Genomic DNA, 1,018,535 nt, shown 5'->3' with positions numbered 1-1,018,535 from the left:
TCATGGTATAACTTATAATATCCATTATTAGAATGCAGGGAGCTATTTTCATTTCAGACCTGCAGACTTAACGGACGAAGGTCTGCAAATGTAGTCATTTTGCTTTTCTACAGCTTTTTTTTTTTTTTCAATTCTAAAACTGATTTTCCTCTATCGTTCATTGACGGACGCAGTCTGATGCATATCAGTAGGGTTATGCGGCCCCCTACAGGAGTAGGACGCTAGGCAGAAAAAAGTTCCGGCTACACCTATGGGCAGTCCCCTCTCTTTCTGCCTAGGATGTCAGTTTTAATCTGCCTAGTCAGGAGTAAGGACCTAGTTCATTGCTGGAATCTCTGGTCCTGGCAAAGTTTTTTTTTTCTAGATAATTTTTTTTAGTTGGCTTTTTCTCCGGATTTTTTCCTATGAGGTCTACAAGCAACTATGCTGGATCTGGGCGACGGGCTGGATATATGGATCCAGTGGTCACCCCAGACTGCCAATGAGCGCGTGCAGACCTTAGTTCTGCGCTGGGTTGGCCACGACATAGTCCCACTGGACGGGGACTGGCCCCTCGAGTAAAACGTCTCGCCAGGTCGCACGCGACCAGGTCTAGGCCCGAGTCGCTGCTTTCCTATTTGGCCGACAGCCCCCCCCACTTCGGCAGAGAGGGGTTCTGTCAGGAGATGGCACCCCCCTCTTCTGGTATGGTGAGTAAATGCCCCCCCCCCCCCATTCCCCTGGTGGATTTTTAGATGGACGCGGGCCCCTCCCTGGGATGGTTGGACCCTCATATTCCCGGGTTCCCCTCTGTCCTGTCACGCACCCCCCACCTACCTGCCCCCCTCACTGCTGGGGGCTATTGGGCCTACTACCCGGGTGCTGGGAACACGCTTCAGGCCAGATGTGGGGGCGGGAGGTGCGATGATGAACGATCGTGCGGGGGGGGTCTCTACCTGTTCCTCCAGGGTCCACCTGCCAATTGATTCCCTTTTGGAGTCTGGGGGGTCTGCCGTTGCTCTGCTTGCCACGCGGGGCCGCTATTTTCTTGTAGCTTCATGTGCTGAGGAGCCATTTTGATACACCCAGCATGGCCATTTTGCGGTGGCCTTCTCTAATAGTAATCAGAATGGGAGTTCCTGGAGGTGTTTTTTGTGGGTGGAGCCCCTCCCTATACCCTGGGCTGTTTCTCAGGTCCTCCCCTTTTGGATCCAGATTGCTGCTGACACGTGCTGTGCAGACTTTCTGGTCCTCCTGGTGCATCTTTGGTACAGTGAGTCTGGGGGTCTCTCTCTCTGCTGGGGTTCTCCAGTGCATTTTGCCTGACTTCCTGGGGGAGGGGAGGGGGTGCTGTGGCGTGTTGGGATGCTTTTTTGTGTCACTTCAGCTTTTGCTGACGGGTTCCCCTGGTGTAACATGGACCCTACAGATCATGTGTCCCCATCTGACCCCCTCAAGGAAGCCGCAGGGCCTTCCAAACCCCAGCTGTAGATGCCATTTCGGCAGTCCAGGAATCGTTTGTGTCCCCAGGTGGAGGTGGCCCTTAACCTCCCTGGCGGTCTGATTATGTCCAGATTTCTGTCCTAAAAGCGGGAAATTGTGTTGCATAGAAATCTGGTTTACATTTTTAAACTCGCCTTCCCCTGCGATCCCCCGCCGTCCTCCCGATGTGTGCTCGGCCGATGCCAGCACTTGTCTTCTGGTTCCCTTCCCTGCAAGCGTTGCGATGCAGGGGGGTGAAACCGGCGGCAAATTCAAAAATGTAAATACACTAAATCACATGATACAAAGCTGTGATCCTAACGGATTACACTGTATCATGCCATTTCACCACAGGATTTCACCTAGTGACTTTTCCAGTGCCCTGCCTGTACTTTTCCAGTTTTTTGTGCCTGGAAAATAGAGAACAACCATGGCGTCCAAAAAGCATTCTTTTTGAGCAAAAGCATTTTTAGACAAACTGGAAAACGACAGTGAAACTAAGTTACTTGAAGAACTGAGCGATTCATGGGAAAATTCGTCATCCGGTACGGAAAGTGACGGCAGTCACGATTCTGATGTCTTTCTGGCACATGGCTCCATTGGAAATTCTGAAAAATCATTTGATATACTTCCCAAATTCCACAAGCTATGTGCCAGAAAGAGACATCAGAATCGTCGCTGTCGTCACTTTCCGTACCTGATGAATTTTTCCACGAATCGCTATCGCTCAGTTTCGCTATTGCGGTTTTCCAGTTCGTCTAAAAGTGCTTTTGCTCAAAAAAAAAAAAAAAAAAATGCTTTTTTGACGCCATGGTCGTTCAAAATTTTCCAGGCAGGGCACTGGAAAAGTCACCAGGTGCAATCCTGTTCTGAAATGGCATGATACAGTGTAATCCGTTAGGATCACAGCTTTGTATCATGTCATTTAGTGTTTTTACTCTTGAATTTGCCGCCGGGTCCACCTCCCTGCGCCGCAACACTCGCAGGGAGGGAACCGGAAGGCAAGTGCCGGCAATCGGCCGTGCACAGAGCGGGGAGAGACTGCGAGGACGGCGGGGGAGCGCAGGGAAGGTGAGTAACGTACTAGGGTAATCACGAGTGTGGCTCGGGGTTACCGCTTTTGGTACTGAAAATGAACCCCGAGCCACACTTGGAAATACCGCCAGGTAGGTTAAAGGGCAAGGTGCTAAAAAACGACCTACCCCTGCCTCAGCTGATGTATCAGAGTCTGACTCACCACAGATGCAGATCTCCCTGCCGGGTCCGCTACCTCGCTCCCTGTCTCCTCTGACAGTGAGAATGACATTTCTACCTCCACTGCCACACAAGATAATGAAGTGGACACTCCAGTCTCAAGACTGAATAAAGCTACCATAATCCCAGTGGAGGATTCTCCGTCCTTTAAGAATCAGAGGACAGAAAGGTGAAGTCTGTGGCCCGCAATATATACTCCCTGGTGGGGTCGGCTCTAAGACCGGTGTTTACGGTTGCCCTTGTCTTGCAAACTTTGACTAAATGGGCTAAGTTGCTATGCCGTGACCTGGCGGGGAAAGGACTTTCCCCTGCCTTTGCGGAGCTTTTGAACCAGCTGATGTTGGGGCTGCAATTTGTTTGCGATGCCGTACTGGATACTGCTCCCATATTGGGCCGACTGTCGGTTTCGGCAGTGGTTCTCCGTATACTTTGGCTGAAGTACTGGTCTGTGGATCAGACATCAAAGAAGGCCTTGACGGATCTACTTTTTCAAGGTGATCGCCTGTTTGGGGCTACTCTCGATGACATAAAAAGTCTCTCAGGGGGTAAGAGTACCTTCCTTCTGCAGGCTAACAAGAGTAAGGCCCCTCGTCGCAGACGGGGTCCCTTTTTTTCTCAGCACACAAGTTTTTTCGTCGCTCAGGGTCAGTCAATAAGGCGAAGCCCTTCAAGACTCCCTCGGGCGGTTCCAAACGACCCTGGTCTGGCAAACAAAAATCTAGTTTCTCCAGACTGAAGGTGCGCCCTCACCCGTATCTGGGGTGAGGGGGGGGGGGGGGCATCTTTGCTGGTTTCTGGACCTGTGGCTGTCCTGGATACAAGACAAATGGTTTCAGGAGGTCATACGGTCCATTTACAAGACTGAGTTTCAATCCGTACCGCCGGTTAGGTTTTTCCCTTCCAATGTGCGACTGTCCCCGGATCGGGTACAGGCTCTCTTTGGGGCAGTTCAGGATCTGGTACAACAGGGTGTAATAGTTCCGGTTCCGTGCACGGTACGTTTTTTCAGGGTTTTTATTCAAACCGGTTTACGGTCCCCAGGAAGCAAGACAACGTGCGTCCGATCCTGGACCTGAAGGCACTGAATTGCTTCGTGCAAATTCAAAAATTCAAGATGGAATCAGTTCGCACAGTGGTATCTTCCCTACATCGGGGGTATTTCCTGGCATCCATGGACATTGGATACCTACCTTCACATCCCAATATGTGCAGGACACCAATGGTTTCTCCGTTTTGTGGCTTTACCCTTTGGTCTCGCCTCTGCTCCTCAGGTCTTCACAAAAGTGTTGGCTCTGGTCCTGGCGCTGTTGCGGAAGTGGGGGATATCTGTGCTGGGAGTCTCCTACGGTGCTGTAAATAAATTTGGAGATCACCATGAGAACTCTGGAGGAGTTTGGGTGAATTCTGAACCTTCAGACGTCAGCCTTGGTCCCTTCCATGAGACTGGACTATCTGGGCCTGACTTTGGACTCGTCCTCAGCCAGGGTGTTTCTTCCTCCGGTAAAACTTCCAAAAACTCCAGACTGCGGTTCAGCTTTTGATGTCCAGCAAATGGCCGTCCCTTCGGACCTGTATGAGAGTTCTGGGACTGATGGTGTCGTCCTTCGTGGTGGTCTCCTTCACTCAATTCCACACGAGGATCCTACAGAAGGAAATCCTCATATGGAACAAGAATCCAAGTTCCCTGGACAACCTGAGCCAGGTGATCAGGGAGTCCCTGGTATGGTGGCTTCGGTGACCGATGCTCAAGCTAGGAAAATCCTTCCTCCCTGTGTATTGGACGATTGTCACCATGGATGCCAGTCTGTCCGGGTGGGGAGGGGTTCTCGGCAGGTTGTCTGCTCATCGAGTATGGTCCCTAGAAGATTCCCGGTTACCGTTCAATGCTCTGGAGCGGAGAGCGATCAGGCTTTGCCTAGTCCACTGGACCGAGCACCTGCAGGGTTGTCCGGTGCGCATTCAATCTGACATTGCTACGGCCGTGGCTTATGTCAATCACCAAGGGAGCACCAAAAGTGTCCTTGCGGCTTTGGAAGTGGCAGGCATCCTTTGAAGGGGCTGAACGCTTTGTTCCATTGTTCCAGCTCTCTCCACTGTTCACATTCCAGGAGTGGACAATTGACAGGCGGATTACCTCAGTCGACAGGCCTTGGATGCAGGGGAATGGTCTCTTCATCCAGAGGTGTTACGGCAGGTGTGCCTTCGTTGATATGGATGGCACTCCAGATATGGATCTATTGCCGTCTCGGATCAACAAAAAAGTGCAGAGGTTGTGGCCCGCTCCCGGGACCCTCTGGCGGACGCGATGGTGGGCCTGTGGGGTAAGTATCAGCTGATGTATGCCTTTCCTCCTTTCAAGTTACTGCCAAGAATTCCTTGCAGAATCGAGGGGGAAGGGATTCCGTCATTCTTGTGGCTCCAGATTGGCCCTGCTGAGCTTGGTATGCTGACCTGGTCAGGCTGGTCGCAGACGCTCCTTGGAGGCTTCCTCTTAGGGAGGATTTACTGTCTCAGGGGCCAATCTTCCATTCTGCTTTATGTTCACTGGCTTTGACGGCTTGGCTATTGAAAGCCAGGTGCTGAAGGACAGGGGATTGTCTGTTTCAGTGCTTCCCACTTCGCTTAAAGCGAGGAAAGTGACTTCTAGTAAGATTTATCATCGTACGTGGAAGTTGTATATTGTGTGGTGTGAGTCTCTTGGGGCTCCCCCTGGTGCTTACTCGGTGGCTCGGATTTTGGCCTTCCTTCAAAGGGGAGTTGATCAAAAGTTGACCTTGAGTGCTGTCAAGGGTCAGGTTTCAGCCTTGGCAATTTTCTTCCAAAGGCCATTAGCCACCCATTCCCTGGTGCATAACTTCATCCAGGGGGTGCAACATTTGGCACCTCCAGTGTGACCTCTGTTACCACCTTGGGACCTTAATTTAATGCTGTCGGTTCTTCAGAAACCTCGTTTTGAAAGTTTTCGGGAGATTCCCCTGCTTACCTTATCCCAGAAGGTGGCCTTCTTGGTGGCTAATGCTTCTACACACAGGGTGTCGGAACTGGTGGCATTGTCCTGTCGTTCTCCCTATCTGGTGGTTCACAGGGATAAAGTGGTACTTCGTCCGGATCCGTCCTTCCTTCCCAAGGTGGTTTCCAGTTTTCACTTAAATAAGGACATTGTGTTACTCTGTGTCCTAAGCCAAAACATCCTAAGGTATTTGCACACAGGGCTGCCTGCGTCTGCTGCGACTATTTTTAGATGGATCAGACAGACAGTGGTGCGGGCTTATTCCATTAAGGGTCAGGTTTCTCCTTTCCCTGTTAAGGCGCATTCTACTTGGGCGCTTAGTGCTTCCTGGGCCAATGTTGCCTTGTTGGCTATGTTTAGCCTTGGGGACTCAATTTTCTGCTGTTCCCACCCCTCATTTTATGGCACTGCTTTTTGACGTGCCTACTGATATGCATCAGAGACTGTGTCCGTCAATAAATGATAGAGAACTAGATTTTTGACTTACCGTAAAATCCTTTTCTCTTAAGTTCATTGACAGACGCAGTACATGGGTTGAAAAAAGACATCTGGCTCAACCAATAAACAGAAAAAAGCAGTAAAGAACACCCAACCATACAACCCCATATACACAATCCTATACCCGCAGTTGATCCAGAGGAAGGCGAAAAAACCCCAGCAAAGCATGATCCAATTTGCTACAGCAGGGGAAAAAAAATTCCTTCCTGATCCCCGAGAGGCAATCGGATATTCCCTGGATCAACTTTACCTATAAATATTAGTAACCATTTATATTCTGTACACCTGAGAAACAATCCAGGTCTTTTTTTTTTTTTTAAAGCAATCTAGTGAGCTAGCCAGAACCACCTCTGAAGGGTGTCTATTCCACATTTTCACAGCTCTTATGGTGAAGAAACTTTTCCGTATTTGGAGACTAAATCTGTTTTCCTCCTAGATGTAAAGGGTGCCCCCTTGTCCTCTGTGTTGACCTTAAAGTGAACAACTCAACACCAAGTTCACTATATGAACCCCTTATGTATTTATACATGTTGATCATATCCCCGCTTAATCTCCTCTTCTCAAGAGAGAATATATTCAATTATTCTATCTTTTCTAATAGCTGAGCTCCTCCATGCTTCTTATCAGTTTGGTTACCCTTCTCTGCACTTTCTCCAGTTCCCCGATATTCTTTTTAAGAACTGGCATCTGCCCCTCTATTTTGAGTTGGGTTAGTATTATTTCTCTGACACTGATTTTGAAACAAAACTGACATCCTATGCAGGAAGAAAGAGGGTATACTCCCTCGGACTTTTTTCTGCCTAGTGTCTTACTCCTGTAGGGAGCAGCATAACCCTACTGATATGCATCAGAGACTGCGTCTGTCAATGAACTTAAGAGAAAAGGGTTTTACGGTAAGTCAAAAATCCAGTTATTTGAGGATCATTTAATTTACAAAAACCAAAGACCATGTTATGTACCTTCTTTATAGAAATGTTTTTCTTTGTCATTCCAGTGCTGTATACAAGCTTAGTACTTTTTATTATGAATGCTATAATCTGACTTGCAAATGGCATGCTTATTCTATGACTGTAGAGCTCCTGTTTAGCATCAGTGTCACTAAGGTAGCCACACTGGAACTAATATAGACAGCAGCAACTTCCAGAAGCCATTTAGCTTAGTGATTTAATTCTGTTTTAAAGTGTACCAGCAAACGTTTTCTTGTTTGTTGGACCTGCTGAATATGGAAGGGAACATTTAATTCAGTGGCAGAGAGTGCGGGGGGGGGGGGGTCTTTGGAGCAATTGTAAGAGCAGGGAGAGAAGGTGGCTTCAGGTGCAGTGGTGAGAATAGTGGTTGGTGTGGGGGGAATGAGGATAGGGGTCAGCTATGGTGGTTAGAAACACAGGGGGACATTAAGGTGACGTGATGTGAAGGTTTTAGTCATAGTGGTGAGAAGGAATATGCAAGCACAGTGGAGGTGAAGTGGTTTATAGTGCCCGTACAATCAGCTGCCAGCTATAACTCCAGATGCAGTCCTCCCAGCCAGCAGCAGAGGTTGGTTTTGTCAGTCTGTGCTGAAGGGACCAAATGTCATGTCCCTTTGAAACACACTCACCTGCTCCAGGGACTACTGTAAATGTGCTTCCTGCTGGGGTAGGCTATTGTGGATGGTCTACATGTAAATGCTGATGCATAGTACTAACACAGCGTTCTAATCCTCCTGCTGCTGCAGTAATTGCACCAGGTATTGCCACCCTTTTGGCTTATTCCAAAGACTTTACACAACCCCCAGAATGGACCTGGCATTTAGTGATAGTGTTGCTGATCTCTTCTAATCTGCAGTGACCATTGAATATAATGGCTCCCATCGCAGTTTTGTGGCCCCTACACCTCACATGATCTCCTAAAGATAATGAAAGTAAGTCATTTGAAATGGGAGACTTTTTGAGCTGGAAGCTACTTGCTGTATATGCAGGATTTGCTGAATGTTTGGAGATTAACAGTACTATCAGTAAATGCTCGGTCCAGGCCTTGTTATCTACCCATATTCAGGAGATCCCTAAAGAGGGGGGGGGGGGGAGAAATGGATTGGGGAATGTTGAGAAAATGTTTAAAGTTGTTTTTTTATCCTGCAAGTTGAAATTTGAAATAAATCCTAACATAATTACATATGTTTCTCTTTCGTTCATTGATGGACACAGCTCTTCATCTTCATGACCATAGGGTTATGCTGCCCCCTACAGGAGTAGCACACTAGGCAGAGAAAAGCTTGAGCACGCCTGTGGGGCAGTCCCTGGGGGTATTCTTCCACTTCCTGTTATAGGTATTCAGTGTTTGTTTCTGCCTAGGTATTCAGTGTTTATTTCTGCCTAGTCAGGAAAAAGGACCTAGTTCCTTGCTGGAATCTGGGGTCCTAGCTATTTTTTTTTCTTTCTCCTTATTTTGTTTTATTCCTGTGAGAATCAATTGCCGTACTGGGCGACGAACTGGATAATCTAGATCCTTAGGGTCCCCCCAGTCCGGCCAGCAAGCGTGTGCAGACTGCAAATGCTGAGAGAGTTTGGTTGGATTTTGAACCTTTAGAAGTCTGCTCTGGTTGCGTCCACGAGCCTGAAATATGTGGGACTTGCTCTGGGCTCTGCCTCGGCCAGAGTGTTTCTCCCTCTGGCAAAACTTCAGAAATTGCAGGAGGCGATTTGGCTTCTGCTGTCGAGCAGACCGACATCTCTTCGGACTTTCATGCGAGTGCTGGGCCTGATGGTGTCTACCTTTTTGAGGTGGTTCCGTTTGCACAGTTCCACACAAGATCTCTGTAAAAGGAGATTCTGGTGAAGTGGAACAAGGATCCTTAGTCTCTGGACAATCTGATCTTGTTGAGCCAGAGAACAAGGGGGTCCCTGGTCTGGTACCTTCGATCTCCGGCACTTCTTCAGGGAAAATCCTTTCCTACCCTGTATTGGACGGTTGTCACCACGGATGCCTGCCTATCCGGCTAGGGAGGCGTCCTTGGCATGGATTGTGCTCAAGGGGTCTTGGCTATTGAGGAGTCCAGGCTACCGATCAATTTACTGGAGCTCTGAGCGATCAGGCTTCACCTGGATCATTGGACAGTTCGCCTCCAGGGATGTCCGGTATGGATTCAATCGGACAATGCAATGGCCGTGGCCTATGTCAATCACCAAGGGGCCATGAGAAGTGTTCTGGTGGCTCGGGAAATAGCTGGCATTATAAGGTGGGCACAAAAGTTCATTCCAGCCCTCTCTGCTGTACAAATTCCAGGGGTGGAAAATTGGCAGATGGACTATTTCAATCAACAGGCGTGACCAGGGAGAATGGCCACTTCATCCGGAGGTATTCAGTCAGTTGTGTCTCTGGTGGTTCACTCCCGAGGTGGACCTGTTGTCTTCTTTCCTCAACAGGAAAGTTCAGAGGTTTGTGACATGGTCTCGGGACCCTCTAGCCCTAGTGCCTCCCTGGAGTCATTATCATCTGATATACGCCTTTCCTGCTCTTAAGCTTCTGCCGCAACTTCTGCGCAGGATCGAGGCAGAAGGGATTCCAGTCATTGTAGTGGATCCAGACTGGCCTCGCCGGTCTCGGTACACCAATCTGGTACAGTTGGTCGCTGATGTTCCTTGGAGACTTCCTCTCAGGGAAGATCTGCTGTCCCAAGGACCGATCTTCCATCCTGCTTTAGAGTCACTGGCTTTAATGGCCTGGCTTTTGAAAGCCAGGTGCTGAAGAATAGGTTTGTCTGATTTGGTGATTCCTACGCTTTTAAAAGCTAGAAAATCTACTTCCAGGAAGATTTGCCATCGTACTTGGAAGACGTACATTGCATGCTGTAAGGCTGGCCATACACTATACAATTTTCTTATTCAATTTCCTTTAGATTTACCTTAAACTATGTAGTGCAAGGGCCTGCCTGACTGCATACAAATTGAAAGTGTTTAGGTTTGACCCTATATTACATGGTTTTGGTAAATCTAAAGGAAAGTTGAACAAGAAAATTGTATAGTGTATGGCCAGCCTTAGTCTCTTGGGGTTCACCCTCGCTCCTTTTCGGTGAGTCTGATCTTGGATTTCCTCCAGCGGTTGAGCAATGTTTGGCCTTGAGTACCATCAATGGCCAGGTCTCGGCCTTTGCAATTTTTCTTTCAACATCCTTTGGCCTCACTCCTTGGTGCATACTTTTCTCCAGGGAGTGAGACACTTGGCTCTCCCGGTGCGGTTTCAATTGCCCCTGTGGGACCTTATTTAGTGGTGTTAGTTCTTCAGAATCCTCCCTTTGAAAATATCCGGGAGATTCTCCTGCTTACATTGTCCCAGAAGGTGGCCTTTTTGGTGGCTATTACTTCAGCGCGCAGGGTGTCTGAGCTGGCGGCGCTGTAGTGCCCTTCACCTTATCTAGTTGTTCACAGGGATAAGGTGGTTCTTCGACCATGTCCATCGTTCCTTCCAAAGGTCGTCTCCAATTTTCATCTCAATGAAGACATTGTATTGCTTTCCCTGTGGCCTAGGCATCCTAAGGAAGTTGCTTTGCACTCCTTGGATGTGGTTCGGGCAATCCGGGTGTACCTGGCAGCTACAAAGTCATTTCGAAAGTCACTCACTGTTTGTCCTCACAGATGGACCTCGCAAGGGGCTGGCGGCTTCTGCTGCGACCATTTCCAGATGGATCAGGCAGACTGTGGTTCAGGCTTATTCTATTAAGGGTCAGATTACTCCTTTCCCCTGTCAGGGTGCATTCTACTGGGGCGCTTAGTTCCTCCTGGGCCTTCCGCCATCAGGCGTCAGTGGTGCAGGTTTGCAAAGCGGCCACTTGGTCGTCTGTACACACATTCACAAAGTTTTATAAAGTGGATTTGTTGGCATCTGCGGATGCTTCTTTTGGACGCAAAGTTTTTCAGGCTGCTGTTAAGAGGATTTGTCCTCTTTGAGGGTGTTTTTTTTTCAGGTGAGCTCTAGTTGTTCTCAGTTGAGCTCCATGTTACCTTGTTGGCTATGTTTAGCCTTTGGGAAGTTTTTCTGTTGGTCCCACCCCTCATGTTTGACACTGCTTTGGGACATCCCTACGGTCATGAAGATGAAGAGCGGTGTCCGTCAATGATGGAAAAAGAAAATGGGATTTTTGACTTCCCGTAATAACCATTTCTCTGTTTGACGGACACAGCACCCGCCCCTCTTTAGAGTTGTTTTTTTTTTTTTTTTCTTCTGACACTGCTTGTTACAAAACTGAATATTTATAGCAGGAAGTGGGAGTATACCCCCCAGGGACTGCCCAATAGGCGTGCTCAAGCTTTTCTCTGCCTAGTGTCCTACTCCTGTAGGGGGCGGCATATAACCCTACGGTCATGAAGATGAAGACCTGTGTCCGTCAATGAACATCAGAGAAATGGATTTTACGGTAAGTATATTGCATGATGAGGCAACACACCACTTTGCAAGGCATCACAATACAAATGCACCACATTTGTGATGGGTTTCAGTGCGAGTCTGTTGGCACTCATCATGCTTGTACATTAGATGGGCTTTCTAAAATGACAATACATGGCACAGAGTGCCTTGTGTTACTGTTACAGTAAAATGGACTTCAAAGCATAGGTCTGAAGGAGGCCTAAAGGATAACTGTACTTTTAATTAAACCTAATTGTACCGTACAGACAGATCTTCATTACCTAGGTTTGAACACTGTCCTAAAAAAGGGTTAAAGGTTTTGAGGCTAGAATTCTTGTATGTTAATGAAGACAGACTCTCTGACATTGTTGCAAAAAAAAAAAAAAAAACTTGCAGTCAGCCATGACACCTCTTAAACATCTAAAAGGTAAGAAACATTTTTTTTTTTTTTTTTTTTTTTTTTAAAAAGCATGCTGTTTGACTGGAAACACAACATAGAATTTTCGCAAATTTGAGTGAAAGTGGAAACGTAAAAAGCACATGTTTTTTTCTTTTCTGCTTTACTATTTAACAGTTGTGTGTACATTTTATTCTGCAGTGCTGCACTAAAAAAAGCCTTCCATCAAAAATAATATGGTGGTAAGTGTAAGTGGATGCTCCTTTTGAAAGTGCAAAAAAGGGCACAACCTAAAAAGTTGAAGAAACGTTTGGTATAAGGTCTATGCAATGAGCAAGTTACGTAAAGTAATATTTTAGGCACAAATCTTGTATTACAATTACAAAGTTTATCTATCATGCAATTCTTCGTAGTTTTATTGTTGGATGTTTTGAACCCTTTAGGCAGAAACACATTTCTGTGCACATTTTACCTCGGTCTGCTCTGTTAGCTATCATACAGATCATTTTTAACTGTGTCCGTGGTTAGAATGATTGAAGATAACCTCAGACCTTAGAAGATATCCTTAGCTAACAGGGTCTGTTGGGCTGGCTGGAATTTGCATAGACTGTTGCGGTTCTGGAACAAGCATACAGCTTGAAGCTAAAATAAAATATTTGATGCTTTTAGGTAATAGTGGTTACGTTTGTTGGATACTGGTAGGCAGCATAGATGTAGATATAATAATGATGCAGGTGTTCAAAAATGCCAATATTATCTGTGCACATGCATAGAATTTTGTGGTTAAAGGCTTAATCTGTTTGTAAAAGGCATTTTGACACCCCTTTATTGGTGGATGCCTGTTTGGTGAATCCTTTTGATACATTTATCAGGAAAGTTACTGGGTGTAAAGTACTTTTATGCCACAGCAAACCGCTTAAGTCTACTACTACTACTACTACTACTACTACTACTCTCTCTTTGAAAACCTTGGACACCAAAAATCCTCCAAGCCTACCCAGAAGCTGTCTTCCAGTAAAGGGGTACCCCCACTCTAAGGTTGTGGAATGTCTGTCGGCCTTTCCACCCCTCTGGATCAGAGAGGTCTCCGACCTCTGGGTCAAATCGTTTTTTTCCAGGGGCTGCAAACTAGAATTTCTATCCTAGCCCACGCCTTGATTTCTGCCTTCCTATTTGCTAGCTTCACCTCAAAGACAGTGTTATGAGCTGTCCTGAATCCGCTTCAGGTACTTGAATTTCTCAAACCTTTTTCACGGTCTCCAAATTGAACCGAGGCATTCACCTAATTTTAAAAAATCCCTAAATAGATATGCGTGTCCACAAATTTTGTATGTACACCAAGATCGGTTTTCTCTTACGTTCATTGATGGGCACAGCTCCAGAATCTTCTTGACCATTGAGTTATGCTGCCCCCCCCCCCCACAGGAGTAGGACACTAGGCAGGAAAAAAACTTTACCACGCCTATGAGGCAGTCCCGGGGGTGTAAGCCCACTTCCTGCTATAGGCATTGTTTTTTTTCTGCCTAGTCAGGAGCAAGGACCTAGTTCCTTACTGGGATCTCTGGTCCTAGCATTTTTTCCTTTTTTTAAATTAATTTTTTTTCCTCCTTTATTTTCTGTTTCTGTTAGAACTATAATCAACTGCTGGACTGGGTGTCGGTCTAGATATTCTAGATCCTTATGGTCTCCCAGTCCGGCCAGCGAGCGTGCGCAGGCCTCAGCTCCGCGCTAGGTCGGCTGCATCAAAGCCCAATTGGACAGGGGTTGGCCGGTGAGTTAAACTTCTCACAAGGACACACAAGACCTGGTCATGGCCTGAGTCGCCGATGGTGCGGTGGTGTGCCTGGAGTGGTGCCCACCTGGTTCAATGGTGTGGTAATTAGTACCCCCCTCCCCCGGTGGCCTTTTTGGGGTGGACGTGGGTCCCTCCCTGGGATGGTCGGACCCCTGAGTTCTCCTTCCCACATAGTGCCTTCCCCCAAAAAAACGGTTTCCCCTGTGGACCACCCCCCTTTCTCCCATACTTGCTCCCCCCTTTTTTTTCCCCCCAGGGGTGACCATACCTGAATACTCAGTTTGGGGGTGTCAGATGGGGGGGGGGGGGGCACCAGCTGCCGACCATACATTTTTTTTGGAGGGGTGGAATTGGTCCTAGGGGTGCGCCTCCTTACGGTTCATGCATTCCTGGGGGTCCCGGGAGCAGCATAGGCACACCATTTTGTTGTGGATGGCTGCTTATATATCAGCAGCCATGATTGTGTAGTCCGGCGGGCATTTTCTAGTAGTTTCCCATTTAAATAGAGCGGTGGTCTAGTGGTAACTCCTGGACTTCCCCTTTCTCTCAACGCCGCATGACATGCAGCATTGGTGCTCTGCTCTGTCCCTGACCAGTGGTGGTTAGTCCCTGTGGGTGCAAAACAGTTCGCCCTCTCCCTGCTAAAGCAGCGGTTGGGTGTGCTGGGACCTGTGCGGCTGTGGGGGGGTCACTTGGCAGTGTTTTTGTTTTGTTTTTTGCTGGTGTGGTTCACTGGGTTAACCCATGGAGTCCCCTGGAGCATGTTTCACCAACCAAACCTCTGAGTCTGCAGGGCCCTCTGGGTCCCAGTCTGCTTTGTCTGCAATGACGGCAGTCCTATAGTCACTAGTGTCCAAGGTAGATATGGTCCTGCATAACAGGACGGGTAAAAAGCGGCCCCCACCTTCACCTGCATCCTTTGTCTCAGATTCTGTGGTTGATTTGGCCGCTATGGATGCGAGTCACCCTACTGGGTCCACGCACCGGGTGCTCTGATAGCGAGGATGATTCCTCTTCCACTATAGCTGCACATGAAAAGACGCTAACGAATGCACGGATTGTGTCGGTACGGGAAACTTTAAAACTGGAGGACGCAGCTGCGGATCCTCAAAGGCGACAAAGGTCTTCCCTTTTTCCCGCCTATTTTGACAAAATTGTCACGAGCCAGTGGGGTTCCCCTAGAAGCATTGTTGGGGTGCTTAAGCATTTCGCTAGGAGGTATCCCTTTGAGTCCCTGTTAAAGTTGACAGTCCCTCCTGTGGTAGACTCAGGTGTCCAGGTTGAACAAAGCCTCCCTTCTCCCGTCGGAGGACCCTCCGGCTTTTAAAGACCCTTTTGACAGGGGAGCCGAGCCTTTGGTCTGACATATGTTCACTATGGTTGGTTTGATCCTTAGACCGGTGTTTACCATTACTTTGGTATCCTAGACCTTAACGGAGTGGGTAAAGCTTTTGCTCCAGAATCAGGAAGGGAAAACCGATCCCGCCTAACCTTGCGGAGCTGGCGGACCAGCTGGTCCAGGGGTTACAGGTCTGATCTCCCTTTTGTAGAGGATCGCCTGTTCGGATCTTCCATGGATGAGATCATCAATGGTCTTATGGGGGTGAGATCGTCAAGGGTCTTATGGGGGGTAAGAGTACTCTTTTTTCCCAAAGGCTACAAGGTGCAAACGTGGCCCTTTCTGCTCGGCTCATAAGCAGCCCTTTCGTTTCTCAGGATAAGGGGTCAAAATCCATTCAAACCCCCTCAGGAGGTTCCAAGTGGCCCTGGTCTGGTAAGCCAAGAGCGGTTCCCTCCAGACCTGCAGACAAATCCTCCTCTGCCTAAAGTGGTGCCCTTACCCGTATCTGGGGTAGGGGGACGTCTTTGCTTCTTTCCGGACCCTTGGACCTCCTTGATACAAGACAGGTGGGTCCATGAGCTGATTAGGCCTGGCTATAAGATCGAGTTTCGGTCTCCGATTCCGGCAAGGTTCTTTTCTTCAAACCTGCGTTTGTCCCCAAATCGCCTGAGAGGTCTTCTCGAGTTAGTGGGAGATTTGCTTCTCCCAGGGGGTCATTGTACCGGTTCCAGAATCGGAATGCTTTAAGGGTTTTTATTTAAACCTATTTACAGTTCCCAAGAGGGAAGGCAAGGTTCGTCAATTCCTGGATCTCAAGACCTTGAACCACATTGTGCGGGTAAAATAATTCCGGATGGAGTCAATTCGCACGAAAGTGGTGTCCCTTCATCAAGGGGATCCTCTGGCCTCTATCGATATCAATATGTCGGTCGTCAGCGGTTTCTCCAATTTGCCATGGGAAAGGAGCATTATCAATTCGTGGCATTACCCTTTGGTCTTGCTTCAGCTCCTTGGGTGTTCGCAAATGTGTTTGCCCCGGTGTTAGCATTTTTACGACAGTGGGGTATTGCGGTGCTGAGGTACCTGGATGATCATGTTCTGCAAGCAGAGTCTCCGGCTGCTCTACAGGACATTCTGGACATCACTGTGTGGACTCTGCAGGAGTTTAGTCAGGCTTCAAATTTCCAGAAGTCTGTTCTGGTTCTGTTCACCAAGTTGGGACTATCTGGGTCTGACTCTGGACTCGGCCTCAGCCAGGGTGTTTCTTCCCCTGCACAAACTCCAGAAGCTGCAGGATGCCATTCGACATCTGTTGTCCAGCAGTCAGTCGTCTCTAAGGACATGCAGGTACTGGGCCTGATGGTGTCTAGCTTCGAGGCGGTTCCGGTTTGCACCACAGACGCACTGGTGGCCCCCTAGGGCCAGTGTCCTCTGATTGTATGCCTTTCCCCCTCTAGAACTTCTGCCGAGACTTCTGCAGAGGATCGTGGCAGAAGGGATTCTGGTTATCCTAGTGGCCCCAGACTGGCCTTGCCGGTTTTGGTACGCAGATTTAGTAGAGCTGGTTGCCGATGTCCCTTGGAGACTCCCTCTCAGAAGACCTATTGGCTCAAGGGCCTTTCCTCCATCCTGCTTTACAGTGGCTGGCTTTAATGAATTGGCTGTTGAAAGCCAGGTGATGAAGGGTAGGTGGTTGTCAGACTCGGTGATTGTTCAGGGGGTTCGCCACTTGGCTCCCCCAGTGCGGTCTTGTTTTGCCCCCATGGGATCTCAACTTGGTTCTATTGATTTTTCAGAAACTGCCTTTCGAAAATATTTGCGAGATTCCTCTGCTTACATTGTTCCAGAAGTTCTCTTTCTTGGTGGCTATTACTTCTGCACGTAGGGTGTTGGAGCTGGTTGCTTTGTCTTGTCGTTCACCTTACTTGGTGGTTCACAGAGATAAAGTGGCCCTTCGCCCTTGTCAGTCGTTTCTTCCTAAGGTTGTCTTTGGTTTCCATCTGAATGAATACATTGTGTTGCCTTCCCTGTGGCCTAAGCATCCTAAGGAGATTGCCTTGCATTATCTGGATGTGGTTGGGGCGATCAGGGTGTACTTGGCGGCAACAGAGTCGTTTAGGAAATCCGACTCCCTATTTGTCCTTACAGATGGACCTCGCAAAGGGTTGGCCGTGTCTGCTGTGACCATTTCTAGATGGATCAGATATACGGTGGTGCAGGCCTATTCAATCAAGGGTCAGGTTCCTCCTTTCCCTGTTAAGGCGCATTCTATGCAGGCACTTTGACGCCTGATGGCGGAAGGCCCAAGAAGCAATGTGATGCAGGTTTGCAAGGCAGCTACTTGGTCGTCTGTGCACACTTTCACAACATTTTACAAAGTAGATGTGCTGTCATCAGCAGATGCTGCTTTTGGCCGCAAGGTTTTGCAGGCTACTGTTGAAAGAACTAGTCCTCTTTGAGGGTGTAGGTTTCAGGTGAGCTCCAGTTTCCTGGTTGAGCTCCATGTTACTTTTTTGGCTAGATTTAACCTTTGGGAAAAAAAGTCTGCTGTTTTTTTCCCACCCCTCATGTTTGACACTGCTTTGGGACGTCCCAATGGTCAACAACATTCTGGAGCTTTATCCGTCAATGAATAAAAGAGAAAATTGGATTTTTTGGTCTTACCGTAAAATTATTTTCTCTTATGTTCATTGACGGATACAGCACCCACCCCTCTATTGAGTTGTGTTATATTTCTTCTGACACCACTTGCAACAAAACTGAGTGCCTATAACAGTAAATGGGAGTGTATCCCCTGGGACTGCCCCATAGGCGTGGTAACGTTTTTTTCCGGCTTAGTGTCCTACTCCTGTAGGGGGCAGCATAACCCATTGGTCAAGAAGTTTCTAGAGCGGTGTCCGTTAATGAACATCAGAGAAAAGGATTCTACGGTAAGTTCTTACAAAAATCCATTTTTTTCCTAAGGGCCCATAAAAAGGCTTTTTTTCCTTTTGATGAAGACCCAGGGGCACTTTGGAATAAAATGGCAAGTGTAACAAAAAATCTATATACTGTAGCCATGCTGTCCCAGGGATACAAAATAGAATTTTTGGATCCTCCTCCAGAAAGATATTTTGTCATAAACTTTCCAAAGGGCACAACAAAAGCCCTGGTTTTGAAGAAAGTTTTGAAGGATCTGATGCGACGGGGTTGAGCCTGGTGTCACCAGAGAAACGTCATCAGGGATTCTCTTGCCAAATTTTTATCGCAAGGAAGCCATTCGAACATTTTCGTCTCATCCCCAACTTAAAACCGCTGAACAGGTCAGTCCTATACAGAAGATTTTGTATGGACTCAATCTTTACTGTCAGGAATTGATTGACCAAGGGATGCTTTATGGCATTGATCCACTTAAGCGATGCGTACCTACACATTCCAATAGCCTCTGTCACACCTGAGGTTGGCAGTGGATATGGGGAAGGAAATTTTGTATCTACAATTCAAAGCCCTCCCTTTCGGCCTTTCATCCGCCCCACAGATTTTTACAAAATTATGGGCAGAAGCCCTTGCCCCCCTCTGCCTTCAAGGAGTGACCGTAATTCCGTATCTAGACTACCTCCTCTTCTTTGCTCCTTCCAGGGACAAATTGCAAGAAGACTTGGGCAAGGCCCGCAGTCATTTGGAAACCTTGGGTTGGATTGTAAACTTTTAAAAATCAAACTTCAGTCTGGCTCAGCTAGCATAGTTTCTGGGTTACCAGACAAGTTCAGTAGAGCAAAGAATCTTCCTTCCAGGAGATGAGAAAAACAAAGTCCGAAATGTAGTAGCTATGCTATAGACAAATCGGGAGATATCGGTCAGGTTATGTCATCCCTAGGGACCTTAACCTCAATTATGCCAGCCATTCAATGGGCAAGGCCACTTGGTTTCTTCCTAAAGGTATGGGACCACAGTCCAGTAACCCTAGACACAAAGGTAAATATCCCTACCAGGGTCAAAAGGATCCTTTGACAAGGTCGACTGATTCCTCCACCACCAAAGGGCTTACTATGGTTTTTCCGATCGAAAAAAGAGTGACAACCGATGCCAGCATGTGGAGATGAGGGGCCCACTGGGATCAGAATCTGGAACAAGGAGTTTGGTCCCGACCTGAAGCAGTGAAATCCTTTAAATTGAAGAGTTAGAGGAAGTAAACCCTCCTCTGCAACTTTTACCTTTAGGTAAGCCTATGATAAGGCTGACCTATAGGTCCTCTAAATATCTCCTAAACATGTACCGTTTAGGAGATATTTACCTTAAATGCAGCCAGTGACATCACTGGCGCATGCGCTCTGAAGGAATGGCCACTGGTGCTGTTCCTTCAGAGCCCCGTGCCGTGACCGATGGCTCCCGCGCGCATGCGCGGGAATGACGTAATCGCGGGTCCGGCCAATCAGATGGCCGGATGCTGCGATCCCGGAAGACGGGCGACTGAACATGTCGCCCGTCATACAGGTAAGCGGGCGGCAAGGCGGGGTCTCGTTCTAAGCGAAGTATTTCATAATGAGCTAGTATGCGATGCAATGCGATGTTTCTCTTTCAGGTTGGAAAAAAAATGTAATGAGTTTACAACCTCTTTAAAGGCAGTCGCCTTACAGTTGGCTGCCTTCTCTCCAAACCTCCAGGGGTCCCATGTGCAGATTTTCGGACACCATTACTGTGGCCTACTTGAACAACCAGGGCGGCATGAGAAGCAAGGTCCTTCAGTTGCTGTCAACATGAATCCTGGAATGGGTGGAAAATTATTCTCCTTATGAGCAGTCCATCTCAAAGGCACATTAAACAATGTGGCAGACTTTGAGCAGGCGGCAAATTCAAGAAGCAGAGTGCAGCTTAAATCCTGACGTTTTTGCATAGATCACCAGGACTTGGGGGTGTCCACAGGTGGACCTGTTTGCATCAAGAGAACGCACAATTCTTTTCTTCTCTTCTCAACGAGGCAACGGTTCTCTGGGGGTAGATGCCTTAGCGCATCCTTTGGAGTTGTTCCCCTTTTTGATTCTGTTGGTATTGAGGCAGATGCAGAAAGAAAGAGAGAGAGTTTTGGTAATTGATTACTCCAATCTGGCCGAAGAGAGCCTTGTAATCCACCATTCTGTAAATGGCAGCCAAATCCTTCTGGCAGCTTCCTCTCAAATGGGATTTGCTACTTCAAGGCCCAGTGTGTTACCTGGATGTAGCCAGGCTAAGCCTCACTTCCTGGTATCTGAGGAGCAGCTATATAGGAGTAAGGGAATGTGAGAACTTCTAGTAACCACTTTGCTTTCTAGTAGGAAGAAAGTAACTAGAGCTATTTACGCTAAGGTTGAACCTTAGAAGATAGTGTGTCATTGTTAGAATTCTTACAGAATGGTTTAGACGAAGATCTTGCAGTTAGTACTCAAGGTGCAAGTGGCTGCCTTGGCAGTGTTTCTGGAGATACTAATTTCTCAATCTTTGGTCGCAAGATTTTTTAGGGCACTTACTCCATCCAGACCAGCTCCTGCCAAACATTTTCCTAAGTGGGATCTGTCAGTGTTTCTGAAAGCCTTCACAAAGGAGCCCTTTGAACCATTGGAGTCAATTCCTTCAAGGAATCTTACCCTCCAGACTGTATTTTTAGTTGCATTTAGATCTGCAAGAAGAAGTGAACTGCATTAACTATTAGTTAAGGAGCTTTTCCTGTCCTACCCGGATAGATTCTACTTAAAACAAACAAAGGTAGCGTCCGTTCAAAACCAGGCCTCAGGATATTATCCTGTCGACTTTTTGTTCTAACCCTTCAGGGGGTAAAGAGACTTTCACAATCCTAGATGTGAGAAGAATTATATTACATTACCTGGAGGTAACAAGGGACTTTAGGTCTTCAGACTCGTTGTTTTCTTCCCATTTCTGGCAACAAAAAGGGCCACCAAGCATCTAAGGCGTGAATTGCTAGGTGGCTTAAATCGGCTATTTTGGAGGCTTACTCCCAGATGGAATTGTCTCCCCCGCTGAGAATCCGAGTACTCTACTAGAGCTCTTGCCACTACATGGGCAAAAAAAAGCTGGTGCCACCCCAGATCAAACTTGTAAGGCGGCTACGTGGTCAAGTTATTTTAACGTTTGTCCATCATTCCAGACTGAACCTTCTGTCAGCAGATGATCAGGCATTTGGCAGAAAGGTCCTTCAGGCTCTTGTCCCCCCCCCCCCCCCCCTAGTTAGTAAGTCTTGTTTATCCTCTCAGGTGCTGTCCTGAAAGACGTTAAGGGAAAATTTGAGTTGGACTTACCGGTAATTTGTTTTCCAGGAGTCTTTCAGGACCACAACGACCCACCCTTGTGTGCGTGTGTGTTTTTTTTTTTTTCTCAACCATATATTTTTTTTTTTTCTCAACCATATTTTTTTTTTTTTCTCAACCATATGATTGTGTTCCAGCTTGAGGTACTCTACTAAAACTGATGAGCTGTGGGGGAGAAGCCTCCTTTTAAAGTTTTTTTGGTGGAAGTGGTGTTTCCTTTTGGCAAGTGAGCAGAGCCACAAGTTACCTGTAAGTCTAACTTGAATTTGTTTTTCAGCGTTTCTCCAGCTTATTTCCAGCTGTAGGGCAGGATGACCGCCTCTGCAGGGCCATATGTTCACCCCCAATCAATGTGATCAATGGTCTGCAGCAGGTTGGCTCTGCTTATTGCTGTTAGTAGGAAGCTGCTTTCTCATTCAAAGTATTTTATTAGGGTTATGTACATGCAATAGATACAACAGAAGTGTGAAAAGGATACAACAAAAATTTCAAGAAGATAGAGTCCAAATATAGAGTGGGCAAATGGTATACAAGATATAGAGAGAGTCAATGAGCGATAATGAAAAGTTAATAAGTATAATAATGTAGAAGTCAATGGGGTTGCAATAAAAGGAATAGCGTGTTCGTGTCCTCCCTATGGGTCACCCCTAATGGGTTCAAGCTGTGACTCAGAAGGAGAAAAGGTAATGGGAACCTTCCACAAATAAAGGATCTTCGAAAAAGTTGCATATCTTGACAAATAAAAGTATCTCGTAGAACATATGAAGAACAGCCTAATATAGCATAGCACAAAGTCATCCAATTGTTCAAAATAAACGAGGACTCAAATCTAGTAGAGAAAGTAAATTGTATTTAAAGATTACTAGAAACCAAATAATAAAAAAAAAAAAGAAATAGAGGGAACAAGAAGAAAACGGAAGGCAAGAATGCCAGAGGAAAAAGAGTGGAAGATAGAGAAAAGAAGTGGGAACAATTATCCGGAATAAGGCAAAGCAGAAGGAAACCATATAATAGGACGTGTAGGAATGTTACCAAGAAAGTAAAACGGCTTCATTGAAGTCTAGGGGAAGCATCTTGGAAATCCAAGGTTTCCAAAGAATGTCAAATGTATTCAAAGTGCCATTATCCAAGGCCGACATCTTGGCATGTATCATCGAAATGTTCGCTCGTTGTTTAGTTTTACAAAAATTTAAGGAAGAGGATTTCCTTGCTTTGGCAATAGTCTGTTTAGCAACTGTTGCAAAAGGAGTGCATGTAAGAATGTCTGTCTGGTTTTGCATTTAAAAGTGCAATTGTTGGGTCTGGCAGTAGTGGCATATCAAACAGCTTCGAGGCCAGTCGAAAGACTTCTCCCCAAAAAGAGGACAATCAGGCATCGCCACCAGGTGTGAAAGTGGGTACCAACCTCCGAACAGCCGCGTAAACAGTGCTGAGAGTTGTGGTGCAAATTTAGCTATTCTGGAGGGCACCAAATACCAACGCATGAATACTTTATAAGAAGGCTCTAACGCAATAATGTTGGTGGAAGAGGATTTTGTATTAGACCATATATCTGACCATTCTGTGTTTCCGACCCAGATCAGATTCCCATTTTATTACATAATCGGGGTCCTTCTTCAGGTTTAACAAGAAGTTGCAAGTATAGTTGCGAAATAAGGCCCTTAACGTGAGGTTCTTTATAGCAATCTCCTTCAAATGGCGAAAGCTGATTCACAGGGCCAGTTCCAAATGGAAGCGGGGAAAAGTTTTTTATTTGTAAAAATCAAAAAAGTTCAGAGGAAGGGAGAGAAGAGGAAGCACTTAAATCCGAAAAAGATATGAAATCGGATGCAGACCAAATTGCAAAGTCTAGTTAGTCCCGATGTGACCCAGTTGCGGACAGATGATCGGGATACCCAGGTTGGGTAGAAGGAAGGATTTCTAAGAAAGGAGAGCAAAGGGTTAGGTGTTGATTGGAGGCCGTATGGTGTTTTCATTCTGTCCCATATTGAAAGTGTGTGTTTGATAATAGGGTTGTGAATAGGTGAACGGGATTTGGGTTTTAGCCGTATAAGATCGGAGATCGAGAGAGGATACATTTCAGTAGATTCAATAGCAACCCACAATGGTATTTCCTGTGTTGCGTGGTATTTGGTGACCGGTGCAATCTGAGCAGCTATATAGTAGGTATTAAAGTTTTCCATTGTAAAATACGTAAAAAATGAGCTGGTATTGGTATCGCAAGGACTCTGAATAGATACAGAAATTAAGGAAGTATCAACATTTTAATAACTGGAATCCTTCCAAACAAGGAAATCTTTTTCAGTAAGGGGGGGGGGGGGGTGTTTGGCGGAGGACAAACTAGATATGTCAGCTGTAAGTTTGATTCTAAGATGAGGAAGGTGGTGTGAGGACCAGGAAAAGGGTAATGCGGACTGGGTCAAGTGGAGTTCTTCTGTGGATAAGGAAATATTCAATGCTTTCACATGTAGGCCTGAAATATTACTAAATTCGTGCAAAGTATGAATCGGGTTGGGTGCAGAGATATGAGGGGAAGAGAGAAATAGCAGTACATCATCCGCAAACAAACTTAGTTTCTCTTACGTCCTCCGACAGTCGCCGCCCACTGAGTAGCTAGGCAAAAGACTTGTTAAAACAAAAGCATTTACATAGACACACCCATGGGGGCTGTCCCACTGGTCCAATACCCCCCTGCAATAGCCATCCCAACTCAGTTTGTCTTCTGCCTAGTTCAGGAGTAGTCAGGCTTCCCTGTGCTGAGGCTACAGTCTCAGCCTTCTTCTATTTTATGATTTTATTTTCTGAAAATGTCATTTTTTCTTTGCATTGCTAGCTGTTTATTTTGTCAGCTTTTAGTTAGTCGGATCTTCGGATGAAGATGGAGTTTGCGGAGCTGGGAATCGGACTGGTCGTCCTGGTTATCCAGGACAGAGGATCAGATGGAATCCCAGCCCGCCATCGAGCGTTTCGCAGGTTATGTGTTCGCCCTGGCCTCACAAACGACCCATCCCTGTCCTCAGGGATGCAGCCTTGTGAGGTGGCTACCTCACTGGACACATGCATGGTTCGTCCGTGCACTCCTTCTTTTTTTTTTTTTCTGCGTTTTTGGCTGGCGGCATTCCCCTGCCATCTGAGGGTGGGCGGTTTTCCGTTTTGATATGAGGCACCCCACGCCATCGGGTACAGGTAAGTACACTGTGTGGGGCCTCTGTCTGGGGTCGGCAGTCCTCTGTGTCCCCTATGTCTGTGCGTTTTGGGCTCCCTGATCCCCGTCCCTGCGGGGGTTTTTTTCTCTCCCGGCTAGCGCTGTGTGGGGTTTGGGGGATCCCTCTCCTGTGTCACTAAGGTGCTTGGAGGTACAGACTCGTGTGGCGACCGCTGCGGGGTTAAAAACCACCGGCCCGCCATTTTAGGTGTGGGCAGCATGTCTGGCTTCACTGTGGGCGCTTACACAGCATTGTGTGTAGAGTATTTTGGCGCCTTGCGACGCCATCTTGTGTGTGGCAACGATCGTTCCGAGCACATGTCGGCGGCCATTTTGCTGAAGCCTCCCATTGCTTTGCATAGGCATCCATGTTTCCTTAGCCTGCAGCCTCAGTTCAGTATCTGTGGTGACATCACTTCCTTTCTTTACTCAGGAGCGACCGAAGGAGCTGGTAACACACTTGTGGGGCTCTGTCCTGCTGTCCTTTCTTTACCTCCATTGTGCAATCTTCCTGGCTTCAGTTTGTCCCTGCGGGGGGTCTGTGTTCCACAGTTATTGTAGCGGTGTGCTGCGGGGTCTGCGGAGCACTTAAAGGGCCAGTACCTTAAAAAAAAAAAAACTTTTTTTTTTTTTTTTTTACAATGGAATCCCAGGACAGCAAATTCCCTCCAGCCTTGGTGGGGGATTCAAGTTCTTCTGAATCCTCTACTCTGACTAATTTGGCTGCTGTTGTTGCGACTTTGGTGTCCAAAATGGATGTGCTGATGTCTGAACGTGTTGCTAGAAAAAGGCCTAGGATTTCTTTTTCTTCTGATTCTGAATGTGACATGGTTGCTGTAGGTAGCGTGCCCCTTTCAGGGTCTCACTCTTCTCAGGACCCGCAAGAGTCTGAGGGGGAGGCGGAGGTTACAGGGGTGGAGGATTCCTCTCCTGGGACACCAGAGGAACGTGCGGCTATGGGCGCGCTGATTTCTGCCATTAACCGCTTGCCGACCGCTGCACGACTATTTACTGCGGCGGTCAGCCCCTCACAGGCAAAGCGACGTAGCACTACGTCGCTAGCCTGTGAGGGTCTAGGGAGCGAGCGCGCGCCCCCCCACGTGGTCACTGACCCCCCACCCGTGTGACCGACGGACCCGATGTCCACCGGTCACTCGGCGATCGTTGGTGCAGAGGGAGAAAGGCAGGCGGCTGATGTAAACAAGCCGCCTGTCATTCTCCCCTGTGTAGGAATAGTGTCATACGGTTCTACTATGTAGGACCGTTGATCACTGTTCCTACACCTCAAGCCACAGCCAATCAGTTAGAATCACGCCCCTAGGGACACACAACCCCTCCCTCTCAAAAGTTAACCCCTTCACTGCCAGTGTAATTTTACAGTAACAGTGCATATGTATAGCACTGATTACTGTAGAAATGTCACTGGTAATCCCAAAAATGTCAGTCAAGGGTCCGATCTGTCCGTCGCAATGTCGCAGTACCGCAAAAAAAATCGCAGATCGCCACCATTACGCGTTTAAAAAAAACAATGACAATCTTTCCCTTTGTTAGTAAACGCGATAACTTTTGCGCAAACCAATCAAAATACGCTTTTTGCGATTTTTTTTTTTTTTTTTTTTATCAAACGTAGCATAAAACAAATTGGCCGAAAATGTTAATTTGATTTTTACATTTTTTTGGGGGGGGGGAATTTCATATAAAAAAATTTGAAAAATATTGTTGTTTTTGCAAAATTTACGCTCTTTTTTTGTTTATAGCGCATGATCAAAAAATCGCACAGGTGATCAAATACCACCAAAAGCAAGCTCCGTTTGTGGAGAAAAAAAGGACGTCAAATTCGTTTAGGTACAGCGTCGCACGACCGCGCAATTGTCCATTAAAGTCACGCAGTGCCGAATCGTAAAATAGGCCCTGGTCAGGAAGGGGGTAAAATCTTCCGGGGCTTAAGTGGTTAAAAAAAAACACTACATTTAGAGGATGAGCCCAATCCTCCGGGCATTGTGTCATCTTTTGGTACACACAGAACCCGCAAGACGGCGCAGGTTTTTCCCTGCCCCGCTGAGTTTCATCACACTGTGAATGAATAATGGCGCAATTTGAAACACACCTTCACGGTGCCTAAAAGGCTTCAACTTCTATATCCTTTTGCGTCTACTACGGTTGCACGCTGGTGTGTGGCTTCTCAAGTGGATCACACTGTAGCCAGATTGAACAAGGCTACTCTGGTTCCTACCGAAGATTCTCCGGTATTTAGGGATCCTACGGATAGGAGGCTGGAATCCCTTGCCGGCCACACCTATGTGGTGGCGGGTTCCATGCTCAAGCCTATTTTTGCCTCTGTCATGGCAGCTCAGGCTGTGGTGGACTGGACCAAAGTGCTCAGACGCACTCTCGTGGCTGATTCTGCCCCCCCCCACTACTGTGGAGATGGTGGACCAGATTTATCAAGGGGTCATGTATTTGTGCGATGCGGCCTTAAATGAGGCCCCTTTGGCTGCGCGCCTGTCCAGTGTCGCGGTGCTTAACCGTCGGCTGATATGGTTGAAGAGCTGGTCGGCTGACCAGAAATCTAGGAAGGCGGTGGCTGACATTCCCTATGCGGGGTCTCGCCTTTTTGGAGAATCCCTGGATGAATTGGTTAAGGGAGTCACTGGGGGCAAGAACACTCTGCTGCCCCAGAATCCTAAGGGCAAGTTTTTCCGCAGCAAGCGGGGTCCCGCCTCTAAACCTAATCAGGGGTCCTTTCGTGCCTTCAAGTTCACAGTACAAGGGTAAACCCTTCAAGGGCCAGGGTGGTCAGGGAAAGCCCTGTTCCGGCAAACAAAAATCCGGCCAGGCTGGTGCGGCGGCTCAGTCCGCCTCTGCCTGAAGGGGCGCCCTCACCCATTTCAGGTGTGGGGGGGACGTTTGCGCGGTTTCCTCCAACCTTGGCTGCTCCGAATTTGGGTTCAGGAAATCGTTCGATCAGGGTACAAGATCGAATTTCTTTCACGGCCGGCAGACAGATTCTTTCCCTCAAATCTTCATTTGACCCCAGGGCGGTTACGAGACCTGCATCAAGCGGTGCAGGATCTCCTTGCTCAGGGGGTAATCGTCCCGGTGCCTCATCGGGACAGGTTTCGGGGGTTTTACTCGAATCTGTTCACTGTGCCCAGAAAGGAGGGCAAAGTATGTTTGATTCTGGACTTGAAAGCTCTGAACCGCTTTGTGCGCGTTCGAAAGTTCCCGCATGGAATCGCTCCGCTCGATGGTGGCCTCTCTGAGCCCGGGAGAATTCCTGGCCTCTATCGACCTGAAGGATGCGTATCTACACATCCCCATATTCCAGGGTCATCAGAGGTACCTCCGATTCGCTATCGAGGAGGAACACTATCAGTTCGTGGCGTTACCTTTCGGTCTCGCTTCGGCTCCAAGAGTCTTTTACCAAAGTGTTGGTGCCTGTTCTGGGACTGTTGCGGGCACATGGCATTGCGGTCTTGGGTTATCTGGACGATCTCCTGTTAAGATCGAGTGCCAGTCAGCCTGCTGCGCCATCTGTCCACTACGGTCCAGACGCTCCAGGAGTTTGGTTGGACGATTAACGTTCAGAAGTCGACCTTGTCTCCTTTGGTTCGTCTCCCGTATTTGGGAATGGTTCTGGACTCTGCTCAAGCAAAGGTGTTCTTGCCGGAGGACAAGCTCCGGACCCTACAGTCCGAGGTCAGGTCCCTCAGGGACAACGAATCCTCGTCACTCAGGACCTGTATGCGGTCCCTGGGGTTGATGGTATCGGCCTTCGTGGCGATACCATTTGCACAGTTTCACACGCGGTCTCCCCAAGCGGAGATCCTGGCCAGATGGGACAGACTACCTCAGTCCTTGGACGTGAGAGTGTCTCTGAGCTGCCAAACCAGAATGGATCTCTTGTGGTGGCTTCAGTCCCCGGCTGTGTCGGAAGGGAAATCCATCCGGCCGTTATGGACGGTGATTACCATGGATGCCAGCCTGTCGGGCTGGGGTGGCGTCCTGGGCAACCTATCTGCCCGGGCACTTGGTCGGAGGAGGAATCCTCCCTTCCGATAAACATATTGGAATTGAGAGCGATCAGGCTGTGCCTGCTCCATTGGTCGGATCGTCTTCAGGTGTGCAGACGGACAATGCCACTGCGGTGGCGTACATCAACCACCAAGAGGGCACCAGAAGTGCCCGGGCGGCCCAGGAAGTGACCGATATTCTGTCTTGGGCCGAGACTCATGTCCCGGCGATATCGGCAGTTCACATTCCGGGTGTGGAGAATTGGCAGGCAGATTATCTGAGCCGCCAGACCCTGGACCAGGGGGAATGGTCCCTTCACCCAGAGGTATTTCAGATGCTGTGTGCGAAGTGGGGATCCCCAGATGTGGATCTGTTCGCTTCTCAGCTTAACCACAAGGTGGAAAGGTTCGTGGCAAGAACGCACGATCCTCTGGCAGATGTCTCGGATGCGATGGTAGTGCCTTGGCATCAGTATCGTCTGATCAATGCCTTTCCTCCGATTCAGTTGTTGTCCAGGTTCCTTCGCAGGTTGACCTCGGAACAAACACTGGTGATTCTGGTGGCGCCGGACTGGCCACGCCGGTCCTGGTACGCGGACATCGTTCACCTGGCCGTCGAGCCTCCTTGGCGGCTGCCAATGCGGGAAGATCTGCTGTCTCAGGGTCCGATCTTCCATCCTGCTTTACAGTCGCTGGCTTTAACGGCATGGCTGTTGAAAGCCTGGTCCTGAGAGACAGGGGTCTCTCCTCAGAGGTCATTCCTACTTTAATCAAGGCTAGAAAAGCCTCGTCTGGTAAGATTTATTACCGAACTTGGAAAGCTTATTTTGCCTGGTGTGAGTCCAGGGGTTTCTCTCCTCGTTCATACTCGGTGGCGAGAGTGTTGGCTTTTCTCCAATCTGGTGTGGCTACGATTAAGGGCCAGGTTTCTGCACTGGCTGTTCTTTTTCTGCGCCCTGTGGCGTCTCATTCTTTGGTTCACACCTTCATTCACGGTGTGCGTCACTTGGCCCCTCCTAGAAGGGAGCCTCTGCCTCCATGGGACTTGAACTTGGTTCTGTCCGTGTTACAACGTTCCCTGTTTGAAAACATCAGGGAAATTTCCTTACCTCTGCTATCTAAAAAGGTTCCCTTTCTGGTAGCGATCACTTCTGCTCGCAGAGTGTCGGAGTTGGCGGCGTTGTCTTGCCGCTCCCCTTACCTGGTGGTTCATAGGGATAAGGTGGTCTTGCGACCTAACCCGTCCTTTCTTCCAAAGGTGGTTTCGGATTTTCACCTCAATGAGGACATTGTCTTGCCTTCGCTCTGTGCGAATCCTAAGCATCCACAAGAGATTGCGTTGCATTCTTTGGATGTTGTCAGGGCGATCAGGGTTTACCTGTCGTCGACTGAATCCTTTCGAAAATCGGATTCTCTTTGTCCTTCCAGAGGTACCTCGGAAGGGTATGGCTTCGTCTGCGGCGACCGTTGCTAAATGGATCAGTCCTGGGCTTTCCGGCATCAGGCCTCGGTGGCCCAGGTGTGCAAGGCTGCGACTTGGTCTTCAGTGCACACTTTTTCTCAATTCTACAAAATTGATGTTCTGGCATCAGCTGATGCCTCCTTTGGCCGCAAAGTTCTCTGTGCGGCAGTACCATAGGGGACCCTGGTTTTGTTGCGGGTCCCTGGCTGTTGGGGTTGTTTGCCCCCTTGGTTATTTGCTTTCCTGGGTTGTTGCTCCTGTTTAGCCTTTTTTGTTACCCAGAAGGTTACCTTGCTGTTCATGTAAGGTTCCTTTCTCTGATGTGGGTACTGCGTTGCCTTTTCTAACGGTTGCGTTTCCCACCCCTCATGTCTACACTGCTTTGGGACATCCCCATTGGTGAAGACTGTATGAGTGGGCGGCGACTGTCGGAGGACGTAAGAGAAAACAGAATTTTTGTAAAATCTTACCGTAAAATTCCTTTCTCTCCTCCGACAGTTGCCGCCCCTCTTTTGGGGTTCTTATACACTTAACTGCTTGCTACCAAACTGAGTTGGGATGGCTATTGCAGGGGGGGTATTAGACCAGTGGGACAGCCCCCATGGGTGTGTCTATGTAAATGCTTTTGTTTTAACGAGTCTTTTGGCTAGCTACTCCTAAGGAGAGGAAGTCAATACCCCATTGGTGAAGACTGTATGAGTGGGCGGCGACTGTCGGAGGACTCGGAGAAAGGAATTTTACGGTAAGATTTTATAAAAATTCAGTTTTGTAGTGATTTCCCTCCAATTAGATCCCTTTGATAGAAGGGTTTAGTCTGATGTGTTGGGCGAGTGGTTCAGTTAATAGGGCAAAAAGTAGGGGCGACAAGGGCCAACCTTGTCGTGTACCCCTTGTCACAGGAAAAAGTTCAGATTTTTATCCAGCGTATTTTATGTATGCTCTAGGTTCATTGTATGAGGCGGCCACCCTATGTTAAAAAATGAGGGCCAAAACCCAATTTACGTAGGGCAAAATCGATGTAAGACCAGGAGACCGAGCCAAAAGCTTTTTTAATGTCTAAAGATGGGAAGCAAGTGGGGATGTGTGTCTTTCTAGCAATGTGGGAAAGTAGTAACGCTCGACGAATATTATCACCTGCTTGAAGGCCAGGAATAAAACCTACTTGGTCTCTGTAAATAAGTTTTCCGATAATACTGTTTAATCTTAAGGCTCGAATTTTTGCCAAAATTTTAATATCCAAATTTAAGAGGTATATAGGATGGTAGTTAGACCAGGTAGTGTCATCAGTATGAGGTTTAGGTATCATGCATATGGAGGCTGTGAGAGATTCCCCCTCTAAAGGATGCACCATATAGAAGGGAATTGAAAGCATTAGCCAAAAAAAGGAGTCAAAGTAGAGGAAAACGCTTGGTAATATAATGTAGAAAACCCATCTGGACCTGGTCTTTTATTAGGTTTCAACGATTTGATAGCTGCTAATATTTCATCTTGTGAAATGGGAGAATCTAAAAAATCTAGTTGTGGAGAAGGGATGGTAGGAAGATTTAGGTCAGAGAAAAAGGAATTTGCTCGGTCAAGGTCGATAGAGTAGGTCTGGAGTTATAAAGGGCAGCAAGATGAGATCTAAAGTTAGCTAGAATTTTAACAGGATTGCTAGAAAAGGAATTGTCCGCAATCTTAAGTTTGATATGTTTAGAGGGATTGTGAGCTTAATTTAGCATGCGTGCCAAAAAGGTATCGGGCTTATTAGATTTAAGATAAGTGGTGTCTAGCTCTACTAATTGTTTTGTCAGCCGTTTCAGTAAGAAATAAATCAAATGCAAGCCTAGCGTTCTCCAGATCATGTTTCCAGGCAGGTGTTGGGTCACATTGGAACGCAAGATAGCATATGTTAAAAGTAGATTCCAATTTATGGCTAAGGGTTTTACATTCTTTTTTCAAACGTGACATCTTAGTACTGGTTTATGTGCTTCCCATAGGGTTAAGGGTGGGGTTTCAGGTAAGGAGTTTTGAGTTAAATAGTCTGACAAAGCATTAGCTATTTCGGAGTGGTGAGTCGGATTCTTAAGTAATATGTCATTCAAATACCAAGTAGGGTTATGAGCTTTACGGATGGCGGAAGCAAGAGTGGTGCAAACCGCACTATGATCAGACCAAGGGATGGGTATAATGTTAGAAGAGAGGCGGTCTGGGAGCATACCAATGGAAAGGAAAATATGATCAATACGCGAAAAGGAGTTGTGGGGATGAGAAAAATGTGTGAAATTCTTTTTAGTTGGATTGGATTCTCTCCAAGAGTCAGCAAGGCTATATTGAGAAAGTAAACTGGACAAAGATAGTCTTCTCGAAGGGGATGAAGGAGCAGGTGGTGCCTTATCTAGAAAAGGTGAAATGACCTGGTTCGAGTCGCCAGCCAACAGAAGTGTACCTATTTTATGGGAGTCTATTATTTGTAAAAGGTGTGATAGGAAGGGTAAAGGGTTCTTATTGGGAGCATAATAAGAGACAATCATGGACTGAAAAAGGTGTATTGCGACGAAAAGCTATAAGAACCCCACGTTGTTTAGTATCTGCAGAGGCTGTGTAAACCTGTGGAAATTTAGAGTTGAAAAATTTGGGAGTAGAATGGATTGAGAAGTGGGATTTCAAGGAGGCAAAGGTACGGAAAGCTTTGGTACGTTTATGCGGATTATTTAATCCCTTCACATTCAGGGATAAAATAGTCAGCGGGGCCATTTTGTATTAGTAAACATTATGACATTAAAATGTACATTTACAAAAGGTAAAAGTTTTTTTCCCGAGGGAAAAGATAAGATAAGATAAGATAAGATAAGAGCAAAAGAGAAGGGAATTGATATATCACCTCAGGATCCCTAAGAGGGCTTAACAGGTGAACGGGGGTCTAAGGGCCTATACAAAAAATATTAGTAAAATTGGAGAAAGGATCGTGTGGCATTGGGTTTTTTTGACCTGGGGTATAACAAATAGCTTTAAAAAAATCCCAAAAATGTGGGCTTAAAGAAATCTGAGGTGGTATCAGCGAATGATGTAAAACAAAAAGAGTTGCATATTCACTATAAAAATAGTGGGAAGAAAAAAGGATCCTGCAAACAAAGGGTTACTGAAAAATGACACGCATTTATGCAAGAAGTTGAAACCAGCACTATCAAAAGGGCATAGCCACAAGATAGATTGAAATAACTCAGTCCATTGAGTTTGCTGGATCAGGTGTAGGAGAGATGAAGCGGCCGCGCTTGTTTGGAGTTTGTTTGCCTTTCTTCTCATTCTTTCTGGGATGATTCTGTGGGGAATTCGAAGATGATCTGCGATGAGAGTTACCACTGACAGGCAGTGATTCAATTAACTGTAGATCATGAAGCGTGGACTGTAGGTTTCCAGCTGTGCGGCATACATATTTAGTACCTTGGAAAGTGAAGCGAATGGAAAAGGGGAAACCCCACTGATAAGGAATGTGGTATTGCTGCAGTATTAGAAGATGCGGTTTCAGGGCTCTTCGCCTGTTAATGGTGATTGGGAAGATGTCTGCGAAGATTTGATAAGTATGACCTTGAAAGTTCAGAACATTTTTTCCCCTTGCTGCAGACATGAGTTGTTCCTTAGTGCGATAATAGTGGAACTTGGCAATAATGTCACGAGGCGGACCATCAGATTTTTTGGGTTTAAGTGCACAGTGGATTCTGTCCATTTCCAGGCAGTCTGCTGGAATAGTGGGCCAACATAGCCAACATAGTGGCTTGTAAGTCAGTGACAGATTCAGGGATGCCCCTAATGCGCAGATTAGAGGGTTAAGCCCTATTTTCAAAATCTTCCAGATGATATTGTAGTGAAAGATTTTGCTCAAGAGATTCAATTCTGCAGTATAAGTTTGGGTATCTTTTTTCTATATCATCCACTCTGGTTTCAAGGTCAGAAATCCTAAAGCCCAAATCTCTAAAATCCTTAGTGAGGCTATTTGTGATGTGGTCGGACGTTTGGGATAATAGTTTTTGAAACCTATTTTCCACCTGTTGTTGTAACAGTGCTGGAGATTCTGTCACAATATTTACATTTCCCTGTGAGGATAAATTGGGGTTAAACTGAGAGCGGGACCCAGAAATCTGAGGAGAAATGGAACACTGGGCAGGCCTCACAGGGTATACAGGCACACCTGCAGCAGCTGAGGTATTAGCTACAGCGGCTGCCATTTTAACAGGAGAGCGGGACAGTGTCTCTTTAAGGGATTTAGTTTAAATTTTGTGCCGGTTCCCAACTAAAACCATACCACCGTATTCCTGACTGTTTTAGTTACCTTTTAGGGCAAATTGAGTTGAATTTTGCGATCAGTAGTCCTCTGTATAATGTGTTATCTTCCTTTCAGGAGCGGAGCTTCAGCCAGACATTGCCGCCTCAGCCGCCTCCGCGCATGCACCCCAGGTTGATTTCTAATTAACAATGTTTGTCAGCTGATCCTGCATGAGTTTTGACTTGAGAGATGATTCTCTTGTATTTAATGTAGGAAGCTGCTTTAACCACTTAAGCCCCGGAAGATTTTACCCCCTTCCTGACCAGGGGGTATTTTGCAATTCGGCACTGCGTGACTTTAACGGACAATTGCGTGGTCGTGAGACACTGTACCTAAACGAATTTGACGTCCTTTTTTTCCCACAAACAGAGCTTTCTTTTGGTGGTATTTGATCACCTGTGCGATTTTTTGATAATGCGCTATAAACAAAAAAATATTTTTCACATTTTTTTTATATGAAATTCCCCCCAAAAAAATGTAAAAATCAAAATTTTTTAACATTTTCGGCCAATTTGTTTTATGTTACATATGTTTGGTAAAAAAATCGCAGAAAGCGTATTTTGATTGGTTTGTGAAAAAGTTATCGCGTTTACTAACAAAGGGAAAGATTTTTTTTTTTTTTGCCGGATTGCGGCGCACAGATCGGACCCTTGACTGACATTTTTGACACTTGGGGTTACCAGTGACATTACTGCAGTAATCAGTGCTATACATATGCACTGTTACTGTAAAAATGACACTGGCAGGGAAGGAGTTAATTGTATTGGAGAGGGAGGGGTTAAGAGTATCCTAGGGGCGTGTTTCTAACTGTGATTGGACATGGCTACTGGTGTAAGAACAGAGATCAATGGTCATACATAGTAGAACCGTCTGATCTCCATTTTTACACAGAGGAGAATGACAGGCGGCTTTGTTTACATTAGCCGCCTACCTTTCTCTCTTCCCGGCGAACGCGAGTGACCGGCGGACATCGTGTCCGCCGGTTACACACACGGACTTGTTAGGGAACGAGCTGTCGCGGGCGCGCCCGCTATTGGCTCACAAGCGAGTGACAGGCTAGTGACGTACCGGTACGTCACTTTGCCTGGCCGGGGCTGACCACCGCAGTATATGTACTTGCGGCGGTCGGCAAGTGGTTAAAACAGTTAAGCTTATGAGAGGTTTTGTGGAAACCCGCTCAGAGGCAGTTACTGAGATGTTCGAACTGTGTTAACACTTTGCTGCAGGGGTAAGAGGCTGACTCCGAGAATGTTTAGTGCTGGCTGGAGTGTTGTTACATTGCTGCAGCATGGTCGGCATAAGTGGCTAGCCCTGTGGGCAGGGGGTTTTCATCACCTGGTGCTCCATGTTAAGCAGATGCAAGTTTCCAATCTAAGAGCATTTCAGGCTCATCTACTGTATACACACAGGAGAGAAGAGCTGGAGGGATTAGAGCACAGCCAACACCTACTCCCAACTCTCTCCTCCTCTCTGTCACTAATCCTATTTTCAACCCAGGAAGCTGTGTGGGCTCCCATTTGTTCTTGGGAACAGATGACGGGCGGCACAGTGGTGTAGTGGTTAGCACTTACACCTAGCAGCAAGAGGGTCACTGGTTCGAATCCCAACCACGACACTACCTGCCTGGAGTTTGCATGTTCTCCCTGTGCCTGCGTAAGTTTCCTCTGGGTACTCCAGTTTCCTCCCACACTCCAAAGACATGCTGGTAGGTTAATTGGATCCTGTATAAAATTGTCCCTACTATGAATGTGAGTTAGGGACCTTAGATTGTACTCTCCTTGAGGGCAGGGACGGATGCGAATGTGTAATGTATATGTAAAGCGCTGCGTAAATTGACAGCGCTATTTAAGTACCTGAAATAATAATGACGTCGGTTGTTAGGATGTGGGCGAGTGGCCCACTTGGCACACAGTCCTCCTACCTTTTTCAAGCCATTTTAAAAACCACCAGACTGGCGCGGTTGAAAAAAAACCTTAGCCAGCATTGAAAAATGCTGATTGTTGGGACAGTTTTTATCAATTTTTACTGTGACACCCTGGGGGAGAAACACTGGCATAGAGTATCTGGGACAAATTTGACTTCCCCAGGAAAAGATTGCTTTTCTGAGATCTATCTTTCATACTCTCAAGTCAGCCAGGCATCTCTCGACTTGCTTCTGCATAAGGTATTTGGACACCATGGTAACCTCCTTTTGAGGCAATTTTTTTGAACAGTTCATGACAGACCTTTGCAGCTCACCATTCTCATGACTGTGGAAAAAATGAATCCCTTCTCTGGATCGCCCCAAAAAAAAAAAAATTTCCAAGATGCCAGCCTGTTCCAAGATGCCAGCCTGTTGGGCTGGGACAAGATCTACCCTCTCCTAACTGTTCAAGGCACCTGGCCCCCACAGCAGTCGATGCTCCACGTCAAAATTGTGAAAATAGTCATTAGACTGACTGCCCTACACTGGGCTCCCTACTACACAGTCAGCCAGTTAGGGTATAGTCGTATAAAGCCACAGATGTGTCTTGCATAAACCACCAAAGGAGAACAAAAATATCAGGCAGCTCTGAAGGAGGTAAGCCTAATTCTCTCTTGTCGGGAGGAAGAGCGAGAACTGTGTTCCAACACTTGCCCGCCCACATACCAGGAATGGAAAATTGGCAGGTGTACTCTGTGGAGTGGTCCCTTCACCCCATCTCCCTGATGCTCTGTCAGAAATGGGGTACACCAGGTGTGAACATGATGACTTCTGAATTCAGCAAGAAACTGGACAAGCTTGTGACCAGACTTTGGTCCATTGGCTTTCACAGTAAAAGTCCTGGTGATTCTTTTGACCACGTTCAGTCAAGTGTATACTTCCCTCCAGTGAAGCTTCACCCTTAATTGCTCCGCAAGATAGAGGGGGAATGATTCAGACGATCTTTATTGCCCTAAAATAGCCTAGGAGAGCTTGGTACCCAGACCTACTCAGACTCCTGGTGGATGAGCCTTGGCCTCTTAAAAACAAACAAGACTGTCACAAAGCTCTCTATTCCACCATTGCACTTGGAAGGCCTATTTTGGCAGGTGCGAAATCACCAAATACTTGGGAATATTCTATTCCTCGCATCCTGGCCTTCCTCCAGTCTGGTCTAGACCAACACCTGGCTGTTAGTACTCTTTTTTTTATAGGGACAGGTTTTTGCTATATCCATTCTGATCCCCCACTTAGACCTCTATCTCCCTAGGATCAAAATCTGGTACTTTTTGGTTCTTTAAGGACCTTTTATTGAACTGACCTGGGATATCCCCATTAGACTATCACCTGTTGTTTTTTTTTTTTTTTGTTTTTTTTTTCCATTCTTACAAAGATTAAAATGGTGCTGAGACCCAGACCCTACTTCCTTCCCAAGGTAGTCTTTTTTTCTTTTTTTTTTTTTTTTTTTTTCCTTCCACCTCAATGAAGATATTGTACTACCTTCCCTATATCATGCCAAGAAGGTTACACTATATTGTCTGGATGTGGTCAGAGCAGTTAGTGTCTGCCTAACTGCAAGATCTTCATTTGAAAGAAAAATTTCCAGAGCTTATGCCCTCAGGTAAAGGGCACATTCCACCAATTCTGTTGTTCCACTACCTGTTCTTTTGTTTTATACCTTCTCTTAGTTTTACCAGCTAGACCTCCAGGCATGATGCATGCTTAAACAGGCTTAAATCACAAGGTGCTTCAAGCTATAAGCTGAGTGTAGACCCTTGTTCTCTTGTGGGCCTGTTTCCCGCTATTTCCCATTGTTACCCATCTCTCGGATTATTGCTTAGGGATATCCCATGGTTTAGGACTACAGATCTTTTGTCGTATAGTGTACAATTAGGATGAGAATTTTTAATTACCTGTAAAATTATATATCTTGGCTAAATCCCTCTAATCTGTTCGGTTTTTCCTTATTGTGATCTACAAAACTGGAGTCTCACGGAGTGCGTGCGGTTATTAGGGCGCACTGGGTAGCTGGATTTGGGGTGAAAGGGGATTTAGCTGAATGGAAGAGGTGGAGCTATCAATCACCTGTCCATCTTGCATATTTAAATTTGGTTTTGTTCATAGAAGCTGTAGTATGGCTTCTGTGTTTGGAGCAGCTAGGTGAAAAGGGCAGGCATAGCCGGACTCTACTAATGAGAGCCTGTGACAGTTTATTAGTGAACTTGTATTAACCCTTTCTGCACTGGGAAATTGCAGAAGTTGGGGGCATGGCTGGAGAAGAATTTCAAATGACTGAAGAGGAATCCACACAAGTGTTACATCTTGCTGACAGTTATGTTGTTTATGCTAATTTTTCAGTTTTTCTTTTATAATTCTAGCTACACTTAGGCTTGAGCCCATGGCCTGGGACTACCAGTCCTGTACTGCACTCAGATATGGAATTTACAGGTAAATCAAAACACCTATTTTTTTTTTTTCAGTGATGGAAAAGGTATATGAACCTTTATGTACTACTGTAACCTGCTTAATTATTAACTTCAAATGTGTTCTGTAGTTGTCAGTCAAGCTTCTATAGTCATTAGAATCCGAGAATAAGAACTGGTTGACAAATTTGGCATTTCAGCTGATAACCATTTTTAATGCCAGCATGTGTCCTGATGCACATCTAAACTGATTGGATGACTTTTCTTAGGGATTGGAATACCTGACACCATTTACCTTATTTTTAAAATTACACTATCCTAGAGGTTCATATACTTAGCCATCGATGACCCTGACCATTTACAACACTTGATTGTTACACAATTTCACATTGTCAAATCTTTGTTGTGGGGTTTGTTTACATTTTTTTTAAATATGGCTTTCTTTTGGGGGGGGGGGGGTTACACCATGCAAACATTTGATCATACTTCATAAAACGTTTATGCAGAAATTCATAAATGTTTTAAATTCTTTTTTTAGGGTATGCAGTAAAACATAGCAGTATGACATGACAGTTCATGTTCAATGAGACCTATTAGCAGTAATACAGTGACCGTGAACATACAAAGAGATAAAATAGAACAATATATTAAAAGACTAGTAACAAGAAGTGCTTATAGACTTAGGGCTGTGGTCTCTGCCACAAACATATCCTGCCTGGTGGTGAGAGGCATAGCGGCGAACAGAGCTGACCTGAACATACCAAGAAGATGGCACAATCTAGCCGACAGAGCCCCTATGAGGTGGGGTTCAAACCTAAACCTCAAATACTGAAGGACACTACCCTGTCATCGGAGCATACCAGATAGCTTTTCTGGATTATAAAGGAAAAAAATAGACACCCTAGGGATCTAGGATAGGAGGGAGAGAAAAGAAAAAAAAAAAGGGGGGGGATGATGGGAACCTTGGTGAGGTCGACCGCACGAGAAGTCATGGGTTCCGATAGAAATCATTTTTATTTAGGAATAGGTCAAATCTGAAAATGGAGGGTTGTTTGACCCACAGCAAGTACATTCTGATTGACAGGGTTGATTCACTGTCTAGAACCAAAAGTTGGGGTGGGAGGACAGTACATTTGCCTGAACATTATTTGCAGGTCTTGCTCATCAGCAGGCCACAGGTGCTTATTCATATTGCTTCTTGCCTGTACAGGGACTGCTGGATGTCCTTCTGTATCTAGTGCCTGTCCAGCCTTTAGGCTCCATGCACACTGGGCTTAAAAAAATGTCAGTTCCTGGGGGCGTGGTGTCCGAGCTCCAAGATGGAAGCTTAACCAGGGAGCTCCGCCAGACCGCCAGGAAAACAGCAACGACAGGAGCTTTTCGACCTCCCTCACGGACACACAACAGCTGCGGGAGGCTCAGACAACACCCAGGCATGCCGCAGAGAAGGAAGGAACCGCCAGTACAGCCCCGCAAGCTGACAGGATTTTTATCCTCCGCACAGCAGCAACAAGGCGGCAGAACCCGCGCCGCGTGGAAGCACAAGCAGACCGCGGCCTCACCTCAGGACACTGCTGCACACTAGTCCACACTCCAGACAACGCACTGGATCGCCGGGAGGAGAAATGCGGACACAGGATATGGAGGTGAGTGGGCTACAGATTGCACAGAAGCCTACTTCAGCAGACATACCAGACCCCATAGCAGGATTCCCCACATCTGGGCAACCAGTATCTGACACCTTACTAAAAGACATGTTATTGTCTCTTAGATCATCCCTGCACAATGATGCACTCCACAGTAAACAAATGCCAGCAAGAAGTTCACATACTGGGAGAAAGAATTGATCACATAAAACAGGCCATTGGAAGATATTCCATGTCCTACAACACTTTGGTCGATACACACAGTGCGCACATCGATGAAATGTTATGGATAAAAGATAAAATAGCAGACTTGGAGATAAAGGAGAAACGACCTTAAAATTAGGGGCATACCCAAAACTGTTATTTCCACGCAACTTCACCAGTTTGTACAGGAAATGTTCTCAACTATGGTACCTACTCTGTCTGCTCTTGAGCTCACAGTGGACAGGATCCACGGCGTGGCCAAACCGCCATTCTTAGCAGATGAAGTGCTCAGGATTTACTGCTAAGGTTGCATTTCTATCGCGCAAAAGAAATATTATCAGACTCATTCCGTAAGCCTGACCAACGTCCGGCCCCCATATGCCTCCTTACAGATTCTACCTGATCTTTCCAGAAACACCCTTCAGCGGAGACGCAACTTGTCTACCATCACCAAAGCGCTGCGCAACCACCACATTACACACAAATGGAAGTATCTGGCGTCTCTATCCATCACTCACAATGGAACCACCATTTCTGTCTCATCGATGGAAGAAGGTCTGTCCGCACAGCGCCACTGGGGCATCATCCCCACCTCAGTCAGGCCCCACGCAACTAGAGATGGCCCCTTACATAAAGGTAGAATGGCAGGTTGTGTCTCACAAGAGACCGTCGCAGAAGAAAAAGTCTGATGGAGGCTCCTGAACAACCACCACTTAACCATCCTTTCCCGACTCAGGTCAAATACTTGTACTACCCCCCCCCAGCTCATAAGAACATTGCAAAATGTTCACGAATCTGATCATAGATTTACCAGTTTAACATAAATGCTTGTTTTTCAGTTTGTTGTATTTTGCTTCCCTTTCTAATTTTCAAGGACATCAGCAACCATTAGAGGACATCTCATGCTCTTTCCCTTCAAAGGATCTCAAGAATCGAATCAACTTGAATGTGCGCCTTCAAAAAACACCGAACCCTCCTCGACTCTCAACTGAGAGGTAACCACTGGAATCAACACTCTTCCATCCACATTATCTACAACCATTCCATCGCAGTAAGTGTTGACCTTCATCTGCACTCACTTCACCTCATTATCCACCATGACCAATAAATGCTTATCCATCAATGTCAAGGGCCTAAACCACCCTGCAAAGGGACACTCCATGTGGAAGGAGGCCTTAAAGAATCAGCTGACATCCTGTGCATACAGGAAACACATTTTGTGGCTTCCAGTATCCCTAAATGCTCAACTAACCAATATCCTCACGTCTTCCTCTCCTATGCATTGGAGAAAAAAAGCGACGGGTGTACTCTTGGCTATAAGGAACACAATACATTTTCAGCTTAAACACACTGTTCTAGACAGTGAAGGTAGATTGCTATAGTCACATGTGATCTAAACTCAAGACCGTACACCATGGTAGCACTCTATGCTTCCAACAAGCACCAAATAAGATTTATACGCAGGCTACTTATACGTGTATCACAGGTCAAATATGGATGTATACTACGCTGCGGGGATTTTAACTTCGTGATGGATCCCTGTCTAGACTCTTCTGTTGGTGTCACGAGAGGAAGACCATCGCTACGTAATCTAATGTGCGAAGAGGAAGATGTATGATCTGTGGAGGTGCCAACATGCCAATGAGGAGATTATACGTATTTCTCCCCCAGACATCATACATACTCCCGTATTGATGTGTTTTTGACCGATAAATGGCTGTTACAAGAAATACAATCCTCCAACATTTGATATAACGTGGTCAGATCATGCGGCTATCTCGATTTGTTATTGCTGAACAAAGGTGTCGCCTCTTTTAATCCCATCTGGCGCTGCAATATTGGACCACTACAAGAACTGGAAAGCACCAAAATTATCACCCAAAACCTTAGCGTATTTCGATTTTAATGCTCAGTCAGTCCAAAATCTGTGTACTCTATATAAAGCGTATATTAGGGGAATTCTAATACAAGGAGCCCGAATCAAGAGATGCTATAATCACCTAAATAAACTTACTGCAGAAATTCACAAATAAGTAACTAGCAACAAATCCTCAGTCTCTGGTGTTATCTGCCTTTCTACAAAAACTAAGAGAAGAACTAAGAATTTTGTTGATGCAGAGGTATGATAAACACCTCAGACGTCTTAAACTTAATCTATATGCTAATGCCAATCAAGCAGGGAAATTACTAGCAAACAGGGTTAAAGTAGCTCGTGCCAAAACAAAAATCCAGTAGCTGATGCACACTGTCACTAGCCATCTCATCCCCAAGACATTGCAGATCAATTCCTTAGTACAGAAAGACCAGATGGGTTTTGTAAGAGGGAGGCAACCTTCCGATGCAACCAGAAGATTTCTAAATGTCATACATTTTGCAGAAAAAACCCGAACACCTTCTCTGCTACTATCCATTGACGCAGAGAAGGTATTCGATTAAAGTTGATTGGCAATACATGTCGGATGTACTAACAAAGTTTGGTTTCCAGGGTTCCATAAGAACAAAAATTCCCGTCCTATACTCCTATACTCTTCCGCCCAAGTATACACTTCTGGCTTTCTTTCAAAACCCTTTACAATATCTAATGGAACTGGCCAAGGGTGTTCACTATCTCCCTTACATATTCAACCTCATGATGGAACCATTAGCCGAGTCTTTCTGTGCAAACCTTCTAATCACAGAATTCAAGTTCCACTGCAGACCACACGTTCTTGACCTTTTTGCGGATGAGGTCATCCTCCTCCTAACAACAAACCCAATACAGCCACTACCCCAAGCACATAAAATCTTAACATTCAGTCTATCTCTTACTACAAAGTAAACTTCTCGAAGTCCCTAATACTAGTCTTAGGAGTTCTATCCGAGACCAAACTACACTTTCAAGACTCATTGGCATTCACCTGGAGTTCACAAGGAGTGCCATACTTGGGCATCACACTGACAGCCTCCTCAGCTTCCCTAATCCAATCTAATTATATACCCCTTACTCAGAAAATCGAGAATCCGCTCCAGTATATGTCCAAAACTGAGGTCTCTTGGGTGGGTAGGCTTGCAGCCTTGAAAATGACAATATTAACCCAGATGCTATACTACTTTAGGGTACTCCCCATTTCTGTTCCCAAATCGTACCTACAATTCCTAATAGGTGTGCCTGTACAAACCTGATTAAAAACAAATCGGCAGGGGGGATGGGAAAAATCGACTTATAAGACAACAGCCAGACGGCACTGCTACACCAGCTACAATACTGGTTTCCGAAAGAGGAAGAGCCACTATGGGTGGACATTGAAACTGCCATGGCACATACAACAGACCTCACCTCGCTTGTGGAGGCTGTGGGATATGTCTTCCCTCCCACCTCCTATGGCAGCGTCCGTAAAAGTATGACGAACCTTACTCAAAAGTCCCAAACAAACCATACACCGGCCGTACCAGTCCAAGCACTGGAAACCATAATCCCCCTTCTGTACACTAAGCCACTTCGACTAAATAACTTATACAAAATACAATACTTTTTCTCTGATGCCAAGCTTAAAAATTAAGAAGGTATAATGGAAGAATTCCATCTTCCAAAAAGTTTTCAAGTCTCCACATCTTGTACTTTTTGTCCAAACACCCTATTCCCACTCTAAATATCTGCCTCCCCCCTCCCCCCCCCCCACACAGCATGGTATTTCCTATACACGTGAATACCCTCTAAGAAAGGCATATCCCTATTCTACAACATACTGCAAGACAAATCCTTAATGCAAAAAATACCTCCCAATATGAAAATGGGAAAAAGACTTAGGTAAATTTTACACATTCGCAGAATGGCAAGTTGCCATCCAGTCAACTTATAGATTTTTGAAATGCAACGATCATTGGGAAATGATGCTGAAATGGACACACAGATGGCATTACACACCCTATAAATTATCCAAATCTCCTCAAACAATTCCCCTGAATGTTGGCGTAAATGCGGACAAGAAGGTAGTCTTCTGGGAATGGCCAGGTCTCGCCAGCTTCTCAAACCAAATATTCCCCTTAATATTTTCAATCACAAGAATTCTACGCTCCCCAACCTCTGGTCTGGCGATCTTGAATTTGGGTATAGGTAGTGAGCCACATATTGTTAGCAGCACGCAGCAATATTCTGAAGAATTGGTACTCCCAAATCTCTCCAAATGCATCGAAGGTTCTGAATACCGTACACCATAACTATGTATTAGAATGTTAGCAATCAATTTGTTGAATTGTAACAAGTTCGATAAACATTGGTCACTTTGGACAGACAAATACTGCAACAAAATTGAATATGATGGATACGGGTCGAATTTAAACCTAACCTTTGCATGTTATCACTGATACTCACATTCCTCGATGTTGCGTACCACGTCTTCTTTACATAGTTATACCTTTTTCCACAAATACGAAACCACCGGAAGGCCGTGTTGTCTCCACCCCCCTGCCACAGTTTGCTCCCAAGTGGGGTGTCGGGGATGTGGAACACCACCCTCCACTCCATGCCTTGGAGTTAACAGTACTCTCCCTAAGAATATTGATTGACTTTGGCATTGGTCTTCTCCCATGAGTTTCTCATTCGGCGCTCCTTGTACTGGATGTAATTGTAAGACAGGTTTGTTCATATCATATGTTGTTTCCACCTTCTTCTTCTCTTTTTTTTTTTTTTTTTTTTTTTTTGTATAGAAAGAAAACCTCAAAGAATATTGAAACTAAAGAAATGTCAGTTCCTTTTGACCGAAAAAATGTTCATATAGAGCGTTTTTTTTTTTTTGTACAGGGTTTAGGAGAGTTTTTTGCATTTTATTTTTTTCTGCCAGAAACCTCCAATCAGAAATGCCTCATTTCCTGCCTCTAAATGTTGAGCTCAAAATTATGCCTGTAGTCGTCCTAATGTGCATGGACACATAGGATAACATTAAGCTATTTCTACAGGCAAAACCCAAAACTGTTGCAGCAGTGCTTTTAAGCCAGTGTGCATAGAGCATCAGTTCAGAGTTCCAAGTTTTTTTTTTTCCATTCTTTATTTTTTTTACAAATGTGTATAGAAAATATTTATTGCCAAATTCCTATTCATCTTAGTTTGTCTCACTCCCCACACAACACAAGCCATAGTTGGACTACCTGGTTTTTGTATAACCATTACATAGATTTCATTAGAGTAGTGTACAATAGTACATCATTTTGGCTGGTCCCCCATCCCCACTCTGTAAGGGTCCTGGGATAATGTACTTCCTACCCTGGTAGTTTGGAGGGGTCCCGGTGTAGCAGACCCCTAGGTGCATGCCCTACTGTTTGCAGTGTGGGTATAGTGCAGGGGGGGTCCCAGTGCAGAGTGCGCAGCAGAGTCTCCCCTAACGTATGTCCTACCTTCAGGGGAGGGTCCCCTTGCTGGTGGCGCAGGAATGATCCTGGCAGCATGCTTCAGCATCTGTAGCTTATGTCGGCCATTTTTCCCCTAGTCTGGCTAGTCTCCAGCTGGTTAATATGTTAGTGTAGCCCAATAATGTCACGGGGGCCATTTTCCCTTAGTCCGGGGAGACACTGGAGATGACAGAAGCTTCATGGGGATGCCAAAGCTCTTACTCCTCCTTACTCCTCCTTCCTCTTCCTCCTCTGTTTCCTTTTCCTGTTCCCTGAACATATGAACAGGATTGGCATTCATGGTGATGCTGTGTCTGAATTCTCGGCACTCCTCTGATTGGTAGAGTGAGTCTTTGGGGGTCCCTGTTATCTCTCTCTCTGCTGATAGGTACCCTGAGCCTTGAGGGGAATCCTTTAGTGGTGCCAGAAGATCCTTTTTGTTCCTTATGGAGCCTCAGAGTCACATTTCCCCCACTGACCCCCTCATGGAGGTGGCAAGTCCCTCTGAACCCCAGCTTCCCATGGTTGCACAGACCGTGGTCCTGCAGTCCTTAGTGTCCCGGGTGGAAGCGGTGTGTGGGCAAAGGCCCAGAAGGAAGCTCCCCCCTTGTCTTTCCCTTAGCTCTCCCCTTGTCTTTCCCTGCTCAGTCTGTCTGATCTGAATCTGAGCATTATGCCGCCGTGGACATGGCCCGTCCAGAGGGGCCTAATATCACACCCCCAGATCCATCTGATAGGATGATTCCTCCATGGTTGCAGCACCAAATGAAAAAGCGCTGGTAGACGCAGTTATCACTGCAGTGCGTGAGACTTTAAAAAATGGATGGTGGGGCTGATGTAGCCACCGACGTGACTGTGTCGTTTGGTACGCATAAGCCACCTCGCACTCCAAAGGTGTTTCCTTATGTGCTTATGTGCCTTATTTTGACAGGTTTTCCTGTAAGAAATGGAAACAACCAAAATTACCCTTTGTTTTCCCCAAACATTTTTCTGTACGTTACCCTTTTTTATGAGTTCCTTTTAAAAAAAGTGGACTAGTCCACCAGTGGTGGACCCTCCTGTTTCCAGGTTGAACAAAGCTACCATGATCCCAGTAGAGGAATCCCCATCCTTTTAAGGACCCGGCTAACAGGAAAGCAGGTGCTGTGGCATGCAGCATGTTTACTATGGCTGGTTCAACATTGCAGCCAGTCTTTACCTCAGCCCTGATGTCTCAGACCATAACTGAATGGGCCAGGCTTTTGCGCCAGGGCCTGGGGGGGGGGGGGCTGGTGAGCAGGTCCCCGCTGCTTATGTTGATTTAGCGGACCAATTGGTCCATGGGCTGCAGTTTATTTGTGATGCAGCTTTGGATAAAGCTCTGTGCTGTCCAAACTTTTCACAGTTTCAGCGGTGGTGATTAGGTGCATGCTGTGGCTTAATAATTGTTCTGCAGACCAAAGCCTCTAAGAAAGCTCTCATTAATCTGCCCTTTCAAGCAATCGCCTGTTTGGAGCTACCCTGAATGACATTAAAGGGTATCACGGGGGAGGGGATGAGTACCTTACTGCCATAGTCTAGGAAAGGGAAGGAGCCTTATGGGGGCCCCCCTCCTCAGCACATAGAAAATTATTTTGTGCTTCTGGGATGGAGAATAAGGGAAATAGATCTTTCAAATCTTCCCCGGAAGGTTCCAAGCATCCCTGGTCTGGTAAGCCTAGAGCTAGCTTCTCCGGACCTGCAGACAAGACCCCTTCAGCATGAAGGTCTGCCCTCACCTATTATTGGGGGGGGGAGGACATCTTTGCTGGTTTCCGGCCTCATGGACCTCCTTCATGAGCATTGAGGGGATCCACAAAATCATTCTTTTGAGGGTACCCAATAAAGGGGACAAAGCTTGTGCGGATTTAATTCCTGCAAAGGTTCAGGTGATGTCTGAACTGCCTAAGGGCCCCCTATTCTTGTCCTGGGAATTGATTTACCTAGGTCTGATTCAAATTCTGACCAGGGTGGTCCTTCCTCTGGACAAACTTCAGGAACCACAGGCTGTGATTCACTGGCTGCTGTCAGATAGTTCTCTCTCCCATTTTGCATACAGGTTCTGAGTCTGGTGGTATCCACCTTCAAGACAGTTCTGTTTCTACAGTCCTACATGCAGCTCCTTTTAGCAGGTTCTGCTCCATAGGAGGATACCGAGGTTTGCGGCGAGATCAAGGGTTCCTCTGGCAGATGCCTCAGGCTTCCAAGGACCACAGTAAGGCTGGTATCCTCCTTGGCTCGGGCTTCGTTTACAATTCCTACGAGGAATCAAGGGCGAGGATCTTCTAATCGGTCTGGTGGCCATAAACGTCCCTTGGGGGTTTCCTCTCAGAAAAGACCAGTTGTCCCAAGGGCTCATCTGCCATCCTGCTTTACTGTCGCTGGTTTTAATGGCTTTGCTATTGAAAGCCAGGTACTGAGGGATAAAGGTCTGTCTGGATCAGTGATCCCTACTATGGTGAAGGCGAGGAAGTGGTGTGAGTTGATTGTTGCGAGTTGATCTGTTGCTCAGATCTTAACCTTTCTTCAACAGGACATTTATCAGAAGTTGGCCTTGAGTACCATCAAGGGCCAGATGTCTGCCCTGGCAATCTTCTTTCAGCGACCCCTAGCCACGCACTCTTTAGTTTGTACCTTCATTCAGGGGGTTTGACGTGTGGCTCCACCTGTTGGTCTCTTTTGCCACCATGGGATTTCAATTTAATACTTTCAGTTCTCCAGAAACCTCCATTTCAGAATATTGGGGGAGATTCCCTTGCCTACGTTATCCCAGAAGGTGACATTCTTGGTGGCTATTACCTCGACCCACAGGGTATCGGAATTGGTGGCATTATCCTGTCACAGTCCCTATTTAGTGGTCCATAGGGACAACGTGCTTCTTCGTCCCTGTCAATTAATTCTGCCCAAAGTTGTCTCGGACTTCCATTTGAACGAAGACATTGTTGCCTTGTGTCCCAAGCGGACTCATCCTATGGAATTTGCTTTGCATACCTTGGATAGGGTTTGTGCGATTCGGGTGCATCTGGCAGCTATGGAGTCCTTTTCGGAGGTCAGACTCTTTTTGTGGTTACGGATGGACCAAGGAAAGGGCTGTCCGCTTCTTCAGCTACCATCTCCAGATGGATCAGGCAGATGGTGACTCAGGCCTATTCCATTAAAGGTCGGGTTCCACCTTCCCCTGTGACGGTGCATTCTACTCGAGCGCTGAGTACTTCTTGGGTCATCTGGCAATATCGCAAGGCGGCCACTTGGTTGTCGCTGTATACCTTCACAAAATTCTTTTAAGGTAGATACTTTGGCATCTGCAGATCCTTCTTTTGGCCGCAAGGTTTTGCAGGCTGCCGTTTAAGAGGGGCTGTTCCCTCTTGAGAGGTGTTTTTCTTTAAACTTTTATTTTTCAGATGAGGCTCCTGTGACCTGCTTAAGGGCTCTTATGTATAGCCTTGGGTTATTTTCCCCACCCCTCATTTTCCTTTTGGCACTGCTTTTGGACATCCCACTAGTTGTGATTTATGAAGCGCTGTCCGTCGACGGACACAGCACCCACCCCTCTATGGAGTTCTGATACTTCTAATACTGCTTGCTACTAAACTGATTGCCTAGAGCAGGGAGGGGGGTTATATACCAGCTGAGGACAGCCCATGGACGTAGTCGGGTGTTTTTTGTTCGGCCTAGTCCTACTCCTGGAGGAGGCAATATAACCCAGTAGTTATGATTTATGGAGCGCTGTGTCTGCCGATGAACTCAGAGAAATGGATTTTTACGGTAAGTACAAAAAATCCAATTTTTTCCCCCCTTATTTTGCCATTGTAACTGTCTTTCTTGGCCCAGACAGCTAGGTCTGGCAGATAATGCCCCGAGATCTTGGACCTATCCTAGCCGATCTTTCTGTCCTTGAGCAGCTCATGCCTCTGTTGCCTTGTTCTATTGTGTTGACAGGTTAGCTGATATCATATACCAGATATCCAGAGTGGGCCTCTTTCGATACACATGCAGAGGACCCTCAAATGTTAGTCTGCGAAGCATCAGTGCAAGAATTGCCTCTTGCGTACGCTCTTTGATGGGGAATGCCTTTTTGGCAAATCCCTGCGCGACTTTAATAAAGAGGTGACTTTCTCCTGAAAAAATCTCCTGAGCCAATGAAAAGTCTGCAGCCTAGAACTTGCTTCTTCCATAAGATCTGGAGCCCCAAGTACACCAAATCCACAACCAAGTTGTCTTTACAATGTGTCAGAGTAGAAGGGATGTTTATTGACCTTTTTGTGGCTATCTGGTCCAAGAAGATATTGGGAGGTTTGGGTCCAGAATGTTGTATCCAGGGGATAGAATTTTGGTCTCTGCCTCAACTTGGCTTATTGCTGTCAAACTTGCTAGGGTCCCCACAAATATTGTCTGACCTTTTACATTGCTAGGGTATAGCTACTCTCCCAAGGCATCATAGCCGATTTTCTAAAAAAAAAAAGAAGAGGTTTCAGAGATTCTGACGCCCCACTTGATGAAGTCGGAAGTGGCGAAACGCATTGGCGCATGACCAGACGACGTCCATTATCACCTAGCAACAAGGAAGGAACATCCGGAGGAACCAGGTCTTTGGTGTGGAGCCCGGAGCTCGCGTCCAACGGGTGTTCATCCTATCTACTCTATATGTGTGCGACTTTTTATTCAAACAAGTGAGGACAATGTTTATATGCTTTTGATTTAAATAAAAGTTCAAACGTTATTGCACTAGTCGGCTATTTTATTCCCCACATGTACCGGAATACACAAGCCTGTGTTTGGGATATTGGAACATGATGCCATTGTGATCTTTACAATCCATGCGCTTTTAGCTTATTCATGAGAGTGAATGAGCATCCCTTTCTGGTGAGTGCGGATTTCTATCATTCTCCCAGCACAGTGGTGGTGAAGTGTGGGGTGACCCTGCTTAATTATCACGCTCAAGCAAGACCTCTGGACTTTACGCACAATTTTGTCTTATACCTATGGTGATGGACTTTATATGGACTTTGCTGATTTGATTTTGAGTTCTCTTTTCATTAAGGTTTATGTCCTTCTTTGCCTATGTACACATTCATTGGTGGTGAAGGGGTTGCCACCACTATTGCGCTACTGGAATTTGTTTGCATTATTTGTGCTTTTATTATCAGATTTCTTTTTTCACGTTTTTATTATTTAAGTAGCAGCATTTTGGCATTTTCTATCTACACTCCTAAGCGCTTAGGGTACTCATTGTGATCTTGGGTTTTACTATTTTTACCATGAGTTTATTTTATTTTTTTCAGAGATTCTACTCAAACCTGTTCACTGTCTTCCAGGTCAGGGGGAGCATTCTCCCCATCCTGAAATTCTGAAAAGTTCTCAACACCTTTGTCCAAGTGCAAAAGTTTTGCATGGAATCAGCCAGATCAGTCATTGCTCCTCTCTACCACCCCTCCCCCCTATTCCTGGCCTGCCAGGCTGCACGCCTGGATAGGGGTCTGGTATGGAGTTTTTTGGGGGGCCCCTACGCTAAATTTTTTCTCTTAATTCTAGGGGTTCCCCTCAAAATTCGATTTTCAATCTGACTGAATTTGTGTTCAAAACTGGAGATGTGCGATTCCGATGCATTCCCATAGAATGCAGTGAGCCTGGAATTCACATCTAAATCGCAACGCAGTGCTCAAACACACTATAATTTTTTTTTTTTTTTTTTTGCACTGCAATAGCACGGCATGTATGTGAACTGGATCCAAAGAAAGCAGGTTTGATTCACATATATGTGAATGGAGCCTAAGAAGACACTGAAACCCTGAGCACCGATACCTGCAGGACTCTATACTTGGATTTATTATGTCCCGTATGTAAGCGCTGCCACCCTTCTTTTTCCTATTACTGTGCAAACCCTACAGAGATTTGAGTGGATCCTCAATCTCCAGTAATCTCATTCCTTGGATCATCTGGGCCTTATTCTGGAGCAGGCCATGTCAAAGATATTTTTCTCCCCTGACAAACTCCAGACTTTCCACTCCTAAGTTCAGACTCTGCAGTCCAGCAGCATATCAACTCTCTGCTTGTGTATGAGGGTTCTGGTCTTATTGACCTCAGGTGTACGAATTTCACTCCAGACCCCTGCAAATATGGCATTGTGGGACAAGAAGGCCTAGTCTCTGGACTGTCCTATACACCTGACCAGCAAAATCAGACTTGGCATGGCAGGTCACAAGCTAAGCACTGGAGTCAGGAAAATCCTTCCTCCTATTGGCCACAAGGGTTTCTAAGAAGGATGCCACCCTGTTGGGCTGCAAAGCAGTCCTATAATACTCTCCTGGTACAAGGGACTTGGTTGTCAGAGAAAGCTTGTCTCCCAATCCGTATTATAGAGCTCAGGGCAATTTTGGTTATTCCTTCAACTCAACTGCGAGGTCATCCGATCAGGGTGGCAGTGGCTTACCTCAACCATGAAGGGGGGGGGGGGGGGCCTGAAGTCCTTTGAACCAGAGAGGAAGATCTAATTTTGGTTTGAGCAAAGCTTCCAACCTGTCTGCCCTGCACCTCCCGGGCAAATAAATTTGGTAGGTGAACCTTTGGAGTTTCAAGACCTCTATCACAAATGGGGGACGCCGAACATGGGCTCTAGGGTCAACAACAAACTGAGCACATTTTGACTCTATGTCCACAGTGGATGCTCCAATGATTCCATGGGGTCAGTTCAACCTGGTCTATGACTTATTCTTCTAAAACTCCTCCACAGGATTGAGATGGCGGTATTTCCAGTGATTCTCATCACACTAAACTGGACCAGGCATATATGATACTTGACCCTTATCAGGCTCCTGGTAGATTCACATCGGACCCTCCCAAATTGTCCAGATCTTCCTTCCCGAAGGGTTGTTTTAACAGCCAGATCCTCAGTCACTGGCTTCAACAGCCTACCTGTTGAAGCCTAGGTCCTTAAGAAATAGACTTCTCTCCATGTCTACCATTGTGCCTTGAAAGCATACTTCTTAGTACAAGACAAGTAAATTTCATCTTAGATCTGTATGTGACGATTCCTGTCTTTTCTCCAATCCAGCAGCTTCTTTAGTGACCACTTGCCTCTCACTTCCTAATGAAGTCTTTCGTACAGGGTTCCGATCACACTAATGCCCCGTACACACGTACCGATCGTCGGCCGAACGATCGGCCGTCTTTTGTCCAGGGCTGTCGTGTCTGTTGAAAACTGCAAAAGACTGCACACGAATTTTGTCGGCCAACAACAGCCGACTGCAGAAGAGATGTCATGTGATGGTTAACTTTCCTTGTCTTTTTTCTTTTCTGAGCATGCCCAGTCTTGCTAATCTGCTGTCTGTCGGCCGAAATCTGTACTAACTGGCGAACAATCAGCCGTTCTGGTGTTGGCCAACAAAAATTTTAATGCTTGCACGACAGATTCTGTTCGGCCGAAAATGCGCTGTCGGAAGCATCATACTAACGAGCATACAATCGGCCGATCGGTCGTCGGCCGAATATTTACGGCCGACGATCGGTACGTGTGTACGGGGCATAACTGTTCTATACATCTTGTTGGGACTCAGTAGAATCTCAGTCTGGTTCTGTCAGTTCTTCAGAAGCCACCCTTTGAACCTATTAGGGATATCTCTCTGTATGCCTTTGTTATTGCGGTAACCTTTCTCCTTGCCATTACTTTGTTGTGGTAGGTCTGATTTGGTAGAATTAACCTGTAAAGGATCCTTTCTTATGCTTCATCTAGAAAACCTTGTTTTTGAGCCCAAGGCCTCTTCTTTTTTTTTTTTTTTTTTTCCCCCCCCAAGGGGATTCCCTCCTTTTACCTTAACGAGAATCTTGTTCTACAATTTCCCTTTTCTACAGTAGAGGTATGGCGAAACCCCATCTGAATAAGACAGATGTCAAAAGGGAATGGCTCACCCCTAACAAAGCGAGCAAAACATTCCTGGGCATGGTTGAGTGCTACATGATTTTTGTCCCTAACTTTGCCACCATAGCCACACCACTGACTGAAAAGGAACCACAAACCAGAGATAACAATGTGAATCTAACACTGAAAAAGCCTAATGCATTAGGCCAACATCCAGTGCTAGTTGCTCCAGATTTTTCCTGAAAAAATCTTGTACAAACAGATGCCTTAAATAGGAGTCTGGTGGGAATGTCCAAAAATTAAAAAGTTCTGGAAGGAAATCCTAGCCCAAATTAAAAACATCACTAAAATAGACATCCCGGAAGAACCTTGGTATTGCCTATTCCACGGTACAAAAAAACTCAGTAAGGCAATATAAAGCAACACTGATACCCCATTTGAATGCAGCAAAAGGACTAATCCCGTTATTTTGGCAGAAAGAAGAAGCACCAACTATAGGAGACTGGGTGCAAAGAGTAGAGACACTGGAATTTTAAAGGGAGTGTGAGGAGGAGGGGATAGAGGAATGTGGTGACACCTGGGAAAATTGGAAGGTGTTTAATAAAACAAGAGAGTTTACTAAATGGAGTGGAGAAAAAGAGAGAGACAACTAGTATGGAGAAGGGGAGGGTGGAGGGGAGAAATAGGGTGATAAATAGAGAAGGGAAGAGGTTACATAATTGGTAAAATTAATGTTTTTACTGTGTGAAATGTATTTGTATCTTCTTTTTACTTTTTTGAAAACGATAAACAAATTATAAAAAAAAAAAAAAAAAATAGGAGTCTGATCTCCATAAAGTCAATGGGAAGAACATCCTTTTGCTTTGCTCAGCAGTAAGCTGACAGCCACCAAGATAAGCTACTTCGCCATGTAATGGGATTTGGACACACTATGGTAGTTTCTGCTAGGCAGGCGATTCCATTTGGTGTCAGATAATGCCTGGATGACCTGCACAACACAAAAACAAGAGTGACCTGGTGATTCCGGTCTCTTTGGGAATATGTTTTTTGTGGTAGAGCATAGTCCCAGGAAAAAACATCAGCTGATGCCTCTCTTTTGTGCATTGCAAGATGTTGCATGGTGCCTCCACCACTTCCAGGGGGGGGGGGGGGGAGGGGTGAAATATGTACAGAATGGGAAATGTGTCTTCCATATTTTGGATATGTTTCTTCCTTTAAGGGACAGTAGATCATGAACTTGCTGGAAGGGTTTACATAAAGGAAGCTCCCGGGAGCAGTATGGACTAATATGTCTGTTGCAAAAAACCCCAAAAGCTATCAAAATGATATATCCCGCCGCAGCCTTTAGCTAATGAGACACTCTTTGCTATTCTGCTAAAGATGGGTGGACCTTGTGTTATGTTACATAGTTACATAGTTAGTGAGGTTGAAAAAAGACATCCGTCCATCCAGTTCAACCTATGGTGTGTGTGTGTTTGCTGTTAACCGTACATTGTATACCCCTCTATGTTGTGGTCCTTAAGGTGCCCATCTAACAGTTTTTTTAACCATCGATTCTCCCTGCTGATACGACTGCTTGTGGAAGAGACTTCCACATCCTTACTGCTCTTACATTGAAGAACCCCCTACGTATTTTAAGGTTAAATCGCCTTTCCTCTAGTTTTAGTGAGTGGCCATGTGTCTTATTGTATTCCCTTTCTCTGAATAGTTTGTTCCTTATGCTAGGGTCGCCAGTACATTGTACATTGATATCCTATCCCCCCTCATTCGTCTCTTCGCGAGAGAGAATAAATCCAGTGCTTGTAGTCTTTCCTCATAGCCGATGCCCTCCATTCCCCTAATTATTTTTGTTGCCCTTCTCTGGACTCTCTCCAGTTCCAGCACATCCAGTTCCAGCACATCCTTCCTGAGGACCGGTGCCCAGAACTGGACAGCATACTCCAGATGTGGCCGGACCATAGTCTTGTAGAGTGGGAGAATAATCTCTTTATTTCTGGAGTGAATCCCCTTTTTTATGCATCCCAGTATTCTGTTGGCTTTGCTTGCAGCGGCTTGGCATTCCATGCCACTGCCAAGCCTGTTGTCTACCAGTACCCCCAGGTCCTTTTCCATCCTAGACTCACCCAGAGGTTCCCCCCTAGTGAGTAGCTTGCTTTCTGGTTTCTGGCACCCAAGTGCATTACTTTACATTTTTCAACATTAAACCTCATCTGCCATGTAGTTGCCCACCCCATTATTTTGTTCAGGTCCGCTTGTAAGGTTTCCACATCCTGCATAGAATATATTGGCATGCTTAGTTTAGTATCATCCGCAAATAATGAGATTGTACTAGATATCCACTCCTCTAGATCATTTATGAATAAATTAAACAGGATTGGTCCCAGGACAGAACCCTGGGGGACCCCACTTTCCACACCCGCCCGAGTACTCCCCATTAATCACCACCCTCTGGACTCTCCCCTGGAGCCAGTTCTCTATCCAGGTACTCACCTTATACCTACCTTCCTTAGTTTGAACAGTAAGCGTTTGTGGGGAATGGTGTCAAAGGCCTTTGCAAAGTCCAGATACACCACATCCACAGGCTTACCTTTATCTAGGTGGCAGCTCACTTCATCGTAGAAGGTTAATAGATTGGTTTGGCAAGAACGAATTTTCATGAATCCATGCTGATTACTACTAATACCATTTTCATTACTAAAGTCTTGTATGTGATCCCTTAACCGGTTGCCGACTGCTCACAGTATATTTACTGCGGCAGTCAGCCCCGGCCAGGCAGAGTGACGTAGGTCTACGTCGCTCGCCTGTCACTCCTTTTAGAGCCAATAGCCGGCGAGCGCGCGCCCGCCGAGGCACATTCACAGAGGAGTGCGGGCATGTGACCGGCGGACCCGATGTCCGCCGGTCACACTACGATCGCCGGTACAGCGGGAGAAAGACAGAGCGGCTTATGTAAACAAGCCGCCTGTCATTCTCCCCTGTGTAAAAATGAAGATCAGACAGTTCTACTATGTAGAACCATTGATCTTTGTTTTTACACTAGGAGACCTGTCCCCCTACAGTTAGAATCACGCCCCTAGGACACACTTAACCCCTCCCTGTCCAATACAGTTAACCCCTTCCCTGCCAGTGTCATTTTTGCAGTAACCGTGCATATATATAGCACTGATTACTGCAGTAATGTCACTGGTACCCCCAAAAGTGTCAAAAATGTCAGTCAAGGGTCCGATCTGTCCGCCGCAATGTCGCAGTACCGCAAAAAAAATCGCAGATCGCCGCCATTACTCATTAAAAAAAAAAACACCAAAAATGACAAAAATCTTTCCCTTTGTTAGTAAACGCGATAACTTTTGCGCAAACCAATCAAAATACGCTTTTTGCGATTTTTTTTTTTTTTTTTTTTTTTTTTTTTTTTTTTTTTTTTTTACCAAACATATGTAGCGTAAAACAATTTGGCCGAAAATGTTAAAAAATTTTGATTTTTACATTTTTATTGTTATTTTTTCAAAAATTACGCTCTTTTTTTGTTTATAGCGCATGATCAAAAAATCGCACAGGTGATCAAATACCACCAAAAGAAAGCTCTGTTTGTGGGAAAAAAAAGGACATGAAATTCGTTTAGGTACAGTGTCGCATGACCGCGCAATTGTCCGTCAAAGTCACACAGTAAAAAATCGCAAAAAAACCCCTGGTCAGGAAGGGGGTAAAATCTTCCGGGGCTTAAGTGGTTAACATCCCCTCAAAAATCTTGCAGACTGATGTTAGGCTGACCGGCCTATAGTTACCCGGGATATATCTCTGGCCTTTTTTAAATATTGGTACCACGTTGGCTTTTTTCCAATCAGCTGGCACCATACCCGTCCGTAAACTATCCTTAAAGATCAAGAATAATGGTCTGGCAATCACCTGGCTGAGCTCTTTAAGATCCCTCGGGTGCAAGCCATCCAGTCCCGGTGACTTATTTATGTTGAGTTTCTCTAGTTTAGTTCTAAGTCTATCTTCTGTTAGCCATGGCGGTACTTACTGAGGTGTGTTATTTAGTTTGGCCTTACAAGCTGGGTTAGTGTAGCCCCCCGATTCTTTTGTGAAGACTGAAGAGAAGAAATTATTTAAACCACCTTTTCTCTGTCCTCTGTGGCCATATTTCCTTTGTCATCTTTTATGTGTTCTGGCCTCGCTTTCTTACTGTTTTTATATACTTAGATTTTTTTGGGGTTCTTTTTACTCTCTTCTGCTATATGTCTCTCGTGTTCTATTTTAGCCGCCTTGATTTTGTCTTTACATTTCTTATTACACTCTTTGATTTCCCTTTTGGAATGCACTGGCCAATCCCTTTGTTTTGTATGCTCTTGAAGCACTCCCATTTTTCCTCCGTGTTCTTTGTTCCCAGGGTTCTATTCCATTTGGTATTTTCTAGCAGCGAGCGCAGTTTTGGGAAATTGGCTCTTTTGAAATTCAGTGTTCTTATATTACCCTTGTGTTTCCTTGACCTATGGTCACTGTTTCCTAAGTTGCCCTGTATTTCTATATCCGTAAGCAGGTCTGTATTATTGGTAATCAGTAGGTCAAGTACCGCATTGTTTCTTGTCGGCGCATTCACCATCTGACCCATGAAATTGTCCTGCAAAACATTTAGGAACTGCCGAGCCTTGGCTGAATGCGCGGTTCCTTCTGCCCAGTCTATATCTGGATAATTAAAATCCCCCATTATAATGAAATTTCCCATCCTTGCTGCCAATCCTATCTGTAAAAGGAGGTCCACCTCCCCCTCCTCCCTCTGGTTGGGGGGCCTATAGCATACGCCCAATATTTCCTTCCCCACAGTGCCTTCCCTTTGAAGTTCTACCCATAGGGATTTTACCTCGTCCATAGCTCCATTATTAATATCATCCCTCATATTTACCTGTACACTGTTCTTAATATACAGACATACCCCTCCCCCTTTTTTACCTTCTCTATCCCTGCGATAAAGGGAATACCCCTGAATGGTCGCCATCCAGTCATGAGAGCTGTCAAACCAAGTCTCTGTTATCCCCACAAAATCTAAGTCCTCCTCAAACATCAGTAGCTCCAGCTCTCCCATCTTGTTGGCCAGGCTTCTGGCATTGGTATATAAACCTCTTAACTTTGACCGGTTGCATATATCCTCATTTGCTGTTTTTAGGCTGCTCTTGTGATTTTTTTTTTTCCCCATACCCACCCTGGGTTTAGGAGCTCCGAACACCCTGCCGCTAATGTCCCCATTTGTGCCCTCTGAATCTTGCGTTCCACTGGCTAATTCTACATCTGTACCCTCCCCTCCCCCATCACCTAGTTTAAAAGCCCCTCTAACTTTATGGCCATCTTCTCACCCAGTACGGCTGCACCCTCCCCATTTAGGTGCAATCCGTCCCTACCAAAGAGCCGGTGGCCGACTGAGAAGTCGGCCCAGTTCTCCAGGAACCCGAAACCCTCCTTACTACACCAGCTCCTCAGCCACTTGTTAACTTCCCTAATCTCCAGCTGCCTCTCTGGTGTGGCTCAAGGTATAGGTAGTATTTCTGAAAATACTACCTTGGAGGTCCTACTCCTCAACTTAGCGCTTAAGTCCCTGAAATCGTTTAGGACTCTCCATCTTCCTCTGCCTATCGTGTACCATGACAGCTGGATTTTCCCCAGCCCCACCCAGTAATCTGTCCACCCGATCCGCGATGTGCTGAACCTGAGCGCCCCGGTAAACAACAGACTGTTCGGCGCACACTGTGTTTGTAGCAGATTGCACGGTCTGTCCTAATGATTGAGTCCCCTACCACCAGCACCTGTCTTTCCTTTCCCTTTCTCCCGGCCTCACTGGAGGAGTTCTTCCCCTGGTAGCTAGGGGCGTCGCTCTGCTCCAGCAATGCTGGTCCCTGACTGGTTTCCCCAACATCACGCAACGGGGCGTATTTATTGGGGTGCTCCAGCCCAGGTTCTGCCTCCTTGCCTTGTTCCCTTCTACCCCTCCTAACTGTCACCCATCTACTTTGCTCTGATGCCTGCACCTCCAATACTCCGCCCACCTCTGTGCAGGCCCCTGTTGTTGTTGAGCTAAAAACAAGCCACTGTCAATTGTTACAGATACTGATGTTGGCCGAGAAGGCCTGGCTCACAGTCTCCGCTCTAATTCATCCCAAAAGTGCTCTATCAAGTTGAGGTCAGGACTCTGTGCAGGCCAGTAAAGTTCCTACACCCCAAACTCACTCATCCATGTCTTTATGGACCTTGCTTTGTGCACTGGTCCAAATCATTTGGTGGAGGGGGGATTATGGTGTGGGGTTGTTTTTCAGGGGTTGGGCTTGGCTCCTTCATTCCAGTGAAGGGAACTCTTTAAGGCGTCAGCATAGCAAGACATTTTGGACCATTTCATGCTTCTAAATTTGTGTTAACAGTTTGGGGTTGGCCCTTCCTGTTCCAAGATGATTGCACACCAGTGCACAAAGCAAGGTCCATAAAGACATGGATGAGCGAGTTTAGGGTGGAGGAACTTGAATGGCCTACACAGCTGAAAGATTACCTTTGGGACGAATTCAAGTGGAGACTGCGAGCCAGGCCTTCTCTTTCAACATCCAAATGCGCTTCTGGAAGAATGGTTAAACATTCCCATAGACTCACTCTTAAAGATTATGGACAACCTTCCCAGAGGAGTTAAAGCTGCAAAAGGGTGGGCCAACTCCATTTTGAACCCTATGGACTGGGATGCCATTAAAGTTCATGTGCATGTAAAGGCAGGTGTCCCAATACTTTTGGTAATATATTGTATATTAGGCCTCTTGCACATGATACTCCTGTTTGAGCATCTACTTTTTCAGACTTTTTTTATTGTGTATATTTGCGTGCATTTTCACGCATATGCATTTGTGCAACTTTGCGAGCATTCGTACATTGTCGCACGAAAACATATTCTTGCGTTCCTGTTCTGCACAATATGTAAATAGGCATTTGCGCACATGATGCGCAATCACTGACAAAAGCAGATTTTTAGCTTTTATTTAATGTTTACGCGCCTGTGTGCATAGGCACATTACAATTTATAGGCTGTATTTTATCTTCGTAAAAAAAAGCTGTACTGCAGTGCGCTTGAGGCCTTTAAAATATTTTCATTATTAACCTGGAAAAAGCTGCGCTGTGAAGTCCTCTAGCTTCTTGGTTACCATCTCCCATAGAGGTTTTAAGTATTTGGTCTCAGGCTGTCGCAGGTATTTGGTCCTTTTTTGCTTCTGTTTTGAAGTTAATGAGCCCAGGGGTTATCGGTTATCATCCTTTACCATGGTAATAGAGTTATATAACTACAGTATATTATTCCTTCCTAAAATAAATTTAAAAAACCTAAAGTTTAACGAAGTGTATGCTGACTCATAAAGTATCTCCACAGTAGAACAGAATGCAAATGTCATCAGAGAAAAAGATGTGACATGTTAATTTTTACTTTTGTTCTTCTTCTTGTCTCTGATTCAATGTTAAGAAGAACACTCCCGCAATCAGCTCTGAGCATTCCATGAAGGAGTGCTGTCTAAATGCAATCACTGCCACTGCGTCTTTGTCTTCTGAAGAATAGCCTACATGGAGGTTGGCTTAATGACATCTTTTCAAATCTTTTTCTTTTGAAGACTGACATTTACAGCTGTTGTGAATAAGTTGGATATGATGGGCACAATTAAGCAAAGCGAAAACTATCTAAGGTGCATAGTAAGCATGTCTTGCTAGGTCCCCTTAATCATGCTAAATGCAAAGAAAGAAAAAACATTACAAACAATTTAATGAAGGATAGCTACTTATGAATTTGGTTAAATTTAAAACTTTGAAATCTTTTTATATGATTTTGAAGTACGTTAAACGATGCAATGTCACACAAATACTTACAGATGTGGAACGATTTCCTTGTTATCCAAGGTGGATAGAATAGCAATTCAACTGGTGGTCATTATTTTATTTAGTTTTATAAGGTTGAAATAATATAGATGAAACCTGTGTCTGTTGGGAAGGCTAGCTGAGAATGTCAGGCAGTTTGTGAGTGTTTGCATAGCATTAGTGTAAAGAAGCTTAAATGGAAGGGGGAGGGCTATAGCAGTGGGGGTTAACGGGGGATGTCAGTAATGGAAAGGAAGAGTGAGGTAGAGAGGAGAGAAGAGAAAAAAAGTTGTGTGGGGGGGGGGGGGGATACTTGTGTCTTAATGTCCTGTACCTTGAGGGAGTTTGTAAAGGTTATCCAAGCGGCCCAGGTGTGAGTGTACATGTGCCTTGCTTGTCATGTTTCCACTATTAGGCATTCTAAAAGTTGAGTTTAGTTGTGTAATCTATTCTGCTAACTTGGGGGGATTTTACGGGCAGGAGTAAGGATATAGAAAAATAGTAATATATAATATAATAATATTTATTGAATTATGAAGGGGGGGAGAAAAGCACAAAATATATACAACATTGGAGTGTGAATGGGTAGAGGCCCATTGAGTGCTAGTGAAGAAAAGGTAGAGTGTGTTTACACGTGAAAATTATGTGACTTCATCGTTTTTGAAAACAGGACAATCCTGCACTGTTGATCCCTGTAGGATAGGGATTGGTTCAGAGCGGGTGTCCGATCGGTAATCCGACGCGATTAGGCCTTTATCAAGGTTGTATCACCGATTCTATAATTATTGAGATATAATGTGTGAGTAGCTCAGTAACACTATATATATATATATATACAGAGGAATTTTTTAATTAGCATTTTACATACACTTTTGTATCCGATTTCTTGTGAATGTGTCTTCCCGAGATTTTCTTCAGGTGCTGCAGGAACTATATGCTGTGTAGGATAGACGGATAATTTGAGTATAGGGGCTGGAAAAAACAACCAAATGGAAAATAGTGATTGTAGTAAGTGGTTTTATTTACTTGGGATCTGAGAATTCAATTCAAAGTCCAAAGGGGGGTCCAGGATATATCTAGCAGTGGGACCAATCTGAAAAGATATCAATTTGTTGTTGGTTTTTTTGTTTTTGTGCCAGTCCGCATGGGTGGTGATTTAACATAAGAATTGGTGACTTCCAACAAGGAAAAAGAAACGGCTGCAAAGGCCGTAGGTTCTGAGGAGGAGATAGGTTCAAGGAGAATCTTCTCCACCAAAGAAAACTTAGTTTTGTAGGGTTGTAGGGGTTAAAGACGTCCGTCCGCATTTTTCTGGAATGCCTGGAATGTCTGACACAATGATCCTCTCCCCTCTACGTCTCCCTCTCGGGCCTATCCCGGCACACTTTGTGCCCCTTGCTTCTATACAATTTACTGCTGCTAATTATCGCTTTTAGTGAGACTTAGGTGACCACTAATGTGTATCACCACCATTTTTTGCCTTTTTGTCTTCATGTACTTTTCTTTCTGTATTACAAAATAATCATTATGTCAAATCCCCTTTCTTGGTGCCTTTCCCGAAACTTCATAATTATAGAATCGGTGATACAACCTTGATAAAGGCCTAATCTTGGCCGAAACGCGTCGGATTACCGATCGGACACCCGCTCTGAACCAATCCCTATCCTACAGGGATCAACAGTGCAGGATTGTCCTGTTTTCAAAAACGATGAAGTCACATAATTTTCACGTGTAAACACACTCTACCTTTTCTTCACTAGCACTCAATGGGCCTCTACCCATTCACACTCCAATGTTGTATATATTTTGTGCTTTTCTCCCCCCCTTCATAATTCAATAAATATTATTATATTATATATTACTATTTTTCTATATCCTTACTCCTGCCCGTAAAATCCCCCCACCTGACTTGAGGCACCACAAACGACATATAAATTGTTGGGATGGTGGCAGAAAACTACTAACTAACTTCCAATACAAGATCCACAACCTCTATCTTTCAACGAATACCCCGGATGGACAACACATCCACGCCCTCACGGATCTTTGGAATACTATCTTAAAACAGCCCCAAATATTATTGTTTGATTGCTGACCAGCAGAGCATCATAACCCACTCCTTCCTGGACAGGACGACCCTCATTGTGGTTTCCACCACAATTTAAGAAGGGCCCCCCTGCACCCGGCCTAATTCATCCTTCCCTTACAAATCAAGGATGACTGAAGAAGAAGCAAGGAATGTGGGGGACCTGATTGGAGACGAGTGGGAGAGTCTCATGTCTGGCATCCAGACAAGTTTCAAAAACAAGGAGCAAACTGCTTCAGACATTCTAGCATTATTCAGATCTCTCCAAAAACATCTGGAGAGAAAGTCAGCCTTACATTGGCACATAAAAACTTTCGAACGCTACATAAGTGAGAAAATCAATCCCGTCGGCCTAAGGATCCAAATTTTTCCCACCATGGACAACATAACAGTTCAAATGAAAAAAGAATGGGAAGACCAACTCAACGAATGTTCTCGTAACCTGATGATTCTTCTACAAGAAGAATATTTAAGACAAATTAAAACACTGGACAACGATATTAAAAAACTATATGAACAACTGGCCCCCCTCAAGAAAGAACAACTCTATAGCGAACAAGAAAACAAACTCAAATCCCACTTGGAAGAGTTTGGTAAAGAAATATTAAGGAAAAAAGAAAGAAAGTATTGGCGGGATAAAAATGCCTTTGCACAAGGAAGGGCCTACAAATGGGCCAACCAACGACAAAATCGAAGAACACAATACGGTAAACCTCAAAACAGAACAGGACAACCATACTATTCATCCTCATATGCTTCTGGCTCTGAACAAAACAAAGAAAGGAGAAGAGAACAATATAAACAAACAGAACAGCCACACAGAACGGATAATGAGAATCAGAGAACTACAGACCCCCAAGATATCATCAACATACAAGATGAGCCAGCAACTCAGTCAACAGACACGAATCAACCCGTGAGATCTCATCTTATCTTCACCAGATCCCAAGTGGAACAACAACAACAAAAACAACAGGTTTTTTTAGGGAAACCAAACACAAAACCTCCAAAGAAACTGAACCAATCAGAGAAAAAACTGGAGGAAGCCAGGGAAAAACGATAATTAATTTGTCATCATATACACTCTCAGATGAACAAAAGGAGGTCTTATCCTTAGGACTCTCTTTTTGCCCAACCACCAGTACCGATACCTTTGAAACCATCAAGGATATTCATCTTTTTGCGAGGAACTTATTATTTAAAAGCTTCTACCAAAAACAACCACAACCTGCACAGAAAACAACCAAACTAACCGCGGCCGAATTTAGAGCCATTCGAGACCTCAATTTGCTTCTTCAAGAAAGCGATCTTGATGAATGGGACGACCTAACCGAATCAGACCTAATGCATGATAGTGATAATGAAGAAGAAACAGAAACATCTAATACACCATCCTTCAAAAAGAAATCAAGCAAGTTTCCACCCCTCAACACCAATCCCGCTATCGCATTATTTGTGAGACAAACCACCAAAGAGATTGAACAGTTGAAAAAGAAAAGACAGACCTCCAACCTCACTAACAAACAAAGGCAAGCCCTACAAGAATTAAAAGACAATGCCAACATCACTATAAAACCCTCAGATAAGGGTGGTAATGTAGTAATTATGGATAATGAAAATTATAAAACTATGTGCCTTAACATACTTGCCAACAAACAATGTTATAAACAAATTCTCCCTATAATGACGAAAACCTATGACGAAATTTTCTACTCCAAAGTAGATAAGGCATTCAACCAAGGTATCATTACCCAAACATTGTGGGAATTTATCAGGACCACACATCCTAAAACTCCGACACTATATGCATTACCAAAAATCCACAAAAACCCACAAAAACCCCCCGGACGACCCATTATCTCCGGCAACGGCAGCATCACAGAATCCATAAGTAAGGTAATAGACAGACATCTACGTCCACACGTTCAAGAATTACCTTCATATACCCAAGACACTCTCCATCTTCTGAGAATCCTGAATGACACTACTATACCTGAAGACTCATACCTGATTACCGTTGACGTCGAATCTTTATACAATAATATCCCACACACCAAAGGCCTAAATATAGTTCAAAATATTTTACGCAGCCACAGCGAACATGACCTAAAATTCAACAATTTCATTGTCGAAATGCTAGAATTCATCTTGAACCATAATGTCTTCACATTTGGAGGGAACTACTACCTCCAAATCTGTGGAGTAGCAATGGGGACCAGCTGCGCCCCCTCCTATGCAAACATCTTTTTAGGATCATGGGAACAGGACTTTTTATCAAAAGAAGAGAACAACATCTACTCGGAGAAAATCCTTCTTTGGCAAAGGTATATTGACGACATATTGATTGTATGGAACGGACCAGAAAACATGATACCCGATTTACTTCTTAAAATGAATACCAATGAACATAACATGTTCTTTACGATGACATACAACAAATACCAGATTTCCTTCTTGGACACTCTTATATATAAAGAACCAACTGGCAAAATATCCACGACCCTATTCAGAAAGGATACAGCAGGAAACTCCATTTTACACGCTTCCAGCTTCCACCCACAACCACTTATCAAATCGATACCTTACAGCCAGTACCTACGATTAAAAAGAAACTGTTCAGATCAAACCAAGTTTCAACTAGAAGCCAATGCTTTAACAACTAGACTGCTTCAGAGAGGTTACACCAAGACCTCACTCAGAAAGGCCTTTAACCGTGCCAATCTGACTAACAGAGAAACACTTCTCTTCAAAAACAAAGAACCTACGACTCAAGAACCCACCACTCGGATCATTATCCGATTTACTAACGAACACAAACTAATAAAAAACATTCTCACAAAACATTGGTCCATTCTTACCGAGGAACCAAACCTCTCTAAACTGATACCAAAACACCCCCCTATCACCTTTAGGAAGGCAGGATCGCTACAACAAAAACTGGTTCACAGTGAACACAAAGAAGGGTCCAGAAAAGACCTGTGTAAAACAAAGGGGACCTTCCCATGTGGGAGTTGCGCCCAATGTTATGTAATCCGCCAAACGATAGATACTACCCTACCGAATGGAGATGCTTTCAGACCGAATCATTTTTGCAACTGCAAGACCAGAGGTGTGGTCTACATGATGACCTGCGAGTGCGGGGCTTTCTACATCGGGAAAACCCGACAAGAATTTGGGAAACGTGTTAACCAACATTTACAAACTATGCATGTTGGTAATTTTTACGTTCCACTTGGCAGACACGTTAAAAACCACCACAACTACAAAATGCCAAAGGTCAATTTCATGGCCCTCGATAGAATCCATATTCCATTACGAGGAGGTGATTGGAATAAGATCCTCCTGCAGTTAGAAATGCGCTGGATTACTAGACTTAAAGCGACAGTCCCACCAGGACTCAATGAAGCCCAAAGCTTCCGCCCTTTCCTGGAGGGCTTTTCATCAGGGAAAACTGATTAATTTTTCAACATCACCCCAACTTTGATTTTTCTCCACACACATATGACTCCTATTAGATTAAGGAGATCGGGGTACCAATCAAACTGTTTTTTACCAAATTTATTTTTTTATTTTTTGACCCCCCTCCTTTTTTCTGGAATGCCTGGAATGTCTGACACAATGATCCTCTCCCCTCTATGTCTCCCTCTCAGGCCTATCCCGGCACACTTTGTGCCCCTTGCTTCTATACAATTTACTGCTGCTAATTATCGCTTTTAGTGAGACTTAGGTGACCACTAATGTGTATCGCCACCATTTTTTGCCTTTTTGTCTTCATGTACTTTTCTTTCTGTATTACAAAATAATCATTATGTCAAATCCCCTTTCTTGGTGCCTTTCCCGAAACTTCAGGAGCTCCCGGCACGGAAAGCCCCGAATCCTTGAGATCGGGGCTAATAGAACCAAGGGTCGATGCTTTGGTATCCTCCCAGATCCCCACAGGATCATTCGGTTTCTTCCTCCGTGTCGGCGGCCTAAGTGTCACGACCGGAGGGCGTCAAGGGATGCGCCGCGTCATACACGCAGGCGCGCCACTGACCGTGCACGGTTGCTGTCACAGGGCTTCACACAGCGCTTATGCGCATGCGTGACAGCCTATTTAAGGCCGGGGAACGCTCCAGGAACTCCAGTCTCTCTCCAACCGAGGGAGAGGAAGCATCTTGGAGACTTTTATGCTGCGGACGGACGTCTTTAACCCCTACAACCCTACAAAACTGTAAGTTTTCTTTGGTGGAGAAGATTCTCCTTGAACCTATCTCCTCCTCAGAACCTACGGCCTTTGCAGCCGTTTCTTTTTCCTTGTTGGAAGTCACCAATTCTTATGTTAAATCACCACCCATGCGGACTGGCACAAAAACAAAAAAAACCAACAACAAATTGATATCTTTTCAGATTGGTCCCACTGCTAGATATATCCTGGACCCCCCTTTGGACTTTGAATTGAATTCTCAGATCCCAAGTAAATAAAACCACTTACTACAATCACTATTTTCCATTTGGTTGTTTTTTCCAGCCCCTATACTCAAATTATCCGTCTATCCTACACAGCATATAGTTCCTGCAGCACCTGAAGAAAATCTCGGGAAGACACATTCACAAGAAATCGGATACAAAAGTGTATGTAAAATGCTAATTAAAAAATTCCTCTGTATATATATATATATATAGTGTTACTGAGCTACTCACACATTATATCTCAATAATTATAGAATCGGTGATACAACCTTGATAAAGGCCTAATCTTGGCCGAAACGCGTCGGATTACCGATCGGACACCCGCTCTGAACCAATCCCTATCCTACAGGGATCAACAGTGCAGGATTGTCCTGTTTTCAAAAACGATGAAGTCACATAATTTTCACGTGTAAACACACTCTACCTTTTCTTCACTAGCACTCAATGGGCCTCTACCCATTCACACTCCAATGTTGTATATATTTTGTGCTTTTCTCCCCCCCTTCATAATTCAATAAATATTATTATATTATATATTACTATTTTTCTATATCCTTACTCCTGCCCGTAAAATCCCCCCACCTGACTTGAGGCACCACAAACGACATATAAATTGTTGGGATGGTGGCAGAAAACTACTAACTAACTTCCAATACAAGATCCACAACCTCTACTATTCTGCTAACTTATTACTGCTTATGTGGCATGAAGAAAGTTGCGTAGATGTATGTCTTGATGAATTGAATCAATCCAGAGATCAGAGAGAAGTATTTTGGGGGAAGCTAGGAATGTTCATACCTATAGTTGACACACACACAGAGAGAAATGTGTCCCATGATTATTTATTTGGGGAATATGCCCACCAAATGTGGGTCATATTCTATTCATGAGACATCTCACCCAGCCATGTGGGAGTATTTAAAAACCGATGTGGAGGATGATGTGGAGTTCCCCAGACCATTTCTCCATATAGTTAAGGCAGGGTGGATGAACATATGATAAAAATAGGTAATATTTGAGACACAATGGGCGGGAGATTAATTCTGTAGGTTCTTCAGTTCAATTCAATTAGGGTCTGTTCCTCTAAATATTTGTTTTGTGAGAAATAAACTTTAAGAAAAATTGCATTTGTTAAGTTACTAACTTTTGGGATGTGGAAGAGGAGGATTGAGAGTTATCCACAAAGGCTGCACAAGATTTGGGCTAGTCTGCAGAGGGTGTAATTGTGTCAGATTTAAGAATTTGTATTTTCCCATGGCTGGGTTGTCAAAAAGGATTGGGCCGATGTTTGATACTGAAAATTTACCAAGTTAGCTAATCCATGTGTTGAATATATCTAGTAATTGTTGGCAGATGGAGCACTAGTCCTCAAAGTTTTGTCTTGGATGTTTATGGGGTTTAAAGATTTTTCAATATGGCTCCACAGTTTGAGTAATTAGATTCTCAGATATTTGCAAGATCGAGTGCATATTCTGAAACTGGAGTAGTCTCACTGAAGGTTTGATGTGCAAAGAAAATTATACTAACTAGGTCATTTTAAATGTGTGCCTATCATAAAGCTACTCAAGGCTCTAAAGCATTAAAATGAATTGAGGGCATGGATATATGGGGCTGAGTGACCTATAACAGGAAATTAGTGGAAAAACAGTCGAATTTCATGTGTAAATGGCTTTATTCCATATCCAAAAGAGATTTAGTGTAAGGACGATAGCCGAATGTTCCTTTGTGATTGACCTACCCCCTGCTTGATACCATTCCTGATTTAAAATCTGTGTAAGAGGGAGTCATTTATGTAACAGTGTTTCATATGCCTAAAAGATGACTGTTTGACATTTGAGAGGAACTCGGCTCCATCTAGTGGCCAAAACGACACATTGCAGCTGCTCTGGAATTTCCTGTGATGTGATTTTCCTGTCAGGAAGTTGAGCATGTCCATAGTGCTTTGGGAGTACCACAGTGCACTGCCTCACCGCACAGCCTTCTGGCATAGTTGCCAACATTTGAAAAAAAAGTTCCAGGGACACTTTGCAGCACAGCTATCAATTACTTACCACACCCACTTTCCTGAAGCCCTGCCCACTCCGCATAATTAATCCCCGCCTACTTATCAGATTATAGGTCCTGCTCAATAAAGAGAGAATTACAGAAAATTAAAAAGGGAATGTTAAAGGCCAAAGTAGCAGAGTTGGAATAATTCTCCCATCCAGCCGCACTACTTCTGCCTAAAGTTTAAAATTCTCCTCGAAATTCCTTGCAATTCTAAAATGTCAAATTGTGCTCAGGTGTGACCATACAAAAAATTTAATATGTAAATACAAATAAAGTGCAAGGTTTAAATAAGTACGATAAAACCTAATTATACTATCTGGTCTTTTGTCATCCTTGACCGTATACACCCCAGCAGCAGAGGAGGAGATTGGGACAAAACCCTTTTACAGAGGGAATCCAGATGGATCCACAACCTTAGAGCTACTATCCCCCCAGGACTCAACGAAAACATTAGTTTCAAGCCCTTCCTTGAAGGGTTCTCATCAGGGGGATGGGATCCATAAGTTATCTGTGGTTAAATGACAACACTACGCGATAATGCTCCTCTGTGCAATATCTGTTTCATCCTAAAATTACCAAAAGTCAATACTCATAACATATGTTGACAGGTTCTCTTTTTTCCTTCCCATTCATATATATAGAACAAATCAAATTTTCCACATCACTCAATATACAAGCACCACCTGGTGGTTACTCAATATACCCTCTTTGCAGTAGCTTTTTTGCTCTGATTTTTCATTTGAGGGCTATTTCAAAGTATTCAATATTAATCCAAATCCCTCTTGTACATTTGCCCCTTTTTTCATGTAAACATATGGCCATTCAATACATCTTTCCTGAGTGATTTTTTGCTCCTGTCCTTATTGAATGTTATCACAAATACCCATTAGTAATTGATATCCGTCTTTTCATTTTTGTATTTCTATGTAAACATAGAGTTTGCCTTGTTTATATGTCTACAGTCTTGGCTTTGTCCCCTTATTTGCAGCTTAGCGTCAGTGACATTACATGCTCCCCGCACAGATTCTCCCCCCGGCGCACATGGGGGCGTTCCTCTGCCCCGTCACCGGTCACCTGATCCCGCCATAGGCGGGAATTCAGACCCGGATATTGCGCGTCGGCGTGCCCGGAACGCACGCCGCGGCCAACCCTGTGTGGGCGGCGTCGGTGCGCTCCAGACACGGGGGACCTCTTTTGGTCCGCACTCGTCCTGGGAGGAGTTTGGACGGAGGCTCCGGCGCATGCGCCGGCGTACTTAATGGCGGACCGCGCTCGATTCAGAGCGCGCCGCCATTACTCCTATGCACAGACCTATACAGGTAAGTTATTTTCTCTCTGGATCTTCGAAAATTGCTCATAGGACCCGCTTTTACTACTATACCTTTACCAATACTTATTCTTGGCATTTGGGCACCTTTTGAAACTTTCACTGGGACTCTTCTCCTTCTATTCAGCCATCTCTATCCTTCCTAGGATATCTGCTCTCCGCCATTGAACTCTGGCTAACTTTCATTTTGATACCTGTACACCCTGTGATACTCCTATTAGCACAACTTTTTCTCCCATCCAGTAACTTTCATTTCATCCTATCGCATTTACTCCTTATCTATTCCATTCCATTGTACTTACTCCTTACCTATTTACCCTTTGATATCCCTCATGATTTCAGGCTTGACATATTCTATGTCAACAGGGATGTATGGCTGGACACGTCCCAGCATCATAAATCCATTGGGGGACATACCTATCCTACTACTATTTTACAGGTATTCTGTACCCACAATATTCTGTCCCATTTTCCCTTTTATTTTTCATATAAGACAGACTTCATTGAATTTTTCTTTTATTTCTTTTCATAACTCCCTAGATGACCTGTGCGTTTCGGACCTCATTTTGGAGATCCTCGTGGGATTTTCTGTCCGTGGAGCTCTTTTCTCACTGTCATTTGCCATACCACTGTGTATTTGGCTTACAAATATTGAAATCTCCCCTGGAAACCCATACAAATATTAACATATTGCTTTAGTCTATCCTGTATAGACCTAATTTGATTAGCATATACTATTTGCGGCCACAGTCAATTGAAGGCCTTTTTCTCATCCACTAAGGCCCATCTTTTTGGTCTCACGTCCTGGATTTCACAGAGGTCCTACATATCTGGTACGTAATCATAGAGGCATTTTTTTGCCCCTCCTCTTTGTTACATCTAAATACGACAAACACTATGTATAATGAATTTTGTGTATTATCGCTCTTAACATTGTTTAATACATGTTGAATCTAACCTTATACCCATTTTTTGTATTATACTCATTGTTACCTTTTATGCTCCTAGTCTGAGCTCTGGTGTTTTGTGGACCATTGAGAAAGGCATTTGGACCGAAACGCGTCTAGTCCGATCCAGACACCTCAGACCCTTCTGGTTCCAAGACGTATCTATGACCTTGTTTTTATTATATACTTGATATGTGATTATGTACAATTTATCTTTATTATATGTAGAATAAAATTTATATTTTTTCATACTCAAGTCCTGATTCTTGCCGTTGAAAGTCCCAATCCTCAGGGGTTATGTTTGTTCCATATTTATCAGGGATGTTGGCAAGATCCCAGGTTTAAAACACAGAATTCGAATTTATCTTCTCCATCTGGTATAATTAGGTTTTAATGGCGCCAGGTGGTGCTATTACCTAACTGCGGATGCGCCCGCCCGGCTGAGCAAGGCAAGTGTCGGGTTGGCGCATGCGCAGTTACAATGTCAGCCCGCAACCATTTTTTTTATGGACACCGGCTGCCCGTAACTGGGCATTTATGGGCAGCCCGATTGACGGGCACTTGCTCGGACAATGTAAATTACCTGGGACAGGCTCCTATTTGCTGGGACTGTCCCTGCAAAAATGGGACAGTTGGCAAGTATGCCTTCTGGGGGAAGCTTGATGAAGGGAGGAGCCAGGCTCAGCCCTTCTGCACTGGACTCTGGGCCAAGCAAGAAGCCAGCGCTGTGGATTGATGCTGTATGTTAGGCCAAAGCTTCTGGGCCTGAAGTGACTAAGTTGAAACGTTCCATCTTCAGCAAAAGACCCTTCCCGGAGGTCCTATTGATGCTTGCAGAGACCGGAGTCGTCCACCACAAACACCTAGCGCGGTTGGTGACAGAGATCAGAGACTAAGTCAGCAGTGGAGAGTCCAGAGGGAAAAATCCTGTTGGTGAGAGAGCACTTGCCCAAAACTGACTTTATTTACCAAAAGAAGTAGCTTTATCTAGAGATAACCGTAGTATAACAGAAGGCAATAAACCCCGGGTGGCTCAGTATACCACTTCAGGAGATTCATAGACAAACATCAGTACCTGTATAAGAGCCGTCCGAGGCCTGTCTCTTCCACAGAAGTTTTAACGCCAAATTACACAGACGCCCCGCGGTGACTATTAACTGTTAGCTGCCATTCTCTCTCTCTCTCTCTTGATCATCCATCTCTAGTTTAGAATACAAAAAGGCCTGTGCACCAGCATTGCATGCGAAGATCTTGAGAAGAAAGAAGAGAACTGTGTGAAGGGACTACCTACCTGCCTGGTACTGTGTCTAGCATTTATTATACAAGAGTGTGGGGGTATTTTTATCTTTCTAAGTTGGTACAAGTAACTTCTTAAAGAGCCGTATTTCATTGTATCTAACTTGTTCATTCTGATACATAGTAAATTAAGCCTTAATTTAACGCAATCCTGTGTGTTGTCCCATTGTGTCATCCAGAAGGACTGCAATTGGAGAAAGGTAACAAGTCATTATTATTTGCTGAAGTGTAATATTTTAAGTTGTGTTCTCTTGTAGTCATTTGGTGTTCCAGTCCTATTCTGGGTCAGTTGTGCCTAGGGAGGGTTCGAGCCAATTCTGTGGGTTGTTAGTCAGGGTGTAGACCCAATAACATAATCAGCAGCTCCTGCGGGGGTGGTGCCACATTTACTAATACCCAAACAGATTATGGGAAGTATAGCGCCATTATTTTGTTTGAGATTTAGTTTCCACAAGGTGTATAAGGAAAGATCAGTGGGTCTGGTCTAATGCCTTTTCTGCGTTAACTGAGAGGTGGCATATGGGACTTTGTGAGCCTTGAGCATGTTGGATTAATAAGAGTATTATCTCTGTCCTTGCAGCCTTGCACAAATACCTGGTTCTGTTGAATTAAATTTGGGAGGTAGGGGGTTCATGTCTTTTGCCAGTTGGTTAGGGATAGAGCTTGAGGTCTACACCTATGCGTGAGATTGGGCAACAGTTGGAGCATAAGGAATGGTCTTTGCCAAGTTTGGTTAAGAGGGAAATGTGAGCTTCAAAAAATTGGCCTGGAAACTGGTCATCATGAGAGATGGCGATGAATTTCCTGGTAAGATGTTCTTTAAGTTTAAAAAATTTGTCTTAACCCATCTAGGCCTAGGCTTTTACCTGCTGGGGCATGTTTGATAGTGGACAAAAGCTTTTGTCAGTGACAGGGGTTTTCAGTGCATCTCACTCTAAAGTAGGGAGAGGCATTTTAGAGATCTGCTTTTGATTAGTGAATGATGAGTCTGCCATCAGCCAGCTTGTATGGCAATAAGAGTTGTTGAATTTGATTCAGAATAGATGCAATGTCAGATATGGTGTCATTTTAAGCCTTTTTTTTAAATATTAAAACAAATAACATACAGTAGAACGACATTAGCATAAAGACACATGGCCAGGTCAAATGAAACTGGAGCAACTCTTGCTATAACCTATAAAACACAGCATCCATCCAGATATGGATCTCCTCAGAAGACGGTCTATAGAACCCTATTACCAACGTTCCATCGCTGCCTGAGTTGTGCATAGTGCTTGACATCTTTTTAAGGCTAAGTCCTCTTCATCAAAGCTGGCTGACCTGCACAATATGCACTTTAAAACCAGTGACAGAAGGTTTTAAGTCAGTCCCATAGCTGGTCACCTGAGAGCTCCATACCTGGATGGATGCTGAGTTTTATATGCTCTTTTTCAAGTACCTTTTGTAAGTATTTGAAGTAATTAAAGTTTTATTGAAGATTTTGCAAAAGGCCAATACGTGCATTATCTTTTAGTGCTTGAAGATTTCCTCAGTCTGAAGAGAGCTGCAAGGCCAAGAAGAATTGTGAATACCTATTGGAGTGAATGGGAATGAAATTTGGAAAATGTATCTACCACTAGGATTTATATCCTTAGGCACTTGAGTGCTGGCTGTGAGCAATTTTTCACATGCTCGGGCTAGAGAAATGTCTCCTGGAAATTTTGAAGCCATGAGAGCCAATGTTTTCTCTCATGTGTTTTTCATGTTTTTGTGGTTTTTTGTTTTTTTTTTTTTGTTTTTTTGGAAATGGGAATTTTTTGAAAAATTAAAAAAATATGGTTTGGAGTTTTTTCAAATTGAAAGTCTTTTTGTTACACCAGGAACACGAAATGCAGTGTGCATGTGTGTGTGTGTGTGTGTGTGTGTGTGTATATGTATATATATTTATATATATATATATATATATATATATATATATATATATATATATATAATATAATGCTTGAAATAAATGTGCAGCTGCTTCAATAAACTAAATTTTATTTTTCAAATGTTACTTTTTTTTTTAACAGTGCTGCGCAGTAAGTGCTATATTAATTAATATATCCAGTGATAGACATTCATTCTTAAAATATATAACAACACACATGATAAATCGTCATAAATAAAAAATAAAAAGTGATAGCGATATCAATAGAAATCAGGGCGGACGTACAGGGGTCGCAGGGGTCGCCATGGCGACCGGCCCCATGCTACAGGGGGCCTTAGAGGGCCCCCTGTATGTATTGAGAGGAGGAGCGGCAAGCGAAGCTGAGACCGAGAGCTCCCCGATCTTCCCGACGGAGCTGATCTCACATAACATTGGAAGCAATGTAAAGTGAAACCAGAGTGTGTGCTGTGCTCTCTGCCTCCCCCTACAGTGCAATACCCGGCAGGAAGGTACAGTCCTCTCTCGTTTTTTAAAAAGGCTTTCTGTATGTGCATTTATGTATGTATGTATGTATGTATGTGTGTGCATATGTGCATCTATATATGTATGTGTGTGTATGTATGTATGTATGTGTGTGTACTGTATGTGTGTGTACTGTATGTGTGTGTATGTATGTGTATGTATGTGTGTGTATGTATGTGTGTGTATGTATGTGTGTATGTATTTGTGTGTACTGTATGTGTGTGCATATGTGCATCTATATATGTATGTGTGTGTATGTGTGTGTGTGTGTTTATATGTGTGTAGATATATGTACGTGTGTGTACTTCAAGTTATTGCCCATTTGAGTTTATGGACTTTTAAGAACTTTTAAATGATTTTAAGCTGAAGTGCGCAGTAATTCTGTTATTATATTATAGTCGGTTTTCCCAATTTACTTTAAACACGTAAGGCCCCTTTCACACGGTCCGCATTCCGTTGCGGACCATGCACTGCTCAGCAGGGATCGATCCGCCGATCCCCGCTGAGCCGGCGGATGACAGCTCTGTGTGCGGAGAGGGAGGTGTCAGAGCCCAGCTGCTCTCTATGGGGAATCAGATGAGAGCGGATCGCCTGTCCGTTCTCATCCGATCCGATCCCCAGGACGGATGGAAAATAGGGTTTCCATCCGTCCGGATTTCACGGACAGGATCGGATGCGGATGGCAGCGGGTGTCAGCGGACATGTCACCGCTGACATCCGCTGCTCCATAGGGCTGAATGGGGCATCCAATCAGATCCGCCTAAAACAATGACAGGCCGATCTGATCGGAACGCCCGTGTGAAAGAGCCTTAAAGGTGGCTAGGAGGTACCACCATTCCTGCGCTACTATAATTTTTCTATTTTGTATTGTGTGATCTAATTCATATTACAACATTTATACATGATTTCATTACCTATAATTACTTCTATATAAGTAGCAACATTGTCCTATACTCCTGAGCGCAATTGTTTGCCTTTTATGGGTGAATTTGGAGGTGTTTTAGTCCACCAGCACTATTACTGTTCCCATTCCCCCCTCCCCACCACCGCCGCCACTGATCCCATACCCCCCTTTCCCCACCAGCACTATTACTGGTCCCATTCCCCCCTCCCTACCAGTCCTGCCACTGATCCCATACCCCCCCTTTCCCCACCAGCACTATTACTGGTCCCATTCCCCCCTCCCCACCACCGCCGCCACTGATCCCATGCCCCCCTTTCCCCACCAGCACTATTACTGGTCCCATTCCCCCCTCCCTACCAGTCCTGCCACTGATCCCATACCCCCCCTTTCCCCACCAGCACTATTACTGGTCCCATTCCCCCCTCCCCACCACCGCCGCCACTGATCCCATACCCCCCTTTCCCCACCAGCACTATTACTGGTCCCATTCCCCCCTCCCCACCAGTCCTGCCACTGATCCCATACCCCCCCTTTCCCCACCAGCACTATTACTGATCCCATTCCCCCCTCCCCACCAGTCCTGCCACTGATCCCATACACACCCCTTTCCCCACCAGCACTATTACTGGTCCCATTCCCCCCTCACCGCCAGTCCTGCCACTGATCCCATACCCCCCCTTACCCCACCAGCACTATTACTGGTCTCATTCCCCCCTCCCCACCAGTCCTGCCACTGATCCCATACACACCCTTTCCCCACCAGCACTATTACTGGTCCCATTCCCCCCTCACCGCCAGTCCTGCCACTGATCCCATACCCCCCCTTACCCCACCAGCACTATTACTGGTCTCATTCCCCAGGTCTGATTTTACCGATCCTAAGGAGGCAAATCAAAGAAATTGATTGTAGAGGTTCACATTCCCGTTAATGAAAGAATATTATATATAAAGTATATACAGTCGTTTTTTTTTTTTGTATGTACCCCATCGGTGTCCAGGGGGCCTTACAAGCCTGTGAGAGGTTGAGGGTCTTGAAGGAGTTTTAGGGCAGTGTTGGGGGGGGGGGGGCCCTTCATGATTTCTTGCACCTGGGCCCTGAAAGTTCTAGTTACGCCCCTGATAGAAATAAATAGTGAATGATTATAAAAATTGATGTGAAGGTGATATATGATCCCAATCACCAGTGTTGTGAAAATAGTTGAAACAATATCACAGCTTGTCAGGTGTCACCTCCACTCTTGTAACCCCCCCTAATGGATGGGTTCTCACCTCATTAAATGTGACCTCGCAATTAAGCTTGGTTTAAAAGAGCTGGTATACCCTCACAGGGTGATGGTGGATGGTTTCCTTTATTCCTCTTTTAATCCAAGCTCCCAGTGCTAGATATATAGCTCCAGCAGCTCTCTCACATATGGGGACAAACATAAAGGTAAGGTCCACCTCAATATTAAAGCTTCATAGTGAGGTTTAACTTTTGAGTGGTGCAAAGTGAGCAAAGGAAGCAGAAGAGGCAACATATACAGTGAGGGGGGAAAAACTAAAGTATCTCTCCTGCGCTCAAGTGGTATGCGGGAAGGTAAATGTTCTAGGTGGTTTTAAGGCACAAATGGAGCATTCTTGCTTCCCTCCTCAGGACCAAGGGTATCCAAAAAGCACTGCAAGAGAAGGGCGCATCGACCTTGTGCATTACCACTAAAAAGTTTATCAAAATCAAAGAAAGGGTAGTGTACAATATACTCACAAACATAGGATAAGTGCAAGCATGTAGGAAATGGGAACCACTCGCTTCCAGAACATTTCTCTACTGCTGGATAGCGTGATGGCGTCCTCAAAACCTGGTATGGCTTACGCGTTTTGAGGGAGGAACCTCTTCCTCAGAGCCAGAATTGCCACAGTGTATTGTAGATTAACTTTTTTTTTTTCTTTCAAGGTGTTTTGTAAATGGCAATGGACAACCCTTTGTCTTTTCCCTGTGTTCAGTGTTTGTGCTGTGATAATAGTATATCTATAATAGTATCTGTTATGGCACGTTGGGGTTACGTCCGGTTTGAAAGTGAGTTTCGTGGAAAGGATTAATCTCTGCTTTGGTCTTATGCATCAAGAAAGATTGAGCTCATGTGGATGCATTATGTGGGTCTTTTGGTACAGTAACAGTACAATTTGAGCTCCGACATGAATTTAAGTAATGACCATGGCAATTGAGATGGTTGAGGGGAGGAAGGGTAGAAAGTAGAAGCAGCACAGAATAGAGAAAAAAAGACAAATAAAAAGTGGGGAAAGAATAGGGAAAAAAGGGAGGGGTGGATAAGATGGAAGAAAAATTTATGGTTGTAAAGGAGGGGGTGGAAGTTAAATCAATGAGTAATAGAAAAAGAAAATGTAAAATAAACAAGCGAGCATGCAGAGTCGAATAATAATCCAACTTAAAAGTAGTAAATCTTAAGTTACCAGGTCATAGGTAAGGGTTCTGGGGCACTATTGGTGTATCTGGTTGCTTCGGTGGGGATCAGCTGGAGCTCAGGTTTTCTAGAGTGTTCTGTGAAAGGATCACAGGTTCCAAGGATGGGGGTCGAGGTAGGACAAAAATGATTGAAATATAGCATGGAGTAACTTTATAAACAAAACTAATGCAATTCCACATGTAACAAAACAGTGAAAATGACTATGCCTGGGGGACCAAGGAAAAGTTAAGTAGCAAACAGTGATTTAATAAGTCTCCGTGAAGCATTAAGACACTTGGGGGTTGATTTACTAAAACTGTAGAGTGCAAAATCTGATGCAGCTGTGCATGGTAGCCAACCCGCTTCTAACTTCAGCTTGTTCAATTAGGCATTGATAAAAAAAAAAAAACAACTTGGGATCTGATTGGTTTCTATGCAGAGCTGCATCAGATTTTGCACTCCATTTTTAGTAAATCAACCCCTTGCTGACTAGCAGAAGAAGGCAGAAATATGCTCCAGAAAATTTCATGGGTTTTAGGCAAAATAACATCCTACAAAAAGTTTAGAGAGCACTTATACAGCCTACAGTACAATAGCATACAATAAGCCACCCATGGAAGCAAGGTCCTGCGACCGGCTGTTGCTATGACCCAAGAGGCAGCATGGGCAGAGCAAAAGGAGAAAGCACTGTGCTACAGAATTTAGAACCATACACATCCACCATAGACATATTAGTAAAGGGGAAGGTGGGTGGATCACCACATAAGGCATGGCACCAAGCCACCAGCAGGACCTTGCTAATGGGGGCCGGTGCCAGTAATGAAACTAAGGCTGGCCACACACAGAGCGAATTTCTTTCCTGCAACCACACGGGTTGCAGGGAAGAAATTTGTTCGATTCCCCCATCAACACAGTGTTGCTGCAGGAATCCCTCCTGCCAAGCCATTGTCTTCTCCCTGTGGCACCCATCCCTGCCGGGAGAAGAGGGATTTTTGCTAGCAGCCACTAGCGATTTAATAGCCGGTAAAACCCGGCATGCTGTTTGTAACCAAGTTGATCAATCGATCAACCAGGATGTTTTATTGACCGCATCAAAAGGTAAAAATAAAAGTCTAAAATAATGAAAACAAATTCAGCTACCAACATATAAGAACTAATAGGCCGCAATATACAGCGGTTAAAATAAACATTGAACACTTCACCATTTTTCTAGGTAAATATATAAAAAGGTGCTGTTGACATTAAAATATCACGACATGTGGGTAACAACCCATGCAATCTATACATACAAAGAAACCAAAACAAATAAGTTAAGAAATTTAGGTTATATGTAATAAAATGGAATGACTCAAGGGAAAAGTATTAAAAACGCTAACTGAAATTTATTTAATACTTGGTACAAAATCCATTGTTGGTAAGGACCGCTTCAAGATGCCTCCCGTATGGAGAAACTAGTCGCATGCATTGCTCAGGTGTGATTTTTGGCCCATTCTTCCACACAGTCTTCAAATCTTGAAGGTTCCGTGGGCCTCTTCTACTAAATCTGATCTTCAGTTCTTTCCATAGATTTCTTACTGGATTCAAGGCAGGTGATTGGCTGGGCCATTCTAGAAGCTTTATTTTCTTTCTTTGAAATCAATTGAGCGTTTCCTTTTGTCTCCTTTGTGTTTGGGATCATTGTCATGCTGAAATGTTCACCCTTGTTTTATCTTCATCATCCCGTAGATGGCAGCAGATTTTTTTTTCTTTATCAAGAATGTCTTGGTACATTTTTCCATTCATTCTTCAATGAGATGGTTTGCCAGTACCGTATGCTGAAAAATAACCCCACACCATGATGTTCCCACCTTCAAACTTCCCTGTTGGTATGGTGTTTTTGGGGTGATGGACAGTGCCGTTTGACCTCCAAAGATGGTATGTATTACGTTATGCAAAGAGTTCAATTTTGGTCTCATCTGACCAGGCTATATTCTTCCAGTATTTCACAGGCTTGTCTTAATGTTGTGCAGTAAACTTTAAATTTGCTTCAACATGCTTTTACTTCAGCAATGGAGTCTTCTGCAGTGAGCGTGCATACGGGCCATGGCAGTTGAGTGCATTATTCATTGTTTTCTTTGAAAAGTTGCACCTGCTAATTCCAGGTCTTTCTGAAGCTTTCCACAAGTGGTCCTTGGCTCTCCTGATAATTCTTTCCACTCCTCTGTCAGAAATCTTGCAAGGAGTACCTGGTCATGGCTGGTTTATTGTGAAATGATCTTTCTACTTCTGGATTATGGCCCAAACAGTGCTCACTGGAACGTTCAGAAGTTTAGAAATCCTTCTGTAACCAATCCCATCAGTACCTTTTGCAACAAGGTTGAAAAGGTCTTGAGAGAGCTCTTTGCTTTTATCCATTATGAGATGTTTCTTGTGTGACACCTTGGTAATGAGGCACTTTTTTTATAGGCTTTCAGTTGAGACTGAACCAGTTGATATTAATTTGCACTGACAAGGGGCAGGGTTGCTTTCTAATTACTGATAGATTTTAGCTGGTGTCTTGGCTTTCCATGCCTTTTTGCACCTCTTTCTTCATGTGCTCAATACTTTTTCATTCTGTCATTCCATTTTATTAAACATAACTTAATTCCTGAACCTCATCTGTTTTGGTTTCTTTGTATGAATTGCATCGGTTGTTACCGACGTGGTGAAAATTTCATGTCAATAGCACCTTTTAGAAATGTATCTAGAAAAATGGTGATGTGTTCAATACATTTTACCTGCTGCATTTGTTACGTTTTACATACACTATATTGTGTTACTCAGCCTTTAGACCCCATTCTCCAAACCCAAGGTTAGGAAAGACCAGCTCCACAAGTCCACCTATGCTTTCTTTTAGAAACATTCACTTTAACACATTCACAGAATTAGGTCTGCACCTAGACACGGTTATATTGAGGCCTGCTAAAAAGAGCTAGCACTCGGAATGGATAGGAAGATAAGACACAGTAATCTTTAGAACCATCTGAATTAAGTGCCTAGTCAAACTCCTACTGGAATCGCTATGGCAACTTGCAATGCCTAGTGCTTCACTTACAATCACTTAAAGAAGCAATTTAATGGTAAGCGTATAACACAATGTCCAGGTCAGTTTCTACAGAAGAAACAAATGCAGTAAATGTTACATTTCAGGCTTTAAAACTGAGATACTTTTATTTCCCCTGCACCATTGCAAGTTTGACTATAATAAAAGCAGTTTTGAAGGACAGTATTATCATAGAATATAATTTTTGTTTCTATAAAACTTTTATAAACCATATATACACTAAGCAATCATTCATACAAGCAATTATATATTCATTTGCAAGTAATTGCTTTCATAATAGATTAACTGTGTTCACAGTACTGACATTTGATTTGTCAGCCCCTAATGTAATTTTGTTGCTCCTAGTTTGACAGCAGGGAACATTGTGCATCAGGTGGGTATTTATTTATTTGGTTTTACACAGACACTCTTTATAATTTACCACCTACAAAGTTGCTGTTAGGATGGATTACTGTAGTTATACACTGCTCAAAACAATTAAAGGTACACTTTGAAAACACATCAGATCTCAATGGTGAAAATATAATGCTGGATATCTATATTGATATGGATTGGGTAATGTATTAGGAATGAAAGGATGCCACATTGTTAGATGAAAATTATTAACCTAAAGAGGGCTGAATTCAAAAACACCCCAAAAATCAAAATGAAAAAACAGCAGGCTAGTCCATTTTTCTGAAATTTCATTGCAGCATCTCAAAATGGTATTCAGTGCTTTGTATGGCCCCCACGTGCTTGTATGCATACCTGACAACATCGGGGCATGCTCCTAATGAGATGACAGATGGTGACCTGGGGTATTTCCTACCAGATCTGGAACGGGCATCGCTAAGCTGCTGAACAGACTGGGGTGCAACCTGACGGCATCTGATGGACTGAAACCTAATGTCCCAGAGGTGGTTTATTGGATTTAGGGCAGGGTAGCATGGGGGCCATTCAACGTTATTAATTCCTTCATCCTCCACGAACTGCTTGCATACTCTCGCCACATAAGGCCGGTCATTGTTGTGTACCAGGAGGAACCCTGGACCCACTGCACTGGCATAGGGTCAGACAATGGGTCCAAGGATTTCACCCCGATACTGAATGGTAGTCAGAGTGCCATTGTCTAGCCTATAGAGGTCTGTGCGTCCCTCAATGGATATGCCTCCCCAGAGAAATCACTGACCCACCACCAAGAAACGGTCATGCTGAACCATGTTACAGGCAGCATAATATTCTCCATGGCTTCACCAGACCCTTTCACGTCTGTCACGTGCTCAGGGTGAACCTGCTCTCATCTGTGAAAAGCACAGGGCGCCAGTGGCAGACCTGTCAATTCTGGTGTTTAATGGCAAATGTCAAATCGAGCTCCACGGTGCCAGGCAGTGAGCACAAGGCACACTGGAGGATCTCAGGCCACCCTCATGAATTTGGTTTCCCATTGTTTGGTCAGACATTCACACTAGTGGCCTGTTTAATTTTGTAGGGCTTTGGAAGTGTTCATATTGTTCCTCCTTGCACAAAGGAGCAGATACCGGTCTTGCTCATGGGTTAAGGACCTTCTACGGTCTTGTCCAGCTCTCCTAGAGTAACTGCCTGTCTCAGGAAATCCCCCTCCATGCTCTTGAGGCTGTGCTGGGAGATGCAGCAAACCTGGCAATGGCACGTATTGATATGCCATCCTGGAGGAGTCGGACTGCCTGTGCAACCTCTATACTATAGAGTCCAGGTATCGCCTTACGCTACAAGTAGTGACGCTGACCCTAGCCAAGTAAAAAACAGTCAGAAAAGATTAGTAGGGAAAAAGTTTGTGGCTTCCACCTGTAAAAACCATAATTGTTTTGGAGGTGGTCTCATTGTTGCCCATTTAGTGCACCTGTTAACTTAATTAACACCAAAGCAACTGAAACTAATTAACAACCCTTACAGCCTTAATGGGCCCATTTTTTTTTTTCATGCTGAAAATTATTATTTTTTTTTTGCTTTAAGTGTAGATGTGAGATCTGTGGTCTTTTTGACCCCAGATCTCACATTAGAGGACCTGTCCTGCTTATTTCTATTACAAGGGATGTTTACATTCATTGCAATAGGAATAAAAGGGATATGTTTTTTAAAAGGGATAGTGTAAAAATCAAAAAAGGTCAAATAAAAAAATATAATTTAAAGCATTCTGTGTTTTCAAGCTTGTGCACAGAAGCGAACGCATGCGCACATATGTAAACGGTGTTCAAACCACGCGTGAGGTATCGCAGCGATCGTTAGAGCAATAATTCTAGCCCTAGACCTCCTCTGTAACTCAACTGGTAACCTGTAGAAATATTTAAAGCGTCGCACATGGAGATTTTAAAGTACCAAAGTTTGTTGCCATTCTAAGAGCATGGGCAATTTTGAAGCATGACATGTTGGGTATCTATTTACTCGATGTAACATTATCTTTCACATTATAGAAATACAATTGGGCTAACTTTACTTTTACTTATTTTTCAATTCAAATTAAAAAAAGTGTGTTTTTTCCAAACAAAATTGCGTTTGTAACACCGTTGCACAAATACGTGTGATATAAAGTATTGCAACGATTTCCATTTTATTCTCTAGGGGCTCTACTAAAAACAAATATATATATGTTTAGGGTTTCTAAGCAAATACTGATTTTAACTTGAAAACAAGAAGTGTCAGAAATAGGCCTGGTCCTTAAAGAGGTTGTAAATCCCCCCATCCCCCCCCCCTCCCCCCGTGATGTTTGTAAGGCTTACCTATAGGTACTGTAAATATCTCCTAAACCTGCACTGTTTAGGAGATATTTACTGTATACTGTGCTGATGATGTCACATTATGCCTTTACTTTTCAGGTAAGAAAAAACTACAGACTTCCTCTGTAAGCAGAGGCGGCTCTAGACTTTTTGAGGCCTTAGGCGAAATTAAAATATGAGGCCCCCCTTGCGCGATAAAACCCCAGGCGTCAGGTCGCTAATTCTAGTCGCCAATGCGCCAATGTCGAGCCCTGTGTTAATATTAATATATTAACAATATATATTATAATAATTAATATAATAAAAATAATATATCCACCATCCTAAAGTCTGTTTCTGATTTTTTAAGTAAGACATTCACATCAGTGGCCTGCTGGAGGACATTTTGTAGGGCTCTGGCAGTGCTCATCCTGTTTTCCTGCATAAAGGAGCAGATACCGGTCCTGATGATGGGTTAAGGACCTTCTACGGCTCTGTCCAGCTTTTCTAAAATAACCACCTTTTTTCTGGTATCTCCTCCATGCTCTTCTGGCAATGGCATGTATTGATGTTCCATCCTGGAGGAGTTGGACGGCCTGTGTAACCTCTATAGGGTCCAGGTATTGCCTCATGCTACCAGTAGTGACACTGACCTAGCCAAATGCAAAACTAGTGAAAAACAGTCAGAAAAGAGGAGTAGGGGGAAAAAATTCAGTGTCCTCCACCTGTAAAACCATTCCTGTTTTGGAGGTCAACTGTTGCACCTGTTTTGAATTTCATGAACACCAAAGCAGCTGAAACTGATAAACAACCCCCTCTGCCATTTTACTGACCATTGAGTATTGATTGCTATACTCTGATTAAAAAAAGTGTTCCTTTATTTTTTTTTGAACAGTGTATATATCATAGTTTGTAGACGTGATAACTTTCACACAAACCAATCAATCTACACTTATTGGGATTTTTTTTATCAAAAACATGTAGCAGAATACATTTTGGCCCAATTTAATGAAGACATTCTATTTTTTTTCATTGGATAGGTTTTACAGCAGAAAGTAACATATTTTTAACACCAAAAGAAAAGCTCTATTAGTGTGATAAATTGTATTTGAGTATAGCGCTGCAACTGCAAGAGCTGCAATAGCTGCAATAGCCAGTTAAAGTAATGCAGTGCCGAAATAGCAAAAAATGGCCTGGTCATTAAGGGGGTAACATGTTCTGGAGCTGAAGTGGTTAAAAGAGTCAGTGCCGGTTCACATATGTGCGGCTGCGGCGATCGCATGTAATGTCGGAGCGCACTGCTCCATTACATGCGATCGGCTGTGCGGTGCGAGTTCAGCCATACACTTTGTATGGCTAAATTCGCACTGCACCCGCAGCAAAGACGCACAGGACCCTTTTTTTCAGCCGCATCAGGATCGGATCGCACAGTGGCTCACACTTGTGCGATCCGATCCTGTGCGAACTGTAAAGATCGCACTGCAATATGCGATCAAACTGGGGGTGTCGTTAACATTTCATTGACACCCCCAGCGTATCGCATATGGCAGTGTGAACTGCCAGGGGTGCGTTTGCAATGCGGGAACAGGCTGCAAATTCGCAGCCTTCCCGCATCACATAAGTGTGAACCGGCACTTAGGGCCGGTTCAGATTTGTGCGGCTGCGGCGATCGCATGTAATTTGGAGCGCACTGCTCCTTCATTACATGCGATCGGATGTGCGGATGCGAATTCAGCCATACACTTTGTATGGCTGAAATTTGCACTGCACCCGCAACAAAGACGCACAGGACCCTTTTTTCCAGCCGCATCAGGATCGATTGCACAGTGGTTCACACTTGTGCGATCCGATCCTGTGCGAACTGTCAGATCACACTGCGATATGCGATCAAACTGGGGGTGTCGTTAACATTTCATTGACACCCCCAGCGTATCGCATATGGCAGTGTGAACTGCCAGGGGTGCGTTTGCGATGCGGGAACAGGCTGCGAATTCGCAGCTTTCCCGCATCGCACAAGTGTGAACCGGGACTTAGTGAATTGTTAATTGTTTATATTTGTAAAAAACAATAAAAAAAAAGGCTGCAGACATTAATCCAGTTTGGTGTGTCCAGTATTCTTTGTATATTTGGAGTATATGCCACCTACCGTCCCATGTTACATCACTTCTGCTTTGAACGCAAAACATGTCGTCACTTTGACACCTGCGATTCATGAAGTGTATCCATATTTTTGACCAAACTCCTGTGTGTGTGTAAATATATATATAAAAATAAAATATATCAGACGGGGTTTCTCTTTTCCCCCCTATCTTTTACCACTTGCTGACCAGCCATCCAAAACATATACTGCAGGTTGGCAGATTCCCGCAAAATGATGTGCCCATATGTCGCTTTGCAGGAGCGCACGCACCCATTTGTTAGAGCAGAGGGGAAAGTGATCTTTGAATAAAATAACTGGAAGGTACCTCACTATGGAGATCTCCTTTTTTATACCCATGGGGGAGCTATGTAAGAGGCACCGTGACCCAAGGACTCGCAGAACTTCTGCTGAAGATAAGACCGTGGCATAAACATGGCTCTCGAGTCCTTTGGTCACGGTGCCTCTTACATAGCTCCCCCCATGGGTATAAAAAAGGAGATCTCCATAGTGAGGTACCTTCCAGTTATTTTATTCAAAGATCAGCTTCCCTTCTGCTTTAGCAAATGGGTGCGTGCGCTCCTGCAAAGCGACATATGGGCACATCATTTTGCGGGAATCTGCCAACCTGCAGTATATGTTTTGGATGGCTGGTCAGCAAGTGATAAAAGATAGGGGGGAAAAATAAATATTGTACACTTCATGATATAAATTAAGAGCTACCCCTTAGGTGCCATAATCCTAGTAATATACAAAGAAAAGAGAAAATGAATGGTACAACAAAACGTTGTCCAAGCATCTGTTGGCGGACTTTATGGGCACATACTGAGTGAACACACTTATTGATTTAAAAAAATTACTTTAATAGTTAAGAAAGTTTTAAAAGAAAACAAAAAGCACTATGCAAATGTTGACATATATATAGTTTCTTATACATTCAAAGTTGATATGCAGGCATTCTTGGCAATAGGTGAGGATTGTGGTTGTTATACCAATCTGATATAGTCAACGCGTTTCGCATTTGCGCTTCATCAGGACCTCAGATGATAAAATGACCTCTTAATAAAACAGAAGCATATCATTCATTATTGGTTTATACATATATATATATATACAAAAATGCATACATTTACAATCGTATTGACATACATAGATGTTTATTACATATGCATATATGTCGCCATGTGGCTACGAGGGCAATAGAAGAACGGGTAAACCCACCTCCTCAAGATGCAGTGCACGATACCGTACGACCGGGGGCTGAGCTCAATGGCTGAGCACCTCAGACCACGACCACCTGAATTGGTAGATTATCAAGTAACATTTATATTGTTTTCCTTGTTGTTTTTTTAAAATAATTTTTTATATTTAGAGTATTTTTAGGAAAAATAAAATTTTGACATCTATTGTAGAATATTCTATCACACAATGATAATTACCTTGAACTATATTTGATGGATATGGGAACAGGTAGGACGGCTGGATGGAGAATGATATGTGGATCGCCTGAGCGTCTTACACCTGAATGTAAAACAATATGTTGGTGTTTCTATTGTAATAACAGTATGTTGGTATTTATATTGTACTAAGATTCCTCAATTGTATTATAGTATGTACCTTCCTTTCTCAGGGCATGTACGTAAGCATATTTATGCGCCGTTTTGTGGTATAGATATGTCACACCAAAGTAAGCAATAAAGTACGAGAGGGGAGTGGGGGGAGGTAGAGGGGAAGGGAGTGAGGAATGGAAAAGAGGAGGGGGGGGGGGGAAGGGACGGACACAAGAGGCGGGGTGGGGGTTAGATGAAGAGAAAGTAAGGTAAAAGAAAAGAGAGGAATAAGGGATAGAAATGGAAAAAGGGGTGGGAAGGAGAGGAGAGTGAAATGGGGAAGGGGGGGAAACAGAGACAGATGGTTGGTGTGCATATATATAATCACAGATATACGATATAATATGGGTATATATTTACTGGTATTTTATCTCTATATACCTCAAAGGGGCAGAGGAGAGGGTGTCAGCACGGGTCCAAGAAATTCAATTTTATCGGGTAACATAATCTCCCAAGAGGCCCCACCCACTCTATTTCAGGGGGAGGGGGGGGGAGGGGGGAAGAGGTTTTCTCTATCTATATATACTTACAAATGACTTGTATTCTTATACATCAGACAAAAAGATGTCACTGTTATAGATAGTCTCTGATATCTTGTTATTCTAGGGAATTGGATAGACTCTCATCCAACTGGTAGTAGTAAAACAGATCGATTTGTGCTAAGGACGGAAGGTAAACATATGTTCTGTTGGTATTAGCTATGCTAGTAAGTAGTACAAATCATATTCAGGAATGCAGTATATTCTGGCTCTATTTCTCACAAAGGGTCTGTGTACTCACATGCTATTACGTCCACATTCATATTCCAGCCGCCTCATCTTGCTCCCTGGTGGTCTGTGGTCTAAATAGGGTCAGCACACCGGCTGCTAATCAGCACAGGTGTTCAGCATCGGCCGCGGCGCATCGGATGTGCGCCATCGGTCGTCGCCGGATATGACGTTCAATGGAACGTGTCATGTCGGAGGTAAGAGGGAGCCAATGGAGGCGCAGGGTGCTCACCAACGACCCGGAAGGGGTGGGTCATCGCCGCCCTGTCGCCTCCAAGAGGCCCTCCCCACCTCCGACATGGTGCTGAACTGTACCCAGAGGAGGTACCCTACACCGCTGAGCAGATGAATGTTCCCGTGATCAAAGCCATCACGGCCAAATAGCGACACATCTTTTTATGCAATACAGTCTATAAACAGTTCTATTTAAACAATTACACCATTTTCATTTTTGTTTCTGTCAACAAAAAATATTCTTTCGTTTTTTTATGTCATAAATCATTTTGTAGAGGAGTTTTTATGACAGTTTATTTGTTGTACCACTATTTGTATTTTTTTATATATATTTATAATGGTTAGGATGGTGATCAGTAGGACCGCTCATCTTATGAGCGTATTGGCGGACATCTATTACATCCTGGTTAGGTTATTATGCCTATATTGTGTGCAGGGGGGTGGGTTAAGATAACCCAAATGAGAGGAGTATTCAATTTAAAGAAATATTAGAAAGATTACTGAAGTGTTAGATCTTGTATCCACTATTGCAATTTTACTACGTAACTGCGGATCATCATCTGAGGAAGACAGGAGGCAAGTATATATATGCCTTATGATGGTATGGTAGCATCTTTTTGGGTGCTGATTTTGTTGGATCATTTGGGAAGTTGAAGTTTGTCATTGTCACCCGATATCACAACAGCAATTGAGATTTTTTTATATATATATATACCAATTCAAAGGAATGGTTTGAAGCTAAGAGCCTCATTCAGGCCTGGACTTATGGTGGCCTTAAGGTTATAAATCCATCTAGCCTCTCGTTGAAGTATAATTTTATCAAATTCGCCCCCTCTTGGATTTTCTAAAATCCGTTCGAGGGCGGCGAATTTGATCACTCTGGTGTTGTTTTTGTGGTAAACGCCAAGATGTCTTCCAATAGGCGTAGATAGGAGGTTATTTTTACCGTACCCTATATGTTCCTTGATGCGGCGCCAAAACTGTCTCTTGGTTTTGCCTATATAGTAGGCGCCGCACTCACAGAACATAATGTATACTATGCCTATGGTTTGGCAATCCACATAATGTTTAATTGCATATAATTGGTTGTTAGGTAAATAGAGGGATTGATTTTCGTATATCCAATCGCAGAAATCACATCTGCCACATTGCCAGGTACCCGATATGTTTTCTTCTTCTATAGCCCTTTTATCCTCAAAGTGACTTTTAGTCACTTGGTCCCTAATTGATCTTGCCTTTTTGTATGTTATTTCTGGATACTCTTTTAGATATTTGCTCAGAATGTCATCATTCCTGAGCAGATACCAGTGTTGTTGCAGGATATTTCGGACTGTTTGATGCTGTTTGTGATATGAGGTGACAATACGTACATTTTCCTCCTTATTCCTAGTTTTTTTATTGAACAGAATTTCTTCCCTCGTTTTTTGGCACGCTCTATTGAAGGCCTTACGTAATGTTGTGGTTGTATAGCCTCTTTCCAACAGTCTATTACGTAGGTTATTGGCCTCCATTCGAAATTGCCCCTCACTTGAGCATATGCGTCGCAGTCGTAGGTATTGAGAGTATGGTATACTTCTCACCAGTTGTTTTGGGTGGAAGCTTTGTGCATGTAGCACAGTGTTACCTGCGGTTGGTTTGCGGTACAAGGTTGTCTCGATTTTCCCAGTATTTGCAATAGATATAGTTATATCTAAAAAGGGTATAGATGTATGATTTTTTTGATGAGTGAATTTAAGGTTATATTGATTGGTATTGAGGGCATTGAGGAATTTCCGCAGGTCCTCCTCCGGCCCCGTCCACAACATAAACACATCGTCTATGTAGCGGAGCCAGAGGAGGACGTGCGGAAAGTAACAGGAAAGGCCGTCGTCAGAAAAAAGAGTCCGCTCCCACCCCCCCAGGTACAGGTTGGCATAGGACGGGGCACAGGAGGTCCCCATCGCTACCCCCTGCACCTGGAGGTAGTGGGAGCGGTCAAAGACAAAGGCATTTCCTGTCAATATAGAATGAAGGCCATCCAGCACAAAGTTGGTCAGTCCCCCATGTTTGAGGGGGCGTTCCAACAAAAATTTTCTTATTGTTTGTAGGCCCTTTGTGTGGGGGATACTACTGTAAAGGGCTTCAATATCTATCGCCACTAGTGTGGTATTAGGTGGGACAGATAATCCCTCCAGTCTCTTCAATAAATCTGGTGTATCTTGGATATAAGATGGAAGTGATACAACGTGTTCTCTCAAAATTATGTCGATATATTGGCTGAGGGGTTCAGTATAAGACCCTATCCCTGATATTATGGGTCTGCCTGGGGGGGCTGTGAGGCTTTTATGTGTCTTAGGTGTGGCATAGAACGTTGGTATTTTTGGATTTTTAACCAAAATCGCATGATATGTGTCTTTGTTTATCACTCCTTTTTGGTAGGCTCTAAACAATAATTGTGTAAATTCTTTTTGAAGTGTATTGACTTGGTCTTGCGTTATTGGTTTGTACCATTCTCTGTTATTTAGAATATTAAGGCACATTGTCCTGTATTGCTCTATGTCCATCACTACCACATTCCCCCCCTTGTCAGCAGGTTTAACTACGATTTTATTGTTATTGCTTAGGGCAGTTAGGGCTTTTTTCTGTTGTGGACTCAAGTTGTCCATATTCTTGTTGGGTGTTGTTTGTATTGACTCAATTTGTTTAGTTACTTGGGTGATGAAGGCTGCTATGTTTGGATTTGTATGTAACAATGGGAATTTATCAGATTTCTTTTTCACTGTATGTACCGCAAATTCTTGTACCGTTGGTGCAGGTAAGGGTAATGTTAGGGAAGACTTAATAGTTTGAGATGTATCTGTAATTTGTGGACCCGAGTGGAGGGACTGCGGATTTTCCGGGACCAGGGAACTTTCGAAGGCCTCATTTTCCTCAAGGAGGTCCATGAGATCCTTCAGCGCCCTAAAGTCACGGACCCCGAAGTCTCTCCACTGTTCCTTTAGTAGATGGTCCTGTTTTTTCTTCTTTCTGTCTTCGTCAAAGATATATTTATATGTTAATCTCCTCCCGAATAGGTTTAGATCTTTTATGAGCTCAAAATGGTTTATCTCTTGTGTGGGGCAAAATGTGAGGCCTAGAGAAAGAACTTCTCTTTCAGCTGGTGTCAAAATATGAGATGATAGATTTATCACATCTAAATGAGTGGTGGTTGAGTTAGTTTGATTACAAATGTGTCTAATGTGCCTTTGTTTGGTGTATTGTCTCCTAGTGTTTTGGCCAGATCCTGCTGGCTGTTCATTAAATCTAAAAAACCATCCTCTTGGGTTGTGAGTTGGTCTCCTTGTGCTACAATGTGAGTGACAGGTATAGTGGATGAACTTTTCGGACGTACCGAACCGTCACCGTGACCCGAGTGCGCTGGGGTTGCAGTTATTTGTGATTTCAGTGTTTGGTTTGATATATTTTTGTGTCCGTGCTCAAGTGCGCGTTTCTTACCACCACCTTGTGTACCGTCGTCGGATTTTTGTCTCTTTTTTGTCTGTCGGTGCCTCCAGTGACTGGCCTGTGCGTACTGTGAAGAATAAGAAATATTAGATGCATTGGATGAGTCAGATTCCTGGCTATCATTTTCATAGTTGCTGTTGTTTATATTTTGTCTGGATAATCGAGGTCGCACTGGTCCACTATTGGGCCATTTGTATGCTGTGTTGTTGCTAAATGCTAGCTTATCGCGTGCAAATTTTTGTTCTTTTTTCGATACTATATCGCCATTATATTTGACTAGAAACTCCTGGAGTGCACCGTTTTTGGCGGTGAATTCTGGGCGTGAACGAATACTTTCGTTTTTAGTATATAGAGCTTTGATTTCATCATTTAATACTAGCATCTCATTTCGATATTGTTCTAGCAATATGGCTATCATCTGTTTGGAACATAGTTTGAGATTTTTTTCCCATATTTCCTTGAGCTCCAAGGAAACAAATCTCAAACTAGGGAAAATCTGCACTCTTAGGCCCATAGGGTTCAGATTTTCCTCGTTGTATTTTTCAAAATATTTGATGTGCCAGTGGAGGTTTGATTTCCGGACTAAATATTTTCTTAAATTTTTTAAAATTAAGATTTTTCTGGTCTACTAAGTGAGTAGACAGACAAAATAAATAAAACATTCTTTCATATATAACAGATATTTACAATACAATTTTAATAAAAAAATATAAAAAAATATATAGAGCAAGATGGCGGACTATCTGGGCACATCCTGGGAAGGTTTAATGCTAAAAATTCAAAAAGATGTCAAGGAAGATACAGTTGGATGCTTGGATATAGACAGCTTCTTTGTGAAATTAAGAAAATATTTAGTCCGGAAATCAAACCTCCACTGGCACATCAAATATTTTGAAAAATACAACGAGGAAAATCTGAACCCTATGGGCCTAAGAGTGCAGATTTTCCCTAGTTTGAGATTTGTTTCCTTGGAGCTCAAGGAAATATGGGAAAAAAATCTCAAACTATGTTCCAAACAGATGATAGCCATATTGCTAGAACAATATCGAAATGAGATGCTAGTATTAAATGATGAAATCAAAGCTCTATATACTAAAAACGAAAGTATTCGTTCACGCCCAGAATTCACCGCCAAAAACGGTGCACTCCAGGAGTTTCTAGTCAAATATAATGGCGATATAGTATCGAAAAAAGAACAAAAATTTGCACGCGATAAGCTAGCATTTAGCAACAACACCGCATACAAATGGCCCAATAGTGGACCAGTGCGACCTCGATTATCCAGACAAAATATAAACAACAGCAACTATGAAAATGATAGCCAGGAATCTGACTCATCCAATGCATCTAATATTTCTTATTCTTCACAGTACGCACAGGCCAGTCACTGGAGGCACCGACAGACAAAAAAGAGACAAAAATCCGACGACGGTACACAAGGTGGTGGTAAGAAACTCGCACTTGAGCACGGACACAAAAATATATCAAACCAAACACTGAAATCACAAATAACTGCAACCCCAGCGCACTCGGGTCACGGTGACGGTTCGGTACGTCCGAAAAGTTCATCCACTATACCTGTCACTCACATTGTAGCACAAGGAGACCAACTCACAACCCAAGAGGATGGTTTTTTAGATTTAATGAACAGCCAGCAGGATCTGGCCAAAACACTAGGAGACAATACACCAAACAAAGGCACATTAGACACATTTGTAATCAAACTAACTCAACCACCACTCATTTAGATGTGATAAATCTATCATCTCATATTTTGACACCAGCTGAAAGAGAAGTTCTTTCTCTAGGCCTCACATTTTGCCCCACACAAGAGATAAACCATTTTGAGCTCATAAAAGATCTAAACCTATTCGGGAGGAGATTAACATATAAATATATCTTTGACGAAGACAGAAAGAAGAAAAAACAGGACCATCTACTAAAGGAACAGTGGAGAGACTTCGGGGTCCGTGACTTTAGGGCGCTGAAGGATCTCATGGACCTCCTTGAGGAAAATGAGGCCTTCGAAAGTTCCCTGGTCCCGGAAAATCCGCAGTCCCTCCACTCGGGTCCACAAATTACAGATACATCTCAAACTATTAAGTCTTCCCTAACATTACCCTTACCTGCACCAACGGTACAAGAATTTGCGGTACATACAGTGAAAAAGAAATCTGATAAATTCCCATCGTTACATACAAATCCAAACATAGCAGCCTTCATCACCCAAGTAACTAAACAAATTGAGTCAATACAAACAACACCCAACAAGAATATGGACAACTTGAGTCCACAACAGAAAAAAGCCCTAACTGCCCTAAGCAATAACAATAAAATCGTAGTTAAACCTGCTGACAAGGGGGGGAATGTGGTAGTGATGGACATAGAGCAATACAGGACAATGTGCCTTAATATTCTAAATAACAGAGAATGGTACAAACCAATAACGCAAGACCAAGTCAATACACTTCAAAAAGAATTTACACAATTATTGTTTAGAGCCTACCAAAAAGGAGTGATAAACAAAGACACATATCATGCGATTTTGGTTAAAAATCCAAAAATACCAACGTTCTATGCCACACCTAAGACACATAAAAGCCTCACAGCCCCCCCAGGCAGACCCATAATATCAGGGATAGGGTCTTATACTGAACCCCTCAGCCAATATATCGACATAATTTTGAGAGAACACGTTGTATCACTTCCATCTTATATCCAAGATACACCAGATTTATTGAAGAGACTGGAGGGATTATCTGTCCCACCTAATACCACACTAGTGGCGATAGATATTGAAGCCCTTTACAGTAGTATCCCCCACACAAAGGGCCTACAAACAATAAGAAAATTTTTGTTGGAACGCCCCCTCAAACATGGGGGACTGACCAACTTTGTGCTGGATGGCCTTCATTCTATATTGACAGGAAATGCCTTTGTCTTTGACCGCTCCCACTACCTCCAGGTGCAGGGGGTAGCGATGGGGACCTCCTGTGCCCCGTCCTATGCCAACCTGTACCTGGGGGGGGTGGGAGCGGACTCTTTTTTCTGACGACGGCCTTTCCTGTTACTTTCCGCACGTCCTCCTCTGGCTCCGCTACATAGACGATGTGTTTATGTTGTGGACGGGGCCGGAGGAGGACCTGCGGAAATTCCTCAATGCCCTCAATACCAATCAATATAACCTTAAATTCACTCATCAAAAAAATCATACATCTATACCCTTTTTAGATATAACTATATCTATTGCAAATACTGGGAAAATCGAGACAACCTTGTACCGCAAACCAACCGCAGGTAACACTGTGCTACATGCACAAAGCTTCCACCCAAAACAACTGGTGAGAAGTATACCATACTCTCAATACCTACGACTGCGACGCATATGCTCAAGTGAGGGGCAATTTCGAATGGAGGCCAATAACCTACGTAATAGACTGTTGGAAAGAGGCTATACAACCACAACATTACGTAAGGCCTTCAATAGAGCGTGCCAAAAAACGAGGGAAGAAATTCTGTTCAATAAAAAAACTAGGAATAAGGAGGAAAATGTACGTATTGTCACCTCATATCACAAACAGCATCAAACAGTCCGAAATATCCTGCAACAACACTGGTATCTGCTCAGGAATGATGACATTCTGAGCAAATATCTAAAAGAGTATCCAGAAATAACATACAAAAAGGCAAGATCAATTAGGGACCAAGTGACTAAAAGTCACTTTGAGGATAAAAGGGCTATAGAAGAAGAAAACATATCGGGTACCTGGCAATGTGGCAGATGTGATTTCTGCGATTGGATATACGAAAATCAATCCCTCTATTTACCTAACAACCAATTATATGCAATTAAACATTATGTGGATTGCCAAACCATAGGCATAGTATACATTATGTTCTGTGAGTGCGGCGCCTACTATATAGGCAAAACCAAGAGACAGTTTTGGCGCCGCATCAAGGAACATATAGGGTACGGTAAAAATAACCTCCTATCTACGCCTATTGGAAGACATCTTGGCGTTTACCACAAAAACAACACCAGAGTGATCAAATTCGCCGCCCTCGAACGGATTTTAGAAAATCCAAGAGGGGGCGAATTTGATAAAATTATACTTCAACGAGAGGCTAGATGGATTTATAACCTTAAGGCCACCATAAGTCCAGGCCTGAATGAGGCTCTTAGCTTCAAACCATTCCTTTGAATTGGTATATATATATATAAAAAAATCTCAATTGCTGTTGTGATATCGGGTGACAATGACAAACTTCAACTTCCCAAATGATCCAACAAAATCAGCACCCAAAAAGATGCTACCATACCATCATAAGGCATATATATACTTGCCTCCTGTCTTCCTCAGATGATGATCCGCAGTTACGTAGTAAAATTGCAATAGTGGATACAAGATCTAACACTTCAGTAATCTTTCTAATATTTCTTTAAATTGAATACTCCTCTCATTTGGGTTATCTTAACCCACCCCCCTGCACACAATATAGGCATAATAACCTAACCAGGATGTAATAGATGTCCGCCAAAACGCTCATAAGATGAGCGGTCCTACTGATCACCATCCTAACCATTATAAATATATATAAAAAAATACAAATAGTGGTACAACAAATAAACTGTCATAAAAACTCCTCTACAAAATGATTTATGACATAAAAAAACGAAAGAATATTTTTTGTTGACAGAAACAAAAATGAAAATGGTGTAATTGTTTAAATAGAACTGTTTATAGACTGTATTGCATAAAAAGATGTGTCGCTATTTGGCCGTGATGGCTTTGATCACGGGAACATTCATCTGCTCAGCGGTGTAGGGTACCTCCTCTGGGTACAGTTCAGCACCATGTCGGAGGTGGGGAGGGCCTCTTGGAGGCGACAGGGCGGCGATGACCCACCCCTTCCGGGTCGTTGGTGAGCACCCTGCGCCTCCATTGGCTCCCTCTTACCTCCGACATGAGACACGTTCCATTGAACGTCATATCCGGCGACGACCGATGGCGCACATCCGATGCGCCGCGGCCGATGCTGAACACCTGTGCTGATTAGCAGCCGGTGTGCTGACCCTATTTAGACCACAGACCACCAGGGAGCAAGATGAGGCGGCTGGAATATGAATGTGGACGTAATAGCATGTGAGTACACAGACCCTTTGTGAGAAATAGAGCCAGAATATACTGCATTCCTGAATATGATTTGTACTACTTACTAGCATAGCTAATACCAACAGAACATATGTTTACCTTCCGTCCTTAGCACAAATCGATCTGTTTTACTACTACCAGTTGGATGAGAGTCTATCCAATTCCCTAGAATAACAAGATATCAGAGACTATCTATAACAGTGACATCTTTTTGTCTGATGTATAAGAATACAAGTCATTTGTAAGTATATATAGATAGAGAAAACCTCTTCCCCCCTCCCCCCCCCCTCCCCCTGAAATAGAGTGGGTGGGGCCTCTTGGGAGATTATGTTACCCGATAAAATTGAATTTCTTGGACCCGTGCTGACACCCTCTCCTCTGCCCCTTTGAGGTATATAGAGATAAAATACCAGTAAATATATACCCATATTATATCGTATATCTGTGATTATATATATGCACACCAACCATCTGTCTCTGTTTCCCCCCCTTCCCCATTTCACTCTCCTCTCCTTCCCACCCCTTTTTCCATTTCTATCCCTTATTCCTCTCTTTTCTTTTACCTTACTTTCTCTTCATCTAACCCCCACCCCGCCTCTTGTGTCCGTCCCTTCCCCCCCCCCCTCCTCTTTTCCATTCCTCACTCCCTTCCCCTCTACCTCCCCCCACTCCCCTCTCGTACTTTATTGCTTACTTTGGTGTGACATATCTATACCACAAAACGGCGCATAAATATGCTTACGTACATGCCCTGAGAAAGGGAGGTACATACTATAATACAATTGAGGAATCTTAGTACAATATAAATACCAACATACTGTTATTACAATAGAAACACCAACATATTGTTTTACATTCAGGTGTAAGACGCTCAGGCGATCCACATATCATTCTCCATCCAGCCGTCCTACCTGTTCCCATATCCATCAAATATAGTTCAAGGTAATTATCATTGTGTGATAGAATATTCTACAATAGATGTCAAAATTTTATTTTTCCTAAAAATACTCTAAATATAAAAAATTATTTTAAAAAAACAACAAGGAAAACAATATAAATGTTACTTGATAATCTACCAATTCAGGTGGTCGTGGTCTGAGGTGCTCAGCCATTGAGCTCAGCCCCCGGTCGTACGGTATCGTGCACTGCATCTTGAGGAGGTGGGTTTACCCGTTCTTCTATTGCCCTCGTAGCCACATGGCGACATATATGCATATGTAATAAACATCTATGTATGTCAATACGATTGTAAATGTATGCATTTTTGTATATATATGTATAAACCAATAATGAATGATATGCTTCTGTTTTATTAAGAGGTCATTTTATCATCTGAGGTCCTGATGAAGCGCAAATGCGAAACGCGTTGACTATATCAGATTGGTATAACAACCACAATCCTCACCTATTGCCAAGAATGCCTGCATATCAACTTTGAATGTATAAGAAACTATATATATGTCAACATTTGCATAGTGCTTTTTGTTTTCTTTTAAAACTTTCTTAACTATTAAAGTAATTTTTTTAAATCAATAAGTGTGTTCACTCAGTATGTGCCCATAAAGTCCGCCAACAGATGCTTGGACAACGTTTTGTTGTACCATTCATTTTCTCTTTTCTTTGTACACTTCATGAATCGCAGGTGTCAAAGTGACGACATGTTTTGCGTTCAAAGCAGGAGTGATGTAACAGGGGACGGTAGGTGGTATTACATATACTCCAAATATACAAAGAATACTGGACACACCAAACTGGATTAAAAATGTCTCTGCAGACTTTTTTATTGGTTTTTAATATAAACAATTAACAATTCACTAACTTTTAACCACTTCAGCTCCAGAACATGTTACCCCGTTTATGCAGAAGTGCAGGCAGTCTACACCATTCATCTGGCATCTTATTAAGGCTGTGACAGGTGAGGTGTTATTCCCTTGAATTGTCCAGTGAGTGGGGGATTGAGAGGGGAGCACTGAGTGGATGCACTGCCTGGATATAAAATAAATTGTGAGGAATCTGAGCACAGAGCACTTATATAAAGAAACCATACCATTTGGCTGTCATAAGAAGCATGAAGCAGCTGCAGAAGCACTGAGCATTTTTTCAATTGAATACAGGGTTTCCCATATTAATTAACAGACTTTTCAATGGTATTACTTAAATATTCAGGACTGAGTCAGTCGTCACACTGCTGGCGGCGGGCTGGCTGCCTCTTGGACAGGACAGACCTTGTTGTTTTGTGGTCAGTCACTCACTCTCCTCCAGCTCCAGTCCTGACTTACCTTTCTATCGTTTTCTTGGTCTGCCCTTCTCTTCTTCTCCTCATGGGACTGAAGCCGGGAGAATGCAGGGGAGGGGTTACGTGACATCACGTTGTGATGTCAGCGCTATCCAGGACCATGATTGGTCGAATGCAGGAGCAAGAGGCGGAGACTCAGTGCAGCATCAGCCAGCAGCCCAGAAGAAACTGATGTGAGGGCCGTGCCCGTGCGTGTGGGGCCTGGCTGGAGTAATGCTATTGCTACAATACAGTCTAGCTAGCGCGTAGCGCTGCTGCGCCGGCAATGTTGCGGAACGTGGAGTCGGTCTTGCGGATGCGGCCGCCGCCGCCGGCGACCTGCCGTGTAGTAATTCATGATCTCATCATAAAAAAATAAAAAATTATTGTGAAGGATGCGAGGCCCCTTTAAGTGCAAGGCCTTCGGCGGCTGCCTTACCCGCCTAATTAGAGAGCCGCCTCTGTGAGGTGTTATTCCCTTGAATTGTCCGGTGAGTGGGGGATTGAGAGGGGAGCACTGAGTGGATGCACTGCCTGGATATAAAATAAATTGTGAGGAATCTGAGCACAGAGCACTTATATAAAGAAACCATACCATTTGGCTGTCATAAGAAGCATGAAGCAGCTGCAGAAGCACTGAGCATTTTTTCAATTGAATACAGTGTTTCCCATATTAATTAATAGACTTTTCAATGGTATTACTTAAATATTCAGGACTGAGTCAGTCGTCACACTGCTGGCGGCGGGTTGGCTGCCTCTTGGACAGGACAGTCCTTGTTGTTTTGTGGTCAGTCACTCACTCTCCTCCAGCTCCAGTCCTGACTTACCTTTCTATCGTTTTCTTGGTCTGCTCTTCTCTTCTTCTCCATGGTACCGAAGCCGGGAGAATGCAGGGGAGGGGTTACGTGACATCACGTTGTGACGTCAGCGCTATCCAGGACCATGATTGGTCAAATGCAGGAGCAAGAGGCGGAGACTCAGTGCAGCATCAGCCAGCAGCCCAGAAGAAACTGATGTGAGTGCCGTGCCCGTGCGTGCGGGGCCTGGCTGGAGTAATGCTATTGCTACAATACAGTCTAGCTAGCGCGTAGCGCCGCTGCGCCGGCAACGTTGCGGAATGCGGAGACGGTCTTGCAGATGCCGCCGGCGACCTGCCGTGTATTAATTCATGATCTCATCATTAAAAAATTATTGGGAAGGATGCGAGGCCCCTTTAAGTGCGAGGCCTTCGGCGGCCGCCTTACCCGCCTAATTAGAGAGCCGCCTCTGTCTGTAAGTGGTTGATGAACTTAGTGGACAATGTAGCTCTGCAGATGTAAACTTCATAGAGTTCTACCTAAAAGCTAAAGTCTAAGTAGGGAATGGCTGCATCCATAATTGAGCTTACACACAACCTATAATAAATTGATGCAATATTCTTTTGCATGGGGCCCAATTGCAGGTCATTGGATGCCAGAGCAAACTTTGGATCCCCTAACCGTGACCCCCCTATATCCTATTGTGACCACTCCAGTATCCAGCTGCTTGCATTGGCTGGCAGCGACCTATATTGTCTGTCTGGTGATAATCCCTCATAATAGTAGTCAGTGGTGGCTGTTTTGGCTCCAATATTAGCCTTTTCCATGTAACACACCGTGAAGTGATAAGACTCGGGAACAATAACAGTTCTGTTTTTACAAAACCACCAATCATGCAATCATTTTTGTAATTAATCCAAAGTCTTATATTGAAGTCTCTTTAAAACAAAATCACAAGAGTGGCAGTTTCTGGCTTTGTCCAGCTTCATACTCAACAATACTACTGAACAAGTACAGCAAAGAGTGAAGAAGATGATCCAATTGTTTTTTTCAACAATATTAAGGGTTGGAATAATAGGTTTTCTTTTTATAAAGCATGCTACTCTGCAATTGGCCTAAAAACCACACAGTAAATACATGAGAAAAACTAGTTGTAACATGTATTGACTAATAACATAAGGAAATACAATGAGCCTACCACTGCTAAACAAGTTCAGCACTACAGAAGCCATCACCTTCCACTACCCTCTTTGTACCTCTCTCTCCAGTCTACAAAGCATGAAAGAGTGGTCTATTCTCGTAAATTGTGGTTTCCTATATAAAGCATGTGCTAATACACTTCACCCCTCCTGATGAGTTGCTGTTGACAAAAGAAAAACTGCTTGCTACATCAGATGAAATGTAAAACATGATAGGTAGATCTACAAATGTAAAAAAAAAAAAAATAATGTACAAATAGCAGCAAAATAGAGGCGCTGCAAATCTAGCCAACAGTGCTTTGAAAAAAAAAAAAAAACACTGAAGAAATGACACTTTTCTACAATGTAAAGTAGTGAGTGAACAGCTTGTATAACGGTACATTTGCTGTCCTCTCAAAATATCTCAATACCCAGCCATTAATGTTTAAACCGCTGGCAACAAAAGTTAGTATACCCCTAAGTGAAAATGTCCAAATTTGACCCAAAGTTACAATATTTTTTATGGCCACCATTATTTTCCAGCACTGCCTTAACCATTTTGGGCATGGAGTTCACCAGAGCTTCACAGGTTGCCACTGGAGTCCTCTTTCACTCCATGACACCATCAGGAATCTGGTGAATGTTAGAGACCTTGCACTCCTCCACCTTCTGTTTGAGGATGCCCCACAGATGCTCAATAGGGTTTTAGTCTGGAGATATGCTTGGCCAGTCCATCACATTTACCCTCAGCTTCTTTAGCAAGGCAGTGGTCATCCTGGAGGTGTGTTTGAGGTCATTATTATGTTGGAATACTGCCCTGTGGCCCAGACTCTGAAGGTACATGTTGGCATTCATGGTTCCCTCAATGAACTGGACTTCCCAGTGCAGCAGCACTCATGCAGCCCCAGACCAGAACACTCCCACCACCATGCTTGACTGTAGGCAAGAGACCCTTTTCTTTGTACTCCTCACCTGGTTGCCGCCACACACACTTGACACCTTCTGAACCAAATAAGTTTATCTTAGTCTCATCAGACCACAGGACACCGTTCCAGTAATCCATGTCCTTAGTGTGCTTTTCTTCAGAAAACTGTTTGCAGGCTTTCTTGTGATTCATCTTTAAAACAGACTTCCTTTTGGGACAAGCATCCATGCAGACCAATTTGATGCAGTGTGCGGCATATGGTCTGAGTAGTCTGACCCCACTCCTTCAACCGCTGTAGCAATACTGGCAGCACTCATACATCTATTTCCCAAAGACAACCTCTGGTTGTGATGCTGAGCACGTGCACTCATTTTCTTTGGTCGACCATGGCGAGACCTGTTCTGAGTGGAACCTGTCCTGTTAAACCGCTGTATGGTCTTGGCCACCATACTGCAGCTCAGTTTCAGGGTCTTGCCAATCTTCTTATAGCCTAGGCCATCTTTATGTAGAGCAACAATTCTTTTTTTTTTTTTTTTAGATCCTCAGAGAGTTCTTTGCCATGAGGTGCCATGTTGAACTTTCAGTGACCAGTAGAAGAGAATGAGAGCGAGAACACCAAATTTCACACCTGAGACCTTGTAACATTAACGAGTCACATGACACCAGGGAGAGAAAATGGCTGATTGGGCCCAATTTGGACATTTTCATTTAGGGGTGTACTCACTTTTGTTAACAGAAGTTTAGACATTAATGGCTGTGTATTGAGTTAATATGAGGGGACAGCAAATTTACACGGTTATATAAGCTGTACACTCTTTTCGTTTACATTGTAGCAAAGTGTCATTTCTTCACTGTTACATGAAAAGATATAATAAAATATTTACAAAAATGTAAGGGGTGTATATGTTTGACACATTCATTCCATTTGTGAGTATAATGTATACGATTTTATAATACATTGTTGCAAAGGTAATGCATTAGGCTGGTGCGCCCTCTGTTCCTTTCATTTAGAAATATAGATGTGTATGCATGTCCGTTACTTTAAATTGTGCACCCTGGAACACAAGACTCAGTGGACACATTGGACTATCATAGAGCTGTGACCAAATAAAATACCAAGACAGGTGATTAGAATATCAATATGCCATGATGATGTAGCACCCTCCTAGGTAGGTGCTAGGAAGAAGCATCTATTGCTCCTTCTGCTTATCAGGGGAGCCTGATCTGTTAGGTTGCCTGTTGCATGTCTCCAGGTGTGATTCACTGGGTCTAAGGGAGTGTCCCCACTGTATACAATGAGGGAGCTTGTTGGACAGTGGAGGAAACCCAGCCAGTGACACATTGGCTTTTGTGGGAGTCCCAGCGGGAGGACATTCTTGCAATGCATCCTGGGATTTCTCATAAAAGCCGGGGGGACATGTGACAGGGCGTCTTTGGCAGGAAGCAGAGTCCAAGGAGGAGGCAGACTGCTGTCTCTCCTCCTGCTGTGTGTGCGGAAAGTGGTCTTAAGCAGTCGGCCTAGTGAACCAGGTGTGGAGCTGAGCTGCAGAGGATCCAGTGTAGCTGACGGTGGAGCTGCTGGCAGAGTCTCTCAGGAAAAACAGTGTCCGTGAGTACTAAGGGACTTGCCAAAGGGTCGGCCCAGGAAGGGGGACCACTCGAATGAAGTCAGGGGATCAAGAAGCTAGCTCACACAGAGAGATACAGTAAAGGGGGTGCTGTGTAGAACCCTGAATAATAGGGATAAAGGGGGTGCCTAGTTGGGCCCTGAAGAGTGATTCACTGAGCAATACAAGTTCATTAAATTCTTCTTCACTGCTAGTGACAAGGTGAAGCAGCGGCCTTGCCGCACTCAGTTATATCTAGAGGTCCTAGCAAATTGTGCATAGTTCATTCAAGTTTGAGTATTCCACTCATCCCTTCTCCTATCCAAGTTCTCAAATAAAACTACAAAAAAAAAAAAAAAACCCCTAGACTGTTTTCTGACTGAGCCAAGCACTTAGAAAATGCTAAACTGTGATGATGTTGCTATGGGTAACCCAGGGGAATCCGTAACCAGCAGCTGCCAAGGGAGTAGTTAGTGCTACATTAAGAATACTCTGTTAAACAAAAATACTTATATGGGTGTAAACCAACACTTTAACGTCCATAACTTATGTAGTGCAAAATGACTCCTAATACACTGTGCGCTTGTGACAATCTTTTCTTCACTACAAGTAAATATGTGAAAATACACGTGCCCAGGTGATGTGTGGACTCACTACATATATACTGGAAACAAAGCAGCCTGCACGCCATATGGGATGATTCCTGTAGTTAGTTTGAGGTGTTCACCTTTAAAGATTCCATTGTCTCCAAGCTTGAAGGTTTCACTAATAAACTCCCATTAACTCAGAGTAAATAAGAGACCAGAGGTAGATCACAGTGTAGTATTTGTATTGATAAAAGTCTTGGTTAAAAAATTACATTTAGTGGGTGCCTCTATGGCACCAACACATTCAGCTCAACTATGGTATTCTCCAAGCTCTGCTTTTTTTAACTTGTCCGCAACATTTTGTGCAACGTGTAAAAACTCACAGAATCCGGTTGTATGCATAAAAATATCAACTTGAAAGGTAACTCCACTTTTGTGGTGAAAAAAATCAGCAAATAAAGAAAAAACAATATAGCGTATACAATTGTGACACAAATCATATTGTAATTGAATGTTATTAAAAATTTCCTTTCCTTTTCAATCTGCAGCTGTTGTAATTTTCTGATAATGCAATGAAATATGGCTACCTGGAGGTGTTCTGTACACAGAATGTGTACTGACCACACCCCAGAAACCTAATTTCCTGCTTGTGTGATTGGCCCACAAATTTTCCCAGAAATCTGCCTAAGATACAATTCAGATTTCTGGCATCCCCTGCAACAAAAATGTCATTTTTAGTGAGATACTCCCAATAAGAACATGTCTAAAGAGATGCAGGCCCAGCAGCTTCCCTCATTAGAGCCCTGCACCTGCCACATCTGATAGATAATTATGAAACCACTCCCATTAGACCCACTCAGCACAGAGAAACAAATAATGATTTCTTCAGAATACCAAAAGATAGGAATCTGCAACAAAGTTTGTTCAAACCCTTGTAATGTACAGAGATCACCCAGAGGGGAATGTTTTTTTTTCTCAACAAAAGCGGAGTTACGCTTGAAGTAACGTGGACACACATTGGGAAAAATATTAAGCCTTTTGGGTTCAAGTGGTTGTAAAGTTAGACGGTTGTTACCTTAAAGGATAAATTTACTTTTCATACTTTTACACCCATATTTAGGGTGTAACATGTTATGCATGCACCAGATCTTCTCCCCGTGTCTGTTGCCACAATTCATAAAAAGACGCAGCCGTGCAGGGCTCTGCCCCACCGGCCTCTTCACTCATTCACACAGTCTTCTGTGGACGGAAAACTACAAGGTCTAGCAGCCTTTGCGGCTGTCGGCTTATAGTTTTCAATGAACTACATGGCACTGTGAGCGCTGTGGCAATTCATTAAGTTGTCTTGTCAGAATATATTGGCTTTCTCATATGGGGTATGAGCAAGCTGTTACACTGACAGATCTGCAGGAGACCTGCATGGCAATGCTTTACAAGCTTCCAAAACAAAAAATAAATAAATGCACATTTTTGCTATGGGGACACACAGCAGGGGAAGGAGTCATAAGCGCAGGCGAGGGACCCCAGAAGTGACTCGGGTTACTCTGTGCAAAACCATTGCATGGAGCAGGTACAGTCAGGTCCATAAATATTGGGACATCGACATAATTCTAATCTTTTTGGCTCTATACACCACCACAATGGATTTGAAATATACATCCAAATCAGGTGAAAGGTGTAGGAATTACAACAGTTTGTATATGTGCCTCACACTTTTTAAGGGACCAAAAGTAATGGGACAATTGGCTGCTCAGCTGTTCCATGGCCAGGTGTGTGTTATTCCCTCATTATCCCATTTACAAGGAGCAGATAAAAGGTCCAGAGTTCATTTCAAGTGTGCTATTTGCATTTGGAATCTGTTGCTGTCAACTCTCAATATGAGTTCCAAAGAGCTGTCGCGATCAGTGAATCAAGCCATCATTAGGCTGAAAAAACAAAACAAACCCATCAGAGAGATAGCGAAAACATTAGGTGTGGCCAAATCAACTGTTTGGACCATCCTTAAAAAGAAAGAATGCACCGGTGAGCTCAGCAACACCAAAAGACCCGGAAAACCACGGAAAACAACTGTGGTGGATGACCGAAGAATTCTTTCCCTGGTGAAGATAACACCCTTCACAACAGTTGGCCAGATCAATAACACTCTCCAGGAGGTAGGTGTATGTGTGTCAAAGTCAACAATCAAGAGAAGACTTCACCAGAGTGAATACAGAGGGTTCACCACAAGATGTAAACCATTGGTGAGCTTCAAAAGCAGGAAGGCCAGATTAGAGTTTGCCAAACAACATCTAAAAAAGCCTTCACAGTTCTGGAACAACATCCTATGGACAGATGAGACCAAGATCAACTTGTACCAGAGTGATGGGAAGAGAAGAGTATGGAGAAGGAAAGGAACTGCTCATGATCCAAAGCATACCACCTCATCAGTGAAGCATGGTGGTGGTAGTGTCATGGCGTGGGTGTGTTTTGGTGCCAATGGAACTGGTTCTCATGTATTTATTGATGATGTGACTGCTGACAAAAGCAGCAGGATGAATTCTGAAGTGTTTCGGCAATATTATCTGCTCATATTAAGCCAAATGCTTCAGAACTCAATGGATGGCGCTTCGCAGTGCAGATGGACAATGACCCGAAGCATACGGCGAAAGCAACCTAAGAGTTTTTTAAGGGAAAGAAGTGGAATGTTATGCAATAGCCAAGTCAATCACCTGACCTGAATCCAATTGAGCATGCATTTCACTTGCTGAAGACAAAACTGAAGGGAAAATGTCCCAAGAACTGAAGACAGTTGCAATAGAGGCCTGGCAGAGCATCACCAGGGATGAAACCCAGCGTCTGGTGAGGTCTATGCGTTCCAGACTTCAGGCTGTAATTGACTGCAAAGGATTTGCAACCAAGTATTAAAAAGTGAAAGTTTGATTTATTATTGTTAATCTGTCCCATTTGGTCCCTTAAAAAGTGGGAGGCACATATACAAACTGTTGTATTTCCTACACCTTTCACCTGATTTGTGTAAATACCCTCAAATTAAAGCTGAAAGTCTGCAGTTAAAGCACATCTTGTTTGTTTCATTTCATATCCATTGTTGTGGTGGTGTACAGAGCCAAAAAGATTAGAATTGTGTCGATGTCCCAATATTTATGGACCTGACTGTAAGTATGACATTTGTTTAAGAAAAAAAAAATATGTTCACATTAAGCCAGTTCATGTGTTACTACACAGCTGTTACACTGGGACTCTTCCGTCATAAAGTTACTGTGGAATAAGCTGGGTAGGTGAATGGTATACATTCTCAAACATTTGAGCCTGGGGGAGCCTTTCGGATTCTGGTCTGTTAATGGTTATGCTGCAATGTAATTCACACTGAATCTGAATAAATGTTTCTCATGTAAAATGAGTTACAAGCATATTGTTAAACCAGTGTTATTTTTCACTATAACCGCTATGCTAAATGAAAATCATCTCCTTTTATCGCTGCTATCATATATCGGTCCATGTGCACAGCATGCAGAAACCTGAGCTAGGAGTTAATACCTTCCTCTCCTATAAGATGAATGTCTATGCAGTCTCAGGCAGAAAACAATGATCAATAGGACAGAACATTACAGCACAATAAATAATGATTCTCTCAGTGAAATCTAGGCCATTACTTATACAGTGGCCTGCTTTAAGCTTCTCTTGAGTGAGACTATGGGTTCAGTTATCAGTTTGATGTATTACTGGAATTATGACATATCTGCAGCCAAACTATAGTGGAACAAAATCCCACATTACTCTTTAAAGCGCTCGCTTAATTTTTCTTAACCACTTCAGGACCAGGCCTGTTTCTGACACTTATTGTATACAAGTTAAAATCAGTATTTTTTGCTAAAAAATTACTTAGAACCCCCAAACATATATTTTTTTTTTTTTAGCAGAGACTCTAGAGAATAAAATGGAGATCGTTACAAAACAGTAAAGTTAGCCCACTTTTTTTTTTTTTAAATAATGTGAAAGGTAATATTATGCCAAGTAAATAGATACCCAACATGTCATGCTTCAAAATTGCGCGCACACGTGGAATGGCAACAAACATTGGTATTTAAAAAATCTCCATAGGTGACATTTTAAAAATTTCTACAGGTTACCAGTTTAGAGTTACAGAGGCGGTCTAGGGCTAGAACAGGGATCCTCAAACTATGGCCCTCCAGCTGTTGCGGAACTAAACGTCCCATGAGGCATTGTAAAACTCTGACATTCACAGACATGACTAGGCATGATGGGAGTTGTAGTTCCTGAACAACTGGAGGGCCATAGTTTGAAGACCCCTGGGCTAGAATTATTGCTCTCACTCCAATGATCACAGCAATACCTCACATGTGTGGTTTGAACACCCTTTACGTATATGTGGGCGCGACTTGCATATGCATTTGTTTCTGTTCGCGAGGTCAGAGGGACGGTGCGCACTTTAAATTTATTTTCTTTTCCTATTCATTTAACCTTTTATTTTTACACTATCCTTTAAAAAAAAATGTTGATCACTTTTATTCCAATTACAAGGAATGTAAACATCCCTTATAATAGAAATAAGCATGACAGGTCCTCTTTAATGTGAGCTCTGGGGTCAAAAAGACCTCAGATTTGACATCTACACTAAAAAGCAAAAAAAAAAAAAAAAAATGGGCCCTTAAAGGCCGTTGGGAGGAAGCGACGTATGATGTCGCTCCAGTCCTCCAAGGCCTTAGAGTCAAGTGAGGGCCAGCTTGCCCTCACTCGACGTCCTGCCTAGGAGGGGAAAGGACCGGCCTAGGAGGGGAAATGGCCGGATAATTTTCTCAGCTACAGGCGGTAGCCGGGAAAACTACCAGGAGGGGGGGGTGTACCTCTCCCATCATCCATAAAAGTGATCCCACGGTGAATCCCCACTGGGACCGCTTTAATGTCAAAGCGGACTGCCCGCCCCCCGGGTAATGGCAGCTATGTGCTGCCATTACCCCATTATTTAACGTCAAATTAGCGATGTAAATACACCATGGGCAGTCCATAAGTGGTTAATCTATTATTTACTGTTTATTTAATAACTTTTTTCTCTATCGTTCATCGGCAGACCCAGCTCTATATCTTCATAGACCATTGGGTTATGCTCCTCCAATCAGGAATAGGCACTAGGCAGGAAAAAGCTTTACCACGCCTATGTGGGCTGCCCCTGCAGGCTTAACCCCATACACTCTGCTACAGCATCCAGTTTGTTTCTGCCTAGTTTAGGAATAGGACCTAGTTCCCTGCTGGGACTTCGGTCTTAGCTATTAATAGGGAAAATTGTTAGTGTGATTTTTTTTTTTTTTTTTTCTTTTTAATTTTCATTACAGTTCCTGGAGAACTACAAGCAACAGCCAGCTGTGGTTTTGGACTGGATATTTGAGATCCTTCTGGTCTCCCAGCCTGGCCAACGAGTATGAGCAGGTTTCATGCGAGTGGAGAAGTTTCGTTGGGACCCGTTTGACCTGGATCTCCCCGAGTCTCAGCATATCCCCTGGCTGGCAGCACCCCTACCCCGTATGGGAGGTGGTCTGTGTAGAGTGGCGCCCACCTGGTACCGTGGCATGGTGCCGTAATACTGTCCCCCCCCCAATCCTCCTGGTCGGTCTCGGGGTGGACGTGGGCCCCCTCCCTGGAATAGTCAGACCTTCGGGGCTCCCTCGGTTCCCCTGGCTTATGGGATGTTAGGCCTACCTCCTACACCTTTCCCATACCCATAGTAGGTCATACCTTCGTGGGAGGGGGGCAAAAAAGTGCGGTTGCGGTGTTTTTTTTCTCTTGGGGGGTGTCCTTGTCCTGGTGGGGTCTCTTCCTAGGGCCCCTCTGATGCCTCTTGTCTGGGTCCTCTTGGGGGGGGGGGGGTCCGGGAGACCGCATGGCGTGCCGGGGGGCCGCCATTTTGCTATAGTTTCATGCTTTTTCTTTTCCAAATGAATTGCATGGGCAGCCATTTTTTGTTAGTTCCCTATAAGAATACATGGGGCGGCCATTTTCTTGTAGTCTACAATGCTGGACAGGCGAACGGTATGTAACTTAAAAAATCTATCTCTGAAAGGCTGGCTTGTCATTTCCTGTGAAGGAACATTTTACTTTCACTTAAACAAGATCGTGCTGGCAGTCTCCTGAGCGGTCTGGTAACGTTTTCTGGGGTCCCCTGTAAGTTTTACTTGCCCAATCTATCAGCTTGTATTGCATTGGCATTGGGTGTACCGCTAATTTAGCGGTGGGATCGTGATTTAGCGACTTTTAAAGTGACAATGCATTTATTTAGTTTTTTATATCACTGTAATATGGAGTTCCAGGGTACTATTTCACTTACAGACCCCCTAGGAGTGGCTGTGGAGCCTTCTGGGTCGCAGCCCATGTCTGCGATTACAGCAGTCTTGGAAAGCCTTGTGTCTCAGGTAGATTTTGTATGTAAAAGCATTGCTAGCCACACACGCCCCCTGCCTTCACCCCCCTCGATAGTTTCCTCAAGCTCTGAGGCAGACTGGGCCACCACAGACGCAGCCCCACCCTGAGGGGTCGGTGTCATCGCATTCTGATGGTGAAGAGGACCTGTCCTCATCTGCCGCTGCTCAGGAACGTGCATTGGTGGAAGCACTTATAGTTTTAGTGCGGGAAACTTTAAAATTGGCTATCTACAGTGTCGGGTTCGCAGTTGTTCATGGTGCGAATCGCCGAAGGTGCACCCTTGCTTGTTTTCGGTTGCTAGGGTTCTGGCCTTTCTGCAAAAGGGGGTTGAACAGCGGTTGGCTTTGGCACTATCAAAGGCCAAGTGTCGGCCTTAGCAATCTATTTTCAAGGCCCGTTAGCTACACATGCCTTGATTCGTACCTTCATTCAGGGAGTGTGCCATATGGCTCCTCCGAGGCGATCCCCTCTACCTCCGTGGGATCTGAATCTGGTATTGTCTGTTCTTCAAAAGCCTCCTTTTGAGAACATTCGAGAGATACTGCTTTTATTGTCTCAGAAGGTTGCCTTTCTGGTGGCTATCACTTCTGCCCACAGAGTGTCTGAAATGGCGGCACTGTCCTGCCGTTCACCTTATCAGGTGGTCCACAGAGTTACAGTGGTACTCCGACCAAATCAATCTTTTTTTTCTCCCTAAAGTGGTTTCTGATTTTCATTTGAATGAAGACATAATGCTGCCTTCACTCTGTCCCCAGCCCAAGCATCCTAAGGAAATTGGCCTGCATTCTTTGGATGTGGTATGAGGGATCAGAGTTTACCTGGCCGTTACTGAGTCTTTCAGAAAGTCAGATGCTCTTTTTGTCCTTACAGAGGAACCTCGTAAGGGATTGGCTGCGCCTGCGGCGTCCATTTCCAGGTGGATCAGGCACACACATGGTTGTTCAGGCTTACTCACTGAAGGTTCAGGTTCCTGCTTTCCCAGTGATGGCGCATTCTACTAGAGCGCTGAGTGCATCTTGGGCTTTTCGCCATCAGGCGTCAGTGATGCAAGCTTGCAAAGCAGCGACTTGGTCGTCTTTGTAGAATTTTGTGAACGTATGCAAAGTTGATGTGTTTGCAACTTCAGATGCCTGGTTTGGCAGGCTGCTGTTTAAAGAGAATCTTTTCTGTTCTCTTTGAGGGTGTATGTTTGTGCTAGGTGAGCTCCAGTTCCTGGTTGAGCTCCATATAACCTGGTTGGCTACGTTTAGCCTTTGGGGAGTCACGTTCTTCTTTGCGTTGTCTTCCCACTCCTCAAAAATACTGCTTTGGGACATCCCAATGGTCTAAGAAGATATGGAGTTACATCTGTCGGAACGATAGAGAAAACTGGATTTTTGTACTTACCGTAAAATCCTTTTCTCTGAGGTTCGACAGACGCAGCACCCTCCCCTCTGCTTCTAAGTGAATGGGGTTTTTTTGTCTTCTAAGCACTGCTTGCAACGAAACTGGTTGCTGTAGCAGAGTGTGTGTTTATGCCTGCAGGACAGCCCCCATAGGCGTGGTAAAGCTTTTTCCTGCCTACTACCTATTCCTGATTGGAGGAGCATAACCCAATGATCTAAGAAGATATGGAGCTGCATCTGTCAATGAACTTCAGAGAAAAGGATTTTACGGTAAGTACAAAAATTCATTTTTTTTGTCAAAAGAAAGCTTTATTAATGTCAACCTTACATACAGGTCTCAAAAATAGAAACTACAGTTGCAGTTCACAAAGATATAAATAGTACAATAAAACAGTTCAGTGAAGTGGCATCCCAAGCCTATTTACTAACTTTAGGATGAATAGAATTTTGATTTAACATCATGGGCTGCTGTATAAAGTTATGACTGTATACACATAGTAATTATTTTCATCATTGCTGATTCGGGACAATGAGCCCAATGGGCCACAATTATGGCAACAAACCACCCTGGCCTGGCCTAAAATTCCTGGAGAAGACCCTTGATCAATGTGCTGTATGCATATATGTATTTTCAGTTTAGCTGCATCCCTTTTTCAGTGCTGACATAGTATGCAGTGTTTTAAGATAACATTTCTTTTGAATATTGCCAGAGATGAGAAAAATTAAGAGCACCACATCTCTTGATGAAGGACAATACAATAGGAGGGGCAAAGTGGGACTTTAAAGGTGCAAATGATGGAGAAAAATCTGGATTCTCAAAAAAATCACATTTTTTTTATACATAAAGGACTAGGACATAACAGACAATTTTAAAATGGTAAAAAACAAGAAAGCACTCGATTATGTCAACTCTACATGTTTCGCCATCTTCATAATAGCTTCTTCAGGAGTTTGATAGACATTTCTCGAGAATGAACATTTCTAAATTTACAAAAAAGAAGAAATAAGAATAACAAGACAAAAAATAACAAAAAAGCAAACAACGGACATATATCAATGGTCCTATATTGAATGCCCAGAAAGAATCTCTAATTTCAATAAGTATGGTATCAACAAAATGTACCTTGAAAAGACCTGGACCCTTATTTGCTGGGGATAGCAATGACGTGGATACAAGGACAAGGGTGGGTGGAAGGGAGGAGGCAGAGAGACCTGACCCCTTAACGTTGACCCATAGAGGAGATGCGAGCCAAGCCAAAAGTAGCACAAAGGAAAACTGCGGCTGCAATGTGGGGAAACTATTTACATAAATTTCATGAAAGGCATAGATAGACAAGTAACTTCAAACTTTGGACTAGTAGTAAATTTACCCTTTGCTTCAAAACTTGAGGGGAGGATATACTTGAAAAGCCTTTATTGATGATCATATAGGAATTGACGTGGAATTCACTACCAGATCACAGGAAGATGATCCCCTTATAAAGGTAAGAGGATCTTAAGGATACAGTGGGTACGGAAAGTATTCAGACCCCCTTAAATGTTTCACTCTTTGTTATATTGCAGCCATTTGCTAAAATCCTTTAGGTTCATTCTTCTTCCTCATGAATGTACACATAGCACCCCATACTGACAGAAAAACACAGAATTGTTGACATTGTTGCAGATTTATTAAAAAAGAAAAACTGAAATATCACATGGTCCTAAGTATTCAGACCCTTTGCTGTGACACTCATATATTTAACTCAGGTGCTTTCCATTTCTTCTGATCATCCTTGAGATGGTTCTACACCTTCATTTGAGTCCAGCTGTGTTTGATTATACTGATTGGACTTGATAAGGAAAGCCACACACCTGTCTATATAAGACCTTCCAGATCACAATGCATGTCAGAGCAAATGAGAATCATGAGGTCAAAGGAACTGCCTGAAGAGCTCAGAGACAGAATTGTGGCAAGGCACAAATCTGGCCAAGGTTACAAAAAGATTTCTGCTGCACTTAAGGTTCCTAAGAGCACAGTGGCCTCCATAATCCTCAAATGGAAGACGTTTGGGACGACCAGAACCCTTCCTAGAGCTGGCCGTCCGGCCAAACTGAGCTATCGGGGGAGAAGAGCCTTGGTGAGAGAGGTAAAGAAGAACCCAAAGATCACTGTGGCTGAGCTCCAGAGATGCAGTCAGGAGATGGGAGAAAGTTGTAGAAAGTCAACCATCACTGCAGCTCTCCACCAGTCGGGGCTTTATGGCAGAGTGGCCCGACGGAAGCCTCTCCTCAGTGTAAGACACATGAAAGCCTGCATGGAGTTTGCTAAAAAACACCTGAAGGACTCCAAGATGGTGAGAAATAAGATTCTCTGGTCTGATGAGACCAAAATAGAACTTTTTGGCCTTAATTCTAAGCGGTATGTGTGGAGAAAACCAGGCACTGCTCATCATCTGTCCAATACAGTCCCAACAGTGAAGCATGGTGGTGGCAGCATCATGCTGTGGGGGTGTTTTTCAGCTGCAGGGACAGGACGACTGGTTGCAATCGAGGGAAAGATGAATGCGGCCAAGTACAGGGATATCCTGGACAAAAACCTTCTCCAGTGTGCTCTGGACCTCAGACTGGGCCGAAGGTTTACCTTCCAACAAGACAATGACCCTAAGCACACAGCTAAAATAACGAAGGAGTGGCTTCACAACAACTCCGTGACTGTTCTTGAATGGCCCAGCCAGAGCCCTGACTTAAACCCAATTGAGCATCTCTGGAGAGACCTAAAAATGGCTGTCCACCAACGTTTACCATCCAACCTGACAGAACTGGAGAGGATCTGCAAGGAGGAATGGCAGAGGATCCCCAAATCCAGGTGTGAAAGACTTGTTGCATCTTTCCCAAAAAGACTCCTGGCTGTATTAGATCAAAAGGGGGCTTCTACTAAATACTGAGCAAAGGGTCTGAATACTTAGGACCATGTGATATTTCAGTTTTTCTTTTTTAATAAATCTGCAACAATGTCAACAATTCTGTGTTTTTCTGTCAGTATGGGGTGCTATGTGTACATTCACGGGGAAGAAGAATGAACTTAAATGATTTTAGCAAATGGCTGCAATATAACAAAGTGTGAAAAATTTAAGGGGGTCTGAATACTTTCCGTACCCACTGTATATAATCCATAGGTGAAATGGCTATGCTAACATATGCTGTAAAAAAATATATACTGAAAGAAATATGTGTGTATATAGGTACATAGTATTTACCCTGGTGGTCCGGTGTTGCAGAAAAGCCCAAGCTTAAAAGCAGCATACGGTTATCCTGTATTAGGTTGCCTAGTTCCAAGAGACCCCTTACCGCATTCGCTTCAATAGGGAGCTGCAGGAGGAAAAAGAGAAGGAGGCAAAGATTGTCCTTAAATAATGATGAAAAGTAGTCACAATGGAAGCTTGATATTAAAAGGAATCGCCATTACCGCATGTTATAGCATAGGATCGTCCTGTTCCCCAGTGGTCTAGTGGCATACTGACCATTTGCGCCGGCATTTAAGCATCTCCTCCACTCGCTCGGCGTCTGACGTCACCGAGGGAGTGAGAGCGAGGCGCTCCAAGCCGCCCAACCGGAACCCAGTATTGATGCGCGTCATCAAGACGCGACCGCGTCACATGATCGGACCGGAAACCGGAAGCGGGGGAGAACAACATCCAGTCCGGTCGCCATATTGATCACTGACTGCAAAGGAAGTGTCTCCAATGTAAGGGAGACAAAAAGGACAGATGGAAACATACTAATTAGAAGGAATAAAGCCGTCTAAGCAGTGAGAGAAGGTCCCAATAGGAACAAAAATAGATACGTTTATAATATGTGCCTTTGGACATTACAATTTTCCATAAACAAACGAATTTAACATTATAATGGATCTAATGGGGACTGGCCCACATATATGAGTCCATGCATAAATGTAGATTGTTCTAGTGGAAAGAAAATATGTTAGATTAAAAAACGCATTTTTTGATATCCCCTATTAATAATAGAAGAATATCTTTTTGGGTAATCTATTTAATTTAGGGCTCAGGTTTAAGGGCGGTCTTGGACCAAAAGGGGGCGGTGTCACTACTGCCCAGGTCGGACCTAGGCCTGGAGAAAAAAAGTAGGGCACCGCGGGTGCCCATATGGGCAACAAGTTGGGGCAAGAAAAATTATACTCGACCCACCAATCCCTCCCCAAGATAGGAAAACTCACCACCCAGACCAAGCATCCCAAGTCATGTCCATTTGCCGGCAAAGGTCAGGAGTTATAATTAACATTAACAATAATTTTAGAAAGGATCTTCTGTTCGATTATGGCAGATGGTACACATCTAAAAAATATAATAGAAACTCAGAGAATTATACAATTAACAAACACATATGTATTATGATACATTAAACAGAAGTTGAATATATGACAACTATCATATATCCAATTATTCAGCCTATAACCTGATTAGGGTAAGGCTAAAAATAATCAGTTTGACATTTTACTAGCCAAGGAAGGGTTTGAAACTAATGGACTCGTTTATAAAAGGATGTTGAGTGGCTGATAAATTGAATATCCATTTGGTTTCACGTTGTAATAAATTTTTGTCTACACTCCCTCCTCGTTCATTGAGTGGGATGTGTTCTAAGGCAAAGAAAGTCATAATTTTATCATTGAAGCCATGATAAAGACCTATGTGGTGACTGATGGGACTTTCAAATTTTTTGTTTTTAACAAGTTTGACATGATCTCTAATGCGGTTAAAGAAAGGCCTTTTGGGTTTCCAATATAAAAAGCCTTACAATTGCAGTACATTATATATACACAACACCCACAGTCTGGCAGTTGGCATAGAAATTGGGTCTGTATATTTTACCATTTGGAAGAATGATTTCACTAGTGTTTGACAGATATTTGCAGAAGTTGCATCTTCTGCAGGGATAGGTACCTGTCAGGGATTTTTTAGGTTTACCAGAGGAAGTGTAATGGCTATGGACCAATTGATCCCTCAATGACCGTGATCTTTTAAATGTTATTTGGGGACGATCCCCAATGTGTTTAGATACTTTTTCATCAGCTTCCAAGAGATACCAAAACTTTTTCAGGATGGAGCGCACCTGATCATGTTGACCTGAGTAACGTGTGATCAACCGTACTCCTCCAAAATTGTTTTTCTTTTTTGTACCAAAAATTAGGTCATTCCTATCAGATTTTTTAGCCCTATGATAGGATTTTTTTAAACAGGCCTTGCTATAGCCTCTACATAGAAGCCGTCTTTGCAGGTTTTTGGCCTCTCTCTCAAAGTCTTCCAATCTGGTACAGTTTCGCCGTAATCTAAGATATTGACTAAACGGTATACTGGATACTAACGGTTGGGGATGAGAGCTGTCTGCTTTCAGAATTCTATTACCCGCAGTAGTTTTGCGGAACAAGGTGGAGCCTAAGGTACCCTCGTCACCAACATATATTTTAATGTCCAAGAAATCAAGATATTCCTGACTGTACATGAAAGTAAATTTGAGATTAAAGTCGTTAGACTTAAGAGCCTCAAAGAACTTTAATAGCCTGGTTAATGATCCTGTCCAAATCATAAAAATGTCATCAATGAATCTTCTCCAAAGGAGTACCCTCGAAAGAAAAATTTCAAGGTCGTCCCTGGAGAAGAGATCCCGCTCCCACCCCCCCAGGTGCAGGTTGGCATAAGAGGGGGCACATTTGGTCCCCATAGCCACACCCTGCACCTGGAGGTAGTGGGAGCCATTGAATACAAAAACATTATTTGTTAAAATGAATCTAAGAAGTGAAATGATGAAAGCATTGTAGTCCACCGAAGATCCACCTCTCTGATAGGAAGCCTTCCACAACCCTAACCCCGCAGTGATGCGGGATGGATTTGTAAAGGGCCTCCACATCAATCCCTACTAGACAAGCACCCTTAGGGACCTGAATTCCATCAATGGCCTTAATGAGGTCACTGGTGTCCCTAATATATGAAGGTAGGGCTAGTACATGGGGACGTAGATAGTCATCAACCAATTGGCTGGCTCTCTCAGTCAAACATCCATTGCCGGACACGATGGGTCTGCCAGGGTTTTTTTTTAAGGTTTTTATGAACCTTAGGTAGGGCATACATAGTGGGGGTCTTAGGATCTTTTACATCCAGAAACTCCCATGTTTTTTTATTTATTAATGCTCTGGAGTAGGCTTCAAAAATAAGTTGGCGATATCTGATGACTAATCTCGTTAAATAGGTTTCTGAAATTTTGCGATACCAATCTCTATTGTTCAAAATATCTAGAACCATTGCTTCATATCCTGTAGTGTCCATCACAACAACGTTTCCCCCCTTGTCTGAAGGGTTTGAAACTAATGGACTTGTTTATACCAGGATGTTGAGTGGCTGATAAATTGAATATCCATTTGGTTTCACGTTGTAATAAATTTTTGTCTACACTCCCTCCTCGTTCATTGAGTGGGATGTGTTCTAAGGCAAAGAAAGTCATAATTTTATCATTGAAGCCATGATAAAGACCCATGTGGCGACTGATGGGACTTTCAAATTTTTTGTTTTTAACAAGTTTGACATGATCTCTAATGCGGTTAAAGAAAGGCCTTTTGGTTTTTCCAATATAAAAAGCCTTACAATTGCAGTACATTATATATACAACACCCACAGTCTGGCAGTTGGCATAGAAATTGGGTCTGTATATTTTACCATTTGGAAGAATGATTTCACTAGTGTTTGACAGATATTTGCAGAAGTTGCATCTTCTGCAGGGATAGGTACCTGTCAGGGATTTTTTAGGTTTACCAGGTTTACCTACGTCCCCATGTACTAGCCCTACCTTCATATATTAGGGATACCAGTGACCTCATTAAGGCCATTGATGGAATTCAGGTCCCTAAGGGTGCTTGGCTAGTAGGGATTGATGTGGAGGCCCTTTACAAATCCATCCCGCATCACTGCGGGGTTAGGGTTGTGGAAGGCTTCCTATCAGAGAGGTGGATCTTCGGTGGACTACAATGCTTTCATCATTTCACTTCTTAGATTCATTTTAACAAATAATGTTTTTGTATTCAATGGCTCCCACTACCTCCAGGTGCAGGGTGTGGCTATGGGGACCAAATGTGCCCCCTCTTATGCCAACCTGCACCTGGGGGGGTGGGAGCGGGATCTCTTCTCCAGGGACGACCTTGAAATTTTTCTTTCGAGGGTACTCCTTTGGAGAAGATTCATTGATGACATTTTTATGATTTGGACAGGATCATTAACCAGGCTATTAAAGTTCTTTGAGGCTCTTAAGTCTAACGACTTTAATCTCAAATTTACTTTCATGTACAGTCAGGAATATCTTGATTTCTTGGACATTAAAATATATGTTGGTGACGAGGGTACCTTAGGCTCCACCTTGTTCCGCAAAACTACTCCGGGTAATAGAATTCTGAAAGCAGACAGCTCTCATCCCCAACCGTTAGTATCCAGTATACCGTTTAGTCAATATCTTAGATTACGGCAAAACTGTACCAGATTGGAAGACTTTGAGAGAGAGGCCAAAAACCTGCAAAGACGGCTTCTATGTAGAGGCTATAGCAAGGCCTGTTTAAAAAAATCCTATCATAGGGCTAAAAAATCTGATAGGAATGACCTAATTTTTGGTACAAAAAAGAAAAACAATTTTGGAGGAGTACGGTTGATCACACGTTACTCAGGTCAACATGATCAGGTGCGCTCCATCCTGAAAAAGTTTTGGTATCTCTTGGAAGCTGATGAAAAAGTATCTAAACACATTGGGGATCGTCCCCAAATAACATTTAAAAGATCACGGTCATTGAGGGATCAATTGGTCCATAGCCATTACACTTCCTCTGGTAAACCTAAAAAATCCCTGACAGGTACCTATCCCTGCAGAAGATGCAACTTCTGCAAATATCTGTCAAACACTAGTGAAATCATTCTTCCAAATGGTAAAATATACAGACCCAATTTCTATGCCAACTGCCAGACTGTGGGTGTTGTGTATATATAATGTACTGCAATTGTAAGGCTTTTTATATTGGAAACCCAAAAGGCCTTTCTTTAACCGCATTAGAGATCATGTCAAACTTGTTAAAAACAAAAATTTGAAAGTCCCATCAGTCACCACATAGGTCTTTATCATGGCTTCAATGATAAAATGATGACTTTCTGTGCCTTAGAACACATCCCACTCAATGAACGAGGAGGGAGTGTAGACAAAAAATTTATTACAACGTGAAACCAAATGGATATTCAATTTATCAGCCACTCAACATCCTGGTATAAACGAGTCCATTCGTTTCAAACCCTTCCTTGGCTAGTAAAATGTCAAACTGATTATTTTTAGCCTTCCCCTAATCAGGTTATAGGCTGAATAATTGGATATATGATAGTTGTCATATATTCAACTTCTGTTTAATGTATCATAATACATATGTGTTTGTTAATTGTATAATTCTCTGAGTTTCTATTATATTTTTTAGATGTGTACCATCTGCCATAATCGAACAGAAGATCCTTTCTAAAATTATTGTTAATGTTAATTATAACTCCTGACCTTTGCCGGCAAATGGACATGACTTGGGATGCTTGGTCTGGGTGGTGAGTTTTCCTATCTTGGGGAGGGATTGGTGGGTCGAGTATAATTTTTCCTGCCCCAACTTGTTGCCCATATGGGCACCCGCGGTGCCCTACTTTTTTTCTCCAGGCCTAGGTCCGACCTGGGCAGTAGTGACACCGCCCCCTTTTGGTCCAAGACCGCCCTTAAACCTGAACCCTAAATAGATTACCCAAAAAGATATTCTTCTATTATTAATAGGGGATATAAAAAAATGTTTTTTAATCTAACATATTTTCTTTCCACTAGAACAATCTACATTTATGCATGGACTCATATATGTGGGCCAGTCCCCATTAGATCCATTATAATGTTAAATTTGTTTGTTTATGGAAAATTGTAATGTCCAAAGGCACATATTATAATCGTATCTATTTTTCTTCCTATTGGGACCTTCTCTCACTGCTTAGACGGCTTTATTCCTTCTAATCAGTATGTTTCCATCTGTCCTTTTTGTCTCCCTTACATTGGAGACACTTCCTTTGCTGTCAGTGATCAATATGGCGACCGGACTGGATGTTGTTCTCCTCCGGTTTCCGGTCCGATCATGTGACGCGGTCGCGTCTTGATGACGCGCATCAATACTGGGTTCCGGTTGGGCGGCTTGGAGCGCCTCGCTCTCACTCCCTCGGTGACGTCAGACGCCGAGCGAGTGGAGGAGATGCTTAAATGCCGGCGCAAATGGTCAGTATGCCACTAGACCACCGGGGAACAGGACGATCCTATGCTATAACATGCGGTAATGGCGATTCCTTTTAATATCAAGCTTCCATTGTGACTACTTTTCATCATTATTTAAGGACAATCTTTGCCTCCTTCTCTTTTTCCTCCTGCAGCTCCCTATTGGAGCGAATGCGGTAAGGGGTCTCTTGGAACTAGGCAACCTAATACAGGATAACCGTATGCTGATTTTAAGCTTGGGCTTTTCTGCAACACCGGACCACCAGGGTAAATACTATGTACCTATATACACACATATTTCTTTCAGTATATTTTTTTTTCAGCATATGTTAGCATAGCCATTTCACCTATGGATTATATATCCTTAAAAATCTCTTATCTTTATAAGGGGATCATCTTCCTGTGATCTGGTAGTGAATTCCACGTCAATTGCTATATGATCATCAATAAAGCCTTTTCAAGTATATCCTCCCCTCAAGTTTTGAAGCAAAGGGTAAATTTACTACTAGTCCAAAGTTTGAAGTTACTTGTCTATCTACGCCTTTCATGAAATTTATGTAAATAGTTTCCCCACATTGCAGCCGCAGTTTTCCTTTGTGCTACTTTTGGCTTGGCTCGCATCTCCTCTATGGGTCAACGTTAAGGGGTCAAGTCTCTCTGCCTCCTCCCTTCCACCCACCCTTGTCCTTGTATCCACGTCATTGCTATCCCCGGAAAATAAGGGTCCAGGTCTTTTGAAGGTACATTTTGTTGATACCATACTTATTGAAATTAGAGATTCTTTCTGGGCATTCAATATAGGACCATTGATATATGTCCGTTGTTTGCTTTTTTGTTATTTTTTGTCTTGTTATTCTTATTTCTTCTTTTTTGTAAATTTAGAAATGTTCATTCTCGAGAAATGTCTATCAAACTCCTGAAGAAGCTATTATGAAGATGGCGAAACATGTAGAGTTGACATAATCGAGTGCTTTCTTGTTTTTTACCATTTTAAAGTTGTCTGTTATGTCCTAGTCCTTTATGTATAAATAAAATGTGATTTTTATGAGAATCCAGATTTTTCTCCATCATTTGCACCTTTAAAGTCCCACTTTGCCCCTCCTATTGTTTTAAGATAACACTTGCATCAGTCCCCTGCACCCAAAGGAGCTTACCTATCTAATGTCTTTTTGATCATTATACATAGCACACTAGAGTCTTCCTAGAACAGAAGATATTTACATGTCTCATTCCATCCTATATTCTAAAAATAAGAGGATTATTCCTCATTTCAGCACAGTGGGTGGAGTCACCTTTATGGCCGGTGGCCAACTCCACATCCAGAACTGCTGATGCATAGAAATACGCCTTAAAATTACATTAAAAGGTAATTTCAAAGAAAAAAAATAACAAACATGTCATACTTACCTGCTCTGTGCTTCCTTTTTTTCTGGTCCCCCACTGGCGCTCCTGGCTGCTCTTCAGCCAGTGCCCCTAACAGCAAGCCACATGCTCTGGGGGCACTGGTGCATGCTCGCTCCCGAGCCGTGGCTTGGCTCCACCCATGCTTTTTCCTCATTGGCTCACTAGCTGTGATTGACAGTAGCAGCAGCCAATGGCTTCCACTACTGTCTCAACCAATGAGGAATGAGAGACACTGGATCGAGAGGGGGCTCAGGTGAGTATTGGGGGGCACTGCACACAGAAGGTTTTTTTTTTGCCTTCATGCATTCCAAAAAAAAAAAAACAACCTTGAGCCTTTAAAACCACTCCAATATTCTAGATCCATTTATTTCCAAATCTGCATACAGCTGTTTCAGACTTGTTGGTCATCATCAGCACAGAAACCATGAACAGGGCTTGGAGACCAATGGTCTCCAAAACTCTGCTAAAGGGGATCAAGGGGAAATTAAACCCAGAATAGACTCTTATGACCACTATGCTAATTAGGTCCAATTCCTAAGCCAGAATCTAAAAATGAGAGAGGAATATAAACAAACTTACAACTGGAATTAGTGGAGCCTAAAAACAATGTTTTATTTGGTCCTAGATTACCACGTAACCCCTGCCCTCACCTCTTTACCAGAAGTTGTTATTCTCCTTCTTCCCTTCCCTCTTCCAGGAATAGCATTAGGGTGTATGCAATAACATTACCACAGCAATACAAATATGATAGGTGTGTTTGCAGAAGAATGACAAACAATTTGTCAACATTGTCTTTTCCTTTTGATTACAGTTCCGATTTATGGTTCCATAGACATTGGATGACCATCTCCTGCTATTGCCTTTTTGTGCTGGAGTCTTATGGTCTAATGCAGTGGTCCTCAACCCTGGCCTACGGGGCCCACTAACAGGCCAGATTTGCAAGATAACTGAAATACATCCCAGGTGATATCATTTGCTGCTCAGTGATTGCAGTACTCTAGTCTGCATCTCCCCAAGGTAATACTTAAAATCTGGCCTGTTAGTGGGCCCTGAGGACCGGAGTTGAGGACCACTGGTCTAATGCACATGTGTTAAACACAAGGCCCGCAGGCCGAATCCGCCCCTCCAGGCCATTTCATGTTGCCCTCGCACCTTTCCTGCAGCTGCGGCATCCCCTTTATCTCTGCCCCAACCTTGTCTCAGCAGTTGGCAGCAGAGAAGAGGACAGAACTCCGCCAGATTATTCTTTTTTATGTGCAGCCACAGAGAGTGTCCTCTCTGCCCATGTCTCAGCAATTGGCAGCAGGTAGAACAGAACTCCTCCTAAAGATCCTGCACCTCTCTGTGCAGCCTCAAAACCCCCTCATCTTCGCCTCCCCCGGTCTTACTGCTCAGCAGACTCAGACAGATAACTCCTGCCCTCCTCCAGACCTGAACTTTTGCTTCCCAGTTCCTACCCCAGCTTCTTATAGGCAGCAGGTAAGTGGGTTGCACTATAATGTAAGGGAGGTTTGTGAACTCTTGACTTCTGATGATGGTGGTGGTAGTGGGGGGGGAGGAGGGTACTCTGGACACCTCGTCTTTCAGATACAACTAGGACTTCAAGGGCAACCATAATGCTGATGTGGCCCACAATGAAATTGAGTTTGACATCCCTGGTCTAATGCTCATGGGGCAGTACATAACAGCCCCAAACCAGTGTGCGAAAGGTTAGCTTGGAAAAGCTTGCCTCTGTGCCATTGCTTTCCTGTGTGTTTATACTGTCTGCATGTAGTTCCCCCTTCTTCCTGGAGATATTGCATATACAATTAACTTTTATTTTAAGTAATTGGCTTAAAGAAAACCTTTACTGAAATACAAGGGCTACCATTGCTAACTTCTCCACCTGAAAATGCTAGTTGCCTGCTGTTAAACTGGCCAAATGTCTGCAGCACTTTCTAAGTAACTGACCTGGAACATTTGTACAGATCAGTGGTTCTGATCACTCTGACCACACTACATGCATTTGTAGAAAAAGAAATAGGTCTCACTCCGTCATGGAATGAAGTTGCTTGAATTTATTGAGGTATCGTCATGCCAAGCATCCAAACAGACAGGAACTGTTAACGTTTCACATAGGTCTACGTGCTTGTTCACGGAGCAGGGAGACCCGTGTGAAATGTTAACAGTTCCTGTCTGTCTGGATGTTTGGCATGACGATACCTCAAAAAATTCAAGAAACTTCATTCCATGACGGAGTGCGACCTATTTCTACAATTACGTTCACGGTGGTGAGCCGAGGTGAGCACCCAGCTGGATTGCAGAGCACAGCTGATTGAGTCTGAGTGGTGTTGCTCTTTTATTGCATTCATTACAAGCATACTTGGTTTGGGACATTGTCTTAGAAAGTATTGAAACAAACTGATCAGCATAACAGGCAATTCTTTGTGTGTTATTAAATCTAGAGCATATTTATAAAGCAGTGAATGAGACTTCCACCAAGCATTCACTGGTGTCATTTAAAACACATGCACCCGGAAGATTCAACTGCAGAGAATGTCAGAATCATGGCTTTATAAATATGCCTCTTAGGGCTCTTTCGCACAGGCGGACCGTTCAGATCCGCCTGTCAGTTTTTTTGGCGAATCTGAATGGTCCCCCCCATGCATATCTATGGGGCATCTGATGTCAGCGGAGACATGTCCGCTGACATCCGTTCCGTCAAATCTGGATGGATGGAAACCCTATTTTCCATCTGTCCATCGGATCGGATGAGAACGGACCGATGGTCAGTTCCCATCCGATTCCCCCATAGAGTTGCATGGGGACCTGACAGCTGTGTCTCCGCACACAGGGCGGAGACACAGCTGTCATCCTCCTGCTCAGTGGGGGATCGGCGGATCAATCCCCGCTGAGATAAAACGGAGTCCGTCCGACGGACCGAGTGTGTGAAAGGGTCCTTAGGGTTTCTTCACACTGCAGACTTTTTCACCCGTTTTGGAGTTCTGATCCTTGCAAAATGAATGCACTGGGCCTAAAAGGGTGCACTGATACCCCTCACATTTACCTGTGGAATTTTTCTTGTTGTTGTTCTGGTTTAATTCAACGATTCCACAAGATGTTTTTCAATGGTCAGTTACTCTCCTTGTGTTTTCAGGATGGACTGAACAATACCTTCAACTTATTGTTATAGTTCTCATTCTAAGGATATATTAGTCAAACTGAGCTTCTATGTTTTGTCCTTGCAATGAGACTATGTAAACTATTATTTTCCTGTCTGATAATATGTAACACAAAATTTGAAAGAAAAAAAGTGTGCACAGAGCCTAATAATAAGGGATGAGGAGTGGTGTTCTGAAAGTTATCTCCTGCTTTTGGACTGCAGCTGTCAATTGTTTTTCAGGGGGCTTGCGGGTTGAATGGTCCAATCACAGATTGAGCTCTGGCTTAACATGCTGCATTGGATGTCCTTCACTTATGTGTAAACGAGGGCTTAAAAATTAGTTTGGACACATACATCCATTTCCTATGCCAACACCTCCCACATTACAAAACTTATACAGAGATATAAAGTACACCATCAACTAATCATATGTAAAACTATTACTCCTCAGGAAACAATATTATTCGATGAGACCTGGGATATTAAAGTGTAAATCCACTTTTGTTGAGAAGAAAAAACTGCTCTAATGAACAAAGCCACAGTGTCTGCGTCCCTTTTGGAACCTTTAAGGACACTTTCACACATGCAGATCATTCGTGTCATCAGTTCAGTCACTTTTTTTCAATAAGAAAATGTATGAAGTTGTTCATCAGTTTTTCATTCGGATTTACATCTGTTTACGTTTTTGGTCACTTTTTTGTCTGGTGATTAGTGCAAGCAGCTTTTGCTTATCGGTAGCGCAGTATTTCCAATCCTACGTGCTTAGTGAATTAAATTATCAGTCCAAAATGTGCAAAAAAGAAAAAGTCCATAATCAAAACAATGGAGTGTGATATCCGTAATGTGTATGGAGTGTCTGAACACTCACCAGATAGATGTGAAGAAGTGCAGTATTTATTAGTACACCTCATGTGATTAGCGGATCTCTAGGAAAACGTGTTTTCACACAAAACAGGTCGGGTGGGGCCTACATACTGGCGTCTTGACCGCCGCATCCTCATTTTAAGAACGGCAGTCTGTTTCATGTGAGTTCATGGCCATTTGTTGTTGCTACATGTAAATGTAATTTTGAACTGATAATTTAATTCCCTGTTTATTATAGTGTTTGTATCATTGTATTAATAACGCTGCTCACTTTTTTGTGCTAGTTTCTGCAGCCACTAAGTGCTCGCTTGGCACATGTTTTTGTAGGTTTTTTTTTTTTATTTTTATATCTTCCACTTAACCACTTGAGTTCCAGAGCCATTCTTTCATGCAAAAACTGTCCATTTGTCTGTTTGCACCCATTTTTCTCAGTTTTTTTTAACAGAAGAAAAATAGGGTTTTGATCTGTTTCAAACAACGGATGTTGACAGGAGCGGATGTAAACAGGTGTAAATGGATGATCATCCATTTACATATGTTTTTCCATTGAGATGCACTGATGTCCGTTTTTCATTCGTCAACGTATGGATGAAAAGCGAACAAGCAGTCCGCATGTGTGAAAGGGGCCTTAGGAGTATCTCACCAAAAATTTAATTGCTGTTGCAGAAGTTACCTAAAATCTGACTTTTATTTAAGTATTGACTTCTGTGAATATCAGTAAAACAAGCAGGAATCTACATTTATGGGGAACTTCTATATACCACCTGTGTACAGAAGGCCTCCAGGTTGCCATATTGCATTGATTTTTACAGAAATTACAGCGCTACAAATTGAAAAGGTAGGGCAATTTCTAATAACCTTGAATTACAATATGGCTTATGTAGCAATTGTGTTTGCCTTATTGTTTTTTTTATTTGCTATATTTTTCCCACAAAAGTGGAGTTATCCTTTAACATAGTAAGTAATCATAATGTGAAAAATGTTATAGCCAATATAAACTAATAAGAAAACAGTTTACTGAAATCAGAAAAGTAAGAGGAACTATGGTTGCTGTCGCCTATAGCACTTGGCACGTTTTACTTGCTTTATTGAATCAGCCTGAATACCACAACTTAAATCTCATAGTATAGGCACTGCAGTCCTTTTATGAAAAAGCATCAAAAGCACTCTTAAAAATGGTAAAAACCGACACTGTCACTGAGATGAAGAAAAGCTGAGTCAGAACTGGTTGTCTATTGAAGACACGACTGCAGGATGCCGCGTAGACATATTATACTGGTGATTATATTGGTGAGCTGCCAGCTTGTAGATAATTTATTTTTTTGTAGCCTATAAAATATTTGTGTTCATATTTATCAGATTTTTACTTCACAAAGTGCATAATAGACTGTTTTATTGCTCTAGGTGACTGCTCTAATAAATAATCTATTTTACATTTTGAATCTTCCCATACAACCAGAAATTAAGCACGTTTCAAAGGCATTAGTTGTCTAAAGCCGTATTATTCTTGCTGTTCAAAAAGCTCTAGGTAGTATTCAATGAATCACTGCATTTTTGGAGTAACACAATGACATTTTATGATGAAAGGTAAAGGTGTCTATACACAATCAGGTCCTCTGATAGAATAAACCACATAGGAGTAAGTTCCCTTTGGGGCCAATTTGTCAGTGTTTTCACCCAAGATTCTTTTTTCAGTTAAACTGCATTAGAAAAATGTTTGACTATTGAGAAAAAATTGTGTAAATCTTTGAGTAAAACATTGAAACATTGATTAATAGGCCCCTATGTACATCTAGAGAAAATGACTTCATACCCAGAGAAGTTACTATCCTCCGGTGATACACATAGATATAACAAATCCTCCTAAATAAGTTGTGCCTGTTTATCTGCAGTCTTCTCTACAGCCACTTAGTCAGAAATGAAACAGCTTGTCCTTGCTTTCAGGAAGCAACCCCCCTTTTCATACAGCACACTGGAACAGAGCTCAGGCTGTCAATCATAGGCTGTTTGCTGAAACTACCTCCCCTGTCATCTTTTTACCTCTTGCCGTCAGGAAAACCTGTCAGAAGTGGCTTACGCAGATAGCAGAGGAACAAGGCAGCAACGTTAGTCGTGATTACAAGTCATTTAAATGTAGTTGCAAACATTGGCCAATCTTGATGAGAGACAAAACCCTTAATAGTGTTATGCCCAAAAAAAAAAACACAATTTATATATTTTGGCAAGAAATAGTTTAGCTCCTAATATTCCTGATCCACCGAAGAAAAAAGTGATACCTTAGACCAGACAGGATTCTTTTATTGCAAAATATCTAAGGCTTGTAGGACTGTGAAAAATAAAGCCAAGGAGATAACCGCATTTGAGTCTACTAGTACAGGAAAAACATATGAGATAAATAAATGTATCACGTCAGTCCACTCACATGATATTCCTGATTACTTGTCCATGTGGATTACAGTATATTGGTCGGACCAGCAGGAAACTAGGGATTAGGATTTATGAACATGTAAATAATATAATCAAAGGTTTTCCAAAATAGTCTATCCAACCACTTTAGGATTCATCACAATAGGGACCCCAGCCTTATGTTTTTTTTTTTGTTTGTTGCATAGGATTGATAGGATTAAGCAACATTGGGGGGGGGGGGGGCAATATGACCCAGAAGGTTTTTAAAAACAAAACGGAATGCATTTTTGGGATGAATACAATGTATTCTATGGGTATGAATATAGATATTGATAACTTTCATCTCAGATTATTCATTAATTTGTCATTATAAAGTATTTTCTCAGTGTGAAATGGTCCAATTAGATTTACTTCTATGGGATGAATTGTGGCAACATGGTATTATATAACTTAACCACTAGAGAGCATCGATTTGGCCCTTTCGCGTGTATTTATATTACTAGACGATTTGGATTTATTACCACCTTTTACCAGTAGAGGTCCTTTAAAAAGTCTCAACCTCAATTTTATACAATGTTTTATTTATTTTATCTTTCTAATTCTTAATTAATTTGAGGCACATTAATTAGAACCATCTATGGTAAGTGTATGTTGCTAGTTTATACGCGATTATGTCCATTTGTCCAGTAGGATTGTATCATTGTAAAGTGGTTGTGTATATAAAGAAGTGAAGTGACGTGCACGATCATGTGACCCCTGATGTCAGACACATGCTGACAAAACGCGTAGGGTGGGACAAAGACGTAACATGCCACTTCCGCTGTTTGGAACGCATGTGGAGTGCAGAACGGCATCCCCTGCTTTTTAAATGCCTGAGAACATTATTTGTCGAAAGTGTAACTTTCAATTGATTTAAATAAATTATTTGGACGTACTACACTATGAGAAGCCTATCTCTTTTCATCCACACTGTACCCCGAGAATCTCTACCCATATTGACAGTCTCTCCCAGATGTTTATAGATTACTATTTATGCTGATTTTGACTACCTGTTCTGGGGATCAAATCCATCTGGTGAGTATTCTGTGCATGTGAATGTCAGTGGGGAAGGGCACACGTATTCACGGGTGATTTCATAAGATTGGATGGTCTTGGAGGAGATCGAACACATTTGGGATTGCATTGTTCACAACAAACATTGGACTTTTTGAACACTGTGTTTCCCTTTCTATATATACAGTATCTGACAAAAGTGAGTACACCCCTCACATTTTTGTAAATATTTTATTATAACTTTTCATGTGACAACACTCAAGAAATGACACTTTGCTACAATGTAAAGTAATGAGTGTACAGCTTTGTATAACAGTGTAAATTTGCTGTCCCCTCAAAATAACGCAACACACAGCCATTAATGTCTAAACCGCTGGCAACAAAAGTGAGTACACCCCTAACTGAAAATGTCCAGACTGGGCCCAATTATCCATTTTTTCTCCCCAGTGTCATGTGACTCATTTGTGTTACAAGGTCTCAGGTGTGAATGGGGAGCAGGTTTGTTAAATTTGATGTTATCGCTTTCACTCTCTCATACTGGTCACTGGAAGTTCAACATGGCACCTCATGGCAAAGAACTCTGAGAAACTGAAAAAAAGAACTGTTGCTCTACATAAAGATGACTTAGGCTATAAGAAGATTGCCAGGACCCTGAAACTGAGCTGCAGCACGGTGGCCAAGGACCATACAGCGGTTTAACAGGACAGGTTCCACTCAGAACAGGCCTCGCCTTGGTCGACCAAAGAAGCTGAATGCACCTGCTCAGCATCATATCCAGAGGTTGTCTATGGGAAATTGACGTATGAGTGCTGCCAGCATTGCTGCAGAGGTTGAAGAGGGGGGGTCAGCCTGTCAGTGCTCAGACCATACGCCGCACATTGCATCAAATTGGTCTGCATGTCTGTCGTCCCAAAAGGAAGCATCTTCTAAAGATATGATGCACAAGAAAGCCCGCAAACAGTTTGCTAAAGACAAGCAGACTAAGGACATGGATTACTGGAACCCTGTCCTGTGGTTTGATGAGACCAAGATAAATGTATTCAGTTCAGCTGGTGTCAACCAGGTGAGGAGTACAAAGACGAGTGTGTCCTACAGTCAAGCATGGTAGTGGGAGTGTCATTGTCTGGTGCTGCATGAGTGCTGCCGGCACTGGGGAGCTACAGTTTATTGACGGATCCATGAATGCCAACATGTACTGTGAAATACTGAAGCAGAGCATGATCCCCTACCTTTGGAGACTGGGCCGCAGGACAGTATTTCAACATAATGTCCCCAAACACTCCTCTAGGACGACCACTGCCTTGCTAAAGAAGCTGAAGGTAAAGGTGATAGGCTGGCTAAGCATGTCTCCAGACCTAAATCATATTGAGCATTTGTGGGGCATCCTCAAACAGAAGGTGGAGGAGCGCACGGTCTCTAACCTCCCCCAGCTCCGTGATGTCGTCATGGAGGAGTGGAAGAGGACTCCAGTGGCAACCTGTAAAGCTCTGGTGAACTCTATGCCATGAGGGTTAAGTCAGTGTTCGAAAATAATGATGGCTACACAAAATATTGACCCATTGGGCCCAATTTGGACATTTTCACCTAGGCGTGTACTCACTTTTGTTGCCAGCAGTTTAGACATTAATGGCGTTATTTTGAGGGGACAGCAAATTTATACTGTTATGCAAGCTGTACACTCCTTTACATTGTAGCAAAGTGTCATTTCCTCAGTGCTGTCACATGAAAAGATAATAAAATATTAAAAAAATGTGAGGGGCGTACTCACTTTTGTGAGATACTGTATATTTTTTTGTTAATGTTCTCTTGAAGCACAGTCAATTGGCTTTACTTGTTTATTTATACAGTCAATGTTTTGCAACAATCAGTTGGATAAATGTTAAAGGTACCACAGTTTCCCTGCCTAGGGGCTGGCGATGCCCGAAGTGGGGGAAGGTAGTGTGTATCGGACAACTGATAATGAACATCAAATTACTAGTCTAAGCCCAAACCATTAGCTAATATAAAGGTACAGTGCTTTGAAATAGTATTCATAATAATTTAAATTTTCCAAATTTCGTCATTTTACAATGAAAAACGTAAATGTATTTTATTGGAATTTTATGTTATAGATCAACACAAAGAGGCACATAATTGTGAAGTGGAAGGAAAATATTACTTGGTTTTCAAAATGTTTTGCAAATATCTGAAAAGTGTGGTGTGCATTCATATTCAGCCCCCTTTACTCTGATAACCCTATCTAAAATCTAGTGGAACCAATAAACTTCTGAAGTCACCTTTTTAGTAAATAAATTACACACAAGTGGACTCCAATCTCAGTATAAATACAGCCGTTCTGTGAAGCCCTCAGAGGTTTATTAGAGAACCTTTGTGAACAAACAGCAACATGAAGGCCAAAGAACACACCAGACAGGTCAGGGATAAAGTTGTGGAGAAGTTTAAAGCAGGGTTAGCTTCTAAAAAAAATACCCCAGGCTTTGAACATCTCACAGAGCACTGTTCAATCCATCATCCGTATATGGAAAGCGTATGGCACAACTGCAAATCTACCAAGACACGGCTGACAGGCCAGGCAAGGAGAGCAATAATCAGAAAAGCAGCCAAGAGGCCCTTGGTAACTCTGGACGAGCTGCAGAGATCCACAGCTCAGGTGGGAGAATCTATCCACAGGAAAACTATTATTCGTGCACTCCACAAATCTGTAAAAGTGACAAGAAGAAAGCCATTGTTAAAAGAAAGCCATAGGAAGTCCTGTTTGCGAGAAGCCATGTGGGGGACACAGCAAACATGTGGAAGAAGGTGCTTTGGTCAGATGAGACCAAAATTTAACTTTTTGGTCTAAAAGCAAAATGCTATGTGTGTTAGAGATATACCCAAAAAGACTTGCAGCTGTAATTGCAGAGAAATGTGGTTCTACAAAGTATTGGCCCAGGGGGGGCTGAATACAAATGCACAGCACACTTTTCACATTTTCATTTGTAAAAAATTTGAAAAACATTTATCATTTTGCGAGAGAGGAAGAGGAATGGCGGACGGATAATTAGAGCGGGGATCGCTGCACTGTAACATATTTTATTTGAATTGCTGGTCGCTCGCCTTCACACGCAGTCCCGCCTCCTGGTTCGGCTCCTTTGATAGACAGAACACTGGTCCAATGCCGGGACGTGTAACGTCTATCATAGGAGCTGAGCCAGAAGGCGTGACTGTGTGTGAAGGTGAGCGCCTGGCAATTCAAATGAAAGATGTTAGAGCACAGCGATTCCCACTCTGATTATCCGGCTGCCTTTCCTCTTCCTCTCTCTTCCCCTGCACTGGTGAGACTGCATTGACGGGGCACAGGCGAGACTGCATTGACAGGGCACAGGCGAGACTGCATTGACGGGGCACAGGCGAGACTGCATTGAGGGGGCACAAGCGATGTTGCATTGAGGGGGCACAAGCAAGGCTGCATTGATGGGCACAGGTGAGGCGACATTGATGGGCACTGGTGAGGCTGCATTGATGGGCACTGATAAAGTTTTTATTAATACTTGCTTGTGTAACTTCTGCATTCATGCAAAAACATTTAACAGTGTAATTTTATAAAATAATTTATTAGGGCGCGTTTAGGGGCGGGGCAAGGTAGGGGTTAGGTGGGGCAACTGGTGGCAAGTAACCCTTAAGGCCTGGCTAGTAGCTCAGGACTAGAAATTTTGAGCCCTGCTACTTTGTGTTGGTCTATCAAATAAAATACCAATAAAATACATTGGAGGGTCAGTATAGAATAAGCACAAAACCTGTTTGGTTGGGTTAGAAGGGTTTTTCAGGGGAATAAGAAGTGCAGATAGGAGGTTCGATATAATAGCCAATAAGACCCTCCTAACTGTGGTTAAGTCCATAAAGGAGGAGGGGGGTTGTTGACGCTTGTTAAGTTATTCAATATTAGAAAAGGAGAGAAAAGATAAGGGGAAAGAGATATGTTGAAGGTAGAGAGAAAAGATCGACTATAGATTATCGCGAGATCTCTCAGGTGAAGGGGTGGCTATTTTGAGCTTCCCTTTTTGTTGGAAGGGTGTAGCCTATTGAGCACTCATACAGTCAGATTTGGTGAATGCTCCCTCCTTTTGAAGGTTACATCTGTCGATAAACAAGGCATCTTGTATTGATCACTGGTGCGATAATAGTACCAATTGGCCCAAATGTCTGTGAATTTGGAGGGAGGAATCTTTTGCCAGGCTAATGAGTTCTTCCATTTCCTCAATTTTTTGAAGATGTGCGCACCATTCTAAAAGTGAAGGAGTACAAGTCGTGTTCCAATGAATTGGTATACACAATTTCGCTACATTCACCATGTGCATGATAAGCGATTTGTGATAGGTTCAATGGGAAATAGACGCGTGATGAAGAAGGAACTGCGCAGGTGAGTAGTCCAAGGTGTATGTTGTCACTTGAGAGATTATAAAGTGTATTCCTGACCAGAAGGTTTGTATTCGGGGACATGTCCACCACATATGCAACAACGTGTCGTCGGCTTGATGGCACTTCCAGCATTGTTTGGGTAGGTTTGAGGTAATTTTGTGTTGGAGAGTAGGAGTCCAGTACCATATTGATTTGAGATTATAACTGTTTTCTTGCGTTGCTACGTTAACAGAGCCTTTGTGCGTGTGAGTGAAAATGTAGTTAAAGTTTTTTGGCAAAAGGGTGGTATCGATATCCTGTTCCCAGGCTGCGCAAGCATTGCCCATATTGGAAGGTCTATTCAGAAAAAAGAGGTTGTCTATACAAGGAAAGACATGTTGTTGGTGTGTGTTCTTGGAACACAAACTTTCGTAAGGGGTCGAGGAAAGGTGTTTGTACTGTTCAAGAAACAAAGAAAGTGGTGCATCTGGAGGTAGGACCATTGTGGTAAAGAGGTGTCTGGCCTATGCAAGTTTGTCTGTCCTGTCTAGGATTGTGTCCCTAAACACATAATTTACATTAAATAAAATAAAATTCATCAAAAAAAGAACAGGTTCTTTTACAGAAATTCTAGTAAAAGAACCTGTTCTTTTTTTGATGAATTTTATTTTATTTATATATTTTCCTTTTGAAGTAGCAGCAATTGTTTCATTATACCATCATATTCAGGTTTTACCTGCAGTCCTTAAGCGCAGAGGATCACATTATTATTTATTTATTTATTAACTGAATTGTTTTGTGGTACTATTTACATAATTTACATTGTCCCTTCTATTTCTGTATGTGGATGATGGCACAGTAATTATTTTATTCAAAAATAAAATCTAAGTGCCCTTTTCCTAATCAATATACAGTTGCCACATGACCCAGATCTTTCCCAGCCTGTCTGCAGGGAAACATAAGTAGGAGGAGCTTTTAGTCCTCTGCTGCTGGTCACATGTTCAAAATAAAAAAACAGCCACTGGAATACAGAGTATAAATTAATCATTATCAATAAACCATTTGATTGTCATGCACATATATATTTGAAATCAAATCTTTCTTATTTTTAGGCAATAACATGGTGTGGGTGGGTTTCTGCCAGTCAGTCTGTGTATTGGAATAACAGGGAGGTGAAGCCTCCGTTAATTTACATGTTATATTCCTCCCCCGTTGTGATTAGCTGGTTAATGGGCATGGAGGGGGAGGATTTTTTTCACTGTGTAAACGCCCACATGGGTGACACTAGTCACATGGGCTGCTCAAATGTGATAGGGAGGAAAAGCTCAGCATAGAAACTCACTGAAAACTGAGCATTTGGAAAAGTTGCCACCACAGCTGCAAAATCCCTAGCTGAAATGGGGAAATTAACAGAAGGTGTAGATAGACAACAGCAGGCTCAACCAGTTTTTTTTGTAGAATACAGAAAAATAATCTCATAGCGAACGGGTGAGTAGGAACAGCATGTAATACAGCATTTATTGATAGTTTTTTTTTTATGATGTGGGTTTAGAGACAGTTTAGGGATTATGTATCCTTTTTTTTTTTTTTTTTTTACTTCTACTTCTGAAAAGTATGAGCTCTACCTTTTTATTTAACTTGTTTTTTTATTGAATTATATACAGGTTATACAGGCATAAAGAAAAAAAGGAAAGACAAGGAGGGTCTCCCCAGGCTGTATACATTTTGGCAATCCCTACACATCATAACTAAAACAAACGCACAAACATACGGTTTAATATACCTACAGGAATCAATATTTCTGGGATTGTTAAGCATTTTGTCTAGTTTGTTTAAGCGGGGGCTCTCCAATATAAGGAAAAGAAAGAGAAAAGGGAGAAGAAAAATATGGAAAAAAGAGAGCTGGGGAAAAAAAAAAAAAAAAAAAGGGGGATCCCTTGGTGGTAGTATGAGCTCTACCTACTTGAAATGTGCACAGTGTATGGAACCATTTATATATATGTAAAGCCATCTACATATAGGGCCCTCTTAAAGCAGAAGACAATTACAATACAATAACTTTCATTACAAATTCTCACAAAATGGTCATATTGCTCATTTTAGATTAGCAGGTGGAGGCATTCAAATAGTTTATTTTCATGCCCTCTTGACAATTCTACTTTATTTTTTGTCTGTTTCACATTTGAAGATTTAAATAGCTATCGCAGGACACTGTGAAATAGTGAATAAAATCTAGGTTCTCCAATCCTTCCCCACTTTAACCAAAACAAAAAAATCTTGGATGGGCATTATTGTGGAAAATACAGAGCCTTGAAAAAGTATTCATACTCCTTGACATTTTCCACATTTTGTCATGTTACAACTAAAAATGTAAATGTATTTTAATATGAATTGTATGTGATCGACCAACACAAAGTGGCACATAATTGTGAAGTAGAAAAAAAATGATAAATGATTTTCAAAATGTTTTACAAATAAATATCTGAAAAGCATGGCGTGCATTTGTATTCAGCCCCTTTTTTTCTGATACCCCCAATTAAAAATCAATGGAACCAATTGCCTTCAGAAGTCACCTAATTAGTAAATAGAGTCCACCTGTGTGTAATTTAATCTCAGTATAAATACAGCTGTTATGTGAAGCTCTCAGAGGTTTGTTAGAGAACCTTAGTGAACAAAGAGCATCATGAAGACCAAGGAACACACCAGATAGATCAGTAATAAAGTTGAGGAGAAGTTTAAAGCTGGGTTAGGTTATAAAAAAATATCCCACGCTTTGAACATCTCACAGAGCACTGTTCATACAGCCAGAGCTACAATGGAAAGGTTTCGATCAAAGCATCTTCAGGTGTTAGAATGGCCGAGTCAAAGTCCAGACCTAAATCCAGTTGAGAATCTGTGGCAAGACTTGAAAATTGCTGTTCACAGATGCTCTCTATTCAATCTGACAGAGCTTAGGCTATTTTGCAAAGACTGAGCAAGACTGAGCAAAAGAATTACTCTCTAGATGTGCAAAGCTAGTAGAGGCATACCAAAGAGACTTTCAGCTGTTAATGCAGTGAAAGGTGATTCTACAGAGTATTGAATACAAATGCACGCCACACTTTTCTCATATTTATTTGTAAAAAATGTTGAAAACCATTTATCATTTTCCTTCCACTTCACATTTATGTGCCACTTTGTGTTGGTCTGTCACATAAAATCCCAATAAAATAAATTTACGTTTTTGGTTGTAACCTGAGAAATTGTGGAAAATTTCAAGGGGTATGAATACTTTTTCAAGGCACTGTAATACAAGAGACTGTTGTGGTTTTTCCAGTACATTAATATTAAAATGTGTGATTGCACTGCCCCTAAAGAACGTAAAAATAAATAGGTAAGTATTTAATTATATAAAGTGCCAGTGCCAATTTAATCCATAAACAAACATATAATGTAAAAAAGCCAATGTAATAAATAATAAAGCTGCTTCTAGCTTGTGCAATCAAAAAAGTCTCCATTTCATCAGGCGCTTCATAGGGATGACACCACAGTGTAACAACAATTTTCCACTCGTGCTCCTTTCACCAGGTGAAGTGCAAGCTCACCTCCATTATAGACCACTAAGGGTCAACAAAGCATAAACACTGATTAATCTGATGGGCCAAACGCTAGTGTTCAGGTTCCTTTAAGAACAATGGAAATTCCCTCTCTGATATGGCTCCACACAGCTCTCACATAGGTCATAGGCAACAAACAGAAAGAAACAGCCTCCAATAATGCAGTACCTGGGTTATTAAGCACAACACACCACACAAAACCCACCCCGAGGTGATCGGAGGAAGCGGTGTGAGATGTTATTAAAAACTAACAAATAGAAATATGTTATTAAAGACTAGGGAATAGAAACAATTGCAAAAGTAAAACCCTGAGAGGGGAGGGGGGGAGTAAAGATAGGGAAAGCTTTAAGCAAAAGTTGTGTCTGTGTGATAAGTGAAGATTGCAGAACACATTACAACATTGAGAACAAAATGGAGTCTCTTGTGCTTAAATGAACAATACAATGAAAGTCCATGTCATTTCCCGCCTTTTGTTTATTTGACAACATTCTTCTCCACGCTACATTCAGCCAATTGCTGGTAACTCCTGCTACATTGGCGCAGAAAGACGGTGTCCTGTTCAGCTCTCTCCTAGCTTCCTCATAATAGGTTCATCAGGGCTGGTGGGCCCATCTGTTGGTACAGTGGGTAGTCACACAGAGGCATAGCCTGATGAGGAAGTAAATAACAAGTATGAGAAACAGAAACATCACAATGTAAGTACCTAAATTCTGTAATCATGTTGCTATGCCATATAAAAAGTCACCAAAACCTCCTTAATCCCTTAAAGGGGTTCCATCCATTTTTAGCAGTATATTTGGCCTTATTTTGTAATTCTCTTATTTTAGCAAGATGCCCTTTGATAATGTCCTCATTATCAGAAATGTATATACAGCAGTCTGTGTGAATAACCTTATACTTCCCGCCTTGAGCTGCAGTGAGATAATTAAACGTTACTCTATGCTCTAATACTACTTTTTTTAGCTGAGCTATTACTTCATTTAATAAACCCATATCAGTGGTGGTAAGGTTTTTAATCTCATCTACAATTCTAGTGTAATTATTTATTCTTTTCATTTTTTCAATTCCCCATCTTGTCCAGGAAGGGAACAATGACCTTGTCATGTCACCTTCAGTGAACCGCTCTCTTTTGAACACTAAAGGGAATTCTGGACTTTGACCTGGTCGCACTGTATCTTTGCGAACAGCCAAAACAGGTAATAACTTCCCGATATATCATGTACCTTGTAACATTAGTAGGAAGCCAGGCGTAAGCTTTATCTCCACATCTAAAATATAACCCTCTACGTATGGATGGTATTCCTGCTCCTAAAAAAAATATATGCAATAACATGGAAACTCAGGTAAATGATATTTCTACATATTGGGAACTGTAAGCAATTTGTACTATAAAGGGTTCTATTTAGTTCTGGATCTGGAATATAATACTGACCATACTCCATAAACTGTAATCTTTGCTGTAGTGCAATCTGAATTTCCCAACTGTGTACATTTAGTGTTAAGTGGGCATGTGATGTTTAGAAACCATCAAAGTTACTGATCTGTGCTCATTAGCTGTGGAAACTATGTATGAGCCATTTATTCTGGTCCTGTTTAGATCAGTGAAGTTGAGAGGCATTGCTATAATAGGTATTGTTCCTGTTTGGGGATGTAAGTGAGAACACACCCAGCAGTTACTAGCGTTGCTATGGGTTGCATACAATTTTAACATTTGGATGAAAGGGTTATTTTTCCATGTTTCATTTCTCACAAACTGGAAAAGAAACATATTTTTTTCAAAGGATATCACCACTTTAGGATTTTCTTGCAATGACTGGCATGAATCCAGGTGGGCTTTACTTCTAACTTGACAGCGGAACCTGTTGTCAAAAGCATCAAATGTGGTCCGTCAAATTTTGGTTCTATCGGATTTCTGATGTGTTGCTTGACCACCACCTGGTTGGATTCTATGAATACCTGAAACTGAATCTGGGTCAGGGATGGAGTTATAAACACCTTCATGTACTTTATTCAATGTTCTTTGCAAAATCTGAACATATTCTAATAGACTAAAGTGAGAAGCCTGCAACTTTTGTGGAAAATAAAGCCCCGTTTTGGGTGGCCCTCCAAATAAAATTTCATAGGGGGACAGCCCATGTATATAGGGCTATTGGCAAAGCTTCCACCCATCCTTTTCCCGTGTCTGCTTTAATTTTTGCACATCTGTTTTTCAAAATTCAATTGAGTCTCTCAACGTTACCACTACTTTGTGGATGATAAGGTGAATGGAAAGTTTGCTGTATGTAAAGGGCTTCCATTACCTCTTTCATTACTTCTCCAGTAAAATGGCTTCCTGTCACTCTCAAAAGAGGAACTCCATATCTACAAACTATTTCATTTAGAATTTTCTTTGCTGTTGTTTTTGCATTTGCTTTAGCTACTGGCCAGGCCTCAGGCCAACTGGAGAACATGTCAACACACACTAGAGCATACTCATAGGTGCCTATTCTGGGCATCTGAATGCAGTCTGTTTGAGTTCTTTGGAAAGGGAAATCTGGCTTAGGCGAATGTTTTTGGGGAACATGGACATTGCATTGTACCGAGCACCAGTGAGACATGAAGCACAAAACCTGGCTGCAAGTGCCCTAAATTCAGGTGCTATCCAATAGCAGTCAGTAAGTGGCACCATCGCAACCTCAGCAAGATGACTGATGCCATGTGCAAGTTGTGCTAAAACTGGGTACAAGCTCCTGGGTAGACACCACCTGTTCTCAGTGGTCCATGGGCCCTGCTCATTTTGGGTAGCATTACATTTGATCCACTTATCATTCTCTTTGTCAGGCGCCCGGTTTTGAAACTGAATTAAAGTTTCTATATCCCACTGCTCTTGATTAAGGGAATCTTTCCCAGCTACCTGGGCAACCCCTACAGTGGGTGTGACTCCAAATGCCATAAGGGCAGCATCCTTTGCCGTTTTTTCCACTAAAGCATTTCCTCTGGCTGTCATGTCATTTCCCCTTGCATGTCCTTTCACCTTCAAGATGGCAACTTCTTCTGGTTTCTGAAAGGCCTCAAATACCCACTCTATGAGTTGTGCATGTCTCACTGGCTTCCCTGCACTAGTCAGTAAGTTCCGTGCTCTCCAAAAGGGCCCAAAATCGTGAGCCACACCAAACCCTTATCTGCTGTCAGTGTAAACATTTCCCCATTGATTTTCTAGGAGTTGACATGCTTTGACTATAGCACACAACTCCGCTTCCTGTGCTGACATCTGGGGTGTCAATGCTTCTTTATATAAAATAGTGTCTGTAGTGGTTACAGCAAACCCTGTGTGTGGCTGACAATCATCAGTGTAAAATCTGAAACCATCTACGTATAAATGCGTGTCACAATCTGATAAAGGCTCATCTTTTGCTGGTGTGACAGAGGCCCTTTCTACCTCCATCAGAGCCATACAATCATGAGAAAAACTCTCATGTTCTACATCAGTACCATTTTTTGTATCTTCCTCATCAAATATAGGAAGAAGAGTAGCCGGATTTAAAGTAACACATTGTTTAATTGTTAAATTTGATGGAGCAAAAAGAGCAGACTGGTACTTGTCAAATCTACTGGCAGACACATGTCTGGTATTTACTTGATTCATGATTTCCTGTACTGCATGTGGCACATTCGTTAGAGCAGAATCTAGTACAAGCTCAGTTACTTTGTCTAGCAGCAAAATGTAGGCTGCTATGGCTCGCATACAACTGGGGGAGCCTTTGATGACAGGGTCTAATGAGGCTGATACATACATCACAGGCCTCTGTTTGTTGCCATGTAGCTGGGTGAGTACACCTGCAGCAAAACCATTGACTTCATGACAAAACAATGAGAAGGTCTTAGTATAGCCAGTCCAATGGCGGGAGCTTTAGACAAAATTTGTATGATTGTTTACGATTTTAGGTGCTGAAAGCGGTACAATTATTTTGCTAGTAATTCTTAAGGACGAGCAGACCAAACAAACTATTTACATGTGATTTTCTTTTAGTGTGCATTCTTCTTTATAACATCTCGGGTATGATAAAGTTTTAAACACAAAAATCATATATATATATATATATATATATATATATGTGTGTGTGTGTATATATATATATATATATATATATATATATATATATATATATAAAGTACAGTAAAACTGCAGGAAAGGGCACTGAGTGCGGCTCTGGGTTACCGCTAATGGCACTGAAATTCCACCCCGAGCCACATTCGGGAATACTGCCAGGGAGGTTAAGAACGATGGAATTCCCTGTCCGAGATGGCTCCACACAGCTCTCACATAGGTCATAGGCAACAAACAGAAAAAACAGCCTCCAATAGTGCAGTACCTGGGTTATTAAGCCCAACACACCACACAAAACCCACTTCATAAAATGACCTCACATTTATTAGGTAAAAAACTAGCATATAAAAAAATCCAGCTTCTCACGTGATCCAGTGAAATCTCCCGCCGCCAGGCTCAACCTCTACGCGTTATGCCACCAACACACGTGGCTTCATCTGGAGGGCTTCACCTGCTCCCTCCATTGGCCTTTCTTACATTATATGTTTGTTTATGGATTTAATTTGCACTTTATGAAATACCTAGTAATTTTTTTTGTCACTTTCTAGTTGTTATTTTTACGTTGATTTGGGATCAGCGTGATCACACATTTTAACAATGTGTTTTATTGCGTATGTGAGAACACATTTGGGGATTGCAGAAGCTGCACCCAATAATTTCCTAATTTTTATCAATAGGTGGCTGCGCGCTACTACCACAATTATTTACTTTATCCAGTACATTGTGTACGCTCACCTTAACCTATTTCTAGGGTTTTCATGCATATTAAAATGTATTTATTGATTTATTTATATTAACCACTTCTGGACCGGAAGGATTTGCCCCCTTAATGACCAGGCAATATTTTGCAATTCGGCACTGCGTTACTTTAACGGACAATTGCGCGGCCGTGCGACACTGTACCTAAATAAAATTGATGTATTTTTTTCCCACAAATAGAGCTTTCTTTTGGTGGTATTTGATCACCGGTGCAATTTTTAGTTTTTGTGCTATAAACAAAAAAAGAGCGACAATTCTGAAAAAAAAAACAATATTTTTCACATTTTGCTATATAACATTCCCAAAAAAAAAAAAAACGTAAAATCACAATTTTTTAACATTTATGGCCAGTTTGTTTTCTGCTACATATTTTTGGTAAAAAAATCGCAATAAGCGTCTTTTGATTGGTTTGCACAAAAGTTATTGTATCTACTAACTATGGGAAAGATTTGTCATTTTTATTGTTTTTTTTTTTCTTTTACTAGTAATGACGGCGATCTGTGATTTTTTGCGGGACTGCGACATTGTGGCGGACAGATCGGACCCCTAACTGATATTTTTGACACCTTTGGGGGTACCAGTGACATTAATACAGTAATCAGTGCTAAAAATATGCACTGTTACTGTAATAATGACACTGGCAGGGAAGGGGTTAACGGTGTGGGTGATCAAGGGGTTAAATGTGAGCCTAGGGGAGTGATTCTAACTTTGGGGGGGTCTGGCTTGTGAAATTACCATAGAGACATGTGTTCCTATATAGAAGGATCACAGGGGCTCTATGATCATTCCAGGGAGAAGAACAGTCGGCTGTATTTCCAAAGCTGACCAATCTTCGCTCTCTCTGTGGGGAACGATCGCGGGTGTCAGGCGCCAATCGGAGCCGCCTGCCGGCTGCATCGGCTTCCCCCTAGCCTCCTGTGCGCGACCGATGTATAGCTACATCAGTTTGCCCAGGAGCGGCTGCCCGCCGCAGCAGTCATAAACATTTAATTATGAGGCTAAGGGAAATACAGTATATTCAATCAGATCCTATGCAACTGAAATCTCTGTGAACAGATTCTTTCTTAAGGGTTGCCATAGACCACTGCATTCTGCTCTTGCTTTACTGAATAAATTAATTGCTCTATTTTATTTCCATTGGTTCAATTTAATAACTGAAACAAAGAATCATAACTTTTACTTAATTATTTTTAGCAAAATGTTATGTATTTTAACCACTTGCTGACCGCCGCAAGTACATATACTGCGGCGGTCAGCCCCTCCTGGGCAAAGCGACGTATCAATACGTCGCTCGCCTACGAGCCTCTAGGGGGCGAACGCGCGCCGCCCCCACTCGTTCCCTGACATCCCCGCGCGAGTGACCGGCGGCTCCAATGTCCGCTGGCCACTCGCGATCCCCCGCTGGAGAGGGAGAAAGGCAGACCGCTAAAGTAAACAAAGCGGCCTGTCATTCTCCCTGGTGTAACTGCAGAGACTATACGATCCTGCTATGTAGGATCGTATGTCTCTGTGGTTACATCACAAGCCACGCCCCTTAACAGTTAGAATCACGCCCCTAGGGACACACTTAACCCCTTGATCACTAATAAAGTTAACCCCTTCCCTGCCAGTGTCATTTTTACAGTAACAGTGCATATTTATAGCACTGATTACTGTAGTAATGTCACTGGTACCCCCAAAAGTGTCAAAAATGTCAGTCAGGGGTCCGATCTGTCCGCCGCAATGTCGCAGTCCCGCAAAAAAAATCGCAGATCGCCGCCATTGCTAGTTAAAAAAAAAATGACATAAATCTTTCCCGTAGTTAGTAAACGCAATAACTTTTGCGCAAACCAATCAAAATCTGCTTTACCAAAAATATGTAGCAGAAAACAAATTGGCCTAAAATGTTAAAAAATTTTGATTTTTTACACTTTTTTTTTGAGAATTTCATATAAAAAAATGTGAAAAATATTGTTCTTTTTCAAAATTGTCGCTCTTTTTTGTTAATAGCGCAAAAAGTAAAATTTGCACAGGTGATCAAATACCACCAAAAGAAAGCTCTGTTTGTGGGAAAAAAAGGACGTCAATTTAATTTGGGTACAGCGTCGCACGACCGTGCAATTGTCCGTTAAAGTCACGCAGTGCCGAATCGCAAACTAGGCCCTGGTCTTTGAGCAGCCAAATCCTCCGGGGCTTAAGTGGTTAATAAATAAATGACGTTTGTTAAATTGTTTTACAGACACCTAATTAAGGGAAGTGACATTATTGTGGTCCAGTGGTTGATTCACAGGTAAAGAGTAGGAGTGTAGGGTTTGAGTAGCTCAGTTTGACAGCGGGTCGCTGGCGGCACGTGCACACACCAGACCTGGAAGTGCAGAATCACGCACAGGTACTGTATGTGATTCTGTACAGGAGAGCTGCCTTGCTGCCGTATACTTAGAGTATACAGTCGGCAAGCGTTTAAGCGGTCTGGGACCATGGATTGAAAACAACCTGGGACCATGAACAGTTAATCCACCGCTACGCAGAATAATGAAATTTTCATATTATAAAAGGACTGTAATTATTTTTATGCAGCATAATCTAAAGTAGGTCCTTTTAAGATCCGCTATTTCCAATAAAAAATACAAATCCATCCTGTGAGACGGTATTGTAAAATGAACAGCAGACAAAAGCAATATAAATGTATCATTTATCATAGCCCTAATCATAGTTAATATGAATTGTCATTGAACTGATAAGTGTGTTTTTGGAAAATACTCTTGTAAAAGACATGGTACAACAAAGATAAATTAGTAGAAGGAGAAAGAAAACACATAGGGGGTGAGAGAAATGAGACAAAGGAGAAGAGAAAGAAAGAGAGAAGAAATCAAAGTTACAAAGTGGGAAGGGAGTGAAAGCCAGTTGCTGCTTTCTTTTGAAATCATCTTTTATTGTTTTTAATTCAGAGATAGTATAAATGTATGCTTCTTGGTCTAACAGCATGCAGAATGGAGGTACATCATATACAGTGGGTATAGAAAAGAATCACCCCCCTCTCTTTTAAAATCTTTTTTTTCTTTGCAGTCTGAAATGAAAACACAGTTTTTTGTTTTATCCAGCTGTATTTACTAGTGCAAAAAAAAAAGAGTTTCTGGAGAACTAACAGCAACAGCAGTTTCGGACTGGATAATATAGATCCTTAAGGTCTACCAGCCTGGCCAAGCGAGCGTGAGCAGGTTATACTGATGGGGATGGGGACGAGCCCGCGAGTGGAACGTCTTGCTGGGACGCGATGACCTGCAATGCTCTGAGTCGCAACATACCCCCAGGCTTGCAGCACCACCGCCACGGGTGGGAGGTGGTCTGTTTGGAGTGGCGCCCACCTGGTACCATGGTATGGTGGGTAATGCTGTCCCCCCACTCCTCTGGCGGTTCTCGGGGTGGACGTGGGCCCCCTCCTGGGAATGGTTGGACCCTCGGGAGATCCCTCGGTTCCCCTGGCCTCTTGGATATTCCAGGCCTCCCCCCGGTTATTCTCCTCCCTTACCTTGAGGGTTCCTACCTTGGGGGGTGGTAATATTACAGATGCTGCGGCGTTCCTGCGGGGGGGGTTGACTGTCCTGGTGGGGTCTTTTGTTAAGGACCTTGCGATGCCACTTGTCCGCATAGCGCGCTGCAGGGGCCGCTATTTTGCTGTGGATTTGTGCTCATTGTTTTCCATTGACAATGTACGGGCAGCCATTTTCTGTTCTCCAGAGGAATGCATGGGGTGGCCATTTTCTTGTGGTCCAGTGTGCTGGACAGGCAGTAGGCATAGCACAGTTTAATCTAGCAATGACCCAGGCATTTCTTCTGTTTCTATTTCCTGTATCAGAACGTTTTTACTTTCTGTTTCACAGAACGTTTCCAGCAAGCCTCCTGAGCGGTTGGATAATGTTTTTGGGGTCCCCTATAGGTTTTCCTGACTCACTCTATCAGATTGTACTGGATTGGGATTTGTGATACCGCTAGTGCGGCGATGGGATTGCAATTTGCAATCTTTTTAAAGTCGCGCTAACTTGAATGATGGAAAATTAAGTCCATAAAGTCCATATATATCAGGATCACAGTATTCAAACAGACTCCCTATGGGATCAGATGATCGCGACCAGGAAGTGCGGACGAGCGGAGACCGTCCGGCCGGCGGCCTACACACATATATGCTCCACATTTCCTCGCTACTGTAAGTTTTATTCCTTTTTCTTTTAATAAATCAAATGGTTTTACACTATGGAAGCCTTCTCTTTTATTTGGTGGTGATCTCCTTGGCCATATTGGAGTTATTCGTCCAGGATTCCACTGCAGGTCCCTTGAAGTTCACCATTCCTACAGGCGATTTTACCATCCCCTTAGGGTAAGAGGCAAATCTCACTGGTGAAGGCTGGCATCTTATCTTGCTTGATTCTTCTGTATAATCTGGCCCATTTTGATTACTATCTGGTAAGAGGCGAGTGTTGTTGGTATTGGCTATCTACACAGAGGACAGTCACTTAAGATTTCCCATTCACTTTGGCGCTTTCTTCTTTTCACTGTGGTAAGAGGCGACACCAGCTGTTACAGGATTGCAGCTCACCTATATGTTTTGCATGTATTTCCAGCCATTTTTGGTAAGGGGTACCTACAGGTGTCCCATTTAAGAGTTATCTACTCCTTTCTTTTCCTTCTGTATCAATATACTGGTGGAGTTCACACACTTTATCTAGTTGTTTTCACTCACTCTGGTGTGTAAGTTTTTTCCGTTTGTGTTGGGTTTTACGCTATTGCGTTTTTATATTTTTTATCCAATACCATTGAATCAACGCGAGAATATTGGTTCCAGTCTGCTATCAAGGGGACGAGATTTATCTTAGAGAACCTGCCTTTTGATCTACCAATTCTGGTAAGCGTATACCCATAGGGAGCCTGTTTGAATACTGTGATCCTGATATGTATGGACTTTATGGACTTCATTTTCCATCATTCAAGTTAGCGCGACTTATTACAGAGATTTGCTTAGGGTGTGGTCACACTTGAAGTTGCTGCTGTTCTCCTTTCCATTAGCACGGTTATTACCTTGTATTCCAAATCTTTTTAAAGTGTCCCAGAACAATGTTTCACCTACAGATCCCCTCAGTGTGGCTGCGGGACCCTCTGGGTCACAGTCTCTAAAAAACAGGCTTTCCAGAACTGCTGTAAAGTCAGACAAAGGTACAGTGCCATGCGAAAGTATTCGGCTCCCTTGAACTTTGCGACCTTTTGCCACATTTCAGGCTTCAAGCATAAAGATATAAAACTGTAATTTTTTTTTGTGAAGAATCAACAACAAGTGGGACACAATCATGAAGTGGAACGAAATTTATTAGATGATTCAAACTTTTTTAACAAATAAAAAACTGAAAAATTGGGCGTTCAAAATTATTCAGCCCCCTTTAGTCAATACTTTGTAGCGCCATCCAGTGGCGTAACTGGAACCTTCAGGGCCCCGATGCAAGAAACCATAAAGGGCCCCCCCGGACGGGGCCCTTCCCTCCCAGCCTGGTGGCGGAACGCCAGAGCCGGTCGCAAGTGCAATGTTTGTGTAATAGTTCTGCCATTGGTGTCAGTAGTTTTTTTCTAATTAAATTTTTCTACCATTTGCTTTATTCATTTTTTTTTTTTACAATATTATTTTTTAAAAATATATTTTACAATTTTTTTAGGAGAAATATCAGGAGTCTAAACAGACCCCTGATATTCCACCTTTGAGACACCGCTTTCCATCTCCTTCTCTGAAGCCTCACAGAAGCTGCACAGAATAAATGGATAGGAATAGCTCTGTACAGAGCTTCCCATTCATTCACATACTGAAGCATTGTAAATACAGTTTACTATGTTTCAGTTATGAATAGGCAGAGTCAGTGATTGGGATGGATCACTGACTCTCCATTCAGAAAAGGCTTCATTCTGACCGATCCCCTGCAGCAGCCAGTGGGAGAGGGGAAGGGGGAACCTTGCAAAGCTGTAGGGACGAGGGGGGGGGGGCAGCAGAAAGAAGCTGCATAGGAGGAGCTGTGGAGGTAGCTGCATATAAAGGAACCAATCTCTTCATTGCCCCCCGCTTCTCCTCCTCTCCCACCCCCAGGCATTCAGCGGCTGCAGGAGGAAAATGGAGAGACGGGTTCCTCTATGCCGGTGTTTCGCCATATTTTTCCAGTCAGGGCATCTTGAAAGTATTGACCACAGCGTGCCCCTTCTCAATGCAGACTGACCACAGCGTGCCCCCTTTCAATGCAGAGTGACCACAGCGTGCCCTCTTTCAATGCAGAGTGACCACAGCGTGCCCCCTTTCAATGCAGAGTGACCACAGCGTGCCCCCTTTCAATGCAGAGTGACCACAGCGTGCCCCCTTTCAATGCAGAGTGACCATATCGTGTCCCCTTTCAATGCAGAGTGACCATATTGTGTCCCCTTTCAATGCAGAGTGACCACATCGTGTCCCCTTTCAATGCAGAGTGACTGCAGAGTGACCACATCGTGTCCCTTTTCAATGCAGAGTGACCACAGCGTGCCCCCTTTCAATGCAGAGTGACCACAGCGTGCCCCCTTTCAATGCAGATTGACCACAGCGTGCCCCCTTTCAATGCAGACTAACCCCATTGTGCCCCCTTTCAATGCAGACTGACCCCATCGTGCCCCCTTTCAATGCAGACTGACCCCATCGTGCCCCCTTTCAATGCAGACTGACCACAGCGTGCCCCCTTTCAATGCAGACTGACCACAGCGTGCCCCCTTTCAATGCAGACTGACCACAGTGTGCCCCCTTTCAATGCAGAAAGCCAGTGCACTTACCTGCAGCAGCGGCTTCTCCTCGAGTCCTCCCGCCTCCTCCTCGACCAATGGCATGTGTTCGCCTTTCGGCCAATCAGGAAGCGGGTCTCGGACATATCTTTTCATGTGACAACACTGAAGAAATTACACTTTGCTACAATGTAAAGTAGTGAATGTACAGCTTTTGTAACAGTGTAAAGTTGCTGTCCCCTCAAAATAACTCAACGCACAGCCATTAATGTCTAAACCACGGGCAACAAAAGTGAGTACACCTCTAAATGAAATCATCCAAATTGGGCTCGAAGTATCAATATTTTGTGTGGCCACCATTATTTTCCTGCACTGCCTTAACCCTATTGGGCATGGAGTTCACCAGAGCTTCACAGATTGCCACTGGAGTCCTCTTCCACTCCTCCATGATGACATCACGGAGCTGGTGGATGTTAGAGACCTTGCACTCCTCCACCTTTCATTTGAGGATGCTCAATAGGATTTAGGTCCAGAGAAATGCTTGGCCAGTCCATCCCTTTTACCCTCAGCTTCTTTAGCAATGCATTGGTCGTCTTGGAGGTGTGTTTGGGGTCGTTATCACGTTGGAATACTGCCCTGCGGCCCAGTCTCCAAAGGGAGGGGATCATGCTCTGCCTAACTATGTCACAGTACATGTTGGCATTCATGGTTCCCTCAGTGAACTGTAGCTCCCCAGTACCTGCAGCACTCATGCAGCCCCAGACCATGACACTCCCACCACAGTGCTTGACTGCTGGTTGGCTAGTCCATCACATTCAACCTCATCTACCCTCAGCAAGGCAGTGGTCATCCTGGAGGTGTGTTTGAGGTCGTTATTATGTTGGAATACTGCCCTGTGGCCCAGACTCTGAAAGTAAATGTTGGCATTCATGGTTCCCTCAATGAACTGTAGCTTCCCAGTGCCAGCAGCACTCATGCAGCCCCAGACCATAACACTCCCACCACCATGCTTGACTGTAGGCAAGAGACACTTTTCTTTGTACTCCTCACCTGGTTGCCGCCACACACGCTTGACACCATCTGAACCAAATAAGTTTATCTTGGTCTCATCAGACCACAGGACACAGTTCCAGTTATCCATGTCCTTAGTCTGCTTGTCTTCAGCAAACTGTTTGTGGGCTTTCTTGTGCATCATCTTTAGAAGAGGCTTCCTTCTGGGACGACAGCCATGCAGACCAATTTAATGCAGTGTGCGGTGTATGATCTGAGCACTGACAGGCTGATCTCCCACCCCTTCAATCTCTGCAGCAATGCTGGCAGCACTCTTATGTCTATTTCCCAAAGACAACCTCTGTATATGACGCTGAGCACGTGCACTCAACTTCTTTGGTCGACCATGGGGAGGCCTGCTCTGAGTATAACCTGTCCTGTTAAACCGCTGTATGGTCTTGGCCACCGTGCTGAGCTCAGTTTCAGGGTCTTGGCAATCTTTTAATAGCCTAAGCCATCTTTACTGTATGTAGAGCAACAATTATTTTTTTCAGATCCTTAGAGAGTTCTTTGCCTTGGGGTGCCATGGTAAACTTCCAGTTACCAGTGTGAGAGAGTGAGAGCGATAACACCAAATTTAACACAGCTGCTCCCCATTCACACCTGGGGCCTTGTAACACTGAGTCACATGACACCGAGAAGGGAAAATGGATAATTGGGCCCAATTTGGACATTTTTACTTAGGGGTGTACTCACTTTTGTTGCCAGCGGTTTAGACAATAATGGCTGTGTGTTGAGTTATTTTGAGGGGACAGCAAATTTACACTGGTACACAAGCTGTACACTCACTACTTTGCATTGTAGCAAAGTATCATTTCCTCAGTGTTGTCACATGAAAAGATATAATAAAATATTTACAAAAATGTGGGGAGTGTGCAAGAAAAGGCTTGGGCTTGGTACAATGCTGAAGAGTCACAGGAAAAATTACAGGGATTTGATGAGCCTAAAGCTGGATACACACTATCCAACTGTTGTAGTCAGATTTTCTTCAGATTTACCTTTCTATGTAGTGCAAGGGCCTGCCAGATTGCAAACAAATTGAAAGTGTTTAGGTTTGACCTCATATTATATGGTTTTGGTAAGTCTAAAGGAAAAAGTCTTCAGAAAATCTTATAGTGTGTATGGCCCATAACTGAGAGAGAGAAACAGTTTAGTACTACAAACAAAGGCAGAGGTGATTATCACACAACTCCATGAATCTAAATCCCATCATTCTGCATCTTCAAAACACGCCACCAGATCTGCCAAGTCTCTACAATTAAGATCTTCCACTCTCACCCAACAATTTATTAAAGCCAATGCTGAAACTTCTAAAACTCAGACAGACTTTGCCCAAGAGAAGGCTGAGATGGAAGCAGAAGTCACAGAAACTGCACACAGGAAGCACAGATGAAAGCAGAGATGAAGAACTCTGCAGAAACTGCAAGCAAGAAAGCAGTGATGGAGGCAAAGGCTGCAGAAATGACACACAATAATGCAATTGCACCACCATACCTTCCAAAGTTGCTCAATCTCAGCACACCAGTCAATGTAACAAATGTTGTACTGCATGCAGCTGTGCATCCAAAGTCTGAAAACACAGAAATGTCAGAAGTTTGTTAAATGCATGCTCAGCAAAGAGTCCCCCAAGACAGGTTTTACTAAGTTTGACAAACCTGAAAACTACAGAGACTGGAAATCCACCTTCAAAGCCACCATCAGTGAACTAGATATCACATCTATGGAAGAATTTGATCTGCTTATCAGGTGGCTAGGTTCTCAATCTGCTGAATCTATAAAAAAATCAAAGCTGTTCACATTGACAACCCTGCCACAGGTCTTAACGCTGCTTGGGACAGACTTGAGTATAGCTTCATCAGCCTAGAAGCCATATAGGATGCTTTATTCAAAAGATTGCAAAGCTTCCCAAAAATATCTAGCAGAGACCATCTGAAGTTTCAAGAGCTCAGTGACCTTCTCTTGGAGCTTCAACTTGCCAAAGCTGATACTCACATACCTGGCCTCAGTTGCCTAGATACCACTCATGGGGTCAACTCATTAGCCGCCAAGTTACCTTATGGTGTACTGGAAAAATGGGCATCATTGGATCCAGATACAAGGAAGAAAATGTTTCCATTCCTCCCTTTTCCTTCTTCTGTAAGTTCATTAGGAAAATTGAAGATGCTAAGAATGATTCAAGTTTCTCCTTTGGGGAGTCCTACCACCACCTTCTCCAAGGCTGGCAAGCTCATGCATTTCACATAGAGACCGCAGAGGTCCAGGGTCTGTGAAAGACCGACTCTACCTGAACCTACTCTAGTCTCTGAAAAAGACTGATCAGAACAAAATATTTGAGAATCCAAATCGCCAATACCCCATGCATAAAAAAACACACCCACTTAGGAAATGTATCCACTTCAGAAAGAAAGCCTTGCACGAATGCAAGGAACTTTTCATGAAATTTGGGGTTTGCTTCAAATGCTGTCTTCCAAAGAATACCATGCTAAAGACTGTAAAGCCGGCCATACATGGATCGAAATACAGTCGCTTCAGCAGGGACCAGCGGAATTTCAAACAATGTGTGGGTTAGCTGGTTATACAATCGATTTGACTTGTGTACAACTAGCCTGTTGGGGTTTTCCTGAATGATTAGTGCCTCCAGCTTAGAGCCGCCAATACTGGTCATTGTATTCTGCCGGCAGAGAAGGCTCCCTGTTTGCGGAACACAATAGTGCATCCTGAAGAATTCCCCCTTCAGCACCAAATATGCTGGTGGGGGAATCGGCAGTTTTTTTCATTAAACTCGCTGCATGAACAAAAAAAATGTATACATTTATGGCCTGCCTAAGACTCCTATTAAGTGCATAAAATTTGACAGTGGTGATCACGTGCAAGCACTTCATCTATTTCAAGACAGTCCCACTTTTTCTACAGGTTATCTTCCCAAGGCAAAGCATGGTGGGGAGAGCACAGACCAAACAAGGCCTCATACTGTAGTTTTCGCTACATGTACAGATGATTGTGTAGAAGAACTCCGTGACAAATCCTTTGACAAAATATGCTTCTTTCATGTATACCTCAAAGGTCAACCTGAAAAAGCTGTGTGACTGTATACTATTCTAGATGATCAGAGTAACAGACCAAAGCTTTTTGACCTCTTAAACATAACTGGAAACTACTTACTATACACCCTGGGTATCTGTGCTGGTATTACAGAAGTTTCAGGAAGGAAATCCACTGCTCATCAAGATACAATTGCCCACATTCCTCAAGTGCAACCGGATTCCAACCAACAGAGAAGAGATCCCTACTCCCTGCAGCTGCCTCAAACCACTCTCATTTGAGTGGAATAGCTGACCACATACCAGCTCTTGACAGAAATGCCGATATTCTTCTGCTTTTTGACAGATACATCCCAAGGGTACACAAGGCTCTCCAACAAATTAACCACTTTAATACAGGGCACTTCCCTCCCTTCCCGCCCAGGCCAATTTTCCCCTTTTAGCGCTGTTGCATTTTGAATGACAATTGCGCGGTCATGCAACACTGTACCTTCACCAAATTTATGTCATTTTCCCCCCACAAATAGAGCTTTCTTTTGGTGGTATTTGATCACCTCTGCGATTTTTACTTTTTGCTAAACAAATAAAAAAAGACCGAAAAGTTTAAAAAAAAAAAAAAAAAAATTTTGTTTATGTTATACAATTTTGTAAATAAATAATTTTTTTCCTGCACTGATGAGCACTGATGAGACTGCACTGACAGGCACTGATGAGGAGGCACTGATGGGGTGGCACTGATGGGGTGGCACTGATGGGGTGGCACTGATAGGCGGCACTGATATGCGGCACTGATAGGCACTGATATGTGGCACTGATAGGTAGCACAGATATGCAGCATTGGTGGGCACTGATAGGCGGCACTGCTGGGCACTGATAGGCGGCATTGATGGACACTGATAGGTGGCACTGACGGGCATTGATAGGTGGCACTGACGGGCACTAATGGGCACTGATAGGCGGCACTGGTGGGCACTGATGGGCGGCACTGATCGGCACTGACAGGCGGCACTGATGGGCACTAATGGGCACTGATAGGCGGCACTGGTGGGCAATAATGGGCACTGGTGGGCGACACTAAAGGATGGCAGTGATGGGCACTTGTGGGCAGCACTGATAGGGAGGACACTGGTGGGCATCACTGATGGGGAGGGCAATGGGGGGCTCCCTGAGCCCTGATTGCCATCCCTGGTGGCCATAGTGGGCATCCCTGGGGTCATAGTGGGCATCCCTGGGGTCATAGTGGGCATCCCTGGTGGATCTAGTGGCATCCCCCCCCCCCCCCCCGAGGGTCTGCACTGGTAATCAATGATCTGATTACCAGTGCCGACCCCCCCCCCTGTCAGGGGAGCCGCCGATCGGCGCTCCTTTACTCGTGCCTGTCAGGCACGAACTAAGGAAAGCCGATCAACGGCTGTTCCTATTTACTATGTGACCAGCCGTGATTGGACACGGCTGATCACATGGTAAAGAGCCTCCGTCAGAGGCTCTTTACCGAGATCGGAGATGCAGGGTGTCAGACTGACACCTCGCATCACCGATCGCCGCTCTGCGCGCCCCCGGGGGGCGCCCAGAGCGGAGTTATCCTGCCGCCGTCATATGACGTCCGGTCAGGATAACTCAACCACATTCCCGCCGTCAATCTGTAATAGGGCGGGCGGGAAGTGGTTAACAGGCCACATAATGCACCACATACCTAACACCTGAACCTAGGCTGGGTCATCATAGGAAATGTCTGTCTGGGTATTGTCAGTAGGCAGTCAGTTTCTTCTATCGAGACCTGTGTCCTGTTTCAAAAAGTGGCCACATCACTACCATGTCAAAGAAAAACTATGCAATTATGGCATGCAACAGTTCTTCACAAAAGGCGATTACAAGGCCCTTCACTTCTGGGATGATAATGTCAGCACCACGGTGTTCAATATGAAAACTGTAGAAAATGAGCTGGCAGCAATCATAGAAGATGAGTTCTGAAAAACTAAGTAGGACATATCACGACAATTACAACAGCTGTGTAGCTCCACTACTATTTCATACCTTAAGAAACTACCAAGTAATGTTCAGCATGCAGAAGCACAATTTACTTATTTACAATGCACCCTGAACTAAAACCTAAAATGAAAAAACACTTTTTTGACTTTATGCAAAAGGTGTTTGCAAGATATCTTGCTGAGCCTACACAACCTCTTATGGAAGGAAAGGAATGTTGGTACTGCCCATGCTTTTGTATGTACCTTCCTCGCAAGCCAGATCATATCAGGGTGGTCTTTGACTGAAGTGCTCGATATGAACGTTGTTTCCCCCAATGATTTTCTTCTCACCAGGCCTCATCTGAACAACAACCTTACAGTTTTGCTTCGTTTCAGACAAAAACCAGATGCTTTTTTTGGTCAACATTCAGCAAATGTTTTACTGTTTCATCATTAGAGAAGACAACAAACTTCCTTAGGTTCCAAAGAGATCACAAGAACGATGAACCCATCATAATTCACACCGATTCTACATTTGAACTAGTTAATCCTGAGTCTGATAAGGAAATCCGAGCTAATACTGTTACACTCAACTCTTCTGTGATGTAAAAAAATAAGGCTGAGTTTTCACCGTTTTGAACGCTTTTCAAAGTAGTAGTCAGTTGTACGATCTATTGCATAACTTATCCATGTTGGTCATCAATTTGCAACCAATGCTGAGGACCATAAAGAGCGTTGTGGATGGCACATCTATAAAGGGCCTCCTACTATTGAGTAAAGTTTGCAAACAGAAAAGGCCGTCATTCAATGTGTTTAACTTGAAGTGTACTCACAGGAAGTTGATAACCTATCAAAAGGGACTCATGAACATAAAGCGCAGAATTGACCGAATAAAGTGTAGCTGTTGCTGACATCCTTTTGTGCTCTGCTCTCTATGTTCATTGTTCAAAGGCTGGATGTTCCCAGGGTGGTTTGCTTTGCAAAAAGGAAGAGGACTTTACACTTCCAAGTATCTTTCCATCTGAGTGACAGAGGCCATAAAACTATGAATTTTAGACCTACACAGACTTTGTGGGCTTTCACTTTGCTATTCATGCACCTGGCTCCCATTTTTCTTCCCTCCCCAATGAAAGTTCACCTTTAGCACTAAAGTTGCGTTTTAATATTTTTGCTAACAAAGGGGCTCTGCAAATTGAACCCAGTGAGTGATCATGACTGGCCTTGCGTTGGAGGTCGCATAGGGAAGTCCAATGTGTTCATTGAGGAACAAGATCCACTTCTTATTCCAGGTGGGCAACACATCACTGCACTGCACAGTTCGACATCACCAAGTTAAGCACCTTGCAAATGTCTACTGGAGTCATCAGGAGGAGTACCTTTGCAACTTTCAAGGTGCGGGGAGAGGAACGGGGGGGGGGGGGGTAGAGGCTATAGATGCTGGAACAGGTTACATGTTCCACCCTAAAAATGGGTGGAATATGTTTCTAGGTGAACCTATCCTTTAAAGTTCAAGGGAAATACTAGTAAATGCTGAAATAGCTGTCTAAGTCACTTTGACCCTTTCTTTGGTTCCTATCCAGTTTTCTAAAGCATGTTTGATTGTTTTGTTTGTCAGGAAAAAAATGTCTGTTTACTTCTTTTCCAGTTTGCCATTTGCTAATTGCTTTCCAGAAGTTTTAGATGTTTTTGTCCTATTTTAACAAGAAGAATTCATTGACTTTAAATGAGAATGTATTTATTTTTTCATTATTCAGTCTCTATGAGACAAAATACATATAGTATCTTGTCCCATCTTCCTAGGTACCATGTAACACTAGCTGCAATGTTGGACAGGACGCCCACCTCTCGTCCTTGGCTCATGGATGTTTGACACCAGAGCTAGCAAGAAAACGGCTGCTTAGATAGAGAGTACCCTTCTCTAGGTTCCCACCGGAGCAAGCACTGGCAAGAGGAATGCAGAGGGAGGAGAGACTGACATAGCCTACCTTTTTAAAAAAGCATGTCTTCCTGTAATACTGCATTATTCTTCAAAGAACACTTTGCTATGTTTCTAGTAGGCCAGTTGGCTGATCAGTCTTTTGTAAAAATTGCAGAAAAAAGCTGGAACACTGGTTCCCAAAAGTGGCATGTCAATTTTAATCTGGCACTTCTTTACAAATAGGCCCCACTAGCTTAATGTAAAGTAGTAAACAATGGCAGCTTCCCAAGACTTATTTTCAAAATGATGAGTGATAAACTGGCATTGTCCTAATTTGTATATTATCTTTTGCACTGCACATCATGCCAGGGTGTTTTCAAGAAATCTGGGCATGTATGAACAAGAAAAGCTTTCTTATTCTTAGCATGGTCACATGGGAAAAACGTGTGTCTCTTGCCTGAAGCAAGTGTTAGATTTGATATTGCAGCAAGCACTGAATAGGAAAGGTCACAACAGAAAAGAAAAATCTGTGGAAAACAATGTAAAACTGCCAAGAAAAATTTCATAAACACATGTTGTACATTTACAATGTTTTCAACAGAAGTTGCTTTAAAAATGGGGTCTAATCTTCATTTAAGGCTTGGTACCCGTAATTAAGGCAGTGTTATTTAACAGATAACATGCACATTACATTTTCACATCTTTATTGAACAAATGGTTTAAAGGAGTTAAGGCCCTTGATGGAAATAGTATGTGAACCGCTAGGATACTGACGCCTTGCAGAGAGACTAAGTGGATTCAGTTATTTCAATCAATGAGATGAGATCAGCAACCGACTTTCAAGGTAACCTGCCCTTTAAAAAAGGCACAGCTGGGTACTGACGGTCTATGCACTTCTCAGTAAAGACTGGTTCATGTTAACCATGCTTTGATCAAAAGGAATTTCAGAGAAACTTGGAAGAACTTTATAGATACATCAAGCTTTAACAATGCTACAAAATATTTTTTGAAAAGGTCTAATGTGATTCATATAGAGGAAATATTCGGATACATAAGTGGGGATCCTGCAAAGATCCTGGAAAGACATCATGCAATGCTGAAAGAAACAAAGCAGAACCAACAGCGGTCTTTTAAAATTGCTGAGGTCTCTGCATATGTGTGCACTATATGGGTTCCCCAATATTGACAGATTGGACAAAAGTTGAATTTTGTGGCTGAAACTTTTTTTTTTTTTAAGATATGTTTATTAAGACTTTTACACAATATTAGGTTGCAACCGCAACCATACTGTGCCTCCCAAGTTACATAATAAATGAACATACCGAGGAGAAATATACAACTTTACCATTTAAACTGTTCGGTCAGCAGATAAGCGACAGTAAACATTAACTCAGTTATATGTGCTAAAGGAAATGTCAGCAGTGTAGACTAGTCTCCTGGGCTAGAGGATACTAAAGTAAGAGGGCTGGACACCCATCTATGACACAATTTGGCAAAAAGATGGGATGGTTGTTGGAGCTCAAAAGTAAGCTTGTAGAGGTAAGCTATTATTGATCAAGCAAAGTGTTTATAGAGGGTTGAGAAGACCCCTTCCAGCTAAAGAGAATAGTAATTTCTTTGGCATAAAAATACAGTATGTGTAGCAATCTTTAATATGTGTAGGAACTGACAGCTCACCAAAAAAACCCAATAAACCGTTTTTAGGATGTAAAATGTTAGGTACACCCAAGACAGTGGATACGAATGAATCAACTTCTGAGCAGAGAGAAGAAACAATTGGGCAGGACCATAAGCCTGATCACAGCACTTTTTGATGTTTATATTTTTTTCACGGGCATTTATGCACATTCTAAAGCACAATTTTTTCACATACACGTGCTGAATATTTGTTGGTGATTTATTTTATTATAATACACTTTTTGTGGCAATATTACATTATATTGGTCTTTTCTTTTTTATATGTCTGAGGAAGGATATGACTTTGAGAGGAATAGTCACCGCTGAATGACAAAGTATTTCTTCTTCCTTTTTCCACAAACGCTAACTTTAAGTTCCAAGGTGAGAGCACCATCCAAGAGAATTGATGAACAGAGAAACATTTTTTAATTTAGTATTTTTTCATTACATATTTTTTTTATATTTATAGTTTACATTTGTGGACTTCTTAAGACTTTTTGAGAACTTATTTGCTGATTCACATTTTTCCACATGCTTCAAATGTATTGGTGAATGGACGAACAATTTGTCTTTTGCAGAGTTTTAATTTTTGATTTTACTGTCTATTGTTGGATCACTATCTGAATTGTGAGTACGGTTATATAATTGTGAAGATTGTTGAATTATTTGTGTAACATATTTTGGAGGTGGTCATCATCATCTGTTTGGTAATTTTCATTTTTATAGCGTTTTTCATTTAATTATTATCTATTAATAATTATGGGCCTGTAGTTTTCACACCTGAACAGCACACCTACCCTCTTTTATAATATATTTAGTATCCAAGCCTTTGAGAACTTGTTCTGGTGAGTGCTGCCGTTCACCCTGTGGGTGTAATATTTATCACCACAGCAGCGCACCTTATACTTACCTTTTAATATTCAGAGATTCATTTGGTGGTTTCTAAGTCATTTTTCCACTAGGGCCATTCGCAACGGGAGTGAGAGTGAGCCAAATTGCGCTCCTAGGGCATGCCAAAGCTGGAAGAAAAAAAAAAGAGGAGGGAGAAAGATCAAAGTCCTCTCAGCTGGACAAAGGACTTAAGCCCCTGCTCAGTATATAAGTGACAAAGATATTTAACGTCTCTAACAATCCAATATTGTGGATTAGGGATCGTGGAATGTTCATTCAGCATGGGGTTGTACCAAAGTGGATTGTTAGGTGAGGCGGTCCAGAGATCCAACGTAGTACATAGCATTGCCGCTCCTGGACAGGTAGGTATCTGACTCCGGTATATGGTCATGCACCATAACCAACTGAGATGCTAAGTAGTATAAATTAAAATTTGTAAAGACCAATCCAGCTAGGTGAGACGGTAGCTTTAGAATTTCTAGGGCTATTTTGGGAGCAAAACCTGTGCATAGGGAATCAATTTGTTTGAAAAGACGTTTGGGGATCCTGCAAGGAGCATTAGCCATCATGTATAAAAGTTTTGGAAGGAAAATCATTTTAATAGATTGACTCTGCCCATAAGATCTAATGGAAGGTTCATCCACTGGCCTATGCGCTGTTGAAGTTGGGTAATAACAGGGCACAAGTTGTTTGCTATATAGGAGTTCAAAAGCACCTGTACCACCACTCCCAAATAATGGAAGGAATAAATCACTTGAAGTTGAGAACTCAAATGTATCACCTGTTCCGCCCCTGGATCTAATGGAAAGAGACTGGACTTAAACCAGTTGATCCAGAAGCCTGAAATCTGCCAAAACCCTCCATCTCTTATAGTAGGTAACACAGAGATGTAGAAGGCTCAGCCAAATATATGAAGGTATCATCGGCGCATAATTAAATTTGCTCCTCTATGGTACCAATAGTAAGGCCCTAAATGGACGAGAAAGTGTGTATGCGGATAGCTTATGGTTCAATGGCCAATGCAAAGAGGAGTGGAGATACGGGACAGCCTTGTCATGTTCCTCTCAAGATGGATTATGTTGAAGAGACTGTATTATTAACTCGAACCCTAGAGACTAAATCAGTGTATAGGAGTCGCATCCAGTCGATCATATGAGGGCCAAGTCTGTAGAGATGCAATACTTTGAACAAGTAAGGCCATTCCACACTATTAAATGCCTTACAAGTGTCCAGTGACAAAAGAACACGGGTAGAGGAGCTGCCATGAGGATATTGCTGATTTTGGAAGAGCCTAATATCATTCTTGTGGAGTGACCAGGGATGAAACCTTCCCTCGTCATTCTGCACCAAAGAAGGAACTATTTTATTTAGACAATTAGCTATTAACTTCACCAGTATTTTTGTATTCACGTTAATAAATGAAATAGGTCAGTAAGAGTCGCAATCTAGTGGGTCCTTGCATGGCTTAAGAATAAGGAGGAAGGATGCCTGCGTCCAAGGCTGCAGTGAAAGACAAAACCACTCAGTGGTTTACCAATCAGGTCCCAGAGCCTCATGCGGTGACATTTGTGTAATAGCTAGCTTTTTTTCCTCCTTGGTAAGAGGGCATCCAAGACCGCGGTAAAGGTACGCAGAAGATACGGGGCTCAACAGATACTTGAATTTATTATACTATTTAGTGGGATACCCATCAGGTCCCAGAATCTTATACGGTGGCCTTTGTGTAAGAGCTAGCTCTTTCCTCCTTGGTAAGAGGGGCAACCAATGTATCTCTACGTTTCTTAGTTAGTGTGGGGAGAGATAGATCAGCAAAGTATTAAGATAATAGGGAATCATCATATTGTACAGTTGAAGAGTATAACTGAATGTAAAAGGAAATTAAAGCATCCAGGATTTCATGGGGGGCATCAGCAATAGTATCTGGAGATGTACGAATGCACGAAGAAGTCCCACCATGCGATTTTCGTGCGTTTTTGGTGGATGCAGTCTGATTTGACCTTATTTTTCCGTATACAGGGATGGAGACCTATAGCATTACCTGCTTGTCTCACACAAAGTCCCAAATAGGAAATTAGGGATTGAAAGGCATTGTGCTTTACAGGCCATGCCCCATATATAAAATCCCTATCTGTCTTTATACTGCATCCACCAAGGGGATGGAAGTGTAATGCTTCTCAGCTGGTCCTTTCCAGTTTGTGTCATCGTTATAACTTAGTTATTTGAGTTTTGAGACAACAGACCAGTCATGGATGAGGGTGGGTTGGGGGAGGTTGGGCTGTCTCCCTCTCACCTGTTCCCCCATCCATCCATTAGCAGCCATGTGCTTCCAGTGTGGAGACACTAAATTAGGAGTGTTAGGACTGCAGATTTAACAGGGTGCCGTGAAGTGGCTCTTCAGCTTTCACATGCGTTTGCAAATGTGTGTCAACTAAACCCCTGTTCTTTGTATCAAGAGACAGGTCTACTTGGTTGGTGACAGACTGGAGGGTGAGTACATCAGACTGGGGGCTGGCTGACTTTCATGTACCTCTTATAATCCTTCAACCTCATTTTATTCTTGTTATAGGGATGGAGATGCCGGGCACTACCTGCTGGGGTCTCACTTAAAGTCCCACCTAGCCTATTATGTTTATGTATTCCATTATTTAAAGCTTAAAAGAAATTGAGTGATGCACCAGTAGGTAGAAAAAATTCCTTTGAAGAAAGTACTAGTAACTCCTGTCTCCTAAATGTCTGTAGAGTCTAATAAAGCAACTTGCATTGTTTAAAATAATTAAATATTTAAAAAAAAAAATGAAATAAATAGTTGATTAGAAGTTCCAAAACGGTTATCAAGAATATAGCTGTAATGTAGCATGATCCCATAACCAGTTCATTCACTAAGCGGATTGGTCCACCCAGTAAATCGGACACCCATGTCAGACACTTGTTTATCACATATTGCTTCAACTTGAATCAAGTCGCTGTTCAAGTAAATCAATATACTTATCAACAGTAATGAGGGTTAACTGTGTTTATAGTATAGAAGTGATGGAGGATTTATACATTTAATGATTATGTTCAGATATTATGGAGATAGTTTTACTAAGATCTATTAGCAAACACAGCGCTGCCAAGGCTATGAGCCACTGCTTACTATTGAGTTCCTCTCTGCTATGAGTCAAAGGAAAACTGTAATGGTTTTTGGTCAATTTTATTTAATGTGCTTATGAGAAAAAAATAGGCAGGAGGAGGAAACCTACTCATTCCATTCGAAGCCTAGAGCTCCACTTGCTGGTTGGAAAATTAAATATGCTCTATTCATGCAAAGCATTTTATGTTGACTGGACGTAAAAAACTACCTTCTTCCTAAACATAATGATAAAAAAAATACATTTTAAATACAGTATATTAAAAATATTGACAATATACATTTCCTAATATTTGCTGGACACAAGTCCATCCAGTTCAACCATCAGAGAAAAAAAAGAAAACCAACACACTCAAATTGAAAACCTCCATATACACTATTCCATAACCACAGTTGACCCAAAGGAAGGTACAAAAAACCCCCAATAAAGCATTAATTAAATTTGCTCAAGCGGCGGGGAAAAATCTTTCCTGATCCCCCAAGAGGCAATTCAGTTATATTTTATGCATTTAGGAAAGAATCCAAGCCTTTCTTAAAACAGACTAATGAGCTTGCCAGAACCAGCTCTTGAGGGAGTCTATTCCAAATTTTCATAGCTCTTACTGTGAAGAATTTTTTCCGTATTTGAGATTAAATCTCTTTTCCTTCCAGTCATGAAGAGTGCCCCTTTTCCTCTGTGATGACCTTAAGGTTTTATCTGTACACACTGACAGTTCTTTTTTCATTTAACCCAAAAAAAAATGACCGCTCCGGTAGGAGCAGCTGTACTAACCATCTGGCAATAGTATAGTGATCTCCCCTGCTGAGCCGGTGTGTTCTGACAGGGGGACGGCCCCCCTGCTAGAACACTTCGATAGGCACTCTCAGCCATTGGCTGAGAGCGATGATCAGGAGTCAGTCCGCTCCTGGTTTTCCAGCAGACATACAAACGGACTGAATGTCGGCCATTTTTTATTGAAGCTCCTTTCACACTTGTGCAACCTAAAAGTCGCACGATTTTTATGTGATTGTGCCACGATTTTGACTGAACTTGAAGCAATGCCTATATCTTTGGACCTCAAAATGCATTAAAATCGGACCAAAGTAGTGGAGGGACTACTTTGAAGTCGTTGCGACTTGAAGTTGCACAGATATGAACAGTACTCATTGGAAATCATGGAGTATGACTTGTCATGCGACTTTGCAGCCCTAAGTCGCAAGACAAGTCGCACAAGTGGGAAAGGGGCCTTAACCGGCCAATGTCTCACTAAATTCGGTCCGTGTGTACTAGGCTTAATCTTCCCCTTATTATTCTTTTCTTCCTTTTTTTTTGCTAGCCTTCACAATAACACCTTGACTTGACTACAGCTGGCTCATCAATAGAGATCTGCTGCATGTGCCATGACCAAAGCAACTAATATTTCACCAATTTGGCTTCCAAAATATCGCTGATTAGGTTTTACTGCACTTCTTTTTTTTTTCTAACCAGCTTGTAAAATCAAGCAAAGAGTAAAACATCGGTACCGCTATTTACCAGCCTACAATCATATTGTTGTGGTAAATGGAAAAGGAGAATCTGATTTGCTTGTTGCTATTTATATATAAGCCTGGAAGTGTGAATGCATGTACTGTACTTTGTAGAATTCTCTTTGCTCCTTTTGTACTCATGTGATGATGATGACAATAAATATTAACTATGCATAGACTTGACAGCAATAACAACTGTGCTCTCTCTTCTTGTTCTTTAATTACTTGTCAAATCACTATCATGATTACTTAACCAGCCTCAATCTCAATTTCGATCTGATTATTCTTCATCTGTAGCAAAACCTATATAAGCACCCGTTATGAATTAGTAATGACCACTTTGTATTTCTACTCCAACTAGTTATTCTCTGATTATCCAGGCATAAGCTGATCAAAGACTGGGTGGTGAATGCACAAGTACCATATGACCACCCTCAGGGTACACTGGCCTTATATCATTCAATTAATAAAAAAAAAAAAAAATCAGTTGGCCCAACTTAAAATTACTTTCAATTTAGAAAGGAGAGGAGGAATGCAAGGAGCTTGGTAATGGTTTATTACGGGCAGCAATGGCAATGAGAGCAGGTTATAATCCTGTCTAATCAAAGGTTAATCTAGCTGGAACCTGGCAGGGACCACCCACAGCCATGAAATTGCATCTTAGACACTGTTCTTTTATTTCATATTTATGGCTATCCTTAAGCTGGCCATATAATAGTAGAATTTTGTTAGAAATTTTTCATTTTAACCAATTGACTCCGGAAGATTTATCCCCCTTCATTACCAGGCCATTTTTTTGGTATACGACCAAAAGAATTTTCCCACAAATCGATATCGCTCATTTCTTCAAGTAACTCCATTTCGCTGCCACTGTTTTCAAGTTTGTCTAAAAGCGCTTTTGTGCAAAAAGAACACTTTTTGGACGTCATGGTCGTTCTCTATTTTCTAGGCACAAAGAACTGGAAAAGCACAGGCAGGGCACTGGAAAAGCCACCAGGTGAAATCCTGTGGTGAAATGGCATGATACAGTGTAATCCGTTAGGATCACAACTTTGTATCATGTCATTTGGTTTATTTACATTTTTGAAATTGCCGCCGGTTCCACCCCCCTGTGTCACAACGCTCGCAGGGAAGGGAAGCAGAAGACATGTGCCGGCATCAGCCGATCACACAGCGAGAGGACGGCTGGAGGATGGCGGGGGAGTGTGTGTTAATAGTGTTCAGGTGTCAGCTCAGTAGGTATAATGAACTCCAATTCAGTACCAGGGTATGTAGAAGAAAAGAGAAGGAGCCTCCGATAGTGTAATATCGTTTTAAAAAGACACTTTATTGTTAAAAAAAGGACATGTACTCACATAAAAGTGTAACCTATCGTATGCCCGTCTTTTTAAACGATATTACACTATCGGAGGCTCCTTCCCTTTTCTTCTACATACCCTGGTACTGAATTGGAGTTCATTATACCTACTGAGCTGACACCTGAACACTATTAAAGGAGAGAGATCGAGGTCTGGGGACATCCTGATTGCCAGTGTATGGGAGCGATCCCTTATTATCGACCCGCTGTTTACCCCTGTAGGGGTAAGGGAATCTGGTAAGCGCAGGACCCCAGGCTCAGGGGAACACTTCTTCCTTCTGCCCATTCACCACACTCTGGGCATAGAGAAAAGAGCACCATAATCACTATATATGGACTACACAATTTAGGACTTCTCTGGATCTGTCAAAATCACCGAGATTGCACATGTGTTGTGATTTATTTGCTTCATAATCTATAAGGACACTTCAATTTTTTGTGCTGCCGTTTCTTTTGCACAGCTGTATAGCAGAAAGATCTTTTTGATCGTTTTCACTTTTTTGCACTTTTGCACGTATTTTTTAGGCAGCTATATTTATGCACTTTTTTTGCACTTATATTTATTAGAATTTTTATGGTTATATTTATTGATTGTGATGATATGGTTGCCTATTTATGATTGGATATTTTAACTAATTTATTATTATTTCACTCCTGATATTCACTATTGCACTCTTTTGTTGCACTTTATACCCACCGATTGCACACATTGTATGTATATGCTGATTTTTATAATTTTTAAGATTTTTTGATGTTTTGATTTACACATGGAACACTATTGATCCTACGCATAGATTGACCCAGTTTTACCATTTTGTCCATGTTTTTTTATATACCCTAAATCACAGTACATAGAATTTTTATACATAACTTAATTCAGGAGGCTAGCAACCATAAATTGCATTCCCAATACCCCACCAGGCAGCGCCAACTACTTCTCCTCTTTTTTCTTACTGTAGTAATGTCATTGGTACCCCAAAAGTGTAAAAAATGTCAGTTAGGTGTCCGATCTGTCCGCCGAAATGTCGCAGTCCCGCAAAAGAAATCGGAGATCGCCACCATTACTAGTAAAAAAAAAATAAAAATGACAAATCTTTCCCATAGTTAGTAAACGCAATAACTTTTGCGCAAACCAATCAAAATACGCTTATTGTGATTTTTTTTTTACCAAAAATATGTAGCAGAAAACAATTTGGCTTAAAATGTTAAAAATTTTTGATTTTTAATTTTTTTTTGGGAATGTTATACAGTATATCAGAATGTAAAAAATATTGTTTTTTTTTTTTTTCAAAATTGTCGCTCTTTTTTTCAAAAATTTAAAATCGCACAGGTGATCAAATACCACCAAAAGAAAGCTCTATTTGTGGGGAAAAAAAGGACATAAATTTAATTTGGGTACAGCATCGCACGACCGTGCAATTGTCCGTTAAAGTAACACAGTGCTGAATCGCAAAATATAGCCTGGTCAGGAAGGGGGTAAAATCTTCTGGACTTAAAGCGGTTAAAAATACGCTCATTGAGAATTTTTTTGTCAAAGACATGTAGCTAAATACATTTTGGACTAAATATATGACAAAAATTGAATATATTCCATATTTTTTAACTGTCAAAGTAGAAATGTCAATTTTTTTGCAGAATTTTCGCTCTTTTTTTATTAATATCGTTTTATTAATATCGCTAAAAATGAAAAGCGCAGAGGTGATCAAATACCACCAAAAGGGAGCTCTGTTTGTGGGAAAAAAAGGACAAAAATTTTGTTTGGGTATGGCGTTGCATGACTGTGCAATTGTCAGTTAGTCGTACAGTGCCAAGTTGCAAAAAGTGGCCTGGACGTAAAGCAGGAAAATCCTCCGGTGGTAAAGTGGTTAAAGTGTTACTAAACTCACAACAGTAAAATCAGTGTGTATATACAATAAAGCATGCTTGTTATACTCACTGTGGAATATAAGGGGTTAATCCTCTGCATTGCGTAAAAAGGCTGTTTGGTCCGGTCTTCTCTGATCATCCCCTTCTTCCATTATCCCAAATCCATCTCCTGATAAAACAGAGCCTTTGGAGGCACTCTGCACATGCTCAGTTTGGTGTGTATTGCTAGAGAGTTTTTTTTAGGGTGCATGTGATCAGCACAGGGCCAATCAGCACAGTCCAGACAGAGGGTCAGGGATCCTACAGCCTCATAGGTCAATCATGGGAGAATTAAATCTCCTCCTACAAGCTTTAACCAGACACTGATAGAAGTCACAAGACTGGCTCTAACTGCTGATGAGAAAAGGTATTTTTCATAGATATAGAGGAGTAATGACATAGCCACTCCGGTATGGAAATTATGTTATTTGCAGGATTGCCAAGGTGAAAATAAATCAAAAGATTCTTGAGAAAATTAATGCAGTCACCACAACAAGGACTAGTAAGCTACAGTATATTACATTTTTGGTATTGGATTTAGATACATTTTAAGAAAGCAAAGGTCACTGGCAATGGGACTGGTAAGTATTTATTTATTATTCTTTTATGGAGAACTTTTTAATTTATTTATTTATTTTTTTCTTTAATGGTGACAGAGTTGCTTTAGACCCCGTTCACACTGGGGCGACGCTACTTCCCGGGGCGACCTGTGAAGTCGCGGCACGCTGCTCGCACCGCGACCTCGGAGCGGCCGGCACGGACTTCATATCATTGAAGTCTATGCAGGTCGCTCCGGGTCGCCCCAAAGAAGCTCCGGACCCTTTTTCTAAGTCGGAGCGACTTGTGTCGCTCCTATTAGAACGGGTCCACAGCTTCTCTGTGGAAGGCGACCTACGGCGACCTGTCAGGCGACCAGGTCGTCTGACAGGTCGCCCCAGTGTGAACGGGCTCTTAAAGTCTAACTATAGGCAAAATCAGAACACAGCATGTTTTTCTCAGTCTTCCTTATAACATAAATCTCTTAACTTCTAGTAGATCCATAATTTTTCTGCTTCCTTCAACATCCAATGATTTCCAGCAAAAGTGGCAGATATAGGATTGTGAAAAACTATATTAGACTGATAGGGGTGCTTACAACGGCCAGCTTTTTTTTTTTTATCTGACTCATTTAAAAATCCCTTGACCACGGGGTGAAAAAGCTGCTGAGTGATTTCGGTGCAGAAGAAAAAAAGGTTGTCACCCTATCACATGATTGGAAAAATAATAGATTCACTGACCGGATTAGGTAGAAAAAAGCTATTATTAGGAGGACTTAGAAAAACACAAGCTTCCGTGTTAATGCTAGTTACAGGTTGCATTTTATAATCTAGCATTTTAAATTTTGCCCATAGTTACACTTAGCCCCGGTTCACACTACTGCGTGTGCGGGGTTCGCATGTCATGTCGGAGCGCACTGCTCCGACATGACATGCGATCAGCTGTGCGGTGCGAGTTTAGCCATACAGTTTGTATGGCTAAATTCGCATCGCACCCGCAGCAAACACGCACAGGAGGCATTTTTGCTGCCGCATCAGGATCGGATCGCACAGCGGTTCACACTTGTGCGATCCGATCCTGTGCGAACTGCACGATCGCACTGCGATATGCGATCAAACTGGGGGTGTCGTTAAGATTACATTGACACCCCCAGCGGATCGCATATGGCAGTGTGAACTGCCGGGGGTGCGTGTGCGATGCGGGAACAGGCTGCGAATTCGCAGCCTTCCCGCATCGCATCAGTGTGAACCGAGCCTGTATGGCTAAATTCGCATCGCACCCGCAGCAAACACGCACAGGAGGCATTTTTGCTGCCGCATCAGGATCGGATCGCACAGCGGTTCACACTTGTGCGATCCGATCCTGTGCGAACTGCACGATCGCACTGCGATATGCGATCAAACTGGGGGTGTCGTTAAGATTACATTGACACCCCCAGCGGATCGCATATGGCAGTGTGAACTGCCGGGGGTGCGTGTGCGATGCGGGAACAGGCTGCGAATTCGCAGCCTTCCCGCATCGCATCAGTGTGAACCGAGCCTGTATGGCTAAATTCGCATCGCACCCGCAGCAAACACGCACAGGAGGCATTTTTGCTGCCGCATCAGGATCGGATCGCACAGCGGTTCACACTTGTGCGATCCGATCCTGTGCGAACTGCACGATCGCACTGCGATATGCGATCAAACTGGGGGTGTCGTTAAGATTACATTGACACCCCCAGCGGATCGCATATGGCAGTGTGAACTGCCGGGGGTGCGTGTGCGATGCGGGAACAGGCTGCGAATTCGCAGCCTTCCCGCATCGCATCAGTGTGAACCGAGCCTTAAACTTAACTAGACTGCACTTTTCATTCCAATGCCCTTGCCAAGCCTGATCTAACCTGGTAAAACAAATCTCACGAATGGTCTCAGTCCTGGATACATTTTCTTAATTGACTAACACCAACAGAAACATTGGGAAATGTGGCGATGATGGCGTTAAAATCATTACCCTTCATTAATCTGAAAGCAGTGTCATGCCAAGATCTAACATTCAGTTGACATGTCATTTGCTAAAGCTCTAAGCTCCCAATGACATTGCCTTCAAGAAGGTGGAAGCTAATGCTATAAAATGTATATTATATTTAGCAATGCAATCTTCTCAGTACAAAAATCCAAATGATTAGCAATGCCCTGTATTTCATTTGTGATTTTCCACTGTATTTTTAGCACAAGGGCACTTATGCATACCATTCCTGTAAGGGGGATTTAGCGATTTCCTCCCTCTTTTGTGCAATTAATCAGAAATAGCAATCAAGATGATCCTGGAGAGATGCTGCACAGGGAGGGGGTCATGATAATCCTAGGGCAAGCTGTGCATGTGCATTCCCATACAAGGCTAACCTGGAAAAGGGAAAAGCACTGGACACCTGCCATCATCAGCACCATTCTCACCTTCTCCTGCGGATTACTGGTTCTCTTTTGAATCTTAATCCCGTTGGCCTCTGGTGAACCATAAATGAAAAAGTTAAAACCTCACTGTCCTCTCTGACATCGAATGTACTTGTTCTTTTAATATGTTTCCTATGGTGAATTACATGCATTGCTTATTCACTGTTTCCACTGTTGAATAAGTGTTCTAATGTATACTGTTGAAGGGCCAATCCACTGAAAAGTGATATTTTAGTTCTAGATGGAGCTCGGTGGACTGATTCTTCCACTGGCTTCTTCTATGACTTGAAAAACCACAAGCTTTCTCTGCCATAAATCCCAACTCTTTTCCTGACCACCCCAGTTTTTGATCATCCATCCCACCTTTGCATTTTTCATCACCTCCTGTTGCATTCTCCAATCCATCATATATAATTGAATACAACATGAAGCGTTGCAGCCTCTCATAATGGGAGCGGCAGGTGTGCATACACAGTAAAGTGGCTAAATAAATGATTACAATTATGGGCAGCCCCTCTGTAAAAACAAGATATACTGTGCAGTGTCTTTGTTTTTTTTTTTTAAATCATGCCGCTAAATACCTTCTTTCACATTGCCGGTGTGCAGTCACGTGACCAGCCCGCCGCTCTCCTTCCCCCATCTAAGGACTACAGCGTGAGGGGGCTGAAAATCCCCACTGACATCAGCGGGAGGTCACATGACCGCACACCAGCGAGGTGAAAGAAGGTATTTAGGTGCATGATTTTAAAATAGCAAAGACTCTGCACAGTAAAACTTATTACAGAGGGGCTGCCAGTAGTTGTAATAACTAACTTTACAGACACATGTAATAGCAACCAAGGGGAGGGGTAGTGAGGAGATGGCTCCATACACTAGGAACTGACAGGCAGGGAGGGAGGGGCAGAGATTCTAAATACAGCGGGAGGACGGCGGCACGTAAACTGACCATGGTATCATGGATCAGCAGCCATGATTACTATGGTCAGCACGCACATGGGGGCAACAGGAACAGGCAGGATCAATCCGGTATTTTACAGCATAGAAAGGGACAAATAACACTGCACAAGCACTATGCTCTTTAACATGCTATAGAGCAGGGGTAATCAATTAAAATTCAAGGAGGTCAGGTCACTAAAATTTTCTTTGGGCCGAGGTCCGAATCTGAACTCTGTGCTATGACTCAGAAAGATGGACAAAGCAAAACGTGTCCATCAGCGTTGCTCTTAACATAAAATATGCCCATTAGAGTGCCCCTTAACATATAATGTGTCCATCAGCGTGACCCTTAACATAAAATAAGGGGAATGCTGATGGGCACATTTTATGTTAGGGGGCACTCTGATGGGCAAATTTTATGTTAGGGGGCACTCTGATGGGCACATTTTATGTTAGGGGGCACTCTGATGGGCAAAACAAAACGTGTCCATCAGCGTTGCTCTTAACATAAAATATGCCCATTAGAGTGCCCCTTAACATATAATGTGTCCATCAGCGTGACCCTTAACATAAAATAAGGGGAACGCTGATGGGCACATTTTATGTTAGGGGGCACTCTGATGGGCAAATTTTATGTTAGGGGGCACTCTGATGGGCACATTTTATGTTAGGGGGCACTCTGATGGGCAAAACAAAACGTGTCCATCAGCGTTGCTCTTAACATAAAATGTGCCAATCAGAGTGACCCCTAACATAAAATGTGTAAAATGTGCCCATCAGAGTGTCCCCTAACATAAAATGTGCCCATCAGCGTGACCATTAGCATAAAATGTGCCCATCAGCGTGCCCTTTATCATAAAATATGCCCATCAGTGTGACCCTTAGCATAAAATTTGCCCATCAGCGTGACCCTTAACATAAAATGTGTCCATCAGCGTGACCCTTAACATAAAATAAGGGGCACGCTGATGGGCACATTTTATGTTAGGGGGCACTCTGATGGGCATATTTCATGTTAGGGGTCACTCTGATGGGCACATTTTATGTTAGGGGCACTCTGATGGGCAAAACAAAACATGTAAATTAGCGTTGCTCTTAACATAAAGTACGCCCATTAGAGTGCCCCTCAACATAAAATATGCCCATTAGAGTGCCCCTTAACATAAAATATGCCCAGCAGCGTGACCCTTAACTTAAAATTAAGGGGCACGCTGATGGGCACATTTTATGTTGGGGGCACTCTAATGGCCACATTTTTTTTTTATGGGGCACTCTAATAAGCACTACAAAATATGCCCATCACTTTAAAAACCTCTCATCAGCTTTAAGTGCAGCTATGAAATTGGGGACCACATTGCTTTTTCCCCTTGTGCTCCACATACCTGGAGCCAGTAGCCGAGCCAGGAGCCGCGAGCAGCAGGGGGCGGGGCGCGCACATGTCATGCCCCAACTTGCTGCCCGGCTGAATGGGAGCCGCAGTCAGGAGCAGGGGTTGGGGCACGCGTGTGACGTCACGCCCCTACTAGCGGCCCAACAGGACACCTGCTGGGAGTGAGCCGGGAGCCGCAGTATGGAGGGGGCATGGCGCACACACAGCAAGTCACTGGTTGCTGGGACACCCGCGGTCCCAGTAAACCAATGACTGATAACAGGAGGCGGCCTCGCGGTCTGGGTGGAAGCATCGTGCGGGCCGTCAATGGACCGCGGGCCGCCATTTAGTGATGGCTGCTGTAGAGAAACAGGATCTTTTTTTTTTTTTTTTGGTTACAACCACTTTAAGCACAGATATCTCGCCAACAGTCCCTGCAAGATAACTGCTAGAGGGTATAATTACCTGGCATGTACCAAAAATGTAAATGTTTATCCTTTAAAAATGACTCCAAAGTCTTTTTGATAAGAGTAAACAGCCTGGTTAGCCTAGCTTTTCTTCATCAGTGGCTGCAGCTGCCATTCAGTTTATTCTGACAGCATCCAAATTGGGATAACATCTACTTAACATTGTTATGTGTTTCCATTCGCATAGCATTAATAAAAAATAAATATTTAAAAATTGCTGCTTACCTTTTAACTTTTTAACTGCAAAAAATCTTCCCTAGATTTCCTCTTTTATATAATTGTAGCACTCTCCTAGGTAGGTGCTAGGAAAAGTATATATTGGCCCTGTCTGCTTATCAGGAGGGCCTGATCATTCAGTTAGGCTGTCATGTTTCCAGGTGTGGTCTGGGGAGTCTCCCCACTGTATCCAATGAGGGCTCTTATTGGACAGTGGAGGAAACCTGGCCAATAGTGCTCCAGGGCTTATAGCTGTCTCAGTGGGCGTAGTTTTCCGCAGTGCACTCTGGGATAGGATATAAGTTTGAGGGGAGCATGTGACAGGGAGTCTTTGGCGGGAAGCAGAGCCCCAGGAGGAGGCGGACGGCTGTCTCTCCTCCTGTCAGAGCAAGTGAGGTTGTCCTGGGCAGTCGGCCTAGAGGACCGGAGGTTGAGCTGGGCTGCAGAAGAAGATCCAGAGTGTCGCTGACCGAGTAAGGCTGCAGGGCAGAAGTTTCCTGGAAAAACAGTGTTGTGAGTACTCGAAACTGCCCGGGGGTCTGCCTTGGAGAGGGGGCCACTCCAGAAGGTCAGAGGGATCCGGGAGCCAGCTAACCAGTAGAGGAGGCTTAGGAAAGGGGGTGCCAGTGTCTAAGCCCTGAAGATAATTGAGAGAAAGGGGGCACCGGTGTGGGCCCTGAAGTGTTCAGCAGTGTAGCGGTATACAAGTAGCTACCTCAGCAAGAGTGCATAAGGGAGCTCAAAGAGGACTTCTTTAGTCAGAAAGCAGTCACAAGTCAGTTCATCGTTAACAGGCATCCGGCCAGCGTTAACCAGTATCAAGCCAGCGTTGATAGGCATTCAGCCAGCGTCAAGTCATTGCCAAATAGCGTTTTCAAGTGTCCCTACTAAATTGTGCATAGTTCAGTTCAAGGAGTATCCCATTCATCCCTTCTCCTATCCAAGTTACAAAATAAATACAAAAACCCAAAGATACTGGACTGGTCATTGTCTCAGTGCTCACACTTGGAGAAACATTCTTAAATGTGCTGTTGTTGCTAGTGGTAACCCAGGGGGACCCATATCCAGCAAACTGGCTGGGAATTGTGCTACATAATAAGGAGGGGGATGGGAAGATATGTTTTGCCCTAACCATTTTACTGTGCTGGCAGATCGCAGTATCAGTTGTAAAGTAGATGTGCTCACTATCTGTTCTAACAAGGGGGTTAAAGAACTTAAGGCTTGAGTGGTACATAGTATGCTAAAGTGAACCTTTTCCCCCCAAACACAAATCTTATGTGCATATAGCTGCCCTAAACATCTGTAAGTTCCATTTTAAGAAATATTTTTATTTTCTGGTATTGAATACGTGCTGGTGACATTGTCAGGGTCTCACAGCTACTCCATGGGAAGACTGTTACCAGTGCCTACCCAAGGACTTCTCATAGGTATACTGTGAAATTTTGTAGAAAATGAACGGGGTTTTTCACAGGATCTTGCAAAATCTCCAGAAAAAGCTTGTTCATTTTTTTTTTCTCTACAGATCTGGTGCTGTCATCAGTGGGCTGACACTGAAAGCTCTAAAGTGGGGTACACTCTATGAGAAAATCAGACAAACGGTAATCCGATTTTCCATGCATATCATGATGTAACCGACAATAGTATCAACTTGTGCGAAAATGCTCGACCGACAAAGACAAATGTTCTTTCCTGTGTATAATTTCTATATTTGCTGCCACCTTCTTCCAGGTCGTTCTTTGCTTCTGATCCTGTGCTTTTATCTCCATTCAGTTATTCTGTAGGATTACTGTACACACTGAGTGAAAATCAGACGTTGTGTTCACATACAAAAACATTTTTCTAGCTTGCGTCTTCATTTTTTTGTCCGAACAGACAGAATTGGCTGTCGAAAACACTATACTAACATCTTTTATCTTTATACTTTTGGATCCCTTAATACGGTTTGATAATCAGTGCTCCATTCCAGTTTACAACCAGTCAGCCTTTATGTATATGATTTGGTCTGTCATTTTACCGTTTACCTGATGTACTACTTACATCCATGCCATTATGTTTTTTTAATCTGTTGATAACATTGTTAATAAAATGGTTTTATATCATCATGTGAGACCCGCCCTATGTAATTCTACCTGTTTATGCAGCAATCGTCTCCACACACTTCACGTAAAGTCCCGAACTTCCCCCATACCCCTCTCTCATCCTTTTATGTTACAACTGGCTATTCCAATAAGAGTTAATATATATGGATTTGTACCTTTTTAGCCTTGTTATTTATTTATGTGCCAGTTGTCACAATATATTTTCTTACCTTCTCTTTATTCCCTTCCCCCCTCACTGCTTAGCAATAGGGATGGAGGCACCTTGTCCTGGGTGGGCAGTAGCCCAATAAAGTCCCAATTTGGTTTATTAATCGGTTAATTTTTTATTTCACTATACTAACAATCAGATGATCCACCGATTCTTCCTAGTACTGAATTGTTCTTCCAACTTTCTCATAGTGTGTACCCAGCTTTAGAGAGTCATGCCATTTTTACCACCCCGTAATTAACATTTACAGCCATTCTCCTTTACTCAAAAAAATGCTTTATATATCTAGTATTTTCCCCCCAAATTTGATATTTCATGTTCAGTGAGGGGAATTATTAAGAATGTCAAAAGGTCAATAGTTGCAAATTGCATTTCATTCTAAGATTGTCAAAAGCATACTCAATGGCCACATGACTAGCCAAGGTAGGTAGTGTAAATAGCATGGGTCTCCATCTAGTAAACAGTAGTGCACACCCTATTTTATTTGAAAAGCATGCTGGACTTCTCTAACTAGCCCCTAGTAGATGTCCAATATGTAGGAACTTCACCTAGCAATTAGGACCCAACTTCCCTCTTATGTTCTCTGAAGGAGCCTCCCCTATAATTACAGCCTACACTAATATTTATCCTCCAGATACATTTTATGGGATTCTTGAGGCTGTTTGAGTAATGCAGTGTATACTGTATACAATCTATTATCTTATCCCTAGAGGTTGAAAGTACAACTGCTTTATTTCTGACTCCTCCTAGGAGGGTCCTAGGCTTGTTTTGTTGCTCGCTGTTACCTTATTGTTATGTACCAGCATATACCATCATGCATGGAAAAAGTGTACAATTACTGTCTATACTCTGTGGGAAAATTTAGCTTCATGTCCTGTTTCATAGCCATGCCACCAACAGTGGCGGCTGGTGCATATGGGGCACAGGGGCGCCGCCCCCCCTATCCATGCATTCGGCCCCCTAATCGTAATGCGGGGTGCCAGACGCATGGACTTCAATGGGGCTTTTTTTTTTTTTTTTTAGCCATGTGATTAGAGCCAGAGGCTCTAATAGGCTAAAAAAAAGGGTGGGCTCGGGGTGCAGAGCCCTGGGCCCCGAGCCCACCCAGTTGTGTGACAATAGCGAATGAAAATTCGCTATTGTCAGATGGCTCCTCCTCCTGGCCAATCAGGAAGCGGGTTCTGAGACCCGTTTCCCGATTAGCCGAAAGGAGAAGCCATGCCATTGGGCATGGAGGAGACGCAGAAGACGGGGAAGAAGCCGTCGCCATTCGCCTGCTGCAGATGGGTGAGTGAGCCGGGGGGGGGGGGGTGTTCCTGTACTGTCATGTCATGCTATGCTGTGGGTCCTGTACTGAATTGCTGTGTGTACTGTGTGCGGCCTGGTGTGGTCCGGGGGGGGTGTATGGTGCGGTCCGTCTGCCGCCCCCCCCCCCCGACCCATGGAGCACCAGCCGCCACTGGCCACCAAGGTCACCAGAACTAGTGTTCTCATTGGATGAGGTACCTTAAATTACCGTTCTGGAGACAACCCAAAATTTCGGATTTTCTTTCACGTTCAGTGATTACAGTAAGCATGGCAAGTAGAGAAGAGGAATCTCCCCAATGAAGACACAGACAGCAATACCTACCTAACAGGTGTTCTAACCCGTCACATAGTTTCATAGGTAATCTGGTTGAAAAAAGACACAAGTCCATCTAGTTCTACAAATAAAAGGGAGTAAAAAAATTATACAATCCTATATACACAATCTTTTACCCACAGTTGATCCAGAGGAAGGCACAAAACCCCAGCAAAGCATGATCCAATTTGCTTCAGCGGGGAAAAATTCCTTCCTTATCCCCCAAAAATGCAATTGGATATTCCCTGGATCAACTTTACATATAAATGTTAGTATCCAGTTAGGGAGAGAGACAGGTCTATTTTAAAGCAATCAGGCGAACTGGCCAGAATCAGCTCTTGAGGGAGTCTATTCTACATTTTCACAGCTCTTACTGTAAAGAAGCCTTTCTATATTTGGAGATTAAATTGCTTTTCCTCTAGACATAAGGAGTGTCCCCTTGTCTTCTGTGATGACCTTAAAGTGAATACCTCCTCACCAAGTTCACCATATGGACCACTCATGAATTTATACACGATCATATCCCCCCTTAATCTCCTCTTCTCAAAAGAGACTAAATTCAGTTCCTCTAATCTTTCCCCATAGCGGAGCTCCTCCATGCCCCTTATCGGTTTGGTCGCTCTTCTCTGCACTTTATCCATTTCCCCAATATCACATTGTGAACTGATACCCAAAACTGAACTGCATATTCCAGATGAGGTCTTACTAATGGTTTTTACAGGGGCAAAATTATATCTTTCTCTCAGCTGTCCAATACAAGAAAGTACTTTGCTCGCTATGGAAACCACAGCTTAGCATTGTATGCTATTATTAAGCCTATGATCTACCAGAACCCAGATCCTTCTCCACCATCGATTCCCCCAGTTCTACTCCCCCTAGTATGTATGATGCATGCATATTCTTAGCCCCCCAAGTGCATAACTTTACATTTAACAACATGAAACTTCATTTTCCACATAGTTGCGCAATTAAACAATGCATTGAGGTCAGCTTGCGATCAAACTGGGGGTGTCGTTAAGATTACATTGACACCCCCAGCGTATCGCATATGGCAGTGTGAACTGCCGGGGGTGCGTTTGCGATGCGGGAACAGGCTGCAAATTCGCAGCCTTCCCGCATTGCATAAGTGTGAACCGGGGCTCAATGAGACTGAATTATCTGAGCCTGACTCTGGATTCCGCCTTGGCGAGGGTCTTTTTCCCCTTGAAAAGCTGTAGAAGTTGCAGGGGGCGATTCGGTCGCTGTTGGCAAACAATCTGTCCTCTCTGCAGATTTGCATGTGGGCATTGGGTCTGATGGTATCAACCTTCGAGGCGGTTTAATTTGCTCAGTTTCACATGAGACCTTTACAAAAGGAGATTCTTGTCAAATGGAAAAAGGATCCAAAGTCCTTGGACAATTTGATTCGGTTGATCCACAACACAAAGTCTGCTCTGTTGTGGTGGCTTCAGTCGCCAGCACTAAGCCAGGGCAAGTCCTTTCTGCCATTGTTTTGAACGGTGGTGACCATGGATGCCAGCCTGTTGGGCTGTGGCGGGTTGCTGGGATACCTCCTTGCCCAGGGAACCTGGACAGTAGAAGAGTCAAAGCTATGGATCAATGTTTTGGAGCTCAGAGCAATAAAGCTTTGTTGAGCCAATGGTCGACTCATCTAGGAGATGATGTCTGGTTCAGATTCAATCGGACAATGCCGCGGCTGTGGCTTACATAAATCATCAGGGGGGGAACCAAGAGTGTCTTGGCAGCCAGGGAATGGTCCCTACACCCAGAGGTGTTTTATCTCCTGTGTGTCCGGTGGGGGACACCCGAGGTCTCATCTCTGTTCTTCAGAAGCCTCCTTTTGAGAACATTAGGGAGATTTCTCTGCTTTCTTTGTCTCAGAAGGTTGTCTTTTTGGTGGCTATCACTTCTGCCCACAGAGTGTCTGAATGGGCGGCGTGGTCCACAAAGATAAGGTGGTACTCCGACATAATCAGTCTTTTCCTCCTAAGGTTTGTTTCTAAATTTCATTTGAATACTGCCTTCACTGTGTCCCAATCCCAAGCATCTCAAGGAAATTGCCTTGCATTTTTTGGGCGGCTACTGAGTCTTTCTGAAAATCAGATGCTCTTTTTGTCCTTACCGAGGGACCTCGTAAAGGATTGGCTGCGTCTGCTGCGACCATATCCAGATGGATCAGGCAGACGGTTGTTCAGGCTTATTCATTGAAGGGTCAGGTTCCTCCTTTCTTTGTGAAAGTGCATTCTACTAGGGCGCTCTTAGGCTTTTCGCAATCAGGCGCCAGTGATGCAAGTTTGCAAGGCGGCAAGTTGGTCGTCTGTGCATACGTTTACAAAATTCTACAAAGAAGATGTGTTGGCATCCTCGGATCCCTCTTTTGGCCACAAGGTTTTGCAGGCTGCTGTTTAAAAGGGAACCTTTTTTGTTTGTTCTTTTTGAGGGTGTATGTTTTTTTAGGTGAGCTCCTGTTGTTTCTGGTTGAGCTCAATGTTACGAGGTTGGCTAATTTTAGCCCTTGGGGAATTAACTTCTTCTTTGCATTTTTTCTCCCCTCATGCATATACTGCTTTGGGACGTCCCAATGGTCTAAAGATATGGAGCTGTTTCTGTCAATGGACGATAGAGAAAAATTGAATTTTGTTCCTCATGTAAAATCCTTTTCTCTGAAGTCCATTGACAGATGCAGCACACGCCCCTCTACTTATGAGTGAAATGGGGTTTTTGTTTTGTCTTCTAAACACTGCTTGCAACGAAACTGGAAGCTGTAGCAGTGTGTGTGGGGTTATGGATGCAGGGACAGCCCCATAGGCGTGGTAAAGCTTTTTCATGCCTAGTGTCCTATCCCTGATGGGAGAAGCATAACCCAATGGTCTAAGAAGATATGAAGCTGCGTCTGTCAATGGACTTCAGAGAAAAGGATTTTAAGGCAAGTACAAAAAGGAATTTTTTTCTGACTTTGTGTGCGACTTAGATCTCTTGAAGCCATATGCAGCAAGGCATCTAGCAAATTAAGAAGGCCAAAAGTGATTAGCAAAAGTACATCCACCATGAAATAAATGTGTAGCACTACCCCCTTGAGGACTGCTGCATTCTTCACCTTTTTGGGTCCCTCTGGGCTACCGTTAGCAACTGCATGCACAAACTTAACACTTTACTTTCCGTCTCAGTCAATGATCAGTCTAGCTGTTGTGGCTGTTTTTTGTTGTTTTATTTTAAATAGGGATGGGCGAAGGGATAGAGTGGGATACTCCATTATTGAACTATTCACAGTTGATAAGGACTCCTATCTGAAGATGCAGCCAAGCTGCAAATTCACCTTGCCACTAGATGAAGTTAAGGTAAAGTCTCTGTAATGAAGAATTGATTGAGCAACTATCTTCCGGGTACTCACCTAGCACCCCCTTTCATTCCACCAGCTGATACCTGTCCTCTGACTACTCTACTCTGGGGTGGCCCCCTCACAGATCAGGCCCTCAGACACGATCCCCTCTACTCAGGATACTGTTTTTCCAGGTTCTCCAGTGTCTCAACCCCTCCAGTCAGCTCTCTTGGACCTCTGCGTTCAGCTCCTTCCTTCTGGTTCATCAGGCCGACTGTCTGTGACCACGTGCCACCTGTGCACTATATGTTTACCTTATGATGCACTCTTAATGTCTTTACTGTTTTCATGATTCGCTTAGTTGGAGATGCTGCATTTTATAATACAGTATACTGATTATCCGTTGATGTGTTGAAAGCAGAAAAAAAACATCAATCATAAGTATCTAAGTGACTTTGACATGGGGGCACATCAAGGGGACCCCCCAGGCACGATATTTGAATGAATTTTTCATTTTTATTGTTTCACTTTAAGCATCAATAAAATCCCTGCTCCTGTAAAAAATGTTTAAAAAAATATTTTTGCATTGATACATGTCACCCAGGGCAGTACCCAGGTCCCCATATACTTTTTATGGCAATACCTTGCATACAAGCCATTAAAATTAGGACTTTTGATTTTTCATGTTCGTGTCCCACAGACTTTAATAGCGTTTGGATGTTCTTCAGAACTTTTTCACTGTTCGAGATGTTCTGGTGCGAACCGAACAGGGAGGTGTTTGGCCCATCACTAGAGGGGAATGGAGGTTCCGATCAGGTCCGCCTGACCCGATTTGGACATTTATGTGAAAGGAACCTTAGGAGCTGAGCACATTCCTGGCATATCAACAGGTATTTTTCTGTACTTGCAGGGTTTTATAGCAATAATAAAATATGTGAAAATATGCATGTATTGTAGAGATGTACTTCATAAACTTGTATAGTCATGACATACACTTTAACTATAATATTGGGATGCAATAATAAAATATGAATTGAAATGTCTTTAGAACTTATAAATATCAGTCATAATCTAAAAAAAAAAAAAAAGAAAAAGTACATACCTCAGTCCTTTTAAATGGTTGACATCAGGAGAAATCTATTCCATAAGGTGCCTTATATTCACAAATCCAATTTTGGAACAGCAGGCTGTGCAAAACAAGTACAATAATAATATATAATCCAACCTCATAAAACATAGTGCAAGAACAATTTAGCTACAATTAAATAAGTCTTTTTCTTTCGTTCATCGACGGATACAGCGCTCCATAAATCATAACTAATGGGTTATATTGCCTCCTCCAGGAGTATGACTAGGCAGAACAAAAAAACAACTGGCTAAGCCCATGGGCCGTCCTCAGCTTGGTATATAACCCCTCTCTCTGCTCTAGGTAATCAGTTTTAATCTGTCTAGTCAGGAGTAAGGGCCTAGGCTCCCGGCTGGGATTTCTGGTCCTAGCAATTTTTTCTTCTTCCTTACATCTTTTTTGTTTTCTCTCTCTCAGGATCTACAATCAACTGCCGGGCTTGGTGACCGCCTGGATAATCTAGATCCAGTGGTCCTCCCTAGCCCAGCCAGCGAGCGAGAGCAGACTGCAGCTATGCACTAGGTCAGCCGCAATATAGCCTCACGGACAGAGGCTGGCCCGCGAGTTAAACGTCTCGCAGGGTCACATACGACCGGGCTTGGGTCTGAGTCGCAGTGGTTCCTTGGCTCACAGCTCCCCTACTTCGGTGGCGAGGATTTGGTCTGGAGTGTTACCTGCACCATGGAAGGGTAAGTACAGTCCCCCCTCACCCCTTTTGGCGTTTTTTTGGGGTGGACGCAGGTAACCTCCATGGACGGTCAGACCTGCCTGCAGGTTCCCTCCTCCCATCATTAAAATCCCTCAGTGAGCTGGGATTCTCCCACTCCCTTTCCGCCCTGTCTGGACCTGGAGTGTGGTGGGGATCCCAGGGCAGAGGATGCAGCGGAGACCCCTGGGGCCTCCTCCGCTATTCCCACTCTGTAAGGGTCCTGGGATAGTGTGTCCTGCCCTGGTAGTCTGGAGGGGTCCCAGTGTAGGAGACCCCTAAGTGCATGCCCCACTGTTTGCAGTGTGGGTATAGTGCAGGGGGGGTCCCAGTGCAAAGACCGGTGCAGAGTGTGCAGCGGAGTCTCCCCTAATGTGTGTCCTACCTTCATGAAAGTGTCCCCTTGCAGAGGGTGCAGCATTGCAGAGGCCGCAGGGAAGATCCTAACAGCATGCTGTAACAGATGGTGGCCATTTTCTCTAGGTCTGGCTGGTCTCTGGTTGGTGACCATATTTGTCTAGCCTGATGATGTCACGGGGGGCCATTTTCCCTTAGTCCGGGAAACGCTGGAGGTGACCGAAGCCTCGTGGGGATGCCAAAGCTCCACCTCTTTAAGTTTCCTCTTCCTGTGCCCAGGACATATGAACAGGGATGGCGCCCATGATGATGCTGGGTTTAAATTCTCTGCGCTCCTCTGGTCAGTAGGGTGAGTCTTTGGTCCCTGTTATCTTTCTCTCTCTTCTGATAGGTACCCTGAGCCTTGAGGGGATCCTTTAGTGGTGCCAAAAGATTGTTTTTTTTGTACTGCAAGGTCTTCCTTTCCTTATTGGGCCTCAGGGTCAAATCTCCCCCACTGACCCCCTCATGGAGGTGGCAGGTCCCTCGGAACCCCAGCTTCCCATGGTTTCACTGACAGCGTTCCTGCAGTCCTTAGTGTCAAAGTGGCGTGTGGGAAAAAGCCCAGGAGAAAGCATCCCCCACCTTCCCCTGCTCAGTCTGTCTCATCTAATTTTGAGCCTGATGCCCCGTCCAGGGGGGCCTAATATCACACCCCCAGATCCATCCGATAGTGAGGATGATTCCTCCATGGTCGCAGCAGCGAATTAAAAAGCGCTCTTAGATGAACTTATCACTGCAGTGCGTGAGACTTTAAAAATGGAGGATGCAGCTGATATAGCCACGGACGTGGCTGTGTCGTTTGGTATGCATAAGTCACCTCGTACTTCAAAGGTGTTTCCTTATGTGCCTTATTTTGACAGGTTTGAAGAATGGGAACAACCAAGGTTACCCTTTGTGGTCCCCAAACGTTTTGCTGTACGATACCCTTTTGAGGAGTCGCTTTTAAAAAAGTGGACCTAGTTCACCAGTGGTGGACCCTCCTGTTTTCAGATTAAATAAAGCAACCATGATCCCAGTAGAGGAATCCCAATCCTTTAAGGACCCAGCTGACAGGAAAGCAGAGGCTGTGGCACACAGCATGTTTACTATGGCTAGTTCAGAATTGCGGCCAGTCTTTGCCCCAGCCCTGGTGTCTCAGACCCTAATTAAATGGGCCAGGTGTCTGAGCCAGGGCCTGGGAGTAAGCAGGTCCCTGCTGCTTATGTTGATGTAGTGGACCAGTTGGTCCATGGGCTGCAGTTCTTTTGTGATGCAGCTTTGGATCCAGCTCCCATGCTGTCCAAACTTTGTTTCAGCGGTGGTGATTAGGCGCGTGCTGTGGCTTAAGAATTGGTTCGCAGCCCAAGCCTCTAAGAAAGCTCTCATTGATCTGCCCTTTCAAGACGGTCACCTGTTTGGGCCAACGCTGGATGACATCATTAAGGGTATCACAAGGGGGGAGAGTACCTTCCTGCCACAGTGAAGGAAAGGGATTGAGCCTCGTCACAGATGGGGGCCCTCCTTCTCAACCCATAGAAAATTCTTTCATGTTTCTGGGACGGAGAATAAGGGAAATATATATTTTAAATCTTCCTGGGGAGGTTCCAAGAAACTTTGGTCTGGTAAGCCTAGAGCTAACTTCACTGGACCCGCAGACAGGACCCCTTCTGCATGAAGGTCTGCCCTCACTAATTATTGTGGTGGGGGGACATCTTCGCTGGTTTCCGGCCCCGTGGACTTCTTTTGTGAGGGTCAAGGAGATCTGCGAAAAGTTTTCTTTTGGGGGTACCCAGAAATGGGGGCAAAGTTTGTTCTTTTCAGGTTTTTTACGTCCTGAATCTTCTTGTGCAGATATATTTCCTGCAAAGGTTCAGGTAATGTCCAGACTACCCAAGGTCCCCCCTATCTCTAGGGAGAATTTAATTACCTAGATCTGACTAGGGTGGTCCTTCCTCTGGACAAATTTCAGGAACCACAAGCTATGATTCACTGGCTGCTGCCACACAGATAGATAGTTCTTTCTCCCAATTTGCATACAGGTTCCGAGTCTGGTGGTATCCACCTTCAAGACAGTTCTGTTTGCACAGTCCTACATGCAGCTCCTTTAGCAGGTTCGGCGCCACAGGAGGATAAGAGGTAGTCAGTAGAGATGTCCCCCCCTTATATAAGTGGTCAGAGGAGAAGTACTCCACACATTGGTGGTCTGTAGAGTATCCCCTTACATCTGAGGTCAGTGAACAGGTGCCCCTTACATTGGTGGTGGTCAGTGGGAAAGTGCCCCATTACATTAGTGGTCGAGTCTGAATTGCCTCCTTACATTGGCAATCAGTGGAGGAGTGCAATACTGCACATCAACCAGATGTTGCTAGATCCAAGTCAGTATAGAAAATGTTTCTTTTTTTTTTCTGAACATACATTTGTTTTTTTTTCTTGTTTTTTTGGGGGGCTGTTTTTGTAAGCAATAAATATGTTCAAATCAAAGTTGTTCACTAATGCTCTGAAGTCTGATTCTACTGTTGTAGCTGCATGGGATTCAGCAATATCATACAGTGCATCTGGAAAAGATTCACAGTGCTTCACTTTTTCCACATTTTCTTATATTGCAGCCTTATTCCAAAATGGAATAAACAATACCCCATAATGAGAACGTGAAAGAAGTTTGTTTGAAATCTTTGCAAATTTATTAAAAATGAATAAAATCACCTGGTAATAAAGTATTCACAGCTTTGCCATTACACTCAAAATTGAGCTCAGGTGCACACTGTTTCCACTGCTCATCCTTGAGATGTTTCTATAACTTGAATGGAGTCCACCTGTGGTAAAACTTGTTGATTTGGAAAGGCGCACACGTGTCTATATAAGATCACAGAGTTAACAGTGCATGTCTGAGCACAAACCAAGCCATGAAGTCCAAAGAATCGTCTGTAGCCCTCCGAGACAGGATTTTATCGAGGCACAGATCTGGGGAAGGGTACAGAAAAATTTCTACAGCATTGAAGGTCCCAATGAGCACAGTGGCCTCCACCACCCATAAATAGAAGTTTGGAACCACCAGGACTCTTCCTAGAGCGGGCCACCTAGCCAAACTGAGCGATCGGGGGAGAACGGCCTTAGTCAGGGAGGTGACCAAGAACCCAATGATCACTCTGACAGAGCTCCAGCGTTTCTCTCTGGAGAGGGGAGAACCTTCTAGAAGAACAACCATCTCTATAGCTCTCCATCAATCAGGCCTGTATGTTAGAGTGGTAGACAAAAGCCACTCAGTAAATGGCATGACAGCCCGCCTGAAGTTTGCCAAAAGGCACCTGAAGGACTCTGAGTATGAGAAACAAAATTCTCTGGTCTGATGAAAAAAAGATTGAATTCTTTGACCTGAATGGCAAGCATCATATTTGGAGGAAATCAGGCACCACTCCATCACCTGGCCAATGCCATCCTTACAGTGAAGCATGATGGTGGCACCATCATGCTGTGGGGATGTTTTTCAGTGACAGGAACTGGGAGACTAGTCCGGATCGAGGGATAGATGAATGCAGCAAGTTACAGAGACATCCTTAATGAAAACCTGCTCCAGCGCTCTGGACCTCAGACTGGGGTGAATGTTTATCTTCCAACAGGACAATAACACAGCCAAGATAACAGGAGTGGTTATGGGACAGCTCTGTGAATGTCCTTGAGTGTACCAGCCAGAGCCCAGACTTGAACCAGAATAAAAAACAACTCTGGAGAGATCTAAAAATGACTGTGCACCGAAGCTCCCCCTCCAACCTGATGGAGCTTGAGAGGTCCTGCCAAGAAGAATGGCAAAAACTGCCCAAAAATGAGTGTGCCTAGCTTGTAGCATCATACTTGAAAAGGTGCTTCAACAAAGTATTGAGTAACGTCTGTGAATACTTATGTACTGTACATGTGTGTTATTTTTTTTTTTTTTTTTTAATGTACAAAGATTTCAAACAAACTTATTTCACGTTGTCATAATGGGGTATTGTTTGTAGAAACAAGGAAATATTACATTTATTCCATATTAATTTTGGAATAAGGCTGTAACATAAATAGTGGAAAAAGTGAGTACTTTCCAGATGAACTGTATATCCAGGCAAGGGGAAAAAAACAACTGTGCATGATCATTTAAGCCATAGTAAAATAAAATAAAAGTATAGAAACAAAAAGTTGCTCGAGAGGCAACAAAGTCATGTTTTGATTATAGAAGTCAGGAAAACCGTTGTGTGATCATTGTGATTGTAGCGGTAGAAATAAAAGTGGCAGAAGACCTTTAGTTGATTATGATGAATACGTACTGTATATACTGCTATAATGTGGCAGATTGGGTAATTTCTCTGCTGCTTCCCTCAAAGAGAATTCCAAAAGCCCATCATTTAAGAGTTGACCCTTGTGGCTGGGTTGTAACATGGTTCACTTCTTATCAAAAATGCTCATTGTGGAAGTCTGCTGAAAACATTGCCTTTCATATTTCATTAGGAAACTCTGTTAGTGCATTGGGCCCCTGTTAGAGAGATTACTTTCAGGAGGTAAGATACCTTCTTGTTATCTGAAAAAGAAAATATTTGTATTACTTCTAACATTTAATGTTCAATTATTTAGGATTTGAAGATGCGACTAGGACTTAAGATGAGTGAAGCAATAAAACACATTTCGGTTTTCTATAAATTATTTTTGCTGCAGTCTGAAGAAATCAAGGCCAACAAAAGGTTCATTGAGTTGAAGCAGGGACAAAAGTAACAACCCTGTATTTTTTTTCATTGTGTGGATTAATGCTGCTGAATAAAATAAGAACAAAAAACTCCTATAGTGTGGGGGAAGAGATGAGGGATTGATGAGAAATGAAATAGGAAAGGACAAGACCAGAAAGGGCCCATTAGAACTGCATTGATCTATTTGATTAGTGGAAAAGCTATCAGTAGCTTTAAAGAGTTTGTATGTTATTTTAGGGTGAAATAATACAATTACAGTTTCTAACTTATGGAACCAAATCAATTTATCCAGAGAAAAGACAAAAAACATTGTAACACTTAAGTGTTTTCACAAAAGTTGAAAAAACTATTTCACGTTTTCTGAAGTTTTTTTAAATGATCCCAAAACCCTCCTGAGTGGTGTCTACCTACCGAAATACTTACTTTCATACCAGCTTCCGAGTTTCCTAACCCTGCCCAGCACCACACATCATTTACAGAAAGAAGCCCTGGCTACGTTCAGCTCCTGCTGTGCATGTACCCTGCTTGGCCCATTCAATCCTAAAAACAGTATCTATATATACACCATAGTGAGTGCTAAGAAGGAGAGAGCAGCTAGCACAAAAAGATGACAAGCTTCAAAAACACTAATAAGCACAAGCTGTGCAGCGCTCAACCAAATAACAAGTGAAGAAATATTGAATTATTTATAAAGATCAAATATGCATACAACTTACATATATGTAGTGATAAATAAAGATAAAAATACAATTTACATTAAATAATTGAATGTCCACAAAACAGTCTCTAGTCTCTGTAGTATTTTCTTGTAAAATCTAAAAATTATAAGCTGTGGTCGGTTCCCCTGATGACATGCTTGTGCGCAAAACAGGTAAGAAGGAGCTCTACATGCTGATTGCACGCCGCAGCATCTGTGTCTCAGCGCAGCGGCCATCTTACTATGTTTGGCTGCATTGTTTTTTCCACGTGGTTTTTATACTGCTTGTAATTTTAGATTTTACAATAAAATACTACACTATATTATTCCACTAGGCCTTTGTGTGGTGAGAATTTTTCCACAGGATAGGCCTATTCAGCTTTTTGTTTTATCCCTGTTCTTTTATGTACATTTTGGATGCCTTAGGGTTAATATCATGGTCCTAAGCAATTGCGCTCTTTTTCTTGTGTCAATTCAGCTACCTTGGATTACTATAGAAGAATGGGCTCTAGAGACCATAATAGGAAGTCAGTGAAACTGTTGCGTTTGACAGGCTGGCTTTACTTATATTTCTGGTGATGGAATTTGGCACACCATGAATGCATTATTAGTTGTATGAAGAAGCACTGGATGTCTTTACCTGATGATTGAGGGTCACTCTAGAGATAGTTGTTCTTGACTAGAGACTGTTTTGTGGACATTCGATTACTTAAATGAAATTGCATTTTTATCTTTATCACTACATATATGCAAGTTACATGCATTTTTGCACTTCATAAATAATTCATTATGTGTTCACTCATTATTTGGTTGAGCACTGCACAGCTTGTGTCTTTCAGTAGTCCTAAAAACAAACAAGAAACACCCATGGGCTCACTCTACCCACTAGACATCCCTAGTTATTAAAATTGCACTTTCTCTTTTGTTCATTGACGGACACAGCTTCTGATCTTCTTAACCTTTGGGTTATACTGCCCCATACAGGAGTAGGACACTGGGCAGAAAAAAAAGACTGATTACGCCTATGGGCAGTCCCAGGGGTTAAAACCCCACTCTCTGCTATAGGTACTCAGTCTTTTTTTCTTTTTTTCTGCCTAGTCAGGAGTAAGGACCTAATTCTTTGCTGGGATCATTGGTCCCAGCAATATTTTTCCCTTTAGATAGATTTTTTTCTATTTTATTTCTGTGCGATCTACAATCAACTGCCGGAATGGATAATCTAGATCCAGTGGTCACCCCAGTCTGGCTAGCGAGCGTGTGCGCACCTTAGCTACACGCCAGGTCGGCTGCTGTGACATAACCCCATTGGACAGGGGCTGGCCTGGGAGTTAAATGCCTCGTGAGGTCCCATACAACTGGGTTTTGGCCTGCGTCACAGCGTTCCTCCTGGCCAACAGCCCCCCCCCCCATTTCGATGGAGAGGAGGTTCTGTCTGGAGCGGTGCCCCCCTGGTTCCTGGTATGGTAATCCGCTCTCTACCCTCTACCCCTGGAGGGTTTTGGGGTGGACATGGGCCCCTTTCATGGGATGGTCGGACCTAGGGTTCCCCTCCTTCCCATTAGGCACCCAACTCTTGTGTCTGGTGGTCCCTGAGGGCCACCCCCCCTCCACCTATACTGGGGCTGTGTGGTGGTCTGGCCTACCTCCTGGGGCTGGGACAGGGGGATGTGTGCCTCTGGTGATCGGTGATTGGCTGCCATTTTGTTGTAGCCCGTGTGCTGTAACATGCGGTGGCCATGTTTGTGTAGTCTGGCAGCCATTTGCGTTAATTCTGTATTGGAAATAGCAGTGGCCATGACAGTGGAGCCTTTCTGGGTGGCGATTTCGGCTGTGGGAGCCCCTCCCCTGGTGCTGACTCCTGGGTCTCTTCCTTCCCTGGACCCTGCACGTGGAGTGCAGATTATCCTGGTGCTGCCAGTGCTTGTTCTGTGGGGTGGCGAGACTAATGGGCTTACAGGAAGGCGGAGGCTGTGGACCGCAATATGTACATTGTGGCTGGTTCGGCATTTAGGCTGGTGTTCACCATTGCCCTGCTGTTGCAAAATCTGACCGAGTGAGCTAAACTTCTGCCTTTGCTGAGCTAGGGGACCAGTTTGTCCAGAGGCTGCAGTTTATCTGTGATGCCTCCTTGGATGTGGCTCCCCTGCTTGCTAGACTATCTGTTTCCGCAGTGGTCCTTAGGTTTTTTTTTTGGCTCAAATGTTGGTCTGTGGACCAGACTTTTAAAAAGGCCTTAACCAATCTTCTCCCTTTTCAAGGAGTTTGCCTGTTTTGGAGCTACCCTGGACATCATTAAGGGTCTAACATGGGGGAAAAGTACTTTTCTTCCACAGGCTAGTAAGGGCAAGGATCTTCATGGCCTGTCCTTCTCGGGTCACAAGAAGTTTTTTTGTCCCTCAGGGTTGGCTGACAAGGGATCAAAGCCTTTAAGGGCCTCCTCAGGAGGATCCAAGTGACCTTTGTCTGGAAAGTCGAGAGTGGGATTCTCCAGACCTGTGGACAAGGCTCCTTCAGCATGAAGGTGCGCCCTCACCCATATCTGGGGTAGGGGGTCATCTTCGCTGGTTCCTGGACCCATGGACTTCTTTAGTGGGTCCACAAAGTAATACAGTCCGGCTACAAGGTTCTTTCCATCCAATGTGTGCCTGTCCCCGGGCCGCTTACAGGCTCTCTTTGGGGTGGTGCAAGACCTGGTACTTCAAGGGGTCATTCTTCCGGTTCTGACTTCGGAAAGTTTTCAGGGGTTTTACTCAAACCTGTTTACAGTTCCTAGGAAGGATGGTCTATTAATTTAGTACAAGTAGTGATATTTATATATTTAATTTTTCCTCTGTAATATAATTGAAGTTGCCTGCCAGTGAGTCAGGCCCACAGACTGTACTATGCCCACTGCAAATGGACTGTTTTCGGATGTTTGCGGTGCGTTAAACGGGGAGTTTAGTCTGTCACTGTGAAGCGGGCGTAACCCTTACACTACCTGATCAATACAACATCATACCTGATCGTATACACACACTGGATGTTTTAAAGCACGTTATTCCAAACAATTTAGGAATGTTAGGTGATTTATGGATTAAAACCCGACTCTGCGTCAACTACGTAATTTTCCATGGGAGTTTTGCCATGGATCCCCCTCCGGCATGCCACAGTCCAGGTGTTAGTCCCCTTGAAACAACTTTTCCATCCCTATTGTGGCCAGAAAGAGTCCCTGTGGGTTTTAATACTCGCCTGCCTATTGAAGTCTATGGCGGTTCGCCCGTTTGCAAACATTTGCGGAAGTTTGCGTTCGCTGTTTGCGAACATAAAATTTTATGTTCGCGACATCTCTAATGTCCAGCATATGGTCATGCCTCCGGACATGCATGCGGGTGCTGGGCCTACTAGTCTCTACCTTCAAGGTGGTGCACAATTCCATATGAGATCCCTGCAAAGGGAGATTCTGGCCAAATGTGACAAGTGTCAGCAGTCTTTGGAAAATCAGATCCGGCTGAGCCGGGGAACAAGAGGTTCCCTGATCTGGTGGCTTCATTCTCCTGCGCTTCGACAGGGCAAATCTTTTCTCCCCTTGTATTGGACAGTGGCCACCACGGATGCTAGCCTGTCCGGGTGGGGAGGCGTCCTAGGCCATAACTCTGCTCAGGGGGTCTGGACACTGGAAGAGTCCAGACTACCGATCAATGTCCTGGAAATCCGAGCCATCAGATTGTGTCTGGATCATTGGACAAATCGTCCAATATATATATATATATATATATATATATATATATATATATATATATATATATCTTTAGTTATCACTACAGAGATCACCAGCCAGAGGTAGGAGGTTTGGATTCAGAGGAAGGAGAGTCTGTACATATCTTTAGATACTAGAGGGAATCACCAGCAGGATTGTATGCAGTTTCTGTTTTGGGGTGCTGCCATTAGTTATTAGAGGAATCACCAGCGGGAAGAATGAGGTCCTAATTCACCTATATACAGTGCCTTGAAAAAGTATTCATACCCCTTTAAATTGTCCACATTTTGTCATATTACAACCAAAGACGTACAGTATATGTATTTTATTGGGATTTTATGTGATAGACCAACACAAGGTGGCACATAATTGTGAAATGGAAGGAAAATTATAAACTGTTTTCAACATTTTTTACAAATAAATATCTGAAAAGTGTGGCCTGCATTTGTTTTCAGCCCCACTGAGCCAAAATTATGTAGAATCACCTTTCGCTGCAATTACAGCTGCAAGTCTTTTTGATATGTCTCTACCAGCTTTGCACATGTAAAAATGTTGCCTTCCACTGCAATTACAATATTGCCTTTCACTGCAATTACAGCTGCAATTCTTTTTGATATGTCTCTACCACCTTTGCAAAGTGAAAATGTTGCCTATTCTTTTTTCCAAAGCTTCAAGCTCTATCAGATTGGATGGAGAGCATCTGGAAGGTAAACCTATACCCCAGTCTAACATGTTTTCATCTAAGATTTCCTTGTATTTGGCTCCAACTATCTTCCCATCAACTCTGACCGGCCTTCCTGTCCCTGCTGAAGAAAAGCATCCACACACCATGGTGCTGTCACCACCATGTTTCACGGTGGAGATGGTGTGTGCAGGTTGATGTGTAGTGTTAGTTTTCCGCAACACATAGTGTTTTGCTTTTAGGCTAAAAAGTTCAATTTTGGTCTTATTTGACCAGAGCCCCTTCTTCCACATGTTTACTGTGTCCCCCACATGGATTCTTGCAAATGACAAATGGAGTGCTAACGAATAGTTGTCCTGTGGACAGATTCTCCTACCTGAGCTGTGGATCTCTGCAGATCTTCCAGAGTTACCATGGGCCTCTTGGCTGCTTCTCTGATTAATGCTCTCCTTGCCCGGCCTGTCAGTTTCGGTGGACGGTCATGTCTTGGTAGGTTTGCAGTTGTGCTAAACACTTTCCATTTTCGGATGATGGATTGAACCGTGCTCCATGAGATGTTTAAAGCTTGAACAGATCATTTGATTGGCATTTGTGATTGGCATTTGTATTCAGCCCCCTTTACTTTTATACCCCCTATTTAAAATCTAGTGGAAACAATTGCCTTCAGAAGTCACCTAATTAGTAAGGTCCCTTTCACACGGCTCTAGGACTTCTAGGAATAGAGATCACTTCAGATATCAGCCACAGTAACCATTGCTCAGTTGTGAAACTTTCTATAGGGATCACAGACCTCTAGGAATAGAGATCACTTCAGATATCAGCCACAGTAACCATTGCTCAGTTGTGAAACTTTCTATAGGGATCACAGACCTCTAGGAATAGAGATCACTTCAGATATCAGCCACAGTAACCATTGCTCAGTGGTGGAACTTTCTATAGGGGTCACAGACCTCTAGGAATAGAGATCACTTCAGATATCAGCCAGAGTAACCATTGCTCAGTTGTGAAACTTTCTATAGGGATCACAGACCTCTAGGAATAGAGATCACTTCAGATATCAGCCACAGTAACCATTGCTCAGTTGTGGAACTTTCTATAGGGATCACAGACCTCTAGGAATAGAGATCACTTCAGATATCAGCCACAGTAACCATTGCTCAGTGGTGGAACTTTCTATAGGGGTCACAGACCTCTAGGAATAGAGATCACTTCCGCTATCAGCCAGAGTAACCATTGCTCAGTTGTGGAACTTTATATAGGGTTTACAGACCTCTAGGAATAGAGATCACTTCAGATATCAGCCAGAGTAACCATTGCTCAATTGTGGAACTTTCTATAGGAATCACGGACCTCTAGGAATAGAGATCACTTCAGATATCAGCCAGAGTAACCATTGCTCATTTGTGAAACTTTCTATAGGGATCACAGACCTCTAGGAATAGAGACCACTTCCGATATCAGCCACAGTAACCATTGCTCAGTTGTGGAACTTTCTATAGGGATCACAGACCTCTAGGAATAGAGACCACTTCAGATATCAGCCACAGTAACCATTGCTCAGTTGTGGAACTTTCTATAGGGATCACAGACCTCTAGGAATAGAGACCACTTCAGATATCAGCCACAGTAACCATTGCTCAGTTGTGGAACTTTCTATAGGGATCACAGACCTCTAGGAATATAGATCACTTCAGATATTAGCCAGAGTAACCATTGCTCAGTTGTGGAACTTTCTATAGGTATCACAGACCTCTAGGAATAGAGATCACTTCAGATATCAGCCAGAGTAACCATTGCTCAGTTGTGGAACATTCTATAGGCATCACAGATCATCCATCTATAGGATTATAGATTACATCAGATATCAGTTAGAGTATTGATAATCGGTCAATTGCATACATCTATAGCCACCCCAGCTCATCTATAGGGCTATCATTTATATCATATCAGGTCATTGAGTATCTATTGGTCAGTTGCGTATACCCTATATTGATCTGTATCAACATCATGTCTGAAAGGCAGACAAGGAGAGGCCGACGCTCACAGGCCACGAAAAGAGAGCAAGCAGCCTCTGTGTCCATTGTGAAAAGTGGTGGTCACAGTCGACCTAGTGCATCCTCTGCAGGCGGGGCACGCCCGTCCTTTATTTCCGGTGCTGCCTGTGCTATTCATCCACAACATGTGGAAGAGTTGGTAGAGCGGATCAATGAGCCGCCCTTATCCTTCCTCTGACACCCACGCTCCCAGTAGTTTGCCTTCCACTGCAGCTGCCAAAGTGGCCCGTTCCACAGGCTCCTTCTCCACAGCTACTCCTTCAGTTGCCCCACCATCATGCATGGAGGAGTCACCTGAACTATTCGATGATAGTGTCAGTGACATGCTCCTGGAGGATGCGCAGCAATTTGAAAGCTGTGATGTTGGTTCCCAGGTTGATGAAGGGAATAACGTGAGCCTAGAGAGAGGGGGTGACAATGGCGGACAAGAAACCAGCAGTCATGTTGCCACAGCTGAAGCATATTGCCAAGTTTGCTCCATTGACAAGGAGGGAGGGGATGATGAGGTCACTGACTGTACTTGGGTGCCTGACAGGATAGAGGAGGGGGAGGATGAGGAGGACGCACAACTCCAACGAGGCAGGATGTGCTCCAGGGGCCGCCATAGCAGTAGCCAACCTATTGCGTCACAGCACAGCAGTGTTAATTTTGTCGACTAAAATGTTTTCGTCGACTAAATTAACACAATTTTAGTTGACTAAATACGACTACAACTAAAACAATTCAGATGACTAAAATGCGACTAAAACTAAAATGGCATTTTAGTCATAAGACAATAACTAAAACTAAATTGAAAATTGACATCTTCAAAATTAACACTCCTCTGCTGGCCATTTCTAAATTGGCAACACAATTCCATGCAGAGCCTGTAATAATACCACATTAAAGTTTAAACATGTATTGCACCCCCGCATAAGTAAGGGGCATCTACTAAGCTGCTGAAAACTAAAAAATTAAGAAAAAGGCTTTTCTTATATTTTTCACTAATATTTAATGTTGGTAATATATTCAGGTAATATGTGCAATGACATTACAGCCAATGGAGTTTACAGTTTTTTTTTTTTTTATTTTAAAGTTGCACTTCGGTTTGTCAAAAAGCAAAACTTTTTTCTGTTTGTTTATGAAAGGTTTTATTTATAAAGATGTTATATATCACAATGGCTAAATCTGTGTTTGTAGTGCGTGTTCAAACCTTATAATAACATATTATTAGATTTTTACTCCAGGAGTATACAATTCATTTGGAAATGCTAGATAAAGTTTTAAATAATGCATTACAATTAACCTAAACCTATTCGATTTGTAGTTGACTAAAATGTACTGGAGATTTTAGTCGACTAAAATATGAATAAAACTAAAATAATTCAGATGACTAAAATATGACTAAAACTAAAATTGCATTTCAGTCAAAAGACTAAAATGCGACTAAAACTAAAATGACATTTTAGTCAAAAGACTATAACTAAAACTAAATTGAAATTTGCTGCCAAAATTAACACTGCAGCACAGCGCTCCACAGATGCAGGGTGCTGCAAAATCCCCACGGACTCCTAAAAGTTCATCTGTCTAAAGATGATCAAGCGTGGCAAGAACACCAGCCGTTTGGGCACCACATGCTTGACAAGGCATATGACGACCTGCCATGCAGTTCGTTGGCAACAGCACCTGAAGGAGGCACCAGATCAAAACAAGCATACATTACCTTGTTCCTCATCTTCGATCTCTAACCCTACTATACCTCATGCCTTCTCAAATACCAGCATTGAGAGAGATGATGGTATAGCAATGAGTGGCACAGAGACTTGCACCCAATCTGCTAGCAGTACACCACTGCTTGATTTGAGCAGCAGGCAAATTTCACTACCCCAGTATTTGAACCGTAGAAAGAAGCTGTCCCAGCCATCCACATGCTCAGCGTTTTAATGCTAGCTTGGCCAAATTGCTAACATTACAGTTGCTGCCTTTTCGGCTGGTAGACTCGGCTCCCTTTCGCGAATTTGTGGAATGCGCTGCACCACAGTGGCAGGTCCCAAAAAGGCATTTCTTTTCGCGTAAGGGCATTCCGGCTCTCTACCGTCATGTGGAAGGTAGTGTTTTGGCCTCGTTGGACAAAGTGGTCAGCAGGAAGGTGCACATTACTGCTGACTCTTGGTCTAGCAGGCATGGACAGGGACGTTACATTTCTTTCACGGCGCACTGGGTAACTCTGCTGGCAGCTGGGAAGGATGCAGGACAGGGTTCAGTGTTGCAGCTTTTTGCCACCATGCCTCCAAAAAGCTGGTGCTGGTTCTGCACATCTGGCTGCTCCACCACCACCTCCTCCTCCTCATCCTCTTCTGCTCAATTCTCCTCTGCAACAGCAGTGCTCCCTAAGTGTTCAAGGGGCTATGCAAGCAGTCAGGCTAAAATATGCCATGCTGTGCTTCAGTTGGTCTGTCTAGGGGATAGGAATCACACCGGTGACAAGATTCTGTCAGCTCTGCAGGGGCAGGCTCAGATGGTTGACGCCACGACAGCTTGAGACAGGAATGCGACAATGGCACCAGCCTTCTCTCCACCCTCCGACAGGGACACTTGACACATGTTCATTGCTTGGCACATGCTCTGAATCTGGTGGTGCAGTGTTTCTTGACCAGATACCCGGGCTTTTAAAGATCTCCTGAGGCAGGCCAGAAGAGTCTGTGGCCATTTCCACCGTTCGTTCAATGCCAGTGCTCGCTTATCTGTCATTCAAGGGGAATTCAACCTGCCCACCAACCGCCTCATTTGTGACATTCCCACCAGGTGGAACTCAACGTTAGCAATGCTGCAGCGACTGCACATGCAGCAGAGGGCCATCAATGAGTACCTGTGTGAGTATAGCACAAGGACAGGGTCAGGGGAGCTTGGCTTTTTTTTTCACCACACCAGTGGCTTTTGATTAATGATGCATGCATCGTCCTGTCACCATTTGAGGAGGCCACAAGGATGGTGAGCCGGGACGATGCATGCATCAGTGACACTATCCCTCTAGTCTACTCCTGGAGCGCATGCTACGTGGCATTATGGACAGGGCACTTAAAGCAGAATAGCGGCAGGAAGAGGAGGACTTCCTTTCTTCACGAGGCCCCCTTTATGCAGATATCATTCCTGCAGGGCCACAAAACACACAGGAGGAAGAGGAGGAGGAGGATGAGGATTTCGGCAGCATGGATGTAGAGGAAGAGGATAGCATATGGCAGTCTTCAAGGGATGGTTTTTATTCCCCAGAAACCCCAGGAGTTGTACTTGGTTGGGGAGAGGTTGCTCCTGCTGACAATGTCATATTCAGTGACCCAGAGGACTCAGCTCATGCCTCCTCCAACTTACGTTGCATGGGCTCCCTGATTCTGCAAAGCCTGCGAAAGGACCTGAGGATTTGTGCTATCAAGGAGAGGGATAATTACTGCTTGGCAACCCTTCTTGATCCACGTTGCAAGGGTAAAGTTGCAGAGCTCATCCTGCCTTCGCAGAGGGAGCAGAGGATGAAACATCTTGAGGAGGCCGTGAAAAAAAAATGTATGTACTGATTTTCCAGACACTGGGAGGTCAACATTCTCTGGATGTGTTTCTGAGGCATCGTTCAGCCAAAGGAGGAGCGGTGGAGAAGGCGGCCGCCTGACCGATGCCTTTTAAACAGTTCTTTTGTCCTAAGCAGCACCCAGGGCTGTTAGGTTTAAGCAACCAGCATCTCCATCACATAGTGCATGATTATCTAGGCGCAAGAGCAGACTTGGAGACCTTTCCAGCTGCAAATTTACTGGCTTACTGGGTCTTGAGGATGGACCACTGGCCAGAACTTGCTCAATATGCAATGGAAGGAAATTTGTGGTGTTAATACCAACAAAAACCCGCGCAAAGGAAGTGATAAATATATATATAAATATACCTGTGTATATGTGAGGTAGAGATAATAATTGTTAATAAAAAGTGCAGGAATAAATCCTTATCAGGAGCCGCAACAAAAACGTGAATACGTGAAATATGAAAAAAATAAATTTCTCTGTCGCTCATTGACAGACGCAGTCCTCTTTGATTAATATCAGTAGGGTTATACTGCCCCCTACAGGAGTAGGACACTAGGCAGGAAAAACGTTCTGGCCACACCTTAGGGGCAGTCCCAGAGGGTATATCCTCTCTCTCCCTGCTACAGGATGTCAGTTTTTTTTTTCTGCCTAGTCAGGAGTAAGGATCTAAGTTCCTTGCTGGGATCTCTGGTCCTGGCAAGCTTTTTTAGATAAATCTTTTTTAGTTCGCTTTTTTGTTCCTGTGAGATCTTCAAGCAATTATGCTGGATCTGGGCGACAGGCTGGATGTTGAGATCCAGTGGTCACCCCAGCCGGCCTACGAGCGCGTGCAGGCCCTAGCTTCGCGCTGGGTCGGCCGCGACATAGTCTCACTGACAGGGACTGGCCCCGCGAGTTAAACGTCTCGCCAGGTCGCCTACGACCAGTCGGAATCTGAGTCGCGGCGTCCGTATTGGCCGACAGCCCCCCCACCTCGGTGGAGAGGGGTTCTGTCAGGAGTGGGTGCCCGCCTGTTCCGGTATGGTGAGTAGAATGTTCCCCCTCTCCCCCTGTCGGGTTTTGGGAGTAGACGCGGGCCCCTCCGTGGAATAGTCGGACCCTCATGATCCCGAGTTCCCCTCTATCCTGTGACACACTCCACATATCTCCCCCTCGCTAGTATGAGTTGGTGAGTAAGGTATACCACTCCAGGAGGCTTGGTTTGGGAGCTGACAATCTGTATGAGTCTGTCGCTGCAAGGAAAGCCTGCATTGTAAAATGACTGAGGAATCCATGACTGATGTTGGTCAAGGATGGAGACAGGGCGCCGCTGGCGTTACTGTGTAAACAATCGTGCAGAGAGGTGATATTATCAGGCACCTACCTATCGCACGGGAGTCCTCTATTAGCGATGCAGCCGCACGGAGCCGCCATCCTTCCGCGGGCCGTCATTTTGGCGTAGCCTAATGTCTCCTGTATGGCGGCGGCCATCTTGGATACACCCAGCCTGCCTCGAGGAGCAGCGGTGGGAGTGCCGGAAGACGAGTAAAGGGGCGGAGCCGCCTCCTTTACCCGGGTAAATCGATCCATAAGACTTCCTGTTCTGTAATGACAGCGCTGAGAGCAGTTCGGTAGAAGCTTCTGTGCATCAGGTGGTGAGCCCTTGGGGTCTCTCTCTCTCTCTCTCTCTCTCTGTGGGGGTTCCGAAGCAGGTGGCACTGAGGGGCGCTGTTGCGCTGGGGGATTACATACAAAAAAAAAAAAAAGGGAAAGTTTTTTCTTTTGCAATCCTTGTTTGCTGACAGGTGTTCCTGGATTTATCATGGACCCTGCCACACATGTATCCCCACCTGATCCCCTCGAGGTGGCCGCAGGACCCTCCAGTTCTCCACTTACTATTGATGCATTGTCAGCGGTTTTGGAGTCTTTTGTATCCCGGGTGGAGGTGGCCTGTCAGGGACGGGGGGGGCGAGAAAGCGACCCCCGCCTACCCCTATTTCGTCTGACACTTCAGATACAGATTCTGAGCCTGTCACGGCGGCTGCAGGTCCCTCTTCTGGGGCTAGTGTCTCGTATCCCATCTACTCGGATAGCGAGGAAGACATTTCTGCCTCTGCTATAGCGCAAGATGAAGCGCTGGTAGAAGCACTGATTGTGTCTGTGCGGGAAACTTTAAGACTTGAGGTTATACCTACGGAAGCAGTTGATACTGAAATTGCTTTTGGTACCTGCAAGCCTACCAAGATGGCAAAGGTGTTTCCTTTGCCCAAATTTTTCAAGATATAATTAAGGAAGAATGGGTCCGTCCAAAACGAGCCCCTGGTATTTCCAAACGGATTGCTAGACGCTATCCGTTTGAAGAATCCCTCCTTAATAAATGGACGGTACCACCGTCGGTGGATTCACCGATTTCCAGACTAAATAAAGCTACTGTTATCCCGGTGGAGGACGCTCCGTCTTTTCGGGATCCGGTGGACCGTAAAGCGGAATCTATATCCCGCTCTATAATCTCCCTGATAGGGTCAGCCTTTAGGCCAGTGTTCACCATTGCTCTGGTTGCACAAACATTGACAGAGTGGACCAAGTTGTTATGCCGAGATCTGGAGGGGAGAAGTCTCCCCCCGGCAGTATCGGACTTGCTGGAGCAGATGGTACAAGCACTACAGTTTGTCTGTGACGCCGCCCTGGACACCGCTCGATCTCGGCGGTGGTCCTTCGGCGTATGCTGTGGTTAAAATGCTGGTCGGCGGATCAAGCTTCCAAAAAAGCTTTGGCTAATCTCCCCTTTCAAGGGGATCGCCTGTTTGGTGCCACCTTGGATGAGATCATCAAGGGTCTCACTGGTGGCAAGAGCACCTTTTTACCACAGGCTACTAAGGGGAAAGGACCTCGTCGCAGACAGGGACCTTCCTTTTCCGCTCATAAAAAGTTTTTTCGCTCCTCTGGGGCGGGCGATAAGGCAAAGTCCTTCAAAGCCCCCCCAGGGGGTTTCAAAGGGCACTGGTCGGGTAAACAAAGATCCGGCTCTGCCAGACCTGAAGATAAGACCACTACAGCCTGAAGGTGCGCCCCCACCCATATCTGGGGTGGGGGGACGTCTTCACCGGTTTCCGGACCCATGGCTCTCCAGGATTCCAAACAAATGGGTTCAAGAGGTCATACGGTCGGGATACAAGATCGAGTTTCGATCACTTCCACCGGTGCGGTTCTTCCCTTCCAATATCCGACTATCCCCGGATCGCTTAGAAGTTTTGCGGGGGGCAGTGACGGATTTGATGCAACAAGGAGTGGTGGTCCACGTTCCTTGGACAGAACGTTTTCAGGGGTTCTATTCGAACCTATTCACAATACCCAGAAAAGAGGGCAAGGTGCGTCCAATTCTGGACTTGAGAGCACTCAATCATTTTGTCCGGGTACAAAAATTCAAGATGGAGTCCATTCGCACAGTAGTGGCCTCCCTGCATCAGGGGGATTTTCTGGCGTCCATAGACATCAAGGATGCCTATCTTCACATTCCCATTTACGCAGGACATCAGCGTTTCCTTCGCTTTTCCGTGGGAGAGAACCATTATCAGTTTGCGGCGTTACCCTTTGGTCTCGCCTCTGCTCCCCGGGTCTTCACAAAGGTCTTGGCCCCAGTTTTGGCACTGTTGCGACAGCGGGGCATTTTGGTTCTAGGCTACCTAGACGACCTTCTACTCGGAGTCTCCGCAGGCTCTGTTGCTAAACTTGGAGATCACTATGATCTCTTTGGAAGAGTTCGGGTGGCTGGTGAACCGGCAGAAATCATCCCTGATCCCCACCAGGAGACTGAACTATCTGGGCCTAACTTTGGATACATCCTTGGCAAAAGTGTTTCTTCCGGCGGAGAAACTCCGGAAGATTCAGTCGACGACTCAGTTATTATTGACCGTCAACTGGCCTTTCCTGCGGACTTGCATGAGGGTTCTGGGACTGATGGTGGCCTCCTTCGAGGCAGTACCGTTTGCCCAGTCTCATACCCGGATTCTTCAAAAGGAGATTCTTCTCAAATGGAACCGGAATCCCGATTCCCTGGACAATCGGATCCGGCTGAGCGAACGGACCAGGGAATCTCTGGTTTGGTGGCTTTGGTCACCAATGCTCAGTCAGGGGAAGTCATTTCTTCCAATCTATTGGACGATTGTCACCACGGATGCCAGTCTATCCGGGTGGGGTGGGGTTCTCGGCAGACGATCTGCTCAGGGGCTCTGGTCCCTGGAAGAATCCAGGTTACCGATAAATGTATTGGAACTGAGAGCGATCAGACTTTGTCTGATTTACTGGACCGAACAGCTCCGGGGCAGCCCGGTGCGAATCCAGTCGGACAATGCCACGGCAGTGGCTTACGTCAATCACCAGGGGGGCACCAAGAGTGTCCTGGCGGCCATAGAAGTGGCCGGCATCCTTCGTTGGGCGGAACGATTTGTTCCAGGTCTCTCCGCGGTATTCATTCCGGGGGTGGAAAATTGGCAGGCAGATTTTCTCAGCCGTCAGATTCTGGATCAAGGGGAATGGTCTCTTCATCCAGAGGTATTTCACCAATTGTGCCTTCGTTGGGGCACCCCAGATGTGGACCTGTTGGCATCTCGGCTCAACAGAAAGGTGTGGAGGTTTGTAGCCCGCTCCCGCGATCCTCTAGCGGACGCAGCAGACGCGCTGGTCGCCCCGTGGGGGCAGTATCAGCTACTGTATGCCTTTCCTCCTCTCAAGTTGCTGCCGAAACTTCTTCGCAGGATAGAGGTGGAGGGAATTCCAGTTATCCTTGTGGCTCCGGACTGGCCTCGTCGGGCTTGGTACGCCGACTTGGTCAGGCTGGTCGCGGACGCTCCTTGGTGACTTCCTCTCAGGGAGGATCTGCTGACTCAGGGACCGATCTTCCATCCTGCTTTACGATCGCTGGCTTTAACGGCCTGGCTGTTGAGACCCAGGTGCTGAAGGACAAGGGGTTGTCAGCTTCAGTTATTCCTACTTTAATTAAAGCGAGGAAAGTGACTTCCAGAAAAGTCTAACATCGCACATGGAAGTCTTATATCGCGTGGTGTGAATCCCTTGGGTTTCCACCACGTTCTTACTCGGTGGCCCGAATATTGGCTTTTCTGCAACAGGGGGTTGAGCAGAAACTGGCCTTGAGCACTATCAAGGGTCAGGTTTCAGCGTTAGCAATCTTCTTTCAGAAGCCTCTGGCTACTCATTCCTTGGTGCGGAACTTCATCCAGGGGGTGCGGCTCCTGGCTCCGCCGGTGCGCGCGCCCTTGCCGCCCTGGGATCTTAATTTGGTGTTGTCGGTTCTTCAGAAACCTCCCTTTGAAAATATTAGGGAGATTCCCTTGCTTACTTTATCCCAGAAGGTGGCCTTTTTGGTGGCTATCACTTCTGCACACGGGGTGTCAGAACTGGCCGCATTGTCCTGTCGTTCCCCATATCTGGTGGTTCATAGGGATAAGGTGGTTCTTCGTCCGAATCCATCCTTCCTTCCTAAGGTGGTTTCAGATTTTCATCTAAATGAGGATATTGTGCTACCTTCCCTGTGTCCTAAGCCCAGTCATCCTCGGGAGTTTGCGTTACACTCCTTGGATGTGGTTCGGGCGATCAGGGTGTACTTGACTACTACGGAATCTTTCCGTAAGACGAATTCACTTTTTGTGATCACGGATGGCCCTAGAAAGGGGTTGCCTGCGTCTGCCACGACTATCTCTAGATGGATCAGACAGACGGTGGTACAGGCTTATTCTATTAAGGGTCGGGTTCCTCCGTTCCCTGTTAAGGCGCACTCCACTCAAGCGCTTAGTGCTTCCTGGGCCTTCCGCCATCAGGCGTCGGTGCTTCAGGTTTGCAAGGCGGCTACCTGGTCGTCGGTTCATACCTTTACAAAATTTTATAAAGTTGATGTGCTGGCATCGGCGGATGCCTCTTTTGGCCGCAAGGTTCTGCAGGCCGCTGTTTGAGGAGACCATTGGTCTACCTCAAGGGTTTTTTTCTGTTGGGTTTTCAGTCGAGTCTCATCCTTTTGTCCGATGAGCCTTTAAGACTTCTGGTTGGCTCCGGTTGGGCCTTCTGGATTGGATTTTGATTTCCGTTATCCCACCCCTCATTTGTGGCACTGCTTTGGGACGTCCCTACTGATATTAATCAGAGGACTGCGTCTGTCAATGAGCGACAGAGAAAATTGGATTTTTGACTTACCGTAAAATCCTTTTCTCTTAAGCTCATTGACAGACGCAGTACCCGCCCCTCTATTTTTGAGTTGGGTTGGGTTAAATTCTCTGACACTGCTTTGTTACATAACTGACATCCTGTAGCAGGGAGAGAGAGGATATACCCTCTGGGACTGCCCCTAAGGTGTGGCCAGAACGTTTTTCCTGCCTAGTGTCCTACTCCTGTAGGGGGCAGTATAACCCTACTGATATTAATCAAAGAGGACTGCGTCTGTCAATGAGCTTAAGAGAAAAGGATTTTACGGTAAGTCAAAATCCAATTATTGCTAAATGTAAGTTGCGCTCAACTAAATAACACTTGTACAAAATAGAGACCTTATAATAAATGCAAAATAAGGTGCATAGTATAGTGCATAAATGAATGATCAATAGATAAATTAAAATTAAAAAGTGGGTAGATTCTGTGCAATCATTAATCCATATCAGAGTGGATTAAACATATATATAACACAAAATAAATAGTCCGCAGTAAATAAATAGTCCGCAGTAATATCAATGAATGTCCAAAGATAGATATTAATTTTTAGATGATGGCAGTAATTTCAACACTTGATAGATTGTAAATACCGCCACCAAATAAACAGGAACACCCGGTGTGCACTCAAGGCTTACCGGATGAAATGGACCCCTTAGGTTACAGGGGGTCAGTAAAAGCAGATTCAGGACACCAAAGGTATAAACACCCGATACCAGGATAGGCAAAACTTCTGATATACTCCAAACAGATCCTCCTGTATAGTTCACTGAAGCTGGGGATGGACTCCTTGCTGTTCCAGGCGGCTGGGTGAGACTTGCGAGCAAACAGCTGGCGGGAAAGCAATTTAAAAAACAATCGTTGTCGGAGAGTCTGCACTGGAGCCAGTTGACAGTTCACTGATATTACTGCAGACTATTTATTTTCCTCGGACTATTTATTTTGTGTTATATATATATATATATATATATATATGTTTAATCCACTCTGTTATGGATTAATGATTGCACAGAATCTACCCACTTTTTAATTTTAATTTATCTATTGATCATTCATTTATGCACTATACTATGCATCTTATTTGCATTTATTATAAGGTCTCTATTTTGCACAAGTGTTATTTAGTTAAGGGCAACTTACATTTAGCAATATTTATTCTTTTGAATATGCAATGGAGTTACTGACCTGTCCTACTTCCAGCGTGCTTTCCGAAAGGACGTTCAGTGCTGCTGGAGGTTTTTTGATGGACAAAAGTTTGCTTCTGTCCACAGACGCTGTTGACCAGCTGACTTTCATCAAAATAAACCAGTCCTAGATCAACAAGAGCTATCAGACCCTGATGCTGATGTAACAGATTGAATTTGCTAGGGGTCTGCCATCCCTTGAAGACTGCATATGCTGCCTATCCTATTCCTCTACCTTTATTCTGCTAGCTTCCAACAACGTTTTTGGTTTAGGTCACTACCAACCCCCAAGGCCTAATTTTTCTGCACTATTACAAGTGCATACAATTTAAATGTTGTATGTAATTTTTAACAGCAGGCCCTGTCCCTGTGCCATGCTAACTGTGAGGGTTTACGGTGTTCAGGCACCACCAACACCAAAGGCCCAATTTTCTGGTACCTGTGTAGTACATGCAATTTCAAATTTGTATGGAATTCTTATCAGTAGGTACCGTTCCTGCTCCCAGCATGAGTAACTGCAAGGCCTTGCTTACGGTGTTCAGGCACCACCTACGGTAAAGGCCCAATTTTTGGCACTTGTATAGCACATGCAATTTCGAATTTGTATGTAATTCTTACCAGCAGGTCCCATTCCTACTCCGAGCAAGAGTAACTGCGAGGCCTTGGTTACGGTGTTCAAGTACACATATGGCAAAGGCCAAATTTTTGGCACTTGTATAGCACATGCAATTTCAAATTTGTATGGAATTCTTACCAGCAGCTCCCGTTCCTGCTCCCAGCAATAGTAACTGCGAGGCCTTGGTTACGGTGTTCAGGCACCACCTTCCACAAAGGCCCAATTTTTGGCACTTGTATAGCACATGCAATTTCAAATTTGCATGGAATTCTTACCAGCCGGTCCCGTTCCTGCACCCAGCAAGGGTAACTGTGAGGGATTAGTTACGGTGTTCAGGCGCCAGCAACACTAAAGGCCGAATTTTTGGTGTCTGTATGACAAGTACATGCGATTTCATATTTGTATAGATTTTTTTAGCAGCAGGGCCCGTTTTTGCACCCAGCAAGAGTAACTGCGAGGGGTTACGGTGTTCAGACACCATCAACAACCAAGGCTCAATTTTTCTGCACCCGTATGACAAGTACATTTGATTTGAAACTTGTATGTATATTTGTATATTACATTTTTTGCTTTAGAAATGTATAGAGATTCTCATAGAGATGCTATTTTACAGGCACATTCAGGGGACCCCCCAGGCATGATATTTGAAGGAATTTTTCATTTTTATAGTTTTACTTTAAGCCTCATTAAAATCAGTAAATCAGTGCTCCTTTAAAAACGATTGTTATTAAAAATGTTGTTTTCATTGCTACATGTTCCCCAGGTCAGGACCCGGACCCCATACACTTTATTGGGGCAAAAACTTGCATTTAAGCCTTCAAAATGAGGCCGTTTGATTTTCAAGGTTTGAGTCCCATAGACTTCAATGGGGTTTGTTTGTTTAAACAAACTTGTCCTCTGTTCGCGGTGTTCTGGTGCGAACCGAACTGGGGGGTGTTCAGCTTATCACTATTAGTGGTCAGTGGGAGAAGGGCCCTATTACATTGGTGGTCACTGGCAGACGGGACCCCCTACACTGGTGGCCAGTGCGAAAAAGGGCTTCTTTAAATTAATGATCAGTGGGAGAAGGGCCCCATTACACTGGCATTCAGTGAGAGAAGGGCCCCATTACACTGTCAGTCGGTGGGAGAAGGGCCCCATTACACTGGCAGTCGGTGGGAGAAGGGCCCCATTACACTGTCAGTCGGTGGGAGAAGGGCCCCATTACACTGGCAGTCGGTGGGAGAAGGGCCCCATTACACTGGCAGTCGGTGGGAGAAGGGCCCCATTACACCGGCAGTCGGTGAGAGAAGGGCCCCATTACACTGGCAGTCACTGGGAGAAGGGCCCCATTACACTGGCGGTTGGTGGGGAAAGCACCCCATTACACTGATGGTCGGTGGGAGAAACATCCCATTACACTGATGGTCGGTGGGAGAAACATCCCATTACACCGATGGTTGGTGGGGGAAGGGCACTAGTACACTCTTATGCCTCGTACACACGCATCGATAGTTGGCCGTGAATTTTCGGGCAACGTCTGATCGGCCGATTTTCGGCTTGTTAGTATGATGCTTTCGACAACCGACTCTGACTTTTCGACCGAACAAAATCTGGTGTGCAGGCTATAAAATTTTTGTTGGCCGTCAACAGAACGGCCGATTTTCCGTCAGTCAGTACAGATTTCGGCAGACAAAAATCTGATGAGCAAGACTGGGCATGCTCAGAGAAGAAAAAACACACGGAAAGTAAACCAGCACATGACATCACTTCTGAAGTTGGTTTTTGTTGGCCGAGAAAATTTGTGTGCAGTCTAGAGCACATTTCAACCAACACAACAACACTGGACAAAAGAGGGCCGATCGGTCGGCCGATAATCGTTGCGTGTGTACGAGGCATTAGTCAGTAAGAGAAGTTCCCCAATACACTGTTGGTTATAAGGAGAAGCGGACATTACACTAGCGGTCAGTAGGAGAAGCGTCCCATTACAATGATTGTTGGTGGGAGAAAGGGCCCTGTTATATTGGTTGTCAGTGGGGGGAAGGGCCCTAGTACAGTGTTGGTTATAAGGAGAAGAGTCCCATTACACTTGTGGTCTGTAAAAGAAGAGCCCCCATTACACTATTGGTTATAGGGAGAAGAGTTCTATTGCACTGTTGGTCAGTAGAAGAAGGGCCCAATACACTGCCGGTCAGCAGAAGAATAGCCCATTCCACTGTTGGTCAGTAGAAGAAGGGCCCATTACACTGTTGGTCAGTAGAAGAAGGGTCCATTACACTGTTGGTCAGTGTATGAAGGGTCCATTACACTGTTGTTCAGTAGAAGAAGGGCCCGTTACACTGTTGATTAGTAAGAGAAGAGCCCATTACACTGTTGGTCAGTAGAAGAAAGACCCATTACACTTTTGGTCAGTAGAAGGGCTCATTACACTGTTGATTAGTAAGAGAAGAGCCCATTGCACCGTTGGTCAGTAGAAAAAAGGCCTTACTGTTGGTCAGTGGAAGAAGGGACTATTAAACTGTTGGTTAGCACGAGAGGGGCCGTTACACTGTTGATCAGTAGGAGAAGGGCCCAGGAGAAGGGCCCATTACACTGTTGGTTTGTAAGAGAAGAGTCCTGTCACAGTGTTGGTCAGTAAAAGAAGGACCCATTACACTGTTGATTATTAAGAGAAGGGCCCCAAGATATGAGTGGTCACTGAGAAGAATGGCCCTTTATGGGTGGCTAAAAAGATCACTGGGGTCAGTGGTTACTTACTGTATCTGAAAGAGCTGCCTCTGAATGAACTGTGGTTGAGAGAGGCTGCTGTAAAGTATTCACCTTTGCCCCTTTGCTGGCAGTTATAAAAAACAAAACTTATGGAAGGTGGGAAAGAGGTGAAACAGCTTGGCCAGCACAGACAGTAATGAAACACACAGAATAGAGGAGAGGCTTATGCCATGCAAGAAGGGAGGGGGCTCTACTAGGGAATGGAAGTAGTCACATTTTTTTAGCAAGTTCAAAGGCACATTAAAAGTGAATAAAAAATAATTTATAGAAAAAAAAAACCCTGCAAGTAAGAACGTAAAGTACAACAGCATAGACATTAGTGATGAGTAATGATGTGTGTCTCATCACTTCTTGTACAAATCAAACCTTTAGTGCTTTCTTCATAGCTACAGGATCATGTCCTGAGTGGCTCCTGGCATTGTGAAGGTTAACAGCAGCCACTGCTATATCCCAGACTATAAGGCAGTCACTCGGCCATCATCCGTATTTTGTATATGTAAAGACTACGTAACGTTTAGTCGGACTATACAGGCCAGAAAGGAGTATACTCACAAGCAATCTATAAAAAACAAACATTTATTTCACATGTATTTAAAAAAAGAGAAGAAAGATAGATGCCAACGAGCATCTTCTCATATATTGCACATATTCCCACAGATATACAGTAAGTCGTGGCTATAAGGTAGGTACTATAAATTGGTTCCTCAGAGGCCAACGCGTTTCTCTACAACATTTAGCTTCATCAGCGCTTGGGAAATAGTACTTTCTACAACAAAAATGTAAATCATTAATTTCTAAATACATCTAATCATTTTTAACCACTTGCAGGGCCGCCATCAGGGGGGTACAGCCAGTACTCCTGTATGGGGCCCTGGTACAAAGGGGGGCCCAGACAGCAGGAAGATTGGTAGGATGACAGCATACCTCCCAACCTGGGCAGGACTGTCCCGCTGTCCCGCTGTACAGAGGCTTTGTCCGGCATAATTCTGGTGATAAATGTTACCTTCTAGTTCAGAAGAACGTGCAGCAGTGGGAACATTTAGAACAGCCAGGGATTGGCTAACAAACCAGCTGGGTGTGCACTATGCAGCCACTGTCAAATTCATGCTGTGATGTAGGTAATGGTAAATCTTGGTCAGCTTAGTAAGGCACTACTCCCTATCTAGCACTCTCCTGAACCCTGTGCATAATGCACTCCAGAACCCTGCATTCTGTATCTAGCATTCTCCTGAACGTATTCCTGATCCCTGCACTCTGTATGGGGATGGGGTTGTGAATTCGTGGAGGGATTTGGGGGGTTGTGTTGTGAGGGGTGATTGGGAGGGATTTCTGCTAGGAAGAGGGATTGGGGGAGGGGGTGTTAATATAATTTTGATATTTTTGGTGGAGGGGGGGGGGGGGCCCTGTCAGGTAGGCTGTATGGGGCCCCAGGATTTCTAGCGGCAGCCCTGACCACTTGATGACCGCCCACCGCAGATTTACTGCGGCAGACGGCTGCTCCTGGGCAAACCGACGTAGTACTACGTAGCTCGCCCAGGAGACTCTAGGGGGCGCGCTCCCGCCCCCGCTCGTCAGCTGAGTAGCCAGTGCGTGTGACAGGCGGCTCCAATGCCCACAGGCAACTCGCGATCTCCCCCCGCTGACAGAGAAGGACGGACGGCGGATGTAAACAGCCATCTGTCATTCTCCCTGAAGTGATCACAGAGGCTATGTGATCCTGCTATATAGGATCGCATGTCTCTGTGATGATCTCACAAGCCCAACCCCCCCACAGTTAGAATCACTCCCCTAGGCTTACATTTAACCCCTTGATCCCTAATAGCATTAATGATGCATATTTTTAGCACTGATTACTGTAGTAATGTCACTGGCACCCCTAAAAGTGTCAAAAATGTCAGTTAGGGGTCCGATCTGTCCGCCACAATGTCCCAGTCCCACAAAAAAATGGCAGATCGCCGCCATTACTATAAAAAAAAAATGACATAAATCTTTCCCGTAGTTAGTAGACGCAATTACTTTTGTGCAAGCCAATCAAAATACGCTTATTGCGATTTATTTTACCAAAAATTTGTAGCAAAAAACAAATTGGCCTAAAATGTTAAAAATTTTGATTTTTTAATTTTTTTTGGGAATGTTATATAGCAGGATATGAAAAATATATATATATATATTTTTTTTCAAAATTGTCGCTCTTTTTTTGTTTATAGCGCAAAAAATAAAAATCGCACAGGTGATCAAATACCACCAAAAGAAAGCTCTATTTGTGGGAAAAAAGAACATCAAGTTTATTGGGGTACAGCGTTGCACGACCGCGCAATTGTCCGTTAAAGTAACGCAGTGCCGAATCGCAAAATAGGGCCTGGTCATTAAGCAGCAAAATATTCCGGTCCTTAAGTGGTTAAACATAATTCATATAACCACAGCTTTGTATTGAGTATATATATGTGACACCCACCTCAGAGCCAACCAACATCAGTGCCCGCTACCCACAAAGGGTGCTGAGGTGTACAGGAAGAGGCTGACCAGAGAGATCCTATCATATAAAAAAAATTGTATATCATAATTCTATATTCACTGTTTCTCATCTTAAGAATAGCCTACACATGTAACTCTTACTTGTTTGATAGCTAACTGGAGTCAGCTCCACTTTCACACTGTATATTCAGAGAATCCAGAAGGTAGGTATCATATATCCCACATTAGTACTGTAGGAGTGTGGATTCCCTGTAAAACGTTATTCAATGTCAGTAATCAATTTAAGCCCATATAGTTTTATATACGACTTAATGACTGATATCTCCATACCTTAATATGCTCCCAAATATGTTTATCCCCTAGGGAGGAGAAAAAGATTGTCCCTCCACTTTAAACTTTCTTAATAGTAGTTGTCCCCTTAAAGTAAGAGCGTGTATCCTATCAATCCTTCGTCCAGGATCCGGGTGGGAAGGCTATATATATATATATATATATATATATATATATATATATATATATATATATATATAAAGATTAGAAACAATGCTCAACAATCCATGAAGAGTAGATGGGGAAAGTAGAGATAGGTAATGAGCAGATCAGATATATCTATGTGTCCCTGCTTTGCTGTGATCTCTCTGGTCAACTGGCGCAATAACGCCATGTCAGTCCTTTATATACACCCCCTCCACCCGGCAATGGTGTCGCGTCGACCCCAACTTCTGGCAGCGACTCGGTTTGGATGGCTGCCCCCATCATCCCAACGCCCCGGTGTGATTGCGTCATGTGCAACAGGCTGTTGGGTGGAGAGGAACGTTCCCATGCATAGCATCACCACGGAAACAACCATCACAGCCAGCTTCTGACCCTATGGCATAAATACCATGATCGTATGGGGGAGAGCTCATCCTTGGGGTCAACATAGGAGCGCTACCTAGCGCCTGTGTCCAGGCAACCAAAGCACATCCATACCTACGCAAGAGAGGGGTGTCACATTTCCATTATCATTATATCCAAAAAATCAAAAAAACAAAAACCACACCCACACAAAAAATGGCACCCTACATCTACAAATGTGTCTATGTACATATAAAGAGTACCAGCAGAGGGGAATATATATATATATATATATATATATATATATATATATATATATATATAAAACCTGAACTGTAGGGCCCCTAAAGATGTCACCATATGGCAAGGGCTTAAAACCTAATACATCATTCAAGCCCGGTGGTATTGTGGTTTTAGGGTTATAAATCCATGAGCAGCCACTGCTACTGAGGAAAGTTGTGTCACTTGCCCTCCTCCTCCCCATTCCTTTCTCTGACTGGAGGTGGAGCCATTGAATGAAAGGATTCCTGCATCCATTCACAGAACGTTATGCATTGTGGGTTTGTATTAATACGAATTCTGTGATTGGTGGAGAGGGCAAAAGGGGTGGGTGAGTGGTACAACTTTTCTCAGTAGCAGTGGCTGCGTTGCAGCACCAGAAGAGAGCCCCTCACTGGTCAGTATCCAGTGACTGAGGCCCTGCGGAGAAGACACATAGTGGGATTCCCGGCATTACATGTATATGTTTTCCCTCCATAGAATACACTAGACTTCACATTCTGTCGGTGACAGGGGCTCTTCAAAAAAAGTGTTAGCAACCAGTTGGGCTGAGCGTTCACCTGTCTCCCGTTGCTAGGCGTCCACTATTGGTGAAGGGGGAGCGGTGTGTGCAGTGTGTGCGCTCCTATTGGTGGAGAGGTAGACTGTGCCCGCCCTGTGTGTGTGTAGGGGGAGGTGCTGTGTAGCACACACTGATTTCCTCGCAGTGTTGAAGTGATGACAAAGTCCATGGCTGACTTTCTCCCGGCTCCTCTCCTCCGGCGCTCTGTCAGCTCCGTACTGACAGCCATGCTGCTGTGAAGTCTCCCCGCACAGCTCCGCACCGTCCAGGCGCCATGGCCAAGCTCCGGGTGTCTTATGAGTACTCGGAGGCCGAGGACAAGAGCATCCGCCTGGGCTTGTTCCTCATCATCTCTGGGGTCGTGTCCCTCTTCATCCTCGGCTTCTGCTGGCTCAACCCGGCTCTGCAGGACCTCCAGGGTACCACGGCTAACTGCACCGTCCTGTCCGTGCAACAGATCGGGGAGACCTTCGAGTGTACCTTCACATGTGGGGCCGACTGTAAGGGCACCTCTCTCTACCCCTGTCTGCAGATCTATGTCAATAACTCCGAGTCCTACTCCAGGGCTCTGCTCCACCAGGACGAACAGCAACTCATCACTAACCCTAAGGTAGGTACATCACCAACCTAGGTACACCACTCATCACTAACCCTAAGGTAGGTACATCACCAACCATCACTAACCCTAAGGTAGGTACATCACCAACCTAGGTACACCACTCATCACTAACCCTAAGGTAGGTACATCAACCTAGGTACACCACTCATCACTAACCCTAAGGTTGGTACATCAACCTAGGTACACCACTCATCACTAACCCTAAGGTAGGTACATCAACCTAGGTACACCACTCATCACTAACCCTAAGGTAGGTACATCAACCTAGGTACACCACTCATCACTAACCCTAAGGTAGGTACATCACCAACCTAGGTACACCACTCATCACTAACCCTAAGGTAGGTACATCACCAACCTAGGTACACCACTCATCACTAACCCTAAGGTAGGTACATCACCAACCTAGGTACACCACTCATCACTAACCCTAAGGTAGGTACATCACCAACCTAGGTACACCACTCATCACTAACCCTAAGGTAGGTACATCACCAACCTAGGTACACCACTCATCACTAACCCTAAGGTAGGTACATCACCAACCTAGGTACACCACTCATCACTAACCCTAAGGTAGGTACATCACCAACCTAGGTACACCACTCATCACTAACCCTAAGGTAGGTACATCACCAACCTAGGTACACCACTCATCACTAACCCTAAGGTAGGTACATCACCAACCTAGGTACACCACTCATCACTAACACCAAGGTAGGTACACCACCAACCTAGGTACACCACTCATCACTAACACCAAGGTAGGTACATTGCTCCTCACTCATCACTAACCTCAATCTAGGTACACCACTCATCACCAACACCAAGGTAGGTACACCACTCATCACCAACACCAAGGTAGGTACATCGCTCCTCACTCATCACTAACCTCAATCTAGGTACACCACTCATCACCAACACCAAGGTAGGTACATCGCTCCTCACTCATCATCAACCCTAACCTAGGTTCACCGCTCCTCTCCAACCCCAAGGTAGGTTCACCGCTCCTCTCCAACCCCAAGGTAGGTTCACCGCTCCTCTCCAACCCCAAGGTAGGTTCACCGCTCCTCTCCAACCCCAAGGTAGGTTCACCGCTCCTCCAACCCCAAGGTAGGTACATTGCTCCTCACTTATCACCAACCCCCGAGGCTGGTACACAGCTCCTCACCAACCCCCAAGGTAGGCTCACCACTTCTCACTCATCTCCAACCCCAAGGTAGGGACTCCGTTCATCACCATATTTTACGTATCATTACAACTCCTCATCCCCTACCCCAAGGTAGGGACACCACTCATCTCCTTATCACCAACCCCAACAGTAGGTACTCTCAATCACCACTCATCTCAACTCCTCATCACCAACTCAAAGGTAGGGACACCACTCATCTCCTCATAACCAATCTCAACATAGGGATTCCAATCACAACTTTTCACTTTCATTACCACTCATCACCAACCCCAAGGTAGGGACACCACTAATCTCCTCACCAACCCCAACGGTAGGTACTCCCCATCGTTCCACATCTCCACTCATCACCAACTACAAGGTAGGGACACCGTTCATCACTTATCACCACTCCTCATCACCAGCTCCAAGGTAGGAACACCACTCAACTCCTCATTGCAAAACCCAGAATATGGACTTCGCCCATCACAAACCCCAAGGGTAGGTACTCCCAAACGCCACTCGTCGCCAACCCCAAGGTAGGGACTCTGCTCCCCACTCGTCGCCAACCCCAAGGTAGGGACACCACTCATCTCATCACCAACCCCAAGGTACACTGCACTCATTCAGTCAGCTTTACCTATCTCCTCAACAACCCCAAGGGACACTACTTCTATACTCCATCACTCATTACAAACTCCAAGACACATCATTACTCATCTCCCCACCTCAAGGTAGAGACACCACTCATCACCAGTCCTCATCACCAACCCCAACATACACCACACTCCTCACCACTCATCAACAACCCCAACATACACCACACTCCTCACCACTCATCAACAACCCCAAGGTACACCACACTCATCACCACTCAGACAATCTGATCAAGCAGTCTCCTTTAAGATGCTCATGCACCTTACAATCCAATTGTACAATCTTCTTTGGATATGCCAACAACTATGTAGGCAAGGGCCTGACTGGATACAGATTGAATGGCTAGTTTAGGTAGGTCCTCATGTTGCATTGTTTTATGAAATCTAATGGTGGCCATACACACTTTGATAAATTATCACTTTCTTCTCCAATCAATTTCTTTTGATGGGAATAATCCAATTTATAGTCCACAACTCATTTGACTGCCATACTGTGTATAGGGAAGTGAATTAGCACTGATGATTAAGATATACTTTTGATCTTAAGTTATCAATCTCCTAATCCCATCAATCAAAAACTGATCATATTATTGAACAAAGTATCTTTAGTGCTACAGATCGATATAAGATTGATAATCTCCCACCTTTGCTTGAATCCAATTTAATGGAGTCCAAATCAAGTGGAAGGGAATTTGGGGCTACTTAATTGTTTGCCTATTCAATCATTGTGATCAAATAATAAAATCAAAGCATGTGTGACCACTAGTAGAAACACCAAAAGCTATGTAGTAGAAGGTCCTACCTGAATGGATAAAAATTGATTTGATAGTTTTGTTTAACCCAATGCTGGCCATAAACCATTCGATTTATAATCTGATGCCTGATTCACTTAAAATGATTGAACTGTCAAACAAGTAGCCATAACTTCCCTTCCTATTAAATTTAGACTCATTATTGATCAAACAGTGGAACAGCCAGGGCCGAAAAGTATCAGTCGTCTTGAGCTGCTTTGATCATGAATCCAATTGTATTTTGATTGATCAGATTATGAGTAGCGATGTGCCTGGGCGTGTTTGGATAGGGCCCGCCAGGAAGCTGGCACTACACACCTCCAATCATAGGCAGCATGTGTATGCCCAGCTGCCGCCCGGGAAATGCCTCACTGCCTATGATTGGCGGTGTGCAGTGACAGCTTCCTGGTGGGCATGATCCGAACACGCCAGAGCCCATCACTAATTATGAGGTTACATGATGAAAACAGAGATGTGATCAATCATTTCCAATCGCATCTCGTAATTTATTGATCAGAATTCACCTCCCCATGTGTGGCATAATGCGGAAGAGGAATAGGTTGTTGCCTATCAGGAGAGAACAGAAATGGGTCATTTATTGAAGTGTGTGTGGCCATCATGAGATCTACCAACAAATCTGTAGTACAAGGGCCTGCCTGATTGGATAGTTTAGGTAGGTCGGCGTATTCCATAGTCTAAAGTTGATTGTTGTGTACATGATGACACATTGCGGTTGATATACTAAAACTGGAGAGTGCAAAATCTGGTGCAGCTGTGCATAGAAACCAACATTGCGGTTGATATACTAAAACTGGAGAGCGCATAATCTGAAGCAGCTGTGCATAGAAACCAATCAGCTTCCAGATTGTATTGACAAAGCTTAATTGAACAAGCTGAAGTTAGAAGCTGATTGGCTACCATGCACAGCTGCACCAGATTTTCCACACTCCAATTTTAGTAAATCAAGCCCTGAGAGTTCTGCATGGCGTGCGGTCATCTCTGACAATGTCCCCAATCTATTGCTGTATGCTGTCACTTTATTCAGTTGCTGAGTTCATGGAAGTCCTCAGAAACTTGCAGCATTGGATTTGTATCTACTCAGTGACACTTTTCTATCAGATGGGGTGTAGTGCTTTTAGCAGATTGTGGGACGATGGGAGATCTCCTCCACTTAGACGGTTTCATGTAGCATTGCAGTGTTGGGAATGCATTGCTGGTGTGGGGTTAGGTAACCTCTGAATAATGGATTTGTGTCTTCCCTGGTGTAGTCTGTGATGCCTAATAGTCTTTATATAGCACTATGAAATAATGAGCAGAGGGGTACAGAGCAGGCCGTGTTCCCGTCTAATGTGCCACACACAATGGCTTGCCCTTTAGCGATGAGAAAATCATCATCATTACTCTAATGGGGAGATGGCAGATTATGCACAAGGGTTAATCAGTAGCATACGTGCAGAAATGGTCTTGTTCCTGCCAATCAGGGCCGATGAAGGAGTTAATAGAATTGTCGTTACCGTTCGGAGATAAGCTCTGTTGCCTAGGGGATGAGGTTTGCTAGTATCTGAGGCTCTCCGAAACGAGGAACTCTGAAATGAATTTACAGATCAGCACGCGGGGCCCAAATAGCGCTAGACGCATTATTCACACAGCATCAAACTTTATTCTTTCTGTCACCTGTGCTCATCACACAGCGCAGACTTTTCTTCACATTACTTCTGGATGGAAAGGTAAAAGCCCTGTAGTCTATCGGCTACCTACTATGTTCTCTGTGCACTACGAAACCCAATCACCCAATCTCATCTACGCTTTACCTGTTAACCTCTTATCAGCCATGTAATGTGTAGATGCATGCCAAGAAACGAGCAGCTATTACACATATGCATCTATGGAGGCATGGACTTGTGTGCTGGAAAGCTGCCTATACACTAGTAGATTTGTTTTCTTGAACAAACATCAAGTCCTCAAATGTACAGTGCATCCGGAAATTAACACTGCTTCATTTTGTTCTGTTACAGCCTTATTCCAAAATGGATTTAAGTAATTTTCCTCAAAATCCTACAAACAATATCCCATAATGACAACGTGAAGAAGTTTGTTTGAAATCTGTGCAAATGTATTAACCACTTCTGGACTGGGAGATTTTCCCCCCTTATGGACCAGGCCATTTTTTGGGGTTCGCCATTGCAGTATTTTAAGGGACAATTACGCAGTCGTGCGACACTGTACCCAAATAAAATTGATGTCCTTTTTTTTTTTTTTTTTTTCCCCCCCACAAATAAAAGCTCTCTTGATTAGAGCTTTTTCTTTATTTGATTTATTTGATCACCTGTGCGATTTTTTTTTTTTTTTTTTTTTTTTTTTTTTTTTTTTTTTTTTTTTTTTTTTTTTTTTTTTGCGGGACTGCGACATTGCAGCAGACAGATCGGACCCCTAACTGACATTTTTGACACTTTTGGGGGGACCAGTGACATTACTACAGTAATCAGTGCTGAAAATATACACTGTTACTGTAATAATGGCACTGGCAGGGAAGGGGTTAACCCAGGGGCAATCAAAGGGTTAAATGTGAGCTTTGAGGGGGATCGGTTTAATGGAATCAATGCAGACCTGTGTTCCTAAATGGGAGGAACACAGGAGCTCTGTGTTGATAGCTGAGAGAACAATGGTCTGCTGTGTTTACAACAGCAGACCGCTGTTCTCTCTTCACAGGGAGCGATTGCGGGTGCCCAACGGCAATCGTGGGCACAGTTGATCGGCTTCCCTGCTGGCGAGTGGGCGCGTACACCCCCAGGATCGCTCTCACAGACCGCCGTAAAGGTACGACGATTCGCGGGAACCTGCAGCGGCTGGTTGACAAGTGGTTAAAAACTAAAAACAAAAAAAATCTCGTGCAGAAATATTCACAGCCTTTGCCATGAGACTCAAAATTTTCAACTGATTATCCTTGAGATGTTTCTACAACTTGATTGGAGTCCACCTGTTGTGAATTGTTGATTTGGAAAGGCACACACCTGTCTATATAAGGTCCCACAGTTAACAGTTCATGTCGGAGCACAAACCAAGTCATGGAGTCCAAGGGATTGTCTGTAGACCTCCGACACAGGATTGTACTGAAGCACAGATCGGAGGAAGGGAACAGAAAAATTTCTGCAGCATTGAAGGTCCCAGTGAGCACAGTGGCCCCCATCCTCCATAAATGGAAGATAATTTGGAACCACTAGGACTCTTCCTAGAGTTGGGTCGCCCGGCCAAACTGAGCAATCGGGGAGAAGGGCCTTAGTCAGGGAGGTGATCAAGAAACCCGATGGTCGCTCTGACGGAGCTTCAGCATTTCTCTGTGGGGAGAGGAGAAACTTTCAGAAGAACAACCATCTCTGGAGGACACCACCAATCAGGCCTGTATGGTAGAGCAGCCAGACGGAAGCCACTCCTCAGTAAAAGGCACATGACAGCCCTCCTGGGGTTTGCCAAAAGGCACCTGAAGAACTCTCAGACCATGAGAAACAAAATTGTCTGGTCTGATGGAACAAAGATTAAAATCTTTGGCCTGAATGTCAAGTGTCATGTCTAGAGGAAACCAGGCACTGCTCATCACCTGGCCAATAAATACCTACAGTGAAGCATGGTGGTGGTGGTGGCAGCATCATGCTGTGGGGATGTTTTTCAGCTGCAGGAACTGGGAGACTAGTTAGGATTGAGGGAAAGATGAATTCAGCAATGTACAGAGACATCCTTCATGAAAACCTGCTCCAGAACGCTTTGGACCTCCTGTCTGGGGAGAAGGTTCATCTTCCTACAGAACGACCCTAAGCACACAGCCAAGATGACAAAGGAGTGGCTACGGGACAACTCAGTGAATGTCCTTGAGTGGACTAGACTTGAACCAGACTGAACATCTCTGGAGAGACTCTGAAATCCTTTGTGCACCGATGCTCCCCCATTCAACCTGATGGAGCTTGAGAGGTCCTGCAAAGAAGAATGGGAGAAAAATAGGTGTGCCATGCAGTAGCATCATACTCAAAAAGACTTGAGGCTGTAATTGGTGCCAAAGGTGCTTCAACAAAGTATTGAGAAAAGGCTGCAAATACTTCTGTACATGGGGTTTTTATTTTTTCACAAGTTTGCAAAGATGGCAAACACACTTGATTTCACATTGTCATTATGGGATATTGTTTGTAGAATTTTGAAGAAAATAATGAATTTATTCAATTTTTTTAATAAAGCTGTAAGATAATGTAGAAAAAAGTGAAGCGCTGTGAATACTTTCCAGATGCACTTTACAGAGAATATTCGTACGCAAATTCTCTGTACATTTGATGACTTGATGGATGTTTAAAAGTACTCAAAAATTTGTTACCTTTTCGATTTTGTAACTAATGTGTTTGCTGAACAGAAAAACCACATATGCTGTTAAAAATTAGTTGATCTGAGAAGAATGTTCCACCCTGAATGTCGATTTGGCCCACTAACCTTTTTAAAAAAAAAAAAAAAAAAAAAATCAGAAGATCACCCGTGCCGTTCCTTCAGAGCTGCGAATGGCTGCTTGCATGCGCGGGAGTGACATCATAGTGGCTCTGGCCAGTCACAGAGCTGGAGTCCGCAAACCCGGAAGCAAGACGGGTAAAGATGGAAGCGTCCTCCATCGATCGCATCGGTGGAATGCTTTGTTTTCGGGTAAGTCTCACATAACCTTATGGCTTTACCATGCAGGTAAGAAAAAAAAAAAACCTCCAGTGGTTTACAACTGCTTTTAAGGCTAAATTCACACTATATATAATGGACAGCTGCAGTAGGGGGCAGTGTGGTATGGCGTGTAATTTAGCGCCCTTTATTTTGTACAAACGTTATTTGAAGTGTACTTCATTCATAATGTTGTACAGTAGCGTGCTGCGCTGCTGTACGGTGCACTGAGATAAAATGCAGCATGCTGCAGCTCAGTCCTAGGCTGCATTGCAGGGGGAATCCCACACATTGGAAACTATTGTTTTCTGTGTCCTGGTAACAGGCGCACTGTGTGAATTTAGCCTCAGGGGTTATGTAGTTTCAAACGTTGTTTTCACTCTTCGTAACTATGCCGCATTCATTAAAGGCCGGTCCACACATGAATTGCGCAGGAACGTGCTGTATGTTCCTGTGCAGTTCAGGCTCAGTTCACGCTGATGCAATCTAGGAAACGCCCAGTAATCGCTGTTTCCCACATCGCATTGCATAGCAATCGCACTGTGTTCATGCTATCTGCTGCAGGTGCCATTTAAAAGTTAACGATACAAAATGCAGTGCAACTGCTAGAATCTGATTGCATTGGTTATTAACATCCATGCAAAACGATTCCTCCTGCACCTTTTTTATTTGTGCAGATGCAGTGCCATTTGAGCCATACAAAATGATGGACTCAAATCGCACAAGAATGCAGTGCGATTGCACCTCACATCAGTGTAAACCCAGCTTCAGACCGCATGCAAAACACATTCCATTTGCAATTTTCAGCAGATGTAAATGGGAACTTCACTCCAAATGCAGGGCGTTTGCCCGCACTTTTTAAAACGCACTGTAACCAGGACGCATGGTACAGAAGTATGCCCGTTCAAAATTATTGGGCTGAAATTGCACCGCACAGAACCACATGTGAATTGCACAGAAGTGCACAGCGGGTTCATGTGCGGGCATGGTGCAAGCCGGCCCTTAGGATCCCGGCACACTTGTGCATGCACTGACACAGGTGTTTTTGTGCGTTGAGCCGTACTGCATTTGGTAGTCTATTCACTACAATGTGTTAACCGCCTTCCTATCACCACCTTGTGGAAGACAGCAGGGAGGTTGAGGTCTATTTTTGAATTCCTGTTTGTAAACAGCACTTCTATCCATGCAAATATCTCTCGAATGATTCTGTATTAAGTGATCACTGTGATGAGTAATCATGGCAATCACAAATGTAAACTGTACTTCACCCCCTATGATGCCGCTGTAGCTAGTGCACCATTAACAAGCTTTTAATTCCCTCTGTACCAGCAGGTTTCCTCCTTTTCAAAAAGGGGTCATCTCAGCAGTGTTCCTGGCTAGTAGGCAGTGTTCCTTATGTCCTATAGACATTTTTCATTTGATATGTTTTATAACAAAGAAAACCTTCTTCTCTTTATTTTTTATTTTTATATAATTAAATGGAGGTGCCCCGAATGGAAATGTTTTGGTGCTGAAACTAAGATTCAGGATGCACTTGGTTGAAACTGAAAATTTATATATATATATATATATATATATATATATATATATATATATATATATATATATATATATATATATATATATATATATATATATATATATATATATATATATATATATATATATATATATATATATATATCTTTTTAATTAATATTGTGAATTTAAGTGAATATTTTTTATTGTTAGCCATTAGCACATTTTTAGCAAAAAGAAAAGCTCAAGAAAAATGCATCCCTTTGTATGTCTTCGCACTGGACCGTTGCGCTTCTGTATGTCTTCGCACTGGACCGTTGCGCTTCTGTATGTCTTCGCACTGGACCGTTGCGCTTCTGTATGTCTTCGCACTGGACCGTTGCGCTTCTGTATGTCTTCGCACTGGACCGTTGCGCTTCTGTATGTCTTCGCACTGGTCCATTGCGCTTCCATTGTGGTGTTAAAAAATCTTTCTTGCTGCGTTTTTGGTCTGTTTGCAATGATGCACCTTTTTCTCAGCAGAATGCTAAAAACATCATTTTTGGCTGAATTTTCGGTGCATCCTCTAGTAATAAAAAATCCACCCCAATCATTGGTAAATTCCACCCAAAGAAAACTCTATTGATCTAAAAAAAAAAACCTTACAAAATTAATTTGGGTACACTACTATTGCATAATGGAGTAACTGTCGTCCAAATGATCACAGCACTGAAATATTGGCCTGAACAGGACAGGGTATTACAGGCTGGTACTTAAGTGGTTAACCTCTTACACATAAATGCAGCCTTTTCGCAGGTGGGCTTTAATGCTGGGAGGCCTCATATGTGCAGCCCTATGTCAACCGTGCTCACCGCGCGCATCAAGAACACTAACCTGCGGGTACCGGAAAGCTCCGATGCATACTTCTGATCAGGAGCTGTGGCTGACAATCACAGCTGTCATATGATTGGAATGCCCACCTCTGCCTCCTGGCATTTAGGACCTTTCACAGAGCTGGGAGGTGGTGGTGGTAGGGGGGTAAAGGCAACCCTCACAAAAAAATGCAGTTACAACATTTTTGGCAATGCAGTGTGTGTGTGTGTGTGTGTGTAATGTATTTAATACAAGTGCCTTGACAGCTTCATGTGTGCTATAGGGTACCATTCTGAATGAATGGCAGCTCAACACGGATATCATTGAGAGTTCACTTAGTATTGTACATGAACTGCAGCATGTTTTACCAGATGGGCCAGTGTGGAGCCAGCCTCAAAGAATACCTGGTGATACTGCCATGAAACCCTTCCTGCTATATGGTGACAATGGTCTCCCAGTTGTGCTTATTTATTGTCGCCCTGTCACATGCATCCTGGTGGGGACTACAGGCAGTCATGCCTACTTGATCCACTGTTGTCATTATAAGGAAGCCAGTCCTGAGCAATGATGTGTATCCGACACTGGAACAGGTACAAGTAGACCGGTAGTGGCTGGAGGAGAGCAGCAGCACTCCCATCCCACTACCATGACCGTATAGTGATCTTTGGTGCACTGTGGACCTTTACTTTTTTTTTTTTTTTTTTGCTGTAGCACCATGTTTTTGAAGTGGGTACTGGAGCTGTATTGACCACTTAATGTTAGGTTGCCATGAAGGCTGCAGCTGGCATTTTAGACCCATACACGCATACAGGGGCCAGTTTAGATGGAGCCAGTTAACCTACCAGCGTGTCTTTGCAGTTTTGGAGGAAACCCATGCAGGCACAGGGAGAATACTCAAACTTCAGGCAGGTAGTATGCAGCCTGTGATGTAAACCAAGGACCCCAGTCAGCCGCATATGGATGCAAAAAGATGAGCATGGCAACTGTTTATAAAACACTTAATTAGCAAGCTAAATGCCATACAGTTACTTGAATGTGGGATGCAGTTTGCTTCAGATCACTGTCATGCTTTGAGATGGTGTGAGCCGGCTGTCAGCACCATAACGACAAGTGAAGGATGCACAACGCCCTGCCCGCACCATGGCAACGCATGGCTTTTATGTGGTAGGGAACCTCTGATGGGAAGGGGGCATCGGATGTGGTGGGGGACCTCTGATTGGGAAGGGGGCATCGGATGTGATGGGGAACTTCTGATTGGGAAGGGGGCATCGGATGTGATGGGGAACTTCTGATTGGGAAGGGGGCATCGGATGTGATGGGGAACTTCTGATTGGGAAGGGGGCATCGGATGTGATGGGGAACTTCTGATTGGGAAGGGGGCATCGGATGTGATGGGGGACCTCTGATTGGGAAGGGGGCATCGGATGTGATGGGGGACCTCTGATTGGGAAGGGGGCATCGGATGTGATGGGGGACCTCTGATTGGGAGGGGGGCATCGGATGTGATGGGGGACCTCTGATTGGGAGGGGGGCATCGGATGTGATGGGGGACCTCTGATTGGGAGGGGGGCATCGGATGTGATGGGGGACCTCTGATTGGGAGGGGGGCATCGGATGTGATGGGGGACCTCTGATTGGGAAGGGGGCATCGGATGTGATGGGGGACCTCTGATTGGGAGGGGGGCATCGGATGTGATGGGGGACCTCCATTCCATTTAATCATTCCCCTAACCAATGTTGCCAATCCATATTCATCTAGACCAGGGATCCTCAAACTATGGCCCTCCAGCTGTTGTGGAACTACACATCCCACGAGGCATTGTTAGACTCTGACATTCATAGACATGACTAGGCATGATGGGAATTGTAGTTCCTGAACAACTGGACGGCCATAGTTTGAAGACCCCCCCCCCCCCCCCTGATCTAGACATTCACGTGTTCCAAAATGACCCGGTCACAAACTTCAGAATTTTAGAAACCTGCAATTAGGGATCCACTGATCCGATATTAGGATCAGATATCGGCCTCGATACTGGCAACCTAGCTGGATCTGGGATCGGTAAATTTAACAGATCCACGGGCCGATCCGGTGCTGCTATGTTCAGTTGTATGTTGCATTTTAAATTCCTGTTTGCAGGATTTTGGACTTTATATTTTTTACAGGTTTACTGTTTGATTACTATTGTATGTTTAGCCAATAAACGTTTTTTTTCTTGTGGCTTAATTTTATTTTAATTTTGAGTTTGACTTTGATTACATATTTTAGATTTTGAATGCACAATTGTTCTAACAAAACAATAGTACCGGATCGGTATCGGGACTAGAAAAGTCGGATCGGTGCAACCCTACCTGCAATATTAAATGCTGCGGTTTGTATTGTGTTGTAATACAAAATCCAGGAATACAAGATTTCAGGCCGGTGAATGTTCTTAAACTTGATTGACTTCTAAAACATGTATTCAGTGGGCGGTAATGCTAGCGAAGATTGTTTTCCAAGTGTCAGTACATATAAAAGCAAATGCTGTAAAACTCTAAAAGAGAATCTGTTATTGTCTCGTTTTCTGAGAAGCCTCAGATGAAATTCTTTGATTTTCTCTAATTGCTCTAATCGTTCCAGAGCAGGGCTCTAGCTTGTATAACCTTTCTGTCCCAAGGGGACCTTTCGAAATATTTAGATTTCAGGGAACACCTGCTCAAATCATGGGGGGTCAGGGGAAGAATGCCCCTTTTATTGGTGGTTCTCAGGAAGAATGTCCACATTAGACCTTTTAAAGGGTCGTTGGTGAGATGGTATTGACTCAAGTGGCATTGGCCCCCAGCCTATGCAGGCACTGTTGGATCGAAGGCCAATCGGCCACAGTTCAGGAACCCCTAGCAAACTATGGAGGAAACCTAATTTACAATCACTGCACTAAGTTAAAATGAGTGTGGCATCGTTATCCTGGATCCTGATGAAAAATGACAGGTTTCGGCAGTGGCTACACCGGTTTTATATGTGAACTGCTACCTCCCAAAGGATTTCTAATAATGTGCAGCCACATTTGTGATCCAGGCAGAAAGAACAGCCTGGCTCCTGACCTTATTAGGGTATATTCACACCGGTGGGACTACTTTCAGTGGCTATACCAGTGCAGTCCTACCGCACCCCCACTGCAAGACAAAATGCTTTGTCTCTGGGACCAGTTCACACCACTGCGTTGTGGTGTACGCAAAAAAAAAATATTTACAGTTTTTTTCCCAGAGCAGTGCATTCGCCGCACACAGGTGCAGCTGTACATGTAAGCCAAAAAGCTTTCAAGTTTAGTTTGCATTTAAAGGATAAGTTAACTTTTTTACAAGAAAAATGAACTGCTCTCTTTTTGCAGGCAAACAAATATAAAATAATTTTTTTGATGGACCTGTAAAGCATTGCATCAATGATCAGCAATCTTGCAGACTGTCTCTGTATCTGTCCAGTACAGGTAGACAGTTACACAATGAATGGAAGCTCAATGAACTACCTAGAGCGATCAACAGCACCCTGGTAGTTAATTGAGAACAACAGTTTTCACACAGTGTTTTGTAGTTTTCCCATTCACAAAACACTGTGAATGAATGACACGTTGGCTCGGGCAAAGCCCCGCAAGTCTGCTTTTTTTTAGATTGCGAGCGGGGGGAGAAGATCTGCTCGCTGCCAAAACAGGGGATTGGGTGGGTGCGGGAGCTGGTAAATTTGTAACAGGCAGGTGGGGGGGGGGGGGAGGGTGCTTGAGCACCTGCCCCTTGATGCCCAAAGTGCCCCTTTGTCGAGGCAAAATTTCCGCAGCGGCGCCCATAAACAGTATGGTTGCGGGCTGACAGTGCAACTGCGCATGCGCTATTCTAGAAGCCTGCCAGGCTCGGGAAAGCTTGTACATGCTCGGCAGAGCGGGCACATGCGTAACCTGGCGCAACTTTTGAAAGTGAAGCATTTGCTCTCGGCACAGCGATGGCGCCCTTTTTGTCACATCAGCAGGTAAGACCAGACCCCGGACCATTCCACAGCCTCTGACTACCCGGGTCTGCACCATGTCCGCAGCCTCTGATCAGACCACCTCCCGCACCATGTCCGCAGCTGCTGATCACCCCAGCACCTGCCCTATTTAATAGTGCCCCTTTAATACCTTGAGCACCTGCCCCTCCAAAGGTCTCTGCATGGCCCTGCTTTGTAACATGTTAAGCACTTAAGACCGGAAGGATTTGCCCCCTTAATGACCAGGCCACTCTTTTTCAACTTGGCACGGTGTGAATTTAACTGACAATTGCGTGGTCATGCGACGCTGTACCCAAACAAAACTTACGTTCTTTTTTTTTTTTTTTCCCCCACAAACAGAGCTTTCTTTTGGTGGTATTTGATCACCTGTGCGATTTTTTTTTTTTTTTTTTTTTTTTTTTTTTTTTTTTTTTTTTTTTTTTTAACATTTTTAGGCCAATTTGTTTTCTGCTACATATTTTTGGTAAAAAAAAAATCGCATATAGCGTATTTTGCGCAAACCAATCAAGTTATTGCGTCTACTAACTACGGGAAAGATTTATGTCATTTTTAGTGTGTGTGTTTTTGCGGGATTGCGGCGGACAGATCGGACCCCTGACTGACATTTTTGACACTTTTTGGGGGTACCAGTGACATTACTACAGTAATCGGTGCTAAAAATATGCATTGTTACTGTAATAATGACACTGGCAGGAAAAGGGTTAATATTGTGGGTGATCCAGGGGTTAAATGTGAGCCTAGGGGATTGATTCTAACTGTGGGGGGGGGGGGGGTGGCTTTGGAATGACCATAGAGACTTGTAATCCTAATATAGAATGATCACTTGGGCTCTATGATCATTCCAGGGAGAACAACGGTCAGCTGTGTTTACAACAGCTGACCGTTCTTCTCTCTCAGCGGGGAACTATCGCGGGTGTCAGGTGGCAATCAGAGCCGCCTGCCCGCTGCATCGGCTTCCCCACTGACGAGCCGGGGTGGGAGCTTGCCCCCTAGCCTCCCGCTCGCGACCGCCGCACAGTTACGGCGATTCGCGCAGGAGCGGCTGCCTGCCGCAGTACATCTGCGGCGGGCGGTTGTAAAGAGGTTAATGAAGAAATTTGTTCAAAACAAATGAAGTGTGCATCAGCACTTCTGTCAGTAACACTGCAGCGGCTGGTGTGAATAGACCGTGAAAGCAGCAGGTCTAATGCTGTCCATATGCTATACGAAAAATCGTTCTAAGGGCTCTTTCACACGGTCCGCCTCCGCAGGCGGATCCGTGTTGCTCAGCGGGGATCGATCCGCGATACCCGCTGAGCCGGGCGGATGACAGCTCCGTCTTCGCTTGCAGAGCGGAGAGGGAGGTGTCTCAGCACCCGCTGCCCTCTATGGGGGATCGGAGGAGAGCGGACCGCTTGTCCGCTCTCATCAGATCCGCTCCGATTACTGAACGGATGGAAAAATAGGGTTTCCATCCGTCCAGATTTCAGCACAGGATCGGATGCGGATGGCAGCGGGTGTCAGCGGAGGTGTCTCCGCTGACACCCGCTGCCCCATAGAGCTGCATGGAGGATCCGATCAGATCCGCCTAAAAAACTGACAGGCGGATCTGATCGGACCGCCCGTGTGAAAGAGCCCTAACTCCTTTTCGAAAAATGAACACTCAGCCGTGCGAGCAGACGATTGTGCAGTCATGTAATGACCGATTTAAATCAGTCAATGGACATAAATCAGTTTTTTTGTTTGATTTTTCACATATACCTAGTGCATACAGTTTGGACGAGAAACGAATTAACCTTTCAATTTATCGTTCAGCAGAAAATTTCCAAACTTGTGCTTCGTGGTCTTTTTTTTTTTTTTTTTTTTTTCTTTTGGCTCTAAAACTTTACAACCAATTTGTGCCCATTAACTGACCGGAAAACAAACGAACTGTCCAAATGACCAAATTTCGGCTGATTTTTCGTATAGTGTATGACCATTATTAACCACTTGCCGACTACTCACGTTGAGGGTACTGCGGCAAAGTGGCTCGTTATCGTCCAGCGACGTAGACCTACGTCGCTAAACTCCTCCCCTTGTGGGCGCCGCCAGAGGCTCGCTCCTGCTGTATTCAGACACAGCGGGAGTCGGGCTAGGGGAGGAGAGGCGGTGATCACCGCCGCTCTTCCCCGATCGTCGGATCGAGTGTGGAGATCCGCCCGCTTGTGTAAACAAAGCGGGCGGATCTCCTAAGTCAGTGGTCCTCCACTCCGGTCCTCGGGGCCCCCTAACAGGCCAGATTTTAGGTATTACCTTGGGGAGATGCAGACTAGAGTACTGCAATCACTGAGCAGCAAATATCACCTGGGATGTATTTCAGTTATCTTGCAAATCTGGCCTGTTAGTGGGCCCTGTAGGCCAGGGTTGAGGACCACTGCCCTAAGTGACAGGCAGGGTCAGATTGCAGGATTCAGCATAGCTGAACCTGCGATCTGTGCCTGTGTCACACAGTCTCCCCCCCCCCCCCCCCACACACACATCAGTAAGCACCAGGCATACAATAACCCCTTGATCACCAATAAAAGTTAACCCCTTCCCTGCCAGTGTAATTTTTACAGTAACAGTGCATATTTTATAGCACTGATTACTGTAGTAATGTCACTGGTACCCCCAAAAGTGTCAAATGTCAGTTAGGGGTCCGCACTGTCGCAGTCCCGCAAAAAAAAAAAAAAAAAATGACATAAATTGTCCGTAGTTAGTAGCTGCGATAACTTTTGCGCAAACCAATCAAAATACGCTTATTGCGATTTTTTTTTTTTTTTTTTCCAAACATAGGTAGCAGAAAACAAATTGGCCTACAATGTTAAAACATTTTGATTTTTACATTTTTTTGGGGGGGGGGGGAATTTCATATAAAAAAAATGTGAAAAATATTGTTTTTTCAAAATTGTCGCTCTTGTTTTGTTTATAGCGCAAAAAGTAAAAATCGCACAGGTGATCAAATACCACCAAAAGAAAGCTCTGTTTGTGGGGGGAAAAAAAGGACATACATTTGGGTACAGCCTCGCACAACCACGCAATTGTCCGTTAAAGTAACGCAGTGCCGAATCGCAAAAAGTGGCCTGGACGTAAAGCAGGAAAATCCTCTGGTGGTAAAGTGGTTAAGCACACCCCCAGCCTCCTGATTGGACAGTGATTAGTGCTCATTCTGCTAACTGTTCTTTCTGCTTCTCTCCTATGTTTACTATCAGTACATATACACTGCAGCAAAGTCTCATTGGCTTTTACTTGTGCCCCTCTTTTTCTAAATGCTGTTTTATGGGGATTACGGGAGGCAGATATTTTAATACAAATTAAATTAATACGTTTAACATTACTTCGTTGGATCAGGTGACTTAATTGATGTTTTTATATCTTTCCAGAGTTCAACTTTTGAAATCTGTATTTTTTTCCATACAGCAGTCGGGTTTGGGCTAAAATATGATTGACATGCAGTACAGTACACATAACTGTAATTAAAGCCACTGTATATTTTTTGCCGGTTGCCAGGGGCATGTTTGGAATTAGATAGTCATGCATCAACAAGTTCTAATTAAATCGGAAAACATTATCAGAAAACTTTGAAGGAATATCGAATAATGCAGACTTGGCCCACTGGGACACACTTCATGCACTTTCTAATTAAAGGATAAAGAACAACGTTTAACGTTTTCTTTATGGCATTGGAATGTTTTAGATCTATTGCTCTATTCTGGTCGAACATTTGAAGGAAATTATAAATCCAACCTTTTGGAAAGCAGAGATTAACATTTCAGCATCCACTATTTCACTAAATTGCAGCTTCAGTATATCGTGCAGAGGCAATCGCTCCTGTGTTCAGAGTGTTCCTGCGTTTTATCACATATTTAATCAAGGTGGAATTTAAACAACTTGTAAGGAAGCCAAATAAACAAAAGAAAGCTGAAAGACTTCCAGTGTTTTAAAGGACTATTAAGCAAAAACTTGTTTAAGAGCCGGTTCACATTTCTGCGATCACAGAGATCGCATATAATTCGGAGAGCACTGCTCCTAAAATTACATGCGATCTCTGTGCGGTGCAAATTCAGCCATACAGTTTGTATGAATGAATTCGCACTGCAATCGCACTAAAACTCGCACAGGACCCTTTTTTTGGTCCGTAGCAAAATCGGATCGCATGGTGGTTCACACTAGTGCGATCCAATTCTGTGCGAACCTTTCAGATCGCACTGCGATATGCGATCTGATCTGGGGGTATCGTTAACTTTTAATTGACACCCCCAGCGTATCGCATATAGCAGTGTGAACTGCCAGGGGTGCGGATGCAATGAGGGCACACTATGTATAATCGCAGCGTTCCCACATCGCAGAAATGTGAACCGGGACTAAAAAAAGGTGGGCGGCACTTATGGCAATCATGGGCAGCTCTGATGGGGAGGGCACTGAAAGGGTCTCTGAGACCTGATTGGCATCCCTGGTGGTCATGGGTGGGCAATCCCTGGTGGCTCTAGTGGCACCCCCCCCCCCCCCCCCCAAGGGTCTGCACTGGTAGTCAATGCTCTGATTTACCAGCACTTTCTCTCTTTTTTTTTTTTTTTTTTTATTTGCTGGCTGACTGACTTTGACAGCAGCGAATGGCGCTGTGCTGCTGTCTCAACCAATGAGGGGAGATCTGGGCAGCTGAGAGAGTCCTACAACATCGTTGGATCTAGATGGGGCTCGGTTAAGTTTTATGGAGGCTGTTGCACACAGGTGTGTGTGTGGTGTGGTTTTTTTTTTTTTGTTTTTTTTTTTTTTTGTTTTTCCTTTTCTTATTGCATTGAATGCATAAAGATATATAATATAATTTTAAAAAAACCTTCTGACTTTCCAACCACTTTATGATAGTTTTTTTCTATCCAAGGTGATGTAGACTTCCAAAGTTGGTTAACTTTAAAATAAGTCCACCAAATAAGGAGAAACGTAGCATCTTGTTCGCATCCCCTTGCAGCACCTATAGGGGGAATATAATGAGCAGTCGATGGGAAGTCTTGTATCACCTAGACATGAATTTATAGCCTTATTCCTGTGTTCTACTGATGGATGAGATGTGTAATCTAATGCCCCATACACACGTGCAGATTGTCTGCAGACTTACCTTTTCTATGTAGTGCAAGGGCCTGCCGGATTGCATACAAATTGAAAGTGTTTAGGTTTGACCTCATATTATATGGTTTTGGTAAGTCTGCAGACAAAAGTCTGCAGATAATCTGCACGTGTGTATGGGGCATAAGATATTTTTTCGTGCCTGATCAGGAGTGAACTCAAGACCACTTGAAAATCAATTTTGAAGTTTATTGTTTTAACATGCTTGCCCTTTCTATGTTGTTATTTTATTGGGATTTGTAAATCGGACACTAGAGGGAGCAGACACTCAGTTTGTAATCACACCTCCTTCCTTCAAGTGGACCTACCATCTGATTATATATATTTTTTTAGAAGTGCAAACACTTACAGACATTACATGTCGTAGAGATCACACTACTGCCTCTGATAATGGTAATCTCTAGAAAGACGAAGCAGTCTTAAAAAAAAAACAAAACAAACTTTGGTTAGCACACTCTTCGTGGACTGAAATGCTGGCTCAGAGATGGCACGCGCTTACGGTGCTAACAATGGTCAGCTTTTATTTATACAAAAATCTTTATCCAAATGGAAAAAAAAAACTTGCTGCTACTAGGCTTGTGACGGTATCAGATTTTCATGCTGCGATTAATTAAGGTTTTGCCACGGTATACGGTATTATCACGGTATTCAATTATTACATTTAAATTATTAAATTTCTACCTCACTTGAATTTCATTGCTGAATTTAAGGGCTTTGGTTCACTTATGCACATAATTATATAGTCAGTCAGTACAGACTCTGTGAACCAGGCCTAAAATAGGTCATCAAGCAGTGTCTGGCCTAACTGGTGATAACTGGTCCTGGCGCTCGGCTTCGATCCGATGGCCTGGTCATTAAGGGGGCAAATCCTTGTGGTCAAGAAGTGGTTAAACCTGAAGGAGGTGTTGTTATTTATAAATGACTTTACTATTGCTTTAGGCCTGGTTCACATGTATGCGGGTTGGCGGTTCACATGTATGCGGGTTGGCGGTTCACATGTATGCGGGTTGGCGGCCCACATTTGCACAGGCATAGCAGCCCATTGATTTGAACGGGCTGCTATGCCCTCATTTTCCGCAAAAAAAGGTGCATGCAGCATTTTTTTTAAATTTCAGTGGCCTTGAAATCCATCTTGCTTTTGCACCATGCGACTTACCTGCAGTTTCTTGCTCTGGCAAGCTTTCTGCGTGTTTTTTTTTTTTTTTTTTTGTATATGTGGGCACGGCATTTAAAAACAGTTTGCGTGTGCAGCAACAGCAGGTAAGTCGCATGGTGCAAAAAGATGGATTTCACGGCCACTGCATTTTTTTAAATTCTGCATGTGCCTTTTTTCAGCCGAAAACGCAGGCATAGCAGCTCAAGCCCATTCAAATCAATGGGCTGCTATGCCTGTGCAAATGTGGGTCGCCAACCCGCATACATGTGAACCAGGCCTAAAGCAATAGTAAAGTCATTAATAGATAAAAACACCGGTCCTCCTGCAGGTTTAACCACTTCTGGACTGCAAAGATTTGCCCCTTTAAAGACCAGGCCATTGGATCAGAGCGCCAGGACCAGTCATCACCAGGTAGGCCAGACACTGCTTGATGGCTATATAATAATGTAATGTGGGCTGCTATGTATGTATGTATGTATGTGTGTGTGTGTGTGTGTGTGTGTGTATGTGTGTATATATATATATATATATATATATATATATATATATATATATGTATATGTATATGTATATGTATATGTATATATATATATATATATATATATATATATGTATATGTATATGTATATGTATATGTATATGTGTGTGTGTGTGTGTGTGTGTGTGTGTGTGTGTGTGTGTGTGTGTGTGTGTGTGTGTGTGTGTGTATGTATGTATGTGTGTGTGTGTGTGTGTGTGTGTGTGTGTGTGTATATATATATATATATATGTGTGTATATAATATATCTGTGTATATAATATATCTATCTATCTCTAATTCTTATAAGATCTATCTAATTCTATCTGCAGAAACTTGCTTGTATTAGGCAGTGTTTCTGTGTCTGAGCCCTGGAAAAAGCATGTGGGTGTGTGCTGAGTGGGAGCCGTCTGATTGGTTACAGGGAGGAGCTAAGTCTCTCACTCTAGGATCATATTACCAGAGCTGTTTCTATTGAGTGAGTGAATGAGTCATCCAGCTCACTGAAATGTATCAATTCAAAGGTCCGACTTGAGCAGATAAACTCGGTATTTTAAAAATGCCACAATAACAATACAGTGGGTATGCAATACCGCGATATATCAAATTACCGAAAACCGGCATATGTCTAGCTGCTACTATGTGTTCTCTGGAGTTTGGCTTTGTGTTGTTCAAATCATCTGAATATACTAGTCTACCCTGTCCCTAGATTGACAGTGCTTCTGTCTAAAGGTGTCCCCATTGCACCTTCCTCCAGAAGGGAAAATACCTTAAAGCAAATCTTCACTGGATCTGAGCACCACAAACAAACACTAAAGTGGTTGTAAAGGCTCCAGGTTTTTTTTTTTTTTACCTTCATACATTCATGCTTGAAGGTATAAAAACCTCCTCTGTGCAGCAGGCCCCACTGCATGCCACTAATACTGACCTGAGCCCCATCGCGATCCAGCGACGTGCACAGGAGCCTCGGCTCTCTAGGGACTCTTGTTCCTCATTGGCTGAGCCAGCAGCTCCTGTCAATCACAGCCAGTGAGAAGAGATGGGCGGGGCCGAGCCGCAGCTCCGTGTGTGTGTGTGTTAATGGACACGCAGATCAGTGGCTCGGGAGTGAGCCGCCTTGGGTGCCCCAATTGCACGCTGCTTGCTTTAGGGGCACTCAGCAGTAGGGAGGGACCAGGAGCACCAGCAGAGAACCCAAGAAGAGGAGGATCAGGGCTGCCTTGTGCAAAACCAACTGCATAGAGGGAGGTGTGTATGACATGTATGTTTAAAAAATAAAAAATTGCCTTTTTTAAAATCACTTTAATTCATTTGTAATGTTCAAAGCAAACTCCCCCATCCACCCATGTCTTCATGCTTTGTTTTGTTAGGAAATCACTTTGAAGAACACCCACCTAGCATTTCTTGCTATAGCCATCGTGCGTAAGGGAAGATGATTAATGTAGCATTTACTTCCTGGAATCCTTCTGCCCTTAGCTAAGACATGCATGCAGGAGAATGTGCTTAGCTGAGAAAATCCCCTCCTGGAGACTCCTGGGATGTAGGACATCATAGTTTTAAAGTAAATATGGTAAACTTTCCTATCTATTGACTAATTCTATCAGCATTTAGCTTAAAAAAAAAAAAAAAAAAAAAATCATTTGGGAGAGTGAAGTTCCACTTTAAGACAGGAAGTATGTTATTGACCAGATAACCAGGTGAAAAAAATGGAACAACTTTTTTTTCTTAAAGAGGAAGTAAACCCTCCTCAGGAAGTTGTACCTATAGGTAAGCCTATGATAAGGCTTACCTATAGGTACTGTAAATATCTCCTAAACATGCACCGTTTAGGAGATATTTACCTTTAATGCAGCCAGTGACGTCACTGGCGCATGCGCTCTGAAGGAATGGCAGATCGTGCCGTTCCTTCAGAGCCCCGTGCCGTGACCGTCGGCTCCCGTGCGCGGGAGTGACGTCACCGCGGCTCCGGCCAATCAGATGGCCGGATGCCGCGATCCGGGCGACTATACATGTCGCCCGTCATACAGGTAAGCGGACGGCACGGTGGGGGCTCGTTCTAAGGTAAGTATTTCATAATGAGCTAGTATGCGATGCATACTAGCTCATTATGGGTTTCTCTTTCAGGATGTAAAGAGCATTTTTTTTTTCTCGGTGTACAACCTCTTTAAAGTATAACTAAAGGCAAAATTTTTGGTTTGTATAGAGTGGAGAGGGATTGGATCACCTGTCAGTTTTTTTTATTTTTTGTGGTCTGTGCTCCCATTATGGAGATTCATTTTCTCCTATATTTTGTCCTGTTTTATGATTATAATTGAAAGTAAAAGAACCCAAATTTTGGGTTGTCCCCAGAAAAGTAATAGAGGGGAAATTTTCCAAAGTAGACACTGGTTCTGGTGACCTGGGGGTCCACAGGGAATACCCTCCCTTGCTCTAGCCAATATGGGGAGGGGGGAATTTTGCCTACAGTTGTACTTTAATATCACTTGAAGATCCTTGATAAATAGGAGGAGTAGTAGCTACACATGGATTATTATTATTATTATTATTATTATTATTATTATTATTATTATTATTAATAATAATAATTTTTTATATATATATATATATATATATATATATAATTTTTTTTTTTTTTTTTTTGTATTCTTCTCATTCTAACTGATAATGACATGAGGAATCCAGCTTTAATCTTTTCATGGAAAGATTTTCTGAAACGACATTGACAGGTTACCAGTTTAGATGGAACAATGGTTAATGCAGTTCATCTTTTATTTATAGCTTTGCTAGGGTCACGGTGTATTCTTATTATACAAATTTCAGTTCTCAGGATGTGTTTTCCAATATTTTCATAAAAGTTTGTTCCCAAAAATTGGCACTGCTTCAGTTAAATAGTATTTTTATTACTACCATATTTCACCAACAGTCAGCTTTTTGACATTAGTGACATAGCTATCAAGACTACCTAATACAGGTAAAGTATGCAATATGCGGTGGAAGGTCTTTTTGTGTAATAATGAAAAAGATCCTATTTCTTCCAACCATTTTTGGAGAGCAGCTGACAGGTCCATTTTCAAATAAATAATGCTTGAACTACGGATTTTCCACATCCTGGAAATACAAAATGACTTATTATACAGCACCAGAAATGTCAACCTTTGAATATTTGACACCATATAGTACATTATCCCATTATTTTTAGATGTGATTTGAATTTTAAAATGCTTTTCCTCTATACAGATTAAGAAAAACCATTGAAGTTGCATTACCTTTTTATAAAAAGCTGAATAACTTTGGAAACTTGTTCAGTATATCATATTATTAATTCACTTGAAGTCAATGTCACCATATTCTTGGAAAAATGTAGTATTAGCATGCATCCAATTAAGAAGGAAGAAAAGCTAAAGTCATATATTTTGCTAAAATCTAAATTAGCTGCACTGCAGTGAAGAAACGGTTCTTGATTTGTTTTCATGAACACCAGTAAACCGACTTATATTAACTCCGTAATATGTACAACGATGTTTACAGTAAACCTGATCTTGCTTTTAGAATCCTGGAAATGTGTCCAGCCAAAATAGGCTAAACCACTTGCAGTAGATCTGGAGATGCTTGGTATATATTGGCCCATTATGATGTAGGAAGGGGGACTAGGTGGTAAGAGTGTTTGCACTTACGATACCCAACAATCCAAAGTGGCAAAGTAAGAAGAGCAGTAGATAATCTTGCTATAAATGCTTTAACCAGTTATGAATACTAAAGAACAAAATTCATCTGATCTGACTGTATTGTATCCACAGCCAAAACCCATCATAGCCCCCCTTAAAATGGGAGGGCCGTCAGAGTCCCTGCTTAGATTCAGGTGGGGTGTCCATCAGAATCCACTTCCTTATATTCAGGGGTGGGGCCCATCAGAGTCCCCCCCCCCCCCTTTGATGAATCCAGGGTCTCCCTTAGATTTGGGGTGGGCTTTAGAGTCCCCCCTTTATATTCTGGGGGCGCCCGTTGGAGTCCCTCCTTAGTTTTTCGGGGGTGGCATCTGAGTACCCACTTAGATTCGGGGGGGGGGGAGCCCATCAAAGTCCCCACCCTCTTAGGTTCTGGGGGCCCTTAAGAGTCCCCACCCACTTAGATTCAGTGCAATGTAAGCTTAGCTAGTACCTAAATGTGACCTGATTTCAGCCTCTTGCAGTCTCTGTGCAGCAAAGCTTAGCCTGGTGGAGGGAGAAGCAACACCAAGGTCCAGTCAGGTGTGCTGCAGTGCAAATAAGCGGATAGGAGGGGAGAGGGAGACTGACAGATAAGCTTATCAGTGTGTTTATTTTGCTTTAACTGTCTAGTTACAGGGTGGGGGTGTGGAGGAGACCTGTAACACTCCTAACCTGCCAGACATGACTTTGCTGTGTGCCTTAGCTTTTTAAATCTCAGGACTGGATGGACAGAAATACGAATACTTTTGGCTGGTAAAACAACTCTATGTATGCAGATATTTAATTTGTGTATTTAGCGGTGTGCTTGGAATTCTGCTTTATTAGGAAACTTTTATAATGTGCCCCTAGGTCAAAGGCACCTTTAAGTTGCCTGCTCATTGGCTTGCTGATTTATTGTAAGAGTGCTGTGGTATCCCCAAAACTAGTGTTCTATCGAGCAATTAGGACACATGCTTTACACATGGCCAGAAGTACTGGTTACGGCACTTCACTCCCCCCCCCCTTTTAACCACTTGCCTTCTGTGCACTTAAACACCCTTCCCATCCAGACCAATTTTTAGCTTTCAGTGCTCGCACGCTTTGAATGACAATTGCGCGGTCATGCTACACTGTACCCATATAAAATTTTTATCATTTTTTTCACACAAATAGAGCTTTCTTTTGGTGGCATTTAATCATCTCTGGGTTTTTTATTTTTTATAAAAAAAAAGAAAAAAGACAGAAAATTTTGAAAAAAAAAAGTTTTTCTTATTTTTTGCGAGTAAATTTTGAAAATAAATACATTTTTCTCCTTCACTGATGTGCGCTGATGAGGCGGCACTGATAGGCTGCACTGATGGGCACTGATGAGGTGGTACTTATGGGCACTGTCTGAGGTGGCACTTATGGGCACTGATGAGGTGGCACTGATGAGGAGGTACTAATATGCCGCACTGCTGGGCACTGAGAGGTGGCACTGCTGGGCACTGAGAGGTGGCACTGCTGGGCGGCACTGATGGGCACTGGCGGGCGGCACTGATGGGCACTGGCGGGTGGCACTGATGAGCACTGATGGGCGGCACTGATGAGCAGCACCATCAGTGCCCACACTCAGTGCCCATAGTGCTGCCAGTCAGTGCTCATCAGTGCCTAGGTGAGCAGGCACTGATGGGCACTGACTGGAAGCACTATGGGCACTGATTGTGTGCACTGATGGGGGGCACTAATGGTGGGCACTGTGGGCATTGAAGGTGTGTTTGGTGTACCTCTGGTAATCAGGGCACTGGTGATCGGTGCCCTGATTACTTTTTTCTGTGTCCCCAGCGGCTGTGCAGCTCTCCCTCCTTCCTCACACGCAGGCTCTGTGTGAGGAAGGAGCGCCGGCGATGAGAGATGATCTCATATGTTTACATATGAGATCATCTCTCATTGGACGGCTTGATCACGTGGTGAATGGCCGCTGTGATTGGCCATTCACCACGATCTGTGATCGGCTGTGTCCAAGGGACACGGCCGACACAGATTCCCCCCGATGCGCGCTCGCGGGAGCGCGCGGGGGGCGTGTCACTGGGAGGCCGTTTTTTAAAATTCGAGTCCGCGCTGCAGCCGTATATAGGCTGTAGCGCGGACGGCAGGAGGTTAATGGCGTGTCAGGGCGGTGATGTTAAAGTGGAGCTCCACCCAAAAGGAGATGTTCCGTATTAAGCACTCCACACTTTTTGTAGCTGATGACTTAAAAAAAAAAAAAAGTCCGCTTTTAGATGAGCATAAGCAATGCTCCCAATCCTGACAAGATAGGTGACCACAATGAGTGCTCTGGCAGTTGCAGGGCTTCCTTATCACAAGGAGGTTTTCCAACCTGTTGAAGTCTTGTTGCGATGGAGCTTTGTCTTTTTATAGAGCATAGTCAAGAATCAAAATATCACAAATCCCCTGTTGTCACCACTAGAAAAATGAAACCGTGCGATCATGGTGCTCATGTAACTTCTTTGAACATGGCTGCCAATCTATTATATTTGGGGAGATATTTGGCTATCGGTCACCAGCCTAAGTTTAGCCATGGACACAAAATGTCTTTCGAAGTGTAAAAAGGCAATGAGACCTCTGCCTGACCTTAAATTTACTCCTTAAGCACTGTGTTGAGGGCACTGGCTGCAGGTCCCCCCCCCCCCCCCCCCATATAATGAACTTGGTGTTATGATGTAATGATACATGGATCGAATTTTGGCTGGTACATCTATTGATAGACTTTTCATGAACAGTCCTGCTGTGAATTTCCATTTAATCAGCTCTTGCAGCCAATTGGCTGCAATGCTGACCCATATATTCTGATGGTGCATGTATTCTGATGATGGGGTAGTCCTGCTTTCAGAATACAATGACAAAGCAGGGAGGATTTCCCCATTCCCTTCCAATTTGTGAATGGGGAAATTGGCTCTTTTTTTTTTTTTTTTTTTTTCGTTTGGCTGGCTGAACAAAAAATGGAGCTGTGTATAACCAGATTTAGTGGCGTATAGATAAAAACTTTGCTCCTTTTCTTAGATCAGAAAGAACTGTTTTTGCCTCTGTTCATGCTGATGCAATGCAAGAAATGCAGCGATTCCTGTGTTTCCTGCACCACATAGCAATTTCACTGTGTTTATGTGAAGGTAATGACACCCCAAAACACAGTGCCTTTGCCTGAACCCAATCGCATGGGTATGAACACCCATGCAATCTGGTTTTAGTGGGAACAATTGTGCAATTCTAGCCATTCAAATGAATCGTATGTCATTTGCACAGGAATGCGGTGTGATTCCATCACGTGATGTGACAGTGTGAACCAGGGCTAAATCAAAGCTTCGTCCCACAATCCCAACGTGGTCGGATTGTTGCAAATGAGGCTCATACCAGTTGTGTCATTTTGTTTTGTTTTAGTCTGTGCATGGCCTAATTTCATAATATACAGTGGGTACGGAAAGTATTCAGACCCCCTTACATTTTTCACTCTTTGTTATATTGCAGCCATTTGCTAAAATCATTTAGGTTCATTCTCCTTCCTTCTTATACACATATATTATACACACACACACACACACACACACACACACACACAGTAAACCCCCGCTACATCGCGGTTCAGTTTGTGCGGTCCCGGTATATTGCGTTTTTTTTTTGTAATGGTATTTTACTATATAAATCATTAAAAATGAAATATTTTTGTGTTTTCCATAGCTCTTGCTATATGTCTCAGTATCTTTTATGTGTTTAAATGAGTTTCTATTGTTTTAGAGACCATAAAATGCTTTTACACGTACCAGTGACAGTAAAAAACATGCCTACAAAGCATTTTAATAGGGTTTTTCTATTTAGCGGATTTTCACTTTTCGCGGCTGGGTCCGGAACGTAACCCCCCCAATGGAGGGGGGTTTACTATGTATGTATGTATGTATGTATGTATGTATGTATGTATGTATGTACACACACACAGTGGACCAGCAAGGCCTTGGACAGAACTCACTGGGAAGCACTACCACTGAGTGAATACCCCAACAACATGACAATGGACGAGTGCTTGCCACCAAATACCCATCCCTCTAACAGCTTTCACAATGCGGCAGTGCCGGCATATGCACTGCAGCTGGCAGACAAAAGAAACAGTGCAACCATCAGTGCACACCAACAAGGGGACAGCACCAGAACAACAAAGCACCATAATTAACAAGGCATGACTATACCTGGTACTTCCATGCACAATGTTTACTGACTCTTCTGATACAAGTGGGTCCACTTCGCTGATCACAAGTCCCTTTTTAAAAACCCTAGGATAAAGAAACTATGAAGCTACTGCACATTGTTTAAATGTAACATCTAGCTTTTGTCATAGTCTGTTTAAACAATCAGCTATTTATTTCTTCATTATGGATTTGCAGATTGGTGTGAATTCTCTCCATTTTAAATTTGGTGCATTTTATGAACTTCTTGCAAGAGTTGTAAATCTCAAAATTTACCCAGCTGGTTTCAATACAATCCTGTATTGATTGTTAAGCGTTTAATGAAGTACACCTAAGCCAATCGGTGTGGGTAGTTTATCTATTTAGAATTAAAAAATACAAGCTTTATTATGTCCGGATTTTCTTTGGCTTCCTTACAAAATCAATACTGTCTTATGGTAAGCCTTGCATGCTTAGTTTTGCAGTTGCTGCAATGTTCTGCACAGTTCAGTATAGAGCGTCAGATACAGTGGGTACGGAAAGTATTCAGACCCCCTTAAATTTTTCACTCTTTGTTATATTGCAGCCATTTGCTAAAATCATTTAGGTTCATTCTTCTTCCTCATGAATGTACACATAGCACCCCATACTGACAGAAAAACACAGAATTGTTGCAGATTTATTAAAAAAGAAAAACTGAAATATCACATGGTCCTAAGTATTCAGACCCTTTGCTCAGTGTTTAGTAGAAGCCCCCTTTTGAGCTAATACAGCCAGGAGTCTTTTTGGGAAAGATGCAACAAGTCTTTCACACCTGGATTTGGGGATCCTCTGCCATTCCTCCTTGCAGATCCTCTCCAGTTCTGTCAGGTTGGATGGTAAACGTTGGTGGACAGCCATTTTTAGGTCTCTCCAGAGATGCTCAATTGGGTTTAAGTCAGGGCTCTGGCTGGGCCATTCAAGAACAGTCACGGAGTTGTTGTGAAGCCACTCCTTCGTTATTTTAGCTGTGTGCTTAGGGTCATTGTCTTGTTGGAAGGTAAACCTTCGGCCCAGTCTGAGGTCCAGAGCACTCTGGAGAAGGTTTTTGTCCAGGATATCCCTGTACTTGGCCGCATTCATCTTTCCCTCGATTGCAACCAGTCGTCCTGTCCCTGCAGCTGAAAAACACCCCCACAGCATGATGCTGCCACCACCATGCTTCACTGGTGGGACTATATTGGACAGGTGATGAGCAGTGCCTGGTTTTCTCCACACATACCGCTTAGAATTAAGGCCAAAAAGTTCTATTTTGGTCTCATCAGACCAGAGAATCTTATTTCTCACCATCTTGGAGTCCTTCAGGTGTTTTTTAGCAAACTCCATGCGGGCTTTCATGTGTCTTACACTGAGGAGAGGCTTCCGTCGGGCCACTCTGCCATAAAGCCCCACGACTGGTGGAGGGCTGCAGTGATGGTTGACTTTCTACAACTTTCTCCCATCTCCTGACTGCATCTCTGGAGCTCAGCCACAGTGATCTTTGGGTTCTTCTTTACCTCTCTCACCAAGGCTCTTCTCCCCCGATAGCTCAGTTTGGCCGGACGGCCAGCTCTAGGAAGGGTTCTGGTCGTCCCAAACGTCTTCCATTTGAGGATTATGGAGGCCACTGTGCTCTTAGGAACCTTAAGTGCAGCAGAAATCTTTTTTTGTAACCTTGGCCAGATCTGTGTCTTGCCACAATTCTGTCTCTGAGCTCTTCAGGCAGTTCCTTTGACCTCATGATTCTCATTTGTTCTGACATGCATTGTGATCTGGAAGGTCTTATATAGACAGGTGTGTGGCTTTCCTAATCAAGTCCAATCAGTATAATCAAACACAGCTGGACTCAAATGAAGGTGTAAAACCATCTCAAGGATGATCAGAAGAAATGGAAAGCACCTGAGTTAAATATATGAGTGTCACAGCAAAGGGTCTGAATACTTAGGACCATGTGATATTTCAGTTTTTCTTTTTTAATCTGCAACAATGTCAACAATTCTGTGTTTTTCTGTCAGTATGGGGTGCTATGTGTACATTCATGAGGAAGAAGAATGAACCTAAATGATTTTAGCAAATGGCTGCAATATAACAAAGAGTGAAAAATTTAAGGGGGTCTGAATACTTTCCGTACCCACTGTATCTGACGCTCTATACTGAACTGTGCAGAACATTGCAGCAACTGCAAAACTAAGCATGCAAGGCTTACCATAAGACAGTATTGATTTTGTAAGGAAGCCAAAGAAAATCCGGACATAATAAAGCTTGTATTTTTTAATTCTAAATAGATAAACTACCCACACCGATTGGCTTAGGTGTACTTCATTAAACGCTTAACAATCAATACAGGATTGTATTGAAACCAGCTGGGTAAATTTTGAGATTTACAACTCTTGCAAGAAGTTCATAAAATGCACCAAATTTAAAATGGAGAGAATTCACACCAATCTGCAAATCCATAATGAAGAAATAAATAGCTGATTGTTTAAACAGACTATGACAAAAGCTAGATGTTACATTTAAACAATGTGCAGTAGCTTCATAGTTTCTTTATCCTAGGGTTTTTAAAAAGGGACTTGTGATCAGCGAAGTGGACCCACTTGTATCAGAAGAGTCAGTAAACATTGTGCATGGAAGTACCAGGTATAGTCATGCCTTGTTAATTATGGTGCTTTGTTGTTCTGGTGCTGTCCCCTTGTTGGTGTGCACTGATGGTTGCACTGTTTCTTTTGTCTGCCAGCTGCAGTGCATATGCCGGCACTGCCGCATTGTGAAAGCTGTTAGAGGGATGGGTATTTGGTGGCAAGCACTCGTCCATTGTCATGTTGTTGGGGTATTCACTCAGTGGTAGTGCTTCCCAGTGAGTTCTGTCCAAGGCCTTGCTGGTCCACTGTGTGTGTGTACATACGTACGTACATACATACATACATACATACATACATACATACATACATACATACATACATACATAGTAAACCCCCCTCCATTGGGGGGGTTACGTTCCGGACCCAGCCGCGAAAAGTGAAAATCCGCTAAATAGAAAAACCCTATTAAAATGCTTTGTAGGCATGTTTTTTACTGTCACTGGTACGTGTAAAAGCATTTTATGGTCTCTAAAACAATAGAAACTCATTTAAACACATAAAAGATACTGAGACATATAGCAAGAGCTATGGAAAACACAAAAATATTTCATTTTTAATGATTTATATAGTAAAATACCATTACAAAAAAAAAACGCAATATACCGGGACCGCACAAACTGAACCGCGATGTAGCGGGGGTTTACTGTGTGTGTGTGTATAGTGTAGTGTAGTGTAGTGTAGTGTAGTGTAGTGTAGTGTAGTGTAGTGTAGTGTAGTGTAGTATGGATGGATAGATAGATCTCATCTACTACAGCACCTCAGTGCTCCTATATACACTATATACACTCTGTACCTTGGCTTTCTTCCAGCTCCTTGCTGCTCTGTCACCATCTGCTCCTGCATTGTGCACACTCCTGAGGAAAAATTGGGGTCCTCCGGACCTCTGCATAGACCACCTCTCAGTCAATAGATCAACTTCTGTACAACCATGGTGCCCATACATGGATCAAAATTTGGGTGGTCTCTGTTAAATCAGCCGAATTCTATCCATGTATGGCCAGTTTAAGGGTATATAAGGAGAATCTCTGATTATAGTCTTAATGGAAAGCTAAAGATGTAATTGAATCCAACTGTATTTGTCAGCACCACCTCCCCTAAAAAAGATACAACACAACGGAAAAAGAATATGGGATTTTAAAGATGTGGACTCCTACCAGAATCATTCAACAACATAATCTCATTTGAAAAATGTATAAATGTCTTTTACAAAATCAATAAGAACATTGGGGTCTCAGTCCCATAAAAACATGTGTATTCAGCAAGCCACATTGCTATTGCAACCCCCATAAAAAAATATAGCACCTCTACAAACCTATATAAACCATAATAACCTATATCAGGTCGTGCAGAGTCTCCCACACAGGGAGAAAGGCGGGGGAAGTGCCTTTTCCTGAAGCATTTCGCACTATTGGCTTCCTCCCAGGGGTTTGAGAGGTGCAATGCGTGTGGTGACTGAAATTTTGACTAAAAAAGTGATACGTGTGTGTGTGTGTGTGTGTATGTATGTATGTATGTATGTATGTGTGTGTATATATAATTACATAATATAGGATAAAATATATCATGCATATCAAAAAAAAAAAAACTTTAAAAACTCAAAGTGGCAATATCAAACGATGTCCCATACTTAGGGGGTAAGACGATAACGGTCTCTTAATGGAAAGACCTATATTGTATAAAGAGAATCTCTCAGATTAAAATTCAATGTAAAACTATGAGGATAATCTGACTACAGACTAATGTAAGGCTATAAAAGGAGAATATCTCGGATTAAAGTCCTAAAGTGAAGATCTATAGGGAGAATAATGTACATAAGGAGGATCTCTTAGATTAGTCTAATGTAAAGGTAAAAAAAAAAAAATCTTTTGAGATTACACCAGACCAACATGTTAGTGCTGGCGTATGTGACAAAATATATCAGCGCACCCCCTTGAAAGCAATAGATGTAAATAAGCCGCTATGCACTCGGGTCAAAATACAAAACCAGTCTAGCAAATTCCACAGTAAAATAGTGCAGCGCTAAAAAAATAAATAATCAAATGAACACAAAACATATAAGTAAACATATGATAGTCCATGCAAGAAGGCCCGTGATAGAAAAATGTGTGCTGGATAAACTCGCCTCTTGATGGGTGTCCACAGTGCAATAACCTCCACCAATGAATTGGCCTCTCACCTTAGGAACCAAAAGCATATAAATCCACTCTATGCTCCAAGGTACAGGGACACACGGATGGATTTTCCAGCAAGATGTAAGGATATCCCCAAGAGGAGAATAAATTGCCCCACAATAGCTCCTTCCAATCAGGAAAAACTTCCTTTCCACAGTACCGTGTAAAACAAAAAGTAGCGGACCATAGTGTAATACTGATATGAGCTTTTATTAAAAAGGAATAAAAAGCCTCTTACCAGATTGTTGATAGTGAATGGCAAACAACTGCATTGTGTCTGTGCTTCAACACTGCTGCTACACTTCCGGCTGACAGCGGGTGACGTCAGCGGCTCCTCCCTTCCCTCCACACGCGTATCGTCCCTAAGGACGGGACTTTGTCAGCGGTATGGGAAGAGGAGGACGTCACCCTATTATGGAGAGAGACAGCACTGGCTGATTGTCTCACAGAGGTCTGCGTGCATAGCAGCATATTTACATCTATTGCTTTCAAGGGGGTGCGCTGATATATTTTGTCACATACGCCAGCACTAACATGTTGGTCTGGAGTAATCTCAAAAGATTCTAAGAACAGGAAGAAGCCTTTATGTTAAATGTTGTTTATTATACACCACCCCAGGGGCTGTAGCTGGCACTTATTGCACATCATTGGGGCCTGTGCAGACAGTTGTGTCAAGCCAGAGAATAAAAAATATTTTCCTGGCTTTTAGAAGCTTAGATAGTTTAAATATTTGATTCATCTGTTAATACTGTATTTTTTGTCTGTGTTCTGTTCCTTTTTCTCACTGTATTTATTTATTTATTTATTTATTTATTTTTTACTGATCTTTTTATAAAGGATCTTGCTGAGAGAAACCTAAAATGTGGCACAAGTTTATTTATATATATATATATATATATATATATATATATATATATATATATATATATATATATATATATATATATATATATATATATATATATATATATATATATAATATATTTTTTTTTTAGAAGCTATAGGGAGTACAAATATGGAAATGTTGATTTTGTAAGAGGCTGCAGTAGCTGTCCTCTCTAGCAGTCACATATAACCTTTTCACAGACTGACTGTCTTCTGAGGTATGTCCTTAGTTCCTGACCTTCCCTTTGTAGCCTGTCTGCAGTCTCTAAACGTCTCTTTTATCATGCCCCTGTAGTTTTTGACCATCTCCTGTAGCCTCTATGCATCTTTTGTATCATACTTCTAGTCCCTAACCATCTTTTGTTGCAATGTCTGCAGTCTCTAACCATCGTTTGTGTCATACCCATAGTCTCTGACCATGTCTTGTAGCAATGTTTGCAGTCTCAAATTATCTTTTGTATCATGCCCATGGTTTCTGATCACCTCCTGTAACGTGCGCAATCTCTAACCATCGTTTGTATCACTCCTATAGTTTCTGACCATCTCCTGGAGATGGTAAGCTTCTCCCTAATACCATTCTCTCAGTATAACATGTATGAGTTTGTTCAGGACCAAACTTCTGGGTGCCAGCTCAGACTACATAGCACTGACTGCCTGCCAGTAGTAGTTTAAAGTGGTTGTAAAGGGACAAGGTTTTTTTTTTAAAATGCATGAAGGTAAACCTGTGTGCATCAGCAGCCCCCCCCCCCCATACTTATCTGTGCCCCATCTCAAACAAGTGATGTCCATGAGAGCCTTGTCCCTCCTGGGACTCGCAGTCCTGATTGGCTTTTGGCAGTAGCGGGAGCCAACGACAGGGCTGAGTCATGACTCCGTGTGAATAGACACACAGTGCCGCGGGTCGGAAGCGCGCCGGCTTAGGTGCCCGCAGAGCAAGGAGGAAGGGGCCAGGAGCACCAGCGTGAGACCCTAAAAAAGGAGGATCTTGGCTGCACTGTGCAAAACCATTGCACAGGGTAGGTAAGTATAACAGGTTTGTTATTTTGAAGAAAAAAAAAATAATATATTAATATCCCTTTAAGCAGATATTGCTAATCTCCCCGCCACCAGGTGCTCTTCTAGACCTGACCTACTGTAACACTTGGCTTACTAGAAATTCCAGCTCTCTGCCAAGTGGGTAAACCTGTTTAGATTGCCAGACCATGTAATGTTTCATCTGCTGTGATCGTTTGGCACACTGAAGAAAAAAGGGTATCTTCTTACCAAAACAGGGTACAAAGCACTATTCCACATCATTAACACCATAGTAACTGCAATCAGTTTTATTATTTTACAATCTGTGTTCTGTACACTTGAAATGTTCAGCAAGGTTACTGCAGTGTTCTGGGATTGTGTAGCAGTATTATAGATATTCTAAAAATCGTAAAGTTTAACACTGCTCCTTCATATAATTAGAAAAGGTTAATATGTGTGTGCTGCTTTGCAGGAGGGAATTCGAGGTACATGCACAGGAATTTATGTAAATATGGCAATTAGTACGCAGGATCTTGCTGACAGCAAGTATGCATTTAACATTTGAGAAGCGTTTTACATGCATACAGCCTAAATTATTCTGTTGGTAGGAGGCAGATGGCTTCTCAAGGAAGCTGCCTAGTGCCTGTTTCTAGGATGCAGGTGGCTAAGGCTGCCAAGCATCCTTCTCTGCTAGGGCATAGGTAGATCTTTAGGGAAGCCTCATAACGTCCACTATTCCTGAGAAGCAGCTAACTATTGCTGCCTAGCATTCTCCATTGCTAGGATGCAGGCAGCTTCTCAAGGAAGCCTCCTGGTTGCTAGGATGCAGTGGGCTTCTCGAGGAAGTCTCCTAGCTTCTGTCTTTTGCTAGGAAACAGGCTGATAGAGTACAAACGTTTACATGTGGGCAGCGTAGATCACCCAAACACATATTTCTATATTTCTATATGGTTTTTCTACAGACCTGAGAATAGCAGCAAGTTTACTGATGCTTCCACAACTGAGTGCATGGGCCCATAGAAAACAAAATGCCTGCATTCAAAACTGTAAAAAATGTTAACTGATAAATGCTTTTAATTATTTTTTTTTTTTTTTTTTTTTTTTTTTTTTTGTGGCCGTGTGCATAAGCCCTTGAACTTTTTTTTGCCCTGCTGAAAATACAGTGTAGTTTCCCAGTAAGTGGTAATCAGTCTTATATGCCATACAAGATGGCTTTCAGACAAATATATAACCTGAATAACTTCTGAATACCTTTATAACAAGCATGTTTTGACATTCAAGTAAAACTCAACCATATCCGTATAGCTTGTCTGCGCAATATATTAAACTCCCAGGTTTTTGCTATCCTGCTGACGTAACGGGTCGCAGTATTTTGTGTTCGCTGAAATTCATTAAGGTCATTAATAATGCAATAAAAATTAACAATGTAAAGTCTTGGAGTGGAGCTTATCTTTGGGTATAGACACATGGCAGTAATAAAAAAACTGCAATAGACACTAACAGTTTACAACTTGTGAAAAAGGCAAAAGAAATGAACAAGATGATACCAGACATATTAAAGGTTTATAGTCCAGGTGCAAACGTATTATAATAGGCTTCAAAAGCAAATAATTAAGGAGCGGAGTTAGCCAGATATCCTCTCCATAAAGGTTGTGGAAATTTTTTAAAATCCAGCCATTACGGTTTTCATACATTTTAAAGGATAAGTCCGGGCAAAACCTAACTAATGCTAAACCTGCTCTGTGCCACATTCTAAACCTAATCTATCTAACCCTGTAAAGGAAAAATCGCTGTACTTACCTTTTCTGCACCCAGTTTGGTCCGGTCTCCAACGGTGGAAGTTCTATGCTGGAGAGGACCGACAACGGATTTGAAATGAAAAGTAAGTGATGTTACCTATAGACTTACTATGGGGCTTCCGTTGTCTGATGCTGCTCCTGCACCCGCCTCTATGCTGTACCCACAGCTGACAGCTCAGCACCGGACCGGATCGGCTGCAGAATAGGTAAGTACGGTGATGTTTTTTTTACAGTGCTAGAAAAGGTTTAGAATGTGGCAGAGAGCAGATTTAGAGTTAGTTAGGTTTTGCCTGGACTTCTCCTTTAAACCAGTGATGGCGAACCTTGACACCCCAGTTTTGTGTTTTTTTTTTTTTTTTTTTTTTTTTTTTTTAAATCCAAAGTTTATTTATTAATAACCAAAAAAGACAGGGAACATACAGCAAGTAGTGCTTGAATACATTGTACAGTATCGGTAACCACACATTCAAACAAATGAAAGAAAAACATCAACAGATATACAGTGCAATAAAACCCAATTAGCAAATCCCGATTTTTTTTTTTTTTTTTTTTTTTTTTTTTTTTTTTTTCCCACATCAGCTAATATTGGCATAAGACATCAGGGTCAAAGGACAAGGCCACTAGTGGCCTACAACAGCTTGTGTAATGAACTAACCAACTGTACATATCTTGTGGTGAGATAGAATATAATGTAGTAGAGTAGGAAGAGAAAAGTAGCATAAAAAAATAAAAAATAAAAGGAACGAAGGAAAGAAAGGAGAGAAACAGGTGAGGTCCTCAAGAATTGGGCCAATGACAGCTACCAAGGTTAAACTTGCATTATCCTGCTCATCGCCAATTGTGACGGAGCCAGTCCCGGGTGATCAAGCCAACCCTTCCAGACCGTATACAATTTCCGAGCAGCATTACGGTGGCGGTAGGCTATTTTGTTCTCTTAACGAGATGGAATTAAATTGAGTTATCCATTGTGCGACTGTAGGAACAGAGGGACCTTTTTTTTCTAGCTAAATACATTAGTCATTGTACCATAGTGTAGGTCCCTGTTTGGAATGGTTCAGGATCTAAGATACCCAATAGACACACTAGTGGGTCAACAGCCAATGGAATTTGAGAGACCTGTGATATGTATTGCATTACTTGTCCCCAATATCTCACCAATTTCGGACATCTCCATAGCATATGGATAAAGTCACTTCTATGTTGACTACATTTCGGGCAAAGGGGTGAGTCTCGCCTACCCCATTTAAACAAGTGTACCGGGGTACGATACTTTCTGTGAAGTAGAAAAAGTTGGGAAAGCTTGTGTGACGCGCACAGAGATCTACTGGGAAGCACTTCCAGTGCTTGATCCCACTGGTCCCCGTCTGTCACCAATATCCTCTACCCACGCTGCTCTGCACTTCAGGGATGCTGGGTCCTGCATGCGTGACCCCAGTTGTTTGGGAACTACATTTCCCATGATGGTCAACACTGCAGAGTGCATGACCATCATGGGAAGTGTTCCAAAACATTTGGGGTGCCAAGGTTCGCCATCACTGCTTTAAACATATTATTTTTTTATGAATTGGTAAGGTAGTACAGAGATTACCTAGAAAATGTACTACTTGACCAATCTGAGCTTTCCTTTTATCAATAAGAGCAGTAATACCAATACCAAGTATAAAAATCATTGCTAATGGGTGCTACATATTATCTTAAAGCTGAAAACTATGCTCGTTTCTTCTCCAGAGATGCAACATCCATGATCTTCCTCACTGGCATTGACATTTTCATGCCAGCTTCTTCCAGGTTTGGGATCTGCAGCCATCTAGCCAGGCTGGGATAATGTAACTCCAGCTCATGCAATTATACACAAAGCTTCACCTGCATAAACTGTACAGAATTTGTGAGGAGAAATATGAGAATCCTTTCTTTCAGCTAAAACCTAGTATGATCTATTTCTGCAATAAAAAAAAAAAAAAAAAAAAAAACCTTCCTGCCCGCAAATGTAATTTTATTCTTTTTCTATAACTTTTATTTTAACCCAAGAACAGCTTATCAGTATGTAAATGTGGTGACTTCATTAGTTGTTTCTCTTCAAGCTTTTTTCCTTGCTAGGTCGGCCGCGACATAGCACCACCGAATGGGGCCTGGCCTCGCGAGGGCACATATGACCAGGCCTCGGCCTGAGTCGCACCATTCCTCCTGGCCGACAGCCTCCCCTCCCCATTTCGATGGCGAGGGGTTCTGTCTGGAGTGGTGTCTGCCCGGTTCCTGGTATGGTGAGTAGCTGTCCTAGCCCCCCCCCCGCCCCGGAGAGTTATGGGGAGGACGTGGGCCCCTCCTTGGGACCGTCGGACCCCGGGTTCCCCTCCATCCCATCAGGCACCCTCCTTCATCTGCCCCCCCATCCTACCCCATATCTGCTGGGGCTGTGTGGGTGGTCTGGTCCACCTCCTGGGATGGGAGCAGGGTGCTATACTGGCGGGGGTGCGCTGGCGGCAACCGGGCGATCGGCTGGGCGGGGGGGGGGTTGTACCTGGTAGGGGCTCTTGCCTGGGCCTGTCCTTGAAGCCTGGGATCCCTCCTGGGTCTGCTCCAAAGGAAATTTATGATGCTTGGCACCTTACTCCTGCACTTAGAAGGAAGGTTCCCAGACTACTCCTGTCACGGGACTCTTACTTGGCATCCCCAATGGCTAGACCTTGCTGCCCTCTACGACCAGGGTGGTCGACATATCACTGCAAACAAACACAAAGAAAGGGCGCACCAGCCTAGCACATTATCCTCAGTGAGGCTGTTATTTATAACAAATTTATATGCTTACATCACCCGTTTGAGTAGACACCTCTTAGATTCAAATCACAAAGTCCATGATTATTGTACATGATTGAGTCCACAGTCTTAGTTTTGGATGTTGTTAAAAGCCTTACTGAGGATAATGCGCTAGGCTGGTGCGCCCTTTCTTTGTGTTTTTGTTTGCGATCTGTCCTGGGTCCCTGAGAGCCCCGTGGTGCCACGCAGTCATGTTTGTGTAGTCCAGCGTCTATTTTGCGGTGGCTTGCTATTGAAAATAGCAACGGCCATGACAGTGAAGCCCTCTGGGTGTCGTTTCACCGGTGGTAGCCCCTCCTCATCCCCTGGTGCTAACTCCTGGATCCTTTAATTTCCTGATCGCCACTCTTGCAGTGCAGATTCTCCTGGTGGCTGTGGTGCCTGGTTTCTGGGGGGGGGGGGGCGAAGTCTGATGGGGTCCTCTCCCTCTCTGCTGAGGATTGATTGGTGCCGGGTGGTGCTGCCAGAGCGGTGGGGGTTGTCTTAGTGTGTTTACTTTTTTCTTTTTTCTTTTATTTTGGGGGTTTGAAACACATTTTCCCACCTGATCCCCTCTTTGGGGCTGTGGGGCCCTCCGGGTCCCATCCATCCATCGATGCACTGACGGCAGTCCTGGAGTCCCTTGTGCCCCGGGTGGAGGTGGCTTTTGGGTGATGGGCTGACATAAGGCGCCCCCTGCCTCATCTTTCGCCTCAGATCCTAAATCTGATTCGGCCACTGGACGTGGGTCACCCTGCTGGGTCTGCGATCATGCGCCCTGAATCCTCAGATAGTGAGGATAGTGCTTCTGCAACTGCGCACAAAAAGGCGCCTGTGGAGGTTCCCTTTGGCACTCACAAGCCATCCAGAGTGGCAAAGGAGTTCCCTTCCCCCCCCTCCTATTTTGACAGAATTGTCACTGAGTGGGGACAACCAAAGCATCCCCTTGGGGTCCCTAAGCGAGTTGCTAGGCACTACCCCCTATGAGGAGTCTCTTCTTAAGAAGTGGACTTTTCCTCCGGTGGTGGACCCTCCGATTTCCAGATTAAACAAGGCAACCATGATTCCAGTTGAGTCCCCGACCCTTAAGGACCTGGCTTAGAGGAAGGCTAAGGCTGTGGCCCCCAATTTGTACACCCTGGCTGGTTCGGCACTGAGGCCAAATTTTTTTACCATTGCCTTGCTGTCGCAGACTCTGACTAAGTGGGCTAGGCTTTTATGCTGTGACCTGGAGGAGTAGTAGCTCCCCCCGCCTTTGCTGAGCTGGCAGACAAGCTGGTCCAGGGGCTGCAGTTTTATCTGTGATGCCTCTTTGGATGCGGCTCCCCTAGTGGCTCGGCTCTCTGTTTTGGCAGTGGCCCTTTGATGTGTCTTTTGGCTCAAATGCTGGTCTGCAGACCAGACTTCTAAGAAGGCTTGACTGATCTTTCCTCTCAAGGAGATCGCCTGTTTGGTGCTACCCTGGATGACATCATTAAAGGTCTCACAGGGAGGAAGAGTATGTTTCTTACGCAGGCTACTAAGGGCAAGGACCCTCATCATAGTTGTGGGCTTTCCTTCTTGGCTCAGAAGAAGTTGTTTCTTCCCTCAGGGCCGACTGGCAAGGGATCGGCGCCCTTCGGGGCCTCCTCTGGAGGATCAAAGTGAACTTGGTCTGGTAAGTAAAGTATGTGCTTTTCCAGACCTGCGGACAAGGCCCCTTCAGCAGCAAGGTGTGCCCTCACCTGTGTCTGGGGTTAGGGGGACATCTTTGCTGGTTCTCGGACCCATGGACTCCGGTTACAAGATCGAGTTGTGTTCTTACCCTCCGGTAAGGTTTTTCCTTCCGACGCGTGACTGTCCCAGGTCCGCTTACAGGCTCTTTTTGGGGTGGTGTAAGACCTTTTACTTCAAAAGGTGATGGTCCTGGTTCTGACTTCGGAACGTTTTCAGGGGTTTCTACTCAAACCTGTTTACAGTCCCCAGGAAGGAAGGAAAGGTGTGTTCAATTCTGAAACCTCAAGGCGCTGAGCTGCTATGTGCGGATGCAGAAGTTCAGAATGTATTCCGTGTGCACAATGGTGGCTTCCCTGCATCTGGGATTTTCTTGTCTCCATCGACATCAAGGACACTTGTCTTCACATTCCAATATGTTTCGGTCTCCAGCGCGTCCCCTGCTTTGCCGTGGTAGAGGAGCATTATCAGTTTGTGGCATTACCTTTTTGGTCTCGCCTCTGCTCCTCGGGTTTTCATAAAAGTGTTGGCCCCGGTGCCAGCATTGTTATGCCAATGGGGGATCACGTTACTGGGCTACTTGGATTTCGTCCTTCTGTGATCCGTTTGCACAGTTCCATACGAGGTCCCTGTAGGAAGATTCTGGCCAAATGGGACGAGAAGAGTTCCTGATATGGTGGCTTCATTCTTTGGCGTTTTGGCTTGGCAATCCTTCCTCCCCTTGTTTTAGACAGTGGTCACCACGGATGCCAGCCTGTCTGGTTGCGGAGACATCCTCTGCAAATATTCTGCTCAGGAGATCTGGACACTGGAAGAGTCCAGACTACCGAAGAATGTCTTGTAACTCCGAGCGATCAGACTGTGCCTGGAACATTGGCGGATTATCTTCTGGGATGTCCAGTGCATATGCACAATGCCTCGGCTGTGGCTTATGTCAGTCACCAGGGGGGCACAGGAAGTGTCCTAGTGGCTCTGGAGGTAGCTGGCATTCTAAGGTGGGCAGAAGGGATTCCGGCCATCTTAGTGGCTGAGACTGGCCTCGCTGGGCTTGGTGCAAGTCACGGGAATCGCACAGGCGTCCTGTGATTTGCAATGATGCAGGATCGTGGGCAGAATCGCTACGATTCTGCCCGCAATCAGACAATCAGACACAATATGTAAAGGGAGCCTAAGGGTTAAAGTGCCACTGTCCTTCTGTAGTAGATGAGAGTGCTGGAGTTTGTTGACTCAACCTGTTCTCTATTATATACCAGCAGGTTTTCTTAGCAAACAACTAGCATCTGTCTAGGTGGATAAGGCAGTGTTCACATACAACATTACAAATATTTCTGTATCCTCTTAGTAGTGTTGCCAGGACCGTTCTGAAGACTTGTCCCCTATTCACATTTGAAGGTATAGAAGATGGGAATACTGAGCATGTCAAGAGCCAGAAATTGCATTGGCTTTTTGTCATTTTGTAATCCACTATCAATATGTTGGCTGAATATACATTTTCAAAAAAGATGTTAGGTACCGTAATTGCTTAATTGTTAATATACAGAACAGTGTCAAGGTAGTCCAACGTATAATAGCAAGCAACAATAATGTAGTAATGCGCACAAGGATTACAATTTTTCTTTCAAGAGGAATGGCCCAGTTAATTTGTCCTTAAACCCACATCATTAAAAACTATTAGTACAGGCTGTATTGCATGTTGTTCGTACTCACTGTTACTATGAGATACGCTTTCCGTATTCGTCAAAAAAACCTGGTTGATCCTGCTTTTCCCTGTCCCTTCCTCCTGGACTGTGTCCCTGCTGCAGGCTGATATTGTGTAGACCAGTTATTGCCACATCTACTGAGCAAGCTCCAGTTTCAGTTTCCTTCTAAGCTCCCTATTACATTATTTTCTTAGTGACAGTAAAATTCCCATTTAGGGTTTTATTATCTGTAATAATGGTGAAAGTTAATAAAGTGGACACTGTGTGTTAACTTCCTATTTTTTATAATAGTGGAAGTATGATCTATTGTAGTAGTATTTGCATTATATAATTTTGGGTCTACAACTCTTTTATTATAACTGCACTATCTCTCTATCCTCTATCTCTCATTCGTTTGTTGTTTTTACATTGTATGACATACTGAGAGCGCAAACCATTTTTTTTTTTTTTTCATTTCAACAGGGTAAGCAAGCATCTACTTCTTTGACTAAGCTGACACAGGGCACAATTCACTAAAGATTATTGCATGCGTTGTGACGGTCACGTGACCACTTAACGAATGCCATAATGAAAATGTCAATTCACTATCGCTCAGATGCAGTTTTCAGTGCAAACACCAAAAACGTGGTAAAATACCACAAAAAAGGCATTAAAGTAAATCCATAAAACAAAATAAATACAGTGCTTTTCAAAAGTATTCACCCCCTTTTGGCATTTTTCGTGTTTTTTTTTTTTCCTCACAACCTGGAATTAACATGGGATTGTTTGAGGATTTGCATTATTTAATTTACAAAACATGCCCACAACTTTGAAGATATTTGCTTCACAAAAAAAAAAACAACAAATATGTACATTGGACTTTTTCTGTTATTTTTGTCCTAAATATTCACCCCCCTAAAGTCAATACTTTGTAGAGCCACCTTTTGCGGCAATCGCAGCTCCAAGTCACTTTGGATAAGTCTCTATGGGCTTGGCTTGCCACATCTTACCACTGGGATTTTTGCCCATTCCTCCTTGCAAAACTGCTCTAGCTCATCAAATTGGATGGTTTGCGCTTGTGAGCAGCAATCTTAAGTCTAACCACAGATTTTCTATTGGATTGAGGTCTAGGCTTTGACTAGGCCATTCAAACACATTTACATGTTTCCCCTTAAACCAGTGTTGCTTTAGCAGTGTGTTTGGGGTCATTGTCCTGCTGGAACCTCCATCCTAGCCTCAAATCACGCACAGAGTGGTACAGGTTTTGCTCAAGAATATCCCTGTATTTGGCACCATCCATCTTTTCCCTCCATCCATCTTTTCCCTCAACTCTGATCAGTTTCCCACTCCTGGCTGCTAAAATATAACCCCACAGCATGATGCTGCCACCACCATGTTTCACCATGGTGTTCTTTGGGGGATGTGTTGGGTTTGCGCCAGACATAGCGTTTTCTTTGATAGCCGAAAAGTTAAACTTTAGTCTCATCAGACCAGAGCACCTTCCTCCATAAATTTTGGGAGTCTCTCACATGCCTTTTCCCAAACTCAAAACATGCCATTTTGTGTTTTGCTGAAAGTAATGGCTTTCTTCTGGCCATTCTGCAATAAAGCCCAACTCTATGGAGCGTACGGCTTATTGTCCTCCTATATACAGATACTCCAGTCTCTGCTGTGGAACTCTGCAGCTCCTCCAGGGTTACCTTAGGTCTGTGCGCTGCCTCTAAATAATGCCCTCCTTGCCCAGTCCGTGAGTTTTTGGTGGGCGGCCATCTCTTGGCAGGTTTGCTGCTGTGCCATGTTCTTTCCATTTGGTTATGATGGATTTGATGGTGCTCCTGGGGAGCATCAAAGATTTGGATATTTTTTTTATAACCAAACTCTGACTTGTACTTCTCAACAATATTGTCTCTTACTTGTTTGGCGAGTTCCTTGGTCTTCATGGCAGTGTTTGGTTAGTGGTGCCTCTTACTTGGGTATTGCAGCCTCTGGGGCCTTTCAAAAAAGGTGTGTATGTGTAATGACAGATCATGTTACACTTAAGCCCCGTACACACGCATCGATTATCGGCCGACCGATCGTCCGTCTTTTGTCTGGAGTGGTGTTTTGTTGGTTTGAATGTGCCTAGACTGCACACGAATTTTCTCGCCAGACAAAATTCTAATTCAGAAGTGATGTCATGTGGTGTTTTGATTTCTTTGTGTTCTTTCTTCTCTGAGCATGCCCAGACTTGCTCATTAGATTTTTCCCTGTCAATCTGTACTGACTGCACGAAAATCGGCCGTGTTTTGACGGCGGACAAAATTTTATAGCCTGCACACCAGATTTTTTTTGGCCGAAAAGTCTGAGTCGGTTGTCGGAAGCATCATACTAACAAGCCGAAGATCGGCAGATCGGTCGTTGGACGAAAATTCCCTGCCGATTTTCGACGCGTGTGTACGAGGCTTTAGATTGCACACAGGTGGACATCATTTCACTAATTATGTGACTTCTGAAGGTAATTGGTTGCACCAGAGCTTTTTATGGGCTTCATAACCAAGGGGTGAATACATACGCACACGCCAATTTTCTGTTTTCCATTTCTAAAAAATAGGTGTGTGTGTGTGTGTGTGTGTGTGTGTGTGTGTGTATATATAATATAAAAAAATTTTCACTTCACCAACTTAGACTATTGTGTTCTGATCCATCACATAATATTCAGATTAACAAAACATTGAACTTAAGGATGTAATGTAACAAAATAGGTAAGTGGGGGTGGGGGAATACTTTTGCAAGGCACTGTAAATACATGCAGTAATTAAGTACTGTTCCAAGCTTGCGATAACTATGTGATGACCACCCCAGTGATTGGTTTATAATCTAGGTGGGAAAGTGTAAGCTGAAGCAGGTGTCGGCTAGTTTTTAGTCAGGAGTTGTCTCAGGAAGCTGGCAGATGGCATAGCAAAGATGATGGAGCCCTTTGAATCTAGTCTTCCGGAATTTTATAGCAATGCAGAGGAGGATCAGGAGATCTCAAGTGGTCCTTTTTAAAGAACCTTTTTAAGGAGCGCACACTGGTGGATCAATTCTCTAATGCTGACACCCTGCAGAAGTTCAGGTTATCCAAGCCACTTATCATGGAGCTCTATATCCAACTCCATAGGGTACCTTGAGTTCTCAACCACAGAAGTCATGCCATACCAGCCATGACTAAATTGCTAAAAGCACTCTTAAGTGTAGACAATTTTTTTGAGGTATATTAAAATAACTGTAGCAACTCACAAGAAGCCACGGTGCCTGAGGAAAGAGTGCGCATGTCCCATTGGGACTTGGCGCATGCTCAGAAATGCGTTGTATGCCCTCCAGCTTCCGGGTGACATTGCCGAATTCCTTCATCTCCACCTCCGCATCACAGCCCTGCTTGGGACCCAGCTGATCACTGGAGACAGCTGGCACCTCTCCTCCTGTGACGGACTTTTCAACTCGGTCTTGTCCTATATGTGGATGGACGGCACCACCTAGAGGAGTCATGCCTAATCACTGATACTACAGTCTTTCATGCCGTGGCTTTTTGTGAGTTGCCACAGTTGTTTTAATATACCTTTTTTAATAAAAATCTGTCTGCACTTAGAGCAGTTTTCTGTGCTTTTTGTATTTGTTCCAGAGAAGAGCTGCTTGGTGTAGTTGGATACTCTATTCAATAGACTTTTTTTTTTATTTTTTTTTTTTTATGGACATTCCATATTATTTAACTAATTTATTTTAGATTGTTTTTTTCATCCCATTCCTTTATTTCCCATCACCCTCCCCCCCCCCCCCTCCCTCCCTCTCTCTTTTAGCATTCAGTCATTATTTATATGTGGTTGGATTTTAACGCTCATATGTATGTGTTTTTTTTTCATGACTAAATTGCTGGCTGTCTTACACTTTTTTTTTTTTGAAAAGCATCCTATCAGATGCTTCCGATAACTTATCGCATAGTTTCATGGGGTATTTAAGGCATACTTCGGAAAGATAATGCATGCGAGATTTTAAGGAGAGTTTTTGTGAATTATTTATTTTTTTTTCTCCCCTAAACATGCGCTATTTTACCGAAATACTCGGATGTAAAATATCGCTTAGTAAATTGTGCCCACAGTCAAGTAAACTGCGGTGCTGCAGCCAGAATGTCTGCCGGCTGGCCAGAAACCCAAACAAAGCCAGGATCAGCTTTGATGGAGTCTCGGATGTGGTGACCCCAAAGAAATGTAATTAAAGCAAAAGTATTTAAAAATCTTGGCGTTTTGAATGCATTCAAGGGCAGAGGAGGGGTTTGGGGTCTTATAGACTTCAGATCCCTCCATAAAGAGTACCTGCCAGTTGTCTATTGTCACAGGGATGTTTACATTCTTTGTGACAGCAAAAAAAAGTGATAAAAACCGAAAGGGACAGTGTAAAAAAAAAAAAAAAAAAAAAAAACTAAATAAATAGGGGAAAAAAAAAATGAAAGTGCCCCATCCCTCTGTACTCACGTGCAGAAGTAAATGCATGCAAAAGTCGCAACTGCATATATAAACAGTATTCAAACCACACCTGAGGTATCTCCATGATCGTTAGAGCGAGAGCAATTATTCTAGCTCAAGACCTCCTCTGTAGCTCAAAACAGGTAATGCTTTAAACATTTTTAAGTAGTATAGTTTGTCGCTATTCCATTAGCGTGCACAATTTTAAAGCCTGACCAGTTGGGTATCTATTCACTTGGCGTAACCTCATCTTTCACATTATACCAAAAAATTGGGCTAACTTTACTGCTTTTTTTTTTTTTTTTTTTTTTTTATTCATTGAAGTGTATTTTTTTCCAAAGATATTGTGTTTCGAAAGACCACTGTGCAAATACAGTGTGGCAAAAAATACTGAAACAACTGCCATTTTATTATCTAGGGTCTCTGCTAAAAATTGTATGTGTGTGTGTGTGTGTGTATATATATGTATGTATGTGTGTGTGTATATATATATATATATATAATATAATATAATATAATATAATATAATATAATATAATATAATTTTTTTTTTTTTTTTTTTTGGGGGGTTCTAAGTAATTTTCTAGCAACAAAATACAGATTTTTAACTTGTAAGCAACAAATGTCAGAAAAAGGCTGGTTTTCAAGCGGTTAAAGGCTGGCAGATAGTTAATTTTTCCCACCGTGAGTAGGGGATTACTCTTTTAAAAAAAAAAAAAAAAAAAAAAAAAAAGCGATGGCCAGAATTTTTACTTCACTGTTAATTGGACAGTTTGCGCATAGTCTGACTGCATCCGTGCTTGTTGTTGTTTGTTGACCGTCTATGTATAACTGACTAATGAAGTTGTTGCCATCTTTGCTAGAAGAGAGGAAAGAGGTGTGTCCCTCCTGAGATCTATTTTTCGCATAAATGGTAAGGACCTTTATAGATCATTTCTATAGAAATGATGACATTGCTAGTTGTCAGTAGAAGGCCTAAAATATTGAGATGAGAAAATATACACATTTCATTTAAAGCAAATTGTGCTTCACCTGCCCCGTAACTGATCTGATCTGTGTCCAATTTACAGCAGGTTTTGACTAATTTGGCTTGTCCACTAGTGCCAGAGATGATATTATGAACATATCTGAATGTGGTAGCAAACTCCAATTCCCAAGGCTAGTTTTATACGCCTGAATAATACTAGTACTAATATGCCCATTAATATCCACAGAATGTAAACAAAAAATTTAGTTGCTGGCTGAAGGGAAGCACTAAAGACAAATGATGATGAAGAAGTCCTCTATGCCCATAAATTGACCCTGGGCACTTTTCCAAAACCACTACTTTATGCCAAGTATCTGCTACATATATTTAAAGGATGTTCTTTGGATTTAAAAACAATAAATGGTACTTGGATGAAACCGTATTGTAAACCTATGTCTGAATAAACTTGTTTACATAGCTCATACAATAGATATTTCTTTCCTTATGCACCTCTTAACATATTCATGAAGTTGCCATCTTTGCCGCCTTTACGACCGCCAAACACAAATGTGCGGCTGCAAAATGATGGGCCTTAAACCCCGTACTCAGCTCATATGCATCACTAGGTGACCAAGGTTTCTGTGCTTGGAGCACAGTGCGCGCTTCCAGCACAAAGACCAAGCGGTCACAGGCTCTGTCTGGGGGGGGGCTTTCCAAATTGTTTAAAGGGACGCTGAGGCAGGGGGTAGAAGGTTAAAAAGGAAGACAATATAAATATTTATATTTTGCATGCATTTATGAAATCCTCTTGTGGTGCCATAACTTTTTAAGTGCCGGTTCACACTGAGGCGGCACGACTTCGGGGGCGACCTGTGAAGTCGCATGCACCGTGACTTCGGCACGACTTGCACGGACTACATAAAATGAATGTCTATGCAAGTCGCTCCAGGTCGCCCCCGAAGTAGTACAGGACCCTTTTTCTAAGTCGGAGCGACTTGTGTCGCTCCTATTATAACCGTTCCTGTACTACACTATGGACCACAACGGTGCACGACTTGTCAGGCTGACCAAGTCGTACTAGTGTGAACCGGTGTTCCGTGAGAAAACCATACCCGTGAGAAAACCATACCCTCGTCACTTCCGGTGCAGCTACGGAGGGTATGGATTTCTCACGGTACTTCCATTTGCGGCGGTTCGATTAAAACAGCTCCTCTGCAACATAATTCATCTCCGCTCCTTCCCCTGTCACTTCCCTCATCTCCGGTAATAATTATAAAAGCGGATCACGGAGCCGCGCTCGCCGTCATTTACCTCTCATACACCCGCCGCCGCTTTTATATTTATTACCGGAGATGAGGGAAGTGACAGCGATAGGAGAGGAGATCTTTGATGTTGCAGCCGAACTATTTTAATATACCCGCTGCAAGCATTAAATTACACAGTCCCGTGATTATTTCATGCCCTCCGAGCATGCGCACTTGTCACATTCTTTGATTGTCAATTAGGTATCTGGGGTTTTGAGCATGCGCACTGCTGCGCTGCTCAGTTGTTTCCCACAGGAAGTGACGATGGTATGGTTTCTTCACGGGGTATGGTTTTTTCACGGAACACCGGCACTAAGGGCATGCCAAATGTGGCAAAACAGATGCACATTTTCCCACAAGGAAAAAAAATGTGGCAAAAGGCATAGTTAAAAAAAAAAAAAAAAACACTGCTCAAAAAACAAAAAAAAAAAAAACACCGCTCAAAAAGGTGCAAGTGCTACTTTGCCATGCATATGACAGCCCAGTTAAATGAATGAGCTGTCCTAAAGGGGTTGCATGACAATATGCAGCGCAATTTTACATACATTCAGAAAACGTCTATAGTGTGTATAGAGTGCAAATGAGCATGAAAACAGCATGCACTGATTGTACTTTTGAGACTTGCTTTGGTAAAACTTCAGCATGCCATGAGGACTTCTGATTTGTATAGAACTAGTCACATACAGGTTAGTGCAACCTGTCCTTTTGCCAGGGTGGAAACTTGAGCAGATTTTTGGCTGTTGTCTTTTCTGTGACCTTTAAAGCCAGGTAATCAGAAACTGGAGGACCTATTTACTTATTACAGAAGTTGCACTTGACCCCACCCATCTTCACCTCCATAACTGGTCAATCACTGTGATGGACAGCCCCAAGTACAATGCAAGCTAATTTGTATATTAGATTTCATAGTGCTATGGGGCTCCCAGGGGGATCTACGAAGTATATGAGCAAAGTGCAAGATACTTTAGATGGCAGATTTAACATTTAGAGATGTATTTTGTAATAATAACCCTAAAATACTAGTTCTAGCTTATCTTAACAATCTTAGCTAAAAACAAAATTGATAAATCATGTAAACTATCATGCCACCATTTTGTTTAAAGTGATTGTAAAGGAAAAATAAAAACAAAAAAAATCTGTCATACTTACCTGCTTTGTGTAACGGTTTTCCACAGAGCAGTCCCGATCCTCCTTCTTGGGTACCCCACTGGCAATCTGAGCACCCCCCCCCCCTTGCCGAGTGCCCCCCATAGCAAGCCACAAGCAATGCTCGCTCCCGAGCTGGCTCTGTGTCCATAAGACACAGCGCCGCTTAGCCCTGCCCCCCCCCCCACACCTGCCTCGCTGGCTGTGATTGACAGCAGCAGGAGCCAATGGCTCTTGCTGTTGCATCTCAGCCAATCAGGAGGGAGAATCAAAATATATAACAAACTATCAGCGCAAAAAAATATCAATAGTGAATGGTGCAATAAACAAACAAATGATATAAAGACCGGCTGCACACACTAAAAGTGTCTAAACCACACAATGTAAACTAAATAAACCAAAAAGTAGTGTTGCTCTAGTCATGTGCACACACAGTGTAATAAAACTCAAAATCCGTGTCCATACATGTTCCAATGTCCATACAATCAATCAAATAAACGTTGAATCCACGTGTCCAAAAGAATCTTGTGCAAAACTTAATTAGTGCTTTCGTGATTAGTGCAATCCCACCACCAGGTGAATTGGTCTCTCATCTCCTCTATAGACCCACCGCTGGGTCAATCACAGCGTTGTATATACACAGGGACCTTCAGATAGTAAAGGCTATGGATAGCCTATCACCTCCAGAGGGATTCTCACCGATAGACATAAAAGGGGAACAAATGAAGAGATCTAGTGCTCTCTGTATAGTTGCAGTAAACCGCTTTATTGAGTAAAAGGAATGGTACTCACAAAGGTGGCGCTTCCAAAGCGCATAGCAATCAGCATAAACGGTGTCTAGGAAGAGACAGCTTCTAGCACGCAGGCTCTGTCCCTTATACGCGTGACGTCGAAGCCCAACCACAGGCAGTACTGAGGAAGTCAGTGGGTCTATAGTGGAGGTGAGAGACTAATTCACCTGGTGGTGGGATTGCACTAATCACGAAAGCACTAATTAAGTTTTGCACAAGATTCTTTTGGACACATGGATTCACTGTTTATTTGATTGTATGGACATTGGAACATGTATGGACACTGATTTTGAGTTTTATTACACTGTGTGCACATGACTAGCGCAACACTACTTTTTGGTTTAATCAGGAGGGAGAGACCCAGGAGAGCCTCGGCTCTTGTGCACATCGCTGGATCAGGATTGGGCTTAGGTATTAGGGGGGCACTGAGAGGGCTGCTTCACACTGACATCACACAAATATGTGGCCCCACTGCAGTGGGCTTTTTGCCATGGGGGTCACATATTTGCATACCTCCCTTTGTGCTGGGAGCGCCGGGCCCTGTACTAACGATCGGGACCCAGAACTCGAGATTATGGGTCACCGAACTGCTGTAATAGCCTCTGATTGGCTATCACAGTGATCAGACACTGGAAGCCCTCCCCTGTGTTTTCTTTTTCTGTAAATGGAGAAGAGAGATACATTGTATGTTTAAAAAAAAAAAAACAAAACAAAAAACCTAGATCAAGGTTTGATCTAGGTCAGTGCCAGAGTTAGGGTTTGTGTCAAGGTCAGGGTCAGTTTTTTTTTTTTTTTTTTTTTTTTTTTTTTTTTTTTGGGGGGGGGGGGGGGGTGGAGGGGTTCAAGCTCAACTCGAAGGTCTGTGCCTCATCATGAAACTTTAATTCCCTGCCCCTCTGTATAATGCCATTCTAAGGGCATCATATAGCAAAGAGGAATTACTAGTGACAATTGCAGATTGAATTTGAAGTTATTGAATATTGCAGTCAAAACTGCTTATTTTTATTTATTTTTTTTTTTAAATATCCAAGTGTGTGTTTTTTAAAAAAAAAAAAAAAGGTAGACTTGGGCTTTAAGTTCCTGTATCAGATAAATGAGACAGAACTGCTTTGACTAAGGTGAGGATTGGCCGAAATACAGAAAGGTTGAGGTCTTGTCCCATTGTGTGTGTGATAAAGACGCTCTGGAGAGTGCTAACTGCTGTACTCATGCTATTTCTTACCCAAGGACAGTTGCAGCTAAGCACTGCCAGCCATTCTGCCTTTACGGTTCTGCTTGCATGTTCCCTTGAATAAAAAGGTTTGGTAATTGCCATTCTGGCGGAAGAATTTCTTAAACCTTACCTGTTGGGTACTTAAGGCATTTGTCAGCATTGCCCTAAGGCTGATTTTTTTTTTTTGTTACAATAAAATGTATATTTTATTAATTTTCCAAATTAATATTCACAACTATTGTTTCTTCAAACACAAGGGCTTTAGCCATGAATGTTTAAAGTCTTGCATAAGATTACTGACTAGTTACTATTTTGTGTATTTGTGTATATTTCTAGGACAGTCTTTTAAATGGAATACCTTCAACAATAGAAAGTCCTTTTCTTTAAATTAGAAGTTAAGGCTATACAATACCCCACCCTTTTAAATGCTACTTCACCATTATCCCACATATATTTTAGCATAAATCACAAAGTAAAGACCTTTTTTTTTTAAATTTTTTTTTCTAAGCAGTCACATGACCACATGCTGCAGTTTCTCTGTGTAAATCAGCAGCTGGTGGGCATGAACAAAAGATTGTGAATTAAACCTTGGCACACTGATATACACCCTTACATATCTCTAGCAAATGTTTGAATAAAAACAGAGATTTTTGGCTCACATATATTGCAATACATTTTCAAGCTGGCCAACTTTGTCAAAGTGATCCCAATCTGGCCAGCCTCTACTCTACTCTGCAAAATGCCAAATACTTGCATGCATATTTTAATGGATATATATTGCCAATATGGGTCATACAGACCTAGTTGGGGGAGAGCTTTAGACTCTGGTTTAATGGTTTGCACTATTCTATAGAAATTGAGAAGGTCGGTGGGCCTGAAATCTGTCCCCTGCCAATAATGCCTACAGTAGTGGACACTGGTGGGTGACTTTACTGCTGTATGTGATTCAACTCTCTTGGCCCTTCATGTTTTAACCAGAAGAGGCGGAGCATTGCGATGATGTAAACCACATGAAAAATAAAGTTATTTATGTTCTGACTTGTACTAAAATGTATCCAGAGCAATTGATTGCGATTGAGATGTTCAGTTTTAAACTGAAGTGTTGTATAGCCAAAACGTTTGACTGGAGGACCAAGTGATCGTATATGTATGTGTGTGTGTGTGTGTGTGTGTGTGTGTATATATACAGTGGGTACGGAAAGTATTCAGACCCGCTTAAATTTTTCACTCTTTGTTATATTGCAGCCATTTGCTAAAATCATTTAAGTTCATTCTTCTTCCTCATGAATGTACACACAGCTCCCCATACTGACAGAAAAACACAGAATTGTTGACATTGTTGCAGATTTATTAAAAAAGAAAAACTGAAATATCACATGGTCCTAAGTATTCAGACCCTTTGCTCAGTATTTAGTAGAAGCCCCCTTTTGATCTAATACAGCCAGGAGTCTTTTTGGGAAAGATGCAACAAGTCTTTTCACACCTGGATTTGGGGATCCTCTGCCATTCCTCCTTGCAGATCCTCTCCAGTTCTGTCAGGTTGGATGGTAAACGTTGGTGGACAGCCATTTTTAGGTCTCTCCAGAGATGCTCAATTGGGTTTAAGTCAGGGCTCTGGCTGGGCCATTCAAGAACAGTCACGGAGTTGTTGTGAAGCCACTCCTTCGTTATTTTAGCTGTGTGCTTAGGGTCATTGTCTTGTTGGAAGGTAAACCTTCGGCCCAGTCTGAGGTCCAGAGCACTCTGGAGAAGGTTTTTGTCCAGGATATCCCTGTACTTGGCCGCATTCATCTTTCCCTCGATTGCAACCAGTCGTCCTGTCCCTGCAGCTGAAAAACGCCCCCACAGCATGATGCTGCCACCACCATGCTTCACTGTTGGGACTGTATTGGACAGGTGATGAGCAGTGCCTGGTTTTCTCCACACATACCGCTTAGAATTAAGGCCAAAAAGTTCTATTTTGGTCTCATCAGACCAGAGAATCTTATTTCTCACCATCTTGGAGTCCTTCAGGTGTTTTTTTTAGCAAACTCCATGCGGGCTTTCATGTGTCTTACACTGAGGAGAGGCTTCGGTCGGGCCACTCTGCCATAAAGCCCCAACTGGTGGAGGGCTGCAGTGATGGTTGACTTTCTACAACTTTCTCCCATCTCTTTACTGCATCTCTGGAGCTCAGCCACAGTGATCTTTGGGTTCTTCTTTACCTCTCTCACCAAGGCTCTTCTCCCCCGATAGCTCAGTTTGGCCAGACGGCCAGCTCTAGGAAGGGTTCTGGTCGTCCCAAACGTCTTACATTTGAGGATTATGGAGGCCACTGTGCTCTTAGGAACCTTAAGTGCAGCAGAAATCTTTTTGTAACCTTGGCCAGATCTGTGCCTTGCCACAATTCTGTCTCTGAGCTCTTCAGGCAGTTCCTTTGACCTCATGATTCTCATTTGCTCTGACATGCATTGTGATCTGGAAGGTCTTGTATAGACAGGTGTGTGGCTTTCCTAATCAAGTCCAATCAGTATAATCAAACACAGCTGGACTCAAATGAAGGTGTAGAACCATCTCAAGGATGATCAGAAAAAATGGAAAGCACCTGAGTTAAATATATATGAGTGTCACAGCAAAGGGTCTGAATACTTAGGACCATGTGATATTTCAGTTTTTCTTTTTTAATAAATCTGCAACAATGTCGTCAATTCTGTGTTTTTCTGTCAGTATGGGGTGCTATGTGTACATTCATGAGGAAGAAGAATGAACTTAAATGATTTTAGCTAATGGCTGCAATATAACAAAGAGTGAAAAATTTAAGGGGGTCTGAATACTTTCCGTACCCACTGCATATGTATGTATGTGTGTCTACCTACCGAGTAGTTCAGTGGTGCATCGTTCCCTGTGATCTGTTAATTAGTGATGCTGGAACACTGTCTCAGGGCTTTCTGTTGCCTCTCACACATAAGTGATAAGGAAAATTTGAAAAAGAACAAACATGTTATACTTGCACTATGCAATGGCTTTGCACTGAGCAGCCCTGTTCCTCCTCTTCTCTGGTCCCCTGCCAGTGCCCTGGGCTCCAGCTGAGTGCTCCTATAGCAATTCAATTGCTATGCGGGCACTCGTGTGTGTGCTCCCTCCCAAGCTCCGCTCTGTGTCAATGTACAGCTCAGCCCCGTCCCTGCCTCCCTGGTTGTAATTGACAGTATTCTGAGCCATTGAGGAGGGAAAGAATCTAGAGAGCAGCTGCTCTTGTGCACATCACTGGATCAAGCTTGGGCTCAGATATTTATTGGGGGGGGGGGGAGGGGCTGAGAGCTGCACACAAAATTCGGTCATTACATCATGGCACGATCGTCTGCTCTCACGGCTGAGTATTTTTCGACAATGAGTTTGAATGATTTTTCATATAGTCTATGGCCAGCATAAGGTTAGGTTCACTTCTAAGCGATTCTACGTGTCATTCTTGCTCTGGCAGAGCAGCCCACTTTATTTGAACGGGTTACTGTACTGGTGTTTCCTCCAGGAAAAAGGTGCCTGCACCTTTTTTTTGTTTTACAATGCAGCTGCACAGAAACAATATGGGGTTATACGGAGAATAACACGGTCCCCTTGGATATGCCATCATTGATACGAGGCCTTCATTTGAGGCTGATGAGAACTCTATGCTGAAGGTAACCTCTCTGTATGTGTGTTGTATGGTGTACATACTTGGTGTGGGCATAGTAGCATGAGCGAGTTATACAGTACAAAAGTATGGTCATTAGGCAGTTTTTAACTAACCTCAGTATGTTTCTTTATATTGCTTCTATTACTTGTATAAATTCTGTATAATTTTATTAGTGTTGTCTAGTGGATCCTTTGGCACCAATAATGTCAGTTTTCTTAAATACTCTCAAGTAAGAAACGTCAGTAGGAGGCTTATTTATATTATATTATATTATATTTATATATACACACACAGCCAAGTACATAAGAACTACTGTGCTTGCACCCAGATTTACATGGTTGTATCATCCCTGGGCCATCATTTCACTTTGGGAAATAGATGCTGTTCCTGAACAAAAATGACACTGGCCTTCTGTGGATAAAAAGAAGGGTTAGCCATTGTCCGAAATGAATATCTGCAATTGTTGCACATGTATTACTTAAAGCAGTAGTATCCCCGTACCGGGAAAAAAAAAAACCCTGCAAGACAATGGCATAATGTGCTAGTATGCACTGCATACTAGCACATGATATACTTACCTTAGAAAGAAGCCCCGACACGGTCGCCCAGACACCGCTAAGGGAGCTGGACCTTCAGAGTGCATGTGCCGCTGGTGTCAGCGGCTGCATGCAGGGTGAATATCTCCTAAACTGTGCAGGTTTAGGAGATATTAATTTTACCTACAGGTAAGCTTTATAGGCTTACCTGTAGGTAAAATTTAAAAAGCGGAGTACACTACCGCTTTAACCTGAATTAAAATGTATCTGATACTATATCCACTTTAAATGAAGCAAACAAGCAAAACGTTTAAATCAGTAAAGTATAATTTAAAATATGCTTGATTTAGGTCAAGTTGACATTGTTGTCTCAATGTATTAGTAAGAATAAAAAGTTGAAACGGTGAAGGTGGAGGGCGGTAATGCAAAATCTTCTTAATGATGATAATTTTGCAGTATAAATATTAAAAAAAAATGTATGTGTAGATAACTTTTTAATAGTACACATGCGTATCCATGTTTACCTAATAGCTATTAGTTCGGAAAGCTTTTGCGTATTTCTGAGTCACCAAAGCTGTGTTATTCCAAGAAGATATTCCTTTTATCCTTTTCAGAGACAGAACATTGGCTCCACTCATTCTAATGAATATTCATTTTAATCTAACAGCTTTGATTAACCTTCCATATACTGCATGGCTCCAAGGCCACATTATGACAGATGGGCAGATTTTACTAATAATTTGTGTATAAAGAAAAAGAAAGGAAAGTGGGTTTGCTCCGTCCACATTAGATGCATATTTTAGCTTACGTTAGAAAATGAAACGTCAAATAAATGCTCTTCTGTTTATCCTAAATAAAATTCAAAATTTGCTTTAACCTAGAATTTCTTCTCCATAGTATATCATAGCTCAAAAAAATGCCAGTATTGGTTATAATCTCTCTTTTTCTCGGTCCTGGGTTCCTCTCTGCATGCCCACACAGACCCATTGGTTGCCCAGATGTACCTTTTTTTTTTTTTTGTTTTTAACATACACTATATTGTCAAACGTATTGGGGCGCCTGCCATTTCACGCACATGAACTTTATTGGCGTCTTAGTCTGTAGAGTTCAATATTGAGTTGGCCCACCCTTTGCAGCTATAACAGCTTCAACTCTTCTGGGAAGGCCGTCAGCAAGATTTAGGAGGGTGTCTGTGGGAATGTTTGACCATTCTTCCAGAAGCGCATTTGTGAGGTCAGGCACTGATGTTGGACGAGGGAGTCTCTGCTCTAATTCACCCCAAAGGTGTTCTATTGGGTTAAGGTCAGGACTGTGCAGGCCAGTCAAGTTCCTCCATTCCAAACTCGCTCATCCATGTCTTTATGGACCTTGCTTTGTGCATTGGTGCTCAGTCATGATGGAACAGAAAGGGGCCATCCCCAAACTGTTCCCACAAAGTAGGGAGCATGATATTGTGCAAAATGTCTTGGTCTGCTGACGCCTTTAGATTTTCCTTCACTGGAATTAAGGAGCCAAACCCAACCACTGAAAAACAACTCCACATCACAATCCCCCTTCCACCAAATGATTTGGACCAGTGCACAAAGCAAGGTCCAGAAAGACGTGGAGGAATGTGACTGACCTGCACAGAGTCCTGACCTCAAACAGACAGAACACCTTTGGGATGAATTGGAGCGGAGACTGCGAGCCAGGCCTTCTCATCAAACATCAGTGCCTAACCTCACAAATGCTCTTCTGGAAGAACGGCCAAACACTCCCATAGGTACTCCTAAACCTTATGGACAGCCTTCCCAGAAGAGTTGAAGCTGGTGTAGCTGCAAAGGGTGAGCCAACCCAATATTTAAACCTACGGACTAAGATGCCATTAAAGTTCATGTGTGTGTCCCAATACTTTTGACAATATAGTGTATGTTCAGACTGACCTCACAAAAATTATCAGGCTTTATATTTACCAACCACATGAACCCTAAAGACGTTTAGTACCTTGGGAGTCAGACAGGACAAAAAGTAAGGGGAAATTCAAAGTAGAACTAAACTTTAAAAAAAAAAAAATTGTAAGAAGGCAAGCTTTTTATTGCAGAAGAATCCTGACTATTAGCAATCTGCAAGTCACTTTACACTTGAGCAGAGTTTTGTATGGTCACTTTCTAGTCTTTTTTTTTTTTTTTTTTTTTGCTTCTGTACAGGCACTTTCCTGACAGACTTACATGGCAGCATACATTTGGATTGCCCCGCCCTCGCTCCTACCTCCCTTGGGACCCCACTCTCCTTGGGACCATTTTGTATGCAGTTTCCTACCTTTTGGAAGACGTGGTGACTGGTGTCTCACGCAGGACAGCCGTGCGGATATTGGGAGCATCTTGTGGTGTCCAGAAGTTCCAGGATGGCCCCAGTAGTCATCAAAATGCCCAGCTAACAGCAGGGTTCAGAAGAGGGACACCTGTAATATCGAAATCTCTGTCAATGGTGAGCAATTGCGCTAGGTCGGATCATGCCCTGCTAAAAGCGGGACCACTAAAGTGTGCCCAGCATAATGGTGTGCTCTGCTGTTCCTGGGATCTGTGGATGCATCGTTTGCTCTGTGGACGAGGTCCAGGATACAGGAGTATGTTTGGCTTGAGATCACCAGAAGGGACCAGATGCCTTGCGGGCAGCTAGGGAGTAACTTCACTTGTGTATGTAAAGAAAAATAAATAACCAACATGTATGGAGAGGTCTATGCTCTAATGTGCGTTTTTATAGCATTTTTATTAAAGTTTGGTGCAGTTGCTTTCTGTCCTGAACAGATATCTGTTTGTTTTAGCAAGGTTTTTCTTTGGGTTGAATGCTGTGGTAGTATTCCTTTTAGCAGTGGTTAACCCTCTCACCTAGCAAACAAACAAGTGTTACTTTTGTCTCTGAACATCTTCACTTCAGCAGCTGCAGTTTGTATTGGGAAGGTTATTTTAATAAATTACTGCTTGGCATAATTAGCAATTGTACATGTTATAACATTTATTTTCTTAACAATGTGGAGTTCTCCCTTTAAACTTGTTTACATTTTGTTTTACTTCTGCAGCCTTATACCTCTATGCCTTGTCTGCCCTATGCAGGGTATAGTTTGAGGAGGGCAGTGTCTTCCTTACTGATACTGTTCCTGGATTGTCAGTCCTTCTGCGGGTCTCTTAAAGCTAGTGTATGAAAAGCTGACTAATGGACACTTGCGGTTAAGCGTCTCCAGATCTACATGTATTATGCACACCATAAACTGGGCCTTTGCTGCTCATGCCTTGACTGGAAAAACACTGTATGAATTTCCTGCCATGTTCAAGCATCCAGGGAGCAAGATGACCGCGACCATCAGGTTGCCACGGGTAGTCAAGACGCTCTCTAAAGGAGTCTGCTACAACTCTCCCTGTGGAAAGATTCTCTACTCTGACAAGGTCAAGCTTTACCCTGCAGGGCCAGTCAATTGGCCAATTTAACTCTCTTCAAACAATTACTAAAAGGAATATGCAGCTGAGAAAGATCTTTGAGCAGGTGTGTTTTTTTTTTTTTTTTTGTACCTCTTTTCTTAGGATGCCTAAAATGGCAGAGGTACCTGCAATGCAAGGGTTTTAACACCTCCGAGTGCATTGCCTTTTTTTACTATGATGTTTAAGCTAGAAGATCATTCTTGAAGAGGGATGCAAAGTGAACAGCAGAATGTCTTTGTGGTCAGCACCTTGCAGTGCACTTATGGGGGGGGGGGAGCTTTTGCAGCATAATGAGTCACCTGTTTGGTTGATGTTGCCTTTATGAGCTTAGCTGTATACATTGAGTTGTCATTGGAGGATGCTGTGTCCTTTAGGGGTATACTCGCTCAATCAGGATGATTGGTTGTGTCCTTGGGGGGTGTAGCGTCTTCTTGTGATGCAGTGGATGTTTGGTGAAGAATATTCTATCCTAAATAATACTGACAAGTGAGACAATCTGGTCTGCATTGCAAGAGTTTATTCCCCCCCCCCCCCCCCTTCAGGGGCTAGCTTTATCTTGACGTTAAATAGCTGGAGATGATTCCATTCCATTTTTGTCAGCATTGCAAGAGTCTAAACAACCCCCCTAAAGGGCTAGCTTCATTTGATAGCAAAAAGCTGGGAATAATTCTACAAGTGAGACAATCTTGTCTGCATTGTGAGTCTAAACAGCCCCCTTCAAGGGCTAGCTTCATTTGACAGCTAAGAGCTGTGTTTAGTCTGGTCTCCTTCCCTCAGAGTACATGTCTGCTTAATCAAAGAGGACTGCAGTTCTAAAGTCAGTGTCTAACTGACTTTGCCTGGCCTGGCGTCCAGAAAGAATTGAGGAGAGAGTCCTCAACCAAGTATTTTAATCAAAGAGCTCCACTTCTGGGGCAGTGGTTGCTTACTGGTCTTTTTCATATTTGTGCCACCCATGCGTATCTTATGGGTACCTGGTTGCTCCTCTTCTTATAGGAAGATGCAGCTTTGGTCTCCGACGGTTAGACCTTCAGGTAAAGCACTTCCAGCCATGTTGGTTAATCAGCCACTTTCAAGCCTCTGACTGTGCCAGGAGCGATCCTTTGCTCCAGCAACAATAAGCAAGTTCTGCTAGCCAGCGTGGTTCTTACTGTCTCTAGGGACGGCAATTCCAATTCTGGCAGATGTGATATTTTAAGAGGAGTACTATTGTTGCTCAGAGGGATGCCCATTTCTTCTGACATACCACTGTTTCTACATGGATAAGGGCGCCATGCAGCATATGTCTACTGGTTGGGTTCTCGATCCACTCCTCCTCTAGACAGGAATTCCTGTCAAGTATGGGAAGGGAGTTCTCAGAACCCTACAAGAGATTGGCTGGCTAGCGTTTCAGAAAGGGTCTTTAACTCTTATGCATATCCATGTGTATCTGAGAGCTTAATCCATCATGGTTCAGGATACATAGTTGTTGCCACTAGAGCATACTGGTGGTAGGATGCTGGTTATTCCTGACTTTGCTCTCTTCACCTGTCAGCCTCTCAATACCTGATGATCAGGACCATGGTCTCTCCCATCCCTATATTGAGGTGTGCTCAATGGAAAAGGCCTCCTGTCCTAAAATTCCTGCAATGTTGATAATGCACCCAGTGATTCATGTCTTGCAAACAGGCATATGAACCCGTGGGTGCTGGCACTTTAATAAATCTTCTATGCTGCTGAGGTATTGCCAGTGAAACTCCCCTGTCAGGAAGTTGTTTTGCCAGTAGAACTCTGTTTTTGGAAGTTAGTTTTGAACATGCTTGTTTTGTGACTGGATTTTTCATGCTCCCTTTGACTTCTGTTACCTGACAGCAGGCTTTTTAGTCTCCATTGAGGCTGAACAACTTCACAATGCTGTTCTACATCAGAAGGCAGGTCAGAACCTGCAGGGTCAGTCCACTGGGATGAGGTAGAGATGACTGTGATCGGGGTGGAGTAGAATCTTCCTTATCTTGTTTTTAAATCTACATATAATTTCTGGGAAGGATCAATATTCTATGGCCCATTAGGGCAATAAGTGGTTCCTACATGCAGGTCCCTCCAAGTGAATTTTAGCTCTGGTCAAGATTTCAGAGTTAGATCTGGTACCATCTCCTTACTGTTACAAGCTGGAAAGCTTTTCTCTAGGGGCCTGGGCCAAGCCCTGGGTGCAAATGCTGTTTCAGATCAGGAAAGGTCTCACAACCTATAATGCTTTCTAGTTTGATCCATGTACAGTTTTTTTTGTTTTTTCTGGGGGGGGGGGGGGTCTGTAGCCTTGACCATGGCCATATTTACAGTAATTCCCTATTGGCCAAACAGGCCTGGGTTCCTGCCTTTGATACTGGGGTATCAGATTGAAGTCCTTTTCTCTCGGATGAGATCTCTTGTCGTAGAGCGCAATATTCCACCTTTTGTTCGTCTCTTCCACTTTCTCATCCTGGCAGGAAGAGGCTGTTTAGGCTTGGCTTTTGTTGTTTCTCTAAGCTAAACTCTCTATAAATCCTACAAAAAGGCTTTGAATAGAGCTTGTTCAGTTTAGATTGCTTTTTGTTTTTTGCTTCAGTCCTCTGGTCAGGTGCATTCTGGATTTTAACTGGTCCTTAGGCTCTCTTAGGGCAGATTTTTGCAGTCTGTCATGTCAGTCTGTCTCCTGGGTGGACTATCCCTTACTCATCCAATACTTTGATGGGGGCTGCATCTGAGACTTGGAGAACCAAGACTCTCTAGGCAGGGTTTACTTCTCGCTCTGGATTTCCTTGCTGACTCCAGATGAGCACTTATTGCAGCCCAGCCTGGGTAAAGACTGAGCTATAAAGACATGCACTCTAAGGGCCATCTCTTCAGCCAGGAATGTTTGCCAAGATCACAGCTTTGGGTTAGGAAGGATCCTTTGGTGACTTACAGCTCCAGATGGGATCCCATGTAGTCCAGTTGGAGTAAGGATTGAGCCATGATGTCAATCACTCTAGGTGTACATCCTCAGCAGGAAGCTTGGCCAGAATCGGGGCTCTTAAGGCCCCTTGACAGCTGCTCCAGATGGAATCTTTCAGTTCAGTTTTGAGTAAAGTCCCAGTCATGAAGGCAGCCTTTCTATGGGTTATTTTCCTCATTCAGGAGATTTGCCGGGATCCGGGCCTTGTGAAGAGAGGGATCCTTGTGGCTTTCTGCCCAGTATGGGTAGAAGAGAGGGATCCTTGTGGCTTTCTGCCCAGTATGGGTAGTGTTTTATATCCACACTGGGCAGCAATCTGAGGTGGCTTTGTCATTCTATGAGAACATAGGATTTGTTCCTCCCATAAACAGGACTACCAAGAATAACTAACTGGTTCCATCCCATGGATACTGGAATTTTTCGAGCATGCTCTCAAGCTACTGTTTACTCAGTTTTAGGAGCAATTTGTCACTCACTCTTGCAGAATCGCTGCTGGATGGCTCATTCCAGCTAGTCCTTAATCTTATAAAGCCTAGGGCTTGGTTCCTATGGAAGCAGTCACCACACACTCATCCAGAAATGTGTAGGCTTCATGGACTCCCAGTGAAAGGGCACCAGGAATAGTTGGAGAATGACCTCTTCCGTTAAAGCTGTTCTGGCTTTTTCAAGGGTGTAGCTAACTTCCTTTATGCTGTCAATATCTATCCATAGGGTTTGTTGGCTATGATTTAAACCCTTCTTTAGTCAACATCCCACCCTTGTTTTTTTGGCTAGTTAATTCCCAAATGTATGCTGTCATGGAAGTCTGTCAGGAAAACTGAAAATTTACTATCAAATACTTACCATAATTTTCCTTTCCTGATGTATGCTGCCATGGAGTCCATCAGGAAAGGAAAATTAAGATAAGTACTTGACAGTAAATTTTCTGTTTTTACAGAAGTTTTAAGCTAGAGCACTTTTTTTCCCTTTTAGCCAACAGAAAGCTGGTTACTAGCCAAGGAAATGCATGTTTTTTAGGTGCTCCCATTGAAGTGTATTGGTGCCAAAACATGTGACTTCTGCTCCAAAAGAAGCAAATTAACTTTTTCGAAAGACAAGCTTCAAGCAACACTATGCTCAGGTGTGAATGGGCACCATTGAATATAATGGAAAACCTAGTGTCAAGTGCTGAAGCATTTTTACGGAAACTTTAACCACTTGCCGACTGCCTGCCGTGTATATACTGCAGCAGTGTGGCTCTATTGCGCGAAATGACATACCTGTACGTCGTTTCTTCAATAGTCACTAGATGGCGCAATTGGCTAGCGGGGATGTCATTCACCCGGTCCGGCGGGAATGTTCGCCGGCCACCCGCAATCGTTCCCAGGAGAACGGCGATCTGCCTATTTAAACCCTGTCAGAATGGTGATCTGCCTGAAGGAAGACAGACATCCTTGTTCCTGCCTAGTAAGAACACAAGATTTCTGTCTTCCTCCAGTCGGAGCAACCCTCACACACAGTTAGCAAGCACCCTTTGGGGACACTTAACCCTTTGATCACCTTGACGTTAAACCCTTCCCTGAATGTGTCGTGTGTTTTTTTTTTTTTTTTTTTTTTTTTTTTTTTTAGCACTGATCACTGGTCCTCCAAAAAGTGTCAATGTCAGATGTCTAATTTGTCCCCTGCAATGTTGCTGTCCCGCTAAAAATCGCTGATCCCCGCCATTACTAGTAAATAAGTAAATAAAAATGCTATAAAAATATTGCATAGTTTGTAGATGCTATAACTTTTGCGCAAACCAATCAATGTACACTTGTTGGGATTTTTTTTTTTTTTTTTTTTACAAAAAATATGTAGCAGAATACATATTGGCCTAAACTTTTTATTTTTTTTTTTATTTATTCGCTGTGTTTTATTGCAGAAAGAAAAATCCTTGATCATTTTTTGATGTGCTTTTGGGGTTTAAAAAGCAGAAGAAAATTCATGAAAAATGTATCCCTTCAAATTCAATGGGACTCCTTCACACTGCAGGTGTGCTGAGCTTTGAAAGGGCTCTTTAAGCTGTACAAAGCACATCAAAAACTGATCAGTCCACCTCTAACACGTTGCCATGCATTGTAGTGGTCTTCAATGCAGGTGCATTGAGGTATCATTCAGAATAATATGCATTGAGGCGTTTTGCTGTAACGCACATTGCAACACAATAGCGTAATTCCAGCCTTGAAGTCGGAAACAGCTCAAAGTTTTATTTAAATGTACACAATACTTTTTGTAACAATCATTTTTTAATTGACACAGGCCACCAAGCTGAACCATATATTCTACACCTATATAAACTCTTCTGTGGGTTTGTCTTCCTTTTTTATAATTTTTTGAGAAAATAAAAATATTCATGAAATTATCATTTTATATTAAGATGTTTTTGTGTATGTTCATTTTTTTTCTTTCTTATATTTTATTTAGTTCGTATTCATGTATGAACCAAACCCGGGCAATTGCAATGAGGGCTTGTTTTGTTGGTTATTACTGTAGATTATCTTGTTCCTTCGAGATAACATAGAGATAGCCTTGCTGTGCGGCGGAGGATCAGTATTAAATGTTGCAGGTCTCTAGATGCTATCTTTAATACTACACTGATTGTGTTGCAGATAACACTGTATATTATTACAGAGTGAAAAAAACAGAACAGCTGAGGCCACATTGGTGCTTTTAGCTCCTGGGGAAAACGCAAATTATCCAGAGACAATCCACATCACTGTGTCTGCTTTTTTTTTTTTTGGGTGAATAGTTTGGGAAAAAAAAAGTTATACCATTTTCCATCTTTAGCTGAAAATTAACAGACAAACACAGCCCACACAAAATACTAAATATAAAAGCTACTCTGTATTGAGTTAATAAATAACCACTATTTTGTAAATTTTAGATTGTGTGTCTTTTTGTGAAATGGTGAAAATCGAACATATGCAAAAATGGAAATATCCAAAATTCTCTAAAAATCTAAAGGTTTTCATTGTTCTTTTACAGCTTTCAGAGTTTAAGACCCTCCAAACCATATATTTTCTGTAAGCACATGACCTGTAGAATAAAAAAGAAGGTGCTGCTGATTTTAATGCCCTGCGATATTTGTGCAAATGTTTATCAAAACTATATATTCGCTAAAAATTCTCTAAAATCATTTTTAGTAGATATAAACAGAGCAAATCTTACAAAATTCCTACTAAATAAAAAAAAGCTTAACCTGTATTGAGCTAATAAATAACAAATATTTGTAATTTTTAAATTTGACCTTTTTTGCAAAATGGTGAAAACTGAACATACACAACTATAAATAACCAAATTTCTCTAAAAATCTGGAGGTTTCATTTTTTGCTTTGAGTTTTAAAAGACCCCCCTCCCCCCAAACTATACATTTTCTGAAAGCAAAGGGACAGTAGAATAAATGGAAGGTACTACTGATTTTTAAGGCCCTACGATATTTGCGCAAAGGTTTACCAAAACAATATTTTCGCAAAAAATTCTCTAAAATCATTATTAGTAGGTACAAACAACGCATATTTTTTTTAAAAAAATCCTGCCAAGTTCCTTCTAAATATAAAATCTAAACCTGTCTTGAATTAATAAAAAATAACAAATATTTGTAAATTTTAAATTGCAACTTTTTGAGCTATAGTGAAAATTGAGGTACGCAAAAAATTTCTCTAAAAATCTGGAGGTTTTCCTTTTTCCCTTACAGCTTTCAGAGTTTGTAAAAGACCCCCCAAACCATATATTTTCTGAAAGCACATGGCCAGTGGAATGAAAAGAAGGTTCTACTGATTTTTAAGGCACTGTGATATTTGTGCAAATGTTTATCAAACCAATATTTTCGCTAAAATACATGAAAATCATTATTTGGATGGATTCATACATGGCAAAATGTACTATTAAATATAAAGGCTAAAACTATATTGAGTTAATAAATAACAAATATTTGTACATTTTAAATTGCACCTTTTTGTGAAATGGTGAAAACTGAAAGTACACAAAATTGATCCACTAATCGGAGTTATAATTTTGTGCAGCTTTTTGTCTAAACGTAACCGGAAGTGAGAGAAGAGAGATGAAACTCCCCCCTTTTAGACAGACACTTGCAACCAGAACAAGGAGATTGCACTTAGACTCCAGATAAAGATTTGTCTATATAGCCCAACCACAACTATTTACTTATTAAGAAATGGAGTGGGAAGAATAGAACTTCCATAAAGAATTCATTACCGGCTGACTCCTCTGGCCAAACTTTCTTTTATCCATGTGATACCAGGAGTAAGGGAATCGGGAAGGCACAGACAGCAATAAATACCCAAGAAGAGTTTTTTTTTTTTTAAAAGTTCTCTACTTTAAAAAAAAAAAAAATTATTGCGGTTTGCGTGTCCCTGTGGGGTGATTTCCAATTTTTTCTCTGACCCCATTACTAGTACAGAAAAAGAAGAAATCTCTCCAACACCATAGTTGACTACATTGCAAAACAAAATTCCAGCTGTGCGTCCAGCCGTAGGTGTAGGTGAACAATGTAGAGGGGGTGGAGCATTTAGTTAAAGTGGACTTAATTCTATAGAAGGCATGCTGTTAACCTATTGTGCAATTTTTTTTTAATTTTAAAATGCTATATATATATATATATATATATATATATATATATATATATATATATATATATATATATATATATATATATATATATATATATATATATATATATAGTAAGATTTACCATAAGAAGGAAAAAACATAGCCAAGATTGTTCATTAGTAAAATTATTTATGTATTTGTTTAGCTACAACTTTTGGTCTGTATGGTGTAATTTAACCCTTTCATGTCTAAGAGTTAAATAAATGTTAATGCCCAAGCACCGCTTTGACATTTGTTGGTAAAACTCTACATATTACAACAACATTGTGTATCCAGGTGGATTATACCTTGTGTTTTTTTATTTTTTATTTTTTCAGGACAAATTGGGCTTTTATTTGGTGGTAAATGGTAATGGATATCTCCTAGTTTTTGTTTTTTGTTTTTATCAAAGGGTAACTGGTCTAAAACCTGAAGTGTCGGGTCACACTTGTGCGATGTGGGAAGGCTGCGAATTCGCAGCCTGTTCCCGCATCGCAAACGCACATCTGGCAGTTCACACTGCCATATGCAATACGCAGGGGGTGTCAATGAAATGTTAACGACACCCCCAGTTTGATCGCATATCGCAGTGCGATCTGACAGTTCGCACAGGATCGGATCGCAAAAGTGTGAACCACTGTGCGATCCGATCCTGATGCGGCTGGAAAAAAGGGTCATGTGCGTGTTTGGTGCGAATTCAGCCATACAAAGTGTATGGCTGAATTCGCATCCGCACCTCCGATCGCATGTAATGAAGGAGCAGTGCGCTCCGAATTACATGCGATCGGCGCACTCGCTATAGTGTGAACCGGCACTATATTTCTTGTTCCTTCTATAAACTACCACCAAAGAACCCAAAATAAAATCTCCTGCTCCCGAGGATCCCAGCGATACCACATATGTGTGTGTTATTTGTTGTTTGTACCCGTAGTACAGCCTAGAATGCAATTTTGCTTTTTTTTTTTTTTTTTTTTTTTTATCCTACCTAAAACACATTGCTACTAATTGAAAAAATAAAAAATCCTGCCCAGAATATACTGACCTTGACCCAAACACTAATCCTGGCACCGACCTAGATCAAACCTTGATAAAGGTATTTTTTCTGTGGTGGGGTTTTTTTTTAAACAGTTTTTCCCTCGCTCTCTGCAAGGAGAGAGATGCAATGTATCTTTCCTCTCCATTCATAGAGAAACAGAGCCAGACTTCAGTGACTGATCATTGTGATAGCCAATCGGAGGCTATCACAGAGATCAGGTGACCTGGAACTGGGAGTTTCAAGTCCTAATTGTTTAGTATGGGTCCTGGAGCTCTCGCTGAAACCCTGGTCTCTGTGCTGTGCGGCGTGTTCCCAGCAAAAAGACAGATACACATATGCAGCCCCATGGGAAAAGCCCAGTCCAGTGGGGCCACATATATGCGTACTGTTGGTGTCGAGGGGTTAAAGTGTGGCAAAAACCACAAATTATACTGCAAACAAATGGGTCTTTGTCCATTGACCATTCTCCTGAGTACTATGACGCCCGTTGTGGCTGCTGATAGGTTGAATGTTTTTGTAGGTGGCAAAAATCTTTAAAATTCTAGTTAAGACACACAGCTTAATATAGCGTACAACATGGCGTAAACGATGCAGGAGACCAGACTATAATGTCAACATAGCGTGTATGTAATGTAGGGCTCAGGAGCATACTCTACAACATAGCATATGCAATGCAGGATTGTAACGTACAACATGATGAATGCAGTGCAGGGGTTAAGTATATATCGTACAAGTTAGCATATAAAGTCCAGGGGACACAAGTATAATGTCAACGTAGCATATATACAGTGCAGGAGACAGGCTTATATTGTGCAACGTGTGGATTACAGTGCATGGGTCAGTAGAATAACCTACAACGTGGTCATTAATATTGTGCCGTTTGCTGTTCTCCACTTCTTAGCTTTCATTGCTCGTCCCTGCCCTGCTCCAGGGCACAGCATTGTCCCTAAAGGAGAGTCTGCCTCAGACGCACGCACACATTTTTCCCTCTCTAAAACTTTAAAAGAGTTGGGTGCAGTATCAAGGAGAAAATTGCCTCTCTTCAGTTTTTCTGCTGTTCTCTTTTCTGCTTCATTTGTCTTTGCAAAATAAAATAAAAATGTCAGATAAAGAACACGTTCACTGAAGTAGGAAGAAAAGTAATTGTTTTCAAATCTATTTTAACAGTGCTCATACATCCCTCCGTGTGAGAGAGAGAACCAGAAGAATTCGGAGAGTGTCCTGCGCTTTGAGAAATATTGGAATAAGGAGGTTGGCTTTGAGCCATTTACCTGCTACTTTAACCTGCATAGAAGGTACAGTATGGCTTTATGTACATCTCTACAGACATAATAACTCTAAGGCGGAGTTCACACTGGCATTAAAAGCAAATGATACAATGGAGTGCTGTTCACATTATAAAAACATGAAGCGTTAGCGTTGCTTTGCTTCAAAATTGAAGCCTCATGTCGAGTCAGGAGGTGTTTGAAGCCTTTCAATGCCTCCCATTCAAGTCAATAGTATTGCACCACAACCACACTGGCATACGGTCGTGGCACATTTGCAGTGCGGTTGCGGCTGGTTCATACAATGAGAATTTTAGCTGGTTGTTAGAGAGCAGAACGGGAAGCCTTAACAACCGATGAGTCAAAAAACGGCAGTTGAAAAATCCAAAAATAAATTGGCGTGAGGGTCTCTCTGCTTCCCCCCCAGTTTCTACCAGGCCCTTTCTGACATAGATCTTGAAGAGGAAAACCACAAGTAAAAAATAAAAACCGGCGTGGGGTCACCCCCCAAGACCATACCAGATTCTTCGGTCTGATGTAGATTTTGAGGGCAAAACTCTACACCAAAACAAAAAAAAACAGGGTGGATCCCTCCCCCCCCCCAAAAAAAAATATCCATACCAGACCCTTATCGGGCTTATCGTTGTCTGGAAGCCCCCAGATCCCGCGCCCCTCCCATGTTATCTTCTCCTCCTTCTGATCAAAGGGCCTGGTATGGACTGGGAGGGGGGGGGGGGGGGGAATCCATGCCTATTTATTTATATTTTTTTCAGCTGTCACCGGAGAAGCCTGCTGACAGCTGATGACTCATTGGTTATTAAGGACACGGCAACCGGCTTCCTGACACTCACCTTAGCAACCAGCTATTGTACACGTTTGTGGTGCGGTTTTAACAAGCCAAAAGCCATTGTCCACTGCGCCGCAAATGTACATAGGGCGTTTGGGGGGAGCGTTTTTTAATGCTTATTAAAAGCTTATCAACTACATCTATTAACGTGCATGAACGCTATAGGAGCGCTTGATAAACGTCAGTATTTTGAGCTAGTGTGAACGAGCCCTAAAACCTACACCACAGTAGGTGCACAAGAGGTTGCTACAGTGCTGTTGTATTACTATGCAATTTCTATGGTTCTCTGATTTATTAACCTTGGTACATTAGTTCCATGATATATAAGTCCATTTGTTCTAAGATGCAACAATTCTTTATGTGAAACAAGTTCAGCTCTTCATCAATACGGAAAGTTCACACAATCTTATTTAAGTAATAGAAAGCAACTTGGAAAGCTGTTACTACGTGCAAATGGGACTAGAGTGCAACCACAATGTAGAATCGTCAAGTGTTTTATTGAAAATGTGCACAGATGCAGATAAAATGTTGTCAAAACAAAAGGATACACCACAACAGAGTGACCCATTAATATATACTCCACTTTTGTTACTGGTATTTTTCCTAATACCTAGACTCCTGATGTGTGTCATAGATCATACTGCCATTACTTTGCTGAAAATGTTTCCATTTTTCACTTCAGTCCCATGATGCATTATTTTAATAACTGTGAAGTGTCCACACACTTTGATGTCAGTCAAGAAGAGACAAGCAAAGGCAGAGTGTTTTTATTATATTTTCAGTCTTTATCATGTTTAGTACTAAAAATGCAAATTAAGCTCTTCATGCCACCTGAACGCATACATGTGGCCTCTCGGCGCATGGGCCTTCAGGTCAAGTGGCCACATATTAGCGACCTTGTGTAAACCACTTACTGTTCTGAGAGCGCGCATTTCCTGCATGCTCCCAGCGCGGTAGCTGGCAGTTACTGGAAAGCTACCGATCAGGAGCTTTCCGATCATTTGACAGCCAATCACAGCAGTCACATGACCCCAATACCTGCTTCCACCTCCCGGCTTTTAGAACCCTTAAAGGGACGGTTTTTTTCTTTGGGTGAATAGGTAGGGCTACTCTGTACCCCATACTCATTCACGTAGAGCAGTGGTTCTCAACTCCGGTCCTCAGGACCCACTAACAGGCCAGGTTTGCAAGATAACTAAATTACATCACAGGTGATCTCATTTGCTGCTCAGTGATTGCAGTATTCTAGTCTGTATCTCCCCAAGGTAATACTTAGAATCTGGCCTGTTAGTGGGCCCCGAGGACTGGAGTTGAGAACCACTGATGTAGGGGAATCAACATGGGGACAAGCTGCCCCAAAGCACAACCTCCAATGTTGAGGGCATGTGTCCTGGAATGGTTCCGCCCCCCCCCCCCATTTCCTGGCCTGCCATGCTGCATGCTCTGCTTGGATAAGGGTCTGGTATGGATTTTGGGGTGCCCCCCTATGCCGTTTTTTTTTTTTTTTTTTTTTTATTTTGGCATGGGGTTTCCCATCAAAATCCATAGACTAGGGGTCTGATATAGATTTGGGGGGAGCTCACTCCATTTTTTTAAATCCATACCAGACCCAGGTCGCACTCATCTCAGAGTTGCATTCTGTTCATTAAAGTTGCATGGAAGTCGGATCAATATCGAGCCAAAGTCACAGGGCCATGTCTGGTTGTAAGTTTCGTGACGTTCGCGTTGGAGTAGTATGAACCTGGCCTTAGGCCTTGTTCATATGGGTGAACTTAAAAGTATGCCCCTGCGAGGGCTGTGTTTTGCCTGCACGTTATACGCAGGTGTTCTCATTCATGTCAGTTGAGATGTAGCATATGAGTGGACAAAGCTGCTTTTCTCAATTTTTAAATCTGTGCTAATTGATTCGGGTGTGTCCAGGTGCTTCCCCCCAAACTCGCACTTTGTGTTCTGTGACATGTATCAGCAGGTACTCGCACCCACATGGATGTTAGGTTGGGAGCAGCGGCTGTGTCCGTGCAGCCACTATGTGCCCCATGACACAAATGAAACTGCATTCATGTGAATGTACGGGACACCTATGCATCCAATACAGGCAAACCTAGACCTTGCATGGGCTTACTATTAAGTACACGCTTGTGAGCAAGACCTTAGAAATCTTGTTTATGAGCTTTAAAGTAATTGTAAAGTCGTGTTTTTTTTTTTTGTTTTTTTTTTTTTAAATAACCTGTCATACTTACCTGCTCTGTGTAGTTGGTTTTTCACAGAGCAGTCTGGATCCTCCTCTTCTCAGGTCCCTCTTCAGTGCTCCCGGCCCCTCCCTCCTGTTGGGAGCCCCCACAGCAAGCAGATTGCTGTGGGGGCACCCAAGCCAAGTCAAAGCTCCCTGTGTCCATTCAGACAGGGAGCTGCGACCCAGCCCCGTCCCCTCTCTTTCCTGATTGGCCGACTGACTTTGACTGCAGTGGGAGCCAATCGCGCTGCTGTCTCAGCCAATGAGGAAGGGGAGTCCAGGGCAGCCAAGATGCTCCTGGAACATCGCTGGATAGAGATGGGCTCAGGTAAGTATGAGGGGGGCTGCTGCATACAGGTTTTTTTTTTTTTTTTAATCCTAATGCATATAATGCATTAAGATAAAAAAACACCTTTTTGCTTTTACAATCCCTTTTTAGGTAAATTTTCCTCCCTTAAATGTACTTTAATCCGCACCCAGGGCAATCACTAAATAGCTCCCAGCTTGCTGACTGGATGACAGTTAGCAACAGCACATGAAGTCATCTCTGTGCTCACTATGCCTTCTTCTCCTGTTAGCAAATATCTAGTAAACTGACAGCACTGTGCAATGCATATTGGCTCACAGGGGATTACAGAAAAACCAATACTATGGAAGAGACGGATTCTTTTACTACTTGGGTTTAAAAAGATTTTTAATGAAACTGGACAAAAAAAGGATAAAAGAATATCTGCCTAGAGTTCAGTTTTAATGCTGTTTTTTTCAGGGAAATTGACTTAAAGTATACATTTGTTCATATATTTAATATTATAAAGAATGTAAAAGAGATTGAAAGCAATATCTAATAAACAAGGTGTTAAAGGCGTGTGTTTTTTTTTTTTTTTTCTTTACCTCTGGGAACATCATGATTTTCTCTAGACTAGAGTATGAAAATAAAATGCAACTAAATCTGTCTCTCTCTTAAATACATACCTGTGCACAGTACATAAAATCTTAAGGCAGAACAAGAAAAAAAAAATGACATGTACTACAAGGATGAAATAACCCCCTTCAGACATCAGGAGCTGTTTTTATTCACGGCTGTTGCCACCCACTCTTTGGAGTTCATGAAAGGGTGTTCAGTGAATGATTTTGACGGATTGTCTCAGGAGAGAGGCAGACTGCTGTAAAGTTTTCCAGGTTCAGCACATACTGTGATTTTGTTGCCGTTCTACTTCTTTGACCCAAGTTGGTTTAGTGAAGCACAATAGATAAAAGACATTGACTGCTTCCACATGCAGTCCTAAGTGATTGATTATCAAGTAAAACTGCAACGATCAAGTCCCTTGTCTAGCTGTCCGTACTGCAGAACCATAAATTTCCAGAACCTCTCTACCTCTGATGTGGAAAATACATCTTTGTTCTATTGGCGCAACGATACTTGTTGCTTTTGCCTGCTTTGTAAGAAGCAAATGCAATGCGGTGATCTGGAAAATATGGTCACTCACGTATTTTAATTTTCCTTTCTGTGTGGTTGTACAGGTTAAAGTGGATGTAAACCAAAATCTTTCTGAGTATGTTTGTTTGGCATTTTGCCTCCCTGTTTACAGGTTTCTAACCAAATCGTTTTTTGTGTGTCTATTGCAAAGTGTCTTTCCTGCAGATCCTACCAGTAACAGTACCTGTGACAAACGGACAAGTGCTAAGCCACTGTCTTGAAATTAGCTGCAGTGTTGTCAATCTGCGGTATGTGCTCCTTTAGTTGGCCGTTCGGTCATTGGGTCATACAAACCGCTCAACGGGCAACTGAAAAAGCTTGTGGGTCTGACTGACAACAATGCTGCTAATTTTCGAGGCAGTGGCTTGGTGTTGTCAGCTGCAATAGGAAGTGCTCTTTGAAAAAACGTTGAAAAGTTGCTGTACATTTGCATATATTTGTAGGCCTTGTGACCTTAGTGATTTAGCAGCGCAGGAAAGCCCATACAAGCAGTAACCAGCAAGAACAGTTGGTAGAAGTACTCCTTATATCTTGCAGAGGATTTACAACCTACTGGAAGAGCAAGCAAAAGCGAATGCTTGTTTTACTGACTGTGCCCTGCTTTTTGACATCTTAATGTGTAGTCACACTGGCATTTTTAACCATACCCAGGCATGGTTCACACCTTGGTCTAGTTCCTTTGTGTAGTATACCTGGGAACAATTGGGTGTACTGTGCCCAGGACCGCTTGAATAAGGGTGACCTGGGGCACAGTTTACTTGTGGTTCAGCTTTAATGTGAGCGCAAACCCCGCCTGTGCACATAACTCTCCATAGATCACGGAGCCCGGAAACACAGATAACTGTTCTGATTAGCAGATGTAATAACATAAGTGTGCACAGTATTAGTACAGACTAGCGGAGGAGTGGAAGGGATGGTTCAGTTCAACCGCACCCAGTGTAACCACACCCCAAGATGAAGTTGCAGCAGGCCTAGTGTCACACAATACACTAAATAGGGATGAGTGAAGTATTTGCTGCAAGCCCTTATGTTCATCAAATTTTGGACTGGTGTATGAAGAGGAACAGGCTCACAAAATACAATGCGGCTTAAATGTCCTGCTGCTGTTGGAACCCTCTAAACTATAAATGATTACAGATGTGACCTTTCCGTTTCCTCTTTTCTAAATCTTATTGAAGAAGAAAACGAGAGATAAAATTAAATTTTTCTTTTCATTTAATTACCACGGGGACAGGCACCACTGAATGTGATTTTATGTGAAGTATATTCATACAGATCATCTTGCATATAATGGCGAGTTGTCTCTTATTAAGACAGATGTTTGGCGGTCAGTATACTTGGAATTTAAAGTTGATGTAACTGGGTGACAGGAGCAGCTATACAGTGCCTTGCGAAAGTATTCGGCCCCCTTGAACTTTTCGACCTTTTGCCACATTTCAGGCTTCAAACATAAAGATATAAAACTGTAATTTATTGTGAAGAATCAACAAGTGGGACACAATCATGAAGTGGAACGAAATGTATTGGATATTTCAAAATTTGTTAACCAATAAAAAACTGAAAAATTGGGCTTGCAACATTATTCAGCCCCTTTTACTTTCAGTGCAGCAAACTCTCTCCAGAAGTTCAGTGAGGATCTCTGAATGATCCAATGTTGACCTAAATGACTAATGATGATAAATAGAATCCACCTGTGTGTAATCAAGTCTCCGTATAAATAAACCAGCACTGTGATAGTCTGAGGCCCGTTTAAAGCGCAAAGAGCATCATGAAGAACAAGGAACACACCAGGCAGGTCCGAGATGCTGTTGTGGAGAAGTTTAAAGCCGGGTTTGGATACAAAAAGATTAGCAATAGCACAATCTTGGAGGTCTCCGGTCCTGCCATTCGAGCAGCTCCGACATAAACTTACCTGGATTATGCTCAATGAACGTATGTCGGCTTTGCTGAATGATAAAATGAAACAGTTTGATAAAGTGTGATAAATTATGCTCAATGAACGTATGTCGGCTTTGCTGAATGATAAAATGAAACAGTTTGATAAAGTGTGGGAGCCGTGGCTCCGCTATCTTACAGATAGTGATTAGCAGGAGCTGCGCCGTGGAGGTATCGGATGTGGGGCGCGGGGCGGGGTTCTCCTCTTCTCTCCTCCTCTTCTTTCTTCTTCCCTTTCTTCTTTCCTGCTATTCTTTACTTCTATCTCTTTGACTTTTTTGATGTGTCACGAAAGCCCACTTGAGCATTCCCAATTACGATACCTTAGTGTGCTTCCATTAGCTGCCCTGGAGCCGGGACATGGCAATGGGCTGAATAGGTGGCTGATAATGTGGGGGTATTGTTTTCCACAATTCTAGCCCCTATTGCTCGTGATAATTTGTTGCTTGTATCCACTAATACTTGCTTTTGATTGATGTTATCTCGCTTCATGTTGGACAGTTTAAAGGCTTTTCACTTTTCCCAGGCGACAGCACATAGGGGCAGTTTAAGCCGTTTGTTCATTTTTCTTTTTTTTCTCTGCTTTTTATTTTGTGATTGCGATGGGATAATTGGGACTGATATGCCTATGTTAACGATGACAACCTTTGTACTTTTGATGTTCTTTTCCATAAAATATTCAATAAAAATCATTGAAAACAAAAAGATTTCCCAAGCTTTAAACATCCCAAGGAGCACTGTGCAAGCGATTAATATTGAAATGGAAGGAGTATCAGACCACAGACCACTGCAAATCTACGAAGACCTGGCGGCCCCTCTAAACTTTCAGCTCATACAAGGAGAAGACTGATCAGAGATGCAGCCAAGAGGCCCTTGATCACTCTGGATGAACTGAAGAGATCTACAGCTGAGGTGGGAGACTCTGTCCATAGGACACAGGACAATCAGTCGTATACTGCACAAATCTGGCCTTTATGGAAGAGTGGCAAGAAGAAAGCCATTTCTTAAAGATATCCATAAAAAGTGTTGTTTAAAGTTTGCCACAAGCCACATGGGAGACGCACCAAACATGTGGAAGAAGGTGCTCTGGTCAGATGAAACCAAAATCGAACTTTTTGGCAACAATGCAAAACGTTATGTTTGGCGTAAAAGCAACACAGCTCATCACCCTGAACACACCATCCCCACTGTCAAACATGGTGGTGGCAGCATCATGGTTTGGGCCTGCTTTTCTTCAGCAGGGACAGGGAAGATGGTTAAAATTGACGGGAAGATGGATGGAGCCAAATACAGGACCATTCTGGAAGAAAACCTGATGGAGTCTGCAAAAGATCCAAAACTTAAAGCAAAATCTACAATGGAATGGTTCACAAATAAACATATCCAGGTTTTAGAATGGCCAAGTCAAAGTCCAGACCTGAATCCAATCGAGAATCTGTGGAAAGAACTGAAAACTGCTGTTCACAAATGCTCTCCATCCAACCTCACTGAGCTCGAGCTGTTTTGCAAGGAGGAATGGGCAAAAATTTCAGTCTCTCGATGTGCAAAACTGACATACCCCAAGCGACTTACAGCTGTAATCGCAGCAAAAGGTGGCGCTACAAAGTATTAACTTAAGGGGGCTGAATAATTTTGCACGCCCAATTTTTCAGTTTTTTTATTTGTTAAAGATTGAAATATCCAATAAATTTCGTTCCACTTCATGATTGTGTCCCACTTGTTGTTTCTTCACAAACAATTACAGTTTTATATCTTTATGTTTGAAGCCTGAAATGTGGAAAAAGGTTGAAAAGTTCAAGGGGGCCAAATACTTTCGCAAGGCACTGTAGGAGAATTCTTCAAATATATTATAAATAAATGACTATGTAAGGGGTTGTAAACCCTTCCATACAGTAGGAAAAATAATTATTGATCTCCTGCCGATTTTGGAAGTTTGCCCATTTACAAAGAAATGAAGGGTCTATCATTTTTATCATAGGTGTATTATTATTAAATGATAAAACCTCAACCACAAATCTACAAAAAACACATGATTTCAAATGTTGTTGTAAATTTGAGTTGTCAAGCGACAGCCAAGAAACCTTCAGGATTTAGAGAAGATGTGTAAAGTAGAGTGGACAAAAATCCCTCCTGAGATATGTACAAACCTGGTAACCAACTACAAGAAACGTCTTACCTCTGTGTTTGCCAACAAGGGTTTCTCCACCAAGTACTAAGTCATGTTTTGCTTGGGGATCAAATGCCTATTTTACTCACTGAACTGCAACTCAATATATAACACTTTGTATTGTGTTTTTTCTAGATTTTTGGTTGACATTCTGTGTCTATAATTTGAAATACACCTATGATAACAAAAATAGACCCTTCATTTCTTGTAAGTGGGCAAGCTTACAAAATCTCCAGGGATCAAATAATTATTTTCCCCACTGTATACCCAGTGAAGTGACTGGCCTCAGATGATACACAGAGAGGAAACAAATCCTACGTAAGTTAGACCTGTTTATTGGCAGACTTATCTTCTCTACATCTGTTTAACCACTTCAGCCCCGAAAGGTTTTACCCCTCTTAATGACCAGGCCATTTTTTCTATTTGGCCTTGCGTTGTTTACCTAACAATTGCGTGGTCGTGCGACGCTGTTCCCAAATACAATTGATGTCCTATTTTTCCCACAAATAGAGCTTTCTTTTGTTGGCGTTTGATCACCTCTGCAGTTTTTAGATTTTGCGCTATAAACAAAAAAAAAAAGCAACAATTTTGAAAAATAAAAACTATTTTTTACTTTCTGCTATAAAAGCTTCGCGATAAATTTTAAAAAATCATTTTTTTATCAGTTTAGACCAATCTGTATTCCGCTACATAATTTTTGGTAAAAAAAAAAAAAAAATCCCAAAAGCGTATATTAATTGGTTTGCGCAAAAGTTATAGTGTTTAAAAACTATGGGAAATTTTTTTGGACCTTTTTTTTTTTTTTTTTTTTTTTTTTTTTTTTTTTAATTAGTAATGGCGGCAATCAATACTTTTTAGTGGGACTGCGACATTGCGGTGGACAAATCTGACACTAAGTGACACTTTTTGGGGACCAGGGATGCCAATACAGCGATCAGTGCTAAATAATATGCACTGTTACTGTATAAATGACACTGACAGGGAAGGGGTTAATACTGGGGGTGATCAAGGGGTTAAGTGTGCTCCTAAATTGTGCTTTTTAACTGTGGGGGGGGGCTCTGTGACAGGCACACCGGTGTTTCAGCTTAGCTGAAACACACAATCTCATTGTGCCTGTCAGGAGAGCCGCCTGCCTTGTTTACATAGGCAGGCGATTCTCCTGTCAGTTTCACTGAAGATTGCGGGAGGCTGGCGGCGATCGTGCCCGCTCCTCCCACGGTCTGGCTCCCGCTGTGTCCAATCACAGATGTGAAGCGAGGCTCCGACGGTTCATAATCATGTAGATCTAATTTTATACTGCTTCACTAAGCTTCCAGAAAGCAGTGGGTGGAAAGCTGAAGTTACACTCTGCACAGATCAGTGAGGAGAGCTCTGAGAGCTGATTGAAGGGGAGAGATGCACCCCCTTCACACAGAACATAGTACCAGAGCTGAGGCTGTCAATCAGCAGGAGGTCCCCCTCCCCCCATCCTCTTTCTTCCCTTGGTGTTGGGAAACCATGTCAGAAGTTAATCATACACACTATGGAGGGATATGCTTTGTTCATATTTTATATTGGAGGTTCACAACCATTTTAAATATGCTAGGGCTGAAATTAGACTGTGATCCACAGCCCCTGTTCATTCTCATCAGGGTCTTTAGCGTCTTTTTGACCTAGTTGTAGATCCTCCTTGAACAATGATGAAACATTGACTGTTGGATGCTTTATACTCGCATATAAGTATCAGTGACCTAACATTTTTGAAATAAATATGTAAGTAAATGCTTGATCATAAACTGGATTGAATTACGCTTTTGTCAATATGTTTCATATTACAAGACCTATTATTTCCCATCATGACTAGTGTACTGTGTAATGCAATATCATGTTATTAGTAAACCTTTAAATATATCTGTATTTCTTTATTATAATTGTATATTGTAATTAAAATGAACATTCATGAAATGATATATAGAGCTTGCAATTGGAATGACCAGTTGTTCTCTCCTAAGTCAATGTTTATGTTCTGCCAGTGTAGTAGCTGTCCCGCCATCAATGGGTTTAGGCTTTATGGCCTCACATTTATAGTTCAATTTAAGTTAATATGTTGTGCACTAAGCAGTACAAAAATCTTGTCTAAAGATCAGCAGCTGAATATTTGGCAAATAAAATGGCTAGAAAGTTGAAATGTTGCTGTTCTTTTCTTCTTTGTCAGTACAGAATTACAGCCATTTATTGAACCTGCTTTCTGCTTGCTCACATCTCCAAGTATTGATTATAAGAAACATGAGTTCCTCACTGTGAAGCATATTGGAATAGGGAAGAAAATTTACTTGTTTTCTGGTTTGTATTATTAACAAATAGCCACGATAAAAAGTAATTTTAGTAATCGAGGTCTGCAAGTAATATATGCTTACTTCTTTAGGCATTTTCTCTTAATTTTAAAATCTCCTGCACACACATGCCTGAGCCTGTTCAGCATAATTGCCGGGGCAATTCCTTTGCTCAGAAACACCCTCTAAAACTATATTTTATGGTATCTAGGATTCCATGAACACCACAAAAAACAGCCAACATATTCTACCTCTAACTTTTGAGCAACAGCCTGTGATTCCAATCCCAGAATCTGAAAAAGTAATGGCATTTTACTCCCCCCCCCCCCCCCCCCCATCTTTAATCTCTTGAGCAGGCCCTCCATTCATATGTCTTTTTACCGATCATGAACAGGTTCATGCTCCTTGTGAAATTCATGATGGAGCCATTAAATACAGTTCTTCTTTTTGTTAAGGCTGGGAAGTGGATGGCCTAACTCTACTTGCAAGATGCCTATCTTTACTTTCCAATTCTGGCTCAGACAGTTATTCCTCTTTCAGAGTCAACTATTGGCACCTCCAGTTACCGTTTCCTCCTTTTCCACTAGTTATGACAACTTTCACTTAGTTCTGGTGGCTGATAACCATCAAGTGCCACTTGATTCCAACACAGAAGGGTGTTGAACCCAGGTACTGAGATACACCATCTTCTGAGTCCCTTAACATCAGCTCTTCAAGTGTCTAAAGCTCCTGGGAACCTTCTCATCATGAATCCCCATGGTTTGGTGAGGGCAATGGCATCTCCATGTCTTCAAGAGTTTTTCTGTGTCAGTGGAAAACAGGCTCCCTGTCCCAAGAGATCTACATCTCTTCAGAGATGGAGACAGTCTGTTGTGGTGGACCAGTCCTGAAAACCATTTTTGTTGTTGTACTCTGGGTCACGTTTCTTAGACCGTTCTTGCGTCCAATGCAAGTCATCTAGGTTGGGGCACCAATGGCAAGGACATGGTGAAGGCGAAGTGGCCCGTTCCTTTAGAGGGCAAAAATAGACAACTGGGCCTCATTATCCTTCATCGAGCAACAACCTTTCTTATTAAGGGGAATCCTGTTCTTTAATTGTCAAAAGACAATCTAACTTACCTATTTTTCATCAAGAAATGTTCTCGGCAACAATGAATGGGTTCTGACCCCTTAGGTGATTGCTTCTTTCTGCCAGAAGTGTGGCTATCCTCTGCTAGATCTGTATGCTTCACAAGTAAACACCAAGCTGTCAGTATTCTTCACCAGGTATGCATTTTAGGAAACAGCAGGAAGAGATCCAACCCTGGACTTTTCAGCTGCGGTATGCATACCCTCTGGGTCGCCTAATACGGCGTTTACTCACTAGATGAGCTGCAAAAATTGGAAAGCATAGGTTATTTTTCCAAGGTACTGGACACTCTACTCCAGACTCAAAAAAACTTGACTAATGCAATTTGCTGTGAAGTCTGGGAGGACTATACAGTAAGTGACAAGCAAGCCTATTTCTTTGCATCTTTCAAGCAATGTGCAACGTTATTCAGTTTCAGTAAGGACATGAGCCTAGGCCTGAATACATTAAAAGTCCAAGTTTTGGCTCTTAAAGTGATTGTAATGTCTTTTCTATTTTTTTTATATCAAACATGTACTTCCCTCCTCTGTGCAGGTGGTTTTGCACAGGGCAGCCTGGATCCTCCTCATTTCGGGTCCCTCTTCGCTGCTTCTAGCCCTTCCTTCCTGTCAAGTTCCTGCTATGGGGGCACCGGAGCTGAGCTGCAGATCCATGTGTCCATTCAGACACAGAGCTGCAGTTAGGCGAGAGTCCCATACAGCTGAGGGGCTCATGGATATTGTTGGCTAGAGATTGGGCTCAGGTAACTATTAGGGGAGCTGGGGCAGCTGCTATACACAGAAGGCTTTTTATCTTAATGCATAGAATGCATGCAAAAGATAAGAAACCTTCTGACTTTAAAACGCCTTTAAAATTGAATACTTGCATTTCTGTAATTTTTCCTTATGCATGGTAACCTAAGCTTCGTCCTGTTAAAGAATTTTGACCTGGACAGATAGATGGATTCCCTAGGAATATTTGGGAACACACAGACATACACGAGGGTAGAGTCAGAGCATATTCGTTTATTTCAGGAAATGTCCTGAGCATATATACAGTTAGAACAACAGAAAAATGTATTTTCACAATTAATTTTGTCTTCAGTATGACTCACGATCACATGATACTTTTGGCATACTACCCAAATTAGAGTATTCCCATAACAGACTTATATTCTCATATGAAACTATTTCTGCAGAGCCAGACATATCTGAACAAGCAATATTTGACTATGAATCAAGGATAGCTACATAAGAAAAAGATAACATACAGCATGAAAACACCATTAACCCGTCAATCCCTTCTTTTATCATGAATATGATAAATCCCATTAAATCGCTTGGGCAACAGGCTTGTCCAAGCCCGATTATCAGCCTTTTTAATCCTTCCTTCCGTTAATCCCTTCCCTAAGCGTGCATACCAAATAACTATACAAGAAACCAAAACAATAACGTAGCAAGTGGGCAGGAAAGTCCTTACCACCTCACTTCTGTGGGTGACCACCGCGTAAACACATCATACTATGAATGGTGGTTATCCTGTGACAACTGAGTGGTGGCTGCTGCAAGTTTGCCCCCCATAATGGCTGTTTTTACAATTGCCTGATGTACTGTCAAATTATGTTATTAGGGTCCTGTAAAGATTACCTTTGTTTTAAGAACATCTATAATTGGACCTATGGGCAGTGAAAAATCACCTACTGGGAGTGCATGGGCTTATTTATTTTGTCATAGTCATTTAAAACACACAAGGCTGAATGGGCCTAAGTCAGTTATGATCCAAAAATCTGTGGAGACAGTAGCCAGGAATCTTCTGTATTCTCTTCCGGCTTGTCTGTTACTTAATTTCAGTCTTTATCACCTGTTTTGCCCCGCTTTGTTACTCTTTACTCTGATCCCATGGATCCACTGGGGACTCTGTTCAGTCAGGACTGCTGTTCTGGTCACTGCGATCACCGCCTGTGGTCCAAAGGGGAATCCAGATCCCTTGACCTTGTTTAGTGGTCTCACAAAGACTACATCTCCAGGTTGGAAAGGGTGTCTTGGTTCCTGTGAAGGAAGTGGAATACCGACAAGACACATCACCCTAGATGCCATTCAAAGTCTGAATCAACCTAGTACAATAATGTGCTCTAAATTACTAGGCATGATTACAAGAGGACATTTTGCCCAAGGTGTTGGAAATGGTTTTCCCATTAAATTTCAAATGGTGGCAATTTAGTTATTTTTGGCAGGTGTCATCCTTATTTCTGCTAATACTTCTGGAATAGTGTCTTCCCAATTTTTTAAAAGTCCCTCCTGTTACACTTTTTCCTTTTTTATTGTCCTGTTCATTCTTTCCACTATACCCGAACTCTGAGGATGATATGGCATGTGAAAATTTCACTGAATTTGCAAGAATTTTACAAGCTCCCTGCAGATCTTGGAGACAAATGCTGGCCCATTATCAGCAATCACTAGGGGACAACCCCACCCAGGGATTATTTCTTTAACCATGACTTTTACCATTCTGTTCAGGAAACCGATTCAAAATAACTGTGATCACATTGTTATTAATTCGATGAAATACCCCTGCACATATTGCTATATGTGTAGTCATATCATGGGTGACCTTGCCAGTGATCACTAATGTGTCATCCTAGTGCATTCCTTTCATGAGAGAGAGAGAAAAGGGAGGGGGGCAAGGGAGTGGGTCACGACTGCACAGAACGAACATGACCCACACAAGATGTAGAACTAAGAGTTCCAGCATTCACACACATACACAATTATCTCTCTAAAATCGCTTACATTTTTCCCATTTGTACACAACACATGCATATCGTGTTCTCACTTTCTTTTAACTTATTTCCCTGCTTAAGTTAGTTTTACCTCCCTAAAATCTTCTTTCCTTCCAACTCTTATGTCCCACTTTGTGTACATGACATAAACACAGAGGCACTATGTTGAGGAATACCTGATAAAGATAAAGTATTTTGTTCTCCTCTTTGGCAGTGAGTCCTCCAGGAGTCACCGCCAAACCTTTAGCATACCAAGAATCAAAGCATATGTTTGGAGATCTCTGATCATACTGTCATAAGGGAGCAAAGGGGGTTGCAAGGGTGGTAGGGCAAGAAAACAAGGTTGTGTAAGCCTCCTTTGCTCCTCTATCAGCCAAGGCATTGCCTCTGGAGAAAAAAATCTCTCTCGTGTTATGTGCCCTACAATTAACCAAAGTAACCTCTGAAGGCAAGAGAATAGCATCCATAAGATGTTTGACTAGCTCTGAATGATAGACTTGCCATCAGCCGAGCCAAATCCCCCCTGCATCCCTATACAGCCAAAATCATTTTGTACAACACCATGTGCATATTTGGAATCGGTATAAATATTGCCTGTCTTGAATCTGTGTGATGCAATCATGAGGCTCCATATCCTCCATCAGTTTCTTCTTTTAAACCCAATAAAGCATTAAGAATGGGGCAGGTCCTGATGTGGGAGAAGCATACTGAACAGTCAGTACACAGGGGAAGTATCTCATAACCATTCTCTGAGCTGTCATATGTTGTGTGTTCCAATGTGAGAACCGCTGACCTCTCAACACCCATTGCGCAGGCTGCCAGAGCCCATAGACACACCGGAATTCATTCTACTGGAACTATTTTGGAAAAATAGGCTACAGGTCTCAGCTTACTTCCTTGCATCTGCGCAAGGACAACAGCATTGTTTTACAGTTGTCCCTCTTGTACAAATGAAAAGGTTTACAATAATCAGGGAGTCCCAGCCCTGGGGCAGTTACCATTGCAGTTTTCAGCCTTGTGTAAGCATATATTTTTTCATCATCCCAAGTCACTAGTCTGGGGCTTCTGCCAAAGTGCTTTGTTTGTTTGAGTATATTCTCAAAATGGGAACAGTCAGGTATCCATTGGCGGCAGTAACCAGTCATGCCTAAAAAGGACAGCATGTCTTTTTTGTTTGTAGGCAGTCCATTTCCACGACAGCTGTAACCTTTGTGCAGAGCTTATTTTGTGTTCCTCTGGGGTGTAAACCCCAAATACTCAACCTATGGAAGACAGAGCTGGACCCTGGACTGGAAGACTTTGTGACCCTCTTTACACAGATAATTCAGCGAACTTACAGTACCAACCTGACTAGCCTCTAGGGAGGGACTACACAACAGTAAGTCATTGACCTACTAAAGGAGGACGGAACCCTGACCAGCTGTCCAAGACTGCAATGTAGCATGGGGCGCTATGGAGTAGACTGCAGGTGAGTCTATATAGCCTTAGGAAAGATGGGCCCAGGTTAGTTGGCAACGTCAAAACCTAATGCTTAGGTTGTTGTCTCTTCGTCAACAAGGACAGATAAAAATGCTTTACTTAAATCGATTACTGAAAAACATGTAGAGTCATGGGGTATAGAGGTAATCAGCAATGGTAAATCAGGTACCATGGGGTCTGTAGGGATCACTAGATTTTTAACCCCTCCTAGATCCTGTACAAAACGATAAATGCCATCTGCTTTAGGCACTGGGTTAATGGGTATGGGGATGATAGACATCTAAGAGTGTAGTACTATATGTACCTCTGGCTGTTGAATCTGATTTTGCCATTGCAGGTTGTGTCTGACTGGTGCTTGAGTTTGCTGAAGTGCCGGGACATACTGGGGCTGATGCTGAGGTACTACCTGACCTTGTTGATTACCCAAAGGAGCATTACCCTTCTGTTGGAGGTGGGGGCACTGATGCTTCCAGTGACCATCTCGTCCACATCAAAAGCAGTGAGTGCGTCTCCCTGTATTGAAATTCCCTCTTTCTCTACCCCTGCCTTTACCACCTCTCAAGGCCTCCTTTCACCTGTCGTATCTCCTTTTTCTTGCCTGCCTAGGATCACAGTGCTGTAATCCTTGATCACTAAAAAACACCTTTTCAGGTTTTTTAAATTCAAAACAACCTGCTGCATCCTCTTCATTACCTTCAGATCTCTTTTCCTAGGCCTTTGTCTTCATGCCACTGCCTTTGGAAGGGAAGTGCGTCCCTTCCAGTCTAACCATTTCAGTTTCTAATTCGGTCCACATTGTAGCTGTGCCAGCTTCTGTGGCCAAATGCGGTTGCCTGAGTACCCGCTGGTTGAAGTGTACTAATAGACGGTACCTTTGTCCAGTCAAAAACTGAGACTGACTCGTATATCCCAGTATGCCATCCACAAGAAGTCTTGTATCTTCCTGTGACAGCTGTCTCCCTTTTTGTAGCTCTTTTTAAAGACTTTACAGGCTGTTGGATTTTTCTGAGGTTTAGGGGCCTCACCTAAGTTGGGGTGCGAGGATGCACATGGAACAGGTTGGTATGTTGGGGCGTATCCAACAAAAGGATTGTTCTCTCCGCTGATGGACAGAGCACCGCTAGCTTTCTTTTCAGCAGCGATCCTCCTATCCATTGCACACCAATCCTGCTCCTCTTTACGGTCATTTACCTTTGTTTCCTGTTTTAGGTACAGCCTTTTTCTGTTTGGTTTTTCCTTTTTTAACATCACTAGGATCCACTGGGTGCCAATGTGGAGCTACCTTTAACCAATTCTATCCTCCTCCCTTCATATATTCCATATCCCACGTGGGATCAGGGCTAATGCATCATAGGCACTTGTGTCTCCTAGACAAAGTCCTCTAATCCTACTCGTATGAAATTCATCATTAGCTACATCTCTAGGAAAAGGATTGCTACTTCCCACAGCATCCATCCAGACCGCTAAATTTGAAACTCAAGGGTTAAGATAGTAATAATTAGTTGATGGCACACTGCCTTCATATTCTTTACAATTGTCTCCGTAAATCAGTGGTGCATATTTGCTACTTTGGGAGCCCATTTTCAACCAAGTCTTAAACACACTATAAGGATGCGAGGAAGCCACTGTACCAAATACCCTCTCCTTTTGCTATCCCTATATGACTGTGTGTCTCACAAAGACCTGCTTCTCACTGGGATCGGCTGTACAAATCCCCTTTTTACAGAGACATCCGACAATTCGGTCAACCACAAGAGTGCAGTGTCAGCGCACACAATTACATATAATTCTTATACATGCGTAAATATCTCATAACTTTAAGCATGCAGCATATAATACAGCTTATGTGTATAACGTGGCAGCCATCGAAACCTGCTGTGTTCCAACATAGCTTCTACGCAGCTTATACAAAACTTGTATGCAGAGCACAACCGGATCTATACCAACAGGTCTTTTATATCTGTCCCATTAAAACAATTTTTTTTGGCCCGTGGTTCTTTTAATGCAAAACAATAATCAGAGCTAAGGTGTTAGAATGCACCAAAAATGAGGTACAATTTACTCATCTTAGGTTCAAAAGTCCCTAACAGGCTTGGTGTCAGTGCGTGGGATGCAAGATCATCTGACAGCTAGATGGGCTCCCTACAAATATTCAGGAACACACAGAGACCTACACGAGGGTAGAGTCAGAGCATGTTCGTTTCAGGAAATGTCCCAAGCATATATACAGTTAGAACAACCGAAAAGGTAATTCAGCAATAAGGGGCTTAGCTTCAGTATGACTCACGATCACATGATAATTTTTGGAATACCACCCAAATTAGAGTATTTCCATAACAGATTATATTCTCATATGAAACTATTTCTGCAGTCAGACCTATCTGAACAAACAAGATGTTATGACTATGAATCAAGGATGGCTATGTGAGAAATAGAGAAGAATATACAGCATGAAAACACCATTAACCCTTTACCTCCCTGTCTTTGTTCTAGTTATAGAGTAGTGAATGACTATTCAGACTTTTATAGAGCTATAATTGGACACTTGCTGCATGTTTGTTCCCAGGCACAATATTAAACCCAGACACAGCCAGACAGCCAACGTGTTAAGGAAGAGGCCAGGAAATGGCACACCCATACTTCTCTTATAGTATACTTTGAACTGATATATTAAACCTTTTGATTATTTTAAAATAAAAATAATATACCGGTTATACTTACCTGCTCTGTGCAGGGTTTGATTTGACAGCTTTTTTTTTGCTGCGATCAGTCTGTCCAGTGAGGAGGGACAGAGCCAGGAGAGCTGCTGCTCTTGTGCACATTTCTGGATCGAGATCGGCTCAGGTAAGTATAAAGGCGGCTGGGTGGATTCTGCAGCACAGGAGGTTTTGTACCTTCATACGTAGACTGCATTAACCACTTAAGCTCTGAAAGTTTTTACTACCTTCATGACTTGGCCATTTTTTATTATGCGGCACTGCACTACTTTAACTGAAAAAATGCACGGGTATGCACTATGCAGTGCTGTACTCAAACAAAATATATTTATCATCTACCGTTATTTTTTATTCACGCAAATAGAGCTTTCTTTTGGTGATGATTGATCACCTTTTTGGGTTTTTATTATTTTAGTGAAAAAAGACCAATTTAAAAAAAAAATATTTTATACTTTCTGCTAAAAATGTTTAGAAGAAAAGCTCTTATAAATTTTGGCCAAAATGTAGTCTACTACATGTCTTTGGTGGAGGGGGGGATCCCATACGTGTATATTGATTGGTTTCTGTGAAAGTTATAGCTCCTAAAAAGGGGTGCATATACACTGGAATTTTTATTTATTTTATGCTTGTAATAGCGCCAATCAGCAACTTATAACGGGACTTCGATAGTGCGCCGGGTAATTTGATACTAACTGACGCTGGGGGGAACCAACTGCCACTGACATGATCAGTGACATTATTACAGTGATCAGTAGGAAGGGGTTACCATCTAGGGCAGAGATATCCAAACTACGGCCCTCCAGCTGTCGTGAAACTGCCTCATGGGATGTGTATTGTAAAACTCTGACATTCACAGACATGACTAGGCATGATGGGAATTGTAGTTCCTTAACAACTAAAGGGCCATAGTTTAAAGAACCCTAATCTAGGGCAATCAAGGGGTTAAATGTGTGCCCAACAAGTGTTTGTGTGTACTGCGTGCTGCTTTTACCTGGGGATCTAGTTGTTTTCGTTCTCTACTTAGCAGGAAATGCACAAATGAGAACCCCTGTCACTGAACACAGCTCTGTGTTTACATTCACAGAGCTGTGTTCGGGGAAGCTCAGAGCCAATCATTGGGTGCTGCCAGTCAATCGTTGGCCGGGACCCGGTAATCCGCATGTGCTGTGACAAATCGCAGCACAGCCGTGCGGGCGCACACCCCCTACCCAGGAATGCAGAATCCCATATATTTGTGGTTCTGTGCAGCCGCCTCGCACTGTAGCAGTAAAACTATAGTGTGTGGATGGCAAGTGGTTAAGGCTAAAAAAAACTTCAGCCTTTACAACCACTTTAAGGCTCCTTTCACACACTCCGTCCGTTGGACGAAGTCCGTTTTTTCTCAGCGGGGGATCGAGCCGCCGATCCCCTGCTGAGCAGCAGGAGGACAGCTGTGTCTCCGTGCTGTGTGCGGAGACACGGCTGTCAGTTCCCCATGCATCTCTATGGGGGAAATCGGATGGGAACGGACCGTCGGTCCGTTCCCATCTGATGCCATCCGATCCGCTGGAAAATAGGGTTTCCATCTGTCCAGATTTGACCGGTCGGGTCGGATGTCAGCGGACATGTCTCCGCTGACATCCGATGCCCCATAGGAATGCATGGGGGGACCGTTCAGATCCGCCAAAAAAACGAACAGGTGGATCTGAACGGTCTGCCTGTGTGAAAGGGGCCTAAGTGTAAATCAGTGCTCTAACCAAACTAAGATAAAGATAAGGAGCCCATTAAAGCCCATAGCTAAAAAAAAAAGCTTTTGCTGCAATATCCACTTTAAACCCAGGGGTTTTCCATGCAGTACTTTTTTCTGCCCCTGGATGTCTTAAGGCTAGCCACATTCAACCTACTTCCTCTGAACCCAGGTCATCCTGGACTTGCCCATCCTGCGACTGGACTCTCACGGAGAAGCAGCACAGTGATGACCTCAAATTTTTGTACATTCCTTTTATCTTTCTATTAACATGCTTCTTGCCAGTGCATTCACTGATTGGCTTCTTGTGCTGCTTTTTCCTCTCACACTTCAGCCTTGCTGTACAGGGACTGCCAAAGGTTGATCCAAGGTCAAATTCGGATATTTACACTGTTTGCATTTCAAAAATTTATTTAGGAAAAGAGAGAACCCCAAATGTCCCCAGTTGGGTTAAACAAAAGAATTGATCATCTCGGTAGTTAAGAACTAAACAAAAAAACGTTTTCTCTTACGTCCTCCGACAGTCGCCGCCCACTCACAAGTCTTCACCAATGGGTATTGACCTTTGCTCCGCAGGAGTAGCTAGGCAACAAGAATTGTTAAAAACAAAAGCTTTTAGCATAGACACACCCCTAGGGGCTGTCCCCTCAGTCAATACCTCCCTGCACCAGCATTCCCAACTCAGTTTGATCTTGCCTAGCTTAGGAGTAGCAGGCTTTCCTGTGCTGGGGCTTCAGTCTCAGCCTTCTACCCTTTTTTGATTTTATTTCAAGTGTTTTTCTTTCCTTTAACTAGCTGTTATTTTCTTTCAGCTTTAGTTTAGGGTTCTTCGGATGAAGATGTTCATGCGGAGTTGGGTCTCGGACTAGCCGCCCTGGATCTCAGGGCTGAGTGCCAGATGGATCCCCAGCCTGCCATCGAGCGTTCAGCTTAGGTTTGCCCTGGCACATTGAACGACCCATCCCTGTTCGCTGCAGGGATGCTGCCTGTGAGGTGGCTACCTCACTGGATGCCATGCTGCGGTCTATGGCTGCGATCCACAGGCGTCCTGGCTGCGGCACTCCCTGTCTGCCTTGATAGCGGTTTGAAGCTGGAGACTGCTCCCCACGCCATCCGGTACGGTAAGCACCTTCTGTGGGGGGACCTTCTGTGTGGGTGTCAGTCTGTGGCTGTGTAGAACCCCCATGTTTGTGAAAATGCGGGCTCCCTGTCAGATCCCTGTATGGATGCATTGCCTGTGGGCTGCGAGGGGGGGCCATCCTGCTCTGCTGTGAGTTCTACTCTGGGTGCAGATATAGGTACAGACGTGTTGTGCGGCGGCCGCTGCTGCGATCCGCCATTTTTTGCATATATGCTGTGGCCGGCCCTGTCCCTGTACAGCGCCGTGTTTTGGCGCCATTCACCGCCATTTTGGCGGGCCGCGATAGTTCGGGCACATGTCGGCGCCATTTTCCTGTAGCCTCATCCCTCAGCCGAGCGGCCATGTTTGCGGAGCCTACATAGGCTATTTCAGTCAGCCAGCTATTGCATCACTTCCTCTTTCTCTGGGACAGCGACCAGGGGGCTGCTGCACCCCCCGAGGGGGCTGATCTGGCCGCGGTAGTGGCGTCCTTAGTTTCTCAGGTGCAGATGCTGATGGCTGATAGATCCGCAAAAAGGGCAAGGTTGTCCATTTCCTCTGATTCAGAGGGCGATGTGGCTGGCGTGCCCTTCTCGGGGTCTCGCTCATCTCTGGACCTTATGGGGTCTGAGGGGGAGGAGGAGGTGGAGGGGGTTGATGTTTCTCCCCCTGGCTCGCCTGAAGAGCTTGCACTCATGGATGAGCTGATTACCTCTATCAAGGAGACACTGCACCTAGAGGATGAGCCCACTCCTCCTGCTAGGGTGTCCTCTTTTGGAACGCAAAGAACCCGCAAATCAGCGCAGGTTTTTCCCTGCCCTGCGGAATTTTATCATACTGTTAATGAACAGTGGCGCAATTTAAAGAAGCCCTTTACTGTGCCAAGTAAGTTTAAACTGCTTTATCCGTTTGCGCCCTCCACCGACGAGCGTTGGTGTGTGGCGCCTCAGGTGGATCACGCGGTGGCTATTTTGAACAAGGCTACTGCGGTTCCTTCTGAGGATACCCCGGTTTTCCGGGACTCTACGGACAGGAGGCTGGAGTCTCTTGCCCGTCATGCCTATATGGTTGCTGGATCTATGCTGAAGCCATTTTTGCTTCCATTATGGCGGCCCAGGCTGTTGCAGATTGGACGAAGGTGCTCAGGCGCACCCTGGTGGCTGATTCGGCTCCGCCTGCCACGTTGGCTATGGTGGATCAGATCCATCAAGGTGTCATGTACTTGTGTGATGCGGACTTGAATTTAGCTCCCTTGGCTGCGCGCCTGTCCAGCGTGGCGATACTGAACCGTCGTCTGATATGGCTGAAAAGTTGGTCGGTCGACCAATCTTCTCGCAAGACGCTGGCGGATTTTCCCTACGCGGGATCTCGCCTTTTTGGCAAGGCTTTGGATGCTCTGATTAAAGGAGTTACGGGGGGCAAGAGTACTCTCTTACCCCAGTCTCACAAGCATAAGTCCTTCCGTGGTAAACGGAATTCCTCGTTTAGGCCCTCTCAGGGGTCCTTTCGTGCCTTTCGGTCGCAATCCAAGGGCAAGCCCTTCAAAGGCCAAGGCTCCCAGAAGAAGCCGTGGGCAGGTAAGCAGAAGTCCGGCCAGTCCGGTTCGACTTCCCATGCCAATTCCGCCTGAAGGGGCGCCCTCACCCCTTTCTGGGGTGGGGGGATGTCTGCGCGGTTTCCTACAACCTTGGCTGACCCACATTCGGGACAGATGGGTTCAGGAAATCGTTCGATCTGGTTACAAGATCGAATTTCTCTCTCGGCCGGCGGGCAGATTTTTTCCCTCAAATCTTCAGCTGTCTCCGGAACGCTTGCAGGATCTGCACCTGGCGGTGCGGGGCCAAGGGGTGGTTGTTCCGGTGCCTCATCGGGACAGATTTCGGGGTTTTACTCCAATCTGTTCTGTGCCCAGAAAGGAGGGCAAGGTGCGTCCGATTCTGGACTTGAAAGCTCTGAACCGCTTTGTGCGGGTTTGCAAGTTCCGCATGGAATCCCTGCGCTCAGTAGTGGCTGCCCTGAGTCTGGGGGAATTCATGGCCTCCATCGATCTGAAGGATGCGTACCTACACATCCCCATTTTCGAGGGTCACCAGAGGTACCTTTGATTCGCCATTGCGGAGGATCACTACCAATTTGTGGTGTTACCTTTCGGTCTCGCTTCGGCTCTGCGGATTTTTACCAAGGTGCTGGTGCCGGTTCTGGCCCTGTTACGAGCACAGGGCATTGCTGTCTTGGGGTATCTGGACGATATCCTGATAAGGTCAAATGCCAGTCAGAGCCTGGTGACCGACCTGTCCACCACGATGGGGACACTGCAGGAGTTCGGTTGGACCATAAACATTCCGAAGTCGACTCTGTGTCCTTCGGTTCGCCTTCCCTACCTGGGAATGATTCTGGACTCTGTCCAAGCGAAGGTCTTCTTACCGGAAGACAAGCTTCGCACACTTCGGGACGAGGTCAGGTCCCTCAGGGACAACCGGCACTTGTCTCCCTGGACATGCATGAGATGTCTAGGTTTAATGGTCTCGGCTTTCGAGGCGATCCCCTTTGCCCAGTTTCACACACGGGGTCTCCAAGCGGAGATTCTTGCCGAGTGGGACGGGTGGCCGCAATCCCTGGATCTGCGGATCTCGTTGAGCCACAGCACCAGAAGAGATCTTCTGTGGTGGCTCCAGTCCCCGGCAGTGTCGGGGGGCAAGTCTTTTCGTCCATTATTGTGGACGGTGATCACCACGGATGCCAGCCTGTCGGGCTGGGGTGGTGTTCTGGGCGTTTTGTCCGCCCAGGGAACTTGGTCGGAGGAGGAGTCCTCCCTTCCAATCAACATTCTGGAATTGAGGGCGATAAAGCTTTGCCTTCTGCGATGGACGGACCGGCTTCGGGGCCGTCCAGTTCGGGTTCAGACGGACAATGCCACCGCGGTGGCCTATATCAACCATCAAGGGGGCACCAGGAGTGCCCGGGCGGCTCGGGAAGTGGCCGACATTCTGTCTTGGGCCGAGACGCACGTCCCGGCGATAACGGCAGTTCACATACCGGGGTCGGAGAACTGGCAGGCGGACTATCTGAGTCGCCAGACCCTGGACCAGGGGGAATGGTCCCTTCACCCGGATGTCTTCCAGATGTGCGCGAAGTGGGGTTCCCCAGATGTGGACCTGTTCGCGTCTCGTCTAAACAACAAGGTGGAAAGGTTTGTGGCAAGAACGCGCGATCCTTGGGCGGACGCCTCGGACGCGTTAGTGGCGCCCTGGCCTCAGTATCGTCTGATGTATGCCTTTCCCCCAATTCAGCTACTGTCCAGGCTGCTTCGCAGATTAGCCTCGGAACAGAATGCGGGGTTTCTGGTGGCACCGGACTGGCCTCGCCGGTCTTGGTATGCAGACCTCGTAAATCTGGCAATCGACGCTCCGTGGCGCCTGCCGCTTCGGGAAGACCTTCTGTCTCAAGGGCCGATATTCCATCCTGCTTTACAGTCGCTGGCTTTAACGGCCTGTCTGTTGAAAGCCAGGTCCTGAAGGATAGGGGGTCTCTCCCCTGAGGTCATTCCCACTTTGATCAAGGCTAGAAAAGCTTCTTCAGGAAAAATTTACTACCGTACTTGGAAAGCATACTTTGCCTGGTGTGAGTCCAGGGGGTATTCCCCTCGCACATACTCAGTGTCGAGAGTGTTGGCTTTCCTCCAAACTGGAGTGGACCAGCGTTTGGCGCTGGCCACGATTAAGGGTCAGATTTCTGCGCTGGCCGTTCTCTTTCAACGCCCTGTGGCATCTAATTCATTGATTAGCACCTTTGTTCAGGGGGTGCGACATTTGGCCCCTCCTAGGAGGGAACCTTTGCCTCCATGGGACTTGAACTTAGTTCTGTCCGTGTTACAACAGGCTCCCTTTGAAAAGATCAGGGAGATCTCGTTGTCTCTGTTGTCCAAAAAGGTTGCCTTTTTGGTGGCGATCACTTTGGCTCGCAGGGTGTCGGAGCTGACGGCTTTGTCCTGCAGCTCTCCCTACTTGGTACTTCACAAGGATAAGGTGGTCTTGCGACCTAACTCATCCTTTCTTCCGAAAAGGATCTTGGAGTTTCACCTTAATGAAGACATTGTCTTGCCTTCGCTCTGCGCGAAGCCTAAGCATCCGAAGGAGGTTGCCTTGCATTCCTTGGATGTTGTCCGGGCTATCAGGGTTTACCTGTCGTCCACTTAATCTTTTCGCAAGTCTGATTCCCTCTTTGTCCTTCCTGAGGGACCTCGGAAGGGCATGGCGGCGTCGGCTGCGACCATCGCCAAATGGATCAGACAGACCATTGAGCAACAAAAAAGAGGGGGATTGGTTCCTGAAAAGGCCTCATATTCATACCAAAAAAAGGGCGGAAAAATTTCCCCAGATGGAGTAGTGTCTGTCTGGGCACCTACTGATCCCCAGCAAGCATATACAAAATAAGTTCTGTGAAATGTGATGAAAACAAGGTTGCTTCCCTCACTATTCACAGATCAGCAATGATCAGATATAGGTCCCAGAAGAAATACACTGTAAGCACTAAGTATTGCTAAAATAGTGAAAAAAGTTTATTAAAGCACTTATGCCCTGTGGTTGAACCATGAACATGGATAGACAAAACGCATAGTAAAACAATTAAAACCGTGTACATACAGTGGATGGCATCAACACAGACCTTGATGAACAAGATAATTAATCAATGGGGTACAAAGATAACTGTTATTGGGTCAGATCTAATGGGCCCGTCCCTTAGATAGAGATGTGTATTGCCTGGAAAGTTCCTGGATATAAATCACAGATATTTCATGTGAAGGAATGGTTGTGAACCATATAAACACTGTAGAAATAACCTGCAGGCAAAAAGATGAATGAAGGTCCACTTGAATCACTTTCAAACCTGAAGTGGAGAGTTGAAATAATACTTTGATTCCTGTAGTGGACAATATAATCAAAAAGGGTTGGTGATGGCTCCAATAGGTAAGACTGTTCCTGAGTATCTGAACCGGCCAAGAGGATGGGTGCACTTTCCTCCTGTGTATCTAGTGAGCACTGATATAGGAGTTGCCGACTATCCGCTCACTGATTGCAAATCCTATCCCACTGATAGCAGGGGAAGAAGGCGGGTGGGTCCTCCGTGTCAACTAGAGGAAGAGTTATTGCACCTCGCTGTAATGAAGTAAAAAAGTTCCTACCTCCGTGTGTGGACCGGCTGTGCCCCGGCGGTTCGTGCAGTCTGCTGACGGCGTGTACCCGTTCGGTGCTTGCTCCAGCCTCGTTTCCCCTGCTATCAGTGGGATAGGATTTGCAATCAGTGAGCGGATAGTCGGCAACTCCTATATCAGTGCTCACTAGATACACAGGAGGAAAGTGCACCCATCCTCTTGGCCGGTTCAGATACTCAGGGACAGTCTTACCTATTGGAGCCATCACCAACCCTTTTTGATTATATTGTCCACTACAGGAATCAAAGTATTATTTCAACTCTCCACTTCAGGTTTGAAAGTGATTCAAGTGGACCTTCATTCATCTTTTTGCCTGCAGGTTATTTCTACAGTGTTTATATGGTTCACAACCATTCCTTCACATGAAATATCTGTGATTTATATCCAGGAACTTTCCAGGCAATACACATCTCTATCTAAGGGACGGGCCCATTAGATCTGACCCAATAACAGTTATCTTTGTACCCCATTGATTAATTATCTTGTTCATCAAGGTCTGTGTTGATGCCATCCACTGTATGTACACGGTTTTAATTGTTTTACTATGTGTTTTGTCTATCCATGTTCATGGTTCAACCACAGGGCATAAGTGCTTTAATAAACTTTTTTCACTATTTTAGCAATACTTAGTGCTTACAGTGTATTTCTTCTGGGACCTATATCTGATCATTGCTGATCTGTGAATAGTGAGGGAAGCAACCTTGTTTTCATCACATTTCACAGAACTTATTTTGTATAGACCATTGAGCAAGCCTATGCCTTGAAGGGGAAGGTTCCTCCCTTCCCTGTGAAGGCGTACTCTACCAGATCTTTGAGTACGTCTTGGGCTTACCGTCATCCGGCTTCTGTGGCCCAGGTGTGTGAGGCGGCCACTTGGTCGTCCGTTCACACCTTCTCGAAATTTTATAAGGTGGATGTTCAGGCTTCGGCCGATGCCTCCTTTGGCCGTAAAGTTCTCAGTGCGGCAGTTTCTTAGGGACCCTGGTTTTTTTGGGCCCTTGGTTATTGGGGTGTTTTACCCCTGGGTTACTTGTTTTTCTGGGTTGTTGCTCCTGTTGACCACGTTTTCCTGTTGCCCAGTTGGTTCTCTTACTATGGTAAGGTTCCTTTTTCTGATGTGGGTACTGCGTTGCCTTTTCTACGGTTGCGTCTCCCACCCCTCATGTCTACACTGCTTTGGTACATCCCATTGGTGAAGACTTGTAAATGGGCGGCGACTGTCGGAGGACGTAAGAGAAAACGGAATTTTTGTAAAATCTTACTGTAAAATTCCTTTCTCTGAGTCCTCCGACAGTCGCCGCCCCCCGCCCCTCTTTTGGGGTTTTTGTGTACTCTTACTGCTATGCTACCAAACTGAGTTGGGAATGCTGGTGCAGGGAGGTATTGACTGAGGGGACAGCCCCTAGGGGTGTGTCTATGCTAAAAGCTTTTGTTATTAACAATTCTTGTTGCCTAGCTACTCCTGCGGAGCAAAGGTCAATACCCATTGGTGAAGACTTGTGAGTGGGCGGCGACTGTTGGAGGACTCAGAGAAAGGAATTTTACGGTAAGATTTTACAAAAATTCAGTTTTGTTTTTTTTTTTTTTTTTTTTTTTTTTTAGTAGTACAGGAGCTAAAAATTCATGTAGACAAACACATAAGTAAAATTTACATCTATCTCATATTGACAGAATGTTGTTTGAATTGCATGAAAATACATAAATCCCTGAAAGTGTGACGCCCTTAAGGTAAAGAGAGCTAAGGGTGTACTTTACACTTAATCCTCTACATGTTTTGTGGAAAGTTCCAGTTCTTAAGGAGGAGCAGACCAAAATGCTGTCTAAAAAATTGGTATCTGACAGAGGCTAAGGCAGGAGCGTCCAACATACCTCCCCCCACAGCGGGCAGGGAGAGGGTGGTGGCATATACTTAGCAGGCGCACGGACATGCGCACCACCTGGTAAACTTAAGAGATGGTACAATATAAGTGCCAGGGGATACGTAAAGTAGTGTGTCACCATCAACTACTTCAGGAGGATAAATAGTCACCAGCCGTTAACCTATTAGAAGGTCATAATAAAATACCAAGGAGATGGGTATTGCCCTCCTGAGATGAGGTGAACATTTAAATAATAGCCTATTTTCAGATCTGATACTTTAGGACAGGGGAGTCAAACTATATTTCATTGTGGGCCGCATCAGCATTATGGTTGTCCTCAAAGGGCCGGTTATATCTGTAAGATTAGATGTCCAGAGCACTCCACACCCTCTTACACCCTTACATGAGATGTCAGGAGCCCCCCCCACCATCATAAGTCAAGAGTCACCAACTCTTCCTTACATCACAATGCACCCCCCTACCTTGTTCTACTGCCAGGAAGAAGGTGGATCTGGGAAGAAAAAAATGCAAGGTCTGGGGTAGGACCAGAGGAGGGCTGGAGTCAGCTTACAGAGTCTGCTGAATGCCGAGACCAGGGGAGGCAGAGACAAGGTGGTGTTGCGGCTGCACAGAGAGGTGCAGGATCTGTAGGAAGAGTTCTGCCCTCCTCTCTGCTGCAGACTGCTGAGAAGGGGGGGGGGCAAAGACGAGCCTTTCTGCAGCAGCACAGAGAAGTGCAGGATTTGGAAAAGGAGTTCTGTCCTCTCTTCTGCCAGCTACTGAGACAGTGGGGGGCAGAGACTGTGGGAGAGGTGTGAGGGCCACATAAAATGGCCTGGAGGGCCGCATTCGGCCCGCGGGCCTTGTGTTTGACACCTGTGCTTTAGGATGATCATACCATTCGCCTCCTCTTCCTTCTTTTTTATTTTTTTTTTTTACACTGATTAGAGGCATACCATCTATAATTTACAAAAAAATATTTCATGATGTAGTATTGATTTACTGAGCTACATTAGGTTTTATCTTTTGTATCTGCTTTAAAATTCTCTTTACTATCTTTGCTTTGGCCACAGATTGCCTTTTGAAGGCCCTCTTTCAAGCTATGCTGTTGCTGTGCTTTATCGCACACACATTAACACGCCTTTTTTATTTTTTCGTGTTGAGTCAGCCCAAGCTTTTAGAATGGGCTGCCAACACAGGGCAATAGAAGAAAACATGGACCTCCAAACAGGGGCGCAGGCGGCAATAAAAACCTGACAGGTGCTCTATCCCCTTACTACTTTATCCAAATCTGAAAAATCTGAAAAAAAAAAAAGTTTTGGCTTTTAGTTATACTTTAAGCATTTACATAGAGATTTACTATAGAAATGTTAACATTCAAAATATTTGACTTGAGTGGTAGTAGAATCTAAGAGAGGAAGTAATGAGTAAGTTTAAAACTACATATGTTTATAATTGGATGTCTGTCCCTCTGTAATTATGACCTTCTTGTAAGTTCAGCATCATTACCATGCATCAATAAGTCATGATGTTAAATAATCTATCTATCAGTGTCTAGGCATGGCATAGATTGCAAGTTATAAACACATATACACGTCTAAATGACGACTGAAACATTTACACTCATGAATTTTAATTTAAAGGCAAAGATTATTCATAAAGATTTACCCATGAGTTTTTGTAGAATTATATGATATTCCAACACCGCCCAAATATGTGTTTCTGTGCAATAACTTTATCTCCAGTAGCTTTGCAAGATATGCTCACCTCACAGCATGAAAATCAGTAAATTATCTGTTGCCACAGTTACACTATTCACTTTTGTGGACAATTTAATATACTCTATATCTAATTAGTAAATAAGAGAAAACTGCTTCCTGCATCTGCTGCCTGCTAGATTTTATTTTATTTTTTTCTGTAGACTGCATTTAACATCTGCTACTGTCATCTTCAAGGTCTACACAGCTTCGCTTCTGAATCTTGCATACATGATCATGCATGGTACATGATCAAATAAAGGGGTTGTAACAGTGACCACCTAAAAAGTTCAACTTGAGTTCTTTCTAATTGGGTGATGTGGGCTAAGGCTCTTGCATGTCATTCCTCTTTGCACTGCCTTAGTAAATTACCCCCTACATTGAAATCTGGTCTAGTAGTAGGTTTGCGCAGTTCTGCTTAAATGTGCATGTACGTAACTTTTTTTTTTTTTTTTTTTTTTTAAGATGGCATCCCTCCCAATTTATGTTCTCCTATGTGTCATATGAGCCCTTCACCACCCTTTCCTCATGTCATGCTCTCTCTGTTCTGTTATTATGTTCTCTTTATTATGTTCTTTGTATTATGGTACCCCACCACATATAACCTCCTTTCAAGTCACCCTTATGTCTTTAAGTTTTTTTTTTTTATTTTTTGCTGGAGCCTGGCGAGCTGGTTCTGCATTCATTTTTGTATACTTCAGCATCAAGAACTCCCTCCAATAATTTATCTCTCATTGCACCTCAACAGTAATAAGTATGACTAAGATTTGCAAACAAGGGAGAGCGATCTGCCACAGACGTATAATTGTCTAGCTAACTCCATCCCTAGTAACATGTGGTTAAAGGAAAAGGGGGAATATGGGACTTTGATTGAGTATAGCTAGACATATGTTTCTAATAAATGGTGTAATAAGCATGTCCTAGTGCGGCTCCCAAAATAGGGACCCGTGAAGGACTGACAATGCATGAGTTGGAATAATGTGGCATATATAAATCTATAAATCGTAAATAATCGAATTAAGTCATAATAGATGCAAATTATGTTAAATACAAAGAAAATATATCATGTCCAAAATCATCATAATAAAACATATTTATTGTGGAAATATTCTTTTTTTTTTTTTTTCTCTCTTTACAGGTACACAACTTTAAAATATAAAACTTTATATGACCCAAACCATGGGGACCCCTAAAGGGTTAGCACACAATCAAACATTTGACTATTCTAATCTGGCACGATATATTAAGATAATAATACAGAATATACATACAGATCATATACATGGAAAGACATACATGAATGTATATAGATTGGCAATAAAACCATACATATTCATATTAAAGATAAAAACCAGCTTGATATAAGAATGTAAATCTCTTGGAAAACATACTCTTGGAGTTAGACAAAAATTTTTTCATGAAGTAACCTGAGTGATTGTAAGTTTTTTATACCAGGTGTAAATGGGATTATGTGAGTAATTTGTCGGCTCGACGCGTTTCGTGGACCACCATCCACTCATCAGGAGCATAAGAGAATTTATTTCTGAAAATGAGAATATGGGTTAGGTTTTGGTATAGATGTAGGATATGGGATAGAGAATGTGAGGGCATAGACACTACCTTTGACTAGTGTCATCGATCCATAAGCAATCTAGTCCGGTGCAGGCGGACAGGGGCCGCTCCAGGGGAACGCCTGGCCCGGGGCTGAAGCATGGATTGCACCCCGCACACATGGGGGCTTTCCCTTTTTTCAGATTTATTTTGCAGCTCGATACTGCGATTGTTTAAATTCATAATTTTTTTTCTCAATAGTCAAAATTAAGTACCCCATAATGACAAAGTAAAGACATATATTTTTATAAATAGTAAAAAAGAGATTTGGGGTGCACCCGCGCTATGGATAGCAACACAAGCACTGAATCAACAGTTTTAAATGCAGAGTGTGGGGATCAGATGGTTATGCTGCCTCCAACTTACCACAAGGGTAAAGAAATGTGGGGGTTTATGGGAGGTGTTGGTATGGGGCGCTACCACCTTGCACAGCGAATTACTTCGTTGTATATGATCCAAAAGAAAGTGCACAGTGCTTATTGGTGAAATATTAAATGTGCAATATAGTGCAGATTTAAAATTAGATTAAATTAAAATTATAAAATTATAAACGGTAGTAATCGTGTATCAATTGGATTGTACCGTGTATGTGTCACTCATCGGATGTAAACAATCATATAGTGACCAGTGCAAAAAAAGTGCTATGTGCAATATAGGTGATCAATAGATACTTTATTGTGGCCTCCTTTGAAAGAGGAAACTGACATCCGTGGTGAATATTACAGAACACTATGCAGTGTAAAGTGAGAGAGTAAAAACGCCTGTGGCGCGTGTTAGGGGTGAGAAGTGCTAATACCGTGGGTAAAGCACTTACCAAAAAGTCCTCTCCCTTCTCACTCTAATATACTGTGTCTCCCTTCTCCTGATGCCTGTGAGAGCTGGTTGTTCCGTGCATACAGTTGCGCTTGCATCTAGGGAGTCAGTATACAAAAGACCAAGAGAGCTTCCATTGCGTAGTATAGTACATTATTGAGGGAAAAAATAGCATCGACTCACTGTTAGGAAGTTCACCGTCAGCTTGTTTGGTGTGTCTCCAGTGTTCGGCCGCGCGGTACTTCCGCGTTCCACCGGCCGGAGCCACCTAACCGGAAGTGACGTTGACGCTGCTTTGCCGCTCTACGCGTTTCGTCACTGCGACGTCATCTGGGGCGAAGCAGCGTCAACGTCACTTCCGGTTAGGTGGCTCCGGCCGGTGGAACGCGGAAGTACCGCGCGGCCGAACACTGGAGACACACCAAACAAGCTGACGGTGAACTTCCTAACAGTGAGTCGATGCTATTTTTTCCCTCAATAATGTACTATACTACGCAATGGAAGCTCTCTTGGTCTTTTGTATACTGACTCCCTAGATGCAAGCGCAACTGTATGCACGGAACAACCAGCTCTCACAGGCATCAGGAGAAGGGAGACACAGTATATTAGAGTGAGAAGGGAGAGGACTTTTTGGTAAGTGCTTTACCCACGGTATTAGCACTTCTCACCCCTAACACGCGCCACAGGCGTTTTTACTCTCTCACTTTACACTGCATAGTGTTCTGTAAGAGTAAAAACGCCTGTGGCGCGTGTTAGGGGTGAGAAGTGCTAATACCGTGGGTAAAGCACTTACCAAAAAGTCCTCTCCCTTCTCACTCTAATATACTGTGTCTCCCTTCTCCTGATGCCTGTGAGAGCTGGTTGTTCCGTGCATACAGTTGCGCTTGCATCTAGGGAGTCAGTATACAAAAGACCAAGAGAGCTTCCATTGCGTAGTATAGTACATTATTGAGGGAAAAAATAGCATCGACTCACTGTTAGGAAGTTCACCGTCAGCTTGTTTGGTGTGTCTCCAGTGTTCGGCCGCGCGGTACTTCCGCGTTCCACCGGCCGGAGCCACCTAACCGGAAGTGACGTTGACGCTGCTTCGCCCCAGATGACGTCGCAGTGACGAAACGCGTAGAGCGGCAAAGCAGCGTCAACGTCACTTCCGGTTAGGTGGCTCCGGCCGGTGGAACGCGGAAGTACCGCGCGGCCGAACACTGGAGACACACCAAACAAGCTGACGGTGAACTTCCTAACAGTGAGTCGATGCTATTTTTTCCCTCAATAATGTACTATACTACGCAATGGAAGCTCTCTTGGTCTTTTGTATACTGACTCCCTAGATGCAAGCGCAACTGTATGCACGGAACAACCAGCTCTCACAGGCATCAGGAGAAGGGAGACACAGTATATTAGAGTGAGAAGGGAGAGGACTTTTTGGTAAGTGCTTTACCCACGGTATTAGCACTTCTCACCCCTAACACGCGCCACAGGCGTTTTTACTCTCTCACTTTACACTGCATAGTGTTCTGTAATATTCACCACGGATGTCAGTTTCCTCTTTCAAAGGAGGCCACAATAAAGTATCTATTGATCACCTATATTGCACATAGCACTTTTTTTGCACTGGTCACTATATGATTGTTTACATCCGATGAGTGACACATACACGGTACAATCCAATTGATACACGATTACTACCGTTTATAATTTTATAATTTTAATTTAATCTAATTTTAAATCTGCACTATATTGCACATTTAATATTTCACCAATAAGCACTGTGCACTTTCTTTTGGATCATATACAACGAAGTAATTCGCTGTGCAAGGTGGTAGCGCCCCATACCAACACCTCCCATAAACCCCCATATTTTTATAAATGTCTGCAAATTTATTAAAAAGGGAAAAACTGAAATATCACATTGGCATAAGTATTCAGAGTCTTTGCAACAACACTTGCAGCTTAGCTCAGGTGCCTCCCATTTCTTTCAATCATTTCTGAGATGTTTCTACACCCTGACTGGAGTCCACCTGTGTTAAATTAACTTGATTGGCCATGATTTGGAAAAGGCCTCACAGCTGACAATGCATATTGTATCAAAGCAAAAGCCATGAGGGCAAAGGAACTGCCTGCAGAACTCAGAGACCGGATTAGTGCAAGGCACAGATCTGGGGAAGGCTACAAAAAATGTCTGCTGTACTAAAGGGTCCCAAGAGTACAGTGGCCTCAATAAATCTCAATTGGAAGAAGTTTGGCACAACCAGAGCTCTTCTAAGAGCTGGTCGCCCGGACAAACTGAGCAATCGGGGGGTGGGGGGGTGTAAGCGAGGTGACTAAGAACCCAATGGCCACGATCAGAGATCATATGTGGAGATGGGACACCATTCCTGAAGGACAACCATCACTGCAGCCCTCCCCCCATCTGGGCTTCATGGCAGAGTAGCTAGACGGAAGCCTTTCAAATCACATGAAAGCCCGATTGCAGTTTGCAAAAAAAAAAGCATTTGAAGGACTCTAAGAGCCCATTCAGACAGGGGCGACACAACTTGCTAGGGCGACCTGTGAAGTCGCTGTGCACCGCGACCTCGGCGCGACATGCGCGGACTTCATATAATTGAAGTCAATGCAAGTCGCCTCCAGGTCGCCCCAAAGTAGTACAGGACCCTTTTTCTAAGTTGGAGCGACTTGTGTCGCTCTTATTAGAACGGGTCCTGTGCTAATCAATGGCAGGCGACCGACCGCGACTTGTCAGGCGACCAAGTCGTCTGACAAGTCGCGCTAGTGTGAATGGACCCTAAGACTGTGAGGAACAAGATTCTTTGATCTGATGAAACCAAGATTGCACTGTTTGGTCTCAGTTCTAAATGTTATGTCTGGAGGAAACCTGGCAATGCTCATCACCTACCCAGTACCATCCTAACAGTGCAGCATGGTGGTGGTAGCATCATGCTGTGGGGGTGTTTTTAGCAGCAGTGACTAGGAGACTAGTCAGGGGTTTATGGGAAGCTGAAGGTAGCAAAGTACAGAGCTATCTTCATTTAAAAACCTGTTCCACAGCACCCAGGACCTAAGACTGGGCCAAAAGGTTTACCTTCTAACATGACAACGATCCTAAGCACATAGCCAAGACAACACAGGAGTGGAGTGGAGACAACTCTGTGAATGTCCTAAAGTGGCCCAGCCAGAGGCCAGTTTTGAACCCGAATGAACATCTCTGGAGGGACCTGAACATGGCTGTATACTGACAGTCCCCACCTGACTGAGCTTGAGAGGATTTTCAAAGAACAATGGCAGAAAATCCCCCAATCCAGGTGTGCAAAGCTTGCCGTGTCATATCGAAAAAGACTCAAGGCTGCATTTGCTGCCAAAGGTGCTTCAACAGAGTACTGAGCAAAGGGTCTGAATAATTGAACATGTGATATTTCAGTTTTTTTTCTCTCTAATAAATTCAGAGACATTTCTAAAATTCTCTTTTCACTTTGTCATTTATGGGGTGGTAAGTGTTGAGTAATGAAACAAAAATGGATTTAAACTGTAGTATCAGGCTGCAGCATAACACTGTTGAAAAAAGTGAGGGGGTTATAAATACTTTATGAATGCACTGTATATGTCCGAAATATGTCCAAACACATATATAGTGTATGGATGTTTGTGGCATAAAGAGGAGTTGGGATTGTCCAGTGTTGCACATATATATTCAGTTAACTTATATAAGGTATCCCTTATAGAATTTTCCAACCTTGCACATATTTTCAATTGACTTAAAAAAAAAAGTTTCACATAAGTTTTAACTTTCATAAATTGGTAACTGTAATAAAGTTGCCTTTAACTATAGTATCTGTAATGTATGGGGTCATTGAACGCAGTCTGCAGACCACAACTTTGAATACCCTGGCTGCACTCTAAAGGCTTATTTTATTACGCACTTTTTCATACTAACTGATAATTTCCTTGTGAATGAAAATGCAGAAGAAAATCTATTTACAGCAATACTGGTTAATGGATTTTTCTTGACTGGAAAGCACAAGGCGATTATACGGTGGTATTTAATTATAACGTTTGGCAGCAGATAAATAGAACTGCTAACATATCACATTATTGGCATTTTCTGTTATGCTTATGCAACTGCTTTTTTTAGAGAAGAAAATTTTTATATTTCGCAATTGACGTGCAGGACACTAAAGTGGTTTTGCGTTTGAGGATAACTGCCTCATACCCCTAATATCAGTAATCAATTTAGGACGTGATGTATAAAATCAATACACTATCTATTTTTAAAGGTTAACCTGTACTAAGATGATCAAAAAAACATTTCTGTATCTAATGGTTTTCTAGTGAACATATGGCCATCCTTTTAAAGTGGTTACTCTTCGCTTTTATCTGTATTGTTTTATTACCTGTTGTTTCTGGGATCTATATACCTTTTTATCTTTTTTGCAGAGTGCAAACAGAAGTTTCCAAATGTTAGGTGTACTGGACTTCACTAAGACAACTGTTGCTTGAATTTTTCCAGCACTGCAAGTTTTTTTTAACTTGCTTACAAGTTAAAATCAGTATTTTTTGCTAGAAAATTACTTGGAACGCCCAAACATTTATTTATTTGTGTGTGTGTGTGTGTATGTATATGTATATGTATATGTATATGTATATATATATATATATATATATATATATATATATATATATATATATATATATATATATATATATATAATGTGTGTGTGTGTGTATATATATATATAATTAGCAGAGACCCCAGAGAATAAAATGGTGACCGTTGTAATATTTTGTCACATGGTTTTTGTGCAGCAGTCTTTCAAATGCAATTTTTTTGGGAAGAAATACACTTTCATGAATTTAACCACTTCAATAAAGGGCCCTTTCACCCCCTTCCTGCCCAGGCCAATTTTCAGCTTCCAGCGCTGTCACACATTGAATGACAATTTCTACACTGTACCTATATGAAATGTTTATCCTTTTTTTCACACAAATAGAGCTTTCTTTTGGTGGTATTTAATCACCACTGGGCTTTTTTCTTTCTTTCTAAAAAAAAAAAAAAAAAAAGAAAAGACAGAATTTTGAAAAAAAGCTTTTCTTATTTTCTGTGAGTAAATTTTAAAATAAGTAATTTTTTCTCCTTCACTGATGTGCGCTGATGAAGTGGCACTCATGGGCACTGATAGGCTGCACTGATGAGGTGGCACCGATGGGCAGGCACTAATGGGCACTGACTGGCAGCACTGATGGGCACTGGTTTTTAACTTTTCTGTAATCGGGGCACTGATGATCAGTGCCCTGATAACCTGTCCTAGACTCCCCTTTGAGGAAGAGCCGCTGATCGGCTCTCCTCACCACACACTCTGACACTCCTCATTTACATGTGACCGGCTGTGATAGAGCTATGTCATTGGCTCTTTACCAAGGTCGGGGTCGCGCTGTGTCCTAGCAACACAGCTAGGAATATAAACAATGATGTTACGGCGAGAAAGTGGATACCTAACATGTCATGCTTTAAAACTGCGCACAAAATTATTTTTTTTATCACTTTTTTATTGCTGTCACAAGGAATGTAAACATCCCTTGTGACAGTAATATGCAGTGACAGGTACACTGTATGAAGGGATCTGGGGTCTAAATTACCCCAAATCCCTCCTCTGCACTTAAAAGCACTCAAAACGCCAAGTTTGGCTGTTTTGACTGTTTTTTTGTTTTTTTTTTGTTTTTAAATCTGGCGCCTTTTAAGGTTCCAGTACCTAGAAGTGATGTCATGACATCGCTTCTGGATTTTTACATCAGAGACCCAAACCAACGCCAAATCCGGGTTTGTTCGGGTCTTCGGCCAGCCGGCGGAACATTGTTGCTATCCTCTGGTGTCCCAACACTCACCGCATCCAGTGACCACAGCAGCCGTGACATTGAATCTGGTACGCCGTTCGGAAGCTTCAACTATCCATCCTCTGCCTGAGTCTGAGGATTGTCCTGGGATTGATTGGCGAGCCCACATCCTTGCTGCACATACTCATGCCATCTTTGGCTGCCATATACATCCCTGACTTTTTGTGCCTTTTTGCATCCTTGCCTGCAAAATACTTCCCTGTCTTTTCCACACTGTGCCAGTAGTCCATCATAGTGGTACACATTGGGCTCTTCACCATATCCTTTATACAGCATCTGTTTTTTTCCATCTGGGAGAACGAGTGGTTTTACATGGGAAGATGGCCTTCTCCCTCCCCTCCAGCACCTGCTTGATTAATGGTATGTTTTTTCAGCTTTTCTAGTCCCGTCCATGTGGGATTATTGCAACATGTGATTGATACTTACACAGTCTAGTCTGTTTACACAAGAGCCTTTCTATCCTTTTTAAGTTTGTTGTTGGACCAATAAACATTTTATGTTTGCATTAACTGTGGTTTTTGTCTGTCACCTATGTGGAACTACAATTACCAGCCACAAGCTTTCACAACACTGGTGTGTGGCTGTACAGACTTGTAGAATCCCTCAGCGCTTTCATTGAGCTCCCCAGCTGCGAGGGGATTTCAGTTTTATTTCACCATTTTATGAACGGAGTATCATTGCACAGCGCCTGAATTGTCTATTTTGTAATTTAGATGGTACTGTATAGGAGCACAGGGGATTGGGATGGTATAGGAGCACAGGGGATAGTGATGATGGGATGATAATCCTAGGGCACTCCTTACCCCAATCTGTCCAATTTATCTCCTACTCTATTAGCTTTTAGATGATCCCTGAAAACCCTCCTCAGGGAAGCCTATTCTACCCACACCTAACTGTACTTCCATTTTTTACATCAGCTCATCCCCCACAGTTATTGCCTTTTTTGTTTCACTTACCCTCCCTTCTAGATTGTAAGCTCTAACGAGCAGGGCCCTCTAATACCTCCTGTATTAAACTGTTTTGTAACTGTATTGTCTTCCCTCATATTGTAAAGCGCTGCGCGAACTGTTGGCGTGATATAAATCCTATATAATAATAACAATTGGGGAGGGGCTTGTACAATGGAAAGCATGGATCAATGTCCCTGCCTAACAAACAACAAGATCCATGTCTGCCGGACCTGCTGATTGGCTCCCGCTGTGCCCAATCACAGCGGAACCGGTTTGCCAGTGGCGCGTGTGCGCCCCCAGACCCAGAAGTGCAGGATCATGTACAGGTACATGATTCTGCACAGAAGAGCCGTGTGCGTACAGTATATGGTCAGCAAGCAGATAAAGGATACTCTTGGGAAATATCCAGGGTCCAAACAGGGATATTTCACTTTAGACGACAGGGAGTTGTCAGTTTCCCTCTCCCCTGCAGAGCTGCTATGTACTGAACATACAGTGCATTGCGAAAGTATTCGGCCCCCTTGAACTTTCAGGCTTCAAACATAGATATAAAACTGTAATTTTTTTTTTGAAGAATCAACAACAAGTGGGACACAATCATGAAGTGGAACAAAATTTATTGAATATTTCAAACTTTTTTAACAAATAAAAAAACTGTAGCGCCACCTTTTTGCTGCGATAACAGCTGTAAGTCGCTTGGGGTATGTCTCTATCAGTTTTGCACATCGAGCGACTGACATTTTTGCCCATTCCTGCTTGCAAAACAGCTTGAGCTCAGTGAGGTTGGCTGGAGAGCATTTGTGAACAGCAGTTTTCAGTTCTTTCCACAGATTCTCGATTGGATTCAGGTCTGGACTTTGACTTGGCCATTCTAACACCTGGATATGTTTATTTGTGAACCATTCCATTGTAGATTTTGCTTAATGTTTTGGATCATTGTCTTGTTGGAAGACAAATCTCCGTCCCAGTCTCAGGTCTTTTGCAGACTCCATCAGGTTTTCTTCCTGTATTTGGCTCCATCCATCTTCCCATCAATTTTAACCATCTTCCCTGTCCCTGCTGAAGAAAAGCAGGCCCAAACCATGATGCTGCCACCACCATGTTTGACAGTGGGGATGGTGTGTTCAGGGTGATGAGCTGTGTTGCTTTTACGCCAAACATAACATTTTGCATTGTTGCCAAAAAGTTTGATTTTGGTTTCATCTGACCAGAGCACCTTCTTCCACATGTTTGGAGTGTTTGTTTGGTGTGTCTCCCAGGTGGCATGTGGCAAACTTTAAACTACACTTTTTATGGATATCTTTAAGAAATGGCTTTCTTCTTGCCACTCTTCCATAAAGGCCAGATTTGTGCAGTATACGACTGATTGTTGTCCTATGGACAGAGTCTCCCACTTCAGCTGTAGATCTCTGCAGTTCATCCAGAGTGATCATGGGCCTCTTGGCTGCATCTCTGATCAGTCTTCTCCTTGTATGAGCTGAAAGTTTAGAGGGACGGCCAGGTCTTCGTGTCAGTGGTCTGATACTCCTTCCATTTTCAATATTATCGTTTGCACAGTGCTCCTTGGGATGTTTAAAGCTTGGGAAATCTTTTTGTATCCAAATCCGGCTTTAAACTTCTCCAACAGTATCTCGGACCTGCCTGGTATGTTCCTTGTTCTTCATGATGCTCTCTTCGCTTTAAACGGACCTCTGAGACTATCACAGTACAGATGCATTTATACGGAGACTTGATTACACACAGGTGGATTCTATTTATCATCATTAGTTATTTAGGTCAACATTGGATCATTCAGAGATCCTCACTGAACTTCTGGAGAGAGTTTGCTGCACTGAAAGTAAAGGGTCTGAATAATTTTGCACGCCCAATTTTTCAGTTTTTTATTTATTAACAAAGTTTGAAATATCCAATAAATTTCGTTCCACTTCATGATTGTGTACTAACTTGTTGGTTCTTCAAAAAAAGATTTGTTTTATATCTTTGTTTGAAGCCTGAAATGTGGCAAAAGGTCAAAGTTCAAGGGGGCTGAATACTTCCGCAATGCACTGTAGGTATGCTGTCTACACATAGCACTGTGTTCATTTCAGAGAACAAACACAGGGAACAGGTAATATGCCCTTTACCATGTCACCTCTTCTGGAATAATTTAAACAATGTTCCGTGATTGACTGGCCATCATCCCGATATGAAACGCCAAAACACAATCCTAAAGAATAGTGGAACTTTAAAGGGCCGATATGGGAGGGATGGTCCCAAATAGATCAAAAACATTATCATATTAAAAACCTATTTATTGAATCACAAAAATAAAAGAAAATATACATGTAGACATATATCAAATGTGTAAGAACATGCTTCCTGACGTCAGGGGCAACGCAAATCATGTCCCCGGGCAGGCGTTGGGACCATGTAAGGCAGGGGTGGTCACCATCAAAAATATATATAGGATAAAAAGTGCATCACCATACAAGAACCTGAGAACACAGATATCTAGATAATGGATTGCTATATAGGGTAGCAAGATCTCCTAAAGTCAAAGGATAGAGCCTCCACAAGAGGAGAAAGTCGTTTCACCTGAATATAAGGCTTGTACATGTGACTTAAAAGGTAATACAAAAAGCAAGCATTGTGGGGGACCCCCTTGATATAAAATTCCATGGTAAGATATTGCTAGATCTATCGGAGCCATCAGAACAGGGAAATCTACCTACCGATCTAAATTATACCACACCTTAGTTTGCATATTCAGCCGGACAAAGCAGGTGGTAGGTACTGATGTTATTGGGTCCCAGGACATCTGGATGTCAATGGCTCCCCTAAAGATCATTAAGCTGCCATGAGAATCCTCAAATAACATATATATGAAAATCCAATCCCCCCCCCCACACACAAAAAAAACTTCTGATCAGTACCTTTATGTTTCTGTGCTTCCTGGATGCCTGTCTCACTGCCACCGGTCATATTACTCTTCTGTATTAACAGTGGCATGTGTAGCATTCATACCTGTGTTTTTCCACGGGATAGCTGGACATGAAAAGTGTTCAGTGACACCCCCCCCCCCCCCCCCCCTGTTCTCCACTGGAGGGGATGTTGGACTCTTGCAGAGGAGAGAGCAAGATAACATCCAGGGAAAAATCGTCCAAAGCTGCTGGGAGTTGAGCACACTTCACTACTTGTGTCACGCTGCCTCTGTTTCTGGGTTTTAGCTGGGGACATGCTACCATAGAAACGGAGGCACGTGAAAAGCGTGTTCACTCTAGATAGTAGCTGGGGCGTATGCCTCTTCAGCAAGCACGGCCACATGTCCAAGAGAGGGAGGGGACTGAAAGAGGGGCTGGATTGTGGAGCTGTATCCACCCCCTGTAATCTTTTAAACCGAGAGAGAACAGTTAGAGGCTGCTTCTTGACTATTCAAAAGCCTGTACTGCCGAAACTAAAGGACTAAGGAAAGAAATGTAATGTAAGTATAAGGATAACATGTACTACCTATTTTTGCTTTCCCATACTACTCCTTTAAGAATGTCAGATGGCAGGTCCTGTGCTGCACTCTACGATTTCTCCTATAGGCCCCTACATAGCTACAGAAACCACTACGTGCAGCACACAAGTAGAACTTGACACTCTTGGAAGTTGTTCTGAAGATTCTTTGCAGAGGACCCTTGTCATCCTTTTGTTTCTAGTGAGAGTTGAGAGAGAAAATTGTATACGTTTCATAACCATCATCAGCCAAGAATTATTAGATATTGTAAATGACTGAACACAAGCTGTGCTATGAAAATGCAGCTTTTATTTGGCTGTGATAAGGAGATTGTACAATGCTGGCCAGTATGCACATTATCCACTTGGTTGTAAGGACAAAGCTTTTTCCCCAGTAGAGGAAGTTGAGATCTCAGGTCACCAGACAGTGCTAGAAATCTGCTATCGTTTAAAAATGCATAGGCTTGTCAGCAGTAGCACACAGGCAGACGTCTAAGAAAAGGAACAGATTCTCACCTCTATACAAAGTTCTATGCAAGAATGGTAATTGGTATGAAATACGGCACACAAGGCATATGCTCCAGCTGGATGAAATGATGATGACAGCCTTCCTGAGCACCTGCCCAATTTTTTTTTTTTTTTATAAAATCTGAATCTATATTTATTTATATATATATATATATATATATATATATATATATATAAGATTTTTAACCGTGCAAAAAAGATATTTCATAAAAATAAAATGTATGTATATAATGTCTTTAGTCTTTTAAATGTATTGCAGGTATACATAAGAAATACTTCTGCATACTAAACCATTTTAAATGCTGTTTTATGTCTTCATTGTCTTTCTAAATCTTCCTAAAAGGTTAAAGTGTTACTATAACCACAACAGTAAAATCAGTCTGTCTATGCAGAATAGCATAATTGTTTTACTCACTGTGGAAGCTAAGGGGTTAATCCTCTGCATTGTGTAAAAAGGCTATTTGATGATGTGATGAATGCACAGATCCTCCCCCTGGACAAGTCTGGATAAGTGAGTGGAGTCAGGCAGCACATGCTCAGATTGGTCGCTATTCCTAGAAAGAACATTTCCTGTTTTGATCGGAGCTAGTCAGGTCACATGGTAGTGACCTCACATATTTTTGGGCGTGTATACAAATCCTAAATTACAGTCCAGTCCCTCCCTCCTCCTCCATGCCCAGTAACTAAAAAAGAACACAGTGGGTTGGATGTCACATCTTGATTGATGGATGACCTCCCATAAAAGCATGAGGACACAGGCTATAGTGGGGTTTAAGAGGCAGTGATTTCCATAAATGAAATAACACCACTGTACATCCTACTGCAGTGTTCTATATTACACATGCAACAATCAGCTAAGATGTCCATCCCACCTGGCTCCCCACTCAGTCACATGGCTGCTATATACTGCTGATGAAAAAAAGGTATTTATCTGTTTATATTTACTAACTTATTGCATTTCCATATTCTGTGTACAGATATAGTGAATGTAGGGCCCTGAGTTTAGTAACCCCTTAAGATCTCTGTATGATTTTATTGTGTGTGTGTGTCCCATTAGGCAGATTTCTTCTCACTTCCTGTTCAGGGGACTGCTGCCAAGACAATAGGAAATAAGAGAAAATCACTTCAACTAGCACAGACAGTGCTAAAAACCAAAACTGAAATCTCTCCTCAATGGGAACACAAACAGCAATAGAAAACCAATAAAGTGGGCACCTAGAAGTGCGAGAGCTTATTCAAAATCAATTGGTTTGGTAATGCTGACATGAGCTTTATTTGTTATCAAGTTTTAATTTTAGCAACCGTTTCAGTGTAAAAGGTCTTCATTTAAAATAATGAACGAAGTAAGAGATAAAACCTAAATTGTTGCTTTGGATGTTTTATGTTAATATGAATAAAATGTAGTTTCAAAATTTATTAGTTCTGGATCTAGCCTCTAAAGCAGGGTAATTTTTAAAGAGTTCTATTTTATTTAGCATTTTTCAGGGCATGGGTGCTCAACATGTAGTTCCGCAATAGCTTGAGGATCACAAGTCCCATCATGCCTCTGCCTTTGTAAGTCATGCTTGTAACTGTCACTGGCTTGCAATGAATCATGGGACTTGTAGTTCTGTAATAGCTGGAGACCACAGGTTGAGCACCCATAGTGTAGGCGCATATCCTAAAGTATTGAGAGGTGGAGAGGGTCTCTTCCTTTTGGATTAGCTGTAAACTCCTTGTCTTTGTTCTAGATCGGCACATGCTTGTATCAGGTCCGTGAATCACAAGTAGTAAAGCTAGGACAATTTTAGTCCCAGAACATACACCTTCAAAGTTGGGTCAGCAATTGTAGCTCCTGTGTGCCTAACCTGGCAGGTTCCTTTTTTAAAGGATGTCTCCCAGTTTTGGAGGCTCATACTTTTCACTTGCCTTGATTTTTATTTTATTTTAGGTAGATAGTAAAAAAAGGGACCCTATGCATCACAAACCTATTCATAATGTACATAGTGTGTGGGAACATTCTATTACTGTGCCATATACAGTAAGGCTTGTGTTGGATTAAGAGAAAAGATAAAGGTCACACAAAAAATGAATCCCATCCAAATGTTTTATCTGTACAGTCAATGGTATTTTATCTTCTAGAATTTTAATAAATATTAAAAGTACACAATCCTCATAAATTAAATGAAAGGCATTTTACCTTTCCTGACTGAGCCAAATCCTTAAAACAATGCTTACAGTTGCAGAGTTTTAGTAACAGAGGCAGTGCTTCAATCCAGAAAGCAGTAGGCAGGACTAAATGTGGCCAGGGGCTGATTGAAAAGCTTCAGATTTGTGTTCAGCGGTGAAAATACTGACAGACACCCCACATTGTGAGTTACAGCATGGGAGAACAGAACCTTGAGGAACAATGTGGTTGTCTGCAAGATTTGTGGGTTTTGGGTTGGTGGCTATGTTTTGTTAACAAATCATTACAAGTATTCAAATTCAAATGCCCAAATTAATAATGGCTTCCTTTTTTAAGGCTCATTTAGATGGGTGCTGCTTGGGGGTGACCAGACAGGTTTGCACATACAGGTATGCTGTGGCTGTGATCCTTTTGCCTCACTGGGCAATTAGCAAGAGCCCATCCAGAGTGTGTGCACACATAGCTACAACCTCACAAAATATTATGTTCTCATATATAAATTTTGGCATAGCTTTCCTGGTTCACATTCCATGATCCTGTGGGTCCTTTTGTTTGTTTTTGTTTATTTATTCTTCCACTTGGGTTTTTAGTTAGTGGCCACAGATGTTTTGAGGGTTAATGTTCATCAAAGGCGGAGCAGGCCTTTTGGAGCACTGGACGGTCCCACCCACTCCCTCTGGGGGGGAGGAACTGGTTCATTTGAAGCCACTATATATATTTTGATCTGCTACTGTTATGCTCAGCTCTGAGGAAGGGAGCTTGACTCTCGAAATGCGTTAGCGGTCCTTTCTTCAAGGACATGTTCCAGTTCATGTGTGATGGATTCTTTTAACACGATTTTAAATATCTTCATGTCTGTGTATGCATTTGGCATTTTATTAAAATTTTTTAAACCGTGACCACGGGTAATGCACTGTTTTGCGCCTCCTTTTGCTTTTCTTTTATGTACCTCACGTCACGTCATATCTGATAAAACGTACGTCGGTCGTGGCGTGCTGACGTCACCAATACGAGATTGAGGACGGGTGGAAGAGTCGACCAGCCGGCGGCTCATTCAAACAAACGCTCTCTATTTCTGATGTTTTTATGCCTGCTGGGGATATCGTTTGGAGGCATTCCTCCATGTTGGGACCTGCTGAATTCTATGATCCTGAGTTTACTGGCATTGGACATTGGCTTATTACTGAATTTATCTGGTAAGCAGTTTTTGTATGTCGGTGGTGGTCACGCTCCTGACTGAAGTTTCCGCACACCTTGGGATTTCCTTCCTTTGGCTTTAATTCCCTCAAACAAATTATCTGATACTGGCACTTAATTGTGTACATCTGGTAAGCAGCTTGTGCATGTGGGTGTTGGTCGCTTCTCTGACTGGGGTTTGGCACATTTATTTGCAACTTCCTTTGGCTATACTCATTTGTATGTCTGGTAAGCAGCTTTTAATATTGGTGGAGGTCAATATCTTTCACTTCAGCACTTTATTCCTTATTAAGTGGATTGCACTTAAGGTGTAAATTTCACCATTGGGTGTACATTTGTGATATATACACCCATAACAACTATACAGTGTTACACTATGGGATCTTGTATCATTTTTTACATGCACGTGGTCCATGTTTGTTGAGCTTTTCCTGTCGTCTGAGGTTGGAATTTATCCAGAGGTCTATCCTATTGAGGATACTGGGAGCGTACACCTTTGAATCAGGCACTTGATATACCTCAATCTGGTAAGCAGTCTGCGTATCTAGTGGCTGTTCCTTGCAATAGGAGTGATCTAACACTTTGGAACCTCACGCGGACTACTGGATTGATCCCCAGGAGTTTTCCAGCAGTTTTTGTGGTCAAGATCATTTTTGACCTTTTTATTTGTCACTGTTGATTTTTTGGGTCCTTATAGGGACTATTGAACTTTAATTAACTCTGCACACAACTTGCTTTACACACTTCCTGGTTGGGTGTATGTCACATTCAAGTTGTTGTTGTTGTTATTATTTTTATTTACTGTATATTTCAAGTATTTAACTTGGTATTTTCACCATATATAATATTTTGTGTGTTATAGCACAAATTCACTGCTTAGCGCGGCTTACCTTGATATAATTTTTGTTTAAGTGTTTGTCACACTATATAAGCTGCTGCTCATGTGTACATTAGCATAGCGCGGTTATCTTCAAAATTTTGCTTTTATGTACTTATGTTGGAGTTCCCTGCCTGAGGAGAGCAGCACGCCAGTCTTCCCCTTTGGAGTGAGCGCTTGGCTGAATTGTTTGTATGCTTTACTGCAAATACAGACTGATTTTACTGTTGGTTTAGTAACACTTTAATTCCAATGCCAAACCAAACTTACGCAGGGAGATGGAAGAGCCATACTGGTCAGCCAGTAGGGCTTTTACTGTATTATATATTGCTGTTAGTCTAACACTGTACCCATGTTTACAGGAGGGAGAACATGTCTTTACTAGTGTGTTGCTGCTCCTTCGTTGTTCCATAGGCAGGAAGGAGTAACTAAAATGTAATTGCTGTACTTGTCTTTTGACCAATAAGCCAGTTAATATATAAATATTCATGCATTTAGTTGCTTTACAAACTTTAATTATGATTTGGAGATGAGCGCTATAAGAAGCCAACAGACAATTTCACACGGACTAGAACAGAAATATCACTTTTGTGTGTGATGTCTCTTTGAAATGTTAGAAGTAAAAAAAAAAAAAAATGCACTTGAAAACATCTGTTTTATACAAAAAAAAAGGTTCATGCCATCACAACATGCTTACTTTGAAAGAAAATGTACTATAAAAAATGCTGTTAAACGGCTAGTGCAGTTTTCTTGTACTTGCAGTGAATGTGCTGTGAGAACGTTTATAGTATCCCCCTTTAAAGCAGTGTTCATGCTTTTGTTACTACCAAGGAGAGTAAATGTATGGTAATGTCACGTTTAAATACCTGCTATCTGTCACTTGACTAATGTGAAAATGAGCTTTTCGGGCTATCTAACTTCTGCAGTACAATATGACATTTATAGGTAATGATTTTTGTTCTATAAATACCAAAATGGATAGTAAATGTTCACCAAACATGTTCTCAAGTGCTCTTTTGTGTCAATTTTTTTTGTAGACAAAAGTCAGCCAAGGGCAAGATTTAAAGAAGTGTGGGCTACATAGAAAACAAACCTTCATGCTCCCCTTTATGACTGCACCATTGGTCCCATAACACCAAGAATTGAGCGATCACATGAGCACTGATTGCTAAGTTCTTGGTCCGCTTTGAGCAGAGAGCAGTGACTGTCAGGCACTGTGCTCTGCCCCTCCAGTGCTCACCAAAGCACCAGGCTGGAGAGGGAGCATCTGGCAGAGGCTCTGTGTCATTCTTAGAGGCTGGGGAATCCATGTGCAGTTCCAGTGCCAAGAAACGCATCAGCAAATCGGGCAAGGTGTTTTAATCAGTCAGATCATGTTGTTCCCAAGAACTCCCCATTGGGGTTCTTGTGCCTTGCTCCAAATAAATTCGATTTTGCCCCATCTGTTGTCTAATGTTTAAAGGGACCCAGTTACATCATAGAGAAGAACCTGTCTGGGAGAGCCCGTCTCCCTGTGTAATCTACGTTAGGGGTTTGTCCTCAGCCCCGGACTGCACCTCCAAACTGCAATGTCTCGCCGGCCTCTGTAGTGTCCTGGCCCTCAGCACATCTCTAGCAAACTGGAGAACATTTGGTGAGTTCGAATTTTAGACCGAGAAAACTGTAGACCTATATTACAAGCAATTACATTATAGCACCAAACTTACCATGTTCATTTCTTCTCCAGAGTCTATGTTGTATCTTTATAAATGTGGTAAGTTGCAACTAGGCTTCTCAAAAATAAAAAAAAAAAATGGCTGAAAAATTAATGATAATTAATGGGAAAATTTGGGGTTTGAAAAATGTTCCTGGAGAAAAAAATCATATCTTACAAGATTGTGTGATCACAGCTATTCACAACTTTGTAAATAGTCAATAATGTCAAAAGGAAGCATCAGAAAATAATTGTTAGTATTTTTACAGCGTGGTAAGTATGGATGTATTTTTTTACATTTTTATTTTGGTTAGTGGGGTGGGGGCTATGTTACAGGAGCCTGTAGTTTCTAATTATGCCCATGGTTATATTGTTGGTAGCAATATATGTTCCCTGCTGTCCAAGCACTGCACATTGGGTCCCAAGCAAATAAAGCAGCAAGTGCACACGTTTGTAAAGCAGAATAAGAAACTAGACCTCTCCTCAGATTAAATACCTGCTGGGATTTAGAAAATCCTCCCATCATCTATTGTCTTAGTCATGAGACCTAGAATATGATCAAAAGAGCAAAGCGCATAAAATGAATAGTGGGGCGTTTCTTTTCTTTTTCAGCGGTTCACCTAGTCTGAGGAGATTGGTTTGGTATTGTTTAAATACATGTGTACCCAAAGCTTCACTGACCTGGGACTTGGACTGCAATGCTTACATGCTATGGGTCATGCCAAAAGATGGTGGGCCCAAACCATTAAAAATTACTTTGGCACTCTGCAAATTCCTCCCAAATTACTTTTATTTCAAATAAGAGAAAAGATCTTCCAACAATCATGCTGATGCGTTTCAGCCTCCAACAGCTTTAGTTATAGCTATAACTAATGCCCCATACACACGTGCAGATTATCTGCAGACTTTTGTCTGCAGACTTACCTTTTCTATGTAGTGCAAGGGCCTGCCGGATTGCATACAAATTGAAAGTGTTTAGGTTTGACCTCATATTACATGGTTTTGGTAAGTCTGCAGACAAAAGTCTGCAGATAATCTGCATGTGTGTATGGGGCATTAGGCTGTTATTTGCCTATATGTGAAATAAGAGACGATGGACGGAGATTGCTGTGCTGGTTCACAATCTGCTTGAATTCCAGCTTAGGGCTTCAGCTGTGCACTGCAGGTCTCACATTCTCCATTGCCATTGCGTAGGGTTAATGCATTCCTGGCTATGTAAAGAGTCCTTCTTCTTCCTTCTTCCTTCTTTCTTCTTTCTTCTTCTTTTTTTTTTGTTATGTCAGCTTATTTTATGCTTGAAGAAGTCCTTGTAGCTAATGATGAGCCATCAGATCCCACATTAGTTTCCTTTGTCTACCTTTTTACTAAAAAAAAAAAAAAATGAATGTTACATAAGCTGCAAACCTAACATCTCATCAAACCATTTATCTATTCAGTTTAATGAAATCTAAGGGTCTAACATGTATCTACAGGCTTATATTACTTAGATTATTAATATATGTATATTGTAATGCATAAACAGCTTTATCTGGGTAATTTATTGTGCATAACAATTGTACTAGCAGGAATTAAGGAGCAGGGCAGTTTTCTACAGCTGAGGGTCTACAACATCTGTACCCCATTTAAATGGAACGTGTAGTGGTTTTATACTAATACTTTTTTTTTATTTTTTTATAGCCATTAGGCTATAGGTATTTGTTTTTTTTCTTATGCTAATATTACATTTTTAAATTATGTAGCCTTTTATCCAGCCAACAGGAGGAGCTCTTGTTTGCTCCTGCACATGTTGAAATGAAGCTGGTCATTTACAGAGATCAACAGCTCAAGGTGAAATTCAACTACAACTGAATTTAATTGCAGTGTCTTGTCTCTGCCTGAAAGGTTTTTATTGCTGTTGTCCTTAGCAAAATTGTATTGCTCTGGGACTCTTTTGTCTGTTTTTTATATATATATATATATATATATATATATATATATATATATATATATATATATATATATATATATATATATATATATATATATATATATATATATATATATATATATATATATATATATATATATATATATATATATATATATATATATATAACAAATACCCACACAGTGCACCCGGAAAGTATTCACAGCGTTTCACTTTTTCCACAGACCATTTGCAGAGATGGTTGTCCTTCTGGAAAGTTTTCTATCCACAGAGAAATGCTGGTGCTCTGTCAGAGTGACCATCAGGTTCTTGGGCACCTCTCTAAGGCCCTTCTCCCCTGATTGCTCAGTTTGGCCGGGTGGCTCGCTCTAGGAAGAGTCCTGGTGGTTCTGTTCTTTTTCAATTTATGGATGATGGAAGCCACTGTGCTCATTGGGACCTTCAATGCGGCAGACATTTTCCTGTACCCTCCCCTAGATATTTGCCTCGATACAATCCTGTCTCTGAGGTCTACAGATAATTCCTTGAACTTTATGGCGTGGTTTGTGCTCTAACAGGCATGGTTAAATGTGGAAATATATATATATGACAGGTGTGTGTGCCTTTCCAAATCATGTCCAATCAACTGGATATATCACAGGTGGACTCCAAGTTGTAGAAACATCTCAAGAATGATCAGTGGAAACAGGATGCACCTGAGCTCAATTTTGAGTGCCATGGTAAAGACTGTGAATACTTATGTACATGAGATTTTTTTCCTTTTTTATTTTTAAAAAATTGGCAAATATTTCAAACAAACTTCTTTCACATTGTCATTATGGGGTATTGTTTGTCGAATTCTGAGGAAAATTAATTTAATCCATTTTGGAATAAGGCTGTAACATAACAAATTGTGGAAAAAGTCAAGCGCTGTGAATACTTTCCGGAAGCACTGTATATGTGTGTGTAAAAAAAAATAAATAAATAAATAAATATATATACATATTTGATCTAGAAAAAAGTTTTATAAAAGAGTTAAAAGGTTTTGAATGTACCACCCAACCAAGAAAAACTTTTTGGCTTTTGATAAAATCAATATTTGCCTTAGAAGTGAGCTACTTATGCTCTCTCTGACCTACGCCTGACTCTCAGGCATAAAAACTCTTCCTTTCCCCTCGGGCATGCTTGCAGTTGACTCATTATTGTGCAGATGCTGTGGCCACGTGCTGCCTAGGATGTGCTTCCTGCTCCCGTATACCGGCCATTAATAGATGTCGGTGGGTGCGGGACTTGACCTGGAGTTGTATCGGCCTATCAGCATTTCCCATGTTCTTTGTCTCATCTATGCTTATATGGAATATGTTAGCTGGCCTATGTCAGAGATCTCGCTCTACTGACTGTGTCATGTTCTCTGGACCATGGGTGGGTTGTTCGCTTGATAACCATGTTGGCTCTTATGAGTTTTGTATTATCTCTGTTCAACCTGTCATGCTAGTCTGATTTATGCACTTGTTCTCGACTGTACTGAATGCCTTATACCTCTACTATAAATAAAGAATTTGAAAAAGAAGTGAGCTACTTACAAAGTTTGCTCATTGTGGAGGTATATTTAGATCTGAAATAATGTATGTGTGATTACTCTCTTTCAGGCCTGAAGATGTGCTGCTGAAAAGATCTCACGATGCAAATGTCCTACTGCATTGCTTCTTGTGGCCACTAGTAACTTTCCTCGTGGGTGTACTGATCGTGGTTCTCACCATATGTGCAAGGAGTCTGGCTGTTAAAGCAGAAGCTATACAGAAAAGAAAATTTTCATAGATTGAACAAAAACTAAAAATGGAAGCTTCAGTCCAAACCAAAACCCCATTTACCTATAGTCCTCTTGTTGCCTCTTCATCTCTATTTTTCTGAACTTAATATTTTGAGGATTCGAGTTAAAGGCAGGATATTTATTCAGACTTTTTCTAGACTGCTGTTTCCTGTGGGATGAATGCCCAGAATGGCTCACAACAGACGCAGATATACAAGAAGTAATGTAATGACTCATATTTGGCCAAGTGTAAAGTGAAGCAGACTGAAACTTTCATTTCACCTTTGCGATAAAATATTTTTTATTTGGTATGTAAAGTCTCAGTCAAAAGATTTCGGTTTATTTTGTACCATGTAATTCTCAAATATTAAAGTGTGCTTTTTTATGTTCTAGCTCTGTTGGTTTTTTATCTTTGATTTTCTCTACTTTGATATTTATTGGTTTTATAGGTCTGAAGTCACCTAGAAATATGTAATCTCATTCAACAAATTTTAAATTCTTGTCTTTTTAATGATCAATATTCATAAAATATAGTTTTATTTGTACCTTCTAAGGAACGGCTGCAATGTTCTGATCGTGGGTCAGGGGCATGTAGCTGGTATAGTAATACCAAACAACTTTGTGCCTCACATCTGATCTGCTGTATCTATGAACTAGGTACTTCTAGTACAATCCTCCTTGAAAAGCACATGACAACCTGTGGTTATGTGTTGAAACTATAGAAGTTTATGACAAATCTCTTTGAGGTTATAATAAGCTGCACTTTAGAAAGGTGGATTGCGGGCAAAAATTTATATGAAAAGAACACATCCTCTTTGCATCAGCCTTCCCACCATCAAACTGGTAAATTGGCCTTCTTAGCTAAAAAAAAAAAAAAAAAAAAAAAATCTTTCACAATTGCCAAGCAGACAGTAATGGCACTCATTCTATAGTGTATCTATTACTATACACTTGCTGACTAGGCCTTTTATGACACTTGTTTTACAAGTAAAAATTCTTAGAACCTATTGTTAATTTCCTTAATACCAAAGCAGCAGAAACTGATTAACAACCCCCTCTGCTACTTAACTGACCAGATCAATATCCCAGTAGTTTATGCTACACTCTGATTAAAAAGTGTTCCTTAAATTTTGTGTGTGTGTGTGTGTGTGTGTAATAAATAAATAAATATATATATATATATATATATATATATATATATATATATATATATATATATATATGTGTGTGTGTATATATAATTTTATTGTTAGCAGAGACCCTAGAGAATTTAAAATGGCTTTCGTTGACGTCGCTCCAGTCCTTCTAGGGCTAAGAGATGCGCGGAGGCCATCTTTCCTTCGCTCAACCCTGTTCCCAGCTGCTGCCAGCCCTGGATCTTTTTCAGGCTTTCTGATCCACCAGATAGAGCTGAAAAGTGGCAAGTGGGAGGGGACGATCCCTCCCCACGCTTCTAAAAGTGACTCAGCAGAGATTACACCGCTTGGGCCACTTTTATGAGAGAGACTGGCCCCTGAGTGAAAAAGTATGTATTTTCCCATTTAGGTGCTATGCAAGTGCCTATGCTAATTAGTTTACTCTTTTTTAGCATATTTAAAATTATGCCAGTAGCCTTTGCACCTGCTACACAAGTAAATATATATTTTGTTATATGTAGAATTATTATTCGGGAGATGTGCATTTAGCAACCAGTGTGAAAACAGAAAATCGTAGGATAAACATACAGTACAATTGGGAAACTGAATTTTAACAGAGGCTAAGTCAGTCAACGTAAGTTTTTTCTTCGCTGTTCACAGGACAAAGCTCATTGTACAATTTATAGAGGAAGACTGCTATAGCTGCTATAGCAGGTTCGGTTAAGTAAACATAATCCATAATCCATAATTCATAAACTTTTTACATAATATATGGCATAAAAGAAGAACAAAATCAGAATCTACTAGCAACAGATGGCCAGACTTGTTCCTTGAGACTCCTACGTACATGATATATATTCTACTGTTATTGTGCTTTAATGAGATTTCTGTCCAACTCAACTAGGCTCTTAAGATATTTGCTTGATCTTCCCTTAACATTTTTAGATTTACCTTCATGTGCATCGCCAACTCCTTGCCTTGAGGGACATCCTAATAGTCACATTTATTTTTTTTACTTAGAAATACTGTGGAGCTCTGGTATTATTTTTTTAATCCTTTTATATAGAGCTATGTGCGTGAATCAGAGCTGTTGTTTGAACTCTGAAATACCACTCTGCTCAGTTTCCAATTCATAGCTTTAAGAAGAATGGACATGAACACAGGGGCTATTTAATGTCCAAACTTCACCAGATCAGGTCGAGCACTCACTATGAGGTATGTACGTGGCTGTACATATTGATCGATATTGTGGTATTGTATTGAGTGGACAGCCCGTATAGTCATGGCCAGATCTGCAAATGCATGTCCCCATATTATATTTTAAACAGGGTTTCTGTTAATCTGTTCCCACTAAGGTATAACTTAAAACAATATTTAAAAATTGCTGTTTAACATTTCTAGAAACTTTATTCTGGAACCTCCGGAAAGAAATAACCCTAGGTAAATCACTTTGTTTATTTGGGGCTGGATAGCTGTGCTTGCCATAGTTGACCCTGCCTGTACTGTGCGGGCAGACAGTCTGTCCTAACAAAGGTTTAAAGATGTAGAGCAGGGGTCTCCAAACTTGCTAAACAAAGGACCAATTTACGGACCTTTTAGAGTTCAGCGGGACCAGACTCTGGCCTGTGGGAGTAGAAAATATCAGTGAAAAAAATAATGTCCCATCTTTGGTGTCAGTGGAGGTATAGTGCCTCCTCATTGGAGTCAGTGGAGAAATAGTGCCTCATCATTGGTGTCAGTAGGAGGAATAGTGTCCCAAGGCCCCTCATGAAGGCAAGCAGAGGGCCACAGTTTGGAGACCACTGGTGTAGTGGCTGGGCCTCTTGTTTTGTAAGGTAATGAGGAGAGACCTGGGACAAGCACACTCTAAAGCTGACAGTAGATGTATCAAAATATGGCAAATTAAACAGGGACAAGACAAATTCCAATCCATCCAGGGCCGTTCCTGCTAGAGAGAAGTCGATTTAACAATTGGCTTCTCTTGAATGTGAATAATTTAAATTTATCATTTGACCGTTTCTGCAGCGCTGGTCGCTGTATTTTGACAGCAGAGGAGTCTACTCTCAACAAGAAGGATTTCTTGTTTCCACCTTGAATGTGTGGATGGGTGAATTGATTTATTTATTTATTTTTTTTCTTGATTAGTGGCTGGCTGTGTTTAAAAAAAAAAAAAAAACATCGTCAGGTTAACATTGTTAAAAAAAACCTTGCAGGTGGCCATGACCTCTTCTCCTGAGAAACATTTAAAAGGTAAGAAATATAATTTTTTTTTTTCAGCGGTCAGGTCTGACTAGGGCATAAAACAATTATATAGTAGGGTTTTCTCAAAATTTGACTGCAAAAGTCAAAACGTGCTTCAAGGAATGTTTGATTATGATGTCACCTCTTCGTGCCGGAGGCTCCTGGCACTTTAGGAGGATTATGACATTGGGAGGCAGGGTGTGGCTTAAGATCACGTGACTGCCGTGATTGGCGTCATGGCAGTCACGTGGTTCGAAAACTCCTGATCGCTTTCAGTTAGGGAACATTAAGGCTCAGCACAGGTGTATACACAGCAATTCACGCAAATATACAGCCCCATGGCACCAAGGATCAGGCACTGAGAGTCCACATATATGCGCCAGGGAGTTAAATGCACTTGCAAGCAAAATGCTAAATGTCCATTGATTTGGACCACTACTGCTTTGGAGACAACCAGCACCCATTCTACCACACTTAATAAGCCAGTGCAAAAATGTAGTTACTCCTAGCGAATATTCACTATTCAATCTACCATCCCTCATATGCGCTTTAACATGGTAATGTAATTTCAAAACTTGTTTTTTTTTTTTAGTCTTTTGAAATATGCAGCTTTCATTAAAATAGTACTTTGTGTTCCTAACATAAAAGTCCTTGTTCAGGCACATCAGACTACCGTCTCCCAATTGTGCTTATTGTCATTCTATTACATTTGTCCCTGGTGGAAAATACAAACGGCTGTGCCAACACACGTTGTGCCGGTATGGTCCAATGTTGTCACTATCGAGAAATATGTTGGAGCAAGTGCATATAGACAGGAAGTGGCTGAAAGAGTCTGGAAGAGATCAGTAACACTAAAATAAAAAAAAATAAATAAAAAAAGTTAAAACTGCATTTTATGAACTGTGCCAATAGATTGATATTCAGTACTTACCAAAAAGAACTGTCTTGCTCTACCTTCACCTGCTCTGAGCATGTTCTTTGTCAGCAAATGTGAATATAGCAGAATTTGATTAGCTGCCAGTGCTGCTGTACAAAGTGGAACAGAGGTCGATATCCAGACCGATTCAGGAAATTATACTAGCTGTATGTAAACTTACATTTACCTATTTATAAAGGAGTAAACAACTGCATTACAATGGGGTTCATTTACTAAGGCAAGTACAGTTGCTCCAGCGCTTCGTAAATGAGGGAAAGCTCTGACTTCCATCTAATCATGTGCAAGCGAACATGCTGGGTTTTTTTTTTCCATTGTATATGATTGGGTATTCTTTGCAAAGTAAAGCTTTACCTAATTTATTAAGCTGGTGAAACTGCACTTGCAAGTGCACAGGCTATTTGCCTTTGGTAAATCCAAGCATTTTATATCTGCCTGTAGGTCACCATTAATAAGACCAAGGATTTATTTATTTATTTTTTTTTCTTCAGAACCCTCTACTTCCAGGAAAGCTGTCTCTTGAAAAGTCTGCTAGTCATCCCTATACAAACATTTTCATGGGATCCACTCTTTTTTGACATTTTCAGTCTCAAAACATTATAGGGGAACTGTCCTTTTATTATTTTCTCAATTTTTTTCTGTTGCTTTTTTTTTTCTTTTTTAAAACTGACTTTTACATTCAACATTGTTACAGTAATTATAAGAAATGTGTTTACTGTATTGCTATTTAAACAAGGCCTTTTCATACTGCTGTTTTATATAGAAAAGGGCCATATTTTGTATAATCATTTTTAATGTAATCTTGCATCATTAAATTCTATATAAAATCGGTGTAAGATCTCTTTTCATATTGTCCTTGTATAACTAACAAAAACTGCCTATCGCCGTACCATCCAAGTACAAGGCAACAAAAGCCCTTGCGTACAAAATAAAGCTATTTGAAAATGTATAATGTTCAAAATGAAGTGGAACATTCTGGTGGTAACCAGTTGAGAGGAACATTACTAAAATAATATTGTATGAGAGCATCTCTAATTATGAATCGTTATATATATTATTATTTTTTTTAATTTCGGCTCTTACCAGTTTACAGCAGGCAATTATGATTGTTTGTTATAGATTAATTGCTACGCTTTGTACATTGCTCTTTGCCTTATTGTATAAAAGCCATTATTGTTCTGGATATCTTTCAGCTTCACTGAATTGCTAATCATTTTTCTTTAAGTTAGCTGGTATTAATGGAAATTGTGAGCTTTTGCCTTGTGGTTGCAATAACTTTCTTCAGCTAGCTTAATGTTTAGCACTTGGAAATAAATACTAGTATATCAGCGAAAAGTAAAGGCAGCTCGTTATCTATGTAATTCTTTGAGTGAACTATTAGATTTAATTTGAACTTACCCTGGAAGATCAGCAGAGTTATACCGTGTGTTCCGGATGTACTGACCACAAAAGCTTCCTCTGTGGTCTTCTGCAGTGCTGGAAATCTCACCATCCAACTACATAAATGTGTTAAATGTTTAATTACAGCTTTGTATAGATGTACTTTTTTTACTTGTATGTCATTAAAAGTTATATTTTATTTATGTGTTTTTGTGTACCATTCTCTTTTAATGCTCAGAATCGACTACAGAAAGGCTTCTTCATTATCCTCTTTTGATTCCCCCTGGCAGTCTTTAGTCTGCTAGAATATAGAAAGAGAAAAGATCATGAGTTTTTTTTTTTTTATTGAAGATAAGAATCAAAGCATCATATTCGTGTATTACTCAGCAATTGATGGATATTTATTTTTTATAAGTGCTGTACGTGTGTGTGTGTGTGTGTGTGTGTGTATATAATTTTATTTTTTTTTTTTTTTCAAATTCTTCTTTATTAAAACGTAATAGAAAAAAATACAAGTACAGGTAGTATACAAGTTTACAGACATAGTCGTGTTGCAGCATACAGAGTCAAATCGCATCAATGGAGTGAGAAAGGCGAATGCAAAGCATCAATAAAACAGCGTCACATAAAGCAGGGTAGATATACAGCAGGTCTACTCGTAGCATATGAGAACGTGTAGAAAGCAACTAAGAACATCAAACATTCAGTGTAGCCCTAACGGGCCTGTGAACAGTGGATAACATCGTGCCTCAGAGTAATGTCGGCAACCGGAACCGTGGGTTGGAGATCTACCCAGAGTAAACATTTCTCACCAAGAGAACCAAACAAAAATACAGAGGAGTAGGGGGGGAGCTTACAACACGTTGGGAAAGAATACTGGGAAACAAAGGGGGCAAGGAAGGAAGGAGCGGGACAGAAAGGGGGGAATATTGGCAGAGGGGATCAGGGCGGAAGCAGGGGGGGGACAGTGGTCACTAGTACGTGAAGCCTGTCCAGCGCCCGCCGCTGAGCCCCCAGGGCAACACATGCAATAGCACAGGTAGGAGAGAAAGGGGAAAAAGAATGGGCTAAGAACTACGGCCAGTGGACCCCGTGCGAGGCGTTGGCCACTGAGGCCAGTTGTGTGATCAGTGGGTTTCCAGGAGCGCTTTACCATCGTCTGACAGGACAAACATATTCCAACACCCCCAAGTAGCTGAGTAGAGTTCCCTCCTGCCCTGCGAGGTCAGCACCAGGTCTTCAAAGTCACCAATCTGCTTGATTTTGGACAGCCAAAGCCGTAAAGACGGCGGGGCGGTGGATTTCCAGCAGGCCCCAATGCAGGCCTTTGCTGCGTTGAAGAGGTGGCGGAGGATGGACTTTTTATAGTGATCAGGCTTGATGGAGGAACAGTGGAGGAGGAAAAGCGCTGGGTCATCGCCGAGTGCGAAGTCGGTCATTCGCTGGGATATCTCTCTGACCTGTCTCCAAAAGTCACTCAGCACCGGACAGCTCCAGAAGATATGAAGCATCGTCCCTCGGTCCGCGCGACACCGCCAACAGCTGTCCGACGCCTCCGGGAAGAAACCTGCCAACCTCGTCGGAGTATAGTACCAGTGCATCAGGATCTTATAGTTAACCTCCTGGAGGCGTGTACAGATAGAAGACTTCAGAGAGAAGCGAACAATGTTCCGACGTTGAGTCAGCGTAAAAGTCCTCTGCAGCTCCTGTTCCCATTTCACGATGCCGGGAAGGACGAAATCATCCCGAGGTTCCGAAAGCAGGGCATAGATCAGGGACAAGGCATGCGGAAGGGGAGTGTCGCATGTAAAGAGAGCCTCCAGAGCCGTCAAAGGCTTCGCGAAGGTAGATCGCGGCCCCAGGTCCCGAAGGAAATGCAGCAGCTGGAGAGCTTGCCACCTGGTGAGCTCATAACGGCCCCCCGGAGTCGTCAGCTGGGTGAGGGAGGGCCAGGTGTCACCAGAACCAAAGTTAGACACCCGGAAATACCCCAGCTCCAACAGGGTCCTGAAACGGCCGCTGTCACATCCTGATGGAAAGGCCCGATTACCCAGAACCGGGAACATGGGTGAAGTTATCCTCCGGGAGTCGCCCACCGCCAGGGCTGCGGCACATACCCTGAGAGTCGGGCCGATCACAGGATGACGTCGGACGTCATGTGGCACCGACGCAATATGCCACGGGGCGCCCGGGAGGTGTATCGAGCACTGGGACGCCTCAAGAGTTGTCCAGAGTTTCAGGTGGGAATGCCTGCACCAGTCCACCAGGCGGTTCAGGTGGGCCGCCTGGTAGTACCTTTTGACATCAGGAGCCGCCACACCCCCATGCGACTTCGGCATCGTGAGTATCGACCCCCGGAGCCTGGGACGGCGACCAGCCCAAATGAACTTGGTAAAGACCGCGTTCACTTGTTTGAAGAAGGCGGCAGGGACCAACACTGGGAGGGTCTGAAATAAAAACAAAAACTTCGGCAGGATTGACATTTTAAGGATACTACAGCGTCCGAACCAAGAGTGGAGGCCAGCGGACCACTTACTCAGGAGGGCACGCACCGCAGCCAGGAGAGGCGGAAAGTTCAGCCGGAAAACGTCAGCTGGGTCGGGCGGCAGCAGGGTCCCCAGATACCTCAAGGCTGACGAGGTCCACTTGAAAGAGAAGCTGTGGCTTAGAGAGTCCAGCATTCGAGATGGCAAAGAAATCCCCATCGCTTCCGATTTGTGGTAATTGATCTTGAAGTGTGACACCACCCCGTAGAGTTCAAATTCGCGGAGCAGGTTCGGCAGGGATATCAGGGGGTTGGTCAAGGAAAAGAGGAGATCATCCGCGTAGGCCGATATTTTATGGGAGATCGCACCCACGGCCAGTCCAGAGATGTCAGCATTAAGACGAACCCTGGAAAGAAAGGGTTCCAGGGAGAGGGCGAATAACAAGGGCGAGAGGGGACACCCCTGCCTAGTGCCGTTTAAAGATGGCAAATGGTGTCGAGAAAACCCCATTTGCCTTCACCATCGCTCGTGGGCAAGTATAGACGCTCATGATCCAAGCCAACATACGATGGCCTAAACCAAAGCGTTTCAGCACACCAGTCATAAAAGGCCAGCTCACCCTGTCAAAGGCCTTCTCGGCGTCCGTGCTCAGTAGCACTGTCGGAACGCCGGTGACCCTGGCATGATGGATTAAGTTCAAGGCCTTGATGGTATTGTCTCTGGCCTCTCTGGTGGAAATGAACCCGACCTGGTCCAAATGGACCAGGCCCGGGAGGAGAGGCTGCAGCCGAGAAGCCACCATTTTGGTAAATAGCTTGAGGTCGGTATTCAATAAGGAGATCGGCCTGTAGCTCCCACAGGCTGCAGGGTCTTTCCCCTCCTTAGGGATCACAGATATGTGAGCCAGCAGGGAGTCAGCGTGGAAGGAGGAGGACTTCCCTATCTCATTGAACAACCTAAGCATAGGAGAAACTAGATGTGTCTGCAGTAATTGGTAGTAGAGGACCGTCAAGCCATCCGGCCCCGGGGCTTTGCCCTTTTTCGCCGTCTTAAGGGCCATGGCAAGTTCATCCGCTGTGAACTCCTCCTCCAGGGCTTCACGGTCCGGCGAGGAGAATCTAGGCAGGACAACGGAGTCCAAGTAGGAAGTGACCTCCGCTTCGTGGGATCGTCCCTGAGACAAGTGATACAGAGACGAATAAAAATTTCCAAATCTCTGCGCAATCTCTCTGGGCATATGCAGCTTACTGCCATCTGCAGCGGTCACAAAGGGAATATAGGAGGCCGCCCGTTGGTCTCCTAAGAGCCCTGGCCAGCATACGACCACATTTATCGCCCGATTCGTAGTGGAACCGCTTACAGCGCTGTAAGGCCGCTTTAGCGCGGTATTGCAACAATTCCGCTACCTGGGAGCGGAGGCTTGCCAGTTCAGAACCCTCTGCAGCCCCCCGGTGCCTCTTGTGCCGATCCTCCAGGCGAGAAATATCCGCCAGGAGGTTGTTTAACTGCCTCTCCCTGTCTCTCTTAATGCGGGCGCCGTGGGCCATCAACACGCCCCTAATGACGGCTTTATGGGCCTCCCATACCACTCCGGGGTCACTGTCAGGAGTGGCATTGAGCTGGAAGTAGCTCTGGAGCTGTTGGGAGACATCTGCCAACACCACAGGGTCCTGCAGAAGGCTCTCGTTTAATCTCCAGTGCCAGTCCGATTCCCTGCCCGGGCCACCCAGTCGCATTTCCATAATCACAGGAGCGTGGTCAGACCAGGTGATGGAACCGATTTCAATACTTTCCACCGAGGAGAGCAGGCGGTGCGGGACCAGGAAAAAGTCAATCCGGGAGTATACGTTGTGGGGGTAGAGTAAAACGAGTAATCGCGTTCCCCAGCATGTAGGATGCGCCAGGCATCCACCAGTTGGAGTTCCCTAAGCAACTTGACCACCTGCGTCCGGGCACCCCGGGGCACGGAGGAAACTCCGGAAGACGTGTCCACCGAAGGATCCAGGGGGATGTTCCAGTCGCCACCCACGATCAGTTTCCCTTCCGAGAAATCCATCAGGGACAGCAAGGTCTTCCGCAGGAACGAGTCCTGGTGCGAATTGGGAGCATATACATTTGCAAGCGTCACCGTCCGGCCACCAACACGGCCCTTAAGAAAAAGAAAACGCCCGTGTGGGTCTGTCCTCTTATCAAGCAGTGACCAGGGAATATTGCTCGAGAGCAGGATGGACACCCCTCTGGATTTAGAGACATCATTGGTAGCGTGGTACGCAGTAGGAAAGAAACGGTTCTGGAGGAAGGGGAGGCCTCCAGACCTAAAATGGGTCTCCTGAATGAATGCGATGTCAGAACGAGAGCGTCGGAGGTCTCCCATGAGCATCCGCCTTTTTTCGGGCACATTCAGGCCCCTGGCGTTCCATGTGGATATTCGCACGGGGTCCATATTGGCCGGGGAGAGAGTGTAGCAGAGGCAGAGAAGGGGGAACAGGAGGGGGGACAAGAGGAGAAGAGGAAACGGGAGCAGGGGTGTGGAGGAGGGGAGAGGGGAGGAAAGAGGAAGAGGAAAAGAGAGGGAAGAAACAAAAAAAAAAAAAAAAAAAAAAAGGACGGGAGTGCAAACAGGAAAGGGGAGACAAAGGGGGAGAAAGAACAAAGACACCCAAATAAGGGGAGAAACCCTCTAAGGTGTAGGCCTAAGTGGGGGGTAGAACTAAACACAGCAGGTGAGTTGAGCTCCGAGACCAGAGCTCCCTCTACAAGAAAAAAAAAAAGGTCAGATAAATAACATACCATAGCATATTATAACAAAACATGAATCGCATGAAAGCAGCGAAAAATGAACCCAGCTTAACACAGTAGGGTCTCGGGCATCCACCGAGCAGGCCCGAGGAAATCACTCGGGGCATGCTCTATGGAGGACCCGAGAGCCACCATTCCAGGTGACTCCACCGTAACGAAGAAGTGTCATACCACATCCCGACACAAGAAATATGACATGCCTCGCCCAGCCACATAGGAGGGGCAGCCGAGAGTGCGCATAGACAGGGAAAGCAACAGGCACTGTAGTGCCACCCCAGCGACCACCCATGCAGGGCGCCGAACCCTCAGCCCAGGGCCACCCTCCCCCAGTTAAACCGGGGCACCACCCCCCCGTAGCGCAAGACCTCATCCCCCAGATGTGGCTGCAGGCGCCCAGCAGAACGCCAATCACAGGGGCACAGTTCCCGGCATGGAGCAGCAGGGGAGGGAGAGGGGGACAAACGACCCCGTCCTCCCCCAGGCAACGGGCGGAAGTCTCGCCCTCCAGCCATGCTTCCCCTGAGCACACCCCCCCCCCACCCCCCCCCCCGACATCCCCAAACTCATCCAACATTATGTCATCCCCAGCCGTCCGTATTTAAGCATGAGAAAACAAAGACATGAATACCAGTGCAATATACTTTCTGCGGGGACAGCCAGTGAGGAGACCCGATAGCAGGTAGAAGACGTCTGACCATCTCGAGCCAAAGCGGAGGAGAGTCAGGTGTTCCAAAGCAGAGTTCGGGGTAGACAGTTCTCAAAGTCCCAGCAACGTCAAACATCCAGGAAGCAGCATACCGCAGCTGGCGGGCAGTCCGGGAGAGAGTGTAAAGAGTGTGTGTCCCATGTCAGGAATCACCTATGCGCGTCACGGACACCGCGAGCCAAGGGGCATCCTAGAGGGGGGGGGGTGAGGCCGGGGCAGAGGGAACTCCGGAGCCAAAGGGGACAGCGGGGGGGGGGAGGTGCACAATGTTCGTAGGGCACCAAAAAAGAAGGTGCATCAAGGAGGGGGGGCAGGTGGGTGGCCATGGACCGGGGAAGCAAGAGCAAACTAATGTCCCAGTGTCCGTGTGGCTCAGGCAAGGCAAACAACTAGGGTGGCGTGGCAATAGTCAGTAGATGTGAGCTGAGACGGGCAGGTAGCTCAGTCCTCTCTTACCGCCTGTGGTGTTGCAGGAACCAGCCTCCTCCGGCTTCTAGGGGTACGGGGCGATAGACCTCTGCCACGGTTAGTGGAGCCCGGGGGTCGGCGAGGCGGATTCGGCAAGTGCTGGAGCCAGTTCGGTACAGTGACAGGTTCCACATCCAGGAAGGCGAATAGCGCCGGAAGATCCTCCGGGTGAGACACAGTGAAGGACGCCGATCCCCTACAGACCGTGAGGGAGATGGGAAAACCCCAGCGATAGGTGCAGCCCGTGTGGCGGATCCTATCCAGGAGAGGACGCAGCAGGGCTCTGCGCTGCAGGGTGGCTCGCGATAAATCCGGAAGGATTCTGAGTTTGGCGCCATCAAAGTCTATGTCCCCAGTCTCCCAGGCTTGTCTGAGGATGGATTCCTTATGGGAGTAATGGTGGAGTCTGCAGATGACGTCACGGGGTCTAGCAACGTCTTGAGAGCGCGGACCTAGGGCACGGTGAACCCTGTCGAACTCCATTTCGGCTTGTGGGATGTCTGGTACCAGAGTATGGCAAATGGATAGCAGGGTAGGCCGGAGCGAGTCCAGTTCAGTGGCTTCAGGGAGACCCCGCAACCGAAGGTTGTTGCGCCTACTACGGTCCTCCATCTCCTCCATTTTCAACTGCAGGGCCGTTACATGTTGGGATTGCTGCGAGTGGCTCTGTTCCAGTTGTGATACCCGGGCTTCAAGGGCAGAGAACGAGGACTCACCCTCTGTAACTCGGTCAGACAGCTGCTGAAGGTCCGCCCGGACAGCCTGGTAGTCCCGTTTGTGGGCCTCTTCCACTCGCTGTACCATCACCTCCATGTCCTGCTTGGTTGGCAGGGCCCGGATTAGGGCTCACAGGTCCGCCTCCATCCCAGGCTCCGGCGTCGCCCTCGAGTGTCCCAGCGGGGAGCCGAGCGGGAGAGGGGTGCCCGACAGCGCCCACGGTTCCGACTGAACCGAGGCAGTGGGCGATGGCGGTGCTTACGCCATGACAGTAGAGGGGGAGAGAGCCGCACCCGGGCCGGCCGCGTGAGCGCGGGCTGAGGCCGATCTCGTCCCAGGGAAGAATCGGTGCAGATCCGACCCCGGGGATGATCGCAGGGGCTTCCGGGATCGTCGGCGGCGGCTAGAGTTCATGCCAAACGTGGATGAAGGTAAGTATTTGTGCTGTAAAAGAGGGAGATGGCCGGAGCTCACTCAGAGCACGTCTTCACTCCGCCATGTCCAGGACACGCCCCATCATAATTTTATTTTTTATTTCTTTTTTCTTATCACACAGGTAGCTTTTGTGATTATCCAAAAGGCTTTTACCATTCAAAGGTGCCGATAATGGCATACCATCTGAACACAACACTGAAACGTAATGAATTTGGAAGCCTAAAAATCCAATTACCATATAGTAAGACTTCCTTTATGTGTAAATTATAATAGTGACATTCACAACTAGAAATGTAAAAGTATTTACATCCTATTCTTCATATATATCATTTCAAATTGAATTGAAGGGATTGAGACTTCCTGATTTCACTGGAATGTTTCTCATGAAAGACCAGTCTATATAATAGAGCCCAGATCTGAGTGATCAGCCCCAGCAAGCAGCTTACTAAACATTTAGGGGAATTCAAAACATTCCTAACAGCACTTTTCTGGTGCTGGTAACTCCCTGTGCCTAATTAAATTTTAGACAAGCATTTGAGCCAGTGCCGGCAAAGTAGATAGTTCTTACTACCACTTTAAGAAACTGTCGCTATGGTAGCAACAAGTTCTTAAAGGTTTAGCTTACATTTACAGTTAGTTCACCTTTTTTTTTTTTTTAACACTGGGCACCCTCCCCCCCCCCCCCCCCCCAAAGTTCCTGCTGTACTTACCTCCAGGGTTGCTGAGCTGTCAGCTGACCCAGTTGTCCGGAGGTTTGAAATCCCCGCTCTTCTCCTTGCAGCGCTTTTGGGACAGACCAGATTGATTCTAATTGGTTACCATCACAGTGAATCAATCTGGTCCATCCCAAATGCTCTGCATTGAGAAGATGGGGAAGATTTGGGGGAATTAAAATCATCGAACTGCTGAACTGGCTCAGCAACCCCAGAGGCAAGTACAGTGGGGAGAGTGTTCTGAGTTAGTTCACCTTTTACATTTTTTTTTCTGTAAAGGTGAACCCTTTTAGGAATTACTACTAGTTCCAGTGGCGGCTGGTGAAGTTTTAAGATGGTGGGGCGCAAGACCCCGCCCTTCCATTTGACCCCTCCCATTTCTCAGAAGCACCACCCCTTATAGACTCCACCCATTTTGGCCCCTGTATTTTGCTTGTGTGAACAAATTCTCCCAATATATCATATATTAAGGGGTCCATCAGTACTAGTATATCCCATAATAGGGAGCAGGGGCCCTATTATGGGATATACTGACTGAGTGGCACAAACCCCACAGTACAGACCCCCCCCCAGCACAAACCCCACAGTACCAGCCCCCTAGCACAAACCCCACAGTACAACCCCTTAGCACAAACTCCACAGTACAGGCCCCTTAGCACAAACCCCACAGTACAGGCCCCCTAGCACTAATCCCACAGTACAGGCCCCCTAGCACAAACCCCACAGTACAGGCCCCCTACAGCCCTTAAGACACTATTAATATCTCCTGTAAGACATCAGCCAGTGCCAGTCTTGCATCACCTAGTGTCTTTTATTGCCCACTGTTAAAACAGCCCATAAGACAGGCTCCATCACCAATCAGCCAATGCCAATCTCGTATCGCCCAATGTTAATATCACCAATAAACCTTCACCTATTACCAACAATGCATCACCCAAAAGACACCAGCCACACCAAATCGTGTATCTTCCTTTATATTCCTCTTAGTACAACATTAATATCTTCCAAAAGACATCAGTCAGTGCCAGTCTTGCATCACTGAGTATTTATATTGCCCATAAGCCGTTGTGCTAATCTCCTAACACCCAGCATTTTTATTGCTCATAAGGCAGCTTCCATCGCCCATAAAACATATGCCAGTGCCAGTCTTATATTGCCCAGTGTTACTATAGCCTGTGAAACATCACCCAGCGCCAATCTTGGGTCATCCTGCATTAATATCGCTCATAATGGTGGCCATACATGTACCAATCTGAATAAACCATTCCTCACAGGATCAGACAATGTGATTAAATCTTGGATTGCCAAAAAGACCCATACTGTGTCACTGATTTATAGCAAAACCAATTGAGTTCATAAAAATCATTCTGAATGGTCTGGACGGAAAAAATATAATTATAGCAAAGTATAAATCTATAGGATCGTTAAATGTATGGTACAATCGAACAATTTTTTCCGCCGTCCAATTATGTTTAACAGTAATACGATTTACAGTACAATCATAGATAAAATTGCTCTGTGTATGGCCACCATAAAACATCAGACAGCCCCAAACTTGTATTGCCCAGTGCTAATATTGCCAATAGGACATCAGCCATCGTCAGTCTTGCGTCGCTCAACGCTCATAGTGACAGCCTGGCTCCCTCTTGCCATTTTCTTTCCTTTCAGAAGCACAGGGTAGGACAGTGTGAGCCATCAGCTCTGTGAAGTCATGAATGGGACACAAAGAGTGAGTGTATCCACGGCCAGAGATGACCCACATAGAATAGCCTGCGGCTCTCCCACCTGCTGCTGTCTGCCCGCCGCCAAACCCATCCACAGAAATAGCCCATTCATATCATGAGCAGAGAGTTGGAGTCCAGGACAGGAGGGGGGAAGGGAATGGAGACTGGACATTAGATTAGGAGGAGAATGGAGACTCTGAGAGATGGAAATGTGTTTCTTGTGAATGTTAAGTCATGTGCAGCTGGATTGGGATCTTTAAGGAATTGTCTGCTTTGTGCATATTAACTCCTGTGGAGGATTCCTGCTTTGCATACCTGTTCATTAGCAGGAAGAGGTTGGGAGGAGGCGGGTAAGTCTGGGCCGACTTGGTCACTCCAGGCCGACACACTCCGGACCAGGCCGACACACTGCGGTCACTCCACTCCAGGTCAGGTCACCAGCGCCACGCAGCTTCTTGCCGATGCCCGAATGACAGTCATGCGAACTGAAAGAATGGCGCACTGACGGTACGTACGGTCGGACCAGCTGCTCTACTCAGGCTCTCACTCAGACTGCGCCGGCGGGCGGGAAGGACGTGACGCCGGGGCGGTGCACCGCCCCCGCGCGTCACGTGACCCCAGGACCGTCCCAGGATGTCCTCCTGTGATTGGTCCAGGCTGAAGTGGGGAGTGTCGGGGCACGTTGCTCTGCGCCCTGATGACCCCCAGAAGGCCGCCAATCAGCACCTCTGTCTGCCTCACGTGGCAAACCCCCCCCCCATACCCAGCACTAGGTCCGGTGCCCCTAGTGGGCTAAAAATTGACATTTTTTTTTCTTTTTTTTTCTTTTTTTAGGGGGGGGGCGGCGCCCCATATCGGCCAGCCACCACTGACTAGTTCTCAGACCAGGAAACTGGTGACTGGCCAGTGTCTGTGCTGAGAATTAGTCATTTATGTGACCACTTCCCACACAGTGCTGTACATTTGACCATTTCCTAGGTTTTGCACTGCAATGCTGACAGGTAATCTCAGCTAATGCATTGTTTCCTCAGTAGTGATCCTCCACCAATTAGTGGTGCACTGGCCCTTTAAATTTTAGAGCACCGGCGCGCGCGCGCGCCCTAGGGAGCGGGACCGCGCGCGCTGGGAGGAAGACAGAGCGAGGGCCGAGCGGGAGGTGAGTGTGCGGCGCGGACGGGAACGTCCCGCCGCACGGGAAGACAGTAAAGAAGATGCGGGGGAGCGGTGCTCACGGTCGGGGAAGGTGACCGGAGCGCCGCTATCCGCAGCACGCCTCGAGTGCTCCGGGGATGCTGCAGGACCCGGAGCGCTCGGCGTGACAGTACCCCCCCTTTGGTCTCCCCCTCTTTTTGGAACCCAGGAATCTGTGGATGAGCTCTTTATCGAAGATATTGGACTCAGGCTCCCATGACCTCTCCTCGGGACCACAATTCTCCCAGTCAACAAGAAATTTTTTTTTACCTCTGACGACTTTGGAGGCGAGGATCTCTTTCACTGAGAAGACATCAGAGGACCCAGAAACAGGAGCAGGAACGGTGACCTTGGGGGAAAACCGGTTGAGAATGAGGGGTTTGAGAAGGGATACATGAAAGGAGTTAGGAATACGGAGAGAGGGAGGAAGATGGAGTTTGTAAGAGACAGCATTAATCTGGCTTTTGATTTTAAAAGGCCCGAGATAACGCGGACCCAGTTTGTAGCTGGGGATCCGAAACCGGATGTATTTGGCAGAGAGCCACACTCTGTCCCCAGGGGCAAAGACAGGAGGAATTCTTCTTTTCCTATCTGCATGTCTCTTCATGCGAGAAGAAGCCAAGGTGAGCGACTTTTGAGTCTCTTTCCATATGGAGGAGAAGTCCAGGGTCAAGTCATCAACGGCAGGAACTCCAAAAGAAGTGGGAATGGGGAGGGGGGGCAGCGGGTGACGGCCGTACACCACAAAAAACGGAGATTTGGTGGATGACTCAGAGTCTCTAAAGTTGTAAGAAAATTCGGCCCAGGGCAGCAAGTCGACCCAATCATCCTGCCGGGAGGAGACGAAATGTTGCAGATAGTCACCAAGGATCTGGTTAACCCTCTCCACTTGTCCATTGGACTGAGGGTGGTAGGCAGAAGAAAAGTTCAATTTGATCTTTAATTGGGTGCAGAGAGCTCTCCAAAACTTTGAGATAAACTGAACGCCTCTATCGGAGACGATATGTGTTGGGAGACCATGGAGAAGAAAAATGTGCAAAAAGAATTGCTTCGCCAGCTGTGGAAGCGGGACAAAATGTGCCATTTTTGAAAACCTGTCAACCACCACCCATATGACTGTATTGCCATGGGATACGGGAAGATCCGTGACGAAGTCCATTGCTATGTGGGACCAAGGCTGTTCAGGAACTGGCAGAGGGAGGAAAAGACCTGCAGGCTTCTGGCGGGGAGTTTTATCACGTGCGCAGACAGTGCAGGCCTGAACGAACTCCGTTACGTCTTTCTCAAAGGAGGGCCACCAATAGTGTCGGCAATTAGCTGAGTAGTTTTTTTAATTTCAGCGTGACCCGCCAAGTGAGAGGAGTGACCCCATTTGAGAGTCCGTAGGCGAAGACGTGGAGGAACAAATGTTTTCCCTGGAGGGACTGATACCAGCGAAGCAGGGGCAGTTGAAATCAGACACTCAGGAGGAATGATGTGTTGCGGAACGGTTTCGTCTTCAGAGGCATCGGTGGAGCCCTAATGTTCTTATCAGCAGGACAAAAATGGATCTGGAAAGTGAATCGGGCAAAGAACAATGACCACCTGGCCTGGCGCGGATTAAGGCATTGGGCAGACTGAAGGTACGAGAGGTTTTTGTGGTCAGTGTAGATGGTGATAGGATGAAGGGATCCTTCCAGGAGATGTCTCCATTCCTCTAGTGCCAACTTAATGGCTAGTAGTTCACGGTCTCCAATGGCATAGTTCTTTTCTGGAGGGGAAAAAGTTTTAGAGAAGAAGCCGCAGGTGACATTTCTTCCTTTAGCGGACTTTTGAAGAAGAACCGCTCCGGCTCCCACAGAGGAGGCATCTACTTCCAGGAAGAATGGTTTCAGCGGATCGGGCCTAGACAAGACTGGAGCGGAGGCGAAGGCGGTCTTAAGGCAAGTAAAGGCTTCTTCCGCTTGGGGAGGCCAAGATCTCGGATTCGCTCCCTTCTTGGTTAGTGCCACAATAGGCGCCACCATAGTGGAGAAGTGGGGGATGAATTGGCGGTAGTAATTGGCGAATCCGAGGAAGCGCTGGATAGAGCGAAGTCCCGAGGGACGTGGCCAATTCAAGACTGCGGAGAGCTTGTCTGGGTCCATTTGAAGACCTTGTCCAGAAACTAGGTATCCCAGAAACGGAAGGCAGCTACGTTCAAAGAGGCATTTTTCAATTTTGGCGTAAAGATGGTTAACACGGAGACGCTGGAGCACTTGACAAACATGGAGACAGTGTGTTCTTTCAGAGTGGAGGAGAAGATTAGTATGTCGTCAAGATAGACCACTACGCAGGTATACAACAAGTCCCGGAAGATCTCATTGACAAAGTCTTGGAAGACTGCAGGAGCATTGCACAGGCCAAAGGGCATGACAAGATACTCGAAGTGGCCATCTCTGGTATTGAAAGCGGTTTTCCACTCATCTCCTTCACGGATTCTGATGAGGTTGTAAGCGCCCCTAAGGTCAAGCTTAGTGAAGACCTTTGCTCCGCGCAAACGGTCAAAGAGCTCAGAGATGAGAGGCAGCGGGTAGCGATTCTTTACCATGATTTTGTTGAGACCGCGATAATCAATACAAGGGGCGTAGTGACCCATCTTTTTTGGCAACAAAAAAGAATCCTGCTCCGGCAGGAGAGGAAGACTTCCTGATGAAACCTTTCTTGAGATTTTCCTGAATGTACTCCGACATGGCCTTGGTTTCAGGAGCGGAGAGAGGATAAATCCTGCCACGAGGTGGTGTGGTACCAGGAAGTAAGTCAATGGGGCAGTCGAAGGGTCTATGTGGTGGTAAGACCTCTGCCTGTTTCTTGCAAAAGACGTCAGCAAAGTCTTGATAGGCTTTAGGAAGGCCGAGCAAAGGAGAGGAGATTTGTCTGGTGGGTACCGACTTGAGGCAATGAGTGTGGCAGGTAGGGCTCCATGATTTAATGTCCCCAGAGGTCCAGTCGAGGGTAGGAGCGTGGCGCTGGAGCCAAGGCAAGCCAAGAAGGATGTCAGAAGTGCAGTTAGGCAGAACAAAAAATTCAATCGTCTCTTGGTGGAGAACCCCTATGGTCATGAGCACGGGTTCTGTGCGGTAACGCACGGTGCAGTTCAGATTCTCTCCGTTAACGGTGGAAATAAAGAAGGGCTTGACGAGACGAATAACAGGGATGTTAAACCGGTTGATGAAAGAGGCTTTAATGAAGTTTCCTGCAGAACCAGAGTCCAAGAAGGCCTCTGCAGAGAAGAAAACTTTAGTGGCTAGAGAAATTCGTACTGGAACGATCAGGCGTGGAGAGGGAGAATTTACACCCAGTGACGTCTCTCCCACGTTCACTAGGTGCGAGCGTTTTCCCGGATGCTGAGGATGAAGAGGACAGTCCTTTAAGAAGTGTTCAGAGCTCGCACAATATAAACATAAGTTCTCGTTCCTCCGGCGAGACCTCTCTTTTTGGGTCAGGCGAGACCGATCCACTTGCATGGCCTCCTCGGTGGAAGGCACGGTAGCAGACTGCAAAGGGTGCTGGAAGAGAGGAGCCAGGCGTGGGTATCGCCTGACGCGACCAAGATCTTTTTCCTGGCGGAGCTCTTGACGCCTTTCAATGTAGCGCATATCTATGCGAGTAGCCAAGTGGATAAGTTCAGTCAGGGAGGCAGGTATTTCTCGTGCGGCCAGACAATCCTTGATATGGCTGGATAAACCCTTTTTAAAGGTCGCGCAGAGAGCCTCGTTGTTCCAGGCCAATTCAGAAGGCCAGAGTGCGAAATTGTATAGCATATTCGCCCACTGTAGAGTCTCCTTGGACGAGGTTCAGCAAGGCTGTTTCCGCAGATGGGCAGGTTCCTCGAAGACACTGCGGATTTTGGAAACAAAGGACTGGACAGAGTTAGTGGCAGGATCGTTGAGGTCCCAAAGCGGGGTGGCCCAGGCCAAGGCCTTCCCGGATAATAAACTGACCATGAACGCCACCTTAGACCGTTCTGTGGGAAACTGGTCTGACAACATCTCTAGGTGCAGGGAACATTGGGACAAGAATCCCCGGCACATCTTAGAGTCCCCATCAAACTTGTCCGGGAGAGATAAGCGGACTCTAGCGGTAGCAGCGGCAGCTCGGGAGGAGGAGATGCAGAAGCTGGCTGTGACGGCAGAAGCTGTTGAATCATGGCGGTCAACTGCGTCAGTTGTTGTCCTTGTTGGGCAATCTGCTGGGGCTGCTGGGCAACCACGGTAGTGAGGTCAGCGAGACTAGGCAGCGGCACATCAGCGGGATCCATGGCCGGATCTACTGTCAGGGTCCGGACTAGCGGCAGGTGACTGCACTGGAGGGGGATCCTCTGTGTCAGTGAGGAATTGGCGTGGACCGTACCAGGGGACCGGTTCTAGGTTACTACCGGTTTTCACCAGAGCCCGCCGCAAGGCGGGATGGACTTGCTGCGGCGGTAGCAACCAGGTCGTATCCTCCGGTAACGGCTCAAGCTCAAAGACAGCTGATTCAGGCACGGTACAGAAGGACAAGGCAAAGGCAAGGTCAGACGGAGCAAAAGGTCAAGGCAGGCGACAAGGTTCGTAGTCAGGGGCAACAGCAGGAGGTCAGATACACAGGCAGGGAAAGATGCACCAAAAGCTTTCTCAAGGCACAAAAGGCAACAAGATCCGGCAAGGACAGGAAGGGGAAGTGGGTTTTTATATGTTTTGGCTGATTTGGGCCAGGCACCAATTACTGGTGCACTGGCCCTTTAAATTTCAGAGCACTGGCGCACGCGCGCCCTAGGGAGCGGGACCGCGCGCGCCGGGAGGAAGACAGAACGAGGGCCGAGCGGGAGGTGAGTGTGCGGCGCGGACGCGAACGTCCCGCCTCACGGGAAGACAGTAAAGAAGATGCGGGGGAGCGGTGCTCACGGTCGGGGAAGGTGACCGGAGCGCCGCTACCCGCAGCACGCCTCGAGTGCTCCGGGGACGCTGCAGGACCCGGAGCGCTCGGCGTGACAAGTGCATACACCCTGGTATAGATATACATATATTATTAGTGTCCACAACACTTAAATTGTAGCTTTCTCTCCAGTGCACTGGGTTGTTTTTTTTCAGTTCCCAACACAGTCAGCAGTAGCCTCCCCAAGCCCACACTATGTTCTTTGACTACTCTTTCCCTGTTTATACTACATGTTCTGGCAGCGTTCCACCCACCAGCTGCTCTATGTTCCCTGGCAGTTCTCTTGTCTCCTGTGTGCTTCGCAGCCTTCCTCCCATTGCCTACGTAAGTGTTTCTCCACCTTTCTCAGTCAAGGCACCCTTTTAAGATTATGCACAATCTCAAGGCACCCCATTCTAAAATGTAAGAAAAAAAAAAAGAAACAAACAAAACTAAAATCAGTCATAAGTTGATCGAAATTCAACCCAGTTGACCAGGGCCGGACTGACCATAGGGCAGACCGGGCATATGCCCGGTGGGCCGAGGCCTCCGCTCCGGGCGCATGAAGTGCAGTCACAGACAGACAGTGTAACTATGTCTGGACTGTGTACCGATAATGGCGGTTGCCGCTGCTGGCCTCTCCGCGGTCGATTCCGCGGAGACTGAAGGCCGCCCGCTGCTGTCCCCGACTCCCCGCCACTCACTCCTAAGCACTGGGCTCAGCTGGCAGCCATGCTGATGCTGAGCTGAGCCCAGCGCCGCTCACTGCGGCCGGCTCCGCAGCGGCATCCGCGGCGCTCAGGAGGGGTGGACTGGCGTCAGTTGATTGAAGGCTGAAGGGGGTGAAGCTAGAGGCCGGGGACCCCCTGCTTGTTGTCGGCAAGAAGCGGGAAGGAAGTCACCGGCACCGCACCGCACCGCAGACAGCCAGACACTGACAGAGGGAGAGACAAGAACACCGGCTGCTGCAACAAGGTAAGGAAAGGAAACAGCACACCGTGTGTCACTGCTGGGATTTGTGGTTCTGGGCTGGCCTCCACCGGCAGAGCAGTGTTCTGGTCAGACTGCTCTGGAACTGCTGTCACTGCTAGAAAACATGTGCCATCATGCCATGCCAGTTTGCTTGCTGCATGTGATGTGACAGCCAGGTGCACATTTTCAAGTTGAAAATGTGCACCTGGCTGTCACATCACATGTAACAAGCAAACTGGCATGCCGCATGGCACATGTTTTCTAGCAGCAGTGAGTCACTGCTGCTAGAAAACATGTGCCGTGCGGCATGCCAGTTTGCTTGTTACATGTGATGTGACAGCCTGCCTCATCCTATCTCTCCCACCGCCATCACTCTGCCTCATCCCATCCCTCTGACCGCCATCCCTCTGCCTCATCCCATCCCTCCCACCGCCATTGCTCTGCCTGATCCCATCTCTCCCACCGCCATCCCTCTGCCTGATCCCATCTCTCCCACCGCCATCGCTGCCTGATCCCATCTCTCCCACCTCCATCCCTCTGCCTGATCCCATCGCCATCCCTCTGCCTGATCCCATCTCTCCCACCTCCATCCCTCTGCCTGATCCCATCTCTCCCACCTCCATCCCTCTGCCTGATCCCATCTCTCCCACCTCCATCCCTCTGCCTGATCCCATCTCTCCCACCGCCATACCTCTGCCTGATCCCATCTCCCACCTCCATCCCTCTGCCTGATCCCATCTCTCCCACCTCCATCCCTCTGCCTGATCCCATCTCTCCCACCTCCATCCCTCTGCCTGATCCCATCTCTCCCACCGCCATACCTCTGCCTGATCTCTCCCCCCCTCCCATGAGGCAGTGGTGATGGGGGGGATAGGGATGATATCAGTAGCGGTGGTGGTGGGGATAGGGATGACATCGGTGGCAGTGGACATTGTCATTCCTATCCCCACCACCACTGACACTGATGTTATTCCTATCCTTACCACCACTGCCACTGATGTCACCCCTATCCTCATCATTCCCACTGATATCATCCCTATCCTCAACACCGCCACTAATGTTATCCCTATCCCCACCACTGATGTTATCGCTATCCCCACCACCACCGACACTGATGTCATCCCAATCCCCACTACCACTGATGTCATTCCTATTACCACTGCCACTGATGTAACCCCTATCCCCACCACCACTGCCACTGATGTCACCCCTATCCCCACCACCACTGCCACTGATGTCACCCCTATCCCCACCACCACTGCCACTGATGTCACCCCTATCCCCACCACCACTGATGTCACCCCTATCCCCACCACCACTGCCACTGATGTAACCCCTATCCCCACCACCACTGTCACTGATGTAACCCCTATCCCCACTGCCACTGATGTCACCCCTATCCCCACCACCACTGCCACTGATGTCACCCCTATCCCCACCACCACTGATGTCACCCCTATCCCCACCACCACTGTCACTGATGTAACCCCTATCCCCACCACCACTGCCACTGATGTCACCCCTATCCCCACCACCACTGATGTCACCCCTATCCCCACCACCACTGCCACTGATGTCATCCCAATCCCCACTACCACTGATGTCACCCCTATCCCCACCACCACTGCCACTGATGCCATCCCAATTCCCACTGCCACTGATGTCACCCCTATCCCCACCACCACTGCTACTCATGTCATCCCTATCCCACCACTACTGATGTCATCCCTATCCCACCACTACTGATGTCATCCCTATCCCCACCACCACTGCTACTGATGTCATCCCTATCCCACCACTACTGATGTCATCCCTATCCCACCACCACCACTACTGATGTCATCCCTATCCCACCACCACTGCTACTGATGTCATCCCTATCCCACCACTACTGATGTCATCCCTATCCGATCACCACCACTACTGATGTCATCCCTATCCCACCACCACCACTACTGATGTCATCCCTATCCCACCACCACTGCTACTGATGTCATCCCTATCCCCACTACCACCACTGCTACGGATGTCACCCCTATCCCACTAATACCATAAGAAACTACATACACATTTTGGGGGCGCCTGTGAACAAAAACCTTGATTTTACTACAGGTGTAATATATGACCCTGCACACTGGAATGAGAGCAATAATTATAGGATCATTATTCATGGTTAACTTTGAACTGATGACATTTATGATTGCGGAGTGTATGTTAGGTTAACGACACCCCGCAATCAGTTTTCAAAACGCAGTGCGATTCGCAGAATCGGATCGCATGGATGTGCAGGCTAAATATAACTAAAAAAACATAGCGAAACCGGTAGTTGTTCATCATTGGTCATTTTTAAAAAAAAAAAAAAAAAAAAATGGGCTGCTCAGCCTAAAATGCCCGGGCCTATTTTTTGTCCCAGTCCGGGCCTGCAGTTGACTACTGATAATCTTCTGTACAACCGCTCTGTTGGATTTTTGCTGCTCAATTCAATGTGGAAGGGGGAATTTACCTGCTATGCCTTTGTATTCTGGCAGTGCTGATAAGTGTGTTCCGACGTCAGGGAAGTCTCCCCACTGACTGAATACAAAGACACAGCTAGAACATTCCTTGGTTGTACCCTGATCTTTCTTTATATTGCCATCTGCTGCATTTAGTGCGATACATTCTGATTTCCTGTGATTTTTACAGTACTTAAACTAAGCCATGTGGCTGCTGCCTTGCCTACACCTTGTTTCAGTGTCTCTGGCACTCCATGCTCCCTATTCTCCACAATGCTATGCTTCAACATAGTCCTGTGTCTTAAAATGTTCGCCCCTCTCAACTAAGCTTCACCCCTTTGACTAAGCCCCACCCTTTGAAGAAAGTGTGGCATAATGAATGCAAACAGCTGCACCACAATTTTACTTGTTCAGGCGAAAAGATATGAAATTATTTTGCTGCAATATTAATATCACAAGTAAACTAAAGCTCTATCCTACAAGGACATTTCCCTACTACAAATACCATGGTAAAATGACTGTTTCAACATTTTCCTTGTTTTCCTGTTTTATTTCACTCTATATCGCCAAGCACAGTTGTTTTTTCAGGGGCGTAACTACAGGGGTTGCAGGGGTTGCAATCGCAACCGGGCCCCATGCTCCAGGGGGCCTGTGCAGCTCCCCTGTACACCTGGATAGGAGGGGCGGCAGGGGCAGCATGTAGAGAAATCACTGTCCTCCTTTTTCCTTCTGTAGCTGAAGGTCCCAAGATGGAAGGAAAGGGGCCCACTGCAGAATTTGTGAAAGGGTCCCGCTGCGGGACTGTAATAAAGGGCCCTTCAACGTGAGTAAAGGACCCCAGGATCAGTGGGAAGAGCCCCAGGCTTGAAGGGAAGGGCCCCCCGGCCAGGGGTCCGAGGGGGCCTTCATGGTTTCTTGCACCGGGGCCCTGAAGGTTCTAGTTACGCCTCTGTGTTTTTTGATATATAATATAAAGCTGTTATCCTAGAAAGAGGTCATTATCACCTAGAAGGAACATAGTCCAGGTGGTTGTAGGAGCGTAGCTGAAAGAGGGGGTTACTGTGAAGTGTAGAGACAAATAGTATTTTCACACTCGGTGCCCAGTGCCAGCGGCCATCATCCCTAATCAATGTGTATACAAAGGAAGTTCCCCTTATGGAGTAGGACTATAAATGCCGCTAGACACTGTATATGACATAAAAGTTATATCTTTATTGAGTTACAAATTGAAACAAATCATACAAGACAAAAAATATTGAAAAAACTCAAAAACACATACAGGGCATTAAAATATGCATGCATATTGACAGACCATATCCCGAACCAGGATGAGGACGCTCAGGTGTACAGGGCGATCATGGAACCGGAACCGACCCTACGCGTTTCTGGCATAGATACAGCCCTTCTTCAGGGGTCACCCAGAGTTCCAGATACAGCGCCTAGTATATCTAGGAAAGCAAGACGTTTTAGTATATTGTAGAATAGATATCTGTGCATCTGTACATCCATAAACAGGCAATTATATGGCATAAGCTTTATGTTAATCAACCTACCCCTTGCGTCCAACCAATGGATTGGATCGGTCTGTCAGATTAAAAACGGTATTGCTACCGTGTGGAGGGATGCCCAAGTTTCCCAAGGCCCGTTCAGGGCAAAGAGATCCGTGAGAGTATGAAAGAGATGGCAGTAGCTGCCCGGGGGACCAGCAGGGCACCACGATGACCGGTCAGTGTGTGGCTCAACATGGACCGCTCACATGTAAGGAAATATATTCGTGTATCGTACCTAATGCAAAAATATGAAAATACAAGACGAAAGGGGCTGTAATGACCAGGGGTAAAAGAATTACCTATAGATTGGTCACAGAACCCTTGTAAAACCAGAGAATGGGGACATTTACCTTTAGTATATGAAGTAAATGAGACCGCAGAGGGTCAAATGAAGTAGATGTAGTAATGGTCTTGTATTGACATACTCAGAGTAGATGTTATGTCTGAAAGAGTTGAGGGGGTACAGAGACTGTTAAAGGCCCCATTAGGTCGAAAAATACAATGTCGGGAAAGTACAGTGACACAGGATCCCAAGATGGTGCAAAAAAGCTAAGAAGTCCGTGCGCACAACAGAATGGTGTCAAAAGGTGACAAGTGAGAGTAAAAGTAGAAATAAATTAATTAGTTTTTGCAGGTCCAGTGTGATATACAAAGAATAATGAAAGACATAGACGCACAGCTGCCCATATTTGTCCTTAGTATATATTGTATTGTCATACTAACATAATTCAGATGTGAATACAATGTCCTAGGATATCCACAGTGATGTCTGCCCTGAAAGCATGACATACCCACTGTGGGTAAATCAAGGGTAAGTTTGAGGCAGTGTGTGTATATATCCACATGAAAATGAGGAATGCTATATACCAGTATAGTAATGTCAGACTCATCCATTTATATATGTGACAACGTAAGAAAGAAAGTGTGCTTCCCAGGCAAAGAAGAAAGAGTTGAATGGTGATAGGAGGATCCATAGTTATCAATAGTGTGGACCCCATAATATGGAATGCTATAAGACGCTAGTGGCCAGCGTGTGCAAATACAGTATAGCAAGCGTGATGGTATAGATCCGTGAAGCTAAAAAGATAATGTGCAGCCGAAAGGTAGTGCGAGGGGACCCTGTGTACTTACCTGTCCCTGGGTGTCTATGGGCTTGGCATCCTCTGCGGATAGCCATTAGCCCAGACTGCTTAAAAGGCATCGCATAGACGCCGACACATGCGCAGTAGGATGTGTGGCGTCATGCGATGCAGCCAGAGAGCCAATCCGGTCATCCGCCCGGGGAGCGCGGGCCCCGCCGATCCCGGAAGGAGAGGCCAGAACCGCGCTCCACGGGCACCGACGCGGGAAACCAGCTGCTCCGGAAGAGAGCTGGTGTAGATGGGGAGCCGACTTAGAGAGCGCCCCCTACCCGCGCCGGGGGAGCCTGCAGTAAACACGAACAGCCACTACAGAAAAACCAGCAGACGACTGGTCATGGAAGAAAAAAGAAGGGAAAGTGACAGAGGAAAGTAAAAGGGGAGAAGGAAGAAAGAGGGAAAGAAAAAATAAAAGGGGAGAAAACAGAGAAAAAGAAATGGGAACAAGGACGGGAAGCCCTAGGTACCAGGGCTAGAAATGTGACAAAAAATTATAAAAGATTGTAAAGAAGAAAATAAATCGAAATCTTTTTTAAAATCCCCCCCTTCCCCCCTTTTTGGCTTGGATAATGTACCCAATATTACCCTTCTTGCTCAAATTGAGCACCAAGACTGTTTTTCATAGTAATTTTTGTTTCGCGGTTTTTTCTCCCCTTTTTCCCCTTGGACCAGTTGTCTCTGTGGGATTTAATTACCCAACTGGAGAGCAACTATCAGAGGATAATAGATTTCGATTTATTTTCTTCTTTACAATCTTTTATAATTTTTTGTCACATTTCTAGCCCTGGTACCTAGGGCTTCCCTTCCTTGTTCCCTTTTCTTTTTCTCTGTTTTCTCCCCTTTTGTTTTTTCTTTCCCTCTTTCTTCCTTCTCCCCTTTTACTTTCCTCTGTCACTTTCCCTTCTTTTTTCTTCCATGACCAGCCGTCTGCTGGTTTTTCTGTAGTGGCTGTTCGTGTTTACTGCAGGCTCCCCCGGCGCGGGTAGGGGGCGCTCTCTAAGTCGGCTCCCCATCTACACCAGCTCTCTCCCGGAGCAGCTGGTTTCCCGCGTCGGTGCCCGTGGAGCGCGGTCCTGGCCTCTCCTTCCGGGATGGGCGGGGGCCCGCGCTCCCCGGGCGGATGACCAGATTGGCTCTCTGGCCGCATCGCATGACGCCACACATCCTACTGCGCATGTGTCGGCGTCTATGCGATGCCTTTTAAGCAGTCTGCGCTAATGGCTATCCGCAGAGGATGCCAAGCCCATAGACACCCAGGGACAGGTAAGTACACAGGGTCCCCTCGCACTACCTTTCGGCTGCACATTATCTTTTTATCTTCACGGATCTATACCATCACGCTTGCTATACTGTATTTGCACACGCTGGCCACTAGCATCTTATAGCATTCCATATTATGGGGTCCACACTATTGATAACTATGGATCCTCCTATCACCATTCAACTCTTTCTTCTTTGCCTGGGAAGCACACTTTCTTTCTTACGTTGTCACATATATGAATGGATGAGTCTGACATTACTATACTGGTATATAGCATTCCTCATTTTCATGTGGATATATACACACACTGCCTCAAACTTACCCTTGATTTACCCACAGTGGGTATGTCATGCTTTCAGGGCAGACATCACTGTGGATTTCCTAGGACATTGTATTCACATCTGAATTATGTTAGTATGACAATACAATATATACTAAGGACAAATATGGGCAGCTGTGCGTCTATGTCTTTCATTATTCTTTGTGTATCACACTGGACCTGCAAAAACGAATTAATTTATTTCTACTTTTACTCTCACTTGTCACCTTTTGACACCATTCTGTTGTGCGCACGGACTTCTTAGCTTTTTTGCACCATCTTGGGATCCTGGTGTCACTGTACTTTCCTGACATTGTATTTTTCGACCTAATGGGGCCTTTAACAGTCTCTGTACCCCCTCAACTCTTTCAGACATAACATCTACTCCGAGTACGTCAATACAAGACCGTTACCACATCTACTTCATTTGACCCTCTGTGGTCTCATTTACTTCATATACTAAAGGTAAATGTCCCCATTCTCTGGTTTTACAAGGGTTCTGTGACCAATCTATAGGTAATTCTTTTACCCCTGGTCATTACAGCCCCTTTCGTCTTGTATTTTCATATTTTTGCATTAGGTACGATACACTAATATATTTCCTTACATGTGAGCGGTCCATGTTGAGCCACACACTGACCGGTCATCGTGGTGCCCTGCTAGTCCCCCCGGGCAGCTACTGCCATCTCTTTCATACTCTCACGGATCTCTTTGCCCTGAACGGGCCTTGGGAAACTTGGGCATCCCTCCACACGGTAGCAATACCGTTTTTAATCTGACAGACCGATCCAATCCATTGGTTGGACGCAAGGGGAAGGTTGATTAACATAAAGCTTATGCCATATAATTGCCTGTTTATGGATGTACAGATGCACAGATATCTATTTTACAATATACTAAAACGTCTTGCTTTCCTAGATATACTAGGCGCTGTATCTGGAACTCTGGGTGACCCCTGAAGAAGGGCTGTATCTATGCCCGAAACGCGTAGGGTCGGTTCCGGTTCCATGATCGCCCTGTACACCTGAGCGTCCTCATCCTGGTTCGGTATATGGTCTGTCAATATGCATGCGTATTTTAATGCCCTGTATGTGTTTTTGAGTTTTTTCAATATTTTTTGTCTTGTATGATTTGTTTCAATTTGTAACTCAATAAAGATATAACTTTTATGTCATATACAGTGTCTAGCGGCATTTATAGTCCCACTCCATAAGGGGAACTTCCTTTGTATTCACTGTGAAGTGTAGAAGGCCAGCCAATAGTGGGGCATACTAGAGGCTGCGTGGGGACATTGGAGGTACACAGGGAAGCACTGAAAACACAGATGGCACTGGGGAACTCTAGACACAGGAGGCACAATGGCACTAAGGTATGCTGGACACAAAAAACTCAATGGAGACCGGTATCAAGAGCCATAGTGACCTATTGCCTTAACACCAAGCAGCACGACACCAGCCTTTTAACTGAGTGCCAATCAGGAGAGAACACCCAACGCTGGATTTCTGAGGGGTTAGTATAAAACCTGTTCCAGGGGCACAGGTGAATCCCATGCAAAAAGAAATGCAGAGTGGAGTAGTACTCTGAACAATTAGCAAATATACTGTATGTGCTTGGTAAAAAGCCAGGTAAAAAATAATCCCCAGAATTCATAAAGACATCGTGGATACTATAGAAATGGGTCTCTTGCTTGTGTCACAAATGTCTGAATTTGTGGCAGATTCATGTACCTGTTGGTAATGTGTATAAATTTGTCGCAGGCTTCTCTTCTGCAAAGTAGTTCTACAGGCGTAGAAGCTATTTGGAAAAGTTGGGAGATTAATGGAAATGTATCAAATAACAGTTCCAAATACACACAACACAATCAACAATTTACTACGACATGGAACGGGTCTTAATATTTTCCACTTTTCTTATCACCAATGCAGTGGTATTTCTTTATGAATTTGTTGTAACAATAGTGCCATACAGTAGAAGTATTGCAAATAAGCACTACTTGTTGCACACATTTGTATGAACAATGAAAATGTTACAGGGTTTTCATGAATGGTGCAAAGCTTACGACAACATACATAACGCCAGTAATTTGTCTCAAATGCCTTACTGAATTGCCCAAATTTTTATTTTTTATTATTCAAAAAGGTATATAAATCAGACTGTATTTTTAATTAAAGTGGTTGTAACAGGCAGGGAGGAGGAGGTGGGGGAGGAAGACACAAGAGAATAGAGAGCAGGGCTGCGGAAGACGGAGGCAAGTAAACTGACCACGGTGTCAGGACTCAGCAGCCATGATACACCATGGTCAGTTTACAGGGGGGAGGGCAGAACCAGGCAGGATCAGCCAGGTTTTTTAGGTGATACGGGGGGTGGGGCGTCAAATTACACAGCGCAAGCACTGTGTTGTATAACATGCTTTAAGGGAACAGGATACATTTTTTTTTTTTTTTAGTGTAACAAACGCTTTACCTTTACATTGACTACAACTTCAAAGTCATTGACTAGCAATCCTTCAGTAGTAATTTAAAATCTGCAGTCCACTTCCCGTTAATGGTTTGCTACTGGTTGCGTTAAGTTTACTGGTAAAGGCTTTCTTTGGACACCTTTTCAGTCCACTTTTTTTTTATCAGAAAGTAATGTTGTCCCTTCTGGACTCCGTATATGAATAGGTCACCTTTACTGATGAAGCAGCACATGACCCTATGTGTTAACATGACATAGAGGTGCATCTGGTAAAATTATAATATCAAAAAGTTAATTTATTTCAGTAATTCAAAAAGTGAAACTCATATTTTACAGAGCTACGTTACACACAGAGTGATATATTTCAAGCATTTCTTTCTTTTAAATTTGATGATTATGGCTTACAGCCAGTGACAACCCAAAAATCAGTCTCAAAAAATTTTAATATAGTATGCTCTCAATACGTGGTCGGGGCTCCTTTTGCATGAAATACTGCATCAATGCAGCGTGGCATGGAGGCAATCAGCCTGTGGCACTTCTGAGGTGTTATGGAAGCCCAGGTTTCTTTGATAGCGGCCTTCAGCTCGTCTGCATTGTTGGGTCTGATTTCTCTCATCTTCCTGTTGACAATACCCCACGTGTTCTCTATGGGGTTTAGGTCAGGCGAGTTTGCTGGCCAATCAAGCACAGTAATACCATAATCATTAAACCACATTTGGTTTAATGTTCATGGTATTGATCATTGATGCAGTAATTTATGCAAAGGGGGCCTCGACCAAGTATTGAGTGCAATATATAGTGTAAATGGAAATACTTTTCAAGAAGCCAACATTTCTGTACTAAAAGTCGTTTTTTTATTGGTCTTATGTAATCTTCTAATTTTCTGAGATGCTAAATTTTGGGTTTTCACTAGCTGTAAGCCATAATCATCAAAATTAAAAGAAAGAAATGCTTGAAATATACACTATATTACCAAAAGTATTGGAACGTTTACCTTTAAACGCACATACACTTTAATGGCATCCCAGTCTTAGTCTATAGGGTTTAATATTGAGTTGGTCCACCCTTTGCATCTATAAAAGCTTTAACTCTTCTGGGAAGGCTGTCCACAATGTTTAGGAGTGTGTCTATGGGAATGTTTGACCATTTTTCCAGGAGCGCATTTGTGAGGTCAGGCACTGATGTTGGACGGGCAGGACAAAAACTATTGGCTCACAGTCTCTTCTCTAATTCATCCCAAAGGTGTTCTATCAGGTTGAGGTCAGGACTCTGTGCAGGCCAGTCAAGTTCCTCAACCCCAAACTCGCTAATCTATGTCTTTATGGACCTTGCTATGTGCACTGGTGCACAGTCATGTTGGAACAGGAAGGGGTCATCCCCAATTTGGAGCATAAAATTGTCCAAAATGTTTTGGTATGCTGATGCCTTAAGAGTTCCCTTCACTGGAACTCTTAAGGCAAGCTCAACCCCTGAAAAACATCCCCACACCATAATCCCCCCTCCACCAAATGATTTGGACTAATGCACAAAGCAAGGTCCATAAAGACATGGATGAGCGAGTTTGGGGTGGAGGAACAAGTCCTGACCTCAACCCGACAGAACACCTTTGGGATGTAATAGATTAGAGACTGTGAGCCAGGCCTTCTTGTCCACATCAGTGCCTGACCTCACCATTCTGGAAGAATGGTCAAACATTCCCATAGATACACTCCTAAACTTTGTGGACAGTCTTCCCAAAAGAGTTGAAGCTGTTCTAGCTGCAAAGGGTGGGCTAACTCAATATTGGATGCTACGGACCAAGACTCCAAGACTGGGATGCCAATAAAGATCATGTGCGTGTAAAGACTGGTGTCCCAATACTTTTGGTAATATAGTGTATAGAGGTGGAACGCACATTGTGATGTCCCGGGAGCCGAGTGGAACGCAAGACGGTTATTACCGCTCTAATCTCCGGGGGCTCCGTCTGTGACGGTTCTATTGTGTTTTTATTGTGCTTATTGGTTTTTAACGGGGAAGGAAATAAACTTTTTTTTAACAGTATTGCATCATCTGGAGCTTTCCTTTTTGTATTATAACCGGCCGGATGTGTGGATAAGGAGGAGTGGAGGCTGCCACTACTGAGAGCGTAGGCACTATACCCTAAGTGGGATCCATCCTGGCCCAGGTGGCCAAACAAGCGCTGTCCGGTCTTAATGCCATAAGGCATATAAGATCCATTCTCTCTGGTGAGTGAGCCAATTTTACTGCCCTTTACGGTGAGGAACGATCATTACCACAAGGCTGATTTGGAGGCCTGGCATAGAGCACCTGCACTTTACTTATTTCTTCATATTGCACCAGGGAAAAATCTTTGAACTGTCTACACAAAAGTCACCTTTAATTATGAACTTTATTGAGCACTAATGAGACACGAGCACCTGACATGTCTCATGCACTTTAAACTGAACAGGATTATTTAAATACACTAAACTATTTGCCTATATTGTATTTATTTTGTATACAAAATTGATTGTAATATTGATGCACTGTTGGCACTTTATTGTTTATACATTTATTTTCCAATTTATTATTGAAAGCTCAAAACGGCATTATTATCAAGCAAGCGCTATAGGTAGCTCCTTCACTAGTGGCTATACATACTCAATATAGTGTATCACTGAGTTTTTAACGCATCTATATAAAATATATTAGTTTCACTTTTTGAATTGAATTACTGAAATAAATTTACTTTTTGATGATATACTTATTTTATGAGATGCAACTGTAGATGCCCTTGTTTTGACTTTACAAAGTCGTTTCTTGGATGGGTGCGGGATCCAAATGATCCCAGTCATTTACTGCAAATCTGGGTTCAAGTGAACCAGTAAAGATCAGTAGTACCCAGACTGCAGTAAGCTGTATTTTTAAAACCTAAAACAAAAATGCTTAATTAAAACTTTGGTGAACAAACAAAAAAAGAATACTTGCATTATGCTGCTATTTCCTTCCTGATTATAGCTTTGAAAGAAATAATCCCTAAAACATAAAAAATGGCTTATGACCGTGGTTCTCAACCATTTTATAGGCATGCATTAACTAAAAAACACTTTCTTAGACATAAATATCTCATGTCATGTTGTGATATTTGATGAGACATGTGACTTCCGAATTGAACATGGTGGTGGAGCCCAAAGTGTCTTCTTTGAACACTCTGTATGAAGGTTTGATATCATATTATCTTCCTGGGCTAGAGCATAGCCGTTGCGTGTTGACAACAGTTGGCGTGAAATACAATACTGTTAACAAGATAGGGGATGAGATGTGCGATTCCTTCGAAATTTCCTTTGATCCCAAATAGTCTTTTAATAAGTTGTACGCCATAGTGGTAATGAGATTGCGCTACAAAAGAAAAATACATTTGAGTTACAGAGCTCAAAATCTGAACAGTATATGTTGACAAAAACTACAATTGACAACTTTTGATATAAAAAGGCTAGTTGGTTGCTATTCCTTTTGTTACCAATAGGCACATATGGCATAAAATCTATAAATTTGCCATCTTCTATCTGCAGCATTTTAAACCAAGTGTTGTATCCATATTTCACACTCTGTCACCATCCTAAACCATTTTATTAAATCGATGCGTAAGTTTGGCATAGCAAGCGTAAGATTAAAAAAAAATAGACTCTATATGTTATATGATATGCTAATTATCTTTTTTCTTCTTTTGAGTAGGCCATTTATCTTTGCTGCCAGAGGAAGCTGATAATCGTGAAACGCGTCAACCTCTTGTATCATACAGCAAAGACAATTTGTAACAGTATACTTTCTCAGAGTTTTAAATATTTTTTTATGGAAATTTGTAATAAACGTTATAAATGTTATAGTCCTGTGTGGCTGTCTCTCTCTCTGTTCAAAGTTCAAAGTAGGAGGGTTTTTTTTTCTTTTGTACAATTTACAACTATAAATAAAAAAAATAAAAAACACATAAAAAGATCACTTTACTTTACTTTTCTTCTATAGTAAGTTTTAGTTTTAGCAGCTAAATAGAGGAAAAGCTTATGCAAACATGTACCATATTGGTCACAGTGGGATACAGAAAAAAAAAAACAGCATAAAGCAATTTAGATTAGCACTTTGCATTGAGATTAGAAGTTTATTTCTGAACATCTGCTTCATTCTGCAGTGAATAGAATGTGTGGCTTGTATGGATGAACTGTGAAATTTCTCCTTCAGTTGTATGCAATGCATTTCTCTGACATTTCACCTAAGCAAAAAATCTCAACTTTGCTTATACCTCTTGAGAGAAGACCTTTTGCTCTGATCATTTTCATCAAAATGCATAGGAGTCAATTGAAGGTGAGTTTTGTTGAAATTTCACCAAAAACTAAATAAAGTTCTCAGAAATATTGCCACTCATCCCTGGCCTATAATTAAAAATATGGCTGTGTCTAATAATGGCCTGGAAACAAAGATTCTAGATCATTATATTAATGTTGACAGCCAGTTACCAGAATAAAATATGCTGATGTTCCAAGGTAGGCTAATGGTCCCTTAGACCCAGATTTAGTGGAACATCTTAATGATTTTCTGTGGTTGTAGTTGGGAATAGACTCAGTTTTTTTTCCAGCTGTCCATACTAGCAGTTCTTTTTCCTTACTACTCTCAGGTATCTATTTCTGCTTTGTGAGCACCGCGGACTATAAAGGCATCTATAACACTATAGGGACCAAAGTTCTACCAATGTGATGCATATCTCTGTAGTCATTGACAGAGAGTGGATGAAGCAGAGAAAACATTGAAAGGATCAAGGAATGTGACTAATACTACATCATTTTGGTGGGACATATTCATTTAGTATTATTTGTGTTTTCTGGGGAAATTTTGAATACCTCAGATAAGTGACATTTCACCTGGAATATGGCGGTCTGATTATGTCAGAATTTTTGCGCTAAAAGCGGTACATTGTTTTGCATGGAAATATGTTGTTTTATATTTTAGGCCTGTAATTTTTAGGAATAACTCACTTAAATCTGTCCAAGCAAGAGTCTAGTAGACATCCCGGTTATGATAAAGTTTGAAACACGAAATCATAAATTATAATGTAATAATAGTAAATGTCATCAAATTCTTCACTGTTTTGGAAGTGGAGATTTTTCATTATGAGGGAGAATCTGTACTCTGACATGACCGTGCCAAAGGGACCCACCACTCCCTGAAGAATTATTAGGCCGATACATTTCCAAATGTCATCTTTGGTCACTGGTTCCCACTTTCTGCATCTTGCAAACCTCCAATGCATAGAACATTGTTTCTCTTTGTACCGGTTTGTCTCAGTAACTATTTTTTCAATAACCTCATCGGTCAGAAATAATTGTAGGTATGCCAAGGGGTTGTCATGGTCAATGTCAACTTTCATATCAGGTGCTCCAGTAAATTGGAAGTTTGGGGGCGCTGCCTGTTCCATACCGCAGTCAATAGGGCACCAAGTCCGCCTATCTATGAGTTCAGTTGCAGAATCGTCGCTATTGTCACTTTTAGTACCTGATGACGAATTTTCCCACGAATCGCTATCGCTGTTGTTCAGATATTTCCGATTCACCGTTGCTGTTTTCCAGTTCATCCAGAAGCATTTTTGAGCTAAAAGAACGCTTTTTGGACGCCATGGAGGTTATACATTTTCCAGGCACAAAGTACAGCAAAAAGTACAGGCAGGGCACTGGAAAAGCCACTAGGTGAAATGGCATGATACAAAGTTGTAGTTCTACCAGATCTGTATCGTCATTTTTTTTTTTACTTTCCCGTTGGTTCCACCCCTCTCTGACGCGGCACTTGCAGGGAAGGGAACCAGAAGAAGGTGCCGGCATCGGCCAAGCACACAGCGAGAGGATGGCTGGAGGAAGGCTGGGGAGGATGGCGGGGGAGCGCAGGGAAGGTGAGTTTGATTTTTGGGTAATCCCGAGTGTGGCTCTGGGTTACCGCTTTTGGCACTGAATAATAACCCCGAGCCACCCTAGGGAATATGGCTAGGGAGGTTAAAGCCTTCCTAAATGGATCATTGATCTTTAATTATATTTCATACCAAGTATTACCTTTTGCCAGAAACATGAATTATTAGGTTTTTCCTTTATTTCCCTTAAAAAAAAAAAACACTTAAAGGGGTCAATAGAAAACATAATTTTGCTCTTGCGCATTGTCTTAACAGCTAGTACCCTGTTACGTTTAGATGCTAGTTGCTAAGCAACCAAGGGAAACATTCAATGTCGCTTTGTTGTCTCTGAAAATGTAGAGGAAATTGTCACCTCCGGGCTTTATCTTCTTGATGGAGTGAAAATGATATTTCAGCTTCACGGTCACAACCCCAGTTCTGTGTCATGCAAAGCTGGCTTTGAGGTATAACACTGTGAATCCTCTACTTTATCAACACAAATTCATTCTGTTTTCACAGAAATGTTAATATGCATATAGCTGGAGTTTTTCTAAATCCTGATTAACAAAATCCTTTCTAGCCTTTCAGCTGAATCTTCAGTGAAATGAATTAGGTTAACTTCTTCACTGCCAGATGTTACTCAAGCACATTGGAAATCAGGCCTGCTGGACATCTAGCAGAATAAATGGGTATTGCAAAGACTATATCCTTCAGCTGGTGCACTTAAATTGAAGTGTATCTGGAAAGAACTCATTCTTTCTCATTTTCCTTGGCTCAAGGATGACAATAAATGCATACAGTCAAAAATAAAAAAGGTTCATACAAAAAGCATGCAATTTAGCACATTTGTACAAGGTGTACTATCTCACGGGGTTCAGTGAGCCCTGCAGGAAGTGACATGGATATCTGCTTGCCTAAGGGTGCATTCACACCTGCGAATGCACCCTGCCTGCAATTAGATGTAAGAACTCCAGTGGGGGTTCCCATGGTTAGTTGCCAGTAGGCAGCCCCTGAAATTAATGGGAGTCTGCCAGCTGTTGCACTCATAGTTACATTGGTTACAAAAAAACACTAATTTAGCTCATCCAATAAAATGCACAGACAAATAGAAAACCTATATACACAATTCTATGCTCACAGTTTATCCAGGGGGAAGCATTAAAAAAAAAAAAAAAAACAATATAGCATGATCTAATTCACCCCAGTGGATTCCCTGTGAGGAAATTGGACATTCATTGGATCAACTACCCCAGTCGTTATTATCTGCAATTATTACTATCCAGTTGTTTTTTGTGCATTTAGGAATGCATTCAGCTTTCTTTTAAAGAACAGTCTACTGAGCTGACCAGGACTAGTTGTTGAGGAAGTCTATTAGACATTTTCATAGCTCTTACTGTGAAAAAGCTTTTCCATACGTGGAGGCTAAATCTCTTTTCCTCCAGACATAAAGAGTGCCCCCTTGTCCTTTGTAATGACCTAAAGGTGAATTACTCTACACCTAGTTCACTATATGGAAAACGTATGTATCTCTACATATAGATAATTTCCCCCTTAATCTCCTCTTCTCAAGAGAGAATAAATTCAGTTCAGCTAATCTTTCTCTAGTTCGCCGATATCCTTTTTGTGAACTGGTGCCCAAAACTGAATTGCATATTCCAGATGAGATCTTGCTAAGGATTTGTACAGGGACAAACTTATGTCTGCATCTCTGCAGTCTATACCTCTTTTGATACAAGAAAATATATACTTCTATACCTCTTTTTATACGAGAAAGTACTATTTTGTCTAAATGTTTTTGGACCATGTCAATTTCAAGCCATTGTAGATCATTTGGGGCTATGTCAAGATTATCCCCATAGCTATTTAGAGGCATATACTTTACTTATCCCCATTAAAGATTTGAGCCTCCATATTTTCTTTTGTGTACACAGAGCTAAAGAAGGCTTTTCTCTTTAGTTCATCGACCGACACAGCGCTCCATAAATCATAACTATAGGGTTATATCACCTTCTGCAGGAGTAGTACTAGGCAGAACAAAAAAACTTGGCTACGCTCATGGGCTGTCCTCAGCTGGTATTAATTTTTTTCTGTCTAGTAAGGAGTAAAGACCTAGGCTCCCTGCTGGGATCTTTTGGTCCTAGCAAGGTTTGCTTTTTTCTCCTTCCATGCATCTTTTTGCTTTTTGTCCTGGGAGATCTACAATCAACTGCCGGGCTGGGCGACGGGTTGGATAATCTAGATTCAGTGGTCTCCCCAGCCCAGCCAATGAGCCTGTGCAGACCGCAGCTATGCACTAGTTCGGCTGCAACATATCCTCACAGACAAAGGCTTGCCCGCGAGTTAAATGTCTTGCAGGGTCGCATACGACCGGGTGCTGGTCCGAGTCACATCGCTCCCTATGCCGACAGCTCCCCCATTTCGGTGGTGAGGAGTTATATCTGGAGCATCACCAGCACCATGTTCCCCATGGGCGGTTTGGGGTGGACACGGTGTACCCTCCAGGGATGGTCGTGAGTGACTGCCTGCAGGTTCCCTCCTCCCATCCTAAAATCCCCCAGTTGTGCTGGGTCCCTCCCCCCACTCTGTCAATGTCCCCAGACCTGGAGTCCGGTTGGGGTTCCCAATGGAGAGTGCGCGGCAAATACCCCTTGCTGTCTCCTCTCCTTCCCCTCTCTGTAGAGCTGCAGAGGTGATGTATGTCCTGCCCTAGCAGTATGGGGTGCAGAATCTTAAGTCTGGTGGGGGTCCCAGTGCAGAGGGCACAGCGGAGAGCCCTGGGTGTATGTCCTGCCATGTGCAGTGTGGTGTGCAGTACCTTGGGGGTCCCAGTGAAGAGGGCACAGCGGAGTCACTTGGGTGTATGTCCTGCTGTGTGCAGTGTGGAGTGCAGTATCTTGGGGGTCCCAGTGCCGAGGGCGCAGGGAGGATCCTGACAGTCTGTACTGAGTGTTCAGCGCGGCTGGCAGGTATGTTTGGCAAATCCTTAACACATCTTTCCATGGTTCTGTTGGTCTCCGGCCAGCGGCGATGTTTGTGTAATTCATGACATCATGGTGGCCATTTTCCCTTAGTCGGGTGTGCTGCTGGAGATGGCCGGAGCTGAGTGGTGATGCCTGGGCTCCTCCTTATTCTCTTCCTCTTATTCCTGGGATATATGAACAGAATGGCAGCACTTATGGCAGTTGCTGGGTACGTGTGGTACCCTCCGGGTGGTGTGGTGAGTCCTTGGGGGGTCCCTATCTCTCTGTTAAAAGGTGCCCTGAGTGTAGGGGGATCCATAGTAGTGGCAACACCTTTTTTGTACTGCGTGGTCTCCCTGAACTTTTGCAGCCTCAGGGTCACATCTTCCCCACTGACCCCTTCATGGAGCTGCCGGGTCCCTCGGAACCCCAGCTCCCCATTGTTGAGCTGACAATGGTCCTACAGTCCTTGGTATCCTGGGTGGAAGTTTGACAATTGCAGTTTTGCTTATGGAGTTCCCTCTGCACAGTTTTTGTGGACACGGGCTTTGGAAGACTGAGATTGGGCTCTGCAGTCACTTTTGCAACAGTTATTTTCCTTTTCCGGGTCACAATCCTGCGCAATGTCCTTTTATCTCTTTTGGTTAGTTGACCATGTCAACCGCACTTATACTTATCAGACGACGTTTTACCAAAAACTGTATATGCCATCATAACCTTTGATATTGTACCTCGCGACACTGTAAATAAAGTGGGAACTTCAGTCACAGAGGCACAAGCTAAGCGGGCACCAACAATTTGCCCTCTTTGAAACTCTGTAAGGTCTGACATGATTCCGTATTACTAGCAACGCACACAGTGAATGACAAAAGCGAGGCATCCTATCTGTTACCTAGGTGTCTCACACAGCGGAAGCAAATGAACGTTACATCACTTCCAATTTCAACACAAAACATGTCATCACTTTTACATCTGCAAATTGTGTAGCATTTCCATATTTTTGTCTTACCCCTGTATATCTACACAAGTCTTTTCCACTTGAGGATCATTTTTCATCATTTTTCATTTTTCAGTGCTACAATTACTTTCAGTGATACATTAAGTGACATTTACTTGATTATGCAAAGCTGTATTCAAATAAATGTTCTATCTTTTCTTTTTGTTTTTGCAGTATTTAATAACCACTTTTACCATATAAAAACAATTTGATAAGAAAAAAAAGTTTTCCTACTTTCTGTTACAAAACATAAGAGATAGAAATGCCAAGATAGTACGAACATCCCCAAAATTACCCCTTTGGCAAAGAGGGCACCCCAAAGTGATTCAGTTTTTTGCCACACTGTTTTGAAAAAAAAAATGTTAGTATAGACAGGGTTAAAACATGGAGCTTGGTAATAGTGTATTATAATAATAAATTCACAGGTCATAAACAGAGGGATCTGGGTTATTATAATGGTCACATACAATGAGAGGGTGGAGATGAAGGGGCTAATGTACGGATCTGCAAGATAAGGTAGATTAAGGGTTAAATTGCAGGTTAGAACTGGGACAGAATGGGGCTGACATATACTGTAGTGGGGTGGTGACAGTAGAGGGGTGTGTGACAGTTAATCTGGTACTTGGTTGCTTTGTTTTATATTTCACATTGTGCTGGCTGTCATCAGGAACTTCCTTTTGATTCCATAAAGCGATCATTGTATGAGATGAAACTGCTGTTAGTTGCAGCCAGTGTAAATATTGCATGATTACTGTGATTTGTCACAACGATCATGTGGTACAGAGCGCATCTCATTGGCTCTGTATGTTCAATCAGTTATCTGCAGGGGGTGCACACAAGCACCTAAAAGGTGAGGCTATATTAAAACAGCCTCCTGCCCGTTTAGCTGCACCGTTCAGCTGTTTATATACAGCAGCTGGATTGCAAGTGGTTAAAATGGGACTCTGAGTGACTTTGCAAATCTGCTAGAATATATTCCTGACATGTCATGATTTACAACAACAATATTTCTTCTATCAATAAAATGCAGTCTATGCTGCTCCACTCCAGTCACTTTGCCTAGGTTGTGATAATTTCATCAGTCTGGCTTAAAAATAGAGGAAGCGTTTTCTCAGTCCCCAGTCAGTCCACCTCCAGGGATCAGACTGCAACATTGTAACTTTGTAGCAAGTGATAAGATGTGAGGCAAAAGCAAAGGGCTGATAGGTGTATCACATATGTGATCACAGCCAAGAACTATACAGGTAACAGAATATACAGTGCATTGCAAAAGTATTCTGCCCCCTTGAACTTTTCGACCTTTTGCCATATTTCAGGCTTCAAACATAAAGATAGAAAACTGTATTTTTTTGTGAAGAATCAACAAGTGGGACACAATCTTGAAGTGGAACGAAATTTATTGGATATTTCAAACTTTTTTAACAAATAAAAAACTGAAAAATTGGGAGTGCAAAATTATTCAGTCCCCTTAAGTTAATACTTTGTAGCACCACCTTTTGCTGCGATTACAGCCGTAAGTCGCTTGGGGTATGTCTCTATCAGTTTTGCACATCGAGAGACTGAAATTTTTTGCCCATTCCTCCTTGCAAAACAGCTCGAGCTCAGTGAGGTTGGATGGAGAGCGTTTGTGAACAGCAGTTTTCAGTTCTTTCTACAGATTCTCGATTGGATTCAGGTCTGGACTTTGACTTGGCCATTCTAACACCTGGGTATGTTTATTTGTGAACCATTCCATTGTAGATTTTGCTTTATGTTTTGGATCTTTGTCAAGACAAATCTCCGTCCCAGTCTCAGGTCTTTTGCAGACTCCATAAGGTTTTCTTCCAGAATGGACCTGTATTTGGCTCCATCCATCTTCCCATCAATTTTAACCATCTTCCCTGTCCCTGCTGAAGAAAAGCAGGCCCAAACCATGATGCTGCCACCACCATGTTTGACAGTGGGGATGGTGTGTTCAGGGTGATGAGCTGTGTTGCTTTTACGCCAAACATAACGTTTTGCATTGTTGCCAAAAAGTTCAATTTTGGTTTCATCTGACCAGAGCACCTTCTTCCACATGTTTGGTGTGTCTCCCAGGTGGCTTGTGGCAAACTGTAAACGACACTTTTTATGGATATCTTTAAGAAATGGCTTTCTTTTTGCCACTCTTCCATAAAGGCCAGATTTGTGCAGTATACGACTGATTGTTGTCCCATGGACAGAGTCTCCCACCTCAGCTGTAGATCTCTGCAGTTCATCCAGAGTGATCATGGGCCTCTTGGCTGCTTCTCTGATCAGTCTTCTCCTTGTATGAGCTGAAAGTTTAGAGGGACGGCCAGGTCTTCATAGATTTGCAGTGGTCTGATATTCCTTCCATTTCAATATTATCACTTGCACAGTGCTCCTTGGGATGTTTAAAGCTTGGGAGATCTTTTTGTATCCAAATCCGGCTTTAAACTTCTCCACAACAGTATCTCGGACCTGCCTGGTGTGTTCCTTGTTCTTCATGATGCTCTCTGCGCTTTAAACAGACCTCTGAGACTATCACAGTGCAGGTGCATTTATACGGAGACTTGATTACACACAGGTGGATTCTATTTATCATCATTAGTCATTTAGGTCAACATTGGATCTTTCAGAGATCCTCACTGAACTTCTGGAGAGAGTTTGCTGCACTGAAAGTAAAGGGGCTGAATAATTTTGCACGCCCAATTTTTCAGTTTTTTATTTGTTAACAAAGTTTGAAATATCCAATAAATTGCGTTCCACTTCATGATTGTGTCCCACTTGTTGTTGATTCTTCACAAAAAATTACAGTTTTATAATGTATATATACATGTATATGTAGCAATAATGGGTCTGCCATTGCTACCGGAAACACTTCTAACACATTTAAGTTGAAAACCCAAGTGTGAGAACTGAGACAATGACCATTCCAGCATCTTTGGTTTGTGTTGTTTATTTTATAATGGGGATAGGAGAAGGGAATGAGTGGGATACTCCTCTGGCTCAACTAGGTTCAACTGGGACACTTTGTAGAAAAATGCCTATTAACGCTGCCCCGACGCCAGCTGAATTCCGACCAACGCTTCCTGTTGCTTTTAAATACTTGTTCTGCTGAAAGTCCTGAGTTTCGATTTTAACTCCTTGGTTAACTCAGAAGATCCAGGACTGTAATGATCTTCGACTCTTGACACTATGTCTAGCTCAAAAGTCCTGTGTATGACTCCCTCCAGCCCTTCACTGACTGAGGTAGCTCCTTGTAACTGCTTGTACTGCTGCAACTCTTAACACTGCACACTTAACTCTTCAGGGCCCAAAAGCTGGCGCCCCCTCTACACTTCCAGGGTTCTCTCTCTTGGCAACCCCCTAACACTTCAGGGTCCTTTCACTAGGCAACCCCCTAAATACTTCAGGTTCCTTTCACTAGGCAACCCCCTTGACACTTCAGGGTCCTTTCACTAGGCAACCCCCCTTGACACTTCAGGGTCCTTTCACTAGGCAACCCCCTTGACACTTGCAGGCTCCAGGATCCCTGGGACCTTCACCGGAGTGGTCCCCTCTACACTAGGCAGACCCCAGGGGCAGTTCACAGTACTCACGACCTTGGAAGGCTTTCCTGGAACTGAACCCCTCTTTCTACACTGGTCCTCGGCACACCGGATCCTCCCTGCAGCTCAGCTCTCTCTTCTGGATACTTAGGCTGCCACCCAAGACACCTGATCCTTCTGACAGGAGGAGAGGCAGCCGTACTCTCCCTCCTGGGACTCTGCTTCCTGCCAAAGACGCCGCGTCATACGTTCCTCTCAAACTTATAGCCACTCCCAGAATCCTCTGTGGCAGAATCTGCCTTCTGGGGTAGATACAAGCCCGAATGGGCCACTGATTGGATTTCCTCCACTTCCCAATGAGAATCCTCTCACAGAGCCAGTGGGGAGACTCCCCTCTCAGTAACCACGCCTGGGAGACATGACAGTCCAGCTGAAATCATGGCCCTGCTGTTAGGCAGCCAAGGCGCATTATACTTTTACCTAGCACCTACCTGTAGGGTGCTACATATATATATATATATATATATATATATATATATATATATATGTGAGTGTGTGTGTGAGTGTGTGTGTGAGTGTGTATGTGTCTGTGTGCCTCTGTGTGTCTAAGTAAATCCAGGAAGTGAACAGTCAGCAGCTTCAGCTGCCCACAGTTAAAATGGCTGCAGCCAAACTTAGTGGAGGGAGATTTCTGCAGCATATTTGGTTATCACAGAATCACAGCAGTATATATAAAAAAAATGCAAAGTGGTTGGAGGGAAGCTTCAGAATGACAAAGATGTTTTTATTACAAATTATGTGAGCAAGATTACCCATGGTTTTATCCATGTGCATCACTTTTTGACTTCATGCTCCTTGCCCACCTGGGCCAACTTGGAGGAATACCATAAAGGCCCCAACACAGAATATTTCATGAAATCTGGTGCAGAATAACAAAATGTTCCTTTGATGTAACTTCCTTACAACCACTTACAAGGTTTTCTTTTGTTGGTATTGGGTTATGGTGCGTGCTGTCATATCTGAAGCTGAGCACGTTTTGGTCTAGTACATTCTGCCTCCTCAAAACTCTTATTTCATGTGATCATTTCCAAGGATGCGAAGTGGCCCTTTTTAACCACACAATTACAGGCCTTTTTTTATATCAAGTGAAAAGAAAGGGTTATACTGCGCTAACTAATAAACGACAGCAGCAACTTAAATTGTGACAAACAAAGGTATAAATGTAAAGGGCTAAGTTGCGCTAATATGTGCTATATCGACAAGCGATCATCAAACAAAGCACAATGATTGATAAATTGTCCACAATGATATCAAAATATGTATCTCAAATGAAGTTGAATCAACCAGCCTCCAATCGATATGCTCAGATAATCCTCTCATTAACGGGTGGCAATCATATGTGGGAGAAAAAATAAGAACTCCATAGCATAATATTGTTATACACTCATAGGTCACCCTGAGAAGTGCACACCGTCACCAGAAGGCAGATAGTTTGAGTCCCAAATGCTTACCAGATGGTAAATGTTAAGTGGTATAATGTGGAAAAGAAGTGACACACAAAGACCTCTCCCGACACCACTGCCTCTTACCAGATCTTAGTAGGTTAAAGCCAAACAATCCGTCAAGCGGTCCTTGGAGCCGATAACTCTGAAAGGATCACTCCAGAAAACGGAATAAAGTTCGCCCAAAAACTCAAGTGGAGTTGAATCAACCAGCCTCAGATGTACCTCAGATGTACCTTGAAAACGTCACATCTGACGAAACGTGCGTCGGTCGCGGCGTGCTGACGTCACCTGCTTGTGCGGACGCTATTGGATAGGACGGGCGGAAAAGCCGACCGGCCGGCGGTTTGCCTAGTCCTTGCTGTGATTTCATCTGTTTTCTGTAAGTTGCTGTCTATTGTTTCTGAATAAAGTGTGGTAGTAATGCACTATGTAGTGCCTTTGTCTTACATATTACACTACTTTGGGGGATAATATTCGAGTCAGTTCAGGAGTGATCTTCCCGGTGACATCTGCTTAAAGGATCGTTTGTGGGACTGTTTGGCTGTTAATCCATTGGAGTCTGGTAAACGGCAGCGGTGTTGGGAGAGGTCCTCTGTGTGCCACTTCTCTTCCCTTTTTTTCTGTCTCACCCTAAGCATACTTTATCTGGTAAGCATTTAGTACTCAAGGGTGTCGGTGCTCTACTTTGGTTATTTGGCTCTGGTGATGGTGTGCACCTCTCAGGGTGACCTATAAGCGTACAACAGTATTATGCTATGGAGTCTACATTTTTTTCCCATATATGATTGCCATTGACTGATGAGAGGCGAATCTGAGCACATCCATCTGAGGCTGGTTGACTCAACTCCACTTGAGTTTTTGGGCAAACTTTATTCCGTTTTCTGGAGTGATCCTTTCAGAGTTATCGGCTCCGAGGACCGCTTGACGGATTGTTTGGCTTTAACCTACTAAGATCTGGTAAGAGGCAGTGGTGTCGGGAGAGGTCTTTGTGTGTCACTTCTTTTCCACATTATACCACTTAACATTTACCATCTGGTAAGCGTTTGGGACTCAAGGGTGTCGGTACTTCAAACTATCTGCCTTCTGGTGACGGTGTGCACTTCTCAGAGTGACCTATGAGTGTATAACAATATTATGCTATGGAGTTCTTATTTTTTCTCCCACATATGATTGCCACCCGTTAATGAGAGGATTATCTGAACATATCGATTGGAGGCTGGTTGATTCAACTTCATTTGAGTTTTTGGGCGAACTCTATTCCGTTTTCCGGTAAGGAGACTATATGAATGCTGTTTTGTTCATCTGACCCTGGGATTCTGGAATTTGGACCGTGTCTGTCATCTGGATACATATTTTGATATCATTGTGGACAATTTATCAATCATTGTGCTTTGTTTGATGATCGCTTGTCAATATAGCACATATTAGCGCAACTTAGCCCTTTACATTTACTTTTTTTATATCAACCGTAATTGGCTACATACCTGTTTCTGGCTGCAAAGGAAACAATAACCAAAGCCTGTAAAAAGCCCTCATCTTGCCCTCTTAGACATAATCACCTATCACTCAGCCTTCCACCTAGTGAGGCTAATTGACTGGAGTAGACGTACCAAACCTAAACAATGGACATCTGTTGAGTAAGCTTCCCACGTTGTCCCCCGGTGCCCTCAACACATTCACCTCGCCCCAGAAACAGCATCCTACAGTCAGCCACTTGATTCCGGCTCTTCCGTACTAAGAAAATACTCCCTTATCTTAAGTGAATCCCTTCTATACCTGATCCAGGGCAAGCCATAATTCATCCTCGGCTATACCTTCCGTCTGTTTAGTTTAATCAGTGCCCCACACTTCATATGTTCAAGCCACTGGTCCTCCATATCAAACCTTACAAAACATGGGTGATGTAAACCTGTATGTAGAAGCTGTTACTATTGACTTTCTAAAAATGCTAAAAAAGCAAAAATGTCAGCTGCTTTTAAATAGCTGACTGTCATTCTGACTTTCTTGCCGCAGTACTTTAAATCACTGACAATCTCACTCTCTATACTTGTTATGGGTCATTGACGTAGTAAGTATTAAAGCTATTAGCCAGCGTAAAAGCAGCCAACTACCGCCAGGAGAAGAAAATGACCCAGCAGGAGGGATTCCCACGGGTCGTGGTTTCAGAAAAAAAATTTGCTTTGTGTATGGTGCGAGAATAAAAATCAAACAAAATTCTCAGAGCTCTGGACCGTATATATTTGATATACACAGCTGAGCAGGTGACCCTAAAAATCAACATGAACTTAGGCACTTTTTTTGACTTTGTCAGCCCGTGTCATATCTAGGACATGAAACTCCAAGGTCCATTGGGGGGTTTGAGTCTAGGCCAAGCCTGCCCTCCTCTCCACTCTAGGAATGACAAACGATTAGTAGCCCCTAGGTCCCAGTCTGTGCAGGGGAAAAGCCCTCTGCCCAGTAATATCTATCCCCTACTGCACCTCAGGAACACCCTACTGCAGTATCAATTAGCAGGGGAAGGAGACAAATGGCCCGCCAGATCACGCTTGAATTCAGCAGTACAAGAATATTCAAGCCAGTACAACCATATCTTATTAAATTTCTCTTCCAACCCTTTAAAAGAGCTAGTCAGATTCTCAATCTCACTAAACAGCTGGGTCAAGGAAGGCACCGTTGCAGAATTCCACAGCAATGGAATGCAAGAATGAGCCCCATTAACTAAATGTCTCACCACCAATTTTTTTGTACACCTTTACATTGGGATATGGTGTAGAAGATAAAAGTCAGGTGAGTAGGAAAAATGGGTATCTGTAAATTTCTACACAACATTGTGGACTTGCATCCAGAGGGGCTGAAGGGCTGGGCACAACCAAAATATATGTAACACATTCCCTTATCTGAGCCACAGCGCCAACATTTGTATGAAACAGTAGGGTACATTTAGTGGTGTATTTTGGTTTTGTGCTGCCCTAGGCAAGACTAAAATTGGGTGCCCCACCCCCATGTAAATCTGCCCCACTCCTTTTTTAACGGATGTGACTCCCTCCAGAATTGAAGGACTACAAGTCCCAGCATCAACCTCTGAGATCTCACGAGAGGGGGGGGAGGTTGGGGGTGGGAGAGAGAGAAGGGGGTGGGAGAGGGAGGTCGGTGAGGGAGAGAGAGAGGGGGGATGAGAGAGAGAGAGATAGGGGGTGAGGGGGAGAGAATTGGGGGATGAAAGAGGGAGGGGGTGAGAGAAAGAGAGAGGGGGGATCAGAGAGTGAGAGGATCAGAGAGGGGATGAGAGAGAGAGAGGGGGAGATTAGAGAGAGAGGGGGGATGAGAGAGAGAGCGAGAGAGGGGGTGAGAGAGAGAGAGGGGGGATAAGAGAGAGAGCGGGGGTGAAAGAGATAGAGAGGGATGAAAGAGAGGGGGAGATTATAGAGAGAGGAGGGATGAGAGAGAGAGAGGGGGGGATGAGAGAGAGAGGGGGATGAAATATGGGGATGAGAGAGAGGGTGAGAGAGAGGGGGATGAGAGAGAGAGAGGGGGATGAGAGAGAGAGAGGGGGGATGAGAGAGGGGGATGAGAGAGAGAGGGGGTGTGAGAGAGAAGAGGGGTAAGAGAGAGAGAGAGGGGGGCTGAGTGAGAGGGGGTGAGAGAGGCGGCTCTAGCTACCAGTGGACAATAGAGTCTCAGGTGGAGGGGGGGGGAGGCTTTTTTGCTGCCCCCCTACAAAGTGCTGCCCTAGGCCTGGGCCTTGTTGGCCTAGGCCAAAATACAGCACTGGGTACATTTGGTGTGAGGTAGCTGGGGAACAGTACCATCTTGTCACAATTTTATATCTAATTTCCTGCTATTTATTGCTGATAGGGGATTTGAAGGACAAGGTCACAATATTGGAGCATGCCCTTTCAGATAGCTCTATGTTAAAATCTTTCTCCCACGTCTCAAGGAAACCAAGAGGTGGATAAGAGGTTTCCAGAAGCAAGAGCTTTGTAGGTAAAGGAAGGGGCATGTTGGAGCTGATCTCTCAAACTCCCACTTAAATGTTGCCAAAGGGTGGTCATAAAAGGGGGCGTTAGGTAGTAATTTAACAAAATTAGACAACTGAAGCAGACTGAAGCAATTCACATCAGTCAATCATTGGTCTGGAGACATTTGAGGAGCATCTAGCCAATCAATTGATGATGATAATGATATGCAGAAAACATGTCTTGTGACTATAGTGTTGGGTGATCACGCAGTGACGCTGAGGGTAAGGAAGGGCGATGCAGATGAGAAATTCTGTTCCATATTAACCCAGTGCTTGCTCCAATCTAGTGCCCTTGTCAAGTGTGTGTCTAGGTGCTAGACACAAGCATCTGGCAACGCCATTTCTCACTCTACCTTTATGCTGTTTTTTTTTTTATCAGTTTCCTTGCACATGATTGGGTATTCTTTGCAAAGAGAGACTTCACCACATTCACAAAGTTCTGGGGAAAATTTCCTTGTAAAGTGAAAAGGTATTTGCCTTTGTTTAATCAACCATATAGCGTTAAAAGCAAAAAATTTCTATCTCAAATTTCGACTCCTATCCAAGATCAAAACTTAATATACGTTTTAGAGCCTATGATTAAGACTGTGTTGTTGGTTGAAATATATCTTACCCCTTGATATATAAAATAAGGATTTTTGATTTATACTAAGCAGTCTGAGCCTGGTAGTGCTGATCACTTGGAATCTTTTGTGCATAATGTGAAGAAACTACAATCTTGCACCCAGTGCAATATTTTGTTACATAAATGTATGACATAGATAAACTGTCATCTTTTTTTTATTTTGTTGCATTAGACTTATTAGTGAACGGTGATGCCTGATTTATTGCTTTTGGACTAATGTAATTTGCATACTATTTGCCTAAATAAGCTGAATGTAGTAAAAATGAATGTATTAATGCTAATCCCACCATAATCCAATCTGTGCCATTATAGATTGCCTTCACATTCTCATGAAAACTTAAAAAATGTATAACAGACAAATGATGCAAAACAAAATTATGGAGAAACTTACAATTCTACCGCCTTCCCAATAAAACATAGGTCTAATTTTACAGCATATCAAGCCAATTCACTCAAAACAGCCCAAATCCAGCCAAGCATTTTTTTTTCAAATTTTGGAGAGTGGCGAATAGTTAAAATATATATTAGCATTTGGTTTCTGTCTGTAACTCTACTGTTGAGATTTCATCTAACTTTTTATCACTATGTGAGGAGAAATAAGGGATATTGGTGTCACTTGGGCAGTAAGGTGCAGACAGAAAAAAAAATGAAAATTATGTTTTAGTCTGTGTCCCTGTGGGAGAAATTCCCCATATATTTTACATGCTACACGTGCTTAGCATTATGTAAAGTACAGTGCATCCTGTTATTGTTTTAAAGACATGCATGCTTTAAAGAAGACGTAAGACCCACCCTGAATGACACTTAGGCATCGATTTACTAAGGCTGGAAAGTGCAAAATCTGGTGTAACTGTACTTGGTAGCCAATCAGCTTCTAACTTTAGCTTGTTCAATTTAAGCGATTATAAAAGAAAAACAAAACAAAACATGTCTATACTTACATACTCTATGCAATGGAATTGCACAGAGTGGGCCCAAACCTCCCCTTCTCAGGTCTTCCGCCGGCTTTTCTGGCCCCTCTTCCCTGTAATAGGAGGTAGCTTACCAGAGAGTAGGGATGATCGAACGGTTCGGGTCGACCATCGGTTCGGCCCGAACATTGTGTGTTCGAGGTTCGGCCGAATTTAGAACTTTTTGCCCAAAAAGTTCGGAATTCGGCAACCAGAACCGACCAAAATGCAATGCTTCAGGAAATGGGCTTTAAAAGCCCATGATTGGACCAGAACCATTAGCAAAAGCCAATTGAGGGGGCAGGAGAATGCTAGGAATGTGATTGGAGTGACTAGGGGGTCCCTAGACCAATCATTAGTGAATACGCCCCCCGCCATATTCCTAGCATTGTTATACTGGACATGGAAGAGAGTGGAAGCAGTTCTGTTAATTTTACTTTAAAAGTGTCATTTAGCTATTTATTAGTGTGAGGAAAGGGATATCTAGTGTAGTTAGAGTGCTCCTTTACACTTAAGTTAGCTTCAAAAATGTAGTTTCTGTAGGGAAAGTGTTAAGTGTAAAGGGACCGTAGTGTAGTGTAGTGTAGGGTTAACTGGCAGTGACTGCTATGGAAGGGTGACAAAACCCTTCCATAGCAGGGTGACCGCTAAAGAGAAATGATCATTTCTCTGAGTTGCTTCGGAACTGGAATATGGCTTCTCACCAGCCAAGCATTTTTTATGCTGCAGGGGCTGCCACTGCCAGTGCTTTTTTGAGGACATGTTTGATGTCAGACATGACATCTGAACATGTGTATAGGGGGTATATATACACATATATGTCTGTATATATACCCCTAGGCATATATAGGTGTGATAGTAGCAGAAATAAATGCTTGCGCTAATGAAATAATTTACAGTAATATATTTCTGCTACTATCACACCTATATATGGCTAGGTGTCTATATACATATAATTATGTGTGTATATATACCACTATACACAAGTTCAGATGTTTTGCCTGCCTCAAAAGAACCCAAAAAAATGCCAAAAAAACGCTAGCGTCAAAAAAAAAAAAATGCCCAGGTGTGTTTTTGCTGGCATTTTTTGGGGGGTTTTGGAGGCAGGCAAAACATCTGAACTTGTGTATAGTGGTGTATATACACACATCCATATATTTATATACACACCTAGACATTTATAGGTGTGATAGTAGCAGAAATATATGCTTGCGCTAATGAAATCATTTACAGTAATATATTTCTGCTACTATCACACCTATATATGGCTAGGTGTCTATATACATATAATTATGTGTGTATATATACCACTATACACAAGTTCAGATGTTTTGCCTGCCTCAAAAGAACCCCAAAAAATGCCAAAAAAAACGCTAGCGTCGAAAAAAAAATGCCCAGGTGTGTTTTTGCTGGCATTTTTTGGGAGTTTTTGGAGGCAGGCAAAACATCAGAACTTGTGCACAGTACCACTATACACAAGTTCAGATGAGATGTTTTTCCTGACTGCAAAGAACCCAAAAAAAATGCCTGCTTTGAAACCGGCAAGGTGTGAAAACCGAGGAGAGAAGCTAACCCCCTGAGCTGAAAGTTTTCTAATACAAACAATCCTTTTTTTTTCTGGTTCTGGACATGCTTCAGAGCTGAAACTTCACAGGTACACCTTTTTGACCCCCCCCCCCCAGACACAAAATCACACAAAAAAAGTTCTTAAAAATTGTCATTTTTGATAAAAAAATCTCTTTTTTTTTTTTTCAATAATTGGCTTTTTTATCAAAAATGACAATTTTTAAGAACTTTTTTTGTGTGATTAATAGTTAATGGGGCATGACCCAGAACCCTAGGCACTTTTTAGGGGCATTTATTGGGTTTTAGGGCTTAAAAATTGTGTTTTTTGATTACCGAAGTTCGGGTCCCATTGATTTCAATGGGGTTCTGAAATCCGGGCCGAACTTTCGGGAAGTTCGAATGTTCTGGCCGAACCAAACTTTTCAAAAGTTCGATCATCCCTACCAGAGAGGGGGGCGCATGTGGTATAGGGCTCAACTTTTGCTTTTTGAGAAATGAATGCAGGCGTGTAAAAATCTCCTAAATATGGAACATGTCCAGCTCGGGGTTAGATGTGAAAATCAGGATGTCATCCGCAAATAAAGCTGTGCGTAGCTCCTGTTGACCCACCTTGACCCCTTAGAGATTTGAGTGGAAAAGAAGATAGCGTGACAGATGTTTGAGTGCTAAGTTAAACAGAAGAGATGGTGTAGAAAAGGGCCAGAGAAGCCAAATCTCTGAAGCACCAACCACAACCAGTGGAAGCTCACATTATCAAAGGCCTTTTTAACATTGAGGGTGATAATTGCAGAATCACTGGAAGGGTTGGTTCTTGCAAATTCCAGGACTGTCAGCACTTTTCATATATTGGATATGGCAGAGCAGCCTAGGGTGAAACCAGCTTGTGATGGGAGCAGAGAGGGCATAATCAACACTAGCCTGTTAGCCATGATCTTTTTTTCTAAATATACTACGGGGATGTTGGTGCATTACTTAATTCTTATTATATTGGCTCCATTATTTTGATTTTTTCTTTCATGATCTTGGAGAGTATATTTGAGTCAAGGTACAACAGGGATATCAGGCGATAGGAGCCTGGCTACGTAGGGTCCTTTCCCTTTTTGGGAATTAACTTTATATGAGCTTGGTAGCCTGAAGGAAGTTATTGGCCTCCTTCAAGGATTTTTTGATAAACAGATACTAGGGTTGGGGCAATTGTGTCTGATGAGAGCTTAGAGAATTCTGATGTATACCCGTCAGGGCCCAGGGCTTTACCAGCAGCCAAAGAAGCAATCGTAGTGATGATGTCGTTTAGCGAGATCTAAGCTTTGAGCTGGGCCAAGAGTGCCGCATCAGTCTGTGGAAGGAGAACCTGATCAAGGAAAGCCTCTGCTGCAGCCATGTTGATGGGGTCTGGATCATAGAGTTTGGCATAGAATTGTTCTAAAATTAGGTAAATGTCCTTAGGGGATGAAGTAAGCCAACCATGACCGTCCCAGGGAGGCGATGTGAGTAGGGCTATGATGACCCCTGCACAGTCAGGCCAGGACCTTCCCTAAATTTATTGTCAAATTTGTGGTACTGGAGGTCTAGGAATAAATGATGGATCCAATCCTTTCCATCCACCTACAAATTGAGTTGACTTTTAGCTTCTTGCCAAGCTTTTCTGTGTTCTGGAGAATTTTGTTGTGCTAGACGTGCTTGGGGAATGCGTAGGGTATTACTTGCCTTGCAATATTGTTTGGTGACATTCTTTTTGTAACCAGTAGCAAAGGAAATTATTCTACCATGCAGCACAACCTTCCTAACCTTCCCGGAAAAGATTGGGATCATCACTATGCCTTGAGTTGGTAGCTACATAGTCCACCTATGCTCCTCTTATGACCTTTTGGAGATCTTGATTGTACACCAAGTAGGACCGGAATCGGCACGTCTTGGCGAGATAAAATCCACTAAACCCACTGAGACTGAGGCATGGTCAGAAATTGCGATCTCATGGATATGGGAACTAGTAATGTGTTTTAACAGGATGGAGTTGGAAAAAAATATAGTCTATCCTGGACATAGTAGGGTGTGAGGGGGGAAACGAGTACTCTTTACCCTCTGGATGTGCGAGTCTCCAGAGATCCACTAGCTCTAGTCCGTCTGTGAAGTGCTTCCCTCTTAAATAGTGTTTTTGCCATTTTATCACTTTTTTTTTTTTGCCTCTTGTGCCTATCTCCTTCAGTCTATTTTAGCCATTTCCTGTCTACTATGGCTGTGTGTCATTGTTCAGGATTGCCTTTCTGATAGGGAAAGCCATGGACCATGCCTGCACAATGTTTGTCAGCACAACCTTTCCATCAGAGGGCACATGATGACAATATTTTGAGACTGACTATGTAGGAGGCTGTTTTTCATTCTACACCCTATGTTCCAGAAAAAGGACCTTTAGGGTGGTAATAGATTTGAAATAATTATAAAAAAACTATTGAATTGGCATTAAAAGATAAAAGGAGATTTTAGCTATTGGGTTCATATCTACTGTAACACTAATATTTAGGTATGGCAGTTTTTACGTAGTTACATTGGTGCCGCTTTGAGAAAGTGTAAAGTGTTGCCTGAATGGTGTTCATGCTGAGTGAGCCTCTGTGTTCACAATGCAGCAGAGCGACCACCATTGGACTTCACTGTAATAGCCATTTCCAACTTCCACAGGGATCCCATAGCTATGGCACAAACTAGACCAATTTAAATACGTCTCACTAGCCTGCTCTAGAAAGGAAGAAAAAAACTTTCATCATAGATTCCATATTCATCCGTTCTGTTCTTCCCAACTTTTGTTAGTGTAGCTAAATGAAATAAACAAACAATGCACACTCTTTATGCACATTTATATTTTGCTCTCCCCTGTGTCAAGTTAGGATAGTCTATGCTAGATTATGGCTTCTGGAAATAACAGCGTCTGCAGTGTGGTCATTGGCCCCTACTGTAACAGTGCATTGTGGTGGCATTAAAGTGGTTGTAAAGGCTGAACTGTTTTTTTTACCTTCATGCATTTATGTGCTTCTCTTCCCACAGCCCCCCTAATACTTACCTGATCCAGCGCTTTGCACAGGAGCCTCAGCTCTCCCGGGTATCCCTCTCGTAATTGGCTGAGTCAGAGCAGCGGGAGCCATTGTCAATCACAGCCAGTGTGAAGGGAGTAGGGAGTGATGCTGAGCCACGCTCTGTGTGTCTTATAGACACACAGAGGTGGCTCAGGAGTGAGCTTGCACAAATGCCCCTAGACCAAGCACTTTGGGGGCACTCAGCAGGGGGGAGGAGCCAGGAGCGCTAACGAAGGACCCGAAAAGAGGTTGACAAGGGCTGCTCTGTGCTAAACCAACTGCACAGAGCAGGTACATATGACATGTTTTTTATTTTTAAAGCAAAAAATTTGAAGCTTTAGTGTCACTTTGAGAATGGCTATGGTTTGTGCGTTAATGTGTGTTGTGGTAAAAACGTGCATTTTACTGTGTGTTCCTGCAACATATAAATGTATATGAGCACTCAAGCGTTGTCAAGATTGGATTGAAGGATTAGAGCTCCCACCTGTCTGTATATGTTAACCACTTAAGGACAAGGCCTATATCTGACACTACTTGTTTACAAGTTAAATTTTTTTTTTTCTAGAAAAATACTCCCCAAAAAAAGAACCCCCAAACATTATATATTTTTTTAGCAGAGACCCCAGAGAATAAAATCGGGATTGTTGCAATACTTTTTTTCACATAGTATTTGCGCAGCGGTCTTACAAACGCAATTGTTTTTGAAGAAATACACTTTTTTTAATTAAAAATGAAGAAAACAGTAATTGTTTTCTACAGTGTGATAGATAATATTATGCCGAGTAAATTGATACCCAACATGTCATGCTTTAAAATTGCGCACGCTCGTGGAATGGCTAAAAACTTTGGTACCTAAAAATTTCCATAGGTGACGCTTTAAAAATGTCTACAGGTTACCAGTTTAGAGTTACAGAGGAGGTCTAGGGCTAGAATTATTGCTCTCGCTCTAACCATCATGGTGATACCTCACATGTTTTTATATGTGGGTGCGACTTGCAAATGCGTTCTCTTCTGCACGCGAGCTCGGAGGGACAGGGCTCTTTAAAAATAATTTTTTTCTTATTTATTTTTCTTTTTTCTTTTTACACTGTCCCTTTAAAAAATTTTTTTTGATTACTTTTATTCCTAAAACAGAGAATGAAAACATCCCTTGTAATAGAAATAGGCAGGACAGGTCCTCATTAATGTGAGATCTGGGGTCAAAAATACCTCAGATCTCACATTTACACTTAAACGCAATAATAAAAAAAAAAAAATTAACAAAAAAAATAAAAAAATGTGGCCCTTTTAAGGCTGTTGGGTGGAAGTGATGTTTGACGTCGCTCTGGTCCTCCAAAGGCCATAGAGTCCGTTGGGGGCCATCTTGCCCCCACTCGACTTCCTGCCCATCAAGAGAGGGGAGTGAAACTTTTTCCCCCCTACCGACTGCTCTGGTAAGCAGGGAAAACAACTGGGAAGCGGCGGGAGGGGGGTGGGCACCTCTCCCGCCGCCCATAAAAGTGATCCCGTGGCGAATCTGCTTCTGGGACCACTTTTATGTTAAAGGGGACCACCCGCAATGTAAAAAAATACTGGTGTTATGGTAGGTATCTGCTGTCATAACCCCAGGTATTTAACTTCAAATTAGAAACGTAAATACACAGTAGGGGGTCCAGAAGTGGTTAAAATCAGCATGAGGGTCCTGCAACTAGCATTTTGAGGAGGATAGGTCAGCAATAAAAGCCTCTATATTTTCTTAGCACACATTTTTTTTTTTAACAAAAAATTGGGTACCTGCAGTACTGCATATAATGTCCTATATTATCCATGCTTACAAAACCTCACCAAACTGTCTTAATCAAATGTTCCAGCGCCAATGCAAACAACATACTGTACAGGCTTATTTTTTTTAAAATGTATTTTCATTATTTTGCCTTTCTTTTTTTTTTTCACCTTATTTTCTCTGCATGACGTTTGCAAATGCCATATTTGCTAGGATGTCTCTGAGCAGTGACATTTATAAAGGTCATGTCAAAGATGGCAATTGTAGGCTGCCGTATATGCCTCCATCACTTATACTATGATAGCCACAATGTTTCATCCCGGAAAAAGGTGCTTGGTGCTAAACACTTTTATTGTGGAGTATAAAAATACTGAGAAATAATTTATAAACGCTTTAGGAATTTTCAGATTGATTTTTTTTTTGGTTATTAAATGGTTTATAGTACGTGTGCATGGGTGTGGCAATATTGATAGAAGAAATATACCTGTGAAGGTTCCTTTTTTACCCAGGTCATGGTGCACTACCAGAGGCGTAACTAGAACCTTCAGGGCCCCGGTGCAAGAAACCATGAAGGGCCCCCCGGACCCCTGGCCGGGGCCCTTCCCTTCAAGCCTGGGGCTCTTCCCACTGATCTTTGGACCCTTTACTCTTGTTGCGGGGCCCTTTATTACGGTCCCGCAGCGGGACCCGTTCACAAGTCCTGCAAAGACAGCAGAACACAAGTGAACTGGATAGGAGGAGGGGTGGGGGCAGCATACAGAAGAACCAATCTCCTTAATTTTCCTCCTGCAGCTACAGGAGGAAAAAGAAGGACAATGATTTCTCTACATGCTGCCCTCACTGCCCCTCCTATCCAGGTGTACAGGGGAGCTACGCAGGCCCCCTGGAGCATGAGGCCCGGTTGCAATTGCACCCCCTGCAACCCCTGTAGTTACGCCCCTGTGCACTACTGATAGTTATGCACATTTAAAATGAAAAAAATCAATAAATCGGCGCTCAATCAATCCCAATAAAACGAATAAATAACAAGCATAAATAAATGCAAGGTAATCTCAATGATATCAAATTAATATATATAGTGATGTGGTAAAGTGCACGTGTGCAAGAAGCGCATAAAAAACTATACCACAATAAATAGCGGCAGAAATACTAAAATACAGTCACTGTGAGGAGGGAAGTGACAGTGAACTAAAGTGCAAGATGATAGTAACTGATCAAAAATGGAAGACAGAATGGTCTGATCAAATAAGTGATGGTAGTAACACAGTAAAGGAGCAAATATAACTGTGTGATAGGTGAACTGTGACTAGGAATAAATAAAAATATATAATGATGATTATAATGAAGGATAACCCCAAAACAAACAAAGAACAGTGGTAAAAAAACATATAAAGAAATAAGCTTAATATGGGAGTGAATAATCATAAACAATTCATAAGTTCATGGAGAATCAAAAAGTTCCAATAGAAAGTGCTGATGTGCAAAAATTGCCGGATGTACGGGAAACTGTGGACATTCACTAAGTGCGGGAAACTGCTTTAAATACGGTGGTAAGCATGTATCCTTAAATGAGTGAAATGCCCGCTCAACTCCAAGAAACTCTTAATGAGGGTTTGTACCAATAGGTAGCAGGGTCTCCAGTAAGGGAATGACTGGTCCAGTGGTGGTCCCTTTTAAGGCAGGCTCTTAGGGTCCTTTAGGTGGCCAACATCAGACATCAAGGGAGAACATATCCTGGGTAGGGCTTGGAGCTCAAACTCCAGATAAAAAGGGGGACTTCATAGTGTAGTACGTTTAAATGGCATTTTATTAGTAAAAACATATAGTGATCAACTCACATTTTTTCCAGCATAAAACAGCATAGAAGGATATAGGTAGCGTGGCAAGCGGTATCGAAATATGATGCAGAGACTTCCGGTCTCGGCCGCGGACCGGAAGTGACGTCAGACGGCTTCCCCCGACGCGTCACGTCACAGCGCAGCGTGACTTTATCAAGGGATCCCTTTATCAAGGGATCCCTTTTCTTTGAGTTCCTGTTGCCTTTCTATCATCTCAAACCAGTCTGCCCATTTCCCTCTGACTTCTTACATCTACAAGACATTTTCATCCACACAACTGCCGCTCACTGGATATTTTCTCTTTTTCTGAACATTCTCTATAATCTCTAGAGATGGTTGTGCATGAAAATCCCAGTAGATCAGCAGTTTTGAAAATACTCAGACCAGCCTGTCTGGAATCAACAACCACGCCATGTTCAAAGGCACACAAATCCCCTTTCTTCCCTATTCTGGTATTCGGTTTGAACTTTAGCAAGTCATCTTCACCACGTTTAGATGCCTAAATGTATTGAGTTGCTGACATGTGATTGGCTGATTAGCGATTTGTGTTACCAAGCAATTGAACGGGTGTACCTAATAAAGTGGCCGATGAGTGTATATCACTGCTGGCCTTACATTGATTAATTAAGAACAGTCACATAACATTTTTTATTGTTATCTCAAAAGTGCACATTTTCATTTAAGCCTGTTCTTCAGAATAAATGGATGTCAAGTAAAACTCTGAGTACCTTTACCAAAATGATCATTTTGTTTTCAGAGCTGATTCATCTACATCTACCCTTTCTGTCTGCTGCTTTTGTTGCCTCTTTCTCTATGACTATACAGACAGTCTGTGTTGGACTACTGCCATCTATTAACATGCTAAAATGCATTTTGCAGAAGTTATACTATCTTTAACTGCCATGTTTGAACATGATTAACTTTGCTGTCCTTTCAGAAAGATCTTTTCTTTATAAGGTTTCCCAAATATGTAAACTTGAAGATGAGAAGCATAGGGATCTATTTAGAGTAGATGTGAACCCTAACTGAATGGCATTTCATTTGCCAAATCACTATGTATTAATTTATAAATAATAAACATTAAAAAAAAAAGAAAATCAATAATGGTGGAAAAAAGCCTGAGGTCTTTGGTTTTCACAAAGGTGTCCGTCGATGATATTATCATTCAGTCGGAAAAAAACCTTACTAGAAATACTTTCTTGGTAAAAATATATTTATTTAGACAATAGTGGGCTTTTCCTATGTTACTGTGTTCATCCAGCCATCCTGATGTCCCTCAAGAAGACTTAGGACTGGGCTCATTCGAGGATTGAGGGTGGTCATTCCACCACCTGCGTTGAGACAGAAATATTCTCCACAAGTGATTATCCAAGGGTGCGTACTCCATTTGTGTGCGTTCACTTGCAACCTCCCAGACGTACAGTAAGTTACATAACCCTATCCTTCCTGCGTTTGTCTAAAATTTTTAATTCACACAATACCACAATATTACACCACATGGGCTCTCCCACCTTTTCTCTATTTCTGTGGATTTTCCTGTATATTTTTTTGCACTCCAAGAACCAAAAAAATTATATATATTTTAAATGAAGTGTAGCACCCTTGACCTAAACATGGCTTCTAGTGAATTTAGCTGTGCTAGGTGGTAGCTAGCCTGGCTAGTTTGTAGTCTTTGTGATCATTTGGAATCAGTAGGGGTTTCTCTGACCGCTGGGGATGCTGGCAGAGAGTACATATTTGGAGGAAGTCAGGATGATCTGGGTCTTTCCACCCAGACTGTGGTCTGGGGTGGGTGTATGAGGAATAGTTGCTGCTGGGTAGGCCTGAAGCCTGAGGCCTATCCATGTGTTCGGGGGCTCTGCTGGAGAAAGCCTGGTCGCTGCCTGGGGGCATGGGAGAGGATCTGCCAGAGAACAAGGACCTCTTGTTGCCTGGGGGCATGCAGAGAATGATGGAGTTCTGAGATGAAGTACCAGAGGAGACTCTTCATGAGCTGGGGACTGTGAAGAGGCTGGGAAAATGTCCAGGGAACTAATCAAAGGAAACACTGTACAGTACTGTGAGTTTCATTGCTATAGGAGGCAACTGTGGCTACGTAGATACAGAGCATTGGGTGCAGGCCTAAGGCCCTTGTTTTGTATTGCTGTCTACCTGATCTTTTTGCATATTGTTCTAGGGTGTCCTGTGGCCTAACCCTCTCTCCCACATTTTTCTTCTGTTGTGAGCAATAAACTCTTTGCATTCTAAAAGTGACTGGCGCTCATCTTTTCTGTAAATGTCCACATTTAGCATGCCTAAGAACCAGCACCCCGAGGTGAAATGTCAACCCTCCATGATGCCGAGGGTCGGGGGGAGCTACAAAAACATTTGTTTTAAACCTTTTTTTTCATCATCTGTTGTTCATCCTCCACCTCTACGAGAGAAAAGGCAGAGCAAAGGGGTAGAGCATACAGTAGGAAAACCAGAGCGACAGATGCTGATAAGTACTATTTCTAGGCCCATTTGTGACTTTTAAAAGTAGTTGGGTTATTCTGTGTAAAATTGTGTAAGGTTTTCCTTTAATCCAAAACAGAATCTGAGGAGATTTCAAATAGGCTATACTGACTTGTCACCAGGCTCTGATCCTCTGGTAGGCCCCCTGGACTGCTGAACCTGGGGCAGCTGCTTCCCATTTTGCCCTTATTGTAAATGAAACCTTGCATTGGTTGTGCAAATACATTTTAATAAGGGATGATCATACTGTACACGAATAAATTTGTTAACCTAGTTACCCGATTATGGTAAAATCTAGGCGTGGTTAAGTGGTTCTTAAGGCAAACGTTTTTTTTTATCTTAATGCATTTTATGCATTAAGATAAAAAACATTCTGTATTCAGCAGCCCCCCTCAGCTCCCCTAATACACAACTGAGCCTATCTCCAGCAATGTTGCACAAGAGGTTTGGCTGTCTGGGACTCTACCTCCTCATTGACTGAGACAGCAGCAAGCGCCATTAGCCCCCACTGCTGTCAATAAAAGTCAATGAGCCAATGAGAAGAAATAGGGGGCAGAACCAGGTCGTGGCTCTGTGTCTGAATAGGCACACAGAGCAGCAGCTCGGCTCGGGTGCCCCCATAGCAAGCTGCTTGCTGCAGTGGCACTCAACAGGTGGGAGGGGCAAGAAGTGGCGGCGAGGGACCTGAGACGACGAGGATCAGGGCTGCTCTGTGTTTAAATGGGCACACAGAGCAGCAGCTTGGCTTAAGTGCCCTCATAGCAAGCTGATACACAGCTGTATAACATGTTAATTATTTTTAAACAAAAAAAAAAAAAAAACGAATTTAGTATCACTTTAAATAAAACGCTATTATCAAACACAGTTCACAAAGTAAAGTTTGAAAACTGCAAAGTTAACCACATGCTGACCAGCCGCCGTAAACTCCCTGTACTTCGCTTTGTGTAATAGACAGTTGGGGCATGCACGCATGCTGATTGGCCAGAGGGGGAGCCAATCAGTGGGTCCGGCAGATGCGATGTCTGCCGGCCACCCGCGATTGCTCCCCATGGAGACAGAATGGCGGTCTGCCTATGTAAACAAGGGAGACCGCCGTTCTGTCACAGATGAACACAAGGATCCTGTGTTCCTACTATTTAGGAACACAGGTCTCTGTGTTCATTTAGTGAGTCCATCCCCCACACAGTTATAAAGTATCCCCTAGGGACACACTTGACCCTTTGATCGCCCCTGGTGTTAACGCCTTCCCTGCCAGTGTCATTAGTACAGTAACCGTGCATATTTTTAGCACTGATTACTGTAGTAATGTCACTGGTCCCCTCAAAAGTGTCAGTTAGGTGTCTGATCTGTCTGCCGCAATGTCGAAGTACCGCTAAAAATCGCTGATCTCCACCATTACTAGTAAAAAAATTATAAAATATCTAAAAATCACATAAATCTTTCCCCAAGTTTTTAGATGTGATAACTTTTGCGCAAACCAATCAATATACACTTATTGGGATTTTTTTTAACAAAAATATTTGGCAGAATACATATTGGCCTAAATTGATGAAAACATTTTATTTTTTTAATTTTTTTTATTGGATATGTTTTATAACAGAATGTAATTTTTTTTTCAGAATTATAGTTTTTTTTTTATTTATAGCAAAAAACTGCAGAGGTGATCAAATACCACCAAAAGAAATCTCAATTTGTGGGGAAAAAAAGGACATCAATTTTATTTGGGTACAGCGTCGAGTAACGCAGTGCCATTTTGCAAAAAATAAGGGGGTAAAACCTTACGGTCCTTAAGTGGCTAAATTCATACCCCACTGAAGTCTAATGGGGAAGGAGCAGGGGTGAATCTAAAAATTCAGTTCTGTCAATTTTTAAGCTTAATATGCAAAATATTGTCAAAATAGGGCATGGGAAACCAAGTGCTGCCTTCGGTAACATGTCCCAATGCAAAAAAAAAAAAAAAAATTTAGTACAGTGGTCAGAGGGTTCACCTTTTGATGCAACTTCAAGGGCGACAAAAACACCAATCTTTCTCACGCTCACGTTCTTACCCCTCTCGATATCCCTTATACCCACTTCCAATTCCTTAATATTTCCATGGATACATAGCTGTTGATCCTCAAACAGCAATATATCTTTTGCTTACTGCTTTGGGCTTTGGTACTTACCTCTCCTTATTTTTGCAATGTACCTTGACTCAGTTGGGAAAATGCCTAACACTGATATTTTGTTAAAGTTTACCGTGAGTTTTTCCCTCTATGCCTTACTGTTCATTTTAGGAAATTAGGTCTTTTGTACAGAACTAAAAGCTAGGTTTAAAGCATCAGAAGTAACCCATTATTAAGCTCTGTTCCTACTCAAGTCTGGAAAATATGTATTACATTACTCATGTACTGTTGTTCAATTTTTGCGTTTGATACTTTTCTGTAAAACCCAATAAAGTTCTTGAAAACAAAAACACCAATCTTAAAATTTAATGCTTGAGAGAGTCCTTAAAGCTCTGTTTTTCATGTGTAATTGATGTTTTTACAATTACATTATTGTTTCATTTAAACATAGGAAACAGCAACCCCAAATTATTCATTACATCTTGAAAAAGTATTTTTGCAGATGGTTTTGGCTGTGACACCAGATGTTTTATCCAATGGTAATATGCCTGAATTGAACAGTGGATGTAGAAGCAACATGAGGGGGATTCTGATGTGATCAGTTGGAGATCTGTGAGCTGATCCTCTGCTAATCAGAGCAGAGCAGGTGGATAACACATCCATGTCCGCTCAGTACCCACAGAGCTGCCATAAGCAGAGCCCGGTCTGCTCTAAGAGCGGCTGGGACTAAATAGACTCTGCTGTCTGTTTCCCTCTGGCTACCTACAATCTGCTCCATCTAAATGGATGAGCATGGAATCCTCTCCTGGTTTTTTTAATTAGTGGGCCTGATTGGACCCAGAGGCAGGTGAATGTAAACGGACATAAGTCTGTGTACTCCCTCCTATCCATAGGGGTGAATGGACCTTCCGATCAGGTCCATCTGAAAAACTGACAGGCGTACCTGATCGTAACGTCTGTCTGAAAGGGGCCTAAAAGCTATAAGAAAGTTTACTGTTACAAAAGAATTAAACTAAAGCTCACATACCTCATACAAATTGGACAGTGGCACAACAGTTTATTAGTATAGAGCAGGGGTCTCCAAACTTTTGAAACAAAGGGACAGTTTACTGCCCCTAAGACTTTAGGGGGCTGGACTGTGACCAGTGGGAGAAGAAAATAGTGTCAGTGGAAGGAATAGTGCCCAACATTTGGTGTCAATGGGAAGAATAGTGACTGATTGTTGGTATCAGTGGGAGGAATTGCCCCTGGTCATTGGTGTCAGTAGGAGGATTTGCCCCTCATCATTAATGTCAGTGGGAGGAATAGTCTTTCATCATTGTTGTCAGTAGGAGGAATAGTGCGCCATCATTGGTGTCAGTGGGAGAAATAGTCCTTTATCATTGGTGTCCAGTGGGAGGAATAGTGTTCTGAGGCCCAAATAAAGGCAAGCAAAGGGCTTCATCTGGCCCATGGGCCACAGTTTGGAAACCTCTGGTATAGAGTGTAGTTAGTTAGCACAACCCCACATTCCTTGAACTAGCTCCCATCCATTATATTCCACAATTATTCCCAAAATATTCAAAATATATACTTCAGGTGTTTGTTAGAAATTGTAAAGTGTAAGGACAGTATGTGAGCACTTGAATAGGCAGAAAAGGGCATTATGGTGTGGGCCTTTTTTTAATGTATCTTCCACCAACAACACCATTGTAGTCTGCAACCAATATAGACAGATAAGAAGAGCCAGCAACTTGCACATCGGTAAGTCCACAATTCAGGAGGAAGGGCAGGCAGCATCAAATGTAATGGGGAAATTCTAAATAATTGTATACACACTGATTTTTTTCATTCAATCAGCCGGTTGAATATAAAAAAAAAAAAACCCACAGATCCCCACATCCCTGATGCAGGGATTGTTTCCACTGTGTCTTTTGTATTTTGACAAGTGGGAATTCCAGAATATATAGATCAGTGCTTGCAGCCATTGACTGCGATCGCTGATCGAATGCCTGTTTCCCAGGATGACCGTTCAATAGAAGTCGAAAGTCGCCCTGTTCCTGCTGAACTGGACACTTTTTATTTTGTGTACACCCTGATTAAAAATGCAGGAAGGGCTAGCAGCAGTCAAGTTAAGCATTGAATTCTACAGCCTTAGGCTACCCACTGTTCCCCAAATCTTCCTTTTTGGTTGTACATGTAAGAGAGGTGATGTGGAGAGGCTCTAGGTAGCTGGTTGTTTTACTTTACTAATGGTGAGGGAGATAGTGAAGTGGTTGATAAATCGTTTCTCTTTTAAATTCTCCCAGGCACAGGCCTGCATGTGCTGCTAATGCACCCTTTGCTTCCTCCTTTGTCATTTTTTTGGACTCCTAATGTGCCCATTTTTCTCCTCAGTATCCTCCTCAAGGCTGCATATAAGCTCTTTCTTTTAACTCCTAATGAAACATTTTTCTACTCCTCTTCAAGGGAAGAGGAGCCATTTTTTTTTATTGGAATTCGAATGCTCTCTTTTTTGTGGCCTGCGCTGGGGGTCTGCCTAGAGTCAGTGGGGACCACTCCAGAGAAGGTTCTAGGATCCAATTGTCAGCTAGCTGTAAAGGGGCTACCTAGTCAGAGGACCCTGAAGTGATAGAGGGGGTACCTAGGTTAAGGACCCTGAAGTGGTAAAGGGGGCGCCTGTGGTTGGACCCTGAAGAGTTAATCCACAGTGTGATTGCATCAGTTGAGAGTTGCAGCCATACAGGAATACACAGCAAGCTACCTCAAGCCAGGGCAAGGCTGGAGAGGGTAGTCAGTAACTTTGCAGTACAAGCAGTGTCTGATGTTCAAGGTTCTACAGTCCTGGATCTGCTAGACGTAAGTCGGGGTTCCAGCACAGCTTTCAGAGATACAGTGTGTTCAAAGCGTTAGTAAGCGTTGGCTAGCGTCGGCTGGCATCAAGACAGCGCTGACGGGCATTTTTGCAACAAAAGTCCCAGAATTGTACATAGTCGAGCCACAGGAGTATCCCACACATTCCCTTCTCCCATCCCCTAAAACTACAATAAAACAACCAAATAAAGATGCCGGAGTTGTCAATGTGTCAGTTCTCACACCCAGGGCCGCAGCTCACATGGACTGGAGAGGTAACCGGTAACAATGGCAGACCCACCTCAGGCCACAGGCCAGCTGCCATTATTATGACCACAAGGTCTAAGACCATTGCAACTATTTTACAGAGTAGGTTGACCCTAGCCTTCAACAGCACATGGAATGCCATGAGGAAGCTGGGGGCGAAAAAAGAATATGAGGAAGAGGAGTGTTGGGGGTGCTGACATTTAGGAGGAGTTTTGGGGTCTTGGAAATGAGGTGGAGCAAATTTTTTGGAGGGGAGGCTTCAAGGTAGACATTTCACCCCTCACAGATTTATAGTATCTGGGGAAAATATGGGGGATATATTGCCACCTTCCAAGAGTGGGACTGAAATCCACACTTTGAGAATGCAGTGCAAAGAAACTCTTTGCCACATTCCCTGATGTTGGCTGAATCCCCCACAGCTCTTTCACAATGATATTGAAACAGGCAAAGGGACCCTTTGTTTGCAGCAAATCACCACACACTTGTACAGTACAGCTGTGAGCACCAAAGCACTACATATTTACCCTCCACCCTACTGGTTCTCAACTCCAGTCCTCAAGTACCCCCAACAGTTCATGTTTTACGGATTTCCCTCAGATGAAACGGTTGTGGTAATTACTAAGGCAGTGCTACTGATCAAATCACCTGTGCAAAATAATTCAAAGCCCGAAAACATGACCTGTTGGGGATACTTGAGAACTGCAGTTGAGAAACATTTCTCTACCCATTGCCAGAACTGCCATCATTAGGAAATTCCCTTTATTAAAGTGGAACTACACTGCAAAACAAAACAAAAACACTATTTAAGTCATTTTTATTAATCAAAGCAAACTCACCCATCCATCCACGTATCCATGGTTTATTTTGCTGCCCATGGCCATCTTGAGTAAGGGCAGACGATTCATGTAGCATTTACTTCCTGGAATCTATCTGCCCTTAGCGCATGCATGCAGGCAGTGGGGTGTGCTTAGCTGAGAAAACCCCTCCTCCCCTCCCTAAGGCAGCTGGGATGTATGATGTAATTTGCCTAGGCCTGGAAATTGGGAAGTAACTGAAGAAATGTAGAAAAACGTTTAGCATAAGTAAATATGATATACTTTCCTATCTATTTACTAATTCTAGCAGCATGAGTGTTAAAAATAGTCAATGTTGATTGAGAGAGTGAAGGTCCGCTTTAAATAAGGTCTGGCAAGTCAAAAATGAGAGGCAGAGGTTCTGCATGCATGCAAGGTAGTAGTTTTATTTATTTATTTTTTACACATTATTTGTATTTAAAGTAGAACTATAGGCAAGACTTTTTTATTTTTTATTTTGGATAGAGCAATGGAGGTTATAACCCTTGTCAAATTCTTTTTCGCCATCTGTGTCCCATTGCAGAGGTTTCCCTTCACTTCCTGTCCCAAACCACTTCCTGCCAAACAGGAAGTGAGTGGAAATCCCTGCAAATTAAGAGAATTTCTTGGGGACCCCCAAGTCAACAGAACTAGTGTCCCCATTGGAAGATTTCCTCTTTATTACTTTTCTGGGGACAACCCAAAATTTGGGAATTTCTTATACGTTCGCGTTCAGTGATAATGGTAAACAGGACAAATAGAGAGGAGGAATCTCCTTAATGGGGGCACAGACAGAAATAAAAACGGACATGTGTTCTGATCCCTATCCACTCTATCCAAAACTTAAAAAAAAAAAAAAAAAAAAAAAATTTTTGCCTTTAGTTATACTTTAAAGATTCAATTTTTTTTTTTTAATTTATCTCTTTTATTTTAAGGCCTTCTCTTCTCTACATGTCAAACTCTCAGCCCTCTGTTAAAGCAAATGCAGACAAGGATGGCAGTGCAGCCTGCATACTACCTTTTAGAGAAAGTAAGCCCACCCTATAGAAAAATAAAAAAATAATTTCCTTGCAAGATAAAGCCACCAGCTCAGACACTGCAATGGCTACAAGAAGTTCTCTTGGCGTTATCTGCACATGTTCCTCTGTTGTAAAACAGCTTTTTGATTTGGCCTTAAAGCGGAGTTCAGGCTTATTTTGCAACTTTAGTGATTCCTGGAGTGCTTGCTATGCTGATAAACAATTGGGCATTTTCAATTTTTTTGGGGGGTCCCTTACCTATTTTAAGGGCATTTTTGATTGTGCTTCCTCCTTCTCCCCCCTCTGTGGCCACACCCACCGACATCACTTCCGCCTTTGCATTACATCCTGGGAGCTGGAATCAGGAAGAACTCCCAGAACACCCCCTGGAATCAGGAAGAAGAACACAGCAGATTACACTGCGGCTTCAGATGCCCACATCCAAGAGGGCCGCACCCAGACAGCGTTTTAAAAAGTAAGATTTTGACTAAAATCCAATACTGTACACCTTGTAAGTATGAGAATAGCAGTTCTGTAAAGGGCGATGGATTCCTTTTATAGGGTATTTTTAGTTAAAAAATGTATTTGAGGCCGGAACTCCGCTTTAACTGCATCCCTGGACACTTCAGACAATGTGGAGGGTATTGATAGCATAATGGAAAAGATGTACACTGACATTTCTAAAGAGCTGGAAATCTCACTCAAATTATAATAATAAACACATACATCAGATTTGTAGCAATTCAATGAAGAGATTTATCTTTATTGATGCTGTCAAATCAAATTATTTATGCAATGGTTAACGCTGAAATAATTTTGTACAGTGGATCAATAAAAATCAAAATGTGGATGATTTATTGGCAGCCAATTAAGAAAACAATTAAAGGACTAAAAGGTCAACTGTGGTGGAAACTGCTAGTACGCAACAACTTGTCAGAGTCAGATGAATACAATGAAACAGTGTGTAGCTCATTGCCTTGCAGCAAAAAAAAAAAAGACACAACTGGAAGATAGTACAATAAGCTACAAGACATCCCTCATTTTAGGTGAGAGTAGAAAGAGATATGTCTCTAATAGGTTAAAAAGGCAGGCCCTGAAGTGCAAAGAGAACTCTATTGCCACAGGAAAAATGGAAAATGGACCCTGTGTGGTATCTGCAAGTTGGAGAAGGTTTCAGAAATGGCCGCAGTACAAAGCCAAAATACACAAACCAGATCTTCACCAGAGTTCCCTGCAAGGGTTGATTGACGTTACTGTGGCCCTCAGACACAACCTTGCAGATGGCAACGAAACAGGACTAGAACCAGAGCATGACACAAAGGTGATGGCATCAGCAGAAATAGGGACAGACAAAAGGCCAGGGTGGGTAACATCAAAAAGTAGTCAGATAAAAACTGAAGTCAGTTAAAGGAGAAGCAGGAACACAATAGTAGGTATTTTTCTTCTTCAAAACAAATGAAACTATAAATCGAATGTGAATTGATGTGGATGCCTAAACAAAACTTCTTGCATTGAGGCAAAACAGATCAAAGCTCACAAATACTTTCTGATTGCCAAAGCAGTCATGACTCCTTTGCCTGATAAGGATGAAGAGTATTGCAATGCACCTAGCACTTATAAATATTACAATACGTGCTGTATGCATTGCAATGTACACATATATAATTGGCTTTACATTAAACGTTGATATGTTTTTATTATTTTATACACAATAAAAGGATTATATCTTTATACACTGCTCAAAAAAATTAAAGGAACACTTTCTAATCAGAGTGTAGCATCAAGTCAATTAAACTTCTGGGATATTGATCTGGTCAGTTAAGTAGCAGAGGGGGTTGTTAATCAGTTTCAACTGCTTTGGTGTTATTTGAATTAACAACAGGTGCACTAGATGGGCAACAATGAGACAACCTCCAAAACAGGAATGATTTTACCGGCGAAGGCCACTAAAATATTGTTACCTATTCATCTTTTCTTATTGTTTTTTAATAGTTTTGCATTTGGCTAGGGTCAGTGTCACTACTGGTAGCATGAGGCAATACCTGGACCCTACAGAGGTTGCACAGGCAGTTCAACTCCTCAAGAATGGCACATCAATATGCATCATTGCTGGAAGGTTTGCTGTGTCTCCCCGCAGTCTCAAGAGCATGGAGAATGAAGGAATTGATACCAATAAATGGCCCCCTTGCTCGCCTGACCTAAATCCAATAGAAAATCTCTGGGATATTATGTTTCGGTCCATCCGCTGCTGCCAGGTTCCACCTCAGTCTGTTCAGGAGCTCAGGGACACTCTGGTCCAGATCTGGGAGGAAATACCCCAGGACACCATCTGTCATTTCATTTGGAGCATGCCCCGACATTGTCAGGCATGTATACAAGCACGTGGGAGCCATACAAATTACTGAGTACCATTCTGAGTTGCTGCTGAAATTTCAGCAAAATGGACTAGCCTGCTGCATAATTTTTTCACTTTGATTTTCGGGGTGTCTTTGAATTCAACCCTCTGTATGTTAATCATTTTCATTTCCATCAAACAATGCGGCATCCTTTTGTTCCTAACACGTTACCCAAACCATATCAGTATAGATATCCAGCATGATATTTTTTCCCCATTGAGATCTGATGTGTTTTCAAAGTGTTCCTTTAGTTTTTTTGAGCAGTGTATTTTTTGGTAAGTCCTCAGTGTTGCAAAAAAAGTCCCTCCTTATGTTTCGCATTTTGGGTCTATTATACAGGATGGGGGCTTCTGAGGTATCCCAGTAAGACTAGCATGTTTCCCCTCACTTAAATTTATCAACCACCAGTTATGAGTTCTCAGCCATTCAGGGCAAAGTGACAGGTTCTATTAACCACTTAAGCCCCGGAAGATTTTACCCCCTTCTTGACCAGGGGGTATTTTGCGATTTGGCACTGCGTGACTTTAATGGACAATTGCGCGGTCGTGCGACGCTGTACCCAAATGAAATAGATGTCCTTTTTTTCCCACAAACAGAACTTTCTTTTGGTGGTATTTGATCACCTGTGCGATTTTTTGATCATAAACAAAAAAAGAGCGACAATTTTGCAAATTAACAAAATTTTTCACATTTTTTTTATATGAAATTCCCCAAAAAAATTTAAAAATCAGAATTTTTAACATTTTAGGCCAATTTGTTTTCTGCTACATATGTTTGGTAAAAAAAATTGCAATAAACGTATTTTTATTGGTTTGCGCAAAAGTTATTGCGTTTACTAACTAAGGGAAAGATTTTTGTCATTTTTATTGTTTTTTTTTAACGAGTAATGGCGGTGATCTGCAATTTTTTTTGCGGGACTGCGACATTGGGGTGGACAGATCGGACCCTTGACTGACATTTTTGACACTTTTGGGGTTACCAGTGACATTACTACAGTAATCAGTGCTATACATATGCACTGTTACTGTAAAAATGACACTGGCAGGGAAGGGGTTAAATTTTTTTGGAGAAAGAGGGGTTAAGTGTTTCCCTAGGGGCGTGATTCTTACTGTGCAGGGATGTGGCTTTTCATGTAACAGCAGAGATCTACAATCCTACATAGCAGGACCGTATGATCTCTGCTGTTACACAAGGGAGAATGACAGGCGGCTTTGTTTACATTAGCCGCCTGCCTTTCTCCCTCTGTAAGGGCTCTTTCACACGGTCCGCCTCCGTAGGCGGATCCGTGCTGCTCAGCGGGGATCGATCCGCCGATCCCTGCTGAGCCGGCGGATGACAGCTCCGTCTCCACTTGCAGTGCGGAGAGGGAGGTGTCACAGCTCCCGCTGCTCTCTATGGGGGATCGGATGAGAGCGGACCGCCTGTCCGCTCTCATCCGATCCGATCCGATCCCTGAACAGATGGAAAAATAGGGTTTTTATCCGTCCAGATTTCACGGACAGGATCGGATACAGATGGCAGCGGGTGTCAGCGGAGGTGTCTCCGCTGACATCCGCTGCCCCATAAAGCTGCATGGAGGATCCGATCAGATCCACCTAAAAAACTGACAGGCAGATCTGATCGGATCGCCCGTGTGAAAGAGCCCTAACGGACGATCGCGAGTGACCGGCGGACTTCGGGTCCGCTGGTCACACGCGCGGGGATCACAGTGAGCGAGCGGGGGTGGGAGCATGCCCCCGGCGGCGCGCGCTAACCCCCTATTGGCTCGCAGGCGAGTGACGTACCCATACGTCACTTTGCCTGCACGGGGCTGACCCCAGCAGTATATGTACTTGCGGTGGTCAGCAAGCAGTTAAAAGATAACCCCTTACCACCACCCACTGATAATTTTCTTCTCTGTGTTCCCCTGCTGCGTGGTTTGTCTGTCAGAGCAATGGTTTTAAACTCTGTATTAGTCAGTGTTGGAGTTTACGCAGGGTTAAATATCTGCTCTTCTCTTTCAAGTGACAGTGTTTTGGCTTGGGGATTGGCCAATCAGAGTGGAGCATTGCATCCTGGGAGGAAGGGGAGACATGTCACATGCTCTTGCATTTTTAGAAGTGCCTTGTATTTTCCACAACTCTAACTGATGGGTGGTGAAGGTGAGTACTGAGCATTGGAGCTTTCTAGAGAACCTGTTACTTTGCCCTACAGATTCTCTTTATTGAAACAGATGAAAAATGTAATAATAGAATAATTAAACCAGCTTGGGTCATGTCAGTTGACCTATTTAGAGGAATTGATCTTGAAATATCAATATGAAAAGTCCATTGGGGAGTAATGGTAGACTCACAGGTTGGGTAGCTCTTCCACTTGTATGGAGCAAAAACCATCTTGTCCTTGATTCAAATGATTACAAAAGGTACATTTCTCTTTCGTACATTGATTGACACAGCTCCTGATCTTCTTAGCTATTGGGTTATACTGCCCCCTACAGTAGTAGCACACTAGGCATACAAAAATAGTTTGCCTATGCCTGTGGGCAATCCCAGGAGGTATACTCCCTCTCTCTGCTATAGGTACTCAGTTTTTCTGCCTAGTCAGGAGTAGGGATCCAGTTCCTTGCTGGGATTCCTGGTCTTGGCATTTTCTTCTTTTTAGATATCATTTTTTCTCCTGTTTTTTTCCTGTGAGATCTACAATCAACTGCTGGACTGGGCGACGGGCTGGATAATTTAGATCCAGTGGTTACCCCAGTCTGGACAGCGAGCACACGCAGACCTCAGCTCCACACATAGCCAGACTTTTTTTCTGCCTAGTGTCCTACTTCTGTAGGGGGCAGTATAACCCAATGGTTAGGAAGATCAGGACCTGTGTCTGTCATTGAACATCAGAGAAATGGATTTTACGGTAAGTCAAAAATCCTATTTTTTCAGTGTTTCCCTAACTTTTATTAATAGTGTGCAAGCAGAACATTGACATTTAGCTCAGTGTTCAGAATAGGTGAACTTTAGCCTTCATTAATTTGCAGTTGTACTAAAGCGATCTATACATCTGTGGCACACAATGAGTTGTTTAAAAAAATATGCAATTTTTTATGCTGACCACAGCTTGCAAACATTTCCTTATTGCCTGGTATCAAAGACAAGCACTAGAAATTCCACAAAATGCTTTCCTTTGCCGTTATAAGCAAATAGCATCTTTCATAGGCCACTCCTACTTCGGATCATTCGACGTCCCTGCATATGTCAATTGACCCTAGAGCAACTGTTATGTGATCACAGCGTCAGATTTCTTGAAGTCAAATTTAGGATGTCGCTGTATCATAACTGCCTATATCCTAGCAACCGAATGAAAAATGAGACACAACCAGCACGCTTACACAAGCATTTAAGAAAATTGCAGGAAACAATGGAAAAAGCATTAAAGGATATCATTTGTTAAATTAGTTACAGGAATAGGTGCTCAATCGCAGCAACAGTGTGTTTGAAAATGAAATTAGTGCAAGAGATTAAGAAGCCAAAGGGCCTTCTATTCTTATGTAAGAAGTAAATGTGAGGGTGGATGAACAATGGGTCCATTATGCAGAATAATAGTGGAGAGGAGGGAGGCTGAAGGCAATATTCTGTACAACTACTTTGCATCTGTTGTGGATGAAATGACATAAGGCAAGTGGGAAGAACACGATGTCAAAATAACATTGGTGTATGTGTCTACCTTTGCTGATCTTCCCTTTATTAGAATGCAGCACACTTTAATAATAAATGTCTATCAAAATATATCTGTGGAAGATAATTTATTCCTTTACTTTGTTATTTTCATCCTGACCATTGATTATTTCCTTAAAGTAGAAATCCAGCCAAAAAAAATATTTTTTTTTGTTTTGAATGGAGCCTAAAAACTCTGTAAGGTTTTTTTTTTTGGCTGTCTGTGTTTGAGGCTGGGATTTTTTTTGTTTCATTTCCTGAGTTAGTAGGTGGAAATGTAAAATTTTACAGTCACCGAATCATAATCAAACAGAGGTAGAGGGGACCTTTGATGGCAACATCCATTCTAGTGACAACTGTCAAAGGTGGAATTCTCTATAATTTTTGGTTTATGTTTCTGGGACAGGAAGTGAGGACAATTCTCCACTGTTGGGACTGAGACATCAATATAAGCCTGATAGAGGTTCAAACTCTACTTTGCAAAAGAACAAAAAAATAGCCAGAATCCCTAAAGTAACAGATGGTGTCACAAATGAGTACCCATAAACTGATTTTATGCTTCCATTTTCTGTACTACATAATTTTGATCCAGAACATAGAGCATGTCGTAGCTAATCATGGGGCTGTACTTTTTAGGTTAGGACATGCAACAGTTAATTAGTAGTGACCATTAAAAAAAAAAAAAAAAAAAAACACATATAATATAAATAATTCAGTTAAAAATAAATATCCCACCCGCATTTGAAATTAAAAACTGTATATAAACATAATACACTGGTGTATTTAGAGGGTAATGGTCTTATTAAAAGGCCAAATACAGCGCTTGCTGGTTAAACCCTACTTGAATACCAGTAATAATAACTAAAACAGGTGATATGTGATAAACATAAAAACTGTCAGTAAAATTATATATTCTATCAATATAAATTATTAAATAGGTGATAATATTATAGTGATTAAAGGTGACTTGTGAAAAGCCTTAAATAAATAGCAATAGCAAAATCATTCAATGATCTAATAGATAAATGCGTGCCACAATATGCATCAGTGACTTAATAAATAATATATAAAAAAATATGTTCAATGGATTATGATCAAGGATAAAGTCCAAAAGGTGACTATAGTGCTCAAAAATGTGTCAACAAAGTCCTCAGTGATTGTAAATTTTCCAACGAATTCAAAAGTGCAAGTGCTCAGACGTGATTGTCCATGACATCAATTCCTTTCACCATGTGTATGGATAGAGTGAATCACTTACCGGATCTTGTGGGTCCTATATGCCTTATGGCATTAGAACCACTCGTGCTTAGTTGCCCCCTGGGCTGGGATGGCTTCCCCTTTAAGATCCTATGGGCTGGTGTCGGCTCCTCAGGCTCCGGGGTATGCGGCCAGTTAAATATGGGGGAAGGAGAAAGAAGCTCCAGATAGTGTAGTATTTCAAATAATAAAGTTTATTACCCACAATTTGGGTTAGATTGCAGTAAAATATAAAAGCGGATCACTGGTGGTCAGCAGTGCGGGCTGCGCGTCCTCCCTGCAGAGTGGTGAGCGGCACTTCTGGCTTGCGTTCCACCTTACGTGACGTAACGACGCTATGCGTTCCAAACTAACGCGTTTCGTCACTTTCTGTGACGTCCTCAGAGACTGGTGTATTTAGATGTATTTTTGGATTTCACATAGAGAATATGTATTCTTAACTGAATTATTTATTGTACAGTACTGTTGTTTGTTTGTTTTTGTTTATTGAATAGCTATAAGATATTTTTACAGCTGCTCATGGGTGGGATTTAGTTGTATTTTCTATTGCAGAATTTTTTTTGGTTTCATAGGTGGTAGCCATGCAAGAATGACAATCATCATATGCGTACATAACTGAGAGGCATAGGGCTTTGTTAAAATAAAAATCCATAATGATATTAACAATGTAGTTATGGAATTTGGGGGAACCTCATGCCATTTTCTTTTTCATCATACCAGGCCTAAAAGGAAGAATTTTGATGAACTCATGCTGTTTTTTTCCCCTTTTTACACTTACATGGGGATGCCCTACTGACAGCTGAAAGTGCTGGACTGGGAGGAGTCACTGGTTGTTAGGATGCTGGCAGGTGCCAACTCCCTAACAACCAGGAGAAAGCTGTCACATTTGGCAGTGGTAATTTGACCACTGCTAAATGTTTAATTTCCCACCACACCTGGAGGTTAGGTTGGCCAAACACCCATTCATTTGGCAGTTTGCGCAACATTTTTCATAGACTAAACACAGTGCTGAGGTCTCCTTCATATTATTTCCCCTGCTGGTTAAATGATCTTAGCCTATACTGTTAGGATTTTTTCTCTGTTGGTGAATGCTAACTCTAATGGTTTAATGTTTTTATAGCAATTTTTTCTTTTAGGATTGAATTTTAGGGAATGTTACATTTACCAGTGAAGTCTACAAGGAAAGTGTTATAAATATTACAGGTATTATTTGTTACACGTGCATGAATGTTGAGACATTCGCAAAGCAATTTTTTAATAAATAGACCCCCTAGTGTGTAGCAAGGATAACAGTACAGAGGAAGCTACACTGCGCTGTATGTTATACTATATCGGGGACACAAAATTATTTGTCCTCATTTTGCCATTTTTCGAATATTAGGGTTTAGGTAGGAATAACTTTATGTAAGGCTCCTAATGATGTCGTTTTTTTGCCTTTTGCATGAAAGTATTGGAGGGCTTAGGCATGAACAGAATATGTTTTGGTCTTAAGTAATAAGAACTACTTGTTCTCACAGCTGAGTTGCAGGATTATGAATACCTATTAACCTAGATAGAATAACAGGCTTTGGGCAAACAAGCATTTCATATAAAGGATGCACAGGCTGCATTAAGGAAGAGATTTGTCAGTTTAATAGAAGGAACACAGCCAAAAGCATCTTGATTTTTCTGGTTTCTCAGGCATAGTAGAAGTGTTTTTTTTTTTTAATGTAATTTGATTGTTAGGATCTTTATCTCCAATATATGATCATTTTAAAATACTAAAAGCATATCACATTATTTGTAGCCAGCAAGAGTTTGTACTAAAGGTGAAAAAAATAATAATATGCAGCTTACTATTCCCTAAAGTGGTTTGCATTAGTTTTCTTTTTTTTCAAAGGTAAGAACATTTTTGGCATGTACAGAAAATTCCTGCTTATCTTTCCCGAAATGCATTCCTTTTCACTTTCTGGAAGTTGAAAGACAACAGAAACAAAGTTATTTTTCCTTTCTTCTTTCCATAAATTCACTGTGTATTGAAGATGAACAAAGACAGACATGTTTGAAGGTCCATCCTATGTGAAACTATGGTTCCTTCCATAGATACAGTAGCGTGGGGAAGTGAGTGTAGACATGGGATTGTACATGCCCACCATTGCCCCACACAAAACAACAAATAAAAATAACAAAATGTGGAAATGTTTTGGCCATGGCCCTTTATTAGTGTTGAAATCAAGCTTTAACTTGATTAAAACAAAGGATCCAAAACGACAAACCCAAACAACATGGGATCCTTAACCCAGCGTCATAAAAGGTAAAATCTAATTCTTGTAATTTAGATATTCAGACAGTGGTTGAAAATTGATTCAAAAGCTGCTGCCACTTTAAAAACAAATGAATAAACCAGATCTATTTAAATTACATAACATCAAAGGTATAGACAGTAGCGCGCCTAAATAAATGATACAAATGATGATTAAGAAACGTTATAAATACACCCGTGACAGCGTGTTAAAAATGTAATGAATAAAAATTCCAAAGAACAAAAGTTTTCAGAGTCTTGCTACACTTCCACCACACCAAGTGATTGATTGTGACCGCTCCCCTTCATACTAGCTTTTTTATTAATGTTTAAAAAATGTATTTTATTACTTGCAGTGTTACAAGGTCAAAATAAAGAAGAAAAAGTCTGAAAAAAAGAAAACAAATGCAGTCATCACATCTAAGGGCTAAAATTTTACATTTTTGTCTTTGAGTTTAGGTATGCTTTAAGTGTAAGGCCCCTTTCACACTTGCGGACCGTTCAGATCCGTTGGTCAGTTTTTCAGACAGATCTGAACGGATGCCCCATGCACATCTACGGGGCATCGAATGTCAGCGGAGACATGTCTGCTGGCATCCGATTCAATCCTGTCCGTCAAATCCGGACGGATGGAAATCCTATTTTCCATCTGTCTGGCGGATCGGATGAGAATGGACAGGCAGTCCATTGTCATCCGATTACCCCATAGGGGACAGCGGGATCTGACACCTCAGTATCCACACACAGAGCGGAGACGGAGCTGGCATCCATCTGCTCAGCGGGGAATCGGGGGATCGATCCTCCGCTGAGCAGCACGGCTCCGTCGATGGAATGGAGCCGTGTGAAAGGGGCCTAAGATTTATTGTTGCCATTCCACATATTAGCTTGTCTTCATGTTGTTAAACAGATGAAAACATTAGATTTAGGTTCAATTATGATAAATATGTAAACATAATACCTATTGGACTACATTTGTGCTGTTTTTTTTTTTTTGCACCTGGAGTAAATAGCAGATGCTTCCATTCGCGCCAGGGCAAAATGCTGGTGCAAATGTAGCCTAAGGGCTCTTTCACACACTGAGTCCGTTGGACGGACTCCATTTTTCTCAGCAGGGGATTGATCCGCCGATCCCCCGCTGAGCAGGAGGATGACAGCTGTGTCTCCGTGCTGTGTACGGAGACACAGCTGTCAGTTCCCCATGCATCTCTATGGGGGAAATCAGATGGGAACGGACCATCGGTCCGTTCTCATCTGATCCCATCCGATCCGATCCGCTGGATGGATAAAAAATAGGGTTTCCATCCATCCAGATTTGACATGTCTCCGCTGACATCCGATGCCCCATAGGGATGCATGGGGGGACCGTTCAGATCCGCCAAAAAAACGGACAGGCAGATCTGAACCATCCGCCTGTGTGAAAGGGGCCTTAATCATTATCTTATAAAATTTGTATGGCAAGAGAGTACAAAACTGAGTTTGATGGCAGTGTTTTCAGAATGCAGCTGTCTCTAGAAGGCTGTTTTGTTTATGTTCATCTTGAAAATTTAGTAAACCGTTCCAGTGAATCAGTTGCATTATGTAGACAGCAGGCAGAATTGTCTTTAAAGTCCCCCAATACAGTGCTACAATGGACAATGGATAGTACAAGGCCTGTAGGCATAAGGAAACAAGATGGGCAACAAAGATGTACAAGATTGCTGCCCTGCCCTGGCGGTATCAAATTTGTCCAAAAGGTGGAGTTGTATTTCAAATTGATTGTAAAGTTTCGTTTTTTTTTTTTTTTAGGGCAAAATAACAGACAGTTTATACTTACCTGCTCTGTGCAAGGGATTTGCACAGAGCAGCCATGATCCTCCTCTTCTGGGGTGCCCTGGCGTCGCTCCTGGCTCCTCCTCTTCATCGGGTGCCCCCATGGAGTGCCTTACATGGGAGCACCTGTGTGGGCATGCTCACAAGTCCTGCTGTTGAGCCTATTGACACAGACAGGACTCAGCCCGCCTCCGGCTCCCATGTCACTAGATTTGATTGACAGCAGTGGGAGCTAATGGCTCCTGCTGGTATCAGTCTATCCAATGAGGACCCTAGACAGCGTCTGGAGCCAATGGGCTCGTGCTCGTCGCTGGAACGATCGGGTTCAGGTAAGAATAAGGGGGGTCTGGGGGACAGTTGCAGCACCAAAGGTTTTTCATCTTAATGCATAGAATGCATTAAGGTGAAAAACCCTGAGACTTTACAACTCCTTTAAAGTGGTTGCAAACCCTATTCATGAAATTTGAACTAAGCACATATCTGTAGTGTTTACTTGTCTCTCTCCAAAGCTCTAAGTGTCATTTCTCACTGGTGCTTTATTCCTCTGTTATCAACATGAGCCACTTCTGAAATGTCCTCAGACACATGATATAACATGAGCTAAAAATATGTGTCGGGGAGGGTGCTTAGAGGGAGATAAGCAGGGAGCTTGTCTATTCACAGTACAGCTCTGCATGTTCCTTCGTTTCTCTGCCTATGTGGAGGGGGATGTGTCCTTTTCCTCCAATCAGCTCTCACACAGTGTAAGTGCAGTTTCTCCACCCTTCCCTATGTACTGCAAGCAAATCAAGAAAGATCTTTAACACGATCTGCGGTTTTGGAAGGGTGTAGAAATGGGAATACTGCAGATATATAAGTAAAACTCATGTAGGAGGATTTTGTTTCATATCTGTGTTTTATCTGAGGTTATTCATTTTACTGGGTATATATGCGGGTTTACAACCACTTTATGTTGTTTTAGGACAATGTATTCTAGATTATGCAGTAGAAACAAGGGAAAAAGGATAGTGTAAGCAGTAGAATCTCTAACCAGTACCAGTATGGGTACATCACCAGGATGGCGATAATTCCATTCCTACACAAACATTATTTTTTCGCTTTTTCAAATACTGTAAGTTGAATATTGGATCCTGTACTGCGTCTCTGTAATAAATACTAGACTTTTCTCTTGTATGTGCAGGGGGAATTGCTATTTGTTTGATGGGACACATGACTGGCTTTGGGTGCTTAGCAGGGTTGAACATTACGGTCAGAATTGATTGTTAAATATTTTTTTGTCACAAAGTGCATTCCCCACTAAAGATTGCAGTCTGCTTACCATTGACACTACTGACACAAAAGGCAGTCTTCTTTGTCTGTCATCTTTTTTTTTGCTCTTTCATATCAAGCAGGAAAACAGCGCTGTCTAATTGAGCAATTACCTCTGGTCTAGGTCAACAAAGCTGTTTCATCTTTTCCAGCACTAAACACTGATGTCATAGACAGACAGACCTTCTCTATATAGTATAATTCAACTTGTAAATCTCCTTCAGTGGCAGGGTTTTTTTTTTTTTTTTAAAGAGAATTCAGGTTTAAAGTAGAATGCCATTATCAAAATCTTAAAGACAATTTTATTAACCGGTTGCCGACCGCCGCAAGTACATATACTGCGGCGGTCAGCCCCGGCCAGGCAAAGTGATGTACCGGTACGTCACTAGCCTGTCACTTGCTTGTGAGCCAATAGCGGGCAATCGCGCCCGCGGAGGCGTGCGCCCGCCCTGGCTCGTTCCCTGGGAAGTCCGTGTGTGTGTGACCGGCGGACCCGATGTCCGCCGGTTACTCGCGATCGTCCGCCGTGATGGGAGAAATGCAGGCGGCTGATGTAAACAAGCCGCCTGTGATTCTCCCCTGTGTAGGAATGGTGATCATACGGTTCTACTATGTAGGACCGTTGATCACTGTTCCTACACCAGGAGCCATGTCCAATCACAGTAAGAAGCACACCCCTAGGGACATACTTAACCCCTCCTTCCCCAATAAAGTTAACCCCTTCCCTGCCAGTGTCATTTTGCAGTAACAGTGCATATGTATAGCACTGATTACTGTAGTAATGTCACTGGTAACCCCAAAAGTGTCAAAAATGTCAGTCAAGGGTCCGATCTGTCCGTCGCAATGTCGCAGTACCGCAAAAAAAATTGCAGATCGCCACCATTACGCGTTAAAAAAACACACCAAAAATGACAGAAATCTTTCCCTTAGTTAGTAAACGCAATAACTTTTGCGCAAACTAATCAAAATAAGCTTTTTGCGATTTTTTTTACCAAACATATGTAGCAGAAACTAAATTGGGCAAAAATGTTAAAATTTTTTTGAGAATTTCATATAAAAAAATGTGAAAAATATTGTTATTTTTGCAAAATTGACGCTCTTTTTTTGTTTATAGCGCAAAAAGTAAAAATTGCACAGGTGATCAAATACCACCAAAAGAAAGCTCTGTTTGTGGGAAAAAAGGACGTCAAATTCGTTTAGGTACAGCGTCGCACGACCGCGCAATTCTCCGGGGCTTAAGTGGTTAAGATACACGGTATAACACAGTTTATTCTTACCAGCATAATGCTATGGAACATTGGAAGTCAGAATTTGAATATCACTTGGTCTAATACATGTCTGTTTGCACAAACTTTCATTATCCAATGGTTCTTGCTGATACTATGATGCCTAACTCATCAGAGATTGAAATTTAAATACCAAGCCACACACACATGGATTACTAAGGGGGGTCAGAGCATACAATTTCAAACCATAGAAATACAGATAGGAGTGCTAGACCAAAACCAGATTAAAGAGCACAGGATCATTTTAATTGTTGGTAAAAAAAAGTCATACAAAAACAGCCAACACATTTTGGACAACATCACTTCCACTTCATCGGGGCTACATGAACAAACATAAAAAAAGAGTCATAATGATGAAAACTTATGTCTATATATTCGTCATTATAAAAAGGGGGGGGGGGGTTCTTGCTGCGCTCTAAAAAATTATTAAACTTAATGTAATAAAACAAACATTATACCTGTGAGGGAAATATAGTAAATAATATGATAAAAGTTCATTCATATGATATCATGAAGTTCATAGATAAATACCCTAATGCTGTCCTATAATTTAGACAGCACCTGGCTCTGGTGAGTGTGTATTTCATTCATTGGTGGTGGATACATCAACGTTTATGAACTCTTTTCTGATCATCTGCACTGGGATTTATCCACGAACTTCATCACATCATATGAATGAACTTTTATGATATTATTTACTATATTCCCCTCACAGAGATAATTTTTGCTTTATTACATTAAGTTTAAAAAATTTTTAGAGCGCAGCAAGAACCCCCCCCCCCCCTTTTTGTTTATTTCAGTGTATGTATATTTATGCTTTTTTTGCTAGCCGCTGATACATTGGATCATTAGCGCTGAATCACTACTTTTGATATTCGTCATTATGACTATGTTTTATGTTTAAACTTGTAGTTCTGATGAAGGGGGAGTGGTGTCCCCATTGAAACGTGATGGCTGTTTCTATGCCTTTTTTTGTCAACAATTAAAATGATCTTGGACTCTTTTATCCAATTTTAGTCTAGTGCTGCTTTCTGTGTTTTTATTGTTTGAGCTATTGCTGCGTGCCCATCGAGGAAAGCCTTGCTGTGTAGGAGTCACCTCCCCAGAGATACTGAGTTTGCATGAAGTTTTTCTTCATTTGACTACACATGCAAGTGTAAAAGTTCCCAGCACCTCTTTGAGTATGTTGTTCTGGAGTCCATAGCATACATTCTACCAGTATCAAGGCTATATAGATAGTATCATCTGCTGCTACAAATCATCACTGTAAAATATTGTTGACCTATCTGAGATTATCAGCAAGGTATGAAGCTGTCTACAAAAAGTTGATTTATATTGTAATACTTTTAGGCCAAAAGAGTTTGGGATTTTTGCAGAAATTCAACATGGAGCTGGACCTGTGCCTGTGGAATGAAACCATAGGCATTTAAACTAGACATAATAGTAACTTGGCAAGTCTGCATTAATAAATACAAAGTATCTGTTATTAAAATGTAGTTCTTGAGCTCAAGCCAAGTAATTGTACCTAGGCTGAAAGGTACAATCTGGGAGAACATCAATCTAAGTCCTCGCTTTCCTAGTAAAATATGGACTGTATAATGTATTTGTTTGGCAGATCGCAAGGTGAGAGGCAGAAACAGGGCTGATCTGTGTGAGATTGGTATATATTGTACACACTCAGCCACAGAAAGCTTACTGCTCAAGCACAGAGATTGTGTCATCGCAGGGTTAACAAATTTCCCCCAGGCAGGGAATACCTCTGACAGGTGAGGCTACATGGCAACTGAATAGGCCCCAACCATTCCAATGGGGATGACGCAACCAGAAGCTTCAAGATGCCTCCTGTATGGAGAAACTAGTCGCATGCATTGCTCAGGTGTGATTTTTGCCCATTCTTCCACACAGTCTTCAAATCTTGAAGGTTCCGTGGGCCTCTTCTATAAATTCTGATCTTCATTTCTTTCCATAGATTTTCTATTGAATTCAAGTCAAATGAAGGCCACTCTAGCAGCTTTATTTGCTTTCTTTGATACTAAAGGAGAGTTTCCTTGGCTTTGTGTTTTGGATCATTGTCATGCTGAAATGTCCACCCTCGTTTCATCTTCATCTTCCTGATAGATGGCAGCAGATTTTTTATCAAGAATGTCTTGGTACATTTTTCTAATTATCCTTCCTTCAATGACATGCAGTTTACCAGGTCCTGTTTGTCAGGAAGTTTGCTAGGAAGTTTAACAGTCCCACGCCATGATGTTCCCACCTCCAAACTTCACTGTTGATATGGTGTTTTTGGGGTGATGTGCAGTGCCATTTAACCTCAAAACATGGTTTCACATCTGACCAGACTATATTCTCCCAGTATTTCACAGACTTGTACAAATGTTGCGCGGCAAACTTTAAATGAGCTTTAACATGCTTTTTCTTAAGCAATGGAGCCTTGTGTGGTGAGCTTGCTTACCGGGCATGGAGGTTGAGTGCATTACTTGTTGTTTTCTTTGAAACAATTGTACCTGCTAGTTTCAGGTCTTCCTGAAGCTCTCCACAAGTGGTGTTTGGCTCTTGGACAACACTTCTGATAATTCTTTTTACTCCTCTTTCAGTCAAACTGATGCACTTTAATGGATACATAGGTGGATAACAATGTGGTCTTTTGCATTTGCCGGGAGTTCAGCTTTGACTGATGGTTCGTATATTGGTTTGGACAGCTTGTGTATTATTGGATCTAAGTGCTTATAAAAATGGCTGTATATTAGGTATGTATATTTATGAATGTATTAATTGCTTTATTATATAAGGAGTCTCACCATTTAAAGTAATGTATTTGTTGGCAGTCTGTTTAGGAGGCCATGATTTGACTTGTGGCGCTGCCATGTGTGCATGTTGCAGATGCTTTTTAAATTCTACCTTACCCTATGTGTCCTTGGTAACTTAAGCCTCTTTCCATTTGTTTGGTACAATAAATGATGAAGACTCTTCTTTTGGGCTGGGACTCTATAATTATGCATTGTATTACATTGTGTACCAGGCAGGCTTCTAAAAATAAAATCTGTAAATTATCATAACTAAGTAGATAGTGCCAAAGATCATGGAGTGAACTTGAGAATGTGTTGTAGTTATGCCAGCTTTCAGAATTTACATTATAACGATCAGAGTCATGTCTGTGAATGAGAATGGCCTCAATTAACTAGTTAGCCCGGTGACAGACACATAATTTCAAGATGCATTTAAATTCCTGATCTCTGACTTTTTTTTGGAATGTTTTCGTTATCCATGAAGCTGCTGTTTAAAAGTGTTCATCTTAAAGTAAGCCTGTACTTTGCAGGCACAGAGCAAAGCAAGAAGTTTGCTTTAACTTCCTTACCCCAGCAGCACATTCTCATCTACCCTTCACCTCGCCCCTCCCTCCACTGCTGATCTGCTGAGCCACTGGGAGCAAAGAAAGGAAGCTTTGTATAAATACCAAGTCTGTCTAAAGAGAGCTTACAAAGGGCTGGGGTCTTTGGACAAGGTCGGTGCGCCCTTCTCTTGTTGTTTTCTTGCAAAGAAAGGAAGCTCTGTATAAATACCAAGTCTGTCTAATGAGAGCTTACAAAGGGCTGGGGTCTCTGTCCCTGTCCCCATTGTGCATTACCCCAGCAGCACATTCTCATCTACCCTTCACCTCCCCCCTCCCTCCACTGCTGATCTGTTGGGCCACTGGGAGCAAAAAAAGGAAGCTCTGTATAAATACCAAGTCTGTCTAAAGAGAGCTTACAAAGGGCTGGGGTCTCTGTCCCTGCCCCTATTGTGAGAGTTGTCAATCACAATGCCCCAGGGCTGTCACATGAGAAGAAAAAGGAGTGAGTCACATGCTCCTTGGGGTACCCAGGGACTTTGGCTTATGCCCCTTCAATTAAGCTCCTCCCTTTAGAGACCCCTGGCCTGGCCTGAGCAGTATTCTCCAGCTTCAATTCCACGTACCCACCACAGGCCTTACAGCAGTGTGTTACACAGAAGTTCACATTCGTTACCAAGAGACATTCCCAATAGTGGTTAGGAGGAGGAAGAGTTCAGAAGTAGAAAGCCTTTTCAGTGCTTAACTTGAATAATCAGTGAATTCCATATTTACATGCTTCAGTCAACTTGGTGCCAGGTGACGCCAAATCATAAACTATAGTTGGTGATATTAATTATTTTTTGTACTAGAATTGGGCTTTGAAAGATGTACCCATAAAAAGGCAGGAAGAGGGCAAAGGACCGGTTACCAGTATTGCTCTTGATCTTCCTACCACTGACTTTTACCCATTTCTGACTTACCAAAGCTTGCTTTGCCCTGTGTCTCTGTGTGGAGGCAGCCATCTTGGTAGAACCAGGGTTTGCTTCCTCATATCAGAACCTCCAACAAGAAGAACAATGAGAAGCAAAGTAGTGATATCTCCAAATCTCTTGATCTCTCTCGCAATAAGAGGCAGCAGTGCTTTATATCTCACACAGCAGATATACAGCTATGAGACTGTAGACGCAGGAGGGCCTAGGCACCCTCACATACCAGGAAGTGCACTGCTTTTTCAGAAGGAATTCCAGACACAAGATATATTTTTTCAGGGCATTGCTTAGGCACATTTAACATTTGCAAATGTCTCCTATAACATGAAAAATCCTAATTTTTTTAGTTCAGTTCCACTTTAATTTTTAAAGATATAACAAGGCAGTAAATTCCTTTTTTTTTTTTTATACTTTATTTGTGTCAGTTTTATAGAAGCACTTAAGTTGATGGTCCAATAGAGGACACTCCAGGAGGTTCAGTGCCAGTATGACACTGGATACTTGCCCAGTATGGTCACTTTCAACTGAAACGATCCCCATGCCATATCCAATTATTTTATTTTTTTCTAATTATTGTATCACAACATTTTCACTTGGCTGAGAAAGAGAGAGCATATACGACTGGCTATAAACAAGTTACATAATTTGTTTAATTATAAATAATAAAATGAGTCAGAATGTGAAAAAAACAATAAATACGAATTTATACTAATTTAGTAATGGAAAAACATTAAGAATACAGAGTACCTAAACCACTGTTAAGGAGCCTCATCAAAAGTAAATTTTAAGTAAACAACTGTAATCACTGTTCGAACCTACTGTAGTTTTGCATTGCTGATACAATGACATACCATTAAATTATTAGATAATAGCAGCTGCAGAGTTTTTATAATGAGATATTATACATCTAAAGCTCAGTACAGAAAAACATTTTGATTGGTAATGGAGCTTACAAAAGGGCTTTAACCTGGCCAAAAGAGTGTGTCCACTAGCATGATACCATGACACTGAAAATGCTTCTTTCTTAAAGCTGAACTCCAACCTTCCCTACAGTCTTGCACAGTTTTTCAAGCTCCGTTCCTGCACTAAAAATGCTTACTCTGATTTCAGTGCACAATGTAAGCTTCTCACAGTCTGCATTAGAAGCTACAGCTAGTCAGGTACAGCCTACCTATTTTCCCGGGTGGAGGATATCCAGAATCATCCAGCCCTTTCCTTCCTAGACTTACCTGGCTCACCCACAAGTAGGTATTACCTAGGGTGATATGCATGCAATTACAGCATGTCTAGGAATGCCACTCCTCTAGACCGATACCTGCCTATCAAAGAATTTAAATATTTGCATAAATTCTCCTACCAGCCATGATCTGACATCATTGCACAAAGACGCAAATAGACTCAATGATGACATCACTGGGTCTAAAACAAGGTATATGATGAAAACAGACCCTCACTATTAGTAGCTAGAGCAGTCACTAAGTATTTTTTTACTCCAATAATTCCCCTCTATTCAGGCCTCTATTCAGGCATGGGACCTTCTACTTAAGTTCATGCAGAGGAAATAGACCCTTACTAATATAGAGATCCCTCTCTGCACATACAAATATCTTATATCGTCACTTAGGGTTAAGGGCTGGACCCAACAGGGTCTCCACTCTATTAAAGATTTTATGCAGGCACAAATTCAGAGTAATAAATATACCTAATTACAGAGCAATCATTTTTATATCTTTAGACACTCGCATTTGGGAACATTGTTGCAAGATACCCCCCAAGAACAAGGGAAATTCTTGGTTTTGCTCTTACCTTCAGTATGAGTCGGGATCATTGAAAACAGCTCATTTGTTCATTTACCAACCAACCTTGTTCAATTTATTCATAAACAGCATTGAGGATGGGATCAGTAGTTCTATATCAGTTTTTGCAGATGACACAAAATTGGGCAGGGCAATAACTGCACAGCATGAAGCAGATATCCTACAGAATGACCTGAACAAAATAACAGAGTGGGCAACGACATGGCAAATGAGGTTGAATGTGGAGAAGTGTAAGGTTTTGCACTTGGGGACTAAAAACATAAAAGCACAATACACTTTAGGGGGGGGGGGACCCTTGGGGGAATCAAAAATGGAGAAAGATCTGGGAGTCTTGGTAGAGGATAGACTAAGCAATAGCATACTTAACACCCTACAAACTATCTAAGATCTATCCAGACCATCCACCCTTATGCAGTGTGGAGCTATTGGTAACATTTACCATGTTTTGTGGGACTGCAGGAGTATCCGCAGCTTTAGGCACTCAGTATTTACCTTTATACCTTCTTTTACGGGATTCCTGCTCTCCCCTTTTCCCCATTTCGCTTTACTAGGCTTAACCATCAACACCATCCTAGCACAGTTCGGAACAGTGGCTAGTCATATACTAACTGCAGCACGTATGACTTGCCAATGGAAATCCATCAAAGCTCCCAGTCTTTTAGGCCTGGTTCACACCTATGCAAGTTGCAGTTGATGCATATTGCAAGTGCATTTTGCGTTTTTCAATACTCATCTTTTATCCATTGAAATCTTTAGAACTAAAAACACAACCTGCTGGTCCCTGGCACTTTCATGAAATACACAGATGTGAACGCGACCCATAGGAAACCATGTTAAATTGACTGTAGTATGTTTCTGCAAAGCTCAAAATGCACTAAACAATTGCATAGATGTGAACCAGGCCTTAGAAGTGGTTAATAGAGTAAATACCCAGTAATAAATATATTAGCATCCAGTCTCTGGAGGCTTTTCAGGCCAAAAATGTTCAATCTGGTCACGTGTCAACTTCTGTGTCTCCGGGTTGTAGTATTCCATAATATATTCTGCGAATGAATTTTCTTAAAGCATAACTCCACTTTTGTTGAGAAAAAACATTCCCCCCGAGTGAATTATGAACATTATAAGGATTTTAACAAACTTTGTTGCAGATTGCTACCTTTTGTTATTCTTCAGAGAAGTGTGCTTCTCTGTGCTCATGTGGGAAAGTGAATCAAATGGGAGTGGTTTCATAATTATCAATCAGCTGTGCACCTGCAAAGCTCTAATGAGGAAAGCTGTTGGGCCTGCATACCTTTAGAAGTGTTCCTATTGGGAGTATCTCACCAAAAATTACTTTTTTCTTTTTACCAGGGGATGCCAGAAATCTGATTTGTAGCTTGGTGCAAACCTCTGGGAAAATTGGCGAGCCAATCACACAAGCAGGAAATGATGTTTCTGGGGTGTGGTCAGTATACATTCTGTGTACAGAACACCTCCAGGTAGCCATATTGCATTTTCAGAAAACTACAGTGGCTGCAGATTGAAAAGGAAAGGTAATTTTTAATAACATTTAATTACAATATGACTTGTGTCGCAATTGTATACGCTATATTATTTTTTCTTTATTTGTTCCCCCCCCCCCCCCCCCCCACGAAAATGGAGTTACCCTTTAGGGTAGTGGTAGTTTAACTTGTGGTAGAAATATTTCAGTTTTTTTAAGTAGACCGGAAGGTGCACCAGTGGGATCATTCCCCTTTGGAGTTTTGCTTTACTGTGGGCGATTTGGAGGTGCTGATGTTTACCCTGAGGTCCTTTCCAACTGAGATGACAACCAACTTTTTATGCTGATATTGGCCCGGTGGACATATGCCTAATTGGGTCCAATACATCTTGTAAGCCCCCCTCAAACATTGGTGGAGGGTTCACACACCTCTGAGTGGAAATGTTCACATACGAGAGATTGAAGAGCTTTCCTACGCAACACTTTGGACTATTTTCTTCCTTCTGCTTGCTGCAAGGAACAATAACAGTTTTGACTATAATTGCACTTTATTGCACGTTTTATGCACTTTAATTTTATTTGTGACATATGTGTACTAATATTGCACTAATCTTTGCATTTTAAGATACACTATTATTTTAGCGCTGCATATATATACACATAACGTTTGGTACAGATTGTCTTCTGTTGTGCCAGCTAATTTTTATTACTTGTTTGACTTTAGCACAGTGTTTTTTTTTTTTTTGCATTTTGTTTTTTTATGTTCTTTTGTTGTTCCTTGTTTGTATGACGTGCAAGCTTTCCTGTTTTTCTGATGTTCTTTGCTCACACCTGTACAGTACACAAATTGGTAGTTCACTATTGGAAGTGTTCTTCTTTTTCTTTTTGAACCCCATACGATTGTCCTTTCTCGTTTTGTAAACTAGATTTATAGTCACCTTTTAAGTAACATGTGCACTGAAACATACAATGTAATTTGTGAATTTGTGAACTGTATTTCAGTTGTTACAATGTAAATGTTTGATATTCCGATCGCTACTTATTTGATAATTGTATGGGGATTAAACCCAACAAAAACTATTTAACTACCTCACACCCGGGCCATTGTAGATATACGGCCGGGTGGGAGTCTCGTCCTTCTGAATGGACGTTCCGGAACGTCCTTCAGAAGGAGAGAGATCGCGCCGCCGCGGGCACGCGCAGCGGCGCAATCTCGATGTGCCTGTGTCCCTCGGACACAGAGCAACATCATTCGGCAGGAGGGCCCTGTGATTGGCCCTCCTGATCACATGACAGCTGTGTCCAATCACAGCTGTCATGTAATGTAAATAGAGCCGTTGTAACCGGTTCGATCTCTTCTCCTCCTGACAGATCCTGTCAGTGAGGAGAAGAGGAGAGGATATATTCTGCAGCCGGGGTGATCAGTGAGTATTTCTAATTACTCACTGATCACAGGGGGGGTCTGTGCTGGTAATCAGATGATTGATTACCAGTGCAGCCTTGGGGGGGGAGGGGTGCCACTAAGCCACCAGGGATGCCCACCCATGACCACCAGGGATGCCCACCATGGCCACCAGGGATGGCAAGCAGGGCTCAGAGAGCCCCCCAGTGCCCTCCCTATCAGTGTTGCCCACCAATGCCATCTATCAGTGCTGCCCACCAGTGCCGTTATTGCCATCTATCAGTGCCGCCCACCAGTGCCCATTACTGCCCACCAGTGCCGCCTATCAGTGCCCATCAGTGCCCCCCATCAGTGCCGATCAGTGCCCCCCATCAGTGCCGATCAGTGCTGATCATTGCCGCCCAACAGTGCCACCTATCAGTGCCCATCAGTGCCGCCAATCAGTGCCCATCAGTGCTGCCTATCAGTGCCCATCAGTGCTGCCTATCAGTGCCCATCAGCGCTGCCTATCAGTGCCCACCAATGCTGCATATCAGTGCTATCTATCAGTGCCACATATCAGTGCCCATCAGTGCTGCATATTAGTGCCACCCCATCAGTGCCACCCCATCAGTGTCTCCTCATCAGTGCCTGTCAGTGCGGCATCATCAGTGCTCATCAGTGCAGGAAAAAACGTATCTATTCACAAAATTTTATAACCTAAACAAAAAAACTTTTTTTTTTTTTTCAAACTTTTCAGTCTTTTTTTATTTGTGCACCAAAAAAGAAAAAACCTGGCGGTGATCAAATACCACCAAAAGAAAGCTCTATTTGTGGGGAAAAAATGACACAAATTTGGTGTAGGTACAGTGTTGCATGACCGCGCAATTGTCATTCAAATTGCAACAGCGCTAAAAGCTGAAAATTGGTCTGGGAAGGAAGGGGGTTTAAGTGCCCAGTATTGAGGTAGTTAAACAAAAATAGAAAGGTTTAAAAAAATAAAAAAAATGTCATTAGTGGGTTGACAAGGAAAGGGGGTGATGAGGAACCAGGAAAGGGGCAAAAAATAGGCAGATTAAACGTCAGCTTTATTAGTCATAAATCATTTTAAAGTAAATGCAGATGCTTATTTATTCACACATGGATGTGGTCTGTTTATAACATGTCATTATGTATATTTTGCCATTTTTATGTGAAATATGAGCTCTGACATCTCCTATTTGTAAAGCTGCTTTGGGCGATTACTCTGCTGCTCATTTTTAACATATTTCAACAAGAGTGGAAATAATCCATTGAAAGTTCTTTTGTGAGAAGATTTCAAAAACCTCAGGAGAACTAGAGATAAAAGTTTTTCTCGGTGAGACCATTTTGCTATTGTTTTTGCTGCATTTTACACCTGCAGTTGGACTTCAGCTTCCCTGTAAAAGCAATCCTAAATTTGAAAAACAGTTGGAAGTCTTTATAACTAGGGAACTATTTTGTGAATGTAGAAAGATGTTAAAAAAAAAAAATTTTAAGTGTATTTTTGCATAGATTGAGGAGAAATTAGAACCGCTGTCCAGTTTTAACTGCTATCTGCAGCTCTGCTAGAGATATGTTTCCTTTTACTTACTATCCTACTTGCAACAGTTTATTTAGACAGAAAGTGAAAAAAGAACCTAAAATGGGAACACTGATAGAAATAAAACAATGAACCTCTATGCTATGGTGCCTCCCGGCCCTTTAGGGGTTTCAGATGCTGGGAGGTGGGGTTTATAACCATGTGAACGCCATGATTGGCAATCACGGTGGTCACATGATTGTAAAGCTCCCAATTGCAAGAAGCAAGAAGAAGCTTATTTGTCTCAATTACCCTTTTAAGGACCGCTCCCCGCAGATATACTGTGGCAGGACGGCCCTCCTGCGCAAAATCACATACCAATACGTGATTTCACACAGCAGGTCTTCTGGGGTGCGAGCCACCCGCGACCCGCTCCCACTGTGATTGGACACAGTCGGAGCCAACCAGCGGGTCCGGCGGAAGCAATGTCCGCCGGGACCTGCCAATCGTTCTCAGGAAGGCAGAATGGCGGAATGGCCTATGAGAGGGGAAGACAGAGATCTTGTGTTACTGCTAAGCAAAAACACAGGTCTCTGTCTTCCTCCAGTCAAAGCATCTAGCCACACAGTTAGAAAACACACCTAACCCTTGGATCACCCCTGTTGTTAACCCCTTCCCTGCCAGTGCCATTAGTACAGTGGCAGTGCTTTTTTTTTTTTTTTTTTTTTTTAGCACTGATCACTGTAATAATGTCCCTGGTCCCCAAAAAGTGTCAAAAGTGTCAGTTAGGTGTCTGATTTGTCTAGGGCAATGTCACATTCCTGCTAAAATTCGCTAATCGCTGCCATTACTAGTAAAAAAATAAATAAATACAAATTCCATAAATATATCCCATACTTTGTAGACACTGTAACTTATAAATAAAAGCCTATAGGGATTTTCTTTTACCAAAAACATGCAGCAGAATACTTAACCACTTTACCACTGGAGGATTTTGCTGTCTTACGTCCAGGCCACTTTTTGCGATTCGGCACTGTGCGACTTTAACTGACAATTGCGCGGTCATGCAACGCTGTACCCAAACAAAATGTATGTCCTTTTTTTCCCACAAACAGAGCTTTCTTTTGGTGGTATTTGATCACCTGTGCGATTTTCATTTTTTGCGATATTAATAAAAAAAGCGACAATTTTGAAAAAATAACAATATTTTTCTACTTTGACAGTTAAAAAATATCCAATATATTCAATTTTTGTCATATATTTAGGCCAAAATGTATTTAGCTACATGTCTTTGACAAAAAAATTCTCAATGAGCGTATTTTTAACCACTTTAAGACCGGAAGATTTTACCCCATTCCTGACCAGGCCATATTTTGCGATTCGCCACTGCATTACTTTAACGGACGATTGCGCAGTCATACGACGCTGTACCCAAACTAAATTTATGTCCTTTTTCCCCCATAAATAGAACTTTCTTTTGGGGGTATTTGATCACCTGTGCGATTTTTACTTTTTGCACTATAAACAAAAAAATGCGACAATTTTGAAAAAATAACAATATTTTTCACATTTTTTTTATATGAAGTTCCCCCCCAAAAAAATTTAAAAATCAAAATTTTTTAACATTTTAGGCCAATTTGTTTTCTGCTACATATTTTTGGTTAAAAAAAATAAGCGTATTTTGATTGGTTTGCGCAAAGGTTATCGCAGCTACTAACTACGGGAAATTTATGTCATTTTTATTGTTTTTTTTTTAACTAGTAATAGCGGCGATCTGCATTTTTTTTTGCGGGACTGCGACATTGCGGCGGACAGATCGGACCCTTGACTGACATTTTTGACCCTTTTGGGGGTACCAGTGACATTACTACAGTAATCAGTGCTATAAATATGCACTGTTACTGTAAAAATGACACTGCCAGGGAAGGGGTTAACTTTTATTGGTGATCAAGGGGTTAATGTATGCCTGGTGCTTACTAATGTGTGTGGGGGGAGGGGACTATGTGACACAGGGACAGATCGCATGTTCAGCTATGCTGAATCCTGCAATCTGACCCTGCCTGTCACTTAGGAGATCCGCCCGCTTTGTTTACACAAGCGGGCGGATCTCCACACTCGATCCCCGACGATCGGGGAAGAGCGGCGGTAATCACCGCCGCTCCTCCCCTGGCCCAACTCCCGCTGTAGCTGAATACAGCGGGAGCGAGCCTCCCGCGGCGTGCGAGCCCCCACAAGTGGAGGAGTCCAGCGACGTAGGTCTACGTCGCTGGACGATACCAAACCTCTTTGCCGCAGTAGTACCCATGTGAGTGGTCGGCAAGTGGATATTGACCTAAACTGATGAATAAATTGGATGTTTTGCATTTTTTTATTTTATTGGGTATGTTTATAGCATAAACTAATAAATATTGTTTTTTTTTTTTTTTTTTTTTTTATTTGTCGTTTTTTTTTTTTGTTTATAGTGCAGTGGTGATCAAATACCCCCAAAAGAAAGCTCTATTTGTGGGAAAAAAGGACATCAATTTTATTTTGGTACAGCATCACACGACTGGGCAATTGTCAGTTAAAATAATGCAGTGTCGTATTGCAGAAAATGGACTGGTCACGAAGGGGAGTAAACTTTCCAGGGGCTGAGGTGGTTAGGAACACAAAGTGTCATTTCTGTCTGCTGTTTTGTTCCTCTGCTATCAGCATGAATCACTTCTGACAAGTTTTCCTGACACCAAGAGAAAAATGGTGACAGGGGAGGGCTCTCCAGCTGATTGACAGCTTCAGCTCTGCTGTTTGAAGGGGGGTGTGTCTCTTCCTTCCAATCTGCTGTCAGAGCTCTCCTCATTGAGCGCTGCAGAATGTTGTTTCGGCTTTCCACCCCCTTTTTTCTGACAGCTTGGACAAGCTTTAAAAATTCTGGACTTTGAGCTGATGTAGAGAAGACTGCAGATAAACCTACTTATGTAAGATGATTTGTTTCATCTCTGTGTATCACCTGAGTCCAGTCACTTTACTGGGTATATGTGAGGGTTGGAAAATAATTTTAAGGGACTTGAAACTTCCCCTGCTATACTAAAAAGGATTTATCCTCACTTCAGGTCTGATGAAACTGTTGTCACTGGTACAAAAAGTTGTGGGCAATCTCTCAGAGTTCAAAATAGTAGTAAAACCTGACTGAGATTTTATCTTTCCCTTCTTTATCATAAAATCTTTCCCCTCTTTATCATAAACTAAAAAAAAACTTTGGCTAGACATTCACTTAAAATAGTGCCACAATCAGTCTTAGAGATTTCCCCCTATAATCCACTGCACATCAGCTTTCAGACTGGGAAGGGCCACAATCGTCAGCTAAAGAGGCTTTACTGCACTCTAACGTGCTGTAATCGTAAGAAATTAGGAATGCTGATTGGGGTGTGCTGCCCTTGTTATGTTCCCCTCCCCATGTTTGGTGCTAGTTAGTACAATCCCTATCTGGACAATCCCTACCTTTCAATCAGCTACTCAGTTGAGTTTCACTTTCCAAGAAGAGCAAAGCTTATTAAAGGCATTGTCTTCTTAAAGTAGAACTGGAGAGAGTAAGGAACGGATATAACCCCTGTAAGATTTATTTTTGCCATCTGTGTCCCATTAGGTAGATTTCCCCTCACTTCCTGTCCTAAAGCCAAACAGGAAGTGAGAGGAAAACCCTGCAAATTAAGGGAATTTCTTAGGGACCCCCAAGTTATCAGAACTAGTGTCCTCATTGGAAGATTTTCCCTATATTACTTTTCTGGGGACAACACAACATTTGGGATTTTCTTTTACTTTCACTTACAAGGATAATGGTAAACAGGACAAATAGAGAGGGTGAATCTCCCTAACGGGGACAAAGACAGCAATAAAAACTGACATGTGTTATAATCCATCTCCACTCCGTCCAAAACAAAAAAAATAATTGCCTATAGTTATACTTTAAACTTCCCAAAGCTGAAAACATTCTTTGCACTGCACTTATCTGAACTAAAATTGAATTAAATTTAACTTCTGTGTCTTGTATGGTTAGTAAGGAGATACAGTATCTCACAAAAGTGAGTACCCCCCTCACCTTTTTGTAAATATTTTATTATATCTTTTCATGTGACAACACTGAAGAAATGACACTTTGCTACAATGTAAAGTAGTGAGTGAACAGCTTGTATAACTTTGTAAATTTGCTGTCCCCTCAAAATAACTCAACACACAGCCATTAATGTCTAAACCACTGGCAACAAAAGTGAGTACACCCCTAAGTTAAATTGTCCAAATTGGACCCAATTAGCCATTTTCACTCCCTGGTGTCATGTGACTCGTTAGTGTTACAAGGTCTTAGTTGTGAATGGGGAGCAGGTGTGTTGAATTTGGTGTTATAGCTCTCGCTTTCTCATATTTGTCAGTGGAAGTTCAACATGGCACCTCATGGCAAAGAACTGTCTGAGGATCTGTAAAAAAGAATTGTTGCTCTACATAAAGATGGCCTAGGCCAGCGATGGCGAACCTTGGCACCCCAGATGTTTTGGAACTACAATTCCAATGATGCTCGTGCATTCTGCAGTGTAGTTGAGCATCATGGGAAATGTAGTTCCAAAACATCTGGGGTGCCAAGGTTTGCCATCACTGGCCTAGGCTATAAGAAGATTGCCAAGACCCTGAAACTGAGCTGCAGCACGGTGGCCAAGACCATACAGCGGTTTCACAGGACAGATTCCACTCAGAACAGGCCTCGCCATGGTCGACCAAAGAAGTTGAATGCAGATGCTCAGCATCATCTCCAGGGGTTGTCTTTGGGAAATAGATGTATGAGTGCTGCCAACAATGCTTCAGAGGTTGAAGGGGTGGGAGGTCAGCCTGTCAGTGCTCAGGTATGCCACACACTGCATCAAATTGGTCTGCATGGCTGTCCTCCCAGAAGCCTCTTCTAAAGGTGATGCACAAGAAAGCCCACAAAAAGTTTGCTGAAGACAAGCAGACTAAGGACATGGATTTCTGGAACCATGTCCTGTGGTCTGATGAGACCAAGATAAACATATTTGGTTCAGAGCGGTGTGCGGCGGCAACCAGGTGTGCGTGTTGCCCCCATCACCGTGCATGCGCAAGATGGTGCTTATCCGATGAGGCAAAAATATCCTTTAGTTTAAAGGGAGTCTCAGCGCCACTGCTTTCTAATTTAGAAAGAGTTATAATTTGGTAATGGTCCAGGAAATAAGGGATTACAAGTCTTCAGTGAATTTTTGATAGAATGGGATTGTGATTCATGGACATATAGCCTTTTCATTCTGTCTCTGCTTGAGCATACTCTTACCAGCAATATATTTGTCTTTGACGGCTCCTACTACCTCCAGGTGCAGGGGGGTAGCTATGGGCACCTACTGTGCACCCACATATACCAACCTGTACCTGGGGGGTGGGGGGTGGAAGCAATCTGTGTTTACAGAGGAAAGATTTACAAAATTTTTAGATTTGATACTACTCTGGTATCGCTACATAGATGACGTGATAATGTTCTGGACTGGCAGTTTCCCTTTTAGAAGAATTTATTCAGACTCTTCAACACAATGTATTCAATTTGAAGTTTGCGATGGAATATTATCCGTACATACATAATACATAAAAGATTATCCCGAGATCACATATAGGAGAACTAAGTCAATGAAAGATAAACTTTTAAGGATACGCAGAATCAAAATCAGCAATACGACATCCGGGGGACCTGGAAATGCGGGTCCTGCAGTTTCTGCCAAAGGGTATTTGAAAATCAAACCTTTTATCTTCTGAATGGCAATTTACATGCGTTATCACATCATGTGAAGTGTCAAACCATTAATATTGTATATATTATGTTCTGCGAATGTGGAGCCTTCTATATAGGCAAAACAATATGTCATTTTTGGCACAAAGTCAAAGATCACTTATATAATATTACAAGCAATCAATTGGATACACCTATTTTCAGATATGTTGCATTATATCATTAAATAAACACCAATGTCATAAAATTTGCAGCCCTAGATTGCATGATACCAGACCCTGGGGGGGGGGGGGGATTTTGATAAGAAAATTCTACAACGTGAAACTAGGTGGATATATCTTTTACAAGCTACCAAGTCACCTGGTCTGAACGAAGCAATCAGCTTTAAACCATTCCTGTAACTATTGAACCACTAATCGGAATTAAAATCAATGGGAGACTAAGAAATGTACTCTGTTCTTCTGAAAAAGTATCTCTCTTATAAATTAAAGCACTTGAAGGGCAAACAAAAAGCTCATTCAGAGATACTGTACCAATGGAATCAGGAGCAATAATGGCCTTCATACATTGCAATGTCTTTAACAGATTCCCTGTCATAGTCAATAAAGATAAATCAGTTAATATATATATATATATATATATATATATATATATATATATATATATATATATATATATATATATATATATATACCACTCTGTAATATACGTAGGATGCATATGAAAACAGGTTGAATATGTCTATACAAATATAGTTGGCTTCTATTGTCTTTTTTGCTTTTGTTTTTCACAGTCATCATGCATGTATGAGGCATTATGGATTGTCTTTATTTCGGATGGGCAGACACATGTTCCCCATATCGTTTTTTCATATTGGGAGAACCATTGGCATTACTTGAATCCATCTATCCTGACAATCTATTTTATAGATATCAGGCCCCCTTTTGATTGCCCATACACCTTGACCTTAACAGGGTGGATCCTGTATACCAGAAATGCCTCACTGAGATAAGCGGCATCTTGCGCATGCGCAGTGATGGGGCACATGCAGCGCCATGACGCTATCAGATGGCGATGGAGCCAGGTGGCGTCTATGGTGGTCATAGGGGATTAAGGCATCGTGCAGGAGGCATTCTGCCCATGGAGGCAGAGGATGCACGTGCTGGCTAGGTGGATATCCAGGGGTAAGGAGGCGCCTGTTTACTTACTAAATGGGATTTTAATACTATAAGAGAAGTTTTGAAACTTATGGCCTACAATTATATCCACCCCATAGGAATACACACGTGCTGCTGTGGACTGTAGTACTCCAAATAGGTCTTTAAAGGGCCATTTTCTTCATGTCTAGACTGATATGCAGGGCAATATTTTCAGTGGAGCAAAGAATGAAGGTGTGTATAATGTTTACTCATATCTACTGTACAGAACAATAGGGATATTCAGACTATATGAATCCATATTAAAACAAAATAACTCCCTTCTTTATAGGTATATACACTCTTACCAACTAAAATGAAACTGATCCTATGCCATTGTAACCATATTTCATCAATAACTATTGGATTTTCACCTCCTATAAAACCAGGTAAAGCAGCTCTATAAGAATAATGTATATGTGCTAATATAGGTTGGAAAAGTAAATTGTGAATTATTGATATATACATATATCTATTGTTAAGGGAAATGTGATCATGTACCACCCAATCTTGCGCCTGCACAGTAATGCACACTGCACGATGCAGTTGATTGCAGGTTGTCATGTTACATTCAAGTTCCGCAAGATTTCATTAGGCTTCCCAAAGACTCCTTGGATATTGGCATCTTCTATCCCAGGAGTCTGTGGGAAGCCTAATGAAATCTCACAGAACTTGAATACGACATAACAATCTGCAATCAAATGCATCATGCAGTGCAATGGAAGTCGTCTAATGAGGTATTGTGTAGACGGCTAGGACAGTACGTGCCTCCCGAAGTTAAAAAAATTATGATTTAGAAACAAAAAAAACAATGATTCGAAAAAAAAAAGGAAAAAGTATCAGTTTAGCACTGTACACCAGGGGGACAATAGGAACACATAAACTTTAAAAAAGAGTGGAACTCCTTTTTAAAGGGGTTGTAAAGTCAGAAGGTTTTTTTATCTTAATGCATTCTATGCATTAAGATAAAAGCCCTTTTGTGTGCAGCAGCCCCCCTCCGTCCTCCTAATACTTACCTGTAAGTACCCCTTCTATCCAGCGATGTCCACGAGTGCTTCAGTTGTCCGGGACTCTCACTCCTGTTTGGCTGTGCCATTGGCTCCCGCTGCTGTCAATCAAACTCAGTTGGCCAATCAGGAAAGAGATGGGGAAGAGCCGAACGGCAGCTCCATGTCTGAATGGATACACAGAGCTGCAGCTCGGCTCCGGTGCCCCATAGCAAGCTGCTTTATGTGGTGGCACCCAATAGGAGGGAGGGGCCAGGAGCATCAGCCAGGGACCCGAGAAGAGTAGGATCTGGGCTGCCCTGTGCAAAACCAACTGCACAGAGTAGGTAAGTATAACATGTTCGTTATTTTAATAGAAAAGAAAAAACAAGACTTTACAATCACTTTAAGCTGGCCTAGTGCACCAAAGTAATTCCTCCCTAGCCAGTTCCTACTCTGCGCTGGTAAATGTTTAATACTTTTTTGCCTATTGCATACTTCACTGGATATACTGCAAGTGTGAATTGGACAGACACAGTTGGAGGAGGGCTACAGACTCACATCTGGTCACTGACCAAATAACCACAAATAAGGCATGCCATACATGATTCAATTTTTTTCTTTTAATTCAACCAGTGGGTTTAACCACTTTAGCCCCGGAGGATTTGGCTGCTCAAAAACCAGGCCCTATTTTGCGATTCGGCACTGCGTGACTTTAACGGACAATTGCGTGGTCGTGCAATGCTGTACCCAAATTAAATTGACGTCCTTACGTAGGCAAAGCTAACACCCCATATTTATAGCCAAAAATACACTATGATGTCATGTCAAGGAGGAAGTTAAGTGCACACTATATTTCTATATATTCAATATATTTTTCTGTAATTGTAAAAAAAAAAAAAAACATAGGGGATGTGCAAGTATACCGGAGACGTAATTCTGGAGTTGTAAATTTTTTTTTTTTAATTTTGGCTTGACATACTCTTTAAGTTACAGTTTTGTATTGTTCACCTCAATTTCCATTGCAGTGTTTTATTGTTTAGTTATAACTATCACTATTATGTGTCCAAAGTCAACATATTAAACTAGGCACACACTTAAGCACTTTTGGAGCATTTTTCTAATGCACATTTGTACACACATTTTTCAGGGGTTTTCAGGCCTCAGCATTTTTGTTTTAATCAATGTAAAGCTAGTTACTAGAAGAAGGAGAGAGAAGAATTAATTCAAAACAAGCATATTTTTAGGCATTTTCAGATGCTGCCAGAAAAGTCTATAGCACAATGTTGCTCCATAGAAAGCTCATGTACTTTATCAAGTGTAAATAAAGTGTAAATCACTACTAGCACCAATTCAAAAAGGTTACACTACAGGGCTTGGCTGAGGGGCTAGTTAAAGTAGAAGTCCACCTTAAAGTGATTGTAAATAGTCTGTTATAAAGTGCCAAAAAGAGAGGAGAGGGCCTAGGGTTGCTCTGGTGGGAAGCTGTATTGACCGGTATTAAAGGAGTCTGAGGAACTTATCAGGAGGATGTGAGATTGATTTCTCATTGCACAAAACCTTTGTGCTGCAGGTGAGCGCGCATTGCACACAGAGATGATAAGCAGGTGGATCATTTTTGGCACTTTCAAGTACAACCACTTTATAAAGAAGCACTGCATGAAATGCAATAAGTCACATTTGATGTATAAGACCCGGTTCACACTGATGCGAGTGCCGGGTTCGCATGTAATGTCGGAGCGCACTGCTCCGACATTACATGCGATCAGCTGTGCGGTGCGAGTTTAGCCATACAGTTTGTATGGCTAAATTCGCATCGCACCCGGTGCAAACACGCACAGGAGGCATTTTTGCAGCCGCATCAGGATCGGATCGCACAGCGGTTCACACTTGTGCGATCCCATCCTGTGCGAACTGCACGATCGCACTGCGATATGCGATCAAACTGGGGGTGTCGTTAAGATTACATTGACACCCCCAGCGGATCGCATATGGCAGTGTGAACTGCCGGGGGTGCGTGTGCGATGCGGGAAAAGGCTGCGAATTCGCAGCCTTCCCGCATCGCAATAGTGTGACCCGGCTCTGAGGATTGTATTAGGAAGCATTATATGAATTGAAGATTCACTGACCTTTTTTACATATCTTTGTTTGTTCACAGGAAATTTCAGTTCACTTTGATATCACATTATTCACAATACTGTTTTGGTTCATATACCTTGTTTATTTCATTTTGGTTCACCTTGTCATCATACTTATGAAGTGCTGATATTTTGCATTAAGGTGATAAATGGGCATATGATTATTTTTTATTATTGAGCCTAATTAAGGTTTGAAGGTATTTATTAGTTAATGATTAGCGCACCACCCTCATTTTATATTATATTATTATATCCTATCAAGTTTTATGAGTATTTGCAACTGGTGGTAGCAGCAATTCTTTATTTATACACGTTTGTCACATTAGATACCATTGCAGCGTACCTTTCAAATTCTTATTCATTGCTTCACACAGAAGGCTTTTTATAGTAATGTATAGAATGCATTAAGATAAAAAAAACCTTGTGCCTTTACAACTCCTTTAACACTAAAATCCCTGCATCTACAGGCATCCACGATCTAACACTAACCTATCTAGCCCTGTAAAGAAGAAATCAGTGTACATATCTTTTTTGAAGCCGATCTGACCCGATCCTACGCTGAGCTGCCAGCCTCCGCTTCACTGTGTAGGCGGGTGCAGAGGACACATCCTACAACGGAAGCCCCATAGTAGGTCTATTGGTGACGTCATTTCCCATTAATTTCACAGCCATTGTTGGCCGTGCCCTCTGCAGAGCTTCCACCGCTGGAAAACAGATTGGATCAGCTTCTAAAAAAGGTATGTATACTGATTTCTTCTTTACAGGGCTAGATAGGTTAGTGTTAGATCGTGGATGTCTAAAGATGCAGGGATTTTAGTTTAAGGGTGGACTTACACTTTAGGTATAAAGCTGGCCATACATAAGAACAGATTCCTCCATTCACACAAACAAGGAGTTATTCCCACTGCTGGGCGATTGTATTCTAACATTGGGATCTAGGGCTGTCAAAATACACTGATTAGCTGCCGCCACTGATGGACAAAAGTTCTCCAACTTGTCCATTCGACAGACATCAACCTAATGATGATCAAAGTTTTGATTCATCTATGGGTAGTGCAAGGGTGAGCATTTTTGTTAAAAATAAAAAAATAAATTAAAGTCTATGAAAAGTTTGTGCCCCTGAAATTCCAAGTGATTTGTAACTCGGCTGCAGAGCGAATGTTTTTTGCAGCATTTCAGTAGCTACTATTATCCAATCCAGCTGGTATAGATCATGGTACACCAGTGATTTGAAGCTGCTTAGATAGGATTGTAGCAGGGGCGGGCTGACCATTCGGGGATTAGGGTACTGCCCGAGGGCCCAGGGTCAGTAGGGGGCCCCATGAGAGGCTACACACTACAGAAAGAAGCCAGGAACTTCCATGCAGGCTATGCTGTGGTAGATATTTAAATGCCCACTCTTTGTGGCTGAGCTGCAATTTGTAGGTTGGGCTTTGTGTGGCTTGAGTGTGGACACAGGGGGCCCCATGATCTCTGATTGCCCGGGGGCCCATGAGTTGTCAGTCCACCCCTGCATTGTAGTGAGCTACAACAGCACAACTGTAGTTGTCTATAGATCACCAGAGAAAACAAGCAGAGCGATTTGTAGCTGCTACAAAGTTGCTAGTCTGACATGGTCCTAAGGGTCACCATACAGGTTACACTCTTTGTACAATCAATTTTTGATTTTTAAAACCTGTGTAATATGAGGACCTACTTACACTATCCAATCAATCTGTATCTAATCAGTCAGGCCCTTGCATTTTTGGAGGTGAATTTGAAGAGGATTGTACAATCAGATTGTAAAATATGTGGCGAGCTTCAGGGTCAGGATACATAGGGGGATGTTAAAAGCTGCTAGCTGATAATATGTGTTTTCAGGCCTCTGAATCTTTGCATACTTAGGAAATATTTCAGACCCCAGTTTTCCACCTTGAAGATCATTGCTTCGTCACTTTACACAGTGATTTATAGGTGTACGGAATTTGTCAGTTATTTGATTTACAGCTCATTACTCTACACATTACACTTTTACAGGTGGCAATATTTTCTTTTTCTTTCCCATATTTTTAAGACATCTTGCCAAGGTTATTGCAAGCTTAATATAGTTTTCCTTTGGCAGACTTTGATCATTCGTCTCATCTGTAATATACAACCTATATAATTATCCAGCTGCATTCATTTCTGACACCTAAGGTTAACCTAGCTACTAAAATGTTTATTTTTAAATTAATGTATATAATGTATTTTTTTTAATTGGCTGTTGAGGTACTTTTTCCTCCCACTGACTCTATTGATGGGGAACTATTTTATCCCTGTGACACAAATGATGGGGCACTATTTCTCCCTCTGACACCATTGATACGGCACTATTCTTCCCTGTGACGCAAACAATGGGGCGCTATTCCTCCCTCTGACACCATTGACAGGGCACTATTCTTCGCAGGTACGCAAATGATGGGGTGCTATTCTTCCCTGTGTCACAAATAATGGGGCACTATTCCTCTCTCTGACACTATTGATGGGGCACTATTCTTCCATGTGACACAAATGATTGGGGACTATTCCTCCCTCTAAAACCATTGACGGGGCACTATTTTTCCCTGTGACACAAATGACGGGGCACTATTCCTCCCACTGACATCACTGATGGGGCACTTTTCTTCCCTTTGACACAAATGATGGGGCGCTATTCCTCCCTCTAAAATCATTGACGGGCACTATTTTTACCTGTGACACAAATGACAGGGCACTAATTCTCCCTTTGACACGATTGATGAGGCACTATTTTTCCCCGTGACACAAATGATGGGGCACTATTCCTCCCACTGACATCACTGATGGGGCACTTTTCTTCCCTTTGACTCAAATTATGGGGCGCTATTCCTCCCTCTGACACCATCGATGGGGCACTATTCTTCAATTTGACACAAATGATGGGGCATTATTCCTCCCTCTGACACCATCGATGGGGCACTATTCTTCCCCATGATGCAAATGATGGGGCACCATTCCTCTCTCTGACACCATTGATGGGGCACTATTGTTCCCTGTGACACAAATGATGGGGCACTATTCCTCCCTCTGACACCATTCATGGGGCACTATTCTTCCCCATAATACAAATGATGGGGCACTATTGCGCTCTCTGACACAATTGATGGGGCACTATTGTTCCCTGTGACACAAATGATGGGGCACTATTCCTCCCTCTGACACCATTGATGGGGCACTATACTGCTCCATGACGCTAATGGGGCTCTCTGACACAAATGACAAGCCCACTTTCACCCACTGACACCAGTGATAGGGCACCATTCCTCCTACTGACACCAACAATGGTATACTATTCCTTCTATTGAAATGTACAATAGGGCATTACTCTTCTCTCAATGCCCAACAACTTTGGGAAAGTATTTACTCTGATGACCTATCTTTGTATAGGGAATTTTCTATTCCCACACTGGCCACAGCTTAACCTTCCAAAAATCCTAAAGACAATAAACTGACCTTTTTTTTTTAGAAAATCTGAGGATCACTGGTCTAACCCCATAATTCAAAAAGACTGTGTTCTCACTCAGTTCTGGTCACTTGGGGATTCTCTAGGAAGCTACCCAGTTCACCTGTGCCTGTAAAAGACTTTCATGGTGGTATTTTTGTGTTGGGGAAAGTACTTTGGAACCATGTACAGTAGTAGACACTTATCATTGTCTTACTTGGGGTACATTTGCTTGAGTACTTGAGTTGTAAAAAATAATTAACACAGCATAAATGTAAACAATTCTTTTAGGTTGCATGTTAAGCTTAAGGATATTCCATTGTACATACATGGATAAATAAGCATTTATGTTACAGTAAACAGAGTCAGATGAGGTGAATTTCAGTTCTGTTCAAGACCTCCAGAGTGCAAGCTTAGAAAAGATGACAGATGAAGCTCAGTGGTATTTAACACAATGTTATGATTGCACCACAAAGTCCAATCTCTTCAGCTGAGTTGACATTGGATTTTACAATGACGATGACCTGCCATCGTTTCTGGAAATATCACTCAGCATCAGACTGCTGTGCACTTGATGAGAACCATGAACCAGAATAACCGCGATATTCATATAAACTTGTCTGAACACAGCCAGGTTAATCATCGTGTCAAGTAATTATTCCGGCAACCTTTACTTATTGTTGTTGTAATAACTAAGTGACAGTTTTTTCAGCATACATTTTAGAATTTTCAGAAAAGTTCAAAACTTTAAAGGTGAAGTCAGACTACATAAAAAGAAAATCTTCTATAGGGAAGCAAATTTGGGGTATATTTAGTGAACAGAAAGTGATTATTTGGCTGCTGATTTCCTGCTGCTTCATAATTGAATACCTATTAGTTTGTTTTCCATATTAAAAAGCACATTTGGCCCCCACACCACTGCCATGATTGAATCCCATTATACACCTTGCATCTGGATTTTTATTGTTTAATGAGACGTCCAAGTCTCAGTAATTTCTATAGCACAGTGAAGGCCAAATCTGATTTAGCCAATGGATTGCTTTATAAAAGGCATAAATTGTTTCATAAATGTATATTATGTAACTGGGTACTGAATTTTATAGGTAAAGTTGTTCCAGGAAAAATCAGATTGCCTCTTGGGGGATCAGGAAGGAATTTTTTCCCCAGCTGTAGCAAATTGGAACATGCTTTTATGGGTTTTTTTTTGCTTTCCTCTGGATCAACTGTGGGTATAGGACTGTGTATATGTGTCAAGGTCGTACCTTACCCTCCTGTTGGCAGCCATCTTGGACATGTGCAGACTGCTGCCTCTTATAAACTCTGATTGCATCATCACTTGTCTGCTGCTTGGGTGTTGCACAGTGATGATGCTGCACACCTGACTATATTAATCACCTGATGGGTTGCAGTCCTTGCGCTTGCGTTTGTGCTCCAAGGTGCATCACTGCTAGCAGTTTTCTGTTCTCCATGTTCCTCCATGTCTGACCAGGCTTGGCTGACGACTCTCCTGGCTCTCGACCCTGCATCAGCAGACGACCCGACATCGTCAGGCTACTCGCTTCTGGACTCGACCCCGGCTTGAATGACCACCCGCTTCTGGATTTGACCCCGGCTGTTCCTGGTCTCACTTTTTTCTCTTGCTGTGCATTTATTGTTGTTTGCTCCAATAAACTGCCTTATTTTACTCCCACGCTACCCATCCTGCTTACCAGGCTCGATCAACAAGATCACATTTTGGGTCAGTTCGGTCAGACATTGCTTGCACGCACAGCACACCTTGCTCCTGGTGCTGGACTGGTGGTTCCACCTGTAGCCGCTCCAGCTTTTACAGTTGCAGCTGAAGACACTGTAACCAGAGGGATGACTGGTTCAGCCCCCCATCCGCAGCGCTTTGGGTGTGAACCGAGTGAGTGTCGCATTGGGCATTTATTATGAGATGGTTCCTTAGGCATTTCCTTTTGATAGGTCCAAGGTAGGCTTCCTAATTTAAATATGATTTCAGACAAGGCCTTGGCCTGGGGGAATCCCTTTTGGGAGAACGATAATCCTGTGATACTTGATTACCCGAGTTTCGTTGCCTCCTTTCGTAGGGTATTCCATGTGCCTTCTCACTCTGCCTCTTCTGCAAAGCTGCTCCTGTCCCTTCAACATACAAACCATTGCCGAGTTTGCCATTGAATTTCGTACCCTGGCAGCAGAGGTGGGCTGGAATAATGAGGCTCTAGTGGCTGTCTTCTCTCATGGTCACTCCGATTTTTGTTTTGTTTTTTATTGGTTGAGCCAGATGGACTTGTGTCTTTTTTAAACCTGACTAACTATGTAACCACGTTTAATACCAGTACCTGTCATAACAAATCTCTGATTCTGTGCTTGTGTAGTGCACCTGCTGTCTTCCAGGAATTCATCAATAATGTATTTTGTGATATGTTACAGCAATGCATAGTAGTCTATTTGGGCTACATCTTGATTTACTCGGACTCCACTGAATCTCACTACCTGGGTGTCAGACGGGTGCTGCAACGGTTACGTGAGAATGGGCTTTTCTGTAAGCTTGAGAAATGTAAATTCCATCGTTCTCAGGTTGCCTTCTTGTGCTACATCATTTCTTCTGAAGAGTTCTCCATTTACCCTCAGAAGGTTTCGGCTGTTCTACAATGGCCTCGCCCCAGTGGTCTCCGTTCCATTCATCGTTTCCTTGGGTTTGCTAACTATTATTGGGAATTTATCAGGAACTTTTCCTCTTTGGCCAAACCTATCTCTGATCTGGCCAAGAGGGGTAGCGATTCCCACAATTGGATTCCTGCTGCCATCCAAGCTTTCAAAGTCCTCAATTCTGCTTTCACTTTGGATCTTATTCTATCTCATCCCAATCCTGGTTTCCCCTTTGTCCTAGAGGTGTATGCATCTGAGATGGGAGTTGGGTCCCTCCTGTCTCAGTTTTCGGACACCTGATGGACCCTTACTTCCTTGTGGGTTCTACTCCAAGAAGCTGTCTCAAGCTTAATGCAATTATGAGATTGGAGACAGAGAGCTCTTGGCCATTATCCTGGCTCTCAAAGAGTGAAGACGCTTTTTCGAAGGTTCTGTGGTTCAAGTTCTTATTGTCACCGATCATAAGCATCTGGCATATCTCTCAGAGGCCAGATGGGCCTTATTCACCCCGTCAGGCCAGATGGGCCTTATTCTTGTCTCGTTTCAACTATGTGGCCTCCTATTTGCCCGGGTCCAAGAATGTTAAGGCTGATGCCTTGTCTCGCCAGTATTCTGAGTTTTCCAGAGAGGACTCCGTGCCGACACCAGTCATACCTTCAGATCATATCCTGGCTGCCATCCGCACCAACTTAACCTCTCCTCTTAGGAAGAAGATCTTGACTGCTCAACCTGATGCTTCCACAGGGAGACCTGCTGGCAAATGTTTTGTACCTGAGGGGTTGGGCATCAGACTGCTGTGCACGTACTACAATTGCAAGACTGCCGGTCATCCTGGTAAGAACCATATGTCCTGGCCCATTTCCCGTCACTTCTGGTGGCCATCTCTGCACACTAATATTGCTGTGCATGTGGCTGCTTGTTCTCCTTGGCACCTTACCTTGGGCCTTTTGCATCCCATTCCCAATGGGTAGCGTCCCTGGTCTCACCTGCCCATGGTTTTTATTGTGGAACTTTTCACGTCTCAAGGTTACATGGTTATTCTCATAGCGGTTTACTGGTTCTCCAAGATGTGCCACTGTGTTCCGTTTTAGAGGCCAGGGAGTTCTTGTCCAGGGAGTCAGTGTCGCATTGGGCATTTATTATGAGATGGTTCCTCAGGCGTTTCCTTCTGATAGGTTCAAGGTAGGCTTCCTAATCTCGTTGATTTCGGACAAGGCCTTGGCCTGGGGGAATCCCTTTTGGGAGAACGGTTATCCTCATAGTGGTCTGGTTCTCCAAGATGTGCCACAATGTTCCGTTTAAGAGGCCAGGGAGTTCTCCGGTTTACACGGGTTGCCTAAGGAGATTGTCTCCAACCGTGGAAGCCAGTTTGTCTCTAGGTTCTGGTGCACCTTTAACTCCCAGTTGGGTATTTGACTCTCCTTCTCCGCAGTCCAATAGTGCCATTGAGCGTTCCAACCAAGCTCTGGAGCAATTTCTCTGCTGCTAAATCTCTGACCATCAGGACAATTGGGTTGATCTGCTTCCCTGGGAGAAGTTTTACAGGAACTCTGCCATCAACTCGTCTTCCAGAATGTCTCCATTCATGTCTAATTATGGGTCCCAACCCACTGTTGCCCGAGTTGTTCTTGCCACAGGACATTCCGGCTGGGGAGGATCATCTTCATGCCCTCCGTTCCTCTTGGGTGCAAATTTAAGAGTCTTTACGGGTCTCTGCACAGCGTCAGAAGATCCAGGCAGACTGGAGATGTTTATCTGCTCCTTTGTAGCAAGTCGGGGAGAGGGTGTGGTTGTCGACCCGTAATCTCAACCTCAGGGTGCCCACTCCAAAACTGGCACCCCATTTTGTTGGGCCTTTTTGCATCCTCTGTAAGGTTAATCCGGTGGTCTATGCCCTTGGTCTTCCCTGTGGCATGTGTATCTCCAATGCTTTTCACATGTCCCTTTTAAAGCCACTGGTTTGCAATCGCTATACTTCCTCACTTCATCGTTCTCTTCCCATTCCCGTGGGCAATCATGAGGAGTATGAGATTAGGAGCATCTTGGATTCTCGTTTGTTCTGAGGTCAGGTTCAATACCTGGTGTACTGGAAGGGTTATGGTCCTGAGGCACGCTCCTGTGTTCCCTCTGCTGATGTTCATGCTACCGCCCTTTTGCGCTTTCCATGCTCGCTTTCCTCAAAAAACGTTTTTTGCTCCGCCATTAAGGGGAGGGTACTTTCAAGGTCTTACCTTTCCCTCCTGTTGGCAGCCATATTGGACATGTGCAGACTGCTGCCTCTTATAAACTCTGATTGCATCATCCCTTTTCTGCTGCTTGGGTATCGTACAGTGCTGATGCTGCACATCTGACTATATCTATCACCTTATGGGTTGCAGTCCTTGCCGACTCTCCTGGCTCTCGACCCCGCACTGGCAGACGACCCGGCATCAGCAGACTACCCGCTTCTGGACTCGACCCTGGCTTGGATGACTACCCACTTCTGGACTCGACCCAGGTTTGGATGACTACCCGCCTCTGGACTCGACCCCAGCTTGGATGACCACCCGCTTCTGGACTTGACCCCGGCTGTTCCCGATCTCACTCCTTTCTCTTGTGCGTTTATTGTTGTTTGCAATAAACTGCCTTATTATACCTGCATCTCAGTGTGGTCTGGTTTTCTGGCACCCTGACAATATGGGGTTGTATGATTTTTTTTTGGTTGAATTAGATGGACTTGTATCTTTTTCCAACTTGACTAACTATGTAACATAACCACTGTGATTGGCTATCACAGTGGTCGTCTGATCAGTAGGGTACGATCATTAGCAGGGACTAAGAGCTGTCTTTCACAGGTCAGTCTCTGTGATGGGAGCATGCAGTGAGCATGCTCAAAGCACACAAACACTGGCTGCCCAGCAACGCATATGTTTAGAGTGTTGGTGTTAATGCCTTATTTCTTGCCGCCACACATTTGTGCTAGGTGCTAAAGCGGTTAAAGTAGAATAAAAGTCAAAACGTCATTACTCAGTCTGCCTTCAGTGTGTGGCTGTGTTGGCAGAGGCACACACCAATGCTGGGTGCCACTCTACTTACTCTACTCCAATGTTGCATGTTTTAAAAAAAATATATAGCAGTACTATCTGTAGGGAGCAGGAGGGAGAAAAGATTAGGGCTTATTATTGGATTGTGAAATTGGGCTTTAAAATCTTCATTTGCTTTCATGAACATTTTCTTTTTCTACCCGCCATTTTCTTTAAATGTGCAAGACAAAAGGTTGGCTTTTGTAGGCAATCTAGGCAGGCAAATGTGCCTAGATCCAACAAATTTTTTTAATGTCGGTTGCCATTTACTTTTATTCACTTTTTCCAACTGCTTCTGGCACTGGTGAACAAACACTTTAATTCATTGTCACACTTGTGTTTTGGCTATTTTGTAGTAGTACAAACAGTACTATACTTGCTAATGGTTGTTTGTAACATGGGAAACTCAGATAGATTGAGGGAAAAAAATTGTTGGACTTTACTGATACAGAATAGACCATGCATATATTAAACATTTTTCATCAAAATTTTATTGCACACAATCCTTCTTTAAAAACTGTCTGGATCAAATGGATCCTAAAAACTGCATTCTCAGCTACCACATATCAGGTTCCCTTTTTACTAACAAAACTAGTTGCTCGTTATCATTAAAAAATTGGCCTAATATACTGTAAATTTCCATATAGACTGTATAAACAACATGTGACCTTGTGGGGATAGATTCTTACAAGTCAATGCGTTTATCAAAAAGCTTCTTTAGGACAAACTGAAGACCAGACTAGGAGATAGCAAAGTGTTGTTCTGGGCTGTAACTGCAGAAGCCAAACAAGAGCTACTCCCGGGGCAAAAAAGCGGAAACCAGGACTGGCAGCAGCCACAAGCACTCCCTAGGTTGGACATGTATTACATGACGTATATTGAGTGTTTAATTGTGAAGTAGTTGACTCTTTGCAGGTGTACGGATTCACATTGTGAAGCCTATCATGGACATAAATTTAATGACGTCTAATAGATGTTAAGATATCTCCCAGTCTACTTATTAGCTACTTGGCATTTAAAAGAAGCAGGAGAAGTCACGTGTTAGTGACACAACACGTAGGACAGTGCTGGTGAAGGCTTGGCGCCAACCAGGAGGTGCGGAAGATATCGGGACTAGCGGGGCTTACGACAAACTGAGATTTTTGCGGGCAATGCTTAATCTTAAATTTTGGTGTGCACCTGACTATGTATACATAACAATGTGAGTTTTTTTTAACACTTTTAATAAAGTGGTCTTTTAGACCCCCAGATCCCTCCACAAAAGTACCTGTCAACAAAAAAATGAATAAAAAAAAAAAAAAAAAATAGGGGGGGCATTGCCACTGACCACTAAGAATTGTGGGATTTTCAGTAAAGAATTAAATTGTTTTGATTTATCAATGACATCTGTTTTAAAAAAGGATATTGGGCTTATTTGGGTGTTGCATGACCAAGTAATTGTCAGTCAAATTATCACAGTGTTGAAAAATGATCTAGTCAGAAAGGGACTGTAATGCCTAGTACATACATGCATTTTTTTTTGTTTACCCAGCAGGCTGAATGAAAAAAAAACTGAGGAGCTTGCGAGGAAACATAGAAACATAGAAACATAGAATGTGTCGGCAGATAAGAACCATTTGGCCCATCTAGTCTGCCCAATATATCTGAATCCTATGAAAAGTCCCTGGCCCTATCTTATTTGAAGGATAGCCTTATGCCTATCCCATGCATGCTTAAACTCCTTCACTGTATTTGCAGCTACCACTTCTGCAGGAAGGTTATTCCATGCATACACTACTCTCTCAGTAAAGTAATACTTCCTCATATTACTTTTAAACCTTTGCCCCTCTAATTTAAAACTGTGTCCTCTTGTGGTAGTTTTTCTTCTTTTAAATATGCTCTCCTCCTTTACCGAGTTGATTCCCTTTATGTATTTAAAAGTTTCTATCATATCCCCTCTGTCTCTTCTTTCTTCCAAGCTATACATGTTAAGGTCCTTTAACCTTTCCTGGTAAGTTTTTTCCTGCAATCCATGTACTAGTTTAGTAGCTCTTCTCTGAACTCTCTCTAGAGTATCTATATCCTTCTGGAGATATGGCCTCCAGTACTGCGCACAATACTCTAAGTGAGGTCTCACCAGTGTTCTGTACAGCGGTATAAGCACTTCTCTCTTTCTACTGCTTATACCTCTCCCTATACATCCAAGCTCGAGCTTGAGCTTGGTGTATTAACTATGCAATGTTAGTACAGCAAACTCCCCGCTGAGCTATTGTGCTCTGACAGGCAAACCACTTTCCTGCTAGAACACACTGGTCAGTGCTAGCAGCCTTTGGCTGCCAGCGCTGATCAGATGGCGATCGACTGCTGGATTTCTAGCTTGTCAGTTTGACAGAATCCGGACGATAGGCCGGCTTCGGTCAGACAGGTTGCTGTACACACTGGCTAAATGTCAGCCGGTTTCTGTTGAACTGGCTGATATAAGCTGATATTCGGCTAGTGTGTACCAGCCTTAACATGCTGGTATTGAGGTGATTCAATTGTATGTCTTTTGTTTACTTTCTAATAAAGTGTAGATGGTTTATAACTACTGTTGGGTTTTACTGCAATCGGGGGTTCTGTTAGAGAAACATTATGGGTAGACATAGTTACATGGTTAGTCTGGTTGAAAAAAGACACAAGTCCATCTAGTTCAGCCAATTAAAGGGAGAAAAAAATCATACAATCCTATATACACAACCCTTTACCCACAATTGATCCAGAGGAAGGCAAAAGCAAAGCATGATCCAATTTGCTCAAGCAGAGGAAAAAAATCCTTCCTGAACCCCCAAGAGACAATCGGATATTCCCTGGATCAACTTTACCTATAAACGTTAGTATCCAGTTATACTACACATGGCTAATGTGTGGGGTTAAGTCTACAGGCCTGGAAAAATCAGTTTGTAAATGGATAAAAAAACTGGACAATGACCGTATTCAGAGAGTAGTGGTTAATTAATTCTTATTCTGAATGATCTAAGGTTATTAGTGGTGTACCCCATAGTTCAGTGTTGGGCCTCTTACTTTTTAATATCTTTATAACTCATAAAGGGTTTGGGAATAAAAACATTATTTCAGTCTTTGCAGATGACACCAAGCTATGCAATGGAATAATGTCCTTACAGGATGTCTCCAACTTACAAGCCAACCTCAATGCACTGTTTAATTGGACAACTATGTGGCAAATGAGGTTTTTTGTTAAAAAATGTAATATTATGCACTTGGGGGCAAACATATGCATGCTTCATACATACTGGGGGGATTACAGCTGGGGAAGTCAATGATGGAGAAGGATATGGTTGTTGTGGTAGAATATAGGCTTAATAATAGCATACAATGCCAAGCTGTGGTTACCAAAGCAAGCAAAATCCTTTCTTATATTACTGAAAAAGAGGTATGGACTGCAGAGAGAGAGAAACATCATCTTGCCCCTGTACAAATCATTAGTAAGGCCGGGTTCACATACTGCATGTGCGACTGCGGATTGCAGTCCAGGGTCCGGTGCTTTTGTGTTCACTGGTTCAGGTGCAATTCAGATGCAAATTTTTGCCTGATTTCGCACCTGAACTGGACACAAAAATGCACAGGACCCTTTTTGAAACCATACCACGGCCGTCCCAGACATGTGTTAACTGGCTCCATTGAGAGCCGTACACATTCACATGTTATGCGAATTGGATGCGGTTTCCAATTCGCATATATGTGAACCCATCTGCAATATGCAGTTCAGGTTTTAGGCACCACAAAAAATATATTGGGGAACTGGAGAAAGTTCAGAGAAAGGGCAACCAAACTGATAAGAGGCATGGATGAGCTTGGCTATGAGGAAAGATTAGCTGAACTGAATTTTTTCTCTCTTGAGAGAGAAATAAGTGGTCAATATAGTGAACTTGGTGTTGAGTTATTCACTTTAAAATCATCACAGAGGACAAGGGGCACTCTTTACATCTGGAGGAAAAGAGATTTCATCTCCAAATATGGAAAGGCTTCTTCACAGCAAGAGCTGCAATGTGAAATAGACTTTCTCAGGTACTGGTTTTAGCCAGCTTAGTAGATTGTTTTAAAAAGGCCTGTATTATTCCCTAAATGTACATATTATAACTAGTATTTGTAATTAAACTTTCTGTAGGGAATATCCAATTGCCTCTTGGGAGTTCAGGAAGGATTTTTCCCCCTGCTGGAGCAAATTGGATCATGCTTTATTGGGGTTTTTTTGCTTTCCTCTGGATCAACTGTAGGTATAGGATTGTATATTTTTTTTTCCTTCTATTTGTTGAACTGGATAGAGTTCTGTCTTTTTTTAACCAGACTAACTATGCAACTATGTAATATCAGGGTGATTTCTCTTCTATCTGATCATTTATCTATGTGACTTGTACAATTTTGGGGTGATTTCTCTTGTCTCTAAATACTTATATGACTTGTATTATATAACACAGTGATCTCTCTTCTACCTCATCTATTTATGTAACTTGTACAATTTTGGGGTGATCTCTCTTTTCTTTTTTTGTTTATGTGACTTGTACAATGTTCTCTTTTCTATCTGATCATTTAAATGATTTGTACATTTTTGGGATGATTGTTCCTATTTTTGATCATTTACAATACTGGGGTTTAACTCCTTTCTTTCTAAACTTTTATATGACTTGTAAAATGTTGGGGTGTTTGCTCTTCTCTTTGATCATTACTTAATGACTTAAAATGTTGAGGTTATCTCTCTTTTGCCTGATAATTTATGTGAATTGTACAATCTGTGTTGATCTCTCCCCTCTCTGATCAATTTTATGACTTGTACAATGTTGGGTTTGATTGCCCTTCTCTGTGATAGATTATTTGACTTGTGCAATGCTAGGGGAGCCTTCTTTTATCTGGTCATTTATATGAATGTACAATGTCAGAGTGATCTATTTTCTGTGTGATCATTGATATGATATGCATATTCTCGAGGTGATCTCTGTGTCTGGCTATCTCATATTTTCTGTGATAACGTCTGGGATATTGCTCTTTTATCACTTAAATTACTTGTGCAATCTCAGGGCAATCTCCCCTCTCTCTGATCATCTATATGATTTGTACATTGTTAGAGTGATTGCACCCCTCTCTGATCGTTTATGTGACTTGTATAATATCAAGGTGATCTCTCTTATATCTAATCATTTTTGTGACTTCTGCAATATCTGTTGCTTTTCTCTCTGATCATTTATGTGACTTTTACAGTGTCAAGGTGATCTCTCTTCTATTTGATCATGTTTGTGACTTCTGCAATATCTGTTTTAATGCTTTTCTCTCTGATCATTTATGTGACTTGAACAATGTTGGGTGATTATTCTTCTATCTGATCAATTGTACGGCTTGTACAATGTTGGAGTGATCTCCCTCATCATTTACAATATGTCTTTTACATTATCGGGTAGATCTATCTTCTCTATAATTATTTATTTGACTTTTACAATGTCAATGTCTTTTCTACCTGATCCTTTATATGCTTTGTCCAATGCCAGGGTGATTGTTATTCTTTCTGATAATTTAAATGATTTGTGCAATGTTGGGCTGAACTCTCATCTCTGATTATTTATATGACTTGTATAACTTAGAGAAGTTGATTATTCTCCTCTCATTATTTCTGACTTGTACAAAGTCTGGGTGATCTCTGTTCCCTCTGATCATTGATATGACCTGTAAAATATCAGAACGATCACTCTTGACAATGCTGTAAACAAAACTGTCCCATTTTTATTGTTCTTTCAGCTCAGTGTTAGTTAAAATGGTCATCTACACGATAAGACTACACTTAAAAATGTAAGTACAAACACACAGAACCGAATATGAAGCTTATATCACTTTTATTGGTATTGAATGATACATGCAGACTGTACTGTATGTAAACGATTTACACATGGAGTAAAAAAAACATAATATTTCTTATTACATTGTAACTGATATAGCAGAACTGTCCAATAACACAGTATTGAACTCCCATGGTATATACAAACTGAAAATTTTGTAACAAGAGTACACACGACTACCCAAAAAAAGCTTAAAAATGTTCTCAGAGTGTTTGATTTCCACTTTTGTGAAAGAAGAAAAGAAGACCATTGCTACATTTGGAACATGTTTAGGAATATGATAATTCTGAATTATTTACCCAAGTTGTCAAGACAGAAAGATAAGTGCAGCATAAACATAGTACAATCTATTAAACAGTGGAGGAGTCTAACTACGTTTCTCTTGATGTAATAAAAAAAAAAAAGTTTGACTTAGGTACATACAGTATATTCAAGTAGTTTTACACTGAAATTGTAATCTACATCAAATGTTTCCATAAGCCCAAGAGGCATCTGCCTTGAAGTGAAAATAACTCATCTCATTTAATGTGTAAGTACAGGAATGTGCTTTAATATTGCGACTATTGCTAGATCTCTAATGTATTAAAAATGCAAAAATGTGAAAATTCTGTTTTTTTCTTTTATTGCAGCTGTTGGGCATTATGTATAAACAAGCACAACTTGATCACTGCTAAATATTTATTGTGACCAACACAGACCTTCTTCAAACTAAGCTTGAGAGAGGTCAGTAATGAATGTCAAATTTTTGGTATCCATGAGTGTTTTAAAACATTTGTATGTTTTATTTGAAAACCATTTTGTGTTGGATTACTCATCATATTTGTACCCAGAAATTAACATTATTAGGCATTGACTTGAGAAGATGTTGAGCTCTGGGTGAAGAGCTATAACTTGTAAGTATGAAAAGGCTTAATTTTTTTTTTCTTAATGCTGCCCAACACTGTTGATTGGGTATTAGAAATCCACATTCCTACTTCCCAGACCTGGCAACTAGAATTAAAGTAAACTTTTATGCTCCGTAAAGGCCCACTCCTTCAAAAATCACTAACTCCTGAGTGGACACTGGTCTGCAGAATCAACCAGTAGAATTTGATATTATTAGGGCACTTCAGATGAGAACGATTCCTGTTGGAATTATATATTTTTACCCCTCTCCTGGACACAATCTGAAAAAAATGTTTAAAGTAACCCACCATAATATTTGGCATATCATACTGACTATATCATTACAATAAAAAGACTAATAAATCCAGAGATATAGACAGCCAAATTATCTATAAATTTTGACTTCAAGAGTCACATTTGACTCTGACCTTGATGTGTTCTAAGGGTTGACCAACTAAGGGGAAATAGACAGTTCACTTTGCAAGGGGAGTTGCACTTTGCAAGGGAATTTCTCCAAAGCTTAGTGAATGCAAAAAAATTGGAAAGAATACCCAATCACATGCAAGGAAAAAAACACATTTTTGCATGCATATGATTGGATTATGAAAAACAGAATATAGGGCGTTCTGGGTGAAATAGACCATTTGGAGGAAATTGTTCAGAATGCAGCCCAGGTGCAGAGGGAGGGTAAAGGCAGGTAGTGTCATGTAGAGCACTTCAGCAGAGCTTCATAGGAGTGACTATATTGGGTAGCTGTCCAGCAGGGGAGAAATATAGAGTCTGCAATGAGGTTGCTGCTATCCCAGATCCATAACCAGTTAAATCAAGAAAAAAAGCCAAAATTGGGAAAAAGCACTATACCAAAGCAGAGTTACGACATCATTCCAAAATAGATAAAAACAAGTGTTTATTGAACAAACCACGGCTAAACATAGGCCAAAAGTAACCACAAGGAATGTTGCTAACAGAGATGAAATACCTGGTCATGAGGGCTACAAGAGTGACAGGGTAATTCCAAGCGATGCCAATAATACCAATTGGTCTGTATGGTCAAGGAGAGAACAGCCAAAAACCAAGGGGAAAAAGGTTGTGAATCAATCTGATGGTGATGTGGTTCCGTATGTGGAGACCTGCCTGTGGCGATGTGGCTTCTTGGGACCCCAGGGCAGGTTGAGATGGCCAAGACACTCGGGACTAGCAGGATAGACGGCCGCTCCACAGTGGGAGCCGCTACCATCGCCCAAAGAATGCAGAAATACAAGACGTTATTTGCCCAGATATATGTAGGATATATAACATGTAAGAATAAAACAGCTCATCAAATAGTGATTACAGTCCAGCAGAAGTTTTTCTTTTAAATATGGCAGCCACAGATGGTTGTCCAACTGGCTGGCAGTGGAGGGTGGTATGGGAGAGTCCTGGAAGAACAGCCACGTGTCAGGACCAGCGTAGAACAGTGACGCGTTTTGGAGCATGCCTTTTGGCTCCTTCATAATGGTTATGAAAAAGGGGCCAATGCGTATGCTCAGAAATGCGTCACTGCCCCCTCTGATGTCACTTCCGGGTACCTGCGTTCCACACTGGTCCCGACAGCGTGGCTGTTCTTCCAAAACGTGCATACTCTTCTCAACAGCTGGCCAGTTGGAAAACCATCTGCGGCTGTCAGATCTAAAGGAAAAACTCCCGATGGACAGTCATCACCATTTGATGAGCCTGTTTATTCCTTTACATCCTGTAAGTAGTTTTAATCATATCTGGGCAAATAAAGTCTTGCGTTACTGCACTTAGAAACACATTCTTTTCTTTGTTTCTATTGGATTATGGATATCAGCTCATTCATTAAGCTCTAGGGAAAATTCTCTTGCAAAGGAAAGTCTTTTTGATTGTAGTAAATTAACTATTATTTCTCCATATGGGTCAGTGATGCTGCCCATCTGATTAAAAGACTAATAGAAACACTTAAAAGTTAGGAAGGGAAACGTGAAATTTGAATTTAAGAGGAGAAGGCAAGCTGTGTATATAACTTCAGCTTCCTATATCTCTATATCACATTTTTTCGAGGTATATATAATCCAAAGTTTTTGACAAATTTACTTAGAAAGTAAAGGAGAATCTAGCAGTGAGAGTAACATAATGCAATGAAACCACTAATGGGATGATCTGGGAAATCTTACCATTTCAGTTGGTATCAAACAGCTAAAAAGGAGCCAATGGCTGACTGAAAAGACTAGCATGCATCCCTAGATAAATATCATTTTGTGTGAAAAAAATAATAATTTTGATGGCTCCTTTAATGTCCCACCTAAACTAATCGTATATAGATATACTGTAGTGAAACCACCTTCACAGTGATAGAAACAAATAATATAATTAAAGTCTTACCACCCTTTTCTATGGTGTTTGGCAGTTGACTGGAAAATCTATCCACATTAAATTCTGTATTTATCAAATACACTGTTTTTATGTAACTGTATTTATTAATGCATATTAAAAATACAAATGATATTTAAATAAATACGATTAAATATAATTTAAAAGCAAAGGGTTGCTACAGTAAATTACTTTAAGCTACATATCAAACTCACATGTAACACGTTTTAGAGCTCCTGTCTTGTAATTCTGAGTAGACTATATACTATTTCACTCATCCTTTTTTTAATATAAACGACATCAAACAACATACAGAACTTGTACTAACTGAAGTGCATACAATATTGCAAGTAGTCTTATGAGGAGGTACTGTAGGATCTGATAGGCTTACTTTCCTTCACTAAAGTGCATTGGAATATTTTAACTTGATTACAAACATTTCCCCAAAGTAAGTTGCCCTAAGAGATTACTGGTTGGGGAAATACTAGTATACAGAGACATGTCATTGCCACATCCCTGATGCAGCATGTTAGTGGGACTCACTATGCAAAAACATCTGAGCCATGGGCAGCTTAAGCTGTTTTACAGATCTCAGAAAACGTGGCTACTTTCAGGGGCAGTGTCATTTCTTTCACAGAATTAACCCCGCTGAATTCTGAAACCAATGTAAGTCTTAAAGTGATTGTAAACCCTCTACATATACCCGGGGAAGTGACTAGCCTCAGGTGATACACAGAGATGACACTAATCCTTCTACATACGTTGTACCTGTTTATCTGCGGCATTCTGTTCTCCACAGCTGTTCAAAGTTCAGGATTTACACAGCTTTTCTGAGCTTTTAGAAAGCAGGGGGCGGGGAGCTGAAGTTACACTTTGGAGAGCTCAGTGAGAGCTCCTCACACAGCACACAAGAACAGAGTTGAGGCTGTCAATCATAGGCTATGTGTTGGACCTCCCTCCCTCCCCTGTCACCTTTTTAACTCTTGGTGTCAGAAAACTTGTCAGAAGTGACGCATGAGAATAGTTGAAGAACAAGGCAGCAGACAGAAATTACACGTAGTGCTCTGAATTGAGTACACTCTATAGAGGCATTTGCTTTGTTCATATTTCATGTCAGAGGTTTGCAACCACTTTAAGGTATCCAGAGATTTATCATCTAATATGAGCAGTTTTGACATCATGGAAATATTTTGGAAAATAATTAGCTGGTTTTGATATTTTTAACAAACCTCTCTATGGTGGTCTGAGAAATAACAAAGCCCTATGTCATTCAGTATGAACAAAAAATGTATGTGCATGCTTGGAAATATTATAAATAATCACGTAACAAACAAAATTAGCATAAGGCTAAAGTTTAGGTATGGCAATTTATACATAGTTACATCCAGCTTGGGGATATATAGAAATCTACCAAACCTGGGGCATCCCATTGAAGCTGGAAATCACAGTGTTAGGCACTATTACTATAGTGCTCTCCACTGCTCTCTGCGTCCTGTAAAGATTGGCTGCCCTGCTTCTGTGTGAACACAGGAGGTTGACTGCTTGGCATGCTTGACATTTAGGGAACACTTTGCATTATCTCAGTGAATGCAAAGCACTCTGTAATTATACAAGGTAGATAAGAGTGGTGCTGAGGTCACAATCTCAACCTTATCCAAGCAATTTTTATGCTTGTTATTTTCAATTGCACTATAATGTCCTCTTTTATTTTGCAGTTTTATTACTTGTATAGTTCTACACTTAGGGACAGCTTTTGCATAGACAATTTAGGCTCTCTCCTAGGGCTGCCAGGAAAGGCACACAAGAACCTCCACATCATGAGGCTGACTGTCATTATGGGTCCATGCTGAAACAACTAAATCTGCTAATAACAGATTGGGACAACAGTTTGTCCTGCTCTTTCATTCATGGGTTCTATGTATACCGGTGCAAAGTAGGCACATTGGGGTTGATTTACTTAAACTGTCAAGTAAAAAATCTGGTTCAGCTGTGCATGGTAGCCAATAGCTTCCAACTTCAACTTGTTCAATTAATCTTTGACAAAATAACTTGAAAGTTGATTGTTTCTATGCAGTGCTGCACCAGATTTTGCACTCTTCATCTTTTCAAGCCTCTGGACTCTGCAGGGTGATGTCTGAACTTGGCAGTGTAATGCTAAACCTAGCCAATTTAAAAGAAGTGTGGCACTAGACAGTTGTCTGGGTGGAGTGTCAGGAAGAAAGAAAAATGCTCTGCCTATGAGATGAGATCCACTGTACGAGATATGATTGCTCCTTAAAGAGGAGCTCCAGCCCTCCCCACCAAAAAATTAAAAATGAGAAGCTACAAATACTGTTGTAGGACGCTTACCTGTCCAGGGATCCCGCAATGTTGGCATCCCAGACGATTTTTCAATTGGCTCTTGGGTGCTGCCCTCACCATTCCTTGTAAGGAAAACTGTCAGTGAAGCCTTGCGCCTTAAAAAGCCGGTTCACTACTGCACATGCGCAAGGGGGGCAGAGGAGGAGGAAGGAGGAGGGGGGGGCAAACTTCAGGGGGAACTCACTGCCATGAGATCACCTGGAAGTGGGGACATCAAAAACAGGTACCTGCTCCCCCCAAAAGGTGCCTAATGTGGCACTGGGGGGGGCGGGACAAAAAAGCGGAGCTTCCCCTTTTTGGGTGGAGCTCTGCTTTAACTCCACTCCCCACCTGATCCGGAAAATCAGGACCCTGGAAAGCACCCAGTTCCATTTATGCCCTACTTTATTTCAATTATTTGTAATTACTTGCATGAAAGAGAGACAGTAAACTCCCTATTTGTAGAAACAAATAAAAAATCTTGTTTTTGGGTTATGCAATTTTTCATGTCTGAAGAAAATATTTGGATTCTAGATTTACAAAAGTAGTTCATAACAATATGGCGTACAGGGTTGGTGTAGTAGCTTAGTGCAGTGAACAAAGGTGTGGTGCACCACATTGACTATGGGAAATTACATTGTTCAATGTACCCTAGACAAGTGATACGGTTTCTTTGTTTGGGTGCAGCTTACATCCTGACTTATTGACGTACAATTAACAAGGACCCATATGTTACTGAAGTTGCTTTGTTAGCCGTACTGTTACATCCAGTCTAATTGTTCTTCATGCTAAATGGATTCATTAAAGTAGGATCAATGTTCATTAGAAAATCTGGGATTCATAGAATGGATACCATGTGTTTGAGGCTACAGTAATTAACCTATAAATCAAGGCCATCTATTTAGATCATGCATAAAAAGCAATACACCAAACTGTTGCTGTACATTTATGTTTTTTGGCAATTTGGAAAATTATCACCCTCGTTTTTTTACCTAATTTTAATAATATTAGGACCTATTTTATGGAATTCAGTTTATCTGGGCTTGTTTAATTTGCCTTTTACCAATATAACTATTGCACAAAGTAGCATAACAACAGATACAAAAAAATGTAACCCTTCCATGCATCTAAGGATTGTAAAGCCTTTGTAGAAGCTCTCTGTTTGCATTTTCTGAGCCAGGATGCTCATTTAACTAGTAAATGATGTGCTGAGTGCTGACCATTAAGCAATGAACATCCTAATTACCATGGTAACCAAATCTCTAACACATTTAATAAACCATTGCTGGAAAAGGCTCATATGTATGACCCAGATGCAATCTCTAGTATTCTGTATGCCATTTAATGCGTCAGGATGAGTGAATTTAAGGTCATTAAAAAACCTTTAATAATATATTACATAGCTTTATTAGGCTATACTTTAATACAAAAATATCTTTAGTATAAATCTGTATAGCAGATATAAAGCTCTTTATAAAGCTGTTGATACAAACATACACAGGTAATAAAAAAACATTAATTTTCTTTTAGAATGCTGCAATTAATGACATAAATCAAAATGTCAAAGTGCTATTATATTTTACATTGTGGAGTCAATGCTATAACATGTAAGCACATGCTTAATATCTACATATTACACATTAAAGAAATGTAATATTTGTAGTTTGGTGACTAAATGCTGCAAAACACAATGGCTAATGTCATAATGCTTTACCAATTATAACTATCAGCACCATTTCTTAAGTGCCAGCAATATATATCAAATCTCCCATCTTAAATGTTAAATGGTACTCAGTCCTATATAGCTTATATTGAAGTTCTATGGTCCGCTTTGGTCACCTAATTCGAAACCCATAATACAATACCAGTATTCCTTTATAGGACTATTAAGCCTAAAATACAAGTTTCCATAAAGTAAACATGTTTGCAGAGATATATGGAGGCCACCATAGCTCTATCTGAACATGCTAGTTGTTTTTTTATCACTATGATCCTCTGATCTCAATACTTTGAGTCACTGCCCTGGAAAAAGTATCTAAACAAGGAATTATTACTTCTTCGGCTTTCTTGATCTGCATACTTGTTCCATGACATTGATTTGCAAAGCATTAAAGCCAATGGGTGTACAAAAAAGTCAGGCAACTAGCATTCCCAGAAGGGTATAAGCAATGACAGATTCCTATCTCTTTCATTTTGGCTGCTTTCACACTGAGGAATGTTTGAAGCGATTTTGCTTCAAAAAAAGCACCAGAAAGGCTCAAGAAAGATGCTTTTCTATTTATGTGTTCCCACTGGGGTGTTGCACTTCCGCTGCGGTGTAAAATATCCTGCTGCTGCATTTTTTGGAGCATGAAATCAACAAAAACGCATCAAAAACGCCTTTAGAAACCTCAAAAATGCATCAGCTAAGCGTTTTCGGGGGAAGTTTTTGAGTCGCGTGTCCTTTAAAAAACACACCGCAAACGCTGCAAAAGTGCAGCAAAAGCACTCCATTAACGCATAGGCATTTCTGGTGCAAACCAGTGAGAAAGTAGCCTTAAACAGAAGCATTAGTAATAACAAACGCAAACATGTATGTAAAAGCCCTTATGCGTGTAATTCATTGAAGATATTCTAATTCTATGTTATATATGTCTATATTTGTCAGTGGCATTTGACAGTATTCAATATTACACTGGTGGACAGTAAGTCTGTTGAGAAAATACTTCCATACAGTACCACTTTTACCCTATATTTCTGGGTAATGGTAAACTAGTGTTTAATGTCCATTAACATAAAGTTCTTCAATATAAAGTTGTATTTTAGGATTACTGTCCTTTTATCTGAAAACATATTTCATAAACTCATTGCATTAGTAAACCCCTACCATTAGTCAACCCCAAAGGTGCAGCATCTACAGAAAATAGTTATGTTTTAGGAGTTAATGAGTTTTAAGGAAATCGGGGTGTGAAACTAACATAGCAGGGGAAGGGTATGCTAGTGAAAAGCATCAAATCTAAACCCCCGACTCACCAAGCTGCACTAACACTTTAATTCCCTAAATTCTGCTTAAGACATGCTAATGTGACCTCTCAAATAATATTACTGTATATCTCTTTAAAGTCTGCTTAGCACATTTAGGTGCCACTACAGTTGATAAGTTGGACTTAAAGTATAACCAAAGGCATTTTTTTCAGTTTTGAACAGAGTAGAGAGGGATTTGCTGTCTTTGCCCCCCGTTAAGGAGATTCTCGTTCTCTATTTGTCTTGATTATCATTATAATTGAAAATGAAGGTAAAAGAAAATCCCAATTTAAGGGTTGTCCCAAAAAAAGTAATAGTGGAGTAATCTTCCAATAGGCACACTAGTTCTGGTGACCTGGTTAGGGGTTCCTCTAGAAATTCCCTTAATTTGCAGAGAGTTCGTCTCACTTCCTGTTTGACTATGAGACAGGAAGTGAAAGAAATGCTCCACAATGGAACATAGATAGTAAAAAAATCTGACAAGGGTATAACCCCCCCTTGCTCTATCCAAAATGAAAAAATAAAATTCAACTTTAAGACAGGTAAACTCCCCCCCCCCTTTTTTTTTCTTTTCTTTTTTTTTATTTTTTAACACAAACGGTCCACATTTTGTTCCCACTACACCTTCCTGAGGTTATTATATTGCTTCACCTACTTGGCAGGTAGTTGTAACTGTAACTAGCTGTGCGCATTACAAATGCTATGCCCCAAATTTTAAGCTGATATGCAACCCCCAATGTGCGTAAAAGCCATTCAGCTTAATGTAAAATGCCCAGTAAGCATCAATAATACGTGGAATGGTATAAGTATTAAGGCAAGGTAATGTTGTACATTTTAAAGTAAGATTAATCCTGTGTTTATTCATAAAACACATTTTTCATTTAAATGGCAACCTGTAAGTGCCATGGCATCCTTTTTAAGAGGTATGCTCTATCATAATTCATCAGAAAATATATTTTTTTTTAATCATTTTAAAAATATTGTTCTTATACAAAGCCTGTTTGAAAGTGAATAAAGACACCTTTGGTAAGATGTGATTAAATAATATAGGCATTGCTGAGATGTCAATGTGCAAATATTTTAGATACATTGACCCAATCTAAAGCTGCATTCATTGCAATGTCATATTTTTTATCCCTAACATCAGTTTTAACTGGAAAACAAAATAAAATTCTTTTGCAGTATTAGTTAAACTGTCTATAAACAAATACATATATTTACATATTTTTATGAGGACTTAATGTACAGTTAAATTACATATACCTTACAAAATAGCCAAGCGAATAAATTACAGAAGACAGACAACATGGCTGGCGATACATAGTGCTCTAGAACATGTAGCTTGAGTCTGATTTTAGCAGAGGACTTTGAGGGATTTAATGTCTTGCATATACATTTTCTGTAAGAGAAAACAATTTAGTAAATAGCTAGAAAAAAATAAATAAATACAAAATTATTTTCTTATTTGCAGTTGGAACACTCACCTCTGTGATATTCTGGATTCACATTCTCGTAAATTGGGAATAAAGGGTTGTCCTGTTCATTTCGCAGTTTTCTGGCTCTCAACACATCTCGCATGCACTGATGTAGATACAAATACTGGCACTGGGAAGATGAATATAAGGCATACCATTTAATTAGAGACCAGAAATACTTTCAGTACATAATAGTGTAAAGTCACAAAAGTGTGTGTAAATAAATTATTTTTATTGTCCCAATTCATAACCGATAGACTAATAATGGAAAAATGAACAGAATGTTGACACTGGGTCTTAAAATAAATCTCTTATACAACTGTATGTTAGCATTGCTGACCTTTTCCTGAAAATACTAGTTATATGGCTGTTATGCTGATCGTGTAGCATCATTACCAGGAACAAATATTCCAATCAATGTGATGTTACTCTCATTACATTTACTACATATGTGTTCCTGGTACTTGCCTCAAAGTACTTAACATTTATGCCAGGACAATTTTGGTTGATCCTGCCAAAAATACAGTGAGCTTTTAACTTTCTGTACACTCTTCCTATGATGCACTGAAATCTCAAGCAGTGTAATTAGCCCTGTCTAGGTTCTCTCCTTGGTCTACAGAAGACCTCCCCCACATGTTATGGAGATGGTGGGAGACAACATTGCTTCTCCATAGATACAGTACAGTGGGTGGAAGTTGTCGTCTCATCATAGGAACTGTGTTACTGGCAGGATCACCAAGTAAAAAAGGGGATAAAAAGCATAAAAAAGAACACTAACGGAGCCACCAGATCTGACTAATAAGCTGGAACATATTAGATACACTTTATCCCAGAAACAGCAAGGCCAGTAGAACCTTCAAAAGGAGGTTAGTAATGGAAGCTGACAAATGTCTGTCCTAAAAGATTTCATTTAACCAGTTGCAGACTCTGGGCATGCTTGACACGCCAAAAAATGGAATGTCATCATTGTACACAGGGCGTGTCTAGTACGTCCAGTCCTTCTGCTCTGCTGTCAGGATTTCCCCTGTTACAATACAATGCAATTCAGCTGTAACTACCCAATAACTTTTTTTTTTTTTTTAATATTAACTGGACAGTGCAAGTCCTGGGAATAAAAGAGACATAGAACCTTATGACATTAACATTGGGCAAATAGGTAATTTAGCTGATTTGTACTAAGTTGGCAATGCTTGGTCGATCTATTACTGCTCCATACTAGGAGCAGGAACAAAAGCAAAGGTAGGTGGTGCTATGCTAGACCAGAAAATCCTCATTCTATTTGCAAAACATATTGTAGGGTCTCCCAAATTTTTGATCACCTCCATAAGTAGTGACAATTTTTGATCACCTCCATAAGTAGTTAAAACCAAGCATATGCGTCTGGCTTAGGAGCCGCAAGCTCCTCTCTCGCGGTGTGCATTCCAAACGCCGGATATGCGTTCCAAGCCTTCAGACCAATGGGCGGAAGTGATGTGGTTACGCTCTTGACGCGTTTCGTCACACTGACGAGTAGCTACTCCCGATGACGTCAGTGTGACGAAACGCGTTGAGAGCGTAACCACATCACTTCTGCCCATTGGTCTGAAGGCTTGGGATGCATATCCGGCAGTGCACACCGCGAGAGAGGAGGTTGCGGCTCCTAAGCCAGACGCATATGCTTGGTTTTAACTACTTATGTGAGTACCTGTTTTATGCTACTAAATAAAGGATTTTTGCAATACGATCCTTCACTATCAGAAGCATTTTTTCCCATATATGTCCTGGGATTGTCCTGGCTATTCCTTTCCCTTTTAATATTGATGCTGATGTAAGCCACCTATCACTTCTTTGGAGTGTGACCGGGTCAAGTGCGATAAGTCTGAGAGGAACAGGGACCAGACCCCTGCTGTATGGGAGTGATCCCTAGTATCGACCTGCGATTTACCCCTGCAGGGGTATCCAACTCTGGTAAGCGCGGGACTTACTGAAGGGGGAGCACCTTATCTCTCACCCACTTACCCACCCCGGGTCACTTCACTTTTTACACTTATTTGCACTTATTTAATATTGTATTGGACATTTTTTCTTGCAATTTTGCACTTTTCTCTGCACTTCATTTATTGGTTTTCATTTTTTAGTTTTATATACATGTTTTATACCTTTGTACTTTGCACCATATATATATTCAATAACGGCCATATATATTTATATAATTTTTGATCGTTTACTGATTTTATCACTATAGGCTCACACATAAGGTTGTGTGACGTCTCCCCACCACAGGTGGTCTGATTAATTTTTTCCTTTTAGTTTTATTTATATATATTCTTATTATGAATTAGGGTGATCATACTTTTTGCACACAGCACTTTTTTCATATTTCGGATCCTTTATCTATTTATTTATTTATACTCTTAGTGGTTCACAGATCCACCCTTTGGCACTTTGCACTTTTTTGCACATAAGTGTGAATATATATGGTTTTATTGTTGTTGATGTTCAATGTATGGATATTGTATACTACCAATAGGTTGTGTTATTACATAAAAAATCATTCATTGATACCTACATCCCATACTATATGCTAGAAAATCCCAATGTCCAATAGAATATTGGAAAATTGGGAAAGAAAGGGGGCTTTGGGGGGGACTTTAGTGGTATCGTACTCAGAAAAGTGTGTCAACTAAAGAGTTACATAAAAAGTATATATTTATTTGAGAATTATGTTAAAATAGCTTTCATAGCTTACAAAAAACTGACATTACATCACAAATATACAGTAATTCATACATATATAACCAATGCAGAGCTGGTAATTTAATAGTGGAATTAATGATGGATGAATTCCTCCATATTAGGAGGTAGGGCTCGGTAGGCCTCCTCCATTATTCTTGCCCGACATGTTTCGCAGCAAAGAATTGCTTCCTCAGGGGCGAACAGAATTCATTAAAGATTACCATCAATTAACTGGTCATTCAGTACATACTAGTGGACAAAAAACGTTGAATGGGGGTGGATAGAGGCAGCAGACTTGAGTTGTTCAGGATTTAACTTAGGGTTCGTTTTATCAGAGGAAGATGTGTTTCCACAACCATATCGCCAATGCTGCTTTTTATGTCCCAAATTGGAGCACGAAATAACACCTTGCAGCGGTTTTTTGATGATGAATTTAAATGCTGTAATGCTGCGCTATCTGAGATTCTATTGGACATTGGGATTTCCTAGCGTATGGATATTGTAAGTGACGCAATATTTATTTATATATTGCACTAGTCACTTTGCCTCACATCACGGTGAGTTTAGTCTTTACATTTTATCCAACATTGAGTACCTACTATTAGAATCCCACTCTACACATCCATTATATATCTTTCATTTGGCAGCGCCAATCACTTCTCCCTTCTTATACACAAGAAGAGGATAATGTACAGATATGCATGATAAAAAGGATGAATAGGTCACTGCAGAGACAGCATGGAGATTAAACGAACCCAGAACTACTGGTTCTGAAAAGGAACTAATAAATGAATGATTCATTCATTCATTAGTACCTCCTTCCTTACCTTCCTCCATTGAAAAACGAAAGGGGAAGACTTACTAATGTAAACATTATACTGTTTACATTGGTGATCGCTGTGATTGGTCATAACCATGATCACATGGTACAGAGCTCATCAGATCAGCTCTGTACACAGTTACTGTGAACTACTATTGATAAAAAACGCTGCATAAAAAAGCATCTACCACTTTGCCACTTAAAGACATATGGCAGTAGGTAAGAGGTTAAAGAAAGATGGTTAGTTACAGGATATTACCTGATATTATGTGGAAACATAAGCATCAGAAAGCATGACAATAAAGAACAAGGCATTTCAGGGCATAAACTACAAGCTCTACAGTTTGACTAAATTTTACATATGGCATTCTACCTTCCCCCAGATAGGACGTTGATAAATGATAAAATAAAAGTTTTTTTGATGGAGGATTTTTTGCACCCTCTCGCACATAAGGCCAGGTACATCAATATAAACTTTTACTGTAGTAAATGGTCATATATTATTGTGTCTTGCATAGTCAGGAAGTTATGAAATGTGCACAGACTTTATTTAAGCAGTTATTATAGGCACTCTTTCTGATTCTTAGATTTTCTTATTTGTATAGACTACACGCTTTGCCATGTTCCCTGTCTGACAGCTGATAAACTTCCCTCCCCATTATACAAAGGAACAAATAGATTGGAGTGGTGGTTAGATTATAGCCAGAGTGGTGATATTCTTTCTGGTACTGAAAATGGCTATCATCTCTCAGGCGGTCCCAACTCATGTCAGCCATTGACAGCTAGCATTTGTAAGCTTGTACAGAATTACTTGGAAAGGAAAAGTTGTATTGGTAAAGTTGTACTGTGTATACCAGTTAGAAATAATGAAAAAGAAAACATATCCACCATGACGGAAGAAAATATTTTTTTCTTATTGTTGAACTAAATCTATAGCAGCCTATTTCTCTTGATTCATTACCCTCCAACCAGCCCCATCATTTTCAGTCTAGATTATACATTGAAAATTGTAGGTATCAGTTACTGCAGAGGGAAAATATGATGGTGCTATAAAGAATGTCCCTTCTATTGCAAATGGAAAACATATTTCTAATAAACCCCTTGATTGAAATAGAAAGCCTCATCTTTCATTCCCTGCTATTGAAGTTATGCTTAGATTTCCTTCATTTACATACAAAAAGGTTGGTTAATTTAAAAGCTACATTTTAGTAGTAGGTAAAACTAGATGAGATAAGACAACCTCTGGCTTCTGAAGTCTTGGGGTCCTTTCAGGCCAGTGATGTCAGTTCTGATTAGCAGGGAATCTGTGAACAGATTCCCTGCAGATTTGGAAGAGAATGGAATACATGTCATATTTGTGACATTCTTGACTGTTCAGTTTTTTCCTGCATCTTGTTATGGACCCACGTTAGATCTTTGATTGCACATGATTGGATGTCAGTTAGAAAGTCAGCAGACATTTGCTCCCTTCACTAAGCGAAACTTCCCTTGCAAAGTGAACAGCATATTTAGCTTTGCTAATCAAACCCTCAATCTCCTTGCACAGGTCTTTTGTATACCAGTCTACTCAACTGTGTAAAATGTTCTGGTCACTAGAGACCTGGTGTTTTGTTGTGCTACACAGCAGAACAGAGTATAAATGACAAGAGGCAGCAGTCCTGTCCAGAGGCACTATGAAAGCCCTGAACAATCAGTAGTCATTTGCAAGCCCTCATTGACACAAGCCTCCTAAATTTGTTTTATATGAAAGCAGGAGAAACTGATCTGGGAAGCATAAAAAAAATTTAGACTTAGCACATCAATTTTTCTTGCATTTAAAGTTACGTGCATTTACTTCATACATTTAGACACATTTAGAATTTCTAATCTGGCCCTGGATGCACAGATTTTCATTTTTCTATTTAAACACACTGTGCATTAGACCATTTAAAATAATTACAAGCATTTAGAAATGTCCTATTACAAAAATGTAAATGCAGATAATCATATAAATGCCCGTGTAAATGAGGCCTAAAACTTAGATTAAGGTAATCTGAGTAGACGCTTTATTTTGATAAGATTTAGAAAGCCATTAGCAAAAGCTTAAATGATCTCCTGTATTATTTTCTAAACTATCCTAGAATTTTAGTTTTTTTGCTACATTGCCAAGGTCAAAAGCTACAGTTTCTGCCTCTATATGCATTAAAAAAAATATTATTGGGTTTTGATTCCTGTGTGGGATCAATGTTCCTGATAAAAGTATAAATCCCAGAGAAAAGTATACACACTGCCACACATACAAGCCTTGGTTTATCTTTCTTTAAAAATCAATTAAAAACTGTGGTATTTCCCCACCTATAATCAATTTAAAGTGGTTGTAAGCCCTTACATATACCCAGTAAAGGGTCTATCCTTAGGTGATACACAGAGATTAAACAAATCCTCCTACATAGGTTGTATCTGTCTATCTGCATCCCTCTCTTCTCTACATCCGTTCAAAGTCCAGAATTTATAAGCTTGTCTGAGAGTTCAGAAAAAAGAGACAGAGAGCTAAAATTACACTCTGCAGAGCTCAGTGAGGAGAGCTCTGAGAGCTGATTGGAGGGAAGAGACAGCCCTCCTACACACAGCACACAGGAACAGAGCTGAGGCTGTCAATCTGCTAGAGTTCTCTCCCCTGTCACATTTTTTCTCTTGGTGTAAGGAAAAATTGTCAGAAGTGATTCATGCTCATAGCAGAGGAACGGAGCAGCAGACAGAAATTACACTTAGCACTTTTAAATGAGACAAGTACCTACTATAGAGGGATATGCTTTGTTCATAATTCATGTCTGAGGTTTACAACCATTTTAAGGGAAAAAGAGGGACATCAACTCACTTATATCAATCTCATTAAGGTGGTGTCCTCGGAACATAATAGTAGCTACACCAACAAGGGATGGAAAACCCTGTAACAAGTCAACTATCTAATGAAGTTCCATATGAGAACAGCTGCTGTTTTCCCTAAACCTAATTACAAAATAATACAATCAAACAAAAAACAATGGATAAATAGCAAAAAATCTTCCACCGTTCATCATAAAAACAAGTGACAACGTTGTCAAATGTGGTACTAATGCCCAGGCTTTTTTTTATCTTTCTGCAAGATTTGAAAGCCAGCTTGTCCCAAATTAGTTAAATCACCGTTGTCCTCCTACTAAAATACGCCGTGACACCTAGGACTTCTCTAAAGAAAAAGTGATGTTCGTTCCTGTATTTTAAGTGGAATCTATCCAATGTTTTCTCTGCCAAAACCCAGTGTGATTTATTACAATACAAAATGATCTAAGTGTTACATGCATAAAATTCGCATCCATTTAACAGTTAAATGTAGTAAAAATTGCTTGATTTGCATTGACGCCATTACAATGCATGGTAAATGAATACCTTCTTGATGCAATGATACTGAATTGTATTGTTAATGTACAAAAACATTCTCTAAAAATTGACTCAGTTATACCATTACAACACAGAAAAAAGGATTTTTTCTAGGCTGAAATATAAAGAGTGTATAATTCTCAGGAAGGAATGTTTTTGTGATGGTTCGGGTAAGATGTGTTATTATAGAAAAGTGCACTGTGACTGTGAATACTGAATGACACTCCACTTTTCTAGATAGCTTTTTGTGTGCTAAAAATGAATATTTATGTAGAGTGAAAGAAGACAAATTAAGAGTCTAATGTAAGCTGTTGATAGATAAGATGTTTGTATGATAAGTCAGGAAAAATGGTTAATTAATCAGTTATGTAACAAAAGAGAGGTAGTGTATACTGATACTAGATGGTACCTTATTTATGTAGTTGATAGAACAGTCTAACATTTCGTAAGTGTTAGCAGATGAAGAAAAGTACTATTGGTTTCCTCTGTAAGCTGTGATCAGACTGTGGGCAACATCACTGAAAACCTGTACTTACAACACTATATTGTGTCATAAAATGTAGCCATGGGGTTATTTTTATTGTCTGCATACAAAATATAATAGAATGTATTCAAAAAGCTATTTGTTTTGCATTAGCATTTTTCTAATTAAAGTTTAACTCCAGTTAAAAAAAAACCTTTGAACAGAACAATGAAGGATTAGAACCCCTGTAAGGTTTCTATTGATCAAAAGATGTAGATGTAAAGAGCTGGCTTTTTCACTTTTAAGGTCACTGGTTGGACCGCGCTCGTCAATCAGGGGACCACAGAATAGAGTCTACCAATGGTCATCAGCCAAAATGTTTCAGGGGCTCATGTTCTCCCCTATTGCACTTTATCGATAGATTTTTAGTCATGTCTTTCACCCCATTGGGAATATTTGTCCTCACCTCCATTGAGGTTACCAAGATGAGAGACTAGAAGTATATCTTCATTAGGGACATGGACAGAAAGTAAATACTACTTACCAGCTGAATTACAATCAGCGTTTTATAAGATTTTTTAGGTTCACACCATCTTTAAATTAAATGCTAGTCTGGGGAAGAGTATAAAGCTTTATACAAATTTTCTTAGAATGCTATCCATGAATGACATGTAGTCTAAATGGCTCAGACTGGAATGCCACCTGTGTTTAAAGCAATGATTTGTGGCAATGTCAGTTGTTGTAGAGATAACATCTTACAGTGACACTAAACAAAATACTTATTCTGCAAAAATAATCCATTCACATCCACTACTTGATGGTCCTGGCAATCTATTGTACATTATAGTACTGTGTTTATCTGCCTCCTTATAACATCCTCTGTGAGCTCCCGAGACCCTCTTCCCCTCCCACGTTTGCATGTTTGGAACAAGCAGTGCATGTTAGTTGTGGTCACATGCACTTCTCTATGCAGTGTACAAACCCCATAGTCCATAGTCCATCTTGGGAGCGAGCAAGAGAGGGTGGTTAACCTTCCTAAATACAGTGGTGCCATGGAGAACAACCACAGCCACTCTGTATCACAGCAGCAAAAAATAAATATTTTGAGATTTGGTAGAGGCTGAGAGAAATAGAATGTGTATTTTGAGTTAGGAATACGTTCTTGAATAGAATTTAAAGCGGTGTTCCACCCCTCCCTCCAAAAATTAAAAGTCAGCAGCTACACATATTGTAGCTGCTGACTTTTAATATTAGGACACTTACCTGTCCTGGAGTCCAGTGATGTTGGCACCACAGCCAATGTTTTCATCAGCTGTCGGGTGCTGCCACCGCCATTGCCGGTAAGGGAACCCGGCAGTGAAGCCTTGCGACTTCGCGGCTGGATCCCTGCTGCACATGTGGCCGGATCCCTGCTGCGTGCGCCCTCATACTGGCCCAGAAGCATAGCAAGGAGGAGGAGGGGGCCGAACTTCTGACGTACCTCGCCGTGGTAAGGTCTGACGGAAGTGGGGACAAGGTACATGTCAAAAATGGGTACCCGCTCCCTCCCCGAAAGGTGCCAAATGTGGCATCGGAGGGGGGGGGGGAGGGGAGGAGACAGATAGGTGGAAGTTTCACTTTTGAGTGGAACTCTGCTTTAAGTTAACTTGCTGTTTAAATACTATAGAATTGCTGAGAACACTAAAGACTGGAGTCAAGCCTCTGATTACAATGTACTATTGTATTATTTAATTTTTTTCCTTTAAACAAATTTAACCCACCAGGTGCAATGCATAGATAATCCATAATGTATTCAATGAATGAGAATGCTGTGGTTTGCCAGGCTTACCTCGGTCTGGACCATATGAGCACGGTGAAGCCGGAGGTCATACACTGCCCCATAAATGTCCACTGAGTCTTTGGTATCAATTTGCTGAAGAGTCCTGTCCAGAGCTATGAAGGTCCCTGTTCTGCCAACACCAGCACTGCAAACAGATAATTGAGCATAAGACCTTAAATTTAGTTATCAGGATATCATGTAATTCTAGATTCTATGATATTTGGATTTGAATCTGTCTCTTTACTATACAACACAGTACATGTTATGTCAAAGCCAAACTATACTCACCTGTTCTCCAGTGCTGTGATCCCCCCAGCCACTGACATCTTCAGCCTCATAACTTCCAGGTATCAATCCCTGACAATTTTAATTGGCCAACCTGAGATGGTGTCATTCCCATGCATGAGCTGCATGTGCGGAGCTCAGTGTACAAGGTGGAAAGGCAGGTAAGGGAACATTGAAGTGGGAGTAAACTCCCATACATGAATTTTACCTGTAGGTAAGCCTATAATAAGGCTTATCTATACGTACTGTAAATATTTTCTAAACATGCACCGCTTTAAATTTTTTTTTCTTATTTATTTTACCTTTAATTTTTTATTTTAACACTGTCCCTTAAAAAAAAAAAAAATGTTGATCACTTTTATTCCTATTACAAGGAATGTAAACATTCCTTGTAATAGAAATAAGCAGGATAGGTCCTCTTTAATGTGAGATCTGGGGTCAAAAAGACATCTACACTTAAAAGCAAAAAAAAAAAGTCATTTTTTTTTTTCAGTATGAAAAAAAAATGGGCCCTTGGGAGGAAGCGACATATGACATCGCTCCGGTCCTCCAAGGCCATATAGTTGAGTGAGGGCCAACTCAGTGACAGCACCTAAGAGGACTGGATTGTTTTCCCCGCTACTGGCGGCTCTGGTAAGTTGGAAAAATGACTGGGAAGCGGCAGGGTAGGGGCACCTCTCCCGCCCATAAAAGTGATCCCGCAGTGAATCCGCCACTGGTACCACTTTTATGTGAAAGAGGACCACCCACCCTGTAAGAAAATACTAGGGTTATGTCAGCTATCTGCTGCCCTAACAGTAGTATTTAACGTCAAAATACCGATGTAAAACTGCGGCTGGCTGTCCAGAAGTGGCTAATGTACGTGCAGCCGGTGACATCACCGGCGCATGTCCATGTGCTCTGAATGAACAGCCAAAGGGGCTGTTCCTTCAGAGTCCAGTCTGTAAGCAGGGGCTCCTGCACGTATGGGTGGGAGTGACGTCATCGCGGTTCTGATCACTCACAGCCAGAGTCCACAAGCCAAGAAGGAAGACCGGGTTAAGATGGAAGCCCTGTCGGCGGTGACAGCTCACTGCTGGAAAGGCTTAGTTCTAAGGTAAGTTTCACATAATGTGCTAGTATGCGATGCATACTAGTACAATATAGTTTTGCCTTGTAGGTTAAAAAAAAAAAATGCCGGCGGTTTACTACCGTTTTGAGGTTATGAATGAAGCTACCAAATTGTAAAAAAACAGTCTTATATCTGTCTCATGTGAGTCAATTGTATACAGGTAACCAAAAATATAAAAGATCAATTTATAAACTTGCAAATATTCAATAAAACATTATTTAAAAAAAATAAAACATATACATTTACCTTGAATTGCTCACCAATTCTGCCACTTACTACATTTGTTGTCTCTGGTAATTTCTCCCTGACTACAACATAGTAATCATTATCGGGGTTTTTTTTTCTAATTGGCATAAACAGAAGTTTATGAAATTTCATCAAGGCAGCTGAGCAAGTTACTAGATATTTCTCTTGAGGCCCTATTGTCAGTTCTGTATGTCCTTGTACAATTCATTTATATAGCAGTGCCTAACCTTAATGACAAATGTCAGTGATGATACACGTTGTCCAGGACACACTAGTCAGACACAGATAAATTTATATGGCTGTGTGACACCTTCAGTAATTGACAGATTTCGAAATTTTTAGAGGGAGAAATCACACACAAACATGCTTAACATGTTTAAATACATATACAGTGATGTTCGGGCAAGTAAAAAACTATCACTGGCATTCGAATTGCACCATTACAAAATTTTGTAGCTCGGTAGAGCAATACCATTTATATAATGGTTCTGGTTAATTAAAAAAATACCGTGGATTAAGTACAGATGTGCTTAGTATTAAGGGATAGACCGATATGTTTTTTTCAGGGCCGATAGCGATACCGATAACGTATCGGCTGATATGGGCCGATATTTTGTACATTTAAAGTTTTAAAAAATAAAGACAATTTTTGACACAAATCTGGTACTGAACATGTTAATTTACTGCTTAAGGGCTGGTTGGCACCCTATGATGGGTGGCTGGCTGGCTTCCAGTGGTGGGTAGGTGGCTTGCTGGCACTCTGTGGTGGATGGCTGGCTGGCTGGCACCCTGTGGTGGGTGGCTCACAGGCTGGCACCCTGTGGTGGATGGCTGGTTGTCTGGCACATTGTGGTGGGTGGCTGGCTGTCTGGCACCCTGTTGTAGGTGGCTGGCTGGCTGGCACCCTGTGGTGGGTGGCTGGCTGGCACCCCGTGGTAGGTGGGTGGCTGGCACAGGGACTGTGGGTGGCTGGCTGGTACAGGGCCTGTGGGCGGCTGGCTGGTACAGTGCCTGTGGCTGGCTGGTACAGGGCCTGTGGGTGGGTGGCTGTTTGGCACCCTGTGGTGGGTGGGTGGCTGGCTGTCTGGCACCCTGTGGTGGGTGGCTGGCTGGAACCCTGTGGTGGGTGGGTGGCTGGCTGGCACCCTGTGGTGGGTGGGTGGGTGGCTGGCTGGCACCCTGTGGTGGGTGGGTGGCTGGCACAGGGGCTGTGGGTGGCTGGCTGGTACAGGGCCTGTGGGTATGTGACTGGCTGGTACAGTGCCTGTGGCTGGCTGGTACAGGGCCTGTGGGTGGGTGGCTGGCTGGCTGGTACAGAGCCTGTGGGTGGCTGGCTGGCTTGCTGGTACAGTGCCTGTGGCTGACTGCTGTGGGTGGGTGTATGGCTGTGTTACACTCCCGCGAGACTAGTCCCAACTCCAGACGAGGCTTTCCAAGGTGAGTGAGGCGGCCTAAGAAGGCAGAATGATGTCACAAAAATATCGGCAATATCGGCCATTTCCGGGGCCGATACCGATATATATCAGGGAAAGTGCATATCAGCCACCGATATATCGACCTTGCTGATAATCGGTCTATCCCTACATAGTATAATTATGATAAAAGATCCCATGAACATTCATTCCCCAAAAATGCAACTAAAAGACTTGGAGGTTAAATGTTTGGGAAAGCAAGACAAAGAGTTCTAATTCTTAGTGTATGTATAGTCAATATTTTTTTTTTTTTTTTAATGGAGCAGGGTTTTTTTTACCTCTATCAATTTATTATTGCTGTCTTTGTCCCCCCGATTTGTAAACTAAGTCAAAGTGTGTTTTCGCCCCTCTATTTGTCCTGGTGACCATCATCATTTCAAATCTTAGAGTTATCAGTAAAACAAGAGGGAATTATGGGAGTTAATTTACTAAAACTGGAGACTGCAAAATCTGGTGCAGCTGTGCATGGTAGCCAATCAGCTTCCAGGTTTTATTGTCAAAGCTTAATTAAACAAGCTGAAGTTATAAGTTGATTGGCTACTACAGTATGCACAGCTGGAGCAGATTTTGCACTCTTCAGTTTAAGTACATCAACCCTTGTGATTCTTAGGGCCCTTTACACACGGGCTTTCCGATCAGGTCTGCCTGTCAGTTTTTCTGGCAGACTTGATCTGACCCACCATTTGCCCTTATGGAGCAGCGGATGTCAGTGGTGACATGTCGGCTGACACCCATCCCTATCTGATCCGATCCTGTCCACCAAATCCAGACGAATATTGACCTTATTTTCCATCCGTCTGGAGGGTGGTATCGGGATGAAAATGGACAGTCGGTCAGTTTTCATCTGATCACCCCATAGAGAAGAGCGGGACAGACCTGTCATCCGCCTGCTCAGCAGATCGATCCCCGCTGAGCAAAGCGGAGTCCGCTGAGAGGACCGCCCATGTGAAAGGACCCATACAGTGGTGATAAAAGTTCCAGTGACAACTGTCTGAAAAAAATTCCCAAATAGGATACAGTCAGCAAAAATGTAACAGGGGTTCTTAGGTCTTTCCTACTTTATAAAAAAAAAAAAAAGTTTTGGTACTACGTACTATGAAGCTGTAAGTGTAGTATCGGTAACCCATAGCAACCAAAAAGAATTATCTCTACTGAAGTCATACCAGATTAAGATGAACCTTGAACTATTTATATAGTTTCTGAATGTAAGAAACAGAAAATTATTGAGGAAGACTAAAAGAATCCTGGCAGTCCCAAAATAACTTACCTCCCTGTCAGGAAGCTAATACAGCTAGTTCTCATTTTCATGCAACTAATGCTCATTTTTGCACAGCTAATGATCATTCCCATGCAGCTAATGCTCATGCACTTGTACCAGCACACAGAAAAGCTTGGACTAATATCCAACGTGCACTGACACCTAGGCGCATATCTGTGTGGTCCATGTGCCTTGGCGCCAATCTGCCTATTTAAAGGAGATCCCGGTGTGTGCTAATCTCTGGATGTTCTTCAGCTTTCCCGTGACCCGTGTTCTTGCTTGCTGACTGATCTTCTGTTGCTGACTCGGCTTGTTCCTGACCTTGCTCTGTTGATTCTGGGCACCAACCTCGGCTTGCCTCTGGCTATTCTCTGCCTGCTTCCCTTGTACTGACCTCGATTTGCCTCTGACCATTCTCTACCTGCTTCCCTAGTACTGACCTTAGCCTGCTCCTGAGTTTGCTCTGCCTCATTCCCTGGTACTGAACTTGGCCTGCTACTTGACTTTGCTGGAGATCTCTTTACAAAGATTTGTTCTATGTGCCTATGATACAAGTTCTAGAAGTGACATAATTTTAGCCATACCTGCAATGTACCACTGTAGGACCAGTTCCTGGAGTTCTGTTTATATAATCTCTGACTGTCCTCACAAACTGAATTAAAGACTGGGTGGTTTCAGGGACTCCATGATCAGGCCACACGGTGTAATGGAAATGCCGAACCAGCCTGGCTGCATCCAATTGATCTTCCTGTAAAAAAAAAAACAAAAAAAAAACAAGAAATTAGTTATATCCTGTAAAAGAATAAACTCTGCAGTGAGAGGTTTTCATATATAAACCACTATAGACAGGACAGGAATTTTTTTATGCAACTTCTTATTGGCATTACCATTGTAGGTTTCAAATATTGAAAAACAAGCATTGTTCATTTTTAAATGCTGAAACTATTCAAAGTGAGCAATTCATTTGATTAAATAACCCATATTCAATGCATTGTCAGCGTGCTGTTCTTCTCTACCATGCATACGCCATTTCTTGAACACAGAAACAACCTTGCTGAATTCTTTTATAACATCATGTCAAGACAATTCTAAAAGGTTCTGATCCTCAATGGATGATTAGAAGAGATCACATATTTTATAAAGTTTGTACAGTGAGTTTGCATTGATGAACAGTAACAATTATATTTATTTTTTAAAAGTATAACTTCTGTCTGGTTTGTAAGAGACATGATAAAAACCATCTCCATCAATGGAACAATCATTCTTGAACTGGGGTGCAGGACCTTTGACACTATCTGTCTTACACAAAGTTTGGCCTTTTAACATCTCTACCTAACATCTCTACCCAACAATTGGAGACAGTTTACTTCTTTAGCAACTTAAATCGAGGAACTAACACTCACGTAGACTTCCTGACACCAACAATTGGGTTTTATAACTAGAAAAGGTTTGTTATAGAACTTTCACACCTCCCATCCTGTTCCTGGACATTTAACCTCTACACATTCCATGGCGATTAGATTGAGGTGTTTAGAGTGAAACTTCACTCTCCCAATCTTTATTGATTATTTTTAATCCTCATGCTGCTAACATTAGTAAATAGATAGGAAATTATATTATATTTACTTGTTTAACTTTATTTTTTTTTTTTACATTTCTTCAGTTACTTTGTGGGTTCCATGCCTAGGCGAATGATGTCATACATCCCAGGAGTCTTCAGGAGGGGAGGATGGGTTTTCTCAGCTAAGCACACTCTCCTGCATACATACCTGAGTTAAGAGCAGGATTTTTTTTACCAAAAATATGTGGCAGAATACAAATTGGCCTAAAATGATGAAAACATTCTTATTGGGAATGTTATATAGCAGAAAGTAAAAAATATTGTTTTTTTTTTCAGAATTGTCACTATTATTTTGTTTATAGCACAAAAAATAAAAATCACACAGATGATCAATTACCACCATAAAAAAGACATCAATTTTATTTGGGTACAGGGTTGCATGACCGCACAATTTTCAGTTAAAGTAATGCATTCCCGAATCGCAAAAAAATGGCCTGGTCATTAAGGGGGTAAATCCTACCTATCCAGAAGTGGTTAAAGGTGGAGGTTACTGACAGGTGATGGATAACTTAAAGCGGAGTTCCAGCCTAAACACACACTCACCTATCCAACGGTCCAGCGATGTGGCCGCCGAAGCCTCGCTCTTCTCCCTCTCTGCTCTGCGGCGCCGGCATCACTGGTGTGGGCACCCGGCTGTGACAGTTTGCGGCTTCACAGCTGGTGTGGCCGGCAATCTTCTGGGACCTCTGACATGTCCCAGAAGATTGCAGGGAGGGAGAGAGGAGAACTTCCGCTCAGGGCACCGCGGCGCTCCGAGCGGAAGTGGGAGCGGGTACCTGTCAAAACTAGGTACCCACTCCCCCCCCCAAAAAAATGACATGCCAAATGTGGCATGTCAGGGGGTTAGAACTACCTAAAGCGGAAGTTCCACTTTTGGGTGGAACTCCGCTTTAATCCGGCCCTTTATTAAGTCTGGTTTAAAGACTAATGTTGAGAGAAATTGTACTTTTTTTCTACAGCCTTAGTTTTCATAGCTTTGGGGGATTTATGGAAATGACACCTTACTAAATACAAAATTATTTGTCCCAAAACATTGTGTATTGGTTTGTTTAGAAGAATGCATATATGTATATAGTGTGCCTACATTTTTGGGATGCATTTCAATTGTATCCGTATAATAATAAAATTCTTTACAAAGAGCAATAGAAAATTGGACCCTAAGCAAAGGTTTCAGTACTGACACATTGTTTGTGATTGCTGCGATATATCATTTTTCATAGCAGCAGGTTGTCAGGTATAACTTTCCTTTAGGCACAGTCGTGCTGTCATAGCTAAATGCCACACTGCAAACATGGCCGCCACCCCATCAATCAATCTTTTTTAGTAAGTCCTTGAGTAGATTCTGCATTTCAGAAAATTAGCAGGCTGACCTTTTCTTAAATATTAGGTCCACCCTTGTTGCAGCCAAAGGCACAGATCATCAATTACAGAAAAGTTTTTCAAAATAAGAATTACATATTGTGTATTCTGCCATCGATTTTAAGTGCTTGATAAATGAGACTGAGCAGCAGTAGAAACTTTCACAGTGTTTAATCTCAATATGAAGAAAAACATCTTACACTGCAGATTTTGAATTCTCTTATTGTCCACTCGGGTAGTACAGACTCTGACAGCATTTGAACTATGAGGTCTCCATAATACAAGGAATCTTGATCAAAAGGCCAGTAATGATCACATTTTACCTGTAGAGAGAAAGAGAAGAATCATTTAGCTTGTCACATATGTGTGTTTTACAAAGTAATGGCATAGTTCAACAACAGTGTCAGTGTAAAACAAAGAATATTGCATGGAGTCGTGCCATAGTCAAGAAATCATAAGAATTAGATGCAAATCTATTCTTAGTTAAGGAGTTACTGATACTGTTTATGTACATACAGTATATGAGTGTATTCATAAAAATAAAAAATGTATATATTTGTTATTGTATTATTAACGCTGAACTCCAGCTTTTGTTACATTTATACAATAGAGTCTTAGTCATTCATAGAAAGTAATGTATTCTAGCAATGAATACAAAGCTCCCTCTGACTGGCCCACCTCTCTGACTCAGCCAATCAGAAGAAGCTTTGTATTCATTGCTAGAATCCATCGCTTTCTATGACTGGCAGATTTTATTGTGTTTTGGGTATGAGACAGGAAGTCCCGGCTCGCACCGAGAACACAGTGCTGTATGCTATATGTAGCCTCAGCTGCATACAGTTAATACAGCGCATCCAGCGGCCTCACATGTTAGAGAGGGACATAGCTGGTTTGGGCCAAACCAACTATGTAAAGTGTAACAAAAGCTGAAGTGATTCTAAAGGAAATAAAAAAAAAAAAACATATTATACTTACCTGCTTTACGCAATGGTTTTGCCCAGAACAGCCCTGACCCTTTACTTTATGGGTCCCCCATTGGTGGTCCTGGCTCCTCCCCCCTGCCAAGAGCCCTCATTAGATAGCTTTTTGCTAAGGGGTACTCAATCAGGCTTGATTTCAAGCCACGTTCTGTGTGTCACCCACAAAGCACAGCTTGGATCTGACCCCTGTTTTCTCCTCACTGGCTGTGATTGACTGTGTGAGCCAATTAGGAGAGAGAGAAGCGGGAGAGCCATTGTTTTCATGCACATCGCTGGATCAAGATGGAACTCAGGTTAGTATAAGGAGGGGTTGGGAGGGGGAGCTGCACCCAAAAGGTTTTTTACCTTGAAATAAAACACCTTGGGTCTTTAGAACCACTTTAACAATTCTATATAGCCATTCAATTTATATTCTTAGCCATTAAGGTAAAGTTAAACATCAACACAGTTCTTCTGCTGTACAGATTGTTCATTGTCTCTGTATAATAACAACTTAATGTGTATGTACACCTTAACACTGACCAATGTAACTATACATATATCGTATCTGTGGGATCCCTCTTGCGGTTAAAAATTACTGAAGTAAACACCATTACTCTAGTGATCTCAACTAGTTATGGGTCCCATGCCAAGGTCAAAAACTTGGCACAAGCGTCATTCAAAGAATGCTTTGCATTTCCTCAGTGAATGCAAAGCATTCTCTGATTGGACAGATTGGGGAGCATGACATCACTGCCCTGTCTCTCCAATGCATCCAATCAGAGAACACTTTGCATTTATTGAGAAAAAGCAAAGCATTCTCTGAATGGCATCTGTGCTGAATAGCCAACCTCCTGTGTTCACAATGCAACAGGGCGCCCACTCGGCACAGAACCTGGAAACTAGTGAATATCTCTGAAGTAGCGTTGTTTACTTCAGCCATTTTCAGCTTCTAGAGGAATCCCACAGATATGGTCTATACATAGTTACATTGGCCCAAGTTGAACTTATATAACTACAGTATGTAAACAATGCCACACCTGGAATTTTTATTTAACCACTTAAGGACCGGGCCTATTTCGGACACTTCATGTTTACAAGTTAAAATCAGTATTTTTTGCTAGAAAATTACTTAGAACCCCCAAACATTATATATATTTTTTTAGTAGAGACCATAGAGAATTAAAATGGAGATTGTTGCAATATTTTTTATCATACCGTATTTGCGCAGCGGTCTTACAAATGCATTTTTTGGGGTAAAACTACACTTTCTTGAAAGAAAATAAGAAAACAGTACAGTTAGCCCAATTTTTTTCTATAATGTGAAAGATAATCTTACGCAGAGTAAATGGATACACAACATGTCATGCTTCAAAATTGCGCACACATGTGGAATGGCGACAAACATTGGTACTTAAAAATCCCAAAAGGTGACACTTTAAAAACGTCTACAGGTTACCAGTTTAGAGTTACAGAGGAGGTCTAGGGCTAGAATTATTGCTCTCACTCTAATAATTGTGGCAATATGTCACATGTGTGATTTGAACACCGTTTACATATGTCTGCGCGTGAGCTAACAGGGACGGGGCAATTTAATTTTTTTTTCCTATTTGTTTTATCTTTTCTTTTTTCTTTTTTATCTTTACACTGTCCTTTTTAAAAAAAAATGTTTGATCACTTCTATTCCTATTACAAGGAATGTAAACATCCCTTGTAATAGAAATAAGCAGGACAGGAACTCTTTAATGTGAGATCTGGGGTCAAAAGGACCACAGATCTCACATCTACACTAAAAAGGTCATGATGAAAAACAATGGGCTCTTTAAGGTCGTTGGGAGGAAGCGAGGTATGACGTCACTCCGGTCCTCCAAGGCCATAGAGTCGAGCGGGGCCATCTTGCCCTCACTCAACTTCCTGCTTGAGAGGAGAGCGGACCGGATTTTTTTCCCTGCTACCGACGGCTCCGGTAAGCGGGAAAAATGACCAGGCAGCCATGAGAGGGGGGCACCTCTCCCGTCGCCCATAAAGGTGATCCTGCGGCAAATCCGCCACTGGGACCACCCTTATGTTAAAGCTGACCGCCCGTCGTCTAAAAATACCAGGGTTATGGCAGCTATCTGCTGCCATAACCCTGGTATTTAACCTCAAATTACCGACGTAAATACATGGTGGGCGGTCCATAAGTGGTTAACAAAAGTTCTACAACAAAACATTCTTTACGCATTCATTTTTGCAAAATTTAAGAAATGCTGCAGTCGTTTTATATATTTTCTGTTTACTTCTAATAGAAGGTTAAAAAAAACAAATAATACATTAATATACTAGAAAGCACAGGGTACGGTATAACACAAACAGCAAGCCAATATAATCGAGATACTGCAATGCAGTTTTACTTTTCTCTTTCTCTAGCTGTTCCATTTTTCCACCTCTAGAACACTCAGCTCTGACAAACTGAAAATAAACTTTCAGTAATAAAAAAATGTACATTTACAATTTCAGGACTGAGAGTGAGTTATTTATGAGAGGCTTTTATTTAATTGCTTTTCTGTCCAATGACAAGTCTTCTGAAGACTGAACTGTCAGTTTGGCAAAGATGCCAAATCTCAAACACTTCTTTTCTTTTTAGTAATGATTACAATAGGCAATGGTGTATTGAAAAGTGCAGCAACCTGAAGCAATCAATCAGAAGACCAGAACAGTAAAATTGAAGCAGAACTCCAATAATGATCTTTTTTTGCAAACTTAGTCCAGCTTGACTCAATGTAATTATCTGCATATATTAACTGGGGGGAGGGGGGGGGGGCAATGGGAATGCTGAAAATCACTGTAGTAGCCCTTACTAAATATAGTGATAGCTCTGATCTTCCAGGTGCTAGACAGTTGCAGACTGTTACAAAATAGAGTAAACACCAACACCAGCCATGTACCCTCCAAAAGACCTTTTATTATACAAAAAAACATATACAGGTTTATATAACCCCATTAAAACCACCCACCATTCTTCCCCAAACTACTAGAATTGCTCTTTGATATTACAAAAATGGCTACACTGACAATATATCCCTTCAGGGCAGCTGGGCCTAGTGCCCAATTAAGATAACATATATACCAAAGTGCATCAATACCTTAAAAATCATACACAAGTTGAAACATTGGATCCTGATTGATGTCTATGGGGTAACCTAGGTTAATCCAAATACTGTGTACAGAATACAAGATATTCTCTGATTGGATTGGACCAGGTGGAGAGGAGAGGCAGATGACTTCATAATCTACACATCACTGAATCAGATAATGCCTTGTATTTATTGAAAATAATAGAAGGAGTTCTCTGAATGGTGGCATTGTTGAGCGAGTGACCTCTTGTTGTCAGTGTTCAGAGGGGAAGCCGCTGAAGCAGCACCCAGAAAATCACGGCTATTACTATATGTAACGTGGAATACTATAGTGATTTACAGCATCCCCAGCGAACCTCTGGACGTCACATATGGATATTTACTTTGAGCCAAGGTACACCAATATAAATATATACAAAAGATCATTTCTGGACTTCCACTTTAAGTTCAGTTGGTTTTTACAGATTACTTTTTATGTTATCATTGATTTTTGCACTGCCTTACGGAATAAGCCAGCTGTATGCAATCTTTTAAGCTGCAGATTAGAACAATCTTTGACAAAAAAAGTCCAGGAATCATAGGTACAATAAAGCTTGCTGTTTTGTTATAAGAAGTTGCTGCTGGATTCTAGTAAATGATGATGCTGCGCATGGATAGGTGCCATTATAACATACACCATAAAAGCTGCAGCTGAATTGGTGGTATATTGATCCCTTTATGTTTTCTCAAACCTTTGAGAACAACGCTCTTCACATTAAAGGGCATGTCAAGCCATAGTTTTGAATAGAGTAGGACAGGATGACAATCCCTGTCAGGTCTTTTACTACTATTGTACAGCTTTGTTAGAGAGATTTACTCTTGTTTTCTGTTTGGCTAATAGTTTTGCCAGAAAGGAAGTGAGGGAAAATCTGAAGCAGAGACAGACAGAAATAAAAATGTGACCCTAATATATACTAAAAAGAAGCATTTTTTCTTTCTTTCTATGTTGCTGTTGGATATTTTCCCTTACTTTCTGTCTGGGAAAAATGTTTGGCTGAAAGTTAGGGAAAATCTATTGGAGACCTGGATTGGCAGTAAAAACATGACAGGGATGCTAATCCTTCCCAATTCTATCCAAAACATGGTTTTGGTTGGACATACCCTTGAAGCTCCAAATGTTGGTTATGGTCTAGTATACAGAATGACTGTCTCAGAGTGGTCTGATGAAAGCTATCAATGTTGCTGACTACTTGCAACACTTAAAGTGTATAAAACTGCAGTAAGGAGTACTTAAATTTACCCGAAATTACCATTATTGTATTAAACTACTTTCCAACCCTTAAAAAGGTTCAGTTCTTGAGGAACCCCTACTAAAACTAATTAATTTGTGGCCAGTGTGCAATTCTTACAGTAATGGTTGGAATACCTCTCTTACAGACAGCTAAACAGATCATACCTCAGACTCCTCCAAGTGGTGTTGGCCGGCAAACTATGCAGACATCATCAAATGAGCGGTCAGTCAGCCACAGCTCAAGGAACCCATAGAAAACTGTAGAGGAACCCTGGTTGAGAATGGCTGCAATTATCCATCTGGCCAATGTGGGAAGACTGAGGTAGTTTCCAGTGGTGTGATACATTGAGTCTGGGTTCACACCTAATACCGATGCAGCTCACAGAAGGGGTCCAGTGCGTCCCTGTTCTCTGTTTTAGGGGAGTATCAGACCCAAATTTTTGCCTGAATTTGGGCCTGCAACAGAGCAAAAGAGGCACAGGACCCCTGTGCAAGGCACTCTGTGGCCGCTCCGGAAATGTGTAAACCGGCTCCATTGAGAGCCGGTCACAATCTCCTGACATGCGATTGGTCTTGTTGTATATGAACAATATGTAAATCTATGGATAGTATGTAAATGTCATTGTTGTTCCCTAGATGAGTGCTGTATGGTTTTCATGAGCCCTGATGAAGCAAAGTTTGGTGCAACGCTTTGGCGCATGAAGATCTATTTTACCAGCATTTATTCCTGGTGTATAAAAATACACAGTAAATTATATCAGCGCCATTACTGTTTTTAGGTACCTTGATACATATATATTGTATGAATAATTTTAATCTTTGTTATCAAATGCATTATATGATTTTATAGTATGCATTGTTTGCTCCTTGTGTTGCCTGTACAGTCAGAAACCTTTTTGCTTTTAATTATATTTATATATACAACATGAATCATGGCCATAATTGCCACAATAATGTATGATGTGATACATTTAAAGATGTGCAGATATCTGGGCATGTGGCAATCTCAAAGGGACATCTGCCCCTCTATGACCATGCCACCAAAGCAAATCTGGTAAAGTTATCATAGCACTTGTAATGAGATTGTTGGGCAGTTGTATGCAACCATGCTGCATCCAACTTCATGCAAGACTGGATTATATATGTATGTAGTGACACTATGAATATCTAATTCCCACATTAGTATAAATCACTACAGTTTATAAATTTGCATTGAAAATACAGGACCACTAACTAAAATGGTTTCAGTTAGATTAGTTAGGTAACTGCCACAAATTATCCTAAGTGCATTAATAAGAAAACCACTAGAAGCAAACAAATTTTAGTTATTTAAACAGTTATAAAAAGTACTTCTCTGCTTTCTTGCATAATTTGCTGTGAACAGATTTTCAAAGGTTAACATGACCTTTAAAATTCCATTTTTTTTTCATCGTTCCTTTCTACTTGCCAGCTAAAGATACATGATAAATTATTTTGGACTGATACTTATTTTTTCATGTAAAAGTAGGCTTATTTTTATGATTCCTGTGAATGCTTTTTTTTTTTATTTTGTGGATTTATCTCTCATTACCATCCCAATGATATGCCACTGAGCTTCTCATAACTCTATAGCTACTGAGACAATACGGAGCAGCAAAGCAATCACCAATCTCAAAGGGCTATATTATTTTAATGAAAGCATCTTGTTTATCTATGTTGAATTGCTCTGACATCTGCTAAGTGGAAAAACTTTCCTTTGCCGGAGTTTATTTATTATTTTTACTCCTTAAGTTTGTCACACTGACGGTGCTAATATTTATGTTTGCAATTTATTTGCTTCATTTCTCGGTAGAGTCTTTGGTTTCTTTCCCCGGCACTCAATAAAACCTTCCCCAGCCTCTTGACCCTATTGGTGCATTATAGCTCCATAGGACTCCTGTATTATGAATGTATTAAATCAGCTTCTATTTTAGTGGCAGGTCACGTGGTCATTTCCTTCTCTAGATCTCTGTGCAAAATGTCTGTAGAGCTCTACTTAAAAGGAAACAATAAGGATACAACCCAATAAAAAAATGCGCTTATAATTTCACAGCAAATGTTTGTTTGGACAGTCTCCTACTAAAATAATTAATATTATGAGTGCCAATAATTTAAAAAAATGTATGTTTTCTAACACTAACAATAGACTATGTACATTCTTAGATGGATAACACATCAATGGCTCCAAAAACATACAGATAAACTACCGTGCGGTTTTAGAGTAAAAGGCATTATGATGCTCATAATTAACTTAGGCAATGATCATTATTGACATATAATTCTTTCACATGGGCCTATCTAACTGCAGTGTGTCCTTCCCAGTATTACAATGCATTTAGGAGGGACTGGTGCAGCCCCTCTGCAGGCAGCCTGTCAAAGCCTATGGCAGACTGCGGCTGGAGGGAGCTGCATGCTGTAGCAAGTGGTACTGGTGTTTAGGGCCTTGAACTTTTCAGAGATTAGGTTCCAGGAACATGCATCTACCAGACCCTCATTGGACCCTCATCTGGGAACAGACTGGGCCCTAAACGCTGACACCACTTGGTACAGTGTTCATTCTCATCCAGCTGAGGCCCGGCATAAGCTTTGACAGGCTGCTGGCAGCAGGGTTGGATGCTACATCTGTCCCTCCTGGGTGCATTAAATTGTCAGGAGAAACGCAAGGAGCCTAAGAAATTATAGTTTTAGGCTGGTCCTCAGGTAATTTAGCAATAGTAGAGTATTTCTATGTGTTATTCATTAATAAATGAAGAAAGTTTGGAGTTTAAGTGATATCCTTTAATGGCTAACATATGATTTTTTTGGAGTTCAACTTTCAATCAACATGAGACCCACTGATCTCCAGGGTTTACATGTTTTTTACATGTTTTACTACACAATACTCTCTAAACCAAGGTTTCTCAACCAGGGTTCCTCCTGAGGTTGCTAGGGGTTCCTTGAGCAATAGGCAAGTTCTGCCTCTCAGCTCTCAGATAAGTTCCAAATGACACCATTGTTCCTTTTAGCTATCTGTAAGGGGGTAATTCTTCCCAATGATGGCAAGAGTAAGGAGCATTCTTCCCACTGACTGTCACACTAATGTGCCATGATTTGTAGAATTTTGATTTTTAGCAGGGGTTCCCCGAGACCAGAAGTTTATTTCAAGGGTTCCTCTTTGTTGAAAAGGTTGAGAAAGGCTGCTCTAAATCAATTTCTCCAGTGACACAGGTTCAGTTTCAGGGCCAAAGGTATAATGGCAAATGTCATCAGTGTGATCATTTACTAGGCTAGTACCCCCATTGCATAAATATCTTTACTCCAGCAGTGCTTCTATCAATATTCCTGCAGTACTAGTCTTATAGTATCACAAATACTGATAAAAGGTAAATTCTTCATTACTCCACCTCAACATAACTTTTTTAAGTTTTTTTATGCATAGTTCCACTAATAGGTTTAGAAGAAATCATTAGGCTTATTGGAGGGGAGCTAGAAGCAGTGAACATTTTTCATATGAAATCCTGACATTATTTTGCTAATCAGATAATTATAGTATGTTATCAGGATTAGAAAAATTCTGTGGGCTGTCATAAAAGAGTTTGCCCTATTTTGTGTGGTATTCATTGAATAGTAAACATCTGTGTATGCACAGCACTATTCAGAAATAATTGTTAATTCCTAAATTTGAACGAAACCCAAAACAGTTGGCTTGCCTTGAATGATAACTTGCACTTGCGTGGCACTGCGTTACTTTAACTGGCAATTGTGCAGTCATGCGAAGCTGTACCCAAATAAAATTAATTTTCTTTTTTTCCCCACAAATAGAGCTTTTTTTTGGTGGTAATTGATCACCTCTGCCTTTTTATTTTTTGTGCTATAAACAAAAAAAGGGCAGCACGTTTGAAAAAAACAATATTTTTTATTTAATTTCACACTACTGCGTTACAGTAATGCCCATGTTACAGCACCTTTACACCTTTGTGGCAGCGTAGCAACACACTACCATCCAAAGGAGACACAGTAGGTCCAATTTTTGGTTCACAGCGGTGCATTAGGCAGCTCAATTAAATGAATTGGCTGCCCTAGTGCAATGAGCATTAAAAGTACGGCACCGTACTACTATTGTAAATGGGTGCTTATGGGTTAAGAGACAGAAAAAATCCTGACAGAAATTTTACCTCTTCTCCTACTCTATATAAAACCACAATTAAAAAGGCTTTAATAGGACCATTTGAACTAAATCTGGATAGAAACAAAGTCTTTTACTTACCCGTCCTTTTTCAACACACTGGGTCACCATTACAATGTTATGGACATTTTGTTCCCAAACCATTTTCCAGAAATCATCTTTGGTACCAGGAAGAGGCCCTTGTGTAGCAATATACTCTCTGCGAAAGTTATTACCCTACAAAGAGTGAATTAAACTTTTCAATTACAAGAATGGCAACATGAAAGATAAGACATTATAAGTCTATTTTATGTGCAGCCTTTTTTGAAGTAGGTTTAGTGCAGATCATTTTAGTGAATGGTATTTAATTTATTCATAACGCAATCAATGTATGAAATATAAATTATCCTGCTCTGTAACATATTGCAGCAGCCTTGAATCATCATACAGTAAACCTTGTTCTCTAAAAGCTTGTGGAATCACAGTCTATGTGTCTGCAGAGAAGGTGAAGACAATATAACATTTCCACTTGGTCTGCTACTTTGAAATGCTATGCAAAAAAATAAGGGCAGGGGCTGATAAAGATGTCTTCAATCTATTGGGGTTGATTTACTAAAGGCTAATATACTGGTAAATTTGCAAGAGAACTTACCCTTAGTTTAGTGATCTTGGTGAAAAATCCCTTTGTAAAGAATACCCAATGACAAGCAAGGACAATAAAAAAAAACTATCTTTGTTTGCACAGATTGGTTGGAAGGTGGAAGTCAGCAGACCTTTACCTTATTCACTAAGCTAAGTGAACATTTGCATTTAATAAATCAATCGCTTGAGTTACCCACCCTGAATGAATATGCAGACAAGCAAAGTTGGAAAAACTTTCAGATCACTAACTCAAAGGGATTAATATACTAAAGTAGAAAGGTGAAAACTCACCTACACAGCTTCCAATCTGACACACTCTAATAGGTACAGGACATTTTGTTCCTGATAATCGTTCTACCCTCTAATGACACTCATATGCTATATAAGCAAAGCCTCAGCTCAGGTAAGTGTAATTAGAAGGGGAGAGAAAAGGTCAGGAGCAGAGTGTTGTATACATACTGGAATGGGTCATGTTGGGGGCCTGCACTTAGTGACATCATAATATGTGAATGCCTCATAAGCAAAGAAAAAAAAAAAAAGAAAACAGCATTGTTATTGTATGATTGAAGTGAATGGAGATTTGCCTTATTCACTAAGCAAAATGAGCATTCACTTTGCAGAGTAAAAAGCCTTTACTTCTTTAATCAACCCCAAAATACCGAAGCAGGAGGATCTGCATGACAGCCGGACAATTAACATTTAGCATCTAGCAATTAACATGACACCTATTATGGGCCTTTAAAATAAATGCAAGGACTGTATAGTTAGATTAAGTGATCAGGCATGCTATTCACAGGGGTAACCTAATAATACTTAATGACATAAAGTACCAGAGAGAGAGAAAGCACTGTATAATAAACATCAAGAGCCAGCAAATCTCAGTAATAAACAGCTACAATATTATACTGTACATTAATCATAAGTAAAATAAGCACCATACTAAATAATTTAATTAGTCATATTCCCTTTATAAATATCTTAGGTGGTAATTCTCATGGTAGGGGAAATAATTATTCCTCCAAAAGTCAACGATTTAAATCTGAGATCATAAACTAAGCGGTGAACAATTAATAAAACACAAAGTACAATTAAAGCAGCAAAGCTTTAATGAAAATCAAATAAACTTTTAAACCAAGGGAGGAAAACATGAGAACTAGTATAAAATATGCTTATAAATGCAGTAATCAATACAGTATGTATACTCTCTAAGGAAAAATACACTGTAGCCCTATTTTGACTTAAACCAGAAATAGTTGACATATGTATAGCAATAACAACCCTATGAAATGTCTCTTAAGGTTCTCATTCATCTAAGTCACAGTATAGCTAGTAGTATTTGGTCACATTCAACTTGACTTGTAGGTATTAGAGTCACCCAGTCACATTGAGGTTGATTTAATAAAGTCAAATAGACTATGCACTGTGACATTACAGGTCTCTTGTGCAATAGATAGCCTGCCTGCTTGCAAGTTTTAAAAAAGCCTTCAAGTTCTGCTTTAAAAGAGAGATACCTAAGAGCCAGGTGTGCAGAAATGAGACATTCACTGCCCCGTGCAAAGTATGGTCTGCTGACCACTTTTTTGGGAGCAGGGAACTCAGAATATTGCTACCAATCTTGCTCCAGTCCTCAGCCTACAATATAATATTGATTCCAAAACTATGTACATAGCAATCCATCAAAACAGGTAATAATATTACTTTCCATGTTAACTCAATTTTTCTGATTTTTGCTTATTTGGCAATTGGCTTGCTTTGCTTAGAGAATGGGCCTAGTCATATACTAATTAATTATTTAGGTTAATTCAATAGTGAGATTGCTTTGGGTAAATGTAAACAGCAAAATAACAAGAGTCATGTAACAATAAAAAATGTGTTTTTAGGCTTAATATCCTAGATATTTACACTATATGGCCAAATCTTTGTGGACACATATATGAACTTGATGGACATTCTGTTCAAAAACCATAGGCGATCCCCCTTTGCAGGTATAACCTCAACTTTTCATGGAAGGCTCACCAGAACATTTTGGTGTTTGACTGTATGAGTTTGTATCCATTCATCCAAAAGAGCATTTCTTTATGTCAGGTACTGATGTTGGACAAGAAGACACACCGTGCAATTAGAGTTCTATTCATTCCAAAGGTGTTTAATAGGGCTTGACGTCAGGGCTCGTTGCAGGCCACTCAAGGTCCTCCACCGGAGTACACAGCCATAAAAAGGGTCTTCACCTAATTTTTGTCACAGGTTTTGAAGTTCACAATTGCCTAAAACCTCCTTGATGTAGCCTCAACAGTATTCTTCAGTTAAAACATTTTAACTTTGGAGGTATGTTCACATACTTTTACCATATAATGTTTAAGTAAAGGCAATATCAGTTGAGGCATGTCAGTATTCTGAAAAATGAAAGTGTTACTTACTGGAGTGTAGCTGGCATTAATATAGTCTGAGCATGGGTCATCATCAACATTGGAAAGCTTTACTCTTGTAAAATCATCTATTGAAAAAACATAGGTTTTTTTTCAAATGGGTTGAGAGGACAAGTTTGAAATTCTTTAGTATTTGTAATGCCTTTGTTTAACACATACAAGTGATATATAAACTATAATGGTAACAACCTTAATTATGATTACTGTAATCACTGCTTGAAAACATTTCCATTAAAAGCAGCAGGTTTCTGAATATAGAGTGCACTACTTTGAAAAAAAGCTTAGGAGCTCAGAGCTGCCTAGTGACCTTTCACCAACAGCTGATCAGCAGGGTATTAACAGTATGACTCCTACTGGTCTTTGCAGCTCACTTTGGGGGAGGGCTTTAAAATATGATTATTTGGTATTAACAAACAATTATATACAGTCACAGTTTTTGATTAAATATATTCTGTAACCATTATACATATGATCTGTTCTTGCAACACAGCGTCATAACAATAATTGTGATATTATATCATGCATTTAACACCCTGAAATCAGTAATAAAAATAAGAGTAAAATATATGGACTTGATCATTTTGGATTTGTTTTAAATAAAATCAACAAAAGAAATGACAGAATCAAATGTATATGTGTCTATGCATGCACTTGTTTATTATGTATGCCATTCAAACGCGGTAGAGTGACGTTACAGGTCACCAGAAATACTCACAAGGCAGTATATTGTTATATCGATTTTTCCCTCTGTTCTCTGGTAAAAGTGCTATGTCAAAAGATTGGTTTCGACCAACATCTTTCAGGTCCTGAGTAGACAAAAGCAATGAAACACATTTAACATCTAATTGATTTGTTGCTGCATAGCGGTGTATTGTAGTGATTACTAAGGATGCTATTTTAAAAAGGAAAAAATAATCACCATTTGGTAACACTGTAATTTATTTATTCAATACATTTCAACTCTGAAGCAGAGAGTAATGGAAAGCCTTTTCTTTGCAGCATCTGAATGCTTCCTGTTTGGCCAAGTTGCACTATGTGTTATACTATGCATTTATTTTTACTCCCTATGTACAGTGTTGGCTACAAGTCATTCTATGAAAACAGAATATTGGACATGGCTAAACCTATTTCAAATCCTGCCCCAACCATTGCAACTTCACATACCCTTGATTCACACACCCACCTACAAGACATTCTTGGAACTGTAAACATTGCTCATTATGTGGCAATATATTTCTATTGCTCACCATTTTCACTCTTTCTTTTATAAGATGGATGATGGAAACAAATTAAAGATGTAAAAATAAATAACATGTAACTTTCTATGTAGATTTCAAATAATTGTGATGTGCACAGTGCCTTCAAATGACAGCTTAGTGTTTCTGTCTGGAGGACTTACCTCATATTCCTGGGAAAGCAAATAGTTGGAGTCTGCTTGAAGCTTGCTGAAATGGGCTTCAAACTGGTTTGTCTTGACTGGGCTAAAATGTAATTCAAGAAGTAAAGTAAGATATACAAAATTAATCTATAAACATTCTAAATTTGCTGCTTATTACAATTGGTTTATACCTTGAAGTTCTCTTGTTCCTAAAAAAAAATAAGAAAAAAATAATAATAATATTAGGTCAATGTGTTGCTAGCATAATATGATGATCTACACACAATAGTAACTAAAACTACACATTGCTGGATAGTTGCCAAGCAAACAAGTACAATAGGGTTAATATATCTTGTCTATGGATTTCTTTGTAGACAGGTACAGAATGGATGGATTTAGGAGCAAAAAATACTGACTAGGATCTTTCCCACCCAAAATTCCCCAGGCTTTCTAATCCTGTTAGATCCATTTGCATCTCATTAAAACAAACTTTTGATCCAATTTTTAGCATTTTACATGCCTTGTTCTAAGAAACATTTTAAAAGACTTCTGCAAAATCCATTATTGAGTGTGCTGTCGGAATACTGTGAAAGAGTAAAGGGCAGTAGTAGATGCTTTGTAGTAGTCAATGTGAGGGAGGCCAGTAAAAGTGCTTCCAATGCTTTTCATAGTGTTGACATTTAAGATTTACCACCTGTTAATGTAAATGCTGGCAGATGGAAAATATGTGTTTCATTTTTTAATATATTTTGAATATATTATTTTGTATAGTATATTTTTTGTATATATTATAGTATTGGTGCCAATAATGTACCTCTAATACTGTTCTTTAGCCAAGCTCTCCCATGAGAGAGATATTTGTTCCCTCATTAGGTATCCAATGGAAAGAGTGAGAAGGAGACCTAACATATGTCACTGGACATGTGTTCGGTCTCCTTTGTAAGTTGAACATAGCATGTTGATTTTTTTAAGCAGCATATTTTTTTAAACCTATTTAGAAACCTGGATGCACTTCCACAGGAGTAAATCAGTTGATTGGGGAAAGTTTGACAACCTACTTGCCCACAATAAAAGAGAAGGGATGGGTTACACACAACCCCCCTTGGACCTCTACTAAACTAGCAGACTTACGTAATCCTTGCCTTGAAAAGATTTTCATATCTCCTTTATTAGAGGCATTTGTTTTGTACCAAGTCATTTATTCCTCATAATTAGCTTATTGCCCTTTCAGTCACATCACTTTTATATACTAACAGTATATTATTTTAATTGCTGAAGCACTAATGTGTTTACAAACAGATTTTCTTTGCTTTTCGAAAACCTTATAAAGCTCTTTCAAATCTAAAAAAAATGTTATGGCATAGGTAAGCAAAGGACATCTTACCCTTTATGTCCTACGTTTAGATGTATAGATGATGTCCTTTCTCTCCGCACATTCAGATGTGCATGCATTTGATCCTGATCATAGCTGGAATACAAGAAAGGAATGATTTATGCTGTATGCTCATGACACAAAGGGAATTACTGTATGCTATGCACTTATGACATTTCTATAACATGTAGGTTACCAGTGAATAGAAAACCTCTTCACATCCAGATCCTGCAAATTATCTTTCAAGTTTTACAATTTACATTGCTTCTTTCCAAACCCCATAGGGCTTGTCTCAGAGCTGCCTGCTCCCTTTGTGAACATTCGTTTTATTGTTCAGAAAAAAAAAAACAGAGAGAGGTACTGGCTTCTATTGTACTGTTAAAGTGAAACAAAGAAAAAGGGCAGCAACACATAAGTGCAATCCACAAGTAAAAGTGGGCACGCAGCAAGTATTCATAACCATCAAATGTTTAAATTATAGTGTGTCATAGTGTTTTTTTACGTGGGAATCTTGAACAAGGGTAGATAAAGGCATGCCAGTGAGAAATAGAAAAAAAAATTTTCGCGGTAGCAAGGCTACCTTTACAGTTGCAGAAATGTCTTCTAGATCGTAGGCTCTAACGAAGAGGGCCAACTGATTCCTCCTGTATTGAATTGTATTGTAACCATACAGTCTGTGCTCATGTTGTAAAGCACTGCTCAAACTGTTGGCGCTCTAAAAAACCTGTATAAAAACAGTAATAATAATAATATCTCTATCCATACAGGTCCTGTCGAGGAAAGGATTGATTACTTTTTTTTTATTGATGAACAAAAACTTTTCAGGGCTCTGGAAAGTTCATGTGCTCCCACTGATTGGTTACTATCAGACTAGAGAGTAAAGTTTACTTTGTTCATATTGCTCCTTCTAGTCTATCACAGGTTAGCAGTTGTGCTGGCAGCTCAGAAAAGGGTTGATTTACGAAAGGCAAAAAGTCTGTTTACTTTGCAAGTGACGATGCACTTTGCAAAGGAATTTGACCCAGAGTTTAGTAAATGTGGTGAAGATTGCATATGGCTAGATGATGGAAGTGAGCAGAGCTTTTTTCTCATTCACTAAGCTCTGGGGCAAATTCCATTGTAAAGTGCAACTTCCCTTGCAAAGTGAGCAGTCTGTTTGCCTTTAATAAATCAACACCAAAGTATCTTTTCATTCAGAAATATGTAAACGGTATGACAATCTTCTTCTGATATGATTCTGATAGTTGATTGCTGGGATACTTACACTCTTCGGCATCTCTGACGACAAATCAGTAATGCTGTGACTCCAATTAGAACAACGATGAGGAACAAACCAGCACTCACACCTTCTATGACTCCCACAAGAGGTTCTGTAAACACAAGTGTTTGAGAATTATAATCATTCTTCCAAGAGTGTGTCTTGTGTGTGTTCCCTGAAATTTGCTTGGCATTAGCAGTACATCACATCACAGACAAGTGCCTTTAGATCCTCTCATTTAAATCAACTATATTTCCAGTGTTGTCAAAACAGGGCCTAACAAAATAAATGTCATAGCTAATATTCTGAGGCCAAAAATATATTGGGGTAGTGCATTTGCCAACTCAAGATTTCTTACAAGTTTTCCTTTTTTTTATTATTATTTTTTTATTTCTACTTAAAGTATATGTAATGCAAACATTTTATTTTGCTTTGGATACAGTAGGGGATGAGTAAAACAACTGCCTGTGTCTTATGGGGGATAAACTCTTCACTTCCTGTCCTACAGATATTTAAAGAAATGAAAAGAAGTCTCTTCAAATTGAAGACTTAGAGACTGTTGTCAACTGAACAAGTTTTCCTTATTGGAAGATTTTCTCTTTATTATTGTTCTGGGATCTACAAAAATGTTTTATATTTGTTGCCTCGACAAGAAAAGGATACATTTCCCTAGTGGAGACAGAGACACCAATAACAACTTGAGAGGCTCTAACCCTTTCACACCCTATCCAAGAAAAAAACAAAAACTATGTTTTGGGTTTAGATAAACTTTGGAGTGACCCTATGAAGTAAGAGAAGAGACACATAGAATGATTTTCAAAGAAGGTAATCATGGAGTCAAATAACTGCTTGCATTGGGCTACATTTGGTCTATCAATTAGTCCTTAAAGCGGTAGTATCCCGTTTTTGACACTTTTACCTACAGGTAAGCCTATAATAAGGCTTACCTGTAGGTACAATTAATATCTCCTAAACCGCCACGTGAGCGGCTCATGCGCTCTGAAGGTCCGGGGGGACCTTCAGTTTTCCTTGCCGGGAGCTTGCCGGACAATCACTCCCGCGCGCATGCGCGGGAGTGACGTCATCGCGGCTCCGGCCAATCACAGCGCCGGAGCGCCGAACCCGGAAGAGACGCCGAGGGATCATGGCAGCGCCAGCAGCGATGTCTGGGGGTCCGTGTTGGGGCTTCGTTCTAAGGTAAGTAATACATAATGAGCTAGTATGCGATGCATACTAGCTGATTATGCCTTTGTCTTGCAGGTTTTTTTTTTTTTTTCGGGTTTACAACTGCTTGAACTAATATCAAAATAGAATACACACCCTGTCAGAGTACAGGAAATACAGTCCCTGAAAATTGACAATATAGGTAGTCCAGTATATAAATTTTTTTGCAGTGACCCTGATTTACTAAAGGAGTACAGCATGTCCACTTTCAAAGTGAATTTTCACTTATTTTAATAAAAAAGGTAAACCAAATGAAAAAAAAAAACTTAGAAAAAAATACCAAATCACGTGCAAAAATAAAAAAGTAAAAAAGAGGAATTTTGTTTGCAGGTAATTAGATAATTAAAGTCAGCACAACCTCATCTTATTCCTTAAGGTAGGTGAAAATTCAATACGCAAGGAGAAAATTCACTTTCGCTTAGAAAATGAGGTAAAAATCCAATTCTTCCTTTGTTTTTCTCCTTGCGCGAGATTGGGTAATTTTTCAAAGTGAATTTTCGCTTTCTTTCACCTCATTCACTAAGATAAGTCAAAATTCACTTTGCAATGTTAACATTCACTTTGAAAGTGAATATGCTCTGCGCCTTTTATAAATCAACCCCACCGACCATCTCACCTGCTTCTGTTGTAATGGGCAATGAGAAGAAAGTATCTGTAAACAAGGGCTCTGAGAACTCCATTAGATCATCAGAAAAGAGCTGTGTAAAGGCTCTGATACTAATCCTATAAAACAATACAAAAAAAAAAAAGCTACATAAAATATTTATCTTATGCTATTGGGGAATGACTCAAAGTTCATTTGAAAATTAAAAACTCTGTTTAATCTGTAACATCAGTCTGTATGTCTGTAATATCAGTCATATAACAAAATTATAAACAAATATATATACAGCGCTATATAAAATCAAATAAAGTGACAATGTGCATCATACAAATCAATAACTCTCTTAAAGTGCAATATATATTCCTCTTAGGTGCAATATATAATGTCCATAAAGTGCATTCAAGGTGAAGTGTAAAAAAGTCCACTAAAACATAATTATAACCGTGGGTTAAAATTCAATCAAGGTGCTTGATAGATATTTCCATATAAAGTGCAAGTGACACCACCACCGTTTAGCCACAAGATGGCCTCTCACCTCACTGAAGCATTAAACCAACAATGAATCCTCAGTAAGACCAGTGTAAAGGATGCCACTTCCTGGATCGATCGGATAAGGGCCTTGACTAATTCAGCCCCAGACTATGTCCTCTTCAGCAACCTTCTGAGCACACCTCTTCAGGGATTGGCTGAGACTTCATATATTTGTTTACAGTTCTTTTCTCCCGCCAGTGAGGGAGGTTTTATATAGCTGTTGTATTTTCACTATATAACTTTATATTTAATTGCGCTGATTTATCTTTTTGCACTAATATAACAAAATTAGGTCAGTTCATCATCATTTTTACAAACAAAAGACAAATACATGTCTAATTTCTGTCTAAAGTGAAAAGACATGACTACCACTGCATCTTGAAGTTAAAGTGATTGTAAAGCTTAACATTAAAAAACAAAAAACATGCTATACTTACCTGCCCTGTGCAATGGCATTGTACAGAGCGGCCCCCGATCTCATCTTCTGGGGTCTCCCACAGGTGCTCTCGGCTCGTCCTCTTCTAAATGTGTGTCCCCATAGGAATCCACTTCCTATGGGGGCACATCTGCGGGCACGCTCCCGAGCTGGGCCGCTTACAAATCAATTTTTTTCTTTACTGCTGTAGGTGAATAGTGGAGAGGTAAGAAGGGCAACAGGCAGGGAGAGCAGCCATTAGTTAAATAAACCTGTCAGCGGGCTATAAGGGCAATTGTTACACTTCAAAGTTTCAATTTAAAAACCTATTTAAAGTAAAACAATGATCTGTTAATTTTTCTTTTTAGTATGTGGGTTCTTCACTAATGAAAAAAGTCTGTTAAACATATTTGGATCCATTCACATACAGTAGTACATTATGTTAGCAGTTGCATGAAATGTGCTAAAGACAATAAATATATCCTCAGCAACTCCTTCTTTTTCTGTACTGCAAAATCTGTCAGCTGCTAACTGCATTTCCAAGTAAATTAGATGTTCCTACCGCAATGAAAGCATTGCCAAAATTCTGACAAAATAGCACACTTCTGTTTTTATTGTTTGTGTCATGCACAAAGAACATATGCACTTGTCCTCCTAAGTGTTCCTTTTGACTTTTTGGGATTTTGTGAAAAATACTGCAATGCGGTGATCAACAAACACTACACTCTTTAAAATTTAATGTCTGAACTTAGTTGCCTTGTGTTTGGTTTTTCAACCTTGGTTTGCAACTGTAAAAAGTAGATTTTGCAGGAATAATGTTCCATTTCAGTGATTAAAAGACCACTATTAGAAAAAATATTGTATTATGATAACTCTATGTGGTTAAAATGGCAGTTCACCCATAAAGAGAAGTTCTGCTTCTCCTTCTTCTCCTTCTCCTTTCCCCCTCCTCTGCCACACTTGGAATAATTTTTTTTTGGGGGGGGGGGTACCTTGATTTGACAGGCACCTGCTCCCACTTCTGGTTGGATCACAGTGGCTGATCCACTGGAAGTTCTCCTCCCCCCTCCCTGCTTACAACCTTCAGGGACGTGTCACAAGTCCCAGAAGGCTGCAGGACCATTCACAAAGCACAACATGGCTAACACATGTGCAGTGGGTAGCCAGATGTGAAGCTGCAAGGAGTTATAGTTGGCCACCCACAGTTAACATGCCGGCACTGGGGACCCAAAGATGGGTGAAGAACGCTGAATCCTTGGACCAGTGACTGTCTGCTATTTACAAGTCAGTAGCTACAGTTTTTTCAGAATTGGCTAAAGCTTCTCTTTAATTCATGTAATTAACACCTTACTTCTCAGCCTCTAGCAGATTAATGGGTGGGTGGGACTTCCCTCCTTCTGAGTGGACATCATATGAAGGCACAGCAGTGTGATCAGTCACCAGCTGTGTCCACCGGACAGAGCCGATGACTGATCACTATACCAGTCCACTGCCAGTGTCATGTGATCTTGGTGACCAATCACAGCAGATCACATCACAATTGAAAACAATGGATGGCGTCCTTTCATGTCGTTCATTGTATACAATTGTGTTGCTAGCTGTGATTGGTCACAGTGATTACATGGTACAGACAGTGCCACTCCCAGACCATGTGTACCATGTGATTATCTTTGGTCAATCAAAGCTAATTACAACAAAAGACACTGAATGAATCAGTTTCATTCAGTAAATTTGTTGTTTATACCAATGAAATTCATTTGTATATGCAATCATAGTGTGTAAAAAAAAAGAAAAAAAATCCTGATCACTTCCCCAGAGTAGTACAGTGTTATTATGGTAACACTGTATTGCTCTGGGCACAGTGTGTTAAAGAATAAAATCACTTAAAAAAAGTAAAAATGTAATAAAAAATAAAACAAATTAAAACAAATTATCGTTATTTATTTTTTCTCACATACAGTCACCAGTCAGTGTCCCTGATCACTGTCACATCAGTTATATGATAACGCTGTACTAAACCGGTAACAAAAATTGTGACAAAAAATTAGAACTGTCAAAAACCTTCGGGCCTCAAGAAATAAGATAGGCTATCAGTAATTCAGGACTGATCGGTTTTCATATATATATATATATATATATATATATATATATATATATATATATATATATGTATATATATATAAAAATACCATATTTTGTGGACTCCTTAACTTCCTACAGACAAAATAATATACACTGATTTGTTTTTTTTTTTTCACCACATAAATGAAGCAGAATACAGTTTGGCATACATTTATGAAAAACCATTATTTATTTGCAAGATTTTATAACAGAAACAAAGTAAACCAAGTTTTATTTTCAAAATTTTCAGTCTCTTTTCATTTATTTAGCAAAAAATAAAAACCCAGTGGTGATTAAATACCACCAAAAGAAAGCTATATTTATGTGAAAAAAGATCATTTAAATTTCATATGGGTACAGTGTTACATGACTGCGCAATTGTCATTCAAAGTCCGACAGCTCTAAAAGCTGAAAATTGGCCTTGGCAGGAAGGTGTGAAAGTGCCCTGTATTGAAGTGGTTAAAAAAGCCGAATCATGTATGAATCAGGTTCCTACCCGCTCCATGAAACTGCAGAACTTTGGTAGCCAACCTAATAATTCAGCACAAATGCCCTGGTATTCTGGTCATGTGATGTAATACGTCATCAACCTTCTTATCCCCAGCTTGACTTCAATGGCTGTAAAGGCACCATGAAGACATGAAACAACCTCTATGCCATTTTAACAATACCAATGATGAAAGGTCCAGAATACACACTACACTGTGAATGTGAGGGTCAGACAGTGACAGTAAAAACTATGGTATATAATTATATTAAGTGAAAAAGGAATAGCATTTGCAGATTACTTGCAGAACGCATTTTAACGTAATCATAATGCAAGTTCCTCTATAACATGTCCTGGGGAATAGTAATATTATGAGACACCTAAAAGATACATGTGGATATGCTTTTACAGGGAGAGTGCTATGTGCAGAGTACAACCCAAAGCACATAAAATCATTTTTTACTATTCAGAGTTCTCCAACTTACATATTATTTTTGTTTCCACATACTAACGTAATAACTCCAATGGCACAAAAAAGACTTTATTCTAAGATAAAAATCATTTCCATTTTAGCTTCTAGCCTACATAAAATGACTGAAAAAGCATAGATTGTTGTTCTATACATGTTTTGATTTTGCAGTGTGATACAAGGGGCAACATAAATAATTTTGCCCCATTTCCTTTTTTTACAGTGCTCATGAGTTCCAACGTAAGAAGCACAAACAGTTGACGTTTTAATTAACATTTTATATGCTGGCTTAGTGAGTTAATGAACTGTTGGAAATACATTCCGACTTACAATTCAGTGAGAGAGTATATGGTTTACATTCATACTCATGCAGCTAGCTCCTACTACTGTTCTCACCTGTAGGATGTCCTTGGCTTTAATGGGCCATCACAGAATTTCATTTGATTGACTTCACACTTTCCTCCTAAGATTTCCATTTCCCCACCCAACTTTATTCTGACAGGTTGGATATTGTAGTCGGCAGTTTCCGCACATTTGCTTCCAAAGTAGTTTGTCTGATAGACTTTAATGGAACTGTTCTTTTTGTAATCAGTATAGGTTGGCAGGGGGTGAATTGGCTCTGGCTTCACATTTTCGTTGCCTGTGACAGGTAGAATAATCCAGACAATCTATTAGCACTCATTTACTGTATCACATAGCACATCACAAACCACCAGGTAAAGACATCACTCTAGTCATAATAGTACTGTTCGATGTCCTTCACACAAAGCTGCTGTCTGCAAAGTGTGCTAAAATTGTATTAATCAGCACCTTCTGTGTGTTAGGACAAATGCAAATAGTTTCCAGAAAATGTCGGCAAATGTAGTAGTCAAAAAGCCAACATTTGCAATTTAATATACAATACAGCCTTTGGGATGACAAAAAATGCTATACTTACTGTCACAGCTAATAATTACATATTTATCTTAGTACTTAGTGACTATCCTCTCAAATGTCATATTTTTGCTAAGTACTTTTGGCATTTGAGAATTCAGACTGAATACTGAGCACTGACAAATGTTATACTTTGAAAAGTATTTCCTGAGTGTTTATGGAATTCGCTGTGAGCTGGGAAGAGGTGACTAAGCAAGGATATGTGATTAACACGCTCTAGTAAGTTTATAGATTCGAGAATTTTGCAAATTCATAAACTTTTAAAATACAAACTTTGCTGGAACTAATGCTGTGAGAATTGTTGTTCAGGAAGTCAATTTTGAAAAGACTGACTCATATATAGGTCTACTGTTTTACACTTTGAGGTTAATTTACTAAAGCAATAGAGTACTTAGAAAAATGATTCAGAAAAACATTTTTGAAAACCAATTACAATTAGCTTAGTAATTAAATGGAAGTTGTGTTTACTTCCATTATCCAAGCGTGCAAAAAAATGCTGTTTTTTTATTCCCTTAAACATTATTAGGTATTCAAAGTGAGCACAGCTTCACCGTATTTGATAATACTAAGAAAATTCTCTTATTTTCTAAGCCTGGGTTCACACTACTGCAATGGGACTTTGATCCGATTTTCAGTGTGATTATGTACTGCGTCTCACTTGCAACATTTGGATGTGGTTTGCATATACTATGGGGCCAAAATTGCGCTGGAATTGCATAAAAGTAGCACAGGAACCTTTTCAAAAACCGCATTGTGTCGAGCTGCATTGATGTAAACAAGCACCAATAAAAACAATGTGGAAAAATGTTCTGTTGGTGCTTAATAGTGAAATCAGCCGCATGCAAAAAGTGCAGACTACAAAAAAAGCACTGAACAAAAATAAAACAAAAATTGCAGCGCTGAAAATTTATGAACACTATACCTGATTTAACAAAAATCCAAAATCCCCAAAAAATCACACCTTTAATTAAGTCCAAAGTGAATCTTGTGAAGAGTGATAAAATAAAGTATCCAAGGTGGTCCCCCACCAATGTGGCAATCACACTCCACTCCACCGTGAACCAGAAATACACACTCACCAGTTCTTTATTCTAGACAGCAATTACATCTGGTGAGTACGTATTTCTGCTTCACGGTGGAGTGGAGTGTGATTGCCACATTGGTGGCAGACCACCTTGGATACTTTATTTTATCACTCTTCACAAGATTCAGTGTGTGATTTTTTGGGGGATTTTGGACTTTAGTTAGCTCACGTAAGGTGTTCATAAATTTTGAGCACTGTGATTTTTGTTTTATTATTAAAAACAATGTGCTTTTCATTGTCACATGACTCTGTGCAACTGAAATCTTTAAACAGGCCCAAATGAACATCCTTATCTCTTTTAGCAATTAACCCCAATGTTTCTGAGCCCGGATACCTTTACCTCTCCTATACAATTCCATATTGCTACGTTAGCTCACTTTCCAAACACTAATCTAAATACCAGAAGAAAATTGTTTCCAGTCATAACTAAGCTACCCAGATATCTTCAACAAATGCATTAAATAAAAAAAAGACAGGACTGGAAGTTATACTTAGAATATCACTTGAAGCTTCACATATGAATTGTTTTGCAAACGCATGAGAATTAAACATCTGTATTCGATAGAGGTTTACCATCTGCTTCTGACACAATCACGGTGAAGTATTTGACAGCTCCATTGGTGTCACTGAACCAACTGCAATTAAAACTGAAGTGAATTGAGGACTTGCTAATAAAAGTATCTATTTTATTCACTCTAATATGGATAGGTGGTGTCGGAGGTCCTGAAAGAAAAACAAAAAACCTTTTAGTTTAGAACTACTAAACTAGTGGCAGTCTTTTTGTATTGCCAAGATCTACATACATATAGTCTGAAATTTACAGCATATACTGTTTGTATTTTATGTATATAGTATATACTCTGACAAAGCTGTGCTTAATGCAGGGACTTTTATGGTGCGAGAAATTGCGTTGCAGAAATAAATTTAGATGTTTTATATCAAAAAGCACATTCAATATAGAGAACAGTTATCAGGCACATAAATATATGACTTCCCTTAGTGAATGTATATGTGAATGGCTTTTTAGTTGTTTATATAAGTTATATAGACATTTTATTAGAACAGAACCAGAACAAGTGTTCTCTATTACAGCTGTATATATATTACATGCAATGACACAACATTAACTACAGGTATATGCAAAATATACTTAAGGAACGAAAATGGCATCCATATAATGTAACAGTGCACCTGTTTTTTTATGTTCAATATGATTTTAGTTGTTTTCAGATCACCGGTACTCAGGGCTTTTTTTCAGGGGGAACGCGGGGGAACGCAGTTCCGGCACCTCCAACACTGAATGTATTTAAGTGCAAGGGGTGCTGGGGTGTGCTGGATGGTCTTTTGATGATGGCCGCTGGGGGATCTATTGTCGCTATTGGGGAACTATTTTTGCATTGGGGTTTATTATTGCTAGGGGAGGATCTATTGTTGCTGGGAGGGATCTTATATTTCTATGGAGTCAGTTTTTGCTAGGAGGGATCTACTGTTGAGAGAGAGGTCTATTGTTGCTGGCTGCTGGAGAATCCAATGTTGCTGCTTGAGGTCTATTGTCGCTGGGGTGCATCTGTTGTTGCTGAGGTGGTATTTTGTTGTGGGGGGGGGCATTGTTGTGTTGGTGATCTCTTGTTTCTGGGGGATCTATTGTTGCTGGCTGCAGGGGATCTATTTTGTTGCTTTTCTTGTTATAATGAATAAGTTCAATACAAATTACTTAGCACCACAGAATGATACTTGGTTCTGTGTTCTCTAAAAGGGGCGGTACTGAAAGGTTGGTAGGGGGAGGGACCAAGGGATGTGCTTGGGGGTGGGTAAGGGGTGGAGACAAGGGGCGACTCAGAAGGAGGGGGTTCCTGCACCTACTCTCTGAGAAAAAAAGCCCTGCCGGTACTTACGATCAATCATAGTTATTGTGCTCTCCTCCACCATCTGGCTTATCATGTCTGCCGAGTGCACTTTGATGGACACTACGTATCTTTTGTGTGGTTCAAGCTGCATGATTGTGAGTGTTGACCTGTGTTTTCCAATTCTTTTTGAGTATTCCACCACATCAGAGCCATTCTTTTTGTACTCTATGCTATATGCATCAAAATCCGAATCTGGGGGTGTCCATGAACAGGAGATGGCAGTGGAATTCTGAGGCCGGCAATGAAGATGTTGTATCTTGTCAGGTTCTAAGAAGAAAGGTAATTTGTTGTGGTTATTAAATCATATAGTCCCACTATCAAATCACATACGTTTAAATCTTTGTGGTCACACAGTTTCACATAGCTTTTGAATAATATAAATAAGTGTTTTCAACATTTGCTGAATTGTTGGTTCGGTAACTTCTCCCTGAATGCTTGCAAAAGTTCTGTTCTAAGATGGCCTTACTACTACTTAGTAGGGTTCATTTACTAAAGGTAAATGAATGTTCACTTTGTATGGGAATTTTCACTTTGCCAGGGAATTTACCTTTACCTTAGCTAGTGAGGTGAAGTTCTATTGACTTCCATCATGCAATCATGTGCAAGCAAATTTTTTACAATTTTCCTGGCACATGATTGGGCATTCTTTGCAAAGTGGATTTCCACAGCATTCAATAAGCTAAGAGAAAATCCCCTTGCACAATTAACAGCCTATTTGACTTAAGTAAATCAACCCTGGTGGCTCAGTGGAGGGCTTTTTGGTTACTTTAGTCCCTACTCGCCATAACTTTTATTTTCTCTCCGGTCCTCAAGATCACGCACTGGTGACTGGTAAGTGCAGTGTTTGGGAGTCAATACGCTCATATACTGCCAAAATGAGGGTCCACAGGCCTGAAACAACTGTATGGAGTATGTAACTAATGGCTTTATAATAGTAGGCTGTATATAGAGTATGTTATTAGAAGGTCAGTCAGCCAATGGGGCAAAAAGGAATGATTTGCATCTCTTTGCCAACTATTCCGAAATGAGGAATAATTTTACCATTATTGTTGGGATATGTGTTTGAATAGGATATGTATATATTTTTATTTTCTGTTCTAAGAAGGCTCTACTGTACTACACAATAGCTCAGTGGAGTTTTTTTTTTTGTTTTATTTAGCAGTTCCCCACTATATCTTTCTGGATTATACTTTTTCATTCAAGTTAGATATGAAAGAATGGTAATACAGTAGGAAGTTTATTGTACCCCTAAGGTGATGCTGTCAAAGTCCCTAGACTCTGGCAAATTAGCACAAAGCTAGGCCAAACAAAGTCTCATTTTTTTTTTTGTCATCAGTTTTTTCAGTCAACATCAGTTTTACATCTGTTTTTCATCCTTTGTCATCAGTTTTTTCATCCGTTTTTCATACTTTGTCATCAGTTTTTTCATCCTTTGTCATCAGTTTTTCATCCATTTTTCATCCTTAGTCATCAGTTTTTCATCCGTTGTCATCCATTTTCCGTCCGATCCGATGTTTTAACTGATGAAAAATAGGGATTTCATCCGTTCAAAAAAACGGAAGTTGACGGAAGCGGATGAAAATGGATGTAAATGAATGATCATCCATTCACATCCGTTTTCCATAGGAATGCATTGATGTCTGTTTTTCATCCGTGAACAGATGTATTAAAAATGGACGAACGGTCCGTATGTGCGAAAGGGACCTAAATTATACTGGATACTTTTTGCTGATTAGCTCATTTAACTTCAGGTTTCCCAGTAACAACAAAAGACAAGTGGAATGGAAACACCAGAGAAAAATATAAAACAGTTTATTTTAATCTATTTTGCATGGACCTTATAACGTTAATAAAGTGTGCAACCTATGGTGTGTAACAGGACAAATCCATATCCAGGATACCATTGCACATGGAACTTTTTCCATATCCTGAGTTTATATCAAGATATTGTACTATATATATATATATATATATATATATATATATATATATATATATATACATATATATATATATATATAGTCCCAATGTTAATCACTGCACTCTTAAAGGCCCAGGTACTCATCCACAAAGAGATATCCATACAAATCCTAAAACAGATATAGAAACACTCTCAGATCTTGCAGCTGAGATCAATGTTTTCACAGAGCTCAGTCCATCTTTCTCAAGACACTACAACATGGAGGTTGGTTTGTTCCTGCTTGGAAAACACCATGGTAAACACCAGGAAGGGATAGACCACTCTCCATGTTTTAGTGTCTTGAGAAAGATGGACTGAGCTCTGTTGGCAATAAAATGCTGTTGGCTTGATTTATCTAATTTGCAGGAATTGTAACTGCCCCTATAACTGTTTTAAATATGTATATTTGCAGTATATATATATATATATATATATATATGTGTGTGTGTGTAAAAATTCTATAAATATAGAAGGAGCTTATACTTTCATAGCATCCTTAGGTCTTAAATTATATCGTTTTGAAATCAGTAAAAGGACATGCTCAAATATGGGCATAACTCTTGGGTAGACTCATCCAATTTCAATTTGACATGCCCTTAAAGCTTAAAATATGATGTGTTATATAAAATTGCATCTAAGAAACAATATTCCCATATAAAAAAACTTAATTTCAAAGTGACTAAAACAACAGCTTGATTGCTTTTTGCTGTTCTAAGGTGATTTCTAAATTATCAGCAACCATATGCAAACACTACTTTGTTTTTTATAATTATTCAAGTGCATAACATCAGACTTAATAGAGTAAGCACAGTCTTGGCCATGGCTCACTCACAGCTGATCTGTGCAGTTGCAAGGCCTTTAGGTAAGAAAAAGATGCATTCATATGACTATCTGAACTGCAAAACACATACATAACAATAATAGTCATTTTTTGTATATTTGTTTTATATGACTCACTAGTTCTTACGGAGCCAACAGCGGGCTGACTAAAAGTCTTCTTTACATTTCCACTGACACTTCTCACACTGAATTCATATAGACGCCCTGGTCTTAGGCCAGTAACAATTCGTCCGTATGACTTGCCAGTACTGTAAGGGTTAAATACCACCAGGGGGTCAGTAGGTGTCCACTGAAGTTCAAAGTCATCATAGTCGGTCCAGTCTGGAGGGCCTTGCCAATGTATGGACACAGAAGTATTCTTAACATCGGTAAATGACACCAAATTTGATGCTTGAGGAGCTGGGTAGGAGAAGAGAAAATTCAAATGTATTAGTTTCTGTGTCATAAAGCAACATTGCATAGGTATAGCATATACCGATATGTCATATTGCTTTCAGTTAAAGAAAACTATACTCGCCTTAGAGTAACTAATCCAATAAAAAATAAGAGACTCAATCATTCGAAGAAAGAAGTTCAACACCTCCTGCAGAGTTAAAATGTTCCTACTATGTAAAAAATTCCCTTGATATAATTTGACCTTAATAGTGATCAAACAGTATGCAATACACCACTTTTCATTGTGGAACTAGATAACTGATTTTAAATCAAATGTTTTTGTAATATATCATTTCTATGACCTTTTTAGACCTTTTTTAAAAGCACTGAGCAAAAATGATATAAGAAGTGTCACAACAAACTTTGACCAATACATTCCTATGGTTAAGCATATGCCTAAAACATATACGGTGCTTTCTAGGCTACTGGACCAGCAAGTATTTTTTTAAATTCTTTATTTAAAGTATAAATACTGAGAATTTTACAATGCAAATAGATAGTGCAAATAGACAATATATTCTGAGTACAGAGACATTTCATTCAGAAAAGTAATAAATAGATTTGTTACGTGTCTGTGTCCTCATAGGGCCAGCAAGTGTTTTACTAAAAAAAGTACTTGCAGGTTTAGGATTCCTTTCTGTGAATAATAGGCTATGATGCCTATGATCCATAGGGAGGCAATACATGATTGGGTGTGCTATTGTATTCTGCCAGTGGGGAGCCTTCCCCGCAGGCAGAGCACAATGATCAGTGTTGTCGGCTATAGCTGGCGGCACTGATTGTTTGGGAAAAACCCAGCAGGCTAGTTGTACGCAAGTCAATCGATAGATCGAATTGTGTACAACCAGCTATCCCATACATGGATGGAAATGTGGACGCTCCCTGCTGAGTCACCCTAATTTTGATCCATGTGTGGCTGGCTTAAAGCCTGCCAATCACCCCTCGAATTTCCCCTGATGACAAATTTTATTTGAGAAGCTGGGTGGAAAATTGTCAGTCAATCAATGTCTGCATCCAATCAGATACAGTCACTCTTTAGGTATTCAGATAGCTGCGGGTGCCGGCTGTCTGACTACAATAGCATGGATGGAGATACAGTTTGGATGAAGAAATCTATGCCTGTATGGCTAGTCTTAGGTCAGTTTAAATATTTTCTATGGATGAGCACTTCAGCATTTAATTGCAATTGGCTCTGATGATGTAATTTTATGATGAAATGCGTAATGTAGGACTTTGATGTATGACGAATGCTGCGGCCATCCTTGAATTTGACTTGTTATGCCTTATATTGATTGTGTACATGTGAGTTTTATTGATTAAAAGTGACCCGTGTTTTAGAACCTACTACACTATGGTATCTTTCATTTACATCTTTGTGAGGTAATACCATAAATATTGAATGAGGATATCGGTTTGAAGTGAGAGCTATCGGTAGTTGCTGCAGATGTCTAGAGTTTTCCCTTAAAAACACAGCTTTCTGTTTTGGGTCTGGAGTCATCTTATGCTTCCCAATTGATGGTGTGTGCAGTTCCCTGGACAGAGGTAGTTTTTTTTTACAAAAATATAGCATTTTGGACCACTCTATAATATGAGGGTCTACATCCTCTGAGTAGGAGATTTGCTTCATTACTGTGATGCTGTTTGTTTCTATTTCTTTACACTGAAGCTGGTGCAGGGATTTCCATCTTTTTGACGTCTATTGTATATGGACTTTACATGAATTTATGATCATATAATTTAGTGCCGCATAACATTTCTATCATTCAATTGCAAATGTTATTGGCAGTTGAAGGCCTCAGCTCAGAAATGTGCAACATGTAAAACATTAAATACAATGATGCCATGCATATATGATTGCAATTTTTGTCAACGTGAAGTTGTTTCATGGCAACATAGCATCATTATCAGGGTAGAGATGGCCAAGTCATGAAATCCATTCTCCATAGTGGGGCCTAGTTCTTGCTCTGCTTGGCAAAGATTTGATATGCCGGGAGTAAACCATCTCAATATACAGTAAGCTATGTGCTACCTAAACCAGTTTGCTTAACTCTTAAGAAAAAAATGCTTATACACAGCTTAACTCACACAGGCAGCATGTGGCTAAACATAGTTCTCTTGTATGTAACTCTGGTTTGAAATATCACTGTAGACACTTTTTTTTTTATCATCTCCGCAATTTGTTTGTGTTTTTCTCCTAGCATCCTTATGCAATTTAAACACATACTGGTAGGTAGACTGGCTTCCTCCCAAGTGTGTATGTGTGGTAGGTCCTTGAATTGCAGGGGACAGGGATTTTATGTGAACTGTTCTATCTATAGGTATATGTATTGATGGTGCATAGCATTGCAAGAAAATAAATATAGAGAATAATACTAATCAATTATGTAAGAAGTACCTGTTCTCGCATCTGCTGTAGCCTTGTTGGACAGATCACCACTGTGAGTCACTATCACCAATTTGTATATTCTCCCAGGAACCAGCTTTTGGAAATGATATTCACTAAGGTCAATGCCTTGTAGCTTTTCTTTCTGAGTGCCATTAGGATTATACAGTATCAGTTCATACACAGCCACATCTCCTAAAGCTAGATTCCATGTAAACCACAGACTATCAGTAGTATTTCTGTTTGATGCTTGAAGAGATGTTACAGGGGCTGGAACTGGAAAGAAAAACATTATAAATAGAATGTATATAAGACAAAATAATCATAGAAAGGTTTTTTTTTTTTTCGTCTTCTGACATTTCAATATTCAATCTGCTCAAGAACTAAAGAAATGTTATTTATCTGAAAGGAAGTCTTTCTGAAAGCATATTTTTGCCATAGTTATTAAGCAATTATTAAAGTGGATCACCACCCAAAAGGGAAAGCTTCACTTGCCTGCCTCCCCCCCCCCCTCGGCTGCCACATTTGTCACCTTTTAGGCGGGTACCTTGTTTTGACTGGTACCTGCTCCCGCTTCCGGCTCAGTTCCCCGCAGTGAACTGAGCTGGAAGTTCGGCCCCTCTCCTTCCCCCGCAGGCTCCTGGGACACTTCACAGGTCCCAGAAGACTGTCGCCAATTCAAAGTGCAACATGCTTTGTGCATGCACAGTAGGAGACTGGCTGTGAAGCCGTAAGGCTTCACTACCCATTTCCCGTAGTCAAGATGGTGGCGCCAGTGCCCAATAGCTGATTGAAGAATCAGCTCAGGTGAGGACACCACTAGATGCCTGGACAGGTAAGTGCCCTAATAATAAAGGCAGTAGCTACAGTATTTGTCTAGAGTTGCTCTTTAATTTAGAGTTAGAAGCTGATTTAATAAGGGAGTTGAGAATGTTTACTCTGCAAATTTTTGTGAATATTCACTTCAGTTATCCATTTATCCAAATTTCTATTCCTTTTGGACACCCAATTTTATGCAGATGAAATACATAAACAGGAATTTTCTGTTTATATGAATAGATACATTAAATGAATATTCACACAATTAACTAGGTAAAGATTCCGAATTCCTTTAGTAAACCAGCCTTCTGGTGGCAGGATTAGGGAGTTAAATGTAAATGTTAAGTTAACGGTTAAGGTCAGGGAAAGGATAGGGTTATGAAATAGACATGTGCGGTTAGTTTTCTTCTGGATAAATATTCGGATGAATTTTTCATTATTCAAGGATTCTGATATGTCCAAATATCCGAATTACAGTAAAAATGAAGTTAACTGAATGCTCCGAAAAACAAAATGAAATTTGTCTGAATTTACGAAATTCGAATGTAAATTTTTTGAATTTTTCTTCGAATTCAAACTGTAAACATATTTCTGAAATCAAAGACTGTGCATTGTAGTAGAGTGCCATTTTGAAATAATGCTGTTTTTGTTAAGCCAAAGATGATTTAAAGAGTCATTGTAATCATATAATGAAGATTTTTCTTTTGTTTGCTCACTTTGCTGCATTCAAATAAAAAAAAATCTAAAATTTTCATTCAAACCAATTAAAAATTTATCGATTTGAACGTTTCAAATTAAAAAAATCTTTAAATTCAAAGAAAATTTGTAAGACATAAAACAAATCCGAATATGAATTCCGAATACAAATCCTGAATATGAACTGAACGAATCAACTGAATTTAACTAAACTAAATGACTAGATTAACGAATCTAAACAAACTTTTTTGTCATGCACATGTCTAATATGAAATGGGGAATATTATAGCCAAACTCCATTCAAAATGTTTTTTTTAGCCTTATTTAGAATATGAAATGGTTCATACTGGTGTGTTTTCCTCTCACTTCCTGCCTGGACAGGAAGTGATGGGAAATTACACTGGTGACACAGATTTTAACAAAACCCTTTTATGTATTATGGGGATAGGGGGGTTAAAACCCCTGTAAGGGTTGTATTACTTTATGTGACTTCCTAATTTGGCGAAAACGATTGCCCTTATTTTTTGAACTGCTGTCGGAGTGATAGGAATGGAGGTAAAATTTCCTCCAAAGGTGTCATGGACAGCATTAACTAAACATAAAAGAAGCTATGCTTATCAGATCTATTAAAAAAAGAGTTTTGCCTAGAGTTCGACTTTAAGGTATAAGGGGTTATTTTTAAGGGTTAATTTAGATATTTGTTTGAATGTTAGAGGGAAGATAGGTGTTGTGTTTGGGCAGAGTGTTAGAGTTTGGTGTGAAGGTAAGGATAACTGGTAGTAGTAGGTGTTATCATTGATGATCGCAACAAAACTTTATCTTTGTATCCAACGTTCAATGGCCAAAAGCCCTGCTGATGTTTTGAAGCACTGAAAATGAAAATGCCTGATCCCCTCTATTATTTATTTCTGTATTTTACTCCTGCTAATTTTATATTGTGCTACATAACTAAATAAGGAAAGCTAATACATGCATGTCCTGGTAAACAATTATGACAAATCATTACCTGTCCTCCCGTGGATTGAAGACTCATTAGTCAGAGATCCACTATGAGTAACTATGACCATTTTGTAAAGACGACCTGGCAGCAGTCCCTGAAATGAGCAGTGTTGTAGAACTTGGTTTCCAGACTTCCTGTCATGCAATATATTGTCTGGGTTGTACAGGAAAATATCATAAGAGTCCAGTTCTCCCTCTGAGCTTGTCCACGTGAATGATAAACTGTCTGTGCTATTCCCTGTGATCTTTAGATTGGTCACTGCAGCTGGGACTGAAAAATACATAAATAAAAGGAACAAAAATGAAATTAAGGCCAGCATACCTGAAGCAGCATTAAACTGAAGTTATACTAGCTACAATATCTTATCTATGAGGCTCTTATCACATCAACACCACATACAGATCCATGACAGTTTCTTAAAATATCTAATGATTTAGAAGGCATAATGACTTACAGTATAGTGCAAATAATAATGTTTATGTGCAAAGTTCATTTATTTATAGCAACTGAATTTCAATTAACTTGAGTCAAGCCAAAGAAATGTAAATGCCATTGTCACAGAATGATGCATTTTACAAAGCTGAACTCTGATCAGGAAGCTAAATAAACAAATGAAATACATAAATGGGAGCTGTTTTCCCTGCCAAATTATTTGTATTTTTCTACCCATTCCTAAAGTGTTATACAGCCCTGCTACACTATACAGCCAGGATGGTAACCAGAATTTCTCTACAGCTAGTTCACCTCACTGCCCTCAACCTGTGATTGGACCTGTAATTGGATAAAGGAAGAGCAGCATTTAACCGATGAGGTGATCATTCTGCTCTCTCTTGTTGTCAGCATGTTCTTTGCTAGCACATGTATAGTCTTGTTCAAAGAATTTTATTGGAATTTTAAAGATAACAACTGTAACAAAGATGTTTACAATGACATCCATAACTTATATCTTAGATATGCATGGTTACTCAATCATAACAAAGGTCATGACAGCTTATATGTAGAGAGGCAAAGTGGTATATAACCAAGACTTGAGGGTGCACGTTGCAGACTAAGCACTTGTTCCCGATCACTCTGATTGGGAGCAATCTGTGACATTGGGAAGGTGAGACCCTAGAGCCTCTAGCAGGGTCTAAAGTTAAGATTAGCGCCCCGTACATTAAGCTGGATGACATCATTTGACTAAAGCGGGAGTCACGATGCGTCGGAGATACCATGCTAAGGTACATTGATAAAAATCTATAGTAGGGTATTCTGTGCTGAAGTTAAAGGGGGGAGGGGGGTGTTATTATGGTGTTCTAGCATATGTGGGTGTAATGCCAAAAAAACGAGAGAGAGAGAGAGAGAGGGGGGGGGGGATTAGCACATTTATATTAAGCACATTTGCTTGGCTCAGAGCTCAAATCCTTAATTTTTAAGATAATTACAGAAGGGTAATGTCAAGCCAGTTTAGGAACTTACAATAGCTGCATTTAAAATAAATTGAATCCCCAGGCCTTGCACTGCATCCATTGGTGAAGGATGGGCTTCTGCAGGGTTGGCCCCTGCTAAGGTCAGTATGGCAGTGGTAGGTACTTTGCTTGAACATGTGCACATTGCATTATGTTGTATAGGCTTAGGTCATGGCTCTCAGGTTTTGTTTTGTGTTTTTTCTATTTTATTTTTAAATATCCCTTTTTTAGATTTTTGTTATATGCAAATTATATTGTTTTCTCATGGTGTGCTAAAGTTTATCTGTTACATGCAAGAATCATAATGCAATTCCGTAATTCACGGCATTGTATCATTCTGGTTATCACGACTAGGCTGATGTATGCTTATGTATATGTTGGTTACTCATATCATCTCCATGTATACTGATGGTAAACTGTCTCGCACTCAATGTATGTCTGTCAGGGATGTTTTTTATCTCAATAAAATTTTTCCTTGATTTAAAAAAAAAAAACAATATACATTTAATATTTTTTTTAATGAGCACATATTTGCGTGCAATAGTGTTTTTTTTTTTTTTTATATCTGCCTGAAAGTCATGATTACATAGGCCTAATAGAAGGGTAGTTAGTAAGTTAACTGAGAAATAGGATTTGTTTCAACTTGGTTGGTGATTAATTGCTTTTGGCTTATGCGTATTTGTATTGTGTTAAAAAACCAACAGTTTAGACAGCCTCTGGCATTCTTAATTATATGTACAAATGATGTGATGAGTTATTAGACTTGCAAACTCTGAGTGAGTCTGCATTGTGTTCCTCTAAACTGTTCTAGTTTGTAGGTGAAGTCTATAGTCCTTGCCAAACATCTGTTTACCTGTTCTTCCTGCTGTTTCTTCTGCTGTGCTGAAAAGACCGCCGCTGACTGTGAACACTCGGATCTTGTACATTTTTCCTGGAACAAGCTCTTCAAACTTATAGGATTTGGTATTAGCTGGCACGGATTTGTTATTTATTAAAACTCCTTTATCAGTAAGAAGAAGGAGATCATATCTGTCTGCGATGCCAGGTGCACTCTGCCAGCTGACCATCAGCAAGTGACTATTGTACACATTGTCGACTGCCAGTCTGTGAACTGTAGCTGGTACTGGAAAATAAAGAAACACCTGCATGTCACACTGAATTCACAATCAATACATTTTAATACAAAATTAGAATAGCTTATGCTAGTGGAATGCATCTAGCTGTAAATTATAATAAAATAAGGCCAATACAGAGTGCCTATGTGGTTGTCACAAAGAGTAGCTTAAATAACTAAATAACTAAATAAATAAAAAAGGTACAAGAAAAACTTGCCTAACATTTAAACACAGAAAAAAAATATTAACACTTTTATTTCTATAAGTTAATGCCTGTATATACTGTATATAAATAAACATATGTTGTTATACAGTTTATCATGTTGGAGAACAACTCCTTTTGGCATCTAGAGATGATCACATTGGTTCACCGAAACTAAGATTTGATCGCAATCAAAAACATTTTCAGGTTACACTAAAACTGAGATTTGATCTAGATCAAACACGTACAGTATGCAGGTCCCCACCAAGGTTTTCAGGTTCTACGAAACACATTTAAAGTGATTGTAAAGTCTAGGTTTTTTTTTCTAATAAGAATGCATTAAGATGAAAAAAAACTTCTTACTTTACAACCACTTTAAGACTGGTTATGCATTATACAATTTTCTTGTACAATTTTCCTTTAGATATGCTAAAACCATGTGATATGAGGTCAAACCTAAACACTTTTAATTTGTATGAAGTCAGGCAGGCCCTTGCACTACATAGTTGAAGGTAAATCTGAAGGAAATTGAACAAGAAAATTGTATAATGTATGGTCAGCTTTACTCTGATCAAACAAATTTGCAGGAGCCATTAAAACTGATATTTGATCTAGATCAAAAACATTTGCAGGCACTGTAATCCACTATGTAATGTAATCCCCTGAGATCCTTGTGATTTAACCTGATAAAGTCAGCCTTTGGGCCATTTTCCAATTCACCTCCACTAATAGGAACTTGCTTTTTAAATGAACGACATAAGTGCAATTTCTAATCATTTATTCATAATTACATAATTTAGCCAATAGGAACTAGATATACTTCCAGATGGTTGAGGGATGTAAATATAGAAGACATTAAAGGAATCCCATCCAATATTTCCTAAGCTGTCATTCATATACTTAGTATAGTTCTATGGGTTTTCTCATGGACTTAGTGCTCAGTAGAGAAGATTATTACCAAAAAAAGCTGTTTATTAGCTTTTAGGCATCCTACTAAAGTGTTATTTTGCTTCAATATTTTCTCATCTTTGTTTTTACCATTGTATCGTGTTTTGAGTATAATCCATTTGCTTGGTCTTACCTGTTCTTCCAAATGCTGTCAGGTTTTTGTGTAAACCTCCACTGTTAGTCTGTACAACAATCCTGTATTGCTCTCCCGGGTCAAGATTGTTGAAGGTGTATTCGTAGATGTGTTTGGATATAGTGTGAGACTCTATCTGGTAGTTCTGGCAGAAGACGGTCACAGTAAAAGAATCAACATCTCCACTTCCAGGAGTCCAGTTTACTTTCAGGCTATTTGTTGTTCCATGTGGTGAAATGTGAATGCTCTTTACGGCACTTGGAACTAGGATAAAACAAATAACACATTTGGGTATTTGCAACTCAAATTTAACAAAAGCAAATAGAATTTCAGGATGCGTCACTAGATAGATCTTTAGTTAGACCTCATTTAGAATACTTGGGGTTGATTTACTAAGACTGGAGAGTGCAAAATCTGGTACAGCTGTGCATGGTAGCCGATCAGGTTCTAACTTCAGCTTGTTCAATTAAGCTTTGACAATAAATCCTGGAACCTGATTGGTTTCTGTGTAGAGCTGCACCAGATTTTGCACTTTCCAGTTTTAGTAAATAAACCCCACTGTCTCCAGTTCTGGAGACCTCATTTATAAAATATATTGACGAGATATAAAAAGTTCATAGAAAGGCTAAAAGAGAGGGATAAAATTGGAGGAAAAAAGGAAAGGGGAGACATGATTGAAACCATTATATCCATAAAGGAGGTGAATAAAGTTCAGGAGGGCAGTATTTCCAATATCAGGCCAAGATCAAGAACACAAGACATGAATGAATCTTGGAGGGAAGTTCAAAACGAATCTTAGAAAGTATTATTTTACTGAAAGAGTAGCTGATGCTTGGAATAGATATCCAGCAAAGGTAGGGAGTCAGTCAGCAGTAAGTGGACTCAAATGTGCTAGGGACAAACATAGATCTATACTTGAACAAAAAATAAATAAATAAATAAAATCATATACAGTATAAAATAAAAAAAAAATGGGCAGACTTAATGGAGCACATGTTTTTTTTGCTGCCGTCACTCTTCTATGTCCCTTGGTTTAATCCTTTTAAGAATCTTTAAATAGTCTTATTGTAGATCTTTTCATTCATTGTTGTAATTACTTGAGCACATTGATAATGAAAACAAAACTCGTGGGTGGTGAATGTGGCTGCCATGTTATAAGATAATGTCTTTTGATATGAATGTTGAAATTAAATGCTGAATGACAGTTTTAATGCCATGGTTATAAGTTGAAAGTAATAGGTTGTAACCCCCACATTTTAGATGCTGATACAGTATCTTCCAATACATTGGATGCAGATCTTTGACGTGATATGTTGCACCCACACACTGATACCTTCAACATAAGCCCAAAGCCAGGTGACCCAGGCTCTAAGAAGCTCTATTGTCTGCTTTGAGGAGCTGGAGAAAGTAATCAGCATCTTTAATCTTATATATTTTCTGTCATATTTTTTTTTTCAAATAATTTGTTATAGATTTTCCATTTTAGAATCAATTTTTTATTTTGTTGTTAATCTTGTTTCAGTGTCTGTCCTTTATTTTACACTATACACTATATGATATATGGCTGGTAACAGGACTGTATACAGCTGGTAATTGATCTGTAAAAAGTTTCTACCTGTTAATCCTTCCACAAATGTTGATCTCTGTGCATCACCACTGAAGGTGAGCACAACGATTTTGTAGAGACGACCAGGAATGAGAGAGGTGAAACGGTATTCAGCAGCTGTGTTACTCAGTGTAATGGATGGGAGCACCTTCATGTCATTGTATAGGAGCTGAACTTCATAGCTATCAACATCTCCATCAGCGCTTGACCAGGTCACATGGAGCTCCTCACTGCTTCTGCTGGCAAGAGTGAGCTTTTTTACAGCTTCTGGAACTAAGGAACAAGTCCATTTAATACAGTAACATGGTAATGGAGTCACACAATAATTAGACGATTGTATTGATGTTTTGAAAGATGCTATTGTACTTACAGGTCCTGCCATTTGCCATAGCACTGGCCTCATACTTTCCACTCTTAGTGCTAACAGTTATACTATATAGTCGGCCTGGCACCAGACTGGAGAATTCACATTCATTCTCGGATTTGGAGATATTTTTGATATTAATAAAGCCATTGTTGTTTTTAATGGTCACTTGGTATTGATCAAAATCTCCAGTGGCTCGTAGCCAAAATACTTTGAGGTAGTCACTCCTGGCTGCGTTGCTCACTGTTAGTCCTTGCACAGTAGAAGGAACTGGAAAAAAGTAAAGCAAGATTTATAGTTGTATTTTTTAACCTAGCTGACTATGTAATAACAAAATAAATTCAAAAAGATATTACTTTAAACTTTTTTGTAGCTGTTGACTTTTAAGTTTTAGTAACCTGTCTGAAGCCCCTCTTTAAGCCTAAGAGTATGGATATAGGCTTAAAGGCAAATGTCTATTTTTAGCATATGTATATGCAGTGGATTTCCCATCCCATTCTAGTAAACCATTTTATAAAAAAAAAAAGTAAAATAACCCCACAATTTTTGTATGTGTATAGGATTTAAATGTATAGTACTGTGACCAAATGTATAGTACTTGTGTCCAATTTTCTTTACTTTTTTGTGCACTATAGTTTAGGGATGTGGGTATAGAGTTTGAGCTCAGTAATTTAGCCCCCATACAATTTGTGACAATGTTTAAATAAAATAGTATTATTGAAAGGTGGATCCAAATGTGGTAGGCAGTAGCAATACTTAGAAAATGCTGCTAATGTTGTTTACGTTTCTTGTAGAGCAGATCTATAGCATCTTACGTTTCATATTAACATTCAATATATTTCCATACAAGAGAAATGGAAACTCATTTGGAGCATCTGAAAACATGAAAGGTGTTTACTGCCCGTAATGGTTATGTATTATAATTGACATTCTCCGGTAACATAGAACACTTGTCTAAAATATTTATGAATAAACATGCATATTTCCTTAAAGAGCCAGTAGCAACAAATTCATTATATTATAGGCGTGGAGTTTGAATGTTCTCTCATGGGGGTTTCCTCCAGGTACTCTGGTTTCCCCCCACACTCCAATGACATGCTGGTAGGGTAGTTGGCTCTTGTCTAAATTGGCCCTAGTAATGTGTATATGTGCATACGTGCATGCGAGTTAGAGATCTAAAGTCTAGAACACACGGTTCCAAAGAAACCTACTGACATTTGGCCCATGTGTATGGCAGCCAGTCTGACAGAAGGCTCTGCCATCCAGCTCCTGATCAGTGTTCTCAGCCAATGACTGAGAGTGCTGACTGGAGTGTCCCTATGTCAGAACACAATAGCACAGCAGGAGAGATCGCTGTACTAACATCGGATTGTTAGTATAGCAGCTTCGATCTGAGCTGTGAGTTTTTGTCGGTTGGATGAAAAAACTAGTAGTGTGTACTAGGCTTTAGATTGGAAGCTCCAGGGATGTGAATGTACAGTATGCACTGTTAACATTACTGAGGCTATATAAATGCCTGTAAAGATAAATAAATAAATAACTCTTCATTTCGGGTGTGCGCTCTTTATTCAATCGTGTTGAATAACTAAAGGTGTAATGTTATAGTACCAAGTGTAACCTGAGTGTTTTCTCTTACCTGTCCATTCTTGACTGAAGGAATAATTCTCAAACCTTCCGCTGCGGGTGGTCACAGTCACATTGTACAGGCGTCCAGGAGTGAGAGAGCTGAAGGAGCACTCAGTGACAGTTTTAGAGAGTGTAAGTGGTGGAAGAAGGATACCATGGTGAGATAATGTTACCACATAGGCATCAACATAGCCAACAGCGGGGAGCCAGGATATGCGGAGGTAGGCAGTCTGACCAAAGTTATTAACAGTAACGCCACTTACACTGGATGGAACTAAAAATCAGTAAGAGAAATTTTGACAGTTTTAGCATTTTTTTTTTTTAATCATGAATATATTTCACATCTTGTTACATATAGTGCCCTTTATATAGAAGTTAGTGGGGTGTTATTGTGGGTGATATAACAAACAGTGGCATAACAAAAGCTATAAGAGCCCATGCAGATCTTATGGAGCTGGTTGTAGGAGGGGGGCCCCATTAAGGAGGCTGAAAAAGTGATTGTAAAGTCTAATTTTTTTTTAGTTAAAAATAACAAACGTGAAACTTACCTGCTCTGTGCACTGGTTTTGCACAGAGCAGCCCAGATCCTCCTCTTCTTGGCTCCCTCTTCGGTGCTCTTGGCCCCTCCCTCCTGTTGAGTGCCTCCACAGCAAGCAGATTGCTATGGGGGGCACCGAGTTGAGCCACAGCTCTGTGTGTCTATTAAGATGCGGAGCCGCCTCGGCCCCTCCCATTTTCCCTCCTCATTGGCTGACTGACTTTGATTGACAGCAGCAGGAGCCAATAGTGCCGCGATGCTGTCTCCGCGAATGAAGAAGGGAGTATCGGGCAGCCGAGACACTCCTGCAACATCGCTGGATCTAGATATGGCTCAGGTAAGTATTAGGGGGCTGAGGGGGGCTGCGGCACACAGAGGACTTTTTATCATAGAATACAATAAGATGAAAAAAAAAAACCTTCAGCCTTTACAACCACTTTAAGGATAACTAAACTGTGAAGTTCCTATGTATAGAAAAGCTGAAGTCAGACCTCAAGATCATCACTAGTCACAGATCTCCCTTTGTGCAGTAAGAAGCATTTTCTTAGCTATCTTAGCAATTTACATTTATTGCCCTCTGAACTTCTACTACAGACTGAATTTAACTCTGTATGTCTAATGCAGTCAAACATCCTAGAGTATCACCTCTGCTAAAACCTTATAGGGCAGCTGAGGTTTGTAGTTCTACAAAAAAGTTTAAAGAAGCTAGAGTTTCAAGAAATGTGTATTAGGTTTATAGAATAATCATGTACAAAAGCATTAAGTATTTAGTCATAATAAAAAAATATCATAATGGCTTATACTATTTTATTATTATTATTGCTATTAAAATATTCATTTTTAGCTAAATCGCCGCTTCCCAGTATCCTGACTATGCTGACAGCTCCTCTTCTGCTGAATATCCTAAATAAATACATACTTTATATTACGATCAATGGCGTGTATTGTTACAGTCAACACTGGCAGATACTAAAGAAAGAGTTAGCAGGGTGGCCCCATCACGTTTTTGCTATGGGGATCCATGATTCATTGTTATGCCCTTAATAATATACACATTTGCTGTTGCCCATCAGTTTCTTTTTACTTTATTATGAATATGCTGTTATATCCTCTGCCACTTATTATTGGGAAATCATAGTGAAAATCAGAAGTCCTTATCTGCTTACTTGTTCTAACTCAGTGAGTTGATGCAAGAGGATGAGCATGACAGCCAGGCAACTAACACTTTGAGAATGACAAGGCAACTGAATTGTTCATGATTTTCCCTGGAAAGGATTCTTCTTTAATGAAATTTTGTAAGAATAAATTTGTTGATCTCTAATACAGTTTGTGTTTTAAAAACCTCCTTTGCCCTCTGCTGGTCATTGAAGAAACTTCCTACAACTATGATTGTGAGTGAGAATGCACGTTATCACTTGTTGCCAAAGCGTTTTGCCGCTACTTGTCCTGTCCATTGTCTTAAAGTATTTAGTTATGTCCCTTAAGTACAGGACATAATCACTTATGGGAAGGAAACTGCTTGATTAGGTTCACATAACTATGAACCCCAAAAACCTGCTGATCTTGTGTAATTAAACATCCATTCTTGACTTAGGTCTAATTTCCTGTGCATAGCCTTTTCACTTAATCTGTATCCTCTCTCCTCCCTAAAGATCCTCGTAGAAATTGTTTGTGCTCTCTTTTCAGTCCACACTTGCCTGTCGTCTATCATTTCAGGCAGCAGTGCTTATTTGCACAGTTTCCAAAATTTGAGTTTCGATACTAAAGCACAGACAGATATAGATATGTAGATATAAAATTATCTATATTAAAATGGATCATTTTCAAAACTATGCTTTAAAAAAAGGAAATAGATGTTTTTCTGTGGTACAAGATTAGTTGATATTAGTTGTCTAATACAGCTTGTCAAATGACAGATGATCAGTGAACTTTTACATACATCAAAATGTTATGCCATTATCGTACCTGTTCTGCCCTCTGCTAGGGCCTGTCTTGATGAAATTGCTCCACTCACAGTTGTCACCACCACGGAGTACAAACCTCCTGGCTTCAGGGAATGGAACTGATATTTGCTGGTGTCACTGGATACGCTCTCATTCTTTATGACAATATTTTCATGTATCAGTAGGACCTGAAAAGAGTCCACATCTCCCCGACCTCTCGTCCACTCAGTATACAGGCTGGTAGATGTCCCCATATTTGTTAAATTTAAATTAATAACCTGGGAAGGAACTGTATAGGAGATTACTGTTCTATTAATATATTCTCAAAGCAGAAAAACATAATAATTTCTAATTTTTCATCTTTACTTCTCTGATATCTTTCTTTACACTGGCCCTTTTTTCAGTGGTTAAAGAGTAATTGTGCTCAAAGAGATAAGATGGCAATCTCTTGTTCTGGCTTAAAAAAAAAACAAACAAGAGACAGCTGAAAATAATGCCATCGAGGGGAAATGCATTACCGAATGGAGAGGTTTAAAAACCTTGTCTGATCTCCAATTCTTTCATCCTGCCTGATAAGCTGCCATTATAGATTTATAGATGTTCCCAGTTAACATCCATGTTTAGGGGCTTGGTAAAAGAAGCAGATATCTGAGGGTGGTCAGATGATTGCATTTGTATATCCAAATGCCCTTACTATCTATAGCTACCTTGTACACCGATCAGCCATAACATTATTGCCACCCATCATACCCATCAAGGCATGGACTCCACCAGACCTCTAAAGGTATGCTGTGGTATCTGGGACCAAGCTGTTAGCATCAGATCCTTTAAGTCCCGTAAGTTGTGAGGTGGGGCCTCCATGGATCTGACTTGTTTTTCCAGTAGATCCCACAGATGCTCGATTGGATTAAGATCTAGAGTATTTGAGGCCAAATCAAAACCTCAAACTCATTGTTGTGATCCTCAAACCATTCTTAAATTCATCAGACCTACCCTCTCCCATGGTCTGTGGTCTAGTTCTGAAGTGCACCTGCCCATTGTAGGCACTGTTGGCTTTAGACACAGGTCAGCATTAGCACCCAGGCTGGTCTGTGGCTATGAAGCCCCATACAAAGCAAACTGCAATGCATTGTGTGTTCAGGCATCTTTCTTTTAGAACCAGTATTAACCTTTTAAGCAATTTAAGCTATAGTATCTCTTCTATTGGTTTGGACTAAAAGGGCCAGCCCCAAATGGGTCTCCCTACATCACTAAGCCTTGGCCACCCATGACCCTGTCACCAATTCACCAGGTTTTCTTCCTTGGACCCCTTTTGGTAGGTCCTGACCACTGCAGACTGGGAACATCCCGAAAAAGCTGCAGTTTTGGAGGTGTTCTAACCTAGTCATCAAGCCATTACAATTTGACCTTGGCCAAAGTCCTTCAAATCCTTACACTTGCCCATTTTTCTTCTTTCAACACATACATTTCAGAGAGAACATGTTCAATTCTAGCCTAATACATGCTTTCAGGTGCCAATGTATAATCAGTGCTATTCACTGTCAGTGATCATAATGTTATGGATTATTGGTATATATAAAGAAAAACTTCAGCAAGCTCTTTTTGTATTGTAAATTACCATGTAATATAATACAAATAACATTTTAGAACATCAATAACCATTTCCATGAAAAGAAAAGCACATCTTACAGTACTACACATGTGAACAATAAATAAATAAAAACTTTAGTCTCCTCTTCCTGTATGTTAAGGTGAATACAGACCTAGCATTTAATAGAAATAGCAAAAAACAGAAATTCTGTTTAAGTAAGTATTCTTAACTCAGAAAAAGGTTCCTACTATTAATATCAATTTCTTCCAAATACCTTTTTTTTTTTTTTTTTTTTTTTAGCTATGATCTGACTTTCTGATAGAGGGTAACTATGTTTGTTCTCTATGGTCTCACTGTATGTAGGAACATAGCCACCCCCTCTTGCTTGCTCCCGACATGGACTATGGACTATGCCCTATTGGATTTGTAGCATGCATAGAGCAGTTCACATGACCTAACATGCACTACTTGTTAAAAAAACAAAATGGGGCAAAGAAAACATTTGGGAGTTCACGAAAGATGTTACAAGGAGGCAGAAAAACACAGCAAGAAACAATTTAATGGAATATAGATTACAGAGCCATTAAATAGTGGATCTCTATGCTTTATTTTGAAGAATTAAAATATCGTTTAGTGTCACTTTAAAGCAAGACTGGCATTTGCATCAAGTTATTCTGGGTTTCTGCTATAAAAAGTATGATAAAACATTGTTTTAAGACAAACAGTTCTGCCACTGGGATCTAAAAATATGTTTTTGTGCAGACTGCTCTAGGTTACATTTTTTATCTTTACGTAATCCTACAATATCATTACATGGTAACAATCTGCTCTGTAGTCCTATTTGGTATCACACTAAAGAAGGAGTGTATGTTCATACATTAATGTTATCATCCTTTTCCTTCCTGTTTCCTTTAAGCAAATTCCCTGGAGTTTTCCATCCCACCCTTCCTTTTTAATTGGTCTGCCTTGCAAGTTTGTATGTATATGTGTTAAAAACTGTAGATGGTGGACCACTCTGGAAGTTACGATACCCTTCTGTCAACATTTATGTCAGTCTCCTATAGAGAAGAGAGAATCATGTAGAAAACACATTGCTAGCCAAAAAGATGATTGGCTCCTCTGATTTGACCTACTGAGTTCTAATCTATTTTAATACAGGAATATTTATTGGTATCTCCCTGTGGTACCCCAACCGTGTTATCTACCTGTCATTTCGGGTGGGTGCATTAGGTTGAGTTCCCTAAAAATCTCTTTTTCAGCTCTTTGGCTAAGATCAAATGTAACACCTGCTCTTTTTAGGTTTTGGGAAAAGAACAGCATTGTCTCTTGCACTGATGCAGTAAGTGGGTGCTTGGGGAGGAATCCTATTCTCCCAGGTTGAGTCTGACCTGGTTCACTAGGCTTGTCCTTGGTTGTAAGCAATAGTCTCCCAAAGTGCTAGTGTCTGCTCGTATGGATGGGGCTGCCCTTGTCTAGATGGGGGTTGGGGAGTGCTAGGAGCTCCTGGTGATGTGCCCCTGGGGGTGGCCACTAGAAAAACCCTATGAGCTTGGGACCCCACTAAGTTTCACTGGCACTACCTCAGGGCACTACTGCGTTTCCTGCACTATGCATTTGGGCAGGCGTTTTGGCTACCCTGGAGCAATTTGTATACTGGTCAAAAGTCCTGCCATGTGTTTGGCACTTTTTAATTATTTTTCACTATTCATGCATGAGCACTCGCACTCCATTTGCGGCTTGTTTTCTTTCACTCTACAGAGACATAAGTTGCTGGTTTATTGGGGCCTGCCCTGAAGTTTTTTTTGTGGTGGTGGTGGGGGGGTCTGTGGCCTCATCTAGTACTTAGAGGACTGACTTTGTAACAACAAAAAGAAGGAGGAGGGAGAGAAAGCACCACTATCTAAGTGTAGTATGCATTAAAAACATTACAAAAAAAATAGGCAATAAGCATAAAAATAACTAAACAAAGCAATTTGTGGGATGTCCAGCAGATGGCAGTCTCTTCAGTTTCTGTCCTGTTACAAGAATGCTAAAATTAAAGCGGAAGTAATCCAATCAATTTCACAGTTTAAAAAACTGTTACATTCCTGGCATATGCCAGGAATGTAACTGTCACTTTTGTTGTGCTGTCAACCAAACTGTCGAACCATCGAATGGCAGGTGTCATAACTGATCACATGTGCAGCACCACAGCAATTGAAGATTAAACAGAAGCCAAGATGGCAGCTTTCTTGGCTGAAATTGATAGGAGGTTTACTTCCACTTTAAAACCACATGTGAACTTAGTATGATTCTATACAGTTTCAAGGAGTGGATAATGGTTTGGGGAAATCCCAGTATCTCATAGTGAGATCATAGGAGCATGATGCCAAAATACTTGGTTGAAAGGGTGAAAATTTTACTTGTCTTATAGCATAGTTATAATCATGTAGTTCAAAGATGGGCTGCCTTATTGTCTTATTATTCCATCCTTTTATATTTTTGTGAATGTATCACCTTATTGCTTCATTTATTTTACGTTTTTCACGCATGCTACACTTAGACAGGGGCAATTTCTCTCCTTCCACTCTTTCTTCTGTTTTTACATGATTGTTGGTGGGAAGTACCCCAGATCCTGCCTGGAAGAGAGGCTGCAGACACTATTGAAGTGTTATTTTTGCTAAGGACTTATAACTCTCTATGGACATTTTCTGATGAATTTTTATAGGGGCCATAACTATACACCCCTGAGTTATTTATCTTAGGTCTGGGACACCATAGTTACTCTGGTGCTGGGTGATTCAAAAATGTTTCCCAATCATGGGAATTTGATAGTCGCTAAAGGGGAGAAATCCCCCTGAGAAAGACAGGTGACCCTGTGTCGACACACGTAGGGGTGGAGCAAGAACAGTGAAGGCATTCTGATTCTTATGTGGAGAGAGGAGTCTGAGTATTTACAGCAGTTGTGTGGCTTTGGGGAAATTTTAATACAACACTGTCTGATATAGCCTGGTGCATTGGAAGTACCAGGAGCATGTAAGTACCCTTTTTTATGGACATTTTTTAACAAAGGTCATATAAAACGATATAAGCACTATTGGAGCTTTTTCCACATATATCTTGCCTTAATACAACCCACTGACTGAGAGATTACCATACAGAAGTGCAGAGAAATCGGAAGATCTAGATCTATCTGATCGAGCCCAGGGGAGGTTCACAAGCACAGTTTGACCTAACTTAATTGTGGGGTCACACTCTTTAAAGTGAGGGTGCACCCAGGGGGGGGGGGCACGAGTGAGGTAGCACATAATTTTAATTTGGAGCACATCTGTGTCTCGGGAGCTTGTCTTGGGTGTTTTTGGATTGAATTCATGGAACATGATATGTTGAAGCAATCCCATCACAGGGGAATTATTATTGGGGAATTATTATTTGAACTGTTGACATTATTTTACACTCCATATTGCATGTCATTTTGGATTGAAATTCTTTTTTGCTATACTTTACCTATTTAAGTAACTGGAGGGCTGGCTTTGGCTGGTCATTAAAGATCAGATCCTGGTTTTGGCTAGGTGGACTAGAGGGCCTTGGGCACCAGGGGGATTTAGGGATTTAGGCTCTTCCCCTTCCCCTTCAGAAAATAGATGTCACTTTACCCTTGTGCACCTTTGAATGTGCTGTGGGTTCACAGTTCACATTTTTGTTCATAGGGCAATTGCTTTCACCTATATAACAAGACATCAGCTAAATGATTGTATTCCACTATAAGGATTTCCTTTATCACTGAAAGTTAAAAAAAAGCATTCTCACCCGTCCTTCCTTCGACAGAAGTCCAATTGTTGAGATCTCCACTGATACTAGTAACTTTGGCAGTATACTTTCTTCCAGGTACTAGATCAGTAAAGGTGAATTCCTTGGCTTCCTTGGCAAGAACTTTGTTGATGAGTGTAAGATCCCTGTCTGCAAGTGAAACCACATAACTGTCCCAGTCTGCAAGAGGTGTCAGCCATGTCACCGTGAATGAAGACTCGTTGGCATGCTTAACTCTAAGCTGCAAGACAGCCTGAGGAGCTGTGACAAAGAGAAAATACAACCACGTGAATAAAAGAAACACTGGGAAACTAACTTTTATTCACTGCTTTTCACATTTGATATTATTCCAAATAGATATCAATAAAGGTGACTGAGAAATTAGTTTGTTAAAGGGACTCTTGGCTTGGATCTGCAGCAATACACTAGGTAAATAACGGAATAATTTACAACTTACTATAAAATATATTCTAGATGCAGCCATTTTGAATGATTCATCATAACTGCAATAAAGAATAAATATAAAATGTATCTGCAGTATCCAGGTGCAGTAGGTAATGAAGACGCTTAACTCTCCCCAGCTTTCTGCTAGAGTCAGAGATTAAATTGAAGGTGCCAAAAGAAGTGTAGATATTCCGCAGCTGATTTCTCCACTATGGCAGCATGAAATATGAAAATAAAAGTGATTTGCATTCAGATGGCTCTACAAAACACGCTTCACTTATGCTAGAATTGCTTTATTTGGGAAATTCAGAAGCCTCGGTATGGTAGTCTAATGCCTGGCACCTTCAGATCCAAACTGCTGTGCAGTAATGCTTATACTTGGTTTGGAGCATATGCAGAGGTCCTTGTGTCAAAAACAGGCCTATGAAGTCATAATAGACAGAAATCTGATCTGATCTCAAAGCATATCTAAGCCCTAAAATAAAAATGTTATACATCACAGCTTCCCAGCCCTTGGATATAGTAGCTGCATTTGTTTTCTTTTTCATGTTTTTTTTTTACTTTTTATTTGAACCTGGTGGTCATGTCGGTAACATGCCTTCTGTCCTAGATTGGCAACACTCACTCACTGTACTGTATCTATGGAGAAGTGTAAGTCTACGCCGCTCTCCTGATTTGGACTAATACCTACTCCCCCTCTCCATTGCATGGGGGGGGGGGGGGTTGGAAGTTTACAGTAGGTATCTGGGAAGGTGGACATTTTTTCAGATTTCAGCTTAGTGACAGACAGTCACAAGTGCACGGGATTTGTGGCAGAATCAATATGAATTGTTCCTGTACTTACAGAAAATGTACTTAGCCTGAAAAAAGAAAATTAATGCAACCACCACATCTAAGGGCTGGTATGCTGAAATATTCTTTAAGGCCTTTACCACGTTTTAGTTTATATTTGGGTATTGGTTTTGGACCTAAGCAGTTATAAGGCAAGATCTCAGACTATGAAATATTCACTTACTTGATTAGATGGGAATATTTTCGTAAAGTAAAGTACAATGTGCAACTTGCAAAAACTGTAATAGCAGTTGAGATGCTGTTTGTTGTGTTTCTTCTTTTGCTCTTTTTTTGCAGAACGAAGGGGCCAGATTACTTTCTGAATTCATGTAACTAAAAAATGTTGATACTTGTCAATCACTTAATTGTAATACAAAAAAGGCTGACCTGTTCTTCCTTTGCAGTAGGCTTTACTTGTTAGACCTCCACTCTCCACAACAACCGTAATGTCATACTGCCTCCCAGGTATAAGTGCTGTGTCCTGGATAATATATTCCTTAAAGTGCTTTTCCAGGGTCGTGTTGAGCAAAACCACATTCTGGTTGTAGAGCATCATGTAGTATCTTTCCCAATCTCCAGCAGGGGGCAGCCAGCTTACACGCAGGGATCGTATGCCATTGCTGGCGGCTTTTAAATCTGAAACTCTCTCTGGGACTGAAAAGACAATGCAAAGAAGTGTAATGAGGAATGATGAAAATATTGTTTACACTTTCAATCTGAAATCTCCCAGAGGCATATAATGTAAGATGCCCTATACTTAATAAGGAATTAATATGTTTTGCGCACAAACTTCTACATTGCTATTGTCTGGTATTATTATTATTATCTGGAAAAAAAGGAATTTTACAGGTTATGCATAAAAAAAAAAAAATTGAAAATGGAGGTAACTAAAGAACAGCTGTACCATAGATTTACCCCCACTGGTCTGCGTAACTGTCCAGAATGGCCATGCAAACAGTGAGGATTAAAAACTTTTGACTACGGTGCAGCTATCCTGGAAGGCTAAACTCCAACATCTAAATACACAAAAAACATATATGAGAGCTGTTTCAGCTGCTGAAGGATTTGTATTTCTGGTTGTACAGTTTTGTAATTTATACAGCTCTATTACACAGCATGGCTTTGTATAGCAGATGAGTAGACCGGGTTTTTCTGTAGTGCAAAGGGACATATACATTGGCATTTTTATTGTTCACATATGGCTACTGCAGCATACCTGGTTGGCCCTTTGTGCTGCTTCTTTCCCCCAGCCTGAGCTCTGCTGTGCAGGGAATTGCAAGAGGTTGATACCAGGTGAAACTCATTTAGGATCACTTAATTATAGATCAGCTTTCATGAGGCTACTCACACTTACACACATGGGAAAGCTGGTCTCTTGCATCCATAGGTCCCTGGACAACATTCTGCTTTGAACCATGGATAAGTTCACTTTTTAGAAAAAAATAATAAATGCACATTTTTTGCAGGTATAAAAATGTGCATTCATGATTATTTATTTATTTTTGGAGCCTGTAAAATCTGTCAGAGATTCTGTGTGCCCATTAATACCATGAGGGCAAGCAGATACAATCTGGCCGAAAGAGTCAATGGAGCACCGTGGTAGTTCACTACAAGCCAATAGCTACAGAAGATGTCAGAGCTTGTAGTTCATTCACACACAGAGCTGTGTGAATTAATGACGTGACCGGGTGGGTGGAGTCCCGCATGGCCACGCTGATTTCAAAAAGTTACAGCTAGTACAGGGAACTTCTCCCCATACTGCTGTCAAAGGGAATGCGGGAAACAGGCAGCGGCAGCAGCATTGGGAACATGTTACATGTTTCACCATAAAAATAGGTGGAACATGTAACATGTTCCCAAAGGTGAACGTATCCTTTAATGAAAAGATAAATTTGGTTGCTAGCTGTATTTGAAGTATGTAAAAAAATGTATTTGGTGCTGAAGTTGCAAAGTCGATAAAAACAGCACGTTAATTTAATGAGTACCATTCTGTAAGCATTTGAGTAAAAATAACGATCTCTTGCATAACAGAGTATACATTACTTTGACAGCCACAAGAGATGAAGAAAAAAAATATATTTTTTATGTAATGATTGGCCTGACACAATCACATTTTGCTTAGAGGAAAAAGTCATAGGTTGTCACACATAGCCCACAGCAAAAATGACACATAAGATAAAGAATACTCACCAGTCCTCCCAACTGCCATCTTGTCAGTGCTTAATTCTCCAGCAATAGATGTGACGTTAACCTGATAAAGACGTCCTGGTGTTAACTCATTAAAGATGACCTCTGTAGAAGCAGCATTTAGAGTTCTGCTGTGCTTTATTAAACCTTGCTCAGTCAAAGAGACGTTGTAAGAATCTAGCTTTCCTTCAGGTGCTTTCCAGCGAACTTTTAATGTGGTAGAACTTCCATCATTCTGCACAGTTAGATCAGAGACCTGAGTGGGAGCTAACAGGGGATGCATAAAGAGCCTTAATGATTTTGTCAAGTCAGGTTAAGAACATCCAAATTCTAAACACAGGGAGTATAATATATATACATTTTATATAGTGAAACTATCATACTGAAAACTAGTTATGAGTAATTATTGGTTTAAAAAAAATCAAAAGCGTCTTACTTATGTAAACACTTCTGCAAGCAAAGGGAATGGCAAAAACGAAGAAACCAGAAATAATTGGTTCCAGTATAGTTTTAGAGTTTAGAGTTTTTTGTATTTGAATGTTTTTATGTGATTTCCACATATATATTTGGTGTGCCATATTTTTAGTATTATAGTTAAGACAAAAAATGAATTTATTGCAGCTGAATAAAGCTCAAAATGTCCGCTGCACCAAATGTAATTACAGTATCATGATTCTAAATACTGCATTTTTTAATTGCCCATTTTTTGACAGAACACACTATCCATCAATTTGCCCTGAGATAGCAGATAATTGTCTCTAGACTTGTCCTGAGATAGCAGAGCATTGTTTGTAGATTTACCATGAGATAGCAGAGCACTTTCCATAGACTTGCCCAGAGAAAGCAATGAAGAACACTGTCATTGAGTTATGCTGAGGTAGCATTGCAATGTCTGTAGATGTGCCCTGAGATAGAAGAGCATTGTCCATAGACTTGCCCTGAGATAGAAGAGCATTGTCCATAGACTTGCCCTGAGAAAGCAAAGGAGGGCCGTAGTTTGGAAATCCATGCTGTAGAAAGTGCTATTTTCTACTTTCTGTAGACTTGCCTTGAGAGCACTGTTCATAGACTTGCCCTAAGATAGCAGAACACCATCTGTAGATTTCCCCTGAGGTAGCAAAGCCCAGTTCGTAGACCTAAAGTGAAGTCTGAGAGGAGCAGCGCACACAACCAGGAACACCCAATCTGATTGCAGGATCCACACACAGGTGCCTGGACTCAGTGTGTCCATGCACACCAAAACTAGACAAATGAATGAATTGAGCCAGCAACACTGTAGTCCGTGTAGCAATTTATTGGTGACTGGTTTACAAAGGAGTGCCAATAAAACAAAAAAGCTGATGTGTTTCAGGGGGAGCCTTAGCTAGGACTAAGACTCTCACAGAAACACTTCAGCTTTTTTGTTTTATTGGCACTCCGTTGTCACCAGTCACCAATAAATTGCTATATGGTTTACAGTGTCGTCGGCTCAATCCATCCATTTGTTTGTAGACTTACCCTAAGATAGTAGAACACTGTACATAGACTTGCCCTGAGATAGTAAAGAGTTGTTCGTAGACCTGCCCTGAGATAATGGAGCACTTTCCGTAGACTTAATCTGGGATAGTGGAGCACTGTCCATAGGCTTTCCCTGAGGTAGCAGAGCACTGTTCATAGACTTGCCCTTGGATAGCAGGGCATTGTCCATAAAATTGTGCCGAGTTAAAAAATACTTTTTGTACACTTGACATGAGATAGCAATACACTATCCAAATACATGTCCTAAGATAGCAAAGTATTATCTATATAGACTTGCCCTGAGATAGAAAAGCATTGTCCATAGGCTTTCTCTAAAAAAATGGAGCACTTTCTCTAGACTTGCCCTGCATTGTCTGTAGACTTGTCCTGAGAAAAGTAGAGCAGTACAAAATAAATGACTGCACTATGCTACAAAACAGAAATCACAGCACATACACGTGACAAAGAAGTATGAAAGCTAGGTTTTATATAAAATTGCAAATAGTATAAAAAAATTAGGGTAAATATCCAATGTAGATAAGAGTATTACCTTTAACAGACACAACCCTGCACATATAAAATGATTAAATTACAGATTCCTTTTAATTATATCTATATATATATATTTAACATAATATACCTCGATCTCAAGGAAGCATGTAGTTATAGATCTTGGACGTGAGCACATTGATCTGATAATGGCCAAAACGTGGGAGTGTAGATAAATGTGATGATTTTCAGCCAAAAACAAGTCTCTGATTATGTTAAATATGTGCATGTAGATTTGTCCCGTCTGAGAAGACTCACTCAACATTTCCATCTAGACAATTAAGATTCCTGAATGTAATGAATACTAGTGGATGTTGTGAATCAGCATGCACATATTCAGGAGGATCTTAGATCTGCAAGAACCAGGGGAGAACATTAATTTGCCATGTCCATCTGACACATAGATTGATTTTCTCATCTCTATGTCTTCTGTAAATTTTGCATTGATATGCAGAGTAAATAAAAACGTCAATCCTTCCTATGATGGTTTAAGTTGATTTCTTTGTTTTCTGTGACTAAGATCAGTGCAATGACTAAGATCTTTGTAATTAATAAACAGCATTAGCTATTTACAAAATAATAGTGCCTTGGGTCCTCACACTGGAACCAGATAGGCCTGGGTTACAGAACTCAAGCTTTGGTGTGGTATCACAGTTTTCATGGGTAAGGTAATAATCCACTCAGAAGTTTTAAAAAAACGAAATGACATAGTATTTGATTTTGATGCTTTTGAATCAGTATAGCTCTGCCCTTGGATTACCTGTTCTTACTAATTTAGAGTTCGTGGTCTGTAAACCTGCAGCTTCAGTGATGATTGTGATATTATAAATATGTCCTGGAAGAAGACCATGAAAAGTGTGCCCAGTAACTTGTGCATCCACATTGACTTCATTGATTGTCCTCTCCTTACTCCATAAGATTAGCTTGTAGTTCTCTGAGTTTCCAGAACCAGGCTTCCAGGTAACTTGGATGCTGTCTGATTTACTCACAACATCAACGATCTTCACAGGCATTGGCACTATACAGAAAAGAAGAAGACATCCTTACTTTATTCAGTCACTGTTACCAAAATGACAAATATTTGCAAGCAGCCCAGGATAAAAAATATGCAAAAAACACATACACAAAAGCAAAACATAAAAATTAAATAAAATACAGTAACAGGGAGATTTTTTAAAGCAGCCCTTCTACGGCAATCCTAGAAGCCTATCAAAAAAGCTACCCTCATTTGCTGACACTATTAAAAGGATAACTGTGCTGGAAGAAATGGAGGTTGCTATTGCTGAACTCTTCCTCTGAAAAAATGAGTTTCTTGGCTGATGTATTTCCATGTTATCAATGCTTCTTAAAGCGGAGTTCCACCCAAAAGTGGAACTTCCGCTTTAAATAGTCCTAACCCCCAGACATGCCACATTTGGCATGTAATTTTTTTGGGGGGGAGCGGGTACCTAGTTTTGACAGGTACCCGCTCCCACTTCCGCTCGGAGCACCGCAGCCTTCTAGTCTGCCTGGTACAGGTTTACTTAAGTGGGGTACACACTAGTAGAAAATCTGCCGAAAATGCCCATCCAAGGTAAAATCGTACGATTTTCGGCTAGTGTGTACACAACTTTCAGCAGCCGTTGCCGATATTTTCAACGATAAAAAAAGGAGGGACAAACACCAAAATTTTTATCGACTATTTCCAGCACAACCAATTTTCATTTAATGTGTATGCAGTATGTCCGCGAAAAATCGGATACGAAAGACCGCGAATGATCTGAAGTTGCTGATGACCTGGAAGTCTAGGAACAAACGTCCCAAAAAAAAAATTGGACGAGAAATTTCGTGAACATTATGCACTGTCAACTAAAAGCGGCTATGACTGCTGAGCATGAGAGAGAAAAATCGGAGGATATTTCTTCCGATTTTCGTCAAGTGTGTACGAGCCTTAAGTTAGAAAGTAATGAATCCAGAGCTAGCCAGGTAACTAGTATTCTTAGAATGAAAGCAATGGCTACCTCCATAGTCATGGCACTTTATGTTTCCTTTAAGAAATATCAATGCTAGTAGTATAACAAATGCCTCCAATCATAATGTGTAGTGGATATCGCTAGTCAAACTCTGCTATACGATTTTTGTCCATTATGGCCTGCATTTTATGACACATTCATAAAATTAGGGACTAGTGTGCAGATCCCACAGTGTCCTACGGCGTTCTCTCTACCTAATGCAGAAGAAAGAACTCTGTGATTGAAGGAAAGCCAGTCACATGACTTTGTCAGGGCACAAGACCGCGCTCTCCTACCTACTTTTTTAATCTATCCATTTCTGTCAGGGTCCAAAAACCGGTGGAGCATGAAGCACATTTATAAAGCACATATCTGTAAATTAAATGCTTTTTCCCCCAACCCAAAACGAATGTGCCTAAACAGATTTTGCACTGTAAAAAACATTTTTAATGCAGAACAACCAATTAAATAACCCAAAGATTCTTTAAAAGTATAGCCCCCTGTATAAAAACACATGCAATAGAAAAGACAATGGTAAACATACTAAACTGATCCTTAATCTCATACTACCTTAGAGGGAATATGAGCCATTAATGTATTTCTATGTGGCCAGTTCTTTAACAGAAAATCAATATTATGTTTTTTTTTTTTTTAACTTTGAAAGCACACCAGCCTATTGGAGCACATAAATGTATATACAATTTAGATGGACTCCTCTTTATCTGTAGTTATAAGCAATGATAAATATAACAGGAGACTTACCAGTGGAGGCATTGATGAAGATAGTAGGGGTGCTTTTTATCCCAGAAGTAGCTTTTATAGAAACAATATATTTGGTGCCTGGATTCAGGTTTGTAAACGTTGCTTCTTTTACTGCTCCACTGCCAGGGACATCATTCTTTTGGACACTTTCCCTTTTATCATTAAGTAAATTCAGTTCATATTCATCTACCCATCCTAAAGATGGTTTCCAGATAACCTGGAAACTAGTTGATGTGACTGTGTTTCTTCTTACCTCAAATTGTGATGGAGGAAGAGGATCTAAAATAAAGGGAACAACACACAATATAAGATTTTTAATTTTGTTAATATTGTCTTGAACCCCTTTATTTGCAATGAACATCAATTTAGATGTTTATTAGGTCTATGTAGGATTATGAGAAATCCTATGTGATGTTGCTTCTCTTTGTTTCCATAATTCTACATATGCCATGTGTGGATAAATAATATCCTGTACCTGAAAAACTCTTGCACTCTGGACACTTTCAGAACTTTTCCATATGCAATGGTATTACTGAGTCCAAGCACATCAGTAGATGTTTGCCTGGAGTCAATGAGAGCACCAATAAGCACGTCTAGAGCAAAATGGCTTAAAATGATGAGATACAAGTCAGTTCTTGTTCTATCTGTCAGATTAGGCAGCAATTGTATGTTTGTATGAATTCACTTTCTGACCTCCCCAGGCATTCCAAGTGACCCTCTTCCATGGCAAAATTGACTGGTTAAGTTTGATTTTTCTGGATGATCGCTATTGTTTCCCCATAAAATACAGTAAGTCAAACTCAAGGGCATCCAGCAGTGTTCCCCTCCTCTCCTCCGGATCTATTGTTGTGGAAAATTTGATTGTGGACATTTCTTTAGTGAAATAGTCATAATGTCTCCCAGTGTCGGTTTTACCGATAATCGCTATTCACAGCGATTATTGCTTTAACTGTCATTGCTGGAGAGTCCATCGCACAGATCTATGTCCGCAGTTCGGGGACCTGTACTGCTGAGATATGTTTGTGATATGGAAATTCTTATAATTTTACCAAGATTAATAGATGGCATCTTTTAGTCACATTCGGATCCGTGTGACTGAAACACTGCTGCTATTATCTTATGCAGATAAAGCCTCATCAACTGGAACAAATAGAATGGTCACTATCAAATATGGTTTATATATGAATCACGTTTGATTAGATCCACTAACAGGTAATGTTTATGGATGAACACAGACAGGTCATTAAGATGGCAGCCATTTCTGCTCATCTCTGCACATGACTGTGTTTCTACATAAGCACTGCCCATTGTACTTTTTGAATGTATACATGTTCTGTGATTGGTGGTTGTGAAGCCACTCCCTGTAACTCCCTTTTGTTCACCTGCTGTAAATAAACCAAGCCCTGCCCTGAGACAGAAGACACAGAAGACAGAGAAGACACAGAAGACACACACGCACACACACTCACTCACACACACACACAGACACAAGCTCACACAGCCATTCATCCATGCAGACACACAGAAACTCTTACACACAAACACTTGCTCTTTCCCACACACACACAGAAACTCTTACACACAAACACTTGCTCTTACCCACACGCACGCATGCACACACATACATATCCGGAGAGAGACCTGGCAGATGGCATCGAAATGACCCAGCGTGTCTGTTCCTTTTTGTCGCCGAGCGCTTGGAAAACCTTTATACAAAAGAGCGGTACAATTGTACTTTTCAGTACAAGCTATTAATAGTGTTTGGTGCGTATTAATTTTGAGTGCACTGAAGCGGGTTTCTATGCTCAAAGCCCTATTAATTTCCACGACACTATCCAAACCAGAGCCAAGTCATCCACAAGGTATCAGTGGCTGTTTAGGGGGCCAACTACAACCTCTGTGTAATAAACATGTGGGATAGCATAGTTGGTCAAAACTTTACACCCGCCTGTTACCTTACAAGGGAGAACACATTTGTAAACAGCTGGAGTCTGATGGAGGACACCATGCCAGAACACACAATTTAATGTGGTTTGCTTCTTAGTGTCTATAATAATCCTTATCAATGTCAATCGAAGGGATGGGCGGAGGGGCTAAAACTGCTTGCTCAGTATTGCTCAGTGTGTCTGAAGAATAACTATGTTCCACTGCACAGATGGTGTAAGGAGAAATATTTTGTGTGTTTCCTAATAGAAGTTCTAGTACTTTGAACATTGTGTCTCTGGAGTTGTATGACATAGTTATAAAATGGTTTGCGTGCCTAGAAGGTGAGGTTAAAAAATTCAGACTTTATCTAATCTATCTGGCCCAGAAAACAAAACACTTAGTCCTTTTAACATCCGTTAGAACAAAGGAACAATGAAGTTGGGAAGTGCCTGGGCTGAGAGAGTCCTGTCTGGAAACAAACACTTAAGCCGTTTACATTGTTACAGAAATTCTTAGCTGGCAGGCAGCCATCAGTGCAATATTACACAAGTTGTGCACTGAAATAAAAAAATCTTACAGCCATTCCATAATGTAGGTGAATAAAACACAATGAAATAAAGATTTTTCCTTAAAAATGTCTGCCGTCACCATTTTTTTTTCCTTGCATGTAATTGGGTATTCTTAGCAATGTGAATTTTCACCACATTTGCTAACCTCTGGGGAAAATTTCCCAGCAATGTACAGCCTATTTGCCTTTAGTAGCTCAGCCACATTATTTCTTCTAGCAACAACGTATACATCTCTGAATAAAGAAAAGCAATTCCAGGCAAAATGGTTATACCTTCCAGGAATCTTTGCAGGTCTGCTAATGTCTGACCTTGAATTACATGCAATCCATGCAGCCAGACGCAAAAGGGATTACACAGTGCATTTGAACAGTTCTGCAGCATCTTGTACATATTCCTGTGTTGAAATGAATGCAGGTCCACACTCAGGGTTACTTAGAAACCAAGGCTGGCCAAAGATGGCGCAGGAAAGAAAATTGTTGATTCCCCTATCAACACAATCAGTGAGACGCCCGGCCAGGAGGACCCACAATGATTTTTGTTAGCGGCTTTATCCGCTGGCAATAATCGCATAAAAAATTGGACAGCCTAGTTGTACCCAAGTTGTTCGATAGTTTAACATGGGTGCAATCAGCCTGCCCGTACATTGTTCAAATCTTGGCCAGTCCCTGCTGAACCAGCTGAGATTCAAACTGTCCATGGCCAGCTTAAGAATAATGCTCACACCTCAGACTTGCACCATCACGAAGACAGGGATAGGGCATTATTCCCTGAGAGAGAATAACCTCTCCCATCTTTCATTTTGCATATGCCCTTCAGTCAAACAGGAGCAAAAAGTACCAAAACGAATAAACGCTATATAAACGTTTGTGATCTGAACAGAGGAACCAGATATTGCTACAGAGGCTGGGGGTGTCAGTGAATAAAACCGATTTTAGATTTTAACCCCACACTTTCAATACAAATATAATTTTTTCATGCTTACTTTGGGAGTACCTTCTACTAAAAATACACCTGCACACATACATATTCATTCCTAACGTGCAAATTATTATGCCTATATATCTATACCTCTTATGTGTAGGCACCTAGCTAGCTTTTGCTCCCCTATCAGGTTTCATTAAGAAATTAAGAATTTGGAATAGGAGCTATGACCTTAATCAGCCCTGAAATAGCTGTTATAGCCAGTAGTGCAGCATAATAGCTTGATCATAATGCATCACATGTAATTTAACTGGTGTACTTCATTCAGTGTTGCAAGTCTCACATCAAAGGTATGGAGAAGCTTTGCTACAAGTATTAACTACCATAAATTCTTTAAGAGATTTTTTCCAGGGATGGGACTAAATGTTAAAGTACACCCAAAGACCAAACTTTTTTTTTTGGTTTTTGAATAAAGTGGTGAGGGGTTAATCATTGTCTGACTTTTATTGCTGTCATTGTACTCACTAGGGAGATTCACTCTCTCTGTTTGACCTGTTGACCAAAGGTACTAGGACTGAAGGTGAGGAGAAATTCCAAATTTTTAGTAGCCACCACCACATCTCCAAAAGGGAAACCTTCAAGTTTAGGCAATGACAACTGACTAGGAGGGGATTTCCCTCTTTGAGAGATTTCCTCTTACTTTGCGTGTGTCAGATGGAAAGTTAAGTCAGATGGAAAGATGGAAAGTAAAGGGAGCCCTCCCCAATCAGACCCAGATTCCAAAAAATACTCTTTAAACCTTCCCTACTCTGTTCAAAAAAAAATATATATAGCTTTAAATATAGGCTGTATTGGGCTTCAGACCAGTCCTAGCGGAACCATGCCCAAGGAATCAAGGATCTGGTTACCCAGTTTTAAATTTGGGTAATTTTACAATAAATATAATGTAGGACTGGTCCAAAATATACTTTAAAAAAACAATTTGCCTTCAGTTTCTATAGAGCGTGCGTATTCCAGTGTTATTGTGTTATGACAGTTTTCTGACCTAGGAAACAACACAGAAAAGCTCACTAACCCCAAGGAGAGACTCTACATTTGTGGTTGCATAAAAAGTTGTTTTTAGTTTATCCCTCTTACATGTTCATAAATTGCACCAAACAAATATTTATTTTTAAAATGAGGTTAATAGCACCTAATGATCTTCACAAACCAATGCTCACACAGCTGATTCCTGCGGTTTGTAAAAGGTCACACAAGTATCATTGGGCACCAGGACCCCAGTAACTTATTTACACATGTCTGCATTTACTGTAGAAAACAAGCTCCTAAAAATAATAAAGTCATATTTAAAATTGCTTTAACCGCAAACAATGTACTTACTAAAAAAACTCTTTTGTTTTGTCAAAATAATTTTACAACAATAAAGTATATGTAAAGTAAAATAAATTTTTGTTTTGAATAGAGTAGGCAGTGGCGGCTGGTGCTCCATTTTTTTTTGGGGGGGGGGGGGGGCGCAAACAAAAACAAAACATAGAAGTAACATAACATTTGGCCCTCATAGCATGGAGCTTCACACCTGAGAGAATGACACTGTGACTCCTATTCGTCAAAAGTCCATCCCTGTGCAACTAAATAATGAAGTAGAAGGATATTGAAGCAGCATCACATCTTGACCACAAGTAGTACTCTACCCAGTAGTAGAAGTAGTCCCACCAGAAATGAAAATATAACTTAGTCTTACCCTGCAGGAGACTGAGGGCTTTTCCCTAAATGTTGCAAATCTGGGCAAAAAGCCAGCATTTGTTCTTCAGGGCACCTCCTGTAACTGTGGGTATCAGGACTAGAACCCAGGGGAACTTTAACTTTCTCTTGCAAATGCAGATGTTGGCACTCAGATCATTTCAATAGACTAACTAATCTCTGGTGATCTGATTGTCAGCACAGGACAGTCTTCTGCAACTGGCACTGATAGGGTGCAGGCCTCTACCACCGCAAGCCTGTGAAGCGCTGGTTTTACTTGCGGCGGAAGGTGATGGAATAATCTCTGTAGCGGCAATTGGACAGATTTGATATCCAAAGCAGAATGGGAAGATTATGTGGCAACAGTTCAGGTGGCCATGTACAACCCCCTGCCGACTCGTTTGCTCGCTCATCCACCAGCCAGCCTGCCAGGCCACCCGCCAGCCCCGCACTTACCCCATCCAGGTCGGCCAATCCAGTTGCTTCTTCACTTGGCCAGTCTGGTCTTAAGACCCACTTCCTGATTGGCAGGAAGCCGGAGGATAAAAGCGAATGTTGATGTCACACAAGTGGGTCAGCACTGCGCCCCGAGCCCAACCTTTTTTTAAGCCAATTAGAGCCTCAGGCTCTAATCATGTGCTTCTAAAAGAAAAAAAAACTCAGAGGAAATCCATAGAGATCAGGGGGGCCCCTGTGCCCCTTATGGAGCAGCCGCTGCAGAGAGTAGGAAAAGGTAATAGCCCTGTTAAAGCCGAGTTCCGCCTCCCCCTCCAAAAATTAAAAGTCAGCAGCTACACATACTGTAGCTGCTGACTTTTAATATTAGGACACTTACCTGTCCTGGAGTCCAGCGATGTCGGCACCGCAGCCGATGTTTCCATCGGCTGTCGGGTGCTGCCGCTGCCATTGCCGGTAAGTGAACCTAGCAGTGAAGCCTTGCGGCTTAACGGACGGGTCCCTACTGCGCACGCGTGAAGCGTGCTGCGCGTTCCTACTGGCTCGGTGGAGGAGGAGGGGGCCGAGCTTCTGAGGGACAGCGCCGCGGCGCCATATCCCAGGAGTGGGGAAGGATACCTATGGAAAACAGGTACCCGTTCCCCCTCCCCCCTGAAAGGGGCCAAAATGTGGCACCGGAGGGGGGAGGAAAAAAAAAGAGCAGAAGTTCCACTTTTAGTTTTTATTTTCTGTTTGTGTCCTGTCAGGAAGATTTCTCTTTGCTTCCTATCCTAGAGTCACAGGAGAAAGTAGGGGGAGCTCTCTAGACAGCACGGGAATATCCCCTCTTAGACTGTTGTCACCAGAACCGTTGTCCCCATTGGAAGATTTCCCCTTTTCTCCTGTTCCTATGACAACTGAATGAATGGATTTCCTATCATTTTCTGTTTCTATTTACTAAAACTGGAGCGTGGAAAATCTGGTGCAGCTTCCAGGTTTTATTGACAAGGCTTAATTGAACAAGGTGAAGTTAGAAGCTGATTGGCTACCATGCACAGCTGCACCAGATTCGGAGGGCTCTAGTTTAATTAAATCTTCCCCAATGGTCTTCAGAACCAACAGAGAAGATTAATATTACCGTTACTAACTCTGACAGCATTAAACATTTTACAAGGGTTCTAACACTGCAGGGTTCTACAATGCAGGGCCTGTTACTAACATATTAGTATAATATATGATAGCTGAGTTTGCCCCCAAAATTTCATAAAATCTGGCGACCACAGTTAGATGCACTTGGTGACCCAGCCTGGCAGTCTAATGATGAAAATGGGTCTGGTAAACTTGTCCGGTGTAATATCTAATTATCTTGCTCCCTCTACTAACTGTAAAAAAGTGCAGGTTAATTGTGTGTGTGTATGTCTGTATATTTAGTTTTATGATTGTTAGCACGCTTGCAAGTGTGCAGTTTGTTTACCAGCATTTATTTAAAAAATGCATAAATAAACAGCTTTTTAGAAAAAAAAAAAATATGTATGGCTGTCATAAAGCTACTAACATAAGTTGTCCACAAGACAAAACCAGACATGTATGATTTGTGTGTTTATTTGTGGGAATAGTAGACTTAAAGCGGTATTAAACCTCAAGCCAAAAATATAATATATTGCAGCTTACTAATCATCAGATGTGGTGGCTGCATTTGTTTTCCATTTTTTAGACATTTTCCCCCTGGTGAGTTTACACCTCCTTGCCCAGGGGGAAGATATGGATAGCAGCATTGTTAGTCTACGGAGAGAGGAGTGTTAGATGCTAGCATATACTAGCAAATTTACATACAAATTGAAGTCAAACTCCAGCTCATACTTTATAATCAGTTATAGAAAACACTTTTGTTTTCCTTTTGGGATAAAGAATTACATAAATAAATAAAGATGATCATTGTAATCACCCCTGCCAGTGTTAAACGGTCTGTTTTATCTCTGTAACTTCAAGACAGCTTTTCTGTTGAAAATTAACAGACTTACTGGCCAGATCACCTAATGAACATAGAAAAAAAGAAAGTCTAAAAAAGGAAACTAATACAGCCAGGGGCTGACTGGAACTTTCGGCCCAGGGGGCAAGTACAAACCAGAGGCCCATGGTTTAGCGATTCGGCCCCCTTACAACTCTTCCTCTTCCCAGCCTCCTCCTGACCCCCATTCCAGGCTGACACTCCGCTCCAGGTACTCTCCACTCACCGGTTAAAATCCGGGTTTCTGACCTGGTCAGCAGGGGGCAGTTGGGGAGAGCTGGGACAGCTTGGTTGGGGCTGCTTGGGGGAGAAGAGTCTCCAGTGGGGCATGGAACTGGCCTCTGCTCAGACACAGTTTACACCATCCATGCTGGGGGGGAGGGGAGGTCTGCGCTCTGTCCTTGTCTTCATCCCACACTCAGTAGGTCAGCGGCAAGGACATTTTACTTCTCTTCACCAGGAATCCTTTAGGCATGTCTGTGTCAGAAGCAGTGTAGCCCTTTTACGGAGCATCAGAGTGGCCCGGGGGGCAATTGCCCCCCTGGCCCAGTCCTCCCCTGAATACAACCATCACATCTAAAAATTGGTAAGCTGCAATTCAATAAATGTTTGCTTTTGGGTTTAATACTGCTTTAAGCAAGTATGTATCCTAGAGCAGCCTTTTTCAACCAAGGTGCCTTCAGGTTACTTCAGGAGTGACAAAATGCCTAAAAATTGCACACAAATTGTATAAAAGGCAGTGGGTGGATCAAGCCTGCATTTTGTTTACACAAAGCCAAGGGTTTTCATTGTGCACCATTACAACCTTCCACCCACCAGTGCCTTTAGAACCAGTGGCATCATCGGTTGATAAGGAGGTCACATTCTCTAAGTGAGGGAGAGTGCTATATTTGCTTTTCAAGAATAAATCATGTTGGGTGTCCGACATTTGTGCATCTTGGCACGTTATGCTAAACTATTAGCATTTTAGAATGGGGTTCCTCATGATTGTGCATAATTTTAAACGGTGCCTTGACTAATAAAGGGTTGAGGAAGACTGTACTAGAGGAATAGTACAATACAGTCTAAAAAATGTGAACTCCATAAGTTTTGCCCTTACTACAGTATATCCAATGGACAGTTTAGAAGCCCTAAGGGGTACATATAACAATTATCTACACCTATGGATCTTTTCTTTATTATTACAGGAAAATAACATAATTTTTAACCACTTGCCGACTGCCGCAAGTACATATACTGCGGCGGTCAGCCCCGTGCAGGCAAAGTGATGTACCAGTACGTCACTAGCATGTGAGCCAATAGGGGGCGAGCGCGCACCGCTGGAGGCACGCTCCCGCCCCCGCTCGTTCATGGACCCCCCCCCCATGCGAGTGACCGGCGGACCCGATGTCCGCCGGTCACTCGCGATCGTCAGTTACAGAGGGAGAAAGGCAGGCGGCTAATGTAAACACAGCCGCCTGTCATTCTCTCTTGTGTAACAACAGAGATCAAACGGTCCTGCTATGTAGGACCGTTGATCTCTGCTGTTACATGTAAAGCCACATCCCTGCACAGTTAGAAACACGCCCCTAGGGACACACTTAACCCCTCCTTCTCCAATAAAGTTAACCCCTTCCCTGCCAGTGTAATTTTTACAGTAACAGTGCATATGTATAGCACTGATTACTGTAGTAATGTCACTGGTACCCCCAAAAGTGTCCAAAATGTCAGTCAAGGGTCTGATCTGTCCGCCGCAATGTCACAGTCCCGCAAAAAAAAATTCGCAGATTGCCGCCATTACTCGTTAAAAAAAAAAACAACAAAAATGACAAAAATCTTTCCCGTAGTTAGTAAACGCAATAACTTTTGCGCAAACCAATCAAAATACGCTTATTATGATTTTTTTTTTACCAAACATATGTAGCAGAAAACAAATTGGCCAAAAATGTTAAAAAATTTTGATTTTTACATTTTTTTTGGGGAATTTCATATAAAAAATTTGAAAAATATTGTTATTTTTTCAAAATTTACGCTCTTTTTTTGTTTATAGCGCATGATCAAAAAATCGCACAGGTGATCAAATACCACCAAAAGAAAGCTCTGTTTGTGGGAAAAAAAGGACGTCAAATTTGTTTAGGTACAGCATCACACGACCGAGTGATTGTCCGTTAAAGTCATGCAGTGCCGAATCGCAAAATAGGACCTGGTCAGGAAGGGGGTAAAATCTTCCGGGGCTTAAGTGGTTAAAGACATAAAGTTACTCCAGTCACATACAGTACATGACATGTGTCATGGGCAGTCCTCCTGCATTAACTTAACATATAAAAAGGATACAGAATAAATTAATTTTTATAGAAGAAGTGTTCTGTTTTTAGTATGCCTTGACATTGAACATGTAGACATACTACAAATGATATCTAGAAGTCAATAGGGTTCTAATACAGGGGATGAATACAATGCCCACTTTAAGATAACAGACTTTACAGCATCCTGGTCATCACCTCGGAGCAGATTTTCTGACTCATATCCCCTGATTTATTTACAGTAGCAGATAAGCCTCATGGGATTACACTGGAAAGTAGCAGTTTAGGAGAAAGTCAAAAGACTCTGATGTCCCACTCTGACTTTATTTTAGGCCAGCTACTAATCACAAAAAAAAAAAAAAATATTCCACCCACATTTCTAAATACATTTCCACAAACAGAGCCAAACTTTTGAACAGATAACAGTCCCCACCCTTACATGTGAATCTCTATATTGCAGTTTTGTTGTGCTAAATGAGCCAAGTGGATATTATTAGCCATGTTATTCATTCTTTTATTTCAAAATATTCACAGATGTGATACTCCAAAAAAAAAAAAGTAGGAAACTACATTATTTATTAGATAAAATACAACATGAATAAAACAGTAAGGCTGGATACACACTATACAACTTTTGTTGTTAGATTTCCTTTAGATTTACCTTCAACTATGTAGTGCAAGGTCCTGCCTGATTGCATACAAATTTAAAGTGCTTAGGTTTGACCTCGTATTATATGGTTTTGGTAAATATAAAGGAAAAAAATGAAAGAAAGTTGTATAGTGTGTATCCAGCTTTAATATGACATTCACTAAACTTTTGCAGGCGGTTAATCATTCCCGTAACTTAAAACACATGCACCAGAAAGATTCACCTGTAGTGAATATCTTGCAAATGTCACATTCTCTGCTTTATAAATATGTCCCTAAAAATTTGCCCCACATTCCTAATAGGATCATTTTTCTAATTGCGGATTTTAGTTTCAAGTAATTAAAATGTATTTTAAATAGATTCCTTGAATTCAAGTGTCCCATGCAACAGGTTCCACAAAGTAAAAATCAAACATATCCTAAAATATTTCTGCACACAGAGTTTATTGAGGAAAAAAACTGGAAAATATCAATACAGCAGAGAGTAAAGCTAACCATACACTAGCCGAAAAATCATTCAAACTCTTTTTCGAAAAACGAACACTCGGCCGTGAGAGCAAACGATCGTGCCATCATGTAATGACTGAATTTTGAACGATAAATCGTTCAATGGACATAAATGAATCCATTTATTTTGTCACATATGCCTAGTGCAAACAGTTCGGGCAAGAAACACATTAACCTTTCAATTTATCATTCGTTTGGCAGAATTTTCCAAACTGTTTTTCAGCTCTGAAAAGTTAAAACCGCTTTTCTATTAACTGGACGAAACACGAACAAACCAACGGACCACATGACAGATTGTTGAACGATTTTTCGGCTAGTGTATGGCCAGCATAAAATAACCAATTTGACCGTTTGTTCTAGTTTATAATACAGTGGAGTATATATATATATATATATATATACAGTGTAACTCAGAACTCTACAGGCGTTGGCAGTATCCGGGTTCAACATGAATAGTCCCCTTTTTTTTTTTACAGTTGTTCTACAATGTGGCCACTAATCATAAATCCTCAAGATCTGTTATTCAGCTAAATACCCAACGTTTGCGTTGTGCATTGGGAAACCCTCTTTTTCCTTAAAACCCACCTAAGGGGGTTATTTTTACATGTTTTCACATAAGAGTCATACAACATATACCCATAATTCACACATTTTTACAATTGAATCCAACTAGAAAATTGTGTGAATCTTGGGTAAAAGTTGTGTGAAAATGTTTTTTAATAGACCCCTAAGAATTTTGAAAGTAGCATAGCTGGTAAGCATTTGTGAGGTTTTATTTGATTCCTTTTAAGTCATGTTTGACCTCCACTTCCTTAGTATGCTGCCTAAAACCATGTGTCTATTATATCCAAGTGTGTTTCACTAACAATTACTTGTGACACCTATCGCAGTTTAGTTCTGAAATACTGTATTGTTTATTACCATCACCAACATATCGTATACTTTATCACCTTTCTTTATAAATGCCTAATCAAGAGCTGGACAATCCATAGGTGCCAGGTCACCATGGCAACTGAAAAAAATCTCTGGTGACCATGTTGGGCTGATTCTGCAGATCCTTAGCAGAAGCTTCACTCTAGTCTTTGTCCATTACCTCCCAGCATTCTCTCATAATGGGCGCAGACCAGTGCAGTAATTGTAGTCCTTGGCACGGGCTCTGGACAGGCAACACAGTGAGGCATCCTCATACTGCAAACTACATTTCCCAGGATCCCCCATGGTGCATCCCATGCTCAGAGGAAGCCCAATCACTCCAAGAATGGGAGAGCTTTTCCTAGGTGCTAATTTGCCGGCTTCACTGATTATTGCATTAGAGCCTAGTTTTATTGTCATTGTCCCACCTGCTGTATAGCTATTTTACTATGATGACTGAGACTTCCTTTTTTGAATGCTTCAGTTGTTTCTTGCTGTCCTGTACATTGCCTGCTACCCCAGCCAACATCTGATCCTGCAGACATTGACTTGCAGACACCTTCTATACAGAATAATATCATGGATGCAAAAATGTGCCTGATCCATGTCTGGACTTTGAGGCTGCTTAAACTGTTCGATAGTGAGATCGGGGCAGCAAGTTCTTGATGAAGGTACTGTGATGCTTTTTTTGGGATGCATCACAGCACAATCACTTGTGTGTCGTAGGGCGAGATTTTCCACGGAACCTGAGAAAGCATGACACTCCTTTGCTGGAAGCTGGGGAAAAAACTCAATAGGACCACTGGGTTGCTCATGCAGATGCTGCTGGGGTATTTCTAGGGCCCCTCTACATTGTATGTGGAGACAACCCTGAGGGAAGGTTAAAGTGTAATAAAAGACACTGGGGTGGGGTGGCCGGGGCTGCCAGGTAGGCCAGGTGAGCTTCTTTTTTGGTAGATAACAAGTATTTTTGTTAGATATCAATGCCTGCCTCCAAAAACCAGCAAAAAACGCCTGGAAAAACATGCCTGAAAAACACCCGAAAAAAACGCCTGAAAAACGCCCAAAAAAAAACGCCTGAAAAAGATATGCTCAGGTGTGAATGGAGCCTTATGGTTTAAAATAGTTCTACTGGTAAAGTATTAATCTGTTCTGTATTTTAATGTTAACTGAATTGTTAAAATAAAGTGTGTGGCTGATTTACCAAAAGTAAATAAAAAAAGTGTTCACTTTGAAAGAAAACGAGCTGAAGCTCTTCTGACTTCTATCATCCAATCATGAATCTTTAGCAATCTATGGAAATATAGCAGCCTCTTGCAATAATTGCAGGAGAATGCAGCAGGCTGGTTGTACCCAAGTTGACCGATCGATTGACTTGGTACATTCAGCTTGCCCATTAATGGTTTGAACCATGTATGGCCGGCCTTAGACTGCCAATACATTGATAAATTGATCACTCTAGACACTAATCACACTCGGATCACTCTAGTCACTCTAGATGACTATCAAGGGATTTCACGTCATTCAATACATATTCCATACACCCAAACTCTGCAGCATTTTACTGTGACGTTTTTCAACACAAACATAGTTAAGAATTATCACTAGCTAAAATTCTATTTTCGTAAAGCATACATCATTTGTTAATCCCCAATAGAGTGCTAGTATATTTTTTTGGTCTATCTCTTTCTTTTAGTTGTGCAGGGTGGCGGCATGACTGAACTGGTATCTGATATTCTCTATTCCTACACCATATAGCATATTTTTTCTTATCTCTGAGTAAGCAAAGCCAGATCATATGTTTTTCTATGTCATTATTACTGGTTTACAATTTCTAGTAAAGACAATTCGATATACCGTAGTCTTCTTTCAGTTGCACTTGCATTTGTTCAAAGCAAGAACAGGTGTCAGCGCAGCAATATTTCTGGTCACTTCAATGTCACAAGAGCATGCATGTGTTTAAACATATAACACCTTGCATTGTACTGAGAAGGTGAACCTGTCTCTTTTGCGGCCCTAAAAAATAATTCTTCAACTTGGTCCATTTTTGGACTATTCATCATCACACTTTTTAGGACTAAAACTTTTGAAATCTCTGCTATTAAATCAAAACTTAAAGTAATAAAAAAATCCTATTTATCCTTGGAATGATCGGACTGATCTGACAATAAACTAGAACCTGATTAATGACTGTGGAATTTTGGAATTTGCACACAGCTATTGTCTTTACACTTTCCTAAATCAAAGTTGACAATTCTAAAACCAAAATAGTGATAGTATAGAACCGTGATGCTGAATGTTCTTGGTATAGGGGGCAAGAAGTGCATTCCTTGACCTCGCTAAAGTGCAGCACATAATATTAGGCAAATGTATGCTATAGAAAGTTGTCAGAAAACTGTCAGCACGCATTTAACAGGAGATGGTCGAAGACTATAGGTGTACTACAAAAGATGGTCAGAGACTATAGATGTGCTACAAAAGATGGTCAAAGACTATAGATGTGTTACAAAATATGGTCAAAAACTATAGATGTGCTACAAAAAGATGGTCAGAGACTATAGATGTGCTACAAAAGATGGTCAGAGACTATAGATGTGCTAAAAAAGATGGTCAGAGACTATAGATGTGCTAAAAAAGATGGTCAGAGACTATAGGTGTGCTACAAAAGATGGTCAGAGACTATAGATGTGCTACAAAATATGGTCAGAGTCTATAGATGTGCTACAAAAAGATGGTCAGAGACTATAGATGTGCTAAAAAAGATGGTCAGAGACTATAGATGTGCTACAAAAAGATGGCCAGAGACTATAGGTGTGCTACAAAAGATAGTCAGAGACTAAAGATGTGCTAAAAAAGATGGTCAGAGACTAAAGGTGTGCTACAAAAGATGGTCAGAAACTACAGAAATGCAGCAGGAGATGGCAAAAGACTGCAGGAAAGCTATAGGAGTTGTTGGAGACTGCGTACATGCTTCAGGAGACAGTCATAGACTAGAGACATATTACATAAGACTGATAGAGGTCACTGGTATTACTGCCCCTTTACAAATCATTTAGCATCTGCGTTTCACATGGCCCCTATAAAAAATTTCCTGAGCCACATTTGATTTTCTCTCAGCAAAATCCATTATAAAGGTCACGATCATAAAAAAAAAGAATATAGATTGACTGTATAGAAAACTAACATAGTATTAAAAACAATAAACTAAACCATTTTATAACTGGATCACAGCCTAAATAATATGTTTCCTTACTGGTCTGAGCAAGGACCTAGATAAGGAAAACATACCCTACAGTCTTCAGGGACCTTGAGAGCAGCACAAAAACTGCCAAAGTGATGCACTCTGGGAATTAAGGGTATAGAACCTGCAAGGAAACTCTCAGCCATGCACCTTCTTGTCATACCTGTCTGTAACGTAAAATTCTTTGTCTCTCCATCTTGTCGGGCTTCTATAGTTATGTCATAAACTGTTCCTGCTTCAAGTCCAAACTGTGTGCATTCATAAGTATCATTGTTTTTTTGGATGGGATTGCATGTGGTTTGCCAAAAGTTGCTTGAGCTGCAAGTCAAACTAAAATTGCAAGTGATCCCGGGGCTACTCCACTTTACATATAAATATTGTGAGGAAGCTTTGCTCTCAGTAATGTTGATGGTGCATTTCACCGGCTCCACATCCTAAAATGAAGGAAATAAATTGTTAGGGTTCAATAAAACAAATCAAGCTAACATTTCACTTACCAAAAATCTACCACTGAATAACTTTTATGAGCTATCCAAGGTCCAAAATTACACAAAAAAGCCTCCAGAATAAAATTATATAATTATTACTATAAATAATAATATTCCTCCAGACCAAAACTTCACTAGTTGTGGGAGATTATAGATGATCATCATTATTATGTAACTAGGATAATGCAACACAGTCAATAAAAAGTCTAAAAGATAACAGTTTTTTTAAATCTAAAAATTTCACTTTACAAAAATCTATCATTAAAAAAAATTCCTTGTGCTATCCAAGGTCACAAAATGACAAATGAAAGCCTCCAGAACAAAATGATATAGGTATTACTACAAATAATAATATTCCTCTAGATCAAAACTTTACTAGTTGTGGGAGATTATTGGTGATCAACATTATTACGTAACTAGGATAATGAAACACAGTCATTAAAAAGTCTAAAAAATAAAAATTTGTTCTAAATAAATCTTAAAACTTAAGAGTAGTATTAGTTAGATCAGATAAAAATTCAGAAGATCATGTGTCCATAATGAAGGAAGGGATTTATTCAATGTAAGTTTAGAGACAAGTGCAATGACATCACACCTAGAATGTAGACCAGCACTGAAAAAGAGGAAAATACAGCATCAGCATTCTTTACCTGGGGAATATAGGGAAGAAGGACCAGATGATATTATCTGGGTACTCACCTTTATAAAGCTCAGCACAATCCACAATGACAATCCAAACACATATCTCAGCATTGCGAGAAAACTGATTTAAAATAATCCTTCGGGGATAATAAATTTCATTGCAAAATTCCAATATAAATAATGGTCCAGTTATCCAAAGGTAGGTACAGAACAATGTTTCAAGCAATTCCATACAAGAGAACGTTTAGAGGTATTCCCAAGTCAATGTGCATCTGTGCTTCAAAGTTTGAAATATTCCAGTGCAACAAGAAGTTTAACAAAGAATTCCTTGCAATTTTTTTCTGAATGGTGGTGCGGTAAGACATAAGGGTACTAGAAAGGTTTTATTAGCAGTAGGATTTAGGAAAAGCATGTAGAAGGCAACATCTTGCAGTTTCCACATTGCCATTCTGACCCAGTCTAAACCTGTTCAGCGCTTTCCATCGACTTCCGTAATCAAGGGTCAATTTCCTTAGCTTAATCTAGAGTAACAATAATGAGTTGAACCCATGCAGTATCCAGCCCAGGCAGAGCAACCTCCAGCACCTCCCCTCCTTGTGAGGCTGCAGAATGATCCAGGCTGTCGTCTTGGCAATACCTGTAAGATACCAACCCCGCCAACTTCCTGTGGCTGCTGACCCTTCATTAACCTCCCCTGCCGGTGCCTGCCTGCATCTGCAGAAAAGTCACTTCTCTCGTTGCACTCTGATGTGCCAGTCCTTTAAACAGCACTGTCCCATGCCAGCACTTTCACTTTTCTGCTCTGATCATTTTAGCTTGAAATCTTGTTTCTTTCTCCCTCTAACTTTCCTCTCCCCCACCCCTGCCTTCCTTCCTCCTATCTCCTCATTTCTCTCTCAGCCTAGTTTTCTGAGGCTATTTTTGGACCTTTTTGTTTTCTTTTAATAAAACGTTTGTCCATTATCATTTCAGTGGGCTGCCTCACCCAAAAGGTCTCTTTCACCAGGTCACTTTGATTCTTGGATATTAAAAGTTAGGTTAATCATGAGATTATTTTAGACTTTAGCGTTTTATGTCCATAAGACCACACTGGGAATTTTACCAACTTCAGAACTGCATAGACATATCTAACCTTTCCTCTGTGCCATACGTTTTATAATCAGTCTTTCAATCAGCAACTTTCAACAGCAAGCGATCTAGAATCATTTTAACTCTGACTTACAATTTTAAACTGTAGTCAGAGAATTCTGCCTAAATACTGTCATTATTTTATTTGTGTCCATAAACTGAAGTTTGTTAAAAGGACAAAAATAAACAGTTCATATTGTTATGCGTACAAAACATATAAAAGTGCTCCACTTCAGGCTCCCCCAAATGCTTGGAAACACCCGTAGTGCCAATCCTTTACCAATGGTAAAAAATACACACTCACCAGAGGGATATGATGTCTATTACTATCCCTCTGGGTATGTATTTTTACCATTGGTAAAGGATTTTCCCTACAGGTGTTTCCAAGTGATTGGTGAAGGCTGAAGTGGAGCACTTTTATATGTTTTGTGTGCATTACAATATAAACAGTTTATTTTTGTCGTTTATGGTCACATTTTCATAGACACTTTATTATTATTTCAACGCTGCATTTTTGTTATAATTGGTTATTGGTGTATTATATATCTATAAACAGGCAAAAAATTTGGGGGAGCATACCCATGTATTTCTAAAGCTGCTGCAGCTATGAACCAAAAGACATGTATATTAAAAAAGAATAGCGCGCAAATGCAAAAGAAATAACTACCAAATCTGAAGACAATCCATAAATAAAAATGGGGGTTTGGTCCCACCATATGGCCATATCGTGCTCAAGCCCACTACTGCGTCAAAGTACCCCATTATCAGTGGGTCCTACACTATCCATGAAAAAGAGATGAATCCAGCCTAACCCTTGGAGACAATACTCCTTGCTGGGAAGGATGTGCAAATGCACTACAGGGGACTCCTCCTATATCAACTTGATGGTGGACACTGATTGAGTACAGGTGTGTGTGGGGGGGTGGGGAGGGTTGCTCAACCTCGATAGTCTGGTCAGACCGAATACATAATAAACAGGCAAAAAATTTGGGGGAGCATACCCATGTATTTCTAAAGCTGCTGCAGCTATGAACCAAAAGACATGTATATTAAAAAAGAATAGCGCGCAAATGCAAAAGAAATAACTACCAAATCTGAAGACAATCCATAAATAAAAATGGGGGTTTGGTCCCACCATATGGCCATATCGTGCTCAAGCCCACTACTGCGTCAAAGTACCCCATTATCAGTGGGTCCTACACTATCCATGAAAAAGAGATGAATCCAGCCTAACCCTTGGAGACAATACTCCTTGCTGGGAAGGATGTGCAAATGCACTACAGGGGACTCCTCCTATATCAACTTGATGGTGGACACTGATTGAGTACAGGTGTGTGTGGGGGGGTGGGGAGGGTTGCTCAACCTCGATAGTCTGGTCAGACCGAATACATAATAAACAGGCAAAAAATTTGGGGGAGCATACCCATGTATTTCTAAAGCTGCTGCAGCTATGAACCAAAAGACATGTATATTAAAAAAGAATAGCGCGCAAATGCAAAAGAAATAACTACCAAATCTGAAGACAATCCATAAATAAAAATGGGGGTTTGGTCCCACCATATGGCCATATCGTGCTCAAGCCCACTACTGCGTCAAAGTACCCCATTATCAGTGGGTCCTACACTATCCATGAAAAAGAGATGAATCCAGCCTAACCCTTGGAGACAATACTCCTTGCTGGGAAGGATGTGCAAATGCACTACAGGGGACTCCTCCTATATCAACTTGATGGTGGACACTGATTGAGTACAGGTGTGTGTGGGGGGGTGGGGAGGGTTGCTCAACCTCGATAGTCTGGTCAGACCGAATACATAATAAACAGGCAAAAAATTTGGGGGAGCATACCCATGTATTTCTAAAGCTGCTGCAGCTATGAACCAAAAGACATGTATATTAAAAAAGAATAGCGCGCAAATGCAAAAGAAATAACTACCAAATCTGAAGACAATCCATAAATAAAAATGGGGGTTTGGTCCCACCATATGGCCATATCGTGCTCAAGCCCACTACTGCGTCAAAGTACCCCATTATCAGTGGGTCCTACACTATCCATGAAAAAGAGATGAATCCAGCCTAACCCTTGGAGACAATACTCCTTGCTGGGAAGGATGTGCAAATGCACTACAGGGGACTCCTCCTATATCAACTTGATGGTGGACACTGATTGAGTACAGGTGTGTGTGGGGGGGTGGGGAGGGTTGCTCAACCTCGATAGTCTGGTCAGACCGAATACATAATAAACAGGCAAAAAATTTGGGGGAGCATACCCATGTATTTCTAAAGCTGCTGCAGCTATGAACCAAAAGACATGTATATTAAAAAAGAATAGCGCGCAAATGCAAAAGAAATAACTACCAAATCTGAAGACAATCCATAAATAAAAATGGGGGTTTGGTCCCACCATATGGCCATATCGTGCTCAAGCCCACTACTGCGTCAAAGTACCCCATTATCAGTGGGTCCTACACTATCCATGAAAAAGAGATGAATCCAGCCTAACCCTTGGAGACAATACTCCTTGCTGGGAAGGATGTGCAAATGCACTACAGGGGACTCCTCCTATATCAACTTGATGGTGGACACTGATTGAGTACAGGTGTGTGTGGGGGGGTGGGGAGGGTTGCTCAACCTCGATAGTCTGGTCAGACCGAATACATAATAAACAGGCAAAAAATTTGGGGGAGCATACCCATGTATTTCTAAAGCTGCTGCAGCTATGAACCAAAAGACATGTATATTAAAAAAGAATAGCGCGCAAATGCAAAAGAAATAACTACCAAATCTGAAGACAATCCATGAAAATTTTTTGCCTGTTTATTATGTATTCGGTCTGACCAGACTATCGAGGTTGAGCAACCCTCCCCACCCCCCCACACACACCTGTACTCAATCAGTGTCCACCATCAAGTTGATATAGGAGGAGTCCCCTGTAGTGCATTTGCACATCCTTCCCAGCAAGGAGTATTGTCTCCAAGGGTTAGGCTGGATTCATCTCTTTTTCATGGATAGTGTAGGACCCACTGATAATGGGGTACTTTGACGCAGTAGTGGGCTTGAGCACGATATGGCCATATGGTGGGACCAAACCCCCATTTTTATTTATGGATTGTCTTCAGATTTGGTAGTTATTTCTTTTGCATTTGCGCGCTATTCTTTTTTAATATACATGTCTTTTGGTTCATAGCTGCAGCAGCTTTAGAAATACATGGGTATGCTCCCCCAAATTTTTTGCCTGTTTATTATGTATTCGGTCTGACCAGACTATCGAGGTTGAGCAACCCTCCCCACCCCCCCACACACACCTGTACTCAATCAGTGTCCACCATCAAGTTGATATAGGAGGAGTCCCCTGTAGTGCATTTGCACATCCTTCCCAGCAAGGAGTATTGTCTCCAAGGGTTAGGCTGGATTCATCTCTTTTTCATGGATAGTGTAGGACCCACTGATAATGGGGTACTTTGACGCAGTAGTGGGCTTGAGCACGATATGGCCATATGGTGGGACCAAACCCCCATTTTTATTTATGGATTGTCTTCAGATTTGGTAGTTATTTCTTTTGCATTTGCGCGCTATTCTTTTTTAATATACATGTCTTTTGGTTCATAGCTGCAGCAGCTTTAGAAATACATGGGTATGCTCCCCCAAATTTTTTGCCTGTTTATTATGTATTCGGTCTGACCAGACTATCGAGGTTGAGCAACCCTCCCCACCCCCCCACACACACCTGTACTCAATCAGTGTCCACCATCAAGTTGATATAGGAGGAGTCCCCTGTAGTGCATTTGCACATCCTTCCCAGCAAGGAGTATTGTCTCCAAGGGTTAGGCTGGATTCATCTCTTTTTCATGGATAGTGTAGGACCCACTGATAATGGGGTACTTTGACGCAGTAGTGGGCTTGAGCACGATATGGCCATATGGTGGGACCAAACCCCCATTTTTATTTATGGATTGTCTTCAGATTTGGTAGTTATTTCTTTTGCATTTGCGCGCTATTCTTTTTTAATATACATGTCTTTTGGTTCATAGCTGCAGCAGCTTTAGAAATACATGGGTATGCTCCCCCAAATTTTTTGCCTGTTTATTATGTATTCGGTCTGACCAGACTATCGAGGTTGAGCAACCCTCCCCACCCCCCCACACACACCTGTACTCAATCAGTGTCCACCATCAAGTTGATATAGGAGGAGTCCCCTGTAGTGCATTTGCACATCCTTCCCAGCAAGGAGTATTGTCTCCAAGGGTTAGGCTGGATTCATCTCTTTTTCATGGATAGTGTAGGACCCACTGATAATGGGGTACTTTGACGCAGTAGTGGGCTTGAGCACGATATGGCCATATGGTGGGACCAAACCCCCATTTTTATTTATGGATTGTCTTCAGATTTGGTAGTTATTTCTTTTGCATTTGCGCGCTATTCTTTTTTAATATACATGTCTTTTGGTTCATAGCTGCAGCAGCTTTAGAAATACATGGGTATGCTCCCCCAAATTTTTTGCCTGTTTATTATGTATTCGGTCTGACCAGACTATCGAGGTTGAGCAACCCTCCCCACCCCCCCACACACACCTGTACTCAATCAGTGTCCACCATCAAGTTGATATAGGAGGAGTCCCCTGTAGTGCATTTGCACATCCTTCCCAGCAAGGAGTATTGTCTCCAAGGGTTAGGCTGGATTCATCTCTTTTTCATGGATAGTGTAGGACCCACTGATAATGGGGTACTTTGACGCAGTAGTGGGCTTGAGCACGATATGGCCATATGGTGGGACCAAACCCCCATTTTTATTTATGGATTGTCTTCAGATTTGGTAGTTATTTCTTTTGCATTTGCGCGCTATTCTTTTTTAATATACATGTCTTTTGGTTCATAGCTGCAGCAGCTTTAGAAATACATGGGTATGCTCCCCCAAATTTTTTGCCTGTTTATTATGTATTCGGTCTGACCAGACTATCGAGGTTGAGCAACCCTCCCCACCCCCCCACACACACCTGTACTCAATCAGTGTCCACCATCAAGTTGATATAGGAGGAGTCCCCTGTAGTGCATTTGCACATCCTTCCCAGCAAGGAGTATTGTCTCCAAGGGTTAGGCTGGATTCATCTCTTTTTCATGGATAGTGTAGGACCCACTGATAATGGGGTACTTTGACGCAGTAGTGGGCTTGAGCACGATATGGCCATATGGTGGGACCAAACCCCCATTTTTATTTATGGATTGTCTTCAGATTTGGTAGTTATTTCTTTTGCATTTGCGCGCTATTTTAGTATTATATATCTATACTTATTGCACGCAGCTGTTTAACCACTTCCATACTGGTCCTTTTCTGGTACTCCTCTCCTACATGTAAAAATCGTACTTTTTTTGCTAGAAAATTACTCAGAACCCCCAATAATTGGGGTCATATGTCACACAGTATTTGCGCTGCAATTTTTCAAATATGTTTTTTTTTTTTTTTGGAAGAAAAACAGTTTCATGAAAAAAAAAAAAAAAAACACTCAAGTTAGCCCGAATTTTTTGTATAATGTGAAAGATGATGTTACGCCAAGTAAATAGATACCTAACGTGTCACGCTTTAAAATTCCGCAAAATCTCTATCCGTGACGCTTTAAAAATGTTTACAGGTTACCAGTTTAGGGTTACAGAGGAGGTTTTGCTCTTGCTCTAAGGTTCGCGGTGATACCTCACCTGTGTGGTTTGAACGCCGTTTACATATGTGGACGCGATATACGAATGCATTCGCTTCTGCGTTCGAGAACGGAGGGATTGGGGCACTTTAAAAAAATGTTTCATTGTTTATTTTTAGTTTTAGTTTTTTACACTTTCCCTTAAAAAAATTTTTTTAACACTTTTATACTTATTACAAGAATTATAAACATACCTTATAATAGAAATAGGGGGCAAGACCCACCCACATCTCGCCTCTAGGCTGGAAAGACTGAGATAAAAAAAAAAAAAAGACCTCGGCCTTTCAGCCGAGTACATGGCAGTGTTTACAAGTGACGGGCCTAATGTGATTTCATAACATTGTGCCCGGACCTCCGAAGGTCATAGAGACTGCTGAGGACCATCTGTTTCTCGGTATTCCTTCCTTCTCTGGCTCACCAATCGCACAGACGAGCCAGTAGAAGCACCATACAGCGGTGGGAGGGGGTCGTCCCCTCCTGCCGCCTCTAAGAATGATCAAGTGGCTGAACTGCGGCTATGATTGTTCCTATGGTGCAGGGAATCGCCAGCTAAAAAAGATGCAGCTGCAGGCATCATTCAGATATCTCCACTCAAAGTCCAGGATGTCATATGAAGGCCTTGGGCTGGAAGTGGTTACATTTCACTGAACAAGCACTGACTTTATTTTACTATTTTTCTTCAAATTTTTTTATTGAGTCAAAAGCAGAGGATACATTCCAGTACAGCAATCCCAGATCTCAAATTGTGGTGTGAACATAAACAAAGAATACATTTCCAAACATAACCGAGTCTGTGCGAGTATTCCAGAGTTTATTTTGTTTAACAAAACAATAGATTGCGGACTGAAAATAAAGGCTGGGTTCACACTGTTGCGAACTGGATGTGGGTTTCGCCGCATCCAATTCGCATGACAGGAGATTGTGCCCGGCTCTCAATGGAGCTGGTCCACACAGCTCCGTGACGGCTGCGGAGCGGCTTGCAGAAAAGTCCTGTCCGTCTTCTGGTTTATTTCAGGTCTGAATTTAGTCAAAAATTCGGACCTAATTCAGACCTGAAATGCTGCGAGCTGTTTCGAATTCAGTGTGAACCCAGCTTTAAGAATATTCTTCCCCTTAAAATGTAGATCAGGGTTGCCACCATCCATATTGTATTAAATGTAGATTATTATAAACCTTAAATAGGATTTTGTTGGCATCCAAACATATAACCATGGAAAGTTTATATAAAAATAATAATAATATTAGTCACATTGAGTAAAATTAGCCAACAAAAGTGGCCTCATATTAAAAACAACAATACGTCTATATTTACAAGAGAAACAATAGGATCAATATTGCAAAAAATGTATTTGACAGATAGTGGTGATAGTGGTACAACCAGTTTTTATACACAAACTGAGTTGAAATCACCACATTATGTTTCCACTGGAAAAATTCCAATGCGTTTTAAATATACAAGAAACAATGTTCTTTATCAGGGAAGTTACACAATCATATACATCTGCAAATTCACCTATGATCTCAAAAAATCCACTTAAATGGCTAGGAGAGGGAACTGCACCCAACTGTAACACAGCCAAGTGGGGACACACATTCAATTATTAACGTTAAAGGGGCACAAGTTGCTTAATAGACCTGTGGCCAGATCTCTCCCTCGTACAGCATCAATGGTACTACATTGCGGACTGCAGTTTATTAGCTTGTAATAACCAATAAGCCGAACATGTATAATTAGTGACTACCTTAATTTACAAATTCCAATAGAATGGTTGTCTATTAAGGCAATAAAAAGAGTGTATAATGCTTAAAATTATCCTAAATTATGCATAAAATACTCCCCCAGAGATTTATACATACAGGGAGTGCAGAATTATTAGGCAAATGAGTATTTTGACCACATCATCCTCTTTATGCATGTTGTCTTACTCCAAGCTGTATAGGCTCGAAAGCCTACTACCAATTAAGCATATTAGGTGATGTGCATCTCTGTAATGAGAAGGGGTGTGATCTAATGACATCAACACCCCATATCAGGTGTGCATAATTCTTAGGTAACTTCCTTTGCTTGGGCAAAATGGGTCAAAAGAAGGACTTGACAGGCTCAGAAAAGTCAAAAATAGTGAGATATCTTGCAGAGGGATGCAGCACTCTTAAAATTGCAAAGCTTCTGAAGCGTCATCATCGAACAATCAAGCATTTCATTCAAAATAGTCAACAGGGTCGCAAGAAGCGTGTGGAAAAACCAAGGTGCAAAATAACAGCCCATGAACTGAGAAAAGTCAAGCGTGCAGCTGCCAAGATGCCACTTGCCACCAGTTTGTCCATATTTCAGAGCTGCAACATCACTGGAGTGCCCAAAAGCACAAGGTGTTCAATACTCAGAGACATGGCCAAGGTAAGAAAGGCTGAAAGACGACCACCACTGAACAAGACACACAAGCTGAAACGTCAAGACTGGGCCAAGAAATATCTCAAGACTGATTTTTCAAAGGTTTTATGGACTGATGAAATGAGAGTGAGTCTTGATGGGCCAGATGGATGGGCCCGTGGCTGGATTGGTAAAGGGCAGAGAGCTCCAGTCCGACTCAGACGCCAGCAAGGTGGAGGTGGAGTACTGGTTTGGGCTGGTATCACCAAAGATGAGCTTGTGGGGCCTTTTCGGGTTGAGGATGGAGTCAAGCTCAACTCAAGTCCTACTACCAGTTTCTGGAAGACACCTTCTTCAAGCAGTGGTACAGGAAGAAGTCTGCATCCTTCAAGAAAAACATGATTTTCATGCAGGACAATGCTCCATCACACGCGTCCAAGTACTCCACAGCGTGGCTGGCAAGAAAGGGTATAAAAGAAGAAAAGCTAATGACATGGCCTCCTTGTTCACCTGATCTGAACCCCATTGAGAACCTGTGGTCCATCATCAAATGTGAGATTTACAAGGAGGGAAAACAGTACACCTCTCTGAACAGTGTCTGGGAGGCTGTGGATGCTGCTGCACGCAATGTTGATGGTGAACAGATCAAAACACTGACAGAATCCATGGATGGCAGGCTTTTGAGTGTCCTTGCAAAGAAAGGTGGCTATATTGGTCACTGATTTGTTTTTGTTTTGTTTTTGAATGTCAGAAATGTATATTTGTGAATGTTGAGATGTTATATTGGTTTCACTGGTAAAAATAAATAATCGAAATGGGTATACTGTATATTTGATTTTTGTTACGTTGCCTAATAATTATGCACAGTAATAGTCACCTGCACACACAGATATCCCCCTAAAATAGCTAAAACTAAAAACAAACTAAAAACTACTTCCAAAAATAGTCAGCTTTGATATTAATGAGTTTTTTGGGTTCATTGAGAACATGGTTGTTGTTCAATAATAAAATTAATCCTCAAAAATACTCATTTGCCTAATAATTCTGCACTCCCTGTAGTTCTTGCTTCCTGGTCTACTCAAGAAGACCCATTTCCATTCTAAAGAATAACGAATAGCTTGGTGCATGTGCCCTGTTGGTCCATTACTCCCCAAATCCAGGCTTGGTTATATATACCAAACCAAACACAGACACCAGAAGGATGCCACAAACTGGATACCCTGCTCATTTGTGGATAGGCTAGGTACAGAGAAGACTATTTTCTGTGAATCTTAAATCGGTAATATAATCTTCACAATTGTTTAAGAAAAAGGAATGGGATAGATGATTTTGTGTTTATTTTGTGTTACCTTTTAAGTTAAACTGTACAAATTCATGTTCGGTTTGATGCTGTAGACATGTACTAGTACATGCATAGAGCTTTCATTTACCACTGGAGTAATACATCACAGCATACCGTGATGAGTAGAATTTAATGTTGAAAAGTACTGTTGACCTGACTCTTGCTGTGTGTAAGTCAAAGTTTTATACTACGCACTTTTTTAATTCCTGGAGTCTACAATCGAATGGCCCTACCAAATATGCACTTGCATACTTAGAGGAGGACCATTTTTGGCTGAAAGCTAATTAAACAGCTAGTATCCCATTATAAGAAGAAACCAAAAAAAAAAAAACAAGAGGATGGCCATGCCATCACATAAAAGAACATAAACTCTTGCACAGTTATTCAATTCAACCATAAAATTCCAAGTCACTCTCTTTGTCATTACAAAGTACATGCTGCTGTTTAATGCAATTACTAAAAAGGCCCAAGTGGCATCAAGTGCTACTGCTTACTCTAAGATACAACATACCTGACCTATATATTGACTCTGGAACTCCACTTAACATGCCAGCTAAAGAAAACTGACTGGTATATATTGAAATTCATCCTATACTTATCTGATTCTTTTCTTTAAGTATCAAGGATGGAAAGCAATTTTATAACTTCTCTCATCTGATCTCTACAAACAGATTATCTTACCAGGAAAAATAAGTCAATGATACTTTACATAACAATGATATATATATAATCTAACATGTACAGAAATGAAAGCACATTCAATGGTGAGAATTGCCTTACAAAGCCACTTAATATTCACTCTCAAACAAAAAAAAAAGTATTTTTTTTATTTTTAAAAATATAAAAAAAGCATTAGTTATTGAATAATATGCAAAGGAAAAATGCATTCATTATTGATTATATAATAAAAAAATTATTAAAATGTGTTCATTTGTGTTAATGACTGGCTAGAGGGTCCTTGGGCAGCATGTGACTAATTGTGTGCATCCCAGTAACAAAACTCTCTAAATTTACGAAGGCAATGTACAAAAATGACCAAAATGGTGTCTTCTTTTTACCTAATAAATGTACAGAAATATGCCTCCTCACTTAGGTTCGGTATGATAGCTTACAGTTCAGCACTACTGCTTTGCAGCTTTGGTGTCCTGGGTTTGACTCCCAATGGACCACAATTTGTTAGGACTTTGTATGTTATCCGTGTGTTTAAGGAGTTTCCTCTAGGGCTCTGGTTTCCTCCTACAGTCTTAAAACATACTGGCAGCATATCCGGCTGCTGACCAATTTGGCATTTGTGTGCAAGACTGTTACTGGGTGATTAGATTGTAAACTGTGATGCACTGCCATGGATACTCTATAAAGCAAAAATGTGTATAATGCACAAAACGCAAATGATTAGGCAGGGTATGTTTAATTAAAAACTAAACGAATCAGAAAAATGTTTAAAGGAACAAAAACAAAAATTAAGTATGCTAGTCTAATAGATTATTAGTGTTAAACAGGTGGAAGCTAAAAGCAAAGATAAGGCCCCTGCATGGCTTTGTCCTTTTAAGTGCCGTTTTACACTATAGCGATGTCAGACATCGCATGTGATTCAAACCGCACTGCTCTGCAAATCACATGCGATGTCTCTGCTATACAAATTCAGCCATACAGATTGTATGGTTGGATTTGCATCGCATTCTGACCAAAGTTGTGCAGGACCCTTTTTTTTTGGTCCGCACCTATGCGATCCGATTCCTGTCCGAATTGACAGTTCGCACTGCGATATGCCAACTAATCTGGGGTGTCATTAACTTTGTATTGACACTCCCAGCAGTTTGTATATGGCAGTGTGAACTGCCTGCAAGTCAGGTGCGATGCGGGAGCCCGCAGTGGACTCGCAGGGTTCCCGCATCGCACCAAAGTGAACCGGCACTAAGTGAAAATTTCAGGATGCACTAGTTACTTCGAGATGGCATCTTTGTACATTTTTGTAGAAATAACAGTCTTTACCACAAAGGAAATACAAATCCTTAAGTGTAGAAACCAGCCATCAACTGTAGCTTAGCAGAAGGGGAGAAGACAGAGAAATAAGAAATATTATATTTCATGTTGATAACTGATAAGTTACTGTTAGTTGTCCTTTAAATGTGAAATATTAGTAAAATAAAAAAGGGGTGTTTCTGCGCTATAAAGTGATAATCAATGTATGATGGAAAAAAAAGGGGTTTCTTTCAAACGAAAAGCAGCTAACACAAGATCTACGGACAGTGATCAATAATGCAATAGTAATAAAAAAGTGTAGCGCTAATAATAAACATGAATGAATAATACCATGCAATAAATCATCATCCAGAGGATGAAAAAAATGCCAAAGGAAAATATAGTGAATAAAGTCCCAAAGAGCAATGAAAATAATGGTGAAAGTCCAAAAAAAATTCCAAGCTGAAATAACATGAAAAACGATCCTTCTTGTGACACCCAGGGAAGTGTGTAGAATGGGGACACCACAGCACAAGTATAGGGAGCAGCTTACCACAGCGCCATGGCTACTCAAATGAATGAGAAAGCCTCACCAAGCAAAGGGATGTTTCACATAAACCTCAATAGTTCCAAGGGGAAAAAGACAGCGCCATGGAAGGTCAATTCCTCATAATCATTCCGTGATGGTCAAGTAGGTATATGGAGGAAAATAAACAGAGGACCATACAGTGGTGTATTTAGGTTTTGTGCTGCCCTAGGCCTGACTAAACTTGGGCACCCCTAATTTAAATATGACCCACCCCTTCCTGTAAAAGCCACAACCTTTCCTGTTTATGACCCGCCCTGTCATCTGTAAACCACAGACCACAACCACAGTCTATCAGTGCCCATCAGTGCAGCCTCAGTAGTTCCCATAAGTTCAGCTTCCTCAGTGCCCATCAGTGCAAACTCATTACTGCCCATCAGTGCAGCATATAAGTGCGGCCTCATCAGTGGCCATCGGTACAGCCCCATCAGTGGCCACCAGTGCAGCCTCTCAGTGCCCATTAGTGCAGCCTATCAGTGCATCATATCATTGCCCATCAGTGCTGAGTTATCAGTGCAGCTTATCAGTCCTGCCTCATCAGTGGCCATCAGTGCAGTCTATTAGTGCCCATCAGTGCAACATATCAGTGCCCATCAGGGCAGCATATCAGTGCACCCCCTTTAGCTTTTTTGCTGCCCCCCCCTGCAAAGTGCTGCCCTAGGCCTGGGCCTTGTTGGCCTAGGCCAAGATACAGCACTGGGACCATAGCTTAATCCCGTAAACACATATACAAAATTTATTTTAAAAAAACTATTCACAAAAGGACGGTACAAGCAGGCACATAAATATGACAGCTGAAGGTCCGATCACGGTGTTCGGCGTGTATCCAGTCAGCATAAAAGCAATAGGCCAGTTCAGAAAGGGGGCGTGTGGACCTTGCGTCTGGTGTCTCCGACGCGTTTCGTCATCAAAAAGATGTCGTCTGGGCGTGACTAGGTATTTGTGGCGGGAAGGCTTGAGATACACGTGCCTTTCTAGAATTTTCTGTACCCCTCTATAAAAGGGGAGCTCAGTCAAGGGGTCTCTGCATCTGCATCCTCCCTCCCACCCTTGTCTCAGGCATTTTTATGTGGTATGTCACCCTTGATTCAAGGGGGGACTTTGGTTATACGAATTCAAAGTATTCCCTGCACTACTTTGGTCCGACTTTAATGCGTTTTGAGGTCCATAGACCCTAACATTACAGGTCCTAAGACCCTAACATTACACAGTCATTGCTTCAAGTCCTGTCAAAATCGCACCGAAACCATGTCAAAATCACAGCAAAAAGGCACGGTAAAATCGCACGACTTTTAGGTCGCACAAGTGTGAAAGGGGCCTTAGTGAATGGAGCCCACTATTATTAAATTATAGCTATCACAGAAGACCCATTTCTTCTAACACAATTACAATTAAGTACATCAGATCTGTACAAGTGACACGTGTGTGTATGAGGAGCTCCATGATACAGGGATGTCATGGATTCACTGGATATGGGTATGTGAAAGATCATCTGACTATAGGAATGACATTATTAGAATTTTCTATTTCACTGATATGACCATAGAAAATACATCTGATTTATTATGGGTTAGGTCACATTGCACAACGCCATTATGGTATCTTATTGACTTTTAACTATAGTCCAGAGATGGAATACTTGCTGATTACATTTTTTCTAAAACAGTGGTCACCAACCTTTCGAACCTCATGGATCACTAAACTCCCAATTTAGAATCCGGTGGGCCACTAACATGAATTTTACATGCCTGATACACACAATGCTTTGGCTCTCTACCCCCCTCCCCCTGGATCACACAGTTGCCATACACACACAATGCTCTAGCTATCTGCCCCCCTCCCCCTGCATCTCACAGCTGTCTTGTACACACAATGCTCCAGCTCTCTACCCCCTCCCCCTGGATCACACTGCTTCTTTATACACATAATGCTCCAGCTCTCTGCCCCCCCTCCCCTGGATCACACTGCTGCCTTATACACACAAGGCTTGGACTCTCCACCCCCTCCCCCTGGATCACACTGCAGTCTTATATACACACAATGCTCCGGCTCTCTGCCACCCTCCCCCTGGATAACATTGCTGCCTTATACACACAATACTCCGGCTCTCTGCCCACCTCCCTCTGGATCACAGTGCTGCCTTTTACACACAATGCTCCAACTCTCTACTCCCCTCCCCGTGGATCACATTGCAGCCTTATATACACACAATGACCTGGCTCTCTGCCACCCTCCCCCTGGATCACATTGCTGCCTTATACACACAATACTCCGGCTTTCTGCCCAACTCCCTTTGGATCACAGTGCTGCCTTATACACACAATGCTCCAGCTATCTACTCCCCTCCCCTGGATCACACTGCAGCCTTATATACACACAATGCTCCGGCTCTCTGCCACCTTCCCCCTGGATCACATTGCTGCCTTATACACACAATACTCCGGCTCTCTGCCCACCTCCCTTTGGATCACAGTGCTGCCTTATACACACAATGCTCCAGCTCTCTACTACCCTCCCCCTGGATCACACTGCTGCCATTTACACATGATTCTCCAGCTCTCTGCCCCCTCCGCGTGGATCACACTGCTGTCTATTACACACAATGCTAAGGCTCTCTACCCCCCTCCCCATGGATCACACTGCAGCCTTATATACACAAAATGCTCCGGCTGTCTGCCACCCTCCCCCTGGATAACATTGCTGCCTTATACACACAATACTCCGGCTCTCTGCCCACCTCCCTCTGGATCACAGTGCTGCCTTTTACACACAATGCTCCAGCTCTCTATTCCCCTCCCCCTGGATCACATTGTAGCCTTATATACACACAATGATCCGGCTCTCTGCCACCCTCCCCCTGGATCACATTGCTGCCTTATACACACAATACTCCGGCTCTCTGCCCACCTCCCTTTGGATCACAGTGCTGCCTTATACACACAATACTCCGGCTCTCTGCCCACCTCCCTTTGGATCACAGTGCTGCCTTATACACACAATGCTCCAGCTATCTACTCCCCTCCCCTGGATCACACTGCAGCCTTATATACACACAATGCTCCGGCTCTCTGCCACCTTCCCCCTGGATCACATCGCTGCCTTATATACACAATACTCGGGCTCTCTGCCCACCTCCCTTTGGATCACAGTGCTGCCTTATACACACAATGCTCCAGCTCTCTAGTACCCTCCCCCTGGATCACACTGCTGCCATTTACACATGATTCTCCAGCTCTCTGCCCCCTCCGCGTGGATCACACTGCTGTCTTATACACACAATGCTAAGGCTCTCTACCCCCCTCCCCATGGATCACACTGCAGCCTTATATACACAAAATGCTCCGGCTCTCTGCCACCCTCCCCCTGGATAACATTGCTGCCTTATACACACAATACTCCGGCTCTCTGCCCACCTCCCTCTGGATCACAGTGCTGCCTTTTACACACAATGCTCCAGCTCTCTACTCCCCTCCCCCTGGATCACATTTCAGCCTTATATACACACAATGATCCGGCTCTCTGCCACCCTCCCCCTGGATCACATTGCTGCCTTATACACACAATACTCCGGCTCTCTGCCCACCTCCCATTGGATCACAGTGCTGCCTTATACACACAATACTCCGGCTCTCTGCCCACCTCCCTTTGGATCACAGTGCTGCCTTATACACACAATGCTCCAGCTATCTACTCCCCTCCCCTGGATCACACTGCAGCCTTATATACACACAATGCTCCGGCTCTCTGCCACCTTCCCCCTGGATCACATCGCTGCCTTATATACACAATACTCGGGCTCTCTGCCCACCTCCCTTTGGATCACAGTGCTGCCTTATACACACAATGCTCCAGCTCTCTAGTACCCTCCCCCTGGATCACACTGCTGCCATTTACACATGATTCTCCAGCTCTCTGCCCTCTCCGCCTGGATCGCACTGCTGTCTTATACACACAATGCTAAGGCTCTATACCCCCCTCCCCATGGATCACACTGCAGCCTTATATACACACAATGCTCTGGCTCTCTGCCACCCTCTCCCTGGATCACATTGCTGCCTTATACACACAAAATTCCGGCTCTCTGCCCACCTCACTTTGGATCACAGTGCTGCCTTATACACATGATGCTCCGACTCTCTGCCTCATCTCCCCCTGAATCACACTGCTGTCATATACACACAATGCTCCAGCTCTCTGCGCCATATCCCCTTGGATCACACTGCTGTCTTATACATACATACAATGCTCCGGTTCTCTGCCCCCCTCCCCCTGGATCACACTGCTGCTGTATACACACAATGCTCTGGCTCTCTGCACCCCCCCCCCCCCTCATTTTCTAGATGTGAGCTTCAGCAGCAATGGTTGACACTGAAACATCTGTGATCAAAATGTATAGTTTTTTTTTTCAAGAAAAGTGTCATATTTTCCGCTTAAAGTGGATTTTTGGTAAACGAACCCAAACAAACCTGCCAAATCTACAGGAAAGGGAATGGCTTTATTAGAAGTAATTCAATTCAACCTGATCACATGCACTTGTTTTGTTCTTAAACTTCATGAACACCCCTTTGTAAATGTTGTGTATTTTTATAATATTTGGCAAAAACTGTGATTGAACGATGGTTAGCTAGTGGTCAACTGGAAAAGGGGAGAACTGACAAAATCCCTGAATATGCCATTATAGATAGGATAAAAAATAAATCAAACAAAGGCCACAAAAAGACAAACGTTTGCCAAATATATAATAACAACTATGCAGACCTTTCTAAAAAGCCCCAAGTGTATTTTTGTGTAGTGCGAGCTTTGGAACCAATCTAGGGTGAATGGATGTTGTGCTGACACAGAAGCCTGATATATTTTATTTTATCTTTTCATGTGACAACACTGAAGAAATTACACTTTGCTACAATGTAAAGTAGTGAGTGTACAACTTGTATAACAGTGTAAAGTTGATGTCCCCTAAAAATAACTCAACACACAGCCATTAATGTCTAAACCGCTGACAACAAAAGTGAGTACACCCCTAAGTGAAAATGTCCAAATTGGCCCCAATTAACCATTTTTCCTCCATGGTGTCATGTGACTCGTTAATATTACAAGGTCTCAGGTATGAATGGGGAGCAGGTGTGTTAAATTTGGTGTTATCGCTCTCACTCTCTCATACTGGTCACTGGAAGTTCAATATGGCACCTCATGGCAAAGAACTCTCTGAGAATCTGAAAAAAAGAATTGTTGTTCTACATAAAGATGACCTAGGCTATAAGAAGATTGCCAAGACTCTGAAACTGAGCTGCAGCATGGTGGCCAAGACCATACAGCGGTTTAACAGGACAGGTTCCACTCAAAACAGGCCTCACCATGGTCGACCAAAAAAGAGTTGAGTGCACATGCTCAACGTCCCATCCAGAGGTTGTCCTTGGGAAATAGACGCATGAGTGCTGCCAGCATTGCTGCAAAGTTTGAAAGGGTGGGGAGTCAGCCCGTCAGTGCTCAGACCATACGCTGCACACTGCATTTTCCCTCCATGGTGTCATGTGACTCGTTAATATTACAAGGTCTCAGGTATGAATGGGGAGCAGGTGTGTTAAATTTGGTGTTATCGCTCTCACTCTCTCATACTGGTCACTGGAAGTTCAATATGGCACCTCATGGCAAAGAACTCTCTGAGAATCTGAAAAAAAGAATTGTTGTTCTACATAAAGATGACCTAGGCTATAAGAAGATTGCCAAGACCCTGAAACTGAGCTGCAGCATGGTGGCCAAGACCATACAGCGGTTTAACAGGACAGGTTCCACTCAAAACAGGCCTCGCCATGGTCAACCAAAAAAAGTTGAGTGCACATGCTCAACGTCCCATCCAGAGGTTGTCCTTGGGAAATAGACGCATGAGTGCTGCCAGCACTGCTGCAAAGTTTGAAAGGGTGGGGAGTCAGCCCGTCAGTGCTCAGACCATACGCTGCACACTGCATCAAATTGGTCTGCATGGCTGTCGTCTCAGAAGGAAGCCTCTTCTAAAGATGATGCACAAGAAAGCCTGCAAGCAGTTTGCTGAAGACAAGCAGACTACGTACATGGATTACTGGAACCATGTCCTGTGGTCTGATTAGACCAAGATAAACTTATTTGATTCAGATGGTGTCAAATGTGTGTGGCGGCAACCAGGTGAGGAGTACAAAGACAATTGTGTCTTGCCTACAGTCAAGCATGGTGGTGGGAGTGTCATGGTCTGGGGCTCTGAGTGCTGCCAGCACTGGGGAGCTACAGTTTTTTGAGGGAACCATGAATGCCAACATGTACTGTGACATGCTGAAGCGAAGCCTGGAGACTGGGCCATTGGGCAGTATTCCAACATGATAATGACCCCAAATACACCTCCAAGACGACCACTGCCTTGCTAAAGAAGCTGAGGGTAAAGGTGATGGACTGGCCAAGCATGTCTCCACACCTAAACCCTATTGAGCATCTGTGGAGCATCCTCAAACAGAAGGTAGAAGAGCGCAAGCTCTTTAACATCCACCAGCTCTGTGATGTTGTCATGGAGGAGTGGAAGAGGACTCCAGTGGCAACCTATGAAGCTCTGGTGAACACCATGCCCAAGAGTGTTAAGAAAATAATGGTGGCCACACAAAATATTGACACTTTGGGCTCAATTTGGAAATTTTCTCTTAGGGGTGTACTCACTTTTGTTGCCAGTGGTTTAGACATAAATGGCTGTGTGTTGAGTTATTTTGAGGAGACAGCAAATTTACACTGTTATACAAGCTGTACACTCACTACTTTACATTGTAGCAAAGTGTCATTTTTTCAGTCTTGTCACATGAAAATATATAATAAAATATTTACAAAAATGTAAGGGGTGTACTCCTTTTTGTGAGATACAGTATCTGAAGTAAAACTACAATGTATTCAACTTCTGTGTCTTATTAAACAGTAAGGCTGCCCGTGGATTCTTTTAGGCAACTGGCCATACTGACTAGGTCTAAGGAGGCATGTCATTTGAAACAGAACAAATGTAATAGATGAAAGCTCAGCCTACTGCGATCATCTGTGATGCACTACATGTTTATTATAATAAGCTCAGTGTGTTATAAATATATTTTTACTTAATAAATACCCCTATTCAACCAGATAAATAATTTAATGGATCCAAAAAACATTTTGAAACAGATAAATATCTCCAGGGAATGTTACCCTACTTTTTCTTCTGGCTATGGGAATATTTTAAACCATTGGACTTTGATGGGACCCATGATGGTTTATGAAGGTCTCACAGTCCTTAGTGACAGCATTGAATGATACCTCATTAGGCACTGGAAAAACCTTGGTTATAAATAATGTTATTACATGACAAGGCCAGCCTGATGAATTTTCACAGATTGCTAACAGTCTGCTTTTACTTTTCTATTTTCTTATTATCACATCATAAGTCAAAGAAATAGAATTACTCTATCAACACATTCCCTTTTAATTAGAAAAGCAATTATGTATAAATTTCACACTAAGCCTATGAGCTAAGAGTCACCACCTCATGTTAGCAGGTACATCAACGAAGAAAGAGCTATCCTATAGCCAACGTACCTTTCACCAACATATTGATCGTGACATGCATCCTGAAACCTTATTATTATTATACATATTATACCTTATTATACATGTTTCTTGATTTCCTCTTAAAGCGGAGTTCCGGGCACAAAAAAGATTTTTTTTTTGTGCCCCTCCGCTAGGTATGCCGCACCTGAAAAGGAATTGGATAGTTATTTTTTTTTTTTTGTTTACTCACCTTTTTATTGACGATCGTAAATACTCACCTATGACAGCTTCCTCCTCCAGCGCCGCGGCTCACCCCGTCACTTCCTGCCTCGCGATGATTAATGGGAGCTAAACGTCATAGCTCCCAGGAATCAATGCGCCGCACCGGCCCCACTCGTCATTTCCGGGCGACGCCGCATTCCCCTGCTAAACAGCTTCTGGGCATGCCCAGAAGCTGTTTAGGAATGCGGCGCCGCGCCGGAAATGACGAGTGGGGCCGGTGCGGCGCATTGATTCCTGGGAGCTATGACGTTTAGCTAGACGCGGAAGAAGACAGAGAAGAGGACCGCGCCGGCTTCAGCTGCCCACAACCGAGATGGAAACGCTGTGGAAGAAAATTTCTAAGTAAGTATTTCTTCTAAAAGGTAAGTGCGAACCGGGACAGATCAGAGGCTAGCCATTGTGGAATGTGCTAGCCCTGACTGTCCCGGGGGTATGTTCAACAAAAAAACGTTTCTCTGCCCGGAACTCCGCTTTAAAATGTTTCTAAACCCAAGAACAAAAATATTATATATTGCAGACCTTACTAATTCTTAGATATGATGACTTCATTAGGTTTCTGTCAGTTCTTTTTTTTTCACATAGGAATCTAGCTGATGATGCACTTTCTGTTCTACGGTGACAACCCTTATACATCATGCAGTTCGTTCTGCACCCCTGTGACCCATTTTCAGCCAACAGTGGGCCGAAGCCCACTGTTGGCTGATGTCACAGAGCTAGTCCAGGCTAGGTAAAGATCGTGACCATATGGTCGGGATCCACCCAGAACCCTGAATTGTCACCTGGTTCAGCCTCTCAGCGAGCAGCTGATAGCCAACCACTCTATCCCCCTCCACAGCCCAGTGCTCCAGTGAGCGCTGTGGTGGTGGTGGTGAGGGGGGGGGGGTTGCAAAGCAGAGAGCTGGTGATTGACAGTCACCAGCTCTCTGCTTAAGGAGCACTGAGCGATCAGTGGTGTTTGATCACTCACCGTTCTCACCGTTAGAGTCAGCGGATGACATCCTCCTAGGTGAAACAAACCTATACTTCTCTTTTAAGTACATAGCTGGATTAGTCATTAAGTCCTCAAGCAAATAGCTAAACTTGTCTGGGGATTTAGAAGGCATAGAATGCTAGTGAGATTTGTGGACAGGGTGGAGAACCTATGATCTCAAGATACTACAAGCACTGGTTCATGGTGAATACAAAGTGCTCTGGTGAGACAAGGCACAATTGTTCTTTCATGAGACCCTTTTTAAGCTGAGTTTGTGGTTTTCAGTTTAGCATGAATATAATCTGAGGTGATCAGACAGATCCTTTGAAGCAGCCTTGGGTCAGGTTGCTACAAAGTCAGGTGTCCACAGCTAGCCCTACACTTGCTGATAAACCAGGCAAAATTAGTTTTGTGAGTGGCCCAGTTGGCACCCTATTGCCTGAGATCTTTCAATTGCAAAATCAAGGGAGCCCAGCAGAAGAGTATCGGCCAGATAGTGTCTGCATCCAATCAGATGCAAGCGCTGTTCAGGTACTCTGGCAGACACCAGCACTGTCTGCCAAGTTACAAGAGCCAGCACTGTACAGCGTGGAGGGATCTGTCTTTGTTTTTTCATTCAGTCTGCAGTGTATTGCCAGCTTAAGAATGATGTTGACAGCTATTCAGAGTAAGGTGATTCATAGAGAGATGGCAGTGTTCAAGATAAAAGATATTATGAAAATGGTGCTTACAGGTAGAGGAAATGTGCTAAAGTATTGTGTTTGGTCTTGATCTTGGAGCTGAACTGAGAAAACAAAAATGCCCCCCTGCAGTAAGGCTGACCCCGCACAGCTAGAGTTAAATGCTTGTTAAGGTCTAGGGGATCACAAACAGCACTTTTATTTTTATCTCCTTTCTTGAGGCCCTAAAATGTCAGGACAGTACAAATACCCCGACATGACCCATTTTTGTAAAGAGGACAGTCTAAGGTATTTAGTAAGAGGCATAGTGAGTTTTTTGAAGTTACAATTTTTTGCCCACATTAGTTTGGGTAATGAAGATTTTCTTTTTTCCCCACCAAATTGTCATACTAGCAAGTTATTTCTTACACATGGCATTGATAAACTTACAATTATACCACAAAATATATTCTGCTTTTTCTCCTGAGTATGGCAATACCACATGTGTGAGACTTTTCCACAGCCTGGCCACATGCAGAGGCCCAACATCCAAGTAGCACCGTCAGGTGCTCTAAAGGCATAAATTACACATTTGATTTCCTATCAATTTTGAGTACCTATCAAATTTTTGAAGGCCCATTTTGGAAACACCCCAATGTATATTTGATGAGGCATAATGAGTCTTTTGAACATATCATTTTTTCCACAAGTTTTTGGAAAATGTGGAAAGAAAATGAAAACCTATTTTTTTTTACACAAAATTGTCAATTTATAAGATATTTCAACACATAGCATGTGCAAAGCAAAAGCAACACCCCAAAATACATTCTGCTACCCCATGTGTGACACTTTTTCACAGCCTGGCCTCATACAGAGGCCCCACATCCAAGAAGCACCTTCAGGCGTTCTAGGAGCATGAATTACACATGTCATTTCCTGAGTACCTATCACATTTTTGAAGGCCCTGTAACAGATGTTGATCACTTGCATGGGGCAGATGTTCACTGGGACAGATGTGGAAGATTATCATGGACAGATGTGGCAGATTATCTTGGACAGATGCCCCAGATGATCATTGGCAGATGTGGCAGATGATGTGCGCCAGATGTGCGCCAGATGATCACGGACAGATGTGGCAGATTATCACAGACAGGTGTGGCAAATGATCATGGACAGATGTGGCAGATTATCACAGACAGATGTGGCATATTTTCACGGACAGATGTGGCAGATTATCATGGACAGATGCCCCGGAAGATCACGAACAGATGCGCCAGATGAACACTGGCAGATGTGGCTGATGATGTGCGCCAGATGTGCACCAGATGATCACAGATAGATGTGACAGATGATGTGCACCAGATGATCATGGACTGATGTGGCAGATGATGTGGGCCAGATGATCACGGACAGATGTGGCAGATGATTTGTGCCAGATGTGCGCCAGATGATCAGGGACAGATGCGGCAAATGGACACCGACAGATGCGGCAGATGATCACGGACAGATGAGGCAGATGATCATGGACAGATGTGGGAGATGATGTGTACCAGATGCGTGCCAGAAGATCACAGACAGATGTGGCAAACGATCATGGACCGATGTGGCAAATGATCATGGACAGATGTGGTAAATCACGGACAGATGCGCCAGATGATCACTGGCAGATGTGGCAGATGATGTGTGCCAGATGTGTGCCAGATGATCATGGACAGATGTGGCAAATGATCATGGACAGATGTGGCAAATGATAACAGACAGATGATTACTGTAACAGATTATTGTACTGGGACAGATGTGTGACAGGTGTTTTTACTGTGTTGGGGACACTGTGTGCTGGGGACAATGTGTGTTTGGGACACTAGCAGGGTGATCAGTGAGTAAAGAGCAGTAAAACAGCTCTATACTCACTGATCGTCGCCTGCCAGCCCTGATCCGCTCTCCTTCTCCTCACGTGGTGACAACGGCTCTATTAACATCACATGGCAGCTATGATTGGACACAGTGTGCACACGGCTGTGCGATCTTCCTCCTTCTGAAGGATGTTCCTGAATGTCCACTCTGAAGGAGGAAGCTCCTACCCTTCCGTATATGTGCAATGGCCAGGTGGGAGGAGGTTAGGCCTCTTCAAGCTTTTTTGAGCCTTTTCAAGTTTTTTTCACACACCCTCCCCTCAGCTAAATTTTCCATTTGTTGTGTGCTTTTTTTGCTTTTCCGCACTTTTTTACAGTTTTTCGTGCATTTTTGGGTGCTTAGGCATCTTTTCTGCTTGAAAGATCCTCTCAAAAACAAGAGTTTGGTGGGGGTTTTTTCTGCCTTTAAGCTCATATGCCTGTAAACTCCTGAAAAAGCCATAGTGTGCATGGACACATTGCCTAAAAAGATAAAGATGCCTCTGCCATTCATTTTTGGATAACCAAAAAAACAAATAGTAATGACAGTTTTGAGTTTTCCTCAAAACTGTCATTCCTATAAACTGCTAAATACCTTTTCTCATCAGCAGTCTTGTAGCTTCTATCAGTGTCTGGTTAAAGCTTGTAGGAAGAGTTTACATTCAACTCTGACTGTCCTATGAGGCTGCAGGACCCCTGACCCTCTGTCTGGACAGTGCTGATTGTCCCTCTGCTGATCACATGCACTCTCCCAAGAAAAAAACTCTCTAGCATTACACACCAAACTGAGCATGTGCAGCTTGCCCCCTATTTCTGTCTTATCAGAAGATATATTGAAAGAAGATGAGGATCGGAGGAGACAGGATCAAACAGCCCTTTTACACAATGAGCAGGATTAACCCCTTAGGTTCCACAGTGAGTATACCAAGCATGCTTTACTGCATATACAGAATGATTTTACTGTTGTGGGTTTAGTTAACACTTACATCTACTGGCAAATATGCAATATAAGGCTGGGTTCACATCTAATTCAGCAGTGGCTCGCAGCAAGGGCCTGGTGCGTTCCTGTTCTCCGTTTCAGGGACGAATCAGGCTCAAATTTTTGCCTGAATTGGCAAAGACACACAGGAACCCTGTGCAATGCGATCCGCAGCTGCCCCAGAGATGTGTAAACCAGCTCCATTAATAGCGGGTCACAGTCTCCTGTCATGTAGATTGGATGTGAGGAAACCCAAAATAAGTGAGAACCCAGCCTCAAGGTCTACAGAGAAAAATGTGTTCTTGAAAGATCTTTCATGCAAAGAATCCTCAAATGAACCATGGTTCGACCTAAAATCCAACATTTCTTCCTACTCCAGTTTTATATCTAGCCTTATAAAGCAGGATCAGCTTTGTATGGTGGCATGGCTGTTCCCTGATCCGGTCATTTAACAGACACAAGACAACTACATCAGAACCCATAAGGAGGAGTTTTGTATTTGCAGGTGGACATAGATTTGTGAAGAAGTTTACATACAATATGTTAAAACTGGTGTGGGTCCATGACCTTGGGAAATCATTAAATCTTCCACTTCCTGTATTTCTAAAAATAACAAAAAAAAATGCAGATCCTTTGTGAAAGGCTTCATTGTTGCTTGCATTGTTCCAAGATGAATAAAGATTCTCACTTTTGTATAAGGACGCGTAAAATATGGCCCATAATAAATTGCATACAGCAGGTACTCCATTAGTTAACATGGCTTCCTGAGCTCAATTATTTTACTGTACAGGCTGCGGAAGTTTAGGGAGTGCCCGGATATGTGTCTAATAGCAGGCTCCAGGGTCTCTAGCTGCAGACACTTTCCCAAGGTTTCCTGACATTTTTTTTTTTTTAAATACCAACTTCACTCCCTCTTTATCAGGAGGAAATGGGCCTTTGAACAACCTTTGTCTGTGCAGCTTTCAAAGCACAATCTCCAGGCTCGCTCACAGCTGCGTATTGCTGGATAAACTAAACATTTTTTTTTTTTTTTCATACGTAAAGATAAAGGAATTGTTCTCTTCTGCCATAAACCATAATATACATGATGTTTGTAGATGCTAAAAGCATTGCTTTCATCATAGGCTGCATAGGAGGTACATTCCAATAGTGGCAGTGTTAAGGTATTTGGAGTACCGAGGTTTCCTGGATCTATTAATCCACTGATCTATAAAATAACGCAAACATCAGAAATGTATTGAGTACTTCCCACATCTTGACATTTGACAATATGCCTTAGTGTATATTCCATTAGCAGTAGTGGAGTGTTATACTGTGTTCACCTTTGATTAATGCAGAAAGTTAAAGGGTAACTCCGCTTTCACGGGAAAAGCAATTAGCAAATATAAAAAAAATAATAAAACATATACTATTGCGACACAAGTCATAATGTCATTGAATGTTATTAAAAATGACCTTTCCTTTTCAATCTGCAGCTCTATAAAAATGCAACATGGCTACCTGGAGGCGTTCTGTATACATTCTGTTTACAGAATACCCCCAGAATAGTAATTTCCTGCTGGTTGGATTGGCTTACTGATTTTTCCAGAAGTCTGCATTAAGATACACATCAGATTTTTTTTTTTTTTTTTGGTATGAGTGAGCTCTAGGAGCGCAGTTTGTTGGGGGATAAAAAAAACAAAAAATAGTTATATATTAGATCATATGTTTATGATGAGACAAGGTTCATTGGGGTATGTGATGATTACATATATATATATGTACCTATGGGTGAACGTAGACCTGATGTTATATTGTTTTATGTGTAAGTGCTTGTGCTTTAATCATTGTACTCATCTCCCGTTGTATTGTAAATGTTTTCTTTAATAAAAATTATCTGATTGAAAAAAAGATTTTGAGCATCCCCTGCAATTTTTGGCGAGATACTCTCAGGCTGGGTGCACATATATGCGGCCGCGGTTTCAGTGCAGCAGTTCGGTTGGTTTCTGTTCACCGGTTCAGGTGAATTTTTATCTGATATTGCACCTAAACCAGACCCAAAAACGCACAGGACCCTTTTTGAAACCCGCATCGCGGTCACCCCACACTTGTGTGACCTAGGTGACTTGAAAGCCGTTCACATCCGCGTTAAGCAAATTGGATGCGGTTAAAAATGCACTCCAATTTGCATAAATGTGAACCCAGCCTGAAAGGCAATTTACATCCAAATTGATGCAGACCCTGCAAGTTTACTCATTGGTGCAGCAGCTGATTAATAATTAGAAAACCACTGCCATACAGATACACATGGACACAGACAACCAAACAACTATTCCTTCAGAATAACAAGAGGTACGAGTCCGTAAAAACGTTGGTTAAAATCCTTGTAATGTACAGAGATCACCCAGAGTGGAATGTTTTTTCTCAACAAAAGTGGATTTACTCTTTAATATTTCTAATTATGCTCTTTATTGGTTAACTTAGGTTATTAAAGATGCAAGCTTTTTTGATAGCTTAGGACTTTTTTACATGGATTTAGAAATGCAGCAAAAATGTTTTTAACACTCGCATACCACCTGCCAATTCCCTAGGTAATCAAAACTATGGCAGGTGGACAGGACAGTATACATCTCTGCGTAGCATTGATTTGGGGTGTACTTACTAAAGCTGGATACACACTATGCAATTTTCATTCGATTTTCTTCTTTAGATTTACCAAAACCATATAATATGAGGTCAAACCCAAACGCATTATATTTGTATGCAATCAGGCAGGCCCTTGCACTACATAGTTGAAGGTAAATCTAAAGGAAATCTAACAACAAAAGTTGTATAGTGTGTATCCAGCTTAAAGCTAGAGAGTGCAAAAGGAGTCACACTTCTGCAGAGAAAGCAATCAGCTTCCAGGTTTTATTGCAAAAGCTTAATTAAACAAGCTGAGGTTAGAAGCGGATTGGTTTCTCTGCAGAATTGTGACTCATGTTGCACTCTCTAGCTTTAGTAAATAAACCCTTTTGTGTCACATTAAAGTGGAGTTCCGGCCTCAAAAACCACTTTGGGCCATCCGCTTGCTGAAAATCACCTAAAAAAGAAATGGATAGTCCCGATTTTTTTTTTCAATTACTTACCATGCTATTGAAGAAAATATACTTACCTTTCTTCCACTTCCTCCCTCTGTGGCCGGGGCCCGCGCCATCTATTCCTGCTTGTATTGATTCCTGGGAGCTGAACGTCATCGCTCCCAGGAATTAATGCGCCTGCACCGGCCCCGACGTCAGTTCCGGTTCAGGCGCGTCATTCCCTGCTGAACAGCTTCTGGCCATGCCTTGCACCGGAAGTGACGAGCAGGGCCGGTGCAGGGCATTCTGGGACCGAAGAGGACGCCCTGGCTTCAGCTACTCACACCTGAGATGGCAGCGCTGGACAAGAAATTTTCAAGGTAAGTATTTCTTCTAAAAGGTAAGTGCGACCTAGGACAGTTCAGAGGCTATTCATTCTGAAATGCACTAGCCCTGACTGTCCCGGGGGTATTTTTATCTCAAAAACGTTTCCGAGGCCGTAACTCCGCTTTAAGAATTTTAGGACATGTCACATTCTCTAGGTTTTGCCTCCAATAGAAAGGTATGTGTAAAAAATGTTATAGGCGCATTTTATTATGTATTTAGCATGCTTTTTTAATGCATTTAAAGCAGTGTTGGTCAAATATCTTGATACAGTGGTCTCAAGTGTGGCCCCCGCCATCACTAAAGTGCCGCACATATAATTCAGAGAATACTTAGTGCCAGAGACAGCAGCCACACAACAAAATTTGATCAAAGGCCATCGGCATGCGCACAAGGGGTGCCAGGCGTGCCTGGGTACACCCTAATCACTCTGTGCTATACAGATTTAGGCCCCTTTCACACATATGGTCCGTTCAGTTCATCAGTTCAGTCACATCAAAATGTATCAGTTTTTCATCGATTTTTCCTCTGTTTTTTCATCCGTTTTTCATCCGTTTTTTCATCCGTTTTTTTTACATCCACTACCAATGAAAAAACGGATGAAAACGGACCATTTGTCCATTTACATCTGTTTTTTGCCCGATCCGTTTTTGGAGGGATAAAAAATAGGGCATTCATCCATTCCAAAAAACGGACATTGACGGAAGCGGGTGTAAAAGGAATTTCCGTTTTTACATAGAGATGCATTGATGTCCGTTTTTCAGCCGTCAACAGATGGATGAAAAAGGAACAAACGGACCGTATGTGTGAAAGGGGCCTAACTCTGCTGCTTGGCTGCATAGAAAGAGGCTGTCCCCAGTGCCTTTGTCTGTCTCAAAAGTGAGACATCAGGGGTCTAAACATATTTCACCAAAGCCCCCCAATGGGGCTCGTAAAACAATGTAACAAAAATAATTACTAATTATTTTGAAAAAATTTGTAAGAAATAATAAAAAAAATAAAATTGTAAAAATAAAAAAATAATAAAAATAAACTACTGACAGCAATCTCTGCCCAACTGACACCCACCGCTTCTCTACTGAAGCCAACCTCTGCCCTACTGACATTGTCCATTGCTATATATATATATATATATATATATATATATATATATATACAAACACACACACATGAGTTTGAGATTTGGGGTGCACACCCTAATACAATAGGCTGCGTACACCTGTCAAAGACTATGGGCATGATATAAAGGATGGTCGTAGACAGCAAACACACATACATGAGAAGGTCAGAGACTGTTGTAGGAGGACATGCTTCAGGAGACAGTCATAGACTAGAGACACATTACATGAGACTGCTAGAAATCACTGCTATAACAGGATAATAGAGAAACACAGATTAGTACTTGCAGGGGCCCTAAGGGCAGCATAAAAAGTGCCAAAGGGCCATGTGTGAGTACCAGGGATTTAAAGCAGGGGGACCAGACATCCTCGGTTTCCAGGGACAGTCCCCTGATTAAGGACACTGTCCCCGGTCCAAGTCTGTCCCTGATTTTGTCCCCGGACTCGGGCCCGATTAATGTAGGCAGGGCATCACATGCTGGCTGAGAAACGTCCTAGTGGCTCAGATGCAGATGTCCCCTGCTGGACAATGTCACTGCTGCACCTGCTGCTGTTCAGTGGATTAGAGGCAGAGCCAAAAATTGACTGTGTGGAGGGCTGAGAATGGGAGGTGAGCAGATGGGGGGGGGGGGGGGGTCTGTTTGTACACCACAGGTGGGGGCAGTGGGGAAGTAGGGGTCAGAGCTGATGCAGCTGCATGTAGAGATGGAGAGTTTAGCTGTTGTGGGTGAAGGCCTAAGAGGTGGCTGCAGAGATAATCTGTTAGAGAAGGGTGCAGAGGTGAGCTATGGATGTGGGGGAAGAAGTGTCCTCTGTGCATTGCAAACCTTTGAAAGCTATACTCTATGCCTAACACCCTCCTGTATATTATGTAGTTCTGTGCCCGGCGTTCTGTGTATTATATAGTCCTGTGCTCAGCGCTCTGCGTATTATATAGTCCTGTGCCCAGCTCTCTGTGTATTATGCAGTCGTGTGCCCAGTGCTCTGTGTATTATGTAATCCGGTACCCAGTGCTCTGTGTATTATGCAGTCCTGTGCCCAGCGCTCTGTGTATTATGCAGTCCTGTGCCCAGTGCTCTGTGTATTATGTAATCCTGTACCCAGTACTCTGTGTATTATGCAGTCCTGTACCCAGCGCTCTGTGTATTATGCAGTCCTGTGCCCAGCGCTCCGTGTATTATGCAGTCCTGTACCCAGCGCTCTGTGTATTATGCAGTCCTGTACCCAGCGCTCTGTGTATTATGCAGTCCTGTGCCCAGCGCTCCGTGTATTATGCAGTCCTGTGCCCAGCGCTTACAGATGAAATGATGACCATGATTTATTATCATTTAAACCCCCTGTGAGTCGGGGCGATTTGTAAAGCAGCCAGAAGTTCTCTATCTTTTACATATTCGATTTTCCGCTTGTTTATACACCTATAAACATGTGAAATGGATAGCAGAGAAAACTGAATACTGTGACGGAAATTGGGGAAAAAATAGAGAAGAAAAAGTAGCTAAAATATGAATGCAATTGCAAGATTTAAAAAAAAAAAAAAAAAAAAAAAAAATTTGCAACTCTAGGCCAACATCATTGTACAAATGTCAAGGAGAAATTGAGAATTCACATACATTAGTTTATAAACTGGCTAAATCTAATAGCAAAAATGTTAACATGGTGAACAATAGTTTACAAAAAGAAGCAACATACTAAAAAAAAATGAATAGCTTAAGATATCTGAAATTAAAGTGAAATAAAGAATGATATCATATTGTAAAGCGCTGCGCAAACTGTTGGCACTATATAAATCCTGTATAATATTAATAATAATAGTAATAATGATATCAGGAAAAAAAAACATTTTTATGTTGAGCTGACCCTATATCATGGATTAGGTCGCCCTCTAGTGTTTTCTTGTGATATTCAACTTAAGTAGGAAGCTTTTTTCTATGCATTGATCGGTATTCACCATTACAAAGAGAAATATTGATTTTACCATTGCCCTAATAATCAAAAAGCACTGGCGTGCATATTTTTGTGAGGCAAGACAATAAAAGTGCAAGCTTCATAACTCAGCAAAGATCCAGTTATAGATGTGACTGTCATTGTGCTGTTAAAGAAAATGATATTTACGAATTCTCTTTTCCAGCTTTCAGTGCAGATTTCGGTAATTAAATGCTTGTTTGAAATGATTTATTACCTCTACACTCAAAGATTATTGTGAGAGATGTTCACGACCAGTGAAATATTCATTTGGTCTATTGGAAGAATACTCTGATTCTCAGCACTCTACATATATTATTGCTTTACATGGATTTCAGGACATTTGTAAAAATAAAACCTACTTTTCACAGGTAAATGGGTGAATAATGACGATGAATGCATGCTCAGTGATTTCTGAATTACAGAATTTGTTTAGGAAACACAAATTAGGTAGCAAAGAGTAATACACAATGATGTAGTTACCCCCCTAGGAAACACATTGCCATTTTTGAACAATGTAGCTTAGTCAGACTAAAAAAAAGGTAAGAAAAATGACTGGTGATTGGTTGCTTATGATTTTTAACCACTTTAAGACCGGAAAGGATTTGCCCCCTTCCTAACCAGGCCCTATTTTGCGATTCGGCACTGGGTTATTTAACGAACAATTGCGCTGTCGTGCGATGCTGTACCCAAATAAAATTGATGTCCTTTTTTTCCCCACAAAAGCTTTATTTTGGTGGTATTTGATCACCTGTGCGATTTTTATTTTTTGCGCAATAAACAAAAAAAGAGCGACAATTTTGAAAAAAAAAAAAAAAAAACAATATTTTTCACATTCTGCTATATGACGTTCTCAAAAAAAAAAGAAAAATCTGAATTTTTTAGCATCTTAGGCCAATTTGTTTTCTGCTACATATTGTTGGTGAAAAAAATCGCAATAAGCGTATTTTGATTGGTTTGCGCAAAAGTTATTGCGTCTACAAACTACAGGAAAGATTTATGTCATTTTTATTGGTTTTTTTTTTACTAGTAATGGCGGCGATCTGCGTTTTTTTGTGGGGCTGCGACATTGCGGTTGGACAGATCGGACCCCTAACTGACATTTTTGACACTTTTGGGGGGACCAGTGACATTACTACAGTAATCAGTGCTAAAAATATGCACTGTTACTGTAATAATGCCATTGGCAGGGAAGGTGTTAACCCTGTGGGTGATCAAGGGGTTAAATGTGAGCCTAGGGGAGTGATTCTAACTGTGGGGGGCGTGGCTTCTGAAATGACCATAGAGACATGCGTTCCTATATAGCAGGATCACATGGGCTCTATGATCATTTCAGGGAGAAGAACGGTCAGCTGTGTTTACAACAGCTGACCGTTCTTCGCTCTCAGCAGAGATCGATCAAGGGTGTCAGGCGGAAATTGGAGCCACCTGACCCGTGCATCGGCTTCCCCACTGCCAAATGGGGGCGGGAGCGCGCCGGCGGCGGCATGTGCTCGCCCTCTAGCTTCCCGCGTGCGACTGACGTAGGTCTACGTCGGTTTGCACAGGAGAGCCACGCTGCCACAGTAAAAAGGCGGCGGAGGCTGTTATCAGCAGTTTTTGGCAGGGGGGTTTCTGGCTGGAAAAAAAAAAAAAAACAGAATTAGTGGGGTTTAAGAGGCGTTTTCAGCTGTAAAAACGCTCTAACTCTGATAAAAGCTTAAAAACGCTGAAAAATGCCCAAAAACATTTAAAAAGGCGGCTCTTCTGCGTTTATCAATGTTTTTGAGACATAAGCTTTTGTCGGAATATAGTTTTGCTAAAAAAAAACGCTACAGCTGAAAAATGCAAAAAAAAAACGCTGCTGCAAAAAACTGAAAAACTCCTTCTACAGCTTTCTACTGACGTTTTGATAACCTCCAGTGTGCATGAGGCCCAATATTTGAGAAAAAAAAAAAATTCTTTAGACTGGAGTTCTTCTAATTGACTTGGTACATTTCTTTCACAGCTTACTTTCTTTTTTTCCCTTACTTTCTCATTCTTTTTCATGTTTTTTTTTTTTTTTACTTTGACACTTTATAAAGAATCTTTCTGAGAGAAATATTAAATGTCATGTTTAAGGGGGCTGTGGGGAGCACAAGTGTGGACGCATCGATCGAGTCTGTAATAGCCACAATCTCTAGTGATCCTTCTCTGGCAAGTACCCAATTTACGGCACAAGATTTAAAGTGTATCTCTGGTCAAAATGTAAAATGCTATATTCATTTCACATTGTTTTGCAGTTACTTCCAGCCTACTCCTATTAATCTGCATGATTTTGAAGTTTGTAAATTTACTTTATGAAGATTCTCACACATTTACTTCCTGTGACATGTATTCACTGTGCCTTGTGAGTAGGCATTTCTGTGTCCCAAATTTTACAGAGCCTACCTTCTTAACTCAGCTAACAGTGTCAGGCAAAGATCATCTGGAGCCCAGGGCAAACAAGCCAAATTTCACCCCCCCCCCCATATGTATCAGCAAAATTCTCCCACCCCATACAAATTGAGCACTAATGTGCATGCTCGCCCCCTAGGAATAAATGTACCCTCCTCCCAGTACAAATCCGCCCCGTATAGAATCTCCCTCCTTCCCAGCGCAAATCCCCCCCCCCCTATCTTCCTTAATATGCTCCCAGCACAAATTCCCCTTCCTAGCACAAACCCCTCAAATGTCCTCTCTGAGCACAAGTCCCCCTTCTAGCACAAATACCCCCCCCCCCCAATCATCCATATTAGCACAAATCCCCCCCCCCCCCCACAAAAAAAATTTCCCTCCTAACACAAATCCCTTCCTTCCTCCCTATCACCTTTCCTAGCACCACTCCTACCACACCTCCCCAAATGTCCCCTCCTAGAACCATTCTTATACCCCCAATTTCCTCCCTCAAACATAAATTCCCTTCCCCCAATCTCCCCGTGGTGCCTCCCCCCTTACATGACACCATAGTGCCCAGGGCAGACACTCCTCCTGCCCGCCTCTTGTCCCGACCCTTGGTGCTAAGAAGAGGAGTTTAAGCATTCAGTGCAGGAATCACTACTTACAGGCAGAAAGGTACCATGGGATATGTAGTCATTGGAAATGGAAAGTAAACAGCAGAGGATAAGCTGCAAAGCCTGCCAGGAATCCCGGAAGCTGTGGAAAGAGATGGCCAGCAGGCAGGCAGAGCTTAGAACATTAATTCAATTTGTTTTTTAACTAAAGCTTGGATATATTGGATTGTCAAAAATAGTCATTGTTTGTATTGTTATTACAATGCTGATATTATAAAATGAAAGTGTACACTGTGACCATAGATCTCCTTTAATGCTGAAATTTAGCTATGATATCTTTTGCATACTTGCATTGGTCCATATTGTCCCAATGTACTTATACAGTATCTCACAAAAGTGAGTACACCCCTCACATTTTTGTAAATATTTTAGTACACTTTGCTACAATGTAAAGTAGTGAGTGTACAGCTTGTATAACAGTATACATTTTCTGCCCCCTCAAAAAAACTCAACACACAGCCAATAATGTCTAAACCACTGGCAACAAAAGTGAGTACACCCCTAAGTGAAATGTCCAAATTGGGCCCAAAGTGTCAATATTTTGTGTGGCCACCATTATTTTCCAGCACTGCCTTAACCCTCTTGGGCATGGAGTTCACCAGACTTTCACAGGTTGCCGCTGGAGTCCTCTTCCACTCCTCCATGACGACATCAGGGAGCTGGTGGATGTTAGAGACCTTGCGCTCCTCCACCTTCTGTTTGAGGATGTCCCACAGATGCCCAATAGGGTTTAGGTTTGGAGACATGCTTGGCCAGTCCATCAACTTTACCCTCAGCTTCTTTAGCAAGGCAGTGATCGTCTTGGAGGTGTGTTGGGGTTGTTATCATGTTGGAATACTGCCCTGTGGCCCAGTCTCCAAAAGGAGGGGATCATGCTCTGCTTCAGTATGTCACAGTACATGTTGGCACTCATGGTTCCCTCAATGAACTGTAGCTCCCCAGTGCTGGCAGCACTCATGCAGCCCCAGATCATGGTGCTTCCACCACCATGCTTAACTGTAGGCAAGACACACTTGTCTTTGTACTCCTCACCTGGTTTCCGCCACACACGCTTGACACCATCTGAACCAAATAAGTTTATCTTGGTCTCTTTAGACCACAGGACATGGTTCCAATAATCCATGTCCTTAGCCTGCTTGTCTTCAGCCAACTGTTTGCAGGCTTTCTTGTGCATCATCATTTGAAGAGGCTTCCTTCTGGCGCGACAGCTATTCAGACCAATTTGATGCAGCATGCGACATATGGTCTGAGCACTGACAGGCTGACCCCCCACCCCTTCAACCTCTGCAGCAATGCTGGCAGCACTCGTACGTCTATTTCCCAAAGATAACCTCTGGCTATTACGCTGAGCACGTGCACTCAACTTCTTTGGTCGACCATGGCGAGGCCTGTTCTGAGTGTAACCTGTCCTGGTAAACCGCTGTTTGATCTTGGCCAGCATGCTGCAGCTCAGTTTCAGGGTCTTGGCAATCTTCTTATAGCCTAGGCCATATTTATGTAGAGCAACAATTATTTTTTTCAGATCCTCAGAGAGTTCTTTGCCATGAGGTGCCATGTTGAACTTCCAGTGACCAGTATGAGAGAGTGAAAGTGATAACACCGAATTTAACACACCTGCTCCCCATTCACACCTGAGACCCTATACCTTAGATTGTAAGCTCCTTGAGGGCAGGGACTGATGTAAATGTACTATGTATATGTAAAGTGCTGCGTAAATTGACAGCGCTATATAAGTACCTGAAATAAAATAAATAAATAACACTAACGAGTCACATGGCACCAGGAAGGGAGAATGGCTAATTGGGCCCAATTTGGACATTTTCACTTAGTGGTGTATTCACTTTTGTACGGTTTAGACAATAATGGCTGTGTGTTGAGTTATTTTGAGGGGACAGCAAATTTACACTGTTATACAAGCTGTACACTCACTACTTTACATTGTAGCAAACTGTAATTTCTTCAGTGTTTTCACATGAAAAGATATAATAAAATATTTAAAAAAATGTGAAGGGTTTTCTCACTTTTGTGAGATACTGTACATGTGTTATACCTGATCAATCTCTATGGAAGCTGTAAATTAATGTAGTAGCCCAAGCTTTTGGCTGTGATCTTCTAATTGCTGTGCTGAGAGGTTGCCCTTCTGCATTGTAACCACAGGGAGTCGCTCAATCAGCACAGATACTATATAAAGAATGTAAGCTGCAGTGATCACATCACGGCACCCCAGTGTACTGCAGTCCTAACTCCATAATTTGAGAGTCTCCCAAGTTGGAGCACATATATTAATGGATACAATAGAAAGAAATAAACTGATGCGCTACCAATGAGGTGTAAGAGGTAGAAATTGGAATAAATAGATTTGAGGGAACACCAGATATCTGCAGCTCATTCAGTAGTGTCACCACATACTAAACAGAATATAAGAACAGGGGGGAATCGGCGCAAAATATCTAAAGTTGGTGGACCATAAATAGTAGAAATAAATATATATTTAATATATATATAAATAAGCGTGATGATAAGAGCAATGATGATATATACACAATATTGAATAATAATAATAAATAAAGTGCTGTAGTGATAATCAATAAAGTGGTATGTGCTCAATCGTGCATAAGCAGAAATAAGTAAAGGTGCTATTGACTAATGATGTATACTAATGATGATCACGATATTCTCCTCCCGCGATGTGGACAATATGAAGGTGCTATGAGCAATAAAAGTGCTGAAGTGACACTAAATAAATAAAGAGATCAAAACCCTTTAGGATTCATAAGGGTGATAGAAAAAATATACTGGTGAAGAGGGAACCCGCCAGCTACAAGGACACACTGCATGCCCAGGATTAGCAAAATGGCAGTGAAGCTATCCAGTGCACCCCCCGACAATTTACCAACTATATAAACAAAGGGCAACTACCCCAACCTATAACTTGCCTTTACAGCAAGGAGCACATGGAACGGTAACGCATGTAAAAAAATAAACAAAAATTCCCTATTAATTTACCACCCAGCCTGCAACACACAGAATTGACCTTGACTAAGTGTACTGTTAGGCAGAGTCAATTTAGCTTGTTGCAGGCTGGCTGGTAAGTGAGCTGGGAATTTTTTGTTTGTTTTTGACATATGTCGCCCTTCCATGTGCTCCTTGCTGTAAAGGCCAGTTATAGGTTGGGGTGGTTGCCATTTTTTTGTACTATTTAAAGAACTCAAAATAATTAATTGCACCAATTAGACAAGCTAATTTCCCTTTGGGTGGAGCTTTGCTTAGGTATAAATAAATTATTTTATTGTTACTCTGATGTAACGAAATAAAGGACACTTCAAAGGATTACAGTGTTGCCGGCGCTTTCTATGTTTGTATGTTTGTATACCATTTAATGGAAACTTTGTATGTTTCTCAGTGAATTCAAAGTGTTCTCTGATTGGACTGCTTAGAGATGAGGGGCAATGACATCACAGTCCTTCTCTAATTGGTGGTCATTCTGACTGAGCCACCCCCTGTGGTTACTATGCAGAAGCGCAGCCACCCGGTGCAGCACCCTGAGGTTTACTGCCATCACTGTAGTAGTTTGAGCTACTTCAGTGATTTGCAGCTTCCAGAGAGACTGAACAGGTATGCTTACTTACAAGCTGACCCGATGTAAGTAGAAAATATAAATCATCCCTGGAGTTCAGGTTTAAATAGAATTTTTTCATGCAAAGGAAAAAATGTACTAAGGGTCAAGCCCACGATGTCAGGAGGGATGTGGCACTGAGATAGATCTAGTGATAAATGAAATTCAGTGTTTTCAAAATGCATTGAAGTTAATGTGGAAGGTAAAATGAAAGTGTTGTTTGGTGTATTTAAGGGTACAGCAGGCTTTTAATGACTATGGTTATGACAGCTACTTTCATCAAACCTGTTCTGGAGGGGGGAAAAACAGCCCTTGATAGCTTCATTACATTCATATAGATTTATTGTTTTATATAGAAAGAATAAACATTGGGGGGAAAAAAACTAAGCAAAACTGAGAAAAAGAGTTTTCACTCTTTTTAGTAATCAAAACATTGGTATGGTATTCATAAAAGGGAAGTGTATCAATATGCTAAAGGATCATGTGTGCAGTGGTATGATGGGTAAAACCTTGTATATAATCCAGACATTTCATCTTTGCATGAATGAGATGTGCATGATAAAACCAGGTAAGGGACATGGGCCTTGTTTAATCTTAGCTTGTAAATACTAGTATTCTGGAAATTCTATAGCTAGGCAACTCCTATCCTCATATTAATAAGTGGTTCCAAATTAATAATAACTACTGCAGTAGGGAACAGACACAAAAGAAACACTCAGCAACTTTCCAAAATAACTGTTCGGCTTTTATACACATGATTATGTAGGTATCACATTAACCACCCCCCATCCGCGCTACAGCCTATATACGGCTGCAGCGCGGACTTGAATTTTCGGGAGGCCGTCTTTATACGGCCTCCCAGTAACCCGCTCCCCGCGCGCTCCCGCGAGCGCGCATCGGGGAAAACCTGTGTCGGCCGTGTCCCTTGGACACGGCCGATCACAGATCATGGTGAATGGCCAATCACAGCGGCCATTCACCACGTGATCGGACCGTCCAATGAGAGATGATCTCATATGTAAACATATGAGATCATCTCTCATCGCCGGCGCTCCTTCCTCACACAGAGCCTGCAGTGTGAGGAAGGAGGGGGAGCCTCACAGCGCCGGGGACACACAGCAATGTAATCAGGGCACCTATCACCAGTGCCCTGATTATTAAAGGTAAAAAAAATACACAAATTGCCCCCCCATCAGTGCCCACAGTGCCCGCCATCAGTGCCCCCCATCAATGCCCACAATCAGTGCCCATAGTGCTGCCAGTCAGTGCCCATCAGTGCCTACTCATCTAGGCACTGATGAGCACTGACTGGCAGCACTATGGGCACTGAGTGTGGGCACTGATGGTGCTGCCCATTAATGCCGCCCATCAGTGCTCATCAGTGCCACCCGTCAGTGTCCATCAGTGCCATCCGCCAGTGCCCATCAGTGCCGCCTATCAGTGCCCATCAGTGCCGCCCATCAGTGCCGCCTCTCAGTGCCCAGAAGTGCCACCTCTCAGTGCCACCTCTCAGTGCCCAGCAGTGCCACCTCTCAGTGCCCAGCAGTGCCGCCTATCAGTGCTGCCTATCAGTGCCGCCTATCAGTGCTCATCAGTGCGGCATATTAGTACCTCCTCATCAGTGCCCATAAGTGCCACCTCATCAGTGCCCATAAGTGCCACCTCATCAGTGCAGCCTATCAGTGCCCATCAGTGCCGCCTCATCAGCGCACATCAGTGAAGGAGAAAAATTTATTTTCAAAATTTACTCGCAGAAAATAAGAAAAACTTTTTTTTTTTTTTCAAAATTTTCTGTCTTTATTCTTTTTTTTTGTAAAAAATAAAAAACCCAGAGGTGATTACATACCACCAAAAGAAAGCTCTATTTGTGTGAAAAAAATGATAAAAATTTCATATGGGTACAGTGTAGCATGACCGCGCAATTGTCATTCAAAGTGTGACAGCGATGAAAGCTGAAAATTGGCCTGGATGGGAAGGGTGTTTAAGTGCACAGAAGGCAAGTGGTTAATATTACAATTGTACTTTTAGAGCGGTCCACACTGCCGCGACTTGTCAGGCGACTTGTCAGCCTGACAAGTCGCGCTCCCTCGCGGTCCATTGACCGCTACAGGACCCGTTCTAATAGGAGCAACACAAGTCGCTCCGACTTAGAAAAAGGGTCCTGTACTACTTTGGGGCGACCTCGGAGCGACTTGCATAGACTTCCATTATATACATGGTAATGCACAAGTCGCCCCCGAAGTCGTGCAGAGTCGTGTCGCCTTAGTGTGAACTGACTCTTATAGTAACAATGGGCGTAACATAGGCAGGCTAATTCTAATCAGGACTCAAAAGAATACAAACATGTAATAAAAACATTATTAGTGCCATGTGCACAATGAGCGCAGTATGCAATACATACAAAATAAAATACAATAATATACAGAACTTACACATTTTCTTTACAATCTCCTCTCTTTTGATCACAAATGTTATCACTAACCATACCTGCCTGCTATCACCTTTAACCTGGAACCTCCATATGTTTAGGTGAGGGTAGCCCTGGCCAAAGAGGCAAACTCCATTGTGGAGAATATAATAGCTGAGAGCAGCTTATTCATTACAAAATTACTTTTCATTGTTAAAAACAAATGATTGATAAAAAATATATTGTCTGTACACTCCTGTGACCAGAATGGCCTTCTAGCTTAACTGTGGACATGATGACTTATCAGCATAGCTAAACACAGACAATTCTACAGAAAATGGAAGACATATAATGGACAACATGACTTCACAAATGGCTGAACTACTTTTCAAATCACATTAAATATACAGTATCTCACAAAAATGAGTACACCCCTCACATTTTTGTAAATATTTTATTATTTCTTTTCATGTGACAACACTGCAGAAATTACACTTTGCTACAATGTAAAGTAGTGAGTGTACAGCTTGTATAACAGTGTAAATGTGCTGTCCCCTCAAAATAACTCAACACACAGCCATTAATGCCTAAACAGCTGGCAACAAAAGTGAGTACACCCCTGAGTAAACATGTCCAAATTGGGTCCAAAGTGTCAATATTTTGTGTGGCCACCAATATTTTCCAGCACTGCCTTAACCCTCTTGGGCATGGAGTTCACCAGAGCTTCACAGGTTGTCACTGGAGTCCTCTTCCACTCCTCCATGGCGACATCACAGAGCTGGTGGATGTTAGAGACCTTGCACTCCTCCACCTTCTGTTTGAGGATGCCCCACAGATGATCAATAGGGTTTAGATCTGGAGACATGCTTGGCCAATCCATCGCCTTTACCCTCAGCTTCTTTAGCAAGGCAAGTCATCTTGGAGATGTGTTTGGGGTCATTATCATTTTGGAATACTGCCCTGTGACCCAGCCTCTGAAGGGAGGGGATCATGCTCTGCTTCAGTATGTCACAGTACATGTTGGCATTCATGGTTCCCTCAATGAACTGTAGCTCCCCAGCACTCATGCAGCCCCAGACCATGACACTCCCACCACCATGCTTGACTGTAGGCAAGACACACTTGTCTTTGTACTCCTCACCTGGTTTCCGCCACACACGCTTGACACCATCTGAACCAAATACATTTATCTTGGTCTCATCAGACCACAGGACATGGTTCCAGTAATCCATGTCCTTAGTGTGCTTGTCTTCAGCAAACTGGTTGCAGGCTTTCTTGTGCGTCATCTTTAGAAGAGGCTACTAACCTTCTAACCTCTGCAGCAATGCTGGCAGACAACCTCTAGATATGATGCTGAGCACATGCACTCAGCTTCTTTGGTCGACCATGGTAAGGCCTGTTCTGAGTGGCACCTGTCCTGTTAAACCGCTGTATGGTCTTGGCCACCGCTGTAGGGTCTGTTATATATTAAAAAAATATATGAAGACATTAAGGCCAAAGTTTTCTGGTTTCTTACTCTACTTTTCCCACTACATTGTAAAAGATAGGGGGTGTAAAATAAAACCTCAAAACTTCTTGTAAGGACTCTCCCATAAAAATAGTTCCTCTGTTACTCTCTCTAGCTTCTGGGACTCTGTAGTTACAAACGACTTTTTTACCACTTTTTACTGTGGCCTTTGCAGTAGCATTCGCCACTGGCCAAACTTCTGGCCATCTCGATATGTAAGCGATTTTAGAGAGATAATAGTGTATGTGTGTGAATGCTGGTAACTCGAGTTCCAGCATTCATATAGACAAAATGCATACTTGCAAGATCCTGATTTGGGCATCTAGATATAACTTTTTGTAATCTCTGGAAGGGATGTTCAGCTTTTGGTAACAATTTTGGTAACAGGTAAATAATGCAGTAGTGATTATTAATTTGGAACCACTAATCAATATGAAGATAGGAGTTGCCTATCTATAACATTTCCAGAACTCTAGTTTAAAACTTTTGGCTTTAGTGACCATCTTCAAAGTTTCTAACAAAATTCAAGCAGCTTTCTTGTATCCATTATGAATCTTTCAGCTCCAAACTATAGAGTACTAAATACAGATCATAGCAATAATCAATGAACCCAGAAATGGTATTTGAGTTACAAGTGAAGTCTAGTCTACTGGCTTATTTTATCTGTAGGGGTCTTCAGTATGTCTCTGCTTTAGTTTCTTGACTGGTGCTTTCTTCATAAAATAAAATAAATAAAAAAATCCAGCAAAAAATGTGGGATATCCTACTGCTGGCAGCAGTGGATGTGCAGACCACATTAAAAGTGCTGACATTTCACTATCGAGAATTTGTGTATAGAAATCGATATGTATCTTCACTGACCAACTTTTACCTAAAACTAAAATATTACTCTTGAGTGGACTGTTTGTTATTAAGAAAGCTTATGGTGGCCTTTAACAGGCTTAAAGTGGAAGTCTGGACTAAACCTAAACCTACAGTAGAACCTGCCACCTTCTAACTCCTTTACAATAATCCTGTAGAAGAAAAATGTCTAAACATACCTTTTCTCAAGGTTAGTTTGGTCACCCCAGCAGCCGGTTTCAGGGGAGATGACAGAGTGCCGACAATGGATGGATCGGGCATCTGTTGTCGGCTGTCCCTTCTGTCCCCTCAAGCCAACTCTGGGAGCTGGTCATTTGACTGCACCGGAGCCCCTGAGAGAAGTTAAGTATACACATCTTTTGGCAAGGAATGTTGTTAAAAGGTGTTGGATATAAGGGACACAACATTTTTTATTTTTTGTTTCAGGCCCAAAAGATAATTTCTCAATTTCTACAGATAGACTTCCCATTAGGGAGGTACAGACATTATACAGTGGTTGATACCGAGCCTACGAGAGTTTCTGCCAGGTATAACAAGGTAACATCCAGGTTAATCACTTGACCTCCGAAAGATTTCACCCCCCTTATGACCAGGCCATTTTTTGTGATACGGCTCTGTGTTATTTTAACTGACAAATGCGTGGTCGTGTGACATTGTACCTAAATAAAATTTATGTAATTTTTCCCCCCCACTAATAGAGTTTTGTTTTGGTAGTATTTCACCACTGGGTATTTTCTTTTTTGGCTATAAACAAAAAAAGACCGACAATTTTGAAAAAAAAAAAAAACAATATTTTTTACTGTCTGCTATATAACATATCCAATAAATATATTTTTTTTAATTTCATGATAAATGTAGACTAATATGTATTCTGCTACATGTTTTTGGTAAAAAAAATCCCATTAAGCATTAAGCGAATATTGATTGCTTAACGGTAATGTTATAGCATCTACAAACTTTTTATTAATTTTATACTAGTGATGCCGGTGATCAGTGACTTATAGTGGGACTGCAATAATTCAGTGGACACTCATGACACTTTGCGGGAACCAGTGAAACTAATACAGTGATCAGTGCTAAAACTATGCACCGTCATTGTACTAATGAAACTGGCTGGGAATGGGTTAAACATCTAGGGCGATCAAAGGGTTAACTGTGCGCCTAGCCAGTGGTTTTGTGTACTGTATGTGCGACTTTCACTAAGGGAAGAGATGGATTCTAGTCCCTGCTTTGCAGGAACACAGAATCCATCCCTTCCCCCCGTCAGAACTGAGATCTATACTGACGATCAACAGGTGCCAGAGGACATTGTGTGCCCAGCACCAGCAGATCAGCTTCTGCTGTGAATATTCACAGCAGAAGCGGTCTGGTGGCGTGTGCGCGCCCCCTGCAGGCAGAAGTGCAGAATCACGGATATATACATGATTCTGCACAGGAAAGCTGCCCTGTAGCAGTAATACTGCTCTGGGGCAGACAACAAGTGGTTAAAGTATACAGTGTTGTCCTGTTTTTGTCTTTTTTTTTATACTAGATTGCAGGCTTCTGTTTTTGCTTCATGTACTAATTTATGACTAACATATAAAACAGGGTAGAGAAGAGACAGGTTAGATTACATTAAAATGCTGATGCTTTGCTAAACTTCTTGTTGCTATCCTCAGTGCCTGGTCCACGTTGCCATTCCCCCAATGGCCCACTTGGCCAAATCCAGTGAAAACCTTTTTTTAATTCTCTTTTTTATCAATCACCTTCTTCTTGGACTGACTGACAGAACTATTTGCTTAAAAATGATCCCACATCCCTATAATATTTTCATCTAGACACTTTCAGGATGTATACTCGGGTCAAGGTTAAGAAAGGAAGTACATAAACACGAAAGGAAATATCTTAAAAATGAACTCTTTAAAAGGCTACATATAAAAAATGTGCCTTTCATGGGGATGTGGCTCAAAGTGGTGGAACTTTCACATAAATTGTGAATTTAAGAATGTTACTGTTTTTTTCTGCTGTATTAAGATAAAGACATTAAGCTCTATTCAGATGGATGAATTATTTTACTATTTTTTGGTATTTTATCTTATAATAGTCTTCCCTTAAAAATGTTCAGCTTACACATAGGTGTGTGTCTACAGTATATACATATATATATATATATATATATATATATATTATTTTTTCTTTTTTGTATTTATTTAGCATTTATTTAAACCGTTAAAAGTCTGAATGTCATATACATCATTATTTTATATCACAAAGTGTATCTGGCATTTGGCTCTCTTCGAAAGACAGCTCATACTCAATAAACTCAATAAACACCAATCTGAAACTAACTATATTTGAAGAAGCAATAAAAGATAAAAAAAGTGAAGTGAATTGATAAATATTGCACAGTAATGAAAAAAGCTGCATTCTTCATGTTTTTGTAAATCAAGCTTTTTGTCCAATGGACTCTTAGTTGTTGATCGTGATTTCTTCCAGACCCAATGTACTAAATACATTCATGTATTACATGCATGACAATATGGGGGTAACCTTCACCACTAAAAGGGTCCCCCAAAAACAGATAATGGGGCCATATGTAGGTTAGGAAACTTTGCACTATACTATCACTGACCAGAACTATCATTTAGGCAAATTGTACAGCACACAGATGTAGGCAAGTGCAGTCTACTTTTTTTACACTGCAGGTGGCGCTATTCCGCAGCGGCACTTCAGTTAGAAAGTCAGTTAGAATGTCAGGAGGAACATAGTTCCTCTATGGTTTCCTGGATCACTGGGGAAGTGATCTGATTGAATTCTGCAGCCCCATGTGACTCTGGTGACCATCTTGAGTCAGACAAAGCCTTTCTATGGCCCTGGCTCCCAGGTTTGGCATGCATTTGTGAGTTGGTAGAATAGGGACAGATACCCCACCTGTTAGGGACAATACTAGCGTTAGGGAAAGGTTCCTAAAGAGAAGGGAAAGTGTAGGGTCGCATCTTTTCTGGACTCTTTCCCGATTGGACATGAGGCGGCCAGGCCCCATTCTGCCCCTCTCTCAACAGACGCTGTCAATCCAGCTAAAATCTTCTCCTTTCACATTGCTGGAAACCGTGAGTGCATCCGCCTGGGTAGCCTTCCCATCAGATTTGTTGTGAACTATTACTGCATCACTTCAAAAAATGTTTTACACCTCACCTGCTGCCACACACGCTACACCCCACATACACACATGTATTACCCTTGGATCTGAACAAGAAGATCTGAGACTGAGCATTCCCAGCCAAATGTTCAGATAAAATAAACTAAAAGATAAAAAAGATAAGTCACAGAAGATTCCCTCGTTTTCAGACATTCTGAGCAAGTTTAATAGGTTTGCACACTAAAACACAATTTTCAGCACTACAAACTGAAAGGCATAGTATGTACTTCAAATAAGCAAACACAATTGCATCTGTGTACAAACACAAAGGCCATACATGCTTTCTTAAGGGAAACTGGAATGGCTTTGGACTAATTTACACTTTTTGAAAATTATTGTTTGCAGAACTTTAAACATGAGAGCGATTAGGGCATGGGATACTCCAAAGCACTGCACAGTAATCAGAGGACACTCTTCTGTAGGCTCACACTCCTGGATTCTGCTGAGGACAGGGGAATGGGCAGAACTCTGAGACCCTATGAGAACCATCTCGGTTTATAGCTATCTCTGATACTTATACCCTAAAAGCAAACCAGGAATCAGTTCAGAGTGATTACTCACAGGTCCCCAGGACAGCTGCACACCTTCCAGCTTCCTTTAGACATGACTCAGTGAGGGAGGCAAACCTTCTCCAGGCCAGATCCTTTATGGTGAAGTCCCACAGCCAGCCCCTAAGGGAGATCACTCCAGGTCCTCAGCCATAATACTGCTGAGGCCTCAAGAACAGCTACACAGTCCAATGGCTACCTCAGAGGGGCAGCAGGTCCCTCATAAGACATGGAACTCTCCCAAGGAGAGAGAATAATTTCTTCAGGGCTTCAGATAGTTTATCACCTCCCCAGCCATCTTCTGGACACTCCTCTCCAGGGATTGGCCATAATACTGTATATATTCTGGCTGATCATTTGAATCTCCCTTGCTATATCCCAGGAGCTTCTTCCAGATGTAGGGGAAAGCAATCAAACTCTGTGAAACCTTAAACAGACCAGAACAGACAATCGCTGCTCCTTTGACCACAGAAGGAGCCAAACGCTAACTTTGCCTACCACCCTACACTAGGAGAGTGCTGCATCCACACTATAGAAGGATATGTTTTGTTCATTTTTCATGTTAGAGTTTTAAAACCACTTTGATGTAGAGCAGACTCAAGACACTAATGTCACTGAGCATTTTGTATTTTATAAGGAGAGAGCACAGCAGTAGCTGTTCGGTTTCAGACTGTGTCCCTCTGATTAAAACTCTATATTGAGCCATACAAAGCAGGGAAAATGTGGGAGGGGTGGGTTGAGTCCCTTCTGTGGCTCATTTAACATGTTTTGCTTCAGTTATTGAACTATGTAAACAACAGGCAAAGAGTGTGCAATATTTCATATTAATCCGATTCAACGAGAAATAAAAAATGTTCAATTTATAAGAACATATATATACAAAACACTTAAAAATTATTTTTTAGATTCTGTCCTTTCAGGCTCCAAACATTAAAAGCTGTACCACAAGAATAGCTGGGAGGTTGAATGCTGAAATCTGACTAGAAGAAACAACCATTTACCATAAATATCATTTTTTTTTCTAAGCTATTGTTATATGACACTTAGATTAGAGTGTTATGTTATACAAAACCGATTCAGTAATCTTACCTCATTGATTGCATTAATAAAAGGATGTGCTGTGGTTGCATTCCAGACTTGTGTAGTAACAGTAGACCATGGATTTTCTGTAGACAGCAGACTCTCATTCTGCTGCTGGCTCTGAGTGCTGGTGTCCAGAGTCCTATGTGTGACATTAGTGTAGTTTATCTCAGTGACAGTGGTAACCGATACTGATAACTGATCCGTGGTAGGTAGTAGAGTACTTCTGGTTGTAGGACTCACTGTAGTATACTTGCGGTCTACAAAAAAGGAAAGTGTATTGCTGTCAGAAAAAAAAAATTACATTTTCTTCAATACAAGCAGTGTTCGTACTATTTAGAAAGTGGGTTTAACCACTTCTGGACCAGAAGGTTTTACCCCCTTAATGACCATGCCATTTTTTGCGATTCGGCCCTGCGTTACTTTAACGGACAATTGCGCGATCGAGTGATGCTGTACCCAAATAAATGTCCTTTTTTTTCTAACAAATAGAGCTTTCTTTTGGCGGTATTTGATCACCTGTGCGATTTTTATTTTTGCGCTACAAACAAAAAAAGAGCAACAATTCTGAGAAAAAAAAACAATATTTTTCACATTCTGCTACATAACATTCCCAAAAAAAAAAAAAAAGTAAAAATCAAATTCGTCATTTTAGGCCAGTTTGTATTCTGCTACATATTTTTTGTAAAAAAAAAATCCCAATAAGTGTATTTTTATTGGTTTGTGCAAAAGTTGTCACGTCTGCAAACTAGGGGAAAGATTTATGTCATTTTTTTTTTTCTAGTACTGGTGGCGATTTGCAATTTTTAGCGGGACTGCGACATTGCGGCAGACAGATCGTACCCCTAACTGACATTTTTTACACTTTCGGGGGGACCAGTGACATTACTACAGTAATCAGTGCTAAAAATATGCACTGTTAGTGCATTAACTAAGCAACAAACTAAACTAAGCATGCAGTAACTATCCAATAGAATAGTTACTGCATGCTTAGTTTAGTTTGTTGCTTAGTTAATTCCAGGTGGCGACTTTTTTTTTTTTTTGGTCAGGCAGTGTATTTAACTCAGAAAAACTAAAAAGTTCTTTCTTGCAATGGTGCTGCACTTGAAAGGGTTAATAATTGATCTTTTATGTCTAGAAGGACCAGGTAAAGCATTTTTCCCATCCTCTAGTCACTTGATGACTGGCCCATAGTAAAAATATGTCATTTGTTTGATGTGAAATAACAGCTATCTGCCATAACCCTGGTATTTTTTTTACTATGCCCGATTCTCTTGTTCTCTCTGGGTATAGAGAAGAGTGAGACCAAGATAGCCATCACTCGTCTCTATGCCCTTGGAGGATCAGAGTGATGTCTGACGCCACTTCTGGTTCCCGGGCCATAGTAAATATATATATTAAAGCAAAAGTTCAAAAAAAGATTTTTTTTTTTTTGTTTTATCTTTTGCTTTTAAAGGTAAATGAGACATTTGGGATCTTTTTGACCCCAGATCTCGTAATAAAGATGACCTGTCATCCTTATTTATATTACAAAGAGTGTTTACATTCCTTGTAATAGGAAAAAAGTGATAAAAAAATAATAATAAAGGAACAGTGTAAAAATAAAAAATTAAATAAATGAGGGGAAAAAATGTAAAGCTCTGTGCAGAGCTCTGTGAAGTGAACCCATACGTAAGTCACTCACTCATATGTAAACGGTGTTCAAACCACACATGTGAGGTATCGCCGCGAATGAGAGCAATAATTCGAATGTAAAAACCTCCTCGGTAACCCTAAACAGGTAACCTGTAAAAATGTTTAAAATGTCGCCTATGGAGATTTTTAAGTACCATAGTTTATTGCCATTCCACGAGTGTGCGCAATTTTAAAGCATGACATGTTAGGTATCTATTTACTTGGTGTAACATAATTTTTCACTTTATGCAAAACAATTGGGGTAAATATTGTGGCTTTGTTTTTTTAGTTCATTAAAGTGTATTTTTTCCCCAAAAGAAATTGCGTTAAAAGACCGCTGCGCAAATACTGTGTGACATAAAATATTGCTAAAATCGACATTTAATTCTCTAGGGTCTCTGCTAAAAAAATATGTATCATGTTTAGGGGTTCTAAGTAATTTTTTAGCAAAAAATACTGATTTAAACTTTTAAACAAAAAGTTCAAGAAAAGGCCTGGTCTTCAAGTGGCTAGACAGAAGCATGTGTGGATATTCCCCATGATTATTAGCATCTTTACTTGCTGTCTACAGGCATACCCCGCTTTTAAGTACACAATGGGACCAGAGCATGTATGTAAAACGAAAATGTACTTAAAGTGAAGCAATACCTTTTTTCATTTCCTAGGCAAGCTGGCTGGCCACAAATAGGATATGTTGTAGTCCTGGGTCCCCTCACATTGCTCCCTAAGTTTGGTATCCCTGTCACTTATGGTTTGGGAGTAGTGCCATGTCAAGCTGACCAAGATTTCCCATAGACGCCAATGTTAAAACCTGGGAGTAATGCCATGCCAAGCTGACCAGGCTGTGTCCGTACTCGCGAGTGTACGTAAAGTGAGTGTACTTAAAACGGGGTATGCCTGTATTGTGTTTTTGATATAAAGAGTGTGTTTTCCATCTGACAATAGAACTCCATGTTGTTCCATATTCATGTTTGAAGCCAATAAGATAGCTTGTTGTCGGAATTCTCCCCTAATCCGGAACACACCTGATGTATTTCACGGAGGGATTTTATATTGTTCGTATTTTATATCATTCCTTTTTTTTTCTCTTTGTGTATATAATAATGTTTTTTTTTTTTTTCTCCCCTCCATGTCATGGGATAGGTCAATGGTTATTCACTATATCTTTATCATATGAATATTTTTTGGTGTATATACAGTGGGTACGGAAAGTATTCAGACCCCCTTAAATTTTTCACTCTTTGTTATATTGCAGCCATTTGCTAAAATCATTTTAAATTCATTCTTCTTCCTCATGAATGTACACATAGCACCCCATACTGACAGAAAAACACAGAATTGTTGACATTGTTGCAGATTTATTAAAAAAGAAAAACTGAAATATCACATGGTCCTAAGTATTCAGACCCTTTGCTCAGTATTTAGTAGAAGCCCCCTTTTGATCTAATACAGCCAGGAGTCTTTTTGGGAAAGATGTAACAAGTCTTTCACACCTGGATTTGGGGATCCTCTGCCATTCCTCCTTGCAGACCCTCTCCAGTTCTGTCAGGTTGGATGGTAAACGTTGGTGGACAGCCATTTTTAGGTCTCTCCAGAGATGCTCAATTGGGTTTAAGTCAGGGCTCTGGCTGGGCCATTCAAGAACAGTCACGGAGTTGTTGTGAAACCACTCCTTCGTTATTTTAGCTGTGTGCTTAGGGTCATTGTCTTGTTGGAAGGTAAACCTTCGGCCCAGTCTGAGGTCCAGAGCACTCTGGAGAAGGTTTTTGTCCAGGATATCCCTGTACTTGGCCGCATTCATCTTTCCCTCGATTGCAACCAGTCGTCCTGTTCCTGCAGCTGAAAAACACCCCCACAGCATGATGCTGCCACCACCATGCTTCACTGTTGGGACTGTATTGGACAGGTGATGAGCAGTGCCTGGTTTTCTCCACACATACCGCTTAGAATTAAGGCCAAAAAGTTCTATTTTGGTCTCATCAGACCAGAGAATCTTATTTCTCACCATCTTGGAGTCCTTCAGGTTTTTTTTTAGCAAACTCCATGCGGGCTTTCATGTGTCTTACACTGAGGAGAGGCTTCCGTCGGGCCACTCTGCCATAAAGCCCCGACTGGTGGAGGGCTGCAGTGATGGTTGACTTTCTACAACTTTCTCCCATCTCCTGACTGCATCTCTGGAGCTCAGCCACAGTGATCTTTGGGTTCTTCTTTACCTCTCTCACCAAGGCTCTTCTCCCCCGATAGCTCACTTTGGCCGGACGGCCAGCTCTAGGAAGGGTTCTGGTCGTCCCAAACGTCTTCCATTTAAGGATTATGGAGGCCACTGTGCTCTTAGGAACCTTAAGTGCAGCAGAAATCTTTTTGTAACCTTGGCCAGATCTGTGCCTTGCCACAATTCTGTCTCTGAGCTCTTCAGGCAGTTCCTTTGACCTCATGATTCTCATTTGCTCTGACATGCATTGTGATCTGGAAGGTCTTATATAGACAGGTGTGTGGCTTTCCTAATCAAGTCCAATCAGTATAATCAAACACAGCTGGACTCAAATGAAGGTGTAGAACCATCTCAAGGATGATCAGAAGAAATGGAAAGCACTTTTCCATTTTCCAGTTAAATATATGAGTGTCACAGCAAAGGGTCTGAATACATAGGACCATGTGATATTTCAGTTTTTCTTTTTTAATAAATCTGCAACAATGTCAACAATTCTGTGTTTTTCTGTCAGTATGGGGTGCTATGTATACATTCATGAGGAAGAAGAATGAACTTAAATGATTTTAGCAAATGGCTGCAATATAACAAAGAGTGAGAAATTTAAGGGGGTCTGAATACTTTTCGTACCCACTGTATATTTTCTGACTGTTTTGTTTGTTTATACTAGATTTGTAGAGTTAAACATGGAGAAAGAAGCCCTGAAGAAGTGGTCTGCACTGCGAAACATGTGATACATTTACATCATATCTGATTACTCTTCATATAGTAGTGTTTTTGTATGGTACATGTCTGTGGGCTTACATTTGCCCTTTGTTGATTGATGTGTTTTTTATGTATTAAAAAATCATTTTTGTACTTTTGGATATTTATACATTGATGTAAAATTAATTCAAATCCTGAGGGTTCACCACTTAACATCCATTGCTAAAATCCTCCTTTTCCAGGTCTTTTACTTCTCCCAGAGTTGGGCTTTAATTTTGGTTTACGGTTTGGATACACTTTAACAATTACATGGAAAATGAATTCCAGCAAAAAAAAGGGTAACCACAATTATGTTGGGAAATGTAGGGTAAATCTAAGATTCAGAAGGATTTTTATGTACTGGAACACTGCAGGCTCAAAATAGCTTGCCATCTGCAGCTTCTAGCACTAGCTGAATATTTCCAGGGCTGTGAGGGTATAGAAACCATTTTCTGTTGTCTAATTCACTTTGTAATATTGTTGTGTCATCAGTAAACTGATTTCTGATTAGTTGCTATGGTTATTGCAATTTACACGAAGTGCCCTGATTTTTCCCTATTTATCAGAGCAGATCTAAACCCTTACTGGATGATGCAGTGTTTGCCAAAGTACAGTGTATTATAAACAATTGTCATTGTTTTTTTCCTTTATTAAATCAATTTCTGCATATCAGGGCTGCTGATCTCCTCCAGCCTCTGTGCAACCACTTTCTGCATACATGAATGTGCTCCAGCAGTATCTGCTCAGGGTGGGCTTCCTGATGGGTACAGCAGTGAAATGGGAAATGGCACAGCTGCTTATATCCTCCACAAGAAAGGCATGTGACAGGTGACAAATCTGAATAGTAACTGGGAGACAAGGACAGATTATTATCACTCTAAAAGAGGAAACACCTAAACAAGGACCAATATTCACCAGCTATTTTTTTTATTTTTTTTTACAAAAGCTATACAAACTTAAAATATTAAAAAAATACTTTTATAGCAGCTCTTCACTGCATCAAAGCAAACTCCCCCATCCTTCCATGTCTCCAGTGGTGTCACTAAGGGGGGGGGGGGGAAGGCAGAGGGGGCCATGCCCCCCCAACATTATGCTGTACCCCCCAACAGGATCCAACCTCCTGCTCGGGGATGGTGGGCCCAGATAGAGGGACTGCAATCCCCGAACACTACTGTGAAGAACGGAGCCGCACTAGAGGAAGAAGAGCCGATGCTTTCTGTATAGTTCTGCCTCCTGTCAAAGATGGAGTGATATCAATGCACTCTACCTGTGACAGGAGCGATACAGGAAGTAACGGCTCTACTACAGCCGCATGCTTCCTGTCACACTCCGTTTGTGTCTCAGAGGAGCCAGCAGTACCCACCAGCAGTACCAGCCAGCAATATCCACCAGCAGTACCTGCCAGAAGTACCAGCCAGCAGTACCCACCAGCAGGACCAGCCAGCAGCACCCACCAGCAGTAATCGCCAGCAGTACCCACTGGTAGTACCCACCATCAGTATCAGCCAGCAGTACCCACCAGAAATATCCACCAGCAGTACCAGCCAGCAATACCTACCAGCAGTACCAGTCAGCAATACCCACTAGCAGTACACATCAGCAGTACCAGCCCGCAATACCCACCGGCAGTACCAGCCAGCAGTACCCACCAGCAGTTCCAGCCAGCAGTACCCACCAGCAGTACAAGCCAGTAGTACCCACCAGCAGTACTCACCAGCAGTACCCACCAGCAGTACCAGCCAGCAGTACTCACCAGCAGTACCAGCCAGCAGTACCTGCCAGCGGTACCAGCCAGCAGTAACAGCCAGCAGTACCCACCAGCAGTACCAGTCAGCACTACCAGCCAGCAGTATCCACCAGCAGTACCAGCCAGCAGCAGTACCCACCATCAGTACCAGCCAGCAGTACCCACCAGCAGTACCAGCCAACAGTACCCACCAGCAGTACCCACCAGCAGTACCAGCCAGCAGTATCAGCCAGCAGCACGCACCAGCACGCACCAGCACTACCAGCCAGTAGTACCCGCCAGCATTACCAGCCAGCAGTACCCACCAGCAGTACACACCAGCAGTACCAGCCGGCAGTAGCCGCCAGAGGTACCAGCCAGCAGTACCCGACAGAAGTACCCACCAGCAGTATCCACCAGCAGTACCAGCCAGAAGTACCTGCCAGCATTACCCGCCAGCAGTATCAGCTAGCAGTGCCAACCAGCAGTACCTGCCCTGGGGGACAGCTAGCAGCAGCCACCAGCCATACCCGCCTGGGGGAAAGCAGCAGCCAGTGATACCTGCAGGAATCCTGAGGAAGAAGTGAAGATTAAGGTCAGCTGAGGTGCAGGTAAACTGCAGTGCATCCGTGTGAAAGCAGCCTTAGGTCCCTGAGGTCTGATTGGGTCCGCCTGTCTGTTTTTCAGATGGACCCAATCAGGCACCCCATTCCCCTCTACAGAGCGGCAGATGTAAACAAACTTGTGTCCGTTTACACCTGCCTATCTCCAATCCGATCCACTTAAAAAAACAGACGGGGATCTGTCCCCTTCTGTCTGGGCAGATCTGAGGTCCCATATAGTCTGCTCTGCATATGCTAAGTGGACATGGACCTGTCATCTGTTCATTGTGGCCCGTGACCGGTTACCAAGTCGCTAAAGTGGCCCTCGCTCCTCAAAATGTTGGGCACCCCTGCTGTAGAGGCATGAGTACCGGATGGAGAGGTGCGCTGTAGCAGCCTTCCCCTTGATCTCGCCACGGTGTGTGGCGGACGGAAGGAGTCCCGATGGAGGGGTGTGCTGTACTTTAGCACATCAGGAGACCCGTGTGGAAATCATAAAGATCTCCCATGAAGTTGATAAAAGTGTTAACCACTTTACCACCGGAGGATTTTGCTGTCTTCCGTCCAGGCCACTTTTTGCGATTCGGCGCTGTGCGACTTTAACTGACAATTGCGCGGTCGTGCGACGCCGCACCCAAACGAAATTTACGTCCTTTTTTTCCCACAAACAGAGCTTTCTTTTGGTGGTATTTGATCACCTGTGCAATTTTTACTTTTTGCGCTATAAACAAAAAAAGAGCGTTTATTTTGAAAAAATAACAATATTTTTCACATTTTTTTATATGAAATTCCCCCCAAAAAAATGTAAAAATCTAATTTTTTTAAAATTTTTGGCCAATTTGTTTTCTGCTACCTATGTTTGGTAAAAAAAATCATGATAAGCGTATTTTGATTGGTTTGCGCAAAAGTTATTGCGTTTACTAACTACGGGAAAGATTTCTGTCATTTTTGGTGTTTTTTTTTTAACGAGTAATGGCGGCGATCTGCGATTTTTTTTGCGGGACTGCGACATTGCGGCGGACAGATCGGACCCTTGACTGACATTTTTGACACTTTTGGGGGTACCAGTGACATTACTGCAGTAATCAGTGCTATATATATGCACTGTTACTGTAAAAATGACACTGGCAGTGAAGGGGTTAATTTTATTGGAGAGGGAGGGGTTAATGTATGCCTGGTGCTTACTGACGTGTGGGGGGGAGGTGACTTTGTGAGACAGGGACAGATTGGATGTCCAGCTATGCTGAACAGTCCGATCTGTCACTCCCTGTCACTATGGAGATCCGCCCGCTCTGTTTACACAGGCGGGCGGATCTCCTCACTCGATTCCCCGACGATCGGGGCAGAGCAGCGGCGATCGCCGCTGCGCCTCCCCTGGCCCGACTCCCGCTGTGACTGAACACAGCGGGAGTGCGCCTACAGGGGGAGGAGTCCAGCGACGTAGGTCTACGTCGCTGGACGGGATCGTGGCAAAGTGCCGCAGTAGCCTCCATGTGAGCGGAGGTAAAGTGGTTAAGATCGCCGGAACTGTTGTGGCTGGCCTTAACATTTTCATCACTGTGGTTGGCAGGTCTCACTATTGTTCCCTACCTCCTCCACGCTGAGAGCATTGCAGTGAAACTAGGCTTTATTACTGCATAAACTAGCACCAATACTAGGCTTTATTACTGCGCAAACTGGCACCAATACTGGGATTTTTTTACTGCCTAAACTGGCACTAATACTAGGCTTTATTACTGCGTAAATTGGCACTAATACTAGGCTTTATTACTGCATAAACTGGCACTAATACTAGGTTTTATTACTACGTAAACTGGCATCAATTCTAGGCTTTATTACTGCATAAACTGCCACCATTACTAGGGGTTATTACTGTGTAAACTGTCACCAATACTAGGGGCTATTACTGCGTACACTGGCACCAATACTAGGGGTTAATAATGCGTTAACTGGCACCAATACTAGGCTTTATTACTGTGTAAACTGGCACCAGTACTAGGGGTTATTACTGCGTAACCTTATATAAAAAAGGGGAAAAGAATCTGCGCTCGGACAACAAGAAGTTAAAATAATATTGAGGATCCTGAAGATAAATGTGAAGGCAGCCAACTAAATGATAGATTACAAATCATACAGGCATATATAAAAGGTGTAGTAGCGCCAAACACTGTAACTAAATATTAAACAATGTAGAGTGTCCACAATAAGTCCCAACAGTCCAAGAGAGATGAGAAGTAGTGGAGACCAATTCCCAATATCAGAGCCGTGCGGATGAAAAGAAGCCAACACCCAAGCGTGGAAATATGCCAACTGCTTACCAGATATTAGATGGATATGGGCGATGCAATAAACTCAAATTGGGCCATCAATGACAGACAGTGCCAACGGTATAACTCATCGATTCCCAGTGTCTCAACAGATCATGGTTAAGGGCAATGAAGGCTCAAATCGTACCACCAGACAGAGTAATGATCTCAGCAATATTCAATACACCTCAAAAGAAAGGGGCAGGACATAGTGCAGACTGTACAAACTCAGGTTTAATAAATGCATAAAAATATACTCACACAAAGGTGAATGTATACAGGCATAGTAAATGAGTAAAAACCGCGGTATTGGTGGCGTGCTGCTCGTTCCGGATCACCTGACGCGTGTCGTCAAGGAAGTGACATCATCAGAGGTGGACCGGATGTACACGGCAGCACGCATATAAAAGGACAAACCGGAAATGACGTATGCGGATGTAAACCGCAAGTGCGTTCCACTTGGTCGTCAGCCGGAACCGGAAGTGACGCACGCGGTAAACATCCGTCAATGCGTTCCATCGGGTTCCACCGGCCGGAAATAGCCTATGACAGCTATAATAAGTTTCTGTAACCAAATTTATAAGAGTGATTGTGTGCTCAACCAACCAGACACAATCACTCTAAACAGCCGGTGCTGATAGGACAAAAAAGGAAAAAAAGAAAGAAAAAAGACTACCAGCATAGACAAAAACAGAGATCAAGTGGAAGGCACATAAAACAGTTGCATGCTATGCAATTTTTCTATGCAAGAGAAGATCTATACCTCTCAAATAATAAAAAAATGCCATTAAACACATATAACACTGGATATGAAATTAACCCACTCAAGGTCATATAAATATCCCATAAATGATAAAACATTGTAGAGGAGGACGGAGGATATTAATGCTAACTCAGACGGATATAAAGTAACAGCATCAAATATCCACACCGTCCCAAACTTCATAAAATAACAAATACTGACTCTGAAAAAACTAATAAAAAAAAAAATAAGATAAAATACATCACTAAAAGATCCTCATAAATAATGATGTCCAAAATAATTAACTGTTATTAATATAACAGTTCACATCCCACTCAACATTCAGCCCCCATGGAGAGTAAGTCCTCATATTGAAAATCCACCGAGTTTCGAGACGGGAAATTTCACGGTGGACATGGCTTCCTCTCCAATGGGGGGTGAATTTGTCGATCCCCCAGATCTTAGTACCCACAGGGTTTTTATCGTGGCAATTGGCGTAATGCCTTGAAACGCTATGGTTGGGAAAACCCTTTCTGATATTTTTGATATGTTCCCTCACCCTCACTGTCAATGTCCGCTTGGTGCGGCCTATATATTGTAGGCCGCATGGACATTGCAGGAGATAGACCACATTATTGGAGGAACAACCAATGAAGGGTTTGATGGGGTGTGTCTTGGAGGTAGCCGTGGATGTAACCTCGCAGAATTTTCTACCGGTAAGAGAATTTACTTTACATACCGAGCACTTCCTACATGGATAGTTGCCAGTCAAGGTATGAAAGAAAGGTAACCGTTCAGGCTTGTCGAGAACGTTCGGAGCAATCTGGAGACGCAAAGGCTCAACACCCCTGAACACAACTGGTGGAACTTCAGGTAGTTGAGGGCCCAGTACCTTGTCATTTTGGAGAACCCTCCAATGTTTTTTAAAAATACGTTTCACGTCTCCAAACTGCTTTGAATAGGTGGTAATGAAGGAAAAGGCAAAGCGATTGGAATCTGCTTGTTGTTTAGGCTGCTTATGTAATAAAGTAGACCTGTCAACGTTCTCAACATCATACAACACCTTATCCAAATTGCTCTCATCATATCCCTTATCGAGAAACTTATCCCTCAGCATTAGAGCTTGACTGTGATAACTTTCTTTGCTAGTACAATTGCGACGAAGTCGTAAAAACTGACTCCGAGGTACCGATCGCAACCATGAGGGATGGTGACAACTTCCCTGTTCGATGTAACCGTTACGGTCGGTCGGTTTGAAAAAAGTGCTTGTCACAATTGTGCTATCCTTAATCTCTATTGATAAGTCAAGGAAATTAATCTTGCTATCACTAACCTCATGCTGAAGGACAATCCCCAGAGCGTTGGAATTGAGGTCATTAATAAAATCGTCCAAAGATAATCTGTCGCCATCCCATAGGAGGAGGACGTCATCAATGTAACGCCTCCAAAAGACCAGTTCGGGTCTAGGCCGGCCATAGATGACGTCCTCCTCCCACTTGGCCATAAACAGATTAGCCATGCTCGGTGCATATTTGGCACCCATGGCGACCCCTCTCTTTTGTAAAAAGAAGGAGCCGCCAAACCAAAAGTAATTATGTTGCATGGCAAATGTGAGTAAGGACAAAATAAACTCTCTCTGTACTGAAACCAAAGAGTCGTCCCTCTCCAAAAAAGTCTGGACGGCTTGTTGCCCATGTTCATGGGAAATAATAGTATACAAGGAGGTGACATCTGCTGTGGCCAGCAGATATCCCTCCTTCCACTCTATATGCTCTAATAAATTCAGAACTTGTGTAGAATCTCTTAAATAAGAGGGGGTGTTGGTAACAATCGGTTGTAAGTACCCGTCTATATACCTCCCTATCCTACTAGTGACGGAATCTATTCCGCTCACTATGGGGCGCCCAGGTGGATTAAGGGAGTTCTTATGCACCTTAGGGAGGTAATATAGAACGGGCACTCTCGGGGCAACCGGGACCAAAAAAGACCTCTCCTTCTTATTCAGAATTTTGTCCTGAAATCCCTGTTCAACTAGGGCAGATAAATCTTTCTTGAACCTATTCGTAGGGTCATAAAGAAGTGGACTGTAGGTATCCGCATCAGAAAGCAATCTGTTCATCTCCGCATAATAAGAGGATTTGTCAAGGACAACTATCCCCCCCCCCTTATCAGCGGGCCTGACAACTATGTCGTTCCTTTTTTTGAGGGATTTGAGGCCCTCATTGAAACGGAACTCATTTCTGTCATTCCTGACTTGTAAGGCCTCAACATCCTTAAGGACCAAGTCCTTAAAGACACTAATAGATGGTGCCACAAACCCAGGAGGGTTGAAGAGTGAGGCATTGGCCAGTCCTGAATGCCTAATGCCTCCATTAACAAGCCTATTATCTCTAATAGGTTTGGACATAACATATCTTTTGATATTTATCTTACGGATGTACTTCTGTACATCCATAAAGAGACCAAACCTATCAAGGGGTTTTGTAGGAGCAAATTTCAAACCATGTCCAAGGACCAATTTCTCGTTATCGGTAAGGGTAGCAGAACTCAGATTAAAAATACCAGCATCCCTCAATGCCTTTTTCTTTTTTTGTCTGGTCCGCCTCCCCCCTCTGGTCCCTCTTTTTGTTTTCCATCCTGTTTCCTGTTTAGACTGGGGTTGTAAAAATCCCCCTGAGATCCTTGTTGCTGCACCCCTCGTCCACCACCGTTCCACTGGTTGGTGTACTGTGGGTGATTGGTGATGTATCTATCGTCATAATAGTCATCATCACGATCTAAAGGGGCGAAACGATTTTGTGATGACCAATCGTCTCTACGTGGTGTGCCATAGCTGTTATGGCCGTGACGGTAATTATTCTGCTCTTGATAATAGCCGTTACGTTGGTAATCTGCAGATTGGGGATTATTAGGGGGTCTATTGCCCTTGCCCCTTTTGTTTTTACCACGCCCCCTGCCTCTCCCCGGTATCTGTACCCATTCACGTTGAGCAGGTGTCCGGGGAGTGCGGGGTGATGAAATCGTGGGAAGAAGGGGTTGTGAGAAGGAAACAGGAGCTGATGCAGTAGATAGACCAGCTGCCTCAGCTTGTAGTGATTCCTGCTTTTTCTGCCATTTGAAAATGAGGTTGGACTTGTAATCGCCCAAATCCCTAAGGTACTTCTTTTTCTTTTTTCTTTTTTGGTCCGATTCCTCCTTTTCGAGAACCTTTTTAAGGGCATTGGATCTATTAGTATATTCCAAACTCTCAGCGGAGGAAGCCATAGATGTTTTCAAAGACAGAATTTCCTCATCTAATCTGGTCAGTTTAACCCTTTTCCTACTAACCAGAAACCTTAGCATGTTTAGCCCGGCATCATTAAAGTATTTAGCCCAGACTATTAGATCCTTCTCATCCTCCTGGGGGCTAATCTCCCACCGGAGGCTACGCGGGACCATACCCAATTCCAAATATTTATCCAGAAGGGCAATGTCCCATTTAGTATGTATTTCGGAAATCATGATGTTCTTCAATCTAAGGAAGGACCCTCCTAAGTCCGTCACAGAGGGTTCTTCCAAATCATTGAAGACATCATTTACATTAATAACATTATTGCTTCTATAGGAAAAAATATCCATAGCAGCGTCCAGCAGCAGATAATAAGTAATCTAGCAACAATATATAAAAAAGGGGAAAAGAATCTGCGCTCGGACAACAAGAAGTTAAAATAATATTGAGGATCCTGAAGATAAATGTGAAGGCAGCCAACTAAATGATAGATTACAAATCATACAGGCATATATAAAAGGTGTAGTAGCGCCAAACACTGTAACTAAATATTAAACAATGTAGAGTGTCCACAATAAGTCCCAACAGTCCAAGAGAGATGAGAAGTAGTGGAGACCAATTCCCAATATCAGAGCCGTGCGGATGAAAAGAAGCCAACACCCAAGCGTGGAAATATGCCAACTGCTTACCAGATATTAGATGGATATGGGCGATGCAATAAACTCAAATTGGGCCATCAATGACAGACAGTGCCAACGGTATAACTCATCGATTCCCAGTGTCTCAACAGATCATGGTTAAGGGCAATGAAGGCTCAAATCGTACCACCAGACAGAGTAATGATCTCAGCAATATTCAATACACCTCAAAAGAAAGGGGCAGGACATAGTGCAGACTGTACAAACTCAGGTTTAATAAATGCATAAAAATATACTCACACAAAGGTGAATGTATACAGGCATAGTAAATGAGTAAAAACCGCGGTATTGGTGGCGTGCTGCTCGTTCCGGATCACCTGACGCGTGTCGTCAAGGAAGTGACATCATCAGAGGTGGACCGGATGTACACGGCAGCACGCATATAAAAGGACAAACCGGAAATGACGTATGCGGATGTAAACCGCAAGTGCGTTCCACTTGGTCGTCAGCCGGAACCGGAAGTGACGCACGCGATAAACATCCGTCAATGCGTTCCATCGGGTTCCACCGGCCGGAAATAGCCTATGACAGCTATAATAAGTTTCTGTAACCAAATTTATAAGAGTGATTGTGTGCTCAACCAACCAGACACAATCACTCTAAACAGCCGGTGCTGATAGGACAAAAAAGGAAAAAAAGAAAGAAAAAAGACTACCAGCATAGACAAAAACAGAGATCAAGTGGAAGGCACATAAAACAGTTGCATGCTATGCAATTTTTCTATGCAAGAGAAGATCTATACCTCTCAAATAATAAAAAAATGCCATTAAACACATATAACACTGGATATGAAATTAACCCACTCAAGGTCATATAAATATCCCATAAATGATAAAACATTGTAGAGGAGGACGGAGGATATTAATGCTAACTCAGACGGATATAAAGTAACAGCATCAAATATCCACACCGTCCCAAACTTCATAAAATAACAAATACTGACTCTGAAAAAACTAATAAAAAAAAAAATAAGATAAAATACATCACTAAAAGATCCTCATAAATAATGATGTCCAAAATAATTAACTGTTATTAATATAACAGTTCACATCCCACTCAACATTCAGCCCCCATGGAGAGTAAGTCCTCATATTGAAAATCCACCGAGTTTCGAGACGGGAAATTTCACGGTGGACATGGCTTCCTCTCCAATGGGGGGTGAATTTGTCGATCCCCCAGATCTTAGTACCCACAGGGTTTTTATCGTGGCAATTGGCGTAATGCCTTGAAACGCTATGGTTGGGAAAACCCTTTCTGATATTTTTGATATGTTCCCTCACCCTCACTGTCAATGTCCGCTTGGTGCGGCCTATATATTGTAGGCCGCATGGACATTGCAGGAGATAGACCACATTATTGGAGGAACAACCAATGAAGGGTTTGATGGGGTGTGTCTTGGAGGTAGCCGTGGATGTAACCTCGCAGAATTTTCTACCGGTAAGAGAATTTACTTTACATACCGAGCACTTCCTACATGGATAGTAGCCAGTCAAGGTATGAAAGAAAGGTAACCGTTCAGGCTTGTCGAGAACGTTCGGAGCAATCTGGAGACGCAAAGGCTCAACACCCCTGAACACAACTGGTGGAACTTCAGGTAGTTGAGGGCCCAGTACCTTGTCATTTTGGAGAACCCTCCAATGTTTTTTAAAAATACGTTTCACGTCTCCAAACTGCTTTGAATAGGTGGTAATGAAGGAAAAGGCAAAGCGATTGGAATCTGCTTGTTGTTTAGGCTGCTTATGTAATAAAGTAGACCTGTCAACGTTCTCAACATCATACAACACCTTATCCAAATTGCTCTCATCATATCCCTTATCGAGAAACTTATCCCTCAGCATTAGAGCTTGACTGTGATAACTTTCTTTGCTAGTACAATTGCGACGAAGTCGTAAAAACTGACTCCGAGGTACCGATCGCAACCATGAGGGATGGTGACAACTTCCCTGTTCGATGTAACCGTTACGGTCGGTCGGTTTGAAAAAAGTGCTTGTCACAATTGTGCTATCCTTAATCTCTATTGATAAGTCAAGGAAATTAATCTTGCTATCACTAACCTCATGCTGAAGGACAATCCCCAGAGCGTTGGAATTGAGGTCATTAATAAAATCGTCCAAAGATAATCTGTCGCCATCCCATAGGAGGAGGACGTCATCAATGTAACGCCTCCAAAAGACCAGTTCGGGTCTAGGCCGGCCATAGATGACGTCCTCCTCCCACTTGGCCATAAACAGATTAGCCATGCTCGGTGCATATTTGGCACCCATGGCGACCCCTCTCTTTTGTAAAAAGAAGGAGCCGCCAAACCAAAAGTAATTATGTTGCATGGCAAATGTGAGTAAGGACAAAATAAACTCTCTCTGTACTGAAACCAAAGAGTCGTCCCTCTCCAAAAAAGTCTGGACGGCTTGTTGCCCATGTTCATGGGAAATAATAGTATACAAGGAGGTGACATCTGCTGTGGCCAGCAGATATCCCTCCTTCCACTCTATATGCTCTAATAAATTCAGAACTTGTGTAGAATCTCTTAAATAAGAGGGGGTGTTGGTAACAATCGGTTGTAAGTACCCGTCTATATACCTCCCTATCCTACTAGTGACGGAATCTATTCCGCTCACTATGGGGCGCCCAGGTGGATTAAGGGAGTTCTTATGCACCTTAGGGAGGTAATATAGAACGGGCACTCTCGGGGCAACCGGGACCAAAAAAGACCTCTCCTTCTTATTCAGAATTTTGTCCTGAAATCCCTGTTCAACTAGGGCAGATAAATCTTTCTTGAACCTATTCGTAGGGTCATAAAGAAGTGGACTGTAGGTATCCGCATCAGAAAGCAATCTGTTCATCTCCGCATAATAAGAGGATTTGTCAAGGACAACTATCCCCCCCCCCTTATCAGCGGGCCTGACAACTATGTCGTTCCTTTTTTTGAGGGATTTGAGGCCCTCATTGAAACGGAACTCATTTCTGTCATTCCTGACTTGTAAGGCCTCAACATCCTTAAGGACCAAGTCCTTAAAGACACTAATAGATGGTGCCACAAACCCAGGAGGGTTGAAGAGTGAGGCATTGGCCAGTCCTGAATGCCTAATGCCTCCATTAACAAGCCTATTATCTCTAATAGGTTTGGACATAACATATCTTTTGATATTTATCTTACGGATGTACTTCTGTACATCCATAAAGAGACCAAACCTATCAAGGGGTTTTGTAGGAGCAAATTTCAAACCATGTCCAAGGACCAATTTCTCGTTATCGGTAAGGGTAGCAGAACTCAGATTAAAAATACCAGCATCCCTCAATGCCTTTTTCTTTTTTTGTCTGGTCCGCCTCCCCCCTCTGGTCCCTCTTTTTGTTTTCCATCCTGTTTCCTGTTTAGACTGGGGTTGTAAAAATCCCCCTGAGATCCTTGTTGCTGCACCCCTCGTCCACCACCGTTCCACTGGTTGGTGTACTGTGGGTGATTGGTGATGTATCTATCGTCATAATAGTCATCATCACGATCTAAAGGGGCGAAACGATTTTGTGATGACCAATCGTCTCTACGTGGTGTGCCATAGCTGTTATGGCCGTGACGGTAATTATTCTGCTCTTGATAATAGCCGTTACGTTGGTAATCTGCAGATTGGGGATTATTAGGGGGTCTATTGCCCTTGCCCCTTTTGTTTTTACCATGCCCCCTGCCTCTCCCCGGTATCTGTACCCATTCACGTTGAGCAGGTGTCCGGGGAGTGCGGGGTGATGAAATCGTGGGAAGAAGGGGTTGTGAGAAGGAAACAGGAGCTGATGCAGTAGATAGACCAGCTGCCTCAGCTTGTAGTGATTCCTGCTTTTTCTGCCATTTGAAAATGAGGTTGGACTTGTAATCGCCCAAATCCCTAAGGTACTTCTTTTTCTTTTTTATTTTTTGGTCCGATTCCTCCTTTTCGAGAACCTTTTTAAGGGCATTGGATCTATTAGTATATTCCAAACTCTCAGCGGAGGAAGCCATAGATGTTTTCAAAGACAGAATTTCCTCATCTAATCTGGTCAGTTTAACCCTTTTCCTACTAACCAGAAACCTTAGCATGTTTAGCCCGGCATCATTAAAGTATTTAGCCCAGACTATTAGATCCTTCTCATCCTCCTGGGGGCTAATCTCCCACCGGAGGCTACGCGGGACCATACCCAATTCCAAATATTTATCCAGAAGGGCAATGTCCCATTTAGTATGTATTTCGGAAATCATGATGTTCTTCAATCTAAGGAAGGACCCTCCTAAGTCCGTCACAGAGGGTTCTTCCAAATCATTGAAGACATCATTTACATTAATAACATTATTGCTTCTATAGGAAAAAATATCCATAGCAGCGTCCAGCAGCAGATAATAAGTAATCTAGCAACAATATATAAAAAAGGGGAAAAGAATCTGCGCTCGGACAACAAGAAGTTAAAATAATATTGAGGATCCTGAAGATAAATGTGAAGGCAGCCAACTAAATGATAGATTACAAATCATACAGGCATATATAAAAGGTGTAGTAGCGCCAAACACTGTAACTAAATATTAAACAATGTAGAGTGTCCACAATAAGTCCCAACAGTCCAAGAGAGATGAGAAGTAGTGGAGACCAATTCCCAATATCAGAGCCGTGCGGATGAAAAGAAGCCAACACCCAAGCGTGGAAATATGCCAACTGCTTACCAGATATTAGATGGATATGGGCGATGCAATAAACTCAAATTGGGCCATCAATGACAGACAGTGCCAACGGTATAACTCATCGATTCCCAGTGTCTCAACAGATCATGGTTAAGGGCAATGAAGGCTCAAATCGTACCACCAGACAGAGTAATGATCTCAGCAATATTCAATACACCTCAAAAGAAAGGGGCAGGACATAGTGCAGACTGTACAAACTCAGGTTTAATAAATGCATAAAAATATACTCACACAAAGGTGAATGTATACAGGCATAGTAAATGAGTAAAAACCGCGGTATTGGTGGCGTGCTGCTCGTTCCGGATCACCTGACGCGTGTCGTCAAGGAAGTGACATCATCAGAGGTGGACCGGATGTACACGGCAGCACGCATATAAAAGGACAAACCGGAAATGACGTATGCGGATGTAAACCGCAAGTGCGTTCCACTTGGTCGTCAGCCGGAACCGGAAGTGACGCACGCGGTAAACATCCGTCAATGCGTTCCATCGGGTTCCACCGGCCGGAAATAGCCTATGACAGCTATAATAAGTTTCTGTAACCAAATTTATAAGAGTGATTGTGTGCTCAACCAACCAGACACAATCACTCTAAACAGCCGGTGCTGATAGGACAAAAAAGGAAAAAAAGAAAGAAAAAAGACTACCAGCATAGACAAAAACAGAGATCAAGTGGAAGGCACATAAAACAGTTGCATGCTATGCAATTTTTCTATGCAAGAGAAGATCTATACCTCTCAAATAATAAAAAAATGCCATTAAACACATATAACACTGGATATGAAATTAACCCACTCAAGGTCATATAAATATCCCATAAATGATAAAACATTGTAGAGGAGGACGGAGGATATTAATGCTAACTCAGACGGATATAAAGTAACAGCATCAAATATCCACACCGTCCCAAACTTCATAAAATAACAAATACTGACTCTGAAAAAACTAATAAAAAAAAAATAAGATAAAATACATCACTAAAAGATCCTCATAAATAATGATGTCCAAAATAATTAACTGTTATTAATATAACAGTTCACATCCCACTCAACATTCAGCCCCCATGGAGAGTAAGTCCTCATATTGAAAATCCACCGAGTTTCGAGACGGGAAATTTCACGGTGGACATGGCTTCCTCTCCAATGGGGGGTGAATTTGTCGATCCCCCAGATCTTAGTACCCACAGGGTTTTTATCGTGGCAATTGGCGTAATGCCTTGAAACGCTATGGTTGGGAAAACCCTTTCTGATATTTTTGATATGTTCCCTCACCCTCACTGTCAATGTCCGCTTGGTGCGGCCTATATATTGTAGGCCGCATGGACATTGCAGGAGATAGACCACATTATTGGAGGAACAACCAATGAAGGGTTTGATGGGGTGTGTCTTGGAGGTAGCCGTGGATGTAACCTCGCAGAATTTTCTACCGGTAAGAGAATTTACTTTACATACCGAGCACTTCCTACATGGATAGTAGCCAGTCAAGGTATGAAAGAAAGGTAACCATTCAGGCTTGTCGAGAACGTTCGGAGCAATCTGGAGACGCAAAGGCTCAACACCCCTGAACACAACTGGTGGAACTTCAGGTAGTTGAGGGCCCAGTACCTTGTCATTTTGGAGAACCCTCCAATGTTTTTTAAAAATACGTTTCACGTCTCCAAACTGCTTTGAATAGGTGGTGATGAAGGAAAAGGCAAAGCGATTGGAATCTGCTTGTTGTTTAGGCTGCTTATGTAATAAAGTAGACCTGTCAACGTTCTCAACATCATACAACACCTTATCCAAATTGCTCTCATCATATCCCTTATCGAGAAACTTATCCCTCAGCATTAGAGCTTGACTGTGATAACTTTCTTTGCTAGTACAATTGCGACGAAGTCGTAAAAACTGACTCCGAGGTACCGATCGCAACCATGAGGGATGGTGACAACTTCCCTGTTCGATGTAACCGTTACGGTCGGTCGGTTTGAAAAAAGTGCTTGTCACAATTGTGCTATCCTTAATCTCTATTGATAAGTCAAGGAAATTAATCTTGCTATCACTAACCTCATGCTGAAGGACAATCCCCAGAGCGTTGGAATTGAGGTCATTAATAAAATCGTCCAAAGATAATCTGTCGCCATCCCATAGGAGGAGGACGTCATCAATGTAACGCCTCCAAAAGACCAGTTCGGGTCTAGGCCGGCCATAGATGACGTCCTCCTCCCACTTGGCCATAAACAGATTAGCCATGCTCGGTGCATATTTGGCACCCATGGCGACCCCTCTCTTTTGTAAAAAGAAGGAGCCGCCAAACCAAAAGTAATTATGTTGCATGGCAAATGTGAGTAAGGACAAAATAAACTCTCTCTGTACTGAAACCAAAGAGTCGTCCCTCTCCAAAAAAGTCTGGACGGCTTGTTGCCCATGTTCATGGGAAATAATAGTATACAAGGAGGTGACATCTGCTGTGGCCAGCAGATATCCCTCCTTCCACTCTATATGCTCTAATAAATTCAGAACTTGTGTAGAATCTCTTAAATAAGAGGGGGTGTTGGTAACAATCGGTTGTAAGTACCCGTCTATATACCTCCCTATCCTACTAGTGACGGAATCTATTCCGCTCACTATGGGGCGCCCAGGTGGATTAAGGGAGTTCTTATGCACCTTAGGGAGGTAATATAGAACGGGCACTCTCGGGGCAACCGGGACCCAAAAAGACCTCTCCTTCTTATTCAGAATTTTGTCCTGAAATCCCTGTTCAACTAGGGCAGATAAATCTTTCTTGAACCTATTCGTAGGGTCATAAAGAAGTGGACTGTAGGTATCCGCATCAGAAAGCAATCTGTTCATCTCCGCATAATAAGAGGATTTGTCAAGGACAACTATCCCCCCCCCCCCTTATCAGCGGGCCTGACAACTATGTCGTTCCTTTTTTTGAGGGATTTGAGGCCCTCATTGAAACGGAACTCATTTCTGTCATTCCTGACTTGTAAGGCCTCAACATCCTTAAGGACCAAGTCCTTAAAGACACTAATAGATGGTGCCACAAACCCAGGAGGGTTGAAGAGTGAGGCATTGGCCAGTCCTGAATGCCTAATGCCTCCATTAACAAGCCTATTATCTCTAATAGGTTTGGACATAACATATCTTTTGATATTTATCTTACGGATGTACTTCTGTACATCCATAAAGAGACCAAACCTATCAAGGGGTTTTGTAGGAGCAAATTTCAAACCATGTCCAAGGACCAATTTCTCGTTATCGGTAAGGGTAGCAGAACTCAGATTAAAAATACCAGCATCCCTCAATGCCTTTTTCTTTTTTTGTCTGGTCCGCCTCCCCCCTCTGGTCCCTCTTTTTGTTTTCCATCCTGTTTCCTGTTTAGACTGGGGTTGTAAAAATCCCCCTGAGATCCTTGTTGCTGCACCCCTCGTCCACCACCGTTCCACTGGTTGGTGTACTGTGGGTGATTGGTGATGTATCTATCGTCATAATAGTCATCATCACGATCTAAAGGGGCGAAACGATTTTGTGATGACCAATCGTCTCTACGTGGTGTGCCATAGCTGTTATGGCCGTGACGGTAATTATTCTGCTCTTGATAATAGCCGTTACGTTGGTAATCTGCAGATTGGGGATTATTAGGGGGTCTATTGCCCTTGCCCCTTTTGTTTTTACCACGCCCCCTGCCTTTTACAACCCCAGTCTAAACAGGAAACAGGATGGAAAACAAAAAGAGGGACCAGAGGGGGGAGGCGGACCAGACAAAAAAAGAAAAAGGCATTGAGGGATGCTGGTATTTTTAATCTGAGTTCTGCTACCCTTACCGATAACGAGAAATTGGTCCTTGGACATGGTTTGAAATTTGCTCCTACAAAACCCCTTGATAGGTTTGGTCTCTTTATGGATGTACAGAAGTACATCCGTAAGATAAATATCAAAAGATATGTTATGTCCAAACCTATTAGAGATAATAGGCTTGTTAATGGAGGCATTAGGCATTCAGGACTGGCCAATGCCTCACTCTTCAACCCTCCTGGGTTTGTGGCACCATCTATTAGTGTCTTTAAGGACTTGGTCCTTAAGGATGTTGAGGCCTTACAAGTCAGGAATGACAGAAATGAGTTCCGTTTCAATGAGGGCCTCAAATCCCTCAAAAAAAGGAACGACATAGTTGTCAGGCCCGCTGATAAGGGGGGGGGGATAGTTGTCCTTGACAAATCCTCTTATTATGCGGAGATGAACAGATTGCTTTCTGATGCGGATACCTACAGTCCACTTCTTTATGACCCTACGAATAGGTTCAAGAAAGATTTATCTGCCCTAGTTGAACAGGGATTTCAGGACAAAATTCTGAATAAGAAGGAGAGGTCTTTTTTGGTCCCGGTTGCCCCGAGAGTGCCCGTTCTATATTACCTCCCTAAGGTGCATAAGAACTCCCTTAATCCACCTGGGCGCCCCATAGTGAGCGGAATAGATTCCGTCACTAGTAGGATAGGGAGGTATATAGACGGGTACTTACAACCGATTGTTACCAACACCCCCTCTTATTTAAGAGATTCTACACAAGTTCTGAATTTATTAGAGCATATAGAGTGGAAGGAGGGATATCTGCTGGCCACAGCAGATGTCACCTCCTTGTATACTATTATTTCCCATGAACATGGGCAACAAGCCGTCCAGACTTTTTTGGAGAGGGACGACTCTTTGGTTTCAGTACAGAGAGAGTTTATTTTGTCCTTACTCACATTTGCCATGCAACATAATTACTTTTGGTTTGGCGGCTCCTTCTTTTTACAAAAGAGAGGGGTCGCCATGGGTGCCAAATATGCACCGAGCATGGCTAATCTGTTTATGGCCAAGTGGGAGGAGGACGTCATCTATGGCCGGCCTAGACCCGAACTGGTCTTTTGGAGGCGTTACATTGATGACGTCCTCCTCCTATGGGATGGCGACAGATTATCTTTGGACGATTTTATTAATGACCTCAATTCCAACGCTCTGGGGATTGTCCTTCAGCATGAGGTTAGTGATAGCAAGATTAATTTCCTTGACTTATCAATAGAGATTAAGGATAGCACAATTGTGACAAGCACTTTTTTCAAACCGACCGACCGTAACGGTTACATCGAACAGGGAAGTTGTCACCATCCCTCATGGTTGCGATCGGTACCTCGGAGTCAGTTTTTACGACTTCGTCGCAATTGTACTAGCAAAGAAAGTTATCACAGTCAAGCTCTAATGCTGAGGGATAAGTTTCTCGATAAGGGATATGATGAGAGCAATTTGGATAAGGTGTTGTATGATGTTGAGAACGTTGACAGGTCTACTTTATTACATAAGCAGCCTAAACAACAAGCAGATTCCAATCGCTTTGCCTTTTCCTTCATCACCACCTATTCAAAGCAGTTTGGAGACGTGAAACGTATTTTTAAAAAACATTGGAGGGTTCTCCAAAATGACAAGGTACTGGGCCCTCAACTACCTGAAGTTCCACCAGTTGTGTTCAGGGGTGTTGAGCCTTTGCATCTCCAGATTGCTCCGAACGTTCTCGACAAGCCTGAATGGTTACCTTTCTTTCATACCTTGACTGGCTACTATCCATGTAGGAAGTGCTCGGTATGTAAAGTAAATTCTCTTACCGGTAGAAAATTCTGCGAGGTTACATCCACGGCTACCTCCAAGACACACCCCATCAAACCCTTCATTGGTTGTTCCTCCAATAATGTGGTCTATCTCCTGCAATGTCCATGCGGCCTACAATATATAGGCCGCACCAAGCGGACATTGACAGTGAGGGTGAGGGAACATATCAAAAATATCAGAAAGGGTTTTCCCAACCATAGCCTTTCAAGGCATTACGCCAATTGCCACGATAAAAACCCTGTGGGTACTAAGATCTGGGGGATCGACAAATTCACCCCCCATTGGAGAGGAAGCCATGTCCACCATGAAATTTCCCGTCTCGAAACTCGGTGGATTTTCAATATGAGGACTTACTCTCCATGGGGGCTGAATGTTGAGTGGGATGTGAACTGTTATATTAATAACAGTTAATTATTTTGGACATCATTATTTATGAGGATCTTTTAGTGATGTATTTTATCTTATTTTTTTTTATTAGTTTTTTCAGAGTCAGTATTTGTTATTTTATGAAGTTTGGGACGGTGTGGATATTTGATGCTGTTACTTTATATCCGTCTGAGTTAGCATTAATATCCTCCGTCCTCCTCTACAATGTTTTATCATTTATGGGATATTTATATGACCTTGAGTGGGTTAATTTCATATCCAGTGTTATATGTGTTTAATGGCATTTTTTTATTATTTGAGAGGTATAGATCTTCTCTTGCATAGAAAAATTGCATAGCATGCAACTGTTTTATGTGCCTTCCACTTGATCTCTGTTTTTGTCTATGCTGGTAGTCTTTTTTCTTTCTTTTTTTCCTTTTTTGTCCTATCAGCACCGGCTGTTTAGAGTGATTGTGTCTGGTTGGTTGAGCACACAATCACTCTTATAAATTTGGTTACAGAAACTTATTATAGCTGTCATAGGCTATTTCCGGCCGGTGGAACCCGATGGAACGCATTGACGGATGTTTACCGCGTGCGTCACTTCCGGTTCCGGCTGACGACCAAGTGGAACGCACTTGCGGTTTACATCCGCATACGTCATTTCCGGTTTGTCCTTTTATATGCGTGCTGCCGTGTACATCCGGTCCACCTCTGATGATGTCACTTCCTTGACGACACGCGTCAGGTGATCCGGAACGAGCAGCACGCCACCAATACCGCGGTTTTTACTCATTTACTATGCCTGTATACATTCACCTTTGTGTGAGTATATTTTTATGCATTTATTAAACCTGAGTTTGTACAGTCTGCACTATGTCCTGCCCCTTTCTTTTGAGGTGTATTGAATATTGCTGAGATCATTACTCTGTCTGGTGGTACGATTTGAGCCTTCATTGCCCTTAACCATGATCTGTTGAGACACTGGGAATCGATGAGTTATACCGTTGGCACTGTCTGTCATTGATGGCCCAATTTGAGTTTATTGCATCGCCCATATCCATCTAATATCTGGTAAGCAGTTGGCATATTTCCACGCTTGGGTGTTGGCTTCTTTTCATCCGCACGGCTCTGATATTGGGAATTGGTCTCCACTACTTCTCATCTCTCTTGGACTGTTGGGACTTATTGTGGACACTCTACATTGTTTAATATTTAGTTACAGTGTTTGGCGCTACTACACCTTTTATATATGCCTGTATGATTTGTAATCTATCATTTAGTTGGCTGCCTTCACATTTATCTTCAGGATCCTCAATATTATTTTAACTTCTTGTTGTCCGAGCGCAAATTCTTTTCCCCTTTTTTATATATTGTTGCTAGATTACTTATTATCTGCTGCTGGACGCTGCTATGGATATTTTTTCCTATAGAAGCAATAATGTTATTAATGTAAATGATGTCTTCAATGATTTGGAAGAACCCTCTGTGACGGACTTAGGAGGGTCCTTCCTTAGATTGAAGAACATCATGATTTCCGAAATACATACTAAATGGGACATTGCCCTTCTGGATAAATATTTGGAATTGGGTATGGTCCCGCGTAGCCTCCGGTGGGAGATTAGCCCCCAGGAGGATGAGAAGGATCTAATAGTCTGGGCTAAATACTTTAATGATGCCGGGCTAAACATGCTAAGGTTTCTGGTTAGTAGGAAAAGGGTTAAACTGACCAGATTAGATGAGGAAATTCTGTCTTTGAAAACATCTATGGCTTCCTCCGCTGAGAGTTTGGAATATACTAATAGATCCAATGCCCTTAAAAAGGTTCTCGAAAAGGAGGAATCGGACCAAAAAATAAAAAAGAAAAAGAAGTACCTTAGGGATTTGGGCGATTACAAGTCCAACCTCATTTTCAAATGGCAGAAAAAGCAGGAATCACTACAAGCTGAGGCAGCTGGTCTATCTACTGCATCAGCTCCTGTTTCCTTCTCACAACCCCTTCTTCCCACGATTTCATCACCCCGCACTCCCCGGACACCTGCTCAACGTGAATGGGTACAGATACCGGGGAGAGGCAGGGGGCGTGGTAAAAACAAAAGGGGCAAGGGCAATAGACCCCCTAATAATCCCCAATCTGCAGATTACCAACGTAACGGCTATTATCAAGAGCAGAATAATTACCGTCACGGCCATAACAGCTATGGCACACCACGTAGAGACGATTGGTCATCACAAAATCGTTTCGCCCCTTTAGATCGTGATGATGACTATTATGACGATAGATACATCACCAATCACCCACAGTACACCAACCAGTGGAACGGTGGTGGACGAGGGGTGCAGCAACAAGGATCTCAGGGGGATTTTTACAACCCCAGTCTAAACAGGAAACAGGATGGAAAACAAAAAGAGGGACCAGAGGGGGGAGGCGGACCAGACAAAAAAAGAAAAAGGCATTGAGGGATGCTGGTATTTTTAATCTGAGTTCTGCTACCCTTACCGATAACGAGAAATTGGTCCTTGGACATGGTTTGAAATTTGCTCCTACAAAACCCCTTGATAGGTTTGGTCTCTTTATGGATGTACAGAAGTACATCCGTAAGATAAATATCAAAAGATATGTTATGTCCAAACCTATTAGAGATAATAGGCTTGTTAATGGAGGCATTAGGCATTCAGGACTGGCCAATGCCTCACTCTTTAACCCTCCTGGGTTTGTGGCACCATCTATTAGTGTCTTTAAGGACTTGGTCCTTAAGGATGTTGAGGCCTTACAAGTCAGGAATGACAGAAATGAGTTCCGTTTCAATGAGGGCCTCAAATCCCTCAAAAAAAGGAACGACATAGTTGTCAGGCCCGCTGATAAGGGGGGGGGGATAGTTGTCCTTGACAAATCCTCTTATTATGCGGAGATGAACAGATTGCTTTCTGATGCGGATACCTACAGTCCACTTCTTTATGACCCTACGAATAGGTTCAAGAAAGATTTATCTGCCCTAGTTGAACAGGGATTTCAGGACAAAATTCTGAATAAGAAGGAGAGGTCTTTTTTGGTCCCGGTTGCCCCGAGAGTGCCCGTTCTATATTACCTCCCTAAGGTGCATAAGAACTCCCTTAATCCACCTGGGCGCCCCATAGTGAGCGGAATAGATTCCGTCACTAGTAGGATAGGGAGGTATATAGACGGGTACTTACAACCGATTGTTACCAACACCCCCTCTTATTTAAGAGATTCTACACAAGTTCTGAATTTATTAGAGCATATAGAGTGGAAGGAGGGATATCTGCTGGCCACAGCAGATGTCACCTCCTTGTATACTATTATTTCCCATGAACATGGGCAACAAGCCGTCCAGACTTTTTTGGAGAGGGACGACTCTTTGGTTTCAGTACAGAGAGAGTTTATTTTGTCCTTACTCACATTTGCCATGCAACATAATTACTTTTGGTTTGGCGGCTCCTTCTTTTTACAAAAGAGAGGGGTCGCCATGGGTGCCAAATATGCACCGAGCATGGCTAATCTGTTTATGGCCAAGTGGGAGGAGGACGTCATCTATGGCCGGCCTAGACCCGAACTGGTCTTTTGGAGGCGTTACATTGATGACGTCCTCCTCCTATGGGATGGCGACAGATTATCTTTGGACGATTTTATTAATGACCTCAATTCCAACGCTCTGGGGATTGTCCTTCAGCATGAGGTTAGTGATAGCAAGATTAATTTCCTTGACTTATCAATAGAGATTAAGGATAGCACAATTGTGACAAGCACTTTTTTCAAACCGACCGACCGTAACGGTTACATCGAACAGGGAAGTTGTCACCATCCCTCATGGTTGCGATCGGTACCTCGGAGTCAGTTTTTACGACTTCGTCGCAATTGTACTAGCAAAGAAAGTTATCACAGTCAAGCTCTAATGCTGAGGGATAAGTTTCTCGATAAGGGATATGATGAGAGCAATTTGGATAAGGTGTTGTATGATGTTGAGAACGTTGACAGGTCTACTTTATTACATAAGCAGCCTAAACAACAAGCAGATTCCAATCGCTTTGCCTTTTCCTTCATCACCACCTATTCAAAGCAGTTTGGAGACGTGAAACGTATTTTTAAAAAACATTGGAGGGTTCTCCAAAATGACAAGGTACTGGGCCCTCAACTACCTGAAGTTCCACCAGTTGTGTTCAGGGGTGTTGAGCCTTTGCGTCTCCAGATTGCTCCGAACGTTCTCGACAAGCCTGAACGGTTACCTTTCTTTCATACCTTGACTGGCTACTATCCATGTAGGAAGTGCTCGGTATGTAAAGTAAATTCTCTTACCGGTAGAAAATTCTGCGAGGTTACATCCACGGCTACCTCCAAGACACACCCCATCAAACCCTTCATTGGTTGTTCCTCCAATAATGTGGTCTATCTCCTGCAATGTCCATGCGGCCTACAATATATAGGCCGCACCAAGCGGACATTGACAGTGAGGGTGAGGGAACATATCAAAAATATCAGAAAGGGTTTTCCCAACCATAGCCTTTCAAGGCATTACGCCAATTGCCACGATAAAAACCCTGTGGGTACTAAGATCTGGGGGATCGACAAATTCACCCCCCATTGGAGAGGAAGCCATGTCCACCGTGAAATTTCCCGTCTCGAAACTCGGTGGATTTTCAATATGAGGACTTACTCTCCATGGGGGCTGAATGTTGAGTGGGATGTGAACTGTTATATTAATAACAGTTAATTATTTTGGACATCATTATTTATGAGGATCTTTTAGTGATGTATTTTATCTTATTTTTTTTTTATTAGTTTTTTCAGAGTCAGTATTTGTTATTTTATGAAGTTTGGGACGGTGTGGATATTTGATGCTGTTACTTTATATCCGTCTGAGTTAGCATTAATATCCTCCGTCCTCCTCTACAATGTTTTATCATTTATGGGATATTTATATGACCTTGAGTGGGTTAATTTCATATCCAGTGTTATATGTGTTTAATGGCATTTTTTTATTATTTGAGAGGTATAGATCTTCTCTTGCATAGAAAAATTGCATAGCATGCAACTGTTTTATGTGCCTTCCACTTGATCTCTGTTTTTGTCTATGCTGGTAGTCTTTTTTCTTTCTTTTTTTCCTTTTTTGTCCTATCAGCACCGGCTGTTTAGAGTGATTGTGTCTGGTTGGTTGAGCACACAATCACTCTTATAAATTTGGTTACAGAAACTTATTATAGCTGTCATAGGCTATTTCCGGCCGGTGGAACCCGATGGAACGCATTGACGGATGTTTACCGCGTGCGTCACTTCCGGTTCCGGCTGACGACCAAGTGGAACGCACTTGCGGTTTACATCCGCATACGTCATTTCCGGTTTGTCCTTTTATATGCGTGCTGCCGTGTACATCCGGTCCACCTCTGATGATGTCACTTCCTTGACGACACGCGTCAGGTGATCCGGAACGAGCAGCACGCCACCAATACCGCGGTTTTTACTCATTTACTATGTCTGTATACATTCACCTTTGTGTGAGTATATTTTTATGCATTTATTAAACCTGAGTTTGTAAGTCTGCACTATGTCCTGCCCCTTTCTTTTGAGGTGTATTGAATATTGCTGAGATCATTACTCTGTCTGGTGGTACGATTTGAGCCTTCATTGCCCTTAACCATGATCTGTTGAGACACTGGGAATCGATGAGTTATACCGTTGGCACTGTCTGTCATTGATGGCCCAATTTGAGTTTATTGCATCGCCCATATCCATCTAATATCTGGTAAGCAGTTGGCATATTTCCACGCTTGGGTGTTGGCTTCTTTTCATCCGCACGGCTCTGATATTGGGAATTGGTCTCCACTACTTCTCATCTCTCTTGGACTGTTGGGACTTATTGTGGACACTCTACATTGTTTAATATTTAGTTACAGTGTTTGGCGCTACTACACCTTTTATATATTACTGCGTAACCTGGCACCAATACTAGGGGTTATTACTGCATAAACTGGAACCAATACTAGGGGTTATTACTGTGTTAACTGGCACCAATACTGGGCTTTATTACTGTATAAACTGGCACCAATATTAGGCTTCATTATTGCATAAACTGGCACCAATACTAGGGGCTATTAATGCGTAAACTGACATCAATGCTAGGAGCTATTACTGCATAAACTGGCACCAATACTAAGGGTTATTACTATGTAAACTGGCACCAATACTAGGGGCTATCACTGCATAAACTGGCACCAATACTAGGGGTTATTACTGCGTAAACTGGCACCAATACTAGGGGTTATTACTGTGTAAAGTGTCACCAATACTAGGGGTTATTACTGCCTAAACTGGCACCAATACTAGGGGTTATTACTGCTTAAAATGGCACCAATACTAGGGGTATTACTGCATAAACTGCTGAAATTGTTTTAAACTATATAGAAAAGCTTTTAGGAGTTTTCCTCTTTCTCAGGTCTAAAGCAATACCTGAAGAAGAAAGGAAAACTCTTAAGTATTAGTTTAGTACAATATTAATAATAACTACCTTATTTTCAGTGGTATGATTTGGTGGCCACAATGAACAGATGACAGGTCAGCACCCCCCCAGCTTTGACTGTGATATCTTATGTCCCCCCCCCCCCATATGTTGTTCCTGGAATTACCACTACATGTCTCCATGCTTTATTTTGTTAAGAAACCACTTTGTAAAACGCCCCTCTGGCCACCTGGGGGTAAGGGCAAATGATTTATGTAGCATTTACTTCCTGGAATGCATCTGCCATTAGCTCAAGCATGCATGCAGAAGAGTGTACTTAGCTGAGAAAACCCCTCCTCCCCTCCTGAAGACTCCTGGGATGTATGACATCATTTACTTAGGCAAGAAACCAGTAAGTAACTGAAGAAATGTAAAAAAAAGTTAAAAACAAGTAATGTAATATACTTTCCTATTTACCAACACTAGCAGCATGAGAAATAAAAATAATCAATGTTGATTAAGAGAGTGAAGTTCCACTTTAAGATTATATCATATTTAAAGATTTTGTACGATTTTAGTGACTGGGTTTACATCTACTTTAAATAAACATGTTCATCTAAAATCGAATAGCATTCACTTTAACCACTTTAGGACCGCGCGCGGTAATACTACTGCGGCAGTGCGGCACGATACCGCTCAGCCACGTAGTATTAACGTCATGCGCGATCGCGGCTCCAGAGCGCGCTCCCGCGCGCCGCGGGTCCCGATACCGATGGCATTCGGTAGGGAACCGATCAATCACCAGATACTAACCAATGATTTTTGGTCAGTGTCTGTAGATCGGTCCCCACCAATGGCAATCTGTCCCCTGTCTGTGTAATGTAAACACAGACAGGGGAAGTGATGTCACTGTCCCTCCTGAAGTCCTTTCGGTTCCAGGAGAGAGACAGAGACACACCAAAAACGTGAGTTTCCACCAACACTACACTGACACACCTCACATAGGCACATTTAACCCCTTCATCACCTCTGATCACCCCCTGATCACCCCCAAACCCCTCACAGTGAACACTATATACAGTGGTATACAGATATTTTACTGATCACTGTATAAGTGTCACTTGTGAGCGTAGTTTGCGCCTGCGTTAGGCCCAAATAGGGTTAGGGTACCCGCCACCTATCCCCTAATAAAGTTTTTACCCCTTGATCAGCCCCAGTTAACCCCTTCACTACCTATTACTCTGTGCACTAAATACAGTATATAGGTAAATACTGATCACTGTATTTAGTGTCACTAGTGACCCTAATTTGCGCTTGCGCTAAGCCCATATAGGGTTAGGGCACCCGCCACCTATTCCCTAATAAACTTTTAACCGCTTGATCTTCCCCAGTTAACCCCTTCACTCCATATAAAACAGTGCACTAATATATACAGTATATCAGATAACTACTGATCACTGTATTTAGTGTCACTGGTGACCCTAATTTGCGCTTGCGCTAGGCCCGAATAGGTTTAGGCCACCCGCCATCTATCCTCTATAAAGGTTTAACCCCTTGATCTCCCCCAGTTTAACCCCTTCACTTCCCTGTCACAGTGTTGGGTAGTGAGGAGTAAAATCAAAAATTTACGCAATTAGAAAACCTAAAGATGGAGATTGATTTTCGGGGTCCCGTACACAGCTAGGCTCCCAAAAAGTCTCACATATGTGGTATCCCTGTACTCAGGAGAAGCAGCAGAATATATTTTGGGGTGTAATTACACATATACCCATGGCATGTGTGAGAAATTTATCTTTTAGTGACAACTTTGCGTTAAAAAAAAAAAATTTTTTTTTTATTCATTTTTCAAACACCTGTGACAAAAAAATTAAATATTCAATGAGCTCAACATGCCTCTCAGAACATTCCTTAGGATGTCTACTTTCCAAAAAGTGGTAATTTGGGGGGGGTCTTGTACTGCCCTGCCATTTTAGCACTTCATGAATTGAGATAGGCAGTCAGAAATTAAAGCTGCGTAAAATTTCAGTATTTACACCATAGTTTGTAGACGCTATAACTTTTGCGCAAACCAATAAAAATACGCTCATTGAATTTTTTTTTGTCAAAGACATGTAGCTAAATATATTTTGGCCAAAAAAAATGACATAAATTGAGTATATTGGATATTTTTTAAAAGACAAAGTTGAAAATGTCATTTTTTTGCAAAATTTTCGCTTGTTTTTTTATTAATATCGCAAAAAATAAAAAGCGCAGAGGTGATCAAATACCACCAAAAGAAAGCTCTGTTTGTGGGAAAAAAAGGACGTAAATTTCGTTTGGGTACCACATTGCATGACCGCACAATTGTCAGTTAAAGTCGCACAGTGCCGAAGCACAAAAAGTGGTCTGGACGGAAGACAGCAAAATCCTCCGGTGGTAAAGTGGTTAATACCTTTAGTGCCGGTTCACACTAGCGTAATGCCAGACATCGCATGTGATTCATACTGCATTGCTGTGCAAGTCACATGCAAATGTGATGTTATGGCTGAATTCACATCGCATTTGGACCAAAATGGTGCAGGACCCTTTTTTGGTCCGCACTGGAATCGGATCGCATGGGTGTTCACACAAACTGATTCCTGCACCATTTGACAGTTCACACTACGATATGAGAACCGATCTGGGGGTGTCATTAACTCTCTATTGACAGCCACAGCGGTTTGCATAGGGCAGTGTGAACTGCCTGCGAGTCCTATGTAATACGGGAACCTCCACTGGAATTTCGCTGGTTCCAACATCGCGCTAGTGTGAACCAGCACTTATACAATGAATAGAAGAGTGACTATGCCTGTGGATTCTTTTGATTGCTTCAACAAAGCCTAGAATGCAGTATGCATGGTATGCAGGCATATGATGGACAGGAATTTATTGAGTGGGTGCTGGTGTTATTTTTTATTTTTTTTTGTCTGAATAAGTCAGTGGCCATTTGAGCATGTGTGTCAGAAACATAGGACAATGGGATTTATGGTTATAAGCAAGAGAACATTTAAGGAAAGTATGGAAGCAAAATTTGGTAACAGAGGATTTTACTGCTAGAGGCAAAAGAAAAAAAGAATGCACTAGTTAGAAGCATTTGCCTTATAATTACTATTATAACGCAGATGATGTTGAGGCTGGGCGTTATACTGTATCCACTGGCACCAATGATGGTGGTTGTTATTGCTGTCACCAATGCTGGGGGTTATTATTGTATCCACTGGCACCAATGCTAGTAGTTGTTATTGCTGTCACCAATGCAGGGGGTTATTATTGTACCTACTGGCACCAATGCTGGTGGTTGTTATTGCTGTCACCAATGCTGAGGGTTATTATTGTATCCACTGACACCAATGCTGGGCGTTATACTGTATCCACTGGCACCAATGCTGGTGGTTGTCCGTATTTTCCGGCGTATAAGACGACTGGGCGTATAAGACGACCCCCCTAATTTTCAAGTTAAAACATACGTTTTGGGCTATACTCGCCGTATAAGACTACCCCCCTTCCGAAGCAAGGCAACACCATTGAAAAAGATCAGATTTCTCATAGATCTCCAAGGTACCCCAAGTACTGTAATACATGTAATCTCTCATATCTCCAAGGTACCCTAAGTATAAGTATTACCAGTAGATGTAATCTCAAGACGCTGGCTGTGTGGGAATCCTGTACTGGTATACCGCATGTACCGTAGCTTCGGCTACATACAGTATACCGCGCTGAGCCAATCACAGTGAGCAATGTATTCTACTATTGAATGCAAAGCCTGCTCGGATTGGCAGAGTCAGAGAGAAGGGCTGATGTTACTCCGCCAATCCGAGCAGGCTTTGCATTCAATAATAGAATACATCACTCTCCCTGATTGGCTCAGCACGGTACACTGTATGTAACCGAAGCTAAGGTACATACGGTATACCGGTACAGGATTCCCACATAGCCAGCGTCTTGAGAGATTACATCTACCAGTAATACTTATACTTAGGTTACCTTGGAGATATTATACTCAGCGTATAAGACGACCCCCCATTTTTGAGGGGTTTTTTTGAGGTTCAAAAGTAGTCTTATACGCCAGAAAATACAGTAATGCTGTCACCAATGCAGGGGGTTATTATTGCGTCCACTGACATTAGTACTAGGTGTTATTATTGGGGCTACTGACACTAATAGTATTATTGCATTCACTGATTTTGATTGCAGCCACTGACATCAGTGCTGGGGGGTTACTATTACTGTCATTAACACCAATGATGGGATTTGTTTCATTCCCAGTTTCTCTTCAGTGTGTATTGCAATACACTACAAAAAATGCAGTAGGACCAACATTTTGTGTCATTGAAGTGCATTTCAGCCTAATAATTTTAAATGAGCTGCCTAACTTGACACAATGGGGTTGATTTACTAAATGAAAATAGAATGTGCACTTTGCAAAGTGCAGTTACACTCTGCAAGAGCAGTTTCTCCAGAGCTTAGTAAATGAACAGAAGCTCTTCTGACTTCCATCATCCAATCATGTGCCAGCAAAAATGCTGTTTTTTTTATATATATTCCTTGCAAGTGATTGGGTATTCTTTGCAAAGTGGAGGTTTGCCCCATTTACTAAGCTTTGAAACAACTGCCCTTGCAAAGTGAACCTGCACTTTGCAAAGTGCACAGTCTATTTTCTCTTTATCCCTCGATATCTTTAGTAAATCAACCCCAATGCACCTCAATGCACAAAAAATGCTGCTATTGTGCAGCCCTCTTAGCATGTCAGCGGTCATATATGCGGCCCGCTATCATTTTCTGATAAAAAGTAAGTGTGTGCCATGTTAATGATGGATTTTTTTTAGCACTTGTTTGGCATATGAATAAATACGTCCTTGAACAGTACAAATCACGGTGAAGTACCGTAACACTAAGTAAGTGTGCTGAAAGGACCTGCCTTTCCTTCCACAGGAAACTCCATGTGCCAAGTGCTGCATGAACATTTGGAAGGCAGTCAAACTTTTTTTAGTGGCTCATTGAAAAGAATTGACTGTATTATATTTAACATGCAAGGTAGAATTCATGGTCAGTATACCACATAATGGTAAATACGGTACATTTGTTTAACTTAAATAAATAAATATATTTTTTTGCTAGGGTGGTTATCAGTTTTATGGATGACACTAATAAACAGACCTCAAATGTATTGTTTGTTTCTCTTTCTTCTTACATAATTTGCTTGAGGTCATTGTAGCCGTATTAGTGCACTTGCGACAGAGACAATTGAGTACTGTCCGTGATACTTTTTTTATTTGCAATAACATACTATTTTTCAGGACAAGCTTTCGGGGTATGTCCCCTTCTTCAAGATCCAAGCAGTACTCAACGGGGGGAAGGGATGGATTTTGTGTTCCTACAAAGCAGGGAATAGAATCCATCCTTTCCCCTAGTACTGGGATCTTCAAACTACGGCCCTCCAGCTGTTGAAGAACTACACATCCCATGAGGCTTTGTAAAATTGACATTCACATACATGACTAGGCATGATGGGAGTTGTAGTTCCTGAACATCTGGAGGGCCGTAGTTTGAAGACCCCTGCCCTAGTAAAAGCACCTAATATACTACACAAAAACACTTCTTACATAATTTAAAAGGAATCAGTAGTACAATCTCTACAGTTATAGCATCAGTTGGATGGATGGATGGATAGATGGAGAGGGAGAGAACATGAGCAATAGAAAACCTCTACTTGGGTATAATACAGAATAAAGCTATTTAAAATTGTAATTTTTTTTTCTTTCTTTATTTTACTATAAAGCAAAGATTTTGATACTGTGATTATTTTTCCTTTTATGTTTGTATGATTTGTTGGTTATAAAAAAAAAAAAAAAAAAAAATTAAATAAAAAGAGATTTAAAAAAAAAATAAAAAAAATTGTAAAAAAAAAAAATGATATATAGGTTAGAATGGCAATACTACAGTTTACCTATGTAATTATTTTGGCTATTATTATTGTGTTTCCCAACTTTATTTATGATTTACCAAAGCACAAACACTAATCCAAGCCGATTATACTGTAGCTCATTAAAAACACTTACTAATCAATATATTCATTAAGAAGACACTAAAAAAAAAGTTATTAGAGATCATATAACTAACAGATCATCTAATCAATAGCCATCATTATCAACTATAGAGTAGCTGGTAGAAGACCAAAGAGTTCTGCAACTGTGAAAAATCTACATTGTCAATCCACAGACACTTAGAGGAATCCCAAACCCAGCAACCACCCCGAACCTAGAAATCATGTGATAGCAACCACTTAAAGACCACCCCATAGCAGTTTTATGGTACAGGGCAGCTCTCCTGTGCAGAATCATGTATATATAAGTGATCCTGCACTCTTGCCTGCAGGGGCACACATGCGTCATCGGTGGGCTGTTTCTGCTCTAAATATATACACAGCAGAAGCTGCTCTGTGATTCCCGGGGACTCAATGTTCTCTGTCACCCACCAATCATTGGTAAAACATTCAGAACTGAGATCTGCCTATGTAAACTAGGGGAAGGGATGGATTTTGTGTTCCTACAAAGCAGGGGATAGAATCCATCTTTTCCCCTAGTGAAAGCACCTAATATACTACACAAAAACACTGGTTAGGCACACAGATAACCCTTTGATCGCCCTAGATGTTTAACCCCCCTCCCAGCCAGTGTCATTAGTACAGTGACAGTGCATATTTTTAGCACTGATCACTGTATTAGTGTCACTGGTTCCCATAAAGTGTCAAAAGTGTCAGTTAGTGTCTGATTGCCTGCCGTAATATGGCAGTTCCGCTATAAGTTGCTGATTGCTGCCATTACTAGTATAAAAAAACAAATAAATAAAAACTATGTAAAGAGATCCTATAGTTGTTAGACGCTATAGCATTCACATCAACAAATCAATATACGCTTACTGTGATTTTTTTTTTTTTTTTTTTTACCAAAAACATGTAGCAGAATATATATTGGCCTAAATTTATGAAGAAATGTTATTCTTAAAAAATTTTATTGGATATGTTTTATAGCAGAAAGTAAAAAAAAAAATTCTAAATTGTTGGGCTTTTTTCTGATCAAATACCACCAAAAATATGTTGCAGAATACAAATTGGCCCTAAAATGATGAAAAAATTAAATTTTTTAAATTTTTTTTATTGGGAATGTTATAAAGCAGAAAGTAAAATGTTTTATTTTTTTTTTATTAGAATTGTCGCTCTTTTTTTGTTTATAGCGCAAAAAATAAAAATCGCACAGGTGATCAAATACTAAAAGAAAGCTCTATTTGAGGGAAAAAAAGGACATAAATGTTATTTGGATACAGCATCGCATGACTTCGCAATTGTCAGTTAAAATACCACAGTGCCGTGTCGTAAAAAATAGCCTGGTCATGAAGGGTTTTAAATCTTCCAGAAGTCAAGTGGTTAGGGTGTAACTGGGACATTTTGTTCTTATTTCCCTGTAAGTAAAATCATAATAAGTTCTTCTAGTTGCTGCAGTTAAAATAAAAGATTGCCATATAAACTACTATACAGAGGTAATACTACATTTTATATGAGCAAGAATAATCAGAACATCTAGCAATTTCTCATACAAAAACTGCGTAGAGAACGACATGACAATTAAAATGGGACATTTGCCAGGTTAAAATATTCTGTACAAGGGACCTTACTCTTCTACTATTAAACTGTTGTGCAAAATAAATGTAAAGTAGGTAACATAATGTTCTGCATGCATATGCAAACCATTCAAAGCGAACAAAGATATCTACAAAAATATTAGCTGCCATAATTAAAAGATAAATAAACAGGTATCCTTTAGGGCTGGCTCACACCAGATACAGTCCAGTGCATTTTTATTCTGCAATTCATTTTTATTAAAAAATGCATGCACAGTGTTTACTGTGTATTCCAATGGCCCTAGTTGTTGCATTTTTCTGTATGGAACACATCTGGAATGTAGAAAAATGCATCAAAAACACATTGGAATGCATCAAATGCATCAAAAATGAACTGGAACGCATGTGTTCCCAATCATATTGAAATAGTAATTGAGATAAATGCACCGCAACGCATCAGAACGCATCACAAATGTATCAAAGCACATTTAAACATGCATGCAGAAACGCATCTGGAATGCAGAAAATGTGATGTGAACCAGCTCTTAACCACTTTCCGATCTTCCTCCATGTATTTACTGTGGCAGTGGGGCTCTATTGCGCAAAACGGCATACCTGTATGTCATTTAGTTTAATAGCCATTAGAGCCGCCGGAGGCACGGCCGCACTGTGATTGGCTAGAGGGGTTGTCAATCAGTGGGTCCGGTGGACCCGATGTCTGCCGGCCATCCGCGATCATCCCCGGGAGAGGCAGTACAGAGGTCTGCTTATGTAAGCAAGGCAGATCGCCATTCTGCAAGGGGACAATATGGATCTCTGTCTTCCCCCAATCAGTGCAACCCCCTAGGTACACATTTAACCCTTTGATCACCCCTGAAGTTAACCCCTTTCCTGTCAGTGTCATTAGTGCAGTGACAGTGCATTTTTTTAGCACTGATCACTGTATTAGTGTCACTGGTCCCCAAAAAGTGTCAAAGGTGTCAGCTAAATGTCCGATTTGCCTGCCACGATGTTGCAGTCCGCAAATCGCTGACTGCCACCATTACTAGTAAAAAAAAAAAAAATATAAAAATAACTTTTGCGCAAACCAATCAATATACACTTACTGGGATTTTATTTACCAAAAATATATAGCAGAACACATATTGACCTAAACTGATGGAAAAATTTGATATTTTTTACAATTTTTATTGGCTGTGTTTTATAGCAGAAAGTAAATAATATTGTTTTTTTTTTTTTTTTTTTTTTTCAAAATTGTCGCACTTATTTGTTTATAGCACAAAAAATAAAAACCACAGAGGTGATCAAATACCACCAAAAGAAAGCTCTCCCATAACTCAGCAGTTTGGAAGATCTAGAAACAAATATTAGAATATGTTCAGTTAACCAATTCATTAACAAGCCAATCAGAGTTCAGGAAATAGATCTTGCAATATTATGGTGAATCTCTTTGGGAGTTTTTAATTCTGTGGCTTAAAGCCTCTATCTTCATTCCTGAGCAGAATATTATCAGAAATAGAAGGACGGACTGTAGAATGGGGAATATAGAAGGCTCTCTTTGATTGTTTTATTTGCTTTTTCATTATATAGCGGCTAAGAACAAGTATGCAGACCAAGAGTTCTTACTTCATTCTGACTTCATTGGCTGCATACTTATTTCAGGTCAGTGACTCAAAGTACTGAAGCCAGAGCAAGCCAGGAAATTAGCTTTGTAGAAGGAAATTAACAATGGCAGCCTCCATATTTCACTCAGCTCAGGTTTCCTTTAAGTCAGCAGAATATAAAAATATTTTAAAATGTAATTAATATTAAGGATCGTGCAACCAAAGCATTGTTTGAAATTATATTGTGTTTCTCATTTGTCTTTAGCGTTATATTATTTTTTTATTGTGTATTTTCTTTGTAATATTGGGTACAGTTTTTATCTGCTGTACAACATTGTATTTATCACGTTACACATGCATTGTCTGTTTGTTTGCCTTTAATAATTTTGTCCCTGCCATCCTCTGTAGCTAGGGGATGCTCTGTGTAGTTAGTCCCATGCCTCTTCTTCATGCTTTAGCTTCCATTTTTTTGACCTATCTGATGTTAATCTTTTATGATCTGCACAAGTTTGGATTAAAGCTTTCTATGATCTGCAAGATGTCATTTGGAACGAGTCAATGCCTTCCAAACTACTAAGACGGTAAACTTAAGCTAAACAGTCCTCCAGTGAGATATATGTGAATAGAGATGTATAGAACTGTTCGCCGGCGAACAGTTCCCGGCGAACTTAGCATGTTCGCGTTCGCCGCTGCCGGCGAACATATGCGATGTTCGGTCCGCCCCCCATAAGACATCATTGAGGCAAACTTTGACCCTGAACTTTACAGTCAGCAGACACATTTCCAGCCAATCAGCATACCTCCCTCCCACACCCTCCCACCTCCTATAAATAAGCAAGGGCAGCATCCATCTTAGATCATTCTGAAGCAGTGTGTGTAGTGAGAGTAGGGAGAGAGCTGCTGCTGCTGCTGCTGCTGCTGTTAAGCTAGGGACAGTTAGTCAGTGTTCCTGGTCTTGCAGTGTTCTTGGTCCACTACTGCTGTAATATCAGCACCCCAAAAAGCCCTTCTAAGGGCTGGTATTTGTGTTTTTTTTTTTTTTATATATATATATATATATATATATATATACCTAGCGTCCCCAAAAGCCCTTTTAAGGGCTGGTAATTGAGTTGTTTCTTCTTATATATATATATATATATATCTATATCTATCTAGTGTCCCCAAAAGCCCTTTTAAGGGCTGGTAATTGAGGATTTTTTTTATTTATATATATATATACATATATATATATATATATATATAGTGTCCCCAAAAGCCCTTTTAAGGGCTGGTAATTGAGGATTTTTTTTATTTATATATATACATATATATATATATATATAGTGTCCCCAAAAGCCCTTTTAAGGGCTGGTAAGGTAATAGAGTTTTTTCTTTATATATATATCTATATATATCTATTGTACACTGCAGTTGCCTGCCCGCTGTGTGTGAGAGGCCACAGACCTACCACAGACTGTACTGTGTGCACACCACACTCATTTCGGGTGGCACAGGCACAGTACCTTGCATTTTAAAAAATATTTTTTTTTTCCTCTGTCATAATTGCAGTGAGTGCTGTGTCAGGTCCACAGAGTGCACTGTACCCACTGCAGTGCACTGTCCACCACTGATATATATACGGTGGCACAGCATCTTGTTGCAATAAATTGAAAAAAAAAAATATTTTTTATTATTGCAGTTGCCTGGGCTGCCAGTTACTGTCAGGTCCACAGAGTGTACTGTGCCCACTGCAGTGCCACTGTGTGCCCACCCACCACTGATATATAAGGTGGCACAGCAGCTTGCAAAGTAAAAAAATATATATATATTTTTTAATTGCAGTTGCCTGGGTGCCAGTGACTGCTGTCAGGTCCACAGAGAGTGTACTGTGCCACTGCCCACCCACCACTGATATATAAGGTGGCACAGCAGCTTGCAAAGTAAAATAAAATATATTTTTTTAAAATTGCAGTTGCCTGGGTGCCAGTGACTGCTGTCAGGTCCACAGAGAGTGTACTGTGCCACTGCCCACCCACCACTGATATATAAGGTGGCACAGCAGCTTGCAAAGTAAAATAAAATATATATTTTTTAAAATTGCAGTTGCCTGGGTGCCAGTGACTGCTGTCAGGTCCACAGAGAGTGTACTGTGCCACTGCCCACCCACCACTGATATATAAGGTGGCACAGCAGCTTGCAAAGTAAAAAAAAATATATATTTTTTTAAATTGCAGTTGCCTGGGTGCCAGTGACTGCTGTCAGGTCCACAGAGAGTGTACTGTGCCACTGCCCACCCACCACTGATATATAAAGTGGCACAGCAGCTTGCAAAGTAAAAAAATATATATATATTTTTTAAATTGCAGTTGCCTGGGTGCCAGTGACTGCTGTCAGGTCCACAGAGAGTGTACTGTGCCACTGCCCACTCACCACTGATATATAAAGTGGCACAGCAGCTTGCAAAGTAAAAAAAATATATATATATTTTTTAAATTGCAGTTGCCTGGGTGCCAGTGACTGCTGTCAGGTCCACAGAGAGTGTACTGTGCCACTGCCCACCCACCACTGATATATATGCCTGCAAGAGAAAAAGCCAGCCGCAGAGAAGCCGTATTCCTGAAAATATAAGAAAAATGCTGTTTTTTAGGGGTTCTGGACATGCTACAGAGCTGAAACTTGACAGGTACACTTTTTAGACCCCCCAGACACTAAATACAAAAAATGACATGCCTGCCTAAAAAAATGCCCGCTAAATGCCTGCAAGAAAAAAAGCCAGCCGCAGAGAAGCCGTATTCCTGAAAATATAAGAAAAATGCTGTTTTTTAGGGGTTCTGGACATGCTACAGAGCTGAAACTTGACAGGTACACTTTTTAGACCCCCCAGACACTAAATACAAAAAATGACATGCCTGCCTAAAAAAATGCCCGCTAAATGCCTGCAAGAGAAAAAGCCAGCCGCAGAGAAGCCGTATTCCTGAAAATATAAGAAAAATGCTGTTTTTTAGGGGTTCTGGACATGCTACAGAGCTGAAACTTGACAGGTACACTTTTTAGACCCCCCAGACACTGAATACAAAAAATGACATGCCTGCCTAAAAAAAATGCCCGCTAAATGCCTGCAAGAAAAAAAGCCAGCCGCAGAGAAGCCGTATTCCTGAAAATATAAGAAAAATGCTGTTTTTTAGGGGTTCTGGACATGCTACAGAGCTGAAACTTGACAGGTACACTTTTTAGAACCCCCAGACACTAAATACAAAAAATGACATGCCTGCCTAAAAAAATGCCCGCTAAATGCCTGCAAGAAAAAAAGCCAGCCGCAGAGAAGCCGTATTCCTGAAAATATAAGAAAAATGCTGTTTTTTAGGGGTTCTGGACATGCTACAGAGCTGAAACTTGACAGGTACACTTTTTAGACCCCCCAGACACTAAATACAAAAAATGACATGCCTGCCTAAAAAAATGCCCGCTAAATGCCTGCAAGAGAAAAAGCCAGCCGCAGAGAAGCCGTATTCCTGAAAATATAAGAAAAATGCTGTTTTTTAGGGGTTCTGGACATGCTACAGAGCTGAAACTTGACAGGTACACTTTTTAGACCCCCCAGACACTAAATACAAAAAATGACATGCCTGCCTAAAAAAATGCCCGATAAATGCCTGCAAGAGAAAAAGCCAGCCGCAGAGAAGCCGTATTACTGAAAATATAATAAAAATGCTGTTTTTTAGGGGTTCTGGACATGCTACAGAGCTGAAACTTGACAGGTACACTTTTTAGACCCCCCAGACACTAAATACAAAAAATGACATGCCTGCCTAAAAAAATGCCTGCTAAATGCCTGCAAGAGAAAAAGCCAGCCGCAGAGAAGCCATATTCCTGAAAATATAAGAAAAATGCTGTTTTTTAGGGGTTCTGGACATGCTACAGAGCTGAAACTTGACAGGTACACTTTTTAGACCCCCCAGACACTAAATACAAAAAATGACATGCCTGCCTAAAAAAATGCCCGATAAATGCCTGCAAGAGAAAAAGCCAGCCGCAGAGAAGCCATATTCCTGAAAATATAAGACAAATGCTGTTTTTAGGGGTTCTGGACATGCTACAGAGCTGAAACTTCACAGGTAAACTTTTTAGACCCCCCAGATGCTAAATCCAAAGAAATTTTTTATTTTTATTTTTTTTTAATTTTTCCAATAATTGGCTCTCTATCAAAAAATTATAATTTTTAAGAACTTTTTTTTGCGTGATCCCTCTCCGGCATGCCACAGTCCAGGTGTTAGTCCCCTTGAAACAACTTTTCCATCACTATTGTGGCCAGAAAGAGTCCCTGTGTGTTTTAAAATTCGCCTGCCTATTGAAGTCTATGGCGGTTCGCCCGGTTTGCCGGTTCGCGAACATTTGCCGATGTTCGTGTTCGCCGTTCGCGAACGGCGAATTTTAGGTTCGCGACATCACTATATGTGAACACTGTGAAAAGGAATCGATGAATCCACCACCAAGGAAACCAAAATATGCAGTCTCTTACCAGATGATACTGGATTAGATAGCAGTCAGAAAAAGCATTAGTCAATCGCTTGGATATTAAATCCGATCACACAATCCCCATAGGTACAGATTCCAAGGCATACACGTGGAGAAATAACAGGGCAATCATTGCACAGACATCTTTAAAAATATTTATTATACCAATAAAAACCGCACACAGGGTACTCACACTTTTTTTCAAAACAACAAGTATGAAAAAATGGCAAAGGAGTGGTGTCGATTTGTTTCCTCCCGATGTGTTTCGTCATAGATGACATCATCAGGGGGCGAACAGTATTTGTTACATTTAAAAGCTTCCCAAATATATAATTAAAATGGTCCTAAAGCCTCAAAGTTCTTCACCTCAATGCAATCTATAAATTAACGTGAAAAACCGTCTAAGCTGCAGCTCCTCCTCAGACTCCCTCCCTTTTTATTACCTGAGCCCGATTCGACCCAGCGATGTGCAAGAGTGCAGCTGCTCCAGTCGCTGTCTCTCTCCTCATTGGACAGATTGATAGTAGCAGGAGCCATTGGCTCCCGATGTTGTCAATTAAATCCTGTGATACCGGAGCGAGGGCAGGGGCGAGTCCAGCTGTCTGTGTCAATGGATGCCACAGAGGGATTTAGGAGTGAGCCTGCACGAGTGTCCCCAGGGAAGGCTGCTTTCCGTGGGGGGACCCGATGAAGAGGAGGGGCCTGGAGCATCGGCAGGGGACGTCAGAAGAAGAGGATTGGGGCTACTCTGTGCAAAACAATAGTATAGGCATGTTTGCTACTTTTATTTTTAAATCTAAGGTTTACAACCACTTTAACAAAGGAATCTTGTGATATAAAACAAACTAATGTTTGCAATGACTAAACCAAAACAGGCATTTCACTTTTGGTACGAAATTTGAGATAAAAATTACTTGTAAATTATATCTCTGAGGGACATTGTGATCTACCAAATAAAGGGGGACCCTCTAATACAGCCTATCTTGGCCTTTTCGAGGGACCCTTGAAATAACTTTCTGGTCTCAGGGAGCCCCTGCTAAAAATGACTAAATCTACAAATCATGATACATTAGTGTGATGGTCAGTGGAAAGAATGCTCTTTACACTTGTGGTCATTGGGAAGAATTACCCCCTTACAAATAGCTAAACAGATCAGTGGTGTCAGTGAGAACTTATGTGAGAGGCAGAAATTACACTTTGCTCAAGGAACCCCTAGCAACCTTTGGAGGAATCCTAGAGTTCCATGGAACCCCAGGTTGAGAAATTCTGCTCTAATAAGATGTAAAAAGTTAGCAAGTAACTACCATACCATCAGACTCTACTTTTAGGTTGTCCCCCATCCCAGTTGGCCAGGGATAGTGCCCATTTTGAGGTGTCTGTACCCAAAAAAATAAATGTACCTGGAAATGTCCCCACCAGTAGAGACCTAGCTTGGTGGGGGCACTTGACGTGCTCCAGTGTGGTCAATTATGATATGCAAAGTGCAGGTAGGTGTGTTCAGTTAAGTAAACACCAAACACCAATGTGTGTTGGGTTTTTATTATTATTTTAATCAGATTTTGGTTTTGGATGGTTGTTGTAAATTATAACAATTTGTTTTGTATATTGTTGCATAAACTGGTTTGACAGTAGAGTGGCATAATTTACTTTCCTCTGCATAGAACAAAAAAGGAAGGAAGCACAGGCAGGCTAACTTTTACAGACCTGTCCAGTAATATCAGTTCTGCACTGCTCTTTATACACAACACAGATATAATCTACAAGTGAATGCTAAAAAAAAGCTAATGTTTCCTGAAAGAAACATGGAGGCTGCCATTACAACCAATGATGCCAATGACACCAATGTTGGGGGTTGCTAATACCACCAATGACACCAGTGCTGGAACTTATTCTACTCCTGCACTACAAGTCATACACCATGAAGCAACTCCCACTTTATTTGCTACGCCTCCAGGTGTTCAGTAGGCATCACAAATTTATTTTTGATGATTTCAGGATGTCCCCCCTAACTATGAATGAATATCTTGATGCCTCTTATTTAAAATATTTTATACATTGAATTTCTGCCTCTTGCTCTAAAGTCTGTGAATGGAGAGTGATTGTGGGGGTGTGGCTACAAATGAGGATGTGATTTTGTGGGTGTTGTTAAAGTGGGTGTGGTCAGTAGTGTACATGGAATTTCATTTTCAAAATCCGGTAACCATACCTACTATATACTAATTTACTTTTCAGTTTGTTGTCCCTTTAACAGCATTTCAATTACATTTGTTTTACATCACAGTCACGTTTTACATTTTTAATATTGCTGCTACATTTAAAAGGGTATAGCTGGGTGCCGATGGACTGAGGAACATTTAAGCTTCTTCCCTCCTTTACTTGTTTTTGTGCTGTCGGCTTTGCTGAGGGTCGGAGAGCCAGTCGGCATTAACAGAATGACTGTGCTGTAGGCTTTCTTCCCTCCTTGCTGTACACAACTGGCTGTAAGCAGAGTGGGCTCTTTTTGGATCCCCTGCTTACCTTCCCCTCCCTCCTGGCAGCATTGGAGTGTCTATGTGTTCTCTGCTTGCTCCTGTGTCCTCCCTTCCTCCCGCTGGCAGTGGCTTGAGCAAATCAGTGGGCAGTGAATTACCGAGCTTGACCCTTTGCTGCCTACAGTTAATGCCAACTGGGATTGCCCTTATGTAGCAGCCTAGCAGACCTCCCGTGTGTACAGTCTTAAAGGGACAGCTTCATATGCGCCACCTACAGAAGTGCCCCAATAACAGCCAGCCAAGACTGACAATTAGGCACCAGGTACTTTGCAGTCACCTCCAAGAGTATCCCTTTGTTAAGAACACATACACCCACCCACAAAATGGCTGTACAAACACACAATGAACTCAGGGACCCTTTTTAAAAAGCCATTGGCAAGAGTTACGGTGGGATTTTTTCTTTGTGCCATTCATGCTTTCACAGCTGATGCGATTCTTACTAATACTATGTATACTAATGAGGTTTAGCGTTATTGAGGTGTAAGTTAATAGATGTAAGGCTATCATTTCCATCAGTTAACCTAACATATACATTGGTCTGTTTATCGTTATGTGTATTTATTCTACGTTGCTATAAAATACTAACTATACGCATTATTGGTTACAAATAAAGAAAACATATTTTGCGCTTAGTGCAATAATATGTGTACAGAGCTGCCCATAAAACCAAGTGACCCCTGCTGGGGTAGTGCTACAAGGGTTTCCACTTTTAACAAACATATGGGAGGTTCCTATTTATCTTAGTAGTTGCCCCACTCTCTCCCTATTCAGCAATATTTTAAACTTCCTGTTTGATGATTTGGCTACTGACATCATCCCTTCTTAACTCTTAACTTACTCTTATTCTTAAATTGTCTAAACTCTTAACTCTTAATCTTATTTGTTTTTAAAGTAGGGAAGGATTACAACCCCTGTCAAGTTTTTTTTTTTTTTTTCACAGTATCTGTGTTTTTCCAAAAGACTTTCCTCACATCTGTCCTAGGCTGGACAACTCACTAGAATGGGAAGTGAGGATAAGATCTTATTCACACAGGTGTACTTAAGCATACACCTATGTGGCCTGTGTTTTGCCTGCATGGCATGCACAGGTGGTCCATGCATCCACATGCAGGCAGTCCCATTTATGTCAATTGTGAAGCATCAGCTGCATAGACAAAGCTGTTGCTCCCAATTTGACAGCCATGTGCGTGTGGGTCTCTGAATGCAGACATTGTGCAATCGGGGACATGTACCTGCACCCACATGGATGCCAAATAGGGAGCAGCAACTGCGCCCCTGAAGCTGCTGTGCCCCAATTGACATTAATGGGACTGCCAGCATGTGCATGTGCATGCACAGTACATCTGTGCTTTTCATGCAAGCAAAACACGGGCCTCACACAGGAATACTTAAGTAGACCTGTTTGAATGAGGTCTAAATCTTGAGCACACGAATAAAGACAGGAGTGAAACATTTTAGAATTTCTAACCCTTTGCCTACTTTATCCAAGACTAAAAAAAGTATATTTTAACTATGCAAAAACGTTTACTTCCTGTTTTTTTCTTCTTGAAGTCTAAATAACAATTATTATTGAACTTACTTTTCTCCAGACACATATTTTCATTTGCCAGGTTCCCCTTTTCATCCATTTCTAGTCTTTTCCATGAGTTGGGGTGTTTCATTTTAACTACAACCTTCGTCCCTTGTTTTCTAAGGAATAAAGACGTGTTTGTAACCTCAAGAAGGCCTTCCTTTTCATGGCATGTCCATACAGGAGCCTTTGCACAGTCTACAAGGATTGCTGGACGAGAATGTGAGGGCGAAGAAAAAGAGACGCTCAGGCACTTTGAAGTTTTCAAGTGTAGTAGTTTCCCTTCTTCTGTCCATTTCCATTGCTGACTGCGGTTTGTTGCGTTGCATCGTCCCACGTTCACAACTTTACCCCCAACAATACATACGCTCTTCTGCTCATCAAAAATCTGGAAGCTCTCTGAAAGAGAAATAATAAATCAATGTAATTGAACAATTCATAAGACACTTTTGAAAGAACTCATACAAATATATGAGTAGTCTGTTATCTCTATATCACCCACTACCAAAATTAAGCAACAGCAAACATATCACAGCCATGAGGGTCAGCTTGTGGACCCCAATATTCTAGGCCCATAGAGCCTTGATCAGTGGATCACCACTCACTGCCCCCATTTACTTGTTAGTAGGCCCCCAGCCTTTAAAAAATCCCACCCACTAGTGATGTCCTGCAAAGGGCTACAAGACAGGTTTAAGTGAGTGTTTTTTTTTTTTGCACCACAAAACCATCAAGAGAGAAAAGGAACACTTTCCCCACTGGACCACTGGAACATTTTTTTGGTGGGGGTACAACATGGGTCCTAACAGAGACGCAATAGGGGGCCCAGTTACAGTCAGCAGCCAGCCACTAACAAATAATTCTGGGGAGTAATTTAACAGCCAGACACTAATCACCAATTCCCAAAGACAAATAAAATGCAAAGGGTTGTTTGATTTTTAAACAATACATCAGTCACTTACTGCCCATCTGTAGGATCAAGAGACGTGAAAATGCTCCTACAGTTCTGCTATGGTATCACACATAAGAAAAGCAATGGGGAAATACTCAAATAAGATGAACTACATACAGTCTGTGAATGCATACTCCTTAAAGTGTTACTAAACTGTTACTAAACCCAGGAGCCTGCATTCATTATATATGGTCTCCCACAGTACACAGAACATGGAAATGCCATTATTTTAGTAAATATAAACTACTAAATAACTTGTTTTCATCAGCAGTATATAGCAGTCTTATGACTTCTATCAGTGTCTGGTTAAAGCTTATAGGAGGAGTTTTCATGCTACTCTTACTGTCCTATGAGGCTGTAGGACCCCTGAACCTCTGTCTGGACAGCGCTGATTGGTCCTGTGTTGATCACATGCACCCTCCCAAGAAAAAAAAAAAAAAAAACCTCCAGCAATACACACCAAACTGAGCATGTGCAGAGTGCCCCCAAGGCTCTGTCTAATCAGGAGATGTATGGGGACAGTAATAGAAGGGGAGGATCAGAGAAAATAGGATCAAACAGCCTTTTTACACAATGCAGGGGATTACCCTCTTAGGTTCCACATTGAGTACACCAAGCATGCTTTACTCCATATACAGACTGATTTTACTGTTGTGGGTTTAGTATCACTTTAAATAATGTCATCTTTTACATTAGATGTTTTTAGAACTCCCTACTGAGGGCAGTAACCACAAAAATAAAATTAAATGACGACCATTAAATCCCACATTGTAATTTTTCACTTGGTAAAGTCTTGTAGCTTTGTTAAAATGATACATTTGTGTGGTATTCTGTTGATACTGTGCTGATGTATAATTGTAAGACTGCATTCTTCAGAGCCCTTTGTAGATACAAAACAATGTGGCTTCTAAGATGTTGGAAAAAATGTCAGAGCGAGCACTTATATAATGGAGCTTTTAAAGCACTTCAGCATTTATCCAATACCTGAACAGACATAATACGCTAAATATGTATTACATTGAATTGTTAGTTTCATGGTTTCCTATGTTTTCAATTTTACATGTCTGAGCGCAATCGTCCTCATAAAGTAAATGTTCGGGAGTTTTTTCGGATTTAGGAATATGTATATTGTCCCCTTGACACAGTGGTGCAAGCTGGAATTAGAAGGAAAGGCTCTTGATTGGGTAAGAATAGTCATAATAAATAAGCACCCCCATGAGTGGGCGGGACTTTAAAGGCAACTTAAATGCTATTGAATTGGTTTTAAAACATACATTTATTGGCTTACATTAAAATGCATTATTCAGAGTACATATGCGTATTAAAATGCAACAGCTGAAATTACATGCATGTTACATAGATTGTATATATGAAACCATAATATCTCCACTCTGACCCAACGCGTTTCAGGAAGAGATCAATCCTTTCTTCAGGGGTATGATAGGGGAGATTCATATAAGTTAAAGTGATTCTAAAGTCTTGTTTTTTTTTTTTTTTTTTTTTTTTTAAATAACAAACTTATCTTCTCTGTGCAGTTGGTTTTGCACAGAGTGGCCTGGATCCTCCTCTTCTTGGTTCCCTCTGGCGTTGCCTTGTTGCAGGCTGCTGAGGGAGACCCCGGCGAGCGTCCCCGATTCCCGGAATACTGGACGCGCTTGTCCTCAATCCTCCCCACACTCTCACAGACTGTCATCAAGTACTTGGTAGGTACTAAGGACATTAACCTGCCACAGATCTTTTTCTATTTACCAATGGCAATATAATAACTGTCATTTATCCAAGGATATGGTAGCAAGTAGGTGCAGAACTGTCAGCTACATATTTCAATGCAATTGTGTTTCTCTATCAGCAACATATTTATCTCCAGCAGCAAATAACCCAATAGTATATCTACTCAATAGCAGTAGATTTACCTTTAGCTACATATATCCCCCCCCCCCCCCCTGCACTGCATATACTGTACTTCCAGGGGAATATGTACCTTTTTTTGTTATTATAGTGTGATTTGTTAAGATGATACTAAAGGGTATTATTGTTATTTTAAATAAAAAATAAATCATATTGTGTTGACTATCTCCAGTAATATCTCTGCATTCTCTGACCCTCTCTTGTAGTAAGCCAGCAGTCTCTGACCTTCTGTTTTACCATGTCTGCAGTCTCTGGCCATCTCTTATATCATGTCTGCAGTCTCTGACCCTCCCCTGTACTAGGTCTGAAGTCTCTGGCCATCTCCTGTACTAGGTCTGCATTCTCTGACCCTCTCTTGTAGTAGGTCTGCAGTCTCTGACCCTCTCTTGCATCATGTCTGCAGCCTCTGATCCTCTCCTATATCATGTCTGCAGTCTCTGACCCTCTCTTGTATCATGTCTTGAGTCTCTGACCATCTCCTGTACTAGGTCTGCAGTCTCTGGCCATCTCTTGTATCATGTCTGCAGTCTCTGACCCTCCCCTGTACTAGGTCTGAAGTCTCTGGCCATCTCCTGTACTAGGTCTGCAGTTTCTGGCAATCTCGTGTATCATGTCTGCAGACTCTGACCCTCTTTTGTATCATGTCTGAAGTCCCTTATCCTCTCTTGCATCATATCTGCATTCTCTGACCCCCTCTTGTAGTTTGTCTGCAGTCTCTGACCCTTTCTTGTATCATGTCTGCAGTCTCTGACCCTCTCTCTTGTATCATGTCTGCAGTCTCCGACCCTCTCTTGTATCATGCCAGCAGTCTCTGACTTTCTGTTTTACCATGTCTGCAGTCTCTGGCCATCTCCTGTACTAGGTCTGCAGTCTCTGACCATCCTCTGTACTAGGTCTGCAGTCTCTGGCCATCTCCTGTACTAGGTCTGCAGTTTCTGGCAATCTCTTGTATCATGTCTGCAGACTCTGACCCTCTTTTGTATCATGTTTTCAGTCCCTGATCCTCTCTTGCATCATATCTGCATTCTCTGACCCTCTCTTGTAGTTTGTCTGCAGTCTCTGACCCTTTCTGGCATCATGTCTGCAGTCTCTGACCATCTCTCTTGTATCATGTCTGCAGTCTCTGACCCTCTCTTGTATTATGTCTGCAGTCTCTGACCCTCGCTCTTGTATCATGTCTGCAGTCTCTGACCCTCTCTTGTATTATGTCTGCAGTCTCTGACCCTCTCCTGTATTATGTCTGCAGTCTCTGACCATCTCCTGTATAATGTCTGGAGTCTCTGACCATCTCCTGTAGTAGGTCTGCAGTCTATGACCCTCTCTTGTAATATGTCTGCAGTTTCTGACCCTCTCTTGTATCATGTCTGCAGTCTCTGACCCTCTCTTGTATCATGTCTTGAGTCTTTGACCATCTCCTGTACTATGTCTGCAGTCTCTGGCCATCTCCTGTACTAGGGTCTGCAGTCCCTGGCCATCTCTTGTAACATGTCTGCAGTCTCTGACCCTCTCTTGTATAATGTCTGCAGTCTCTGACCCTCTCTTGTATCATGTCTGGGGTCTCTGACCCTCGTATCATATCTGGAGTCTCTGACCATCTCCTGTACTAGGTCTGCAGTCTCTGACCTTCTCTTATATCATGTCTACAGTCTCTGACCATCTCTTGTATCATGTCTGCAGTCTCTGACCATCTCCTGTAGTATGTCTGCATTCTCTGACCCATTCTTGTAGTATGTCTGCATTCTCTTAACATCTCCTGTATTATGACTGCATTCTCTGACCCTCTCTTGTAGTATGTCTGGAGTCGCTGACCATCTCCTGTAGTATGTCTGCATTCTCTGGTCATCTCCTGTAGTATGTCTGCAGTCTCTAACCATCTCCTCTAGTATGTCTGCAGTCTCTAACCATCTCCTCTAGTATTTTTTGGGGAGCCTGGAGCTCCTCTTTAACTTAATGTCTGCTGTGTTTGGACTTTGCTACATGTAGTGAGTGTTGTCTTTTATTAAGAACAGATAAAATAAAAAAAATGTAGTTCTTCTGACTGCTTGAGTTTTTTTTATGCAAACCATGGGCAGTAATCGTGATGCATCGCGGAATCAAATTGAATCGAACTTGTGACATGATAATCATATTCGAATCAAATCGGGAGGCCAGTGAAGATGCACACCTCTAATGTTTTGTGCGTTACAAAAAAACACAACAAAAACACACCTCCCTATTGAAATAAATGGAAACTGTATTTAAAATGCGGCAAAAATGCATCAGAAGCGCACCTGTGGTCGGGTTTTTGAGTTACATTTATTTTTTCACGGGTGCAAAACACAGCGGAAACATGTCAAAAACGCTTTAAAAACATGACAATAACGCATATGTATTTTTACCGTGTTTTTTACAATGGAACAGTGTGAAAGTAGCTTAAGACTCACTCCTAATCCACTGATCCCTTTTTCAGTTAAAGAAAAGCAGGAACTGCACTTGGTCCCACATTCAATACTACACTGGGATAAAAGGTAGGCTTTCCAAAAATGGCAGCCTGCAGGTGAACAGGTAAGGTTATGCTTATTTTTGATAGGAGTACCTATCTGATCTCAACAAGATTATGTTGTTTTGGATAAACTTCAGATATTAGTTCTACAATATAATTGATATATATCATATATAATTATCTAATGTATACTGTGGTTTCCTATTATGACTTTTTGGAACAATGGCAACAAGTACCAGCAAATCTACACTTTGAGGCTAAGTTTACATGTGTGGCCAGATTACTGCACCCTCTAAATCCTTCAGATTGCTTTTCAGAGGCAGGCAGTGAGGAGACAATAATACATTCACTTTAGGTCAGGGGAATAAATGTTGCTGCAGGCGCAAAGCAAAGCTTTGTGACCATGGAATGTGAATCCTCCTGTCCCCTGCCAAAAAAGATGAGACTCAACCACAAGTCTAAATGAACACTAAGAGTTCAGATCAACTTTAATGGAAAGGAACAGCTTGGATAACAGGGCATGCAGATATATACAGTATATCTCATGCAGAGAAAAAGTGAGTTTTCTCTTAGACAGTTATCACCACAAGTGTCTTCTTTTAAACAATTTCCCTCTATTTGTTCTGGCTATAATGTAAAATGTTTTATTTCACATTCGTTTCTGTCCATGTGACAATAGTCATTAGGACAAATAATGGGGGAGGGGGATGGGGGGAATCCCTGACCATCTCCTGTATCATGTCTTGAGTTTCTGACCATCTCCTGTACTAGGTCTGCAGTCTTTGGCCATCTCCTTTACTAGGTCTGCAGTGTCTAGCCATCTCTTGTAACATGTCTGCAATCTCTGACCCTCTCTTATATCATGTCTGCAGCCTCTGACCCTCTCTTGTATCATGTCTGCAGTCTCTGACCCTCTCTTGTATCATGTCTGCAGTTTCTGACCATCTCCTGTAATAGGTCTGCAGTCCCTGACCATCTCCTGTACTAGGTCTGCAGTCTTTGGCCATCTCCTTTACTAGGTCTGCAGTGTCTAGCCATCTCTTGTAACATGTCTGCATTCTCTGACCCTCTCTTGTAGTAGGTCTGCAATCTCTGACCCTCTCTTGCATCATGTCTGCAGTCTCTGACCCTCTCTTGTATCATGTCTGCAGTTTATGACCATCTCCTGTAATAGGTCTGCAGTCCCTGACCATCTCCTGTATCATGTCTGCAGTCTCTGACATCTCCTGTATCATGTCTGCAGTCTCTGACATCTCCTGTATCATGTCTGCAGTCTCTGACATCTCCTGTATCATGTCTGGAGTCTCTGACCACCTCCTGTATCATGTCTGGAGTCTCTGACCATCTCCTGTAGTAGGTCTGCAGTCTCTGACCCTCTCCTGTATCATGGCTTGAGTCTCTGACCATCTCCTGTACTAGGTCTGCAGTCTCTGGCCATCTGTTGTAACATGTCTGCATTCTCTGGCCATCTCTTGTATCATGTCTGCATTCTCTGACCCTCTCTTGTAGTATGTCTGCAGTCTCTGACCCTCTCTTGTATCATGTCTGCAGTCTCTGACCATCTCCTGTAGTAGGTCTGCAGTCTCTGACCATCTCCTGTATCATGTCTGGAGTCTCTGACCATCTCCTGTAGTAGGTCTGCAGTCTCTGACCCTCTCTTGTATTATGTCTGCAGTCACTGACCCTCTCTTGTATCATGTCTGCAGTCTCTTACCCTCTCCTGTAATATGTCTGCATTCTCTGACCCTCTCTTGTAGTATGTCTGCAGTCTCTGACCCTCTCTTGTATCATGTCTGCAGTCTCTGACCATCTCCTGTAGTAGGTCTGCAGTCTCTGACCATCTCCTGTATCATGTCTGGAGTCTCTGACCATCTCCTGTAGTAGGTCTGCAGTCTCTGACCCTCACTTGTATTATGTCTGCAGTCGCTGACCCTCTCTTGTATCATGTCTGCAGTCTCTGACCCTTTTTAATTTTACATAAAGTAAGGAATGCCACCTAAAGTCTTTACCTCCTGTCCCTTGGACACAGCAGGAAGTGAGAGGAAATCTCTCCAAAGTGACAGTTTGTCACCACATTTAACCACTTGCCGACCGCCGCACGACTATCTACGTCGGCGGTAGGCCCCTCACAGGCAAACTAACGTAGGGCTACGTTGCTTGCTTGTGAGGGTCTAGGGAGCGAGCGCGCGCCCCCGGAGGCGCGCTCCCGCTCCCGCGTGGTCACGGACCCCCCCGCGCGTGTGACCAGCGGACCCGATGTCCGCCGGCCACTCGGCGATCGGCGGGGGAGAGGGAGAATGTCAGGCAGCTTGTGTAAACAAACTGCCTGTCATTCTCCTCGCTGCAAAGACACTGATAAAACGGATCTGGTATGTAGATCCGTTGATCAGTGTCCTTACAGCTAGAGCCACAGCCAATCACAGTAGAAACCACACCCCTAGGGACACACACAGCCCCTCCCTTCCAAATAAAGTTAACCCCTTCACTACCAGTGTATTTTTACAGTAACAGTGCATATGTATAGCACTGATTACTGTAAAAATGTCACTGGTAACCCCAAAAGTGTCAAAAATATCAGTCAAGGGTCCGATCTGTCCGCCGCAATGTCGCAGTACCGCAAAAAAAATCGCAGATCGCCGCCATTACGCGTTAAAAAAAAAAACAACAAAAATGACAAAAATCTTTCCCTTTGTTAGTAAACGCGATAACTTTTGCGCAAACCAATCAAAATACGCTTTTTGCGATTTTTTTTTACCAAACATAGGTAGCATAAAACAAATTGGCCGAAAATTTTTAAAAATTTTGATTTTTACATTTTTTTTGGGGGGGAATTTCATATAAAAAAAATGTGAAAAATATTGCTATTTTTGCAAAATTGACGCTCTTTTTTTGTTTATAGCGCGTGATCAAAAAATCGCACAGGTGATCAAATACCACCAAAAGAAAGCTCTGTTTGTGGGAAAAAAAGGACGTCAAATTCGTTTAGGTACAGCGTCGCACGACCGCGCAATTGTGCGTTAAATTCACGCAGTGCCGAATCGCAAAATACCCCCTGGTCGGAATGGGGGTAAAATCTTCCGGGGCTTAAGTGGTTAAACAATGTCCCTCTATTTGCTCTGGCTATAATGTAAAATGTTGTATTTCACATCAGTTTCTGTCCATGTGACAATAGTGATCAGGACAAATAAAAAGGGGGGAGGGGGGACTTTCCAGCAGGGGCATAAACAGCAATAAAAACTTGATTGAGGTTGTTATATTTCCTTCTCTATACAAAGCTATAAAAAAAGTTTGGCTCTAGATACACTTAGGTATTTGTTTTTATTACTTTTATTATTACTTTTACTATTTATTTTATTACATTTAAAAGTATGGGAGGAGAATAAGGCAAGTAACTGATAATCAGCATTGTGTATTTCTAACACCATTCACTTCACGGCCATTGCAAGTACACATAGCTTTTTACAGGGAATACATTTAAAGTGATATTTAAGGCAGAATTTTTTAACCACTTGCCTACTGGGCACTTAAACCCCCCTGCTGCCCAGGTCAGTTTTCAGCTTTCAGCGCTGTCTGGCAGATGGCACTGGTGGGCACTGGTAGGTGGCACTGGTGGGCACTGGTAGGTGGTACTGGTGGGCACTGGTAGGAGGTACTGGTGGGTGACACTGGTGGGCTCTTGTGGGCACTGGTAGGTGGCACTGGGGGCACAAATAATTCCTCTCCTCTTTGGGAGAGATGTCCCGCTGACAGCAGCCGGCGACCCTTGTTTTTTTCTCCTCACACTGACAGTGTGAGGAGAAAAAAACAGCTGATCGCCGGCTGCTGTTTACTTTACATGATCAGCTGCCATTGGCTGACAGCTGATCACGTGGTAAGGGGGCGGGATCGCTCCCCAGGGAGGACGTCAATGTAGGCCCTCCCGGCAATTCAGGTCCGCGCTGTAGCCGTCATTGTTAAGTAGTTAAAATACCCATGTCCTACTTACCTGCTCTGTGCAATGGTTTTGCACAGAGCAGCCTGGATCTTCCTCTTCTCGGGTCCCCCGTCGGTGCTCCTGGCCCCTCTCTTCCGCCAAGTGTCCCAATTGTAAAGAGCTTGCTATGGGGGCAACAGGCTTGCTCCCGAGCATCAGCCATGCCTCCCCTCTCTCTTCATTGGCTCACTGGCTGTGAGATGAGATGAGAGAGATGAATTGAGTTTTCAGGGATCGCCTAAAGGAAGCCAGAGTAGGCAATAGCAGACAGACTGAGGTAGAGAGTTCAAGAGAATGGGAGAGGCTCTGGAGAAGTCCTGGAGACAAGCATGGAAGGAGAAGTCAAGGGATCTTGAGAGCAGGAGGTCTTGAGAGAAGCAGAGAGGACAATTTGGGTGAAATCTGGAGACAAGAATGTAGCTTGGGGCACAGTTGTGAATGGCTTTGTAAGTTGTTAGTATTTTCAATGTAACTCGCTGGGCAATCGGAAGCCAGTGGAGGGATTGGCAGAGAGGGGAGGCAGACACTGAGCGGTTGGTAAAGTAGATGAGTCTGGCAGCAGCATTCATGATAGACTGAAGAGCGAATAGCCTATAGAGATCTAGGCCTATGAGAAGGGAGTTGCAATAGTCAAGGCAAGAGATAACAAGGGAGTAAATGAGTAGCTTGGTGGTTTCATTGTTAAAAAGGGGCGAATTTTAGAGAGGTTACAGAGGTGAAGTCCACAAGCTTTTGACAGCAATTGGATTTGAGGCCAAAAGGGCAGGTCAGAGTCTACGATTACACTTAGTACCTGATGTGAGGGCAGGGACTGATAGTTGCATTATTGATCTTGATGGAAAAGTCATGGAGGAGGGCACGGGCGGGGGGGGGGGGGGGGGGACAGGGAATATTATCAGCTCAGTTTTAGAGACATTTAGTTTAAGGAAGTGGTGCGACATCCATGCTGAAATGTCAGTTATTAAGTTAGTAATGCGTGAGAAGACTGAAGCGGTGATGTGAGGAGTAGAGAGATAGATTTGGGTATCATCAGCATAGAGATGGTACTGGAAGCCATTGGAGGTTATCAAGTGACCAAAAGAGGTGGTGTAGATAGAGAAGAGAAGGAGTCCAAGAACAGAGCCTTGGGGAACCCCTACATAAAGAGGAAGTGGAGAGGAGGAGACAAAGTTATAGGTAACACTTAAGGAGCGCTGTGATAAATAGAAGGAGAACCAGGATAGAGCAGAATCTTAGAGGCCAAGGGAGTGGAGTTTATTTAGAAAGAGTGGGTGGTCAACAGTAGCAAAGGCCTCAGAGAGGTCTAGTAGTAAGAATATGGAGTAGTGGCCATTGGTTTTAGCAGTTAGTAAATCGTTAGTGAGTTTTAGTAGGGCAGATTCTGTGGGATGCTGCAAGTGAAAGCCAGACTGTAAGGGGTCAAGAAGGTTGTTTTCTGTGAGGCACTGTAGAAGCTAAAATGATTAAAGTTTAGGCGGTCTAAAGGTTTAGAGGTGAATGGGAGGAAGGAGATGGGTCTTAAGTTGTTCAGGCTGGTGGGGTCCAGTGAGGGCTTTTTAAGTATGGGAGTGATCTGTGCATGTTTTAGAGGGGGAGGGAAGGTGTGAGTAGATAGAGAGACACTAAAGATGTGAGTGAGAGAGCAAAGTATAGAATAAGAGGGTGACCGTAGTAGTTTGAGGGAACAGGCTTGGTTAGGTGAGCATCTGAGAAAAGTTTTATACCCTCTTCAGTAGTAGCCCATTCAAAAGAGAAAAATGTTCACTGTGCTGTTATAGATAAGGACTGTGCAGATATAGATAAGTGAGGAAGATATCTGTACAGTGGAGGTGTCCTCACAAACTGCTTTAAAGCGGAGTTCCGGCCTATTTTGAAACTTTAGTGATTCCTGGAGAGCTTGCTATGTTGATCAACACTTGGGCATTTTCAATTTTTTTCGTGGGTCCCTTACCTTATTTTGAGGGCATTTTTGATTGTACTTCCTCTTTCTCCCCGCTCTGTGGCCGCGGTCATCGACATCACTTCCGCCTTTGCATTGCATCCTGGGAGCTGTTTGTCATCACTCCCAGGAGGCTGGAATCTGGAAGAACTCCCAGAACACTAACTGGAATCAGGAAGAAGGACACAGCAGATTACACTGCGGCTTCAGATGCCCACATCCAAGATGGCCTCGCCCAGACAGCGTTTTTTAAAGTAAGATTTTGACTAAAATCCAATACTGTGCACCTTGTAAGTATGAGAATAGCGGTTCTGTAAAGGGCGATGGATTAGTATTATAGGGATATTTTTGGTTATAAAAGGTATTTGAGGCCAGAACTCCGCTTTAATCTTGTTTTTAAGGTGACTGGTAATCTCTTGAGCAACGAGTGAGTTAGTGGGTAGAGGGAGTGGCAGACAAAGCAGAGAGTTAATGGTAGAGAACAGCCGACGAGGATTGGGTGACAAGTGTAGCTGAGTGTCTGTGAAACCAGTTAGAGTGGAAGAAAAAGGGATTGAGGGGATATACAGTATGTTCCTCCATGGATTCTTAGATTTGCAATTTATGGTAATGCCAGCAAAGATTTAATTATAAAGATAGACAGTTACAGTGACTTTACTCTGTGTTATTAAAGCCTAAGCCCTTTCGAGGCTGGTTTTACTTGGAGTCTAATAGAGATCTGGGAGGGACAGACTCCCAGTTCAGTGGACCGCATTTTGATGTTTTCTGCCTAGGTCTTGATGAAGGCAGCTGGTCCTAGCTCTGAGACAGTGTCTCGGGGGATGAGGCGACTAGGAGCATTGCCGGTTGTAGCTGAACTAGGCTGCAATTATTAGCTTTGTAAAGGACACAATTATCCTTAACTAAGGACTCTGTCAGACCACGGACACAGTAGGCTAGAGAAGGGCAGACGTTTACTTTCTTATGAGTTATGGCAAAAGGCCTTTACCTTTTGTTTGTGACTATCGTTTGGCTAAAACCTGACGTTTTTTTTAAAGAAACCACCCCTGCCTTGAGCCTGATTCCCTACACACAGTATTAATAAGAGTGGGTTTATTTGGCAGCGTAGAGGCAGGAATTGTATTTTGGGAGGGCACATTTATATAGAGTGAAGTCCTGGAAGGATTTGGTTCTATGCCACAGTCGTTCAAAAGCCATTTTGAGATTTTGTCTTGGAGGAGGTCAGTAGCAGAATAGAGAAAAGTGGCGAAGGTTTCTGTGAGTAATCATTTGCTGCTTGGAGGGATAGGTGGCTGAAGAGAAGGATACCTTGAAACTGATGAAGTTGTGATCCGAGAGACAAAAGGGGGTGTTGGGGAGATTGCCAGGGGTGCAGAGTCAGGAGAATATAAGGTCAAGGGTATTACCATCGAAGCGGGTGGAAGTGTGTGTCCATTGTATTATGTCAAAAGATGAGGTTAAGTTGAGAAGTTGAGCTGTAGCCAAGCTGTTAATTTTAACAGGGATGTTAAATTCATCAGAAATAGTGGGTATTTCAGAGGAGAGAAAGTAGGATAGCCAGGCTGAGAAGTTATTCAAAAAGCGTGATCCTGGCGGGATCCTGGTTCAGGAGGCCAATAAGTCACTGCAATCCTCCGTGAAATTGGAGAAAACAGACAAATACAGTTCAGGGATTGGGGTGGTGTAGAAAGGACTTGGAAAGGTCCTCAGTGGGCATAACTATTATGAGTATTAACAAATTATATTAACCACTTGCCGACCGCCGCATGACTATATACGGCGGCGGTCAGCCCCTCCTGGGCAAAGTGACGTATGGGTACGTCACTCGCACACGAGCCTGTAGGGGGTGAGCGCGCTCCTGCCCCCGCTCGTTCACTAACATCCACGCGTGCGTGACCGGCGGCTCCGATGTTCGCCGGTCACTTGCGATCTCGCTCAGGAGAGGGAGAAAGGCAGACGGCTGATGTAAACACAGCCATCTGTCATTCTCCCTTAGATCATGACAGAGGCTATGCGATCCTGCTATGTAGGATCATATGTCTCTGTTATGATCTAACAAGCCACGCCCCTTGACAGTTAGAATCATGCCCCTAGGGACACATTTAACCCCTTGATCACCAATAAAGTATCCCTGCCAGTGTCATTTTACAATAACAGTGCATATTTATAGCACTGATTACTGTAGTAATGTCACTGGTACCCCCAAAAGTGTCAAAAATGTCAGTCAGGGGTCCGATCTGTCCCCCACAATGTCGCAGTCCCTCAAAAAAAATCACAGATCGCCGCCATTACTAGTTAAAAAAAAAAACTATAAAAATGACATAAATCTTTCCCGTAGTTTGTTAACGCAATAACATTTGCGCAAACCAATCAAAATACGCTTATTGCAATTTGTTTTACCAAAATTATGTAGCAGAAAACAAATTGGCCTAAAATATTAAAAAAATTTGATTTTACATTTTTTTTTGAGAATTTCATATAAAAAAAATTGAAAAATATTATTTTTTCAAAATTGTCGCTCTTTTTTTGTTTAAAAGTAAAAATTGTACAGGTGCTCAAATACCACCAAAAGAAAGCTTTGTTGGTGGGAAAAAAAAGGACATCAATTTCATTTGGGTACAGCGCCGCACGACCGCGCAATTGTCCGTTAAAAAGCACACACTGCCGAATCGCAAAATAGGGCCTGGTCTTTGAGCACCCAAATCCTCCGGGGTTTAAGTGGTTAATTGTTGCACAGTTAGCCTACTCAGCATTTTTTTTTATTTGAATTCAGCATCTAAATTGTAAAATGTTGTAATTTGCCTGCAAAGGACCCAACTAAGTTCACTATCACTTGCTTACCACTGATACCCATGTCTTATCTTGGCTGCGACTAGGTAAATACATGGCAGTGCATTGCCTGCTAATTCAGGTAGTATTTAGCAACAGACATTGCAACAACAGGCATAGCAAAGATGCATCTAGAAATCACTTCACTGAAGCCAGGCCAGTCCAAGATGGGGGTATTGGTTACTGTAAGCACAACACTTTGCATTGTGCATTTGGCTCCTCCCTTTTTTTTAATTAAATAAGTCTAATAAAGAACAAACATCGGTGTGGGTGAGCCAAAGGTATACAAGAGTGTGTTCATTTTGAAGATATTTTTCTTCAACAGCTTATCTTTTTATGGTTTACAGCCCCTAGAACCCTAGAAATAGCCATTTAGCTGCAATTATCAGTTGGACAGTTAAAATACATATATGTTACATGTTTTATCTGCCAAAGGATTTTGAGTATATTTCTGTCCATCCAGGCCCCTTTCACATGGCCAGTTTGTTGCGGCTTCTGGATTCCTGCGGCAAGAATCTGCGATATGCTGCTGCAGGAATGACCGGGTTATGCGATTAGCATTGCCTGCTTATCCCATTTAAACTAAAGGCGGGCTGAAAGCGGCGGCTGCTGATCGCACGTAGCTGCACACACAGGGATTAGCTGCAGTTCCAGGCTTGGACATCTGCCCCGGAACCGCAGCTAATCCCTCTGTGTGCAGCTACGTGCGATCAGCAGTGGCCGCTTTTAGCCCGCCATTAGTTTGAATGGGCTGATCAGCCAATGCAAATAACATAACCCAGTCATTCTGCAGCAAGAATCCGCAGATTCTTGCCACAGGAATCCGTAAGCCACAACAAACCGGCCGTGTGAAAGGGCCTAAGGCATGGGTGTCCAACCTTTTGGCTTCTCTGGGCCACATTGAGTGTAGAGAAATTTTCTCGGGCCGCATATAAAATATATACTATAGTTAAGGTATATAAGTAATTAAACGCTGCTGCGCCCTTCCCGCCCTGCCGCGACCCCCCCCCCCCGCACTAATTTAACACAACTAGTGGATGATCCCCTCCGAGGCAGCCTCTGCCTACAGTTAGTTGGAAACCTCTGTGGCCGTGCCCCCGACTTGACTTCCTTCCTCCCCAGCAAAAAAAAAAAAAAATTGTCAGGGGGCAGTTGGCCATATTGCCTGTGGTTCTGGGCCGCAGGTTGGACATGCCTGGCCTAAGGCTTCATGTACACTAGCAGCTCCTAAACTTGAGTTTAGGAGCTTTTGGAGTTTTTTTTTGCCAAAGATGCCAAACTAAACTCTATAAAAGCCTATATGTCAATGTACACATAGGTTTTTAGCAAGGTTTAGAAGCTGCTGTGGTTAGAATCAAGTTCAGGATAGGAATGTCTTTAACACCGGACATGGGAAAATGCAAAACGTGGCTAGATTGTTGCCGAATAAAATACATAAAGCCTTACACAGACCTGATAGGTGGCACAGCCAGGTTGGTGACTTGACTTTTTTTTACTGCAATTAAGCAAAACAACTTCCCCTCTCCACCCCCAAACTGTGATTGGGCATTTGACAGTAGCAGCACACTGGTGATCTCCTCTCTCTGTTCAGTCTATTTCTAAACCCTTCCACTACCAAATGAACTCCTACTGTACCAGGAATTATAAGAGCCCAATAGTATGTAAAAGTACACATTCCTTTTTCTTCATTTAAAGAGAACTTCAAAAAAATGGTGGGCTGAAATGGTGGGTGGTATGACAAAATCTTTAGCACCGAAAATGTTCTCGGGTATATACGCATGAAAATTTACCAAACTCTGTTTACATTGGCGTTTTTCATTAAAAAAAAAAAAAAAAAGTCTGTAGGAACTTGGTACATTTCTGAGTCCAATAAATAACTAAACATTTGAGCTCACAAATGAGAAAGTAGTCCATGGGGCTGTATAAAGGTGACTGGAGGTTTAATTAAAATAGAAGCACAGATACAGCAGATAACAGCTGATGCCACGATGCATTTTGCACCAAAAGGTACTTAATCATAAGGCTAGGTTAAGCTCCTTTTGTAATATATGGGACTACATTTCCAGTTGTGAGGTTACATTGCAGCCCAGGCAAAGCTAGGGTTCCAGAGAGCTGTTGTGGGTGGATGACACTTGGTTTCCCTAACATCAGTAGTGTTTTTTTTTTTTTCTTGCAATCCAAAAAATTGAGCTTGTAAGCTATTTCTAGGACCTGTTCACACATGTGAACTGGTATGTGACCTATGTGTTATGGATGTATAAGAAATGCAATACTGGAAACAGATCACATAGCATCATTTATAACAGCAAGAACATTGGGGATAGTCAGAAACAAAATGGCAGCCTGCCCACTGAGCACGTTTCACTTCTGGCCTGTGAGAAGCCTCGCTCAGGAGCAACTTCATAGATCAGAAATGCATCATCCATCTTTTTTTGCTTATCCTGTTTGGAAAGTACAAACCCAATTCCAAAAAAGTTGGGACACTGTACAAATTGTGAGTAAAAAAAGGAATGGACTAATTTACAAGTCTCATAAACTTATATTCTATTCACAATATAATGTAGATAACATATCAAATGTTGAAAGTAAGACATTTTTAAATGTAATGCCAAATATTGGCTCATTTTGGATTTCATGAGAGCTAAACGTTCCAAAAAAGTTGGGACAGGTAGCAATAAGAGGCCGGAAAAGTTAAATGTACATATAAGGAACAGCTGGAGGACCAATTTGCAACTTATTAGGTCAATTGGCAACAGGATTGGGTATAAAAAGAGCTCTTCAGAGTGGCAGACTGGCAGTGTCTCTAGAAGTCAAGATGGGCAGAGGATCACCAATTCCTCCAATGCTGCGGTGAAAAATAGTAGAGCAATATCAGAAAGGAGTTTCTCAGAGAAAAATTGTAGTTTGAAGTTATAATCATCAACAGTGCATAATATCATCCAACGATTCAGAGAATCTGGAACAATCTCTGTGCGTAAGAGTCAGGGCCGGAAAACCATACTGGATGCCCGTGATCTTCAGGCTCTTAGACAGCACTGCGTCACATACAGTAATGCTACTGTAATGGAAATCACAACATGGGCTCAGGAATACTTCCAGAAAACATTGTCAGTGAACACAATCCACCGTGCCATTCACCGTTGCCGGCTAAAGCTCTATAGGCCAAAAAAGAGGCCATATCTAAACATGATCCACAAGCACAGGTGTTATATCTGGGCCAAGGTTCATTAAAAATTGACTGTGGCAAAGTGGAAAACTGTTCTGTGGTCAGATGAATCCAAATTTGAAGTTCTTTTTGAAAAACTGGGACGCCATGTTATTCGGACTAAAGAGGACAAGGACAACCCAAGTTGTTATCAGCGCTCAGTTCAGAAGCCTGCATCCCTGATGGTATGGGGTTGAATGAGTGCATGTGGCATGGGCAGCTTACACATCTGGAAAGCCACCATCAATGCTGAAAGGTATATCCAAGTTCTAGAACAACATATGCTCCCATCCAGACGTCGTCTCTTTCAGGGAAGACCTTGCCTTTTTCAACATGACAATGCCAGACCACATACTGCATCAATTACGACATCATGGCTGTGTAGAAGAAGGATCTGGGTACTGAAATGGCCAGCCTGCGGTCCAGATCTTTCACCCATAGAAAACATTTGGCGCATCATAAAGAGGAAGATGTGACAAAGAAGACCTAAGACAGTTGAGCAACTAGAACCCTGTATTAGAAAAGAATGGGACAACATTCCCATTCCTAAACTTGAGCAACTTGTCTCCTCAGTCCCCAGACGTTTGAAGACTGTTATAAAAAGAAGAGGGGATGCCACACAGTAAAATCAACTTATTTTCCCCTTAAAATGATACATTTTCTCAGTTTAAACATTTGATATGTCATCTATGTTGTATTCTGAATAAAATATTGAAATCTGAAACTTCCAGATCTTTGCATTCTGTTTTTTTTTTCCACAATTTGTACAGTGTTCCAACTTTTTTGGAATCGGGTTTGTACTTTGGAGCTTCTATATTGGAGTATTTTTTATTTTTTTTTTAGTATACCAATAATCATTTTTTTTGTGGAGCACCACTGTAAGTTGAAAGGAAGTCATCTTTTGGTTATTGTGTGGTTCATGATCATCACATACTCCAAATACTTCCACCATTTTCCTCATGGGGTATGGTGAACCCTTTACTAATCTCTGGTTGGGATGTATTCACCATGTATTGAATGGAACTCAGCAGAAGCATTAACCAGCTGCTGAACCCTCCTTATATACATACAGGTTAGAGAGACCCTGTCACCAATTTAAAAAATAATTGCTACTAAAAGTACAGAAAAATTGTGAATTTAAGTGCTTATTTGAAGCTTGTTCCTTTCCATAAACATTTTTTCATTGACTTGCAATGTGACTCTGAACTACATAGAAAATATTACTACTTCTGAAAGAATTAAATGCTTTAGCATAGCCCCTTTCCTCCCTGCACATCATAGCCCTCTTCTCTTTTAACCAGGGTGGATAAAAATCGATGATTTTTTTTTAAATCAAAAAAAATCTAATTTTTTAAAAATTTTAATCAGATTTTTTCTTACATTTTTATCAAATTTATTTAAATAAAATGCTTTTGGAATATAAATCTATCTAAAGAAAATGTTCTATTTAAGATACATTAATAATGGGATTTTTGTCTTACTGTAAAATCCTTTTCTCTGATGTTCATTGATGGACATAGCTCCATATCTTCTTTGACCCTTGGGTTATGCTGCTCTTCTTAGGAGTAGGACACTAGGCGGAAAAGAGTTAAAAAAGCTTGACTGCGCCCTTATGGCAGTCCAGGCGGTATACTCCAACTTCCTGCTATAGGATCTCAGTTTTGTAACAAGCAGTGTTAGAAGAATACATAACCCAACTCCACAGAGGGGTGGGTGCTGTTTCCATCAATGAACATCAGAGAAAAGGATTTTACGGTAAGACAAAACCATATTTTCTCTTTCGTTCATTGACGCACACGGCTCCATATCTTCTTTGACCCTTGGGACATCCCAAAGCCGTGTCAGCATGAGGGGTGGGAAAAACACAGCAATAAACAGAATTCCCAAAAAGGGCTAAACATAGCCAACCAGGTAACCAAAGAGCTCAACCAGAAACAACTGGAGCTCCCCTACCAGGAAAAAATACACCCTCAAGAGGCGGAACAGTGGCCTGCAAAACTTCACGGTCAAAAGCAGCATCCGCAGGTGCCAACACATCCACCTTGTAAAATTTTGTGAATGTGTGTACAGAGGACCAGGTGGCCACCTTGCAAACCTGGACCACTGATGCCTGATGATGGAAGGCCTAGGAGGCACTAAGCGCCCTCGTAGAAGGCGCCTTAACAGGGTAAGGAGGAACCTGACCCTCAATGGAATAGGCCTGCACCACCGCCTGCCTAATCCATCTGGAAATGGTCGCAGAAGATGCAGCCTGTCCCTTACGAGAACCATCCGTAAGGACAAATAAGGAATCCGATTTTCGGATCGACTCAGTCGCCACCAAATACATCCTGATAGCTAGAACCACATTCAGGGAATGTAATGCAATTTCTTTAGGGTGTTTAGGCTTAGAACACAATGAAGGCAACACAATGTCTTCATTTAGGTGGAACCTCGAGACGACCTTAGGAAGGAATGACTGACGGGGACATAGTCCCACCTTGTCCCTGTGGACCCACAAGCAAGGTGACCGTCAGGACAATGTAGCCAGCTCTGAGACCCTGTCTGCAGAAGTAAAAGCTACCAAGAAAGCCACCTTCTGTGACAGAGTGAGCAGAGGAAGTTCATGAATATGTTTAAAAGGCGGTTTTTGAAGAACCAACAGTACAAGATTAAGATCCCACGGAGGCACCGGAGACCTTACTGGAAGAGCCAGGTGGCGGACCCCCTGCACGAAAGTGTAAACCAAGGAATTTTGCCAAGGAAAGGATTTTGCCAAGGAAAATTGCCAAGGCTGAAATCTGGCCCTTGATGGTACTCAGGGCCAAACACTGATTGACACCACCTTGTAGAAATTCCAGCAGAAGTGATGTCGAAAAAGAACTCACACCAAGTAATATACGCCTTCCAAACTGTATAATAAATCTTCAGAGAAGCAGATTTCCTAGCTTTTATCAGAGTAGGAATTACCGAATCCGACAACCCTCTGTCCTTTAGTACCTGACTTTCAATAGCCAGGCCGTTAAAGCCAGCGACCGTAAAGCAGGATGGAAGATCAGTCTTTGAAACAAAAGATCTTCTCTGAGAAGAACCCGCCAAGGGGTGTCCACTACCAGTCTTACCAGGCCTGTGTACCAAGCCCGACGAGGCTAGTCTAGGGCCACCAGAATGACTGGAATCCCTTCTGCCTCGATTCTGCGCAGAAGTAGCGGCAGAAGCTGGAGCGAAGGAAAGGCATATATGAGGCGATAATGGCCCCAAGGGCCACTAGAGCATTTGCGGCATCTGCCAGAGGGTCTTGAGACCTTGCCACAAACCTCTGAACATTCCAATTGATGCTGGAGGCTAACAGGTCCTTGATGATTGACATATGCCACCGCTGTGGCGTTGAAATCCTTAGCACCCTTGCAGACAATCTGTCCACTGTGACAGGCATAACCTGATCTGGTGGGATAACAGAAGCCGAATGGCATGCTGCAACTTCAGCAGTTTTGTTTCTGGCAGAAACACCCGGGCTGCAGCTGAATCTAGAGTCAGACCCGGTTTGTTGATCAAAGTTAGGGCTGATTTCTGAAAATTCAATGTCCAGCCGAACTCTTGCAGAGTCCGTACAGTAATGTCCAGATCTTCCTGCAGAACAGACGGAGACTCCGCTCGCAGAAGGAGATCGTCCAGGTACCCCAGTACCACTTTTGTAAACACCCGAGGAGCTGAAGGGAGACCATAGGGTAACGCCACAAATTGATAGTGCTCCTCGCCCACAGCAAAGTGAAAAAAATGCTGATGCTTGACATATATTGGGATATGAAGGTAAGCGTCCCTGATATCGATAGAGGCCAGAAAATCCCCTTGACGAAGGGATGCCACTGCCGTGCAAATGGATTCCATTCCGAATTTCTGAACCTGCACAAAGCGGTTTAGGGCCTTGAGGACGGACCTTGCCCTCCTTCCTTGGAACAGTAAATAGGTTTGAATAAAACCCCTGAAAACGTTCAGAATCTGGAACTGGTACAATGGCTATCTGTGAGAGCAAATCCTGAACCGCCCAGTGAAGGCCCTAAAGCGGATCTGATGACAGGCGCAGGTTGGAAGGAAAGAACCTTGCTGGGGGCGAAGACCAAAACTCAATCTTGTAACCAAACCGGATCACTTGAGATCCTATAGCAGGAAGTGGGAGTATACCCCCTGGGACTGCCCTAGGGGCGTAGTCAAGCTTTTTTAACTCTTTTCCGCCTAGTGTCCTACTCCTAAGAAGAGCAGCATAACCCAAGGGTCAAATATGATATGGAGCTGTGTCCGCCAATGACCGAAAGAGAAAATTCTGTTTATTCAGCATGAAATGGAGCTTAGTTATGTAATATGAGTCTGTATATTCTGCAATCTTTACATTTTTGGTTAACCCATTCAATGAATCCAAACTCTTCAAGCTGAGATAACATGCACTGCATTGATGCATTCACACTAATTCACACGAAATACCAGTCCTTACATTTAAAGAGCACCTGTCATTTCAGATCCATCATGGATGCGCCTGTTAGCGGGCATCCACTCACCTGCTGCTGCCACGTCCCTCACCTTTTTGTATCGCTGTCGCATCACCAGCCATCCTATTAAAGTAAATGGGACTGTCGGGGAGTCAACAGCGGGTCAGAGGAGGAGCCGCTGTGGGACAGAGATGACAGCTGCTCTTTAAAAATTATGATTTAAATCAAGTTGATTTAAATCAAGCCTTTTTACTAGTGATTTACATTGTAAATTAAATTGACTTGATTTAAATTAAATCCACCCTGATTTTGAAAGCGTCTAATGATTCTCTGTGCTGGCCCAGCTCCCCTTCCCCTTCTTTGACCTCCCCTCATACATTTTTATAGGAAGGAGTGAAGGGAAATAATATAGAGTGTCAATCAAGTGACTCTGAGTCCTCTAGGGCTGCAGACATCATATCCAAAATGGCAAAACCCAACAGTAATTCCCAGGGCTTTTGAATGTCTACATAATCCAGGCTTTTTTTAGGTAAAAAACATGCCTAATATTTGTTAAATGCACATACATAATATGATGGGGATAATTTATTACCATGATGATTTCCAGGGCTGCGCACTGGGCCTTTTGAGTTAATGTAGGGTGATGAATTGTGTTTTATACGATAGCTATAAAGTGCTTCAAGTAATTTCCCTACATTATCCTTAGCAGCCTGACTACACATTATTCCTAATTTCTTTGGATCTAATGCAGCTCAGATGGTGGAGATTGGCAGGGATCCTATTCCTTTGTGAATATATTCATATCTAATAGATCCCATGCAGCTTTCCCTATTCCAATTGTGGCCTCATTCAATAGACAATGGCAGTAGTAAAGTGTAAAAACCACCCACAACAACTAATCAGCATGCATTTTGCTGACTTCAAATCAGTCAGCATGGATTGTGATTGGGTGTGTGCTTGTACAGTTTTAATGAATTACACTTTAAGGCTTGGTTCATACCTATGTGTTTTTTGTTGTTTTTTGCAGAAATGCTCTACGGCTCTAAAAAACGGTGTGTTTTTGGTTCATTAGACTTTAATGGAGAAAAAGCATGTAGTGTTTTTTTATGTGTTTTTTGCATTTTTTTAATCTGCCAACAAATTAGCACAAAAAAGCAAAACTAACAAAAAAAATGCGTCAAAAACGCACCGCAAAAAGCGCAGCAGAAACGGATCAAAAGCAACCTCCATAGGTGTGAACCAGGCCTAATGTTTCCTCATACTTTGTTTCCTGTATATGATCAGTATATGCTGACATAGGCCACAAATAATACTGGTATGATGTAGCTTTCTTTATTTAGCAATGATCAGTATCTGTAGCTATATTCAGATTTATTCAGTCTCAGTACTTTACACCATAATTCATGCAGAGGTACAAACTGCAAAAGAAAAAATAAACTTACCAGAGTATGATTATTATGTTGTAATATGGACTTTTAGCACTATTAATTACCATTTAAAATGTTTTGGCAGTTAATCATATTTCAATTTGTGGAAAAAGTTTCCTCTTTATTGATATGAATTTTATTAGCCTGCTGTATAGTAATAATGATGATAAGAGCTGGTTTCTTTTCAGACTAAAATACAAGGTATTCAGTAAACCATAACAACCAATCAGAAACCCTCCTTTAATTGGTTACTGAAAGCGTACTAATCAAAGCTGATTTATGATTGGCTTTCAAGGATAGTTGTTCAACACCACTGCTATTAACAGTCTTACTAAATAAATCGAATCAGGTGCATGCAATAAATATTAAAAAATGTATGTATAACCCATGACATGCTACACTTGCCTCCATTATAAAGTATGGAGCCATTTTTTACCAAGCTAGTATGCATTGGCTGATGCATTTTGTTAATGCATCTGCCATTCAAAAAAACAAATTCCATAATATTGGAAGAAAAAAAAAAAAAAAAGAAAAAAAGCTGTGGTTTGAAGTGACACCCATGAAGGGATGATTTTTACGTACAGGCCATCATTTAGTCTAATATGTCTAACATGTCAAATAGTAATATAAATTGGAATTTACATAAAATTGCTAAGGAATAATGCATTTTATAAAAGATATCAAAACATTTATGCAAAAAAGTTTTAAGTCCTAAGCTTTAGTTCCCAAGCATAATATAAATATAACATTTTTTGAGGCCTACTGAACAGTCTGATGGCCCAAATATATCTATACTTGAGCGCTGTGATATTATATTGTATTGCTGCATTATAATGCTTCGTTTCATTCCTTGCTATCCTTCACAATGAAAGATATCTCATTGTAGAGATTTACTCCTGTCCTCCTATACCTGTATACATCTGGCCTAGCGATCCCCCTGGCTCTCCCCCTCCCCGAACATTACAGTTTTCACTTACCTGTTATCGTGTAAAACAAGCAGCTCACCAGCAGCACACGTAAAATCACATCCATTTTCCACCTCATAGTCACTCCATGCTTCTGTCCAACAAGCTAGATAAGTGAAGCTAGCACTAGGAAGGAAATGAGCCTTCACGCAGGGAAAAAAGTCAGTGACGAGAACTTCCTTCTATTCAATTGTTTTGGGGACTTTGCTAAAGATGGCAGTCTTCAGCATTGATTTAATATCTGTACGTATGTTTGTGTCTGGACCTTCCACAGAGGTCTCACAGCAGAGCAGTCCAGACTGCTAAACAAGCACATTACTATGACCCACCAACCTTGTCCTTCCATACTGCACTTGTACACACACAGGGCTGAAAGTGCCGGAGTTTAGCTAAAAGGGAAATTGTTAACTGCCATTAGATTTTTTTTTTTGCTGATCACTTTACTGTACAGCTGCATCTGATGCTTAGTGGTAAATGGATGAGTGCACTTAAAATGTGTTTTCTGGCTGCTAGCAGTTGTAAATCCGGATACAATGAAACATTCATTCACACAAAAATAAAAGGTACTGCTACTGATTTGTAAAATAATAAATGTGTATTAACGGCAGCATTTAGTGCAGTTCCAGCTGTCAGTTTTTAAAAGTAATGACAATTACCATTTGATTTAATAGGTTGCTGGGGTGGACTGGACCCATTTTCTTTAAAGTGTATGCGTAGCCAACACTTTTTTTTCAGATTTGGTACACTTCCAGTTCCAGAAATACAAGACGTGAAAGCAATATCTGTAAAGTCGGGGGAATTCCTTGCTTAACTTAAGTTTACATCTGTGCGTTTTGTAACGTTTTGGTCATCGCACAATGTGCAACAAGAGAAATCCCATCATTCTCTATGAGGCCCAATCATATCTATGCAATGCGCTTCTGTGCAAAAAGCGTGCAGGGGCTTATTTTGGTGCAACATTGTGGGGGAGATTTACTAAAACTGGAGAGTGAAAAATCTGGTGCAGCTCTGCATAGAAACCAATCAGCTTCCAGGTTTTGTTGTCAAAGCTTAATTGAAGAAGCTGAAGTCAGAGGCTGATTGGCTACCATGCACAGCTACACCAGATTCTGAGTGCTCCAGTTTTAGTAAATTAGTACATTTTTTGCCCTATGGATTTCAATGATAGCGCATGAAAAAAGTATTAAAAAAAGTCCATATAAATTAGTGTGTTTTTGGCCCTATAGATTTCAATGTTAATGCATGAAAAAAGTATAAAAAAAAGTGCATATAAATGGATGAAAAATGCACCACAAATGCATTATATATGCATAAAAATGCACCAAAACACATGAAAAGGCAGGCATTCAAATGTGAACCTAGCCTTAGGCCTCTTTCACATGGGCGTTCCGTATGTCCGTATATCACCCCATCCGTTTGCGGGTGATGATACGGACATAATGCATGTCAATGGGATTGCGGATGTCAGGGGATGACCATCCGCTGACATCCGATTTGCGTTGTTTCAGTTCTGTTCCGTTTTTTGGAACAGAACAGAACCCTATTTTTCTTCCGTTACATAAATGGAAAGGACGCAAAATCGGATGTCAGCGGTGTCATCCGCTGACATCCGCAATCCGATAGACATACATTATGTCCGTATATCATCCGCAAACGGATGGGATGATATGCGGACATACAGACCGGATGACACAAGTGTCATCCGTGTCCGTAAAAAAAAAAAAAATTGCCGAAGCGGATCGCAATACGGTCCGCTCCGTGTGAAAGAGGCCTTAGACATTTGTTACTAAAACTGGTCTCTACATTGGAAGACTCCCCCTAAACTCATGTAACGTTTTATTGACAGCTGAACTATTTTGGATTTCCTATAACACGCTCTGTGTTGGTGACAATGGTCATCACAATAAATAGAGAAGATTAATCTAATTAGCAAGTAGCAATAAAACCAGACAGGGGTTTTTATTACTCTCTATTCAATCAAAAATATTTAAAACAAGTTTTCTACATACATCTACTTTAAATTTTTAGCAACAATCTATATGCTATTTATATGTTACAAGAAGCAAGGCCCCTGTAAGTGCAGTAACTGCACTTAGAGGCGCCTTGCTTCTTTTTCCATTATTCCTAGAGCAGCTTCTTCTCTCAAGCGCTGTCCAGGTGCAGGGACCTACACGCTGGCCGCTAAGATCCACGGAAGCGCCCATACACATCTACTTTTCATCTTATTTATATGTTACATCTGATGTGGGTTAGCACAAAATGTAGGGCCCAGAAAGTAACAGAATTTGTTCAAATAAAGCAAAGTGCACTTGGGTTTAGGTGGAACCCCATCCATTTTTCTAGTTTTAAACAGGACTTATGTCACGATTTTATTGCTGTTTGTTTCTATTGCTGGGAGAATCTATTTCACTTTTTTTTTTTCTATCGGCTGCTGTAACTGGCATGGAAAGTGAAAAGCAATTTCAAATTTTACAATTGCCATTGGAGCAGGAGTTGAGGGGAAATCTCACAACAGGGACACCTGTTTCAGGTAAAACTCAAAGTTGGAATTCCTTCTCACTTAAAGGATATTTTTTTCTCACTTCCTGTTGTGTAAAGAAAAATCTACCCAATAGAAACAGGGATAGCAACAAAAATCTGAAAGAATGTTTAACCTTTTTTACTTCTCTACCCAAAGCCAGAAAATTATCTGGAAGTCTACTTTAAGATCACTTTTGGTAAAAACAAGGAAGAAGGCGCTTGAGCTACAGTTCTCAAAATCAAGGGGCATAGAAAGGGGCACAGATTACAATTTCTAAAATAAAGGGGTCAAGACCTTGCTGTGAGTCGCCTAGGTTTTTACTTGGATTAAACAGTTTTTTTACTTGGATTAAACTTAGAGGCGCATCTCTCTTTTGTATTTCAAGGTCACTTTTTGCACAGATCACTTTGCTTGCAACTCTCTATACAGTAAACCCCCCTCCATTGCGGGGGTTACGTTCCGGACCCAGCCACGAAAAGTGAAAATCCGCGAAATAGAAAACCCCTATTAAAATGCATTGTAGGCATGTTTTTTTTACTGTCACTGTACGTGTAAAAGCATTTTAAGGTCTTTAAACACACTTTTAAAACAATAGAAACTCATCTAAACACATAAAAGATACTGAGAGACATAGCAAGAGCTATGGGAAAACACAAAAATATTTCATTTTTAATTATTTATATAGTAAAATAACATTACAAAAAAAAAAACGCAATATACCGGGACCGCAAAAACAGAACCGCGATGGAGCGGGGGTTTACTGTACACATTAATGAATATGCATGGTAAACAGATCCCAAACTGATCCCCAACTGATCTCAAATGTGAGCCAATTGACCCTGAAGGAGTCTGAAAGATAGCTGAGTTATGCTATCAACTTGTACATGGTTCAAGTTTCAATTGATTCCTGCTGAATCAGCCAAAATTCGAACCATGGACTTTGCTTGCCGAATTTTAATCTCACAGTTGAAGGAGCCAGGCAGAAAATTCACGGTCGAACAGTGGCTGCAGCAAATCAAAAGCAGTGACTGTTTGGGTACTCTGACAGCTATTGGAGCAGAGTCTGTCAGAATACAATAATTGGCAAAGGAGATTCCTCCATCCACGCTGTTTAGTATGGATGGAGGAATCTACTGATTTCTCTAATTTAGCCTTGCTTATGGCGAGCCTTAAACATTTGCTACTCAAAATAACCAAAGGCGAATAGGCCGTTACTAAAGGTGAATAGGCTTTTGACTTTGTAAGAAAAGCTGCAATTTGCAAGGGAATTTGTCTCAGAACATATAGTTTCACTTTGTAAAGAATACCCAATCACATGCAAGGAAAATAAAACAGTACTTTTGCTTGCACATGATTGGATGATCAAAGTTAGCAGAGCATCCCCCCATTAATAAGCTCCGGGGAAACGTCCCTGGCAAAGTGAACAGTTAATTTCCCCTTAGTAAATGAACCCCTATGCCTCAAATTATATTAGTAGGCAGACATAATGCAGGCTGGAATATGAATGTTCAGTAAATTTAACTACATTGTAATACAATGGAAAAAAATGGTTTGGCTGTTTTTGATTTCATGATACCTACAATTAGCATATGTCAAACAGTGACCTTTTTTTTGTATTCTAGCTTTCTTTAACACAATGAAAAAAGGTTAAGATTTTTGGAATATAAATAAAAACACTCCAGGTTTAATGTTACATGGTCAAACATAAAACTATCCATACAAGTTGGCATCAGTTAAATAGATCCTGCTCAATATTGCACTTCAGAAATAATATACATTGATGTAACGATTCATAAATGCACAGAAAATGCAACATTTTTTGATATATACCATTAACATTTATAGAATCATCCATGTTTAATATGTAATATGCAACATCAAGGAATAGAAAACACATGCAATCATTCAAGAAGTAAACAAATTGTACTCACTTTAGTAAAATGTACTAATATATGAAATATAACGTCCAAATATAGGACATATATATCTGATAAATCGCAGGAAATACAAACATGTAGGATCCAGAGGGGATCTATTTTGAAGTACACAGTGAGTTTCCTGACAATTATGTCAGACAGACTCTCCTCAGTTCAACTATTCATGGGATTTTTACTCTCTCAGTAGTGTAATATTAGATGCCTAATTTGCTATACATATCTTTCGATGTGTTGTAAACCTGGAATTACATATCAAGGGGCTGAGTCCTTCAATATAATGTAACATACAACTATTGACTATACTCAGCCAGAGGACAAAAGCAACTGTCAAAGGACAGAGGACAAAAGCAACTGTTTTCTCTCTGATGTCTGCAAAAGGACATTATGTGTGTATATACCTGTTCAGTCCTATCTGACTTTTGGTGATTCTATAAACCAGTTCTCTAGATACCATTAGTGGAAATCATAAAGCGTGTCATAAACACTCTTTCGAATTTCATTACTCCTGCACACGACAAATGTCAGTGTGGAAGAAAGACTCATGCACCTGTCAGGAACAAGAACACGAATCTCTCACGTGGAGGGGCGACACTGAGGCCAAAATGTCCATACTGTGAACACACCATCCTCAGTGCATGTTTGGCCCCTTGCTAGCTAGGGCACTCCAATGACACATCTCCAGCCCCATTCATCTGCTGGTTGGGTGATTCCCCAGTTGACAGCTGAAAGTAAACAAGAGGGGATGCTGGTGGCATAATTGTCCAAAAATGGCAATTGCCTCATTTAGGTAATGACATCATTCGGAATCCCCACTCCTTTGTCTACTTTCAACTGCAGGCCAGGGAATCTCGCCAGCCACCGGTAAAGTCATAAAGCCCTGTACGGGAAGCTGTCATACTCATGAGCACTGGTGTCTCTCTGTATGCCAACTCTAGGATGGTCTTAATAACCACTGGTTTACTTATCTGCAAACTAGTTGTAATTCTTTTAGAATCTGTTGCAGTCAAAGTGATTCTGTAATATGAACTAGTTGAATCTGGTGCACCAGTTGGAAAGCTTTGCAAAACTATCCCAAGGCTTTGCTAAATTTGGTGCAGGACATTTCAAAGGGGCCATACTGTCAAAATATGTTGTAACTCCCCCTTCCCCCCATGCCTGTTACTCTTGAAAGCCTTTTCCATAGAATTTTCTTAGCAATTTTTTTAAGAGGTAGTTGGCCGGGTCTTTCCTCAACCCTCCCCAATTGCTTGGCCTGGGACTGGCATGCAGCGTGTGATAACACATGTGCACAGCCAATTTTTACACACTAATAGGCCCGAAATTAGACAGGTGTACTATACCAGTATGTCTTTGGAGTGTGTGTGGAAACCAGAGTATCTGGAGCATACCCACATAAACACAAGGAGAACATACAAAGTCCATGCAGATAGTGTCCTGGCCAAGATTCAAACCAATGACCCTTGTGCTGCAAGGCATAAGTGCCCACCCCTACGCTACCATGGCCAAAGGACATTAAGACAATGCTATCGGTCAGTAGACAATAGTTTTATTTCTTGCAGTATTAATATATGCTATAAAGATTTTAGGTAAAATAATTCACATGATTTACAAATACACTGTATTTAAAACCGGAGAGGAGGCGCAGCAAATAGTACAACTCACAGTATACAGCAAATGCATGTCCACTGATTAAAGTACATTGTGCTCTGCTTAAATATCCAGTTGGAAATTCACAACTGCTAATAGAACAAGACCACATCTCCATAAAAATAGTCACTGTTAATGAACAGTTTAGAAAAAAAACAAAGAGCAAGTATTATTTCATTAAAAATAAACTAAACATTTTACTGATAACACTAGCAGCAATAACGTTATGTGGGCAAGAAACAAATTCACCACATAATAAGTAATAGCACTTAACAGATTGACAACTGACAGTCCAGTTACAAGACACACAGTTTGCAAATGTTTATTTGTTATACACTGAATAATTGTTAGATACCCACTTTGTCTGAAGTACATACATTCTTGGTGGCATATAATCTTATCTCATCAGAAGTATATCCACCTTTCAGTTACATATGTAAAATCCATTTATATCTTCTACACTGTCCATGGCTTCTTGCAGAAACTGGCAGTACAGCTACATTCAAATGAACATTAGAGTCCAACTAGTTCCGTCAAACATTCCATCAAGTCCATCAAGTCTTCACCACTCCTGTCCACAAATCGTTTCATTGGAGCCTACTGCACTCCTTCAAGAAACTGCTGGTCGGTAATTCAATTCATTACCTTAAAAGATCAATGTTAAACCATCTTCCAGTCCAAAAATTCACTGAACCTTTTCTGCAGAAAGTCGAGTCTCATATAGGCTCAGAGCATGGTGGACAAACTGATATTGTTCACTTGTTTGTACCATTCCTCCTCTGTTTAAAGAAAATAAGTAGATTATTATAGTTAATGAGAAGACATTCATTGGATCTTAACACAAAAAATGTCTTACTAATAAACAACCTGTATACACAACATTGTGAGACTAGCTTCAGACAGATGAGCAGCTGTACACCCGGGTCCAAAGTTGACCGCTCCTTGCCAAATCAATCATTTTTGGTTGATTTTCTGCCCATGTGTACTTAAAGTGATTGGAAAGGTTTGTTTTTTAAAAATAATTATGTTTTTCTTACCTGCTTTGTGCAATGGTGTTGCACAGAGCAGTGCTGATCCTCTTCTTCTGGGGTCCCTTGTCAGGGGCCCCCCCCCCCCCGCCCTGTACCCCCATTGGAAGCCACTTCCTATGGAGGCACTTGTGCGTGCTCGATCCTGAGCCAGGCTGCTTACATCTATTCGGACACTCAGCCTGGCTCTGCCCTGCCCCCACTCGCTGTTGACAGGTTTTTAATGACAGCAGCAGGAGCCAATGGCTTCCACTGCTCTCAGCCAAGGCTCTAGGAGCAGGGATTGGGGAGAAGAGTTGCTGCACAAGTGCACAGTGCCAGATCCAGATCTGGTTCAGGTGAGTATTTAGTATATTTTAAAGTAAAAACCTTTTGCCTCTACAAGTACTTTAAAGCTGGGAACCCTGCCCCAACAACCTGCTGTATATCTCAGGATCATATGAACAAAATTCCAAATATCTTTCAATGTGTAGCCTGACCTCATGCACTATTGATATACATAAACTATATGCAATAGATTCAAGCATCACTTGCAATGATTAAGCAGCGCTGGAGGATAGCGATTGGCTAATTTGCCAAGAGGCCAATCGTATTGAACTCTATGATTATGATATATCTTGTTAACATTTGGTGATTTTGGGGGCTAATAGACAAAAAGGCACAGGAAGCTGGACACTGCCATGGAACACATGTACCAATGCAAAAAAAACATACTGCAGGCAGAGGGCTGTTTCGAAATGCTTCGAGGGCAAGATTGAAAGTACCCAAATCCTTTAAATAACATGCCTTAAAGCTGTACATGTTGTTTTGGAACAGTATGATTTTCCCAGACAGTATTAGCAGCAGCGCATATTTGGCTTCTTTCTTGTTCGGAGTAGGTGGGCTTACATACAGCAGCAGCACCCCAAACTAATTAATTTCAGTTTGAAAAAGTTTTTTCCCAGCTATCTTTAACAGCAAAACATACTTTTTCATCAAAAATGAATGGGCCTGCTATGACTGGCAGATAGAGGTTGCACAGTAATTTGGTGTGGCAGCCTTTGTTTTCACTTATGAAAAACTGTCTTATTGTTGGCCAATTTCTTTCAAGCTCACATTAAGAACTAAAGGGTCAAAGATGGTACAGCAGTGTAAAACCCAGGAGCCTGCATTCACTAAACCTAGTCTCCCACAGTACACAGAACATGGAAATGCAATTATTTTAGTAAATATAAACTGCTAAATACTTTTTCTCATCAGCAGTATACAGCAGTTTTGTGACTTCTATCAGTGTCTGGCCAAGCACTGATAAAAGATTGTAGGAGGCATTTTCATTCTCCTCTGACTGTCCTATGAGGCTGTATGCCCCCTGATTTTCTGACTGGACAGTGCTAATTGGCCCTGTGCTGATCACATGCACCCTCCCCCAAAAAAATGACACACCTAAATGTGGATGAGCACAGAGAGAGTGCCTCTTAGGGCTCTATACTATCAGCAGATGGATTAGGGACAGTAAAAGAAGGGGGGGGGGGGTCAGAAAAGACAGGATCAAACAGCCTTTTTACACAATGCGGAGGATCAACCCCTTCACAGTGAATAAAATGAACATGCTTTGCTGCAAATGCACACTGATTTTACTGTTGTGGGTTTAGTTACACTTTAAGAGACAGCAGGTGACACAGCAGTGAAAAATTGGCCAGAGGCAAGGCAAATTTAATGGGCAAGGCTAGGCCCAAATGTATGAGAGACAAATAACTCAGACTGGAATTTTACTACAAGAATTAAGATACTGCAGAGGTAACAGCAGTGCAAAATTTGCCAGCAGAACAGTTTTATTCATAAATAGGAGATCAAGATTTACTAGAGATGAAAAAAACGGCAGTTTAAGCTAAGATATAAGCAACTGCTACACAAAATAAAAATTAATATGCCTCCATGATCAATACAAATCTAAAAAATGCCACCCCAAAACCAAAATAATTTTTTTTAAAGGGATGCCTTGCAGCAAAAATACAGAAAAAAAAAAGTTTGCTATAGATGTGTCAACAGGGAAAAGTGACCACTGACCAAATCAACCACAGTCAGCAGATCAACTTCTGTTCCACCACAGTGGCCAAACATGGATCAGAATTCATCTGGCTGGTGCTGAACTTCAATCCAAGTATGGCCAGCTTAAGGTGTACATGATTTATCAACTAGTTTAAAAATAGAAGCGGCAGATCATGGATCTTGATAAGGATGGGAGGATCTAATGTTTGTTGTTCTCAATTAGTAATTGTGTGCTTCTACTTGTGCAGTGTTGGTTTTAAAGGAAACCTATACTGTGGAAAATATGGAGACTTCAATTGCTGACTTCCTTCTGACAATGTTAGGTGCATTGCTTGTTCTGGTTTCAGTTCTTTGAGTCACTGACGTAGACTAAGCATGCAGATTAAATAAGTCAGAACACCTAATCTTCATTTCTGAGAAAGCAAATCTTAATTTCTGAGAAAGCACTTAAGCCACTGGATCAGCATGGCAGTCAAGGAGCTAGTATTGTCAGAAGAAGTCAGCAATACAAGACTCCAAACTGCTTTACTATAGGCTTACTTCATATTAGGCGTTTCAGGCATTATTTTAAACGTATTAACGTGTTAAATAACTAGCAATATTACAGCCTAATTTAAAACCAGCACTAGTTGGTGGCACAAAAAACATTAAGTACCCATCAGTGTCACCTATCATTGCTGCGTATCAGTGCCACCTATCAGTGCAGCCTATTAGTGTCACCTATCAGTGCCCATCAGTGTCATCTATCAGTGCCCATTAGTGCTGCCTATGAATGCCCACCAGTGCTCATCAGTGCAGCCTATTAGTGTCACCTATCAGTGCCCATCAGTGTCACCTATCAGTGCCCATTAGTGCTGCCTATGAGTGCCCATCAGTGCTCATCAGTGCTCATCAGTGCAGCCTCATCGGTGCACATCAGTGAAGGAGAAAAATTAAATGTTTGCTAAATTTTATAACAAACTATGAAACACATTTTTTTTTTTTTTCAAAATGTTTTCAATTGTTTAGCAAACAAATAAAAAACCCCAGTGGTGAACAAATACCACAAAATAGGAAGCTTAATTTGTGTGGAAAAAAAAATGATCAAAATTTCATATGGGTACAGTATACGATGAACAACATATAAAGGCAGCGCTAGCAGGTAAAATCTATAAATACGTGCTAAATGATTAACATTAATATAATATAATAAAAATAGTACTAAAAATTGGGTTTATATAATTCAGTGAATACATAAATTCATAAATCCATAAAATGCAACAGTGAAAATCAAAAATTCATAAAATGTAACAATAAATATAATCTCCAAAAATAAAGTGCATCCAGTGTCCAAAAATGTTAAAAATATTAAAGTGCAAGATATATTTAAGGTGCAGTCCAAACTTATATTCTTCCAAAGAAGTTTATGTGCCAAAAAGTGCTCAAAATCCAAATAAAGTGCCCAAGTGCTCTTCAAAGAAAATCCCCCTATGGGGATGCACTCACCGAACTTAGGATGTAAATGAGCCTTGAATATGTGTGGTACTCCGTTTAGAAAGTAAGAGCAGCCCCACAGAGACTTAAGGCTGTGACAGCGCTGAAAGCTCAAAATTGGCCAGGGCAGGAAGGGGGTAAAGGTTCCCAGTAGGCAAGTGGTTAATTAAACAAGCTGAATTTAGAAGCTGATTGGCTACAATGCAGAGCTGCACCAGATTGTAATCTCTCTAGTTTTAGTAAATTAACCCCTCTACCTCACTGATCTGGAGCAACTGCAGCTGAAGAGTGCACCTGCAGTTACAAAAGTATACAGTCTATTTGCCTTTAGTAAAGCAACCTCTATATTATGTATGTATATATATCTATATATCTATATCTATATATATCTATATATATATATATATATATATATATATATATATATATATATATATATATATATATATATGAACTTCATGTACTGAAATCCCCATTCATTTCTATGGAAAGACTGTCTAACAAGTATTCCAATGGAATGACTAGAGATTCTTCCAAGCATGCCCATCAAAGGTCTGCACATCAAAGGTCTCAAAAGGATGAGAACTGAACAGTCCTGCAGCATTTTTTACTGACAACTTGAAAAATTACATTAAAGTGCTTGTATAGCCTTAAGTTTTTTCACCTTAATACATTCTGACCCCCCCCCCCTTTTTCTTACCTGTGCCTGATCCGATCCAATGACGTGCATGAGCACAGTGGCTCCAGCATTGGACAGATTAATAGCAGCAGAAGCCAATGTCTATCAAAAGCTTTGACATGGGAGTGGGGGGTGGGGTCAAGTCCCGCTGTCAGTGGCTCCAGCATTGGACAGATTGATAGCAGCGTAAGCCAATGTCTATCAAAAGCTTTGACATGGGAGCGGGGGGGGGGGGAGTTTAGGGCTGAGTCCCGCTGTCAGCGACTCCATTATTGGACAGATTGATAGCAGTGGCAGGGGGCGGGGCTGAGTCCCACTGTCAGCAGTTTCAGCATTGGACAGATTGATAGCAGCGGAAGCCAATGTCAATCAAAAGCTGTGACATGGGAGCGGGAGGTGAGGCCGAGTGGGAGCCCGCACCGGTGCCCCCATGAAAAGCGTCTTTCCGTGGGGGCACTCGATGAAGAGGAGGGGACTGGAGCAACGGTTGGGGTCCCCAGAAGTAGAGTATTGGGGCTGCTCTGTGCAAAAGCATTGCACAGAGCAGGTAAGTATAGGCATGTTTGTTATTTTTTTTTTTTTAATTAAACTTGTACAGCTACTTTAAAAACTAAGACAATAATAATTAATAAACTAATATTTAAACAGTATAAACACAATATGCAAACACTGAAAATACCCATAACGTGTAATTTGACTGGTTTACACTTACAAAAGTCAACACAGCAGGACAAATTATCATCCCTTGATATTTACAGACTGTTGTAAAAATCGCTGATTGCTATAAAGTGTCCATAAATTTACTGACGGTTGTCAACCCTGGGAGTGAAAAGTGAAATGGTGGCCTTACTCTATACAATCTCTTGTAATGTACAATCTCCTGTAGATTTATCAAAACTATATAATAGGACACACCTAATCTATCCAATCCAGCAGGCCCTTACACCACATAGGGGATTGCAGATCTAACAGAGATTGTATAGTGTATGGTGAGCTTAAAACTTACTTTCAAATGAAGGGGTCATTTAAATGATAGGAGTACTGTTATCCTTTAATATCTATGCAGGGTAAGAGACTCCTTTGTGACCTTAGCAATAGATGACATCCTTTCTGGTGTCCAAACAATAGATATAAGGGTGTCATAAAAAATATACTATTAATTATGATGAAACAATTCCCCCTGTTTTGACCAGCAGCATTATTAAAGCATAAAGAGAATATACAATATATTTCTTAAGCTACCCTGGAGTTATAGAAAGCCGTTCCTTGTAAAAATAAATCTTCCCGTCCAGATAGTGCTGAGAACTGCCTTGTGTAGCAGAAGTGTGTCCTTTGACCAGCGGATGGACAGGATATACAGTAGCCTGCTTGGGAAATGACAGGAAAGGCTGCCCAGTGAAATGAGTAAACCCATGGTCACGTAGGGTGTGAACGATTTGAACATATGTAGAGAAAAAAGGAATGATATCTTAGACTATATTTAGAAGAATCTCTCTTTACAGCTGCATCTACCAAAGTCACTCATCTGAAATCTACACACTAAAAAAATAATAAAAGGGTGGCTTGAATCTTTTCTAAGTGCATCGATACCTAACAGGGTTATTCTTTTGAAAAGATAACCTGATTTTTTACTAGTCTAAGCACTGCTGGAAATAATCATTATAGAGCATAGTTTTTCAGGCAGTATATAAACCCCAAGGAGTTATTTTTCTCTGAATAATATCATTACATTAATACAGTAGTCTAGCAAATAGTAAATTGCACATAAAATGATTCAGAGAAGTATTTTGATTTTTGGAAAAAAATTAGATCGGGTTCACACATATGCAAATTGGATGCAGGTTTCCCCGCATCCAATTCACATAACAGGAGAGTGTAACTGGCTCTCAATGGAGCCGGTTCACACAGATCCGGGGTGGCCACGGTCCCCATTTGGAAAAGGTCCTGTGTGTCTTTGGTTCCGATTCAGGTGCAGACTCAGATAGAAATTTGGACCTGATTAGCATCTGAATCAGTGAACAGGGATGCACTGGGCCCTTTGCTGTGTATTGCGGCCGCAGCATGTGTGAACCCGGTCTTTTACGCAATCTAAGCCAGAATCATGACTCTGCATTTTAGGGTATTGTGTTAAAAAAAACAGCTTTCTGCATCTTTTGTTTGGTCTCCCACTAGTTTTCTGCCATGGGTTTAGCCCCCCTACACTTTATTATTTTTATTATTATTCACGATTTATGTAGCTTCAACATACAGTTACAATACAATTCACATTTTTTAAAAATTTAACATTATATAGCTGCCATAGCAAGCAATAAAGCCCTGTTCACACTTAGGGGTAGCAGAAATGCGCAAAAATTGCACTAAAACGCAATGCGTTTGTGCTGCCAATATTTCTTAATGGCACCCCAAAGGCAGGTAGCAGTGTTTTCTGCATGACAAAAACATGCAACACAAAAACTGCTTGGTTCAGTACCAATATCTGGTACGTGAGCTTCTTTAGTGCCTTTTTGGAGAGGAGGAAGGCCCATTCAAATGCATGGTGCCGCTCCAAAAACATAGTAAATATGTGCTACAAACGCAAGTGTGAATGGGGCCTAACATTTTCACATTATAGGAGGCTAGGCCTATCATTATCCTCCCAAAATGTAGAGACATCTGCTGTTTCATTATAAAAATATGTACCTGTCCATCCGTAGTTTGCAGACAATGCCTAACACATCCACAACTCCTTCTTCCTTCAGCTGACAACAACCAATAGATGTAGCAATGAAGCAGCCAGTTCTTCCAATTCCAGCACTGTAATAATACAACAGTCAGTTAATTTATCTTTCAATGTGGGTATAAATAAGCAAATATAATAAAAATATCAAAACTAATGTCTAGAGGAAAGTCAGGACTGGACTGGAAAACAATAGTCTTTTTAGGGACATTAGCGTTAGGATAACGCACACCAACCCATGTTAGCTGCACTGGTGCACATTGGTGCCATTCATTCTGAATGGCAACCCAAATCACCCTCAAAACACATGTCCTCTACTGCACTCTGCCAGGGCACAGGTTCCTGTGCATAGTGCAGAGATAAAAGTAGCCTGTCCTTTTTCGCAGGTGTTACTTGCCCATTCATTTTGAACCATATGTCATTGTGTCTGTTACAGCTCACAGCTTTGTTGTGTTGATGGTCCCATATAGTTTTTTGAGATGCATATACAGTATATGTGAATGTGATCATCACAATGCAAATAATATTGTCGATAGAGGGAAAAGTTAGAAATACGGACAGGTCTTTATTGCTGTCTGAGTCTTCTTTGGAGAAACGTTCTTTTACTTCCTCCTACAATGACCACTGTCATCACTGCAATGGGAATTGTGCAAAATGCTCCTCACTAGTGACACAGCAATACAAACCAGAATAAGGTTTTAACTCTGTCCAAGATAAAAGTCAGTTTTAAAAGGACTTTTTGTTGTGCAGAGTGTAAATACAAGGGGGGCATAAATGTTTGCTCATTACACATTTAGTCCGTTATTCTTGCTTAATAGGACTGCACAATGCCTATGCCTCTGCTATTCTGTTTAAGGATACAAATTTTTTAGGTCTCAGATGACTCAAAACAAGAAAAATTTCAGTAAGGCTAAGTAAGGTTATCTTAGCAGCTCTCAATTAGGACCTGTCACTTTACTCATTCACGGCATATTGTCAGGGTAGATTAATCCACATCTTCACCTACTTATACTCAACTTCCTCACAACCCTTATTCCCTGCTGTACTCCTCCATAACATCCATCACTGGTGGAGCAGGTTACATCCTCCCTATGACTTGCTGAACAGCCAATCCCCTGATGAGGGCAATGACATCATCAACCATGTGTAAGCTCTAACACCATCCAATGCAGAATTTAAACAACATTTCTTTATGCAGGCATACTGATGTCACTTCCTGTTATACAAGTGATTACCAGACTAACAGAAAGGGTATTTATGAATATATATATATATATATATATATTAGGGTTGAACGATAGTCAATGTGATATCGACTATCGTTCTGCGGGCGTGGGCGATATTCATATCGCCGAAGACACGATATTTACCATTAGGCAGGGAGAAGTCGGGACTCAGGGAGAGGAGGAGGACTCACAGTGCTGGCAGCCGTCCCACACGTTCAGCGGTGAGCAGCGCGCCGTGAGCAGCTGCACAGCTAACCAATCACGCGTGCCTGCACACCTGATTGGTTCCCTGTGCCCCTACTCACGTGATTGGTTCGCTGTGCCGCGCTCACCGCTCGGTCAAGAGAACTAGCTCCAGGGCGGCAGAGGGAACGTGTGGGACAGATGTGATGTTGGGCTGTGTTCTTCTACCTCCTACCACAACTGTGAGTCCCGACTCTGCCTAATCCGTCTTCTGCATTCCACCCAGAGAAATATCGCGATATATATGTAGTTGAAAACGAAATATCGCAATGTTCTTTTTTTCCCAATATCGTGCAGCCCTAATATATATATATATATATATATATATATATATATATATATATCTATATATATATGTATATATACATACATACATATCTATCTATCTATATATATATATATATATATGTATATATACATAAATACATATCTATCTATCTATATATATATAGATATAGATATATATCTATATATCTATAGATAGATAGATAGATAGATAGATAGATAGATAGATAGATAGATAGATAGATAGATAGATAGATAGATAGATAGATAGATAGATAGATATAGATAGATATATTTATGCAATTATAGAACAGTACACAACTAAAATGAGAATGTCACATGCAAAATTAGGTGAATGTTGTGATAGAACATGTTCTTACTGAGAATTGACTGCATCCTTTTAATACACAGAGCACAGTTGCACCACATTTTAGCCACTATTCTCAAACCATCTTTCACTGTACTGCCTTCTCTGTGACTACTGATATGGTGCCCATAGACATTAGATTACAAATGGCCAGATTGGGACACAATGTAATGGCTATGGGGCACTAGCAATGCACCGGGCCATCACTGTATTCATGACATGTCTCTACAAGCTTATTCCCTTACTGATCATAGTTCAGCAAGGGAGGCTGCACAGACCGTTTTAATTTAAATCATTATTTGGTTCTGTATATATATTTTTTATTTTGGTACCAAGGCTGCTGTGGGCTGCGTTGTTCATAATCATTTAATCAGTTAACCAAACATAAATATCATTGAGGTAATGAAAAATGTGCAGTGGACGCGTTAGGAGAAAATATGAAAAAGACAAGAAAGTAAAACATTAAAGACTCCTTATGGTCAACCTTTTAAATACTTCTGGAAAAAAATCTTTTTTACACAATGAAACTTTGTACAACAGAGGGTTGTAGTCAATGGAGAACATTCAGAACAAGGTCATGTTACCAGTGGGGTACCTCAGGGATCTGTACTGGGACCAATTTTGTTTAATATCTTCATAAGTGATATTGCAAAAGGCCTCGATGGTAAGGTTTGTCTTTTTGCTGATGACACAAAGATATGTAACAGGGTTGATGTTCCTGGAGGGAAATGCCAAATGGAAAAGGATTTAGGAAAACTAGAAGAATGGTCAGAACTCTGGCAACTGAAATTTAATGTGGATAAGTGCAAGATAATGCACCTGGGGCGTAAAAACCCAAGGGCAGAATATAGAATATTTGACACAGTCCTGACCTCAGTATCTGAGGAAAGGGATTTAGGAGTAATTATTTCAGAAGACTTAAAGGTGGGAAGACAATGTAATAGAGCAGCACGAAATGCCAGCAGAATGCTTGGATGTATAGGGAGAGGTATAAGCAGTAGAAAGAGGGAAGTGCTTATGCCGCTGTACAGAACACTGGTGAGACCTCACTTGGAGTATTGTGCGCAGTACTGGAGGCCATATCTCCAGAAGGATATAGATACTCTAGAGAGAGTTCAGAGAAGAGCTACTAAACTAGTACATGGATTACAGGAAAAAACTTACCAGGAAAGGTTAAAGGACCTTAACATGTATAGCTTGGAAGAAAGAAGAGACAGAGGGGATATGATAGAAACCTTTAAATACATAAAGGGAATCAACTCGGTAAAGGAGGAGAGCATATTTAAAAGAAGAAATACTACCACAAGAGGACACCGTTTTAAACTAGAGGGGCAAAGGTTTAAAAGTAATATGAGGAAGTATTACTTTACTGAAAGAGTAGTGGATGCATGGAATAACCTTCCTGCAGAAGTGGTAGCTGCAAACACAGTGAAGGAGTTTAAGCATGCATGGGATAGGCATAAGGCTATCCTTCATATAAGATAGGGCCAAGGACTATTCATAGGATTCAGATATATTGGGCAGACTAGATGGGCCAAATGGTTCTTATCTGCCGACACATTCTATGTTTCTATGTTTCTATGTAATCTTTTTTTTTTTTTTTTTAGAGATGTATTTCGGTGTTGGCTATTCGAAGCCTTTAATTTATCACTTTCTTGTCTGTATGCGTTTGTGAAGGTATTAGCCTCCACCATGGATTAATTAGGTTTCTCATTTTTTGGTTTCTTTTTCAAAATACAAAAAAGTTGAACCTTGTGTTTAAGCCTGAAGTGATCACAATATCTAAGATTTATTTTGAAAAGAGCAATCAACTTCTATGGATCTGGTTTGCCTTGTTACTAAAAGCTTGGCTTCCAATGCGACTTTCATTCAATGACCTCGCCCTTAAAACTAAGACACACTCACCCACCATCTTTATGACCTTATTGTCCACTAAGGTGCTTTCACTACATGGAATGTTGACAGGTGGATGGGTATTAATTTAAGATGTTGGGCTTAGATCCAAAGTCAGGGAAAACATGTCCTTAGTAACAAGTGAAATCAGGAATAGAGGCACGTTGCAAAGCCTGTCCCTAAGGAAAGGACTTTTTTTTCTGAAAAACATTTAAAATGGCTGACTGGTTTGCTTTCATTTATACAAGGATCCACATGCTGCTCTTATTTTCCTATAAAGACATTTTTTCTAGACATCCCATGTTTCCTTAGTACATTCCAATCAGTCTCCTGAACAGGAAGCAGGCCTTGTAGAGGAAAACATCTTGCGTGTGTAGTCAGGATACAGAGGTATTTGTATGTGTACACTATGAAACAGACAAATGACTTTTGAAAGTAATTAGAGGTCATTCACATGTACTCCTTTAGGAATGTTATTTTTATACGTGGGGAACCAATAGTGACCATATTGGCTGCCAGCACACTGGCAACATTTCTTTTCCAGGTATCCTTGTATGTACATAGTACGCAACTATATTTATATTGAACATTGTTTTATTTGTTGTTTTATTTTTACTTTTTTTCACATTTTATGTTATGTTCCTAAATTAAATTTTATCTCCAATAAAATGTCTTCCTATTTAGTTGAAGTAAAGTAGAACAAAACACTTAAAGGGTTTGTAAAGGAAACAAAAAAAATATCAAACATGTCATACTTACTTGCTCAGTGCAATTGCACAGAGCAACCCTAATCCTCCCTTTCTTGGGTCTCCCATCAGCGGTCTGGGCCCATCCCCCTTGCCAAGTGCCCCCATAGCAAGCCACTTGCTTTGGGGACACTCGTACATGCTCGCTGCCGAACCCTGCTCTTTGTGCGCTTCGTTCCAACTGCAATGTCATGCTGTGTGAACTTGTGGCCGAAGTCAGACAGGAATCTCCAGTGCCCAAATCATATTTGATCTGTTTCTAGTATGTTCTGTTAAAAAGCAGCATGAAAAGCTTTTTCCTTGGCAATCACCAAGAAGCTTGAGTAAAATGCCTAACAAAAGATCAATATGTGAACCATATTGAATTTGCATCACAGTCTAGGAATACTATTGACAGGGTATCTTCTTACAGTGATCAGAAACAGTTTTTTAGATCTTGTTAGATGTATTTTTCATGAATAGTCCTTTTTATAAAGGCAGCTGATGTACAAAACTCAGTCAAGCAATGACATTCATTTCTTTTTTGCACTGCTGAGCTAAAGGTAATCATAAAAAGAGAGCTTTAGATACCAAATATGTTATGTATGCTGTGAACCCAGATCAATGCCATTGTTCACTTTTGTACCTGCACATAAAAAATTGTTGCCCGTACAATTCCTGAAGTACCTGCATGCAGTACTTTGGGTTGACTGTGTTAAATAATAACAGTTTTAGGTTATGTTGGACAGTGTCTTTCCAGCATTTAGCTGTGCTTAGCACAACCTGACTGTAGTATAGATGAACATTTAAAGCAGAACTAAAGTCAAAACATTTATTTTTTAAATTTTGGATAGAGTAAGGGAGGGTCATAACCCCTGTCAGTTTGGTTTTTGCCATCTCTGTCACATTGCAGAAATTCCCCTATACTGCCTGTCCCATCCCTCCAATGTTGTAACCAGGCTCACCAGAACTAGTGTTCCCATTCAAAGATTTCCCCTATATTCCTATCCTGAGGACAACCCTCATTTTTTGTTTTCAATTTTGGTGATAGCCATCACCAGGACAAATAGGTCATGGGGACACGAACAGCAAAATAAAAAAAGAAAAAAAAGAAAAGTGTTCTAAACCCTCTCCACTGTAAAATTAAAAAATAAATTTGAGATTCTGGCAATAAACTACATGTTTATTGCTAGAAGAAATACAAAGGAAGTGTGTACATCTACATCATATCCACTTGCCTATGTGTACATCAAACAGTGTTTTTAGATGGGTTCAGGGAGCCTTGCAGTCACCTTTAGAGAACATTCAGGGGGGTTTGCTTCAAACTATATTAGCTAACTAACTAATATTTTCTCTTCTGAAAGTGGAACTTAACACCGAAAAAGGAGTTTGTCCTGATAAACCCATAAACACACCCCCACCCCCACCCCCACCAAAACCTTTTTTTTTTCCTGTGGTATTTAGTTTTCTTTGGCCCCCTGCCACTATTCTGGTATAAGCTAGAATGATGTGTCCCTGGTCCTCCAAGCTCCTGAGATATAACATCTACCAGGAGGCTGCAGGATCGGGCATATGGAGCAGGCAGGGTGGGAGGACCAGAGGCAGCCAGCTGAAGAGTACCAAGATGGCAGCTCAGGATGTGGTGTATGTCACCCAAACAGTGGATCGCAGCATTACAACACTAGATTCACTGTGCAGGTGAGTATAAGCTTTGAAGATAACGCTGTACTACAGTAAGAGTTAAAAAAAAAACAACATGGGAGGAAGGCTGAGTCCTGTATTAAGTACAATAATAACAACCCCTGAATTTAGATATCTACAATGTATTCACTGTTAGTAGTGTGTAGATGGGGTGCAGAGAGTTGTGTCGGCAAAAATACACTCAGTCCTATTGCAATGAAAGAACTTGTGTTAAAATAATGCAAAGACAATTCACAAATAACCTGGTGGGAAGGCAGAACACTCACAGTACCAACAGCATGTAGAGAGCGTGTAGAAAAGGGTAGAATGTGGCCTGACCATCTTGTGCCAAAGCAGGCAGACTTCCAGAGAAGTTTTGAGTCCTTTACTTTCCCTTCTTGATAGGAACCTTTCCCTGCTGCTAGTTCTATCCCTACCAGGCGGGGTACCTGTCACTATTGTAGCAACTCGCAAAATCTGTGCTAAACCTGGGAACCCAGGCCTTAAAATAGCTCTGCATGACCCAAGATGGCTGCTAGAGTTACATGGGGTGGCAGCATCCGATAGCTTACTTAGTGACCCAGGAAAACATAGAGGAATCCTGTTCCTCTCCAACAACAGAGCCGCTACAGAAGAGCATCACCAGCAGTAGACAAAGTAGACTGCACCTGCCTACAAGTGCCTACAAGTGCCTTTGGAAGGCACCCCAATAGCACCCATTATCACGCATCATAGAATGTATGACAACTGTTTTGTTTGCAGTGTCCACCAGTTCAGTCCATATAACTAAAATAGGTAAAAAAAAAAGAAAAGTGTAGTATAACTTATTGTAATTTATGAGGTTTATCATAGAGGAGGTTCAGGCTTTGCAGGAGCCAAAACTGGATTACTGAATATTACCTGCAGTGCACTACCACAGGACCTCTGCCAGCAAATGTTTTTCTGTCTTCATCCACGTCCAGCATAAGTTGAAGAAGAGGCTGAGCGCTGTCTGGAGTCTTGTGATCAGGCCAAGAGGTATACCAGTAATGTTTAACAATGCGTGACTGGCTTCCTTGCTGGAAAAAAATAATAATTTGAAGATAACTACACTATTCTGTTATTGCAGATCTTTTGTCCACATGCATACATTAGACTGAGCATATACACTATGTTGTCAACAGTATTGGGACACCTGCCTTTGCACGCACATGACCTTTAAAGGCATCCCAGTCTTAGTCCACAGGGTTCAACATTAAGGTTGCCTACCCTTTGCAGCTACTTCCTCTGGGAAGGCTGTGCACAAGGTTTAGGAGTATTTCTATGGGAATGTTTGACCATTCTTCGAGAACCGCATTTGTGAGGTCAAGCACTGATGTTGGAGAGAAGGCCTGGCTCGCAATCTCCACTCTAATTCATCCCAAAGGTGTTCTTATGGGTTGAGATCAGGACTCTGTGCAGGCCAGTCAAGATCCGCAAACTTGCTCATCCATGTATTTATGGACCTTGCTTTGTGCACTGGTGAGCAGTCCTGTTGGTAAAGGAAGGGGCCTCCCCAAACTGTTCCCACAAAGTTGGAATCATGAAATTGTCCAAAATTTCTGGGTATGCCGACCCCTAAGAATTCTCTTCACTGGAACTAAGGAGCCAAGCCCAACCCATGAAAAACAACCCCACACCATAGTTCCTCCTCCACCAAATGATTTGGACCAGTGAACACAGCAAGGCCCATAAAGACATGGATGAGTGAGTTTTAGATGGAGGACTTGACTGGCCTGCACAAAGTCCTTACCTCAACCCGAAAGAACACCTTTAGGATGAATTACAGTGGAGACTGTGAGCCAGGCCTTCTCGTCCAACATCAGTGCCTGACCTCACAAATGTGCTTCTGGAAGAATGGTCAAACACTCCCATAGTCACATTCCTAATCCTTGTGGACAGCCTTTCCAGAAGAGTTAAAGCTGTTATAGCTGTAAAGGGTGGGCCAACTCAATACTGAACCCTACGGACTAAGACTGGGATGCCATTAAAGATCATGTGCGTGTAAAGGCAGACGCCCCAATACTTTTGACAATATAGTGTATCATTACACATATAGTAGTCATTACATTTGGTGGGATGAACACTTCATACATTTGTCCCAATTATTGCAGAGGAATCCACTTTTATACAAATATTTAGGCATTACCTTGGTTTTCTGAAATACAATATATAAAGTAGTTGTCAACTCAGTAAGCCCATGCAAAACTTTAGGGTGGATGTCGGTGTAAACACCCCCTTTTTATATACGTGTTGGGCCCTCCAGTAGTAAGATCTGCCTGCTGGAATTTCCAGCCTGCCCTGCCTTCTTCCCAATGGAAATTACAATAATATGGCTGTAGCTATTGGGCAGAGGTGGAAACTCAAGCTGCCGGAGTACTGAAGAAATAAAGGAAGAGTGAGGATAACTTGATCTAAAAATACGGGTGAATTACTAGCCATGGACAGCTACTTTTCTGTTGCTTTTATAAATAAGCTTTTTTAGGCATTCAGAAAAAAAAAGCAATTTTAACCACTTGCCGATCGCCGCACGACTATTTACGTCGGCAGTCAGCCCCTCACAGGCAAAGCGACGTAGGGCTACGTTGCTAACCTGTGAGGCTCTAGGGAGTGAGCGCGTGCCGCCGGAGGCGCGCTCCCGCGTGGTCACGGACCCCCCCCCCGTGCGTGTCCCCGGTGGACCCGATGTCCACCGGGCACTCGCAATCGTCCGTTACACCGGAAGAAAGGCAGGTGGCTAATGTAAACAAAGCCGCCTGTCATTCTTCCCTGTGTAAGAATGGAGATCAGACGGTTCTACTATCTAGGACTGTTGATCTCTGTTCTTACACTAGTAGCCACAGCCAATCACAGTTAGAATCACGCCCCTAGGACACACTTAACCCCTCCCTCTCCAATAAAGTTAACTCCTTCCCTGCCAGTGTAATTTTTACAGTAACAGTGCATATGTATAGCACTGATTACTGTAGAAATGTCACTGGTAACCCCAAAAGTGTCAAAAATGTCAGCCAAGGGTCCGATCTGTCCGCCACAATGTCGCAGTCCCGCAAAAAAAATCGCAGATCGCCGCCATTACTCGTTAAAAAAAACAACAACAAAAATCTTTTCCTTTGTTAGTAAACGCGATAACTTTTGCACAAACCAATCAAAATACGCTTTTTGCTATTTTTTTTACCAAACATATGTAGCATAAAACAAATTGGCCAAAAATGTTAAAAAATTTAGATTTTTACATTTTTTTTGGGGAATTTCATATAAAAAAATGTGAAAAATATTGTTATTTTTGCAAAATTGACGCTCTTTTTTTGTTTATAGTGCATGATCAAAAAATCGCACAGGTGATCAAATACCACCAAAAGAAAGCTCTGTTTGTGGGAAAAAAAGGACGTAAAATTCATTTAGGTACATCATCGCACGACCGCGCAATTGTCCGTTAAAGTCACACAGTGCCGAATCGCAAAATAGGCCCTGGTCAGGAAGGGGGTAAAATCTTCCGGGGCTTAAGTGGTTAACAGGATAAAAAATATATATATATTTTTTTTTTTACTCAGATTATTCTGCTGTTGCCCACCTTCATTTGGGAGGTCCTGCAAAGTTTGGATCACTAATTAAAAAGGGACCAATACATTATTTTAAAAACACTGTATTGCCGTATAACACTATATATGGCTGTATTTGTTCTGTAACATATACAAAATGATTTAAATAATGCATTACCTTTAATGTGAGAATTCGGATAGTATAATATTCATGTTCATTGACGCTATTGACAAGCACTTCAACATTTCCATATATTCCCCTCTTCTCCGGCCAGTATAGCACACATTTCTATACAGGAAATAAAAACAACATTCTGATAAGTTAATAAATGTTTTAATGGTTATATTGATCAACTTAGTACACAGAGAAAGTAAAAACAATCATAATACCCAACCAGATCAGGTTCACGAGTGGTAAGTCTAATAAAATACTATCAGTTATGGCACTTTATTCTTATTAAACTAGGCTGCTCTTTTTTATTCTTAGCATTGGATGTATTTTTATATGTTATTACTATTCTAGTGTGACAAAACATAAATGTTCTCTAAATCGTCTGTAAACTAAATTTGTACATTTATACCATATTCTCCACGTTCCTCAAATATACAATTTTTTTTCTAACATACAATCCTTTTCAACCCACAAATCATTTCACTGTAAGTACCTAGTGCAATATGTCCAATAATATGCAACACACTTTAGCTCAATTAATATATAAAAAATAGCACAATATATACAGTACTAAAAAGGGGCAACTGACCTGGTAAAGAGTTATGGAGAGCCACTGCAGCTTACACCTACAGGCTTAGTGCAATCACTGCCTAAAAAACTAGTAACAAGCTCCCTTATAAGATGACTAGGGAAAGAAAACATTGAAAAGTTCAGCTGCCACCCATTGTGGAAATGTTCACATTGTCACATTATCTGATCTGCAGTCCCTACTCCTCCCAATGAATCTAAAGGAAATTATAAGCATGGGAAACAAAGGATTAATCATTATGTTTCACTATGACCAGCCTGGTTATTATACTCTCTTCTCTTCAGCAAAAGGCTTTGATTTACAAAAACATGACTACTGGTATAGTCAACCCCTGTGGCATAGCTAAAGTCATGTGGAAAATTTGTCAGTACAAAAGTTCCGAATGCATAGCTGTGAAGCTACAGTGGGGAAAATAATTATATGATCCTCTGCAGATTTTGGAAGTTTGCCCACTTACAAAGAAATGAAGGGTCTATATTTTTTAACACTGGTGTATTTTAAATGATAGAGACAGAATATCAACCAAAAATCCAGAAAAAAAACCACATGATACAAATGTTATAAATTGAGTTGCAGTTCAATGAATAAAATATGTATTTAAACCCCAAGAAAAACATGACTTAGTACTTGGTGGAGAAACCCTTGTTGGCAAGCACAGAGGTAAGATGTTTCTTGTAGTTGGGTTACCAGATTTGCACACATCTCAGGAGGGATTCTGGTCCACTCTTATTTACAGATCTTCTCTAAATCCTTAGGGTTTCTTGGGTGTTGCTTGGCAACTCAAATTTTCAGCTCCCTCCATAAATTTTCTATAGGATTAAGGTCTGAAGAATAGCTAGACCACTCTGTGACCTTTATGTGCTTCTCCTTGAGCCACTCCTATGTTGCCTTGGCAGTATGTTTTGGGTTATTGTCATGCTGGAAGACCCATCCACGATTCATCTTCAGTGTTCTGGCTGAGGGAAGAAGGTTCTCAACCAAGATTTTACAATACATGGCCCCGTCCATTGGTCCCTCAGTGCGGCAAAGTCAGCCTGTACCTTTAGCAGAGAAACAGCCCCAAAGCATAATGTTTCCACCTCCGAGTTTGACTGTAGGGATGGTGTTCTTAGGGTCATAGTAAGCATTCTTCTTCCACCAAACACGGCGAGTCAAGTTAATGCCAAAGAGCGCAATTTTGATTCAGAGAAGGATTGGGAGAAAGTGCTCAAAATTGAGCTCTTTGGCATTAAGGAGGTATACAACTCAGTGTATGTGTTTTTTTTTCAATTCTAATCCTAAATACCCTAATCCGCGTTGCCGATGTGCAGCTTTCCTTCCACAACCTAAGGAATACAGTAGGAAGGGCTAAGATCTCCCTCTGACGTCAGCCGGGTGGTCATGTGACTGCACATTGGTGATATGGATTAGGGTAATTAGGATTAGAATTTAAAAAAAAAAAACACACACACTGAGTTGTAAATCTTGTTATAACAGAGGGGCTGTTAGTAATTGTTTACACTAACTTTACCGCCACACACGATAGCGGCATGAGAGGAGGGGTGGGTTTGTAGATCGGCTTACACACTAGGAACTGACAGGCAGGGAGGGAGGGAGGCGGAGAGAGTGGAGAGAGGAGAGACTGTGGGCTGACGGAGGCATGTAGCCTGACCACGGTATCATGAATCAGCAGCCATGAGTACCGTGGTCAGCACACAGATGAACACAGGAACAGGCAGGATCAACCAAGATTTTTGCAGCACACAAAGAAAAAAAAATGTCACCGCACAAGCACTATGCGGTTTAACATGTTTTAAAGGAAAAGGGTGATTTTCTTTTTTTAGGGTTACCAACTCTTTAACTGAAAACTAAAACACCTATCTTTGCTGTGTGGGGGGAGCCCCACTTCATGGGGGGAGTTTTAGTTTTATTGCAGTTGGACAGTATAGTAAAGGTGGCCAAAGATGGGCTGAAATTAGTTTGGTTCATCAGGGATTGGCCGAATTTTGATCCATGTGTGGCCACTGAGAGACTTCTGTTCAACCACCCTGTTGCATTAAAAGGTGCTCAATCAGCGGCTGTTCAATCACTGAGTAATCTGTTCAGTTTATTTTTATTTTCCTTCAGCTCACTGGCTTAAAGCTTACATGTTTACTCTTTGCTAGGCCCAGGGCCGGACTGGGTATGAAAACCAGCCCTGGAAAAAATTACATACCAGCCCCATAGAATTGCGTCGTCATACTAGCACAACGTTGATTTCTTGTTCATAAAAAGTTAAAATCATGCATTTTAAAGCACATTTCACCCCCCGGCCCCCTCCCTTTAATACAAAGCTGTTTCCCCCCCCCCCCCTCTACATTTGGGAGATCAGCATTGTGTTAGGGGGAGTGGGCCGCCCCCCCTAATACAATGCTGATTCCCCCCTTCCCCTAATACACTGCTGTCCCCGCCGACCCCCTCCCTTTAATACAATGCTGTTTCCCCCCTCCCCCCAACATTTGGGAGATCAGCATTGTATTAGAGGGAGGGGGCCGGGGGGAACAGCATTGTATTAGGGGGAGGGGAACAGTATTGTATTAGGGGCCCTAATACAATGCTTATCCCCCCTCCCCCCCTAATACAATGCTGACCCCCCTGCCCTCTCCCCCTAATACAATGCTGATCCCCCTCCCACCCCCCTAATATACTGCTGACCCCCCCTAATACAATGCTGATCCCCCCCTCCTCCTAATACACTGCTGACCAGTGACCCCCCCCTGGCCCCCTCCCCCTAATAAAATGCTGTTCTCCTCCTCCTAATGCAATCCTGATCCCCCTCTCCCTCTAATACAATCCTGATCCCCCCTCCCCCTAATACAATGCTGTTTCCCCCCTCCCCCTAATAAAATGATTACCCCCCGGCCCCCTCCCCTAATACAATGCTGTTTCCCCCCTCCCCCTAAATTTGGGGGGGATCAGCATTGTATTAGGGGGAGGGGGCCCCCCCCAGATGAGCATTGTATGAGGGGGGGGGGCAAGTGAAGTCAGGCCAGCATTGTATTAGGGGAAGGGGGGGGTTAGCACTAGCTATTCAACACCACAGCTCAGCAACCCATGCATGGATTTATGTGGAAACAAGTGCTATGTCCCCTGGGGGGGGGGTTAACACGCTTTATGTTCTACTAGTGGTTGCTCTATATTTTAAGCTTGGGCAGTTCTTACATATTGAGAATATTGAAACTCTGCGCTGATGTTCTATTTGGGTGTGGATACGGAAATTGATAAATAAATATATAGATAGTAAAAATTAGGCTGCAGCCTCCCTAAATTATAGTCCAAAGGACCATAGAGTGAATGTAAAATGAGGTAGGGTGATGGCGCTGCCCAAAATTAACTATGATGGTGGACAATACCAATAATAAGGGTAAAAATGCACCAAAAATCCACGTAATAGAAAAAAGAGCACTAAAATACAGCTGTATGATAAAATCTTAAAGGAGAAAAATTAAAAGGTGCAGATGTGCTAATTAGGTATATAAAAGTGATGTGTGCAAATATAAGTGGACAAGAATTCATTAGGTCTGAGACAGTGAGAACAATAAGTATAAATCAGATCAAATATACAAAGTGTAAAACCTGGATCATATAAGTGAACCTTATAAATAAATTAGTGATGTAAAAATACACATGATATGATATAAAACTGATAAACAATTAAAAGTGCTCTGTGCGTAGTGAAATGCCCCAAATAGAATCACACCCTGGGGCATAAAAGTGCAGTGACAAAAGTAAACACACACACTGACACACTGCCTGTAAGGCTCACCTGAGATCATGCTGCTCTCCTCTGCTGCTGTGCTGGGCTGGCCTGGCGCGTCTGTGTGGGAGTGGGAGGGATCGGCGTCGGAGCCGTGACAGCCTCAGGCTCAGCCAGTCTGTTGATCCACCGCCAGGCACTCCGCGCAGCCGCTCCCGTCGGATCCGGATGTGACGTCATGCCGCTCACAGCGGCTGACGTAGAAACAGTATATCGGCCGGTGTCGGGGCTGCTGCAGCGGCCATTATCACAGCGGCCGCGGCGCCGACCCTAATGCTTAAAGCGGCCGGCCCCAGGGCCAGCGGCCCACCGGGAAACTTCCCGGTATCCCGCTAGGCCAGTCCGGCCCTAGCTAGGCCTTGCCGGAATGACCTTCAATATGACTGAGTCTATTCTTAAATATGATATGTCCTATGTTTGATCCACTCTGATATTGATTTACTTCTGTTTTATGAAATATACTGATGCTACTTGACCCATATTGTTAAGTTTTAGATTACAGACAGATGTTCTAATTTTCTTCTGTACAATTTTCTGATACAACTTGGAACTAAAATGGTTCCAAAAGCAACGTTTTTTGGGAAAAAAAGGTGTTATACTTACCTGCTCTGTGCAACAATATTTTACATTTATCTTACCTCCTTCTCTGGAGTCCCATTTCTCCATTCATTAAGTGCCCCCTCAACTTCTAAGGGGGCACCCATGCAAGCAATAGACACACATAGCCCCCTGCTCCCTCCTCACTGGATTTGACTGACAGCAGCAGGAGCCAAATGCCTGTGCTTGTGTTTTCTTTGAGACCAGAAGGAGAGAGCAGTAATGCTGCAGTCAGGAACAGCACTGGATCAGTAAGAGGAGACAAGTAAGTATTTCAGTGGGGTAGAACAATTAATGGGATGTGTTTTGCTTTTCTCAGTTCCTGCATGGCCACTGGTCACCGTGGCGAACTGGAATGAGGCGTGTCCCTCGGGCATAGCCCATCCCCGATCTGGGTAAAGAGTCCATAAAAATGTTTCTTTACCACATGAGCGGCTGTGTCCAATCAAAGCCTGTCCTATGTGATGTCCTCACGCACGCCGGTCGTACGTGCCCCCAGGGTCCCACAGTGTGGCCATATGGGTGAGGCTTGTCCATCGGACACAGCCCCTCCCCGATCAGGGAAAAGAGCCAATAAAATCTGCTCTTTACCACGTTACCAATCACAGCCGGTCACAAATGTTAATAAACTACGGTAACTTGCTGTTACCGTGTTCTCCTCCTCACACACCAATCCAGTGTGAGGAAGAGATTGCGGTAACAATGAGTTACTGTTTACTGTGTAAAGAACTGTCCCCAGATTGCCCCAGTAATAAAGAGTACCTGTCTGTGAGCCCATCAGGGTACCTGAGTACCTGTCTCCAGCCCATCAGAGTAACCGAGTACCTATCTGCAGCCCATCAGAGTACCCGAGTACCTATCTTCAGCCCATCAGAGTACCTGAGTACCTATCTGCAGCCCATCAGGGTACCCGAGTACCTGTCTCCAGGCCATCAGAGTACTCGAGTACCTATCTGCAGCGCATCAGCGTACCTGAGTACCTATCTTCAACCCATCAAAGTACCAGAGTACCTGTCTTCAGGCCACCAGAGTACCTGTCTCCAGCCCATCAGAGTACCCGAGTACCTATTTGCAGCCCATCAGAGTACGATAGTACCTATCTGCAGCCCATCAGAGTACCTATCTGTAGCCCATCAGAGTACCCGAATACCTATTTGCAGCCCATCAGAGTACCTGAGTATCTATCTACAGCCCATTAGAGTACCTAATAAGGGTAAATATGAGGGATGATATTAATAATGGAGCTATGGACGAGGCAGAATCCCTATGGGTAGAGCTTCAAAGGAAAGGCACGGTGGGGAAGGTAATATTGGGCGTATGCTATAGGCCCCCCAACCAGAGGGAGGAGGGTGAGGCGGACCTCATGTTACAGATAGGATTGGCAGCAAGGATGGGAAATGTCATTATAATGGGGGACTTTAATTATCCTGATATAGACTGGGCAGAAGGAACCGCGCATGCAGCCAAGGCTCGGCAGTTCCTAAATGTTTTGCAGGACAATTTCATGGGTCAGATGGTGAATGAACCATCTGACCCATGAAACCACCAAGAAACAATGCGGTACTTGACCTACTGATTACCAACAATGCAGACCTGCTCACGGATATAGAAATACGGGACAACTTAGGGAACAGTGACCATAGGTCAATTGGTTTCAGTATTAATTACAGTAATAGGAAACACAAGGGTAATATAAGGACACTGAATTTCAAAAGAGCCAATTTCCCTAAACTGCGCTCGCTGCTAGAAAATATCAAATGGAATAGAACCCTGGGAACAAAGAACACGGAGGAAAAATGGGAGTGCTTCAAGAGCATACTTAACAAGGGGGTGGGCCAGTGCATTCCACAGGGAAATAAATTTAAAAGAGCAAAACTAAACCCTGGGTGGCTAAACTCCAACATAAAAATGTATATTAGAGCTAAAGAAAAGGCCTTCAAAAAATACAAGACTGAGGGGTCATTGGCAGCATTTAAGCACTACAAAGAGTGTAATAAGAAATGTAAAGACGAAATCAGGGCGGCTAAAATAGAACACGAGAGACATATAGCGGAGGAGAGTAAAAAGAACCCCAAGAAGTTCTTTAAGTATATAAACAGTAGGAAAGCAAGGCCAGAGCACATTGGCCCCATAAAAGATGATAAAGGAAAAATGGCCACAGAGGACAGAGAAAAAGCGGAAGTGTTAAATAATTTCTTTTCTTCAGTCTTCACAAAGGAATCGGGGGGCTACACGAACCCCGCTTGTAAGGCCGAACTAAATAATACACCTCAGGAAGTGCCGCCATGGCTAACAGAGGATAGACTTAGAGCTAAACTAGAGAAACTTAACATAAATAAATCCCCGGGACCGGATGGCTTGCACCCAAGGGTTCTTAATGAGCTCAGCCAGGTGATTGCCAGACCATTATTCTTGATCTTTAAGGATAGTTTACAGACGGGTATGGTGCCAGCTGATTGGAAAAAAGCCAACGTGGTACCAATATTTAAGAAGGGGCCGAGATATATCCCGGGTAACTATAGGCCGGTCAGCCTAACATCAGTAGTCTGCAAAACTTTGGAGGGGCAGATAAGGGACCACATACAAGACTTTAGTAATGAAAACGGTATTATAAGTAGTAATCAGCATGGATTCATGAAAAATCGTTCATGCCAAACCAATCTATTAACCTTCTACGATGAAGTGAGCTGCCACTTAGATAAAGGTAAGCCTGTGGATGTGGTGTATCTGGACTTTGCAAAGGCCTTTGACACCGTTCCCCACAAACGCTTACTGTACAAACTAAGGAAGGTAGGTATGGACCATAAGGTGAGTACCTGGATAGAGAACTGGCTCCAGGGGAGAGTACAGAGGGTGGTGATTAATGGGGAGTACTCGGATTGGGTGGGTGTGGAAAGTGGGGTCCCCCAGGGTTCTGTCCTGGGACCAATCCTGTTTAATTTATTCATAAATGATCTAGAGGAGGGGATATCTAGTACAATCTCAGTATTTGCAGATGATACTAAATTAGGCATGCCAATATCTTCTATGCAGGATGTGGAAATCTTGCAAGCAGACCTGAACAAAATAACGGGGTGGGCAACTACATGGCAGATGAGATTTAATGTAGAAAAATGTAAAGTAATGCACTTGGGGGCCAGAAACCAGAAAGCAAGCTACTCACTAGGGGGGGAACCTCTGGGTGAGTCTAGGATGGAAAGGGACCTGGGGGTACTGGTAGACAACAGGCTTGGCAGTGGCATGCAATGCCAAGCCGCCGCAAGCAAAGCCAACAGAATACTGGGTTGTATAAAAAAGAGGATTCACTCCAGAAATAAAGAGATTATTCTTCCACTCTACAAGACTCTGGTCCGGCCACATCTGGAGTATGCTGTCCAGTTCTGGGCACCGGTCCTCAGGAAGGATGTGCTGGAACTGGAGAAAGTCCAGAGAAGGGCAACAAAAATAATTAGGGGAATGGAGGACATCAGCTATGAGGAAAGACTACAAGCACTGAACCTATTCTCTCTGGAGAAGAGACGATTGAGGGGGGATATGATATCAATGTACAAATACTGTACTGGCGACCCTAGCATAAGGAACAAACTATTCAGAGAAAGGAGATACAATAAGACACGTGGCCACTCACTAAAACTTGAGGAAAGGCGGTTTAACCTTAAAGTGCGTAAGGGGTTCTTCACTGTAAGAGCGGTAAGGATGTGGAATTCTCTTCCACAAGCAGTCGTATCAGCGGGGAGCATTGATAGTTTCAAAAAACTATTGGATGGACACCTTAAAGACCACAACATACAGGGCTATACAATGTACGGTTAAAAGCAAACACACACACACATCATAGGTTGAACTGGATGGACTTGTGTCTTTTTTTCAGCCTCACTAACTATGTACCTGAGTACATGTCTCCAACCCATGCCTCATAGAATATATAAGTTGGGGTGTTTGCTTTCCAAAATAGGGTCATTTTGTGGGCGTTTCCTTTCTCTTGGTGCTTCAGAGCCTTCAAAAATGTCATAGATAGCCAGGAAGTTAGATGTATAATTTATGCTCCTAGATAGCCTGAAGATGCTACTTGGATGATGGGCCTCTGTATGTGGCCAGGCTGTGTAAAAGTCTCACATATTTTGGGGTGTTTTTTTTGCTATGTGTTAAAAATATCTGATGTAGCCGGTAGTGGACAACCATTATCTGATAATGCAGACTTACTTTCTGCTCCGTCAGACTGTCTCTGTATCCCTCTAGTGTTGGTCTCAGGGTTCATACATCATACTGCTGATACTGGAAGAACGGCATAGTGGAAATTATAGTCCTCTGTATGGCTATGACTGTATTGCTGGATTGTTTAAAAACTGTATTTCCCAGCAAGCTTTGGATTACGGGAGAGCATCTTGGCAGAGACTATAAAGGGATCTGCTGAATAGGCCTGCGCTCCCTTGCTTCCCGAGATCCATTGTGTGCACATCAGTCTGCTGTACAGAGAGAGAGAGAGAGACAGCAGACTGTGGCCTACTGCACACCATCCATCTGCATACAGACTCAGCCCTGGCAGGACAGATGTTCATCACTGCATCGCAGACATCCCTGCAGCATCGCTAATTGTGTGAAGTCGGCGGGACTCACTGAGACAGCAGAGCGCAGCCATCTCAGGGCTACAAATTGTGGAGGATTGCCATCGCCTGTTCTTCCAGGACTCTCATTGATGGACATCAGGATTTGGTGAGAGGGCATCTGCTCAGAGTTCAGAAAACATTTACTACAGTTCTTGATACACTGAATACAGACACTTTACAGCTGGATCAGTTACAGGATCTTTTATGACCATAATCAACTATTCGGCATTGCTTGCTATACACTGTGCCACATTGGGAATCATTTGTTTCATGAGCTCCAACTGCCAGTGAAGATCTTAGCAAGGCCTTGCAAGTAGAACACTGTCATATTATTGCTTTTAAAGGAGACACGTTACTTGTATCCAGATTACGTCATCTCTCATTAGGATACAGGTAATATTGGCTGCCCCAGGGTTTCCCCTTTAGCCAGAGTGCTTTTCTGTAATAATATATAGTTTTCTGAGAGATCCATATATATATATTTCAAGAGACTGCGTTTATTGATGTCATGCCTTGTTATTACAACCTATTTCTTACTGTCTTTTTTGGTGTTGGTTCAACTGAGCCCTGGCTGTTTATCCAGGGTCTAGTTGACTAATACATCTTTGCAAGTTCTTCTATTAAGTAAAGTTAAAATGTATTCATATTGTGTCAGTGTGTTACTTAAAGGTATATACAACATGTCTGAACCTAGAGTGTCAGGAGGGCTGGATGGTTCACAGGGTCAAAGCAGCACAGAAGAACATACATTTACCAGCAACCCTAAAGGGGGTCGCGCTACACTTATAAATTGACAACTTTGTGTAAAAAAAATAAGTTTTCATTTTCTTTGCACATTTCCCAAAACCCTGTGGAAAAAATGACATGTTCAAAAGACTCATAATGCCTTATAGAATATATTTTGGGGTGTTTGCTTTCCAAAAAGGGGTCATTTTGTGGGTATTTCCATTATCCTGTTGCTCCATCGCCTTCAAAAATATGATAGGTAGTCAGGAAATTAGATGTGTAATTTATGTCCCTAGAACGCCTGAAGGTGCTACTTGGATGTTGGGCCTCTGTATGTGGCCAGGCTGTGGAAAAGTCTCACACATGTGGTATTGCCATACTCAGCACGAATAGCAGAATGTATTTTGGGGTGTAATTGCAAGTATGCATTTACTGCGGGTAAAAAATAGCTTGGTAATTTAACAATTTTATTTTCCCAAGAATTGTGAGAAAAAATTACAACTTTGAAAATCTCGCCATGCCTCTTACTATATACCTACCTTGGACTGTCTTCTGTCTAAAATGGGTAATTTGGGGGATATTTGTACTGTCCTGGCTTTTTAGTGTCTCAAGAAATGAGATAGGACATCAGTGCATCAGGTGTGATCAATTTTCAATGATTGGTACCATAGCTTGCAGACTCCATAACTTTCACACAGACTAAATAATATCCATTAATTTGGGTTATTTTGCAAAAATATGTAGCAGTGAAAATTTTTTCACTTACTGTATATCGCAAAAAAAAAGAACCCAGTGGTAATTAATTACCACCAAAAGAAATCCCTATTTGTGTGAAAAAAAATGATAAAGACTTTGGGTACAGTGTTGCATAACTGAGCAATTTTCATTCAAATTGTGAGAGCACTGAAAGCTGAAAATTAGTCTGGGCAGGAAGGGGATAAAGGTGCCCTGTATTTAAGTGGTTAATGCAGGTAATACATTAAACTGATGTTAAAGTCTCCTTTTTATTTTTTTTTAATTACAAACATGTTATCTTTACCTGCTTTGTGTAATGGTTTTATATAGAGCTGTCCTGTTCCTCCTCTTCTTGGGTCCCACGCCAGCGTTCCTGACTCCTCCCATCTGATGGGTGCCCCCACAGCAAGCAGCCTGCTCTGGGGGCACCCAAGCATGTGCACTCCCGAGTCCCGACCCTCAGCTTTGTGTGTTCATTCACTCACTGAGCTGCGGCTCAGCCCCCTCTTTATCCTGATTGGCCAAAGCTGCACACAAAAGGTTTTTTACCTGCATGCATAGAATGCATGCAAATAAAAATCCTTGTGCCTTTAAAACCCCTTTAATGTAAAAAAAAGTTTTGACTTTAGAACCACTTTAACCCCTTCCTACCATTACATATATACTGCTTCACAGAAGTGGGGTTCTTTCTGTGGGTCACATATATGCACATCTCCCTTTGTGCTGGGAGTGCGCCAAACAGTGCGCTCACAGCACAGAGACCAGATTCTCACTGGGAGCCCTCGGCCATGTACTAACAATCGGGACCCAGAACTCCCAATGCCGGGTCACCTAATCACTGTGGTAGCCTCTGATTGGCTACCACAGTGATCAGTTACTGTGAAGCCCACCCCTGTATTTCTCTCTGTAAATTGAGAGGAAACAAACAATGTATTTTTCTCTTTCCCTGCAGAAAAGAAAAAAAAAGGATGTGTAAAAAAATAAAAATAAAAAAATATAAAAAAATAAAGAAAAATACCTATATCAAGGTTTGAGCTAGGTTAGTGCCAGGGTTAGTGTTTGGGTCAAGTAAGGGTCAAAGGTCAAGGTCTGTATATTTTGGGCAGGATATTTTTTTTTTTTTCATTTTTTTAAATTATCAGTGTTAATTAGTGTCACTGTGTTTTAGGTAGGACAAAAAAAAAAGCAAAATGCACACTATTGCTTTTAGGCTGTACTACAGGTACAGACAACAAATACCATACACATATATTATCGCTTGGATCCTCAGGAGCAGGAGAATATTTTTTGAGTTGTTCTTTGGTGGTAGGTTATGGTAGTAACAAGAAATATACAACATAATTTTAAAAAAATGTTTACTATTTTGGGCCAGTCTTTCTTTAATAATAAAAATGTATAATCCACCTGGATGCACAAAGTAGTTGTGATGATATGTATGGTTTTACATGTCAAAGTTGCAAAATTGTGCTTAGGCATTTTGATTTGTTTTACCCTTAGTGTTTAACTTGATCCTGCAATTCAACCATTTCCAGAGACAACAAAAAATTCCCACAAATTATATTCTGGCTACCATGCATCCCATTTGGGTTAGATTTTTGGAGTTGGAATGCAGTGTGTTAGAGTTCTCTAAACAGTTTGCATATCTACAAAAAAGTTTAGCTTTTGATCTATCTGTTCAAGGAAACTGTGCCAAGTGGCCATTAGCTATTACCAGCCATCATCCAGATATTATTCTTTGGAGCCAGCGATTTCCTTTCTGGTAAAAGTGATCCAAACAGCTAAACAGCCTCTTATTCACTTTTACAAGCGGTGGAAGGGGGCCACTTCCATTTCCCGATCATCTCTATGGTATATGAAACTGAAAGAGGTGAGGATTTCATCACTTCCAGTTTCGGCTGTTTGTTTACTAGCCGTTAGCAGCTAGTTATGTAGCCTATCAAACTGATCTTAGTTTGATTGGCTGCTTTGGAGGGCAGAGGAGAGATCTGGGGTCCAACAGACCCCAGGCCTTTCCATAAGATGCATATGTCAAGGCTCATGCCATCACAAGGAATGTTGTTCATCCCTTCTGATAGCAGTAAAGTTGATTAAAAATTAAAAGCACAGTGTCATAAAATACATTTAAATAGAATGAATTAAAATTAGTACCCGAGTACCTATCTGGAGCCCATGCGCACATAGGTCCCACATGCATATGTAAACAGTGATCGCACCACACCTGAGGTATTGTCACGAACGTCAGAGTGAGAGCAATAATTATAGCACCAGACTCTATTTAACGCTATTTATCTCTAAACTGGCAACCTATAAAGGCTTTTAAAGCGCTGCCCGATGGAATGGACATATTCCACGGGGTCTGCAATTTTACAGTATGTCCTATTAGGAATCAAATTACTCAGTGTATCATCATCTTTTATAAGGGGTGTGACCACGTTTTTCAGTTCTATTGCAGAATGCAGTTCAACTACCAGATCTAGGTCTGTAGCTCTCCTTCAATTGTGTCTTTCGGTTCCCTATTGGCGCAACACATCCATTAAGAAATGCTATCAGAAAGTTAATACTTGACATTTTGCAGGGTAGAGTGACCAGAAAGGGATTGCTTTGATGCAGCTGGGCATCTTGAACATGTATAGGAAAATAAATGAGAACTAAGAATGCCTGTTTTTATGCAAAAGTTTGCTAGAAGTTTGTAGGGGGCATAGTAGTGTGCAGATGGTTAAGAGAAAACCCCAATGGGATTTTTTCCTTGTTTTCTATTTTGGTGACAACTAAAAATGTTGGATTTTCCAACACTTTCTGCCTCTGTAACAAATGACCATCAGGACAAATAGAGAGGGCAAACCTTCCCAGGGGAGACAGAGGCAGTGGTGAAAACTTGGATTCTTGTTCTTTCTCATTCCATCCCAAACTAAAAAGAAAAGTTTTGGCTATACATACGCTTTAAGTATCTTGGAAAGTCTTTTGATAGGGCCATATTGCACTGTAACAATAAATAATGAATAATTAAAAAAAAAATAATGAAGAGCTGGAAACCAAAAACAGTGGCTTTCCATATAATTGAGCAGGTTAAACCATCAGCAGAAACAATTGGACTCACTGATTGGAGTAATGGAATCCAAATAAGATATAGGAGATGCAAAACCACGAGTTAAATAATGTATGACCAAAGAGTCAGTCTCATATAATAACTCACCCCGCGCACAATAATCACAATGAAAGATAAGTGGCAACAAATAATAAATTATAAAAGACGCACAGTCTCAAAGCAGCTGCTATACACAAAGAAATGTTAGGAAAGATGTTGAGGATATTAAACCAAGTAAAATAAACTGAACACTAGCAGCGCTACAATACACAGGTCTATTGTATAAAACAATGTCCTTAAAGACTCATATTGTTTGTGTGTATACAGTCCATGCAGTGATAAACTGGCACAATCCGTCCACCAGGGCAGGGAAGTGAGGGGTCCTGTCTACTCTCCCAAAATTCAAGCCCACTCCGGTGCTCCCCCCCTTAGATTGAACACTCACCAGAAACTGGTGAATATAGAGCCTTCAATGAGGTCCACCAATCAGCGGGTATATAGATCACTGCTGGGCTGCTCCTTACTCCAACTTTTCCTCAGTTCAAGAAATCATGTAATCGAACAAAGTGGGGGCAACAATAGTGTAATTCCGTAACACTTTATTAAGATCACACACAATGCAAACCCCTCTCCCCTCCAAATGGCTACTTACAAGAGGGCATTGGAGTGCAGGCATAAAGCTCAAAATATGTACACCTGATGACCATTCCAAACCATTCCTGTAGCAAATAGGAATAACGGATGATATCCAGTGTGGAAGGTATAGCGACCGCACACATCGGCTCTGACGTTTCGTCCACTTGACTTCTTCTGAGAGCCCGATGTGCGCGGCGCGGTCGTAATCCTTTAATGCAGACGCCGGCGCATGCGCACCAGCATCCGTTTAGGGGTCACCCGGAAGTGTAAGGTGTTTAGTGCACATCCTGCATCAGTGTTCCGATGTTCGGATGTGCACTTCCGGCCGGACGTGATGACGCCCATCCGCCGTCAGCCTGAGACCCGATGATCGATGACAACTTCCGGTTACACCCCGGAAGTTCATCATCGTCCACCTCGGAAAACACCGGCTCTGCAGACACCCCTTAACATCGGGCTCCAGATTGGGCAATGAATCTTACTGGACCCATACTATCACCAAACCGGATCACCCTCCCACTCGACTATATCGCTGTATACCAGCATATATACCCGGGGCAATTTACACCAGTATTAATAGTACAACGCATCCATATTTATCACTGAATGCCTTGCACTTGACATCAGCAACTAGATGGAAAGTACTAATATTATGCATATAATAAAAATATTAAAAATTGAGCATCACATATGCAGTCTGATACATATAATACATTAATAAAACTACATCAATAATACATAAATAGCAGCAAAAAGTTCATAAGCATGTATATCTAAAATATTAAAATATTAAAATCTTCCAGAGATGTATAAATATACGTACATATAAGGACATATATAAACTCCAATTTGGAGTGACCGTAAACCCGATCTTGGATCAATGAATAAATAAATAAAAGAATACCCAATATATCAAAATTATATATAAAAACAGACACAAGAAAAAAGAACAAAAAAGCAACACCAGGGAAAGAAAAGGTTCAGCACCTGATCTTTCTACAAACCTATGTACCCACATCAGATGATTATAAAATGGATGTTACCCTACATATGATGCAATACGTGCTGCCACCCAGGAATCTGGATAAAACCCCATCCTTACAATTAATAATTGCTGATAAAGCAGTTAATATCCAGATCAACATTTAAACCTTTGGGGTGCAAACTATCCGTCAGGTAGATCCAGTGTGTTTCACGCTTCGAGACCTCACGAACCCTATTTGAGCCCCTCCATACCGATTCCACTTTCTCTATACCCCAAAATCTGAGGTGAGTAGGGTCCCTATTGTGGAAATCTCGGAAATGGAGTGACACACTGTGATCCTTAAAGCCATTACGGATATTTGTAATGTGTTCAGAAACTCTCGTGGTTATTGTCCGTTTGGTCCTCCCAATGTACAATAAATTGCACGGACACTGCAAACAGTAAACCACATGAGTGGTATTGCAAGTGATAAGGTCTTTTATTTCGAAGGTTTGAGCATTCGAAGGCGATGTAAAACTGGTAAAATTCCTCCAATGAGTATTCACCTGTTTACATGTCTTACACCTCCTACATGCAAAAAAACCCACTCTCTCGTCCCAGAACATGACAGGTTTCTTGGGAGGGTCTAATACTTTTTTTACTACCTGATCCCCAAATGTTGGTCCCCTTCTGTAAATGAAGTTAGGAGAGTCAGGCAGCACCCCACACAGGAGCTTGTCCATGCGCAGTACAGGCCAGTGTCTTCTAAAGACCTGTTCAACTTCGCGATACTGGGCACTAAACTGTGTGATAAAGCTCCATTCATGTTCCTGTGTCCTTTCTCTTACCGAGTCCCTCAAACACTCTTCCTGAGTTAAGGAACCTATTTCGGTTATTGTCTCATCCAATTTGGCAACTGGATACCCTTTTTCAACAAATCTCTCCTTTAAGATTTGGGACTGTTTCAGAAAATCGGCCTCCATGGTGCAATTCCTTCTGACACGAAGGAACTGTCCCCTGGGGATATTAGACAGCCATAATTGGTGGTGTCCACTCTGGACGGGGAGATCTCCGTTCCGGTCGGTCGGCTTGAAGTACACTTGAGTCTTTAGCCGACCGTCAAGAAGGGATATCTCCACGTCCAGGTAATGAATCTTTTCGCGACTCCAGCTGAAGTCTAACTTGATGTTATTGTTATTGACATTCAGTTTGTCGCAGAACTCCACCAGAGAGGACTCCGTCCCTGCCCAAATGAAGAATAAATCGTCGATGTATCGACGATACATGATCAACTCTTCATGTTGGGCGGCAAATATCGACCGGTCCTCCCATTCCCCCATAAATAAGTTAGCTAAACTGGGAGCGAATTTCGCCCCCATAGCCACACCTCTCTGTTGTTGGTAAAAAGTGCTGTCAAACCAAAAATAATTATGCGCTAGACAGAAATCAAGGACATCTCTCAAAAAACGTTTTTGAATATCAGGGACATCGCCCCTTTTACTAAAGGCCCAATTGAAAGCGAGCAATGCGTCATCATGTTGGATGATCGTATAGAGAGACGAGACATCCGCTGTAACCAGAAAGATGTCCCTATTGCTCGGTAACTCAACCTCTCTTAAAGCGATCAAAAAGGCCTTAGTGTCCCTCAGATATGATCTTAACTGTAATACACTTTTTTGTAAGAAGAAGTCTAGGTACTCTCCTAGCCTTGATGTTACAGATTGAATACCATTAACTATTGGTCTAGCCGGAGGGTTGACCATGTCCTTATGGACTTTAGGTAACGTGTAAATCGTTGGTATTCTGCTGAAGCTAGGTACCAGATATTGTTTCTCCTTCTTACATAGAATCCGATTTTCATATCCTCTTTCTACAAGTGTACCTAGTTCCCGTCTATACTGTAGAGTGGGATCCGTTCTTAAGATCTTATATGTCTCAACGTCCGCCAGCATAGTAGAGAGTTGGGTGTGGTAATACTCTTTTTTAAGAAGAACCACACCACCACCCTTATCTGCGGGCCTAATAATTACATCCTTTCTCTTTTCAAGTGCTTCCAATCCTTCTTGGATGTGTCTTGGATTAATACATTTTTTATTTGGGATTTCCTTCAAATCCCTAATCACAAGATTTTTAAACACTTCTATGTGCTGATTGGACGATTGTTGTGGGTTAAACAGTGAACAGTTCTTAAGGCCACTGTCTACTCCCACTGTATAGTCGGTTAATCTCGCTTTGGGAGCCCCCAAAGTCCGAGCCGGGTTTAGGTAATATTTTTTCAAATTAATTTTCCTTACAAACTTGTGAAGGTCAATATAAACATTAAATTTATTTATAGGTTGATGTCTAGCGCATTTTAAACCAGCATGCAGGATATTGAGCTCTTTATCTGTTAGGGAAACGTCTGCAAGATTATAAATTCCATTTAATCTCCGTCCCGTCTTCTTTTTTTGTTTTTTATATCCGGCTCTGCAACCCCTGAAGGTCGATCTCCCATGCCCTGTTGGGGGCCTGGCTGTTGTCTCCACTGGGGATTGTACGTCCCCTGCGGTTGAGGTGGGCCCCACCACTGGGGTCTCCCCCTCCATGGCCTGCCTCCCCTCCTCCCACCCCTGCCTCTGCCTCCTCTCCAATGAAAAGGGCGAGCGGGATTCGGGATAGTAGGCTGTGGGTTCTCATATTGATTCAGGGCCTCATATCTATTATATACCGGGACCCTGTATGGTGAGTCAAAACGGGGGACAGGCTGATGTCCATACCCCACATTTTGACTCTGTTGGTCACCCCTATAAGGCGGAGCCGTTTCCGACTGTTGCACCGTTTTAGCCCGTGCCCCAAGTTGTCCAGCTAGTGGCCTAGATTGGCCTCTGGGAGTACTAGGGCCAGGGGTTGCCATCTGACTATTTGGATAATTGGCGGCTGCTATAGTTTCATTCTGTGCCCCCTGATTAGGGGTAACCACTGGGTTTTGCCAGAGATAAATTGAATTAGATTTAAAATCTCCCAAATCTCTATAATATTTTTTAACCTTTTTCTTGTGGGTATCTTTGTCTATTTTTTGTAATTTTTTCTTAATATCTGAATTGAATTTTAAAACTATTGGTGAGTCCTTTTCCTCATCTAAAATTATTTTTAAATCTGCTATTTTCTTTTCCAAAATTTTCATTTTCAATTTCTTCCTCTTAAGTATCAGTTCCTGCAACCTGATGCCTGAATTGTTAAAAAAATCCAACCACTCCTGGGTGGAACTGGCATCATCAAGAGCATCCTGGGGGGTGACATCCCACCTAAGGCTCCTCATGATAATTTTCTCTTTAATATATTTCTCGAAGAGAAAATTATCATGAGGAGCCTTAGGTGGGATGTCACCCCCCAGGATGCTCTTGATGATGCCAGTTCCACCCAGGAGTGGTTGGATTTTTTTAACAATTCAGGCATCAGGTTGCAGGAACTGATACTTAAGAGGAAGAAATTGAAAATGAAAATTTTGGAAAAGAAAATAGCAGATTTAAAAATAATTTTAGATGAGGAAAAGGACTCACCAATAGTTTTAAAATTCAATTCAGATATTAAGAAAAAATTACAAAAAATAGACAAAGATACCCACAAGAAAAAGGTTAAAAAATATTATAGAGATTTGGGAGATTTTAAATCTAATTCAATTTATCTCTGGCAAAACCCAGTGGTTACCCCTAATCAGGGGGCACAGAATGAAACTATAGCAGCCGCCAATTATCCAAATAGTCAGATGGCAACCCCTGGCCCTAGTACTCCCAGAGGCCAATCCAGGCCACTAGCTGGACAACTTGGGGCACGGGCTAAAACGGTGCAAAAGTCGGAAACGGCTCCGCCTTATAGGGGTGACCAACAGAGTCAAAATGTGGGGTATGGACATCAGCCTGTCCCCCGTTTTGACTCACCATACAGGGTCCCGGTATATAATAGATATGAGGCCCTGAATCAATATGAGAACCCACAGCCTACTATCCCGAATCCCGCTCGCCCTTTTCATTGGAGAGGAGGCAGAGGCAGGGGTGGGAGGAGGGGAGGCAGGCCATGGAGGGGGAGACCCCAGTGGTGGGGCCCACCTCAACCGCAGGGGACGTACAATCCCCAGTGGAGACAACAGCCAGGCCCCCAACAGGGCATGGGAGATCGACCTTCAGGGGTTGCAGAGCCGGATATAAAAAACAAAAAAAGAAGACGGGACGGAGATTAAATGGAATTTATAATCTTGCAGACGTTTCCCTAACAGATAAAGAGCTCAATATCCTGCATGCTGGTTTAAAATGCGCTAGACATCAACCTATAAATAAATTTAATGTTTATATTGACCTTCACAAGTTTGTAAGGAAAATTAATTTGAAAAAATATTACCTAAACCTGGCTCGGACTTTGGGGGCTCCCAAAGCGAGATTAACCGACTATACAGTGGGAGTAGACAGTGGCCTTAAGAACTGTTCACTGTTTAACCCACAACAATCGTCCAATCAGCACATAGAAGTGTTTAAAAATCTTGTGATTAGGGATTTGAAGGAAATCCCAAATAAAAAATGTATTAATCCAAGACACATCCAAGAAGGATTGGAAGCACTTGAAAAGAGAAAGGATGTAATTATTAGGCCCGCAGATAAGGGTGGTGGTGTGGTTCTTCTTAAAAAAGAGTATTACCACACCCAACTCTCTACTATGCTGGCGGACGTTGAGACATATAAGATCTTAAGAACGGATCCCACTCTACAGTATAGACGGGAACTAGGTACACTTGTAGAAAGAGGATATGAAAATCGGATTCTATGTAAGAAGGAGAAACAATATCTGGTACCTAGCTTCAGCAGAATACCAACGATTTACACGTTACCTAAAGTCCATAAGGACATGGTCAACCCTCCGGCTAGACCAATAGTTAATGGTATTCAATCTGTAACATCAAGGCTAGGAGAGTACCTAGACTTCTTCTTACAAAAAAGTGTATTACAGTTAAGATCATATCTGAGGGACACTAAGGCCTTTTTGATCGCTTTAAGAGAGGTTGAGTTACCGAGCAATAGGGACATCTTTCTGGTTACAGCGGATGTCTCGTCTCTCTATACGATCATCCAACATGATGACGCATTGCTCGCTTTCAATTGGGCCTTTAGTAAAAGGGGCGATGTCCCTGATATTCAAAAACGTTTTTTGAGAGATGTCCTTGATTTCTGTCTAGCGCATAATTATTTTTGGTTTGACAGCACTTTTTACCAACAACAGAGAGGTGTGGCTATGGGGGCGAAATTCGCTCCCAGTTTAGCTAACTTATTTATGGGGGAATGGGAGGACCGGTCGATATTTGCCGCCCAACATGAAGAGTTGATCATGTATCGTCGATACATCGACGATTTATTCTTCATTTGGGCAGGGACGGAGTCCTCTCTGGTGGAGTTCTGCGACAAACTGAATGTCAATAACAATAACATCAAGTTAGACTTCAGCTGGAGTCGCGAAAAGATTCATTACCTGGACGTGGAGATATCCCTTCTTGACGGTCGGCTAAAGACTCAAGTGTACTTCAAGCCGACCGACCGGAACGGATATCTCCCCGTCCAGAGTGGACACCACCAATTATGGCTGTCTAATATCCCCAGGGGACAGTTCCTTCGTGTCAGAAGGAATTGCACCATGGAGGCCGATTTTCTGAAACAGTCCCAAATCTTAAAGGCGAGATTTGTTGAAAAAGGGTATCCAGTTGCCAAATTGGATGAGACAATAACCGAAATAGGTTCCTTAACTCAGGAAGAGTGTTTGAGGGACTCGGTAAGAGAAAGGACACAGGAACATGAATGGAGCTTTATCACACAGTTTAGTGCCCAGTATCGCGAAGTTGAACAGGTCTTTAGAAGACACTGGCCTGTACTGCGCATGGACAAGCTCCTGTGTGGGGTGCTGCCTGACTCTCCTAACTTCATTTACAGAAGGGGACCAACATTTGGGGATCAGGTAGTAAAAAAAGTATTAGACCCTCCCAAGAAACCTGTCATGTTCTGGGACGAGAGAGTGGGTTTTTTTGCATGTAGGAGGTGTAAGACATGTAAACAGGTGAATACTCATTGGAGGAATTTTACCAGTTTTACATCGCCTTCGAATGCTCAAACCTTCGAAATAAAAGACCTTATCACTTGCAATACCACTCATGTGGTTTACTGTTTGCAGTGTCCGTGCAATTTATTGTACATTGGGAGGACCAAACGGACAATAACCACGAGAGTTTCTGAACACATTACAAATATCCGTAATGGCTTTAAGGATCACAGTGTGTCACTCCATTTCCGAGATTTCCACAATAGGGACCCTACTCACCTCAGATTTTGGGGTATAGAGAAAGTGGAATCGGTATGGAGGGGCTCAAATAGGGTTCGTGAGGTCTCGAAGCGCGAAACACACTGGATCTACCTGACGGATAGTTTGCACCCCAAAGGTTTAAATGTTGATCTGGATATTAACTGCTTTATCAGCAATTATTAATTGTAAGGATGGGGTTTTATCCAGATTCCTGGGTGGCAGCACGTATTGCATCATATGTAGGGTAACATCCATTTTATAATCATCTGATGTGGGTACATAGGTTTGTAGAAAGATCAGGTGCTGAACCTTTTCTTTCCCTGGTGTTGCTTTTTTGTTCTTTTTTCTTGTGTCTGTTTTTATATATAATTTTGATATATTGGGTATTCTTTTATTTATTTATTCATTGATCCAAGATCGGGTTTACGGTCACTCCAAATTGGAGTTTATATATGTCCTTATATGTACGTATATTTATACATCTCTGGAAGATTTTAATATTTTAATATTTTAGATATACATGCTTATGAACTTTTTGCTGCTATTTATGTATTATTGATGTAGTTTTATTAATGTATTATATGTATCAGACTGCATATGTGATGCTCAATTTTTAATATTTTTATTATATGCATAATATTAGTACTTTCCTTCTAGTTGCTGATGTCAAGTGCAAGGCATTCAGTGATAAATATGGATGCGTTGTACTATTAATACTGGTGTAAATTGCCCCGGGTATATATGCTGGTATACAGCGATATAGTCGAGTGGGAGGGTGATCCGGTTTGGTGATAGTATGGGTCCAGTAAGATTCATTGCCCAATCTGGAGCCCGATGTTAAGGGGTGTCTGCAGAGCCGGTGTTTTCCGAGGTGGACGATGATGAACTTCCGGGGTGTAACCGGAAGTTGTCATCGATCATCGGGTCTCAGGCTGACGGCGGATGGGCGTCATCACGTCCGGCCGAAAGTGCACATCCGAACATCGGAACACCGATGCAGGATGTGCACTAAACACCTTACACTTCCGGGTGACCCCTAAACGGATGCTGGTGCGCATGCGCCGGCGTCTGCATTAAAGGATTACGACCGCGCCGCGCACATCGGGCTCTCAGAAGAAGTCAAGTGGACGAAACGTCAGAGCCGATGTGTGCGGTCGCTATACCTTCCACACTGGATATCATCCGTTATTCCTATTTGCTACAGGAATGGTTTGGAATGGTCATCAGGTGTACATATTTTGAGCTTTATGCCTGCACTCCAATGCCCTCTTGTAAGTAGCCATTTGGAGGGGAGAGGGGTTTGCATTGTGTGTGATCTTAATAAAGTGTTACGGAATTACACTATTGTTGCCCCCACTTTGTTCGATTACATGATTTCTTGAACTGAGGAAAAGTTGGAGTAAGGAGCAGCCCAGCAGTGATCTATATACCCGCTGATTGGTGGACCTCATTGAAGGCTCTATATTCACCAGTTTCTGGTGAGTGTTCAATCTAAGGGGGGGAGCACCGGAGTGGGCTTGAATTTTGGGAGAGTAGACAGGACCCCTCACTCCCCTGCCCTGGTGGACGGATTGTGCCAGTTTATCACTGCATGGACTGTATACACACAAACAATATGAGTCTTTAAGGACATTGTTTTATACAATAGACCTGTGTATTGTAGCGCTGCTAGTGTTCAGTTTATTTTACTTGGTTTAATATCCTCAACATCTTTCCTAACAAGATATAGGAGATAGTTGACTTTTACTGTTTCACTTGATGAACTGAGGCTACAGTAATGGTCACGATAGTTAAGGTGACCACCAGAAGAGCAGGAAAGCAGGTTAAAATGTTACTTTCATTATTTATTTTAATGAATGTTACCTCATTTTTTTCCTTGAGCTTGGTGATCATAACAATAACAGGAACATCTTCTTGCCAAGCCATTTGCCAGAAGTCATTTACTGTGTTAATCATTGGTCCTTGTGTAGCAATAAATGTCTTCTCTGTTCCACCATAACCCTGCAGTAAATCAGAATACTTGCATTTACTTGTATAGCGGATATACTCTATAAACGTGTTATATTTACATAGAAAGAAACTCCAATAAGAGGATAGAAGTCATTCTCTGAACTGGCGCAGACAGATTTTGCTAATTCATGTACCTAGCTAGAGCTTGCACTTTAATTTGGCGCAGGATGGACCAATTTTAGAATGCATATGAGAAACTTTTGCAAAATCTGGCTGCGCCAGTTTCTCTCTGTATGCCAAAAAGAGTTGGTCTTAATTAGCACCAGTTTCATAAGATACAAAGTGTCAGCACTTTATTTAGAATTTGGCGCATTCCATGCACCACAATGTAAAAGTGGTGCTTTTTAGAGCTACCTGAATTTGGTGCACAAGTTGCTCTCAGAACCAAAAGTGTCGCAGATATTTCATGAAAATGTGCAACACCATAACAAGAAGGATTAATGATAGAAAAGTGGCACAGGAGCTTTTTTGAATTCCCCCCATTATCTTCTAACATGCCTATACAGCAAGTCGCCATTTTCATATCGGAATATTTGTTTATTTCTAAACTACTTAGTGGTCCATGCATTTACCATCTCTGCACTCCTATCGACAGTTACAATTTTGCTTGTTTATCTGCAAGTGCTCTTCTCCCTCAGCAGCAACATCATCTCATCTCATCTGGACCCTTAAGCCCCTTTCACACTATCCGCCCGTCGGACGGATTCCGTTTTTCTCAGCGGGGGATCGAGCCGCCGATCCCCCGCTGAGCAGGAGGATGACAGCTGTGTCTCCGCACTGTGTGCGGAGACACAGCTGTCAGTTCTCCTTGCATCTCTATGGGGGAAATGGGATGGGAACGGACCGTCGGTCCGTTCTCATCCGATCCCATCCGATCCGCTGGACGGATGGAAAATAGGGTTTCCATCCGTCCAGATTTGACGGTTCGGATCGGGTCGGATGTCAGCGGACATGTCTCCGCTGCCATCCGATGCCCCATAGGAATGCATGGGGGGACCGTTCAGATCCGCCAAAAAAACGAACAGGCGGATCTGAACGGTCAGCCTGTGTGAAAGGGGCCTCAATGCTGATTGACTTTCAGTGTAATCAGACTGGTCAGTCCTCTCAGTACGTTATGTGTACCTGAATGCACAATAGCAAATCTACACTGCTTTTAATGATGCTTTCTAAAAGGAGGAAGCATTTAGTAACACACATCAAATTTGGATATATTTAAGCAAGGGATTGCAAAAACACAATGGTATAACTGTGGTCTGGAAAGAAGTCCCAGACCTTTTTTTGAAATTGCACCACACTGAACCACACAGTGCTGTGGCACCAAGTGGTTTGGCGTGTGCGTGAAAACATGCCACAGTAGCTGGTGCATGGAGGTGCCATTAAGAAGGGTCTGCTAAAGTTCAGCACGTTTCTCCGTGTGCCAGAAAAGCGTGCACATTTTCGCGTGTTTTCGACATGCAGAGATGTGAACCTAACCTAAGACCTATGTCCAAAGACAGTGGGGTTGATTTACTGAAGGCAAATCCACTGTGCACTGCAATTACACTTGGATCCGAGGGGACGCTCTACTGATTTCTATCATCCAATCATGTGCAAGCACAAATTCTGTTTTTTTTATTTTCCTTGCATGTCCCCCTCAGATCTACAGCGACTGCACTTCCAAGTGCACTCAAAGTGCACTTGTAGTGCACACAGGATTTGCCTTCAGTAAAAAAAAAAAAGACACTGTTTTGATGTAACAATATTTAGAGAGGAACTTTACTCAGCAATATGACTAGAAGTCTCTGGCTTTGCCTCCACCCCCACAGTAACAATCTACTTTTTTTTATTTGGGGGGGGGGGGGGGGGCTAGTTCTCTTTGTTACCCATACCCTGTCACTATTCTGGCCTAGGCCAAAATGACATGTCATACTCCAGCAGCCCCCTTGGCTAGTCCCAAGATTTGGGAGCTTACAGAAGACACTACAAGGAGGCAAAAAAGCACAATAACCACTTCAGCTTCATGACCAGGCCATTTTTTGCGTTATTTTAACTGACAGTTCTATGACGCTGTACACAAATCAAATTGATGTCCTTTTTCCCCCACAAATAACGCTTTCTTTTGATGGTATTTGATCACCTCTGCTGTTTTTATTTTTTTCGCTATAAACAAAAAAAGACTGACAGTTTTAAAAAAAAAAACAATATTTTTTACTTTCTGCTATAAAATTAGCCAAAAAAAAATGATGACAAATAAATTCCTACCCTTGGGCACATAACCTTGCCCCCATCCACCAAAACATAGCAATAGCTCCGTAAAGCTGTGCCCAATTTAATATAAGGCCTGTCATTGACAGAAAATAAAAATTTAGATGAGGATAATAGCATGAACCAGCAACACTTACCCTGATAAAATTAGCATTTATATAGGTGTTCAATGTATCCTTTACATTCTTTGGTTTCAAACACACTCTACTTGCTGGATCTAATGAAGCAAACAATAAGAGAGAATACATTGTTACAAAGTCCATATAATTCAATGCAACATATATTGCTATTGAAACTTTCTCACACAGATTGAAGGCAGTATTCTCCTTTTTTAAATCATGTTTTTTATTTTGTGATATATTTTTTTTCGACTATGGATGGATGATATATTTTCCTTGTTATATTAATACATGCACTTTATTTTAAAGGTATAGAACAAAAATGGCTGTCAACAATTGAAACAGCAAGTAAAGCTAAATAATCATGTAGCACTGCCCCCTAGAGGACTGCTGAGAATTAAACTTCTTGGATTCCCCTGGGTTACCCTTAGCAACTGAAAGCAGATGAACATCAATAAAAGTCCTTGGCTCAGTCAATAATCAATCCAGGGGATGTGTTTTTTTTGTGTTTTTATTTAGAACTGGGATAGAAGAAGGGATGAGTGGGATACTCCAGCTTTAACTATGCACAATCTTGAGGACAACTAACTGTAGAGTGCGGCAAGGCCGCTGCTTCACCGTGCCACAGAAGTGAAGATACTTTCAAAGATTCCTGTTGAATATACTCTTCAGGGTCATACTCTTGGCACCCCCTTTACTTTCACTGCCTGTGTGTGCTGACACCCGTCCACTGACTCTATCCACTGGAGCGGTCCCCTTCCTGGGCAGACCCCTTGGCAAGCTCCCCTGTACTCACAGACACTGTTTTTCCAGAGTTGCTCTGCCCTCTACTCCACCAGAGACAGCCGTCACCCTCCTCCCGGGACCTGGCTTCCCGCCCAAAGACACCCTGCCACATGTGCCCTTGGCTTTTATAGTCCATCCCAGGATGCACCACTGACTGCCAACCCACTGGGATAACCACAAAAGCCTTTGTGTCACTGAATGGGTTTCCTCCACTGTCCAACAGGCCAGGCCTCCCTATTGGATACAGTGGGGACACTCCCTCAGCCCAGATGAATCACACATGGACACATGTAACAGGCCTGACTAGAAATCCCTGCTCCCTGATAAGCAGAAAGAGCAACTAGGTTTTACCTGTCACTTTCCTGATAATAAGGCAGAGCAAAAATACACTACCTTCCTAGCACCTATCTAGGAGGGTGCTACAATCATATACCTAAATCCAAGTTTCAGATAAAGCTGGGAAGTGGTTAGAACCTCTGCCAAGTTTGTATAACTGTCTAGGGAAACTCACCAACTGTTCTGGTGACCAATATCTGTGGGGCAGAAAGTGATTGGAAATCAAAAGTGCCACAATTGTCACTGGAACAGGGGGGGTTAAAGCAGATCTTCACTGTATCTGAGCACCACAAACCAAAAACACTAAGTAATTCATTTTTATTATTCAAAACAAACTTACCCATCCAACCATGCCTCTATGCTTTATTTTATATAGAAATCACTTTAAAAAAAAAAACCCTAGCATTTCTGCCTGTGGCCATCTTGAGTAAGGGCAGGTGATTCATATAGCATGTACTTCCTGGAATCCATCTGCGCTTAGCTCAAGCATCCATGCAGGAGAGTGTGCATAGCTGAGTAAAGCCTTCCTCCTCTTCCCTCCTCTCCCCTCCTCTACCCTCCCCTTCCCTCCTGAAGACTCCTGGAATGTAAGATATAATTTGCCTAGGCAGGAAACAAGGAAGTAACTGAAGAAATGTAAACAAAAAAGTTGTAAACAGGCAAATATGGAATATGACATTTGTCACATCTGGTATCAGCCCCAAAATGTGAACAACAAAATCCACAAGGCTCCCTGTTTGGATCAAATACAAGGCTTCATGCTGGTAAGACTAGGCTTTGAGGATTGATTTTTACTCTTTTTCCCTTCCCTTAGATTCACTCTGACAGCAATCTTGATCATTTATGTTCATGTCTTTTAGATTGTTGATGGTAGGCACATGTCTACCCCCCCCCCCCCCATTCCTTATGCTAGAGGGTTTGTGTCATCTTTTGTCCCCTGTGTGATATAACTGATCCACCAGAAGTTCTATACATCAAATTCAGAGGTATGGGTGGTCTTTCTTTTTTGAGCGCCACATTACACACACATATGAGAGTTTCAGTTATGCATTAGATGTCGTCTGCCCCCTTTATTTGGCTGGTTCTATTTTATCCCTTGTGCTCGGGACACACATACCAGGTGTGAGGTACACTCCATTTGCTCCCTCCCTTCTCTGTGGACCTCATCATACAATATGCTCTATTTGAAAGTGTATTTCATTAGCATCTCTATTTTGTGGGATACTGGATATAGGCCTGTCTTTGCCTTTTGTCTCATTATATATTCATTGTACTTTTGTACTCTAGAGAGCTTCCTGATTTGCTACTCGTTATCCTCCTGAGAAAGACCACAAGGGTCAAAACGCGTCAGAGCACTGGAATTTTGCAATCAGGACCATTGAACTATGCTTTATGAAGTTTTTCTTTATGCTTAATGTGTTTGACAATTGTATATATTTCCCCTAAATTGTGTTCTATAGGGGCTATTTTTAATGTTTTCCAATAAATTCTTGATTTTATGCCTAATATATGTGCATTACATTCTTTTGGTATTGCAAAGTCCCGCTGTTTTCTCCCCAGAACCCTTGTGGATTTTGTTGAAGTAAATATGATATACTATCCAATCTATTTACTAATGCTAGCATCATGAGGATTAAAAATAATCAATTGTAAGCTCTAATGAGCAGGGCCCTCTGATTCCTACTGTATTAAAGTGTATTGTAGTTGTACTGCCTACCCTCAAGTTGGCGCTATAAATATCCTGTATAGTAATAATAAAATGTTGATAGGGAGAGTAAAGTTCCACTTTAAGTGAAATCTTCCAGTAGGAACACATGTTCTAGTCACAACTGGCCAAGGAGATTTTATCATACTAAGGCCCCATTGACACAGGTATACCACTCTGTATGTTCGTGTGAAGGGCCGTCTTCTCCTGCCTGGAATGCATAGGTGCTCTGTGTAATTAGTGGATGGTTACAAATAAAAGTTATTTTATAAAAATGGATTTCATTTAAACATAACGTACTTTATTTATGTAATCTAGACAGAGATCAAGGAAATTTATAAGGAAATCCCTGATTATACAATGGAAACTATTCCCCTACAAGATGGTGAAGCAGTGACCTCTGCTGGCCACATCTGGCTAACACCAAAGACACAAGATTACTTTGCCCTGTACAGATTTGTATCCAGATGCAACAGGGAAATTCCATATTAACCACTTCAACCCCAGAAGGTTTTACCCCCTTAATGACCAGGCCATTTTTTGCGATTGGGCACTGTGTTATTTTAACGTAAAATTGTGCGGTCGTGCAACACTGTAGCCAAATACAATTGATGTCCTTTTTTTCCCACAAATAGAGCTTTCTTTTGGTGGTATTTGATCACCTCTGCGGTTTTTAGATTTTGCGCTATAAACAAAAAAAGAGCGACAATTTTGAAAAAATCTTCATATTTTTTACTTTCTGCTATAAAACATTCCCAATAAAAAAAATGTAAAAATGTAATTTCTTTTTATCAGTTTAGGCCAATTTGTATTCTGCTACATATTTTTGGTAAAACAAATCCCAAAAAGTGTATTTTATTTGGTTTGCGCAAAATTTATAGCGTTTACAATCTACAGGATAGATTTTTGGACTTTTTCTTTATTTTTTTATTAGTTATGGCAGTGATCAGCGATTTATAGCGGGACTGCGAGATTGCGGCAGACAAATCGGACCCCTAACTGACATTTTTTACACTTTTTGGGGACCAGTGACACTAATACAGTAATCAGTGCTAAATAATATGCACTGTTACTGTATAAATGACACTGCCAGGGAAGGGGTTAATACTGGGGCTGATCAAAGGGGTTAAATGTATGCCTGTATGCTTACTCACTGTGTGTGTGTGTGTGGGGGGGGGGGGGGGGGTTCTGTGACAGGCTCAGAGAGATCGGGGTTTCAGCTTAGCTGAAACTGTTGATCTCTCTCTGCCTGTCTGACAGAAGATCCGCCTGCTTTGTTTACATAAGCAGGCGGGTCTTCTCTCGGTTTCTCTGACGATCGCGGGAGGGCAGCGGCATTGGCCACCGCTCCTCCCGCGGCCCGCCCCCCGCTGTGTCTAAACACAGCGGGAGTCCGGCGGCGCACGAGTGCCGCTGAAACCAAATGCACTCAGTCACGTAGTACTATGTGACTGGACGCAGCCGAGCCGCCCTGCCGCCGTAATATTACGGCGGGTGGTCGGCAAGTGGTTAATATCATTTAAAGTTTCTATCCGCCTGCTTTTTTTTCTATGTCCCCTTTTATCTATTGAACCAAAAAAAGGAAAATTCTTGTGTACTGTTGACATAACTACAGTATAAAGCGCACACTGAACAAGCACATTTCATTGTCTGAAAACTTCATGGTCATTGTGTATTAGTAATACAGTCACACTGATTTGACCTGTTTGCTCCCGTTATTTATTTCCTAGTAAAAAGAGGTAAAAAGATCAATTAAAGTAGATATAAACCTTAATCTTTTAAAAACCTTTTTTGCAGATAAGTGCTACTAAACTCCTGCAACCCATTTGCAGCCACTTTCTGTCGACATGCAAGTGCTCCAGTGGCAGCTGAGATTTTCTGATGGTAGCAATAGTGAAGCTTGCCTGTGCAATGAGCATCAGCATGGCTGCCTATAGTCACCACCAGAAGTGCAGGTGACAGGGTGACAACACAGGAGAACAATTGGGAGACAGTGTGGTCATGTTGTAAAAGGAAGTATCAGAAAAAAGAATTTCATGACAGTATCACCAGGTATTATTTGGATGAAAGCTACAGATTTATAAACGATGAAAATAACTTTTAAAATTACATTAGCATAATTACAGGCAGTTTTGGATTTACATCTTTGTAAATAAAAAATCTGCTTTGTTGTGGATGCATGAGATCCACTCCAATTCTCCACCAATCTGCTATTTCTATTGTCTATATAAACTTTGTCTATTTTAACTTTTCTTTTTAAATAAGGCAAATTTCCCAAATCTATCCTGACACATTTAAAGTGTTACTAAACCCAGGACCCTGCATTCACTATATCTGGTCTCCCACAGTACACAGGGCATGAAAATGCAAGTATTTTGGTAAATATAAACTGCTAAATACCCTTTCTTATCAGCTGCATATGGCAATCTTGTGACTTCTATCAGTGTCCAGTCAAGCACTGGTTAAAGCTTGTAGGAGGAGTTTTCATTCTGCTCTGACTGTCCTATGAGGCTGCATGACTCCTGACCTTCTGTCTGGACAGTGCTGATTGGCCCTGTGCTGATCACATGCACCCTTGCAAAAAAAAAAAAAAAACTCTCTAGCAATACACGCCAAACTGAGCATGTGCAGATTGCCTCCTAGGGCTCTGTGCTATCAGCAGATGAATTGGGGACAGTAAAAGAAAAGGAGGATCAGAGAAGACATGATCAAACAGCCTTTTAACACAATTCAGAGGATTAACCTCTTAGGTTCCACAGTGAGTATAACAAGCATGCTTTACTGTATATACAGTTTTACACTTGTGGGTTTAGTAACACTTTAAAGTCTGCATGTATAAAAAAAATTCTGTGCAGATGTCCCAGCAGATGTCAGCATTCTCAGAGGTGTAACAAATGATCGATGTATTGATCGTAATATGACTATCTTCTATGATCATCAGCTCCATCTATTGGCCATAATGCAGTATTTTCCTGAAATATGTTAATAAAAAAAATAAAAAAAACTGCATTATGGACACTAGATGGAGCTGATGATCATAGGATATAATCATATTACAAACACTATGTTTATCATTTGTTCTGCCTGTAAAAATGCTTAAGATGTCCGCATAGGAAATTTTATACATAGACCTCTAAGTATAAGGCTATTATTGCCATAGCAAGGTGGTCCTCATGGTTACATGAACCTCCAATAGAGATATTTCCTTTGCTCATCTTCAGAAACAAGCAATACCAGAAAACAATACACAGAATCTAGTAAACTACACTAGTACATACAGTAGGACTCTTTTTACACTGTCTCTGCACTCATTAAAAAGACTTTATCTGACTTCATGTACTTACCAGGACTGAAAGTGAGGGGAATTATTCCCAACAGGGCACAAATCTCAATAACCCCCCCTTACTTTTATTACTGCAGAGATAGGTTAGAGCTTCTTGTCCCCACTGATATGACTCCTATCTAGGTGACAGTAAGTATGGGCTCAATTCACAAAGCTAACACACCAGGATCTTCCCATAAAGTGACAGTTATTTTCAGCTGCTTTCAATGAGAACTGAAAAATACAGTGACATGCCTGAAAATAAAGATCCTTATGCTTACTGAATTAAGATCTATATTAAAGTTTCTAACCCTTTCCTTACTTTATCCAAGCTTAAAATATAACATCTTGTCTGTTCTGTGACTAACAATTAAAAAAAACATTATGTGATTTAAAAATGTTTTGCTGAGCTTAAACGGTTTAAAAGAAGACATAAAATAAAACCACCGTTTTTTCTCAATTCTGTATATTTTCTGCACTCACACACTTACTTGGCAGTATTGTTTTGTAGCGGTTTTTGGTTCCATGACTTGGAATATCAAATTCTTTGGGATCCATGAAGTTCATTGGTATTTCCTGATTAGGCAACAAAACAATGATATTAACGACTGCCGCTTAGACTGTCCTGTAATTGTATACTGTAAGTGATTAAACTTGACCTTTCTCACTTATTGTTTAGTGTATTACATAAGCATATGTCTGATGGATTTTTAGAACATGAAATATTATATAGAAACTCATTTTTAGTTTTTAAAAAAACATTTTTTTCATTTTTTTAATGCTACCTAAATTGCAGGTACATAGAGCTACCTGCATATACCTGCAGAAGTTAAAAAAATAAAAAAAAAAACATGCCAATATAACAAATGCAGAATGCTGGGCTGTTCTGACAGGTTTACATGTAATGTCAGATCTTTCTCCTTAAGTCCAACTCCTTTTTATTCCTATTGACATATCACTATGATGGGCTGCATCACTGGCTAATAGGGACTGTTTGTACAAAGAGGAACGTGCAAAAAACAGAATGTGCAAAGAGATTTATTATTTTTCAGACTCCTACACCAAAAAGTCAATGCATTTCAGGGGTTTAAAAGGACCCCCTAATGAAGACTTGGCAATGTTAAAGAAGGTGTGCATTGGACCAGTGGTCCTCAACCCTGGCCTATAGGGCCCACTAACAGGCCAGATTTGCAAGATAACTGAAATACATCCCAGGTGATATCATTTGCTGATCAGTGATTGCAGTACTCTAGTCTGCATCTCCTCAAGGTAATACTTAAAATCTGGCCTGTTAGTGGGCCCTGAGGACCGGAGTTGAGGACCACTGCTTTGGACTGATGAAATTGTAGGGATCCTGAGGGATAATTAGCATAATTGCCCAGATTTCAGTTAATCCCTAGAGTGTTTTTAAATTTTATTTTTTTTATGGTGTAATAGTCTGAATATTTAAAGAATTAAATCTGGACTATACATGTTTTGATTTTGGCACTTTCCTCCTTGCACACTCAGTCCCTACTTGAGCACAGAGCCACCACTCCAGGGAGATCCACCCAAGTAAAATCATTCTCTCTACACCCTTGGTGCCCAACCTGTGGCCCTTCAGCACCTACTGTGCAGTCCTTAGGCTCCTGCAGACAGAGTTCTGTGTTTTCCTTACCTAGGTCCTTACTCAGGTCCTTTAAAGGCAAAATGTTCTTTAGGATGACTTCTAGTAGTTTAATGGTTCAGTATTTCTTTCACACTATTCTAATTTTTCTGTGCTGTCCATTGCTTTGCTTCTTGGTTTTTCCCTCTGATCTTTTATAATGGAGCTTGCTGTGCCATGAGTAATTTTTAAGTGTGCTTTAGGCAGCACAAGTGTGAAAGCATGGATTTGAAAAGCTGATGTAATAGCAATGATCTCTAGCAGTCTCATGCAGTACGGAGTTGGGGTCTATCAGCGTCTTGGGTGAGGATGCAGAAGTGCTGGCTGCTATCCAATAGATAGATAATATGTGGCTTAAGGATTGGTTACCATCACTGCGACATTCATTTTGTATGTAGGGCAGCCTAGTCATTTCAATGTCAAAGTTCATTGTGTAATGCCGTAACGTTAGTGCATCAAATTACAGGACAGAAGGTGAAGATCCAATAGCTGATGCGAGGTTCAACATCTTCCTCAGAGCCCTCTAGACGTTGAACCTCGAAACTCATCAGCCTATTGGATCCTCATCTTCTGTCCTGTAATTTGATGTACTAAGGACCGCACATTACAGCATTAGGCAATGAACTTTGATTTTTTACCATGTGACAAGCTTTTATTCTATTGTACATTTGTAAATATACATACATATATAGAAACTTACCATTTTTTTAAACAATAAAATATATGGTTTCAGGATAATTCCAGACTCCCCCAGTCTTTAGAGGGCAGCATGACGTGACTTATCCTTATAAAACCGCAACAAACATTTTATACTAAACAAAATTATAAACACTTATTTTTTCCACGTTTTTCATAAGCTGAACTCAAAGATCTAAGAAAACCTGGATTCATCCGTGTAGAGAACACCTCTCCAAAGTGCCAGACGCCATCGAATTTTAGCATTTGCCCACTCAAGTCGGTTACGACAACGAACTGAAGTAAGGTCAAGACCCCGGTGAGGATGATGAGCATGCAGATGAGCTTTGGGATGATGAGATGGTTTCTGACAGTATGTGCAGAAATTCTTTGGTTATGCAAACCGATTGTTGCAGCAGCTGTCCAGGTGGCTGGTCTCAGACGATCTCGGAGAAATACGTCTGTGATAACGCCCTGTGGGAGGGCGAAACCCGTCGACGCAATTTCCGGTCCTACGTTGCCGCTAGGTCACTTCCGGTTGCGGTGGAACGCACGCCGGGACCAATCCTCGTCCTAAACGAACACCGCATCTAGGAAGTCAGGAAGCCAGACAGAATCTGCCATCTATTTTATCCAAAGCCTGTATCTTCTTCACAAATGTGAGTGTAACCTTTATTTTTTTATCTAATAAACTGAAAAACGGATTTACACTATTGTGCATTTCTCCATTTGATTTTATATCGTGCTGCTATCTGCTGGGAGCATTATCCACTAGACCTCCCGGGATATTTATCTGATCCTTACTAGGACACAAGCCTTTCTGACTTTCTATGCTATATGGTATAGGGGTCAATTCCTTCCGGTAAGTGGAACATCTAAAGGGGGTGGATCTACATCTACACTGCACTGGACTGCTGGCATGGTTTTGCACATATCTTTTGGCACTTTAATACTTGGACTATTTTCACTGGCCACTTGCTGAATGCACTTATATTTATTTTTCACAATATTATTTTTTGCAACTTTTTTCGCACGGTGTGCGTTACACATTATATGTTTATCATTGATGTTTATTATTTTATCACAACCTTTTTTGCTCTGTGTACTAGTAATCGCATATTTAAAAATTGTAATATTTTTTGAACAGCAGCATTGGGGTTTTTTACACCATTTATTTATTTTTATAATATATCCATAGCGCAGTGCACCTTCTTATTAGTTTTACAATATGAACCTAGTGTTAGTCTTGCTCTTGTCAACATAACACCATTTACAGCAAAATTTTAGCTAGTAAACAGATATTCACATCATGTCATGCTAAAAAAAAAAAAAAATGTGAACACATTCAGAGAAACTTTGCTACGGCCATTCTGTTATATAGCAAATTTCTAAGACTACGAACCTCAGCTAAACCCTGGTTAGATACATATTCATTAAAACGAGTTTTGATTCATTGTTAAATTGACTATTTGTTGCCAAATGACCAAAATTAATCTTGATATGTGAATAACAAAGTAATTCATTTTTCTGAAAGTTACCATGGAATGCCATCTAGAAATTTCTTACCCCAACTAATGCCAACGTTTCAAAAAAATCTATAAAAAGATATTTGCAAAAAAAGGAATATATGGGAAAACCGTAGAATTTCAGACAAGATATGCATTTTTTTGTAATCTTCAAAACTGTTTTAATCTTACCATGAATTCAGTGTGAAGCAAATGGGAGCTTTGAACCACATCGTGGAGCTGTTGCCTTGTCCGAACACGACTTGCTGTTTGTAGGTATTCAATAGCTATTTTTTCTCGTGGAGTAGGAGCCACAGTAAAAGGTTCAACAATTCCCAAGCCACTCATATCCAAGGTAAGTGATACATTGGAACCTCTTCTGCAAAAGAACAAAGAATAAAAGTAAAACAAGTTATGTTGTCTATTTTCCTAGCAATTACATGTTCCCCATGTGTTACTTCTGACAGTCAGGATTACTTGTTTGAGGGATAAGTGTAATTGGGTTCAAAGACTTTTCCTAAAATTTACTAGAAATAGCTGACAGCTCAAAGCAGGTCAACTCTGTGCCATATTTGGGAAGTCTCTCCAGTTAGCAGATTTTTTAGGAGTCGTAAAATAAAAAAAAGAAGCCTAAAATAACCAAAGCAGAAGAGTAAGAATCTGCTGAAATGGCCAGGGACATTTGAAGGCCCTCTAAATGATCATGCTTAGCCTTTTGATGATCAACTCAGCTATACAGGTGGAGTACAATGGCAAGCATAGGTCTATCAATGGGATGCAAGACCCTGTTGGATTGCGGGGTAATGTGGACTCCCCTGGGACACAGAGAATAAGGAATATTCTGTTTAGTCTTTATCAGGGACCCCACAAGAACCTGTGCTTTTTGATGGACAATGCCCCAGGACTACAGCCTACAGGTTTGTCCTATTGATGGCTAATCATGTGCAGGTAGATAACCAAATGAGAGTACCCAACCGACGGTGAAAGACAAAACAAATGGATGAAACAAAGGGGGTCATGACTAGTACAGTTCTGAAAGACTGTCAAACAATAGAACCCAGGTGATAGGCCAGGTTTGTAACTAGAAAAGCAGCATAAATCACAGACCAGAGAACTGAGCCCCCACAGAATATTATGAGGAACACCTGACTGTTCTCATTTTTCAAAATTTAATTTCTCAAAATTTAAAGCTTTCACACAGAGAGTGAGTGAAAGTTTTGGATGTTTTCAGCCACCAACTATTGCACAACCTGGAATTAGAAGGGTACCAAACATTACCAGCTGCTTTCTCTTATTCTTATGTAGGTATAAAAATAAACACTGAAGATCTTTAACAACAGAATCATTCTGTATTTCTGATTGCCATGTCTATGTCAAATAGCATAAAACAACTAAATGTACCTCATCAATGAGCCAATCTGTTGAGATAGTACCAAACTGCCTTCATCCATACCCTAAAAGTCTGACCAACTCAATATGACTGTTGTGAGTCTTACTAAATTATCATCCTAATATGTCATACATATTTATGCTACCATTTTTTCTTTATTTTAGACCTTTTGGTTGCTACATGTGCACAAACATATTGTAACTTGCTCAATAACTGATCATGATGTTAAATAACTGCCTAAGGTATATCTACTTTTTATGCAAGATTAACTTAGTAAAATCTAATGATCTTAAGTAACTGCAAATAAATAAATAAGAACAAAATAAATATGAGCTTTTATTTACAGTCCAGCACATTTAACATATTGTTGGTTAAATACATACATCCTTTGTTTCCAAAAACTCGACATGCATTGATTGACACATTGGGGTTGATTTACTAAAACTGGAGAGTGCAAAATCTGGTGCAGCTGTGCATAGAAACCAATCAGCTTCAAGGTATTTTTTTTTTTTTTTTCGTCAAAGCTTAATTGAACAAGCTGAAGTTAGAAGCTGATTGGCTACCATGTGAAGCTGCACCAGATTTTGCACTCTCCAGTTTTAGTAAATCAACCTCATGGTTTCTAGCTGTTTGTATAGTGTGATTTTATTTTTTTAAATATCAATGCAATGTTTATCCAGCCACTCTACATATGAAACACCCAGCGTGCATGCAATGGTCCAGGAAATTGGGGAGTACACAAATATGTCGCTGCCCTAGAAAGTTCTGTACCCTTTTGCCCTGTTATAGCAGAACAGGGAGTAACTTCCTCCAGTGATGTCACCTTGTAATCCCTTATCTGGGTCCTCTGATGAATGGACAAGGATGCGTTTAAACATTCATATGAAAGGAAGACATTCATTAACTGGAAGCATCTATTAAAGTGGATCTAAACTGAAAAAGTAAAAACTTGTGAGCAGGCAGGTTCTGCTTTGCGTGCACAGCTTGGTGTACATTTTCGATATATCTCAGTGCAGGAATTATATATCATTCGGGCCTAGCAAATCAAGGTGGCTGACGAGACCGAGACAGGCCTGGACTGGGACAAAAAAGTGGGCTCGGGTATTTTAGACTGAGCAGTAAATTTCTCCAGGGACTGGGGGAGAGTGGGCATTGAAGAGGCTATTGGTGACGGGATATTCATGAAATCGGTCCTCCGCGCTGTAATGTAAAGGGGCACTGTGATAAAAAGGGGATCCTACTGTAATGGGGCCCTGTAACGATTTGAGTGCCCCATTACAGTTCAATCCCTTTTTATTTAACAGTGGCCCTTTACATTACAGTGCCCCTAGAAATCACAGCCCCCCATCACAGAGCCCCTTGCCGTCATGCCCCCCCTTTTTTTCTCTAATCACAGTGCCTCCTTTTACTCTCTGCTTCCCCTGCACAGTTCTACCTTCAGCAGGGCAGAGGCATGATTCAGCCTGTGTGTCCTCTCCAGAGTCTCCCACCCTGCTGACAATGTCATCCTATCAGCAGGGCAGGGGGGCGGGAAGAGCTGCAGATCTGGATCATATTAACAAGTGGGTGATTGCCTGCTTGTTAATATGAAAAGAGTCCTGCTCTCTGTGCAGATCTCCAGATCCTCCTACCCCAAGCTCTGCTGATAGGATGACATTGGTGGTGGGGCAGAAGAGCTAATAGAGGAGACACAGGCATTGCTGCATAGCGGGAGATGAGTGGCGAATGTGGTCTGTGTCAGCAATGTCCGGACCGCGGTCACTGCTTACCTTAGAGTCCGATCATCAACAGACTGCTCTTGTTAGGACATTAGGCCAGGTAAATGCCGGTGTGCCAGGCTTGGCCTGAGCCCAGAAAAAGACCAGGTAAAGATGTCAGTGCTGATAAGTGGGCAAGAGAAGCTAAGTATAGTTCTGTTTAAAAGGAGGTGACTACATCTAAAATAAAAATGGCAATGGAAACAGGAATTGAAAATATTACGTTCAAATTACTTATTAAAGGTAAAACCTAGTCAAAAATAGCTAAAAATAAAAAAAGATGAAATACATACATGGGAGCTTTTTTACTTGCCAAAGAATTTCTATTTGTGTCCATCCAGCTCTGACATTTGCAATGTACTTAGCTCTGCTGAATCTTGATTTTTTTTTTCTTCTGCAATTAAACAACACTTGAAAGTCTAGTCCCACCCCAACGTGTGATTGGAGAGTGAAAGGAAAAGCAAATTTCTCTGCCACCTCCTCCGATCAGCATATCCCTTATTACCACATGGGCACTACAGCATAGCTTAATGCAAATTTGTGCAGCTTCTTGTTCTCACTTCTAAATGCTATGTGGCATAAGGACACCAAATTGTGAGAGCTTAAAGGTAGTTTGCCTTTAGAGATAAAAGCATCTTTATTACCTTTCATTATATTCAAGGAAACTATTCTATTATTAATGTTAGACAAGTGCCGTGATCCTATTTGATCAGAAATATCCTTCTTGAAAGAGATCTGACACCTTTTATGCAGCTTGATTGTACACTTATCATGAAAACTTCATGAGCTATTCTCAGACACACCTGTATGTGCTACAATTTGACCAAGAAACGAAAGTCTCCAAAGCTGACCATACACCAGTAAAATTTTGTTTGAAAATGTTTGCTTTCAGAAAATTTGTTTATCGGTAATTATATAATAGTAAGTGGGGTCAAAGCAATATTTCTTTTTTATCGTTGTGACAGGAAAATTGGAAGGAGCAGGAACTTTTTCTTGAATAACTGAAATTCCTACTCATTGTGAATGCATTTTTTGCTTGGGTAAAAATCATACACATTGTATATTGCATGACTGCACATGTCCTAAGCACAAAATAAACCTGTTTACTATGTCTGGGATTTCATTTGATATAAAAGTCTAATAAAGAAGAGATAACTATGCTTAAAACAGCTCCCACCCCCCTTCTAACTCCTACTGTACACTAACTGCCCTGTAGAAAGGAAGATGTATATACTTACCCATTCTCAGAGAATCCTGGTCCGGTCAGGTGATCTCCCCAGCGGCCGGCCTCAGGGGAGAGGAGAGAGTGTTGACAATGGATGGAATGCCTGGGCGATAACCTCACCCATAGACCTAATATGGGACATCAGTTTTCGGCTGTCCCTCCTCTCCCCTGAAGCTGCCGCTGAGAGCATGATCACATGATCGGACCAGAGCACCGAGAATAGGTATGTATAAGCATCTTCCTTCTACAGGGTAGTTAGTATAGGCTTTAGAAAAGGGGGGGTTAGGCTTGGTTAGTTCTAGCCAGAACTTCTACTTTAAAGTGTTTCTAAGCCCGCAACAGTAAAATCAGTCTGCATATGCAGTTAAAAAAGACAAAAGCAGGGGCACCTTCTAAGTGTAAAACTGTAGACATTTAATGACAAAGTATAAAACCAATCACAAGCTTGAAAATGGAGCGTGCCTGTCACTCACATGGGCAGAGCGCATGTTCAGAAACATGTTGAGGTCACTTCTAGGGACGTCACACGCTTGCCGCTGCGGTCCACGTGCATTCCAGCCCTCCATCCTGAACCATCACACATGCTGAGCCGGCATTCGGCTCTCTCAGGACACAGAGAATCTAAAGGAGGAACAAAGGAACACAGCACTGCAACCCCAAGCAGACGACCAGCGTACCCAGAGATTCACCACTGCAGGAGATCCCTGATGTGCTTGTTTGTATACCAAAATGTGAATCATGTTATACTTTATCATTACCTGTCTACAGTTTACACTTAGAAGGCGCCTCTACTTTTGTCTTTTTCTATATATCCCTGGAGAATGCTTCTGCTTCACAGAGGAGGCTTGCCTTAAGTTTTTGAAATGTTCATCTCCATCCCAGGATTATCTCCTGCAGAACCACCTTTTGATTTACCCCTTTCTGGCCATCCTCACTCTTGCAAATACATGATGATTCAGCTGCTGGGCTCTATACTTTCTGCGATGCACACACAGGAAGAGAGGGGCTGGCGGAGAAGGAATAGACCAGCTTTCTCCTCTCCCATCTGTGTGGGGGAGGAAAGAGGGGGAACTCTCAGTGCAGGCTCTGAGCTATATGAGAGGGACACTCTCAGCTCAGAGCCCTGCGGCCAGCAACCCTGCTGGGGCCCCCCAACGGTGGCGGAACACCAGGGCCATGTCGTAAGTGTGACCTTTGTGACCCTGTTAGTTCCGCCACTGGTGCCTAATAAGATATAGAATGTTCTGCTATCACTGATAATTTGTTAATACTTGATTTCATTCAAGTAAATTGCACAACTCCTCTTGCCTTCATATATATACTGTATGACAGGTTTTTCAACCACCATTTACACAGGCATACCTGTGATTATATTCAGGAACTTTGCAGGCAGTTTACATCCTTATTCATGGGCTGGGTCTATCATCCCTGATTTACTTTGAACCATCCCAGCATATAATAATTTTTCTTTACTGTGGTCTGTGTTGATGCAATCCATTGTATGTACATGGTTTTAATGTTTTTAATGTATTTGTGTCCAGTCTTGTTCACAGTTCATTCACCAGGCATAAGTGCCTTAATAAACTAATTGTTATTTTTTCACCACCACTCAGCCATCACAGTGTTTCCTTGGTGCCTATATCTGATCACCCTTGATTTGTGAAGAGTTTTGGAGGCAATCCTTGTTTCCATTGCATTCACAGATGTTTTTTGTATATGCTATTTTGGGATCAATAGGCACACATTTAGACGCACTTTAGTCTGAGTGTTTCTTTTGGTATTTATCACGAGGCCTTTTTAGGAACCACCCCTTACATATTTTTTTGTTCATACACTGTATGATAATGGGTATAATGAAGCAAGTGCTCAGATAGACAGACAACTCAAACCTGAGCACTTGCTGATAAGCAATATCAAAGGGAGCTAAAGATCACTTGTGGCTCACAAGCCAACCAAGGAGTGATCCCTTCCACTCCAACTTTTTGTTTGGATAGTTAAAATTTCTGCCTCACCTCCTGTTCCTGAGATGCCCATATGAGACATTTAGGGTATGGATGTCATTAATAACTGTCAGTTTAATTTGTAACCCTTTCTCACTCGCTACGAGAATGTGTTTTTTTTTTTTTTTTGTCTATGTCTCCAATGGACAGATTTCCTGTCATTTCCTTTCTTGACAGGGAGTGATGAAAAATCTCCCCACCTCCCTGATAGGGCAGCAATAGAACCTGACAGAGGCTCTAACCTTTCCCTGCTCTGTTGTTAATACATAATATTATGACATCCATATCAGCTATTGCATGTCTGTGTATATGTGTCATGGCAATTTAGCAGTACATCCTAGATTACGACAATCTAGGCATTTGTGTGCTACTGCCAAAATAGTAATGAGCCTGTTTAATACTCACGATTTGCATTGTTTTATGTTTTACAAACCTCAGCAGGTCACAGCAAACTAAGGAAACTCTCATGACAAGCATTTCAAGACTAAGCTTGAAGCAATCAGTATCAGGGGAGGACAGGAATTACTTTGTATCCTGTGGCGGAAACCAACTGACATAAGAGCAGTTTTAGCTTTCCCTCTTTTAATCATGCTTTTCTTATGTATTGCCAACTAATTCCTTTTTCTACCCTCAGCAACATTTTATGGTACCGCCAGGGAAACAGACTGTTTAACATTAGATGCTTATACAACCTCATCTTTTCCTGCACATTACCCCCCTGATTGAACCATTCTTTATCTTACTCATTGACCAACTTCATGGTCATCAACATTCTTCATATTCTTTCTCTATTTTACCAAATAAGGATACTATCATTTTATCATATGTACCTTTTATTTAATTTCTTTTATAGCATTATAGGGCATTTTGTTTTTTGAAACAATTATACTGATATTTTGCTTTTAATGTTATGCCCCACAAATGAAAAATGGGTTTCTATCTAGACAACTGTTTTCGTTTTTTTTTTTTGTTAAAATAAGATCACTGATAAGTGCATTTACTTAGTACATAAAAAAAAAAAAACAGCACACTTAGCAACTCAATAATTCAAAGACTGTTGTTCAGCAGTCAGGAGATCCAACCACCACCTCTTATCTATGACCAGCTTTAGGCAAAATGAAGAGGATGATGAAGTACGTATTGCAGCAGAACATAGAAACTAAACGGAACATTATGGAAAAAAAAAAGAAACTAAACAGATTTTAGATTACAATAGTCAATAATTACTGTTTTTTTTCTGTAAGTACTGTATTTTCTGGCGTATAAGACTACTTTTGAACCTCAAAATAATCCCCCAAAAATGGGGGGTCGTCTTATACGCTGAGTATAATATCTCCAAGGTAACCTAAGTATAAGTATTCCTGGTAGATGTAATCTCTCAAGACGCTGGCTGTGTGGGAATCCTGTACCGGTATACAATATGTACCGTAGCTTCGGCTACATACAGTGTACCGCACTGATCCAATCTGGGAGAGCGATGTATTCCATTATTGAATGCAAAGCCAGCTCGGATTGGCGGAGTAACATCAGCCCGCCTCTCTGACTCTGCCAATCCGAGCAGGCTTTGCATTCAATAATAGAATACATTGCTCACTGTGATTGGCTCAGCGCGGTACACTGTATGTAGACGAAGCTACGGTACATACGGTATACCGGTACAAGATTCCCACACAGCCAGCGTCTTGAGATTACATCTACTGGTAATACTTAGGGTACCTTGGAGATATTATGAGAGATTACATGTATTACAGTACTAGGGTACCTTGGAGATCTATGAGAAATCTGATGTTTTTCAATGGTGTTGCCTTGCTACGGCGCGTATAGCCCAAAACCTATGTTTTAACTTGAAAATTAGGGGGGTCGTCTTATACGCCCAGTCGTCTTATACGCCGGAAAATACGGTAGTTACTACATTTTATATAGGTCAACACTGATCTTCAAAGTCAGTGCTAACAGAAAGGCAATGGAACATATCCTCCTGTCATCTGCTTGGAGGAAAGCCCAACCATCCATAGTCTTAGTCACACTCCTTTTAGTGTTTATCGAATGCCGCAAGCAGCATCAGCTCAGTTTTCTTGTTCCTAAACAGATTGTGGTGTATATATTACACAGACATACACTAAGTGTTTTTTTTTTATAGCCTGGCCTTAAAATGGAACCAAACCTGTTGACTCCTTGGCTTAAATATCTGCAGTCGCCTACATAGTGAGGGAATCTTGAGGGAGCTGGACAGGTGAAGGTCAATGGGACTACTAATGGTTACTCCTTGTTTCACTTTTCTTTCATTCTTCCCTCTCTTTTTTCACTGGGGTTTTTGGTCTTTTTCTTCTTTTCTTGCTTTCTTTCTTTTCTCTCCTCTTTATTTCTACATGCTACGGATTTAGATGGTTACTTGGATCTTAATTGTGTATGTGTTTATGAGTGTTCTGGCCATTTTGCCATGCATTGGGCCTTTATTTATCATCTATGGTTGCATTGGATTTACTGTCTCCCTCTTGTGGTAGCAGGACCTTCACTGGTCTCTTTTATTTCCCTGTGCTGGGCGATGCTACCTTGTTCCTAGATACTACTAGTTGGTTCTCCTGACTCATAACCCTGGTTTTCCCTCCCTCCGCTTCCCTTCCCCTTCCTTTCCTGAGTCAGGCACTGCCTTTTTATTTATAAACAGCAATTGGTGTGGTTTGATAGATCCAAGTTTTATTTGATGTTGGCTTTTTCCACTGTTGTATACCTTATTAGCCTACAATGTCTTCTTCGTTTTTACAAGGCCATCTGGATACAATAATGTATCACTTCATTTATTTGTTTGGTGAGACTTTTCAATAAAAATGATTGAAACAGAAAAATGGAACCAAACCCTTTTTTATTAAAAATTGTTGGCAGGTAGACCTTTATTGCAGGAGTGACTCTGTATGACCCTTCTATAATAAAAGCTCTTCTTCTGCCTGCCAGCATTTTTTTTTTTCTGAATGCACACTGAGCTGCACATACGCACATATGCAACATATTCTTGGCATGCTTTGGTGCAGGATGAATTAAATCATGTGTAAAAGGACAGAAGTTACATCATCCTGGGCCAGCCAATCAAGATGACCGATGAAGCAGAACCAAGGAGAAGACCAGGCAAAGGTGTCGCAGTGGGAACAGAGCGCCAAGGGCGCTATCGCATCACTGGAGGGATCCCTGTGGCAGGTAAGTTGCCATAATGTGAAAATATGCTTTGTATACTTGCCTTTATGACTAAAGCTCATGCGCCACAAAACATTTTGTGGTCTCCTCCCAGAATTCAGTGCCAATGCCAATTGCCAGGCCTGAAAACTGTCATATGAAGAGGAAATTGAAGTAAACCATGTTTAGGCTCCCTAATGGAGCTAAGATTAAAGCCCGCTTGGTAATTTTTACCTACAGGTAAGCCTATAATAAGTAGGTAAAATTATTATCTCCTAAATGTGCACCATTTAGGATGCATGCAGCAAGTGACATCACTGACGCATGTGCTCTGAAAGTCCTTTGCCAAAACTTCAGGGCTTCATGCCGGAACCGAAGGCTCCCGCGCGATGACCGGATACAGATGTCAGCCCTCTCAGCGGTGACTTTACAATATTAAATATATATAAAAACTTAGACACCAACTGTCAAGTCCAAATATCTTTGCGCTTTAGGAGGAGTCAGTCACTTGACTGCTATAGTATGGAAACACTGCTGCTACTTAAACAAATACTGGATAATATTTGGAAATACAGAAATGGAAAAGAAGTAGCGCATAAAATCACTATTAAATGACTTAAAGTGTAAAAAGCATGCTTGTCACAGATATTGCTTGATAAACACTCAAAAACATGTAGAGAAAAGCAATGTCCTTAAAAGTCCATAAATCCAGGAGTGCGTGAAGTATATAAATGGATCACCATCCACCACCAGGTGTCACACCGATAGATAGCAGAAATGGCAACTCACCAGAAAACGATGCTCAAGTGTTCTCACACCAGAGCAAACTGAGCAGGGATACCATACAGATGTAGGGAATACACGCATGGAAGACCAGAGTCACTTCACCACTGCCGCATAAAAGTATCCTTCACACACTCTCCTCAATGTAATGGTATTATGGAAAAAGAGAAGGGCTCCAAATAGTGAAGTACCGTCAAAACACTTGCTTTATTAAAACATAAAAATTTTGCACTCACATGTAAAAGCATATGGGTAGGCATTGAATAGCATGTCTCCGGTCAGAAAGGAAGCCTATCTCGTCCAGTGCACTGGGCTAACTCCACGCCAGCCCAGTCCCTTCCGGGTAGCTCCTCTGCCGTGTCCCGTGACCCTTCCCGTGTCCCTTCCGGGTAGCTCCTCTGCCGTGTCCATAATACCATTACATTGAGGAGAGTGTGTGAAGGATACTTTTATGCGGCAGTGGTGAAGTGACTCTGGTCTTCCATGCGTGTATTCCCTACATCTGTATGGTATCCCTGCTCAGTTTGCTCTGGTGTGAGAACACTTGAGCATCGTTTTCTGGTGAGTTGCCATTTCTGCTATCTATCGGTGTGACACCTGGTGGTGGATGGTGATCCATTTATATACTTCACGCACTCCTGGATTTATGGACTTTTAAGGACATTGCTTTTCTCTACATGTTTTTGAGTGTTTATCAAGCAATATCTGTGACAAGCATGCTTTTTACACTTTAAGTCATTTAATAGTGATTTTATGCGCTACTTCTTTTCAATTTCGGTGACTTTACAATGCTGGAGGGCTTAGTTCCAAGGTGAGTATTTTATAATGTGCTATGCATACTAGCACATTATGCCATTGCCTTGCAGGTTTTTTATTGTTTTTTTTTTTAACATCTGCGGCTTATAACCACTTTATGCATTCTGATGGAACAACAGATCAATGGGGGTAAGGTATGAATCAGTGGGTGAACGGTTACGTAACATAACTAGTTAATTTGCCTTGAATGTGACAACTTCTGTTCAAACATTAACAATGGTCTTTTTAATGCTTCTTAGGTCCCTTTCACACCAGCGGACCGATCAGGTCTGCCTGTCAGTTTTTCAGGTGGACCCAATCGGACCACCCATTGATCTCTAGGGGGCGGTGGTTGTCAACAGACATGTGTCCGCTGACACCCGCCTGGCATCTGATCCTTTAAAACCCGCTAAAAAGAGACATATGGTGATACTTCGCCATCTGACCGGCGGATCAGATGGAAACAGACATGCAGTCTGCAGGCCCCATAGAGGAAAGCAGGTTGTGTCTGTGTCCGCTCTGCATAGCGGAGTGGGCACGAATCTTTTATCTGCCTGCTCAGCGGGGATCAGCAGAAAGATCCCGTGCTGAGCAGACGGATTCCACTTGGACGGATCTAAAAGGGGTCTTAGACCTTAATGTGAATTATATCAGCTCACTGACAATATTTTTTCAGATGGAACAGTAAGCCCGGTTCACACTTGTGCATGTGCGGGGTTCGCACGTAATGTCGGAGCGCACTGCTCCGACATTACATGCGATCGGCTGTGCGGTGCGAGTTTAGCCATACAGTTTGTATGGCTAAATTCGCACCGCAGCCGCAACAAACACGCACAGGGACCCTTTTTGGCAGCCGCATCAGGATCGGATCGCACAGCGGTTCACACTTGTGCGATCCGATCCTGTGCGAACTGCACGATCGCACTGCGATATGCGATCAAACTGGGGGTGTCGTTAACATTACATTGACACCCCCAGCGTATCGCATATGGCAGTGTGAACTGCCGGGGGTGCGTGTGCGATTCGGGAACAGGCTGCGGATTCGCAGCCTTCCCGCATCGCATAAATGTGAACCGAGGCTAAAGCCTAGTACACAGAGGCAGTTTTCTTTAATTCAACCCAGCGGGTTGAACGAAAAGAAAAATGAGGAGCTCACTGTTCAATGTTAGTACAGTGATCTCCCTGATGAGCTATTGTTTTCTGACAGGGGGACTGTGGCAGGATACACAGATTAGATGCCAATCAGCAGCTGTTTTTCAGCATGCCCTTCCACAGAAGCCAAGCTTCTGGCTGACTTCTATTGGAGAGGCTGCTGTCCCCACAGGCCGAATGTTGGTCGGTTTCTGTTGAACCTGCTGATACCGGTCAATATTCAGCCCATGTGTACCATGCTTTGACTCCTCACTACTTTTATTAATAGAGTCAATACAGTTAATCACTACAGTTTGAAGCTGCCAATACAATAAGCTCCACTTTCTTGTTTAGACGTTATTTTATTCAATGAAAACCTCTACATGAAACAATTGGCTATTTCCTCTGAATGAACATAGATCAGTTATAACAAAACATATCTTATGACAATATCAATAACTAACTATGTGGGTGTACTATAATAACTAACTATATGGAGAGGCAGGAGTACTGGAAATATAAAAACAACGCTCATCTCCTCCAATCAGATGGTTTCAACTTCTGACCTGCAATTAAATAGTGGCAGCAAGGATCTGAAAAAATGGGTGTAGGCAGCTGCTACTCTCTTCTGTACTTGAATACCATGAACTTTGCTTATGGAGAAGGGAAAATATCTGCTTTGCTTCGAGCACGCAGATCCTTGTTTTACTTCTGCAACCATCAGCCGAAATGGACAGCCTTAACCACTTCCGCACTGCTCACTAGAGCTGTACTGCGGCAAAGTGGCTCGATAACGTCTGGCGACCAGACATTCCCCTCTCTCGGCGGCGCATGCGCGCCGCCGGAGGCTCGCTCCTGCTGTATTCAGTCACAGCGGGAGCTGGGCCAGGGGAGGAGCGGCGGCGATCGTCGCTGCTCTTCCCCGATCGACGGGGAATCGAGTGTGGAGATCCTCCTGCTTGTGTAAACACAAGCGGGCGGATCTCCTAAGTGACAGGCAGGGTCAGATTGCAGGGTTCAGCATAGCTGAACCTGCGATCTGTCCTTGTGTCACATAGTCCCCTCCCCCCACACACGTCAGTAAGCACCAGGCATTCATTAACCCCTTGATCATCAATAAAAATTAACCCCTTCCCTGCCAGTGTCATTTTTACAGTAACAGTGCATATGTATAGCACTGATTACTGTAGTAATGTCACTGGTACCCCCAAAAGTGTCAAAAATGTCAGTCAGGGTTCCGATCTGTCCGCCGCAATGTCGCAGGCTCGCAAAAAAAAATCGCAGATCGCCGCCATTACTCATTAAAAAAAAACCTCCAAAAATGACATAAATCTTTCCCTTAGTTAGTAAACGCAATAACTTTTGCGCAAACCAATCAAAATACGCTTATTGCGATTTTTTTTTACCAAACATAGGTAGCAGAAAACAAATTGGCCAAAGATTTAAAAAAAATCTGATTTTTACATTTTGGGGGGGGGGGGGGGGGGGGTTCATATAAAAAAATGTGAAAAATATTATTTTTTTCAAAATTTCGCTCTTTTTTTGTTTATAGCACAAAAAGTAAAAATTGCACAGGTGATCAAATACCACCAAAAGAAATCTCTGTTTGTGGGAAAAAAAGGACGTAAATTTCATTTGGGTACGGCGTCGCACGACCGCGCAATTGTCAGTTAAAGTCGCACAGTGCTGAATCGCAAAAAGTGGCCCAGACGTAAGACAGCAAAATCCTCCGGTGGTAAAGTGGTTAAAGTACACGTGTCATGAGATATGAGCCTAGTATAGCAACAATGATATTAGCACTATATCAACTACAAAAGCAATGCAAATAAGATAGAGAATCACATAGATGAGCTTGTGTGCTGCACCCACATGGGAAACTGCCTTTGTTTACAGATGCCATATGAAGTATATTCCAGAAATGGTATGAAAAATGTTGACCAAAGGAGTTCTCTTTGTAATTTTATGGCCAGGAAGCATTTTTCTTCTTCTCTGGAAGTGAGCTGGGTGTTGGCTCTGAGATAAAAAAAAAAAAAAAACGTGAAGAGTGAAAGGGGCAGTATATTAATATTTATGTTTGTTATATTTCGGGCTCATAGAGAACAGTGGCCAGTACTATTTCTTAACTTTTTCGAAAGTGCTACACCTACAGACAAAACTAGGAGAACATTTTCTTTTTAAAGCTGGACTCCGAAATTACAAAAAAAAAATACAGCAATTTGTACACTGACCTATATAAAACAATCCACATTTAGTAGATAGTTTATAAATGTCACCAATTAGGAGAAAAATAGGCTGCAATATCTGTGACACCATCTTTCCGATTCATAAAAAACAGATACAGACAACTCTAGGAGGAAAGGCAGATCCAGGCATGTACATCACATCCAGCTTTCTCAAACTGCATCTATGAAAAACTACAATTCCCATCAGGCAGTGGGAATTGTAATGAATAGGCATAATTGAGGGCGGGTACATTTATAATGTAATTATTGGAGGGACTGAGCCTGTTTGGCCATCTGTGAACCTCCAGCTATACCCTATGGTGGCTCACTGCAAAGAGGAGGAGCCAGGAGCACTGGCAGGGAATCCAAGAAGAGAATGTTTAGGGCCACTCTGTGCAATTCCATTGAATTACACAGAATGAGATTATAATCACTTATTATAGTGAAACAGGACATTTTGCTGATTTACAGCTTTCTCTTTTCTTACCAAACCATTGTTTGAGCTGATGTGGAACTGGAAATCCCACATGGAAAAAAAAATATATTTAAAATATATTTTTTAAAAAATTCAATTTTCCCCCAAATATATTAGAAATGCTACAATTTTGGCCATATTCAATATATTTCTAACATTTTTCCCTAAATATATTAGAAATATATTTCAAATGCTACAATTTTGGCCATATTCAATATATTTCTAAAAATTGTTCCCTAAATATATTGGAAATATATTTTTCTTCCATATGGGAATAGTTTGCTTAATTATAAAAACCTTAACTTTTCTTAGTGTTATAGTAATAAAAGCTGCAGTGTCTGCATCCCTTTAGAATAGAGGTTCTTAAAGCGGTTGTAACCATAAATGAAAAAAAAAAAAATGTAACCCTGTTCCTTTAAAGCACGATATATATCACATTGCTTCTGCAGTGGTATTTGTCCAATTCTATGCTTTAAAATACCTGGTTGATCCTGCCTGTTCCTGAGTCCTCCTAAGTATGCTGACCACAGTAATCATGGCTGCTGATCCATGATATCATGGTCAGTTTACATGCCTCCGTCATCCCGCAGTCTCTCCCTCTCCCCCTCCCTCCCTGCTTGTCAGCTCAGTAGTTAGTGATGTGAGAGACGATCTGTTCCCTGTCCCGCTCCCTCCTGCTGCTATATTGTGTGACTGTAAAGTCGCTGTACATAATTACTGGAACCCCATCTGTTATAGCAAGCTAAGTTGCACAGTGTATGTGATTGTTTAACATAATGTAGCTAAATACCTTATTTCAGAGTGCCGATGTGCGGTCACGTAACCTCCCGCCGCTCTACCCCCAGCTGACATTAGAGGGGAACCTCAGCCCCTCCTGCTGTAGTCTTCAGACTACACTAGGAAAAGGCAAAGTTTCAAAAGCTTTACTAAATAACTTGGCATGACAGACAAACAAAGGCAACAGTCTTTCCCTAAACTAGTCCCTAACTCAGGCTCGTGGCTGCCCCAGCATACTTTCACAGGAAAGAGTCTATATCTGGCTAATCCCATGGATTGCTTATGAAGTGTAATATAGTGCTGCGTATCCAAGGTGTATCCAAAAACGTATATTGTGCAATCTGGATCATTAACGTCCAAAGAAACGTGCAAAAGGTGAATCCGTTTGACTCTAGGTTGTTGAAGAAAGCGATGGTGATCTTCAGTGCAGTGCCACTAAACCTGTGACTAGCCTCTCACCTCTCACTTTCTTGTATACAGCCTTTAAGATAGACCGATGTCTCCAGGGGGTCCTGAAATGGTGGGGCCCTCACGGTGTATCTCATATCCACTACTCCTTTAATTTGTATTAGCTGGCTCTTGGGGGAAGGGTACAACAAAAGCCTCTAATGGTATAGTACGTAATAATTTTATTGAAGAAAAAAACGTATGTAAACTCACTATTAAGACTGTACACAGCGGCGCAGTGTCTCGGTGTGTACGTCTCTTCTGGGTACTCGTCACTTCTGGGTACGGATACACCGTGAGGGCCCCACCATTTCAGGATCCCCTGGAGACATTGGTCTATCTAAAAGGCTGTATACAAGAAAGTGAGAGGTGAGAGGCTAGTCACACAGGTTTAGTGGCACTGCACTGAAGATCACCTTCACTTTCTTCAACAACCTCGAATCAAACGGATTCACCTTTTGCACGTTTCTTTGGACGTTAATGATCCAGATTGCACAATATAAGTTTTTGGATACACCTTTCTTGAAGTACACCCATATTGATGATACAGACATATGTGAAGAAACCACCGGGTGTTTTATATCAATCAGAATATCATGTTACTGTATGGACACTGAGCACTTTATGATATACTATACACACGTTAAATAATAATATTTTTTACGGTTATTGTTCACAAATTACGTGGAGACACTTCTTGTTCCACAAGTCACCTATATTTGCATTGTTCTTTGCACTGAAGTACGGACACTGATCACTTTATCTGCATATTCACACATTATCTTATTTATTCTGTTTAATCCTATAGTGTGTAGCAATAATCTGGATCAAGATATTTGTATGATTTACTGAATTTTATGTATTTATCAGCATTATTTCACCTATAAGGAGACACACACACACACACACCATTGATTTATTTATTCTTTTATTTTGTCACTTTGAACTTTAAGAGAGGCAGTGCAGCACTATATTACACTTCATAATCCATCCAAGGCTTAAGGATAAACCTTTTTTGTCAGCAGCAGCCTCACCATACACCTATCCCACTGATACACCACCCACGATAGCGCGAGAGTCCCCTGTATCTTAAAGGTGGACCGCAAGTCCCAGCAATCCCCCTAGGCTTTAGAAGGATCTGGAGAATGGAGGTGCTAACCCTCCTGACTGGGGCAGCATAAAACTCTACTAGCCTACATATTTGCATTCAAATAGTAAATGCAGCATTTAAAAAGTACGCAGTTGACATGAGCCCTTAGAGTGCCCATGCACAGCCTGGCTGGGCCCTGCATTTCGAAAAAGGAAAATTTTCAGGACTTATTTACATGTGTAGAGTGCATTACCACACGTACGTTAGCTTATATTACAATAAGGCAGCCCCTCCATTTGAGTAGGCTACTTAATGCAGTAAAACGCCTTGTTTTTAGCAGCCTAGTGCAACACAATACGTGGTGGTGTATTACTATGCATTGCAGTACATTGCAACACAGATACAGTGGGAAGGTAAGTTGAAGTGCAAATCTGAATGAATGGTACGGAAGCACAGCAACATGCATAAGGTAGGCTGGCGTGCTGTGCAGTAGCAATGCAACAATGTTAATCCAGCGTTAATCCAGCGTGAAAAGAAAACTATAAAGGAAAAGTAGTGAAATTTCCCAGTCATATGTTTGTGTTCATTTTCTTTGTGCGTTTCTCGTGTTGTTTTCTTTTGATAGTATCAGTAAATGCATCTAAATGTGTTGTTTGTATATAAAGAATTGATGGTTGGCTTATTTTTTCCAGTAGCGATGAAACAAGGTCTCTAAGCATAGCAAGTATTGTTTTTTCTAAAAATGGAATATTCAAAGGTACACCTCCGCACCAGATCAGAAAGGTGGAAGGTATTGTATGCTATCATTTTGTTTGATAACACGAGCAACGATTTTATTAATAATTATAATCACATCGGTCTTTTGTGGTATGTGAACTTGTCAAACAATTAGTGAAAAATAGTGCAAAGCAGGTATTGTAATCCATTCCAGTGAGAATGGAATGTTTATTGTGTTTAAAAATATACCAAAATGTGCATTGAATAAAAGGTGCATTGTATTTAAAAATAGCAGCCATTGTTGGAAACGTTTCCTACGTTCCAGACGTGAAACAATTCAGTAAATACGCAAATATCTATGGATTTCTCAGCAATACAGTAAATGTTCATTAGATGTGGCAAAGGTAAGCTTCCCTTAAAAATGAGACGAGGCAATGTAACATAATACTCAACACTGTATTTAGAACTGTGGATTTTCTGCACATTTATCCTAAATACTATGAAAAACTGGAACAAAGAAACAATATAACTATTAAACCTGAATCCACCACTTGGTGCACTCCCTGTGTTTTAATGAAAAATATCCTAGTGCCTAAAAGCCATTTGTTTTGTAGAATCTTCTAAAACACACCGATCAAATGCTATTTGTCAGCTCCAGCAGGCAGGGGGTGGGAATCTGGCGACACACGCTGCACAAAATAGAGAGGAGAACTGAGTGTAATCTGAGACCTGAGTGGAGGGTAAGGACACACCTCTACATAGTCTCATAGGGAAACATGCACAGCTAAGGCTGTCAATCCCCTTCTGTGGACTGGAGGGGGCGGGCCATCTCCCAATATTCTGTGGTTTTGGAATAGCCTGTCAGAAGTGACTAAGGATAGCCAAGGAACAAGCAAAGAGACAGAAATCACACTCAGTGCTTTAGATTGAGGCAAGTACACACTATAGAGGGATATGCTCTATTCATTTTTCATTTCAGAAGTTTACAACCACTTTAACTGTCTGAAGTTTAAAAGTCAAGCAAACTATGTTTGTGCTTGCCTAATATCACAACTCTCGGTAACTGGAAGTGTACGTTTTCCTAATCAAGGAAAAAATATTAAATATATTTAAACCATGATCAAAATTGTAGCTTTAACTACAAGAAAGACATGTTGGCCCAATTCTATTATGATACTGGTTTGTAATTTTCTAGGAAATTGTTTCTCATACAACCAATATATTCCACTTCACGCACTCTACAGGTTGCACCAATTGGCCATCTTGGTTGAAGCTCTCGAGCAATCATGTAAGTCATGTTACTGATGCTGAGCATGCCTGTCAGGAGCATGTTAATGTATGAGAGCCCTTAAATTGTATTTGTATAATATTTGATCCAACTTGCTAAACTGAAAAACGTTCTTTTTGTATGAATAGGATATTTCTATTACCGAGATAAAAGGTCATAAGGAAGCAAATTTTGCGAAACAGGTCGACCTCTTGGATGCTTAACAGAGATATTTCTATACTATATATATGCAGTATGAGAGCACAACAATGTATTGTTTTTAGAATATGTATTTTTTTTATTATTTTTATTATTGTTTTGTACTAATCAGTGTTAATTTTGGCAGCAAATTTCGATTTAGTTTTAGTTATAGTCTTTTGACTAAAATGCCATTTTAGTTTTAGTCGTATTTTAGTCTTTTGACTATAATGGGATTTTAGTTTTAGTCGTATTTTAGTCATCTGAATTGTTTTAGTTTTAGTCATATTTTAGTCTAATAAAATCTCATACATTTTAGTCAAGGGTTGAACACGCACTACAGACACAGATTTAGCCATTGTGATATATAACGTCTTTATAAATAAAACCAAGTTTCATAAACAAACAGAAATATTGTGCAACTTTAAAATACAAAAAAACCAAAAACCTGTAAACTCCATTGGCTGTAATGTCATTGCACATATTACCTGAATATATTACCAACATTAAATATTAGGGAAAAATATAAGAAAAGCCTTTTTCTTAATTTTTTAGTTTTCAGCAGCTTAGTAGATTCTTACTTATGCGTATGCTGTGGTGCAATACATGTTTAAAATTTAATGCGCTATTATTACAGGCTCTGGATGGAATTGTGTTGCCGATATAGAAATGGCCAGCAGAGGAGTGTTAATTTTGATGATGTAAATTTTTTATTTAGTTTTAGTTATAGTCTTATGACTAAAATGCCATTTTAGTTTTAGTCGTATTTTAGACTTAAGACTAAAATGCCATTTTAGTTTCAGTCATATTTTAGTCATCTGAATTGTTTTAGCATTAGTAGTATTTTAGTGGACTAAAATTGTGTTAATTTAGTCAACGAAAACGTTTTGGTCAACTAAATTAACACTGGTACTAATACATTTTTGCTGTTGTAACACAAGAATACACTGCATCTTAATCTGGTACCTGTAAAGTCCTTATTCCTTTTTCCCCCTTTCCCATTTTTTTCGATCGAAATTGTAGCTATAATCCAAAATAGACTGACTTGTGCTCTGTAGTTTCCAATAATATTAACTAAATTCCAAAAAATAAGCACTAACATGCGAAACACATTAACCTTGCCTTTTTCCCACTGTAAAGTGCACTGTCTTGGATTTTTTATATGCTAATAAAGAGGATTAAGTTTAGACTGCCATCCGGTATTTTTCTTCTATCTTGTGTGCAGCATACGAGCTGGGTGAGCACCCTTCAGGCAGGTGTGTGAGGGTTTTCAGCTTGGGCTGACCTGAAGCAGTGGTATTTCTTCTTCTTGGGCATTTTGTTTCCCAATGCAAAGTGCAGATTACCTTATTCCATATTCCCCCAGGCTTCCTCCTCCTCATGCAACCGGTCCTCCAAAGCTCCCTTCCCTGTTCAACTGGTTGCAGGCACTCCGGGGTCATTACATACAAAGCAAGACAGGCAGTCCTGTATTGTAATTGAGGACACTGAGGGCAGACCCACAATCTGGAGCGTTGGACAGCAGCAGAGAGCACTAACTGTCAGGGGAGCGAGGGATAAGCTATGTAAAACTGCTTTTTACTGTTCCCCTAGATAAAAGGAACATTTACTATTGCCATCTGTAGGGAGGCCCACTGCATGGATAACTTTGAAATTCCCCCCTCAGCTCAGCGTTTAAAATAACCTAATTTACAAAACACGTGACCGCTTTAACCAAACAGAATCACCCTGATCTATCCTGGAAGCTCCAAGGAAGGGAGGGGAAGAAGAGTGGGCCTTTTTAAATTCCTGGATTACTGCACCAGCTGCATGGGCAGTGACAGCTGATTACCTATGGAGGTAAGTGCAATAGGGACTGGGGAGATGGGGAGAATGTAGGGTATTATTTTAGCATTTGTTTTTTTTTTTTATGTGAAAAGGGCAACTTACACTTCTTTTTAAAGAATGACTTTAAACAGATTTGACTGCAATATAACATATTGACTTCCCTAACCTCTTCCGGACAGCCCCATATATATATATACTGCAACAGGCGGGCCTCCTGTGCGAAATTGGGAAACTGTACGTGATGTTTAGTTGCACATGTGCCGCTGGAAACCTGCTCCTGCTGTGATTGGACACAGTGGGAGCCAATCAGCGCTTCCGGTGGACCCAATGTTCACCGGGCACCCCACAATCGTTCCTGAGAGAGGCAGAAAAACAAGGCATATGACTGTTCTATGAGAGCAGGAACATGGATCTCTGTCTTCACACAGTCAAAGCACCTCCCACACAATTAGAAAGCAGTCCCAGGAAACACATTTAACCTTTTTATTGCCCCTGATGTTAACCTCTTCCCTGCCAGTGTCAGTACAGTAACAGCGCATTTTTTTTTTCAGCACTGATCACTCTATTGGTGTCACTGGTCCACAAAAAGTGTCACTTAGTGTTAGATTTGTTTAGTGCAATGTCGCAGTCCTGCAAAAAATCGCAGATCACCGCCATTACTAGTGAAAAAAAAATAATTGCACAAATCTATCCTATAGTTTGTAGATGCTATGACGTTTGCGCAAACCAATCAATATATACCTATTGGGATTTTGTTTACCAAAAACATGTAGCAGAATACATATTGGCCTAAATTGATGAAGAAATTTGATTTTTTTACATTTTTGCATTGGATGTGTTTTATAGCAGAAAGTAAAAAACATTGTGTTTTTTTCAAAATTGTTTTTTTTTTTGTTTTTTGTTTATAGAGCAAAAACTAAAAACCGCAGAGGTGATCAAACACCACCAAACGAAAGCTCTATTTGTGGGGAAAAAAAGAAAATTCACTTTATTTGGGTACAGTGTCGCACAATCATGCAATTGTCAGTTAATGTAACGCAGTTCTGTATTGCAAAAAATGTCAGATATTGCAGCTTACCTTGACAACCAGATGACACATTACACACTTAACAAAAAAGACCTTAGTACTAGGCCAACAGTATAGCTCCGAGACTAATATACAGTACAGCTGTGATAACAGTAATTCCACTGCACATTTAACTTAGAATTACATTCCTATAATGTGACTTCTACTGGCTCCCATTTCTAAGAGCATTCTATGGGTCCAGAGAAATATTCAACAGACCCTGGATACAGTAAACAAATACCCAAGCTACATCAAGGGAAACTATCCAAATTCCCAAAATATCTGTATCAAATTCCACATATATAAGATATTGCAACTACCAGGAGCGTTATACCATACCAGTTTATATAGACACTGTAGATGCACTGTTTGTCCATCCACCCCACACTTTTTCAAATTTATTGGGGATTCCCCTACTAGTATACGTGGCTTTGTACAAAGGAAGGGCGTTTTACTAATAAGTGACTTCCGGGCCGGTGAAGGCAGAGGTGTAGGCGGAGGTGTAGGCTTTTTCCAAGAGAGAACTATCATCTTTCTAGCATAATAAAATAGTAATGTCAAAAGGGTACATGTTACTTTCTTAGGGCCCAGGGCATTAACTAGTCCCAGGAGACACACTTCAATGGTTGGCCTAACACAAAGTGTGGTAACTTCCTCTATACATTGAGTAAACTCCCATCAAAACCTCTGCATAGCCGCACAGTCCTAGAAAATGTGTATACAATCCGCCCAGGGTGAGGTACACCACCAGCAACAGAGTGAATGGGAGAGAAAGATCCTAGCCAATCTGGCTGTAAAGAGGTAACTCCGATGCAGGTATTTGTATTGGATGAGATGGTCTGTAGCTGATACCAGTCTGGGAAAATGTATTTCCAAAGGTCATCCCAGTCCTCCCTGTCTAACTGAGGGAACACCTCCTCCCAAGCTACTCTGCAAGGTGTAAGGACCCTGTTGACATCCCCAAATAGTTGCTTATAAATATTGGACAAGACCTTATCTAAAGAATCATCCTGAAGTATAGACTCCAGACCACCATCCTGCAATGTGAGTGCAAGCACTACCAAATTGAGAATTCTATTCATGGCAAAGTTGTAACTAACGAAAAAGGTGAGAATTAAGCAGTTGAAATTTAGATTTTACAGCATCAAATTGCAGTAGTGTGCCATTCCTTACAATCTCACCAACCTTTTTAATACCAAATTTGGACCATATAATAGGGTCAGGGTAAATATAGGAGTGGGGGGGCTGGGGTTTTTTCTATAATGGTGTGTGGGGAGAAGTTACCCGACAATCCCTTAAATTCTGCCTTGCCAGCCACCACCCATGGTCTAACAATTGCACGCAAAGAAATATGAGGTATGGGGCCGGATTCCTCGGAGCAGAAGATGCTTCAGTGCCTAATAAGAGCCAACTATGGCAGCCTCCAAAGTATCTGCTGCCTCATTGTCTGGGAGGGTTAGCCACCTATACGCGAAAACCAGCTGACCTGCCAGGAAAAAGGGAGAAAGTCTGGGACCGCCAATCCCCCTCCCCCCCCCGTTGTTTCCATGGTTGCTGGAGCTAAAAAACAAAAAACAGCTGGCGCACAACGGGTATTGAGAGTTTCACCAGGGACTTCACAAGTAGCACTAAACACAACAACCAATAAAAAGGGTTGTCAATAAGATAAAGGAATAATTCATAAGTCCATATATAAATCCAAGTATGATTCCATATATGAAAAGTCCATAAAAAGGTCCATAAATGGGGAGTCCATTAAATATCCCAAGGGGCACTCCTTAGGCAACTCAAGGGACAAGTAGAAGAATGCTTGGAGCCAACTGGGGAAGAAACACAGGCGCCACTCTGAGTGCAGTAACTCGAGATTTATTGGATAAAATCAATAGAACAGAGGGTACTCACAAAATGAATAAAATAGAGGGCTCATGACAATCATTCCGGTCGGATCAGGATGGCTCGAGCGGTGACGGTTGGAAGGCTGTGAGCGGTAGCTAGCCGCTCTTCCTGGTCCCGGGGACACACAGAAGCCAATCCGTCGTCACTTCGTGACGACGTCAGGGCGCCGGCGACGCGTTCTCGGAGCATGCGCTCCTTCTTCCGCTCACAGCCTGCCAACCGTCACCGCTCGAGCCATCCTGGTCCGACCGGAATGACTGTCATGAGCCCTCTATTTTATTCATTTTGTGAGTACCCTCTGTTGATTTTATCCAATAAATCTCGAGTTACTGCACTCAGAGTTGCACCTGTGTTTCTTCCCCAGATGGTTGCTGGAGCACCTGCAGTTTAATCCTAGGATTTCTCCTCTTCCAGAGGAAGGCTGATACTAAATATACATATTGGACCTGAATATATATTTCGATATACAAACAGGTGAGTTTCTGGAATACATACAGGAAAAGGGGTATGAATTTCATCTTTAGCAAGTTAACTTTCCTGATGAGTGTTAGGGGAAGATTCTGCCCAGCTTGCAGCCTGCACTTTAGTGTCAGCAATAGCCGAGTGACATTCAAGGTGATGAAGTCAGAGACAGAGCTAGAAATATGAATGTCCAGGTATTAAACCCTATCTACCTGTTGCAATGGACAATTGGCTGGGTCCCTGCAAGAAGGAGACAATAATTTAAGTAGAAGAATCTGGGATTTACCCCAGTTTTCTTTCAGAGTGCCTACACTCTTGATGAAGGAGCACAGGGGGGCACCTTTGGACAGCAGTGTAGTCAGTTCGGGTGGAGGGGAGTTTTAGATGAACTAGCAGATTTAAATACACTAACACATTGAGGCAAAGTCCAGCTAATACTTTATAAGCAGTTACAGCAAAAGGGAGAAAAGTTTTATATAAATAAAAACTAAAAAAGAAAATAAATGCAGCCATCACAACGAAGAATTGGTAAACTGCAATATAACATTTTTCATTTGGGGTTAATACCACTTTAATGATGTATAAAAAAAACAAACACAACTGTAATGCACTCCTTTTACGGTTTCTTTAAAATGTTCTGAGTTGAAAAATATCTTCTTCCACAAGTCTTATCTCACTGCATTCCTTATTATTTTAAACTGCTTAGGCAGCACTTCCATGGGCTTGTTTTAAGCTCAGCCAAAAAGGAAGAGTAGAAAGGAGCGGAGCATTAGCCACGTACAATCAACATGGGACTGCGCAGGGTTTCCTGTCACCTTGGGAACCACATTGATTGGTAGCGCTTTTTCCTGTGTGTATAAAACACAACCAGTAGCAACTCAGCAACAGGACAAAGTGCGAGATAAGAGAACCAGAAGTACCATACATATTGTGCTTCTGATTATGTTTTCAATAACAAAACACAAACAAGCATCACGGACATTCTCTATATTCTTTTTCCCAGGCATTTTTTTTTTTTACTTTTTTGTATTTTGACTACAAAATAAATCAAAAAACAATTGTATGAATAATTGCAGTGATTTTTTTTTTTTAATAAAAAGCTACAACCAATACAAATGTAAGGACAAAGTTTAAAAAGAAGCAAGTGTAGCACCCTCCTAGTTAGTTGCTAGGCTGATGGGTAAATTTAGTTCTTTTTAGGCTCTCCTGTAATCAGTGAAGCAGTGTCTGATTGTTTTGGACTGATCAGGGTATTACAGACTGCAGGCTTGATTGCTTCACCCTGTCTTCTGGTAAGTTCTAGAACAGCCTTCTTCAACTAGGGTGCCCAGGCACCCTGAGGTACCTTGAGGTTTCTTTAGGGGTGCATTGAGGTTTCTTTAGGGGGGCCTTGAGGTTTCTTTAGGGGTGCCTTGGCAAAATGCTTAAAATTGAACAATAATTGTATAGAAGCCAGTGTGTGAATGAAGGATGCCTTTTAGTTACACTAAGTCACAGGTTTTCATTGTGCACCATTACAACCTTCCAGCTCCTGCCGTCCTAAAGACCAATGACATCATCAGTTCATAAGGAGGATGTCAGTCGCCTGCATATCCTTGTTTGACCCTCCCCTGCCTGTCTTCATCAGCAGTATTGTAACATTCGCTGAGTGATGGAGAAACATTGGAATACTAGTCTGTACCAGTTTGCAAAAGTGTATTGGCTTTGGAAGAATAAATCACCTCTAACCTTGGATGTCTTACTTGGACTTGTGGATATTGCTGCATTATGTAAAACTATTAGAATCGTTTTTACTATTTAGAATGGGGTGCCTTGAGATTGTCCATCATTTTTAAAGGGTGCCTTGACTGAAAAAAAGGTTGAGAAACATTGTTCTAGAACATAGGAATGGAGCATGTCAATTTAGCAGCCTGAATATTTTTCCAATCCCTGAGAGGTGTGCCCAGTAGGAGTCTGAGGAGAACATGAATAGTCTGGGGCTTCTGATGAGGAGGCGTTCCCAGCCTGGAGGGCTTCTGCCCTCCCAGGGAGCCCAGCTGATATTTCCCTGAGCTCATTGAGGTCCCAGCCATGCTAACGCTGAGGGGCCTACTTGCTAAGAACCTCTGTAGCTGAACAAGGGGAATTTCACCTCGGCTCTAGTCTGGAGTGTCCACTAAGGAAGTGTCTGCCGGGCACAAGAGGGAGGCATCCAAATATCCAAGAACGTGTGAATACAGACCTGAGTGCAGGACCTGGGTGACTGTTGCTGCTGTGCAGATCTTCATTGCAACTGAGCTTCACAAACCAAAAACACTATTTAACCACTTCAGCTCCAGAAGGTTTACTCCCTACATGACTAGGCCATTTTTATGCGATACAGCACTGCGTTACTTTAACTGACAATTGCGTGGTTATGCGAGGCTGTACACAAAAAAATGTATGTCCTTTTTGTCCCACAAATAGAAGCTTTCTTTTGGTGGTATTTGATCACCTCAGCGTTTTTTATTTTTTGCGTATAAACAAAAAATACTGACAATTTTGAAAAAAAACAAAAAAACATTTTTTACTTTCTTCTATAAAACATATCCAATAAAAAAAATTTAAAAAATCACATTTCTTCATCAATTTAGGCCAATATGTATTCTGCTACATGTTTTTTGGTAAAAAAAAAATCACAATAAGTGTATATTGATTGGGTTGAGCAAGAGTTATAGCGTTTACAAACTATGGGATATTTTTATGGAATTTTTATTTATTTATTTTCGACTAGTAATGGCGGCGATCAGCAACTTATAACGGGACTATGATAATGCAGCAGACAAATCAGACACCAAGTAACACTATTGACACTTTTTTGGGGATCAGAGACACCAATACAGTGATCAGTGCTGAAAAATATGTATTATCACTATACTAACTGTACTAACCCCAGGGAAGGGGTTAACATCAGGGACAGGGTTAAATGTGTCCCTAGGGACTGCTTTCTAACTGTGTGTGGGGTGCTTCAACTGTGGAATAACAGAGATCCGTGTTCCTGCCTAGCAGAAAAACAGGATCTCTATCTTCCCTTGTCACAGCATGACGATCTGCCTTGCTTACATAGGCAGACCGCCGTTCTGTCTCTCTAGGGAATGAGCGGCGGGTCCCGGTGGACAGCGGGTCCGTCGGACCCACTGATTGGCTCCTGCTGTGTCCAATCAGAGCAGGAGCAGGTAGTCGGCAGCACAAAATGACATATCTGTATTAGAGCTGCACGATTAATCGTATGAAAATCGCGATCTCGATTCACCCCCCCTGACGATCTAAACCTGACATATGCTCGATTCTTTGCATAGCTGAACAGCTGTGGGAAAAAAAAAGCCTCCCGGCAAACGCCTATCAGCATTAAGCCCCGGTTCACACCTGTGCGAGTGCCGGGTTCGCATGTAATGTCGGAGCGCACTGCTCCTTCATTACATGCGATCGGCTGTGCGGTGCGAGTTTAGCCATACACTTTGTATGGCTAAATTCGCACCGCAGCCGCAGCAAACACGCACAGGGACCCTTTTTGGAAGCCGCATCAGGATCGGATCGCACAGCGGTTCACACTTGTGCGATCCGATCCTGTGCGAACTGCACGATCGCACTGCGATATGCGATCAAACTGGGGGTGTCGTTAAGATTACATTGACACCCCCAGCGTATCGCATATGGCAGTGTGAACTGCCGGGGGTGCGTGTGCGATGCGGGAACAGGCTGCGAATCCGCAATTCCCGCACTCGCATAAGTGTGAACCGGGGCTAAGTCTCCCAGTAACTATAAACAAAATGATTACATTGTATCTTTTCCTTTCCTCTGCCAGGAATAAAGGAAGTTTAACCTCTTAAAGACTAGACCTTTTTCTGACACTTGTTGCTTGCAAGTTAAAATCAGTTTTTTTTTGCTAGAAAAGTACTTAGAACCCCCAAACATTTTATATATTTTTTTAGCAGAGAGCCTACAGAATAAAATGGCGATTGTTGTAATATTTTATGTCACACTGTATTTGCGCAGCAGTCTTTCAAACGCAATTAATAGACTTTAATGAATAAAAAAAAAAACGTAACAGTAACGTTATCCCAATTTTTTTTTGTTACACAGAGAATCGTGAGAGAATCGTGATCTTTATTCCAAGCTAAAAAATCGTGATTCTCATTTTGGCCAGAATCGTGCAGCTCTAATCTGTATGTGATTTCACGCAGAAAAGTCGCAGCCCCGCAGTATATGTATGTGGGTTGGGCTGCAAGTGGTTAATTCACTTTTAATATTGAAATCAAACTCACCCATCCATCCATGTCTTCATGCTTTATTTTGTTGAGAAATCACTTTGAAAACACCCTCCTAGCATTTCTGGCCATGACCTTCTTGAGTATGGGCAAATGATTCATGTAGAATTTTACTTCAATTAATCTATCTGCCCTTAGCTTAGTCATGCATGCAGGAGAAGGTGTGATTAGCAGAGAAAACCCCTCCTCCCCGTCTGAAGACTCCTGGGATGTATTTTTTTCCAACAAGTCTGGGATGTATGACATCATTTGCCTAGGCAAGAAACCAGGAGGTAACTGAAGAAATGTAAAAAAAAGTTTAAAACAAGTAAATCTAATATACTTTCCTATATATTTCCTAATGCTAGCAGCATGAGGAATAAAAATAAGCGATGTTGATTGGGAGAGTGAAGTTCCACTTTAACCTTTGGTGCACTATTACTAAGGCTTGCCTGGCCTGGAACATTGCTTTTGGTGTCCCTGTGTTATTGTAGAAGGGAATGTTCTAAGAATTAGCTGCAGAATGAAGAGTGTCTTTCTACTGTTTAGTGTTCTGGAGTATCCCACAGCTCCCAGCCCTATCCAAGTTTTCTTAGCAATAAATATAGAAAAAGGCAACCCCTAGACTGTTCACCGAGCGGGAGGAGTAAATGCTGCTGTGTGCCTGGCTGCCGCTGCATTAGTGGGAGAGGGACTTTTGAGAAATCAGCAGGCCCTTTCGGGGAGAGCGCTATACAGGATTTAAGGCTAATCTCTGGGCACAAAAATGTAATTTAAATATATTCCTAAATAGCCTCAGATCCTGTTTGCATGCACCAAATATCATTGCAAACTCGGATATTACCTGTAAAAGTAGCAATGACATCATCACTGCGCTGTACATAGCCTGTGATAAGAACAGAGCTGTAGGAAGGAACCAGCAGGCTCCACCCACTACAAGATGCCTGTAGACAAATACAGAAGGGGGCCGATGCAAAACCAGTACAAGGGCAAGGTTTTACACTGGATTACTGCACCGATCTGGAAGAAAATGAACAAAGCACACTAAGATTCAACTACCATTCTTGTGTATCTGAACAATATTTGCCTATCTTGGACTTCAACTTTAAACTTGAAGCAAAGTGGAAGGAGACAAATTATACAGTATATAACTGGTACACCAGTATTAGTATATATAAAAAAATTTTACTTTTTCCCTATGACCACAGTTATAGGCCTGCTTCATTGAGGGCATCACTGATGCCTTGACCTTGCAAGCCCCCTGACACCTCTGACACCCTAGGTTCAGACATAATTCAAAGAACGAATACAAATACAAAGGCACCAGACTGTAGCAAAGTAAATTATTATTTTACTAAGCATTCTTAAGTCTGAGAAAGGAATATTAATGTGATTTCTTTCAATCTTAGCTTTTAGTATTAGCAGGTATACAAAGAATATAGAATACAAAGAAAATCACAATAAATCAAACGGTGATAACCAATAGGCCCTGGAAGAACCTATGACCCCAGGTATAAAAGGGAGTAGAAAGACCTTTCTGTGTCAAACCACTTTCTTAAAGCGCAACTCTACTTTTATTGAGAAAAAAAACATTCCCCTCTGGGTGATCTAAGTACATTGCAGGGATTTTAACAAACCTTGTTGCAGATTCCTACCTTTTGTTATTCTGAAGAAATCATTCTTTGTTCCTATGTGCCTCTGTGCTGAGTGGGTCAAATGGGAGTGGTTTCATAATTATCTGTCAGCTGTGGCAGCTGCAGGGCTCTAATGAGGGAAGCTGCTGGGCCTGCATCCCCTTTAGACGTGCTCCTATTGGAGTATCTCAACAAAAATGAAATATTTGTTGCAGGGCAGGGTTCGACAATCCCCGGGCGCCAGGTCGCATTTGCGACTAGAATTAGCGACCTGGCGCCTGGGGTGCACTGCAGGAGATGTCCTGTTGCTTTGCGCCCCCCCCCCGAGTGCTCGAACTACGGCATCATCCAAAAATTGAGGCCCCGGCTTTTGGGCCTTCTTCACGGAGATGCTGCCAATGGGGAACTGGCGGCCTCTTGTGGTGGCCGGGAGTATTACAACACGCAGTAACTAGCAATGCAAGGATTTTCTACGTTTGTTTTCAATGCCCGCCCTTCTCATTCCCAAGAGGTGGAGAGACGGAAGTTTTTGCAGTCTTCATCTGGCGCCCTTTTGTTAAAGGTAAGTGTGCAGGGAGTGTGGGTATTATTTGATTTTATTTTTAAATCCCATTTTACACCGCTCTCTCCTGGAAGCTCAAGGATAATGTGTTTTATATATTTATGCACTTCTGCAAAAGAGTGTTAGGGCTCTTTCACACGGGCGTTCCGATCAGATCCGCCTGTCAGTTTTTTAGGCGGATCTGATCGGATGCCCCATTCAGCCCTATGGAGCAGCGGATGTCAGCGGTGACATGTCCGCTGACACCCGCTGCCATCCGCATCCGATCCTGTCCGTGAAATCCGGCCGGATGGAAACCTATTTTCCATCCGTCCTGGGGATCGGATGGGATCGGATGAGAGCGGACAGGCGGTCCGCTCTCACCCGATTCCCCATAGAGAGCAGCGGGGCTCTGACACCTCCCTCTACGCACACAGGGCGGAGACGGAGCTGTCATCCGTCGGCTCAGCGGGGATCGGCGGATCGATCCCCACAGCATGGTCCGCAACGGAATGCGGACCGTGTGAAAGGGGCCTTACTTTAAAAATTGCATTTTGTAATCTCCTTACAATGTGTTGATCTTTTGTTTTGCATTAAAATCCCTTATTCACAATAAGAATCTTTTATGGAAAAAAATAAAATAAATTATTATTTTTCATCATCTCCCTGCCCTGCCACACAGCCGATGGCCCCTTTCACACTGGCTTTCTGATCAGGTCCGCCTGTCAGTTTTTCAGGCGGACCTGATCGGACCCTTCAGACTCTATGGAGTGGCAAGCCGCCGCTATCCGATCCTGTCTGCCAAAAATAGACGGTGGTTCTATTTACCATCCGTCCAGTGAATCGGATTGGATGGCATCGGATTGAAACTGACGGTCCGTTTCCATCTGATTGCCCCATAGAGGAGAATGGGCTGCGTCTGCATAGCAGAGCGGACAGGACCTGTCATCCACCTGCTCAGTGGGGATCAGCAGAGAGATCCCCACTGAGCATGCGGATTCTGCTTAGCGTAGGCACCCGTGTGAAAGGGGCCTAAGGTGGCATATGTTACTCTTGGTCACTGGATCTCCTATCTCCCCAACCTTGCTGCACTGTTTAAATTTAAGATTGGTTATTTTCGTCATTGAAAATAAAGCTTTGTTGTTAAAAAAAAAAAAACTGGCTCCTAACTTTTTTAGCTGGCTCCTAGATTCCAAACAAATTTGTCAAGCCCTGTTGCAGGGGATGCCAGAAATCTGATTTGTATCTTAGGCAGACTTCTGGGAAAATTGGTGAGCCAATCACACAAGCAGGAAATTATATTTCTGGGGTGTGGTCAGTACACATTCTGTGTACAGAACACCTCCAGGTAGCCATATTGCATTACATCTTTTAGATTGTAAGCTCTAACGAGCAGGGCCCTCTGATTCCTTTTGTTCCAAATTGTAGTGTAACTGTAATGTCTGCCCTCATTTTGTTAAGCGCTGTGCAAACTGTTGGCGCTATATAAATTCTGTATAATAATAATAATTTTCAGAAAATTACAACAGCTGCAGATTGAAAAGGAAAGGTAATTTTTAATACCATTCAATTACAATATGATTTGTGTTGCAATTGTATACGCTATATTGTCTCTTCTTTATTTGCTATTTTTTTTTCCCCACGAAAGAGGAGCTCCCCTTAAAAATCCTGATGCCACAGGCTCAGAAAGTAAACACAACTTATAGGAACACAATATGTGAAGAATGCGATAAGCATATCCTGAGTAAGAGTTCCCCCTAGTGCGCACAGATATTATAAACAAAGTCCATTATGTTGGGGGGGGGGGTAGAGAAGAGAGGTCCTTGTAGCTTAGGTGTTCAGAATCTTCAGCTAGCTCAACAAGGGCCCAGAGAGGTTACTGTGTAACGGCGACAAGCAATAGTGGATAGCATATGCAAAGTGTTTCCTGCTACAAGTGTCTTTTGTAGGATGTACTCAGGGTGGGTTTCTGCCCTCTCACCAATCCTGATGATAACAAGGCTCAAGTGTTTAAGATGTCCCAAGACAGGCTCCTGAAGAATCAGTGACCAGTGAAGGGTGCCTGGCCGTGCACCTGGTAACACTGGGATTCAGCTGGGTCTGTAACGGTGATGATGAGAGAGACCCCCGATAGTCACTTAGCTGACAGGGAGCTGGTGATTGTGGATCTGTCTTTAGGTGTATGGTTCACTCACTGAAGACTCTCCACGCCGTCCAGGCCGCGGCGCCTGCTCACATCTCCCAGAGCTGCCGGGGTCCCAAGAAAGAGAGCTCCTCCCTGGACCAGCCTATTTATGTCCTCACCCAGCATTCTACTCACTCCAGATGGCTGGAACTTGTAGTCTACAGCAGCACTAGCTCCATGCAAATCCCAACTCTGCAGACAACATGCCCCCAAATCCCCTGCTTTCAGTAGTTGTCTCTCTCTCTCTGCCTTCAGGAAATTATGTCACAATGTTCAGACTGAACACTAGAGGCAAACAAACTCAAGGCAGCCCTTGTTAAAGAATGTCTCATGATGACACCGGCAGACTAGCCAGTGTCTGGCTATATCAGGAACAATTATCTCACCTCATGCATTGAGAAAACATCCGTATTACGGTGTATTTCGATGATTTACTAATCGAATGGCCCGTACGCACGATCCGAAAATTGGACAGCAGATCGTCAGGTTTCTTTTGCACGCTAGTCGCATATAGAAAATGGAGAGGTGACTAAACTTCTCGTACGATAGAATAAAAAATCGGAAGTGATGTAATGTGTCGTAGTGTATTTATATTGTATTTTTGGACGATAACTATACTGATTAAACGAAAATCATACCATCTGGTATCATATAAGGAAAATGTTCAAGCTTGTCCGATCGGATAATATTGGCTAAACTGTCATGATCGGCTCTTGAAAGCTCTGCATTAACGTCTAATTATTTTGTACGATCGGTTCGAAAGCGGTAATTTTTGTGTGTGTTTTGGATCGTGTGAATGGACCATTACAGTATCAAATCTTCTGCAAGAGATTTTAGATATGTCACAGTCTGAGGATTGTACTCATGGGAAGCCAAGGCTCTAGGTTTTTGGAACTGCCAAGGAGTGAGATAAGACATTGTAGGGATCTGCTGCCCTCTACTGTCTCAATTTGTAAATGCCTGTAAATAGATTATGTATGCATGCATGGTTGTTGGCTTTCAAAACTCCATAAGGAGGAAGTGGTGAGAGAAAGAAAGTCCCAGCCACATGTCCTGTCCATGCTCCAAGTCAAAAGAGACTATTAAAAACTACTAGCGAGGGTCTAAAGCACAGAATTGATAGGTTGACTCTGAGTTAAAGGGCCACACCACAGTTCCTGCTGGTGAGAAGTTCCATTCCAGATTTGTCGGATGACAGTTGGAGGATACCCCTGTGACTGCTGATTTCATCTTCAGGTGCCTGACATAAAGACCGATGCCACATCATCCTCAGGTGCCCCTGCAACTGGACTTGCAACATTCATCTGGTGGTATACCTATTAATAACTATATATACGTTGGTATATGTGTACAATTCTACCAGGGCTCCTACCAGGGCCTTTTGCTGATAGTACGTGTTTGTATATAGGAAGTGCAGTATGTACTATTTAATAATCCCTTCTTATATGAAGCTTGTATTTCTCCATTGTCCATCTACTGTATATACTTATAGTTAATGTTACTGTATATGCTGGTTGCAGTTGTTATTCTGCTCTCAAATCCTTGGATTAGATTACTGGTTAATTTCCAAGGGAATTCTGTTCTCAGAGGCCTATCCTGGGAGGAGGCATTGCCAACTTTATTATCAAACCCACTCTTCCCCCTAATGAAGTTTCTGGTTCTCTTACTTACCTACAGGTTTAGCACAATATCCTGTATGGGGAGAGCCATTTCTCACAACCTCTCCCAAAAAGGGCTACAACAGTATAACACCAGAGGAGTAAGGAAGACTGCACAAATTTCAAGGGTATGTTTTAAGGTACAGAATATAAGGCGCTCCTGGCAAGGGATGATAGAGCTTCCTGCAGGATAGCTCTCAGGTTGCCTCCCTCAGACACACCCATGCAGGCTCCAACTGACCAGATACCACTTAGACAAGGGGTTGCTGGCTTGTACAGTAGTAGGATGGAAAGTTTCTTGCGACTTCTAAGACTTTCCAATACTGAGCCCATCACAGGAACCTCTGGTCTTCTGGAAAATCAGTCCCATTCTTTCTCAGGTAGTTCACACCAAAATTACCAGGTCAATGTGAAGCTACAGAAGAATCCAGCATTCTAGCTGTTGTATCGCATAACTGGGTCAATCCAGCTCTCTCCCTTGGTCAGAAGTACAAATATGCGCTACCTTCACAATTTCACATATAAAAAACTTTTTTTTGTAAAGAATCATTAATAATTCTTCTTACATCATAAGAAAAAGTCAGCACAGAAGTAAAAATAAGTGTGTCAATTCCCCACCTTGAAACTGCTTTTAAATGCATGCACAGCCAGGGGGCACAAGGATGTCAATCATAGTATTTACATATGGATGGCGTCAACATTTTCTAGTATGTGAATCTGAAATTTTACCCATCTATAATTTTCTTTGAAGTTCATTAGAAAAAGGACTTGAGTTTTTCAATTTTTGAATGAATCCCAGTGACAAAAATCATGGTCTAATAATATTATATTTGGCATTAAAGTAGCATATATGCACATCAAATACAAAGCTTTTTCTCTAAAAAGCTCCTTAATCTCTAATTTGGTTAACAAGCCTACAATAGAGAATTTATCATCAAGGTAAACATCCCCAGTAAATGTACAATTCCAACAAGGTCGGATCTCTACATAGTCATCACAGGCCGTGATCTCAGATGGCATGGCTGCAAACAGACACCCACACATCATGTTGCTCATTGTCAGCAACACATCCCTATGTATAATATAGGATTTTACTCGGATGTACTGCTCTCCAGAGCACTTTTTTTTTTTTAGCAAAATGGTGTACCGCAACTACAAACATAATGCAAATGTGCACAAACTGTTTTTCAGCCTCTCCACCTGCAGCATCACCCCTGATATTGATGTTGATACTAAAGCAAGTCAGTCAAATATGATAGGAGGGGTTCAAGACAGGAGGGGAGCAAGAAGTATAAAGCCACACCAGAGCTTCAGGTTTTTTAGACATGATGTTTCTTTGGTTTGAACTGCAAAGGTACCTACACACCAGATATTATTTATCCCTGATGTAGTTTATGGCTGTATTGAATTATATTGTATATAATAGATAACTTGCTGTCCTGAAACAGCATACCAGCATAAGAAGGACATGAAGGCTTGTTTATACCAGCAACCGTGTTAGCCATTGTCATTTGCTTGCATTGTGAAAAGAGCGGTGCCAATGCAATGTATACAACACATTGCATTTTTTTTTTTTTTATCAAATCAGGTTTTAATTTTTAAAATTTATAAACAACATTGGACATACAGTACATTCTCAGTTTGTAAAAACAAAACACAAAGCCTGTACATTGTGTGCATACACAAGAGTCAAAATCCGGAGCACGTTAAAGGATGAAGCCAAAGTATTGACATATTGAATGCATAGTTGAACACATAGTTAATTATGCTGGGCAGCCCTACACATGTAGTGTGAATAACCCCTAAGACAGAAAAATGAATCTACGTATATGACTATTCACTTTTAGATTTATGGCAGAAATGTTTTCTCTGCAATGTTTAATTAACTGCATGGTGATTCTCTAGTACTCAAGATCAAAAGTGGCCATACAAGCTTCAATAAATGATCAATTTCTTTTCCAATCAATCTCTTCCGATAGGAAAAATTATTCTATAGTTGACAACCCACTCATTAAATATGCCGCATATGGGAAAATGGATTTTGATTGATAGGTAAGATATGATGGCATGTTGTCGATTGCATTTCTTTTTACACCATGCAATCTCATAATCTAATTGATCAAAATACAATTGTATTCATGAACTAAGTATCTCAGTGCTGCCAATTGATGCAATAATTTTCATCCCTGGTCGATCAACTTAATTTGATTAAATCAAGTCTAGGACGGGAAGTTATGGCACGCTTGATTGTTTTCAGATTCAATTGTTTCGATAGAACCGCACATTGATTTGTAGGCAGGTTGTCTTCAGAATTGTTGGTTTTAGTTAGTGGCTGGCCCAGGTTTTGAAAGGAAAGAGTTAAAGTGTGTGCTGCTATTCCCAGGTTTTGTATCCAGCCTACCCACCAGTGATATAAATATGGGGGAAGGCTGGGTTGGGGGCTCTTTTCAGCCACACTAAGCAGGACATGCTGTGACTTCTGTGGAGGATTGCTGAACCTTGTAGTCCATTGGAGGCATTAGGAATCTGGGGAACAGCCTACACTTGGAGGATGCCTAAATGGGCTACTACCTTTCAGAGGTATGCCTGAGCTGGTCAGCCAGCTAGGGGTAGTAAAGGGTTTCTCTAAAACATATGTTTATCATCGACTGTAATGCTGAAAGACCTTTAAGTAAAGTTGCCTCAACCGTTCTAGTCTGAAGTTTTTCAAAGGGGTGCATGTTGGTTCTGGCGTATTCAAAAAACTTGGGTCAGTAAAGCACATATGGGGTATGAAGTAAAGTCATCACCAGAGGTTTTCTCAGAAGGACACACAAGAGGAGGAATGGAATTGCTATGTGTATCAAAGGACAAGTGCAAGGTACACTGTAGCCAGTCGTGAAGCATGGTACCTGGTATAGGCAATGGGTTCCAGTTGCAAGGGGATTGATGGCTCCCTCCCCAGCACATTGTTTCCAGTAGTAATTTTAGACTTTTACATGGCCGCAGTCCCTGCTTGGTCCTGGGCTTTGTTGAGCACATTTATGTCAAAAGGTTGTCCCCACGTGCAGGGCAAGTGGCCACACCCACAGATGGGATAAAACAATTTAAATGTTTATGGCCCCCAAAAAAATGTTTTCATAGGAACCTAAAGTGGAACTTCAGCTTTTTTTTTTTTTTCGATAGAGTAGAGAATAGTTAGGCTGGTTCTATCTGTTCTATCCTGTTGGAATACTGATCCTGAGAAGACAAGACACTTTTAAATGTACATTTACTTCTGTAAACCAAGGCACAATGATGTCAAACCCAAACTGTTTTGCATCAAAATACAACATTTTCACTGTGTCAGTAGAATAATATCTGTAAACCCTTATTTCAAAAGTTGTTGGGTGCTGCCAACTAACCACTGTCAATCATATTATATTATATCCTAGAGTTATGCGATTCCTTGCCCAGAAAGATCTGTAAAGATAAATAACTGATCTATTACTCAACATACATTTTCTGCTCTACACATTTTCTGCCATCCTACCTATTTACTGTATCTTTAGACAAGTTAAAAAGGAAGGGAGTGGTACTCATTTTCATGCTAGCATTCATCCTGTGCAACGAAATGTCCCTCTAAAATAAATCTACGTATACTGTTGCTGTTTGACTAACTTTGAAATAGCCTAGAATCTTTGGCAGGAAAAAAGACAAGACTGTTCACATTGCAAAATGTTCAGTAAGTTTAGGAAAAAAGATGAGGTTGTGTTTACTTAGGGTAGCCAAAGTAAAGCCAGGTCCACTTTTTTATCATTCACATTGCAAAGTGAACACACATTTTGCTATGTATTGGAACTTTATGGATATGTGTCTTTGCTTAATCTAATCAAAGTCTGTAGTGGTAAGTGGACTTCAGGAAGTTTTGTACAAGATGAGAGGTTTGTACTTGAGGGTATGAGGTTCTGTATGTGTGTGTGGAGATGTGGGGGATTTGGGTCTATTTGTACTGGGCAGGGACAGATCTGTACTGGGAGAAGGGGTGTTTTGGTTCTACTCTATACATTGTTATACATTGTTCTGTGTGTTATGCACTCCTGACCCCTGCAATGTGCGTTATGCATTCCTAACCTCTGCACTCCCTGCGGTATGTGCTCTTGACCTCTGCATGCTATGAATTTTATATAATACTGGCTAGAGTTGATCGAACACCTGGATGTCTGGGTTCGGCGGGTCTGGCCAAACTTGAAAAAAAAAACGTGTTCGTGACCCGGACTTAACCCGAACTTTACCCCGATCCCGAACCCCATTGAAGTCAATGGTGACCCGAACTTTTGAGAACTAAATGGCCCTAAAAAAACAAATGGAAAGGGCTAGAGGGCTGCAAATGGCAGCAAAATCGTCTTAAGACTTAACCCGAACTTTACCCCGATCCCGAACCCCATTGAAGTCAATGGTGACCCGAACTTTTGAGAACTAAATGGCCCTAAAAAAACAAATGGAAAGGGCTAGAGGGCTGCAAATGGCAGCAAAATCATCTTAAGAGCATGGCGATAGTAGATTGGGTTGCTGACAGTGCCTCCAGTTCCTTCACATTGTCGCCCCCCCCAGTCTTCTGCTGAAAGGTCAGAGTTGGCACCTGCAGCCGATGTCCATCAATCTTTCACCTCACCCCCTTGCAAATCAGCCAAGCAGTCTGAGCCCCAAGTCATGCAGCAGTCTCTTCTTCTTTTTGATGACTCTGTTAGCATGGTTTCCCAGGGCCATCTACCTAGCCCTGCCCCAGAAGTGGAAGAGATTTAGTGCACCGATGCCCAACCACTTATGTATCAAGATGAGTACATGGGAGGACCATCGCAGTACGTCTCAGATGATGACAAAACACAGGTGCCAACTGCTGTGGAATTCCAAATTGTGGAGACCGACAAGGAGGGCAGGGATGAAGACTGGGTGGAAGATGATGTGGAGGATGATGAGGTCCTCGACCCCACATGGAATGAACGTCATGCAGGTGACCTGAGTAGTTTGGAGGAAGAGGCGGTGGTCGCACAGAGCCACCAGCACAGCAGAAGAGGGAGCAGGGTGCAAAATCGGAGCGGCCCTGCCCTAGACACTACGCCTGCTACTGCCCAACGCAGCAAGGGACTGAGCACACCAAAGCCAGCTCTAAGGAGTTCCCTAGCGTGGCAGTTCTTCAGACAATGTGCTGATGACAGGACACGAGTGGTTTGCACGCTGTGCAATCAGAGCCTGAAGCGAGGCATAAACCTTCTCAACCTGAGCACAACCTGCATGACCAGGTATCTAAGTGCAAAGCACGAGCTGTAGTGGAGTAGACACCTCAAAAACCAAGAAAGGTCTCTGGCTCCTCCAGCTTCCTCTTCTGCTGCAGTCTCGGCCTCTTCACCCACCTCTGTAGTGAGACCGGCACCTGCCACCCCGCAAACAGAGGATCTGCCAGCAACACCACCACCTGGGTCACCAACAACCATCTCCACAATGTCCTGTGGAAGCGTTCAGCTTTCTTTCTTTTAAACACTGGAGCAGAAGAGGGAGTACCCCCACTACCCACCCGTGATCCCTGGCCCTGAATGCCAGCATTTCAAAATTCCTGGCCTTTGAAATGCTGTCATTCCATCTGGTGGAGACGCAGAGTTTTAAAAGCCTTATGGCGGTGGCTGTCCCACAGTACGTCGTGCCCAGCCGCCACTACTTTTCCAGGTAAGCCATCCATTCCTGCACAACCAAGTGGCTGACAAAATCAGGTGTGCACTGCGCTACGCCATCTGTGGCAAGATCCACCTAACTACGGATACGTGGACCAGTAAGCACGGTCAGGGACGTTATATCTCCCTAACAGCACACTGGGTAAATGCAGTGGCGGCTGGGCCTGAGGCGGATAGCAGTTTGGCGCATTTCCTTCCACCACCAAGGATTGCAGTGCACTTCAGTTTGCCTCCTGTTCCTAACTCCTCCTACTCCGCTTCCTCATCCTCTACCGCCTCCTCATCCGGTCAGTGTAACACCTTCACCACCAACCTCAGCACAGCCAGGGTTAAACGACAGCAGGCAGTTTTAAAACTTGCCTATTTGGGGGAAAAAAACACACACCGCGCAGGAGTTGTGGAGGGGCATTCAACAGCAGACCGATGAGTGGTTGCTGCCAGTGAGCCTCAAGCCCGGACTGGTGGTGTGCGATAATTGGCGAAATCTCGTAGCAGCTCTGGGCCTAGCCGGTATGACACACATCCCTTGCCTGGCGCATGTGCTGAATTTGGTGGTGCAGAGGTTCCTTAGAAATTACCCCGATATGTCAGAGCTGCTGCAGAAAGTGCGGGCCGTCTGTGCGCACTTTTGGCATTCTCCCCCTGCTGCTCGCCTGTCAGCGCTGCAGTGTAACTTCGGCCTTCCTGCTCACCACCTATGTGACGTGCCCACAAGGTGGAACTCAACCTTGCAAATGCGGGCAAGACTGTGCGAGCAGCAGCAGGCCATAGTGGAGTTTCAGCTGCAGCACGCACGCATGAGTCACTCTGTGGAACAGCACCACTTCACCACCAATAACTGGGCCTCCATGCGAGACCTGTTACCCTTGTTGCGCTGTAACATATGCAGAATAGGCCGCAATTTTTTTTTTTTTTTTACCTTAAATGGGGTTTTATTGATAAGCGGAATACAACAACAGTATCCAATGGGTGTATCTCATTGTAACATATGCAGACTAGGCCGCAATTTTTTTTTCCCCCTAAATGGGTGTTTATTGAATAGCGAAATAGAACAACAGTATCCAAAGGGTGTATCTCACAGTAAAATATGCAGACTAGGCCGCAATTTATTTTTTTCCCCCCAGAATGGGTTTTTATTGATAAGTGGAATACAACAACAGTATCAAATGGGTGTAGCTCACTGTAACATATGCAGACTAGGCTGCAATTAATTTTTTTTCTCCTAAATGGGTTTTTATTGATCAGCGGAATACAACAAAAGTATCCAATGGGTGTAGCTCACTGTAACATATGCAGACTAGGCCACAATTAAATTTTTTCTCCCTAAATGGGTTTTTATTGATAAGCGGAATACAACAACAGTATCCCATGGGTGTAGCTCACTGTAACATATGCAGACTAGGCCGCAATTACATTTTTTCCCCTAAATGGGTTTTTATTGATAAGCGGAATACAACAAGAGTATCCAATGGGTGTAGCTCACTGTAACATATGCAGACTAGGCCGCAATTAAACTTTTTTCCCCTAAATGGGTTTTTATTGATAAGCGGAATACAACAACAGTATCCAATGGGTGTATCTCACTGTAACGTATGAATGAAAAATTTCTATTTTTCCCTTTAATTGGTGATTTTTGAAGAGCAGATTTGAACAGCAGTGTCTAAATGCTGTATGACAGTGTCACTGTAAAGTTTGAATGAAAAACTGAAAAATTATTTTTTTTCCCTAAATATTGAAAAATAATTATTTTTCCTTTACATTGGTGCTTTTTGAAGAGCGGATTAGAAAAAGCAGTGTCTAAACAATGTATGTCAAAGTAAAATATGAAGGAAAAAAGTTTTTTCTTTTTTAAATGCAGATTAAGCAGACACATATGCACTGAGCTTGCATTACATTGGCGCTACACACCGCACGCCGCCCACCTAACAGACTGATAAAAGTTTATTTTTTTCTCCCTCTTCCTTCTCACTGGGCTCAGCTCAGGGCATAAAGATTGTGCACTGCACCCCCCACACAATACAATCAATGTAGATCGCTGTCTGATTAAAGAAGATTCTTCCTATTCTTTCCCTGAAAGCAATCTCCAGCCTGCCCCTAAAATAACCTCCTATCTCTCCCTCAGTGCAAAAAGATTGTGCACTGCAACCCCACACAATAAAATCCATGTAGATCGCTGTCTGATTAAAGAAGATTCTTCCTATTCTTTCCCTGAACGCAATCTCCAGCCTGCCCCTACAATAATCTCCTATCTCTCCCTCAGCAGCAGCATCAGGAACCTGTCCCTAGTATAGTTATAGCAGAGTGACGCGCGGCGCTGTGTGGCTGCCTTGCACCTGTTGAAACCGCGCCATTAAAACCGCGTCAAAACATTAAAACCGCGCCAAAACATCAAATAACATTACCGAACAACGGACAGTATCCCGAACATACAGTGAAATGTTCAGGTCTGTGTCGGGGTACCGAATACCAAAAGTCCGGTACGATCCCAAACAATACAGTCCGGGTTCGCTCAACCCTAATACTGACCCCTGAACTCTGTGTATTATGTACTCCTGACTCGTGTTACACAGTCCTGCCCTCTGTGCATTTCTAATTTCTGATCCCTGCACTCTGTAATTTACTCACCTCTGGCCCCTTCACACTCCTGACCCCTGCATTCTGTGCTAAAAAAACTCCTGACCCCTGCATTCTGTAATAATGCATTTATGACTCTGTACGTCACATACTTCTGACCCCTACACTGTGTGGCTTAAGACTTCCTGACTCACATGCTCTGTACATTATACTCCTGACCCTTGTGCTCTGTGCATTATACATTTCTATCCCCTGTGCATTAGCACTCCTGACCCCTACACTTTTTGTGTTACCTAATCCTAACCCCTGCACTCTGTGCCTTAATCACTGTGCTCTGCGTGTTATGCATTCCTGACCCTATGCTCTGTGCATCATGTACTCTTGACTCCTGTGCTCCATGCCTTTTGCACTCCTGATCCTTGAACTTTGCTAATTACCTACTCCCAACCCTTCATTCCGTAGGATACACACTCCTGAGTGCTGCTCTCTGTGAGTTACAAATTCCAGAGCTCTGCGCTCTTAGGCCCTGCGCTTCTTGAATTATGCACCACTGACCCCTGAATTCTGTGCCTTGTACAGACTCCTGAGCCTTGAACTCAATACACACTTTGATTGCTGTATTATGTGTGTTACGTGTGTTACACACTTCAGATCATTGTGTTCTGTCCATTGTACATGCTGGACTCCTGCACTCTTAAGTGTTATCCACTCCTAACCCCTCTGTTCTATGTGTTACGCGTTCTGTGCTTTATGCATTCCTGAGCCCTGCAGTTAATACACTGTACACATTCTATACACTATTTACACCCTGAGTCTTGCGTTCTGTGCATTGCATGCTTATGACCACTATTTTCCATGCATTACATACCCCTGACCTGTGCTCTGCACCCTGTGTGTTACACACTTCTGACCACTGTGCTCTGTGCATTACTCACTCCTGACCCCTGCGATTTGTGCATTATGCATTCCTGAACCCTGCTCCCTGTGAATTACACACTACTGCCCCCTGTACCCTGTTTCTTTTTTAAAAATTTATATTTTATTGATGCAACGTGAACAGAGTACAAAAATGGTATAAGAAAGCAATGATACAAAAAACATCATGTCCAACACAAGTATATCAAATACAGAATGAAGAAGGCAGACCATTAGACTTTCAAAACAATGAAATGAAAAAACTTTGCATGAGCATTTTTAAGAACTTCATTATTCAGGTCACATACCCTGATTCTTAACACACTCTCAAACCCTGCACCCTCTCTGTTACACACCTGTGACCACTGCACTCCTGAATTCTGTATCTTATGCACTCCTGAACCCTGCAGTTTACACATGATATACACTCAATAAACTATAATATACAATTACAATATTCATACTCCTGAGCTCTGTATCCTGTGTCTACGCACGCCTGAGCCGTGTGCTCTCTGCAGTACACAATCCTGACTCCTGCGCTCCCTGCATTATGAACTCCTGGCTCCTGTCCTCTGTGTCTTACACACTCTTGAGCCTTATACATTCCTGAGCATGCACTAAGTTGTACATTTCATACTCATACAGTAACGACTTCACTCTAAGTACATTATATACTCCTGATTCCTGCACTCTTTTTGCTATAATATACATGACATACTCCTAACTAAAGTGTTTATTGACTTAACAATGCTGGTTCCTCTGATTATTTTAATGAGTTCTTCTTTAAAGTAGGCTATGTGCATAAAACCATATAAATGATAGAGTTTGTGCTGAGGTTTCTATGTGACTGGTAGACTCTTGCTTGTGGCACAAAAATTGGAGAGTATTTTGTAGGTACAATGGCAGTGCCATAAGCGTGCCATGTACACAGTAGATAAACTCAGATTTTATTTGCCCATACATCTTTAAGCTTCTCCCACTGTTAGCACCCACACCCACACAGATGTCAAATTAGTAGCAGTGGTTGTGTCTGTGCAGCCACCGCATCCCAATAGACATAAGTGAGACTGCCTACACACAGATTCACTGAACACCTGTACATCCTACGCAGGCAAACATGGCCTTTTGCACAGATGTATGCTTCAGTACGCCCATGTGAATGAAGCCATAAAGGCTTATTTACCAAAAAAAAAGATTTGTGAGGAGACTCCTAAATCTGGATTTTATCTAAGGGGACTTGCCAGCTTTAGCATAGTTGCATCTTTTTTCTGGAAAACATTAGCATGTCACTGCTTTTATTTTTTTATTTTTATCCTGCTTGAGAATCTCCTGATCTAACATGAATTGCTAGTAAATCACAGTGACTTATGACCGAGCAGTACAATCCATCAGAGCAGGAAAAAACAAATATGAAGCCTGTAAGGCACGAAGATGCATTCCAGGGTCTCTGAATTTACTGAAGGCTAAAAGATGCTTGTTTCAATGTTATGTTTGAAAACAGGCCTAAGGCTTAGTCGCTATGCCAACTTTAATACAAATTACACCGAATAAAATCCACAAAACTGCATTCAACTTTCAAGTAAATCTAAACACAGTTTCTTACATTAGCCACGTAAATATAAATTGAGTTGAGAGGTTTTTGTCCTGTAAAGTCAACAGTAAAGACTGGAGCATGAGCTGTGCTCATACCTGGCCTTTCTTTTTATGTGTGTATGTGTGTGTGTTATGGCTTTTTAAATGCTTCCCGCAGTTAAACTAATGGTGCTGACATCATGCCATTATATATTATAGAATTAAATATATGTGGAAAAATATGGAAATTTACAGCCACGGGTCCACGGTCAAGGGGTAATGTAGTTTGGTCTATATCAAATATGTCACCTATTGACTACTGCAGGCTTTTTGTATTTATTTTGCAAAATGTTTTCAAAAAAGACTGGGGGGCATATTTGCATGTCAATAGTTATTTTCACCTCTGTATTACCCAGAGTAACCAGAGCACATACAGTATGTCTTAAAATACACATCAAGGGAAAATACAATCACAGGTCTTTATGTAAAGCTGTGACACAGATGGCTGTATACTTTGAGGGCTTATTTGGACTAGTGTGTTATAGTAACGCAGGGGTATATCTGAACTGCAGTGCCATTTATTCTAAATGGCAACCTAATGCATATATACAGTAAAGAAAAATGCACATACGCTTTAGCACAAAACCACACAGATATGAATATTGCGTTGTGTGCTGTAGTGCATTGCGCATTGCCAAATACAATGGGTTTTTTAGGTATAGATATGTTTATTCTGACACTAGGACTAATTTTTAGCCTATTTAACCACTTCTGGACCAGAGGATTTTCCCCCTTAATGACCAGGCCATTTTTTGAGATTCAGAACTGCGTTATTTTAACGGACAATTGCGCAGTCGTGAGACGCTGTACCCACATAAAATTGATGTCCTTTTTTCCCACAAATATGACTTTCTTTTCGTGGTATTTGATCACCTGTGCGATTTTTATTTTTTGCACTATAAACAAAAAAAGAGTGACAATTCTGAAAAAAAAAAAAAAACAATATTTTTCACATTCTGCTATATATAACATTCCCCCCAAAAATGTTTTAAAAATCATAATTTTTTTACATTTTAGGCCAACTTGTTTTCTGCTACATATTTTTGGTAAAAAAATCACATAAAGCAGATTTTGATTTGTTTAAGCAAAAGTTATCACGTTTACTAACTACGGGAAAGATCTATGTAATTTTTATTGTTTTTTTTTTTTTGTGTGTGTTTTTACAAGTATGTAAAATGTAAAAGTATGCCGGCGATCTGCGACATTTGCGGGACTGCGACATTGCGGTGGACAGATCGGACCCCTGACTGACATTTTTGACACTTTTGGGGGGACCAGTGACATTACTACAGTAATCAGTGCTAAAAATATGCACTGTTACTGTAATAATGACACTGACAGGGAAGGGGTTAACACTGTGGTTGATCAAGGGGTTAAATGGGAGCCTAGGGTAGTGATTCTAACTGTATGGGGGCGGGGCTTATGGAATGACCATAGAGACCTGTGATCCTATATAAAAGGATCACAGGCACTCTGTGATCATTCCAGAGAGAGCCGTCTGCCCCGTGCATCGGAGTACCCACTGCGCGCTTGCCTCCTAGCTGCAGGTTCGCGACCGACGTAGCCCTACGTCGGTTTGTGCAGGAGGGCCAGCCTGCCGTAGTATATCTGCGGCGGGCGGTCCGGAAGCGGTTAAAATAAACAGATTGTCTTAATGCAACACACCTCACTGCATACATTTTATTCTCACTCTGCTTTCATGACTAAGGCACAACAGATGTCATCAGTCCAGGGCTCGAGTCCTGCAGGAATGCATGGGAACGGCATTTCCATACTTTTTTCACAGCAGGAACACCGTTCCCATTAGCATCTGCATCCTGCAGGCAGGGCCGCTGTCAAGGGGGGACCACCAGCCATTAGACAACCCCCCCACTGTGCAGCTATGTAGAAAATAAATGTCTCTGGGCCCCCTGTGTTCCGTGGGAGCGAGTACATTAGGTGGATTATTTTCTCTGTTTCGGGTTTAGGTGGAATAATCCGCCGTGGTGCGCTGCACACCTGAAGCCTGGTCACTGGCCTCTTCAATATGAATAGACCATGACAGGCTGAGAACTCCGCGGCGGATTGATCTGCCTAAGCCTGAAACTGAGAAATAGTCCACTTACTGTCCCCGCTCCCAGTGGCGTACCGGGGGGGGGGGCGCACACTGGGAGTGTCAGGCCGATGTCTGAAGGCCGTCCGCATCTCTGTGTGAAGGCAGCTGCAGTGGCAGCTCCTTCAGTCGGTGGCAGGAAGAAGGTGAGTGAGAATGCCTGAGGAGCCTCATTTGTGTGCTGGATAGGAGGGGGATGGGGCAGCTGCATGAACTTTCCATATTCCTCATGCTGTTGCTGAATGCCTGATTCTCCTCCTCTCAGCGGCTGCAGGAGGAATATGGAAAGAACAAATTCATCATCCCCCTCCTATACAACTTCTTTAGCGTCCCCCCAGTGCTCTTAACCCCCCCTCAGTACACTTAACCCCCCAGTGCTCTTTAGCCCCCCGAGTGCCCTTTAAACCCCCCCAGTGCTCTTTAACCCCCCATGCTCTTAACCACCCCCCTAGTGCATTTTAACCCCCCCCCCATTGCCCTTAAGCCCCCCAGTGCTCTTTAACCCCCCCGTGCTCTGAGCCCCCCAGTGTTCTTTAGCCCCCCCGTGCTCTTAACCACCCCCCAATGCTTTTAACCCCCTCCAGTGCTCTTAACCCCCACACACTCTTAGCCCCACCCAGTGTTCTTAGCCCCCCCAGTGCCCTTAAGCCCCCAGCAAAGCTCTTAGCCCCCCCCCCAGTGCCCTTAAGCCCCCCCAGTGATCTTCAGCTCCCCACAGTGCTTTTCATCTCCCCCCATTCTCTCTGGCTCCCCCAGTGCGCCACACCCCCCTGTGCTCCCTGGCTCCCCCCTCCCCCTGTGCTCTCCATCCCCCTGGTTTTCCTGCCCACCCCCCCTCCCGGTGCTCCCCCCCAGTGCTCTCCAGCCCCCTGCGCCTTCCAACCCCCCTGAAATGCTTTCCAGACCCCCCCTTAATTCTCTCCAGTCCCCCCCGTGCCCTTTAGCTCCTCAAGTGCTCTCTGCTTCCCCTGGGCTCTCCAGCCCCCCTAGTGCTCTTCTATCTTCTATCATGTCTGCAGTCTCTGACCATCTCTTAAATCATGTCCGCAGCCTCTGACCAACTCCTGTACCATGTCTGCAGCCTCTGACCACCTCCTGTATCATGTCTGCAGCCTCTGACCACCTCCTGTACCATGTCCGCAGCCTCTGACCACCTCCTTTACCATGTCCGCAGCCTCTGACCACCTCCTGTACCATGTCCGCAGCCTCTGACCACCTCCTGTACCATGTCCTCAGCCTTTGAAAATCTCCTGTACCATGTCCACAGCCTCTAACCTCCTTCTGTACAATTTCCGCAGCCTCTAACCATCTCTTCTATCATGTCCGTAATCTCTGACCATATCTTGTCTTTTATCGTGTCTGCAGTCTCTAAGGGGGTGTCTGGAGAGGAGTCAAAAGTGGGAGCGCCATCGGGATGGGGATCACAGGAGAAGTCAGACATATGTGGACTCTGCGGAAAGGAGACTACAGGATAAAACCAGAGCATGGTGCACCTAAGAGGAGGGGTCACTGATGTAAGGGGGAGTGAATACAATAATGTAAAGGGGCACTGATATAAAGGTTCCCCCTTATATCAGGACCCCCCTCCCTTCCTTAGTGCATTCACTCTGTGGAAAGTGGTCTCTGGTCACCAGAGTCCCCGGAATTACCCTTTACATCAGTGTGCAGGATTTCCCCTTACAGTGCAAGGGGGAACTCTGTGGATGCTGATGTGAAGGGGAGCTCTAATGTGTTAAGGGCAATGCTGCAGACCCTAATGTAAGTGGATCAGTGGACTCTGATATAAGGTGGTCTCTGGTCACCAGAGCCCCCCCTTATATCAGAGTTCCCCTGCCCTGTAAAGGGGAATCCTACAGACTCTGATGTAAGGAGGAACTCTTTGGTGGCTGGATTATATTAACCTGACCTTCGTGTTAAATAGAGAAATATGATTTTTGACTTTTGTTTAACTTAAACACATTGCTAAAAGCACTATCTACATGTTTATAGTTTAAATGTTGATATTTGTACTGTTTATCACAGAATACGGGCATTTTAGGTACTTTTTTGCAATGCCCGTAGGGGGGGGGGTGATTTTGGGTGAGTTCCCACACTTTTTTTCCCAGGACTTGACCCCTGCATCAGTCCATCGTAATAATGACCGATATGTTCCCCAAACCCCTTCTACCCTAACTTATCTACAATAAGCAAACCAACATCAATCTGGAGTAAAATTTAGCCATAGTGACACTTTTATTATCATATAACCAAACATAAAACATTCCTTAAAACAAAAACAATATTAATAATACCAATAACCATAAGGTTGCCAATCTTTGGAGGCACAAAAATAACAAATATCCACTTTGTATCTGCGAAACTACTTAAAGGTCCCCAGCCTAACCAAGCTGGATCGGGGACAATCCCCAACTCTCTGTACATACCAATCCATTCAACTTCCCAGTTAACCCACCATTACCTGGTATTCCACATGGGACTCCATGCCTTAGATGGAAATCTTATATTGATGGTCAGTAAAGTCAATAAAGTAAATAAAGCACCCCATTACAATGGTAAACAGTGTTAAATTCCCCCCTTATATTGGTCATCAATGTAGTGTCCCCTTACAGTGGAGATCAGTATAGTGCCCTTACATTGGTGGTGAAGTGATACTGTTTACAATTGCCAGTGAAATTACAAATATGACAAACTTTAAGTCTGATGTGTTATCTTTACTTAAATATTTTTGAAAATGAAATTGGCCAGGGCTGGCCCAAAGACTTTGTGCTGCTCGGGCCTAAACATGAAATGCACCCCCTCAAAAAAACATAAAATAAATAACGCCCACCAAAAGGCCCACACATCCATTAATTTATATAAATATAACATTTAGAAAATATTATATATACTGTTATCTTCTTCCATAACTCACCGCCAGACTGGTCCACCAAATACCAACTGTCTTCCTGTCACTCCTGTGTCTGCCGCAGCCCCCGCACCAAGAAGATCCAGCCTACCCTGTGTGAGATAGAGTGCACTGATGTCTGACACCATTGCGCACACCACAATCACGCAAGGGATGTTCCCCTCTCCATACTCATCAATTTGCACTACAGGCAGCAGTATGAGATGGGGAAATGCTGCCCGTAACGCACTGCAAACTGATGACACACAAAACTTCTGGAAAGAAAAATTTGGCCGTCAATTTGCCATCCCTCTCAAAGTGCCATCTGGGTCCAATGGACCCAGTGGGACCCATGGTAGGGCTGGCCCTGGGTGCACATGTGCATAGAAACAAATCAGCTTCCGCTTTTTTTTTTTTGGTAAAGCCTAATTGAACAAGCTGAAGTTAGAATCTGGCTACCATGCACAGCTGCACCAGATTTTGCACTCTACAGCTTTAGTAAGTCAACCCCATTATGACTTCTAATACTGTGTGGCATCCCCACTGCTTTCCTCACTGTTTGCAGCCTTGCAGGTAGTGTTTTTTTTTATACAGTAGCCAGACAAGGTAATGGTAATACAGCAGCTAATTACCGCTGAAACCCTTCACATTGGGGGTGCAGTGGCTAACCTAGGTTGGGATCATTATCTGCAGAAGTTTCATTTTAAAACGCTATTAATTGAAAATTTACCAACACCCGAAAACCAGTGAGAAAACATATTTCCAAACAACATAGTCAGTAAAAAATGAAGTCTGATTGGATGCACTTTGCTTTTTGACTTCTTGGGCAACCATTCCATGGATGTCAAGGTTTATGAAGGGTAATTTAGATTTGAAACTGGGGCCTCAACTAAAAATCACAGGACCTCATAGCAACAATTTTATTGGGTCTTCCAACAGGAAAAAAACAGTATTGTACAAGACATTAAGGGGTTGATTTACTAAAACCTGACAGTGCAAAATCTGGTACAGCTTTGCATAGAAACCAATCGACTTCCAGGTTTTTTTTTTTTTTGTCAAAGCTTTATTGAACAAGCTGAAGTTGGAAGCTGATTGGCTACCATGCACAGCTGCACCCTCCAGTTTTAATAAATCAACATCTAATTGCCATGGCAGGTGACAAAGGACTGAAAAGGATGCAGAGGTCAGGGGATAATGAGGTGGGTACGGATGTGTACAGTACAGTGTACAGCTTGATATATGAAACAGTTAATGTACTGCATGGCATACAGAATGAGGTAGTATGGAATAGAACATGTACAAAATGCCATGTGAAATGTGGAGATGCAAAATAGGCAATGTAAAAGGGACTTTCATTTATTTTTATCAGGGAGTTTCATTTATCACTTTAAGCATTACTAAAATTGTTGCTCCCCACCAGACCCTGTTCCCCATGGTAGTTCCCAACACACTATTCTATTTGTTTGACAATCCCAAACATATTAGCCTACAAAATGGTTAGATTTTCTTTTTTAATATTTGTCTTCCATTAACTTCAATGGGGTTTAGATTCAGCACCTGAACTTAAGTCATGTTCATCGAACCTGCCCCGCACCGAACCCAAGTACATTCTACTCATCACTAGTGATCACTAATGACAACTTTACAACTTCACTTCCCCCAGACTTTATTTTTAACACTTTAGGCTATCGCAGTAACCATCATTTCATCAATAAAGCAGAAAATGAATCTGATTGGTTGCCTGGGGTAATACTGACAGGTTTAAACCACATTACCACCAGGATAATCAATTTAAACTATTAGTAATTTTTTTAGTCTGTATGATAATGACTTGAGCTGGAGACTGCAACAAATAGGAATTCTAGTCAGTTTTAAAAGTATTTATTCAAGAATTGAATCTCAACTACTCACACTAACTATAGAAGTGTGGAGTGAGATGGCAGACTTTTAGTCCCCCATCTCACTCCACACTTCTATAGTTAGTGTAAGTAGTTGAGATTCAATTCTTAAATGTATGCCTTTCTGCTTAAATGATGGTGCCATTATGTAATTTTGCTATGACTCCACCCACATGATTACTGCTAAAAGTATTTATATTAGGCAAAACAGACTTTATGAAATGTGAACATAATAATCTATCTAAAAAAACACAGTTTAAACAATGCAAGGAGGCAGTAATTACATTTTACATGCACTAAACATAAGATCCAAGGTAGGGTCAGGACAACATTTTGGGCTATGGTCAGACATGGAAAATCAGTCTATGTACGTCAAACAGCTCTCCCATTCATCTCTATGACTAAAGTGCCTTGCCTTGGCACTATAGCAGAGGTGACAGCCTTGTCTCTAGATGTACAAAGTGCCCCCTGTAGATGGAGCAGAGGAAGCGCTGCAAAGGTTAATGCTATATCTGAGGTCCGTAGCCTTTCTTTTTTTGTAAGGTGGGTTAGTAGAAGGCACTGACACGTTTTTCACCTGCACTTTACAAGCATCGCTTCCCAGATCTAATACAACCGTTATCGGTGCATAAACAAAAATACTTATATTTCCATGTGATTTGTGCCTATGGACCCTAAAAACCTATGCTGGTTCAGCAAAATCATGTAGACTGCAATTTCTGTATTACATTGAACTGCAGCCCTGACAGTCTCATGTTTCAACTCTGATTTGGCTGTGGTTCTATGGAGTATATGTCTGCATTCTGCTGTTGCATACTGCTTTGATGAGACTGTAGTTTTAAATTTATGGTACTGAGCAATTTATAATTTCCGTATTTTAGGTCTTTCTGTAGATTATATTTTATACAGCGAAAATGTTATATAGTTACCATAGTTCACAGATTTCCCTGTTTTTTTTTTTTTTTAGACAGACCCAGCTGTTGTTTCTAAATATGTGGTGCTTGTTAAAGTGGTTCCAAAGTCAAGACTTTTTTTTACCCTAATGCATTACCTGATTAAGGTTAAAGCATGTCCCAGTAACTGTATCCCCCCTGAAGAAGTCACGTGAGCGATCGTGACGTAACGCGTAGGGCATAGCACCGGAAGTGAGGTTACGGGACACGGAAGTAAGTCCCGCAGCCGCAATTGATTGCAAACCGCTAAGAACGGCATTTTGAAATGTGAGTTATTATGATTTTACTTTATTGAATACATTTTGGATGTAAAATACTACACTATATTGGCCCCTTATTTTGAGATCCGAGGCACCACCAGAGGGAACTCAAACCTGATCCAGATAAGGAGGAGTATACCATCATCCCCTGTACCCCATCATATACACCTAAAGAAGGAGAGGAGGAGAGATCAGATCTTTTATAGATCTAAAGGTGCATTACCTGAAAGTTTGAGGTGAGCATGTAGCACACCCATAGGTGAAGAGCACCAAAGAGCATCTTTTTATAATCACATGGTGGAAAGGTGGAAGAATTATCATTGTGACACCTTGAAAAGGAAAATCAGCGTTCTTTGTTTCCTCTGATGTTTTGGGACACTTGAGCACTTTATAATATAAATTGGCTTGTCTTTTTTTTTGTGATATACACAAAAAGAATATTTGTGTTTATATTTGCACTGAATACTTTATTGGCACACTTATATATTTTTGAACACAACATCACCATAAGCACCTTAATATATACTTTGCAGATCAGTTTATTTATATAATTTTATATATTTATCCTTATTGAGCATATTGTACACCATTATATGTATCTATTTGAGCACTTTAATATTTATTGTTATATTTTATTTAAGAGGACACATATTATATCACATATTAATAGTTCTTTTATTCAGTTTACACTTTGACACAACTCATTCATTATTTATTGCACAAACTAATTTTATTTATTATCCATTGCACAATTTTTATCAACATAATTTCCATTAATATTTATTAGATTTATTACTACTGAGTTTATTGTACATTACATAGACATCCCTTGAAGCGCGGTACTCCCCCCCCATTTTCTTTTTAACTGTGCGCTTAACAGTAATAAGTACAAGCAGCATTCAGGGTATTCACACCTATATCTCTTAGGACAGCGCGAGATTCACACCCATACTTTTACAGATACAGAGAAGGAGGCGTGGAGAGCGCCAGCGATGGACCCGGGAAGGAAGAGGAGGTAAGGGGCCGCTCTGTGTAATACTATTACAAAGAGTAGCTAAGCATAAGCTCTTTTTTATTTTAGGAAAAAAATGTAGCCTTTATGACCACTTTAAAGCGGTACTAAAGTGCAGGTTAAAAAAACTTTCCCTGCAAGGCAATGTCATAATGTGCTAGTATGCATACTAGAGTCATACCCTAAAGCAAAGCCCTCCAGCAGTGCACTATTATCACTAACAGGGCTTCCATCTTCCCCCGGTCTTCCTTCTAGGTTCGCAGCTTCCGGCTACATGATTGGCCAGGGCCACTGTGACGAAGGACCTCTGAAGGTCTGGCACGGTATGTGATGTCACCGGCTACATGCAGTGTGAATATCTCCTAAATAGTGCAGGTTTAGGATATATTCACTCTACCCACAGGTAAGCCTTATGGACAGGTGTGAACCAGGGCTTCATTCACCCGATTATTAAGAGATACACAAATGTGCAAAACATACTATGTTTACTACCACTACCATTGTGGCAAAAGTAATAGCAGTTTTCAAACACATACTAAATATTATAATATTATAGACAGATTCAAGGAAACTCCATGCTCTTTAAAATGGTTTAAAATTGTATCTTGAAATTACACGAGACTTTAGTCCAATAAGACAGCACCATTGTAAATGGCAGAAGCTAACTACACATCTTAACTGTCACAGAGGACTTGTAGTGTAATTTCAGTGAGGACATTTTTTACCTATAGAATATAAATGAATTATATCGATAGATTTGTAGACCCTATATGTAGTTAGCAACAATCATACAACCCATTTCCTCAACAACTGCTAAGAGAAAATCACAGTTATATAAAAACAGCATTGTTTTCAGTATCTAAGACCTGCATTGTAGAAGAAGAGCAGAAAAGCTGGCCTTAGAACCTTCCTTCGATTATTTATTACTTAGTGAGGTCAAATTGATGTTTGTTTTTGACCACAGTGACGAGAGGGTTCAAAGGAGCAGGATCGATTTTTTTTTTCTTAAAGGAACAAATTTCTAACAGTGAGTGTGGTTTTCATTCAGGAAAGTCAATTTACTCCAAAATAGACTGTTAATTGCAAACATTTTTGAACAATGTTCGTCAAGTCTCCCAGGTTGAAGGAAAAAGGGGGGACGGGGAACGGATTCAATTTAAAAAAAAGTACGTAGGACAATTGGCGCGTAATATAACATAGGTAAAATCAAATGATAGATGGACGAATACACAACATAGTAATAATATTATAAAAATAGCCAATTGCCTCCATCCCTAATAAGGGAATAAAAGGAAAAAAGAGAGGGGGGGGGGAGATAGGCAATGCCTCATATAAAGTCCCAAAACTTTTTGTTTTTGTAAGTCACCCAGGTTAATTTATTAAAGGCAAATAGACTGTGCACATTGCAGGTGCAGATGCACTTATTTTCCCCAGAGCTTAGTGGATGTGGTGAAGCTTCACTTTGCAAAGAATAACCAATCAGGATCAAGGAAAATAAAAAAAACTGCATTTTTGTTTGGACGATGGAAATCAGCAGAGCTTCATTACCTTCACTAATCTATGGGAAAAATGAGTGCAACTGCACTTGCAACATGCACAATCTATTTGCCTTCAGTAAGTCAATCCCTTTGAATGTACTGAAGGGAATTTTCATAGAAATGTTTGTACAAATATCTGTATGAATGTTCATTGGAAAATCTACTGGTGTGTGGCCAGCTTTTGACACAATCACTGTGGAAAACGACTAAGTACATACAACATTTACTAATCAAACATGGTTTCCTTGTGTATTTAGCTATGGCATTCACAGAAACAAAGGCTATTAAAACATGAACACGCATAAAATAATTTAAATTAAACTGATCGCAAATAAAAAGAGTAAAATTTCCCAGTTACTACTTATTACCACAAATCTAAAAACAGTACAAGTGTATTAGGACAGGTAAAAGCAGGACTTACCTTTCTTGTAGGCCCGCTGGCTTCATTTTAAATGGTGATGGTCCTGCAGAGACTGGAAGTTTAACCTCGAAGGTGCTTGGACACTGTGGGTCTACAACAACATTGATGGGTTTGGGAATAGGCTCAGGATGAACCATACTGCTGGAACACTTTGCTTCAAACTGTGTAGGCTGAACAGAGAGAGGCGACAGGTGTATCTCTTGGTTTTTTTTGTCCTGCCTCAATGAAACCTGGATCTTTTCTTTTAATCTGAAGAGTACCTACAGAGACAGAGAGTAAAAAGTATCAACAATTTTTTCCTCCTACTGTATAAACAAAGCAAACAGTCACAAAAAAAAAAAATCAGAGCCACGCATTCAGAAAAAAAGCTCCGTAATTTGTGCAGTGGGAGGTTTGTTTTCTTCACTGCGAGATTTAATTTACTGTTACCGTTTATAAATACCAAACGCAGCCGTACTACATACAATCATCAATATAATATATCTACGATCGAATAATGCATAGTTTAATCATTAAATAGTATGTTTATACACAGCAAGGACGCATCGTGTAAAATATTGGAAATACTTAAAGGAGAGCTATTGCAAAATTATTGTATTCCGACAACTGTGTGTGGCTAATATATGTAACTATAGTAATTAGAACATGAATTATTTTCTTCATTTTTTTTTTGTCCACATTTTCATGCCAAAAAACAACCCCTTGATGAACTTGAGAAAAGCTATTACAATGCGACGGGTGTTTACTGTTTTTTATATGGTTTAAGTCTAACTAAAGGCAAAACCCCTGTCAGTTTTTTTGCCCATCTGTGTCCCGTTGGGCAGATTTCCCTTTACTTCCCATTCCATCGCCAAACAGGAAGTCAGTAAATATCCCTCCAAAGTGTGGGAATCCCCAGTTGTTACCAGGACCTCTTTTTCGGTTCTGGTGACCACGTAAAAAATTGGGGGATTTTCTTTCACTTTCACACTCGGTAATACCAGTAAACAGGATGAATAGAAAGGGTTAATCTCTCTAAGAAAGACATAGACATCATTAGAAATCTGACAGGAGTTCCAATCCCTCTTCACTATACTTAAACCAAAAAAAGTTTTTTTTTTCCTTTTGAAAACGTCACAGGAAGTGACGAAACGCGTCAAGGTTGTGGAACGCACGTCAGCACACTACGCACCACGTGGAACGCAAGCCGGAACACTCCGCTCGCCACTCTGCTAGGAGGTGTTTGTAAGCGGTTTCTTTGCCTGCAAACTTGGAGTTTGAGTCTTTCTTCGCTCCGATTTTTATGAATATTTGATGAATAAACGTTTAAAACGATAATACACTATCTGGAGCCTTTCTTTTAACCCCATATCCTGAGGATCGAGATCGGGTAAGGAGGAACCTAACCTGTATCCCACCAGGATCATCCACAAAGGGGATCCCCAATCCGGCCTGAACGGCCTCCAAGCGCTGTAGGTCCTAGTGCTATACAGCACATAGGACCCAAGAATTCTGGTAAGTCATTTATTTCTACCACAAGCCACAGGAAAAGAGGAATCCACGTCACGAAAGTCACAAACTTTTATTTATTGAGCACGAAGCACCTGATCACCACTTGAAAAGACTTTATTTATTGAATTTTACATTTATTTTATTCACATATATTGATCACCACTGGAAAAGACTTATTTATCTATTTATCAATTCCTTGGAACTTTTTATTAATTTAAAATGTGTTTAATTGATTTGTATTTTCACTTATACTGTAAAGATAAGTTTTCAACATTGTTCACATACATTAAGTTAATTGTTTTTCTGCGGCAAGCGCTGTATATAGCTTAGGTTATTTTTCTATAAAAAAAAGGTTGCCCTTCGTTATACTTTACATCTTCTTTAAAGCAAAACTTCACTCTCCCAATCAACATTAACTTTTTAATCCTTATGCTGCTAGCTTTAGCAAATATATAGGATGGTATATCATATGTACTTGTTTTAAAAATGTACTTTACATTTCTTTAGTTGCTTCTTGGTATCCAGCCTTCTGCCAATCTGATGTCATACATCCCAGAAGTTTTCATGGGCATTTATTTCCCCCCTAGAGGAGAGGAGGAGGGCTTTCTCAACTAAGCACACCTTCTGTCTCCATGCCTGAGCTAAGGGCAGATGGATTCAATGAATAAATGCTACAGTACACAAATCATCTGTCCCTACTCAAGATGGTTGCAGATAGAGATTTTAGCGGGTATTTGCCAGTGATTTCTCAACAAAATAAAACATGGAGCTATGGATAGATGAGTTTGCTTTGAATAATAAAACTATTACTGCAGATGCTCAAGGGAAAAGTGAATAGAATTCTAGGATGCATCCCTAGAGGGATCACCAGCAAGGGGAAGGAGGTTCTGATTCCCCTACATAGATCTTTAGTGAGACCTCATTTAGAATATTGTGTCCAGTTTTGGAGACCTCACTTACAAAAATATATTGATAAGATAGAACAAGTCCAGAGACGAGTAACAAAAATGGTGAAAGGTCTGGGAAATAAAACATATCGAGAGCAACTTCAAGAACTTGGTATTTCCAGTCTGGAGGAAAGAAGGGAAAGGGGAGACATGATTGAAACCTTTAAATACATCAAGGGGTTTCAGGAGGGCATTTTTTTCAATTTGAAACCAAAATCAAGAACACAAGGACATGACCTCAAACCAACTGGAGGAAAGTTCAAAACTAATTTTCATAACTATTATTTTACTGAAAGGGTAGTTGATGATTGGAATAAACAACCAGAGACAGTCAACAGTAAATGACTTCAAACATGCTTGGGACAAACATAGATTTATACTCAGACTCAATGGACTTCTTGGTCTTTTTCTGCTCTTGGTAGTGTAAGGGCTCTTCCCTAGGGATAGTCATAAGGTGGTAATCTAAATTCTATTATTTAAGCTGGATGGGGCTGTACATATACTGCGCCCACTGCTATTTTACCTCGGTTTGTGGTGTTTGACAGGCACCACACACAGCCCCTTCTTTGTTTCCTTTGCAGCCTCCACTCTTCTGGGAAGCCTTTCCAAAAGGTTCTGGAGAGTTTTTATAAGAATTTGTGCCCATTCAGCCAAAAGAGCATTGATAAAGCCAGGCACTGATGTGGGATGAGAAAACCTGGCTCACAATCGGTATTCTAATAAATTCTAAAAGTGTTCAATAGAACTGAGGTCTGGGACTGTGTAGGCCACTCAAGTTCCTCAGTGCCAAGCTCCTCAAGCCATGTCTTTATAGACGTGGCTTTACGCACTTGAACACATAAAGGGCTGTCACAAATACTTTTGTTCACAAAGAATGCCCATTACAAAAGAGCCCTTGGATGGACATATCTGAACAAATGTTATAATGTACTTGTAAACTTAAGCCTCGTATACACGCAACGAATTTACGCCGACCGGTCGTCCGTCTTTTGTCCAGAGTGGTGTCTGTTGGTTGGAATGTGCTCTATACTGCACACAAATTTTCCCGCATGACTGAATTCTACTTCAGAAGTGACGTCATGTGTTGGATTGCTTTCCATGTGTTCTTTCATCTCTGAGCATGTCTAGTCTTGCTCATAAGATTTATCCCCATCGAAATCTGTACTAATGAGACGAAAATCGGACGTGTTTTGACGGTCGACAAAAATTATATAGCCTGCACACCAGGATTTTTTCGGCCGAAAAGTCGGAGTCAGTTGTCGGAAGCACCATACTAACAAGCCGAAAATCGGCAGATCGGTCGTCGGACGAAATTCCTCGGCTGAATTTCTATTCGTGTGTACAGGGCTTTACTCTGGGTGATGCCATGTTGAATAATTCTCGCACTGCACAGGCACAAAGAATCTCAGGTAGTCAGACTCTTTTTAATTTCTATGCAGTGAATAGCCTGCTCCATGCAGATGTGTCAATCCTAATAAAAGGGGTCAAAATTAAATGCATGGCAATGGCTGATTAGAATAAAAAATGATTAATGCAATGTTTTAGTCTAATCTTTGCCTTATGTTTCAGATTCATTTTGGAAGATACTTTTACACTAACGTTGTGCATGATTTTCAACATAGTAGTATTAGAGATAAATGGTCACCATGTATACTGTTTAGTCTTTATCTTTCCAGGATATATACACAGGTAAAAGCTGCCATGATGCTCAGGGGTTCCCTGATCAGTACGGGGACTTTGTGGATCTCCTAAACCAAGTACCTCTTGCAAAGGCAGTAGGATAAGGAAGAGAACAAGGATCTTGTATCTAATCTCAGTGTTAGTATGCTGTTGATATATGTGCACAGACCCCAAATATCTTCTTCTAGGGCACCTGTCATTATCAGTCACTGGGCTGGAGGGGGCACACTGCATTTGGGGCATTCCTCTGGAGAGCAAAGTTCACCCTCCTGTGAAAGATTTGGCTGATGCACATCTTATCATTCCCTAACCTCTGAATTGGGTAGGCAGTCCATGTACACTGTCACAAAGTCCATCACCTTCAGGTAATAGTAGGATAAAGTAAGAAAGAATAAAAAATGCAACAAAACAAACATAACATACATGCACAAATGACAGACATGCACACAGTATGAATTTACAGATCTTTATATAAAATCAAAGGAAAGTCAATGTGGTACAGAAACTAAAGGGTCTATTTATAAAAGATTTGCTCTGCACATGTCTCACAATTCGCACAAATGTAACAAACAATACCTTTAATGTTTGTAATATATGTGTAATAATTTATTTGTTGCCTTTGGCTGGGCAAACGTAACATTCCCTAACATTTGATCCTAAGCGTTTGATCCCAAGAGAAAAATAGCTATAAGAACATTCGATCATAAGAGTTAACATTCACTAAAAAACGAAATAGCCTAACACTTTAGGCTAAACGCTATAGGCTAAAAACATTTTACAAGCAGGGGAAATCATATGAGAGTGACCTCTCCACTGTGTACATTTATGGAGATACCTGTATGTACAGCAGAACAAATGGGTGTTTGGCCAAGAGAACTTCCAGCTGCAGTGTGAAGTGAAACATTTATTTAAAAAAATACATAAAAGTGGCATGGAGTACCCACCCCCAAAATTCATACCAGACCCTTCTAGTCTGGTAATAGTTCAAAGGGGGAATTCTAGAGCGTGACATGCTCTAGAATTTCCTGGTAGAGGGCTGCGCTGACTTTGGACTTGATAAAACACAGTGGACCAACACCAGCAGGTGACATGGCTCCCCAAATCATCACTGACTGTGGGAACTTCACACTGGACCACATGCAACCTGCATTCTGTGCATCTCCACTCTTCCTCCAGACTCTGCGACCTTGATTTCCAAATGATTTGCAAAAATGTCCACAGTCCGTGATGATTTGGGGAGCCATGTCATCTGCTGGTGTTGATACACTGTGGTTTATCAAGTCCAAAGTCAGCGCAGCCCTCTACCAGGAAATCCTAGAGCACTTCATGCTTCCCTCTGCTGACCAGCTTTATGGAGATGCTGATTTCATTTTCCAGCAGGACTTGGCACCTGCCCACAGTGCCAAAAATACCAATACCTGGTTTAATGATCATGGTATCACTGTGCTTGATTGGCCAGCAAACTCGCCTGACCTAAACCCTATAGAGAATCTGTGGGGTGTTGTCAAGAGGAAGATGAGAGACACCAGACCCAACAATGCAGACGAGCTGAAGGCTGCTATCAAAGACTTTTCAGTAAGCCAACATTTCTGTATTAACTGCTATTTCTGTATTTCTGTATTAACCGCTTCCAGACCGACCACTGCAGTTTTACTACGGCAGGCAGCCCCTCCTGCGCGAACCGACATAGGTCTACTCCTCCACTTGTCAGCAGGGAACTCCGATGCACGGGGCCGGTGGCTCCGATTGCCGCCTGCCACCCACGATCGCTCCCTGCTGAGAGAGAAAAATGGTCAGCTGTTGTAAACACAGCTGACTGTTCTTCTCTCTGGAATGATCACAGAGTGCCTATGATCCTTCTATGTAGGATCACAGGTCTCTGTGATCATTTCAAAAGCCCCGCCCCCATACAGTTAGAATCATTTCCCTAGACTCACATTTAACCCCTTGACTTTACAATCACCTTAACCATTTGCTGACTGCCCACCGCAGACACTGGGCCATTAGGCAGCGGGGGTGCCAATCCAGTGAAAAGGCGGCCGCGATTGCCACCGGGCACCCACGATCACTCCCCATGGAGAGAGAACGACGGTCTGCTTTTGTGAACACAGCAGACCGTTGTTCTCTCTGGAATGAAATACAGAGCACCCGTATTCCTCCTATTTAGGATCACAGGTCTCTGTGTTGATTCCACAAGTCCCTCCCCCATCCAGTTAGAAAACACTCCCCTAGGCTCACACTTAACCCTTTGATCACCCCTGGGTTAACCCCTTCCCTGCCAGTGTCATTATTACAGTAAAAGTGCATTATTTTGTTAGTTAGGGGTCCGATCTGTCTGCCGCAATGTTGCAGTCCCGCAAAAAATCGCAGATCGCCACCATTACTAGTATACAAAAAAAAAAAACAATAAAAATGACATAAATCTTTCCCGTAGTTAGTAGACATGATAACTTTTGCGCAAACCAATCAAAATATGCTTATTGCGATTTTTTTTTACCGAAAACATGTAGCAGAAAACAAATTGGCATAAAATTTTAAAAAAATTTAGATTTTTTTAATTTATTTTTTTGGGAATGGTATATAGCAGAAAGTGGAAATTATTGTTTTTTTTTTTTTCAGAATTGTCGCTCTTTTTTTAATAGCGCAAAAAAAAAAAAAAAAAAATCACACAGGTGATCAAATACAACCAAAAGAAAGCTCTATTTGTGGGAAAAAAAGGACATAGTTTTTTTTTGGGTACAGCGTTGCAGGACCGGGCAATTGTCCGTTAAAGTAATGCAGTGGTGAATCGCAAAAAATGGCCTGGTCATTAACCACTTACCGCATACTGACGTATATTTACGTCGGCAGACTTTGCGGTAGTATACCGGGATGATGCCTCTAGCTAGAGACACCATCCCGGTACTGTGGTTTAGTGCCAACGGTCGGCTTTCCGTTGGTAACGACCGATGCGGCTCGGGTGCCCCTCGATCGTTACCCGGGTGAGCGAGAGGGGACGCCCCCCCCCCTCCCGCCGCCTTCCATGACTTTGCTCGGGGCTCCCGTCCCACCGGGAGCCCCGAGCACCCAGCCGGCACGTCCGCCGGCTGGATGGAGTCCCGATCAAAGCCGGAAATGGCTTCGATCGGGTCTCTGATGACGTAACACGGAGGCGGCGTCCATGACGTCACTTCCGGGTTACTGTGCTGCAAAACGCGGCAAATTTAAAAACCGGCTGTATGCAAAAACGCCGTTTTCGGCGTTTTGCATACATGGAAGTGTAGTGGAGGGGTCTAGGGTCTTTAAGACCCTCGATCCCTCCATAAATAGTACCTGTCACTGCATATTGGTGTCACAAGGGATGTTTACATTGCTTGTGACAGCAATAAAAGTGATCAGATTTTTTTTTTTTTTTTAAACTGTAATAAAGTTAAAAATAAATAAATAAATAAATAAATAGGGAAAAAAACATTTTTAGCCACCCCGTCACCGTTAGCTCGCGCACAAAAAAAAACGTATACGGAAGTCGAGCCGTGAATGAAATCGCTGTTCAAACCACACATGTGAGGTATCGCCGCGATCGCCAGAGCGTGAACAATAATTAAAAAAAAGAGCTACACTCTAACTCTAAACTGGTAACCGTTATATAAATTTAAAATGTTGCCTATTGAGATCTCTATTGACCATAGTTTGTCGCCATCCCACGGGGGGGGGGGGGGGCGCAATTTTAAACCGTAACATGTTGGGTATCTATTTACTCGGCGTGACATCATCTTTCACAAAATACAAAAAAAATGGGGTAACTTTACTGTTTAGTATTTTTTAAATGCAGTGAAATGTGTTTTTTCAAAATGTTTAAAAAAAATGGCGTTTTAAAGACCGCTGCGCAAATACTGCGTGACAAAAAATATTGCAATGGCCGACATTTTATTCTCCAGAGTCTTTGCTAAAAAAATATATATAATGTTTGGGGGTTCTAAGTAGTTTTCTAGGAAAAAATACTGATTTTAACTTGTAAACAAAAAGTGTCCGAAATAGGGCTGGGGCTTAAGTGGTTAAGGGGGCAAATCCTTCAGGTCCAGAAGTGGTTAAAAACCTTTTTTTTTTTATTGGTCTTATGTAATATTCCAATTTTCTGAGATACTGATGTTTTGGTTTTCGCTAGCTGTAAGCCATAATCAACAAAATGAAATGAAAGAAATGCTTGAAATATATCACTCTGAGTGTAACGCATCTATATAAAATATGAGTTTCACTTTTTGAATTGAAATACTGAGCTAAATTAACTTTTTGATGATATGCTAATTTTATGAGATGCACCTGTATGTGAGTCAAAAATGATTTCCAGTTTATTTGGTGAACATCAGATATTTGGTCCTTACAGAAAATATTCTGTATCCTGGCATAGGTACTAAGTGTTATGAATATACACAGCCTGAAAATGGAAATTCATATACTGCACTGTACAATGATTAACATGGATCCCAAGCCATTCTGCCGCAGGTAAACAAAGCTCTGTGTTGCACAACATTTTAAAAGTATATAGGTTTCACTTTTATTTTCTTCATTTATACTGTTGGGTAAGTGGTAGTGAAGAGAATTAGGCTGGACCAATGTAACTATATATAAAATATCCATACCTAATATTCTTCTTAAAGCCTTAATAAAAGAGCTGCTCACCACCAAATGGTTTAAAAAAAAAAATAAAAAAAAAAAAATTGTGCTGTTACATGTTCCTCCTGGCAGAAACCAGCTCCCCATGCCTTTTATTTGACAATCTCTTGCCAATAAGCCTTCACATTTTGATTTTTAAGATTTTTCTCTCAATTACTTTACCGGGGTTCATATTAAAGTTTGCAATTTGGGGATTCTTTGGATGTTTTTCTCTACCTTCAAACCCAAATATATTTGCCCACCGCTAATCATAACTTAAATTAACCTCTCCAGGACCGCCTGCCCGCATTGTATTGTACTGTGGACAGGCGGCTTCTGCAGGTACAGTAAAGTACCTGTACATCGCTGGGCTATTCTAGGTATAGGGCATATGCGAAGTCTCCGCCCCTTACCTCCCCCCACTGTGATTAGACCTGCTAATCAGCTGTATCCAATCCCAGCCCAGAGCCCTGTGTTGACAAACAACACAGGGCTCTGTATAGAGGGAACAATCACTTTGTTTCTTCTCCCTGCAAAGCAGAGACAAGGAACAAAGAGATTTTTAGTAAAAAGCAGTACAAAATGCACACACTTAACTCTTGACTACCCCGAGATGTTAATTCTTCCCAGCCAGCGTCATTAGTACAGTGACAGTGTATAGTATTATCACTGATCACTGTAGTTCTCACCCAGTGTCAGTTAGTGTCAGATTGACCGCCACACTATCACAGTCCCACTATAAGTCACAGATCACTGCCATTACTAGTGCAAAAAATAAAGAAATAAATAAAAATTTCAGTATGTATACCATAGTTTGTAGACACAATAACTCTCAGGCAAACCAATCAAAATACAGTGCCTTGCAAAAGTATTCGGCCCCTTTGAACTTTGCGACCTTTTGCCACATTTCAGGCTTCAAAATAAAGATATAAAACTGTAATTTTTTTGAAGAATCAACAACAAGTGGGACACAATCATGAAGTGGAACGAAATTTATTGGATATTTCAAACTTTGTTAACAAATAAAAAACTGAAAAATTGGGCGTGCAAAATTATTCAGCCCCTTTACTTTTAATGCAGCAAACTCTCTCCAGAAGTTCAGTGAGGGTCTCTGAATGATCCAATGTTGACCTAAATGACTAATGATGATAAATAGAATCCACCTGTGTGTAATCAAGTCTCCATATAAATGCACCTGCACTGTGATAGTCTCAGAGGTCCGTTTAAAGCGCAGAGAGCATCATGAAGAACAAGGAACACACCAGGCAGGTCCGAGATACTGTTGTGGAGAAGTTTAAAGCCGGATTTGGATACAAAAAGATTTCCCAAGCTTTAAACATCCCAAGGAGCACTGTGCAAGCGATAATATTGAAATGGAAGGAGTATCAGACATCTGCAAATTTACAAAGACCTGGCCGTCCCTCTAAACTTTCAGCTCATACAAGGAGAAGACTGATCAGAGATGCAGCCAAGAGGCCCATGATCACTCTGGATGAGCTGCAGAGATCTACAGCTGAGGTGGGAGACTCTGTCCATAGGACAACAATCAGTCGTATACTGCACAAATCTGGCCTTTATGGAAGAGTGGCAAGAAGAAAGCCATTTCTTAAAGATATCCATAAAAAGTGTCGTTTAAAGTTTGCCACAAGCCACCTGGGAGACACACCAAACATGTGGAAGAAGGTGCTCTGGTCAGATGAAACCAAAATCGAACTTTTTGGCAACAATGCAAAATGTTATGTTTGGCGTAAAAGCAACACAGCTCATCACCCTGAACATACCATCCCCACTGTCAAACATGGTGGTGGCAGCATCATGGTTTGGGCCTGCTTTTCTTCAGCAGGGACAGGGAAGATGGTTAAAATTGATGGGAAGGTGGATGGAGCCAAATACAGGACCATTCTGGAAGAAAACCTGATGGAGTCTGCAAAAGACCTGAGACTGGAGCGGAGATTTGTCTTCCAACAAGACAATGATCCAAAACATAAAGCAAAATCTACAATGGAATGGTTCACAAATAAACATATCAAGGTGTTAGAATGGCCAAGTCAAAGTCCAGACCTGAATCCAATCGAGAATCTGTGGAAAGAACTGAAAACTGCTGTTCACAAACGCTCTCCATCCAACCTCACTGAGCTCGAGCTGTTTTGCAAGGAGGAATGGGCAAAAATTTCAGTCTCTCGATTTGCAAAACTGATAGAGACATACCCGAAGCGACTTACAGCTGTAATCGCAGCAAAAGGTGGCGCTACAAAGTATTAACTTAAGGGAGCTGAATAATTTTGCACGCCCAATTTTTCAGTTTTTTATTTGTTAAAAAGTTTGAAATATCCAATAAATTTTGTTCCACTTCATGGTTGTGTCCCACTTGTTGATTCTTCACAAAAAAATTACAGTTTTATATCTTTATGTTTGAAGCCTGAAATGTGGCAAAAGGTCGAAAAGTTCAAGGGGGCCGAATACTTTCGCAAGGCACTGTACATTGATTGTAATTTTTTTTCTACAAAAGACATGTAGCAGAATACATTTTTGAAAAAGTTTGATTTGTTACATTTTTTTTATTAGATAAGTTTTATAGCTGAAAGTAAAAAATATTGTTTTTTGTTTTTTTTTTTTTCAAAATTTTGGATTTTTTCCTTTTTATAATAAAAAATAAAAAAAACCCAGTAGTGATTAAATACCCCCAAAAGAGAGCTCTATTTATGTGAAAAAAAAGATACACATTTCGTTTGGGTACAACCTTGTACAGTCAAAGTATCACAGTGCTAAATAGTAAAAGAATAGCTTGGTTATGAAGGGGGTAAAACAGAGCTGAAGTGGTAGAGAAAAATCCAAAAGTTGGCAAATAATGGCTTATGATTCTTGAGATTAAATTTATTTGACAAATGTGAGTTCCGGATGTGACAGGAGCCATCTGGAAAAATAACTGTAGGTTGACTATTGGCTGCTTTTTAAGTATGACCGATAGGGTCAGAACTTCTTGATGTATCTCTTTGCCTGGACTCTGAGAAGAGTAGTTAAAAGCTGACACTAAATGAATCCATATTTCTCATATCCATTTAATAAAATTTGCTATAGAGGGGCAAACTTTGACAGGGGGTAAGTTCCCTTTATATTTGATGAGTATACTTTAAAAGAAAAAGGTGGACGGCAGTTTTTGCAATATTAGCTAGCCCTGGAACATGCTGACCAAGTAACCAAAGTTGTTCTATACTTATGGTTAAAAAAATATTTCATAATCAGTTTTTTGCAAAGAACAATACTGCGGCACAATGCTTGCACAAGGAAAAAAAGTTTATTGTTTAGCAGCCTTTGACAATATAAAAAGACTGTGAGCACGGTTTTGTAAATGTTTTCTGTTTCTTGTGTATGTAGGAGGAAGCTGCGCCTTGCAGACTCGATTCATTATGTACCATTTGAAAGCAATCGCCCACTGCATGGCAATGGCTGTGGTGCTCATTCAATCCACCCGAGTCATCCTATAACTATAGACAACATGCAGCTCGGATGTGCTATTTATAGAGCCCTGCCTTTAACCTTTTCAGGTACATTGTTTTCTACAAGGTCTTCATAGACCAGAAGCTAGCAAGGAGTACGCAAAGGAGATAAGCTGCACACATATGCATACATTATTATTATTTTCCTATTAATATTTCCATGATTGTTATTCCAATTGGCCAATGAGGCAGTTGCTTTAGGTGTCTTCCAATCAGACTAGCAAAGGTACAGGATGGGATACTAAAAGCTGCTGTAGGCATGTGCAGGCACTTCTAGGTGGCTGTACTTGATCATGGCAGCACCTTTCAGGTTTCCTAAAGTAAACCTGTCTCTTTAAAGAAAAAAAAAAAGTATGCAGAACCCCTGTTCTGCAAAGGCGGACTTTACTGGCATAAGCATGAGACCAAACACACTTGTAGTATAAGTAATGTACCAGGACATCTCCACTGGTCACAGGTCAACGCATTTCGCTAAGGAGCATAGCTTCCTCAAGACCACTCATGGGAGGAAATCCTATTCTGTCATTAAGAGATTATCCATGTATGTTGACAGGTGAGAATGCAGACATGTGTCTTCCACTCAGAGGCGGCTCTCTAATTAGGCAAATTAGGCGATCGCCGAAGGCCTCGCACTCACAGGGGCCTCGCGGCCGCCTAATGTGCCAAGTTACAGAGCCGCCTCTGAGGCTGGCAGCAGGGATCTCCTTGCCATCAGTACAGTCCCAGCCAGTCTGTAAGCAGGAGAATCTGCTACGAAATCGGGGCTGTGATCAGGAGCAGCTCACCGCGGAATGGGAGCTCACTGACATCTCCTGATCACAGCCAAATACTGGAGCCGCAGCGCTGACACTTCTCCCTCACAGACCACAGACGGGGGAGGAGAGAGAGCTGCTTCTGCTCCTCCTCCCGACCTCTCCACCTGTGCTTGCCCCGCCCACACTCCCCGACAGTTTTCATCTCAGAAGATGAGGTATGGGCAGGAAGAATGTGCAGACCAGGAACAAGAAGAGGAAAGATGGTGCCTGAATCCTGATCCCTCCATCCATCCATCCCTTCCACTCCAGTGAGTACTCTGATCTAAGGGGCACCCTTCCTCCATCTCTTTCCATTCCTTTCTTTCTCCCTCCCCTCCTTTCTTTCTTTTCTGTCTGTCCCCCTGTCTGTCCATCTGTCCCCCTGTCTGTCCCCCTGTCTGTCTGTCCATCTGTCCATCCATCTGTCCCCCTGTGTGTTTCCGTCCGTCTGTCTGTCCCCCTGTCTGTCCGTCCGTCCATCTGTCCCCCTGTCTGTCCGTCCATCTGTCCCCCTGTGTGTCCGTCCATCTGTCCCCCTGTGTGTGCGTCCATCTGTCCCCCTGTGTGTCCGTCCATCTGTCCCCCTGTGTCCGTCCATCTGTCCCCCTGTGTGTCCGTCCGTCTGTCTGTCCCCCTGTCTGTCCGTCCATCTGTCCCCCTGTCTGTCCGTCCATCTGTTCCCCTGTCTGTCTGTCCATCTGTTCCTCTGTCTGTCCGTCCATCTGTCCCCCTGTCCGTCCGTCTGTCCCCCTGTCCGTCCCCCTGTCCGTCCGTCCGTCTGTCCCCCTGTCTGTCCGTCCCCCTGTCTGTCTGTCCCCGTCTGTCCCCCTGTCTGCCCGTCTGTATGTCTGTCCCTCTGTCTGCCCGTCTGTCCCTCTGTCTGTCCCTCTGTCCCCCTGTCTGTCCGTCCCCCTGTCTGTCTGTCTGTCTTTCCCCCTCATGCAAGCACAAATCCTTCTTTTTTTTTATTACTATACAGACCAGGATCCCTCAGTTTCACTCCAGTTCTCCTCTACCCATCCCTAATCATTTACCCACTCCCCTCTTTTTACCCCCTCCTCTTTCTCCCCTACCCCATGGTTCCCAGTCCCATCCCTCTCCTATTCATCCCATGTGATTTCCACAGTACACATCCCACCCACACAAGCAGCAGTAATTAGATGCTCGGCCTTGGGGTTCTTCCTTAACCACTTTACCACTAGAGCATTTTGCTGTCTTACGTCTGGGCCACTTTTTGCGATTTGGCGTTGTGCGAATTTAACTGACAATTGCGCGGTCGCGCGATGCCGTAACCCAAACGAAATTTACGTCCTTTTTTCCCACAAACAGAGCTTTCTTTTGGTGGTATTTGATCACCTGTGCGATTTTTACTTTTTGCGCTATAAACAAAAAAAGAGCAACAATTTTGAAAAAATAACAATATTTTTAACATTTTTTTATATGAAATTCCCCCCAAAAAAGATGTAAAAAACATTTTTTTTTTTTTAAATTTTGGCCAATTTGTTTTCTGCTACATATGTTTGGTAAAAAAATCGCAATAAGCGTATTTTGATTGGTTTGCGCAAAAGTTATTGCGTTTACTAACTAAGGGAAAGATTTCTGTCATTTTTGGTGTTTTTTTTTTTAACGAGTAATGGCGGCGATCTGCGTTTTTTTTTTTTTTTTGCGGGACTGCAACGTTTTTTGCGGGATCGCTGCCGCTCCTCCCCTGGCCTGGCTCCCGCTGTGAATGAAAACAGCGGGAGCGCGCCTACAGGGGGAGGAGTCTAGCGACGTAGGTCTACGTCGCTAGACGATAACGAGCCACTGTGCCGCAGTAGCAGCACAGTGGCTAGTGGTAAAGAGGTAACCTCTGCGAAGGGGGTGGGTGGGGCCTCATGTCTAAATTCTGCCTAAGGCCTCACAAAACCTAGAGCCGCCTCTGCTTCCACTGTACATTGGCAGAGCAGCCGGAGCTCTATGGCATGGTGCCAAACCCTACATTTACATTAGAGTTAAAGAGGCATTAGAATGGTTCCATTGCACAGCATTGGGAGCATCTTGTCAGGCGACCAAGTCACCTGACAAGTCGGAGTAGTGTGAACTGGCTCTAAAGGTAAATTTTGGGAGCATGTTTTGGGAAAAGTAGTCTGAAATCCTAACACGCTACCAAGTGTGTGTGTGATGTTGAAGCATGTGAATAAATGTGTAAGATATGTGCAAAAAAATTGGTACTAATAAATCAGTTATAGAAACAGCAGCCTATAAATACATATGTATACATATATGGAGCGGCACTAAATCTGATGAGATGAATATTAAGAACGTGTATGGAACCACAAACATAAGAATTCCTAACAACATAAATCACTTGTAAATTTTCATCAAACTGAAAAATAAAAATCCATGTTACACATATGTGCTCTATATACACAGTGCACAGTGTAAGCAGAATCAGCACAAAAATAAAATGCACATATAAAAGAGAATGAAATGGCTCTGAGCAGGGAAGTATAACATGTTTGTTATTTATTTATTTATTTATTTTTAACAACTTCAGTACAAGGGCACTTAGAGTCGGTTCACACTAAGGCGACAGGACTCCTTACTACTTCGGGGGCGACTTGTGCATTACCATGCACCACGACTTCGGAGCGACTTGCAGGGACTTCACATAATGGAAGTCTCTGCAAGTCGATCCGAAGTCGCCCCGAAGTAGTACAAGACCCTTTTTCTAAGTCGGAGCGACTTGTGTCGCTCCTATTAGAATGGATCCTGTAGCGGTCAATGGACCGCGAGGGAGCGCGACTTGTCAGGCTGACAAGTCGCCTGACAAGTCGCGCTAGTGTGGACCGGTTCTAACCCTGTTCCTGCCCAGACCAATTTTCAGCTTTCAGCGCTTTCACACTTTGAATTACAGTTACTCAGTCATGCAATACATACACAAATAGAGCTTTCTTTTGGTGGTATTTAATCACCACTGGGATTTTTCTTTTTTGCGATATAAGTGAAAAAAGAGCAAACATTTTGAAAAAATAACCCACTTTTTTTTAGCTTCTATTTTTTTGTTCATAAATTTTGGCCAAAATATATACTGCCAAATTAGAGGATATCACAAGCTATGGTGCCAATCATTGAAAATCAGTGGTGTAATGGTTAGCACATTCACCTAGCAGCAAGAGGGTCGCTGGTTCAAATCCCAACCACGACACTACCTGCCTGGAGTTTGCATGTTCTCCCTGTGCCTGCGTGGGTTTCCTCCCACACTACAAAGACATGCTGGTAGGTTAATTGGATCCTGTATAAAAAATTGGCCCTACTGTGTATGTATGTGAGTTAGGGACCTTAGATTGTAAGCTTCTTGAGGGCAGGGACTGATGTGAATGCGCAATGTATATGTAAAGCGCTGCGTAAATTGACAGCGCTATATAAGAACCTGAAATAAATAAATAAAATCAATCACACCAGATGCACTGACAGCCCTTCTTGAGATCCTGAGATGTTAGGACAGTACAAATATCCCCCAAATTACCCCTTTTTGGAAAGTAGACAGCCAAAGGTATTTAGTTAGAGGCATGGTGAGTTTTTTGAAGTTGTCATTTTTTTCCCACAATTCTTGGAAAAATTAAGAAATTATGTTTTTTTTTTTTTTACAAAAAATTGTCATAATAACAAGTTATTTCTCACACACAGTATATGCATACTTGCAAATACACCCCAAAATACATTCTAGTACTCGTCCTGAGTATGGCAATACCACAAGTGTAAGACTGGCCACATAGAGAGGTCCAACATGCAAGTAGCACCTCCAGGCGTTCTAGGAGCATAAATTACACATACAATTTCCTGACGACCTATCACACTTCTAAAGGCCCCTGAGCACCAGGACAATGGAATTACTCCCAAAATGGCCCTATTTTGGACACACCAAAATGTAAATCCTAGGAGGCATAATGAACATGTCATTTTTTTCCACAAGTTTTAGGAGAATGTGGAAAGAAAATGAAAACTTATTTTTTTTTTTTAACACAAAGTTGTAAATTTATAAGATTTTTCTAACACATAGCATGTACATAGCAGAAATGACACCCCAAAATACATTCTGCTACTCTTCAAGAGTATAGCAATATCACATGTGTGAAAACTTTTCCACAGCCTGGCCACAGACAGAGGCCTGACATCCAACATGCCCCCCCTCTAGGCGTTCTAGGAGCACAAATTACACATCTAATTTCATTCTTACCTATCATATTTTTTGAAGGCCCTGGAGCACCAGGACAATGGAATTATCCACAAAATGACTCAATTTTGGAAAGCAAACACCCCAACGTATATTCTATGAGGCATGGGCTGCAGATAGATACTCAGGTACTCTGATGGGCTGCAGATAGGTACTTGGGTACTCTTATGGGCTGAAGATAGGTACTTGGGTACTTTGATGTGCTGGAGACAGGTACTCAGGTGCTCTGGGCTGGGACCAGGTATTTGGGTACACTGGTGGTCTGCAGATAGGTACTCGGGTACTCTGGGTTGGAGACAGGTACCCGGGTACTCTGATGGACTGCAGATAGGTACTCGTGTACTCTGGGCTGGATATAAGTACTATGGTACTCTGGGCTGGAGAAAGATACTCGGGTACTCTGATGGGCTGGAGACAGGTACTCGGGTACTCTGATGGGCTGGAGATAGGTACTCGGTACTCTGATAGGCTGGAGATAGGTACTCGGGTACTCTGATGGGCTGCAGATAGGTACTCAGGTACTCTGGGCTGCAGATAGGTACTCGAGTAGTATGATGGGCTGAAGACAGGTACTCGGGTATTCTGATGGGCTGGAGATAGGTACTCGGGTACTCTGGGTTCGAGTAACTCTAGGCTTGAGACAGGTACACAGGTACTCTCATGGTCTGGTGACAGGTATTCGGGTACTCTGATGGCCTGGTGACAGGCACTCGGGTACTCTGATGGGCTGGTGACAGGTACTCAGGTACTCTGATGGGCTGGTGACAGGTACTCGGGTATTTTGATGGGCTGGTGACTGGCTCTTTACCCTGATCGGGGATGGGCTGTGTCAGAGTGACACGCCTAATCCCTGATCGCCGCGCTGCGTGCCCCCGGGGGCATGCGCGAGTTGACGGATTGAGAACAACACATGTGGTTGGCTGTGATGGGACACAGCCGGTCACGTGGTAAATAGCCATTTTTATTGGATCTTCATCCTGATCGGGGATGGGCTGTGTCCCGAGGGACACGCCTCATCCCGATCGCTGCGTGCCCCCGAGGAGAGGGAATGTTCCAGCCGATGTCATTTTACAATGCGCCGGTAGGGAGGGGGTTAATTGAAAATTTCACTTTAAGAGACAAGTCCAAAAACAGACATGAACCCAGTGAAAAGTCACCAAATAAATGTGCTGTGGGGATAAACCGTTATAAACAAATTAATATTTTAACACTATTAACCGGAAAACAACCAGAAATTTATGCATGGAAACGTTTACAATACAAAAAAACCCCCAAAGAACAACAAAAAAATAAATACATAAGAAATTCCTTCTAGTCAGTCATATCGTTCACACTTTAGCCATTCTGCATAACCAATGATTACCAGTTTTCAGCTAATTATGGTAGCATTATTTTTAAATAAAATAATGATTTTTAGGGAATACACAGCTGGACTAAAGGGAGATTTTATATAAGTGCAAATGGAAAACAGCTCATTAGGCACAATCCTTCTCTTGCTTAATCTGGGGTATATATTTATATACCAGTATATATTTAAAAAAAAAAACAATATATATACAGTGCCTTGCGAAAGTATTCGGCCCCCTTGAACTTTGCGACCTTTTGCCACATTTCAGGCTTCAAACATAAAGATATAAAACTGTAATTTTTTGTGAAGAATCAACAAGTGGGACACAATCATGAAGTGGAACGAAATTTATTGGATATTTCAAACTTTGTTAACAAATAAAAAACTGAAAAATTGGGCGTGCAAAATTATTCAGCCCCTTTACTTTCAGTGCAGCAAACTCTCTCCAGAAGTTCAGTGAGGATCTCTGAATGATCCAATGTTGACCTAAATGACTAATGATGATAAATAGAATCCACCTGTGTGTAATCAAGTCTCTGTATAAATGCACCTGTACTGTGATAGTCTCAGAGGTCCGTTTAAAGCGCAGAGAGCATCATGAAGAACAAGGAACACACCAGGCAGGTCTGAGATACTGTTGTAGAGAAGTTTAAAGCTGGATTTGGATACAAAAAGATTTCCCAAGCTTTAAACATCCCAAGGAGCACTGTGCAAGCGATAATAATGAAATGGAAGGAGTATCAGACCACTGCAAATCTACAAAGACCTGGCCGTCCCTCTAAACTTTCAGCTCATGCAAGGAGAAGACTGTCAGAGATGCAGTCAAGAGGCCCATGATCACTCTGGATTAACTGCAGAGATCTACAGCTGAGGTGGGAGACTCTGTCCATAGGACAACAATCAGTCGTATACTGCACAAATCTGGCCTTAATGGAAGAGTGTCAAGAAGAAAGCCATTTCTTAAAGATATCCATAAAAAGTGTCATTTAAAGTTTGCCACAAGCCACCTGGGAGACACACCAAACATGTGGAAGAAGGTGCTCTGGTCAGATGAAACCAAAATCAAACTTTTTGGCAACAATGAAAAATGTTATGTTTGGAGTAAAAGCAACATAGCTCCTCACCCTGAACACACCATCCCCACTGTCAAACATGGTGGTGGCAGCTTCATGGTTTGGGCCTGCTTTTCTTCAGCAGCGACAGGGAAGATGGTTAAAATTGATGGGAAGATGGATGGAGCCAAATACAGGACCATTCTGGAAGAAAACCTGATGGAGTCTGCAAAAGACCTGAGACTGGGACGGAGATTTGTCTTCCAACAAGACAATGATCCAAAACATAAAGCAAAATCTACAATGGAATGGTTCACAAATAAACATATCCAGGTGTTAGAATGGCCAAGTCAAAGTCCAGACCTGAATCCAATCGAGAATCTGTGGAAAGAACTGAAAACTGCTGTTCAAAAACGCTCTCCATCCAACCTCACTGAGCTCGAGCGGTTTTGCAAGGAGAAATGGGCAAAAATTCAGTCTCTCTATGTGCAAAACTGATAGAGACATACCCCAAGCGACTTACAGCTGTAATCGCAGCAAAAGGTGGCGCTACAAAGTATTAACTTAAGGGGGCTGAATAATTCTGCACGCCCAATTTTTCAGTTTTTTATTTGTTAAAAAAGTTTGAAATATCCAATAAATTTCATTCTACTTCATGATTGTGTCCCACTTGTTGTTGATTCTTCACAAAAAATTACAGTTTTATATCTTTGTTTGAAGCCTGAAACGTGGCAAAAGGTTGCAAAGTTCAAGGGGGCCGAATACTTTCGCAAGGCACTGTATATCACTCTGAACTTAATTCACATTTCACATAATGCAATCAGAGAACAAGTGTGGTATGCTGAATGCTTTTTTTGCAATTTGGTCAACATCCGGAGACATGACACCCATTGTGCTATTGTTATTTACCTCCCTGGTTTGGCATTCAGGTGCAGCAACATATAGGTTCACATTACGTTGCGGAGGACAAGAAGGCGGGAGGCATGTTAAGCTGTTCTGTCTTTAACACCTGAGTAAATATTTTGGTGAAAGCTTCCGTCTATACCTATGTCACATTACATAGGCTAGTATGTATTTGTAGTCTGCTTTCTATTTCTTTGTAAAGAGAAAGCTAGAACCGCCTACTGCATAACATCCAGTAATTAAAATCATCAAAATGTCAATGTTTTTGGTTCAAAAGGACCTAAGACTAGGTGACAATTGTGAAAAAAAAAAAATAATAATTATGAGGAAAAGCAAATAATCATATGGGAGCTGCACTTACAAAAAACATTTGAATGCAAGATATACAGTATACAAGAATTAAAACGTAGATACGTTCTGCTTTCCTTTAAAGTGGTTGAAAACCCACTTTGTTGACATTTACCTATAGGTAAGCCTATATTAAGGCTTACCTATAGGTGCTAGTAATATCTCCTAAACTTGCATCGTTTAGGAGATATTTACAGTGCATGCAGCCGATGACGTCATCAGCGCATGCGCTCTGAAGGAATGGCCACCCGTGCCGTTCCTTTAGAGCCCATTGCCGCGAGCGGCGGCTCCCGTGCGCATGCGCGGGAGTGATGTAATCGTGCCTCCGGCCAATCAGATGGCCGGAAGACACGAACATGGAAGCAGGGTGGCCGGATAATGTCGGCTGCTCTGTCGCTGAGCGGGTGGCACTGCGAGGGCTTAGTTTTAAGGTAAGTATTTCATAATGAGCTAGTATGTGATGCATACTAGCTCATTATGCCTTTGTCTTTACAGGTTTTTTTTTTCTCCTTTTTTTTTAGGGTTTACTTCCTCTTTAAGTGTGCAATCAATATCCAGTTCGGCTCCAAAACTATTTTTTTTGCTTTGTCGCATACATTTAAAAATCCAATTTTTTTGCAATAGGATGACATAAAGCCCCAGAATTATATATTTGCTGAAAGCAGAGGCCCTTTAGAATAAAAAGGTGATAGTTGCAATTTTTTGTTTCATGTGATATTTGTGCAACTGTTTATTAAATGCAGATTTTCCGAAAAAAATATAATAAAATGAATTTTAGTGTAAAACCATGCCACATAATATCCATTTTGGTTAAAGTATAAAAAATGAGGTTGCATTGAGTAAACAGATACCTAACATTCCATGTTTAACATTGCGTGCACCTGCGATATCACCAAAAACAATGGTGCCCAAAAATCATCATAGGTGTGGCTTTAAAAGCTGTTACAGCTCATCAATTTAGAATTAACTAGGAGCTCTTATGCTAGAATTATTGTTCTCACGCTGGCGTTCACGGCGATATGTCACATGTGTGGTGCGACTGTGGTTTACATACACATATGCACCTTAGGCCAGCGTTTGTATAGGGGGACAGGGGGTTTTTGCAATTTTATTTTTCATTTTAATATATTTTTTTATCATTTTATTTTATTTTTTTACTTTTATATTTATTTTTACGTGATTGCTGTCACAAGGTGTTAATAAACCCCTATGTGATAGCATTAGGCAGGTGACAGGTACTCTTTTTGGAGACATTAGGGATCGCCCCTGCCCTTCATACCATCTAACCAAGCACAGATCGGCTTGGTTAGATGTGTCTCCTGGCTGTACTTGCCAGGACAGTGTGCATATGAAACCAGAAGTGACATCACTTCTGGTTTTATTGTTTGCATGTGAGATCAAGGCATGGATTTGCCTCAGTCTCACTCACTCTCCCCCAGCGGCGTATGTGTTCCAGGGTGTTGGTAAGCACTGGACAGTTTGGGAACCATGGGAGGAGGGCAGTCCACCGGCAGAAAAGTGAGGGGGAGCGCGCGGCAAGGTCTGTGACAGTGGCTGGCAGCTACATAGTACACCCAAGGAGCTGAACTGGATGTCAATAACAATAATAATAATACTGATATAAATAATACAAAGTAAAAAAATTCACTGTACAGTAAATTTGATATGAACGTATTTGCGACAAAGTGCATCATACAATACAAAAGTCCATATTCAGTTGGTGTACAGTACTCATACCTACACACACTGGCCTAAATGACACCCCCTTTTGATGAAACGCGTTAGTGGGGCCTGGCAGGCTGACAGCAGGCCCTGATCTGTGTATTCACAGTAGTCATCAGTGTCTTTTATCAATACAGTTTTATCTATACTGGATTAAGCTATGTGTTTTGTCCTTTTCTTTCCTATGGTTCACATATGACATTGCTGAGGAAGGGACTTTTTATTTAGTGCGGAGGTCCGACAGTCTCAGTACAGTCTATGTGTGCTGATGACCTCATAACAGGAGATGTAAAGCTTCCAGTAAGAGGCTTGTGTGTATTTTAGTAGTTGTGGAACATTGAAGTTGCCACATGCGAAGACTGTACACCACTGCAGATGGACTTTTGTATTGCTGGATGCACTTTGTCACAAGAGTTTTTATGTCATTCTCAGAATGTTTTACTTGCTATTGTTTGCATTATTAATATTATTATTATTATTGATTGCACTTTTAAAGGGAAATGCAATGTATTTAGCTTTTAGTAGAACAAAAGTACCTAAACTGTAGCTTAAGCCTAGGTTTACACTACTGCTGCTGCATAACCATGCATTTGTCAGTGTGATTTTGCAGTGCATTTTTGTGTGCATTTTTAATACTTTTTGATGTTTCATGTGCTTATTTGTAGGCGGAGGAGACTAGACATGGGTGCATGCAATATTCAAATTCTAGTTATGGGGATAGCAGTTTGCCTCCTTAAAGAAAACAAACTTAGAGAGAAACTATATTGTATTTTTTTGTGATTTTAAGTTATTATTTGAGTGTATTCCGCAAAGTCTATTTATATTTTGAAACCCTTGCTCTGTTATATTTTTAGCATTGGTCTATATTTAAAGATGTTTAGCTAGTGCTATCACTGTGTTTCCTCCATTTTAATTGTTGAGATAAGATGTTAACCACATACACATGTTCTCCAATATGGTGTCCAGGGTTACGGAAAAGACATCTATAAATACTTTTAAAGGGGTGTCCACTCTCAGCAAATAAAAGCAATCTACATTAAGTGAACTACATTAAGTGGAGAAGGCTTAGCAGCTACAGAATCTTTAAAGTGTCTTTTAGACAATATAGATCTTTACAGTATATGATGGAAAGCAGTCATTGACAGTTAACAAATTTAGCCATGGTAGCAGGGGAGGACAGGGAATTTTTGCCTGGAAGGCAAACACCACCAACTGGCTCTGTTATGGCAGGCCAGATTCCTGGCTTTAGAAAATGTACCAAAGTGTAACGGGGTGTTGCAGTAATTGGTTCCCATGGAGAAAGGTGGGTGTTTTCTGAAAGAAAATTTCCTATTGTAACACACCTCTTTGCACTCTTTAGTATATATGTTAAATTATATGTAAAATAATTAAAGGAGAGAGTAATATACAGGCTGACCAAGGTGACTGCTACTGTATGAAAATGATTTGGCCTTGTGTAAATAAGATACTAAACAAAAAAACACCTAATAACCCCATTATCACAAATCCTTTTTATTCAGCTTCCATCAACAAATTCTGCAATTTTGCATTCTTCCACTACTGACTTTCTTTGAGGGTCTTGGCATTCGGTCACATAACATGGGTGGCAAAGAAAATTGGTGATAGAAGCCTGTGTAATTGCAGGCCTGAACAGAAAGTAGGTAACAATATTCTCTGGAGCTATCACTGACCCCAGGTCCCACTTTGATTAAATTCTGAATGAAATAGTAGCCTCCAGCCAATACAATATTAAACGTTGGGCTGGCTCTCCTCCTCTCTGGTGAAGCCATTCTCTCCATACCTGCCTACCAGTGCAATTCTAAATATTCTCTCTGGAATGTTGGATTACCCCATGCAGCCTCATCAGCAGAGAACTAGGAGTTTGAAAAAATGTCCACAGCGCTAGTTAGAGTATAAATCTTGTGACAATCAGTTTTGTTGGTTTCTGTTCATATATGGTCAGCCAACTGTGCCAAAACCATTGGAGCACCAAAAAACAAAAAACTTTAAGAATACTAGTCAACAAAATATAAAAACTCCCCACTGCTGCCATTCTTAGCTTCCTGGTATGTGTGCCGTGACCAAGTTTCATAGCTGAAAAACGTTAGCCACTGTTTTTTACTCGCTGACGTGCTATAATAAAGAATATAAGGATTTATAGAGTTGCAGGCTGTTCCCTTCGTTTGACTCACTTGTCTATTGGTGTTGAGAGAACATCTCAGGTTGTGCACCCAAAAGATGTCTTCCACTAACTCCTGATACTTTGCAGTCCCACTGTTCAGAGCGATGCACCTGCTGTCTGTGTGATATGTGTAAAGCTGGATACACACTATACAATTGTCTTTAGATTTTTTTCCTTTAGATTTACCAAAACCATATAATATGAGGTGAAACCTAAACACTTTCAATTTGTATGCCATCAGACAGGCCCTTGCACTTCATAGTTGAAGGTAAATCTAAAGGAATTCAAAAAACAAAAGTTGTATAGTGTGTATGCAGCTTAAGAAATCTCCTGCATAGCCAGGTTATTGAGCAGTTATAGTGTGCATGTGACTCCTTCTTAATTTACTAAAGGCAAATATACTGTGCTCTGCAAGTGCACTTTAAGTGCATTTACTCTAGATCTGAGGGGAAACTCTGAAATGAGCAGAAGCTCTGCTGGTTTCTATTATCCCAGCATGTACAAACAAAAATGCTGTTTTTTTTATTTTCCTTGCATGTGATTGAGAATTCTTAGCAAAGTGAAGTTTTACCTCATGTTCTAAGCTCTGGAGCAAGAGCGCAGTATATTTGCCTTTAGTAAATCAACCCCTATATGCGCTCCTGAATAGTGATGGAAGCAGGAGATGAGAGTAAAGCTGGCCATACACACATAGATCTTCTTTTGAATGAAAGACATCTAACATATTCCTCTATATATGTATATATATATATATATATATATATATATATATATATATATATATATGCTAAACGAAACAGAAAGACCTCCCCTTCTGGCTATTGTATTCTGACAGCTGGTACATGTGGCTGTCAGAATGGCTGATCAGTGACTACAGTTGATTAGAGACTAGAGTCCTTTTTGAGCTGAGAATTTTTTGCCCATCTCTTTCAACAAAAGTTGATTGAACATTTAACTTTTGGGTGGTGCCAACATGGGCACCCATAGGTGGTGATGTTTTTTCTTGAGGGACCTCTTACTAAGAACACTGTAACCTTTATTAGGATACTGCACACTTAACAATGATATAGGGATTAATAACAGCGATGGAGCCATGGAGTTTCTGTAAGTACAGAATTCAGAGTCCATATTTCTTAGCACGCTCTATTACAATATTGTTTAATTTCATCGTTGACTGGTTCCCTTTATATCTACAATGACAGCTCTTCTAACAAATGTGCTGCTTATACGCAATACACCTAGTCTCTGGTATGAAGTATTTTTATGTAATTTCTGCCTGATTGACAGTTAACAGCAAGATGCATGCTGAGACACAGATTAGCGTTCATTATGCCTGAGGTGAGTGCTTTTTTGTGCCTCTGCTCTTTTCTTAATGTAACTCATAAAAATGTGTTAAAGGGAGCCTATGGTCAATTAGATTCTTATGTTAAAAGTTAGTATTAATATTTACAGTTTACCTTTTTTTTTATTAATTTCTAATTTCTATACTGCTTACTAAACAGCAGACAGTTCCTTCCAGGAGAAATAGCAATCAATGCATTATGTTTTTAAGGGGAGAATTCTACCCATGGCCTGGGCTGCCTGTTGGGGAAAGTCAAGAAGAACAAAAGGCAGAGACAGTACAAATATTGCAGCTAGCCTTCTGATAACAACATTGCAAGATAACTGCAGTGGGCTGTAGGAGAAAAAAATCCATCCATTCTAAACATCACAGATGTATGAATTCCTGCTGATGGCTTTTGTATTCTGACAGCTGGCACCTGGAGCTGTCAAAATATACAGGCAGTGACTGCAGCAGATTGACTGTCATCATTCATAGGGTGACTTTTTTTCTGCTGGACTTCTTCAATTTCTTAATCAAAGTTTGTTGAGGTGGTTCGTGTTGGTAAGGCTTGAATTTCAACTGATTCATAGGAATCGGGAAGAAGTTTAGCCATGTATGTCCAGTTTAAGCCAAGCTGACTTTGCTTCCCCCAAAGAGGAGGGGAGACCAGGAACTCTGTCCTGTTACAACCATTTAGTAACTGATAACCAATGCATGTTGATGACTTAGGTTTTTGCTCAAGTCAGTCAATGTCACACTTGTGCTTTTCTTGCCAATAATTTAAATTTCATTGAAAATTAAACAATAAATTTGCTATTAATCATCTTAGTGTAAAAGTCAATATAATATGCTCTAATCTAGTTAGACACCAGAGCAGGTGTAATGAGGGGTATTAGACTACAATGCCTCCTCGAAATGATAGATGTGCCATCCTATGTATCATTCATATCGTTTCCTGTTATTTCCACAATTGTAATGGTACCCCATTCCAGTCAATTTTTGATGATGGATCTGAGACATGTATAGTGAAAAATGAGGACCAGTGCGCTACCCGAGGGGTTTGATATTAGCAAGCAGGCAATCACTAAATGGTGAACACGAAAAAGTTGCCAATCTGAATCGGTGTTCCCACCGTGAATGTGCAAGTGTATGGTGAACAAGATCGGCGCTAATTCAAAATAGGATCAAATGAGAAGTGAATGTGCTGAGAAACAGTGCTTAATCAAACACAATATAACAATAACTGAAAAAATCATACAATAACAATGGTGCTGTGAATAAATCCAATGTGAAACAGTTGAATAAATAGCTGCATTGGAGCAACTTGCAGCTATTTATTCAACTGTTTCACATTGGATTTGTTCACAGCACCATTGTTATTGTATGATTTTTTCAGTTATTGTTATATTGTGTTTGATTAAGCACTGATTTTGTTTCTCAGCACATTCACTTCTCATTTGATCCTATTTTGAATTAGCGCCAATCTTGTTCACCATACACTGAGACATGTATAGTTGTCAACTTGCCAAAATAGGACCATTTATTCATCTTATGGTTATGATATATGACAATTATATATAATTACTACATTTTCATTATTTAGAATGTATTTTTTGCATTTAAGGTGCTGTGAAACAATTACCATTAACCTAAAAATTTTACTGAACAATATTTGGGGTTAAAATTTTAATGCAATATGTATATAATGATTGAGGTGGTACATTGGCTTAGAGGTTAGCGCTTGCAGCAATCAGGTGTTGTTGGTTTGAATCTTGGCCAGAACACTATCTGTGTGGAATTTAAATGTTTGCATGGGCTTCCTCTAGGTACTCTGGTAGGGTAACTGGTCCTAGTATATGTGTACAAGTTGTCAGTCCCAAGCTCATAAATTAGGGAAGGTTGAGGAAAGACCAGGCAACATACCTCGAAAAAAAGTCACCAAGACAACTAAAAGTCCACATTCTATAAACTTAGCGATGTATGGCTTTGCTCATGTGAAGGTTTTAATCATTAGTCATGTATCATAATTATGCACATTCAGAATAGCATTACAGTCATACAGACCAGTGAGTGGCACATATAGAAAGGTTTGGCGTATAAGAGACTCTCTGGGTCGCTTTGAGAAGCTCTAGGGGACTGCCTATCCATAGCCAACAGAAGTATTCTGAAACAGTATAAACAGTATATTAACTATATTCTTTAATTTTAATGTCACACTTCTACAAGCTGCAAATATTCACTGTAGAGAAAAGCCAACACTCTGCTGAAGACTCATATCAAAAGTTCATTATTAAAATAAGCAGGTAAATGAACACATGATCAAGATGCAAATGCATTTCACCTGAAAAAGCCTGAAACATGAGCTATTTTTCAGCCGAAATGCATAAATATCTTAATCAAGTGTTGTTTGTCAATTTTAATAATGCATTTTTTGATATTGATCTTCAGCAGAGTGCCTGCTTTTCTCTATAGTGGATGGTCAGTAACGGACTATCAGGAGTCCAGCTGCTGCACAAGCATCCTGCAAGGTGGGATATCATGAGTAGGTTGCACATACTCATTTTTTTTTCGTAAATTGCAAACATGTAATAAACTATAATTGTAACTAGTAAATCAGTCCTAATTTTACAACTATGAACATTTCAAATACTATCAACAACATAAATAAAAAAAAATAAATAAATAAATAAATATGTATTAATATATGAGTCATTTTATGTGATTTAAATATTTTAACACACAGACATCTAAATTTACACTACGCTCTTTGCATAAGGGTATATGATTTTTGCGCCTTTTATTAAGATAAAAAAAAAACACTAAAGCTGTCATGGCATATTTTGCTGGACACTACCCGTTAATGATCAATACTGTAATTGATCCTTGTTTAAAAACGAATGTAAATTTGCCAACCTGATATATTTTAATATTTTGCTAAACCACTAAAGCATGAAAAAGTTTTAGTATTCCTAATATTCCTTATATCCGACAATTTTAAACTACAAAGAGCAGCATTCAAATTATTATAACCAATCAGAAATCTTCTTTTTCTGTTCTGATTGCTAAACAGATGCAAACTTAAATCTTATTGCTTACTTAGGGATAAATAAAATGTTTAAAACGCTATGTTGCCAAATAAGACAATGCGGACAGCTCATCAAAAGAAACCAATCTACTTCTGTTATAGGTTAGTTCATTGAAGCATGTATAGTTTGCATTACACATTTAATGTAACAGTTTGACAGCATAGGACAACGTATATTAATACACATGTTTTTAATATGGATTTAGGACTCACCATTAAGCATGTGACGATAATGACAAATGTGCTGAGGAAGATAATAATAGTGTAAAAACCTTCTTTGGTCCATATTTTATCAGCTTCGTGCTGTCCATGCAGTACATTTTTCTTAAAGGTAAAGAAAAAAAAAAAGAAGGATTTAAGGACAACGCAGAAGTAACAACGTCCAGCACTCACTTAAACGTATAGAAAGGTGTACAGTCAACAGAGGCTCGAATGATTTCTGTTAGACCTACGCATGTTTAAAAGTCTCTTTAATGCTAAAATAATCTTCCCACACATGTATTATGGTCAGATCTAACTAAAGCAAACATAGTTAATGTTTTTCTTGGAAATCACCTTGCCCATGTAGTAGGTGGGGGCTGATCACCTGTCTGCAGAGGAAAGAGTTAAGAAGACTAATGTTTCATTTTTCCTTCTCGGCCCCTCCTCTATACACCCACACACTGGTGAAGTACATGTAACCCTGCCCGTCTTCCTACAGGTAGAAATGAAGTAATAAGCACAAAGGTTTGTGGAACTTGAACTATTTGGATTGCAGTCATTTGTGGTTATTATGTTCTTTACACATTCCGTCCACATGTTATGCCTTTGGTTTTCATACAAATTAGACCTCATAGTATCCACAATCCAAGAGCAACTATTAGATCACTGGAAGCACAAACATACTTTGCTGGGTTCTACAAATTGTAAAATATTAGGATTTATGCGTGTGAGTAGGAGACAAGCTGATTATTACTCCTTGCTGCAACAACATACACAAAGTAACATGCAGAAAAGATGCAGAAACATCGCTAAATCATTTTATTTGAAAGGATTAATGCTTTCTGACATACTGCAGATTACTAATAAAAAAATAAAAAAATGTCTAGATGAATTTTTACATTGCATTCATTTGGTCAGATTTACTAAAGAAGTAGCAGCTGCTCGCTTAGCAAACTGAATGTTCTATTTGTAAAGTGGATGGTCCAATAGCTTTTTAACCACTTTAGCCCCGGAAGATTTATCCTCAATTATGACCAGGCCCTTTTTTGCTATACAACACTGCGTTACTTTAACTGACAATTGCGCGGTCATGCGACACTGTAGCCAAACAAAATGTATGTAATTTGTTTTCCCCCACAAGTAGAGCTTTCTTTTGGTGGTATTTGATCACCTCTGCACTATTTTTTGTTTTTTTTTTTGTTTTTTTTTGCGCTATAAACTGAAAAAGACCGACAAGTTTAAAAAAAAAAAAAAGTTATATTTTTTAATTTCTGCTATAATCATATAAACATATCCAATAAAAAAAGTATAAGGCTCGGTTCACATATATGCGATGCGGGAAGGCTGCGAATTCGCAGCCTGTTCCCGCATCGCACACGCACCCCCGGCAGTTCACACTTCCATATGCGATACGCTGGGGGTGTCAATGTAATCTTAACGACACCCCCAGTTTGATCGCATATCGCAGTGCGATCGTGCAGTTCGCACAGGATCGGATCGCACAAGTGTGAACCGCTGTGCGATCCGATCCTGATGCGGGTGCAAAAATGCCTCCTGTGCGTGTTTGCTGCGGAAGCGATGCGAATTTAGCCATACAGTTTGTATGGCTAAACTCGCACCGCACAGCTGATCGCATGTAATGTCGGAGCAGTGCGCTCTGACATTACATGCGAACCCCGCACACGCACAAGTGTGAACCGGGGCTTAAACATCAAATTTCTTCATATAATTTAGGCCAATATACATTCTGCTACATAATTTGGTATAAAAGAATCCCAATGAGCATATATTGATTGGTTTGTGCAAAATTTATAGCATGTACAAACTATGGGATATATTTATTGAATTGTTATTTATTTATTTATTACAAGTAATGGCAGCGATCAGCGATTTACAGCGGTACTGCAATATTGTGGCAGAAAAATTGGACATCAACTGTACTAATGACACTGGCTGGGAAGGGGTTACATTAGGGGTGATCAAGGGGTTAACTGTGTCCCTTGCTAGTGTTTTACTGTAGTGTGGAAGGTGCTTTTACTAGGTGAAGGCATAGAACCATGTCCGTGTTTTGCAGGAACGCAGAATCAATGCCTTCCCTACTGACAGAATGGCAATCTGCCTTGTTTACATAGGCAGTTTGCCAATATGCCTGTGTACCAAACGATCAGTGGGTGCCATTGGAGATTAGGCCTGTGGGACCCACTGATCCGCTCCCGCTGTGTAGAATCTTAGTGGGATCCAGCCACCAGCAGCGCACACTAGCGAAGCACGGTCACGTATATATATATATATATATATATATGTGATCCTGCGCAACGCGGCAGCCCTGTAGCAGTATAACTACTATAGGGTGGTGGGCAAGTGGTTAAACAAGATGAAGCTGTGCTCACTTTGAATACCTGATCATATGCAAGGTAAAAAAAAAATATATATTTTTGCTTGCACTTGATCAGATAATTTTAATTGAACACAGTTTTACTGCATTAATTAAAGATCACCTTTACCAAAAAAACTGCCAATGCAGATAAGGGACATCTGTGGATAAAAACTAAGTTTTGACCAAAATGAAATAATGCCCTTGATATAGGTGTAGACCATTTACAGACCTCATTTCGTGACTAGAAAACTTCCAGGATGTTGCTAGTACATTGCTAAGAGAGGCCCAGCTATTACTATTTATCTTTACCAGCACAGGAGTGAGCTCTTTCTATGATTCAAACCCCCTCACATGCATTTTCTCACCCCTGATGTAGTAGCTCTGAGATCAGTGTTTGAGAGCTCACGTCTATGTTGGTGAAGGTGAACAGTAATAGCTGGGCCTTCCTTAGAAACATCCTAGCAACGTCCTAAGAGTGTTCTAGTCAGGCTTCCTGAGGTATGTAAATGGCCTACACCTGTAGCAAGTGGCTAAGTGGTTAGCACTTACACCTAGCAGCACTAGGGTCATCGGTTCAAATCCAAACCACGGCACTACCTTCACAGAGTTTTCATGTTCTCCCTCTGCCTTTGTAGGTTTCATTCCACATTCCAAAGGTAGGTTAATTGGTTTCTGTATGAGTTAGGGACCCTTAGATTGTAAGCTCCTTGAGGGTAATGACCGATGTGAATGTACAATATATATGTAAAGCGCTGCATAAATTGACAGCGCTATATAAGTACCTATATTAAAAAAACCTTAGTCAAAGCTACACAATTTGTTTTTATCTACAGACGCCCCTTACCTACATTTAGGCAGTTTTTTGGTAAAGAGGAACTAATCCTTTAAGCTAGGCAGCTCCATAGATATCCTATGAAATATCACTCTCCTGAAGAAGTGAACGTTGGTTCACGAAACGTGTTGAGTCTTGGGATACCAACCGGCTATTTGTATATGTCTATATGGTATTATGTACTTACTTACTTACTTGCTATTCCTTGTTATGCCTTATGGAATTTTATTCATGATCTTAATATTTGTATATGAATAAAAAAATATATATATATATATTTACAAGAAATTGCTGATGTCCCATGAGCAATTCTTTGGTTGAGAGGTTTCATTATTGGGGATTAAGCTGGAACCTTCCTTCATCCTAGCCAGGCCTCTTTTCTTATGTCTAGGGGAGACAGGCTTGCTGGCAATATGAGTATAAGTGGGGAGAGGGGGAGCACACTGTCACTTTTCCCTGAATTTGCAAAGTGACAGTGGCTCGTTAAAGCTGAATTCCAGGAATTCAGCCACTAACATCTGCTGGCATTCATTGGACTTAACTCCTAGTAATCCAGAACATTAGAGAAAGAGGCTGAATTCTTGGAGTTCTTGGAGTTTCAATTTACATACTATGTCTGAGCGCCACTTAACAGCTAGAGTGCCAGGGCTGTGAGCTTGGACTTTTACCCTAGCTGCTAACAAGAAACAAAACTGATTAATTTATAATTGTGCAAAACTTTCAGTTTCTCTGTTAAAACCAACTGTTTGCTAACTTCCTATTTCATAATGTGCTTTCATATTTGGCTAACAACGGTTATTCTGAAATATGTATTTGCATATATTTTACATTCCTTGCAGATATTTAATCCCAATAACCTTTATGTCTACTAACTTGAATGTAAGGCGATACAGTCAGCTGGATAGAACTATCATTGTTCTAAATTAGAACATCAGAAGTAAATTCAGGTTAGTTGTTATGGTCAGAACCTCAGTTTTTCTTTTCCTCCAGTTTTCATGAATGCTCAGTATAAAGTAACAATTGCAAACATGCTGTTATCAGTGTTCACTGTCTTAATGTACTGTAAACATGTAACTTCCATGTAACTTCATTCACTGAATAATTGGATGTTTGTCTTACCGTAAAATCCTTTTCTCTAAAGTTCATTGACGGACGCAGTCTCTGTTCTTCTTAACAGTAGGTTTATACTGCCCCTACAGGAGTAGAACACTAGGCAGAAAAAAAGTTCTGGCTGCGTCTATGGGCAGTCCCAGGAGGTATACTCCCTCTCTCTGCTGTAGGATGTCAATTTTGTAACAAAGCAGTGTCAGAGAAAACAATGCCAACCCAACTTCAAAAAAGAGGGGCGTGTACTGCGTCCATCAATGAACTTCAGAGAAAAGGATTTTACGGTAAGACAAAAATCCAGTTTTCTCTATTGTTCATTGACGGACGCAGTCTCTGTTCTTCTTAACAGTATTGACGTCCCAAAGCAGTGCCATAAAACATGAGGGGTGGGAACACCAGAAAATAATTCCCCAATGCTGAACCATAGCCAACCAGGCAACATAGAACTCATCAGGACAACAAGATGAGACACACCTGAAAAACATTAAACACCCTCAAGGGTGACAAAAACCCCCTTAAATGGCAGCCTGCAAAACTTTGCGGCCAAAGGAGGCATCTGCAGATGCCAGCACATCCACCTTATAAAACTTTGTAAAGGTAAGTACAGACAACCAGGTAGCCGCCTTGCAAACCTGAACCACAGATGCCTGATGGCGAAAGGCCCAGAAAGCACTAAGCGCCAGAGTAGAATGCACCTTAACAAGGAAAGGTGGAACCTGACCCTTAATTGAATAAGCCTGCACAACTGTCTGCCTAACCCATCTGTAAATAGTTGCAGCAGATGCATGCAGCCCTTTCTTTGGTCCATCCGTGAGTACAAAGAGCGAATCTGACTTCCGAAAAGACTCAGTAGTCGCCAAGTACATCCTGATTGCCCGAACCACATCCAAAGTATGCAGTGCAATTTCTTTAGGATGTTTAGGCTTAGGACACAAGGAGGGTAGCACAATGTCCTCATTTTAGTGGAAACTGGAAACCACCTTCGGAAGGAAGGACGGATCCGGACGAAGCACCACTTTATCCCTGTGAATCACCAGATAGGGAGAACGACAGGACAACACCGCCAGTTCCAACACCCTGCGTGCAGAATTAATAGCCACCAAGAATGCCACCTTCTGGGATAAGGTAAGCATGGGAATCTCCCAAATATTTTCAAAGGGAGGTTTATGGAGAACCAACAACACCAAATTAAGATCCCAAGGTGGCAACGGAGATCGCACTGGAGGTGCCAAGTGTCGCGCCCCCTGAATAAAGTTAAGCACCAGGCAATGGGATGCTAATGGCCTTTGTAAGAAAATTGCCAAGGCTGAAACCTGACCCTTGATAGTACTTTTGATCAACTCCCCGTTGAAGGAAGGTCATGATCCGAGCCACCAAATAGCGAGGTACAAACCCCAAGAGACTCACACCATGCAATATAGGACTTCCACGTACTATGATAGATCTTTCTAGAAGTCGCTTTTCTCGCTTTAAGCAGAGTGGGAATCACTGCAGCAGACAATCCCCTGTCCTTCAGCACCTGGCTTTCAACAGTCAAGCCGTCACAGCCAGTGACTGTAAAACAGGATGGAAGATTGGCCCTTGAGACAGTAGATCCTCCCTGAGAGGAAGACTATAAGGAACATCTGCGACTAGCCTGACCAGGTCGACGTACCACACACAGCGAGGCCAATCCAGAGCCACAAGGATGACCAGAATCCCTTCTGCCTCGATCCTGCGAAGAAGTTTTGGCAGCAACTTGAGAGGGGCGAAGGCATACATTAGCTGATACTGACCCCACGGAGCCACCAGCGCGTTTGTGGCATCTGCCAGAGGGTCCCGAGAGTGGGCCACAAACCTCTGCACTTTCCTGTTGATCTGAGATGCCACTTCTGAGAACAGATCCACTTCTGGAGTGCCCCAATGAAGGCATCACTGTTGGAACACCGCCGGATGGAGAGACCATTCCCCTTGATCCAAAGTCTGCCGACGGAGGTAGTCCGTCTGCCAATTTTCCACTCCTGGAATGTGAACGGCGGAGAGAGCTGGAACAAAGCGTTTCGCCCACCGAAGGATGCCTGCCACCTCCTAGGCAGCAAGGTCACTTCTGGTGCCCCCTTGGTGATTGATATAAGCCACGGCCGTGGCATTGTCCAATTGAATGCGCACTGGACAGCCCTGAAGGTACTTCATCCAGTGGTCTAGGCAAAGTTCGATCGCTCTCAGCTCCAGAACATTGATCGGTAACCTGGATTCTTCCAGGGACCAGAGCCCTTGAGCAGAAAGCTTGCCCAAAACACCTTGCCGCCTGGACAGACTGGCATCTGTGGTGACAACTGTCCAATATAGGGGGAGGAAGGATTTTCCTTGTTTGAGCGTCGGGGACCGAAGCCACCATATCAGGGACCCCCTGGTAACCTGGCTCAGCTGGATCTGGTTGTCCAGGGAATTTGGATCTTTGTTCCATTTGAGAAGGATTTCGTGTGGAATTGGACCGCCATGAAGGACGACACCATTAGTCCCAGAACTCTCATAGAAGTCCGAAGGGAACGACCATTTACTGGACAGCAATAGCTGAATCTCAGTCTGGCGTTTTTGAAGTTTGTCCGCAGGAAGAAACACCTTGAATGAGGACGAGTCCAACGTCAGACCCAGATAATCCAGTCTCATGGAAGGGACCAGGGAAGATTTCTGAAGGTTCAGAATCCACCCAAACTCCTCCAGACTTCTCATGGTGATCACTAAGTTTGTCACCAGCTCCGTGAGAGACTATGCATGGAGAAGCAGATCGTCCAGGTAACCCAGGACCGATATCCCCCGCTGGCGTAACAACACCAGGACCGGAGCCCACACCTTTTTGAAGACGAGCAGAGGTGAGACCAAAGGGTAACACCACAAACTGATAGTGATCCTCCCCCACAGCAAAATGCAGAAACCATTGATGTCCTGCACATATTGGGATGTGAAGGTAGGCATCTTTGATGTCTATGGAGGCCAGGAAATCCCCCTGATGTAGGGAAGCCACCACCGTGCGAACGGACTCCATCTTGAATCTGATGCACCTTGCCTTCCTTCCTGGGGACCGTAAACAGGTTTGAGTAAAAGCCCTGAAAGAGTTCCAAATATGGAAGCGGAACTATTACTCCTTGTTGTAACAGAGCCTGTAAGTGATCCGGGGACAGTTGCGCATTGGAAGTGAAGAACCGGCGGGCGCCATCTCCTGACAGAACCCCTCTCCACTGAAGTGGGGGGGCTGTCAGCCAATAGGAACACTGCGACGCGGACCTAGACCCAGTCGCATGCGACCTGGTGAGACGTCTCCATCCGGTGGGACTATGTCGTGGCCGACCTCGCGCAGAGCTGGGGTCTGCGCATGCACATTGGCTGGCTAAGGTGACCACTGGGTCTATATATCAAGCCCGTCGCCCAGTCCAGCTTAGTTGATTGTAGATCTCACAGGAAAAAATACGTATATAAAAAACTATCCAGAAAAAAACTTTTGCCATGACAGCAAGGAACTAGGTCCTTACTCCTGACTAGGCAGAAAAAAACTGACATCCTATAGCAGAGAGAGGGAGTATACCTCCTGAGACTACCCATAGGCATAGCCAGAACTTTTTTCTCCATAGTGTCCTACTCCTGTAGGGGGCAGTATAACCCTACTGTAAAGAAGAACAGAGACTGTGTCCATCAATGAATGATAGAGAAATTATATTCAGTAGTCTACCTTTAATTAAAAACATCACAAAGCATTGACGTGGTCTTAACAGGCACCTAATGATGGCACCTAATGATGGCCACACATTCAGACTTTGTTGATCTCTAAGATCAGTAGATTGTGTACATCTGTGTAGTGTGATTATTTAGCTATACACTGTGTAGTGTGATCGTTTAGCTGTACATCTGTGTAGTGTGATTGTTTAGCTGTACACTGTGTAGCGTGATTGTTTATCTCTACACTGTGTAGTGTGATTGTTTAGCTGTAAATCTGTGTAGTGTGATTGTTTAGCTGTACGCTGTGTAGTGTGATTGTTTATCTGTACATTGTGTAGTGTGATTGTTTAGCTGTACATCTGTGTAGTGTGATTGTTTAGCTGTACACTGTGTAGTGTGAGTGTTTAGCTGTACACTGTGTAGTGTGATTGTTTAGCTGTACATCTGTGTAGTGTGATTGTTTAGCTGTACACTGTGTAGTGTGAGTGTTTAGCTGTACACTGTGTAGTGTGATTGTTTAGCTGTACACTGTGTAGTGTGATTGTTTAGCTGTAAATCTGTGTAGTGTGATTGTTTAGCTGTACACTGTGTAGTGTGATTGTTTAGCTGTACACTGTGTAGTGTGATTATTTAGCTGTACATCTGTGTAGTGTGATTGTTTACCTGTACACTGTGTAGTGTGATCGTTTAGCTGTACACTGTGTAGTGGTACACTGTGTAGTGTGATTGATTAGCTGTACATCTGTGTAGTGTGATTGTTTAGCTGTACATCTGTGTGGCGTGATTGTTTAGCTGTATACTGTGTAGTGTGATTGTTTAGCTGTACATCTGTGTGGTGTGATCGTTTAGCTGTACACTGTGTAGTGTGATTGATTAGCTGTACATCTGTGTGGTGTTATCGTTTAGCTGTACACTGTGTAGTGTGATTGTTTAACTGTACATCTATGTAGTGTGATTGTTTAGCTGTACATCTGTGTGGCGTGATTGTTTAGCTGTACACTGTGTAGTGTGATTGATTAGCTGTACATCTGTGTAGCGTGATTGTTTAGCTGAACACTGTGTAGTGGTACACTGTGTAGTGTGATTGAATAGCTTTACCTCTGTGTAGTGTGATTGTTTAGCTGACTGGATGCAATTGTAACAAATTGTTTAGGTACGACCTCACCGTACAGGGTTTGGTAATCATTGTTGATCTAGAACAGCCATTCTCAAACATTTTACACCAAAGGAACCCCTAAAATAGCTTTTGAGTCTCAGGGAACCTCTGCTAAAATGAAGTAAGTGATAAGTGGGGAAATGCCTCTGTTGATCAGTAAGAAGAACGCAACCCTGAAACTGGCGATCATAATGCCACCTTTACAGACAGCCTTTAAAGATCTTAGATGTCATGCCACTGGCTCTGACAAGTGCCATTGACCCTGGAACTGTGTAGGCCACATTGAATAGGAGATCAGCTAGTCACACCTAAAGGAAACCCTAGAAATCTCTGAAGGAACCCTATGCTTCCACATAGCACTGGCTGAGAATGGCTGATCTAGAAAATCAAATATGACACAAAATCTGACTTTGTAGCCAATTTTACACTTTGCAAAATCTTTCACCCTGGCTGGCACCTCTCCATTTTACCTTTGTGGGGGTTTTCTTGTTTCATAGTGCAAAACAGAATCTCCTAGCCCTAACGCTATGTCTAACAATAGTTTATTATATTAGCTGGTATTTATGTGGCATTTTCATTAAAAACTCCTGGATTCAATAATATCTCACACAGTCATGTATTTTTGTTTTACTTTTTTAACTCATTCCATAAAGTAAGTGGAATCATAAAATGTTAAAGAAATGGAATACAATGTGATTAAAAAAGCTTTAGAACAGCTATTTTAAAATGCTTCCCAGGGCATACTAATCTTTTTGAGTACTTGAAAAATGAATTCATGTAGGGAATAGATGCTTGACAAACACTAGATTTTTTATTTTTTTTTTATCATAAGCGTAGCTGCAAAAAAGAACAGCAGCATCTGTACGTTTTGTTTGAGGATTGAAAGTAAAGTAAAACTAAAGGGGTGCAAATATATATATGTATGTGTTGAGTCCGAGTTTCAGCAGCAGAGTAGAAAGTCACTGGCAAAATGTACGATGGTTGCTTTTCAAGAAACTGCATAAACCCACATTCTATGGAACTCTTGGATTCCCTTCTGATGCTATAAGTTTGTTATAATGATATATAAGAATACATTGGAGTTGGAACATAAATGCTCAGGAAAACTGCTCAGAGATATTGATGTTGTACTTTCTATATGGCCCACATAGAGCAGGTTGTTTACTGGTTTTGAGTGTTTGGCACCACTGAGTACAGATTAAGAAAAACTAGAACCAAACTAGAGTAATGAGGAAAGACAACAAAAGTAAAAAAGGTAAGGTACCAAGATAGAGCTATAACAGGAACAGAGGAGATAGCTCAGGAGCAGAGAATGCACTGAGACCCAGGTAAGACCATTGCTGCTACTATCCATATGTTAATGGTATTCCCTCAGTCATCCCCAAACTGGAGGGCTCAGAAAGGCAGGTACATCACATCCATTCTCTGAGCATCCCCACCATTACAAAACTACAGTTCCCATGATTCCATGACAATAATATTTGTGAATGGCAAGGATTACAGAGTGAGGTCACAGATGTCTCCTGGCCTGTCTCTCAAAAAACACAATGGGAGTGGGCAGGCAAGTTGCAACTACATAGAGTAGCAGCGTGATGACGTCTGCTTGCTCTAATCTATAACTACTGAGGGGAAGTTACAAGACTCATGGCAAGAGGAAAAGCAAGGATCTCAGCCACCGGTCGTGTAAAAGGAAATCAAGGTGACAGAGCATGATTGAGCACTGATTCAAAGCAAGATTTAAAAGAGGCACAGAGTGTGTATGAAAAAAGCTAGATGTCAGGTAAGAAGCAGTCTTTTATATTTTCTAAGAATAGTCCAGCCCAGAGTTTAGTTTTAAAGTAGAATTTTGTTTTTTCATTTTTTGATAGAGTAAGGGAGGGTTATAACCCCTGACAGCTTTTTTTTCCCACCATCTATGTCCCATTGAGGAGATTTCCCTTCACTTCCTGTCCCATAACCAAACAGGAAGTGAGAGGAAATCCCTGCAAATTTCAAGGAATTCCCTGGGGACCCCTGGGTTATCAAAACTAGTGTCCCCTTTGGAAGATTTCCCCTCTATTACTTATCTGGGGACAACCCAAAATTTACGATTTTCTTTTACTTTTACTTTCAATGATAATGCTAAACAGCACCAATAGAGAGGGTCAATCTCCTTAACGGGGGTTACAGAAAGCAATAAAAACCTGACAGGGGTTCTAATCCCTCTCCACTCTATCCAAAATTAAAAATAAGTTTTGCCTTCAGTTATACTTTAAGTGCCGGTTCACACTAGGTCGCTCTGACTTCGGGGGGACTTGCACGTATAATGCACATATAATGAATGTCTATACAAGTCGCTCCGAGGTCGCCCCGAAGTAGTACAGGACCCTTTTTCTAAGTCGGAGCGACTTGTGTCGCTCCTATTAGAACGGGTCCTGTAGCACTGCTGACAAGTCGCCTGACAAGTCGCGGTAGTGTGAATGGACACTAATTAAATTTTACATTTTCTCTATTGCTAAAATTGAATCATTGTATACAGGCCCTCCTTAACAACCAGGTTCTGTTCCAGCGACCAGGTCATTAAACTAATTGGTCATTAAACAAGGAGCCATAAGTAATCAATGTACTGTACAGTTTTCTGAAAAAAAGGTCTAAAACACAAAACTCCAACTCAATAACGTTGTTTAAATTTGCATAAGTACAGAACACAAAAATATAAACAAAAATCCTGTACTGTATTGTACTGTACAATACAATGATTTATAGTGCCCAAAACTGTATTGTACTGTACAATACAATGATTTATAGTGCCCAAAAAGTAAAAGTAAGAGCTAGTCGTAAGTCCGAGCAGTCGTTAAACAGGTAAGTCGTTAAACGAGGAGAGTCTGTACTTTATTTTGTAAATGTAAGCTAACTGTTAACAGGGCCGGATCTAGTCAAAGAAGAGACAAGCAAGAGAGTGGCACTTGAGTTTCATTACATACACATACCTGTATATCTTTTGATCTAAAGTTAGCAGAGTTTTAGGCTGAGGCCAATGATTTTCCAGGATGTAAAATTGGTATACCACATTAAAACAAGAAGGAAATACCTCTGAATGTTCTAATTTCCAGTTTCACTTGAAACTCAAAACAGTTACTCTCTGAGGGCCAGTCTGAATGGGCTTCTGTTCACTATGGAAATGGTAAATTAGCTGAAGCAGATCAAACACGGATAAGAAGACGGTCAACTGCACCTGTGATTTTAGAAGTGTCTCAAACTGATGACAAAAGCATGCAGTATTTGCCTCTTCGACACAGGCCCTAAGGCCCCTTTCACACGGGTTTTCTGATCAGGTCCGCCTGTCAGTTTTTCAGGCGGACCTGATCGGACACTCCATGCACCCCTATGGAGCGGCGGATGTCAGTGGTGATATGTCCGCTGACACTTGCTGCTGTCCGATCCATCTGTCTGGAGGATCGGATTGGATCAAATGAAAACGGACAGGCGGTCCATTATCATCCAATCTCCCATAGAGGAGAGTGGGGATCTGACAGCACCGTCTCTGCAAAGTAAGTGAAGACGGACCTGTCATCAGCCTGCTCAGCGGGGATCGGTAGATTGATCCCCCACTGAGCAAAACAGAGTCCGCCTGGCGGAAAGCACGTGTGAAAGGCCCTAATTGTAATAGTCACTAATAGACTCTCCACCTTAAAGTGGCTGTAAATTCAGAAGGTTTTTTATCTTAATGCATTCTATGCTTTAAGATAAAAAGCCTTCTGTGTGCAGCAGCTCCCCTCAGCCCCCTTATACTTACCTGAGCCCATCTCTATCCAGCGATATCCATGACAGTCTCAGCCGTTCAGAGACTTCCGCTTCCAGCAGTGGAATCATTGGCTCCCGCTGCTGTCAATCAAAATCAGTTAGCCAATGAGGAGAGAGAGGGGTGGGGCCAGGCTGTAGCTCCATGCCTGAATGGATACACGGAGCTATGACTCGGCTCAGGTGCCCCCATAGCAAACTGCTTGCTGTGGGGGCACTCAAAGGGAAATTGGGGTAAGAAACCAGAAGAAGGACCCAAGAAGAGGAGGATCCAGGCGGCTCTGTGCAAAACCATCTGCACAGAGGAGGTAAGTATAACATGTTTGTTATTGTTATTGAAAAAAAAACCAGGACTTTACAATCACCTTAACCTCTTGCTGACTGCCCGCCGCAGATACTGGGCTATTAGGCAGCAGGGATGCCGATCCAGTGGATTGCCGCCGGGTACCCGCGATCACTCCCCATGGAGAGAGGACGACGGTCTGCTTTTGTGAACACAGCAGACCATCGTTCTCTCTGGAGTGAACACAGAGCGCCTGCATTCCTCCTATTTAGGATCACAGGTCTCTGTGTTGATTCCACAAGCCCCTCCCCATCCAGTTAGAAAACACTCCCCTAAGCTCACACTTAACCATTTGATCACCCCTGGGTTAGCCCCTTCCCTGCCAGTGTCATTAATACAGTAACAGTGCAATATTTTGTTAGTTAGGGGTCCGATCTGTCTGCCGCAATGTCGCAGTCCTGCTAAAAAAAAATTTATACAGCAGAAAGGGAAAAATGTAGAAAATATCGTTTTTTTTTTTTTTGTTTTCAGAATTGTCGCTCCTTTTTTGTTTATAGCGCAATAAATAAAAATTGCACAGGCGATTAAATACCGCCAAGAGAAAGCTCTATTTGTGGGGAAAAAAAAGGACATCAATTTTATTTGCGTACAGCGCTGCACAACTGCGCAATTGTCTGTTAAAGTAACACAGTCCTGAATCGCAAAAAATGGCCTGGTCAGTAAGGGGGGCAAATCCTTCCGGTCCAGAAGTGGTTAACTTGCCTAGTGTAAAAACCTTTACTAATTGAATGTATTAAGCTCTGGCAGTTAACAAGTGCACTGTACATAGCTGGGTGAATGACACTAAAGGGCTCCAGACAGATGTAAAAGATACTCAATAACAAAATAGGAAACCAGGAAGGCACACTGATGAGGTCAAATCACATGTAACTTTAATAGACCCAGCACATTCCAGCCCCGGCTAGGGCCACCCCTCTCTAATGTTACACACAATAAAGGCCTGATCACAATGATAGGGGGAGCAGAGAGGAAAGGCTCCTTTATGCAGTATACCATGAATGCAACTTATCATACACCATTTAGAAAAATGAAAGGAACACTTTTTAATTAGAGTATAACATCGAGTCAATTAAACTCCTGGGATATTGATCCGGTCAGTTAAGTAGCAGAGAGGGTTGTTCACTGTTACTGCAGCCTCTCCGCCCCTCCTCTATTCTCCAAAGATGAAGAAAGATTTGAACACTTTTCTACCCTTTTGAAGGGGTGTAGGAAAGAGAAGACTGCAGATAAACAAGTAGAACGTATGTATTAGGATTTGTTTTATCTCTGTCTATCGTCTGAGGCTGTTCACTTCACTTGGTATTTTTGAGGGTTTACAACCACTTGAACCACTTGTCCACCACCCTATAGCCGAATGAAGGCTACAGCACGGTTGGCCAGTTCTGGGAGGCTGTCATATGACATCCTCCTGTGATTGCGCCCGCCTCACAAATTGAGGTAAAGAGACAATTAGCAGCTCTTTACTACGTGATCAGCTGTGTCCAATCACAGATGATCACAATGTAAACAGAAGCTGGTTATCAGCACTCCTGACAGCATGAGGAGAGGAGAAGAGAGATAATAACCGGCTTGTGTAAAAGGGATATGTACACTGAAAATCAGGGCACTGATTATCAGTGCAGTTTCAACAGTGCCTACCAGTGATGCCAATCAGTGCCAATCAGCGTCCACCAGTGCTGCCAATCAGTGCCCATCATTGATGCGAATCAGTGCCCATCAGTGCCTCCTCATCAGTGACACCTATCAGTGATGATTTCAGTGCCCAACAGTGCCACCTATTAGTGCCCATCAGTGCCTCCTATCAGTGCAGCCTTATCAGTACCTCCTCATCAATGCAGCCTATCAGTGCCCATCAGTGCAGCCTCATCAGCACATATCAGAGAAGGAGAAAAATTACTTGTTTGCAAAATTTTATAACAAACTATAAAAAAAGTGGATTTTCTTTTTCAAAATGTTTTGTCTTTTTTCATTTTTTTTAGCAAAAAAAAAAAAAACCCAGTGGTGCTTAGATACCACCAAAAGAGAGCTCTACTTGTGTCAAAAAATTATAACAATTTTCTTTGGGTACAGTGTTGCATTTGTCATTCAAAATGTGACAGCGCTGGAAGCAGAAAAAATTGGCCTGGGCAGGATGGGCGTAAAAGTGCCCAGTAGGCAAGCGGATAAGATATGATCAGGGGCAGGTTTTATATTGTCGGTCGCAGGTTTTTTATTGTTGCTACTTTATAACAGTAGAGGGAGGAATTTATTGCAGCTTTATTTATTAATCAAGCTGCAAATTTATAGTAAATCTGTTTCAGGAATGTCAATGCTTTTGGTTATGTGAACCAAGTGTATCAGCACTATATTTTATAGCACTACAGCAGGAAATGACATCGGCAGCACCACCATGGTAACAGAAAGGTCACTATAACCTGTTCTTCAAGTTTAACCTGGTACACCTAATAGAGCAATCTGAGAAAACCTTTTTTCTTTTTTCATCATCACTAATGCTACAAAGATAATGGCTTTTAGGAATAAAAGGTTACAAATATCTAAAATACAGAAACACCCTAGGGCTTATGAAAAATGATGTAAACCCAGAGGAATTGAGCAAAAAGAAAGCTATAGTGTTATATTTCAACAAAAATCCATATAATATGAGGTCAAAACTAAACCACACTTTCAATTGCATCATATGAAGTAGGCCCTTGTACTACATAGTTTAAGGTAAATCTAAAAAAAAATGTATAGAAAATTGTAAGAAAATTGTATAATGTATGGCCAGCCTTACTGAGATGTTTAACTAATTCAGTGATTTTATTTTTCCAAAAAAGATGATACAATACAATTTACAAAAAAAAAAAAAAAAAAAAAGTAGCTACTAAATCAAAATGACAGTATATTTAAAGTTGCGGATGCTCAGGGAATTTCAGGAATTAAGGTAAGGTGGGAATCCTGTCTCATCAGCACTCTCTAGTTAGAAATACAGACAAAAGGCATGAAATGTTAGAGTGTGAATATAGATCAGTTGTTGTTGCCCATTTTTACCAATCTCCTAAACTGCAAAATAAATGTGAATGAAAGAAGATAAAACTGGCCATACACAGCTTCAGTTTTCTTTCTGAAATGACTGAAATTTAGGGCTGGTTCGCACTACAAAATTGCCCTCCAGATCCATTCTGGATGAATTTCTGCAAGCGCATTTTTAACGTGTTTTTTATGCCTTCCAGTGCATTTTTGATGTGTTTCCGGATGCATTCCAGATGTGTTTTTTTTCCTGGTTTTTTTCCCCACTGTACTGGGGTCTGGTGTGTTTTGATGTATTTTTATGCGTCCCAGTGCATTTTAGTGCATTTGTGATGCGTTTTACTGCGTTCTAGTACATATCAGTGCAGGAAAAATGCAGCATGTTCTACTTTTTTTCTGGAACTGGAGTGCCCTGGAACTGTGTGAACTATGCCATTGGAAACCATATATCCTACTTTCCATGCATTTTTGATGCAGAAAAAAAATGCACTGGACTGCATGTGGTGTGAGCTGGCTCTTAAACCATGCATGGCTGGTTCGACAATCTTTACCTGAAAAAAACAAAGAAGCTGGGTGGGCAACTTCCAGCCATGGAATGAGGCAGGATCTATCTGACTTGATACAGCTTGTACTGCACACTGTGAGATGCTTGCAGTGTGCAGTGACATCAGGGTAAGCAATTTCACTACAGAGCCTGTACAAGTGTGTAGCAGGAAGGCTTGGGGGGTAGTGGTGTATTTAGGTTATGTGCTGCCCTAGGCCTGACTAAACTTGTGGACCCACTAATTTAAATATGACCCACCCCTTCCTGTAAATGCCACACCCCTTCCTGTTTATGACCCCTCCTGCCTCATCAGCGGACATCAGTACAGCCCCATCAGTGGCCACCAGTGCAGCCTATCAAGGATGTTTAAAGAAATTAAATTATATTATTGACATGATGGCTGCCATACCTGGGGGGCGGAGGAGGATAGGCGGAGCATTAGGCTGCAGTGCCATACTTATTAGCATTGGTGGCCATTGGGCCAGTTGTATTAAGTGTGGTCGGCAGCCTGCGGTCTGTCCGAATGTCCTCACAGGCAAGTATTATCATACCGGCAGGTAGCAGTGTGACCGCTTTATGGGGGTGCCAGACTGATTTGCCTCCAGCCCAATTCACCCTATAAGACTGGCACTATACTAAAAGACCCTTTTCATGTGGGAGCCGGGAGGAGGCTGTTTTTTTTTTCATGCTGGGTGCAGCTTTTTTGCTGCCCCCTGCAAAGTGCTGCCCTAGGCCTGGGCCTTGTTGGCCTAGGCCAAGATACAGCACTGTTGGGGGGGGGGGGGGAGAGATTGGCACTTAAAGTGATTAAGGGCATAAATAGCAAGTAACATGTAAGTGTAACACAGATTGTTATTACCTTCCACCTCCAGATGAATTGAGTCATCTTTGTTAAGGCACTATAAAGTTCTGTACTGTCTGAGACACTGGCTCAGAGATGGTACAATCATGTAAATCCTGGTGCTTGTGCAGCTCACAAAGTATTCACACAGATCTGACACAAATCAGCCCCCTGCTGCAGCCTCCCACAATGTTGCAGTGTGGGATTTGGGGAGAAGAGACTAAAGAATTGATTACTCTTGCCAAAGTCATCTAAGTCTATCATTTGCCTGGAGCTTAACAATTGCTTTTTGTTTTGTTTTGAAAATTCTTTATAATGTTTTTAAAGAAGAGAAGGTACATATACAGAGCCTCTGGGCATATCCTGACTCGTAAAAAAACACAACAAGAAAAAAAAAAAATGAAATATAACAGTAACAGTAACTAAATAAACTTAAACATCCCGAAAATGTGCTGCTTAAAAGAAAAAAAAAAGGATGGGAGGTGCTCAAGCATGCTCAGCGGTATGGGTGTTGGGGAAGCAAACCTCTGTCAGCAACACCATCAACTTTTACTCATCACCGCTGTGTTCATACCCTTAGGTGTATAGGGGACTCAATAAATTAGGTACACAGCGTAGCAGCTGTACTATAACTACGAAACATGCAAACCCAACTTCCACCAATGAATAACTAATTAAGGCATATTAGTCACATGGTTGTGCTGTTCAGTCACAGTGGCATCAGACTCCAACCAGATATCCCACACCTTAAGTAATTTTTTTGGGCAGCCCCTATGCATGTGGGGTTCTTTATAAGTAGGGATGACCGAATTAACCAGTGACCTCCACAAACTCAGAGTAGGTACAGAAGTGGCTCTCCACTTAAGTATAATGCTCTTACAAGCGTAAAACAGGAACAAGCTGAGTAGTGTGCGAACAGAGCATCTACCAGCCCAAAGATACAGACATCCATCATCTGGGGTATAGGGACAGTAGTTAAATTGGTGACAAAAGTGAGAACGTTTGTCCAAAAACCCTGCAGGACCAACAATTGCTTTTTAGAGGAAAAATGTACAGTTTTTTTTTTTTAAGAACCATATGGTTGCTGTATATTGTAAAATGTCAGAAATAGAGTTTGGTGAACAGTTTGAGCCAAGCAAAAGTTCAGTCCGAACATCACCTGTTTGCCTGTTCAGCAAACACTCAAATTTGCGGGGCGCTCAGCGTGAGGTTCGCCTGCCGAGTGCCCCACAATGCGCTGCGCTGTACAGTGCATTCTGGGGGCCCTAATTGGATGCCAAATAAGGCACAGAGCACTGTCAAAGCCCTGATTTGACAAAGTGATGAGGACTTTGTCCAATCACGGCTCAGTGCTCAAAGTCCCATCCCACACTCTAAAAGGTTCCTTCCCACAGGAATCTTTCGCAGTGTGTTGTAGTGGAGATAGTTAGAGCGGGGCTCAGTTTGCTACTAGTGATTTAGTGTGTTCACCTATTGTGACTCTTGAATGTGGAGTGTTAGTGTAGTGTTAGTATAGTGTGAGTATAGTGTGTCAGTATAGTGTAGTGTTAGTATAGTGTGAGTATAGTGTGTCAGTATAGTGTAGTGTTAGTATAGTGTGAGTATGGAGTGTCAGTATAGTGTAGTGTTAGTATAGTGTCAGTATAGTGTAGTGTGAATATAGTGTCAGTATAGTGTGTCAGTATAATGTAGTGTTAGTAAAGTGTGTCAGTATAATGTAGTGTCAGTATAGTGTGTCAGTATAGTGTAGTGTGATTATAGTGTCAGTATAGTGTGTCAGTATAATGTGGTGTTATTAAAGTGTGTCAGTATAATGTAGTGTCAGTATAGTGTGTCAGTATAATGTAGTGTTAGTATAGCGTGTCAGTACAGTGTAGTGTTAGTACAGTGTGAGTATAGTGTGTCAGTATAGTGTAGTGTTAGTATAGTGTGAGTATAGTGTGTCAGTATAGTGTAGTGTTAGTATAGTGTGAGTACAGTGTGTCAGTATAGTGTAGTGTTAGTATAGTGTGAGTATAGTGTGTCAGTATAGTGTAGTATTAGTATAGTGTGAGTACAGTGTGTCAGTATAGTGTAGTGTTAGTATAGTGTGTCAGTATAGTGTAGTGTTAGTATAGTGTGAGTATAGTGTGTCAGTATAGTGTAGTGTTAGTATAGTGTAAGTACAGTGTGTCAGTATAGTGTAGTGTTAGTATAGTGTGAGTATAGTATGTCAGTATAGTGTAGTGTTAGTATAGTGTGAGTACAGTGTGTCAGTATAGTGTAGTGTTAGTATAGTGTGAGTATAGTGTGTCAGTATAGTGTAGTGTTAGTATAGTGTGAGTATAGTGTGTCAGTATAGTGTAGTGTTAGTATAGTGTGAGTATAGTGTGTCAGTATAGTGTAGTGTTAGTATAGTGTGAGTACAGTGTGTCAGTTTAGTGTAGCATTACATAACATTTAGTGCTGATACAGTGCTTTACACCCTGTTTTTTTTTCGTCCCCTGTCTGCCCCCTTTTTTTTTAATTGTCAGCCACAGTTTTTCTGACTGCGACGCTGGTGTTCCCCCATTTTTTGTATTCTATCTTTTTTTTTTTTTAATTTTTACATTTCTGTCAGCTTCAGTCCTCAATTTAAAGTGCACCAAACACAACTTTTCATTCAATAAAGTGCACCCGATCACACATTTCTCAGTTTCTTTTAAATTTGGGTAATAACCCCCCCCCCCCCCCCCATCATGTCTGGGAAGCCAACAAGGAGAGGCAGACATTCCCATGACACTATGAGGGGGGCAGCAGTGTCTCTTTCCACAAGAAAAGGCGGACATGGTCTTTCCTCAGGCAGGGCACATTTGTCTCTGTTTAGCTATCCCGCCACAGCATGCAGAGGAGGTGGTGGACTGACTTACTAAACCATCATCATCCTCCTCACCCTCCATCACCCAAGCAGAGACTAGTGCGCAGTCCTCTGCAGCTTCCAGAGCCACTTATTCTGTCTCCTTTACCACAGCTACTCCTGCCATAGCCCCAGCATCATGCATGGAGGAGTCAGCTGAATTTTATGAAAACAGCATCAGCCACTTGTTTCTTGAGGATGCACAGGCATTTTTTGATACTGATATTGATTCTGAGGTAGTGGAAGGGAGTAGCATTAGGGGAGAACACTGATAAACAACAAATTGGCAGTCATGTTCTCCAAACTGCAGTTTTTTAAAGCAAGGCCAATTCTTGCTTTCATTAAGAGTACCTCTATACGGTTACGGTGTGAAGGCACCACCAGCACCCAAAGACCAATTTTTCTTCACCTGATTGACCGGGGTATAAAATTTCATTTTTTTTACAGTAAGGCCAATTCTTATTTTCATCAAGAGTTCCTCTATAGGGTTATGGTGTGAAGGCACCACCAACACCCAAAGCCCAATTTTTCTGCACCTGTTTGACTGGGGCATCAAATTTCATTTTCTCTACAGCAAGGCCAATTCTTGCTTTCATCAAGAGTACCTCTATAGGGTTACGGGTTGAAGGCACCACCAACACCCAAAGCCCAATTTTTCCACACCTGCTACTTCTATGCAAAGTCTGCAAAGAGACACCAGACTTTATCTAAAAAAAATGTGTTAATTTTGGCATGAGTGTACTATAATTTAGCTTCTTCACATAATGCTTGCTCACTGTAATGCAAAACTTTGTAATTTTCATCCAAAGTCTGCCAAAGGGACACCAGAATGTATTCAAAAAATCTCTAATCTTGTTCCAAATGCACCAAAATGTGGCCTCATCATACAGACTAGTTCCCCAAGCCGTTGTTTACAAAAAAAAGAAAGCTTGCAGAGAAAATCAATTTAAACATAATTTTTTTCTTTATAAATGTCAGTTTTGCTGCAGCAGGTTCTTTACACGGTACAGATGCGCCACTTTGCAGGCAGACTAAGGGGACCCCCTTGAAGATATTTTTCATTTAAATTGTTTCACTTTAAGCATCATTAAAATCACTGCTCCTTTAAAAACATATCATTTTTAAACGTTTTTTTTGCTTTGGTACATGTCCTCCAGGGCAGTACCTGGGCCCTCATTACCTTTTATGGCCAATAACTTGCAAATAAGCCTTCAAAATGGGGACTTTTGATTTTTCAAGTTCAGGTCCCATAGACTTCAATAGGATTTGTGGGTTGGGTCAGAACTTTTGCAATGTTCCAGAGTTCTGGCGTGAACCGAACCGGGGGGGGGGGGGGGGGGATGTTTGGCTCATCTCTAGTCAGCAATTGATTCATGCAAATTTTTACATTTATTAAAAAGACCCCTTTAACTGTTCTGCATCATGTCTAGTAAGTTATGGGTAATAGTCCTTTGCTATATCTAAAGTAACTACCCACATTACAATAATCACTTTATAGTACAAATCACAAATCTGTGTATTTAATGACTTATCTTGCATATTTTCCAACAAAAATAATTGTTTCCCTAAAAATCCAAAAGTGTTCAATCATTTTACCATAAAACATGTTACTTGATTTATAATAAAATGTTGCACAATTCTAACACTTTTTGAAGGACATCATTCAAATGACTCCACCTTTCGTTCGTCTTAAAATTTTGCTCCTGGTCCAATTTTGCTCATGCTTGGAAATGAAAAGAGAGTTCTGCCAAGCAGACAAGTTCCACGCAGGGTAAAGTGGTAATTACAATGTTCTATCCCCAGTAGGTATGTCTTTGTTTATCTCTACATCATTATCACTATGGTGCTGCGATAGGCATATCACACTCTCTCTGGAATTCAAGTTGTAAAACGAATCTAGATGGCTGTAAAACATTTCTTTCATATGCATCTCCACCTATAAAGAAGGGGCACTTAATTTCCCATTCAGGAGAACTGTGTGTAGTCCAACATATCAAGACCATAAAAAGGCTTATTCGTTCAGTTAGCATACTCATGCACACACATCCCATCATGGTATCATAAAGTCATCTCATATAGATTAATCTGCACATTGGGGGAGATTTACTAAAACGGGGGCACTCAGAATCTGGTGTAGATGTGCATGGTAGCCAATCAGCTTCTAACTTCAGCTTGTTCAATTAAAGAGGAACTAAACCCATCAATTTAACAGTTTCAAAAAACAGTTGCATTCCTGGCACGTCCTAGGAATGTAACTATCACACTGGTTGTGCTCTCAAACTAATTGTTAAACCATATAACAATCAGTTATTGCTGGTGTTATAACTGATCACATGTGCAGCATCATGGTAGCTGAAGACCAAATAGAGGCTAAGATGGCAGCTTCCTTAGCTAAAAATTATAGGACGGTTTAGTTCCGCTTTAAGCTTTGAAAATAAAACCTAGAAGCTGATTGGTTTCTGTGCAAAGCTGCACCAAATTTTGCATTCTCCAGTTTTGCAAATCTTCCCCATTGCAACAATATTCCAAGCCGGGTTACAATGAAACATATAGAAACTGCTCTGTGCACAAAAATTGAACCTTAGGGCCCATTCGCATTAGTGGGCAAGTTATGCTCTGTATAAAGCACACACACACTGTTGTACGGTGGGTAGGGAGGAGCGATGCAATGCTGAAACACATCTTAATATATTTTAATTCTATACTATTTAAATGCTACATTTCATTCCACTTCAAACACCACTGTGCTTTGGAATTTGGTATAATGCTTTGCAACATGCTGCACTGCGTAAAAATGTATCCTGTCCTACCCTTTTTCAGTACCGTTGGTGTGAATTTTAACAATAGGACATTGCCTTGTCTATGTGTTGGGACTGCATTTGGCAATGCTGCCCAATGCAGCCCAACGCATATGATGTGAATGGGCACTGAACGGGTGATGCTTTAAATACCAAGGGTTGTGTGTCTACAGGCTCCAATTAAAATAATCAAGCCCTGACTGTATTTTTTTTTTTAATTTTTATTTTATAACAGCCAGGCAGTGGACAAAAAAATAAAAGATATCAGGTACAAAGGGAGATATCAATCCACTGACTGGATACTGATAACATCAAATAACAATCATGCCAAAGGCCTACACACGGCAGGTGGCACATGATTTGAATTGGGATCGGTCAAAAAATGATCGCCCAATTTAAATTATGTGGGAAGAATAGTTGATTGATATGGAGCGGGCCAGAAAGCCGGCCACTGCGTCCTTAACAACTGATGACTAATCAGCTGTCAGCGGGCTTCCCCACTGAGAGCTGAAATGTAAACAAAAGAATGCCAGCAATAGAACATTCTGAAAAAAAAAACAGCCGTTTTTAAAAAAAAATTACATTGGACCCCCAAAAATCCATAACAGACCCTTATCAAGCATGCAGCCTGGCAGGCCAGGAAAGGGGGGGGGGCTAGTATACCCATACCAAGCCACATGCCCTTAAGGGGTTTCTTTGGGGCAGGGGTGGCTCCCCCCCCACCCCAAAGCACCTTGTCCGCATGTTGATGGGGACAAGGGCTTCTTCCCCACAACCCTGGGCTGTGGTTGTCAGGGTCTGAGGACAGGGGGCTTATCGGAATCTGGAAGCAACCTTTAACTAGTATAGCACTGATTACTGTAGTAATGTCCAAAAGTGTCAAAAATGTCAGTCAAGAGTCTGTCCGCCGCAATGTCGCAGTCCCGCAAAAAAAAAATCACAGATCGCCGCCATTACTCGTAAAAAAAAAAAACAACAACAATGACAAAAATCTTTCCCGTAGTTAGTAAACGCAATAACTTTTGCGCAAACCAATCAAAATACGCTTATTGCGATTTTTTTTACCAAAAACATGTAGCAGAAAACAAATTGGCCAAAAATGTTAAAAAATTTAGATTTTTACATTTTTTGGGGGGGAATTTCATATAAAAAAATGTGAAAAATATTGTTATTTTTTCAAAATTTACGCGCTTTTTTTGTTTATAGTGCATGATCAAAAAATCGCACAGGTGATCAAATACCACCAAAAGAAAGCTCTGTTTGTTGGAAAAAAAGGACATCAAATTCGTTTAGGTACAGCGTCGCACGACCGTGCAATTGTCCATTAAAGTCACGCAGTGCCGAATCGCAAAATAGGGCCTGGTCAGGAAGGGGGTAAAATCTTCCGGGGCTTAAGTGGTTAATCACTGCTAGATCAATTAATAGAGGTACAATGACTTTCAATTATAAGGTACAGCAGTAATGTTTTATGTTCTGGCATAGCCACTTGGCTACTCAGGCTGTGTAGAATGGAAAATAAAATATGCTTAGGCCTCTTTCACACTTGTACGACCTGAAAGTCGCGCGACTTTGACGCAACCTTGTCATGCGGCTTTGATGCAACTTTGATGCGACTTCGACCCGAACTGAAGCAATGCCTGTGTAATCTTGAGGTCTATGGACCTCAAGTTGCATCAAAGTTGGACCAAAGTAGTGCAGGGGCTACTTTGAAGTCACACAGATATAAATGGGACTCATTGGAAATCATGGGGAACCACTTTTCATGCGACCTTGCAGTCCCAAGTCGCAGGACAAGTCGAACAAGTGTGAAAGGGGCCTAATTTATCAGTATCATCCTTGTAGCATTTCTTGGTTAATGATGTGTAAAACTGTGAGTAATACAAAGTGATCAGTGTCGGGTTTTACCTATCACACTTCCCACATTGAACTGTGCACAGCTCTGACAGTTGATTTTAAAGATAATGCTTCAAAAAGGAGAAGTTCACCGACTATGTGCATTGATATGTTTACGTAAAAATGACAAGTATGCGAGTCAGTAATATTATGGTTGTGACTCGCTGTTTGCTCAGTTCGCCCCCTCTGCTCTGAGCAGAGAGCAAAGACTGTCAATCACTGGCTCTCTGCTCTCCCCTCCAGCGCTCACTGGAGATCCGGGCTTTGGTGGGGGCAGAAGTGGCTGGCTCAGCCTTTCAGCAGAATGCTGAGAGGCTGAGCCAGCTGCCGGTCCAGAAATCTGGGTGGATCCCAACTGTAAAGTCAGGATCTTTCCTGAGCCTGTGTAATTCCAGTTTTATGCATATTTTGTGGACATGTTTAAAGTTTCTTCCCTGGGGATCCTGCTAGTAACAGGACAAATTTCTGTTGCAGAAGTGACAACCCTAAGTTACCGTATTGCAATTATTTGCAATTCTGTCACTCTGTCATGTAGGCTTCTTTAGTTGGCCATTGGATTGACCATCTAATAGGCCTTATAGGCAAGCCAAATAGGCAACCAGAGAGGCTTGTATAGTAGACTGGCAAAGCTGTTGCTTATTGTTAGGCAGTGGCTTAACATTGTCAGAAAGTAGTACTACTGAGGAGGTAAGAAACACTGCAGCAAATTCACACATATAGGAAAATTGATTTAGGTTTTACATAGACTGTCGTGGAAATTGAGAGAATATAAAGGCTGCCATTGCTAACCTCCTTCTGAATATGCCAGCTGCCTTTCTGCCATGATGATCCAGTAGTTTCTTTAGAATAACTTCTGAATCATGAACATGCATGCTTACAGGTCAGTGACTCAGCCAAGACCAAGGACAGTCTGGATTTTTAGAAGGAGGTCAGAAATAGCCCCTGCATACATTATGTCCCAGCACAGGTTTCCTTTCTTACAAAATTTAGGTTGAGCAATGCTATGTGTAATCTGTACAGATTAGTCATGAAAAACTGCACTTTGCAACACAATTGGGTGCAGTCATGAGCGACAATTAAAAAATGCAATTTGCTGGTGAATATTTACAAATCTTGCCTGTGATCCATATTGAATTATGACTTTAAGGAAATTCAGGTTTCATGGGGTTTTATACAGAGGTAAATGCAGTGAGCATCTTCCTTTTTAGCTCTACTATTTCATTTCTTCTAAAACGATGCACATATAACAAAAAGGCATGTTTTACTAATAAATGTGCTGTGAATTTTTTGTTGTTAGTGTAGGCAGTTTACATTTTAGGGGAAATTAAGAATAGAGATCTGAATTTATCCAGGTAGAGGTAGCACCAGTAGCAGGTAGTTCGCACAGCAGCAATGGATGACAAATACATCTGTATATAGCAGGGGCGTAACTACAGGGGTTGCAGGGGTTGCAATCGCAACCGGGCCCCATGCTCAAGGGGGCCCATGTGGCTCCCCTGTACACCTGAATAGGAGGGGCGGCGGGGGCAGCATGTAGAGAAATCACTGTCCTCCTTTTTCCTTCTGTAGCTGCAGGAGGAAAATGGAGGAGATTGGTTCCTCTGTACGCTGCCCTTTGTACACTTCTCCTATCCAGTATACTTGTGTTCTGCTGTCTCTGGTGTCTCTGGGCCCCTGTGTGCTCCCCTGGTCCCCCCCCCTTCTGTGCTTCCTCCCCCCCCCTTCAGAATTCTTCCTTCCCTCACCGTAATAAAGGGCCCCGCAACTAGAGTAAAGGGCGCCAGGGGTCCAGGGGGCCCTTCATGGTTTCTTGCACCGGGGCCCTGAAGGTTCTAGTTACTCCTCTGGTATATAGTCCAACAAAAATAATTTTGCTGTGCTAGCTGAATAGGGAATAAACATGTATTCTACCCACAACAACCACTACATTTGGTACTTTTGGGCTGGTTCACAATTAAATTGGGGGTTTAATTTATTAAAGGCAAATAGACTGTGCCCTTTGCAAGTGCAGTTGCTCCAGAGCTTATTAAATGAAGTTAATGTGATTGCAAAGCTCAGACATGAAATATGACCTAGGCTTATCCTCTATAGTGTATACTTGTCTTAATTAGGAGAACTAAGTGTTATTTCTGTCTGCTACTTACTTCTTCCTCTACTAACATCATAATTCACTTCTGACAAGTTTACAGCCTCAGCTCTGTTCTTGAGTGCCATGTGAACGTGAGGGGGGGGGGGGGTAGTCCCTTCCCTCCAATCAGCTCTCAGAGCTCTCCTCACTTAGCTCTGCCTAGTGTAACTTCAGCTCTCTGGCCCCTTTTTTCTGATAGCTCAGACAAGCTGAGAAGACTGCAGATAAACATCACCCAAGGCCATTCGCTGGATATATGTAAGGATTTACAACCACTTTAGGCTTAACTTCACAAAGAGTATCCAATCTCATGCGAGGAAAAAAAAAACAGCATTTTTGTTTGCAAAATATTGGATGATGATAGTAAATCAACCCCTTTATGGTGAATTTTTGCATTTCGATCTATGTATAGACTAACTGGTTGTACACAAGTTGATCTTTCGATCGACTTATGTACAACTAGCATGAAAGGTTATTCCTGAATGATCAGTGTTGTCGGCTATAGTCAGCATACACTAATTATTGTATACAGCTGGCGGGTAGAGCTCCCCACTGGCAGAATACAATAGCTGAGTGGGATGGATGGATCTGCAAGTGGATGAGGGATCCAGTTCATTTTTTTCGTTCAACCCACTGGCTGAACCAAACAAAAAATGAATCATGTATCACCTACCTTAGGCAACAGAAAGACCCCAAGCATAAATCTTCCCTTCCTCCTACTCTTTCCCTGCATGATGTTAGAACTTATGGGGTTTTTAGGGGTACAAGATGCTTTTTTTTGGGGCATGGGAACACTATACAGGCAATTCCTAACCCTTTTTTACAGCTGCTGTACATACCAATGTCCTTTGTCCTGCTTGTCCTTTGGAGGAGCAGGGTCCATAATAGCTGTAAAGTCTTTGAAAATGCACAGGAACCGTAAAGTAGAAGATAATTGTGGGTGTCAGTTGGACAACTTATTTGACCATCTGATGAAAAAACAGGTCCTAGCAAATTCTGTTCATTAACAAATAGATTGTTACTAGGGATGATCGAACGGTTCGGGTCGACCATCGGTTCGGCCCGAACATTGGGTGTTCGAGGTTTGGCCGAATTTAGAACTTTTTGCCCAAAAAGTTCGGAATTCGGCAACCAGAACCGACCAAAATGCAATGCTTCAGGAAATGGGCTTTAAAAGCCCGTGATTGGACCAGAACCATTAGCAAAAGCCAATTGAGGGGGCAGGAGAATGCTAGGAATGTGATTGGAGTGACTAGGGGGTCCCTAGACCAATCATTAGTGAATACGCCCCCCAGTATATAAGATCGCCCCCGCCATATTCCTAGCATTGTTATACTGGACATGGAAGAGAGTGGAAGCAGTTCTGTTAATTTTACTTTAAAAGTGTCATTTAGCTATTTATTAGTGTGAGGAAAGGGATATCTAGTGTAGTTAGAGTGCTCCTTTACACTTAAGTTAGCTTCAAAAATGTAGTTTCTGTAGGGAAAGTGTTAAGTGTAAGGGGACCGTAGTGTAGTGTAGGGTTAACTGGCAGTGACTGCTATGGCAGGGTGACAAAATCCTTCCATAGCAGGGTGACCGCTATAGAGAAATGATCATTTCTATGAATTACTTCGGCACAGGAATATGGCTTCTCACCAGCCAAGCATTTTTTATGCTGCAGGGGCTGCCACTGCCAGTGCTTTTTTGAGGACATGTTTGATGTCAGACATGACATCTGAACATGTGTATAGGGGGTATATATACACTTATATGTCTGTATATATACCCCTAGACATATATAGGTGTGATAGTAGCAGAAATAAATGCTTGCGCTAATGAAATCATTTACAGTAATATATTTCTGCTACTATCACACCTATATATGGCTAGGTGTCTATATACATATAATTATGTGTGTATATATACCACTATACACAAGTTCAGATGTTTTGCCTGCCTCAAAAGAACCCAAAAAAATGCCAAAAAAACGCTAGCGTCAAAAAAAAAAAATGCCCAGGTGTGTTTTTGCTGGCATTTTTTGGGGGGTTTTGGAGGCAGGCAAAACATCTGAACTTGTGCACAGTACCACTATACACAAGTTCAGATGTTTTTCCTGACTGCAAAGAACCCAAAAAAATGCCTGCTTTGAAACCGGCAAGGTGTTACAGCAGCGAAGCCAACCTCCTGTGCTGAAAGTTTTCTAATACAAACAATCTTTTTTTTTCTGGTTCTGGACATGCTACAGAGCTGAAACTTCACATGTACACCTTTTAGACCCCCCAGATACTAAATCCAAAGAAAAATCAAAAAATCTCTTTTTTTTTTTTTTTTTTTAATTTTTCAATAATTGGCTTTTTTTATCAAAAATGACAATTTTTAAGAACTTTATTTTGTGTGATTTTGTGTCTGGGGGGTCTAAAAGGTGTACCTGTGAAGTTTCAGCTCTGTAGCATGTCCAGAACCAGAAAAAAAGATCATATAGGTGTTAAAGGAGGGTCCCACATCCCTGTTCTACTGAAAAATTATCTTTTTTTTCCCCTGGTTCTGGACATGCTACAGAGCTGAAACTTCACATGTACACTTTTTAGACCCACCAGATACTAAATCCAAAGTCAAAATCAAAAAATCTCTCTTTTTTTCAATAATTGGCTTTTTTATCAAAAATGACAATTTTTAAGAACTTTTTTTTGTGTGATTAATAGTTAATGGGGCATGACCCAGAACCCTAGGCACTTTTTAGGGGCATTAATTGGGTTTTAGGGCTTAAAAATTGTGTTTTTTGATTACCGAAGTTCGGGTCCCATTGATTTCAATGGGGTTCTGAAATCCGGGCCGAACTTTCGGGAAGTTCGGATGTTCTGGCCGAACCAAACTTTTCAAAAGTTCGATCATCCCTAATTGTTACCCACCAAAATCCCAACAAAGACACTGTCCATCTTGTAAGCACATTGATAAGAGGGGGTATCCCAGCAAGAGGGTGCAAACACATTTTTTGTACAAGGGCCTCTCTTCTTGACATCTTGAGGTATGCATACAACTGGGTGAAATTAGCTGTACAATACTGTTATTTTAGGATCTGGTGAGATGAACTACCTCCACAACATGTTTATAGTATTTATTGCATTTATTCTGGTACTGAAAGTTTTTAAAAATGAGAGCATTCTGTAGTTTACCACGAGCACATGCTGTAACCACGTCATACCTTACAAAATCTGTATCAGAGAAGAAAAACAAAATGCTTATAGCCGCCAATCAAGTGTCAATTTTACTTCCAAACCTGTGCTAGAAATGACAGCTAGAATCAAACGGGTTATTGGGCAACACGTACACTTTTCTGTTCTCTAGTTCTGGTACATCAGACCCATTGGGGTTGATTTACTAAAGACAAATAGACTGTGCACTTTGCAAAGTGCAGTTGCCCTCTGCTAGTTCAGTTGCTCCAGAGATTAGTAAATGAGGCAAAGCTTCACTTTGTGTAAATATAGGTGGTGAGCTAAATCCAAATAAATATGAACAAATCAATGTACATAAATCATTGTGACCAAAATCATAAAGTCCCAAATTCAAGGTGATGAAACTCTTCAAATTATATGTTCTGGTGATACAAAATAACTGATGGTGATAGGTTCAAATGGTGACTTTGAAATCCCTCCACCTAGTGAAATTCCTCCTTACCGGACGGATATAAAGTAAGTGCAAATTGTGAGGTGTTTCAAATAACCGATTTCTTGTGACCACACAAAAAGAAATAGTGTTCTTCACCGTGCATGCAATAGCCAAAAATGGCCTCTTGCCGGAACGGTATATAAACAGCACTCTGCAAACTCATGGGGATGATCCAACTGCCTACTTTGCATTTGTTGGTGTCTTCTCTTTAGGTCACACAGTTCCAAAGGTCGACACTTTCCGACATGACTAGATGTTAGCTCATTATGGCTACCTCGGCGGGAAGAAGCTCGGCTGGGCAATGATCTCGGAGCTGTCGAGACTGGAGCAGAAGTCCGTGCGCGCCCCCGCCCTCTGTACAGGGTTCACAGAGCGCGCCGCCGCCTCAGAAGGCGCGCCCCCGTCCTCCGCCTCACACTTGTTAGTATCACTGCTTCCTACTCCGGTATTCTCCCTCCTCCGCCTCCTCACACTGCTATCCCGTCCACTCAAAAAGCTTCACTTTGCAAAGAACAACCAATCATGTGCAAGGAAAACAAATACAGCATTTTTGCTTGCACATGATTGGATGAAGTCAGCAGAATGTCTGCTCATTTACTAAGCTCCAGAGCAACTGCACATGCAGAGTGCAAATGCACTTTTGCAAAGTGCACAGTCTATTTGCCTTTAGTAAATCACCACCATAATGTCTAGCAATAACCCATAATGCCTAACATGGTGCAGTTTCATGTGCATGCAAATGGTGGGGAACCATCATCGTCACAATTTTTTTGATTCTTCCAAGAACATGGCACATAAAAGTAATTTTTGCCATTCAGCATAAAGAAAGCATCTTGGAGACTTGAATATACTTTGTCTCTTCATTATAAATGGAATAATGTATTTTAGCTTTAATAAATAATAGGCTTACCTCTGGGGAGACCTCAGTTATTCCAAAATGGGACAATCTTTGGTGTAGGGTATGTAGGTTGAGTGACCGAAGAACCTCTGCGGATGGAAGAGCATCTGGGACGCCTATCTTTTTGTTTAGTGGAGATATAAAGAGCTCGACGCAGTTCTTCTTTCCCTGGGTGAAAAAGAAAACTGTTGAACTTCCTATCTTACTTCACACTTCAAAGCCACCAAGAATTAACCACACATCCACTGACTACCTCTGGTTACTGTAAATTCAGAAATGACACTTACAAAACATTTCTCATCAACTGACAGCTACATTAGTGTGTATAAGTCAGGTCAAGTTCATCCACACCATCAGTCAATTTTAAAGAGAACCAGTTATCTGTTTACAACGTTAATAAAGAACCCTATTTACATTTTGTTTTTAAATCAGTTTTGATCAAATGGGTAAGGGTTAGGCCTCATTCACATGGCTTGTTAACACCAACTGCAGCAAGAATCCAGCAGATGGATGCAGATAGTTACAATACGCTCAGATGACATGCATGACAGGCTGATATCGGCCACAGCTGTCCATGGAGGTTTGCATGTAATCCACAAATTACAATTACTTGTGGCTTGGAAGAGATGATTACCCCTAAACACCGGTGGACAGGTGCGGCCATTGTCAGGCTCTACCTTTACATCCAGCCGAAGGGAAATGATGGAGTCTTGTTGCAGCTGGAGTTAAAATGCCATGTGTCTGAGGCTTGACCAGAGTAAGGTTTTTATTGGATGTGTGTTTTCCCAGTGGGGTAATTCACTTTCTTTCAATGTCACAGTTACAGCTAACATTGGAACAAGAAGCTAGGAGAACTCAATCCTATGGTCCCCAATGGGGAACCTCTGTTTTGGTTACAACTGTCAAAGATTGCATTTCTACCCACTAAGGCCCCTTCGCCAGAGGTCCGCCTGCTTAGCGGGGAATCTGTCCGCTAATCCCCACTGAGCTGGTCCATGTCTGCTTCACTTCTGCAGAGTGGACAGAGACACAGCCCGCTCTCCTCTATGGTCAATCAGATATAAATGGACTGCCTATCCATTTACACCTGACTGCCATTTGATCAGCTAAATGGATGGAGATCAGTTTGGGTTTTAGCGCAGATTGGATGTCGGCGGGTGTAAATGGACACATGTCTGTCTACATCCGCCGCTCCATAAGGGCTAATGGAGGGTCTGATCGGGTCCACCTAAAAAACGGACAGGCGGATACAGTCCAACCACCCGTGTGAAAGGGGCCTAACTGACTTTTCTGTGGTATAGGAAATGATTGAGAATCTTGCTAAGGGTGATCATACACATAACAATCTATTTGCACAATCTCTGTACAATCTGTAATGTAAGTGTAATATAAGAACTTACATGAACAATCCATTCAGTTTGTATCTAATTTGCAGACTCTAACATTACATAATTAGCGGTAGATCTAAAGAGCAAATATTATAAATAAATATAATATATAATAATATATTTTCTCTTTTTTATTATAAATATTGGCACATGTGGTACCAATATTCAAGAAAAGGCTGAGATATATACCTGGAAACTACAGACCATTTAGTCTAACATAAACTGTGCGTAAACTATTGGTGGGGAAGATAAGGGACCATAGCCACACATTTCCTGATGAAAATAGTATCAATAATTGTAACTAACATGGATTTTTGAAAGGCTGTTCTTGCCAGCCAAACCTATTAAAATTTTTGAGGAGATAAGCTGTAATTTGAAAGAATGGAGGATAGAGGAATGTAAAGGATAGAGGAAGGTTGGTGGACATGGTGTATCTAAATTTCACTAAGGCATTTGATACAGTACCCCATAAACAAATCATTTACAAATTAACATCTTTTGGCATGGATAAAATGATACGTACCTAGAGGAAAACCTGGTTGCCAGAGGGTGCCCAGAGAGCGGTAATTAACGGCATATATTCTGAATAGTCTAGCATTGTGAGTGGAGTACCACACGGCTCAGACCTGGGACCAATTCTGTTGTATTTGTTCATAAGCGATATAGAGGTTGGAATAAATAGGGCAATACCTTCACAAGAGAATATAGGGCACCTATATGGCAGATGAGGCTTATTACTTAAAAATGTAAACTTTATTTGGGAGCTGAAAATATGAATATAAGTTATTTGCTAGGGGGGAACCTGTCGGGGGAATGGAGGATGGAAAAGGACCTGGAGGTCTTAGTAGGTCAGAGACTCTGTAATAGTATGCCATTAATAGCATGTCAGCAGACTATTAGCATGCATTAAAAATGTAAATTACTTAAGAGATAAAATTATTATTCTACTACTTTAAAAACTTTGGTTTGGCAACATCCAGTATGCCATCCAGTTCTGGTCCCAATCCACAAGAAGCATGTGCTAGAACTGGAGAGAGTGCAGAGAAAGGCAGCAAAGCTAATAAGGGGACTGAATGGCCTCAATTATGATTACAATAATTAAAGGAGTTGTAAAGTCTCAGGGTTTTTCACCTTAAAGCATTCTTTGCATTACGGTGAAAACCCTTTTTTGCTTCAGCTGCCCCCCAGACCCCCCCCTTCCCTTCTTCCTACCTGAACTTGTTTGTTCCAGTGACGAGAATGAGCCCAGTGGCTCCAGCCACTGTCTCGGGGTCCTCATTGGATAATTTGATAGCAGCAGGAGCTATTGGCTCCCAGTGCTGTCAATCAAATCCAGTGACACGGGAGTCGGGGCGGGGCTGAGTCCTGCTGTCTGTGTCAATGGACGCAGCAGCGGGACCCGTGAGTGCACCCGCACGGGTGCTTCCATGGAAAGCGGCACCTGATGAAAAGGAGGAGCCAGGAGCGCCGCCGGGGCACCCCAGAAAAGGAGGATCGGGGCTGCTCTGTGCAAAACCCTTGCACAGAGCAGTTAAGTATGACATGTTTGGTATTTAAAAAAAAAAACAAACCTTTACAATCACTTTAAACATATTCTCCCTGGAGAAGAGGTGGAACACAAGAGGCTATGCAATCTTACATTATGTAGAGGGTTCTTTACTGTTGGAGCGGTAAGGATATGGAACTCCCATTCACAATTGATGGTGTCAATGGGGAGTGTAGATAAATTAAAAAAAAACGTATAGATGTGTTTCTTGACAAACACAAACTTACAGGGAAATGGAAAATGGTAGTGAAACACACACCTTGAACTGAATAAACTGCTGCTATGCAACTATGGTCAACATAACAGAGACCTATACAAAAATAAAAAAGCGACAGAGCTTCCAACCCTATCCATTCTATCAAAAATGTTTTAGCTGGAGTATAACTTTAACACAGCACCTAGTGCACTACACACTCTATGTCTGTCTCTGTGCCCCTCTTTGGAGAGGAGAAATGGCTGTAAAGTCCTAGCTTCTGTCATCTAAAGACAGCTAAAATCCACTGTTCTGCTAGGAATTGTTGTCCCTGCATATTATTATAGCCTTTTACACTACCCTACTATAGTAAATTTTGTAACTATGACCTTTTCTGTACTCAGGTTCCCTTTTAAAGCATTACTTATATAATTGTAGACAAGAAAATCTCCATAAGATGTAGTAATAGTACCAAGACTTTTTTCCAAAAATGCCTGCAACAATACATTCAGTAGTAGAACAGTGCAGTTATATGGAAGGGTCCGGTCTCCTGACATACTTTTAATACCCAGGGCTGCTGTAAACACAGATGCAGACCATTACTGTAAATTCTACTATGACAATTATGGGAGACCATATGCTCCTCCCTCAAATAAAATGGAACCTGTCACTAAATGATTTGTAAAGCTGCTGGAGTCCAGCCAAAAAGTGAGTGACATTCTGCCCAATAGAACATCGATGGTAATAACCTGCCAGAGGCTCTAACCCTACCCCACTTTCCTGAATAAAAATAAAACAATGTATTGCTTGGAGCTTTGCTTTAACTCCATGAAACACTACAACTAATGATGAACTAAACACACTTAGGTTCAGATCGAGTAGAATTCTGTAAAACACTCTATATGATGCTCACTCCCTATGAAACGTCCTGTATGGACACAATCGCTATCCTCATTGGATGATCTAAGGAAAGACATGCAAGTCTTGGAAATATGGTTATGCTGAATTGCACTTTATAGACTATAACACAGCTCGCATATGCACTTTAGCAGTGATGCAGGCATTTTTAGATAACGTGGATGAGTGCTCTTGTAGACATACCGGGGTTGATTTAGGCAAACTTTGCAAGCGCAGTTGTTCCAGAGCTTAGTAAATGAGGGGGAGCTCTGCTGACCTCCATCATCCAATCATATGGTAGCAAAAATGCTGTTTTTTTTTTTTTTTTCCCTTGCTGTGATTGGGTATCCTTTGCAAGGTGAAGCTTCACTTTATTTACTAAGCTCTGGAGAAACTGCACTTGCAAGGTGCACAGTCTATTTGTCCTTAGTAAATCCAACCAACAGGATATCAATTTGTATGCAAATAGGCATGTTCTTAATGTTCTATATTATAATTATTGTGATGCAGGAAGTGATACTCTTTATTGCCCAACTTAAAATAGTTGTAAACACTCACATATATCCAGTGAAGTAAACAGCACAGAGAAGGGGGTGGAGAGGCTGCAGTAAGAGTGTATGTGAACTGATTGGAGGAAAGGCACACACCCCCCCTCCACACTGCAGAAGAACTGTGTTCTGAATAGACAAGCTGCCTGCTGAGCTCTCCCCCCTCCCTCCCGACACAAATGTATCTCATGTGTCCGGAAAACTTCTCAGAAGTGACTCCTGCTGATAACAGAGAAACGGAGCACCAGAGAGAAATGGCACTTAGCGCTTTGGAGAGAGATAATTAAACACTAGAGATATATGTGCTTTCCTCAGATTCCATGACTGGGGTTTACAATCACTTTAAAGTGGAACTTCTCTCTCCCAATCAACATCGCTTATTTTTAATCCTCAACCTGCTATCATTAGTAAATTGATAGGAAAGTATATTATATTTACTTGTTTTAAACTTTTTTTTTTTTACATTCATTCAGTTACTTCCTGAATTCTTGCCTATGCAAATGATGTCATACATCTCAGGAGTCTTCAGAAGGATAGAATAGAAGGAGGGGTTTTATCAGCTAAGCACACTCTTCTACATGCATACTTGAGCTAAGGGCAGATGGATTCCAGGAAGTAGATGCTGCATGAATCATCTGCCCTAACTCAAGATGGCCAAGGCCAGAAATGCTGGGGGGGGGGGGGGTTCAAAGTGATTTCTCAACAAAATAAAGCATGGAGACATGGCTTTGAATAATTAAAATTAATTACATAGTGTTTTTGGTTTGTGGTGCTTTCAGATGCCGTGAAGATCCACATTAAATAGTGTTGAGCGAACACGGACTGTATTATTCGTGTTCGTACCGAATAATTGGATTTTTTGTACCCGAACACGGACACGGACACTTTACTGTATGTTCGGGTAAAAATCCGTGTTCGGTCGTTTTATTTCCGGGTTTTGCATGCTTTGGCGCTCTTTTCATGGCGGGCTTTCAACAGCCAATCAACAATCGTTTAACTGGTGTGCCTTAAGCCATCCCAGCCATGCCTGCAAATGTCTCAGTAGCTGTGATTGGCCGTCTGAAGCATGTGACCAAGTCTTTATAAGTTCGAGGCAGCCGCAGCGGCGTCATTATGCTGCTTAGATTCAGGGACAGAGCACACATCAACGTGCTGGCTGCTGATTAGGGAAAGATAGGCAGGAAAAAACCATTTGTGTCCGGATAGAATTGAGGGACAGGTCGGAGTGTTTAGGCAGGGCGAGTTGTAGGCATTTTAGGGATAGAGTCTGCTGAATTATAGGGTCAGTGTCTTCTACAAACTACAATCGATATTGCTGTGTGGGGGGTGGGGTCTGCACTCAATCCTGATCTACGATCTCTTCTCAATCCTGTTAGGGACAGAGTCTGCTGAATTTTAGGGAAACTGTGTTCTACAAACTACAATCGATATTGCTGTGTGGTGTGGGATTGGAGATAGGCAGGTGTCAGTGATCCACATCCATTTTTCTGTGTGTGAGCTGCAGTGAACACAATCTTTTTGGGCTGCAGTGAACACAATCTTTTTGGGCTGCAGTGAACACAATCTTTTTGGGCTGCAGTGAACACAATCTTTTTGGGCTGCAGTGAACACAATCTTTTTGGGCTGCAGTGAACACAATCTTTTTGGGGTGCAGTGAACAAAATCTTTTTGGGGTGCAGTGAACACAATCCTTTTTGGTGTGCAGTGAACACAATCTTTGTGGGGTGCAGTGAACAAAATCCTTTGTGGGGTGCAGTGAACACAATCTTTTTGGGGTGCAGTGAACAAAATCCTTTTTGGGGTGCAGTGAACAACATCCTTTTTGGGGTGCAGTGAACACAATCTTTTTGGGGTGCAGTGAACAAAATCCTTTGTGGGGTGCAGTGAACACAATCTTTTTGGGGTGCAGTGAACACAATCTTTTTGGGGTGGAGTGAACAACATCCTTTTTGGGGTGCAGTGAACAAAATCCTTTTTGGGGTGCAGTGAACAAAATCATTTTTGGGGTGCAGTGAACACAATCTTTTTGGGGTGCAGTGAACACAATCTTTGTGGGGTGCAGTGAACACAATCTTTTTGGGGTGGAGTGAACAACATCCTTTTTGGGGTGCAGTGAACAACATCCTTTTTGGGGTGCAGTGAACACAATCTTTTTGGGGTGCAGTGAACACAATCTTTGTGGGGTACAGTGAACAGAATCTTTGTGGGGTGCAGTGAACACAATCTTTGGGGGGTACAGTGAACACAATCTTTGTGAGGTGCAGTGAACACAATCTTTGTGGGGTGCAGTGAACACAATCATTGTGGGGTGCAGTGAACTCAATCTTTGTGGGGTACAGTGAACACAATCTCATACTTCTGAAGGTTTGAGGGTGCTGCCTGTTCCATACTCCCCCTACTCCTCATCTAGCCTTTTAGGGGTACAAACAATAGTAATTGGGGCCTAGTGTGGTTGTGTACGTGTGATATACATACACTTTTTTGGGATCATATTTTCTATTCCGCTATTTAATCAAAAACCTTTGGGGATCAGTTAAATTGGGGGATAGTCTGTGTTGGTACGTGTGAGAGAGATCCACCTTTCCAAGTTGTTGGGGTTCATCTCATACTTCTGAAGGTTTGAGGGTGCTGCCTGTTCCATACTCCCCCTACTCCTAGCCTTTTAGGGGTACAAACAATAGTAATTGGGGCCTAGTGTGGTTGTGTACGTGTGATATACATACACTTTTTTGGGATCATATTTTCTATTCCGCTATTTAATCAAAAACCTTTGGGGATCAGTTAAATTGGGGGATAGTCTGTGTTGGTACGTGTGAGAGAGATCCACCTTTGCAAGTTGTTGGGGTTCATCTCATACTTCTGAAGGTTTGAGGGTGCTGCCTGTTCCATACTCCCCCTACTCCTAGCCTTTTAGGGGTACAAACAATAGTAATTGGGGCCTAGTGTGGTTGTGTACGTGTGATATACATACACTTTTTTTGGATCATATTTTCTATTCCGCTATTTAATCAAAAACCTTTGGGGATCAGTTAAATTGGGGGATAGTCTGTGTTGGTACGTGTGAGAGAGATCCACCTTTCCAAGTTGTTGGGGTTCATCTCATACTTCTGAAGGTTTGAGGGTGCTGCCTGTTCCATACTCCCCCCTACTCCTAGCCTTTTAGGGGTACAAACAATAGTAATTGGGGCCTAGTGTGGTTGTGTACGTGTGATATACATACACTTTTTTGGGATCATATTTTCTATTCCGCTATTTAATCAAAAACCTTTGGGGATCAGTTAAATTGGGGGATAGTCTGTGTTGGTACGTGTGAGAGAGATCCACCTTTCCAAGTTGTTGGGGTTCATCTCATACTTCTGAAGGTTTGAGGGTGCTGCCTGTTCCATACTCCCCCTACTCCTAGCCTTTTAGGGGTACAAACAATAGTAATTGGGGCCTAGTGTGGTTGTGTACGTGTGATATACATACACTTTTTTGGGATCATATTTTCTATTCCGCTATTTAATCAAAAACCTTTGGGGATCAGTTAAATTGGGGGATAGTCTGTGTTGGTACGTGTGAGAGAGATCCACCTTTCCAAGTTGTTGGGGTTCATCTCATACTTCTGAAGGTTTGAGGGTGCTGCCTGTTCCATACTCCCCCTACTCCTAGCCTTTTAGGGGTACAAACAATAGTAATTGGGGCCTAGTGTGGTTGTGTACGTGTGATATACATACACTTTTTTGGGATCATATTTTCTATTCCGCTATTTAATCAAAAACCTTTGGGGATCAGTTAAATTGGGGGATAGTCTGTGTTGGTACGTGTGAGAGAGATCCACCTTTCCAAGTTGTTGGGGTTCATCTCATACTTCTGAAGGTTTGAGGGTGCTGCCTGTTCCATACTCCCCCTACTCCTAGCCTTTTAGGGGTACAAACAATAGTAATTGGGGCCTAGTGTGGTTGTGTACGTGTGATATACATACACTTTTTTGGGATCATATTTTCTATTCCGCTATTTAATCAAAAACCTTTGGGGATCAGTTAAATTGGGGGATAGTCTGTGTTGGTACGTGTGAGAGAGATCCACCTTTCCAAGTTGTTGGGGTTCATCTCATACTTCTGAAGGTTTGAGGGTGCTGCCTGTTCCATACTCCCCCTACTCCTAGCCTTTTAGGGGTACAAACAATAGTAATTGGGGCCTAGTGTGGTTGTGTACGTGTGATATACATACACTTTTTTGGGATCATATTTTCTATTCCGCTATTTAATCAAAAACCTTTGGGGATCAGTTAAATTGGGGGATAGTCTGTGTTGGTACGTGTGAGAGAGATCCACCTTTCCAAGTTGTTGGGGTTCATCTCATACTTCTGAAGGTTTGAGGGTGCTGCCTGTTCCATACTCCCCCTACTCCTAGCCTTTTAGGGGTACAAACAATAGTAATTGGGGCCTAGTGTGGTTGTGTACGTGTGATATACATACACTTTTTTGGGATCATATTTTCTATTCCGCTATTTAATCAAAAACCTTTGGGGATCAGTTAAATTGGGGGATAGTCTGTGTTGGTACGTGTGAGAGAGATCCACCTTTCCAAGTTGTTGGGGTTCATCTCATACTTCTGAAGGTTTGAGGGTGCTGCCTGTTCCATACTCCCCCTACTCCTAGCCTTTTAGGGGTACAAACAATAGTAATTGGGGCCTAGTGTGGTTGTGTACGTGTGATATACATACACTTTTTTTGGATCATATTTTCTATTCCGCTATTTAATCAAAAACCTTTGGGGATCAGTTAAATTGGGGGATAGTCTGTGTTGGTACGTGTGAGAGAGATCCACCTTTCCAAGTTGTTGGGGTTCATCTCATACTTCTGAAGGTTTGAGGGTGCTGCCTGTTCCATACCCCCCCTACTCCTCATCTAGCCTTTTAGGGGTACAAACAATAGTAATTGGGGCCTAGTGTGGTTGTGTACGTGCGAGATACATACACTTTTTTTGATCATATTTCCTATTCCGCTATTCAATAAAAACCTTTGAGGATCAATTGAATTGCGGGATAGTCTGTGTCGGTACGTGTGAGAGAGATCCACCTTTCCAAGTTGTTGGGGTTCATCTCATACTTCTGAAGGTTTGAGGGTGCTGCCTGTTCCATACTCCCCCTACTCCTCATCTAGCCTTTTAGGGGTACAAACAATAGTAATTGGGGCCCAGTGTGGTTGTGTACGTGTGATATACATACACTTTTTTTGGATCATATTTTCTATTCCGCTATTTAATTTAACTGGGCCTCCATGCGAGACCTGTGTGCCTTGTTGCGCTGTTTTGAGTACTCCACCAACATGGCCAGTGGCAATGACGCCGTTCTCAGCTTAACTATCCCACTTCTATGCCTCCTTGAAAAAACAATTCGGGCGATGATGGAAGAGGATGTGGCACAGGATGAGGAGGAGGAGGAGGATGAAGAGGTAACATTTCCAAGGCTTTCAGGGCAGTCATTCGCAAGGGGCTCCGAGGGTGGGTTCCTGCACACGCAAACGCCAGGGACGCAATTGTCCAGCAGGGGCACAGTTCTGGAGGATGAGGAGGATGAGGAGGAGGAGGAGCTGGAGGAGGAGATGGAACCATGTTCACAGCAGGGTGGCACCCAGGCCAGCTCATGGCCATCACTGGTGCGTGGCTGGGGGGATACAGAGGACACGGACGATACACCTCCCACAGAGGACAGCCTTTCGTTGCCTCTGGGCAGCCTGGCACACATGAGCGATTACATGCTGCAGTGTCTCCACAACGACCGCCGAGTTGCCCACATTCTAACTTGTGCTGATTACTGGGTGGCCACGCTGCTGGATCCCCGTTACAAGGACAACGTACCGTCCTTAATTCACTCACTGGAGCGCGATCGCAAGATGCGCGAGTACAAGCGCACGCTGGTAGACGCCATGCTGCTGGCATTCCCATCTGACAGCGGGGCCACAGTGGAAGCACAAGGCAGAGGAGGAGGAGGTCGCCAACGCAACCAGGGCACCGCCAGCACCTCAGAAGGCAGGGTTAGCATGGCCGAAATGTGGAAAAGCTTTGTCAGCACGCCACAACAAACAGCAGCACCAGCAGCTCAGATGGAACGTCTTAGCAGGAGGCAGCATTTTACCAACATGGTGGAGCAGTATGTGTGCACACGCCTACATGTAGTGAATGACGGGTCTGCCCCCTTCAACTTCTGGGTCTCCAAATTGGGCACATGGCTTGAGCTTGCCCTTTACGCCTTGGAGGTGCTGGCGTGCCCTGCAGCCAGTGTATTATCTGAACGGGTATTTAGCACGGCTGGGGGCATTATAACAGACAAGCGCAGCCGCCTGTCCAGAGACAATGTGGACAAGCTCACGTTCATTAAAATGAACCAGGCATGGATCCCACGGGACTTTTCCGTACCTTATGCAGAATAGCAATGGATACCGACCTTACCCACCCATTGTTCCATTTTTGCTCTTTCTCACTCTTTTGGGGTGTACCCTCATTTAAAATTTTTGAAAAGAAGCAGTGTTGGCTACCTCGTCCTCCTCCTCAGGGCCAGATTAATGTAGGGGCTATTGGAGCTGCAGCTCCAGGCCCCTACCTTTTATATAGGCCCCGGGTTGGCCATATTCACTGTTACCGCTCTTCTGTCACTTGTAAACACAGAAGTCTGGCTTCTATGCTCGCTTCCCCAGGCAGCACCCTCAGAACCTCCCCACACAGCGTGAAGGCCGGACAAGGAGGGACAGTTGGCGATGCATGGATGTGTTTATGGGCTTCAGAGACAGCATCCCATGTTGAATTAGGCATGCATGGCTGCACCCTTCCTCCTCTGGGTGCATGGCAAGGCACGGCCCTTAAGGCCCTTCAAAATCCTCAGCACCAAGCCCATGATGCTGTTAATCCGGCCCTGGTCCTCCTCCACCGCCGCTTCCACCTACACCGCCCATAGGTGTGCGCAGCCTATTGCATTAAGGTGTGCACCCCAAAGTTGAAATACACATGCATGTGTTTGCCAGCAGGGAGAGTAATGTATCGGGGCCATGTACCTGTAGGCAAGGAGAAATAGAGCAGAGCAGGTCCCAGGGAGATCTTTCCCATCTCCTCACTGGCAATGCTATGTGCCCTAGGTGATTAGGGTGTGCCCAGGCACACCCAGCACACCCTGTGCGCACGCCTATGTCACCGCTAGGCTTGTGACGGTATCAGATTTTCATGCTGCGATTAATTGATTAAGGTTTTGCCACGGTATACGGTATTATCACGGTATTCTATTATTAAATTTAAATTATTAAATTTCCACCTCACTTCAATTTCATTGCTGAATTTAGGGGCTTTGGTTCACTTATGCACATTATTATATAGTCAGTCAGTACAGACTCTGTGAACCAGGCCTAAAATAGGTCATCAAGCAGTGTCTGGCCTAACTGGTGATAACTGGTTCTGGCGCTCGGCTCCGATCCGATGGCCTGGTCATTAAGAGGGCAAATCCTTGTGGTCAAGAAGTGGTTAAACCTGAAGGAGGTGTTGTTTATAAATTACTTTACTATTGCTTTAGGCCTGGTTCACATGTATGCGGGTTGGTGGTTCACATTTGCACAGGCATAGCAGCCCATTGATTTGAATGGGCTGCTATGCCCTCATTTTCCGCAGAAAAAAGGTGCATGCAGCATTTTTTTAAAATTCAGTGGCCTTGAAATCCATCCTGCTTTTGCACCATGCGACTAACCTGCAGTTCCTGCTCTGGCAAGCTTTCTGCATTTTTTGTATACGTGGGCACGGCATTTAAAAATAAACAGTTTGCGTGTGCAGCAACGGCAGGTAAGTCGCATGGTGCAAAAGAAGGATGGATTTCATGGCCACTGCATTTTTTTAAATTCTGCATGCACCTTTTTTCAGCTGAAAACGCAGGCATAGCAGCTCAAGCCCATTCACATCAATGGGCTGCTATGCCTGTGCAAATGTGGGCCCCCAACCCGCATACATGTGAACCAGGCCTAAAGCAATAGTAAAGTCATTAATTGGTTAAACCTGCAGGAGGACCGGTGTTTTTATCTATTAATGACTTTACTATTGCTTTAGGCCTGGTTCACATGTATGCGGGTTGGGGGCCCACATTTGCACAGGCATAGCAGCCCATTGATGTGAATGGGCTTGAGCTGCTATGCCTGCGTTTTCAGCTGAAAAAAGGTGCATGCAGAATTTAAAAAAATGCAGTGGCCATGAAATCCATCCTTCTTTTGCACCATGCGACTTACCTGCCGTTGCTGCACACGCAAACTGTTTATTTTTAAATGCCGTGCCCACGTATACAAAAAATGCAGAAAGCTTGCCAGAGCAGGAACTGCAGGTTAGTCGCATGGTGCAAAAGCAGGATGGATTTCAAGGCCACTGAATTTAAAAAAAATGCTGCATGCACCTTTTTTCTGCGGAAAATGAGGGCATAGCAGCCCGTTCAAATCAATGGGCTGCTATGCCTGTGCAAATGTGGGCCGCCAACCCGCATACATGTGAACCGCCAACCCGCATACATGTGAACCACCAACCCGCATACATGTGAACCAGGCCTAAAGCAATAGTAAAGTCATTAATAGATAAAAACACCGGTCCTCCTGCAGGTTTAACCACTTCTGGATCGCAAGGATTTGCCCCTTTAAAGACCAGGCCATCGGATCAGAGCGCCAGGACCAGTCATCACCAGGTAGGCCAGACACTGCTTGATGGCTATATAATAATGTAATGTGGGCTGCTAGGCGTGTGTGTGTGTATATATATATTTATTAGAGCTGCACGATTCTGGCCAAAATGAGAATCACGATTTTTTAGCTTGGAATAAAGATCACGATTCTCTCACGATTCTCTGTGTAACAAAAAAAAAAAAAATTGGGATAACTTTACTGTTACGTTTTTTTTTTTTTTTTTATTCATTAAAGTCTAATCATTGCGTTTGAAAGACTGCTGCGCAAATACAGTGTGACATAAAATATTACAACAATCGCCATTTTATTCTGTAGGGTCTCTGCTAAAAAAATATATAAAATGTTTGGGGGTTCTAAGTACTTTTCTAGCAAAAAAAAAACTGATTTTAACTTGCAAGCAGCAAGTGTCAGAAAAAGATCCAGTCTTTAAGAGGTTAAACTTCCTTTCTCCCTGGCAGAGGGAAGGAAAAGATACAAATGTAATCATTTTTGTTTATAGTTAGGAGACTTAATGCTGAAAGGTGTTAGCTGAGTGAGTGAATGAGTCATCCAGCTCACTGAAATGTATCAATTCACAAGTCAGGCAGACTTGACAGAGAAACTCGGTATTTTAAAAATGCCACAATAACAATACCGTGGCTATGCAATACCGCGATATATCGAATTACCGAAAACCGGCATATGTCTAGTCACCGCCACATCCACCACCACCTCAACCTCCCTCCTACTCCATATGGGCCTCGTCCTTCAGAGATGAAGAAGAACATTGTTTTATTTTTCTGTTTTTTTTTGTTGTTTTAAGTTATTTCCCTATCCACATTTGTTTGCAGAGCACTTGCCATGCTCTTAATTACGTTTTGCTGCCATTTGCAGCACTCTAGCCCTTTCCTTTGGTGTTTTAGAGCCATTTTAGTGCCTTAAAGTTCGGGTCCCCATTGACTTCAATGGGGTTCGGTGTCCGGGAAAAGTTCGGTAAAAGTCCGGGACACGGACCCGGACTTTTTTTTAAAGTTCGGCCGAACCCGTCGAACACGGACATCTAGGTGTTCGCTCAACCCTAACATTAAATTATTAAAGATGCTAGCTTTGAGAGTAAGGAGAATCAGAAGAAGTTCTTCAGAAGAATGGTTCTAAGTTATCTTGATATAATATCTTTATTGCTTAACCTATATGAAATTAAGTAGGCAGTAAAATGTATCACTGAAACTCTAAACTGTCCAAACAACTCATGTGATTAACTTTTATAGATAAGATTAAAATGTTACTAATATCTTAGAAAAGTAAACCCGGTAAATAGGTGTTGACATAAAACCAATGCAAAAGAAACAAGCTGTTATATGTAGCAATACATGCTGTTGCTGTTAATTTATTATAAGTAATGATAAAGCGGAGGCCAACATACTGTTTTATACTTATTGAGTTTGATTTAGCACAACACCATTTTCACCTTAATCTGGGTTTACTTGAAACAGTTAATGAAGTTTAAAGAAATTACAATTTTCTACATCCCCCTGAACAGGTGAAAGTTACTACTTCATGACATAAAACTCATAAAGTGTCAAAGGATTCAAGTAGTCATACATCACTAAAAAAATTATTTAAAGCCATATAGAACACTTGTAGATGATGAATTAAAACTGGCTGAACAAGAAAGATGTGCAAAAAAAACATTTATTCTATACAGAAAGCAACTAACTACTAATACCCCTACAACTACAGCGGTCAGTCCACTTACATTGAGCCGATTGATGTGTACTTGCTGTGGCATCAAGCCTAAAGCTGCAGCAACTCCCTGACGGAACTTCCGGAGCAATGTTGTGTTCAGCTTGTTTACATCCATTTTCAACATCTGAAAAACAGAACAAATCCCTTGATGAAACATTCAGTTCTTTAGACACAACTATACTGTTTATGATCTGTGTTTCCATTTCCTATCGTCAAAACAGTCTATTGATTCCACATCTATTTACATATTTCATGCAGGATCAGTCACCACGGTAGCCATATGCCATCACTTCCTCCCATCGGTCTTTAGGAACTCAATGCCAACAACCAATCTACTCTTTTAGAAACCGTTCTTCTATTTAATGAATGTCCACTCAAGCCGTGTTATTCTAGTAGAATTCAGACCATCAACTACAGTGGAAGGGCTAGTCACCATGTTTACTCTAGTACAGGGGTCTCCAAACTATGACCCTCCAGTTGTTCAGGAACTACAGCTCCCATCATGCCTAGTCATGTCTATGAATGTCAGAGTTTTACAATGCCTCGTGGGATGTGTAGTTATGCAAAAGCTGGAGGGTCGTACTTTGGAGACCCCTGCTCTAGTAGTACCATCCATACTTGTATACTTCTGTACTCACCTGGTGTCCTTGTAAACAACACTAAGTTCAACATTGTAATAAACAATAGATTAAGGAAGCAAAAATGCTTTCTTACTATATATTGAATATAGCTGTATAGGTAATATGATGGAAGAATGTACAATAACTGAATAATGTCTAACAGTATAAATTCTGGTGGAACTTTTCTGACCCTTACAAGACATCTATACTGAGCCCAAATAAAGCAATCATTACTGACCTGCCCTGAGAATGCTAACTGCCCAGTTGTCTTGCAGAATCAATGGCTTCCTCATTTTACATTATTCCGGAACAAGTATCATGATTTCAGACATGACTCTGGAGTGCTTCTGATATATTCAGAAGATCTGCAAAGGCATCCTTCATGTTCCTTCTTCTATGTTACCAAATATACTCATTAATTGTAGGGATTGACATGCTTAGCTTGGATCAACTGGAAGTCAGTGTAGGTGAATGGAGCAGGAACTTTGTTTTCTTATTTTGGTTTGGTATACACTGGTACTTAAGACATGAACGGACCTGCTCTGTTGAAAATACCTAACATATCAGCTATCTTAGGTGTCTGCAACATGTTCTTTGGTTTCACTAACACCCCATATAATGTGGCACATCCTATATACAGAAAGTCTTTTTGTGATAGAGTCAAAAAAGTCACACTATATCCACTGTTTTCAATGTCCCCTGTTCACATCATACATGTGCGGTGGTGTGCAGAAAAATGCAGCTCAATCGACATAGGGAATGATTTACTAAAGGCAAAAAGACTGTGCACTTTGCAAAGTGCAGCAGCAGGGGTAACGGAGTTGAAACCGTTTAGGCACCATAACATGAAATAAAAAGTAATAAAGTAGAAGAAGGCTGAGACTGTAGCCCCAGCACAGGGAGAGCCTATCTTACTCCTAACTAGGCAGAAGACAAACTGAGTTGGAAATACTGATAGCAGGGGGGTATTGGACCAGTGGGACAGCCCCCATAGGTGTGTCTATGTAAATTACTTTGTTTTTAACAAGTCTTATGCCTAGTAAGAGGTCAATACCCATTGGTGAAGACTGAATGAGTGGGCGGCGACTGTCAGAGGACGTAAGAGAAATATGATTGGCTGATGGAAGCCAGCGGAGCATCTTCTCATTTACTAAGCTCTGGAGCATCTGCTCTTGCATAGTGCAACTGCACATTGCAAAGTGCACAGTCTATTTGCCTTTAGTAAATCAACCCCTATGTGAACAAGCCCTGCAGACTGGCACTCAGCATTAGGAGGTGTGCAGAATATGGGTTTTCTAATTGCACAGCCATGTTACCAGTTCCCCAGGACAGGCAGCTATTTTGAAAATTAAGCACACCAGATTTTTTTTTTTTTATGTTCACATAACATGTTTTTTATTTGTTTTATTTTCAACAATTTAAGCGGTCCCCAGGTTACAAACATCAATGCTTTTTTTTTGCGGGAACGGGGGGAAACGCAGTTCCGGCACCTCCAGCACTGAATGTATTTTAAGGCAAAGAGTGCAGGAGGGTCTATTGATGCTGGCTGCTGGGAGATCTAATGTCACTGGAGGGGATCCATTTTTGTGTGTGGGGTATATTGTTGCTGGTTCCTGGGGGTTTTTTTGTGGCTGGCTGCTTGGAGATCTGTTGTTGCTACTGGGGATCTATTATTGCTGGATTGGTATTTTGTTGCTGAGGGGGAGGTCATTTGTTGTGTGGATGATCTTTTGTTGCTAGGGGGAGATCTATTGTTACTGTAGTGTCTGTTGTTGCTGGTGAGATCTACTGTTGCTGGGGTTGGGTCTATCAAATTACTTACATATAACTTAGTGTCACAAAATTATTGTTGGGTTTATATTCTCTAAAAAGGGCTGTACTGGGAGGTCGATAGGAGGAGGAACCAAGGAATGGTGCTCAGAGGTGGGTAGAGGGGCAGAGACGAAGAGTGCGTCAGAAGATGGGGTTCCTGTGCCTATTCTTTGAGAAAAAAATGTCCTGCAAACATCTGACTTACAAACTATTTCAACTTACAAACGGAGGGAGACAACAGGAAGTGAGAGGAAATCTACCCCTAGGAAGGGAAGTTCTCATGGGAAAAAGGTGTCCCCACTGAAGCTTTTTCACCAATCCTTGTTTCCATGACAACCCAAAATGTTCAAAATCCAATTGTCACAGAGACAGAAAGTGAGCTGAAATCTTCTGAACAGTGGCACAGACAGCAAAACAAAGATTACAGGGGTATTAACCCTTTTCCAACTTACATACAAATTCAACTTAAGAACTAACCTACTAATCCTATCCTGTTTGTAACCCAGGGACCGCCTGTACATGTTTTTACTTAAACAAAATATGCCATGCTTTTATCAGATGACCTTAGTGGCAGTTCAAGAAAACATTAGGAGGAACTTAGCAATTTTCTTAGTTTCGATTGCATGTGCATAGTTTGGTGTAACAGTGCTGCTCTATAATGTAGATGAGTACTATGTACCAAGTATATGCAATTAATGCAGTAAAAACACAAAAAGAGCAACAGTTTCATATTAGGTAGGTCAGTCATTCTCAACCATGGTTCCTATAGTTTGCTAGGGGTTCCTTGAGCTGGGCTTGACCAACCTATCCTATCGGATGGTGTCTGCATAATTCTGGGTCCAACACCACTTAGCAGAACCATCAGCATAGCTTGTCTTCTTCTCAATGGCTACCAATGTAAGGGGTATTTTTCCCAGTGACCTCTGATATATTAATTTTACCAGGAGTTCCCTGAGACCTAAATATTATTTTAAGAATTGTTTGGGGGTAAAAAAAGACGGAGAAAAGCTAAAGTAGATGCACAATGTTATCTAGTTTAGGTCAGTGAAGGGAAATTCCAGTGTAAACTTGTGTTATTTTTCATAAGTAGGAGGGTTATAATTTATGTCCGGTACTCCTGTCAGCATCTCCCCTGGCAAAATTTCTCAACTACCGTTGTCACAGGGAAGAAAGTGAGGGCAAATCTTTCTATTCTCTATCTGTTACAGCAGATGAGGAATGTATGTATAATACAAACACCTCTTTTAGTGAGCACTAGTGAGGGATGGAAGTGAGGTAAAATCTCTTCAACAAGGACACAGACACCAATAGGTGGAGGTCCACTTTAATGGTTACATTTATTGCAGGTTAACATACTTCTGCCTATGGCGTTGATTTACTAAAGGCAAATAAACTGTGCACTTTGCTTTGTCTCATTTACTAAGTAAAGCTTTACAATAACAAAGACAGAAAGATGGGACTTTAAAAGAGGTCAACTAGACATGAACGTTTATTGAATAAATACATATGCATATACAAGCTTGTATATGCATATGTATTTATTCAATAAACTTTCATGTCCAGTTGACCTCATTTAAAGTCCCATCTTTCTGTCTTTGTTATTTTATATATATATATATATATATATATATATATATATATAGGGATGGAGGTAACTAGACATTCTATGTTCCAATTCATATATTTTCTTTAAGTAAAGCTTTAACTCAATTACTAAGCTCTGGAGCAACTGCTTTTGCAGAGTGCAACTGTACTTTGCAAAGTGCAGTCTTTTTGCCTTTAGTTATTCAACCCCTATGTGTCGGACAATGGCTGCTTCAGTGTCGGTTCACACTAGCACGACTTGTCAGGCGACTTGGTCAGCCTGGCAAGTCGTGCATGGTCGCTCCCACTGAGTAGTACAGGAGCCGTTCCAATAGGAGTGACACAAGTCACTCCGACTTAGAAAAAAGGTCCTGAACTACTTGGGGGCGACCTGGAGGCGACTTGCATTGACTTCCATTATGTGAAGTCTGTGCAAGTCGCGCCGAAGTCGCACTGCACGCGACTTCACAGGTCGCCCCCTAAGTCGGAGCGACCTAATGTGAACGGGCTCTTAGGTTCAACTACTGTAAAATCAATACAACCAAAATGATTTATAAAGCACTCTATGTACTGTAAACAGACTAACAATATACTCCAGACACGCACCACTCATGGCTATAGAGAAAATAAGGTAAAAATGACATGTGTATGTATATATATATATAGATAGATAGATAGATAGATAGATAGATAGATAGATAGATAGATAGATAGATAGATAGATAGATAGATAGATAGATAGATAGATAGATAGATAGATAGATAGATAGATAGATAGATAGATAGATAGATAGATAGAGGGTAAAAAGATTGAGAAAAGCTAAAGTAGATGCACAATGTTATCTAGTTTAGGTCTAGATAGATAGATAGATAGATAGATAGATAGATAGATAGATAGATAGATAGATAGATAGATAGATAGATAGATAGATAGATAGATAGATAGATAGATAGATAGATATACATATATATATATATATATATATTACTGTATCTAAGGTAGCTTCCATAAATGTTTCTTTCACAATTACCTTCCCAACATGGCAGTAGCATCTTAAGAAAGTGTGGCTAGAAAAGAAACAGCTACCTCACGTATACTTATTCTGAAAGTGGAGATCTTACCTGTCATTTGATCCCAAACCCTAAATTCAATGTAACGTTAGCTCAGAGAAAACAATAAATCAATGCGGAGAATCCTTTGTGTACTCATACCTTGCTGCTTGCTCTTCTGAGGTCTCTACTTCAGTGCTCCGTACACCTGCCTCTTAAAGGATGATGACATTGACTATAAATTGTCTCTCTCATTAGTCTTACAATTTCCAGAGAGCCACTGGCGTCTTTTTTTCTCTCTTTCATTTTCCAACCAGAAGAAGCTTATATGTTATACTATATTGCTCTCTAAAAAATGTGATTACATTTCTATTTGTTGAATCTGAATTAAAATAATTCTGTATTTGCATCCTTTATTTTTGGTATGCCGTTCCTAGTTTAGTTAAGACATTTAAATACAGTAGCTGAACTGTATTATTAAAAAAGAAGGGGCATTATTAAAAAGTCTCATGCCAGCCTGTGTTTGGTTCAGTGCTCCGGTTTTGGAGAGTATCGAAAGTCAATTATTTTTTTTTTTTTTTGGTCAGAGTTAGATAACCTGTCAGCTTTTTATTTCTGTCTGTTTCACTGCTAGGTAGATGCCACTTTATTTATATATCCCCACAGAACACAGAGAGCAAAATATAAGCTGGAAGGGTCCATTCACACTAGGTGTGGTAAGACTCTGCTGGGCAGCTATTTCCAGCTCATTCCCACTGCAAGACAAAGCAATGTTTGTCTCCTGCAAGACCAGTTCACACCAATGTATTGCAGTGGTGTGTGCTGAAAAACAGTACAGCACGAGGTACTTTTTTTAAGTACAGCACACTGCAATGCAATCCACCACCTCACACCGTGTTGTGGCCAATAGAACTTAATGAGATGTCAGTTTGTGACATTTCTATAAAGTTCCCTTAAAAAAAAAAAAAATAAATGAACAGTGCGATGCACCTTTGCAAGCACCACTGTCACCCTATTGCAGACCAGTGGCTGCATGGGACAGTAGGCAGGAAAATACTTACATTACTTTAAAACTTCAAATAAAAAACACAGACACCTTAGATTATGGAAAAGATTGGCCGCGGCCGTTTATTGGTTTCAAAAATGTTCAAAAACAGGTAAAAACACACACTAAGGCTACATTCACACCTGAGCGTAGCGTTTTCGCGCATTTTTTACCGCGATTTTTACCGCGATTTACAGGCGTTTTTTGTGCAGGCGTTTTTTGATTGAATAGATATCAATGGAAAACGCCTGTAATCTGCCCAAAAAGAAGCTCATGTACTTTTTTGAGCGTTGGGCGTTTTGTATACAGCGTCAAAATGCTCAGATGTGAACAGGGGCCATTGAAATGAATAGGATTTGTCTTGTTGGGTGTTTTGAGAGCTGATCCTAGAGCAGAAAAACTCCCCAAAAACGCCCCAAAACGCCTAGATGTGAACGGAGCCTTAACAACCCAGCCACTACGGCTCAGGCTGCATAAATAAATATAATTTCGGATAAAAACATAGCTTCCATCCATAAACAAACATAGCTCATTCAGATGATCAGCAAAACCATCCCCCTTTGTTTTTACAACAAAGGTGACTCACCACATAATAAAGGCCGCGACAAACAAGGGGAGAGAGGGATGGAGAACACCACAGATATGCCTTCTGAGGGAAATGAGCCCCACTAGGATGGAACCCCTTTTTTATAGCCCACTTTAGCAAATCCAGAAGCTTCTTTAGCTGTCACGCAGCCCTGCAGGTGACTTCTGTCACCCGCCAAGCCACGTGACCTCCTACTGTACAGCTGACTACCTCAAACAAAGCTTACCCTTCCTGCCCTTTTTTCCCCGAGGAAAAAAGGAGGGAAAAAACGCCTGACCTCTTTCCCGCCATGAGGAAAAGAGGCCGATTTCTGTCATCCCTTTTCCCCTCATTCTATCACAGCTGATGTGCACTGGCCCTAAGGGCTTTTAACCATCCCCTACTCCAACAAAAATGTTGGGTATACTTTATTGGGATGTACATTACAGGGTATTTTAACAAAATATTTAACCTATTTAGGCAAGTATACTCACCTATGCTCCAACAGCCCCATACCCACGAGGTCCTTAGCCAGTGCTGACATCTTCTGTAGGGCTTCTCCATGGTTTTTGGCCTTTGGCCATCTTGAATGGCTTGTGCAGGATGATAGCACTCCGGTGCATGAGTGGGAGTCATCCATCCCAGCAAACTGGCACCATGACGGAAATTTAAACAAAGCTGCACATACGAAGCTCAGTGTACATTCTTCTGAGGATTTCGAACATTTTATTTTATTGCAGAGGAGACATTGCATGTATCTGCTGCATAAAGAGCTTGCCTGTCCACATTTTTTTTTTTTTTTTACCTTTAGTTCTACTTTAGGGTCTGTAAAGTGAACATATGTGCAGTGGGCCTAACATTTCCTTTTTCAGCAACTTGCTTTAATTTATTTTGTTTTGTTCATGTATGTAGAGAACATAGAAATGGAAGCATGGCAGCTGGGATGTGTGCTGTTTGCAGTGAGATGGCAGGTCCCTTGTCAACGCAAGTTGGCTCCCCAGGGTAAGATGGCAGTTTCTTTATTACAGGTTGCTTCCTTTGCCTGGAATTTATTCATGCTCTACCTTATTATTGTGAGGTGTGTTCATGATGTACACAGAGAGTATTTGCATATATATCAGATAAAAATAAAGTGAATACTGTTTTTTACTCTATACAGAGATATGTGTAGTGTATGTACATATGTCTCTATACATGGGGTAAGAGCTCAGTGATGGCGCACAGTGTCCTACTGTGTACAATGCTGGTTAGGTGATTTCTCTATCACAACTGTTGCTTGCTGCTTTACATTTATGTTAGAATTAAAGTATACTTCTAGTCAAATTTTGTTTTGGGATTTTGAATAGGGAGGTGAAGAGATACAGCTACCAACATGTTTCCATTGCATCCAAAATAAATGCCATCAACAGTGTCTGTCTGAACCTCCCCCCTTCCCTATATACAGTGGGTATAGAAAAGAATCACATGCCTTCAAAATAATCACATTTTGTTGCTTTGCAGCCAGAAATGAAGACAGACATGGTTTCTGTTTTATCCAGCTGTATTTACTAGTGCAACTGATAGCATCCAAGTGAAAGCTATAACACCAACATGTCAGAAAAAAATTAAAATAAAAAACAGAATCACTGAGCTGAAAAAAGGATCACCCCCCTTGTGTCCGTATTTTTTTGAACCACCTTTTGCTTTAATTACAGCCTTTAGTCTGTTGGGATATGTCTCTACTAACTTTGCACATCTAGACTTTGCAATATTCGCCCACTCTTCTTTGTAGAACTGCTCAAGTTCAGTTAAATTTGATGGTGACCGTTTGTGGACTGCAGTCTTCAAGCCATTCCACAGATTTTCAATGGGGTTTAAGTCTGGGCTCTGACTAGGCCATGCAAGGACATTCATCTTTTTCACCTTCAACTACTGTGTGATCATTTTTGCTGTGTGCTTTGGGGTGATTGTCATGTTGGAAGGTAAACCGACTTCCCATTGCCAACTTTCTGACAGAGGGCAGCAGATTTTCCTCATTATTTGGAAGGTATTTTGCCCCATCTATTTTTCCTTTTATCCCGACAAGTGCTTCAGTCCCTGCTGCAGAGAAACACCCCACACTGGATATTACCACCTTCATGCTTAACTGTAGGAATGGTGTGGCTACAGACCCACCGATAATCAATAGCTTCAAAATCACGACTGCATCCACCATGCCAACCATGTTACAGTAGGGTTAATGGTCAGTGGCAGCCGGTCCATAAGGGGAGCAGGGGCACAGCCCCCCAAAATTCATAGAACTGTTTAATTTTAAATAAATGATAATATGACTAAAATTTCTAACATCTTAAAGTTAAAAAATGTTAGCCATATTATCATTTATTTAAAAATAAATAGTTCTATGTGTGTGCAGTAAACTGTGCGGGGCACCTGACTAATAGGTGTCTATTAGGTCCATCAATTTCTGACAAACAGGCAATTAGAGGCTGAGGCTCTAATTGGCTTGTTTTATGTTATCCTTGAACCCTCCCACTATTGATTTTAGCGAATCAATATTCGCCATCACGTCACTTCCAGTTTTCGGCTTCTCATCCCTGCCAATCAGGAAGCTGAAGATTTGGAACACAGAAGCTGCTGGGTATCAGCCTCGAGGTTCCGCTTGCAGGTAAGTCTCATGGCATCCTCTGGTGAGTGCGGAGGGGTTTTTAGCACCAACCGCCCCTGTTAATGCTTAACGGATAAATGCAGGACACAATCTACACAGTTTTGAAATAAGTTATCTTGGCCGCTTGGTAAGGTTAACGGTTGCAGTAAGGTTAAAGTTATTAGGTAAATCCAAGACACAATCAATGCAGACGTTAGAAATACGTGTTTCTTGCAGCTTGATGTTTTGAAATGAAATGTAGCAGGCAGTGAAACCTTCACAATTTTGGCCTGCAGTGCTAGTGAAAAAAACATAGGAATAGCAGGATTTAAGCAACACCCACACATAAAGAAAGTGAGCGCTGGTGAAACCAAATGTAGCAACAGCAGCTAGCACGCAAAGGTGAATATATAACCCTCAGAAAGACATGTAAACAAAAAGTGCAGCTCTAAAAAAATAATTAATGAGTGTCCAAATCAGTGCTATAACGAAATATAAATAAACGAGACCAATAGCCTCATATCAAACTATAAGGATCCAGTCAAAGAAATAGTAAGTTCTTAAAGTAGCGTGTCATTTAAACGCTATAGTGAATATGGGGAGAAGATCGTCTTGTTATATAGGTTAAATGAAAAGCCACCAGTGCACTTCTTATATATAAAGTCAACTCAAATAGTGCTCCCGTCCACTCAGTACTCACTCAAATTGGGCCCAGAGTTCAAAACAGGCTGCATGGAACGCTCACTAAATCGGAGCCAAAAATGGGTACTGCTGGTTGGTGGGTACTGCTGGTTGGTGGGTACTGCTGGCTGGTGGGTACTGCTGGCTGGTGAGTACTGCTGTTTGTTGGATACTGCTGTGGGTACTGCTGGTTGGTGTGTACTGCTGTGGGTACTGCTGGCTGGTGGGTACTGTTGGTTGGTGGGTATTGCTGGCTAGTAGGTACTTCTGTGGGTACTGTTGGTTGGTGGGTACTGCTGTGGGTACTGCTGGTTGGCGGGTACTGCTGTGAGTACTGTTGGTTGGTGGGTACTGCTGTGGGTACTGTTGGTTGGTGGGTACTGCTGGTGAAGTGTGAGGAGTGGCGCAGAGCCGTGCTTCCTGTAGCTCCACTCTCCTCGGTCTCCTCTCACAGGCGGAGTGCATTTGATATCACTCTGCCTGTGACAGAACAGAGCCAGAACTACACAGGAAGCTTCAGCTCCGTTCTGGCAGCTCAGCTCTGACACAGACAGCCGGGATATCACCCGTGTGTCAGCCAGACATCTCAAGTCTCTGGCATGTGGGCTGCAGCTGTCTGTGTCATAGACACATATAACACTGAGAAACTTCAACATTAGGGATTGAGATCATGGGGGGGGGGGGTGAATCGAGATTGCGATTCCTATACAATTAATCGTGCAGCTCTAGTATATACTAGTAGCTTTTCAAACAAACACGCATACAGCTTGAGGTCTGTCATTTAAAATTTCACTGGCTTATAACACTCAATTTTAGAGTACATGGACATTGCATACTCATGCAAATACATACACTGTTAGTAAATTTGTTCATTAGAGAAAACTTTTCTATTGTGCTCGTTCTTTTCACTGCGGTCGAAAAGCGAATGCTGATTTGACCCCACTAATGATTAGAAAATTGAACACGTTCTTCAAATGAAAAATATTCAAAAGAAAATCTACTAGTGTATATCTTGCTTTAGGCTAGCTCTAAACAGCACATCTTCATTAGAATAGGAAGCCGAAACATACCTGGCTGCCTACTGGTTTCTTTCCTTTATTTATAGATATTCTTGCAAGTTGAAATAATTCTATAATTATAATAGGAGCTTCCAGTGTTAAATATGTTTGTTACTAAACCTTAGGTTAGCCTTTATATAGCCTGATCCTTGCCTAACAATAGGTTGACTCATCAGGTTAGTGGTAGGATCAGGCCATTTATTGCCATACTCAGCTGACCTTAAACATCTAGCATACCTTTAGACTCATGTAATAAAGTGGTAAAGCTTAAACATTTTTTACCTTAATGCATTTCCTGCATTAAGGTAAAAAATGTTTCAGTGTGTATATAGCCCTCTCACCCCCTTATACTTACCTGTATCCCATCTTGATCCAGCAATGTGCCCACATGAAGCACCTCTCTTCTCTTCTCCTCACTCTCACAGGTTTTGCTGAGAGCAGTGGGAGCCATTGGCTCCCCCTGCTGTCAGCCAAATCCTGTGAGGAGGGAGCGAAGGGAGCGAAGGGAGCAAACGTTCGCGAGACACAAACAGCGTGGCTCGGGATCAAGCCAGCAAGTATGTCATAATAGGAAGTGACTTCCTATGGTGGCACACAAAGAAGAGGAGGAACCAAGAGGGCCGCCAGGGGGACCTCAGAAGAGAAGGATCAGGGCTGCTCTAAGCAATTCCATTTCACAGAGCAGGTAGGTAAACCATGTTTGATATTTTAAAGGAACAAAAAAAGACTTTACAAATGCTTTTAGTGCAGTAACCTTGAGTAACCCTTATTCAGCCAAATAAAAATACACAATATTTTAGCAGCCATCTAATGATAGTGTAAATTTCTGCCAGCAAGTGAAATGCTTTGATTTTTAATACTTTCCAATGATTATTAAATATGTCCACACTCACAGCATCATTACCACCTCAAAGGCCACATCTATCCCATTTCCCTGTAACTGTACCTGACTAACTATAGATGTAGAAAATATATGATAAGAGTTTAATAGAACAGGTAATTGACTGAATGATCATACAATGAGTAACTGTAACTTGCAGTTTACTAAACAGATGCAATAGAAAATTTAGAAATTATGAAAGCTGCATAGACATGGACTCATCAAAGCAATGTCTCTGTGGCTCAATTAGGGTAACATGTGGCTAATTAGCATAGAGTTTCTTTAGGACTCTATAACAGCAGACAGTCAAACTGGAAATCACTATCTCATTAAATCAGTTCAGAACACAATCAGTTACTTGTGATTATCCTCATAAACAGCTTTCCTCTCAGTGACTTCCATGGTAGCTCTGGTAACAAAGGCAAACAGCTGGATCCCGCAGGCAAAAGGCGACCCCACTGGAACTGGAGTACTTTGGTAGCTGTTAGGGAAGGGTTTCACACAGTAGCGAGGTCTTCTGGAGTAGCTTCATGCTATTGGGCTCCGGCCCAGCTGCCGTACACTGGTTCTGGTAGTGGAGGACTTCTCACTTGGCTGCAGATCATTTCTCCAACAACATCTGTGTCATCAGGTGTGGTCTTACCTAACTTCTGAGGCAGACAATCATACAACCCCATATTGTCATATTGTCAGGGTGCCAGGAAACCAGACCACACGGAGATACAGGTAAAATAAGGCAATTTATTGGAGCAAACAACAATAAACGCACAACAAGAGAAAGAAGTGAGATCAGGAACAACCGGGGTCAAATCCAGAAGTGGGTGGTCATCCAAGCCGGGGTCGAGTTTCCAGAAGTGGGTAGTCATCCAAGCCGGGGTCGAGTCCAGAAGCGGGTAGTCTGCCGATGCCAGGTCGTCTACCGATGCGGGGTCGAGAACCAGGAGAGTCTGCAAGGACTTCAATCCAGCAGGTGATAGATTTAGTCAGATGTGCAGCATCAGCCCTGTACGACACCCAAGCACTAGAAAAGTGATGATGCAATCAGAGTTTATAAGAGGCAGCAATCTGCACATGTCCAAGATGGCTGACAACAGGAGGGCAAGGTAAGACCTTGAAAGTACCCTCCCCTCAATGGAGGAGCAAAAAACGTTTTTTTGTGGAAGGCGAGCATGGAAAGCGCAAAAGGGTGGTAGCATGAACATCAGCAGAGGGAACCCAGGAGAGCGCCTCAGGACCATAACCCTTCCAGTGCACCAGGTATTGAACCTGACTTCAGAACAGACGAGAATCCAAGATGCTCCTAACCTCATACTCCTCATGATTGCCCACGGGAATGGGACGAGAACGAGGAACTGAGGAAGTATAGTGATTGCAAACCAGTGGCTTCAAAGGGACACGTGAAAGGCATTGGAGATACGCATGCTACAGGGAAGACCAAGGGCATAGGTTCACCTTACAGAGGATGCGAAAAGGTCCAACAAAACAGAATGCCAGTTTTAGAGTGGGCACCCTGAGGTTGAGATTACGGGTTGACAACTACACCTTCTACCCAACCTGCTATGAAGGAGCAGATAAATGTCTCCAGTCAGTCAGAGGAATTCATATTTTCTGGGTGTGTCCAGGAACCCAGAAAATTGTGGGAAATAGAGTTAAAAGGGCCTGCACTTGCATCTGAGCCTGGTGAATAAATGTGTGCTACACTAAAGGAGTACAAAAACCCAGTCGTATAAACCAACTTAGAACCCATGGAGGCATCTAACTCTACATTTTTCTTGTGATATGCACCCTAGCTTTTCAGTTTGTTCTCTGATGGTGCAGTTTATATGTCAAGATTGCAGTATAAAGTAAACAAAGCCCTTAACATATAATTGTATGTCCACTTCCCAACACATACCATGAAGTATACAAAAAACATGATTTCTAGGCCTGGGAGTCAAAGGCGTACAGGGATGGATGAGCAGATAGCAGATAGTTTGTGTCCAGGGCCACTCATCCATCCCTGTATGGACATTAATGCACGGATGTGCATCCTTCAGCCTGTCAGTGATTTTTACAGATTGCTGCCCGTGGCTGCACACAAATACCTATGACTCCCGGGTGCAGAAATCATGCTCCTTTATACGCAGCACAGCCCTCTGTGACCATGTGAATGAGGCCAGAAAGTGCAGTTACCCAGAGCAATAGTCAATACGTACAGTGCCTTGCGAAAGTATTCGGCCCCCTTAAACTTTGCAACCTTTTGCCACATTTCAGGCTTCAAACATAAAGATATAAAACTGTAATTTTTTGTGAAGAATCAACAACAAGTGGGACACAATCATGAAGTGGAACGAAATTTATTGGATATATTTCAAACTTTGTTAACAAATAAAAAACTGAAAAATTGGGCGTGCAAAATTATTCAGCCCCTTTACTTTCAGTGAAGCAAACTCTCTCCAGAAGTTCAGTGAGGATCTCTGAATGATCCATTGTAGACCTAAATGACTAATGATGATAAATAGAGTCCACCTGTGTGTAATAAAGTCTCCGTATAAATGCACCTGCACTGTGATAGTCTCAGAGGTCCGTTTAAAGCGCAGAGAGAATCATGAAGAACAAGGAACACACCAGGCAGGTCCAAGATAGTGTTGTGGAGAGGTTTAAAGCTGGATTTGGATACAAAAAGATTTTCACAAGCCTTAAACATCCCAAGGAGCACTGTGCAAGCGATAATATTGAAATGGAAGGAGTATTAGACCACTGCAAATCTATGAAGACCTGGCCGTCCCTCTAAACTTTCAGCTCATACAAGGAGAAGACTGATCAGAGATGCAGCCAAGAGGCCCATGATCACTCTGGGTGAACTGCATCTGAGGTGGGAGACTCTGTCCATAGGACAACAATCAGTCGTATACTGCACAAATCTGGTCTTTATGGAAGAGTGGCAAGAAGAAAGCCATTTCTTAAAGATATCCATAAAAAGTGTTGTTTAAAGTTTGCCACAAGCCACCTGGGAGACACACCAAACATGTGGAAGAAGGTGCTCTGGTCAGATGAAACCAAAGTCGAACTTTTTGGCAACAATGCAAAATGTTATGTTTGGCGTAAAAGCAACACAGCTCACCACCCTGAACACACCATCCCCACTGTCAAACATGGTGGTGGCAGCATCATGGTTTGGGCCTGCTTTTCTTCAGCAGGGACAGGGAAGATGGTTAAAATTGATGGGAAGATGGATGGAGCCAAATACAGGACCATTCTGGAAGAAAACCCGATGGAGTCTGCAAAAGACCTGAGACTGGGACGGAGATTTGTCTTCCAACAAGACAATGATCCAAAACATAAAGCAAAATCTACAATGGAATGGTTCACAAATAAACATATCCAAGTGTTAGAATGGCCAAGTCAAAGTCCAGACCTGAATCCAATCGAGAATCTGTGGAAAGAACTGAAAACTGCTGTTCACAAACGCTCTCCATCCAACCTCACTGAGCTCGAGCTGTTTTGCAAGGAGGAATGGGCAAAAATTTCAGTCTCTCGATGTGCAAAACTGATAGAGACATACCCCAAGCGACTTACAGCTGTAATCGCAGCAAAAGGTGGCGCTACAAAGTATTAACTTAAGGGGGCTGAATAATTTTGCACGCCCAATTTTTCAGTTTTTTATTTTTTTTTTAAAGTTTGAAATATCCAATAAATTTCATTCCACTTCATGATTGTGTCCCACTTGTTGTTGATTCTTCACAAAAAATTACAGTTTTATATCTTTATGTTTGAAGCCTGAAATGTGGCAAAAGGTTGAAAAGTTCAAGGGGGCCGAATACTGTAATTGTATGTCCACTTCCCAACACATACCATGAAGTATACAAAAAAGCATGATTTCTAGGCCTGGGAGTCAAAGGCGTACAGGGATGGATGAGCATATAGCAGATCGTTTGTGTCCAGGGCCACTCATCTATCCCTGTATGGACATTAATGCACGGATGTGCATCCTTCAGCCTGTCATTGATTTTTACAGATTGCTGCCCGTGGCTGTATGCAAATACCTGTGCCTCCCGGGTGCAGAAATCATGCTCCTTTATACGCAGCACAGTCCTCTGTGGCCATGTGAATGAGGCCAGAAAGTGCAGTTACCCAGAGCAATAGACAATACGTATGCTGCTTGTTTACCATCGGTGACTGCCCTCTGTATACTATCCTCACGCCTTGCTCGGCTTTATTAAATAGCACATTCAAGTTTTTTAAATGTACCACTGCCTGATGATTGAGAATCTGAAAGATCTGAGCTTTGTTGCTCATAAATGCTTTGTAAAATGTTTTCTGGCAGTCATAAGAGTGACAGGCAGCTTGAAGAATGCACTGAACCATGAATATCACTATGCCCTGCGTCAACAAATATAACCTCCAGTGTTGAATCCAGGCGCTTTAGGAATACACCACAGGGGATACATAGTAGGAGGGACTGGAGGAAAGAAAACCTTGAGAAAGGAAGGAAATATCTGAAATAGTCTAAAAGCAAGGCCATAAAGTAAATGATTCCCTTGGTAATGCATGGCCTCCTGTCAGACATAGAGCAATGTTCCATTTCCACACCACACAAGCACTATACAGTAGACGGCACAAGCCTGGGACTGATGGCAGGGACTTATTATAACACACAATGTCATGTTCTGTAGATTTGAATAAAGCTGGCAGTTACTTCCAGCCCGGGTGTCCAATGAAGATACTTCGGTTTCATTGTGATGTGGTAAACAGCACGCCTCCTCACCATCTGTTTCTGGGGATTTATTTCAAAAGTTATTAGAACGAATCACATGACCAGCGTAAGCACATTGTAAATGATTAATAGTTGTTACATTTCAAGCAGAAGAAAATGAACAGCGCAAATAAAGGTTTCGCACGGCAAAGCAAATACCATTTAATAGCCAAAGTCAGTAGCTGTTACTTAGCTATTTTATGTCAGGGAAAGCAAAGAAAAGGCTGGATGTGTTTCTAAATGCACCAAATATAGGCACATTTTTAATAGTGATAGAAAATAATGCTGTAGATTGTTGATTCAGGAAGCATCTGAATTTATTAGGGGAAGAGGAAGAAGTATCTTCCTATTAACCACTGCTCTCATTAGGCCGTTTTAAAACGTCCTGGATTTTAAATGGTTAAAACAAGCTTATGGCTGCAGCTGCCTAAATAAAAAATGTGTAGCACCCCCTAGTGTTGCTAGAGTGCTAGTGTTAGAATTTTTTGTTAGTATAGGTAAACTGTTCAGGCTTGGCTGGCAGTTAAGCCTGTGTTGTTTACTCTGGGTCAGCGGAGTGACTCAAGGAGGGTGGTATGACTCACAGGCAGCATCTCTGATACTTGAGTCAGAATCTCTGATACCTCACCCTACTTCTGGAAACTAGCAGAAGATTCCAGAAGGATGGGCGTGAAGGGGAGGAGAAGCTGCCTGGAGTATTCATGAGGGCCCTGACTAATCCCCAATAGATGGGCTGGCAGGGGGCAGGCCCCTTTAAATACTCAAGGTGAGCCCAGCTGGGGTGTTGAGTTCAGGTAGAAGATGGAGATGGAGTGTTAGGCTGTCAGAAGCCTTTGAGGGTACCCCCTAGTCTGGGTGGGGGGGGGGAGGGGGTGAACTCAGGCTTGGGCTCGGGTGCAAAAGGGAACCCTCTTCATGACACACAGGGGATCCTAACCAGGAGGCATAGAAGCAAGGAAAGGACAGCAGGAGAATACTGCCAGGCATATCTCTAGGGAAGAAGACAGCCAGTAGGGCAGGTGAGTGTTGCAGTCAGAGAACTGAGAGGCATGCCTGGAGGGATTGGGTGCAAGCAGTCTGGGATGGATGCAGAGTCATTTAGGGAGGACTGTGGAGAAGTAGCCAAGAGGGCTAGTGAAAAGGGCAACTGCAGCCAGGCGGACTGGCAGTGCTTGAAGAGGGGGGTACTGGGACCAGTAGCCACAGGAATAGGGAAGCTAAGCACTAAAGACGACCTTTTTTTCTGCTATACTACCAAAGGAGCCTGCGGTCCCTGCCTGCAAATGACAATTGCTCTGGCTCTGACTAAGATTGTGTTGGATCAATTTGTCAGTGCTAGCTGGTCTTGGGAGATATAGTTCTAGAAGCAAAATTGTGCTGGAGGTAGAAGAGGAGAAATATATATATATATATATATATATATATATATATATATATATATATATATATATATATATATATATTTATTTATTTATACTGCATGTATATAGCAAAAAAACAAAGCTGCAAGGACTGATCTCTGACTCCAAAGTATATGGGAAATCTGTGTGCCTGGCCATGCAGGGTGGGAGATAACCATATTCACTAGCGCTACAGGTGTACAAAAATTAAACAGCCATACATATGAGGTATTGCCATGAGGGACATCATTTACAGTTAACTCAAAAATGATAAACTGTAAAGGCTTTTAAAGCATTACTTTTGAAAATAAGTACTGAAGTATTTTGCCATTGCTCAGGCATTGGCAAATGTAAGTCTTAAAATTAATTTTAGTGCCATTTTTTCTAAAAATTTAAAAAGCTGCGCAAATATAGTTTTACATAAAAAAATTGTCAGCTGGATTTTATTCTCCAGGGACTCTCCTTTAATGTATGATGTAACGAAGCACTCTGATGGGGACAACTGATGTAAAGGGGCACTCTAATGGGTACAGCTAATCCAAAGGGCACTCTGATGGGCACACCTGATGTGATGGGGACACCTGATGTAAGGAGGCACTCTTATGGTGACACCTAATGTAAGGGGGCACTCTGATTAAGACACCCTATGTAGGGGGGCACTGTGATGGGGGAACCTTATATAATGGGGCACTCTGATGGGGACAAATTATGTGAGGGGAAACACTGATAGGAGACACCAGATGTAAAGGGGCCTTCTGTTGCAGAAACCTGATGTAAGTGGGCATTTTTACATGAATACCTGTTGTAACATGGCACTCTGATGGGAACACATTACCTAAGGGGGCACTTTGAAAGGAACACAATACTTAAGGGGGCACTCTGATGGGAACACATTACCTAAGGGGGCACTCTGATGGGGACATCTGATATAAGGGGGTACTCTGACGGTGGCAACTGATTTATGGGGGTAGTCTGATGGGGGCACCAAATGTAATAAACTACTCTTGTAGGGGCACCTGATGTAAGGGAGAACATCCAATTTATATATACAGAGTATTACCAGAGTGTGTGAAGGAAACAGTAACAAAAGCGCCAGAGATCGTGACTTGCACCAAGAAAAGGAAAGTATATGGGTACAATCTTGTGGTAAATGTATTGAGTAAAATATTAGAAAGGAGTGGTCCTGGGCAGGGCTACAGCCTGCTGTGTCTGGATTTAAAGTGATTGTAAGCGATCACCTTGTAAAACAACCCATTCAGTTTGAAATAGAAATGTAAGGCAAAACATTTGTGTATAGATGAAAAAAAAAAACATATTAATCACTTAAGGACCAGGCCTACTTCTGACACTTGTTGTTTACAAGTTAAAATCAGTATTTTTTGCTAGAAAATTACTTAGAACGCCCAAAGATTATATATAATTTTTTTAGCCAAGACCTTAGAGAATAAAATGGAGATCGTTGCATTACCGTATTTGCACAGCGGTCTTACAAACGCAATTTTTTGGGGAAAAAAACACTTTTTAAAATTAAAAAATAAGAAAAGAATAAAGTTACGCCGAGAAAATAGATAACCAACATGTCATGCTTCAAAATTGTGCACACTCGTGGAATGGCGACAAACATTGGTTCTTAAAAATCTCCATAGGCGATGTTTTAAAATAGTTTACAGGTTACCAATTAAGAGTTACAGAGGAGATCTAGGGCTAGAATTATTGCTCTCACTCTAACGACCACGGCGATACCTCACATGTGTGGTTTAAACATCGTTTACATATGTGGGCACGAATTGCGCATGTGTTCGCTTCTGTGCGCAAGCTCGGAAGAACGGGGCGCTTTAAATTTTTTTTTCTTATTTATTTTACCTTTTATTTATTATTTTTACACTGTCCCTTTAAAAAAAAATATTTTGATCACTTTTGTTCCTATTACAAGGAATGTAAACATCCCTTGTAATATAAATAAGCAGAACAGGTCCTTTTTAATGTGAGATCTAGGGTCAAAAAGACCTCAGATCTCACATCTATACTTAAAAGCAAAAAACGTCATTCTTTCAGCATGAAAAAAATTGGTCCTTTAAGGACGTTGGGAGGAAGCGACATCGCTCCAGTCCTCCACGGCCATAGTGTCGAGTGGGGACCATCTTGCCCTCACTCGACTTCCTTCCGGAGTCATGGGCGGAGCAGATTGTTTTCCCTGATACTGACGGCTCCTGTAAGCGGGGAAGACAACTGGGAAGCAGCGGGAGGGGGGAGGTTATCTCTCCTGGTGCCCATAAAAGTGAATCTACTTTTTTGGGCCACTTTTATGTGCAAGAGGACTGCCGCCCTGTATTTAACGTCAAAGTACTGACATAAAACTGTGGCTGTCTGGAAGTGGTTAAATACCTTTTTCCCATTTTTTTTATAAGTGATCAGATTCTCTCTGTTCTGTTTAGCTGCATAAGAGCTGGGGGGGGGGGCAACATCCCACTGAATACCCACAGGATACTTTTTCATACAAGTACATGGTACAGCAGGCACATATCAGGAACACTTTGATAAGGTTGGATGTTATTTGACGTTGTTGGTGTGCAACTTCCTGTTTTCCTATTGAGTTCGTATTAATAGGGAAGCCTTTAGCATTAGAAAATGTATTTATAGTTTTTCTAAACTGTTCAATTAAAAAATGCCAAAGATTATACTGCTAAACTGGAGCATGTGCAAGGCCTTAGATGTATGCAGCGGGTTTAGATTGTATACATATAGGGAACTACATTACCCATTTGACACTATAGTCCTTTCCCTTTATCTATTGACCATACATATTTTTCCCATCATTAGTAAACATTCAAACATTTCATATAAAATGTAAAAATATTCTCAGCCACATTAAGGGCTTGTTCACACTAAATGTCTAACGCTTAACAAATGCTCTTATAGTGTTAGTATGGGCGTTAGACTTGCGTTAATGAGCTTTAGTATGGGCATTAGACTGGCATCAATGAGCTTTAGTATGGGTGTTTGACTGGCATTTTACAAGCATTAACGACTAGTTACAAACATTCCCTAAATGCCCTATGAGCAGTTTTGAAGCATTTTATGAGCGTTAAGGAGCATTAAAACAGCTCCAAGAACATCTATTTTTAAATGGGATGTAACGGAACTGCGACCCACACTGTGCTTGTAGGTTTCTGTCAGTATACGACTTCCTTCAGTCTTGAACATAGATATCAGATTTTCCAGCTGTCCCTATACAAAGCTAGCCGACACTTATCTTGTTCTGGAACATTTTCTTTATTGAACAGTCACACAGTTTATATACAGCATGGACATCCCCCTCCTGATCAAAATACCCCATCAGGTCAGGGGTTGCCTGATTACATTATCATATGCAGGTGAAGTTGTATACAGAAATATAATTAACCTGAACTAATTATCTCCATCTGGACAGAAACAATATGTGAGTTCATTAACAATTACCAATGGGACAGACAGGCTTAACAGAATCCACATCACACCTCAATACACAGACAATAGGAAAAGACCACCAGTGACAGACTGTCCTTCTCTGAAACCTGAAGAACACGGAACAGAGGCCAATGTGATTAGCTCTTTCAATAAAATGTTCAGAATCAAACAGGCCAAGAACAGTTCTCACACACTTCTCGAGACACGTGACCGACAAACATCACTTTCCCACTTGAAACAATCCAAACCAAATTCCCAGTGTCCACCAAGCATCTGTCCCTCTTTCCCAGTGACAGTGAGTACCGTCACATGGGACATTAGAGGAAATTAACTCATGTTAACACCCTGCAACCGCACCGCAAATGCCTACCAAATGCAGTTTTTGCTTTCAATCATGAATGTTGTAAAACTTTCGTTAATCACTGTTGAGAATCCCACTGTTAGAAGACAATGTCCCGGTAGGGGGGGGGGGGGCAGTGGGATTCCTCCATCTACCTCACTTGAGTGGAAGGAGGAATCCATTTGTTTAATTAGTTCAACCGCTGGCTAAACACACAAATAAAAAAGAAAACAATCACCTATGGCCAAGTTTAGTTTCCCTGCCTTTTTTCATTCATTGGATTGCAGTTCTGTCAATTATAGTGGCTCAGTATCACACGTGTGCCTTATTTAGGACCTGCCTGCCTAGGAATGCCCATTCCTCCAGACTGACATCCACCCACCAAGGCATTTTGATATTTGCTACCAAAAGCCAATCCAGTGCTTGCATCAAGGTTGAGCACTTTTGAGAGTAAAGGCTTGTACACAGTATAAGAAAATCAGGCGAACATTGTCGTCCAAAGAATTTTCATATGATTTTCGTATAGTGTGTACACAACTTTCCACAGCTGATTCTGAATTTTCGTACAAAAATTCTCGAAGGGAAAAACGCCAAAATTTTTCTCGTACAAAAAAAACAAACTATTTTCGTTTAATGTGTACTGTCTTTGTACGATTTTTGTACAAGAAAAATCAGAAAAGAAAGACTGCGCATGATCAGAAACAATAAAAAAAAGCCTTCCTCGTATGAGAATTTTCATACGAATATTTGTTCATCGGTTCCGACTTGCTGTGAAACAACAAGGAAAATCAGACGACCGTTCACCCGATTTTCTTATAGTGTGTACCCCACTTTAGACTGAGGTAGGGTGCTGTGATGTTTTCAGGAAGCTATGTACAGCACCCTGCCAGCTCCCCCCCTCCCAGTCACGATTTACCTACTATGCATAGAGAAACACAAAGATCCAGTGTCACTGGGTCTAAAATAAGGTATGCAATAAATATGGAAATGTTTTATTTAAAACTTTTTTTTTATTATTCTTTTTATTAAGTTTATTTAAAATACATTTTTTAGCATGTTGAAGAGGAGTGGGGAAGGAAAAATAAAAGCAGATTATACTTCGACTTTTAGGGCTCATTTCCGCATTGCATTAACACACCACAGAGGTGTCTATGGGCCCTCATAGATTAGTATCAAAGGCAGATCCTTTTTATGATTAATTTACCCTGTATTGATAAAATATAGTCTATGATAACACATTCGGTGTAGCCTTTACTGCTAAGATAAATACTAGATGCCACTTTGTGGTAATCTTACTGACATCAATTATATAACTGTATCACAAGCTATTGGCTCCTGCTGTCAATCAAATCCAGTGAAAAGGGAGCGGGGCGCCGAGCTGCACTGTGTGTTAATAGTGAGGCTCAGGATTGAGCCCATACATGTGTTACCATAAGAAGTGGTTTCCCATGGTGGTACATGGAGAAGAAGAGGAGCCCAGAGTGACACCAGGGGTCCACAGAAGAGAAGGATCAGCACTGCTCTGCATAAAACCATTGCACAAGTATAACATGTAGAATTTTTTTTTTTTTAAAAGAACCTTTACAATCACTTTAAGATAAGATTTCAAAATAATTAAAGGTTCCTGAAGTTTCTTTTTATAAAGAAAAATAATTGCTTGCTTTTGTTGCCTGAAAAACTCAAGGCCATCTTCTGCCCACATACTAAAAAAAGATTTGTTAAAAATTAGAAATGATATGTGGGTGTTATCCCAGGAAAGATGATTATTTTAGTTAAATGTCACTGGCTTCTATAAGAAGGTAAGATTAGGGACAGCTGAACAGTAAAGGTCTAATTAGCAACTAATACACTTGAAACCATGATGGTATCTAGAAAGCATTAAATACAGACTCGAAATCTGGAAAAATTGGACTTTGACAATACATATGAAAGACTTTATAATACACGATGGAATATGGATCACTTTTCAGAGGTGCGGCAGTCTAAACTTAGCCTTACTTTCTATGTAGTCATTAAAACTGGAAGTTTGATATCCTTAGAAGTTTACCCAAACACTAAAATCTGTAAATCTACTGGCATCAACAATCTAAGACTTACCTATCTATCCCTGTAAAGAAGAAATCGCTATACATACCTTTTCTGAAGCGGGTTCGGTCCCACGCTAAGTTGTCAACTGCGGCTTCTCTGTGGAGGTGGGTGCAGAGGAGGCAGCCAACAACAGAAGCCCCATAGTAAGTCTATGGGTGATGTCACTTCCCAGGCATTTCCCAGCTGTCTCTTCTGCAGAGCTTCGAAACAGGGCTATAAATAGGAGGGCTCAGACACCAGTCTATGCAATGCCTCCCAGGTGAATGGACACACGCTATTTTTGGTCAGCTTTATTTTGATCCTGGTAGGTAACCCTCCCCCCTCCCTCATTTGTCACACATATTTACTTTTTTGACCCAATTTGACCTTGCACTACTGGGGTAAACCCATGCACTGGTGCCACTGTCTCATCAAGTTGCATTTTATACTTTATAACACATAGACTTAGGCCTCTTTCACACGGAGTGGACCGTATTGCGATCCGCTCCGGCACTTTTTTTTTTTTTACGGACATGGATGACATTTGTGTCATCCGGTCCGTATGTTTGCATATCATCCCATCCGTTTGCGGATGATATACAGACATAATGTATGTCTATGGGATTGCGGATGTCAGCGGATGACACCGCTGACATCCGATTTTGCGTCCTTTCCGTTTTTTAAACGTAAGAAAAATAGGGTTCTGTTCTGTTCCAAAAAACGGAACAGAACTGAAAGGAAGAAAATCGGATGTCAGCGGATGGTCCTCCGCTGACATCCGCAATCCCATTGACATGCATTATGTCCGTATATATCACCCGCAAATGGATGGGGTGATATACGGACCTACGGACCGCCCGTGTGAAAGAGGCCTTAGTTTCACATGTGGATTCTCATTTAATTCAGCTGTGCAGGTCACTTTCACCATTCCTAATTGTACTATGTGGTTGCTCTTGGCAAATTAATCATTATTTTAACATTTTCACACTAATGTTTTAACTTTTCATCACTTTTTATTTTATTTTTAAATTATTGTGCACATCACCACCCATATACACTCTTTTTTTTCTAGCCACCCTCCTGGCAGGTCATGTTGGACGGTTCTGTTTGCCCGGTTTTCCATCTGTCCTGTTCTTTGCTGCTGTCCCATTTTGGATCCTTTACCCACAGCTCCCGGGTCAGATGTCTCCGGTGGCTGCCGGTGCGATTTTGGCATGCAGCATCCTGCATCTTTGTGAGTATGGATCCCTTAGTCCGATCCCCACATTCCAATATAACCAACATTTCCATGTTCATTACCATGTTATATTTTTTAACCATTTTACTTTATAGAATATGTCTATGCATCAACCCCTAAAGAGTGAGACTGATCTCACGAAACGCGTCAGTTCACCATAGATGCTTTGACACATATACAATGGACTATTTGATTACTGTATGTAACCATGTAATGGATTTATATATTTGGGCCAACTGTTTGGCATTATGACACTTTTTCCCAGTTCTATTGCTGGCATATATTCAATAAATGTGCATTATGTTTTTAATAACTGGTTGTATGGCGCTTCATCTAAAGTCCCAATGGGCAAAATCTGTATTTATTTTTCTGCAGCGCTTCGGTTGCTGGAGACCGGACCAGGGCAGCTTCAGAAAAGGTATATATAGCGATTTCTTCATTACAGGGCTAGATAGGTTGATGCCAGTAGATTTAGAGATTTTAGTATTAGGGTGAACTTTAAGGCCTCATGCACACTGGTTTATTGTAAACGCTGTTTATCCTGACAGGGCAAAATCAGCATTATAAACTCACCTGCATTATTTCAAACTAGTTTAGACGAGTTTAGCAGAGTTTAGCAGTGTTTAGAGCAGCCTTTCCCAGCCTCTTCAACACAGAGGAACCCTTGAAATACCTTTCCGGTCTCAGGGAACCCCTGCTAAACATTACCATATCTACAACTCATGATACATTAGTGTGATGGTCAGAAAGAATGCTCCTTACACTTGTGAACATTGGGAAGAATAACCCACTTACAGATAGCTAAAAAGATCAATGTTGTCAGTGGGAACCCTGAGAAGTAGAAATTGTTAATTGCTCAAGGAACCCCTAGCAACCTCTGGAGAAACCCCAGGGTTCCATGGAACCCTGGTTAGGAGTTTGGGCATTTAATTGTCTAATTGGCCAGAATTGTATTTATTTTGGCCATTGTAATAAATAACCGCTCCCCGCGCTTTGGAACTCCACACAAGCCCCCTCCATTAAACAATGGCTCCTACGTATTAAAAGAGTGGCTGAGATGGAAGAGCTTATTCATGTTGCGAGGAATTCTCCTACCAATTTTTTTCAAAAAATGGGCTTGTTGGATTCACTACACATCAACGTCAGAATTTGCCCGTCTCTGCCAATAATGGACTGAGTCCTTGGACTCTCCCCTTCCACTACCGTAGTGATGGAGTTTTACCCCCCTTACAAGAGACTGCCTTCGACCTCTTTTATTTAATTTGGCCTGCCCCTAACCCCCCCCTCTTCTTCTTTTTTTTTTTTTTTTACCCTTCCCCTCTCCTTCTCCCTCCCTCTCACCTACCTGCCCTTACCTTCCTAGTCCCTCCCTCTTCCGTTCCTGCTGTGGGCCCGGTAGGCAAACACCCTGTCCTATCCACACACCCGGAGCCTGGTTCATAATAAACTGACAACTCACTCTTCCCCGTTCCAGGGTGCCATACACCCAGGGTATGGGTTTACCCTAGGACCTGTCCCGACCGCCCTGACGTTCTCCATTCAAGGTCTCCTCGCTCCTCTTAGCCTTCTCTTCCTTTCTTCCTACTTTCTATACAGACAAGTTCTAGCTCCTTTCCCAGATTTTCCTTCTCAGAGTGATGGAAGGCTCGGGCTTGGCTCTTTTCTCGGTCTTCACAAATGTTTTAGCCCTTGTTGGTCGTCATGACTATTTTCCAAATTTTGTTGTCATCTTTTGTCCACTTCAGGTCCTTGCTAGATATCCATACATCTCCTGCTGGATAGTTGTCCTCTGCTAGATCTTTTTTCTTTTTGAACATATGCTTTGTTACGCCTGTATTCTACTGCTGTTTCTATATTTTTATACCTCAATAAAAATGTTTGAAAAAATAAATAAATAACCACTGAAGTGCTAAACACGCCTTGCGTTTATGCACGCTTAGGTACGTTTAGGCACGCTTACACGCGTTTAACAGCATTCAGTGTTTTTTGTGGTCAAAGTTCCCTCTCCTTTATGGGATTTTAGGGTGTTCAGAAAACATCCTCCTAATTACCCTGCTACTACACTCCTAAAAATGTCCTTGTGTGCATGGACACATAGGATATCATTAGGAAATTTCAAGGACAGGAAAGAAAAAAAAAAACGAAACTCACAAAAAATTAGTTTAACAGCAGCAGTGTGCATGAGGCCTTATAGGATAAAAAAGCACAGCAATAAACCCCCAAACAAACCTTACTTACTTCATCCACCTCTAAAAATCGAAATCTTTTGGCTGCAGTTCTACTTTAGTGCTGATTAAAAAATACTATTTGTGTGTGTACCAACATGAGAATTAACTTTGATTTTGATTTCCTTTATCTCACATTACTCTTAATTATGTTTTATCTCCTGCATCAGGATCAACATATAATCCCCGGAAAATTACATTTGGACATCTTCTAGAGAAGGAAACATTATCAGAAAAATAATAATGTGATAGATTCACTCTGGAGCGGAAATTTATTTAGCTTTCATGTGTTTCAGATGGTCGGAGCTCTTGGTTATGTAAATATAGGAGAAGCTGTCCTATTTTTACCACTAATAGGTATAAATGTCATGACATGGACTATTTTCCCAAGGGAGTCCTGCTTTGCAAGCCTAAGTCATAAAATAATTTATTAGCAAAGGCACGTAGTCATCGTGTGTAATGTGTATTGTAAATCATTTTACAAGTCAGTATTCCCATCTTATACAAACTGTGTATTGCTCTACATTTTATTTGCAATAAGCCAGTTACAGTCTATTCTGTAAAAATAAGCTAAAGTGGCTTAGTGGTTAGCCTTGCACCATTAGGCTCTGAGGTTTGATTCCCAACCAGATCGCTACCTGCTTGGTGTTTCCATGTTCTCCCTCTACTAGTATGGGTCCTCAGGGTCCTCTGGTTCCTCCAATACTCCAAAGACATACTGGCGGGCTAATTGGCTCCCGTCTAGGTTGGCTCTAGTGTGCATGTGAGATACAGACCTTAGATTGTAAGCTTCTTGAGGGCAAGGACTAATATGAATGTATAAAAAAATAAAAGCATCACTTTTGAGGCAGGTGGGGGTGCAGTGTGTCAAGTGGGGGGGAGCAGTGTGTCAGGGGGGGTAGTGTGTCAGAGGGGGGAGCAGTGTGTCAGAGGGGGGTAGTTTGTCAGAGGGGGAAGCAGTGTGTCGGGGGGGGGGGGGGTTTGTCAGAGGGGGGAGCAGTGTGTTAGGGGGGGTTTGTCAGAGGGGGGAGCAGTGTTTTGGGGGGGTTTGTCAGAGGGGGGAACAGTGTGTCAGGGGGGAAGTCTGTCAGAGGGGGGAAGCAGTGTGTCAGAGCGGGGTAGTTTGTCAGAGCGGAAGCAGTGTGTTGGGGGGGGGGGGTTGCCAGAGGGGGGAGCAGTGTGTCGGGGGGGGTTTCCAGAGGGGGTAGCAGTGTGTCGGGGGGGGGGTTTGGCAGAGGGGAGAGCAGTGTGTCAGGGGGGGGGGGGGTTGTCAGAGGGGGGGAGCAGTGTGTCAGGTGAAGGAGCACTGACCAGTAACATATAATACACAGCACATGCACAATTTTAAAGCATGACATGTTAGGTATCTATTTACATAATCTTTTAAATTATACAAAAAATTTGGCTAACTTTTTTTTACTTTTTTAACAATTGTATTTAAAGGCCCGCTGCGCAAATACCATAAAATATTGCAACGGTCGCTATTTTATTCTCTAGGGTCTCTGCTAAAAATATATTTATAAAGTTTGGGGGTTCTAAGTAATTTACACCACAGAAACCTGACATTTTAACCGCGGTGTGTAGACTTTTTATATCCACTGTATATGAAAATGTAATCAACAAAAAGCTCTGTTTTTAACCCCTTCCCGCCTCATGTACACATATATGCAGCCCCACTAAAGGGGGTCTTCTGTGGTGAGGCCGCATATATGTTTACATGTCTTTAACCTGGGAGCACGTTGCCCTGACCACTCCCAGCAGTGGGACCAGTTGCTGACCGAGAGCCCTGGGTCCATACTAATGAGTCAGTTCCCGATCGCCCGATTGCTATGAAAGCCTCTGACTGGCTATCACAGTGATCGATCACTGTAAAGTCCATCCCCATGTATTTTTCTCCTTGTAATGGAGAGAAAGATACAGCCGGAGTAGAAAAAAAGTGTGTTAAAAAAAGAAAAACCTCTAGATCAAAGTTTGAGCTACGTCAGTGTCAGGGTTAGAGTCAGGGTCAATGCCAGGGTCAAAGGTCAAGGTCAGATTCAAAGGTTTTCAGATTTTAGGTAGGATAAAAAAAAAACACTTTTTAAAATTAGTATCAGTGTCAGTTAGTGCCAGTGGGAGAGGTTTACTAAAATTGGGGCACACAAAATCTGATGATCAACTGTGCGTGGTAGCCAATCAGCTTTTAACTTCAGCTTGTTCAATTAAGCTTTGCTGTAAAGCCCACGTTCACATTGGTCCGATTTGACATGTCAAATCGCATGTCAAATCGGAGCCAATTGCCGGCAATTGCATTGTCTGAATCGGGTGGCGTCGGCTTTGTGGCGCTGCACCGATTCCCAAAAGTAGTTTCTGGGGGGGGGGCAATTTCCATAGACATCTGTGCGGGTTCTTGTGAACGCGCCCCCAAAGTTGGACTGAAATGCCAGCTTGAAATCGTGTGAGTTCAGCTGAACACGATTTCAAAACGGCCTCAGTGTGAACCTAGGCTAAAACCTGATGGTTTCCATGCACAGCTGATTGGTTTCCATGCAAAGCTGCACCAGACTCTGTGCACCAGTTTTAGTACATCTCCCCCAGTGTGTTTTAGGAAGGATAAAAAAGCAAAATTCCCTTCCCGATGTTTCTGGGCCCTACTACAGGTACAAACAACAAATAACATACACACATGTAGTACTGCTGTGATCATCAGGAGCAGGATCATTTATTTTTGGTTGTTTAGGTAAGTTCTAGAAGTAGCAATAGGAATACAACTACATTAAAAAATTATGTTTTTTTTACTATTTTACCAGTTTTTTCTTTGAAAAAAAAAAATTAAGACATATCTGTTACCGTATAACACCAAATAATGAAAGCCCAATTTGTTCTGGAAAAAAAAAAAACAAGGTATAATTCATCTGGATTCACAAAGTAGTTGCAATGATATATACAGTTTTACCAACGCGTCAAAGTTGCAAACTTGTGTTAGGGCTCTTTCACACGGCCGCTCCGATTTTTTCTTCCGCTGCAACACTTTTTTGTGTCATCCGCTCCGTATGTCCGCATATCATCCCATCCTTTTGCGGATGATATACGGACATAATGTATGTCTATGGGCATTGCGGATGTCAGCGGATGACACCGCTGACATCCGATTTTGCATCCTTTCCGTTTTTTAAACGGAAGAAAAACAGGGTTCTGTTCCGTTCCAAAAAACGGAACAGAACTGAAAGGACGAAAATTGGATGTCAGCGGATGGTCATCCGCTGACATCCGCAATCCCATTGACATGCATTATGTCCGTTTTTCATCCGCAAAAAAATTATGAAATACGGACATACGGAGCGCCCGCGTGAAAGAGCCCTTAGGATTTGTTTTACCCCCCCATCATAAAAAGGGTTAAGCTAAATAGTTGAAGCATTTTTTTTTTTTTTTCTGTCTAGAGACCTTTTCTGTCAAGGCCTCCCCAAGGCCTTGTTCACACCTGAGCATATTTCAGCTCATAAAACACTCATCTCTGAAGTCTCAAAACACCCAACAAGAAAAATCCCATTCATTTCAATGGCCCCTGTTCACATATGAGTGTTTTGTTGCCTGAAGCTCAAAAATGTACATGAGCTTCTTTTTTGGTAGATTACTGGCGTTTTTGTTAGATGTCAATGCCTACAAAAACACCTGATAAAAAAGCCAGAAAAAAACGCCTAAAAAAAGCCTAAAAAAACACCTGAAAAAAGCCCCAAAAAAACGCCTGAAAACCATCCACTCAGGTGTGAATGGAGCCTTAGGCTCAGGCTAATGGGCCATACACACTATAAGATTTTCTGAAGACTTTTTCCTTTAGACTTACCAAAACCATATACTATGAGGTCAAACCTAAACACTTTCAATTTGTATGCAATCTGGCAGGCCCTTGCACTACATAGAAAAGGTAAATCTGAAGGAAAAAGTCTTCAGAAAATCTTATAGTGTGTATGGCCATTTAGGCTCCAAACTAGGTGTTTGTGCCTCCTTCTTTTCTTTCATGTGCTTACGTTGAAGTTCCCTACCAGAGGAATGCGGCATGCCTGTCATCCCCATTGGAGTGAGCGCTTGGCTGAATTGTTTGTATGAAGCTAAGACTGCCTTTTTTTTTGAAAGTTAGATTTTTTTTGCATCTATACTATTTGTATTTGTTTATTACCTTAGCATTTGAAGGCAATAATAATAATAAAAAACTTCACAATAATAGGATTAGTCTGAGTCACTGTCATCTCCATTAATATGTGAATTCAAAGCCTGCATATGGATCCCCATGGAAATCACGATGATGTAATATTTTGCTTTGCTGTTTCATCAGTAAGTGAATTATAATGTGCCTGACAAAGTAATACAAGCAAAATGTGCCCACAAATATTGCCATTTAAGTCTTGGCATCACATCTGCTAATAAAATGTTACAAAATGTTAAATAAAACAGATGAGTCTGCTGTAGGTTAGAAAACAATTCTTGTAAAAAAAAGTTTTTAAAATGCCTCGCTGTCTACTTACAAACAGTGTGATGGTGCCACCTAGTGACAGTTAATAAAACTTATATATATATATATATATATATATATATATATATTTATATATATTTTCACACACACTATATTACCAAAAGTATTGGGACACCAGCCTTTACACATACATGAACTTTAATGGCATCCCAGTCTTAGTCTGTAGATTTCAATATTAAATTGGCCACCCTTTACAGCTATTCCAGCTTCAACTCTTCTGGGAAGGCTATCCACAAGGTTTAGAAGTGTTTTTATGGGAATGTTTGACCATTCTTCCAGAAGCACATTTGTGAGGTCAGGCACTGATGTTGGAGAGAAGACCTGGCTCACACAGTCTGTGCTTTAATTCATCCCATAGGTGTTCTATCAGGTTGAGGTCAGGACTTTGTGCAGGCCAGTGAAGTTCCTCAACCCCAAACTCACTCATCCATGTCCTTATGGACCTTGCTTTGTGCACTGGTCCAAATCATTTGGTGGAGGGGAGATTATGGTGTTGGGTTGTTTTTCAGGGGTTGGGCTTGGCATCTTAGTTCCAGTGAAGGTGTCAGCATACCAAGACATTTAAGACCTCATGATTTCATGCTCCCAACTTTGTGGGAACAGTTTCAGGTTGGCCCTTCCTGTTCTAACATCAATGCGCACCAGTGCACAAACAAAGCCCATAAAGACATGGATGAGCGAGTTTGGGGTGGAGGAACTTGACTGGCCTGTACAGAAACCTGACCTGGCAAGAAATTGTCAAAAATATCTTGGTATGCTGACGCCTTACAATTTCCCTTCACTGGAACTAAGGGGCCAGGCCCAACCCTTGAAAAACAACCACACACCATAATCCCCCCCTCCACCAAATGACCACCAAATGACTTGGACCAGTGCACAAAGCAAGGTCCATAAAACACAGATATGCAAGTTTGAGGCGAAGGAACTTGACCGGTCTGCACAAAGTCCTGACCTCAACCTGATAGAACACCTTTGGGATGAATTAGAGCTGAGACTGTGAGCAAAGCCTTCTCGCGTAGAGCCCATAGATGCAAAGACATATTTATCTTGACATTGACCATATATTATTCATGAGATATATATATATATATATATATATATATATATATATATATATATATATATATATATATACACACACGTTTTTTATGATATTTATTTATTATTATACATTATTTATTATTATAATATGAATTGTACAAATGCATGACAGGATATCCCTTTTATGTCTGTGCTCCATTTATATATGTCTGTAGTTTTACTTAGATTATGTGATTTCTTATTTGGTATATGTTTATGTCTATTATGGAATATGTAATAAATCAACAATTTGAGACCTCACCCATCTGGTCATTTAGGCAAACAACCTACCTCATCTAAAGTCCCATGACTACTGTTCCTCCTTTTTTGTATATATAAATAGGGATGGAGGTTTGTTGCTGTGAATACCTCTCAGATCATATATTTTTTTCTATATATATGAGGGGTGTACTCACTTTTGTGAGATACTGTATATATATATATATATATATATATACAGTATCTCACAAAAGTGAGTACACTCCTCACATTTTTGTAAATATTGTATGATATCTTTTCATGTGACAACACTGACGAAATTACACTTTGCTACAATGTAAAGTAGTGAGTGTACAGCTTGTATAACAGTGTAAATTTGCTGTCCCCTCAAAATAACTCAACACACAGCCATTAATGTCTAAACCGCTGGAAACAAAAGTGAGTACACCCCTAAGTGAAAATGACAAATTGGGCCCAATTAGTTATTTTCCCTCCCCGGTGTCATGTGAAACAATAAAAGGGAAAACAAATACAATTCTATATACACAGTCCCAGTTGATCCAGAGGAAAGCAAAAAAAGCCAGCAAAGCATGATCCAATTTGGTCCAGCAAGGGATGGAATTTCTTCCAGATCCTCCGAGAGGCAATCGGGTGATCCCTGGATCACCTTTACCTATAAATGTTAGTATCCAGCTATATTATGTACATTTAGGGAACATTCCAGGCCTTATTAAAGCAATCTACTGAGCTGGACAGAACCATGTGTCTATTCCACATTTTCACAGCTCTTACTGTGAAGAAACCTTTCCCTATTTGGAGATCAAATTTATTTTTCTTCAGATGTAAAGAGTGCCTTGTCCCCTGTGATGACCTTAAAGTAAATAGCTCAACACCAAGTTCACTATATGAACCACTTATGTATTTATACATGTTGATCATATCCCTCGTTAATCTCCTCTTCTCAAGAGAGAATACATTCAGTTCCTCTAATCTTTCCTCAAAGCTGAGCTCCTCCATGCCTCTTATCATTTGATGCCTTTCTCTGTACTTTCTCAAGTTCTCCAATATCCTTTTTGTGAACTGGTGCCCAAAACTGAACTGTATAACTGAACTGAACTGTACTAATGATTTGTACAGGGGCAAAATGATATCTATCTCTCTGGAGTCTATACCTCTCTTAATACAAGAAAGGACTTTGCATGCTTTGGAAACCAATGCTTGGCATTGCATGCTATTATTAAGCCGATGATCTACCAGAATACCCAGATCCTTCTCCACCATTGATTCCCCCGGTTGTACTGCCCCTAGTATGTATGATGCATGCATATTCTTAGCCCCCAAGTGCATACTTTTACATTTATCAACATTAAATCTCCTTTACCCCACAGTTGCCCAATTAAACAGTGCATTGAGGTTGGTTTGTAAGTTGGAGAAATCCTGTAAGGACATTATTCCACTGCATAGCTTGGTGTCATCTATAAAGCCTGAAATGGCACTTGTCAATGTAGGTTAGAGATCAATTTGCCTTTGCTTACAAGCCAGGGGATCCTAGCAATCTTAGGGTTTCATAAAGCCTTGACTGGAAAAGGTTGATGTATTAAGTATGGGGTGGGGGGGGGGGTATGTGACCTCCTGCTAGGAAGCATGGTCGAGCCTGGGCTGCCAATCATCAGCCCCGAATAATGTTATATTAGGAGAAGGAAAATGTTATCCACCCCACATAAACTCAGATACATCTAACAATAGTGGAGTGGCAAGAGGAGTGTGGCAAAGGTTTATATAATCGGGTGGGAGATGGGAAAAGTCTAAAGCAGACCTTTGGTACATGCTCATAAAGTTTAAATTTGAGCAGGTACAGATTATATTTAGGTACAAGGTAGAATCTATATTTTATCTCCGGATAAAGATGCAATTACACTTTTGCAAATATATAAAAAAAAAGCCAACAAAGCCAAAATACATATATTTATAGTTTGACGTGTAAAAAAAATTTGTAATTCTGCTAAGCCTGTCTTGTGATCCAGCACCCCTGCCAGCCAGCACAGTCAATCCACAATCTCTGTACAGGCTACACTATAACAAAGTAATATTGCCTGGGCCCACCCAAGCCCATAACTGAATGGTGAAAGAACAACTGCACATTGATGCAATACTCCTTGTTATTTTCCTACATATACAGTGGTGAAAATAATGATGTGATCCCATGCAGATTTTGTAAGTTTGCCAACTTACAAAGAAATTAAGGGTCTATAATTGTTATCATATGTGTATTTTAAATGATAGAGACAGAATATAAACCAAAAATCCAGAAAAAACATATGATTGAAATGTTTTAAATGGAGTTCAAGTATTTGATCCCCTACCAACCAATAATAATTCTGGCTCCCACAGACTAGCTACAGTATGTGCTCATGTGGTACAGAGATAAGTACTGTCAATTTAAGAAGGTGTACCTAATGACAACTCATTATGTAAAAAAACACCTGTCCGCGGAATCTCTTTCTTCCACTCATGGGCAAGACGAAAGAGCTGTCAAAAGGATGTCAGGGACAAGATTGTATACCTGCACAAGGTTGTTATGGGCTACAAGACCATCAGCAAGAAGCTTGGTGAGAAGGAGACAACTGTTGGAGGGATTATTCACAAATGGAAGAAATACAAAATAACCATAAATTGCCCTTGGTCTAGAGCCTTAAGTAAGATTTGCCTCATAGGGTAAGGATGATCATGAGAAAAGTGAGGGATCAGCCCAGAACTACACAGGAGGAGCTTTTGAACGATCTCAAGGCTGTTGGGACCACAGTCACCAAACAAACCAATGGTGACACAATACGCCGTCATGGATTGAAATCCTGCAGCACCTGCAAGGTCCCCCTCCTCAAGAAGGCACATTTAAACCTATACTTTTCACTATATTGTTTTTTTATTGTTGATTTTCATTCAAGATTGGACATATATATATATATTTTTTTTTTTTTTTCACTTTAGCACTTTTTTGCAATTTATTTTGATGTGTTGTCCATTTATAACACAGTATTCACATTTCACTGTTGTTCATTCCTTTGTACAGGTCCATCTGAAGTCTGCCAGTGAACATCTAAATTATTCAGAGGAGGATTGGGAGAAAGTGCTGTGGTCAGATGAGACCAAAATTGAGCTCTTTTGCATTAACTCAACTCACCGCGTTTAGAGGAAGAAAAATGCTGACTATGACGGCACACGGAGGTGGAAACATGCTTTAGGACACTGTTTGAGACTATTTTTCTCTGCTAAAGACTTTGCTGCATTAAGGGGCCAATGGATGGGGGCATATACTGTAAAATCTTGGATGAGAACCTCCTTCCCTCAGCTAGAACACTAAAGATGGGTCGTAGATGGGCCTTCCAGCATGATAATGACCCAAAACATACTGCCAAGGCAATAAAGGAGTGACTCAAGAAGAAGCACATTAAGGTCATGGAGTTGCCTAGCCAGTCTACAGGCCTTAATCCATTAGAAAATTTATGGAGGGAGATGAAGCTTCGAGTTGCCAAGTGACAGCCAAGAAACCTAAAGGATTTAGAGAAGATCTGTAAAGAAGAGTGGACCAAAATCCCACCCCCGTCCTAGATGTGTGCAAACCAGGTAACCAACTACAAGAAACATCTTACCAACAAGGGTTTCTCCACCAAGTACTAAGTCATGTGTTGCTTGGGGATCAAATACTTTTTTTTAAGGCTGGGTTCACACTAGTGTGAATTGGATGCAGGTTTCTCCGCATCCAATTCGCATGACAGGGAAGTGTGACTGTCTCTCAATGGAGCCGGTTCACACATCCTCAGGGCGACTGCGGAGCAGATTGCACAGGGGTCCTGTGCGTTTCAGGTCCGAATTTAGGAAAAAATTTGTGGCTGATTCGTCCCTGAAATGGAGAACAGGGACACATCAGACCCCCGATTCTAGCCACATCAGTATTAGGTGTGAACCCAGCCTTACTCACTAATCTACAACTCAATTTATAACATTTGTATCATGTGTTTTTTTTGGGGGGATTTTTGGTTAATTTTCTGTTTCTATCATTTAAAATACACCTATGATAAAAATTATAGTCCCTTCATTTCTTGGTAAGTGGGCAAACGTATAAAATCTGCAGATGATCAAATAATTATTTTCGCCACTTGTGTTTACTTTAAAGCAATAGGTTCAGAGTGCTGACCCTCTCTCTTGTACTGTAACTGCTGCTACGCAGAAAATTACAAGAGACTAATATCAAGTTGGATTCAGTCATTTGTGAAAATTCTATGTAAAACACATTGACCTAACTTTTAAAGTGCATGTATAGCCAAAATCTTTTTTTTGGGCAGATTAGGGAAGGGTTTTTTAGGGTTTGTGTACACTAGCTTTGCTCTCTGAAAAGCAATCTGCATTCTGATCGCTCCTCAGAAAGCATTTGACAGGCAGAAAGTGGTGTTGTATCACCTCCTCATCACCTGTCTTAACTCCTTGAACCTTACACTAGCATGCTGCAGAGAGGCTGTCGGGTGGTTTTAGAGTGGCCTCATTCACTTAAAGCAACAGGAGGTATAATTAATGAGCAGTCATGGCATGTGTGCACCCCTAGCTGCTGTCTCTGCAGCTAAAGGGGGAGCAGTCTGGGGACAGTAAAAACACAGCTCAAACAGGGTTTTACTGCCCTCCAACTACTAGTTTAATTCTCGCTGTTTGTTTCCCATTGGGGGGATTTCCCCCAACATCCTAATCCTCAGACTTAAAGAAGAGGTCCAGGCAAAACTTAACCAACTCTACAACAAAAATCGCTGTACTTACCTATTCTGCAGCCGAACTGGTCCGATCTCCAGAGGTGGAAGCTCTGTGCGGGAGAGGGCCAACAATGGCTGTGAAATGCCTGGGAAGTGACTTCACCTATAGACTTACTATGGGGCTTCCGTTGTCGGAAGCCTCTCCTGCACCCACCTCCGCGCTGAAGCTACCATTGACAGCTTATGCTGGGACAAGACCAGATCGGCTGCAGTATAGGTAAGTACAGCATTTTTTGCTTTACAGGGTTAGACAGATTAGGTTTAGAATGTGGTACAGAGCAGGTTTAGCATTAGTTAGGTTTTGCTTGGACTGATATTTTAACAAAAAGTTAGAGTAAATCTTTAAAACCTAAGTAGAGTTTCCCTCCAAAACAAGTGTCACTGGCACAGGTGTCCCTATTGGAAGATTTTGCCCTCACGTCCACATTCTGGGCAGTCCTGCTCAGATCACGTCCATTTTCTAGACAATTTCACTCATTATTATACTTGGCCACCCACTTATGGCCAGAAACCCCCAATTATACCTTATTTGGATTTAATGCACATGCTCAGTAACTCAAAAAACGGTTATGCTTTGAGCTCAAGGCACAACTCAGGATCTATCGTCATCAGGACACAGAACATAGATGCAGGACTGTCCTGGCAAATCTGGAACAACTGGCATTGTATGCACTTAAGCATTTACACAAATAATATATGAGGTTGATTTAGTAAAGGAGTGGAGGCTGGATCATTAAGAAGATGGATTTTAACCTTGCTAAATAATCATTATTTACTCCTTTAAAAAACAAACCCCTGGTGTATTTACCAATCATTTTATAGTAGCATATGTGGCAGATGACATATCTGTAGAAGTCCGCTCTGGATCAATAGTTTCCGTATTGCTGGGTTACTAAAAATTCTCTTCCTAAAATGGTTATCTTGGGAGTCTCATCTTTGGAGCTCAGAGAAAGACCTCTATAGCAAAAAGTGCATTATACATGACCCCACTCAAATCAATTTATTAGCTCATTGACTAATGCAGGAAACATTAACATGCTAGGCTATATTATATATAACTGGTAAGAAATGACTGGCAAACCTTTTAAAAGCTCAGACATAGCAATTCCTATAAAGCATTAGCATTGATTTGGCTTTCATCAATAAGAGCTGATGAGACGTATAATCATTTTATAAGCGCATACAGGGCAGCGTTATGTTGCCTCTTTTTCTTTCAGCAATCAGAAAGCCTGCAGGTTATCACACTCTAGGTTCTGGTAAATACAGTGACATTTTCAGTTGCATGTAGTTTTAGTAAGCTGAACTGAATAGACAAATTTATGAACTGCTAAACATGGCCAACAAAATGTATTATCACAGATGAGACTTTATTTCCTACTCATTATTTCTTTCTTTTTGCCTATTGACATGACATGAGCATACACTAAGGCAGTGTTTCTCAACCTTTTTCCAGTCGGGGCACCCTTGAAAAGTATTTTTAGTCTTGAGGCACCCCTGTCCAAGGTTCACGTTACTGTATGTCGCGGAACAAGCGCAAAAGCGCGCTCGTTTCTGACACACAGACAAATGCTCTGCTCTTTAGGGATGCCAATAATTCTTAACAGTACACCACACATTAGAAAACATGGGGTGCTTTTGTTGCGGCGTAATTTAAAAAAAAGGGTCAGGGACTTCTTTCACTGCATTTCTGCGGGTAGGGAATCCCATTGAAATTAATTTGCTGCCCTACACGCAGCACGCAGTGATGCAGATGTGAACCAAGGGCTTGTTCACATGTCAGGTTGTTTTTACCACCCCCAACTCCTCCCCCTTTAGCTGCAGAAGCTGTGTCTGCAGCTAGAGGTACACCCAGGGTAAATGGGGCTGCACTGCACCTACCCCACAACTGTGTGCATTGCATGGTTGCGTGTAGTGATGCTGCATTTACAGGCTTAAAACAGGCGGTGAGGAGGCAACATATTGCTTCTTTACCGCCTGCCAAATGTCTCTGAAAAGCAATCTGAGCATGGATTGCTTTTCAGAGGAGCAGAAGTCCTTGTTGCTATCACAAACAGGCCCTAAGAAAAGCATTTCTGATGGTACAGCAATAGGGGGGGGTCAGGATTAAAGGAACATACATACATATACTCACACACACACACATATGAACACATATGAACGTGCATGAACACACACACACACAAACACATGTACACACACAGACACATGTATATATGCACACATACAGACAGACAGGTGTATACACATACACATATACAGACACACGTGTACACAAATACAGGCACATGTGCACACACATGTACACACAGACACAGGTACAAACACATATGAACACACATGCACACACACATGCACGCACGCATGCACACACACACACACACACATACACACACACATACACACACATACACACACACACACAAACACACATGTATAAAGCCATTTTAAAATCTTCTAGCACAGTACCTTTTCCTCATTCAGCCGGGTACTGCACTGTAGGGGGAAGCAGAGATCACAGCACACTCCTTCCTCCCTTTACTTTCACTTTTAAAGCTGATGGAGCTCCCTCGCAGTGCCGATGTACAGTTTGGCAGGGGATCTGGAGATAGGGCTCAGCTGACAGCCCTACTCTCCCACTATTCCACGGCACACCTGTGTGCCGCGGCACACTGGTTGAGAAAGGCTGCACTAAGGGGACAGCCTTGTTAGACAATAGTGACAGTTTGGCATTCTTCAATACAAATAATTTTTTCTTGGGCTCTAGGGTAATGCCGAAAGTTGCAAACCAGGGACCTGGCTTACTAACTGCCTGGTTTTGGATGTGGCAGGATATGTGAGTAGCAAGGCTGGCACAACGGAATTAAAAACAGCTGACATACTGTATACGCATTGAAATTATGTAATTGCGTCACAAAAACAAGTATAAGAAAAAATTAAATGATTCCTAATTAGAGTCCCATTAGGTATTTAAAAAAGCTTACTTACAGTAAAACCTTGGATTGCGAGCAACTTGGTCTGCAAGAGTTTTACAAGACGAGCAAACATTTTTTCAAAATTTTACCTTGATAAACTAGCAATGTCTTGCAATACAAGTAGCAACTGAGTAGAAGCCTGCGGTCACACTGGGTATGATTTAAAGTAGTGCGATTTAAAGCCTGAATTCAACCACTACTTCAGCACTACTTCTGTGAGATTTGTAACGATTTGATATGACTTCAGTGCTACTTCAGTGAGAGGGGTGGTCCATGTCAGAGGGAGGAAGAGTGATGTTATGAACAAAATTTTAACTAGCATACTTCTTTCAGGCTCAAGTAAGAGAGATGCCTCTAAGTGAAAAAATATGGTTACATTTGAAAAAGGGGCAACATTTAGCAACTCACATGGTTGAAGAATAAAACAGGCACACCTTAGAATGCAGGCATCTGGGGTAAAGCTGTCCACATAGACCATCCTCCGCACCGCTGGCTCTTTAAAGGTGTCAGTCAGCCAAACCCTGGGACAGCACCCAAGGCTGGTTGAGCGGGACACTTGGCAGTTAAGTATTTTCAGAATAACAAAGGCAAGTTTAATGAATAATAACACTTGAATATGCAAAGAATGATAGACACTGAATAATTGAATGTGCCCAGAAAGCTCAATGGTGGAGAGAGAGAGGCTTTACTGCAGTGAACTTTACTCCTATGGGGAAAAGAGGTTAGGCGCTATTTGGGCCAGCTCACACCCTGCAGATAAGGGTAGTCCAAGTGTCCGGCCTGAACACAGTCTTCTCTGCCATGTTGAAGCTCAAGGATGTTGAAGGGAAAATCCTCAGAGATGGGGAGGGGGAAGATTCAAGTAGTCAGCAAGCAAGCGGTGGGTATAGCAGAAGTGGCAAGGTTCTTTGTAATCCAGGTTAGGATGTCTACATGCAGAGTCCATGTGCTGAGTGTTGATGAAGAGAAGGGGATTTGGGCTTGAGCCCGATTACCAGATCCTGAAGGTTGTCGGCACACACAGGAAGCCATACAGGGTCTGTACTCCAGCCAGTGGAAGGATGGATGCAATAGGTCAGTTGACTGTAAACACAGCAGTCAGGTTTGTCCACCAATTACCAGGAGGGACTAATGGCTCACAGGGTCCTGGTAGGCTGTGGTCCCAGCAGCTGGACAGCAGATCTGATGCTCACTGACTGATCTTGTGGAGAAGAGAGCATGGGCCGCCAAAAAAGCTCTTTAAATAGCCTTTCCCATAATCCCCCTTTCCATTAGAAGTTTGCTGGGAGATGTTGTCTAAGAGAGACTCAGGAGTAGAGGTATGGCTGAACACAGGACTGCAAGTCCTATGGTCCTTTGCTTCCTGGCTCAGTAATATGATGCAAGCAGTCTGAGTACAGTACTAGAGGGAGAAATTGGAACAGTCTGCAGCAATGAAGGTGATGTCCACTGCATTCATATTATTATAGCTGGCCCTGGCAACAACTGTACCAAATAATAAATTGGCACCTGCTTATCCCAGTCTTCAATTCTGACGTGTTTCAGGTTAAAGGGCTCTTTTTCAGAGAATGCACAAATGGTGTTTTGTAGTAAATGAGCCAAGAATATAAATGTGTAACAATTTATTAAATGCTTTATCATCTCCACAAATAATTTCCCATGTGGACTTGTCAATTAATGAGGTTCATTAACACATGCAGGAGGATGGGAAACCACTGCCCTTGGGCCTGTAAGTCTTCACGTGCTGGCATCTGAAGCCATGTTAGGCTGGCAGTTACCACAATGTCCCATTAGATGGTAGCAGAAAGGCAGAAAGTACTGCGAAGGATAAAGCCACCTTGTAAGACACACTATTGAAGGAAAGTGCCAATGCATTTGGACCCCATCTTAGCTGATGGATGTTACTCTGAGTGATTACAAAGATCTTTTTGTTAATTTGTGCACATTTGACCAGAGTTTCACTAATAACCAGTGAAATACTTTTGACTTTGACCAGATACCTGTTAACAGTTGATCAAAGCTTAGAGATACTGCACGATTACAATGGGAGTCTCAATTGGGACAACTGGAAAGGTCAGAGCAAAACAAGAATCATTTGTCCCTGGCACAAGACACACTCTAACAGTGAGTAGTCATAAAGGGCATCATTAAATGTGAACCCAACAAAGGCTAGAAAGTTTACAGGTTTTTTATTTTTCTGCAAAGGAGCAGGGTGTGACATTTTGTTTCTGCAATTGTGGCAGTTGCTTGCTTATACATGTGGGATGTGTTTAGGTAATTATTTTGCAACAAACCTAGCATAAAGCTCCATTCTTCACCAAGTTTCTCGATTGAACTGGTGCCGGAGAGTAAGTGCCCTGATTTATGCTATTGATTGATACACTGTCCAGACCACTCAGCTCTCCACTTTGTGCATTAAATAGGTAACTTCATTAAGAGAAAATGGAAGCCAGTAATTGACTCTTAATGCAATATAGAGGAAGGATAAATATGAACAGGCCTAGCCAGGGAGACAACTATATTTTAGATATATAAAAATACAAAATTCTTCCTGCGATAATCACAAGGTACAGTCACAAGCTTATTCAGTTTTGTCCTTAATTCTGAGTAATATATGTAAATACACACACACTTCTCTACTGTAGCTGTAATGACTTATAACATTATAGACAAAGAGTTCTAGGGTGAGCAGTTACTTGGCAGATTTACTCTGACTAAGACGCCACTGATTGATGTACTAAGACTGGGGAGTGCAAAATCCGGTGTAGCTTTGCATAGTAACCAATCAGCTTGCAGGTTTTATTGTCAAAGCTTAGCTGAACAAGTTGAAGTTAGAAGCTGATTGGCTACCAGGCACAGCTGCATCGGATTCTGAGTGCTCCAGTTTTGGTAAATCTCCCCCACTAAGACATTGGACTAAGACACCAGACCACACCATTGTACTCATGTAGTTCAAAGCCCTGATTACACCAACCCTTGTGTTTTAATAATAGCCAGAGATGGGCTGAACACCCCCCTGTTTGGTTTGCAGCAGAACTCCCGAACAGGGGAAAAGTTCTAACCCAAACAGCGAATCCCAGTGAAGTCTATGGGAGCCGAACAAGAAAAATCGAAAGTGCTAATTTTGAAGGCTTATATGCAAGAAATTGGCCATAAAGGGGGTATAGGGGTCCTGGTACTGCCCTGGGGGACATGTATCAATGCAAAACGTTTTTTAAAAAACACTATCTTCTTTTCAGAAACAGTGATTTTAATAATGCCTAAAGTGCAACAATAAAAATGAAAAATTCTTTTAAATATAATGCTAGGGGGTTCCCCTTAGTCTGCCTGTAAAGTGGCACATCTGTAGCATATATGGAACATGATGCAGCAAAAATTACATTTCCAAAGAAAAAACAAAACAAGTCAAATCCCATTTAAAATGACTTGCAGTTGCTATTGCCAGCACTCGGCTATTAAAAAATTAAAGAAAAAACGACGTGGGGTCCCCCCAAAAAATATAATTTACATAAATAAAAACAGGAGAAGTTTTTGACAAATACTTTATTAAAAAAATAAAAAAAAACAGTATCCCTTGATGTTAATCCATCATCAATCTTGCTGTCCACCGCACGGCCGGCCGAAATTACACACCTGTACGTGATTTTCTGCTCCGGGTCTTGAGCGCGCACATGCACAGCCCGCAACGTGCTCCCACTGTGATTGGACACAGCGCGAGCCAATCAGTGGGTCCCGGCGGACATCGGGTCCCACTGATCGTTCCCGAACAAGGCAGTTTGTGTAAACAAGGCAGATCGCCATTCTGTGACAGGAGAAGACAGAGACCTTGTGTTTTTGCTAAGAAGGAACAGGGATCTCTGTCTTCTTACAGTACAAGCACCCCCACAAAGTTAGAAAGCACTCCCTAGGTACACATTTAACCCTTTGATTGCCCCCTGTTAACCCCTTCCCTGCCAGTGTCATTAGTACAATGACAGTGCATATTTTTAGCACTGATCACTCTATTAGTGTCACTGGTCCCCAAAACAGTGCAACTAAGTGTCCGATTTGTTCCCCGCAATGTAAAAGCTATAACTTGCTGATCGCCGCCATTACTAGTAAAAAAAAATCAATAAAAATTCCATAAAAATATCCCATAGTTTGTAACTTTTGCACAAACCAATCAATATACACTTATTTGGATTTTTTTTTACCAAAAATATGTTGCAGAATACATATTGTCCTAAATTGATGAAGAAATTAGATTTTTTACATTTCTTATTAGATAGCAGAAAGTAAAAAATATTGTTTTTCAAAATTGTCTGTCTTTTTTTGTTTATAGAGCAAAAAATATAAACCGCAGAGGTGATTGAAAACAACCAAAAGAAAGCTCTATTTGTGGGAAAAAAAGGCATCATTTTTATTTGAGTACATCGCCGCACAACTGCGCAATTGTCAGTAAGTAACGCAGTGTCATATCGCAAAAAATGGCCTGGTCATAAAACTTCCGGGGCTGATTCGGTAAAAAGTCAATTGTAGCCAGTTTTCATGTACTCTTATATTTTGTATAATATTTCTTTGTACATGTTAAATCATGTACAAATCATGTTACATGTTAAGTCTTGTCTCTCATTGGTTGGTACTTTTATTGTATTTTGATTGCAATCTGACCTTCCAAATAAAACGTTTGTAAAATTAAGAAAATAAAAAAAAAAAGGGTAAGGGGCCACCCTAACATATAGAACACTGCACGGTTCCTGGGTTGTTCCTTATACTCTGCTTCTGAAGATAATATCTAGGACTAAGGATATAGCTCAGTTTTAGCTTGCATGGGTTTGAGGTGAAGATTTGTGTGGTTTGGAGATTTGAGGTTTTGGCAATATTATGGTAAGTTTTTCAACCTGCAAGGGCATTTGAACATTGGTCAGCTGTCTTAGAAACTCCAAAAATGAGTTATTTTTTATATGCCAGTCCACTCGCTATAGGGAAAGCTATCTGGTATCAGTTATCCAGCATACAGGACTTTATTCCAGCACAATGCAAAGCATTATGTTGGTCTCTTATACAAAGGAAGCTAGGATGACATGTGAAGGAAAATATGAATCCAGGATCCACTGCGTGGTGGGTAGTCGTGCTGGTTGAATGGTGTGAGGGGTTAGGAGTGGTGCGGGGAGCCTGGGCTCAGTAGAAGAAGTTCTCCCATTTTGGGGAGCTTCGGTTGGGGGATTGAGGTCATTCCTGGTCCTGTGTCATACGTGCTGGAAGCAGGATAGTTGCTGGAGAGCTGCAGTTCCTCTACCGAATTGATTGTAAAGACATGACTATTTGACCTGCTGGTAAAACAGAGGTCTAGGTTTGGGGTGAGAGCAGTAGCTTGCTGTAAGTTGAAGGTCTATCACCTGAAGTGGATCCTAGATTCATCTTTTCCTTGACTTGTCATCCTAGCTTCCTTTGTATATGGGACTCTTTAGACACACTTTATATTGTATGCTATCGTTGAAATTTATTGCGCCGCACTTATTTGTATTGTAGCTTGATTTTTGGTTTTGGTGATTAACCTTTTGTGTTCAGCTGTATATTTGTTATTTATTTATATTTTTTTCTCATTCTTTGCGCTAAAATATTGTTTATATATTATGTTGGTCTCCACTGAAAACAATGCAATTCCTTATGTCTGTATACTGTATGCAGCAAAATTCTCAAGTTGATGTGGCAGATTTAGGAGAAGAATAGATGGTTCAAAATGGTTCATTTTAAATGCTCACTGAGTTTAGAAAATGAAGGTTAAGCTGTGTTAACCTGTCCAATGAAATCCAAGGGAAATAAAAAAGAATTTTTTTTTGTACTTGATTGGACAATGGAAGTAAACGCAGCTTTTTTACAGATCAGTGAACGTTCACTTTAACCAACCTGTCGGTATGATTCTTTCGGATTTTAGGTGCTGAAAGCGGGTACCATTATTTTGCATGTAATTCTTAAGAATGTGCAGCCCAAACCAACTATTTACATATGATTTTTTTTTTTTTTTACTGTGCGTTCTTCTTTATAACATCTCGGGTATGATAAAGTTTGAAACACAAAATCATAAATTATAATATAATAAAAAACTATAAATAAGTTAAAGTATGTATGTATGTATACATATATATATATATACTGTATATATATACACACATAAAAAGTACAGTAAAACTGCAGGAAAGGGCACTGGGGGGCAAACTAATGTGATTTCCTTTTTTTATTTTGCAATGTAACAGTGTGTTTGGTGTGTTTTACATTTGAATTTGCCGCCGGTTCCACCCCCCTGCGAACGTCATGTCGCAGGAGACGGAAGCCGGGGCACACAGAGGATCGGGAGGAAGATCCGACACAAGACACCGCCGGGATACATTGCTGGATCCCGGTGACAAGGTAAGTAACCCCACTTTCAGGATCCAGCGATCTTCCTAGCCCCAAGCCACACTCGGGAATACCGCTAGGAAGGTTAAGTTAAGTAAGTTACTTTCAAAATATCTTTATTAAGTCCACCTCTTCCATCACCTATTAAAATAATTTGATTTGTCCATTCTTTTACCTTTGCTACCTTCTAAATCTGCTTGGTTGTTAGCCAGCAACACTGGTCAATCTTAATCTTTTCATTATAAAGGACAATGATGGTCTTTACTCACATAGTGCACTTACCACTAAAATCACACAGGATTCTGGAATGGGAAGATCTTCTATTTCAACATCCCGATCCTCTGAAGCCAGCAGATTGAGGGCTTGGTTGTGAGATGATCGGGGGAAAGCTGATTTCATAAAAAGTGCAGGAAGAAGTTTACTGCCTTTCACGTTGGCTGGAGAGTGAAACTTATGTTCAGGCATTATCTGTCTTTCTAGGTCCAAACTCTTCTCAATACTTTGCACATGACTGTAAATAAACCTGGACTTCCCGTTCTTCCTTTCGCGGATTGCCAAGAAATGATCATTGTCTCCAGAGAAGCACTCTGTTAGGGTAGAAAACAGAATAAATCATATCATTGTACTTAGGAAATAAAAAGACTGGCTCTTCTTTCGCTACTCAACAAAAATCAAGTAATGTAGAAAAAAGTATCTTTTCCTTTATAATAAACAGAAATATTTAATGCAGAGCAGCTGAAAATCTGCACATCAAAATGATCATTTAAAAAATATATTTATTTACTAAAGGTTTTAATGATTAGTTGGACATTGCTGTAAAATGAACAACAAGAAAGACAGGAAATGTACAAGCAGCCCCCGGGATATAAACATCCGACTTACAAACAACTCCTACTTACAAACGGAGGAAGACAACAATAAGTGAGGAGAAATCTCCCCCTAGGAAGGGAAATTCACTCCTGCAAGAGTTCTCTTGGAAAAAAGTGTCTCCACTGAAGCTTTATCACCAATCCTTGTTTCCACAACAACCAATAATTTTCAAAATCCAGTTGTCATAGGGACAGAAAGTGAGGTGAAATCTTATGAACAGGGGTACAGACAGCAAGTAAAATGGTACAGGGGTGTTAACCCTTCCTTATGCTATCCAAAAAACGTAAAAAATATTATTTTGGCTGGAGCTACACTTAAAAAAATATACCTTTTCCGACTTACAAACAAATTCGACTTAAGAACAAACCTACAGACCCTATTTTGTTTGTAACCCGGGGACTGCCCGTATTACAATTAGGTGTGTATTTATAACTCCTGCCTCCCCCTAGCCCCACTGTGTTAATCTGTGTTATTCCCTTTTTGTTATTTAGGCATGGGATCTGGTCCATTTTCTCAGGTTAGAAGAGTGTTGAAGGCCAAAAGTTTGGATAGGGCCCATCATTTTTCTTTTTTGATGTAGCACCCTCCTAGGTAGGTGCTAGGACAAAGTCATGTGTTTCCAGGTGTGCCTGTTGAGCTTGGGGAGTCTCCCCAATGTGTCCAACAAGGGCTCTTATTGGACAGTGGAGGAAACCTGACCAATAGCACACCAGAGCTTGTATCTATCCCAGAGGGCAGAATATGTCGCAATGCATCCTGGGATGGGGTATAAGTCTGAGGGGAGCACATGACAGGACAGGGTGTCTTTGGCGGGAAGCAGAGTCCTAGGAGGAGGGTGACGGCTGTCTCTCTTCCTGTCAGCATGAGGAAAGTGTCCTAGGCAGTCGGCCTGAGAACGGAAGGTTGAGCTGGGCTGCAGAGAGGGATCCAGTGTGCTGAGGACCAAGCGGAGATGATGGGGCAGGAGTTTCCAGGAAAGCAGTGTCGTGAGTACTGTAAACTGCCCATGGGTCTGCCTAGGATAAGGGACCACTCCGGAAGGTCAGAGGTATCCAGGAGCCAGCTAACCAGTAGAAAAGGCTTAGAAAGGGGGTGCCTGAGTTTATGCCCTGAAGAGAAGTCAGTGTAAAGAGGGTGTCGGTGTGGGCCCTGAAGCGTTGAGAATTGCAGCAGTGTTCACAAGTAGCTACCTCTGCCAGGAGGGCTAAAGGAAGCAGTACAGATGACTTTGTGTCATCTGGTAGTGTCAAAGTCAGTTCAAAGTTACCAGACAGCAAGTCAGTGTTAACAAGCACCAACCGACGTTGACCGGCATCCAGCCAGCGTCAAGTCAGCGCCAGGAGGCATTTTCGCAGTGTCCCATTCTTTTGTGCATAGTTGAGCCAGAGGAGTATCCCACTCATCCCTTCTCCCATCCAAGTTCCTAAATAAATATAAAAACCCAAGATGCTGGACTATTTACTGTCTCAGTGCTCACATTTGGAGAACATGCTTAAATGTGCTGTTGTCGCTAGTGGTAACCATGGTGGACCCACATCCAGCAAAGGGCTGGGAATCCTGCTACCTTAATTTAACTGCCCTTCTCTTTTGTTTATTGTTTTTCTCGTGAGGGCAGCTTTGGCGGTAGATTTTTCCATTTTGGCAGAGGTCTGATGAATATCATCTTGCATCATTTGTTCAGTTTTTAAAGCATCCCTGAGCGCTATAATGTCAAAGTGTTGACAACCCATTGAACTGCCAGAGGTAATGAGACTCTAGCCACATTGGCAGGCAAGGTGGCAGTATAGAGTTTATAGAGTTAAAAATGTGACTTGCAGGAGGCTATGGGGTTGATTTACTAAGAATTGAGAGTGTAAATAACTGATGCAGCTGTGTATGGTAGGCAATCAGCTTCTAACTTTAGTTTGTTCAATAAAAGTTGTTGTAAACCCTTAGATATACCCAGTGAAGTGACTTAGTCTCAGGTGATACACAGGGATTAAACATATCCTCCCACATACCTTATACCTATTTATCTGCAGTCTTCTCTTCTCTACATTTGTTCAAAGTCCAGAATTTATAAAGCATGTCTGAGCTGCTGGAAAAAGGGGGAGAGCTGAAGTTCCACTCTGCAGGATTCAGTGAAGAGACCTCTGAGAGCTTATTGGAGGGGGTGTCGGGACACCCCCGCCTCGTCACACAGCACACAGGAACAGAGCTGAGGCTGTCAATCAGCTGGAGATCTCTCCCGTCAACATTTTACTCTTGGTGTCAGGAAAACTTGTCAGAAGTGATTCATGCTTATAGGGGAACGAAGCAGCCGACAGAAATTACACTTAGAGCTCTTAATTGAGAGAAGTGCTCACTATAGAGGATATACATTGTTCATATTTCATGTCTGAGGTTTACAACCACTTTAAGCTTTGACAAAAATGCAAACCTGGAAGTTAATTGGTTTCTTTGCTGTTTTAGTAAATCAACCCCTATGCAGCCCTGCCAAATTAGGTAATGGCCTATCTGCATGCAGAAAACCATGCCTATGATATACATGTTGTTTTGCTCCTTCAGTTTTGTATCAGAGAAAAAATACTGCTTCTGCACAGTGGTAAGCCCAGTGTCCCTGTCACTTTGATAGGAAAAGATGTTATCATCTGGATATGGCAGAACTATGGATCTCATGCTTCTAATATGCAGCTGAAAGCCTTTGACATCATTTTTATTTTCTTGTTTTTTTTTTTGCCATCTGTCAGACACAACATTGAAAACATCTTTTAAAAATGAATACAAAAACTTCAAAAACTCCTCTGGGTTATTTTCCACATGATCTGTTGGGCAGGATAATTGCATCTTCTAAAGTAAACAGGTGTAAATTGATTATCGCTGATGGGTAATATGATTGTGTGAGATGTACTGAGAAGCAATTCATAGCTTAGAACAAAACCTGTACTGTACTATCCACCCACTTACCCTAAAACAATAAATCCCATTATGCCTCCTTTTATTTTCTTGACTAATATAACTTTTTTAAACATATTTGTTATTAGTAAGCCACTGAAAGTGTAAATGATAACAGAAAATAAACAAATATGTGTAAGATGAGTTTTTATAATTAACAATTTTATGGTGAAATCGTGGTATACTTTGTATCCTCAGCAATCATAAAAAGAATTAATGAGACAATGACCCAAATAAGCTACTGCTTAAATATCATCACGTTTCAATCTCCCTTACATGCAAAGATAAAGCATGCAAGGGATTGGTACAAAATATTACTGTAATATAAAAGAGCTACAGGACAGCACTAAAATTAAATAACAAATCAACAAACCTAATAAGATGCTGACTTAATGATACAAATTAGAGATGCTTTAGAGTCTTCCTAATAAATGAATGTTTTTATTGGACTACATTACTTGAAAGCACATCCTACAAAATTTACTTGCGTACAGGATATAAACGTGTCATTTTATCATTTTGCAAAGTATCCATTATTTTGATGTTTCAATGAGCAATGTATGTATGCTTGTATTTTAGTATTTTTTAACCCTTTTTCGTTGCCAGAGCCTTTCTAGCATTTGTTTTCACGTGTTTAAAAAAATAATTTTAGGCCAGAAGACCCCCCCTAAAACACTATATATATATTCTGAAAGCAGAGACACTAAAGAATAAGATACTGGTAGATCCAAATTTTTATATCTCACAAAATCACTGCAAGGGGTTATCAAGTGCAAAAACGTTAGTAAAATTTACAAACCTAATTATTTTGGGGCATACAAACACAATATATTACTCAATTTTTGGTAAAGTGTAAAAGATGAGGTTGCACGGGGTAAATACACTGCTCAATAAAATTAAAGGAACACTTTGAAAACACATCAGACCTCAATTCAAAAACATATCATGCTGGATATCTATACTGATATGGACTGGGTAATGTGTTGGGAATGAAAGGATGCCACATTGTTTGATGGAAATGAAAATTATCAACCTACAGAGGAATGAATTCTAAGACACTTCGAAAATCAAAGTGAAAAAGTGAAGCAGCAGGCTATTCCATTTTGCTGAAATTTCATTGCAGCAACTTAAAATGGTACTCAGTAGTTTGTATGGCCCCCACGTGCTTGTATGCATGTCTGACAATATTGGGGCATGCTCCTAATAGGACGACGGATGGTGTCCTGGGGTATTTCCTCCAAGATCTGGACCAGGGCATCACTAAACTCCTGAACAGACTGAAGTGCAACCTGGTGACGTCGGATGGACCTAAACATACCCAAATAAAATTGATGTCCTTTTTTTCCCACAAATAGAGCCTTCTTTTGAAGGTATTTGATAAACCCTGCGCTTTCTTATTTTTTGCTCTATAAACAAAAAAAGACCAACAATTTTGATAAAAAAAAATGTAACAACATTTTATCGATAACACTGGATTTTTGTACTAACCATAAAATCTTTTTTAAAAGTTTATCGACAGACGCAGCTCCATATCTTCTTAGATCATTGGGTTATGCTCCTCCAATCAGGAATAGGCACTAGGCAGGAAAAAGCTTTACCACGCCTATGGGGGCTGTCCCTGCCGGCATAACCCAACACACTCTGCTACAGCGGCCAGTTTCATTGCAAGCAAAGTTTAGAAGACAAAAAAAAAACATTCACTCAGAAGTAGCGGGGTGGGTGCTGCGTCTGTCTATAAACTTCAGAGAAAAGGATTTTACGGTAAGTACAAAAATCCAGTTTTCTCTATCATTAATCGACAGACGCAGCACCATATCTTCTTAGACCATTGGGATGTCCCAAAGCAGTATTTCTATGAGGGGTGGGAAACAACGCAAGAAGAAAGTAACTCCACAAAGGCTAAACCTAGCCAACCAGGTAATATGGAGCTCAACCAGAAAACAACTGGAGCCCACCTACCAAAAACATATGCCCTCAAAGAGAACAAAAAAGATTCTCTTTAAACAGCAGCCTGCAAAACCTTGCAAACACATCAACTTTGTAGAATTTTGTGAACATTTGCACAGAAGACCAAGTTGCCGCTTTGAAAACTTGCATCACTGACACCTAATGGCGAAAAGCCTAAGAGGCACTTAGCGCTCTAGTAGAATGCGCCTTCACTGGGAAAGGAGGAACCTGACCCTTCAGCGAATAAGCCTGAACAACCGTCTGCCTGATCCACCTGGAAATGGTCGCAGCAGATGCAGCCAATCACTTACGAGATCCCTCAGTAAGGACAAAAAGAGCATCTGACTTTCTAAAAGACTCAGTAACCGCAAGGTAAACCCTGATCGCTCAAATCACATCCAAACAATGCAAGGCAATTTCCTTAGGATGCTTGGGCTTGGGCAGCACAATGTCTTCATTCAAATGAAAATCAGAAACCACCTTAAAGCGGAGTTCCACCCATTTTTAATAGGTTGGAATACATAGATCTATGTAATCCTCTTTTACATACCTTAATTTCTGCTTTATTCCTCCTCTCCTCACTTCCGGGTCCGAACGGAGTGACTTTATGTATATAGTAACACAGTGATGTTTAGACTGAAGAGACAGGTTGGGTGGAGATGGTAGAGGATAGACACTTGAAGGAAAGATAGTAGCAGATGGATGCAGACAGGTTTAGCAATCATGTATGGTAGCAGATGACAGAGTAGCAGGTGGACATACAAGAGAGATCAACCCAGTGCAGGAATAGTTAGCAGTAGTCTCAAGAGCTAGCAATCTAGACATGCATATGTGATAACAGTCCTTACTATGCAGAGCTAGATAGTGTAAGCTTAAGTATAAAGTTTATAGAGGTTTCCCCTGCGGGGTACTTAACACTAATAGCAATATAGCCAAGGGGTGGTTCAAGAAGAGCGGATGATCCAGTAGCGGGATACAGGGATCAGCGCAGCGTGGTTCCGTCAGCGAGGTCTGCTTGCAAGCACGAGAGCTTCAAGCTAAGTTAGCATCTAGGTAACAAGGGTGTTTGAACGAACACATGTGAGTGAGAGCCGGCGATCTAAATAGCCATCCAGTCCGGCGCTGAGTGATGACAGCTTCAGTCTTAAAGGTGTATGCGCACCTTTCCAAAAGAGAATGGTGGGGCGCATACACTTATGAAAAGAGTAATTAGGGTACCAAAGGTACCGGAACATTACAGTACCCCCCCTTTAAGGCCGGCTCCTGAAGGCCTCTGGAGCTGGTTTGTCTGGGTATCTCTCATGAAAATTGCGGATTAATCTAGGGGCATGTATGTCAGAGGTGTTTAGCCAGGTGTCGTCTTGGGGCCCATAGTTCTTCCATCTAACCAAGTACTGAAGTCTTCTTCTGTAGATACGAGAATCCAGAATCTCTTTTATCCCGTATTCTTCTCCACCTTCAACTTGTACAGGAGGCGGAGGTGGAATATTAGGCCTTATTCCTTGGTCCGGAACATGGGGCTTCAGTAGCGACACATGGAAAATGGGATGTATCTTTAGGTCTATTGGCAATGTAAGCTGAACTGCAGCTTTTCCAATAAGTTTCTTGATTGGGAAAGGTCCCAAGAACAGAGGTCCAAGCTTTTTGCTAGGGATCTTCAGTCTCAAATTTTTTGTTGAGAGCCAAACGAGGTCCCCGATAGTGTACTGTGGAGAAGGTCTTCTGCGAAGATCATAGTACTTCTTTTGTTGACTATGAGCGTGTGTAATGGTAGTATTTAGTAAACCCAGAGAATCCTTTATTTGGGTAAGATAGTCTGAGGCCACTGGGTTATTTGAAGGAAGGATGCGTGGTGAAAGAATAGAGGGATGAAACCCATAGTTCAAGTAGAACGGACTCTGCTTGGTTGTACTGTGGGTTGCGTTGTTGTAGGCAAATTCTGCCAGAGGGAGAAGATCCACCCAATCATCCTGTTGGTAAAAAGTGTAACAACATAAATACTGCTCAATGCATTGGTTGACTCTTTCAGTCTGTCCGTTGGTCTGCGGATGGTAAGGAGAAGTGAGCTTCCGCTCGATCCGTAGTATGTGACATAGTTCTTGCCAGAACTTAGAAATAAATTGGGATCCACGGTCAGACAGAAGAGTTTTTGGGATGCCATGCAATCTAAAGACATGTTTCATCAGGAGTTCTGCCGTTTGTTTGGACGAAGGTAGTCTGCGAATAGCAATGAAATGTGCCATCTTTGTCAGATGGTCCACTGACACCAAGATGGTATTAAATCCTTTTGAAGGAGGCAATTCTACGATGAAGTCCAAGGACACAACTTCCCATGGAGTTTGGGGTATTGGTAGACTGCATAGTAGACCGGATGGTCTCGTAGTGTCAATTTTGGACCTGGCACAGACATTGCATGAAGATACGAATTTTTGTATAGATGTTTTCATGTCAGGCCACCAGAATTGCCGGGAAATCAAATTAAGAGTCTTTGTCATACCCATATGTCCTGCCATAGGCACATCATGCGATAATTCCAAGATTTTGGTGCGTAGGGTAGGTGGTATGTAAAGTTTGTCGATGTAGTAGAGGAAGCCTTCTGCATCAGTATTTAGTTGTGGTGGGGGTGAATCCAAACTTATACCATGCAAAACCTCTTCCTTCAAGGAACGAACAACTCCAATAATGCGTTTGTGAGGTATTATAGGAACGGAAGGGATTTCAAAGTAGTTTTCTTCAGTTAGTCGTGATAGTGCATCCGCTTTTTTGTTCTTATCTGCAGGTGTGTAGGTCACTAGGAAGTTAAACCTTAGAAAGAATAGTGACCATCGTACCTGTCGATGCGAGAGAGTTTTGCTAGTCTGAAGATATTGGAGGTTTTTATGGTCCGTGTATATAATTATTGGTAATTGGGTGCCTTCGAGTAGATGTCGCCAATTCTCCAGAGCCAATTTTATAGCAAGCAGTTCCTTTTCACCCACGGGGTAATTTATCTCGGGACTGCTTAGGGATTTAGAAAAAAAGGCAACTGGATGAAGTGGTGAAGTATGGGTTGGTCGTTGGGAGAGTATTGCTCCTACTGCCATGTTTGACGCATCTACCTCTAGAATGTATTGGAGGGATGGGTCTGGATGGCGTAATATGGGAGCAGAAGTAAATCTTGTCTTTAACAAGTGAAAAGCTTTATTTGCTTCATCTGACCATTTGAATGTTTTTTTTATGCTAGTGAGCTGTGTGAGGGGTCTCACAATAGCAGAGAAGTTTTTAATGAACTTCCTGTAGAAATTTGAAAATCCAAGGAATCGCTGTAGCGCCTTGCGTGTGGTTGGTGTAGGCCAATCCTGAATGCAGGATATCTTACTCATGTCCATCTCGATTCCTGTTTTGGATATGATGTAGCCTAGAAAGAGTACCTCCTCTTTATGAAACAAGCATTTCTTCAGTTTCACATAAAGGTTATGTGCAAGCAATCTCGATAATACAAGTCTTACATGTCTTACGTGTTCAGACAGGGATCGTGAATATATAAGTATATCGTCCAGATATACCACAACACAGACATCTAGTAAGTCTCTGAAAATATTGTTTATAAATCGTTGGAAAACTGCAGGGGCGTTGCATAGCCCGAATGGCATCACAAGATATTCGAACAATCCGTATCTGGTTCTGAATGCAGTCTTCCACTCGTGTCCATCACGGATTCGAATGAGATTGTATGCTCCTTTCAGGTCCAATTTTGAAAAATAGGTAGCTCCACGCACCTGCTCAATGAGCTCAGGGATAAGCGGTAGTGGATAGCGATCTTTTATTGTGATAGCATTCAATTGCCTGTAGTCGATGATAGGCCTGAGACTTGAGTCCTTATTGCGGACAAAAAAGAGTCCTGCTGCTGTGGAAGAAGTGGAAGGTCTAATAAAACCTTTTTCCAAATTCTCATCCAAATAGTTTTTGAGATGGGAAAGTTCATCCTGTGAAAGAGGGTAAACATGACCGAACGGCAATTTGCTATTTGGGAGTAGATCAATGCTACAATCATAGTCTCGATGGGGAGGTAGTGCTTGAGCATTTTTCTCAAGAAAAACCTCAGAGAGATCCTGATAACATAGTGGTGCAATCTCATCTGTCACCACAGACAGGATCTTCCCGGAAGACGGGAGGTTACACGTATCCTCGCAATAGCAAGAGAGGAAGGTCAGGGTTCGTACCTTCCAATCTATGGTTGGTTGATGTGTGTGTAACCAGGGAAGTCCCAACACAATGGGAAAGTGGGGTGAAGGTATTAGATCGAAGGTAGTGGTCTCCCTATGAGACTCGTTAGTAGTGACTAGAAGTGCTTGTGTCTGATCGGTGATCGGACCAGAGGATAACGGAACACCGGTAATAAGACTTACTGAGACAGGTTTAAGTTTAGAAATAATAGGAATTTTATTTAAAGCAGCAAAACATATATCAATATAATTTCCACAAGATCCTGTGTCAATCATGGCCTTAGTAGTAATCCTGTTCTGGTCCCACTGTAATGTCAAACAAACAGAAATGTAAGGGTTAGTGATTGAAGTTGTCAATCCCCCTAGGAGGACATGTGAACACTCACCCTTCTTTTTGTTGACTAGGGGACAGACGTTTATCTTGTGATCCGGGGATGCACAGTACAAGGAGAGATTTTCATATCGTCTTTTGGCTCTTTCCATAGTTGATAGAGGTGGGCGTATGGCTCCTACCTCCATAGGAATGGGGTCAACGGCCGGAATCCGAGAGGAACTGGATAATGGCATTCCCATTCTCTCAGCCTTTCTTTCTCGTAGTCTTCTATCTATGGTAATACTGAGTTGTATTAATGCATCCAGGGTTTTTGGCAGATCCGCTCGGGCGAGCTCGTCTTTAACGGCTTCTGATAGGCCAAGCCTAAATTGGGTTTTCAGAGATGCATCATTCCATTCTGAATCAAGGGTCCATCTCTTGAATTCCGCGACAAAGTCTTTTACAGGCCTCCTACCTTGTTTCAAGGATCTTAATTGAAGATCGGCAGTACTCTATTGGGATCATCATATAGGCTAGTGAGTTCTGCTAGGAACAAGGCATAGGAGTTGAGAAGCTGGTCGTTTTTCTCAAAAAGAGAGTCTGCCCAGGCTCGAGGATCGCCTGTTAGGTAAGAAATAATAGTACAAACCTTAATGTGATCAGTAAGGTAGGTACGAGGTTTTAGCAAAAAAAGTAACTCACATGCGTTTTTAAATTCACGAAATTTTTTGCGATCGCCTGTAAATACCAAAGGGGGATTTATCTTGGGTTCAGGGGACTGAGCAGAGGTAAGTTGTGTCAGTCTAATTACCTGCTGCGACAGAGCCTGATTGTCTGCTTTTAATTCAGCAAGTGCGTGTATTAATGCAGTTACTTGCTCTTTTAATTGTGTCACCTGAGTGGTTATTTCTGCTGAATCCATTTGTTGGTTCGTTCAATCTGTAACGCTCCTGCGTTTCATGTATGGTGTGGATTTTCAGCTGCAGAAATATTCTACTTCAGTAGTCATGTAAGAGAAACGCTGAGATACCATTCCCAACCCTCAATGACTCATCATGTGTGGAAGGTCTTAATTCAGCCAGTAAATACACACACTCTACAAGATGGTTCCTAGAGTGACTTTATGTATATAGTAACACAGTGATGTTTAGACTGAAGAGACAGGTTGGGTGGAGATGGTAGAGGATAGACACTTGAAGGAAAGATAGTAGCAGATGGATGCAGACAGGTTTAGCAATCATGTATGGTAGCAGATGACAGAGTAGCAGGTGGACATACAAGAGAGATCAACCCAGTGCAGGAATAGTTAGCAGTAGTCTCAAGAGCTAGCAATCTAGACATGCAGATGTGATAACAGTCCTTACTATGCAGAGCTAGATAGTGTAAGCTTAAGTATAAAGTTTATAGAGGCTTCCCCTGCGGGGTACTTAACACTAATAGCAATATAGCCAAGGGGTGGTTCAAGAAGAGCGGATGATCCAGTAGCGGGATACAGGGATCAGCGCAGCGTGGTTCCGTCAGCGAGGTCTGCTTGCAAGCACGAGAGCTTCAAGCTAAGTTAGCATCTAGGTAACAAGGGTGTTTGAACGAACACATGTGAGTGAGAGCCGGCGATCTAAATAGCCATCCAGTCCGGCGCTGAGTGATGACAGCTTCAGTCTTAAAGGTGTATGCGCACCTTTCCAAAAGAGAATGGTGGGGCGCATACACTTATGAAAAGAGTAATTAGGGTACCAAAGGTACCGGAACATTACACAGAGAGGGTTAGGACAAACTGTTCCGCCCCCAGGCCAAAATTTCGGCCACCTCCCTGGCCGCCAAGACACTCTTGGCCACCATAACAGAGCAGATCTGGTGTTGTGGCTCAACCGAATCAAATTGTCTAAAGACTTTGGATCCTTGTTCCATTTGACCAGAATTTCTCTTTGTAAAGGTCTGGTGTGGAACTGAGCAAACAGAACTGCCTCGAAGGTTGATACCATCAGACTCAAGGCCCGCATGCAAGTTCACAGAGAGGACAGATTGTTTGCCAATAACAACCGGATCGCCCCCTGCAACTTCTGCAGCTTGTCCGGGGGAAGAAAGACCATCGCCAAGGCTGAATCCAAAGTCAGGCCCAGATAAGCCAGTGTCAAGGAAGGTATCAGGACGGATTTCTTGAAATTGATGGTCCACCCGAACTCCTGCAGGGAGCTGACAGTAATCGTCAGGTCAACCATTGAGAGCCTGCTCTCAATAGAAGATCGCTACCATTCTAATGGATTCCGTGCAAAACCTCTGTACCTGCACGAAGTGGTTCAGAGCCTTCAAATCAAGTGAAAATAAAAATTCACAAAATAACTTTCCCTATTATAGCTAAGACCGAAGTCACAGCAGGGAACTAGGGCCTATTCCTAAACTAGGCAGAAACAAACTGGCTGCTATAGCAGAGTGTGTGGGGTTATGCCTGCAGGGACAGCCCACATAGGCGTGGTAACGCTTTTTCCTGCCTAGTGCCTATTCCTGATTGGAGGATCATATGGTCTAAGAAGATATGGAGCTGCGTCTGTCGATGAACGATAGAGAAAATCAAATTTCTTCATTAATTTGGGCCAATAAGTATTCTGCTACATATTACTGGTTAAAAAATCCCAATAAGTGTATATTGATAGGTTTGCGCAAAAGTTACCGCGTCTACAAACTATAGGATATATTTATTAAATTTTTATTTATTTATTTTTGACTAGTAATGTTGGCGATCAGCGATTTTTAGTGGGACGACTGTGACATTGCAGTGGACAAATTAGACACCTTACTGACACTTTTGACACATTTTGGGGACCCGTAACACCAATACAGTGATCAGTTCTAAAAAAAAAATGCACTGTCACTGTACTTATGACACTGGCAGGGAATGGGGTCAACATCAGGGGCGATCAAAGGGTTAAGCGTGCTCCTAGGGAGTGCTTTCTAATTGTGTGAGGGATGCTTTAACTGGGGGAAAAAAAGAGATCAGTGTTTCTGCTTAGCAAAAACACAAGATGTCTGTCTTCTCTTCTCACAGAATGGCACGCCCTAGATCCGTTGCACAAAATCACGTACAGGTGTGTAATTTCACGCAGGAGGGCTGTCCTGCCATAGTATGTCTGCATGGGGAAGTCTTTAAGCGTTTAAACTAAAACCTCTTTTTTTTTATAGCCAAGGAAGCTGCCATCTTAGCCTCATTTTTCATCTGCAGTTGCATGGTGCTACACGTGTGATCAGCTATGACACCATCCATTTGATGGCTTGACAGTTCAGTTCAGAGTCACCAACAACTGTGACGCTTATCATGTACAGCTTGCTTTGAATATAACTGTATATTATGGTCAAATAGGAATTAGTTGCTGATTATGTTATATTTGAAATTCAATTACCATAGGCACCTGGCTGATTCTAGGGAATGTCTGCCTCTTCTAGGTGTGTGTGGAATGAAGCCGATTCTTACTTCCTTTTGCTTTGAGAACAGAAATAAGCATCCATAACCATTTTTTTTCTGTTTCTTTTAACACTCGGGGCAGCCATTATTAGATTATGTCACCATTGCAAAGTTAAAGTGTAGGTTGTGTGAGGATACAAATGTTAAAACATCTTTAGCTGACACAGAGATGTATTGTCCTTTCGGCAAAATTTCAACCTTTAGTGAATCCAGGCTGGAAAATAAATGACAGATACCGTGAGTTCACTTAACATTTGGAACTGCTTTAGGAAGCAGTCTGTATCCTTCAGTATATTTTAGATATGTTTTATTTCAGCTTGAAACACTCATTCAAAGGAACGTTTGATGTGACTTTTTACAATACAAAACATTCATTCATTGTATAACATCTGACATGTCAGTATGTTGTGGAACGAAAATGATACTCATTAGCCATAAACATATTTTCCCTCTCTCTCTTTCTTTGTCTTCCTTTCTCTTAGAGGGCCTCATGGTCAAAAGTATCTCAAGAAGAAACTTCTCTTGCTACTCATTTCAAAATATGACTCTAATATTCATATAATGGCCAGATTGTTAAGTCTTTTCGTGGAACTATGGGGTTGATTTACTTAGGTCCCTTAGCAAGTGTGTTCTGAGTTGCGCATCAAAAATAGATCAAATATAGATGCCCTGTTGAGTCAGCACTAAATATGACTCTAATATTCATATAATGGCCAGATTGTTAAGTCTTTTCGTGGAACTATGGAGTTGATATACTAAGGTCCCTTAGCAAGTCTGTTCCCCTGAGTTGTGCATCAAAAATAGATCAAATATAGATCCCCTGTTGAGTCAGATCAGAAGGGGATGGATGTCATTTTTGTAACATATGCATCTGTTCCAATCTTTTTCCTCCATCTTGTAATGGAAGTAAAAATGGAATCCCTGCAGCCTCTATTTGCAGAAGGATATGAATGTTCACATCAGTGCTACTCCGATTTGTCCACTTCGCATCCCTTTCGAAAACCCCTTCTGTTTCAATTTGTAGACCTAAACAAACTTGAATGTTGGCAGATGTAGACCATCCATACCGATACATTGCATTCTCATGGATCCATATAAAAAATGGACAGACAGAATGCTTGGCTGAAAGAGCTCTAAAGGGGTGAAAGCAGTTTTCCTAACATAGTGTCCACTTTGGAAATTGTGTGTTAGTAAATAGGGTGAATACCAAACGGGGAAACAGAAAAAAACAGGATTTTTGCTAGCACATGATTAGGTATTCAAAGTTAACACAATGTCACCTTATTCACTGACATTGACATGACAAAGTGAACATTCAATTTGTTAGGTGAACATCCTCTATTTGTTTAATAATACAAGCCCTATCATTCTCTCTCCCTGCACTTCCCTCTCCCATTTTGCATAGCTTTAAAAAAGCAAGATTAACTGTTTGTACTATGCAATGCAATAGTGATAGGTCTTCTAAATCCTACTTTCAAAAACACAGGACTGCTGCCAATATGGAGACAGCAAATAAATGCCTCACAATGCTCTATTTATGTCAACAACGCGGTATACCTCCACTACAGCAGTGACAGTGACAGGCCTCTTAAAGTTGTTGTAAACCTTAGATATGAAAAATGAATGAAGCTTTTGCTTCTCTAGTGTGTACTTGCCTCAATCAAAAGCACAATTTGTCATTTTTCTCTACGGTCTCCTTCCTCTGCTATCTGCATGGGTCCCATCTCTCTGCATGAGTTGACACCAGACAATCTCGAGTGATGGCCCTGCCCCCCTCCAGCACACAGCAGGTGATTGACAGCCTCAGCTATCTATGTTTCTCTTTAAGTCTGCCTATAGGGGGTGTGTCCAACCCCTCCACTCATTACACTGAGCTCTGTACTTAATGCAGTGCATTGTGTGATGTCAGATCCCCACCCCCTGCCTTCTGGATCTGAGGAAAAGCTTTTGATCTGTATGTTTTAGAAGGCTGTAAAGGAGAGAGGGTTGTAGATAAATAATGCAATGAAGTGAAGCTAGTTACTTCATTGGGTATATGTAATGGTTTACAACCTCTTTAACAGAAAGAAAATAGTAGTGTCTTGGTTGGTGCAAAAAGCTATGGCACAGCTTCAAACATGCAGAAGAAGTGGGTTAGGGGGTTAGGCGATCAAAGGGTTAAATGTGTCCCTAGGGGGTGTATTCTAACTGTGTGGGGAATATGCTCATGGAATGAACACAGGGACCTGTGTTTCTAAATAGGAGGAACACAGGAGCCCTGTGTTCATTGCTGACAGAACAGCGGTCTGTCATGTTTACAATGGCAGACCGCCATTCTGTCTTCATTGGGAGCAATAGCCCGGCGGCAATCAACGCCGCTGGACACACAGATTAGCTTCCCCTGTGGCAAATGGGCGCAGGCCCCCACTCAGGTACGTCTTTGCGCTGGAACGAGCTGACCTGCCACAGTATATGTATGGCGGCTGGTCGGCAAGTGGTTAAAGTAGAACTAAAAGGCCAATGATTAGAACCCCTGTCCATTTTTTTCTGCCATCTGTGTTCCACTTTCTGTCCCACAGTCAAAACAGGAGGTGAAAGAAAATCCTTCTATGAAATGAAGGAATCCCTAGTCGTTAACAGAACTAGTGTCCTCAATGGAAGATTTCCCTATATTTCTGTCCTAGGGGCAAGCCAAAATCCGCAATTTTCTTCCACTTTCACTCTCACAGATAACAGTAAACAGGACAAATAGAGAGGGTGAATCTCTCAAGTTTCTAATTCTTCTCCCCTCTATCCAAAACAAAAGCAGGGAATAAAGCTCTGTGGGGACAACTTTGAAAACCACCTTAAAAGCATTATGTCTGAACGAGGGGTAAGCAGGTTTTTCAGAAAAGTGACTTTACACCGGCTGATTGGGATTTATTGTAGGCTTAATCCTTGCAGACAATAATTTTAAAGTTGCAAGGGTTAAAGTAAGACTAAACCCATTAATTTAACAGTTTCCCAAAACAGTTACATTCAAGGCATAGATACATGGGCATACTTAAGCATACACCAGTGCTAAGGTCATGTTTTTCTGCATGGGGGTGCACAGGTGTAAGCAGTCTTATTCATGTCCATTGGGATGCAGCAGCTACACGACCACAGCTGAACAGACAAGGACTCACTGCTTAAGGTGGTGTAATTGCCTGATGACTCACACAGGTGCATGCCCCGGCTCGCCTCCGTGAAAACTTGATAAAAGAAAAGGAATTGGCAGCACTCCAGGTTGAGTCAAAATCCAGATTTATTGACTGGACATCCAAATATGACAATCGTGACAAGGTAGACGCGTTTCACACACTGACTGTGTGCGTAATGATTAAGCACACAGTCAGTGTGTGAAACACGTCTACCTTGTCACGATTGTCATATTTGGATGTCCAGTCAATAAATCTGGATTTTGACTCAACCTGGAGTGCTGCCAATTCCTTTTCTTTTACATGACCACAGCCACTGCTCCCAATTTGACAGCTGTGCAGGTGGGAGTGCATGGCCCAGAATGGCCCTAGCAGGGTGTACACCAGTATAACTGAGGCCTAACTATTACAGTTGCTTCTACTCTCAACTGAACTGTTCAGCCGTGATCAAACGACTGGTATCATAGATGACATACAACAGGAAAATCCCTCTGGGTGGGACTTTTAAGGGCAATGGGTAGACAAACTATAAATTTCAAAAAAGTATAAGAAAATAAAAGAAAAGAGAAAAAAAGGAAAAAAATCTCAAAAAATATATGAAGTTTATTGCATGAAACATATAAAAAGATCACATGAATCCAGAGAGAACCTCCGGATGGGTTAAAACAAGATGATGCGGTTACACAATGTCATACACAACACCTATCAAGAGAAAAGAGCATATTGTGAAAAACATAGATAGCTAAGACCCAATGGCTCCAGTGTAAGGCAATTACGGTATCATAGATGACATCATGTGCAGCATCATCACAAATGCAGAAAGAATAGGAAGGTTTGGTTCCAATTTAGGGTTAAATGACCAAGACATTATCAGTTATTTGGAAATTAAAACAGTTGCTATTAGGTATAAAAAAAAGGCACAGGTGCATGTACATGCCAAAAACAATCTGCAGTCTGGGCTGCTATAACTCATTTCCAGGCTGTTCTAATAAGGAAATGTTCCCGGTAGTATTTTCTTCTTCCCCCTGCCTCCTACACTTTCCTAGTGGTCCATGTCTATGACAGTCTCATTGAACAACAGGAATATACATGGTGCTGGATAGGGCAGGTAAGCTTTAAAATGACCCTAGATTTCTCCATGGCAGGGAGACTGTAGGCTGCTGTGGGTATGTGTAGGTATCTCTAGATATATGTAGGAGACTTTTTCATGTAACAGAAATACTTTACATTATTTAAAGCTGATTTCCAGGAAGAAACTATTTTTGGACAACGATTGGTGTCCCGCATATGGATGGTGCTGAGTTACGTTACACTTTGAGCTTCATTCATCCTGGACACTAATGCAAGTGCCAATCTTTCGGGAACTGAAACAGACACTTCTAGCTATCATATAGTGAAAAATAGTGAGGCTATTGCTCTGCACCCTAATCTGTCCTTATCCATTCGCAAACCATCCTGTATTATTTTCACAGAAGGGGAGAAGAGTGGGCGTGATTGTCATAATCTAGTTTACAGACACTAGCTACCTTTAAAGTGGTTCCCCACAAAAGTGGGGCAGTTTCATAGATGTCTTCCCCGCTGGTCTAAAGCCATTACAAATATACACTACACAGAATAATGTATGAGATAGAATTTAATGGAGGTAATCTTCACTCAAAAAAAAAATATCTCAACTCAACTGTACACAAGTCTACAGTGGGAAGATTGCCAAATTGGATCACAGGAGCAAATAAGGCTACCCGTTGGTAAAGGAGATTTTAGGAAGCCTCTAATTGTCTATAATAATCTCTAATCCAGGGATAAGAGTAAATGGCTTTATAATAAATAGACTGAGCTTCAGGTGGCAAGGCAACAATTTTATCACAAGTCATCATTTAATAGTTCTCTCCTGGATTTTGTGCTCCTCAATTTTCACCTCCACACATCTCTGGTCCTATTCCATTATGTCTGCTCCTGACCAAGGTCAGGGACAGTAGATTAAAAAAGGTGTTGGGCTCTGGATCTCTTAAAGCAGTAGGGGTTCTCAACCAAGTCTTAACAGTATAGAGAGAAGGATTCTCCATAGGCTGCTCTCCCAGAAGTGGTGGCCAAAGGTAACTTCTTTGCTAGAGTAGAGGCTGGGTGAGCAAAGAGAGAAGCGCCAAAAGCAAAACATATAAAGTACAAATTTAATTATTTATTTCTCATATTATAAAAAGCTACCACATTTTAAGGGTTCAAAGATTCCCCTTTCTCTTGGTACTGTCGAACTACATGTGTACTTGACTGATAGAAATAGGATACTAAGGGGTTAGGTAGTATGATAGCTCCAGATGCCAATATTGTCAGGGGCTGACATTACACAACAGAGCCAATATATTAAACTGTTAGTGACCACAAAGCATTATGTGATGTAATTGCTCTTATCCAATGCATCTAATAAGGACATCAATTTTATTTGGGTACATCGTCGCACGACTGCACAATTGTCAGTTAACCACTTGCCGACTGCCGCAAGTACATATACTGCGGCGGTCAGCCCCTCACAGGCAAAGTGACATATGGGTACGTCACTAGCCTGTGAGGCTCTGGGGAGCGAGCGCGCGCCGCCGGAGGCGCGCTCCCGCTCAGTCACGGACCCCCTCGCGCGTGTGCCCGGCGGACCCGATGTCCGTGAGAGCGGGAGAAAGGCAGGCGGCTGATGTAAACAAGCTCCCCTGTGTAGGAATAGTGATCATATGGTTCTACTATGTAGGACCGTTGATCACTGTTCCTACAGCTCAAGCCACAGCCAATCACAGTTAGAATCACGCCCCTAGGGACACACACCACCCCTCCCTCTCAAAAAAAAGTTAACCCCTTCACTACCAGTGTCATTTTACAGTAACAGTGCATATGTATAGCACTGATTACTGCAGTAATGTCACTGGTAACCCCAAAAGTGTCAAAAATGTCAGTCAAGGGTCCGATCTGTCCGCCCCAATGTCGCAGTCCCGCAAAAAAAATCGCAGATCGCCGCCATTACGCGTTAATAAAAAAAACAACAAAAATGACAAAAATCTTTCCCTTTGTTAGTAAACGCGATAACTTTTGCGCAAACCAATCAAAATACGCTTTTTGCGATTTTTTTTTACCAAACATATGTAGTATAAAACAAATTGGCCGAAAATGTTAAAAAATTTTGATTTTTACATTTTATTTTTGGGGAATTTCATATAAAAAAATGTGAAAAAATATTATTATATTTTTTCAAAATTGCTCTTTTTTTGTTTATAGCGCAAAAAGTAAAAATCACACAGGTGATCAAATACCACCAAAAGAAAGCTCTGTTTGTGAGAAAAAAAGGGCGTCAATTTAATTTGGGTACAGCGTCGCATGACCGCGCAGATTGTCTGTTAAAGTAACGCAGTGCCGAATCGCAAAATAGGGCCTGGTCTTTGGGCAGCCAAATCCTCCGGGGCTTAAGTGGTTAAAGCAACGCATCGCCAAAAATGGCCTTGCCAGGAAGGGGGTAAAACCTTCCAGAGCTGAAGTGGTTTAATTAACATGTGATGCATGTATGTAGCTTAATTTGATACTGTGTGCAAGGCTGCATAATCTATACAGCTGTAGAAAAGATATCCCATTTTATTCGTTTCTGCTATAAGTAGACCCAGTTCCCCAGGTATCCAGAGTTCTATATATAGATTTCACAGAACTGTGGTTTTCTGGGGAAGCCTGTAATAGCCTGGGATGACTCAGATGTCACCACTCTTCTCGAGAGCCATCTTAATAGAATTTCATACATGCATCAGCCTGTCACAAGTACCTCTTGCTTTATCTTTTATAAAGTCAGCGCAAAAAAACACTTGAAACCTGAATAGAAATTGTACTGATTTGAGTTCAGCAATATTCAGGAAAAGTACTAAAACATTGTATAAACCCAGATGTTCAAGGCCCCAGTTAATGCATTTAGAAGTCTGTCTTTCAACCACAATAATACAAATAAATGATATAGGAATAGGAGTGAGAGGTAACAGCTGTACCCAGGTCTTTCCAAGGGTAGGGAGGGGGGTGGACTGTGAATTGGTAGCCAATGCTGATCTCAGTTTGCTGGCCCACATCTTTATTACTATTGGGTAGATGGGCACTGAGAAAACGTATACTTTCTGTACTTTGTCTGCATGCCAGCCTGCTCCCTGAATCTGAACTTCAGATAGAAAGATAAACACACAGCTGAAACACAAATACACTATATTACTAAAAGTATTGGGACGTCTGCATTTACACGCACATGAACTTTCATGCCATCCCAGTCTTGTCCGTAGGGTTCAATATTAAGTTGGCCCACCCTTTGCAGCTAGAACAGCTTCAACTCCTCTGGGAAGGCTGTCCACAAGGTTTAGGATTGTGTCTATGGAGATGTTTGACTATTCTTCCAGAAGTGCATTTGTGAGGTCAGGCACTGATGTTGGAAAAGAAGGCCTGGCTTACAGTCTCCGCTCTAATTCTATCGAGTTGAGGTCAGGACTCTGTACAGGCCAGTCAAGTTCCCCCATCCCAAACTCGCTCATCCATGTCTTTATGAACCTTGCTTTGTGCACTGGTCCAAATCATTTAGTGGAGGGGGAATTATGGTATGGGGTTGTTTTTTAGGGGTTGGGCTTGGCCCCTTAGTTCCAGTGAAGGAAACTCTTAAGGCTTCAGCATACCAAGACATTTTGGACAATTTCATGCCACCAACTTTGTGGAATCAGTTTGGAAATGGCCCCTTCCAGTTCCAACATGACTGCGCACCAGTGCACAAAGCAAGGTCCATAAAGACATGGATAAGCAAGTTTTTTTTTGGGGGCGGGGGGGGGGGGACTTGACTGGCCTGCACAGAGCCATGACCTCATCCCGATAGAACACCTTTGGGATGAATTAGCAGAGCGGAGACTGCAAGCCAGGGCTTCTTGTCCACATCAGTGCCTGAACTCACAAATGCGCTTCTGGAAGAATGGTCAAACATTCCCATAGCGTGTAAAGGCAGGCACCCCAATACTAATGTATGCTGTCATATGTAACAAAAATGTGTAGCTCTGTTCAGCCACTTTTGTGATTCATACAACTCTGCCAGAAAGCACAGTCAGGAGGGAGAGCACTACTTTCTCTGTTACAATTAAAGGACAACCAAAGAAAAAACTCAATATGTTACATCTTACGGTCCTTAGATATAGCGGTTGCATTTTTTTCAAGCAAAGAGTTTTTCTAGCAAATACAGAAAATAGAGCTTTCTTTTGGTGATATTTGATCACCTGTGCGGTTTTTATTTTTTGCACTATAAACAAAAAAAACCCCACAATTTAACCCAAAACAATATTGTTTACTTTCTGCTATAAAACATTTTTTATTGTTTTTACTAGTAACGGTGGTGCGCCCCAGATCGCGTGCACAAAATCACGTAAAGGTACGTGATTTTGCACAGCCGGGCTGCCCTGCCGCAGTATATATGCAGTGGGCTGTCCGGAAGCAGTTATAGACAACCAAAACGTATATATTCAGCATTTCTTTATAGCTATCAGGTGTGTTATCCACGTGTGCAGCTGGTGTTAGGAAGTGTCAATTATGTGCCACATGGGCATAACTAGCATAAAGTTGACATTATACATAAAACATTAATACAGACAAGAAACGCAAAAAGTTATTCCTAAAACATGGTCACCTTGGCTATAACTGTCACATGGATCTGGATCATGCTTTACTCTTGCTATAAGCCTATCACTTCAACTATCTATGGCTCTGCATGCCCAGTTGCGCCCCACAAACCTAACTAAATGTATAATTAAAGGCAAAACTTTTCTTTTCGTTTTGGATAGAATGGAAAAAATTGTCAGTTTTATTTCTGTCTGTGTTCTCATTATGGAAATTCACACCCACTATTTGTCCTGTTTACCATTCAATGAAGGTGAAAGTTACAGAAAAACTCAAATTTTGGGTCGTCCCCAGAAAAGTATTGGAGGGGAAATATTCCAATGGGGACACTAGTTCTGGTGACCTGGGGGTCCCCAAGGAATTCTCCTAATTTGCAGGAATTTCCTCTTACTTCCTGTTTGCTTTGGGACAGGAAGTGAAGGGAAATCTCGGCAATGGGATCCTCTGTTACTCTATCCAAAATGAAAAGTTTTGATTATAGTTCTACTTAAAATCCTGTTCACCCTCTCTTGCCACCTCTCATTCTCTTTTTCCTTTCTTCCTTATATCCTGCTTAATATCTATTTTTCTGCTCCCTCCTTTCCCTCACATGTTCTTTTTCTAATGTCACCCAGGGGCGTAACTACAGGGGTTGCAGGGGTTGCAATCGCTACCGGGCCCCATGCTCCAGGGGGCCCGGTAGCAAACCAGTGGGTGAACTTCTAGGATCTCAAAGGTCACACTTGCGACCGGGCCCTGGCATTTCACCACTGTGGGGAGGCCCCAAGATTGCAGGAAGGGGGCCCACTGCAGAACTTGTGAAAGGATCCTGATGCGGGACCATAATAAAAGGCCATGCAATGAGAGTAAAGAGCCCCAGGATTAGTGGGAAGAGCCCCGGGCTTGAAGGGAAGGGCCCCCGGCCAGGGGTCTGGGGGGCCCTTCATGGTTTCTTGCATCGGGGCCCTGAAGGTTCTAGTTACGCCTCTGATGTCACCCATTTCGTTTTAACTTTTTTTTTTTAGTTTTGTCACAGGAACTCCAAACATTAGTTCCATAGTCTCAGCAGCACCAGGCTCACTCTTAAAGCAGAAGGCAGCATAAAAAAACTTACAAGCAGGCAGGTTTTGTAGAAGACATGCAGTTTTCTATGGCATGCACAGCTCAGTTTGCATCACCATTGTAATCCCTATGTGTTGGAATGACTGACTCCTGTGTCAGTTCAGGAATTACGTTATTCTGCGGTGGCCAATGAAGAAGGCCGAAGATCTGCATCTGGAAGGAGTCGGGAGAAGATACCAGAACTGGTGAGGAACTCCTTGTAGACTTCAGACCATTGGAGAGGTAAGTATAGTGACTTTATTTCCTCTTTAAAAGTGGAACTAAACTCATCAGTTTAACTGTTTACCATAAGAGTTATTTTCAAGGAATGCTGTGAATGATAACTATCACAGTTGCATGTACTCTTAACTATACTGTCAATCCATCAAAAAGCTGGTGTCATAACTGATCACATATGTATCACCGTAGCAACTGCAGATCAAACAGAGGCTAAGGTGGCAGCTTCCTTGGCTGTAAAGTAGGAAGATACTTATCCATCATGCCATACCATCACAGAGGAGTGTGATTGGTCCCAAATGTATTCTACAGCAGGACAACAACCCAAAACATACAGCCAATGTCATTAAGGACTATATTCAGTATAAAGAAGAACAAGGAGTCCTGGAAGTGATGGTTTGGCCCCCACAGAGCCCTGATCGCAACATCATCGAGTCTGTCTGGGATTACATGAAGAGATAGAAGGATATGAGGCAGCCTAAACGCACAGAAGACCTGCCGAGTTTCTTCAAAAACTATGTGCAAGTGTACCTAGAAGAATTGATGCTGTTTTGAAGGCAAAGGGTGGTCACAGCAAATATTGATCGATTTTGATTTCTCTTCTGTTCAATTACTTTCAATTTTGTTAATTGATAAATTTAAACTATTAATAATTCTATTTCTGAAGCATTCCTAATTATTATTTTTTTTATTACACCTGCCTAAAACCTTTGCACAGTACTGTATATATATATGCTGTAGAGCTGCACGATTAATCATTAAAAAACGCAGTCTTGATTCAACCCCCCTCATGATCCTAATCCAGCATTTCCACGATTCATACAGTGCAGATCCATTCTCTGCTCACTCACAGCTTTCAAAAAAAAAAAAAAGCCTCCAGCAAATGTTTATCAACATTGCTCAGCACTGACAGATAACTATAAACACTGTATAATTTGGTTCTTTTAGATCAAAGGGATGAACTTTGGTCTGCAAATGAGGTCAGTTTACGTGCCGGGTCACACTTGTGCGATGCGGGAAGGCTGCGAATTTGCAGCCTGTTTCCGCATCGCAAACGCACATCTGGCAGTTCAAACTACCATATGCGATACGCAGGGGGTGTCAATGAAATGTTAACGACACCCCCAGTTTGATCGCATATCGCAGTGCGATCTGACAGTTCGCACAGGATCCATTGTGCGATCCGATCCTGATGCGGCTGAAAAAATGCCTCATGTGCGACTTTTGTGCGGGTGCAGTGCGAATTTAGCCATACAAAGTGTATGGCTAAATTCGCACTGCACATCCGATCGCATGTAATGAAGGAGCAGTGCGCTCCGATATTACATGCGATCGCCGCACACGCTATAGTGTGAACCGGCACTATGCACTCAGTGCCGGTTCACATTTGTGCGATCACAGAGATCGCATGTAATTCGGAGCGCACTGCTCCTAAAATTACATGCGATCTCTGTGCGGTGCAAATTCAGCCATATAGTTTGTATAGCTGAATTCTCCCGTAATCACACTAAAAGACAGGACCCTTTTTTTGGTCCGCAGCAGAATCGGATCGCATGGCGGTTCACACTAGTGCGATCCGATTCTGTGCGAACTTTCAGATCACACAGCGATATGCAATCTGATCTGGGGGTGTCCTTAACTCTTAATTGACACCCCCAGCGTATTGCAGTGTGAACTGCCAGGGGTGCGGATGTGATGCGTGAACACGCTGTATATTCACAGCATTCCCGCATCGCAGAAATGTGAACCGGCACTTAAAGACCAGGCCTTTTTCTGACACTATTAAAATCATTATTTTTTGCTAGACAATTACTTAGAACCCCCAAACATTATATATATATATATATATATATATATATATATATATATATATATATATATATATATATATTTGCAGAGACCCTAGAGAATAAAATGGTGGTCGTTGCAATATTTTATGTCACACTGTATTTGCGCAGCAGTCCTTCAAACACAATTTTTGGGAAAAAATACACTTTAATGAATAAAAAAAAAAAAAAACTAAACAGTAAAGTAGCCCAATTTTTTTGTATAATGTGAAATATGATGTTATGCTGAGAATAGTCAGAGAATGGTTATCTTAATTCTAAGCAAACAAATTGTGATTCTCATTTTGTCCAGGATCGTGCAGCTCTAATATGTTGTATAGTTTATAGTATATAAAATAGAATGTTCTATTCTTAGAAAGATAAGAGAGCCTCTCTATAAGACTGGATATGTGAATGTGAAAAAAAAAATATCATAGGGTATTTTAAGTCTTTAGATCTGTATCAATTTGTACTGGATTGCAATAGCAGTTTGACTGGAAAACATTGTGGATAATCCTACTATAACAAATTGGACCCAAGATTATTTACATGATGAATATACTGTTTAAGCCTTAGGGGGTATTAGCAGAGAACAGGAAATGCTTAACGCCATCAATAGTTATGTAAGCTTCCACGCTGACTTTTACATAAACATTCCGGTGTGAATTCTGGTGTGTAAATTATGCTCTTAAAATTCAGGTATACAATGACAAGGCTTTTATACTTCATACAATTCCTGTAACTGTTAAAAGCAAAATCATATAGATTGGCAATATAAAACCCTACTAAGTAATTAAATAAAATATAATGTTTTTAACCAAGCTACGTTTTTCTTTTTTTTTAATTCATTATATGCCCACATGTCATATATATACATTACAGAAGCTAAATGTAATAATGATGAACGATGATGGCAATGTGACCCGACAGTCAAGTACTTTACTTAAGCTGCCATTACACCAGCATATTAGCTGGCTTATCTTTTGCTGCACATAGGATCTGGGATGAACATTCTTGGTGGGATTTGGCAACAATATCATGATGGCTATGATTGCCCCCCCCCCCCCCCACATTCCTGGTCAACTGACCTTTGCTGAAAACAGTGATTGAACAGGTCTGAAAACCTTGCCCATTTACTGCTGTGTATCCCAAGAGAATCCGTTGATGGAGGCATAACCTCAGTGCTCTACAGACAAACATGCATGTACAGATCAGCATTTTAAAAAAAGCTCTTCCCATGGTTAGAGTGGCCTGCGCTTCAAACCACCATCCTGAAGCGGAACTTCATCCAGAAGGGGACCTTCCGCTTGTTTGCATCCTGCCCCCCTTCACTGCCACATTTGGCATTTTTCGGGGGCAAGAGAGGAGCAGGTCTCAGCTTTGACAGATACCTGCTCCCACTTCCAGTCAGATCGCCACGGTAATCTGAGTGGAAGTTTGCCCCCCCCCCCCTTCTTACCTTTGTGGCCTTCTGGTAAACATCACAGATCCAAAAAGACTGTGGGACCATTCACAAAGGGCAGCGCAGCTCGCACATGTGCAGTAGGAAACCGGCTGTGAAGCCAGTAGGCATTGCTGCCAGTCTCCCTTACTTTAGATACTGGTGCCTGGACCTGAAGCCGATTGAAGGTCCAGATGAGGACATCACTGGATCCCTGGACAGTTTAAGCAGAACTTCACTTATAACAACTTGATCAAAAAAATAATGTTCTTAGCAAGGAACATACATCCCACGTTAAAAAATATGCTACCAAAATGAGTATGTGTTATAAGTTGCCTCCAGTATTGCTCATGTTTCTTCTTGCTGGAGGATGCCTTTTTTGCTGAAGCCCAGAGCCCCTAAATAGCAGTAAATCTTAAAACGGAACTAAACCCATCAATTTAATGGTTTCAAAAAACAGTTACGTTCCTGAAATCTCGGGATTGCTAACTGTCACATTTGCTTGTGTCCTCAACCAAACTGTCAAACCATCAAATGACTGGTGTCATAACTGATCACATGTGCAGCACCATGGCAGTTGCAGATCAAACAGAAGCAGCTACCTTGGCTGCAAACAAAGGAGGGTTTAATTCTGCTTGAAGGCTATCAGCAGATCGGCCTCTACAAACTAGGCCGTGCCTAAAAATGGAGAGCAACTGAGCAAGTGCAGAGTAGAGAGAGACAATTTATCACTGGATTTTCAACAGTATAGGCACTTATATTTAATGTTTTGCATAGCTATACCTGTAAAAGGGGCCAGCCTGAAGTGATCTAGCAGGACTTCATTTTTTGACTAAAGTTCCACTTTAAGTTTCCTTATATTAAAAAGCAGTAGCTACAGTATTTGTAGCTGCTGACTTTAAATTTTCTTTGGGGGAGACAGGAGCTCCTCTATAAGGTCTATGGTCAACCTAAAGTGTATCTTTTTTATCCTTATCTTGATTGTTCAAGTAGATACTGCTGGCCAGTAATTCCCCTGATCCAATAATTAGCTTCCCTACACAAAGTCACATAGGAAAGCCTGTGACCATTCAAAGTTTGTATTTTAATTGCAGCCCAGATAGGTGGTGGGGGGTCATTTAAAATAAGAACTATCTAATAATTTATCACTCGATAAATAATAGATTTATTTTCGGATAGGAATAATCAACCTTTACTCAACAACCCATTAGATCGATATGCCACACACAGGGAAATAGATTTAGATTGACAGTTAAAATACAGTTGAAAATTAAGATTGTAAGTATCAATCATATCTCTGTTTCCACCATGTGATCTCATAATCTGATCTATGGAGATATGATCATATTTACAAAGAAAACATTTTGGTGCGCTACAGAGCATTGCAAAACGATCAATAACTTTCTGCCCTGGCTTATCGACACAATTTGATTGAATCAAATCGAAATCAATTGGAAGGGGGGTTATGACTATTTAATCGGTTTCTTTGATCATTTCGAATGGTGTATGGCCACTATTAGTCCTGCAGATTTTGCTTTAGTGCTCATCTGGAATGTCCATGTATGCAACCAATCACATTTCATGTATGGCTCAAAAATGTTCTATTCCACTTTTACTATAGTCTGTGTTTATATTAATACAAACAACTTGTAATTCCATATGTGAAAGCCGCCAAAAGCAGTAAAGAAGCTTGTACACCTTTTTGAGCTTTGCAAAAAAAAAAAAAAAATAACCTTCATATAATTAAATACAAAGTAAAGCAGAGCTAAAGTGATATAAAAACAATAAATTTATAACACATGAATTGTATATATCAAATAAAGTGCAATAAAAATTAGAGTATAAAAATCAATATAAAGTGAATAAAGCTGTCCAAACAATAGTGCATCAATTCTTCCAAGAAAGTGCAGTAAAATCGGAGACCAAAGAGGGGATCGCCACCACCGACACCCTCCAACACACATCTCTTACCGGATCAGCAGGACCATAGATTATAATGGTCTAATGCGCCCAAGCAAGCAGGTGAATAAAGATGATCCTCACAGGTGGAAGACTTATCAACAGGCAATGGATCCCATATGGACTCGAAAATTAATAAATACGAGCCCGTCCCCCATAGACGTTATTGGTGACGAAACACGTCGGAAGTGGCTTTGAGGTGACGTCATCACGCATGAAGAGCCGTGAATGAACGGTGTTTGAAAGCCGACAGCTTGCTGGAACAACTTATCATTTGTGCCTGATTTTGACCTTTATAAGATAATTGTAGCCATCTATTTCTTTTAATAAACACTTTACTGAGTTTGATGGACTTCACTATGGGAGTGTTTTTATTTATTCATTTTCGAGTCCATATGGGATCCATTGTCTGTTGATAAGTCTTCCACTCGTGATGATCATCTTTATTCACCTGCATGCTTGAGCGTATTGGACCATTATAATCTAGGTGTTCGTGGTGGCGATCCCCTCTTTGGTCTCCGATTGCTCTGCACTTTTTTGGAAGAATTGATGCACTATTGTTTGGATGATTTTATTCACACTGTTTTGATTTTTATGCACTATTTTTATTGCACTATTTTATATATACATTTCATGCCTATATTTATTGTTTTCACGTCACTTTAGCGCTGCTTTACTTTATATTTCTTTCTTTTTGACTGGTATCACAATTTTTAAAGTGGCTGCTTTTTGTATATTCACTGAGCACGGATTTATTATTTTTTTAAAATATACTGAACAAAATTATCAAACGCAACCCTTGTTTTTGCCCCCATTTTTCATGAGCTGAACTCAAAGATCTAAGAAAACCGGAATTAATCCATGAAGAGAACACCTCTCCAAAGTGCCAGATGCCATCGAATGTGAGCATTTGCCCACTTAAGTCGGTTACAACGATGAACTGCAGTCAGGTCGAGACCCAGATGAGGACAACAAGCAGGCAGTTGAGCTTCCCTGAGATGGTTTCTGACAGTTTGTGCAGAAATTTTTTGGTTATGAAAACCGATTTTTGCAAGAGCTGTCCGGGTGGCTGGTCTCAGACATCCTTGGAGGTGAAGATGCTGGATGTGAAGGTCCTGGGCTGGTGTGGTTACACGTGGTCTGCGGTTGTGAGACCGGTTGGATGTACTGCCAAATTCTCTGAAACACCTTTGGAGACGGCTTATGGTAGAGAAATAAACATTCAATTCACGGCCAACAGCTCTGGTGGACATTCCTGCAGTCAGCATGCCAATTGCACGCTCCCTCAAAATTTGCGACATCTGTGGCATTGTGCTGTGTGATAAAACTGCACATTTTAGAGTGGCCTTTTATTGTGGCCAACCTAAGGCACACCTGTGCAAAAATCATGCTGTCTAATCAGCATCTTGGTATGCCACACCTGTGAGGTGGATGGATTATCTCGGCAAAGGAGAAGTGCTCACTAAGGGCCCTTTCACATGGGCCCTCCGTATGTCCGCAAATCATCCTATTTTTTTGCGGATGATTTACGGACATAATGTAAGTCTATGGCATTGCGGATGTCAGCGGAATACCATCCGCTAACATCCGATTTTCTTCCTTTCAGTTCTGTTCCATTTTTTGGAACGGAACAGAACCCTATTTTTCCTCCGTTAAAAAAAACGGAAAGGAAGGAAAATCGGATGTCAGCGTTGTCATCCGCTGACATCCGCAATGCCCATAGACATACATTATGTCTGTATATCATCCGCAAACGGATGGGATGATATGCGGACATACGGAGCGGATGACACAAGTGTCATCGGCTCCGCGAAAAAAAAAAAAAAAGCCCCGCAGCGGAGCAAAAAACCGGTGTGACCGCGTGAAAGAAGCCTAACACAGATATATTTGTGAACAATATTTGAGAGAAATAGGCCTTTTGTGTACATAGAAAAAGTCTTCGATCTTTGAGTTCAGCTCAAGAAAAATGGGGGCAAAAACAAAAATTTTGTGTTTATAATTTTGTTCAGTGTATAATTAATACAAAGTATTTTTCAAATGACCTGTGAGAATAGCTTGCTACATATAGAGAACATTGAAGTACCACCAGTTTTGCATAACGATTATGGTATAGCAGTGTAGCATGCCTTGCATTGACTAATATGCTACTTGTAACACAGCAACAATGTTCTCCCAAGTAAGTCATTCAGACAGGTGCAGGATCAAACCGACTTGACAGTAATAATGGCAGATTACTTGAATGATCCATCAGAATTACCAGGTTTAAAGTATTATGCAGCAATATGGGAAGCAAAACCTATTTGTATGTCTGCTGCTTCTAAATATAGAGATGTGCTCTTCTGTGTTCACTGCACAGTCTCCCTGGTTCATGTAGATTCTTGTTTTCATTCATTCTCTATCCATCTAATTATAAGCACTCGTGATGCTAAGAAAAAAATGTATTTCTAAGTAAAGTATATATGCATCTCATTTAGCAACAAAAAATCCCAAATAGGTAAACATATAACCACAGTCAGTGATTAAAAAAAGGCTAATCCTTATACTGTAAGATAGAAAGCACAGTGAGACATGTTATGGCGGCAGTAAAGGCAAGCCTGTATAGCATGTGCTACTGTATATACAGTGTGTTACTCAAATACTGCCTGCATTCTATTTATTTATCCTATGCCTTACAGATAAAGAACACAGGAGGGTAACATCTCATAATATGGGTGATCTGGAAGGAAAGAATTGTTTACATAACACAGATTATTTCATCCCATGTGATGGAAGTAAACGGTATTATAAAACTGGACATGTTAGTTATCTGTCCGTGGTGCTGACGCTGCCGGATCCAACTCCTTGGCAGATGTTAGAACAGCAGTTTTCAGGAATACACAGTGATGTATAATAAACACAAACCACTCTTTATTTTTATAAAGTCATGATAACTGGGCTACAAGTGACAGATTACTGAGCTATCCATGGTGCTGATGCTGGTCCTGATGCTGCCAGATCCAGCTTCATGGCAGATATACAGCTAGTCTAGAGCAGCAGTTTGCAGGCTACATAGTAAATGTATGATATGCACAAACCACTATTTATTTGAATAAAGTCATGCTAACTTGGATATAATTACACCTAACAGATTGGTAAACTATCCATGGTGGTTCTGAAGCTGCCAGATCCAGCTTCTTGGCAGATACACAGCTATGCTAGAGCAGCAGTTTCCAGGATACATAGTGAATGTATGCTCTACATAAAGCAATATTTATTTGAATACAGTCATGCTAACTTGGATATAAGTACACCTGACCGATTACTGAGCTATCCACGGTACTGACGCTGGTTCTGAAGCTGGCAGATACACAGCTATGTAAGAGCAGCACTTTGCAGGATACACAGGTAATGTATGATATATACAAATCAACCTTTATTTTAATAAAGTTATGCTAACTTGGTTATAATTACACCTGACAGATCAGTGAGCTGTCCATGGTACTGATGCTGGTTCTGAAGCTGCCAGATCCATCTCCTTGGCAGATACACAGCTATGCTAGCGTAGCACTTTGCTAGATATATAGTGAATATATGATATATATACAAACCAATATTTATTGTAATACAATCATGTTACTTTGGATATAATTACAACTGACAGATCAGTCAGCTGTCCATGGTACTGATGCTGGTTCTGAAGCTGCCAGATCCAGCTTAATGGCAGATATACAGCTTTGCTAGAGCAGCAGTTTGCAGGATACATAGTGAATGTATGATATATATTTATTTTAATAAAGTTATGCTAATTTGGATATAATTACCCCTGACAGATTAATGATCTGCCCATGGTACTGATGCTGGTTCTGAAGTTGTCAGATCCAGCTCCCTGGCAGATACACACCTTTGCTAGAGCAGCAGTTTGCAGGATACATAGTGAATGTATGATATTTATTTATTTGATTAAAGTCATGATAATTTGGATATAATTACCCCTGACAGATTGAGTATCTGTCCATGGTGCTGATGCTGGTTCTGAAGCTGTCAGATCCAGCTTCATGGCAGATACACAGCTATGCTAGAGCAGCCGTTTTCAGGATACATAGTAATTGTATGATATTTATTTATTTGATTAAAGTCATGCTAATTTGGATAGAATTACCCCTGACAGATTGATGAGCTGTCCATGGTACTGATGCTGGTTCTGAAGCTGTCAGATCCAGCTCCCTCGTAGATACACAACTATGCTAGAGCAGAAGTTTGCAGAATACATAGTGAATGTATGATATTTATTTATTTGATTAAAGTCATGCTAATTTGGATATCTTAACCCCTGACAGATTGATGAGCTGTCCATGGTATTGATGCTGGTTCTGAAGTTGTCAGATCCATCTCCCTGGCAGATACACAGCTATGCTAGAGCAGCACTTTGCAGAATACATAGTGAATGTATGATATTTATTTATCTGATTAAAGTCATGCTAATTTGGATATAATTACCCCTGACAGATTGAGGATCTGTCCATGGTACTGATGCTGGTTCTGATGCTGTCAGATCCATCTCCCTGGCAGATATACAGCTATGCTAGAGCAGCACTTTGCAGAATACATAGTGAATGTATGATATTTATTTATTTGATTAAAGCCATGCTAATTTGGATATAATTACCCCTGACAGATTGAGGATCTGTCCATGGTACTGTTGCTGGTTCTGATGCTGTCAGATCCAGCTCCCTGGCAGATACACAGCTATGCTAGAGCAGCACTTTGCAGGATACATAGTGAATGTATATGTATTTATTTATTTGATTAAAGCCATGCTAATTTGGATATAATTACCCCTGACAGATTGAGGATCTGTCCATGGTACTGTTGCTGGTTCTGATGCTGTCAGATCCATCTTCATGGCAGATACACAGCTATGCTAGAGCAGCACTTTGCAGGATACATAGTGAATGTATATGTATTTATTTATTTGATTAAAGCCATGCTAATTTGGATATAATTACACCTTGATGATCTGGCCATGGTCCTGATGCTGCTAGATCCAGTTCCTTGGCAGACACACATCTATGGCAGATCAGCCAGCAGGATACACAGTGATCCTATAATATACACACCTCATAGAGTCACTTGCTGCATGGTCTTTTGGTTATAGAATATCAGTGACATGATCAATGTTATATTCCTGGCAGATGGATCGATATGTTTTCCAGCACACCCCCCTGCCTTGCATGGCTCCTCCAGAGTAAAGGAAGCTGAGCACCTTACCTGCTGCAGTGAAGAGCAATAGGCAGAGAACGGGGAAGCAGCAGCTCTTGTGCATGGTGACACTGGCAGCGAATTACAGCGGCATCCCTCAGCTTGTTGTCCCCAGCAGGTAGAGAGCAGGCTGTGGCTATAGCAGCAAGCAGCGCTCAGCAGTGTGTCAGGCTCCAGGCTGCTGCGATCTGCCTGCACAACCACGTGCTCCCAGCCGGCCAATCAGCTGCGACGCCTGATCCCGTGTATAGGAGAGGAGGAAGCCTGTGTGTGCTCATCAAACAAAGGGCAGCCAGGAGCTTCCCTGCCAAGGGCTCTCAAGTCAGGGCTTTCAGAGCTCCTACCTCCCTGGGGGTTCTGGCCTAATGCATTGCCACAAGAGCCTGGCAGCTTCTGTTTATTATCAACTTTGCTATAATAAGTGTGCACTATATACCAAGATAAGTGCTATATACTACTTTACTATATCATAAATGTATAGTATTTTATATATATACTATAATTCCAAAAGTATTGGGATGCCTGCCTTTACACACACATTACTATTGTTATACAAGTTTTATAGAGCGCCAACAGTTTGCGCAGCGCTTTACAACATTAGGCAGACAGTACACTTACAATTCAATACAGGAGGAGTCAGAGGGCCCTGCTCACATGAACTTTAATGGCATCAAAATCTTAGTCCATAGGGTTCAATATTGAGTTGGCCCACTCTTTGTCAGTGCCATCTTAACCACTTGCCGACCGCCGCTCGACTATATACGGCGCCGGTCAGCCCCTCCCAGGCAAAGTGACGTACCGGTATGTCACTAGCCTGGGAGAGAATAGGGGGAGAGCGCGCGCCGCCGGAGGCACGCTCCCACCCCCACTCGTACCCGAAGAAGCCGGCGCGTGCAGGGCCAGATTAACGTAGGGGCTATTGGAGCTGCAGCTCCAGGCCCCTACCTTTTATATAGGCCCCGGGTTGGCCATATTCACAGTTACCGCTCTTCTGTCACTTGTAAGCACAGAAGTCTGGCTTCTATGCTCGCTTCCCCAGGCAGCTCCCTCAGAACCTCCCCACACAGCGCAAAGGCCGGACAAGGAGGGACAGTTGCCGATGCATGGATGTGTTTATGGGCTTTAGAGACAGCATCCCATGTTGAATTAGGCATGCATGGCTGCACCCTTCCTCCTCTGGGTGCATGCCAAGGCACGGCCCTTAAGGTCCTTCAAAATCCTCAGCACCAAGCCCATGATGCTCTTAATCCGGCCCTGGGCGCGTGTGACCGGTGGACCCGATGTCCGCCGGTCACTCGCGATCGTCAGGTGGAGAGGGAGAAAGGCAGGCGGCTAATGTAAACAAAGCCGCCTGTCTTTCTCCCCTGTGTAAAAGCACAGATCACTCGGTCCTGCTACGTAGGACCGTTGATCTGTGCTGTTACACAAAAAGCCACATCCAATCACAGTAAGAAACACGCCCCTAGGGACACACTTAACCCCTCCCTCTCCAATAAAGTTAACCCCTTCCATCCCAGTGTCATTTTTACAGTAACAGTGCATATGTATAGCACTGATTACTGTAGTAATGTCACTGGTACCCCCAAATGTGTCAAAAATGTCAGTCAAGGGTCCCATCTGTCCGCCGCAATGTTGCAGTACCGCAAAAAAAATTGCAGATCGCGGCCATTACTCGTTAAAAAAAAAAAAAACAATAAAAATGACAAAAATCTTTCACTTAGTAAACGCAATAACTTTTGCGCAAACCAATCAAAATACGCTTTTTGCGATTTTTTTTACCAAACATATGTAGCAGAAAACAAATTGGCCTAAAATGTTAAAAAATGTTGATTTTTACATTTTTTGGGGGAATTTCATATAAAAAAAATGTGAAAAATATTGTTATTTTTGCAAAATTGTCGCTCTTTTTTTGTTTATAGCGCATGATCAAAAAATCGCACAGGTGATCAAATACCACCAAAAGAAAGCTCTGTTTGTGGGAAAAAAAGGACGTCAATTTAATTTGGGTACAGCGTCGCACGACCGCGCAATTGTCCGTTAACCACTTGCCGACCGCCGCACGACTATCTACGTGGGCGGTCAGCCCCTCACAGGCAAAGTGACGTAGGTCTACGTCGCTCGCCTGTGAGGGTTTAGGGAGCGAGCGCGCGCCGCCGGAGGCGCGCTCCCGCTCCCGCGTGGTCACGGACCCCCCCGCGCGCGTGACCGGCGGACCCGATCGCCGCCGGCCACTCTGCGATCGGCGGGGGAGAGGGAGATAGTCAGGCAGCTTGTGTAAACAAGCTGCCTGTCATTCTCCTCTCTGTATGAGAGCTGATCACATGGATCTACTATGTAGATCCATTGATCACTCTGCATACAGTTGAAGCCACAGCCAATCACAGTTAGAATCACGCCCCTAGGGACACACACAGCCCCTCCCTCTCAAATAAAGTTAACCCCTTCACTACCAGTGCATTTTTACAGTAACAGTGCATATGTATAGCACTGATTACTGTAGAAATGTCACTGGTAACCCCAAAAGTGTCAAAAATGTCAGTCAAGGGTCCGATCTGTCCGCCGCAATGTCGCAGTACCGCAAAAAAAATCGCAGATCGCCGCCATTACGCGTTAAAAAAAAAAACAACAAAAATGACAAAAATCTTTCCCTTTGTTAGTAAACGCAATAACTTTTGCGCAAACCAATCAAAATACGCTTTTTGCGATTTTTTTTACCAAACATAGGTAGCATAAAACAAATTGGCCGAAAATATTAAAAAATTTTGATTTTTACATTTTTTTTTGGGGGAATTTCATATAAAAAAAAGGGAAAAATATTGCTATTTTTGCAAAATTTACGCTCTTTTTTTGTTTATAGCGCGTGATCAAAAAATCGCACAGGTGATCAAATACCACCAAAAGAAAGCTCTGTTTGTGGGAAAAAAAGGACGCCAAATTCGTTTCGGTACAGCGTCGCACGACCGCGCAATTGTCCGTTAAAGTCACGCAGTGCCGAATCGCAAAATGCCCTCTGGTCGTTTAGCAGCCAAATCCTCCGGGGCTTAAGTGGTTAAAGTCACTCAGTGCCGAATCGCAAAATAGGCCCTGGTCAGGAAGGGGGTAAAATCTTCCGGGGCTTAAGTGGTTAAGAGCATTCAAGGGTCCCGGGCAATGCAAGGTACTGGGGCCCTGCCTACACAATCACTCACAAGAATAAAAATGCTAATTAAAGATAAGGCAATATTTATTGGTACTGCAGTGCCAGGTTAATGACAGCTGCCAAGTTGGGCGGCTGGGTCCAGTGAACACACACACGGAAGGGAGTCAGACTCGACTGTTCTGTGTGTGCCTGTTCCCATTGAGGCAGACAGGCATTCCTGCAGTTGTGGGCTCCCCCTCCTTGGCCTAAGTGGCCTGACGGCAGCGCCGGGCCGACAGGCGGTTGACACCTGCTAAGTTTGGTGGCGGGATGCACACGGGAATCAGGACTAATGCTTTGCTGGGGCTGAGTCGCTGGGCAGGTGGGGCCGCCGGGCAACTGCCCATTCGGTAAGATGGCCTTGCCCTTTGCAGTTAGAGAAAGTAGCCCCCCCCCCCCCCCCCCATTCCTTGCTGTGTTTCCTGGCAGAGATGTATGAATCATAAAAGTGGCTGAACAGAGCTACACATTTTTTGGTACATAAAACAGCATACATACATGTAATCTATTGCTTAGAAAAACAAACTTCAGCAAACGGCAGTTCACTAAAGTAGTAATTTCTTATGTGTGGCATAAGAAATTTGTCATGATATAAATTGGCTAACTGTAACTGCTTTTAGGTGCACACTCCTGGACTGTTGTTCTAAACCTTTCTTTACTACTTTGCAAGTCACTGACCTGGAATAACCTTGTCCATAAAGGTGTAGACATATTCACTTTATTACCAAAGGTATTGGGATGCCTGCCTTTACACGCACAGTCTTAGTCCGTAGGGTTCAATATTGAGTTAGCCCACCCTTTGCAGCTATACCAGCTTCAACTCTTCTGGGAAGGCTGTCCACAAGGTTTAGAAGTGTGTCTATGGGAGTGTTTGACCATTCTTCCAGAAGCCCACTTGTGAGGTCAGGCACTGATGTTGGATGAGAAGGCCTGGCTCTCAGTCTCAAACTGTAATTAACCCCAAAGGTGTTCTGTGGGGTTGAGGTCAGGAGTTCCTCCACCCCAAACTCGCTTATCCATGTCTTTATGGACCTTGCTTTGTTCACTGGTGCGCAGTCATGTTGAAACTGGAAGGGGTCAGCCCCAAACAGATCCCACAAAGTTGGTGGCATGAAATTGTCCAAAATGTCTTGATATGCAGACACCTTAAGTGCTCCCTTAACTGAAACTAAGGGGCAAGCCCAATCCCTGAAAAACAACCCCATACCATAATCCCCCCTCCACCAAATGATTTAACCCAGTGCACAAAGCAAGGTCCATAAAGACATGGATGAGCGAGTTTGGGGTGGAGGAACTTGACTGTCCTGCACAGAGCTTTGTGTACTGGTCCAAATCAGTTGGTGGAGGGGGGGATATGGTGTGGGGTTGTTTTTCAGGAGTTGGACTTGGCCCCTTAGTTCCAATGAAGAGAACTCTTAAGGTGTCAGCATACTAAAATATTTTGCACAATTTCATGCTCCCAACTCTGTGGGAACAGTTTGAGGATGGCCCCTTCCTGTTCCAACATGACTGCACACCAGTGCACAAAGCATGGGCCATAAAGACATGGATGAGCGAGTTTGGGGTGGAGCAACGTGACTGGCCTGCACAGAGTCCTGACCTCAACCCAATTTATCACCTTTAGGATGAACTAGAGCTGGGACTGGGAGCCAGGCCTTCTCGTCCAAATCAGTGCCTAACCTCACAAATGTGCTTCTGGAAAAATGGTCAGACATTTCCATAGACACACTCCCAAACCTTGTGGACAGCCTATCCAGAAGAGTTGAAGTTGTTATAGCTGCAAAGGGTGGGCAAACTCAGTATTGAACCCTACGGACGAACACTGGGGTGCCATTAAAGTTCATGTGGGTGTAAAGGCAGGCATCCCAATACTTTTGGTAATATAGTGTAAGTTCTATATACTACTATACCAGAGGCGTAACTAGAACCTTCAGGGCCCCGGTGCAAGAATCCATGAAGGGCCCCCCGGACCCCTTCCCGGGGCCCTTCCCTTCAAGCCTGGGGCTCTTCCCACTGATCCTGGGGCCCTTTACTCTCATTGCGGACCCTTTATTACAGTCCCGCAGCGGGATCCTTTCACAAGTTCTGCAGTGGGCCCCCTTCCTGCCATCTTGGGGCCTCCCCACGGTGGTGGAATGCCAAGGCCCAGTCGCAAGTGTGACCAGTTCCTAGTTCTCTATTGTTACACATCTCCTGCAGCAGCCGGCAGGAGAGGGGAGGGAGCACAGTGGGGAGGGAGCACAGTCGGGGGGGGAGCACAGGGGGGGGGATCCAGGGGTGCACACAGCGGCCCAGAGACAGCAGAACACAAAAGTGAACTGGATAGGAGGAGTGGCCGGGGCAGCATACAGAGGAATCAATCTCCTCCATTTTCCTCCTGGAGGACAGTGATTTCTCTACATGCTGCCCCGGCCACTCCTCCTATCCAGGTGTACAGGGGAGCCTCGGAGGCCCCCTGGAGCATGGGGCCCAGTTGCAATTGCAACCCCTGCAACCCCTGTAGTTACGCCCCTGTACTATACTATATAATAAATGTATAGTATTTTATATATATCCAGGGCTTTTTTTTTCTCAAAGAATAGGTGCAGGTCCTCCCCCCCTTCTGAGCCACCCCTTGTTTGCCCCCTGCCCATTTCCAAGCAGTGCCCCTTGATTCCACCCTCTATGTACCTCCTAGTACTGCCCCTTATAGAGAATACAAAGCGAAGTATCATTTTGTGGCGCCACATAATTTTTATAGAATTTGGTAATGATAACAAGAAAAACAATAAACTAGATATCTTGCAGCCAGCAACAATACCCCCCCCCCCCCCGCCCAGCAACAATAGACCCTCCCAGAAACAACAGAAACCCCGGCAATAAAATACCCCTCCAGCAAAAATGGACTCCCACCAGCAACAATAGAAATCAACAGCAGCCAGCATCAATAGACCCTTCAGCAGTCAGCAACAATACACCCCTCCCTCAATAGTAGATTCCTCCCAGAAGCATAAGAGCCCCCCCCCCCCAGTAATTATAGACATCCCCAACAACAATAAAGCCCCCCCCCCACAAAAAAAATAGATCTCCAGCAATAACAATAGACCCAAAGCAGCCAGCATCAATAGATCGTCCTGCACACGCCTGAACCTCTTGCCATTAAATACATTCAGTGCTGGAGGTGGCAGAACTGCGTTCCCACTGAAAAAAAGCCCTGTATTTATCAGATAATGGGATGCAACACCACTAAACACACTGCAATCTTAAATTAATTTGGGTTCATTGTCGCCAGATGTGTTGGCATATTTTTTTAAACACATGCCAACACAAGGACATGTAAAAAAAGGGAGGAGTTCTCACTGGTGTGTTGGGGTAAAAAGTGGTGGAGATACGTAAAGCAAGCTTTACTTTTTTCAGTGCATGTAAGACAGTGCACGATAACCTACGTATATCGGCACAATACAATGGGCCTTAAAAGAGAAGTATGGGTTTTAGCTTTCTTGTAGAAGCTTACTTACCTAGTTGGTACCCGATGCTGGATCTGTTCCCCACCTGCTGTAACACTGAGAACCAAGCAATTAAACACCGCTGATCGCTTGGTTCTCAGAGCTCCCTCACTGCTCGATCACTGAAGTGCGGGGCCATGGGGCGGGATTTTCCGGCTCAGGCTCTCAGCGGCTCACTGAGAGGCTGAGCCGGGTGCCGGTCCAGGCTCCTAGGTGGATCCCGTCCATATGATCGCGATCTTTCCAGAGCCTGGACCGCCTCTTTGGCATCAGCAGACAGCCCAGTTCAGCCCACTGTCTTCTGCAAATATGTCACAGGAGTGCAGAACGAACTGCACTCCTGTGATCCACAGGAAAAGTACCTGCCAAATGAGCTATGGCTGTACTTCTCCTTTAAAGCACAGAATAAACAGCAGGCCAGTGCAAGTTTGGCACCTAGGCCAGGAGAGCTGGTAGTAGCAGTACCTGCAGGTAGTGGAGCTGGGAGCAGTCATACAGAGGAGAGGAGATACTTCTGCATTCAGTTTTCAGCACTTTGTGCTATTTTGCCAAATGGGGTTAAGAGCTCCAAGTCCTCTTTTGACACTGATCTTTAAAGACTTAGGATGTTCAAGAAGACCAGCGCAGGATCTTTACTTTGTACAGAGGAGGGAAGTTGTCCCCAATTGTTGTTTTCAGTCAAATTGGGCATACCATAACCCTTTTATCCCATCTAAGTTGTTATCCCTAAAAAAAAAACCAACAAAACCAAAACCAGGGATGGATTTTCTGTGTCCAGGTGCAAGTGGAAAATGCATGTTGGCTGGCTGTGCTGGAACAGGGGAGACTGTAACCAGCAGCCCTTGCTTGGGTTGTACTACACTAGTTAAAAAGGTTGAGAAAGGCTTCTCCAGAAGTTGCTAGGTGTTCCATGAGTTGGGGCCAATTTACTTCCTATACATTGGTGCCTGCATAGTTCTTGGTTTAACTCTACAAGGCAGAGTCAAAGGCATGGCACTAATGATCTTTTTAAAGTGCATGTTAAAACACAACGCTTCACAACGCAGCATGCCAACCTCAACACACAAGTATCTACCTGTGCTCAAACTGTGATGAATTGTCCCTTAATCCTCCCATGGATCCAAATGAGTTAATAACCTGTTTTTGATCCATGGAACAATAAATACATTTTAAAATTGCTGTATATTTAGTGGTGTTTCATTCCATTATCTGATAAGATTGTACAATGGAGAAGTTGGGGTCTGTTTGGTGCAAATGCCCACTTAGACTTAAGTATAACTAAAGGCAAAACGTTTTTTTAGTTTAGTTTTTGGTAGTGTGGGGAGGGATTAGCACCTGTCATGTTTTATTGCTGTCTGTGTCCCCGCTAAGGAGATCCACCCTCTCTATTTGTCCAGTTTACTATTATCACCAAAGTGAACATAAAATCCCCAAAACAGCAACTGTAACTGTAAACAGATAAAGCATAAGTGCAGTGCCATCTTAATAGCATCATGGGCCCCTGAGCAAAGTAATGCACTGGGGCCCCTACTAGGGAGACAGGTCCCTTCGGCGCAGTAAATTCATTGCTTCACAAAGTCAATGTGGCTAAATTATGCTACGTTTTGGGCGTGGCTTTTTGACTGATTAGAAACAAATAAACACAACTAGAGATTATTCCAAATTATATTCGCCCCCTGTACACACTGTCCCACCCTCTCTACACACTGCACCCTGCATACACTGCCCTTCTTTTTCCCTGTACACGCTGCTTCTACTCTTGTTAACTCTATCCCCCTCCCTGTATACACTGCCCCCCTGTCATAAATGCCTCTCCCAGCCTTGTATAAATGTATGTCTGTACACAGTACAGTGTCCAGGAGGACACATTACGGGGGCATGAGGGCACACTATGGGGTGGGAGAGGGGACAGTACAGTGGGCAGGAGGGTATAGTACAGGATGGGCAAGAGTGCACAGTATGGCAGGCCAGAAGGCACAGTACAGAGAGGGCAAGAGGGCACAGTACATGGTTGGGCAGGTTGGCACAGTACAGGGTTGGGCAGGAGGGCACAGTATGGGGGGTAGGAGTGCACAATACAAGGAAGGCAGGAGGGCACAGGACAGGGTCGGCAGGAGAGCACAGGATGGGAGACAAGAGAGCACAGTACTACTGTGCCCTCCTGCCCCCCTTGTACATTACAGAGGGCACAGTGCAGTGGGAAGGAGGGCATAGTACAGAGTGGGCAAGAGCGTACAGTAAACATTGACAGGAGGACACAATTGGGTGGGCAGGAGGGCACAGTACAGGGTTTGGCATGATGGCATAGTACAGGGTTGGTAGGCAGACACAGTACAAAGTGGGCAGGAGGGCACAGTACAGGGTGGACAGGAGGGAACAGTACAGGGTAGGTAGGAGGGCACAGTATGGGGGGTAGAAGGTCCTAGTACAGGGTGGGCAGGAGGGCACAGTACAAGGCGGGCAGGAGGGCACATTACAAGGTCAGGCAGGAGGGCACAGTACACATTGACAGGAGGAAACAATACAGTGGGCAGGAGGGCACAGTACAGGGTTGGGCAGGATGACACAGTACAGGGTGGGTAGGCGGGCACAGTACAATGTAGGCAGGAGGGCACAGTACAGGGTGGACATGAGGAAACAGTACAGGGTGGGTAAAAGAGCACAGTATGGGGGTTAGGAGGGCCCAGTACAGGGTGGGCAGGAGGGCACAGCACAGGTTGGGCAGGATGGCACAGTACAGGGTAGGCAGCAGGGCACAGTACAGGGTGGGCAGGAGGGTGCAGTACAAGGTGAGAAGATCACAGTATGGGGGGCAGGAGGATGCAGTACAGGGTGGACAGGAGGGCACAGTAAAAGGGGCAGGATGACACGGTACAGGGTGGGCAGGAGGGCACAGTATGGGAGCAGACAGGCACACTACAGTGTGGGCAGGAGGGCACAGTACAGGGTAGACTGGAGGGCACAGTACAGGGTGGGCAGGATAGCACTGTATGAGGGAGAAGAGAGCACAGTACAGAGTGCAGAGTGGGTAGAAGGGCACAGTACAGGGTGGGCAGGAGGTGTAACAGATCAACCAACCCCCCCGACCGGGCACCTCCATTGACGGATGCTCCTAGTGTTTCCCGAGGGCTCCAGGCACTCCCCCAGACACCATAAACACCTCAGACCCCACGAACCGCTGCAGCTTGGTTGGGGTCTCGCCGTCTCCTACCCACCCTGGACCTACGACAAGGCTCCAGGTTCCCGTGGGTGAACCTCTCTTTCCCCAGAGAGTGCAGCAGGAACAGAAACAAGCTCTTACACAAGCTCTCACAAGAGCTTAGTGATTATCCAAGGGAGTATGAAGGACATAGCAATCCCTTGTAGCATATTCCCCCAATGAGAGACAGGACGCTAGATTGAGGGTGAAGTATAACTCAACTTTATTGAACAAGAAACAGACTTTTATACAGTTTTCCCCCACAAGGTTACTGCCCAGGTGGACCTTGTGGAAAACAGGCCCTGACATTCACGATCCAATGAAAACGGAGTTTTACACTCCCATACAGTATACACAAAGATATACACTGTGTGAAAATCCCCCCTCCTCCTTAGCAGCCAATCCACATACACATATACATCCCATAATAAGCTTATCTTAAGGCAGACAGAACAATGAGAGGTCATTAACATTTAACAATGAGACAGGCACAATCCACATTCCCTCCCAATACACAAACAAAAGGGAAGTCTGCCAATGACAGTCTGTGTGTCTCTATCACAAACAAGCACATGGAATGCGCTGTGTAAGGTGGTATTAAATCTTCATATTTCTATATGAAGATATGGTTGACAAATATTACTGTCCCTCTTGAAGCAATCCAAACCATTAATTATCTGTCTTTCACTCACAGTGATGGAAGGTACCGTCACAGGAGGGTGCAGCACAAGGTGGTTAGGAGGGCACAGTATGGGGGCATAGGAGGGTACAGTACAAGGGGCAGGAGGGCGCAGTACAGGGTGGGCAGGAGGGCACAGTATGGGGGGCAGAAAGGCACAGTACAGGGTGGGCAGGAGGGCACATTACAGGGTGGGTAGGAGGACACAGTATGGGGGAGGGCAAGAAAGCACAGTATGGGTGGGCATAAGGGCACAATTCAGGATGGGCATGGGGGCAAAGTACAAGGGTGGACAGGAGGGAACAGTACAGGGTGGGTAGGAGGGCACAGTATGGGGCGTAGGAGGGCCCAGTACAGGGTGGGCAGGAGGGCACAGTACAAGGCAGGCAGGAGGACTAGTACAAGGTCGGGCAGGAGGGCACAGTATACATTGACAGGAGGACATAATACGGTGGGCAGGAGGGCACAGTACAGGGTTGGGCAGGAGGGCAAAGTACAGGGTTGGGCAGGATGGCACAGTACAGGGTGGGTAGGCGGGCACAGTACAAGGTGGGAAGCAGGGCACAGTACAGGGTGGACAGCAGGGAACAGTACAGGGTGGGTAGGAGGGTACAGTATGGGGGGGTAGGAGGGCCCAGTACAGGGTGGGCTGGAGGGCATAGCATGGGAGCAGGAGGGTAAAGTACTGGGTGGGCAGGAGGGCACAGTATGGGGGACAAGAGGGCACAGTACAGGGTAGGAAGCAGGGCATAGTACAGGGTGGGCAGGAGGGTGCACTAAAGAGTGGGAAGAAGGGCACAGTATTGGAGGCAGGATGATGCAGTACAGGGTGGGCAGGAGGGCACAGTAAAAGGAGCAGGAGGGCACAGTACAAGCGGCAGGAGGGCACAGTACAGGGGGGGGGCAGGAGGGCACAGTATGGGAGCAGACAGGCACACTACAGGGTGGGCAGGAGGGCACAGTACAGGGTGAATTGGAGGGCACAGTACAGGGTGGGCAGAATGGCACTGTATGGGGGACAAGAGAGCACAGTACAGAGTGGGCAGGAGGGCACAGTATGGGGGGCAGGAGGGTACAGTACAAGGGACAGGAGGGCACAGTACAGGGTGGGCAGGAGGGCACAGTATGGGGGGCAGGAGGGCACAGTACAGGGTGGGCAGGAGGGCACAGTACAGGGTGGGCAAGAGTGCACAGTACAGGGTGGGCAGGAGGGTACATTACAGGGTGGGTAGGAGGACACAGTATGGTGGGGGGCAGGAGAGCACAGTATAGGTGGGCACAAGGGCACAGTACAGGATGGGCAGGGGGTCAAAGTACAAGGGGCATGAAGACACAGTACAAGGTGGGCATGAGGGCACAGTATGAGGGGGCAGGAGGTCACAGTACAGGGTGGGCAGGAGGGCACATTATGGGGGGGCAGGAGGGCACAGTACAGGGTGGACATGCGGGCACAGTACAGGGGTCACTGCTGACAGTGCACTGGGCAGAGCTCTTTCTCCCATCCCTGCATTGTAGACAGCCTGAACACAGGCACAAAGATCTCTTGCTACCCACACAGCACATGGACACTGGAGCTGAAATACGATTCCCTTACACATACAGTAGCCACATTCTGCAAAGTATATAGCTGGCTACTATGTTTAGTTCTGACCTGTGGAATTCCATGGTCAGAACAGCAGCTTAGTTGCAGTAGCCTGCTGTACACTTTGCACATCGTAGCTGTGTGTAATGGAATCGGATGGGGAGGAGGAGCTCTTGGTACTTTTCTTAAAGCAGTTGTTACCCCAACACTTCATATTCCTGATATGTGCCTGCTGTACCATGTACTTGTATGAGCAAGTATCCTATTATCTTTGTATTGCTTGCATTATGTGAAATCCCTGGTGGTCCCCTTGCTTTCCTTTTAAAAACTGACCACACTAAGCAGGACAGCACACCATGGTCAGTTCTGTATCTATGCTGGGAACTTAATGTACTCTCTTCCAATAATCAGACTTGTCCTGACACGCTCCCGCTGCACAGCCAAGACTGGGAAGCTCAGTGTGCTGCTGCTCCTCCTCTTCCCCCCCCCCCCAACTCGTATGCAGCTGAGAACAGAAGGAACAGGTTGAATGTGATCACTTATAAAAAAGGGAAAAAAAGGTATTTATATATATATTTTTTTTAATTTTTACACAAATGTTTTGCCTTTTCTTTCTAGCTTAAACGGAATGGGTTGTTTTACCAGGTGATTGTTTACAATAACTTTGAGCTGTGTACCGTGCAGAGATGGGAAACTGCCAGCACGAGCATTAGGAGTGGTGGAGGGCTTTTAAGGGGTGCAGCTGAACTCAAGGTGGGTGGGGTTGGGGGGGGGCAGCACACCCTAGCCCACCCTAGCAGCCCACCCTAGCCCACCTTAGCAGCCCATCCTAGCAGCCCACCCTAGCCCACCCTAGCAGCCCTCTAGATCCGGCCACGATCTTACCACTGCTGCTGCTGCTTGTGTTGGCGGGACATATACCGATCCGATTCCCTGCTGTCCTTTTCTCCGGTTCTTCCCATGTGATTAGAGCAGTACACACCCCATCCATACACACCCCCTCCATCTTGGAGGAGTTTTCCTTAACCCCTGCAAAGTGCCAGAGGAGTGCCTGAGACTGCGGGAGTGGGTGGAAATGCTTCTGGGGCCCCTGGGCAGTGCCCAGGTTGGCCCATGCAATAAGATGGCCCTGCATAAGTGAACGGCACAGGAACAGTGCTGCTGTGAGTATGAATGTGTTGTTCAGTGTTAAACTGTCATGTCCCCTTTATGGAATGGCAGAGCTTGGGGTGCATTGTCACATACTGGATCTCAATTTCTACAGCTCCTAGAAAGATGGGACTAAGTGATGTATGCACTTTGTGCTGAATGGGGCTGGAATATCAAATAATAAATTAAGTCATAGTTGACAAAATGGTTAGGTAGAGATTTGTTTGGTGGATAAGGTAAACTGTGCTTCAATTCTGTTGCAGTGCAGTGGTGGGGTACATACATTCTCATTGTGCCTGCTCCCCATGTTCATTTCTTAACCCCAAAAGTCCTTACTAGGACTACTATCTATGTCAGCAATAAGTTTGAATGCTAGCTCTAGGACAATTGCCCTCTTAGCTGGATTTTTTAAGGTTTTCTTATTCATTCCTTTTTTTAAAATTGTAATTGAGTCGTTACATTTTGCTACAGATCCCTCCATTACAAAACTACCTTTTTACGAGCTAGTTTTTCTTTTTAGAAAATGTGGGATTTTCTTTGGGGGTGGTATTCTAGTGATTTTAAGTTTTTTGTGCTTTTTTGTGTTGATAAAGCCTTTTTTTTTAAGTTTAAGACCTTTGAAGCATAATGACTTCTTGCTGATGATCTGGTGTTGATAGTATCCACAAATCAGCAGCATTCCTTGCTCTCCTTAACCACAGACAGTACCCTAAATTGATCCCACAGAGTACCTAAAAATTGGTACTGAATTTTGTCACAATGTTGCTCTGTGTATACATGTATACATTCCTGAAAACCAAATCTTGCTAAAGTTTACTATAGAGCTGCTGATGGAGTCCAAATTTGGAAGTCAAAGTACGCCGAGTGGCTGATTTGCCATTGATCTATGTCAGGGACCCTCAAACTACGGCCCTCCAGCTGTTGCAGAACTACACATCCTATGAGGCATTGCAAAACTCTGACATTCACAGACATGACTAGCAGGGGAGGACTGGCCCAGGGGGCAGGGGGGCAATTACCCCCCAGGCCGCTCTGATGCCCTTTAAAAAGGCTGCACCACTTGTGCCACCGACACGCCTAAAGGATTCCTGGTGAAGAGAAGTAAAAAGTCCCCACTGCTGACATACTGAGTGCGGGATGAAGACAAGGACAGAGAGCATGTGTAAAGTGCAAAGAGAGGTTGTAAACGGCGCTACCTTTGTGCAATTAGAAGAGATAAAGTGCATACATTCACTGTCAAAGAATTATAAAAAGGGAGTGTCCCATAAAATTGAAAAAATATATGTGCTATATATCAAGTGGGTTCAGGTCATAAAAGATCAAGATATCCTAGTCTGTGATAAAATAAAACCCAAAAAGTGCTGAAGTGCAATAAATAAATTTAATACCATAGACAGTGTTTTTATTGTGATGTACAAATAATAAAAATCAATCCAGTGTAGAAATAAAATCAGATGTTAGTGATATTTCGGGCACTGTTTATTGCTGAAAGTGCACCATGCCCGCAGAAAAACAAAACAGTGAAGTGAAAGTGATAAAGGTTACCGGGGAAAAAATCCCTAAAAATAAAAGGGAAATAATGAAATGAAAATGCCAGCTGCAATCACCCGTGTGACCACTAGGTGTCGCGCTGTAAATACAACCTTTGGACGGGTCCATTGCGTCACAGCGTCACTTCCGGTTTTGAGATTCCACCGCCGTGGAACGCGGAAGCTTCCTGGCGAGTACTACTGATCCGAGGCAGCTATCACGGTTTCACACAGTGAGTGGATGCTACGTTTCTTCTTTATTTATACGATCTGTTACTTCATGAGGCTCCCCTCTTCTTTCTCTCCATATGGAAACACGCCAACTGGTGCTTTGACTGTGGAGGGGGACCCCTGGAGATCCATCCTTGCCTAAAGCTTTCGTGCAGGGCAGGTTGTATTTACAGCGCGACACCTAGTGGTCACACGGGTGATTGCAGCTGGCATTTTCATTTCATTATTTCCCTTTTATTTTTAGGGATTTTTTCCCCGGTAACCTTTATCACTTTCACTTCACTGTTTTGTTTTTCTGCAGGCATGGTGCACTTTCAGCAATAAACAGTGCCCGAAATATCACTAACATCTGATTTTATTTCTACACTGGATCGATTTTTATTATTTGTACATCACAATAAAAACACTGTCTATGGTATTAAATTTATTTATTGCACTTCAGCACTTTTTGGGTTTTATTTTATCACAGACTAGGATATCTTGATCTTTTATGACCTGAACCCACTTGATATATAGCACATATATTTTTTCAATTTTATGGGACACTCCCTTTTTATAATTCTTTAACAGTGAATGTATGCACTTTATCTCTTCTAATTGCACAAAGGTAGCGCCGTTTACAACCTCTCTTTGCACTTTACACATATCCTGACCCCTTTTGGGGTTTGGTTGTTGGCTGCTTACACCTGTCAGTCTCTCACGCTTCACCGCACACTCCATAGCGCTGGTCATCTCTTGCCTTTACAAGGACAGAGAGCAGGACTCTCCCCCAGCATGGATGGTGTAAACTGTGTCTGAGCAGAGGCCACTTCCATGCCCCACTGGAGAATCTCCTCCCCAAGGCAGCCCCAACCGAGCTGTCCCAGCTACCCCCAACTGCTTCCTGCGGGCCAGGTCGGGAATCCGGATTCGGACGGTGAGAGGAGAATACCTGGAGCCAAGCTTCAGCCTGGAATGGGGGTCAAGAGGAGACAGGGAAGAGAGAATGGGAAGAGGGCTGAGTTGCTGCACCATGGGCCTCTGGTTTGTACTTGCCCCCTGGGCTGAAAGTTGCCAGTCAGCCCCTGATGACTAGGCATGATGGGAATTGTAGTTCCCAAACAACTGGAGGGCCATAGTTTGAAGACCCCTGATCTATGTAGTATAAATAGGCAATTCTCACCCTACTTGGTTAACAGGCTTTATGATGGGGAAATGCCATCAAGCCCATCAAAACTCTGAAGTTTGCCGGGTGAGAGGACTATAAGTGTGTTTTATCACAATTTCAATGTCAAGAGATTTAAATTGTATATATAATTTGTTTAATAGGGGTCACTGCAAATTAATTTTAAACATTGACAGGCCATTGAGATCTCTTTAAGATATCTCTTTAAGATCTGATCATTGAAGACACTAATCCCCAACTACTACAACACTTGAGGTGCAACAACAGGAGGGACTCATGCAGGAGGAGGAATTGATGTCTGCACCTAAACCTATTTACACTGACATCAAACTGGATCTCATGAGTGTAGAGACCCATGTACAGATGGGGTTCACACTATATTTCCTGACATGTTTCAGAATATGGAGAATTCCTTCTTCAAAGGGAGATGGGATAAACGCAATATACTTTAGTACTAAATGATCAGATTCAGCAAGTACATGATTAACCTCTTTGAGATGTGTCCCATTGCATTACAAAATTCCAAGGGTAACCAAGGGTAGGAACCCCAATCTCTGATCGAGATTGGGGGGTGGTGGCCAACTAATTTACTGGGTGCCGCACAAGCAGAAGCTCACGAGGATCAATTGAGAGTGGAAGCCATTCAACAGCTGGGGGCAAAACGGACATCAATTGAGTATGTGGATCGTGAGTGAGTAATCACATGCATCTTTATGTTTGAGCCTATTGCTACTGCTGCCAAACTGCCCTTCTACTCACCAGTTCTTACCTACCCGAAATTGTGGACTCATTTTGTTATAGTAAAGCATCTGCCTATGTCTTTATGCCTGTGCATTTAGGCCTGTTTGTTCTGTCACCAAACTGTAGTGTCCATGCTAATGTTTTTCCACCCATACCTGAGGGTTGTAGCTCTAATTTTTTTAGCAATATTGCTGACTGTGCCTTATGTCTCCACATCAGGCTTGATGTTACTGCTGCCGAATTGCTAATGCAAAAGTCATACTTCCTGAGACGTAGTCTGTGTGGACAGCGTGGTAGCTTGCTGACTTGATAAGATCTACAGGCAGTATCAATTCACCTACAAAAGTAAGAGTATAATCCAGTGTAATTTATTCTAGGATGGCAGGTACAAAGGATGTTTTCTGTTTTGTTTTTTTTTTCAAACATTTAATTAACAAAGCCTCTTGACTTTTTAAGGCTTGATTAACTAAATAATAATTCAAAACAAGGGTCATACTTTATACGTAGGTACCACACAAAAAACATATTTCAATTAAAAAATTTAGATTATTATACCATATATAATGGTTCATATCATACAATTACATTGAAAAGATTCCTGATTCACTAAGGAAAAAAAAGAAGGCCGTGGACAGATTTGGTTTGGAAGCGGAGAGGGAAGAATCAACCTTTTATGTTCTGCGCAAGAGCAGAAAGGACTGTGTACTTTAAGTATCAACTGTCTGGAACTGTGTGTATGCAGGTGCTTATAGGGTACAATTATATTTATTCTCAGTGTTAAGGTATTTGCACTATGTAGCTGTGGAGCTGGTTTGGGTTGCCTGGAATGTGAAAGGGTTAACAGTAATTGGGCTCTTTCCCGGGTTTTTTCTTGGGTCCCTCCCCTTGTAGTGGGATGATATATTTGTAAGGGAAGGGCTCAGGAGGAGGCTGTTCTGCATGGGAGTGCTTTGTCAGGCCTGCTGAGCCATGTAGGCCCGTTGGAGCAATGGGTTCCCCGCCACTTGGTCACCTACATGGGATCACACACGGAGCAAGGAAACCACTATTGATGGACTGTCGCTAAGGTCTTGCTACTCTGGGCAAGGTATGAACCAACATTAGGTAGTTAGGTATGAACTGTGTCTAATGTATACTGTGCTATGTACCGCTGAATTGTTCAGTAAAGTTATTAACTGTTGAAAGCCTGGTTTGAAGTCATTGAAAGGGGTGCATTAAGGTACATGGCGAATCAAAAGAACAGGGCCTGAACACACACACGGGGATAAAGAGAAGAAGCAAGAGTGCCACCAAGGAAGGCTTAACCATACCAAGAGATTTTCAGAAAGATGTCTAACATTCGGTTGCTATGGGTAACCAGAACTGGTGGGAGTGCCTTAGTAGCCAGTGGGAAGGTGGGGTGGTGGTTCCTCTGGTTAGAGTAGGAGTCGGTGTTCTAACTCTCTCCCTAGCAGTCAATGCCCCACAGCATTCAAACCAAATCCACGGCACAGAGACTTTATGAACCTAGCTGCAAGTACGGGAGAGTAAGGAGTTAACTGGTGCATGTGTAGGGATCTGCACTCAGTGCATGGCAGATCCCTGTTCTGCAATTGGGAGTCAGGTGGCAGAGTAGCTGAGATGATGGAACAGGACACAGGCTCTGTGGTGTCCCTCTCAAAATGCTGCATTCAGAAGATAAGGTGTGCAGTGCCATGGGAGAAGTGTCTCTCAGTGAAGAGCCTTAGGTTTAACTTATTCTGGACCGTGGCCCTCCTGTGTGAAATGACATAGCTGTATGTCACTTCGTGCACTGGGTCTGGGACCCGCTCTTGCTGTGATTGGACACAGTGGGAGCCAATCAGCGGGTCCAGCGGACCCGATGTTCACCGGCACCCAACAATCGTTCATGAGAGAGGCAGAACAGTGGTCTGCCTATGTAAATAAGGCAGACCGCCGTTCTATCAGAGGGGAAAATGGGGATCTTGTGTTCTTACTAAGCATGAACACGGATCTCTGTCTTCCCCCAGTCAAAGCATCCCCCACACAGTTAGCAAGCACTCCTAGGGAACACTTTTAAGCCTTTGATTGCCCCTGATGTTAACCCATTTCCTGCCAATGTCATTAGTATAGTGACAGTGCATTTTGTTTTAGCATTGATCACTGTATTAGTGTCACTGGTCCCCAAAAAGTGTCACTTAGTGTTAGATTTGTCCAACGCAATGACACAGTCCCACTAAAAATTGCCATACCTGCCATTACTAGTAAAAAAATAAAAATTCCATAAATGTATCCCTTTGTTTGCAGATGCAATAACTTTTGTGCAAACCATGCTAATTGGGGTTTTTTTTTAAATCAAAAATAAGTATCAGAATACATATTGGCTTAAATTGATGAAGAAATTTGATTTTTACATTTTTTTATTGGATATGTTTTATAGCAGAAAGTAAAAAAATATTGCTTTTTTTTTTTCAAAATTGTAGGTCTTTTTTGTTTATAGCGCAAACAATAAAAAACGCAGAGGTAATCAATACTATCAAAAGAAAACTCTATTTGTGGGGAAAAAAAGGACATATATTCTATTTAGGTACAGTGTCGCGAGACTGCGCGATTGTCAGTTAAAGTAATGCAGTGCCGTATCGCAAAAAAATGGCCTGGTCATGAAGGGGGCTGAGATGGTTATTGTGTTGCTATGCAAAGGTGGATGTCTCACAACACAGAGTACCACCTTAATGTTGATCCACAGTCCCGGGCATTAGTGAGTGTGTCCATGGAGTATTCCCCATCTGCAGGGCAGTGTGGCCCCAGCCCCACAATCTAGTTTAGTTCCCATCTACAGGATGAGTAGGCCCTGCACACAACTTGGTGTAGTCGGCAGGTTTTGCCCCTTACATGATCCTGAGATGTAAAGAGACCATGGCTGTAGTTAGTTAGAACTTGTGTAGACTTGCCCCAGCATGTCTGGCTCATGATTACCGCAAGCTGAGTTTGGATTTGTTCCTGTAAGAAGGTGCTTCGACATTACTGGCTCCTACCTTAGCAAGGGATGGATAAAAAAAGCTCAGAACCGGAAGCCCCTCTGCCTCTACATGGTTCCTGCTGCTGAAGGTGTTCCAAGATGATGCATCAGATATTGCCATGGAAACTTGCCACTAGGTTGAACCAAAAGTCACCAGTCCTGTATACTGGCCTCTTCTACTGGCCCATTGTTGGTATGTCTCACTGTTGGTTCGGAGATCGGTATGTGCTGTAGCTGGTCTGCCCAAAGTACTGAGGCAGAACTGGGCATGACATCCTGCGGTTCTTCCCTAGCGGTCGATGCCCCACAGTATTCAGGACCAAGTCCCTATGGTCCTAGCTGCAAGTATAGGAGAGTAAGGGGTATGTGTAGAGATTTGCGCTCAGTGCAATGCCGTATCTCTGTTTTGCAACTTGGAGTGAGGTGATATAGTAGCTGAGCTGGTGGAGCAGGACACAGGCTCTGCGGTGTCCCACTCAAAATGTTGCATTCGGAAGATAAGGTGTACAGTGCCACGGAAAGAGTGCAGGTTTTGGATAGAGAAAACGTTTTTTTTTTTTAGTTTTGCATAAAATTGGGAAAGGATTAGGACCCCAAGTATTTACTAATATGTGGTCCTCTGTTAGAGACACTCCCCTCAACAGTTTCATGAGGCAGAAAGTGAGGGAAAATCTAAAATGCTCTGTAAAAAACTCTGTTAAAGATTTTCCTCCACGTCTCGTCTGCTGAAATCATTTTCACTGTTACAATACAATTGGCAATACACTACTAGAATTTCAGGTGATGCCTGCCTGCTGTATTGGCTTGAATTTGAGCTTTGAGTGGCAATTTAGTCAATCAGATGGAAAACTGGTGTACGAACAGTGACTTTCAATCAGATGCAGTCACTGTAGGGCAGTGGTGGCAAACCTTGGCACCCCAGATGTTTTGGCACTACATTTCCCATGAGGCTCAACCACACTGCAGAGTGCATGAGCAACATCTGGGGTGCCAAGGTTCACCATCACTGCTGTAGGGTATTCAGTAGCTGCAGACACCGCCGGCTTTTAAATACAGTAGCCAGCAGGGGAGATTTCTTCATCCAGGTTGTTTAGCGTGGATGATAGAATCAGTTGATTTTTCTCATTCAACTAATGGGCCTAAAGGAGAGAAGTTCCATGACTGGGGGACATTTCTTTAAGCTGGCCATATACTATGCAACCTGATTTTACTATCTCTGCATAGTCCACTTTAGATTTACCAAAACTATGAATTATGAGGACATATCTAAACAATCTATTCAATTTGTATTATATAGGCAGGCCCTTTACCAATATAGCTGATGATAGATCTAAAGTGTATTGTATTACAGTGATGGCGAACCTTGGCACCCCAGATGTTTTGGAACTATATTTCCCATGATGCTCATGCACTTTGCAGTGTAGCTGAGCATCATGGGAAATGTAGTTCCAAAACATCTGGGGTGCCAAGGTACAACATCACTGGTATAGTGTATGGCCAGCATAATGGAGCCCCAAATAAACTACAAACTAAAAGTGGTTCTAATCCTTCACCAGTCTACCAAACTCCAAAAATAAAAGAACACTTTGGGTGGACTTAGGCCCCGTTCACATAGGGGCGACGCTACTTCGCTCCGCGACCTCCGAGGTCGCGGTGCAAGCAGCGCGCCACGACCTCGGAGCGGCCGCCACGGACTTCATAACATTGAAGTCTATGGCGGTCGCCTCCTGGTCGCCCCAAAGAAGCTCCGGACCCTTTTTCTAAGTCGGAGCGACTTGTGTCGCTCCTATTAGAACGGGTCCGCAGCTTCCCTATGGGAGGCGACCTACGGCGACCTGTGAGGCGACCAGGTCGCCTCACAGGTCGCCTTAGTGTGAACGGGGACTTACACTTCAAGAAAACGTGCACACCCTATTGTGTTCGCCCATCTAATTGTTTTTAAAATAAAGCAAATTTCTTTTAGAAAGGAAAAAACATTAACATCATCAATGGTCCAAATGTAAACATTAAAATATTTTTCACTGGAAAATTAGAAAACATTAGAAAAAATAAAACTAAAGCCTTTGGGATCCATTATGACTGCCTAGAATTGTGGCCAAGTCCAGGACAAGCTCCCTTTACCTCCTGGATCGCATTTGAGTTTATTCAATAAAGCTGAGTGATATTAATCAAGATTCTGACTTTTTTCTATGGGTTACTTTACATTGCTATTTTTTTTGAATAAGCTTAGTTGTCAAAATCCCTGTTACATATTCAGTAGATATCAATATTCCAGATGTAGAGTTGTTGAGTGGGGAAGTGAGTATGCATACTGTCATAACATTTGGCAAACAGATATGTGTTTAAGAGTTAGTCAGAGGTACTAAGAAAAAAATTGGCTTTCACAACTCAGGAATGTTTGCCTTACATTAAAAACAGACATGTACAGGGATGGTTTGGCTGAAGAAACATTTTTTTAGTTGTATTATAAATGTGAAGCAAACAATCTATTCATAATTAGCTTCAGTATTAGTAGATGAACAGAACACAGGATGAAAATGTTTACCAGATAATTTCACTGCTTCTTTTTTGCGTCTTCGTTACTGTGAATAGATTTAGAATACAATGAATCACTCCTGTAAAACATGAAGATGTATCTTAGCAACTTTCTGTACTACTAAGATCTGAGAGGTTATCTGATAACTGGTAGATACACTATATTACCAAAAGTATTGGGACATCTGCATTTACACGCACATAAAATTGAATGGCATTCAAGTCCTAGTCCATAGGGTTCAATATTGAGTTGGCCCGGCCTTTGCAGCTATGACAGCTTCAACTCTTCTGGGAAGGCTGTCCACAAGGTTTAGGAGTGTGTCTATGGGAAATGTTTGACCATTCTTCCAGAAGCCCTTTTGTGAGGTCAGGCACTGATGTTAGACGAGAAGGCAGTCTCTGCTCTAATTCACCCCAAAAGGTGTTCTATCAGGTTGAGGTCAGGCCAGTCAAGTTCCTCCACCTCAAACTTGCTCATCCATGTCTTTTTGGGCCTTGTTTGTGCCCTGGTACACAGTCATGTTGGAACAGGAAGAGGCCATCCCAAACTGTTCCCACAAAGTAAGGAGCTTGAAATTGTCTAAAATGTCTTGGTATGCTGATACCTTAAGAGTTCCTTCCCTGGAACTAAGGGGCCAAGCCCAACCCCTGAAAAACAACCCCACACCATAATCCACCCTTCACCAAATGATTTGAACCAGCGTACAAAGCAAGGTCCATAAAGACATGAATGAGCAAGTTTGGGGTTGAGGAACTTGATTGGCCTGCACAGAGTCCTGACCTCAACCCGATAGAACACCTTTGGGATGGATTAGAGTAGAGAGGGGCAAGGCCTTCTAGTCCACATCTGTGCCTAAGCTCACAAATGCACTTCTAGAAGAATGGTCAAACATTCTTATAGACACACTCCTAAACCTTATGGACGGCCTTCCCAGAAAAGTTGAAGCTGTTATAGCTGTAAAAGTTGAGCCAACTCAATATTGAACTCTACAGATGAACACCCCGGGATGCCATTAAAGTCCATGTGCGTGTAAAGGCAAGTGACCCAATACTTTTGGTAATATAGTGTATGTCTAATAGAATAGACACCTTTAGGTGATGGGGTAATGACCATGACCATTACTAACCATAGATTCCATAAAAGAAAAAAAAAATTCCAACTGTCAGGTATGTTCTCACCAAACAGGGCATAATGAGGTTTTGATGAGTGTTGTGGTGCGTTTTAGTGCAGTGCATTGACATAAAACCACAATGATCTGCTGCAAGATGTCGCAATGTGCTGCAGTTGGCTCTTGTTTTCTTGGAGCTATACCCCTAAACTTCTGGTCTTCAAAGAAAAGAGTTAACAGTAGATAGTGCAGTCTTAAGGTAGTCTGTTGGCTTGGAAAAAGGAGGAAGAAGAAGAAGAAGAAGAAAGGAGCAGGGGAGTGCCTTGCCATCCTAGGCTATGGGGCTGTGTGATTCTATTGGTGCACACAGTGTAAAGAGACACAGCTCTAGTCCCTGAATGTGAGGGTGAATTCATGGGATGCTGCATAAGAAAGGAGCCACCCTGAAACAAGAAACCTGGGAAAGCGGTCATGGTCCCTGCCTAAACTGTAACATACAAATTGAAAAGGATTAAGAGAGGTGCATGGAAGCCAGCCAGCCCCCAGTCTAATATACTCACCCTCCAGTCTGCCACCAACCAAGTAGACCTGTCTCATGATATGAATAAAGAACAGGGGTTTAGTTGACACGCATTTGCAAACGCATGTGTAAGCTGCAGAGCCACAACACGGCACCCTGTTTTATCTGCAGTCCTAACACTTTTAAATTTGAGTGTCTCCACACTGGGAGCACATGGCTGCTAATGGATGTATAGGAGGCAGGTGAGAGGGAGCAGCCCAAACTTCCCCCAACCCACCTCCATCCATGACTGGTCTAGTATCTCAAAATTCTAATAGCAAATTTCTTAAGATTGTACAAACTGAAAACGACCAGCTGAGAAGCATTACACCTCCAACCCCTTGGTGGATGCAGTGTAAAACACAGATTGGGACTTTATATGAGGCAATTTGCCTGTATAGCACAGTGCCTCCATCTCTAATTTCATAAAATATTTGGGACTTTACATGAGACAAGCAGGTCATGCTATGGTCTCCATCCCTGTATATGAAAAAACTGGGGTCAAATTAGACTGCATCCACCAAAAACGCACGAAAATCGCATGGTGGGACTTTAAATGAAGCACCAGCCTGTAGGCGAGGTGCCTCCATCCCTGGTTACATAGACAATGTGGGCTATGTGGGACTTTAAGTGAGACACCAGCAGGTATGCCCAGCGTCTCCATCCCTGTATCAGAAAAAAATGAAAATTGAAAAGGATTAAGAGAGGTGCATGGAAGCCAGCCAGCCCCCAGTCTGTCGTGGCTCTGCAGCTTACACATGCGTTTGCAAATGCGTGTCAACTAAATCCCTGTTCTTTATTTCTATCATGAGACAGGTCTACTTGGTTGGTGGCAGACTGGAGGGTGAGTACATCAGACTGGGGGGCTGTCTGGCTTCCATGCACCTCTGTTAATCTTTTTCAATTTGTTTTTTCCGATAAAGGGATGGAGACGCTGGGCATTACCTGCTGGTGTCTCATTTAAAGTCCCACATAGCCCACATTGTCTAAACTGTAACATAGACAAAGATTTGAAAAAAAAAATAAGCTGCATATTTAGTAAGTGATTAAATCTGCTGCTGAATGTGCTTAAAGCGGAGTTCCGGGCACAAAAACAATATTTTTTTTTTGTGCCCCTCCGCTAGGTACACCTCACCTGAAAAGGAATTGGATTTTTTTTTTTTGTTTACTTACCTTGTAATTGAAGATCGAAGATACTCACCTCAGAGTACTTCCTCCCTCGGAGCCGCGGCTCACCCCGTCACTTCCTGTCTCGCTATGATTCCTGGGAGCTGAACGTCATCGCTCCCAGGAATCAATGCGACGGCGACGCCGCATTCCCCTGCTAAACAGCTTCTGGGCATGCCCAGAAGCTGTTTAGGAATGCGGCGCCGCGCCGGAAGTGACGAGAGGGGCCGGTGCAGGCGCATTCTGGGACAAGAAGACGCGGAAGAAGACACAGAAGAGGACCGCGCCGGCTTCAACTGCCCACAAGAGAGATGGCAACGCTGTGGAAGAAATTTTATAAGTAAGTATTTCTTCTAAAAGGTAAGTGCGAACCGGGACAGATCAGAGGCTAGCCATTGTGGAATGTGTTAGCCCTGACTGTCCCGGGGGTATGTTTAGTAAAAAATGACCTCTGTGCCCGGAACTCCGCTTTAAAGAGCTAAGGGTTTCATATAATTTTAATCTTCCTCTCCTTATTCAATGCTGCTATGTTCCTATGTCAAATTTGAGAGCCATAACTCTGTGTAAGCTCCATGTCAGATGGTGGCAGCTAACATCTACCTTTTCTTCAGGTGACAGTGTTCAGGCCTGGCAATTGGCCATTTCAATTCAAGTGCTGCATTTTGGGAGGAATTCAATTCTGGAAGCAAAGAGTATTTACTAAGTGATGCAATGAAGGAGAGTACTGGCAGGGGAGCATGGAGAAAAGAACAGATTCTCCTACATGGTAACTTAATAAGAGGTTGGTTATTATAATAAATGAATCCACCTGCTGTTATGGAATGATACATGTTTTTGGTTTATAGATAATCAGGGCTGCTGTTAGAAATCATGGGGCCCCATACAGGCTACCCCTGACATACACATCACTGCTCACTTACCCATCACTGGTTCCTGGCTCTTTACTCAAATGCAAGAAATTATTTTCTTGTTTTTTTGGATGTCTTATTTTCTATATTCTCTAAACTACTTTTTTTAAGAATAATATTACTTTATAAACAATAGGAAATGATAGAGAATGTAGCTATCTATATTACTTCTGCCTTGCAGTGCTGGAATCTTTAGTTCGATACCTGTCAGGACACTGTCTAATTGGAGTTTGCATATCCTTCCTGTGCTTGCAGAGGGATTAATAATGAGTGCCATGCAGGCAGTATTAACAGAAGCCTGGTATTCGGCTTTCGTACTGTTGTGTTAGGCCTGTATGGCTTTGCCCTTCCACGTCACCTCAGGACGCCCCACACACGCCAATGCAGGTTGGGTATTAGGTCCAAAAGTAAAATTTTTTCACACCTAAAGGTCACCTAGATTTCTTTTAATTTATTTTTTACAATTTATAAGGCTAGTAGCAAAAGTGTATTTGTTCCAATTATCAAGGTTGGGGTAGTGAGAGTATCAGTGTGTGTGGTTGGAAAAGGTGGGGGAGTGGGAATTTGCAGGAACAGTGGTGAAAACAGGCGGAAGGTAATGTTGCAGGGCATTGTGTCTCAAAGGGGGGGCAAAACTTGGGGGACATGGACATATAGAGTGAGAGCAGGGGAAAGCATGTACAGTCTTGGTGAGAGAAGGGGAACAGAAATGGTGGCAAAGTGGTGGCCCAGCTGTAGTGGTAAGGTAAAAAAAAAAAAAAAGGAGCGGTGATATGTGCAGTGCAGCTTTGAGGGGAGCTGCAGGCTTGGTGGACGCTAAGGGAAGAAGGGCGCAGACATGGTAGATGGTGAGGGAAGGGAGGTGCAGGCTTGGTGGGTGGTAAATAAAGGGGGCTGCAGGCATGGTAGGTGGTGAGGCAAGGTGGGACTAGGAATGGTCTATAGTGTAGGATGAGGGGTCCAGGAATGGTGGGTGGTGATGGAAGAAGGCTGCAGGTGCTGTGGGTGGTAAGACAAGGGGGCCTGCAGGCACGGTAGGTGGTGAGGAAAAGTAGGCCTAAGAATGGTGGATAGTGTGGGATGAGGGGTCCAGGCATGGTGGGTGGTGATGGAAGAAGGCTGCAGGTGCTGTGGGTGGTAAGACACGGGGGGCTGCAGGCATGGTAGGTGGTGAGGGAAGGTGGGTCTAGGAATGGTGGATAGTGTGGGAGGAGGGGTCCAGGGCCAGGCATGGTGGGTGGTGATGAAAGAAGGCTGCAGGTGCTGTGGGTGGTAAGACAAGGGGAGCTGCAGGCACAGTAGGTGGTGAGGGAAGGTGGGCCTAGGAATGGTGGATAGTGTGGGATGAGGGGTCCAGGCATGGTGGGTGGTGATGAAAGAAGGCTACAGGTGCTGTGGGTGGTAAGACAAGGGGGGCTGCAGGCATGGTAGGTGGTGAAGGAAGGTGGGATTAGGAATGGTCTATAGTGTGGGATGAGGGGTCCAGGCATGGTGGGTGGTGATGGAAGAAGGCTGCAGGTGCTGTGGGTGGTAAGACAAGGGGGGCAGCAGACACGGTGGGTGGTGAGGAAAAGAAGGCCTAGGAATGGTGGATAGTGTGGGATGAGGGGTCCAGGCATGGTGGGTGGTGATGGAAGAAGGCTGCAGGGGCTGTGGGTGGTAAGACAAGGGGGGCTGCAGGCATGGTAGGTGGTGAGGGAAGGTGGGCCTAGGAATAGTGGATAGTGTGGGATGAGGGGTCCAGGCATGGTGGGTGGTGATGAAAGAAGGCTGCAGGTGCTGTGGGTGGTAAGACAAGGGGGGCTGCAGGCATGGTAGGTGGTGAGGGAAGGTGGGCCTAGGAATGGTGGATAGTGTGGGATGAGGGGTCCAGGCATGGTGGGTGGTGATGAAAGAAGGCTGCAGGTGCTGTGGGTGGTAAGACAAGGGGGGCTGCAGGCATGGTAGGTGGTGAGAGAAGGTGGGCCTAGGAATGGTGGATAGTGTGGGATGAGGGGTCCAGGCATGGTGGGTGGTGATGGAAGAAGGCTGCAGGTGCTGTGGGTGGTAAGACAAGGGGGGCTGCAGGCATGGTAGGTGGTGAGGGAAGGTGGGCCTAGGAATGGTGGATAGTGTGGGATGAGGGGTCCAGGCATGGTGGGTGGTGATGGAAGAAGGCTGCAGGTGCTGTGGGTGGTAAGACAAGGGGGGCTCCAGGCACAGTAGATAGTGAGGGAAGTAGTGCCTAGGCACCAAGTGGTGGTTAAGGAAGTCAGGCTGTAAGAAAGATTTTAATGTAGCATACAGGCAAGGGGCTTCATAATCCAGGGACCAATATCCTCAGACCCTGGCCTATGATGCTCCTAATCTGGCCCTGCTCACAGGAGGACTGAAATCCTAACCCATCCTGGGTTGATTTTAAGCCCCACATTTCATATTAGCCTGACACAGTGCTGTGTGTATCTTTATAATAGCACTTTATATTAGGACAATGATACAACATGGCTTTGTATCACAGCTGTAGCAATGTTACATCTAACCGTGTTTCACAAGTGCTGAAGACAATTTATTCTTCATGCGCAATATTCTCCTAAATGAATTGGTAGGTAAATCAAGTTAAACCTGAACTGTTGTTGTGCTGACAGAGAGATGAGAAAAAGCTTTATTGGGTATTTAACCACACACATATATTAAAGTACATCCATCAAATAGATTCCTCGCAGAGCACTGGATCTGATCATCCTTTTATAACTCTGCTGTCTCCATGGTGACAGGATATTCAAAATGTTGCTGCCAGACACCTTTGCAGTTACATGGGATGATACACGTCTTGCAATAATAAAAGTTACAGCCCATGCCATCTTTTTTCTAAATAAAATGCATCGTATATTAAAAACTAATTTAATTGTTACAGTATTATCCTTTGTGTGATAATCATTGTTATTTGTAACTACGTGTCTCTACAAAAAAGCACATTTTCATTTTAATAACCATTTTATGGATATTTAAGAATACACATTTTATGAGCATACAATTGCCAAATCCAGCAATTTCAGTGTTACATTGCTCATCTGCTGGACATGTGTTTCCTTTCAACAGATGGGCACTGTGTTTCATACCTAATTTAATAGTCCTTGATAAAACTCACATGAACTATATTACTCAAGCTGTTTGTTTGACCTGGCATGTACAGTTAAAGTGTTACTAAACCCATAACAGTAAAACCAGTCTGTATATGCGGTAAATCATGCTTGTTATACTCACTGTGGAACCTAAGGGGTTAATCCTCTGCATTGTGTAAAAAGGCTGTTTGATCCTGTATGCACAGATCTTCCCCTTCTTGCATTGCCCCCAAAGCATGTCCGGATAAAACAGAATCTATGGAGTCAAGCTGCACATGCTCAGTTTGGTGTGTATTGCTAGAGAGTTTTTTTTTTTTCCTTGGGAGAGTGCATGTGATTATCACAGGACCAATCAGCACTGTCCAGACAGAGGGGTCCTGAATCCTGATAGGACAGCCAGTGCAGTACGAAAACTTTTCCTACAAGCTGTAACCGCTTGCCGACCGCCCCACGTACATGTACTGCGGTGAGGCAGCTCTATTGCGCAAAATCATGTACAGGTATGTAATGTCAGGCAATGGGTCTGGTGTGCAAATGCTCACCGCCGGTGACCAGCTCCCACTGTGATTGGACACAGCGGAAGCCAATTAGCGGGTCTGGCGATCATTGCAAGAGAGGCAGAATGGCAGTCTTCCTATGTAAACAAGGCAGATTGCCGTTCTGTCAGAGGGGAAGATGGAGATCTTGCTAAACAGGGACACGGATCTCTGTCTTCCCACAGTTCAAGCATCCCCCCCACAGTTAGTAACCACTCCCTAGGAACACATTTAAACCTTTGATCGCCCCTGATGTTAACCCCTTCCCTGCCAGTGTCATTAGTACAGTGACAGTGCATTTTTTTTTAGCACTGATCACTGTATTCGTGTCACTGGTCCCCAAAAAGTGTCACTTAGTGTCAGATTTGTCCGCCACAATGTTGCAGTCCTGTTAAAAATTGTTGATCACTGCCATTACTAAAAAAAAAATAAAAAAGTCCATAAATCTATCTCATTGTTTGTAGACGCTATACCTTTTGCACAAACCAATCAATATACGCTTTTGGAATTTTTTTTTTTATCAAAAACATGTAGCAGAATACATATTGGCTTTAACTAATGAAGAGATTTGATTTATTATATATTTTTTAATATGTTTTAAAGCAGAAAGTAAAACATGTTTTTTTTTTTTTTTTTGCAGAATTGTCGCTCTTTTTTTGTTTATAGCGCAAAAAATAAAAACGGCAGAGGTGATCAAATACCCCTAAAAGAAAGCTCTTTTTGTGGAAAAAAAAAAAAGGACATCAATTTTATTTGGATACACTGCGCAATTGTCAGTTAAAATAATGCAGTGCCGTATCACAAAAAAATGGCCTGGTCATTAAGTGGGTAAGACCTTCAGGGGTTGAGGTGGTTAACCAGGCATTGATAGAAGTCACAAGACTGCTATATACTGCTAATGAGAAAAGGTATTTAGCAGTTTATATTTACTAAAATAATTCCATTTCCATGTTCTGTGTAGTGTGTGAGACCAGATATAGTGAATGCAGGCTCCTGGGTTAAGTAACACTTTAAAGCGGACTTCCACCCATTTTTTGAAGGTACAATCACTCTCATGCCCACCCTCAAAGCTGTAATAAATGGCAAATATTTTTTTTGTTTTTTTCTTTGTACATACCTTTTATATTTTTTCTTCAGCAGCACTTCCTGGTGCCGCCGCCTAGGCGATTACGCCACTAGGCGATTTGCAAGGGCTCTTGGGATAGCGGCGTCATGTATCCCAGGAGTCCTTGCGAATTGCCTAGTGACGAAATCTTGCGTTATTTCAGGACCAGAAATGACGCGAACGGGAGGATCGGGATGTCCTGATTGACAGGTTGCTATAGCAAAGGGGCGGGAACTTCCGCTGATGCTGCCCTTGTTATGGCAACCTGTCGGGAAGATAGAGAGCTGTTCAGTGCGCAGGCGCAAGATCGGGAGGTGCATGCTGGATAGCCAGCTGCACCGAATTCCGGAAATCAGGAGAAGAGGGCTTCAGATGCCCACAGAGGACATGGAACCTGCCTGCTTCCGATATCTGGTCAGTCTTCAAATATTTTAACAAAGACTACAGGGAATACACATAGGACATGTTCTTAATGTTGCTAGCAGTGGCAGCTGGTGCGTTGGGCCCCCCCCCCCTATCCATTAGTCCGGCCCCCTAATCTACTTGCAGGGCGTCGGACGCATGGAGTTCAATAGGGTTTTTTTTTCTGAATCACCTGATTAGAGCCAGAGGCTCTAATAGGCTTCAGAAAAGGGTGGACCCGGGGCGCAGAGCACTGCGCTCTAGCCCACCCATTTGTGTGACTATAGCGAATGAAAATTCGCTATTGTCACACGGATCCTCCTCCCCGCCGGAATCCCCGCCTCCCAGCGCTTCTTTTTTATGATCACTACAAACTTAGCCCCCCTTACATTAGAGACCCCCCTTACATCAGAGACCCCCCAACGGAGCCCCCCTTACAACAGAAACCCCCCAATGGAGCCCCCTTACAACATAAACCCCCCCACAGAGGCCCCACTTACATCAGAGACCCCCCACACAGAGCACCCTTACAGCAGAGCCCCCCAGCCCCCACAAAGAGCCCCCTTTACATCAGAGACCCCCCACACAGAGCCCCCCTTACATCAAAGACCCCCCACACAGAGCCCCCTTACATCAGAGACCCCCATACAGAGCCCCCTTTACATCAGAGACCCCCCCCACACAGAGCTCCCCTTACATCAGAGACCCCCACACAAAGCCCCCCTTACATCAGAGACCCCAACACAGAGCCCCCTTACATCAGAGACCATCTCCACACAAAGCCCCCTTACTTTAGAGACCCCTCACACAAAGCCCCCCTTACATCAGAGACCCCCAGCCCCCACAAAGAGCCCCCTTTACATCAGAGACCCCCCACACAGAGCCCCCCTTACATCAAAGACCCCCCACACAGAGCCCCCTTACATCAGAGACCCCCATACAGAGCCCCCTTTACATCAGAGACCCCCCCACACAGAGCCCCCTTACATCAGAGACCATCCCCACAGAGCCCCCCTTACATCAGAGCCCCCCCCATAGAGCCCCCCACAGAGCTCCCCTTACATCAGAGCCCCTCCACACAGAGCTCCCCTTACATCAGAGCCTACCACATCAGAGTCCTCCCACACAGAGTCCCCCTTACATCAGAGACCCCCCCACACAGAGCCCCCTTACATCAGAGACTCCCACACATCAGAGACCCCCCCACACAGAGACCCCTTACATCAGAGACCCCCACACAGAGCCCCCTTACATCAGAGACCCCCCACACAGAGCCCCCTTACACCAGAGACCCCCCACACAGAGCCCCCTTACATCAAAGACCCCCCACACAGTGCCCCCTTACATCAGAGACCCCCCACACAGAGCCCCCTTACATCAAAGACCCCCACACAAAGCCCCCTTTACATCAGAGACCCCCCCACACAGAGCCCCCCTTACATCAGAGACCCCACACAAAGCCCCCTTACTTTAGAGACCCCTCACACAAAGCCCCCCTTACATCCAGAGACCCAAACACAGAGCCCCCTTACATCAGAGACCATCCCCACAGAGCCCCCCTTAAATCAGAGCCCCCCATAGAGCCCCCCACAGAGCTCCCCTTACATCAGAGCCCTCCCACACAGAGCCCCCCTTACATCAGAGACCCCCCTTACATCAGAGACCCCCCACACAGAGCCCCCTTACATCAGAGACTGCCCACACAAAGCCCCCCCCCCTTACATCAGAGACCCCCCCATGTTTCCCTTAACCAAGATGGCCGCCAGTGCCTCGATTGCACTGCGCATGCGCACGTGCCTCTACTGTGCGGCCGCCGGAATCCCCGCCTCCCAGCGCTGAGACATCAGCGAATGGAGACAAGGAGGGGAGGAGCGGAATGGCCGAAGGCCGCCACACATGTCAGAGCGCCGAGAGGCGCATGTGGGAGCACTCCACGCCGGCCAAGCGGAAGCCTGGAGCGAAACAACGCTACCCAAATGGCCAGAGACCAGGTACCCATGAAAAAGGGGGGTATCTTTACCTTTGCCTTCCTATAGAAAAGGGGAGGGGAGGGGGGAAGGCAGAATAGGGAGGATAATTGAAAGAGTAGGAGAGAGCAGTAAGGAGGGAAACCAAACAAAAAAGAAAAAGGGAAAGGCAGAGAAAAGTAACGAGTAACGATGCAGCACAAAAAAAAAATATCGGAGTAGAAGTATCAAAATCATCAAAAAAATGTAGTGAAGTAAAAGTAGAAGTAGGAGAAAAAAATTCTACTCTAGGAAAGTACAGATACCGCCTTTCGGTACTTAAGTACAGTACTTAAGTAGTTCTACTTTGTTACTATACATCTCTGTATAAAAGGATCACGTGGGCTCTATGACCATTCCAGGGAGAAGAACGGACGGCTATGTTTACAACAGCCGACCGTTCTTCTCTCTCAGCGGGGAGCGCCGGCGGCGCACGCTCCCCCCCTAGCTGCCACCAAGCGAGCAACATATCCATACATTGTTTTACCTGTACGAGCCACCCTGCCGCTATACATATATATATATAGTAAGCGGTCGGCAAGTGGTTAAATAGGTCATTTGATGCCAGTACTAACCTTGGCCCTGTACAGATGTCCCTGCATGTACAGTACATTTCTTTCTTTTTTGTTTTTGTTTACAGAAAAGAAAAAGGAAGAAATAAAATAAATAAATAAAAATAAATAAACATGCACATTTCTGTTTGCATATGTGTGTCTAGCTACAAGTAAAGATATGCCCATGCGCAGGTGCCAAAGCCAGCTGGCCATCAGGTTTTCCTTGATACCAGGTGGTCAATGACACTCTGTGTGCTATAACTGGTGTTTCAATACAGAGATAATACAATCATTCTCCCACTCTACAAGACTCTGGTCCGGCCACATCTTGAGTATGCCATTCAGTTCTTGGCACCGGTCCTCAAGAAGGATGTGCTGGAACTGGAGAGAGTTCAGAGAAAGGCAACAAAGCTAATAAAGGGACTAGAGGACCTCAGCTATGGGGAAAGACTACAAACATTGAACTTATTCTCTCCGGAGAAGAGACGCTTGAGAGGGGAAATTATATAGATGTACAAATACCATACTATGACCCTAGCATAGAGAACAAACTTTTCAGCGAAAGGGAATTTAAAAAGACACGCGGCCGATCACTAAAATCGGAAGAGAAGTGGTTAAACCCTTAACTGCGTAGAGGGTTCTTTACTGTTAGAGTGGTAGGGATGTGGAATTCTCTTCCACAAGCAGTGGTATCAGCAGAAAGAGTTAACTATTAGATGGGCACCCTAACGACCACAACATACAGGGGTATACGGTGTACTGTTGACATAAACACATACACATACACACACAACATAGGTTGAACTAGAGGGACTGGTGTCTTTTTATTAACCTCACCAACTATGTAACTATGTAACATTATTATTCTTCTGTATATTATTAAAAAGGAGAAATGAGCTATAACCAAATGAATGTGGCTGGAGCAGAGGTCATTATTGATGCTGCCCTCATTCTGTCATTGCCTTCCTGCACACACCCTTCGCACTAGGAGAACACTTAGCACAGTCCAAACACCTGGATATTTTTACAAGCATTGACATCACAATAGCATCCCACATGAAGACATGCGAGAGAAGGAGAACAGAGAGAGAGAGAGAGAGAGAGAGAGAGAGAGGTTGATTTAAATGAGTAGTGGTTGTTACCTTACTAAAGTAAATGTTCATTAAGCTTAGAAAATAAGTAAATCTGTATTCACTTTAATTAATAAATCATATCAATGCCAAATCCTGTTTTTTAATTTCCCTCACATGTAATTGGGTATTCAAAGTGAACACAGATCCACCTTATTTACTAACAAAATGAACATACACACACTGGCGGCTTTATTAGGTACATCTTGCTAGTACTGGGTTGGACCCCCTTTCTTTTGCCTTCAGAACTGCCTTAACCACTTTCCCACTAGCCACTGTGCTGCTACCGCGGCACAGTGGCTCGTTATCGTCTAGCGACGTAGACCTACGTCGCTAGACTCCTCCCCTGTAGGCAGCGCTCGCACGCCGCCGGAGGCGCGCTCCCGCTGTTTTCATTCACAGCGGGAGTCGAGCCAGGGGAGGAGCGGTGGCGATCGCCGCTGCTCTGCCCCGATCGTCGGGGAATCCAGTTTGGAGATCCGCCCGCCTGTGTAAACAGAGCGGGCGGATCTCCTAAGTGACAGGGAGTGACAGATCGGAGTGTTCAGCATAGAACATCCGATCTGTCCCTGGCTCACACAGTCACCTCCCCCCCCCCCCCACACGTCAGTAAGCACCAGGCATACATTAACCCCTCCCTCTCCAATAAAATTAACCCTTTCCCTGCCAGTGTCATTTTTACAGTAACAGTGCATATTTATAGCACTGATTACTGCAGTAATGTCACTGGTACCCCCAAAAGTGTCAAAAATGTCAGTCAAGGGTCCGATCTGTCCACCGCAATGTCACAGTCCCGCAAAAAAAATCGCAGATCGCCGCCATTACTCGTTAAAAAAAAAAAACCACCAAAAATGACAGAAATCTTTCCCTTAGTTAGTAAACGCAATAACTTTTGCGCAAACCAATCAAAATACGCTTATTGCGATTTTTTTTACCAAACATGGGTAGCAGAAAACAAATTGGCCAAAAATTTAAAAAAAAATTGTTTTTTACATCTTTTTTGGGGGGAATTTCATATAAAAAATGGTAAAAATATTGTTATTTTTTCAAAATAAACGCTCTTTTTTTGTTTATAGCGCAAAAAGTAAAAATCGCACAGGTGATCAAACACCCCCAAAAGAAAGCTCTGTTTGTGGGAAAAAAAGGACGTAAATTTCATTTGGGTACGGCATCGCACGACCGCGCAATTGTCAGTTAAAGTCGCACAGCGCCGAATCGCAAAAAGTGGCCCAGACGTAAGACAGCAAAATGCTCTAGTGGTAAAGAGGTTGATTCTTCCTGGCATAGATTCAACAAGGTGTTGGAAACATTCCTCAGAGATTTTGGTCCATATTAACATGATAGCATTATGCAGTTGCTGCAGATTTGTTGACTGCACATCCATAATGTGAATCTCCCATTCCACCACATCCCAAAGGTGCTCTATTGGATTGAGATCTGGTGACTGTGGAGGCCATTGGAGTACAGTGATCTCATTGTCATTTTCAAGAAACCAGTAGTGAGATGATTTGAGCTTTGTGACATGGTGTATTATCCTACTGGAAGTAGCCATCAGAAGATGGGTACACTGTAGTCATAAAGGGATGGACATGGTCAGCAACAATACTCAGGTGGGCTTTGGCGTTTAAACAATGCTCATCTGGTACTAAGGGGCCCAAAGTGAGCCAAGAAAATATCCCCCACACCATTACACCACCACCAGCCTGAACCGTTGATACAAGGCAGGATATATCCATGCTTTCATTTTGTTTATGCCAAATTCTGACCCTACTATCTGAATGTCACAGCCGAAATCAAGACTCATCAGACCAAGCAACGTTTTTCCAATCTTTTATTGTCCTATTTTGGTGAGCCTGTGCAAATTGTAGCTTCAGTTTCCTGTTCAAACTGACAGGAGTGGTGGAACCCTGTGTGGTCTTCTGCTGATGTACCCCATCTGCTTCAAGGTTTGAAGTGTTTTGCTTTCAGATATGGTATTCTGCATACCTTGGTTGTAACGAGTGGTTATTTGAGTTACTTTTGCCTTTCTATTACTCCAACCAGTCTGCCCATTCTCCTCTGACCTCTGACATCAACAAGGCATTTTCATCCACACAACTGCCGCTCACTGGATATTTTCTATTTTTCAAACCATTCTCTGTAAACCCTAGAGATGCTTGTGTGGGAAAATCCCAGTAGATCAGCAGTTTTTGAAATACTAAGACCCGCCTGTCTGGCACCAACAACCATGCCACGTTCAAAGTCACTTAATTCCCCTTTCTTCCCTATTCTGGTGCTCGGTTTGAATTTCAGCAAGTCATCTTCACCGCATCTAGATGTCTAAATGCAATGAGCTGCTGCCATGTGATTGGCTGATTACCAATTTTTGTTACCAACAGGTGTGCCTAATAAAGTGGCCAGTCAGTGTATATCTCAAAGCTAGCAATTACTTAGCTATGTGAACAACCTCTTTTACTTTATTACATCAACCTCAGAAATAGGCAGGATAGAGGAAGTTATAATCTTAAATATATCCTTTACTAACAAGGAAGAAAAGGTTATTTTTTCTTCAATTACTGCTACTACTAGTTACGCTACTACTACTAATATTAATACTACTACTACTAATATTAATACTACTACTACTACTACTAATATTAATACTACTACTACTAATATTAATACTACTACTACTACTACTACTAATATTAATACTACTACTACTACTACTAATATTAATACTACTACTACTACTACTAATATTAATACTACTACTACTAATATTAATACTACTACTACTACTACCACCAGCACTAAAAATAATAATACAAATTAAATGTGTTTTCCTATTGTGTTTATGCTGTCAGGCATGATTTGTGTCAAGCAAGTGTATATTGTGTAATTTGCATCTGATGCTTGAAACCATGTAATCAAATAGTAGATGTGTTGCACTGGCCAAGCATGTAGGAACAAGTAAGGCTAAAGGAATTTGGCAAAGCTGTACAGTATACAGAAAGCCTGACTTTTCTTTCATTAAAGTTAAAAAAGAATTGTCAGAAATGTTTTTCATGAAGGTTAGAGGCTCAGATGGATATCTGATTTAGGCACAAGGATGACAGCATGTAGCCAGCATTTAACATCATAACCTCAACTATGTGATGATATGTCATCTTACACAAGCGTTTTTATTATACAAAAGTATGTCGTCCAACATGGGCTTAATCAGGAAAGGTAAGATGCAAGAGATATATTTTTTTGGAAGCATATTTTAAGCTGGAGTTAGAGATATGTTTTGACTTAAAAAAAAAAACAAAAAACGTTTTTTTCCCATGGAACCCACCAGGATTTTCTGATAATAGAGGTACAGCATCCTGACCCCCCAAGTGCTGGAAATTTGAATGAGGTATACAATACATTTTGTATTCAATGTTACATCCAGCACTTTAAATAACTTTTTGTCAGGGAGGTTTCAATCACTTAACTTCTAGTAGTTATAGGACATAAAAAAAAAATTCTACAGGTTCCACTAGCTAAACTTATATATCACTATTAGTTTCTATGATTTCATAGACAAGCCAACATGCTCAATGGAAAAAGTTGTTTGTCTATGATTTGTCCTGTATTTTCTTTATACTGTTCCTTACATATCTTGAATTTTGCCTCTTCAATCCTTTCTGCGTATATTAGCAGTCAGTATTATCTTTGTCGCTGCCTATGACTTTGTCTGATCTTCACTCTTATCCCCTAGGCATAAATTCCCTTTCTATGCCAAAATTCTCCCCCCAAAATGATGCCCCCTCTTCCAGTAAAAATCACCCCTCCCAGCTCAAATCCTCTCCCTCCCCAACTCTCCCCTCCAAGCACAATTCTTCTTCCCCCTCAAATTTCCCCTCTGAGCATGAATCCTCCAACCCCCCCTCTCATATCACAACCCCCCCCCCCCCACACACACACACACACACTCCTCCCTAATCCCCTCTCCTAGTTCCCAAATTTCCCATCCCAGCACTTCAATCATCCCAACTATCACAATACCCTCACTCCCAAATCCCTCTTCCTAACAGAGATTCACTTTCCTAGTGCAAATCCCACCCTCCAAATCACTAATTCTAGCACAATCTCCCAAATTCCCACCGTGCCCAGGGCAGCTGTCCCTCCTGCCCACCCCTTGTCCCAGGCCCTGTTTTGTAATGGTCTTCATGAAAATATTGAAAATAAAGAATGTAGCACCCTTGTCTTAAGCAGGGTTGCTAGTAAAATTTAGTTTGCTGGGCAGTAACTAGCCTGGCTGATTTGTAGCACTGTGGTAAATTGGACTTCCTCTTAATCTGGGTTTGGTTGTGGTTCTCCCTTCTGTCAGTAGGTGGCACTGTTGCCTCTGACATTAGAGTGAGAAATACAGTTAAACAGGCTATTAACCACTTTACAACCGGAGGATTTTGCTGTCTTCCGTCCAGGCCACTTTTTGCGATTCGGCGCTGTGCGACTTCAACTGACAATTGCGCGGTCGTGCGACGCCGTACCCAAACGAAATTTACGTCCTTTTTCTCCCACAAACAGAGCTTTCTTTTGGTGGTATTTGATCACCTGTGCGATTTTTACTTTTTGCGCTATAAACAAAAAAAGAGCGTTTATTTTGAAAAAATAACAATATTTTTCACATTTTTTTATATGAAATTCCCCCCAAAAAAGATGTAAAAACCAATTTTTTTAAAAGTTTTTTGCCAATTTGTTTTATGCTACATATGTTTGGTAAAAAAAAATCGCAATAAGCGTATTTTGATTGGTTTGCGCAAAAGTTATTGCGTTTACTAACAAAGGGAAAGATTTCTGTCATTTTTGGTGTTTTTTTTTTAACGCGTAATGGCGGCGATCTGCGATTTTTTTTGCGGGACTGCGACATTGCGGCGGACAGACCGGACCCCTGACTGACATTTTTGACACTTTTGGGGGTACCAGTGACATTACTGCAGTAATCAGTGCTATATATATGCACTGTTACTGTAAAAATGACACTGGCAGGGAAGGGGTTAATTTTATTGGAGAGGGAGGGGTTAATGTATGCCTGGTGCTTACTGACGTGTGGGGGGGGAGGTGACTATGTGATTCATGGACAGATCGGATGTCCAGCTATGCTGAACAGTCCGATCTGTCACTCCCTGTCACTATGGAGATCCGCCCGCTGTGTTTACACACAGCGGGCGGATCTCCAGACTCGATCCCCGACGATCGGGTAAGAGCAGCGGCGATCGCCGCTGCTCCTCCCCTGGCCCGACTCCCGCTGTGAATGAAAACAGCGGGAGCGAGCCTCCGGCGGCGCGCAAGCGCCGCCCAGAAGGGGAGGAGTCCAGTCACGTTAATACTACGTGACTGGACGGGAACGAGCCACTCTGCCGCAGTAGTATTCCCGTAAGCGGTAGTAAAGTGGTTAATATCTATGTCTCTCTTAGCCAATTACAGTGCAGCTGAGGCATGCTGGGAGAGAGTATTTATCTGGGGGAAGTCCAATGATCGCTCTCTTGCCGCCCGAATCCCCTTTGGGGTGGGTGTGTGCAACTATGCTGCTGCTAAGTAGGCCTGAAGCTTGGGGCCTAGCCACATGCCTGGGACTCTGCTGAGGAGAGCCAGTGATCTGCATGGAAGTGAGCATCCACGGAGATCCAGCAACCTTTGTGAGTTACCTGCCTGTTTACTAAAGAAGACAGCTGTCCAGCCAGTGCAGACCACTAAAAGAGATTGGATCTAGGGGAGAGGAGTTGCCTCCCAGATCAATCTGAAATGTCATGGATACTGAAAGGGACTGACTCTAGGGGAGAGGAGTTGCCTCCCAGGTCAGTCTGAACCTCTAGGTCTGTTTTCCTGTACCGCTGTTTAACCACCTTAGCGGTAATCCCGAGCGTGACTCGGGGTTGATTTTTCATATCAGGATCGGTAACCCCGAGTCACGCTCGGGGTGGATTGCAGAGAGCGCAGCGGAGCTTCTCTTACCTTATCCTGGCGATCCAGCGATGATCTCTCATTGCTGCGACCGCCAGCCGAGAGTCCCGCCGCTCCTCCGTCCCTCCGTCGGTACGATCACTTCCTAGTTCCGTTCCCTGAAGCAGCAATGCTGCATGGGAGCGGAACTAGGGAGGGAAATTCAAAAAAAAAAAAAAAAAAAACGTTGCACAAAACACAAAACACACTTTATATTATATATTATATATATATATATATATATGCATATATATATATATATATATATATATATATATATATATATATATATATATATATATGCATATATATATATACACACCGGTATATATATATATATATATATATATATATATATATATATGCATATATATATATATATGCATATATATATATATATATATATATATATATATATATATATATATATATATATATATATAAAATTATATTATTGATTCAATTATAATTCATGCGTTATATATATATATATATATGTGTGTGTGTGTATATATATATATATATATGTATATATATATATATATATATATATATATATATACACACACACACACATATATCTATATATAATATATAATGCATGAATTATAATCTAATCAATAATATAATTTTATTATATATATTATATATTAAATAATAAAATAATATTATTGATTCGATTATAATTCATGCGTTTGTGTTTCAAATTTATCACATCTGGGATGTCTACTAGAGTCTTGTTTTGGTCAGGTTTAAGTCAGTAATTACTAAGAATTATAGGCCTATAATACATAACGCCAAATTTCCATGAAAACAATTGTACCGCTTTTGGTATGTAATTCCAGACATAATCATACCGCCAGGGAGGTTAAGTGCCTGTCTGTTTTGTAACGGAGTCTGCCAATTTGACTGTTTGCTAAGGGTGTCCTGTACCCTACCCCTCTCTCCTTTATCTTATTTTGCCCTGTTAAGAAGAAATAAAACTCTTCTGTTGTTTCATGCATAAAAGTGACTGGCGCCCATCGTTTCTTCTACTTGTATCATTACCCACCATGCCTGACAATTCACACCCAAAGGAGGTATGTAGGCCCTCTCTGCCTCTGAGGGTCACCACTAGGTCCTAGGAGGTTCCAGGGGTCCACTACAAGAAAAAAAATAAAGAAAGAAACTTACAGGTAATAGTGAAGATCTGAAGCAACAGTGGATTATGACTGCCTAATTAGTTTATTTCCCCTTGTAGACCTGCCTTGGTAATTGTTTTACTGGCTTGTCCAGCTTTGAATTATTCCAGCAAGAATGTCTGAAAACTGTTTCCTTAAATGTAATTTATTATGACAGCTTTGTGGAAACAGATCTTTATTTATCTCTGCTGGCAATTATTTGAAATGTATACTTGGGTGCATAAATGCCTTTCCATAGAGAATAACGTTCAGCCAACAAAAATGCAATTTTCTCTGCTTTATGTAGGTATAATGCAAAGAACATGTACTAATGTGTTATCTGTCATTCACATACCTTTTCTTTCCTGTGTATTACTGTATCTATGTTCGCCTATATAAACCTGTATACACCTATTAAAGCGGTAGTAAACCGCTGGCCTTTTTTTTTTATCAACTTCATCTACAGAAGGTTCAACCCCTTCCTGGACAGGCTGTGCGCCCCTGACCCGAAAAACAAAATCCCATACAGGTAAATGATTTTGCGCTTGCATGGCATACGATCACATTATGTGAAATATACCTTGAAACGATGCCAGCACGCTGTCACTGCTGACAATGCTTTCATCTTCACCTGGTCTTCCTTCGGGGTTGGCAGGATCCTGTCCTTTGATTGAACGAGCTGCGATGACGTCACTCCCACGCATGCACGTGGGAGCCGCTGTATACAGAATAGGACTCTGTAGGAACGGCACGAGTATGCCATTCCTTCATAGTGTTAACTCCCACTCTAATGGATTTCTGAACAAAATTGGGTCACCTCAAAGTCATGGTATAGTAGTAGATATCTTATGAACATGGAGTTGCTGGCCACCAGGGATCAGCAAGGTTGCCGCCGCTGACTTTTTCCTGAGTTTGCTGCTCTCTCTGACTCACTCAGACTGCCCCTCCCTCAAGTCACTCACCCACCAATGTGATGGCTCGAGGCCGCTCGGCTCCAAAGCGCCGCCCACTCAAGTGGAGTGGTGGTGGAGACTCCTAAATCCTGCCTGCGTGCGGAGTGATCTGTGGGACTGTCTGGGGGAAAGTTTGTGCTGTGCAGCGGCCGCCCATCGCGGGAGAGAGAACCGGAGAGCAGGCAGGCAGCTTAAGCCGAGAAGGAGGACCCAACTCGTGGAGTGCAAAAATATATATATATATATATATATATATATATATATATATATATATATACAATATATTCTTTTCAGGGGGAGAGGCCGGAGAGAGCCTGGAGAGTGGTGCTACAGGAAAACCTGGGGATTCGATTCTATATACAGGTTGAAAAAAAGGTAAGAGTAAGAAGACTAAGTAAAGGGGGGTCTATTCTATGGGGGACCTGCCCTGGCCTGACCTGCTTGAAAGGGGGATTTATATGGGGACCTGCCTTGGCCTGCTATTAAGGTGGATCTTTCGGGGACCTGCCCTGCCCTGCTCTAAAGGGGTAACTATATGGGAGACCTTGGCCTGGCCTGCTCTAAAGGGGGATCTATATGGGGGACCCTGGCATCGCCTGCTCTAAAGGGGAATGTATGGGGACTCTGCTTTAAATGGGATCTATGGGGGACCCTAGCCTGGCCTGCTCTAAAGGGGATCTATGGGGACCCTGGCCTGCTCTAAAGGGGATCTATGGAGACCCTGGCCTGCTCTAAAGGGGGTCATGTTGGCTAAATATACACTGCTCAAAAAATAAAAGGAACACTTTTTAAGCAGAGTACAGCATCAAGTCAAATAAACTCCTGGGATTCTGATCTGGTCAGTTAAGTAGCAGAGGGGGTTGTTGATCAGTTTCAGTTGATTTGGTGTTAATTCAATTAACAACAGATGCACTAGATGGGCAACAATGAGACAACCCCATACAGGAATGGTTTTACAGGTGGAAGCCACTGAAATGTTTTCCCTACTCATCTTTATCTTTTCTGACTGTTTTTCACCAGTTTTGCATTTGGCTAGGGTCAATGTCACTACTGATAGCATGAGGCCATACCTGGACCCTATAGAGGTTGCACAGGTAGTCAACTCCTCCAGGATGGCACATCAATACGTGCCATTGTCAGAAGGTTTGCTGTGTCTCCCAGCACAATCTCAAGAGCATGGAGGAGATTCCAGGAGACAGGCAGTTACTCTAGGAGAGCTGGACAAGGCCATAGAAGGTCCTTGTGAACCCAATGCTGCAGCGCTGCTTATATATTAAATAAAATATATTAAAAATGTCAAAAAAACTTAAGAAATAGTGCAAATGTGCAAACATGTGCAAAGTGTATACTGTGCAAATCTCTCAAGATCACGCAATAAATATACTCCAAATTCATAAATATTATATCAAATTCATAAATATTAAATCATATAGTCAGGGAGGGGGCGGTCCAAGATGGCCGCGTGAACAGGAGCTCTTCACTCCGTCGGCTCTCTTCACAGCTACAGCCCGACATGCCGAAATACAGCCCAGTCTAAGCGCCTACTCTCACCAGCTCTACTGCCGACAGTTTAACTACTGCCACCGCAGACTCCATCAATGACTGCTCACCGCTGAATGCCGCAGACTGCCGCCGACTACCGCACCGCCATTCCCGCCGCTACTCCCGCTGCTCCCGCTGTCCTCGGACGTCTTGAGCACTGGGGGGGTAGATCCGGTATTTTGGTTGCCGCCTTGCACTGCCTTGCACTGCCTTCTATGAGCCCGCCACAGGAGCCCGTCATAGGAGCCCGCCATAGGAGCCCGCCATAGGAGCCTCGTGTCAGCTTCTCCCCAGCTTCGCTCCAGCCCTGCTCCAGCTTTGATCCAGCTACACTTCATCCTACCTGCTGAGCATACCAAGCAGAGTGTGGAGCGTGGAGCGCAGAGCGGCTGTCATCGGGAGACACCACGGGGACACCCTGGAAACGGAGACAGACATGTAGCTGCAGTTTTTGATCTACCTCACCTCTCAGCAGCTAGCAGCAGCATTGCATGAAGGGCACACACTGAAATTACTTCATATGCCAGGTAGGACCCATTGAGGCTGTTTTTACTAAAGGAGTTGAGAGTATTTACACAATACATTTGTGAATATTTACTTCTATTATCCATATATGTGAATAGCAAACTTCGCTCACTTTGTTCCAGCTAAATGCAGCATTGCTTGAAGGGCATATACTGAAAGCCTGCCGCTGACAGCAATAGCTACACTACTGCTACGGTTACACTGACTGCCGCAAATTACTCACGGATATTAGGAGGTCACTAGAAGACACTTAGGGAGCTTTGTCTTCTTTACATATTGCCCTGCCGTGGGAAATCTGCTTTGGCTACATATTTGTTTTTGCTACATACCGGTCCGCAGTGGCTGAACAGTGAGGGAATTGAGGGAATTGACTTACCTATCTACTTACTTACCTACCTACCTACCTACTCCTTTGTAGCCAGCAGCCTATTATATACAAGGTTACACATCAGAGGTGGCTCCTTGGGCTTGATTGCCATGCCTAGACGGAAAATAACTGCCGTGAAACTACGCAAATTATCAGAATTTTACCCGCAGGCACAGCAAACAGCTACGGGACTCCGCCAAAATGGCGGCAGGGCCATTACCGGCCCACAACCATCTCGCCCTTCAGAGATGACACCAGAGGCAGTGCATACAATAGCACAGCAGTCGGCAGATAGCTCACCTATGAGAGTAGCACGTTCAACAGACTCTTCCCCTGCATCACCCTCAATGCAGAGCCCTGCAAAATCTAAGCCAAGGAGGGAAGAGGAAGCGCAACAAGAAGACACCCAGCTTCTCACCAAAGGTACCCAACAGTATAGCAACTCATCTATGGAGACATGCAGCAATATTATAAAACCACAGGGCGACTGGGTCCTTACACCACAACCAGATCCCTTCATACATCTCCCAACTACGGGTCAACCAGTATCAGATACGACATTGAAGGAAATGTTATCAATATTTCACTCATCTATGCAAAATAGCATCTTAACATCAATTCAGTACTGCCAAAAAGAATTGCACCAGATGGGAGATAGAGTGGATGCAGTTGAGACCAAAATGGGAGAGATTGTTGAGTCCCATAACACTTTAATTGACTCTCACCTCTCACAACAAGAAGACATACTGCGCCTGCAAACCAAAATAGCTGACTTGGAGGATAGGTCGAGGCGAAATAACCTCAAGATAAGGGGAATCCCTGAATCTATATTAACGTCTCAACTATCAGGGTTTGTACACGACCTCTTCTCCAAAGTCATGCCTGATCTTACGGATCTAGATCTTACCATAGATAGGATACATCGCATCCCGAAACCCTCTTTTTTATCTCAAGAGATCCCCAGGGATGTATTGGTGAGAATTCACTTTTTTCAAGTGAAAGAAAAAATTATGGATACCTTTAGGAAAAAAGATCATCTTCCTGACCAGGCTGCGACACTACAGATCCTTCCGGATTACTCCCAGCATACCCTCCAATTGAGGCGCAATCTCAATATAATTACTAAAGCCCTTCGAGATAATAAAATACTGTACAAGTGGAAATACCCAGCTAAGCTATGTGTGACCCATTTAGGATCAACTTTTCAGTTCACTACTAAGGAACAAGGGCTAAGAAGTCTTCGCCAATGGAACATCCTCCCAGATAAGGTCGACCTGCTGGAAGATAGCAACGATCAGAAACCACAACATTTACAACCTGATTGGCAAGTAGCCAATCGTTCTTCCAGATCTACACAACGTCATAAATGAGGACTACCATTCTTTTTTTTTTTTCTCTTTTTCGAGCTGGACGGAGGAAGACCCCTGTCTTTGAACAGCACCTTACATCGTGCATTTTTCTTTTCCCTTTTTTGAATAGCACCCTACATCGTGCTTATTTTTTCTCCCATAGATGATGCAGCTACAGCTGCGCACTTGGCCTGTTTGGGCCTTGTTTTTTTTTTTATATATGTAATGTCAGTCTGTACGATAGTTTGTATGCCTACATGTTGGTTTTTCTTTTTTTTTTTCTTTCTTTCTTTTTTTTTCTTTTTCTTTTGTTCCTTTTTGCTTTTGCCTTTTCTTGCAGAACAGGTTTACGATGACTATACGAAGCTATGTGCCATGATCGATACAAAGCACCACCACGCTCTGGTCTACCCTTCAGATTGGCAAGTAGGATCGGAAGAACGGTATTTCTTTTCTTACCTCTTGTCCTATGCGGACCGAACCATCTCAATGGCAACTTGGCATTGCCCAGTGGCTATCAAATCTAATACACATTTAAGGTACTACTCTTCCAAATATATATCTACAACTATCGTTCTAAAACAGAATGCACTATCATGTCTCTACAATTATTATCTTTGAATGTCAGAGGGTTGAACCACCCTGTTAAGAGGTACTCCATGTGGAAGGAAGCATGCTCACATAGGGCAGATATTCTTGCTATTCAAGAGACACATTTTCAACTGGACCACAGCCCGAGATGCTCCCACAAGGACTACCCGCACATTTTTCAATCCTCAGCAGGTGAAAAAAAAAGAGGAGTCCTATTGGCAATTAGAGATTCAGTATCCTTCACCCCCAATAGGGTGGTATTGGACACAGAAGGCCGTTATATTATACTTAACTGCACTATTGATAATTGTCTATACACCATAGTAAACGTGTATGCTCCCAATACGCACCAATTGAGGTTTTTCCATAAACTGTGGGTTAAAATTAATAAACTTAAATCAGGAAGACTAATTGTTTGCGGAGATTTCAACATGGTGGCAAACCACGGTATGGATGCTTCATCTAAAGGAAGATCTTCGGTTCCTTCTTTGGCCACATTCATCCATGCTGAGGGGCTCCATGATGTATGGCGTTACCAGCACGCAGAGGAGAGGGATTATTCCTACTTTTCTGTAAACCATAACTCCTATAGTAGAATTGACATGTTTTTGGTTGACTTGCAAACATTACCATATGTCACTCATACATCTATTTCTCCCATAACATGGTCAGACCACGCCGCAATTCACATGTCGTTGTCTCACCGTTCTGTCTCCCCTACTACGTTTCTATGGCAATGTAACAATTCTATTTTATCAGACCCTGAGTCTCTTAAATTTTTGAAAGCTCAGATAGAAGAATTCTTTTCTTTCAATAATACACCGGATATAGACCCTGTTATATTGTGGACTACACATAAGGCCTTTGCGAGAGGACTCCTCATTCAGCTAGGGGCCAAGCTGAGGAGGAGGTTCAATAGCAAAATGGAAGATCTTATTCGCGACATCCAAGTTTTGGACACCGCGAATAAAAAGACCCCTTCCCCATCTAACGCTTCTAAATTGGGTTCCCTTCGTGCTGAGCTTAGAAGACTTTTGTTGGAACGTCATGAAAACATGCTAGCACATCTCCATATGCAGTATTACTCTGCACATAATAAAGCAGGCAAATTTCTGTCATCTAGGATTAAGACGAAGAGAGTTAAAACCAGGATTGAAAGTATCGTACATCCACATACGGGCAGCAAACACCTACACCCACAAGAGATAGCGGACGCGTTCGCTGATTATTACAGCACTCTATATAGTCTTAAGCTAGACAAAGATACCCCCCAACCGACGGATGCATCCATTCGCGATTTCTTACACAACCTTCATTTTCCGTCTTTGTCAATCGATACATTAACACAACTGAATAGACCATTTACTATTAAAAAAGTGACGGATACACTTGCAACTATGCCCTTAAACAAGTCTCCTGGTCCTGATGGATTCACAAATGAATATCTCAGGTCCATGCAAGATCAACTAGCACCCCATCTGTTGAACCTTTTTTCAAATATGGCTAAGTTTGGTATATTACCCACTGAAATGTTACAAGCTAATATAATTACAATCCCTAAAGTTGGTAAACCTCCCACTGATCCTGCTAGCTATAGGCCGATATCTCTTCTGAATAGTGACATTAAGTTATATGCTAAACTTATAGCTAATAGGATCGCTTTAATTTTGCCCACTTTGATAAAGGAGGACCAGATGGGGTTCGTCAAGGGGAGACAGGCCCCCGACGCTACAAGGCGAGTTATTAACCTGCTCCATCAGGCAGAGCGCACTAAAACGCCTTCTCTGCTCTTATCTATAGACGCAGAGAAGGCGTTTGATCGCGTTCATTGGGGGTATATGAGGGCAGTATTGGAAAAGTTTGGTTTCATTGGACCGATCTTTTCGGCTATCATGAGCTTATATACATCTCCAACCGCTAGAGTACTCTCTGCGGGCACTCTATCTAAAACTTTTCCAATATTAAATGGTACGCGCCAGGGCTGCCCACTTTCCCCTTTGATATTTAATTTATTGATCGAGCCCTTGGCGGAAACATTAAGACAAAACTCTAGGGTCTCTGGCTTTAAAATTCAGCACCTACAACATACCATCACGCTCTTTGCGGATGACATAATTTTGAGTCTGACGAACCCCACCGTGTCCTTACCTGCTGTTCATGATATTTTGCAGACATTTAGTAACATTTCTTACTATAAGGTTAATTTTGATAAATCAGTCATCCTTAATATGGGTATACAGGGCCACGTACTTAGCCACCTCAAGCAAAATCTACCATATACATGGACCCCCCAAGGTTTGCAATATTTGGGTATAACCTTGACATTCCCGACTTCAGGGCTACAGACACTTAATCTGCGATCACTAATAACCTCCATATCTAATGATACTAATAAATTAAAGAAGACGGAACTATCATGGGCTGGAAGAATAGCTGCATTTAAAATGACGTGCCTCCCCAAGATATTGTACATCTTTCGCGCTCTCCCGATCCATATTCCTAAACATTATATTAACTCGCTCAACAAACTCTTGCGTACCTTCGTATGGCAGGGGAAACGTGCAAGATGTGCATATCTACATACGATACGACATAAATCAGTTGGTGGATTGGGCCTACCAAGTCTTGAGGACTATTACCATGCATCCCGGCTGGCTCCTCTACAGTATTGGTTACCCATAGAACCCATAAAATATCTCTTCCGTGGCTTCCGATTGAAGCCGCACTAACCAATTCACAGGATTTATATACATTACTTTTGGCAGACATGTGGAAACCTATAACAATTCAGACTCTTCCATTAACAATAAGAGCCTCCTTACAGTCCTGGCGTCATCTAATTGCTCAACTACAGTTACAACCACAGCCAAACAAAATATCGGTTCCCATTCCCCTACTGACAATGCGCATCCTGCTTCCTAACGTCCATATTAACAAGTTGGTGGTAGCAGGTATTGACACAGTAACACAATTATATCAAAATAATATTATTAAGTCTTTTGCAGCCCTCCAACGAGAATTCTCACTCACCCCCCAGGCTGTTTTTGTTTATATTAGTATAGTGAGCTTCTTATCTAAACACCCACCCCCTAAACTTGAAATCCCCCAACCACTTTGGAAATATCTCACAGATCCAAATCCTAAGCTTAAAGGGATATCGGTGTTTTACAATCAACTTCAGCAGAAACTCACCTTTTTTAAATCATCTTACATGATGAAATGGGAAAGAGACCCCGGTTTGTCCTTCTCCAATGAGCAATGGAGATGGGCGATACGAACGTCTTATAAAGCTACACAATGCGTAACACACTGGGAACAATTCCAGAAAATAATTACTAGATGGTACCTGACCCCTTACCGCCTGTCTTTAATATACCCTAAATATGACTCATTGTGCTGGCGTAAGTGTGATCAAACTGGCACAATTTTTCATATATTCTGGTCCTGTAAAGGCCTTATTAGTTTTTGGAGGAAAATTTTTGAAATACTTTCTGAAGTCTCGGGTATATTAATCAAACCTGAACCCGCAATAGCGCTATTATTTTTGGGTATTGAAAACATACCATTTGATATCAGAACAGTATTTATACACATATTGATAGCAGCCAAAACGGTAATCGCTAGAAGTTGGAAACAACTTATAGCTCCCTCCCATATAGAGGCAATAGGCTTAGTTAACCAACACTATTCTTTGGAAAAGGCATATTCCTATTCAATTTCTCGAGGTAATAAATTTCACATAGCCTGGCTTCTCTGGCAACAAAGCCCCTATTTCCACGGTGTTTAACGGAAAAATTGAGGCCGGCGGATGGCGCGACTCGGAGTGTGGTGGTGCTTCCTTCCTTCTTCTGGTATCTTTCTTTTTATTTTTCTCTTTGGTGCTTTTTTAAGTACCTCCTATGTATCTTGCATATACTTCCTAAGTAGTCTCCTAGGTCTTGAATGTATATAGCATTGGACTTATCTGTCTCCTGTTCTTGCTACATATAATGTCACAAGGTATTGTAATCAACATATCATATCAATATTCTCTTTTTTTTCCTTCTTTTCTGTTGTTATTTTATGTTAACTCATTATGTTTTTTATATGCTTGTTTCTCTTTTGTGAAAACTCAAATAAAAATCAATTGAAGTAAATCATATAGTCCATATAATCAATCAAGTGTCCATCAGGTGCAGATAAAGTGCTTATGTGCTTCACTGTGTGCATGAGTTGGGGTGGTCCCCTTGTGGTTGTCTACTTACCACAATGCGTTTGGTATAAGGCTTTCAATTATATCCTGCAGTGTAGTCACAGCCTTCCCTGTCAGCCTGGAATCCACGATCATATAGGAGAGATCCTTAATGGTGGTCCTTTATGTGTATCCCGAGTCCCCTCATAGGAAAAAAAGGCCATCCATGGTGAAGTACGTTCAATCCATAATTTATTGCAAACAAGAAAAACTACTTACAAACATGCTTAACCTCCCTGGCGGTATGATTCTGTCAGGAATTCTGTTCCAAAAGCGGTACAATTCTTTTCATGGAAATTTGGCGTTATGTATTATAGGCCTACAATTCTTAGTAATTACTGACTTAAACCTGACCAAAACAAGACTCTAGTAGACATCCCAGATGTGATAAATTTGAAACACAAACAAGTGAATTATAATCGAATCAATAATATTATTTTATTATTTAATATATAGTATATATAATAAAATTATATTATTGATTAGATTATAATTCATGCGCTATATATTATATATATATGTGTGTATATAGATATATATATATATGCACGCATGAATTATAATCGAATCAATAATATAATTTTATATAATTTTATATATATATATGTGTGTGTGTATATAGGTATATATATATATATATATATATATATATATATATACATATATATATATATATATATATATATATTTGCATATATATATATATATGCATATATATATATATATATATATGCATATATATATATATATGCATATATATATATATATATATATATATGCATATATATATATATATATATATATATATATGCATATATATATATATATATATATACATATACATATATGCATATATATAATATAAAATGTGTTATGTGCAACGTTTTTTTTTTTTTTTGAATTTCCCTCCCTAGTTCCGCTCCCATGCAGCATTGCTGCTGCAGGGAACGGAACTAGGAAGTCCTCCTACCGACAGACGAGCGGCGGAGATCTCGCTGGCGGTCACAGCAATGAGAGCTCATCGCTGGATCGCCAGGATAAGGTAAGAGAAGCTCCGCTGCGCTCTCTGCACGCTCTGCCCATTGACCCCGAGCGTGACTCGGGGATACCGCTAATAGCAGAAAATTCCTACCCCGAGTCACGCTCGGGTTTACCGCTAAGGCGGTTAAAATTAAGGCAGATAGATCTCGGCTCGGTGGTTCGCTGTTCCCGTAGCGTGCGCTTCACCGGCCGGAAGTGACGTCAGGTCCGCTCAGCCAATCGCTAGATGCATTTCGCCATCCAATCACGGCGTCTTCCGTAGCTGACGTCACTTCCGGCCGGAGAAGCGCACGCGAAGCACCGAGCCGGAACAGCAAGCAGCTATTGATTACACAGACAGTTTCTTAATTTATATTTATATGCACAATACCATAAGCGCGAGGTTATACCGTTACACATAGAAGGTCCTTACCCATCAGCAGGACTGGTATCTGCTCGTTACTGCAAGAAGGAACAGGATGAGCACTGCCAGAGCCCTATAAAATGACTTCCAGCAGGCCACTGGTGTGAATGTCTCTGACCAAACAATCAGAAACAGACTTCATGAGGTTGGCCTGAGGGCCAACGTCCTCTAGTGGGCTTTGTGCTCACTGCCTGGCATCATTGGCATTTGCCATTGAACACCAGAATTGGCAGGTCCAGCACTGGCGCCCTGTGCTTTTCGCAGATGAGAGCAGGTTCACCCTGAGCACATGTTGAAAAAAGTAGGTTTATGGATCTTGTGTTGGAAAGTTTATAGTAGTTTCTGCCACCATCCCTAGAAATTGTTTGTAGTTTTTTGATGCCTCAGGTCAGGTTGGGGATTTTAAGGGCAGGAGTAAGGGATGGAGATGGTAGTAGGTGAAAATAATAGTTTATTTAGCAATATAATATATACAAAACTTGAAGAGTGAATGGGTAAAGGCCCATTGAGTGCTGGTGAAGGAGAGAGGTAAAGAGTGTATTTACACGTGAGTTATAGGTGACTTTCAGTTTGTTTTTGACAATCCTGCTCTGCTGTTCCTTGTATCAAATGACAGGGATTGATTTCCCGATTGGAAATCCGACACGTTTCGGCCAATTGTGGCCTTTGTCAAGGATATATCACCGATTCTATGAGTAATAAAGTATGGTATAATCAGTAACATGTTATATGTGCAAAAAAATTCCTGGTAGAATTTATGCAATTTGTATCGATATATTGTTTACATACATGTTGAATATCCACTTCCTGTGGTTTGTGCCTTCCCAGTGTTTCTCCAGATGCTACAGGAACTATATGCTGTGTAGAGTAAAGGTAAATTAATTGGTGGATGTTTAAAGACAAGGGTGCCGAAATATGATTGAGTATAAGTAGTGGTATTTACTTTCTGGACTTGGTAGTTTGGTCCAGGGGTCCGATGTGGTTCATACTGGTGTCAAAGTTTCCACAGAGGTTGGAACCATCTGTAAGGTAGTTTGTATATAGTATGGTATTAAGGAAAGTCTTGATGTCAATTTTTAATCGGCATATGGTGAGTAATTTGAGCAAGAATAAGTGACTTTCTGAATTAGCCGTTTCTTTCAGTTCTTTCACTTCTGCATTCAGCAACACCTTCAGGTTCACCAGGCCGACTGCATGTGACCACCTTTCCCAGCTCCAGAAGAGACACAGACGTGCTCTCCTTCTGGGACTTGGCTTTCCGCCCAAAGATGCCCTGTCACATGTGCACTTGACTTTTATGGTCAATCCCAGGATGCACCACTGTTGTGCCCTCCTACTGGTACTGCCACAAAAGCCTGTGTGTCACTGGCTGGGTTTCCTCCACTGTCCAACAGGCTCCCCTATTGGATACAGTGGGGACACTCCCTCAGACCAAGTGAATCACACCTGGACACATGTAACAGGCCTAACTAGAAATCCTGTTCCGTGATAAGCAGGAAAGGAACCCAATGCTTTTACCTAGCACCTGACTAGGAGGGTGCTACATCAGTATAGATATCCAGCATGATATTTTTCCCCATTTAGATCTGATGTGTTTTCAAAGTGTTTCATTTTTTTGAGCAGTGTATATATATTCTTTGCAGGGAGAGCCTGGAGTACCTGGTGGTGCAGGAAAACCTGGTATCATGGGGAATATAGGTGAAAAGGTAAGACTAAAGAGAGAGTAGTCAGTAGACAGTAGAAAGAGAGTAGACAGAGTGTTTTTTGATGGTTTTAAAATGTACCTTGGTGTCCTTCACTGAGGTCTGTACTTTAGAAAATGTCTGCCACAGCCTTGGTCCATGCCTATCCCTGCTGCCCACCAAAAATGACTTTTCTTTTTAAAGTTATTTATTTAGCACTGACAATGTATGTGGCGCTTTACATAAATTCTACATCCACATCAGTCGCAATGTAAGCTCCCTAACCCATGCAAGGACATTGAGAAAATGCAAACTCCATACAGGTAGCAGAATGGTGGGGCTTTAAACAGATATCCCTAGTGCTGTAAGATGAAAGTGCTAACAGTAAAGTCACTGTAGGGTTGATTTACTAAAGGCAAATAGACTGTGCACTTTGCAAAGTACAGTTGCGCTCTGCAAGAGCAGATGCTCCAGAGCTTAGTAAATGAGAAGATGCTCTGCTGGCTTCCATCAGCCAATCATATTTTCTTTCCACCTGATTGGGTATTCTTTTTAAAAGGAATCTTTACCTAATTTACTAAGCTCTGGAGCAACTGCACTTGCAGCGGGCAACTGCACTTTGCAAAGTGCACAGTCTTTTTGCCTTTAGTAAATCATCCCAAATGCTCCAGAGCTTAGTAATAAGCACAAGCTCTGCTGATTTCAATCATCCAATTACTGTATGTGCAAGCAAAAATGTTATTTTCTTTGCACCTGATTGGGTGTTCTTTGCAAAGTGAAGATTTATCTCATTTACTAAGCTCTGGAGCAACCACACTTGAAATGTGCAACTGCACTTTGCAAAAAGCACAGTCTATTTGCCTTTAGTAAATGAAACCCTCTGTTGCCCTTTTGTGGTTTTTAGTTAATACAACAAAGATACCAAAGCCATGATGGAATGTTTCTGCAATAGCTGATACAGACTTTCGTAGTTCTGATTTCGTTTTTTTTGTTAATTTATTCCCTACCAGATAACAAATTATGTATTGACTGTTACAGGAAACAATTAAAGCTTTATTAACCCGATGAAAAGGTCACGGTTTTCATGGCCAGCACAAACTTATAACAGTCATCTTATAAAAACTTCTGCCAGTGTTATTTAAAGCCCTTGTCCTGGCAAAGCGGCCAGCAGTAAAATGCATGGAAAACAGACAAATGTAAGGGCGCCCTTACTTTGAAAACCATTTCTATCCTCTGCTAGCTTTGCACTTTGTTTTTGAAGCAACATTGTTATCTAGAATATATTTCACTGCAGCCAAGAACAATGAGATAAGTGCTGTCTAGCTAAAATGGCATTTATAGAAAATCAATATTGAGTTCATGTTTTAGGATTTTGTAGTATTAGTGACCCTGCACATATAGATCAAAAGCATAAGGCCTGACATTTTCATGTATATTTACAAAGAACTGGAGTTATTTTCCCACAACCAGCAATCAGCTTTATATTCAGGGAAGGTTTGAATCTGTTTGAGGGCTGAACACAATTTTTAGTAAGAATTAAATGAGATATCGCCACCTTATTTTCATAGGTGTGCGCAGCCCATTGCTATAGAGCAGTGATGGCGAACCATGGCACCCCAGATGTTTTGGAACTACATTTCCCATGATGCACAACTACACTTTCAGAGTGCATGAGCATCATGGGAAATGTAGTTCCAAAACATCTGGGGTGCCAAGGTTCCCCATCACTGCTTTAGGGTGTGCACCCCAAAGCACAAACCCCCTTGCTTTTCTCTGCAGCCTCAGCTGCACAGGACATGTGAATGAATGGGAAGTGCTCTGTGCTGAACTGCTTCCTGTTCATTCAAAGACAAGTATAGTAAACAGTTAACTATGCTTCATCAATGAATGGACACAGTGAGCGAGTGCGTTTACTGTGGTCATTTAGAAAAGGAGGGGCTGGTAAATGACATATTTACTAGCCCCTTCCTCTACTCTCCTTCCTGAAATATCCCCCACAGCAGCCAGGAGGAGAGAAGAGGAGAGGAGGAAAGCTAGCAGCACTGCGGGGCGGGGGCCAACAAGGGGGGGGGTCCCAAGCAGTAGGTAGAATCAGCCCCACACATAGTGATTAGCCCGGGCAAACCCCCTGCACATGCCTATGCTTATTTTTTGATAGCAGTAATTGTAAAAAAGGAATTAAAGTCTATATAAAACTTGGTATTGAAAGAATCTTGTTTGCTTCCTTTAAAAGGTACCTCCTCTTTTTTGGGGGGAAAAGAAAAATCAGCAAATAAATAAAAACAATATAGAGTATACAATTGTGACACAAATCATATTGTAATTGAATGTTATTAAAAATGATCTTTCCTTTTCAATCTGCCGCTGTTGTAATTTTCTGAAAATGCAATGCAATATGGCCGCCTGGAGGTGTTCTGTACACAGAATGTATACTGACCACACCCCAGAAACATAATTTCCTGCTTGTGTCATTGGCTCACCAATTTTCCCAGAAGTCTACCTAAGATACAAGTCAGATTTCAGGCATCCCCTGCAACAAAAATGTCACTTTTGGTGAGATACTCCCAATAGGAACACATCTAAAGGGATGCAGGCCCAGCAGCTTCCCTCATTAGAGCCCTGCAGCTGCCACAGCTGATAGACAATTGTAAAACTACTCCCATTTGACCCATTCAGTACAGAGGCATAGAGGAACAAACAATGATTTCTTCAGAATAACAAAAGGTAGGAATCTGCAACAACGTTTGTTACAATCCCTGCAATGTACAGAGATCACCCAGAGGGGAATGATTTTTTCTCAACAAAAGTGGAGTTACGCTTTAACCACTTAAGCCCCGGAAGATTTTACCCCCATTCCGACCGGGGGGTATTTTGCCATTCGGCACTGCGTGACTTTAACGGACAATTGCGCGGTCGTGCGACGCTGCACCTAAACAAATTTGGCGTCCTTTTTTTCCCACAAACAGAGCTTTTTTTTGGTGGTATTTGATCACCTGTGCGATTTTTTGATCACGCGCTATAAACAAAAAAAGAGCGTCAATTTTGCAAAAATAGCAATATTTTTCACATTTTTTTATATGAAATTCCCCCCCAAAAAAATGTAAAAATCAAAACTTTTTAACATTTTCGGCCAATTTGTTTTATGCTACCTATGTTTGGTAAAAAAAATCGCAAAAAGCGTATTTTGATTGGTTTGCGCAAAAGTTATCGCGTTTACTAACAAAGGGAAAGATTTTTGTCATTTTTGTTGTTTTTTTTTTTAACGCGTAATGGCGGCGATCTGCGATTTTTTTTGCGGTACTGCGACATTGGGGCGGACAGATCGGACCCTTGACTGACATTTTTGACACTTTTGGGGTTACCAGTGACACTTCTACAGTAATCAGTGCTATACATATGCACTGTTACTGTAAAAATACACTGGTAGTGAAGGGGTTAACTTTATTTGGGAGGGAGGGACTGTGTGTGTCACTAGGGGCGTGCTTTCTACTGTGATTGGCTGTGGCTTGAGCTGTAAGGACACTGATCAACGGATCTACATAGTAGATCCGTGTGATCAGTGTCTTTACACCGAGGAGAATGACAGGTCGCTTGTTTACACAAGCTGCCTGCCTTTCTCCCTCTCCCCCGCCGATCGCCGAGTGACCGGCGGACATCGGGTCCGCTGGTCACACGCGCGGGGGGGGGGGTCCGTGACCACGTGGGAACGGGAGCGCGCCTCCGGGGGCGCGCGCTCGCTCCCTAGACCCTCACAAGCTAGTGACGTAGCCCTACGTCACTTTGCCTGTGAGGGGCTGACTGCCGACGTAGATCGGCGTTAGGCAGTCGGCAAGTGGTTAAGTCTGTTCAATATGCCATTGAAAGTGTTGTCTTACATATGTTCTATAAGTGCAAAACTGCCTGTTGATCCTGTCAGGAATCAAGTAAAAGTAAACTAACAGCCTCCTATATTGTCTACCTGAGCTGCACTTATTAGCAGTTATTAGCCCTGACCAGTTCACATCTGTGGGCTACAGAACACCCATACTATAGAAATGAGGAGAGGGAGAGGTGTTCTGCAGTCCTAGCACATTTCCTATCCTAGGGTCATAACACTGCTGGTGTTACTGGCAGGATCACCAGGTGAAAATGAAAGGTTAAATAAAAATCATAAAATAAAACTAATACAGCCACCACTTTTCCAGCAGCAGCCTGAAATCCTACTGCTGTTGTCAGAATGTGATGATTGCGTTCCCAGCCTCACCCCGCACAGACATTTTACAGCTTGCAGGCCAGCAGTCTAGGCACCAGCAGACCACGAGTGGGCATTATTGGGCTGAATTACCTCTGCAGTTACCCTTTACCCACCAAACGAATAGCTGCCACCAAATGCTTAACGAAAACATGTGTAGCACCCTCCTAGACAAGTGCTAGGTAAAAGCATCTAATGCTCCTGCTGTTTATCAAGGGAGCCTGATCTTTAGCTAGGTCTGTTCTCTGTGCTCAGTGTGTATTCATCTGGTCTGAGGGAGTGTCACCACTGTATCTAATAGGGAGTATTGTTGGACAGTGGAGGAAACTTGACCAATGATACAAAAGCTTTTGTACTGTCCCAGTGGGTTGGCATCTGGAGAGGTGCATGATGGAATTGGTGATAAAAGCGAGGAGCGCGTGAGGCTGGGTATATTTTGGCAGGAGCAAAGTCCCAGGAGGAGGCGGACGGCTGTCTCTCCTCCTGTAGGTGTGAGGAAGGTGGTTCAGGCGGTCGGCCTAGTAAACCAGGTGTGGAGCTGAGCAGCAGAGAATCCAGAGCACTGACAAGTGGAGCTGCTGGAAGAGACTGTTGGGAAAAACAGTATTGTGAGTACCAGGAGTTCTGCCTAAGAGAGGGGACCACTCCAGAGAGGTCAGGGGATCATGGAGCTAGCTCACACAAGAAGTTTATCAGTAAAGGGGGTGCCGTGTAGTTTGACCCGGAAGATTAGGAACAAAGGGGGTGCCAGGAAGGGCCCTGAAGTTGTTCTGCCAAACAGTACAGATTACCTCAGAAAGCTCATTCACATATACTTCACAGCAAAGGGCAAAGTGAAGCAGCGGCCTAGCCGTGACTAGCGTTACTCAGCGTTACTCAGCATTTTCATGACGTCCCAGCCAATTGTGCATAGTTGTATAAAGTTGGAGTATCCCACTCATTCCCTTCTCCTAATAAAAACACAAAAACCAAAGCTAGTGGACTGTTTCCTGACTGAGCTAAAACACTTGGGAAAATGTCAAACTGTCATGTTGTTGCTAATGGTAACCCAGGGGAACCCATAATCAGCAGCTCCCAAGGGAGTAGTGCTACACACATGCGACATTCACAACATCTGCTATAGCAATTCTGAACTTTCATGGATGTCTATGACACCCCCACTGCCATGCCAAACAGGAATATAGACAG

At 42.2% G+C, this 1,018,535-nt stretch overlaps 3 protein-coding genes across 3 annotated transcripts; 1 reads left to right on the top strand and 2 right to left on the bottom strand.

The window, feature by feature from the left end:
• Positions 1-216,045: 216,045 nt before the first annotated feature.
• KCNMB4 (potassium calcium-activated channel subfamily M regulatory beta subunit 4) lies at positions 216,046-341,064 on the top strand. The gene is made up of 3 exons (XM_082256080.1): positions 216,046-216,537; positions 286,935-287,062; positions 340,512-341,064. The coding sequence occupies exons 1-3, from the start codon at positions 216,202-216,204 to the stop codon at positions 340,678-340,680; spliced, it is 633 nt and encodes a 210-aa protein (XP_082112206.1). The 5' UTR covers positions 216,046-216,201; the 3' UTR covers positions 340,681-341,064.
• Positions 341,065-469,823: 128,759 nt separating this feature from the next.
• On the bottom strand, positions 469,824-683,423 carry PTPRB (protein tyrosine phosphatase receptor type B). The gene is made up of 34 exons (XM_082256081.1): positions 682,915-683,423; positions 658,772-659,161; positions 609,826-610,076; positions 560,699-560,969; positions 545,347-545,625; positions 543,354-543,611; positions 540,551-540,814; positions 538,748-539,014; positions 537,086-537,346; positions 531,728-531,994; positions 529,235-529,498; positions 527,605-527,868; positions 527,244-527,507; positions 525,629-525,892; positions 524,084-524,353; positions 521,789-522,052; positions 519,280-519,543; positions 516,567-516,848; positions 513,638-513,916; positions 512,316-512,465; positions 510,122-510,365; positions 505,715-505,821; positions 503,881-503,986; positions 502,629-502,712; positions 501,436-501,453; positions 501,266-501,347; positions 500,582-500,672; positions 499,858-499,934; positions 496,901-497,035; positions 487,492-487,614; positions 484,896-485,059; positions 479,949-480,084; positions 470,736-470,856; positions 469,824-470,650 (listed from the first exon to the last, which is right to left on the bottom strand). The coding sequence occupies exons 1-34, from the start codon at positions 682,979-682,981 to the stop codon at positions 470,628-470,630; spliced, it is 6,651 nt and encodes a 2,216-aa protein (XP_082112207.1). The 5' UTR covers positions 682,982-683,423; the 3' UTR covers positions 469,824-470,627.
• A 5,461-nt stretch (positions 683,424-688,884) lies between these two features.
• PTPRR (protein tyrosine phosphatase receptor type R) lies at positions 688,885-958,470 on the bottom strand. Its single transcript, XM_082256719.1, has 14 exons — positions 958,279-958,470; positions 924,235-924,539; positions 876,636-876,749; positions 861,657-861,812; positions 829,735-829,845; positions 800,298-800,557; positions 743,648-743,834; positions 740,122-740,206; positions 733,500-733,579; positions 730,972-731,109; positions 707,086-707,196; positions 704,251-704,408; positions 696,895-697,008; positions 688,885-689,786 (listed from the first exon to the last, which is right to left on the bottom strand). Exons 1-14 carry the CDS (start codon positions 958,331-958,333, stop codon positions 689,693-689,695), a joined length of 1,968 nt encoding a protein of 655 aa, XP_082112845.1. The 5' UTR covers positions 958,334-958,470; the 3' UTR covers positions 688,885-689,692.
• Positions 958,471-1,018,535: the final 60,065 nt, after the last annotated feature.

Source organism: Pelophylax lessonae (genome assembly GCF_965119305.1).
Source record: "Pelophylax lessonae genome assembly, chromosome: 4".
NCBI classification, from domain to species: Eukaryota; Metazoa; Chordata; class Amphibia; order Anura; family Ranidae; genus Pelophylax; species Pelophylax lessonae.
Note: the sequence above shows the minus strand (reverse complement) of the source record. Positions and strands in the feature narration are given on the sequence as shown.

Bases quoted from the DNA above. Each gene is read 5' to 3' on its own strand.
- KCNMB4 (XM_082256080.1), top strand. From the start codon at position 216,202: ATGGCCAAGCTCCGGGTGTCTTATGAGTACTCGGAGGCCGAGGACAAG. The intron at 216,538-286,934 runs GTAGGTACATCA...CTATTTTAACAG, and splicing joins AACTCATCACTAACCCTAAG to TGCTCATACATCCCTCCGTG. The intron at 287,063-340,511 runs GTACAGTATGGC...ACTCTCTTTCAG, and splicing joins TACTTTAACCTGCATAGAAG to GCCTGAAGATGTGCTGCTGA.
- PTPRB (XM_082256081.1), bottom strand. From the start codon at position 682,981: ATGAGGTGGAAAATGGATGTGATTTTACGTGTGCTGCTGGTGAGCTGC. The intron at 516,849-519,279 runs GTACTTCTTACA...TCTCCTACCCAG, and splicing joins TACAGCAGATGCGAGAACAG to CTCCTCAAGCATCAAATTTG. The intron at 487,615-496,900 runs GTAAGTAAAAGA...TTCTCTCTACAG, and splicing joins AGTGTGTTGAAAAAGGACGG to GTAAAATGTGATCATTACTG.
- PTPRR (XM_082256719.1), bottom strand. From the start codon at position 958,333: ATGCACAAGAGCTGCTGCTTCCCCGTTCTCTGCCTATTGCTCTTCACT. The intron at 861,813-876,635 runs GTAAGTGGACTG...TTTTTCACCCAG, and splicing joins TACACATCAATCGGCTCAAT to GGAAAGAAGAACTGCGTCGA. The intron at 707,197-730,971 runs GTAACATTCATT...TTTCCTGTATAG, and splicing joins AGCTCAAGGAAAAAAATGAG to AAATGTGTGCTATACTGGCC.